The 1,150,262-nt window shown below is 41.0% G+C and overlaps 57 protein-coding genes, 6 long non-coding RNA genes and 1 other non-coding gene across 89 annotated transcripts in view; 28 read left to right on the top strand and 36 right to left on the bottom strand.

The window, feature by feature from the left end:
- Positions 1 to 6,428: 6,428 nt before the first annotated feature.
- znf536 (zinc finger protein 536) lies at positions 6,429 to 117,736 on the bottom strand. Of its 3 annotated transcripts, none has more exons than XM_077712625.1 (8): positions 117,549 to 117,736; positions 99,705 to 99,780; positions 86,490 to 86,540; positions 67,510 to 67,592; positions 52,604 to 55,041; positions 31,978 to 32,142; positions 24,823 to 26,373; positions 6,429 to 8,442 (listed from the first exon to the last, which is right to left on the bottom strand). In XM_077712625.1, the coding sequence occupies exons 5-8, from the start codon at positions 55,038 to 55,040 to the stop codon at positions 8,219 to 8,221; spliced, it is 4,377 nt and encodes a 1,458-aa protein (XP_077568751.1). In that variant the 5' UTR covers position 55,041; positions 67,510 to 67,592; positions 86,490 to 86,540; positions 99,705 to 99,780; positions 117,549 to 117,736; the 3' UTR covers positions 6,429 to 8,218. The 3 variants fall into 3 exon arrangements, with proteins under 3 accessions (XP_077568751.1, XP_077568750.1, XP_077568749.1); XM_077712624.1 differs by lacking the exon at positions 117,549 to 117,736 and adding an exon at positions 117,029 to 117,145; XM_077712623.1 differs by lacking the exon at positions 117,549 to 117,736 and adding an exon at positions 101,750 to 101,861.
- A 99,375-nt stretch (positions 117,737 to 217,111) lies between these two features.
- Positions 217,112 to 223,040, bottom strand: ccne1 (cyclin E1). The gene is made up of 12 exons (XM_077714033.1): positions 222,539 to 223,040; positions 222,032 to 222,082; positions 221,744 to 221,837; positions 221,574 to 221,636; positions 220,636 to 220,805; positions 220,418 to 220,553; positions 219,607 to 219,753; positions 219,442 to 219,537; positions 219,246 to 219,380; positions 218,635 to 218,746; positions 218,412 to 218,569; positions 217,112 to 217,842 (listed from the first exon to the last, which is right to left on the bottom strand). Exons 2-12 carry the CDS (start codon positions 222,043 to 222,045, stop codon positions 217,672 to 217,674), a joined length of 1,296 nt encoding a protein of 431 aa, XP_077570159.1. The 5' UTR covers positions 222,046 to 222,082; positions 222,539 to 223,040; the 3' UTR covers positions 217,112 to 217,671.
- Positions 223,041 to 223,447: 407 nt separating this feature from the next.
- On the top strand, positions 223,448 to 225,764 carry LOC144194755 (uncharacterized protein F13E9.13, mitochondrial). Its single transcript, XM_077714032.1, has 6 exons — positions 223,448 to 223,779; positions 223,840 to 223,922; positions 224,228 to 224,408; positions 224,473 to 224,623; positions 225,156 to 225,283; positions 225,355 to 225,764. Exons 1-6 carry the CDS (start codon positions 223,707 to 223,709, stop codon positions 225,543 to 225,545), a joined length of 807 nt encoding a protein of 268 aa, XP_077570158.1. The 5' UTR covers positions 223,448 to 223,706; the 3' UTR covers positions 225,546 to 225,764.
- LOC144194757 (uncharacterized) lies at positions 224,045 to 233,052 on the bottom strand. The gene is made up of 2 exons (XR_013325964.1): positions 232,944 to 233,052; positions 224,045 to 224,596 (listed from the first exon to the last, which is right to left on the bottom strand). It is a non-coding gene; the product is annotated as an uncharacterized LOC144194757 (long non-coding RNA).
- Positions 233,053 to 267,930: 34,878 nt separating this feature from the next.
- LOC144194474 (uncharacterized) lies at positions 267,931 to 272,803 on the top strand. The gene is made up of 3 exons (XR_013325895.1): positions 267,931 to 268,067; positions 269,681 to 269,838; positions 272,753 to 272,803. It is a non-coding gene; the product is annotated as an uncharacterized LOC144194474 (long non-coding RNA).
- A 3-nt stretch (positions 272,804 to 272,806) lies between these two features.
- On the top strand, positions 272,807 to 274,459 carry LOC144194473 (uncharacterized). Its single transcript, XR_013325894.1, has 2 exons — positions 272,807 to 272,895; positions 274,051 to 274,459. It is a non-coding gene; the product is annotated as an uncharacterized LOC144194473 (long non-coding RNA).
- A 1,315-nt stretch (positions 274,460 to 275,774) lies between these two features.
- tshz3b (teashirt zinc finger homeobox 3b) lies at positions 275,775 to 295,248 on the bottom strand. The gene is made up of 3 exons (XM_077714114.1): positions 295,018 to 295,248; positions 294,353 to 294,763; positions 275,775 to 279,423 (listed from the first exon to the last, which is right to left on the bottom strand). The coding sequence occupies exons 2-3, from the start codon at positions 294,390 to 294,392 to the stop codon at positions 275,966 to 275,968; spliced, it is 3,498 nt and encodes a 1,165-aa protein (XP_077570240.1). The 5' UTR covers positions 294,393 to 294,763; positions 295,018 to 295,248; the 3' UTR covers positions 275,775 to 275,965.
- A 448-nt stretch (positions 295,249 to 295,696) lies between these two features.
- On the top strand, positions 295,697 to 315,991 carry LOC144193901 (uncharacterized). Its single transcript, XR_013325787.1, has 3 exons — positions 295,697 to 295,845; positions 310,660 to 310,767; positions 315,885 to 315,991. It is a non-coding gene; the product is annotated as an uncharacterized LOC144193901 (long non-coding RNA).
- Positions 315,992 to 321,253: 5,262 nt separating this feature from the next.
- On the top strand, positions 321,254 to 404,662 carry znf507 (zinc finger protein 507). The gene is made up of 17 exons (XM_077713931.1): positions 321,254 to 321,345; positions 348,395 to 348,447; positions 359,749 to 359,861; positions 365,999 to 366,164; positions 390,126 to 390,199; positions 393,215 to 393,334; positions 395,595 to 395,737; positions 396,199 to 396,497; positions 397,787 to 398,275; positions 399,139 to 399,563; positions 400,442 to 400,744; positions 401,279 to 401,702; positions 401,773 to 401,887; positions 402,809 to 402,917; positions 403,159 to 403,263; positions 403,337 to 403,471; positions 404,004 to 404,662. The coding sequence occupies exons 8-17, from the start codon at positions 396,366 to 396,368 to the stop codon at positions 404,242 to 404,244; spliced, it is 2,478 nt and encodes an 825-aa protein (XP_077570057.1). The 5' UTR covers positions 321,254 to 321,345; positions 348,395 to 348,447; positions 359,749 to 359,861; positions 365,999 to 366,164; positions 390,126 to 390,199; positions 393,215 to 393,334; positions 395,595 to 395,737; positions 396,199 to 396,365; the 3' UTR covers positions 404,245 to 404,662.
- Positions 404,663 to 406,091: 1,429 nt separating this feature from the next.
- dpy19l3 (dpy-19 like C-mannosyltransferase 3) lies at positions 406,092 to 433,314 on the top strand. Of its 2 annotated transcripts, none has more exons than XM_077713853.1 (20): positions 406,092 to 406,433; positions 406,723 to 406,875; positions 406,949 to 407,076; positions 410,424 to 410,514; positions 410,940 to 411,061; positions 411,599 to 411,744; positions 411,804 to 411,927; positions 412,006 to 412,140; positions 413,273 to 413,404; positions 414,205 to 414,306; positions 415,197 to 415,270; positions 416,178 to 416,336; positions 416,477 to 416,602; positions 417,630 to 417,741; positions 418,607 to 418,663; positions 419,755 to 419,837; positions 424,308 to 424,440; positions 425,329 to 425,487; positions 431,808 to 431,988; positions 432,902 to 433,314. In XM_077713853.1, the coding sequence occupies exons 2-19, from the start codon at positions 406,740 to 406,742 to the stop codon at positions 431,985 to 431,987; spliced, it is 2,199 nt and encodes a 732-aa protein (XP_077569979.1). In that variant the 5' UTR covers positions 406,092 to 406,433; positions 406,723 to 406,739; the 3' UTR covers position 431,988; positions 432,902 to 433,314. The 2 variants fall into 2 exon arrangements, with proteins under 2 accessions (XP_077569979.1, XP_077569978.1); XM_077713852.1 differs by having other exon boundaries at positions 406,093 to 406,433; positions 406,726 to 406,875.
- A 651-nt stretch (positions 433,315 to 433,965) lies between these two features.
- On the bottom strand, positions 433,966 to 589,672 carry LOC144194648 (neural-cadherin). Its single transcript, XM_077713855.1, has 38 exons — positions 588,398 to 589,672; positions 541,157 to 541,354; positions 537,231 to 537,456; positions 535,066 to 535,270; positions 533,857 to 533,968; positions 529,806 to 530,055; positions 523,676 to 523,818; positions 516,021 to 516,193; positions 511,070 to 511,238; positions 510,720 to 510,890; positions 509,765 to 509,937; positions 509,304 to 509,471; positions 502,775 to 503,024; positions 499,387 to 499,514; positions 499,129 to 499,315; positions 496,240 to 496,383; positions 487,870 to 487,990; positions 486,429 to 486,591; positions 485,143 to 485,607; positions 482,575 to 482,766; positions 481,146 to 481,337; positions 480,035 to 480,478; positions 479,301 to 479,631; positions 478,463 to 478,556; positions 473,712 to 473,896; positions 467,488 to 467,717; positions 467,130 to 467,407; positions 458,258 to 458,472; positions 451,865 to 451,992; positions 449,285 to 449,412; positions 449,086 to 449,209; positions 448,186 to 448,366; positions 446,984 to 447,150; positions 443,660 to 443,924; positions 441,811 to 441,994; positions 439,376 to 439,620; positions 436,166 to 436,320; positions 433,966 to 435,428 (listed from the first exon to the last, which is right to left on the bottom strand). Exons 1-38 carry the CDS (start codon positions 589,482 to 589,484, stop codon positions 434,874 to 434,876), a joined length of 8,826 nt encoding a protein of 2,941 aa, XP_077569981.1. The 5' UTR covers positions 589,485 to 589,672; the 3' UTR covers positions 433,966 to 434,873.
- Positions 589,673 to 604,279: 14,607 nt separating this feature from the next.
- Positions 604,280 to 607,305, bottom strand: LOC144194647 (uncharacterized). Its single transcript, XM_077713854.1, has 2 exons — positions 607,140 to 607,305; positions 604,280 to 605,013 (listed from the first exon to the last, which is right to left on the bottom strand). The coding sequence occupies exons 1-2, from the start codon at positions 607,203 to 607,205 to the stop codon at positions 604,294 to 604,296; spliced, it is 786 nt and encodes a 261-aa protein (XP_077569980.1). The 5' UTR covers positions 607,206 to 607,305; the 3' UTR covers positions 604,280 to 604,293.
- On the top strand, positions 605,614 to 629,052 carry LOC144194649 (uncharacterized). Of its 2 annotated transcripts, none has more exons than XR_013325944.1 (7): positions 605,614 to 605,799; positions 607,048 to 607,114; positions 607,805 to 607,875; positions 611,198 to 611,317; positions 618,396 to 618,441; positions 625,237 to 625,421; positions 628,959 to 629,052. It is a non-coding gene; the product is annotated as an uncharacterized LOC144194649 (long non-coding RNA). The 2 variants fall into 2 exon arrangements; XR_013325943.1 differs by lacking the exon at positions 605,614 to 605,799 and adding an exon at positions 606,081 to 606,304.
- mtss1lb (MTSS I-BAR domain containing 2b) lies at positions 610,596 to 630,684 on the bottom strand. 3 transcript variants are annotated; one of them, XM_077713849.1, is made up of 16 exons: positions 630,372 to 630,684; positions 624,389 to 624,450; positions 624,250 to 624,323; positions 619,894 to 619,978; positions 619,700 to 619,791; positions 619,558 to 619,632; positions 618,600 to 618,608; positions 617,549 to 617,706; positions 617,371 to 617,478; positions 617,212 to 617,309; positions 616,849 to 617,104; positions 616,699 to 616,773; positions 616,030 to 616,149; positions 615,273 to 615,476; positions 615,044 to 615,209; positions 610,596 to 614,497 (listed from the first exon to the last, which is right to left on the bottom strand). In XM_077713849.1, the coding sequence occupies exons 1-16, from the start codon at positions 630,456 to 630,458 to the stop codon at positions 613,752 to 613,754; spliced, it is 2,415 nt and encodes an 804-aa protein (XP_077569975.1). In that variant the 5' UTR covers positions 630,459 to 630,684; the 3' UTR covers positions 610,596 to 613,751. The 3 variants fall into 3 exon arrangements, with proteins under 3 accessions (XP_077569975.1, XP_077569976.1, XP_077569977.1); XM_077713850.1 differs by lacking the exon at positions 618,600 to 618,608; XM_077713851.1 differs by lacking the exon at positions 616,030 to 616,149 and having other exon boundaries at positions 630,372 to 630,681.
- An 11,020-nt stretch (positions 630,685 to 641,704) lies between these two features.
- dhcr7 (7-dehydrocholesterol reductase) lies at positions 641,705 to 647,359 on the top strand. Its single transcript, XM_077713806.1, has 8 exons — positions 641,705 to 641,938; positions 643,161 to 643,266; positions 643,336 to 643,558; positions 643,637 to 643,727; positions 644,547 to 644,760; positions 644,827 to 645,031; positions 645,627 to 645,758; positions 646,441 to 647,359. Exons 1-8 carry the CDS (start codon positions 641,863 to 641,865, stop codon positions 646,903 to 646,905), a joined length of 1,512 nt encoding a protein of 503 aa, XP_077569932.1. The 5' UTR covers positions 641,705 to 641,862; the 3' UTR covers positions 646,906 to 647,359.
- Positions 647,360 to 662,126: 14,767 nt separating this feature from the next.
- mmp15b (matrix metallopeptidase 15b) lies at positions 662,127 to 684,148 on the bottom strand. 2 transcript variants are annotated; one of them, XM_077713113.1, is made up of 10 exons: positions 684,025 to 684,148; positions 669,706 to 669,854; positions 669,296 to 669,418; positions 668,919 to 669,226; positions 667,240 to 667,401; positions 666,973 to 667,172; positions 666,408 to 666,546; positions 664,761 to 664,911; positions 664,413 to 664,531; positions 662,127 to 663,545 (listed from the first exon to the last, which is right to left on the bottom strand). In XM_077713113.1, exons 2-10 carry the CDS (start codon positions 669,840 to 669,842, stop codon positions 663,088 to 663,090), a joined length of 1,797 nt encoding a protein of 598 aa, XP_077569239.1. In that variant the 5' UTR covers positions 669,843 to 669,854; positions 684,025 to 684,148; the 3' UTR covers positions 662,127 to 663,087. The 2 variants fall into 2 exon arrangements, with proteins under 2 accessions (XP_077569239.1, XP_077569238.1); XM_077713112.1 differs by lacking the exon at positions 684,025 to 684,148 and adding an exon at positions 673,766 to 674,282.
- Positions 676,896 to 683,467, top strand: LOC144194705 (adhesion G-protein coupled receptor G2). Its single transcript, XM_077713930.1, has 12 exons — positions 676,896 to 677,053; positions 677,192 to 677,267; positions 678,418 to 678,667; positions 679,771 to 679,887; positions 680,169 to 680,214; positions 680,652 to 680,746; positions 680,845 to 680,960; positions 681,385 to 681,653; positions 682,382 to 682,463; positions 682,520 to 682,649; positions 683,163 to 683,319; positions 683,379 to 683,467. The coding sequence occupies exons 1-12, from the start codon at positions 676,912 to 676,914 to the stop codon at positions 683,465 to 683,467; spliced, it is 1,569 nt and encodes a 522-aa protein (XP_077570056.1). The 5' UTR covers positions 676,896 to 676,911.
- Positions 684,149 to 684,599: 451 nt separating the features above from the next.
- LOC144194211 (uncharacterized) lies at positions 684,600 to 687,619 on the bottom strand. The gene is made up of 2 exons (XM_077713111.1): positions 687,374 to 687,619; positions 684,600 to 686,540 (listed from the first exon to the last, which is right to left on the bottom strand). Exons 1-2 carry the CDS (start codon positions 687,465 to 687,467, stop codon positions 684,613 to 684,615), a joined length of 2,022 nt encoding a protein of 673 aa, XP_077569237.1. The 5' UTR covers positions 687,468 to 687,619; the 3' UTR covers positions 684,600 to 684,612.
- Positions 687,620 to 688,539: 920 nt separating this feature from the next.
- On the bottom strand, positions 688,540 to 691,784 carry LOC144194225 (cyclic AMP-responsive element-binding protein 1-like). 2 transcript variants are annotated; one of them, XM_077713135.1, is made up of 5 exons: positions 691,551 to 691,784; positions 690,562 to 690,718; positions 690,258 to 690,404; positions 689,405 to 689,513; positions 688,540 to 689,036 (listed from the first exon to the last, which is right to left on the bottom strand). In XM_077713135.1, exons 1-5 carry the CDS (start codon positions 691,554 to 691,556, stop codon positions 688,838 to 688,840), a joined length of 618 nt encoding a protein of 205 aa, XP_077569261.1. In that variant the 5' UTR covers positions 691,557 to 691,784; the 3' UTR covers positions 688,540 to 688,837. The 2 variants fall into 2 exon arrangements, with proteins under 2 accessions (XP_077569261.1, XP_077569260.1); XM_077713134.1 differs by having other exon boundaries at positions 689,405 to 689,546; positions 691,551 to 691,771.
- A 546-nt stretch (positions 691,785 to 692,330) lies between these two features.
- Positions 692,331 to 709,186, top strand: LOC144194704 (uncharacterized). The gene is made up of 12 exons (XM_077713928.1): positions 692,331 to 692,704; positions 694,738 to 694,880; positions 695,505 to 695,553; positions 695,642 to 698,190; positions 698,736 to 701,704; positions 701,747 to 701,756; positions 702,665 to 702,830; positions 703,149 to 704,391; positions 705,643 to 705,667; positions 706,171 to 706,324; positions 706,809 to 706,838; positions 706,949 to 709,186. The coding sequence occupies exons 1-12, from the start codon at positions 692,476 to 692,478 to the stop codon at positions 707,959 to 707,961; spliced, it is 8,580 nt and encodes a 2,859-aa protein (XP_077570054.1). The 5' UTR covers positions 692,331 to 692,475; the 3' UTR covers positions 707,962 to 709,186.
- An 871-nt stretch (positions 709,187 to 710,057) lies between these two features.
- Positions 710,058 to 715,871, bottom strand: LOC144194214 (CUGBP Elav-like family member 1). The gene is given in 12 exon segments (XM_077713117.1): positions 710,058 to 710,760; positions 711,438 to 711,581; positions 711,648 to 711,911; positions 711,974 to 712,096; positions 712,789 to 712,858; positions 712,861 to 713,106; positions 713,188 to 713,267; positions 713,335 to 713,469; positions 714,199 to 714,247; positions 714,342 to 714,424; positions 714,501 to 714,688; positions 715,630 to 715,871. Coding segments are annotated over 12 exon segments (1,581 nt in total). The 5' UTR covers positions 715,701 to 715,871; the 3' UTR covers positions 710,058 to 710,632.
- Positions 715,872 to 718,418: 2,547 nt separating this feature from the next.
- vps35 (VPS35 retromer complex component) lies at positions 718,419 to 725,689 on the top strand. Its single transcript, XM_077713138.1, has 17 exons — positions 718,419 to 718,571; positions 719,491 to 719,589; positions 719,657 to 719,753; positions 719,835 to 719,958; positions 720,587 to 720,769; positions 720,838 to 721,057; positions 721,787 to 721,870; positions 721,948 to 722,057; positions 722,125 to 722,221; positions 722,792 to 722,940; positions 723,008 to 723,215; positions 723,290 to 723,445; positions 724,019 to 724,141; positions 724,235 to 724,414; positions 724,490 to 724,729; positions 724,797 to 724,940; positions 725,196 to 725,689. Exons 1-17 carry the CDS (start codon positions 718,569 to 718,571, stop codon positions 725,373 to 725,375), a joined length of 2,397 nt encoding a protein of 798 aa, XP_077569264.1. The 5' UTR covers positions 718,419 to 718,568; the 3' UTR covers positions 725,376 to 725,689.
- Positions 725,690 to 726,089: 400 nt separating this feature from the next.
- Positions 726,090 to 728,254, top strand: c3h16orf87 (chromosome 3 C16orf87 homolog). Its single transcript, XM_077713144.1, has 4 exons — positions 726,090 to 726,419; positions 727,521 to 727,620; positions 727,681 to 727,857; positions 727,928 to 728,254. The coding sequence occupies exons 1-4, from the start codon at positions 726,354 to 726,356 to the stop codon at positions 728,044 to 728,046; spliced, it is 462 nt and encodes a 153-aa protein (XP_077569270.1). The 5' UTR covers positions 726,090 to 726,353; the 3' UTR covers positions 728,047 to 728,254.
- A 491-nt stretch (positions 728,255 to 728,745) lies between these two features.
- LOC144194226 (organic solute transporter subunit beta) lies at positions 728,746 to 730,589 on the top strand. The gene is made up of 5 exons (XM_077713136.1): positions 728,746 to 728,912; positions 729,039 to 729,099; positions 729,171 to 729,275; positions 729,785 to 729,875; positions 730,054 to 730,589. Exons 2-5 carry the CDS (start codon positions 729,045 to 729,047, stop codon positions 730,313 to 730,315), a joined length of 513 nt encoding a protein of 170 aa, XP_077569262.1. The 5' UTR covers positions 728,746 to 728,912; positions 729,039 to 729,044; the 3' UTR covers positions 730,316 to 730,589.
- mtfmt (mitochondrial methionyl-tRNA formyltransferase) lies at positions 730,573 to 733,351 on the top strand. Its single transcript, XM_077713927.1, has 9 exons — positions 730,573 to 730,585; positions 730,802 to 730,991; positions 731,677 to 731,874; positions 731,939 to 732,061; positions 732,330 to 732,432; positions 732,506 to 732,581; positions 732,637 to 732,728; positions 732,800 to 732,946; positions 733,007 to 733,351. Exons 1-9 carry the CDS (start codon positions 730,573 to 730,575, stop codon positions 733,190 to 733,192), a joined length of 1,128 nt encoding a protein of 375 aa, XP_077570053.1. The 3' UTR covers positions 733,193 to 733,351.
- Positions 733,352 to 735,696: 2,345 nt separating this feature from the next.
- Positions 735,697 to 748,115, bottom strand: LOC144194210 (plakophilin-3-like). The gene is made up of 13 exons (XM_077713110.1): positions 747,742 to 748,115; positions 744,829 to 744,908; positions 743,102 to 743,664; positions 742,348 to 742,471; positions 742,074 to 742,278; positions 741,853 to 742,012; positions 741,127 to 741,235; positions 740,898 to 741,062; positions 739,991 to 740,182; positions 739,782 to 739,935; positions 739,071 to 739,266; positions 738,919 to 739,006; positions 735,697 to 736,294 (listed from the first exon to the last, which is right to left on the bottom strand). Exons 1-13 carry the CDS (start codon positions 747,983 to 747,985, stop codon positions 736,253 to 736,255), a joined length of 2,322 nt encoding a protein of 773 aa, XP_077569236.1. The 5' UTR covers positions 747,986 to 748,115; the 3' UTR covers positions 735,697 to 736,252.
- Positions 748,116 to 748,989: 874 nt separating this feature from the next.
- LOC144194231 (CD81 antigen-like) lies at positions 748,990 to 760,884 on the bottom strand. Its single transcript, XM_077713143.1, has 8 exons — positions 760,634 to 760,884; positions 757,004 to 757,118; positions 751,813 to 751,910; positions 751,667 to 751,741; positions 751,252 to 751,374; positions 751,084 to 751,182; positions 750,580 to 750,663; positions 748,990 to 750,494 (listed from the first exon to the last, which is right to left on the bottom strand). Exons 1-8 carry the CDS (start codon positions 760,697 to 760,699, stop codon positions 750,432 to 750,434), a joined length of 723 nt encoding a protein of 240 aa, XP_077569269.1. The 5' UTR covers positions 760,700 to 760,884; the 3' UTR covers positions 748,990 to 750,431.
- A 1,416-nt stretch (positions 760,885 to 762,300) lies between these two features.
- On the bottom strand, positions 762,301 to 765,895 carry LOC144194224 (tryptophan 5-hydroxylase 1-like). The gene is made up of 10 exons (XM_077713133.1): positions 765,818 to 765,895; positions 764,997 to 765,094; positions 764,857 to 764,924; positions 764,607 to 764,803; positions 764,455 to 764,517; positions 764,322 to 764,394; positions 763,447 to 763,573; positions 763,287 to 763,382; positions 763,087 to 763,220; positions 762,301 to 762,553 (listed from the first exon to the last, which is right to left on the bottom strand). Exons 2-10 carry the CDS (start codon positions 765,027 to 765,029, stop codon positions 762,394 to 762,396), a joined length of 951 nt encoding a protein of 316 aa, XP_077569259.1. The 5' UTR covers positions 765,030 to 765,094; positions 765,818 to 765,895; the 3' UTR covers positions 762,301 to 762,393.
- A 952-nt stretch (positions 765,896 to 766,847) lies between these two features.
- On the bottom strand, positions 766,848 to 780,217 carry LOC144194207 (uncharacterized). 6 transcript variants are annotated; one of them, XM_077713106.1, is made up of 7 exons: positions 778,904 to 779,594; positions 778,226 to 778,331; positions 777,896 to 778,105; positions 774,753 to 774,983; positions 773,170 to 773,394; positions 767,296 to 770,049; positions 766,848 to 766,975 (listed from the first exon to the last, which is right to left on the bottom strand). In XM_077713106.1, exons 1-6 carry the CDS (start codon positions 779,198 to 779,200, stop codon positions 768,236 to 768,238), a joined length of 2,883 nt encoding a protein of 960 aa, XP_077569232.1. In that variant the 5' UTR covers positions 779,201 to 779,594; the 3' UTR covers positions 766,848 to 766,975; positions 767,296 to 768,235. The 6 variants fall into 6 exon arrangements, with proteins under 6 accessions (XP_077569232.1, XP_077569234.1, XP_077569235.1 ...); XM_077713108.1 differs by lacking the exon at positions 773,170 to 773,394 and having other exon boundaries at positions 778,904 to 779,593; XM_077713109.1 differs by lacking the exons at positions 766,848 to 766,975; positions 767,296 to 770,049 and adding an exon at positions 770,439 to 770,640.
- A 294-nt stretch (positions 780,218 to 780,511) lies between these two features.
- LOC144194217 (uncharacterized) lies at positions 780,512 to 784,988 on the bottom strand. Of its 2 annotated transcripts, none has more exons than XM_077713123.1 (3): positions 784,809 to 784,988; positions 783,276 to 783,624; positions 780,512 to 781,773 (listed from the first exon to the last, which is right to left on the bottom strand). In XM_077713123.1, exons 2-3 carry the CDS (start codon positions 783,613 to 783,615, stop codon positions 780,836 to 780,838), a joined length of 1,278 nt encoding a protein of 425 aa, XP_077569249.1. In that variant the 5' UTR covers positions 783,616 to 783,624; positions 784,809 to 784,988; the 3' UTR covers positions 780,512 to 780,835. The 2 variants fall into 2 exon arrangements, with proteins under 2 accessions (XP_077569249.1, XP_077569250.1); XM_077713124.1 differs by lacking the exon at positions 784,809 to 784,988 and adding an exon at positions 784,247 to 784,619.
- On the top strand, positions 784,684 to 786,850 carry LOC144194702 (uncharacterized). The gene is made up of 2 exons (XM_077713926.1): positions 784,684 to 784,693; positions 785,678 to 786,850. Exons 1-2 carry the CDS (start codon positions 784,684 to 784,686, stop codon positions 786,733 to 786,735), a joined length of 1,068 nt encoding a protein of 355 aa, XP_077570052.1. The 3' UTR covers positions 786,736 to 786,850.
- Positions 786,851 to 787,232: 382 nt separating this feature from the next.
- Positions 787,233 to 792,142, top strand: LOC144194216 (uncharacterized). Of its 2 annotated transcripts, XM_077713121.1 has the most exons (3): positions 787,233 to 787,598; positions 788,168 to 789,317; positions 790,969 to 792,142. In XM_077713121.1, exons 1-3 carry the CDS (start codon positions 787,481 to 787,483, stop codon positions 791,864 to 791,866), a joined length of 2,166 nt encoding a protein of 721 aa, XP_077569247.1. In that variant the 5' UTR covers positions 787,233 to 787,480; the 3' UTR covers positions 791,867 to 792,142. The 2 variants fall into 2 exon arrangements, with proteins under 2 accessions (XP_077569247.1, XP_077569246.1); XM_077713120.1 differs by lacking the exon at positions 790,969 to 792,142 and having other exon boundaries at positions 788,180 to 789,718.
- Positions 792,143 to 792,945: 803 nt separating this feature from the next.
- On the top strand, positions 792,946 to 794,492 carry LOC144194218 (uncharacterized). Its single transcript, XM_077713125.1, has one exon. The coding sequence runs from the start codon at positions 792,991 to 792,993 to the stop codon at positions 794,134 to 794,136; it is 1,146 nt and encodes a 381-aa protein (XP_077569251.1). The 5' UTR covers positions 792,946 to 792,990; the 3' UTR covers positions 794,137 to 794,492.
- A 631-nt stretch (positions 794,493 to 795,123) lies between these two features.
- On the top strand, positions 795,124 to 797,328 carry LOC144194233 (uncharacterized). Its single transcript, XR_013325854.1, has 2 exons — positions 795,124 to 795,607; positions 796,466 to 797,328. It is a non-coding gene; the product is annotated as an uncharacterized LOC144194233 (long non-coding RNA).
- LOC144194221 (uncharacterized) lies at positions 797,319 to 799,581 on the bottom strand. The gene is made up of 2 exons (XM_077713128.1): positions 799,239 to 799,581; positions 797,319 to 798,880 (listed from the first exon to the last, which is right to left on the bottom strand). The coding sequence occupies exons 1-2, from the start codon at positions 799,285 to 799,287 to the stop codon at positions 797,814 to 797,816; spliced, it is 1,116 nt and encodes a 371-aa protein (XP_077569254.1). The 5' UTR covers positions 799,288 to 799,581; the 3' UTR covers positions 797,319 to 797,813.
- Positions 799,582 to 799,987: 406 nt separating this feature from the next.
- LOC144194222 (dead end protein 1-like) lies at positions 799,988 to 803,461 on the top strand. Its single transcript, XM_077713129.1, has 5 exons — positions 799,988 to 800,119; positions 800,881 to 800,986; positions 801,526 to 801,851; positions 801,911 to 802,046; positions 802,765 to 803,461. Exons 1-5 carry the CDS (start codon positions 800,099 to 800,101, stop codon positions 803,271 to 803,273), a joined length of 1,098 nt encoding a protein of 365 aa, XP_077569255.1. The 5' UTR covers positions 799,988 to 800,098; the 3' UTR covers positions 803,274 to 803,461.
- Positions 803,462 to 804,038: 577 nt separating this feature from the next.
- On the top strand, positions 804,039 to 826,745 carry LOC144194229 (uncharacterized). Of its 2 annotated transcripts, XM_077713140.1 has the most exons (3): positions 804,039 to 804,444; positions 805,260 to 806,452; positions 815,288 to 816,640. In XM_077713140.1, the coding sequence occupies exons 1-3, from the start codon at positions 804,327 to 804,329 to the stop codon at positions 816,221 to 816,223; spliced, it is 2,247 nt and encodes a 748-aa protein (XP_077569266.1). In that variant the 5' UTR covers positions 804,039 to 804,326; the 3' UTR covers positions 816,224 to 816,640. The 2 variants fall into 2 exon arrangements, with proteins under 2 accessions (XP_077569266.1, XP_077569267.1); XM_077713141.1 differs by lacking the exons at positions 804,039 to 804,444; positions 805,260 to 806,452 and adding an exon at positions 823,845 to 826,745 and having other exon boundaries at positions 815,139 to 816,145.
- LOC144194130 (uncharacterized) lies at positions 807,212 to 813,999 on the bottom strand. Its single transcript, XM_077712981.1, has 7 exons — positions 813,900 to 813,999; positions 812,328 to 813,476; positions 811,950 to 812,080; positions 811,664 to 811,868; positions 810,315 to 811,179; positions 808,999 to 809,162; positions 807,212 to 808,394 (listed from the first exon to the last, which is right to left on the bottom strand). Exons 1-7 carry the CDS (start codon positions 813,997 to 813,999, stop codon positions 807,481 to 807,483), a joined length of 3,528 nt encoding a protein of 1,175 aa, XP_077569107.1. The 3' UTR covers positions 807,212 to 807,480.
- Positions 816,883 to 819,588, bottom strand: LOC144194213 (uncharacterized). Of its 2 annotated transcripts, XM_077713116.1 has the most exons (3): positions 819,344 to 819,588; positions 818,996 to 819,112; positions 816,883 to 818,891 (listed from the first exon to the last, which is right to left on the bottom strand). In XM_077713116.1, exon 3 carries the CDS (start codon positions 818,796 to 818,798, stop codon positions 817,020 to 817,022), a length of 1,779 nt encoding a protein of 592 aa, XP_077569242.1. In that variant the 5' UTR covers positions 818,799 to 818,891; positions 818,996 to 819,112; positions 819,344 to 819,588; the 3' UTR covers positions 816,883 to 817,019. The 2 variants fall into 2 exon arrangements, with proteins under 2 accessions (XP_077569242.1, XP_077569241.1); XM_077713115.1 differs by lacking the exon at positions 818,996 to 819,112.
- Positions 820,071 to 822,261, bottom strand: LOC144194215 (uncharacterized). 2 transcript variants are annotated; one of them, XM_077713118.1, is made up of 2 exons: positions 821,933 to 822,261; positions 820,071 to 821,517 (listed from the first exon to the last, which is right to left on the bottom strand). In XM_077713118.1, exons 1-2 carry the CDS (start codon positions 822,000 to 822,002, stop codon positions 820,229 to 820,231), a joined length of 1,359 nt encoding a protein of 452 aa, XP_077569244.1. In that variant the 5' UTR covers positions 822,003 to 822,261; the 3' UTR covers positions 820,071 to 820,228. The 2 variants fall into 2 exon arrangements, with proteins under 2 accessions (XP_077569244.1, XP_077569245.1); XM_077713119.1 differs by having other exon boundaries at positions 820,071 to 821,514.
- On the bottom strand, positions 822,525 to 822,597 carry trnat-cgu (transfer RNA threonine (anticodon CGU)). The gene has a single exon. It is a non-coding gene; the product is annotated as a tRNA-Thr (tRNA).
- On the bottom strand, positions 825,188 to 832,983 carry LOC144194701 (uncharacterized). The gene is made up of 7 exons (XM_077713925.1): positions 832,777 to 832,983; positions 832,351 to 832,596; positions 830,682 to 832,072; positions 829,636 to 829,888; positions 828,364 to 829,048; positions 827,118 to 827,371; positions 825,188 to 826,625 (listed from the first exon to the last, which is right to left on the bottom strand). The coding sequence occupies exons 1-7, from the start codon at positions 832,880 to 832,882 to the stop codon at positions 825,742 to 825,744; spliced, it is 3,819 nt and encodes a 1,272-aa protein (XP_077570051.1). The 5' UTR covers positions 832,883 to 832,983; the 3' UTR covers positions 825,188 to 825,741.
- Positions 832,984 to 833,358: 375 nt separating this feature from the next.
- Positions 833,359 to 834,713, bottom strand: LOC144194220 (uncharacterized). Its single transcript, XM_077713127.1, has one exon. It carries the CDS (start codon positions 834,564 to 834,566, stop codon positions 833,439 to 833,441), a length of 1,128 nt encoding a protein of 375 aa, XP_077569253.1. The 5' UTR covers positions 834,567 to 834,713; the 3' UTR covers positions 833,359 to 833,438.
- Positions 834,714 to 835,726: 1,013 nt separating this feature from the next.
- On the bottom strand, positions 835,727 to 843,052 carry LOC144194700 (adhesion G protein-coupled receptor G3-like). Its single transcript, XM_077713924.1, has 13 exons — positions 843,007 to 843,052; positions 842,078 to 842,125; positions 841,949 to 841,997; positions 840,980 to 841,058; positions 840,076 to 840,201; positions 839,703 to 839,858; positions 839,582 to 839,630; positions 839,413 to 839,504; positions 838,531 to 838,649; positions 838,174 to 838,451; positions 837,727 to 837,829; positions 836,562 to 836,875; positions 835,727 to 836,494 (listed from the first exon to the last, which is right to left on the bottom strand). Exons 1-13 carry the CDS (start codon positions 843,050 to 843,052, stop codon positions 836,385 to 836,387), a joined length of 1,569 nt encoding a protein of 522 aa, XP_077570050.1. The 3' UTR covers positions 835,727 to 836,384.
- Positions 843,053 to 843,953: 901 nt separating this feature from the next.
- Positions 843,954 to 848,132, bottom strand: LOC144194699 (uncharacterized). Its single transcript, XM_077713923.1, has 4 exons — positions 847,468 to 848,132; positions 846,437 to 847,044; positions 845,101 to 845,413; positions 843,954 to 844,756 (listed from the first exon to the last, which is right to left on the bottom strand). The coding sequence occupies exons 1-4, from the start codon at positions 847,655 to 847,657 to the stop codon at positions 844,095 to 844,097; spliced, it is 1,773 nt and encodes a 590-aa protein (XP_077570049.1). The 5' UTR covers positions 847,658 to 848,132; the 3' UTR covers positions 843,954 to 844,094.
- A 952-nt stretch (positions 848,133 to 849,084) lies between these two features.
- LOC144194219 (uncharacterized) lies at positions 849,085 to 850,697 on the top strand. The gene is made up of 2 exons (XM_077713126.1): positions 849,085 to 849,247; positions 849,482 to 850,697. Exons 1-2 carry the CDS (start codon positions 849,154 to 849,156, stop codon positions 850,525 to 850,527), a joined length of 1,140 nt encoding a protein of 379 aa, XP_077569252.1. The 5' UTR covers positions 849,085 to 849,153; the 3' UTR covers positions 850,528 to 850,697.
- A 261-nt stretch (positions 850,698 to 850,958) lies between these two features.
- Positions 850,959 to 853,494, top strand: LOC144194223 (uncharacterized). Of its 2 annotated transcripts, none has more exons than XM_077713132.1 (3): positions 850,959 to 851,245; positions 851,588 to 851,755; positions 851,959 to 853,494. In XM_077713132.1, exons 1-3 carry the CDS (start codon positions 851,134 to 851,136, stop codon positions 852,744 to 852,746), a joined length of 1,068 nt encoding a protein of 355 aa, XP_077569258.1. In that variant the 5' UTR covers positions 850,959 to 851,133; the 3' UTR covers positions 852,747 to 853,494. The 2 variants fall into 2 exon arrangements, with proteins under 2 accessions (XP_077569258.1, XP_077569257.1); XM_077713131.1 differs by having other exon boundaries at positions 851,956 to 853,494.
- Positions 853,495 to 853,702: 208 nt separating this feature from the next.
- LOC144194227 (protein TANC1-like) lies at positions 853,703 to 877,361 on the top strand. The gene is made up of 29 exons (XM_077713137.1): positions 853,703 to 854,023; positions 855,094 to 855,163; positions 855,723 to 855,848; positions 856,551 to 856,628; positions 858,066 to 858,199; positions 859,899 to 860,145; positions 861,939 to 862,184; positions 862,512 to 862,643; positions 863,290 to 863,544; positions 864,380 to 864,498; positions 865,726 to 865,957; positions 866,616 to 866,782; positions 868,296 to 868,604; positions 869,543 to 869,743; positions 869,808 to 869,911; positions 870,615 to 870,723; positions 870,796 to 870,918; positions 871,371 to 871,613; positions 871,674 to 871,874; positions 872,503 to 872,584; positions 872,718 to 872,851; positions 872,909 to 873,032; positions 873,903 to 874,078; positions 874,145 to 874,277; positions 874,347 to 874,382; positions 875,026 to 875,117; positions 875,193 to 875,339; positions 875,418 to 875,518; positions 875,583 to 877,361. Exons 2-29 carry the CDS (start codon positions 855,097 to 855,099, stop codon positions 876,787 to 876,789), a joined length of 5,325 nt encoding a protein of 1,774 aa, XP_077569263.1. The 5' UTR covers positions 853,703 to 854,023; positions 855,094 to 855,096; the 3' UTR covers positions 876,790 to 877,361.
- Positions 874,596 to 887,657, bottom strand: wdsub1 (WD repeat, sterile alpha motif and U-box domain containing 1). Its single transcript, XM_077713142.1, has 12 exons — positions 887,563 to 887,657; positions 886,645 to 887,058; positions 885,842 to 886,029; positions 885,676 to 885,762; positions 885,505 to 885,598; positions 885,062 to 885,095; positions 884,903 to 884,943; positions 884,694 to 884,829; positions 883,487 to 883,685; positions 878,023 to 878,157; positions 877,669 to 877,839; positions 874,596 to 876,900 (listed from the first exon to the last, which is right to left on the bottom strand). Exons 1-11 carry the CDS (start codon positions 887,625 to 887,627, stop codon positions 877,688 to 877,690), a joined length of 1,545 nt encoding a protein of 514 aa, XP_077569268.1. The 5' UTR covers positions 887,628 to 887,657; the 3' UTR covers positions 874,596 to 876,900; positions 877,669 to 877,687.
- A 271-nt stretch (positions 887,658 to 887,928) lies between these two features.
- On the bottom strand, positions 887,929 to 962,796 carry baz2ba (bromodomain adjacent to zinc finger domain, 2Ba). Its single transcript, XM_077712409.1, has 38 exons — positions 962,370 to 962,796; positions 943,366 to 943,406; positions 919,423 to 919,620; positions 915,867 to 916,049; positions 915,615 to 915,791; positions 915,362 to 915,531; positions 914,513 to 914,710; positions 913,869 to 914,423; positions 911,346 to 912,147; positions 909,850 to 910,146; positions 908,238 to 908,295; positions 908,057 to 908,165; positions 907,506 to 907,607; positions 906,313 to 906,535; positions 906,134 to 906,226; positions 905,600 to 905,661; positions 905,077 to 905,142; positions 904,500 to 904,565; positions 903,562 to 903,606; positions 903,352 to 903,378; positions 901,555 to 901,620; positions 900,800 to 900,940; positions 900,475 to 900,729; positions 900,174 to 900,397; positions 899,305 to 899,379; positions 899,003 to 899,231; positions 898,853 to 898,915; positions 897,803 to 897,947; positions 896,907 to 897,553; positions 895,997 to 896,246; positions 895,771 to 895,926; positions 894,954 to 895,114; positions 894,508 to 894,875; positions 892,454 to 892,589; positions 891,500 to 891,646; positions 891,112 to 891,425; positions 890,211 to 890,354; positions 887,929 to 889,295 (listed from the first exon to the last, which is right to left on the bottom strand). The coding sequence occupies exons 3-38, from the start codon at positions 919,616 to 919,618 to the stop codon at positions 889,139 to 889,141; spliced, it is 7,107 nt and encodes a 2,368-aa protein (XP_077568535.1). The 5' UTR covers positions 919,619 to 919,620; positions 943,366 to 943,406; positions 962,370 to 962,796; the 3' UTR covers positions 887,929 to 889,138.
- A 13,139-nt stretch (positions 962,797 to 975,935) lies between these two features.
- On the top strand, positions 975,936 to 985,832 carry marchf7 (membrane-associated ring finger (C3HC4) 7). Its single transcript, XM_077712407.1, has 11 exons — positions 975,936 to 976,969; positions 979,250 to 979,474; positions 980,110 to 980,241; positions 980,307 to 980,496; positions 980,562 to 980,747; positions 981,279 to 981,984; positions 982,658 to 982,842; positions 983,808 to 983,911; positions 983,978 to 984,073; positions 984,898 to 984,946; positions 985,025 to 985,832. Exons 2-11 carry the CDS (start codon positions 979,262 to 979,264, stop codon positions 985,102 to 985,104), a joined length of 1,941 nt encoding a protein of 646 aa, XP_077568533.1. The 5' UTR covers positions 975,936 to 976,969; positions 979,250 to 979,261; the 3' UTR covers positions 985,105 to 985,832.
- A 203-nt stretch (positions 985,833 to 986,035) lies between these two features.
- pla2r1 (phospholipase A2 receptor 1) lies at positions 986,036 to 1,005,284 on the bottom strand. Its single transcript, XM_077713732.1, has 29 exons — positions 1,005,012 to 1,005,284; positions 1,003,682 to 1,004,062; positions 1,002,694 to 1,002,867; positions 1,002,033 to 1,002,197; positions 1,001,385 to 1,001,498; positions 1,000,886 to 1,001,035; positions 999,087 to 999,275; positions 997,979 to 998,142; positions 997,799 to 997,912; positions 997,611 to 997,723; positions 997,352 to 997,521; positions 996,479 to 996,690; positions 995,894 to 996,039; positions 995,660 to 995,744; positions 995,439 to 995,574; positions 994,584 to 994,619; positions 994,355 to 994,515; positions 994,224 to 994,288; positions 993,908 to 994,145; positions 992,967 to 993,084; positions 992,149 to 992,288; positions 991,430 to 991,571; positions 991,115 to 991,350; positions 990,178 to 990,352; positions 989,108 to 989,242; positions 988,636 to 988,758; positions 988,396 to 988,572; positions 988,296 to 988,331; positions 986,036 to 987,294 (listed from the first exon to the last, which is right to left on the bottom strand). The coding sequence occupies exons 1-29, from the start codon at positions 1,005,187 to 1,005,189 to the stop codon at positions 987,080 to 987,082; spliced, it is 4,488 nt and encodes a 1,495-aa protein (XP_077569858.1). The 5' UTR covers positions 1,005,190 to 1,005,284; the 3' UTR covers positions 986,036 to 987,079.
- A 1,010-nt stretch (positions 1,005,285 to 1,006,294) lies between these two features.
- On the bottom strand, positions 1,006,295 to 1,015,698 carry itgb6 (integrin, beta 6). Its single transcript, XM_077713858.1, has 16 exons — positions 1,015,514 to 1,015,698; positions 1,014,547 to 1,014,733; positions 1,013,629 to 1,013,708; positions 1,013,368 to 1,013,566; positions 1,012,633 to 1,012,879; positions 1,012,059 to 1,012,224; positions 1,011,399 to 1,011,560; positions 1,011,237 to 1,011,332; positions 1,010,987 to 1,011,076; positions 1,010,275 to 1,010,409; positions 1,009,315 to 1,009,732; positions 1,008,459 to 1,008,681; positions 1,008,219 to 1,008,316; positions 1,007,953 to 1,008,069; positions 1,007,180 to 1,007,346; positions 1,006,295 to 1,006,719 (listed from the first exon to the last, which is right to left on the bottom strand). Exons 2-16 carry the CDS (start codon positions 1,014,599 to 1,014,601, stop codon positions 1,006,621 to 1,006,623), a joined length of 2,352 nt encoding a protein of 783 aa, XP_077569984.1. The 5' UTR covers positions 1,014,602 to 1,014,733; positions 1,015,514 to 1,015,698; the 3' UTR covers positions 1,006,295 to 1,006,620.
- Positions 1,015,699 to 1,021,743: 6,045 nt separating this feature from the next.
- Positions 1,021,744 to 1,036,309, bottom strand: LOC144194660 (RNA-binding motif, single-stranded-interacting protein 1-like). 4 transcript variants are annotated; one of them, XM_077713868.1, is made up of 14 exons: positions 1,036,146 to 1,036,309; positions 1,035,908 to 1,036,062; positions 1,033,445 to 1,033,587; positions 1,031,937 to 1,031,995; positions 1,030,807 to 1,030,898; positions 1,027,800 to 1,028,040; positions 1,027,595 to 1,027,695; positions 1,026,441 to 1,026,490; positions 1,026,270 to 1,026,360; positions 1,026,105 to 1,026,155; positions 1,024,030 to 1,024,131; positions 1,023,880 to 1,023,948; positions 1,023,252 to 1,023,326; positions 1,021,744 to 1,022,394 (listed from the first exon to the last, which is right to left on the bottom strand). In XM_077713868.1, exons 2-13 carry the CDS (start codon positions 1,035,956 to 1,035,958, stop codon positions 1,023,258 to 1,023,260), a joined length of 1,119 nt encoding a protein of 372 aa, XP_077569994.1. In that variant the 5' UTR covers positions 1,035,959 to 1,036,062; positions 1,036,146 to 1,036,309; the 3' UTR covers positions 1,021,744 to 1,022,394; positions 1,023,252 to 1,023,257. The 4 variants fall into 4 exon arrangements, with proteins under 4 accessions (XP_077569994.1, XP_077569995.1, XP_077569997.1 ...); XM_077713869.1 differs by having other exon boundaries at positions 1,027,800 to 1,028,037; positions 1,035,908 to 1,036,301; XM_077713871.1 differs by lacking the exons at positions 1,035,908 to 1,036,062; positions 1,036,146 to 1,036,309 and adding an exon at positions 1,035,316 to 1,035,527.
- A 5,539-nt stretch (positions 1,036,310 to 1,041,848) lies between these two features.
- On the top strand, positions 1,041,849 to 1,045,555 carry psmd14 (proteasome 26S subunit, non-ATPase 14). Its single transcript, XM_077713283.1, has 11 exons — positions 1,041,849 to 1,042,003; positions 1,042,642 to 1,042,697; positions 1,042,779 to 1,042,850; positions 1,042,929 to 1,043,048; positions 1,043,410 to 1,043,480; positions 1,043,736 to 1,043,886; positions 1,043,959 to 1,044,066; positions 1,044,143 to 1,044,217; positions 1,044,286 to 1,044,411; positions 1,045,203 to 1,045,265; positions 1,045,385 to 1,045,555. Exons 2-11 carry the CDS (start codon positions 1,042,650 to 1,042,652, stop codon positions 1,045,481 to 1,045,483), a joined length of 933 nt encoding a protein of 310 aa, XP_077569409.1. The 5' UTR covers positions 1,041,849 to 1,042,003; positions 1,042,642 to 1,042,649; the 3' UTR covers positions 1,045,484 to 1,045,555.
- A 14,323-nt stretch (positions 1,045,556 to 1,059,878) lies between these two features.
- Positions 1,059,879 to 1,094,807, top strand: fn1b (fibronectin 1b). Of its 2 annotated transcripts, XM_077712678.1 has the most exons (46): positions 1,059,879 to 1,060,132; positions 1,061,372 to 1,061,497; positions 1,061,635 to 1,061,772; positions 1,062,416 to 1,062,547; positions 1,062,625 to 1,062,762; positions 1,063,939 to 1,064,085; positions 1,064,144 to 1,064,326; positions 1,064,415 to 1,064,597; positions 1,065,508 to 1,065,684; positions 1,066,537 to 1,066,692; positions 1,066,764 to 1,066,892; positions 1,067,903 to 1,068,046; positions 1,069,165 to 1,069,286; positions 1,070,076 to 1,070,244; positions 1,070,327 to 1,070,503; positions 1,071,202 to 1,071,330; positions 1,071,403 to 1,071,492; positions 1,071,592 to 1,071,786; positions 1,073,128 to 1,073,406; positions 1,074,350 to 1,074,613; positions 1,074,691 to 1,074,785; positions 1,075,560 to 1,075,728; positions 1,076,448 to 1,076,534; positions 1,076,620 to 1,076,811; positions 1,078,142 to 1,078,420; positions 1,080,666 to 1,080,857; positions 1,080,933 to 1,081,022; positions 1,083,256 to 1,083,522; positions 1,084,437 to 1,084,553; positions 1,084,623 to 1,084,784; positions 1,084,850 to 1,085,005; positions 1,085,930 to 1,086,046; positions 1,086,134 to 1,086,403; positions 1,086,475 to 1,086,662; positions 1,087,945 to 1,088,032; positions 1,088,112 to 1,088,291; positions 1,088,382 to 1,088,471; positions 1,089,400 to 1,089,588; positions 1,089,704 to 1,089,793; positions 1,090,363 to 1,090,814; positions 1,091,432 to 1,091,570; positions 1,091,654 to 1,091,812; positions 1,092,377 to 1,092,502; positions 1,092,585 to 1,092,691; positions 1,094,146 to 1,094,247; positions 1,094,329 to 1,094,807. In XM_077712678.1, the coding sequence occupies exons 1-46, from the start codon at positions 1,059,985 to 1,059,987 to the stop codon at positions 1,094,404 to 1,094,406; spliced, it is 7,407 nt and encodes a 2,468-aa protein (XP_077568804.1). In that variant the 5' UTR covers positions 1,059,879 to 1,059,984; the 3' UTR covers positions 1,094,407 to 1,094,807. The 2 variants fall into 2 exon arrangements, with proteins under 2 accessions (XP_077568804.1, XP_077568805.1); XM_077712679.1 differs by lacking the exon at positions 1,078,142 to 1,078,420.
- A 76-nt stretch (positions 1,094,808 to 1,094,883) lies between these two features.
- Positions 1,094,884 to 1,101,518, bottom strand: atic (5-aminoimidazole-4-carboxamide ribonucleotide formyltransferase/IMP cyclohydrolase). Its single transcript, XM_077712680.1, has 13 exons — positions 1,101,335 to 1,101,518; positions 1,100,886 to 1,101,156; positions 1,100,575 to 1,100,663; positions 1,100,351 to 1,100,502; positions 1,099,450 to 1,099,606; positions 1,099,260 to 1,099,385; positions 1,099,079 to 1,099,186; positions 1,097,943 to 1,098,028; positions 1,097,786 to 1,097,875; positions 1,097,590 to 1,097,715; positions 1,096,611 to 1,096,886; positions 1,095,157 to 1,095,312; positions 1,094,884 to 1,095,090 (listed from the first exon to the last, which is right to left on the bottom strand). Exons 1-13 carry the CDS (start codon positions 1,101,351 to 1,101,353, stop codon positions 1,094,971 to 1,094,973), a joined length of 1,776 nt encoding a protein of 591 aa, XP_077568806.1. The 5' UTR covers positions 1,101,354 to 1,101,518; the 3' UTR covers positions 1,094,884 to 1,094,970.
- An 801-nt stretch (positions 1,101,519 to 1,102,319) lies between these two features.
- Positions 1,102,320 to 1,106,540, bottom strand: mnx2b (motor neuron and pancreas homeobox 2b). The gene is made up of 3 exons (XM_077713559.1): positions 1,105,838 to 1,106,540; positions 1,103,626 to 1,103,783; positions 1,102,320 to 1,102,807 (listed from the first exon to the last, which is right to left on the bottom strand). The coding sequence occupies exons 1-3, from the start codon at positions 1,106,211 to 1,106,213 to the stop codon at positions 1,102,454 to 1,102,456; spliced, it is 888 nt and encodes a 295-aa protein (XP_077569685.1). The 5' UTR covers positions 1,106,214 to 1,106,540; the 3' UTR covers positions 1,102,320 to 1,102,453.
- Positions 1,106,541 to 1,120,043: 13,503 nt separating this feature from the next.
- stk16 (serine/threonine kinase 16) lies at positions 1,120,044 to 1,126,874 on the bottom strand. 2 transcript variants are annotated; one of them, XM_077713191.1, is made up of 9 exons: positions 1,126,778 to 1,126,874; positions 1,126,554 to 1,126,679; positions 1,126,117 to 1,126,236; positions 1,125,352 to 1,125,571; positions 1,125,146 to 1,125,279; positions 1,124,950 to 1,125,037; positions 1,123,761 to 1,123,889; positions 1,121,942 to 1,122,063; positions 1,120,044 to 1,121,618 (listed from the first exon to the last, which is right to left on the bottom strand). In XM_077713191.1, the coding sequence occupies exons 3-9, from the start codon at positions 1,126,200 to 1,126,202 to the stop codon at positions 1,121,480 to 1,121,482; spliced, it is 918 nt and encodes a 305-aa protein (XP_077569317.1). In that variant the 5' UTR covers positions 1,126,203 to 1,126,236; positions 1,126,554 to 1,126,679; positions 1,126,778 to 1,126,874; the 3' UTR covers positions 1,120,044 to 1,121,479. The 2 variants fall into 2 exon arrangements, with proteins under 2 accessions (XP_077569317.1, XP_077569316.1); XM_077713190.1 differs by lacking the exon at positions 1,126,778 to 1,126,874 and having other exon boundaries at positions 1,126,554 to 1,126,698.
- pcnp (PEST proteolytic signal containing nuclear protein) lies at positions 1,126,815 to 1,129,526 on the top strand. 2 transcript variants are annotated; one of them, XM_077713193.1, is made up of 5 exons: positions 1,126,815 to 1,126,937; positions 1,127,369 to 1,127,607; positions 1,127,681 to 1,127,755; positions 1,128,444 to 1,128,499; positions 1,128,640 to 1,129,526. In XM_077713193.1, the coding sequence occupies exons 1-5, from the start codon at positions 1,126,892 to 1,126,894 to the stop codon at positions 1,128,749 to 1,128,751; spliced, it is 528 nt and encodes a 175-aa protein (XP_077569319.1). In that variant the 5' UTR covers positions 1,126,815 to 1,126,891; the 3' UTR covers positions 1,128,752 to 1,129,526. The 2 variants fall into 2 exon arrangements, with proteins under 2 accessions (XP_077569319.1, XP_077569318.1); XM_077713192.1 differs by having other exon boundaries at positions 1,126,838 to 1,126,937; positions 1,127,366 to 1,127,607.
- Positions 1,129,527 to 1,130,712: 1,186 nt separating this feature from the next.
- LOC144194698 (uncharacterized) lies at positions 1,130,713 to 1,135,224 on the bottom strand. Its single transcript, XM_077713921.1, has 3 exons — positions 1,134,895 to 1,135,224; positions 1,131,908 to 1,132,047; positions 1,130,713 to 1,130,841 (listed from the first exon to the last, which is right to left on the bottom strand). Exons 1-3 carry the CDS (start codon positions 1,135,025 to 1,135,027, stop codon positions 1,130,713 to 1,130,715), a joined length of 402 nt encoding a protein of 133 aa, XP_077570047.1. The 5' UTR covers positions 1,135,028 to 1,135,224.
- Positions 1,134,923 to 1,139,179, top strand: LOC144194259 (serine protease 23-like). Its single transcript, XM_077713188.1, has 2 exons — positions 1,134,923 to 1,135,159; positions 1,137,380 to 1,139,179. The coding sequence occupies exons 1-2, from the start codon at positions 1,135,134 to 1,135,136 to the stop codon at positions 1,138,512 to 1,138,514; spliced, it is 1,161 nt and encodes a 386-aa protein (XP_077569314.1). The 5' UTR covers positions 1,134,923 to 1,135,133; the 3' UTR covers positions 1,138,515 to 1,139,179.
- Positions 1,139,180 to 1,140,353: 1,174 nt separating this feature from the next.
- Positions 1,140,354 to 1,148,471, bottom strand: tmem39a (transmembrane protein 39A). The gene is made up of 9 exons (XM_077714047.1): positions 1,148,157 to 1,148,471; positions 1,146,641 to 1,146,834; positions 1,145,523 to 1,145,745; positions 1,145,361 to 1,145,444; positions 1,144,359 to 1,144,513; positions 1,143,167 to 1,143,509; positions 1,142,913 to 1,143,100; positions 1,141,852 to 1,141,972; positions 1,140,354 to 1,140,923 (listed from the first exon to the last, which is right to left on the bottom strand). Exons 2-9 carry the CDS (start codon positions 1,146,751 to 1,146,753, stop codon positions 1,140,687 to 1,140,689), a joined length of 1,464 nt encoding a protein of 487 aa, XP_077570173.1. The 5' UTR covers positions 1,146,754 to 1,146,834; positions 1,148,157 to 1,148,471; the 3' UTR covers positions 1,140,354 to 1,140,686.
- A 564-nt stretch (positions 1,148,472 to 1,149,035) lies between these two features.
- ildr1a (immunoglobulin-like domain containing receptor 1a) overlaps positions 1,149,036 to 1,150,262 on the bottom strand; it is a 7,192-nt gene continuing 5,965 nt past the window's right edge. The window contains exons 8-9 of the mRNA XM_077714091.1: positions 1,149,912 to 1,150,262; positions 1,149,036 to 1,149,790 (exon numbers count right to left, since the gene is read on the bottom strand). The exon at positions 1,149,912 to 1,150,262 is cut by the window's right edge and continues 207 nt beyond it. Of these exons, the coding sequence (XP_077570217.1) occupies positions 1,149,752 to 1,149,790; positions 1,149,912 to 1,150,262 (390 nt within the window). The 3' untranslated portion in view covers positions 1,149,036 to 1,149,751. The remainder of the gene's footprint in view (positions 1,149,791 to 1,149,911) is intronic.

Genomic DNA, 1,150,262 nt, shown 5'->3' with positions numbered 1-1,150,262 from the left:
GTATAGTAAGGCTTTTTATCGCAAAAAAACGACATAGTATAGTAAGGCTTTTTATCGCAAAAAAATGACATAGTATAGTAAGGCTTTTTATCGCAAAAAAACGACATAGTATAGTAAGGCTTTTTATCGCAAAAAAACGACATAGTATAGTAAGGCTTTTTATCGCCAAAAAATGACATAGTATAGTAAGGCTTTTTATCGCGAAAAAACGACATAGTATAGTAAGGCTTTTTATCGCAAAAAAAACGACATAGTATAGTAAGGCTTTTTATCGCAAAAAAACGACATAGTATAGTAAGGCTTTTTATCGCAAAAAAACGACATAGTATAGTAAGGCTTTTTATCGCCAAAAAACGACATAGTATAGTAAGGCTTTTTATCGCAAAAAACGACATAGTATATAGTAAGCCTTTTTTATCGCAAAAAACGACATAGTATAGTAAGCCTTTTTTTCGCAAAAAAACGACATAGTATAGTTAGGCTTTTTATCGCTAAAAAACGAGATAGTATAGTAAGGCTTTTTATCGCAATAAAACGACATGGTATAGTAAGCCTTTTTTTCGCAAAAAAACGACATAGTATAGTTAGGCTTTTTATCGCAAAAAAACGACATAGTATAGTAAGGCTTTTTTTCCGCAAAAAACGACAGTATAGTAAGGCTTTTTATCGCAAAAAAACGACATAGTATAGTAAGGCTTTTTATCGCCAAAAAACGACATAGTATAGTAAGGCTTTTTATCGCAAAAAAACGACATAGTATAGTAAGGCTTTTTATCGCAAAAAAATGACATAGTATAGTAAGGCTTTTTATCGCAAAAAAACGACATAGTATAGTAAGGCTTTTTATCGCAAAAAAACGACATAGTATAGTAAGGCTTTTTATCGCAAAAAAATGACATAGTATAGTAAGGCTTTTTATCGCGAAAAAACGACATAGTATAGTAAGGCTTTTTATCGCAAAAAAAACGACATAGTATAGTAAGGCTTTTTATCGCAAAAAAACGACATAGTATAGTAAGGCTTTTTATCGCAAAAAAACGACATAGTATAGCAAGGCTTTTTATCGCCAAAAAATGAGTTTAGTAAGGCTTTTTATAGCAAAAAAACGACATAGTATGGTAAGGCTTTTTATCGCGAAAAAACGACATAGTATAGTAAGGCTTTTTATCGCAAAAAAAACGACATAGTATAGTAAGGCTTTTTATCGCAAAAAAACGACATAGTATAGTAAGGCTTTTTATCGCAAAAAAACGACATAGTATAGTAAGGCTTTTTATCGCAAAAAAATGACATAGTATAGTAAGGCTTTTTATCGCGAAAAAACGACATAGTATAGTAAGGCTTTTTATCGCAAAAAAAACGACATAGTATAGTAAGGCTTTTTATCGCAAAAAAACGACATAGTATAGTAAGGCTTTTTATCGCAAAAAAACGACATAGTATAGCAAGGCTTTTTATCGCCAAAAAATGAGTTTAGTAAGGCTTTTTATAGCAAAAAAACGACATAGTATGGTAAGGCTTTTTATCGCGAAAAAACGACATAGTATAGTAAGGCTTTTTATCGCAAAAAAAACGACATAGTATAGTAAGGCTTTTTATCGCAAAAAAACGACATAGTATAGTAAGGCTTTTTATCGCAAAAAAACGACATAGTATAGTAAGGCTTTAATCGCCAAAAAACGACATAGTATAGTAAGGCTTTTTATAGCAAAAAAACGACAGTATAGTAAGGTTTTTTTATCGCAAAAAAAACGACATAGTATAGTAAGGCTTTTTATCGCAAAAAACGACATAGTATATAGTAAGCCTTTTTTATCGCAAAAAACGACATAGTATAGTAAGCCTTTTTTTTCGCAAAAAAACGACATAGTATAGTTAGGCTTTTTATCGCTAAAAAACGAGATAGTATAGTAAGGCTTTTTATCGCAATAAAACGACATGGTATAGTAAGCCTTTTTTTCGCAAAAAAACGACATAGTATAGTTAGGCTTTTTATCGCAAAAAAACGACATAGTATAGTAAGGCTTTTTTCCGCAAAAAACGACAGTATAGTAAGGCTTTTTATCGCAAAAAAACGACATAGTATAGTAAGGCTTTTATCGCAAAAAAACGACAGTATAGTAAGGCTTTTTATCGCAAAAAAACGACATAGTATAGTAAGGCTTTTTATCGCAAAAAAACGACATAGTATAGTAAGGCTTTTTATCGCAAAAAAATGACATAGTATAGTAAGGCTTTTTTTTCGCGAAAAACGACATAGTATAGCAAGGCTTTTTATCGCAAAAAAATGACATAGTATAGTAAGGCTTTTTATCGCAAAAAACGACATAGTATAGTAAGGCTTTTTATCGCAAAAAAACGACATAGTATAGCAAGGCTTTTTATCGCCAAAAAATGAGTTTAGTAAGGCTTTTTATAGCAAAAAAACGACATAGTATGGTAAGGCTTTTTATCGCGAAAAAACGACATAGTATAGTAAGGCTTTTTATCGCAAAAAAAACGACATAGTATAGTAAGGCTTTTTATCGCAAAAAAACGACATAGTATAGTAAGGCTTTTTATCGCAAAAAAACGACATAGTATAGTAAGGCTTTAATCGCCAAAAAACGACATAGTATAGTAAGGCTTTTTATAGCAAAAAAACGACAGTATAGTAAGGTTTTTTTATCGCAAAAAAAACGACATAGTATAGTAAGGCTTTTTTTTTCGCGAAAAACGACATAGTATAGTAAGGCTTTTTAATGCAAAAAAAAAAAACGACATAGTATAGTAAGGCTTTTTATCGCCAAAAATGACATAGTATAGTAAGGCTTTTTATCGCAAAAAAACGACATAGTATAGTAAGGCTTTTTTTCCGCAAAAAACAACAGTATAGTAAGGCTTTTTATCGCAAAAAAACGACATAGTATAGTAAGGCTTTTTATCGCATAAAAAACGACATAGTATAGTAAGGCTTTTTATCGCGAAAAAACGACATAGTATAGTAAGGCTTTTTATCGCAAAAAAATGACATAGTATAGTAAGGCTTTTTTTCACAAAAAACGACATAGTATAGTAAGGCTTTTTATAGCAAAAAAACGACAGTATAGTAAGGTTTTTTTATCGCAAAAAAAACGACATAGTATAATAAGGCTTTTTTTTTCGCGAAAAACGACATAGTATAGTAAGGCTTTTTAATGCAAAAAAAAAAACGACATAGTATAGTAAGGCTTTTTATCGCCAAAAATGACATAGTATAGTAAGGCTTTTTATCGCATAAAAAACGACATAGTATAGTAAGGCTTTTTATCGCGAAAAAACGACATAGTATAGTAAGGCTTTTTATCGCAAAAAAATGACATAGTATAGTAAGGCTTTTTATCGCAAAAAACGACATAGTATAGTAAGGGTTTTTTTCGCAAAAAAACGACATAGTATAGTAAGGGTTTTTTTCGCAAAAAAACGACATAGTATAGTAAGGCTTTTTTTCGCAAAAAAACGACATAGTATAGTAAGGCTTTTTTTTCACCAAAAAACGACATAGTATAATAAGGCTTTTTTTGCAAAAAAAAAACGACAAAGTATAGTAAGGCATTTTTTTCGCAAAAAACGACATAGTATAGTAAGGCTTTTTATCGCAAAAAAACGACATAGCATAGTAAGGCTTTTTATCGCAAAAAAACGACAAAGTATAGTAAGGTTTTTATCGCAAAAAAAACGACATAGTATAGTAAGGCTTTTTATCGCCAAAAAACGACATAGTATAGTGAGGCATTTTATCGCGAAAAAACGACATTGTATAGTAAGGCTTTTTATCGCAAAAAAAACGACATAGTATAGTAAGGCTTTTTATCGCAAAAAAAACGACATAGTATAGTAAGGCTTTTTATCGCAAAAAAACGACATAGTATACATGGTTATTTAAAAAAAGCCTTATTATACAGGTTAATTTTTTTTTAACTAATACAAATATCTAAAGGAAAATAGCCATAATATACACATTCCTTTTTTGTTCAAAGAAAAACCTTACTATACATGGTCTTTTTTCAAAGCCATTTTTTTTAAAGATAAAAATCTTACTATGAATGGCCATTAGTCATTTTTGAGTATATAGCCTTACCATTCATGGTCATATTCATTTTCTTTTTGTGTGTTTTTATTGTTTGTGCAGAGTGAAATGGGCCGATGTCATCCATCACGTGACGCATTTGGTTTTTAATCGGAATACATTTTATTTTTTTCTTATAAGTACAGTTCAGTAGTTACAAAACGAAGCATCTGCCATGAGGATACAACCAAACAAACAAACAAACAAACAAACAAAAACACGAAACAGCCCCCCTCCCTTTTCTTTTCCCGTTCGGAAGCCGTCGTGGCGACCGACCCCTACGGCGGGAAAACTTGGTCTCTCCCAAAGAAAGAGTCCGAGCCCCATGGAGTGGAGATCCGATCAATGAAAGTCTCGGGCGGGACGGCCAAAACGACCGTCGCGGCCATTCTTTTAATATGGGGGTGGGTATACGTGGGCACGTTGGGATCCTTCTTTTTTTTGTTTTTTTTTGTTTGTTTTTTCGTTTAACGGTAAAAAGCCGAAACAAAAGGTAAGAACATTTCACGATGCCAAGGGGACGCACGTTTTAACACACAAGCCAAAAAAAAAGTGGGGTTAGTTCGCTCGTGTCGCGCGCTTTTGGAATCGTCGGAATACTATCACAGTGCAAAATACTCCAGTCAAAGAAAAGGTGGAAAGGTCATCCCCCCTCCTCCTCCTCAACCTGTTTTTTTTTTTCTACGTTTGGCAGCACGGGGGAGACGATTGTCATTTTTTTTCCTGCTCGCTTTTGGTGGCGACGGATTATCGCGATGGGCGCGTCCTTTTAGCGCCGAGCCGAGTTTTCAATGTCCAACTGTGACGTAGAGTGTCCGGGTCAGAGGAAAAATGACGACGTTTTGGCGAGAATACATTCGTAACAACTTTAGTTGTGAGAAAAGCACGTCGGATGACAAGTTTGGGATGCAAAGTAACTTTTTGTCATAGGATGAGGAACCTCATTGGTGTCATTTGACGTCGTACGATGTCTCGAAAGTGGATTAAAAAAAACACAATTATTGATTAAAAAGCGGGGAAATCAGCAAATTTAATATACATCTATACTCTTTATTTTAATTTGATCCTAAAAAAAGAATGACTTTCCCGGGCCGCACAAAATGATGCGGCGGGCCAGATATGGCCCCCCGGCCGCCACTTTGACACCCGTGATTCAGACACTATAACGACCAATGTTCCCTCCGATTGCCGAGGTATTACCCAAAAAAGTCTACTTAAACAAACAAAAAATCCCCCACAAAATACGACATTAACAATTTGAAATGATCAAAAAATCATATAAAACCCAGGAAACACATTGACAGGTATTTAAACGACATAAATCGTACTTAAGTTTGAGCTCATTTTTCACGTCTTGTCACTTCAAATGACTTTTGTGCCGACTGTGTCACTTAAGCTTCCATTTCTATGCACAAGTTTTTTCCATGGGAAAACTGGCGTACAACTTTAGCTTGACTGCGTGTGTTAGAGAAGAGAGAAGTTTCTCACCCAATTTGGCCGCTCGTCCTTCTCTTTGCCCATCCTCCGACATCCATTGAATCTCAAGAGAAGCACGCTACTGTTTTTACCTGACCTCGTTTGGACTAAAAGGGAGTCTTGTGAGCATCCCCGCCGAAGCGTTAGCCTTGTGCTAACCTCCCAATCGAAGGCACCTGGTCATCACTAACACATGACGTCAACATTTTCCCATGGCCCGAATGTAAACACACGTGATGCGAATCGCCTCGTATCATTGGCTGGACACAGTGTTAGTCATAGTTGACCGCTTCTTGTCGTTTGTCAGTGACAATACGGATTCCACCCTCTCGAGTTTCGTTGCAAAATGCCACAGGAAGAATAGAAAAAAAAAAAAAAAGTTAAAGTATTTTTTTTACAATAGAGGGAACATTGGTCACGACTTAAATCTTCCACTATTACAATTTGCATCTCACAACGTTGCCACTTTAACCCCGAGACTTTCTTCCTACGTCAACATGACATGAATTTGAAATTCCCACCCACAGCTTGTTGACGTAAATATATGTATAAGTCGAAGAAATAGTTTTCTTGCAGTTATTTTTTTTTTTTTAGAAAGGACATATAGTTCATTTTCAAATGAAGAATAGCATTTTTGGAGGGAAAGGGTTGCACCGATCGATAGCATGGTTTGACTCTCGCTAGTGAACCATATGGCCTTTTTGGGAGAGAAAAAAAAGTCTTTTTTTTAATGCCAAAGTACTGCATACTGACTGGAATGTAAAGTCATCGCTATCACACAAGGGGCACTAGGCCATTGACGGATGCCAATCCGTTGGAAGCGGGAAAGTCGCACCACTAAATAGTGGATTGGACGCCGGCCGCGCGTCATCCACCGACTCTGGATTTTAGCGACAGAGCGACCTTTGCCCCGCCCGGCGGCCGTTTGTCAACAGTTGGACTTGAAGGTCAGCGCACAAAAAAAAGCTGTCGGCCGGCCGACATTTTGGGGCTCGGCGGGAATGTTGTTTGCTTTGAAAAGTGAGAGAACCCAAAGAGCCGTCGGAGCGTCGCTAACGCCAGCTAACGCTAAACACAATGTCCTTTTCGTTTCTTGCAAGTTGTTTCATCCATCCATTCATCATCCATTCATTCATCCATTTTCCCCCTCAGTAGTATTTTTCAGCAAGACAGCGTGCAAACACCAACGCTGCCATTTTGCTTTTCTTTCTTTCCTTTTTTCCTTCTTTTTTTTTGTGTCTTTTAATTCTTCCGAGGGAAGAACGTCGGCTTGGTCCACCACGCCTCTTCTTTTTTTTGTCTTTTGTCGGACCACGCTCCTCGGGAACGCGTGCGTCGTGGCTAAATCTCTTTATGTACATTGAGGAAATCAAAGAAACAAAAAACAAAGAGACAAGTGAAAGTAGGAGGGCCACACCTAGGAAGGAGGGAAAGGGGGTTGATGGTCAGGTGGGTCAGGTGCGTCTCGGCCGGCCGGCCCCCTCCTTGTTGGCTTCGCAAACATCCCAAAGAGTCACACGTTGCAGGTTCTGGCCAAAAAAACGCAGGGTGGGAAAAGTCACTGATTATTGGTCCCGCCCACTCCTCCACGGGTGTCCAATCCATCTAAAGCGGGAGGGACGACAGCCGGCGACAAACATTCACTTCCAAGGAACGCCATTTGCAACGGCGTCAAGTTCAAACCCCCCCCCCCCCCCCCCATAAAAAAAAACACAAAATTAAACCGGGACATGATTTACTGCCATTCTCCCCCTTGAAGTGGATTGGACGCCCACTTGTGATAAACTCATTGAAAGCCTTTTTAGTGGATTGCAATGTTATATTTACAGGTTTTGAGTAGAAAAAACAATGCAGAATGCGTCTGCCAATTGATCAAATTTGGTTATTTTTCAGGTTGTTGTGTTTTTTTTCTTTTAAAAATGTTTATTTCTCAATTTGTTTTCTACACGCTCTGGAACGTCTTCATATATCCATTTGACAACTATTTGCGCCTGTATTTTTTCCTCCTTAAATTTTGTATATACTACATACATATATATTTTTAGGACTAATAATATATTTATGTACATACGATGCTTTTTTTTGTGGAACGTGAATGGCGGCGGGGCGACATCAAGAGGTGCCTCCAAAAAAATCCTCCTCCAAAAAATAATCAGCGGCTTTTGGATGACAAATGGGGAACAAAATAAAAACAAGCAAAGCCAGATGAAAGTCCTCCTCTTGTCGTCCTTTTTTTTGTTTGTTCCTGGCGTCTTATTTTTTTTGTTTTGTTTTTTTTCCGCTTTAACGACAACATCGGAAACGTCGCTAGGAGTTTGGCTAGCCCGCTAACGTGGCTAATCTACAGAAGAATACATTCCGGGTACGATATTTCCATTTGCACGTATACAAAGTCTGGCTTTGGAGAGACCCAAGGAGCGGCAGACCAGGGGTGGGGGGGCGGGGCCTGTCGGGACCGCCGGAAAATAGAGGAAAGCCAAAGAGTTCTCCGAGAGATGACGGCAAGTGCTCGTAGGGGGCGGGCGCAGGTAGTGACTTAGTCTAAAAAGCAAAGTCTTTTTGGGCCTTTTGGGTCCGTCCGTCCGTCTTCAGCCAAAACGCGCCGTAATCCGTTTAAATAAAGTTTTCCTTCCCGGGCATCCCGGGCGTCCCGGCTCAGTTTGGCTGGCGGCGGCGCCGTTGCTGGCGGCGCTGGCGTTCCAGCTCGTCGGCCAGCACGTCCAGGTCGCCGTTGAGGTGTTCCTGGTCCAGGTTCAGGTCGGGGTCAAGGGTCAGTGGCTCCTCAACCTCTAGCCCATTCTCTTCCTCATCCTCCTCCTCTTCTTCTTCCTCCTCCTCATCCTCATCTTCCTCCTCCTCTTCCGACATCCAGGCGGGCACTGCAATCCCACACAAAAAAGCCATCAATTTAAAAAATATATCGTTTTGTAAAATATCGTTTTGTAAAATTGATTCAATGATTACAAAATAAAAAGCATTGTTTTACATCATTTATCATCATCACAACATCGTACTGCTACTACACAATAGATTGAGGAGAAAAATAGTTTTGATGTATATTTGTCTTTGGCAAAGCCATTTTCTATTTACATATGACAATGGAACACGATGGCGATGATCGTGCCTGAAATGGAAGCAATAATCATCGTCGCGCCTCACCAAGTAGAAAAAAAAGATACGCCAGTAAGCGATACGACCGACAGAGGGCAGTGCGACACAAGAAAACAAGCCCTTTTCTTTCCGGCAGGCCAACAAATCAATTTGAGGGAAACGAGACGTCAAATTCATCTGTTCGAATCCCAAATCCTAGCAGAACAAGTCCAAAGTTTCCTTTCCTTCCATAAAAAGGGGGTTTGATTTGTTTTTGTGATTTCCCGGCCCACAAAGTGGCGTTAACCAGCTCCGGATTAGACTCCATATTTGATTTTCACTCTTCATTAAGTGAGCCACCTGGAAGCTTATTTAAGCGGCCGGCTCGGCTTGCAACCTGCCAACTTTGACGCCAACTTTCCTATCTGGGCAAACCAAAAACAAGACCCCCCCTCCCATGAGCAAGGCAGGCCCCACAGGCATCACAAACAAATACAAAGAGATCCCGGGAATAGCAATAAACTAGCATACAAACATTTTTTAGTGAAACTACGAAATCGGTCGGGTGCTCGAGTGTTTAGCGCGTCGGCCTCACTTTCCTGGGGTCGTGGGTTAGATCCCAGGTCACTGTGTAAAGTTTCCCCGCATGTTTTTTTTCCTCAAGACTTGAACAGATCCCGTCCTGTGGCGTCGTCAGAGGCTCGCTTCAAGCCGCGGAGCGTCATAAATATGGAAATGCCGGGAGAGCGGGCGGGTGAGCGGGTGGGCTGGGGTACGGGATCTGGCGCCCCCCCCTCCCTGCCCCAAAACAAGCGTATTTTTAGATGGTTTTAATGAATACAGGATGTTTATAGACGGGCCCGCCGCCGCTCTGTGTAATTCGCACAAAAGAGGAGAAAAAGCCACATTCTCCCTCCGCATCCCTCAAAGCGCTTCCAGGAGGAAGAACAAGCGTCGCCGAAAGAGAATTTGCCAAGGCGTCATTGTTGTTTGTGTGCGCGCCTTTCTACTCTGTGTCTTTTTTGGAGTGGCGTCCTATTAGAAGAAACACAAGCGGGCGGCAGTGGAGGGAGAGTGCGCACATCAAAAGTCAATTTGTGCGCTTGTTGTGGGGTTTATTAAAGCGGCAGAAAATAACCTGAAAAGCCACATCCAAACTTGTTTGCTCCTTTTTGGAGAAGACGGCGCCAAAGACGGGGACAAATCGGGAAAGACGGGAAAGACGGGCTGCCGTCACAAACAGGCAAACGGGTAACCCATATTTCATGGCAAAAACTTTCTTTACATTTCTTTCCGCTGACTTGAAATGAGCCAAAGGGTAAAGTGATGAACTTTTTAAATCTCTTACTGTTTGGACTGGAAATGGCCACCTATTTATGGATCGATTTTTTTTTCCAAATGGAAGCGGGTTGAGGAGGGTCATTCCCGGAGGTTCCACTAGGGGAGCTCGCGAGGCGCATTGGCCCGTGTGGGAAAGCCCTCGCAATGGATTGGGCCTAAAGGATAATAACGAGGTAGAAAGGGAGCTATGTCAAGTCTTAAATGAGAGAAAGAGTGTGCTCTTTTTTCTTCTTCTTTTTTAAATAAGCGAGTGAAGTGCACGTTTGTTCGGTGGCGCCTTTTCCGACCGACTGCAACTATTTCCCAGTGAGTGCACGCGCAAGATTGGCGTGGAGATAAAAGGCAGCTGGGCTGAGCAATTTAAGCCCAAACACTGGAATGCTACAATCTGTCTTGTGTGCCTGATAGCGCTTTCCTCCGCTCGCCTCTCCAAATTACTTTCTTTCATATCTAATTATATTTGCTAATGATCTTATAAGAGAATAATGGAATGTGCTTGATCTATTACCTTTTTTTTCTTCTTTCTTTCCTTTCCTGCAGTGCATAAATACAATGCGCATGGAAATGAGTGCCGCGCCGACGCCAGCGGGAACGATGCTTTGCTTTTTGTTGGGGGGGGGGGGGGGGTCTTTTTCTTCTTAATGTTTTGGATGAGAGAATGGGGGTCACCTGGGGCGAGTGGACGGGCCACCCTCGTGAGGATACCACAATGAATGAACACGTGAGAATGTCACGATAGAAAGCGCTCGCCCGCCCGGCATTTGCCCTCTGGGTGGGCGGGGCGTAACATAAGACGGCCTTTTGTCCGTCCACCGGGTGGCGTTACGGCGGGGGAATGCGCCGGCGGAAATGCCGGAAAGAAGAAGCGAAGAAACCAAAAAAGACTAACGAGCCAGGCCGCCAAGTTGTTCGCCGGCGAGACGTAAGCGGCACGCCACTCCGACTGAGAAGGTACGCCAGACGTAGCGGAGAAGGTGGAACTGATTAGCAAATAGGCCAGGGCTAAATAGGGCAGCGTGCACATGATATGGGACAAGCCTACCTCGGCCCGCTTAACACCGGAACCGAAAGGCGTTAAATGGCCAAACGCCACAGTCGCCCACTTCCAATGGGATTGCTTTGACCGGGGAAAATCCCGTCTTCCTGTCAACTGAGAGGGCATCAATACCATACGCCATTGTAACGCCCACCGTGGCTTTAAAGGGGCAAAGAAGAAAGGAGGAGGACACCATGAAGGAAACGTAAACAGGATGTGGCGGCATTTCCGCCGCGGCCCTTTCTCCCGCCCGGCAAATGTTCGATAATTGCGTGGTCCTCCCTTGACTTGTCGGCTCCCGTCCGTCCCGCCAATGAACAAAAGAACTTGTTGTGAATTTGGATGGGAGGGCAAAAGACGACCCCGCCCGCCTGCCCTGGCTCCAACGGGGAATGGCGTCCCCGGAGCTCAAACACTTCCCCGCCCGCCCGCCCGCCCGCCCGCTTGCTTGCGTCCCTGGCACGTGCCTTTCCCACAATGCACCACGCCCGGCGTTTGATGTGGCCGCAATGAAGTTCAGGCCCCGCCCCCGACTTTTTAACCAGGCTCATGTTTTGTTTTAATATTTAATATCAGTTTGAAGAGTTTGAATGGTATATTATTTATCAAGAAAGATTTACATTGATCTTTTGTGGCTCTTTTGGAGTGGATTACAAATGAAATTATTGGAAAAAAATGGATCCCTCCGTTACTTCACGATTTCCTCTCTATGCTTAAGTCGTTTTTTTATGGCCTATTCAAAACGGGCCATTTGGCCGCCCTCGTCTTTTCTGGAACGTGTTCGATGCCCAAAGAAAGGCAAAGAAAAGGCGAATGGCGACCTCTCGCCGAACTCCCGTTTTAGCCGCGGCGATCCATAGCCGTCCGTCCGTTCGTTCCCGTAGCCTTTTTTCTCTTCTCCTTCCTCTTTTCGGCGGAGTCGTGAGAACGGCGCGCGGTAAACGTCGGGAAAAGAGCGGGCGGATTAGCAGCCATTGACAAATAAGGCGGGTGATGGACGGCGGCTGGCCCGCTTCAAAGCGCCTCCCCAGAGATTAGGCCCGGCCGGCGGTTGGTTATCGGCGTCCGGGAAAGGCCTTTCAACACGCATTGATTTATTGAGAGCTTCCCCAATAACGTCTCATGCCGACCCAACCGCTCACCCGCCCGCCCGCCCGCCCGCCAGTCGGCGCGCTTACGATAAATGGGAAAAAAAGGAAGGAAAAAAAAAAAAACGTCTTCCTGCCCTCCGTTTAAACCAGCTTCTCACGAGTTGATGTCAATGACGCTTTGGTCTGGATGACATTTTTGGGAAAATAGCTCCACAAATAAGATAGTCTTTTCATAACCCCTGCCAAGATGGCCGCCGCCTGGCCACGTCCTTTCTGGCTTCTGCCGTCAAATACTTTAACGTCAACTTGATTTCAGGTTTTTAGATAGAATATTTACATTTTTTTAAAATAAATGGATTAAAAGAACTGGATTACAATCCCTGATTATTCCGTTTTTTTTATAGATCTAAAACAATATTTATTGGAGATTTTTTTAAATATATTTTTAGATTTGACAAAATGATTTTCGAACTAAAAACACAGAAAAATTAATTAATTATTGATTTAAAAGAGGGACAATCTGGAAACGTAATATACATATATTCCCATAATAAAAGCATTTGGTGGTGCGACCAGGCGGGTTGATTTTGGGCCATGGAGGGGTTGACGCCAGCCTTTGTTTGAAAATGTGTGCGCGTGCACTTTGCGTTATTTGCGGCCACGTGCGAGCGTGCGTGCGTGCGTCTTAAACGTGTGAGCTCAGCCTCCATAATTACCTTTCACATCAAGCCCTTTATGTCCGCCGCATAATATACTGTAGCACTATACTGCTAGATTTTTGTCTCCGCCCTCTTTTTTTTTACCCCCCCCTCCCTGCCTGTCACACACACACAAACACGCACACACACACAGCCACACGCATGCACTGATGGTGGAACAGCTGGTAGCATTATTGACACACTGTGCTTCGGGGGGAGGAAGGGGGACAAGAGGGAGAATCAAATGGGGGCGATGAATATGTGATTGGGAAAGTGTGTGTGTGTGTGTCAGTGTGTTGTGTCATACACACACACAGACGCACACTCTTTTGGCATGAATGCTGTCAGCGTTGCGAGCTCGTCACATGTCACAGCATCGCTTCCGAGAGGGGGGGGCGCGCGTACACCACCACTCAAATGCGTGTGCGCGTGTGCCCAGCCGGCCGGGTTAAAAAGGTGGAATGTTTCCTGCGCTAATCACTGTTTCTCTTGGTGCACAAGGCAGCGAGCGTCATGAGGGATCGGAGCTAATCCAGGGGTGGGCCCGCCCGGGACCCCGTCAAGGGCCGCCCGGACGGGCGGAAGAAAGCTTTACACCGATCGGAGAAGGCCGCTCGGTGGATGGCGCTCGGGTGCTTCTTGTTTTCAGGGCTTTGAGCGGTTGCCACCGTAGTAAAAAGGAGGCTAGGCTAATTTAGCATCCGAAAAGGCATACATGCTTTTAACAAGTCAAATGCATGCGGGCTGTCAATCATGTGCAATGTGACAGCTCCACATCATCTGTTTTATGTGAAAAAACATTTGTCACGTTTTTCATCTTTACCGACAAACTTGTTGTCGACGCTTAAGTGCCGAGCGGAGGTCGGGGGGGGGGGCGTCCACTTTGCGCCTGCCAGTAAACATTTAACGTCAATGACTTCATTCCTTTTTTTTTCTTTTTTTTGTGCGCTTCCTGCTTCAGATTACACTGGCTGATTAAAAGAGAATAATAAAGGGGGAAAAAAGTGCCACATTTGAGCAGCTTTGCGGAGCACATGTTGGGGATTTATGCTTGAAAAATGCTTTCAATTATTTCTTACATGTCCCAATCATTTCCAGCAGGGCCTGTTTTTTTCCCGTCTTTTAAACTTTCCCTTTTGCGTACGTCCTTTTTAAAAAGATCCCGGCGAGCCACACATTCACGTAGTACGTATTTGAAAGCTAAACGGACGGACGCACATGTGCGCTTAACTTTGGGACCACCCGGACGGAGAGTTGTTGTTGTTATGGCCAGCGCGCCAAAACCACTGGAAAATAAACAAGTGAAAAAGTCTTCTTCCGCCTGACGAGCCGTCCCTGCATTCGATGCTACCACGCCATTTATTAGCAGATTCCAGTCGGAATTTGACAAAAAAGAAGTTGCTTATGTGGGGAAATTGGACATAAGATTTAATATTTTCATGCTATTTCTGTTAGCATGCTACTGTAGACGTGCGGGTCGACGGAGGCTAGCTCATGAGTTAGCCTAGCATAAGAAACATGGATGAGGGATGTCACTACCGGAATGGCAGAAAAAAGCGGGCAATATTTTGGGTGAAATGGTTGAAATTGGAGCTCCACATTTGTTTTGCAGACGTAAAGAAAGACGTCTCCATTTTTGAACATGCTCGCCCTGTCACGGCCACTTTAACTTTAGCAGAGGGATGGCGCTTTCCGCCCCCTCCATCATCATCATCGTCATCATCTTTCACCCCGCACGCAGCTGGTGTCGTTAACGGGGGCCGAGAGGACACATCAAATATTTCTCCGGCTGATGCCACCATTGGGGCCCACGGACCAACGGACGCCGGGGGTTCGCCGCCGTCTTTGATCAGCGCGCGTGCGTGTCGGAACTTTAAGGCGAGACGAGAACATCCGGCTGGCAGGCGCAGTGTGTTTGAAGTGGAAGAGGCGTCAAGCGCCCCCGCTCCCTTTGTCGTCGGCATCCTTCAAACGTCTCGAGGTGACGGCGGGCGTGTCTTAACATGACCATCGAGGGAATTTCTTAATAAAGTACTCCAATATCACGTCTTGGACATCTTTAGTTGGATGGGACGGCAAAAAGTCGCTCCGGTGGACGGCCATTGTCCACGCCGGCTGGCCAGATGGCTTGGGCGCCCTCAGCCGGTGCAGGGCTTTGGGCTAAAGTGCGCCCGCCGTCGAAGCTTTTGGCATTACGGGGAGCCCCGGCTGGTGGCGCCGTCGCCGCCGCCCTCTTAAGAGCCACCCCGTCCGTCCCCCATCCAGCGCCTCTCGTACCGCAAAGCCATTAGCTTTCAAAAGCCGCGTTCTAGCATCATGACGCTCTCTCTCACACACACACCTGTGACGGCGAGCGGCGTGAAATGGAACGGGCGCGACTTAAAGGAGCTGACAAAAAAAGAGCTTTTTTTTCAAAAGATGTCCGCATGGTTGGCCCGCTGACAAGAAAACGCATCAATTACTGGAAAAACTCAAAATCTCATCCATCTTAAGATCATGAGTGACGTGGATACGAGCACTATCAATTGGCTCATATTTGAGGATAGCATATCATCCACGTTTTACACGCCGTCATTCAAATATGGCATTTTTTGATACTACCCAAGGGAGCCCCCAAAAGCCCTGAAGTCATCAGAAAGCAACCAGAAATGAACAGGAAGTGACCCTAGAAATCCTAAACAGTTTCCGGGGTGGAGGGAGGGGTCTTTGCAGCACCCCAACCAAAAAAAACATCTGAATAAATCATTTGCCTTTCGGGCAGGTGTATTTGCATTTGAAATCCATTTGAGCAGGCGCTGCTTTTGAAATGGCAAAAGACAAACGTGTGCCAATGCCCCCCCCCCCCTCCGTCTGGCGACCAGCTGACATTAAAAGGCGACCCTCACCCGCCAATAATTGCATTTATCTCCGTCCGCTCGTTACTTTAATATCTCTTCACCTTTGAATATCACCTCGGTGGAAATAGGCGGGCGTCCCCCCCCCCCCCCCCCTCCCCGGAAATACGCCCATTGCCTTGCCAATATTCCGATTTCTTTTTCAATTGACACCAAATCCAACGAGCGACGTCTGACGCGCAGTCAAAGAGGAAAAAAGAAAAAAGGTGTAAATTTTCATCACGAGGGGGGAAACAGCTGCTGCCATATTTACAGCAAAGACCACTCTAAAATATTAAAGATCACCGGCGGCGTGCGTCTCAAGCCATCTGCTTTCTATTAAAACATCACACCATAAATAAGGCTGCGCTCTCTAACTCTCTCTCTATCTTTTTTCTTTCATTTTTCTTTTTCTTTTTAAATACACCTGACAAGCCGTCCGTCCTATTGGACACACGGCGCCGTCAAAAAAGACACGTCGGAGGACATTTGGGAAACGTCGGCGCTTAACACGGTTCAATCAACATTTTCTTCTCCGTCAAAATGAACAATTTAAAGTCAATACGTTGATTTTGGGTCAATTTCTGCACATTTCCCATTGATTTCTAAGCATTTCTGGAAGTGCAGCGCACAATATGAGGGTTGGGCTGCCGCTTGAATTTGTACACCCATTTTTCTTTGTGAAATATGAGCCCGCCGCCTTCCATCTTTGTATTTTTGTCCTAGTGGGGGGCCCGGTGACGTGCGGCGCTTTGCGTGAAAAGTCAACAAGGTGGAAATCCGCAACGTCCACCCACGGTCACTCGGCCTGGCCGGTCGGCCGCCAATTTCCATATCAACAACGTGTTATGATTGTTATTAAGCTGGGTCCGTCCGTCTGTCCTTCTGTCCGTTCGCGGCGGGCAAACAAAGTCTCTCTTTAAACAAAGAGGGTGGGGGAATGGCAATGTTTGTTTATCCCGCGTCAATATTTGTCCGGACGACGACCCCCCCCCCCCAAAGCCAAGACGGCGTTTGGGTGGGACGAAAAGCCACGTCCTTTTCCAACGACATGCAAAAACATGGATGGAAAATATGAATTTCATTCTTTCACCCCCTCCACCTTGGCCCCGCCTCCCACTTAGTTTTTTTCTGCCCCCCCCCCCCCCCCCAGTTGCTAGCTCGCTCCATCTCTCTTACGCTACAGTTATTTAAACGTCAATAGCCATTCATCTTCTTTAGAAGGCACTCTTTCTCATATTGATATTTGGATATGATCATTACTCTGCCAACGCTAAAGCACACTTTGCACCAAAAAAAAAAAAAACAAGAAAAAAAACAAGAAAAAAAAAAAAAGTCTCTTCCGATAGCGCAACCTCGGCATTCCGACTCAAACGATATCGGCTTTTTTTTCCCTCCCCTTCTTTTGCTGCAAGAGGATCGATAAACTAAGTCCGATATTTATGGGGATGCAAAAATGGATTTGCTTTTTCCAGGACACATCCAAAAATGGAAGGAAATCCAGGCCTCCAGCCACAAGAATTTGACCAAAAACTTTGGCAAAATCATCATTTGGTGCGGCCCGGGAAAGTCAATCGCCGGTGGCCACTTTTTCTTTTAAAAATGCTCCGGCCTTGCTCTAAAATGACTTGGAAAGCAACCAAAGTGGACAGCGAGTGTCTTCTCGAAATGGACAGGAAGGGAGGGAGGGAGGGAGCACAAGATCCACAGGGAGTGGCCTTTAAATGAAGGAAAAAAAGTGGCCCAAAAATCAACTCTCTCTCCTTCAAAGTTTCATTGAAAGGACAGCGGAGAAGCACAATTTCAACGGACGGACGGATACACAAACGTTCACATTTGCTTGTCCTTTTCTCCACACTGGCATCACGTTACAAAGCTGCAAGTGAATAAAGACGGGAATTCGGGGAGGGAGGGAGGGAGGAAAGCAGAGGGTAATGGAGAGAGGGGGGGAGAGAGAGGGTTGGGGGGACGACAACAAGCAAAAAAAAAAAAAAAACAGCAAGGATGCGGCCAACAATTAGAGGACAGATGATGTGGCCATCTTGAGATCGTTTGTCATGTGTCGGTCCGTGTTGACCTTGCAACAAACGTGCGCCCATATCATCGTTTATGATGGGGGGGGGGGGGGGGGTGGGGGGGAGAGACGGGGGAGGGAGGAGAGGACCGCCAGAAAGAAAGGAAAGAAAAGAAAGGTGCCTCCTCCACGTTGGCTTGTTTAGAAAGGCATCACGTCCAGATCCGTCACCGTTGACGGCGCGAGGAAGGAAGGAAAGAAAGAAAGAAGGAAGGAAGGAAGGAAGGAGCGGGAAAACCAATGGCGCCGTCAAACAAAGATGGAGGAGGGAAAAACGGCTCCAAAAGAGGAGACAAAAGCGTCTCTGGGATTTGCACCTTCTTTCAAGGGCCGCTAAACAAATCAAGTCCAAATAAAGTTACTATTGACACTTTATACACCAGTAAAAACATTTGTGAAAGTGAGAAAAAGGGGAAAGAAGGAAGGTGAAGGACACCAGTGGCAAATGAAGACGTGCTAGAAAAAATAGGACCAACGCCACTGAGAGAAGAAGGACCTGACGGACGGACGGACGGAGGACAGGAAGGAAGAAAGAAAAGGGAGGGACGTCACAGAGGCCTGCGAGAAGGACGGACTGAGTGACCACAGGGATGACGAGGAGGAAGAGATGGAGTGATGGATGGCCGGAAAAAATGGGCTGCCACTGAAAAGATTGATCCGTCCGAGATGGGACGTCACTCGCGGGGGACGGACGGACAGACGGACAGGTGGAGGAGACTGACGGATGGCGGAGAACCCGCTGATGCAAGATGATTTGGGGATCCACACATACCGGGCCGTGACGAGAGATGCCGCCCGCCGATAGAGTGGCAGAAGACGGCCCGCCGACGGACGGACCGACCGACCGACGTACGTCTGTCGACAAAAGCTCCACATCGTTTAGCCACGTCAGCTTATTTGTTAGCCGGGCCCACTTGACAACTATTTGATTGGCGGCCAAATCATCCCCAAATGTCTTTGCGAGACGGCGCGATGACAACGCCCGGGAATCAAAGACCCCGTCGGAGGGGGTCGGCGCCGGCCGGGAAGAAGAAGAAAAAAATGCTTTTCCGGCGGGAACAAAGAGACGCAGTGTGGCCGTGGCCACGCCAAAGCGTTCCCACGAAAGCATATCTCGCTGAGAAGGGACGCCTCGTGTTACCGTGGCCGCGCCGCGGAGGTCCTTCCCATCCGGGAAAGTGGAATCCCGGAGCGCCATCGCCGTCCATCAGCCGGCGCCCCGACCGCTCGCCCTTTTGTGCGCTTTCCCGGCGCGCCGTCGTCGCTTTGGACGTCCGGCCGGCGTGACAATGGCGGCTTTTGTGCGCGACGACTATTAATGCGATTAAAGTGGCCGACCCGTCCTGGGAAAAATCCACTAAAATGGCCGCCATGACGTCATTTGCAAAGAGGAAGATGGCTAACCTGTCTGATGGCGATTAAAAAGGCACGCCCCGCCGTTTCAGCATTAGTCTTGAATTTCATTTGCGCCAGTACAATTTAATGACTCGCGATGACTGAACGCTAGCTAGCGGGATCCACTCCGCTCTTCCGCTCGAGGCCCGTAGGTGGCGGTGTAGCTACGCCATCCGCTCGGGTTGGTTTTTTGTCTTACTTGGCAATTGGGATGGTATTTGGAAATGTTTTCATTGAAAAGAGTCAATGAGTCGCGCTAAAAGCCGTTTGTCTTGTCGTTGATAGCCAACGACGGGAGGAATAATGGAGACTTTTTCTAGGAAGAAATGTTGGATGATGGAAAAGAAAGGGGAGCACGGCCGCAACTCTTCTTCTACACATTCATTCTCAACTTTCTTTACAAAGAACTTTCAAATGACACATTTGGAAAAAAAATGGTCAGCAAAACTAGAATAAACCAGCACAAAAAGCTAATATAAGAACTCAAAATAGTCAATTGCAATGCGGGAGGAGACAAAAGACAACCCATTGTAGCTGGGGCCAATTTAGAGTGCTAAATTAGCCTTTTGGAAGAAACCGGGGTACCGTTAGCCTGACGTCCGAACCCTAACTCAGTGGCCAACCCCCGCATAGTTGTCGGTTTTCCGCCAAAATCTAGTCAGGAATTTCCTTTGGATTCTTCCAATGTTTGGCTAACAAGTCCAAGAAAACGGCGGCGGCGTCGCTAAAGTAAGGAGCCCGCCGTTAGCGTTCCGTCACTGGGATTTGCGGCGCACGAGCGTTTACATTTTTTGTCAGCGCTAATGATAGCATGAAGGTGTTTAGTCGCGACACTACTCTTACTTTATTCCCTCCTGGTTTGTTTCCCTGTTCTCCCTCTGCTTTTCTCCGCTGTTCTCCCTCCCTCTCTCCGTTCCTCCCCCACTCTACACGCAACTTTGTTTACTCCACTTCTTTATTTTCACCTCTCCGACGTCGACGCGACATCGACGCGGCGGAGAATCAAAGATGTCGATTGACGGCGAAGTCGACTCATTTGTCCCTAATTGCCAGGGAGCGCTTGAAAGGCTTGCTGGCGTACACCTGTGTATGTTTTTGTCTTTGTACGACGGCGCGGCGCCATTGATGCGCCACCACACGGGGAATAAAAGTTGACATAGTTTCTGCCTTCCCTCGGCTGTCGTCGTCTCTTCTTTTTTTTTTTTGCCCGCTTATTTATTTATTTATTGACGTGGCGGCGGCGCCTCTTCTTTCCTTGAAGCGCCGACGTCTCATTACGCGTAAGCGTGGTTATTACGCCGAGTACGACTCCTGGGGGGTGGCGCCGCCTCGGCGGCATCTCGCGGGGGAGCCCGGGGACGCCATCCTTGGGAGGGAGGGCGCCGTCAAAGTCGGCCGAGAAACCAAAGCGACTAACGAGGAGGAGGAGGCGGCGACGAAGAAGCCGGGCGCGCTATATCGGGTCGGGAGGCCAATTTGGGAGCCCTTTCTTGCCGTTTGCCGCCGTTGCGTGAGCGCACACGCAAAAGATGCGCCGCCGCCATCTGATCTGGGACTCCGGGGAAGCTCCCGCGCCATCACGGGGGTGATCAATGGAGTCACTGTCACCAAAGTCTGCCGTCCGGAAAGCCCGACTTTTGATAACAAAAAAAAAACCGCCTATTGTCGTACCCGCCTGTCCACCTGCAGTCGAGCTATTTTGCCAGTGAACCAGGTTTTTTTTTCAGGTACAAATGGACTGAAATCTAGTGATCAGATGAAAGAGTTTTTTTTAGCAAACGGTGCCCGACGAAAAACTTCCGCCAGAAAGTTGTTCACATTTACTTGGGAAGCCTGGCACGCCAAACGGGATAAATCGAAATAAACGTTGAACGTTCACTTGCGGCCACGGATTCAAGTGGATGGACGGAAAGGTGCGCCCCGCCCGGGCAGAGGATAGCGCCCGGAGCCGCCCACGCTTTGACCACGACGACGACGGTGGACGCTGAAGAGGAAGGGGGCGACGCTTCCTGTTCCCGCCGACTTTAAAGGTGAGTACTTTGGAAGATGAGACGCCCCTCCGACTCTATGAGAATTTGCAAAAGACAGTCGGCTTTCAAGTCGACGGGCGCTGTGATCCGACATTGCCTCCTCGCGTTAGCGAGTGAGCTAAGAGAAAAGACGAACGCCGAAGACGAAGAGAGGCCCGTTTTGCAGAAGATCAACGAGCCTTTGGGCTTCCAGTGGATCCGAGAGCACCCTTTGACATCAAGCGGTCCTTTCAACGCCGACTTGAGAGACGCCCATTAGCCCTTGACTGGAAGCTAAGAAACATCCGGCGGGGGCCCTTCTCATGCTTCTCCTCCTCCTCCTCACAACCGCGAGCATTTACGTCAAAGTCGCACGACTGCACCTCACGGAGGGGAACAGAGGCGCTCGCTCGCCGAGAGCCGGTCCACCTGTCGGCGCCGGAGAACGCAAGGGTGTCAGACTCGGGTTGCTTGCTTGAACCTCAACTCAATTTCACCATTTTCCATCAAATATTTAGATTCCCTTTTCCACCCACATCCCGAAAAGAGGCAGGCTAGGCCAATTGTAGGCACAATGTGTCAACGCAAATATGGCGGAAAGGGCCCAAAGTTTGGGCTGATCAACTTTGAGGTGCGAAAAACAAAAAAGCAGCGTGCAGGTGAGAACTCAGTCACGCTCATTAGTAAACAGACGGGGGTCTCCTGGCCCCGCCCCTTTCCACCTATCCCAGCCTTTTCTAAGTATTCACACGTGTGTGTTTGTCAGAGATGCTAATTAACCACCTGATGAGGACGATATTATTGGCAATTACCGGCTTTTGCTTCATCACAAGTTTCAAGGATCCGCGTGTGTGTGTGTGTGTGTGTGAGTGAGGGGGAGGGGCTTAGGAGAAAAAATAAAAACGGGGAGTGCAGGTGTGTACGCTTAAGGTGCAAACACAACAGCGGTGATATAAAAAAAAAAAAAAGCACAGAAGATTGGCGTCAAGCTGTTTGCGCGCCAGACGACTGGCGAGATTGATTGCTTCACACGCGCACTTCCCACGTTACACCGCGCCACGCGTCGAAATGAAACCAAAATGGCTGACAAAGTGTCTTTGGAGTGGATGGTGACAACGTTGGATTGGGTAAGGAGCGTCTTAAACGTCCAAAATAGTCCACGATACCCGAGTTGGCTCGACAAATCATATACGGTAGACTTTTTGGCTGCCCTTACCAGTCACAGACGTCCAATTCAAGTTGGCTAGCGGCGACGCCACCCACTTCCCATAGATTAGACGTCCCGTTGTGATAAACTGACGGCAGACGGATGAAAAGGGGGCACGCGATTGGGCGTATGTGGTGGACTATCGACGCGACGTGGCCGGCGTGCGTGCGTGCGTGCGTGCGGGAGAGCCCAAGGCTGCTCGTTAATCACCTTGGTTGGAAGGAATGGAATTGAGCTCCAATGGCTGGAAACACCTGCATTTTCAGGCAAAAAAATAAAACAAAACACGCCCGTCTTTTGATTTTCGGCCCTTGACCAATAAGACGTCGGGACGGGGATCACGTGACGCCGTCCATCAAATCAACCATTTGATGACGAATGTGTGGTTTTCAAAATGGCTTTGATGGATTTCATGGATCGAAAATGTTGATCCACATCATCATTTTAGTTGTGCCAAATAAGATAGATCACAGGTGTGTCAAAGTGGCGGCCCGGGGGCCAAATGTGGCCCGCCGCATCCTTTTGTGTGGCCAGGGAAAGTCAATCACGAGTGCCGACGTTCTGTTTTAGGATCAAATTCAAATGAAGAGTAGAGATTTATATTAAATTCCCTGATTTTTCCTCTTTTAAACCAATCATTGCTATTTTTTAATCCTCGTGTTTTTAGTTCAAAAATCATTTTGTAAAATTTAAAAATATATTTTAAAAAAGCTCAAATAAACATCGTTTTAGGTCTATAAAAACGGAATATTCGGGGCTTTTAATCCAAAAAAAATATTCCTAAAATGAAATGGAGTTGAGGTTAAAGCGTCCCGCCAAGAAACCCAACGAGTCTGACACCCCTGCGATAGACAAAAATGCCAATCCTTTTTCAAAAATAAATCACCACTTGTTAAAGACGACTTTACTTGTAGTACTTTTGAAATCAATGGCGACTTCCAACTGTCGCTGGCGCTAGCTTTCGGGGTGAAGAAGCGCACCGCCGATAAGCGCTAAGCGCTCAATTTGAGCTCCACGTCAGGGCGTTCCAAAGAAAACGCCCGTAAGATCGGTGACAAAGCCGCCACTGTGCGTGACCGAGACCACCACAACAACAACAAAAAAATGACATGGATTTGGAATGTGGCGAGGAGGAACAATGGCGGCCACAAAAGACGCTCTTCATGCCAGTAAGAAAAGATGCCACGGCGAACGACGTGGGCATCGGGAGGCAAAAGGTCAAACATTCCTGGTTGGGCCTACGCCGTCGTCAGGCCGCACAAAAGAGCTTGATGAGGCGGGATGCAAAATGCCTGCCTACGTGCCTACGTGCGTCGGACGTGTTGACGGCCAGAGAGCCACATCCATGACGACAGAACGTCCGTCTGTTGTCGCTCCCGAAAGGTCACGGGATGCTAATGATGCCCGATACTTCTGCTCCGCTCTCGGCTTCACGACGCCAATGAACAAACGTGGCGTTGGTCGTCCACCCACGTGGACGACCAGCGCCACTAAAAAAAGAGTCCAAAAGATAAAGAAAGGGAGAGACAGAGAAAAAAAAAAAAGGATTTCCCGGCTAGCGGCGGCGGCGGCAGTAAGCGGAGCGCAATCATGGAAGCTGGCAGTTCATTTTTCACAAGCTCAGACATCGACCAGTCTTCCAAAGTAATGGCCTTCTGGCGGGAGGCGGCTTTATGAACAAACTCTAAGATAGTTACTTAGGAGACACGTGGGGGGGGCTTTCGGGGAGGCTTTCGGGGAGGTCCCGCTCCGACTGGGCCCGGCCGGGTTGATTCCCTGGGCCGACGAGCGCTCCCGCTAATACCCACGGCTAATAAAGATAAATCTCTCTCCGACTTGCCGGAAATAAGACTCAAATGGCCGGAGAGACGGACGGGAGAGCCAATTGACTTTTGCGGGGGGAAACAAAAAACTGTCCGTCCAGCCACAATTCCAATTTGGCCACGGACAAAACATTAGACGGGATCGGAAACGTGATACCACGCGTCGTCTGACCGGATGAACGTAAACAGATTGCACGGTGAAATCGTCAAATCGAGTACAAGGCCCCCACCACCCCAAAAAACAGAAAAATGCTTGTGGAGAAGTCGTGTGGCAACAATACAGCGCCTAAATTGCTATGGAGAAATGCCGGTCGACCCACCCAACATGGCCGCCGGTGGCCCTTCCCAAGACAATGACAGATGTCCTATGAAGTCCAATCATTCATCTGCTCTCAATTCAATCGAGGTTCCCATCCCATGCGTCCGTGCTATCGGTACCGTACGGATGGATACCACACGGCCGAACGTCGCAATCGGTACGAAGGAAGACTATTTGGGCTCTATTCTTTACGCTTTCTGGGACTGACTTCAATTCCTACCTTGATCGGGATCAGGCCACGCCCTCAAAAACACTGTGCATCATCAAACACAAAAGACGCAATCATTGAAATTGGAGACTCACCGGATTCGTCGGGTCGTTTCACGTCGAAGGACGACAGGTTGTCGCTCCCGTAGGCTCGGAGGACCGACATCACGTTCATCTGCTGCTCCTCCTCCTCCTCGTCGTCGTCGTCGTCGCCCTTGGGGAGTCCCGGCGGCGAGGCCTCGGACGGAGGCGAGAGGCCGGGGCCCCGCGTCCCCCACCGGTTCCCGGGGGACGACCCTTGCTGAGGGTCTGGCTGGAAAAGCGAGGGTGCCACGCCAGGGTCCGGGGAGGGACTGGCTCCCTCACGCTCCGCGTCCTCGTCTCGCTCCTCTCCGCCCTCGTCCCGCTCCTCGTCGGAGGGACGTCGCCCGCGATCGAGGGTGGCGAACGGGCTTTGGGCGGAAGCCGGCGGCCCCGGGTCGGCGGCCTCGTCCCCGGAGCCGACCCGCTCCTCGTCCGGGTCCCCGCAGGAGCTCCTCTCGGCCGAGGGCGCGGCGCCAAAGGCCTCGCCCACAAAGGCTTCGCCCCCGAAGGCCTCGGCCGCAAAGACCTCGCTTCCGAAGGGCTCGCTTCCAAAGACCTCGCCCGCGTATCCTCGGGGGCCCCGGGGCCGGGGGGATCCGTCGCACAGGCCGCCGAAGCGCCTGTAAAAGTCGCTCTGGAAGGGGTCGTAGGGCCGCTCCGGGCGCCGGTTCCAACCCGGTCGGTTTCCGTCTCCGTCTCCCAGCGAGGCCTTGACGTCGTGCGGCGCCTCCTTGCCCGCCTCGGCCCTCTGCGGCGGCGGTGGCGCCCCCAGATGGTTGGCCTGGAGGTGCAGGGCCATCAGCTCCGGGGAGGCGGTGGAGAAGGAGCAGAAGAGGCAGCCGTGCCAGGCCACGTCGTCGCGGACGCTCAGGGAGGAGCCGGGCGGGGAGCCCGACGGGGAGCCCGACGGGGAGCCCGACGGGGAGCCGGGCGGGGAGCCGGAGCGGACCGACACCGACAGGTCCAGCGGCTCGAACTGGGAGCCCACCTTGCCGTTCTTGCCGGGGGCCGGGCGCCGTCCCGCCGCCCGGTCCGCCTCCCGGTCCGCCTCCCGCTCGGCCGGGGCGGCCCGCTTGGCCCTGGGCTCGCCGTCGTCCGGGTGGCGGCGGGGGCCCCGGATCTGGAGCGGGCCCTCCTTGGCCTCCCTCTTGGCCGAGCCCAGCACAAAATTGTCCACCAGGGCCCGCAGCGAGCCCTGGAAGCGGACCCCGTCGCCCATCATGCTCCGGTAGGCCCGGCTCAGGTCGGAGAAGCCGTCGGCGGGGAGCGGACCCTCGTTGGCGTCGCCGGCCGGCGAGGCCCACTGGAGCGGCGGAGGCGGCAGGTGTCCCCGGAAGTCCACGTTGGGGGGCGCGCTCTTGAAGACGCCGCGCAGGACGTCGGGGCGGGCAAAGATGGCCGCCTTCCCCGGCTCCTCCTTGTTGTGCTCTTGCGAGGAGGAAGAGGAAGAGGAGGAAGAGCCGCCATTCTGCCGCTCGCGGTGGTGCCGTTCCAGGTGGTACTTGAGGCTGGCCGATTGGGTGCCGGCGTAATCGCAATGAGGGCAGCGGTAGGGTTTCTCTCCTGAGACAGAAAGCCAAAGAAAGAAAGCCAAAGAAGCAAATCATTAACCCGATTATTAGCGGCTGGATATCCAAAAGCCATTGGCCCCCCCGACCCCCGGGGTCACGTCACCTCCCCGGAGGAGGCAAAAAGGAGGTCGGGGCGCCAAATCAAAGGCATTTCATTAACGCTAATAACAAAAGAGGATGTTTCCCTTTTTTCTCTTGTAAGCCCCGAGGAGGAGGAGGAGGAGGAGGAGCATTTCACAGGCAAAAATCCCATTACAAGTGATTTTTACGGCTATTTCTTGGGCCCGTCGTCTCCCGCTCGGTGGAACCGCCCCCCCCCCCCCCCCCAAAAAAAGAACACCCGCGCGCGCGAATGGTCGTTGCAATCTGTAGGCTACTCTCTACTTTTGCAGCAAACGTGGAAAAAAAACATTCCTTTGAATGATTCAACATTCCTGGACATTACAAGTTATCAGTCATCTATTTTTTTTTAGATAAAGATATGCTGATACCCATTTAAGACCATTTTTGACGCCATTTGTCAAGCAGGCGGCCTTTACTTTCTTTTCTTTTTCTTCTTGGCTGGACTATACTTTGCGTGAAGAACAAACAAGAGTTCTCAGAAGAAAAGGCGCGAGAGCGGAAGAGCTGATGAAGGCAGCTTTAATACGACTGTCCACAAGAGCCACCACAGTCATAAAGATAAACATCCAACCACCCACTGCCGCGTCAGCGCCGTCGAGCGCCGTCGAGCGCCGCGTCTGGCCGCTCGCCGTCGGGGGCCGGGGAGGTGGGGCGATCAGAGCGCCAAAAGTGTTAGAGTCGAGGTCCTGGCCAGCCGCTCGCCATCATAAAAAAATGGACTAAACGATTACATGGGGTCGCCAACGTACGCAAGACTCGCGAGATGGAAAAATGGAGGCGCCTCTGGAGGACTTTGAGGATCTTGCGTATGGCTGGCCTTCGCCGACGGATATCCGCTGATAATCTCGTAAATGTAAAGGCACGGCGAAATAAAATTGGGATTTTTTTTTTTACAATGCATTAAATGGTAAAAGCGATGAATGAAACTGAAAATGTAGTTTATAGTCAATGAATTTCCATCCATTTGTTTCCAATGACGTCCTTCAGACGACATCTTTCTGCATCGGGACCGAAAAAGTCAATGATGATTGGCAACTTTCTGTTTTAAGATCAAATTCAAATGAAGAGTATCGATGGATATTACATTTCCTGATTTTCCTGATATAAAATCAATAATTGTTATATTTTAGTCCATTTTTCCTGTTTTTAGTTTAAAAATATAATTTTGCAAAGTCTAAAAATATATTTTAAAAAAATACTAAAATAAACATTGTTTTAGATCTATAAAAACGGAATATTCGTGGCTTTTAATCCATTTTTAAAAATTAAAAAAGGAAATACTCTATCTAAAATGGCCCACATGAAATGGAGTTGACGCCAACCACCCCAGTCTGACACCCCTTGTTTAAAGGTCTTGACGGATGGGGAGGCCCCAGCCAGGTAAAACCGGCGTTTGGGCGACGTCGGAAGTCCGGCCCGCCGTCCGTCTTCATTTGCCCCCCCTCCCCCCGGGGGCGGGCATTAACGAGCTCTCGAGAGGAAGACGAGAGAGAGAGTTTTTTCTCCTTTTTCTTTTAAATCACATCAGTGTAATTTGCGTCTAATTTGGCCGGCGGAATATCATTTGGTCCGGTTAGAGGAATGGCGGCGGCTAATTTGCATGGGGGACGTTTCCTTATTCAATCAGCTGCGCCGGTGGCGGCGCTTATTGGGTTAAAAGCTCATCTCTGCGCTTCCACGGCGTCAAAAGGAAAGAGGAAAGAGGAAAGAAAAAAAAGGCCAGCCAATGGGCGTCTGCCTGCCTGCCTGCCTGGCGCTTGCCTTTTGTCCTACTCGTCGCCGTATCAATATTGGATGGCGTGGCCAGCCAGAGAGAGCGAACGACTGTTTGCGACTGGCTTTCTTTTTTTTTTTTCTTTCTGGAATAGCGCCCTCTAAATAATGATCAACGACTCTAGCGCCATGCCATTTGCTAATTATATCCATGATTTACTACACAGCCCGACTTAAATCATTCAAAGCAGCCTGGCGTAACAATGCCTTCTGAAAATGCCCCCCCCCCCCCATCCCCTCGGTTTCCCTCCCCCCTCTTGACTCCCCCCTCCCCGCCCCAATTTTGCCTTTCTGCTCCCAGCAAGCGTTTCCATGTGTCGACTGTAAACATGATATGATTGCGTGTTTGCCTTTTCTTCCCGTCAATCGGCAAATCCCACTTTTGTAACTTTTGCTCTTCTTTAAAGGAAGGGGGTGATTTATGCAAGACCCCCCCCCCCCACCCCATCCTCCCCCCTCATTGTTTAATGAAACTACATCTGCCGGCAACTTGGATGGCGGTGGCGCTGCAAAGAGAGCGCCGCCGCTGCGCCTTCAAATTGCGTGGCATCGATGAGCAGACGGGGAAGGTTGGCCCCCAATTGGGGGAGCAATTGGGGGGGCCAATTGGCCTCCGATCGGTCCCCGCTTTGGGGTGCTACTTTATCTCGAGTGGAGCTCCGTTTCTTGATTGATTTTTTTAGTTCTTTGTGAAGTGGATGGCCACAGCAAAACTTTTTGAAATGTCCGGTAGACGTCCAATGCATTCTGAAGTGGGAGGATGGCAGCCAATCAGCAACCCTTTCTTTCCCACTTTGGGGGTCAACGTTTGGGGCCAATTTGCTCTCCATCCAGATGGACTGGAGAGTCAAATTTGACACGTGGAACCAACCGCTCGCCGTCGAGACTCAGACAGAGCGAACGAACGAGGGAGGGAAGGAGGGAGGGAGGGAGGGAGGGAGGTTTTTCGGTGTGGAGGCATTCTGTTTTTCCAGCTGTTTGGCGGAAGACGCCGCCATTTATCTTCCGGATCATTAAAAGGAGCTCTTCGGGGTTAAGTCCCCGTTTCCGCCATTTGCCGGCGAGCGCGCCGCCGTCTTGGAGGAGCGGCGGCGAGGACAGCTGCGCCGTCATCCGTCAAGGGGGGACATCTGGGGAGGCTTATAGCGGAGGGGGGGTCTCCCACTCCACCATACGTACTGTATCGTACGTAGCGCCTCGCAACATTACGCGCCATTTACAGCTAAAGGTCAACATGTCGCCGTTAATCCACTTTTAATTGATACGGGCGCGAACGCCGCTGTGGACGGGGGGAGGGGCTTGTATTCCCTTCAAAATGGGGGAGACGGGAAAAGTTTGCCGTCAGTTGCATGGCAAATTTCTGCATTCTATTCCAATGTGGTGGCCATTCTTTGTTGAAAGCGTCAAAATGTGGCATTTGGCGGCGCATTTGGCGGCGCATTTGGCGGCCTTCCCGGCCCCGCCCCCTTCTTTGACTTTCCCTCTGATCTCAATTTGTTTCACACATCATCGCCGTTTTGGTGGCCATTAAAATTTAATGCGCGACAAGGAGACGCGGCCCCACTGTGGATGTTTATTTGGACGGACGCAGCTTTTACGCACGTCACAGACAGACAGACAGTCGGCGGAAGGCCTTAAATGAGGGTTGCGCGCACTCGTGGGCTATCCGGTCCCATCCCATCCCATCCGGGTTTATCCCCCTCCCGCTAACGAGATGCCGACGGAAAGGAAGGAGAGGAAGGAGCTCAAATATAGCGGCGTTGGAGAGGCCACGCGGTGTAAATATCCAGGCTGGCGCATATTTGGAGGTGGCTAACGGTGGCGGGCGGACGGACGGACGGACGGCTAATGAACACGCCGCCGTCGAGGCTGATATTTCATTATACAAATGAATGCTCCCATTTTAATGGGAAAGTCACATCATGAATCTGGGCTTCAGTGACAGCAATTAGAGGGCCAGATTGTCCCCTTCTGGACAAGCCGCCATTTAGCGCTAAGCATCTGCCAGCGTGTGTGCGGGAAAGCGCGCATCCGGCAGTGCGTGCGTACGTGCGTGCGTGCGTCCGGGGAAAGCGCACACACACACACACACACACAAAAAAAGAATCATCATTAAAAATAAAATTAAAAAGAAAAAAAAAGCCCTCTGCCGTGACAATGGTTTGGCTGCCATTTAACCTTACCTTAACCTTGTCATCAACAAACACTCTGGCCCCTCCCCTAGCTTAGCGTGTATGTTAGCCCCTACGCTAGCTAGCCCCCTATTCCTCAGCACTAAGTTTGGCTACATTTAAAGGGCCACACAAATGACTCAAGCATTGTTTTAGTCTTCATTTTTCAAGACATCTACAATTGAAAAGTTGGCATTAGCTTAGCTATTTCAATGCCAGCTCACAAAGTACGTGTTAGAAAAATAGGGGGAAACTGCGCCTGACACCCAGGAAATCGGGTTTAGGCTGGGTTAAAGGTCATGCGCAAAGGCTAGCCAATCAGAAAGCAAAAAGTTAGCGGTGAGCAGGCATGACAAAAAACAGCAGTTGACTTTTGAACGCCAGAAACAAGTTTTGTTTTATTTCTGGCGAGCCGGTTGTCACTTCCTGTTTTTTTTTTTTTTTTTTTCTCCCGCATTTGAATCCCGCCCAGAGTGGCGAGTGGAAATCCTTCACAGCTGAAAGACATCAACGCCGGATTCTTTTCTTCTTCTCGCTCGTCATTTTGCGGTGAGCTCAACAAAAGACCACCCGGGTGTAACCCCACACAACCCCCCCCCCCCCCCTCCTGAGGCCCTCCTCTCGTACTCACACGCTCGACTCCAATGCCGCTAACAACGTCCAATCGTCTTTCCTCACCAGGAGAACGGCAGGAACGTCAACTTCATTTCACGTGGACCATTTTAGATAGAATATATAATTTTTTAAATACAAATTAATTAAAAGAACTGGATTAAAATCCCTGAATATTCCGTTTTTATAGATCTAAAACAATGTTTATTTTTTTTTTTTTTAAATATATTTTTTAGATTTTACAAAATGATTTTTGAATTAAAAACACAGAAAAACTGGATTAAAAGGAAAATTATTGAATTAAAAGGTGAAAAATGAGTAAATATAATATAAATCTGTACTCTTCATTTGAATTTGATCCTAAAACAGAAAGTTGCCACTCATGATTGACTTTCCCGGCCGCAAAAAATGATGCGTTGGGCCAGATTTGACCCCCGGGCCACATCTTTGACACCTGTAGAAAAGCGTTTTTTTTTTTTTCATGCCATATGGGTCCGCTATCGGAATGGGAAGACGAAGAAGGGCGAGAAGGACGTCAAATGACGACGACGCCAGTTGACAGTGGGAAAGGAGGAGGAGGAGGAGGAGGAGGGAGACGGCGCCGATCGCCACCCGTCGGCGGACGGGGGAGCGGCTAATGAGGTGTTCTCGGACTAACGGGGAGCCACCAGAGCGTGCGTTTTCGTCCATCGCACGTTTTACAAAAGGCGCCACTCGGAAGCCCACACCATCTGCGTGTCGCTCAAATTTCTAACGTCGGTACGAGATGGAGGGAGGGAGGGTTTGGAGGGAGAGATGGCGGTTTGTCAGGGTGGGAGGAACCCAAAAGTGTGGGCGTCATTCACGCTCTAGCTAGCGTCTGGCCTACGGTGACGTCAGCTCCGATGGACCCGGCTGGGAGCGACTGTTCCACTGACCTGTGTGAATGCGCAGGTGGACCTTGAGGTGATGCGAGGTGCGGAAGGACTTGCCGCAGTAGGGGCAGTCCTTGGAGGCGGAGCCCAGGGAACGCTGAGACGCGGAGGGCGCCGCCGCCACCGCGCCCACACCCGCGGCCGCCTTGGCCGCCTCTTCGCCGGCATCTGCGCAAAGGAGAGGGTCCTGGGTTAAATTGCAAGTTCGAAAAATGAAGTTAGTACACCCCGACTTTCCCCTTTTCCCCACCTTTGGGTCCCACCACCACACGCCGCCCACGTAACAGATCCAAGACGGAAAAGCGTCGAAAAAGGCGCCGCTTCGATGCGACGACCGAGGACAACTTTAGACATCAGAACCAGTGTTTTTTATGTTGTTGTTGTTGTTGTTGTTGTTTTTTTGAAGCACAGACTTGTCATATTAACGGCACGGGATTAAAAAGGCGCTAATTGCGATCAAGTCCCAACAGCGCAAACAAGGTTTTGATGGCGCCTTTTGATGCTCGGCGGCCCATCCCGTCCATCAAAGCCACCGTGGTGGTGGGTATTTTTAATTGAGCGTTTGCCGACTGTCAGCGCTCATCACAGGCGGACGGACGGACGGCTCGGCGTAACGTAACCACGCTCGTTCGCTCGTTCGCCTTCACCTCGCCAGTCGATAACAGACGGCAAAGCGGCAGCGGCGTCATCGTTTTATTTTCTATTTCTATTTCTTCCTCCCCCCGCCGCTCGGTCAAAAGCGTTATCACCCCGTCATATCTGTGACAGCGAGCTGTCACAATCAGCTGGCGGTGGCGCCGGCAGGAAGAGAAAAAAAAATCTGGGCGTGCTGACACGGGCCAATCTATTTGCGTTTCTCGCCATTGTTTGTTTCGGGACGGAAAGTCGGCGTCGGCCCGTAGCGAGCGCCAGCCGCCATTGACGGCCCACCGCGTCCAAACTTTCAGCATTTTGTTGTGGAAATACGGTATTAAAATGATATTTGTGGTCTTTTAACGGCACCTTTAAAAGAAAAGTGGCGGACGGCGGGAAAGGTCTTTAATCAGCGGACGGATCCGTCCGTCCGTCGGTGCGTCCGTCTCTTTTAATGTGGCGGCTTCAATTACGGTAAAAGTCAGGGCGCGGCGGCGGCGGCGGCGGGAGCGCAAATATTGACACCTTATTGCACAACACATTTATGACATTTTGAAGGTCATCCGCCGGCTACGTACGTCGGGCCTCATCGCTCACGTGCCGTCTCCCAATCTTGCGCCCGTATCGATCCCGCTCCGCTCTTATGCAAAGCGTCGGCGGACGCCCGTTAAAGGTCGAGCGTCCGCCCGACGTCCGATAAGACGCCGACGCCTACGCCGGCTGATTAGCGGCACAGGAAAAGAAAGTATCGCAAAGTCTGAACGGGAAATATTCATTCTTTCCTTTTTTATTAGCATTTTTTTTAACTAAGGTTTCAAAACTTTTTTTTAATAAATGTATTAAAATAACTGGATTAAAATCCCAGAATATTTAGTTATTTATAGGTCTAAAACTGTTTTTTTTAAAATATATTTTTAGGTTTTACAAAATGATTTTTGAACTAAAAACACAGAAAAAAATGGATTAAAAATGTCAATTATTGATTTAAAAATTGGGGAAAATCAGGAAATGTAATATTCATCTATAATCTTTATTATAATTTGATCGTAAAACAGGAAGTCGGCACTTTGACTTTCCCGGGCCACAAAACATGAGGCGGCGGGCCAGATTTGGCCCCCGGGCCGCCACTTTGACACCCGTGGACTAGACCATTACTGTAGTACATAAGTTAGTGGCGAGGATTGTCTGTCCCAGCTTCAGTCAGTCAGTTCAAGCTTTCAAAAATGGGCCAATAAAAACGTTTCTATGAACCGCAAGTTAAAAAAAATGGCATCAAAGAATTGAAGTTTTCGACGCCTTGTTTTTGTGGCCTTGCTCAAAAAACCACACGGCGTCGCAAAGAAGCCCCCCGTTGGTATTTGATCAAGAACGACCATTTAGTATTTAGTCTGGCTATCCGTAATACCTGCCTGGTGTTGCGACGTCAGATTGACATATTTTCAGTGCACATTTCATATGTGCGCTTTCAAAAATGGAAGCTGGCTCGTGCACGCGTGCTTTCATGCAAATTTGAGGCGGCCACGGCTGATGTGACATCTGTTCTTTCCATCGGGCCCCGTTTGCCGTCAAAATATATTGCAAATACATAAATGCATCTTTAAAGGCCACATTCAAAGCGCTTTTATTTCATCAATGTTAAAATCCCATCAATTTATCATGGCTGACGGCGAGAAGGAGAACCCAGACATGTTTAATTCAAGTGGATTTGATCTGAGAGAGCGCCCCCCCCCTCCTTTAACTGGTGTCACGGCGCCCTAATGGAACATGCCAGAACAAAGGCTCCCGGATCAGAGTTGAAGGGGCCGTCTGGGACCCAGTTGGGGAGACGGGCGGGTGGGCAGGCTGGCAGATAGACAGGCGTTCAAACCGCGTAGCTGTCGCCGGCACCACCGCGCGAACCCCGACTCGCCGACTCACCGACAAATAGATACATGGATCGAGATCCGCTTAAGTGAAGCCATCGATGGAGGAATACGACAAGAAATAGTAAAATCGCTCTATTATTCTCACAAAAGTGGCTGGGGGTGCCGGAGCCCATCCCATCCCATCGCAGGGGCACAAACAACCCAACATACTTGTACCTTAGGACAATTTAGCTTTCACTTAGCCTAGCACGCATATTTTGGGGATGTGCGAGGAAAGCGGAGTACCCGGAGAAAAGCCAGGTGGGCAAACCTGGGGCGAGCAGGCCAGCGCCCCCTGGGATCCAACCCGGAACTGCGAGAACTTTGCGCCGAGCACTCGCACGCCAGCCCCAATCGCTTTAAGGAAATCAAAGTGTCGTAAAAAAAAAAAGATGTTTATCTGCTTCTGGGTTGCTGCCACTCCATTAATCTAATGCGTCAAAATTAGGGGGGGGGGGGGGGCGTGGGGGCAGAAAGGAAGCGGGGGCGGGGCCAGGCCAGGGGGAAATGTGATGACATCATTTGAAAGGCATTAGGCTTTCAAATAAAAAGCTCAAATAAACATTGTTTTAGTTCTATAAGAAACAGAATATTCAGGGCTTTTAATCCATTTATACAAAAAAATATCCAAACAAGATATTTAAAATGGTCGGAGCCATGTGAAATCAAGTTGACGTTAAAGCAGCCCGTGAAACAACCCGAATTTGACACCACTGAGTTAAAGGAAAGCACAAAGAATGCAACTTATGGTAGTGAGAAACAAAACGAAGCATTAATCAGCTGGAATCTAAGTAGTAGTACTTATTATTTATCCTACCATTTGCGTATGATTGGGCTAGAAAGTTATCTCTGGTTCCTTGTTTGCCTATCTTGTCTTGTCTTTCAATGCTGGACTACTGATCTTATTTCCTGGTTCATGACATATGACCTCAGGAAGGAAGTGAGGAGTTTGGTCTTATTGGCTTTTCTCTGCCCCCTGCTGGTCTGGAGGGGAACAGACGTATTTTCTGCATAGTTGACCTGACAGGCAAAAATGAACAGAAGAACTTTTTCCTTTTCCTTTACACACTCGATCTTTTTGACCTCGCCAGCCAACCCATCCTAAAATGGATTCGGATATTTTCAATGAATGGAATGAGCGAGTTAACTGCTTCTAGTCAATGAATGCTCATTTCAAAGTCCTACAGTCTACAATTCTACAATTGTTTTGCCATTTTTAGTGCCGGAGAAATGTCAAACAACGCATTCTAAACGGCTCGTACAAACGTGCCAATACGTTTTCAGCCGACAATGTCAATCTCCATCAAAAGTTTTCCGCAAAGTCTCCGGCAAGCCCCAGATGTTTATCGTTTGTGAAATGCTTTTCCTTTTTTTTTTTTTTTTTTCAAATCTATATTTTGCCGCGGCGGGGGATGCCACAACTCTCCCAGGTACGCCAACCACCAGAAGGCGGATGAGAAGAAAGGAAGTGGGAAAAGTCAAGTGGGGGAGAGAACGAGGGGGGCGGGGCTTGCCAATTTCACACGACGACGAAGGCGACTTTTGGTTTGACCCGTCCCGACGCGAAAACGAGGGAAAACACCCAAAAAGAAAAGGAAGAATAGAAATGAAAAGTGAATAAATAAAGAAAGGCGGGTGCGTGCGTTGTTGTTTTGCGTCAGATGAAACCAGAACGGCGGCTTGGGCGGTAAACAGGGGCACCAGATGTTCTTTGATGTTAATAATGGCATTTATTATTAATATTAATTAGACCGCACTCAGCAATACATTTGGGCCATTTCCAAGTCAATTAAGCAAAATGGCATTCGGGAGATGTTGAGACGACATTTTAAAGCAGGTGTTCGCCAAACCAACCCCCCCTCGCATCAGTAACCCCCCCCCCCCCCCACCTCTTTCTCTCCCCTTAATAAAACATTTTTACAGCTCGTGAAAAACGACCCATTTTTAGGCACATTGGATTTATTTTGCCTTTGTTAGCTCCATCTGGCAAAATATGGCAAAATATGGCAAAATATGGCTATCATCGACAGCGATGAACGACATTGACTCGCTATTATTTGGACAAAAAAAAAAAGAGTCATTTTAGGTATATTTTTATTTTTTTTATTTTTATAAATGGATTGAAAGAACAGATTATTTAGTTTTTTATAGAGCTAAAAATGTTGATTTTAGCTATTTTTTCAAATATTTTTTGATTTAACAAAAATATTTTTGAACCAAAAACAACAACAAAAAAATACAAATATTGATTTAAAAGGGGGAAAACGGGAAATTTAATATACATCTCCACTCTTCATTTTAATTTGATCCTAAAATAGAAAGTCACCACTGATTTTCCCGGGCCGCACAAAGTGAGGCGGCGGGCCAGATTTGGCCCCCGGGCCGCCACTTTGACACCTGTAGTGAAAAAAGTCACACAGAAATTCCCTAAGATGAACCAATTGGCCACCATTGACAAACAGCATTTATTTGAATGGCGGGTGTGCGGGGGGGAGTGTTACAAGCGTGCGGGAGGCCATGGGCAAGACCCGGATCCGTCACCCCCGGATGGGAAACGGCGGGTGACGTCCCGGCGGGCCTTAAATGAGAAGCCAATGATTTTCTATTCAGCGGCGCTGTGTGGAAGCACAATGGGCCAATCAGCCGGCAGCACGCCACGCAATTAAGCCCGGCTATGATTAACGCGAGACGACCCGCGGGAAGCCGACGCCTTTGGGCGGGGCCTAAAACCCGGGCCGAGGGACGTCGGCCAAATTGTCCCGGCCAATGGAATCCCTCGATTTTTCATTCTTTGGCTCGAATGAATGGGCAGCCAATGGCGGGGCACCAGGATCCAAACAACCTGTCAATTAGCTTAGCATTAGCTTAAGTCAAATCCAGCTTGCCAACTCAATTGTAGTAAATCATGTACATTGAAAAGAAATATTTAAAAATAAAAGTAACTATTGACTGTTGACTTCTGTCTTAACTACTATTCTGGCCTCCTTTAGGAACATTTAAAAAATGATAAAATAAATCAAATGTATTTTTGAAAAAAACAAAAAACAATCTATTGTTTTGTACGTTCTACTTTTTAAAAATCGACCTAAAAAATGAAATGTATCGGATTTAGAAAGCGAGTTTAACGGGCGGATTGTTGCAGTGAGGAAACGGTTAAAGCGCCAACTTCACCCTCTGGCCGTTAAGTGTAAGTTACGTGCACAAACACACACACGCACACACACGCACACACACACACACACAGTCGCACAGTCGCGCAATGGCCATTAAAGAGCAGGCTCTGTCCCACTCGCATAATTTTAATTTGTTATGAAGGTCATTGACAGCAAGTAATAATCACCATTGGGGATCTAACAATTTGCCATTTCTGAACATTACGTGCGTGCCTTCGTGCGTGCGTGCGCACGTGGAACCACTGCACTGATGACTCAACTATTAATAGACTGCCCCCTTCCTTACCCGCTGCCCACCCACACACACACATACACACATACCCTTAAATAATTAGAAACCATTAACCTTATTTTTTCTTCTTCACACACACACACATGCACAAGTCATTTGGATGCTGTTATTTCGTGGCCACTTGAAGTAACCACGCGTGCGCGCCTGGGTGTCACTTGGGTAAGAATTGGTATTTTGCCTATTTTTTTCCAAATGACAAAATAGCTCCAAAATGCAATTTGTGGAGAAATGGCCAAGGGAGGCTTTGCCTTTTCTGCCTCTTTCAGACGGCTAAACGAGCTATTGTTGAAAAGTTTGGGGGCCATTTTGGCTCAAACGGACGTCCGGTCGCATCGACGGCACCGGGAAATTAGCGCCAATCGTCCCAGTTAACGTAAATTGGACGCACTTTGTGGTAAATAGCGTGAAATCTGTACATTTTGGGGGAAAAATGTCACGTCAAAGTTGGGAATTGTTGCGATTGGCCACGAAATAAGCAAGAAAGGAGTTTTTTTTTTGTGTATGTTAGGCGCGCCGTGGCTTTGGCAGATATCCGCGCGCAGATTAATTTGTAATTAGTCTTGAGTTGTTGAGCCCGCCGCAGATAAAGACGCCCGACAAACGCTGACGACGATCACTTTAAAAAAAGAACAAATGCGGGATAAAAATAAGAAGTTAAGCCCCGAGACTTATTTGTTTGCTCGGGGTGACGTTAAATGACTTTCTGCCTCCTTAAAAGCCGGCCATTGTTGCCGTCTCTTGGCCCATTGTTGCTCTTCTTTCACTGGGACCACCACTGACAAATTGGGGGGAAAAAAAATAAACGTTGATCGAAAAAGACGCGAGCAGTAAACCACAGATAATTGAGGGGTTGAGCGAGAGGAAATATCGTCATCTCGCCACGCCCCAAAAAGTACGGGAACTGACCCAAAAGCAACAGGAAGTGGCAGACAATGAGTGCACTGAAGCACCGGTGTCAAAGTGGCGGCCCGCGGGCCTGATTTGGCCCGCCGCGTCATTTTGTGCGGCCCGAGAAAATCAATCACCAGTGGCGACTTTCTGTTTTAGGATTAAATTCAAAGAGTAGCGATGTATATTAAATTTCCTGATTTGCCCCCCTTTATCGCCAATGGCGGCATTTTGCCTGTCCTGGAAGGGTCCGCCTCCCCGACGGATATCCGGACCCCTTCCCTTTCCTTCCCTTTCTCTCTCTCTCTCTCTCTCCGACGTCTTCTCGGACGGCCGCTCAGCTGATTTTCCCAGCGGGAAGCTTTGATTGGCCGCCCACAAACGTCGCTGGCTTTCATTTGCTAGAAACCCCCCCCCCCCCCCCCCGCCCCTCCCTCTCTCCACCTCTGGGCACCTTGATGGAAGTTTAAGTGCCGGTGGCACGCGGCGGCGACAGTGGCGGCATCGGAGGAAATGGGTCATTAAACGCCACTAACCGGGGCCGCCCCCCTCCCCCGTCCCCCCCAACAAGCCCTCCCCCAAGCGCCGGCGGCGGCGTGGATGCCTTTCCACTCGGTTAGACCGTCTCCTATTGCGGCGAGTGACGGCGAGGGGCCCCGCCACGGGCGTTAGCGGAGAGTGGCTAACGAGGAGAGCGGCTGCTTTTTAAGTCAAGCGCACCTGTTTCATTCTAACGCGCAAAAAGAGGGAAAACAAAGACAGATCGCCATCATAAAGGCACGTAACGTCAGGCTAAATCGTCATTTCTCATCGTGTCACCACTTCAATGACCGGAATATTCTTGCATTAGGACGATATCTGGAGAATTGTTTGGGATGTCTGGGCCACAGATGGGGAAAGGGCAGGCCGGCAGGCAGACTGGCCGTTCTCCACCACAGCAAATAATTCAAATGCTAGCTGGGAGAGAGACTTCGATCTGTCCTTTAGCCGCACGCTAACGTACGTAGGCGCACACACATACGTTTTGGATCTATAAAAAATGGAATATTCAGGGTTTTTAATCCACTTCTTTTAATCCATTTATAAAAATCTAAAATGGCTTGCAGTTAAAGTGAGCCGCCAACCAAGATGAGTCTGACGTAAAATGAGAGGGTCGGAGGACTTCCAGCTGAATGAGATTGTCCGTCTATCCAACTTGTCAATTTCCCTCTTTGACTCAGTAGCACAGCAAATTGTCAACAACAACAATATGTGCCCCCCTTTCTCCAGGGGCGTCTGCGTCCCTGAAAGGCTTTGAAGCAAGCCGCTACAATTCTGGACTCTTCTTTTGTTTTCTTTCTGGAAGCAAAGCAAGCGTTCCTGTATTTTCCACCGTCTTATTAAGCGGAGGAGGGAGGAGAGAGGAGGGAGGAGGGAGGGAGGGAGGGAGGGAGGAAGGAGGGTGGCGGGCTGTGCTTGCCCACTTGTTGCCCGGGCTCTTTTATTCTCGCCGCCGCTTTTGTTCATCTTCCCAGAATAAGACAAATGAAGGATTGTCGCACCTGAACCCTCCCACCATTCGCCCCCCCCCCCCCCCCAGATAAGAGATTTCATTAACGGGAGAAGTCGAGGCCCTGAAAGAAAACATAATTGGCGGGCTGTTGTTGTCCTCGCCACTGCCGCCGCCGCCGCCCTAATTTCCTCCTCGCCTTACTCTCCACTCTTAAGTGATCATTATATCGAGACCGGCTGTGGGTGGGGGCAAGGGTAAAGTATTGACAAAGTGCGGTCACGTTGGCGTGGGGAGGGGGCGTGGGGGTGTTTGTGAACGACTCCAAAATAAAAGCAAGGAGACGGGAGGGGGGCTAATGGAGCCACCACCACGCCAAGGACATGCGATCAATGGGGGAGAAGACCATAATTCAAATGCCGCCGCCATCGCCACCGCCCCCCCCCCCCCCCCCCCCACGATGATGGACACCGGCGTGTCAAAGATACATAATGTGTGGCGCTTGCCATTTACACAGCATCGCACCTGAAAGGCGGGCGGGGCGGCGGGCCGGCATAATAGACACTTTGAAATGTCAGCGCGCCCACTAAGTAAGAGAGACGGCGGAATCTTAATGAGACTTCCCGCCCGCCCGTCTGCCGACAAACCGCCTCCTTTCAATGCCCGCAAATGGGCCAAAAGACATTTGACCACCGCACGGCAGCGGCGGTGACTCTCAACGGTCAAAACGCACAGGCTCGCGTCAGATGGACGGACTCGTCCCGAAGTCCACCCATTTGTCAATGGGCGTGGGCGCCCGACTCCGCCTCCCGCTCGGACCTTGGTCAAAGGCCCGCCAATACGGGATTTGCGTACCTATCTATCTGGCGGCAGACCAGGCCGGCGCCGCCCGACGGTGTTAATTAATCCGCCATTGTGCGCGAGGGGAACAGCTGCGCCGCCAAAGCCAAACAATGGCGCCTTAAGCTTCCCGTCGCATCCTTGGTTACAAAGAAGCCCGGCCGGCGCCACAGGGACGGCTCAACTCCGAGGATACGTTTTTATGCTGCTGGCTGTCGGCTTAGGGTTAGTTTGTGGGCCGCTTTAACATCAACTCGATTTCATGCGGGTGGGGCCATTTTAGATAGAATATTTACATTTTTTATATAAATGGATGAAAAGAACTGGATTAAAAGCCCTGAATATTCTGTATTGTATAGATCTAAAACAATGTTTATTTTAGCTTTTTAAAATTGAAAAAAAAAATGAAAATGATTGATTTAAAAGGGAGAAAAACAGGACATGTAATATAAATCTATATCTATCATTTGAATTTGATCCTAAAACAGAAAGTCACCACTCATCATTGACTTTCTCGGGCCGCACAAAATGATGCGGCGGGCCATATTTGGCCCGCGGGCCGCCACTTTGACACCAGTGATTTAGTGCTTCAGATACGGTGAGATACACGATCACTGGGATTTGCTGAAAAGCACCTTACAAGACAAACGCCGTCACTAGATTCGAGCGAAACAGAATACGACGAGGGATTCTCTTTAAGCTACTTTGAAGAAGAGCTCGAGCGGGGAAAAAAAACGGCTACACCTTCCATCTGGACAGAAATATGCCAGCGTGGCGCTAGCTACTAAGCAGGAAATACGCCATGGCGGCACCCGCACAAAGCTGGCTTGCCTTTCACACTTCAAACTTTGACAAACTCCTTTCCATATCAACTTCAATGCATTTTTACCGCCAATCTGTTAGCCGCCACGGCTAGCATTTTCGGAGAAGGTTATGAATGGAAAATCAAAAACGGACACATAACGAAGCTTTTATTTAAAAGTTCTGGTCTCCACGACACCCCTTTGGGTTTTGTAAGCCCCGAAAAAGAAAAAAAAAGTAAAGAGAAAAGACACAGGAGGGAGGAAGGGATGAAGAAGACGCCTGGCGTTGGCTCGCCGAGGCCTTCTGTCTGGCACAAGACGCTCCAAGAGCCCGCTGAGCGCGCGCCGCGGGAAGTAATGCGGGTGTGGAGGAGGTCAAGTTTCCATAGAAAGGCGCCGCCCACAAACCAACAAGAAGAAGAAGAAAGTTTCAAAAAAAGTCACAAGTCGTGACCAAGGGCCAGGCGTCAAGTAGCCACGTGGCGCTCAAATGACGCCCCAATCTGACCCATAAAATCATAAATTCATGAGTTTGACAGTTTCTTCTTGGGTTGCCATGCCAACCCTCCCTTTCTCCCTCCCGAAAGGGAGCAGACGTACGTAGGTCTAGGCGACGGGCAGCCGGCGTTCCCCGACGCCGAATAATGCGGCTGCTGAATTCCAAATCGGGGCAAATGTTCTCGTGGCACGCTCCCCAAACTTCAGTGACTGAGGACCAAGGTTTGCAGATGGCGTCGCCACCGCCGTTCTTCACCTGTCCCCCGTCCAAATCAATTGGAAGGGGAGGAGCAAAAGTTCATCGGACGTCCGGCGGCGGTTTCGTCCATTGTCGAGCAATTTTGGCGTGGCGCAATCCCCTTAAAGCGGTATTCGACGTCTTTGTAAATGTAGGCATTTTCTTTCTTTCTTCTTTCTTGAGCTGAATGGCGCCGGGTCCAAAAATAATGACGGCGGAAATAGATCCCATTGACAACGTGCCACATTTCCGACTGTGAGCAGCTTGCGGCCGGGCGAACATAATCCGCAAACGTCCTCCAAAAACTTCCTGGCCGTAAAACTTTGCCTCATCCTCTTCTCAACCCTGCGTTCCAAGCAAGAAACAAAAAGAAGAAGAAGAAGAAGAAGGAGCTCACGGCAAAAAGCGCACGCTAAAAACCAATCCCGCCTTGTCCAGACGCAGCAAAACAGGCGGGTTTTGCGGATCAGGACCGGAGGATGGAGCCAGACTGAGTCCTCTTCATCCCGCTCCTCATCCCCGTGTCCAATGGCATCGGATCGCTTACGGCCCCGAGACGGCGCCGTTTGGACGACCTACAGAAGGAGAGCCAGGATCGCCGCCAGGTGCGCCACGCCACTCTCCGGGATAAAACCTTGGTTCCTCCGGAGGACAGGAGATGGCTGGACGGCGGCTCGGAGGTCGAAACCGAGGCCAAACAACTTTTGAGCAAAATCTTTCATCTTTTGTGAGGAGGCCGTTCTGCCGGGGGGTGGGAGGGGCATACGAGACGGCCAGTATAGTGAGACCTCTACTTACAACATCTATGGATGGTTTTTGTAACTTGGATTTGTCTCAACTCGCATGAAAAATAAAGAATGAAGCGCACTCAATCTGCGTTCAAACTCCGTGACGACGGTCCTCGCCAAAGGAGCCCGGCGGGGGGCTTGGGAGACGGCCAATGAGAGGCCAGAACATTGTCAGCGCAAGAGCAACGTTATCAATTTCAAAATAAAATACAGGAAGTGTCTTTACGTCTGAAGACCGTATTGTGACGTAGTTTCATCATATGGATACCTTTTGTCACACTTGGAATTTTAACTTTTGTGTCATGTGGTCACAGAAAAGAAGAAGTGTGACCCATGCAGGAGTACGCGGACGGTTTACCGCGCTCGCCATTTTGCCGCCAGCGCCGTCGTAGCACGAGAGCATGGGATTAAAAGAAAGAAGAAAACAGGCGCACGCACAAAAGGTGCAAAGCATCAAAATGGCAATTGCGGCGCATCTTGCAAAACAAACACTTAGCTTTGTCAGCGCCGCAACGGAGACAAGGCCAATGGCGCCCAGCGCCGCCGTCTGGATCCACTCCACGCCGCCGCCGCCGAGGCGAGCGGCTTAAGAGCGGATCCGGAGGCGGGTGGGCGAGGCGCAGAAACTGATTCCAGATAGTCCGGCAAAAGCGCATTGGGCCCGCTTGGTTCTAAGCCGCCGTCGGTCCGACTGGCCTTTAAGTCGCCGTAAGCCGCCGCCGCCGTTTATATTTCCCGCGTCTACCCGGGGAAAACAACGAGGCGTTTCTGTGCGTCCGGCGGCCGCAAATGAACGGGGCCGGCTGGCCAAGCTAATTAATCTGCAAAGGTTTCATGTCTTAATCCCCAAAGTCAAGGGGGTCATTGTCCTCACAAATGAGGTCAACGCCGCTCCCGCTGGAAATAAAGAGCACCACGCCGTGGGTAATGTCACGGGTGACGAGCGGCGAGAGAGCGTTTGACGGCGGGCCGCGAAGGTCCAGCGGGATCCCGGCGAGGGTCGACGACGGGAATTCCCAACGCCGCTAAAGTGACGTCATCATTAGCGGCGAGGAACAGAAAGTAATGATTGACTTCCTCGGGCCACACAAAATGATGCGGCGGGCCACATTTGGCCCCCGTGCCGCCACTTTGACACCTGAGGCGTAGGGGATGATATATGGACGTCAAGACTAATTAGCTGCTTTTGTTTGTCGCGCGGCGCCCATTAAAAACCCAGTAGAGCCATTAAAGTTAGCGCCCCCCAAAACTCCCTCACGTTTAATAGCCGCCGCCACCGCCGCAGGTTGTTGATTTGTGGGAGTGGCCTGGCGGCGTCGCTCGTTGTCACCGTCGCCATCCATCGCTCTTCCTGACGGGTTTGTCTAAAGGCGAGAAAGACGACGGAAAAAAGAGGAGGGGGTGGGGGCACCACGACAACGACGACGACGACAACGTGGCTTGTTCCCGGGCTTTGCGGCGTAATGCCGACAAACCCGCCGTCGCCGAGCCACCGGGCGGCGGCGGGCCTGACGGGATTAGACCAGCAGGTGTAGCGCAGACGCTAACAGATAGAACGCAAAGCCGACTTGTCTGCTTCTCGCCGGGGGGGGGGGGGGGGGGGATTTGCATGGAGTTCCGCTAACACCGCCGCGTCGTAGCGCGCAAACAAGACCACTGTCATCCCGTTACAGTCAGGCTGCCTCCTGATTGGTTGTTAGCGATTGTCTAAAAGTGGAGGCAGGTCAATTGAAAATATATTTAAGGCAATAGTTTTTTACCAATGATTTTTTGAAGCGAATCCCTGCCCCCCCTACGCCTAAGCTAAGTTTGCGTTAGCACCAAAGTTAGCAAACATCAGAGTTTGGCCGGGCGCGCCCTGGGACATAAGGACGGCCAGACATTTCCCCAGGCCGTGCCCCGCCGGCGAGCGTGCCGATTACGTCGGCGGGCCCCGATAATGGGGGGTGGGGCAGCCACATTAGCCGTTGTTGGACGTGCCCCCCTCCTCCGGCACCCCGCTTGATTCCTGGCGCTAAGCCTATTATAAAATCAATAAACAATTGAGTTCCCCGTGGAAATCTTTTTCTCCTCTCCAGATCCTCCCAGGCGACGGGCGAGCACGAAGGCGTCCAAAAGGAGCCACGACTTCTTGCCGCTAGATTCCCGTCGGATCGGAAGCCACGAGACGTCAGCGCGACAAATTTGGGTGTTTGGGAGCGACGGAAAACATCAATGGGTTGAAGTTGATAGCGGTAACTGCAGATAAGGCTAAAACGAGCACATATTCACTGAATTATCTATCGCCATCAGGCGGGCGGCCATGTTGGTAGGGGCAATTTTCCCATAAAAGTCAATGCATAGCAAAACTGAAGTCTTATTTCTCAAATGATTGGTATTATTATTACATTTTTTTAATGAATGCCAAAACACCTACTCTTCCGCATTCAACATCTAATCCACAGGTGTCAAAGTGGCGGTCCGGGGGCCAAGTCGGGCCCGACGTATCATTTTGTGTGGGCCGAGAAAGTCAATGATGTGTGCCAAAATTCAAATGATAGATATAGATGTATATTGAATATCCTGGTATCCCCCCCTTTTAAATCAATAATTGTCAATTTTTAATCCATTCTTTCACATGTCACGCCCCTAAGACCGATTGGCTGCGCCTTAAAGATCCCGGACGAGGTTACTTTTTGTCGGAGAAGAAAGTTGATTTGGCGGCGAAATGTGATGATGTTTGCGAGGCTTTTGACAAACTTCCTGTTGAGAAAGGCGGCCCGGCGTCTTTTTCATCTCTGGCGTTGACGGAAGGCTTTTTAATTGTCACATTGTTGAAATGTAATAACCTCGCCGTTGATAAAAATCTGCTAAGAGCCAGCCCCACATCCCCACATCTCCACATCCCGACAGCCCGACAGCCCATGTCGAGATGAGCCATCAAAGGAGGTGACATTAGCAGACTTTTAATTCCTTGTGTCGGGCCCAAGTCCCGTTTCCGACGGCGACCGAACGCTCCCTTTCATCCGCGGCCAGCTCGTCCGCAGGCTCCTCCCCCTCTTCCTCGTTACCCCCCCATTATTAGCCCGAGGATTTTTCTCGGAGAGTCGTCGTCGTCCTCGAGAGACAAACTTTGTGACGACGCGTCGTGCGACATTTGGAGCGAAGATGGCGACGCGTGGAGCGGGCGCTGTCGGAAAGAGTTTGGCAAAAAAAAGCCTGCCGCCAGTCAAAATGTGAAGTCGCTCGACCGTGGGTTCGGAAACGAGACGTCGAAAAACCCTAATCAAAACGGTAACGTTGTTTTGGCGTTTCAACGAACTTGCTATTTTTCCACCTTGCCGTTATTACAAAAAAAATGTCGGTTTATGTATCGCACGGTCCCAGATTTAAAGGCGCCACGCGGTCGGTCCCAGCTCTACGTGTCCAAGGTCTGCTTATTAGCGTGGCGGATGAGCTCTACGGGTCTGCCATTTGCCCGCGTCTCACGCGACAGCCGTCGCCATATGGCCGCCGTGAGATTTCCCCCCCCTCGCCGCCGCCACCGCCGCCTCCGACAGCTGGACGCCTGTTAACAGGGGACACTCGAGTTTGGCAGCCGTACGGTTTGCGCTAGCGCTCGACATCGAAAAGGGTGTGCGCGCACACGTCGACTGAATCGGGGTCGGACGGGTGGCTAAAAGGGGCAGCTAGCCGCTAGCTAGCCGCTAGCCCGTGAGCGCAAGGTCATCAAAATGACGGCCGGATTTTATTGGAAAGACAATATTACTATCAAATTGAAATGACGACTATTAAACGTGCATGAGATTGGCGGCAAAAGCCAAGCAAAATGTCCAAATTGGGCCCAATTAGCCATTTTGTCGCATGCGTCATGCGGCTCCTCGTTAGTGTTACGGGGTCGCTGGTGCGACCAGGGTGTTACATTTTGTGTTATCGCGCTCACGCTGGGACCCCAATTTCCAGTCTGCTAAAAAAGAAAGAAAGAAACTCCCCCCAAAACGTCCCAAATTCACCTTAAAAGTGAAATGAAGTCAAAGGCAAATCGGATTCAAGTCAAACGCCTGCCGCTTAAGGATTGAGGTTTTTTTGTTGTTGACATTTGCACGGACGCCATTGCAAAAAGTATTTTAGGGAATCGCACTTTGAAATAGTACGGCCGGCTCGGGTTGGTTGGCGGGCCGCATTAACGTCAACTCGAATTTCACATGGACCATTTTAGATATAATATTTGGATTTTTTATATAAATAGATTAAAGAACTGCGTTAAAATACCTTAATATTCAGTTTTTTATATTTTATAAAACAATGTTTATTTTAGCTTTTTTTTTAAATATATTTTTAGATTAGACAAAATGATTTTTTAAATAAAAACAGAAAAAATGATTTAAAAATGACATTTATTGATTTAAAAGTGGAAAAATCAGGACATTTATTATCCATCTATATCTATCATTTTAATTTGATCCTAAAGAAGAAAGTCGGCACGTTTTCGGACCGCACAAAACGAGACGGCGGGCCAGATTTGGCCCCCGGGCCGCCACTTTGACACCTATGCCCTACAGACTGTCCAAATCAATGTCACACTGCCATGTTATCATTATGACTTTACCGAGGGTAAAAGGGAAAGGATGTTCTTTTTGAGGGGGACGGGAAGGCGGTGGCGGCGTTTGTTGGGGGCGAGCAGCTGGCTAACGGGGAACCATAATGACCTGGGAAACGCGACTGGCCGGCCGACTGACCGACAATGGCGCGCTCGGCCGCCTGGAAAATGGTTTTCTCTGGCCGGGCCGGGCCGGGCCGGCTTGGCTTGGCTGACTAATTGACATTGCCAAATATTTTAAGAACAATCGGAATGTGGCGGCGGGGTGAAGAAGAAAAAAAGAAAGCGGCGAGATCTTAATCCCCGGACTTAATTCCTCCCCCCGCCGGCCCCCCTCACTCGCCCTTTCTGTCTCTTCTCTTGTCTGGGTGATGATGAGAGCCAGAGAGCCACGGAGCACATTTCTCATGTCACATTTGTCATGTCGGCGCCCTGATGTTGACACAAAAGACTTTTATGCGACCTGTCAAAGGCCTCCGGAGGAGGAGGACGACGACCGGCAAAGAGGGGGAGACAGAAAGAGAGAGAGCGAGCGAGAGAGGGAGGAGAGAGAGAGAGAGAGAGAGAGAGAGAGAGAGAGAGAGAGAGAGAGAGAGAGAGAGAGATTCCTCAGCGGCAGTGTCACATGTCAGCGGCTCCTCCATTTTGAACGGGGCAAAGGTCAACGGTTTGAGCATCCGCCTGCCAAGTGGCCCGGCTCAGACAAGCCCAAGTGTACTGAGCATCCATTGGTCCCCAAGAAGATCCAGTCTGGTCTTTCCACCTACTTCCTGTTGGTGGCCAATCCCGCCGGCTATTTGTCGCCATTTCAAAACTTCAGTTGCAAATTTTAGGGGTGCAAATCCCATTTTTGAGCGACTCAATCTCGATGCTTAAAGAAAAAAACCGTGTTGGAATGCGGCCGCCATGAATCTTGACGTTGAAAGAAGAAAAATCGTGTTGGAATGCGGCCGCAAAGAATGTTGATGTTAAAGAAAGAAAAATCGTGTTGGAATGCGGCCGCCAAGTTGGTAAATCAAATTGGTGCAGATTTCTTCCCACAAGTGGATGAGCTTTGCACAGGAAGTGGAAGAAGCACTTGGCGAGAAGAGAAAAAAAAAAAAAGTTGGGAAAAAACACACCAACGGGACACATAAATTAGCATGGCAGTCGCGCAAGTGTCGACGCCACATGGACGCGCGCCGCTTTAAAGTGTCGGTGCGGCCTGGTGGAATTTTCGGCTCTTTCAGAAAAGCCACTCAAAGGAAAGGAAAGTCACGTCCATTTTGTCTACGAGTCCAAATATTTGCGAGTAATAGGTGGAAGATGCACTTCAAGATTTCCAACCTCAGGTTGTCCTATCCAAGATGGCCGCCACATACATGTCCAATGGCGTGTGACGGCGAAAGCGAGCAACATCCTCCCTCCCCCCCGTTCGGACTGTAAACGGATCGGACGTCTCGGAGTCTCCACGGCTGCCAGCGACTAATTAACAGAAGCTTTGACAGTGATAAAATAATCGGTTGAGGGGAAAAAAAAAGCTAGTTATGATTTGATTTCAATGTCAACGCAACGACCTTGACGGGAACGTCGCCACTACCAAAATGACCGCCCAGAGGCGGCGATCAAAGCGCTTTTCATGCCTTTGACGGGGATTTCAATGAGGTTCGCTCACGGACAATGACACATTGGCGCCGTGCCTCCCACATCCAACAGATTGGACGGCTATTCCCGTCCATAAAACTGACCAAGCTAAAATAACAATGCCTTTACATTCCATGTAAATATTAGTCTTAAAATGGGAAGAAAACAATATCCCTTGACGTTAGCGTCATCTTGTGATGACGAATAGCATTGAAGCTAGCAAAACTACACGCATTCTGTGGCTGAAAGGTGCGTTTAGAGAAGCTGACCCCCCTTTTTTAAAACGTCTTGACCTTCCTTCACACTCCACGTGTTATTGTTGATGACTATAATCCAACATTTCAATCATTAGCGCTGCTGCATTTGAGGGGGAAGCGCAGAGGCGCAGGGAAGCTAGCTTTTCTTTTCACGTTGCCATATTATTTGGAAACAATTTAACCTCCAAACATTAGCCACTGAGCTGTTAGCAAATCTAGCACACCATGGCAGAATAAAACCTGCTCGCCACTAAGAAAGCCAGGTTCCAATTTGTAGCGCCACAATTCACCGACAATAGATAAAAAATGATCTGATCCAATCTTAACAGTTTCTTTTTTGAGAAATAGGTTGTCCTTTCTCCTTAATTATTGTAGAAAATTCGATTTGGGTGGATTGGAATGCCACTAGACGCTAGGCTGCTAGCTTGTGCGCTTTTGTTGTTGTTGCTAGCAACAGAAGTAGCTAGCGCAGGTCGATAAAGACTTCATCCTAGCTAGCTACTTTGTAAATAACAGTTGTCGTCATGTTTTAAGAATTAGATTAACTTGTGACATTCAAAAGGACACGAGATAGACTGAATGAAGACGACGTGTCGCTAACATGTTAGCCGCATTAGCACTCGTCAATATTACAGACGTCCTTCCATCCACATTCTTGTGCATTTGCTGTATTTTTTAATCCCACATCCAAAGAGGGCAGACTTAAGTTGCATCTTTGTGTCGAGTGTTTTATTTTATTCATTCTATTTTTTATTTATTTTTTTGGGAGCGATGGACGCTAAGAAGAGGAAAAAAAAGTCAAAGCGGGCGCATTAAAATTCAGCAGCTAATTATGTCGGCGACACCCCCAGCCTGTTGAGAAAGCGTTGTGTTTAATAGTGTCTATAAAGAAAATAGCTTTTTATCTCGTGCTCATTTTCATTAATTCCTAATTGGGGTGTTGTGTGCGCTGGTGTGTGTGTGTGTGTTGTGTTGTGTGTGTGTGTGTATTACAATTTCTTAGATTAAAATAAACATGTCCCATCCCGTGTAGAAAGGCATCAGACTACACGGCAGTGATAAGGACTTCATGCCTCTGTGAATAAATAAACAATTTCATCTCCACTGGTGGAATTAAGTTGCTTACAGCCTTAAGCTAAGACGCTCTCATTTATATTTATATTTATATTTCTCTCCAAAGACTTAAAAGCATACGCGCAAGCTTTGGCAAATTAACTCTGCTGTGTTTTTTTTTTTTTGACCTGCTTTATATGTATATCTTTAATTAGTGTCTTGTTTAGCTTAAACTGAGTGATTATCGCACGTTGGTGACCTAATTAGCACGCTAGCGTTTGGGGGGCCGCCCCCAGGAGCTCGCCCGGGTTACCTTTTGAAAAGGGGAGTCATGGCCGACGAACGGGCTCCGCCTATACCCATCTATACTCTTTATTTGAATTTGATCCTAAAACAAAAAGTCGCCCCTCATCATTGACTTTCCCGGGCCACACAAAATGACGCGGCGGGCCAGATTTGGCCCCCGGGCCGCCGCTTTGACACCCGTGATTTAGAAGAACGCGACGAACGCGGAGCCCGCTTTAACTGGGGTCGGAGCCGAACGGCAGAGGCTAACCTAATGCCGGTCGGTCCTAAAGCTAATGGTCACGGTAACCTTATCGCTAACGGTAACCCTAACCGGCCTTAAAAGCTTTGGTTAAGTGGTACGACGCGTGTCTCGCCTGCGTTAAGGGCCGAGCTTGGTTCTCCACACCGCCAGACGGGAGCCCCCCCCCCATTTGAAAATGATATCGGACAGATTGCGGCTTAGCGGCTACGCTAGCTAGCGCCTTGCTCCGATGTTTTGAGACTGGCTGAACATCTCACAACTTCTGAATGGGTGGATTATGACAAGTGTCATGGTATATTGCGGCCAGAACCACCAGCAAAAGAAGCAAAAACCTTTCTTCAATTGCCTTTTGACTATGAGTTGCGGCTCAGCAAAGTCCAATCTATCAAAGTCAGTCCGTCCGTCTGTCAGTCATTAACATGAATAAAGCAGACAAATTGACACGTGTGCTCAGAGGCAAAAACGTCCCTGGAAAATTCCAAGAAAGGAGGCCGAGCATTGATTGGAGAAGAACCCCAGGGACAAAGTTCGTTCCGTGGACACGTCTACCCACTTATGTTTCGCTTACATCAGGGGTGTCAAAACTTGGGTGAGTTCGCTCGCGGGCCGCCTTAACGTCAACTCCATTACATGTGGGCCCCACTATTTTAGATTTTTTTTTAATGAATGGATTAAATGAACTGAAATAAAAGCCCTGAATATTCCGCTTTTATAGATCTAAAACAATGTTTATTTTAGTTTTTTTTTGTATATATTTTTAGATTTTACTAGATGATTTTTGTACTAAAAACAGAAAAAAAATGATTAAAAAATGACATATTAATTAAAAAGGGGGAAAATCAGGAATTTTAACAGCTACCATCCGGAGAGAAGATAAATATGATTGTTCTGTGTAAAAGAAATAAAACAAACTGTCCAAACCGCAAAATTCCACGAAATGAGGCTACCTTAACCACAGCGAATCGCCAAAACACAACCGACAACCAACGGCTTAGTAAGAAAAAAAAAAAGAGCGTCCTACCTGAAGACGGCGAGGCGGGGGGACGCGGGCTGTCGTCCTGGACGCTCCCCGTCTGCGAGCGGGCGCCCCCGGCGCCGCTCTCCTCGGTGACGTTGGAGGAGCCGGGCGTGGTGCTGCGGCTGATGGACTGGGACTCGGGGTCGCTGGCCGAGCCGCGACGTTCCTCGGCGGCGCCGGCGTGCTGCGGCTGGGGCGTCGGCGCTTCCTCCGCGCTTCGCCGATCCTTGCCGTGGACGCGGGAGTGCACCGCCATCTGGTGATAGCTTCTGAAGACCCGGCCGCAGTCGGGGCACTCCGAGGGTTTGTCCTTGGGGCCGGACAGGCCGGACAGGCCGGCCAGGCCGGCCAGACCCGCCAGGCCGTAGTCCGCCACGGCGTGGTTGGATCCCACCGGGCCGCCGGGAATCTCGGCGCCCGGGTGGTGGGACATCATCTCGAAGCCCCTGGCGTCCTCCTTGGCCTTGGAAGCCTGCGAGGCCTCAGAGAGTTGCTTCTTGGCGCCGTCGCCGTGCGCCGCAAAGTCCCCCTTCTCCTTGGAGAAGGAGGCGGCCGGGGCCATGTCGTTGTCCTGCCCCAGGGCGCCGTGGTGCGGCGGCGGAGGCGGCTGCTCCTTGGGCATGAAGGCGCGGTCCATGGCGATGCCGCGAGCCATGATCTGCCAGGCCTGGTAGCTGTTCAGGGAGTCCATCTCCGCCACTTTGGCTGCAGCCTGCAGGCGCTCCATGCAGCTGGATTTGAGCGGCGGGACCAGGTTCAGGTTGAGGCAGCCCAGTAGAGAGCGCTTGTCGTCCTCGCCCAGTCCGTGGCCCATCCCGGCGGCGGCCGCCGCGGCCGCCGCTGCCGCCGCCGGACCCAGGAGCTTGCCCAGCATGTCCTTCTCCTTGAGGGCGAACCCCGCCTTGGCCAGCATCTGCTGGTGCTGGTGCTGCTGCTGCTGCTCGCTCAGGCCTTGCTTGTCCGGAGAAAGGAAACCTCCCTGGAGGCAGGAGATGTAGCGGGAGTACAGGCTGGCGTGGGCCTCCTGACTCACGCTGTTGAGGGCGGCGGCGGCGGCCACGGCGGCGTCGTGCTCCGCGGCCAGCGGCGGCTTGCTCTTGATGGCCAGCTTGTTGAGATGCACCTTCATGTGGTTCTTGAGGAACCAGGGCTCCTTGAAGCGCCGCCCGCAGATCTGGCAGCAGTGCTCAAAGGAGTCCTTGTGCTTGCGCATGTGGCCCTTGAGGAACCAGGCCTGGCTGAACACCTGGCCGCACACGTCGCAGCGGAACTCGGTGGCCGCCTGCGTCCCGCCGCCGCCGCCGGCGTTGCCCTGGCCCTGCGTGTTCTCCGCCGTGATGTGGGCCTTCTCCACGTGGCTGATCAGCTCCTCTTCGTGGGCGGCGGCAAACTCGCACAGGGTGCACTTGTAGGGCTTGTGGAGGATGCGGATGTGGCGTTCCAGCTCCTCGCGCTTCTTGAACTTGCCCTTGCAGAAGGTGCAGCGGAAGCCGGCCGCCGGGTGGAGGGGCGCCTCGTCCTGGGGGGCCGACGGCCTGGGCGGGGACGGGGAAGGGGGTCGGGAGGCCGTCTCCGGGGCGGGCGGCAGAAGCGCCGGGAGAAGGCCGCAGGCCGAGCCCAGTTGCTGCTGCTGCTGCTGCTGGAGGAGGGCGTTGGCGCCGTGGTTGAGGCCCGGGTGGGGTTCGCGGGGAGTGGTCTGCGGGGAGAGGAGCCCGGAGAGGTTCCCTCCACCGCCGCCTCGCATCTGCTTGTCCCTCAAGATGGCGCGCTCCTCCAGCTCGTGGAGGAGGCGGTTCTCCTCGCGGACCCGCCCTCGGCCCTTGCCCAGGTTGCCCAGCTTGTGGGTGCGCAGGTGTATCTTCAGGTTGCCCTTCTGAGCCGCCCGGTGGTCGCAGTAGGGGCACTTGAAGGGCTTCTCGCCCGTGTGGGTGCGCATGTGCAGCGACAGGATGCTGTTGAAGCGGAAACGCTTGCCGCACAGCGGGCACGGGTACTTGCGGTTCTTGCGGGCGTCGTCCTCGATGTCGTTCATCTGCGACATGATGCCCAGGTTCTGCCCGTTGAGGAACTGCTGCAGGTCCACCCGCCCGTTCAGTCCGTTCAAGCCGTTCAGGCCGTTGAGGCCGTTGAGCGCGCCCACGCCGCCGCCCACGCCGTCCATGTCGCGGTTGAGCTGGTTGGCCAACAGCGCCATCTGACTGCCGATGGGTTGGCTGGCCAGGGCGGCGGCGTGGTGGCCCTTCTCGTCCAGCGGCGCCGCCGCCTTCTCCTCGGGGATCTGCTGCTGCGGGCGCTGCAGGTCGGGGAAGGCGTGGCCCAGCTGGGCCGTCAGCTGGTGCAGCTTCTGGCTGATGGGGTAGCGGCCGTTGAGCACCGCGCCGCTCAGGTGGCCTTCCGTGTCGGCCGACGACATGCCGAGGCACAAGCTGGACTCCTCCATCCTGGAGACCAGACGCAGAGGTAGGGCGGGGTCAAAGAAAATTCCAATTTGGGCACAAATTTTGCCCTCAAAATGGCATTTCCCGCTACGGAAATAGCAGTGGCGGGACATCAGGGCCTTCACTGCAGTTTTTGAGGGTTGGATTGAAGGCGTGGCTAGAAAATGCACGGACCGCCACTGGAATTTTCACAATATGATACAACACTCAATGATTTGGGATTGGATTTTGGAGCCATTTTGGCTCAAGTGATTAGCATAAATGCTAAAAAGGTGGCACCCATCATTAATTAAGTCACATTGTGTACCTAATGGAGTGTCTAAAGGCCTGTCGGGGAAAAAATAGAATAGAGGGAAAGAAGATAGGAGCGAGAGGACACCATTTTGGGCCTAATAATTAGTCTTGTCGACACTGAGCTAACGGTGCTTAATTAGGCTACTTGTGCCCATCCTATCGGAATTGCGCCAATTACGCGCCCTAATGGAACGCGCCGGCGACGCCATTGTGAGAGCCGCCGCAATTAGGACGCGCGGACGGTAAATAGCCCGCGTAAATCGACCACGCCGCCGCCACTGGCCTCCACGGCTCCTTTCCTTTCCGTGTCATTTGGGCCAGAGAACACCCCCCAAAAAAGAAACGTCAGCACGAGAGAAAAGCAACGAGAAGAAGAAGAAATAGCGGTAAGTAAACGCCGCTATTAAAAGACGGCCAGTGGAGTCCGACGATGGTAAAAAGGACCAAGTTGTACTTGTCGTCCATTTGTCAAACATATAGAATTTTACTCGTTGTCCATAAACTCTGCAAATCATAAAAATGTTTACAAATGAATGAATATACAATGTAAATAAACCAAAATCAATATGTATTCATGCTCCAGCGAAATACTTTCTTATTACTAACTTTGCAGTCCCCAATATTTTTGGAGACATACATTCGAAAAAGTATATAAAAATACAATAACATGAAATCATTCCCCCAAAAATCTTCTAACTCTTTAAAATAGCATACACTTTTTTTTAATTGCTCTAAAATTAAAAATTCTCCATTGCTATTTTCTTGTGTAGGTCAAAGCCTTTTTTTTGTATTTCTGTTCAGGCATAAAAAGGGGCACCTGTTTCCAGGTTCTTGTTCTGTAGGTATGTTTGATATACTAATGCCACTGTGGGGAGGGGTCAAAGACACACCCGTCTGCCGTCCAGATGGAGAGGTGCGGAGGGGTCGGCGAGCACGCCGCCGAAGCCACCGCCGCCGGCGACCGGCGCGCATTTTGCTTAGCTCTACAAAATATTGTCTCATTAAGCTGATTAGCGGCGCTGCCTGCTAACGTTGGCGCGATCGTACCAACGAGAAAAAAAAGAAAAGGCCCGGGAGGTTGCGTTGTACTTGAAGCGCCCCTTTTTTTCCAGGAATTGACGTTGTTATCATATTTCAGCTCAGAGCCACGTGTGGCTCTGGAGCCATAGGTTGCCTAACCCTAGCCCTGCCCTCCAATGACAAAGACAGTGAACCAGCGTTTGTTCCCAAAATCGAACGATTACGGAAAAGTTTTTCCCTCGGAAATGACGGCGTCGGAGATAACGAGCGAATGGCGGTGGCGTCGGCGTTGTCGTCGTCGTCGGGCGTCCGTGGCCTTTTCCCCAATTGGACGGGCGGCCGGCGTTATCTGCGGCATCCGAGCGACAAAGGCGAAGGCGCGCAGACAATGGAAGGGCGGCAAATGAAGCCACCAATCCACTTTGCGTTTGGAAGCGGCGGCGGATGCAAATGAGGCGCATTGGTATGCGCGTCTTGCTCGCCACTCATTTGATATTTTTCCTCCTGATTAAAAATGACGTTTCTTATGTGACAATCCCCGCCACAACCCCCCGTGCCCCCCCCTCACATTCCCCCTTCTCGCAGACAACAATTTAATATGCCCACGCCCTCTAAAAGACGGGCGTCTTTAGCCGCTCACGTTTGGCCCCAAGGTGGAACGCTAGCTGCAAAAAAAATGGAATGAATGAAGGACTATGGCACAAAAAATGGCACCATCTGTCCAATCCATTCAAAGTAGGCGGGCTGACAGTAAAAAAAATTCAAAAAAAGATCATACCGTATTTTCACGACTATACGGCGCATGGCATTTAAAGGCGCAGTGTCACTAACGAGTGATATTTCTGTATTTTAAACACACAAAGGCCGCACCTCATTTAAAGACGCAGTCAGGCATGGCAATACAAAACATACACGCTACAACCACACAATAAAAAAGACCTTTTTAAAAAGGCAACGGAAGGAGTTGGGTTGTCCATATATAAAGTACACTGGATTATAAGGCGCCCTGTCTATTTTGGAGAAAATGTCAGACTTTTATCTGCGCCTTTTAGCGGCGAAAATACGCTATTTCATTTTCCCCCTCTTTTAAATGAACTAAAAGAGAATTTTTTGGGCTCAAAAAGAGGATTTGGACAAAATGTCATGTCTACCAATGAGGAAAAGTTGACAATACAAGACATAAGACGATGTGGCCCCGCCCACGCTAACCTTGTGTGTGTTGGGCCTATCCCAAAACCACAAAAAACAACAAGAAGAAGAAGAGGCCTCTAATAGCTATCGTGGCAAAGTTTGATGGTGGTGGGCCGACCCAGAGAAGAAGCTTTATATTCCGAAACTGTTTATTTGGGTATGAATTTCTAATGAGTCTTTCTAATAGGCATCCATCCCCAAGCACGGCCATTGCCTTGCCTTGCCTTGCCTTGCCTTGCCTTCAATAATTGATACGCTTACAATTAGAGCCAAGCACATACAAATCCCTCATGCATTTGGGATGTCTGCTAATATTGATAAGCCCAAATTGAACTGTGTGGGAGAGAGCCACAGACGGACCGACGGAAGGACGGATTGACTCACGTGCTCAAAGTGGGCGCCTCGCAGTGCCGCGGACGTCCGTTCGATCCCTTTTCGCATGAAATGAGGGCTGCCGGAAAAATCTAATGCTAATTCTAATGGGGAAAGCTGCTAGTAAATGAGAAAATCATCATGACAATAAATAAATAAATGATAAAATGAGTCAAAAATGAATTAAACTCAAGTGATCCTTAAAAATGAATGACTACAAAATGCACAAGAGCAGAAAAATGTCATTAAAAATTTGGGGAGAAAAGGGTTCAATGTCCAATATATTTTGACGAGAAAGCCTGGTAGTCAAACTTTCTACAAAAAAAAATAAGGAATAAAAGTCATATATAAAATTTTTGGCATGGTGGTGGCATACGTGAGGGAGGGGGGGGGGGAGTTATTGTGACAGCTAGCTTGGCGCTACACAAAGGTACAATTTGCTAAGCGCAGACTTTTTAATTGTGGCGCAACTAATTAGCGTCCAGGAGCAACACGTCCGTCAACGTGGCAACGGCGGCGGCGCCGGGAGTTTGGGACTTCCTCTCTCTTCCTCACTCGCCGTTTTTATCCGCTAAAACAAACGTCGGCGGCGGCTAATTAGCCGCGGCGCTTACAGGAAGCCGGTCAGGTAATTATTTTGGGGTAATTGAATGATTCTTCAATGTCGGAGGGAGCTCGTGGAATCTTCTCCTTTTTCCCTCTTTGAGTAGATGATAAGAGGCCACTCGCCGACCTAGCGGCGGGCGAGAGGGAGGCGCCCGTATGTTGGCGGCGGCGGCGGCGGCGGAGCAACTCAAGCAACTTCTCGCAACATTCTTCAATGGGGAAAAGTCTCCCTTTAATGGCTCCGTCTTCTTTGATAAGGCCCGCCTCCACTTCCCGCCTGCCCTCTGAAGAGTTGCCATCAAAAAGAAAAGCTCTCCCGGCAGCGTGCTGCCGGGGGGGGGGGGACACTTTCTTTTTCTGACGTCCTCGTCAGCGAACGAAGCGGCTTGGGAAAGGACGTTGCCAGATAAGAGTCACTTGCTGATGGACAGGTCATAGTGCAAGTGTGTCAGACTCGGGCCGCTTTACCGTCAACTCCATTTCACGTGGGCCGGACAATTTTAGATAGAATATTTACTTTTTACATTTTTTATAAATGGATAAAAAGAAGTGGATTAAAAGCCCTGAATGTTCAGTTTTTATAGATCTAAAACAATGTCAATTTTAGCTTTTTTTAAGTATATTGTTATCCCGGGCCACACAAATGATGCCTCCGTTCGACCAAACGTCCGTCCGACCAAACGTCCGTTCGACCAAACGTCCGGGTACCGAGCGACCTCGGCGATCATCTGACACTTAGGCCCGCCAGATGGAGATTTAATGTAGAGCGGGACTGGTCGCCCCACGCCCGATGCGTTTAAGAACCAACAATCCGGTCAAAAGAAAAGAAAAGTTACAAAAATCCCATCAAATCGAAATCTTGGCTAAAGTCATCCAAATAAATGACGGGGGTGAGAGGCTGGCGGCGCTAAGCCAACATAACGTTTCCGCAGATGTGGTTTTGGCGGCGTAATGCTGGCTAGATGGGCGCTGAAAGTGGCTGGCGGCCCAAAAAAAAAACGAACAAAAAAAAAGAGAAAAATCACCTGAGCTTCTCCGCCTGGGCCGGCGGATTTAAGCGGAGATGTCGAAAAAAAAAACCGGCGCTGTTGTTGTTTTTTTTTTTGATTCGCCTATGTATTATTCATGCGGGCTAATGCATTGTTTCTGTTTCTTTTTGTTGTCGGGCGGAAAGGTTGGCAGCTCGGCGTCGACGGCGAAATGAGAAGTTTGAAAGACGCCAAGCGCTATCTCTCTATTTGGTATTTATACGGCTTATGTACGTGCGTGCGTGCGCTCGCCGGCGTGCGCGTGAGCCAGCCGACGAACGAAGGAAGGAACGAGCCAGCCGACGAGAAAGACGGCTTTGAGAACGGCGCCTTAAATGTTAAATGGGGGTTGAAGCCTGCCTGAACTAATTTGTAGAGCTTTGCACCGTGTTGACATTTAAATGCGATAAGAATAGCAAAGTGTAGCAGCCGACCTATTTTGAAGATGCCGCCGCGCCTTCCCCGCGCCGCCGCGGCCTATAATTAATAAAAAAAGACAGGCCTCCCTCGCCCAACATTTGATTAGAATACCGCCTCATAAACAGGGCGAGGATGAGGAAGGATGAAGAAGAAGAAGAAGAAGAGGGATGAAGACGAGGGAGGCGGGAGGCGCCCTTTTCTCTCCTTCGGACGTATTGTCTTATTGCGTGGAGGAAGAGAAGAAGAAGGAGAGATGAAGAAGAGGAGGAGAAGGGGGGGTGGAAGGAGGAGGATGGAGAGGAGATTGGCGGGTGGGGGGGTTGCCAGGCGGGATCTGCCAAATCAGCATGCAAATAACAGCGCATTGTTAACGTAATCAGATGCGAGCTCAAAACGCCGCTTTTTGACGAGGGGAATGGAGTGAGGAGGGGTGGGGCGGGCGGGGCGGGCGGGGCAAGAAACCTAGGGGGGGAGTGGGCGTGGCCACAAAAATTACTATCCGAAATGCCGCTTTGCTATCAGGCCGATGGATTGTCATCTACGAGAAAGACGCAAGAAAAAAAAAGTCAAGAAAGAAGCCACTTGTTGACGGCGTTGGGCAAAGGCGCCAAAATGGGAGCCTTTAAATGAAAATAAAAATGAACAATTTTACGGTTAATCCTGCCTGCTGGTAAGAAATGTCCAATCAAAAGTTATTGAAGGAAGGAATGCGAAAACCAAGCAAATCAGCTCGCTAGCGGAACCCAATAAGGAGCTTACCTGTTGGTCTATGAGTGTGTGTGTGTGTGTGTGTGTGTGTGTGTGTGTGTGTGTGGCGACCCAATTTACTACCTACACTACAGGTGTGTCAAAGAGGCGGCCCGGGGGCCAAATGTGGCCCGCCGGATCATTTTACGCGGCCCGAAAAAGTCAATCATGCGTGCCGATTTTTTTGTTTTAGAATCAAATTCAAATGATATATAAATGTGTATTCAATTTTCTGACTTTCCCCCATTTAAATCATTGTCATTTTAATACATTTTTTCTGTTTTTAGTTCAAAAATCATTTAGTAAAATCTAAAAATAGATTTAAAAAAAACTCAAATAAACATTGTTTTAGAACTATAAAAAATGGAATATTTAGGGCTTTTAATCCAGTTCTTTTAATCCATTTATCAAAGAAAAAAATGTAAATACTCGAGTGCAACCCGAGTGTGACAGCGTTGACCTACCGAAAATGTGTGTTTGTCTACGAGGAAGCGCCGTTAAAAACAAAAGAAAAGTGCAATTAAGCCTTTTTAATTACTGCGTAGCCCACCTTGCTAAAAATACTTGAGTGGAGTCCCAAAAGAAATCTCACTCCCTCATACGCAGCAAATGACCAGAACGTGAACCCGGTTGGTCGGTTAGAACTTGACAGAAAGTGGGCCAAAGCCGGTGTCCTTCTGCGTATTTTGGGATCCGACTCATTCATTTTGATCACAGCAGAAAAATGGCATGTTCCAAAAAAAAAAAAAAAGAAAGAAGGAAGGAAAAAGACGAGAAATCATTCGGGGTGGAAAAAGTCCAAATGTGATGAGGCTTAAGTGCTTTTCTCCGTTTTACGGGATGTCAACCGGAAGTGCCTTCACTTCAACTTTTGCCGTCAGAATTGCTCTTTTTTTGGTTTATTTTTGCATGACGTGAATCGACGTGAATTGGACAGACTCGGGTTGGTTTTTGGGCTGCTTTAACGTCAACTTGATTTCATGTGGGTCGGACCATTTTAGATATCATATTTAGATATTTTTTTAATAATTGGATTAAAAGAATATTCAGTTTTTTATAGATCTAAAACAATGTTAATTGTAAAAATTTTGAAATCTATTTTTAGATTTAAACAAATGATTTTTGAACTAAAAAAACAGAAAAAATGGATTGAAAAATTACAATTATGGATTAAAAAATTACAATTATGCATTTAAAGAACTGGATTAAAAGGCCTGAATATTCCGTTTTGTATAGATCTACAACAATGTTTATTTTAGCTTTTTTTAAATATATTTTTAGATTTTTCAAAATCATTTTTGAACTAAAAACACAGAAAAAATGATTAAAAAATGACAATTATTGATTTAAAAGAGGGAAAATCAGGACATAATATAAATCTATACCTATCATTTGAATTTGATCCTAAAACAGAAAGTTGGCATTCATCATTTACTTTTTTGGGCCGCACAAAATGACGCGGCGGGCCAGATTTAGCCCCCCGGACCGCCCCTTTGACACGTGCTTTAACGTCTCTCTTCTGATCAACGTCAAAAATGTGACGGGTCGGTCCGAGGCCACTTTTGCTCAGGTGCGATCGACCAAACCAATTCCGAACATAAAAAATGTGTTGTCCCGTGCTTTGTGGGCGTAAAAAGGTAAGGAGATGAGGGCGATAAACTCCTCCAGTGTACTTGAGCCCCGTCTGGAACAATGGCAGAAAAATAAATAGCCCATCCTAAACATGACAAGGGAGGGAGGGAGGGAGGGAAGGGAGGGAAGGGAGGGGAGGGGGGTTTTGGCGGATTTGGAAGCACTAATTGTCTTTGGGCTCGACGGCGACTAAAAATACGCCGCAGACAATGGCGGCGAGATGAGCCTCGGCAACGCGTCTTTTTGTCCTTCAATAGTCTTGTTTTTCCTTTTTTTTTTGAGGGGGTCTTGTTTTTTTTTTATCCCGCTCACTCGTTGCCTTCCCCACCAATAAACGGATACGTGAATTAAAGGCCATTGTTTTAAGTCCATCGCCGGCTGGATAAATTTAGCCTCCCGTGGCTTCTCCTCCGGCGCGCCCAAATTTGCTCCATTATGTTTTTTGCCTTGGCCCGGCTTTATTCGCCATCTTATTCAAGCGCCCGCCTTAAGACACGCCTCTCGTTATTCTTTTATTTATTTTTTATCCCGATTCCGCCGCAAAACGACATTTCCCAGGCCTTTCATTAAAAAAAAGTGAATCAGTTGTTCACCGGAGGATTAATAACATGCTATTTTTTCTTTTTTTTACAAAAGCGTTGATATCGGAAGTATAAATATTGCATTTTTTCGGTGCGTGCGCACTTTTTGGCGGCGTTGCGGGGCACAATGAGCAATATCCCGGCATTAATGTGCGTTAATCGCGCTTTGCCGAATAGCCAATACATTCATTCATGTTTATTAATGCCAGGCTGGGAGAAAACAATACTCTTTACATGATTGGCTCTCTTATTAATAACGCCCCGGTGAGCGGCACCCTGAACAAACGGGGGCAAAAGATGTCCCACTTGACAAAAGAACGGAGCTTTTCCCAGCCATTGACGCCAATACATGTTTGGATTATCAATGCCTTTTTCAGAGGAAAAACACAGTGAAAACTTTATTTTTTAGAGGTATATTAGCTTTTCCTGATTCCCCCTTTTTTAAGTCAACAATTGCAATTTTTTTCGTCTTATTTTGTCACATTTTTTGCTATTCTGAACCAGGCTGCAGTACCATTTTCAACCACTGATCCTTGACAAGAGACGCCCGTCCCCTTACTAAGAAATAAAAAGCTGAAATAAACATTGTTTTAAACATTGGATTAAAAATATAACAATAAGAAGTTTTACGCATATTTTTTTGTCATATTTTTGTTACATTTTGCCCCAATTTTCTACTATCCTGATCCCGGCTGCAGTACCATTTTCGCCCACCAATCATTCACAAGCTCCTTTTAAACGACGGCTTGGTCTAAATTCTCTTGGATTGGTCCCGAGCGTACAGCCCTGCCTCGGGTAACCCCTTAGCGTGACCCCCACCCGAGTTCTGGATCGCGCCTTTTGGCCGTCCGGCGACATCCACGCAACTAATTGGAGTCGGGCTGCGGGTTTTCACCCAGGGCGCTCTTTAATGACATGGGATCCCAGAATGAGTATTTTAGGGGTGAGGGGGGCGATTCAAACAAATGGAGCGCACCAAAAGCAATATTTGTTTCGCCTTGATTAACAAAGGGGCCGAGCAATTACGGCCCAAAAAAAATAAAAGGAGTGGACAACGTTAGCAAAGTGATAGCGCATTGTGCAATAGTATTATTTCTTGCGAAAACTACGAGCTTTTATGGGAGAAAAGACTTTTTAGCCAATGGGAGACGATCAATTGAAGAAACGGCTCCAGAAATGCGCCATTTTTCCTCTCATTAATGTATTCTTTGGTGGGAGGGACTTCAAATGTGCTATTTTCCAAAGGAAAGCTAACAGAGTAAAGGTACTTATTTTTTTGATGTGGTAACGCAAAGACGACGACCACAAAAAGCGAGCGCTCACGGCGTTACGGGGCCAGGTCGCTCCTTCCGAGCGTAAAAGCCGCCGGCAAATATTGAAAATGTGACATTTCCTGGCGAAGAAGCGTCCGTCCTCTTTGTCTTGAGCTCCAAATTGCGTTTTTATCGAAGGCCAATACGCACGCACGGCGCCGCAAAATGTCATCCGTCAAGCTGTCGATGAATCCGTCTTTTCATTTAAAGATCCGCCTGGCGTCGGAATCGATGGGGCGCAAATAACACGCCGGAATATTTGACGGGAGAGGCCATGGCGGACGGACGGACGGCGGCGTTTTGCTTAAAAAGTGATTTCATCACATGATTGAAGGAGAAGGAGGGGAGGGGTGACCGCTAGAACTTTTCTTTTTTTTTTTTTTGGGCCCAGCCAAAATCAAATATTAAAAATGACAGGCCTTCTAAGTGCGGCGAGCGAGCGCGGGTCACGCGGGGAGGGGCGGCGCCGCCGGCCTGTCAGCTACTATCTGTCAGGGCCAATTAGAAACAATCAAGGAGCAGCGAGAGGGAAGGCCATTGTTATTAAGCGCCGCCGCGCTCCTTCGCTCCGACGGACGGCGGCCGGCCAGATGTGGCCGTGCATAACAAAATGGGGAAAGTGGGCGGGGTTCAAACTGAGCGAACCTCCTTTTGCACAACGCCGCCACAAAAGGCCATTTGGGGAGAAATTACAAACCAGCCTTTCACTCCATTTCCATTCCTTTAGTCACTTTTTCCCAGTCTAACCATTGGCTAACGCCGACGGCGTCCATTTTGCCCCCATCCCAAAGAAAATCCAAAAACATGACCTGGAAATATTCCGTCTTTCAATCATTTTCTGAACTGCTCATCCTCACCAGGGTGGCAGGGGGTGCTGAAGCCTATCCCAACTGATTTTGAGCACCAGGGAGGCGACGCCCTGAATCGCTGGCCAGCCAATCACATAGCAGAAAGACACACATGACCAATAACTCATTGCTCGGGGCCATTTAGAGTAAGGGTGTCAAACTGTTGGTTCGTAGGTCGCTTTAAGGTCAACTCCATTTCATGGGGCCGGACCATTTTAGATTTTTTAATAAATGGATTAAAAGAACAGCACAAAATGATGTGGCGGAACAGATTTGGCCCCTGGGCCGCTACTTTGACACCTGTGCTTTCAAGTAAACGAAGGAATTGACACATTTGAGGTGGCCTTTTTGAAATCCCCAAATATTAAAATATCAAGGTACCCATTAGAAAATATGAAACATAAAATATATACATTTATTAATATATGTCGGGTGGGCGCCAATTTTGGTTGTCCTTTCTAATCTGGCTCAAATGAAGTAATCTATCGGGTTTTTTTGGGGGGGGTAAAAAATGCAAAGTGGCCTTCCCCCGTTTTCACGACACGGGGAACAACGTTGCCCCCCCCCCTAGGCCCCTCCCCCTCCAAGATACCCCCCCCCCACCCCCCAGCCCTCCTCGAACGAGACGGATGATAAATTCCGTGCGCAACAGCTGTTGGCAGACAGGCCTGATATGAGAATAGCAGCATAGGATGAGCAGGCATTAAAAATTAATATGCTATTTAGCCTAGGTGTATTTTAGGCATTTGACATTTTCATGTCCGGACAGCCGCAATTTATTCATAGCGCCGAGAAGAGAAAGAGAGACACGGAGAACAAAAAAGGGGAAAAAAATGTCATCAAATAAAATCAAAGCATGGTAAAATAAGGCTTTGGACCACATCAACAACTCGCTCGTTCGACGCTTTGTCATATGTCGCATCATCAATAAGTCAGGATTGCCAATATATTCATACTTTGTAATGAACTATTTCCCTTTTTTTTTGGCTATTTTAACATAAGTTCATTTGAATGAATATTTGTATCTTAGTTGTAATTCTGAAAGTCTCAATGAGCGGCGGCTTTTTCGTTTGACGTGGCCCTCTTTTCAAAAACGCCGTTGCAAAAGGCGCCACTGTCACTTTGAGTGGGCGGCGGCCTCCTGTCGCTTATTAAAGCCGTCAAAAAGCCACGCGGCCTATCCCGGGCGGGGGTGCCGGAGCCTATCCCAGCCAGGAGCGCGGGGAACGACTTACCAACCCATCCTGGGACGTAGCTAAGGACGAAATGACTTCACAATTAGAGAAAATAGTGGAGCACCCGGAGAAAAGCCACGCAGGGTTTTCATAACAACCAGGTTTTTAAAAAAAAAGCAAAATGAGAGCGTCATAAAGCGGTGAATAAGTCAACGTCGCTCGTTTGGCTTTCTTTTCAGCCCTCTACTAAATGATATCACCGCGCGATGATAAATAACATCACACACACACACACACGAGAACGTACACCCACACACACACACACGGGCACACACGAACACACACCCGGGCCAACTGTTCATCAGTCAGTCGCCAGTTCGACTTATCCCCAAAGGCGTTGTGTCTTTAAACACGCGCGCGCACACGTACACACTCAACTTGTAACAATCTGGATTGTGATAATCTACCATAATCACGCGCCACATGCCGCCTAAAAACACACTGGGGTGGCATTCCGCCGAGCCGCCGCCGCCACCGCCGCCACCACCGCGCCGCCACCACCGCCTCCGTGCGCCAATGTCACTGGCTCCGCCGTCAATGTCAGCACCGGGCGGGAGGGAGGGAGGAAGGGACGGCCGTTGAGCAATTTATGTTTGCCGGCATTAGTCTAATTGAATGGCGCTCGTATATCAAAGGTGGACAAATTTAAAATAAAAAATACTAAGAAATAAAGCAAGGGTGTCAAAATTGGGTTTGCTTTAATGTCAATTTGATTTCACGTGGACCATTTTAGATAAAATATTTTAAAAAATTTTTAAATAAATGGATTAAAAGAACGGGATTATGAGCCCCGAATATTCCCTTTTTAGAGATAGATCTAATACAATGTTTATTTTATCTAAAAACAGAAAAAAATGGATTAAAAAATGGCAATTATTGATTTAAAAGGGGGAAAAAAATCAGGAAATTAATTCATAATAGATCAAATATTTAGATTTTATTTTTAAAAATGGATTAACTGGACTAAAATCCCTGAATATTCAGTTTTATAGATCTAAAACAATGTTTTAGTTTTTTAAAAATATATTTTTTATTTTACTAAATGATTTTTGGACTTAAAAACTCTGGACTACATCGTCGACTTGGACAAATAATAGAATAGCCTTGGCAAGCCAGACCCGCCCACTCCAGACAATAAGTTCCAACCCAAGAAAAAAGTTCCCTTAAGTTAAGTTGAGTCTTACCTTAGCACACCAACAGCATACTGGAGTGAACGTGGGTACTGGATGGAGCCGGCCGCGGCTGGCGCTGCTGGCGGGAACGCCACCTGAAAGGAAGGAGGAAAAAAAGAACGCCGTTTAAAAGACTAAAAGTTTTCGGGAATCTCTTCAATTAATAAAAACATATCCTTATTTTGACATTTTGATATAAATAAATGTTCATTTCTAGCCTAGCGGTGGCACGGCTAGCGCTAATGTCATTTTCCAAATTTTAACCTCCGCCCCTCGGTCATCCTTTCCAATATGGCCGCCAATGAGCAACGTCACCATAAAAACAGATGACGGATAGAAAGAAAAGGGGAGAGATTTTATTCTGCTACGGGTTATTGAATCAATTCTATCATGTCGTGCTAAACTTTAACGTGTTGAACGTTAATGGCGACCAGGAGGTCAACTTTTATGAACACCCACATACACGTCAAGGTCTGTGAACATGTTTAAAACTGGAAAAAGACAGACTTGATAAGAGTATTGGAGGTATCATTCAATTAAATAAAATTTGAAAAATCAGTATTGGATTTAGCCGGCTAGCAAAATGGCCGCCAAAAAGGGGCAACGGTGCTAACTTCCGAAAAGATAAAAACCACCAACGTTTATTCTCATTTAACAGCGACATGTGAAATTCCTAATAATTGGGAATAAATGGGCGGGCACTTGGCCATCCCATTTCAGGGCCAAACAATGACATTTAGCGTTCTCCTCCCGGCTGTCAAATGTCAACGGGGGTCAAATCGGAGCCCGGCGGTACCGAGGAGGCGCGTGGGGGAACAAAAAAAAAATCCATCCCTAAAAGCCGGGCTACCGCGTGGCCGCTAAATAGCGACCGCGCGCCGCTCGGGGACGCTGCCTTTTTGGCCGGATCGATCGCCCTTTGTTTTTATCTGCTGGGATGGTGTTTCGCCTCATCCTCTTTCGAGTATTCATTTCAATTGGCTGTTAGTTAGCCATAGCATTCGTAAGCCATTTTCTGTGACAAAACCAGGCAAAATTGACATAGCATGCTAGGCTAAGCTAATGGAGCGCTTTAAATTGGCCCCTAGCGGCGAGTAATCACTCTTTTTGCGTCCCGCCATTTGGCGGGCGACCCACCGACGACCCAAAGTGGACCACCGGGATGGCGTACGGCACCCCCGTTTAGGACAAACGTTACGGAAAATGGACAAAGCGTCCACGACGGACGGGGAAAGGGACGCTTGTTCATTTACAGCTTGCTTTTCAGCAAAAGTCTGCTTGTCAAAATAAGCCAAATGTGTGTATTTGTGTGTGTGTGTCTGTGTGTTTGGGGGGGGGGGCTTTCGGGGGTTAAAATGACTGTCTGTCTAATCATCTGCACAACAATATTTGCTGTGAGGCATTCTAAATAGATTATCGTGAGTCCATCTGTGTCATCATTGATTTATAAGGTAGGCGTTAATCTGCTTGGGGAGGGGGGAAGGATAGGAGGGGACAGGGGAGGGGGGGGGGGCAGCGGGCCAATGACGACGACGACGATGGCGATGGAGGAAGTGGAAATAGGACGGGAAAAAAAGGGAATCCAAAAATGTTCGGCATCTCTTTTTGTTTGCCGATACAAAAGAGGATGGGGGGGGCATTGGGGGGGGGGGCTTTTTGGGGGGGGGTGAGTACAGGAGGAGGAAAGGCAGGAAGAGAGAGACACAGAGAGAAAAAGAGAGAGAGAGAGAGAAACAAGGGCCATGATTAACATATGAATGCTATATGCAAATGGCGGGGAGAGAGCAGATGTTGGTGCATTTAATTGACCTATATGTGAATTGGATCCAAACCTTTTCCCCAGCCCGTCGAGTGCCGTTTTGGACGCCGTCGGCGCTTAAAAAAAAAAAAAAAAACGGGGAAAAAAAAGGCTGGCCACCACCACCGGGGCGCCGTGCATAAATGGCCGGCACGGGAAAATTAGCCAAAAGATTACTGCCAAAGAAAAAAAAGGTCAATGGGTAAAAAAGGCGCGGAATGGAAACAGTTACAATGGAGCTTTTTTGCATTGTTTGTTATTGGGTTTTATTTCAAGTGTGAGGAGATTTTTGGGGTAGAAATTAAATATGATATTTTTTGCAGAGATTTTTTTTAGATTTTTAAGAGATTTTCTTTGGCCGGGAATTTAAGGCGTATTTATGGGACGACATTTTTTACAGTGCACGGGACGAATGTCAGTTAAAAATAAAAAGTTATTTTTAAAGTAAATTTCACTTGTTGAAATGAGGAAAATGCTTTTGTTAAGAATGTTGATTTGTGGAAAGATGCTTTGATTTGGCAGGATACACGTGACGAAAACAACGTGACGCTAAAAAAAAATCTCCTGGGAAGTTTGAGATGAACGGCGCCAATAAAAGCCAATGGCGACGTTTCTTCTCTCAAATGACATTTGCCGTCCACAAAATTCAATTGTTTCAAAACAGGATGTGAAGACATTTTTCCTCAGCTGAAAAGTAACCAAATTTCAGAACAAAAAAATGGCTTGATTAACAAGGCTGAAAGAAATGACGGGAGAGAGACGCTCATCAATAAATAAAGAAGCCAGTGAAGGTGACACCACGGCCGCGGCCATTAAAAACACCGAGGTTATTTTCCCATCTCTCTCTGGGTCCGACTGGCCGTCTCGTGGCCAGACAGACTCCGCCCACTCCACGCACACACCTTCTGGGGAATGTCATTAAATCATATTAAATTGCCTTTTGTCCATGGACCAAAAGGACCGCCCCTTCATGATAATAGCGTGCGACTCGAACCTCCGTTTTTGCGAGCGAATGAACAAACGAACGTTTAGAGCGTCAGCGCCGTAGAACGAGAAAAAAAAAAACCTTGACGGGGAGATTCCCTAACAAGCACGACACGCACTAATAGAAACATGGCTGCTACTTTACAAGAATAGACGCCGGCGCGCTTTTACACGTGCTGAAAACCATCCTGCCAATCAAGTAAGCATTGAAAATACATCAAAAATACATTTAAGGCTTTCTACTACTGCGCTAACGTCGCCAGAACGATCGCACACATCTCAATCCGGGTGTGACATCATCTTGCTGGGAGATTTTTGAGGGGGCGGGGCCAAGAAAGTAGATCTCATTTCATTGTGTCAAGTTTCTTTCCAAAAAGGTTGAATTTGGCAACACCTTGAAATCTTTACTGTTAGCTTAAACTGCATTTTTTTGCGGGGAAAAGCGCTGAAAAGTGGCCCACGCCACGCCAGTGTTTAGACATGATCTGGCCTACTATTTACGGTGTTTTGCGGGCGTCTTCCGGTGGCGTGTAAACATCAAAAGTGTCAACAACATGGGCAGGAAATTGAAATCCACGGATAGCGCCCGATTGGATGAAGACACGACAAAAGCGTTTCCCTCTTTAAAAAGCAACGAGCGTCCATTTCTGCCGAGGTGCCAAAATATTTGTCAATAACGCGAGCTGGTTGGGTGGTTGGCCACGCCCCCGCCCGTCCTGGCTCCGCCTCTGTTTACACAAATGGGGCTAGCTTCATGGCAACCAGATGTTCCCACCCCCCTCCATGTATACAAACACCCTGAAAGTCCTCTTGAAGACATTCCAAAAGCTTCACTCCAATTTCAGAGCAACGCAATATTGCGACATACATTCGTATTATGGGATATACATGTATTTTGTTACTTTTCAATTTCAACCGGTACGCCGCACTCTCTTCATTTCTAGTTTAAAACATTCTGCAGATTGAAACTCTTCTGATTTAGCCTTTGACCATTTAAGATTGTATTAAAGATAAAAAAAATAAAACCCTAAAATTAAGGACGTGACATAAAATCAACAGAAAGTGAACCTAAAAGTCAACAGGAAACGACAAATATCAACAGGAAGTGACCTAAAAAAATCCACAGAATGTAACCATTAAGTGAAGAAGGAAGTGACCCAAACGGCGACTTAATCAAGAAGTTAGCCCCAAACTAGTGAGACGTAAAACTGAAAATGTCCACAAGGACGCCAAGCCACGACTGGTATTTTCCCAAGATATCATTGTGTTGTTGTTGTTGAATTTGTGGTTGTAGTTGTGGTCAAGTGGATTTGTTTGTAGCGTAAATGTCAGGAAAGGACTTTGAGAAGAGCATCTTTTTTTGTGTAGCGCCGCCACCGCCGCCACCGCCAGGTGTTCAAATGGGGACGGCGACAATGCGTTTTGATGTGGTAAGTGGATAACAGCGGCCCCCGCTACGCTACAGCTATTTCAAACCCCGCCTCCTCTTCCCCCCCATCCATCTCCCCCCATCCATCTCCCTCCGCCTCCATTCTTATGTTAACACGGCCAAAGCGGCGCGGGGGCCACCCGGCAGCAACTTAAGTCAAATAATCCGCACGCGCACACACACACACACAAATACACGTACGTACACGTACGTACACACACACACACACACACAAGTCCAAGTAGACACCGCGGAGGGCGAGCGGGGTCACCGGCGTGCCTTTAAAGCATATTACTTTCAGAGCAGACTTTGAAGAATAATAAACGCCGCGCTTAACGCCGCCGCCGCTTTTCGGCGGCGGGAAATAGCGCTCAAAAGCAAACACGACGTCTTCGTTCAATCGTTCGGTTTTGGTTAGGAGAGATTGTCTTACTCCTAAACTCTGCTTTTTTCGTAGTAGCTAAGTTCAATTAGGATCAAAAAAGTGTGTTTATCTCAAAGAAAAATGAGCAATAATGAATACGAATGTGTTGAATCATCTATACAAGAAAATGCCATAAAAATAATGATGGACAAAACTGGGAAGTAGGGACAAATTTTGCCCAATCAAAAATTTTGCGATCAAAGTGGCGGCCCGGGGGCCAAATCTGGCCCGCTGCATGATTTTGTGAGGCCCAAGAAAGTAAATGATGTGTCAAATTTCAGTTTTAGGATCAAATTAAATTGATAGATATAGATGTATATTAAATGTCCTGATTTTCCCCCTTTTAAATCAATATTTGTCATTTTTTAATCCATTTTTTTCAGTTTTTAGTTGAAAAATAATTTTGTAAAATCTAAAACAAATATATAGAAAAAGCTCAAATAAACATTGTTTTAGCTCTAAAAAAAACTGAATATTCAGGGTTTTTAATCCACTTCTTTTAATCCATTTATTTTTAAAAATCTAAATATTATATCTAAAATGGTGAAATCAAGTTGACGTTAAAGCGGCCCGCCAACCAACCTTGTGTTAGATCATATCTTCCATTTGCAAATTTACGAGCAAAACATGCAAATGAAAATCTCATGGTTCCTCATCTAAAATGAAAAGCACTTTTAACAAGTAAACGACAGCTAGCTAAACCCCATTAGCCATTGTTCACTAGTGCTAGCTAGCATGCTAACACTTACCCCACATGCTATCTATCTAACAGCGGAATATTTCACATTTTACAGCTGTTTTGCCCCCAAAACTAAGCAACAAAATGGTCACACATCACTTGTCAAAAAAAACATCAAGATTAAAACAACGGAATGTTATTTTAATTCCCTACACAACGTGCACCGACTATTTTCAAATCAAACTATTTCAGGGGGCCTTCAAACCATCCGGTAAGCTTTCAAATGAGAGAAAAAATGCGTGGATTGACTTCCAAAAGCGTGTTTATACGTGCATGGGCTGTCCAAACAGCAGGAACTGAGCGTACGCCTCCCATTTTTTTTTAAAAACATTTTTTTTTTCAATCCCCAGGAATGTCGTCGTAGAATAGAGGGGGGGGGGGGGGGGGGGGGGGGGATTTGATTCTGGTTTATTTGAAGGGGGGCGAGTGGTAATGAACGCAGCATGTCCCGGCCGTATATCTGGCCCCAAGTTAAACAAGTTTATTGTCAAATGTTTGCGTTCTCAGCAGCGGCCCGCCAACCCACCGGCCCGCCGGCCGGCCCACACACACGCAATATTATTTCATACTTTGAGGGCGGCGGGAGGAAAAAAACAAAACAAAAAAAAAAGGCGAACCGAGCCGGGAAGGACTTTGGAACGCTTATTGTTTTTCATTACAATGAGAGTCTTTTTAAAATAGATCAGCCAGCCACGTCTGAAGGTGTTTACACAATTGCCTCATGTTCCAGATTAGCATTTTTTGGGGGGCGGGGGGGGGCAACGCCGATCAGAAAAACGGGACTATTTTGGAAGGTCAACGCGAGCGGGCCGCTACTTGCTAACTGTTGCATTGTGGGACAGAGGACATCTTATATAGAATTGAAACCGTAAAAAAAAGTCTCCGAGGTGGCTTTTTCCATTGGAGTAGATGGGCCGACGTTTGGCAGCCGAGTAAACGTGCATGCAAACATACTACTTTAAATGAAGAGAAAAAAATAACTTCATGTAGGGTAGAACACTTGTTTTTGGCTAGTACAAAAGATGCTAACTACTCAAGAGTTTTTGGGGTTTACCCGGAAATGTAACGCAAACTACGGGAAATGCACGTCGAAGGACCTAAACACAAAGATAAACTTTTATTCATTATGCTGTACTTTTACAATAGTTTGCAATTTCTTTTGTTGCATTTTTTATCGAATTTACAGGAACGAAATACTCCGTAAATGAGGTTGATGGAGGTTGTATTTAGTCAAATTTTATATATTGGGTCGAAGCATGATTACTACATGTCAGGGTGCTGTGGCCTACTAGTGGACGCGACTGGAAGTGCGGCTAGCTATTGCTCATTTTCACCCAAAAAATGCAACATTGAATGAGATGTATAAATGGATTAAAAGAACTGGATTAAAATCCCTAAATATTCAGTTTTTTATAGATCTAAAATAATGTTTATTAGAGCTTTTAATATATATTTTTAGATTAAAAAATGATTTTTGAACTAAATACACAGGAAAAATTAAATTATTGATTTAAAAGGGGGAAAATCTGTAGATATACCATACATCTCCATTTGAACCCTAATCCTACAACAGAAAGTCGGCACTCGTGATTGACTTTGCCGGGGCGCCCAAAATGAGGCGGCGGGCCACATTTGGCCCCGGGGCCGCCACTTTGACACCTGTAATACAAGGTAATGTCAAAGAATTGATTAGAAAAAGAGACCTTTAGTATATTAGAAGTGGCAATGTATTAGTATAAGCCCCGCCTTGAACAAGTAGCAACGGGCAAGCGGGCGGCATCGATCCATTTGACTGCAAATCTCCACTGGACCATTTGAACCTTTTCAATATTTAATGACCGCTCGCACCCGCCCTTTTACTACAGATGGAGCTCAATGGACTGCGTGCGTGCGCGAGTGCGCGCCACATACTAAACGGCGGCGGCGTGGTGGCCGTCGTCCCGCGCCCCAGACCGCCGCCCGCCCGCCCGCCTGCTTTGACCTTGAGCGGCCATATTCATTCCATCATTAAGTTACCTCTTCATTAACTTTTCATTGTTTATGAAGAAGAAGAGGAAGAGGAGGGAGGGGCTTAAAAGACAAGGCGTAAAAAAGAACAAATGCAGAGCAAGTTTGCAATGGATGGCGCCTTTTTTTGTCGGCAAGTTATTTTTATGATGTTTGCGCAGCGCCGAGGCTGAGCGAGCGGCGAAAGATCACGCAGCAATTAGCGAACCCCACGCGTTAAGGCGGGAGGGGGGAGGGGGGGGGGGGGGGGGGGTAGGACAGAAAAAAAAAAAGAACGTCTCAAGAGGCGTTAATAAAACAACTTTAAACATGCTGAGCAGGACATTTATGCAAATGGGGGAAAAAGGAGGGGGAAAATGCAATGTGTAATCAAATTGGGGCAAGGCAAATAAAGCATCTTTTTCCTCTGTGGGTGTTCTGGCTTTTTTTTCGCAAGTCGCAACGCACACATTTGCATTTTTTTAACCGCTTTGGAAGGCCAAGCCCGACAGCGAGTGATTTTTCGGCGCCATGGACGGACGTAGACGTACAATTTTACCGATTTAAACCCTCTTTTCACGTTTGTTTTGGGTGGAAATTAACCATATGTGGTTGCACTTCCACTCCCGTCCACATGTTGGCAGCAGTCAATTGCCTTGCCTCGCCTTCTGCCGAATAAAACATTGTGAGCGTGTTGAAAAACTGCTGTTCTTTTAGATAAATCTAAATAAAAACACTTTAAATACCCAAACTAAACTTGTTTAAGCACAGTATTATGCCACTTAAGTTATGTTATGTTACAATTTGAAATTGGATACGTTATTTTTCTCAATTTTTTTTAAATGGCAGATGATTATTGAGTGCGATACATTTAGGTTGGCAATAAGGCAGCTTCAGGTGTGTAAACTTATCCTATAATGAGTTGTAGTCCATATGTGTCAAAGTGGCGGCCCGGGGGCCAAATAAGGCCCGCCGCATCATTTTGTGTGGCCCAGGAAAGTAAATCATGAGTGTCGACTTTCTGTTTTAGGATCAAATTCAAATGAAGAGTATAGATTTATATTCAATTCCCTGATTTTCCCTCTTTTAAATCAATAATTGTCATTTTTTAATCCATTTTTCCTGTGTTTTAGTTCAAAGATCATCTTGAAAAATCTAAAAATATATTTTAAAAAAAAGCTGAAATAAACATTGTTTTAGATCTATGAAAAATGGAATATTCAGGGGCTTTTAATCCATTTATAAAAGATAAAATCAAAATATTCTATCTACTCGACTAACGTTATGACGACCGTCGTTTTGACAAAAGAGGTGGGCGTCATCGGACGTGTGCGCGCGCGCGTGCGTGCGTGGGCGACATGTGTCGGCGGTGGGGGGGCTATGGCCCCAGGGACGGCGTGTCACATAAGCTCCATCACAAGGGCGCTTTATTGGGCCTGGCACGGGTCAGACCCTACTGTCGTCTTCAAATATGGCCGACACCTGCTCGCCGGCCAGCCTCCATATGTGCCATGCACGCGCACGATAAATTCATCTGCTGTTTTTTAGGAGGGGCAAAAAACAGAGGAGATTTTTGTGGGGCTCATTTAACACAGAATTTAGAATTTTGAAAAATAATAATAATCACGTCTCATTGATTTCCTTTCATTGAAATTTTTAGGGCACTTTTTACTTCCTGTAGTTAAGGCATGCAAATAATGATATTTAGTCCATTTTCTATCCATACAAATTGAAATATTAAACTAGCTATTGGCTATTTTGATTTGACAAAATGTCTCTTAAGCTTTTGTTTGTCTTCACTATTGTCATTTCATAAGCAATTTTTGAAAAAATGACATCAATTTTAAATAAAGAAAAAAATCCAATTCATTTTGCCCTGACATTTGTATTTTGCGATGCTTATTTTTATATTTAATTCCATTTTTTGCATCTACAGTGTTAGTTTTCCCCATTTCTTAGTCATATATTAGTTTAATTGTGTTGCCATTAGATAATTAATTCTATTTAATGCATAATTCTGTCCTTTTCTCTCTTTTTTTTTGCTGTATTTTGCCAAGAAAAACGGTGTGCGTCGATGCCACTGTGCCTCCACATTCCACATGTCTGTAGCAAACGCGCACACATTTGCAGTCAGTCCCGTCCGTACACAATCAGCGTATTATTAATACAGCGGAACATCCCAATTCCCATGTCCTTGAAGTTGTTTTTTTGGCCAAAAGTACAGTGGGCCTCTTCAGGCGTCCACACTTGACGTCACGTCACCACGTCGGAGCCAGAAAAAAAAAAGTCCTCTTTGGCTTTTTACTCAACAATTGGCCGCTAAAAATGATGATTCGTGCCAAAAAAGCGGGAATCACCAGTCGGTATTTAAAAATAAATGACAAAAAATGTTTAAAGGTGAAAAATAGTTGGAGGGATTGGACGTTTAGGGATTTTTCTTTAAAAAAAAGGCGTCTCTATTAACAAAAAACATTTTTAATAATTGTGTGTTATTTAAAAAGCTATTTTTCTTCAAATCTGGCTAGAGCTAAAACTGTTCTAATCAAAGCAGTACATCTGATTATTTTTCCATTTAGTCCAAATTGTGTAAAAAAAAAAAAGCAAAATAGTAAATAGGCTCAATTAATCAAAATTTGCCCACATCTGCTTTTAATTTGAAAAGCAATCACCGAGCGAGTTATGAAGTGACTCCCACTTTTCTCTCTTTCATTTTCATCTGTTTTTCAAAGCCAAGACCCCCCCCCCAAAAAAATCGATATTACGTCTAAATGTTCGTCCATCCAGAATAAGGCTTTATGGCGGTCGCTCTCATTTCAAAGGCAAAAGTTGATCCCGACGCCGCACACTGTATCATCTGGCTTATTGTCATTATTCTTACTATTATGATAGTAATGTTTTAATTAGCCACGCAATAAGCTTTTTGGCAGCGCCGCTTCCTTCCAGCTCGGCAAAAATCTGCTTTTTCTCCCCCTAAAACAATGCCAATGTCATGCTTTCTCTCTCTTTCTCTACGTTGTGTGACAGTGTGTGTGTGTGTGTGTGTTCATGTGTTCATGTGTTCATTTGTGTGTTCCCCGATGGAGAATCGTCTGAGTGGTTAGGAGCGAACAGATGTCAGCTGGTGGCGTCTGCCAGGAAGACTGAACAAAGCCAATCAACGTGGCCTGGCTTCCCGTCCAAACGCCACCGCCGCCGCGTTGGAGGGAGACCCGCCCGGCCCGGTCCAAACGCAATTTCGCCAAACCAAACCGCCACAAAATGGCGTCCGGCATCTTAAGAGATGTCAACGGCGGGAATTGCCATCATTTGCCATCGACGTACGAATTTTTTGGACTATAATAGACACTTATTTTTTTGTAGTTTACGGTTAGTCAAGGGTGACTTTCTCAATGGGTGTCAGACTCGGTCGGGTCGGTTCGTGGGCCGCTTTAAAGTCAACTTGTGGGCCGGACTATTTTAGATAGAATATTTAGATTTTTTTACTTTTATAAATGGATTAAAAGAATTGGATTAAAATCCCTGAATATTCCGTTTTTTATAGATCTAGAACAATGTTTATTTTATATATTTTTAGATTTTAAAACTTAATTTTTGAACTAAAAACACAGAAAAAATTAACAGGTGCCTCCTTAGCATGTTGTTTGTTCTCGGTTTTTAATGCGATAAAAAAAGGCCCTCCCAAAAATGAGACTTATACTCCAGCGCGACTTATATACTGCGGTACCTCTACTTACGAACATCTCTACTTACAAAATGTTCAAGTTACAAAAGGCCTCCGTGGGAAATCAAGCTATCTGAAGTCAAGAAGAAATCAAACGTAAATACACTTAGCGTACCGTATTTTCACGACTTTAATGAGCCTCTGATATCATCGTCAACTATTAGCCTATCGCGTGCAAAGCCCCGATCTTTTTTCTTCTGGGTCCCCGTCCCGGTCCAGGGGGACGACCGGCCGTCTTTTGTAGAGGATGACGCACACTTTTAGCCCCCCCCCCCCCAACACCCCCACCTCCACGCCATTGTGATCTCGGGGTTGAATGGAAGCCTCTCACTGGCCGTCCGCAAGCCCCTCCCACACTGGCGGCTAGCAGAAAATGCCTGATTAGACAGCTAGGCTGGCGCGAAAGTGTGGGGACAATAGCGGGGTAAACAAAGCAACAGGAAGTCACACAGCAAATGGCCCCGACCGGCCGTGGCCGGCCGTGGCCCGCCGCCGCGGCGTGGCGTGTGGAGAGCTTCCGTGCGGCGTGATGGCGTGGAACAAAACTTTATTACGTCCCACAAGGACGCCGTTGTTGTGCTTGCGCTCCTCTCTTGGCGGAAATCAAAGGTCTCTCTGTTAGCAAAACCCCCCTCCACGGCACCCCCGCACCCGCATCCCCCCCAACGCCTGGTCCCCGCTCGCCCTTTTGTTTCATTCCTTTCTTTTTCCTACATTTTCTTTTTGGGGCGCACACACGCAAGCGGCGGCGGGGTTTCACGTCCGCCCCAATGATTGTCCAATTGGCGTGGGAGGGACATTTGTTAATTTATTTTTAATTTTTTTTGCTCAAATTTGAATGATTCGGAGAGCTGATTTTATCTATTTGTTATGTATTTAATGTTATATATTTAATTATTAGTGTGACAGATTTTTTAAAACTAATTTATTTGAATTTTAGGGTCACACCCTTAAATTTTTTTCCATTTTTGCTCAAATTTAAATGATTTGCAGAGACACTTTTATCTATTTGTTATTTTTTATTAGTGGGACACATTTTTTTAACTAATTTATTTTAATTTTTTGGTCACACTGGATTTTTTTAATTCAATTCTAGTTGATGAATAATAATTTAAAACATTTAATTCATGTATTATTTATCGTGTATAAGGTGACCAATCAAATTTGATCATTTTTTAACATCTTTTTAAATTCTTATTAGGGTTTAATTTTTAATGTTATTTATTTATTGATGAAATAATGTAACTTTACGTACTCATTGAACTCATTTGACACATTTATTTTCAATTCCCTATCCAGATATATACAATATCTAAAATATGAACTTTAAATTGCCATTTGCAAATGAGCTGGGATAGGCTCCAGCACCCCCATGGTTCGGAAAACGAATCATTGAATGAATGCTATAACAAATACAGCCGTTATTTTTTTTAGAATTGTGTTTTGTAGGTGAAAAAAAAGATGTCTGAGTGCGCTTCTTTTTTTTTTTTTTGATATTCTTGATCAAAACAAGTGTTCCACTTTGAAATGTGGATGTTGACGATGAGCCAAGGATCAGAAAAAAGATGAGAATGCCATTTGAAAACAGCAGGATTAAAGACGCTTACGCTTAAATGGCGCTTTCATTTGCCAGCAGATCAAGAAAAACGTTATTAAAAATGTTTGCCTTTCTTGACCGTTTGGCGGGACACCAAAACGGCGCCACGCCAACGTGTCGCCGTGCCGCCGTGCCACGCACGCTACTTATTCTGGGAGATGATCAAAAGAAATCTCCGTACCAAAAAAAAAAAGTCAAACATAAGGCGCTCTCTCTCTCTCTCTCTCTCGGGCGCCCGCGTGCCACCAAAACAAGCTTTAGGATTGACGCCAGAGTCCGAAACGCCGCGTCTTTAGCCGCCATGCTAATGAGGGCCAACGCTTTCGGTCTAAAATCGGCGGTTGAGAAAAAAAATGCAATCAGTGTCGGGCTAAAAAAAAACCTGGCAAGTTATTCCAGCAATTTAAAAACAAATATTTTTTAGCATTTTTTTAATAAGCCGCTACTTGTTCTTAGCCCAGTGAAGCTAGTCAAGCTAGTCCAGGATGTCAAACTTGGGTTGGTTTGTAAGCCTCTTTAAGGTCAACTGGATTTCATGTGGGCGGGACCATTTTTTGAAAGAATATTTACATTTTTTCTTTTTTATAAATGGATTAAAAGAACTGGATAAAAAGCCCTGAATATCCCGTTTTTTATAGATCTTGAAAACAATGTTTATTTTAGCTTTTTTTGCATATATTTTTAGATTTTACAAAATTATTTTATGCACTAAAAACAGAAAAAAATGGATTAAAAAATGCAATTATTGATTTAAAAAGGGGAAATCAGGAAATATAATATAAATCTATACTCTTAATGTGAATTTGATCCTAAAACAGAAAGTTGGCACTCATGATTTATTTCCCGGACCGCATAAAATGATGCGGCGGGCCAGATTTGGCCCCCGGGCCACCACTTTGACACCCGTGCACTAAAGACTGCATGGTATCGCACAACATCGGCAAGCTACTCCTTAGCAATCGGCTGGGTTACCGATGACACATTGGTACCGATATGAGTACGCTACGAGCTAGCGGAAATGGATTAGCTTGGTTGGCTAAAACTGGAAATGGAAAATCCCCATTTTTGGGGTTCTTTTAAGGAGGGAAAAGACCTAAAGAAGACGTAAGACGGGATTTGACGTCATGTTGAATTGCGCCCCCCCACCCTGCGGACGACCGGGGGGCGGCCGGGAGCCATTCTTCTCTTCCCGTCCCTTTCCTTTCCTTTTCGGACGCCATTGAAGTGTTTAGCGGGCGGCACTATGAAAATTCATCAGGATTAAAATGACCTCACACGCCAAATGAAAGTTGGGGCACACAATGGGAGCTTGTATCTTTCTTCTTTTTTTTCTTTTCTTTTTTTTAAAGGCTGGGGGCCATTGTTTTGTGACAAAGTGGGCTCCACTCCACAATGAGCACCTTTCACACGCACGCACAGCGACCGCCGAGGGAGACGGATTTCACATATCAATCAAAGCGGGAGGGGGGCGACCAGAAGAGAGGGGGCGAGGGGGGTCCTTCAGCGACCGTTCGCGCTTGGGAATAGCGCTTAGCGCTTAGCTCTCCATTCGCTGGGGAAATGAGCGCGCAGGTAATGAGCGCAAGATAGCCACCCACCGTGTTAGCCTCCGTGTTAGCCTAGCGCACGGCTGGCAGACTAGGGTTGGTTAACTTGATTTTATGTGGACCATTTTAGATAGAATATTTACTTTTTTTTATAAATTGAGAAGAACTGGATTAAAAACCCTAAATATTTAATTTTTATGGATCTAATACAATTTTAATTTAAGCTTTTTTTCTTAATAAGGGAAAATCATTTATTTAATCTTTATTTTAATTTGATTTAACCTATGTTTTTTTTGTTTTTCATTGCAAAAAAATGTATTTAATTATGTTCAATATTAAAGTGGAAAACAGAAAATATTTTAATGTATTTTCAGATTTTACAGAAAGATAAATTGATAGAAAATATATAAATAGACTTTTTAATAAATTGATTAAAAGATTTTATAGATCTAAAACAATGTTTATTTTAGCTTTTTTAAATATATATTTAGATATATATATACCATTACTCTATACATACTCTTAATGTGAATTTGATCCCAAAACAGAAAGTCGCCACTCAAGATTGACATTCCCGGGCCGCGCAAAATGATGCGGCGGGCCAGATTTGGCCCCCCGTCCGCCACTTTGACACCATGTAAGCCTAGCACGTCGCGGCTAATCACGGCAAATAATACAGCGCGCAGCCCAGTTAAAGAACATATAATCAATAGGCGCTTTTAAATATAGCATGGGCGCTAATGGAGCTACTTCTACGTGGACTTGATGTATGGACTCCACTATTGAGACTCGCCACTTGGAATCGATGACACAACAATGCAAACAAGGCATGGATTTTTAACTCTTTCCTATCGCATTGAATTTATAGTGAGAGCGACCGACGTTAACTGGAAAGTGTCCCAAAAATAACGCAAAATAAGTATCCCGCTGCAAAAAGTGTCGCGCTGCAAAAAGTGACCGGAAAAATGAGTAGCGTAAATTGAAAAAGCATCCAGAAAGCAAAAAAGCTAACAAATAAATGAGGAAAAGCCCACTTGTTTTGCCACTTTTCGCCATCGTCCTATCCGTCAAATCCCAACTCAAAGCACTCGGGCTATATTTAGCGGCGGGCTGGCGGGCAGGCGGCGGCGTCGACGGCGTGGAATCGGGGACGAGTGGGCCTTGCACCGACCGGGCCGTGACACAGACGTATGTTGGAGCTAATTAGATCACGATAATAGCTTTAGGGCCCCAGTGATCAATGCCTGCCTGCCGGCCGGCCCTCTTTTCTCTCTGCCTCAACTTTAGGCACGTGCGCACATAAACGTGTGTTTGCATTCAGAAAGGGGCTAGCTTCATGCGTTTTCAATGTTTTTGTTTTGTTTTTGTTTGCTAACGCATGTGTGGAGTTAGCATGTTCACCCGGGCTTGCGTGGGTTTTCTCTGGGAACTCAAACAGCCCCAAACCGCTCATGCTAAGCTAATTAATCCGTCTAAATTGCCCCTAGTGGTTGTCCTTTGTCTCGCGCCTTGCTATTGGCTAGCCACCGAGTCAAAGTGTACTCCTCCCTGTCCCTGTCGTTAGCTTTTATCGACTCCGGCACCCCCATGTTTCCAAAAAAATGAACGAGTAAATAAAGTGTGCCCTAAGCCTAGCCTAGCGTTAATTTCTTGATTAAAACGCCACTTGAAAGCACGTTGAAAAGTCGAGCACCCTGTTAGCGTGTGTACCTAATGAAGCGTCCCGGGCATCCATTTTAATTACGGCGACCGATTGGTCGTCGTTAGCCGTGGCTTTGGAACTTTTCGCTCGACGCCGTTAGCCGTCGCTAATTAGCGCTGCCCTTTTTTTTTTCAAGGGTGCGTAAGTCGGTTTTCTTTGACCGACGCCGTTAAAGACTTTGTATATTTGTTATTAAAAGCCAAGGCTAGGTGGGCTTGGTGGGCCCGCCGGTTATGTAGGTCATGTAGCGGCGCCGTGCGACTATTGGACGTGGGCTTAGCTCGCTGTTTGTGGACTATTAAGCCATTGTGCCGACTCAGCGCTCCTTTTTCACACGGCTGTGCCACGGAATGGGAGGGGCCGAGCGAGGAGGAGGTAAGGGGGGGGCGGTTTGGGGATCACCTCACACACACACACACACACAGACTGAAAACACTCCCGCACCATTTCACACGTCTTTGTACATGAACCTGTTGGCGTTTCCCTGGCTCGCCGCGTTCTGGAAGTAAACTCCCCGACCTGAGGCGGCGACCCGCTCAGCCCCAAAACATCGGCGCCGCGTCTACTGTCCATTAAAACCAGTTTGGCTTCAGTTGAAGTCCAATTCTGATTGATTTTTCAAAATTCTGATTTTTTTTGGTTTTGGTTGGCACGTCTGCCTCACTGTTTTGAGAACCAGGGCTCAATTCCCGGTGGCTTCTGATATTACATGTGTCAAAGTGGAGGCCCGGGGGCCAAATGAGGCCTGCCACATCATTTAGTGCGGCCCAAGTCAATGATGAGTGCCGACTTTCTGTTTCTGCTTTTAATCCAGTTATTTTAATCCATTTATTTAAAAAAAAATCTAAATATTATATCTAAAATGGTCCGGCCCATCTGAGATGAAGTTGATGTTAACGCAACCAACCCGAGTGTGACACCCTTGCGCTAGCCTTTACAAATCCTTCCCCGGGCCTGTGTGGGTTTTCTCCGGGTACTCCGTTCCCTCCCCCAAACTTCAAATCCAACAATACCACAAAAAAGACACGCTTATTAGCACTTTTATAACGACTGGTTCAACCGAATAATCGACGACGTCAAAAATAAAAAATGGCGGACGCTGTCAAGCGTGCGAAAGTTTTCCCAGCGCCCGAGAATAATCGAACGTATTAGCGGCAAGCGTGAAGGAGACGGCACGAGGCCAACCAGCCAGCCAGTCGGTGTTGGGGTGTAAAAAGCGCACCCGCGTGACAATATCCTCTCGGTCGGGTTTTTGCGCGTGAAAGGCGGCCAGCCAGCCAGCCAGTGAGAGATAAAGCCCCCGTCTTCCCCCCGGGAGGGCGCACCTGCTCCCGTGGCAAAGACTCGCCCACTTACAAATAGAAGAGAGAGAGAGAGAGAGAGACAGAGAGAAAAAAGGAAAGGCACGTGCGCGTACGTGGTGGAGCGTTAGCGCACCCCAAGCACAGCACCCCCAGCACAGCACCCCCAGCGCACCCCCTTCACCCGGCCCTCGCCCCCGAGTCGCAAATGAGCCCAGATGGTGATTGATTTTTCAAGTGTTGACATCCCTGCTTGAGAAATGCACACACACACACACATCACACACACACACACACACACTTTTTTTTGTGTCAGGCAAAAATCACAGCATCCAAAAGTTTGAACTTGACATCCATTCTCCACTCAAATAATTGATACCATTTCCGATACTACGTGAAAAATGATTAAATATCAGTGATTCTTGATAAAATACAATACTGCGAAGTATAGACACAAAGTGACCAAAAAATGAGCAGAAAATGCAGCAAAACACACTGATTTTAACCTGAAAATGACTAGGAAGTGACCTGGAAATGCCATAAAACAGAATCATTGCCCTAAAATCATAAAGAAATGGGGAACCCTAAATCACAAACTGGTGTCAAAGTGGCGGCCCGGGGGCCAAATCTGGGCCACCGGATCATTTTGTGCGGCCCGGGAAAGTCAATGAGTGTCGACATTCTGTTTTAGGATTAAATTCAAATGAAGAGTAGAGATGTATATTATATTTCCTGATTTTCCTCCTTTTAAATCAATAATTGGCCAAAACGCAGACACCCCGATTGCGTCGTATCCAGTCAAACTCTACTGTGGAACATGCTAACCTCTCCTGACATGCTAATGGCTCTCCGTACGTGCTAACCACTCTCTCGTTGATATTGTCACGACGTAGCGAGCAAAGTGGACGGCTCGGCGTGTAAAATAAATGTGGTGGTTGCGCTGGCGTTGCACTCCAACAAAGCTCAATGAGGCGGCGCAAAAGAGGAGGAGGCGGTGACAAATGAAGATAAAAGACAAGATGGCCACCCGTCCCCCGGTTTTAGCTCCGCCCCCTCCCGGGGCCACGTTAAAGCGTCCAGGCATTCGGCCATTACGTGGCATTAACCTCATTACAAAACACTCTTTGGCCACCGGCGGATCAAATTGATTTACAGCTGCCATTTTGTCGCGCCGCTCGCGATCGATGCGAAAGACGCCGCCGCCACCGCCACCGCTTTCCTCCTCCCCGCCCGCTCGTCCTTAACGGCTTTTTAATCGGCGGACGGCGACGTCTGCAGGGGGGGCCGGCGCCGTACCCAGACCCATCCCTTTCCGTCAATGGCGACCGCTACTTTTTTTTCCGTCTGTCGTTAGTCCACGGTTAATTGTGGATCATTTCCTGTCCATGTCAATGTCATTTCCTGCACATTTTCAATTGCCTTTGGGTCACTTTTGTTGTACAAAATAAGGCGGCGGGCCAGATTTGGCCCCCGGGCCGCCGCTTTGACACCGGTGGAGTAAACGTAACGCGTCGCGCACCTGCGTACGTTGTTACGTAAGCGTCTGGACGCGTCTAAGACAGACGGGCGGACCGAAAGAGGATCGGGATAACGAGATTAAGGGATGGGAATTACGAGGCCATATACGTTAGAGCTTTCGCGAGACGACGGCTCGCCGACCCGACCCGGTGCGACCCCGGCGGAGGCCCTGCCCCCTCCCCCACCCACTCACCTCTCAGGGGGGGAAGGGGAAAGGTGCGACGAGGTGGCGTGACCTTGACTTACCCTGATTAAGACGGGGTCGGCGTTAGATCCTCGGGCGCGAGTCGGCCAATCCTGTCGTGGAAAAAGACAAGAAGAAGAAACATTTTAATTCAAATGGATGATAATATGATGTATTTTAAGCTAAAATAGAAACTTTGGCAAAAGAAAATAATGTGAATTTCAGTTGAAAAGAATTGCACATCCATAAAATGACATTTAAAGCATCGTTCATTAAAATAATCCTCACTAAAATATAATTATCTCATAAAAATAATGACAGTAAAGGTGGAATATGAATTAATTTAAAAAAACGTTTTTATTACTTTTGGGGTTATCTAAAAACAAATGAACAGGAATTTATTAATAATTTCCTGTATTGTTTTTATTTTGTGATTAAATTTTTAAATACTATTTTCCATGTATTTGATGTCTTTTTAATAACAGTTTTTCCGAAAATACTTTGAATACAAAAAATCATTAATAAATTCCTGCTCTGTATTTTTTTTAAATTAAATCCATCTCTAATTTTCTTTTTAGAAATGCTCCAATACAATTCTCCATGTATTCCGCCAGTGTTTAATGTCTTTTTCATTTCGTTTTCAGAAAAATACTTGATGCAAAATAATGACTCGGCCGTTATTCAACTCATTTCTTCCAAATAATTCTTCTTGCCTACAAAATGCGCACGTCGTCAACTTCTAGCATCAATCATCATCATCGTTTAAAGAAAAAAAAAAGACTAGCAGCCTTTTATTTCTGTTTCTTGGTCACATGACCTCCCCAACAACTCTTCACATTGTACACGGAGCATCCATTAAACAACATTTTGACACTTTCCGACCCCCCCTCTGCCTCCTTTTTTAACGACCCCCATCCTCATTTAATCATATTTCGCTGCTGACTCGGAGAAAAACGTTCGCCTTCGCCGTGCAAGCCGAGAATCTTCCGGAAGCTTTGCGACCTGAGAAGTGGCGTGATGTGATGACATCACTCTGAGCCCCTCCCCTCCTCCCCCCTTCACGCCTCTCTCACCCCTGTGCACGCACGCACGCACGCTGGGATAAGTCAAAGGGAAATTGATGCCCGTGTTTGGTGGGACCACCTGTTCGTCCTGGATACCAGTCTCCGGGCCCACTAAGGGTTAATGTTTTGGTGGGAGTGGGCCAACATTGTCAGTGTGTCTGTGTGTGTGTGTGTATACGTGTGTGTGTGTGTGTGTGCCCGTCTAAAGTGGGCCCCAGGAGTGGCAGACTGGCACAGGAAGGAGGAGGAAGGAGGGTTGGCGGGGCACAACCTGCTGATTGAGCCCCCCAACCCCGCCCCGCCCACCACCACCACCACTGCCATTAAACCACAGCTAGCCAAATACACACATTTACGAAGCTACCAACCGATGATGGCAACCGTCAAACCGGTGCACTTACATATACGCCAGCGTCGCCGCTAATTATTCAGATAGTCCATTAAGCGTCGATGATTTCTGGTATGAGTGGAAATGGTGTTATTTGCTGTATAAAGATGGTAGAGGAAGCTGATTGGTTGAGGAGTAGTGAGCTAGCATAACAAGGTGAAATCAATGTGTAATTAGAAAGACAAGTACTAAAAAAAATAAAGGCAAACAATGATAATGCCCAGCAAAAAGAGCCACAGGGTGCTGGTGGTCATCTTGTAATTTTCCCTAAATCACGGGTGTCAAAGTGGCAGCCCAGGGGCCAAATCTGGCCCGCCAAAACATTTTGTGCGGCCCGAGAAAGTCAATCATGAGTGCCGACTTTCTGTTTTTAGGATCAAATTCAAATGAAGAGTAGAGATTTATATTACATTTCCTGATTTTCCCCTTTGGAAATCAATCATTGTCATTTTTTTATCATTTTTTCTGTGTTTTGTTCAAAAATCACTATGGAAAATCTAAAAATATATTAAAATAATCTAAAATAAACATTGTTTTAGGTCGATAAAAAACTGAATATTCCAGGCTTTTAATCCAGTTCTTTTAATCCATTTATAAAAAAAACTAATCTAAATATTCTATCTATAATGGTCCGGCCCACCTGAAATCAAACCAACCCAAGTAGTCCGACACCCTTGCCCTAAATGACTAAAAAGTATGCCAAAAAGTAGAGGAATAGCCAAAAGCGCCAAACCGTTCATTGGACAAAAATAACGGGACGCCACCGGGTAGGTATGAGAGCAAAGGGCCAAGCAACGCTTTCTTTTCTACTTGGACGGCGTCCACCGACTTCACGCCAACTTCCTAATCTGGAACCTCGGGGGGTGGGCCGGGTGACCTTTGCGCGCCATCGCGCCGCCTCGCACCTCGCCCGGGGCCAACGGGAAGGAGCGACGCCGCTCGCACCTGCCGCCGTGCGGGGATCTTGGCTCGGGGGGCCGGAAAGCGCCCTTTTCTTAACGGTCACGTCGGGACGCGTTGACGTTTTAAAATCTCAAGGCGGGAGAGGAAGGGCAAAGGTCACCCGGTTTGGGCCACTTTTGAGCAAACGCAGATTTTGAACCCTCCCTAATGGCAACATGGCTGACTTTTTGGTAATAAGTCAGCGCTTCACACTCGATGCTTCATGTTGTCACGACGTACGACAACGGTGTCACACCGTGACATTGATTCAATATTTAGATTTTTTTTTAATAATTGGATAAAAAGAACTGGATTAAAATCCCTGAATATTCTGTTTCTTAAATATCTATAACAATGTTTATTTTATATTTTTTTTAAATAAGATTTTATAAATTGATTTTTAACAAAAAACAGAAAAAAAGATTAAAAAATTACCACCATTAATTTAAAAAGGGAAAAATCAGTACATCTAAAATCTATAGAAATAGAAAGACACCACTCATCATTGACTTTTCCGGGCCGTGCAATGTGATGCGGCGGGCCACATTTGGCCCCCGGGCCGCCACTTTGACACCTGTGACATACAATACAATAACGAGGCTAGGTTAATTCCAATCCATTGGTCGCTTCCTGGTGGTTTTGGGGCATTTCCGGGTACGTTGAAAACCCCCCTCGCCTGAAATAAGCGCACCTGGTCGATTTAAAAAAGGGGGCGGGGTCCCTGTCTCACCCGGGGCTAGTTGTCGGTGAAGGATCTCCTGTCTCTCCTCGTCGTCGGCTGGCCGCGGGCCGACACGTCGCCGACACGGTGACGGATGTCTGAGCGGCAGAGCGGCGGGGGGGACGGCGGGGGGACGGCGGGGGGACGGGGCGCCGGTGACACCCGTCATATTTCAAACAGGAGGTCTGAGCCAGAAATGAAGATTGATGCGCCACAGCCCACGCCCATCCCATACATATATTATCATTTGGGCATCCGACGGGCACAGACGCGTGCACGTGCATCGACGGCGCCCACGTCCACCGCCGCCGCCGCCGCCACGGCACGTGCGCGTTATTAGAGGCGTGTGATCTAATTGCGTTTGATGTGCAAATAAAGAGGGAACGAGTCCATCTCGTGGCGCTGGAGACAGACGTGATGGACGAGCGCATTAGCGGCGGGGACAACATTAGATTTGCTCAAAATTATTGATCTTTTGTTTGCCAGCCAAGTCGCCCATAAATAACAGGCGGGGGCGCCGGAGATGGGACTCATTATCGCCGTGCCAAAAGCCCGACAGACCTCCGTCAAGACCCCTCCCCCGCCCTCCTTTCATTTACGTCGCCACAAAGCGTCTTCGGTGTACGCCCAAACGCCATTTCACCTTTTTTACAGGATGGAATTTGGATGTCAACACACGCATAGTGTACAACAAGGGTGTCAACAAGGGTTGGTTGGTGGGCCGCTTTAATGTCAAGTCGACTTCATGTACGGACCATTTTAGATATTAATATTTAGATTTTTTTAATGAATGGTTTAAAAGCCCTGAATATTCCATTTTTCATAGATCTAAAACAATGTTGATTTGAGCTTTTTTTAAATATATTTTTTGATTTTACAACATGTTTTTTGAACTAAAAAGGCGCCCTGTCTATTTTGCAGAAGACTTTTAAGTGCGCCTTATAGTCATGAAAATACTTAAAACAATTTCTGCTTTTCATAAACTGAAAATGTAGGTCCGCCCTTTTGAAGCGACGTCAACAATGGCTAATAATATGGATGCGCTAAATATTGATGGATGGCCGAGTAACGAGATCTGGAGGTGCGTCCAAACAGCCATGGCCCCGCCCCCACTTCCTGTACTCAACCCCCCCCCCCCCCCCCTCCTCTCCTCTTTCCTCCTTCCTTTCATCTCTATCACTCGGGAGCAATTTAATCTGTTTTTAATCCTTTCCTCTCCTCCTCGCTGCCACTATCAGATTTCTTTAAAATGTTAATCCCACGCCGATAACCCTCTTTTATGACAGACGTTAGAGCGGGCGCAAATATGTCCGTTTTATTTGGCTTTACCTTGTCGGGGTGTGCGCGCGCACGCCATCGTCGGAGGGGGAATCCTTTTATCGCACAATGGCTAATTTATATCCATTACCCGCGTTTTCAATCCTTCTCAGCGCGCCTGTCAGTGGCGTTGGCACGCGAGTGATTAATGTGATCTAATAATAGGGCGCCATTATATTTCCTTTGCTAAAACATGTGGCAACATCCTATCCGTCGCACTTAAATTCATCGGGCCCTTAAAACACGCCGTCCGCTTATTTAGACGCAAAACGACTGGCGGGTTAACGGAAAGTGTTAGCTTAGCGTGGCTAACGGATGTGGGTTTTGGGGAGTTATCTTTTGAGTGACGTCCAAGTGGCTTTCAGGTTTCATTTTGGCTCCATATTGAGCCGACCCAGCTGGAAAAGCCAGCCGCGGTTCTCGGGATATTTGCTGTAATGGGCGGATGCTAATGCTAATGCTAATTTGTGAGCTTTTTCATCAATCTACTGTGTATTTCAAGTTTGAATTTGTATCGCTATCACTTTGAATGATTGGAATTACCAGAGGAAAAGTTTAAAAAGGTTTTTGTTTAGGACTATGGGCTTTATTTGAATTTGCGTTTTTTTTTAACTAGCATTGATTTCCGCAAAAAAAGTTATTTTTCAATATATATATATTTTTTTTCTTGACCAGCACAAATTCAGGCACCAACAACAATAGTACAATAATATAATACCATTTTAGATATAATATTTAGATTTTTTTTCTATAAATGGATTAAAAGAACTGGATTAAAATCCCCAAATATTCAGTTTTTTTTAGATCTCAAACAATTTTTATCTTAGCGTTTTTTGTAGATATTTTTAGATTTTACAAGATGATTTTTGAACTGAAAAACACAGAAAAATGAATTAAAAAATGACAATTATTCATTTAAAAGAGAGAAAATCAGGAAATGTAATGGTCATCTATATCTATCATTTGAATTTGATCCTAAAACAGAAAGTCAGCACTCATCTTTTACTTTCCCGGGCCGCACAAAATGATGTGGCAGGCCAGATTTGGCCCCCGGTCCGCCACTTTGACACCAGTGATATAGCATATTAGCAGGAAAGCACGGCAACGTTTTTGGTGGGAAATCCTCCTCCGGCGCGTTTAATCTACTGGCAGTAGCGGGAGGTCATGTGGCGGAGTTCCCGTCCGCGACGTCTCACTTGCGCTCCTTGTCACATTTTAAACACGCGTGTCGTTGAGGCGCCGCCGCCACCACCGATCCGTGTCAAAAGGTACAAAACGAGAAGATCACAGACGGGCGGGCGGGCGGGTGGATGAATCCTTAAAGGACGTCTCCTCCGACGAGCTGGCGGCGTTTTCAAAGCCGCCGCCGCCGTGTTCCTAATCTGGCGGCCTGTCAATTCGCCGGGTTTCCCGGGAAAAGACCGGGGGGCGGGGCTAGATCTACTACCCCCCAAAACACGTCGAGTGAGTGAGTGAGTCGCGGGAATCAAAGCGGGAATATGAAGCGAGGAGATAAGGAGGGCGGAGGCTTTTGTGACGGGCGCGCACTTTGACCTACGGACGTTATCGCCACAATTACGGGCCAGGGGTCAAACGCCGAGAGCGATTGACGGGAACGATGCCAATTAACCAGGGAACGCGTCGGTCATTTTGTATTTGGTCCGCTCGGGGATGGAATTTGAAGGATTTTAAAGGAAGATTGGCAAATGACAATTAGTTCCGCCAGCTGTTTGGGAGCTTCTCATTCCTTCTCATTCCTTTTCTTTTCTATTCTTTTTTTTTTTTATGGACGGCGGTCACTTCAAAATTAGCATGGATAATAGGGATGTCATATGGCAAAAGTTGTCATTCCCTCACAGAATGAGTTTCGTAGTACTTGAAAAAAGAGGGACATTGGAATTAAAACAACTATTCTGTGGTCCCATCACTTCAAGGATCTACTGGCATCAATGGCAGCCAAAGAGTTAAGATAAATGGTAAATAAATGGAAAATTCCCAGAGCGTGTCATTCTACTCCACAGGTGTCAAAGTGGCGGCCCGGGGGCAAATCTGGTCCGCCGCATCATCTTGTGAGGCCCGGGAAAGTCAATCATGAGTGGCAACTTTCTGTTATAGGATCAAATTTAAGTGAAGAGTAGAGGTTGATATTACATTTCCAGATTTTCCCCCTTTTAAATCAAAAACTGTCATTTTTTTATCATTTTTTTCTGTTTTTAGTTCAAAAATTATTCTGTAAAATCTACACTTACACTTATTACACTTCCCTAAAACCAGTAATTTGGCATCAGCTCATCCAGTAAATATCTGTGATGTCATCATTACGCGCCAACAGTAGTCATATCAATAGCATAGGAGGGGGAATGTGGTCATCTTTTACAGCGTGCGTACAGGTCAGATGTTTGTCACCGCCCACTTCCTGATGTTAGCCGACTAGATCTGTAGCGGAAGCTCATTTAGCGCGTTAGCGATAGCCTTCAAACCTACAATTCCCTTCCGTGTCTTTTGTATCCGCTGCTGTTTCTACTCAGCGACGACGCCCCCCCCCCCCCCTCCAATCATTTCCCTTCCACCTCCTGTACCAGCCCCCCCCCCCGAACAACACAACAAGGCAGAGTCGTTAGGACCCTCTCTTCATTACTTGAAAAAAAAGCAATCATTAGACACCAGAGTATATACGTAATTAGAAAATCACTTCCTTTGCAATGGCGGCTAAGTAGTTTACATACTGTAATTACAGGGACAAAATCAATTTTTAATCATTTCACTGATTGGGCTCATCAGCTCAGTAGGAACATTGTATCCTGCTTGTTGTGCCGCCACCGCCGCCGCAACATCTGGGATAAAACAATTAGCCTTTTGTCGAGTCGGAGGACGCTCGCCGCTCGTCTCCACCGACGACGACCACCGCGACCACCACGGTTTCACCATCCTCGAAGGGAAGGCTTCCTTCCGGTGGAAAGTTTTGTCGGGCGAAATTATCCACAAGTCGATATTCGGTTGCCAAACGGAGATGCTAGTCGTGGCTCTTATGCTACATTTCAATTTTGATGATGGTTATTTGCGCATTGACCTCATTGGTCGCCATTGGTGGAACTGGACCATTTTAGATAGAATATTTAGATTTTTTTTTTTTATAAATGGATTAAAAGCCCTAAATATTCATTTTTTTATAGATCTAAAACAATGTTTATTTGAGATTTTTTTATATGAATTTTTTGATTTTACAACAAGATTTTTTAATTAAAAACACAGACAAAATGGACCCTAACCCTTAAAAAAGCGACAATTATTGATTTAAAAGGGGGAAAATCAGGATATTTTTTGATGAATAGATTAAAAGAACTGGATTAAATATATTTTTATATTTTCCAAAATGATTTTTGAACAAAAAACACGGAAAAATGGAATAAAAAATGACAATCATTGATTTAAAAGGGGGAAAATCAGGAAATATAACATCCATCTATACTCTTCACTTGAATTTGATCCTAAAACAGAAAGTCGCCAATCGTTATTGACTTTCTCGCTCCACACAATTTGATACGGCCTGAAACGAATGGAACGTGGTCGACGGCACCGAAAGTATCCGTGTGTCGTGGTGATGAATCCAAAGGCTATTTAAAGAGGAAGTGGATAAAAACAACATATTGCTCTTTTTAACACCTCTTGTTGTTTTTATCCCGCGTGGTGTTTTCGCTGGAAGCGTTTGGAACGAAGCCCTGCGGAGATGCCACCTTGCCTTCGCTAACGCACAAAGAAAAAATCAAATAATCAAATCAAAAACGGAAAAAAAATCCACTCGGTAAAAACGGACGTATTTAAAGCGGCGCCGCCGAGCACGTGGCCGTAACTTTTATTGACGTGGAAAGGACGGGACGGGAACGCCGTCGGTCGGGGTGGCTCGGAAAGGCGTTCATATTAGCCGCCACCCCCCCAATTCCAATCTGTCATACAAGTGTAAAAGATTGGCATGGCGTGTGCGTGCGCACGCGGCGGCCGGCTAATCAAACGCTTTGTATTCGCCGGCCAAGGCGGACGATCGATGGGCATTAGCTTCCCCTCTCTCGCCGGCTTTCAAACTCAGGAAATCGCATTTGGAGAGGGTCCGGGGCGGAGGGGGGGCCCGGGGAGCGGGGGGTTCGCCCCCGCCGAGGCCGCCAGAAATCGGTTAACGCATCGATCGCCGGCCCGCTATGCAAATCGCATTTTCACCGATCAATGGCGTTCATTAACGGCTTGGTTTTAGCCGTTGGGGGACGGTGGGGGGACGGTGGGGGGACGGTGGGGGGACGGTGGGGGGGACGGCGGGGGGCCCGGCGCCCACCCCGCTTTCCCACAATTCAATTGGACCCCGAGACAGGCGGCGCCGTCTCGCCGTCGACGGCGTCCGGGTGAGTTGGTCACCTCATGGGCCATTTTTGACGGTTTCAAGTCTGCCCTATCCTCCCTTTTTTATGCTTAATTGGAAATATTCCATTATCTATTAGACATATGTACAGGTTACAGTTGTACAGTTAAACTTTTGAACACTACAATATCAAAACAAATACTATGTTTCCGCTTTATCTAAGCAAGTATACTTCAATACACTATCTATACTGGAATTATGTCCAATTGTAATTTTTTTATTATCAATAATATGTTGTAAATTAAGATTAAACTTCAGTTTTAATTTTATTTTACATTGCGGAGTGGATCAGTTGAAAGTTTTTACATGTTTTAGGGCACTGGTGTCAAAGTGGCGGCCAGGGGGCCAATTCTGGCCCGTCAGATCATTTTGTGCGGCCCGGGAAAGTCAATCATGAGTGCCGACTTTCTTTTTTAGGATCAAATTCAAATGAGGAGTATAGACGTACATTATATTTCCTGATTTTCCCTCTTTTAAATCAATCATTGTAATTTTTATCCATTTTATCAGTTTTTAGTTCAATTTTTTTTGTAAAATCTAAAAATATGTGAAACCTTTTTTTAGATCTATGAAAAATGGAATATTCAGGGATTTTAATCCAGTTATTTTAATCCATTTACGAAAAAAATCTAAATATTCTATCTAAAATGGTTCCATGTAAAATCAAGTCGACGTTAAAGCGCCCCGCGAACCAACCCGAGTCCGACACCCTTGTTTTAGGGTGTTAACATACCATAAAACAACCTGTGACTTTAAACGTAAAAAAAAAACCTGATTATAATCTGGTACGTCGACTGTTAGCAAAAATAATGGCCCATCAAAATCATTATTTTTGTCAGCCCATTTGCTTTAAATGGCCACGAAGAAGAAAAAAAAACGTTACATGACATGGCTAGGAGAAGAAGAAAAAAATCATGTAAAATGGCGCTAATCGGACTAACGTCGAAGCGGTGCGATTCGGGGAATAATATCCATTTTATCGAAATAATTATTGCTCCCAAAATGCTCTTTAGCGCTTTCGCTTTGAAGCCGGCGAGCGTACGAGCGAGCGTTTTGGATGCGGGGCGTCGGGGGGCCCTTGGAGCTTTACGGATGGGGCGGAGGAGGAGACCGGGGGGGTGGGGGTTTGGGGGGGTTCCGGGGCGGCAACGGGGGAGGGGGTCGGGTTGGGTGCGCTTTGGCTTTGGCGGGTGGGCCTTGCTCATTTGGAGAGCTTTAGCAATTATACAATTAGTCAGGAATGTAGGCCAGTGGACCCCCGGATAACAAGTTCCCTCCTTTGCTCTCCGGTTAGCTTCTCTAAACAGGAAGTCAATCCATTTACAGCACCGGTGTCAAAGTGGCGGCCCGGGGGCCAAATCTGGCCCGCCAGATCATTTTGTGCGGCCCGGGAAAGTCAAAAATGAGTGCCAACTTTCTGTTTTAGGATCAAATTCAAATTAAGAGTATAGATATTTCTTAAAAGTCCTGATTTCTTCCTTTTAAATTAATAAATGTCATTTTTAATCAATTTTTTTCTGTGTTTTTCGTTCAAAAATTATTTTGTAAAATCTAACATATATTTAAAAAAATCTAAAATAAACATTGTTTTAGATCTATAAAAAACGGATTATTCAGGGCTTTTAATACAGTTCTTTTAATCCAATTTATAAAAAAAAAATCTAAATATGGTGAAACGTGAACCCGGGTCTGACACCCTTGCTCTAGAAGCAATAGTATAACATTTCACCTCAAATAGCTGAAAAATATGTAGAAATTGGACACACAGATCAATGAAAATGTATGTATTGGCCCCATTGAAGTAGCGTAGCATTAGCAAAGTATCAATACACGACGTTTCTGAATGTGTCAGGCTTCTTAAAATAGCCAAAGTGTCCATATATTTTCTCTCTGTCTCTCTGTCTCTGCGACTTTTTGTCCTGTGAAGCATCTCCGGCCCCAGTTAGCGACTCGGCGGGTATAAATAAGACGTGATTGGCATCCCGGCGGAAGTCTCTTGCCGTCTTCTTGTGACAACCTTCATTTGCGGGACAAGTGTCACACTTGGCAGGAGTTAACCACCCTCATTATTTATATATTTTCATTCTTTCTCTCTCTTTTTTTTTTTTTTTACATGGCGGGATAATGATTTAAGAGCTTTTACGCGCGTCCTAATCAGCACCCGCGGATTACGGCAAATCAGCGCGGCAACCCGCGAGCCACGCCGACCGACCGACGCTCGCCTCTTCTCCATGGAGCGCCGCTTTGCTCATTCGCCGACGCCGACCCTCCCGCTTGTAAATGGGTCGGACCGCGGGTGGGGAGGGGAGGGGCACTTTTTTTTTTACTGTAAATCAAGGGTAACGGACTCAGGTTGGTTCACGGGCCGCTTTAACGTCAACTTGATTGCATATAGACCATTTTAGATCTAATATTTAGATTTTTTTTATAAATAAATCTAAAAAACTGGATTAAAAGTTCTGAATATTCCGCTTTTTATAGATCTAAAACCATGTTTATTTTAGCTTTTTTTTAATATATTCTTAGATTTTACAAAAAGATTTTTGAACTAAAAACAGAAAAAATGGATTAAAAAATGACAATTATTGATTCAAAAAGGGGAAAATCAAGAACATTAATAGACATCTCTAGTCTTAATTTGAATTTGATCCTAAAACAGAAAGTCGGCACTCGTGATTGACTTTCTCGGGCCGCACAAAATGAGACGGCGGGCCACATTTGGGCCCCGGGCCGCCACTTTGACACCTGTCTTCTAGATTTTTAGAGATACTTTTATATCTTTTAATATACAAGTACATAAAGTGTGTGTTCTTAACAGTGTAATGTTCACATGGGTTCTCCTTTTAGCCTTATTTATACATGTACTAGCTCATTGAACACAATACACTGATTTAGATATACTAGTTGCCTCTCCCTTACTAAACAACTACTTTTACCTCCCATTTGAAGTGTAAAAATGTCATTTTATTGTGATTTGCTAAGAAATGAGGATGATTTGAGTGGGATTAAAAAGGTGTGCCTGTTTTTAAAGCAGGCTTGGTCGGTCGGCATTGAACATTTTGCTGTCGGCTTTCCCACAGAGAGAAAGACAGGCAAAAAAAAAAAAAGAGCTTTGTATTTATTTGGAATTTAACGCAGATCAATTTTCACAAAGCGCAGCTCCCTCTTCTCAAGAGCCCCTCCCCTCCCCCCCTTCCTCACCCCTGGTTTTCTGTACTCTCTGGTTGTATAATATTCATATTTACGACGACACGACTCCAACTTGAATACAATCACCTTGGACATTTTGCTTTATCAAATCAATCCATCCCTATTCTTCTCACTTTACTAAGAACAAAAATAACAATAGCAATTTTAAAACCATTTTTAAAAATAATCCTAATGAATAATATAGGTCACGGGTGTCAAAGGGGCGGCCCGGGGGCCAAATCTGGCCCTACCGCATCATTTTGTGCGGCCCAAGAAGGTCAATGATGAGTGCTGACTTTCTGTTTTAGGATCAAATTAAATGAAGAGCATTAATGTTTATTATATTTCCTGATTTACCCCTTTTTAAATGAATAATTGCCATTTTTAATCCTTTTTTTCCTGTGATTTTAGTTCAAAATTCCTTTTGTAAAATCAGAAACGACGTTAAAGCGGCCCATCTAAATGGTGAATAATGATAACATCATTAACAGAAATATCATCATTACAAAGAGTAGTAGTTTTATCAATGGTTTAGAGACAAACTATAAGATGACCTCATTGATCTAAAAATAATTCCCTAATTTTCAGCAGGCGGCTTGGCCAATAAGTTTACCCCGAGGAACATGTTGTTCTTTCCAAGACAATAAACGCAGGAAGCAACAATCCCACAATGCAACACTCACTCACTCACTCACTCGCTCGCCATATTTTATTTATACGAGCACCAGATTGTGTCATCGTGGCATCGTCTTTCCCACACGGGAAGTGACATCAAAGACGGTCACGTGACACCCTTTCCACGGGAAAACTGGCGAGCGTTGCGATTGGTGGCGGGAAAAACACGGACGTCCGATATCGTAACAGTCGTTCAGTCTCAAAAGTGGGGCGGGGTCTATCACCATATGGGTCGACGCATCACGATACCTTTGTCATTTTTTGTCTATAAAAATATCCAACAATTATGGTGGTCTTCCCCCTACTCTATTTTTGAATGGACGCTAAACGGACCAGTCACAAAAGTTAATTTGATCAAGTAGTGCTACAACCTAAAACTGTTCAGTCTAAACACAAGCGGAATACATGCTGTATTCAATTGTAATATTTTATGATTTACTAAAAATGGTGAGTGGATTTGACTTTTAAGACTATGTTATATTAAGTTTGCATCCTATTGTTCATGATAGAGCAATGAATAACAATACAATATTGTCACACAGCCCTGGTGGTAAAAGAGAGAATTGATCCTACCTTTTGACGGACACCGATGGCGAACTTGTTGACTTTCCAAAAGAACTTGGGACTTGGGGGGAGGGGCAACGCCAAACTGGAAACAAAAAAGCATTTTCAGTTAAATTGTTTCAACCCGGACAGAAAAACAACAAAAAAGTCATATCATAACGCTTCAATTGCAAGCAGTAAGCGAAAACTTCAAAATAAAAGATTTTTTTATTTTTTACTGTATTCCGCTCTCACGATTTCCACACAAACCCACCAGGGACTTCCCTGCTGTCAATTTCAAATCATATCTAAATCATCCATAAACAATTCATATTTCCATTGTTATTCCTTGAGAGCTATACTCAAAACGTAAAGGTAAAAACACATCAAGTGCATTTTTTAGTCCTCATAATACTTTTAAAGTACAAAACTTCTTTTGACAACATTGTTGCGCTGTTGCTAATCAATGTAGAAGTGTATAATACAATAAACATAAAAAAATAGGATTAAAAAGACGTCAATTCCACGGCGCTAACGTGACGCTCCCATTGGTGCATTCGGGAGTCGGATATCTTTCCATATTTTAGCTGACGGGTTAGCGGAGAGCCGTACGGTACGTCTAGTTTGTGGCTTTAATAGGCAGGCGGCGCTAACTATTTCCACGCTAACGACGGTCCTGGCGGAGAAGACTCGCAAAAGTGAGCGAGCGAGCGAGCGGTCTCAGGTTACGCTAGCTAGCATATGCGCTCAAGTACGCCGCCACGCCTTTGGTGAACAAGGTAGTCGGGGGGCCCCTGGGAGCCAATTTAGATTGTGACTTACGGCAATGGGATGGCTTTGTACGCGGGCGGGCATACGTGCGGGTGGCCCCCGCGTAGGGAAGCCCCCCGCCACATCTGCGCCCCCCCCCCACTCCCCGCGAGGCAGTCGTTAGCGGGACGACTTTTAAGAGACGGCGCTTGATTGACAGCACATCTTTGCGTCAAGTGCGACAACAACGCCGCGACGCGCATTTGAATGGAAAACAAATAAGCGAGTAGCAGAATATGGCGGATTCCGATGTAGGCTTTTAACTTGATGACGACTATGGCCGCCATGCCAACCTTCCCGCTCCATTGGCAGTCCTATGTGAGATAAATGATGTTATGGTGGATTCAATTGTTGTTTGTAAATATTTTAAATTTTTAAAAAAGTAAATATGATCTGCTATAAATACATATTTTTAAATGAGTTAATATTTTTGAAATATTTGAAAGCTAATGAATCGTAAAGTATGAAATAGCTGAAAAAACAACTTTGCATTGATTTGATGGAAAATGCCTGACTGCTATGTTGTCAAGTCATCAGGTTTAAGCCGAATTAATATTATTTTACCTAATATATCTTTTGCAAATCAGATTTTCACAATCGAGGACACTCAAAGGCGATTTTAGTGTAGAAATCTGAAAAATGTGAGACTCACATTTGACCTCGGCATTTTTCAAACGAACGTGACTTGCTCTTATTTTGAAATGTTCAACGGAAGTGCATGCATAGCTGCTAGACGTGGACTTTCTTTTTTCTCAACCCCTTGTGGCGTCACTTATAAACTTTATTTAATAGTTTGAATTGTTTACAAATGCTGTAAACCAGCCAGTTTTCATATTTAAGTATCACGTTTTAACCACGAAGATCACATTGAGGAGAAGACTGCCATTAGTTTCTAGCAAGCGGTTAATACATTGTCTTTCGCCATTAGCCCCAATTTAGCTACGCTAACGCTAAACAAAGTACCATAAAGATATAGTTGATAGCAATGCTAATGCTGCACAGAGTACCATGTAGACGTGTGCTTATTTTTTTTTTTTATTTGGCATGTCTGAATTTTAATTCTGCGGTGTGTTGATGAACAATAAACATCTGTTAAGGGAACCGTTGTCTCATATGCAGTCGATGGGCCAACTTTCAACACGCATTTGTGCCGAGTGCAAACGCACACACAAACACACACGCACATGCACGAAATGAGCGCCCCATTTTTATTTACTGTGCGAAAAAATGTATTTATGGCATCATATCGCGAAAGGCTGGCTTACCGGTGACATGAATTTTGCAGAGCGGAGGCCATTTCAAAGATATCATTTGACAAGAAACAAGGGCGAACAACAGGTGAAATCAATGGCCAATCACACGGACGGAAACACAGATAGAAAAAAGACATTAGGGAGAATCCAAAACATATCAACGGGGGGCGGGGCCGGTTTGACAAATATATTTTAAAAAATATTGAGTACACATTTGCTTACATTGAGGATTACTCAGAGTAAAAAAAAGGTGACTAATCTCCCATTTTTAATATAATTAAGTGGAGAATGATTATCATAATGGCCCATTGTGTCCCTTTTAGTTTTATATTTAATGATATATTTAAAATAAATAAATATTTTATCACAAAATACATTTCCTTTTTAATCAAAATATAAAAAAATACTTTGAAGAATAAATATAAAAAATATGGATTATGTTTTCCCTTTTTAAGTAAAAAATACTTTGAACAAAACATAAAAATACTTTGTGTTTTCCTTTTTTAATTTAAGTAAAAAATACTTTAAACAATAAATATATAAAAATATGTTAGGTTTTCCTTTTTTATGACTAAAACATATATGTACAATTTGACGGTTTTAAATAAATAACACAAAAAAATAGATTGGGGCAGCACAGTGTGATAGTGGTTGGCACGTCGGTCTCACAAGGGTTCGAACCCAGATCCAACTAAACTAATTGATCGCCCTAAATTGTCTCCAGCTATGAGTGATTGGTTGTTGGCTTCCTCGTGTCGTGTGATTGGCTGGCCACGAATTTCAGGAGCTGGAATGGGCTCCAGCACCCCCGTGAACCTCATAACCAGTATGAAAAACAACTTTGGAAGCACGCCCCAACATTTTACACCTCACGTTTGATATAACACCACTTTTACATAAGCCGATGGTTCGACACTTGTCAGAAATATTTGGCGATAATACATCCAAATACATGTTCGGTAAAAGAAAAATCTGTCTTTCGGTGTGGCGGTCAGTCAGAGTGTGACGGTGTGGAAGGAAAGACGAAGAGGGGGGGTAGAAAAGAGAAAGAGAAAAAAAAAAAAGCTATTTGGAGGCCCTGTCACTTGTGATTAGGAGACCGACGTTCATGTTTGTGAGGAGGCTGAGTGCAGATGGCAGAGTGGAAGAAATGGATCACTAATTTTAACAATGATTAATGAACAGAGATGGAAAATGAATTACATCCCACCACCACACAAGCGCGCACCCTCCAAAATCCGTTGCCAGACACACCAACCTGCTCGGGATTATACGCTCCCTCGGCGGGACGCGCTTCTGCGGGGGTGCGTGAGCCCGCCCATGTGTGCGTGCGTGTGCGTCTTTTGTCCAATGCCTCTCGTCTTATTACTTTGGGTCTTTAAATGCTCTTTGCGCCCTTGTTTGCCACCGCGTGTACAAAAGGGAAAAGACAGGGAGCTTTAAACTCACCCTTATTTTTATACTCTTTGCTAATCTATTCATCATTTTGCTTACTTTTCGCTTCTGGGGGTGCCAGAGCCAGTCTGAGCCAATTACGGGCAGCTGGCGAGACAAATGACCGACCACTCGTAGCAAGGTTTAGCACACAGGTGTCCAAGTGGCGGCCCGGGGGCCAAATCTGGCCCGCTGCATCATTTTGTGCGGCCCAAGAAAGTCAATCATAAGTGGCGATCAAATTCAGATGATAGATATAGATGTATATTACATTTCCTGATTTCGCCTTTTTACATCAATAATTGTCAATTTTTAATCCATTTTACTGTTTAGTTAAAAAAATCATTGTATAAAATCTAAAAATATATATAAAAAAGCAGAAATAAACATTGTCTTAGATCTATAAAAACGTAATATTCAGGGATCTTAATCCAGTTCTTTGGATCCATTTATAAAAAGAATTACATATTCTATCTTAAATGGTCCAGCCCACCTGAAATCAAGTTGACGTTAACGCGGCCCGCGAACCAACCCCGAGTCTGACACCCTTGCCATAGCTAATCCAGGGCGCTTAAATCAATGCGACATTTTGTAGAATATGGCACGGAATGTCTGAATCCATGGCACTCCAATACCAACGTCTAATCGCGTACCATATGAAAGTACGCTCTCATTCATTCAGGTGTCTCCGTTCTCTCCTTGTCTATGTGTGAGAGTGTGTGTGTGAGAGTGTGTGTGAGAGTGTATGGCGACATATCGCGAACGTGTGTGTGTGTGTGTCGACAGCAGTTGGGCGAACAGATGAATGAGTGGTTGGCCTCGGTGGCGGTTGGCACTTAGCGGCGTGAAAAAGCTTCTCTCCGAGGCCATTAAAATATACATTAACATACGCGCAGGCTGTTCCCATGTCAGCGCTCTGCCCCAAAAGCTTCTGACTCGGGAGGGAGGGAGGGAGGGAGGGAGTCCACCACCTAACTTCAAAATACCACAAACTTGGGCCCAAAATCCCCCCCAAAAATTTTTTTTGAAAAAAAAAAAACGACAATAAGAGGTGGTTAGGGCATTCGCCTCGTGGCTTTGGGGTCGGGGGTTCAATTCCCGGGGAGTTCTGACCTTTAAGCAACATTTAATTGTACGCTAAATTGTCCCTAGCTATGACTCGTTTTAATTTGATCCTTAAACACAAAGTCGGCACTCATGATTGACTTTCCTGGGCCGCACAAAATGAGGCGGCGGGCCAGATTCGGCCCCCGGGCCGCCACTTTGACACACCTGTGCGATAGAACAACAGCAAACATAACTCAAAGGAAGTCAATGGCTTCCATGGACTGCAATATATGACATCCAGTCATTAAATTTCAATAAGCCTATCCCAAAAACATTTATTTTATTTAAAGTGGGAGGGGCAACAGTGTTTTGACTTTTTTTGGGAGGTTTTGTTATGCTTTTGTTCACTTTACTAGACTAGAAAATGAAAAAAAATGAATTTGAGCTGAGACCATACAATATTGTCAACGCAATTGTCTTTTAAAAAAATCCTGATATTCCCCCCAAAAAGTTCCATCCCGTTACCATACCGCCATCGACATCCACCACCGTCATTTAAACCCCGCCTCCTCGGCCCCCCGCCTGGATTTTGTCACCCTTTCTACGTTCCCGGCGCCTGCCAAACAAAATGTCTGCTCCGCCGTCTGCCGCGCGCTAGCATTAGCACGGCGGCTAATGTAAATAAAAGCGAGGCCGCTTTGTTTGCAACACGCACGCACGCACACACACACGCACACGCACGCATCTTGGCGACTCCCCTCGGCGGCGTGGTGTAAAATTATATAAGGCTGGCGCGGGGCTTAAAATTTTGTCGAGCTTTTTGAGAAAATCCTGCTTATGGTTGCCGCTCGGTGCCAAAAAGTTCATCTGGTCTGTAAATTTAAGCGCGGATTACAAATATTCAAATCACGAGCTTACTGTTCAAATAAACATTTGCGGCGGCGGCAGCGGGAGGGAGGGGCTAAAAAAGTTGCGAGGCGCACACACACTTTGGCCATAATTCCTCTTAGGGGGCACCGCCCCTTTCCCTCGCCGCTCATAAAAGTAGCGGCCAAAAAAAAAGGAAGAAATGATGGCGAGGAAGTGCAAAAAGAAAAAAAGTTGGGCCTCTTCTTGACGCTGCATAAACACACTTGATGAAATATGTCATTAATGTAATTGTAACCACCTCCTCCGCAATTACCGCAGCCAGGGTGGGCTCGCAGGCCGGGACAATAGGCCACCTTATTATTCAATGGGTGGGGGGCGGGGGGGGCTTTTGCGGGGTGGGGGGCCCGCTAAGCCGGTCAGCTGCTCGCCACATGCTACAAATAACAAGCGGTGAAGTCACACTAGAGTTTGGGAAGAAGCGCGCGTGAGAGCGGAGAGGAGGCGTGATGTCACCGTGAGGTCATCGACGGACCGAGGGGGAGGGGCTTGTCGCCGGCTAAAGCAGCTAGGCTAGCGTGGACGAAAAGGCGAGAGCTATCGTGACACTCACTGTTAGTTTTCAGGAAATGTTTTTAAAAAGACTCGCGGTAACCTTTTTTGTCTAAAGCAAATATAGGTGTCTGCACTTCCCCTCCCGTCCACTAGTTAGCAGCGCGCAGCCGCCGTGCCTCGAAATCTGCACTGAAGAACTCCTTCGAAATAGTCATTAGAGTGCTTTGAGATGTTTTTTTCATTGTAGAATCTTGCATTCAAGTAAAAAAAGCTAAAAAAATGTCAATATGTCGTTCAAATGTTCCCTTTTAATGGCGAATGACAAGTAAAACGATATAAATGTACTTTTATGTCTATTTGATTACGTTTTTTGCACAAAATTGAATGGTATTGCCGGATATTCGGCGACAATCACCGCCATGGGCCTCCAAGTTTCGTATTTTTCTCCTTTTTATTTTGAAATTGTCAATCTGTCACGGCCTCGTCGCGAATCTCCCAATTAAGCGCAACGTCTAATTGTCAGAAGAAAGGCCGTTTGTTGTGCGCCCGCTCTCACAATTAACAAGGATTCAAATGACGGCGTTTTGTTTGAAGGACCCGCGAGACTTTACTTTTTTTTTTTTGGGCAATTCAGGGGGGGTTGTTTTTTTTTTGAGTGTTTTTGTTTGTTTGCTTGTTTTTGGCTCTTAAAACGTCTGTTTGTTGTCGTGGGCGCGCCACCTCTGGTTCAAGCGTTTGCCGATTGATGAAAGTTTGCCGGCGCACCTTTGTTAAAACGTTCTTTAATTGGTCGGCGGATGAAATAAAAATAAAGAAAAGAAAACCAGGCAAAAGCAAACAAACACTTAGTGGGAGCTTTAAAGAAGAAAACTTCACATCTGTGAGCAAACAACAAGAAAACGACGCCTTTGAGGTCCGCTTTTTAAATGATTTGGACCAAATAATCAAAGCTTCACAGCGGCTCACGTGAAAATTGATTGGAAACGTTCGTTTGGGTAAAAAAATAGGCTGGCCAATGACGGCGTTTGACGTCCAATCCTTGGAAATGGATCCATGTCTATAGGCACAAAAAATGTAAATGTTTTTGACAAAAATGTACGGTTCTTCCACCAATTTTGACCTCAACCAATGGCCCTATTCAGTTTCGGTGACCGAAAATGCTGAACGATGAAGCAATTCTACAATTTGGCGTTTTTTAGACAATTTCTTGACTTTCAAAATAAGAGCGGATTGACTGGTTCTTTTGGTGGACTCGAGTTTAGCCGTCATGGACGGCCCTCCACGTCTAAATTGAGGATAAGTCGGACTTGCGTTACTGAAATCGAGAGCGGAAGAAGCCATCTGGCGACGGGGGTGCCGGCGACGCGGGCGACGCGGGCGACCACGCGAGCGGACCCTTAACGACTGGCGCGTACTCTAAAATGGGTTTTGGCAGATTATTTGCAGGTACTTGACTTGCATCTGTTTGCAATTTTCCGTGGCAAAAGAACGGGGCGAAGGGGGCGGGGCAAATGGGGGCGGGGCTACTCAGAATGGCCATTGGTGGTCCGCACCTGGACTTTGACGGACGTGCAATCAAACGTGAGGAATCGTTTTACTAAATTGTTCACGCCAGAGGAAAAAAAAAATAATATTTTTGCCATTTTTAAAGAAAATATGTATTTAACAATATATGGTGGTGGTGGGGACGAAAAAAATGTCCTCCAATGGCACTTTGTGTTCTTTTACTCTGTTTATTTCTTCTTGTTTCTTATTTAAATGTGAAGAAGCACATTTTTGAATGATTAATGCATGTCTATATTTGATTCAGTCGTTCACTAAATATTCTCTCTCTATATATATAAAAAAAAACCTGACTAATACCATAATGTGATTAATCCAGATGAATTCATTACAAAGTCACAACTTAATTAGATTCTTTTTTTAATCAAGCCCCACCTTCTAAAATAAATACACCACTAAATAATGAAAAAAATCCCTCACTATTCCTTCTAATTTTTCTTCATTATTTATAATAGATTCCAACTTGAGTCCAAAAAATGAACATTCTGGTCGTACACACACAATATATTTATATTTTTGACAATTACCATTTCATTTCATCATCTTTGCTGTTAAGGAATGATGATTGTAAAATGTCTTTGTTGTAGAAAGCAAGTCGTCGTGGTGTGTTATTTTCAATATAGAATGCTAATCATGTGCTTAGCATGTTTTATGTAGCGGCCATCTGCTTCCTCCACTCCACTAATCAAACCTTTAATAATAAAAAAGCCACATCAACAATTGAGGCTACCTAAAAATTCAAAAGGGAACAATGCATCAAATGTATTGTTTTTAACGTGTTTTCAATACAAGTTATGTGTATACAAAAATGCCAGTGGTTAGCCAAAAAGTGCTCCAGCACCCCCACAGAAAATTATCTGGTATATTATTTTCAACATATTATATGATTCTTTCTTAAAACTGAGTTTAAGGGAGTATAAGTATGCAGTTTTATACTTTTTCACCTACAAATGGACCCATAAAATATATTATTGCTTTTTATTCAATTCAATTAATTGTATTAAGGGTTATATTTTAGAAATGCAAAAATAAATAAAATGTATAATCATAAAATAAAAGTGTGATAATTTATTTATTTTTTAAAGGGTTAGGTATTTTTAAATATTACTTTTAATTTTTTTTGCAAAAAAATTGTACATTTCTTTCTTAAAAGGGAGTTAAAGGGAGTACAGTTTTATACTTTTTTCCCTTCAAATGGATCCATAAAATATATTAATGTTGTTAATTCAAATTAAATTAATTGTATTTATCGTTGTAGTTGAGAGATAATAATATAATAATAAATTAAATATGTAATATTAAAATAAAAAAAATGAGTGTGATAATTTATTTAAGTTTTTATTTTATTTTAAAATTTCCCACAAAATATTGCTCACTATCCAACTACCTATTTTTAATAATTAATTTTAAAAAATGTAAAAAATATTTTTAAATATTTTTGGCCATAACGTAGTCTTCCTTTTGGGGCCCTCGTTAGGCAATAACGAGTCCGCGGTGGCGGAAAAAAAAAGCCCAGCGAGGAAAAGGGGCGATGGCGGGGGGGCTTTTTGGTGGTTTATGGAGGGGGAGGGGCGCCGAACCTCCGTAATTAAGATCACTTGGCAGATTACCTCCGGCGACAAAAGCGTGCGAGCGAGCGGTCGCCCAAATTGGAGGAGAAAAAAAAAAAAAAAAAAGGACGGCGGGCGATGACTGACCTCTTCTAAAGTAGCCAATCAGGAAGCCTCAAGGTTTCGCAATAAATAGCACAACACGCACAAGTTAAGTGGTCTTAACTCAAGGCCGTGGACGGAAGCAGAAGTCCAATCCTATTAACTTTGGGCCATTGGGCTAGTAGCATAGCGCAATACTTCTTATTTATCATTCCGGTTGTCGGTATTTCAAAAAATGGACAAAAGTGTGACGGAACCTAAAACCATCCTGTGCAAAAAGGAAATCTCATTTTTTGTCCTTAAATCTAAAGATATCATCTAATAATACACACCAAATGTCATGTAAAGATGGCTGTATGCTAAGCTAGCATTAGCGTTGCACCGATGTCATTGTTTTGATACAATGCTGTATGCTACCCTGTTTATTTGAGGAAAATATACTTTTTTATACATGAATGACAATATACTGATTTTAGTTTAAGTCTGTTATAACCAATAGAGTTTGTAAAAAGTACTATGAACTTTTTATTTTTATGTAGTATTTGCATTTAGGTGAAAATTCCACAAAAAACAACGAAAAGGGTCAAAAAATATGAGCCCAAATGACGAGTGAAAACTCTTCAATGGATAGCAGAGGGATGATTGGACGCCAGGTGGGTGTCAAGGTCACTCGGATTTAATGTCTAAAAAAAACGAAGACCTCAGTTTGTTTGTCGGACATTGACGCAAATGTCAACAAGGCGGAACACAGCGCCATCTGTCAAACACGGCTAGGAAACTTGGATCTATTTTGGCTATATGTGTTTAATTGCGAGCAAATATGGGGACGTTTATTTGCGAGAGCCTGCTGAAAACATCCTTTTTTGGGACTTTTTTTGTTTGCTTACTCACATACTTCAAGCTATACTCCGACAATGACAAACATTATTTTCAAAGACTCTTAAAGAGTAGTTAGTAGTACTAGTTGCTTAGTTAGTTAATGACTTAGTCAGTTAGTTATTTGGTGCTATTGGAGACTTTGAAATACATTTGCATATGCAAAGTGTCTCTTTCAATCTTCATTTTCTGAACCGCTTACAGGTCGCGGGGGTGCCGGAGCTTAGCTAACTACACGCCAGCCAATCACAAGCCATAAGGAGACAAGCGACCATTCACTCATAGTTAGCGACAATATAAAGCGTTCAATCAGCAAGCCAAGCGCGAGTGTTTGCGGAATATGGACAACCCGGAGAAAACCCACGCAAGCACATGCAACCTCCACACGGTTAGGACCGACCTCTACTTACAAAAAATTCAAATTGCATAAGTATAAGCTCCGCCCCACTACATATGCGCACGTATACTTGAAAATCGGGGAGACGCCGAAACAAGCGCCAAGACTTGCTTGGACGGGAGAGCGACTCCCGCCAGCGCCACGACAAACCGCGTGGACGACGTTAGACGGAATAACGTTGGACGGGAAAAAAAAGCCGGCGGGCCTTTGGATGGAGTGTTTAATTCCACGCCAGCGTGACATTAAGAGCCTCCGCTTGACTCGCCTCGCCACTGACAAATGCGGCGGCGCTTAATAGAGGTGCGCCGCCATTTGCCCACACTTTTATCAAAGCCCATTTATCAAGGGCGCCTCGTCCGGAGGCCAACAACCCGACGGCGTCGAGTGCGACGAGCGCGTCTTCCTCCTCCTTCGTCGTCTTCCTCGCCTTTCGCCACAATTAGTCGAAGGAGAAGGAGGGAAAGACCTGGAGTGCTCGTTACGCACGCCTCCATTGTTTGCAATTAGGCGGCAAAAGTGGCCAATGAGGATGGCTAAAGTGCGGCCCGGGGGCTTCCCAAGGGCCCGCTGAGACTTTAAACGGGCCTCGGCGTGACCTTTGGCGACCTTTCTTGGTTTGCGCTTCACTTTTTTGGGGATTCAATTACACCTAGGGTGTTAGACTATTAAGTTTGGTTGGCGGGCCGCATTAACGTCAACTCGATTTCATGTGGGACATTTTAGATAGAATATTTAGATTTTTTTAAATTAAATGGATTAAAAGAACTGGATTAAAAACCCGGAATATTCCGTTTTTTATAGATCTGAACCATGTTTATTTTAGCTTTTTTATATATTTTCCGATTTTACAAAATGATTTTTGAACTAAAAACACAGAAAAAAATGATAAAAAATGACATTTATTGATTTAAAAGGGGGAAAATTAGGAAATGTAATGTACATCTATACTCTTCATTTTAAATTGAAAGTCGGCACTCATGAGTGCCTTTCTCGGACCGCACAAAATGATGCAGCGGGACAGATTTGGCCCCCGGGCCGCTACTTTGACACCATTTGAGCTCATCGGAAAGAATGGTTGTCAGGAAAATGTCATTTTTCTAGAATATGACTTATGACTCAAAATAGAGATTGAAAAATTGTGTTTTTTTCCAAAATGTGCTCAAGTCAAATCATTTTAAGACGAAATTAGACCGGTAATAACTATAAAAAGGCTAAAAAGGACCCTAACCCAAAATGGATGCGACAGCGAGTGGCGTCAACTGTGCGTAAACTCGAGCGTTGACGGCCAGGTCTGGTCTTTGCACGAATGGGATGGCGTGGACGGCCAATTAGTCTTGCTTGGCCTTGTTGGTTTGTTTATTTGTTGCTATATTCTTTTGTCTCCTGATTTTTTCAGCCAAAATGGGACACAAAATGGAGGAAATGACATGGCAGGTCAACGCTTTGTTGCTTCTAAGGACCAAACAATGACAACTAACAAGCATGCCAAGGACGGATGCACGGGAAGGACGGCGCCGTGGGTTCTGTTAGCCAAGCTAAGCTACGAGAAATTGGACGATACATGTCCCGTTTATCTTTATACGATCCAAAAATCATGAACAACTAGCCCAAAAATCAACAAAAAATAATTGCTAAATGCCCAAAAATCAACAAAAAATAATGGCTAAATGCCCCAAAAAAATCAACAAAAAATGATATCTAAATGCCAGAAAATCTACCAAAAAATGGCTAGATGCCCAAAAATCCATCCTTAAACCAACAGGAAGTGACCCCGGACAGAACAACCTTAAAATCCACAGGAATTGGTCCAAAATACACAAGTTGTAAGATAGAATCAACAGGCAGTAACTGGTAGGTAAGTCTACTAAAATTGTCAATAAAGTTAAAATGGCCCCTTTTTGGGAAAAAGCCACACGCTATAATAGCTGTCTTTGGTAGCCCCGCCTCCCTCATCCATTTTCCTCCGTCCATCCGAGTGGGAATTCCGATGTAGGTATTGTCAAAGAAAATGGAATTCGGCGGGCGATAAAGGCGCGCTAGAATCTCTCGCTCTCCCTCCCGCTCGCCCGCTATTGTGGTTTTAACCCTGGCGCGGAATGTAAACGCTTTCACATCACATTTGTAAGCTCCCGTGAGCACGCCTTCCTCTTTTTTCGCCATCCGCGCCATCCCATCGGACTTTTCGCTTCGCTTTTAAGCCGCGGCTCGCGGGCCGGAAGTGGCCCGCCGTGTGGTTGTTCTACTCGTTCGTACGCAATGAAATGGCGCAAAACAGGATGTGCACTTTGCTACATTTCCGATCCGCCAATCACATTGTTTGATTGGCTCTCTGCTTTCGATGGTAGCCAATGAGGTCATTGAGAAGGCTAAAATTCCCCAAAATGGCCCAAAATCAGTAAGGATCAACAAGTGAAGCAGTAGCATCCCGGGAAGTCCCTCAAAATCATTAGGAAATGATCCAAAATTGAACAAAAGTGAGGTCAAATGAACCAAACGTCCGGCGACCAAACGTCCGGCAACCAAACGTCCGGTCACGCTAGATCACAAAATAAACATTTAAAAAATTAAATTAAAAAAGATATATATTTTTGTCCATTAAACCAAATCAAATAAAATACAATAAATTAAAAGTATATATACTTTTGTCCATTTAAAAGAAAAAAACTAAATAGAAAATAAAATAAATAAAATAAAAAAAATATATATATTTGTTTTTTTCCATATAAAAAAGAAAAAAAGAAAATAAATCCAATTTAAAAAACATACATAAATTTTTGTCAATTTAAAAGAAATAAAATAAATAAAATCCAAAAATATATATAAATATGTTTTGTTAAATTGGCACACACGTACGACGAACAAAACCAGCCAAGAAGATGGAGATGCTCAAGGAAAGGGGGGGGGGGGAGACAAGGAGGTTGTAGGAGAAAAGCCAAAGAAGGATACGACGAGCCACGAGCGGAGGCGCACCTTCCATCTGCTTTTGCGCCCGAGCGATGCGAACCAACGTCGGCGCAAAAAAACGTGGGGCGCTTGGAGATTGACGGGCGCTAAGCCGCCCGTCCTCGTCGTCTCCGGGAATGACGTGGAGGAAAACAGACACATCAAAGCGGGCCCTTTTTTGACGTGTTCAAATCCCAAATGAACTTTGGGCGCGCACAACAACAACAAACAAAAAAAGACCACTTTCATTTTTCTTTTTAAACACACCAAAACACAAAGACACACTTATGTGATCACACTTGCGTCAAGGCCACCGCACGCACTACTTTTGGCATGGTGGACTCCCACGCACGCACCTGCACTACAAGACAGTTCCAAATACGGCAAATTAAAGCACGGCACTTTGTACAAAAGGAGCGTATTTTCCGGACTATAGTACAAAATCAATTTAGACAAGGTATTTCCAGTTTTTCACCCCAAAAATATTGTTCAAAGTCCAGGAAAATGATGTAAATTGCTGTTTTTTCAACTACTGGATAACTGGTTGCTGTCCTAATTGCGGGAAAATAACAAAATAACTTTTAAAAATGGCTGCCATTGACAGTAAAAGACATCAAATCCATTTTGTGCAGGAGGAAGAGAATGACTGAGTTTAAAGGTACATATATCAAATAAAACTAAATTCAACTTAAAGTAGGGTTACCACAAAAGACTCAAACATAAATATGAACAATATTTAATGTGTCCTTGCTCTGTTTTTTTATTCCTTGTCATTTCATCATTGTTTTTTAAAGTTAAATCCAAATTTTTGCAAGGATCCCATTTTGCATGCTGACAAAGATCTCATCTTTATCTCTTTTTACGTTTAAAAACCATATTGTTTAATAACTCATTCATTAACTTTTGTGTATTTAAAAAATGTTAAATGAAAGACAATAAAATGAAATAAAAGGGGGAAAATTATCTATTAAATTGAAAAAAAAGAGCACTCAGTGAACATACAAAAGACAAGTTTTATGAAGTCAACGCTGCTTTTTTTCCCAAGCAAAAGCGACGCCGGATTATCCGCAGATTCAGCGATGAACGATCAACGATCCCATCAATGACGCACGCGTGCACGCGCGTGTGTGTAGTGGAGAGTCTTGTTGATCTGAAAGCGTCTGATTCCCCAGTCAAGTCGTGGCCACGTTTCAATCGGGACGCCAAAGCCGCTAAGCCGGCCGGCGTGCAAAAGGGTTCCGCTTGCTTGCTCACATTCAAACAAAAAGGCACACGTTCCTCCCCAAAAAAGTCAACTCAAGTGGTCTTCCACGTCCCCCCCACCCCACCAAATATTTTCATTTCAGACATAAAATGTGACAACGATCGACAAAACAATGGACTCCGTCCCGTCCCATCCCGTGCCACACTTTCAATTCAGTCACCAACTTTTAGGACCCCCATTGGGCTCGACATTAAGACCCCCACTCTTGACCCCCCCCCCCCACACACACACACACACGTACAAAAACATCCCTCTCATCACAACGCCCCCAAAAAAATCTCCCATCAACTGCAACCCAGTCATAAATCAAGCCACTTTTTAAAATTCGGGCATTCATTTGATAGCCCCACTTAGGACCTCCCACCTGTCACTCAAACACACACACACACACACACTTACACAGCACATGAATATTAGTAGATACGCCGATACTCATAAATCCAAACATAACTAGACAAAGCTGAGCCGTAAGAAAACACCCGACGACGACACGAAATAAAACGTATTACAAAAAAGTCAACCAGCACAAAATATAACAACAATCAAAGCATAATTTAATACAAAATGTACGTACATCACAGTACTAATCCAACCACTAAAAAGATACTGAATATATGATAAACTTTTACTGTTTTTTAACAACGGCATCAAATTGACATCCCAAACACAAGGACCCCTACACACACACACACACACACACACACACACACACACACACACACACACACCCATAAACACACACCCACGCACATACACACACACACACACTCGAGAGTGACACATTTATACCATGAGGAGACATGACGACATCATTGTGCTCCTCTTCCTCCTCATCCTCATCCTCATTAATGTGACACACACTTGTTAAACGCGTGCACGCGCACACACACACACACACACACACTAGCGCACACACACATAAACGTCGGCAGGCCCGTCAGTTGACACGGAACATTTATTTTCCTCGCCGAAATCCGAAGAACGTCATCCCCGACTGCACATGATCAATGCTTATTATTTGTAATATTTATCCATGAAATATGTATCGCGGCTGATTTAAAGGGAGAGGCGTCCGCTTCTCTTTTTTTGACGTTTTGACGCGTCGTGGCTTTGCGGGTGAGTGGCAAATTCTCGCCTTCTGATTTATCGCTGCCACGACGCCAACGTCAAAAAAACAATCATTTCTTTGTATGCATGTTTATAGACATACAAGTAGAAATTATGATTTTCATAACGTTAATAAGGGGGAAAAAAATATACAAATAGCATCAACTTCAGAAAACTCGGATCATAACTACAACAAAGATATGCGTGTAAAGTATACAAGTATACAAAGTTAAAGCGTATTATCATCATATCGTCATATTCATAATTTTATTGTGTATGGCTGAATTAAGTGTGTGTGTGTGTATAAAACTAAATGGTACTTTGTACTGTATTGAATGAAATAATGATTGCTTTACAAGTACTTTTGATTTGTTGTCAGATTGTATTGTTTTTTTGTAATTTTTTAATTTTAATACATTTTTAATTTTTTTAATTTTTTTAATTTAAAAAAAAAATATTCATTTTTTTCTGTATTTGCATCTTAGTACAGTCACAATGAAATCCCACAATTCCAGAATGAATAAAACTTATCCAATCCAATTCAAGTGTGTGTGTGTGTAAAATGTCAAAGTTAAGTCAAATATAGAATAAATGTTGACATTTTTATCCGAGCGGAGCCGTCTAATTTGCCGTCAAACATTTGAAGTGTCTTCACTTAAAGTATGAAATGAGATTAAACCATAGCGCAGGTGTCCCAAAAAAAGGACAAACGCGTCCGTCCGTAAATCAAAAACCGACAATTATGATTCATAATTCACATACTTAAACGCGTCTGGTAAATTCAGACGCGCCAGTCAACTCGGGAGTTTGAGGTCACGCCATTACACGGTAGAGGCCGCGTCGTCGACGGCGACGCCGTGGAGGGGAACCCGGGCGGGGGGGGGGCGACTGGTAACAAACGCCGTCCTGAAATCTCCGCCGTTAGCGACGTGGTCGTCGTGACATTGACTGATAATTAACGCCCCCCCCTCCCGCCTATCGGGTTCGGGGGGTGCGCTCCGTCGGGGTCGCCGGGGGGTTCCGCCGCGCGGGATTCGCCGCCAGTACGAGGAGGTGACACCTGGCGTGATTGACAGGCGGCGAAAAAAAAATCATCACTTCCTCTAACCCCGTCCATGGGGGAGGGGCTAAATGAGTCAAGGAACGACATTTTGACTGGACTCAAATCCTAATACGATAAAATGGCGTCGTCAAAGAGCTGACATCTTGACACGCACGGGCGAGCACGTCATTGCCATGAACCCCTGGGGTGGTGGGTTCGAGTCACGTGACCTGGAGGTCAAAGGCCACGCGCACTTGTAATGGGATTAGAGAGGCCACGCAGACGTTCAAGTGCGGGCGCTTTTTTTTCCTCGCCGCTCGACGTTCGGACAACTTTGGCGGAAGACCCCAAACGAGCGAGCCAAACAATCCCGCTAAATGTCAGCTTTTCTGCTGGCTGTCATCCTTTCTCGCAACTTTATCCGCGCTGGGGCTTTCTCGGCAAGTTCCGTCGCCTCACCAAATGTGAAAAAAAAAACATTTTCCCAGGCTGGAATGGTACGAATTGTGAAGGCTTTAAAAAAGGGGAGCGTGCCCCCCCTTACCTTTGAGGTTCCGGCGGCGTGCACGGCGACGGAGGCGAAAAGTGCGCGTGGGACCTGTTAGCGAGCTTCCACGCTCCACGCGCGCATCCCGACCTGACGTGGGAATCTTGTCCTTGTGAACCCCCCTCCAACCCCGCCACTCGCTTCGCTCGCTCGCTCTCATTCCCTCGCTCTCTCTCTCTCTAACCCTCCCTCCCCTTTCTCTCTCTCTCTCTCTCTCTCTCTATCCTTCCGTTCTCGCTCCGAGTGTCCCGCCGATCGAGCCTCGCCGTCCGTCGGCACCGGGAATTTTCCGGCTGGATCCAAAACGGGCAACCCCCTCCCCAAAAAAATCCACTTTCTCTTTTTTTTTTTGACCTTCGGTATTCCTGTAACCCCCCTCCCCCCTATTAGGGGGAGTTGACTAATCCCAAATTGTGCGCGCGCGTGCGTGTGTGTGTGTGCGCGTGTCTGCGACGAAATTCCCTTGAAAAAGAAACGGCAGAAGAAGAAGAAAAAGTGCAAGTGTAAAAGGGCTTACCTTTTGTCGTCACCCAAGAAGAAAAAGAAGAGTCGCTTAACGGCGCGAGCGAGCGAGCGCTTAAACAAGTCCCGAGCGGGCGAGAAAGAGAGCGCTCCAGATGACGAGCGTGCGCCAGTGCGTGTACGCGTGCGCACTTACATGTGTGTGCGCACTGTAACCTTGTGGCGCATTTCATGTAAATAAGCCGCCTCGCCGATATGCGCGTGCACACACTCTCTCACACACACACACACACTTATGCTCCTCCCCTCTGACGTCCCCACCTTCTCCCGCATTAATAATAATCATAATTAAAGCATTATGATTGTCATACACTCAAAAAATATTTAAAAAGCCTGGTTATTTCAGATCTAAAGTACATTTTAGACTTTTTTAGGAGCAACTTTGCTTTCATTTTGAAAATATGCTTCGCTTCCGAGCTGCCGGATAATGCAATTATGCGGACGTGCACGCGCGGGGCCGAGCATGAATGGATGAATGGGGGGCTTTGTGGACGGATGATATCATGATGATGGCGGCGGTGGCGGTGGAGGTGGTGGTGGGCGCCTAATGACGACCACTCACAACAATATCATTTTTCATAAAGCGCAACACACACACGGAGAGATTGGCAGTTGGGGATGCGCGTACACGCCGAGTTCACACGGCTGCGTGCGCACGGAGAGTCAAAATGTCGATCGGATTGCATTCGGAAATGGACACACATAATAGGCGAAGGGGGGAGTAAAGGGGGAGAAAAAGGAGAAAAAAGAAAGGGAAAGGAGGGGGGGTATATTCATAAGCCCCCTGCAGCCCCCCCTCCAAAAAAGGGGGGAGAAGAGGGGGGGAGGGAAGGGGGCAAACAATGACTATATGAATGGTCAGTGACACTTATATAATAGTGGATATGGAAATGACTTATTGGGGAAATGATAAATGTTTTGAACAATACAGCACGGGGAACGGCTTAGTCATGGCGCACAAAAAAGACTAAAAGTAGAAGAAAGCTAAAATAAACCCCTAAAAAATGAAATAGTATCGAATGAGGAGGTTTTGTTGCTGTTTTTTTTTGACATTTGATTCATGCTACCACTGAATTTATTTTGCTTATTCATGCTTTTTTGTATCATGCAGGATGTGCTTTTTTATTTTTAGGTTTTTGGAGAGGCACCTTGAAAATGTTGGCATTAAATAAGGCTTTAAAAGTAGGAAAAAGAAGTGAAATTGTCAATAGGTTTTTACTATGTTGGTGTACCTAATGAAGTGACCGTTAAAACTGAATGATTAAATTATGTTTTTGTGGGTTAGTTAAGAACATTTTGACATTGACAGTCAAATTTATATTAGTAATTCCGCATCATAAAAGCCAATGTGTATTGCCCAGATCATTGTATCCTCCTTAATATTAATAAAACAATAAATATGTTAATTATGATAGTTATTAGTTATGATATTTTTCCAAGAATAGCTAGGGTTATTTTCCAGATCTATTGAAATGTTGACCTCATTAAAACAGAGAATAAAAAAATACCAAATTCAAAGCGCAATTCTTTCTGTTGTTTGGAACATTTCAAAGGAGTTAGCACCGGGACGCTAACGCCGCTAACGACTCGCTAAACCTCCGCCTTTTCCGTTCCAACATCGACTAAAAGTGAATTTAAACGGCGCCAAAAGCCAAAAAAGTCCTTTGAAAGATCGGTTAAGGAATTCCCAGGGATGCTCTGAAATTCTTTTATTTTTTTAAATTATGTCGTGAATAAAAGCAATAGACTTTGTCTACGGGGGCCGATAGGGTGGGCTCTTTTTGGGTAGGGTCTTCCCTTTTGGGCCATTCTCCATGGATGAGCGGCGCCTTCGCGCCTCCTTTTGAAGCGCCGCCGGCGAGCCTTTGAGCGGATGACAGGTCGCACAAAGCGCCGGCGATGGGAACGCCGCTCGGAGAGGAAGTGCGCCACAAAAGCACCTGATCCCCCAAAACAGACGCCACGCATGACTCGGGATTAGCGTGTCCGTTTATGGATACGTCTCAACGGCGGACGGACGTCTTGTCTTTTTTATCTTGTCTTTATCATACGATAAAGCACTCAAACTCGGTTTCGGCTGGTTCTAGAGGTGACTGTGGTGTTCCCTGAACTTTGTTTACGTTGTCTTTTCGTCGGTGTGCCACCTATTCGTGGTAGTTTGTTCATTTTTCCCAGAGTTAGGTTTGTAAGGTTCTGTTTTGGACACTTTTGAGTTGAGATTAAAGCTTTATACACTGAATTTTGATCAAGGGTGTCAAACTCGGGTTGGTTCGAGGGTCGCTTTAATGTCAACTCAATTTTAGATATAATATTTAGATTTTTTTTTATTGGATTATAAGAACTGGATCAAAAGCCCTAAATATTCATTTTTTTATAGATACAAAACCCATTGACCAATAAGAGCTTGGTGTTGGCACGTCAAAATTGAAATGGTGTTGAAAGTACCTCAAAATATAGAACACAGGTGTCAAAGTGGCGGCCCGGGGGCCAAATGTGGCCCGCCGCATCATTTTGTGCGGCCCAGGAAAGTTAATGATGAGTGCCGAGTTTCCGTTTTAGGATCGAATTCACATAAAGAGTATAGATGTATGTTAAATTTCCTGATTTTACCCCTTTTAAATCAATAATTGTCATTTTTTGATCCATTTTTCGGTGTTTTTAGTGCAAAAATCATTTTGTAAAATCTAAAAATATATATTAAAAAAGTTCAAATAAACATTGTTTTAGATCTATAAAAAACTGAATATTCAGGGCTTGTAATCCAGTTCTTTGAATCCATTAATTAAAAAAATAAATAAATATTATATCTAATATGGTCTGGACCACCCTTGATATAGATAGTTTTTTTTATTTTTAAACTCTTAACTGTTGTACTTTAAAAGTGTTGAAACTACAAAAAAAATACAAAATTTTTGCTTACAATCCTTAGTCTAAAATCTTCCTGACCCCCGACCGGCATTTATTCTTCACTTATCCAAGTTTTCTCAGGACAAGATAGAAGCCGTTTCATATAAAGTATCCCACGATAATAAGAGCGTTTTAATAGAAATCACAAGGAGGAAAAGAAGAAGAAGAAAAAGATGATCTAAAAGCTGAAGGGAAACAGCTGACTCCAATTGATGAAGAATTGTTGCGTACGGGAGGTCTAGACGCCGCGCTCCCTTTTGGAATGATGATGACCACCATCGGCTTGACTTTTTGCTTTATTTTCTCACTAAATCAACGCCCACGCCTCCCACATTCACGCACGCGTCTTCGCAGCATACGGCATTTCAAACGTCGGGATAAAACATCCTACAAAAAGTAAGAAATTGTCAAATTTAAGCATTTAAAGGCCATTTTAAGTCCATTTTAAGGGTACGGCTTATTCGCAGGGGAGGCTTATATGCGAGAAAATACAGTCGGTGACTTATTATTTGTTTTTAGGAAGAAATTTGGGCTATTTTCAAAGGTAAAAGCAATGTGTTAGGGTTATTTTGTGTAATATCATAATTGTGCTTGAAATATTATTATTACATAATATTTTTATTATATTAAAAATAACTAAAAATGAACCTAACACAATGGAATTCGGATTTATGAAGCTAGAGTTGGGCAATAAACTTTTAAAACTCATCCTAAAAGGGAACACAAACATTTTTTTTTCGTCATTTTGTGTATATTTACCAATTTTGCGCCATCTAGGGGCGCTTGGGTGTCAACCAATCACGTAGGAGAGAGTTTGGAAGCTCCGCCCCTTTCCTGTGACATCATAGGAATGAAAAAACAGTGAAAACATATAGTTTTTCTTTTTGGGAACAACTTGGTTCATTTCCTCTTCGCGGCCAAATCTCCGTGTGTGTTTATATATTTTGAAAAAATCCCATCACGGAAGAGCGCTTATTATTCCAACCGTGGCGTGGCGTCATCTGGGGCCAGGCGGGTAATTTGAACCAAAGTCAAAATGTTTGCCTTGATACGAGAGAAACGACTCATTTGGCAAAATTCAGCCAAATATTTGAAATAACGTCACGACGTCAGCATCGCCATTTGACCGCAAAGTCACCTATTGACCAAGTTTGGAGATCTGCAGCTCTAGAGCTTCATGTGGCTCCTTTTAACACTTTTTTGTCAATTTTAATTTTGTTTGGGGTCTTTGAAGTGACAAAACATTTTTTTAAAGTTGTAAATTCTGTCCAATGTCAGCAAAAACGTTTCCTTTTTTCCCCGTTTTATGGCGCTCTCCGTTCAGAGCGCTTTCTCACTCTCTCTCTCGTTCTCTCGCTCTCGCCGCGTTCCCGGCGCCATCATATTTTACTATTAGCTATCAATTGGTTGCTAATGGCGCTAACGAGGCAGCTAGCTGGCCGGCGACAGCGCGCTAACGGCCTCGCGGGGAGCATTAAGGAGGCGGGCCCATGCCGTGGGCCGCTAACGACCTACAGGCGCTGCCTAATGGCGCCAAATGACCTCCTCGGTGGCTATTAGCGCATAATTACAACCTGTAGACCCGCGCCGACCTCCGCTGGACGCGCGCGATTACTCCCGGCTTCCTGTTGGCCTTTGCTCGCTCGCTCGCTTGCTCGCGTCTTCCTCCCGTGGGATGGCGACCATTCCCCCCCGCTGGGATGACCCACATTGAGATGGATCTCCTCACCGGGGACTCATTTCTTAGCCCGGTTAAACAAACGCCGTCTATTATTCGGTTTACCGACGGACCGCCGCCCAACTCGTTAGGCGACCGATACGTTTGAAGCGGGACGCCCGGCGAGCGATCGAACACATTTGGCCCCCGGGCCGCCACTTTGACACCTGTGTCTTATCCTCACAAGGTTCGTGAGTGGGTGCTGCAGCTTACTATGGGCACCACCACCACTAGGGGGCACCCTTACTTGGTGGCTAGCCCATCACACCTAGCTACGGACTAAATTAGCCTAGCTTGCATGTTTTTACAATTCGGGAGGAACGCAGACTACACACCCAGACAAAAACCACGCCAGCCTGGGGTGCACATTCAAACTTCTCACAGTGAGGTCCCGACTGGGCTTGAACCCTTGACCCCAGAAGTGTGAGTTCGAACTACTAACCACCCGCCAGAGTTAAATGTTACCCAGAAAAATAACGACTACTTTTTTACCCTTTAACTGTGCAACTAATAGCCCAAAAAGTACAGTAACTACTGGAGTAACACTTCCCGGTACCGTGAAGTAGAAAAAAGACCAAAAATACGATAGGCTCGTATAAAAAAAGAAAACGTAAAAGCGGCGTGATGACGGTTAAAAAACAAACAAGGAGGGCCTCTCAAGGCCGCCGAGCCGGGAAAAATGTCGGAAAGTTTCCAGAGTGGACGCGCACGTCAAGGACAGACAAAGCGAAGCCTCTCGTCACTTTTAAAGAGGCAAAGATAGCAAATAAGAGTCAAATATTTGCTCCTCTGAAGTCGCCCGTCGATGCCAAACAACATGTTTGTCTTTCGCACCGACGACGAAGACCAAGAAGACGGCCAAAGCGCGGGAAGGAGGAGGAGGCGTGCAGATGTGCCCGTGGAATTGAGCGTCGTCTTGGTGTCACCGCCGAGCCAATTAGCATGCGCTAGGCGTCCCAAAAATAGACTGGTTAGGATGCTGCCTTGTTTATTTAAAGGGGGTGGGGGGGGGGGGTCGTTTTAGGGGGTGCCGTAGCACGGAGCCAGCCAGCGCCAGCCACAGCTGTGCAAGTAAGCGCACGCATAATGTCACCACTGTCGTGTGGCGCTTTGACTTGGACGGCGGAACCCCGCAGAAAGGAATTTTGTACGAGGATTTCTCGCGTATAAGCCGTACTACCCTTCAAATTGACTTCAATTTTTGAACGTTTTTCGAGGAAAAGCTTTGGGCTGGAAATAGGCTGCTGGATAAAATAAGATGAAAAGTTGTTTATTGTATTTTCTTGCGTATTAGCCTCCTCTGCGTATAAGACAAGGGTTTCAAAGGGTTGGTTCGTGGGCCGCTTTAAGGTCAACTTGATTTCATGTGGGCCGGACCATTTTAGATAGAATTTTATGAATGGATTAGAAGAACTAGATTAAGCCCTGATTATGTATATTTTAGCTTTTTTGTATATTTTGAGATGAGTTTTTAACTAAAAACATTGATTAAAAAATGACAATTATTATTTTAAAAGGTGGAAAAATAAGGAAAGAAAATATAATAATCTATGTCTATCATTTTAATTTGATCCTAAAACAGAAAGTTGGCACTTTACTTTCTCGGACCGCACTAAATGATGCGGCGGGCCAAATTTGGCCCCCGGGCCGCCACTTTGACACCCGTGTTATAATTCGTACCCTTAAAATTTGACATGAATTTGACAATTTCCTTTGTATAACACATTTGACGTTCATGTTAATGGTTTTAATAGGGAGTACAAATATATTACTAAGGGAAAATCCTATTAAAAAACATCGCATGTGCTATTTTTACGGCTCTAAAAAGAACGGCATCGGATCGGCAAAACAAATTGATCGCAAGTAAAAAAAAGTCGGACTGCATCTCTTAAAAAACAAAAAGTAACAGATTAGAGTTTTAAAAAAGATGCATCAATAGCCCCGCCCCTTAGCTGAAGTTAGCATTAGCTAAAGACCACTTTTTAAAGAAAACGACATCCATCTTACAGAAAAAAGACCAAAACTGTGGATGACCCTTGCTTTTTTTTTTTCCCCTCGGAACAAATGGATATTAATATCCGAAAGTCCATAAGACTTAAAAGCGAACGTCGGCGGCGGCGGCGTCCATTTTTTCCGTCAAAGCGCATTTGATGAAGGGAAAGGGCACGCCTCCCTCCCGCTCTCCGTGGCTTTGTAATGGCATTACGGCGTCCCAGTAAGATTTACACGTCTCTTAATGTGGCCCGCTCCTTCTGCATAAAAGTATATACAAAGGTTAATATTGCAATAATATGTTCCTGGAGGGCATTGTAATCATTATCTCTCCGCTGGTATCAATTAGAAGCACTTTACTGCAGGTAATGACCAGGATTCCGCTACAAAATGACATTATTATTATTATCCTCATCCGTAATTCCGGACTGGATACACAAGATGGCGGGGGGGACGGGGGACGGGGGGGGGAGACTAGAAAGTTCAACTAAAGGTGGCCTTAAAAAGTGAGAGGCGGCCAGGAAGGAAACTCCTGGCGTGTTGTGGAACTTTCAAAGCGTCAAACAATACGAGCACGCCAAAAAAAGGAGAAAAAAACGAAACAAAACGGAACTTCCTCTTATTCACGTGTCCCATTTTTTTTCTTCAAAGCGGGTCGCCAGCGTTAAAGTGGGCGTGGCTTAACCTGGGCGCTGACGACCGCCCTCGTCGCAAAGGTGAATAATTGTGGGACTAAAAAATAAAAAATAGGGGGAGAAAAAAGTGGGCCGGCTTTAATAAGCAAGAGGACGAACGGCCTTCTTTAATTGGACGTCGTTGACATCCATCACGGCGTTGTTGTTTGGCTGACCTTTCAGAACGGGGGATTCATAACTAGGGAAGCGGTGGGGGCGTGGTCGTGGGGGCGTGGCAAAACTTTTGGCAGAGTTTTAAGGTGGCAAAGTTGGGGTAAAGATTCATTTAAAGGGTTTTTCTTACGATTTTTTTGTAAGATGAGTGTTTAGAGCGTTGGGTGTCAAAGTGGCGGCTCAGGGGTCAAATGTGGCCCGCCGGATCGTTTTGTGTGGCCCGAGAAAGTGAATCATGAGTGCCGATTTTCTGTTTTAGGATCAAATTTAAATGATAGATATAGATGTATATTATATTTCCCGATTTTCCGCCTTTTAAATTAATAATTGTAATTTTTTTAATCCATTTTTTTCTGTGTTTTGAGTTCAAAAATCTTTTTGTAAAGTCTAGAAATATATTTAAAAAAAAGCTAAAATAAACATTGTTTTAGATCTATAAAAACGGAATATTCAGGACTTTTGTTCCAGTTCTTTTAATCCATTTATTTAAAAAAAAGTAAATATTCGATCTAAAATGGTCCAGCCCACATGAAATAAAGTTGACGTTAAAGTGGCCCGCAAACCAACCCGAGTCTGACACCCTTGACTTGGGCTAACGTCACTAAAGTGGTCTTTGGTCCAAAGCTGTAAAAAAAACGTCAGGAAAGGTCACCGTGTTTGTGGAATAAAGGAAATAGCGTTCATTGAAAAGAGCCGAGTTCTTCGTGTCGGGAAAGTTGAGAAACGCAAGCAATCAGCAGCCATTCTGCTCCCTCTGTTTATTCATGTAAAATACTTTGATTGAACTATTTGTTTGCCACATTATTTTGCCGCTGCGCGACGCATTTGACAAAAAAAGACATTTGTGATTTTTATCTTTGTTTTTTAGGATTCCTCGCCATCGGATCGTCACTTAGTACAAATGGATTACATTCCCAAAATAGGCGGATTTAAATTTTCATTCATTTTCTCAACCGTTCATCCTCACTAGGGTTGCCAGGGGTGCGGGAGCCAAGCTAGGGGCCATTTTGCCCACCCTTGCCTTAACCCAGCTGGATTTCCAGGATCGAGTGGCGACCTCTCAAAATGGCTAACTAAATAAGAGAGTAGGGAACGTGGAGTGTACCGTAAGAGTACAAAAGCGCGCGCCGGGGGTGCCGAACGTAGAGTTAATTTGTACGGGAGACCAGGTCTCCTCCGGGCGATAGGCAGGAACGTAAGAGAAATGGAAATTCCCCCAAAGGGATTAGATTTTAAATAGATATCAGGCCATATAGCAAAGGGGGCGGAGCCGAGGCCCCGGTGCGTAAGTAGGTGTCATTTCGAGTGCGTAATGAAGGAAGAAAAGCGCCATAGGTTAATCGGATTGACCTGCCCATGCACGCTCGGGGGACGCCGGGCCGGGGGAGGAGCCTCTCCCCGGCGGGCCTGCCCTCCGAGAGGTAATGAAAACTGCCGGGGTGACGGGGTACCGCGCCGGGGATGAGGGGGGGGATGTGTGCATCGCCGGGGGGCGGGGCTAGACACTTAACGTAGGGGAACCTGGAGAGGAAAAAAAAAGTGGGTCTCCTGCGCTAACCTCCTTACAGAGAGAAGAAAATGCTTGCTATTGATACCAAGTCAAGTCAGATGGTGGCCCCGCGGATTTGATCCGCCGTGGCCTTTCCGCCGCGGCGGATATCGATCGGCGCGTAGACCCCGATAAGAACGGTCGGGATGATGATGATACAGGTGGGACCGCACAGGGGACGACGCTAAGCGATGCCTCCTTGACAAAAGGAGAGAGAGAGCTGACAATCTCGGTCGCTTGACCTCGTTTTCAGGAGGAGCGTATTTTCACGTATATAAGGTGCAATCGCATGATAAGGCGCACCGTCAATGAATGACACATTTTCATTTTTTTCCTTATATATAAAAAAAAAATCTTATTATTACGGTATTTTCACGAATATAGGGTGCACCCTCAATGAATGACACATTTTCATTTTTTTCCTTATATATAAAGCACACTGGAATATAAGTCACGGGTGTCAAAGTGGCGGCTCGGGGGCCAAATGTGGCCCGCCGCAACATTTTGTGCGGCCCGAGTAAGTAAATCATGAGTGGCAACTTTTTGTTTTAGGACCAAATTAAAATGCTAAATATAGATGTATATTACATTTCTGGATTTTCAATTATTGTCATTTTTCTAATAAATTTTTTCCTGTGTTTTTAGTTGAAAAATCATTTTGTAAAATCTAAAAATATATTTAAAAAAGCTAAAATGACCATAGTTTTAGATCTATAAAAAACTGAATATTCTGGGCTTTTAAACCAGTTCTTTTAATCCATAATTTATTCTAAAAAAATCTAAATATATCTAAAATGGTTACATTTCCTGATTTTCCCCCTTTTAAATCAATCATTGTCATTTTTAATCATTTTTTTCGGTGTTTTTAGTACAAAAATCAAAAAAATATATTTAAAAAATGCTAAAATAAACATTGTTTTAGATATTAAAAACGGAATATTCAGGGCATTTAATCCAGTTCTTTTAATCCATTTAAAATTTTAAAAAAGTAAATATTCTATCTAAAATGGTCCATACATGAAATCAAGTTGACGTTAAAGCGGCCCGCCAACCAACCCAAGCCTGATACCCTTGCAAGGTAGCGTTTAACCACCATTTCCCAATTCCAGGGGTCACTTTAGCTTAATTTCACTCTGTCCTAAAATCTGGGCACAACCGGCCCATTTCAGGACAGTTTGTTTCCCTTGGCCCGAATTTAGTCCACGTAGTATGCGTGAGGCAGGTCCGTCTGATAAAGCACCCCCGCCCGGCAACCCCCCCACCTCGGCCTGGCCTGCCCGCTGTGACTTTGTAACTGTATCTGTCCTTAGCAAATAAATAAGATCCTGCTTTTGAGAGTGTGTATTTATTACACCTGAGTGTGCGCTATCAGCCGCCGGCCCGCAGAGATATCGGCTTACAGCGCCCCCCCTTTCAGATAAAGGATATTTAATATCCCACCCATGAGTGTGTGTGTGTGTGTGTGTGTGTGTGTGTGTGTGTGTGTGTGTGTGGGCTCGGTAGCGAGCAGGTAATGCCTTCATCTTTGTCTAAACACACTTTTATGGACTTTAAAGTGCAATGATGGAGCGGGAGAGAGGTCACAGATAAATGTAGCGTAATGGCTCAAAGCGCTAGATTAGCCGTGTAGCCTGTCTGGGGGATAATGCTTCAAGGCAATTCCTCCTTAAAAGAAGGGGGGGAGAAAAACGGGGGTGGGGGGGGGGGAGGAGTGGGGGAGTTATCTTTAAACTCTCACACACACATACACAGAAGCGCACATTAAATAATAAGCTCTTCTACTTTGCCGTGTCTCGGCGTCACTTTGCGTTAGGATGGATGGCGGCGAACGGCAAAGGGAAAAAAACAAAATAAAACGGCGTGGCGACAGCATGTAATGAATACGCGTCAATTGGAGGCGTTAGCGTTAGCATCGGGACGCACATTACCTTTGGCTTATTTCAGGTTGGAATGATGATGAGCATCCAAATGAGATCGTTTGGACGCGATAAAGAAGTGGAGGAAGAAAATATGTATGGATGTAGGTGAGGAAGATGGGAGGACATTTAAATTTTGTTTGGATTTGTTTTGGTGGGGCGGGTTGGATTGTTATACTACTTTTTCTAAAGTTGGATTAAACTAACTGGATTAAAAACCCTGAATGTTCAGTTTTTATAGATCTAAAACAATGTTTATTTGAGCTATTTTTGATATTTTTAGATTTTACAAAATGATTTTTGAACTAAAAACAGAAAAAAATGGATTAAAAATGACAATGATTGATTTAAAAGGGGGAGAATCAGGAAATGTAATATACGTCTATATCTATCATTTGAATTTGATCCTAAAACAGAATGTCGCCACTCAACATTGACTTTCCCGGGCCGCACAAAATGATGCGTCGGGCCACATTTGGCCCGCAGGCCGCCACTTTGACACCCGTGACCAATACGGTCTGGACCAAACGAGACCGACAGTTGCGAGTCCCACCTTTAATATCCACAAATGGTCTTTGAAGTGTTTTTCCCGGTGTGAAAGCGCCTGTAGTCAATCGATTTGTACGTCCTTGCGACCAATCCATTGAGTGTGTGGCGCGCCTACCACCAACACGCTCCGCTCACTTCCCCATTCAGGAAGTCGTTTTGTTCTTTAGCGTGCCGCTGTCTGTCTTTCTATCTGCTGAATGCTGTAAAAACAAATCTCACCACTCGGGATAATAGTTTTACTCTTTTTTTTTTTTACTTTTTTTTTTTTTTACTCCCCGGTTGTCTTCTTGGCGGAGGTCTCATGCAAAATGAATACGGGTGGCACATTTTATTGAAGTATGATTTAAGAAAGTGGGGCTGGGGGGGGTGAAGGAGGGGGGGGGGGGTTGAATATGATGAAAATGATGAAAATGATGAAGATGCAGGACAGAGGAGGAAGAGGAGGAGGGCGTTTAGAGGAAGAGATCTTGTCATAAATTATTTTACTCTTGCCGATGTATGTTGGCGGCGTGAATAATGCATGGGGGCCTCACGCATAATTAGGACAACAACGCTATTCTCTTCTTGCTCTTCTTCTTCTTTTTTCTTCTTCTCTTAGTGTGTGTGTAATGGATGAAGAGACCACCTGATTGATCTGTAAACAACCTCTCTAAATGGCCTTCAAGTGTCAGTGTGCGTGTGTGTGTGTGCCCTCTTCCTCTTCTTCCTCCTCTTCCTCCATTTCTTTGTTGTAGCGCACGGCTAAATGATGCGGGCTATCATTTCTGCACCTGCGATCGTTTAGATGGGAAATAAGCAAAGGCAAAACATTGACGAGGAGAAAAAAACAAAGCTATTGAAATGCCACACCGAGTCAAACAACCTAAATAAAGTCCAGTGACCGTATTAAAATCGGAGTAAATCAAGGAAATCCCAATGAAATATTTGTCAAATTTAGCTTAGCATAAAAAAAATTGGGATTCCCGGGCCGAGATGGAGCACCCCAAACAAAAGAGTTGTCGCTAGCCTAAAACAAGCTAGCAATAGCGAGCTTGTCAACTACTTGTTGTCATTTTTATAAGTTAGAAACAGGTGAAAACGATTGAGGGTTTTTTTGGGACTCAAATTCGATTTGAACTGTTTTGACCTTTTGACTGAGAAGCATGAAATAAGTCCAGAACTTTATGCTATTGAAAGCCAATGAAAAGGATTTGATTGAGTTCTCAGGTGTCAAAGTGGCGGCACGCGGGCCAAATGTGGCCCGACGCTTCATTTTGTGCGGCCCAAAAAAGTAAAAGATGAGTGGCAACTTCATGGTTTAGGAGCAAATTCAAATGAAGAGTATCGATGGATATTCCATTTCCTGATTTTTACCCCCCTTTACAATCAAAAACTGTCATTTTTTAATGATTTTTTTTCTGTTTTTAGTTCAAAAATCATTTGTAAAATCTAAAAATATATTTAAAAAAAAGCTCAAACAAACATTGTTTTAGATCTATAAAAAGCGGAATATTCAGATCTTTTAATCCAGTTATTTTAATCCATTTATATAAAAATAAATCAAAATTTTACATGAAATCGAGTTAACTTTAATGTGGCCTGGGAAGCAACTCGAGTCCGACACCCTTATAGTAGATCGCCGTCATGACATCAACATTTGACCCCTTCTGTTCATTTTTTTAAATGAATTTGGCCCCCGTCTATAGGCAATTGATACGCTTTCCTCCATCTTTGCGATTATTTATGACATTGTAACTATTATTAATGACATGGGTGAATATGATCGGGGCACAACGGCGTTGTCTGCCGACACGCCGCTGACGGAAGCACTTTCTTCCGTGTTACATAACACGGGTCTGCTCTTTGGACACACTTAAACACACACACACACACACACACACACACAGGCAGGCTAGTGGATATAGAACAAGTTTGAAAAGACAGGAAGCAGTAATTAGATTTCCTGCCGCCGCACGTTCGCGTGACTCCGAATGGCCTGTAATCATTATCAAAGTTCACGTGGCCTCTGCTAAGCCGACACGGACCTCGGGATGCCGCCTCGACCCCACTCGCCGCCCGCCAGCTGGCGGAAAAAACTCAACCACTCACAACTTCCTGACGGACATTTTCAGACGACGTCAGTTTTTCGCTAGTAATCGACATCTGATAAAAAAATCCAAGAATGTCCTATTTTGAAAGATTTTTTGACCATCAATAGTTATCCGAGGGTTCACTTCTTGTTGATTGGTCACTTTACGGGTCACTTTCTGTTTATTTTTAGTTGAAGATTTTGATTTTGCGGAATCTATTGGTCGTTTCAGGACACGTCTCAGGATACTTTTTTGTACAATTTGGGTTATTTTCTGGGGTATGACTGGGGCAAAAGGTGTACATTTTGGGTAATTTGCTCTTCATTGGTCAATTTCGGTCAAAATTGGGTTCATTTCTGTTGGTTTTAGTCACTTTTATTGTTACTTTGCTTATTTTTGGAGGATTTTGGAGCCTTTTTAGGTTTTTTAATTGGTCACCTTTAAATTTGGTAAGATTTATGCCTGACTTTCAGTACACTTGTTGGTTAGGTGTCACATTTTGATGATTTTCCGTCAATTCATGACCATTTTGGGCCACTTTCTGTGACTTTGGTGACAATTTAAGTGATTTTGACTTTTTTTGTCAAAACTAATCACCAACTATGGCGGAAAACTCAAAGACTAAAAAAGTTTTTTGTTCACATAGTCTCAAAAAGTATTTTGAGGGGAGTAATGAAGATGAAACCAAGATGACGTGGTAGCCCGGACAGTTTTTTTTTTTTTTTTGGGGGGGGGGGGGCAATGGGAAAGCAGTTGGCTGTCATTTTGTTTTGATGAGAAGAGAGCCAACGCCATGATTGCAGATTCTTTGTGACAGCCCTTTCATCTGATAGCCCCTCCCCCTCCCGATACCAAACGGCGGCTATTCTCGGCGACGTTTGCGACGAACGTCCATTGTCGCTGTGCATTGTGGTCATTTGATTACCTGGGCCAAAGGAAATGGGGAAGTGGTGGGTGGGGGGTAGGGAGGGGTTTAGCTGAGTAGCCTGGCGGGCCGTCCATCCGTCCCGCGCTGGGGGTCCGCGCCAAGATCGTGACGACGGATGCTAATTAGGGGAGCGCGTCCAAGACGCATCACACACGTCATAATATTAACTCCAAACAAATGTTTTGCACCAAAAGAGAATTTGTGCAACGATGCTAAGTAGCAACTTGTTTCATTCATTCATTTTCTAGACCACTTAAGGGTCGCAGGGGGTGCTGGAGCCTATCCTGAATCGGTGAACAGCCAATCGCGGGGCAGAACAAGACAAACAACAACTCGTCGGTTGCCAGATTTTAAACTTGTTGCTTGCCAGATTTTAACTCGTTGGTTGCCAGATTTTAACTGTTCGGTTGCCAGATTTTTTAACTAGTCGGTTGCCAGATTTTAGCTCGCCGGTTGCCAGATGTTAACTCGCCAGTGTCCAGATTTTAAACTCCTCGGTTGCCAGATTTTAACTCGCCGGTTACCAGATTTGAACTCGCCGTTTGCCTAATTTTAACTCGCCGGTTGCCAGATTTCAACTCGTCGGTTGCCAGATTTCAACTCGCCGTTTGCCGAAGTGGCTCGCCACTTTGTCGTCCCGTCAAACGCTCAAACGGCGTCCGTCTCCCGACACGCGTCGACTTATCGAGGGCTCGGAATTCCAATCTTTCCGATAAAGCGCGTCGAAAGAAGGAAGGAAAGAAGGGGCGCCGAGCATGAAAAGACATGAGATTTCTTCGCCACCCGCCTTGTTTACCGGTTCACGGAAGGCTGCGCGCAAACAGAATGCAAATGTCTCTGATTGGATCAGGTGACGAAGGCGGCGGCGAGGAGGTAATTGTATTTGGAGAAATGTCCAAGATTCTTTCAGTTTTTTTTGTTTTTTTGTTGATGTTTTTTTGTTTTTTCTTCCTTCTCGCCGTCATTATCGGCGGGGGGTTTTCTTTCTTTACGAGATCCGTCTTAAACAAAAGGCATCATCACGGCCCGTTCGGCTTTGTCGCACGCATCTTTAATTTCCTTTCAATTAAAAGTAAATACGCGCCTTTAGTTTTCCCTCCCCGCTGGGAAATCCAAACGAGGCGAGTCAACAGCCGCCGACAGGTGAGGAATATTCATTTGGGCTTGACGCGCCTTGACGGGGAGATTCAACAGGCCGCCGCCCATCAAAAAAACGCCATTTGTAGCGAGGGAGGGGGGGACACACAAAAGGCGTCCGAGGCCGACGTAAGCGCCCGCTGACTCGTTAGACGGCGGCGAGTCGGCGTTTCCCGCGCCCCACGCCGCTTTTGATCAAAACGGCGTTGTCAACGAGATGTCTAGCGACGCCGTCGGGAGTCGGGGCGCCGCCGCGGCCTTTTCCCATGTTTACTTTATCGACTTGACCAACTTTCTCACCAAACCCAGAAACTTATTTCTCATTAATGTTTCCATATTAATATTATTGATGTTTTTAATCATTCTAAATATTCAAATTCCTAAAACTTTATTGTCATCATACACAGCCGTGTATAATGAAATTAGCGGTGCTACTACAAGCTATTCAAAGTGTGTTTTACCAGTAAAAAAAACCCAAATAGTAGTATAATAGTATAAAAAGCTATGTGAATTCTAAAATATTGCACACATTCTTACACATTGATGATGATAGACGTATAAGGTGGGGGCAGATGACCAAAAATGTACAGGAAGTGACACGGGAATGACTCAGCATCCTCGAAAAGTAACCAAAATTCAATAGAAATGGATTTTAAAACGCCCAAAAACACTTAAAGCGGCCTGTAATCATCAGAAGAAGACTTTAAATGTCCAAAGCACATAAGTCAGCTAAAATCAACAGAATTGGACTTTAAATGTCCAAAAATCAACTGCAAGTGACCTGAAATCAACAGGAAATGACCCTTAAAATACTCTACAATCCAAAGAAAGTGGCTGAAGAAATGAGAATGCCCTTAATAAACAAATAGCAAAAGTAACAAAAATCCAGTCACATCCGCAGAAAAACACCAATAAATCAAGATTAGAATTAATATATTGACACCAGTTCATTGCCATCAATGGCAACCAATGAGCTAACAATAAATATAGCTATATAACACCCCATACTATCAACAAAACCCAACATTTAAGGCTAAATTGTTGCTTTCTCTATACATTTGTTTGATTGAACATCAATTGTTCAGTCAACAGTGCCATATTCCAACATTAATACATTAGTTTAGCTCAAATGCTAATCAGTTAAGCTAGCAGAATACAACAGTTAGCTAGCCTGCTTATTTCCAGTCATCTCTCCTTCTCCTAAAGCTAACAAGCTCATGTCAGAACTTCTAATTCTGGCTAGTATGACCATTTCAAATGGACATTTATGCGTCAATAAATGCATACATAAAAATAAGAAAGAAAATAAAGAATAAAATGACTGCTAAATGAGCAGAATAACAACTCTCCAAGGCTCACTCTATTAGATACAATATCATTTCCCTTTCCTAAACGCATTAAACCAAGGTTGTCAGACTCGGGGATCATTTTAGAAAGAATATTTGGATTTTATTTAACAAATTGATTCAAAGAACTGGATTAAAAGCCCTAAGTATTGCTACCACAAATTTTTAGCCATGCTAGCGCTATCGTGAAGCGCGCTAGCATGGCTATGAAATGCAAAATAAGAAGTAAGAAAGTGACTTCAAAAACGAAAACAAATTGGCAGTCAATCATCCGACAGTTTTTTTTCTTCTTTTTTTTTTTCCAGTGATTGATTTGATTTGCTTCTGGGACTAAAAACGGCCAAAGGGGAACATAAAAGTAAATAAAGCAGGCACGTCATAAAAGCGCACAAAGCGTAAAACAGCGGCCGCCGTTAAAAGATCGTAAAAATCACGCCTGTTAAAAGATGAAATGTCCTTCTTTTAACGCCCTAATAAAATGTTTTGCTTCTTTAAGATGAAATAAAACCACACTACCAGTCGGCCACATATTACATGATCAGATTCAAGAGTCGCCGAGGGTGCTGGAGCATATCCTAGCTGACAATCTAAGGGCGCAGGGAGACCAACCACTAATCTGATTCATACTTAGGTGCTAAATTAGCCTAGCATGCATGTTCTTTGGATGTAGGTCACGTGTCAAAGTGGTGGCCCGGGGGCCAAATCTGGCCCGCCGCGTCATTTTCTGCGGCCCGGGAACGTAAATGATGAGTGGCGAATTTCTGTTTTAGGATCAAATTCAAATGATAGAATAGATGATTATCCCCCTTTGAAATCAATCATTGTCCTTTTTAATCCATTTTTTCTGTGTTTTTAGTTTGAAAATCCTTTTGTAAAATTAAAACTGTATTTTAAAAAAAAAGCTAAAATAAACATTGTTTTAGATCTATATAAAAACAGGGCTTTTAATCCACTTCTTTTAATCCATGTATTTTAAAAAAATATAGATATATCTAAAAAAAAAGAAAAAAATGGCCATTATTCGGAAAGCCGTGGCTAATGAACGTTGAGGCACACCAAAAAACAGCAATTAAAAGACACGGCTGCTTTTTAAACGAGTACTTTAGCTCTCGTACTTCCGCAACGTGGCGGCGCCCGGGGACGGGCGTTCTTTCCCCGGGCGGAAGTCGGCATTTACGAAGGATAAGCGGCGGCGACGGCGCCTTTGAAATATCCACAAGTCGTTGTCAGAAATAGGCTAGCACGGTACGGCTCACGGAAATAGACGCCGCCCTTCGCCTGTGCCGTGAAATTGGGCGAACAATACGACACAAGGCGGCAAATAATCCCGTTAAGACACGCTGCCGTTGGCTTAGACGCAACGCACGCCACGCACGCCAAGAAAAAAAAAACACACAAAAAATCACCAAGGCAAACCCCCGACCGAAGTCGGCTTAAGGCTAGCGAGCGTACGGCACCCCTTTTGCACGGCACGTTTGCTTAATTGCGCTGGAAATGTACGTGTGGATGCAAATGACGGCAAGGCGGCGGCGGCGGCGAATTAAACCACTCATTCTTGTCAGATTTAGATTTGTGACGATAAGTGCCTAATGCCGTATTATAAAAAGCAACAGATTAGCCGAGTGGCGCGTCACCACGACAACCGCGTCAAAGGAGCCTTTCTTTAACTTGGATGGGATGCCGTGACCCCGTTTCGCTGGCGGCGACGCCCGTAGACGTCCAATTTGTTGACGAGGGAGGGCGGTTGTTGTCGACCACTTTGACACACGTGGTATAAGGGAATATCAAATGGTCCATATTATAACAATGCAAAAAAAACTCGTCTTATATTCGGGCCAATACGGTACGGTAATCCCTTAAATATAGCGGTGAATGTTGACCAAAAATGGTCGCAATAATCGAAAAAACGAAAAGTACCCCTATTGAAAAATTTTATGTATTTTTTCTTTAGTGTTAGTAGCAAAAGTGGCACATTTGAACTTTAAAAAATCTAACAAAAATAAAAAATGTAAATACATTTCCCCAGAAAATAATCTGTGATGTAGTGAAGTCATGAAATGGCGAGGGATTACTGTATTGTGACTATTGAGTTCTAAGAATGTTTTTCAAGAAAAAACATTTATTCATATTGTCGTGTTGCTAAATAAAGTGTAAACCAACCCCATTTTGCTTCCGTTGCCTTTTTAAAAACGTCTTTTTAGCGTGTATCCGTATGTTTAAGATGGTGTATGTTTTGCCATGCCTGGCTGCATCTATAAAAACGTCCTTTGAGTGTTTAAAATACAGAAATAGCACTGTGTTTGACCCTGCGCCTTTAAATGCCATGCACCGAATTGTCATGAAAATACGGTACCTTCTTTTTACTGTCTTAGGAGCGACGATGGGATGGCTATCGGCAAAAAGGCGGATGCGAAAAAGTCAGCATGGTCACGTCGCGAGAACCCCCCCCCCCCTGCGACCGGTTCCACAATAGCCCGTGTGATCTCGCCGTGGACTGATCCGAGCGCCTTCCACGCACGGCGAGCGTGTGATGTCTGACGCCTCTTTGAGCGCCGCCTGGAAGCCAAAGCCAAGCGGTGAGCAGACACTGGTAGATATTTCAAAGCGGCGCCGCCGACGCCATTTCTTTTCAATAAAAGCCCAGCCCGTCCCCAGGCGGCGACGGCAACGGCGTTCCCTCAAAAAAAAATGCTTTCGCCGACTCTCCTCGAAGGCCCGACGGCGAACGCGTCTTTGCCTTTGAGTTTAATCGTGACGGCGTTTTTTTGTTTTTTTCTCCCCGGCGATATCGGCGTATTTTGCGCGTCGCCGTAACGACGAGGGAGCGTTTGGACGGACGGCAAACCGCTGAGCTGTACTCTAATAACTAAGGAGACTATTCAGCCTTAATTGATATGGCCTTTCTTAGCATGAAAAGAACAATTATTTGCCGCGCCGCGTGCTTCTGCCGCTCACAGCTAGCAATCAACACAAAGTGCCCCGAGTGGAACCAACACACAAAAACACACACACAAATACACACAAAAACACACATTCCACCTAAGAGGGGAATTAAAGAAGCGCACTTTATTTGATTCGCCCTCCAGGAAAAACAATCGGCGATGATAAAAACATAAGCGAGAGAATTAGCGGAGGAATGTTTAGGAGGGAGCAAGTCGCTAACACGCTAACGCGCTAACACGCTAACCCAAGGGTGTCTGACTCGGGTTGGTTCGCGGCCCTCATTAACGTTAATTTGATTTTATGTGGGCTGGACCATTTTAGAGAGAATGTTTACTTTTTTTATAAAATGGATTAAAAGAACTGGATTAAAAGTATTCTGTTTTTTAGACCATTTTAGATATAATATTTGTTTTTTTTTTGTATAAATGGATTAAAAGAACTGGATCAAAGGTCCTGAATATTCAATTTTTTAGACCATTTTAGATATAATATTTAGATTTTTTTATATTAATGGATTAAAAGAACTGGATTAAAAGCCCTGAATATTCGTTTTTTTATAGATCTAAAACAATGTTTATTTTGGCTTTTTTAAAATATATTTTTAGATTTTACAACATAATTTTTGAACTAAAAACACAGAAAAAAATGATTAAAAATGACAATTATCGATTTAAAAGGGGAAAAAATCAGGAAATTTAACCATTTTAGATCAAATATTTAGATTTTTTTTATAAATGGATTAAAAAACTGGATTTAAAAACTCTGAATATTCCATTTTTCATAGATCCAATAGAATTTTTATTTTAGCACGCTAACATGCTAACATGCTAACCCAAGGGTGCCTGATTCAGGTTTTTAATGTATATTTTTTTAGATTTTACAAAAGGATTTTTGAACTAAAAACAAAGAAAAACGGATTAAAAATGACCTTGATTGATTTAAAAGGGGGAAAATCAGGAAATGTAATACATCCATCTATACCACCGAGTAGAAGTAACACACAAATACACACACATACGCATTCCACCTAAGAGAGGAATTAAAGAAGCGCACTTGATTCGATTCCCCCTCCAGGACAAACAATGGTGGATGATAAAAACATAAGCGAGAGAATTAGCGCAGGAATGTTTAGGGAGGGAGCAAGTGGCTAACACGCTAACGCGCTAACCCCACCACTCTTTAGCATAATAAACAACGTTCAAGAGCAATGTGCTTTCCCTGGAGTTTTTCTTTGAAACGTTTCTCACGGGAGGAAGAAGAAGAAAAAAGGCGGCGTACAAATATTTAAGCGAACGGGCCTTTTTCATTTGATTGCGGTGAACATTTATTCACTTTTGTTTGAAGGCTTTAATGTATTTCTTATCCTGCAAAAATTCACATATGTTCTTCGTTATTGAAATAATTGGACCAAGGCCAAATCTTTACTAACCCAAATGGTGGCAAAAAAACAAATAAAAACCTGAATGGTGCATAGGTTTAGTGGTTAGCGTGTCGGCCTCGCAGTTCTAAGGTCGTGGGTTTGAGCCCAGGTCGGTCGGTCCAGCCAGTGTGGTTTATCTCGGGGTATTCCACTTTCCTCCCATATTCCCAAAACATGCATACTAAGCTCGCCTGGTATGGTGCCGTAGTTGGCTAGGATAGGCTCCAGCACCCCCCGTGACCCATAAGTGGTTCAGAAAATGAACAAATGAGGGATTTTTCGGACGGGTAGAAGTCAAATCAGCCAAAGAAAACACAAAGAAGAAGAAATAAATGTAAATCACAATTTGGCGAGACCATTTTTACTACATTTTAGACCACTGGTGTCCAAGTGGTGGCCCGGGGGCCAAATGTGGCCCGCCGAGTCATTTTGTGCGGCCGAAAAGTCAATGATGAATGCCGACTTTTTGTTTTAGGATCAAATTTAAATGATAAATATAGATGTATATTATATTTCCTGATTTTCCCCCTTTTAAATCAATAATTGCAATTTTTAATCCATTTTTTCTGTTTTTAGGTCAAAAATCATTTTGTAAAATCTAAACATTTATCTTAAAAAAGCTAATATATTCTAAAGCTAATATTCAGGACTTTTAATCCAGTTCTTTTATTCCATTTATAAAAAAACAAGAAATATAATAATTGTCTAACTATACTAATAGCCACCATCCAATCCATTTGAAGAGGGAGGTCCGGCAGCCAATGAATGTTTTCTCCGTCACTCAATGTTTAAAAAGAAGCAATTTTCCCACTATCGTCGTGGCGTATACGGCTTTGTCGGCGGCGGTGGCGTATGTTTACCGAGGCGTGGTGGTGTTTGCTCCAGATTGGAAGTGTTTGTCTTTTGACGGGGGCGGCGGCCTATCTTTCAGGAAAACAAAACACACGTGTGGCGTCAAAACGTGTCAAATACACAACAAAGATCTTTGCCAAATAAAGACGAACATGCGCACTTTAAACGTCGAGGCGGCGGTGACGACGACATGAAGGCGTGTGCAAACTTTTTTGTTGTTGTTTTGCTCCATTCTATCGTTCTCGCTCAGAAAAAGAGGAGGGGAACGCCAGGTGTCAAAGTGGCGGCCCGGGGGCCAAATGTGGCCCGCCACATGATCTTGTGCGGCCCGGGAAAGTCAATCATGATTGGCGACTTTCTGTTTTAGGATCAAATTCAAATGAAGAGTATAGATATTATTAAATGTTATTATATTTCCTGATTTTCTCCCTATTAAATCAATAATTGCAATTTGTAATCCATTTTTTCTGTGTTTTTAGTTCAAAAAACATTATGTAAAATCTAAAAATATATTTTAAAAAAAGCTCAAATAAACATTGTTTTAGATCGATAAAAAGAATACAAATATTCAGCGGTTTTAATCCATTTATAACTTTTTTTAAAAAAATTTAAATATTATATCTAAAAAGGTTAAATTTCCTGATTTTCCCCCTTTTAAATCAATAATTGTATTTTTATCCATTTTTCTGTGTTTTTAGTTCAAAAATAATTTTATAAAATCTAAAAAAAAAGCTAAAATAAACTACAAAATATAAAATAAAATTTTAAGCAAGTTTTTTTAATCCATTTATTTACATATCCTGATTTTGCCCCTTTTAAATCAATCATTGTCATTTTTAATCAATTTTTTTGGTGTTTTTACTTCAAAAATCATCTAGTAAAATCTAAAAATATATAGTAAAAAAAAGCTAAAATAAACATTGCTTCAGATCTATAAAAAATGGAATATTCAGTGCTTTTAATCCATTTATAAATTTTAAAAAATCTAAATATTCTATCTAAAATGTTCCGGCCCGCGAAGCAACCTGACGAGTGTGCCACCGTTCCGTGGTACGCTAGCTGTGGCTAGCTTGGACGCGTTTTTTCCTTTTTCCCACTTGAGCGTGTCCCACATCTGGACGTGAACTGTTTAAATAAGTCGGCGTGAAAAAAGGGAGAATATTTGTGTGGTGGCGTCTCTCTCTCTCTCTCTCCCCAGGTAATTTGCGCACTCCAGATATTTTTATCCTGTCCAACGTCTTTCAGGCGTGGCGTCGACGCGCATCATCAAACGGCGGCGCGTGATAAATATTCAAAGAAAACATGCTCGCTTGGTAAAATAAATGAGCTTTGTGCGAGGGCGCCGGGCGGGGAGCGCCGTTTTTCCTTTCCTTTTTTTTTGATGCAACTTTGGATTGACGTTTCTCCTCCTTTTTTTGCAGCTTTTTGTTTTGACGTTTGCACTCGCTCAAGCTAGGAGAACGGACACTTCACGCGGAACGCCCGCAAGTCAGGGTGAACCGACGCTAACGACTAGCATCACAATGACTTGGCGGAAACGCCAACAAATGTGGAGATTCGAACGTGATGGCGGTAGACGTCCGAGTTGTTGGGAGTGGGAGGGATGATAGCGAACGGATATTTACATAACAGCACCGAGGAGGTGAACGACGGCTAACAACGGCTAACGACGGCTAACAACTAGCATGACAATGTGGCGCGGGAAAGTCAATGATGAGTGCCGACTTTTTGTTTTGGGATCAAATTCAAATGAAGAGTATAGATGTATATTATGTTTTCTGATTTTTGCCCTTCTTAAATCAATAATTTTCATTTTTAAGCCATTTTTCTGTGTTTTTAGTTCAAAAATCATTTAGTAAAATCTAAAAATATATTGTGAAAAAATCTAAAATATACATTGTTTTAGATCATTAAAAAATTGAATATTAAGGGCTGTTAATCCACTTCTTTTAATCCATTTATATTTAAAAAAAATTTAAATATTTTATCTAAAATGGTTAAATTTCCTTATTTTCCCCCTTTTAAATCAATAATTGAACATTTGAATCCATTTTTCTGTGTTTTTAGTGCAAAAATCATTTTGTAAAATCTAAAAATATATTTAAAAAAATCTAAAATAAAAATTGTTTTACATCTATAAAAATCGGAATAGTTAGGGCTTTTAATCCATTTTTATTAATCCATTTAGAGAAAAAAAGTAAATATTCTATCTAAAATGGTCCACATGAAATCAAGTTGACGTTAAAGCAGCCCGCCAACCAACCAACCTGAGTCCGACACCCCTGGAATGGAATGAAAGACCAATGAGTGAAAAAGGAAAATATCCAAATATGGTCATGCAAACCCTGATACTTATTAATTGAGTATGTTTCCATACACTAGACGCGCCCAGGTGAATATGACGGATACTTTAGCCAAGCTGTCACCCAAAAACGGAGGTAAGCGAGTATAGAATGTAAAGCCTTGATGAGATTCTCCCCGACGCGGCGTTTAATATCGGCCGGCGCCACGCTTTTTCTCATCTAAAAAAAAAATAGAATAAAAGTCATGGCGCCGGAACATGAAAGCAATCAAGCAAGCGTGTGATTTAACAACGTCTCGGGATCGTTAAATACGTCCGCGTCCGCCTTTAGCGAGCGTGGCGGCGTCCCTGACGGAAAACAACGGAATAAAGCCGCCGTTTTGAGGTTTGTCATTTTTTTGGAATCTACTTCCTGCGGCGATCTGTCCGTCAACGCCATTTTTTTCTTAATTTTTGTCCATCCCAGCAGCACAAATGTCAACTGTGAGCAGTTTGCGGACTCCCCGCTAAGCTCTTGGAGCGCGCCCATCCAGACGGACGAGCCGCCTCTTCTGGACTTTTGGCACGTCCGTCCGTCTGTCCGTCCGTCCGGCGTCCGTTCATTTCAGAAAGCGTGTAAATTTACGGCAAAATTATGACTAAAATGAAGACGCAGAAGTGAGTGACTGTGTCAAGACATTCTCTATTTGTTACATTCTGACATTCATTCATTTTCGGAAATGTTTACCTCACAAGGAGGGTGCTGGAGCCCATCCCAGCTGTCGGGACGACCTGAATCAGTGGCTAGCCAATCACGGGGCGTGAGGGGAAGAATTTAGAGCATGGGTGTCAGACTTGGGTTGGTTAGCGAGCCGCATTAACGTCAACTTGATTACATGTGGGACGGACCTTTTTAGATAGAATATTTATACTTTTTTGTTATAAATGGATTAAAAGAACTGGATTAAAAGGCCTAACTATTCATTTTTTTATAGATGTAAAACTGTTTATTTTAGCTTTTTTAAAATATATTTTTGAACTAATAAGACAGAAAAAAATGGAATAAAAAATGACAATTATTGATTTAAAAGGAGGGAAATCAAGACATTTAATATATATCTATCATTTGAATTTGATCCCAAAACACAAAGTTGCCACTCATGATTGACTTTCCTGGGCCGCACAAAATGATGCGGCGGGCCACATATGGCCCCCAAACCACCACTTTGACACCAGTGATTTAGAGTGTTAACTACCAAATATGGCAATGCTTTGATTTTGGCTGCTTAGGCTTAGTAGCCTCCCTCAGAGGGATCCGCCCGGTCACCGTATCGTAATTGTCAAACTAATTGGAACGGAAACATCCGGATAAAACGATAGCGCCACCAAAAAAGTCAGGGATGAAACAGCTCAGTCCATGTCAAAATAGCCACTAAATATTGGAACAAAATACTGTCATACCTCTACTTACGAATACTCCGATATACAAACAATTTAGGATATGACGTGAACCATTTTGTCCCAACATACGACAAAATCCAGGTTACAAAAATCCATTGGTACCTCTACTTACAAATTTTTGGAAATATTTGGGTTATGGTGGAACATTTTTTTCCCTATTATCCCAAAAAAAATCCAAGTTACAAAAATACATCCGAAAAGAATCCAAGTTACAAAAATACTGTGTTACCTTTACTTAAGAATATTTTGACATACAAAATATTTGGGTTAAGATGGGGACACATTTATCCAAGGATCTAAAAAAATCAACTCACAAAAATGCATCAGAAAACCCAAGTTCCGAAAATACCGTGTTACCTCTACTCACGAAATTAAACGTCCCCGAAATATCATTTCAATGCGAAATACGTCAAGAAACAACCTGAAAACCGACAAAAACGTCCAAACGTCAGCCAAAAACACAAAGTTTAGCGTCCCGAACAAAACCCATCAACGGAAAAACTAGCGCCAAAGCAAATCTAAAGAGCGGGCGTCTGTTTTTGTGGTCACGGCCGCCATCTTGACGGTACCCCAACAAACGTTTCCTTCTCCCGCCCGTCGCATCACTTTTTTATTTATTTTGCGTTTTAGCGGCGTGTTTATTTGACGTGGAAGGCGTCATGACTTTTCTTGTCAGCGCTATTGAATAGCTAATGAGGTGACTTTTAGGGGTACTGTTTCCCCATCCGTCCGCGGGCTGCCTTTAACGCCACGTGACGTCGCCCCCTCGGGACGGGGGAACGACACTGCGGGGCGTCTTTGCCGTTTTATGGGCCAGGCGGCGCTTTGGCTTCCACGCCGCGCTTTCTTAAATGTCTTTGATTGCGCCAAAGCGGCTCCGTGAGCAATTTGTTTTCAACCAACGCCGCCGCCGCCGCCGAGGAAACGAGATTTTGTTAACAATCGACAAAGTCAACGGGAGCTTCCACAAAGCGCTTCTTTTTGTTTTTTTCTAATTCCTCGATAGGGCTTGCGTTCATTGATCGGGTTGCGTTAGGTCGGGAATTGGACCGGGCGCTTTTTCTTAAAAAATGGGCCAGTAAAAATACAGTTTAAAAAAAACTTCTTTTTGAACCTGGCAACAAGCAGGAAAAAGGGCTAAATCTGTATTTGTAACCAAAAAAATGGTGGTCAAAGTAGAAAAATTGTGAAATTAAAAAATATATAATTTGGTAAAAAGGAAAAATGACCAAAAAAACTCACAAATTTGTATTTGTTAATTTTTTTTATAAAAAAAAGCCAATATAAGCATAATAATAAAAAGGTGTAAACCTTGCAAAGCTCAATGAGAAAATTAGTTAAGAAAATTGAAGAAAGGTGAAATAAAAAAAATGTGTATATTAGGAAAATACACCTGAAGAAAAGCTTCATTTTGGAAATGGCATAAATCAGGAAAAATGGCAAAATCTGTATTTTCTGACAAGAAAAATGGCTGTTGAAGCAGGAAAATGAATGGAAAAAATATAAAAAATCGAATTTGGGAAAAAGGAAATATACTCCCCAAAAAGCTACAAAATCTGTCTTTGTTAAAAACAAAAAAATTGAAAATATTAGCAGAAAATAAACATGTGTAAACCTTGCAAAGCTTAATGAGAAAGTGTTTAAAAAATTGAAGAAATTTTAAAAATAAAACGTGTAAAACAGGAAATATACCTCAAAACATGTTTTTCCAATGGTATAAATCAAGGAAAACCCCCAAATTTAATGAGTAATTTCGTAAAAAGTCACGCAAGCCTCCTAAAGCGGGTTGATTATTGTTTATGAAGATATGAAATGACATTGCTAAGATGTTGAACTTTAGACAAAAGTATAGATAGCTGTCACGGCCCAAGTAAAAATCCATTATACATTTTGGTCCTGATCCATATAAATATGCAAATGTACTTCTCTTCATTTCCAGTGAATAATGCATGAGTCATAATCACCAGACACACACACACACACTCATTTTCAAGGTATGTGTGTGTGTGTGTGTTTATGTGAAACTAAAAGCAAGTCAAAACACTGAAAAAAAGCAGTCGTAAATTCCACATTCAACTTGTTTTTGTTTCCCAACGTTGACGGCAACGAACATCCAGCTACCGCCCTTCCTACTTCAAAATAGATCGGACGTCTACGGGTTAGTTTGGACTCCTTTGGTTTAACGTTTAATCGTAAGTGTTTAGCGTAATCAGTCTCACAGTTTTAAGGTTCTGGGTTCAATCCCGGGTTGCTCCTCCTGTGGGGAGTTTGAAGGTTTTCTCCAAGTACTTCAATTTCTTTCCACATCCCCCAAAATACACATGCTAGGTTTGGCTAGCTCAGTCATGGGCAAACTACGGCTCGCGGGCCACATCTGGCCCGTTAGGTTTTCTAATCTGGCCCGCCGACATTGTCAAACTTTTTTTCCAATTTTTTTATTTATTTTTTATTTTGTATTTTTTTTCCCAAGATGGCGCCGTCACGCGGAAGACAGTGTCAGTTTCTCGGTCGTCTCTTATTAGTTTTTGGTGTTTTTCGTGCTCTTCTATCTTTTTTTTAAATGACATTTTTTAATACATTCCTTGACTTACTTTACTTTGTACTTTATACATTTTACTTAAATGATGAGTATGTTAGTATTTGACTCCTTTTTTTCTGTTTATGTTTCATATGTACTGTTAACGGATGCCCTTTTTTATATGTATCCTATCTTCTGTTCTGACCCCGCCCATCTGTCACATTTTTAAAGTCAATGAACGAATGTTAGCGATCTGTGAATCCGGTGCCATTTTTTTAGCGTTTATAACCCCTTTTGTTCTGTTTTTTGCCACCTTGTGGTCACCTCGCCATTTTGGGCGCCACGGTTTTCTTTCAAAAGCCCACAAAATCCGCCGCGCTTTGGAGGAAGATGAGAGGAAGCCCACTGACAAACACTTGAAAATACGCCGGGCCGGGAGTCGCATTCAGATACTCCGGCACCCCCCTCCACACTTAGTGACCCCGCCCCCTCCCCCTCCCCAGCTATCAGTAACGTTACAAGACGGATCCCAGAGGGCTCGGCGGGATTTGCGCTAAACAAAGTATTCCCGCTAGGAAAAGGGCCAGCTAATCCTTTTCAAGCGGACGCGGCGGACATGACTTTGCAAACACAACCCTCACATGTACAATTATGTGGGTCGGGCCAGGGAGGAGGGGCTTAACGCTCTGTTTATTTACGCCAGGGAAGGTGGGATCGTTTTTTGGTTGTTTTTTGATCACGCCATTGAGGGCATATGTTCTTTTGACGATGCCTTAAATCCTACAAACAATGCCTTGGGTTTTCATTTCTTATTCATAGATGAATTCAACATGCATGGTGACTAAGTGGTGACTGAAATACCTGCTGACTAAGTGGTTAGCGTGTGGGTCTCGCAGTTCGGAGATCGATGGTTTGATCTCAGGTTTGGACATTCTTGTGTGAAGTTTGCATTTTCTCCCCTCATTGCATTGGTTTACTTTGGGTACTCTGATATCTTCCCACATACCAAAAACATGCATGCTGGGCTAGCTCAAGGACTCGGCTTGGTTTGCGGGCCGTGTTAACGTCAACTTGATTTCACCTGGGCCGGACCATTTTAAATATAATATTTAGAATTTTTTTATATAAATGGATTAAAAGAACTGAATTAAAAGCCCCGAATATACAAAATACAATGATTGATTTAAAACGGGTAAAATCCAGAAATATAATATACATCTATGTCTATCATTTGAATTTGATCCTAAAACAGAAAGTCGCCACTAGTGATTTACTCACTCGGACTGTACAAAGTTACGCGGCGGGCCAGATTTGGCCCCCGGGCCGCCACTTTGACACACTTTGCTGTAGACAGAATGGACTGAATGAATAAACAAGAACGGCTTGAAAACAACACAGTAGCATTTTCTTCAAAAATACTGGCAAGGTCCCAATTTTGGCTAAATTTGGTTGTTTCAACTACCTGACAAGAGTTAAACGGACGTGACGACGGCGAAGGCGACGACGGCGGTCCCGACATGACAGGCGTCTCGTGTCCAGAGGAAATTCCCCAAATGAAAGCGAGCCGCTGGCGTCTCATCAATAAGTGAAAAAAAAGCATCAAAACAAAAGTGTGCTGACTGGCGGACGCCGGAAAAAATAATGACTCCTACTTTTGACACTCTTTGCTTATCTTTGCTTAAAAAAATGTCGTCGCTCTTGTGACATGCCACAAAATGCGCAATCGCCTCAGAAAAAAAATATATATTCGTAATATTTCTATTTAAGTCTACAAAACATGGAAGTTGGTACTCACAAGCCCCACCCCCCAAAAATATCAAGTTACTCGGATATACACTCCTATACTCTAAAGTATGACATTTTGACAAATATTACCGTATTTTTCGGAGTAGAAGTTCAACAAAGGAATAAAAAATAAATATATACGTATAAATATATTTATCAATAGTGCAATAAGGTGCATTTTTGTGGGCAGATTTTCAACTAATCCAAAACTAAGAATAAACATGATTAAATACGTTAACGTAATAGTAAACAACACACAAAATAGGCACTACTTCACGTCAAATATTAATATTTTTGGCGATAAATAAAATCTAAAATGAGGTATTGTCAGTCAAAGTAAGAAAAAAAGTGTGGAAACTATTGAATTTATGTTTATTGAACCAAAAATTGGATCAAATTAAATCCTGCTGCTCCTATTGGCTGTCAAGCAAACCCTGCCTACTACGCATAGATGGCTGGGATGAGCTCCAGCACCCCCAGGATCAACAGATAGGAAAAGGAATGAATGAATGAATGATTTCCTACCAGAAGTCCAGCATCCCCAGGAAAGTTGTTGTCCGTAGCATTAGCTCGTTAGCTTGTTTCTAACTGCTGGAAACGGAGTCATTTCTAAAAAATAAAGAGAAGAACCTTGTTAAAGAAAAACTGTGAAAGTGTGCACTTTTGTGTGTGTGTTTTGTGGCGAAAGAATGTGTGAGAGGAAGTGATCTTGATCTTCTCCTCCTTCCATGGAAGGCCTAAATGATGAGCATTAGCGGCTAAATGGCCCTGGCGTTCAACGCCGTCTTCCAAGCTAATTGCTAATTAGGACGGCGGGCCAGGCAATCAGTGTCCACGCCCCATTCGTGTCCTTCTTAAAAATAACCCGCTCTTAACCTTTGAACCCAGCCCATCAGCCAGCCATTTCGCCAAATGCAAAGAAGACGAAGACGAAGAAGATGATTCCACCTATGACGCCATTAGTTCCATCCCATAAACACCCAGTTGGCGGACGGCCACACACATATACGTTTAGAGATATTAATACATATCCTATTTCAACTCGGGTGCTTCGCAGGCCGCATTAACGTCAACTTGATTTTTAGATTTTAGATAGAAAATTAAGATTATTTTTTTATAAATAGATTAAAAGAACTGGATTAAAAACCCTGATTATTACGATTTTTTATAGATCTAAAGCAATGTTTATTTGAGCTTTTTTGACATTAGATCACAGGTGTCGAAGTGGCGGCCCGGGGGCCAAATCTGGCCCGCCGCATCATTTTGTGCGGCCCGGGAAAGAAAATTAGTGGCGACTTTTAGGATTAAATTAAAATGAAGAGTATCGATGTATATTCAATTTCCTGATTTTCCCCCCTTTGAAATTAATAATTGTCATTTTTTTAATAATTTTTTTGTTCAAAAATCATTTGGTAAAATCTTAAAATATATTTTAAAAAAGCTAAAATAAACATTGTTTTAGATCTATAAAAAAAACGTAATATTGAGTGCTACTAAACCATTCATTAAAAAAAATCTAAATATATCATATTTTTATTTTGTGAAAAGGTGTCATTACACTTGTCTACCATTGACGGCGCTAGACTTCCAAGCCATTCCAATTCAGAAAGTGTTTTAATTCCGATTTTAAGCGCTACATAAGAAGAAAATCCGCATTTTATAAGTCATAAGCACCCACAAAAATCCATTTTTTCTACCAAAAAACATGTAAATATAATATAAAAACCCGAACACCTCCCAAAAAGACACATTTAAAGTGGAATCCAATCACCAATCAATCATGTCATTGATCCTTGGCGTGTTCCGATCTCATTTGAAAGGCCATTTAAGCGCCCGCCATTTTCAACTTGGCCATTTTCCCATTTCAAGTCTGCCTCTTTTTTTCCATACATAATAATAACCTGGCACATTAGGACATTAACATTCAAATATGCAGGAAGGCCCCGTACACTTTTCCCTCCCCGTCATCATCATCATCATCATCATCATCATCATAAGGAGAAAAAAGAAAGAAAAAAAAGGCATCATTGTTTTCCTGTAGCTACGTCCCAGTAGCGTATCAGCAATTTTACAGTAATAAGCTTTCATAAATTGTGCATATCGTTCATGAATATTTCATGTGGGGGGCCGCTGGCTGACCACGCCGCTGATATACACACTCTCCTCCCACTCTAAAGACTGAATTAAAGGCAGCCATAAATAAACGCCTTAAACACCCTTTTTTTTACACGCCAGTCTATCCGGGGAAAAGAAGGGGAAAAAATGCTGTCGTGCACGTTCACTTCGGGAATGGCCGTCCCATACCATGCCTGAAATTTTGTTTCTTTTTAATAGGGGACCAGGAATAGATGGGCTGGTGGGGACTGTTTAAGTTTAAGACTGTTTAACTATTTAAGTGAGTGGCTCTACTTAAGAAATGTATTGGTTTCGTAAATTGGAGTTTTTTGGAGGTAGAATTATAGTTTAAATTGGGAAAAAAAAGATGCTGTCGGCTGTGATGTATGGATAGTACTCTTATTTTTGCTAGAGGATAAAGAATGTGCCTAGGGGTTGTTGTTTAATGCAGAAAAAAATGATAAGTTAGCCAGTGCCAATTGCAGAAGATGCCTCTACTTACAAAATGAATTGGTTGCAGGAGTGGTTTCGTAACTTGGATTTTTTTCGTAACTTGGATTTTTTCATACACTGGATTTAGTTATAACTTAGATTTTTCATAACTTGGATTTTTCGTAACTTGGATTTTTCGTAACTTGGATTTTTCGTAACTTGGGTTTTTCATAACCTGGATTTTTCGTAATTTGGGTTTTTCGTAACTTGGGTTTTTCGTAACTTGGGTTTTTCGTAAATTGGGTTTTTCGTAACTTGGGTTTTTCGTAACTTGGGTTTTTCGTAACTAGGTTTTTTCGTCATTTGGTTGGATTTTTCATAATTTGGTTTGATTTTTCGTAACTTGGATTTTTTCTAGCTAGCATCACTAGCCGCATGACCTTGAATACATCCATTCGTCCTTCCATTTTCTGAACCGCTAGTCCTGATCAGAGTTTGGGGGTGCTATAGCCTCTAAATTAAGTAGTAAGCACATTAAATGTGAAAAAAATACTGTCATGCGCATTAACTTAGGTCGATGCTCAAGACCCTCCAATATGATGCGCTAATATTATTTTCTCTTGGCTAGAGGACAAAGAATATGTGCCTGTGAATACTCATTAAGATTTTACCACCCATATGCTGCATATGTGAGTATGGAATTGTGAGATGACAAGTGTAGTAAATGTGTGCAAAGTAGCCAAATCTGTGCAAATTTGAAGCAATTGCCTTCGATGGGCAAAACGGGCAAAATGGCGGCGATGGCGGCACGCAAGGAATCCACGTGTGAATTATTGAAGTCAATCTTTTTGGGCGCACGTCACGTCCTGAAAGAATTCATCCAGATAAAAGGCCTGTGTACATATACATATATTTATGCCTTGATGCCTTTATGAGCAGGCATATTCATGGGCATCCGAAGAGGGAAGCTTAAAACAATTCTGCGCTTCTTTGTACACTCAAGCCCAAAATGGGATTTGCACACCTTAATTCGAGACGCCTGCCGTCGACGCTCGCTCGGGCGGGCGGGCGGGCGAGAAAGGAAATCAAGTCAAAAAAACAGTCGCTGTAATATTAATGAGCGCGCCTTCACACGTGAAAAACTTTTTCCACCACAAAACACAGGGCCAAAAACCAGACAATAAATACATTTCAACCAAAATGGCCGTTGTTTGTAAGACGACGACATGTCAACAAATTGCTAGCAACCAAACATGCGCCATTTTTGCTCCAAAATATTTATGATGTATAACCAATATTTATTTACCGTATTTCCACGACTATAAGGCGCACTTAAAAGTCTAAAAATGGCTCCAAAATAGACAGTGCGCCTTATAGTCCAGTGCGCCTTATATATGGAAAAACGAAAACAAAAGCAAAAAAACACCATTGTCGGATATTAAAAAAAACACAAATGCCTGAACTGAATACTCAATACTGTTAAATATGCAGATGCCATCTTTGTTTACAACATCTTCCATCATATAGCTCCTCCCCCACTGCAAGATTTTATATAAAAAAATCCAAAACATCAACAATGGCTGGCTCTAGAGGTGACTGTAAAGTAGTATGTGAGTGCTTCATACCTGGAAGTCAATAGCAATTAGTACCATATTTTCACCACTATAAGGCGCACTTAAAAGTCTTAAATTTTCTCCAAAATAGACAGTGCGCCTTATAATACAGTGCGCCTTATATATGGAAAAAAATATCCTTCATTAAGGGTGCGCCTTATAGTCGTGAAAATATGGTAATATAAATAAAATAAATACACAACTGATTTTTTTTCTCGTAAATCCATGGGAAAAACAGAAGAATTGTAAGATCTCAAAGATAGAAAAAAAACTGAATGCGCCCCCTAGTCAATCGCACCCCGGGCAATTGCCCATATTGCCCATGGCAAAACCCAATCCTGGGCGGAAGGACGATAGGACGCCAAATGATTGGGCGTTTTTCCTCGTCAATGGCACGGAAAGAGCCGAGGTTGAGGGGAGCGGCGTTGGCACTGACTGGCACGCGTCCTCCTGGCAAACGGCGAGGAGATCACGGAAAGAGCCGTCCCGGGGCTTGGGTGGAATTACGGCCCCCGAGCCGTGTTCCTCTCGCACCCGCGCAATTCCCGCCGAGACTCGGGAGGGAAGGAGGGTTGGCGGTGGCGTGCCGGCCTGCCAACGTGCGTCGGAAAGAGCATTTGCGGGGGGCGCCCGCTTCTTGGGCCGCGGTCAGATCGGCTTGGCAGCGCCAAAAGCGCAGGAAAATTCAGCCAAAGCCATTTTCTTTTGTACCACAGGCGGGAAAAGATGATAAAAAGATGAGGAATTAAATCTTACCGACTGTTCGTGTGTGTGTGTGTGTGTGTGTGTGTGTGTGTGTTGGTGGGCGTCCACATGGAGTTAGCAATCGAGTCCGGCTAGTTGCTAATCCAAAGCCCAAAACGATGCTAGCATTTTAAACATTTTTAATCGTTTAACGTCAACTTGATTTTATGAGGGCTGGACCATTTTAGACATAATATTTACTTTTTTTTTTAATAAATGGATTGAAAGAAGTGGTTTAAAAGCCCTAAATATTCCGTTTTTAATAGATCTAAAACTTATTTTAGCTGCATTTTTAGATTTTACAAAATGATTTTTGAACTAAAAAGCAAAAAAAAAAGATTTAAAAAAATACAATTATGGATTAAAAAACTGGGTTAAAAGCCTGGGAATATTGAGTTTTTTTGTTGATCTAAAAAAAATGGTTATTTAAGCACTTTTTATATATTTTTTTTAAAATTTTACAAAATTATTTTTGACGTAAAAACTGAAAAAATGGATTAAAAATTACATTTAATATACATCTGTATCTATCATTTGAATTTGATCCTAAAACAGAAAGTCAGCACTCAAGATTGACTTTCTCGGACCGCACAAAATGATACAGCGGACCAGATTTGGCCCCCGGGCCGCCACTTTGACACACTTGGGTTAGCGCGTCAAACTCACAGTTCTGGGGTCGTAGGATCGATCCCACGTGAGTCTTTACATTTTCACCTCGGTCTTGCGTGGGTTTTCTCCGGGTACTCTAGCCTAATCCAACATACCCAAAACAAGCATGCTAGGCTAATTCTTGGCTAAATTAGCCTTAGCTTGTAACCATTTGTTATTTGTGCCGTGCGATTGGCTGGTCACTGATTCAGGGCGCTGTCTGTAGTTAGCTGGGATGGGCTCCAGCACCCTCTGCGACCCTTTTGAGGACAAATGCTTCAAAAAATGAATGAAATATCGTCAACTCGCCTTAGTTTCTTCGTTTTTTTAGTTGTTTTTTTTTTCAAAAAATGATATTTGTATGTTTTCGGGAGTGGTGGCGAACATCTGATTGGTCGCCAAGACGTACGGACGGTAAAGAAAAGCTAGGTCACGTGTTGAAACCTATGAACATTTCCCACGTGTTTAATGAAAATGAGATGGAGGACACGGGGACAAATCCTCCCTAAGCTTTAATTAGGAACGTCGTTTAAAAAGAAAAAAAAAAGCCGCACACACACGCGTGGCGAGCGCTGGCGCGTGCAACTTTTAAAGTGTATTAAATGCTGCAATCATATTTAAAAACCTTATAATCTCTCCATATAATTAGAATTTGATGCGTAATTGAGAGTGTGAGGCGCAGGTCAAGGTGAGTCGTCGCCAACGCCGTCGCCGCCAACGCCGCCGCCATCGCCGTTAATTCTCCTAAATGACAAAACTCGCTTCCTCCTCCTTTTTTATTGTCCAAAACGCCCCCAAAAAAATGACTTTTAAGACGGTGATTCGCAATTATTTTCCCCCAAAAGTGAGCCAAGGGAAATAAAGCCTTCTTAAAAACATTTGCCAACATCAACAAAGCGTTAATGCGTATTTAAAAAAATAATGTTTGCGCCTGATATGAGGAAAAAAAGGAGGAAAAATTTGGTTGAAAAATTAAAGTCAAATGGGAAAATTATAAATTTAAAAAAACTAAATTCTATAAAATGGTACATTTTAAAATAATAATAATAATAATAATTAAATAAATGGTATATTTAGGAAAACAAAAATAGATTTTTTTAGTTTTTTTTTATTAATGTTGTATTTATTTTTTGTTTGTATTTGTTTTCAAGATTTTCACAGGTTTATTTGTGGTTTATAAGTAAATTCAATAATACGGTATATTTTTAAATAATAATAATACATTAAAATATGCTATTTTTAGGAAAGCAAAAATAGAACATTAAAAAAACAACATATTGATATATTTTTTGCATTTTTAAATTAATGTTTTATTTATTTTTTGTTTGTATTAGTTTTTAAGATTTTCACAATTATCTGTAACTATAATTATAATTAAATGTTACATATGACAGTTAAAAAAATAGGATTTTTTTCCTTTAAATTTGGCATAAATTGTTTAAACGAAATGGAAAATACCCCAAAAAATCTAAACAATTTTTCTTTAAAAAAAAAAAAAAAAAAAATTGATAAAAAATCAGTATTGTCCCATTACATTTTTAAAAGATTAAATGTAAAAAACAATGGAGTAAAAATTGTTTGATTTCTGTCGTCTTCAATAAAAGCGGCACATTACGCAATGATCCAAAATAACATCTTTACAAAAACTCCTTTTGATTGGTCGCCCGTCTATTCAAAGTCACGTATCCTCGGAATAAAAGTTCCGGTGGACAAACGATGGATTGGTCGCCAGGCAGCGACTGGCAAGGCACGTGCAAAAAAAAGGCAAAAGCGTAGCTAAAAAGAACGGAACGGCAGGAAACGTTAAAGAGAGCGAGCGGTCACCCGTCCGGGTTCAAGTGGCCATTAGCGGCGCCTCGTCGGCGCCCACTCGGCCGCGGCCGGGGTCGGCCGTCGGCGCCCGTCGGCGCCCGTCGGCGCCGCCCGACGTTCCACCTGAAGATTCCAAGTGGGAATAATTGCCCGGGACTTTTCAAAGAAGTGGAGAGACGGCGACAAAAGTGCAAGAGTGAGTGCTCTCCAACCAAAAACACACTCCAACCAACAATCATACTGAAAACGATACTCCACTCAAGCGGGCGCAAAATATCCACGCCTACGCATCGCCGGATGGACGGCGTATTTTCAACATCAACTTTTAAATCTAGAATAGGCTCTAGCACCCCTGTAAGGGGCTCAGAAAATGAACATATGATGAATAATGCAAATAAAGAAGAAATAAATCTAATCATCAAAGTTTGGCGAGGACATTTTTGCTTCATTTTAGACCGCAGGTGTCAAAGTGGCGGCCCGGGGGCCAAATCCGGCCCGTCGCATCATTTTGTGTGGCCCGGGAAAGTGAATGATGAGTGGCGACTCTGTTTTAGATCAAATTCAAATGAAGGTAATCGATATATATTAAATGTCCTGATTTCTTCCCTTTTAAATCAATAATTGTCATTTTAATCAATTTTTTGTTCATAAATCATTTTGTAAAATCTAAAAATATATTTAAAAAAGTTAAAATAAACATTGTTTTAGATCTATTAAAAATGGAATATTCAGGGCTTTTACTCCAGTTCTTTTAATCCATAATTGTCATTTTTTAATATTTTTTCTGTTTTTAGTTCAAAAATCATGTTGTTAAATCCAAACATATATTTTTAAAAAAGATCAAATAAACATTGTTTTAGATCTATAAAAAAAAACGGAATATTCAGGACTATTAATCCGGTTCTTTTAATCCATTAATAAAAAAAAAATCAAAATATTCTATCTAAAATGGTCCACGTGAAATCAAGTTGATATTAACGTGGCCCGCCAACCAACCCGAGTCCGACACCCTTGAATTAAGCGATATAAAAACAAAAGGAACGGTCTCTGCACCTATATCAACGATTGACGGACGGAGCAAAGGTCCGTCGGCGTCAAAGCCATTTGGGCATTTCATCCCTTTGGAGGTGGGGACGGCGGCTGTTCTAAACAGCCTTCCATCCTTCCCTCCCTCCCTCCTCCCCTCCCCTCACATGCTGCACGACTGATAACCGCTCGCCAGGCGGGAAAAGTTGCGGCCAAAAGTTTGAGCGGGAGAACGGCGGCGAGCACGGAGCTGAACTTTAAGCCGGCGAGGAGCTCTTCCCCAGAAGGCAAGCTGGCCCGCCATCTGCGCCGCCCGCCGACCGCCATTCGTGCCATCCACGTGGCCCGCCCCCTCCCCCCGCCACAACTCGGCGAGGCGGCCACAAAGATGGTCTCCGGACGCCGTCTCACCTGAGCCAATCCCGTTCGGCCATCTTTTAGTTTTTTTCTTCCCCCCTAGGACCGGCCTTTTCCCGAGTAAGGGGGCGGAGCCCGCCAGAGCGGCCAGATCCCAGCCAAGGCGTGAACTTTCAATCGCGGATTAGCCGGATTTTCCAATGTGGATCTTCTTTTGTGCACTTGGCCGCCGTCGCCCGTGTCGTTGGCAGCCGCCGCGTCAACACAATCTGATCCCGGCGCCCGGCGAAGGAGGCGGGCGGGCGGGCGGGGGGGCGGACCCGTCTCCCGGACGCCGACCCGCGGCCAGCGGGTTTCTCCTCTCGGAAAAACTTTGAGCAAAGTAAAGGTTGCGTCCGCCGCGGTCCGCTTTTATCGCGGCCACTCCGGCCCGACGCGGAGATGCTAATCCGAGCTTACCGGGCTGGCGGCGCCGATAAGGGAGGCGGCGCGGACGCCATGTGGCCCGGGGCCACCGCCCGGGTTTGGACGGCGTTCCGGCGGCGTCGAGCCGGGCCGCTTTAACGGCGCACGGGGACCACCGGACGGGAAGATTTCAACTTCAAAGTTGAGGGGAGCACAAAAGCGGGATACGTCACCCAGCACAGCAGCCATGTTTGTGGCTAAATGTCAAGTCGTTAGCCTTTGTTGGATGCTAATATGCTAGCAGTTCCATACAGCGAACTAAGAATTTTGATTGACATGCATATTATTTCTGTCTTAATAGGTATATTTTCATTTCGAGCTGACTGTGTTCCTCCCTACGCTTACAGAAATGTTACCGAATCTTGGGAATGGCAAAAAGGGGCGCCTTTTTAAGGCGCTGCGTGTCAATGGCGGCCATCTTGTGTGGGGCGAACGGCAGTTGGAAAACAGATTTTGCAAAAAAATGCGAACTGAATCGAGCCAATTTCTGGCCACGGCCCCATACGGATGACGTCGTTTTAGTGATGTATCACCATAGAAACGGGAAAAAAATGATTATCCATTAATTATTTATTTGGTATTATTATTTATTGATTATTTATGTATTTATTTATTTTTGGTGCACTTCTCTACTTATTTATTTTGTTGACTACTTATGTGACTATTTGTTTATTTTTTATTCATGATTGATTATAATTTTTTTCTTATTTATGTATTCTTGATTGTCACAATGTATTGATTATTTATTTGTTTGTTGTTGTTGTTATTTGTGCACTTTCCTACTTATTTATGTTGCTTACTATTTTCTATGTGACTACTTATTGATTTTATATTCATTATTGATTAGTGTTATTTATTGCTTATGTATTTATTATTGATCGTCATTATGTATTGATTATTTTAATGTTTTGTGGAGCTTTAAATGGCATTATACAGACAACAATGACGTTCAAATGGATCAATTCAAATCAAGATTGAACATCTATCATTGTCAATAGCAACCGATAAGTTCATTTACGGCTCGTTCATTTCTTTTGTCAAAAACGCCACGCCGTTATTCCGCAGATGATTACCCCAACGTGGCGTATAAATTATCTTCATCTCGGAGACTGACAATATTTCTTGCGTATTTGAAAATTCCTCACGAGGTTTGGATGAAGCCATTGGACGTCAACTCTTAAAATGCGCACTTTCATTTTCTTTGAAATGGCCGCTGATGAATGAATGGCGAAGGCTCCCTGCCCGCCCGCCTCTTGTGAGCGCCTGACTTATTTGTATCGGCGCCTCGCATCACTTCCTTAAAGTCTCCATTAATCAATTGCTTTTTATTGCATCAGCACCCGTAAAAAAAGGGGGGGAAGTGCGTGCACATACGTGTGTGTGTGTGTGTGCGTGTGTGTGAGGCGGTGGAGTCATTGGACCTTAAAATGTTTTGATGGCCGACGTGAGGAAAGAAGGGAAAGGGGGAAGGGGGAGGGGCCGGCGTACGCGTGCTCATATTTACATATCAATGTGGCATTCAAAACAGAAAATGGATAACCGGCCGCAAAAATGAGAATAGGACTACTGCACTTATTACCCACATCAAGGATGTCATACTCGGGGTGGTTGGAGGGCCGCTTTAACGTCAGCTCGGTTTAACATTTTAGGTAGAATATTTAGATTTTTTTTTTTTGTAAATGGATTAAAAGAACTGGATTAAAAAGTCCCAGTTTTTGCAGATTTTTGGGAGTCGGTGTGACAAAAGAGGGAAATTATTAATTATTTTTAGAGTTATTATTGCATTTGTTGCATTTTCTGGTCCGGATATCGTCAACGGGGTGCCGGAGCCAATCCTAGCTAACTTTGGGAAGTAGGCGGGGATAGCTTGAATGGGTTGCCAGCCAATCACAAGGCAGAATGACACAAACAAATATTCACGCTCACACAAAAGAGCTTTTTCCGCCCCTTCCAACATGGCTCCCTTTGAGCCGTGTTAGCCTCAAGGCGGCCATGTTGGCAGGGGCAAAATTCTAATCAATGTATTAGCATTAAGACAAATGTCTTTTTTCCCTCTACAAATTTTAAAAATATTATTTGATTAATGTCAACATTATATACTCGGTCACTTCCTAAATCGCCACTAGCTGTGATTGGTTGTCATTTGTCACCTCCTGCCCTGTGATTGGCAAGCCACTAATTCCCCAAAGTCCCTGGGCAGGACTCCAGCACCCCTGCGACCCTTGTAAGCATAATAACCCTTTCATAAAGACGAAGTTTAATGACATTTAAGCTAACAATGGAACGAGTAACTTTCCCAATCAGGAAGTTTAAACGACGCCGATTGAAAAAAAAGGCGAGTCGCCGCGCTTTGACTGGATTTTTATAAAGTTTTTTTAACGGTTGACGCCAGGGAGCGCGTCGCTATTTACATGGGAACGTGTCATTAACGGCGGCGGGGAAACTATTAAAGGAATACAATGCTAACGCCGACAACCTTGAGAGTGTGATTAAAGGCCTTTGTCGCCTCTTAAAGACGCGGCGACGACGGCGGCGGCGACGGCGGTAAAAAACAAAAAAAATCCTGATGGATTGCGTGGCGGCGGCGCCAGCTATAATTCAGCTGTCATCTTCCATCCTGGCGTGTGACTGTCACATTTACATATTTTATATATAGCGGCCGTAGCGCTCTTTGTGTCCTTCAGCGCTAATGCTAACCTCAATCACGGCGTGCTCTCTTTTTTTGGGGCTTGCTTTTATTTGTGGACGGCGGGCGCCTTCCGGGTCATGTGTCTGGCGTCGACGCAATATTGACTTCTATCAATATGCAAATGAGCGCGCAAATGTCTTTTTATTGACTTTTCCCCTTGGCGTGTCAGCTCGCCGTGTGGAACGAGTGTGGGCGGTGTCAAGTCAAAACATCACCATTGGCAACCTTCTTCACAATTATTTCATTTCTTCATGCGTGTGCTAATGCTAATGACTATTAGCTATTATCCATTCCCCACACTTTGGCATTTTATCTACTGCTGCTTTGTTTTGGGGATTTACCGTCAAGCTAACGGCATAACAACTCAATGCTAGTGGTGTCTCGACTACTACTGTATTTTCCGGACTATAAGACGCTAATTTTTGGTCTACCAATAGAGAAAATGTGACCTTAAAAATGATTGGGGACTTGATATATCCAGATATTTCATATTTTTAAAAAAAATTATATAGTCCCACAATTTGAATAACCTGTTAGAATATTTTTTGCGCTTCAGTTAAAATTGTATGTTCTAGCAAAAAAATATATATATTTACATTTTTTTGCAATAGTTGGTTCGAGGGCTGCATTAACATATATTCCATTTAATTTAGACATAATATTTAGATTTTTTAATAAATTTATTAAAAGAACCTGATTAAAAGCCCTGAATATTCTGTATTTTATAGATCTTAAACAATGTTTATTTTAGCTATAAATATATATATTTTCTTATTTAAGAAAATGATTTTTTAACTAAAAACAGAAAAAAATGATTAAAAAAGGACAATTATTGATCTAAAAGGGGGAAAAAAATCAGGAAATCTAATATAAAACTATACTCCATTTTAATTTGATCTTAGAACAGAAAGTATGCACTCATCATTGACTTTCCCGGGCCGCACAAAATAATGCGGCGGGCCACATTTGGCCCCCGGGCCGCCACTTTAACACTTGTTCCTTAACCATTAACAACAACTGATTCCCATCGAATAATCTTATCCTATTGAACTTCATCATTGCCATCAACAGGTATTTTCAAAATAAATTTCCCTTCTTTCCTAACAACCACAACACGTACCCTGCAACCTAACTTGCTAGTGAAGGAGTTAAACTACAAAAAAAAACACTGAAATGCCAAATGATGAACTACTAGACACTTCATCAATGACCAAATGAATCAACAAATATTACCAAAGTAAGAATTAGCAACCATGACCGTCGCCACCTATCTGTTGGGAGGCTACGTTTAGCTGTGTGGCTAACATGGCAAAGTGTGTGTGTGTGTGTGTGTGTGTGTGTGTGTGTGTGTGTGTGTGTGGATGTTTGCGTGTACTTGAGGCTGAAGTGTCGCTTGTTTACCATAGCAACCAGATGAAATGAGCGCGAGTGATTAGTGCTTATTAACAAGGCGCGCTGTCTCTACATTCTTATCATTGGCTGTGTAAACACTTGTACAGTACAGGACCCCCCTCCCATGGTAAAATACCCCCCACATATCCACCACACACACACTAATACACACGTGAACACACACATGGCGTCTTGGCACATATTGACTGGCGGCGCCCTCAGAGCACGTTTACCATTGTCCAATGCCTTCCTTGATTGAAATTAATATTCAAATGAGCTTTTTTTTTTTTTATGGCGGCCCAAACGCGGGTGGGTTAGATGGTGTGGCCCCTGGAGGATTTTCAGTGGAAATGAGAAGGAGAGAAAAGAAAGGCGGAGAAGGCGCGAGTGGGCTCGGTAAAATAAAGAAATGGCAAAATGATCACACGATGAAATGGGAAATGATAAAGGAGAATGTTTTAAGAGGATTTGGCGCTGTAAATCGGGGCAAATCATTTGATCCAATGTGGTTAAAATGTGGGGGGAGATTACACGTGGATAAGGGAAATTGTTATATTTGTGTTTTAAGTCAAGTGTTAGCTAAATTTGCTGAAATAATTGGTTATGGGGAGTGGCTTCGTAATTAGGATTTTTTGGTAATGTGGATTCTTTGTAACTTGGATTTTTCCATAACTTGGATTTTTTGGTAACTGGGATTTTTGTCATTTAGATTTTTCGTAATTTGGATTTTTCGTAACTTGGATTAATTTGTAACTTGGATTTTTCGTATTCTAGATTTTTTCGTAACTTGGATTTTTCGTAACTTGGATTAATTTGTAACTTGGATTTTTCGTATTCTAGATTTTTTCGTAACTTGGATTTTTCGTAACTAGGGTTTTTTTGTAATTTGGATTCTTTGTAACTTGGATTTTTCGTCACTAGGATTTTTGTAACTAGGATTTTCCGTAAATTGGATTTTTCATCCGTAGAAGCATATTTCATGATTATCCTCACCAGCAATAGGGGGTGCTGGAGCCAATCCCACCTAATTTCAGGCACCAGATAGGAGACACCCTCAATCGCTAGCCAGCCAATCACAGGGCACAAACGACCATTGACTCTCACACTCCTTAATACCCTATATCAATAATATTCATAAAATAGCATTACACGACCATCTACATCCCCAAAAACAATGTAAATAGTAAATTTGACAAAGAAATGCCAAAACAATAAGCCACGCAAACAAACCATTTCAACTATGTTATGCACACTCAAACGAAAAACCGTCACAAACGAAGACACGCCAATCAGTAACGAGATCGGTCTCGCAAATACAGTCATAGTTTAATACTTGCGAGTGTGGGTTGGCAACACCTGCATTTCCCCGACGGGGGGTATCAATAACAAATGATCTTATCTTACATCTAGTACGACTTAATTGTAAGACTACTGATGGCACTATTTATGCATTAGGGAAGCCAAAGAAGCGCCAGTAGCGCAGAGAAATGTTGGGATAGCAGTGGGTGGTGTCTAAGTGTGTGTGTGTGTAAATGTGTGTGTGTGTCAACGTGTGTGTGTGTGTGTTTTTGCGCTGGAGGCCAGCGGGATATGAGCAGGTGCAGGCGCCAAAATGAACGGCGTAAACAAGGGCGGCCGGCTCGTGCTAATTTATCATTCGTCAATCTGTTTCTCCCCCGTCGGAGCGCTTCTTATCATTCTTTTGTTTGCGCTTTATTTTTTAATCCTCCATCTTTCTGCCTCGCCGCGGGAGCCCACGTCACCAGATGACAGGACGTTATAATTACCGTCGCCGTGTCACGCAAAACCACTGACATCGTCGCTAGCTACCTCGCGATGAACAAATACCCACGCTGTGGATGGAGGATTAATATCATATTTGAGGGTGGGTTTTTTTGGGGTGGTTCAGTGTCGACTTTTTCGGAAGCGCTACCGAGCTAAGGTGCTTGGAAATGTTCAGGCTTTTGACAAAAGTTGTTCTTAAGGTTAATTTTGTCATTAAAGTTATGAGCCCGGTTATAAAGTGCTATTCAATTTAGAAATGCGCAAAAAAAGTTCTACATTTTTATAATGCAGCCTATTATACTTTTTGGGCTAAAAAAAAGAAAAAAAATTGACAAAAAATATATATTTTTTGGTGGCTATCACAGTTTCTGATTTTTTTTGCGTTATTATTATTTTTTGTGTTTTTTTTTTTTAACATGAAAAGCACTATTCACTTTAGAAACGCGCAAAATGAGGAGTTCTATTTTGTTACAATTCAGCCTATTAATTTTTGGGGTAAAAAAATAGTTTTGGCTCAAAAAAGACAAAATTTGACGGGTAGCACAGTTTCTGATTTTTTTTTTTGCATTATTATTACTATTTTTTTCAGATTTTTTTTTTGTTTGAGGTTAATTTATTTAGTAAAGGGTGTTTATTTAATTTTTTTGCACTTTCCACCAGTTTCCATGTTTTTCCCACATGTTTTAGGAATAAAAAAGTTTTATTTTACCGCCCAAAAGTATTTTCATGTTCTTTTATAGCCATCCATCACAAAAATATCCCATATTTTCTCTCATATAAGCCGTATCCTTAAAATTGCCTTAAAATCGAACATCCAAAGTTTAATTTGTGCGCATATAAGCCTTTACCCCGATTCAGTCATCATTTTTTTCCGACAAAAACGACGTACACGCAAGAAAATCTCCACGGCAACACTGACAAATCTCTCCGTCAGAGCGACTGGTGCCATTTCTCCAGAATTTGTACGGCTTAATAACAAATATGGATGTCAAAAAAGGCCAAATAAAATGCGATGGCGACTTCCGTACGGATATTTAGTCCGACTTTGGCATTTGCATTTAAAAAGGCGTTGCGAATGTTGACTTGAAAACGTAAATGCGAGACGAGCGTGCTCCACTTTTCTTCCTTCCTGCGCATTTGAATTGGTAATGTCAAATCTTTGTTTACGCGCCGCCATTGACTAATGACGACCGTGCGTGCAACTTATTGACTCATGACCATAATTGTTTAATTATTAATCACTTTAGTGGCGCATTAGCATGTGAAATGCAGCCGCGCTTCAACGTGCTGGCGTGCCCTGCCACGTGAAAAAAGGCCCGGGTGCTCCGGCGCCACCGGCGAACGCCTCCTCCACGACCTCCGAACAACGACGTCGAGTCGGGAACGTTTTGGGGCTTGTGTAGGTCTTCACTGGGTACTACGGTTTCCTCTCACATCCCAAACATGCATGCTAGGCTAATTGTATGCTAAATTGTTCCTAGCTAGGAGGGATTGGCTGTTTCTCGGCTGGGTGATCCAACTAGTGGACGATAGTGGTAGTGCAACACACGTAAAGATCATTTCTAGCCAAATTTTAGGTAGCAAGATTGCTAAATATTGCACAATATGTTTTTAAAAACAACTTTAATTGAGATTATATATAATATTTTAATATTTTTTAATTTTTACCATTTTTTAACTGAATCCGATGGTTACTTTACCAAAATGGAAGGACGATGAAATAAACGAGTGCCTCAAGCGCGCAGGTGTTGTCTTTCTGTGACCAATTTGAATAAATGGGCAGTTCGGCTGCCTTCCTTTTTCACGGCGTATCCTTCCAAATGATCATCGGGGGTGCCAAACTCTGCTAACGTGAGATGCCGTAGTCCAAAAAAAAAAGAGCAACTGCACAGCACGCGCCGCCATCTTGGATCATCTGGTTCATCATTTAGTATGATTACTGCGGTGGCCAAGGTTTGAATGCTGTTTTTTTTCCCTTAATTGTTTTATCGGAATGTGTAACGTAGGAAATATGTATAACACAAACACTGCCCAAATAAGAGCAAGGGTGCTTTGCGGGTCGCATTAACGTCAACTTGATTGAATTTGACCCTAAAACGCAAAGTCGCCACTCAGGATTTACGTTCCCGGGCCACACAAAATAATGCAGCGGGCCACATTTGGCCCCCGAACCGCCACTTTGACACCAAGTCGCAAAGGCCATATAAAATTCGGTCAAACGCACTAAGATCAGCTGCCCAAGTCCAATGAGATGTGATCCAAAACAAGCCTAACCCTTTTGTTTACTTTGCTCGTAACTGCAAAATCGCCGGCGACCCTAATGAGGATAAAGCGGTTCGGAAAATGAAAAACAATCTGGCCCCACCTTAACTGACTTCCCCCCAACGCCAAGGTGCGCGTGTGCGTTGGCGTGTCCATGTCAAAGTGTGTTATTAGCACGGTGAGAGCGATGCGATGCTCTTGTCCAAGGAACACCCCCATAACTAATGTCCCACACCTGCCCAAAACACACACACACACAAACACACACACACACACACACAAACACGGTCACACACACTCCATTAAGCGGCACAGGTGCGCGAACGTAATGCGGCGAGGAAAAAAAACATTCAATGTCAAGTGAAAGTGGAGTTGAAGAAAAAAACCGGGACACACACACGGACAACATTTGTGGGCCAAACGCATTTTTTAACAGGACGCCGCAAGACAAATTGAAAGTCTACCCATCGTTGTCCGTGGCCCTTAAACAAAAATAAGATTTAATTGGGAGTTTAGCCAGTATTTTGGGGAGGACCGGCCGTTAAAGTTCAAATAAAAATGGGATTTTTGTATAGGTGATTCAATAACAATTTTACCTTTTACCATATTTCATGATATACCGTATTTTCATGACTATAAGGCGCACTTAAGTCTTAAATTTTCTCCAAAATAGACAGGGCGCCTTATAATCAAGTGTGCCTTATATATGGACCAATACTAAAAAAAATTATCACCATAAAATCAAATAAATCAGTCAATAGGGTACACCGCAGGTGTCAAAGTGGCGGCCCGTGGACCAAATTGGGTCCGTCGAATCATTTTGTGTGGCTCGGGAAAGTCAGTGATAAGTGGCGACTTTCTGTTTTAGGATCAAATTCAAATAATACATATAGATGTATATTAAATTTCCTGATTTTCCCCCTTTTAAATCAATAATTGTCATTTTTTATCCATTTTTTTCTGTATTTTTAGTTCAAAAATCATGTTCTAAAATCAAAAAATATATTAAAAAAATACTAAAATAAACATTGTATTAGATCTATAAAAAATTGAATATTTAGGGCTTTTAAACCAGTTCTTTTAATCCATTTATAAAAAAAATAAAAATCAAAATATTCTATCTAAAATGGTCCCACATGAACACATGAACGGGTGCTTTAAAAGGAAGTCTGTCTTGACCCCAAATGACCTTTCGCTATGTTTCTACGGTAGATCAAAAGAGTTGAACTCCCGTAATATGATCCGCCTACACAAAGGGACTACTACAGCCTTTGGCTAAAATCTTGCATATGTTCATTAATATGTATTGTCCCTTAAATAAATCTTTTTTTAGGGGGGCGGAGACAAACAAACACGTCGGAATGGTCTCGGCGGGGAAAAGCGTCCGCTCGAGTGGCTGATTTTATGTTTTTTTTTCCTTTGGAGGGCGGCGTCCCGGCGAGCGGATTAGCGCGCGGTGTCAATCAGTCCATTTAACACGCGCTCCTGAAGGCAACGCTTTGGCTCTTGAAGGCATCACGGTCACTGAGCTCCAACCGCAGACTCCTCTCCACAAACGAGCCCCGCCGCCAACGCCGCCCTCGCCGCCGCAGCCAGAGGTCACTTGAGCATTGCGGCTGCTCATCCACTCGTGCGCTAATGCACCCCCTTAACCCGCGCGCACATACTCACGCCTGATTACCCCCCTCGCCCCCAGTGGTCAAAGGTACGGGTGGGAACTCTAGACAATGGCCTCCTCGGGCTCCTCAGTCTATCTTTTGAATTGAGCCAGAGACGGAGAAATTAGCCGCCACCCCATTGGTTGATTCTCGCCAATCAAACTAAAAGGGGCGAGTGACCCGAGTGAGCGTTTCCTGCTGCCGTCCCTCCCACTTTAAACAGATTGGACGTCAACTATTTTGATGATGGATTTAAAAACGCAACTCCTTTTTAGAGCGCCGTTGTAAATTAACTATTCATTCATTATTTCTACTGAAATGAATTTATTTATTTTCTGAACCGCTTATCCTCACAATGAACACGAGGGGTGCCGGAGTCAACTATGGGACCAGTCGCAGGGCACAACCATTCAGGTTAGCACTCATAGTTAGCCTACAACTAGCCTAGCGTATATGGGTGGGAACAAGCGAACTGCACAGAGTGAGTGACACCCAACTTGGGATGGAACCCTCGATCTAGAAACTGCAAGGCCGACTTGCCACCGGGTCGCCACTTTGACACCTGTGCTCTAGGCTATTATCCCCCGTTTGTACGTCAATTTAGTGGTGTAGGCTTTTATCCGGGGGCATTGCGTACCGTTCATTTACTTCTTTTACCAAGTAGCACAACACCTTGAACAAGTTAAGCTAACGCTAACATTTTAACATACTCAAAACAGGACGACTCATATTTCCGTCCAGCAACCCTGTTAAAATCCGATACGCTATCAATGAATATACTGTAATAAAAGCGCTACATAATGGGTATATAAGGGCACATATGCCATTAAATAGCGGCGTTTGTGCTATTTTTAGGGTGACATTTAAGACTTGCTTTGACTATGCGGAGGGAGAAGGAAAAAAAAACAGGCTTTCTGACAGGAAGTTGGATGAGGACACCACCAAATAAGGGCAAATGGCTCCCCCCCTCCCTGCCGCCTGGTGTCATTTTCAAAGATGATTTTAATTCTCACACACACACACACACATTTAAACTTACACACACACACACACACACACACACACACAAAAGCGTGCAAGTGTCAGGAAGCGCGAGACGGAAAAGTGGAATAATTAAAGTCGCCGTTTCATTTGCGGAAATACTTCAAATGAATTCCCGTAATGATCCCCAAACCTTGAAAAGGAAAAATCCAATCAAACAATATCGTCCGGGTCTCATTTTCCTCCGTCCGACCCCCTCCCACCCCCCTAAAAGCCCCCCCACGCTGGGCGCCGGCCCCCCCACGTCCTCGTGATGGCGTACGTGCGCGTGCGCTCAATTACGCGGTGGCGGCGGCGCTGTAAATGCTGCAAAGGGAGGTCAATTGTCACGCAAAATGCCCACTAGCTCCGAGTAAAAAGAAAAGTGGGGGCCGCCTTTTTATTTTATTTACCAGCGTACAATGAAAAGACCACCCAAGGTTTAAACCGTGGTTTTTGCGCTTCATTCGAGACCCGCTAAACAAAGTGGTGATGTTTTAATAAGACTTTTCGTTAATAAGGGGACATCGCTAAACACCTGTAAGGCAAAATTCAGGGCTAAAATTTGCGTGAGTAGCCGCAAGAACGTCAGGCAAAATTCAGGGCTTAAATGTGTCAACGATCATTTGGAGAAATGATTGATCACATTATTTTTGCGTTAAATTGACAAATAGCCTCATGGGTAAATTGCTACTAACTGTTGCTGTTACTTTATATCACAGGTTTCAAATTTAGAGTATAGATGTATAATACATATCCTGTTTTTCCCCCCTTTTAAATCAATAATTGTCATTTTTAATCATTTTTTTTGTCTCTAGTTGAAAAATAATTTTGTAAAATCTAAAAAAAATAAACATTGTTTTAGATCTATAAAAAAACTGAATATTTAGGGCTTTTAATCCAGATTTTTTAATTAATTTATGAAAAAAAATCTAAATATTCTATCTAAAATGGTCCACGTGAAATCAAGTTGACATTAAAGCGGCCCGCCAACCAACCTGAGTCTGACACCCCTGGCCTAGACACCATGAATTGCGCACCCCCAAATAGATAGCACCCTGAGCCGTCCCCTACATTGCACATAGCAAAAATGGTCCCTGCGACCTCTCAAAAAGTCCTCAATTCTGGCACAATCCTCCGATTTTCCTTCCGTCGAACATATCCATCAACGAACGTGTCCTCATCCTACTTCCTATCTTTTCTCTTTCTTTTTCTGGCACGTCGTCGTCTTCCAAAAGCGCCAAAAAAAAGAAGAGAAGAAGGAGAAGAAAAAAAAGTGTTCATTCCAACATTTCAATAAATTGAGAAGGGGAGGCATTAACGTTAATCTGGGCCAGCACATTGTGTTTGGCAGGCGCGTGCTCAGGATTATGGATTACTATTAGCTGGATGGAAAGCGTTCATTCATTTCAATGCCTGGCTGCAGCCGTGCTAAAATTAAAAAGACAACTAATACTTCTTGGACAATCATACTTCTTCTTCTTCTTCTACTTGGATACCACTTTTGCTGTCGGCTCCTCCCCCTCCTCCTCCTCTTCCTCAACCCGGATCTTCATCCCCGCTGTTCCCTTCCGAGGAGACGACAGACGCCGGCTATCTGGCCGCCAATCGCCAGCAGATTAAAACGTCCGCGAGCTAGCCTCGTTTTGGGACGATACTTTTTTTTCTACTTGATTGGGAATTTTTACCAACAAATTAGCCGCACGCCTTTGAGTTTAAATATAGTACTACACCACAAGGGTGTCACACTGGGGTTGGTTGGCGGGCCACTTTAATGTCGATTGGATTTCACGTGGGCTGGACCATTTTAGAAAGAATTTTTAGATTTTTTTTAATTGGATTAAAAGAACTGGATTAAAGGCCCTGAAAACTCAGTTTTTATAGATCTAAAACAATGTTTAATTGAGCATTTTTTATATTTTTAGTTTTCGCAAAACGATTTTTGAACTAAAAACACAGAAAAAATGGAGTAAAAAATGACAATTATTGATTTAAAGGAGGAAAAGAAATCAAGAAATTTAATATACATCGGACCATTTTAGGAATAATATTTTTTTTATAAATGGATTAAAAGAAGTGGATTAAAACCCTGAATATTCCGTTTTTTATAGATCCAAAACAATGTTTATTTGAGCTTTTACTATCTATTTTTAGATTTTACAAAATGATTTTTGAGCTAAAAACACGTAAAACTAAATAAAATCGATTAAAATATGACAATGATTGATTTAAAAGGGGGAAAATTAGGAAATGTAATATACATTGTGACTGATTGACTTTCCCGGGCCCCACAAAATGATGCGGCGGGCCACATTTGGCCCGCGGGCCGCCACTTTGACACCTGTATAGTATACCATAATAGCATGTGGGTACTTGTGGCCCAGTGCACTTTAGATACCAACAAATATCTTAAAACGGGCCATACAAACAAAGTAGCTGGGACCGACAACCGCATCCCGATAATACCGATATACTGTTAAATCCACGGCGACAAGTCAACGTCCGCCACGGACGTCTGCGAGCGTCATGGAGAACGGCGTCCGTGTGGAATGGGAGTCGTCGGTGGCAGGTGTTTTGTCGACAACAATGAAGCCATGTCATCCGAGGTGTCGATGAATACGAGCTGTCTGAGCATGTCGGCCTTGAGTGACTGCTGGCTGGCTGGCTCCTCTTCATCACCGGCAGCTGCCGGCTCGCTCGCTCGCCCGCCCGCCCGCCTGACAATAAAACCGTCTCCGTTACACGCCTGGTGCGTACGTACGTGTGTGCGTGCGTGCGTGCGTGCGCCACTCTGACACACGACGACGTGTGCGCGCGTGTGCCAGATAGCATCGTGATGTTGGACAGGTGTACCACATGCTAATGGTGGATTTACCCGGCCGGGTGTGCGCGTAGGGAAAAAAAATCTGTTTACCGACTATTTTGTGCAAGGGGTGTCACATCTGTGCACTCCTGAGTGACATCTATTAAAAGTGTTTAGAAAAAAAGGATGCTAAGATATACGCTTCCACTCCCAACCACTAGTTGGCAGAAGTGAGACAGCGGGTTTGGCAATCTACCAAATTAGAAGCTCCAAATATCGGTCTGTGTGTGTTTTGGGTAGAAATAAACAATAGGTACTGCATTTCCACTATCACCCACTAGTTGGCAACAGTGAGTCATCGGGGTAGAAAATCTACCAAATTAGAAATTCCAAAAATTGGTCCAAAAATGACTACAAATGACCTGCAAGTACCCTAGAATTACACAAAAATGAACTAATTTCATGGCACCAACAACAATACATGTCCAATTCCCTTAAACTTGATCTTTCTAACCGGCTAGACGTCCAATTTATTTTGACTGAGCGTTAATTTGCCAAAAAGTGAACTTTACCCTAGTCAGCAACCAAACTAACCAGAATTCGGCACCCCTGATCTCAATCCCATTGAAAATAAGTCTATTTTCCAAATGAATTGTCCTCTCACCCACTCAATTTTTTACGGTACCAAACATTAGCTTCATCAACCAAGGCATGGCTAGCACGCTAGCCACCGCCACGGAGAACCAATCGATGAAAAGACCAAAGAACTATTTGATGTTTTTTTTTTTTGCCCACACCTATTGGCGGCATGGCACATTAGCACCTAGCCGCGTCAAGCTAAATGATACTCTTCAGCGTGGCTCCATTTGCACTTCTTCTTCGTCCTCCTCTTCCTCTCGCCTTCCTGCCTTCAATTATTCATTTGATTTAGCATGGCGCTCGCACCCCCCCCCCCCCCTCTTTTTTTTATACATTTCATTATGTTGTATGACTTTACAGCCAGTGGCTGGAAAATGACAATTATTGTGCTCCAGCAGCCTGCTATTAACACACACACACACACACACGAACGTACACACAGTCAGGCGCTAACGCTAACGCGCACACACACACTTGACTGGCAGCGTGTGTGCTTCAAACAAAGGCCTTTTTAAAGCTTAAATGTCATCTTAAAACCACAGCCCATGCAAAAATGCACTAATGAGACAAACAGCACAATAGCATTGAGCGATCATCCAATGGCTGGCGGAAAACCTCGCAAATACGCCGGCAAATCGGAGCAAGTCAAGAAGAAAAGGATTTCTCGCCGAGATGTTTGGCGGCTAGCTAGCTAAAGATGGCAAAAATAAGTTTACTACACGACGTACAAACCCACCATTCGGAAGATGAGTATTTTCAATGGCAATGACGACCCTAGGTGTCCAATCGTGGCTTTTAAACCCGATATTAACACCTCCTTTTCCGTGAATCCCATTTTAACAAAACGGGATTCGAGCCCACGCAACACGCACTCATATCAGGCAAAAGATCCACATTATCACCGTTCGACAGGATTTTCTCTGAAATAATAATAGCAAAAAATACGCCTTGTGAAAATGAGTCACTAAAACCTGACTCCATGTATCCACATATTAACGAAACGGGATTCGAGCCCACACCACACGCACCCAAATCAGGCGAAGGATCCACTTCACCATCGGACGACATTCCGACGGGATTTTCTTTGGAATAATAATACGCCCTGTGAAAATGAGTCACTACAACCGGACGCCACGTGATCCACATATTAACCAAACGAGATTCGAGCCCACGCCACCCGCACCCAAATCGGAAGAAAGATCCACGTCACCACCGTTCGACGAGATTTTCTTTGTAATAATAATACCAAAAGACGGCTGATGAAAAATGAGTCACGCGATCCGCATTTTCACGGAGCTCGGAGACGGCGGTGAGGCGCGCGGAGGGTGTCGGAGATAGGCCGAGCGGCGGCGACGGCGGCGGCGGGAGAAAGGGCATCGTCATCATCGGCCTGGGCCGCTATCTGCGAAATTGATAATCCTACTTTTCCCATTTTGCGTGCTTTTGTTTGGCCCTTGGCGCCTGTTTCAACACGGCCCGCATGCTAATGAGGACAAACACGGCTGAACATATAAGTTTATCGCTGGCTAACTTTGGCGCCGCCGCGTTTCCATTAGCGCTTGGCTATCTGACAGCGGCGGGTCGGCCAATCGCCGGGCTCCGTCCCCTTCCATCCCCTGCCTCGGTGCCAGGATGTTGATTGTCGACGTCTCTCATCAAATGCCAGCCACACAAAAAAAGCATTTTATTCACTACAATTCTTCCTATTCATCATCGATTGCGATTTATTTTTATTTATTTTTACGTGTCTACTTTTTGGTGCAAACTTTTTGGAGGCACTTTTTCTCCCCTAACGTTCAAAGTTATCGGAAAAAAAAAACTGGATTGTTGAGTGGCCTGGCAAAATATCTTAATTTTCAACAAAAAAAATCTAAATTTTTGGTTATTAATTTTGACAAAAAAAAACATAAAATTGCCCTAAAACTAAGACAATCGTCTCTTTTACTACTTAATTATTTGTGCTTATTCACAGTACTTGACAAATCTTGAAAAAGTCAACCCAAACCAGCAGGAAATGCCACTAAAATGACAGGAAATGACATGAGAGTGCCCCAAATATACACAATCGCCGAAATCGAGCGGTCGCCGGGGATCGTCGAGTCGCGCTCGCGTGGTCGTTTTTCTCCGAGAAAGACGAAGAAGAAGAAACGGCGGCGGCAAAAGGCGCTTTTGATCCCGGGAATCCCAGCTCGACGACCCGGGGCTTTTTTCCCCGAGCCCGGCCTGGCGCGCGCGGGGGTGACGACAGGCGGCGGGCTTATGGCGAGCCGGATGGAGGCTGTTTGCCGGGGAGGAGCCGCGAATCGGAGGGGATCAGCGGGGCTGGCGCGACGCGATAGCCATCTTAGCCGCTGACAAGAGAAGGGGTCCCCCGCATCCCCCCCGGGCTCCGGCACCCCCCACCCCCCAGAACGCCTGGCACTTGACCACATGCGAACGCCTGGCCAGGATCATTCATGTGTTCATATTTGCAGAACAAGACAACACAACCACCAGCTGGGCCCCCGCCGCATTAGCATAAAGAGCACCGCCGATTTAGTACGGTTACCCGCAACTGGCGCCCTCTAGTGGTACGCTAAACTTTTCACTTAGGTGCATTTCTGTCCCAACATGGCGGATTTTTTTACTCAACAGTTAAATGCTAAAGTCTTGTCATCGAAAACAAACAATCAGGACTCACACGGAAACATAACTACCTCAAACTGTCCAAAAATAAATAAATTACGTTTAAAAAAGTAATCATTTATCATCTTTTTACTGGGCACTTTTCGTGTTGTTTTGGTTCCCGTGTATTTGTTAGCTATGGCAGCTAGCCTGTAGGCTAGCCATCTAACTGGTACATTTTACTGCAATTTAGGCAACAACAAAAAATATATCTACATATATTCGTGTATTTGTTAGCTACATCCGCTAGCAAGGATGCTAGCCATCTAACTGGTATATTTTACTGCAATTTAGGCTTAAAATATATATGCATATTTGTTTATTTGTTCGCTATGGCGGCTAGCCAGTCTACTAGCCATCTAACTGGTATATATTACTTCAATTTAGGCAACAACAACAACAAAATATATGATATAGATTCTTGTATCTGTTAGCTATGGCAGGTAGCCAGTGTGCTAGCCATCTAACTGGTATATTTTACTGCAATTTAGGTTAAAAAAATATATACATATATAAAAATATATATTCAAAAAGCCATGTGAGCAGTACAAGTGTGTCCGTAGTGGTCTTTATCAAAACACTAAATACAAATTCCCCTTTTATGGTGCCCTATTTTATTTTGAATGTATTAGCATGCCGCTACATTGATAGAGGAGGCATATTGAATATATCTATTGTATTTGTTGTGATGTTTTTTGGGTTGTTTTTTTTTTTTATGCAGAAGCGCCAGCTGGGCCTTGGCAACTATTAGCAGAGACCACGACGACACGCGAGCGAATATTCCGGGCGGATTGAAGCGCTAAATGGTGGCAAAACAATAAAATGCGCCTTCCAAATAAATAAAAGCCATTATGCAAATGAGATTAAGCATAAAGTGAATTAGGCGCTAATCAGCGCTTCTATATAATCGCTAGGACGCCGCTTCCTGCGCACAAAAGCCACTTCCACGCCATGCGCGGAAATCCTGGGGAGGGGGAGGAGGAGGAGAGGGGCGGGGCTTTGGGTTGGGGTTCTGAAAACGGGCAGCTGGCGTCGTGGCGCCGTGGCGCCGTTCCCGAAGGATTCCCCTCGGGATCCGCCGTCATCTTTGGATACATATTGAAATATGTCACCCGCGTTGTCGCGTACAAAAATATGTGCTGGGCTATCCGTCGCCATCAGAGTTGACCCCCGTCGGCCATTTTTTTATTTTTTGGAGTCCAATATCGTCATTTGGGTAAATTCTGCTAAATCTTAAATATTTTCATGGCCAAAAAGACTTCTTCACCCTGATCATTTTGTAAAATGATATGCTCAGGCCTGCGATTGGCTATCCCTTACGGCACAGGTGTCAAAGTGGCGTCCCGGGGGCCGAATCTGGCCCACCGCATCATTTTGTGCGGCCCGAGAAAGAAAATGATATGTCAACTTTCTGTTTTAGCATCAAATTCAAATTATGGATATAGATGTATATTACATTTCCTGATTTTCCTCCTTTTAAATCAATCATTGTCATTTTTTATCCATCATTTCTGTGTTTTTAGTTCAAAAACCATTTTGTAAAATCTCAAAATATATTTAAAAAAGCTATAATAAACATTGTTTTAGATCTATGAAAAACAGAATATTCAGGGAATTTAATCCAGTTCTTTTAATACATTTATAATAAAAAAAATCTAAATATTCTATCTAAAATGGTCTTGCCCACGTGAAATCAAGTTGACGTTAAAAGCGGCCCAAAAACATGCATGCTAGGCTAGCTGGTTCCTAAATTGCCGCTAGCTATGAGTCAAGGGTCGTTTGTCTACTCTTGCCTTGCGATTGGCTGGCTACCGATTCAGGTTGTGCCCTGGAATAGGCTCCAGCACCCTCCACGAAAGGTAAATCCGCCTTCTGTATTTTATTGGAAGAAAGTAGCCTGATAAAATCAACAGCAAGTGACCCAAATTCAACCAAATTTGACCGGGAAATGCCTTAAAATAACAGGAAATGACCCAAAGTCACCAGGAAGTTCAACTCAAGGGAGAATCTTTTTGCTTAAAATTGCAGAGAACAATATACAACGTCCATTCAGAGACTAAATAAACTACAATACAATACTTATAAGACGATGCCAAAATAATAAAAAGCCAAATTATCAACAAAGACAGCCGGGTTAGCGTTTGTTTTTTTTTTCTTCTATAAAAATGGGTTGACGTGGGCTGAGGGAATGATATAAAAAAAGAGGAAATATCTTTTGCATATCATTTTAAGTAACTGTTGGGATTTCATTTCACATCGCTAATCCACAAAACAAATATGTCGTGGCATATTTAAAATAAGGGGGGACGAGGAGGAGGGGGGGCGAGGGGGCTTCAATTTCCTATTGTGGCGTTTGTGGTGTTTGCTCTTTGTGTGCGTTTGAATTGATTTGCACACTCGGCGCACGGCGCTCGGCGCACGGCGCACGAGAGCCCCCACGCCCCTGCCGAGAAGCCATCTTTTCATATCAGCTGCCAGAGATTGATTTAGCTTTTTTTTCTATTATTTATTTCTTTATTTTTTCTTTTTTTCTCTCTCGTCGTGTTAACAAACAAGCTCACGAGACTAGGCGCACGCAAAATGGACGTTTTGCCTTTTTCAGAGGGGAGAGATGGGTGTCCTCTTCATGATCGTTTTGACGAGAAAGGGGTCAAAGTATGACGCGAGGGGGCGGGGCTTAACTTATCAGAGATCGTCCTCATTTGCATATTTACCTGAGACATTTTGATAGATTTTTGTGTTGTGATATTGCAACTTTTTTCATGTAAAACTTATACTATTATTCTAAATAGTAGTAAAATTAAAAAAAATATATGGTTAGTTCAATGAAAAGTTTTTTTGTGAGTATATAGCATTTTTTTATTTTAAAAAGTACTTGGAAATCCACTTTTTTAGGAATATTACAATATTTATAAAAATAAATTGAGTTCGAAAATATTTCAGTTTTAGATCTTTTTTTCTTGAATATATTTAGGAAAATTCTTAAAATTTTATAAATTCATCAGAATATTTTACTGATTTTTTTAATCATTATATTGAGAAAATCGCATAATAATACTTGACATAAATTGGACGTCTATTGCCGTCCATGAAAGCTGAAGAACTAAAAGGCTACGTATTGTCTAAGCGCTGATTATTCAGGAGGCAAAAAAATAAAAAGTGTGAGTGCGGCGGCGTGTGATTCCCATGATGCTTTGCTTGGTCAGGAAAGGCAGGAATGACAATTATCTAAAACACAATTAAAATGTTCTTCATCTGATTATATTTAATGAGATAAAGTGCAGGAGTCACATTGACGAGGCACGTTACCTTCTTTTGTCAACGCGAGTGCCGGCAAATAAAATAAAACAAAGAAAAAGTCTTACACGCTGGAAGTGAGGTCACATTATGGAGCAGCAGAAAAATGTTAGCAAGAGCGCTATTTCACGTTTCATATTTTTGTTCTTTCACTTGCATTGACAATCTCAACTACTTTATCCATAAGACTGCACTACTTTGGGATAGAATTCAAGTCCTATTTTTGTCGTGGGGGGTGCTGGAGCCAATCGCAGGGCAGACAGAAACGACCAATCACTCTTAGCTAGGAACAAGTTAGCATACAATTAAGCTGAGTACCCGTAGAAAACCCACACAAGCTTGGGGAGAACCGGCAAACTTCACACAGTTAGGACATACCCGGGTTCGAGCCCTCAACCCTAGAACTGCAAGCCCAACAGGCAAACCACTAGTCCAACGCGCTAACCACTAGTCCAACTCACTAACCGCTAATCCAACTCGCTAACCACTAGTCCAATGCGCTAACCGCTAGTGCAACGCACTAAGCAACTCGCTAACCACTAGCCAAACTTGCAAACCACTAGTCCAAAGCGCTAACCGCTAGTGCAACGCGCTTACCACTTCTCCAACACGCTAACCGCTAGTCCAACTCGCTAACCACTGGTGCAATGCGCTAACCAATTCGCTAACCAACTTGCTAACTGCTAGTGCAACGAGCTTACCACTTCGCCAACGCGCTAACCACTAGTCCAACTCACTAGCCGCTAGTGCAATGCGCTTACCACTTCGCCAACGCGCTAACCACTAGTCCAACTCACTAGCCGCTAGTGCAATGCGCTAACCAACTTGTCAACCACTAGTGCAACACGCTAACCACTTCTCCAATGCGCTATCCACTTTGGCAACGTGCCATCCACTTGGCCAAAACTACCTGTATTATTTTAGTTTTTTTGTTTGTTTGTCCAAGGAAAAACATAGCAGGTCTATTTTTAGCTTTAAAATAGTTCTTATAAGGTTATCATTATCAAAAAAATCCCCAAAACCAGCCTGAACTTCCGCTCCCCAAAATAACCCACACTTCCTTTTTTTAGGATCAGCTTCATTTGTTTGCCGGCCTATTCTTAGCTTTCATCAAGACGGCGACAAGCCGACACCATTTATTATTCATCAAGCCGGCACAATATAACATTTAAAGCACTTTTTTTTAGCGCGAGGTCAGCGCGCCGCGACGTACGTCTAATATCTGCCCGACGACGACGGCGACGACAACTGAGTCAGCGCCATTTGAATATGCAAGGCATTTTTTGCCATCATCTCCCGTTTGCAATATTCCCCTTTTGTGCTGACATCAATGGCGTGGCTATTAAAGACACAATTTCATTATGGCGCTCCTCTTGGCCGCTCCTTATTTACCAGGCGGGCGAGCGAGCGTATATATATATATATATATATATATATATATATATAAAGTGTACGTGGACTAAGCGGCGGTGGCGAGCGCTTTAATGAGGCGCTATCTGCGGCGCCAACATGTCTTCCTCCCAATGAGATTGCGAGGCGTTTTGCCGCAGATTTTTATCCGCAAGTCGCCGGCGTGTCCATGAAATATGCATTTCATATCTCTTTCATTTCATTAACATAATTTAATTTGTGTTTTGCATTCCGCGCATAATACATATTTGATTTACAAAACAAATATTTCCATTAGAAAATGAATTTGGCGGGCGAGTGAAAAGATGTATTGTAAAGAAATAAGAAAAGAGGAATTGTATTATCTTTGACTGGGGCCAAAAACGCACAAATACATTTTATATTTTCCCCATTTTGTGTGTGTGCGTGCTCGTGTGCCCGCCTGCGTGCGTATTATGTAAATACAGACGCTATGAAAGCTGGCAGTTTATTGCCCAAAGTTTACAGCAATATCGCAAAGATTGATTTACAAGTCAGCACGCGCTCACCACGACTATCGTTATTACGGTTATAAATATCAATATTAATGTGCGCATGGGATAGAAGCGCTCAGCGACCTCTGTTCTGACGTTTGTTTTTAATCCAAACGTGCCTACGCTCGCTGTGACACTTTATTTGGCGCACCTGTCCGACGATTTCTAACCAGCCAATCACATCAAAGTAATTGTATTTAATTAAATACGCCAAAAATAGGATCGGTACAGATGTGGCACGAAAATAACGTAATTTCTATCGCCAAATGCTAAAAAAATGCTAGTTTTCCAGCACTTGTTGCCCCACCCAAGATGGCCGCCGGTTAGGTGCACATCGGATAGAAGTGACGCACGTACGCTCGCCATGACTCTTTATTTGGCGCACCTGTCCGCCGATTTCTAATCAGCCAATCACATTAAAGTAAAAAATAAATAACGCCAAAAGTAAGTTTTCTACCACTGGTTGCCCCACCCAAGATGGCTGCCCGGTTACATGTGCATCGGATAAGAGAGCTCACCAACCTCTGTTCTGATGTTAGTTTTTAATCCAGACGTACGCTCGCCACTTTATTTGGTGTACCTGTCCGACACCTGTTTCCTGCCAATTTCTAATCGGCCAATCACATCGCAGTAAAACACAAACAAAACGCAAAAACGCAAAAAATAGTATTAGTACCGATGTGGCACAAAAATAATGTAATTTATATCACCAAATACTAAAAAAATACAATTAAATGCTAGTTTTCGATCACTGGATGCCCCATCCAAGATGGCCACCGGTAAAAAAACATACAAAAGCCCCTTCCAAGATGGCGAACGGCTTTCTGTTGTGATTTGAAACGAGTTTATCGAAGGTGGCTGCGAATGAAGTATTTTTCTTTGGGGGGGCGACGGGTGGGGCGACTTTGATGATCGTGGGATTGGACGCCGACGGTTGTCAATGAATTCCAAGACATTTTAATTCCTCTTATTTTTAACAATATTATCTCCCTTTCAATTTTGTCCAACTGCGGCGACGCTTTTAATTAAAAGACGTCACCTGTCCGGGCGGGCCAAAGGCTACAAAGAACGTCAAGGATCGGAACGCCAAAAAAGGAGCGGCGGCGGCGGCGGCGGCGGATAAGAATGGCGACAGCGAACGACTGCTATTCATTTGGCTTATCTTCCCCGTTTAAAGAAATCCAGGTAGAAAGGCGACAGATCCCGGGATTTCCACAGCCCCGAACGTCAAAACACGTCTCGGGGGTCGACTCGGGCGCCTCAAAGCCAAAACGGCGAGATCATCGGCGGCGGCGGCGGCGGCGACGGCGAAGACGAAGCCAAGACGAAGCGGAATTAGCGAGGATTTCCGGCGAGAACTTGACGTGCGGCAGGTGGAGGAGAAAAAGGAGGAGGAGCACAACTCCACTCCCGAGTGGGTGGGATATTCCAACTTTTTAAGTCGGTGCGATAGCATCGGGAGAACGGCGGAAGAGCGGAGGAGGAGCTTGGGAGAAGAATGGTGGCGTACCTTGACGGGAGGTCACCTTCTCCTCAGCTCCCCGGCTCCTCCTTTGCTTTTTCTTCAAGCCGCTAAATGTCTTCCTTCCTTCCTATGCTTTACTTTTTCTTTTTTCTCATCCTGACACAGCCGCTGAACTTCTCCCTTTACGTGGCCTCCTCCACCTCCTCTTTGACTTGCCTCCTTTCCTCCTTCCTTTCCTCTTCTTCCCACAGTCCTCCTTTTTTAGCAAAATTTCCTCCATCTGACTCCTTCCCCACTTCTTGCTCCTCCCATCCTTCTTTCCCTACCATCTCCTCCTCCATGAGTTCCCTCTTTCTCCCCCTTTTCGCACCTCCTCCGGCATCTCCTCATCCTCCAACAACCGCCCATCTTCCCTTCCCTCCCCAAAACTTTCCTCCCTGACGACAACTCCACTCTTTTCTCTCCTCCACCTGCCATCTTCCTCTCCCCACACCCCGCCAGCTCCTCCTCCTCCTCTTCCTCCTCCTCCTCCTCCTCCTCCTCCTCCACCGCCCCTCCCCTCTCCACGGTCTCCCTTTTCCCGAGCGCTCGGGAGCTGACCCGCTCGGCTAATTAACATCTTATTGTGACTTTAATTAGACAGACTAAAGCGGCGGACCTGAGGACGCACGCCCAAGCATTAAAGGCGCACCTGTTCGCCGGCGAGCGGCCTCGGCGGGGAGGCGCGGACGCCATCCAAGCGCCGGCGAGCCGTCGGGGAAAGCTATTTCCGCGCTTGGCGACCGCTCGCAGACAAAAGTCGCTCGTCGGCCGACGGCTTGGCGGCGGCCCAGACGAACGGCGTCTTTGCCGTATTCTCCGGCCCCTCCGGCGCCGCCACGCCGCCACGCCACCCTGGCGCGCATTTTCTTGATGTTTTCATCTCGCGCGGCGTTCCCTCGCCGACGTTCGCTTTTGCTTTATTTGCATGCGGGCCAAAAATAAAAGACCGTGTTTGTTGTTGACGGAAACTATGTCAATCAAACGCTCGGCGGAAAGGTGGGGGAAGGGTCCCGTTAACCCTCCAGACGCCACGGACGTAACGGCGAATGGGAGGGGCCAATTAGCAGTAGCTTAGAAGTACCACTTTTGCGGAATTTGATCTACTGGACTTGAACAAAGTACTAATCTTATATTCACAAGAAAGTCAACATTTTGATTATAGCCATTAAAAAGCATGATCGATTTCTACTATGCAGAGGCAAACCACGAGAAAAAAGTACTTCAATCAATGTGTGAGTTCCAATTTTTCAATTTTGAATACTATGACAGGATTCAGTCATTCAGTTATTCATTCCTTATTCTCACATCATCACGGGGGTGCCGGAGCATTTCTAGAGTACCCAGGGAAAACCCAAAGAACGTACAAACTCCCCACATGAACCCATCAGAGATCCTTTAATATAATAAGGGTGTAAAAAAATGGCAATTGCTCTTTTAGTTACGGCCACGTGTCTGGCTGGCGGCCATCTTGGAGAGGGCAAAGAGCAACCACAGTCTGACACCCCTGTTGTACGTTATTTTTTGGCGTCGTATCGGTCCGGAATACTGAGAATATTTGGGGGTCACTAGTTAAAAGTAACTTGCTTGGATTAAAAAAATATCATAATAATAATTAAAAGACTAATTTTTACAGCATTGTGAAGTTGTCAAGTAGTTTGTGTTGAAAAGACGGCCTGGCCACACATTATGGTTCCACGGCTTAAAAATCCAGCGCAGATGTTCCGAATCAATTGTCCGGCGCCTTCGCCGACACGTCGGCTAATTTGGAGCGTCCCGATTGGCCGAGCTGGCGCGCCATCCATCAGCCGGCCCGAGCGCCGCGGCCAGATGGCGTCAAAAGTAAAAAAAGAATGAAAAATGACAATGGCGTCCAAAGTAGGAGTGGGGTTAAGGAGGAGGAGGAAGAGGAGGAGGGGAGGCGGAGAGACGAAGAGGACGCGTTATCGTGAAGGGCACATGGCGGATTAAGGCCGCCGCCGTTTGACGCCATCTTTTGTGCGTTCGCCGCACTTCAAACGGGCTCGCCGCGAAAAGTCTAATTAGGCGCCGTAATTGCGCCGGATGAGACGGCCGCGCTGGTGGTCGCGCCCGAGGCGGCTTCCCGTTGCGTCGCCATCGTCCACGTCGCCCTCGCCGAATATGTTGGACTCAATGACGGTTCGTTGACTTGAAAATGTGCAGTGTTGCGTTCAAGTACCATCAGATAAAGTCGTATCGAAAGCAAGAAGGGAAAAGAAATCGGGTTGAAATGATTTGTATAGTAGTTAGCATGGCCGCTACTGATAAATGACACTATCCAATGAGGTAAAACTGCAAAAACACCATGTAAACACAACTTAAAATGTATGTTAAGCACACTCGGGCAATTTCAACACAGCGACCAACAAAGAATACGTACGTCATCCATAAAACAGACTTCGACTGATGACCTCATTGAAGGTAATTGCCAAATTTTCCAAGTTTTTCAAGTTCTTTGTGATTGGCCCAGTGTAGCGCGTGGGAGGGTGTGGCGGTGTGGCGGCTCGACGGCCTAACGGCGACTCATCAGGGGCGTGAAAAGGTTGTCGTTTGAATACCCGGCCAGAATCAAAGACAGATTACACGTCGGACCATGTATCATCCCCGATATATATTGAACGCCGCCTTTTGTGCACTTCTGAGGGCGCCATTGTGCGACGCCTCAAAGAGCGTTCGGGCTCAACTCCGTGACTAATCTGAACCCCCCGCCCGGGTTATTTTATTCAATCTCCCGCGCGCTCCTTTTTTCGTTTTTTTTTCCTCTTTACGCCGCCGACATTTTGTCCGCCGCTCGACCAATTTAAGGATGTTTAAAAAGGCGGCGCCGGCACCAAAGAAGAAGACAAAAAAAACTAAAAAAAAAGGAGCGGCGGCGGCGCTTTGTTTCGGCTCATCGGCGACGCCGGGAACGTTTTCATTCTTTTTCTATTCTTTGGCTAACGGGAAACATTTGATAAGGCCCGGCTGACACACTTTAAGCGCACTTTAGGCGGGTTTTAGCGCGTGCGAACACACGAGCGAGCGAGCGAACGAACGTACTTGACTTTGACTCCGAGGAAAGAAGAAGAAAAAAAAAATCCACTTGAGCGAGAACAAAAGAGCAATCGACCAGCCCAGGAAACGGATGTGGCGCCGCAAAGCCTTCCGACGAGGAAACGCGCCGACTTTGCTCGAAAGCTAACACTTGCTGCCGTTGAGGGCGCTAAACTTCCAATGGGAATGCCCAATACTAGACCATAGTAGTATTCTATACCATTCAACACAATAGAGTGATACCTCTACTTACAAAAAAGAATCAATTTGTTCCAAGGGGTGACAAATTCAAGTTACGAAATGCAAAAGTCCCCCCAAAAAAATCTAGGAAACATCGTCTACAGCAGAGGTGTCAAAGTGGCGGCCCGGGGGCCAAATCTGGCCCGCTGCATCATTTTGTGCGGCCCAAGAAAGTCAATCAGGAGTGGCGATTTAGTGTTTTACGATCAAATTCAAATTATATATAGATGTATATTACATTTCCTGATTTTTCTCCCCTTGAAATCAATAATTGTCATTTTTTTAATCCATTTTTCTGTGTTTTTAGTTCAAAAATCCTTTTGTAAAATCTAAAAAATAGCTCAAATAAACATTTTTTATATCGATAAAAAAACTGAATATTCAAGGCTTTTAATCAAGTTATTTTAATCCATTTATTACAAAAATAAATAAATATTATATATAAAATACAGAACCAATTTAGTGGCACCTATGTGTTTAAATTCCAAAATTAAATGATGTGTGGTATAAGTTTTTGAACAATGTTTTATTTCTGAATATGGAATAAATCTGTTTTTCAAGAGGTGACCTTACACGGCCTAGCTGACTTTTTAGAGTGCAATTTTACAGGCTTCTGTTTTGTTTTTGTTGTATTTTTTACAGCGTATTGCATTCTGTGTCGTGATTGGCTAAGAAGGGACTGTAGACCACTTTGAATGAATCAATGTCACGTCTGTTGAACACTATAAAAAGTGCTCAACTTCAAATATACGTCAGTCACAATGAATCATTTCTGGCGTTTACAACCACAAAGGTTATTCACTAAATTTTTTATCCCATTTTTTAAAAAATATTTCAAAATATTTTGAAAAATCATGAAAAAAATATTAGTTCCTATAGGCATCATTATCATACACATTAAACGACTATTTTTTAATTTCTCAAACCTTTCCTTGGGCTTGATTCTATAATACGGATAGAAAACGACGTACTTAAAGATATATACATACTTATAAGACATAAATTAAGGGTGTCAGACCTCAACGGCTGATGTTTTCATCAAATTTCATTGGCCAGACTTTCCAAGATGGCCGACTAGCCGGAGTAAGCTGAACTGAAAGTCAAGGCAAAGACAGCCGCATTCGACTTTGTGTTTTTCGCCCAAGTTTTGTTTTGAATTCTCCCACCAAATGAACAGAAGGCGACGCCACACATTCCTAACAAATTAAAATAGGAATGATGAATAAAACATGCACCAAAGACTCCAATTGAAAGATAAAGACGGGAAAAGCAATACATTTAATTCCTTGCCAGTCTTTCACACTCGTTTACTTTAAAGCGAGGGTTTCAAACTCAGGTTGCTTGGCGGGACGCAATAACATCAACTCCATTTCATGTGGACCAGACGGACCATTTTATATATAATATTTAGATCTTTTTTTTTTTTTTTGTAAAATGATTAAAAGAACTGGAACAAAAGTCCTAAATATTCCATTTTTTTATAGATATAAAACTGTTTATTTGAACTTTTTTAAATTATATTCAATATTAAAGTGGAAAACCGAAAATATTTTTATATATATTTATTTTTAGATTTTACAGAATGCTTTTTTGACCTAAAAACACCAAGAAAAAATGATTAAAAATTGACAATTATTTATTTAAAAGGGGAAAAAAAATCAAGAAATTTAACCATTTTAGATATAATATTTAGATTTTGTTTTTATAAATGGATTAAAAACCCTGAATATTCCTTTTTATAGATCTATAATAATGTTAATTTTAGCTTTTTTAATATATTTTTAGAATTTCCCAAATGATTTTTGAACTAAAAACTGAAAAAATGGATTAAAAAAATGACAATTATTGATTTTAAAATGGGAAAATCAGGAAATATAATATACATCTATATCTGTCATTTTAATTTGATCCAAAAACATCAAGTCAGCACTCATTATTGACTTTGACGGGCCGCACAAAATGATGCGGCGGGCCGGTTTTGGCCCCCCGGGCCGCCACTTTGACACCAGTGCGTCAGACTCTCACTGGATGCTAACATTAGCGTCGACTAACTCGTCTTAAAAGAAGAAGAAAAAAAGTTGGCGGAACGTGGGTTTTCATCAGCATATCCATCCATCACGCATTATGAAAGTTCATTTATCATACACACACACACGCTGACATAATAAATGATGACAAGCTCATCACCTCTTCATCCACACACACACACACACACACGTACACACATTATTTGGAGTGTCATAGATTTAAAGAGAACGGCGGGGTCATCAAATCTCCAAACGGCGGCGTCTGACGTGACCTTTTATAGTCTTGATTTGAGGGAAAACTAAGTGGAAAGACGCATGGCCGCCGCCCGGCCGCCGCCGCGTGATTGGCGGCCCATGCAAAGCCGCCAACTCATGAATGTCCCAGCAGCTCATTGACTCTCGTTAGCATGGCTAGAAAATAACAGCGTTTACCCAACGTCGCTCCACTCTTTGAATATAGTGTGTGTGTGTGTGGTTTTACACATAATTTAAACAGGAGTGTGTGTGTTTTTCTTGTGCAGTGATCCCTCATTTATCGCAAGGATTAGCTTTACAAAAATGACTCGCAATAAATGAAATGTGCCATGTCAAAGGAACACCCTTCTACTGTCATATATTCCTATTTGAATATGATGTATACCACAGGTGTCAAAGTGGCGGCCCGGGGGCCAAATCTGGCCCGCCGCATCATTTTGTGTGGCCCGGGAAAGTCAATCATGAGTGGTGACTTTTGTATTGTATTTTGTTGTATTTTTTTAATCCATTTTTTTCAGTTTTTGTTCAAAAATAATTTTGTAAAAACTAAAAATATATCAAAATGAGCTAAAATAAACAGTTTTACATTTCTAAAAAAAATTGAATATTCACGGATTTTAATCTAGTTCTTTTAATCAATTTATTAAAAAAATCAAAATATTCTAACTAAATTGGTCCGTCCCATTTGAAATCAAATTGACGTTAATGCGGCCCACCAACCAACCCGAGTCCGACACCCTTGTCTTACGTGAACACTATGTTATCTTTTGGCATTTTATAGTGACAAAAGTGACCACATTCTGGACAAAAGCCAAATCAATTCCATATAAAAATGTCAAAACTCCCCGGTAACATCCGCTAAAGGTCGCCAAATACGACAAACGTCCGCCAATGTATCTCATTAGATGGTTTAGCCTTAGCATTAGCTAGCATCCACAAGCTACAGTACGTAAACATTAGCCCTGGAGTCCAAATAAAAACAATAACAAAGATCTAACCATCAGCCCATTCACGTTTTTTTTTATCATTTGGCCATGGCGTCGGCGCCATTATGCGGCGTTATTGTGCAATTCATCACCGATAATAGATTTGTTTACGGCAGGCGGGCCCCGGCGCCGCCTTCCCCGCGACTCGCCATAATAGGTGGCGGATAATGACGCTAATGCTAGCCGTCTGCGCTAATAGATGCGCTGGGAGGGAGGGACGATAAAGGCGGCGAGATGGCTCGCCGCGCAACTCCATTGTCTTCAAAGCGTTCTTTTAATGGAGGAGCGCCGTCCCGGGAAGGCCCAGGTGCGCCCGGGGTGCCGGCACGCGCCTATTTGTGAGGATAAGAGGCGAAGCCGGCGAGCACCCGCGGGTGTCTTCTTCACCGGCGCCTCTCTGGTGTAAACGTGTTGAGTAAATCTGTGTTTTAGTGGTAATGTGGCCTCTTTAAAGTCCTCACGGGCGCCGCTGGAGAGCGCCGAACTCGGCGCCAAAGCGAGCGCGCCTGGGGAAAAACAAGTACACGCTCCCCTTCTAAAAATGTACATATTCATATTAGAGAGAAAAATCGGCTTAATCCCCCGCAAGCTTTGCTGTTTTAATGACCTTGTAGCGTACGCCGCCGCCGCCACCGCCGCCACTTTGACAGAAATATTATTTGGCGCGCTGCCGACCAGGAATTTGCCGCTTTAAACTTAACGTTTGGGAAATCGCGATAGCGACGTCGTGTCTTTGTAGTCGAGTGGGAAAAAAAAATATGGTATCCAGTAAAATAATAAAGGCCAGTTTTAGAGATTTTGGGGGATGGCACGTCATCGTGGCGGCGCCAATTAAGTTTTCATGAGTGGACGTCTGATTCTGTTTGAAGGAGGAGCTTTTAGAAGGTGCCAACCTCCCTACTACAAACTGATTGGACGTGTAGCGTAGTGTAACTTGATTTCATGTGGGCTGGACCATTTTCGATAGAATATTTATATTTTTTTATAAATGGAATTAAAATCCCTGAATATTCAGTTTTTTATAGATGGAAAACAATGTATATTTTAGCTTTTTTTAAATATTTTGAGATTTTACAAAATGCTTTTTTAACTAAAATGGATTAAAAAATGACAATTATTGATTTAAAAGTAAAACAGAAAGTTTTGCATTCATTGACTTTCTTGGTCTGCACAAAATGATGCTGCGGGCCACATTTGGTCCCCGGGCCGCCACTTTGACACCTGCGTCTTTCCTGAGGTAGCGATGGAGTTTTAGTACGCAAGATCAAAATTAGCGGCGGTAATACAAAAGAAATGAAACGTTCTAATCTTGTTGTACTGGAGGTTGCTTTTTGTTGTCTTTTGGCGAAGATGGGTCGCCAAGTTGCCCAATTGTCATGGGAGGGAGGTTCGGGAGGGAAGGAGGTTCGGGAGGGAGGCGGCCCTACGCTCCTCGCCGCTCTTTAGCGGGGCTCATTTGAATATATTTTTGGGTCAACGGTGCGGCCGCCAGAGACGACGGCGTCAGCCAGCCAGCCAGCCAGCAGCGAGCAGCGAGCGGGCGGCGAGCCTTTGACGAACAATTTAATTTTTAATATTCCATTTCATTTAAATGGGCCACCGCTGAAGCGCTTGGATCAACACCAAAGATGGGGGGGGGGGGGTGATAGGGGGCGGGCGAATGAGCGAGCGATGGGGGGGAGGGGGGCGGGGCTGAATCTTATTATATTGTTATTGTCCTGAATTTGACTGACTCATTCTGCGTCAAAGCCAAATTTCAGATCACAGTCAGAATCTATGCATACCATTCAAACACACGCTTTAACGTCAACTCGGTTTAACGTGGGCCATTTTAGATAGAATATTTTGATTTTTTTATAAATGGATTAAAAGAAGTGGACTAAAAGCCCTGAATATTCCGTTGTTTATAGATCTAAAACAATGTTTATTTTAGCTTTGTATATATATATTTTTAGATTTTACAAAATGATTTTGGAACTAAAAAGACAGAAAAAATTGATTAAAAATGACAATTATTGGTTTAAAACGGGGGAAATCGGGACATTTCGTATACATCAGACCATTTTAGATATAATATTTAGATTTTTTTTATAAAACTTTAAAAAAATATATTTTTAGATTTTACAAAATGATTTTTGAACTAAAAAAATGATTAAAAAATAACAATTATTGATTCAAAAAGGGGCAAACTTTGACACATTTGATCGACAGTATTTTCACGACTATAAGGGTAGATTAAAAGTCTTAAATGTTCTCCAAAATAGACTGGGCACCTTATAAACCAATGCACCTTATATATGGAAAAATGAAAATGTGTCATTCATTGACGGTGTGCCTTATAGTGGTGAAAATACTCTACTCAAATCCGTGACAGGTGAATTGTGGGAAAGGTAGTCCGTGCGCGGATTGACCCTGCAAATCCCTCCGTGCTTGCACCCACCCACGCACCCTCGTACCCACGCACGCACGCACGCACATGTCCTAGCTGACAAGTCGCGCTACACGAGGAGCTTAGATCCACAAACATAAATATCTAATGAGAGTTGTCTGAAGCGTGCCAAGGGAGACTTTAGTGTGTGGTGTGTGTGCGGGTGTGTGCGTGCGGGTGTGCGTGTGCAGCTGTAAGTTGTCTGGCCTCCCCCCTTCTCTTCCTACTTGGCCTTCCCCTGGCTCCATGCTAATATGCCCCCAGCCTTGCCTTAACATCCACATGTCAGCACACCGGGGAGCGGGCAAGTCGGCATGATGCCGCGCACTAGGAAATGACATCATAGCGGGGGTTAAACAGCCCAGGTTTACCTTGATTTATAATCCTCTAGCCGAGTCGTGGGGGGAAGTTTATGGCTTGGCTGGCTGGCTGCCGCTTTTGTTTGGTTTTGGACATTTTTTTGGTTGTTTTTTGTTTGTTTTTGGGGTGATTGATTGACATTTGGGATGTCAGAATTGGAGAGGTGGGTTCGTTTAAATTAGGAATTTTAGAGGGCCCGAATAGTACACCAAGACTTTTTACATCACTTAATAAAATACATTTGTATCAATTTCTCATTCAAACCTCTTTTTTAAGTTTGAACAACACTTTTCATTAAATTTACTACTTTTTTCAGTCCAAACCTACTTAAACAAATGATTGTAAATACAAAAAAATCATCTCAAAGTAATGTTTCGCACTCAATAACAAACATTTTAAACCTAATGACAGGTCAAAATATGAGCATATTAGCTATATACTACTAATCACAACAGTCTAATTGTATGTACAAACATTTGGCTAAGAAACAGCGCCCCCAGCGTCCAGTACCATTGTTACATGCACACACTGTCGGGTCATCGGCAACAAGCCCAGCTGTCATCACACTCCTTATTTTGGGGATTTGGACAGCAAGACGTACTGCCAACTAGTGGACGGGAGTGGAAGCACAGCCGGCAATTGTTTATTTCCACCCGAAAAATATCATAACAGACGTATTTCGAATCGACGCAATAATCATGCAACATAACATCGCGAATTGGTTGTTTTAAACACCCTTAAGCACACATTTTCGGGCGAAAGGGACCCGCTTGCATTTTTTTATTTTTTTACAAAGAGCGCAATGATAGCCTGAAGTTGCTATTAAAGCGTAACACAAACATGGCCGCCCGTCTGCTCTTTCTTTTTCCTCCCTTTGTACTTCCTGTCCGTCCTTATCACCTCGGCACTTTTCACTTTTGTCCGCGGCTAATTAGACGTCCTCTTCAACTTTGGCTCTTCAATGCGTCCTTTGTCTGAAAACTAAGTGTGTGTGTGTGTGTGTGTGTGTGTGTGTGTGTGTGTGTATACGTGTGTGTGTGTCTTTGAAAAAAACGAGTTTTATGGGCGACATAAGGAATTTTGACTTTAGTCAGCCTTCAGACAGTAAAAGCAGCTTTGAAATTCCTACTTATGAATCATTTCCAGGCATTAAGTGGAAATATGATAGTATTAGCGGTAATGCTATTTTGCATTGATGGCGCTCATAACTCACTGCCATATTTTTTTTTAATGCTTGAAACCAAATGCAAGCTTTAGTTTAATCACTGTCCTTGACATTGACGGACATCATATTCATTTTATTTTATTTTTGCGCGGATGTCACTCGGTTTAACGGCTTTTATCGCCATTGACGGCAACAGACGGTCAACTCAATTAAAGTGGGCGGAGCAAATGCTTCTAGGGGAAATGGATTGTGTGGTCAATGGCATGTAAATATGAGCATTTTGGGGAATTGTCCAGTTAATTTTAGGGTACTTCACTTTCTGTTGATCTTTAGTATTTTTTGTACATTTTGTAGGATTCTGTCAAAAACTTTTTGGGTCATTTTGGGGCTTTTATTGTTGTTTTGTGTTCTGAATTTTGTTATTTGGAGTCAATTTCAGAATGTTTGAGTGTTTTTTTGTGAAAAATAAATACATAAGAATAAGATAATAAGGATAATTCATTAATAATGTATTAATTTTATATGGATAAATGGGATTTGTGTGGAAACTGAATGGAACAATAGCAAATGGAATGAAAGTGTAAATATTGTGCCATAATCTGGTTGATATTGTTTACAAAATTTTAATATCTAAATAATAAAAATAGGAATAAATAGTGGAATTTTAGAACATTTGTTGTTGACATTTTTTGGCATAATTTCAATTAGAAACAAATGGGGCTTTACCAAAAAATATTTCAATATTTTACCTTATTTATTATTTAAAAAAAACAATGCTAACCACAAATCTAGATTTGGAAATTATTTATTTATTTGTTTATTAATTTATTCATTTCAAATCACATGTTTTGCCTGGCAGGCGCAAGTCCGACCGCATCCCAAACTTCCCCAAAAAGAAACTTTTCCACCAATTTGAAATAAACACGGACCTGTTGAGATAAGCCGGAATGCCGCGTGAAGAAGAAGAAAAAGAAGAAAAAATGGCGGTAGATAAGAGCGCGGCAAATATCGCGGGTAATAATGCGGGAATGTTGCGATAACGGCCAAGATATGGAGCCCAGGTGCTGCTAAATTAGCTGGGAAATCACCGCCCGCTTTGTTGTTGTTGTTGTTAGCCAGGAGCACTTTTAATATCACGCCGTTTTTTTTCTTTCCCTTCTTCAGGGTTTGCGCTACGTTTTAGCGTTCAATTCCCAAAGTGGCCAAAAACCCAACGTGAGCAATTTGGATGCCTTCATTTCAAAAAACCATCAAAGCGCAGAAAACTTTTATTAACTGTTAGCTAAACCAAGCGCTAACAGCAACATGACGCATCGCTAATGCTAAAAAATGTTAGCTAACGCGGAAAATACAACATACCAGTACCAGCACCCCCGTACCACACAAAAATAGCATTGTTCCTCTTTTGCTAGCAGCCTACTTTGCCTTTAAATGACTTTTATTCTGTAATTTGGAGTCTGGTTCCATCCTCAGATTAAACGAGGACGAGTTATGGCCATAAAAACAAGTCGTAACATTTTTAAGTCTGCATACTTTTTACCGGCTTGGTCCGCATTGCGCAAATTGAGCGCTCCCGTTCTTTGGTTATCGTAATAAAGTGGTACGAAACTGGATTCAAAGAACTGGATTAAAAGCCTTGAATATTCCGTTTTTTATAGATCTAAAACAATGTTTATTTTAGCTTTTTGTTTATTTTACAAAATTATTTTAGAACTAAAAAACTGAAAAAAATCGATTAAAAATGACAATTATTGATTTAAAAGGGGGAAAATCAGGACATTTAATATACATCAGACTATTTTAGATATAATATTTAGATTTTTTTCAATAAATTGATTAAAAGAAGTGGATTAAAATCCCTGAATATTCTGTTTTTATAGATCTAAAAACATGTATATTTGAGCTTTTTTTAGATTTTACAAAATTATTTTTGAACTAAAAAACTGAAAAAAAAATAATTTAAAAAATGACAATGATTGATTTAAAAGGGGAAAAATTAGGAAATTTATATAAATCTATATCATTTGAATTTGATCCTAAAACAGAAAGTCGCCACTCATGATTGACTTTTTCGGGCCACACAAAATGATGCGGCGGGCCAAATTTGGCCCCCGGGCCGCCACTTTGACACCTGTGGTGTACCCAAAAATTGACAACAGGCATTAAACTGGGAGAACTGGTTTGAGAAGGCTCATCTTTATGACCTTCCCAGTCCAAACATAGTAGACGTGTAGCATAATTAATGGCGTCCAATAATTTGTTGAGGAAACCCACAACCAATCAGACAACTCCTTTTTCCAATCCACATTTAGCGTGCATCCCAGCAATAAATAAGTCGTCATTTATACGAGCAGATTAGCCGAGTCATCACGCAAAGCATCAAAAACAAGCGTTAGCGGCCGCCCTGCTTGACTGTAAACTTTTTTTTTATTCTAACGTTGTAGCGGCGCCGGCGATGCTAACGCAACGACAGCTAACAGCGCATCCGAATAGCAAAGTCAAATTAATCATTTTTTGTGTGTTCAATTTGCTCTCGTCGCTTCCCCCTCACGACGACGGCGGCGGCGGCGGCGTCTTCGGTTTTGCCGGCGCTTGATAGCGGTGAGGCAATAACAATAAAATGTCATCAATCTGCTTCTGTCACAGCAAGTTTGTACACAGTAATGACATTAGGCCCGCAGTGGCGAGCGCGCCACGCTCTTAAAGGCGCGCAGCAACGCGCATTTGCCACATATATCCAGGGGGAGGGGCATGTATTAGTGGATTAGCATCCTCCCATAGACCGCAAAAGCATTTTCACATTCCGTATAATACAATACATACTGCTTATCCTCACAAAAAAAGATTGTGGGGGTGCTAGAGCCTCTCCCAGCAAAGGAATTGGTGGACAACCAATCACAGGACACAATGAGCCCAACACATAAGCGTAGCCTAGCATGCATGTTTTTGGAAAAAAAACAAGCAGGAGAAAGCAACAAATTAGCCTAGCCTAGCATGAATGTTTTTAGGGAATGTGGGTAAAAACCCAAACAGGAGAACGTGACAAATTAGCCTAGCATGCATGTCTTTAGGGATGTGGGTATTTTTTTTTATAAAAACAAGCAGGAGAGAGTAATAAATTAGCCTAGCCTAGACTAGCCTAGCACGGATGTTTTTTGGGGACGTGGGTAAAACCTAAGCAGGGGAGAGCAACAAATTAGCCTAGCATGTTTTTGGGAATGTGGGTAAAAACCCAAGTGGGAGAGAGCAACAACTTAGCCTAGCCTAGCATGGATGTTTTTTGGGGATGTGGGTAAAATCTCAAGCAGGAAACTGCAACAAATTAGCCTAGCCTAGCATGAATGTTTTCCAGTATGTAGGTAGATTAAAAAAATAAAAAACAAGGGTTTAAGGTCAGAACCCAGCGGGGCTTGAACCCTTGATCTCAAAACTGCGAGCCATATGTGCTATCCACTTCTGGCCATCTACAAACTATTTTAACAATGACGGACGTCCTATTCATGTTACCGGGTGGCATGATATCAATGATTCATGGTTGGAGGACTTTTTTTGCATGTACTTGTGGTAAAAGTTTCATTTTAAATGGACTTTTTAACAGGCAAATTCCATTGCCGTAAATTTCAGGCAATCATTTCATTGCCTTTTAATTTCAGGGTCCTTTGAGGTCATTTCCTGTCCATTTTGAGGGACTTTCTGGAACATTTTGGCTCTTTTTTGCCTTGTTTTTGGACGCCATTTTCTCCCGACCGGAACAAAAAAGCCAGTCAGTTCATTAAAAAACCGGAAAGGTTAACTTTTTTCACTTCTGACAAATAATCATACACGTCCCTTCCATAAATCCAAGTTTAAAAGACCCCGTAGCCGATAATTTTGATATCATTTCCTGGGGGAAAGTGTTGTAATTCCCGCTTTTCCAATGGCAAACGTCATGGAAGAAGCTAATAAAGTCTGGGCAAAAAAGGTGTCAGTGGCTAATTGAAAAGGCTTAAAAAGAGCGCGTAGCAAAAAGCAAGACAAAGGAGGAAGGACAAGAGCAAGCGGGCGTTAATGTGCTCTCTTAGCGCTCGTTACTTTGCCGCTCGCCCGCCGACGAGTAAATATGCTCTTATTGCGGCGCTATTGGCGTTTAATTGACTCCGCCGGCTAACGCTAGGAAAACAATCACACTGACTCATTGCTCCGCTACATCCTTGTCGACGTTAAATACTGCAAACTTGGCGGCCATTTCATTAGTGGGGGGCCAGGAGGCGGGGTCAGCGCAAACCTGGTGGACAATAATATTATAGCGCCGCATAAATGGACGTATATTCATTTCCGTTGTTTAATACGATGAGTCGACTATCGATGTGCATATGACGTTATTGACTGTTACATCACTTTGTTTTAGCCATATACACCCATCCAAAGAGCAACATCTGGTTTCTGAGCCATATGCACCCATGAAAAAAGAGCCAGATGTGGCTCCCGAGCCTTATGTGCCCATGAACAAAGAGCCACATGTGGCTCCGGAGCCACTTACACCCATCAAAAAAGCAATATGTGCCTTCTGAGCCATATGCACCCATTAGAAAAGAGCCGGATTTGGCTCCAGAGCCATATACACCCATCGAAAGAGCAACAAGTGGCTTATGAGCCATAAGCAACCATGAAAAAAGAGCCAGATGTGGTTCCCGAGCCATATACACCCATCCAAAGAGCAACAAGTGGCTTCTGAGCCATATGCTCCCATGAAAAAGAGCCAGATGTGGCTCCTGAGCCATAAATACACATCAAAGAAGCAATATGTGGCTTCTGAGCCATATGGAAACATGGAAAAAGAGCCAGGTGTGGCTCCCAAGCCATATACACCCATAAAAAAGCAATATGTGGCTTCTGAGCCATATGCAACCATGAAATAACAGCCAGATGCGGCTTCTGAGCCATATATACCAATCAAAAAAGCAACATGCGGCTTCTGAGCCATATGCACCCATCCCAAGAGCCACATGTGGCTCCCGGGCCATAGGTTTTTGGACTTTTAAGCACCTCGCCACCTTCCGGGATGACAAACAATCGAGCTGGTACTGCTAGCTAAAGGCTAAGTCGATGAACAAGTCCGTCCCCCAATTATCCCCCCCCCTCCTCTGTTTCCACCAAGTCAAACAATGCACACACGCAAACTAAGGGGGGTCGGTTGCCGTGGAAACACCCGGGTCCGGATGCCGATGTGTGTATGAAAATCGATGCTTCATAAATGAGATGCGATTTTGAGTGGCAGCCTTCTCTTGCGCTCGCTGGCGCCACCATCAGGAAAAGAAGGGCTTCACCCCACACCCCACACCCCCCACCTCCCCACACCCCCCAAAAAATGTATTATTATTTTTTTAATCTAAATTATTTGCCGGCACGCTATTTTGGGCAAGTTATTTTCCCCCGGAAAAAAAAAGGCAAGACGCCAGATGACAATAACAATCATTTAAAAACATTATAGGCACGGCCTTGGAAAAGCGGGAACGTGTTTAAATATTTACAAAGGCCGATTCCCGCGACGGCGTCATCAAAAAACAATTAAATATTCTTCCCCCTTTTTTTTTCTTTGTTTGTTTTTAAAAGCAAATCATTGCCAGCCTTATAAACACGCGGCTAATTGCAAAGTGAGCGGCGGCACACTTCATTTTTTTTGTTGTTGATTTTTTTGGATTATTTATTTGGTCTCCGCCTTTGCGAGCCGGAAAAGGAAAAGAGTTGGGAAAAGAGGAGGATGGGTGGGGGTGCGCGGGGGTGCTTGATAAATAAAGAAAACATCATTTTGAGTATAATTAGGAATATAAAGAAGCTGCTGGCTAAAGATGAGAAGCTAATTGCCTGGCGTTTATTTCTCATCAGCTTTGTTGAACAATGTGATCACGCTCAAGTGACTCGGACGCTCATCACATGCGCCATTATTTGGATCATCATTTATATTATTATTATTATTATTCAGATTTGGATTCACTTTGGTGAGCTCACTGCAGATGGCGGCATTTTTACTTGGGGAGGGGGGAATGAACAGAAAGGGTCGCCATTTTGGGGATTGGATCTATTGTTTCCTTCATAGTCACACAAAAAAAACTGTAGTCTGACAGTTCGGGGGTTCTGGGTTCGAACCACAGGTGACTCCGGTTTCAAACCGCATTCCAAAAACATGCATGCTAGGCTAGCTGATTGCGAAATTGTTTTGCTAGCTAGGAGTGAATGGTTGTTTGTTTCATGGTGGCCTGCGATTGGTTGGACGCACATTCGGGGTATTCCCGGGCCTGGTGCCCCTAGTTAGCTGGGCTCCAGCACCCCCAAGACCATTGTGGGAGTAAAAATGGCCGTCGGACTAGCTTCAGAACAGAATAAGAGGGAAAGAGTGTCAGACTCGGGTTGGCTAAGGTCAACTTGATTTGATGTGAGACCATTTTAGATAGAATATTTAGATTTTTTAAAATTATAAATGGATTAAAAGAACTGGATTAAAAACCTGGAATATTCTGTTTTTTATAGATCTAAAACAATGTTTTTTTTAGCTTTTTTAAAAATATATTTTTAGATTTTACAAAATGATTTTTGAATTAAAAACACAGAAAAAGGATTAAAAATAACAACGATTGATTTAAAAAGGGGGAAAATCAGGAAATTTACTATAAATCTATATCTATCATTTGAATTTGATCCTAAAACAGAAAGTCTCTACTCATGATTGACTTTCTTGGGCCGCACAAAATTATGCGGTGGGCCAGATTTGGCCCCCGGGGCGCCACTTTGACATACACGAGTGAGGAAAAAGAAATGCTAAAAAAATAATAAAAAATAAACAATGATGACCACCAATTTCTGCCGTCCAGCCTCAATAGCAGAAACAAAGACCCGACAATCAAACAGCTATGCCAGTGTGACTTTTCAGGATAAAAACTTTGATACTTTTGCCTAGTTTGGACAAACTCCTCCCCTTTTCCCCGATGTTGTTTTCCAACGGCTGCTAATTGCAACACTTGAAAACATGCGTCAGGCCAAAAAAGAACACAAAAGCGCCACAAAAGCTCCAAAAAAGTGCCTAAGATGAGAAAAAATGAAAGCCATCCCTCTCACGGAAACTTCCGTCAGCGCCTTCTTCGTCTTCGCCTTCGCCGCCGCAGCCGGGTCAGGTGACCGCGCCCCCTTCGCCATTTTTCAAACGCTTTGCTTCAAATGGCCTTGTAATCATCATTCGTCGCTTCGGCTGACAATGGCGCGGCGGTCCTTTCGAAATAAAAGCTGAGGCGGGCCGCTTTCCTCTCAACTTCCTTTTCAAAGCTTTTGCAAAGTTTCTGTGTGCGGCGGCTCACTCATTAGCGAGCGAGCGAGCGCGCCACGACCACATGAAGAAGGTTCCGCCAACACGCCATCCATTTTTTGCGCCTCACCGCCACACACACACACACAAGTGGCACATCAAAAAAATAAAAGTGCGGGAATTATTCATCGGTGCCCCTCGCACCGGTGCCAGCGAGCGCCCTCCTAAACTCTTTCAGCGACTCTCCAACACAGAAACGTATGACATAGAAATGGACTTGATTGCCCCCACCAATATGGCCGCCCTGGGGCAAGTGAATGTTCGTTTATCTTGATCATCGATTCATCTACCCATATATAGCCTACAAATCTACCTATATACATGCTATTTTCATATTTACATTCATATAAGACACAGGTGTGTCAAAGTGGCGGCCCGGGGGCCAAATGTAGCCCACCACATCATTTTGTGCGGCCCGGGAATGTCAATCATGAGTGGCGACTTTCTGTTTTAGGATCAAATTCAATGAAGAGTATAGATTTATATTATATTTTCAGATTTCCCCCCTTTTAAATCAATAATTATCATGTTTTTTTCTGTTTTTAGCTCAAAAATAATTTAGTTTTGAAAGTTTTTGGTGATAAAAATGACATTCTGCAAATTGCTAATTCTTTTCTAATTATGATTATTTTGAATGCCTTTCAAGTTGACTTTATCCAATGAAATGTCTCCATTTTTTTTTTTAACCTAGCTACATTTGTACACATACCGTATTTTCCGGACTATAAGTTGCACTTTTTTTCTTTGCTGTTGTCCATTTTTCGGCTAGTCTGAAAAATGCTAATACAAAAAGCTAGCTACATTTGTACTAATATCCACTTCCTCCGGTGCCCGACGCCATCCCGGTATATGAAATAAAAATTCCCCATTTGCATATTTAAATTCCGGGAACGGCTGTCATTCAACGCGGCGGTCATTCATAAGTAAAGATTGTTTCTCCATAAAGCTTTTGCTTTGTAGCTAACAAAGGGCAGTCCAGTCACGCCAACGCTCCGACGCCCCCCGCGCACGCGTTTGACCTTCCCAAGCGGCTCTTTAATGGGCCGCCGGTCAGACACCTGACGAAATGATTGACGCGCGACTCGACGCGTCGTTAGCGCCGCCGGCGGGAAAAAGCCGGCGGAAGAGCGAGACCTATCGGAAGAAGACGCTTCGGACATTTGAACCCGTGTTAGCCAGCGACCTTTCGCCGCCGGATCGGACCAAAAATCGGAAAAGAACTTGTGGTGTTCAATTTTAATGTCATGGGAGTAAAAAACGCGGGTTTACTTTACAGGATTTGTGTTTTGTGGTCCTGTAACTCGACTTGTAAACACTGTAATGCTACCTCTAGTCAGGTAGCAGTGGAAATGGAAATAATCCAAACAAGGGGGGGAAAATACTAACAAGGAAGTTATCATATTACGGAATTAAAGTTGAAATAATATGAGAAAAAATGATTTAAAAAATTGCCAAAAAATCAAAATTGCAATATTACAAAAAAAATGGTTGCTTGGCTTTTGGTAATATCACAAGATAAAAGTTGGAATATTACGATAGGAAAATTTAAATAAATCTTACGATACGAAAATTTAAGTTATACGGTAGAAAAATTAAAATTTCACGATAGAAAAATTAAAATCTTACAATAGGAAAATTAAAATATTACAAAATATGTAAGAAAACAATTTGGTTAATTTTGATTCATTTAAGTATGTAATACTACATAAATTATTTATAAGTAACAGTACCAATTCTCATTGATTTTGATTTAAAGTAGATGGGCCTAAAGATTAATTTCCATTTTGGTGAAATTGGTTTTAAAATATGTCCTATACAAATATAAAAATTTAAAATATATTCTTTCCACATTAGCCGTTAGCATGAAATTGGCAACATTTTACGATTTAGCAATTCTTCGCCAGAATGATGTCCATCGGACAAAAGCATCAGCCTTTTGTTTGCATAAAACAACCCGGCGAGCGCTTCTAGAGCGCCCCCTCCCGCCTGCCGTCGGTAAGCGCGTCCGCCTGGCCCGGCCCGGCCGGCCTCGGGTTGGGCGCCAAGCGGCGCAGATGCAAACTCCCGCCTGACGGGTGGCGTTGCCAAGGCGGCGTTTGGAAGCCTCCACACCAGCTGGAGACGGCCAGGGCGCTCCGACGGCGGGCCCACGCCTCCATTTCCACGGTAACCGCGCACGCAAACGCCTTGGTGGGGTGCCAGATCCATTATCGCACCGTGGCGATGCCCGTTCGCCATATGCCCTTTAGGGCCCGCGTTAGCCCCGTTGGCGTCCGCCTTGCGTCTTTATTAACTCCCCCCCCCCCCACCCCGGGCAGGGCGGGCGATCTTTGGAGGAGGAGGAGCTTATGGGGAGGGAGGGGGGACGACTGGGGCACGGGGGGGCGGGGCCAATGTTCTACTGGAAGACGATCAGTGCTCGAGTTTTTACCTCGTGCTTTTTGGTCCTACATTGTGGGGTGCTAAGGGGGTGGGGCTAAAGTGGGGTTCTTTAGCACGACGACTACCTTGCGACCAAATCCGATACTACGAAATACAAATGTTCCACTTTGGTAAGGCGATCCAATTCCCGCGTTAATGCGCGTAAATCACATTTTCCTACACTTTGCCTGTTTTCCACTCAACACGGCTAAAAGCCATTTCGCCATTTCCTCAAATGACCACGTGATGATGTCATTTCCTCCCCAACTAATAGATAATTGGCAGCTCCCAAAGAGATGAATACTTGAAATTATAGGAGAAAATATGATGGTTTATTTAGGATAATCCAATTGGAAAAGGAGATAAGTGCTCCTTTCATCATACATGATGGCGGCCATCTTGGGTCAGACAGCAAAACTTAACATACAGAAGTAGAAATCAGGACTTCCATACATTTTGGTGCCAGCACAACAACTAATGACTATTTTCCTCCATCTTGGTAACTTTTTTTTTGCAAACACTTCGAAAAAGAAGAAAAAGAAGATGCTGACGTCCATATTTGGTGGCAAAAATGATGCCGATGAAAGAGAATGGCTCGACAAACGTTCAGATGTTCGATACAAAGATTTGGGGATCTGTCTAATTCCTGCACTGTGAAGTGTCTCCACGTACAGATGTGCGCGCCTTTTGCGACTTTAGCCAGCACCCCCGCGCTCGCCGGGCCAGATCATTAGGCAGACGCTTGAAAGCCATTGGAGAGCGGCCCGAGGTGACTTGGATGACTCCGCCCACTGAGGCTTTGATCACGTTTCCCAAAGAACAGAAAAAGGACGACAAACGAGCCTCTTCACTCATCTTCGGGCCTCTCATCGTCTTCCTCCTCCTTCGTTAGCATTATTTCGTGCTTGTTAGCGCTTTGAGCGTCGTGGACGTTGACCGGCCGGCCGGCGTCCATCCTGTGGAAGCGCCAACTAACATCTTCCTCAACACTATCACCATTATCATCATCATCAGAATTCAAGATGTGAGCAAATAAATACTAGGAATTAGAGATGGGCGATAAAACGATAATGTAAGGATGTCAGACTCGGGTTGGTTGGCAGGCCGCTTAAACGTCAACTTGATTTCATTTGGACCATTTTAAGTATAATATTTAGATTTTTTTTTAATAAATGGATTAGAAGAACTGGATTAAAAATCCATGAATATTCCATTTTTTATAGATCTAAAACCATGTTTATTTTAGATTTTTTGAATATATATTTTTTGATTTTACAAAATTATTTGTGAATAAAAACACAGAAAAATGGATTAAAAGAAGACAATTATTGATTTTAAAGGGGGAAATAAGGAAATTTAAAATATATCGGACCATCTTAGATACAATATTTAGTTTTTTTAATAAATGGATTAAAAGAACTGGATTAAGAAAAATCTATCAAAAGCTCTAAATATTCAATTTTTTTGTCGATCTGAAACAATGTTTATTTCAGCTTTTTTTATATATATTTTTAGATTTTACAATCTGATTTTTGGACTAAAAACAGAAAAAATGATTAAAATGACTTGGGCACTCATGATTGACTTTCCCGGGCCGTACAAAATGATGCGACGGGCCACATTTGGCCCCCGGACCGCCACTTTGACACCTGTGCCATAATATATATACGTTTTATACATATCGTGAGCTGTCTTGTCATATCGCCGAGGCCTACTTCGAACCCCGGGTGAAAACCTCTTTTCACAGGTGTTCTATTTTCATTTTTACGTGTCACGGCTAAAAAAGTGTGTGTGTAGTGTGTGTGTGTGTGAGTCAGACATTTAGAGGAAAAGGATGTTTGGTCTGCGCTGCTGGCGTGTAAAAATAAAGTGCAAGTGTCCACTTCCAGGAGGTGAAAGGACAGCCGGCTGGGAGGAGGGGGAGGGGGAGGGGCTCCAAATAAATACCCCAAAAATCTATTGAGTGCAACAATGGTGTTATAAAAACTTGGAGAGGCCGTGGAACAATGCGCGAGGAAGAGACGGCGTAAATACATCTGGGAACCACGGCTTTGGCTACGCATCAAAGCGCTGGACGGCTCTCAGCATTGTCTTTGCTTTTTTTCGCCATTGTCTCACAAACACACGCACACACACTACATTATCACACAATTAAGTCAGACATACACACACAAACACTAGCACAGATGCACATTTAAAGCTTTCAGGGGTCACTACAGTGGACATCTTTGCAAAAGTTAGCTTAGAAGCGTAGTCACTGCCAGCCTAGGTCACAGAGTATGTGCCGTGGTAGTTAGTAATAGAGGGAAATTGAAATTTGTGCCCATTGGAAGTGGATTTGGACGTTTATTTCCGTCAATGGCAGTTTAAATCTTCAACTAGGTGGGATTTATTAGGCGAAAGTAAACTAGAAATACTATTGAATAATACTACAACTGAATGCTAAATGGGGCCCAGAAAATATTGCTCTACAGACAATAAAAAGCCCCGCGACCTCATGTTTGGGACTTTGACCTTTATGATTGTATTAAAAATGAATCATTTTGATTGGTAAATGCAAAAAAAACAATTAAATATCGGGAGACATCCGAAAATTCACCAAGACAGACAAAATATGTAAAATACAGAATAGATACTACGGATAGAATACTGAATAATGTCAGACATTGAAAATTACTCATATATAACCAATTGCCTGTCATTGAAAACGATACATGTCGGCAATTGGAATTGAAAATGTCATTTTAATCGGAAATATAATCCAAAAAAATTGTAACAAAGTGGCAAAGCCTAATGAGAGCAAAAGTGTGTTGTAGTCAGGCTAAAGAAAATGGTCATCAAGTCATAACGAAGCCATAAAATGAGCGTAAAGTGAGGGGAAGGAAGCGTGGTGTGGCGTGGCGTGGCATTAAAAGTGCAGATTTATGACAAATGCTTCCCGCCGCTTCCAAATTAATTATCGATTGCAGAAAAAAAATGCAGAGCGGCAATATCGGCGCCATTGTGCGCATCCAATCACTTTTAGCGCGACCATTCATTACACGTATATTGACAGGCTGGCATCCCAGAAGAAACGGGGAGGGAGGGAGGTAGGGAGGAAGGAAGCCGCCATTTTGAAAAGTTTGGGCCATTCTCATCAAAAACCTACGTACGCTGTCACAACTCCAATTTACAGTGATATATAGTGCGGTGGAAAGTGGTTGGCGCCTCGGCCTCGAAGTTGTGGGGTTCTGGGTTTGAAACCCAAGTTTGGACCTTCCTTTGCCGGTTCTCCCCTGGCTTGTGTGGGTTTACTCTGGGTACTTCGCTTTCCTCCCACATCCCAAAAACATGCATGCTAGGCTATGCTATTGGGTGGAAAACCCTAAATTGCCTAATCTTAAATATGATTGGTTGTCCTGGCCACCGATTCAGGGTGGATAAGCGGTTCAGAAAGTGAATGAATGAATACAGTAAGGTAGGGTAGAATATAGCTTAGCATATCTTAGCATATCTTAGCATAGCTTAGCATATCTTAGCTTAGTTTATCCTATTTTAGCATATCTTAGCTAATCTTGTTTTATATTAGATTGTCTTATCTTATCTGTCTTATCTTATCTTATTTTACCTTATCTTATCTTAGCATAGTTTAATTTAGTTTAGCTTAGTTTAGCATAGTATGGCAAAGCTTTTAGACAATGAGATCCATAAAAACGATTCATATTTTCAAATATGCTTTGAGAGCCATCTTGAGTATTTAAAAGTCAAAATACATGAAAATGTGTGCCTTTCTTACCCATTTCGCCACTTTTAAAGACAAAAAAAATCTTTTTGACAACATTGTTATGCTAGTTGCAAATCGATAATTATGCACACAGAAGACTCAAATAAAAAGACAGTAATAAACCATTGGCAATTAGATCCACATACAAAAACTTAAACGTATAAAAAGTATAGAGTGGAATTAGCAAATTTGGCCGACCCCGAATTAGCAAACGCGAAAAGGTCGCCGTCGACGACAACAACAAAAAAAAGGGAGTTTTAAGATATTCACAGGCAGCTTTGGGGGCCTCCCGAATTAGAGCGGGTAAATATTTGCTGACGGTGGGAAAAAAAGTCGGCCGACCGGCCGACCGACCGGCGGGACGCTTTTTTTTTTTGGAATACAAAACAAAGCCTTTGCTAATTAGCACATTTTGCTAAATGATTGAAATGAGCGCTCATGGCTCAAATCGCACAGAGACACACTTTGTCCAAATATGGGTGTGTATATACACGTGTGTGTATGTGTGTGTCATCGACCAATCGGCAAATCTGCATTTGTTCAGGCTAGCAAGACTTTGATTGACAGCTGGACGGAAGCCATGAGAAACAAGACCACGTGGAAAAAATGATCCCTCCATCTTGTGCCAATGACACATTTTTTAACCCGAGTTCGAGAATCCGCCGATACTGTTAGCTTGGTAAGCTAATTATTTTTAAAAAATGCTTTGTTTTATTTTAGTAACTTGCCACAATTTAAGAATTAACGTTACAGAACTCTAAAAAATCAAGATTTTTTTTAAACAAAAACTACTCTGCGATATCTACACCCCATGTAACTTTTTCTCCTCCCAAAAGTCCAACTTGTATTCAGAGTAGTTTGTTTCTTTGGGAAGAGCAGGCGTTTTTGAGGGCCTCCAATTTCCCGGCGAGTTCAGCCAAGTTGCCGTCATCTTTCAACCCGACGAAAAACGGCCGGCTACTTTTCCGACTTGGCCGACACTTTTTCATTTTTTTTCCTCCCCACGTCGGAGCGAAAGCCCCCGCCGACCCCTCCCCTCCCCTCGCCCATCGGCCCGGCGACCCCGCACTTAACCTGGCGGCTAATTTGGCAGCCGGCGCCAAATGAGCGGCCGGACCCGAAAGAGAAAAAAGGTTATTAAAGCGGCGGGTCGTTGCTAAACATTTATTGGACGTTGGCCCGGTGCTGCGCCCAGGAATGAGATGGAAAATGGGAAAGAAATATTAATGTGCTGATAGCAAGGCTACGTCCTTAATTGGAACAAAACATTGATCTCGATGACCACTAGTCATTTGGAAGGAAGCCAACAAGTGCTACAAAAAAAGCTAACTCCGTATGGCTTCTCATTACCGTATTTTCACCACTATAAAGCGCTCCCTCATTGAATGACACATTTTAATTGTTTCTATATATAAAGCGCAATGGATTATAAGGCGACCTGTCTATTTTGAAGAAAATGTAAGACTATTAAGTGCACCTTATAGCCTTGAAAATGCGGTAAATTGCATTGCTCGTGCATTTTTAGAACAATTTTTAGTGGAAATTGTTTTAATTTTTTTGTTTCAGTTTAGGAAATGGCGGCCCGAACCCTTATAAAATAAGCACCATTTTTTTAAAATCACAGGTGTCAAAGTGGCGGCCTGGGGGCCAAATCAGGCCCGCCACGTCATTTTGTGCGGCCCGAGAAAGTCAATCATGAGTTTCTGTTTTTTTATCCATTTTTCTGTGTTTTTACTTCAAAAATCATTTTGAATAATTAAAAAATATATTTAAAAAAAGCTCAAATAAACATTGTGTCAGATCTATAAAAAACGGAATATTCCAGGCTTTTAATCCAGTTCTTTAAATCAATTTATCAAAAAAAAAAAGTAAATGTTCTATCTAAAATGGTCCGGCATTTGTTTCCACTTTCCACTTGGACACACCCACCCGGCGCCATTGAACAAACTTTTAATCGGACGTCCAACGCCGTCCGCGATGCCAAAGTCATCTTAACGAGATCTCACATTGAACAAAAGCGTACTTTGGGGTCAAGGAAAAAAGTCTAAATTTATTTGCATCGTTCGTCTTGACGCAACATCTGGACGTCTAATGAGCGACCACTCGCGTACGTCCAATCGGGGAGGCACTCCATCACAGACGGAGGGACGCACTCGGCCTACTTTCCTCAGGCGCGTGCTCTAAAACGGCGTGATCTTGTTTTTTGGCGCCCACTCGCCCGAGATGTTTTAAGGCTTAAGAGGACGATTTAGGCGTGTCAACACGACTCATCTTTAGCCGCCATTTTGGGTCAGTTTTTAAATGTGTGTGTTTGTGTGTGTGGAATCGCAACAAGCGGCGTTATTATTGCCCGGACAGCATTTTGAATCCAGCAGACTCGACAATTTAAGCCAGTGGCGAAAAACAATAAAGTCATCAATACGGCAATAAAAGAAGAAAATAAATTCCCCGGCAACTCTAGAACGCCATGACGGCAATCCATTATGCAAAACTATTTCTGCTTTTAAATTCCGCACTTTTTTTTTTTGCAATCAATTATGGAAACCAAAGTCAATGAAGTCTTTTACCTGCTCACAAATAAATACTGAACGCGGAATTACGCTCAAGTCAAAACGGGATCGTTCATTTGTGGGTTTATCGCGTGTCATCAATTTTTTTTTTCCAATCATACTTTGTTTCTTGCCATGTTTTTTTATCCGCAAAATAAGGCTGGTTCAAGTCTAGAATATCTGTTAGGTCAAGGGGTCAAACTTGGGTTAGTTTGCGAGCCGCATTGACGTCAACTTGATTTCATGTGGCCCATTTTAGATATATTTACATTTTTCTTTTATAAATTGATTAAAGAAGTGGATTAAAATCCCTGAATATTCTGTTTTTTATAGATCTAAAACAATGTTTATTTTAGTTGTTTGAAAATTTATTTTTTGATTTGACAAAATTATTTTTGAACTAAAAACAGAAAACAATGGATTAAAACGTGACAATTATTTTGCGCATAACTGGGCCAACTTCCCAGATATCTAAAGAAATCCCTCCAAAGTGCCTCTTTTTGCATTTTTATGTAAATAACATACACTCTTTTAAACAAATATGTACATTGTTAAGCTTTTTGGACTTGGACCGTCTAACCTGTTGGACCTTAGACCACTATTCTCCAACCTGAAAGGACTGACCGCACTTCACTTTGGGGAAAAAAACGAGCAATTTGACTCAACATGAAGACCAAATGGCCAAATTGGAGTTAGCCCACTGTAGATTTTCAGTGGCTACTTGCTAAAAATGAGTATGAATGACAAAAATGCAGAATACACCACAATCCATGTGATCTGATATGAATAGCAAATGACAAAAATCGCGGTAATTCTAGATCCATGAGACTCAAATCCAAAGACACCAGTGGGCTAACTCCCCAAAAACATCGACAACACAACACAAATCCTACCAAAACTGTGCTACATTCTCATTTTTCCCTCAACTCACAATAATTTTTGTCAAAAAATACTGACATATTTTCTAGCTATTTGAAGTTAGCCCACTATTGCATCAACTGAAACAATGACAGCACCTCCAACGACAAACACGCCACGGGATACCAACAACAAATACCCCCCAAAAAACAGAAGAAAAAAATACATAAAAAATGGGACTTAGCCCATTTTTGTACATTTCCGTTATTGCCATACAAAAGAGTTTGGAATGCAAATTGTCCGAACACTCATGTTGATGCGCATCAGTGGAAATGAGAGCGCCTCCATCTCGCCATCTTTTTTTTTTTTTTTTTGCTTCTTCGCTGGCTGGCTGGCTCGCCCGTTCATTCGTCGGTTGGCCCGCTCGCTCGCCCGCTCTCTCGCTAGCTCGCTATCTCTCTCCGCGTCCAATCACACGGCAGTCAGTCCCTCTCAATAAAACAAATTAACTGATTAGACGTTTTAATCTCACTTGTCTTTGACCTTGTAGAATATATTATAGTGTCTGACAGCGGCAGGCTGGCAGGCAGGCAGCTGCTTTCTTTAATTCAACTTTTTCTTCTTTTTTTTTTTTCTTTTTTAAACGGGCAAAGACGGGGCCAACTAACAGCTTGACGGGGGCTTCAACAAGGCTGACAAATGCTTTTCCCATTCAAAACAAATACATATACACATTTAAATGCACACATCATTAGCTTGAAACAGTCATTCCTTCTTTATTGTATTATTTATGATTCTTTTGTAAGGCATTTGTATGTCTATGTCATATAAAACCGAATTTTTGGTATCATTTGACTACAATTGTGACAGTCATTTAACATTAAAAAGGGTTCCTGTGGTGTTTTTTATTGACTATTTTTTTATTGTTACAATTATTTTTTTATAATTATTTAATTTATTTATTTATTTTACAATTATTTAATGATTTTATTTTTTAATCAAATTAATACTTTGACTTTGAAAAAATAATGATTTATGGAAGAATATGTAACTTTAATTTTTAATTTTATGTTTTATATTTTCTACCATTATAAATACATAATATATAATTTTATACAATGTTAATCAAAATGAATTTATGAAAAAAATAGACACTGATTACAACTCTAAAGTATTTTCCTCCTTACAGTATTTAAATAATTCAAATATGGATCAATAAAAGATGTTTCTCATTTTCCTTTTTCCAAGATAAAGATTTTCAGTGGAATTTTCTATATTGAGTTGTTATTTTTTTCATTAATAATAATATTTGATGTGTGTATTTTATGTCCTCCCTAGTTTCTAAGCGGATGTAACAAAAATGGATGTGAGATGACCTGGAAATGGCCCCAAATCAACAGGAAATAATCCAAAATTCACAGGAAGTCACTCTCACAATGGAAGTCAAACCGCCCCTCGCACGCTAAACCTGATTGGACGTCTCGGCCCGTCGATGGCGGCCAAAAACTGGAGCCTGGCGACGACGTGTTTGATTAATGACTTGAAATAAGTCATGACAACGGCGCATCCCTCAATTTGTCCAACAATTGCGGCTTCCCCTTCTGGGGAGGCCATCGCCATGGCAACGGCCAGCCTTTAAGTCATATGTATCTATATCATTATTTCTGTTTGATTAACGCAAAGGTCAGGAGGGAGGCGGGCTAATAAGTCAGCCGGCTATTTGGCGCTTTTCCCAACGGGGGGTCGGCTACTTCGAGTCCTAAAAGACTGCAAAAAAATATGATGGCAAAATATGAAATGGAAAAAAAGGTGGTAAAAGGAAGGATGAGGACAGTTGGTATGGAGTTTTAATGGATGTTTTGATTGACAGCTGAAAAGCATTGTGATATTTCACTAATATTTTTAGTTTTTGCAACGTTTGTTTGTCATTTCTATAGTTTTGTTTTATTTCATTGTTTATTTTTTGTTGTTGTTTCGTTGACTTGTATTTATTTGGATGTCCGCTTCTAAAAAGCCTTCATGAGGTGAACAAGGACGTCTAGCACCCCCTTTTGGTTAGAGGTGGTACTTTAGTATTTACAGTTCTGGCAATTTAAGGCGATTTTTACTCATGATTTTTTTTAATTTATTTTATTTGAATTTGCTAGTCCTATGGACCAAATATTTATTTGAATTAGAAAATTTATAATCATATAAATTATTTGAAGGCTTAATTAACGCAATGTTAACCTTTTCAGGCAAGAATTACTTCTTTTTTTTACACTTTTACAATTCATTAAACAGATTGGCAGCCATTTTGGGTCAGACACGGGTACTTCTTGTTCCTCTTTGGGGACAAGCCCCGCCCCCATTACGCAGACAACTCAAACTGACAAACGAGCGCAAACGTCAACCCCTCCAAGACGGAAAAAAAAATCAACCTTGGCGTCTCCTTTTCACGCTTTGGAAGGGATAGCGACGGCGATACGCTCTGTTGATATCGTCCCGTGGACCGCCGATCGATAGGCCCGTCGATAACCCGTCTCTTTTCTTCCCTTATTTATTACCGCCGAAGGTCACGCTGCTCGCCGCGTGGCTAATTTTAGGGCCCAAACTCGCAATATGAAACACTTGATCGTGGATAGCAATTGATATGGTCCAGGTCCCGGAAGGAACCACGATTATTCACTCATTTTGGATAGCGCTTATCGGGCTCGGGGGTGCCGGAGCATGTCTCGGCTGGCCTACGAGCGGTCACCGGACAGACCAAAAAAAATTAAACATTTGATGGGATTATGGTCCAGGTCCCGGAAGGAACGACGATTTTTCATTCATTTTGGACAGCGCTTGTCCGGGTCGGGGGTGCCGGAGCACATCTTGGCTGACCTATGAGTGGTCGCCGAGCAGCCCCGAAAAGGAATCAAACACTTGAAGGTGATATGGTCCAAGTCCCGGAAGGAACGACGATTATTCATTCATTTTGGAAAGCGCTTGTTGGGTCGGGGGTGCCGTAGCATGTCTTGGCTGACCTACGATCGGTCGCCGGACAACCCCGAAAAGGAATTTAGGGTGCAAGGATAGTTTTTCTTGGCTAATGATATCATTCTGGCGGCAAATGAACAAATTTGGTTACTGCCGCCCTCCCTTTTCGAACAGATTGGACATCTATACTCTAAAATTAGTTTATTGGACGGCCCACGAGTTTAAATAAGTTTGTCTGATTAATCGATATGGAATGACGAGGGTTGGAGGATAGAAAAAAAGAAATAAAATAAGCGGGCGTGGAAATTCTTCACAGAGTGACTTGACAAGAGACTTTGTCAAAGTTGAATTTGATCCTTTTGTCTTTGAGAGAATATCAAATATTCATAATCATCAGCGGGGAATCAAGCAGATTGAATTATTAATAGCCTGTGTATTCAAGGCAACGCTTGTAAATATTTCCTGACACTTGCCACTCTGACAAACTATTCGCCGTAACCTACATACATTGGGCCTGATTAGCATTAGCTGCTACGTTGCCATGGACGACCACAAAAGTCCAAATTGGACCTTTTCCATTGACACCATTCAATCCATTGAAATATGACAGGAAACTACAAATAACTACATTTAGCTACATGTTATTATTTCAGTATGTATTCATAATTGCGTATAACGTTCACTTTTTATTAATCAATATCCTTTGTTTTATTCAGTTATATTAAAAGAACCAGAAGAAGAAATTTGACAAATATTTTTTTCAATATTAAAGCAAATGTCTTTGGAATCCACAAAAGGAAAATATGAGCAAATTCCCCTTTTTTATTATTTTTTATTTTTTTATTACTGGACCACAAGAAGAAATGTCTATTTTTTTAAATAAAGGAAAAAAGGAAATTATGAGCAAATTCCTCCTTTAATTATATATTTTTTATTATTTTTGGACCACATTTAATATTTCTATAAAATTTTAAAATTAATTGTCTAGATTTTTCTTATGATTTTTCATTTTTGTTAATGCCTTCTATATTTAGTATTTTTTATTCATATTATTATGATGTATACTCACATGTACAACTAAAATGTTCATGAAATGACCCGAAAATACCACCAAATCATCAAAAAAGGACTCCAGATCACCAGGAAGTGACCCGGAAATAGCCCTAAACCAACAGGAAATGCTACAAAGCAACTACAATGACAACTACCAAACATACGCGTCTTACATGAAGGCCCATCCATAAACAGCCATTAAATACATCTAAATCCACATGTACACAAAAGGGGAGAGGCCTCCCCCAGCCGACATAGATGCTAATGTGACTTTAGCACGGTTAGCACGTGTTTGTCAACGAGGCGACGGCGTCGCCACGGCGCCCGTTGAAGCGTTAACGTCACACCATCTAGAAGATTGAGGGTGAGGCTGGTGGGGCGGGGGCGGGGCTATGGAGGGGGGGTGGGGGGTCTCCATTTGTCCGCCCCGGCTAACGCGCAATTGTGCGCGCGGGTTGGGGGGTTGCGACGGGCGGGCGATGATCCAAGACATCATTAAGCGCGCCGCTCAATTGCCATCGCGAGCGCCATGGCAACAGGCTGACTGACTGAGTGAGGAGAGCGCATCAAAACAATAAGAGGGGGCGGAGCCTAAGCCTGCCCATCGATCGTATGAAGGGCTGGGGCTCACTTTTAAGGAGGGGTGTTTAATGATATTTCTATCATGGGGAAGCTAATGTCAAAAGAAAATGCAGATTGTTTTGTTTGCGGTAAAGCGGGCGCCACGACGCCATAGTGTCGAGGTTCGATTCCCGGTGGGGTCTGACCTTTTAAGGGGGTCTGTTTAATGATATTTTGATCATGGGATGGTAAGCGTTAAAAAAAGAAAAATGCAGATTGTTTTGTATGCGGTAAAGCGGGCGGCTCGGCGATATAGTGTCGAGGTTCGATTCCCGGCGGGGTCCGACACAAGTAGTTTTATGTTTTTGTGTTGAGGCTTAGTAGCCAAAGTGACTTGCATTTATGAGTTTTGGCGTGGATTTTCACATTTTTATGAAAAAAATAATAATAATTTAATAATTAATAGCGAGGAAAAAAAAACACAAAGGACTGAATTCGGACGCGATAATCAAGATATTACTGTACTGACATTTTAACGATTTTTCTCAGGATACGTTTCGCCGATGCTCGTAAAAATAGGGCAAAATACAGGGGAATTTTTAAATGATAAATCCTATTTTAGTGCATTAAAGTTAGGAAATGCTTCGTTTACGATATGATACGATAGTCTGTTAATGTCATTAAAAAATATATGCCAAAAAACACAATAGAACTGAAAACAATTTGCTACATCGGACCCAAAATTCTAAAAAATAAATAGTCTTAGCTGTATCGAGTATTAGACGTAGTAGAAGTAAACATCCTACCTATTAGCCTATTAGCACAAAATTTGACATTGCACTTACCTGCCATCATTCAACATTAAACATCATCAAAATACAATAATTGTTCAACATGACACTTGTCATAAATAAATCAAGCATCCATTTTCCCCAACTAACATAAATAACAAAGTATCACATCGCAAAATGACTTTTTAGATGCACTTTTGGGGATTTAAAGCACCAAAAAATCTTTATCATAAGTGACAAAGAAGTGTTCCGATCATAAATTGCCAAAATATTCCCCCAAAAATACATTTTTAGCTCACTTTCAGAATGGCCATGTGGTGTACCGTATAAATAGCTTTTGAGAAACATCATTTGCTTTCATTGGTTTAAAATATATCACATAGGATGTCACGGTGTTTGGCTGGGATGGGCTCCAGCACCCCTGTGACAAAGGAGTAAATAGAATAACCCAAGATAAAATTAAATTATTGTACTCACCAAAACAATGTCAGTCTGCCAAAACTCTTTCAATATGTCCAATATGTCCATTTCAGGGCAGGATGACGCCAGTAAATCCAACTTTTTGGCTTTTAAAGTCTGTCTATTGTCTGTTTTGAGCCCGAAAAAGGCTCAAAAACTGGAAAAAGTCCTCCTTAGGGCATCATAAGGAGTTCGTATTGGCTCATTCCAGAATGACGTGCACATTGCAGTTTAATAAATGACATTAATTTGTCATCAATCCCATCAGAGTGCCACATTTTGGGTTATAAAGTTGCCCAAAAACAGAGAAGTGATGATCCATCCGTTCTTTAGTGTGCTATGAGACTTAAAACTGGGAAAAAAATCCATCTTATGGGGTTCCAAGAAGTTCATATTTGTCCATTTTGGAGGTTTTTTTTGTGTGCATTGCAGTTCAATACGTGACAATATTTTGCCATAATTGCCATCAGTGTCACTTTTGGGGCTTTAAGGTTGCCAGAGAACGGAGATTGTAAGGATCCAGGCGTTCTATAGTGTGCCTTGAGACTCAAAACTGGAAAAGGGCCTTCTTATGTGGTTCCAAGAAGTTCATTTTTGCTTCATTCCAGGGTTTTACGCACATTTCAGTTCAACGCATGACAATAATTTGTCAAAATTGGCATCATAGTGGCACATTTTGGCTTTTAAAGTTGCCAGACAACTGACAAGTCGGGATCCCGTCCGTTATATTGTGTTTTGAGCCTACAAAATATTTTAAGTCCTTCAAATGGAGTTCCAAGAAGTTCTTTTTTGTTACCTGTGCACTGCATCTCAAAATTTGATGACCATTTTACATAATCCGCATCAGTTTTCCACATGTCGCCATTTTCTAAACAAATATCCAAAGTTGGCGTCGGCCCGACACGATATATTTTTCGCACTTGAGGCCGTCTCTGGTGCGCATTTTGGGCGGTTTCGGACCTGCGAAGACCACCGCAGGTGGGTCGTCATTTTTCATCCGAAAGTGCTCGGGAAAATATTAATAATAATAATAATATGGGTCGATTTGTGGCTGGTGATGCTGCCTCGACGTGCCTCGTTTCCGCCCACCGAAAACAATAATTAACGTTCATCAGAACCAGGTGTGTTTCCCCAGTGATAACAACTACGGTTTGTGGGAGGGGACAAAACACGTCAAACTTTTCATAAAGCAATATATTAGTGTTAAATTATTAACGTTTCCTGTATTTTATACGTTAGTGAAACATTTCAAACTGTGTATTTCCGTATAAAAACTTTTTTAAACTAATTTCAGGTCTAATCCGGATCGTTTCTGTCACTAATAGCAGACGATGACGTCATCAACCACTGTCAATATTGTCATGCTTTGAGCACGACATGCGCATGCGCATTCCACTTTTACCCGTCGGTCTTTTCACTATAGGCGTCCACTTTGGAGCAAATTTTGGACTTTCGGAGTAAATACATGCCGCTTTGCATTTGTACGTTTTTTTTTATTACTTAATTAGGTTGACAGCTATTCTTTTTATTAACACATGAAACTGACAGCCTTATATATAGGCCAAACGTCAAGAAACAAATGTATATATTATTTATGAAATATTTTAGTCCGCAACCAAGTCAGGCAACTAAACCTCGAGTACACTACTGGTGTCAAAGTGGTGGTCCGCGGGCCAAATCTGGCCCGCCGCATCATTTTGCGCGGCCCGATAAAGTAAATTATGTTTGTTTTAGGATCAAATTCAAATAAAGAGTATAGATGATCTTACATTTTCTGATTTTCCTCCTCTTAAATCAATAATTGTCATTTTTTAATCCATTTTTTTCAGTTTTTAGTTCAAAAATCATTTTGTGTCTCTTTTTGTATTTATTCATTTACATTTTCCGTCTTTAGAAAAGTCAGAAAAAAAAGTGAACAGGGTGTATTTTGAGTGGATTTTCCCTCCAAAACAGTTTGACTCAGCAGCGCTAACCGTCCGCTAAACGCTATCGCTACGGCTAACTCCTTCAATTTGACAAAAGAGGTTCCAGAAGTTGCACAAAGGAGAGCCGGAGCTTCTCGCCGGTGGCGAATCGATGCTTTCAAAGCGCCCTTGTCAGAAAATCTTTGCCGTGAAAAAAGCGTCGGGACGTCAACGAGGCCCGCCGCTGAGAGCGTGACTTAAGCGCCCCCGTCGTGTCAATAAGGATTACACCGGGCTGCCTTTTATCTCCGCAAACACTCGGGCTCGCCCTCGCTTCCTTCCCGCGTGGTAACAATCCACGTCTGTCTGTCTCCCGCTTTAGTGAAGAAAAAAAATAAAAAATAAATAAAATAAGAGACATAAAAAGCGGAATTCCGTAAACGCATCCCAATCCGCTAAGATCCAATCTGGTCTTTTCTTCCGGGCGGAAAATGGTTGGCTGTCAAAACACACACGGCGCACCTTTTGTTACCACCTTTAAGTACAAAACGCACGCACGCGCGCCAACGGCGTGTATGCAAAGCGGCATACAAAAGAAAAATGCAATTGCATTTTCCCCCCCAAAAAAGATGAGCGGCGAGCAATAAGAAAGAAGACCCGAGTGGAAAGGCAAACTCAGCATCTTTCCATCACGCCGCATCATCAGAAAAAGTCAAAGTGAGTGAGAGGGGGGGAATAAAGTACTTTGTTGAGGGAAATTTCAATGCTATAGGAATAAAGAAAACATCCATATCCATCTTTGTAATAAAAAATGCTTTGAAAAGTATGTAAGCTAAGTGGAAAATGTAATTTTGGGGGGCAAATGTATGTGGGAATGCTTTCTCTTCTTTGGGGATAAACTACTGTGGGTCACTTTGTTTATTTTAAGGTTTTTTTAAGATCATTTTCTGTTGATTTTAGCAGGTTTACAGGTCACTTTTGACGGTTTTTGTGGGGAATTTTTTGGGCAACTATTGTTTATCTTGGGGCATTTGAAATAATATAAAAAAAATAAAAGCAATAACCTTTTTGGATTTCACTTTCTTGTCTGCAGTGCATCAACGCACCACAGGAGGGAGACAGAGCTACGATACTATATGGGGGTCCTCATATGTTTTTAGTTTTCATAATTATTATAACAAAGGACATCTTTTTCTTAACTCTATTTTAGAAGATCATAATTAGCGAAATTAGGTTTATTTTTTAATAGCTACAAAGCAAAATAATAAGCAAAATGGACCAGGATGTAAAAAAACATGTTTTGTAACAAATAAATGATCAAATTATCTTTCGAAATACATCTTTAATGAAAAATATGTAGCAGCATTTAATTTTAAAAGAAAAAAAGTCACACGTGGACATCTCAGGGCGCTAGCTTGCAGAATCTTAAAGGTTTTTGTTAAATTAAACAACTTTGACACCCAAAAAGGGGGTAAAATGCATGACATTTTGGTTGCGGGTAGCACCATTGAGCTTCTCAAGCTCAACTAAGTGAATGGGCCCACCGCTTAAAAATGTTTCACAAAACAAATAATAATCATATACACGCACACTAAAATTGACAAAAAGGGCGGCCGGCTGTGTAGCAGCACAGAGTCTCCAGACTCCAGGATCAGTCCGTGGGCCCTTATTTATAAAAAAGGCAGTTTTTGAGTTCAATTTTAAAAGTTTTTGTTTTTCAAAAAGGCAGTTTTGTTAAATTTCAAAAAGGAAAATAAATTCCTCAATTGGCAGTTGCTCAAAAATAAGCTCCCCAAAAAAATGGTGTCCTGCCCTCCCCAAAAAAATCCTTAAAAATGAGAAATTCCGCACCAAAAAAAGTTTTTTAAAAAACAGGCAGGCTTTACGGCGCCAGCGTCCAACCGGCGGTAGCGCGCATCCTGGGTCGCAGAGCGGTCGCCAGCGGGTCCTCGGCCGTCTTCTCGCTGCTGAGCGGCGGCGTGAGGACGCCGGACGGCAGGCGGCAGTCGCCGTGAGGTTGCGGGTCCGAGTCCCGGTAGGACCAAGCCTTCTCCTTAGGTTAAACACCACAAAAAAAGGATTACTTTCCAATATAAAGACCATTAGTTTGGTTCCATTGAGAAGTGTTTTGCTTTTCATGAAACAAATAAACAAAACAAATGTATACTACTTTTCCCTTTTTGGCAATTTAATAAAATATCTGGAAAAACATGAATAAAGTTATATTTTTTTCCGTATCTATTTCGTGGTGGAATTCATTTTCTTCTATTATTTTACTCTCATTAAAAAACTCAGTTTTAAATTTAAAATTGAGCAAAAAAATAATCTAAAAGAACCAAAACAAAGTTATTCCTTTTTTGATTAAAAAAATGGTTAAGTAAACTAAATAAATACATAACACAAAAAATAAAAATAGCTTTTAATCTTTTCTTCTATATTTACATTTGAAAATATAATTAAAAAATATAAATTTGGGGTAAATCCCCCTTTCATTTATTAAAATGTAAAATTTCTTGAGTATAACTAGCCTCTTGTATTTAAAATATATATTTTTAAATGAACAAGACAACATTTACTTTAACAATAATAGCAAAGACAAAGTTTAATAATCGTCGCACTTACCATCCACGTCAAGTAGGGGGCGTGCGTCTGTATATTGTGCATGTCTTCCGCAGCCACGCCGGCGAACATCTTCATAGGCGAGCCGCCCGATTCCCGAAGGGCCACGGCGAAGGGCACCATCCACCGCACGCACTCCTCTAGCTCCACCCTCTTTAAGGCTGCAGGCAAAGTTAGCGCCAGCGTTAAGTGAGCGCCAGGGCCGGGTGGTGGATGAGCAACGTACCCGACACGTTCTCCACCAGCTCCATGGAGGAAAAGTGGAAGAGGGCCGAAGCGGCCAGCATGCCGTTGGAGAACTCCAGGCAACGCACGTCCAGCATGCAAACGTCCAGAAGCTGCAAAAACAAGGAAAAGAAACATTATGTCAAGATACAATATATTCCTGATTTTCCCCCTTTTAGGGGAATAATTGAAAATGTCTAATCAATTTTTCAATAAACATTGTTTTAGATCTATAAAAAACGGAATATTCAGGGCTTTTAATACAATTCTTTTAATCCATCCAAATGTAAATATTATATCTAAAATGGTCCGGCCCACGTGAAATGGAGTTCACATGAATGTGGCCTGCGAACTAACTCGAATCTGACACCCCTGCCTTACAGGTGAAAAAAAATAATGGTAATAATAAATGAAAAATGGAGCCACCTGCTGGCCAAATCAGGCATTGCGTGAACCGATCCATTCAAAAAGTCTTTTGGTGCCAAATTTCTGTGTTTTGAATGTCGGAAATGTGCATTTCGACGTGGGCAGATTGAAGGATTCCTTTTTTTCGGTTAGTTTTTTTTTGGAACGTGTGGACAATCGTTGAAATAACCATCAGTAAAATCTGACCTCTGCGATGTGCGTAAAAGTAGCCTGTGGGTATTTGGGGACCAGTAGCTGGTCCGACTCGTCCAGGTAGGCCACCTGCATGTAGACGTTCAGCCAAGAAACAGGCGTCTGCGGGCTCAGGCTCCATTTTAGCTCCTGCCAATCAGAGAGCGCCCTATTAGAACCACGTCGTGCGTCACGCCGCTTTTCCACTCACCTTCATGATGATGATCTCCATACTGAGGATCTCGTCTTCGGTGCAGGCCTCGTCCGTCACGTAAGCGAACTGGTGCACTTTTGGGGGGTACATTTCCTGCAGGGAAGAGGAAAGAGGCTTTTACCACCACGTGGGGAGGAGTGGGAAGGGGCTAATGGCGCCTACCTCTACTTTGGCGGCGATGAAAAGGCAGCTGATGCCGATGAGTTGCAGCGTGGACTTGAAGACGTTGTTCTGGGTGGCCATGAAGCGGTCAAAGTAGTCCTGCGCCAGGTGGTACGTCTCACGGTGAAGTTTGTAGACCTCGCTCACCTGGGGGGTCACAAAAATAAAAATGAGTTGGAGTCCACTGAACCAAAAGGGTAGTACGCGGCCGTCAGAGGCGCCTAAACCAAAAGGGAATGCAGCCATCCAAGTAGACTAAAGCAAAAGGGAATGCGTCCGCCTAAAGCGACCAAACGAAAGGGGGACGCGGCCAATTCGAGTCAATTGAACCAAAAGGGGACCTGTCCGTCCAGTCCACTAAAGCACAGATGTCAAAGTGGCGGCCCGGGGGGCAAATCTGGCCCGCCACATCATTTTGGGTGGCCCAGGAAAGTCAATCATGAGTGCCAACATTCTGTTTTAGGATCAAATTCAAATGAAGAGTACAGATTTATATTATATTTACTGATTTTCACCTTTTAAATCAATCATTTTCATTTTTTAATCCACTCAATCTTTTAAGTTCAAAAATAATTTTGTAAAATCTTAAAATATATAAGAAAAGCTCAAGTAAACATTGTTTTAGATTAAAAAAAATGGAATATTCAGGGCTTTTAATCCATTTATTTAAAAAATTATGTAAACATTTTTTTAATCGAATTATAAAAACTGGATTAAAAGCCCTGAATTAGTAAGGGAAAACATCTAATAATCATTTGACCACGAGCTCGGCGGCGCCCACCCAACACGGCGCCCCACAATGCCCCCTCACCTCCATGAGCCAGTCGAGTAAAATAGCCCTCATCTTGGGCTGCAGGTGAGGATGATTGTCCATCATGTTGATGGTGCGCGTGTACGTTTTGTCTTTGGCCAGCATGTTGTTCCACACCGCGTCCTTACTGGCCCAACTGGACGCAAAAACAACTAGTATTACGTCAAGAAAATGTCCGACAAGCATTAAGGCTGGCATAAATACGAGTAAGTACAAACCAGAGTGTGGGGAGCGGCGCACAGTGGACGGGCGTGGCCAAGATGTTGGCAAAGTCGTAATGAGGGAAACCGACGTTGACCAGCGTGATCTGGCGCTCGTCGCGACGCTCCAGCGTGGACGACCGGCGCCGAGGACTGGCGTCGTCGCTATCGTCGCTACGTTGCGCCACCTGGACAAAAAAATAATAATAATTTACTACCCAAGTACAGCTAGATGCTAACTTGGCATCGTTATTCATAATCAATCCACCTATTGGAGGTCAATATGATACAATACTGCTAAATGGTTTTGAATATATGACTAGATTGGACGGTGTTGACAAAAAAAAGTTATGAAATTGTAACATAACAAATCCCATTTTGAAAGGACTGGGCATCTACTAGTAACAAATTAATATCAAGAATGTTCATTTACGGTTAATTTGGATGTCTAAAAATGTTTTGGAATGTTAACCTCACCTAATACAGGTATGTTACTCTCCTAGAAGTAGCATAACATAGTAGTCAGGTCTTTATGAAGATGTACACCTCCATTAAAAGGTCTCTAATCCAAAAAACAATGTTTTTTGTTTTATTTTTACTTTTTTTTTAATATATTTTCAGATTTTACAAGAAGATTTTTGAACTGAAAACACGGAAAATGGATTAAAAAATGACAATGATTGATTTGCAAGGGGGAACATCAGGAAATGTAATAGACTTATCTATACTCTTCATTTGAATTTGATCCTAAAACAGAATGTCGGCACTCATTTACTTTCTCGGGCCACACAAAATGATGCGGCGGGCCTGATTTAGGCCACGGGCGTCTACTTTGACACATGTGAGGTAGCTATACCTAAATAGTCAGGTCTTTATTGTCCATTTAAACTGGTAGCATCTCATTTGGAGTGTTTTAATGGATAGTTAAAATGGAGGTTCTTCCCCAAAATGTTCACCTGGTTGTCCCGCTGCTTCTTTTTGGTCATTTCTTCTCCGTCGTCATCCACGTCCTGCAAATACTGGAGACAAAAACTATGTCTTAGATAGTCATTCGGTTCATAGGGTTTCGTTTGGAGAGAGAAAGAGAAGAATTTATTAGAGTTGAGCTCCACTCTACTTGACGCACAATGGCAACATCTGCCTTCCTCTTCCTCGGCCTGGTCGCCTTCACGATGGCCGCGTCGGGAGCAACACACTCGGCTTCTTGTTCCGTCTCCTCCCTGAAAAGCAGACACGAGACGACAAGCATATTTGTTAGCCAAAACCGAATTGAACGCGTTGTTTTAGCCCAACAAACGACAACAAGGTCCTTTAGCCACAAGCTAACTAGCTGAGGAAGCTAAACTTTGTCGCTGATTGATTGACTGGCGAAACGTGGGGAGGCAAAACAAAATGAGGATAAACGAGCACTTACCGACTTCCCAGCATTCTAGCCTCGGGGCTGGCTGTCTCCACGGGAGTCAACCTAACCAGAAATAAGTAGTTTGAAGTTGTTTTGGGTGAGTTTTTAAGAGAGAACAAGAGCGCACTCCCAACCCCCACGTTCAGCTGACAAAGCCCAATACGTCCTGGCGGGCAAATGAGCACACAACCGACACGTAAAGTGGCTAAAACATAGTAAAAAGGACAAATACGTGCACGAAATTTCACACCAAGGCAGAAAACAAGTCTGGCTACCCAACAAATGAGGCTATTCGGTGGATTAACCCTGGCAAAGTGTTCATTTTCTTGCACAAAGTGTGGACATCTGGCTGGATCCATCATGGCCGACGCAGCTGCTTATGACGAGGTGGCGAAAATAAGTCCCCAAATGAGCCAAAAAATCGATTCAAAACAATCCTATTAGGGACGTGGATGCATCATCTATATCTTAAATTGACGTTAAGATGAATAAAACCTTCAATTAGCTCGTTGTACTCACCTCAAGATGATTCTCTTGAAGTTCAGGACGAAAGTCGATCATGAAAGTAATCAATCGATTAGTGGTCGATGCATCGATGAAAAGGGGAACCACGGACGCTTTTTGAAATGGTGGGAGCTCCGCGAGTGTGTGGTCGGTGGCAGGCCGGTGTCTGGTCGCAATGAGCGGGGAAGCAGGCGGGCGCGCCTCGGTCGCGTCAAGCGGGGAGGAGGCGATTTAACTTGGCGCTCAAATGCCTTCTTCTCCGCCTCCCGACGAACGTCTTCCGCCTCCAAACTCGCCGCCCAGACGCCCAACTCGCCGCAAAACGACTCTTTCCCTCGGGCGAGCTTGAGAACAACGAAAAGCGTGCTTTCTAAAGTGAAGTTTGTGGCGCGTTTGGCCGGTAAAAGCGTGGAGGCGTGACGGCTGGGTGACAGCTGCGTGGGCGGAGCTTCCGAGGCGGAAGTAGCCGGCACCGCGTGGCTAGTCTACCAGATGTAAACAAAGCCCCGAGTCGCTGCACTTTAAGCACAGTTTAGGGGGAAAGCGGCCGTTTTAAGGTTTAAAAGTAAAGCTGAGACGCTCACGAATTTGTGGGGAAGGTTTCGGCTGGGTGTCAGCCTGGTCGCGATGGTTATTTGTCGAAAAAATGCTGTGTTGTTAACGTTAGCTCGCGGCTTTTTCCTCACCGTGGCGCCCTTTCTCTACGGGTTGCCAAATAATGAGTGCGTCCCGCTTTTAACGTCATCTTCATTGTTTGCGTTTTGGGGTCCTCGCTGCTGAGTTCTCTACTTTTTTTAGATAACACATTTAGGATACTTTTCTCTCCAATTTGGCATCATGGTTTTCATACGAATGCAACTCCCCAAATACTCTTTTAATAGGAATGAATATATAATATAATGTAATATGAATTTAAAATGAACACAAAGTGACCTCAATTTTTTGCCAGAACTACATTACGTCATGTTTAAAAATAATAATCGAACCAATGACCAATAATATATATAATTACAATAACAGTTGTTTATAAAAATCGTCATTTGTTGCCACAATAATAGCCAGCAAGAAACGAAAGTTGACCTTTGGATGCTCACGTGACGAGGTCTGGACCAAAGATCACAAAAAAGTTGAAAAAACATTTTTTTTGGTCCCTGAATTTATCAGCGAGCACATACAGACAAACATGAAGTGGTCAAATCTCTTCGGACACGCAAAATGTGCCGTTATCGGAATGATTCACGTGAAAGCTTTACCAGGTAGCGCTTAAAAAAAATTAAAATGCTAATGGGAATTTATATTGTCAATTTCTTTGGCAGGTTCTCCACTCTGCCGCATGAAAATGTCGCAAATTATCGAAGAAGCCTGCAAAGAAGCCAGAATATACCGTGACACGGGCCTGGTAAGTGGCGGCATACCGCAAGGGTCAACCTGACATCTCCTCCATTTTGGCTTTTTAACTGTAAAATTCAGGCTACTTGTGGGTTATTTATGGTAAATTTTGGAGCATTTCCAGGTCAATACTGATTTTGGGTCATTTCGTTTTACGGCACCGGTGTCAAAGTGTCGGCCCGGGGGCTAAATATGGCCCGCCGCATCATTTTGTGTGGCCCGCGAACCACATTTTAGGGCATGTCACATTTTATTGATTCGGGGCATTTCTGGGTCACCTTGTGTATTACTTATGCGTCAAATTTAATTTTCTAGGATGGCGTGATGGTGGAGAACATGCACGACATCCCATACTCGCTATCCCCGGGTCCCGAGGTGACGGCGTGCATGACGTCGGTTTGCGCCGCCGTGAGGAGCGTCTGTCCGTCCATCCCCGTCGGCGTCCAGGTCCTGGCCGCCGCCAATCGTGAGGCGCTAGCCGTGGCGCTAGCATCAGGTACTTCCTGGGTATGTTTGGGGGAATTTGGGTGAGCGTGGCTCACGAGCCGCCGTGTGGCCAGGCGCGCACTTCATCCGGGCGGAAGGATTCGTCTTTTCCCACGTGGCCGACGAGGGTTTGGTCAACGCCTGCGCCGGGGAACTTCTCAGGTATCGCCAAAACGTCGGGGCGGAGGACGTCCTCATCTTGACGGATATCAAGAAGAAACACAGGTGAGTCCTCGTCGTAAGACACCATTGGACAAATAGTTTGCAGGTAAATAAATAGGCATGGAAAGACTAAATCAGAAATTTGTAAACAAAAATACACAAATAATAACAATAATAATGCTGAACTAGTACTTTAAAAGGACATAAAGGTCATAAATAATTTGCTAATGACCTACCAGCGACTTACTGAGTTTCTTGAGGTCAAAGGTCATAAATACCCTTATTTCTGGAACGTTCGGTAGAAAAACTAAACATATGTGATGGATACAACATTCAATTCATCATTTTTTGATAACGTTTTGATGTTTTTGACAACCTAAATCATTTGCTAATGACCTACTAGCGACTGAGTTTCTTGAGGTCAAAGGTCATAAGTACCCTAATTTATGGAACATCATTCACCATACTTAATAACTTTTCGATGTTTTTGACAACCTTCAAATACATGGTGGAGTAAAAAAATGCAAATGCTAAAGCTAATGCTAATGCGAACGCTAATGTGTACGCTAATGCTAATCCTGTGACGAACCCACAGTTCTCACGCAATTACGTCGGACGTGAGCGTGGCGGAGACGGCTCGGGCCGCCGAGTTCTTCCTATCCGACGGACTGGTCCTGACCGGGATTTCCACCGGAGTGGGCGCCGACCCGCAGGAGCTAGCGGGTACGTCCATCCGTCCAGCCGAAACGTCCCCCCTCGCTTCCAAACTAAAGTGGATGGCGTGGCCCTCCCAGAGGTATCCCGGGCGACTTCTCTCCCGGTTCTGGTGGGTTCTGGAGTGACCGCCGAGAACGCGCGAGGCTACCTGGCCGCTAGCGGCCTCATCGTGGGCTCGCACTTCAAGGAAGGCGGCGTGTGGAGCGGGCCGCTCAGCTCAGAGCGGGTCGACCACTTCATGACCCAGATGAGGCGCCTGAGAACGTGAGCCCCGTCCGCTACCCATCGTTGGCTGAGATTGGCTCCAGCACCCCCTGCGACCCTTGATACATCGGGCCAGATTTGGCCCCCGGACCGCCACTTTTACACTGTGGTATGTCCTGGTAGTATTGTGGTAGTACTGAGGAGTAGTATTTCATGTCTGGTTTGACTGCAATGTGTCCTTCTCACCACAAGAGAGAGTACTAGATTAAACAATACTACTTTACTCATTGAAATCTTGATGTTTTTTGCAACAGTCTCAGTATAGCTGGCCATAAACATGAAACATTTCTTAGGCATATTATGAAATTAAATGTCTCCAACACTCCTAAGGATAATAAATCCATATCAGTTTTTAAATCGATGGATGGCTGGCATTGAATGGATCACTATGAGTAATAAAAATGTTTAAAAATGCACTGTATTTTTTCTAAATCAGCTTAAAATGTGAATTGGAGCAACATTTTTTGGAGGGGGTGACATTTTATTATTTAAGTTAGCCATTTTTTCACGAGTTTTCTATCAAAAAGAAGCATCTTTTAATGGAGATAATGCATTAATAAGAATTAAACGGATAATGAACTAATTAATCGGCCTTTCAATGCAGTGCCTTTATGTCTAAAATCAGAGCATAATAATATACAAATAACTGAAAATAAATAAAACTAAATCAACAAAAAAAAAACATCATGGAAAAAATGAATGAACCAGCAAATCCGTCAAAAATAACTCGAAACACAAAAATACATTTTCAAGAACAAGCATTAAAAAAATTATAAAAGGCTTATGGATTCTTTTTTTGCACGTGTGTGTGTGTGTGTGTGTGTGTGTGTGTGTGTGTGCTTGTGTGGTAAGAAAGATGGATGGCGTGTGTGTGCGTGTGTGGTGTCTGCTCTAATTGTAAAGTATTAGTTACATTACACTGCAGCCTGTGATTAATGGAACTTATTTGGGAGGTGGAGACCATCTATGTGTGTGTGTGTGTGTGTGTGTGTGTGTGTGTGTGTGTGTGTGAGGATGTGTTTTTGCCTGTCTTGCTTTTGTGTGTGACCGGGTGACAAAAAAATTGATCTTTTTTTTTTTATGTCAACATTTTTGCTCGCTCTGCAACATAAAAAGGAGGATCATAATTCTATTTGGGGATGTCCCCATGGCACATATTTTTTGCATGCTATTCCTATTTGTGGATTTGCCGATAGGAAATTTATCGAAGGAAAAATGTTGTTTTTTTTCGTCCAAAATGAATATAGGTAATCGGAATTATTGAGATGGTAGGTTTTATGTGGGCCGGACCATTTTAGATATAATAATTAGATACATTTTTTTAATAAATGGATGAAAAGAACTGGATTAAAATCCCTGAATATTCCGTTTTTTATAGATCCAAAACAATATTTATTTTATATTTTTTATAATATATTTTTAGATTTTACAAAATGATTTTTGACCTAAAAACACAAAAAATGGATTAAAAATGACAATTATTGATTTCACAACTGGAAAATCAGGAAATGTATTATACATCTCTACTCTTCATTTGAATTTGATCCTAAAACAGAAAGTCAGCACTCATGATTGACTTTCCCGGTCCGCACAAAATGATGCGGTGGGCCACATTTGGCCCCTGGACCGCAGCTTTGACATCGGTGCTCTAGATGTTATTTTTTGGGGCATTTCTGCAATTTTTTAAAAAAGTTTGTGCAAATAGAAATATATATAGTCCAGTACTGTACAGTATGTATTTTTTTTGCAATATATACCATGATGTATTATTTTGTATTTGGAGTTATTCTAATTGTTCTATCATTTTTCACTAAATATTAAATATCTAGTACATACATCGTAGCATAGTTTTGTCATTTAGCCGGCACATATCTTCAAAGTTTTTTTTCTTCTGAATTGCACAACACTAGTTAACGCACACTGTTATTTTTTATTTTTTTGTGGAAGGTGGCAACTAAAAATAGATTTTACAAAATGTACGCACACACACACACACACACACACACACACACACACACACACACACACACACACACACACACACACACACACACGTATGTGGATGGCCAAAAGTGTCAACAGATGGCGACGTTGGCATCAAACAACTTTTTAAAGACGCTTATTGGAAGCCATCCAAAAGTACGTGTGTGCATCTTTTGATATTATTTATTTATTATCAGAGAAAACTTTGTCATGGAATGAATTTTCTCGAGAAAGGAAGAAGATTCAGCCACAATTTCCACAACTATTGTTCAAGTGTGAAAAGACACACACGTGGGCACACAGAAGGTGTTAGCAATTAAAATGTGCTAAGCCATCTGCCCACTAATTATTAATTCATATTAGCGCACACACACACACACACAAACACACGCAAACGCATGCTCAAAATGTCGGTCAAATTGAAGTTTGACAAGGTTTTTCCAGTGCATTGAAACACGATGAGCGACTTTAAAATGATAAACAAAGTAGCATAAAGTAGCTAAAGTGCTTTAGCTATTATGCTATTAAACATAGAGCCAAATTTAGAATGAAGAAGAAAACGTAGTGTAGCTCTTTTGGACACATATCCATTAGAAAAAGTCAAAGAAAAGGCTCAATGGCATTGTATAAATACATTTGCTAGCATGTTGCTAGCATGATATCCATAGACACTACTGGCAGTTTGCTAGCATGCTATCCATAGCCGATATGGGCAGTTTTCTAGCATGCTATTCATGACAGTCTGGCATTGCAGTGTGAGCGTTTTGACAACATAGGGTAGCTAGCATGACTAGGAAATGCTAATAAACAGTCATATTTACCACATTTCCTCGCATATTAGCCGCCTCCACGCGGAGGCTAATACGTCATACCTTTAAAATGGCCTCAAAATGTTTGAATTTTACTCTTTATCTTTTCCCTATTTTGAAATAAATGACCGTATTGTTTTACAATCAAGGGGGTGACACATTTTTTGACCTTCATATCTCCATTGACGCCAACTCTCCCCCTTCAGATGAATTTGACGTCTATTGGCCTTGAATCCCGGACAATGAGTTCATTTATTTTTTATGTCTGAATTTTCGAAAAAAATCAACTTGATGACAGAATATCAGATCATAAAAAAGATTCCGTCTTTAATAAATCGACATTCAAAAACAGACGCACACACACACACACACACACACACACACACACACACACACTTGTCTATGTAGAGGACCTTAGGGGGTTAATTAAGCAGTGAGAATAATGGCAGTGTAATGAAAACAAGAGAGCTTTTGCTTATTTCTGTCTTTCTTCTGAAAAGCTCAGACGAAATATTCATAACGACGATGCTAATAATCACAATTAAAAAAGAATCACACAAAACAGAAAGTCAGTGGAAGCTCAGCACAAATAGTCCTACAGAAAAAGTAAGGAGAGTGACCGCCAGGGGGCAGCACTAGACTAAAACAACCAGATGGGGATGGGAGATGAAATGAGGTGAACCCTGTCTGAACTCTTTGTTTGATTCCATGGACGACGATTGACGTCAAATTCAGTTGAACTGGGAGTCCATTTTGAAGGGTTTGGACGTCTATGGCCGTCAGTGGACAAAAGGAGCAAAAAATCCATCAAAAACATAATCAACTAAGTCATTATTTGTCATTCCATTTGTTTATTTTTAATGATTCTACAGATTTAAATAAATATATTAAATAAATTATTTATTATATTTATTTAAATGTAACTTGTACACATTTATTTCCATTTAATTCCCCTTTAAGTTGATCTAAATTCGAATAAATTTTAAGTTTATTTGTTAATTTATTAATTTATGTACAATTTACGTTTGAATAAATGAGTAAAACATGAATAAATAGGAAGACAATTTAAATCAAATAAGGATAAATTCACAGAATCCGCAATAAAAATGAGATAATTTAATAGAAATTGGATGTAAAATGAATGTTGAAAAAATGGTGAAATAACCTCACAATTAATGACAATGAATCACAATTTAAGCATTCAAAATGAATTATTTTCGAAAACATAACATTCTTGCTAATCTGCGGGATTAAAAAAGTGGAAATAATGTTAGAAAGATGTAAACAAATGGAATATATTTATATTGTTGGCTAGATGTGATGGAATTTGAGGTAAAGAAAGTATGCTAAAGCTAACTAGGCTACTGGAAGAAAGATAAAGTTCCACATTTTTCACTTTCCCCAACTTTTGTTGATCTTCAGCTTGCCTTTTTTCCATATAATTAAATTCCCGTTATTTCCTCCCAAACAAACTCGGGGGCTCGTAACCCCACCACGGCGTGAAACGGGATGAAATCTAGCGGGACCTAAGAGAGTGTGAAATTTGCGTTGGATAATCTGCCTTTTATTTGCGCCACCGCCGACCTGCTTTATCGGCAAATTGGAGTGGAACGCCCTGCTCCGTCACCCCTTTGTGTCCGATCCCCGTTTCATTCCGCAAACGTTAGCCGCTGACCCCCGCTCAGCCTCGTCCTAGCGCTACTTATGCTAATGAGATTTTAGCGTCAAAACAGAGAGCCGTAAAGTCCGATTGTTGGCACCCTTTCGCTAAGCTAACGCGGTTAGCGGGATCCACGTTAGCGTAAACAACTGCTGCAAAGTTACTTTTGGATATTAGAAAAATAGTTTTATTGCATTGTATTTTCAATTGTTTACACCACAGGTGTCCAAGTGCCGGCCCGCGGGCCAAATCTGGCCCACCGCATCATTTTATGCGGCCCGGAAAAGTCAATTATGAGTGGCGACTTTCTGTTTTACCATCAAATTAAGAGTATAGTAGATGTATATTAAGTTTCCCCCTTTTTAAATTAATAATTGTCATTTTTTAATCAATTTTTTCTGTTTTCAGTTCAAAAATCATTTTTTAAAATCTAAAAATATATTAAAAAAAGCTCAAATAAATATTGTTTTAGATCAATAAAAAAACGGAATATTCAGGGATTTTTATCCAAAAATAAATAACCCACAACATAAAAGTTGCCGTGAGTAAGTTTGTGTATAAAATGTTGGCCATCTTAAATGGTACAAAGATGACTTTTTTTCGGAGAAGCGACATTTTGCGAGGATGATGTCATCATCCCGCTGCTGTAATCCCCAAATAATCCCCCCATTGTCCCACTGGCTTTGATCCCTATGTAGACGTCCCCCCTTCTAATCGCTATTGCGTGAAGGAGCATTGTAGCATATCGCACAAGAAAAATAAAAACATACTCAACTCCAATATAGTACGTATGGATACACTCGGAAATAAATATGCTATTCTATTTCATGCAGATTTGACTATGTTATAGGTCAAGGGGTGTCAGACTGGGATTGGTTGGCGGGCCGCTTTAACGTCAACTCTATTTCACGTGGGCCATTTTAGATAGAATATTTAGATTTATTGTTTATAACTCAATTAAAAGAACTGATTAATAGACCTGAATATTCCGTTTTTATAGATCTAAAACAATGTTTATTTGATCTTTTTTTTAAGACATTTTGAGATTTTACAAAATTATTTTTGAACTAAAAACTGAAAAAATGGATTAAAAATAGCAATTATTGATTTGAAAGGGGTAAAATCAGGAAAATAATTACATCTATTATCTTCATTTGAATTTGATCCTAAAACAGAAATTGGGCAATCATAATTTACTTTTTCGGGCCGCATAAAATGATGCAGCGGGCCAGATTTGGCCCCCGGGCCGCCACTTTGACACATGTGGTAGAGATGTATATTAAATTTCCTGATTTTCCCCCTTTTAAATAAATCATTGTCATTTTTTAATCAGTTTTTAGTTAAAAAATCATGCTGAAAAATCTAAAAAAATATATTAAAAATCTAAAATAAACAGTTTTATATCTATAAATAAAGGGAATATTTAGGGCTTTCAATCAATTTATTAATAAAAAGTCTAAATAATATATATATAATGGAGTTTTCAGGTTACAAATGTTTTAAGATGAAATGAGTGACTCGAGATACAAAAAAGTTACAAAATCTTCCAAAAAGTAAACACATTTCTTCCTCCATTGTCTTATTTTGAATTAATCGGTAGTTACGAATGAACTCGGATTGGACGTCCATCACCATCAATGGCGTCCATAGAATTCCTCCCTTACGTTTGAGCCCGCCTGGAATTTCCCTCCATGTTAAAAGGCAAAAGTTTTCATTGAATTTGCTGTAAACTTTTGAAGGCGTGGAGTCGGAGCATCCAAACACACAAATGTGTGTTTGGGGGCTTTAAAAGTGAAGAAAAAAAGAAGAGGGAATAAAGAATAAAAGAAGAAGAAGAAGCAAAAAAGCAGCAGAGCGGCCGGCAATGTGAAATGTTGTGGTCCCCAGGATGAGCGCTTTTTACTGTTAATGGAGAAATAGAGTGTGTGGCATATTTAATGGCTTTTTGTTTTTATTGTACGCCACTGAATAATTAACTGGGAAGCGGCGTGTCACGCAGATTTATCTTTTAATTAAAACAACGTGCGCGCCGCATATTTGAGCGCGCGTCCAAATAAATGCAACACGAACACCAACCCAAATTTATGTTTTGTTTATCCTGCGCTTAATTATTTGAAAATTATTCACTGTACACTCACGCGTGGTAATAAGCAGTCAGACTTTATTAATGGGCCACCGATACGGGGGAAATGGGAGACCACCACCAAAGAAAAATGGACCACCAAAAAATGGCTAACTTTTGGCCAGAAAAATATGCGCAAGATTTTGGCGCCCAGAGTGACGACAGGTTACCTGATTTTTTTGTGATTTGGCAAGCTGAAATTTGGTCCTGAGGTCTTTGTCAAATTTACGTTTAAGAAAGTACCCAAAATTGACTCAAAAAGTTATTTTTGGCAATAGAACTGTAAGATTCTGCCATTTTTTGACAGAATTTTTTTTTCAATGGCTTCATTCATTCCAACTCCCATAAAAGAGTGCCCATTCAATATTAATCTTATTATTATTATTTTTAACTTGGTGGTCATTAGTTTTGAGCCAAAAAAATTAACCCAAAAATTCTTGAAAGTCCACAAAATGAACTTGGAGTGGAACAAAATCTATCAGAATTTACCAAAAATGCCTTAAAATCTAAGTGCCTGTAACTAAACAGTAAGTGATCTGGAAATGCCCCAAAACCAACAGAAAGTGACCTGGAAATGACTAAAAAAAAATCAGTCAACCATCCAAAATGCATTGAAAGTGATTTGGAATGCCTCAGAATCTTCAGAAAGTGACTTTCAGTGCAAGTCCAAACAAAATGTGAGCTGGAAATTTTTACAAAACCAACAGATGATGACCCGGAAATGCTCAAAAAAAATAGTCAACCATCTAAAATGTATAAGAAGTGAATTGGAATGCGTTATAATCATCAGAAAGTGAGTCTATGTACCTGGAACAAAAATAAACTGACCTGGAAATCTCCAAAACTAACATAAGTCACCTGGAAAGCCTGAACACCAGTAGAAAGTGACCTGGAAATGCTCCAAAACCAACAGGAAGTGACATGAAAGCCAAAAAATCCCCAGGTGACCTGGAAATGACTAACCAAAAAGCCAGGCATCCAAAATGTATAGGAAGTGAATTGGAATGCCTCAAAAACACCAGAAAGTGACTCTATATGCCTGGAACCAAAGAGAAAGTGACCTGGAAAGCCTCAAAAACCAACAAAAAGTGACCTGGAAATGTCTGAAAAAATAGCCAAATGTCCACAATGTATAGGAAATGAACTGGAATGCCTAAAAAAATATCAGAAAGTGCTTGTAACCAATGACAAAGTGACCTGAAAATCCCCAAAACTATCAGAAAAGTCTACCTGGAATTGCTATAAACTCAACATAAAGTCACCTGGAAACGACTGCAAAAAACAGTAAGTAAACGATCCAAGTGACTCCTAAAAAAATGAACTGATTGGCCGCCATAGATCGCGATAAACTTTCACTTTATTTAAACTGGGAGGACTGGTTTTGAAGGCTGGTCTTTCCGTGCCATGGACGGCTCTAGACTATATTTCAACTGGGATGGGAATTAAGTCCGTGAGAACCTTTTCAAGAGCTTCTTTTGTGGCATAAAATGGAATGGCGCCGATAGCCACGGTTTTTCTGGGTTCCGCGCGAGGCCGTTTGGCGGTGGCGGCGGGGGCGTGCCAAAGATGCCATTCCGTGATGAGTTAAGTGTTTCCCCGATGCGGAAAGAGCGCCGTGATGCTAATCTAATGGCCTTGGCCACTCCGCCGGAGGATCAGTGTCGGCGCTAACGCCGACGCGCCTCCATTAGACGGACTTTTCCGACGAGTGCGCTCGTGGAAATGGTGATGCCACGAGGCGCGGTCATAAAAAAAGGCAAAATATGATGATGTAATATTTGGAAATGGTTTTGTTCTGAATCTTTAGTTTCTTTTGGAAGATGTAAAGGATGTTTTGGTTGGGAAATTCAGTCATCTGCTTGAATTTGAGGATTTTGGTGGGTTTACATTGCAAGAAATGGTATAGAAAATGGAATAATTGGGAATATTTTGGGCTAAAATTCTGAAATTAATAATAATAATAAGTAATTATGTTCTTTGTCCAAAATGTGTACAATTATTTGGACAACAAATATAGCTTCCCCAAAAAATCGACAACAAATTGAAAAGTTAAGTCTTTTGTTGACATTTCTAACCACAAAATGTTCCTTTTTTTTTAGAATTTGAGACTCACAATGTCTTTATTTTCTAAATTTTGTAAGTTTTTCAATGATTCATTTAACTATTTTGAAAGAAAAAAAATTGGTGACACGGTGGAAAGTGGGTTTGTGTGACAGGCTCGCTGTTCAGGGTTCGAGGGTTTGATCCCAGGTGAGTTCTCACTGTGTGGAGTTTGCATGTTCTTCCTAGGCTTATTTTGGTTTTCTTAGGGTACTCCAGTTTCCTCCAACATTCCCAAAGCATGCTAACTATGCTAATTGTAAGCTAACTCGTTCCTATCTTTTATTGATTGGTCGTTTGTGTCTTCGTGTCCTGCGATTGGCTGTCTTTTAAAAGAACAGAAACGGGGCAAACTTTCCAATCAATGGGATTGTTAGTATTTCCTTGTTTGTAAATGTTTCATTTGGACTCTTATCTTAATTAAAAGCGGGCTAACGAACTAGCCGTCGCCGCCCTCCTCCTCCGATGAACGGAATCAAGCATTTTGAGAGGCCATTTTCCCGGGGAAATCAATTCTTCTTGTGTCAGCCAGTTAGCGTTAGCATTTGCCTTTGTGTGGGCTCGGCGGGGGGAAAATGGCCGTCCTTTTTTTTTGCCCAATAAAAGCGCTTGATGGTGATTGTCCTTGGCCAGCGGGCGTGAAAAAGACGGCCCCTGGCCAAAAAAACCCAGCGGCGTAATTAAAGCGGATTCCCGTCTTCTGCCGTGTCCATTAGGACGGCGGCGTTGGGGGAAATGCTCATTATCACCCGCAGGAAATAGGAACATAAATATGCCCCCAATGAAAATGTCAATTAGTCGAGCACCGCGCTGACTATTTAGGAACGTTGCCTTCTTCTTCTTCTTGTTTTTTAACGGCCGTGACATTTTCGACAATGGCGTCCTGCGGAAGTAAGGAGTGCTAAATGTTTAGCTATTCAAAACCCTTTTAGGAGCACTTAGGAGATGGAAGGTTCCATTCCGGGTGGTTCATCTTTGCTCACATATGCCAAAAAGGGCTAGGCTATAGGGTGTCAGACTCGGGTTGGTTCGTGGGCCGCATTAACGTCAACTCCATTTCAGAATTGCGGAGCTCTAGAGGACTGGTGTCCAAGTGGCGGCCCAGGGGCCAAATCTGGCCCGCCGCATCATTTTGTGCGGCCCGGGAAAGTCAATCGTGAGTGGCGAATTCTTGTTTTAGGATTATTTGGTAAAATCTAAGAATATATCAAAAAAGCTAAAATAAACGTTTTAGATCTATAAAAAATGAATAGTTGGATCTTTTGATCCAGTTCTTTTAATCCATTTATTTAAAAACGTCTAAATATTACATCTAAAATGGTTACATTTCCTGATTTTCCCCCTTTTTAAATCAATAATTGTCATTTTTAATCATTTTTTTCTGTTTTTAGTTCAAAAATAATTTTGTAATCTAAAAATATATTTGAAAAAAGCTAAAATAAACATTGTTTTAGATCTATCAAAAACGGAATATTCAGGTTTATTATTCCAGTTCTTTTAATCCATTTATATTAAAAAATATATATATATCTCAAATGGTCCGGCCCACGTGAAATGGAGTTGACGTTAAAGCGGCCCACCAACCAACCCTTGCGCTAGGCTAATCGTAGCCTACACTGATTGCTTATTTACCTAACTGCCCCCTAACTGCATCACCTGGCAACCCATCCCACTACATTTTCCAGGATATTCCCACTTATTTGTTTATCCATCAATTAAACAAAGACTTTCATTTAGTCAAATCGTCCCGGAGACTTTTTCTTACGACTCCACGGACGTCCCGTGTTAGCACTGACGGAAATGCTGTTGATGTTTTTATCGGCGTCTTCGGAGCATGAATCAAAAGGCGGCTAGCGAAGCGGGGGATATCCGTGTCTGACTACGTGCCACACACATCAATCTAAAAGTCCTCGGCAACAGCCACTTCAGACCCTGGGAGCACTCACAAAAAAAAATAAGATTACCATTACACCAGCGCACCCCCCATCTTTCCTTGCTCCCGACAGGCGATGAGGGGAAATAAATGTTGCCACACACACACACACACACACACGCACATATACACACAAATACAGGCATATATAGGCAACCTGGCAACGCCAGAAATGACAGAAATAAAAAAGACGGATTCCCAGCTAAACGTCAATAGGTGGTCGAGGCTATAGCGGTGGGGGTGTATCTTGTATTAAAAGTGCATTTGGAATTCTTTGCAGCGCTCCACTTCATTCCGCAACGTCTGGGTCTCGCCCCCCTAAAAGGACACGGGGATAAATCAACTTTGTGGCCCGTGCGCAAAAGCCCAATAAAAATAAATAGATGAGCGCCGGTCACCTCCGAGCCATTTGAAAAAAAAAGGAAAAACCTTACTGTACCCCGTTTGACGACTCGGAGTGGACGACGGCCCGCCCCGTCGCGCGAAAAAGTAAATACGGGCAATTTTTTTCGGGGGCTGGGGGGTGAAATGTGTGGTCTATCCAAAGGGGGCGCTGTAGAGCTACCCAAATAAACGCAAGTTTCGATTTGATGGCAACGGTTTCAACGATCTTGACTCGAATTGAGACTTGCGTTCAATCGAGTCGCTTTAGAGCGCCCCCTTTGGGCAGGCTTTGGAAATTTTGCGTACAGCGGCGTTCGCGAAGTATGGAAGTCATTACTTTTAGGATTTTTACACACCCATTAAATGATCGAATCACGACAAGGAATATTTCAAAAATATACGATGAAGAATCGGTTAAATAAAATAAAAAATAAAAAAGTGTCATGCATATGGTGGCCACCAGAGGGCATATACATTTACAGTAAAACAGTAGTATAGATTATAGACCATATAGTTGTTTTTATGGAATATTTATAGTAGTTTTTAATGTACAAATTCATGCCATTGAAACTCCAATCATTTATTATTCTTATTAATACCATAATTTTCTGTTTAATGCGATTTTGACGATGCTAAAGCTTCTTTATTTATGTTCCCATGCAATTGTTAACAAAATCCAACATGGCCGCCACCCGCTGTCCTTCATTTGCCATCAAAATGGCAGGTGTCGCTCGGACGGCCAGTATTTGAAGTCTTTTTTTTCTGGCCGTAAGTGGACGGCGGCGTGTAAGCGCTTCCATATTATTTCCCACTTTGACAAGGGATCACCTTCAAGACCCGTCAAGTGGCGCCTTCGGGCCGGCGTGGCGCCAGCCGGCCCAGCTCGCCATCGCCGACACCTGCCGGCTGTCAATCAAAGTCTGGGGGGGTTAGCACGCGTCCCGCGGCTATTGATGAAGCTGTCGTTGACGCGGCGAGACGTGTCCATCATGTCTTCTTTATCGCTGGGCCTCGTCTGTTGCTCGCTAACCCCCCCTAGTGTGTGTATTTGTGTGTGTTTGTGTGTGTCACCTTCATGGCCGCCCCCCCCTTTGCTCTGGCTCGTTATTGTTATTATTAGAATTTGACAAGTTGACATCGGGTGGATGTGGACAGTCTGTTGGTCTCGTGGTGGAGTGACAAGGAAGGAAGCCTGCTTTCCGTCAAAATGGGTCTTGCTAACGGGGTGTTGTGGGCTGGGCTACCAGCAGGGGCGCTATTGAGCAATTTGGCGCACTGTGAAAATGAATGAATACATAAAAGACATTGAAAAATTGGAAGTTAGAGATTCACAAATAGTGGTTTGTTGTTATTTTCTTTCACTTTTGATACATTTTCGATATTTTCTTTAAAAAACGTATTTATTTAAATTATTTTTATTTTTCCCATTTGATTTTTTATTGCTGAGTACTTTAAATAATATTACTGCTAATTTTCCATTCCGTATTTTTTTTAGCTTATTTCATATTTTTCAATTTGTTTTTTTCCCTTTTTTCTTTTAAATTAAGTCTATATTTCCTTGCATTTTTTTTTATTTAACTTTCTCAGTTTTTGGTTGTAGTTTCAGGCACCAAAAAGTTTATCAGATTCAATAAATTATATTTATTTATTTATATTTTAGTTATCATATATAGCATTTGAAACGTATTCAATTGCGCTTTGTGTTCCGTCTTCAGCGATCTTCTCCGAAAAAGATTACAAAAACAATGCGCGCCTTTTTTGTTCAAAGACGCAAACTGCAAAGGATTATGGGTATCAACTAACACTGACCCATAAATCCTTCCAAATCCCTTCAAAAGGCACCAAAAAAATCCTCTCCTTTGTCCCAACTTTCGCACATTTGTCTTTGCAACTTCCCACGTCTTGTCATGACCTCGCTGTGCCACAAGGGGGACTATTGACAATTTATTGATGGCAAAAGAAGAAAAATGAAAGAACCGAAAATGTCGAGTGAGGGATTTTTGCGTGACCTTTGACCTCAACATCCCCAATGACCCGAAACCAATCACAGCGGGCGGCATAGTTTGTATGTTGTGGCCCCGCCCCGTTTTGGCTTTAACCCTTTGTTTGATGTGAAATGAAAAGCTAGCAAAACGTACTCATTTGCTTATTTTTTTGCCCGTTTAATTATGCATGGGTCCGCCGTGCACTGGTGCCGGCATTCATGTAAAATCACTCATTAAATTTGCATAAGCGACAACATTTAAAGGCAATTCGCACACGCAAACACACACAAACGCGTACACTACACCAAGTGGAGGTCCGCTAAGCGGCTCGCGTCGTTTGAACCCTCCACATTGCACTTAATAATTGACTTTTAATGAATCCTCTTGATATTTGTGCCGTAAACAGCCTCTTTTTACACATTGGGTTGGCGAAAAAAAAGTAACAAAAAAAACTTTAGACCAAGGGTCGCATTAATGTCAACTCGGTATTATCTGGACCATTTTAGATAGAATATTTTTTTTTTTTTTATAAATTGATTAAAAGAACTGGATTAAAAGACCTGAATATTCAGTTTTTTATAGATCTAAAACAATGTTTATTTGAACTTTTTTTAAATATATTTTTAGATTTTACAAAATCATTATTGAACTAAAAACACATAAAAAATATTAAAAAATGACAATTATTGATTTAAAAGGGGGAAAATTAGGAAATGTAATATACATCTATATACTATATATTTTAATTTGATTCTAAATAAAGGGTTGGTACTCATGATTGACTTTCCCGGGCCACTCAAAGTGATCCGGTGGCCCAGATTTGCCCCCCGGGCCGCCACTTTGACACCTGTTCTTTAGATAATAATTTTATTCTGCGATGCCTTTTTTAATTAAAAACAATCTAAATATTATATCTAAAATGGTCCGATTTAGATTAAATTTCCTGATTTTCCCCCTTTTGAATAAATATTTGTCATTTTTCTGTGTTTTTAGTTCAAAAATCATTTTGTAAAATCAAAAAATATATTTTAAAAAAGCTCAAATAAATATTGTTTTAGATCTATAAAAAAACTGAATATTCAGGCCTTTTAATCCATTTATTAAAAAAAAAAATCTAAATATTATATCTAAAATGGTCCGGCCCACATGAAACCGAGTTCAATAACAAAGTAAACACAAATTATTTCCAGGTATATTTATTTTGACTGTCTGAGACTTCATTTTTTGACATGAGGACCCGACGACCGCAGCGTGTTCACCTGTCACTCAAAAAGTGCTTTGAATGTACATATCCATATTTCCTATGCGGGTGGGATTTCCCGGGGGAGTTTTTGGGTCTCAACCCGCGGGTCCGGGCCTCCTCCAGTCGATCCGACGTGGCCCGCCCCAAAACGCGGCCGACCGCAGCCGCGCCCCCGAAAAACAGCGTCCCCTAGGGGGATCCGGCTTGGCCCCGAAAAGAAACCTCGTCGGATTCCGCCAAGACGGCGTCGGGCTTGCGAGACACCACGCGTTGCCCTCGCAAGACTGGCACGTGCCCCCGAAACGGCGCCGGGGGAGCGCCGATCACCGGCGTGACAGGCCACTTCGCAAAGACGCCAAAACCACCTAAAAAAGACAAGAAAAAGTCAACTTTGGGGCAAAGACACAAGCGTGTGGCATGTCAAATTGGAGATTTATCCAAGATGGCGGCCACTTATGCACAAGTTGCAGAAAACAAAACAAAACATTTGGATATACTTTTTTTCCCCTCAATACAGTTCCTCGCGATCGGACTCGCGTGCAAAATTCTGTGATCGGGCATCAAATTGACAATAAAATGACTTGGTAATAGCACAGGTGTCAAAGTGGCAGCCAGGGGGCCAAATCTGGCCCTTCGCATCATTTTGTGCGGCCCAGGAAAGTCAATCATGAGTGGCGACTTTCTGTTTTACCATCAAATTATAATGAAGAGTAGGGATGTATATTATATTTCCTCATTTTCCCCCTTTTAAATCAAGAATTGTCAATTTTGAATCATTTTTTTCTGTGTTTTTAGTTCAAAAATCATATTGTAAAATCTAAAAATAAATTTTAAAAAGCTAAAATAAACATTGTTTTAGATCTATAAAAAAACTGAATATTCAGGGCTTTTAATCCAGTTCTGTTAAACAATTTATTAAAAAAAAAATCTAAATATTCTGTCAAAAAATGGTCCGACCCACGTAAAATCGAGTTGACGTTAACGCGGCACGTGAACCAACCCGAGTCCGACACCCTTGCTTTAGACACTACAATCCCATAAAAAAACGTCCCCGAAGAGACGTACTTGAGGGACGCCGTCCTTCAGTTATCGTGCAAATATTTTTTTTGTCCCCTCTGGGTCGGACGCCGCCACCCTTCTCCACGATCTCCCGATAGGACACACGCAAGCGCGGGTATTTATTCTGGTTTAATATGCAAAGCGGCCCGGTCGAGCCACCAATTATCGGGCGTCAGGTTCCGTGAGATGATTATCTGTGCCATGGACTGGCCGGGGGAAGTGGCCTTGGTATTGATTGGCCGTCGGGGAGCTAATAACGGGAGGTTATCTGCATGTAGCATGAGAGCGCCACGCCCCGACACTTCATACGCCGGCCCTTATCTTGATGGAATACGTCCTCGTTGGCCCGGCGCGACCGAGGTCGAGCCCTTCGTCAAAGGCGATCGTTTCCAAAAAATGTTCCCGTGTGGAGTTTGTGTGTTCTGTGTGGGTTTTCTCTGGATACCCTGCTTTCCTCCCATATCCCCAAAAACATGCATGCTAGGCAAAGTGAATGCTAATTTGTTCCTAGCTATGAGTGTTTGGTTGTTTGTCTCCCTGTGATTGGCTAGCCACCCCTATGGTTTTCTCTAGCACCCTCATGAGGATAAGCGGTAGAGAAAATGAATGAATAAAAAAAAATGACTGCACGGTGGACTAGTGGTGCGCTTGTTCGGCTCGCAGTCCTGAGATACAGGGTTCAATCCCCTTGTTTTGTTGTTGTTGATGTTCTTGACCTCAAATTTTTCAGAATTGGCTTATTTGAGCTTCGCAAGATAAAACACGGTGTTGGAGTGGTGCGCCTGTCCGCCTTGCAGTCCTGAGATACAGGGTTCAATCCCCTTGTTTTTTTTTTTTATTCTTGACATTCTTGAACTCAACATTTTCTGAATTCACTTATTTGAGCCTCGCAAGATAAAACACGGTGGACACGTGGTGCGCTTGTCTGCCTCACAGTCTTGAGATACAGGGTTCAATCCCCTTGTTTTGTTGTAGTTGACATTTTTTACCTCAAAATATTCAGAATTTGCTTATTCGAGCCTGGCAAGATTAAATGTCATTTTTTTCTCCATTTTTACATTTTTCAATGATTCATTTAACTATCTTTAATGTAAAAAAACGACAATATCATCAGCAAGCAAAGTAGCCTTGTTTGTCAACAAAAACAAACCCGCCTGGAGTTTTTTGACGGAAAGGAATGGTCGCGGAAGGCCCGGCGGCAGCAGCTTGCCTTTTCCTTTGCCGGCAGCCCCGAAGATTGGCCACTCGGAACAGGAAATTGTGCGCGTGGAAATGTAAATAGTCCTTCATGTAAACGTGGCTGTCCGCTGTGTCCCCGGGCCCCGCCACGTCCATCTTGTGTCAAAACCCCGCCACCGATTCATGCGGGGAAATGCATTTTGGAGCGGGAACTGGAATAAATCAATGAGTTATAGCCCATCCTTCCCTCAAACACAAATACAAAAAATGGATTAAAAAATGACAAATATTGATTTAAAAGGGAGAAAAACAGGACATGTAATATAAATCTATATCTATCATTTGAATTTGATCCTCAAACAGAAAGTCAGCACTCATCATTGACTTTCTCGGGCCGCACAAAATGATGCGGCGGGCCACATTTGGCCCCCGGGCCTCCACTTTGACACCTGTGATTTAGGACATTTGATTCGTGTTTGTAAACCTGCGATATCCTGACTTTAAATGCCTTCAAGCTTGTTTTCTCAATCAAAGTTCACAAAATGACTCCAAAAGTCTAAAGCGATACTTTTTTTTAACAATAATAAGTCCAATTTTTGACTCTTCCGGGACCTTTTCCCCACTCTCGCCTCAACGACGGCCTTCGCCAAGGTTACGACGTTTCGCAAAGCGGCGACAAAGTCCGGCGTGTTGGCAAGCGAGCGAGTCTTTGGGAAAGCGCTGCGGCGGCGCCTTCCTCCCGCAAAGGTCAGCGAGTAATAGCGCGGCGGCTTCCAAACACGCGGCGCCACTTCCCTCCGCGCGTCCTGGCAAATGGCGGCGGCGGCGACGGCGGCGACGGCGGCTAATAAGCGCGCCGTAAATTGGCTCCGGGGGATGATTTATACGGGCGGCACCACGCCACGCCTGACACCGGCTTTCATTTTCTTCGTCGTCAAGGTCGTCGGGCGCAGCCGAGTTTTCCCCCCGTCGGGCCGCCCCACGACGGAATAAACCCCGCCCCCACGGGGCCGATGGCCCCATGAATCATCCCGTCTGTGGCCATCCAACTATCGGCCGGCGCCTCGTGGCGCTCGGGCCGATCCTTCTTCATCGCGGCTAACAATTTGGTAATGAAATATTGATTTTTAGTTAGATTCAAATGGATGTTATTAACTTTGCATTGATAAATGGCCGCCCTTCCTTTCTTCTTTGTCTCTTGCTCCTTCCTGCGACGCCTCCTGACCTACAACATGGCAGCCGTTGCTTTGCCAGACTCGTTTCAGCGCCCCGACTTGTTAACTGGTCCGATTTTGGTGGACGGCGGCGAATGAACAAAGAAGCCATTTTAAAAATGAACTTACTCGCATATTAGCCGCCTCGGCCTATAAGGTGTACCCTTAAAATTGTTCTAAAATGGTTGAATGTTCCAATTTTCCTCGTAAAAGACGCGGTTGGAGTAAAGCGGATAACACATAAAAAAATCACGCAAATGACATTGTGAGGAAACACCCAGAATCGAACCCACTGCGAAGCGAACATGTTAACCACTCCACCACTGTGCCGGGCACCAATGGAGAAACACTGAAAGGGCCACATTAAATCTTCTTTTTTGTTTTAAATTCAGTCATTTTCTAAACCACTTCTCCTCACAGTTGTCATAGAGGGGTGCCGGAGCCTATCCCAGCCAACTACTTGTACAAACCTTGAATCGCTGCTCAGCCAATCACAAGCCACGAGGAGACAAAGGGCAACCATTCACTCTGACTCTCGTTAATAGGCACAATTTAGCCTCTTATTAGCCTAGCATGCCTGTTTGAGGTACCCGGGGTAAACCCACGCAAGCCCGGGGAGAACATGCAAATTCCACACAGTGATGACCCACCTGGGATCGAACACACGACCTCAAAACTGCAAAGCTAACAAGCTAACCACTCAAGTGGTGATTTGATTGTGTTTTTCTTGGTCATCATCTTTGTTTTTCTTTGTTTTTTTGGGGGGTTGGGCCACAATTTGAGGACGCGGGTGCGAATGGTCGGTCAGCGAGGTGGTTGCCACGGCAACAAAGCATTTTATAGCTCCCGTGGGATAATTAGCTGCCGTTTTGCGCAACTTGTAACGGGCGAAAACGCGGGCGGCGTCCGGAACCGGATCATTCCGGAATGTTTGAATATTTACGCCGTTTTTTGTTGTTGTTTTGGGTGGGGGAACCAAAAAGCCACATTGTTGTTGTTGTTGTTGTTGTTGTTAATTAAGACAAAGGCATTAATTATTAAGGACGCAAACATGTCAAGCAAGCAGAACTAATTATTCTGGCGTGTTAACAGTTGTTTTATGTTTGCGGCTGCTGAATTATTTAGGAGACGCTTTGGGGCCGCTTTTCCAAGATGGCGCCCCCCTGCCCCCCACGTCACAGGTGTCAAAATGGCGTCCCCACCCCATGTCGGAATATGTATCTTTATATCCATTTTTCATCAATAAATATTTGTTATTAAATTATTCTTTTAACAAGAAATATAAATAAACGCATTATTTGTGTAGCCCGTCTTTATCGGACTGCTAAATATGCATTTTGTATCAAAACAATGAAAATAATAATAATAAAGTAGAGCTAGAAATGCTTTTTTTGCCAGAAATTGATATGAAAATGAATTAAAATGTACAAAATTTAGTTTTCTGGTTTAATGATTTATTTCCAAACACGTCGTCAATAAGTTTTCTTGTTGTTGTTGTTGAAAAAGTTCCTTTATTTTGAAGGCCGCCTGCCATCTTCCTATTCAACAATATGTCCAATTTCTGATTTCCCCTCTCTTAAATCAATAATTGTCATTGTTAATCCTTTTTTTCTATGTTTTTAGTTGAAAAAAATAATTTAGTCAAATCTAAAAATATATTAAAAAAGCTAAAATAAACATTACCGAACACTTTACCGAATCCGATTCCTCTCCTCTATAGAAAAAGCGTCTTTATCCGCCATTTTTTTTCTTTTTTGAGTAGGCTCCAGATTGCGAGTCCATGAGGTGACAATTAAGACGTAAGAAGGCAAATGATGTGGCGTCACATCCACTTACTTTGACTGTCTGACAGTTTGTAGTGCGTTAAATGAACGGCGGCGCCTCTTCGCCTCTTCGCCGCCGCCGCCGCCACCGCTACGCTCTCACCTGTAATCACCAATTAACAGCCACGTCGCCCCATCTGGAAAACTCCATTTACTTATTTATTTATTTCTTTTTTCCTCCCTACCCTCCCTTTTACGGACTTTTTTTTCGCCGCCACTTGGCGAAAAAAGCCAAAATTGCGACTATCTCTTCATTACTGAAGACTCGACTTATATGTCAATTATAATAATTCATCCGATAATGAATCGACATCTTTTCTGAGGGTCTATGGTTCATTTTTTGATATTAGATTGGGTCGGAATCCCTTTTTTGGAGCCTCTTCAAAGCAATTTTCCATATTTTAACCCTTAAAATGGACTTAAAAGGGTTGCATTTGACAATTTCTCGCGTATAAGCCGTTCCCGGATTCACAATCTTTGCCTCCATGTTCATGGTTTTAATAGGGAGTACAAAAGTCTTACTTTGAAGGGAAAAATCTGAAGAAAAATCATCGTATGTGGTATTTCTGAGATACTATATCAATCAATTGCCTGATTTTCCCCCTTTTAAATCAATAATTGTCATTCTTTAATCCATTTTTCTGTGTTTTTAGTTCAAAAATCATTTAGTAAAATCAAAAAATCTATAAAAAAGCTAAAAAAATGTTTTTCATGTTTTATGCAAGCTACGCTTAATTTTTTTACTTGAATTTCATTCTTAGACGTCAAAATAAAACATTACAATTACATTACAATTTTATCTGTTTATATTTACTCTATTTTGAAATAAATTACCGTATCGCCCCGCATTATCTAACGTTATGGCGTTTTGTGGATGTCAAATCTAATTTGTGCGCATATTAGCCGTACCCTGCATTCAGTGAATTTTATTTTGAAGTTCCAAATAGTCCATTTTTGTTGTTGTTGTCTGTTGAGGAGCCGGGTTGGCCGGCATATGGCCGCTGATTAGTGTGGCGTAATGACTTTTATGGAAAGCATCAGACTTGACAAGATTCTACGTGAAAAGAAAGCGATTAAAAGCGACAGGCGTTTCCGCTCTCCTCTAATTGTAATTTGCGCTTTTTTTTTGCCGCTCTGACAGAATCTTCATTGAGCTCAAAATCTAATCGGAGATGAATGTCAAATTGCTACGTTTACAAGGACAATAATCAGCTTTTAATTGGCGTTTACACGTTAGCTCTTGTTTAGCCGCTTTACCTTATTTCAATCAACATTTGCCGTAAAAGATCCGACCGCCATTTGAAAACTAAATATTCGGGTTATAAGAGTACGAAATGAGAAAATGTATCAAACACCCAAACGGAAATAAACTTTCTGAATTTTATTTTGAAATTGCCTTAATAGAGCGTGTACTTATCTTGATACATTTTCTGTCCCGCTTATGCTCACCACCAGGGTAGCTGGGGGTGCTGGATCCTACCCCCTATCTATACTCTTTATTTCAATTTGATCCTAAAAAAGAAAGTCGCCACTCATCATCGACTTTCCCGGGCCGCACAAAATGACGCGACGGGCCACATTTGGCCCCCGCACCGCCACTTTGACACCTGTGGGTTAGGCAATTTAGCATACAATTAACCTAGTATGCATGTTTTGGCATGTGGGAAGAAAACGGAGTACCCAGAAAAAAACCCTTGCAAAACATGCAAACTCCACTCAGTGAGGAGTCACCTGGAATCGAACCCTCGACCCTAGAACTGTGAGTCCGACAGTCAACCACACGTATAATATTATGTATATCCGAAAGGAATTTTTTTTTTGTGATTTTGTATGTAGTCAATGTATAAGAAGGACAACACAGCAGTGATATGGAAAATGACATTTATGACCATATAGGCTATTCATATCACAATATAAGTATTATTAATATCGGAATGGGCTAAACTGGACCAAACCAACACCCAAAATATCCCACCTCAGTAAACTTGGACAGCCGACAGACACATTGCTTACTTTGCTGACAAATTTCCATTGTTTAGCGACGAGAGTGAGAAAGCTTGGCCTTGACACGATGTGTCAAGACGAGCATCGTCACCCCGTGCGCGCGCGCCCAAACGTTATCTGGAGTGCAGCCAATTTGGCGGCGTTGAAAAATTTAGCAGCTTCCTAATTCGCACGTTTGGCCGCGTTGAAATTTTCATGGGGCCGCCTTCCTTGTTTTGGGCCCGTGACGAGCCAAAAGAGCAGCTGTCAAAGACGTGCCAAAAGAGACCCCCCCCTCCAGCCCAGAGACCCCCCACACACACGCACACCCGACTTTTCTCTGAGACGCTGACAGCCACCCAGTTTGCGGCGGTTATTTTCCCTTTCCTCGTGATTAAAAGGCAAATGAGTGACACGTGGCTCCACACCCCGAATCAGCCGGCTGCATTAATATTTCACACTTGCGTGGCAGCTGCGTATCAAAACAACCCGCGGCTGAGCGAGGGCGGGCGAGCGGGCGGCGGCGGCCGGGGTGGTCCCCGCCGGCCCCCCCTCCCCGACGACGGAACCGGGAAGTTACGAGGAAATTCTTGTTCGCGGAAGTTCGGACGAAAGGGCGAAAGAGTCGCTTTGAGATTCGTTCGTTCATTTGCGGAGTCGTTTATCCTCATGAGGGCCGTGGGTGGTTGCTGGAGACACTGACCCTATGGGACACTAGGCAGGGGACATCCTGAGTCGTTGGCCAGCCAATAGTTTTGGGTCACAGGTGTCAAAGAGGCGGCCCGGGGGCCAAATGTGGCCCGCCGCATCATTTTGTGCAGCCAGGGAAAGTCAATTATGAGTGCCGACTTTCTGTTTTTGGATTGGATTTTTTTTAATTTAAAACGCAAAATGTACCGCTTTTTGGTGTCAAAGTAGCGGCCCCGTGGGCCAAATCTGTCCCGCTTTCTGTTTTAGGAACAAATTCAAAGGAAAAGTATAGATGTATATTCAATTTCCTGATTTTTTTCCCTTCTAAATAAATCATTGTCATTTTTTTAATCATTTTTTTGTTTTTAGTTCAAAAATCATTTTGTAAAATCTAAAAATATATTTAAAAAAAAAGCTAAAATAAACATTGTTTTAGATCTATAAAAAACGGAATATTCAGGGCTTTTAATCCACTTCTTTTAATCCATAATTGTAATTTTTTTAATCATGTTTTTCTAGGTTTTTAGTTAAAAAAATAATTGTGTAAAATCTAAAAATAGATCAAATAAACATTGTTTTAGATCCATAAAAAAACTGAATATTCAGGGCTTTTAATCCAGTTCTCTTAATTCATTTATAGAACAAAAAAAAATATGTAAAATATGCAAATACATAAACTGGTCCGGCCCACATGAAATCAAGTTGACGTTAACACGACCCGCCAACCAACCCGAGTCTGACACCCTTGGAATAGGGCTAACGATCTAAAAGGCGCCTTTAATCAGAAAGCCACATGCAAATGACACGGCCGGGGCCGTAAATTTTCCAGTGTCTGGCGTTGGGGGTTTAAAGTACAAGCAGCGGTGATTAAAGTACCCGTGTTAAAGAAGAGCTTGGGCGGAGATAATGAGGGTGGTGCATGGCGTTGGCCAACAAGCCACTCCACACTCCGGCGCCGCTCGATATCTGTCGCCGCCTAACGTTAGCCATTGACCGTCCCGGGCGTCATTACCGAGAAAATCGGCGGCGCGACCACGAGAAAAGGTTAGACGGCCACCGTGTAGCAAATAAATAAAAAAATGTAGCATATATTAATAATGAATGAGTGACATTTGGGCCAGGGAGGAGGAAGCTGTTTGTGTATGATTGCATGGCCGCTTTCAAGCATAAAACCGCCGGCCGGCAAAGTCGCCGGCAAAATGTCACAAAAGCTGATTTATGGTCTGTCTGCCCAGTGCATTATTTGAGCTTGACAATCTTAATCATTCACACTTTCCGTACGGAGGACGGACGCTTTCACTGGCTGGCTCGCTCGGGCTCGCTCGGGCGCGCTCGCTGTTTGCTCCCCGCGACCGCCTTAATGGATTATTGAAATATAAAAAAATAAGCGGGCGGCGGTGGGGACGCCAAACCCCTCCACGCCACCCCCGGAGCGGTATCAAAATGTCAGCGTTGTACTTACAAGCCCACGCCGCTCGACGAGGTCGAGGGCTTCCGTTGCTTGCGTACGCCCACGTGAAAGGTTAGCACGCCCGCCGGATGTTTGCGCTCGGGCGAGGGGGAGCGGGAGAGCGGATAAGTACCGTGGAACGCCGCGGCCAACGCCACAAATGACTTTGTTCATTTTCAACGTCGGCTTCTTAGACGGGTCACCAATCCGTGGTAGGGTCAGATGACCTTTCTGATTTGAAACTAGACAGTCGCCGGGCAGGAATCGAACCCACGTGAAAGTCAGGTGAAAGAAGTGAGGAGACCATTGGGTTGCAACAATATTGCTATTTTTAAATATTTTTTGGCTCATGTTACTTTTGTGGCTAAACCGATACTCAGGGCCCGTTTTAGTGATACGCAATGTGGGCGACGGTCAGGGTGCAATGTATTTTAGGGGCGCACTTTTTTTAAAATTACCAGTTGTCTAGACAAAGGGTGTCAGACTCGGGTTGGTTCGTAGGCCGTGTTTATGTCAACTTGATTTTATGTGGTCCGGACCATTTTAGATAGAATATTTCGATTTTTTTGTATAAATTAAAAGAACTGGATTAAAAGCCCTGAATATTCCATGTATTATAGATCTAAAACAATGTATATTTGAGCTTTTTTGAAATATATTTTTTAGATTTTACTGAATGATTTTTGAACTAAAAACACCAAAAAATGGATTCAAAATGACAATGATTGATTTAAAATTGTTAAAATCAGGAAATGTATTATAAATCTCTACTTTTCACTTGAATTTGATCCTAAAACAGAAAGTCGGCACTTATGATTGACTTTCCCGGGCCGCACAAAATGATGCGGCGGGCCACATTTGACCCCCGGGCCGCCACTTGGACACCTGTGGTCTCGACTATTCTCCATCAATCCCTTCAAATTTGCAAAGTAGACCATCTGCTTCTTGGTGAAGTTTTGCCAAGGGGTCATGACATTCCCCTAGCGGTCATAAAGTGTCATTACACGTCATCTAAAAATGGGACAGTCCAACATTTCTGGCTTTAAGTTTTTAGGCCGCAAAAGCCTTGTAAAAACGTCAAGCTGCTTCTTTATAAGCACTAAATTGAGATCGTTAATGATTTCATCCCATGTAATGTCGGCTGCCAACCCTCCCAGTCAAAATGGATTAAACGTCCATGACAGGCGACGCATTAAAGGGCAGCTTTTTGATGGCCAAGGAAGGGATCGATGGAGGTTTTCAGAAGGCGCTCCTTTCATGGCTTTCCCGGACGTTAACGACGGCCATAACTCTGAGGGACGCATCATACATATATATAGGTATGCCGTCCCTCCCCCTCCCTCAGACATGACCTTTCCGTCTCCCGCTTGACAGCTGTGACAGAAAAAGGTGTCAATTAATGACATTTTGAAGATTTCATAGCACTTCTGATAACTCTCGCCCCTTTTACAACAACTCTTTTATGGCTCCTGACGACTCTCGGGCCATTTGGAAGAGGAGACCTTGCTCCGTCACCCCCGTCATAAACGTCGCGTTCCCCCACCGTAGCCCGGACCATTTTTGATAGAATATCTACATTTTTTAATCTATAAATGAATTAAAAGAACTGGATTAAAAGCCCTGAATATTCTGTTTTTTTTATAGATCTAAAACCATGTCTATTTTTAGATTTTACAAAATGATTTTTGAACTAAAAACACTGAAAAATGGATTAAAAAATGACAATGATTGATTTAAAAGGGTGAAAATCAGGAAATTTAATATACATCTGTACTATTCATTTGAATTTGATCCCAAAACAGAAAGTCGGCACTCATTATTTACTTTTTCGGGCCGCACAAAATGATGCGGCGGGCCAGATTCGGCCCCCGGGCCGCCACTTTGACACCTAGCCATCGATTCCAAGGGTGGGAGGACCCATATCGCTCACGTGGTCAACGGAACTCCTGAACAGCACTCTGAAATAACAAGCCGATCAATGCGGGTGCGTACATTTCCATATTTGACCTTTTGACCTTACCAAGATGGCCACCACATGTGGGTGTGTGAAGCAAACTGCCACGAAAGCCGGCAGAACAAAGGTCGTGTCGGCGCCACGTTGAATGCGGTGGCGGACCCCGCCCCCCTTCGACGGGCCCCCCTCCCCCCCTCCGTCTTGACTTGATGACAGGCAGCGGCGGCGACGGCAGCGGAAAAAGATGGTTAATTTCTGACGGAATATTATGCTAGATCACCGCTTGGCATTTAAAGTGAAAAATGACTTTCTGCTTGGCCTGCCGCCGACGCCGCTAGCGCGTCCCCCCCCCAAATCGCGCTCCCCCCACCCCACGGAACGAGGACTGAGGAAGGAGCATGTGAGGAGGCAATGACAGCTTCAGATGAGCAAGTAGAAGTAGAGTGGATGATTAGAAAGGGGCCGACATCGCTTCCTGAGCGACGGCGATTCTTTGGCGAACGTTGTTAGCGACGCGCTAACAATTACGGATGGGAAAAAGTCCTCCGTTTTGCTCGTTTTCAAGGCACCATGCCTTTATTTTTATCGTGAGCTTGAAGGAAAGTGACCCTTGACTCATCTCATCTCAATTTCTGAGCCGCTTTAATATTCATTAGGGTCGCGGGGGGTGCTAGAGCCATACCCCAGACATCTCCAGGCCATAAACTTTGACTAATTATGTTGATGTCTAAACTTTGAAATGGGAAATTCGATCCCCACACATCATGCAAACTCCACACAGTGAGGACCTGCCTGGAATCGAACCCTCGACCTCGGGACTGCGAGCCCCACGCACCAACCACTTACCACTTGTCTTTTTTTGTCGGGATCGTCAAGGAAAATGACCCTTGACTCATTTCATCTCATCTTCTGAAGCGTTCTTTCCTCATTAGAGTCGCGGGGGGTGCTGGAGCCCATCCCAGACATCTCCAGGCCATGAACTTTGACTCATGATGTTGATATCTGAACTTTGAAATGGGACATTTGATCCTCACTCAAGTCCGGGAGAACATGCAAACTCGGGATCGAACCCTCAATCTCAGAAATGCAAGCCCCACTCGCCAACCACTTCCCAAATCTTTTTTTACCCGATTCTGATCTTTTAAAGCGATCGGAAACGGGGCCCGATCAAATGGCGGAATCAGAAACCCCTTGACACTACGGTCACGTGACTACCAGGACCTCCCACGGCTTTCCAATTAGCGGCCGCCGTCGTCAATAACGCAGATGTCAATGTGTCGGCGCTCTAGCTTGTCGCTAATCACGCCGCCAGCTTTCCGGGTGAAAATACACGGCGACGACAATGTCGGGAGGCAAAGCACTCCATTGATTGGCACTGCCGGCTCCGGGAATTAGCCGTCTAATCTTGGACAAATGGACCCATTTGTCGGCGGCCAATCGCATCAATCGGAATTCTAGAAAGCGTCCGCCGGGGGTGTCCAAACCACGGCACGCGAGCCGACCCCGGTCCGCTGCCTTCCATTCAGCCTACCGTATTTTCACGACTATACGGCGCATGGCATTTAAAGGCGCAGTGTCAATAACAAGTGATATTTCTGTATTTTACACACACAAAGGATGCATGGCAACACAAAACATACATACTACACCCACACGCTAAAAACACGTTTTTAAAAAGGCAACGGAAGCAAAAGTGAGTTGGGTTGTAGTTTATTGAGCCATTTTACAATGTATATCATCACCCACAAATCCATCAAAGCCCTCATTTTCTGTGTACGTTCGTCCAGTCGGCCACAATCCATTCGCAAATGGTAGCTAGCTGGTAACTAGCGTAACTAGCCCGGTACTGCCTGCCACCCTTTGCCATGCTGTGTTGATGTTTAGGCCACAATCCATCGGGTGTATTGACAAAAGAACTACTACATATCCCAGCATTCACTGCACACTACTTTGTCTACGGGAAAATAGTAGTACCCTATCGACTGATTTATTTGATTTTATCCTGATAACAATTTTACAATTGGTCCATAAATAAGGTGCAGTGCATTATAAGGCGCAACGTCTATTTTGGAGAAAATTTCAGACTTTTATGTGCGCCTTATAGTCCTGAAATTACAGTATATTCAATATATATTACACACCTGTAAAGTATATCCCGGCCCTGACTTTGACACCCGCGTTTTGTATCTTGTCCACTTGTCGGTGTACTAAATCCGACAGGTTATTTTGGTGTCGCGCTGTCGACGGCCCGTCGTCACGTCGCCATCCGTCCGACGTCAGCCGCCCGGTCGGCGATTTATGTGCGGCTTAATGCCGAGCGACAGCGGCGCCCCGGACTCCTGTCAACGTGGCGGGAAATAAAAATACGGCGGGTTGACATGGCCGTCCGCCGCTAATCAGCAGCTGGGTGTCAATCACGGGAACGCGCCATTTTTTTTGGAGGGGTGCGAGTCTTGTGTGTGGGTTCTTACCAGTCAGGAATTCATTTTACAGAACCAGGGGTTGAATTTATGATCCACTTATTATGTCGCCGCCCCCAAAGAAACAAAACACAAAACATTAAAGGTCAATTTTCAAAAGTTTTTATTTTTTGATGGTCCGCCCATAAACCTAGGAAGTGATCTAAGCATGTTTAACACTCATCTGGTCCCCCAAGGGAACCGTTAACTTGACTTTGATGACTTTGTAGTGCGACCGCATGTCGACGCTAATCCGAAGCACATGCTAACACGCGTCTGACATCATGACTTCCTGCTTGTGTGCAGCGGAATGATGACATCATCAGGTCTGTTGGACACAGACATGACAAGATATTTTTACATGTTAGAACAAGGGTGTCAAACTCGGGTTTGTTCGCGGGCCACTTTAACGTCAACTTGATTTATGTGGGCCGGACCATTTTGGATTCAATGTTTAGATTTTTTTTAACCATTTTGTATTTAAACACACCCTAACCCTAACCTAACCCTAACCCTAACCATTTTGTATTTAAACACACCCTAACCCTAACCCGTGTGCTAGAATTTAAAAAAGTATTGCTATTTTTATATATCCACATAGTTTGGGACAGTATTGCGAAAAAATTCAAGGCGTTTTTATGACAAACGTCAGGTTTTTGACCCTTCAGCTAACTTAAGAGCACTGTTTACATGAGTAGCTCCCTCTAATGTTCACGTTTAGAAGTGCAATGTCTCCTGAATTCGAGCGTCAAGTTTGGTGTCCTAAAAAGTAACTTTGAAATACATTATGCGTGGCCAGATCAACATTTGCTCACGCCAACAAATTTCTTTGCCGCTTTTGTGCGCCTGACAGGTGGCGACGCAGGACTTTTAAAAAGAGTCTTACCATCCCGTCGTTAAAAATAAAATGATTAAAAAAAAAACAGGCGTCCGGACGGAGATGGGAAAAGAGAGAAAGACTTTAGCCTTTAGGGGAGACTTTTTGGACTTATTTTTATGCTATTTTGTTTTGCTTTGATCCGGCTTTTCTCCGTAAGCTAACGCCACAAAAGGCTTACTTATCTGGGCATTACCTAGTAAAGGTTTAAGCCCTCGGCGGCCCCCGATAAAGGGGGCGGCGGCCATCTCCCCGCGGTCTTATCGCGCTCTTGAAGGTCCTTCTCGCCGTAATTTCTTTAATTAAAGTGTCATTTGGAGAGGGAAATATGGGCAAAGAATTTTACCCGCGTTTTTTTTTTGCCATTTCTCTCCTTTTTGCTCTTTGTCCACAGCTTAGATTTAGATTAACCCGCTTTTTTGCACGCTATTTTTCGCCGGTGTTTGTGGCGAGGGAAAAAAGACGAGAGTATCCCGCCGTCTTTAAATTCGACACCCCCCCCTTTTCGGAGCACATTAGCCGCTATCTTAGAGGCCGGGGACGGAACTTGCCGTGTCAGCGCTTTGCCCGATTTCACTGTGATTTCATTAGAATTAGAGAAGGAGGGGCGGGATGTAAAAAAGTGGGCGGAGACAAAAAAAATATTTTTTTTCATGGTTGATGCAGTGCATGAGGAGACAAACAAAATAAAAAACTCGTAGCTAGGGAGAAGTTAGCGGATACCGTATTTTTACGACGATAAGGCGCACTTAAAAGTCTTAAATTTACTAAAAAATAGACATGGCGCCTTATAATCCAGTGCGCCTTATATATGGACCAATACTAAAATTGTTATCATGATAAAATCAAATCAATCAGTTGATAGGGTACACAGAAAAATTGATTAAAAATGACAATTATTGATTTAAAATGGAGAAACGCAGAAAATTTGATATATATCGGACCATTTTAGATAATATATTTACATTTTTAAAAGCCCTAAATATTCCGTTTTTTATAGATTAAAAACAATATTTATTTTAGCTTTTTTAAAATATTTTTCGAGATTTTACAAAATTATTTTTGAACTGAAAACATGAAAAAAATGGATTAAAAAAGAAAAATATTGATTTAAAATGGGGAAAATCAGGAAATATAATATCCATCTATATCTATCATTTTAATTTAATCCTAAAACAGAAAGTCGGCACTCATGATTGACTTTCCCGGGCCGCACCAAATGATGCGGCGGGCCACATTTGGCCCCCGGGCCACCACTTGGACACCTGTGCTGTATAACGACACTAATGGCTTTTAATATGATTTTGATTTGATTGACTTTTCTTCCTCTGACGGCAATAGACGTCCACTCCATTTGATTCCACCTAAGCCCCGCCTCCTCCAACGCTGTTTCCTGCGTTTATCTTGCCTCCCTCTTTGATTTGATAAATACACGGGGACTTAATCACGTTTAAAAATAACAAAGAAAGCAAGAAAGAGAAAAAGGAAAGGCACAAATAAAGGCGAGGTCCGTGGAGAACTCATTAGAGGCCTTGTCAAACGCCAAGAGAGAAAAAAAGAGAGAAAGAAAGAGAGACTCCATAATTAGCCCGTCCAAATAAAACATATGCAAAAAAAACTCCTTGCTTCCCTTTTCGGAATTTCCTGCTGAACTCAGGTCATTGCCAGTTGCGCTTTGAAAAAGTGCACAACTTCAATCAATCCACTTTCCACAATTCTCATCTTATTTACTAATTATTTTGGACAAGACGCATCGCTCTGACACTCCTGGGGTACTGGGTTCGATCCCAGGTCGGTCCTCCCATCTCCAGGTACTCTGGTTCCCTTCCACATCCCAAAAACATGCATACCTAGCTAATGACCGTATTTCCACGACTATATGGCGCATGGCATTTAAAGGCGCAGTGTCAGTAACAAGTGCTATTTCTGTATTTTAAACACACAAAGGAAGCACCATTTGTAAAGCTGTGTTGGTGTCGCTGTCCAGGCCAACATCTAGCGCACTGGTGTCAAAGTGGCGGCCCGGGGGCCAGATCTGGCCCACCGCATCATTTTGTGTGGCCCGAAAAGTAAATCATGAGTTTTGAATTTCTGTTTAAGGATCAAATTCAAATGAAGAGTATCGATGTATATTACATTTCCTGATTTCCCCCCTTTTATATCAATAATTGTCATTTTTTAAATCAATTTGTCAATGTTTTTATTTCAAAAATCATTTTGTAAAATATAAAAATATATTTAAAAAATCTCAAATAAACATTGTTTTAAATCTATAAACAACTGAATATTCAGGGCTTTTAATCCATTTATAAAAAATACATAAATATTATATCTAAAATGATCCCATAAATGTCCTGATTTTTCTCCTTTTAAATCAATAATTCTAATTTTATCAATATTTTCTTTGTTTTTAGTTCAAAAATTATTTTGTAAAATATAAAAATACATTAAAAAAAAGCTCAAATAAGTATCATTTTAGATGTAGTGCCATGAAATGAACAAGAAAAATTAAAAATAATTCCACCAAAAGCCCTTTTTTTCCATCCTGTTTTTACCCAAAAACCTGCGGACGATCCGGTTGGACGAACTTGTCCGAAACGGGCAGCTAGCGCGGCGGCTTGCACGTGACTTTGCGTGCGAGCGCTTTAGCAAACAGCGCCTTTTCAAAGATTAATGAAATGATTATCATGACTGATGATGTTAACCTGGACCCTCAAGCCCCTCCCCATAAAAAAAAAAAGAAGGTAGAGAAAATGACTTTGGTCAAACGGCGGCGGCGGCGGCTGACAGAATTATTAAAAGAGGAAGAATTGAGTAATTCCTCCACATTTATCAGTCTGCACATCACACTTAATATATTTGCTGGATCTCACCTGGCTATTCTTCTTCTTCATATTTCCTTCCTATTAAGACACCGGCCACTTCATTCACATCTAAGATGGAAACTAAAATAAAAAAAGGGTAGGGGGAGTCGGCGCCGAGCGGGTGACACCCGCTGACCACCAAATGGTAAATGGGACTCGCCGGCCGCCATCTTTTTCCCCCCCGGGCCGACATGATAAATCCCGGCGGCGCGGCGTGATGAATGTTTTGGGCGGCGATAACGTTGCGCTATTCATATTTGGCGCCCGTGTAAAAAGCGCAAAGATAAAGGACGCTACTCCAGTTGACCCGTCGCTTCCACACGGGAAGTCCCACCGACGCCTGATAAATAAACGGATAATTTAGAGCAAGGGGTGTCGGATTCGGGTTGCTTGGCGGGTCATTTTAACGTCAATTTAATATACATCATTTCAGATAGAATATTTACATTTGTTTTTATATAAATTAATTAAAACGCCTGAATATTCCGTTTTTTTATAGATTGAAAACAATGTTTATTTGAGCTTTTTTTTTTTACATATTTTTAGATTTTAGAAAATTTTTTTTTAGCTAAAAACACAGAAAAATGGATTAAAAAAATGGCAATTATTGATTTAAAAGGGGAAAAGAAGGACATTTAATATCCATTTATACTCTTCATTTGAATTTGATCCTAAAACACAAAGTCGGCACTCATCATTGACTTTCTCGGGCTGCACAAAAGTATGCGGCGGGCCACATTTGGCCCCCGGGCCACCACTTTGACACCTATAACATCGACACATTCAAAAAAGAGGTCAAGTGAGCAGTACAACCAGGAAATGGCTCTAGTTTGGGCCGATCAGCCATGGCGATTTACAAGAAAGACTAGCTCCGCCCACTCACCCTATATCCTCTAGACCGCAAAGTTCCAAATCCGGCCCCTCATTGGCGCCACCGCGTGCCACGTGCCGCCAATATCACGTACGTCTACATCTCAAGCCGACGTTACCGTTCCATTTTTTTTATTTTATGGAGTGTGGCGCCTCGCAGATGCGGAGGCGCTACGCCGTTTTCCCCGGCGGGGCGTCCAACGACGACGACGGCGGCGGCGACGGGAAATACGGCCGCGGCGAGAGGCGCTGGCAGATGGCTGACGAGGCCTTTTTACCCATAACGCCACAGTAAAACTTTAACTCCCCAGATTTAGTGCTAGCGCGCCGCACTTAGCGACGGCGGCTCTCCTTTCCGTACTTTTTTTTTCACTCCCCTTCCTCGGGGCCCCGCCCCCCTCCCCTCGAGGGTCCCAAAGTGATTTTTTGCAGGCGTGGCATAAACATGGTTTATCGACAGGCACGCCGCGGGACGCCCGGGGTCGGTATCATTTAGCCCGACGACACTTTTAGAGGACGAATAAAAGCCGGGATTCGCTCAAACGTTGTTGTCGGCTCTCATCGATCGCGCGCACGTAAAAATTCAATTATTCATCGCGTCATAATATTGACGGACGACGACGGAGGCCGGACGCCGTTTAGGGAGGGCCACGCCGCCAATTAAGGCTTTTTAATCGGAGCGCGGCCACGTCTCCCAGGTCGTAGTTCTTCATTTGCGCCGGACGGCAACGTCGTCCCGGTGTTTACGCTCGTTAGGCCGTTTGCCGCTAATGTAGCAAAAGGGGAATAAAAATGGCGGATGGGAATCAATCTATAGTTGGGATCAATACTTAACTGCGTATATCTTAGAAGCTCATAAAATGCAGTGCAACGGATAATTAGCATCTTGTTGCTAAACAACAATTTAGCGATTAATCCAAGTTAGGACACGCCTTCCTGTGTCTTAATAAGGACGAAAATTCATCTTACAAAACGCCATTTCTCCTAAAATTAAAATGACATCTAAAATTTCCTCTACTTCAGAAAATGTATGTGCTGGTTTTGTAAGTAGAATTTTTTTGGGTACGTAGAATCAAGTGGCCAATCGATGATGTAGTGCAAGGGTGTCAGACTTGTCTTCCGCAATCCGTTGTCCGGTTGTCGTGACATCATCAAAAAGCGCAGCCCCACTGTAATAACCAATAGTCTTTTTTTGCCAACATGTGTGGTTTACAGGCGACTTGTTTTGCGCAATCTGGTTGTCCTGACATCATCAAAAAGCGCAACAAATGAATTTGTATTTAGTTCATTTCTATGTGAAACATTGATTTGAGATACAAGTAAATCGACATACGAGGTCATATCTCAAAGTCTATTGATTATTTTATCTTGTCCAGTGGATTGTTTTGGTCCTAGTCAATCTCCAACAGTCATTTTTTTTCACCAAAACGTATGATTTTCAGGTGACTTGTATTGCGCAATCTGTTGTCCTTTTGTCATGACATCATCAAAAAGCGCAGCCACCTTGTAGTGGATTTTCTCATTGAGCGACTCAAAAACTCGCGTCCAAATGTGCCCAGGTCGACCCCCGACCTCCATGATTGAACGTCTCTCACCGTATTTGGTTCCCAATCCGTTAATTGAGCTACTTTGAAGGCGGAGCTTAGCTAAAAAGCCACCTTGGGTGACATTAGGACGCATTCAAGCTGTTTTGTGTTTTTCGCTCCCCCCCCCCCAAAAAGCGGCGACGTAAATTTTCCACGGCGCTCTATTAAGCGCGAGCGATCCGCCGCCACCTGAGGACAATAAATGCGGCGTGCATGGCGTGCGTGGCGCTTCCTCTAAGACGCATCTTCTCGGGATTGTTTTTTTTTTTTTTTGTGTCCACTCCCCTGCCTCCTCTCTGCTTATCGCAGCAAAGTGCTTTTAATTTGCCTGTGGGCCCAGACGTCCCGTTTCCCATTTAACGGCGGCTGGCCATTGGTCGGGCGGGTCTCGGCGGAGGGCGGCACGACCCTCCGCCTTCCCTCCCTCCCCCCACCTTCCCCTTTACTGCCCGCGAGCCTTCCACAGCGCGCCGTCCGGCTTTTTTATGTCCCGCCCGAGAGCGACAAAAAGACTCCTCAGCAATTCCGCCTCCGTCTCGCCGCGCTTAATTCCCCGCTAAGTGCGTTCGCCGCACTCGTTAACTGATTAAGCAGTTTAATTAGGCCGCGCGGCGGAGACGGACGGCGAGGAGCAGCTCCGACTCGGGTAGATGTCGGAATGGCCGCCCCGAGACTCGGGGGCCCGTCTGCTCGTCTTTGCTCAGAAAGACGGGGTTTTTTTTCCGGCGCCGGATTCTCGCTCGGTCGTCCCAAGGGGAACACCCAAAGAAAAGCCGAAAAAGTCCATCCTTTACATCGAGGGTGTCGGACTCGGGTTGGTTCGTGAGCCGCATTAACGTCAACTCGATTTCACGTGGGTCGGACCATTTTAGATAGAATATTTTGATTTATTTTTATTTCTATAAATGGATAAAAAGAATTGGATTAAAAGCCCTGAATATTCCTTTTTTTATAGATCTAAAACATTGATTTTAGCTTTTTTTTCATATATTTATAGATTTTACAAAATGCTTTTTGACCTAAAAACACAAAAAATGATAAAATTTTGATTTAAAAAGGGGGAAATAAGGAAATATAATATACATGTATAATCTTCATTTGAATTTGATCCTAAAACAGAAAGTCGGCACTCATGATTGACTTTCTCGGGCCGCACCAAATGACGAGGCGGGCCAGATTTGGCCCCCGAGCCGCCACTTTGACACCTGTGCTTTCGAGATCTGTACTGAGCATTTATTTTGTTTTTATGTAGATATTTATCACAAATGCCTTTTGATATTTGTTAAACGTGAGGAAAAAAATCAACATTTATCATTGTCATAGACCGACAATGAGTTTTTTTATTTTTTAAACAATCTCCTTTCCATGGTTTGAATATTTAAGCAAACATAAATAAACTTAAGTTGACTTGTTTTGAAGGCCCTAAAAGTAGCAACAATACATTCAAAGGACTTGTGTGCAGTCCCACATCAATCGTATCACTTCTATGAAGTGTGTGCGCGTTCACACGGCATTGAGATTCTAACCTTTGACCTTTTAAGTGGGAGCAAGTCTGGGTCGAGAAGTTCAACAGTGGGTCAAACATTCTTAGATGGGCGACCCAAAAAAGGCTTTAAAACACAACTAATGCACAATGGTGACTTTAAAATCCACGTCACCGTCACATGCTTACGGTCGTAAAGCGGCTGCAAATATTAAAACATTTTTCATGCGCGGCGCTTGAGGTTATTGGCAGCAGAAATTGTTTTCCTCTCCCGCCCACCGCAGCCCTCCCCCGAGACCCCCCCCGAGAGCCCCGGGCCCCCCGTTTACCACCGAGCGACATATTGGTACTTGACGCTAGGCTAACCGTGTACACTTGCCACTCACTGGCTCACTTTACATCACCAACGAGTACACGAGTACAATTTTATCTCGTTGGAAAACACGTCGGACCATTTTAGATATCATATTTATATATATTTTTTTATAAATAGATTAAAAGGAGGAAAATCCGAAAATGTAATACTATACATCTATACTCTTCATTTGAATTTGATCCCAAAACAGAAAGTCGCAACTCATCATTGACTTTTCGGGCCGCACAAAATGATGCGGTGAGCCACATTTGGCCCCCGGGCCGCCACTTTGACACAGGTGACCAAGAGCGCCAAGGTGTTCCGTCCCCGTGGACGAGTCAAAGCAAAGGGATCATCGTGGTTGTTCTTTCATTTGGAGCAATTGCGCGGGTGCACCTAATGCGGCGGCGGTTCGAGCGGCGCCAGATAAGCCAGCCTCCGGGGGTCCGTAACAAAGAGCGATCAGAGCACTAACAAGGCTCCCGGCCGGAGGGGTGCCGTCTCCTCCCTCCTCCCGCCATCCATCTCCTCCGGCGGAACATTGACCCGGCGCCAGGGGTCAAGCGGAGTTCAGCGGTCCAAAGAACGCCGGATCCTGGCCATTTTTGTTTTTCTTTCTTGAAGCCAATCATCCCTCAAATATAGATTACATCACTGGTGTCAAAGCGGTGGCCCGCGGGCCAAATCTGGCCCGCCACATCATTTTTTGCGGCCCGAGAAAGTCAATCATGAGTGCCGACTTTCTGTTTTAGGATGAAATTCAAATGAAGAGTTTACATGTATATTATATTTCCTTATTTCCCCCTTTTTAAATCAAATTTTTATCATTTTTTTGTGTTTTTAGGTCAAAAAGCATTTTGTAAAATCTAAAAATATCTCAAAATAGCTCAAATAAATATTGTTTTAGAGCTGAATAATCAAGGCATTTAATCTAGTTCAAAAATCTTTTTGTAAAATCTAAAAATAATACAAATATTTTGTATTTTCTGTTAGATGTGTATTATATTTCCTGATTCTCCCCTTTTTAAAGCAATAATTGCAATATTTATCATTTTTTGGTGTTTTTAGGTCAAATAGCATTTTATAAACTATACATAAATATATAAAAATATTTTTGGTTTTCCACTTTTCTATTGAATCTAATTTAAATAAATTTGTTTCCATTTGAAATGAAAAACAAATGATTATTAGCTGTTTTCCCTAACAAAAAAAGTTCAAATAAACATTTTTATATCTATAAATTAACAGAATATTTAGGGCTTTTGATCCAGTTCTTAAAATCCAATTAAAAATGTAAATATTCTATCTAAAATGGTCCACTTGAAATGGAGTTGACGTTAAAGTGGTCTGCCACCCAACCCGAGTATGACATTACATTGAAGATTCATTCTTGGGGGAGAAAGGAGGCGTGGGTGAGGCAGGGGTGAGATCAGGTGGGGCCATGAAAAGAAAGAAACAAAATGGTTTGAGTAATGAGCGGCGTTGCCCCCAGAACAATCAGGACCGGGCTTTTGCCGACTTTGCGCCTGATCTATGGGCGCCTCCGCGGGAGAGGCGCTCTAATAAGAGCATTGGCAGAGCGCATTACAAGACACAAATACCTCCTGCAGGGTCGTGGAGGAAAGAAAAGAAAAAACACTTGGCTCCTTGCAACAAAGTCACTTCTCCTCCGCCTAATACGGAGATCCATTTATTCATATGCCATCCCATCATGGCTATTCGTCATTCATCCGTTGGCTACCAAATCTCCCGCTTCCGACGGATTGGACCTCCCCCCAAGTAATGAGCTCGTTTCCATTCGTGGCGGAAGAATGGAAAGGTTTTAGGGGAAATGGCCCCGGGGCGGCCATCTTGGCAGGGGCAACGATCCCATCAGAGTTAATGGAAGGATGTTAAAATTAAGTCATAACTGTTTTATTTCGCAAGCAATTAGAAGAAAAAATAAGAAAAATACTTTTGTTTACGAGGGCGGTACGGTGGAGGGGGGTTTGAGTGGGCAGGTTCGCCTCGCAGTTCGGAGATCGAGAGTTCAAACCCTGGTGAACTCCTGTTTGGAAATTGTATGGGTATTTTTTGGGTTTTCCTTCATGCCTAGAGATATTGTAGCCTACAATTAGCCTAGCATGGATGTTTTTGAGAGAAAACCTGTAGAAAACTACAAAAAATATTATAATAAATCATCCAGACATATTTCTGAGATCTTGTATGGCACATTATTAGGCTCAATATCATAACGAATTACATAATTCATCCAGTAACGGTTGTCCTCCTACTGCAAAACTGAAAATAACCAACAAATAGTACATCTTACTTTGGCGACATCTACTGGTGAAAAAGAGTATAACAAGTTGTGTGCGCATAAACGCTTTAACCTTGATTAATTTAAAAATAAATAAAAATACAGCTTATACGTGAGAAAATACCATATATTTAAAAAAAGACGCCTCCCCTCGTTTTAAAGCCGAATCGGCCAAAATCGGCACAACACTCGTTTTTACGAAAGTAAAAGTTTCCGAGAATCCGCTACTTCTCGTCAAATTAAGATTCGTTCCATCTGGAGTTTCTTTTTGGACGTGGTATGAACACATCAATGTGCAAATATCTTCCATTTCCACGGCGGTTAGCGTAGCGGCGTCCCGCCATGGCCATGCAAATGAAGGCCGGCGTTCTATTGTGCTCGCCACAATATAAAAGCTGTCACGTAAACCCACGCCCCATCGAAAAAAACGCTTAAGAAAACCCGTCCACACACCAATCAAAAGCCTTTCCGTATAATCGGAAAGCGTTCGTCTCGTGTGACAGGTGATGAGTTTCTGTTTTTTTTTTTCTTCGTGGTTTTAAGCGCGGACGCCAACGGAACGTATTTAAGCGTACGGCGAGGCTTTGAAAAGCGCGCCCGTGTTTGGCGACACAAAGCCGGCCCGCAAATTGAAAAGCAGATTATGCTGATGGCGCCCAAACATCACACGGCGGGGGATTAACGTATAGCGTCGGTGGTGGCGGTGGCGGCGGCGATAAAGAGCGCGAGAGGCAGCCGTTTATGGACGTCTGTCCAAACAAACTTGATGCGTGGATTTTGATGGCCGCCAACTCCGCCACTAAGCATTATTTTGATCGTCCACTCCATTTGGTGATTTGATGACTCAACTCATGTATTAATCATGTGACTTTTCTATGACTGGGAATCACAATTTGCAATGTTATGAGATTGCGTTATGCAAAGGTCTCGGGTTGGTTCGTGGGCTGGACCATTTGAGATATATTATTTTGATTTTTTTGAAAATTTATAAATGGATTAAAAGAAGCAGATTAAAATCCCTGAATATTTTGTTTCTTATAGATCTAAAACCATGTTTATTTGAGTTTTTTCAATTTTTTTTAGATTTTACAAAAAGATTTTTGAACTAAAAACAGAGAAAAAATTGATTAAAAATTGCAATTATTGATTTAAAAGGGGGAAATTTGATCCTAAAACAGAAAGTCGCCATTCATCATTGACTTTCTCGGGCCGCACAAAATGATGCAGTGGGCCACATTTGGCCCCCGGGCCACCACTTTGACACATCAAAATGGATTGGACATCTATCAGTGAAAAACTCCTTAAAATTCACAAAAGAAGAAAAAGATGGGGCCACACGATTGGCTAGGCCGAATGCTTTTTATACGGCTACTTGTGTAGTAGGCGGCCATCTTGGCGAGGGTTGAAAACAAAGCGCAACACTCTAAAAATGTGAATTTTCCTGCAATATCAAGCGATGACAAGAATTCCATTGGTCTAACAATGCGATGATCACGTGACTGGGTCTCGGTAAAGATGATTTTGACAGAAGCCAATTGCCACAACACTAATCAGATCGGTTCCCCCAATGGCGAGCCAGCTCCCGTGACGCCGGCGCATTTGTTCCCACGTTCCGCTTTCACATTCGCTTGACACTCCCGCGCGTCTCCGACGAACGCACGCCCTTCTCGCGCCATCGGGCAGCGAGCGGGCGCCCGCCGGCTGTGCCGTGATTGATTGACGCCGTGTGGGACGTGGCGGCGCCGTTTGGGTCGCGTGACCCCACAGATAGTTTCTTTGGCTAGAGTACCGGTGTCAAAGTGGCGGCCCGGGGGCCAAATCTGGCCCGCCGGATCACTTTTTGCGGCCCGGGAAAGTCAATCATGTGTGGCGACTTTCTGTTTAAAAAATCAAATTAAAATGAAGAGTATAGATAGTTATGACATTTCCTGATTTTCACCCTTTTAAATCAAGAATTGCAATTTTTAATAATTGTTTTCTGTGTTTTTAGTTCAAAAATCTTTTGGTAAAATCTGAAAATATATATAAAAAGCTAAAATAAACATTATTTCAGATAAAAAAAAAACTGAATATTTAGGGCTTTTAATCCAGTTCTTTTAATCCAGTTATCAAAAAATATCTAAATATTATACCCTGATCAAATATGCTAGCCATAACACAACCCCAGTTGGCTACCCCGTAGCCTAGCCTGACCTTTGACCTTTCCATATACTTGGACACTCCCCACCCCCAAAGAAAACCCACTCTATCCCAGATAGAAAATACAAACTCCAATGAAAACCAACCCGGTCTCAAACCCTGACCCCACAACCGCCAGGCCAACGCGCTAACCACCCGTCTTGTGGACAATATAGGGCGCCGTATATTCCAATTAGCCGCCGACGTCCCGCGGCGACGGATAGTGTATACAGAGAGAGTCACATTCAATTACAGCCGCTGTCCGCCGTGGATTTGTGTGTTTATTTTTTTTACCTGTCCTCGCGCATAAAGCAACGGCGGCGGCGGCGGCATCGGTTCCTTCGGCGGGCGCCCGGCCAACGTGTATTTATGTTCCCGCGCGCGCCTTTAATGGCTTCCCATCACGGCAAACATCATTTACATTAAAAACAATGCGCGCTGCTTGTGAATGATGGTCAGCAAGCTGTCCTACATAACTCCAGCTTAAGGCAAATAAAAACACACAAAATATGCTAATGAGCCGCTGACAGATAATAACCCCCCCCTAAAAAAACAGCAACAAAACAATAAGTGCCATATTTGTGCCGATACATCATTATATGACTTCTCTTTTGATTCCCCCGCTTTACTCTTGACTTATTATCATATGAAAATAATCAGGAATTTATTTTTAAAGCCCGTGCGCCGCCGCCGCCGCCGTGGCTATATTCTTTACATATCGCAATTCGTTTGATGTGTTGTTTTTCTCCTTTTAAAAAAATGTGCTCCTTGAAGAAAACAAAGGCGCGCATAAATTAGCGGCGAGGACTGCAATTAGACAGTCACAGTGATTGCAAAGGAATAATTACTGAAGAGAAACAAGGCCAGTAAAGAAAAAAAAGGAAAAAAAAAGAAATAGACGTATAAATAAAACATCCTTTTTTGGGCTGCGGTTGAACATAATTATCAATTACAAACGGCGCATTGTTTCAGCCGCTTCCTGTTGCATTGGGAGACAAATGAACACATCTATAAAAGCTATAAATGTAATATGAGCGTATTAAAAAAAGAAAAAAACATGACTGAGGGATGGCGGCACAAGCACATTTTAATGAGGATAACAGGCAGGACGTTCTTTTAAGATGATTTTATTGCCTTTTGTGGACGTGAAATGTACTCGCTCGCACAAGTCGGAAGTGAAGAACAAAAGAGGAGTGGAGATTCATAAAATACTTGGATCTGACACCCAACACTAAATATTGGAGCGTGTAAAATTGTATAAAAACCCACTCCATGTCAGGCTTACGTTGCAGTTTTAAAATTGACGGGCCACAAATCAACCCTTTTTGTCGTGTACTGTTGTTAACTTTGACTTTGTATAGTACACAAATAATGTCCGCTTCTTGTTTGAACTCACGTTTTTGCACTTTATAGGATATAATTCACTTTATCGGATATATTTCTTGTTAATACATTGGCTCATGTTGATGACGATAGATATTCACTCCATACAAAATGGAAGGCGTGGCAGCGAATGTTCATACCCACTTAAAATGGACGTCTAACAGTGCTGAACTCTTTGAAGTTCAGATCCCTGATAATCTTGGAGGGAAAATCCGCTATTTCAATAGGCTGTCAGTGACAGGGGCAAACCATTTGAACCAGGGGGATTGGTGACAGCGAACTACTTGTTCTCTTCTTGCTAGTTATCCCATTTAAAATATTTTAAACATATACTAGTGTTAAATTTACATTTTAGGCATTTTTTTTAGCCTGTCCAGGCTAAATTTGACCAATAAGATACACCGTTAGATATTCTTTTACGAAACGTTGCCACCTGCAACCTAATCAGGTTACGTACGAAACCACGTTCTTTCAGCATGGCGGCAATGGTGGATAGCACGTATTCATACAAACAAAGATGTCCGGGAACGCGATAAAGATAAAACTGTGGCGAAAAAAACAAGACATAGCCCTTCTCAACAGTGTTTTGAACATTTGTTGGGTGAGTGAAAAACATTCCTTCATTTCAAAAAGCGTTCATTATGTCGAAAAGTACTTTCTTCGGGGGGCGTGCTCAGCAGCCGTGCTAATCGCTAAGCCCAAACCATTGAAACCCATGGTACCCTATGCTAACATCGTTAGCAAAGCATTGCTGGGCAAATTGTCACCTTTAGAAAATGTAGGTATGTAATATATAGGCTATGTGTGTTTACTATAGATTTCAGTTTTTCCTCCATGATGAAACTCATACTTAAAATTGCCCCCCCTTTCGCAGTCCTTTAATGACACCTCTGCTTAAGTTAGAGCAACAACAGTCTCTAATTCACCGGGCAAACTTTCCTTTCTCCGATACGTTGATTTGATATACTCCGATAGAGCCGTTCTCTCAGACGCCATCAATTGTCTATAGATTTTCCTCGGCGCGTCTTGCCAGAGAAACAAAAGGCAAAGCCGAGAGGCTTTATTGATATGGATGTCGGCGGAATATTGTCTCTTTTCGAGGCTAATCAATCACCACGTCAGGCTTTACGAGGGGCGGAAATTAGGGATGGTCCTGGGGGTTTCACCCCGGGGTACATCCAGGACGGGAACCTTGTTTTGACCGTGACAGCCATAAACTCATTCATTAATTCTTCTGACCTACTTGTACCCTGAGATCGAACCCTCGACCCCATAACAGCGAGCCCGACGGGAAAACCACTCAACTGCCGAGTTGCCATATACAGTTCATATTTTTAAATGTAATTCCTTGAGATGCCCAGAATTTGAATTGAATTGAATGCTATTATTGTCATTATACAAGTATAATGAGATTTTAAGGTAGAAATAAATGTATTCATTGGTCGTTTTAACACTTTTAAAGTATTATAAGACTCTAAATTATTTATATAACATTGTTATGCTGTTGCTAGTCAATGAGTATATGTAAAGGAGTTTAATGAAAATAAAATAAGACTGCTTTTTATTCAATTTATAATTCACGTGTGTCAAAGCGGCGGCCCGGGGACCAAATATGGCCCGCCACATAACTTTGTGCGGCCCGAGAAAGTAAGTCATGTGCTGACTTTCTGTTTTAGGATCAGATTCGAATGAAGAGTATAGATTTGTATCAAATTTCCTGATTTCCCCCCTTTTAAATCAATATTTGTAATTTTTTAATAATTTTTTGGTGTTTTTAGTTGAAAAAATATTTTGTAAAATCTAAAAATATACAAAAAAGGTAAAATAAACATTGTATATTGAATATTCAGGCCTTTCCATCCAGTTCTTTTAATCCATTTATAAAAAAAGAATTAAATATTCTATCTAAAATGGTCCAGTCCATATCAAATCGAGTTAAAACGGCCCGCGAACCAACCCGAGTCTGACATCCTTGGCCTAAAGCCTTCCCGTTACAGCACTAAAATAACATTGTCGGTATCGGGAAGGATTAAAAAATAGCGGCCCAAAAGTAAGTTTTACGAGATGCCGCTTTTAAGCGCTGCTCGCCCTACCCAAGATGTCCGCCAGCTACACTCACTTCCATAAAAAAGGGATTTGACTGGCTTTTCTGAGCCATTTAAGATGACGGGCAATAAATTCCACAAGGTTCAATTGCTGTTTATGTGTTTGCAGTCGCCCGTGGCGGAGGACCACTCCAAATGTCGAGGAGAACGGCCAACGCCGTGGGCTACGCGAGACCACCTCGTCTCCATGGCGCTTTCCCGACATCACGGACACGCGGCTGGTGCTCACGCACGCCGGCACGTACGTGCACGGAGGCTTCATTGCAGGTATCAGTGATGATAGCAAATGAGTGGCGGTTAATAAGAGCAGCAGCTAAACGTCACATTTAATCTTTGCGTGGCACAAATGCGGAGGTGCGTTTTGCAAACCCTGATAAAAATTGCAATTATTGATTTAAAAAGGGGAAAATTAGGAAATATAATATACATCAATAATCTTCATTTGAATTTGATCCGAAAACAGAAAGTTGGCATTCATTGACTTTCTCGGTCCGCACAAAATGAGGCGGCGGGTCAGATTTGGCCCCCGGACCGACACTTTGACACCTGTGATGTAATATTTATGAGCCAAAGTCAATCAATTGAGCTAATTTAGTTATTTGTTGGACATTGACCTTTTTTTCTTCAAGGTTTGTTTCAATAATGTCAAAATAGTCTGTATTTCTAGATTTTTAACGATGACAGAATATTGCAATGAAGTATTTGTGGGAAAAAAACTATAGAAAAGCTCCATTTATAAATGAAATTTATTAGAAACCTGATGACCTCATTTCACAACAGAAGGATGAATAGAGTGGCCTGATTGGACATCTGAAATCCTCATTGGCAGTCGACGAGTCCAACTTTACGTGGCTAAAGTCCGTGTCCTCTTTCCGTCAGTCCCGTTGCCAGAACTTTGATTGGCACTTTTCCCGTCTTTGCTGCTGTCACTTCTCATCCAATCGGAACATTCCGGGGCCGTGTAAATGAGCCGCCAGCCCCGGGCGTCGCCACAGCCTTTGACTCGCCACCCTTGGACCGCCACGGCGACGCCTAAATGCGGTCAAACCAACGAACGCGGATCGATTCCCTTCGTTTCCCGCCAACGGAACCCGACCAGGTGCTCCAATCGGCGGGGTTCCGTTTCCGAACGCCGGCCATTGGTGGACACGGCGTGTCAAAACGTCAACGAGGGGAAGAGACAAGCGGGCCCGGCCGGCCCCGGGGGGGACGGCGCCGTAGTCCGAGCTGGAGCGAGCGAGCGAGCGTGCGCCCGCCGCAAATTGATTTGGATTTTCCTCCAAATCACTCAAAGTGTTTAACGCTAATGGGAGGCGATCTCGGAGCGGCAGACGCAGGCAGACGCAGACACGCCACCCAAAGTGACGCGCCGCCGTGCTGACACGCGGGACACGAGAGGAAGGAAGAGCGCTTGTCAGTCCGCACGTCAGCGCACGTCACTGTCAAAGCCGCAACTCACTTTCCTAATAAGCCGCGAGCCTCGCCACGAATACGACACCCCGGCGTGCCAGAATGCCTTTTTTGTGCTCACCAAAGCACTTTGGCGGATCAATTTGTAATTGTTTTTACGCTACCGATTCAGGTACGGCACCCCTCCTGGTGCCTGTAGTGAGCTGGGATAAGCTCTAGCACTCCCTACGACCCTTGTGAGGACCAGCGGTTTGGAAAAGGAATGATTAAATATTTCCTGCTAGATCACCGGTGTCAAAGTGGCGGCCCGGGGGCCAGATGTGGTCCGCCGCATCATTTTGTGCGGTCCGGGAAAGTTAATCAACTTTCCGACTGTGTGCCAACTTTCTCTTTTAGGATCATATTAAAATGGAGTATGGATTTATATTAAATTTCCTGATTTTCCCCTCTTTGAAATCAATCAGTCATTTTTTAATCCATTTTTTTCTGTGTTTTTAGTTCAAAAATTATGAATGATGAGCGCCGACTTTTGGTTTTAGGATCAAAATTATAGATGTATATTAAATTTCCCCTTTTAAAACATTAAAGTTAAAAAAACAACAAAAAATACATCAAAAGGGTAAATAAATTATTTTTAAGGACTTATAGAAAATAACTATGACATTCCATGGCCAGCCACCACAGTCCAATCCGATTGGACGCCAGCCATTGAAGAAAGTTGAAATGGATTTGATGTCTTTGATGGGTCCCAAGTTCAATATTAATTTGATATTTGAACCATAATAACCCATATTAATGCTTATTGGAGATTGGTGTGTGTTTGTGGGGGGAGTGATAAGTGCACAGAGGGCGCCTAGAGGAGGCGAGATGTCATCGCTCAGGCGAGAGATGACATCACAGCGGCCCGCTATGCAAATAGTCCACATATGATCTTTTTATGCAAATGTTCTTCTCGGGTGGACCTAAAATATGGAGACACTTCCTTTGATTGGATTTTCAAATCAGCTCGCTTTTATTCTTTCACTAGCATTTTCTCGAGATGCGCTACGGCCGTATATAGATTGGGTTTAAATTCTCGGGGAGTCTTTCCTCTGTATTGGATTATATGGAAGTAGCATTAGTGTTTTTTTTTGACTGGATTTGATTCATTGTTTTGCCTATTTATGTTTTTATTTTATTTTTTGATTGTATTTGACACCGCAAGGGTGTCAGACTCGGGTTGGTTCGCGGGCTGCTTTAACTTCAACATTTTTTTTGGGCCGGACCATTTTAGATATAATATTTACATTTTTTTATTTATATAAATGGATTAGAATAACATGATTAAAAGCCCTGAATATTCTGTTTTTTATAGATCTAAAACAATGTTTATGTTAGCTTTTTTTAAATATATTTTTAGATTTTACAAAATGATTTTTGAACTAAAAACTAAAAAAAAATATTAAAAAATTACAATTATTGATTTAAAAGGGGGAAAATTATGAAATTCAAGATACATCTATACTTTTCATTTGAATTTTATTCTAAAACAGAAATTCGGCACTCATGATTGACTTTCTCGGGCCGCACAAAATGATGTGGCGGGCCAGATTTGGCCCCCGGGCCGCCACTTTGACACCCTTGTCCTAGCCGGCGCAGGATCTTGCAGATTTTTTTTTTCATGTGATGTAAAGTTTGAAATTGCACCACCCAAATAAATGTGCCTGTCCTATTGTCGCCGCCGGTTACGAATCCACTTTCCTAAAACGTATTTATTTTTGTGTTTGCGCAGGTTTGGCGATTTGAAGACGACGCCTCCCGTCTTTGTGCGGCGCCTTGTACGGATGGCCGTTATTTAGTCATGGCGGATGCTCCCATTGTGAGGCGGGTGCTTGTATTCCCGCCGTGGCGTACCTGGGACGGAAAGCTATCTGGGTGAGCATATCGTCGGCCTTCTTTTTCCCACAATGCCATTGTGCGGCCACAAAGGCGAGCGCCGTCAAAAGTCAAAAAGAGACACGGTTCCTCCACGTGTCCGTTAAATCCGACATTCTTCCTCCTGTCCTTCCATGCTTTGGTCTGATTGGTTTGCCATTCCAAGTCGAAATAGAATTGCAGGACGTAATTCTGTGTGATTTTCGTTAGTGGAATACAACTTTAGGCGCCTAAAATCGCATTTCCTTGTGGATAAAGAGAATTTTCAGATTTTGTGAGCCTTTTTCCGACTGGTGACGCGTACAAAAATGAAGCTAAATATAAGCTAATGTTTTTCAAATGGTTTCCTTTTCAGTAGTCGATTCTTCGAGGGAAAAAATAAGCACAAACGGAAAATCATCAATTACAGTAATCTCTCGATTATTGCGTCTTCACTTATGGCGCAACGAAGAGAAACAAGCTACGATTTGGGTAACCCTACTTCACAATTTGGCGATTGTCCGGTCTACATTAACTGCGCTATTTGAGCGATTCCTGTACTCATGTTTTGGTTTTAGCTAATGCTATGTTACGATATAATAATGGAACGTTTTGTCAACAAAACTTATTTACGTTGCGTTTGGAAATTATTCTTTCAGCATTTCATATTTTTTCGAGTAAATACATAAATGTAAACATCGATCTTTGCGATTGTGTCCTTTTCTGCATCCATTTTCTGAGCCACACAGGAACACACCGGGATCGAACTCTCGATCCCAGAACTGCGAAGCGGATGTGCTGACCATGGTATCGCCTCACAGTCTCATTTTAGCATAATTGGTAGATTTATTTTGGAGCCAATAGAAGACTATAGTAACAGATCATCATGTCATATAGGAATTTATTATTGCTGGTTCCAATATTTTTTGCATGGTTTTTACTCGTCTAAAAAGATATGTTCTTTTAATCCATTTATTTAAAAAAATCTAAATATGATATCAAGCATAAACCCTAAAATAGAATAAATAAAAATGGTTGAAAGAATATGAATTCCATGCTCTAAATGGATTGGACGTCTACTTGCGTTTAACTCTTATTTGTTAAGACGCTCTGATTTTAGTGTCTGTTTTATTATTATAATTTTTCCTAACAAACCCTTTCCTTTGACGTCCACAGCTTGAAAAGGAAAAAGTGGGCTCCTCTTTTCTCTGAGGCTAACGAGAGCTTTAAATATGACGGCTGACATTTCCACGCAGCGTGACACCTTGTCACCGCAAATGAAGTCCTCCACACGGGGAGGAGGCCCCGCCCCCCTCCAGCGCCGCCGCGTGACGTTTGGCACGGAATAAAAGCAACGTCGCGGGAAAACACAGGTAGCTTTTTTTCTTTTTTAATGTCGCAGTAAAAAAGATGGTTATGATGGTAATAGTGGTGATGATCAGAAGAATAACAACAACATGAATGTTTTCATCGTCAAGTACAACAACATTAAAAGACAGCGCGCGCGCACGTGTGCTCTTCACATGCTTCCTATTTTACACTTTATCATTTACACGTCACTTAACCAAAAGGGGGAGAAAAATAACCCCTTGGTAACCATGGTTACCGCTTAGCCAAACCCCCCCAACACACACAAAGATAAAGCTGCTTTGGCCGAGTTTAAAACCCCCCCAAAAATAGTGCTTATAAATAATAGGACATGTTTTTTGTTTAAAATTATCAAAACAAAAAATTGCATTTATAATTTTTCAACACTTTTTATCGTTACCGCTTTTTCATATGATTAGATAACACGCATAGAAAAGAAAAAAAGTTGTGCAAAACAATGTGGTTAATGTCTTTGTGCACCAGCAGTCATTCTTCATTTTTAAATTAAAAAATATAGAAATGATGTATAATTTAGACAGGAATTGTTTTTTTTACCTTTACATATGATATGTACATATTTTACATAGACCTGAAGAAAAAGAGGTCGCTGAACAAACAATTTTTTCCAGTTTTTTAACGGTAGAGATGAGAAATATGACACACAATATGAAATATGAGAGGAGGCGGGGCTTGACTTGTAATTTTTGCATTCTAAGATCTTAAATTTTTGCATTTTAAGTGCTATCATTGACCTACGACACCATGGCAACACTGAAAACAAACAAACAAACAAAAAACAAACCCCCAAAAAGTTATTTTTCATATAATATAATTTTACCTTTTTTTTACCCCCAAAATTCAACTATAAAATTCAAATAAATAAATTATAACTACAATCGTAATCGGAATCATAATAGCACCTAAAAAAATATAGAAAAAACGTTTTAAAATATTCAAAAATTACTTCAAAATAATAATCGATGATGCATTTAAATAATATGAATATGTCAACATACTGGTGTTAGGCCAAAATAGAATGATCGGTGTGTTAAGAGGTAACGAGTACTTTTTAAGATTTACTTTCCAAACACTTTTGTTGCCCCACCCAAGATGGCCGCCAACTACGCACATCCCCTTAAAAATACAGCCCCAGAAATTCACCGTTTAGTTAATGACGATTGGACTAATTGTAGTGTTGCCAATGGCAGCCAATAAGTAAACAGCACGTTATCAGTTTGGAAATAAGCTCTTTATGACTTCATTTTAATGTCAATAGGAACGTTGCCTCTATCAACATGGCTTCAGGGAGGCCATATTGGTGTGGAATTTTTGTACTAGTTGATTTGCAGTAGCCATTTAAAGTGAGAGTGTGGTAGCGAATGAATGAATGAATGAGTTAGCCATGATAGCAATTACTTTACAGTCAAGTATACAGTTATTTAGTACTAAAAGAAACATGTGAAATTATAGAAAAAAAATTTTCTTTCATTTGTATGTTTTTCAGTGCGGTCGTAATGCATTGATTTAAAAAAATAATAATAACCGAGATAAATGGATGTCATTTTTTGGCGATGCATGCAGCTTTTCACGTGGTCTCGATGTTGAAAAAAAACTTCATTTACACCCAATCCCCAGCAGTTCGTTCGTAGTTTTTCTTCTTTAAAACTTTGTCTCGCCCTCCGAAAAACGTGTCCTTTTTACCAGAGTTCCCCCGCGCTAACCGCTAGTCCAGTTCGCAGACGTACAAGACGTGGTCCTCGGGGGATTTCCCGTGAGTCTTGCTCAGGTGCAGTTTGACCGCGTGCTTGCTGGCAAAAGTCCGGTTGCACAGTTTGCAACGCCGGGCGGCCGCGCCGCCCCCCTCGTCCTCGTCGGGGGACGCGGCCGCCGAGTCCGGGGCGGGTAGGGACGAGGGCAGGGCCACGGGGAAGGACGGCAGGGACGAGGGCAGCGGACGCCCGGAAGGGTGCAAGTGGGCCAGGAGTTTGTCGGAGAGTCCCCGGTGGAGACGCTGCTGGGACACGGGGCCCAGGAGACGCTCCCCCGAAAGCTTGGCTAGGTCCCTCAGGCGGAAGCCCAGGTGGGCCTCCAGGTGGCCCACGTAGGTGGACGGGGAACGGATCTGCGAGGCGCAGTCGCTGCAGAAGAAGACGGGATGTCCCGAGTCCAGGTTCTTGAGGAACTTGGTGCCGCCCGTCCGCCGCAACTGGTATTTGACGTTAGCCAACCAGTGGGAAATGGTGGTCATGGAGAGTCCCGTGAAGCGCGAGACGTGCATTCGCTCCTGCGGGCTCAAGTCCGACATCATGAACTTGCCGTCCGCCGTCTGTCTCAGGCTGGAGGCGAACTGGGCCTGCAGGATCAGGAGGTGGCGCGGGTTCCAGTTGGACTGCCGCCCCTTGCGCTTCTGGGCCGGCGACACCTCCTCCGCCTCGTCCTGGGTGGCGCCCTCCACCTCCGACAGGCCCCCCGACGTGGGGGCCTTCTTCAGGGCCTGCTTCTCCGTCAGGTTCCTCAACATGTCGGAGATGTCCGACAGGGCGTTCTCTTTCGGGGGCGACGAGGACATGAAGGAGGCCACGGCGGCCGAGGCCCTGGTTACGGCCACGGCGGGCGGGGAGGAGGCGTTCTTCTCGCCGTGCTTGCCCTTGGTCAGGTCCATGGGTTGGTCGTTGCCCATCGGGTTGGCCCGGTAGAAGTAGCGATCCGGGTGCTCGCTGGCGGATTTCTTCAGCTGGGAGGAGGGCGGCGTGGAGGCCGCCACCGCCGCCTTCTCGGCCAGGCTGTTGCTCATCTTGAAGAGCATGCTCATGGGGTCCAGGGAGGGCAGGGCGGGCTTGGCCGCCTTGCCCAGGTGGGCGTTCATCACCGACTGCAAGGCGCTCAGAGGGTTGACGAAGGGCTGCTCTGGGGGCGGGTGGTCCGTGATGATGGCCGTGCCGCCACCCAGGGAGCCGGACTGGGGCGACGCCGCCGGCAACTCGGCGACGCTCTCCGACGGTTCCTCTTCGGCGTCCCCGTTGGCCCCGTCGGGAATGTCGGGGCTCTTCCCGACTCTGGGGGAATCCCCTCGCCGGGAATCCCCCGCCTCGCTCTGGCACGGCGAGGGCGTGGTTCTGGCCGAGGACGGCCGTACCCCGCCGCCCGGCTCCCTCAGCTTCTCTTCCACTTTGGCCACCTTCTCCGTCACCTTCTTGACCAGCTCCTCCATGGCGTGGAAGTTGTTCTTGGACACGGGTGACGTTTGGCGACTGGGAGGGGACGCCATCGTCTGGGTCTTGCCGCCGGGCGACACCATCTCCGCCCCGGGGAAGGCGTACTTGAGAGCCGAGTTCTTTGCGGCGTTCCCCAGGGAGAGCTTCATGATGTTGGGGAGCTGGTAGGCGGCGTGGATGCTGGGGTAGCCGCCCCAACTGGGGGTTCCGTTCTGGGCTTTGTGGATGGCGGAGGTGACCGTGTTCTCCAGGGACTTGAGGATGTCCAGACCTCCTTTGGGACTGGCGTCCAGATCCTCCTCGGTCAGATAGCTGTACTTTGACGAGACGTCAAACTTTTCCTCCGTCTCGTCTTCGCCGCCGCCGCCGCCCGGCGTCCTGTTGCAGTTATTGTTGAGGAAGGATTCTTTCGTGCACTCCTCCTCCTTCTCTTCCTTTTTAATGTCCACCACTTCGGGCGAGACGGCGGTCGGGGGAGGGACAGGGGCGGGCGGCGGCGAGAAGGCGGTGGCGGCCAGGGGCACCGACTGCACCTTCTCCTCCACGCAGGGCGGGGGCGCCGGACTGGGCGTCTCCAACGTGGGTTTTCCCCTCTTGATGGCCGAGTTGGTGACCTTGATGAAGTGTCCCGTGACCATCATGTGGGCGGTCAGCTCCTGCAGCGTGTCGTGGGAGGAGCCGCACTCCATGCACTTGAGGATCTGCGACTTGCGCGACTCGAACTGCCAGGCGTAGCTGGCGCCGTTCTGGTGCCCGTAGCGGTTGTTGGGGGTGACGTAGGGGTGGGCCGCCCTCTGCGGGAGCTCGTTGGCGTCGGCCGGGCAGCCCGGCTTGGGCGTGGCCCCTCCGTTGGAGTCCGGCGAGCTGGGCACCTCCAGCTCCGCGGCGCCCCTCTTCCGAGCCGAGATGATCTTGGCCGCCACCGGGGTCACGGGCTCCTTCAGAGGCACTTTCTGGTAGTGTTTGGTCTTGATCATGTGGACGCTCAAGTCCTGGAGGGACTCGAAGGAGTGGCCGCAGTACATACACTTGAGGACCTTCTGGGCGTCCTCCTTGCCCTCCATCTCCAGCAGGGAGCGTTTCCTGGGCTTGGACCAGCGGCGGGCGCCCTCGCCGTCCACCTCGTGGTTGTCGTCCCGATAGTGGCCCGTCTCGTTCATGTGCACCGTCAGCTCCACCAGGGTGTCGTAGGCCCCGCTGCAGTCCTTGCAGCGGAACTTGCTGGCGCCGGTGAAGATGGAGCCGTAGAGTTTGGAGCTCTGCCGGTAGAGCTGCACCGTGCTGAACAGGCCGGCCTCGCCCGACAGCGCCGGCGGGAGTCCGGCCGGGTGCTGGCCCAGGATGAGTCGGTTCTGCGAGGCCTGCTGGAGGCTCTTGTTGACCGCCGTTTGGTGCCAGTCGTAGCCGGCGCTACCGCAGCTGCTGCTACTGCTGCTGCTGCTACTACTGCTACTACTGTGGCTGCGAGGGGGTTTCTCCTGGGGTGCTTGGCTTAGGTTCAGGTTCAGCGTGGACCAGTAGGAGTTGCTCAAAAAGGAAGTGTAGATAGCCTTCATCTTCTCCAGGCTGTCGGCCACAGAGCCGGCGGGAAAGGCCGAGGCGGAGACCACCACCGCCGCCTCGTCGCCGATCCCAGGGGTGGCCGCGTTGTCCCTGAGCGCCCCGGACAGGGACAGACCGCCGTCGGGGTCCTTGAAAAGGAGGAGGTCCTCCTCCGCTTTGAGAGGGAGGCTCTCGAAATCCGACATTCTGTCGCTGGATTCGCTCAGGTGCGACTCGCTGTCCATCTCCTGCCCCGAGAAGTCGGCCACGCCGGGCGACCGGTGGGAATCGGGCGCCGATCCCGACTCGTTGACGTCCCGGCGGGGGAATTTGGTGGGAGTCTCCTCCCCTTCCTGTGCCGAGTCCTCGCCGTCCAGGTCCTCGTCCAGTAGCGCCGCGTCCTTCTCGTCTTCGGGGACGTACGCTAGGGGGGGAAACGGAGAAGAACCGTTGTTAGAAGCCAAGAAAAGATCGTCAATTGCATAAGCGGAGCTGTCAATCACGATATGAGAGAGCTACAAGCAATGCTAACGCCTCCCTTTATTTTGGCACTTGGGCATTGGGCACTGTTTGTTCTGCGGGGATGGATGGCGGGGGGGGGGACGCGGAAAGATAACTGGCCACCTTCTTCTTCCTCTCAAGGGGCAACAGCTTGAAATTAAAGTAAATTTGAAATTAATGAAGCACGTTGCGGCGGCGGCGCTTTCAGAAGTCATAAATTAGTTGGATCAACCTCGGAGACGGCACTTCCTGTCTGTCAATTAATACACGGGGCGGCCGGCCTCTAATGCCTTCTCCAACGAACACCCTGGCCGTTTCAATTAAGCCTGCCTCCTCACTCATTACGCCGCTCAGCCCGCCTCGTAAATAAAAATGAATGTTACGTGCGTGCGACAAGTCCGCCGCCGCCGCCGCGGCGAGAAAAGCCATTTGCTTCAATTACCAGAGATTAGAAAAACTTTGCCGTTATTATTTACAGCAAGGGTGTCAAACTCAGGTTGGTTCGCGGCCCGCAATAACATCAACTCGCTTTCACCTAGGCTGGACCATTTTAGATAGAATATTTACATTTTCGATTTTTATAAATGGATTAAATGAACTGGATTAAAAACCCGGAATATTCCGTTTTTATAGGTCTAAAACAATGTTTATTTTAGCTTTTTTAATACATATTTTTATATTTTACAAAATTATTAGACAAAAAAATAAAAAATTACAATAATATTTAGATTTTTTTTAAAAATGGATTAAATGAAGTGGATTAAAAATATTCAATTTTTATAGATTTTTTTAGCTTTTTAAAATATATTTTTAGATTTTACAAAATGATTCTTGAACTAAAAACTGAAAAAAATGATTAAAAAATTACTATAATTTTTTTTTTTAAAATGGATCAAAAGAACTGGATTAAAAATCCTGAATATTCCGTCTTTTAATAAATCTTTTTATTTTAGCTTTTTTTCATATTTTTAGATTTGACAAAATGATTTTTGAACTAAAAATACAGAAAAAAATGGATTAAAACATGACAATTATGGATTTAAAAGGGGGAAAATCAGGACATTTAATATAAGTCTGTCATTTTAATGTTATCCTGAAACACAAAGTCGGCACTCACAATTTACTTTCTCGGGCCCCACAAAATGATGCCACGGGCCACATTTGGCCCCCGATCCCCTACTTTGACACCAGTGCTCTACTCCTTTCAATCGATGGCAAAATAACCATGGCTACGGTCGTCGATGGCACCCGAGAGGTTAATGAGGATTTGTGTTCCTCGGCAGAGATCAGAGATAGCCCCGCCCCCTATTTTTTGGGGGGGTGCAATGAAGCCTAGCAGATGATCACCATCTAATCAAACATGCAATTACGTGCCTATATTACATTCATATATATGAATATATATCGTAATGCGCCCATCCGGGCATCCGAGCGGAGATTGTGAGCCATAAAATGGGAGAAAAAGTGCAACGTTATGAAACGTTATAGAGGAAAAGAACAAAAAAAAAATAAAATAAAAAAAGGCAATAAAGTCCGGGGCGCTGGGAGGCAATTTAGAATGCAAAACACAAACCATTAAATTTGCGCATTATCTTTTAATTTAATCTGGAATGATTTATAATCCATCACGCCTTCCTCAGCCGCATCCAAGTATTCTCCGCCGCTTGATTGACAACAAAGGTGATTTATTAAACTCATAAAAAAAGACAAAAAATGCTAGCATACCACACACATACAGCGTTGTTTTAGGATCAATATTGTCTTTTTTTTAAATGTTAGCTAGATTTTTACGCACAAGGTCGCCACAAAATTATCGTGTAACGTCTCAAACCTGTTAATTCAATAAAAAAATGAATACACTTTCAATCAAACTCATAAAAAAGTTACTAAATTGGTAGAGAAAGAGTTTAATCAAAACTCTGATCGCATAAAATAAGAATAAAAAATTGGGTCAAGTTGGCGTAAATTGAGCTTTCATAAATAATAGAAATCCAAAAACATATAAAATCCATTCCAATGATAAAACATTCAAACAATAGATCATAAATAACCAAAGTGGTCCAAACGCGTGTCCAAAGATGACATGAGGCCACACTGGTTGTCACGGTAACGCTCCACGTGATTGACATTTGATACATTTTCCGACCTGACTAGCTTAATGCTAACACATCATGGGAAACTCCATAGACAAGCTACTGAATAGCCTCGATGTGTCCACAACTATCAAAAGTAGGGCACAGTTCAATTTTACGCGAAACAACACGTTTTAAAACAAAGTAGAAAAAAGTGGCATAAAATGTAGGCCCTCCCAAAACGTTGACATTTACTTCTATTTTTTTTCCCCCGTCGTGGTTTAGTCCTTGGCTATTTATTCTCTAAAAACTTGATATTTTCACGTTTTTGACGTAGCTACCATGCATTTAAGCTACCGCACATGTGAACTATATCTAACCTAAGCTAACGCCCACCTAAGCTAACGGCTACCTAAGCTAACGCCCACCTAAGATATCGCTCACCTAAGCTAACGCCCACGTAAGCTAACGCGCCCAGTTTGAATCAAAATCCGTTCACTACGAGTCCAAAAGCGGCGCTTTGATGGAGTGGTCGGTCATCGGCGAACAAGCTCCGGCTCTTTTGCCCGCTATTTTCTCTCTTGACACGGCGCTAATGAAGGAGCGCCACGCCACCTCTTCTTTTTTTTATCAGCAGCCCGCGCCGTCCCCGCCGGCTCGCCGCGTCTGCCGTCGTCAACATTTCCGAGGCGCCGAGAGAGCGCGGACGGACCCAAACGGGAGCGCCTTAACCCGGGCCCTATCTTTTTAATTATCTTCCTCCCGCCGTTTGATTAATTATGGGGTTGCAGGTGAAAAGCGCTGACTGACGGCCCCTTCCGTGGCCGTCAAAAAAAGCAAACAGCTGCCGTCGCCACGGCCATCGCCTAGCAACCCCCTCCTCGCTGATGGATGAGCGCCGGCCGACGGACCGGTCGCCGTAAATCAGAAGGGGGTTGGATATGTGTACGTACGCAAGGAAAAAAAAGCGCCTAAACGCTATCTCCCGCGATATGCTAACGTGGCGCGGGTGTGTAATTGTAATATATGGCTGGCATGTGTGCGTTTTTACCCAAATGTTTTAGACTGGAATTGTAGCCCAAACGCAAATTCCAGTTGGGATACCATTAATAATCCGCTAATAATTGAAAAAATTGGTTTATTGACGTTGTTGAACTAAAATTGCAGGATGTAGAAGAGGGCATTTCATAGTTTGGGTGAGGGGGTCATAAGGTCAAAGGTCACAGAGGTCAGAAGAGGAATTTTGTGATAGGTAGATTGTATGGATGTTTTTGGTCAAAATTGAATACACTACTTAACTGGATAAAGGGATAAAGATTATTAAACTTAATGTTTACAGTAAGTGGAAAGGTCAGAGGTCACAAAGGATTTTTTGGCATTGCTTTGATGGCACATTGCATTCATATTTACAGTACAGCTGTTATGTTTGATTTCAAGAGAAAAATTGTTGAATATTTGGGAGAGTTGGCTCGCATAAGGTCAAAGGTCATCAGGTCAAACTCAAAATCAGTGGGACCAAAACTCTTAGGTTAGGTTAGGCTAGGCTATGCTAAGCTAGGATAGATGGTTGACTGAAGCTGTATTCTTTTTTTGTTCTGATTCAAGAACAAATCTCTTTTTTTATTCATCTATTTTTCAGTTTATTTGAGTAGAATCAAGTCCATCCCAAAACATCATCCCCGACAGACATTTCCCGTTTTACCAGCCCATCAAATCTATGTGATTTACAACCTGATTTACATACGTATCGCCGCCGTTTGACTTGCTTTGACATAACTTGTAGTTTTCCCTCCGACCCGAGTTCATCCCGACCGAGCCGCCGTCAAATCTATAAATAATTCACTGTGGGTAATAAATCGCCATCCACTTTTTGTAGCTGCCAAGTTTATTTGAGGTTTTTTTTAAATATATTTTACGATTTCACAAAATGACTTTTGAACTAAAAACACAGAAAAAATGGATTAAAAATGACAATTTTTGATTTAAAAGGGGGGAAATCAGAAAATGTAATCATTTTAGATGTAATATTTAGATTGTTTAAAATAAATGGATTAAAAGAATTGGATCAAAAGCCTTGAATATTCCGTTTTTTATAGATCTAAAAACAATGCTTATTTTACCTTTTTTTTTTTTAAATATATTTTTAGATTTTACACAATGACTTTTGCACTAAAAACACAGAAAAAACGGATTAAAAATGACAATGATTGATTTAAAAGGGGGAAATCAGTAGATATAATATCCATCTACAATCTTTTGAATCATTTGAATTTGATCCAAAAACAGTATGATATATTTTCCCGGCCCGCTCAAAATGATGCGGCGGGCCACATTTGGCCCACGGGCCGCCACTTTGACACCAGTGCCTTAGAATGACTGGAGCCAGTCTTGCATTTATAATTGTAGGAAAACTTCCATTTGTAGCTTTATTCCGTCACCCTGGACGTTGGCCTAGTGTTGCACTCGTATGTCCAAATGGTTCAAAAACGCCTTATTTGTCTGAAAGTAGTCCCCCCCCCCCGAAGGCCCGCCATTTGTTTATTGACCTTCACTTGCAAGTGAGCGACCGACTGAAGGAGAAGTTGGTCCCAGTGTTCCAGCACTGCCTCAATTGATCAAAAATGTGAGGAAAACTTTGACACGGAGGTTCTGCGGTAGCGCTTTCCTCCCCTGACTATTGGCGTGAGTCAGTCGCAATGACAAAACTCCCCCCCATTCAAAAGGAGGCCTCACACAAGATGGATGCCCCAAAAAAATAAAAAAAAGCCTGTTGATGGATATGAATGTGGCCTTGCCATTCATCACCCAGCTATTATTTAGACTGGACGGCTACACACAGCTGTAACCTGAGCTAGCACACTTAGCGTGTGTGTGTGTAGAGGCAGGAAGCATAAAAAGTCAGGGTCAGGACAAAGAGAGGAAATGAAAGATCAGAGTGGAGTGAGGAGAACAAGAAAAGTTAAAAAGTTAGCTTCCGGGCCAGCAAGCTTAGAAAAAAAGAGTAAATCTGTCCGGATAAAATGGCCGCGTTCCAACAAGCTTACTAAAAAGTTTGCTTCTGGGCAGGTAAGTGTAGTAGAGTGTAAATCTGGATGAAGTGGCCGCATTACAACAAGGTTTCCCTTAAAATTGTCACGTGTGTTTCTGTGATCGTTTCCGATGTAGTTTGCATTTTTTTTATGTCATATGACAAGTATTGAAAGCAAAATAGATCAAAATAAAATCAATATGTTGTATAAAAATTGTATCAGATACACTCGCAAAGAGTAGTACATAAAAATATATTAGTTAAAAAAAGTACAGATTAAATTGAAAATAAAATACAGGAATAGTCTAAAACCAAATGATTAAAAAATAAGAAAAAAAGGCTAAATGCCCTGCAAACAATTGTGGTTTTCCCCCACCTTTGGCCTTAAGACATCTAGGATTGGCTCCAGCACCCCCGCGACCCTTGTGATGATAAGATTATTTAAGATTTTCCCAATTTTATTTCTCTCTTTCCAATATGCTTTTCCGTACTTACACATTCTCCCAATTCATGTTCAATGTAAAAAAAAATAACCATAAAACTCAATAGGTTAAACATGCTCAAATCTAAATCCGTTTAAACGGAGACATCCGGCATCAAGTGATCACGTTTCAACGCCCCCAAGTCCAAATAAATTGGACATATACCACAGTCCGTCCATCCAATAAGAGATTCCGGCAGTTTTGAAACATGCGCTTTAGCTCTGCGTCTTATTAGCCGGCTAGCTAGCTCGCTCGCTAGCGGGCTAGCACATGTTGTTAATAAAAGGTCTGTGGTGCAACGTGCTTAATTGTGTTACAATGTGACGGTCCAGAGGGGAAATGGAGCGCTGCCAACGGTGTAATCCCGCCTTTCCGTCTGCTTCACATCCTCTCAAACACACACACACACACACACACACACACACACACACACACACACACACACACACACTCACATACACACACTTTGATGAATGACACGTGTCAGCACACGTCCGTGACGGACGACGGGAAGGAAACGCAGAGTTTTTGGCAACGTGGCGCTAACCACCACCGCCCTCCCTTCTAAAACTCGGGCCAATAGTGCCGAGTCATTCATTCGGCCGGCCGGCTTTGGCTATCATTGCCACCCAAAAAAATATGCCCTTTTTACTTTTAATATTTTTTGGTGAAAATCAATAGGAATTGACCCATAAAGTCCTCAAATTAACAAACGTATTTGGAAATATCGCCACATTTCCAATGAAAAAAATGGTTGAACGTGGCAACCCTAACCCTAAAGATGGCGAGGGTGCTGGAGCCTACCCCCAATGACCCTCCAGCCAATCATTAGCCAACCAATGACGCAAACAACCAATCACCTTGCCTGCCTATTGTTGCCATTTAGCCCGAAAGCGGACAACCCGAAGCCAAACCTACGGAAGGAGGGGGATCAGACGCGGAATACCGCCACCCGAGGCCATCCCTCCAAAGGCTCACACCCGCTAAAAGCCCCCCCACCCCGCTAAAAATCCCCCCCGCCCCTTGTTTCCGCCAGCGCCCGTGGCTAATTAACGTAGCTGGGCGGGTGTGTGTGGAGGGCTGACTAATGTTTTTGATCTTTATGCCTGATAAGCGCATAGCTAATGAGCTTTCAAAGGCGGCGTCGCCGCTCGCCACTTGGCGCTGGCTTCCTCCCTCCCTCCTTCCCTCCTTCCCTCCCTCCCTCCCTCCCTCGCCCCCCCGCCATTATTGACAGATGCCTTTTCCTTCTTTTCCTCCACCGCGCCATAAATCCTGGCCCGCTAATGAGCTTGAAAAGTGCCACCCTGCCAGTCAGCTAATGAAACTGAGAGAGGGGGAAGGGAAGGGAATGTGTGGGGTGGACCAAAGGGGGCGCCACATGTGTGTGTGCGTATGTGCGTAAGTGTGTAAGTGTGTGTGTGTGTGTCCTGCTCACTGCAGATGTTAGCTTCGTCGACGGTGGCAGAAAATGTCCCAAAACATGGGTCAACAATGGCAACATTTGGTCAACTATTTGGCTTAACAGCTCATAATCCAGTGTATAACTCGAATAGAAATATATTTAGTTGTTGTTTCCATCACGTTAGTCTGTACAGGTGTCAAAGTGGGGACCCGCGGGCCAAATTTGGCCCGCCGCATCATTTCGTGCGGCCCGGGAAAGTCAATGATGAGAGCTATATAAAAATATTTTCAGTTTTCCACTTTAATATGGAAAATAATTAAAGAAAAATTTGGTTTCCTTTTAGATCATAAATTCTATTTTTTTTATCAATTTTTTCAGTTTTTAGTCCAAAAATAATTTTGTGAAATCTAAAAATATATATATAAAAAAAAGCTAAAATAACATTGTTTTAGATCTATAAAAACAGAATATCCACGCCTTTTAATCCAGTTCTTTTAATCCATTCATAAAAGTAAAAATAAATAAAATAAAATGGTCGGAGTTGACGTTAACGCGGCTCGCAAACCAACCTGAATCTGAAATCCTGTATATGAATCTTTTTCAGACTACTTCTTTGCGTGTGTACTTAAAAGTGAAGCTTTAAATCTTATTCCACTTGTGACAATAAAGGCATTAAATTCAATTGAATCATTGGCATATCGGTAGCGTAAATGCTATCATATTGAGACTTTTAGCCACCTTTTAATACCATCTAGATTTTCCATCCAAATGTCAGGTGGCATAATTGACTCAATTCACTAATAGCGCCTTGATGCCAAGGATGAGGCGGCGTTGTGACATTTTGCGAGGAAATCAAATCAGGACTTGAAAATGTGCCTCTGTCGTAGTAGTAGTGGTACTGGAAAGTCCACTTCCTGCTGTTTAGTTTCCTCACAACAATATTGACGCTAGAAAGCATCTGAAAGTGATCACAACATAAAACCAGGAGGCGGGGCTTTTGTGTCAAGTGTGTGTGTGTGTGTGTGTGTGAGAGAGTAGGAAGCCGCTGTCATCTTGAGAAGGATGTCAGCCAAGGCGAGCTCTGATTACGCCATGTTATTCATCACACACAAAACACACACACACGCACTCACACCGCACGCACAACGCAAACACACACTAATCAACTCGTCGCCCTCGATTGACAGGGATAGGCGTCCAAACCATTTCAAGTCAGAGGCTGGTAGCCATCTGATTTTTGTTTTTTTAAATTAGTTTTTAATAATCACCTTTTTAAAAATAAGGATTTTTTTTAGGTTGTTTGACCCTTTGGTGCCTGAATTTGTCTTTTACTAATTCCATTTTCACTAATTTTGGACAGGCAGTTTGTTCACAAAAGTCCTATTTTTAGATCATTAGTTTGAAAGATACGAAACAATCCCAAAAACATTAAATGACAGACAAATTGGGAAATTATATTATTTAAAAATATATCACGAATGTAAAGATTTTTTGAATTACTATTTATTTCTTTTCAGGCTTTTCTGTTTATTTTTTTAAGGATTTAAAATTTTCTGGCTTCATTTTTCAATTAAATTTTCAAAACGTATTGGTACAATTTGAAACAGTTGTATTGTGTATTGCTCTTCTAAGTACATCTGTACAAAAAACAAAAACCTGTAATACCGTCGTCTTATAGAGCCGCATACCAGGCTTAATCATTATATCCAAAAATAAATGTCATTAGTATTGATTAAAGTAACACCAAAAAGCAACAAAACATTTACCGTTAAGATACTCTTGCATTTTTAAAATATTCAAACTAAACTACAAGAGCTAAAAACCGTCATGGCACCTCCAACGTTTTTGGGTGGTCAGACCACAAAGCATTTTTAATCAGGCACTTTAACGGACACCACTATATTATCGATCCCAAGCTAATCATAGGGTGAAAACCCCAAATACTTTGTTTACCTCCGACGCCATTTTCTAGCTTTCACTTGTTTACTCGATACAATCCCTTCTTTTCACTTTCCTTATTTTACGGGTGGGTTAAAGGAGGGGGTTACGAGGGGGAGGGGGGGGTACTTCTTGCCAATTTAAGGAATAAGTGCTGATGTGTCAGCTATTGACTTTTGGAAGAAGAGCAAATGACGGCATCAAGCGCCGGCGATAACGTGTAACCAAGGCCGACCCGACCGCCTCTAATTGACAGCTGTCAACGTAATGGGCGCCGCCACGCAAGATTCCGCGCGGGGGTACCGGGGGTGCCGGGGTGGGCGTGCTTCAAATCGGCAGCCACTTATCCTCCGGGAAAAGAGAAGGGAAGACGGACGAGTACGGGGATGCGCCAAATGTGTCGAAAAGAGACGGCCGTCATTCCCAAACCGAGCGCCCTCGTCCCGTTGGAAAGTTTCGCCTTGACTTGGGATGCTACGCTAGTCGCTAGCGCTCTGGGCGATGAGTCCTTATAGTATATGGGCCCTTTGATATATGAGTAAAATGTCCGTTCACTTTACTTTGGAATTGATATTCAATTAGCATCAAGTAGCGCTACAAGCTAAAACTCTCCAGCGTAGCCACCCCCAAAACTGTACACCACAGGTGTCAAAGTGGCGGCCCGGGGGCCAAATCTGGACCACCGGATCATTTAGTGCGGCCCGGAAAAGTCAATCATTAGTGCCGACTTTCTGTTTTAGGATCAAATTTAGATGATTGATATAAATGTATATTACATTTCCTGATTTTCTCCCTTTTAAATCATTTATTGTGATTTTTTAATCCATTTTTTCTGTGTTTTTACTTCAAAAATAATTTTGTAAAATCATAAAATATATATTAAAATTAAGCTAAAATAAACATTGTTTTAGATCTAAAAAAAACGGAAAATTCAGGGCTTTTAATCCAGTTCATTTAATCCATTTATAATAAAAAAAAACTAAATATTATATCTAAAATTAAATCGAGTTGACATTAAAGTGGTCCGTGAGCCTGACACCCTTTCTCTATCGACACTATATGTATTTATATATATATATATATATATATATATATATATATATATATATATATATATATTTTATTATTTTAATGGTTTATAAAATTGTTACCACAGTAGTATTAAATTCCAGCCTAAATATTTCTGGAAATCTAGTATGACTACATAGTTTCTTGACAAATATTCCTCGGAATCGAAGCTACATTAGCACACACACACACACACATACACTTGCGCAAAAACATGCTTGTTATAATCAGAGGAAAATGGCACCCGCGTATGTTTTAATGACATCACGGCCAATTGTAAAAGCAGCCGCGTTGCTCGTTAAAGCAAAAAAAAAAGAAAAGAAAAAAATAGGTGGTGCTTTTCAAGGCATTTTCACTCTGTTAATTAAGACAATAATTATCCCAAGCTGCTTTAAACAAGGTTAATTAGCTTCATTATGTTTACGTGTTTCATTAGCGGCCGCCGGCGCCGACGCGCCGCGCAAATTAAACAACACGTTGGAGCAACGGAGAGAGGCTGGCCGGCCCTTAATGTACTTCTACAAGGCACTATTTAAAGACTCAAAAAAAGTCTGTGTGTGTGTGTGTGCGTGTTTTGAAAACGGGCCACTGCATTTCCGCTCCGATACGAGCGCTAACGCTAACGTGCATGCAGCGTGATTAATCTGGCGCTACTGCCGCGCTTTAGCGCTCACGCTAACACAAATCACAGAAATCAGCTGCTTTGCCTTGGTCGTCTATCTAGACTGGGGACCTAACCGGATACGTCCGGTCGCCCACCTCAAAATTTGGGAGAAAAGTACTCTAATTCTGGTGATAATGTGGGAAATATTCCGGGTTCATTTACTGTTAGGAAATGGTAAATGTGGAAAAATCCTATCGTTGCATGCTGTATTTTATTTTGAAATTACAGTCATGGAGTTGATTTGTTGGTTGGACCTAGGTTGTCGGACTCGGGTTGGTTCACGGGCCGCGTTAACGTAAACTTGATTTTATGTGGGCTGGATCATTTTAAATTGAATATTTAACTTTTTTGTTTGTTTTTTTGTATAAATTATTATTATTAAAATCCTGAATATTCAGTTTTTTATAGATCTAAAACAATGTTTATTTGAGGTATTTTTAAAATATTTTTTAGATTTTACAAAATTATTTTTGAACTAAAAACACGGGAAAAATATTAAAAAATGACAATGATTTATTTAAAAGGGGGAAAAAATCAGGAAATTTAACATACATCTTTACACTTTTAATTTCATCTTAAAACAGAAAGTCGCCACTCATGATTGACTTTCTCGGGCCGCACAAAATGATGCGGCGTGCCAGATTTGGCCCCCGGGCCGCCACTTTGACAACTGTGATGTAAATAAACATGGCCGCGATAATTGAAAAATCGCCAAGTAGGGTCACCCCTATTGTAACTTTTTTTTTGTTCAGTGCTGAGTCCAAGTCAGAGTTTTAGCGTAGATTTTCACATTTTTATGTACTTAAAAATATACGTTTAATAGCTGAAAAAAATCGTAGAGTAGTCAATTCGCAATAATCGAGGGAAGACTGTCATGTGACCACCGACACAACACACCAGCCATCAAAATCCAAAAACGGTAGCGCAAAAAACGTCCCTTGAAAGTCCGAATCAAGTTAGGCTAATGTTTAGCTTTTGGAAGGCTACTTTTCTGATTAGTTTCTTGGTGACTAAAGGAAGGGGGCGGAGTTTGTGGCATTGGAGTTTTCTGGCAACCTTTCACCTGATTTTCCAGCCCATCTCCGTTTTAAGTCGCTTGATGGTTGACTGGCGCCACACTGATCCTCCACAAGAGCGTTCAAATGCGCAATCAAGGACAATCACCTCGCCGTCCCGTCTCGTCCCGTCCCTCCCGTCCCGTCCCCGACTCCATTGGACTCCCTCGCAACGCAATCAACCTGTCGTCGCGCCGCACTTCCTGACCAAATATTGTTTTACCACGGGAAACCCAAGCGGACCAAAAAGAGAAAAAAAAGGATCTACTCGGAAAAAGGTCCATTTCTAGTTTGTAAACAAACACGGCTCCCCACAACCGTCGTCCTTTAGTTCAGGGCTAGAGAAGACGTAGAAGCCAATGATATCTTTGTAAACTCGTCATAGTAACGGCCAATTGCGTTGTTTGTAAACGTAGTATTTCCAGCAGTCATTCAACCACTTATCCTCACCATGACTATAGGGGGTGCTGGAGTCTATCCCAGCTAACTGTGGCCAATGGCAGCTAATCACCCATTGCTAGGGCTAATTCACAATTAGCTTAGCAAGCATGTATCAGGGATTTGGGGGTAAAACCGTAGCACCTAGGACAATTTGGCATACATGTAGCCTAGCATGCATGTTTTTGGGGGATGTGAGAGGAAAGCGGAGTACCCGGAGAAAACCCACTCTAGCCCAGGGAGAACACAGAAACTCCACTTGACGAGACCTTGACTGCAAAACTTTGTTGACGCGCTAACCGCTAATCCGCCACCATTATTTTTTTTGTATTATTTTTACTTCTATCCTCACAAAGGTTGCGAAGGGTGCTGGAACACATCCCAGCCAACTCTGGGAATGAACCTGAATCACTGGCCAGCCAATCACTGGGCACCATGAGTCAAAGGACAACCAATCATAGCTCACACTTAAAGTCAGGCAATTTACACACTTGTATTTTTACTGGTTTAAAAATATGTATCGTAACATTAAAAAAAAGGTATCGTAAGAGACAAAATCGGCATAGGGACATCCCTCAAAGTATACTTTATATATTCGTGGCTCTTTTGATGGGTGCATATTAATCTCCGCTCACCTGCTAGCATCAACACCGAACTTGCAATGGCCGATAGAGGGCGCTGTTTACGCTAAAAGCGCATTTTAAACCGTACGAGAAACATTTTAGCCACTCGACTTTTTCTTCAACTGTCTTAATATAATCTTAATATGTCCATGCGTCCGTCCTTCCACCTGTCTCACGGCGTCCATTAGCCCTAAAACGGCGCCATCGAGCGAGGCCAGCCCGGCCGGGGTTTTGCGTGCGCGTGTACGTGAGTGTGCGTGATTGACCATTAAGGCCACTGATGAATGTGGCTGTCAGAGGGCAGACAATTAAATCAAAGATGAAACAAAGTCTCCTTAAAGCGAGCTTTAATACGCGACTCACCGTCAAATGCGAGCGTTTCTTTACGTGTGGCGTCGAGTCGCCGTCTTTGCGCATATGGAATGACGTGTGGCGTTGGGCGTGGGCTTTAAAGACAGATAGAAAAATATGTATATGTATTTTTTTTTTTTAAATGGATGGACTGTATTTTGCAATTGTAATCCGTGCATTCATTATTTTTAATTAACGACAATGCGTGAAAGCAAAAAATTGATTGGCGTATTTGGCTAAAAAGACTAAAATTAGTTACCCGGTGATGATGTCATCACGCGCTTACTGGTGAAATTAGAAATTGACATTTTTTAAAAGCTATAACGAGCGAGAATGTAAAAGCCGGGAGAATTAGCAACTCGTTTTTAAAAGGAAAATGTTGCCGATACGAACACCCGCATTTTACGAGCTCGGGGGTGACGTACGAAGGCCAAAGTTGAGCGATCGGCGAGAACGTAAAAGATCTGCGTGATGTCAGCTTTAAGGGGGAAAAGGGGATTTTTCAAATAAAAAGACGCGCCACTAAATCAGATGACGTGCTTTTATAGGCAATATGGCTCGCAAGCCAGATTTTTTTTTTCTTGGGGGAAAAAGACCCTGAAAATGATGACTTCACCAGAGTTGACCTTTCATTTTGTCTCAAGTTGTCCAATGGATAGAATATTTTATGAGGAAGGCTTTAAGTTTATTTGGAATCGCACGACTACCCACAGAAATGTGATTAACGCTGAAGAAAGAGCCGAAAAAGAGCCGAAAAAAAGAGCCGAAAAAAGAAGCTTTTGCAACTTCAAAACAAATAAGAAGTCATTTTTCCATCTTTTTTTATGGGAGCCACTACACCTAATTCCTTTCCCGTAAATCACACCAACAACCTTAAGAAAATACACCATTCAATCTCAGACGAACGGTCACTGAGTCAATGTCAAAACGGCTCTTCTTTACGAACGGAAAAGTCAAATTTGTCAACTTTTTCCCCGTCTATTTTTTTGGACGCTAAAGTTCACGTGGAGTCTTCACAACACGGCGCAGGAATTTGCCGCAAAAAAGTTGTCCCCAAAGTGAACGGTGCGGGCAAACGACGGCAGACGGCGTTCAGTCTTGCGAAGCCAATCGGATCATTTTTGGCTCATTTGTCGGCTCCCAAATGCTCGTAAACTCCGAATGCCAGCTCGCTGTGGCGGAAACGGAAAGAAGACTCCACTCGCTCGCTCGCTCCGATGAAGGAGATTTCAAGACGGATTCAAAGCCCTTTTTTTTGTGTCTCCAACCTCGGACAGCCACGAACGACTCTCTCGTCTTTTTAACGACATACTAACCAAGCTTTCCTCTTTATACCTCAATTCGGACTATTTTAAAGATGCCCAATTTTTCTCCCTAAACTGGACTCTTTCTTTGCCTGAGGCAAAAGTTACTACAAAATGGAATATTCTCCTTCAAACAACATCCAAACCACTGGAAAAATATCACCAAACGACCAACAAGAGCCGATTCTAGTGGACTGAATACATCAAATCATCTTATCATTTCAAATCCCCCTTCAAACAACACTTAAATGTTTCATTTTGCCACACTAAAACGCCACTAAACTACAAAAAAAAAGCACACAGAAACCCAAACAGACCAAGTTTTTGCCAGCTTTGCCCAAGAAATGACAAAAAAAAAGTAGCCAAGATGAAAATGAAGACTGTAAAGAAGAGAGAGAGAGTGAGGCAGTTAGCCCGTTCGTACCTGCGGCGCGCCGCGGCGCTTGCTGCTTCCTCCGCGGCATGTCGGCGGTGGCGGCGCTTCCTCTGCGGCCCCGCGGATGGGAGGCTTCCCGCGGGCTAACACCCCCAGGGCGTCGGCGTTCGCTCCCCGCTTCGGGACTCCCGCATCGGTGGAACGGCGTGCGCTCGTCGTGTGCGTGTCAGCCACACAACAACAAAAAAGGGAAGAAAAAAAAACACTAGCGAAGAGACGCTGTCGCTGGAGGAGGAGGAGGATGATCAACGTTGGCCAAATCGGCGTCCCCTTCCTTGGCTTTCCCTTCCCCCGGACTGGCCGCGGCGGTGGCGGTCTCGGCAACGGCGGCGGTAGCGGCAACGGCGGTGAAGAAGCGCTTCCCCTCCCGCCCTTCCGCGATCTCCCGCAACAAGCGTGCTTGAGGGGACACAATCAAACGACGGGCGTCAGTCAAAAGTGCGCCAAAAAAGGGGAGAAAATAAACAGTAAACGGGGAGTAAAAAGGGGGGAGGAGGAGGAGGAGGGGGGGCGGTGGCGGCGGTGGCGGCGTGGAAGCGCCTCCACACTTGAACCTCCGCGAGGCTGATGATGGGCGGCACGTAACGCCGCTCTGTCACTCACCCCTCGCCACCCCACCTCCCCACACAACGTTGTCGCGCACGCGCACTTACTTGAAAGGAAGACTTAAGCGGCGTGCGCTCGTGCGTGCGTGAGCTGGCGTCGTCGTCCAGGTGCGCCCAACCCCGTAAAAATCCCAACGAGGAAGAAGAGGAGGAGGAAGAAGGTTATGTGAGGAACAGGGGGTCCATCAAAGCACCCCCATGCATGCCGTGCCTATCTCTCCTTTTTATTTCTTGATTTTTTTTCAGTTCTTATGAATTGAAAGAAGGGGGGGGGGTGATGTACGCGTCTTCCCAGGGAATTCTTCACTTTTTTGAGGATGCAATTAGAGGATTATTTAAAAAAAAAGTTTTTTTTTAACATTTTTTATGGGTCCTGATATTCCCCCGCAGAGATGAAAAAAAAGTTGAGCGTAGTAGTATAATCCCGTCAAGATTGTGGCGCTGGTCAGTGGTCGGTTGGTCTTCTCCGCGTCCGGGATTCTCTGGCGTTTTCCCCCCGCGGATCTCCGGGCGAGTGTGCGCGCACGCGGTGGTGCCGTCTGCGGCGTTTAGATCCGCCCAAGCATCTGTCCGTCTCTCCATTGGCGCATCCATCATCGCCGCTTTCTCGCGCGCGCACGCGCACACACACACACACACACAGCGGTGTGTGGGGCAGAGAGGACAATGCCCCCTCCTTCCCTCCCTCTTTCCTTCCCTCCCTCCCTTTCTCTCTGTCGTGTCACGTGAACTCGCGCACGAACGCGTCCGCTCGTTTGCCGGGTTGTTGGCCGGCCCGTGACTGACACGTCCACGCGCACGTCCACGTGCACGCGCACACGCCGGGAAAAGACTTGGCGATCAATGGGAGGACGACAAGTTTTTGAGCGCTCGCAGGTAACATCGGAACGTCACGTTTTGACACGTTTTTTGGACCCATAGTGGACTCATTTAATGGCGTTTTACTCAGAAAGTGTATTTTCTTCCTAAAGTAGACTGAAAATTTAGCTTTTTGTGTGGGTTAAAAAAATATAGATGTGTATTTTTGAATATTTCATTGAATTTTTGCACGTCATTTTAGGTGAGAAGGATTGTTAGTGGACAAAAATAATAATAAATGGTCATAAAAGTATGACAGAGCGGACTTAAAAGTTGCACACGGACCCCCAAAAAAGTTGATGAAATGTGTAAAGCACTGCTTTATTTTCTATTATATTCTATAGTATATTATATTATATTCTCCTTTTCCACTGTCCATTGCTAATTTTAACAAAGTGTGTGTGTGTGTGTGTGTGTGTGTGTGTGTTTGGTAGGCAGCATTTTTTTTGGTAGTAAACGCAAAGCTTTCAAAGGGACGTTGAAAATGAACATTTATAATCTTTTGATAGGCGTTTTGGAATCTGAATGTTTTGACAATGTCAGACAAAATGAAATTCAAAGCCATATTTTGATCCAACATGATCCAAGTATCCCACTTCAAAACAATTGTCATTTTTTCTTTCCTGTTTGAGGTACATTTAAGTACAAACTGATTTGTTTTGCTAAAATGGCGTCACAGTCTTTTGAATTTGTCCTCTTGAGGAGGATTTTTTTTTCTGTATTGGTTAACTTTGAGCACAATTTGCCGTTAAAGTGAAGTAAGGGAATTTTTGGGCTTGTTTTTTGGCAGTCCGCATGGGGTGTTTTTTAGGGGGGGTGGTCTGGTCTGTGTTCCTGAGGGTTCGAGCATGTCCACCTGGTAGTTTTATGAAACTGGTGTCAAAGTAGCGGCCCGGGGGCCAAATCTGGCCCGCCGTCTGGTTTTTTGCGACCCGGGAAAGTCAATCATGAGTGGCGACTTTCTTATTTAGGATCAAATTCAAACAAGAAAATAGATGTATATTAAATTTCCTGATTTTCCCCCTTTTCAATCAATAATTGTCTTTTTTTTAATTCCATTTTCATCTGTTTTTAGTTCAAAAATCATTTTGTCAAATCTAAAAAAAAGCTAAATTAAACATTGTTTTAGATCTATAAAAAAACTGAATTTTCGGGCTTTTAATCCAGTTCTTTTAATCCATTTATAAGAAAAAAATCTGCATTTACTTGCACTCTTCTCGGCGTCATCCCACTTTTCTGTGTTTTCCGTCAGTATTCAGCTTTTATAAAAAACGAGAGAAAATGTCGTCGCCGGGTTGCCAGGTCAAGGGCTGAGCGAAGCGTCCCCGTTTGTTTCTCCTCCCGCTATTACTGGGTCATCACGGCGGCGCTTTTGTCGCGGTCAGTGTGGCCACCGGGGAGCGCCGGCTCATTTAAGCCCTCCTCCACGCGGACCATTCATCACTGTCCCGCCTCAAAATTAAAGGAGCATCTGCAAAGTTGGAGCCAAGGCCCAAAAAAAAAATGGCGGCAGAGGTCGACCCAAAGAGAGAGAAAAAATGTTTTGGAAATGTGGGAGGAAAATGGAGTACCCAGGGAAAACCCACACAAGCCAAGAGTAACATGTGAGGACCCAAGCGGGATCGAACCCCGGAACCTCAGAAGTGTGGGGCAGAGATTGACCCGGAGAGAAGAAAAGATGTTTTTGGAATGTGGGAGGAAAGTGGAGTACCCACAGAAAACCCACGCAAGTCCAGGAGAACATGTAGACTTCACAGAGTGAGGACCCAGGCGGGATCGAATCCAGAAGTGTAGGGCCAACGTGCTAACCACTTATCCACCAAGACAAATAACCATTGGTCCAAATTAGCATTTTTACCCGTTATGTAAATTAGCCAGAGTCGGCTAAAAGGTACACAGTAATTCCAAAATATTGCGCAATATTGAACTTATTTTTTGGCAACTTTACTTATCGCAAATTCAATACTTTGAGATTTCTCTTTTGCTATTAATTATTAATTTTTAAAGAAACTTAAGTGCTAAATCCTAGCAAAAGTGGCTTCCACTTTACCGTGGATTTTTCATATTTTTATTTACTTATTTTAATTTTTTTTGTTAATAGGGGTAACGCTACTTTGTGATTTTTTTGTGGATTTTGACATTTTTATATACTTAAATATTTTTTTATTAGGGGTGACCTTTCTTCACAAATTTTTACTTATCGCGACCATGTCTGGTCTACATTAACCGCGATATTCGAGGGATTACTGTACTTCCTCCTTGGCCGGATGGCATTCGTGCGTTTTATATTCCTGTCCTTAATGTGTGTGTGGGTTTTGTGTGTGTTTGTTTGGAAAGATGCTGACAGCTGCAGCTCATTACGGCCACCATTACGGATGGCGACCGTCGGGGGAAATTCCTGGCGGCACCGTCGCTACTCGCCTGTTTAGCGCACGCACAAAGGCGGGGACGTCGCATCCGTAATGCAAACGAGGACCCGGCCTAACATTGGGGAGGGAAAAAAAAGAGGGAAAAAAAAGGGAAATATCCTCACTTGTCCCCACGCGTAAAAAGGAAATGAGATCACTCAAAGTATAAATGGACGTTGCGGGTCTTCCAGGCGCCAAAACTGCTTTTAGGGGTCCTGGGTTTGATCCCAGGTTTGGTTCTCACTGTGTGGAAGTTGTATGGATGTTCGAAGTTTGTCCTAGTTGAGTGCGATTGGTCGTTTTTGTCTTTGTACTCTACGATTGGCTGGCCTGTAGTTAACTGGAATAGGCTCCAGCACCCCCTATGACCCTTGTGAGGACAAGTAGTTCGAAAAAATGAATGATTATAATGATAACAAATCCTTTTGTTTTAAATCCCTTCATTTTTAAATGTATTTTTTTGGATTTTTGGGTAATTTTAGTCACAATTTGTTGTTTTGGCGGATTTTACGGCTCACCCTGTTGATTTTAGTCACTTTTTTGTTAGTTTTTATCCACCATTTATTGCTCACCTTATGTTGATTTTTGAATCATTTAGGGCGCGGGTGTCAAAGTGGTGGCCCGCGGGCCAAATCTGGCCCGTCGCATCATTTTGTGCGGCCCGATAAAGTAAACCATGAGTGCCGACTTTCAGTTTTTAGGATCAAAATAAAATGAAGATTATAGTTGTAGATTACATTTTTGGAGCCAAAATGGCGCCTCTACTTCCAGATAGTTCAACTTACGACATTTTCAGGTTATGAATGGGCTTCTAAATTTGGCGTTTGAACGTAACGATTGTGTTGATAATGACTTTTCAAGTCAAGGTCGTTTTTGTAGGAAGTCTAAAATGTGACTTTTTTTTGTTCCAATATTCTTTTGCCAAAGAGTCACTATTGGTTTTGTGAAAGTGATGAATGATGCAATTTCACATTAAATGAGGCCAAACAGGAAATCAATATTTCCAGCCTTTCACTTTTCCTCCCTTCGATCAGCGGCGGCAGACCCCCCCCCCCCCAAACGTCCTCTCAAATGGGGAAATAACAATGACATCACCAACTGTCCAACCAAAAAAACTTTTAAACCCTTAAAAATACGCGCTAATATTTAGCCTAGCATTCGTAATCTGCCACGTGAGTCCTTTATATTCTGAAAATAACATTTGCATGATTTTTCATGAGACATGGTCCACCTCAAAGTTGTCCAAAATATTTTAAATCTGCTTAAAAAAATCGTAAATATGATTGTAATTTTTCTAATAATTGGAATTTATTTTAAATGGATTTTTTAAAATAATTCGAATTATTTTCAAATAATTGGATTTTTTAAATAATAGGATTTTTAAAATAATTGGAAATATTTAAATAATTGGAATTATTTAAATAGTTATTTTAAAAAAATATATATATATAAATAATTTTTATTTTTAAAATATTTTTTATTTTTAAAATAGTTGTTTTGGATTCTTAAATGAAAATAATATTCATTAAATACATATAGAGTGGTACCTCTACTTACAAAATTAATTGATTCCAAGACTTTTTTCATAACTTGAACATTTTGTAAGTAGAGGTGTACTTTATATGTAAATTTTGTAATTCGCTCCACGGTCTTCATCAAACTACCAACTAAACCCTTTAAAAAGTGTCCAAATTTTGCATGAAAGACGTGGGGAAACACACAAAAATGATAGAAAATTATAAGAAAATGATTTATTACTGTCTTAAAATAACAAAAGCATATTAAAATGTTTCCTTTAAATGCAGAAATATCTCCCTCCGCGTTCGTTATTGATGTAATTGCCATTTTACTCCTCTTTGTAGTCCATATTAGACTTTTACGTGTGCCCATGGATGTGTGTGCCACGTTGCATTTATACTTTTTAATTGCTTAATACATTTTGTAACCTGAAACGTTCATACATGGAAGCATTTGTAAGTAGAGGTATGACTCTTATATCTACTTTTAAAGTACTTTTTTACCTGAGACTCCAACAGCCAATGAAAAGAGGCCTTTTCCTGTCGTCGCACGCCACGTGTTCTTCCGCCGAGGCGTTAAAAGCCAAAGCTTGTCTTTTGTTTGTCATTTTTTTGGCCGCCTATTTTCACAAGCGTGTTCCAAATCAAAACAGGGGGTGCTTAAATATCTCAAAAAAAAAAAATCTTGTCTGAAGCGCCACCCCGCGTCGTCTCATTCCCGCCAAGTTGGCTCCACTTTGGCCGCCTCCCTCGCATTTAAACGTCAGTCAGCAGCGTAAAAGCGTCTGTTTCGCTGCGCCGTGGCGGCGACATCATTTGACAGTTTACGGCGGGGTGGGGGGGGTCCGCCACTTTTGACAGGAGGCGAGGGGGAAGTACACAGGAATTACATTAGTTATCACTCTCCTCCACCTTTCGGCTCGCCATCACGGCCACCTGACGTCCCCGACGCCGTCGTGTCTTCCGTGCTCGGCTTTGGCGTCGCCGCCACGTCGGGCGAGAGCCTCGCCACGGGCACATCAAATATTTAAATGCCTCCCGTTGCTCGTCGACGCTCCACCATCCGTACGCCGCTCGACGTTGGGTTTGAGTGCTCGTCGGTTAGGACGTACGTCCGTCTGGAAGTATGTCGTCTCCACGATCCGAAGCCCTGAATATTCCGTTTTTTTATAGATCTAAGACAATCTTTATTTTAGTTTTTTTTAAATATATCTTTAGATTTTACAAAATGTTTTTAGAACTAAAAACACAGAAAAAATGATTAAAAAATGACGATTATTGATTTAAAGGGAAAAAAATAATCAGCAAATTTAACCATTTTAGCGATATTTTTTAGTTTAAATGAATGCCTTTTTTTGTCACGACGCAAGTACAATGAGATTTAAAGCTCCACTATCGAGTGGACGCATAAGTAGTCATAAAAATGATTTATATATAATCAAAATGAAGTGAGGTTAAAAAAAGTGACTAAAGTGGTGAGATATGTTTTAGTACAAGATGACAATTTACATTGCCAAGATGGAAGTAAAAGTCTGATCTTGATTTGCATCTGGCAACGTTACGCAATCTGACGCCGAACGTACTCAATTGGGTTTAGGTTAGGTGTAAAACTCGTCAGAGTTGGCAGCCATTCTTTAGGGGGGCGTCAATTGAAGTAAATATGGCGTCTCTGGGCGCCGGCCCCCGGCAAAGAAAGTGGAAACGTCCAGGGGATCAGAGGCGTGTGATTGGTCGCAGATGTGCGTCCGTCCCCCTTCCCGTCTGGGTTTGCTTAACGGACCGCCACCGCCGCGAGTAACATCCGGCGTACGCAGTAAATAGAGCCGCGTGGAAGCTTTCCTCTGCTGGCCGGATGTTTTGCATTTGGACGGCTTTCACCCTCGTGTCCATCAGCTAATGCCTTTATTTTCCAATTCTACTCGTTGTTCGACTGTTGTTGCGTCACTTATGTTAGCATTAGCCTGTTTGTTGGTTAGCTAGCGCTTTTTTGCCTGTTGGTTGAATGTTTATGTTCCGTTTAGAAGTCACTCACAAAGAGCATCTCCAAATTAGCTAGCGCTTTTTAGGAGCCAGTGCCACACGTTGATCAGCTAGTTAGCAACTTTAGCAAGTAACAGTTGTGTTTGTTGCTCTTGTTGTTGCTATACGGGCCCATTTGGACAGTGACGCCTGTCGCTTGGTTAGCTTGGGTGGTTAGCTTGTCTGGGGTTAGCTTGTGGGTGGTTAGCTTTTGGGTGGTCAGGGGTTAGGGTGGTAAGCTTGTGGGTGGTTAGCTTGTGGGTGGTTAGCTGGTGGGTGGTTAGCTGGTGGGTGGTTAGCTTGTGGGTGGTTAGCTTGTGGGTGGTTAGGTTGTCTGGGGTTAGTTTCTCTGGGGTTAGCTTGTCTGGGTTAGCGTTTCTGGGGTCAGCGTGTCTGGGGTTAGCTTGTCTGGGGTTAGCTTGTGGGTGGTTAGGTTGTGGGAAGATAGCTTGTGGGAGGATAGCTTGTGAATGGTTAGCTTGTGGCTCAATTAGCTTTTTGGTGTTAAGCTTGTTGGTGTTTAGCTTGTCGCTGGGTTAGCTCACTGCTCAGTCAATTGTTCCGTTGGATATTTTTCGTTTATTGTGAATGCATCAAATGCCGTCGAATGTTAGTAGCGAGTGTGGCAACGACGCAAAGGTTCCTCCAAGGCATTGCGTCCGTTGGGACGGCGTTCCACAACGACCCACCGCCCGCCACCCCTGGCCCCGCCCCCCTCCACTCCCCGACAAGATGATCAAATCATCGTCCGTAGAAATCCGTAGCCGGCGTAAAGGTCACGGCGAGGAGTGCGTAAAAATGGATGAAGCCTAATGATTAGCTCAACCTTTAGCTGATCAATAATCATCCGCTCGCCCATTAACCTCGGCCTGGGAAGCCAGCCCGCTATTCCGCCCGCTATTCCGGCCGCTATTCCGCTATTGTCTCTTCTGGCAGCTTTATGGCTGCCCTCATACGAGCACCCATACGTTGTTGCTCTTATTAAGTCTTCTCGCCTTGCCTACGGATGTCAAAGTGGCGGCCCGGGGGCCAAATCTGGCCCCCCACATCATATTGTGCGGTCCGGGAAAGTCAATGATGAGTGCCGACTTTCTGTTTTAGGATCAAATTAAAATGGAGAACATAGATGTAAATTATATTTCCTTATTTTCCCCCTTTTAAATCGATAATTGTCATTTTTAATCCATTTTTTCTGTGTTTTTAGTTCAAAAACCATTTTGTAAAATCTAAAAATATATGTATAAAAAAATCTAAAATAAACATTGTTTTAGATCTATAAAAAACGGAATATTCAGGTCTTTTAATCCAGTTCTTTTAATCCATTTATAAAAAAAAGTAAACATTCTATCTAAAATGGTCATTTTGGTGATTTTCTTGCCTAGATTTCATCGCTGTTTATCCTGCAAACCTAGTTTGAATATATTCTAGTACTGTTTGTGTTCATTTTTTTTCTCCAAAATGTTAGTTACAATCCCATATATAAAAACGTGGCTTTTGAAGCGTAGCGTGTCGTCACGAGCCAAAAAGCAATCTGAAATGCACGCGCGCATTAGTTCCTAATCTTATTGTAAATAAATATGCGAGTTCGCCGAGCCCGTATTTAAAAAAAGACGCCGAGCCCCCCCTTCCTTTTCGGCGCGTCCTCATCATGGTGCGTCCCCCTTTATTGCCTTTAATGACGGCGCCTTCCTTCTCCTTTCATTAATTCTTTATTGATTCCTCCTGACGCCGCCTGAATTATTTTCCAATTACAGCCAATAAAACAAAAGAAGAAAGAAAGCCTCTTCAAAATACACAACGTTGCAACCCATGCTTTTGTTTTGTTTTGTTGTTTTTGTTTTGTTTCTTCTCCATTTCGGTCTTTGTTGTTTTTGTCCGACAGCATCGGGGAAAGGTCAGCCGAGACGCTTTGGACAGGTGTCTGCGGCTCTCGCGTACCTCTTGGCGAACGCGGGGGTGCCGTAAGAATTCCATTTGGTAACTGTGGATGCTACCCGGTAGTGGGAAGCCCCGCCCCCTCCCCCGGGGAGGCTGGCGGTCGCCCGCGGGTCGTTCATTACTGCAATTATTCGCCCTCAAATTGCGGACACGTATCGACTGGTAGGGGCGCGCGGGAGGGACGTGAACTTGCGAAAAATGAAGGCTGATCTTTCAAGGCGAGGTGGATATTTTTTTGTTTCGTATATTGCGTTAATTGTCTTTTTTGGTTCGTATATTTCGTTTTTGTCATTTTTTTTGGTTCGTATATTGCATTATTGTCTTTTTTTTTGGTTCGTATATTGGGTTTTTGTCTTTTTCGGTTCGTATAGTGCATTTAAAAAAAAAAAAAGGTTCATATATTGTGTTATTGTTATTTTTTGGGGGTCCAGTGAGATCCAAAGTATTTTCTGCACCATAAGTTGCATTTTTTCCAGTTTGACTCACTTTAACTCAAAAATGTATTTTCTGCACTATAAGGCGCGCCTCCAGCAAATGGCTTAAAATGTTTCATATATAAGGCGCACCAGATGATTGGGCGCAAAAAATCAGAATATTATATCTAAAATAGTCCGATGTATATTGAATGTCCTGATTTCCCCTTTTTAAAATTGCTAATTGTCATTTTTTAGTCATGTTTTTCTGTTTTTAGTTCAAAAATCATTTGGTAAAATCAAAATATATTTAAAAAAAAACTCAAATAAATAGTTTTGGAACTGTAAAAAAACAATATTCGGGGCTTGTAATCCAGTTCTTTTAATCCATTTATTAAAAAAAATATTATATCTGGTCCCACGTGAACTGAAGTTGACGTTATTGCGGCCTGCGAACCAACCCGAGTCTGACACCCTTGACCCGGAGGAAAAAACAAAAAAAACAAAACGTTCCCCGGCGCTCTCCATCGGATACGGCCTAAGTAGTTCGGCATGTCCGTCCGTCTGTCCGTCCATTGGTCGGTGCACCTTAAGTGTTCCAGCGTGTGTGTGTGTGTGTGTGTGGGTGTGTGTGGTTTAGGGACCAAAACGGAGCCAAAGTCAGCGGAACCAACCGGGCTGCGCTTAATGAGAGACAGATTGAAAGCCGGCCGGCCGTGATTGATTTCCCGCATCTTGATTTGATATCCTCAATGAATCACGGGAACCTGAATAATAGATAAAGGAAGCCCCCCCTAAAAAAAAAGAAAAGAAAAGGAAGTACTCACTCTTTCTGCCGCCCCTCCTTCTCCACCAGCAACACTTCTACCGTTCCCTTCCTCAAGCCAATCCATATTTCCGTATACATTTGCGCGACGGCGCCATCTGCATGGAAGTCATTTGTCACCGCTCTGGAAGAAAGATGAACCCCAACCGATCCTCCTCTTCCCCCTCTGATTGGACGGCTCTGCCTGCCACATTTCCATAAAAAAGGGTCTGAGTTTGGGGATATCCGTCTAAAAAGTTGAGATTACCCGCAAAAAGCTTTAATCGAGGCGCCCATCTCGGGGAAAGTCGGCATGCCGCCGGCCCACTTCTTTTTTACCCGTTTTTTTACGGATGACGCCCGCCTGGCCAAATTCACCTAATTATTTTTCTTATGGATGCGTGTGGTGGTTTGAGGAAAAAAATAGGATTCCAAGGAAATATATTCGTCATCTGCGACCTCGTTTTCTAGCAGAAAAAACGTGAAAAACAATTCCTTCTTTAAACATCAAATGCAATATTGTCAAATTTGTTCACAAAATGAATTGATTTTTAGGGCAATTTTGAGTCATTTTTTTGTAGTTTTCGGGCTTTTCAGGTCACTTTCTGTTAATATCAATTTGAAATAAATGAAGCTATTGGAAATAAGTGAGGATGGTTTTGTCAAATTTTGGTGCACTTGTAGTATTTTTTGGGCAATTTTAGTCTCCCTTCATTTTCCGATATATATTTTTGTAATGTCAGGTAAGATATCAAAACCAAAGATGATTAGGTCCAAAAAAAAAAATCAAAATCAATGTTGTATTACAAATGATCCTTTTTTGGCAAAAAAATCAACAAATTCTGCATTGTTTTCCTAATTTAACTTATCACATTGTAAATAATAAATTATCATATTTTGTCAAAGTTTTGGTGGAAATTGAGGAGCATTTAACGTCCCCCTACTTATCGCTCCCGCAAGAAAAATGGCCGAGTCCCGCCCTCGCTGACGAGTGGGGGAGGCGGCTTGGGAGGGAGGCGGGGTTGTGGGGCGGACCTGGCAGGGTGGGGGGAGGGGGGGGTTCACATAGCTCTCGGTATGGATGGCCTGCGGAGGTTTCCATCATTCATAACGGCCGGCGCCGCCATCGCCGCCGCCGCCGGCGAATTGATCTTGCAAAAGAAGCCGGGCGGTGGCGGCGGCGAGGACGGCGCGGCGACCGCTTCATTAGTCTCCACGGCAACAAATCAGCCGCTACCTACGCCGCATGGCTACACGCCGGCCCGCGACTTTTCTCTTTTTCAACTTTTATTGAATGTATTTGCATGTATTTTTGGTTGACAAACATTCTATCATTTAGAACAAGGGTGTCACACATTTGGCTTGCTTCGGCTTGGGCCGCTTTAACGGCCATTTTAGATAGAATATTTAGATTTTTTTTTGATAAATGGATTAAATGAACTGGATTAAAATCCCTGAATGTTCCGTTTTTTATAGATCTCAAACAATGTTTATTTTAGCCTTTTTTAATATTTTTAGATTTTACAAAATGATTTATGAACTAAAAACACTACAATCTGCTGCCAAAATATGTCCGCATTCACAGAATGACTTGTCATTTAATTCAAATTTATTCACATAAGTAATAAACTAATACAACTATAACAAACATGACCCGGAAAATATCACCCGCGGGCCCCTATTGGCCCCGGGGCTGCCAGTTTGAGACCCCATCATAAAAAAAAACCTGAAGCTAACTGTAGTTAGCCACGCCGCATCGCGCCAAATAGCGTCGGCGACAAACAGTGTGGGACGTATTTACGGCGTGGCGTCAGGCTAACCTTTGATTTTATTGTCTTTAACGCCATTTTTGCGGCGTACCTGACTATAAAAGTGAGTTAAAGCGCCTTTTTATGGCGTGTTTGATCACCGCGTTGTCCCAGCGCCATCTGTCTGCCCGGCCGCAGACAAATGAACATTATGACTCACGACTCTCGTTCACGACTCTCGACTCACTTTAGCGCAAAGCCACCTGACGTCCGATGGGTGGCCAATTGGCGGAAAACTCGTCGGCTGCTCCGATAGGTCTTCTTGCACGGCAACGCGCTCGTAACATAACACAAATACATTTAAACGAACTTGGATTATGATGCAGACACACTCAAAAATAAGTTGAATCTAACCTTACACTAAACCTAATTTTGCTTTGAATTTTGATACCTTTTTTCGCTCTATAGGCTCCGCCTCCACCCTGAATCGAGGGTTGTTTGCTTTTATTTTCACTTCAAAATATTCCCATATTTAAATGTTTATATTGGTTCCCAGGCCGATTTAACGTCAAGTCGATTTTATGTGGGCCGGACCATTTTAGATATCTTATTTATATATATTTTTTTAATAAATGGATTAAAAGAACTGGATTGAAAGCCTGGAATATTCCAATTTTTAAAGATCTAAAACTGTTTTTCTTTCGTTTTTCCTTTTTAATATATTTTTAGATTTTACAACATGATTTTTGAACTAAAAACACAGAAAAAATGATTAAAAAATGACAATGATATATTTAATAGTGGGAAAATCAGGAAATGTATATCTATCATTTGAATTTGATCCTAAAACAAAAAGTCAGCACTCATGATTTACTTTTTCGGGCCGCACAAAATGATGCGGCGGACCACATTTGGCCCCCGGGCCGCCACTTTGACACCTGTATATTAATGTATTAGTGTGTTGACGTCCAGCTGTTTTTGGCGAATTCTGTCGCCGGCAAATGGAACGACCTCAACGTCCAGTTCAAAAAAGGACATGACCCCAAAGAATTGACCATCCACTTTTCCCCCTTCTTTTGGAAGCCCCGCCTGTTCGCCATCAGGCAATCGGCGCCACATAACGTAGCCAATATGTTTTCCACGACGACCGTTGGCCAGGAAGATGAAGCACCCGGCTAGCCAGAGGAACAAAGTGGCCGGGATGGTCGCCGCGCGCAAATCTTGTCGATGGTAATTGATCGGCGGCGGCGGCAGTGGCGGCGGTCAGCGGCGCGGGACCCGGGACCAAATCAAGTGGCTCCTCCGTAAAACAACGTCCAATATTGATGATGTTTCTACGGGAGGGACGGCCTCGCGCGCCTGGGACTTTTGATGAATGGTTGCCGGGACTTCGTCTCTGAAATTTGATGGCCAGGCCGAACTGGCTGATGTGATAATAGCAAGAAAAACCATCACCTTGCCCCCTTGTTTTTCCCTTAGCCAATTTTCTGGAAGACCAAAACCACACACTGATTCAAACCAATCGGATGCCTCCCATTGGCAAGGGTTAAATGGACAAATGCCAGTCATTTCAGAGCATTTCAGACCTGTGATTCGCTTTTTAGGATCGCTAGCTAGCTTATCTAGCGTAAATCGAAGTGTGTGGGTCCTAGAAAATATCGAAACGGCAGTTATGCGTGTCAAGATCGAGTGGGCTCTTTCCGATGAGTGTTTGATTGATTAACACGGATCGCTTTGTTTTTTTTTTTCATGCCTGAGTGAAGAGAGACCCGATTGACTTAGAACACAGGTGTCAAAGTGGTGGCCCGGGGGCCAAATCTGGTGCACTGCATCATTTTGTGCGGCCCGAGAGAGTTAATGATGTGTCGACTTTCTTTTTTAGGATCAAATTCAAATGAAGAGTATAAATGTATATTAAATTTCCTGATTTCCCCCCTTTTAAATCAATACTTGCCATTTTTAATCTATTTTTATCAGTTTGTAGTTAAAAAATCATGTAAAATCTAAAAATATATAAAAAAAAGCTCAAATAAACATTGTTTTAGATCTATAAAAAATGGAATATTCAGGGCTTTTAATCCAAATCTTTTAATCCATTTAAAAAAAAAATCTAAATATTATATCTAAAATGGTCCACATCAATTCGAGTTAATGTTGAAGTGGCCCGCGAACCAACCCGAGTCTGACACCCTTGGTTTAGCGCGTTAGCATCTTATTGTCCCCCAAAATCAACGAGCTAACTTTAACTCGTCGTCAAACGGCGCTAACACCCAAAGCTAGCTGCCAAGCTAGCACGCAACAACAATCCACAAAAAACAGTTAAAGTCTCGTAGGTTGTCATGGCAATATGATATCTCACTAGAATGATGACATGGCTACAACTCCAAATATTAGCTGTGGCTTAGCTAAAGTTGGCTAAGCTCACATTGTCATTGGCATCTCTCAAAATAAAAGTTTGTACGTCAAGACACAAACAATTCAACTTGTTTGTACGTCAAATCTCAAAGTAACTGCTTGATGTGTCCACATCGGTCCAAAAAAACACAAACTGCTCTTTTTCATTGTCTCTTTAAACTTGGATGCCCCCCCTGAGGACTCATACCGACCCCCCCCCTCCACTACCCCCCCCCCCCCCCCCACTCCACTCAAGTGTCTAAAAAGGCGACGTGGTGGCGACGTCTTTGTGCGTTTGTCATTCGCCGTTCTACCCGGGACCGCCAAACAAACTTGTGACGAATGTTGGAGAGGACAGGACACGTTTTCTTAGATGAAGACTGGGGGGGGGGGGGGGGGCGTTGTGGCCCCCCCCATGATTACGACAAACACACACACATGTACACACACTTCCACTCAAACGGTGACAGTTCTCGTCTGCCTTCGTGCAGCGAAACAAACGCATCAGAAGGGTCCGCATCAATTATTTAATACGCCGGTTGCACTAAAAAAGTGTTTTTGTGTTTGTGTGTGTGTGGGTTAGGGTGGGGCTTAAAGGAGGGGGGGATATGCTGGCGTCGGCCATGGTGGCGGTCAAACAAGTCCCTCAAGGTTAGGCCCATTTGGCGAGCCAAGCGGGGCTAAACATTACGACAGGCGATACAAGACCAGTGCCGCTTCCCGGGAGAATTTACAGTCTGGGAATGTCTGGATTGAGGGGGGGGGGGGCGGGGCTTAAAAAATGATGCAAATATTGTATTCGCAAGTATCTATATACATGGGACATGTTTAGGGATTTTTAGGAAATACCTAAATGGGGAAATTGGCTTTTAAGAAATTCATGTAAAAATCCAAATATCCGCAAAAAGTAAATTCAATCACACAAAGGGACAAATTAGAGCACAGGTGTCAAAGTGGCGGCCCGGGGGCCAAATGTGGTCCGCTGAGTCATTTTGTGCGGCCCGGGAAAGTTAATGATGAGTGCAGACTTTCTGTTTTAGGATCAAATTCAAATGAAGAGTACAGATGTATATTAAATTTCCTGATTTTCCAGTTGTGAAATCAATAATTGTCATTTTTAATCCATTTTTTGTGTTTTTAGGTCAAAAAATTAGTCCATTAAAATCTAAAAATATATATAAAAAAAGCTGAAAAAAACATTGTTTTAGATCTATAAAAAATGGAATATTCAAGGATTTTAATCCTTTTATTAAAAAAAAAAATCTACCGTATTTTCAGGACTATAAGGTGCATTTAAAAGTCTTAAATTTTCTAAAATAGACACATCGCCTTATAATCCAGTGTGTTTTATATATAGAAAATAAAATTAAAATGTGTCATTCAATGACGGTGCGCCTTATAGTTGTAAAAAAACTAAAATATATCTAAATATTCTATTTAAAATGACCCACATAAAATCAAGTTGACGCCCTTGTTTTAAACTTTTCACACCACACACAAAGACAGGCAACAAATTGTGTATCTATTTACACTACATGTGTGTGTAGTCACATGCTTGTGTGTATTCATTGTGTGTGTGTTTGTGTGTAGGACGACGAGATGAGCTGCCAAAGTGAGTGAGAAGACGCAGCTAATGGACTCCAAACGGCCCAGCGCTTGTCACACAAACATTTCTGCTGTCACAGCATTTTATCACAGGTAACACACACACACAAAGACGCGCACACACACACACACACACACACACACAAAGACGCGTACGTCCCCGAGCAGCCATTTGTCGTCCTTTGGCCAAAGCCGGGACGGCAGAGGGGAACAAAGCGGAAGAGACAGGCAGAGAGGACACTTGTGTTTTCGCTCTTGTTGCCGCAAACCTCATGTGACAAACTGGGAAAACACGCCGCCACGCCGCCGCGCCGCCACGCCGCCACGCACGCACACGCACGATAAAATGTACGGAAGGGGGAGGGGGTGATGGTGACTTTTGCTAGGGGTTGTAGTGGGGGGCGTTCTGGGGAAGAAGAGCATTTTGGGGTCTTACATTATTGGGATGTTGAGTGGGGCTTATTCATTTAAAAAATTCAATTATTGTTACCGTGTTTTCACAACTATAAGGCGCACCGCATTATAGGGCGCACCTTCACGTGGGCTGGACCATTTTAGACATGTAGATTTTTAATAAATGGATTAAAAGAACTGGATTTAAGGCCCTGAATATTCAGTTTTTTTTTATAGATTTAAAACAATGTTTATTTTAGCTCTTTTTTATATTTTTAGAGTTAACAAAATTATTATTGAACAAAAACCAAAGAAAAGTGGATTAAAAAATGAAAATGATTGATTTAAAAGGGGGAATATCAGGAAATGTAATATACATCTGTACCACTATATTATTTTAATTTGATCCTAAAACAGAAAGTCGTGATTGACTTTCCTGGGCCGCACAAAATGATGCAACGGGGCCAGATTTGGCCCCCGGGCCGCCACTTTGACACATGTGCATTATCCTCTCAAAGGCCGTTGGGAGGGTGCTGGAGTCTATCCCAGCAGGCAATTTACAGCGTTCAACCCGTTAGCCTAGCCTAGCATGCATGTTTTGGGAGAAAAAACAACTTTGACCCCTTGACCCTAGAAATGTGAATAAGTCAATACATAAATCTATATTTTAAAAACTCAATCTTTTTTTTTTACCTGATTCCTATCGTCTATTTGACCGATAAAATTAGCATGTCAGCCCTCGCACCATTTTTTTCCCCATCGTTCACTCAATTTGGAGCATTTTAATTTTTTTTTGTATTTAGGCTCCGCCCCCTCGGACGCTTATCTCCCTCCCAAAAGCGCTCCGACTGGCTGGCTCCACCTTTTTTGAAATGAAAATCCACGCGCTGGCCGGTTCAGGATGATGGACTGGGCCAAGGCACGGCGTAGCGATAAAAGACGGCGGCGTGGCGCCGGTCCCAGTGTTTATGATCAATCAGCCGCCACGCGGTTGAAGCCGGGTCGCGACCCCGCCCCGCCAGACTCGTCCTCCTAATGAGCGCCCGTGCCGGGTATGACAATGTCCAAAATGGCCGCCGACGGTGGGAATAGATGAATAGCGAGCGGCTAACGTCTTGGCCCACGGAACCAACCTCGCGTTTTGAGTATTCGCCGTGCGTGACGTGTCAAATAATTCCGTGGCCTCAGGTGGAAGTCGGACTTTTGCGGGCGACCTTGCGGTGGTGGCCGGCCGGCTTTATCGCGGCGCGTTGGCTTATCGTGGCGCGCCCAGTCAAGGCCTGGCCGCACGCAAATCATAACTCTTGTTTGGCGTTTTTTTGGAATTACAACAAATTGTGGGGAAGTAAAAGTAACTTTTTCGTCTTGTTTTGATTTTTTTGTTGCTTTTTACGTTGACTTTTTTAGTCGAAGCGGCCCATTTTCTTGTTTATTTTGGCTCTGCCTGCTCTTTTTTGTTATTTGACAATTGATAATGAACCTCTGTCCACCGTCCTCAGTTTAAAGCACAGGTGTCAAAGTGGCGGCCCGGGGCCCAAATGTGGCCCGCCGCATCATTTTGTGCGGCCCGGGAAAGTCAATCACGACTTTCTGTTTTAGGATCAAATTAAAATGATAGATCTATATTTATAATAAATGTCCTCATTTTCCCCCTTTTAAATCAATAATTGTCATTTTTTAATCCATTTTTTCTGTGTTTTTAGTTAAAAAATCATTTTGTGAAATATAAAAATATATTTAAAAAAAATACTAAAATAAATATTGTTATAGATCTATAAAAAACGGAATATTCAGGGCTTTTAATCCATTTATAAAAATTAAAAAATGTAAATATTCCATCTAAAATGGTCCACATAAAATCGAGTTGACATTAACGTGGCTGACACCCTTGAAATAGGGACTCTCCCTTTTTTTTAGTTACATTTCCTTCTTCTGTGAGCCGCCACCTTCCTCCTCCTCTTCCTCTTCGTCGTGGTCATCATCCTGGTGGCAGCGGCGGTAGTTTTTTAAGTTGATAGGGCGAGAGCATGTCTTCATTAGCCGCATTAACATTCACAGGCTGTAGTAAATTGTGACAGTGAAAAGGTCCCCGTAACCTTTAGTTGTGCGCAAATTTACTTCCCCACAAAATTACAGCTGGCACCCTCTTAATTAATGCGCCTCTCTTCTTCTCGCCGCCGCCAAAGCCGCCGCCGCCGGCCTGTCAGCGAGAAACCCAAGAAGCACAAGAAGAAGGAATCAGCCCGCGGAAAAGAATAGGGAGAGGGGGTGCCGGAGTCCGCTTAAAGGCGTGTTTTCCAAGTACGGCCAAATCTCTACCATCCGCCGCACTTTGTCATCTGGGGGGGCGGGGCTAATACATATTTTATCCCGGGTTATCTCCCGGGTGCAGATGCTGCTAAGGCCAAGCTAAAGAAGATAGCATACCGTCGCGTAAAATGGAAACGGGCCACTAGTTGGCAGCCTGGTGCTATATAGAGTAACTTTTTGGTGGGAAATAGGATTATTTGGGCGTTCTTTTTCTATAGTGGTTATTCTTGTGAGGTTAACGGGGGTGCTGGAGTCGATTCCAGGTATTTGTGGTGAGTAGGTGGGGTTCGAATCCGGAATTGGTGGCCAGGTGGGCACAATCAGACAACAAGACCCCATTTACAGATAGCTAAGGACAATTTAGCGCTCATGTGTCAAAGTGGTGGCCCGGGGGCCAAATGTGGTCCGCCGCATCATTTTGTGCGGCCCGAAAAAGTCAATCATGAGTGGCGACTTTCTGTTTTAAAATCAAATTCAAGTGATAGATATAGATGTATATTACATTTCCTGATGTTCCCCCTTTTTAATCAATAATTGTCATTTTTTAATCCAATTTTTCTGTTTTTAGTTCAAAAATCATTTTGTCAAATCTAAAAATATATTTAAAAAAAGCTCAAATAAACATTGTTTATTGAATATTCAGGGCCACTTCTTTTAATCCATTTATTAAAAAAAAAAATAGTAAAATGGCCGTGTCTCTTTGCCGATGTTGCCGCGGACGCCTCTCACTCCATCTGGGCTAATTAAGGCAGCCGGCGGGCGTGCGCGTTGATGGCCAAATGTCAGGCGTTGTTTCCGCTCACTCGCTAATTGCCCGAATCAGAGGACCGGGACTCGCACTAAGCCACTCCCCCCCCTCCGGCCAATCTTTTTGCCCCTCCCCCAAAGTCAAATTGGCCATAAGAAGAATTCTGCACATCGTGCGCCGGTGGCGATGGCGACTCTCGACTTTTGACTCGTTTCATTATTTCCCAAACGACCGATTTGTAGATTTGCGTGTTGGTCTCAAAGTTCTGGGGTCGTGGGTTCGATCCCAGGTCGGTCCTCACACCTTGAATATTATGTTTTTTTTATAGATTCAAAACAATGTTTTTTTTAGCTTTTTAAAATATATTTTTAGATTTTCCAAAATGATTTATGAACTAAAAACACAGAAAAATGTTTAAAAAATTGCAATTATTGATTAAAAAAGGGGAAAATCAGGAAATGTAATACACATCTATACTCTTCATTTCAATTTGATCCTAAAAAACAAAGTCGGCACTGATGATTGACTTTCTTGGGTCCACATTTGGCCCCCGGGCCGCCACTTGGACACATATGCCTTAAAACGTGCATGCTAGGCTAGCTGTTTGAACACTCAAAATGGCCCCACCTTGCAAATGATTGGTCTTTTTTCTGTGTGATTGGCTGATAACCCGACTCAGGGTCTCCCCAACCTTGTGCCCCAAGTCAGCTGGGATAGGCTCCAGCACCACCTGCGACTCGTGAGGTAAACCAGTTAAGAAAATGAAGGAATGAGCCAAAATGGCCGCTCCACATACTAGAAAACCTTGAGCAAAAATCCCATTGTTAAGTGAAATGGGTTTCGGGTTGAATTTTTCAAAATGTGTCCCTGATTAAAGAGACAAATTGCATGGGAGCCCCCTCCCCGGCACCCCCGGCACCCAACGCCACCTCGTTGATGATGTTGAGCGCGGATCCCGGCGATAACGAGACGTCACGGCTCGTCCTTCCTCTCGGGTCGCGCGCCGACGTTTGTCATTTAAGCGTCTGTCGGCGAGATGCTGCCAATTAGTGACGGCGGCTACGGCGGCGACGGCGGCGGCGACGACGGCGGCGACGGACGTGGCTAACAAGGTGGCGAGAAGAAAAAGGCGGCGGCCTCCGACAAATAGCGCTGGAAACCTCGTAATGAGAGAGAAAGACCCGGATGGAAATCATACAAATGGATACCGCGTGCTATACTTTTTAGACTTTTTTTGCAGTGTGCGAAAGTATCAAAGTTTTCCATAGAGATGTAAACTTATGAAACTTTTTGTATTGTTCCGATTTGGACTAAAGAGGAGGGACATGTGAAAAGGGGGAGGGGTCAAGATGAGGTATTTTAAGTGAGTTTTGAATTTTGTCACAGAAATTAAACTCAAGATTTTGACTTTGAAATCACAATTCTGACTTTTAGAATTCATATTCAACTCTGAATAAAGTCAGAAATCTTAAAATAAATTCAAAATTCAGACTTTAAAGTAGCAATTCTGACGTGTATCTTACAATTGTCCCTTAATAAAATCACTATTCTGACTTTAATCTTAGAATTACAATTAAAAAAGTCAAACTTCTCAGAATTAAATCCGAATAATAAGAATAATACCAAAAAAAAATAAAAAGGTGAACAAATATTAAGCATGAATAAACATTACTAAATGTTTTGCTCAACTTCAAATGTGTATTTATAGAAAAACTGAGCATTTGGAACCTAAATTTAATTTTTTTTTGTGTGTTTTCAGGATTCGTGTCTACCAAATGTCCACGTTAAAAGATGTCATTTCCTTGGAAAGACGGCTGAAAATCTCTTTGAAAATGGCTGGAAATGGCTAAAAAGACCTTTAAAAAACTCCACTTCAAACAAACATCCTTTATTTTTTAGGTAAGCAGAATTTATGATAATTTTTGAGCATTTATGGTCATTTTCAATCGAGTTTCCGGTGTCGCCTTCAAAATAAGAGCGCTCACTTTTCCCACCATGTAATCTCTCCTAAATTATCAAAGTGTTTCTATTTATTAGCTTTGCTTTTTTAATGTCTTTTTCCTCCACTTATAATTTTTTTCTGTTGAAATTCATACCGTTAAAAAAAATAGGAAAAGTTATTAATAGACATCCAGGCAAAGGTGACCATTCATAAATCGACTTGAATAATTTAAGAGCGAAAGGAAGATAAAAAAGGAGGGTGTATGAGGGTGGGGGTGTTAGGTGTTAACTGGCTGCCCAATTTGATCAATGGCTGCCGGCCTGCCTCTTCACTCACAAAATTACAAATGGGAATCTTCAAATCTGGACCCGTTTATCATTAACCATGCTCGCTGGGCGTTCTTTATCTCCTTTCGGCAAAGCGGGGGGGACAAAAAATGGCTTTTCGCGCCAGTGTAAAAATGTTTCTGTTTGTTCTTTTTTTTTTGTATTAAAGCACAGGTGTCAAAGAGGCGGCCCGGGGGCCAAATGTGGCCTATTATGTCATTTTGTGCGGCCCGGGAAAGTCAATGATGAGTGCCGACTTTCTGTTTTAGGTTCAAATTCAAATGAAGAGTATGGATGTATATTACATTCCCTGATTTTCCCCCTTTTAAATCAATAATTTCAATTTTTTAATCAATTTTTTTTGTGTTTTTAGTTCAAAAATCCTTTTGGAAAATCTCAAAATAGATAAAAAAAAGCTCAAATAAACATTGTTTTAGATCTATTAAAAACGGAATATTCAGGGCCTTTAATCAATTTATAAAAATAAAACAAATTTTATCTAAAATGGTTAAATTTCCTGATTTCCCCCTTTTAAATCAATGTTAGTCATTTTTTATCATTTTTTTCTGTGTTTTTAGTTCAAAAATCATTTTGTAAAATCTAAAAATATATTTAAAAAAGCTAAAATAAACATTGTTTTAGATCTCTAAAAAAACTGAATATTCAGGGCTTTTAATCCAGTTATTTTAATCCATTTATTTTTTAAAAACTAGCAAATTTAGCATATACTTAGCCTAGCATACATGTTTGGGGATGTGGAAGGAAACTAGCAACTGGACAATTTAACATATATTTAACCTAGCATGTGTATTTTAGGGACGTGGAAGGAAACTAGCAACTGAACAATTTTGCATACAATTAGCCTAGCATGTGTCTTTTTGCCATGTGCAAACAAAACGTAGCACTCAGAAAATTGGCCAAACATTTAGCCTAGCATGCTATTTGATTGAAAACTTTTGAATAGAGCCCACCCACTGTGTCCAAGGCTTCCATATTTTCCAAAATGGCACCTTTTCGGTGGTAAAAAAGTCAAATGCGGGTGTTGATAAGTCGAGAGAAGCTATTATTTGCTTTGTTGAGCAAAGCATCATTTTCATGAAGCAAAAGAGCTTGTGCTAATAGTAATAGGGGCAGGGGCGGGGCTTGGGGGCGGGGCCCTCGGGCTTAACGTGCAAGTGGCTTGTTTTCGACGCGGCGGGGGGCCACTCCATGATGACGCGTCGCCAAGTCCGCCGCCATTAAAGTGTGATAGATGAAGAGCGGAGGGCATTCATACAAATCAATGAGCGCCGCGTCGGTGTCATTAGCCGCCGCCTCTGGCCGCCATAAATCACGCCGCCATTGGCTGTCTTGGCGGGACCGACCCACCTGAGGGGGGGGAAGGAGGGGTCGCTCGCGTCAAATCAAATGACTCAGCAGATTGGACGCCATTAGCCCGGGCTATTTTGGACGCTAAGAACGTCGATGGCAATGCTAACTAGACTAGATCGAGAAATTGCATATTTTTGGGTAAAAACAGACCAAAATTGAGAATGATAAAACATTTTTTTAATATTTGACTAAAACTATGATACAATACAACAAAGTAGAATAAATTACACTCTTTTTGAGTCACTTCTTGTTTATTTTAAGGCTTTTTAGCAACTTTTTGCGGTTTACTCGACTCTAGCCGTCCAAGCCATTTTGACTGGGAGTGTTCGGCAAGCCGGATTGGACAGCGAGAGACACTCCTATTGAGGAGATTGTTAAAAATATGTAAAAAAAATATGTAATGCGACATGACACCGTCAGTTGAAAAATGTTTTGCTAGCTCTGACGCGAAGCTAACGTTAAGATAGAGTCACGCGAGTGCCAATTATCAAAAATGTAACAACATATATTTATATATGTATTTATATATACACACACCTGAATATATATACACACACATAATATGACTTTTTTTATGATGCGACATGACACGTCAGTCGGAAAATGTTTTGCTAGCTGCGACGCGAAGCTAACAGTAAGATAGCATCACACAAGAGTGACAATTGTCAAAAATTTACCAATATACATATATATTTATATGTATGTATATATATACATATGAATACACACATACACTCACATAAAATGCTTTTTTTTAATAATGCGACATGTCACCGTCAGTCGAAAAATCTTATGCTAGCTTTGAAGCTAACATTAGAGCTAGCATCACACAAGAGTGACTCTCTGGACGGAAATGGAAATAATTTACATTAAAATGTATTTTCTTAATATATCGCCGACATATGGGATCAGTTCGATCACAAAAGTACGTACGTCACATGACTTTTTGTCATGTTTGCACAAAATAAAAGAGTGTGTAGGTTAAGGGAGTAGAAGAGCAAAGTTGGGAGAAGGCAGGACGGCAGGACATTAATCAAGCGGGAGCCTCCATTAATCAAAATAGAAGCGTCTTCTCCTGCCGTCCCGCCACCAAAGCGGGACCCGGGTGCCAATAGCACGCCCGCCCGCCCACTCAGCGAGGCGGCCGGCCGGAACCAATGAAGGCCACCACAGCTCGATAGTCGACGCCGTCCTCCCACGCTAAACGTGTCCCCCCTGCGTGCGTGCCGTCCCATCCATAAGCACTATTACTCGTTAAGCTAAGAAATTAGCGTTTAGCATTGGAGAATTTCGTTGATATGAGTGTCATGTGAGGGGAAAGAAGTTAAATGGCGGACGAAAGTTAAAAGGCCGACTTTTTTGTTGTTGTTGTTGTTGTCTTTAGTGCAAATTAAGAAGACATTTCTATAGGCAAAAGTGTCCCGCGGGAGCCACTCTTCATCTCATTAAAAGCACAGGTGTCAAAGTGGCGGCCCGGGGGCCAAGTGTGGCCCGCCGCATAATTTTGTGCGGCCCGGGCAAGTAAATCACGAATGTTGATTTTCTATTTTAGGATGAAATTCAAGTGATGGATATAGATGTATATTACATTTCCTGATTTTCTCCCCTTGTAAATTAATAATTGGCATTTTTAATCATATTTTTCAGTGATTTTAGTTTAAAAATCATTTTGTAAAATCTCAAAATATATTTAAAAAAATGCTCAAATAAACAATGTTTTAGATCTATAAAAATGTAATTTACAGGGATTTTATTCCAGTTCTTTTAATCCATTTATAAAAAAAATAAAATATTATATCTAAAATTGTATGTTGTATATTGAATTTCCTGATTTTTTTCCCCTTTTAAATCAATAATTGTCATTTTTAATAAATTTTTTCAGTATTTTTAGTTCAAAAATCATGTTTGTCAAATCTAAAAATATATTTAAAAAAAATCTAAAATAAACATTGTTTTAGATCATTAAAAACGGAATATTCAGGGCTTTTAATCCACTTCTTTTAATCCATTTATAAAAAAAAAATCTAAAATGGTTAAATTTCCTGAATTTCCCCCTTTTCAATCAATTTTTTAAATCCATTTTATCTCGAACATAATGAAATTGACCCCAAGAACCAAAATGGACGCCACTGGAGTCAAAGGTAAGCAAAGGAGATGATTAGTGGCTGGTAGGAGCAAGTCATTCATCACCTGCTATAAACAAAGAAGTCTCTTATTTAAAAACGACAATCGTCATTTCCCGCCTTGTAACGCCGCCGCGCCGTTGTTGAGGGTAGCGCTTTTATTTTGGAGGGGGGTGGGTGGAGGGGTCTCGGCGGCAAAATGATGGATGGCGTGCCACCACGGTGAGCGATATTAAACAATAACAGCGCTTGCCACCAAAATGCTTTTTAATTAGAAATTCCAGATTGGAGCCATCGCCAAAGTCAAGTGAATATTCAACAGCTGAAGATGGAAAAAAAAACATTTGTAATAAGAAGAAAATATGTCGTCGTCAGGAGGAGAAAAAGAAACTAAAATATGAAATATTTATGGTTGTGGCAAACACCAGGTTTTTTCCGATTACTTTACAATGGGGAAAAACATTATGATTCTACATACTTTAAGTCATTTACCTTCTGAGAGCTACAGAAATAACCCACAATATTAATAACATGGAAGCTAAACATGCTAACGCAAGAATACGGGTTTCTCGATTCCTCTTTGATGCGAATTTCAGCCTGGATTTTCACTTTTTTATGGACTTTTATGAACAAAAAAAAATTGAAATAACAAAAAAATTCCCAGAGGAAAAAACGTGTTGTAGTGAAACCGTGATAATCGAGGGATTACCGTACTTTTTCTGGATGTTTTTTCTGGGGAATATAATATCACAATTATTGATTTTAAAGGGGAACATCATAAAATTTAACCATTTTAGATATAATATTTTGATTTTGTTTTTCATAAATGGATTAAAGCTGGATATTCAGTATGAATATGTCATAAATAAATGTCATAAATGTGTCTGGCCTGGGAAGACGAACTTGTGGAGAAGCACTATACAATTTCGTCATACGCTGCTGAGGGTATGATGACTACTAGGCTTTTTGTCAAGTCAATGATGACGACAATGCCTATGTCTGATTTTCATTTTCATTTTCAGAAAAAAATGATAAAAAATGACAATTATCTATTTCAAAGGGGGAAAATCCGGAAATTTAATATACATCTATATCTATCATTTTAATTTGATCCTAAAACAGAAAGTCGACAAATCATTTACTTTTTCGGGCTGCACAAAATGATGCGGTGGGCCACATTTGGCCCCCAAGCCGCAACTTTGACACCTTACTTTATTGTCATTAAACAAGTACAATGAGTTTTAAAGCTAAAACTATAAAGTGTGTTCATAAATAAGCCATAAAAAAGATTTATATACACAAAAAATAAAGTGAAGTAAACAAAAAAATTACTAAAGTGTTTACATTTTCAGGCAATTTCCGGAAACATGAAGGAATGGGGGGGAGTCCAACATTAACATTCCGGCCAATCACGTCCTTTCCTCACCATTATGGACCATCATGCCTTTCTGCCAACAGGTAAGATAAGCGCTTAATCCGGGTCGTTAAATGTTAGCAAGACTAGCAGTTCTAAATTCCAGTAATCCATACTTCTTACTAGCCGACAATATGTGGCAGCGTAAAAAAAATGTCTAATATATTCCCAGGGCTACTTTTGAATATTAATAAAAGCTCAATTATTCATGTTGCCGTCGGCGTGGCAGAGCTACGAGCTTTAATTAGCGTAGCGCGCTCACGCGTAATTACGCGCGCGGCGTTGATGGCCATTTGGTCACCCAGACTTTTTATATTTTTTATTTCAAGTTGTTGTCAACAAAGGCTACTTTTTCTTCTTCTCATCAAAAAACGTTGATAATGAGACAGATTGAGGTCTTTTTGTTGATTATGGCATTTTATTTTGACGGTCACTTCCTTTTCTTTTAGACACATTTTTAGAAGTCAAAAGGAAATTGGGTAACTAGCACTCATTAGCATAACTAGCGTATCTATTGTTGTTAAAGACAAGGTCGCGTCTTGTTCGTTTTGCATCACTTTCTGTAGATTTTGGAGCATTTTGGAGTCGTTTTTTTGACTTTTGAGGTCATTTCCTGTTGATTTTAGTTTATTTCTAGGTCACTTCCTGTCTTTTAATCTGGTCCTTTACATTTAGGGTCATTTTTCGGTCATTTTCTTGTTAAAACACGACTTGTGGCAGGAATTTTTTGATCAATCTAAAGGAATTGGGTAGCTAGCACTCATTAGCATAACTAGCGTATCTATATTTTTCAATAACGGGTTCGCTATCCGTACATTTTGTAGCAGTTCAACGTCGCTTCTTTGACTTTTGAGGTCATTTCCTGTTGATTTTAGTTCATTCCCGGGTCACTTCTTTAGTCTCGTCCTTGGTCTAGGCTCCAGCACCCCCTGCGACCCTTGTGAGGATAAGTGGTTCAGAAAAATGAATGAATCAATGAATGAATTGGACTTTATTTTGTAGGTCTGAGATTGAAATTACACAGTTTTGAGGTTAAAAAAGTGGGTAGGACTCGAACTAAAACATTAAAGTAAATATATAAAATATTTGGATTAAAACAAAATACTGGGTGATGTAAAAATGTAGTCAGTGACTAATTCCCCAAGCGGGTATTAATCCTCGATTCGCTTCCTTTTCCGCGCGTAATTGACCAACGGCACTTGACGGCTAACGCTAACGCTAACGCGAAGGCTCCAAATGGGCGGCGTTGCGCCGACGGGATGACGGGCTAATAAGAAATTGATGTGACGCGCCGACTAAGACGTCTCCCCGCCCGACGACCGTTCACTTGACTTCCCGCGGACGACGACCATTCATTTCACGGCTGGCCGGGCCGCTGACGATCAAAAGGAAATCCTTCAAATGGGACACCGCTGCTTTAAATCTCTCTCTTAGATCTTTTTTGTTTAACGGTCCAAACGCAACTACCAACAAATACATTTCAATTCTGGGGGATTTTCTAACTCGGCTTGTTTTCGTATCTCCAGGCACTCAATTGCATATACCGTATTTTCACCACTATAAGGCGCACTTAAAAGTGTTAAATTTGCTCCAAAATAGACAGTGCGCCTTATAATCCAGTGCGCCTTATATATGGAAAAACAGAAAACAAAAAACGAAAAACCACCACTGTCGGATATTAAAAAAAACACAAAAGCCTGAACTGAAACAATACTGTTAAATATGCAGATGCCATCTTAGTTTACAAAATCTTCTATCATATAGCTCCTCCCCCACTGCAAGATTTTATACAAAAAAATCCAAAACATCAACAATGGCTGGCTCTAGAGGTGACTGTGAAGTAGTGAGTGCTTCATACCTGGAAGTCAATAGCAATTACCGTATTTTCACCACAAGAAGGCGCACTTAAAAGTCTTAAATTTTCTCCAAAATAGACAGTGCGCCTTATAATACTGTGCGCCTTATATCTGGAAAAAATGTCATTCATTGAGGGTGCGCCTTATAATGCGGTGCGCCTTATAGTCGTGAAAATACGGTAAAACAAAATCGTATCTAGAGGCATATTTGTAAGTAGAGGTATGAGTGTATAAGGCCACCTTATGACTTAATGGCTCATTAGCGGAAAGCCGACGTCCCTCCCCAAACAATTTGCCGCGTCGACCGAGTCGTCGTCGGCGGTCACCGGGTCACCGTTGGCGTCGGGCGTCAATTACAGCTCGCTTGCGTTTCTCGCCGCTGGCCTATTTGTCTTCATCACGCCGTCACCACACACACACACACACACACACACAAACGCAAGGCATTATTATAACAGTTCTGCGTCCCTCGTCAACATTTTGCCGCCGTCGATCAAAGTTGTTTGTTTACGGTCATCTTTCATGCTTGTGGGAAATAATAGCGGGGACCCCCCCCGGTCCCGGCACCCCCCTCCCGAGAGACTCAATTATATCAGCGCTTATGCTTTTTTGGTGTTTTGCTGATCGTTCACCTTCGTCAAACATCTCCGACTCACTCGTGCATCTTCGTTTAGCCACGCGCTTTTTATTTGGTGCGTTTCCGCAAATGGCGTTTTTTTTTTTTGTACTCGCAGCGATTTCGGGGGAAAATAAATCACAATAATCATCAGAGTTTTCACGGGTTTTTTTATGTGTTATTGAGGTGGTGGTGCGTTCAATGAGACATGAAATCGTGGGAAATTAGGCTTTCAAAGGCGACATGCTTTTTATTTCGGGCGTTTCTGCGAATGGCGATTTCCCGGGAAAATGAATCATTATAATCAACAGAGTTTTCAGGTTTTTTTTTTTTCAGGTTGGAGGGTCATGTGGGATTGAAGTGGTGGTGCGTTCAATGTGACATGAAATTGTGGGAAATTCCGCTTTCAAAGGCAATGCGCTTTTTATTTTGGGCGTTAATCGGAAATCATGTGCCGACTTTCTGTTTAGGAATAAAATTTAAATGATAGATGTATATTAAATTTCCTGATTTTACCCCTTTTAAATCAATAATTGTCATTTTTTAATATTTTTTTTAAGTTTTTAGTTCAAAAATCATTTTGTATTATCTAAAAAAAGCTCAAATAAACATTGTTTTAGATTTACAAAAAAACAGTATATTCAGGGCTTTTAATCCCATTCTTTTAATCCATTTATAAAATACAAAAATCTAAATATTATATTTAAAATGGTCCGGCCCACATGAGATCTAATATAGCCCGCGAACCAAACCTTGTCCAACACCCCTGACCTAAACAAAAATCACTTCAAACTAACACATGAAGGAAAAAAAAAACAAAAAGAAAAACAGACTTTTGCCATTGCGCTGTTCCGCCATGTTCCTCCTCACATGGATCAAATGGATCAAATGGAGCCCTGCGGCGCGCAAACAAGAACACGGAGGTGACATTAAAACCTTGTCGTCCCGTCCCACCGGGTCAGGCCCGAGTGAGGGAGGGACGGGGACTGGGGGTGGGGCTCCCAAATTGGTCATCCATCAACGTATCGGCCGGGAAACGCCAAACCAAAGCGGCGAATTGAAGCGGCGGCGTTTCGGTGGACGTCCCGACCAACGTCGGCTTTTAAGAAAGGACGATATCGCCGTGGCTCTTAATGAGGATTCCCGAGGACGCAAAGCAAAACGCCCGCAGCCAAAGATGGCGTCAGAGGGCAAAAAGGAGAAGGGAAAAAAGTCTTCATTCATCATGATTGTCACGGGGCTTTGGCAAATGATAACAATTTGTCTTGACCGACTATTTTTAGACAATCACACACAAAAAGAGCCTTTGGGGACGCAAAGGGAAACATAAACATTCACGCCGGCACCCCTTTTCCTTTCCTGAACGTGCCCTGAGCAAACGGGAGGGATTAAGGGGTGCCGGAGCTCGGCTTTGGGACCACACCGACAACGTTTGGGGCCGAGCGGGAATCGAACTCACGAACTGGACCGTTATTTCAATTGGCGTTTATAATCGACGATCGTTCATTTGTTATCTGAATCGCTTATTCTCGTTAGGGGGTGCTGGAGCTTATTCCAGCTGAATTTGGGCACGAGTCTTCCTAAATTTGGTGGCCAGCCAATCACAGTTTTAATATACATCAAACCATTTTAGATATAATATTTAGATTTGTTTTAATAAATGGATTAAATGAACTGTATTAAAACCCCGGAATATTAATTTTTTTTATAGATCTAAAACAATGTTTATTTGATCTTTTTTTAATATATTTTTAGATTTTACAACATGATTTTTGAACTAAAAATAAAAAAAATGATAAAAAGACAATTATTGATTTCAAAATGGGAAAATCTGGAAATATAATTTACATCTATACTTTTCATTTGAATTTGATCCCAAAACAGAAAGTCAGCACTTATGACTTACTTTCCCGGGCCGCACAAAATGATCTGGCGGGCCAAATTTGGCCCGCGGGCCGCCACTTTGACACCCGTGTCCTAGACAAACCATTTACCCTCATTGTGACACTCACTTAAACAGAAATCCATCAGAGGCGAGTCCGGACGGGGCCGGTCACGATGGATGTCGCCTAATGCAAATTTGCAAGCATTTTACACATCTATGCCCCGCCCCCTCCGGCAAGCAAAACATAGCTCAAGATCCGGCTAGCGAAACGTCCGATGAAACGGCCGCCATCATCAACGGCAGTCTGGCGAGCGTGTGCGTTAATGGCGGTGAAAGCGTGGGGGCGGGGGCGCTAGAGCCCGTCAAGGCAAAGTAACCCCCCCCCCCCCAAGCGCTACTCTATATCATCCTCGGCCTGGATGGAAAAATGAGGGGAGAAAGAGAGGCGCCACTTTTTCAGGCTATCAGCTGGGAAAGGCAATGTTGTGCCCTTGTAATTGAGCAGCCGGACCATCTATCAAACGCGCCACCCCCGGATAATAAATATAGAGTACACTCTGACAAAGTGTGTGTGGGTGTGTGTGTGTGTCTATGTGGGTGTGTGTGTGTGTACGGGAACAGGTGTGTTGGAGGTGGAAGGGACTACGCAAAACATCCAATTAACCCAGATAAAGGACAACGATCTGACGTTAGCGCTAGATGGGAGCTAGGGAAAAGCCGTGGCTCGCTAGTCGTTTGTGGCTCGTTCAATGGGTGGATATGGATCTTGGCTAAGCAGTGAGATGAAATGCATCATTAGTGCCATTGGAATTACTGCATTTTTTGGCATATTCGGTCATACCTCTAGTTACAAACTTTTTTTAAACTTCTGTATTTTTGGGGATATACGGTCATACCTCTACTTACAAACTTTTTTGACCTGAGAATTTTCGTAAGTAGACGTATGACTAATAATGATAGTCATTCTGATCCAAGTTTTATCTATAATAGTGTTACTACAGTCATACCTCTACTTAAGAACTTTTTTGTAACCTGAAAATTTTGTAAGTAGAGGTATTACTATTAAAAATAGTCATCCTCATCCAAGTTTTATCTATACTAGTGTTAATACAGGCATACCTCTACTTACACACTCTTTTAACTGAACATTTTGTAAGTAGAGGTAGGACGAAATAATTCATTCACATTTGATCTCTAAGTGCGATACAGTCTATTTATGGACTTTTTTTTAACCTGAAAAGTTCATAAGTAGAGGTATGCCTGTATTACCACTGATTTATAGATAAAACTTGGATGTGAATGTCTATTAATAGTCATACCTCTACTTATGACATTTTCAGGTTAAAAAAAGTTTGTACGTAGAGGTATGACTGTATTAACACTTTTAGAGATAAAACTTGGATGAGATTGACTATTGTTAATAGTACTACTAAATGGAAGCCTTTTGTATGTTAGCAATTGACCAGCACAAAACTTATTGGTGCCTGTGTTGCCTGTAGTTTAGGGGTCTGCCCCTAGAGGGTAGCATTCAGCAAAAGTGCTTGTTTTTAATCCAAATATTGGTTTTCCTTCTGTTTGGTCTAATATTCTCCTCATAAGCAAATTAAACAAAAAACTTCTTTTAGCGACCCTTTAAAGGCACAAATTTACAATTTAAAATGATTAAAGTTGTGTTCATTTTTTTCTACGGGGTTTAAATCCCCTGACAATCTCAATGAACATTTTATTTGAGCATATTAAACAAGTTTAATACAGTTTGTGACATGAATTAGCTCTTTAAATTCCCTTTTAAACTGCGTCAAAAACACGTTAACTAGCGCGGTCACCCAACAAAATAAATAAAAATAAAATCTACCATCTGATCTAACGTTGCCATAATTTATCAACATATGATACTAAGATTTATAATGATAATCCCCTCATTAAATAGTGTCTGCAACGATGAAGTGGCAAATAAAAGAGAAGGTAAACACACAATAAAGTAGAAAGAAGTATAACACAGGAGATGATTACTTTCCATTTATTTTTATGATATTTTGAAAGGTGAGGGCGCTTACAAGAGAACTACTTTATGCCACGGGGCTCTTTTATTTATTTTTTATTTTTTGTATCTACTCTGCAGAGGTTGTCTAATTAGCTATAAAATGTGCATATGAAATTGCGTTAGCATCTTCCGTTTAACATGAAAATACCTTCTTTATTCTGGTCATTATTCACTGCTGTAAAGTGTGTGTGTGTGTGTGTGTGTGTGTGCATTTGTGTGTGCTTATTAAGCGGCTATTGATTGCAATTTGATTAAAGTCCTGCTAATTTGCCACAAAGCAGCAGGACGTTTAATCAAATCAAAATCGATGGCGTCTTAAGAGGCGGCGGCGTGGACTCCTTCGCTCGCTCGCTCGCTACACGGCGGCGGGAATCAGGACGACACGGGCCAGCTGGCCCCGTAATAAATTACCCGCAGTGGAAAAGGGACGTGGCGGCGTTCCCCGACCGTTATCGGAAAGAACGCTCCTTCTAAAAGTCCACTTTTTAAAAGGAGATGGCTATCTTTTTTTGGGGTTGTTTATTCGTAGATAGTCAGATTTTGTTGCTTATTTTTTTTCTCTAATACTGAAGTTTGTTAGACAATTCAAGGGTGTGGCTTTTACGTGAGGAATTTCTCAAATTGAACTAGTTTAAGGCAATTTTAGGGGTGGCTTAAATGGGAAAAATTGTGAAATTCAAACGGTTTAAAGCAATTTTAGGGGCGTGGCTTATATGTGAGGAATTGTCTAATTCCACCAGTTTAAGGCAATTTTTGAGTGAGGCTTATATGTGAGAAATTGGAAAATTCAACCAGTTTTTGGCAATTTTAGGGGGCGGCTTGTATGTGAGAAATTGTCAAGTTCAACCATTTTTAGGCAATTTTAGGGGTAGCGCCTTATTAGTGAGAAATTGTAAAATTCAACTAGTTTAAGGCAATTTTTCGGGGGTGGCTTATATGCGAGAAATTGTCAAATTCAGCCAGATTAAGGCAATTTTATTCGTGGAGATATGTGGCTAACATGTGAGAAAATACAGTATACATTTAATTCCATTAGATTAGCTTAAATTTATTAGCAACAGGGTAACAAAATTGTTCAAACAATTTTGACATGTCAATCATTTATATCCACGAAAGCGCTTCTTTGAGTTGACTCGTCCATCGTAGTGACCGGTGGCCCCCAAAGGGTTAAAAAAGAAAACGATCGGATATTCTTTTGAATGCCGCCAAACTCAAATGTCAGTAAAATACAAATTTAACGTGTTGCTTTGGCGTCCTGGCCGACAGCGCTAGTCAAGCTCAATCTCCACAGACGGGATTTAAGACGGCAAAGTGGCGTCCGTTTGGACTCGCCGACGCCCCAGGGTCTCCCCCGCTAACGCGCCATCGCCCGTCGTCTCCCATCGCGTCACCGACGGGCGGAGCTATCGGACGGGCAGCCGTCATCCCGGCCGACGGCGTCACCGCCGCCGCCGTCGTGTTGACGCCTCCCTCGCATGGCTAGGTCGACAGCGACCGTTCAAGTGCGAGACGGACACGGAGCTGAAGAGAAGAGATGGGGGGGGAAAAGACGGTTGGTTTGGCTCGCAACCAAAGCGGAGGAATGGCGTTAAGATACTTGACTCACTTCCTGTTCGTTTTTAGGCATTGTTAGCTCATCTTTTTGCTAATTCATTGGGCCACGGGTGTCAAAGTGGCGGCCCGGGGGCCAAAAGTGGCCCGCCGCATCATTTTGTGCGGCCTGGGAAAGTCAATCATGAGTGGCGACTTTCTGTTTTTAGGATCAAATTCAAATGATAAATATAGATGTATATTACATTTCCTGATTTTCTCCCTTTTAAATCCATAATTGACATTTTTAATCAATTTTTCAGTGTTTTTAGTTCAAAAATATTTTTTTTCGAATCTAAAATTATATTCAAAAAATATTATTGTTTTGGATCTATAAAAAACTGAATATTCGGGGCTTTTCATCTAGTTATTTTAATTCATTTATTTAAAAAAAATCTAAATATAATATTTAAAATGGTAAAATTTCCTGATTTTTTTAATCAATTTTTTTCAGTTTTTACTTCGAAAATCATTTTGTACAATCTGAAAATATATTTAAAAAAGATAGAAATAAACACCTTTTTAGATCTATAAAAAGGGAATATTCAGGGTTTTTAATCCAGTTCTTTTAATCCATTTATTAAAAAAAAATCTCAATATTTTATCTAAAATACATAAAATCAAGTTGACGTTAATGCAGTGCGCGAACCAACCCGAGTCTGACACCCTTGAACTGGAGGTAAAAAATTCAGGTATCAGTCCTTTTAAAATGGACCAATCAGATGTAGGGATATAATCCGCCCGGCGACTACACAAACACCAAATTTATTTGCGGCTCTTTCTAAGCCCAACGTTTGTTTTTGTTTTCTCGCGTCCCCGACGGCGACGGCGTACGTGTGACGGTAGCCTCGGGCATTTCGTGTCCGTGGCGGCCGTCCGCTCGCAGATCCTCAAGGTTCTCCCGCTTCGGAATTCCAGAGCGGACGCCGATAGGGGGAGGGACGGCGGAGGTCCGGGCGGGCGGGGATTGAACGCTCCAGCGAGCGTCGGGCCGTTCATGCAAATGTAACATTTGTGCATGGCGGAGCACTCCATGGCCATTTTGGCTCTCTTGACGTCTTTGTGACATTTTGCAAAAAGGCCATCTCCAAATACGGAAAACGTAAAACATCAAAACGGGACTACTTCACTCTTTCACGCTTTTTGGCCCCGCCCACGTCCAACTCACTAGTCTTTGATTTTTTTGGGACATTTTTGGGGTATGTGGACTTTTTTGTGGCTTCCGTTTGTCCCATCCAACCAACCCATAGTCATTGGACTTCCATTTTTTTAACAGAAATTTTTCAGGACCTTTTTAGATATAATATTTAGATTTTTTAATTATAAATTAGATTCAAAGCCCTGAATTTTTATAGATATAAAACAGTTTGTTTGAGTTTTTATATATATTTTTAGATTTTCCAAAACGATTTTTTTTTTGTTGTCAGGCCACTTTTAACGAAAATCATGAAATTTAATATGCATCGGACCATTTTAGATATAATATTTAGATTTTTTTAAATTATAAATTGGATTAAAAGTACTGGATTAAAATCCCTGAATATATTGAATTTTTTATAGATTTTTTAAAATATATTTTTAGATTTTACAAAATGAATTTTGAACTTCAAACACAGAAAAAAATGATTTAAAAATGACAATTATTGATTCAAAAGGAGGAAAATCAGGAAATGTAATACTTTTCATTTGAATTTGATCCTAAAACAGGACCGCACAAAATGATTCGGCGGGCCAGATTTGGGCCCCCGGGCCTCCACTTTGACACATGTCGAACAAGCCCCTCGCCTGGGGCTACGCATTAGCCAAGGAAGCGCCTCTGCTACTCAACCTTGAGAGTTCAAAGGTCAAATTTCCAGCCAGCTCGTCACGTCGGATCAAAATAGGCCCCGCCCCCCCCAGTTCAATTCGATATTTTTTTCTCTTTTTTTGTTGTTATGAGGCCACCTTTAAGGAAGCGCGCGCTGGCCCCTTTAAGTCAGTAACGTTACTGGCGCCCCTCCATCCGATGACATGAATAAGGCATGGGACTCTGGCACCCCCCCCATCGTCTCTATCTGCTAAACATAATACATTAGTTGCGGGAGTGTTTATGTGGCCACCTTAGCGTGGGAACATGAATGAAAGATGAGGGAGGGAGGGAGGGAGGGAGGGAGGGAGGGAGGGAGGGAGGGAGGGAGGGAGGGAGGGAGGGAGGGAGGGGGGGCACTTGGGCCAGCCACAAATGAATTAAAAAAAAAAAAGATTCAAATCAACTTCATTTTCAGAGAAAAAAATCGTCTCCATTCTACTTTAAATTGGAATATAGTCGCACTTTTTGTTCTGGATTGGTTTGCGCGCAAATGTTATATTTTACTTTGAAAATGAGGGAAACGGTGCGCCAACTTTAACTGAAATAAAATTGAAAATATTCCGGATAAATACAATTTTTGCATGAAATTATAAAACTTTTTTTTTTAAATAGAATATCTTTCCAAAAAATGGAAAACGTTATTCAAGTGTGTAAAATATTTTGGTTTGCTCACAAATCTTATATTTTACTTTGAAAGTGAGGGAAACTCTCTTTGCTGTGACAAATTTAATTGAAATAAAACTCAAAATATTCTGGAAAAAAAAATTTTTATTCAACTTTTTTTAAATTAAAAAATTCTCCAAAAAATGACAACATTATTCAAGTGTATAAGATAATTTCACATGAAAAAAAGGACTTGATAAAATCTAAAGACACATTTCAACACACTGTTAAATTTAGACAAGTGTCAATTGCATAGCAAAATGTTTAATTTTGATTTTGCGACATTAAATGACGCCATTCTCGCTTAATTATTATAACAAGCCACTTTTGCTAGTAGGAAAAAAAACGTTATCATAGAGTTGACCCTACTTGGCGTTATTTTTGACTATGGCGGCCATGTCTTGTTTAATTTTCCGGGTTTTTTCTGACATGGCAACCAAATTTTAAGTCATCCGTTTCTTCTAAGACAGAATTTTTCCGAATCCGTCGTTTCGGCGTGTTTTTCCCGGTGACGACAGACATCTTGTCAAGTGACTGTCAATCCCGCCGCGGGACACGAGGCGCTCGCTCACGACTCAGCGACCAATCGGGCGTCGGCGGCGTCGTCGTCGTCGAAGCGAGACGCCTGCGCCCGCCGCTCGCCTTCCCGCTACTTTGTAGCATCGCATTACGGTAATGAGGGCGGGAGCGGCGACCCGTCAACACGGCTCTGCCTCCGTCCCGGCTTGACGGCCAGCGTGCGCTCGTACGAGCGTGAGGACGGATGGACGGACGGACGGACAGACGTGTGTGTGTTGTTGTCCCACTTCAACGTCAATGTTTCCCTTATTTGATGGCGCAAAAAAGACAAACGTGTCAAACTGGCGCTCACGTCTTACATCATTGTTATTCACGCTCGATCGACTTTATTTTGTTTATTTAAATGAGTCCATTTGTACAAGAGCTGACATTGGCTTCAGATTATGACTAGCTGCGACCATTCACCTCCAATCCAACAAAGATCGATATGCTCGTTAATCACAATTGATCAAAATTATGAATTCTTTTAGGTTTGATGTGCTATTTTTTTCCTTTTTAAAAAAAAAGCTGACCTTTCATGAGGAAAATAGTTGCACCCATCCAAATTGATTAAATTTGGCAAACTTTTGTAACAATAGCCTTTCATTTTGTTTTAAATTGCGCGATACATCCAATCCAACGAAGGTGACAATTGATCGATGTTCGTTAATCACAATTGATCAAACAAATGAATGATTTTAGTCTTTATTTGCTGTTTTTTCCTTTTTTAATTAAAAAAAGCTGACCTTTCATGAAGAAAATAGTTCCACCCATCCAAATTGGTTCAATCTGACAAACTTGTTTAAAAAGTGCCCTTAATTTTGTTTTCAATTGATTGAAGACGCTTATATTGCGTAATAATCCATGCATTTTATTTGCCCCGCCCCTCAAAAAGCCCCCCTACAACATTTTCCTAGCTCCGCCCCTGCAATAAACCCCACCCAAAAGTCGTTATTCATTCCAATAAATAAAAAGCCATCTAATCCATCCCCAAAACATTTACTCGGACATTCTTTTACAGTCTAGCGAGCTGTCAATCATCCTCAGGACCTTTTTTTTCCCCCCGAAAAATTGTCGCAAAAGGGAAGGTCCCGGAAGGTGAAAGTTTATGTTTGCCACGCGCGGTGCCGGCCAGAGATCAAAAAGTAATTGGCCCTTTTACTTCCTCTTCTTCTGGGAGGATTTACGAGCTTCCCCCGCAAATGGCTGTCAGCGTCGGACTCTTTACTACGGTCAAACGCTGAAGGATAAACTACGGCGGCGGCGGTTAGCACGCGCGAGTGCCCGTGAATCACGGAGGCCCAAATGGAGCCCGCCAATACGACGCCAAGCTCAAGAGTGCCTTTAATCAATTATTATCACCAATATCAATGATTAATTGAGAAGCTAGATACTTTTTAGCCGTTAGCGCAAGGCTGTCAGAATCCAGAAAATTATCATTATTTTGATTTACCATATTTTCACGACTACATGGCGCACCCTCAATGAATGATGTTTTTTCCATATATAAGGCGCACTGTATTATCAAAAATTTGAGAGGCCCACCTGAACGAAGCCACCAAAAAGTCAACAAGCCCCTCCCCTCGCCCGAGACGTCGCGTGCCTAAAATACGGCGTCTGTCTGCCGCGTAATCTCAAGTCAAAAGCGTCGGTAATGCCGACGGACGCGCTTTAATTGGCCGAGACGTCGACGTCGGGCTTCCGCCGCCGCGCTCTGACAGCTGACGTTCAAATGGCCGTCGGCGGCGGCGATGGCGGCGGCCCACGTGCTTTTGTGCGCCTCCGAGACGAGCGCCTTGTTGATTTAACTTGGTGTCGCGCGTGCGTCTTCAACCCCCGCGCCTTCCCGCGCCTTCCGTCCCCTTAATTACAAGCGACGCTGGCAAATTAAGATCCGTCGCGTCGTCTTTTGGATAATATATATATATATCCTGCTGCTGATCTAGCTAGCTGCTAGCTGCTAGTTAGCGACGTGGGCAACAACAAGAGTCTCTAACCTTGTACTCGGAATGAAAAGTACACTTTTATCCATCCTTAAACCTCATGTAAAAACAAACTATACCTCATAGAGCATTATTGACCTTTATTTAAAGCATTCCAGAAGTTCAAACTGTCTCTTGCCCTCAAATTCAACCCTAAACAACATCTAAAAACACGTCAACGGTCGTTACGCCGGCCGCCAACGTAAGCCCCGCCCATCCCCTTCCATAAATAAGTCGTCGTCCGAAGGTGGACTTCATTAACGCCGCTCCAAATCAGCGTCCCGCGCCTTAGCACGCCGCTAAAAACAAGCGGACGTCGAAGAGAATCCAATCAATAATTCAAAGTTGTCATGTGGGCCTCACCTGGCTCTCGCGCTTGAATAATTCAACTCCTAAAAGCCATTATTATGTTCAATAATGACTAAATGGCGTACTCACAACCCGCCCGCTTTGCATATTTATCAGCCCAGACGCCGGAATCGGGCGAAGGCGCCGTTTTGGAACGGAAGCGCAAAGATACGTTCATCCGTCAAGATGGCCGCTTTTCAGGGAAAACAAACGCTCCACTTCCTGTTCCTTTATTTCCGCCACCTCGGCAAGTCGGGCGCACCTGCGCCCCCGACGCGCGTCATTTGCCATGTGGGTGAACACGGCGGAAAAGTGGTGTTTTATTGGTGGCTTGACTGGATTCCTAACAAGTGGCTGTAAATTGTTTAGCATACAAATGACACAATTCATCACGCGCTCGCTCTTTTCTACAAGAATAAACACACTTTTTGCTTTTGCCAAGCATGAAACTAGCTTGGTTAAAGCTAACTAGCGCAATGGTGTCAGACTCGGGTTGCTTTGCGGGCCGTTTTAACGTCAACTCGGTTTTATGTGGACCATTTTAGATAGAATATTTAGATTTTTTATTTTTATAAATGGATTAAAAGAGGTGGATTAAAAGCCCTTAATATTCCCTTTTTTATATATCTAAAACAATATTTATTTGAGCTTTTTTAAAATATATTTTTAGATTTTACAAAATTATTTTTGAACTAAAAACACAGAAAAATGGATTAAAAATGACAATTATTAATTTAAAAGGGGGAAAATCGGGGAATTTTACATACATTTATACTCTTCATTTGAATTTGATTCTAAAACAGAAAGTCGGCACTCATCATTGACTTTCCCGGGCCGCACAAAATGATGTGGCGGGCCAGATTTGGCCCCCGGGCCGCCACTTTGACATCCCTGAAATAGAGCTAAAAATCGTAGGGTCACCCCTATTATAACTTTTTTTTAAAACGGTTGTAATTCAAAGAGCCACTCAACAAATCAAGAAAAATAAAAGATTCAAATCAGCGAAAAAGTGTAAAATAAACAAATTAAACAATACAGTGACAATCATTACTAAGAAAATAAAATACAGATTTTTTCATGGAAATAAAAAATGAAAACGTGCATTATTAGAAATAAAATTTGAAGGAAACATGGAGGCAAGGGGAGAAGGGAGAGTTAGAATAGGGGAGTTAAAAAAATGTATAAATATATATATGGTATGTGTGTGTGTGTTGTATGGGGGGGGGGGGTGCAGTTGTGGGTGCGTGTTTCTCGCCCGGCTTTTTATTGATTTCTGCCCGCCGTGCTCTTTGTCAAGCATCACATGTGGACCCCGTCACCTTTTAAAAGCTATAAATATATATATATATTTTGTATCATGTGAACAATATACTGTGTAGTGTGTATGTGCGCTGAGTGCGGTTCGATTAAAGTTTCAAAAATGATACAAGTTTTATGAATAAATTCAGCGATGGGTCATTAGCAAATGGCTCAAGTAAGAAAAGCAATAAAAAGTCAAAAAATGAAAGTCAATTCGAAGTATTAATATGGTTAAGATCATATTTAAAGATCCTTTTTCAAGAAAATCCTATACTTATGCGACCTGAATATGTGTACTGAGTTTAAAATGAGTATATATAAAAGGTAGTTCATTTAAAAATGCACTTTAAAATATATCATAAAAATGTATAACTTTTGAAATAAACTTAACATTAATATTTCCTTTTAAATCTGATTTGAAAAAAAATACAAAAAATACAAATGCAAATATAGTAAAATTAAGACAGAATATAAGTCTAAGAGTCTTTTTAAATAATAAAAATAATTAAAAATACAATGATTAAGCAATATTAACAGATTTTTTTTACATAATTTGTAACATAATTTTTTAAAATTGAAAAAAATTATATTTGAAGCAAAACCTACATTAATAAAAGTCAACTCCATATGAAGTTTACTGAAATAATTTGTTCATTGGCCCCTCCCATTCCGAATTTTGTACATTTATCTATCACTGCCAATTTTTAATTTCATTTTTATTTCCCTAACATCACAAAACTCCTTATGGCACATCTTATCATGATATTCATCGTTCGCTAACGACGCTATTAGCGCCACGTCAACATGTCGTTGCTGGGGGGGAGGACACCAAAAAATACAGCCTTTGCCGTAGGGGGGAGGGGCCTTTAAAGAAGCCACGCCCTTGACACCCTGCCTGCCGGTGATTCATTGTCCAATTTGACGCCCGCGTGCTGTTAAATTGCAAGCGCGCTGCCAAAAATCCACGCAGGAGATATGAAAAATTAAATGTCACGCCGGCCGCGCCGAAAAAAAGCGAAAAGAACTTTTGAGCTAGCTCGCCGCCGTTGACTAAATTGGTTGGTGATGGATGTGGGCGCCGTCCGCCCATTAACCTACTTAACCGTGTCAACATAGTGCTTTTTATTTTTTTTTTTTTTTTGTACCCGTCAACAATTCTTTTTCTGGAGAAATGTCCGCGACTCCCAGCGAAGGGACTTTGACTTTCCACTTGTTTTGATTGGTCCAATTCAATTAGAGTCGTTGCCGTGTAAATGTAATCTGCCCGGCGATCGGTCGCTGGCCCAACAGCACTAGAAAAAATAATAATATAAAGTGTGTTGACTTAATTTTTTATGGTAAGATTATAGATGTATTAAGTATAAATAAATGTATTAACATTTTTATTTAAAAAAAATATTTGAGGATTTTATTGATTATTTGAAAAAAATATGTACTGATTTCCCCCTTTTTAGAATTATGTAAATATTTAAAATATATATATAGTTACATTTCTTTTGCCAGAGTTGTCATTTTTTTAATTCCCTGATTATATATAATTAATCTAATTTGTAATTTTTGCTTATACAATTTTTTTCCCCTTTTTTAATATTTTTTTCCACCTTTTTCCCTTTTTAGACATATTTAAGCATTTAAAAAATATGTTTATTTACGTTTATTTTGCCAAAGAGTTGTCACTTTTATTCTCTGATTTAATACAATTAATCTAATTTGAAATTCTTGTTTATACTATTTGTTTTCCTTTCTTTAATGATTTTTTTACTTCCCCATTTTCCCCTTTTTAATTTTTTTCAGAAGAAATGTCCATGCTAACTAGCTAGCTTAAACCTATTATTCCTATTTTATCCCTTGCATTTATATATATTTTTTACACATTTTCTGACCCGGCAATCGTGTAAACAAACATTTATTTCAACCTAGGAAGAGTTACTAAAATCCTGATACGCTTGAGTGCGTCTACGCGGCTTAAATTATTCAGCATTACAAACTACAATTATGCTTTATTAAAATGAAAAAAAGTCGACGGCAGCCTCCGCGTTTGTTGTGAAGGAATGTAGTAGCATCTATGGCCTGTCTTGTTTTTGCATCATTGATTTTCCGCAAAGGGAGACGTCTCCTGATTTATTTACGTGTTTATTTACCACCGCGCGTGTTTACCACGGCAGCCATTTTTAGCAATTAGCTAGCAAACGCGCGCTTACGCTTAGCGTTCCCCCAGGGAAAACAAAAAATGTAATCGATGAGCGCTTTGGCCGATTTGTAGCGAAATGCGTGAAAAATACATGCGGAATTTCCACTTGAAAGTGAGCCACGCCCCCTGAATCATTTAGCAGACGCCCATTTGCCCCGCCCACAAAAAAGGCCAGAGCGGAAAGTTCTCAATTGTAGCTGTAAAATGCCAAATTGATTTTTCGCTCGAGCGTTAAGTCGCGTTTGGAATGTGAAAAAATATTGACGTTATTTCTTTGTGAAGTATTTGCTTATTTTGATGGCTAATTAGGAAGCATTTTGTCGAATGGAAATTTAACATCAATCAAAATGACGTCTTGTATAGGCTACGTTTTCTCCATTATTTAATATGGTTCTGGTGGAGTTACTATATTATTAATTAAAAAAATATGAGAATATTAAGCTACAATATTTAATGTCTAGAAATCCTTTTTAGTTTTTAAACTAAGACTAAGACAATATTTAATATTAAAAAAATATACATGAATTTAATGTTTCCTCCCTTTTTAAAAAATATTTTAAGATATGTTAGACAATATTTCATATTTAAACAAATATTTAAAATATATATTTATTGCTTCCTTTTTAAAAAAATATGTTAAAAAAATAGGACAATATAACATTTAAGAAAATATTTAAAATAAATATTTAATGTTTCCTCCCTTTTTAAAAAAATGTTTTAAAATATTTAAGACAATATTTCATATTTAAACAAAAATTTAAAATATATTATCGCTTCCTCCTTTTTAAAAATATTTAACATTTATATTTAATGTTTACTCCCTTTTGAAAAAAATATGTAAAAAATACAAGACAATATATATTTAAAAAATATTTAAAATATATATGTCATGTTTTCTCTTATTGTAAAAAATATAAGACAATATTTAATATTAAAAAAATATCTAAAATATATATTTAACGTTTCCTCCCTTTTAAAAAATATATTTAAAAATTGTAAGACATTATTTATCATTAAGAAGCTAATCAAGAATTTTTTAAAAAGATTAAAAATATATATTTAATCTTTCCTCCCTTTTAAAAATGTTTTAAAAAAAATTTAAGACAATATTTAATATTAAGAGGCAAATAAAAAAAAAGAGCAATTTTTAATGTCCATAAAAAATCAATTCACCATGAGAAAGCGTATCAATTCATGAATGGATGAATTACGATAGCTGGATTGTCCCTGGGAATAAAAAGGGCAACCGACGCCCGCAACATCCCCTAATTGCAACCAGTCGGCCGGCGACGCTCATTACCAGACGCTTATAGATTAGCCGGTGGCGGCGGCGGCCAGAGACCCTCATTGTCGGCGACGGGAGTCTCCCGCAAACATAGCAGCGACTACGACGACCACTCAGGCACTTCTTAGATTTTGATTTATGTTCTCCAAGAGGCCAAATCAAAAAATCCATCCCGCGCCGCTTTATGGCAGCCGGCCATGATGAATGTGCTCATCCGGCCATCCCGGCCGGCCGGCCGGCTTTTAATTGCCCACCGACGTGGACCCTTTGCTAACATTTCCCACCTTCAAAATAAATAGACAAATAAGACGGTGGGGGGAGGGGCATCCATTTTTTGGCTTGGTTCTTTCAATCATGATAAAAAAAACGTACATATTTATGGGCCGCTTTAATGTCAACTTAATTTTATGTGGGCCGGCCGGACCATTTTAGATATAATATTTCAATATTTTTTATTTTTATAATTGGATTAAAAGCTCCGGATATACAATTTTTTTATAGATCTGAAACCATTTTTATTTGAGCACTTTTTATATAATTCTTTAGATTTCCCATTATGATTTTTGAACTAAAAACACAGAAAAAATAGATTAAAAAATGACAATTATTGATTTAAAAGGGGGGGAAATCAGGAAATTTAATATACATTGGACCATTTTAGATATAATATTTAATCTATTTTTATAAATGGATTAAAAGAACTGGATTAAAAGCCCTGAATATTCCGTAATATAACAATATAACAAAAATCTATATCTATCATTTGAATTTGATCCTAAAACAGAAAGTCAGCACTCATAATTAACTCAAAATTGCGCGCCCCCAAACAGATTGCACCCGGGGCGTTCACCCACTTTGCCTAGAGTAAAAATTGACCCTGCTAAAGGGTAAAACGAGACATTAAGATGGCCATTATATTGTATTTCCTATTGATAGATATTCTTGGCTAATATTGAAATAGGGAAGAAGTTGCAAAGTGTTTCTTTTGTTCACTTTGGCCAGACTTTGTTATTGGCCTATGAGAATGCAGCGTTCATTAATGGCCATTGATCAACCGGTCGCATCCTGTCGCTAGATTATAGCTGTGTGTTGCACACATACACACAAAAGTACACACAAACGTACACACAGGCCAAGATAGAGCTCGGTAAATGGGGTCAAAGGTCACATGTAGTAATCCATCTAAGCAACGCGGCGGCGAGTGGCTAATAAATCACGTATTCATCCGTTATTTCATCTAATTTAAAAGTGTTGTTCACTTTTTGTCATCAAAAGTTGGCCAAAAATGCGGTTAATTATAAAAATTAGATATTTTTAGGTTTTTTTTAGGTGTTGAGTTAACTTTTTAAAAATTGGATTAAATTGAATTGAGTTTAATGTAATGCTTTTATTGTTATTATAAGGAGATTGGAAGCTTTAGGATGAAATGCACAAGTAAATAATCAATAAATAATAATAAAAATAAATATTCAATGAATAAGAAAAAAATATAAATAATCAATAAAAAATAAATAATAATTTTCTAATAAAAATAAAGATAAATAATCAATAAATAATAAAAACAAAGATAAACTAATCAATAAATCATACAAAAAAGATAAACTAATCAATAAATCATACAAAAAAGATAAACTAATCAATAAATAATAAAAACTAAAATAAAGAATCAATAAATAATAAAAACTAAAATAAATAATCAATAAATAATAAAAACAAAGATAAATAATCAATAATTAAGTATTCACATAAGTAGTCAGCAACAGAAATTTGTCATCATCGATGTTGTTGTTGTTTTTTTTATATCAAATATATCTGAGCATTTTACATCACTTATTTGGCATCGCTTTATCAAGGTACTGTTGGGAAATTATGATTTATTTATTCATTATTTCATAGCATTGAACATTCCAATGATACATGTCTATCTAAATAATTTTTATATTTAATTACATTGGAGAATATTCCAAAATATGAAATAATTGAACGTAGTACATCCGTCTGTAACTTTCCTAAACTGCAATGTCCTTTTTCAAATGAACTAAAGCCTTAAAAGATGTCTACTTTTCTCTGCGTACTCCACATTTGACGTCTAGCATAAGAAAAAAAAAAGAATATATTTGAAAAAGTGTGAGGAGTTTTAATAATTTATGAACGTGTGTGAAAGCTCATCAAGATCAAACTCACTTTGCTGGCGCCGTTCTTTTAATGTAAGAAAAAAGTCAAAGAAAGAAGCTTCATGTCCACTCTTTTAAATTAAAGCTGCCATCAAAAAAAGCCTTCAAGCTTTTTTCTCTCTTTTTTTATCTTCTTCTTTCTTTCTTTTTGGTCTCTCCTCATTGCTCCGTTTAATTGTCCACTTTCCAAAGCGTGACGTCTCCCGGGACGGACAAAAGGCAGAATTAAGAGGGATGATGTGGTAAGACAGACAGTCGGAGGGGGAAAATGGCCAGAGACCCCGTTGGGAACCACCCCCAACAATTGGAAATATGCCCCAAAAGTGCCAAAAGCTTCATCAAAACTCTTCCAAAAACCTTTGACACTCTTGTGACCCTTTTTATTCATTACCAAAACTTAACTCAACTTCTCATTTCTTGTCTATGTATATAAATATGTAGTCCTACCTTGAGATAAGAGTTTCATGTGTTCCGGGAGCGAGTTCGTATGTCGACTAACTCGTATCTCAAATCAACGTTTCCCATAGAAATGAACTAAATGAAAATTAAAATCGTTCCCACCCCCTGAAATAAACACCAAAAATTAGGATATTACTATGTAAATATGTATATATGTATCTATATGTGTAAATATGTATGTACATATATGTATACATGTGTATATATGTATATATTTATGTACACGTGTGTATATGGATATGAATATACATATGGATATATATATACATATATACATGTATATATATAAATATATACATGTATGTATATGTATGTGTATATATGTGTATAGATATGTATGTATATGTATATATATGAATATATACATGTATGTATATGTATGTGTATATATGTGTATAGATATGTATGTATATATGTATATATATATATATATATATATATATATATATATATATATATATATATATATATATATATATATATATGTATATAAATATATATATATATATATATATATATATATATATATATATATATATATATCTACGTATGTGTGTATATATATATATATATATATATATATATATATATATATATATATATATATATATATATATATATATATATATATATATATATATATATATATATATATATATATATATATATATATATATATATATATATATATATATATATATACACATACATATACATGTATATGTGTATATATACCCACATTTATGTGTATATGTATATATATATAAATACATATTCACATATACATACATGTATGTATACATATATTTATGTATATATACATGTATATATACTCCACACAGAAGGACCGACCTGGTTTCGAACCTATTACCCCAGAACTGCGAGGCTAACACGCTAACCACTTAGGTTTGGCCCCATAGACCGATTTGAATTGACTCCCACTTTAAAATAATTAATAAAAGAGAGATAGGAAGAATGGTCCGGATGAAAGGCGGACAAAGAACTAAATCCCCCGAAAAGAAAGCGACGAAGCTAATATTACCGCCGTCGTGGTCTCCGTCACTCTGCGTAAAAAGGCGGAGCTCGACGACGACGTCGACAGCTAATTAGCTGCGGGCGCACTCGGCTGCTTTTAACGTTAATTGGAGCATCTCTGCCTTGATTCTAATTGACTTGCCGGCCCCGACCGTGATCATGCAGACAAGCAGAACTGAGCGCAGCCGTTAGTGGCCCGCCAAGTGACACCGCTTAATGCTTCATTAGAAGAGCCGCATTAAAAAGAAGCCTTAATTCAAGCGTCGCCGTGCAATCAAGGGGAGGGAGGGCGGAAAAGTCGTTTGTTTCGGAGCCCTCGTCCGACTCGCCTCCGCCGAACAAAGGCTCGAGAAATTGGCAACCTCGGACGGCGACGAGCGTCCAATCCCTCGCCACTGGGAACGTTAGTAGTCATGTGGGTGAAGGGAACACTTTTTCTGGGGGATATCGTAACTTGGGTCTTGTTTTTGTATCTTGAGACACTCGTCAAAAGCTTTTGTAATTGGAAAATTTTGTACCTAGAGGCATTTGCAAGTAGAGGTATTTTGTAAGTACAGGTATTTGTAAGTAAACGTATTTGGAAGTCGAGGTATTTGGAAGGCGAGGTATTTGGAAGTAGTGGTATTCGGAAGTAGAGGTATTTGGAAGTAGAGGTATTTGGAAGTAGATGCATTTGTACGTGGCGATATTTGTACGTAGCGATATTTGTAAATAGAGATATTTGTAAGTTGAGGCATTTCTAAGTAGAGACATTTTTAGTAGAAGGATTTGTAAGTAGAGGAATTTGTTAGTAGAGGCATTTTCTTTATTAGAGGGATTTGTAAGTAGTAGCATTTTTAAATAGCAATATTTGTAAGTAGAGGAATTTGTAAGTAGGCATTTTTAAGTAGCGCTATTTGTAAGTAGAGGCATTTTTTAGTAGTAATATTTGTAAGAAGAGGCATTGTTTCAGTAGTAATATTTGTAAGTAGAGGAATTTGTAAGTAGAGACATTTGTATTTAGAGGTCCGATTTTATAAACAGTTCTTCTAAAGAAACTTTTTTTCCCCAAATGTTTTTGACGGCTTCCTGCAGCTCTCAACACAAACTTTAAAACTTTTGAAACATAAACTTAGCACTTAATTGAATCATAAAATAAATAAATAAATTAAAAGCTTAGGGTGACCTTACGTGAGACACTGAAGATGATCCTTCACCCTCACCTACGCCACTTGGACAAACTAACTCCCCCCACCTCCCTAGACTTGGATTGCTCGCCGTATTTACGCGGTAACGGAATCGCGGGCATCATCTGGGCGCTAAGCTGGATGAGAACCCTCGTCTCCGCCGGTTAAGACCCCCGCCGTCAAAGGCGAAGGCCCGGGCGTCAGTCGCCGCGGCGATTAAGGCCGCTGAGTGACACCCGACGACTGACACTAAGCGGGCCGGCTCAATGCGCCCCCGTCGGCGGCCCGTTGACGTCGGGGGCCGGGCCCCGTCCCTCACGCGCCGGGATTAGCCCGGCCGCCTGCCATGTCGCGCCGGCGCGCCGCGAGGTGATGCCACCGCGCCGCGACGCCAGCCTTTTGACGTGGGACCAACGAGGTACCAGGACCGCTTCACATGCTAACGTACTTCTAGTTTAGCATTCGTTGGCTACTTCTACTCTGAGGGTGTCAGAATTAGGTTGGTTCACGGGCTGCATTAACGTTAACTTAATTTCATGTGGGCTGGACCATTTTAGACTATATTTAGATTTTTTTTATTTATAAATGGATTAAAAGAACTGGATCAAATATACTGTATTTTCACGACTATAAGGCGCATCCTCAATGAATGACATTTTTTTCCATATATAAGGCGCACTGTATTATAAGGCGCACTGTCTATTTTGGAGAAAATGTCAGACTTTCAAGTGCGCCTTGTAGTGGTGAAAATATGCTAATTGCTATTGACTTCCAGGTATGAAGCACTTACTACTTTACAGTCACCTGTAGAGCCAGCCATTGTTGATACTTTGGATTTTTTGGTTTAAAATCTTGCAGTGGGGGAGGAGCTATATGATGGAAGATTTTGGAAACAAAGATGGCATCTGAATATTTAACAGTATTGTTTCAGTTCAGGCGTTTTTTTTTTTTTTTTTAATATCCGACTGGTGGTTTTTTGTTTTTTGTTTTTTTCCATATATAAGGCGCACTGGACTATAAGGCGCACTGTCTATTTTGGAGAAAATTTAAAACTTTTAAGTGCGCCTTATAGTCGTGAAAATACGGTATGTATATTTTTATATATTTTTAGATTTTACAAAAAAGATTTTTGAACTAAAAACTGAAAAAAATGATTAAAAAATATTTAAATATTCATTTAAAAGGGGAAAATTAGGAAATGTAATATACATCAGACCATTTTTGATATAATACTTATATACTTTTTAATTAATGGATTAAATCAACTGGATTAAAATCCCTGAATATTCAGTTTGAGACAGGTTAATAAAATCCATAGTTTTTCTTTCTCTTTTCTGTCCTGTCGCAAATTTGCGGGCCCATCCCGATCTCGGCCAGGCGTCCAATCAACGGCGAGCCCTTCATTATTGACGAGCGCTTGAAGTACACGTGTCGGAATTTGGCGAGATGAAAGCGGAAAGATTTGCCGGCGGCGGCTTTGCGATGAATAACGGATGTACGTGACGAGCCATTTGGCGTCCTCCATTGACACGCTTTCAAAAAAAAAAATCTCTTTTGCTCTTATTTATTTCATTTGAACCACTTTGGGCGCCGCCTCCAAAAAAGTCAAGGCGACGTTTTCAAAGTGTTCAAAGTGAATCGCCGATGAAAACGTCGACGTCACCGAGACGAGCGCGTCTTCGAAGACGACGGCGCCCCCCCCCATCCCATTCGCCAGGGTGACGGAGTTGAAAGACGCTTGGCAATAAAGAAGAAAAAAAGTCATGGAGGGATGTAGGAATTGGAATGACAGTCACAAACAAAACTTAATGAAAATGTTCAGTTGAACATGTTTTTGAGGTGGCGCGTTGGTTAAGTGTTTTTTGTGTGGGGCTCGCTGTTCTGGGCTTGGGGGTTCGAATCCCAGTTGGGTCATCGCTGTGTGGATGGAGTTTGCATGTTCCTTGTGTGGGATTCCTGCGGGTATTCTGCTTACCTCCCACATCTCAAAAGCATGCATGCTAGGCTAATTGTAGGCTAAATGGGCCCTGGTGATTGGTTGTTTGTGTTTTTTGTGGCCTGTGATTGGCTGTCGATCGATTCAGGGTGTGCCCTGCTAGCCGGGGTAGGGCTACAGCACCCTCCACGAGCCTTGTGAGGATAATGAGTTCAGAAAATGGATGAAAAATGTAAAATTGGAGGGAATAAATCAAAGATTATTTGAAAATCAAGTGTAAAAAACTGATAAAAATATAAGAAAATTATAATATTGAAAAACTGAAATAAAAATAAAAGATAATGTAGGATTAGAAAACATAACAGAAATAAACATCAAATAAATAAGACCATTTTGAAATGAAGAATTAGACCAAATAAATCAAAGTCCATTTGAAAATCAAGTGAAAAAAAAATGGAAATGACAAAATTAAAATAAAATTATGATTAAACAGAAATAAAAATGCTAACGCTAATACAGGATTGGAAAAAAATAAAATTTATAAATAAATAAGGCCATTTTAAAGAACAAGACCAAACAAATCAAAGAAAATCAAGTGTAAAAAATGGAAGAAATGACAAAAATATAAAAAAAACTATAATAAGGAAAAAAAGAAAGATAATGCAGCATTAGAAAATATTACACATGAAGAATTAGACATGGAAGAAAATTATATAAAATAACAATAAGTCCGAATGAGTTGAAGTCATGTTGACAAAGTGCCAACGTGCTGATGCTGATTTGTAAGCCAAAAGAGATTTCCAAGGTTCAAAAGGGATCGCTCGTCAAAGAGGCAGCCGGCGACGCCGTTGACTTTGAAAAACGTGTAGCAAACGTGAAGAAGCGCTGGCTCGTGTCAGGATTTTCTGGCTCTGGACGGACGGACGCCATCATCTCACCTAAGATGACACTTGACGGGAATTATCCTAATCGCGCGATTACACGTGTACTTGAGATTTGCCCGCTGGTGACATTCGCCGTGTCACGCGCCAACGCTCCTCATCTGCTTTGGCGCCTCCTTTTCATCCTCGACAGCGGCCAGCATCGCCCCCAAACGACAAAATATCCCCGGACTTTCAACACGACCACTATTACATCCATTTTTTTGGTCCGAATATAAGACGACTCCCTCTTTTCCAACTTTGTCAAAAGACTTTTTGAACAACAAATTCAGGAAATGATGACAGCACAGTAATCCCTCGAATACCGCGGTTTATTTAGAACAAGGATTTTTTTAGTTTTTAGTTAAAAAAAAACATTTTGTAAAATCTAAAAATACATAAAATAAACATTGTTTAATTTAAAATTTATATTCACTATATTTTTATGTACTTTTGTGTTTATTCAGTGGTTTTTATGTTTCTTTAAGGAAAAAATAATAATATTCCCATTTTTCAAAACAAAGTGAATAAACGATGATAATTGATGATAAATGGAAAAATGACAAAATAAGCATATGTTGCCAAAGCCAATTAAAGGTGTGAACGTGTCCTCATCAGTGTAATAAACACCACAACTACGGTGTAATCTAATAGTAGTCATTTTTCTAATAACAACTTGTTAAAACATAAATAGATTTACCAAATGCCACTGTATGTTACGAGTAAATATGAATGTGTAGGGGAAAAAGGAGTTATTTACTGAGTTGATTGGCACTCACAATGGCAGGACTCGAACCCGAGCCACCTGCTCCCGAGTCAGCCCAGTAAACCACGACACCATCGAATGGCTTTTTCAACTCCACACTAAAAGAAATGACCTTAAAATGCCCTAATCTTTTTTAGTATGTTTTTCCATGTGTACTCCACCACAAATGTTTCTACTTACAAAATCTTCAAGTTATGAGAATCCAAGTTACAAAATGTCACCAAAATAAACTTCCTGAATCTGCTCTTATTTTTTTAATTGCCATAGTAGAGTTATATTCACATTATATACTACAATTAATGAATACTATCTAGAATCTTTTGTCTTATTTTGCATTTATAAATACATTCACATGCCTATTTTCTACATAATAAATATACTATATATTATTTTGAAAGGGTTTTGGCTTGTTTTAAAGATCCTGGAAAAATGATGCTAACTAATTGAATGTAAAATGTGCTTTTATTTCAGATTCAATCCAAGTTATGAAGCAATTTATGAAACTCCTGCCGCCATATTGTTTGGTAAGTACATATTTTTAATTAGAAATTATATTTAACAAATATCAAACGGCAGAAAAAGTGGATTTCTTCAATGGAGAAGTTATAAGGACGTTAATTAATGTATATGTATATTAAATTTCCTGAATATCCCACCTTTAAATCAATAATTGTCATTTTTAAATCATTTTTTTCTGTGTAGCGGGCGGTTGGCGTCCATATTTCCCATCTTGTTTGTGGAGGCGGGGTCATTAACGCCCCCCCCCCCCCGTCCCCCCCATTTGTAGTGACAGGCCGTAAAGATTGGAGATAGATCATGTTTTAATAGTGTCTTGTAAAGGAAAACATAAAGGGGCAAAATGCAATATCCAGCAGGCTGTCACGTTAATAAACAAAGCGGAATATTGATACGCCTCTAAATTGGAGGAAGGCAATAATCGCAACTTGAAATTCCGTTAAACAAACACAGTCTTCCGCCGCCTGTCAGCGCGCTCGCCGCCGCCGCCGCCGCAATAAAGTCACGAGAGGCGCACGCACCCCGCAACTACCCGAGCTCAATTGTTGGAAAGGAAAAGTTTGACCTCGTCGGAAGTATGAATATTATAAGTTACGTTAATAGTCAAATATGGAATAACGGGAAACAGGAACTCGTCGGCTTTGCGGTTCTGGGCTTTCTCCGGGATTGCGTAGTTTTTTTCCGGGTACGCCGCTTTGCTCCCACATGAATATGTAAATATTCAGCGACACCCCTATTTAGTTAATTCATTAATTAGTTAGTCAGTCAGTAGGTTAGTTAGTAGTTAGCTAGTTAGTAGTCGCTGGTTGGTTAATTTGTTTGTTGGTTAGCTATTTGGTTGGTTATGAGTTAGCTTGTTAGTATTCAGTTGGTTGTTAGTAGTTTGTTAGTTATTGGCTAGTTTGTATTGTAGTTGGTAGTCAGTTAGTTAGTTGGTTAGTTAGTAGTTAGCTAGCTACTAGTCAGCTGTTGGTCAGTAAGTTGATTAGTTAGTTGGTTAGCTGGTTGGTTAGCTTGTCGGCTAGTTGATTGAATATTTAGTTAGTTGGTTAGTTGGTTGCGTATTTAGTTGGTTACTTAGTTAATTTGTTTTTTTGTTGGTTGTTTAGTTAGTAGTTAGCTAGTTAGTAGTCTGTTAGTTGGTTAGTTTTATATTTATCAACTTATTTATTTGTCTAAAAGGTCTTTTCCTGTGTCTGTATTCTGATCTCAAGCACCCCCTGCGCTCCTTGTGAGTATAAGTGGTTCAGAAAATGAAAAAGAATGTGACTTTTTCCTTGAGTAACTTGGATATTTTTCCCTCCCCCCTCCCCTCTTCATTGTGTATTTCTTCTTTGTCCGGCTGGGGAAAACTTAAGAATCCGGAATTGTGAGGTCGTGACTGGCCTTTGGGTTTTTTTTTTTCTTCTCCCCTCGCCAACTAACGAGCGCAACGGCCGGCAGCGGGTGGGTTATGTTGAGTTTCCTGCCATAGCCACTTGCTTAATTGCCACTTAATTAGCCCCCCCTTTCAGGGCGGACCCGCTTGGGACGGGCCGCTCATTAGAAGGCCACAAAGTCAACTGAAAACGCTTCAATTCAAAATACACAAGAAGCACAATTAGCGGCCATTTTTTTGCTCAAGGTGTTGATTGCTTTCATTTGCTTAACCAACGGAAACTGCCTTTAAAAGTTGGGGAGGTACGAAAATGCCGGACACCTAATCAGGAGCTAGTATTAAGCCCCTTGAATTTTAATTGTTCTTTTTAATCCTGGCAAAAGTTTGGCCGTATGGAAGCGACTTCTAAAACCTTGTGTGTGACCCGAGTCTTGGTCTAGAGTCCGTCAAACAAGTATCAATACGTACTTTTGACAAGCCGAAAGCGCAGCCCCAAAAAGTGGGAAGGGCCGTCTTTTTAATTTCCCCGGTTCTCTCGCTCGGCTGCGCCGCTTTCCCGTCGGCGAGCCGGCCGGCGCCGGCCGGATATCGGCAGGGTGTCATCGGAAGGAATGAGCCGAGGAAGCGTTCCGCCAAGCGTTCCGCCAAGCGTTCCGCCAAGCGTTCCGCCAAGCTGTCGGCCCGCGAGCCGGAGTGCGTGACTGACAGCGGCTCATTGCTACGTTTCAAACATCACAGTCGGCGGCGTGGATCGCTCGGCGCGCCGAGGTGGGCGCCTTGTTAGCGGATCCGGTTAGCATGCGCGTTGTTAGCGTTGCCGACAAATGAACACGGGCGGCCGTCAAACGTCGGCAGAGGGGGAAGAAGACGTCCGAGCTGACGGCTTCGCTTAAAAGCTTGCCCAAATGTCGGCGGTGGGCGGAGCCTGAAAAATAGTGGATTCCAAGGCACTATACTTTATTTTGGGCCAGCCAATCGCAGGGCACAAGACAAACAACCAATAACTCATATTTCGGGATGAGTTAGCATACAATTAACCTAGCGTGCATGTTTTTGGGGATGTGGGAGGAAACCGGTGTACCCCGAGAAAACCCACACAAATCTCAAATAAACATTGTTTTAGATCTATAAAAAACGGAATATTCAGGGGTTTTAATCCATTTATTGATAAAAAATTCTAAATATTCTAGATCATTTAGATATAATATTTAGATTTTTTTTTATAAATGGATTAAAATAACTGGATTAAAATACCCTGAATATTCAGTTTTTATAGATATAAAACAATGTTTATTTAAGCTTTTTTTTAAAGTATATTTTTATATTTTACAAAAATTATTTTTGAACTAAAAACAGAAAAAAATGGATTCAAAAAGGAAAATGATTGGTTTAAAAAGGGGAAAATCAGGAAATTCCATTTTTAATAGATCTAAAACAATGTTTATTTGAACTTTTTTTCTTAGTAATGGGAAATCTCTTGCCATTTAATTATGATCCATATTAAAGTGGAAAACTGAAAATATTTTTATATATATTCAGATTTTACAAAATTATTTTTGAACTAAAAAAATACAATATTTTATTTAAACGTGGGAAAATTAGGAAATATATTATACATCTAAACTCATTTGAATTTGATCCTAAAACAGAAAGTCGCCATTCACAATTGACTTTCCCGGGCCGCACAATATGATGCGGCGGGCCACATTTGGCCCCCGGGCCACCACTTTGACACCAGTGTGTAGAAACGAATCAGCGCTAGACTTTTTTTTTTCTGTCAGTCCAAAAGCGTCTCCTTTCTCCGGCGTTTCCCTGGGAAAAAAAGGCGGGAGGGCCGACCGACATTGATCGGCGGCGAGATGACGGATGGTCGGCGTGGAGGTCAAACGGGGACGGCCATCGCGGGAAGGAAGGGTTGAAAAGCGCGATGCATTCCGGGGCTAACGCCGGCCGACAGGCCGTGTGATGTTTTCCCATCTTTGATTACGGGGCGGCGGCGGGGCGACGGCGGGGCGGCGGCCCGACGTTACCCCTTGACGTGCCGGCTGATGGACAGATGGATGGGATGCCTGATGAGCACCTGGCAGGTGCTTTGTCAGCGCCGTAAGGCAATCTAACCGCCCGGCGCCGACGTGGGAACGCCGTTTGAGGCCCGGGCGCAATCCGCCCGGGCGCTCTAAACGAGGTGCCTCCTTCCATGGCCGCCGTCCCTCCAATATGGGGGCGCCTCTAATTTAGAAGAATGCCCAAAGAGGAGGTCAATCTCCCGCCTGGTACGCCATGACTGATAGATCCAATACCTCCGCAATCAGATAAAACTTTGACGAATGGCCGAGCCGGGGCGGGCCTCTCCCGCGGCGTTGATCAATTGGGGGGGGGGGGGGGGGGGGGGTTGCGTCCACCGCCTTGGCCGGACGGTGGGACGGACAGACGGACGCGGCGTGGTGATGAAACGGCCCGGAGGATATTGCTTTCTCTCGGGGAGAAACTTGATAAAAAACCCAGGAGGCGCCGAATGGTTCGCCGATGTTGGTTGTGGCGAGAGGGGGGGGGGGGGGGGGGGGGGGCCTTTGGGGGTGGTAGGGGTTTACAACTCTGGTTTCAGGAATGAATCTTAGGGATGACATGAAGTCATTTGGCTTGTTAAACAGGGAGTCGGATTCTGTGGATTATAATGGGCTCATTGGGATCCATTGAAGATGATAGATGTCTAAACCATTTGGAGTGGGTGAGCTGGCAATAAAATAGCACTCCTAAAAACAAGTTATTCCACCAACAGGGTGTCAAACTCGGGTTGTTTTGTGGGCCGCTTTTACGTCAATTTATTATTATTATTTTAGATATATTTTTTTTTCATTATTGCAATAAAAGAACTGGATTAAAAACCCTGAATATTCAGTTTTTATAGGTTTAAAATAATGTTTATTTTAGCTTTTTTTAAAACATATTTTTAAATTTTACAAAATGTTTTTTGAACTAAAAATTTAAAAAAATGATTAAAAAATGACTCATTGATTTTAAAGGGGGAAATCAGGAAATGGAGTATACATGTGTACTGAATTTGATCCTATTTTAATTTTACAAAATGATTTTTGAACTAAAAACTAAAAAAAATAATTTAAAGAATGACAACTTTTGATTCAAAAAGGTGAAAATCAGGAAATATAATATACATCTATACTCCATTTTAATTCTATTCTAAAACAACACATGACTTACTTTTTTGGGCCGCACAAAATCATGCGGCGGACCAGATTTGGCCCCTGGGCCGCCACTTTGACACCACTGAACTTCTCTTCTTTTACACTAGCTTACTTTCAATGCCTTCCCATTGTGATGGTGTCCAAACATGATGATCCATATTCATATTTACTTGCTATGTCCGTCAAAACTTGAACTCCTCCTTCATTTCTTGTCATTCCATTGCTCTTACTTTGAAAATACCGGAGAACTAAATATTAATAATAGAAAAAAAGAGGCTTAAATGAACCGAGATCCGACGCCATTACAATTTTTTCATTGAATTTGATTGCCGGGTCTTCGAGCTCAATAGAATTGACGTAAAAGTAGTTTGTTTCCATCTTGTTCCAAGACTCCTGCCGTGTCAAAGACGGCCATTAGCATTCATTTACCTGCGGCAACAGAATACCCGCTGCCTAAAACACACTAATTCATGCATTTATGTATTTATCGACCCGTTGCTCATTTGTAAGAATGTTAGCTTCACTTTCTGAGCATTGAGATAAGCGTCCAATCCATTTCAAGCGGGGGGACGGGAGCTAATCATCAAGCGCCAAACAGATCGCACTTTTGCCGTCGTCGACGGCAACCAGAGTTAAAAAAAAGTGGAAAACATCATAAAATAATCATCGACAAAAGTAAATATAGCAACTTTTCGTCATTTTCAAATTAGAAATCAATCAAAATTAATTAACTCCTGCCAAATGTCAAGAATGTTTGCATAAATAACGATAAAACCCAGAAAACAAAACACCAAACTGGAGAGAAGAGAGCCACTGTACCCGTATGGGCCGCCATTTTGGATCTAATCCCACCTGACTATAACACGCACCTACAATATATCACAAAAAAACTAAATTTTTTCATATTTAAGTTGCTGTGGACTAAAAATCTCATTTTTTCTGTTTACCCCAACTGACCTAAAGCTGATTAGTCCGTCAAAATCCCAGAATAAGCGGGGAAAAATTGAGTGAATTTCTTGTAACATTAATCTGAGTTGGTTAACTTTTTGGGATGTTACATTTAAAGCTATGCACCTAAATCAATTTAAGTCATTTATGACACTGGTGTCAAAGTGGCGGCCCGGGGGTCAAATGTGGCACGCCGGATCCGTTTGTGCGGGCCGGGAAAGTCAATCATGAGTTGCGACTTTCTGTTTTAGGATGATAATAAAATAAAGAGTATAGATGTATATTATATTTCTTGATTTTCCCCCTTTGCAATCAATAATTGTCATTTTTTCTATCCATGTTTTGATGTTTTTAGTTCAAAAATCCTTTTGTAAAATCTAAAAATATATTTTAAAAAAGTTAAAATAAACATTGTTTTAAATTTATAAAAAAAACGGAATATTCAGGGCTTTTAATCCACTTCTTTTGATCCATTTATTTAAAAAAAATGTAAATATTCTATCTAAAATGGCCCACATGAAATGTAGTTGACGTTATTGCGTCCCGCCAACCAACCCTGAGTTTGTCACCCTTGATTTCTGATATGTATCGTCGTCAATGGCGTCCGGCGATTTGGTGATATTCTGCTTTCGTTTAGTTTGTTTTTGAAGTCACACATACACCAAGCGTGTGTGTGTGTGTGTGGCAAGTTAGTAACATGTCACAAGTTTAAGCTCCTTAAATCCAAGAAGAGCTTTGAAATTCCACTTGATCTCCGTCTCAACTTTTTTAAATGAAGTTGTGTTGTGGCATTAGAGTCGTTGGCGGTGGCTTTTTTTTATTTATTTTTGGTGCCGTGACTGACATGAAATCACAACGCTGTCAATTTGCTCTCAGATGTGGTTGCCTGTTTGGCGCTGGTTGGCTTTTAGAAGATGATTTATTTCAATTTTAGCTTTGATGGGATCAACGAAGTGATTTGCAAATTTCATCACCTCATCACTATGAAAGGCTTACAAATACATCATCATTAATTGACTAATTGATAGCAGTCCGATTTTTATTATTGTAATGGCACAAATGGTTATGTCATTTTGGGGCGCTGATTTTTAATTGAAGTTTGGCGTATTTTGGTATATTTGTCGTTGTTTCTGTAGGTTGTATATATTTTTTTGCAATGCAGTTACAGTCATACCTTGATATACAAGTGCCCCGACATACAAGCAATTTGAGATACGAGATACTTGTAAAAATTTGAGTAAAATTTTGAGCAAATAGCTTGAGATATGAGAAAAAATTTGAGCGAATATCTTGAGATACGGGTCAAATTTTGAGCCAATGTCTTGAGATACGAGTACAATTTTGAGCAAATATCTTGAGATACGAGTAGGATTTTGAGCAAATATTTTGAGATACGAGTAAAATTTGTGGCAAATATCCTGAGATACAAGTAAAATTTCGAGCAAATATTTTGAGATACGACTAAATTTTTTGAGCAAATATCTTGAGATGCGAGTAAAATTTTAAGCAAATATTTTGAAATACAAAAAAAATTGAGCAGAGATACGAGTAATTTTTTTTAGCAAATATCTTGAAATACGAGCAAAATTTGGAGCAAATATCTTGAGATTCGAGTAAAATTTGGAGCAAATATCTTTAGATGCGAGAAAAAAATTGATATACGAGCTCATAAGAACATCATGGCCACTGTCTTTCCAGTCGCAACTTCCTCTTGTAATGCCTCTACGAGCACTGGGCGGAGCCTTTGCATTTTTTCAGTGGTAAACGGTCGTGAGTAATCCTATAGGGCTAGATTCAACATACTTTTGAGTGTGTCCGCATCATAATTTCCGGGTGTCATCAAACCTGGCTTTCGTGGAAATTGTTATTTATTTAAATCCACCCGCGTCTTTCCCACAGTCCGTCCATCCAAAGTTTCAAAGTCACATAAACGAGAAGATGGGCATTTCTCACCTGCTTTTTACATTTTTTATTTTATTTTTTCCTTTCTACTGTGCTGACATGTCCACGGCGGTACGGCGCGCATGTGTTGACCTTTCCGCAACGACGGCCCGTAGGTATTCACTGGTTGTCAGCACCCCGGCCGGCCGGCCGGCGTCCCGGATCATCCATCTTTGCCAGCGCTGGCTGGCTTTCTGGGCGCAATCCCCCCGCCGACCTATTATCTTCCCCTGCGTGCGCTGAAAACCACGTAGGCGGGCGGCCAGGCACACCCGTGAAAAGCCACCAAAACACCTGGTTCCTCGCATACCTAGCCGTGAAAACCAGTCTGGGCGTTTTGGGCTGATCCCCACGCCCAGTTTTCCATTTTCAGTTGTATGGACATTTGTATTTGGGAAGTAGCTTTCCACCTTCACCGCACCCAAATAGCTTAGAGTCCACAGGTGTCAAAGTGGCGGCCCGGGGGCCAAATCAGGCCCGCCACATCATTTTGTGCGGCCCGAGAAAGTCAATGAATGCCAACTTTCTGTTTTAGGATCAAATTCAAGTGAAGAGTAGGGATGTATATTGCAATTCCTGATTTTCCCCTTTTAAATCCATAATTGTCATTTTTTAATCCATTTTTTCTGCGTTTTAGTTCAAAAATAATTTTGTAAAATCTAAAAATTATATTTAAAAAAGCTAAAAAATAAACATTGTATTATATCTATAAAAAACTGAATATTCAGGGTTTTTAATCCAGTTCTTTTAATCCATTTATATAAATAAAAATCTTAAAATTATATCTAAAATGGTCCGATGTATATTATATTTCCTGATTTTTTTTCCCCTTTTAAATCAATCATTGGCATTTTCAATCATTTTTTTGTGTTTTTAGTTCAAAAATCATTTTGTAAAATGTAAAAATATATTTTAAAAAACTCAAATTAACATCAATAAAAAACAGAATATTCAAAGTTTTTAATCCGGTTCTTTTAATCCATTAATTTAAAAAAAAATCTAAATATTCTATCTAAAATAGTCCGCCCCACATGAAATCAAAAAATCAAAGTGGCCCACAATATCCAGTTTTTTTTCTTTTTAGGGTTAAAACAAATTAATTTGTTTTTAGTTCATGTTCTATGGGAAACGTTCATTTGAGTTACCAGTAAATCGACATATGAGCTTAGTCCTTGAACGAATGAAGCTTGTATCTCGAGGTAGCACCACTTTGCCAATAAAGCGTCGTGCTTGAATGATGATGAGTGAGCTGGCATCCATTTTGTTGAGTGACTGGCCGCTCTCATTAACGCGCCTAATGCACTTGTAAAGCAGTCAGCGGCGGCCATAGATCAACAACACCTAGCCAAATGTGTGTGTATGTGTGTGTGCGACTGTAAGGGAAGGGAAGGGGAGGAGGGAGGTGAGGAAGAGGAGGAAGGAGGAGAAGGTGGTGCTGGTCAGTGGAGATGTGGCCAGCCCATTAATCTTGGCCTCGTCCTGCCTAGTTATTGTGTATTTCTTTTGGCCAGAGATTGATTGTAGCAGCACAAGATGAATTTGCCTGCTGGACCTTTCTTCTTCTTCTTCTTTTTCTTTTCTTCTTTGTTGTTGTTGTTGTTGTTGTTTTGCAACTCTTCCATTGCGCTCAGCCAAGGTGATAATGCACCCCCCGCGGCCCCTCCGCCCCCTTCATTTATTTCAGATTACAATCGAGCTCTATCGAGGGGAGAAGGAAAGGGAAAAAAGGATGGTTTGTGGAAGGGGAAAGAGAGGTAGATAGAGAGAGATACTGGGGGGAAGAGAAAAGGCTTCATGGAGGTCAAAAGATTTTTGACTTGCCGGACCACAAGTGAGTTTTCTTCTACCATTTTGTTGTGGTTCCATTTAAGGGGAAAGTTTTTGTTTGTTGGACCGCCATAATCATTCCTTACAGTTATCGATTAAACTTACAAAAATATGGGAAGCGTTGGGAAAAGTGGCTTATTTTATGGGTGTCAAAGAGGTGGCCCGGGGGCCAAATGTGGCACGCCGCATCATTTTGTGTGGCCCGGGAAAGTCAATCATGAGTGGCGACTTTCTGTTTTAGGATCAAATTCAAATTATAGATATAGATGTATATTAAATTTGCTGATTCTCCCCCTTTTAAATCAATAGTTGTCATTTTTAATGCGTTTTTTTGTGTTTTTAGTTAAAAAATCCTTTTGTAAAATCTAAAAATATATTTTACAAAAGCACAAATAAACATTGTTTTTTATCTATAAAGAAACTGAATATTCGGGGCTTTTAATTCAGTTCTTTTAATCCATTTATGAAAAAGGTAAACCATTTCCAATGTTATTTGTTTGACGGAAACAGTTTTGATCAAAACGACGGCCTTTCAAAAGTTATGTTTTGAATCCATAAAAGTTGAATTTGGTCGATTCAAAGAAAACAAGGCTGCAAAAATGCCACTTCTAAAAATAACCATCATTTTGAATGTTAAAAAGAGAGGAAGAATGTGTCATATTGTCCGGGACGGGAAAACATGGCTGGATTGTCGTCGACGACAAGCTTTTTATTTTTATTTTTTTGGCGTCTCTTCTCCAACACGCTCTGGCGCCAACTGTGAAATCTGCTCGCAATTTGGAACGCCACGGCGCTAAAAGCATATTCGCGTTGGGAAGGTGTCGACTTTGTTACGTGCAATAATGTGAAAGGTGGCAAATTTATGAGCCCGATTTCGTGTATTCTTTCAAAACCGAGTCTGGATCCGATACCTCATAAATGCATTAACGGCAGATTTTGGACTTTACTTTGAAAAACTTTAGAACTATTTGCATGTAGCAAGTAGTCATTCATTCATTTTCTGAATTGTTTATTCTTGTAAGGGTCACAGGGGGTGCTGGAGCCTATCCCGTTAACGTCAACTTGTTTTCATGTGGGCCGGACTATTTTAGATAGAATATTTAGATTTTTTTAAATAAATGGATTAAAAAAACTGGATTAAAAGCCTAAAATATTTTTTTTTATAGATCTAAAACAATGTTTGTTTTAGCTTTTCTTTATATATATATTTAGATTTTCCTAAATTATTTTTGAACTAAAAACACAGAAAAAATGATTAAAAATGACAATAATTGATTTAAAAGGGGGAAAATTAGGAAATTTAACCATTTTAGATAAAATATTTAGAATTTTTATAAATTGATAAAAATATTCCTTTTATAGATCTAAAACAATGTTTATTTTAGCTTTTTTAAATATATTTTTAGATTTTACTAAATGATTTTTGAACTAAAAACTGAATAAAATGATAAAAAAATGACAATGATTGATTTAAAATGGAGAAAATCAAGAAATGTAATATAAATCTATACTCTTTCACGCAATTTGATCCTAAAACAGAAAGTTGGCACTCATTTACTTTCCCGGGCCACACAAAATGAAGCGGCGGGCCACATTTGGCCCGCGGGCCGCCACTTTGACACACTGTGTGTTAAGGCAAATACTATAAAAATAACCTGGCAACTGTACAAAAAGTTTGCCCTGGCACATGTTAGTAAATATGGATAAAATTGAGAAAAGAAAACACCAAACTGCAGAGCAAAGAGCCACTGATCCCACACAGGCCGCCATTTTGGATCAAAAACTTGTCTTTGAAACTCTAACAAAGTCCAAAGTACAAAGATCCCATGACATGACACCACACAAGATGGCGTCCACTCCTAGTGGATAAACGCTCAACGTAACCGAGCCGTCAATCAACCGCCGGACTATCGCGGGTTGCCTTCAGGCGTCCCGTCGCGTCTGGTCTCGTCCCCCGTCATTCATCTTGTCTCTTTTCCAGCGTTGTGACGTGTCCACTTTTGGCCTTTTAGGACATGTCAGCGCGTGGACGCCTCAAAGTGTCGCCTTCAGTCTGCCGCCGCGGCGTCTCCGACCCGTCCCACGTCCCCTGGCGACGGCGCCGTCCGAGCTGATGGAACTTAAGGTGGCAGTTTACTCACTCTGTGTGTGTGTGTGTGTGTGTGTTTTAGTGGACAGTGTAAGTTAGCCAGTAGCCTAGCAAGGGGGAATTGCGGATTGTTTTCAGTTCAAATTTCTGCCCCGACTATGAAGTGAACTCACAGAAATGCCAGCGCCGTTTTTTCCCACAGACTTGAACGTCACACAATCCAAAAGCCGTTTCTAACCCTCTGATTTGAATGTGTCGGCCTGGGCTAAATCACATGTGTCAAAGTGGCGGCCCCGGGGGGGCCAATTGTGGCCCGCAGCATCATTTTGTTACGGCCAGGAAAGTCGACTGAGTGGCGACTTTCTGTTTTAGGGTCAAATTCAAATGAAGAGTATAGATAAGTATATTAAATTTACTGGGTTTTCCCTTTTTTAAATTAATAATTGTCATTTTTAATCATTTTTTCTGTGTTCTTTGGTCAAAAACAATTTTGCAAAATCTAGAAATATATAAAAATATTTTTTGTTTTCCAATTTAATATGGAACATAATAAAAAATCGTTTGCTTTTGAAATGAAAATCAATTCAATATGATTTTCTCTTACTAAGAAAAAAAACTCAAATAATTTATAAAAAAATTGTTTATATTATTTAGGGCTTTTAATCCATATGTTAAAAACAAATCTAAATATTATATCTAAAATGGTAAAATCTAATTGATGTTAATGCGGCCCACAAAGCTATGTAAAACAATGTTTATTTTAATATAATTTATATATTATAATATATTTTTATATTTCACAAAATGATTTTTGAACTAAAAACAGAAAAAATGGATTAAAAATGACAATTATTGATTTAAAAGGGGGAAAATCAGAAAATATGATATACATCTATATTCTACATTTGAATTTGATCCTAAAACAGAAAATTGCCACTCATCATTGACTTTCCCGGGCCGCACAAAATGATGCGGCGGGCCATATTTGGCCCCCGGGCCTCCACTTTGACACCGGTACACTAAATTAACACGCTTTAAAAAATGTCTCTGAGCAATTTTGATTTCCCGGCATGGGGAAAATCCTTCTCCGTCTCCCGTGTTACTCCTGGCGGACTGTTGCGTTGCACCTGGCGGTAGGTAATTGGATGTTGCTGCTTTTAACCGTGCGCGTGAGCTCGGTCGGTCGGCGAGGGTGATTGATGGATGAGGTGTCCCCGCTCCATTTATAAGCCGCCTATTCGGGGCTGGTTACATTTTGGAAAAATGAGAGCGAGCGCTGGAAAAAGAGAGATGGCGGCAGATTACGCCCAGGTGAGCTCGTACATCTCCAAAGCGTACAACCGGCCGCCGCCGCCGTCAATTGTCTGCCGACATTAAGTTATCTAAATGAAAATCAATAGTGTGGACGTACGCGTGCGCACAATGGTCAGTGTGCCAGGACACCGAGGACGGCCATATTGAAAATAATAGTCTATGCTACTTCAGAAATGTTTTGGTGCGGTGTATGATTTTGTTTTTTTTGGGAGTCTAGATTCTAGTCTCTTATCCAGAGTCCAGATTCTAGACTCTAGATTTTAGAGTCTAGAATCTAGGCACTAATTTTAGAGTCTAGATTCTCTAGATTCTAGTCTCTAGATTCTAGTCTCTTGATTCTAGTCTCTAGATTCTAGTCTCTAGATTCTAGTCTCTAGATTCTAGTCTCTAGATTCTAGTCTCTAGATTCTAGTCTCTAGATTTTAGTCTCTAGATTCTAGTCTCTAGATTCTAGTCTCTAGATTCTAGTCTCTAGATTCTAGTCTCTAATCTAGAGTCTAGATTCTAGATTCTAGACTCTCAACTAGAGTCTAGATTCTACACTCCAGATTCTAGTCTCTAGATTCTAGACTCTAGATTTTAGACTAGATTCTAGACTCTTACCTAGAGTCTAGACCCGTATCTAGAGTCTAGATTCTAGACTCTAGAATCTAGACTCTAGATCAAGGCTGTCAGACTCGGGTTGGTTCGCGGGCCGCTTTAATGTTCACTCAGTTTTATGTGGGGCTGACCATTTTAGATTTAATATCTAGATTTTTTTAATAAATGCATTAAAAGAACTAAATTAAAATCCCTGAATATTCAGTCTTTTATAGATCTAAAACAATGTTTATTCTATTTTTTGTAATATATTTTTAGAGATGCACAGAGAGTTTTGAACTAAAAGCACAAAAAAATGATTAAAAATGTCAATGATTGATTAAAAAGGTAGAAAATCAGGAAATTTAATATAAATCTCTACTCTTCATTTGAATTTGATCCTAAAACAGAAAGTCCGCACTCATCATTGACTTTCCCGGGCTGCACAAAATGAAGCGGCGGGCCAAATTTGGCCCCCGGGCCGCTTCTTTTACACTTTTGCTCTATGCCAAATGCCATTGGCTGCACTTGTTTTTCCTGGTTTTAATCGGCTCTTCGTAGCCATCAAGCGCCACTTTTGACGGACAGGTCCAGCTGGCCCGCGGCGGCTAATCGGCCGGATGTCGTGGTCCACGACTGACGCTCACCAGAGCCGGCATCCATTTTTTATAGTATTTGGTGGTTTCCCGGGCGCTGAAAAGCCAAATCCATATTATCGAGCGGCGGGTGTCACCACAATTATTCTTTTCAAAGAGCCATTGAAAACAAATTACATCTGCGCCGCTTTTTTCCTCCCCTGGTCCGGATGCCCCTCCCCCCTCAACGCCGCTCCTTCGCCAGGTTAGCGACCGCTCGCTAACGATCGCTCGGTCGCCCGACCGAGCGTTTCGGGGACGGCGGCGGCGGCGGCTATTCCAAAGTTGACTCTTGAACCCTTTTAAGGGCAACTGAAGCTTTTTGCTCACAACAATGCATTTATATGCCATTGAAATGATTGAATTGAATGCGTTTTGGTGTCATTTTAAAAGTATGATTAGATTTCAAGATTGCACAAATAACAACAGACGGACAAATAAATAATCAATAAATAAGCTGGGCAGCAGAGTGAAGTGGGCTTGCAAATACCCAGCAAATTAATTTAAAGTCATGATAAACAAATAGTCGTGAAATAATAATAGATGAATAAGAATAATTTGTATGTTAAGAGTAATCCCTCAAATATCGCGGCTTCACATTTCGCGGTTTCACTACATGGCAGATTTCTATTCTGTGAATTTGAAAATCTGCGCTGTAACTCGCAAGAAGAAGCCACTCCCCTTTCCTCCACTTGCTACAAGAACTCAGCAATAATTTAAAACAAACAAATATATATTTAAAGTTCATAAAAATGTGAAAATCCATGCTGAAACTTGCAAGTGGAAGCCACTCCCCTTTCCTCTATTTGCTACTAGGGCCCTAACCCTTAAGTAAAAAAAAAAACAACAACTATATGTACATTTTTTAAAACTTTTTTATTTATGTATTTATTTTTATATTTTATTTCCTCAATTTATGTATTCTATTTATTTGTTCTATTAATTTTTACTTTATTTATTCACTTATTTTATTTATTCATTTTATGTATTTATTTTATTTATTTTATCAATTGTATTAATATTTTATTTATTTAATTCTTTTATATTATTTATTTTACTTTTTTAATTGGGTTGACCCTACTTTTTCGTTTATCGTGTCCATGTCTTATCAACATTAACCGCGATAATCGAGGGCTTATTGTATATCTATCTTTTATAAACACGTGTGTGTATATATATGTATGTATGTCTACTACCAGTGCTAAAACTAATTAGTGGAAGGGTGGTGCATCTTGGCCAGAGGAAGAACACAATGTATATGTACCAAACGCAACGACATTAGATGTAGGTGGATGTTTATTTATACATTAGCGGTCATCAGTCGATGCTAAAAGTTGTGTGTCTCTAGATGTCATTTGTTTCGCGCGTGGCATTAGAGTGGTAAAGTCGAAAACTGGCCGCCATTGACACTTTCTCTACTCCTGACGGCCCAGTGAACCTTCTCGCCGACAGACAGACAGCGTTTGTGCGCCGCCGCCGCCAACATGCTGATTCCAACTTAAAGGTCATGTTCTTTTCACGCTGACGAGCCACTGCCTTCCAGATACTCGCCGTCGTCGCCGCCGCGCTTCAGCGACGGCAACCCCCCAAAAAATGATCTTTGCCAAAAGTCAATCTGCGGCAGCCAAAAAGGCAAGTGGTGCCTCACGTTAGGGCTGTTTTTTTTTAAATATATAAATGGCTTAAAAGAAGTGGATTAAAATCCCTGAATATTCAGTTTTTTATAGATCTAAAACAATGTATATTTTAGCTTTTTTTAAATATATTTTTTGACTTTACAAAATTATTTTTTGAACTAAAAACACAGAAAAAATGGATTAAAAATGACAATTTTTTTTAAAAGGGTGGGTCAGGAAATTTAATATACCATTTTGGATAGAATATTAAAAAATGTTTATAAATGGATTAAAAGAACTGGATTAAAATCCCTAAATATTCCGTTTTTTTTTTGTAAATCTAAAACAATGTTTATTTGAGCTTTTTTAAAATATATTTTTAGATTTTCCAAAATGCTTTTTGAACTAAAAACAGAAAAAAATGATGAAAAATAACAATTATTGATTTCAAAGGGGGAAAAATTAGGAAATGTAATATACGTCTATATCTATCATTTGAATTTGATCCGAAAACAGAAAAACGCCACTCATTATTTACTTTCTCGGGCCGCACAAAATGATGCAGCGGGCCACATTTGGCCCCGGCGCTGCCACTTTCACACCTGTCTTTAAGATCTATAAAAAAAACTCAATATTCAGATTTTTTTAATCCAGCTCTTTTGATCCAATTATAAAAAAGTCCAAATATTCTATGTAAAATGGCCCACATGAAATCAAGTTGAGGTTAAAGCGACCCGCCAACCAACCCGACTAGTCTGACACCCTTGTTTATTTTTTTCCCCTAAAAAAAATGTTCCTTGTGAACTGCCAGCTCTCCCGTTTTTGTGTGTTTGTGTGTGTGTAGAAGGAAGGAATGAATGGCTAGCGTATGGCGGCGTGGTGACAGTAAAATCAATGTTTCATATGAGGCAGCTGCAGGCTTGCTGGATGTCAAGCAGCTTATTGCTTTCCTTAATAGTCCAAACTTGCCGTTTGCTCACTTTTCCTTTTTTTTGTTTTTTTTGTTTGGGTTTTACGCCGGGGTCTAAGATTCATTACCCGGCGAGTGATCGGGGCCGGCCCAACGCCCGCCGTCGGCCGGAGCGTCGTTAGAGGGACTAACGAGGTTACGGCGGCGGCGGCGGCGCCGTCATCGGGCCGCCGTGGGCTCCTCGCCGTAATCGATAACAACACGGCCACTTAAGCCGCCGCCACATCAATCATTTTGCCGTCCCACACTCTCGTTTGATGCCGAGACGTCGTTTTTTTTTGACGACGATACGTCGATCTGGACTCGAAAAAGTTCAGGACCGATATATCGGCGCTACAAAATTAACCCATGTCCAATACGATTATTTTTTTGGGAGTATCCGATCCGGTGATGATTTTTGACGGGTGGCTGTTATGTAACGCCAAAATTGGACGATTTAAGACACTGGTGTCAAAGTGGCGGCCCGGGGGCCAAATGTGGCCCACCGCATCATTTTGTGCGGCCCGGGAAAGTCAATCATGAGTACCCACTTTGTGTTTTAGGTTTTAGAGTATAGATGTATATTAAAATTCCTGATTTTAGCCTTTTTAAATCAATAATTTCATTTTTAATCCATTTTTTTCTGTTTTTAGTTAAAAAATCATTTTATAAAATCTAAAAATATATTTAAAAAGAGCTATAATAAACATTGTTTTAGATCTCTAAAAACTGAATATTCAAGGTTTTTAATCCATAATCTAAATATTATATCTAAAATGGTTAAATTTCCAGATTTCCTCCCCTTTCAAATCAAGAATTGTACATTTTATATCATTTTTTTTGTCTTAAGTTCAAAAATAATTTTGTAAAACCTAAAATTATATATAAAAAAGCTAAAATATGTTTTAGATCTATAAAAACAGAATATTCAGGGCTTTTAATTCATTTATAAAAAAAAAATCTAAAATGGTCCGGTTGTTTTCCGGGCCGCACAAAATGATGTGGCGGGCCAGATTTGGCCCCCAGGCCGCCACTTTCACAACCCAGCTCTAAACAATACCTGTTTCTATTGCCTTATAGAATCCCTCTACTTGAAACAGTATCACTTTCGACATCAGCGTTTGGATGATGGGGGCGGAGTCTAATCAACAAGTGACCCATCAAAATCCCCCAAAAACAACAGGAAGTCAAATTATCCTTCTTCGGGAACCCGGATGTCTAAACGACGTCAACGACACGCAAAAAGGTAAGATTAAAACAAACAAAAACAACACCCATTATTTTTTTTATCGTAAACAAAGTTCGAATGACGTTAAGTGATGTGAAAAGGCGTCGGTCGAGTCCCACGTGGACATCTGGCGCGCCGCCTCTCCCCGTAATTGTCTGCGTATTTTTGAAAAGGTTAGCGCGCTGCCAGCCGGGCCGAGGGCGTTCTCGGCGCTCTCGTCGCTCTCGTCGGTGTAAGAACAGGCGCCGCGGGCCCAGCCTCGGGCAGCCCTGGGGGCGGCGCCTGACAAGTACACGCCACGTAGCGTAGCCTAGCGTAGCGCCACGCCACAATCAAAGAGGCGCTAACACAACACTTGTTAACGTCTGCTTATGCATGCCGCCTTCCGATCAGCGCCATGTCGAGTTGCAGCTGCTTTTTGACGCACGTTCGCAAAAGTCGAGGTCCGTCAGGCAGGGTAGGGGGTGGCCAACAGGTGGCTCTCGAGCCAGATGCGTTTCTCGGCCAACATTTTGCATGCAGTACTTATGCAATGTATATTTTAAGGGAAAATATCTAAAATTTACAGTTTTTCTTTCCCTCCGGGTACTCCGATTTCCTCCCACATACAAAAAAATGCATGCTAGGCTAGCTGGTTGCACACTCTAAAATTTTAGGGTGTCAAAGTGGCGGCCCGGGGCCCAAATCTGGCCCGCCGCATCATTTTGTGCGGCCCGAGAAAGTCAATCATGTGCTGACTTTCTGCTTTAGGATCAAATTTAAATAATAGATATAGATTTATATTATATTTCCTGATTTTCCCCGTTATTAAATCAATAATTGTTAATTTTTAATCTTTTTTTTTTTTAGTTCAAAAATAATTTTGTAAAATCTAAAAATTTATTTAAAAAAGCTAAAATAAACATTGTTTTAGATCTATAAAAAACTGAATATTCAGAGATTTTAATCCAGTTCATTTAATCCATAATTGTAATTTTTAATCATTTTTTTCTGTGTTGTTAGTTCAAAAACATTTTGAAAATTTTAATATATATAAAAAAACTCAAATAAACATTGTTTTAGATCTATAAAAAACGGAATATTCAGTGCTTTTTATCCAGTTCTTTTTTCTATCCATTTATTAAAAAAATCTAAATATTTTATCTAAAATGGTCCAACCCACATGAAACCGAGGTGACGTTAAAGCGGCCCGCGAACCAACCCGAGTCTGACACCCCAAAGTAGGTTCAATTGAAGCTTCTTGCACGTGGCACGTTCACTGACATCCCGTAATCCAGCAACTCTCGTCAATCCATTCCCCTCATCCCCCGAAACCTCAAATAACCCAGCCTCCTTAAAGTACCCCTGAACCCAAAAACCCCTTGTCCGCTCCCAACCGCCCCTCCCAGGTCAACCAAATCGGACACCCATCACCCCCACGAGTCGAGGACCCCCCCCCCCCCCCCCCCATCATGAAAAAAACAACCGCCACACTTAACCCTGGTACGACGAGTTGGCATCCACGTCTAAAAGTATGTGTTAGGTGAAGCTTAACACTCATTACTGGGCCCCCTCACATAATTATGATTATGAGTGATTATTTTTTCATGTTGCCCAGCGTCGGCGTACTTAACAAGGAGCGTGCACGAGCACCCCCAAAGCTCGCCGCCGCCATGGCCACGGCGCCCGCCCCCCTTCCCTCATTATCGCGGCCAGACTGACGCTTTCCGCTGCAGGTCCTGTTTTAATCTCTGGCCCTGAGGTGTCATTATGCCTGTCAAGTGGGCCTTCTTATGTATGCACATATGCAAAGTGGACTCTTTGTGCATATTTATGGATTCCGCGGATATGGATATTATGGATGCCCATGTAGGTGTGCGTGGACCTATATAGACACGGATGAAGGATGGGGATTTTTTTGGTACCGTTTGAAATTTGACCCTGTAAAGTATTTATTTGATGGATAAATATCATCTGAAGGGGATAGTTTAAAGCACAGGTGTCCAAGTTGCGGCCCGGGGGCCAAATCTGGCCCGTCGCATCATTTTGTGTGGCCCGGTAAAGTCAATCATGGCGACTTTCTGTTTTAGGATCAAATTAAAATGATAGATATAGATTTATATTACACTTCCTGATTTTTTTCCCTTTTCAAATCAATCATTGTCATTTTTTAATCATTTTTTTCTGTTTTTAACATTTAAAAATATATTTAAAAAGCTCAAATAAACATTGTTTTTTTGATCTATTAAAAAATGAAGATTCAGGGATTTTAATCCAGTTCTTTCTTTTAATCCATTTATTAAAAAAAAATCTAAATAGTCTAATCTGACACCCTTGAACTAAACCCTTGAAACATGGATAGTGGTTGTTGTGAGACAGCCAATTGAATTCAATTCAATGATATGAGACAGAATGATCCGCGGGAATATTTTCAAAATAAAATAACGGAAAAGGAACTTGGATCTTCTTCATATCTCGAGTCACAATTCGTAACCTGCCAATTTCGTACCAAGAACCATTTTCGAGTACAATACATAAAATGTTCCCTTATGACGGTAAAATATCGACCAATAGCGCGCCACTTGGACTAAAACAATGACCCTACTTTTAACAGCTATCTGTAAAGTGTCCATGGCGCAAGATGGGGTGCCGTTCAAAAGCCTCCGCGGAGAAATAGGAAGGCAAGACGAGCTCGGCGTGTCACGTCCAATCAGGCGACGGCGCCGCTGAGGGTTACAGTATTGCCCGCTTTAGGCAAACGGCGTGGGGTCCACTGGGCCTTGTCCCGCCCGCTCTCAGCCACTGTGACGGCGAGGCGGATCGTTGTGGACAGCATCATTAAATAGCACGTCATTATGGGTTCCGCCACGGCGCCCTCGCTTCCTCTCCGTCTCGTCAGATAGATTTGGACAGCACGGCGCCGACAAACTGGCGCTCTCTATTTAAGAGCCAGTGGAGATACTCAGGTAACGGTTAACTTACAGCGAGCGCTATGGCTTTCTTCCGAATGACGGGCATCTCCAAAGAGAGTTTTTGCAGCTATGTGAGGAGTGGTCACAAGAGGTCACGACCTCTGACCTACTATGACCTGGCGTCCACATATGTGGGTCAGAAACGACAACATGTAAAACTAAGGGTGTCACACTCGGGTTGGTTCGCGGGCCTCAATAACGTCAACTCACTTGTATTTGGGCCAGACCATTTTAGATGGATTTTTTTTCAATGGATTAAAAGAAGTGGATTAAAAGCTCGGAATATTCCGTTTTTTATAGATCTAAAACTATGTTTATTTGAGCTTTTTTAAAAATATTTTTTTTTATTTTACTAAATGATTTTTGAACTAAAAACATAAAAAAATGGATACAAAAATGACAAGTATTGATTTAAAAGGGAGAAAATCAGGAAATTTATTGTAAATCGGACTATTTTTGATATATTTTTTTATATAAATGGTTTAAAAGAACTGGATTAAAAGCCCTAAATATTCATTTTGTTATAGAACTTAAACAATGTATATTTGTGCTTTTTTAAAATATATTTTTAGATTTTACAAAAGTATTTTTTAATTAAAAACACAGAAAAAATGAATAAAAAATGACAATTATTGATTTAAAAAGGTGAAAATCAGGAAATGTAATGTAAATCTATACTCTTTCACTTAATTTGATCCTAAAACAGAAAGTCGGCACTCATGATTGACTTTCCCGGGCCGCACAAAATGATGCCAAGGGCCAGATTTGGCCCCCGGGCCGCCACTTTGACACCAGTGACAGAGTTGACATTCCATTTGCGAGGGGTGCGATCGACTTGTACTGTAACGGGAGGGGTGTTTGGGGGTTGGTGGTGTTGGATTATATGTTTAAGGCGGTGTTTGTGACGGCGAAGAGGCAGACGGGATAGGTGAAGGCTCCCCGTTGGGAGCGCGCGCGGTCCATGCAGCCGGGCGGCTAAATTGAAGGTTTATTTATCCAATTGGCTGTCAAGGTCGGCTCGTCGGCCGCCTGTCCTGAGCTTGTTCACCAAATGCCAAAAATACGGATGAATTGTTTAAAAAAAAGGGGGAAAAAAAACAAGTACATGTGCTGTAGTCGTAGATGCGTTAAAGAAGGAAGGAAGGAAATCAATGACCTTTGCTTTGCGTCAAAGCGTCAAGCTGCCAACGCTAACGTTTAAGGCGCTCCTTACTAGTCATTATGGCGCACTTTAACAACAACAACAACAACCGTCAGACCAAACGGCAATTACCGCAAGACTTGGACTTGTCTAGTTTGTGGCAAGTTGTGGGAAATTAGGGAAAAAATGCATTTATACATTTGAACTTGAATGCTAGGTAGCAAATATTTCGCTAACAATAAAAAATCTCATTGCGTTTGATGTCAATTTTGATGGTGAGCTCGTAGTTTTTGTGGCTTGTCAATCAAATCTATTGTTAAAAATAGTGGATTTGTTCATGGAGATGTGTTGGGTTGAAGGGTTTGTTTATTATTTGTTCTGAAATTGAAATTAAAGTGTGTATGGAGAAATGAGCTCACAGAATTGACTTGAAAATTGGAACCATTTTTGTGGAATTTAGTCTCTGTGTTTTTGTTGTTTTTGTATTTGTGTGGTGGCTGTTTTTGTTTGGGATTTGGCCAATTGGTGTTTGTGTTGTGGTGAGATTGGGGTTCGTTTAGGGCACAGGTGTCAAAGTGGCGGCCCGGGGGCCAAATCTGGTCCCCCGCCTCATTTAGTTGGGCCCGAAAATGTAAATTATGAGTGTCCAATTTCAATTTTCCAGTTTTAGGATCAAATTCAAATGAAGAATATAAATGTATCTTATATTTCCTGATTTCTCCCCCTTTTAAATCAATCATTGTCATTTTTTAATCATTTTTTTCTGTTTTTAGTTCAAAAATAATTTGAAAAAATCTAAAAATATATTTAAAAAAACGCACAAATATACATTGTTTAAGTTCTATAACAAAATGAATATTCGGGGCTTTTAATCCAGTTCATTTAATCCATTTATAAAAAAAACAACTAAATATTCTATCAAAAATGGTCCACATGAAACCGAGATGATGTTAAAGCGGCACCCTTGGCTCGGTACATGTGACATTTTCCCGTCAAGCCGTCCGACTTGTTCCAAATGATGCGTGCAATTCCAAAGTAAGTCTTTCTAGGACACTCCAAGCATCCCCAAGGCGACCCGGCGCAAGTTCATCAGTTAATTACGCCGCTTCCGTCCCACGTAAAGTGTATTTGTGAGGAAATAGTGTGTGTTCATGTGTGTGTGTGTGTGTTTGTGTGTGTGTTGATGTCCTCCACCCGCTCAATAGCAAAGCCTCGGACGTGGTCGTGCCTTCCGAGATGAGCCGGTGGGTCTCTGGAGAGGCGGCCGGCCAATCGGGAGCTGCCCCATTGATTGCCGTGTACGTTTGTGAGCCAGACACAAACAAGGCAATTATTCACAGCGTGTCCCCGTTGGAGAATTTAGATAGTCCACTAGGCCAGTGGATCATTGACCGCCTTGTAAATACGCTTAACTCAAGGGTGTCACACTCAGTCGGGTTGCTTCGCGGGACGCGTCAACGTCAACTCCATTTCATGTGGCCCGGACCATTTTAAATTTAGTATTTAGTATAAGTATTTAAATTAGTATTTAGAATTTTTTTTTATAAATGGATTAAAAGAAGTGGATTAAAAGACTTGAATATTCAGTGTTTTAATAGATCTAAAACAATGTTTATTTTAGCTTTTTTTTTAAATATATTTTTAGATTTTACAAAATGATTTTTTAACTAAAAACAGAAAACATTGATTAAAAAATGACAATGATTGATTTAAAAGGGGAAAGCAGAAAATTAAATTTACATCAGACCATTTTCGATATAAAATTTATACTTTTTTTAAATAAATGTATTAAAACTGGACTAAAATCCCTGAATATTCATTTTTTATAGATAATAAAACATTTATTTTAGCTTTTTTGATATATTTTGAGATTTTATGAAATAATTTTTTAACTAAAAAACAGAAAAAAATATTTAAAAATGACAATTATTGATTTAAAAGGGGAAAAATTAGGAAAATTAATATACATCGATATCTATCATTTGAATTTGATCCTAAAACAGAAAGTTGGCACTCATCATTGACTTTTTTCGGGCCGCACAAAATCATGCGGCGGGCCACATTTGGCCCGCGGGCCGCCACTTTGACACCAGTACAGTAAATGATATGTGGTGTTTTAAATCCCACCCAAATAGTGGTGTGGCCTTATTATCCCACCGGCTACCACTGACAGTGATAGACGTCCAAACAATGGCTGGCGCCGTTCCACCCCGTCAAAAAGCCAGCGGCCCTCATGGCTATTAATTGGAGTGAATTAGTCAAGAAATGGCGGCCAATTGCGAGACTTCCTCCTTCCTTGGATGTCCAAGACATATTTACTTTGTCTCTACGGACACTTTAATCTTTCATCTGAATGGGCAAGTCGTGGTTTGGCAGGAATAATGACTCAATTCCCGTCTGCAAATCTTTCAACTTGACGTCTCGACTCCGACAATGTGCTCGCTATCATCGTCTTCCGAAAGCGCCGGCGAAGACGAGGAGGGGGAGGATGAAGAGCGAGGGGGAGGGGAAAGTAAACAGCCGCTAATTAAGAGCTGAAAATTCGCCATCGTTGCATTTTCTTCCCATGCAAAAACCACTTCAAACGTGTTTTTTTTTCATGCCAAGGCACGGACGCCGCCCCCTTTTGGCACGTTAGCCAATCAGAGTCAGGCCGGGGCGCGAGCTTCTTTAATGCCAATTAGGAAACAGGTCAGGGGTCAGAGGTCAGGAGCTGACTCTGACGATGACAGTTGGCAACAGGCCTACGACTTCTGCAAAATTGTTTCATCTCATTTTCTGAACTGCTTTACTGTCATTAGGGTCGCGGGGGGTGCTGGAGCCTATCCCAGCAGGGGGACACCCTGTATCAGAGGTGACAAAGGACAACCAATCACAGCTAGAGTGTCCAATCAGCCTACCATGAGGGTTTATGGGGGGAATGTGGGAGGAAAGTGGAGTACCTAAAGGAAACCCACACAAGCCTGGGGAGAAAATGCAAACGCCACACAGGTGGACCGGCCTGGATTTGAACCCAGGACTGCTCGTAGTATGTAAAAATTTGAATTTATAAAAAAATCCAATCCATCTACAACACAGGTGTCAAAGTGGCGACCCGGGGGCCACATGTGGCCCACTGCATCATTTTGTGTGGCCCGAGAAAGTCAATCATGAGTGCTGACTTTCTGTTTTAGGATCAAATTCAGATAATAGATAAAGATTTATATTAAATTTCCTGATTTTTCCACTTTTAAACCAATAATTGTCATTTTTTAAATCCATTTTTCTGTGTTTTTAGTTCAAAAATCATTTTGTAAAATCTAAAAATATATTTAAAAAAGCTAAAATAAACAGTATTTTAGATCTCTAAAATTACGAAATATTCGGGGATTTTAATCCAGTTCTTTTAATTCATTTATAGACAAAAAAATCTAAATATGATATCTAAAATGATCCGGCCCACATTGTCAATCAAGTTGACGTTAATGCGGCCCGCCAACCAACATCCTTGCCGTAAATAAAGCAACATGTGGTCAGCGCGTGTTTCCCCGTCCTCGGCTCGCCTCGACCGAGTTGGAAACATTGTCCGTCCCCCCGGTCGGTGCGCGGCGTCCCCGGTATTAAAGCCATATTTTGCGTCCGGCCGTGTCTGGCAGATAGATGGCGTGTCTTAAAGCATATGAACTCCGCGTTAAGAAATAAATTGCTTACAGCACCGCAATTCTTGGCGGAACACTTCAATCCGGACCCCCAAGACCCTCCACATCATTATTTCTCCCACATTCACCCCCCGCGCGCGCTGACACGGCGACTGATTGTAATAAAACACACGGTCTGGGAGGGAGGCGCTGACAGCGTGGCGGGGCCCGGACGCCATTCGTCTTCTTCATTTACGCTCCAGGATTTCTCGCCGTGGCTTCTAATGGACGAGGGGAAGCGGGAAAAAGTGCCTTTTCCGAAGTTGGCGCGGCCCCCGGTGCGATTCCCGGCCGAGCCGTGACGTAAATCCGCTCAACGAGCGGCGGACCGGGAGGACTTGTTAAAGACGCGCTTATATTTTTGAACTCTCGGCGTCCTTTATGGCGACTCGCTGACATTCCCACGCCGGCTTTTTTTTTGTGGCGGCGGATTTTTTAGTGCTCTTTGGACACGAATAAAAGCGTCTGCGGCGAAGTGGAGCGCCATCCGTAACGCTCTTTGTCGCTATTCCTCTTTTTTCTTCCCGTAGGAAATAATAAGAGACCGAGAAAAAAAAGTGTTTACTTTCTTGCTATCTTTGTTATTGTTATCGGGCTAAGTAGGAAATGTTGTTGGTCTAAAACGCGTCTAGTTTCTCAAATTGTGGTCTTGACTCCCAAAAGTCTTGATTGGTATTTTCACGACTATACGGAGCATCGTATTTTTAGTGTTAGTGTTTTAGTGTAGTGTTGAGTGTTATTTCTGCATTTTACACACAAAGGAAGCACCGTGGTTATAGACGCAGCCAGGCAAATAGTAGCTAGCTAGTAGCTAGGGTTACTATTACAACGCTGTCTTCCATGCTTCGTAATTTCGTATTTTTGTTATAAATGGTTTAAAAAAAGTGGATTAAAAGCCCTGAATATTCCGTTTTTTTATGGATCTAAAACAATGTTTATTTGAGCTTTTTTCAAATATATTTTGATTTTACAAAAGGATTTTTGAACTAAAAACAGAAAAAAATGATGAAAAAATTGCTATTATTGATTAAAAAGGGGAAATCAGGAAATTTAATATACATCTATATCTATCATTTGAATTTGATCCAGAAACAAAAAGTCGGCACTCATCATTTAGCTTTTTGGGCCGCACAAAATGATGCGACGGACCAGATTTGGCCCCCGGGCCGCCACTTTGACAAATGTTGGGTAAGGAAGTTCAGAAGATTAATACATTTTTGGGGTCAGGGTCAAGTTACATTGGGATACCCTCCGAGAAGTAGCCAGAATTCCCACAGTCCTCGAACGCAACATGCATCTGTTGTAGCGAGGTGTCAGATGGGTTATCAAAGCTGGCATTGACCTTTGAACTTAAACTTTTCAATCAGATGTAGTTTCAAGTTACATTGGGATCCCCTCCGAGAAGTAGCCAGAATTCCCACAGTCATTGAACGCATCACACGCAGCATGAATAATGTTATAAATCTTCCCCGGAGTAATGACAGGTCATGCACCAACACGGAAAGCCTGCCCCCAAACATGCACACTTTTGCGTGTTGCCAGATTAGTAAACACGGCTTGTAACCGTCCACTCGCGGGCCCAATCCCATTTTTGTCGCTCGTCATCCGCCCCCATCGACACGACGAGGGAGAACAACGACCTTGTTCTTATTGACGGTTGCCAAAACGCAAAAGCAGCTTTTGGCGCTATTCACAAAGGGCGAAATAAAAAAAGGAAGCTAGGCTAACGTTAAGGTGGCCGCCCACACGGCGCCGCTGACTGATGTGGAACGCAAGCCGGCGCGTCGCCCAGGCTTTTCCGCCCCGCCACTTAGCCCAAATCCCCCGACGGGAGGCCTTATGGCGGCTGTCAGGAGGCAACAACGGACGTTCTCCTCGCCTGTTCTTTCCCATCTCCGCCGACGCCGCGGATGAAGCGGGACGCCGTCGCGGGGATTGCCCACGTTTTACAAATGTGAAGACTCTATTCACAGTTTTTTTTCCACCCATTTCCCACTCAAATGCTACATAGCTAAAAAGCAGTCAAAAAGCAGAAATTGACAAGATAAAGACGGACAAACAATCACATAACGTCCAATCATTGTCCTTCTGCTGCTAATTCCAATAAGCTTTTTCACTATGTGGATGTTGACCCTCCCAAGATGGCTGCCCTGAAGGCATAATTGTTTATCTGTTAACAAACCTGACCCTAAAAATGTATTCATCTGTGTTCATCAAAGTGGCGGCCCAGGGGCCAAATGTGGCCTGCCGCCTGATTTTGAAGAGTAAGATTTTCCCCCTTTTATAACAATAATTGTCATTTTTTAATCCATTTTTTTTGGTTTTTAGTTCAAAAATTATTTTGTAAAATCTAAAAATATGTAGGTCACGTTAACGTCAGCTCAGTTTTATGTGGGCCGGGGCATTTTAGATAAAATATTTAGATTTTTTTCTAAATAATTGGATTAAAAGAACTGGATTAAAATCCCTGAATATTCCTTCCGTTTTGTATAGATCTAAAACAATGTTTATTTTAGCTTTTGTTAATATATTTTTAGATTTTACAAAGAAATTCAACTAAAAACTGAAAAAAAGACTAAAAAATGACAATTATTAATTTAAAAGGGGGAAAATCAGGAATTTTTATATACATCTATATCTATTATTTGATTTTGATCCTTAAACAGAAAGTCGCCACTCGTGATTTACTTACTCGGACCGCACAAAATGATGAGGCGTGCCACATTTGGCCCTCGTCCCGCCACTTTGACACCTGTAATCTGAACTGTGTCAAGTTTTGGACTAGCGGCCGTTTTTTGCTCCTCCCCCGATAGCTGCCGAGACGCCATATATTTGCCGTAAAAAGTTCAGTATGCTCATTCCATCTCGCCAGCTTAGGAAGGCGGAGCGTGAGGGGAGGAGGGGAGGGGACGGGAGGGGTGAGTGATGGGCAGGGCGGCCGCGGGCGGGCGAGAAAGGCGACGTTGGAGTGACGGATAACAAGCTGAGGATTGACAGCGCGCAGGTGTGACAGATAACAAGACTTTGATTGACAGCGGCGCTTTTTTGCCTCTGACGGCGACATCTTTTTCCCTTTTTTTCTTTTTTTTATGCGGTCAGAATGTGAAAGCAGCTCACGTTTTTTTGGCTTTTAAGATCAAAGTGGAATCCGCTTTGGATTTTAATCACTTTTCATCACTTTTTATGCCGACTTTTGTTCTCGATGGGGTTTCGGTCGGGGGGTGCCCATCACCACTTTTTTACATGTCGCTTCATTTTGGGGATATGACTATATCCAGTCCCTTGAAAATGAGTTAATTTAATAAAAGTATACATTAGAATATATATAAAAACATTATTTACATATATATAATGAAATAAAATAATGATATTTTCATACTGCAAAATAATAATAATAATTATAATAACCACAAAACTTTTTTTCGCACCGGTTTATTGAGATTGTATTCATATTTTTATTAAAAGACATCCTAATATACAAATAGTAAACGAAAATGTTGTCATCTGAGCGTTGCTATGACGTCACAGGCCCATTTCGCAATCCCAGCGTATTGCGCAACACTATCGTATTGCGCAACCCCAACATATTGCGCAACCCCAACGTATTGCGCAACACCACCGCTACTAGCTATCTTGGGCCTTTAGCATCATTTTCTCGCATTTTCGCTGTTTAAAAAATCTTCTGTTCCTTTCCGATAAAACATGAAGTCATCACAATGTTTAACCACTGCGGCGATAAGCAAGCAAAGCGTTTAAATTCCTCCAAACATGGCACCTTTAGCTTGAAAAAAAATCTATTTGGATAAAACACTGACCTCGGCGGAAGATTAGCGACGTAACGCGGCCGAGTGGGATACGCATAATCCTCTTTTTCCTTTGCCGTCTTTTTTGCCTTTTTTGTGTCTTTTGAATGCTAATTCCTTTCTGCCACGGCACGCCGACGCGTACAATAGATAATCTGTATGCTAATAGCTCGCCTCCCGCTCAACTTAACACACAAATGTGTCACAAAGTCGCTCGGAACACGCCACGCCGACGCCGCGGCGGTGCCGGCGCCGTCGTCGACTCCCGGAGACTAATAGCCCAAATTATGGAGGCTAATATTTCACGTCGGGCGGATGGCCGTCGGGAGCCGTTTCTCCTTCGTCAGTCGGGATAACGGATCGCGTCGAGTCGCTCTGATTTAAAAATAAGGAACAAATTCAGTTTATTTTAGGGCACAGGTGTCAAAGTGGCGGACCGGGGGCCAAATCTGGGCCACCGCATCGTTTTGTGTGGCCCGAGAAAGTCAATCATGAGTGGCAACTTTGTGTTTTAGGATCAAATTCAAATGAAGAGTATAGATGTATATTATATTTCCTGATTTTCTCCCTTTTAATTCAATAATTGTAATTTTTAAATTATTTTTTCAGTTTTTAGTTCAAAAATCATTTTGTAAAATCTTAAAATATATTTAAAAAAGCTCAGATAAACATTGTTTTTTTATCTATTAAAAACGGAATATTCAGGGATTTCAATCCAGTTTTTTAAATCCATTTATAAAAAAAATCAAAATATTCTATCTAAAATCTGAAAATAAAGATTAAAAAAATGACAATTATTGATTTCCAAGAGGGAAAATCAGGAAATTTAATATAAATATATATCTATTATTCTAATTTGATCCTAAAACAGAAAGTCGGCACTCATGATTGACTTTCCCGGGCCGCAGAAAATGATGCGGTGGGCCACATTTGGGCCCCGGGCCGCCACTTTGACACCCGTGATCTAAGGCATAGAAACCTGAGAATTCTAATTTTTCACAATTGGTCAGTTTGGAGTAAATCAGCACCAGGCAAATTGTAACGCGCAATTCAGCAGATTGATAGTTGGCCTTTTGAAAAACAATAAAGTGAGTTGCCGGGCGAAAAGTTTCCCGGCTCCGGTGGTGGTGCGCCAATTGGGAGGGGCTTGCTTGCTTGCTTGCTTGCCTTTAGCGCCACCACGTCTTCCTGTCATGAGGCGTATCCAAAAGGTTTTTTTTGGTGGGTAAAAATGCTGATCCTGCAGCAGCTAATTAACAAAACGAGCTTTGTAGATGGCGGCTGCGACCGAAAAAGAAAAAAAAGAAGTGCTTCTTCCCCTTTAAGTCATCTGGTATGTGAACGCAGCACTTCTAAATGGAGTCTACAATCAAAACAAAGTCTTTACTTTTCTTCTCCTCCGATTGGTCGCCGCGATCAAAGCGCATGTTTAATTGGGGTCTATTTCTTTCTTTTCCTTTTTTTTATTATGCGCTTTTTTCTCGCCGACTCGGCTTTTCTACCCTTTGCGGCATTTTATTAATTTTTTTTACGTTCTCGTTGCAAGGAAGTTGTGGGGGTAAAATAGCGATATGCTAACACTTTAGGGCACCCTGTCGTTGGAAAAAACAGTTCACGGGGGGAACGGATCCGGGTGCGAAGGGGGGATGCTGGAGCCTAGCTCAGCCGGGCTTGTGTACAAAAATGGTACTGCAGTCGGCCTTAGTATACTCACGAGTTTGACAAGCAGGTTGCCAGATATGCTAGCTCAGCCAGGTGGGAGACACCAAGCCAATCACAATGAGACAAACAACTCATCGTTTATAGCTTGGGAGAAATTTAGGGTGTTAACGCAGCTAGCCTAGCCAAACCGGAGTTCCCGGAGAAAACCCACGCAATTCCCGAGAGAAAATCCAAACTCCACATAGTGGGATCTAACCCACGACCCCAGACCTGTGAGACAGAGGCGCTAATAACTCCTCCGCCATTCTAAAGACCCCATATTATGTTTTTAACCCCGCTCTTCTGCGATTGGCCGGCAGCCGATTGACGTGGCTGTCCGTAGTTAACGCCATAGCAACGAAAATAGACAAACAAAAGCAGATGCTCAGAGGTGCATTATGGGAAACAGGTGGCAGCGAGCACAGGCGGTAAACAATGTGCCGGCGGCCAATTAATTAGCGGAACAGCGCTAATTGCCGGCAATTATTTGTGTGATTACAGGCACCTTTAAACATTCGCACACGTGTGCACGCAATTTTGCCGCGTAGTAGCCTATAATTATTATTTTACCCTTAAACACCATTTTTTATTGTATGTGCACATACTATATATAGCTAATAATCTTTTTAATCACTTACATACACTGAAATGCGATTAAAAAGCCTCAATATACATTTTTATAATAGCAATTTGAATATTTTATCTGCAAAATACTCTATTTGACAATTGTGAACATAATACTACTTATTCTTTCAATGTAATTTTTTTGTATCGCAAATATAGGTCAAATTTTATTGATTTAAAACTATATTTTTGTTGTTTTTCAATATTTGTAATGTAGTTCTGATCCAACAAACGATGTTTCTACGACAACAAAACATGATTCTGCATGGCAACGTACTTATCTGGCAACCCGCCTATCGTACATCGTGAGTATGCTGATCCTGACCGCAGTACCACTTTTGTCCACCAATCTTACGTAATTGCTAACAAACATAACAACACATAAAGCAACTCAGCTTTAACATGACAAAAGCAAGATAGAATATATATTATAAATAAAAATATTTTATCCTTTTTAATCCGATTTTATGTTTTCAAACAAAAGCGTAGCCGTCACGATGTGATAAAAGAATAAAAAAAATGAAAGTGTTCATCTCTCTATTAGTCACCCAGTATAGAAATATGAATAATAAATATTCCTGTTGACGTGGGAACATGAAAGCAATCTTGTAATTAGCATTTGATTTCAACTTTGGAAACCATATGAGCTTATGGGTGAAAAAACCTGGGTCATATTTGAACATATTTCCATAATTAGCATTAATGATAAAGAATAGGCTTGATGCCATGACATGTGCACTCGCTTGTGTGTCATCTATAATTCATGCCAACATGTTTTGAAATGAATATTCCAAATAAGAGGAGGCCCCATGTAGATGATGGGGCGGGGCGGGGCGGGGCACAGGAAAAATGTAAAAATGTAATTATGTCGTTTGTACATTTTATCTGTTCCAATGTTCTATTGTTGGATATCATTTTTTCAACCCAATTGTGACTTTTAGACATGGACGCCAAATATATCAACAGTTTTGTTAGAAACATTTAAATTATATTATATTAAATTAAAACAATAGAGGTACTACTGAGAAAATTGTAAATTAAAACAATATATAGTATTTTGGGAGCTTTTCTTCTAAAAATGTTTTAATCCATGAGAAAAGGGGTAAGTGTAGAATATTATTTAAGAAAGAAATATTAAAAAATAGTATTTACAGTAATCCCTCACTATTTCACAGTTCAACTTTCGCGGCTTCACTACATTGCAGATTTTTGCAGAAATGGCTCGCAAGCCATACATGGCTTTTTGGATGGCTGCATATGGCTCGCGAGCCATACATGGCTTTTTGGATGGTTGCATATGGCTTGCGAGCCGTATATAGATCTTTGTATGGGTGCATGTGGCTTGTGAGCAATATGAGGCTTTTTGGATGGATGGATATGGCTTTTTGGATCGGTGCCTCTGGCTTGTGAGCTGTATATGGCTTTTTTGGACCAGTGCATATGGCTTACGATTTGTATATGGCTTTTTGGATGGATGGGTGTGATGCTCGCGAGTCGTATATACCTCTTTGGCTTTTTGGATTGCTGCATATGTCTCGCGAGCCGTATATGGCTTTTTTGGATAGCCACATATGGCTTTTTGGATCGGTGCATATGGCTCACGAGTGGTACATAGCTCTTTGTATGGATGCGTGTGGCTCGCGAGCCATATGTAGCTTTTTGCAGGGATGCATTTGGCTTTCGATCCATGTTTGGCTTTTTGAATTCCTCCGAACGCAACATTCTGATTTTTAACTTCTTGTGCGGCCGACACGTCTTTTTTCGAGTCATTTGACTAATAAAAACTTGCCGCCATTGTGGAGTTTGGACACCGTGTATGTAAAGCGGCACAATAAAAGCGTCGTCAGCTCATTAATCTCACTTCCCCGCCCGGCAACACGTGTGCCGCAAATTGTTATCATTACTGCGAGGCGACAAAACAAGCAATCTTTTGAGGCGTTATGAAAGTCGGCCCAGCCGTTTTCATAACATCTCCCTCCTCCTCGTCCTCGCCACAAACGCAATCACCGTCATGTCGAACTTTTTTGGGGGGCTTTGAACGCAGCGCCGCCCAATAATCCAAATGTAACCCGATTGCAGAAAACACACCAAAACAGAAAAGTGGGGGTCTCGCATTAGATGCTAGTCGAGCTCAATTTCCGTGCCTTTGTTTGGCTTTTTTTTTTTTTTTTTTGCAATAAAAGCTCGCAGTCTTTCTTGGCGGTGGCGTCTTCATCAAAGTGTCACTCGCCATTACTCGCCTGCCGTCTCAAAACGGCGGCAAAACTTTGCGTCCCACTTTCTTGCATTCTAATACACCATGCTGCTTTCACTGTCTTACTTTTTACCAGTTATTTCCAGTTAGCTTAGCTTAGTTAGCGATATTTTTTTATGGTCAAGTTTTATTTCTATATTTATTACTTTTTTGTATTTTAGCATGTGTATATTTGTAGTTATACTTGAATTTTGGCTATTTTATTTATTATTTGTATTGGTCCGGGTTGCTAAATAAAGACGACATAAACTGAGGCTGCTACCATATTCGCTGACACTAGATGGAGCCCTTCTATAACATCGTATATACGTAATACCATTTTTGCAATATCTTTAAGCGTGTCAGCTTTACAGTTCTAGGGTCTTGGGTTTGAGGCCAGGTTGGTCCTCACTGTTTGGAGTTTGCATGTTCTCCCAAAGCTAGCATGATTGGCTAATTGTATCCTAACTCATTCTTAGCTATGATGGGTTGGTTGTACTTTGTCTTTTAAGCTGTGTGTGTTTGTGTAAAAATACTGAGGTCCAATTTAGGCTCATTTAAAATTATAAAACTTGTAATCATTAATTTCCCGTTTGCGGGGGTGTCGTAGCCTACTCAGCCAACTTTAGGCCGGAGGCTGAATTTTTTTTTTGTCAGACTATCGGAGAAAAAAAACATTTCATTTTTGCTATCCAGAAAAGTGCTTTGATTGTTGATATGGAGTTGGAAATGTGACTTTTGCGAGTAGTTTTGTTGGGGAAGGCCGAGGAAGGACGGCAAAGTCCTTGCGGGCTGTCAGCCGGCCGGCGGCGCCCATTTATCATGTGATCTGCGGCGCGACGGACGGGCCGCTATCAGCTATCTCGTATTGATCCGTCGGGCCGTCGGGCCTTTTCTCTGTCCTCCGCCACGTGCCTCCCATGGAAGAAACAATGCATAGCAAGCAGGCGCCCAGACATTCGCTTTGGAGGGAAGTAAGGGGGCGGGGCCTCCAGTCGCCGCGTGGAAACCAAAAAGGAATTTGACGTGAAAAAGATGACGGTTGAACAATGGTGCGCTTCTGTTAAATGCAACTTTTTATTCAAATCTTAGTATTTACAGATTTTTTTAAATTGGGAAAACAATTCTAAAAAATCTAAAAAAATAAACATTTAAAAATTAAACTGAGTATTTTAGTTTATTAACGTTTAAAAAAACATTTATTTTTTCTAATTAAACAAATAATTTAAAAAATTCCCCTTCTAAAAGCAATGTAAAAAATAACCCCTAAAACATAATTTTAATCCTAAAATGAGGTTACAATTCACAAAAAAACATTAATTTCTCCTCATTAATTATTCAATGGAATAGAATTAAAAATATGGCCTGTTTTTTTTAATTAGAAATTAGATTCCAACTTAAAACATCAGTCAATGTTATTTGCGTTTTTTTAAAATATAAAAGTTATTTTAAAAAGTCAATAAAGCAATGTATCAAGCAATCAGCAAAGCTGTCAATCACTCAATTCATCGTGGAATCCTAGTTGGCTCCTCCCCTAAATAAAACCATAACAACCAGGTATCCCAGGACCAAAACAACACGCCCCCGCCTTAATCCTACTTCCCCTATCCAAAACCCCTAACCCTTCTTGTCTGATCCACTTGACATTTTTTTGCGGAATACCTCTCGCCGTCGACGTGTACTCGTCTCCGGGACCCCGAGCAAGCGTGGCGATAGCGATCGGACCAGATAAGACGCTGGCGTCACTCCTTCCTTTCCCAGACGAGACGTTTAGCCCCGGCGCCTGGCGTCACGTCGGGAAAGACGCTAAAGCTCGACACCTTCCCTAGGGAGCGGATCAAAACGTCGGCTTTAACGTCGCCAGACGTCGAGCCTTCATCCCGAAACGACTCCACGTTGACTCGATGGCCGTCGAGTCAACGTGGAGTCAAATAAGCGAGCGCTCGCTTATCGACGGCGGGCCATCCGCGTTCAACGACAAAATTATTTCCTAATGGGGTGAGGGCAAACTTTGTTATTTTTCACCCGGGGTAAATCATAGTCCGTCAAATACGGTATGCGGAAATTCTAAATGAAATAATATAATGAAAACATAACAAATATACACAATTATAATTCAGACTGGTGATCTGGTGGTTAGCACGTCGGCCTTACAGTTCTGGGTTCGAATCCAGGTCAGTCCACTTTCCTCTGGGTACTCCGGCACCCCCTGCGACCCCTGTAAGGATGAAGCAATTAGCAATAGCAATTAAAAATAGCAAATAGCAACAGAAATAGCAATTACCTATACCAATTATTAATAGCAATTAGCAATACCAATTTACAATGAAGCCGGCTGGGATAGGTTCTGGCACCCCCCGCGACCCTTGTAAGGATAAGGCAATTAGCAAGAGCAAATAGAAATAGCAATAGCCATTAGCAATAGCAGTTCACAATAGTATTTAGCAATTGCATTTAGCAATAACATTATCATTTAGTAATAGCATTTAGCAATAGCAATTAACAATAGCAATTCACAATAGTATTTAGCAATAGCATTTAGCAATAGCATTATCATTTAGTAATAGCATTTAGCAATAGCAATTAACAATATTAATTAGCAATAGCAATTCAGAGCTAGCTTCCATCTATGCGGACATGCCATTTCGGACCACAACATTTAAAAATTATTATGGCTTCCTAACCCAACACCTGATTCCTAAAATTAAGTTACTAAATTAACCAAAACATCTCACTTTCTCCTGCGTAAAATTCCAGACTTTTGCCGCGACTGGCTTTTTTATTGAAAGCGCGTACATCCCCGTGACGTCCAATCGGAAAAGATGAATGAGAATTTCGTGGGTTTTTGACCTCCAGAAAAGTCCAAGCGAGGTGGCCGCCAAACAAACGGCCAAATGGGGCCACGTACCGACGGGAAGGAAGGAAGTGGGCAAGGTGAATGGGAATTAGCCGCCAGACCTTCAAGGCTGACGTGAGTGGACGCCACGAGTGTCCTTTAAATTGGAATGAAGTGAAAATGTGCTTAGCCAAGCACAATTCCAACACCACGTAGCGACCGTTTCTTTAAGTAAACAGTCGAGGCGGGTCAGCGGCGGGTGGCGGGTGATTCTTCAAAAACAACCCCTGCAGAAAACGACTTGGTTTTAAAAATACTGGCTAAAAATATGTAGCGGCTTTGGCTAATTGACCTTAAAGTTGCCGGGGTCAAAGGTCAAGGAGACGTCGCAAAGTGCAAAAGTGTGACAAAACATATTTTTTATTTTTATGTTTACTCGTTGGCTGCCATTCATAGTGATATACATTGAAAACTACATTAAAATGTTGGTTGGCGCGTGTGGCTCGCAGTTCTAGGGTCGTGGGTTTGATCCCAGGTCGGTCTTCACTCATTGGAGTTTGCTTATTTTCTCTGGGCTTGTGTAGGTTTTCTTCAGGTGCTCCGGTTTTCTCCCATATTCCGCAACCTAGCATGCTAGGCTAATTGTATGCTAACTTGACCCCTGGTGATTGGTTGTTTGTCTCCTGGTGCCTTGCCATTGGCTGGCTAGCAATTGAAGGTGTTTGAATTCAGACCCTTGTGAGGATAAGCGGTTCAGAAAATGAATTGATAAAAAAATGAATATGTTTAGGCACTGTGGTGCCCATGTGTCAAAGTGGCGGCCCGGGGGCCAAATCTGGCCCGTTGCATCATTTTGTTCGGCCATTCATCGGACCATTTTAGATATAATATTTACATTTTTTTTAAATAAATGGATTAAAAGAACTGGATTAAAATCCCTGAATATTCAGTTTTTCATCCATCTGAAACCATTTTTATTTTAGCTTTTTTTATATTTTTAGTTTCCACAAAAACTGATTTAAAAAATGACAATTATTGATTAAAAAGAGGGAAAATCAGGAAATGTAATATCCATCTCTACTCTTCATTTGAATTTGATCCCAAAACATAAAGTCGCCACTCATCATTGACTTTCCTGGGCCACACAAAATGAGGTGGCGGACCAGATTTGGCCCCCCGGGCCGCCACTTTGACACATGTTTGTTTTCTACCGACCCCTGCATGATCTTGTTATCATTAGAATTGCGACTACATGCCGATTATATGCATTCTATGTTTCCTATATGTATTCATTGATACATCACATACCACTATACCTCCTCAATAGAAATACCAATCATTTTGATCCCATTTAATTCCCCTACTTTTTCTCCGCCCTGACCGTCCGTCGAATATCCGAGAGAGCGACCGGTCGGTCTCCCCTGACACGCTGCTAGAATATTTACGTTGCGCACACCTGCTCTTAAAACCCTCTGCGCGCACCAGAGTGGACAGGCCACCCTTTTATTTTTTGATTCATTTTTTTCTTCCCCCGGCGCGCACAAAAAAAAATCCTCATTGTGCTGATAATGAAAATGTGGATTCAACGTGTGTGTGTGTGTGTGTGTGTGTGTGTGTGTGTGCGCGCGCGAGTGCGAATCCACCTGACAGTCCAGTGTCTGATTATGGAGGCACTTTAGCGTTATTAATATTAATGCTACTCCATTTTATTCAGGACGTCTGCCTGCCACTCCGACGACCAGCGGCAACAGCACTTTGCCGCTTTAAATGGCGGCTGCTTGACGCAAAACGCACAAGTGTGTGTGTGTGTATGTTAATGTGTATATGTGTGTGTGTGTGTCTCTTTAGCATAAATGTCAGGAACAAAGAATCCTTCTAGTCCATTAGCGCCTTCCAACACCAGCAAGCTAGCTTGAAGCTTCTTCAATCCGATGAAGTCTCTTGACCTTTAATGGGGAAAATATCCTTTAAATATCATCTTCATAATTCTTTTTTTGCGTTGAACAAATGAAACATGGAAAACAGTGAGTTAAAAGTCATAAATAACAATGGTCAAGGGTTGATGGATGGTGGGTTTTATTGGGTTATGCTGGTGTGATGTTGTGTGGGTGGTGCGGTGGTTAAGTGGTTAGAAGGCATGCTATGCATTTTGGGGATGGAGGGTTTGATACTTTGCGACTCTACTCAGTGGGATTTGTCTGTTCTTGGGATTGTGTGGGTTTCTTATGGGTTTTCCTCCAAAATCCCCCAAAACACGCACGCAAAGCTAGTTGTACGCCAAATAGACGCTAGCTATTAGCGATTCATCTAATTGTGCTTTGTCTATTGGCTGACGAGCAAAGTGGGCTGGGATAGGCTTCAGCACCCCCTGCGACCTTTTTGAGTGCGTTTTCGGTGGCCATTTTTTACATGATCGGAAACTTTTTGCATTCAAGTTTAATAGGGAATAACGGACAAAACAGGCATCTGTTATTGTCATATACGAACCATTTTTTAGGATCACTGTGTCAAAGTGGTGGCCCGGGGGCCAAATTTGGCCCGCCGCGTCAAACTGAATATTCAGGGCTTTTAATCCAGTTCTTTTAATCCATTTATTTAAAAAAAAAATCTAAATATTATGTCTCTATTTAAAGCGGCCGCGAACCAACCCGAGTCTGACAACCTTGGTTTAGCCTAAAAAAACACAACATAAGCTGTTGGTAGTCAGAGTGAACAAAATAAAAGACTTTATATGTGGCAGGCCCAAACAAACTGAAAAAAAATTGCCACTTTTATTGCGAAAAATTGAGGGTATTGAAGTCAGCACTTTGTCAGCAAAGATCTGCAAGTTAAAACTGTGAAACCTTGTGAAGTTCTCCCCATTTTTATTCTTCTCGTGAACAAAAAAATATAACAAAAAAACGTCACAGTCTGGACAAAAGTGGTATGGGCCGAACACCCCCCCGAAACGTGACAAGTTGACTTGAGAGCGGTGCTCAGGGGGGCTTCGTCATTTGATATCTTTTTAATTAACGCTATCCCACTCAGACGCTTGAAGGAGGCAAATACAAAGATAGCGACACGGCTAGATACTTAGCTTTTGACAGCTCTAATTAATGGGGAAAAAAAGAAAGAAACGAGGGTGCTGAAGGATTCATTAAGGTCGCTCGCTGACTTGCTACATCAAACATTCTTCTTTGGACTTGGTATCATCCTTTTTTTCCGCTCAAAACATGCTTCTTTAAACTTGGTTTCATCCGTTTCCCCCGCTCAAAACTTTTTCTTTGGACATGGTATCATCCGTTTATTTTCCCGCTCAAAACTTTTTCTTTGGACATGGTATCATCCGTTTATTTTCCCGCTCAAAACATGCTTCGTTTAACTTGGTTTCATCCATTTTTTTCTTCCCCCGTTCAAAACATTCTTCTTTGGACTTGGTTTTATCCGTTTTTCTTTTCTTCCCCGTTCAAAACATTCTTCTTTAAACTTGGTTTCATTCTTTTTTTTTTCTTCCCCCGCTCAAAACATACCTTTTCGGACTTGGTTTAATCCGTTCTTTTTTCCCGCTCAAAGCCTCCCTCTTTTGTGTTAAGGGACGAGCGGACAATGGCGAGAGAGGGAAGTGGATAAAAGAAGAATTAAAGCACTGAAGGTGTGTATTTGTGTGTGTGTGCTGGCACTTGACAACAGGGGAGATGAATGACTTTTTACCTCTGGACACTGGGCCTTAATGAAAGCCCTGGAGGCCAAACAATGGCGTTCTCACACATGCGCAGCAGTAGAAAGCAGATGTCAGCGTCGCTGCGTTCAGGGACAGTCGGGAAAAGAGGGGATCGGGTCAAAATGGAGCCGATATCAGCACTTTGTTTTGACAGGATTCCCTGTTCAAATAGGTTAGGCATTTCTTGCCGTCAATGGTGATGAATAGGTCGACAAGGGTGAGGGAATTGTGAAGATTTTAAAGTTTGTGAATGTATATGGTTTTTGGAAACTTTAAAAAGTAGACTAATGAAAAGTAAAACCGTTATTTGTTTCCAGAATGCAGCAAGGCATGCTGGGTCACGGCCGGTCCATGTCGCCTGCTCGCTCGCCGTCATTCTCAATTTAAAAATAAAAATGTATCTCCGCCGTCGTATATGAATATGCAGACGCCTCTTTTCCATGCAGGTAAAATGGCCGCCGGGCGACGATAGCCGCATGTTAATTATAATCAACCTCTTGTATATTAAATACCACCAAAGTCAATGAGGAAAATGAACTACTGCTTTTCATCATTTGAATGAGACTCCTTCTCAAATCCTCTCTTAAAATGTGTATTTTGTAAGCGAAACAATACATAATATTCAGATGAAATGTTATAAAATGTCATCTTATTATCTCATGTGACTGTCATTACTTTAAGGATCAGAAAGGGGACTTCACTGTCTTGGTGGCAAACAGCGCCTTCTATAGTTTAGACTTGGAATTGCAGTGTCTAAGACTAGGAAGGCCTCTTCATCTTTTTGTCATGATTGGCTGCAAATGACGTTGATAGACGTCAAATCTTCCAATATGCTACGAATATACATTCCTTTTGTACTAGTAGATGTCCAAATTTATCTGAAGTGGGGAATCTGGCAGCTATGAAGCGAACCCATAGTTTTTACTTTTCTTACAAGTTTAAATTTCAATTTCCCCCTTCCCTTTCACGACGTAACTCATTTAAATCAGCGTGAATGTCACCGGTGGTTGAAATTAAAAATAAATTTAAAAAGGTTTTCTGAGTATTAATATCTGGCTAAAGTAAAATTGGAGTGACTTGGCGTCCGCCTACTTGAGTCCAATTAAATTGGAAGTGGTGCTGCCCTTTTGCTGGTGTCCGACTGACAAATTAAAGCAAAAAAATGAAAGGAAATAATGATATTTTTAATAATCAGCGCTGCTCCATTTGTCACACAAATGTGGTTTTTACAGCAGACCATATTTAGAAATGTTCTCATGAAATCCGCTTGAACTTTACCTGCTAATTGCAATGTCCAATTTCTTCATTTTTAGAATCGAGCCGTTGGATTGGACATCCATCACCGTCAATGGCACTGGAAGATGAGCATCCATAAAAGACATCTATGGTAGGCAATGAGTTCAATTTGACTTACTTTCTCGTCATTTTAGGGCACTTTCAGGTCATTTTCTATTAATTTTTGATCAATTTCTGTTGCTTTTTGATCAATTTCTATTAATTTGGGAATTTGTAAAAGATCAAGCAATATTCTTTTACGGAACAATTGAAATGTTGAAAATTTTGGTTTTTGAACTTACAGTATTTTCACGACTATAAGACGCACCGCATTATACGGCGCGCCGTCGATTAATGACATTTAATTTTTTTCCATATATAAAGCACACTTGAAGAAATTGTAAGACTTAAATGCGCCTTATTGCCATGAAAATACGGTACTTAGTCTTATCCATTCCATATTCCATTATTTTAAAAGTAGTGTGCTTACTTCCTTTAATGCTTTTCAAGAACTAACTATTGGAAAAAGGAAACTATTTGTTAAATACAACTTGGAAAAACAGTCGCAAAATCTGAAAATTCTGGGAGGGGCTAATAAAAGCCCCTCCCAGTCAAAATGAATAATCCGGCCCATTTGATATCTAGTTGCCGCCAATCAAACGGCCTGTTTTTACACCGGCAAACTAAACATTCATGATAAACCACAGCCAGAAAAATGACCAATCTCAATTTAGCATGCGATTGACAGACTTGGGCGGAGTCAATACGTCCAGTCTTTCCACACGCCGTCCTTCCCGCCAAGCCACGACGAGTCGGACTCTGGCAAACGTATCCGAGTCGGAATGCGAGTCTCGTAACGGCGCTTGTAAACGTCCAATCGTTGACGTCTTTGCCGCGTCCCGTTCGGGTCGGGGGTGATTGACGACACTTTTATTAGCCTTGTTTATGGCGTCCATATGCGAGCTAGCGTAGCCATAAACAGTCCATTAGGTCCGAGCGCCAGAGAGAAAAACATAACCTTAGCACCTTTAGCGCCCCACTTTATGATTTAGTGTATGCAATAAGAACAGCCCTTCTCTTCAGTGTGTGTGTTGAAATATGCATTTGATATTTGGAGGTGCGCAGGTGGGCGGGTCAGTCGGTGGGGCGTCCGGACTTTTTATGAGACAGCGCTAAAATGGATGCTCCAATAAGAGGAAAGTCGCCAGGTGGGAAACGTACTACATTTAGCCAAGATGGCCGACATTTACGCGGGTCCTTTTTATTTGGATTATATGCCTGATCGGAAATTAAAAAGGACAATATTAAAAAGTAGATTTAGACGCTGATAGACGTCCGATGTGTCCGGTTATACACCCCAATAATATAAACAGATAAAACTCAATTTGATGTCTATAAATAAAAAAAATATTTTCATCGTATTTTGCATAAGATGCATTTTTTTTTGAATTTGTATACATACATGCAGGCAATGCCTTTTAGGAAAGTCAAATTATAAATTGATTTATACAGTACTCAGAAATAGCACGTGCAACAATTTTTCTTAATATTTCCCCTTCAAATTAACACATTTGTACCCCCCTATTAAAACCACAAATCCAGAGCTCAAAATCTGAACCAGGTGGGCGACTTATACACGAAAAATTCTCAAATTCAACCATTTTAAGGCTTATAGGCATCTAATTCCCCAGAAAACATGTTACTTTTGTCATTCCGGAATACACCTGATGGCGGAGTTCACGGTCACCGCACCACCACCATCGACGAGGGGGGTTGGCGTTTGTTGCGCGTGCCCTGATTTGTAAGCCGATTTGTTCCTTTATTTCCCCTGGCTGTACATAGGCGGTCGGTCACCTCGCTTGTACACAAACACACACACACACACAATCACACATAAACGCACACACACACACACACACACGTGTGTGTAGTAGATGCGATTGGGGCCTCCCCGAGGACAATCTGTTGTGAATCGCATTACAGCCATTTCCCATTCTGTAGGTGGCGGAGCGGCCCCGGCAGAAATCAAATATTTATCACGTTGTATTAACCCCCAACGCAACACCCCCACCTCACACTCACACACACACACGAGTACCGACGCGGTCCCGATGTTTCCGCCGCCGCCACGGCGGCTCCGCACTGAATTCATTATCCTATTAGGCCATCGCTCAGACGCGGCGAACGGCGAGCAAACAGATGAGAGTACACGACAAACTGCGCCGGCCGGCCGTACATGCGTGTGTATGTGCGTGCGCCAAACCGTTAGTGTGTTTTACACTTGGAATTAGTTACTGTGGTAGTAATATTGTAGTTTTTTAAATAAAAAATATGTTTGTCAGTGTCCAGTTGAGAGCAACGGCAACATTAAACATGCATAATGAGGGAAATGACATAGACTGGGTTTTTTTTTTATGGCAAAATGTTTCATTTTTCTAATGAGTTTCATGCTAACTTGTGAAGGGGAGAGCGTGAGGGATTTTAATTGCAGTTTGAATCTTGAAAGGAGAAATATTCAAATTTTATGGTATAACAAGACACACATGAAGTATTAGTTTTTTTAAATTTGGAGAGTTTTTTAAGTGTGTTATGGTTTTATGTTGAAATCTATTGAAGTATATGTGCTTAATGTATGGAGAAAAAATAAGAAAAGATATAAGTATAACTAATGAAATATGTCAATGTCCAATTGACGTTTTTGGTTATATTTCCCAATGACACTAAATTGGACAAAAAATATCAAATAGAATTGATAAAGATAGCACTTTAATTTCTTTAAATACTAATATAATTTCCTAGCTGTTTAAAAACAAAGCAGATAAATTCCAATAAATAGTTATATACTGGATCACTTCCTTTTTAAAAAAAAAAATTGTATTTTTTAGAAAAACAACAACAAACAAACAAAATTTAATAAAAATACCATATTTTCTTGCATACTAGCCATTAAAACGGCCTTAAAATGGTTGAATTTTACAATTTCTCTCGTATAAGCCTTCCCACAATTCACAATTTTCACCTCTATATTCATAGTTTTAATAGGAGTGCAAATATTTTATTTTGAAGGGTAAAATCTTAAGAAAATTCAGCGATTGTGCTATTTCTGAGATACTGTATCAATCCACAGGATCATCTACTGGATTCTACAATATTTGGATCCATATCATGAGTAAATTCAATTTAAAAAGGAAGTCATGTGACCAGTACAACCAGGAAGTGTATCCTAAGCGACCAATGCCAGGCACAGGTGAGTTTTTCTTGAATTTCCTTCATAGACATCAACATTAATGTTTTACCCTTGATTTAGTCATCATTTTTTGAAGTTACATACGGCTTATATGCGAGAAAATACGATAAATTAGCCCCGAATGTTCCCGATTGATACGTTTTGGACGTTGAACGCCGTCGATGGCCACCGAGGGGCGCCCCGTGGAGTGTTAAGGACGCCATCATGTAAATATTTTGACTGGTTGACTTTGTAGATAACTTTGACTTTTACGAGGCGATATTTTCTGGCACGTGAGATGAACATTGCACTTAAAAGTCCACCATTTCATGATTTGCTCCGGCCCAATAAAAGCACCACTTTACGGCTATCGTAAATCACGCATAAAAAAAAAGGAGGAGAAAAAAAAAAGATGTCCGCCACTGTTAATCTGGCACATAAAGCGACCATCTCATAAAAAAACAACAACACATATTCCCCTAAAAATAGAAATAAATTTAAGGGCAAAAAAGCATCTTCCGGCGGAATACCTTAAGTAAATGTCATAAATGTGAGATTGTGTTGTTAATTTGATGCATTAGATGTCCGATTTGTTATAAATAATTGTTTATTTGGGTAATAAGACCTTGGGATAGGGGCCGGACGAGCGTCCAATCAAATTGACGCTCGTTAACGCTGCCGGTAAATTTCATTTACACGTTTTCAGTCATTAAAAGGAAGCAATTAAAGGTACAAATAGCTGCTTTGACTTTTTATGGGATGGCGGGGATTTATGATGGAATCTTCGAAAAACTTGCCTTCTCAAATTCTTTGACGTTTTTTGCTAAACAAAAAATTTGGGGGGATTTCGACAAAAGTCAAAATTAATGCTATTAACTCATTGGCTGTCATTTTTTAGGTTTAAAGAGGGGGATATTATTTTGATTTTAATAATAAATGACAGTATCCACATTATTATTACATTCAATTTTACAGTTTTTGGTGCCCAAAAAAATCACTTTTTAAACTTTCCTTTACTTTCCAATTCCACATCCACCATTTATTCTTATTCCTTCATGCTTTTCATAAATATCCTAATTCCAGATATTACAAAAACAGTTCACTTTGTCATATTCCATTTCACATCACATTTTTTTATCTCCACAATCCATGTCATTCAACTTTATTCCAGATATTTCCACGTCATGCAATTTAATTCCACTTGAATTACCACCAAACATGATTTCATATTATTCCATTTCAATTTCATTCCTGATCAACATCATTCAACTTTATTCCTATTAATCAACGTCATTCAACTTTATTCCACATTGGTATTCCATGTGATTCAACTTTATTCCACATTGCTATTCCATGTGATTCAACATTATTCCACATTGCTATTCCATGTTATTCCACTTTATTCTACATTGCTATTCCATGTTGTTCAACTTTATTCCACATTGCTATTCCACGTGATTCAACTTTATTTCACATTGCTATTCCATGTTATTCAACTTTATTCCACATTGCTATTCCACGTGATTCAACTTTATTCCACATTGCTCTTCCACGTGATTCAACTTTATTCCACATTGCTATTCCACGTGATTCATCTTTATTTCATTTTCTCCACATCATTCAACACAAGACCACATGAATCCACATCTGTCAACATTATTCTACATTAATCCTTCTGAGTCAACATCATTCAACTTCACTCCACGTCATTCAACTTATTTTTTACACTGATCCACCACATTCAACTTTATTCCCCATAATCCACCTCAACTAGGAGGTCGCAAATGTAACGCTGTCATAAAACTCAAAACATAAACATGACACAACACAAATCCAGTCGTCCTCTTTTAAATGATTTAAAAAAAATAATACGTTCAATTGAAATGACTGTAATCATCTAAAGTCGACTTGCTTGTCATTACTGGCCTCTCGTGGCGATATCCGGAACTGCAGCTCCACCTCAAATCCATTAAACTCCATCACTGATTTTTTTTTCCCCCCTCTATTCAATTTGAAGTATTTCACATGTCAGTCGTGTCTGTTTGATTCATTTCCTGATCTTGGTACTTCTTATAGAAAATAAGTACATGTGCGTTTAGTGTGGCTTGAAATGAAAAAGAAAAAAAAGTCATTTTTGTATTATTTGCTCCCAGTGCACCACAGATCTCCCAGTTGGACTGAAACAGGCGTGTGTGAACTGATGGCCTGCACTGAAGTATTACTTTAATACTGCAATCCAAATAACCTGCTTTCTGCCACCATCTTTTTTTTTCTTTCTCAGCCCGGGGCCAGGCCTTAGCGCGCCACGGGAACTTTATGAGCTGTCAAATCGGATTGGACGCCAGCCGGCCGCCCACGGGGATGCACGTCTGGATGAGTGACGCTGATGAGCGAATGGTCGTGAACCCCGGCCTGCTGATGGAGGTGAAAGACAAATGGGTGCATTTACATCATGCGAGGATGTCGAAATGAAAACCCTTTGAGTGAGCTTATGACCAGAATTGTTTCATTTGTTGCAGCCAGTGAGATTGCAATTGAAATCAAATTTACCTCATGATAACAAAATTATGGTGAATTTAATTTAGTGTTGAAACCTTGGAAATCGAATATAGTTTCAGTTTTGCTAGTTTTAAACATGTTACACGTGTGAATAAATAGTTTACATTATTGCTAAGCAGGTTGTTCGATTTTGCGTATGCTTATTTCAGATTTAAAATCCTGAAGCGTTCACTTGTAATGCGTGGAATGAGATGTTCACTTGTAAAACGTGAAATGAAGCGTTCCTAGGGGTTCTTCTAACAAAACTATCAAAGGTTATACTATCTTGACAAACAATGTTTACAGTGTTTCTTTTTATTTTGTTTATATTGTCTGTTTTACCACAGATGTATTTCCATTGGATAAATACATTACGCCACTCAAACGTGAGGAAAGATGGAAAGTTCCTTACTTTCCGAGAAGCTTATGAAGGCACCATTGGTGTGTCCCTTGGAAGTCCAATGACGAACCAGCTCACGGGTCACCTGACACTAATTTGGAGTCACGTGACGCCATGTCCATGCTCGCCATTTTGCAATGTGGGCAACACACACAAGACACTCAGAGGCCACTTTCTTTTTATGACTACCGAGTGAAACTAACGGGAGCCCTTGCATGTTTCCAGGAAAAAGAGCGCGGCGACTCGGTGAGTTTATATTTAATGTTTAGTGTAGTGATATATTAGTTACACATTATCCAGAAATGAGACCGTTTTTGCCGAAGCGGCTTCAACACGTTTGTATACAGTTAGCCTCGGAGCTAACTGATGCTAGCTAGCGTATCCAAACTTCACATTTCACCATTTTTGCCAGTTTTATAACACGAGCACGCTACGACTCTTTAATATCAGCACGGGCATTGTACTATGCGTAATAACTCGTCGACTCGTTGTTTAAACTTAAATTCCACACATGGAAAAGAAGTAGCGACTTATTTTTAGACGTGGCCGAACAGGTGCCCCGAGGCCTCGCTCGCGTCCACAAAGAAGCTCGACTAGTTAGCTGTTAAAACACGTCAAAATACACGTCAGATGTCGGAGAGTGAATTTATGAATGACTCCCGGTCCTCTTCGAGTGAATTCCGTATGCGTTAGTCACTCTACAAAGCAGAAGTGGTTAGAAAAGGGGAAGCGGCTATTGGTAGGAAAGTGAAGGAATCGGACAAGATGAAAGGAACGATTTCCCCTTGAATTAGCCATGTCAACAAAAGCACGTGTCGTCTTATCAAATTTAACGTCCTTATCAACAACTAACACTCCCTATCATCACTTTCAATTTGTATTTGCTACTAATAGCGGTCGACGTCCAATCTGGTTAAACAAGGATGTTTGTTAGCGTGATTACAAGTAGTACATGTTCTAACTAACAGTTTTATTATGAACAATTTCCAACGATAAACGTACTTGTTAAAAAAGGCTGCAATTTATCTGTCCTAAAGTGTTTATAAGGATATGTCTGGACATTTTGCATGCATCAAATAGTGTACGTGTCAAAGAGGTGTCCAGGGTGCCAAATCGGGCCCGCTGCATCAATTTGTGCGGCCCGGGAAAGTGAATGATGAGTGCCGACTTTCTGTTTTAGGATCAAATTAAAATGGAGAGTATAGATTTATATTACATTTCCTGATTTGTCCCCTTTTAAATCAATCATTGTCATTTTTTTTAAAAATCATTTGGTAAAATCTAAAATTATAGTAAAAAAAGCTAAGATAAACTGTTTTAGATCTATAAAAACTGAATATTCGGGGGTTTTAATCCATTTATAAAAAAAATCAAAACAAATTCTTAAAAATTGAACAAGATGGAAAATCAAAACTATATTTTAGGGTTTATGTTATCACCTCATTGTGTACGGCTCTTTAAAAAATGTATTTTTTATGATTAAAAAGGAACTATTTTCAAAATGTAATCATGAACTATCTTTGGATTCCCGACAGGACATGGAGGACGTCAACAGTGTGGCCGTGCTCATCGCCGCTGCCGCCGCCTCTTCCTCGCCCGCGCCGTCGTCGGAAAATGGCGATCAGCTGCACGCGGTGGACGCCCCCAACTCGCTCATCCAGGTCATCGAGAAACTGAGTAAAATCGTGGAGAAGCGACCGCAGCGCCGCTGCTCGCTAGCGGGACACAAAAGGCCTCGACCCAGAGACGACGGAGGTTCCCCACGCGAGGACGAGCGCCCGTTGACGTGTTACCAGTGCAGCCTTTGCCCCTACCTTTCGCCCACGCTGGCGCTGCTCAAGGAGCATCTGAAGCAACACAACGAACACAACCAGGACCTGATCCTCATGTGCTCCGAGTGCCGCTTCAGCTCGCGGGACCAAACGCAGTTGGAAGAGCACGTCAGGATGCACGTGGAGCACGGTGCCGAAGCCAAGGAGGCCGAGGACGGACCCAGGAGGGACGCCGACCCGGTGGGATCCGAGGTAAAGCCGGCGGGTTTGCGATAGAAGGGTGTCAGACTCGGGCTGCTTAAACAATAACTTTTTTTACTAGAATATTTACTTTTTTTTTTTTTTTTTTTAAATGGATTTTAAAAATGGATTAAAATCCCTGAATATTCATTTTTTTTATTGATCTAAAACAATGTTTATTTGAGCTTTCTTAAAATATATTTTTAGATTTTACAAAATGATTTTGGAACTAAAAACAGAAAAATGCATTAAAAATGACAATGATTTCAAAGGGGGAAAAGAAGGACATTTAATATACTTAGGAACATTTTAGATATTATTTATCAGATAATTTTTTTTCTCATAAATGGATTAAAAGAACTGGATTGAAAGCCCTGAATATTCCGTTGTTTTATAGATCTGAACAATGTTTATTTGACTATTTTTTTAATATATCTTTAGATTTTACAAAATGATTTTTGGACCTAAAACACAGAAAAAAAATAGAATAAAAATGACAATTATTGATTTAAAAAGGAGAAAATCAGGAAATATAATGTACATCTATATCTATCATTTTAATTTCATCTTAAATCGGAAAGTCGGCACTCATGATTGACTTTCCCAGGCCGCACAAAATGATGCGGCGGGCCAGATTTGGCCCCCGGGCCGCCACTTTTACAAATATTTTAGATCTATAAAAAAATGGAAGATTCAGGGCTTTTTATCCATTTATTTAAAAAAAAATCTAATCTAAATTGGCCCACGTGAAATAAAGTTGACGTTAAACCCTTGTTCCACTGTATATTAGCATTAAGCTATTATTTTTGGACTTTTAACGTTCAGTTCTGGCCGGACCAGTTGTGGTGTTTAATATTTGTGTTTTGAATTTGCAGTGTGACGGCGATGCAAAGGAGAAGGCCAAAAAATGGTACATCTTCGAGGAGTACGGCTTGTACCGCTGCCTGATTTGCAGCTACGTGTGCGGCCAACAGCGGATGCTCAAAACGCACGCCTGGAAGCACGCCGGCCTCCTGGACTGTTCCTATCCGGTTTTCGAAGAGGAAGCCCCCTCCGCGCCGACTCCGGCGGCGGTTGTGCCCGCGCCCGCCAGGCAAGAGGCGGAGCCCCGGGTCGGTGAGGCTCCTCTTGAAGCGCCGTTCTCCGAAGACCAAACCAGCCCGTCTGGCGACGGCCAAGAGGATGCCGGCGAGGAAGTGAGCGGCGAGGGGGCGGCGGTGGAGGCGGAGGACGCCGTGAGGGCGGAGACGGCGTCGCCGGCCGACAGCCTGTTGACGTCGGCACAGAAGATTATCAACAGGTACGCGGAAATTTTGTTTTGATGGTGTAACTAAGCGTAATTTTTAGGGGATTGGAATTTTTTAAAAACTAAAATTAATGTATTGGTTTACGTTTTTAGGTGATACCTCATTAGCTGCTATGGATGGTGATAGGCGTCCAATCCAATTTGACAACTTGCTATGGTAGTTAATGAGTTAAGATAAGTCAATGGTCCATCAGTATAATTAAAAAATATGGAGGTATACAGCATCTATTATAATATTTCTGTATTTATAGACAGTATTGAAACAAATCTTGCTGTAAAAATACACCAAATCAAAACTAATATTTAGTAATTTAGATTAAGCATTACCCAAAAATGGAGATATACAGAATAATATTTCTGTATTCATAGACACTATTGAAACAATTCTTGCTTTAAAAAAATATACAACCAATCAAAACTAATATAGCTCAATTCAGTTAATTTATGTCAAATACATTGGTTAAATTATTCGTTTGCAACCTTATTTTGGTAGAAAAACATGGATTTAGCATTTTTTCATACTTTCCCATTAAAATCACCATTTTATCTGACTATAACGTTGGTCTCTTCAAATTGGGTGGACAAAAGGCATTTACAGTAATCCCTTAAATACCACGTCTTCACTTATCACCAATTCACTATGTAGCCATTTTTTTCCACTATTTAATTTTTTTTTAATTTCACAAAAATGTGAAAATCCACGCCAAAACTCAAAAGCTACTGAAGAAAAAAAAACATTATATTAGGGGTGACCCCACAATGCAATTTTTTGATTAATGCTGCCATGTCTGGTTTACTTTAACCGCTATATTACTGCAGTCCGTTTTCATTATATATTGTCAAAATCGGATCTGTGATCTACCCTGTTTCAGTGACCTCAACGGCGCGGGACACATGAACGTGATCGTGGAGCGCCTTCCGTCCGCCGAGGACGCCGGCCTGGCCGCCGCCCCCCTCCTGTTGGAGCCCGAGGCGGACGACGGGCGCGAAGAAGGAGGCGGCGACTCGCCTCGGGACGAGAACGTCCCCCCGGCCGGACGCAAGAGGACTCACTCGGAGTCGCTTCGCCTGCACTCCTTGGCGGCCGAGGTCCTGGTCGCCATGCCCATGAGGACCGCCGAGCTCAAGGCCGACGCCGCCGACCTCCTCGGACAGGACGTGGACCAAGACCGCAAGTACGTAAAGTGCAATGTACCACGTTTAGGAGAATAATCACATCAATAATCTCATTTAATTTGTCCCGGGACTGAGCTCGTATGTCGAATTACTCGTAACTCAAATCAACGTTTCCCATAGAAATGAACTACGCATATATTTTAGATATATTTAGATTTTTTTTTAAATAAATGGATTAAAAAATATTCAGTTTTTTAAAAATATATCCAAAAAGCTAAAACAATGTAATTTTTGCTTTTTTGATATATTTTTAGATTTTACAAAATGAATTTTGAACTAAAAACAGAAAAAATGGTTTTAAAAAATGACAATTATTGATTTAAAAAGGGGAAAATCAAGAAATGTAATATCCGTCTTTCCTCTTCATTTGAATTTGATCCTAAAACAGAAAGTCAGCACTCATGATTGACTTTTCTGGGCCGCACAAAATGATGCAACGTGCCTCATTTGGCCCCCGTGCCGCCACTTTGACACCTGTCTCGTATGTAGAAAGGTACCACCTTATTTATTTTAATTTTTTTTGGGACCTGCAGGAACCCCGAGGTGGTGGTCTCGGCCTCTGCCGTTGTGGCCCCCGCCGGCATCAGCTCGTCCCTCCTGACCGTCATCGAGCGCCTGCGGGAGCGCTCGGACCAGAACGCGTCGGACGAGGACATCCTGAAGGAGCTGCGGGACAACGCCAACGGCGCGGGCGCTGCGGGGGCCCCGCCCGACGGCCCCGTGGACTACGTGGCCGGCAGCGAGCGTCCGTACCGCTGCCGCCTGTGCCGCTACAGTAGCGGCAGCAAGGGCTACGTCAAGCAGCACCTGCGGGCGCACCGCCATAAACGACCCTACCAGTGCCCCATCTGCCAGCACGTGGCCACCGACAGTAAAGACCTGGAGTCCCACATGCTCCGCCATTGCAAGAGTCGGACGCATCAGTGCAAGACTTGTACGCGGTCTTTTCACTACAAGGTCGGTCGGTCGGCGCCGGTTTGAATCTGACCCATGCCGTCTTAATTTGACCATTTATTTTTGCGTACAGAGTCAATTGCGAAATCACGAGCGCGACCATCACAGTGGTGTGGATGTAGCGGCGGCGGCGTTGTCGGCCGTGGATGAAACGGCGGCGGAGGAAGCCGAGCCGGACGCCGACCAAGGTGAGAATATAAAATTCATTTCAAATTAAAGGTCATTCTCGTCAAAGTTTTATCAACAGGAGTCAAATCAAGCCATCAAAAACTATTTCATGTTTGGACATTTTCCAGAAATTTACATTTTCCAGAAATTGTCACTTTCCAGGAATGGACATTTTCCAGGAATGGACACAGTGATAATTTTACAATTGGCACACTGCGAGTCCCAGGGATTCGCTTGTCTGAAAACTGTGCGTCCCAGGAAACTTGTCACGAGTCCCAACATACTACGGATGCAAATAAAACATAAACAACGATATATAAACATTCAGATTTAATTTATTTATTATATGGTTTAGGGTTAGGGTTTATTTATCATTGTACTAGTCTTTCAGCTCGTAGATCCTCCTCTCTTTGCAGCCAAAAGTCTTTTGAAATGTGCGTATTTTTCCTTGCTTCCCCCGTTTTGCTTCATGATCATCGATCGAATCTTCTGCAGTTCTTTTCTTACTAGTTGTATTTTTTAACTGCGAAATAACTATCCAGACTGTTTTGCTTTTTCTGAAACATTTTTTATCTTTCTTACACTATTACGAAACTCTTGCTATCGCTTTCTCTCCTTCGTCTGCTAGTGTCTGCTTCGCGAGAATTATTTCGCAAAGATTATGTGGAATAAATTGGTTTGCTATCGGATATATGTGTTTTGGTTTTTTTTTTTGATAAAAAATTCTTTGCGTCCGAAAAAAGCACATTACTTGAAATTGTGCGTCTGGAAGAAAAGCTGTGCGTATCAGACGCAGGACGCAGAGGTAACGAGAACACTGTGGACATTTCAACAGAATTTAAATTTCCGTGAAAAAGCTCCGGTTTGAGTCATGGCAAAAAATCATCAATGTAACCATTTTAAGCTCAAATATAATAACAAATGTATCTTCTCCTTTCCAGAAGGCGATCTTCAAAAGACGTTCAAGTGCGACGTCTGCGACTACACCAGCGCCACCTACGTGGGCGTCCGCAACCACAGGCGCATACACAACTCTGACAAACCTTACCGGTGAGCTCGCATTGCCCCCAAAAATAAATATATAATAATTTTCCACCAAATCCTTGTCCACCATCGCATCTACCTGTAACAACCTGATAGCGACACGTTTAATAGGCTTTGTCATCCTATTATCATCACCTTGCACTTTTCAATGTGTCCACCAGATGGCAGTAAAAACACAAGCTTTATCTCCGCTTTGAAGTGGCATTCTAGTGGAACAAACCAGTTAAACATACACTTCTTGTTACAGGTGCTGCAACTGCGACTTTGCCACCACCAACATGAACAGCCTGAAGAGCCACATGAGAAGACATCCTCAAGAGCAGCAGGCCGTGCAGCTGCTGGAGCAATACAGGTGAGCATAAGCTAAAATAGGTCAAAGGCTGAAGCTTCACACCCGCTTTTTTTACCACGCCACGGTGGCTCAGGTGTTCGCTGTGCGGCTACGTGTGCAGCCACCCGCCATCCCTCAAGTCGCACATGTGGAAACACGCCGGGGACCAGAACTACAACTACGAGCAGGTCAACCGAGCCATCAACGAGGCCATCTCGCAGAGTACGCGGTACGTCAACTCTTATTTTCAAATATTTCCAAGCAACCAAATTAGACGGCTATGGACACTTCCTGGTTTTACTGCTCTCGTGGGGAGGTGGCTTATATGCGGCAAAATACGGTAGAACAGAGGTGTCAAAGTGGTGCCCCCGGGGCCAAATCTGGCCCGCCGCATCATTTTGCGCGGCCCGCGAAAGTGTTTTAGGATCAAATTCAAGTCTAGATGGATATTATATTTCCTGATTATATTTTCCTGATTGTCCTCCTTTTAAATCAATAATTGTCATTTTTAATCCATTTTTTCTTTTTTTTAGTTCAAAAATCATTTTGTCAAATCTAGAAATATATATTTTAAAAAAAGCTGAAGTAAACATTGTTTTAGATCTCTAAAAAACTGAATATTCAGGCCCTTTAATCAATTTATTAAAAAAAAAAAATCTAAATATTATATCTAAAATGGTCCGGCCCTCAACAAGTGCTTTGTAATGATATCGCAGCCAAAATATCTCGGGGCTTATTGTCAACTGTTTATCAATTTCCAGGCTTCCAGCGAAGAGCTCGCCGGACGCGGCCGAGTCCCCGGCGGGGGCGGCCCCCGAACACCCCGCCCCATCGCCCCAGCCGCCCGTCACTAGTGGCGGCGTGGAGTACTGCGTGCTACTCTTCTGCTGCTGCATCTGCGGCCTGGAGTCCACCAGCAAGGAACGCCTGATGGAACATATGAAGGAACACGAGGGTGACCTCATCAGCATCATCCTCAATAACGGCAAAGATGCCCCGTAACAACCTGCTGGGAAGGACGGCAGGGTCTTGACTTACCTCAGTCGCTCGACAACTACAAATGACGGGGCCGCGGTCTGTATTGCTTTTTGCTACCGCCGTTCCGCCCGGGTTTTCAGTTTGACTGACAACCTGGACATGCTGCGGCCTTTTGACCACGCCCCCAGCCCCGCCCCATTCCTGTTTTCAATGCCACGCCATAGAACGTCAACCTCCGCCAGCCTAATTTGAAGTACTATATAATAATAATAATTTCATTTGAGTGCTTTGGTAAAACTCCCATAATAACAAAATATGTTGCAATAATGCAAATGCTTCAACTGTAATTTTGGAAATTTAAATTAATATTATATTTTAAAAAAGCCCAAACTATTTCATTCTCCCCAAATAATTGTCATTTTCTCAGATTAAAAAAACAAAATTTCCCCATAAAACAATAAACCAATTTATTTATTTTAATTATTTTCTAAATAACATATACCCACCAAAATTGTAACCGTTTAAATGACATTTAAATTATATATTTTTTTAAAAGCCAAAACTATTTTATTCTCCCTAAATAATTGTCCTTTTCTCAGATAAAAATATTTTTCCCCACAAAACAATAAACTAATATTTATATATTTTTTCTAAATTACATATACTCGCCAAAATTGTAACTCAAAAATTAAATTAACATTTTTTTTACCTGAAATGCCACTTAATTGAATAATTTGAAAATGTTAGACAAAATATAAATCTTTAATTGGGAAAATGCTATCCAAAGACTTACCATTTAAATTTTAAAGTCGTTTTTTTTTTTTTTTTTAAAGAGAACCAAATTTTTTTCCTCGGCGGAGGTAACTCAAAAAAATGACGTCTAGTATTTCCAGGGTTGTCGTGATGGAGCGCTGGTCCAAGTTAATACCTCATCCAAAACAACAGAAAATATCGCCGGGGCAAGGCAGCTCCTTTTTGATTTCCCTTCCCGTATCTATTTTAAGCTACTGTCATATTTAACGTTTATTTAAAATACACAAACCACGTGTTAAGGCTCATTTCACTGCTTGAGTTCCGTCTTATTTATCCGTTTGTTTCACCACGCATTGAAAAGGAAAAATGTAATTATTTTATTGTATGAATTTTCTCGGTTTTAGGACGAAATTAAGGTTTTGGTGAGGGGGAAAAATGGAAATGGTGCCTACTAAATAGAAGAAAATGTACAGTGTCAACTTCATTTTTTATATATATACGCGTATATACAGTATATTGCCCCAATTTATATGTTCTATTTTTATATGTAACCTTTTTGTTAGCTCTTTAAACGACATTAGCGTTGAAAAAACACTAGAAAAATGACTTAAGTGCTGTCAACAATAAAATAAGTCGCAAAAAAACATGGTGGGAATATTTTATTTCACATTGACGCAAGAGTTTAAGATTAAAGATGTGTTTTCTTTTTTTTCAGTTAGATGTAATCCCATTTCTCAAAGAGGATGCCGAATATGATTTCACAACATGGGCTTTTTCCACTTAAACCTCTTAAGAACCCGTCAAAGTGGAGATGACAATAAGGAAATGACTGAAATAAGGCACAAGTGTTGACTCATAATCTCTCCTAAAGCACTTTTTCCCTGCCTTTTCTTGCTTAATCCTCATATTCCCCTGCTAGAGGGATACAAATTAGTCGCCGAGGAAAAGGCATATATCCATTTGCTCCTTCCCCACAAATACAGACAAATAATGATAATTAATTTACTTAGTTATTCGTATATCCCCGTAAATAGCAGCTAATGAAGGATAAATAGCACGTGTTAGCATTTTTAATTTAGCAGGTGTTTTTGACAGCTTCTATTGTTCCCCTACACAGGAAACAGCCGTGATGGACAACAAAATAAAATGCAGTCGCGTTTAAAAATACATCCAATGACCTACATCTGCACTATTTTTGGTATGTGGGGTGAGTTTTCATGTATGATTAGAGCTAATTATATTTCTTGATCGAAGGTTAGTGGGTGAAATAGCATTCTGGGAAGAATTGCCATTGTATTTTGAAGGCTGGTTCTCTATTTTCGGTATGGACACTCAATCGAATCCTGAGCGGCGGAAAACTAGCCAAAGCAATTGTTTGTATTCATGCCGGTCGACTTAAAGGAAAGGAAGGAGCCGTTGAATTAACCAAGCGAAGAATCGAGAAGAAAAGAGCCGCCCAGGTGAGCGTTATTCCGGCGTCGACTCGCACGCGTACCGTTAGTTTTGTCGGTGGGTGTGCGTTTGTTTGCCGAGACTGGTGCCACAATGCTAACAGCTACCCTCAACTTGAGCTATTACCCAACAATATTGACAGTTGGGAGTCATTTCTCCGTCACAAAAAATACTATTTATTGTACATGTAAGCTCCGAGTAACGCTAAATTAGCCCGTCGCTAAAAACCAGACGTGAAATCAGACACAAGAGGGCGTCCTCGTTGACGTTTTCTTTTCCTGCGCATGCGTGACGAAGCAGCAGGGCCGCGCAACATGGCAGTGTTACGCCAGAGGAAGGGCAGCCGGGGTAAGGAGCCCCCTCAGGTCCTCACGGCGGATTCTCCGGCTCAACAGCGCCACCAAGCCAACTGTTGCTCACAGCGTCATTGCCGCGATGACCTTCTGCAAGGTGAATTTTAAAGGAGCGCTTTTCGTCGGCTTTTTTATTTCAATTGTACTCATTTGATGGTGTCCAATCGCAGGCGACTGGTCATGGGGGTCCATCGTGCGGACTTCGGTGGGCTGGTCGGTCTCGGTGGGCTTGGGCCTCCTGTGCTGTATGTACATAGCCACCCTGCACGAAAACGACCTTTGGTTCTCCAATATCAAGGTTGGCAAATATTTACATTGATTATTTGCCTTTTGTTGTTGTTTGCGTATTGCAATGGTATCAAAGTGGCGGCCCAGGGGCCAAATCTGGCCCGCCACATCATTTTGTGTGGCCCGAGAAAGTAAATATTGAGTTTCTGTTTTAGGATCAAATTCAAATGATAGATATAGATGTATATTAAATTTCCTAATTTTCCTTCTTTTAAATCAATAATTGTAATTTTTTATCCATTTTTCTGCGTTTTTAGTTAAAAAACATTTTGTAAAATCTAAAAATATATGAAAAAAGCTAGAATAAACATTGTTTTAGATCTATAAAAAACTGAATATTCAGTGCTTTTAATCCAGTTCTTATAATCCATTTAAAAATAATCTAAATATTATTATCTAAAATGGTCATACTTTCATATGATTGGCTGCCATTGACGCCAATAGACTTGAGTTAATCTTGTGTCATTTATTGATCACCTTTTGTTAATTATGCAGCCTTCCCAGGTCACTCCAGGACTTTTTACAGTCTTTGGGTATATATATTAGTTTTATTTTTTTTTCTTGCCAAAAACTAACTTTTGGCGTGCAGTGTTTTATTTTTATTTTATTTTTTGACGTGAGAAAAAAGCTAGATATTTTGTTAAGGCCAGTTTTGCTCGCCTCCCCACAATTATTGCAACAAACCCTGAAATTGCCTGTCTTTCTCCTTCCGACAAAGCGTTGCCACGGCGACCCGGCGAACACAGCGCCTTCGCAACTGACATCATTATTGGCAGCGCACTTTGTTCTCCGCTCAGTCATAATCCAGTAAGACATTTTATACAAACACGGCGAACTCCGACGCTTTCCTCCGCCCCGGCCGCAAAAGTCCACCGCTTCCACCGCAAAGTCAAATCCTTTTCTCATAAACGTGTCCACTAAATCAAACTTTTCCTCAACCTGAAAACAAGGAAAGGAACTCAAATCAACATCATGTGTTTTTAACATTTCCAGTCACCCCCTCGTGGGACGCCAACGAGTTTAAAAGCGGGATGACGAGGACCAGGACTGGAAAGTTCATTTTCAAATCGTCACGTAAAACTGGGATTTTTGTGAGAACTTTTTGTGAGGAACAAAATCCCCCAAAATGGTTGTCTATCTCCGTCAATGGCAGTTTAATCGCTAATTAAGAGTTACTCACAAGAAAATACTTGATTAATTGGTTCCAGAACTTGAACATTTTGTAAGTAGAGGTGTACTTTGTATGTAAATTCTCTAATTCACAGGTGTCAAAGTGGCGGCCCGGGGGCCAAATCTGGCCCGCCAGATCATTTTGTGCGGCCCGAGAAATTAAATCATGGACCGACTTTCTATTTTAGGATCAAATTAAAATGAAGTGTATAGATGTATATTATATTTCCTGATTTTCCCCCTTTTAAATCAATCATTGTCAGTTTTTAATCAATTTTCTCTGTTTTTTAGTCCAAAAATTATTTTGTAAAATCTAAAAATACATTTAAAAAAAGCTAAAATAAACATTGTTTTATGTCTCTAAAAATCCGAATATTCAGGGATTTTAATCCATTTATATAAAAAAATCAAAATATTATATTAAAAATGGTCCGGCCCACATGAAATCAAGTTGAGGTCAAAGTTGTGTTAGTGTTGTTTATATCAAGAGAAAGAACTGATTTCCAGAGGTTTGGCTTTTGATTGGACAATTCCAGGCCCTCTAGCCAAATCCGCTCGGCACCATGAAATTTGATTGGCACTTGGAAATCCACCACGTTGAAACAAGCTGTTTCGGATCAAGCCGAACTTTTACGTAGGCAAAAAAAATGAATCATGAAATGTAATATCCATCTATACTCTTCATTTGAATTTGATTCTAAAACAGAAAGTCGCCACTCATCATTGACTTTTCTGGGCCGCACAAAATGATGCGGCGGACCACATTTGGCCCCCGGGCCGCCACTTGGACACCTGTTCTGTATTGTCCCTAACAACCCTGCCGTAAAAAACACAACTAAAATTTGGACTGGACCAATTCAACTTGGACACCTCTAACAAAAAAGTCAGAAACGGGGTTTATTTAGCGAGCTGGCTTCTGATTGGCTAGCCTTGGACGTGGGACACAGCTGGAGTGAGGAGCCATATTGGCAAGTTCCTTCTCCCCAGAACCTCCCTCCCTCTGCCGTCCCTCCCGTTCTATTCTTATAAAAGGTCAGCGTCAGTCCACCAGCACTTCCACTTTTCCATTTCCATCCCACGTTTGTTTGAAGCCTTTTTTGGGGGGGTTCTGAGCTGGAATAAGTGGAAGATCTAAGCTTTGGAAAGAAGACAGAACATTGCCAAGAGGAGTCTTTTGGCCAGGAATTAAAATCATTGGGAAGCGCTTTATTTTTAAGAAGTTTCGGACTCTTCGCTATTGATGCGCGGGCCATGGGGCTCCGCAAACGCCGTGGAGGCGGGGCCACCGTGTCTGCCAGGGAGGGGGGAAAGTGCGAGAAGAAGGAGGTGGAGGGAGGAGGTCCCGGATGCGGTCGGCGGACGGTCGTCACGGTGACGGGGCTGGCTGCTGCCGGCCTGCTGGCTTTGGCGCAGGCCTGCTGTGTCAACGCCTTGCACGAGAACCTGCTGTGGTTCGCTCAGCTCACGGTAGCGACAGGATGGAATTAACAAAAATAAATTTAAAAAAAATTGGACGCTAATAAACGTCCCAAAAATTATCATTGAGGTACAAAAAAGTTTGCTATTAGCAAGCATTCTTTATATTGTATATCTATCTTTTTAAGTAAATGTATTTTTTATACTTCTAAATAAAAAGGAACAAATATTTTTATGGATCACCTGTTTACCTTTATTGTTCTTTGTATTGTTAAAAATGCGGTGTAGCAGCAACTGTTTTTATTTATTAATTTTTGTTCAATTTAAAAAATGGAGGGAAAAATTTGCTGAATGCTATCTGATTTCTGACTTCTTAATTTTTTATTGAGAAGTGCAGAAATTTTATTTAAATTTTAATTCAGGAAGAAAAATTGACGTTACTTACCGTATTTTGCGCCGAAGTTTAGTTGCTTTGGAGCCACATTTTGGTGGGCATTTAAAAAAAATAGAAACCAGCCTTCCACATTACGTTATAATCATTATAATAACCATTTTTGGGATCGCCTTTAACCTATTAAAAAAAAACATGTGAATTGTATTATGGAAAATATGGTAATTTACTTTGGCAGGCTAGTCCAACGATAGTTCTGTGAAGGGTAACTTAATTCTTAAAATTGCATTCCACCCCTTGAGAATGTTTAAAAAGATTAACTTGGACAGAAATTGTTATTTTAAAAATAATTTCTTTTTGTTTTTTTGTTTTCCCTCTAGGAAGTTGAACGTGAGATCTCCTTCCGGACCGAGTGTGGACTGTACTACTCGTACTACAAGCAAATGCTGAAAGCTCCTTCCATACTAGAAGGTACCCTTGAAAATAATCCACTTAGCTAGCTAGCACGTAGCATGAGTTAGCGGTCGCTGAGTCAGACATCCGCTGGACAATTTGGTTGGTGCTAATGATGCACATGGCAAAATCATCATCATCATCCTCAACTCTTTGTTTTCCACCATTTTCCAACACGGATGATGACGTCACTAGAAGGAAAGAGCAAATTCTTGGCAAACGGAGGCACAATTTTGCGAATGAAGTTGTCATCATTAGAAAAAAAAAATCTGTGTCTTTAGTCCGAAAATCATTTTATAAAATCTAAAAATATTTTTATATGGTTGATTATTCGAAGAAAACAAATGTGTCAATCAACCCTGCATTCATCCCGAGAAATTGTCAGTCTTGCTGTATCTTTATATAAATGTGTATATTATTTTTTATTTTATTTCTGTCTTTAGGATTATCGGAGTTGATTCACGATAACCTGACCGAGTCAAAGCGGACCATCAACATCCTGCAGAGGATGAACGTCTACCAAGAGGTTTTCCTCAGTGTTCTCTATAGGACGCTTCCCATACAGGTGACGGACATTTTGTGTCTTGACGTCTTAAAAATTTGCTTATCGGCCTTCCAGTTCTAATAGATTGGACTTCCGCAGTCAATTTCCGCATAGTGATAATTAATGTGATTTTTTGTCTACAATAATATTAAACACATAATGTTAAACTGCAGTTACAACATTCGACCACAAATGGAGTGGGGCGCTCTTTCATTAAGATCGCCAATTCCAGACTAACGCTCAGGAGAAGGAGACGACGACGAGAAAACGTGTTTTTAGCATGTTAGCAATAGAGGCTAAGATGTAGCATTAACGAAAAAGGGTCAAAAACACAGCCAAAAGCGAATTTGTTGCAATTTTCTTTTAGTTCTACATTATAAAGTAAGGTAGCATAGTGACTTACATATTTAAATAAGAAGGGAAGTTGTCGACTTTTTCACAGAAGTTTGAAGTTTCAATTTTGAAACTAAAAATGTGAGTTATTGTGATACATATTTTTTCTTACCGTAGTAATCAACACCGTAAAGCACACTTAAAGGAAAAAAATGTGTATTTCAGGAGTACCTGGAGCCCATGTACTTCTACATCTACAGTGTGTTTTCCCTTCAAGCCGTTTACGTGATGGCGCTCTACATGACGGCGTGGCTCCTAGCCGGCTCGTGGTTGGCCGGTGCGCTAGCCGCCGTCTGGTACATCCTCAACAGGTGGGCGTCACCACGCCGTCCATTTTTTAAATCCCGACTCACCCCTTTTTCTTTTTCAGGGTGGACACCACCCGCGTGGAGTTCACCATCTCCTTGCGCGAGAACTGGTCGCTACCGTTCTTAGCGTTGCAGGTGGCCGCCATCACGTGCTACCTGAGGCCTCGACTGGGCGCCTGGCAGCAGGTCGCCGCACGCTCGTTATGGTTCACGCTATTTTTCATCTTTTTGTTTATTTATGGGTTTATTTTTGGCTTTTTGCAGAAGGTGACGGTGTGGCTGATGTACGTGTGCAGTTTTTGCTTCTGCGTGACTTGGCAGTTCAACCAGTTCATCTTTCTAATTCAAGCCCTGGTGGTCTACACGCTGGACTGCGCTGACGTGTTCAGCGCCACGCAGGTTAGAATACGTTTTTATGCCGTTGTTTGAAATAGTCAGAATTAAGAAAAGGAAATGTTGACCCTACCAATATGGCCGCCAATTTTGGATGTCAGTTAGCTTTGTTTCTAGAATGTGCGGAAACATTTTTTTGCAACTCCAAAAAAATGCATTAATGTGGAAAAGAAAGTTTTGAATCACAATTACCGTAATTTCCGCACTATAAGCTGCTACTTTTTACTTCCATTTTGAAACCTGTGCTATAGTTCACCAATCGTAACAATTACAATATGAGAAAAATATTTAGAAATGTATTTCAATACTATTTTTTCTAAGGAAAATCCCAACTTGGAATCAGTCAAAAATGATTAGAAAGTTTAATTTAGTGAAAACTAAATTTATTGATCAATAGTTGCATACGTTACTTTTTTGTTTACAGTTGCTATAATAGGATATTTTTACACCCGGAAAAGTTAATTGTAATATATGTTTATTTTTTAATTTTTTAAATAATAATAATAATAAGGACATAGGCTTTGTCATCATCATTAACTCTACAAAAGCCTAATTGTCATCATACCCATAAACTATATATGATGAAATTGGTCAACCAAACTGCAGAGCCATTGAGCCAGCCGCTGCACCCATGCGCCTCCATCTTGGCTCTTGGATAATGACTGAAAAAAAGTAATAAGCATTTTAAAGCATTGATGAATTGGGTTATATTGAATTTATATTGAATGTTCAAAACACAGGAATACTTTTGCAGTTTCATATACTTGATACATATGAGGATGACATTTCCCGATGAATAAAGTTATCCATCTATCCATATATTTCATTTTTCGTGGAGAACTCGCGTGGTTCCTTGGGATTCCGGCGATGGAAGAAAAAAAACGAATAAAATGGAAGAAATGAGTAAAAAAAAAACCTGTAAAACTTCAATCTAGGTAGAGTACGTTCCTACGGGTTTTGGGCACACGGCAAAATTGGGAAAAATCCACTTCAGCACGTTGAATGGAACACAATCCAACTTTTTCCAAAAGTACTCTCAAACTTGCACTTGTGGGAAGCCACGGGTATTTTATTTAACCATGCTAGCCCACTCTAATCTACTTTTTTTCCTTTTTTACCTCCCCCGTGTCTCCCCCAGGCGACCACTCTGTATCTGGTGCAAGCCAGTGCCCTGCTGAGCGTGTGGTTGCTGCAGTTCTTCAACGGCATGATCCTGGGCTCCTTGGTGCTCAGCTTCATCGCGGCGGCCCTCGTCACGCGTCACTTTCACGTAAGTATTACTTTTCTTCCATTTTTTTCTTTCTCCTGAGCCAAGGGTGTCAGCGGGCCGCTTTAACGTCAACTTGATTTCACGTGGGATCATTTTAGATAGAATATTTAGGTATTTTCTTTCATAAATGGATAAAAATACCTGAATTTAAAGCCCTGAATATTTAGTTTTTTATAGATCTAAAACAATGTTTATTTTAGATTTTTTAAAATATAATTTTAGATTTTACAAAATGATTTTTGAACTAAAAACATGGATTAAAAAATGACAATTATTAATTTAAAAAGGGGAAAATCAGGAAATGTAATATACATCAGACCATTATAGATATAATATTTAGATTTTTATATATATATATATATATAAATGGATTAAAAGAAGTGGATTGAAATCCCTGAATATTCAGTTTTTTTTATAGATCTAAAACAATTTTTATTTTAGCTTTGTTTATAAATCTTAAGGATTTTTAGACGCATTTCGCATATAAAAGCCTTTAAAGCCCATTTTGAGATATTAAAAAATAATAATGATATTTATAAAAAATAATTATCAAAAATAATAATAAACATGTAGAAACATGTAAGGCGTCGTGAAAACAATTCGATTTTGGCAATTTCAAAATAAAATACAGAAGCCAGAAAGTACGGTTTTGGGGATGATTGATTTTTTTGGGGAGTTTCTTCACCTTAATTTTTTCATATCTTTGAACAAAGTTTTGCCATTGGTGTTTTTTGTAAGTAGAGGCAGTACTGTATTTCTTTTATTATTTTAATTTTAACCAATTGTTGTGCTTTGTGCAGCCTTCGTTGAAGACAGGAAATGTGGTGGCGCGGGTGTCCAAATTGATTATCCACAGTACGGCCGTCTTCCTGCTCACACTGGCCTTCAACTTCCTGGTCAAGGTAACGTACTCCATTTTTATCCTTGTTTATTTAACCCCTTCCTGCATGTACTCTCATTGGTTGTTTGTCTTTTCCCTACAAATTGGATTGGATTGGATTGGATAACTTTATTCATCCTGTATTCGGGAAATTTCCACCTATATCACTGGTGTCAAAGTGGCGGCCCTGGGGCCAAATGTGGCCCGTCGCATCATTTTGTGCGGCCCGAGAAATTAAATCATGAGTTTCTGTTTTAGGATCAAATTCAAATGAAGAGTATAGATGTATGTTAAATGTCATAAGATTTTCCCCAATTGAAATCAATAATTGTCATTTTTTAATCCATTTTTTTTGTGTTTTTAGTTCAAAAATCATTTTGTTAAATTTAAAAATATATTTTAAAAAAGCTAAAATAAACATTGTTTTATATTTATTAAAAAAGGGAATATTTATGGCTTTCAATCCAGTTCTTCTAGTCCTTTTATAAAAAAAAAATTCTAAATATTATATCTAAAATGGTTAAATTTCCTGATTTTTTTTTACCCCTTTTAAATCAATAATTGACATTATTTAATCATTTTTTCTCAGTTTTTAATTAAAAAATCATTTTGTAAAAAGTAAAGTAGATTTAAAAAAAAAAAACTAAAATAAACATTGTTTTAAATATATAAAATAACGGAATATTCAGGGTTTTCTAATCCATTTATAAAAATAAATAAAGCTAAATATTCTATCTAAAATGGTCCATATGAAATTGACGTTAAAGCGGCCCGCGAACCAACCCGAGTCGCACACCCATGACGTCCAATCTCCTTTGACCAGGAGAAGCGGAATGCGCCATTGGCTGGACTGGGTGCCGTAGTTTTTCCTTCTCTTTTTTTTAATTCATTCCTGATGTGTGTGTGTTACAGAAAGCGCTCCGGCTGAGATCAGACGAGCACATCTTTAAATTCATCAAGTCAAAGTTTGCCCGAGGGCCGACGAGGTAGGCGCGCCCAACACCGCTCGCGCTCGTCTTCCCGCGCCGGCGACGCGTCGTACATTTAATTCCTCCTCCGACGAACCCGAGCGCCTCAATAATAGATGACGCTTCGATTAGAGGCCGTCTCCGCCAGATAACGCGGGGGGCCTCCCTTTCAATTATTCAGATGTTACTCGCCGATGCCACGTTTATCGCGGCGTTCGGGCAGGTTTTTTCTTGTCAGTTTGTGGCCAAAATGGTCGCCGTTTTGGCAAATTGAAAAATGAAAACGTAGATAAAAATGTAACTAAGTCATTCGCAGCCAAATATTTTGTTTGTTTTTACGTTTTCTTGAGAAAAAAATGATTTTTAAAAAAACTTTAGAAAATATTGGTATAATAGGAGTCAGACATTTTCCCGTTTAATGAAAAAAAATATTATATTTAAGAGAAACCATACAATTTCCAGACTATTGGAGAACTGAGCCACCAAATACAAAGCAACGCCAAATTTCAGACTCGTATGACCTTTGACCCCTAACCCCCACTAATTAAGGTTAATTTAGCGAATCCGATATCAATAGTACTTTGTTCACTAGAGCACAGGTGTCAAAGTGGTGGCTGGGGGGCCAAATCTGGCCCACTGCATCATTTTGTGCGGCCCGAGAAAGTAAATCATGCAACTTTCTGTTTTAGGATCAATATAGATTTGTATTATATTTCCTGATTTTCCCACTTTTAAATCAATAATTGTCCTTTTTTAAATCCATTTTAACTGTGTTTTTAGTTTAAAAATTATTTAGTAAAATCTGAAATATATTTTAATTTATATTTTTTAATTAATTTTAATAATAGTAATAATTTCATAAATAAGACTCCCATTTTTGTTGAATTTGAAATATGTTTAAGCCCTCCTTGTCTTCCTCCTCCAGGGATTTTGACGCTAACCTGTATCTGTGCGAGGAAGCCTTTGGCTCTCTGCCACTGGACACTCTGGAGCGTCTGTCCGCCACACTTCTGCTGGGCCCGTACGCCCTCACGCTGGCGTTGATGGGCGGGGCCTTGGCTCTGGCCGTCTTGCGCAACCTCAGGTGGGCTACCGTCCATCCTGGCTAGCCTGGCTAGCCTAATTTGATCCATTCTAGCAGCCATTTAAGATGCTCGCCATCAGTTCTAGGCCCCCTTTTTTAATCCCAAGTACTTCTACTCACCACAACGTTCCCCCTCGCAGATTTAAAGGTGGCGTTGCGGAGAAAAAGTCGAATACGGCGGTGGCGCCGGCCTCCTTTCGTCCCGACGTAGCCTACAACCTGCTGCACTCGTTTTTTTACGGCCTGCTGGCCTTCAGCACCATGAGGTGAGGGTTTTTGTATTATTCTTCTTCTTACTCATAGGATTTGTACCTGCTTAGAAGGGTGGCCAAACTTTTGTCTTAGGGGTGGCCTTCTTCTTGTGTCTTGCGATTGGTTAGCTGGGGTAGGCTCCAGCACCCTTGTAAAAGTTGATTTCACGTGGGCCGGACCATTTTAGATAGAATATTTAGATTTTTTTTTTCTATAAATGGTTTAAAAGCCCGGAATATTCAGTTTTTTTATAGATCTAAAACTGTTTATTTTTAATCGTTTTTTAGATTTTACAAAATGATTTTTCAACTAAAAACTGAAAAAAAATGGATTAAAAATGACAATTATTTATTTAAAAGGGGGAAAATCAGGAAATGTAATATACATTGATACTTCATTTTAATTTGATCCTAAAACAGAAAGTCGCCACTCATCATTTACTTTCCCGGGCCGCACAAAATGATGCGGTGGGCCAGATTTGGCCCCCCGGGCCGCCTCTTTGACACGTGTTGTATATGAACCAATCTACTGTGATAAAATAACTAATTTGCAATAACTGCTTTAACCATCAAAGTGTTCATTATTGGCTTTAAATATATATCTGGCACTATCTAGCATTACAAATAGGTATAATGTCTCGACCCCAAATGTAAGACGACCGCAAATTTTTCATTATAATTTCAAGGCAAAACACAGCCATTTTGTATTCGGGCCAACTTGAGCCCGCTCATCAAATTAACGTTTCAAAATTAGCAATGAGGATTAAACGGATGTCGTCAGGCAGGATTAGAATAAAGTCAAAACAATTTCACGGCAGAGTAGGGCTCGCCATAAGATCCTGGAAAAAGCACGGGGACGGACATAAAAGAGGAGGCGGTGCCGCTCGGGTCAAGTTGGGAGCATCAGAGCGCACACGGGCAAACAAATTGGATTTCTTTGCTTTTCTGCAAAGATACCATAAACTGCGTCCAGGCCAAGACTTCTTTTTTTGGCGCTCAAAAAGTTTCCATGTTGACTTGTTTCTTCTTCTTTTTGGGCCAGGATGAAGTACATCTGGACAGGCCACATGTGCGCCGTGGCGGCGTATGGCGTCTGCGGGAGGGACGTGTGGACCATGCTTCTTCACCCCCTACGATGTAACACCAAAGTTATGGTGAGCAGCATTTAGCAAAATTCATTCCGTATTTTAGCGCTTATTCGTCATTTTTGTCGCTAAAAAAAATGATGACTGAATCTAGGGTATGGCTTATATACACATAAATTGGACTTGATATGCACCAAAGTGCATGGTGACAAAGACATAATGGCATTATGCAAGACAATTGATTGCAAAATAGAGAAAATTGTGGGCCGCGTTAACGTCAACTCGATTTTCATTTTTTTTTTATAAATGGATTAAATGAACTGGATTTAAAGCCCTGAATATTCCATTTTTTATAAATCTAAAACAATGTTTATTTTAGTTTTTTTTAGATATATTTTTAGATTTTACAAAATGATTTTAGAAACTAAAAAACACAGAAAAAATGGATTAAAAAATTAACATTATTAATTTAAAAGGGGGAAAATCAGGAAATGTAATATACATCTGTACTCTTCATTTTAATGTGATCCTTAAACAGAGTCGACACTCATGATTGACCTTCCCGGGCCGCACAAAATAATGTGTTGGGCAATTTTGGCCCCCGGGCCACCACTTTGACACATGTAGACCACATTTTTTAAAGATTTTCCCTTCACAGTAGCACATTTGTATTCCCTATTAAAAGCATGAATATGGACATAAAAATTGTGAATCAGGGGGTTCTTAATGAGAGGAATTGTAAAATTCAACAATTTTAAGGGTGCAGCTTGTACGCGGATGCGGCTAATACGCGAGAAAATTCAGCAAAGCTTATTTCAAAGGTGGCCACCGGGGGTCAGTGTGGTTCTCTGAGTTGAGCGCACAGTCAGGACGGAAGGCAAACAAATGTTAGCCTTCTTCATTGACTTTTTTTTTGTCTGTCTCTTGTCGCCAGCTCCGATTGGTCCGCTACGCCACGCCCCTGCTCATCACGGCCTTCCTGGTCTACAAGGTAACGCCATCCCTCCTCATCATAACATACTCATATTTCATATGCCGTCAGCGTTTTGCCACAACTCATCACATTTGCAAATTGGGACCAACAAAATGCAATTGTTGACTTCATTATAAGAAAAAAAAATAATAATAATTGATGTTTCTATTCATTTTTTATTAGTACGTTTATTTCACATTATGTGGTTTGCCTTTAGCCATGATTATCTTGTCTATCCTACATTGGGATTGATATGAATTATTTGCATTATAATGCAGTTGTTTTGGTTTCATTTTTCTTACACCTTTTTTGTCCAAGCGATAAAAAGTATTCTGATAACGTTTAGTACACAGGTGTCAAAGTGGCGGCCCAGGGGCCAAATCTGGCCCGCCGCTTCATTTTGTGCGGCCCGGGAAAGTTAATGATGAGTGCCATTTTTCTGTTTTAGAATCAAATGAAGAGTAGAGATGTAGATTATATTTCCTAATTTTCCCCTTTTAAATTAATAATTGTCATTTTTAAATATTTTTTACAGTTTTTTTCAGTTCAAAAATATTTTTTTTAAATCTAAAAATATTTAAAAATATTTAGTTTTCCACTATAATGTGGAACATAATGATTTAAAGATATTTTCCTTTACTGAGTAAAAACATTGTTTTAGATCTACAATAAAAAATCATTTTTTTTTCTGTTTTTTCAGTTGAAAAATATTTTTGGTAAAATCTAAAAATAAATAAAAAATATTTAGTTTTCCACTACAATATAAAACGGTGATTTATAGAGATTTTCCTTTACTTCGACAAAAACATTGTTTTAGATCTACAATAAAAATCTATTTTTTCCTGTTTTTAGTTCAAATATTCTTGTAAAATCTAAAAAATATATAAAAAACCTCAAATAAACCTTGTTTTAGATCTATACAAAAATGATTATTCAGGGCTTTTAATCAATTTATAAAAAAACATCTAAATATTATCTCTAAAATGGTCCCTTGTTTTACCCCATCAATTTTTTTCTTCACTACCATTCATATTTAAACAGCACTTGGACACAACTCATTGTAATGTGTTTTTTTTTCTTCTTTCTTGGCGTGATGACATCATGGCCAGTTCTGGCCCAAAATGGTGGAGGAGCTATCGGACTTGAGGGAGTTCCACGATCCAGACACGGTGGAGCTCATGACCTGGATTAGGTAGGCCTCCAAACTCTCTCTTTCTCTCTCTCTCTTCCTCATCAAAGGCTAATCTTATTAGTTTCCCCACTTTGTTTGATGTCCTTGATTAGGAAGCGCGTGGGCATTGTGTGTTAGCGCCAGTGTGTGTGTTAGCATAGCCCCCCCACCCCCCAACTGATGAGAGCCCAGGGGTCTCCATGAATAAGACATAAGGGCTCGCTGGAAGAGAGCCGTCATCTGGCCGAGTTCAGGCTTACTCCGCCGGGACGGCGCCCCCGCGCACTTTAAATCGCTCGGCGGAATTTTGAAACGGCGCTACGTTGATTAGCGAGCGTTTTTATTCCCATTGCAAGCTGGCTAAAAAAAAGGATTGGAGCGCCATCCAAGCAAGCGTCAGTGGGTGTTTTTGAACTCACTGGCTGCCCTCGCCACTGTTAGATGTCCAATTCAATTGGCCTGGGTGAATGAACCTTAAAGGTGTATTCGATTTTCTTTCGGAAAAGGCCAGGTTTCTCCTCAGATTTACTTGTAAAAATGTCAATTTTAATCCAGGTTTAATTAGTAAGAGGATTTGTGTAAACAAAACAAATAAAATTGATATAATAGGTCACGTAAATTCCCGTATGGATTTGAAATAATTGCAAAATTATGTTTGTTATGTGTAGGAATAAAAAAGTATGGACTGCACTTCCACTCCTGTCCACTGTTTGGCTGCACGCAGTCATCATATCTTTGCAATCTACCAAAATCAATGCAAAAAGAAGTGTGCCGAAATTTTAATTGGAGTTTTAAGAATGTTATCGGCTGGTATTTAGTTTGGAAATGTTTTTTTTTATTTTTTTTTAAGAATGCCCAAAAATGGACAGGAATTGAACCTGGCACAAAACCAAAAAAAAATAAGTCGTGCACATTCCCGTATTGATTCAAAATAATTGCGAAATGATCGTCACGCATGTTTATTTTGGGTAGGAATAACAAATTGTGGACTGCAATACCACTCCGATCCACTAGTTGGCAGCACATTGCCACCATATCTTTGCAATCTACCAAAAATAACTGCAAAAAGAAGTTTGCTGAAATTAAAATAGGGTTTTAAGACCGCTAGTGGCCGGTATTTAGTTTGAAAATATTGGTTTTGAACGTTTGATCAAAAATTTCAGTCCCGAAAATTAAGTTCATTGGTCATTTAAATTAGGTTCGTTTTTGAAGCGATAGTTTCGGTAGTTACGGCCATATTTGGTCATTTAAAAAAAGAGCACTTGTTCTTTCATCCTTGCGAGCAATTTAGGGAGATGAGCTCCAGCACCACTGCCAAACTGGAGAGCGCGGATAAGCGGAATGGAAAGTGAATGATGGGCAGATATGGCGATAATTGGCGCAATGTCGTTACACTCGTCGGCAGCTGCTGGCGCTAAAGACGCTAATATCCGCCGCCGCGCGCGCGACACGAGTTCCCTCGCCTCAGGAGCTAATCCCATTAGGGCGGCAGGATTATACGGGCTGCGCCCAATGACTCGGCCGGGGGGAGGGGGTGCCGCGGAGTAAACCCAGCCGCCGAACGCTAATTACATTGGAGATGAAAGCGGCCAAAGAGGCTCATCTATTGGCGTCAACGCCGGCCCGTCATTTAATACTACCACATCCAGACTAATCACATTTATGGATACGCGCTACCATCGCATAAATTCGCTGTAAACTATGGAAATTCTCTTTCGGGAAAAATGTTCAGTGGGTGGCGAAATGTGGGTTTATATTCCGGAGCTTTTTTGGGTGGCTTTCTGGCCATTTTGCGGCATTTCAGGGTCATTTCCTGTCCATTGATTTCTAGTCAATTCTTGTTTACTGTTTGAGGCATTTTTAAGGTCATTCTAAGGCAATTTTTTTGGACAAAAATAGTGAACACCAATATATTTTTTGCCAGTTTGAATCGAAAATGAATAGGAGTTAATATAATTCTTTTTTTTTTGGAACGTGTCATTGGAAATGTATAGTCCAATTTTAAAAGATTGCGCAATGTTGCGTTGTTTTTTTTGCCCAAAAACTGGCCGACTTTTCCCCCCCCAAAAACTGGCTGACTTATTTTGCCCCAAAAACTGGATGACTTTTTTAGCCCCAAAACTGGCCAACTTTTTTTGCCCAAAAACTGGCCGACCTCTTTTGACCAAAAACTGGCCGACTTTTTTTTTTTATCAAAAACTGGCTGACTCTTTTGCTCGAAAACTGCCCAACTTTTTTTAGTCCAAAAACTTCCCGACTTTTTTTGCCCATAAAACTAGCCCACCTTTTTTGGCCAAAAACTTGCCAACCCTTTTTGCCCAAAAACTTGCCCGACCTTTTTTTGCCCAAAAATTGCCCGATTTTTTTTTTTTGCCTAAAAACTGCCCGCCTTTTTTTGCGCAAAAACTTTTCCTTTATTTCATACATTTATTCTGAGATGTTTTAATATATGAATCAAAAACTGTAGCACAAGTTCCAATTTTATAAACATTTGTAAAGAAACTTGACATAAAAAGTGGTGCCGCCCAAAAAGCAAACAAACTAAGAAAAAATAGCCAACCAATACGAGTCACCGTTGATCAAATCATTGATAAATGCGCGATGAAGCAAAAACCCATGTCATTATTTTGAGATATTTTTAAAAAATGGTTATTCAATGAGTGAAATCAAATCAATACGGTAGAAAAATGTAGCCCTTGGCAGCGCGCTAGCTAGCGTGATTTCGACGTGAGATGAAAATCCAAATGGACTCGGAGGGGGTGGAAGTCTCCCGGGAGATTTCCCGCTGCGCGCCGCCTAATCAAGTGGACGCCGTAAAAACCGACCCACTTGTACTCAGAGCCCCCCTTCGTTTTTTTTTGCCTTCCTCTACGGATAAAAACTCCCGCGACGCTTTGAAAATTGCGCCTGAAAGTCAATTGGAGTTGGCAACTTGACATTTGGTGGGCGATGCTGTCACACGGGAAGAAAAATAAAAAAAAATCGGCGCTTGAACAGCCTCTGGCTTCCAAACTTTGAATTTTATTGACGGCTACATCAAGAGTAGACCTACCAGAAAGTCTGGGGAAGACACGCCCCTAAAAAAACAATGGAGAACTTTGCCTTTTTCTCACAAAATTTGTCTCTTTTTCGTCAAATGTAAACTCAACTCGGTATTATTTTGGAATAACTTCTATAGAATAGAATCACTTGGCAACCCGAAATTTGGTAGGCGTGTCCATCAAGAGTAGACCCCCCAAAAAAGTATCCATAGCCCAAAAAGACTACTGAAAACTTGCATTCTGCCAATTAAATTTAGCCATAAAACGTAGTTATCTCAGTTATTTATTCCAGAATAATTTAGCACCTGAACACGGTTTGACTAAGAAACTTAAAATTTCATCAAGGTAGACCTACAAAAAAAGATCTCTTGAAGCCACGCCCCAAAATAACAAGAAGACAAGTGTTTTGGTTTATTTTTTTAATTTTTTTTTAAAAGACTTGCCATATTATAGATCCCGCCCTTCCAGCCCCTAGGAACCCAAAATTTTGGTGGGTGTCTAGCATGTGTCGACTATCAAAAAAGTTTCATGAAACCACGCCCAAAAAATTTTGGTTGAAAAATGCAATTTTTTCGCAAAATCCACATTTAACCCATTTTGCAAATTTACTCTCTAGCGCTAATCTCGACACATATTTCTTTGTATAAATCCCGCCCCGTGGCATCTTATCAACCTAAAAAAAATGGTGGGTAAATCTGTCAAATGTAGCCCCTAAAAAAACTCACAACGCTACTACAGTAATCCCTTGAATATCGTGGTTTCACTACATTGCAGATTTTTTTCTGGGGGATTTTTTGTTGTTGTAGAACTTAAAAAAATGTGTCTAAAAATGTGAAAATCCATGCTAAAACTTGCAAGTGGAAGCCTTTCCCCCTAGAACTCAGCACTAAAGTTAAAAAATATATCTAACATTTTTTTTTTAAATAAATGTGGCCATACTTTGTGTTTTTTGTTCATCGCGGCCATGTCTGTTCTACATTAACCGCGATAATTGAGGGATTACTGTACCGTATTGTCCCGAATATAAGACGACCCCCTTTTTCACGACAAAAAATACTTTTTACTTAACCCCAATTCAATTTTTACATAAAAAATAATTACCGCACACCAAGAAGCCACGCCCCCCAATTTAGGCTTTCATTAACCTTCTCTTAACCCCAAAAAGATTGGACATCTAGCGCCTTAAAGTGAGTCTTTCCAATTCCAAAGTAGCCAATGTCGATTGTTGTCCACACTTCACAGACAAAAAGTTCAAAATCAGCGTGTCACTTTTTTCAAAGATTCCTGCTTTTTTGGAAACGCATTCCAGTTGGGAGTCGGCGTGCGGTCTACGGGGGCGGCCATTTTCACAAAAACAAACGTGAACAAAAGCTCGTTTCACCTTTTTTTGCTTTCCATTCCCGCCGTTTTGACTTCTTTTAATCCCACGTGCTGTTTTTTTTTTGTTTAGCACAAAAACCAGCGAGAATGCGGTGGTGGCGGGGAGCATGCAGCTACTGGCCGGCATCAAACTGTGCACCGGGAGAGTCATCACCAACCACCCGCACTACGAAGACAAGGACTTGAGAGACAGAACCCAACAGGTAGGTAACACCCACGGAAATAGCCGTCCAAAACGCGAGATCCCCGCGAGCCACGTTTTTTATTCAAATGCACCAAAAACATCACGGTCCCAAAATGGCCACACGCTGATGACCAAAAAAAATAGGTGCTAAGGTTTTTGGGTCATGAAGGTTAATCCAAAAAACGTTTAAAAATTATAAAGAAAGGATCCAAATAAGTGGTCTGTTTTTTATTCGTTTTTTTTGAGAAAAACTACAAAGATTAAAGGATGCAATAATAATCCGACAAACATCTTTGATTAATTATTAGAAAAATATAATGGATATTTCTTGTGTATTTTTCTGCGAAAATATTTTTTTTAATCAAAATTTAATTTAAAAAAAACAGGGCTATAATTCATATATAAACCTTGACTTTTCAATTTGCCTTTGTTTTATTTTCAATATTTGGAAGATAAAAATACTACTGTCGTGTTTCCTAAATTCTACAAAAAATAAGAAAACAAAATGTAGAAAAGTTGATATTTTTTGTCTATTTTTCAGCAAAATGCCTTTAAAAATTTTTCAAAATTCTTGTAAAAAACAATTGGTGATATACTACAACTTCAATTTGGCTTTTTATGTTTTATTTTCAGTATTTGGAAGATGAAAATACTACTACCATAAAAACCATGAAATGGATGTACCCCAAAATAGTTTTAAATTACCACAAAATGTAGAAAAGCTTAGATTTCTTGTCTATATTTCACCAAAATGCTTTTAAACATTTTTTGTAAATTCGTATAAAAAAAAGCAATTTGCTCTAAACTTTTCAGTTTCACTTTTTCTGCTCTTTTATTTTCAAATTTTTGGGAGATGTAGCATTAGAAGAAAGAAGTATTTTCATGCTATGCCGCTCTTGTTTTGAAGGTGTACCAGGTGTACGCCCGGCGCTCCCCGCAGGAGGTCCACGGCATCCTGCGAGAGATGGGCGCCGACTACGTGGTGGTTGAAAACTCCATCTGTTACGAGCGCCGCCATCAGCGGGGGTGCCGGCTGAGGGACTTGCTGGATCTGGCCAACGGACACGTAAGTCCCACTTTTCATTCCTCCCGTCCGTCCGTCAGGTGTAAAGAAAGCCAAGAAAAAGGGATGCTTCCAAAAAACGACATAGTATAGTAAGGCATTTTTGTTCAAAAAACGACATAGTATAGTAAGGCATTTTTCTTCAAAAAACGACATAGTATCGTAAGGCATTTTTCTTCAAAAACGACATAGTATAGTAAGGCATTTTTCTTCAAAAAACGAAATATAGTAAGGCATTTTTGTTCAAAAAACGACATAGTATAGTAAGGCTTTTTTCTTCAAAAAAACGACATAGTATAGTAAGCTTTTTTCTTCAAAAAAACGACATAGTATTGTAAGGCTTTTTTCTTCAAAAAACGACATAGTATAGTAAGGCTTTTTTCTTCAAAAAACGACATAGTATAGTAAGGCTTTTTTCTTCAAAAAACGACATAGTATAGTAAGGCATTTTTCTTCAAAAAACGACATAGTATAGTAAGGCATTTTTCTTCAAAAAACGACATAGTATAGTAAGGCTTTTTTCTTCAAAAAACGACATAGTATAGTAAGGCTTTTTTCTTCAAAAAACGACATAGTATAGTAAGGCTTTTTTCTTCAAAAAACGACATAGTATAGTAAGGCTTTTCTTCAAAAAACGACATAGTATAGTCCGGCATTTTTCTTCAAAAAACGACATAGTATAGCAAGGCATTTTTCTTCAAAAAATGACATAGTATAGTACGGCATTTTTCTTCAAAAAACGACATTGTATAGTAAGGCATTTTTCTTCAAAAAACGACATAGTATAGTAAGGCATTTTTTTTCAAAAAACGACATAGTATAGTAAGGCTTTATTCTTCAAAAAACGACATAGTATAGTAAGGCTTTTTTCTTTAAAAACGACATAGTATAGTTAGGCTTTTTTCTTCAAAAAACGACATAGTATAGTAAGGCTTTTTTCTTCAAAAAACGACAGTGTAGTAAGGCTTTTTTCTTCAAAAAACGACATAGTATAGTAAGGCTTTTTTCTTCAAAAACGACATAGTATAGTAAGGCTTTTTTCTTCAAAAAACGACATAGTATAGTAAGGCTTTTTTCTTTAAAAACGACATAGTATAGTTAGGCTTTTTTCTTCAAAAAACGACATAGTATAGTAAGGCTTTTTTCTTCAAAAAACGACAGTGTAGTAAGGCTTTTTTCTTCAAAAAAACGACATAGTATAGTAAGCTTTTTTCTTCAAAAAAACGACATAGTATTGTAAGGCTTTTTTCTTCAAAAAACGACATAGTATAGTAAGGCTTTTTTCTTCAAAAAACGACATAGTATAGTACGGCATTTTTCTTCAAAAAACGACAGTATAGTGAGGCATTTTTGTTCAAAAAACGACATAGTATAGTGAGGCATTTTTCTTCAAAAAATGACATAGTATAGTAAGGCATTTTTCTTCAAAAAACGACATAGTATAGTAAGGCTTTATTCTTCAAAAGACGACATAGTATAGTAAGGCTTTTTTCTTCAAAAAACGACATAGTATAGTGAGGCTTTTTTCTTCAAAAAACGACATAGTATAGTAAGGCTTTTCTTCAAAAAACGACATAGTATAGTACGGCATTTTTCTTCAAAACACGACATAGTATAGTACGGCATTTTTCTTCAAAAAACGACATATTATAGTACGGCATTTTTCTTCAAAAAACGACATAGTATAGTAAGGCATTTTTCTTCAAAAAACGACATAGTATAGTAAGGCATTTTTCTTCAAAAAACGACATAGTATAGTAAGGCTTTTTTCGTTAAAAAACGACATAGTATAGTAAGGCTTTTTTTTCGTTAAAAAACGACATAGTATAGTAAGGCTTTTTTCTTTAAAAACGACATAGTATAGTTAGGCTTTTTTCTTCAAAAAACGACATAGTATAGTAAGGCTTTTTTCTTCAAAAAACGACAGTGTAGTAAGGCTTTTTTCTTCAAAAAACGACATAGTATAGTAAGGCTTTTTTCTTCAAAAACGACATAGTATAGTAAGGCTTTATTTTTGGTAAAAAACGACATAGTATAGTAAGGCGTTATTTTTGGTAAAAAAAACGACATAGTATATATAGTAAGGCTTTATTTTGGGTCAAAACGACATAGTATAGTAAGGCTTTATTTTTGGTAAAAAAAAAACGACATAGTATAGTAAGGCTTTATTTTTGGTAAAAAAAACGACATAGTATAGTAAGGCTTCATTTTTGGTAATAAAAACGACATAGTATAGTAAGGCTTTATTTTTGGTAAAAAACGACATAGTATAGTAAGGCTTTATTTTTGGTAAAAAACGACATAGTATATATAGCAAGGCTTTATTTTTGGTAAAAAAAACGACATAGTATATATAGTAAGGCTTTATTTTTGGTAAAAAAACGACATACTATAGTAAGGCTTTATTTTTGGTAAAAAAACAACATAGTATAGTAAGGCTTTATTTTTTGGTAAAAAAACAACATAGTATAGTAAGGCTTTTTTCGGTAAAAAAAAACGACATAGTATAGTAAGGCTTTATTTTTGGTAAAAAAACGACATAGTATAGTAAGGCTTTTTTCTTCAAAAAACGACATAGTATAGTAAGGCATTTTTCTTCAAAAAACGACATAGTATAGTAAGGCATTTTTCTTCAAAAAACGACATAGTATAGTAAGGCTTTTTTCTTCAAAAAACGACATAGTATAGTAAGGCTTTTTTCTTCAAAAAACGACATAGTATAGTAAGGCTTTTTTCTTCAAAAAACGACATAGTATAGTAAGGCTTTTCTTCAAAAAACGACATAGTATAGTCCGGCATTTTTCTTCAAAAAACGACATAGTATAGCAAGGCATTTTTCTTCAAAAAATGACATAGTATAGTACGGCATTTTTCTTCAAAAAACGACATTGTATAGTAAGGCATTTTTCTTCAAAAAACGACATAGTATAGTAAGGCATTTTTTTTCAAAAAACGACATAGTATAGTAAGGCTTTATTCTTCAAAAAACGACATAGTATAGTAAGGCTTTTTTCTTTAAAAACGACATAGTATAGTTAGGCTTTTTTCTTCAAAAAACGACATAGTATAGTAAGGCTTTTTTCTTCAAAAAACGACAGTGTAGTAAGGCTTTTTTCTTCAAAAAACGACATAGTATAGTAAGGCTTTTTTCTTCAAAAACGACATAGTATAGTAAGGCTTTTTTCTTCAAAAAACGACATAGTATAGTAAGGCTTTTTTCTTTAAAAACGACATAGTATAGTTAGGCTTTTTTCTTCAAAAAACGACATAGTATAGTAAGGCTTTTTTCTTCAAAAAACGACAGTGTAGTAAGGCTTTTTTCTTCAAAAAAACGACATAGTATAGTAAGCTTTTTTCTTCAAAAAAACGACATAGTATTGTAAGGCTTTTTTCTTCAAAAAACGACATAGTATAGTAAGGCTTTTTTCTTCAAAAAACGACATAGTATAGTACGGCATTTTTCTTCAAAAAACGACAGTATAGTGAGGCATTTTTGTTCAAAAAACGACATAGTATAGTGAGGCATTTTTCTTCAAAAAATGACATAGTATAGTAAGGCATTTTTCTTCAAAAAACGACATAGTATAGTAAGGCTTTATTCTTCAAAAGACGACATAGTATAGTAAGGCTTTTTTCTTCAAAAAACGACATAGTATAGTGAGGCTTTTTTCTTCAAAAAACGACATAGTATAGTAAGGCTTTTCTTCAAAAAACGACATAGTATAGTACGGCATTTTTCTTCAAAACACGACATAGTATAGTACGGCATTTTTCTTCAAAAAACGACATATTATAGTACGGCATTTTTCTTCAAAAAACGACATAGTATAGTAAGGCATTTTTCTTCAAAAAACGACATAGTATAGTAAGGCATTTTTCTTCAAAAAACGACATAGTATAGTAAGGCTTTTTTCGTTAAAAAACGACATAGTATAGTAAGGCTTTTTTTTCGTTAAAAAACGACATAGTATAGTAAGGCTTTTTTCTTTAAAAACGACATAGTATAGTTAGGCTTTTTTCTTCAAAAAACGACATAGTATAGTAAGGCTTTTTTCTTCAAAAAACGACAGTGTAGTAAGGCTTTTTTCTTCAAAAAACGACATAGTATAGTAAGGCTTTTTTCTTCAAAAACGACATAGTATAGTAAGGCTTTATTTTTGGTAAAAAACGACATAGTATAGTAAGGCGTTATTTTTGGTAAAAAAAACGACATAGTATATATAGTAAGGCTTTATTTTGGGTCAAAACGACATAGTATAGTAAGGCTTTATTTTTGGTAAAAAAAAAACGACATAGTATAGTAAGGCTTTATTTTTGGTAAAAAAAACGACATAGTATAGTAAGGCTTCATTTTTGGTAATAAAAACGACATAGTATAGTAAGGCTTTATTTTTGGTAAAAAACGACATAGTATAGTAAGGCTTTATTTTTGGTAAAAAACGACATAGTATATATAGTAAGGCTTTATTTTTGGTAAAAAAAACGACATAGTATATATAGTAAGGCTTTATTTTTGGTAAAAAAACGACATACTATAGTAAGGCTTTATTTTTGGTAAAAAAACAACATAGTATAGTAAGGCTTTATTTTTTGGTAAAAAAACAACATAGTATAGTAAGGCTTTTTTCGGTAAAAAAAAACGACATAGTATAGTAAGGCTTTATTTTTGGTAAAAAAACGACATAGTATAGTAAGGCTTTATTTTTGGTAATAAAAACGACATAGTATAGTAAGGCTTTATTTTTGGTAAAAAATGACATATTATAGTAAGGCTTTATTTTTGGTAAAAAAAAACGACATAGTATAGTAAGGCTTTATTTTTGGTGAAAAACGACATAGTATAGTAAGGCTTTATTTTTGGTAAAAAAAAACGACATAGTATATATAGTAAGGCTTTATTTTGGGTCAAAACGACATAGTATAGTAAGGCTTTATTTTTGGTAAAAAAAAAACGACATAGTATAGTAAGGCTTTATTTTTGGTAAAAAAAACGACATAGTATAGTAAGGCTTCATTTTTGGTAATAAAAACGACATAGTATAGTAAGGCTTTATTTTTGGTAAAAAACGACATAGTATAGTAAGGCTTTATTTTTGGTAAAAAACGACATAGTATATATAGTAAGGCTTTATTTTTGGTAAAAAAAACGACATAGTATATATAGTAAGGCTTTATTTTTGGTAAAAAAACGACATACTATAGTAAGGCTTTATTTTTGGTAAAAAAACGACATCGTATAGTAAGGCTTTATTTTTGGTAAAAAAAACGACATCGTATAGTAAGGCTTTTTTTTGGTAAAAAAACGACATAGTATAGTAAGGCTTTATATTTGGTAATAAAAACGACATAGTATAGTAAGGCTTTATTTTTGGTAAAAAAAAAAAACGACATAGTATAGTAAGGCTTTATTTTTGGTAAAAAAAACGACATAGTATAGTAAGGCTTTATTTTTGGTAATAAAAACGACATAGTATAGTAAGGCTTTATTTTTGGTAAAAAATGACATATTATAGTAAGGCTTTATTTTTGGGAAAAAAACGACATAGTATAGTAAGGCTTTATTTTTGGTAAAAAAACGACATAGTATAGTAAGGCTTTATTTTTGGTGAAAAACGACATAGTATAGTAAGGCTTTATTTTTGGTAAAAAAACGACATAGTATAGTAAGGCTTTATTTTTTGGTAAAAAAACAACATAGTATAGTAAGGCTTTATTTTTTGGTAAAAAAACAACATAGTATAGTAAGGCTTTATTTTTTGGTAAAAAAACAACATAGTATAGTAAGGCTTTATTTTTTGGTAAAAAAACAACATAGTATAGTAAGGCTTTTTTCGGTAAAAAAAAAACGACATAGTATAGTAAGGCTTTATTTTTGGTAAAAAAACGACATAGTATAGTAAGGCTTTATTTTTGGTAATAAAAACGACATAGTATAGTAAGGCTTTATTTTTGGTAAAAAATGACATATTATAGTAAGGCTTTATTTTTTGGTAAAAAAAACAACATAGTATAGTAAGGCTTTATTTTTGGTGAAAAACGACATAGTATAGTAAGGCTTTATTTTTGGTAAAAAAACGACATAGTATAGTAAGGCTTTATTTTTTGGTAAAAAAAACAACATAGTATAGTAAGGCTTTATTTTTGGTAAAAAAACGACATAGTATAGTAAGGCTTTATTTTTGGGAAAAAAACGACAGAGTATAGTAAGGCTTTATTTTTGGTAAAAACGACATATATGGTAACAAATAATGAAAAAAAACTTAAAGCTGCCATAATTCTTATTATTTTTTTGCTGATCACATGATGTACTCTCACCCCATCAGATCATGGACGGCGAAGGCGTCAACGATCAGGACCTGGTGGCCGCCGCCCACCCGCGCTTCTGCGACGCCGTCAAGTCGGAATCGCCTGAGTACGGCGTTTTCTTCAAAAGAACCTTCCGGAACAAAACCTTCCACGTCTATCGGGTCAAGAAGAAAGCCAAGAAGGGTGACCATTCCTGAGGTAACCACGACAACCTTTTTTCACGCTTTTGTAAAATTCAAAAATGGCCAAAACCCAACAAAAATTAGCCAAAAAATCAGAATTTTTTTGTAGGTAAAAAACGTAAAGACTCGCATTTAGTTTGGTGCAAAGAAATGAACTTTATTGAGAAAAAAACAAATGAGAGCAAATACAAAGCACGAAACTTTTCCAAAAGCTCATCGTCACAAATGATGATAAAAAAACAAACAAACTAACAAAGATAGATTTTTTTTTTTCCTCTCTTAAATTTTTGGCTTTGCTCCCAGCAGCGACCGCTCACGTAAATATTCCGTTTTTTTTTTTTAAATTCTTCTCTTTATGTACAAAAATGTGCCAGTCAACAACAAAAATAGCCACCAAAGAAATAGCAAAAAAAAAAAACAGGCCTTTGCAAACACACCAAAGCTTTTCACGGGCGACCAATCAAAGGACCTTTTCATATCCAACAATTGCTTTTTCATCTTGTGGCTCAATCAAGATGAAATGCAGAAAAAAAAAGCGTGAAAAGACTTAAATTGAAAACACTTTTTTGTCGCTCTGAAAAATTCAAGGCCTGAAATTACATTGGACAAATATACATGTAAAAGCTTTGGGATAGTACAGAAATTGAGAAAAATAAAAGGCCAGAAAAGGTCAAGTTAAATGCGTAAATAGAAGTAAAAATAGGAAAATCCTGAAAAAAAATTAAACTTTAAAAAAAAAATTAAAAAAAAAATATGATTAAAAAATCAATAAATTATCCAATTTTTCTGTTAACACCACCTTATATATATTTAATGTTTGACCCCATTTCATAGACCATTAGTTTTGACACTTAATGACCAATTTTTCTTACTTGTGTAAAAACATTTCAAGTTTTTATGACTAACAATTGCCATTTCTATCTTTCCAGGTCCCGAAACTCGGCCACCGAAGACCGCGTGCGGGTCCCTTCTTCACAAACTTTGCAAAGAAGGCACCAACTACCAACTAAATCAGGACTTGGCCTCAAAAATGTCAAGAAAAGGACTGCTGATGCATACCTAAGTCACCCAGGCGGACATCAACATCGGCAAAGACAGTGCAGAGGTTCGTGAAGCCTACGAAACGGGGTCAAACATTTTCGAATACAATTTTTTTGCAAGCCAAACTTGATGAAAAATGTGCAGTAAACATGTCCAAGTTTGCTTTTACTTCAAATTATAGGTGCTACGCATCGAATACGGGATCTAATGTCGATGGAAAACTACCCTGAAAACATCTGAAGTTAAGCAGGGTTGGCCCTGGTAAATATTTGGATGGGAAACCATTCGGCTGCTCCATCTTACTCTTATGTTACCAATAGGAATTAGCTCCAATGCTAATGTGCTGGTTAAGCCTGGAAGAAGCAGTGGGATCTCTAAGATACAGGCAGACATCTAAATGGTAAGTGTGTTACTCTTGCAGGCTCACATCTCTGGGTGCGTGCGTTCAAATCCCGGTCACTCCACACCAAAAAAAAAAAAAAATGAAGTTCTACTTATACAATTTTCTGTGTAAGTCTTTTTGTATAAGTGAACTTCATTTTCGGGTGTAGTAACCACACAGCTACCGGTGTGAAGTCTTCCCCATGACCGGGATTTGAACCCACGTAGCTAGAGCTGTGAGCCCACAAGGTTGATGCACTAACCACTTAAGAAAGAGTCTGTAAATTAGAGATCCTACTGCTTTTCACAGGCTAAGTGAACACATTAACATTCGAGCTAATTCCCATTGGTAACTTAAGAGTAAGTTAGAGCAGCCGAATGGTCTCCCATCCAAATACTAACCATTGCTAACCCTGCTTCAGTGTTTTTATGTTAGTACGCCATAAACACGAAATCTCAGATTTTGAGTAGTATCAATAATTTGTGCAAAAACAACTTTTGACCTGTCTAGTATACATTTTTCATTAAGTTCGACTGCAAATACAAGGTTTTAAGTGTTTGTTTTTTTAAATTGATGGTGTTGTTGTTTTAACCGTCTCTGGCGCTAACATTGATTGTGGGCCAGAACTGCTGAGCTTGTTAGCAATCGGGTGACATTTTGGAGCGAAAGATGCACCTTAATGAGAGAAACGTGCACCAAGAAAATGCCCCAGAGGATAAAAAAATTGGACAAAGTCAAAGTTGTTAAAAGATGTGTGGGCTTGATCGATAAATCGTTGGGAAAAAATGGGTAAGATGTGTATGTTTGTAGTTAATAGAACGGAGATAAAAAATGTTGACATTTTGGTGTTGAAAATGTTCAGAATGGGAATTTTTTAAACGTATTTGTGGCAATGATTGTAACACTTCAATGCACAATTAATGTCGTTTTTTTACGCTAACATTACACTTGCTAGCATTGTCGATAGTAGACGTCTACGTAACATTGGACTCGTCGTTTGGCGCTGAAAGAAGGAACATTTGTGACCAATCCTCCCAGTTTGAATGAATTGGGCACCATTTGAGTGGAAAATGAAAACAACTCAACCTAAAATGTTAGCTTTGACAACTGAAAATGTCTCAAGTTTCCTGAGGAAATGGAAATGTTGTGACAATACCTGACATTGATGGATGGCTTGAGTGTGGGCAGGGAGACAAACATTTGCTTTTTTTTGTAGAGATTACAAAAAAACGGCCAAACGTGAGCAGGAAAATGCATCGCATGCTGCACCGCCTTTGCATTCCGCCAAAGGAGCCCGGCCGGGCTGGCCTCGAGGACAAAGGCGCCGCCGGCGTGCAATACCACTTGCAACCGCCGGGGGCGCCGAGCGGCCCATCGCTCCGAGTTACCGTCGTTCTGTTATTTACAGGACGAACAAAGAGGCGAAAATTTGTCGAGGATGATGTCCGTCCTTGTATCAGTCCGTCAACGGTGGGGGTTCAAAGGTCGCTGGCCTCGGCGCGCTCGTACAGCGCCCTCAGCTTCTCGAAACGAGGCCCCCAGTCCCCCAGCGTCTCCTGGCGTGGGGGAACCTCGCCCGGGTCGGAGGCGGCCGAGCCGAAGGAGCTGAGGGAGCCGGCCGGGGAGCCTCCGCCCTCGGTGGAGAACACCTGCAGGGAGTCGAAGGGTCCCGTGTCCGGCTGACGGTCGGCGTCACGGATGATCTCGCACAGGTAGCGGGCCAGGTCCTGGCTGGAGAAGGACAGGGAGCGCCGGGCGGGCCGCGGGGGGCCCGCCTGACCCTGGGCGGGTGGAACGTCTCTCCGAGGGGGCGGGGCAGACGGAGGCGGGGCAGACGGGGGCGGTGTGCCGGAGCGGCCCGAGGACGGCGGGGAGACGGGAACCCGGTGGAGGAGGTGCTGGTGCTGGAGGAGGGGCCCGGCCGGGGGCGGAGTCGGGTGGTGGAGCGCCCGCGAGCGGCAGTACTGCAGCGATTGCGATTGTGCCGGGCTCGGTTGCAGCGACTTTTGCAGTTCGGCCATGTCGTACGCGTTCTGGCAACACAAATGGAACAAATTATGGTCAATGCATTAAATATGGATTCGATTTTTGTGACTTGGCTACTATTTTTGTTCTGATGGAGGATGCTTATTAATGTGCAAGATGTTGATGATTTAATTGGCAAACAAAAAAAATGTTAATGTATACATTGTCATTTTTATGAATAAAAGCCTTACTTGATGTGGTGTACGTTTTTTTTAAGTATATGTATGTGGTATTTTATCACTATACATGTTTTTTTTAAGTAAAAAGCCTAACTATACATGGTATATAGAGTAAAGCCTTACTATACATAGTGTATTTTCTAAGAATGAAGCCTTACTGTGTTTTTTTACGAAAAAAAGGCTTGTTATACTATGTCGTTTTTTTGGGACCAAAAGATTTGCTATACTTGTCGTTTTTTGGGTGAAGAAAAGAGGTTCGGGTAAAGATTAGGGTTAGGTTACCCTTGGGGCTTAGGGTTACAGTGTTTTTAAATACAAAAGGGTTAGGGGGTGAGGGTTTGGGGGTTAGGGTTTAGGGGGTAGAGTTAGGGTACCCTCGATTTTTACGAAAAAAGGCTTATTATACTATGTCATTTTTTTTGCGAAAAAAAGCTTTACTATTGTATGTCGTTTTTTGGGAAAAAAAGCATTATTATACATTTTCTTTAGAAAAAAGCCTTTCTATACAGAAAAAAAATCTTATCTGTTGTCACTATTTTTTGGAATGCATTTTTTGGTGCACGTACCTGGTCCTCCTCGCCGCCACCCTCCTCGTCGTAGTTGAGGACGTTCTCGCGGACGTCCTCCCATCCGTCGTGGTGCGCCGACACGTGGTACACGCCCTCCTTCAGCCCTTTGTAGCTCCTCCAGCGCGTGTAGACAAAAATGCCCAGCGAGAGTCCTACAAAAAACAACCAAAACATCATCAACATCAAGTAAACTGATTCCGTGAATGGACAACCCTGCAATAAAAAACATCCAAGTCAGGGTTTACACATTAAAAAAAAATTGAACATTGATTTTGAAAACAGTTAAATTTTAACCCGAACAAAAAAATACATCCACACATTCTTTTTTGGCAAATGGCCGCAGCTCATTTTCAGGTATGAATAAAAAAAATACTAAAATCATTTGAGGCGAGCGACTATATGGTCTTAAAAATCGAATGTTAGCAGTGAGCGGGCTTAGATCTGTGGATAAGTGGTTACCGCATCAGGGCTCGCAGTTTTGGGGTCAAGGGTTCGATCCTAGATTGTCTTTTTTCTAAGGAAAAAAAGGCTTACTATGTTGTTTTTTTAAGAAAAAAAAGCCTTACTATACTATGTCATTTTTTAAAGAAATAAATCCTTACTATTCAATGTCGTTTTTTTGCGAGAAAAGCTTTACTATACAATTTCGTTTTTTTTTTGCGGGAAAAAAGGCTTACTATACTTTTTGGTGAAAAAAAGCCTTACTATACCATGTCATTTTTTAAAAGAAATAAATCCTTACTATACTATGTTGTTATTTTTAAAGAAATTCATCCTTACTATACTATGTCGTTTTTTTTGCGAGAAAAGCTTTACTATACTATGTAGTTTTTTTGAGAAAAAAGCCTTACTATACTATTTTGTTTTTTTTTTGTGAAAAAAAGGCTTTCTTTACTTTTTGGTGAAAAAAAGCTTACTTAAGCCTATGTCATTCTTTTTTGCGAAAAAGCCTTACTCCAGCACCCTCTGCAAACCAAAAGAGCCTACAATTGAGTATTTTTCTCCGGAAGCAAAAGTGTAAAAAAACACCAAGAAGAAAATTCCTCCTCCACCAGCAACGCGATCTCGCCAAGATCAGAGACGAGCTGCCGTCTCTAGATAGACCGCTGGGAAAAAAAAGACAAAAAAACGGACAAAAAAACAATTGAGCCTTCGGCCCGAGAACTGGCAGTGTGCGCATGTATGTGTGTTTATTTGGGTGTGTAATTGTGTGTGTGTGTGTGTGTGTGTGTAGGTCAGGGCCAAGCAAGAATAAGATGAATGTTGTTGCCTGTTGTTTTGTCCCCTCTGGAGGCAAAAGAGAGATATGGAGGATGTGATCAGCGTTTCTGACAGACACTCTTTGTCTCACTGCGTGCGTGCCAGACAAGAGAAGAAGAAGAACACTCAAACATTCCGCCTTTATTTGTTTGGGGATTTTTTTTTTGGTTTTGTTTTTCCTGACAGAGGAAATCAAGTTTGTCCTCGGGACACTCGAAGAAATCAATCCAGAAAATCATGTCGGATAGGAAATCGCCAAGAAATGACTTATTCATTGTTGAGTAAAAAAGAAATAGTTTGAAATCTTATTTTGAAGGCTTAACCTTTGGTTTTGAACTCAGATGTACAAAAATCCAGTTTTTAAACAATTTTTTGGAGTTTTTTCTTTTTTAAAAGATTTTTTGGGAGTTTTTTTTCTTTTTTTAACGATTTTTGGGAGTTTTTTCTCTTTTTTAAACAATTTTTGGGAGTTTTTTTTATTTCTTTTTAAACGATTTTTGGGAGTTTTTTCTCTTTTTTAAACAATTTTTGGGAGTTTTTTTCTTTCTTTTTAAACGAATTTTGGGAGTTTTTTTGTCTTTTTTAAACAATTTTTGGGAGTTTTTTTTTCTTTATTTTTAAACAATTTTTGGGAGTTTTTTCTCTTTTTAAAAAAAATTTTGGGACTTTATTTTATTTTTATTTATTTGCAGGTTAATTTGAGAAAATGTGTCAGTATTTTATTCACCAAATACATTCACAAAAAATTCTATTTAAAAAATGGCCATGAGAATATTATATTAGTTTTTAATTGTTTCTTGTGTTATTCTTCATTTTGGTTTGTATGTTTTTACACGTCAATTAAAAAAAAATACTGTCACTATTTTATTCAATTTGAACAATTCATAAAAAAAATATTTATTTAAAACAAATCATAATACTGGCCATGAGAATGTTATTCATGTATTAAATATTTGAGAACATTTTTTTTTTAAATGTTATTTTTATAACAATGCAAAAGAACAACAGCATCATAAAAATGGGCGTTCTCAAGGACATTTTCCGACTTGCCAAATTAAAAAAATATAAATAAATAAAGATGCTAGCGATGAAGCGGGAGGAAAAAAAGGAAAGCTGACCCGCAATAAAACAAAAGCAATAAACGCTAATCATATCAAAAAGTCTCCCGGCGAGACCAAGGTCAATTGTCGACGCTACCCAGCAATAACGCCGCATTACGTATGGAAACGAGCGCATGAGCTCACGAGAACTCATTTCCCGCGTTGACGAGCACAATAGAAAAACAGTAAGTAATACCTCGACATACGAGCAATTTGAGATAAGAGTAACGTTTTGGGCAAATATTTACTTATATACGAGCATGTGTAATGTCTCTACGAGCACTGGGCGGAGCCTTGAATTTTTGGAATGAAAAATTCTAATTACTAATTCTTGTGAGTTATCTTATTGCAAAGACATTTTGAGAGTATTTTGAAGGGAAGACAAAAGCAAAAAACCCTGGATAGGTCAAATCTGAAAGTCATGGTGGAGGCGGAGCCAATAGAGCCAAAAAAGCTATCAAAATTTAAAACAAAATAACGATTAAGTTTAATGTAAGGTTAGTTTAAATTTATTTTTTTGAGTGTCTGCATCCTTATCCAAGTTAATTTTAAAAAAAATTGTTATGTTAGGAGCACGTTGCTATGCAAAAAGTCTCCCTTTCGCAAAAATACGTCAAATTTTAGTACTATTAAAGACATTTCAGGACTATTAAACCGCTAGTTATTGGTTACTTTGTTAATAGATAGCGAATTAGAACAATTACAGATATTTTTTCATTGTATTATCCTGTTTTTGGTGGGTTTTTTCAAAGGGTTGGAACCAATTAATTTGTTTTTAGTTCATTTCTATGTGAAACGTTGATTTGAGTTAAGAGTAAATCGACTGTCCCGGAACGCATTAACTTACCGAGCAGAGCCATGAAGCAGACGCAGATGGCGAAGAGCGAACTGAAGCCGAGTCCCGCGTCGTCGCCGTAGATGGCTAGTGTGGTCTCGCACAGGCGCCCCCGGTGGCCATCGGGGCAATGGCAGGTGAACTTGCTGGGCGACTGGGCCACGCATGTGCCGCCATGGCACGGTCGTGTAGCGCAAAGCGTGTAAACGCACGACTTCCGACTGCCGTTGACGCGGACCATGTGGCCTGGGGGACACCTAGAGGAAAAGAACAGAACTGTTTTAAAAGCAGAACAGCTAATGCTAATGACATGAATTTCAAATGTACCATCTTTTCTCGCATCTAAGCCATATTTGTAATTCAAAAAAAAGACTGAATCAAGGGTAAGGCTTATATGTGCACAAGCCTTGCAATACTATTTTTCACCACTAGATGATAGAAAATTAACATTTAATATTTGTTGGTTATTTTCAGTTTTGCAGAAAGAAAACAACCATTACTGTATGCAAAGTATCATATTTGTACTCTACTAAAACTTTGAATTGTGAATCAGGGGGCGGCTTATACACGAGAAATTTAAAATTCAATCATTTTAGGCAATTTTAAGGGTGTGGCTTATACAAGAGTGCGGCTTATGTGAGTAAATACGGAATAACTTTGGATGGGACCAAGTTAAAGACTAAAAGCAACAAATTATTCTACAATACATTTTTTGGGACAGTTTTCCATATTTGCTTCAAATGATCTTAGATTTCAACATTGTTTAGCTCCATCTGATGGTGAAGATAAAAAATTTCGATGCAAATTGAATTCAAGCTTTTTGCGCAGGTCGTTTTCCGCAACATTTTCAACATTTTTGCTAAAAATGGAGTTTGAACTTTTGACATCTCGTCTAATGGGGCGGAGTTGTTTAGCTCCATCTGGTGGTGAGGATGAAAATTGCAAAGCAAGCTGAATTCCGCAATATTTTCATCATTGTTAAAAATGAACATCCAAATACTGATGTTGGATTAAGAATGCGTCATAAAAAAATCTATATTTGTCAATAGCGGCAAAAATAAAACAAGCATCAATGAGATTTTGTCACAAATACAAATATTTTGTGTGAGCAGCCTGACTTTTTTGCCCGGGGACTGTTTTAAAAAAATAAAAAAAATTAAGGGAAAGAAAAGTCAGAATAAAAATGTGGGATTTAAATGTATTCTGCAGCTGGCGGCGTCATTAGCAGACTTTATCACTGGCACTTAACGCTTTACAGCCTCGTTATCGCGTCGCCTCAGTTTGAGAAAAAAAATAAAAAAGCACGATACGCTTAAAAAGACGCCTACGCTTTTTGGCTTTTTTTGGGGGGAGAATTTCGTCAGGCGTTCCGGGAGGGAAAGAAAAGCAAATTAAAAAAAGAAGAAGAAGGTATTTATTTTCAGAGTAAACACGGAGCTGTAAAAAGGAGAACACTGTTGACGCGTGCGTCAGATTTTATTTTTTTTTCCTTGGGAGTTCTATGCAAGCTAGAAAAAAGGAATATTTTTCAGTTTATAAAACAGTTAAGTTCCTTGGATTTGTCATTTTAAATGGTTAGATTGTATGTTTACGTGAGGGTGTGTTTTGTTATTTGCCAAACGTTTGTCTTCCTTTTTTTCCACAATTGGAAATGTTTTATTAATGGCTTGATATATAATATAAAGAGGATTTTTTTCTATTTTTAACGTCAACTCGATTTCATGTGGGCCCGACCATTTGATTTATTTTTTTTAAATAAATGGATTAAAAGAACTGAATTATAATCCCTGAATAATCTGTTTTTTTATAGATCTAAAACAATGTTTATTGTGGCATTTTTTATACATATTTTTAGATTTTACGAAATGACTTTTGAACTAAAAACCCAGAAAAAAATTGATTAAAAACATACAATTATTGATTTAAAAGGGGGAAAAAATTAGGAAGTTTAATATACATTGGACCATTTTAGATATAATATTGATACATTTTTTATAAATGGATTAAAATCCCTGAATATTCCGTTTTTTACAGATCTAATACAATGTTTTTTTAGCTTTTTTAATATATATTTTTTAGATTTTACAAAATTATTTTTTAACTAAAAACTGAAAGAATGGATTAAAAAATGACAATTATTGATTTAAAAGAGGGAAAATCAGGAAATTCAATATAAATCTATATCTATCATTCGAATTTGATCCTAAAACAGAAAGTCGCCACTCATCATTGACTTTCTCGGGCCGCACAAAATGATGCGATGGGCCACATTTGGCCCCCGGGCCGCCACTTTGACACCAGTGCTCTAAGTGTTGAATTGAAATGGCAAAAATCTAACATTTTCATTTATGTTGATAATAATCCTAAGTATGGATCTCAAATAACAACATATAAATACATGAATTGTTTCTATCTCTCTGTCCAAAAGGTAATGTATGGTGGGTTACCTGCATTCGTGCACCCGCCATAAGTCCACACAGGTAAAGGGTGGACTACACTGGTTCCTCCTGCAGGAGTCGGAAGGGCACCCCAACGTCACCCCCTGCGCGCCAATTTGCGACACGCCTTCCCTCGAGCTCTGGCCGTCCATGGGGAGCTGGCGGCCGTTCAAACGCAGGTCCCTCATGCAACCTGCGGGGGCGCACAACACAATGCTTCAAACAATGACACTGCTTAGCATATTAGCAGCTATTGTCAGCAATATGTATCGAATCATCCTCCTGTTAATGACTTTATCACTAGTAGGAATCCATTTTACTTCCCCTAATGACTTTATTAGTTGTAAAAGTCCTCTCAATTTCTACTAGGAGGGGTATAACAATAACTAAGTCATTTAGCTTAGCTCACGTGCTAACTGCTTATGCTAGGAGAGGAACCATGTTTGCTAGCCTGTTTTTATCCTTTTAAAATGGACACTGCTTAACTTATTAGCCAAGTATGTCACCAGGGAAACCAGCCAGAGCATGACTCGACAGTTTTGTGGTCGTATTAAAAAGACGGACGTTCTGGGAGCCGCTTTTTAACCCGGGACGTCTAAATCGCTAACTTTGGAATGGCGGATTCTCGTCTTGATTTGTTAGCGGCACTCGCTTGGCCGCCGTATTTGTTGTGGCATGAAAAGCGTCCGCCTTTTCGTAGCCGATGAATTTCACAGGCAGTTTCCTCTGCAGCTTTTGGCCAGACTTTGTTCGCTTTGTTTACAAACCCCCGCTCCCCCCTCGCCATTTTTATTTTTTTCCTATGGAAGTAAACGGCGAGCATACGACGAGTATAAGCCCAAACACTCTTTTATCTACGCCGACAGTTTTACTTCTCTTTTAGAAGGGTAAACACAGCTGGTAAAAAAAATAAAAATAAACGAAGGGGGACCAAAAAAAGGAGGATTTCATTTGCTAGCCACTTTTTTTCCTGTTGTCCTTCACACAATGACACTTATTAGCTTGTTAGCTGCTTCTGACAGCAATATCTATCGAGTTATCCTCCTGTTAATGATTTTATCACTAGTAGGAATATATTTGTCTTTCCAGTAATGACTTTATTAGTTGTAAAAGTCCTATCAATTTCAACTAGGACAAGTATAACAGTAACATAAAGTCATCTAGCTTAGCTCACGTGCTAACTGCTTATGCTAGGAGACAAACTATGTTTGCTAGCTTACTTTTTCCCCCAGTTATCCTTCTAAAATTGACACTTCTTAACTTATTAGCCAACTTTGACAGCAATAGACGTCTAATCATCCTTCTGTCAATGAGTTTATCACTTGTAGGCATCCATGTTTCCTTCCATGAATGTGTTTGTTGTTGTTGACGTCCATTCCATTTTAACTGGGAGGGATATTAGCTTAGCTCATGTGCTAACTGCTTATGCTAGGAGAGAAAACATGTTTGCTAGCTTACTTTTATACCAGTTATCTATCTAGCTTTGACACTGGCTATCTCATTAGCATCATTTGACAACAATAGGCGTCCAATCATCCTTCGGCCAATGAGTTTTGACAGCAATAGGCGTCCAATCATCCCCCTGTCAATGAGTTTATCACCATTTTTCCTTCCATTAATACGTTTGTTGTTGTTGTTGACGCCCATTCCATTTCAACTGGGAGGGATATTAGCTTAGCTCATGTGCTAACTGTTTATGCTAAGAGAGAAAACACATTTGCTAGCCTACATTTTTCCAGTTATCCTCCTAGCATTGACACTGGCTAGCTAATTAGCTCCATTTGACTACAATGGACGTCGGATGGACGGATAGGCATTTAGAGAAGGAAGATTGGTCGCCATTTAGAGCGTCACTCACCTTGGAAGCTTTTGTTGAGAACGGAGGGGAAGGCGTTGCCCAGCATGACCAACGTGGGATCCACCACAATCTCCCGACTGCGTCCCGGCGCGCCCGTCACTTCTCGTTGGCCGCCGCCCCCGTCCAGCTGCAGCGTCATCTCGTTGTCGTGGCGATCCAGTCGCACCTGGTGCCACTCGCCGTTGTCCAGGCGGTAATTGGGAAGGCTCAGGTTGTGGTCGCCGTCGCCCAGGTTGTAGAAGACGCTCAAAAGGCCTTGGAAAATCTGGACGGAAGAAAAAATGAGGGTCACAAAACTGGTATTTCTAAAGACTTAATCTGCTGTTAACTAGATTTGAGGTTTTTAGACCTGAAAAATTGCATTAAAACTCAAATTTCTAATATCTGATGTCTTTTTTACTGACACTATGCGCAAAATGTCTATAGACAGATTTACAGCATAGTAAATATAAACATACATATTCAGAGGTTGAGTGGCGCTATGACAAAATAAAAAAAATCAATTGCGGCTTAAAGGAATATCGCCGCATAATGATGCAAAACCCAGACGTTACCCTTAGAATCCATTACAGTTTTATGTCAAGGTTTAGTTTCAAAGTCTAAAATCGGCTTATAAATGAGACTTTGAAGCCATTAGGGCAAGGGTGTCAAAGTGGCGGCCCGGGGGCCAAATCTGGCCCGCCACATCATTTTTGTGCGGCCCAGGAATGTTAATCATAAGCGCTGACTTTCTGTTTTAGGATTAAATTAAAATGATTAACATAGATGTATATTACATTTCCTGATTTTTCCCCTTTCAAATCAATCATTGTCATTTTTAATCATTTTTTGGTGTTTTTAGGTCAAAAATCATTTTGTAAAATCTAAAAATATATTTTTTAAAAAACCTATAATAAACATTGTTTTAGATCTATAAATAAATTAATATTCAGGGCTTTAAATCCAGTTCTTTTAATCCATTTATTTAAAAAAAATCTAAATTAAAATCCCTGAATATATAATATAAAATTGATTAAAAAAATGAAAATTATTGATTTAAAAGGGGGAAATCAGGAAATATAATATACATCTATAATCTTAATTTTAATTTGATTCTAAAACAGAAAGTAGAAACAGATCTAAAACAATGATTATTTTAGCCTTTTTTAAATATATTTTAAGATTTTACAAAATTAATTTTGAACTAAAAACTGAAAAAATGGATTAAAAAATCACAATTATTGATTTAAAAGGGGAAAATCTGGAAATATAATATATATCAATAATCTTCATTTGAATTTGATCCTAAAACAGAAAGTTGCCACTCATGATTAACTTTCCCGGGCCACACAAAATCATGCGGCGGGCCAGATTTGGCCCCCGGGCCGCCACTTTGACACCTTTAGGGTTAATATAACGGCTTTGCAGTCGGTCAAGGTCTGCGGATCACGGGCCACTTTAAGTACGAACACCGTTGAAATTTGCTTTCTTTCGATTCCCACCGTCTCATCTAGTCATTTAATTTCCCTTTCAGGGGAGGGTCGGCGCTCCTTTCTTTTATCCACCCCCCCCCACCCCCCACCCCCTCGTTACGGGCTTACGGTCGCCGGGTCCCAAAGTCTCACGGCGGCTCGTTTTCAGGCTCGGCCGTGAACTAATTAATTGTATTTACAATCCGCCGGGCCCATACTTTTTAACCACCTGATTTTCCCCCCAATTAAAAGTGAAGTTGGACTCCTGCCGGCCCTCCTCCCTCCCCCCTGGTGTGCGTCGGTGCGGGTATTGGGGTGTTTGTATGCATTTGCTTCTCATCTTAGAAGGTATGCTTTATTTGAGTAAACAGTTCAGCCGTGGGGATTTGTCAAGCTAAATATCAAGCCGGCTAATAACGTGGCGTGGCGCCAACGCGGGATTTCCCAGGGAGAATTTTAAAGGCGAGGTCAGGGTTTCGCGGGTGGACAGTTTTTACAGGCGCTTTCCACGCGCGTTGCGCATTTCGGGCAAGGGATTTTAATTGAAAAATTAATGGGAATATGGTTTTAAGACAAGCGGATGAGAGGGAAAGACTGTTGTTTTGGACTTTTTTGGGGGTGGTTTGGGATGATAATAAATGGAAGAATTTTGTTATTGGAATAGTTTAAGTTTTTTTTTATTGAAAAATGAATGGAAATATGAATTAAAGACAACCAAATGACTTTTTTTTTGTTGGTTTTGGATAATAATAAATGGAAAATATTAGTTTTTGACAAACTTTAAATTATTAAGTTTTGTTATTGAGAAAATTGAATTGAAATATGAATGGAAATCTGATTTTAGTTCAACCGGTTGAGTGGAAAAGACTGTCGTTTTTGAATTTTTTTGGGTTAGTTTCAAATAAAAATAAATAGAAAAAAATTGTTATTGGAAAGGTTTAAATTACTAAATTTTGTGATTGAAAAATTTAATAGGGAAATGAATGAAAATCTGATTTAAAGAATTGAACCCAGGACACCTGAACTGCGAGGCCAACGCACCAACCACTCCCCACCGCGCCACAAATCTAAAAAGCTAACAAGATTCAACAGCAATGCTACTTCAATTAGGTGGCATATATAAAAATGGGTTTTCCACCCAGAAAGGACCCACCGGGATTGAACCCGCGACCCCAGGATGTCGAGGCCGAAAAAAATTAACACGGCGCACTGCGCCACAAATCTAAAAATCTATACAGCAATGCTACTTCTATGAGGTAGCATATATATAAAGATGCGTTTGTAAACTCCACCCAGTGAGGACCCACCTGGAATCGAACCTGCGACCCCAGAACGTCGAGCCCAAAAAAATCAACACGCCCACACCACGCCACAAATCTAAAAATCTACATAACAATGCTACTTCTATGAGGTAGCATATATACAGATGAGTTTGCAAACTACACCCAGTCAGGACCTACGTGGGAATCGAACCCATGACCCCAGAACGTCGAGCCCCAAAAAATCAACACGCCACACCGCGCCACAAATCTAAAAATCTACATAACAATGCTACTTCTATGAGGTAGCATATATAAAGATGAGTTTGCAAACTACAACCAGTCAGGACCTACGTGGGAATTGACCCATGACCCCAGGACGGCGAGGCCGAAAAATTAACACGTTATAACCGCACCAGAAATCTAAAAATCTACAAAGTAATGCTACTTCTATGAGGTAGCATATATACAGATGAGTTTGCAAACTCCATCCAGTCAGGACCAACCGGGGATTGAACCCACCACCCCGGGACGTCGAGGCATAATTTCTTTTACACGCAGTTTGAATTAAAAAACCCGATTTTAAAACAAGTTGGACATGGAGTCTTACTGACCTCCAATCTGAGGTACTCGGTCTGCTCCCTGGACCTGAGACTGAGCACGGCGCTGCTGTGCTTGCGGGTCCGAAGCAGGACTTGCACCGCCGTCCTACGGGGCGGAGGGGGTGTGGCCAGCTGGTAGCGAAGGTGGCTGTGGCCGTCGAAGGAATACTCCGGCACCTCTGCAAAAAGAAAAACCTTGTGTTACCAAAAAAGGCAGAAGAATTAAAATGATGAACATAGATGTATATTAATTTTCCTGATTTTCCCCCTTTTAAATCAATAAATCTCATTTTTTATCAACTTTTCAGTTCAAAAATCATTTTGAAAAAAATCTCAAAATATATTTTAAAAAAGCTGAAATAAACATTGTTTTAGATCTACAAAAAACTGAAAATTCAGGGATTTTAATAACAAAAAAAAAGTTAATGTAAATATTCTATCAAAATGGTCCGGCCCACATGCGAACCAACCCAAGTCCGACACCCCTGAACTAGACGCCAATGAGTAAAAAGTCTTCTTTTTAATTTCTAATCTCAAATCGTCAATTTCCCGAGCTATCGAAATGGACAAGATAATAGTTTGTAATTGGACAGTTTGTCTCTAGATGGAGCACGTTTGGCTTTGGAATCTCAAAAGCTTTTGTCAGCGTCTTTTTGTGTCATTTTGTTTGTTTCTCCCACATTTGTTTTGTCTCTTTGGAGTTATCACGCCGCTGTCGTTTCATTTGTTTTGGACGTGACACGTCGCACGTCGGCGCACGTCGTCACACGTCGTCGCACGTGGCGGCGGCGGCGGCGCCTGCCATTTGGCGAGGGTTTGTCGGGCTGCCAGTTGTTTTGTCAGCGTCTGTGCCAGCCAGCCTTTGTTTTCTTCCATCCATCACTTTGTCTTCCCTGTTGTTGATCATTGATTAGCGCGCCGCCGTGTTTTTTCTTTTTTTTGCCGCTCTGATATGAAACAACTACAAATCTGCCAAAGGATGCCGCCTCACATTTTTCATGGTAAATGGACAAAAAAGGCATATATTGTATTTTCTTTTGGGGTTCCTGATTAAATTCCTGAAAAGGTTGATGTATTACAGACATATCTCTATGTATATATGTGTATGTGTATGTGTTTGTGTTTGTGTACGTGTACGTGTATGTGTATGTGTGTGTATATGTATATGTATATGTACATGGTTTGACAAAATGGCGGCACGGTGGCGTCCTTACCTTGGTCGCACTGCTGCCCCGAGTAGCCTGGCACGCACTGGCAGCTGAAGGAGCCCCACTCGCCGTGGCAGCGCCCGCGGCGCCCGCAGGACGGGTAGCCCATGTTGACGCAGCCGCCGTCGGTGGTCTGGCAACCCGGCGAGCTGGACCGAGAATCGGCCGGGGAGCTCAGGTCGTACATCTGGGGGGGCGGGGGCGGGGGGGGGGGGGGGGGGGGGTTGGGGGGGCGGAGAAGATTAGATTAGAGGTATTTACATTAGATTAGCGGTATTTACATTAGATTAGCGGTATTTACATTATATTAGAGGTATTTAGATTAGATTATATTAGAGGTATTTACATTATATTAGATTAGAGGTATTTAGATCATATTAGATTAGAAGTATTTAGATTATATTAGATTAGAGGCATTAAGATTATATCAGATAAGAGGTATTTAGATAGGAGTAAAGGTATTAAGATTTGAGTACAGGTATTAAGATTAGATTAGATTAGTGGTAGATTAGATTAGAGGTATTAAGATTAGAGTAGAGGTGTTAAAATTAGATTAGATGTAGAGTAGAGGTATTAAAATTAGATTAGTGGTAGATTAGATTAGAGGTATTAAGATTAGAGTAGAGGTATTAAAATTAGATTAGTGGTAGATTAGATTAGAGGTATTAAGATTAGAGTAGAGGTATGAAGATTAGATTAGATGTAGATTAGAGGTATTTATATTATATTATATGATAGGTATTTAGATCATATTAGCAGTATTTAGATTAGATTAGAAGAATTTAAATGGGATTAGATCAAATCAGATTATATTAGATTAGATGTATTTGGATTAAATGTATTTAGATGAAATTAGATGAGGTATATTAGAGTAGTAATTCAGGGAATGTTGAGGAGTTGCATTACCTTGCTGTCCACGATCAGGTTTCGTATACATCCCGTAAAGTGTTTATGTTGGAGCTGCGGGTACATGTACGGGATGTCCTCGTTGACTCCGCCCAGTTGCAGCACCTGGCTCGCGTTAAGGTATCTGAGGAAGTGGCCAAACGTACAGATCAGATGACCGAGTGGGGGTGGCAGACACGGTAGAGAGACCTAGCCTTACTGGTCCGTGTCCGGCATGGTGGCGGTGACTTCGCAAGACGAGTGATCCTCGGTGGTCAGCCAGGTGCCCAGGCCCTCCGTCTCCGTGACGGCCGCCCCCGAGCAGCGATCTAAGGTGAAGCGCACCTCCTGGGGGGGGGACAAACATTACCAGTTATTCTCGCGCTTCAATGACGGCAATCCACGACCAATTCCTATGAACCCATACCATCCCAGAATTTATGCAAAATAGTTTGCTTTTCCGACAAAATTTCTCAAAGAAAAGCCATTTCGAGTTTGCATGTTCTTCCCGGGCTCGCGTGGGTTTTCTGCGGGTACTCCACTTTTCTCTTACATCCCAAAAATATGCGTGCTAGGCTAACTGTAGGCCAACTGTATGCTAACTGTATACAAATTGTATGCTAACTCTTAACTACATGCTAACTATATGCTATAGGCTAACTGTATGTAGACTGTATGCTAACTATATGCTAGCTATAGGCTAACTGTAGGCTAACGGTATGCTAACTGTAGAATAACTGTATAATAACTTGTAATCAGCTATGAGTGATTGGTCATCTGTGTCTTTTTGACACTTTTTGACGATTGCCTGGCCACAGATTCAGGCTCCAGCACCCCCTGTAACCCTTGTGAGGATTCAAAGTTTTTTCTAACTTGCTAGAACAAAACTGCAAGACAATAACGCCATAAAACCATAACGTCATAACGCCATGATGCAAACTAATGCCAAAATACAGTCATTTGTTTCAAAATAAGAGAATCAATTAACTGATGCTAAACACAATTTATTTATACATCTAATCGTGAAATTTAAAAAAATCAATAGCTTTAAGAAATTTTAAAGGCGCGGCTTATGCACAAAGCAGCTATATGCGAGTAAATACAATAAATGGAAGCTATTTTTTGGCACAAAAAAACAAATAAAGTGAGAACAATGTCCAAAAACCTGTTTCCTTCAAATTTGATTGGCCGGTGGCCCAAAATGAAACAAAGACCCCCAACAAAGACCCTCAGGCCTGCCTCCAAGACATCAAAGACCCCCCAAAAAACAGGTGGACATTCCTCGCATCTGATTGGATGATAATTAAATTCAGCTTCAAAGCCTCGCCGTGGCCATTATTTGTCGTGTTTTTTACATAGCTTTGCATCTCCATTTTGTGAAATTGTTTACGCGAAAAAACCTCGGAGGTGGCGATGAATGAAAATGTATTCATAACTCGCAGCTATAGAACCAACGACAAGGTGAAGAGTGAAGACGCCGCCGCGGCTATTCAAAGGCATTGTGTCCAAGGACGACTCGTTTCTTCCGGAAAATAATGGAAAGAACGCTTCAATTTGGTGAAGACGGGTCATTTTGACCCGGGCGCTAACGCTAGTATACAAAAAAAATGTTATTGCCATTGTAAAGGCTATTCAAGTCATCATTTAAGCGGAAATCTTACATAATCGACGACGATTCCAATGGCGCTGGCTGGTGTTTGTTCGTCGTTTTTTATCGGCGCTCTCGACCTTTGACGGGAAATCGTCGACAAATAGTTCGGCTGGCTTTGATTGCAAAGTTTTAAGCATTGTGGGAAATTGAATGGACTCTTGAAAGGCAGAGAGGAAAAACATATCAAGCTCGTCTATCAACACGACTCTTCAATACGTTCAACTTTGACATCGAGAGGAAGATAAAGAAGATTTGGAGGGAATAAATTGAGTTTTTTTGTTCTGTTTAGTTCAAGGAGGGGCAGACTCGGCTTGGTTCGCGGGCCGCGTTAACTTGATTTCATGTGGACCATTTTAGATAGAATATTTAGATTTTTTTTTTATATAAATGGATTACAAGAACGGGATTAAAAGCCCTGAATATTCAGTTTTTTATAGATTTAAAACAATGTTTATTTTAGATTTTTTTAAATATATTTTTAGATTTTACAAAATGATTTTTGAACTAAAATCTGAGAAAAAATGATTAAAAATGACAATTATTGATTTAAAAAAAGGGATTTTTTAAAATAAATGGATTAAAAGAATTGGATTAAAATTCCTGAAAATTCAGTTTTTTATAGATCTAAAACAATCTTTATTTGAGCTTTTTAAACTATATTTTTAGATTTTACAAAAAAAGTTTTTGAACTAAAAACACAGAAAAAAATTGGTTAAAACATGACAATTATGGATTTTAAAAAATGTCTTTTTTAAAATAAACGTTTTTTGTAGTTTCTTTAAATATATTTTTAGATTTTACTTAAATTATTTTAGACCTAAAACCACAGAAAAATAGATAAAAAATGACAATTATTGATTTCAAAGGGGGAAAATCAGGAAATATAAACATCTAAATCTATAATTTAAATTTGATCCTAAAACAGAAAGTCGGCACTCGTCCTTTACTTTCCCGGGCCGCACAAAATAATGTGGCGGGCCAGATTTGGCCCCCGGGCCGCCACTTAGACACACACAGATACCCTTGTTGTTCTTAGAAAAGTGAGAAAAACAACAACAAAAGCAGCATCGGATTCCGATTTACCGTATTTTCTGGCATATAAGCCGTATTTGTTGCACAAAATTTTCCGGCGTTTGTGGCGCCACCTACCTTGCCGTCGCTACGGACGTCCAAACGATGCCAACGCCTGTCGGCCACGTTGACGTGGCCCGGCAACTGGAGCACCACCGCGTCGGAGCCGTGGTCCATTTTCAGCGTGGGGGTGCCGTCAATGAGCTCTGAGGGGAGAAAAACAGGAAAATGTTAACATCCATCCACAGATATTCTTTAAAAAAAATGCATGTTCAGAAGAAAAAAAATACTCTCTGATATTTGAGGAATTATTTTTTGTTATTTTTTAGTGCAAAACCCAAGAAAGAACACAAGCAGCTCATTAGCGAACATCGGCAGTACTCAGAGTGCCCCAACAAATTACCCATGATCCTTTGCGTGCGGACCAAAAACAAGGCCCATGCCTCCCAGCATGCCTTGCAGCGCTCATTCAGAGTTCATTTTCTGGGATAATTATTGCTTCTTTTACAGTTATAGTAAAAAACATTCTGTACTTCATTTTTTGGTTTATTTTATTTTATTTTTTTAATAATTGGTAAGTTAAAATTTAATGAATGAAAGATTTAAAAATGTAAAATATTTTTTATTTATTCTAGTTTCATTGTAATACAAGTGAGTTAGAAAAAAATAAGGTTTAAAGATGATATTTTGTTTTGTTTTTCTTTATTAATATAAATTAAATAAATATTATATATATTAATAAAAAACAAGAACATAGTTTTGTTTATCTTTAAAAGAAAATAAACAATTAATTTCGCATAAAAATAGTTTGAAAATGAGCACATATACGCTTTGTTTTCATATTAAAAATGATACAAAAATATTAAGAATTTGCAAATTAAATAGGAAAATATTGATGGTGAGCACTGATTGGACGCCTAGTGCCGTCAATGGGAACCAATGAGCGAATGGCAGTTGCAAAAGTTTAGAGGAAAGCAAACATCACACGCAGCCTTTGACGGATCTTTAGTTCTCTTGCCGTCGAGCCGTTTTTCTTCTCCGCTCCGGCCGACTTACTCAAATGGGAAATTAAAAGTTAATGAAGTGGTGCAAAGACCGCCGGACAAAATGGCGCCATCTCTCGCCGCCGTACACGCCAATGGACGTCCAATCCCTTGAGAAAAATGCCGGAAATTGCACTACTACTCTTGGAGTACCCGGATAAAACCCACACAAACACGAAAAGATGATGCAATCAACCAATCACTCGTAGCTAAGAACAAGTTAGCATACAATTAGCCTAGCATAAACATTTTGGGGATGTGGGAGGAAACCAGAGTACCCGGATAAAACCTGCGCAAACCCGGACGGAACAGGCAAACTCCACACCACACAGTGAAGTGGTAATGCGGGGTGCCGGAGCCGAGAATACAATTAGTCTAGCATGCATATTTTGAATATGTTGGAAGAAATTAGAGTACCCTGATAAAACCCACACAAGTCCGGAGAGAACATGCAAACTCCACACCACACAGTGGAGTGGTCACAGGGGGTGCTGAAGCTTAGCTTACAATTAGCCTAGCATGCATATTTTGGAGTTGTGGGAGGAAAGCAGAGTACCCGTAATAAACCCACACAAGCCTGGAGAGAAGATGTAAACTCCACACCACAAAGTGGAGTGTTCACGGGGGGTGCCAGTGCCTAGCATGAATATTTTGGAAATGTGGGAGAAAATTGGAGTACCCGGATAAAATCCACGCAAGCCCAGAGAGAACATGCAAACTCCACAGAGTGAAGTGTTCACGGGGGTGCCGGAGCCTAGCATTCAATTAGCCTAGCATGAATATTTTGGAAATGTGGGAGAAAATTGGAGCACCCGAATAAAACCCACGTTGGCACGGTAACAACCTGCAAACCCAACAGAAGAAGCTCGAAACCCACCTCGATCTCAGACCTACCCCCAAAAAACCCACTTAAGCCAAAATACTAACTCCACAGCACCAAAACCCACCCGGTATCAAACCCAGAACTGCGAGGTCGATGCGGCACGGTCCCGTCAAAGGTGACCATTTGTTTTGAACGCTGTCAAGCGGCGTTGTGGAGTGGTCCATTGTGAGGAAAAGATCTAAGCGAGAAGCGGCGGCGGCGGCGTCCCGATTCCCGCACTGAGCGAGCGAGCGCTATTAACTCGGCCGCTCCACTTTTGACTCCGAGGCGCCGCTTGCTTTTTTCCCGCGCACAAAAGACACATTGGGCTTTTGTGGCGTCCCTGCCTTTCGGCGCCGGCACTCATCTTGGCGACGTTGACCCCCCCGTTGGCCCGCCGCCACGTCAAAAGACGCCGCAGTTGAATTCAACACCCCCCAAGCGCCTTTCTCTCTCTCTAAAACAACCTTGATTTTTGTAACGCTGCACAAGGAGGAGCAAAAAAAAGGTATATATAAAATGGCGGAAATACTACTCTATATTGCTCTGGTGTCAAAGTGGCGGCCCAAGGGCCAAATATGGCCCGCCGAGTCATTTTGTGCGGCCCGGCAAAGTCAATCATGAGTGCCAAATTTCTGTTTTAGGATGAAATTCAAATGATAGATATAGATGTATATTAAATTTCCTGTTTTTCCCCCTTTTAAATCAATCATTTTAATCCATTGGGATCCCTTCGGCGCCCCCTGGCACACCACGAAAATTGGACTAAACATTGGGTCACTCTCCCGCCCACTTGAAATAGAGTGGTCGCCTAATGAGCAACAAGAACGTGCATCCTGGCCAAGGGGGGGAGCCATTTTAGTTAGGCTAGGAAGGCCAGACAATCTGGAGGCGGGCCTTCGCCGACAAAAACCAGGGATCGGCGGCGCTCGCCGTGAAAATTTGATTGGGCCGTTCACCCGCGGAAATCCCATCGAGGCGCTCTTCAACATTTGCAAATTCGAGGCGTCATTTAACGAGCTCTTTACGTCGGATTTTTTCCGCATCGCAGCGCCGCTTCCGATGGCGTCGGCGTCCTCTCATCTTCGCCGTTTCATGACCAATTGATGCTCGCCACATTTGTGGGTTTGATCGTCGTTAGCCGGAACCGCCGCCGTCGGGGGGCCGCCGTCGCCGGAGAATGCGACGCCGTCACCCCCGGACCAAACGGCGGCAATTAAAATGTGCCTGGCGGTTGTGGTCGGCGGAGCGTACTGCGCTTATTATATTATTTTTGGAGTAATAAGTGGAGAAAAACAATGGCAATTCTGTGTGATGTCGGCGAGGGCTGATTCACTGATTCACTTTGGCGTCGTGTCGAATCTTCTCAAAGAGTTTAAGCAACTCCTTGGCCTGGCTCCCACGCAAGTCGCCGCTTTACTCGCGTATAGGCCGTTTTTGTCGCGCAAAAAAATGATGGCTGAATCCAGGGGAAGGCTTATATGTGCATAAATTAGACTTGACATAAACGAAACGCCATAACGCAAGGGTGTCAGACTTAACGTCAACTTGATTTCACATGGGCTGGACCAGTTTAGATAGAATATTTACATTTTTGGGGGGGATTAAAAGAACTGGATTAAAAGCCCTGTTTTTTATAGATCTAAAACAATGCAAAATTATTTTTGAACAAAAATAACAGAAAAAAATATTAATAATGACAATTATTGATTTAGAAGGGAGGAAAATCAGGAAATGTAATATTCATTGGACCATTTTAGATATAATATTCAGATTTTTTTTAATAAATAGATTAAAAGAACTGGATTAAAAGCCTGGAATATTCCATTTTTTATAGATCTAAAAATATATTTATTTTAGTTTTTTTTAAATATAAATTTTTTGATTTTACAATTTATTTTTTAACTAAAACACAGGGAAAAAATGGATGGAAAATTTTTGGTATAGGTTTCTAACCCGAATAAAACTCCAATGCCATGAAAAACCCCAAATATAAGCCGCACCTGAATATAAGACCAAAACAGACCGCAAAAATAGCAGTTTCTAACTCGAATAAAACTCCAAAGCCATGTAAAACCCCGAATACAAGCCGCTCCTGAATCTAAGACGAAAACAGAGTGCAAAAGTAGCGTTTTCTAACACGAATAAAACTCAAAATCCATGTAAAACCCAGAATATTAGCCGCTCCTGAATATAAGAACAAAACAGAGTGCAAAAGTAGCGTTTTTTACCCTGAATAAACCTCCAGACCATGTAAAAAAAACCAAATATGAGCCGCACCTGAATATAAGACCAAAACAGACCGCAAAAATAGCAGTTTCTAACCCGAATAAAACTCCAAAGCCATGCAAAACCCTGAATATAAGACAAAAAAGAGGGCAAAAGTAGCGGTTTCCAACCCGAATAAAACTCCAAAGCCATGTAAAACCCCGAATATAAACCATGCCTGATTATAAGACGAAAACAGACCGCAAAAATAGCATTTTCTAAACCCGAATAAAACTAAAAATCCATGTAAAACACTGAATATTATCCACGCATGAACATAAGACCAAAACAGTGCAAAAATAGTGTTTTTTTAAACCCGAATAAAACTAAAAATCCACATAAAACCCCAAATATAAGCCGCACCTGAGTATAAGACGAAAACAAGTAGAAAAGTAGCGGTTTATAAATCGAAAACAAAGGTCATTCATCAAGCTCAACGGAGCCCGGCGGACGGAAAAGCCCGGAAAAAAGCCACGCGCACCTTCTATCTGAAGCAGGTGAACCTCGGAAAGTGCTAATTAGAGTTCTAAATAGCTAGCACGCGCCGCTAACGAGAAGGCGGACCGACGCCGCCCTGCCGCCGCCGAGCAAGCGTTAACAGAAAACACACCCGCACGAACGCCGTTTGTTTTAAGACGGCATGCATGCGGGTAAAAAAAAATAAAAGCGGTAAAATGAGTGTCGGCTTAGAGCGGATGAAAAATCCTAATCCCCCCCGATTGGTGGGGAGGGAGCAAATGGGAATTAAAATCGGGAAGAAGAAAAAAAAAAAATGAATTTGACATCAAAGAACAAGCTTTCATTTTTGCGGCTTGGACACAAAAAAAAATTAAAAAAAAAAGAGAAAAGGAACGTTTTATGCAATAAAAGTCAAACTTTACATGGCTATTTTTTGACTGCAAATTAGGTCAAGTTTTATTATTTTATTAGGAGGCATGATTTATTATTGAAAGCTTTTCGGCTTTTTAAATAAAAAAACTTTTTGGGGGGGGATTTAATATTGGATGGGATTATTGTTTATGCTTGTTTTTATTTATGTTGTACTTCATCTTTTTTGCATTTTAAATTAGAAATGTAAGTAGACCGTTATTTTTATGGTGTCAAATATTGAACAGAATATACATAATAGATAATAATAGATATTTTACTTGATTTTATTTGTTCTATTTATATTAATTTTCATTTAAAATGCTATTGTATGAATCCATATTCTGTTATTCTACTATTAAAGCCTTCATGTTTGTGTTATTTGAATTGAAATAGTTGTTTTTTGATATTTCATCTTTTATTAATAAAATCTATTCATAATTGAATAAAAATGGGCTTTTTCATAATATATAATAATAATAATCAGATTTTGCCTGTCCTATTTCTCTTTTTTACACTAAAATAAATTCAATTTTCAATAGATTTAGCTAAAAATACTTAATTTGATTATATAGTTATTATATTAATTAATATTCTAATATTTTGTATCACTCAATATTACCCTGAATATAAGACGATATTTTTTTTCATTGAAATGAGACTGAAAAAGTCATTCATTTACAAATATGATTGTAGTTGACATATTTAAATGTTTTTTAGATAGTAAGATACGTTTTTGCGTGATTTAAATGAGGGAAAATAACATACTTTTTTCCCCAATATATTGTTTTAACAATTTGTTTTAAATGTACTGTTATTATTTTCTGTATAAAAATTGAGTTTGGTGTTCAAATTCTCTTTTAAAATCAGGGTCGTCTTATATTCGGGTCGTTATGGTACCACATATTATTGAATCTTTCGGGTTTGTGTAAATATATATTTTTGTTATAAGTGGATGAAAATAAATGGATTAAAATCCCTGAATATTCAGTTTTTTATAGATTTAAAACAATATTTATTTTAGCTTTTTTTTTTTTTACATTTTTTAGATTTTCAAAATGATTTTTGAACTTAAAAACACTGAAAAAATTGATTAAAAATTGACAATTATTGATATAAAAGGGGGGAAAATCAGGAATTATAATATACATCTACACTTTTCATTTAAATTTTATCCTAAAACAGAAAGTCGGCACTTATTGATTTTCCCGGGCCGCCCAAAATGAGGCGGCGGGCCACCTTTAGCCCCCGGGCCGCCACTTTGACACCTGTGCGGTAATGCATATTATTGAATCTTTTGGGTTTGTGTAAATATACGACGTGTCACAGTAACGTAAAGCCTCGTGATGTCAGTGCTTTAGAAGCATGGCAAGCTAGGCTAAAGCTAAGGCTGAAGCTAAAGCTAACGAGAAGAAAGAATGCAAGTCCTACCGATAGCCATAAAGTCCTGGTGGTCCCAGGCCTGCAGTTGCGCCAAGGGGCCGCTGTAGAGCAACAAACCGCCGGGCGCCTCGGTGATGAACTCCAACGAGATGTGGCTCTGGAAGCACGGCGCGGCGGGGGGGAACCAGGCGTAGCCGTCGCCACGGAAACTGTGCTTGTTTTGTTGGCATTCGGGACCTTCCAACTGGGCTGGGCACTGACACCTGCAACAAAAACACACAAAAAATAAACTTTAGTCCGGCCCATGTTGACTTACACATTTAAATCATTTTGTCCAATTTTACAAAATTCACTTCCTGATGATTTTACATCATTTCCTGTTTATTTAAGGTAATTAAAGTCCACCTATTGTTGATTTTGAGGTATTTCTTTACGTGGCTGAGATAAGACGGCGACCATTTTGTTGTGGATGGATGTCCACTGACCTTAATTGTGTTCACTTTTGTGAACCTATGGCTCTCGAGCCACATGTGGCTCTTTTAATAGGTGCAAATAGCTAACTTGTGAGCTCAAATATGGAAATTTCCCAGCCAAAACTATCTCTAGCACCCCTTTAATCATCATTTTTTAAGTTAAACCTTTCTCCATGCATATTCTCATTGATTAGCATTAGCCTTACAATGCTACCCATAGAATTCACATACTTTTTCTCCTTTAAAAAAGGCAAAACGACCCAAAAAAAGACAGACATTTTCCCCTATTTCCCACTTTTAGACTCTGAATACGGCTCTCAAGGAATAACATATGAACCTATGGCTCTCGAGCCACATGTGGCTCTCTTAATTGGTGCAAATAGCTAACTTGTGAGCTAATATATGGAAAAAACTATCTCTAGCACCCCTTTAATCATATTTTTTTCAAATTAAACCTATGGACTCGCATACTGTTCTTGATTAGCATTAGCCTTACAATGTTATCCATAGAATTCCGTGACTTTTTCGCCTTTAAAAAAGGCAAAACGACTGAAAAAAGACAGACATTTTTCCCTATTTGGCACTTTTAAACTCTGAATAAGACTCTCAAGGAAGAGCATATGAAAATATGAAATGATTTCCCGTCCAAAAAGGTTCCCGACGCCACTTGGAGTTTGACATTTCCATCTTTTTTGGGGCGCCAATTGTTTGATACGTGACTTTTTTTTGTTTTTTTTTGTTCCCAAAGCGTAACTTTTCCGTCCAATTTTCTACAGCCGGCACCGACACGTCTCGTTTCCGACTCGACTCGACGGCGCCGACTCTCCTTTCTTTCTTCTCGTCGGCTTCCCGCGTTGTGAGCGGCGTGGCGTCTACCTTTTGACTACGCGCAAACGTCTTTTCCGAGAGACGTCACGTCACGGCTGTCTGTCAGAATTTCCGCCGCGTTCACCTCGGCGGCGCAAAAATTTGACGTTGATGTTTTATTACAGAGAGAGAAATAGCTGCAATTCTTCTCCCCCGTTTTTTTCGCTCTCGGGTTATTTTTCTCGATTTAGGCAGGAATGTGTTCTTCATTCAGCTTCATTAAAAGACAAAATGGGCTTTGAAAATAACAATAAAATCCAGCAGGTACCCTTAATGCAAAAAATGGAAACGTTTTTCTATGTCACAGGTGTCAAAGTGGTGGCCCGGGGGCCAAATCTGGTCCGCCGCATCATTTTGTGCGGCCCAAAAAGTAAATGATGAGTGCCGACTTTCTGTTTTAGGATCAAATTCAAATGAAGAGTATAGATGTGTATTATATTTCCTGATTTCCCCTTTCATGAATCAATATTATTAATTTTTTATCCATTTTTAATATTCAGGGCTTTTAATCCAGTTCTTTTGATCCATTTTTTAAAAATCTATATCTAAAATGGTCCGATGTATACATTTCCTGATTTTCCCCCTTTTAAATTAATAATTGTCATTTTTTAATCATTTTTAGTTCAAAAATCATTTTATAAAATCTATAAAAAATCTATAAAAAAACTAAAATAAAGATTGTTTTAGACCTATAAAAACAGAATATGCAGGGATTTAATCAATTTATTTATAATAAATAAATATTATATCTAAAATGGTGTGATGTATATAAAATTTCCTGATTTTCCCCTTTTAAATCAATAATGGTCATTTTTTTAATCCATTTTTCTGCGTTTTTAGTTCAAAAATCATTTTTAAAATCTAAAAATATATTTTAAAAAAGCTCAAATACACATTATTTTAGATCTATAAAAAACTGAAGGAGGATCCCGTTTTTTTAATCCATTTATAAAAAAAAAAAATCAAAATCTCCTATCTAAAATGGTCCAAATAAAATGGAGTTGACGCTAACCAACCCCAGTCTGACACCCAATGAATCCATAAAGCCATTCTTACAGTACAAAAACCCTGAAAACCAATCTCTTTAAAATGGCGTGCTGTCGCTGTCCGTCAAAACCAAATAAATAAACAAACACATTTAAAACCCAGCGAGGGATTTAGCAACAATACAAGAAACAGATGAGAAGCATTAAATCAGTGGCCTTGTACCACCACGGGTGACATTCCGTGTTTGGGTGTGCGTGCCTGTGTGTGTGTGTGTGTGTGTGTGTGTGTGTGTGTGTGTGTGTGTGTGCGTGCGTGTAATCCCTGGATTATCATGGGGGGTGCTCTGATGTGGATTTCACGCACCAGGAAGGCCATCATCCCGCCATCTTCCCGCCCTCCTTTCTCCAGCTGCTTCTAATTAAAGCAAGCTGTGCGCTCATATTAACTTTTACAAGCACATGCTTCACGACTCTGCGTGTCTGGATTAAAATCTACTCTGTGTGGCAAACACACACAAAAACACACAAGGCGCGCTTCTCCTTTAAAACAGACGTTTTTTGTTGTTTTTTTTTTTACTTGGATTTTTCGTGACAAGTGGCTAGTATGGCGGACTCGCAGTTCTAGGGTCGAGGGTTCGAACCCAAGTCCGGACGTTCCTGTATAAATATGCATGTTTTCCCCCTTGGGCTCGTGTGGGTTTTCTGTGGGTACTCCCCTTTACTTCCTAGTGACAAAAATGATCTTTTCTCCGGATAAAAATAAGCAGCATGGGGTAAAGTGGTTTGTATGATTGACTCGCAGTTCTGGGGCCAGGGGTTAGAGCCCAGGTGGGTCCTCGTTATGTGGAGTTGGCTTGTTGTCTCTTGGTTTTGGGCGTTTTTTTGGCCAGACAATAACACAGGCAGGACGGTTGTGGAGTGGTTTGTATGACGGGCTCGCAGTTCTGGGGTCGAGGGTTCGAGGCCAGGTAGGTCCTCACTGTGTGGAGCTGGAACCCACGTCAAACCAACCACTTTCAAACCGTGCCACCTGTGCTATTATCCGGAGAAAACCGCCACACATCCAGAGACAAGCCAACTCCACACAGTGATGACCCAACTGGACTTGAACCCTCGACCCCAGAACTGCGAGCCCGTAATCCCAAACACTCTCCACCATGCCACCTGTTATTGTCCAGAAAAAAAAAATCCCCTCAAATCCAGACACAACAAGCCAACTCCGCACAGTGAGGGCCCACCTGGGGGGTCGAACCCCCGACCTCAGCACTGCGAGCCCGTCATAAAAACCACTCACACACCGTGCTTTCTGTGTTATTACTTCAAGACGCAAATTCAAAACGAGAGACCATCATTTGAAACGGTGCGCCGCTTGGTTCCGTTGCTAGGCAACCGCCCCTTTGGAAATGGGAAAAAAAGCACTTTTGTTGCACGCTAATTGCAGCAAATGTAGTGAAATTCCCATAAGATCTTTTTACATGCGATTTAGCCGCTCAATGAGGCAAACTTGTTCTCTGTCCCTCTTCTATTTTTTTGCAAATATGGATGAGGTTTAATTAAAGGCAAACGTAATTACGCGCAGAAGCCGTGCACAGCTGGAATGTTCCACTGACGCAGGTTTTTACTTTATTTTATTTATTTTTTTCTTGTTGTTAAGAGGGTCCAAATTTATGGCGGCAGGAGATACTTTTGGAAAAATCCAAAACTGCAGGGGACAACTGGAAATCACCGTATTTGCGCTGCACCATTTTAAAATACAAATTTTAGTTTTTTTTTAATATAAATTAGAATTATAAAAACTGGATTAAAAGCCTTGAATATTCTGTTTTTTATAGATAAAAACAATGTTTATTTGAGCTTTTTTATATTTTTATATTTTGCAATATATTTTTTGAACTAAAAACACAGAAAAAATAGATTAAAAAATTTAAAAAAAATTAGATTTTTTTTAAAATAAATGGATTTAAAGAACTGGATTAAAAGCCCTGAATATTCCGTTTTTTATAGATCTAAAACAATGTTTATTTGAGCTTTTTTTTTAAATATATTTTTAGATTTTTAAAATGATTTTTGAACTAAAAACAGAAAAAAATGGATTAAAAAAATGAAATTATTTATTTAAAAAGGGTAAAATTGGGAAATATAATATACATCTCTACTCTTCTTTTAAATTTAATCTTAAAACAAAGTCGGCGCTCATCATTGACTTTCGCGGGCCGCACAAAATGATACGGTGGGCCAGATTTGGCCCCCGGGCCGCCACTTTGACACATGCAAACCAGCAATCAATCAATATATCTTAAAAATACCACAATTATTTTTAAGACCTACCCTTCAAACTAACATATCTGTACCCCCTATTAAAATCACGAATATTGAGTTAAAAATTATGAATTAGTGGGCGGCTTATACGAGGGAAATTGTCAAATTCAACCATTTTAAGGCAATTTTAAGGGTACGGCTTATACGTGGAGGCTGTTACTATGCGAGAAAATACAGCATATTAAACATAAAGACCGGGTTGGAGTCTTTTTTTGGGAAGTACTTTTGCTAAGTAGACAAGAAGCTATGTTTTGCGTGTTTGCGTGGTGCGCTAGCTAGCACGCCGCCTCCCCCACGTGGCTAACGGAGTGTGTGAAGGCCTCTTTGAAACCAATTAAAGCGGACGGAGGCGGGATGCCGGCCGACTCTCCTTCTACTTTGGCTATTCTCGGGTGCCGTGATGAAATAAAGCCTCGTACATTGTTGACGTGACGGGCGGTCAGCCCTTGATTAACAATTCACTTCCAAGCTGCTGCCTTTACAAAATAAATCAAAAATAAATAAAAAACGGAAAGAAATCAGATTCTTGCGAGGATTAAATGTTTGTTTTGAAGATTCGATTTTGACAGCCAAAGCTCCTGATGAGCAAAGACGCTAATTAGATGGATGCGGAATGCTGCTTGGTGAGGACGGTTTTGTGATGAAACTAGGAGGGAGGGGCTATAAGAGTGTGGCCACTCCCACTTCTCAAAATGGGAAATTTCATCAAAAGAATAATCTGTCATATGGAAATTCCAAAATGGAAATGAATTCAAGTTTAAGTACAATTTGGAATGCTAACGTGCTAACATGCTAATGCTAATGTCGGAGTTTTCACACAAAATAATTATATCTATTTTGATTTCATCTTTTAGAGACTTTGGCTAAAGTGGTTTATAAAATATCATTTTTTTTATTGGTAGTGCTAACATGCTAATGCTAACGTCTGAGTTTTTACAGAAATTACAAAATTTTTAAATATGTTGCATTTTTAGAGTAACTATATTTATTTTGATTTAATACTTTGGCTAATCTGGTTGATAAAATATCATTATTATTATTGCTAACATGCTAATGCTATTGTCAGAGTTTTCGCACACAATTGTCAAATTTTTAGAGTTATGCAAATAATTGTAATAATCTATTTTGTATTCATAATTTATAGACCTTGGCTAACCTGGTTGAAAAAATATTTTCATTGCTAACGTGCTAACATGCTAATGTGCTAAGAGTAGGAGTTTTGACACATGATGAATTTTCAATATTGTGAATTTTTTGAGTAATTATATTTATTTCGATTTCAGAATTTAGAGACCTAAGCTAACCTGGTTTATAAAATATTATTTTAATTGCTAATATGCTAACATGCTAATGCGCTAACAGTAGTTTTCAGACAAATGATGACATACAAGTTTTCAATATGTTGAATTTTAAGAGTTGCAACAGTTAATCAAATAATTGTATCTATTTTCATTTCATAATTTTATGACCTTGGCTAACCTGGTTGATAAAATATTACATTTATTATAGCAAACCAAAGAGAAACTCAATATGAAAACCCAATTATTTCCCTGTCCTGTTTATTTATTTTTTTTAAAAGTGAGGTAAACTCAATTTTTATTCTACCAATTCCTCAATTAATTTTAATAAATAAGGGATATAAAAATGTTCCATATTAAATAGCTAAAACTTGTTGTGATTGAAGTTAGATAAAGTCAACTAGATGAATTTAATAAATTGATTGGATGGAAAAAAATTAATAAATAAAGGCATGCTACTTTAAAAACATTTTTTTGACAATTCTATCTTGAAAAAGACGTCCATAAATAATAAAATAAAATCACAATTCTACGTTGATGGATAATATCCATCCCTCGCAAACAATCTACGATGATGGCTAACAATTATGGTGTGCGCCATCGCCCGCGGCGACGGAACGCCGATGGCGGGCGGGGGCGGAGTCCACCGGGAACAGCGATGGCGGCCGCGCCACAAAACGACGCCATCGGGGATTTTGAAAATGCGGATAAATAATATTCAATTGTTGGCAGTCCTTGTTTGTAATCCCGCCCCCTGTGGACTCATTTGCATATTTTGTCTTTTGCCAGAGACGCTTTTTGGGAGCTTCTATTTTTTATTTATTTTTTGTCTCTCGACGCCTAATCAAGCCAATAATGTACTCATAAAGAATAATTACCATGCGGGAGGCTAATTTGCATTGTGTGGGGCTAATGGGGGAGTCAGCAGGGGGCGCTGTGCTGAGATGAAATTGACGTGCTTTTATGGGAATTTTACGGTTATCGACCAAAGAAATTAAGTTATTATTTTGTTGTTGTGCTCGATAAGTCGGAAAAAGTCACTGGGTAACACCTGATGCAGAAATACCTTGAGATAAGAGCGAAATGTGTTCTGGTACCAAGATCGTATGTCAATTTAGTTTGGTTCCTCTTATCTCAAATCATTTTTTTCCATAGAAAATGACAAAGTATGAATTAATCTGTTCCTATTTGCTGAAAAATCACAAAAACAGGAAAGCCAAATTGAAAACCATCTTGTATGCTCTTATCTCAAATTTGTGTCTTATCTCAAGGCAAAATGTTCCTTCTATCTCAAATTTTTCGTATGTTGGGATACTCGTATGTCAAAGTATTATTTATGCGTGTATATATTTTCACATGTATAGTGATTAGAAAGTCGGACTCGCAGTTTTGGGGTCGTGGGTTCGAACCCGGGTGACATTTTTTGACCTTTAAATTTGATTATTTTTTAATTCACATAAGGTCAAAAAGATTATTTTTAACTAAAACCACTGAGAAATTTATTTGACAAATGACAATTATTGACTTAAAAGGGGGAAAATCAGGAAATTTAATATACATCAGACCATTTAAAATATAATATTTGGATTTTTTTTGTTTTATAAATGGATTAAAAGAAGTCGATTAAAATCACTGAATATTCAGTTTTAATAGATCTAAAACAATGTTTATTTGAGCTTTTTTTAAATATATTTTCCGATTTTACAAAATTATTTTTGAACTAAAAACACAGGAAAAATTGATTAAAAAATGACAATGATTGATTTAAAAGGGGGAAAATCAGGAAATCTAAAATACATCTATACTCGAATTTGATCAAGTAGCCCCCAAAAACGTGCCAAAACGCAATGGGCGCGACACGATCCACTCCGAAGGAGTTAACACGGCCTTCCCATCCTCCGCCGCTGCCGCTGCCGCCGCCACTTGTTTGCCTTCAATAAATAATAAGCTGCACGATGGGGTCAGTTTAATTCGGGGGAAAACTCCAGCGCTCGGGACTTTATGACTTTTATGAATTATTGATGCGCGCGCCGAGCCTCGGACCAGAGCAATTTTCTCCGGCGGAAACGCCGTGTGGCGGGAGCGGTCCACGGGGGGGGGGGGGGGGGGGGGGGGGGGGATCCTCGTTGGCCAGCGGAATTAAACACACATTGGACGCTTCTACTAATGTATCGCTTAAAGACGAGGGTGGCAGACTCGGGCTTGGTTCGCGGGCCGTGTTAACTTGATTTCATGAGGACCATTTTAGATTGAATATTTAGATATATATTTTTTATAAATGGATTAATAAAACTGGATTAAAAGCCCTGAATATTACGTTTTTTTATAGATCTAAAACAATGTTTATTTTAGCTTTTTTTAAATATATTTTTAGATTTTACAAAATGATTTTTTAACGAAAAACTGAAACATTGATTAAAAAATGACAATGATTGATTTAAAAGGGGGAAAATCAGGAAATTGAATATACAATGGATTATTTTAGATATAATATGTAGATTTGTTTTTAATAATTGGATTAAAAGAACTGTATTAAAAGCCCGGAATATTCCGATTTTTATAGCTCTAAAACAATGTTTATTTGAGCTTTTTAAAAATATTTTTAGATTTTAAAAAATTATTTTTGAACTAAAAACACAGACAAAATGGATTAAAAAAAGACAAATATTGATTTATAATTGATTTTTATACTAAAATCTGAAAAAATGGATTAAAAAATGAGGATTATGGATTTAAAAAGGGAGAAAATCAGAAAATTTAATATAGATCTGTATCTATCATTTTAATTTGATCCTAAAACAGATAGTCGGCACTCATCATTGACTTTCCCGGGCCGCACAAAATGAGGTGGCGGGCCAGATTTGGCCCACGGTCCGCCACTTTGACACCAGTGGGCTAAAGATGTGCGGAGGGATTTGGGGGCGGAGTTTGCTTTGGCATGAGCTCAATAGGACCGTAAAACGGAACGGGCACGTACCTGTAGCCGTGTTGGGTGTCCACGCACACGCCTCCGTTGAAACAGGGGTTCCTGGGGTAGGCGTCGCAAGGCTGGTGCGCCCTCTGGCGTCCGGAGCAGGAACAGACGGGCGACGCCTCCACCGTCACCGACACCAAGGCCAGGGAGCCGCAGTCCACCACGGTGGGCGTGTCCCGGACGGCCAAGGCGCTGGCGCAGCCTCCGGCGCCCCCGCATTCGGTCCGCGGACACTCGTCTACGCGCACCTGGTAGACGCGCACCTGCAGGAAGGACTGGAGCTGCGAGGGGGCGGAGTCAGAGGGGGCGGAGTCAAATGAGTCAAATTGGGCTTTGGTGGGGGCGGGATTTGTGGACCTACCTTCTGTTTGTGCGCCGCCAAGTAGCCGTGCATTTTCTCGGGGCGCAAGTAGGCGGAGCCAGAGCGCACGGCGAAGCGTACGTCCAGCAGGCGACCGGTCACGTCGCTCAGGCCGAAGATGTTGATGTCGGACGCCGGCGTGGATAGCATCTCCGACAGGAAGTCGGAGAGGAGCTGGTAACGGCTGCGTTGTTTGCCTCGGGGCTCCGTGAATTCTTGCGCCGTGGTGTCTGAAAAAAAACAGTGTTGGGGAACGTTAATTTTTGCGCCATTTTGTTACAATACAAAGTTGATGTTTTTTTGCAGATGGGGAATAGAGTTTTTGGAAAAGATGAAAAATGCATAGATAAATCGATATTTAACAGTTGATATTTTTTTAGGGAAAGAGGTCATTTTTGGTGAATTTAAAAAAAAATGTATTTTGTTTTTGCGTCATTTAAAATAATGTATTCAATTTTTTTGCGTCATTTAAAAAAATGTATTTTATTTTTGCATCATTTAAAAACTGGATTTTTTTTGGTCACAAACGATTTTCTTTTAGGTAAAAAAAAAATTCTTGGTCATTTGATAATGTTTTCTTGGTCATTTAAAACTGTTATTTAAAAAAAAGTAGTTTTTAGATGTAGTTTAATGTTTTGGGGACAAAATAATGGTCATTTAAGTGTTTTTTTTGGTGAGTTGATAAATATTCATTTTTTGGGTCATTTAAAACAGTTTTTTTTCTTGGTTATTTTTTAACATGATAGTTTTTGTGGTCAATAATTATTTTTTGGGTCATTTAAAACCCATTTTTTTTGTTGGCCATTTAAAAACATTTTCTCCATGTACTTCGATTTCCTAGCTATAAAAGATTGGTCGTTTGTGTCCTTGTCCCTGCGATTGGCTGGCTACCAAATCAGCTGGGATAGGCTCCAGCACCCCCGAGACCCTAGTGAGAATAAATCAGTTCAGAAAATGACAGGAAAACAGGAAGCTAGCACTCATCATTTACTCTCTCGGGCCGCAATAAATGATTCGACGGGCCAAATTTGAGCCCGTGGGCCACCACTTGGAGACCCGGCTTGACAAATAACACAAAAAACTCCAAGCAGAAGCTCCAAGTTTCTTTGAAAGAAAACGGCGCATGGAAAAGGGATTTAATTTGCTTGTTAGTTTCTCTCGACAGCTCGTAAACATGCATTTTTTTCCTCCATTTTTTTTTTTTTTTTTTACACTTTTTGTTTTGATTGACAGGCAACACGGGAGGCTTTCATCACAGCCCGTGTCGAAATTGTCTTAAGTGAAGCGCTTTTGCGCGCAAACACGCCAGCCGTCTTTTATTTATGGCGGAAAATGAATGGAACGCCACAAGAAACGGACGTAAATCAGCGCATTTGTTTTTTTTATACGCTCGTTTTTTTCTCTCGCCGCCGAGAGGAGAAAAAAAAACAAGGATATCAGAGGCGGGCATCAAAGACGCTTCCGCGGTTGCGAAGACGCAAACGCCTTTGGTCGGGCACGCTAGGGACGCGCCTCAACAAGTCGGAGACAAGTCGAGCGAAAAAAATCCAGCCGTCCTTTCCTACCAACGTCTGCTTTCGTCGGATGTCTTTTGGCGGGGAGACAAACAAAAGGGGGCGGAGTCTGTCAACGCCATTGACGGCTAAGGACGTCCCATCCGTCTGAAGTTCCTCCCCTTTTCCAATGAGTGTCATTTAACCTGTAACTTGGTTTATTACAATACAGCAGTGTCCTGAATATAAGACGACCCCGAATATAATCACAACTTTGTATGGTTAATAAAAATAAGGATCAAAATTCAAATGAAGAGTATAGATGTATATTAAATTTCTTGATTTTCCCCCTTTTAAATAAATTATTGGATTTTTTAAATAATTTTTTTCTGTGTTTTTAGTTCAAAAATCATTTTGTAAAAGCTATAAAATATACATTGTTTAAGATATATAAAGATTGAATATTCAGGGCTTTTGATACAATTTTTTTTAATCCACTTATAAAAAAAATCTAAATATTTTATCTAAAATGGTTAAATTCCCAGATTTTCCCCCTTTTAAATCAATCATTGTAGTTTTTTAATCCATTTTTTCTGTTTTTAGTTCAAAAATCATTTTGTACAAAATCAAAAAATATATTAAAAAAAGTTAAAATAAACATTGTTTTAGATCTCTTTTAATCCATTTATTAAAAAAAATCTAAATATTATATCTAAAATTGTCCAATTAGTATAAAATTTTCTGATTTTCCCCGTTTTAAATCAATTGTCCTTTTCATCCATTTTTGTCTATGTTTTTAGTTTAATTTTTTTTTTGTAAAATCTAAAAATATTAAAAAAGGCTAAAATAAACATTGTTTTAGATCTTTAAAAAACGGAATTTCAGGGCTTTTAATCCAGTTCTTTTAATCCATTTATTTAAAAAAAATCTAAATATTCTATCTAAAATGGTCCAGCCCACATAAAATCAAGTTAACGCGGCCTGCAAACTAACCCGACTCCGACACCCCTGGAGTACACGATCTGGCGCGCACAAAAAAAAAATAAAATAAAATATATCTATAAAAAAGAATTATCAATGGCTGAGGAGGCTGAGGACTTTGTTTTTGAAGAGTGTGGAGGTTTTGAAAGGCGTCTTGTTTTGAAAGAGTTGCCGCGTACTTGGTGCAACAACAAGGATGAAAAGCGACTTGAACGGCGGCTCCAGTTGATTGGCCCACGATGATTGGTCATTGGATTCAAGAGTCCAATCAAGACAGACGCGCAATTCAATGGGAGATGCAAAATGTCAAGCATAAAAGCCCTGAAGTAGAAACTACTTGCCTCGATCCAATCAAGAAACCGGCACAAAATGGCCGTTCCCAAACAAAGTCGAGGACTTTTTAATTATAGTTTCTTTATCTTGTTAACATTTTCAATTGGAGATATTTTCTTGGTCAGATCTTGGACTTTATTGCCAAAAAAACTACATCTAATACGTCTCATTGATTCCCGATTTAAAGTCTACTATGTTGTCTATGGTAGTCTACGTTGTATGCGTCGACATATTCAAGTTTTTCCCCTAATCTAGACTCAATTGAGTTTGAGTTTTGAGCCTTTTAATCCATTTATATGAAAAAAAATCTAAATATTTTCTCTAAAATGGTTACATTTCCTGATTTTCCCCCTTTTAAATCAATAATTGTCATTTTTTCCATTTTTTTTGTGCAAAAACATCTGACTTTAAAAAAAAAATCTAATTTAAAGGTCAGAAAAATGTGACCTGGGATCGAACCCACGACCCCAAAACTGCAAGGCCGAATCGCTAATCACTATATATGTGAAAATAAATACACGTATAAGTCATACCTTGACATACGAGCCACCCCAACATACGAAAAATGTGCGATACGAGGAAATGTCTGCTTTGAGATACGAGCAAACATTTGAGATACGAGCATACAAGACACTTTTCAAATTGGCCGTCCTGTTTTTGGTGATTTTTCAGAGGGTAAGAACAAATTAATTCATATTTAATCATTTTTTATGGAAAAAAAATATTTGAGATACCAGTAAATTGACATACGAGCCCAGTCCCGGAACAAATTTCGCTCTTATCTCAAGGTATTTCTGCATTAGGTGGTCTGGGCCACATGAAATGGAGTTGATCCTTTTGGGCGCGCCGAGGGCGGCGGCGGCGGCGATGAAATGAGCGCACAAGATATTTTCCCAATTTCTCCGCCATATCGATCCCGCTTTGTTTGGCCTGGCCTCGTCTCGCTTTTGCCGGGAGGGAGAAAAGAAATATTTGGGCAATATCTCACTTGACCGTGCCGCCTTCCTTTTAAAGGTCAAAACACTCGACGGGAACACTTCATCAAGTCGGCCGGGGAGCTTTGCTCCACTCTCCGGGACTTGAAGCCCTTTAACAAAGCACCGCCAATGTCGGAGGGGGCGTGGCCTATCGCTGGCGTGCCGTTATTGCATTTCTGCATTTTTTTCACGGGAATAGGATTTAGAGCAAGGGTGTCAGACTCGGGTTGGTTCGGGGCGGCTTTAACGTCAACTCCATTTCATGTGGACACTTTTAGATATGATATTTAGATTTTTTTTTCTATAAATGGATTAAAAGAACTGGATTAAAATCCCTGAATATTACATTTTTTTGTAGATCTAAAACAATGTTTATTTTTAGATTTTACAAAATGGTTTTTGAACTAAAAACAGAGAAACAAATTGATTAAAAAATGACAATGATTGATTAGAAAGGGAGAAAATCAAGAAATTTTACCATTTTAGATATAATATTTATATATATTTTTTTTAAATTGATTAATGGAACTGGATTAAAAGCCCTAAATATTCCGTTTTTTAAAGATCTGAAAAAATATATATTTTAACTTTTTTTAATATATATTTGGATTTTACAAAATGATTTTTGAACCAAAAACACAGAAAATGGAATAAAAAAATGACTTATTGTTTTAAAAGGGGGAACATTAGGAAATATAATATACATCTATAACTATCATTTGAATTTGACCCTAAAACAGAAAGTCAGCACTCATGATTGACTTTCCCGGGCCGCACAAAATGATGTGGCGGACCACATTTGGCCCGCGGGCCGCTACTTTGACACCTGTGATTTAAAACGTGAAACCGCTCAGTCCGGCCTCGACCGGAATATTTTCATAAGGACGCGGCATGTTGACATCCAATCGATGAAAGCTTTTATTATTGCGCCGCTAGTGCGCTTTCACCTGTGGGTGACCTCACACTCAAAGCTGTTTATCTCATGGTATTACTAAAATTTTGGCGGCTTTTTGCAGGGAAACTACACAACGTCGACTATTTTAACTCCTAACTTTGAAAAAGTTGACTTAATTGAAAAATTGTCAGTTGGCATCCCAAATGGGGACTGGGATAGGCTCCAGCACCCCCCCAAAACACGACCCTTCTGAGAATGAGCAGCTGGGAAGACTATTTGACACAAAAAGTACGGAAAAGCCACGTAGAAAACCCATGCAAATGCCATGTGGGAAGGCCCCGAGACTAGTTGGGATATCAAACCTCGATTTTATAGCTGAGAGACAAACGTAGTAACCACTTTTCCCACGTCACCACATAAAAAAATGTTTTTTCCTTCCTCGTACAACATCCTCCTCGTCTTCCGCCTTTTCCTCGTCTTCCTCCTCTTTAGAATACTTTATTTCAATATGTGAGAGATGTTAAAAGCCCCTCAGCCATGTCCTATTTCTCACAGGCAAATGGAAAGTAGACGAGACGGGGGGGGGGGGGTGAGACGAGACGGGGGTTGCCAGGTAAGGAAGACGAGCCAAACTTTGTTTGGCCTGAGAAGCACATAGCTGTCAAACTCGCTCAAATCTTACCCTTAAATCAAGGCTGTCACACTCGGGTTGCTTCGCGGGCCCCTTTAACGTCAACTTGATTTTATGTCGACCATTTTAGATAGAATATTTACTTTTTTTATTTTTGTAAATGAATTAAAATAACTGGATTAATAGCCCTGAATGTTCTGTTTTTTTATAGATCTAAAACAATGTTTATTTTAGATTTTTTAATACATATTTTTAGATTTTAGACAATGATTTTTGACCTAAAAACAGAAAATTTTGATCAAAAAATTTAAAAGGGGAAAAATAAGGATATTTGGGATACATTGGACAATTTTAGATATATTTAGATTTTTTTTATAAATGGATAAAAAGAACAGAATTAAAAGTCCTGTATATTTAGTTCTTTATAAATCTTAAACAATGTTTATTTTAGCTTTTTTTTAAATATATTTTTAGATTTTACAGAATGATTTTTGAACTAAAAACAGAAACATTTGATAAAAAATTACAATTATGGATTAAAATAACTGGAATAAAATCCCCGAATATTTAGTTTTTTATATATCTAAAACAATGTTTATTTTAGCTTTTTTATATATTTTTTGATTTTACAAAATGATTTTTTAATTAAAAAATTACAATCATTGATTTAAAAGGGTGAAAATAAGGAAATTTAATGTACATCTATATTTATCATTTTAATTTAATCCTAAAACAGAAAGTCGGCACTCATCATTGACTTTCTCGGGCCGCACAAAATGATGCGGCAGGCCATATTTGGGCTGCGGGCCGCCACTTTGACACACGTGGTGTAGACCATTTGAAATGATTTAAAAATGTATGAAATATGGGAAAACGTACACAGGTATGGAAATGTAAATTTAGGCTGGTCTTACCGGCAAGGCGAAGCGAGGCCGAGTTGTGTATGGCGTCGTCCGGCAGCTCTCGAACGCGAACCGTCACCGCCGAGACGGCGTCGGGCCACACGCCGTCCGAGACGCGCACCCGGAAGTGGTAGTCGCCCGATGGGGTGTTTTCCTTGATGATCACAAAGCCCGTGCGCTTGTTCAAGATGAAATAACTGCAAAAAAACAGCCCAAAAATGATTTAAAAATCGGAAACCATGACAGAAAATTTTGCAAATTTTTGCAGCCTCTGAAAGAAAATAAGTTATTTTTATACAGTAATAACTTGAGATCCGAGGTTATTGCGTCAATCAATCATTTTCCCAAAGAAAATAGCGAACTTTCTGTTTTAGGATCAAATTAAAATGAACATTATAGATTTAGTATATTAATTTTTCTCATTTTCCCCCTTTTAAATCAATAATTGTCATTTTTTATCATTTTTTTCAGTGTTTTTAGTTCAAAAATCATTGTTTGGGATCTATAAAAAAACTGATATTCAGGGCTTTTAATCCAGTTCTTTTAATTCATTTATAACAAAAAAAAACTTAAAAATTATACCTAAAATGGTCTGATGTATATTAAATTTTGCCCCTTTTAAATCAATAATTAATAGTTCAAAAATCATTTTGTTAAATCTAAAAATCTATAAAAAAGCTCAAATAAACATTGTTTTAGATCTCTAAAAAACGGAATATTCAGGGCTTTTAATCCACTTCTTTTAATCCATTTATAACAAAACACAACTAAATATTCTATCTAAAATGGTCTGATGTATATTAAATTTTCCCCTTTTTAAATCAATAATTGTCATTTTTTAATCAATTTTTTTCTGTCTTTAGTAAAAGAATAATTCTGTCAAATCTAAAAATCTATAAAAAAAAAAGCTCAAATAAACAATGTTTTAGATCTATAAAAAAAACTGAATATTCAGGGCTTTTAATCCATTTATAAGAGAAAAAAATGGAAATATTCTATCTAAAATGGTGGAGTTGACATTCGAGCGACCCGCAAACCAACCCGAGTCTGACACCCTTGCTCTAATGAGTCTTTTTTTTGTCCATTTCTTTGCTTTTCCACGTAAACGAAAACGTGTCCGGAAGGTTGATAAACACAAAGGGGGAGGAGCCTTTCACCCCCGAGCGTCAGGGACGGATTGGTCGCCACGTAGCGCCCCGACGTGTCAATTCAACCAAAGCGTGACCTTTTTCCAACCCAAACGAGTCCGACGTCCCGTCGACGCCGGGCGCGCCGAGCAATTAAGGACGGACTGCCGACCGGGAAAGGTCTCTAGGGGGCGCCGCGGGTCGAAAGCGCCCCTCGTCCAATTACGGGACGGATCCCCGCGCTCATAAATTAAAGGCGGCGGCGGCCGTGGCGACCGGGGCGTGATGGGAAACGTTGAGACAAGGTCAAGGCGGCGGCCGGGGGAAAGTGATGAGCGTGGCGCGCCGTCTCTTTAAGGGCGCTGTTTAATCTTTAAAAATACACCTTTTACTCCCCTGTGTGTGTGTGTGTGGAGGCGCTCTTAATTAAAGTCATCAACTGTAATCAAAGTCTACAGGGAGACCTGTGTGTGTGTGTGTGTGTGTGTGTGTGTGTGTGTGTGTGTGTGTGTGTGTGTGTGTGTGTGTGTAGTCAAGCGTGGACACAAAAAGACACTCCAATGGACAATTTAAATAGAGTGCTACCTCTACTTAGGAAATTAATTGCTTACGGAAATGGTTGACGTCGAGATCCACCCATATGGGTGTTCGGGTTTGATACCCATGATTTGTTAGAGCTAGAACGAGGCCCCGTTTGCCTTAAAAGGGTAAAAATTGGGGTCAAAAAGGTTGATAATGTAAGTACTGAACTTCATTTTTTCTGCTTTATCCTCGCTAGAGTGGCATGGGGGTGCTGGAGCCTATCCCAGATGCCGTCGGGTCTAACCCATTCACGCTCACACTATTAGCTAGTTAGCAAACATTTAGCCTAGCATGTATTTTTTTTTAATGTGGGAGGAAACCCTAGTACCGGCCTGGGATCGAACCCTCGACCCTGGAACCGTGAGGCCAACGCGCTAACCACTGAAGCTGTACTTCATTAAATCCAACAAAAATACCTTTTAAAAATGATGAAAAATGATGAAAATTGATGACAAATGATGAGAAATTATGAAAAATGAATAAAAAATGATGAAAAATGAATAAAAAATTATGAAAATTGATGACAAATGATGAGAAATGAATAAAAAAAGATGAAAAATGAATATAAAATTATGAAAATTTGATGAGAAATGATGAAAATTGATGAGAAATGATGAAAAATGAATATACAATTATGAAAATTTGGTGACAAATGATGAAAAATGATGAGAAATGATGAAAAATGAACAAAAAATGATGAAAATTTGATGACAAATGATGAAAAATTATGAGAAATGATGAAAAATGAAATAAAACGATGAAAAATGAACAAGAAATTATGAAAATCTGATGACAAATGATCACTGAATGTCAGTCTCGCGTTCACCACACGACAACAACACCATGACGCAAAAGGGAAGATTCCCGACTCCCACGACGACGTCAAATAAAAATGTCGTAGCGCCCGCCAAAGTAAAAGCGAGCCAGGGAGGGGAGGTGTTAACGAGGCTTTAAAGTCCAACGACACGGTCGTCCTCCTTCCGTGGGATCAAATAGGGAAAGGGATGAAAACACTCCATCGCGCTTTTTACGACGTCTTTTATGCCCCCCTTTTAGTGTGGACTTCATTCCCCGCCGTCAATCAACGTCCCCGCGGGACCGCCATGGACGCACGCAGGCTTTACAAAGCGCTCACGTTGTCCTCTCCTCTAGGTAATTAGTTTGTCCAACTCATGGCCCGCCGTCGACAGCCATCGCCGTCCAATTCTTTCTGAGACAAGCTGCTCATGTTCATTTTTCCGTGGCGTAAACTGTTCAATAAAATCAATGCGTGGTGTCTTTAAATGAAGTGGATGGATGACAAAATGCCCCAAAATGACCAGGAAGTGCCAGGAAATTACCCAAAACCAACAGATAGTGCGAGATATAATATTTAGATTTTTTCTAAATAAATGGATTAAAAGAACTGGATTAAAATCCCGGAAATATTCCGTTTTTATATATATAAAACCATGTTTATTTGATCTTTTTTTTTAAACTATTTTTAGATTTTACAAAATAATTTTTGAACAAAAAAAATGAAAAAATTGATTAAAAAATTACAATAATATTTATACTTTCTTAATTATAAAATTGATTAAAAGAACTGGATTAAAAAACGTGAATGTTCCCTTTTTATAGATCAAAACCAATGTTGATTTTTGAACTAAAAACTGAAAAAAATGATTAAAAAATTACAATAATATTTAGATTTTTTTTAAAGAAATGGATTAAAAGAACTGGATCAAAAGCCCTGAATATTCCCTATTTATATATCAAAAACAATGTTTATTTTTAGCTTTTTTTAAAATATATTTTCAGATTTTACAAAAAATGATTTTTGAACTAAAAACTGAAAAAAAATGATTAAAAATGCCAATATTTATTATAAAGGGGGAAAATCGGGAACTTAAATGTACATCTATACTCTTCATTTGAATTTGATCCTAAAACACAAAGTCAAAATCTCCTCATTTACTTTCCCGGGCCGCAAAAAAATGATCCGGCGGGCCAGATTTGGCCCCCGGGCCGACACTTTGACACCGGTGCCCAAAATAAACAGGAAGCACCCCAAAGAAATCTCCCGGGAATCCTCATCTTTCAGCGCCCAATGACATCACTTGACGTCCAATCTATTTTGAGGACTGCTCACTGGCCTCTCCCAGTCCAAATGAATTGGACGCCAAGCGCCAACAATGGCTAAAAGGAAATTTTTAAAATAAATGAGATGTCTCATGCAAGTCAATGGTGGAAATCCTCCACATGGGAAATTCACGAGGAAGGTTTAAAGTGACAGCCGCCTTTTACGTCCAGTCATAAAAATAAAAGGAGGTGGGAGGGAGGGAAGTGTCACAATAAAAGCTGGCGACATCATGAACTAGAAAAAAAAATGGCTTCCAATCGTCACACACACCGAAAAGTTAGTAAAAAACACTTTATGGACAAATAAAAGCCGTGGTGACGGTTGCTGCTCTCTCAATCTACTTCATAGCATGTGTAAACTCCCAAATAAAAAAAAATAATACTATGAGCTCCTATTTAGTTGAATTTGGGGATAGTGGTTAATGAATCGGACTCGCAGTCCTGGGGTTCTGGGTTCGAACCCTGGTCAGGCTTCCTGTCTGGAGTTTGCATGTTCTCCTGAGTGGGATTTTGTCAGGTTCCTCCCAGATACCAAAAAAATGCATGCTGGGCTAACTGTATGGCATTGGTGTCAAAGAGGCGGCCCGTGGGCCAAATCTGGGCCGCCGTATCATTTTGTGCGGCCCGGGAAAGTCAATGATGAGTGTTGATTTTCTGTTTTAGGATCAAATTCAAATGAAGAGTATAGATGTATATTATATTGCCTGATTTTCCCCCTTTTAAACCAAAAATTGTCATTTTTTAATCAATTTTTTCAGTTTTTGGTTCAAAAATCATTTTTGTAAAATCTAAAAATATATATAAAAAAGCTCAAATAAATATTGTTTTAGATCTATAAAAATAGAATATTCAGGGCTTTTAATCTAGTTCTTTTAATCCATTTAAAAAATAACATATCTAAACGTTATATTTAAGAATGAATTGAGGACTTACGTAGGTGTATTTCCCTCAAAAGTGTACGTCTTGTTGTCCCAGTCGTCCGGGTCGGGGGCGTAAACTTTGCCCAGAACTGTAGTGGGCATGCGACCTGAAAATCAGAATAAATACATGAATAAATACATAATTAATAAATAAATTAATTACGACTAGGTCCGGTTTTAATTGGCTCGCGGCAAAACAATCTTGTTTTTTGGAGTCAGGGGATTTTTTTTTGTTCCGCAAAGTGGTAGGAATATAAATACTACTACTGTAAAGCTGTTTTAACATTTTAAATAAAATTATATAAAAATAATCAAATGTGATCAAGTGACTGCAAAACTATTTAAAAAAAAAAAAAGGATCTTGATTTTTTTGAGTCAGGGGATTTTTTTTGTTCCGCAAAGTGATAGGAATATAAATACTACTACTGTAAAGCTGTTTTAACATTTTTAATAAAATTATATAAAAAATAATCAAATATGATCAAGTGACTGCAAAACTAAAAAAATAAAAATGGATCTCAATTTTTTCGAGTCAGGGGATTTTCTTTTGTTTGTTCTGCAAAGTGTATTTCAGTCGTATGAATATAAATACTACTACTGCCATAGTGTATTAACATTTTTAATCATATTATATCGAAAATAATCAAAAGTGATCAATTGACCTCAAAAGTCCAACAAGTCGATCTTGATTTTTTGGAGTCAGGGGAATTTTTTTTCGGTTCCGCAAAGTGCTATGAATATAAATACTACTACTGTCAAGCTATATTAACATTTTTAATCACGATTAATTTCATCGTTAAAGTCCAATTATGGTTTAAAACGATTTTATGTTAAAATAATGGGAATCTGACCTCTGTGCGTGTTGACTAAGATGGTCTTGTCGGCGCCGACGTGGGCGTGGTCATTGCGGTCGCCGACGGTGACGGTCAGCGTGGCCGTGACCGTGCGGGCGGGACGTCCGCTGTCGCTCATCACCACGGGGATCAAGTACTCCTTCTGACGCTCGCGGTCCAAGGTGCGCAGCGCCGTCAAGGTGGCCGTCCCGTTCAGGTTGTCTTGGAGGCGGAAGTCGTTGCCGTGGCGATAGTCGCCGGGGACGCCAAAACGGAAAGGACCGCCGTTTTCGGGGGAGTCGCGGTCCCACGCCCGCAGGAGCCTCGATGTCTGGTTTAAGTTGACCACCTGGGGGGGGTGAGAAAAGGGAAACTGGTGTGACCTTTGACCTAATGTGAACATCGCCTTGCCTGATAAAATAGAAAGACTAAAGAGCAGTTCGCAAGTCCGCCTCACAGTTCTGAGGTCGAGGGTTCGATCCCAAGGCCGAACCAGAGTGTGCATATTCTCCCGAGGCCTAGGTGGTTTTTTTCAGGGTACTCCAGTTCTCTTTCCAATCCCAAAAACATGCACGGTAGGGTAATTCTACGTTAAATTTGTCCGTAGCTACGAGTGTCCTTCGCCTAATCGAGCCCTGCCATTGGCTAGCTAAGAGAAGAGCACCCCTGAGATACTTGTGAGGATAAGTGTAATTGTAAATACAGCTCCAATTGCTACAAAAAAAAAACCCTCCCAGATTCGGCGAACCCACCTGAGGCCCCGGCATATTCTCGAAGACCACCGGCGTGTAGGCGGCTTCAAACTGTGGCCCGTTGTCGTTGACGTCCAGCAGGGGGAGCTCCACGGTGGCACTACCCGACAGGGCGGGAACCCCTCGGTCGGTGGCGACTACCACCAGGTGGTGCTGCGCCACCTTCTCCCGGTCCAGAGGCCGGGCCACCGTCAGGACTCCGGACTGATCCACGGAGAAGAGTCCGTCCGGGTCCGAATCCGGGGAAAGGCTATAGACCAGTTGGCGGTTTTGGCCAGAGTCCGAGTCGCTGGCTAGCAGGCGGGCTACGCTAGTCCCCACGGGGACGTCCTCTGACAGGGGGCCCAGGGCCAGGAAGTGGGGGATGAAGACGGGGGCGTGGTCATTGTAGTCCTCCACTTCCACTGAGCAGTGAAGAAGACTGGAGAAGTCCAAGTCTTCTACCTGAAAATGACAATCCACAAATACCACATTTGTTAGCATATCTCCACTTATAAGCCATACCCTTAAAATGGCCTTAAAATGGTTGAAATTCACCATTTCTCGAGTATAAGCCGCACCAATAAAATGGTTGAATTTCACAATTTCTCGCATATAAGTCGCACCCTTAAAATGGCCCTAAAATGGTTGAATTTTACCATTTCTCGCATATAAGCCGCACCCTTAAAACAGCCTTAAAATGGTTGAATTTCACTATTTCTCGTGTATAAGCCCCACCCTTAAATGGTTGAATTTCACCATTTCTCATGTATTAGCCACACCCTTAAATTGCTTTAAAATGGTTGAATTTCATCATTTGTCTTGTATAAGCCGCACCCTTAAAATGGCCTTAAAATGGTTGAATTTTACAATTTCTCGCGTATAAGCCGCCCCCCGATTCACACTTTTCACCTCCAGATTCAGAAAAAAGTCTTCAGTCCGTATTTGGACAAAAACCTGCTGTAATGTCCACCTAGTGTTGAGAAAATCATCATAGGGTGAATTTAAGCTTCTTGTGCGGGCCATATTTAACTATATTTTCATTTTTTTGCAGGGGGGTTGGCTTTTGGAAACCCCGAAAAGACCCCAAAAACTTTGCAACTAATTTCTCCAGACTCCCCGCCACTGGTACCTTGACGGTGAGGTTGAAGCTCTGCTCGCCATGTCGCTCGTAGTCGAGACGTTTCTTGAGTCGAAGGCTGCCGCGTTGCTCCGCCTTGTTGCTCAACATGTAGAACTTTTGTTCCTGGTCTCCGGCCACCACGCTGAAGGTCAGCTGGGCGTTCTCGCCCGTGTCGCGGTCCTCCGCTCGCAACTCCAAAACCTGTGGGAACACGTTGGCATACAGTTTTTTCGGGGTCCAATTATTTTGAAGGGGAAAGGCTGGCAGTGAAGTAACACAATTTCACTCATCGCTAGGATCCCTTATAAAATAGATTGGACATCTACTAGCGATAAAACAAATGAATGGGAGGGTGCATCTTGGCCAGAGGAAGATATCATTTTATTTTTTATCTGAATTTCTGCAATTGACGGTGCTAGATGTCCAATTATTTTGAAGGGGAAAGGCTGGCAGTGAAGGAAGTTAATTTTTTTTACTCATCGCTAGGATCTCTTATAAAATAGATTGGACATCAACTAGTGATAAAACAAATTAATGGGAGGGTGCATCTTGGCCAGAGGAAGATATCAATTTATTTTTTACCTGAATTTCTGCAAATGACGGTGCTGGATGTCCAATTATTTTGAAGGGGAAAGGCTGGCAGTGAAGTTAAAAAAATTCACTCATCGCTAGGATGCCTTATAAAATAGATTGGACTCCGACTAATGATAAATTAAATGATGGGAGGGTGCATCTTGGCCAGAGGAAGATATAGTTTTTAATTTTTTACCTGACTTTCTGCAATTAATTGTGCTAGATGTCCAATTATTTTGAAGGGAAAAGGCTGGCAGTGAATTAGCAAAATCTCACTGACTGCCAAATGCCCCATATCAAAGAAATTGGACACCCAGAGAAACTTTTTTAAACGCACACCCCTACAAATTTGAACTAAAACAGCAACAATTAGAAAGCCTTTCTCTAAAAATTGTCAATTAAATTAAAAAGAAACTTTCTCCCCCGTGGCTAAAAATATGAATCCTCTAAAAAACCCACTTCACAAAATGTCCTAAAAAAATGATTGACAAGTACTTACGGCTTCCCGATTAAAAACTCAATTTTTTTGTACTATATTCATATTTTATTCACGTTTCTATTCCGGACGAAGTGGTTGTTCAGCCGTGTTCTTTTTTTTTTTTTTTTTGTTCCCCCACAGAGCGTCGAACTCAAAGCCAGCACTTAAAAGGGGAATATAAAAACGGCAGAGTATTTTTCTCGGGGGTGCCGGTGAACCGGTAAGACAAAAAAAAAAAACACAAAAAAATGATACGCCATCCACAATTTCCTATCGTAAGTTTGCCGTTCAATTTTTAATGGCGCTAACTTTTGAGTTTTTTGCTCGTTTGGACCCGAATAAAAGACGACGGCGGGGGTGAAAGTCAATGAGGGCGCCGGAGCTCACCTCGGCGTTGGGTTCGGCGTTCTCGGAAATTCTGGCCAAGCAGGCGCGTTCCAGGAACCTGGGCGCGTGGTCGTTGACGTCGGTGATTTGAATGGTCGCCGTGGCCGTTCCCGCCATGCCTCCGCCGTCTCGGGCTTCCACCACCAACATGTAGGACTCCACTGTCTCCCGGTCCAGGCCGGCCATGGCCACCTAAGGTCAAAAATTCAATTTGAGGACATTTTGAGATTCCTGGGAGTCGAAAATCGTGGAAAACTGAGACGTCAGTTGACAAGATCAAGACAATTTAGGCCTTTTTGGAGTCAAGATTTCAGTAGGACTGAGATTTTTTGGGAGTTTAAACTCTGACTATATCGAAAAATGCTGTTTTCGAGAGTTGGACAGGAGGAAGACTGGAGATAAACTAAAAACGAGACAGGATTAAGATTCCTGGGAGTCAATAATCAGGGAAAAACAGGGCGCTGGTTGACAAGATCAGGACAATAATGTTCCTTTTTTGGAGTTGAGATTTAGATGGGATTAAGATTTCTGGGAGTCTAAACTCAGGCAAAATGGAGACATGCTGTTTTGGTGAGTTGGACATGAAGAAGACTGGCAAAAACTAAAAATGAGACAGGATCCAGATTCCTGGGAGTCTAGAATCGGGGAAAATTGAGGCGCCAGTTGACAAGATCAAGACAATCAAGGACTTTTTGGAGTCCAGATTTAGTCTAGGACCAAACTTTCTTGGACTCTAGACTTGGACCAAACCGAGATGCAAGCAGACAAGACCAAGACAATACTATAATAAAATTCGGAGTCAAGATTTAGACAGGGCAAGATTCCTAAGAGTCACAAACAAATCTAGACCGAAACAGCCTTGAGGCATGGACAAATCGGACATTTTTTTGCAGCGAAGACCAATCCACTATCAAGACTAAATCCAAATGCAGGTCTTTCAGGTCTTCAACTTAACTGACCGACCATAACGGCCAAAACAAAACCGTCTCAGGGTCCACCCACCCGACTTTTGCCCCTAATTTAGACCCAATTGAGTACAGACACACACTGCACGCTACAAAAAATGTCGTTCATTCTCAGACTTTTCCTTTCAATCTTTACACTACAAATTGGAGTCTTTCACTTTAATACTTTGACTAAAACAGCAAGCTACGCTAACACACCCGGCGCTAACCACTTTAGCCATTTTATTTCCTCAGCGCACTTGATTTTTATTGTGAATAAATCCTTTTTATGACGACTTATTCATGTGTGAGCTTCATGTGGAATGACAATAAAAAAAGCATTCCATTCCATTCCATTGCATTCATTAGCATAGCATTTTTAGCACAAAAACACTCACGCAATAGAAAAGTCCAAAAATGTAAAAGGCACAAACCTTGAAGCGCAGACATAGAAACGAATACATTAAAAGAAGCAGCATCCTGTGAATTTAGTGCTTGTACTTTAGCAGATGTTTAGCTCTTTTTTTGAGCGTGCTATCCAGATGACGGATTCGGGCAAAAACGTCACTTTTATGGCCTTTTGGGGATGCAAAATCATTAATTATATAAGTCAAAACGGTAAAAAAATATAATCTTTATTTCCGCTTGGAGGGGGTGTCAGACTTGGGGTGGTTGGCGAACCGCTTTAAGGTCAACACGATTTCAAGTGGGCCATTTTAGATAGAATATTTTGATTTTTTTTAATTAAATGGATTAAAAGAAATGGATTAAAAGCCCTGAATATTCAGTTTTTATAGATTTAAAACAATGTTTATTTGAGCTTTTTTCAAATATATTTTTAGGTTTTACAAAATGATTTTTGAACTAAAAACCGAGGAAAAAATGGATTAAAAAATGACAATTATGGATTTAAAAAGGGATTTTTTAAAATAAATGGATTAAAGAACTGGGTTAAAAGCCCTGAATATTCAGTTTTTTATAGATCTAAAACAATGTTTATTTTAGATTTTTTTAATATTATTTTTAGACCAGAAAAAGATTTTTGAACTAAATTATTGATTTAACAGGGGGAATATATCATTTAATATACATCTATATCTATTCAATTTGATCCTAAAACAGAAAGTTGCCACTTATAATTTACTTTCTCGGGCCGCCAAAAAATGACCGGCGGGCCACATTTGGCCCATGGGCCACCACTTTGACACCTGTGGTGAAAATGTATATTACATTTCCTGATTTCCCCCTTTTAAATCAATAATAGTCATTTTTAATCCATTTTTTCGGTGTTTTTAGTTCAAAAATCATTTTGTATAATCTAAAAATATAATTAAAAAAGCTAAAACGAACATTGTTTTAGATCTATAAAAAACAGAATATTCAAGGCTTTTAATCCATTTATAAAAAAAATCTAAATAATATATCTAAAATGGTCCGGCCCACATAGAATCATGTCTGACACCCTTGTTTTAGGTGGGAAATTTTTCCGAGGACAATGCAACAAACTGCAGAATTTCCATATAAAGTACACCTCTACTTACAAAAACTCCAATTGACAAAATGAATGCATTTTGTAAGTAGAGGTACAATACAAATAATATTTAGCGGTTTTGCCGCTACTCACCGTGACGGTCCCGGTGGCGGGGTTGACGGCGAACATCTCGGAGAAGGCGGGGACGCCCCCCACCTGGGCCAGACCGCCCACGACGCGGTAGGACAGGACGGCGTTCTGCCCCACGGCGGCGTCGTCCAGGTCGGTGGCCGTCATCTCCATGACGGAGGCGCCGGGCGGCGAGTTCTCGGCCACCCGCCCGCGGCAACCGGGCGCGCAGGTGAAGACGGGCGCGTTGTCGTTGATGTCCCACACGCCGATGATGACGTCGGTGAAGCCGGTCAGGCCCTCGCCGCCCTCGTCGGTGGCCAGTACCACGAATCGCCACACGGCGCGCTCCTCGCGGTCCAGGGTGCGTTGGGCGTAGATTTTGCCCGTGGGCTCGTCGATGACAAACTCGCTGTCGGCGCCTTGGCCGTGGAGCGAGTAGCGCAGGGCTTCCTGGTCGGCGTCCTTGTCCGGGTCGGACGCCGTTACCTGCCAAAGGCGGACATAGACAAGTCAAGATTTGAAAGGGAGGAGCCAATCGAGACACAAATAATTACAGCCAATGAACATTAGTTTCCTCCAATTTGGAACGTCTATGGCAGCCACTGACTTCATTTTGGGGGATTTTAGGTCTTTCTGTTGATTTTTGGTGACTTTTTGATGATTTGGGGGTATTTCCGGGTCACTTCCTGTTGATTTTGGGGCAATTCAGGGTCATGTCCTGTTGATTTTGGGACATTTGGGGTCTTTCTGTTGATTTAGGGTCATTAATGCTGATTTTGGGTCAGTTCCGGAGCATTTCCTGTTGATTATGGGCAATCTCCGGGTCACTTGTTGATTTTGAGACATTTCAGGTCTTCATGTTGATTTTTGGTCACTTCCCGTTTATTTTTGGGTATTTCCGGGTCGTCACTTCCGGTTTATTTTTGGGCATTTCAGGGTCTCTTTCTGTTTATTCTGGGTGATTTTACGGGTCGTCACTTGCTGTTTATTTTTGCAACATTTCTGGATCACCGCCTGTTGATTTTTGCTCAATTCTGATTTGTGGGCATTTCCGGGTCACTTCCTGTTTTTTGGGGACATTTCCGGGCCACTTCCTGTTGATTTTTGGGAATTTCTAAGTCACAACCTGTTAATTTTGGCACATTTCAGGTGTTCTTGTTGATTTTTAGTCACCTTTTGCTGATTTTGTGGCAATTTCCAGGTCCTTATGATTATGGACGAGTTAACATATATATACTAATCTAATGGGGAAAATTTCCTAGCAAACTGTTTTTTGTTTATTTTTGTAAATTGTGAGGATTGCGTACCTGGAGGACGAAAACCGGCGAGCCGTCCAGTTCTTCGGTCACGCTGCCGTAGTACTCGTTGGCGGTGAAGACGGGCGCTTCGTCGTTTTTGTTGACCACGTTGACCGCCACCGTGGTGTAGTCCTCCCACTTGCCGTCGGAAGCCAGGACGTGAAGTTTATACCTAAAAAACGGCACATTTCAACCTTCAGCAAAATTGACTCAATCATTAAATCTTCTTTTAGCCCCCTATAAAGAGATTTTGCTTTTTTTTTGGGCGGCGGAGGCGCCGACGGAAATCCTCCGTCCGCCGATGAACGAGTCAACTTTTGAGTCTCTGGAGTTTGTCCTTCAACTCAACTTGCCTTTCATCTGAGAGAAGATTTGGGTGAAGAAAAAAGGCCGCCAGCTTCTTAAGCGCACCAAAAAATGTCAGCTGCATTTGTTTGTCCATCTTCTGGCAGAATATGACGGTTTTCAAAAAGGGTTTTTTTCCCCCAGAACAATCATTGCTGCAAACTTTGCCTCAATTCTAAAAAAAAATGGATGGATACCATTTGCAATGTTTATTTTTTTGTTTGAAATGATGTTTACTCCAGCAGAAATGCTTTAAATCTCAAAGGAGAAACCGAAAAATGTATCTGAACTGTGCAAAGCATGAGTCTGTGGCGTCCCTCCAAAGCTCTTTCAGCAATAGATTGCTGTATCAAAAGTATGTGATTAGGGTCAATAACATAGGGAAGTTAATCAATGGAAAATATTAAATTATTAAATTAGAAAAAAGGCTATTTTGATGCTTTTTAAATGACAAATGACAATTTTCTGACCTTCTTACCGTATTTACTTGCGAATAAGCCTCTCCACGTATAAGCCGCACCCTTAAAATTAGATTAAAATGGTCGAGTTTGACAATTTCTCGCGTATAAGCCGCCCCCGATTCACAATTTTTCACTTCTATGTTCATAATTTTTATGATTAAATCATCACAAGTGGTATTTCTGAGATGCTGTATCAATTGAAAGCACATGGTATTAGCCATACAATTATTAGCCGCTAATTAGCATTCAAAAGACCTGTTGATTTTGGGGCATTTCAGGTCTTCTTGATGATTTCTGGTCACTTTTGATTTGGGGGCATTTCCCGGTCATGATTTTTAGGAATTTCTAAGTTACATCATGTTAATTTTGGCACATTTCAGGTGTTCCTGTTGATTTTTAGTCCCCTTTTGCTGATTATGAGGCAATTACGCGTCACTTTTTACTGATTTTGCGCCATTTCTGGGTCACTTCCTGCATAAGCAGGCAAAAAAATCGGAAGTAACAAAATAAGAAGAGTCAAAAGTAAATCCGTCCTAAAATTTTACTTGTGTGCGGTGTTAGCATGAAAATTAGCCGCTAATTAGCATCCCACGAATGTAGTTGACAGTTGCTATGTCACGTTTTTTTAGTCGAGTGTGGCCTACCTTTTGTTTTGTTCGTAGTCCAACGGCTGAGCCACAAAAATGGTCCCAACTTCCGGTTCCACGTCAAAAACTCCTCCCGTGTTTCCCGAAGTGATTTGATAGCGCAGTTTGGCGTTTCCGCCTGCGGGGGAAAAAAGAGCACAAAACCGTTATGCAAAATGTATTTTTCAGCCTGAAAAAAAGTGGGAAACGCTACAAAAAAAAGCATATTTAAAAGAAGCCAAGAGGAAATAAAGCTGGCCACAATAATGTTACTTGGGCAATTCCAAAATAAAATGGATACAGGACATAAAAGGAATTTCATAACCTGAAAATTTCATACCTAGAAGTAGTCTTAAGTAGAGGTATGACTGTAAATTTTGAGAAGCTACTTCCTGTTTGGCAGTTTTGGTCAACTTTTGTTAATTTTGGGTCACTTCCTGTTAGCTTTAGGGGCATTGTTGGGCCACTTTGGCGGCCATTTTGTCCGGGAGGGTCCAAAAAAAACAAATTGCAAGCTCAAAACTAATCACGCCATTAATTATTTATGGTTTTAGTTTGACAATTTCAAAATAAAAGCGCATCTTGATCAAACTTCAGCTTTTTAATGGATTTGATTGGATTCTGGCTTGCATGAATCCATAATTGTAGGTTAAATGGTGATAAATATGTCTCCAAAACATATTTTAAGGTTTTAGTCACCAAAATAAGACCAAATAAAATGATTTTGCGCTTTAACTTTGATGGGAAGGCACACATTTTTGTGTGTACGCATTGCTGCATGCATAATAGTTTGAATTTGAAGAGCACCTTCAATGCTTGCTTTCATTGTGTTTGCTTGCATTCAGGGCCAAAAGCAGCAAGTTCACACGGCATGCATTAAAGCCAGGATTATTATGACCTTTTATTTCTTTTATTTTGATCTCTGTGCTCTTTTAAAAAGGCACAAACAGGTTTGAAAAGCAAATCTGGACTTGACAAGGTCTGACACATGCTTTTAGACGCTAAATTCTCCTCACACAGTTTGTTTTTTGCCCGCTAATGCGCTAACGTGCATTGAATGGCATAAAAATGCTAATGGGAATTAGCCGCTAATTAGCATCCCAAGACCTGAGACCCGCATATGCAGTAAAAAAATATCAGATTAGATCGGAAATAAAAAATCTAAATAAAACCTGACTTGGAATTTTACTTGGTTTAGCCGTGTTAGCCATACAATATTTAGCTGCTAATTAGCATTCTAAAACCTGACAAAAAAATTGGAAGTAGATAAGAAGTAACAAAATAAGAAAAAAATACTTAAACCTTGAATTAAAATTTAACTTGAGTGCGCCATGTTAGCCATAAGAAAATTAGCCGCTAATTAGCATCCCAAAACCTGACACCCGCATATGTACACAATTTTTTTTCTCGTAAAAGTAGATCGGAAGAAAATAAGGAAAAAAATGAAATTTGACATCTAAAAATTAGATGCTAATTAGCATTCAGTTCAATACGAAGATTAGCAAATAGCAAAGAAAGTATGTTGTTAGCCTTTAGCATCACATCCAATTGACTTTTTATTCATATGCTAATTTTTTTTTCGTAAAAGTAGATCGGAAGTAAGAAAAGACTAAAAATAAAACCTGTGTTGAAATTTAAAATATGAAAATTATCCGCTAATTAGCATTGAGTTCAATAAGATTAGCAGGTAGCATAGAATGTACGTTGTTAGCATTTAGCATCACATCTAATTGCATTTATTCTTCATATTAAGCTAACTTGTCAAAAAGCAGTCAAAAACTGTGTAAATGAAAATTAATTAATAATTACAAGCTCTCATTTTAGTTTAATGTCATTAAAAAATCAAGTTATTGGCGGAAAAGTTGTCATAATTGTTGTAGTTTTGATTGAAAACGGATTGCAATACATTTAATTTTCCCCATGACACTAATTTATGCAAAATAATTTCACGCAAAACCACCTTATCCAAACCAACGTGGATCAAATCATTAAAATCTAAAAATACGATTCAATTTGTCATGGGCGCTTTGGAACATTTTTCTCCGTTTGTGTGATGGTGTCACGTCATGGCGATTAGCGGCGGCGGCGGCGGCGCGCTAATCCCAATCACACAATCACGGAGCCGCCATACGTCAGTTACTAATTGGCCGTCCTCGGTTTAACGTGGCGGAAAACGCCGTCTTAATTGGCAGCGGCGCGGCGGTGGCTGTGACTTCCTGTTGATTCGCGCGAGAAACGGCGACGTTAGCAAATCTGTTTTCGGCGCTAATGAAAAGCGTCTTAGACGTTCAATCCTTTTTAGCCTGAAAGTAAATGATCAATGGGAAAGAATGACATGCTAACACGCTAGGCTAACTTTGTTTATTTCCATTTCAATAGCGCCATGTGGTTTTGAACGATTGGTTACCATAGCGATGAGGCGTGTTTGCCTTCAATGGCGGCTCATTCGTTTCAATAGTTGAAATTGATTTGTATATTAACTCACTTTCACAAGGGTGCCGGAGCCCATTTTAGCTAAGTATGGGGAATTGATGGCTAGTCAGTCACAGGGCACAAACACATTAACAACCAATCACAGCAAGGAGGGAGTTAGTGTGTCCAAACAGTCGAAAGTGCTTGTTTTTGGGGATGTGGGGGGGAAAGTGGGAAACCCAGAAAAAAGCCACGTAAGAACAGGCGAATTCCACACTGGGATTGAACACTCAATCTCAGAACTGTGAGGCCAACATGTTATCCACAACAATACACTCACTCATGCACACAAAAACATACACTTACACATACATATTTATATGTGTATATATATATACACATATATATATATATATATATATATATATATATATATATATATATATATATATATACATATACATATACATATATATATATATATATACATATACATATATATATATATATACATATAAATACATACATATATATATATATATATATATATATATATATATATATATATATATATATATATATATATATATATATATGTGTGTGTGTGTATATGTATATGTGTGTATATATATGTGTATATGTATGTACCGTATTTCCACGACTATAAGGCGCACCACATTATAAGGCGCACCCTCAATGAATTATTTATTATTATGGAGAAAATGTAAGACTTTTAAGTGTGCCTTATAGTGGTGAAAATACGGTAATTGCTATTGACTTCCAGATATGAAGCACTCACTCACTACTTTACAGTCACCTGTAGAGCCAGCCACTGTTGATGTTTTGGATTTTTTGGTATAAAATCTTGTAGTGGGGGAGGAGCTATATGATGGAAGATTTTGTAAACTAAGATGGCGTCTGCATATTTAACAGTGTAGAGTATTCAGTTCAGGCGTTTGTGTTTTTTTTAATATCCGACAGTGGTGGTTTTTGGTTTTCTGTTTTTTCCATATATAAGGCGCAGTGTATTATAAGGCGCACTGTCTATTTTGGAGAAAATTGAAGACTTTTAAGTGCACCTTTTAGTCGTGAAAATACGGTATATGTATGTGTATATATGTGTATATATGTATGTAAGTGTATATAGGTGTATATATGTGTATATAAGTGTACATATAAGTGTATATATGTATGTGTATATAGGTGTATATATATGTCTATATATGTATTTATGTGTATATAGGTGTACATATGAATTTATATGTGTATATGTGTATATATACATATACACATGTACACACAAAAATATATACACACACACACACGCATATAAACACCCTTATACATATATATACGTATGTATATATCTCCATAATATATATATAGGGTTGACTCCCTCTTTTGTGGTCCCGCTACAAAGACATAGCTGGCCGCTGACTGCCCGACTGAAAGTCATTTATCATATTTCTTGTGGTGTGTGTGTGTTGGTTCACGGCTTGATGACGACCTTTGCGTCTGGCAGCAACAGTGGAGGATTCCTCGGCCGCTCATCAACGCCACGCAATTAGGCTCCGTCTAACGTCTAGCGGTGGGCCGCATCGGGGGGGTTAAAGCCCCCAGACGCCGCCGTCCTCCGATTGGAAGGACTGGCGTGTGCGTCTCTTTAAGCCGCCGCCTCATTTTCCCGCGCCGGTCTGTTTGCTCTCTCCGACGGAGACGTCGGGGGTGCCGTCAATCGGCGCCTCTCTTGACTTGTGTGCATTTCTATTTCTTTTATTTATTAATATTTCTTTCTTCCTTTGTGTTTACCGATTGTCCGCCCGCTGCGAATGTTGGGAAATAACAAGGAAATTCAAGGACGGGCCCGGCAAACAAATTCAAATCAATTCTTTTTATTTCTTTATTTATATATTTTATTTTTTTTGCGCTATTCCAGGTGGACTCATTTGAAAAGGTTTTGGATTTATGGCAGCAGGCGTACGTACGCAATTTATGGCGGCGGCGGCGGCGGCGGTGGGGCCAAATGAATATTAACCGTCAGCTTTTCATATTTATGAGGTTGTTCCGACTTTTCCAGGAAAATCTGTGATTGGAAATGGGGGGATTATCATTTATTTATTTGCGGGATTTTCGGAGTGGGCGCTGTTATGGCAATTTTGTTGTTTTATTACAGTCGATTGCTTCATTCATATTTCAAAAAGTAGAAGATATTCATTTACAAATAAGATTGCATTTAAGTTGTTGTATTGAAATGTTCAGAAGAGATTAAAATGGGATTTTTTTTGCATGATTTGGATGTTTTTTCTCGCCAATATTGTTAGAACAATTTTCTTCAGATGTATTGACGTTATTTTCTGGGGGAAAAAATTGAATTTGGTGTTCAAAAAGTCTATTTTGAGTCTTTAATAAGGGGATCATCTCATATTCGGGGTCATCTTATATTCAGGGTCGTCTTATAGTTGGGGTCGTCTTATGTTCGGGTTCGTCTTATGTTCGGGTTCGTCTTATATTCGGGATCTTATATTAAGGGTCTTATATTCAGGGTCTTATATTCAGGGTCTTATATTCGGGGTCTTATATTTGGGGTCTTATATTCGAGATTGTCTTATATTATATTTGGGGTCATCTTATATTTGGGGTCTTATATTCGGGGTCTTATATTCAGGGTCTTATATTCAGGGTCTTATATTCAGGGTCTTATATTCAGGGTCTTATATTCAGGGTCTTATATTCAGGGTCTTATATTCGGGGTTGACTTATATTATATTTGGGGTCATCTTATGTTCGGGGTTGTCTTATATTTGGAGTCTTATATTTGGGGTCTTATATTCAGGGTCGTCTTATATTCGGGGTCTTATATTTGGGGTATTATATTTGGGGTATTATATTCAGGGTCTTATATTCGGGGTCTTATATTCAGGGTCTTATATTCAGGGTCATCTTATAGTTGGGGGTCGTCTTATGTTCGGGGTCATCTTATTTTGGGGTCATCTTATTTTAGGGTCGTCTTATATTCGGGTTCGATTTATATTCGGGGTCGTCTTATATTGGGTTCATCTAATATTCAGACCAATGAGGTACTTTGCGATGGATTATAGAAAAAAACAGATCCACTATTTTTCTGGAAAAAAAAAACACGGACTTGTCGGGTGAAATTGACTTTTGAGCGTACGCCACCGACATTTGAATCATTTTCATCATGGGCTAAATTCATGTGCGCATCTAAGCTTGTGGCTTGAATGAGTGAGTGTACAAGCCTGGCCATAAATTGGCGTGACGTTCAATCTCGCCATTCGGACAAGTGATGTAGGTGACGGCCATTTTTACATTCAGGGTCGGCCAAAAGTGCTCCTCCCCTTATTTATCGTTGAATTTCATTACGGCTTATTTAAAGGAAAGTGATTTAAAATGGATTATTTCAATTTTGATGATGTTGTTGCCAAAATTTAGGGAATACTTAGTCAAAAGGTTATGAAATATTTTGTTTCTTTTTTTATGGTGTGTATTTGAGGTCTCATAACACAAAAAGGGAGACATAGATTTTGCATTTTAGTTATAAGATACTTATTTTCCATGATAAACGGCCTTTTAAAGCAGAAATGGTGACTATTTTGGGAGAAAAAAATGTTAATACCTGGTCTTTACTTTTTTAGTTTTTGGCTAATAATATCAGCAAGTACATTTTGTGTTTTATGCAAGATTATTTTTAAGCTGTACCCTCGATTCAGTCACCATTTTTTTTGCTCGACAAAACTGGCTTATATGCGAGTAAATACGTTGGACAGTTTTTGGTAGAATCTCTGAGATTTGGAATTGACCGTTGGGCAAACGAAGGTCCTTAACGAGGAATCAAACGACGGCCTCCTTCTGGCATGCCAGTCACCTTGATGCTAATTGTCACCATCGTCATCATTACCGTAATGACCGTAAAAAAGACGTCGAGCCCCCCCAGACCCCCCCCCCCCCCCCCCCCGGCAAATGCCCTTGGCGGGGTAAAACGTGCAACGTTAATGATGATGAAAAGCATCCACGACGTCAACGCCGCGCAATTTTTAACGTGGCTTAGAATGCTAATATGACAACGTTACTTTTCCAATTTCTCAAATGGAACATCTATATCACTGGTGTCAAAGTGGCGGCCCGGGGGCCAAATCTGGGCCGCCGCATCATTTTGTGCGGCCCGAAAAAGTCAATTATGAGTAGGCGACTTTCTGTTTTAGGATCAAATTCAAATGAAGACTAGAGATATGTATATTTCCTGATTTTCCTCCTTTTAAATCAATAATTGACATTTTTGAATCATTTTTTTCAGTTTTTAGCTCAAAAATCATTTTGTAAACTCTATAAGGATATATTTTTAAAAGCTAAGATAAACATTGCTTAAAACTACAAAAAAATGAATATTCAGGGCTTTTAATCCATTTATTTAAAATAAAAATATATCTAAAATGGTTAAATTTCCTTATTTTCCTGTTTTAAATCAATATTTGTCATTTTTTAATCTTTCTTTTGTATTTATAGTTCAAAAATAATTTGGTAAAATCGAAAAATTGATTTAAAAAAATGCTAAAATAAACATTGTTTTAGACCTATAAAAATAGAATATTTAGGGATTTTAATCCATTTATAAAAAAAAATAAAAAAATATAAATATTCCATCTAAAATAGTCCAGCCCACAAAAAATGGAGTTGACGTTAACGATGATCAAAACCATCCCCGACGTCAACAGCGCGTTTTTTGACTTGTGAAGAATCGTGGGTTGGAATGCTAATATGTCAACATTCCACTTCCAATTTCTCATATGGAACATCTATATTGGACCAAAAAAAATAAATAAAAATCCAAGCCTCCCGTCCGGGACGTCATTATCAGTCAAATCGATCAAATTTCATCGAGCAGGTCAGAGCTGGCCGACTCTCGATTCCTTTTTTTTTCTTGTTTTTCTTTGAACTCGTTTGTTGCCGGGCAGAAAAAAATGGAATAAATTCTCCCGGTAAACAAGCGGCGTCTGGTTAAATGCCAGAGGCGCTCAATAATAATAAAAAAAGGGCTGCTTATGGCCAGCGTGCCACCAAAAAAAGACAAATGACTAAATCCACTTGACGGGTACTGTACAACCCGTATGAATACCCACGTACACTTCATATATTACAAGATGGCCACCTATATCGTCTTTCCTTTCTCATTTAGTTATTAAAGCATATCATTTTCATATCATGTCTTTTTGCCGGATTCAAGGGTCAACTCAATTTTATGTGGACCATTTTAGATAGAATATTTAGGTTTTTTATTTTTATAAATGGATTAAAAGCCATGTACATTCTGTTTATTATAGATCTAAAACACTGTTTTTGAGCTTTTTTTAAATATATTTTTTTGCTTTTACAAAATTAATTTTGAACTAAAATCATAGACAAAAATTGATGAAAAAATGACAATTGATTTAAAAGGGGGAAAATCAGAAAATGTTATATTAATTGGGCAATTTTAGATATGATATTTAGATTTTTTTTAATAAATGGATTAAAAGGACTGGATATAAGGATTTTTTATCTAAATAATTTAAAAAATTGATTAAAAAATTACAATTATAGATTAAAAGAATTGGATTTAAAGACCTGAATATTCTGTTTTTTATAGATCTAAAACAATGTTTGTTTGAGCTGTTTTTATATATTTTTAGATTTTACAAAGTGTTTTTATCTATCATTTTAATTTGATCCTAAAACTAAAAAAGTCGCCACTCATGATTGACTTTGTCGGGCCGCACAAAATGAGGTGGCGGTCCACATTTGGCCCCCGGGCCACCACTTTGACACCAGTGATTTAAGGCATTTCTAGATTAAACCCTGTTAAGTGTCGACTTTCTTGTTGATTTTAGGACACTTCCTCCCACATCCCAAAAAAACATCCATGCTAGGCTAATGTATGCTAACTTGTTTGTAGCTAGGAGTGATTGTTGGTTTGTCACGCACCTTCGTCTCCGTCGTCGGCGCCGACGGTGACCACGGCAAATCCCACGTCGGCGTCCTCGTCGGCGTCCACTTCGTACGTGCTCTGGGCGAAGGACGGCTTGTTGTCGTTGACGTCGCTGATGAAGACGCGGACGTACGCCGTATCTAACGGGAGAAAAATAACTATTCAGTTTTGTTGGGTTTTTGTTCAAAACTGAGAAAAAACTCATTTTTTGAGCCATCAAAGGTTTTATGTGGCAAATATTTTCGGGGAAATTTTATTTTATTGAATTCACATCACTTATTTTTTGCTAAAAATATTTTCTAATAGATAAAAAATATGATTATGCTTTTTATTCACAATACTTTTTTAAAAAACTGTTTTGTTGGAGTTTTTGTTCAAAATCGAAAAAATGAAGACATTTTTTGAGTCATTAAAGGGGTTTTTGTGGCAAATACTTTGAGGGGAAATTTTATTTTATTGAATTCACAATCTTTTTGGCTAAAAAATCTATTCTAATAGATAAACAATTACGATTTTGCTCTTTATTCAGAATAACTTAAAAAACGGTCCTAACGTAACATTTATTGGTTGAAACAAACAAAACAAAAAAATCCCACTTTAATTAAAAAAATAAAATAAATCCTTTAATCTGCTTATATAATGATTTGTTTTGATAAATAATTGAAAAACGAACTAAAGATAAAATAAAAAATAATAACTTTATCTATCCTATTTGTCTTTATTGTTCTGATTTCGACATCCTTAATTCATTAAAAACCTTGAAAAATAATTACTTCAGAAAATAGCTTTTTTTTAAACAGAAAACTTAAACACAAACGTCCTCCAACCAGTTTAATTTGCAGTCATTTTTTCTATTAAAAAAAAAAACAATAAACGGTCCGTTGCGACACAAAAAAAAAATAAATTACATTTTTTTTGCAGAACATGACGGAACAAACGTATGTTTGTTAGCGTCTGTCATCTTTTTGAGCTTTCCATCTGTTTTTGGCGGGCACAACAGATGCTAAAAACGACGCATGACAAGCTAGCGTTAGCCGTTAGCTCGCTAGCTATTCAAGCTAGCCCGGCGGCAAACGGCACTTAGCGAACGGCCGCCAAAACACATTTTTTCCAACGCCATTTTTTTTTCCTCAACGCCTCTTTCCAAGACGCCGTCTGTCCGAGCATCTGCTCTCCTCCGACGCCCTCGCGCGCGCTTCATCAGCCGCCTGGCGAACAAATGAGGCCTTAAATGAAGCGCAGCTGTCCGAGCGTCCGACAAAACCGCGCGGAAAGTTTTCCAGAGTGTCTCGACTCGTCCGCCGTCTGTTCGCCAAAAGGCGCCGATGGGTGGGTGTGGCCTAAACGACCACTTTCAGGAAGGTTGCCAGTTAGCGTGGTCAAATTTTGCCAGGTCAGTTTTTACACAAAATACAAAAATGCGGGTCCAAACGTCCTTTTAAAAACGGAATTGACCCAAATTTAGAAATTATGCTTTCTAATGGAAACATTGGAAAATGGCGTCCGATTTGTCAAACCAACAAATATCGATAAATTGTTTTTTTTTTGAATGAATATTCAGGCTAAAGTATGCTTTGTGGCCAAAGATTATAGAAATATAACAATGTCTACCTTTGACTGCTCACGTCTGGCTGGGCTCAAGCACCCTCACGACCTTTGTACTCACTCCATTTTAGATTTAATAATTAGATTTTTTTTTACAAATGGATTAAAAGAACTGGATCAAGATCTAAAACAATGTTTTTTTATATATTTTTTGATTTTACAAAATGATTTTTGAACTAAAAACAGAAAAAAATGGATTAAAAACTAAAAATTATTGAATTAAAAGGGGGAAAATCAGGAAATTTAATATACATTTATATCTATCATTTGAATTTGATCCTAAAACAGAAAGTCGGCACTCATCATTTATTTTTTCGGGCCGCACAAAATGATGTGGCGGGCCAGATTTGGCCCCCCGGGCCGCCACTTGGACACCTTGCGATTTCATATGTCCAATGACTAAGATGGACCTGATCTGGCATGAAACTACGGCCCTATACAAAAAAAAGAGCAAAAAAATGTGCACCCCCCCCCCCCCCCCCAACTTGAAAAAAGCGCTTTGTTCTCCGGCAGGCAGGAGATGAGTCAATACATTTTTATTTTAAGCCGAGTCCATTAGCGATTTTTTTATTATATTTTTTTCATCTCCCCAAAAGCCTTCAAAGCGTCTGACGGAGCGGATATTTAAAAAGTTTGTGAAGCGCAATCCAAACCAATTAGCGCGCTTAAGTAGGCTTTGATCCTCGACTCTACGTACCAAACGCGGGAAAAGAAAAAAAAAGGCAACCCGCCGGTTGCCAGGTGCTAAAATTAAGGTGTCGTTCTCGTCTGAATGGGAGGAATAAATAACGACATAACATAAAATTAATACAAAATAAATCAATCATAAAATACAAAAATAAATCAATTAAAAAATATACAAAAAAATAATAATAAAAACAATACAAAAAGAAATAAAACTAATTAAAAAAACAAATACAACTAATTTAATATAAATAATAAAACTAATTTAAAATAAATAAAGCTAATTTAAAATAAATAATAAAACTAATTTAAAATAAATAATAAAACTGATTTAAAATAAATAATAAAACCAATTCAAAATAAATAAATAATAAAATTAATACCCAAAATAAATAATTATTAAAATTAATACCAAAAATAAATAAATATTAAAATTAATACCAAAAATAAATAAATAAAATGTATCCAAAAATAAATAAAATCTGTAACTAAAATAAATATATAATAAAATACAAAAAAACAAATTAAAATACTTGTACCAAAATAAATAATACAATTAATACCAGAATAATAATAGTAATCCAATGGTTGCTTACCTGAATTGGGCTGTCCGTGTTTTCCGGGCCTGGCCGACTCCCAGCCGTCCACCGATTGGACCTCCAGGAGGTAGGAACTCTTGGTCTCGCGGTCGAAAACCGCCCGGGTGGAGATGAGGCCCAGTTCCGGGTCGATTCGGAAATAGCCGTGGTCGCCGCTACGGTCCTCCAGCAGCGAGTAGGCGATCTGGAAGGAGGCGGAGTCCAACCGTGAGGGACGGCGGACGGTGGTTGGTTGGTCTTGACAACCGTTCTCACCTTTCCGTTGAGGCCCAGGTCCAGGTCGTTGGCGGACACCTGAAAGACCAGAGTCCCCGACGGGGCGCCCTCGGTCACCGAGGCTTCGTAGATGGACGACGTGAAAAAGGGAACGTTGTCGTTTACGTCTGGAAAATGGGAGGAGACAAATGGAGTTAGTGGGCAGGTAGAATTATGTGTTTTAAGGCGGGGTTAAAGGTCAGGAAAAAGGGGGCGGAGCTGGATTTGTGGGAAAATTTGATGAAAAAGCTTGAACTAAAAGTAAATAATAAATTAATACAAAATAAATAACAATAAAATACAAAAATAAATCAATTTAAAAAAATTAGATAAAAATGAATAATGAAATAAATACAAAATAAATAAAATTCCTAGAAAACAAATAAATAATAAAATTCCTAGAAAACAAATAAATAATAAAATACAAAAATACATCAATTTAAAAAAATATACAAACATTTATATTGAAATTAAAACAAAATAAATAATAAAATTAATACAAAATAAAAAGACTAAAATAAATCGATTAAAATATTTATACAAATACAAAATAAATCAATTAAAATAATTTTACAAATACAAAAATAAATAAAATCAATAATTGCCATTTTTAATCCATTATTTTCTTTGTTTTTAGTTCAAAAATCATTTTATAAAATAAAAAAAACATTAAAAATGCTAAAATTTTCAAATAAATGATTGCATTATTTATTGTCTTGGCCTAAAGTCTCATTTATGCACATATATAAGCCATACCCTGGATTCAGTCATCATTTTTTTAAGCGACAAATATAGCGTATATGCCAGAAATTACGTTTTTTTTGACGTTCGGACGAAAAGTCGGGCGGTTTCTTCTTCTTATTCTTCGTTTTCAGTTGCCTTGGTTGTACAACACGTCTTGACACTTCTTTTGTTCTCGGGCCCGGGCGTCAAGATGGGCGCTCGGACCAAAGCGAAAGCTTTGCTAGGCTGTCGTCCCGACTTCTGAGGGCCGCGCCGAGATGAAAAAGCATCAGAATGGCGGACAAATGCCGGGGAACGTGGGCAAGCGTCAGCCCTGGGCAAAGTACCACAAGATAAAACGGCTCGGGGTGTCAGTGGAAGAAAAAGAAGAAGAAGACACGGACGGACGCAGCTGACGAGAGGGTGAGAAAACCTCCTTTTTGATCCGTATCGGGTAGAGAGGGAGAAATGTTGAGCTTTGGGAAATTGTGTTAACTCAGACTTGAATTTCATTTTCGATAGGACGGAAGAAATCCCCCAAAAAATCAAACTTATGTTTCATGTCTATGTCCATCTATGTTTTGTGATCCATATAAATATATTACATTGGAAGATGGGTAAGAAAAGCAGAAATGGGTAAAAAAAAAATGTTAAAAAAAAAATGGTCATGAGCACGGTGGAAAAGTGGATAGTGGGTCCGGCCCGCAGTGTGGGGATCGAGGGTTCAATCCCAGGATGGTGGTCGCTTTGTGGAGTTTGTATGTTTTTGTGTGGGGGTTCTCCAGGTACTCCAGTTTCTTCCCAAAGCCCCAAAAACATGTATGCTAATGCTATCTGTTGGCTAAATTGTAGCTAGACCATAAAGGAGAAATGGGTCCAAAAAAAAAAAAAAAAATTAAAAAAAATGGTCAGGAGCATGGTGGATAAGTGTGTAAAAAAAATAAAAAGAAATTTAAAAGAAAAAGTTGGCAGGAGCATGGTGGATAAGTGGTTGGCACATTGGCCTCGCAGTTCTGGGGTCTAGGGTTAGATTCCGGGCTGGTGGAGTTTGCATGTTTTTGTTTGGGGGTTCTCCAGGTACTCTGGTTTCCTCCCAAATCCCCCAAAAAACATGCATGCTAATACTAATTATATGCTAAATTGTAATTGAGTGTGATTGGTTGATTGTCTCATTGTGTTCTCTGATTGGCTGCCCACTGAATCATGGTGTGTCGCCTACTTGGTGCCTGGATAAGCTCCAACACCCTTGTGAGGACAAGTGGTTCAGAAAATGGATGAAAAAAAGTAAATTTGGGATCAAGTTTATAATGTTTTGAAAGGAATTATTTCAAATTAAGTCATTTTAATTCCTAAAAATGTACTAAATCGTTAAATTTTCAATATCAAAATTAATTCAGCCTTTTTATAAAGTTTAGGATTCAAAATGAAGGGTCAAATTGGTTCAGAAAACGGAGACACCGTTAAAAAACGGGACATTTTCTACGATTTAGTTGCCCATTCTGTGGCCATCATATTTCATATCATAGAATATCATTGAAAGTATAAATGGAGACTTTGGTTAGAAGAGTGCTTCTTTTGGTCCGTGTCGCCGTAAATCCATTTTTTTTCATTGAGAACGCTGGCAAAATGAGGTCGGTCGGCGCCATCCATTGGAGCGAGCGATCGATAGCCGACAAAGTGGCGACACGGAGCCGTGAGCGAGGACCACCTTTCTTTCAAAAGGATGCCGTCCGTGGCGCTTCCGCAACTTGAGTGGCGGCGTCTGTCACCGACTTGAAATGAAGAGCGTGGAGTTGCACGCTTTCAGTCAAGGATTCTCACCGGGAGGAGGACAAAGTCCTTAAAAGTGCTTATCTGAGTTAAAGCGAGGATTACCGTCCATTTTGTCAGTTTTAGAGGGCTGCGTTTAAGCGTTGGAGGATGAGATTGGTGGGATGGCGATAAAGGTTGAAGATGTTGGAGACAATGTTCGAGTCGTTTAGAATTAAGCTTCCAGGTTTGCCTATTAGATTCGATTTGGTTCGATTCGGTTGGTTCGATTTGAGTCATTCGATTTGAGTCATTCGATTTGAGTCGTTCGATTTGAGTCGTTCGATTCGTGCAATTCGATTCGTTCAATTCGTTCTATTGATTCAGGTCGATTGTTTTGCTTCGATTGATTCAAGTTGATTGATTCACTTCCATTGTAACACTTTCATTGATTCGCTTCAATTGATTCAATTGACTCGATTTGATTGACCTGATTCGATTAATTCGCTTAATTCTTTTCGTTTAACTCAATTTGTTTGACTCGATTCGTTTGACTCGATTCGATTGATTCGATGGATTTGTTTTGATTGATTTGTTTCGATTGATTCCTTTTCGATTGATTCCTTTTCGATTGATTCCTTTTCGATTGATTCCTTTTCGATTGATTCCTTTTCGATTGATTCCTTTTCGATTGATTTGAGTTCAAAATTAATGTTGTAAATGTAAAGTGACATTAGTGCAGTCATTTTTTTCATAGCAACGTTATTAAATACTCTGAAGTTCTGGTTGTGATGTCACAACCAGAAGTGGTACAAAATGTATTGTTTTGGGTGGATTAAATATAAAATGGTAACTAAAAAACAAGCAAGTTTGAGTGCCGAATACTTTTCTACATGGTTGCGTGCTACATTCCTACCCGTGACGTTGACATAGACGGTGGTGAAGGCGGCCAACGGGACGGCAGCCACGTTCTGCGCTCGGACCCTCAGCATGAAGTTGCGGGTGGTCTCGTAATCCAGAGGTTCCGCCACCAAAATGGAGGCCGAGCCGTCTTCCCGGTTGGGCGTCAGGTAGAAGCGGACGGGCATGTTGGTCTCCGGGACCATGCCGTCCTCCAGATTGTACGTCACCCTCGGGTCGCCCAATGGCGAGGTGGCTTTAATGGTCTGTTGGCAAAACAAAACAATTCATTATTAAATATAATCATAGAAATAATTGCTGTGTTGTTGACATACAAAAATTGAAATCCACTTCTAATACCAAGGACTTAGCAATCAATAACAATGACTAATGACTAAAAAACATACACAGAGTTTAAATAGACAGACAAAGGCTGATTATCCAAGATGCGCAACTAGTTAGATGAAGTATGATGAAGGGGGGTGCTGGAGCCGATCCCAACCCTGAATTGGTGGCCAGCCAATCACAGAGTGATTTTAAAGCACAGGTGTCAAAGTGGCGGTCCGGGGGCCAAATGTGTCCCGCCGGATCATTTTGTGCGGCCCGGGAAAGTCAATCATGAGTAGTGACTTTCTGTTTTAGGATCAAATTCAAATGAAGAGTAGAGATGGATATTACATTTCATGATTTTCCCTTTTTGAATCAATAACTGTCATTTTTTTTAACCATTTTTTGTTTTTTGCTAAAAAATAATTTAGTAAAACCTAAAAATATATATAAAAAAATCTTAAAATAAACATTGTTTTACATCTATAAAAAACTGAATATTCAGGGATTTTAATCCAGTTCTTTTAATCCATTTATAAAAAAGAAAATCTAAATATTTTATCTAAAATTGTCCATTTGATATCGAGTTAGCACTAAAGCGGCCCGCTAACCAACCCCAGTCTGACACCCTCGGAGTAGAGATTTGAGAAAAAGACAAGAAGAGGCGGAGCTTCTCGTAAGCAATGGCCGACTGGGATGGGATGCCAAAGCAAACAAGGTCACGAGGTCAGATGTTTTGGTCAGATGTTTTGGCCGACTGGGATGTTTTGGATTGGTGCCGGAGGGGAATATCGGATATTCGGGCTGGAACGGGGGATGGAGGTCCATCTAGGTGTCACGCTCTGCCTCGGGTGCGTAACCACAACGTGAGCCATGACGCCAGAAGTTGAGAAAAGGCCAAGGAGGTGCCGGAGCACAACGTTAGGACTTTTTTTGTGCAAAAAAATAGGACAAAGTTAGCAAAATCGAAACTGAACGGGGAAGACGCACACCGACTAAACATAACTTAGTACACGGTTTATATACACGGACAAGGGCTGATTGCCAATAACGCAAAGCTGGTTACAAGAGGAAGGGAAGCCTGGAGGGACTCAAGAGGCAAAAAAAGCACGCACACAGACACACAGCTTCACCTGAGACCCTAATAAGACCATTTTGAAACTGAAAGTGACTAAAAAATGTACAACAATTGTATTTTTTAACCTAATAACATTCATATAGCAAAAAACAGAAGACTAAATTCCCCAAAAAATAGAAAGAAAGAGTAAAAAAAATTATTAAAAAGCATTAGAAAATGAGGAATTATAGAAATAATTTCCTTTAATATCAGAAATGTCAAATAATGTTGTGTTACTTTTATTGTTTTTTAATTTATAGCATTTTTTGAGGAAATTCTAAATTTTGCCTGCATTTTTATCAATTTCTATGTTTATATTAATACATTTTTTTAAATGTGTATCCCTCCAATATTTTATGTATTTTTTTAACCTTAAAACAGTAATATAGCAAAAAAATGGGAAACTAAAAAATGATGGAATTAATAAAAAGATTAAAACTTTTTAGAAAATGAGCACTTTTGAAATGAAAAATGAAAAAAACAATAACTTTCCTATCCTTGTCACGTTAGCATTAAAATTGTAAGGATTGGTCAGCAGGAAATCTTTTTATCTATTCTACTTAGCGGAGACAAAAAAAGCCATCAAGCTCCTCCCCCCTTTTTCCAGATTTACGACACAACATCGAGTCAAATATTAGGCTGGTAAATCTCCGACGCGGCGTCTAAAAAACGCCCCGCCCCCCTCGGTTAATTAAAAGTAGAGCGATGCAAAAAGACGGCGGCGGCGGCGCCGCCGTCCGCTTCCAATTAAAATCCAAAATGGCATTTTGGACAGGACGGCGGCGACCTGGCGCCATCGGGTCAAGCCCTGCGGCGCGGGAGTGGGCGTAATGAGACAAGCAAGAAATTGAGCCAAAACGGGATGGAATCAAGTTCCAATCTCATCTAAAGCAACTCCCTATTTTGGAGACGGAGGAATTAGCCATGTGGCTAATGCTTCAAAGCCAACACACTTTACCCTTGGCACATTTGGGCAAAAAAAATCTAAACGGTCTCATGAAAGGACTAAATAGCAAAAATGCACTGAAAGAAGTTTTGGAAGTTAGCGCCATGCTAGGGATGCCAACCCAAAAAAGATTTGAGAACTTAGCGCCATGCTACAGATGCTCAAAATGAGTTCAGGAAGTTAGCGCCATGCTACAGGTGCCCCAATTTTTTTTTAAAGTTAGCGCCATGCTACAGATGCTAGAAAAATGTTTAGGAAGTTAGCACCATGCCAAGGATGCCACCCAGAAAAATTTGGGAAGTTAGCGCCATGCTATGGATGCTAGAAAAACGTTTAGCAAGTTAGCACCATGCTACAGGTGCCCAAAAAATATATTTTGAAAGTTAGCGCAATGCTAGAGATGCTAGAAAAACGTTTTGGAAGTTAGCGCCATGCTCTGGATGCCCAGCCAAAAAGGTTTTGGAAGTTAGCGCTATGCTAAGGTTGCTAAAAAACGTTTACGGATGCCCTAAAAAAGTTTTGGTTAGTGACAAACTAAGGATGCCACCCAAAAAATGTCTTGGAAGTTAGCATAATGCTGGAGATGCACTAAAAAACGTTTTGGAAATTAGCGCCATGCTAAGGATGCCCAAAAATATATTTGGGAAGTTAACGCTATGGTCCAGATGCCCTAAAAAGTTGTGTACGTTAAGCAACATGCTACAGATGCTACACAAAAAAAAATCTTGGAAGTTAGCATCATGCAACGAATGCCCAAAAATATTTTGGAAGTTAGCACCAAGCTACATATGCTAAAAAAACATTTACAAAGTTAGCATCATGCTACAGATGCCCTTTAAAAAGTTACCGATCCCAAAAAAAAGACATTTTTGACATAGAAACAAGCCCACCCCTTTCTCTGCCATAGGCCACGCCCCCACACCAAAAATGAAAAGTACATATTTGAAAGTTCCTCCCAAAAAAATTAGACTGTGGAAAAAAAAAACAATTTTGAACCTGAAAGTGACTTCAAAATGGATTAAAAAAACCTTCAAATCTCACTATCAAACATATTTTGGCTTCAAATTAGCTTCAAACTCAATTAAATGTGCTATCTTTTTCTAACGCTAAACGGAGGACGCCTCCGTTTCCACATCGGACATTAGCATTAGCGCTAACGCAGCTCTTTTTCTAATTTTTACGGGCATTGTGATTGGGCCAGGGGGGGGCCAAGGACCCTCGGCGGGCGTTTTGTTTCCGTCCTGGCGGCGCAAATATCAATCAGCGCCTTTAATGGTCTTAATTGCTTTGGAGAGACGCTGGAAAAACACCGGCCGGCCATTAGCCCGGCCCTCAAAAAAGATGAGTAATGAAAGCGAGCCGATTAAAGAAAAAAATACATTTTTTTACGGGCGGGTTGGCTTTTTCGCCCGTCTTTTTACGAGACGGCTAAAAGCGCAACCCGCGGGTCGTAAAGGCGGCCGCTGGTTGACTTTTTTTGAAGCGGCCATGATTGTTTTTTGCGGTGTTTAAACGATTCGGAGTTCCCGAGTGATGGCGGCGTTTTTTTTCATTGAATTTGAGAGCGCTAATGGCTACCATGTCATTACTGTGAATAGAATTGAGAGCATCTGGCAAGGTCAAGTGTTGCCAGTTTTATTTTTTTAATATTTTAGTTGGAGAACTCAAAAGTGAATGAAAGATGTTTTTTTATCAAAATCTTTTTGGCTTTTTTTATCAGATAAAAAAAATCCAATTTTTTTGAAAGCTCTTGAACTTTTGTCTCCATTAAAAAGAATCGAGGCAATGCCAAAGTACATAAAAATATTAATAGAGAAAAATGGGAGTGTTCTGAATTCCAAAAAAATGTAAAAAATGAGGAAAAAAAATTAAAAAATATTAAATGAGAAATTTGCTATAGTCTAAGAAATGTCAAATGATGGCAAATGGTACTTTTAATGATTTTTGTCTTTCTAGAGTTTTTTTGGTTCAATTTTTTTGTCAAAAAAATGAAAAAAATAGAGAATTAATTTAAAATGCACTTTTAGGAAATGAGGACTTATAGAATTAATTTCCTTTAATCTGAGAAATGTCAAATAATGTTTAGTTAGTTTTATTGTTTTCAATTTTTTGGATTATTTTTTAAATTTGAAGAAATTTGAATTTTGCCTGCATTTTTATCAAATTGTAAAGCTACTATGTCAGTATTAATACCTTTTTTTTTAAATGTAGATATGCATCCCTCCAATATTGTATGTAAAAAACATTAATATAGCAAAAAAGGAGATTCAATTCTCCCAAAAAATGAAAAGAAAATGAGAATTAATTAAAAAAAACCTTTTTTTATAGAATCGGGAATTATAGAATTAATTTCCTATAATCCAAAAAATATCAAATTATTTTAAATGATATTTTTATTGTTTTTGAATTTTTAGATTTTTTTATGCCACTTTAAAATTTTGCCTGAATTTTTCTTATCAACTTCTAAAACTACTATGACCATATTAGTACTTTTTAAAATAGATATATATCCTCTAAAATGTCAATTATATTTTTAACAAGTACAAAAAAAAATGTGCTTTTACCCCTTTTGTTACATAAAACATTTTCTTTAAGATTTCCTAAGACTACAGAGAAAAATATGATTCTAATTTGAAGCCCCAAAAAAGGCAAATGTCCCTTTTTTTATTCATTAATTTTTGACTATTCACGTATTGTGACTGTAGACGGTTGAAAGCGGGCGGGCGGTTTTGGACTGGATGGCAACAAATAGTGGCGTGGGTTGATTCTTCTTCTTCTTCTTTAGTGGAATAATTCATGAGGCATTTCATACATTTTAATAGCCACGCTTAAATTATGCATTTGCCGCTCATAAAGATGAATGTATCGCCAAAGAATAAAAAAATGTCTACGTGACGAAGACGACGATGGCGGCGGCCATTGGGAATCACTTCTTTGTGCCATTGACAGCCTCAGGCGTCCAATTTCTTTAGAGTAGAATATCTTATCTATTAAGGGTTTTTTTTATCTATTCTATTCCATGTTTGATCCTTTCTTTTAAAAGTTTCCTTTTATAACTCGTCGCTACTTTTTGGGGCAAAAGTGCGGCATGGTGTCGACATTTGATCAAATCTGCCGCGTAAATCTTGGCTGGCTTCATTCGTTTAAAATGGCAGTTTCAATTCCGCCTCAAACTATCACTCCTACTAGTTTTATAATCTCACCTGCAAAAAAAATCCTCTGCTGGTCATTATTTTCTCTCAAAACTCAGAGTAAAAGACACAAAGTCTACTAATGTGCCCTAACAGCAAATAATCCAAAATAAGTAGGAGTATACCCCAAAATGAATAGAAATGAACCCAGAAATGGCCTAAAACCGACGGGAATTGATAAAAAATGATTTGATTGCAGTTTGCCCCCAAATCAACAGAAGTTAACCCAGAAATGCCCTAAAACCAACTGAAAAATAACCCTGAAATGCCTTAAAACCAAGACAAAATGACCCAAAATGTCCACCACCGACCCCAGTAAGTCCCAAAACCAAATGGAATTGACTAAAAAATGGTCTAAAACCAACAAGAAATGTTCCTAAATCTACAGGAACTGACCCAACTATGCCCCAAAACTGTACAGAACCCCAAATCCAACAGAAAATAATCCAAAAAGCACATATATTGAGTTCTGTATGCCCTAAAAGAGAAAATAACCCAGAAATGCCTTAATACCATCAGTAAATTACCCAAAATGTCCATCAACTGACCCCAATAAATCCCAAAACCGATTGGAATTGACCGAAAAATGTCCAAAAACCAACAAGAGATCCAAAATATACACAAACCGACCCAACTATGCCCCAAAACCAATAGAAATTGACTCTGAAATGCTCCAAATCCAACAAAAAATATCCAAAATGCACATATAATGATTTCTGTATGACCTAAAAAAGAAAGTAATCCAGAAATGCCTTAAAACCAACAGAAAATAACCCAAAATGTACATTAACTGACCCCAGTATGCCCCAAAATCAAATGCAATTGACCCAAAAATGCCCTAAAACCCACTAGAAATGAACCAAAATCCACAAAAACTGACCCAACTATGCTCCAAAACCAATAGAAATGCTCCAAATCCAACAGAAAACGATCTAAAATGCACATCCATTGAGCGTAGACTTACCACAATGGGCGTGTCCCGCACGGTGTTCTCTGGGATGACCACGCCGTAAGACTCCTCCCCCCACTGCGGCGGCTGGTTTTTCACGTTGGTGATGGTGACGGCAAGTTCCACCGAACTGCTGCGGTTGCCGCCGTCTGTGGCCACGATTTCCCGCGTGATGTACGTCCTCTGAGATAGACAAAAAAATGGTTCAGTCCATTTTGGGGAAAGATATCCCCACACACGGAAGCCATTTTGGCTCACAAAATGTCAGATGACTGAAACATTTGACTTGTTTTTTTTAAAGCAAAACACAAACAGGTAAAAAAAAAACATGACATGACTTAAAAATGGATTTGTACCAATCGTAGTGAAGAAGACAAAAAAAAACCTTAAATTTAATCAGGGCTTGAGCCGATTTTTCTTGTTGTAACAGATTAGTCGATCTCGGTTTGTTGATTTATTTTGTGGGCGTGGCCTACCTGGGAGATGGGCTGGTTGACAAAGACCCAGCCGGTCAGCGGGTTGACCCGGAGGTATTGGGGTTGCTGGTCGGACATGGAGTAGGTGACGGCGGCGTTGCTTCCAAAGTCGTCGTCGTGGGCGGCCACTCGCAGGAAGCTGGTTCCGATCATGGTGTCTTCCCGGAGGAAATCTACAAAACAGACAGACATTGAACCAACACATTGAAATATTGCATTGCCTCTACACTGGTCCCTCTACTTACAGAATGCCTCCAAAAACAAAATGTCTCTACTTACGAAATCCCACCAAATACAAAATGGCTCTACTTACAAGTGCCTCCAAATGCAATGTTTCTACTTACGAATACCTCCAAATACAAAACGTCTCTACTTACAAATGCCTGCAAATGCAAAATGTCTCTACTTACAAAATGCCTCCAAATACAATATTACTCTACTTACAGATGCCCTCAAACACAAAATGACTCTACTTACAGATGCCCTCAAACACAAAATGACTCTACTTACAAATGCCTCTACTTCCATATGTCGTTACTAAAAAATGCCTCTACTTACCAACACGTCTACTTACAAATTCCTCTACTTACAAATTCCTCTACGTACAAATTCCTCGACTTACAAATTCCTCGACTTACAAATTCCTCAACTTACAAATTCCTCGACTCACAAATTGTTCGACTTACAAATTCCTCAACTTACAAATTCCTCTACTTACAAAACACCTCTACTTACAAAATGCCTCCAAATAGAAAATGCCTCTACTTACAAATGCCTCCAAAGACAAAATGTTAAAATTAAGAAACACTGTGAAATGCAACAGCTGAAAACAAGAGTCCAGTATCGCCATCGCCGACCACGTCAATCCCTTTCCTGTATTAGTTATTTTATTTTGAAATGATCCTACATCCTTGCTTAAAGCCCTTTTTCATATCTAACATTCATTTCCACTTACATTCATATCGGATGTTCTCAAACTTGGGGCTATTGTCGTTCTGATCCACGATCAGGATGTTCAGCTGGCAGATGCCAATCAACGGGTCGGCCGCCCGGTCCGTGGCCGTCACCGTCACCGCGTACTCGCGCTGACGCTCGCGGTCAAATTTACGGGCCGTCACGATGGTCCCTAAAAGGAGACAAGAAATGTAATATCCATCCATACTCTTCATTTGAATTTGATCCTAAAACAGAAAGTCGCCATGATTGACTTTCCCGGGCCGCACCAAATGATGCGGCGGGCCAGATCTGGCCCCCGGGCCGCCACTTTGACACCAGTGTGTTAGCGTATGTAATGAAAGGGCACACCTGTGTCGGGGTGGATGCTGAAGGCAGGAACGGTGGAGTCTTTGTGCATGAAGCCGTAGGTGACTTTGCCGTTGGAACCCTCGTCGGCGTCCGCGGCGTGGACCTGCAGCACCACCGTGCCCGCCGGTTGGTTCTCCAGAACCGTCGTCTTCTCACGGTACTGTTGGCACTACGAAGAGGGAGAAATTTGGTTCAAATTATTATTATTTTTTATTTGAAAGTAACATATATGGTCACCATTTCATGACAACTTGCTTGTTTACAACAACAAAGTCTGGTTGTGATGTCACAACCAGAATTATTGGAAAAAGTGTGCGTTCCCTAATGCAATGTTTTGCATTAAATTGTGAAATGAGCCATTTTTAGTGGCCAAATGAGAGTTTTACATGTAAAATGACACATATTTTTGAATGGTCACAATTTCATTACAACTTGAGCAAAAAAAAAAAAAATCAGGTTGTGATGTCACAACCAGAATTATTGGGAAAAGTGGACGTAGCCTGGTTTGCATTTTTTTTGCATCAAATTGTGAAATTAGCCATTTTTAGTGGCCAAATTAGCATTGTACATGTAAAATGACATTTTATTTTTTGACATGGTCACCATTTCATTAAAGCTTGAGCAAAAAAAATTAGGTTGTGATGTCACAACCAGAGTTACATGAAAAAGTGGGCGTTTCCTTGTGCATAGTTTTGCATTAAATTGCGAAATCAGCCATTTTTAGTCTAACTTAGCATTGTACATAACAAAAATTACGTTATTTTTTGACGTGGTCATCATTTCATTACAATTGAGCAAAAAAATCTAGTTGTGATGTCACAACCGGAATTACCTGAAACATTGTTTTCCATCAAATAATAAAATCAGCCATTTTTGAGTTTCCCAAATAGCGTTTTCGACCTAAAATGACATCTTATTTTTGACACGGTCATCATTTCAAAACACCTTTAAATTTTTGGGAACACCCCAAATTGCACGCAGCAACTTTAGATGTCAAAAAGTACAAAAACTGGTTTAAAACTAGCTTAAATTGTTATCCCGTAATTGGTTTTGAGAGAAAATCTTGTTAAAAAAAAAGGCGAAGAAGGAGTTAGCGCATTTCATGCTAAGTGCCGCAACCTGGCTTGGCTACAGCGCCTTTAATTAGCGCTTCTCTTCGCCAAGCCCCGCCCCCAACGGCGAGCCAAAACATATTGGCGTTGGCGGCGAAGAGTAAGACTTTCTTTCCAAAGGAATCTATTATACATTAGGTAGCATTTCTTAATTTCTTTCTTTCTTTCTTTTTGGGCCCCCACAAGCTGTTCCTGCTTTTCCAACCCAAATTGCGTGAATTAATGAAGCTGGCTTAGAAAAGGACTTGATTCTATTTTCAACGCTAATTGTCACGTCGCGCGTGGGCGAGCGGGTGTGTTTATTCCGGAATGATTTATGGCGGCTTTACCGGCAATTTCACGCCGCCGCTTAACGGCTCTAGCACCCTCTGTGATTCTAGTGAGGATGATAAAGTGGTTGAGAAAATGAGATGAGATTTTGGACTAAATCTGTATTTTGGTGATTTAGATTAGATTAGATTACTTTATTCATCAATTTCACTGTGAGAATACAGACACAGTTAAAGACATTTTAGACGTTTAGACTTATTTTTGAGGGATTTTGGGTAACTTCCTATGTATTTTTGTCACTTTTTCATTTCAGGTCATTTATAGGTCACTTCCTGGAATTCTTTTGATTCATTTCTGTGTACAAGGGTGTCAGACTCGGGTTGGTTCGCGGGCCGTTTTAACGTCAACTTGATTTAGCCTGGACCATTTTATATAAAATATTTTGATTTTTTTTATATGAATAGAATTGGATTAAAAGCCCTGAACATTCCGTTTTTATAGATCTAAAATAATGTTTATTTTAGCTTTTTTTTAAATATATTTTTAGATTTTACAAAATGATTCTTGAACGAAAAACTGAAAAAAAGAGTAAAAAAGGACAATTATTAATTTAAAGAACTGGGTTAAAATCCCTGAACATTCATTTTTTTCTAGAGCTAAAACAATGTTTATCTTAGCTTTTTTTAATATTTTTAAATCAGAAAAAATATTTTTGAACTAAATTATTAAAAGGGGGACAATCAAAAAATGTAATATACATCTATATCTATCATTTTAATTTGATCTTAAAACAGAAAGTTAACACTTGTGATTAAAAAAATACAATTATTAATTTAAAAAGGGGGAAAAATCTTTAAAAAATCTTAGGAAAATGTTAGATATATTTAGATTTTTTGTGGATTAAAAGCCCTGAATATTCTGTTTTTTATAGATCTAAAACAATGCTAATTTCAGCTTTTTTAAATATATTTTTTAGATTTTACCAAATTATCTTTGAACTAAAAACACAGAAAAAATGATTTAAAAATGACAATGATTGATTTAAAAGGGCAGAAATCAGGAAATATGTTATACAGCTCATGATTGACTTTCCCGGGCCGCACAAAATAATGCGGCGGGCCAGATTTGGCCCCCGGGCCGCCACTTTGACACCCGTCGTGTACATTTGTGTATTTTGGTCTTTTTCCAGTAGATTTGAGGGATAAACTCTGGTTATAGCCCCCATTAAAGTACACTTTTTGGGGCGAATTTCATCGTATCTACCTTTATATTTTTTTTTTAAAGTAAATGTGGTGCAGTGTCAAATTTTTCCAGTGTGTGTGACGGCGAGCGAGTGTGCGCACTCCTGGATTTGCGCGTGAAATTGGCGCTTTGCTCGCTGACCCGGAGGACTTGGCTGGTTAGCTTCGCCTCTGGAGCGGGAAGTCGGAGTTCAAGAGCTCACCTGCCGCTTGCCGAGATCACACAGAGGTGCGCCATACTTTTTTTTCTCGAGCAATCGCCGGAACCGGAGGGAGGACAAGCTTGAAAGCGTCCGTCCCAGCCTTGCCGGTTGTCCCGGACATCCCGCTTTGACCTTTCCACGCCGACTAAATCATTTTTCTCGCTGTTTCGGGGGGAAAGAAGACCAATATGGCCTCAGACCTGCGCCGTTTGAAGTACTAGTCGCAAATTTTCCACGCCATGGCGAACATGGGCCTGGATTGGAAGGTAAAATAGCGATTTCTTTAAGCCAGGGGGCGCCATTGACGGAGATAGACGTCCAATATATTTTGATTGGCAAAAAAATGTGCAAAAATATAGTTTAATGTTTCCAATTATATTGCCAGTTGTGTAGGCTATTATCTAATTTGCATATCATAGATCACGGGTGTCAAAGTGGCGGCCCGCGGGCCGAATCTGGCCTGCGGCGTCATTTTGTGCGGCCCGAAAAAGTAAATCATAAGTTCAAACTTTTAATGTTAGGGTCAAACTCATAAATTATATTTCCTGATTTTCCCCTTTTTAAGTAAATAATTGCATCTTTTATCCATTTTTGTGGGTGTTTTTAGGTTTAAAATCATTTTGTGAAATCTAAAAATAAATATATAAAAATATTTTCGGTTTTTCACATTAATATTGAATGTAATTTTTTTTAGTTGTTTCCATTTGAAACAAAAACTAATTATTTAGATGTTTTCCCTTACTAAGAAAATAGGTTCAAATAAAGTTTTATATCTATAAAAAACTGAATATAATATACATATATATTTAATCCAGTTCTTATAATCCAATTAAAAAAATATATTATATCTAACACCCTTGTCATAAATTATTTATTCCAGTGCAGTTTGTAGAGAAAGCATTGTCTCCGCCCTAGTGGCAAGCAAGTGCCACTGCACCCAATACAATGTTTTTTCTTACTCTAACGATTTTTTGTAGACTTGATTAATCACGTCTCAAAGGAGCTCATAAAAGTCATATTTTCTGTTCATTCACAACACAATATGATGTAATAATTTCCATTTTTGATGATCAAAAGATGTTTTTTTTCATGTTAACGGATGTTGAGATGATCCTTTTAAAAACAACTAACACACTATTGAAGTTAAAAGTTAAGCTTTTCTTGCGGGGGTAATTAGGCGCAAGTGCTCCAGCGCCTTGTCGTTCGTTAATGGACGCTTTGATTAAAACAAGTTTAATGGCTCCTCCGAGGGACCGCGTGAAAAAAGAGAGACAAAGACGCCAGTGGGAAAAGACGACGCGCTACGTGGGACGGGAAGAGGATCGCGCCGTCGTCACGGTGACGAGGAGGCGGAAAATCCGCTTCGACAAAATAAAGACCACGTCTACCAGGCTTTGCTAGCCAAAGTAAAAAATTAAAAAGGGCCTCCGAGGACATTTTAATGGCAGTCGTCCATTAGAGACGCCGTCAAGCGTGTTTTGGAGCGTCCGTTCGTGGCGGTTTTCGGCGCTGCGGGACAAACACGAGACGCCAACTAGCAAAAAAGTCTCAAAAAGACGCTAGGCTAACTGTATGCTATTTTGTGTGTAAACAGTAGGGAAATACCTACTCAAGAAAGAGATGCTATGCTAATAGTATGCTAGTTTGTGTGTAAAAAGTCAAAAAAATATCTACTCAAGAAAAACACATGCTAGGCTAATTGTACGCTAATTTGTGGGTAAAAAGTCAGAAAATAGCTTCACGAGAAAGCACATGCTAGGCTAACTGTATGCTAATTTGTTTGTAAAACTGCAGAAAATACCTTCTCAAGAAAGACGCATGCTAAGCTAGTTGTGCGCTAATTTGTGTGTAAAAACCTGAAAATAGCTTCTCTAGAAAGACACATGCTAGGCTAATTGTATGCTATTTTGTGTGGAAATAGTCAGAAAATGGCTTCTCAAGAAAGACACATGCTAGGCTAATTGTATGCTATTTTGTGTGGAAATAGTCAGAAAATGGCTCACCAAGAAAGAAGCATGCTAGGCAAAATGTATGCTAAATTGTGTTAAAAGTCAGAAACTACCTTCTCAAGAAAGACGCATGCTAGGCTAATTGTACGCTAATTGTACGCTAATTTGTGTGTTACCTTCTCAAAAACGGGCTTGTTGTTGTTGACGTCGTCCACGCCGACCACCACTTGCGCCGTGGACGACAGCGCTTGAGGGCCGCGGGAGGCGTTGTCGTCCGTCGCCGTCACGTTGAGGATGTACTCCACGCCCACTAAGTGCGGCGGGGGGCTGGAGCGGAGACGGATCAGACCTGGACACAAACACAAATAAATGCTGTAAATCATAGGTGTCAAAGTGGAGGCCCCGGGGGCCAAATGTGGCCCGCCGCATCATTTTGTGTGGCCAGGGAAAGTCAATCATGAGTGGTGACTTTCTGTTTTAGGATGAAATTATGAGAAGTCTAGATGTATATTACATTTCCTGATTTTCCCCCTTTCAAATCAATGTGTCATTTTTTAATCCATTTTTAGTTCAAAAATCTTTTTTTTTTTAAATCAAAAAATATATAAAAAATCTCAAATAATTTTTTTTAGATCTCGGAATACTCCGGGGTTTAAGCCAATTATTTTAATCCATTTTTAAAAATCAAAAAATCAAAATATTATATCTAAAATGGTGTGATGTATATTAAATTTCCTGATTTTTTTTACTCATTTTTTTCAGTTTTTAGTTCAAAAATCCTTTTGTCAAATCTAAAAATATATTTCAAAAAATCTAATATAAACATTGTTTTAGATCTATAAAAAACTGAATATTCAGGGATTTTAATCCACTTCTTTTAATCCATTAATAACAAAAAAATTCTAAATATTCTATCTAAAATGGTCCGACCCACGTGAAATCAAGTTGACATTAATGCGGCTCACGAACCAACCCTTGGCGTACGCTATCATTTGGTAAATCCCATTTTTTTCCCCCCAAAACCGACGCTATCCCTACAACATCACCCTGATCCGCTACCACGTCTGCCGAATCCGTACGGATATCAACAGCGCGATTCCAACCGGGCGGCGGGTCACACTCGTCGGCGGCCTCAAACGGCGCATCTCGCGGCGAGGCAATCTTTTCCCCGTGGCCCCCTCCCCGCTCTGGTAAACAGCGTCAGGCGAGCGAGCGTACACGGCGCCCCGGCGTACCATTTGGATTTGAGCAGGCGACAAATGAACAAGCGACGACAGCGATAGTACCTGGCCCGGCCCGTGAAGATAAGGAGCTTGTAATAAGCGCCGTTCGCACTCCAAGCTCGTCCGCCTACACGCTAACACGCTAACACACTAGCGCACACGCGCACACACACACATAAACACACACCTACACGTACACAACATCAGGGACACGAGATGAATACAAACGCAGAGAGTCACTCAAAGCTGAGTGGGATGCATACGAGTCGCCCACACCAGACGCATGACGGCGGGGGACGCGCCAACGATCGCCGTAGGCCCGCCGCCGCCGCCGCCGTCGTCGCTAAGCAACCGACAATGGCACTAAAACGGGGGACGTCCGAATGAAGGACCGCTATCACGTTTTTGGGAGAATATTATGGAAGGTGGCTTACAAAAGATGCTTAAGTTCCGCTTAGTACAAGGGTGGCAGAATCGGGTTGGTTCGTGAGCCACATTAACGTCAACTCCATTTCATGTGGACCATTTTAGATATAATATTTAGATTTTTTTTATTTATAAATGGATTAAAAGAACTGGATTAATAGACCTGAATATTCCATTTTGTATAGATGTAAAAAAATGTTTTTTAATATATTTTTAGATTTTACAAATTTATTTTTGAGCTAAAAACAGAAAAAAATGGATTAAAAGATGACAATGATTGATTTTAAAAAGGGGAAAATCAGGAAATGTAATATACATCTATACTCATACTCATTTTAATTTGATCCTAAAACACAAAGTCTGTAACCGATGCGTTAAAGCACTGGTGTCAAAGTGGCGGCCCGGGGGCCAAATGTGGCCCACCGCATCATTTTGTGCGGCCCAAAAAAGTCAATGATGAGTGCCATCGTTCATTATAATTTTTTTCAGTTCGGTATTTTGAGTTCAAAAAGTATTCTTGGGCCATTTCCAGGTTATATCCAGTTGTTTTTGGGCACCTGTTTGTCACTTTCTACATCTTTTTTTAAACGATGGCGACAAAAAAAACATCATCCAACATCAAATCCTAACAAGCCGTTGTTTGTCAATCAATCAGGAATAATTTTAACGTTTGATAATTTCAGGCTCGGTGGCGGAACACCGACCGCCAGGAACCCGATTAAATGGCGGCCCGCTTGTCAAAATCCCTTTTAATTCTCCCTTAAGGGCATTTTCTTGGTTTTTTTTGCCTTACTTCTCTTTGGTTGGTGTATTCTTGGATTCAAACGGCAAAGTTTTTGTCGGCGTTTCATGTGATATTTTGAGTTTTGGCGTATTTTGTCTTTTAAAAGACGGAAGCGAGCACAAAAAAGACCAAAGGCGTTTCCATAAATGACATCTTACAAGTCCCAACGCCTTTCATGTGGTGTTCATTTAAAAAGCACATCACACATATGTGGTGAAATTAAATATATATTTAGGAAACTGATTTTTTTCCTCACCAACAGGTTGTGTATGAAAAGTATTACATTCAAAGTGGTGGAAAATATAAATATGGAATGTGGCAACCATTTTGAGATGCTGGTTGAGGTGGATTTTAAGATTTTTTAAAAATTTACGCGGCAATTCTTCTGGCAACCGCTAGTTGGCAGCACCTCAGTTTGAAAATTACAAAAAATGGCCAAAGAAGAAGAAATTTGTTTGCTTTGAAATGTTTACATTTGAATGCATCATGGCATTTTGAGTAAAGCTTGTTTGTTTGTTTGTTTGTTTTTTACGATAAATAACATTTGGATTTTGGTTTTAAAAAATGAAAGTTATGCATTTAGCTTGTCCTGATTCTATAATTTACAATTTCGCCCTATTTCCCCCATTTTGTCATGATTCCAATATATTGAAACATTTTTATTAGCCATTAAAACGTTGAACTAACTTTTTGCGAGGTCATTACTACTGGCGACCTCAAGGTGGCAGCACCTCAAATTGAAAATATTTTTTTAAAGGGCCAAAGAAGAAAGCAGAAATTAGTTTGCTTTGAAATTTTAGTTTTTTTTTTTCAAGGACGATAAATAACATTATTATTTTGAAAAAAAATGAAAATTATAAAACAATGATGCTAAAATTACTGAAAATAACGAATTTTCACCGTATTTCCCCCTTTTTAGCATGATCCCGGCATATCTCAACATATTTATCCACCCTTAAAAACGTCCAACTTTTTCAAAGCCCGATTTCGCCCAAACTTCTGGCAAAAATTCCTCCCCACCTAAAATATTCATTTCACTCGTCTTCAGAACTCTAGCGCCTACCTCACGTGACCAAAAAGACTTTTTTTCTTCTGGCGTGTGTTTAACGAAGCGACGGCGTAACACGTGTTCGGGATAATAACAAGCGTGGCGGCGGCGGGATATTACGCACACGGCAACGGCGCCTACGAAAGATGGCAGACGGCGGAGGAAGAAGCGCTGGCTTGGTCAAATATGCACGGCATAAATCAATAATCAGACTGGCAGATTGCCGGCGCCAGCCAAAAGAGGAAGTCTATTAAGGCGGCGGCAGCGGCGGATTGTCAGAAGGCCGACCCCCGCTCGCTCGCCGCAAATCTCCACGCCGTCAATTTCCATTTCAACTGCGACCCCTGTGCGCTGCTTTTCCCAGGGAGGGAGGGTGCTTCTTCTTCTTCTTCTTCTTCTTCTGGATTGTGTATTCTGCCGGCTCTCCGTGGTCAATTCAAATGAGAGAAGCTTCCCCACTTTCCCCACCCACCCGGACGGACGGCTTCGTTACGGCGTTGCCGCTTCCTCGTTATTCCGAGTGAGGTGAGGCGCCCGTTTAAGAAGGAGTGACGTGAATGGGATGAAGATGGTGGCGGGATGGTGTGCTGGTATAAAAGGGTCATGAGAAATTTTGAGGGATTCTATTGGGCGGAGTTTGGATTTGAAATGGGCAAAAAAGTTGGGACGTTTTAAGGCAACATGTTTGGTTATAAGTATGCTAAAAGGGGGGGAATAGGGTGAAAGTGTGTATTGAGGAATGATGAAAAATCAGGAAGAGGTGAAAAAAAATTGAATAAAAAAATTGAAAAAAACAAAAACGTATTTTCTCGCATATGAGCCGCCTCACCGTATAAGCCGTGGCCTTAAAATGTGGACATTTCTCTGGTGAAAGTGTAAATTGTAGAATGATGAATAATCAGGAAAGTGAAAAAAATGAATAAAAAATGTCAAAAAATAAATAAAAATAAAACCAAAACTGTATTTTCTCGCGTATAAGCCTTGGCCTTAACATTTTGCAATTTCTCTGGCGAAATTGTAAATTTTACATTGATGAAAAATGAGGAAAAGGTGAAAATATGTGAAAAAAATATTTTGACTAAACAAAAACCATATTTTCTCGCATATAAACCGCCTTCCCGAATAAGCCATAGCATTAAAATGGCTGAATTTGACAATTTCTGGGGTATACAGTAATCCCTCTTTTATCACGGTTAATATAGACCAGTACGGTCACCCCTATTTAAAAGAAATAATTATATTAATACACTTTTGCTTCATTGCTGACTCCTAATATCAAGTGGAGGACAGGGGAGTGGCTTCCGCTTAGGAATTTCAGGATGAATTTTCACATTTTTTATGAATTTACACACAAAAAATCCCATAAAAAAATCTGTAATGTCGTGAAGCCGTGATATTCGAGGGATTACTGTAAAACAAACGTGCTCCCACCACCCCCGCGTCCCAACCACACAGAAAACCCGCAATATGGTAATCATGGCAATTTCCATTCAAGTTATCATTCTTTTTCCACCAACAAAGAGGAATGGCGGCCGTGGGCGACCACTCTCGTTCATTTCCAAGACGTACGTATCTCTTTTCTAACAATCCCGTAGATCAATGGCGGCCGCCGTACGCCACCGTGTCCATAAAAGAAGCCGGTTCACCCGAGCGAGGCGGCGGGCCAGATAGATGGGAGCGGTCGGTTAAAAGCGGCGGCGACCGCTCGCTAAAAAGGGCTGCTTATATAACTAACGGGAGGGATCGGCGCCTCTTAACAAATAAATGTAAGCGTCGAGAGGCGAAGAAGGGGCGCCTAAGTGCTCGCAAAAGCTTTGGAGAGACGTTTCAACGTCACCTTTTATCTTGGCGGCGTTCCTCAAAGAGTCCTCGAAGAGTCCTCAAAGAGACCTTTCCTCATCACCAACATTTTAAATACCTTTTCGGGGGGGGTGTTCAAATGATTGATTGGGGAATAAATGCTACTTTTTCTTCTTAACGAGCTAGCCGTACACATTTTTAAAAATTTGAATGAAGTGTTTTCAATGAATATTTGAAAGGGAGTACCCGTAGAAATTCCACGTAGGTAACAGAAGCCTCCATTTTAGAACTGGGAGGATGCTAACAGATTCTTAAAAAAAACATTGTTTTGTTCCATTATTCATTCATTTTGTGACCGGTTTGTACTCAAGGGTCGCTGAGGGTGCTGGAGTCTATCCCAGCTGACTACAGGCACCAGATGGGAGAACCCTGAATCAATGAGCAGCCAATCACAAGCCACAAAGACACAAAAAAACTCATCACTCAAAGCTAGGAAAAAAATAGCATAAAATTAGCCTAGCGTGCCTGTTTTGGGGATGTGGGAGAAAAGCGAAATACACTGAGAAAACCCACGCAAGCCCAGGGAGATCATTAAAACTCCACCCAGCGAGAGCCAACCCATAGGATTGAACCCTCAACCCCAAAACTATGAGGCCAAAAAACTAACCACTTTAACGTCAGGCCGCCTAATTATTCAATTTCTGGATACATTATTTTTGTGGGGATAATTTTTACCCATTCAATTTCCAAACCACTTATCCTCACGACAGCCACGGGGGTGCTGGAGCCTATCCCAGCGAACTATGACACCAAACAGGGAACAAACGACCCAATCACTCATAGCTAAGATCAAATTAGCATACAATTAGCCTAGCCTGCCTGTTTTAGTAATGTGGGAAGAAAACGGACCTGGACTTGTGAACCCTTGAACCCCAAACTGCGAGCCCAAAATACATTACCCACTCCTCCACCGTGTCAGTGCCAATTATTTTGCTCCAAAATAACAAAAGCCGCCGCCAATGTGCGATTGGTCTCCCCTTGGGTGATTATCTCTGTGAAGGATGGCTCCCAGTCCATTTTATGTCCCCGTCAATGGCGGCCATGGAGTTCAAGCCAACCAAGTCATTGGGGCTCCTCCCCCCGGACACACGGCCCCCGAAAACAAAGACTTTTTTATTGGCAGCGCCCGCATATTTATCGCCCGTAATAGCCACGCGTGATCATGGTATTGACTTGCCCGTTGCCGTCCTAATGACCGCCTTAAATCTGCGTAGGGTTTTTTTGCAGAGAAACTGGGCCTCGAGGGGAAGCCATTGGGGCTCGGCGGCCATTACGGGGACGTTCCAAAAAGGGTTTTGGGAAACACTAAGCCTAGACGAGGGCTTGGCAAGAGTAAAAAAAAATTAAAAAACAGTGAAAAAGGTGGCGTCTCCTGCCCAGAATGTTAATTATGGTTTTCTCGGAGGGCTCATTAGATGAACACAACGAACGACTTGCGGCTAAAAACATTAGCTACCACCAGAAAATGGCAAAATGGAAATATACTGTGGAAGCTTTGGAGGAGCTGAGGATTTTTTTAAATCTAATTTTAGATGGTTTTGTTGATTAAAAAAAAATATTTGAGATAGGTTGCCAGGTAACTGGGGAAAAATAAACAAAGTATATGGGAGACTTTTTGGTAGGTCAATGATTGGTAGTTCGATAATTGATTTTTTTTTGGACGCAAACTTGAAATACAATAACAGAAATAACAGAAAGGCATTTTTTGTGGCTTTATGACTTAAAATAAATAAAATGATATTTAAGGGTTTTTTTTGGTGGCTTCAAAATCTTAAAAAATATAACAGAATTACATTTTTTGGTGGGATTCATGATTTTTATGTTAAAAAAAAACTTGATATTTGAGTTTAATTTTTTGGTGGCTCTTGATTTTCTAACAAAAACTTGATTTTGAGTTTAATTTTTTGGTGGCTTCATGATTTTTCAAAAAAACTAATATTGGAAAGACATTTTTTGTGGCTTCATGATTTTAATAAAACAAAATTTAAAAACTTTGACTTGAGTTAAGGTTTTTTGGGTGGATTCATGATTTTCTTTAAAAAAGAAAAATGTAAATCCATTTTTTATGGCTTCATGATATTTCTAAAACTACATTCAAAAACCTTGACTTTTGACTTAATTTTATTGTAGCTTCATGTTTATTTTTTTAATTAACATAACCTTCGATTAAACTTTTTGGGGGGATTTAATACTCTGGGCCCTGTTTTAGCAAAGCATATGGACTCCCATTTGTGTCAAAAAAAAATTCAACAAAACTTGGCATCAACTAAAATTGGTCAATAAAGTCCAGTCGCAGTCATAATCATTCAAAGCTCCCACGTTCCCTGAAGGCAACATCATTTGGCCACACCTCTCTAGCGAGGCCACACCCCTTTACGCCAAACATTAAAACCAACCCCAAAAAACGCATTGAAATTGAAAAAACCTTCTAAAAGTGAACAATGACACATTCAAGTACACCCCAAAAAGTGGGAAAAAACGCTTTCCTACCTTTCTGACTGTCGATGACAAAGTTTCCCTCCTCGTTTCCCGAAGCGATGCGGTACGTGATGCCGTCGCCGTCGGGGTCTTTGGCCAAAACGGTAGCCACCAACGTGTTGGGCCCGGCGTCCTCCGACACAAACGTGCGGTATCTACCGAAAAACACAAAAAAAACACAAAAAACATCATTATTACCGCAGAACTTTCTCAGTACAACTTTGATTTAGTTTGGCAAATCCCTCGCCGATTCATCTGACTTCACGGCGGCGTTCACGTCTTCTCGCGGCGTACGAATGTGTTCCGCCGGAAAAGTCTTCTATTAGTAGTACACGCCGCATCATTTTCTAAAAAAAAATGTGGGTGTTTTTTGGGGTGGTTGCTGCGCAATGTCAACAAGAAAAATGTGTAAAAACAACAGAGGTAACGTTTACCAACAGTTCGCTACCTGAGCAGATGTTTGTTATGTTTTTTTTTTGTTTTTTGGGGTGAAAACAGAAACACAGCTTGGAGCTAAAAAGCTGTCGGGGGGGGGGGGGGGGGGGGGGGATGCAACACACACGCAGTCGGAGACACTTTTATGTATTTATTTGTTCCGGGAAGAAGGAAAAACAAAAAAAGCAGCCCTCGCTTTCTACCGCCTGCGTTTCCGGTCCGGCTGCGAGCCGCAGGTGTGCAACAAAATGGGGGAAAAGGTACGCCAGAAGACTGGGAAATTACGCTCCGTGCTTCAGATGAACCAGTCCCCCCCCCCCCCCCCCCCCCCCCAGTGGGACCTCTACTTAAGAATGCATCTATGTATGAAATGTGACATTGGACCTCTACTAACGAATATCCCTATGAGAAATAAATCTTCCGTCGAATCTCTACTTACAAATGCATCATTATTTAAACACTGGTGTCAAAGTGGCGGCCCGGGGGCCAAATCTGGCCCGTCGTATCGTTTTGTGTGGCCCGGGAAAGTCAATGATGAGTGGTGAGTTTCTGTTTTAGGATTAAATTCAAATGAAGATTATATATGTATATTAAATTTCCTGATTTTCCCCCTTTTAAATCAATTATTGGCATTTTTTAATAATTTTTTTCTGTTTTTAGTTCAAAAATCATTTTGCAAATGATATAAAAAAGCTAAAATAAACATTGTTTTAGATCTATAAAGAACTGGATGTTCTGGGATTTTAATCCAGTTCTTTTAACCCATTAATAAAGAAAATATCAAAATATTATTGTAATTTTTTGATTCATTTTTTTCTGTTTTTAGTTCAAAAATCATTTTGTAGATTCTAAAATTATATTTAAAAAAAGCTAAAATAAACATTGTTTAAGATCTATAAAAACGGAATATTCAGGGCTTTTAATCCACTTCTTTTAATCCATTTTTAAAAAGATCTAAATATTATTGTAATTTTTTAATCAATTTTTGCAAGATTTTGGTTCAAAAATAATTTTGTAAAATCTAAAAATATATTTAAAAAACTCAAATAAACGTTGTTTTAGATCTATAAGAACTGGAATATTCAGGTCTTTTAATCCCGTCCCTTAATCCAGCTATTTAAAAAAAATGTAAATATTATATTAAAAACTGCCCACATGAAATCAAGTTGACGTACCGAGTCCGACACACTTGCTCTAGGTAATTTTTTACCGTCGGACCTCTACTTACAAATGCATCTATGTATTTACATTGAAATTCTGTGTATGACTCCTCAGGAATTCCATTTAAAAATAAGCCTCTTTTTATGCCTCTCTTAGTCCCGCCCCCTTCTCTCCTCCCGAATGATGAATCCGTAAATCAACAGCACCGTCTCGCTCGGGAGGATAAATACGATATTCACTGTTGCCTTTAAAGAAAGAAAGCCACTGGGTGGAATTGAAAGGTCTCACCCGCTCCTGACTGGACGCCATTACGCCCGATCGATAACGGCGAAAAGACAAAGTGGTCAACAATGGCCGTCCGCGGCGGCCCTGACGAATGGCGTAATCAGCGTCCGATCCCCACCGGAGCGGCAAGTCCGGTCGCCGCCGGCTAACGGGCGTCCGACGACGCAAATGAAGTCGATAATTAAATTCAGTAATTAATTTCCGCGGGTGTCTTTTCTGGGAGGGGCCGGCCCGGAAGGGGTTAAAAAGTAATTAGTGGGCGGCGGCGTATGTCTGAGGCGCTTTTCCTTTGATTGCAACATCGATCGGGACAAATTGAAGACGTGCGCGGGGTCTCAAGTCCGCCGGAGTGGTCGCCCACGCGCGTCTGCGTAAAAGCGCCGGGGCTTGATTGGTGCCGATCGGGAGGTCGTTGAGCCGTCGGGGAAGATTAACCTGGGAGACGATGACCAATCGCTGGCTCGGGAATGACGCCAACCAGGGCGTGCCCACTGACCATTAAATCCAGAATTGTGCAACAAGTGGTTTAGTCGCAATTAGCATCGATGCTATCGTGTAGTTTTGCATACGATTCCGATTTTTAAAGACAACGATACTAAAGATGTTTTCAAAGAATTGATTCTGCGAGATATTGGCAAGAATTATCGACTCAAAAGCTGTCTGAAACGGTATTAAAACGTGAAATTAACAATTGTGGGCTACACTTCCACTCCCGTCCACTAGTTGGCAGCACTCTCCTATCCCATCTTTTAACTTGCCGAAATAATAAGTTGGTCATCGGCCTGCAAAACAACACTAAAACCAATTGAAACCTTTGATAAACCATTGAGGACCCACCTGGGATCGAACCCTCGACCACAAAAATGCGAGGCCAAAGTCCAAAATTAGCATAAAATTAGCTTAGCATGCCATTTTTTGTGATGCAGGTGGAACCCAGAGTACCTGGAGATAACCCACACCAGCCTGCAAACTCCACACAGTAAAGACCCACCTGGAATCGAACTCTCGACCCCAAAACTGCGAGTCCAACATCCAAATTTAGCATACAATTAGCTTAGCATTCATTTTTTGGAATGTGAGAACCCAGAATACCTAAAAAAAAAAAAAAAAAACACGCAGTGTGGTTCGCACCTGGTTTCGAACCTCCGATCTCCGAACCGTCAAGTCGATATGCTAACCACCTCTCCACCGGGCCAACATGTTGATTAACACTTCAACTAAAAAGTGGAGAAGCATCTCTCCCTCCCGTTGGTTTTTTTTTTTTTTCAGTTTGGTTATTGGAGGCAGATGGAAGAAAAACATTTAGATGTTGTTGTGCAGGTTGCCACGGCAACGGCAGTCAATTGGCAAAAGAACGCGGGCATGGCTCCCGGAATGACGGCTCGCCGTGGCGGGCTGTCGATCGGAGAGGGACGTTGGCGAACGCAATTGGACGTGGCGGCGTTTGCGATGGCGGCGTTTGCGATGGCGACGACGTCGACGAGCTAGCGGGGCTCCAAAAGGCGGGTACGAGCGACCTTAAGAAAGAGTCCATAATGACACCTTTGGAGGAACACTAGTCATGCAGAAGGCGCCTTTATTGCTTTTGTTATTGCTTTTTTGCTGTCTGTCTGTCAAGTGGAAAGAAAGTGGCAGCAGATGTCAGACATTTGGTCACGCGTGTCTTTTAAGGAAGACACCATGTCTCCTCACTCACTACAAATGCTTCTCCTCCTTTTTTCTATACAATTTTATAACTACTTTTCCCCATTTTCACAACCACTAAAAGATGTGTATTAATGTGGCTATCAAAATACAGCCATACTTCTACTTACAAATGCCTATAGGAACATTTTCATATGCATTATTTATTTTTAAGACAATAATAAATCATTTTTTTTACAATTTTTTTCTCATTTTTGGGTTTCCTCATGTTTTGTACAAAATTGGGACAATTTAACCAATTTTAAAGGGTTTTGTTGGAAGTTGTGGAACAAAAAAAGAGAATTTACATACAAAGTAGACTTCTACTTACAAAATTTTAGAAATGTTACGAAAAAAAGTCGTAATTTCGTAAATCATGACTGTAAATTGAAACCATTTAAATGAGTTTAGGGGCAGGCCGGCGTCTGAGTGGTTAGCGCATAGGCCTCACAGTTCTGGGGTCCTGGGTTCGAATCCGGTTTTCTACTAGATTCCAAAAAACATGCATGCTAGGCTCTGGTTAAGCAATGTTAGCGTTAGCAACCGCTAGAAGCATTTTTTTGACATTTATGGCAGGACTATTGGCATAATTAGGACACATTAGTTTTATAATATTGTCATAAGAAACATTTAAAGTGTCTAACTTATTGTTTTAATTATTTTAGGAAATGTTAGCATTAGCAATTGTTACAAGCATTTTTTGGACGTTTATGGCATAATTATGACACTTTGTAATTTTAGGACACAATTAGTCTTATGACAAAGTCATACAAAACATTTAAAATGTGTAACTGTCATTGTTTTTAAATTTCTTAAGGTTTTGGTTAGGAAATGTTAGCATGAGCAACTATTACAAGCATTTTTTTGACGTTTTTGGCAGGTGCCATGGCATAATTATGACACCAAATAATTTTAGGACACAATTAGTCTTATGACAAAGTCATAGAAAACATAAGCGTCATTGCTTTGAGATCGGGACACTTAACGGCAACTGTTACAAGAATGATTTTTGACGTTTATGACAGGTGTGGAGTCCTAATCGGTGGCTGGCGTTGAAATCAAGTGTCACGCATTTGTCAGGCCTTCAATTTACAAGCGTGACGGCTTTTGGGCGTCGCTGACGGCGACGGACGGACTTTTCAACTGGATGGCCGTCAACCATTTCCACGTTATTGATATTTCTGGCTTTCTTTCATCTGCATCCTCTCAAACGACAAAGCGGCAGGTGCTTAGTGCCCTCGTTGTCCACGTATCCAATTGGCCGGCGGCGGCGGCGTTATCTATTTCATTCTGCGGGGGTGCCGTGACTTCAGCGCGGCGACAAAGGAGACTGGTTACCCCGCCGACGTTAAATCGATACTAAGGCACGACGGCCGAAAATAACAAAGGAAGCGGACGTACGCCGCGTGAACGCACTTGACGCTCCGTCGCGCCGCTAATTCGGAAATCGTGGCGACCGCCGGAGGGGGGGGGGTGCCGGATCGGCTGTCTGCCAGAAAATCAGCCAATTAGGAAGATGTTCGGGTGAGGTCGGGAGAGGGGCACGGTGGGTAACGGCTGCCGCGAATCGGCAAGCAGATGCGGCAAGGCGGTGAAGCCAGTTACGTGAAGCGGCGTGGGAATCTCGTAGTCGGTTAGCAGATGAAAAAAAAATGACGTGTCGTCTTGAGGGGACGCGAAAAATACATCTTTGTGTAGAAATTGAATATTAATTGTTTGTCTTCTATCTGTGAGCTAGCTGATGGAATAGTGGTTCATTTGCCTGGCTGTAGCGTGGGTTCGATTCCCGCTCAGTGACGGTGCGATTGAGAACTATTATTGCCATTATTTATTTATCAATTATTATTTATTTATGTATTTATTATTACCATTATATATATAGAGTTGTTTATTTTTTCCCATTATTTATTAATTTTGTTTATTATTACTATTCTTTATTTATTATTGCCATTATTTCGTTATTATTACCATTATTTTTATTTATTATTGCCATTATTTTTTTATTTATTATTACCATTTTTTTATTGCTAGTATTTATTATTGCTATTATTTATTTATTCATGTATGATTACCATTATATATTGATGTTTATTTTTCCATTATTTATTTATTTATTTTTTGTAGTACCCTTATTTATATATTTATTTATTATTATTATTGTCATTATTTATTTATTTATTATTACTATTATTGTTTTTTTTATTTTTATTATCCTTATTTATAATTACCATTATTTATTTATTTTTATTATTATCCTTATTTATTATTTCTATTATTTATTATTATCATTATTTGTCATTACCATTATTTATTCATTTGTTTATTTATTATTACCATTATTTATGTATGTATTTATTACTAAATATATACATTAAAAAAACCCACACAGAGGCGAGCTACAGATTGATGCTAGCATGCTATCCATCGGCACCGCCTTAGAAAGTGACACAGCAATTCTGGTTGTGACATCACAACCAGACTTTTCACTGAGCTACAAAATTACTACAAAATGCTAAAAAAATGCATAAATAAATAACCAGCACACCCAATACAATACAATTCTTATTTTTTTACTCACACGTGCTGAGAGAACTCCGGCGGCTCGTCGTTGACGTTGGCCATGCGTACCCTGACGGTGGCCGTCCCCGTCCTGGGGACGTCCCCCTTGTCCACCGCCATGACCACAAACTCGTAGAGGTGGTTGGGCCTCTCGTAGTCCAGCGGTCCGGCCGGGAAGATGGTGCCGTGGGGGGACACGGTGAAGTCGGGACTCAGCGTGTAGTAGGTCAGCTCCGCGTTCTTTTCGGAGTCGCAGTCGCTGGCCGAAACTGAACAATTGGAAAGAGACCGTAAGTCAATGGGCGCGGCTCAAACTCGAGCTCCGATTGGATCGGACCGTGGTGACCGTCAAGCTCCGTGTTGGCATAAATAGTGTTTATGCTAACATGCTAATTATACTTGCCGCTCCGTTTTGGTTGGTAAGAAAGAAAAAAAGGGTGGAGTTTTAACGAGCGGCGCAGTTGGGGGCGGGGTTACCGCGTCGGACTCGCAGTGCTGGGGTCGAGGGTTTAATCCCAGCTGGGTTTTCATGGTCATGTAGGTACATACACCGTTTTCCTCCCACATCCCAAAAAATAAGCATGCTAGGCTAATTGTACGCTAAGTTTTTTGTCTCCATGTGCCCTGTGATTGGCGGCCCACCATTTCAATGTTTAAAAAAATAATAGTAAACACACAGATTTTAGTAACATTTTTTGTACATTTAAAATGACATTGGCACAAAGCATTTTCATATTTTTAAGATGGTCACCATTACATTACAACTTGAGCAAAAAAGTCTGGTTGTGATGTCACAACCAGAATTACAGTAATCCCTCAAATATCACGGCTTCACTACATTTTTTTCTGGGGGAAATTACTTTTTTTGTTAATATTTTTTTTGGGTCAGTTTATAAAAAAATAGATATTATTTGTTTTTATTTTTATTTTTAAAAGGGGTGACACTACTTGGCGGCCATGTCTGATCTACATTATCCACGATGATTGAAGGATAACTGTACTAACAATTGAATAGCAACTTATTCAGCTGCCAACTATCTGGACTCCAGCACCCCCCATTCGCGGAACGGAAAATGACTGACAGGATAAAGGAAAAATAGTAGCTAAAAATGAACTTTTTGGAATACTTTCATAAGTTCATCACCAATGAGAAAGACTTGAAAAGTTCTTTAGCTAGCATGCTAATTGACACATCGTCCAGTTAAGGAACGGCGGGCGAGCGAGCGAGAATTTAGAAATCGGACGCATCGGGAATCCATGCGGGGCGGGCGCCAAAGTGATTGCCTTGCGGAAAGGGCGCCACCTGGGACATGAACAAGCATATTTTCCGCTAACGAGAAGCTTTTTTTGTTGGTTTTTTTGGAACCCCCGTCGTCAAACTCGCCACTTTCCAATTTATCCTACTTTGCATTTCGCCGCGGTGAAAAAAAAATGAATAAACACGACGGGACTTGGACGTGGCGATGGCGGTGGGGGAGAAAGAAAATAAGAAAAGGCTTGAAACGTGGCGGCGCGCAGGCAAATGATCAGAGGCTTTTTTTATTAAAGGTGACATTTTTCTTTTTGGATTTGTCTGATTGGCTAATTGCGAGAATCCCGAGATGCCACAAAGGTGACGCGTGGCGTGCTTTCAAGTGCTCACGTTTGCTAATTATTTAGATAGCCGACTCGTTTGAATAAGAAAAAGGCAACCTGAGGATTTTTAGGAATATCAAACACTAACTTAAAATACCAACAATGCAATTAAAGGCACACACACACACCAATAACCGCGATTATCGTGGTTAATGTAGACCAGATAAAGGGAAAAAAAACGCAAAGTAGAGTCACCCTTACTTAAAAAAAAGGAGAAAATGTTTTATTTATTTGTTTAAAGTTCTAGTAGCAAGCGGGGGAAAGGGGCGTGGCTTCTGCTTGAGAGTTTCAGCGTGGCTTTAAATATTTGTATGTACTTACAAAAAAAATTTACAAAAAAATTCCTCCAGAAAAAATGCTAAGTAGTGAAACCGCGATATTCGAGGGATTACTGTAATTCTGGTTGTGACGTCACAACCAGACTTTGCTCAAGTTGTAATGAAATAGTATTACTACACACAAATACATATACATATAGATACACATAAACACATACATTTCTACAAATATGTGTATATATGTGTGTATATGTGTGTATATGTGTGTATATGTGTGTATATGTGTGTATATGTGTGTATATGTGTGTATATGTGTGTATATATGTGTATATACGTGTATATACGTGTATATGCGTGTATGTGCGTGTATATGCGTGTATATGCGTGTATGTGCGTGTATGTGTGTATATGTGTATATGTGTGTATATGAGTATATTGTGTATATGTGTATGTATGTGTATATATGTGGATATATGTGGATATATGTGGATATATGTGGATATATAGGTATATGGGTATACGTGTATACATGTTGGTATACATGTTGGTATACATGTTGGTATACATGTTGGTATACATGTTGGTATACATGTTGGTATACATGTTGGTATACATGTTGGTATACATGTTGGTATACACATACATACATATTCACACACATGTATAGAAGTTATATTGATATATTGCCATATAAAGCTTTGCTAAAACTTGAGATTGCGCAAAAAACAAAAAAAAATACAAAAATTTTGAGGTGCCACATTAAAATCCCAATAGGATACATAATAAGCTTAATTTTACTTTTAGCATTATTAGATCCGAGTTAATCAAATTTGCTGGTGAGCTTTTTCATTCGGTCCAAATCTGCATCTCATTCATCATAACTTGAACAAAGTAGACGCTCAAGTGGCGGTTAACCAACATGTTTGTTGACCAACGAGCACCCGCCGGGCGCCATTTTTGGCATTGATTGTATTGCACAAAAGAGGGTCGCCGGAAGGGGGCGGAGCCACAGCGGGAAGTGCCTATCGCTATGGAAACCACGTATTTACTCAGAAAGTGTTTTTTGGGGGCATGATCAAGGGTTATATTTATTTATACGTAATTAGCGAGCCCGCCTCCTCGCCACAAAACGCTCGCGCAGCTGGATGATAATTCCCGCCGCCACACTTTTGTTCACGGCTTTTTTTGCGGGTGATGACGAACAAAAATAAAGTTACACGTCAACAAACTCGCCGATAGGCGTCAATATCGATTGTGTTCAAGTTAGGCCTCGGGTTGCCAAATAAATCCATTAGAGTTAACGTACGTATACTGAAATCTTGAGGACTGGATTTGATCCAATCTGGCAACCAAATCCGAAACTTCCGATAACCCAAAAATAGCCAAACGGTTCGGGAAGTTTTCTCCACTCGAGGTCAAATTTAGTTTCCCCTCTGGTCCTTTTCTTTTCCTCGTCCGCCAGCCGGCAAGCAAGCTGCTTGCCGACGGTTGCCGTGGCGACCAAATTACATTACCTTACATTTCCTGATTTTCCCCCTTTTAAATCAATAATTGACATTTTTTAATAATTTGTTTTCTGTGTTTTTAGTTCAAAAATAATTTGGTAAAATCTAAAAATATATTTAAAAAAAAAAGCTCAAATAAACATTGGTTTAGATCTTAAAAAAAGACAGAATATGTAGGGCTTTTGATCCAGTTTTTTAAATTTATTTATTAAAAAAAAATCTAAATATTATATCTAAAATTGTCCAATGTATATTACATTTCTTGATTTTTCCCCTTTCAAATTAATAATTGTCATGTTTTAGTCATTTTTTGTGTTTTTAGTTCAAAAATCATTTTGTAAAATATAAAAATATATTTTAAAAAAAGCTCAAATAAACATTGTTTTTAGATCTATAAAAATTGATTATCTAGGGCTTTTAATCCAGTTCTTATAATCCATTTATTAAAAAAAAAAAAATCTAAATATTATATCTAAAACGGCCCACATGAAATCAAGTTGACCTGGCATCGAACCCTCGATCTCAGAACTACGAGTCCAACAAGCTAACCACTGTCGCACCAACTTTTTTCTAAAAATCTCTCACATATTTTTCTCAGTGTATATTTACTGATTTTTCTCCCGACAACAATCATCCCCGAACTCGTTCTCACCTTGGAGTAGCGAGGTGGCCGTCATGACCGTCTCGGGGACGCCATCTTTGCTGTAGATGGACTGGAGGAACTCGGGAACGCAGTCGTTTTCATCCACGATGATGACTCGTACCTGAGACGGAGAAAATGAAACATGAAATTACGAGCAAAAAATCCACTCTAGCGACTTTTATTGGCGTTATGGAAACCAACGTGCTGGATTTTTTTCGCCACTGTCACCAGTATACGACCAGTGTGTCACCAGTAAGCTTAGACTAACATTATTTTCAGCTGGCGGCGTCCACGGGGAGGATCAACCAACACGCTAGCGCACGCACACGTGTGTAAATAGTGCTGACGTTAATTCCCGCTGGACACGATGAAATTCTGTAATATCGGTAAATCCTTTTGTAAATATCACATGGAAAGACGGCCAATGGGAGGGGTGGGAGGAGAATTTATTTGGAAATAGAGAAAAGATAAACAGATAAAACGCAAAACTAAAATTATTTTGGCATCTATGGATGAAATTCAAGAAAAAAAAATAAGCCTACCTTGCATAAAATGTGAAAATATTTCTCCTTTCTCCTATACTCCAGAGGCAACCACATTTGTAATCCATATTTAAAGGCATGAATATCAAATTCAACAATTTTAAGGCAATTTTAAGGGGACGGCTTATACACGAGAAATTGTCAAATTCAACAATTTTAAGGCAGTTGTAAGCAGGAGGTGTATACGCAAGAAATTATCAAATTTAAAAATGTTAATGCAATTTTAAGGGCACGCTTGTACATGAGAAATTGTCAAATTAAAAAAAATTAAGGAAATTTTAGGGGGCGGGGGCTTATACGGAAGAAATTGTCAAATTCCACAATTTTAAGCGGCTTATATGCGAATAAATATGTTATATCTCTCCCATTATATCTATATAATCATTCATTCATTCATTCATTTATTCATGGCTTTATCCTCACAGGGGTTGCGGGGGTGCTGGAGCCTATTGCAGCTGACCAGGAGGCAGGGACACCCCTGAATTGTTGGCCAGCCAATCGCAGGGTGGGAGACAGACAACCAATCATAGCTAGGGGCAATTTAGCATACAATTAGCGTAGCATGCATGTTTTTTGGACTGTGGGAGGAAAGCAGAATACCAAGAGAAAGGCATCACAAAATGGATTGAGAATTGTGAACGTAACCCGAATGAAAAAAAAACAAACGGTGACCAACCTCGGCGGCGCTGCTCATGCTGTCCTGACCCTCGCCGGCGCGGACCAGCAGAAGGTAGCGGTGCTGGTCGCTCTCGTAGTCGATGGGGCGGGTCAAGCTGATCTGCCCGTCCTCGGGCGAGATGGAGAACAGGCTGCTGGGATTGATCAGGAGGCTGTAGCCAATAGGCTTCTTCTGGAAGGAGACGGCCGTGGTTGCCAGAAACCTGTGGTGTAAAGGATAGTTTTAGAAACCAGTCCGTGGACCGCTAGCGGCCCGCAAGCTACCTAATGTCGGTCCGTCAGAATTTTAAAAAATTAAGGTTCTTTCCTACTTGAAATGAGAAAAGTCGTTATAATTTTTTTTTAAATTAAAAAATGCTGGAAATAAGTGTACTGGCAACCCACACGATCATGAAACCAAGGATGCTAGCCCCACTGTGCTGATAATAAAAAATCTTAAGGTTTTCAATCTCGCCCTCCTACTTGAACTGAGAAAAGTTGTTATAATAATAATAATAATAATAATAATATTTAAAAAAGGCGGGAAATAAGTGTACTGGCAACCTACTGGATCCTGAAACCTAGGATACTTGCTAGCTCCACTCTAGCCAAGCGCTAATAATAAAAAATATTAAGGTTTTCAATCTCTCCCTCCCACTTCAAATGAGAAAAGTTGTTATAATATTAATAATATTTTAAAAATGCGGGAAATAAGTGTACTGGCAACCCACGCCATCCCGAAACCAAGGATGCAAGCTTTACGCCAGATAAGCGCTAATGAGAACAAATATTAAGGTTTTCAATCTCGCCGGAAAAGTTGTTATAATAATAATAATAATGATAAACAAAAAATGCTGGAAAAAAGTTTACTGGCAACCCACGCCATCCTGAAACCAAGGATGCTAGCTAGCTCAACACCCGCAAAGCGCTAATGATAACAAATATTAAGGTTTTCAATCTCACCTGAAAAATTATTATAATAATAATAAACAAAAAAAGCTGGAAAAAAGTTTACTGGCAACCCACGCCACCCTAAAACCAAGGATGCTAGCTCCACTCTAGCCAAGCGCTAATAAACAATGATGTAACGCGCCATAAAGGGGCGTCCCGCCTTTGTCGTTCAACCTTTTGTTCGCCGGCGCGCAAATCAATAGCGGCAATGCCGCCATGACTTTTTTGCCGCCTGTTAAACGCGCGGAAGGCCACGCCGCGCCGCGCTAGCGCCGCCGTCGTCGTCGCTTCGGGCGCAAGCGGATAAAAGATGGCCTTTATTGGAAAGTTTGCCGTCCGACTTTATGTCGGAAAAAGCCTGGATGGCGCACAATGCGCCCGAGTCGATGAGCGGACAAAAGCGTCCACGTGGAAGGAAATGATTGGTCGCTGTTGAAAAGGTGCTGGTGTCATTGTCTTGAAAGCTTCAGCTTGTTTTGTGCAACAAATTCTCGCTCTTTAAAAAATAAATAAATCCTTATCTAACTTTGCCACGCTCGTATTTTTCTAAAGTTTTGCTGTCAGAGAGGGAGTAGGAGGGGTTTTTTTTACGGAATTGGATGGATTTGATTGGATCATTCCATTGGACACAGGTCGTTTGTCACTTGGTCATGGTAGTTTTCAGTCAAATTTTTGAATCAAAACAATAAAATAGGCTTAGCGGCTTTTCAATAACGTTTCTCATTCCACCATTTTCTACAAAATTTGATATTGTGGGAATAGGTTTTTTGTTTTACCAAAAAAACAAAAAAAGGACTAGCAGCCTTCAGTCCAATTTTTGAACCATTGCAACAAAATAGGCTTCTCATTAACGTTTCTCATTTCACCATTTTTTGTGGAGGACTACAAAATTTGATATCGTGGAAATGGGTTTTTTGGGGGCATTGTTCTACAACAACAAAAAAAGAATGAAAAAATGACTAGCAATCAAATCTTTGGATAAAAAAAACTGAATAGGCTACTTACTGGCTGTTAACGTTTCTCATTTCACCATTTTTTCGTGGTAGACAACAAAATTTGGTTTTGATACAATATTTTTAGACAAAAAAAGGACGAGCAGCCAAGTTCTATCTATCAAATTCACTAAAGATGACTTAAAAAGCCTAACCTGGCTTTCCACTCAATACATTTTGGTGGCAAACAAACGTAGCTAATGCTAACTTGCTAACTTTTCAAGAGAGTGGCAGTACTCACGGCTGCCCCTCGGGGGTATTTTCCGGAATGGCGATGGTGTAGGAGGCGTTGGTGAACTGTGGCGCCCTGGCGCCGGCGACCACCGAAACCACGGCCGGGACGCTGCGGCTCCCCAGCCGGTCGGCCGCCACCACGGTGAGCAGGTACTCGCGGTCGCGCTGCAGCGGGAGGCCGCTGGTCCGCACGTGGCCGCTTTTGCGGTCCACCTCGAATCGACCGTCGCCACCTACAGACGGGAAGGAAAGATGGAGCTTAAACGGGGCGCTAGGTGAGCCAGAACTAGGATTGGGACCCTTTCAAATTAGGTTTGAAAACCCGGTTTAGGGTTTCAAAGTAGGTAGATGAAAAATAAACTAGTTTAGGGTTTCAAATCAGGTTTAGAACCCAGTGTAGTATTTCAAAGTAGATAAAAAATAATCCAGTTTAGATTTTTAAATCAGGTTTAAAAGCCAGTTTTGGGTTTCAAAGTAGATTAAAAAAAAGTTTAGTGTTTAAAAGTAGATTTAAAAAAATAAACCAGATTGGGGTTTCAAAGTAGGTAAAAAAATAAACCAGTTAAGGTTTTCAAATCAGGTTCAAAAGCCAGTTTTGGGGTTTTAAACCAGTTTAGGTTTTCAAATTAGGTTTAAAACCCAGTATAGGGTTTCAAAGTAGCTTTTAAAACAGTTTAGATTTTCAAATTTGATAAAAAATAAACCACTTTCGATTTTCAAATTAGGTTTAAAACGCAGTTTAGGGTTTCAAAGTAGATTTTAAAAAACTCTTCAGGGTTTCAAAGTAGATAAAAATACAGTTTGGGGTTTCAAAGTAGATAAAAAAAAACAATTTAGGTTCAAAAGCTACCTTAGGGTTTTAACAGAAGATTTTAAAAAACAGTCTAGGGTTTCAAAATAGATATATAAACCAGTTTCGGTTATCAAATCAAGTTCAAAAGCCAAATTAGGCTTTCCAATTCAAAAACATTCCCATTTAATATAATTCTATTTAGCATCTTTTATATAACCTAAAAGAATAAAACACCACCAAAAAAAACCTCCAAAAACATTGGGATCTGAAATATGACTCAACTAATGTACCTTTCAAAAAAAAAAAAAACACCCAAAAACCAGTCTAGTCTTGTTGTTTTCATCCGATTCGTCAGTCCCGGCTTTTAATTGCTGCAATCTCGACCTTGTATTCGCAAAATATAAAACGTAAAAGCCTCAATCTTGTCCATTTGCGTCCGCCGCCACCGCCCGCTATCCCGCCGCCGTCCATTTACCGCCGTCCCGCGTTTCCCTGCACTCGGGTGCAATTTCCCCCGGCGTCCAATCAAAAAAAAAACCTTCACCAAAAACCCTCTTAAGCGCCATACACAATCACACTTGTCAATTAACCTCATTAAGGCATTTTTTGTCAACACAAAAGAGCGAAACGGGGACGAAAAAATCCACCGCCGCGGCGGCGGCGTCATCGGTATTCCGTGCGTCCACGTGTTGAAAAAGAAGCGTGTCCCCCTTGAGGGACAATTACAGGCTTTTCTTCTTTTTCCGCTTTGAATCCCAAGTTAGATATCGCTGAGTCATGCCCAAGTTCCGAGTTGAAAGGCAAAGCCGGAAGCTTCCCCTCCGCTACCTCCCCCCACCCCAAAAAAAAAATCGGCGCGCATAACATAAAGCCCAGACCGACCGACAACAACGGGCCGAGGCCGTCGACGGGCGATTGACGTACGAGACGAGACAGCTCGTCAAGAAGAGACGTCCGCCGGCTCGTTGCTATTCAACGCCCAAACCAGACGTCGATGTGATTGGGGACGGGCGGCGCGGCGCGCGAGGGGAATTTGCAATCGCCGCAATCGGAGATTCCGCCGGCTTCGGCGAGGACAAAAACGGGCCGCGAAGATTAAAGTCGTGCCGAGCCGGTCGTGAAAACTGTTGGAAGATACTTCAAAATAGCAATGGTGATCAAACATGAAAATAATGTCACTGTAGAACTAGTTTGACAGAAAATGAGGCTGTTTTTTCGCATATAAGACGCCTCTGCGTATAATCCGTAACCTTAAATTGGCATTAAAATGGTGGAATTTGACTTTTTTTCTCATATAAGGCAATTCTGGTTGTGACATCACAACCAGAATGGCTGATCATTTTATAGCAAGGGTGTCAGACTCAGGTTGGTTCACGGGACGCATTACCGTCAACTTGATTTGATGTGGGTTGGGCAAATTTTAGATATAATATTTAGATTTTTTTTAATAAATGGATTAAAAGAACTGGATCAAAAGTTTTGATTATTATCTAAAACAATGTTTATTTTAGCTTTTTTTTCTTAGTAAGGGAAAATCTCTTTTAATCATTATGTTCCATATTAAAGTGTAAAATAGAAAATATTTTTATATATTCCTAGATTTAAAAAAATGATTTTTATACTAAAAAATGATTAAAAAATTAGATATTATTGATTTAAAAGGGGGAAAATCAGGAAATATAGTATACATCTGTATCTATCATTTTAATTTGATCCTAAAACAGAAAGTTGGCACTCATGATTGACTTTCCCGGGCCACACAAAATGATGCAGCGGGCCAGATTTGGTCCCCGGGCCGCCACTTTGACACCATGTTTATAGCTTTTTAGCACTACGCTAGCAAGTGAATGTTGACAAAACGGTCAAACGGCAATGAAAGAATAGCGTGCTAATGGATAGCATGCTAGCATAAATAATTTCATTGTTTTAGGAGAATTTGTTAGTGGGTGGAACAATGGCAGCGAAAAAATACTAAATGGGATCGATTTCATAGATATAAACCTGACATGTTTTGGATGGATTTGTATCCAAAATAAGATGCTATTATTAAAAGTAAATTGCTGTTGTATTTCACAGCAACAATGGCTGCTTTAGTACCATTGACGTCCAATCATGCCTCTATCCATTTTCCACTTAAAATGAATTGGACATACATTGTCGTTATTATATATTATATTAATGTAGCTAACAACTAATGTTCCTTCTAATTTTTCACATGTTTTAAACACCATTAACGCACCTGATAATCGTAGGTGCGTTGTCTACTACCCATAAATTGCCTAGTCATAGTAGTCTAATGACTAATGTCTATGAATACAACATCTTAATGAAGACACAAAAATATTCACAATATTACTTAAATTTTACCTCATTTTTCACGTCGATGCTTTTCACTTCTGCCGAATATGTCTCTTGAAATAGCCACGTTTCCATTGTTCCGTGTATGACAAACTTTTCCATCGGAAAACTATCTTACAACTTTAGCTTTGCTACTTGTTTTTCGGAAAACTAGCTTACAACTTTAGCTTCGCTACATGTTTTTCGGACAACTTTCGCAAGTTCACCGCTTGTTCTTCTCTTTTACGCATACTATGACAGCCATTCCGTCGACAAATAACCGCATTTATTTCGTATTTTAGCTCGTTTGGCCATAATAAACGATAGGCAGCAGCTCCGTCGAACGTTAGCTACATGCTAACTGCCAATCAAAGGCACGTGCCCGCCCGCGCAAAACGTCTGACACAAATCGCCTAACAAACGCAGCCAATCGATTTCGTTGCCATTTCCTCATGCGCGGCAAGTAAGCACACGTGATGCCAACCGCGTGATATCATTGGCTACCCATAGCGTTTCGTCATAGGTTTAAAGTTTGTTGTCGTTTGTCCGTGCGAGACGTCGACTCTTGAGTTTTTAAAATGGCTATTAAAACTGTCATTTGTTTATTTATTTATTTAAAAAGTCATTGGTTTATTTATATGAAGATTCTGGTTGGATTTTATTTTATTTTATGCGCCGCATCTGTTTACTGTTCGCGAAGAACATGCGAGAATACTGCGCAACTGCGCACGCGCAGATCTTAAAGGGACCATCGCTCGCAACTTTTTTTATTTTTATTTTTAAATCAACTTTGGCCAACTTACCGTCCGCCAGGAAAAATTCCACGTCCCCGTTGAGCCCCTCGTCGTCATCCTGGGCATGCAACTGGTAGACCAGCTCGCCAGCGGGGGAGTCTGGCGACACCACGGCCAAGTACGGCACTGGGACCATGCGCCACTCGGGCACGTTGTCGTTCACGTCGGTCACCGTCAATTCCACTCGGACCAGGTACCGATCCGGACCTGCAAAACGCACAATATCAAAAATTAAACCCCACAGGATTGTAAAATGAGTTGGTTTTCTTCAACCGCTAATCCTCACAAGGTTCGCGGGGGTGCTGGAGCCGATCCCAGCTGACTTCAGTCACCAAGTGGGCGTCGCCGCCCCCAATCGGTGGCCAGCCAATCAAAATATTCTATCTAAAATGGTCCGGTCCACATGAAATGAAGTTGACGTTATTTTACGGCCCGCGAACCGAGCCGAGTTTGACACCCTTGATTTAAGGCTTGAAACGATTTTTAGTCATGTTTGAAATAAAATGTTTCTGTATGGAAAATGGCAACTTCAAAGTTGTCTGTGTCCTTTGTTGGCCGACGCATTAGCGACTCTTGCAAAAATGACATTTTCCATTTTTCCCATCAAAGGTTAAAACAGAAAGGCGGCGTTTTGTCTCCGAGGGTACGTCGCCCCGCTTTTGTTGTCGGGGCGCATTGTACACGGCGCAAATGGCAAAAGCGTCCCGGCGGTGAGAGTGTCTGATTTTGACACGGCTTATCGGGACTTGTTGTTTTTGTGAACGCCACACCAAAAAAAATGTCAAACATGACATTCGTTTGGAAAAATGTAAAAAGAAAACTTTCATTCAAAAGCTTCATCTTGGCTTAGTTCAAATCTGACTCACTAAATGCCATTGACGTCAATAGACGTCCAAACCAATGTGACTGTGACAAATGGAATTGTACACAAATCCGTTTTTTTAACAATTTAATCCACCGGTGTCCAAGTGGTGGTCCGGGGGCCAAATCTGGCCCAACGCATCATGTTGTGTGGCCTGGAAAGTAAATTGTGAGTGCAGACTTTCTGTTTTAGGATCAAACTCAAATGAAGAGTATATTTCCTGATTTTACCCCTTTTAAATCAATCATTGTCATTTTTTAATGATTTTTTTCCATTTTTTGTTCAAAAATCATTTAGTAAAATCTAAAATATATTTTTATAAAAATCTAAAATAAACATTGTTTTAGATCTATAAAAAACTGAATATTCAGGGCTTTAAATCCAGTTCTTTTAATCCATTTATAAAAAAAAAAAATCTAAATATTCTATCTAAAATGGTCCTATCTTGGCTGCCATTGACGCCACAAAACGTCCAATCCCAGTCAACTTGGATGAATGCAAATTTGACAAACAAATCTGTCATTTTTTTCCCGATTCTGGTTGTGACATCACAACTAGAGCTGCTAATCCAATTCTAGGTAAAATACGACTATGGCTTATACGCGAGAAAATATGGTAAACCCAAAGCGAACATCAACGTTTTGGTTGAAAAACACATTTTGAAATGGAAATAACGGCCTTAAGACCCCCAACTTAAACTCCGCCCCATTGGCCGTCCCCGACAATGGCGACCATTGAATTCCTCCTGTTTTTTCTCGCTAAACATTTGGCCTTATTTTTGCTCTCCGCACACACTTTAGTGTTTCACGCTTTTCCCCGGCGTCTCGCCGTTGAGGCGGCGGCGGCGGCGTCCGCATACCAACGAGTGGTTACAATCAGCGTCGGCTTCTCCGTGGACGGCAATCAACCCTCTCTCGTGTGCGTGCGGGTGCGTGCGGGTGCGTGCGGGTGCGTGCGGGTGCGTGCGGGTGTGTGGGGGTACGCCACCAGAGTAGAAAAGGAGCTCATCTCAGAGCATTTGGCGGCGCAATCACGGCCCGTGTCATACTTGGAAAAGCACTGTCATTTTCCGAGTACGCCGTCTCGTCGTCCATTCCAAGGTTGTGTGTGATACGCATTGAAAAACAAGGGAGCTCTTAGTGGTTTTTCAGTGGTTTTTCTTCGCGTTGAACTACTACAACTACTACTACAACTAGAACTACAACTATTGATTAAATGACTACTAACACCACCACTACTACTACTACTACAACTACTACCACCACCACTACTACTACTACAACTACTACCACCACCACTACTACTACTACAACTACTACCACCACCACTACTACTACTAATACAAGTACTGATTAAACAACTACCACTACTACCACTATTACAAGTACTGATTAAACTACTATTACTAATAATAATAATACAAGTACTGATTAAACTACTACTACTAATAATAATAATAACACAAGTACTGACTAAACTACTACTACTAATAATAATAAATGTACTGATTAAACTACTACTAATAATAATAAATGCACTGATTAAACTACTACTAATACAAGTACTGATTAAACTACTACTACTAATACAAGTACTGATTGGATTACTACTACTACTACAAGCACTGATTAAACTACTACTACTAAGCCATACAATATTTTTGCCCACTAATATATGTTATGGCGACAGGCGTAACTTGACCGACATTTACAACTTCTTCTTCTGTTTTGAAGGAAAATACGTGAATACGCAAGGAGAGCATCTGGCAGGCCTCCAGCTGCATCCGTTTCGAGTATTAGTAACATCTGCATCCCCCCCCAAAAAAGAAGCAGAAGAAGAAGAAGAAACAACGTTGGCCTAGATAAGCACCACAATGTGCTCACTTGTGCACTTTTAAAGGCGCCGATAAAAGTAATGTAGCGTTTTGCTGGAGAAGCCAGCCACTGTTTTAACGTCATAATCGCACTGTATCCCTCCTATTAAATGCCCTTAAATTGTTACCGTGTAAAGACCGGAATTTTGATGGGCTCTCGTTAAGTGGACGCTAATTTACGCCGCCGGCCGGGTCTTCAAATCACGACTCTCGCGGCGTACTCGCTGAATTTGGAAAAAGAAAATTCAATTGTTAAATAATGGCGAGAGTTGTGCGAAAATGGCATGGGTAAATACTATGGGAGGGTATTGGGAGAATTGTGGGTGGAGTCGAAGGATTATCTTATATGAGAGTTTTGGTAAGTGTCTGAAGAGGTTGGATTTATGAGAGAGGTATTTTATGTAGTGAGAGGGTTCTTTGATAATTGACAAGTTAACCGAGAGAGGTGTCTTTGTGACAAGGTTGTTTGATTATTGACTGGCTATGTGAGAGAGTTGTAATGTGAGAGGGTTCTTGGATATTTTATTGGTTAAATGAGAGGGTTCTGTGATAATAATTGACTGCTCATGTGAGAGAGCTGTTTTATTTTGTAAGAGGGTTCTTTGATAATTGACAGGCTAAGTGAGAGTTGTTCCATGAAGTGAGAGGGTTTTTTGATAATTGTCTGGTAATGTGAGAGAGGTGTTTTTGAGAGAGGGTTCTTTGATAATTAACTGGCTATGTGAGAGAGGTGTTTCACTCAGTGAAAGGGTTCTTTGATATTTGAGGGTTCTGACATCACAGTGTGATCAGTGTTGACACATATTAGGGTTTTTAATTGAATATGAGAGCAGTTTTTGTTGTGATAAGATAGGTGTGTAAATGAGAGAGAGGTAGATGAGAGATTTTTTTTTGTTTTTTGAGAGTTGCTATGAATGTATACACTTTTGGGTGAGATTTGTGTGAGATTTTTGGAGTTGCTATGGAGATATTTTTGCCCCACTCTGAGATTAAATGAGTTTTTTTTGTAATTATATTTTGTTCATGTATGTACATATTTTTTTGGCACCAGTGAAGTCATATTTGGTTTTAATATGATTTTTTTGTATCGTGAGATTTATTTAATTGTGAGATTATATTGAGAGAGTTTAGACAAAATATTTTTGGACTCCAAAATCATTTTTGGATGAATTTTGTGAAAGTGAGCGAACTTGTGAAAGTGTTTTTTGTTATGTGGACGCTTTTCTGTATTTGAGAGGTCATTTGGAAGAAGTCAAAGACTTTTGTGTGTATGTTTTTTTTTTTTTCACCAATGAGAGACCTTTGTGTGAGAGAGTTAAACGTTATTTTTGTCCCGCTAGCTGGGAAAAACATTTCCGTTCTCTCGTAGGGCGCTGTCAAAGCAAAAAAAAAAAAAAAAAAAAAAAAAGCTTTTAGTCCAATTTTGCTTCCTTGCGGCGGCGTCCGCTCTTCTTTTCGAGGTTGTCGACGACTCAACGCTCCAAAACTTTTGTGCCACTTGACCTTTTTTTTTCTTTCTTTTTTTTACCCGCAAGCGCACTTCAAATTGTGTTGAGCGAGAATTTGCTTCTTCTCTCGGTCGGGTTGCCTCATAAATTGGGTTGAAAAAGAAATGGGAAATTCAACGTTTGGTAAAGAAGAAAACCGGCTAGAGACACCCTAATAAATGGATAGGTCGACATCCGATCGCATCACGCTCAATTATGTCGAGGCTAATCGTCCTCCTGTTGTCAATTGAAATAAAGTTGAGCGAATTGAAGTGTAATGAGATTTATAGCTTCACCACACAAATAACAACAACAATAAACAAAAATAAAAACTAATCAATAAATAATATTAAAAATACAAAATAAATATATACATTAAATTTAAGTAAATATATACATTTAATTTAAATAAATAAATACATAAATTCATAAATAGATGAATAAATAATTAAATAGAAAAATGAATGACTTGAATAAATAAATGAATTGAATAAATGAATGAATTTAATAAATGAATTGAATAAATTGAATAAATAAATTGAATAAATAAATGAATTGAAAAAATTAATGAATTTAATAAATGAACTGAATAAATGAATTGAATAAATAAATTGAATAAATAAATGGAATAGATAAATTGAATAGATAAAATGAATAAATAAATGGAATAAATACATAAATACATAAATAAATGGAATAAATAAATTGAATAAGTAAATAAATAAATTGAATGAATAAATAAATTGAATAAATAAATGAATTGAATGAAATAGAAATAAATAAATAAGATGAATAAATAGGGAAGTGCAATTAGCATTTGTTCTTGGATAAAGACTTTTAAATCCCGCCTTAGTTGGACTCCTAATGTCTCCTTCCGTGGACTTTTTGGCCATTTTTGTTGTGACAATTTTCACCAAAAACACATTTGAATTACATTGTTGCCGTCTCAGTAATTTTTTTAAAGCTATTTTTCACTGGAGAGACAATAAGAAAAGAAGGACAAAAGATCCCACCCAGAGACGTCCAATAAATAGTGTCCAAGTGAGTCCCCGAGGGAGGAGACACATTTACAGAAAAGGGCTAATGTCCATTAAAAAGAAGACGCTCTCGGTGTCAATTTGCCGCTTCAAATTGTCTTTGTTGAAGTGACATTTCCTGATTCGCCGATGGCTGAGGGGGGGACGGAAGGGGGAGTCACAGGGGGGGGAGGGACACTTTTTTCTCACCCTCAGAACATTTAATTAAGTGGCGGATTTTTTTTTGTGGCGATTACACCTTGACCGCCCGGTTTGATTTCACACCAAGACCGAGACGACATTTGTCCACTTTTAAGACGAGGATTGGCCCGAGCAAGTCTTTGTTTGGTGAAAAAAATTTATTAGATGATGTTTAGCCCCTCCCCTTCTCTCTTTGACGTCAATTTCCCAAAAATGAAAAATAAAGATAATTTTAGCTTCAATCAAAAACAAAGAAAAATTATTAATTATTAATCAGGTCATTTTATTGTAATTTTATTTTTTTTATATTTCTTTATATTCTGGATTTTCCGCCTTTTTGTATTTTTAAATATTTTTTAATATTGTAATAATGCTTTTTAAGCAATTATGTCATTTTTACCTTGTTGTTGTTTTTTGTTAATTCATTCATATTTTTACTTTTTGTTCATATTTAGGTCACCAAAGTATTTAAAAATCAATGAAGAAAATATAAGTTCCCATTGATAGCAGTAAACGTCCAATCAATTTTAATATGACAAAATGATTCGTAATGTTATTTTTAACACAATTATGTCATTTTACTTTGTTGTTTTTTGTTCAATTATTCATATATTTCTTTTTGTTTATATTAAGGTCACCACAGTTTCAAAAAATCAATCAAAAATTACAAGTATCATCTCCCATTGACGGTGCTGGATGTCCAATCCATTTGAACAGGGAGGGGCTAATGAACATGCTTTCCTTGACTCCTCCCCTTTCAAACGGATGGCAAAAGCGCTACATTGGGATACGCCTCGGAGAAAATGGCGACCCAAGTTTGGCCCGTGACGAAAAATGAGTTTGACACCCTCGACCCGGAATGTAGCGCTTGTTGTTTAGCACTTAGCGCGCATACACAAAAACACGCCGGCGTCCGGCGCCGTCATCCAGAAAGCCGCATTGGGAAAATGAGGGCTGGGTTCAAAGTTCACCCAGAGCGCCGCAGTCGTGCGATCCCGTTGGTCGATGAGAGACTCGCCGGCCCGACCGCGAGTGGGCTTTGGGGTCCAAACCATTTTGAACTGGAGCTTCTGGGACATGTGTCGAAGTGGCGGCCCGGGGGCCAAATCTGGCCCACTGCATCATTTTGTGCGGCCCGGGAAAGTCAACCATGTGAGCAGACTTTCTGTTTTAGGATCAAATTAAAATGATAGATATAGATGTATATTATATTTCCTCATTTTTGCCCTTTTAAATCAATAATTATATTTTTTAAGCATTTTTTTCTGTTTTCAGTTCAAAAATCATTTTGTAAAATCCACAAATCTATGTTTTTAAAAGCTAAAATAAACATTGTTTTAGATCTATAAAAAACGGAATATTCAGGGCTTTTTATCAAATTTAAAGAATCTAAATATTTTATCTAAAATGGTCTGATCTAAATTAAATTTCCGGATTTTTTTTACCCTTTTAAATCAATAATTGTCATTTTTAACCAATTTTTAGTTCAAAAAACATTTTGTAAAGTCTAAAAATGTATTTAAAAAAAAGCAAAAATAAACATTGTTTTAGGTTTATAAAAAAACGGAATATTCAGGTCTTTTAATCCACTTCTTTTAATCCATTAATAAAAAATAAAAAAGGTAAATATTTGATCTAAAATGGTCTCGCCTACATAAAATCGAGTTGACGTTAATGCGGCCTGCAAACCAACCCGAGTCTAAGGTTTGAAATTAATTATTTTGTTTTCAGTTGATTTCTATGGGAAACGTTGATTTGAGTTACGAGTAAATCGACATACGCATTCAGCTTGTATGTGGAGGTATTGCTGAATTTGACAAAAAAACCCGTCACCCGCTTTAAGTGGCGGCGTCCAGTCAATTTGATTCGAAATTCCCCGGCGTATTTGTGTGCAGGCACAAAGTCAAGAAGAAACCACTCTCTCTCTATCTCTCTCTCTCTCTCTCTCTCTCTCTCTCTCTCTCTCTCTCTCTCTCTCTCTCTCTCTCTCTTCTCTCTCTCCTCATGCATTATTGACTGCGGATGAATAGAAGAAACATGAAGAAGACACTGCACCAAACGGGAAAAAAAACACAGTCAAAAAAAGTGACCGCTTTCCTCAGTCAAAAACGACGAGCAAACGCAAATTTGCTAATGTTTCTTTCAGGGAATTTTTAGGTCTTGATTCAGGATGCTCATTTTATTGTTTGGATGGTTGAGTTGATAAAGACGTTTTTTGCTAACTATTCAGTCTGCAAATTTTCTTTGTTTATCTCTTAAAATGTTTTTTTTTTACTGTATTTGGAATGCTAATTTTATGCTTTAGAACGCTTTTATGCTTTAGAAAGTTTTGAGCTAATGTTTCAGTCGGGAAATTTCTGATGTTCACCTCTCGGAATTCTAATTTTGTTGTTTGGATTGTTAAATCGATAAAAAAAAGATTTAGATACAATATTTAGATTTTTTTTTGTAATAAACGGATTAAAAGAAGTGGATTAAAAGCCCAGAATATTCAATTGTTTATAGATCTAAAACAATGTTTATTTCAGCTTTTTTAAATATATTTTGAGATTTTTCAAAATGATTTTTGAACTAAAAACACTGAAAAATGGATTAAAAAATGACAATGATTGATTTAAAAAGTGGAAAATCAGGAAATTTAATATACATTGAACCATTTTAGAAATTATATTTAGATTTTTTTTATAAATGGATTAAAAGAACTGGATTAAAAAAACTGAATAATCATTTTTTATAGATTTTATAGAACTAAAAAAACAAAAACATGATTTAAAAATGACAATTACTGATTTAAAAGGGGGAGAATCGTAAAATATAATATCCATCTATACTCTTCATTTTAATTTGATCCTAAAACATAATTTTTTATTCATTATTTACTAACTCGGGCCGCAAAAAAATGATGCGGCGGGCCAGATTTGGCCCCTGGGCCACCCGTTTGACACCTGCTACTTGAAACATTAGTCACTCTATTCTGGATGCTAATTTTCTGAGTTGCTAAGTCGAGTCTATGAATAAGTTTTGAGCTAACGTATCGGTCTGGAAATGTCAAACCCTATTGAAACATTTATCGACTCTATTTGGGATGCTCATTTTCCAGTTTAAAACGCCATTGAGTCGATAAGAAAGAAGTTTTAAGCTAACGTTTCAGTCTGCAAATTTCCCCCATTGTGTGCTAGCTAGCATCTTTTCTTCCTTCGGGGATCTCCGAGAACGACTTGTGACTCATTTTGCTCCGGCGGGTCGCCACGGGAACCGAGTCCCTTTTGTCCCCCAAATAGTGTCTGCATCTGATTGCGTTAATCCTTTCCACGCAACTGCGCTATCCCATTCCGAAAGGCGGGCCCCGAACGCGTCACGGCAGATGGATATCCACAACATTTCTTTGCCAAAAAGCGGCATGAGATATTTGCCGCTAATCCGCGGGAAAAAAAAAAGCAGGTCGGCACACTTTGGGGACCTTCTACGAGATGTTTGTCGATAAACCCAGATTTTGATTTACGCCTTGGCGCCGGAAAATAGAAACAAACAGCGCCGCGTGAAAACTGATAACTGGATTATTAACTGGATTATTAACGAGCGAGCGCCAAGGGATTAGCGTAGCGCGAGGGTGTCAAATTCGGGTTGGTTCGCGGGCCGCTTTAACATCAACTTGATTTCATGTGGGCCGGACCATTTTGGATTTAATATTTAGATTTTTTTAAATAAATGGATTAAAAGAAGTGGATTAAAAGCACTGAATATTCATTTTTTTACAGATCAAACAACCTTTATTTTAGTTTTTTTTTAAATATATTTTTAGATTTTCAAAATGATTTTTGAACAAAAAACGCAGAAAATATGGATTAAAAAATAGCAATGATTGATTTAAAAGGGTGAAAATCAGGAAATTTAATGAACATAGAACCATTTTAGATATAATATTTAGATTTTTTTAATAGATTAAAAGAACTGAATATTCCATTTTTTACAGATCTAAAACAATGTTTATTTAAACTTTTTTAAATTATATTTTTAGATTTTACAAAATGATTTTTGAACTAAAAACTGAAAAAATGATTAAAAAATGACAATTATTGATTTAAAAGGGGGAGAATCATAAAATATAATATACATCTATACTCTTCATTTTAATTTGATCCTAAAACAGAAATTTATATTCATGATTTACTAACTGGGGCCGCAAAAAATGATGCGTCGGCCCAGATTTGGCCCCCGGGCCGCCACTTTGACACCTGTGGCATAGCAATTTGAAATGGAATTCAGGTTCGGCGTCTTTTCATTGGCCGTCGAACCTGTTTTTTTTGTGGAGGATCTACCCGCGTTTTTACCTAATCAGCGTTCTTCCCAAGGCTGCTTGTACTTTACAACGGCGACTAAAAGGAGACCAATCGAAAGAGCGGCGCATTGTTTTACAACCCTATTTTCATCCCATATTTTCTTATCGTCCCGCGGCACCCTCGCTCGCCATTCCAGGTCTTTATGGCGAGTCGGCGTCGATTGGAAAGGAGCAACTTTGCCGGTCGTAAATCCTCTCTACATGGCGTCCACTCACTTGTAGACGGACGGAGTTGAAAACAAATTTGGGGAAAGAAGGAGGCGATTTTTGTACTTTCACAACACGGAGAAAAATTGCTATGGTTCGTTTAAAAAAAAATAACGTATTTTCCGGCATATAAGCCGTATTTGTCGCTAAAAAAATGATGACTGAATCCAGGGGGAGGCTTATATGCGCATAAATTAGACTTGAAACTTCAAGAAAACAACGTCATGACACCATAACACAAGACAATGTGTTATTTATTCCAAAATAAACAAAAGATCAACAGATAAAATGCTAAGAAAAATGAATTTTGATGTCTATGAAAGAAATTCAAGAACAAAAATAACCAAATCTTGCATAAAATGTGAAAAAAAATCTCCAATATATCCAAAAATATCTACCGTTCCTATTACTGGTTGCCCTTACCAAGATGGCCCCCACCAATCCCAAGCAATTACACGAATATTTCCCTGGTATATCGCCCACCTAAACATTTCCCCGCCCCCAAATATGAGCCAAACGAGACGGCGGCGACTTGTCATAGAGATCGGCATCGAACCCGACGGCTCGACGGGATTCTTTCCAAACAGACAGACGTATGCCCCCGCGGACCCCGTCACCCCCGCGGATCCTGTCACATCTTGTCCGTCGCCGTCACGGTCGCCGCCGCCGATCTGTTTGTGTGTTTTCGCGGCGACGTTTTTAGGGCGGGCTCCGGGACCCCCGATACCACGCAGCTGGCGTCCCGTGATGTTTTTAAAGGGGGAGGGGCTCCGGGAGGCTCGCTATCGTGCAGATGGCGTCCCGCAACACCCAGATTATTCTACCCATGGAAAATTGTGACTTGGCGCCAATTAATTAATGAGCCGCCTTGTCATAAATGTCTCAAATGTCGGTGACTAAATGTCGACTTAAAGACGGAGTCCAGACGTCAAATTATTGTCGTTTATGTACAGTCGAGGTAAAATGTAGTCCTAACACTACAGTGTTCCCTCGCTACTTCGCGGTTCAATTACCACTGATTTTTGGGGAATTAAAAAATAATAATAATACAAATATTACATTGAGACAACATATTTTACAGTTTTTTTTTTTGTAACATGAATTTCACTCTCTCTACCCGTATTATATTCGGTGTACTATATACAGGGGGGTAAAAAAATTAAAACAAAAATTTGAAAAAAATAAAAAATTTAAAAATATATATATATTTTTTGAATTAAATTAAAATTAAGCATTTTTGAAGGGGAATCCCTATTTGGCGGAAATTCACTTATCGCGGGTGGTCCCGGTCCCCATTAACCGCGATAACCGAGGGAACACTGTAGTGTATTTTTCAGACAGAGTGCCATTTTTTTCCATAGTCTAGTTGGGCCAGATCTTTTTTTTTTCCTGCGACGTACCCTTTGCTTCACCCCCATGTACCAATTCCTTCATCTTATGGACCAGTTCCTTCACCCGAGGGTTTCCTTCACCTGACGTGGCAGTCTGATCACACAACGGACCAGTTCCTTCACCCGAAATACCAATTCCTTCACCCGATGTACCAATCCCTTCACCCAACATACCGATTCCATCACATACCAATTCCTTCATTCAATGTACCGTATTTTCACGACTATAAGGCACATTTAAAAGTCTTAAATTGTCTCCAAAATAGACAGTGCGCCTTATAATCCAGTGCGCCTAATATATGTAAAAAAACAGAAAACTAAAAATGAAAAACCACCACTATCAGATATTAAAAAAACACAAACACCTGAAGTGAAACAATACTGTTAAATATGCAGACGCCATATTAGTTTACGACATCTTCCATCATATAGCTCCTCCCCCACTGCAAGATTTTATACAAAAAAATCCATAACATCAACAATGGCTGGCTCAAGAGGTGACTGTAGAGTAGTGAGTGCTTCATACCTGGAAGTCAATAGCAACTACCGTATTTTCACCACTATAAGGCGCACTTAAAAGTCTGACATTTTCTCCAAAATAGACAGTGCGCCTTATAATACAGTGTGCCTTATATATGGGAAAAAATGTCATTGATTGAGGGTGCGCCTTATAATGCGGTGCGCCTTATAGTCGGGAAAATACAGTAGCAGTTCCTTCACCCGACTTACCAATTCCTTCAACTAACATACTGATTCCTTGAGCCAAAGTACCTTTGCCTTCACCTGGACGTAGCAGTCCCTTCAAGCAAGGCACTAATCCCTTCAACCGACATATCGATTCTTCCTTCACCTAACGTAGTGTTTCCTTCACCCGACATACCCTTTCCTTATCCCAAGATACCATTCCCTTCAGCCGACGTACCAGTTCCTTCACTCAACATAGCGGTTCCTTCACAAAAAGTACTCCTTTATTCACACAGAATCGTATCTCTTTCCGCATTAACATTTTTTCTTTCCATTTCCGTCATACACGCAATGAAAGCATCAAAATATGTCCCTACCGGATAGTAACCATCTAAAACTCATCCCATTGTGATATTCTCATTGCCTATCATCGATCAATAAGTTAACTATGTTACCGTCAACGTTATTTGATAGTTTCCACTGAGATTTTGTCATTTATTAACATTAGCGTGTTTCAATGGCCGCCGAAATTATACCAAGTCGCATAAAGCCATGAAAAAGATCAGACGAGTTCACGTGGCGTCGCCCGGGCCGACCAAACGCCGTTCTAACGCCGTTGTAAACGGCCAATCGAGGACAAGAAGAAGCGCCGGGACATTTGTCGGCGCTAAACGTTAGCGCGCCGCCGGGCAATTTGAAGGGAGTGCTCCTTAATTTGCGCGTAACGGCGTAATGTGGCCGTCGTCGGGCAGAACACGATTTGGTCTTTTTCACACGGCGACACGTGTTCTTCTTCTAATGATTTCCCGCCGTCGGCTTTCGTGCCGGAAAATCAGCCCTGATTGTTGGAGGTGGATTATCGGGGCGTATAGGGGTGGGAGAAAAGGGGACACTGTCGCTTTAAGAAAAAATAATATCAATATATTATAATAAATTTAGGTAATTTTTTTTTGTCGATGCCCGAGCCACTTCACCTGGCTAAAAAAAGCTATTTTTTGACTGAATTTTATCGGGGCGTGGGGTGGGAAAGGGGGACGTAGCAAACACTGTCACTTTAAGAAAAAATCATAAAAATATATTTTTTTAATTAAATTATTTTTGTTTTGTTTTTAAATCAATGCCCGAGCCGCTTCGCCTGGCTAAAAAAAGCTAATTTTTGACTGAAGTTTATCTTAGGTAATGGTTGTCGTCATCAGGGTCGCAGGGGTGCTTGAGCCTATTCAAGCTAATTACTGATAGAAGAAAAACAAATACTGTGTATGTACATATTTAAAATGTGGATTTGAATTGAAAACACATCATTTTTTGTCAAAAGGAAATATTCATTTTAGGTAGAAATGGTGTTGAAGATTCATTTTTTTGCTCAAAATTTTATAAGGAAACAAAACTGTGATTTTTTTGCCTAATTAAATGTAAGTGAATTCCACCACATTTTTTTCGAAGATTAAAATTTTCTGAATACAATATTTTTAAAATGAAGACCAATTAGAAAACTGGTTTTATGTACACTATTTTTTTTTGCATATTTACCGGAAATTAATGCATATTTTTTTTCAGAACAAAGAATAGATTTGGGCAAATATTTTAAAAAATTGGGAAAATATTTAAATTTTCTCACATAAAGAAAATGGCTATAGTTAGTATCTTTTAATTAGTTAATTTTAATTATTATCTATATAAATGTCATATAAACATTGTGTGTGTAGCTCCAGTTTCTTTAGCTAGGTCTACAATGTCTTCTGTGTCTGAAATTAATTTATAAATAAAGTTTTGTATAGATTTCATTGTCAAAACAGTCTGCTCTACTGTATATTCAAACTATATTCATTTGTTTTGTTGCAAAAAGTGCACTTTTTGGACAAAAAAAACATGCTTTAATTTCTATCAAGAACAAATTTGCAACTTTTTGGACACAAATCAGCATCTCTAAATGGTCAAGATATGTTTTTCCACAAATCAATAACATACTTTTTGCACCAACATTTTTTTTATGAAAGATCAGCAAGTTGACCCACAAACACACACACACACACACACACACACACACACACACACATTGATACACACTCTTGTTTATCTCCATCAAAGACGAGCGCTCATGAGCGTTGACAGGCGTGTTGCACATCGCCTTCACCCGGGCGACGACTCCCTCGGACACGTGGAGCGAGGCGGACGCTAACGCGGATTGGCAGACGGCGAGACCGCCCGCGGGCACGCCAGGCAACCTCCCGGCCAACCGCGTCCGAATGCTCGCCATCGTTGGCGCCATCACGCCTTTTAGCGGCCGCCTCGCGTCTCTTGAAAGTTTTTGGCTTTGGCCAATCGAAGAATAATTTATATTCAGTCAAATAAAGATGTTAAATAAAGATTTATTTATGTTACGTCGCTCAATTGTCGTATGGATTCCAAATCTGCCTGGTTTGGTTATTAAATGTGTTTTTATTTCATGGGAATATACAATAAAGAGACCGCACTTTCACTCCCTTCCACTAGTTGGCAGCGTGACTTGCAATCTGATTTCGCTCAATTCTTTTATGGATGCAAAATTTCTCTGGAATGATTATTAAATGCATTTTCTTTTCATGGGAATAAAAAAAATAAACTGCACTTCCACTCCCGTGCACTAGTTGGCAGTGCACCCCGCAATCTGCCAAAAATAATGCACTAACATCAATTTCAATATTTCACGGTGGCAGTAACAAGCTAGCTAGCACAACTTTCTGCAAGATAGTCCACTTAAAAGCAACTAGACCACAACAATTTCATAAAACATATTTTTTGTGGGAATTAAACAATAAAGAGACTGTACTTCCACTCCCGTCCACTAGTTGGCAGCATGCAAAAATAAATACACTAAGAATTGCGCTGAAAACTGAGCACGTCGGCCAACTTGTGTTCTATGCAAAGAATCAAAGCGCTAACATCAATATTTGGTATAAGCTAGCTAGCTAGCTAGTTAGCTAGCACAACTTCCTGCGAGAAAGCAACTCTACCACGACAATTTCAAAATAAAATCGAGGAAAACTATTTGCCATGACGGGGGTTTCCCATCAAAGCTTTTTGTGAGCTGAAACGGAAATGTTTGTATGTAGAAACAACTTTTTGGACAGCTGGTTTGATCGAGTGTGCTAATTTTTGGACTTAGCGGAGCGAGCTCAAGGATCCGCCATGGCGGACAGACGGACATCATTCAATTGAAAAAAAGATATTAAAAGGCCCTGCGGTGTCTCCCTGCTGTCTTTCTTTAAAGACACCTCACCCGCGCTCCACTCTCGGGGGGGGGGGGTTTGTGAAGCACCTCGGGTCTCCCGCGGGGTCCACGGCGAGCCCGTCGGTAGAGTCGATTGGTCGCACGAGGAAAAGCTTGTGGCGGCGGCGGACTAACGGACGGACGGATTTGGCCGGTGAGAGCTCGTTTTCTAATTGACGGACGTGGAGACGGAGTCCTTAGGGACTTTTCTGATCGGGGGGTCCGCGTTTGAGAGGGAGATGGAGAGAGGGAGAGGGATGGAGCAAGTTGGGGAGAGAGAGGGAGAGAGAGAGATGGAGAGGGGGAGAAAGGAGGGAGAAAGTGAGGGGGAGAGAGAAGAAGTTGGAGAGAGATGGAGAGGGGAGAAAGGAGGGAGAGAGGGGGGAGAGAGGGAGAGGGATAGAGCAAGTTGGAGAGAGAGAGGGAAGGAGAGGGGGAGAAAGGAGGGAGAAAGAGGGGAGAAAGAGAGAGGGGAGAAGGAGAGAAGGAGAAGAGATAGCAAGTTGGAGAGAGATGGAGAGGGAGAGAAGGGGGCGAGAGAGGGGGAGAAACAGAGAAAAGGAGAGAGAAAGGAGAGAGAGAGGGGGGAGGAGAGAGGGAGAGGAGAGAGCGAAACATGGAGAGGGGGAGAAAAGAGGGAGGGGGAGAGAGAGGGAGAGCAAGTTGGGGAGAGAGATGGAGAGCGAGATGGAGAGATAGAGAGATGGAGAGGGGGAGAGAGAGAGAGAGAGAGAGAGAGAGAGAGCAAGTTGGAGAGAGAGATGGAGGGATATGATATGTTTTTTAAACTGATAATTTCTGCTATTTTAACGTGATTCCCCGATCCTCCATAATGTGAATGCTAAGGAAGGCACTTTTCAACAAATCAATCTTCATTTGAAGCAGCTGTCACTCTCCCAATAACTTCAAGCAAGCAAAATGACACACTTGTCGCGCCTATAATTCCAAACGCCAAATCAACGTCAACCACAAGGATTTAAAGACTTAAGGATCTCACACCGAACGAGCGACTAAGCGTGACAATAGATTGAATCAAAAAGCCCCTCATATGCGTTATGAAATGAAATATTCATCACGTGGGGAAACAATGGGCAGCCAGCGACAATGGCTTGCTTTGCTTGCCGCCAATAAATCAATCAAGGAACGCCTCCATCTTCCTTGCTTTGTATTCCATTGGATTATAATTGGAAACATTCCCAGCGGGAAAATGAAATCATAACAACAATCACGACACGTCCTTTCGCAAAACAACTACTACACACACACACACTAACATATCCACACAAACACACCCACTCCCCACCATTGACACTCCAGGAGTCTTTCTTTTCCTTGACACTTCTTTTCTTTCTCTTTTTTTCTTTAGTCTGTCACCCACCAACACACCATTTTGTGTCTTTTTAACACACTTTGTGTGTGTGTAGTGAAACACACACACACACTTAAAGCAACGGTAGCAACTGAGCAGTCTAAAGGTCAAGTGAGGGTTCCTTTTTTGTGATTCTTTCGTTTTAAATCCAATTTTCACAAGCCACTTGGGTACTCCAGACCACCAGGGGGCGCATAATAAGTGGAACTATTGGCGGCACCAGTTTTTTTCTGTATATTCTGGCATATAAGCCATATTTGTGACTAAAAAAAAAAATGACTGAATCAAGGGTAAGGCTTATATGCGCACGATTTACAGTGGTGCTGTACTCTTTTTCACCAGTAGGTGTCGGCAATTTGACGTTTCTAATATTTGTTGGTTATTACAGGAAACAGGTGGTTAAACCGGTAGTCAGCCAATCACAGAGCACAAAGACACAAACAACCAATCACTCGTAGATATGAACAAGTTAGCAAAAAATTAGCTTAGCATGCATATTTTGGAGATTTCACGTTGGCTGGACCATTTTAGATATATTTAGATTTTTTTTTTAAATAAATGGATTAAAAGAAGTGGATTAAAAGCCCTGAATATTCCGTTTTTTATAGATCTTAAACAATGTTTATTTGAGATTTTTAAAAATATATTTTTCAATTTTACAAAATGATTTTTGAACTAAAAACACAAAAATAGATTAAAAAATGACAATTATTGATTTAAAAGGGGGAAAATCAGGAAATGTAATATACATCTATACTCTTGATCATCTAGTCATGATTGACTTTCCCGAGCCGCACAAAATGATTCAGCGGGCCAGATTTGGCCCCCGGGCCACCACTTTGATACCTGTGGTCCATAACATTGCAAAGGATATTCCATAAATATTTACACTTATATCTACACGACTGAAAAAAAGAAAAAATGTAGTTTTAACCTGTCAGCTAATGTCCCCTTTAAATGTCTCCCTCTAGTGTCAACTCCAAAAACTGCAAAACAATCTGAACTCAAGCTTCTGTTACGGCCAATATCCATGATATTTCCGAACTACCCCACAGCTTGGACACCCCACCCTCCGACTTGTCATTCCGACCCACGGTTGGCCGCCTGGACCAAAGAGCGACCGTCCCGGGGCGCCGTAATCATGAAAATATTTCACGGCGTCCGTCTCTCGGCGAGGAAATGAGCTTTGAAAGTCAAGCGGCCTCCACCGCTCCTCAAAGGACGAGTGTCTCCCAGAGATAAGACTTCTCCGGCCGGAACCGGCTCGACGGCGGCGCCGGTCCCGCCGACCGACTGGAAAAAAAAAAACTAGCGCGCCGCGGCACGCTAACGGTCTGAAGGTAACGCGAATACGACACATTTTGGCGTCAATACGCACTTAAGGCTGGATTTTTTTTGGTTTTGCTGGTTATTAAAATGCAATGGCCCCCATAAAAATCTCCCGGGACCGTCGCCGGCACCCCCGGCGCTCCGACAATGGCGTTTTTGTGGCATCCGGCCTACATAAGTGTGAGTGAGGACTATTGTTTACAACAGCCGAGCGTGTAATTTCACCATTCGTCTTTATCAAAGACACAACCCACCTCGGGGCGCCGTGTGGGTGCGCTTGTGTGATATTCCGCGCGACACCAGTCCAAAGGAAGAAAAGGAGGAAGAGGAGGAGGAGGAAGACGAAGAGGAGGAGGAAGAAGAGGAGGAAGAAGAAGAAGAGGTTGAGAAAAGGTTCGCGAGGATGACTTGGAAAGAGAATGAGTGGGAAAACTAAATTGCGGTTGGAATATAGTAGACTTTCAGGTCTACAGCACCCCCGCGAACTTTGGAAGGATAGGCCACAGATGTCAAAGTGGCGGCCCGGGGGCCAAATTTGGCCCGGCGCATCATTTTGTGCGGCCCGGGAAAGTCAATCATGAGTGCCGACTTTCTGTTTTAGGATCAAATTCAGATGAAGAGTACATTTGTTTATTAAATGTCCTGATTTCCCCATTTTAAATCAATAATTGTCATTTTTTAATCATTTTTTTCTGTGTTTTTAGTTCAAAAATCATTTTGTAAACTCTAAAAATATATTTAAAAAAAGCTAAAATAAACATTGTTTTAGTTCTATAAAAAACAGAATATTCAAGGGATTTTAATCCAGTTCTTTTAATCATTTATTTAAAAAATAATCTAAATAGTATATCTAAAATGGTCCGATGTATATTAAAAATTCTAATTTTTCACCTTTTAAATCAATCAGTCATTTTTAAGCTATTGTTTTGTGTTATTAGTTCAAAAATCATTTTGTAAAACTAAGATGGCCTTAAAATGGTTGAATTTGACAATTTCCCTCGTATAAGCCGCCCCCTGATTCACAATTTTGACTTCCATATTTGTGGTTTTAATAGGGAGTTACTTAGTGTGTTACTTTGAAGTGAAAATCTGAAGAAAAATCATTGCTCGTGCTAATTTTGAGATACTATATCAATCAATTACTGGATTCCACATTCCTGAAGAGTGTTGCCTACACGTAGACAAATTCAAAAAGGAGGTCATGTGACCAGTACAAGCAGGAAATGGGTCCGTAGCAGTCTAGTTTGTCATCCCTAGGTAAAATGGCGGCACAAGTGAGTTTTTTTTCACCATTTATGCAATATACTGTTCATTTTTTTCTTGAAATTCATTTATAGATGCAAAAATATATATTTTTTAAACGTTTTATCAGTTTATCTTTTCCCAATTTTGAAATAAATGACCATATCAGCCACATTGTCGTTTGTTTTTGTCACCTTGCAGTGCCATACATGTCAAGTCTAATTTGTGCGCATATAAGCCTTACCCTCCATTCAGCCTTCACTTTTTTGAGCAAAAAAAACGGCCTATACGCGAGAAAAAGCGGCATTTCTAATTTGCACCTTTAAAAATACATGTATCTATCCATAATTCACAAACACACCCACACATACAGCTGTGTCCTCTCCTCTGTTTCCCCCCATATCAGACAAAGATAGAAAAAAGGGATCCGCCCCCTTTTGCCGTCTATCCAACACACAAAAACACACAAAAACACACAAAAACACACAAAAAAAACACTGACACAAGGCGAGACTGTGCATGTCTTTGGGGCATTGGATATATCTTGCTATTGCAGCACGGTGAATCTTTCTTTTTCCCCAACGCCGTCTTAATCTGTCCTCACGCTAAGACGCCGCGTCTCCCTTCCGGCTACAATGTGCGTGCGTGCGTAGGCATCATGGGAAAATCAGAGGCGCGGCGGCCCCAGCGACGCAAGCAAACAAACAGGCGGCCACGACGAGCGCCGCCAAACGATCCGTCGGGCCTTGGGCGGATTTGATTTAATAAAAGGGATCGGCCAGTCGCGACCGGTCGGTAGTGGGGGCGGGGGGGGGGGGCGGGGACGAGACGTGGCGGCGGGTTGTTATTATTGACGGAGGCTGTTGACCGAGGTAGAACGGCGACGGCGGCGGCGGGCGTTTATTAAAATGGGACTGCTGGGAGAGGCGGGAAGAGCGATAACGATGTTGACAAATATGATGATGATGATGATGTGATGAGGATGATGATGGTCGTGATGGCGAAAGGCCGAGAAAACCAGAACACACGCTCGATAGCACATGCACTCGCTAATGAGGCGGCTTTCTTCATCGGAGTTTGTTGGAAAAGTTATGGGAGAAGACGGCCAATCAGAGTGAAGCAAAACTGTAGTTGACATTTTTTGGTTTTTTTTTCCATTTTTTTTTTAAAATGCATTTATATGAATGGTTTTATCGGAAATAGGACGGCATTTAGTCGCATATTCTTGGATTTTTTTTTAATTTTTGGTGGTGACAAAACTGGGTTTTTGGTGACAAATTTTTGCAACTGAATTGTTAGTTATACATTTTTGCCACTAGATATTGGTGACATATTTTTGTAACTGTTTTTTTTTTGTGACAAATTTTTGCAACTGGATTTTTTTGTGACAAATTTTTGCAACTGGATTTTTTTGTGACAAATTTTTGCAACTGGATTTTTTTGGTGACACATTTTAGCATTTAGATTTTTTGGTGACACATTTTGGCAACTGGATTTTTTGTGACTAATTTTTGCATCTGGATTTTTGGTAACCAATTTCTGCAATGATTTTTTGGTGACGAAATTTTAAAATTGTATTTTTAGTGACAAATCTTTGCCACAGAATTTTTGGTGACTAATTTTTGCCACTACATTTTTGCAACTGGATTTTAGTGACAAATTTTTCCATTTAGATTTTTGGTGACAAATTTTGCCAACTCTATTTTTTGGTGAGAAAGTTCTGCAACGGGGTTTTTGGTGACATTTTTTTGCAACAGTGGTTTTAGTGATCTTAGCATGATTGTTTTTGGGATGTGGGAGAAACCAAAGTACCCGTAAAAAAAGCTAACGAGGATGCTAGCTCTTAGCCTAGCGGTTAGCATCCTGGAGAGATCGTTTTTTCAATCAATTCCGATACTTTATCCGGCCAAAAAAATGTAAAGAGTATACATGCTAAGTAGGTGGAAAAAGTGCGGTTCGCCGATAGCCAATGAGGCGTCCCGCTGGTGATCAAAGGCGTTTTAATCAGGCCCTAAATGTATGGATCGGGCCCACAACCACGCGCCAACTTCATTATCATACCAATTGGATTTGATGGGAAATCGACCAACCAATCATATCTTTTTCACCCGAGACTCGCCGGCCAATTAGAAGGCGGCCCCGGGCGACCGCTCCGACGCCACTCGGCCAAGGGCTTTGACTTTTGTTTTTTGGGTGCGCTTGATGCCGCCTTGCATGAAATTAGCTTTCTTTCTTTTTTTCTATGGTGAGAATTAAGAGGGGGGGGCGTTGGACCAGTAAATGGCTCAAACACAAATCAGCTTTAACGCCGCCGCTAAGGCGCCGCCGCCACCACGCGTGTCGCATGCTAACGCCGGCAAGCGGGCGGCTGAACACTGAGGGAAAGAAATGTATAGCTAGTTGGCCATTTGCGTACATTGACGTCGGCGTGGATGTCCAATTTGAACCATCCACCACGCAGTTCTGGGATTTTGGGTTCGATTCCCGGCGGGTCCCTGTGTGGAATTTTCTGAATGGCTTATCCCAAGGGTGTCAGGGTGGGCTGGACCGTTTTAGATATAATATTTACATTTCTTTTAAATAAATGGATTAAATTAACTGAATTAAAAGAACTGAATATTCAGTCATTTTATAGATCTAAAATAATGTTAATTTTAGCTTTTTTAAATATATTTTTTGATTTTACCAAATTATTTTTGAACTAAAAACACCAAAAAATGGACTAAAAAATTACTAATATTGATTTAAAAGGAGGAAAATCAGGACATTTAATATACATCTATACCACTGGTGTCAAAGTGGCGGCCTGGGGGCCAAATGTGGTCCGCCGCATCATTTTGTGCGGTCCGGGAAAGTCAATGATAAGTGCCGACTTTCTGTTTTAGGATCAAATTAAAATATAGTATAGATGTATATTATATTCACTAATTTTTCCCCTTTTAAATCAATATTAGTCATTTTTAATCATTCTTTTCTGTGTTTTTAGGTCAAAAATCATTTTGTAAAATCTAAAAAATAAATTTTAAAAAAGCACAAATAAACATTATTTTACATCTTTAAAAAACGGAATATTCAGGGCTTTTAATCCAGTTCTTTTAATCCATTTATAACAAAAAAAATCTAAATATTCTATCAAAATGGTCATCACAAGTGAAATGATCGCTCCCAGCCCTCCCAGTCAAAACAGATTGGGCTGATTAGGTCTCATTATAAAATTCATTGTAAAAAGTTTAAAAACCAATCTTTTTTTTACCCTTTTCTCTCAAAAACAAATGAACTTGAACAGATTTCAAGCATCCTCGGGGGAAAAGAAAACTTTCTTTGGCCAGCGCAGCAGCAAATGTGGACGTTGCAATTCTTGCGAGTGTCGGCATCGAACGCGTGCCGCGGGGGGGCCGCCCGCGCACCTGCAATGCAGCGCGGCACGACAGGAAAAACCCAGAAGAATTTCAATCCAAACATATGGCCCAGGAGCTTTTTTAAAGCCCTTCGGAAGCGCTCCCATTCAAAGAGCGGTCGCCGGAGATTTAACGGGCCGCGGCGGGCGGAGTGGAGTGGAGTCGCCGTGTAACATTCCCGCCGAGAGCCGTGAAAGTGTCGCCGCCTGTGCGGAAAGTGGCCTGCCCCTCACCACCATAATCCGCTTGTCGCTGAATTACGAGTCCCCAGCGCCACGTTGCGTTGCGCCAAACCGGGAAATGGACACGAAACAACACAACAAAAAACAACAACCAAAAAAAATGGCACTGTCAGCATTTCTACTCATTGGTGGGTGCGGGTTCCCCCCTTCATAGTTTGTGGGCCCCTACATCAATAGGGCACATTGGTTGAGTGGTTAGTCGGTGTCAAAGTGGCGGCCCGGGGGCCAAATCTGGCCCGCCGCATCTTTTTTTGCGGCCCGAAAAAGTCAATGATGAGTGCCCACTTTCTGTTTTAGGATAAAATTTAAATGAAAAGTTTAGATGTATATTACATTTCCTGTTTTTACCTCTTTTAAATCAATAATTGTCATTTTTTAAATCATTTTTCCTGTTTTTAGTTCAAAAATGATCTTGTAAAATCTAAAAATAAATTTAAAAAAGCTTAAATAAACATTGTTTTTCGACCAATTCTCAGTATAATCAAGGGGAAAAGAAAAAAAAATGTGGCACGGTGCAAAAGTGTTTAGCGATACTGCCTCGCAGTTCTGGAGTCGAGGGTTCGAATCCGATTCCAAACCCCGCTGTGTGGTGTTGCATTACATTTCCTGATTTTGAACCTTTTTTAATCAATAGTAGTCATTTTTAATCAATTTTTCTGTATTTAGTTCAGAAATAATTTTATAGAATCTAAAAATATATCAAAAAAGGTCACAATCTATAAAAAATTTGAATATTCAGGGATTTTGATCTCTGTGACCTTTGACCTCATTACCCTAAAATTAACCTATTTAGTTTCTATTGGTAAAAATCGATAGATGTCCAATCCATAGGGACTGGGAAGGTTGGGCAGTGAAAATGTTTTCACTCTTCATATCAAATCCATCATTTTTTTTCCAAAATTCAATTTTTGGTTTCTCTGACCTTTGACCTCATCAATTTTTTTTAAATTATTTTTATTTGGGGGGGGGGGTGATAAAAATGTGAAAATCCACGCTGAAACTACGACTATAACAAATTTATTGTATTTTATTCATTTTTATGGGAAATGTTGATTTGAGATACGAGTAAAATCGACGTGCGGATTAAGCTCGTATCTCAAGGTATGACTGGAGTAGTACTAAAAGATAAATAGGTCAAAGGTCACAAAGATCAAATCAAAAGCTTTCATTGTCATCATACATAGCTGCATATAACGAAATTGATGGAATAAAAGTAAATACAATGAGATTGAGAAAAAAACAAAAACAAACTGGAGAGCATTGAGAAACTGCACCCATGCAGCCGCCATTTTAGATCTACTACAATCAACTGTTGTTTTGTGTTTTCTTCAACGCTTACATCTTCACTTTTTTTGCTCTTTGGGTGAAATTTGTTGGCCACGTCCAAGTTTACTTGAAATTTATGCTGGCAAAAAAATGGATTTAAAAGGAGCAATAAAAGGAATAATGGATTTTGAAAGGAGAAGAGCTTTTGGAAGCTCCAAAGTAAAGTGTACTTTTACTAAAGAGAGTAAAATGGAGAACAACGCTGGCGCACCATGTCAATTGAAACTCTTCAAATAAACTTTCAGAAGGTTTTCAAGAAAGAAAGAAAGAAAAAAAAAAGCGTCGCATTGGTGCGGTTTTCGAGGCCGACCTTTAGTGGGCCACGAGAACAAAATAATCAAATAAAATGAAACCAAAGAGCGGCTAAGAAAAGAGAAGAAGGATGAAAAAGTTGAGCATGAATGAGCCACGTTCCCTTTTATGCTTTAAAGGCACACATTTAATATACAACAGAAACCTTGCCGCGTGCAAAGAAACATGGCCGCCGCCGCCGCCGCCGCTACGCAACCAAGGCGGCCGTGAAAAGCGCCCACACACAATGGGACGCCATCAAAAGACCAGATGACCATCAAAAATGGCAGCTAGAGGGGATCCGTATTTAAACAAAAAAAAAAAGAAAAATACAAATAATTTTTACTATTTTTAACCCATTTGTGCCAAAAGATTAGCTATGAACATATTTTATTATATTTATTTAATATTTAATTTTGCTCAGAGTTTACTATTAAAAATTTAAAAAATACATTAATAAATAAAATATATTTTTGTTTTATTTTAACCCATTTGTGCCCACAGCTCAGCTATGATCATATTTTATCATATTTATTTGATATTTATTTTTGCTGAGTTTGCAATTAAAAAAAATAAATAAATAAATAAAATATTTTTTACAATTGTTTAAACCCATTTGTCCCCACAGATTAGCTATGAACATATTTTATTATATTTATTTAATATTTATTTTTGCTCAGATTTTACTATAAAAAAATTTAAAAATATATTTTTTTACAATTTTTTTAACCCATCTTTGCCCACAGATGAGCTATGAACATATTTTATTATATTTATTTAATATTTATTTTTGCTCAGTTTAATATAATTTTTTTTTTATATAAAAAATAAGGAAAATATTTTTTACTATTTTTTTAACCAATTTGTGCCCACAGATTAGCTATGAAATGTTTTTATTATATTTATTTAATATTTTTTTCTGCTCAGTTTACTATTCAATTATTTTTTTTTTAAATAACAATTTTCTCAACCCTACTAATAAAATACACGCTAAATATGAACATTTCATCTTAGCAAAATACCTCATTGTAGTGTAAAAAATGTCAATATGTCAACATCAATGTAAAATTCACAAGATGGAAAGCACAAAAAGCGATTGAACCTAAAACTTGACTTTTGCCGTCTTTCTCTGACTCCAAATCACGATATGATCATAAATTTATTAGAAGAAGAAAAAGATGTTATTGCGCCGTTGTGCCGCTAACTTGACACGAAAACCAGGGTTAGAATAGTCTAGACGACAGGTAATAAAAAGAGATTTGGGGAGAAAAATAGATGGCGCCCTGGGTGCTCGCCCGTATTGCTCATAGCGGGAATTGGCCCCGCGGTTGGACGTTCACGGCCACCTCGCCACCGGGCTTCTGGGCCAAGCAAAATAAAAGGGACATTTCTGGCAAAGGCGCGCAAAATAATCAACAGCTGTCGCCGACATCTGCTGGCCGAAGAAGAAAGGCGGACGGACTCGGGGCCAGTCGGCCATTGGCGCCGGGGCCAGCCGGCGCCAGCCGGCGCCAGCCGGCGCCAATGGCCGACTGGCTGATGCCTTTTTATATGAAGGCCTTTGACACATTTTGCGGCGGATTTGCTAGATGACGTCTGAAAATCTTCCATCTCGTCTTGGCCTCAAGCCGCCATTTACCTTTTGCGCAAAAACCAGACGGATGATTCAACGTTGACTTAATAGACAGAATCTTGCTATATCTCCATCTATCCTCGCTATCTACCTACCCTAACCCTATCCTAGCCTATCTACCATACCTACTCTATCTACCCTAAACCTTACCCTGCCCTACCCAATCCTAACCAGCCCAGCCTACCCTCCCCACCCTACCTATCTACCTACCGACCAACCCAACCTACCCTATTTACCCTAACCCTACCCTACCTACCTACCTACCTACCTACCTACCCACCCTACCCCACCTTACCTACCTACCAACCCAACCTACCCTGTCTACCCTCCCATAACCCACCCCACCCTACCCTACCTACCTACCTACCTACCTTCCCACCCCACCCTACCTACCTACCTACCTACCTATCTACCTACCCAATCCACCCCACCCCACCCCACCCTACCTACCTACCTACCTACCTACCTCCCTACCTATCTACCTACCTACCTACTTACCTATCTACCTACCCACCCCACCCCACCCTACCTACCTACCCAACCCACCCTACCTGTCCACCCCACCCTACCCTACTCTACCCTACCCTACCAACCCAACCTACCCTATCTACCCTCCCATAACCTACCCTACCTACGCATCCTACCCTACCTACCCACCCTACCCAAACCTTCCCACCCCACCCTACCCCAGCCTACCCCACCCTCCATACCATACCCCACCCTACCTACCTACCTAAATAACTACCCTCCCCACCCTACCCTACCTAATCCATTTCTCTCAATCCATATACATAGTCTGCATATTTCAGTAGCTAAAGAAACATCTCTACTTTTACATCTGATGCAATGTTCTGTCCTTTCCTACATTTCCAACCATCCCCTCCACATAACTCATCTCCACACTCTCACAAAAAAAAACCTCACCAAATCACAACAACAAAACATAAAAAATAAATCAACCAAACACACCTCACATCCCCTACACTACAATTAAACATATATAGAACAACCAACCCATGTTGACCAATGGAACAATCCAATGGCACAGAGCTTGCCATTTATAAAAAATATATATTTATATCTATACTTTTCTCCTTTTTTTGACGACTACGACTAGTGGCTGGCACGTCTGATTTTGTCCGGACAGAGCTTTTTTACCTTGATGCGCACACGCTCCGCTGGGCCCGTCCTATCCGAGACCCCACCAAGTCGGGCCCTCAGGTGGCCCATAAATAAATAAGTGTGCCTGCAAAACAACACACACACACACACACAAAAACACACCAAAAAAACCCACACAAAACACTGAAAAGGAAGATGGATGAAGAGGAAAAGAAGAGTTGAGCTGCACGCTCAAGTTTGTCTCCTCTTATTTGCTCAACTCAGCCGGCATTGGAAACAATCAAAAGGTAGAAAAAGAAGAAAAAAAATAGAATAAAATAAAGATTAGACTCCACCACCGACTTGTTCTGCCCACACAAAATGGTAGATACGTTTTTTTTTTTTTTGAGTGTACTCCATCTGTCTGCTACACAAAGGTTGACTTTTAGAGAAAATATCAAGAAGTTTGCCTTTCAACGCCCTTGGGGAAATAGGAAAAAAAAATAAAAAAATAACCCCAAAATGGCCTCTTTAAAAGGCAAATGGATGTCGACTGGTGACAGATATGTACCCGCAGAAAGGAATTGATTTCGAGATGCCATCAGGAGATCAGAAATAGCATCAATTGGATGATTTTTATTGGGGCGCGTCACTTTAAGATTTGGTATTTTTCACTCAGGGTTGCTTTTAAAGACATGGAAATGGGTTTTTCAGTATGAACTCATTTAATGGAGATACCCGTATAAATCATTTTTTTTTTTATGGCTATATTAAAAAATAGCTAAGACATCGGTGTCAAAGTGGCGGCCCGGGGGCCAAATCTGGCCCGCTGCACAGTGTTGTGCGGCTCGAGTTTCTGTTTTAGGATCAAATTCAAATAAAGAGTAGAGATGTATAATAAATGTCGTGATTTTCCCCATTTTAAATCAATAATTAGAATTTTTTTTATCATTTTTTTCTGTTTTTAGTTCAAAAATCATTTTGTAAAATCCAAAAATATTTTGAAAAAAAGCTCAAATAAACATTGTTTTAAATCTATAATAAACTGAATATTCAGGGTTTTTAATCCAGTTCTTTTAATGCATTTATTTTAAAAAAATCTAACTATTATATCTAAAATGTTTAAATTTCCTGATGTTCCCCCTTTTAAATCAATAATTGTAATTTTTTTCTTGTTTTTAGTTCAAAAATCCTTTTGTAAAATCTAAAAATATATTTTAAAAAAAGCTCAAATAAAAATTGTTTTTTATCTATAAAAACCAGAATATTCAGGGATTTTAATCCAGCTCTTTTAATCCATTTATCTAAAAAAACACCCTTCAGCTAAACTAATAGCTTAGCCTGTTGTTCTGCACTTTAATAATATTACTTAGCCATAACATTTCCTCTTAAAAAATACCCACACAAAAAAGGGATATATATCTTTTTGTCGAATTATAGTCCGAAAAATACAAGGACATGTTCTTGCGTCATGGCTTCTAGAGTCCAACAAATCCAAACAAAACAGGACTAGCATCATGCTAGCTAGCTAACCCGCTTCATTGAAGCAAACTGCAGCAATCCATTATTTAAAAATCAATGTGCTAGCATAAATAGCTAACTAACCAGCTTTTCTTCTCAAAAAAGAAAAGGTCCGCTAAAGGCTACCCTCATCGCTAAATGCTACGCTAAATTTGCCTGGCAACAAGAAAGCTTCGGACGAGTTAGCCTGCCAAAACCCACAAATTATTCCTTTTAATAAAGTGTCTACACAGCCTGCAAAAATTGGGTATAAAATATTAATGAGGTTCGATGAGAAAAACTGAAGAGATTTCTTGGGTAGCCTCTAGATCAGGGGTGTCAAAAGTACGGGGCGCTAGGGGGGTCCCATCCGGGAGCCTGGCGGGGTTCTTCTGCCTGACGGGCACTTTGCGCCTCCTCATTCACGCTGAGATTAAAAGCTTTCATTTTTCGGCACCAGTGCAGAGAAAACCGGTTGTTTGCGATTTGTGCGATCAAATGCGCACAAATACATTTCCTATATGTCAAAATATCCCTGTCAATGGCAACCAATGGGCTAGTAGGAGCCTTGAAATACATGAAAAACAACAGAAAGTCACTTGAAAATGGACAAAAATCATCACGAAGCGACAAACGAGCAAAAATGTCACCTTAAAATGACTGTATTTTATGGCTATAGGCCGTATTTGTCGCAAAAAAATGATGACTGAATCAGGGGTAAGGCTTATATGCAGACTTGAGACTTGAGATACACAAAACTGAAATATGACAGACGACCAATCGCCATAACGGAATACAGTTTTTGAGAAAAAGCATGGGTCATCATTTTTCTTCAGATTTTCCCTTAAGAAATTGAGTCAAGGGCGGCTTATACGAGAGAAATTGTCAAATATAACCATTTTAAGGCAATTTTTTTATTTGTATGGCTTTTACGAGAGAAATTGTCAAATTTTACCCAACGATTTTGTAGCAATTTTATCATTTTTATGGCCTATATGAGATAAATTGACAAATTCAACAATTTTACGGCAATTTTATAATTTTTAAGGCGTAATCGAGAGAAATTGTTAAATTCAACTCAATGATTTTACGGCAATTTTATCATTTGTACAAGAGAAATTGTCAAATTAAACAATTTTGCAGATATTTTATCATTTGTCTGGCTTATACGAGAGAAATTTTCCAATTCAACGATTTTATGGCAATTTTATCATTTATATGGCTTACATGAGAGAAATTTTAAAATTCAACTCAATTACTTTATGGCTAATTTGATCATTTTTATGGTTTTATACGAGATAAATTGTCAAATTCAACGATTTTACGGAAGTTTCATCATTTTTATGACTCATACGCGTGGGCGGCAACTATGTGACTTTCGTGGCCCGCCGGCCAAAATGACTCCGACACCCCCAAGTCAGGCCGCGAGGGAGCGAGGTGCCACCACGCCGATTCCCATAATGCAACGTGGCACCCGGCTTGATAGCGGCCAGTCGGATAAAAGGTCTCCGAGGATGGGGACGGCGGCTGGACAAGACTTGTTTAACGAGGCAATCTAGAGGTCGAGAGCTTTGGACGCTCCCCGCAAGACGCATTGACATTTCATCACACACACACGGACATACGCGGGATTGATCCTCGGAAAAGTGTGTGCGAGGCTTTTAGCAAAGTGTCGCTCGAGTCGGATCGAGACACCTTTTCTTTTCTGTCTCTTTTTTAATGCGAGTACAACTCGTTTTGAATATTATTTTCCACACATATATGAAAAATAAAAGGTGGCACGGTGGAATAGTGTTTGGTAGGTCTGGCTCGCGATTCTGGTGTCGAGGGTTCAATTCCAATTCCGGATCCCAGTGTGTGGTGTTGCAAAAAAAAAAAAAAAAAACATTAACTTTGAATAGTCGTTTTACATAGATGAAAAAACTAAGTTGGCTCGGTGGACAAGTGTTTAGTGTGTCTGCCTCGCAGTTCTGGGGTCAAGGGTTTGATTCCAATTCTGGACCACAAAGTGTGGTGTTGCCAAGAAAAACATTAACTTTGAATTGATGTTTTACATATATTAAGAGTAAAATTTGGCTCGGTACGCTAGTGTATTGTCTGTCTGCCTCGCAGCTCTGGGGTCGAGGGTTCGATTCCAATTCCGGACCCCACTGTGTGGTGTTGCAAAAAGAAAATCATTATTTTTGAATAGATGTTTTACATATATGAAGAATAAAAGTTGGCTTGGTGGACAAGTGTTTATCACGTCTGCCTCGCAGTGTTGGGGTCAAGGGTTCGATTCCAATTCCGGACCCCACAGAATGTTGTTGCAAAAAAAAACATTATCTTTGAATAGATGTGTTACATATACGGAAAAAAACATTTGACACGGTGGACTAGTGTTTCGCGTGTCTGCCTCGCAGTTCTGGGGTCGAGGGTTCAATCCCAATTCCAGATCCCACTGTGTGGTGTTTGCTTTTTTTCCGCATTCCTAAAAACATGCATGCTAGGCTAATTGTAAGCTAAATTGTGTTTGGATATGGGTGTGATTGGTCTCATTGTGTACTGTGATTGGCTGTCCACCAATTCAAGGTCCTCAAAATCATTTCGAGCACCCCCTGCGGACGTTATAAGGATAAGCGGTTCCGAAAATGAATGAATACACACACACATACACAGAGATTCATATAAAAAAGAGTAATGAATGGCAAGGGAACGGTCGCCGCGGGTGGCTTTTTAATGTAGACACCAACGCGAGCGGCCCTCGCCATCAGTCACGCTGGACGGGCGGCGGACGGAGAAAAGCGAGCGGCGTCGCCCGCCGCAAAACTGATAAACGACTCGGCGAAGGATCATTGAGCCCCCCCCCCCTAACCCGTGAACGCGGGGGTCGTCGACGCCGTCGCCAACGCCGCCGGAAGACGGATGAACGTGGCGGGCCGCCGCAAAAGAAAGGGTCGCGGCGACCGGTCGCCACAAGACGGATGAACGTGGCAAAGGAAAGAGAGCCCAGAGGAAAGGTCGCCTTTTGTTCGTCTGTTGTGACGGAGACGCCCTATTGACTGTAAGGTGACTGGACGCCGCAGAGGCTAAACGAGCTAATTAGCAAAAGATGAAGACGGTTACCGTGACGACACAGGTTGGACATTAACAAAAACTTTCTCAATGGTAGTTGAGGTTAATTGGTTGAATTTCAATTTGTAAAATTGGGTGAGATTATTAATGTATTAGTTGAATTATTAGCATTTGGCTATGCTAATCATAATAAAAATCCAATCCAAAATCCATTCATTTTGTGGACTTATTGTTGCCTGCAATATATTGATCCGATATAAGAGATATTTGGAGCGCAAACCGAGTGGTTGTAGTTCATTTGGAACTTTGGCTATTTCCCATGCAGAGCACTGGTGTCAAAGTGGCGGCCCGGGGGCCAAATCTGGCCCGCCGGATCATTTTGTGCGGACCAAAAAAGCAAATTTGTCTTTTATGATTAAATTTAAATGATGTTTATAGATGTATAGGGAAAATTATTCAAAATTATTATTTTTTTGTTGAAAAGACATTTTTAGATCTATAACAAACTGAATATTTAAGGCTCCTGATCCAGTTCTTTTAATCCAATTTAAAAAATAAAAAAATAATCTAAATATGATATCTAAACTGTTTTTATATTTCAGTGTAAATGAAATTATTTTATAAAAGGCAATATTTACTATTTTCCCCTTGAAATTAAACACAACATGTTAAAACATGACATATTTAACATTTATCCTCTTTTATATTAGATTAAATTAGATTAGATTAACTTTAATCCCATATTTAGCAAATTCAGTTTGTAGCAGTAGCACACAGGCACAGCAAAAGACAATATAGAACTAGATCAAACTGGATTGAATTTTCTGATGAAAAAATAAATAAATAATTTTTAAAAAATCCATTAAAATAGAATATTTGCTCAATTATCAAGATTCATACTTATTTTAAAGTCCAAAAATTATCTCCATGATCGGAAAAGATTAATCTATTCATGAATCGAATAATTTTGGCAGCCATGTTGGAATACTACAAAAAAACAAGTTTGACAACCCTTAGCCCAGAGCTAGCTAAACATTGAAAAAATAGCCATGGATTATCGTCCATCTTTTTTTCTCAGGCGAGCGCCAGTCCGAAACGAAGAGGTTCCGCCATCTGTGGCGAGCGGGCCTTGTTTCGGCGCCATCCCACCTGCTGGTTACGGTGGCGCACACGTGCACGCACACACGTGCGCGCCCACGCACGTCCCCAGAGTGTACACGCACGCACGCACGCAAGCACGCGGGGATTTGTTTACGCGCTAAAGTCTGTCTTGCATGACACCTTTGGGCTGTATTTGCATGGCTAATTAGCGCCGGGTTGCCACGCCGCCGCGCTAATGGCTTTGCTTTCGCGAAGACATTTTTGTGGACGACGTTTCTTTGGCCATTTGACAATGGATCATTTATGACACGGGTGGTGTCAAAGTGGCGGCCCGGGGGCCAGATGTGGCCCGGCGAATCATTTTGTGCGGTCCGGGAAAGTCAATCATGACTTTCTGTTTTTGGATCAAATTAAAATGAAGAGGATATATGAATATTTCCAGATTTGCCCCCTTTTAAATCAATAATTGTCATTTTTTAATCGATTTTTTCTGTGCTTTTAATCAATTTATTTAAAAAAATCTAAATAATACACCTAAAATGGTTAAATTGAATTATTGTAATTTTTTCATCAATTTTTTTCATTTTTTTTGTTAAGAAATAATTTTATATAATCTAAAAATATATATAAAAAACTAAAACAAACATCGTTTTAGATCTATAAAAAACCTGAATATTCAGGGCTTTTAATCCAGTTTTTTTAAATCCATTTATTTAAAAAAACTCTAAATATTAGATCTAAAATTATAATAAAATAATATTTTTCAAAATATTTTGAAAAGAACAAAATAGTAACTCACTCAATACAAGGTAAAAAAATTAATATGCATCAACTCGCCCTGAATAATTTATGTAAATATAATCAAATTAAACATTTCATATTTTTTTAATGAGCCTAATCAATTGTGATTAAAAGCCCGATTTCCACAGTAAAGTCTCTATTATTGGCAAATTAATTTCCCATTTTTGCTTTTTTTGCTAAATGTATGGATAAGGCACAACCCAGTACGTGTTTATTGCTCTTAATAACTGTGATTAATTGCGCCCACATCAAAACACAAGATTTCATGATTAATTGCATGATTTCCTCCCAAAAGTCACCAATTAATCTCTTTTTTCGCATCCAGGTTTCTATTTTTTTCACTTTCAGTTAGAAAGAGGATTGCAATTGCAAAAGAAAATGTCTATTTATTGTTGGTATATTCTCTTTGGATGCCATTTACGGCGATTTTTTTAAATAAATAGATTAAAAGAACTGGATTAAAATCCCTGGATATTTCATTTTTTATAGATCTAAAACAATGTTTATTTGAGCTTTTAAAAAAATATTTTTAGATTTTACAAAATGATTTTTGAACTAAAAACACAGAAAATTGATTAAAAAATGACAATTATTCATTTAAAAGGGGTAAAATCAGGAAATGTAACCATTTTAGATATTTATTTTTTATTTTTTATAAATGGATTAAAAGAACTGGATTAAAATCCCTGAATATTCTAAAACAATTTATATTTTAGCTTTTTTATATATATATTTTTATATTTTACAAAATAATTTTTGACCTTAAACAGAAAAAAAGATTTAAAAAATGACAATAATTTATTTAAAAGGAGGAAAATCAGGAAATATAATATACATCTATATGTATCATGTTAGTTTGATCCTAAAACAGAAAGTCGGCACTCTTGATTGACTTTCCCGGGCCGCACAAAATGATGCGGCGGACCATATTTGGCCCCCGGGCCGCCACTTTGACACCATTGGCGTACACCATTTGAAATGATGAAAAGTGACCGGTATGCTAAAAGCACCGGGGACCAAAACGGACTGGCGACCAGGGACTCCTCCTCCTCCCTCCTCTGTCGTCAACGGAGAGGAAAGGCTCCATTATATTTGGTGATGGAGCGGCAAAGAGAAACCGGCTTGCCGCTCATCTCCTTCAATCAGCGCTACCCGGGCAACAAAAAGCACTTTGTGTCACGTGGAAGTCAACAACAAAAAATAAAAAAATAAAATGGCCGAGCGCCCTAATGAAGCCGCTTTCCTTTTGCGCCATCCAATAATGTAAAGTGCGGCTAAACAAGACGTACGTAGGAAGACACGGAGAGGATGACAAGAGCGCACGGTCGTGCGACCCATCGTCATTTCCTTGAGTGCTGGGACAAGGAAGTCTTTCTCTCCAATCAAAGTGTTGCCTGGCGACCAATCTGTCTCCCTCTTTTCAAATGTTAACTCTTTCTTTCTCGTCCATTTATTTATTTGAGATTCATGGTAAACCGCTGCCATTTTGACATAAGTCAGTACCTATAGGTCGCTGGTGTCAAAGTGGCGGCGTGAGGGCCAAATCTGGCCCGCCGAATCATTTTGTGTGGCCCGGGAAAGTCAATCTCGAGTGCCGACTTTCTGTTTTTAGATCAAATTCAAATGAAGAGTATAGATGTATATTACATTTCCTGATTTCCCCCATTTTTAAATCAATAATTGTCATTTTTAATCATTTTTTTTCCATTTTTTGTTCAAAAATCATTTTGTAAAATCAAAAAATATATTTAAAAAAGCAAAATAAACATTGTTTTTGATCAACTCGCAGTACAATCGAGGGAAAAAGAAAAAAAGGTGTTAAGTGTTTAGCATTACTGCCTCGCAGTTCTGGGGTCAAGGGTTCGATTCCAATTCTGGACTACACTGCGTGGTGTTGCAAAAAAAACATTATCTTTGAATAGATGTTTTACATATATGAAAAATAAAAGGTGGCTCGGTGGTAAAGTGTTTAGCGTGCCTGCCTCACAGTTCTGGGGTGGAGGGTTCGACACCGATTCCAAACACCACTGTGTGGTGTTGCAAAAAAAACATTATTTTTGAATAGATGTTTTACATGTATGAAAAATAAAAGGTAGCTCGGTGATCAAGTGTTTGGTATGTCTGCCTCGCAGTTCTGTGGCCGAGGGTTCGATTCCAATTCCCGACCCCCACTGTGTTGTGTTTGCAAACAGAAAATGAAGTTGCCCAACTCGAATTAGGTATTCAGAGTCGGTTTCTACTCCGGCGTTAAGGCTGACACGCCCATGCGTCATCGTAGCGTGGCTGCCGCGGACGGATAAGAAATATCACGGCGCTATTGCTAGCGTGTGTGCGAGTGTGCGTGCGTGCTAACCGGCTGACCACAACACGTGCACACATTCCAATCTGTAATTCCCCACTTGTCCGCCTCTAATCAGATGAAAGGACCAAGCTTTCTGCTATTGGAGCGCCAACATCAATCCGGTGGCGGAAAGCGGAACCGCGGCGTCACGAGAAAGGCCGGCGAGCCACGCCCCCCCCGTGGGATGTTTTCCAATTCGGACGGCAAATATTTGCCCGCTAAAATAGGAAAATAGTAAAGTGGTCCCAGGGTGGGAAAACAACATGCAAACTCCACATAGGGATCAAACCCTCGACCCCAGAACTGCGAGGCCAACGCACTAACCACTTGTCCACCGGGCCACTCGATTAGCCAATTTCTGAATATATTATATTTTTATTGTGATTTTTATCATTCTCATCCTCACAAGGGTCACGGGGGTGCTGGAGCCTATCCCAGCTACTTTCGCAGACAAATGACTAATCACTCCTAGCTAGGAACAAGCTAACATACCATTAGCCTAGCATGCATGTTTTTAGGAAGTGGGAGGAAACGGGGGTACCTGGAGAAAACCCAAACAAGCCTGGGGAGAACATGCAAACTCCCCACAGCTAAACCTGCCTGGAATCGAACCCTCGACCGCAGAACTGCGAGTCCAACATGCTAACCACTTCACCACCGAGCCGCTCGATTAGTCAATTTCAGGATACAATATCTTTTTATCATAATTTTCATATTTCTCATCTTCACAAGTGTCACGGGGGTGCTGGAGCCTATCCTTGCGAGCATAGCATTAGCCTAGCATGCATGTTCTTAGGATGCAGGAGGAAACTGGGGTACCTGGGGCAAAACCCATGGGGATAACATGCAAATTCCTTAAAGCCATAACTTGCCTGGGATCGAACCCTCGACCGCAGAATTGCGAGACAGTTTCGCTAACCACTTCTTCACCGGATCAACTTTTTTTTCTATTAAAAACATCTATTTAAAGATAATTTGATCATTTTTTTGGCAAAAGTACAGTTTTATCAAAGGCCACGAGTACTTTTTCTGGCCACGGCGTGGACGTGGCGAGCGCAAAGCGTGAGAAACGACGCTATTTGCCAGTCTTGCGGCGTGCCGGGCACCACAAAGGCTGGCATTGATGACCTCGCAGATGAGCGCCGACAGACGTCCATCAAAAAAATACAAAATAACAAGTGCGCTTTTACATTTAGCATTCAAAAAGCGAATGTAAAAAAAAAAAAAAGACAAAAATGGAGGCTTTCGTCATAAAAGCATTAGAAAGACTCATTTTAGATAAGATTAAATATGGCCGTGCAAAGGAGGGCTCGGACATCTTTTTCTTTATCCTCCGGCTTTGAATGCCAAGAAGTTTGTCACCAGTCTGCGACCAATCCATTTTTAAGTGGGAGGGTTGCACTTTAATTTGCTCTCTATGGCAGACATTAATTTAATAAGAAAGCTAACGTTTTTAAATGTTTTTATTCTTTTTGTGTACATTTATATATATTTTTATTCTTTGTTTATTTTTTAAATATTTGTATTCTTTTTGTTTACATTTTTAAAATGCTTTTTATTCTTTTTGTTGACATTTTTTAATGTTTTTATTATTATTTTTTACATTTCTAAATGTTTTTATTCTTTTTCTTGACTTTTTTAAATGTGTTTATTATTTTTGTTCACATTTTTAATTGGTTTATTATTTTAGTTTAAAATTTTAAATAAAAAAAGAAATAATTTATAATATTTTAAGGCATTTAATATATTTTTGTTATTATTATTGGACAGTTTCCTTTTTGGAATAAAAAATAAATATAAATAAAACAATGTTTAATCATAAAAAGAAACCATTAGAGCAGTACTTTAATTTTAATTTATTACATTATGAATAAATTACCTTTAAAAAGTATTAAAAAATGAAAATTAATGTTAAAATATTGAAGAACTTTTTTAATAAAATATTTTACCTTCACTAAGATCCACCCACCCATAACATTTGATAGAATTATTGGTTATAATCTCATATTTAATTAAAAAATAAAACATTCCTTTAAATAAAACATTTCAAATAAACATTTTTAAAGGAAAAGCATAGCTACAAAATTAAAAGCAAATAATTGGTTCTGTATTTAAACAAAATGCATTGAATTATGTAATTGTACAGCACCGGTTTATACTTAGAAAGCTTTTATTTTGAAGAAATGATGGACTTCCTGTAAAATGTCTTCAAGCTATGAAGAGAGGCAATTTAAAAATGAATCAATTTCATTAATTTTTAACAAAGTAGATGTGAGCAATAAGATTTGATTCCCATTTTGAATCTTGCTTTTGCAAAGGTTGCCGCAAAGCTAATAATTACATTACAAGCACTTTAATATCATCTCGTCGTTATCGGATTTAGATCTCTTGGGGACCGGCTTGCTTTTTTTGTTTTGTTTTTAATTAAACTGCTTGAATTAAAACCCCCTGCCAACGGTGTTAAGTGGAAGATTTTCTACGTTGGCGTCTGGCTATAATTAGAATACATATTTCCCAGATTAGAACGCAAATAGCACATTTAAATGCCCTGCCGGAATTTGAGCCCAATGTTATTTACGCCTCTAATGAGGATTGGTCGCGTGTCGAGAAAGCCGATCGGACGCGAGAACCTTCATTAATTGGCGTTAAATCAGCGGCGGTCGCGCGATTAACTTGATCAAATATCTTAATCCCGAGAAAGCTCTCGTCGGGAGTCGTTATTTTGTGGCCATCGGTTCGTTATTCCAAAGTTTCCAGGGTACCCTTGCCTTCAAGGGAATTGTTTTAAAAATTCAGCCCCTGAAGCTGGTTTGAGTTAGCAATTTGAAATTTGGTGGTCGTGTATATGATGAATAGAGCCACCAAAAAGTCTCTTGAAGCTAGGGTTGAAAACCAACAGGAAGTGGGCTACATGGGTTTCAATAAGAATTTCCAATGGTCTTTGGCTTGTAGGAAATTATTTTAAAAATTCAGCCCCTGAAACCCGTTTGAGTTAGCAATTTGAAATTCGGTGGTCGTGTATATGATGAATAGAGCCACCAAAAAGTCTCTTGAAGCTAGGGTTGAAAACCAACAGGAAGTGGGCTACATGGGTTTCAATAAGAATTTCCAATGGTCTTTGGCTTGTAGGAAATTATTTTAAAAATTCAGCCCCTGAAACCCGTTTGAGTTAGCAATTTGAAATTCGGTGGACGTGTATATGATGAATAGAGCCACCAAAAAGTCTCTTGGAGCTATGGTTGAAAAACAAAAGGAAGTGGGCTACATGGGTTTCAATAAGAATTTCCAATGGTCTTTGGCTAGTAGGTAATTATTTTAAAAATTCAGCCCCTTTAGCCAGTTTGTGTTAGCAATTTGAAATTTGGTGGTCACATCCATGATAAATAAATCCAGCAAAAAGTCTCTTGAAGCTATGCTTGAAAAGCAACCGGAATTGGGCTATGTGGGTTTTAAGAAGATTTTCCAATGGTATTTGCTTACTTGGAAATGATTTTAAAAATTCAGCCCCTGACCCCTGTTCGTGTTAGCAGTTTGAAATTTGGTGGTCATATTTATGATAAGTAAAGCCACCAAAAAGTCTCTTGAAGCCATGGGTCAAAATGAACAGAAATTGGGCTATGTGGGTTTTAAGAAGATTTTCCAATGGTCTTTGCCTACTTGGGAATCATTTTAAAAATTCAGCCCCTGACCCCTGTTCGTGTTAGCAGTTTGAAATTTGGTGGTCATATTTATGATAAATAAAGCCACCAAAAAGTCTCCTGAAGCCATGGTTGAAAACGAACAGGAAGTGGACTACATGGGTTTTAAGAAGATTTTCCCAAGTGGCTTGTTTTGGTTGGAATCTGAGCTCATTAGGAATTCAACATGTACCAGTTCCCATTTTTAAACCAAGCCTCGACATCGTCAATCATTTGGGCGAAGGTCTCGTTCCCACCCATTTTCCACCACGACGGCGTTAGCCCGAGACGCTCCTCCGGCACCCCCACCGGCGTAAAACCTACGCCTGTGGCCTCGCCGTTTACGAGGCGTTCCCTTTTCTCTACGCCACCGACTTTACGTCCCCTTCGACGGGAGGCGCTAACGACGCAACTTTAGGACGCGACCTTTGCAAAATATACATTTGATTGGCCTTGCGTTACTTGCATTATATTCGCATTTTGCAGGCCGCTGGCTCGCCGCATTATTGTCAACGTGACAAATATCTTCGCCTTGTGTGTGCGTGGGTTTGTGGGGGATACGGATTCAATCAATACCTTAAAAAAAAAGTTAAGACGCCCATGTCGGAGTGCGTCCAATCGCTTCTGAAATTGAATTCCCCCGCCGCCGCCGCCGCCTATGATGGATCCTCCTGAAATTAATCTGCGGTTAAGTATTGCATAGCGCTAGCTATAAAAACCAGTGTCGCTACTACTGTCTGCCATTCCTGGAGGACGAGGCGGGTGGGGGCGGGGCTTGGGGAGGAGGGGGGAGGCGGCTACAAATCAGTGGCGTCGTTAAGCGGCTAAAGGAAGTCTTTTGGAATTCAATTAAAAAGAAGAAGAAGGGGGAAAGGGCAAGGACACGCATGGGAAAATCATCACAATGCTAAAGATTTATTTGGCTAACATTGGGATCGATTGAGTCATATTTTTGGAGGGAAAATGTGGCTCGTAATTCTTAAACCGGATGGCTGGCTTGCTTGGTTGCCGTGGACGATGACAGGTGGCTCTTTTCATCCTTCTCTTGAGAATATTAATGAGTTTGTCATGTGTGCTAGAAGTGGGATGGGCTGGAATTTAGATTAAGGGTCATCTGGGTGCCCTGTACTATTTTAGATAGAATATTTGGATTTTTTTAAATTTTATAAATGGATTAAATGAACTGGTTTAAAAGGTCTGAATATTCCGTTTTTTAGATTTTAGAAAATTATTTTTGAACTAAAAACTAAGAAAATATGGATTAAATAGCAATTATTGATTTAAATGGCGGAAAATCATGACTGTTTTAGATATCATATTTAGATTTTTTTGTTAATAAATGGATTAAAAGAACTGGATTAACAGCCCTGAATATTCCGTTTTTATAGATAAAAAACAAATGTTTATTTTAGATTTTTATAAATATATTTTTAGATTTTACAAAATGATTTTTGAATTAAAAACACAGAAAAAATAGATTAAAAATGACAATTATTGATTTAAAAGGGGGAGCATCAGGAAATTTAATATACATCTATACTATTCATTTTAATTTGATCCTAAAATAGAAATTCGTGATTGACTTTTCGGGCCACACAAAATGATGCGGCGGGCCATATTTGGCCCCCGGGCCGCCACTTTGACACCTGTACGTTAAATTACATTCAACTTTATTAATCCTGCGATACCCTTACTGGTATTCAATGTTGTGAAGCTATGATTGGTTGTTTTTTGCGTCCTTGTGCCCTGCGATTGGCTGCCCACCAATTCAAGATGTTGATTGGGTTAGGCTCCAGCACCCCTTGCCACTCTTGTAAGGACTAACCAGTCATAAAATAAATAAATGAATGATAATACTGGACCTTGTACGGATGGAAAAAAAAGCCTACTTTACGTGAAAATTGTCTTTTTTGGAGGGTTACTCGGGTCAACAAAAAAAAAAAAAAAGTTATCTTGGAAGTTTTGGAGCAAGCGCCAAATGACAAGCCCAGTTTTTATCTACTGGCTGTTATTTTGTTGTATTTTTTTTTATCGCGGTCCGATAAGGCGCTGGTCCGCTGAGCCATTTGCTTTGGCCACTATTAAATCATCCATCTTTGCCGCAAAAACTGGACAATCTCTGCAAAAAATAAATAAATAAAATAAGCGTGGAAACGCGTTAGCTTGGTTCGGTTCGGCGGTCGTTAGGGTTAACGAGGACTTGGACTCAATTGACGCTTTGCTAAATTTACGCCCCGGAGCACTTTCGTTTTAAGACATTTAATAAGCATCAGTACACTTAAAAAAAAAAAAAGGAAAATAGCTAAATGTATTCATGTACAAAAATACATAAATGGAAAAAAACACTTAAGAAAACCAAGAGAACTGAAAAAATAATGATGAATGATAATATGATCATAATTAAATGACTGCCTCATAGTTTGTTTTGGGGTTTTTTACGGGTATAAATTCCAAAAAACATGCTTTCGAAGCTGATTGGACATTGTAAATTGTTGTTATGGATGAGCGTGATTGGTTAACTGTCTTGTTGAGCTCAGCGATTGGTTGTTTTCTAGGATTAGGCTCCGGCACCCCCTGATTATTCTTGTTAGGATAAGCGGTACAGAAAGTTTTACCCTTTAAATTCTAAATAAATCATTTTTTAAGAAGAAAAAATATTGTGTAAGGCACTGGTGTCAAAGTGGTGGCCCGTGGGCCAAATTTGGCCCACTGCATCATTTTGTGCGGCCCGGGAAAGGAAATGATGAGTGCCAACTTTCTGTTTTAGGATCAAATTAAAATGAAGAGTATAGATGATTATTATATTTCCTAATTTTCCACCTTTCAAATCAATAATTGTCATTTTTTAATCCATTTTTTCATTTTTCTTTAGTTCAAAAATCCTTTTGTAAAATCTAAAAAATATATAAAAACAATATCAAATAAATATCGTTTTAAATCTCTAAAAAACGGAATATTCAGGGCTTTCAATCCATTTATAAAATTAAAAAATCTAAATATATCTAAAATGGTCCACCCCACATGAAATAAAATTGACGTTTAAGTGGCCTGAATCTAGCACCCCCTGATCACTAAGTCATTTTTTTCTAAATTAAAAATATTGTATAACAATTCTTTGTATATTTACTGTTAAAATGATTCAATAATTGCTAGCATTTCTTCAGCTGTCAATAATTCATCCATTCATTTTTTTTGTACTATGGATCCACACAAGAGTCTCAAAAGGGTGCCGGAGCCTATCCCAGGACCCCCCTGAAACAGTTTCCTAGAGGAAAACGGAGTACCCGGAGAAAAGCCACACAAATCCTTCCCAGTATTGAAGCGGACATGCTAACCACTTTAGCGCTTGTTATTTTGCCGACGGCCTCCAGGGGAAGGAAACCCACTTTGAATGGAGGAATAGTACTTGGAAAGCAAAGTGAATGGTCGCTTGTTGGCAGAAATTATTGAAGCAAACAAGTCACTTAAGCAAACTCCCACCCTTTGAAAATTGGACCAGCGGCGTATCGAGCGGCCAAGCGGAGAAGGAGCGGCCTGACGCCATCTTTTGCAACGCCTACAATTGATTTCGGGGGAAAAAAAGCTTGCCGGGAGTTTCTAATGTACACAAACCTGGAGGGGAACAAAAAATCACTTCCACTGACGCTAATCCAAGGGAGTCAAACTCGGGCCGTTTTAACGTCAACACCATTCCACGTGGACCATTTTGGATAGAATATTTAGATTTTTTTTTTATTTTAAATGGATTAAATCAGGGATGTCAAAGTCCCTTTGGTCTGCGGGCCTAATACAGCTTAATTTGAGATCAGTAAACTCATTGCAAAATGACATAGAACTAACAATAAGCCCACTTTTTTTCCTTTAGATTAGTCACTAATACTAATTAGTGCAAAGAATGAGTAAATTATCAAAATGTTCTTTTTACATTTTGAACAATATATTATGAACAAGAGAATAACATAAGAACATAAATAAATGTCAATTCATGTTGTCTGCATGTACTAAAAACACTGCGCCCCTAGCGGATAATACAAGAACTACAAATTTTAAAGAAAATTCTTTTTTTTTTTTTAAATACAATGCAGTTTTCTTCCCCGGGCCGTACCAAACCACCAGGCGGGCCGGATCCGGCCCACGGACCGTATGTTTGACACCGCTGGATTAAATGAACTGAATCAAAAGCCCTGAATATTCAGTTTTTTTTACAGATCTCAAACAATGTTTATTTTCAATTTTTTAAAATATATTTTTAGATTTTACAAAATGATTTTTGAACTAAAAACAGAAAAAAATGATTAAAAATGTCAATTATTGATATAAAAGGTGGAAAATTAGGAAATGTAATATACGTCTATATCTATCATTTGAATTTGATCCTAAAACAGAAAGTCAGCACTCATGATTGACTTTCCTGGGCCGCACAAAATGATGCAGCGGGCCACATTTGGCCCCCGGGCCGCCACTTTGACACCTGTGTCATATTTTTTCTTGCATATATGCTTTATTTGTCACAAAAAATGACTGAATCGAGGGTACGGCTTATACACGCACAAATTTCCCTTGACATGCTCAATTATGCAACGTGACAAAGACCAATTGAGGGCGTCTTATACGCGAGAAATAGTCAAATTCAACCATTTTAGGCGATTCTAAGGATACGGCTTACACGCAGAAGCGGCTTATATTCGAGAAAACACGCTATCTCAATGTACCGCCTTCTTTTTTGACAGCATATGCTCAAATTGCTCAATCTACCATTGCTCTTATCCAATCAGCAGTCACCCCGCTTTGTGTTGCCATGTCCGTCTAATCTGCCCGCCGACAGCTCCAACCCGGGGCTCGATTTCTTTTCAATCTTGTTCTTATTCCGAATGATGAAGAGGCCGGCCCTTTATACGGTAACGTCGGGGGCCCTTGAGGTTAATCCCCGCCCCCGTTTGCCATTTGGGTGTTCTTTTTCGCCCGTGCGTTTGTTTGCACAACCTGTCCGCAAAGTGCATGGAAAGCACATCGGAGCGTCTAATCCGCCGTAATCCGCGTACCTAAATACACTTGGATACGGAGCGCGCTATTGGAGGATTACAGCCAGCTGTGCGTCCCAAATTTGAGCGGGAAGAGCCCATCTTTGCCCAGCCGCCGCCATCGCCACCGCCACGCTTTTTAATCTGTTTGGAGAGTTTCGAGTTTAGCCAGCGCCCTGGCCCCGCCCACTCCATCTGCTAGCATTATCTCGCTAATCCCGTCGTTGTCCCTCGTTGACCGTTCTCTTTCCTCATTTTCACTTTCACTTTGGGGATGGAGCGCCTCTGTTGAAGTGACTAGGTCGGAAATCACTGGGTCTGACAAACCTTGAGTGGTTTTTCTTTGGGTGTCGGTTTATACTTTACTTGTCAATCTATGTTTTTCCCCTATTTTATACATTTTACACCCATTTTATAATGTTTTGTAGTTGTTGATCATTTCAAATGGTGTATGCCGTATAACACAGGTGTCAAAGTGGCGGCCCGCGGGCCAAATCTGGCCCGCCGCATCATTTTGTGCGGTCCGAAAAAGTTAATCATGAGTGAAGAGTATAGATGTTAAATTTCCTGATTTTCCCCCTTTTAAATCAACAATTGTCATTTTTTAAACCAATTTTCTCGGTGTTTTTAGTTCAAAATCTAGAAATATAATTTTAAAAAAAGCTAAAATAAACATTGTTTTAGATCTATAAAAACTGAATATTCCCTTATTTTAATCCCGTCCTTCTAATCCCTTTATTCCAAAAAAAAATCTAAATATTATATCTAAAATACCCTTGAAATACTGTATTCCAAACAGATTGGACGCCTGCTAGCGACAAACGGCGAATGTGTTAATAATGTTTCATTCTTGCTACATTAACACAAAATTGAAGGAAATATATTTTAGTTTTTCTTATTCCCATGTTTTAAAGACATTTGTCAACTAATACCAAAAGCCAGGATTGGTTAGTCAACTTTTAACACAATCATTAGTTCCACTTTTTGTCCAAATGACAACAATATTTCGTGGCGCATTCTCCAAATCAATCTGCAAAAGTGCCGTGTAAATTGACCACCTGACTGTATTTTTCCGACTCTAAAGTCACGCCAGCCAAAGAATACAAAATGAAGAAGAAGAATATAAATTCCAGTCACAATAAAGGCAGTGCAGTGTTTTGATTTGATCAGAATCCAAGAAAAAACATGATTAAAGTAATATGAATTAAAATGGAGACAAACAGGCTAAATAAGATGCCAATTAAAGCATTATCTTTGGCAAGATGAGCTTTTCAGATAACTATACTTAAACAAAAAAGCAGCAAAACAGTCTGTCAGTAATCAGAATAGAAGAAAAAATATATAAATTGCCATAGAGGATTGGTCGCCGGCCCAGAAAAACTTTAAACAAAATGCGACTTATAGTCCAGAAACTACAGCACTTATGTTTTTTTTAAAACAATTAGGCCAATATAATATTTTGTTTTTTTTAATAAGTGGATTAAAATAACTGGATTAAAAGCCTTGAATATTCCGTTTTTTATAGATCTAGAACAATGTTTATTTTAGCTTTTTTTAAATATATTTGGAGATTTTAACAAAATGATTTTTGAACAAAAAACTGAAAAATGGATTTAAAAATGACAATTATTGATTTAAAAGGGGCAAAATTGGGAAATTTAACATACATCTATATCTATCATTTGAATTTGATCCTAAAACAGAAAGTCGCCACTCTTGATTTACTTTTTTGGGCCGAAGAAAATGATGCGACGGGCCAGATTTGGCCCCCGGGCCGCCACTTTGACACCCGTGCCCTAAACAAACAGCATACCAGTCTGTCAGTAATAAGAATACAAAAAAAATTGTAAGATTGGTCACCGGCTCAACCAAACTTTTTTTTAAATGCGACTTATAGTCCAGAAACTACGGCACTTATGTTTTTTAAAGCAATTACACACATTGAAGGTAAAGTATGACTGTAAAAATAACAAAACACCTTAGTAAAATTTGACTTAGGGTTCGCATGACTGAAAAAAATGGCGCAAAAGACGACAATCAACAATCAAAACCGATGAACGTGGTCTTCAAGACCTCAAGACAGTCTGCTGACTCAAGCTTAACATCAATTTCCACATCATGCGCAAACAAGAACCAATCAAATTCGCCATCCCCACAAATTGGACGTCTATAGCCTTCAATGGCAAACACGAAAAAACCCATCAAAATCGATTAATTTCCACAGGAATATCAAACAATTTATCAGACCAAAATCCAACTTATTGTCCAACAATGTCATGTCCACGTCATCAAAAAGTTCTCCATCAAAGCGCTCCTAAGCCACGCCCCAAATCAAAAATGCCGTCTACATTGTACTGCTGCTCCTTTGAATAATTCAGCGTGAAGCAACTCGCGCATCACAAGATCGTGTTTACGTGTTCGCGTGCAGTGGGCGGAGCCACGCCATCCGAATTAACATCACCCACACACCCACACACACGGAAACACGCACGCGCGAGAACACGCAAAACTCACCACGTTTATCTTGGACCCGGACCCCGATCTCCACCAGCGGCTCCGTCTCTCGATCTAGCCGGCGTGCGATGACAATATCCCCGGTGTCTCGGCTCACAACCACCGGTGAACTCTCCGCGTCCTTCGGCTCCACTAGTTCGAAAGCAGCCGCCTGGAAGCGCACTGGGTTCAAGTTCATCACCACCGATCCGATCCCGGCGTCCTCGGAGACGTTTATGAAGAGTGGACCGTCGTCCGTGGCGTCTCGGACGGACCTGGAGCTCCGGGGTAGTGCTTGTCGTTTTCCTGGATCTCCCGGTTTTGTCGTTTCTCCTCGTTCACCGGACAACCATCGGCGTGGGGTGACTTCCACCGAAACACCCATGCTGGTCCGAGGCGGCCATCCTCGGTCCCGGGCGAACACCTCGAACTTGATAGCTCCATCCCCCCGACCCAGAATGGAGTCCACTAAGAGAACGTCCCCGCTTTTGGGCACCACGTAGAAAGTCCCGTTCTTGGGCGTCGCGAAGTAGAAGATCTCGGCGTTCTTGCCACTATCCTCGTCCCGCGCTCTCAGTGTGTAGACCACCGTGCGCAGCGGGGTGGCGTCATCCAGGCTTAGCCGGACGTCGGTTTGCGGGAAAACTGGTCTATGGTCGTTAAGGTCCAAAACGTCAACTCGGACGGACGCTGTTTTGACGCACGAGTCGCTACTAAAGAAGCAGCAGACACCGAGAACCAGCGGGTACTCTCCCCGCTCCTCACGGTCCAGGACTTCGTTGGTTCTGAGCATGAGGTGTCCCCGGTTATGGTGCGCCAGGACGCGGAATCTGTCACTGCCGTCGCCCATGAGCCTCCATCGCGGGAGTGATTCCGACTCGCCACCGTCTCCGCAAAAGCGCTCGGCATTGAGCCTCCGTACGGGCACGCTGAGCCCGTTCACCCGGGATCCGCTGGGCGCGTTCTCAAACACATGCCCGTGGAAGAAGGGCAGCGCCGACTCCGGGTAAGGCTCCGGATCCCACTCCGGATCCCACTCCGGTTCCGATTCGGTCCTGTTGGCGAGCGCGCACGTCAGCAAAATGGGTAAAAGACTTCCCCGGATCATGACGTCTCAGCACCAGAGCGCCAACTCCTCCGGGGGGGAACCCATGGGTGCTCTGCTCTCCGAGGTTCGAGGTCCGAGTCCGGTGTGTGTTTAAGGGGGACTGGGGTTGCGAGCGGGAAAAGATGCTGCGCTCGGGAGAGAACTTTACGTCCGACTGTCTGCCTGCTCTTCTTTGCCTCTTCTCTCTCTCTCTCGAGCGCGCTCTCGCCACCGGCGTGCGCGCCCCCGAGATCTGGGAGAGGAGGGGGAGAGTGTGTGTTTGTGTGTGTGTTCGTCTTCTCGTTTGACGGCTCCATGTTGAACCGACGTCTCTTCATTTGACGTACGAGTCTCAAGGATGACTCTAGGGGGCAACCCCGAGCCCCCTTTGTCACGTGGATCGATGACCCACTCCCCCTAGTGTGCACATCACCTCGCTCTTGCCCCCGATAGTACGGCACTTGAGTGGATTAAAAGAAATCCGAAATCGATCTGGTCAAGTGCTCGGGGTCGACGCCGTGGGAAATGGATGACGCGTGACCGGAAGTGGGTCTTCTTCGTTGATTTTAAAACGTCCAATCCGATGGGCCTGGGAGGATTGGAAGTGAAAGGCGGAAGTGGATTGTGGGTTTTGTTTTTTTGTTTGTGGTGGAGGAGAGAAAAGAAGGATTTTTAACTTGAATTAAAGAAAGGCAAGGTTAGAAAATGACACTCATAAAAGTGAGAGGAGGGAAAATTGGACGTAAACATTGACGAAAAGAAGAAAAAGAACAAACAATGGCTGACGAGGATTAACAAGATGAGGAAAAGGTGAGAGACACCAAGCGGCAACAGGTGAAAATAATCAACAACACAAGACACGTTAAGGCAGCAATGTGAGAAAAAAAACAAAAGAAAACACGACAAATTGTCAACAAACTGTGACTTTTTTCTTCTCGTACTTGCACAGATGAAGAGATTAAATAAACATGCAAGTCGTTTTAAAAATGGGAAATGTTTATAGTGTTTTTCCCGTGTATGTATTTAAGTCACATCGTTTGTCTTTGTCGTGTGGATTATTATATTTATTGTTTTTATTTTGGGGGAGAAACTGTTGAAATTAAGGCAACGTGAGAATTTAGGATTTTTTTAAACTCTGCGTTAACTGGTCCAATATAAGAGTACTTTCAAAATAAAAGTAGGATAAATCATGATTTAGTATTTTTTGGTGGTTGGAGTAATCTTATATTAATTTCACAGTTAATTGTAATACATCCCCACAAATGAGTGAGATCAAATTTTGCTGGAAGGTGGTTCAGTGGTGGAGTGGTTAATGCCGTTGCCTCGCACTTCTGGGGTCATGGGTTCGATTCCAGATTTTTCCCAGGTTGCACAGAGCAGAGGTAAGACAAAACCAATCACATTCCGAATTAGGGGACCATTTACAGCACTGGTGTCAAAGTGGCGGCCCGGGGGCCAAATCTGGTCCGCTGCATCATTTTGTGCGGCCCGGGAAAGTAAAACTTTAGTGGCGACTTTCTGTTTTAAGAGCAAATTCAAATGATAGATATATATTTATATCATATTTACTGATTTTCCCCATTTGAAATCAATCATTGTAATTTTTTAATCCATTTTTCTGTTTTTAGTTAAAAAATCATTTTGTGAAATCAAAAAATATATTTTAAATAGCTCAAATAAACAGTGTTTTAGATCTATAAAAAACTGAATATTCAGGGATTTTAATCCAATTCTTTTAATCCATTTATATACAAAAAAATCTAAATATTATTTCTAAAATGGCCCACATAAAATTGAGTTGGCCCTTGATTTAGAGTCTTCAATTAGCTTAGCATGTTTTGGGGATAACCCCGGAGATAACCCACCCAGGTACGGGTTTAGTAATCATCTTTGACCGGCGTTATGGCGACGGTTTGTGTAAAACACCACCGTTTTTTCAGTGGGGATTTGCACGTGGGCTCGCGTTGGCGACCCGACGAGTTTGTTTTCTTTTGGGAGATTTCCCCCGGTAGCCTTCCGGCGCCGCAGGTGGAATCCCACGCGCCGATAATGAGGCCATTCCTCCCCTCGCTCGATACTCGCTCTGATTAGGAGAGGGGGCGTGAAGAGACGTTAATTGACTGATGGAGATTTGCAACTGTGGCGAGGAGGATGGAGACGGAAACAGACGGAAAAGGCGACCCAGACGGTTCGCGGATTGACTCGATTGTGGAGCCAGATTTTGCGGCTCAAAATCTGGCGGCTGTCCCCGGAATGGCCGCCGCTTGACAACAGCTGCGCCGACTGAAGTGGCGAGGGCGAGGGAGACCAAATAAATTGGACTTGGAGGAAACTAAACTTTTCATGGAAATGAAGGAAAAACTTCATTTGCTGATGGAGTATATGTGCCCGCGAGGGGTGCTGGGGTCTATCCCGACTAATTACGGGCACCCTGAATAGACAAATAACTAATTACTCATAGCAGGGGTCAATTTAGAGTGCTAAGTTAGCCTAGCAAGGATGTTTTGGGGTAGTAGGAGGAAAGCAGAGTACCCGGAGAAAACCCACGTAACTGTTGGAGAACATGGCAACTTCACAAGATTGAGATCCAAACCTGGGATCGAACCCTTGACCCTAGAAATGCGAGGCTGATGCGCTAACCACCTATCCAATGGCCCAATTTTTGGATTTGTTATTTTTTGGGGGGATTATTTTCATGTATTCATTTTCTGAACTGCTTATCCTCATAATGGTCACTGGGGGCGCTAGAGCCTATCCCAGCTGACTTTGGGCCAGAGGTGTGGGAATGCCATGAATCTGTGGCCAGCCAATCACAGGGCACAAGGACAACCAATCATAGATATGGGCAATTTAGCATAAAATTAGCTTAGCATGCATGTTTTTGGGATGTGGAAGGAAAACAGAGTACCCGGAGAAAACCCACACCATCCCGGGGAGAACCTTAACCTACAAATTAACTAATGAACAGGAAATTACAACAAAAAAACGTTAACACAGGCGCCTCGCAGTCCTGAGGTCAAGGGTTCGATCCCAGTTCAGAATTTGCATGTCCTCCCCGGGCCCATATGGGTTTTCTCCGTGTACTCGGGTTTCCCCTGGCCTCCCAAAAAGGCATAAAGGTGTCGTTAGCACGCCTCCGCGGCGGAAGATGAGCGGCGGATGTAATTGAATAATTAAAAGGGCGTCGCGGAGGCTCGCCCGGCAAATAAAGGGCGGCGTTGCGCCAACAAGTGTTCCCATTTCCTTTTAAAGGAGCTCCCGCTGTCATAAAGCTTTTACGACTCAAAGGCCAACATCTGCGCCGCGTTCGCCAGCCCGTCAGCTGCGGGAAATAAAATGCCGACTGACACCGCCGAGCCGTGGAGGCTCGCGAGCCGTCCACCGCGGGACGGAGTCCTCAATAATGCACGAAATGATTCATTTTTTTGTCACAAATTAATGGATGCCAGTCACGTCACCGGGAGCCCTCAACTCAAAGGTTTGGCATTCGGGTAAAATAAAGGCGTTTTTATTTTTATTATTAGAAATTATTAGAAAATAATATAGAAACTATTCAACATAACATTGGATTGGATTGGATTGGATTGGATAACTTTATTCATCCCGTAATCGGGAAATCAACAAAACATAGATACCTGAGGGATACCTGAGGGATGGAACACTGTTAAAAATGACATTTTTTAAAGTAGGGCAACCTGGAGGGTTAGCGGTTAGCATGTTAGCATGTTAGCTTCAAAGTTCTGGGGTGGTGGGTTCAATTCCAGGCCAGGACCTTGCTGTGTGGAGTTTTCATGGGTTTTCTCTGGGTACTCTAGGCTAATTGTAGCATAACATTTCACTAGTGTGAGCATGAAAGGTTTGCATGGGTTTACTTTGGGTATTCCGACTTCCTCCCACATCCCAAAAACATTCATGCTAGGCTAATTGTACATTCATGCTAGGCTAATTGTAAATTCATGCTAGGCTAGTTTTAAGCTAACATTTCACTAGGTATTAGTGAGTGTGAATGGTTTGCATGGTTTTTTGTCTGGGTACTCTGGTTTCCTAGCACATTTCAAAAACATTGATGCTAGACTAATTGTACATTCATGCTAGGCTAATTGTACATTCATGATAGGCTAATTGTAAGTTAACATTCCATTAGGTATGAGCGTGAGCATGAATGGTTTGCATGGGTTTTCTTTGGGTACTTCAGTTTCCTCCCACATCCCAAAAACATTCAAGCTAGGCTAATTGTAAGGTAAAGTTTCACTAGGTATGTGTGAGCGTGAAAACCGTAGTTATTTTTTTCTCTTTCCACAGTAGTAGAAAAAAAGTTGCGCATGGCGTTGGCGTATTATGACCATGTGCCCCTGCGTATGTCGCAATCAATGCTGACCCTCCGCTATATGATCGACTCGGCACTTTTTTCTTGTCGAGTCAGCGCGACGGGCAAAATATTTGGGATGTTTGTGCTTTGATGTTGCGACCGCACGCGCAAAAAAAATCAGGGAGATATTTGGGAAACGGGCTGAATGGGCAGAAGGAGGATAGATGGGATGGATGCCTGACGCGCAAGGAAAAAATCAAAACATAACATTAAAATAAAAGCTTGTTTTTGAGCATTTGCTGATCAACCAAATTCAAAAGTCAGGTCGTCATCGCTTAGGGACACATTCGTTATCATAACGCCGTTTGGAATCTCCACCACAAAGTGCACAAATAGCAATAACAAACTAAAAATATGTACTCGATAAATCAATCATTAATAAATAAGTAATATATAAATAAGTAGTCAACAGGAATAGTCAACATAGATAATTAGTCAACATAGATAATCTGTCAAGATAAACAGTCAACATAGATAATAATTCAACATAGATAATCAGTCAAAATAGATTTATCAGTCAACATTGATAATCAGTCAACATAGATAATCGGTCAACATAGATTTATCAGTCAATATAGAATCTATATTGACTGATAAATCTATGTTGACCTATTATCTATGTTAACTGATTATCTATATTATAGATAATCAGTTAACATAGATAATAGGTTAACATAGATAAGCAGTCAACATAGATAATCAGCCAACATAGATAAGCAGCCAACATAGATAAGCAGTCAACATAGATTTATCTGTCAACATAGATAATCAGTTTACATAGGTAATCAGTTATCATAGATAATAGGTTAACATAGATAATCAGTCAACATAGATAAGCAGTTAACAGATAGGTCGACAACATAGTCACATAATTAAGTAGATAAAATGTCACCAAGTGATATACGATGTATTTTGCGTCGTCAAGAAGCTCCTCATCACACATGTACACAAAGCACGCACTTGTTATTAAAAGGCAAACTTTTTTGGGCCGACGGACGGCGTCTCCCGGACGACGGTTCCGCCCAAGCGCCTCCACTTGGCCAATTAGCCTCCGTCGGGAAGCCCGGCTCGTCCGTGACATTCCGGCGTGCGACCGTTCCCCTGACAGAGCACGAGGAGAGGGCCGCGGCGCTCTATCTGACGGACGGCGGACGGCGTTCGCCCTTGGCGCCGCGTCCGTTTGGCCGTAAAAATCAAGAGCGGACACGGACGCTAATGACGGACTCTGTCGTATTTGCATAGGCAAAAGCCAAGCGGGCCGCTTAGATCCTAATTAGGAGAGTCTGGCGGCGCCCCGAGAGCCACAAAGAGCCACGAGCTTATTTCTCCTAACGAGGCTCGTCCCGGTCGCCGTTACCCCGTCCACGCGCTCGGGCGACGGAGGGAATGGCATCGTCTCGTGGTCGGGCTGAATCATTTGCCCGCGCAATTGGAGCGAATCTCATCGCTTCATAATGAGAGTCAATAAGCAGGCGTCTTAATTAGATCGGACCCGACACCGTAGTAAGACGTATGCTAAACCCGGGAGGTTTCATCGTCTCCAGATTATCAGTCCACGTAGATAATCAGTCCACATAGATTTATCAGTCAACATAGATACGTTGTTAACATAGATTTATCAGTCTACATAGATAATCAGTCAACATAGATAATCAGTAAACATAGATACATTGTTAACATAGATAAGCAGTCAACAAAGATAATCAGTTAACATAGATATTCAGTCAACATAGATAATCATAGATAGTCAAGTCAACATAGATAAGCAATCAACATAGATATGTTGTTATCATAGATAATCAGTGAACATAGATAAACAGTCAACATAGATTAGCATTCAACATAGATAATCAGTCAACATAGATACGTTGTTAACATAGATTTATCAGTCACCATAGATAAGCAGTCAACATAGATGAACAGTCAACATAGATTAGCAGTCAACATAGATAATCAGTCAACATAGATAAGCAGTCAACATAGATAATAAGTCTACATAAATAATAAGTCTACATAGATAATAAGTCTACATAAATAATAAGTCTACATAAATAATAAGTCTACATAAATAATAAGTCAACATAGATAATCAGTCAACATAGATTTATCCGTCAACATAGATTTCATCATCTTCATTGTCGTTGATTCTATTAGCGGTTGTAAAACGATACATGCGCAAAGACACCATGTTTGTTTGCAAACCTCTTGTTAATATACAATGGAAAATGTCATTGACATGCTAGCAAAAATTAGCATGGTGTCTAAGTGGCTAAAATATTGTCATTAGAAGACAACATGACTAGTTTACACAGGTTATGCTTTATTTGTACGCTGCCAAAATAAGTTAAAGATAAAAGAAGGCTACTCTTCTACTTCATTATTATTATTGTCCTTCCAAAGCTATACTGCCTCCTAGTGGTCAAGTTTACAATCAAGGTATTTTTTTTTTCAAAAATCTTAATTGGGCGGGTCGGCAGCGAATGAAAATACGGACAACCGGCAGATGTTCATATTGATTTCACATTTCCTTAAAAAAAAAGTCCAAGTTCATATAAATATAGCTAGTTTTTTTTAAAGACATTGATTTTTTTCCAAACTACTTTGTCGGGACTGGCAGTTAAAAAAATACCGAAAAACAGAATCATTAAAAAAATTGCCCAGAGTTAACAATTTTGCCCATTTATGTATTTTAATGTACATTTTATTTGACAAGTTTGTCCTAAATCTGGTCCATTACTGCAAGTCAAGTGAAAGAAAACAATTTTGAAAAGGCAAAAAAATGTCCCGGCCAAATAAGGCCGCCCGGCGTGGACAAGTGGACCTTAATTAGCTGCTAACGAGCTGGGTGGGGGCGGGGCCAATCCCCTCGGCGTTCCCTCTTGGGCGGCGTCCTTCCTCGACGCCGCGAGAAGGCAATCACGGTCCGATGAGTGCGGCCACAGCCGGCGGTACTCCATTAATTAACACGAACGCCGGGGCCCTTCCGGCTTGGGGCCATCGCCGTGGCAACCGTTAGCGTAGCGCTAGCTGAGCTATTCCACGAGGTAGACGCGGGGAGAGAAAAAAAAACGTGAAACTTTTCTACCGAGACGGCGAAGCTGCTTGGAGGAAATGATCCGAAAGATGTGAGACGTCTTAGCTTAGCTTAGCTTATCTTATCTTAGCTTTAGCATTTTAGGGATACCGAGTACATTCCAAAGACATGCATGCTAGGCTAATTGGGCGCTAAATTGCCCCTAGCAACAAGTGATTGGTTGTTAGCCAATTCAGGGTGTCCCGCGCTTCTGGCCAGAAGTCAGCTTATGTAGGCTTAAGCACCCTCTGTAACCCTAGTGGGGATAAAGCAGTTTAGAAAATGAAAAAATAGATAAAGAGGTGGTGCGGTGTGGAGTGGTTTGTGCGTCAGGTTTGCAGTGTTGAGGTCGAGGGTTCGATTTCAGGTGGGTCTACACCATGGGTGTCAAAGTGGCGGCCCGGGGGCCAAATATGGTCCGCCGCCTCATTTTGTGCGGCCCGGGAAAGTAAATCATTAGTGCCGACTTTCTGTTTTACGATCAAATTGAAATTATAGATATCAATGTTTATTACATTTCCTGATTTTCCCTGATTTAAATCAATAATTGTAATTTTTTATCATTTTTTCTGTGTTTTTAGTTAAAAAATAATTTTGTAAAATCTAAAAATATATTTTTAAAAAATCTAAGATCTACAAAAAAACTGAATATTCTGGGCTTTTAATCCAGTTCTTGTAATCCATTTATAAAAAAAAAAATCTAAATATTATATCTAAAACGTGAAATCGAGTTAACGTTAAAGCGGCCCGCCAACCAACCCGAGTCTGACACCCTTATTTTTACTGGGAGGGCTGGGAGTCAATGAAGAAAAATGTCTCCCAGAGAGGTGAAGAGAGGGGGAAAGATGGCTGGATAAATGACGGAGTTGGAGCACCAGGATGGATGGAAGGAAGGGAAGGATGGAGGGAGGCTGGGAGGGAGGGAGGGAGGGAGGGAGGGAAGCAAAGGGCAACACAGACGGACGCAATGATGAAGCTAAAGAAGAATTGATCTTGGGACTGCTGAAGAAAGCCTCCGGGGGTGTCAGAGGGGGGTTTGAGGAGGCGCAACCCATCTTGTTCTTGGAGGAAGAACGCTATTGGCTATGGCCTTTTTCTATTCCAGTGCCAATGACCACACCTCCCTCAGTTTGGCCTTTCATGGACGGCAAAGAAAAATGACTGCCTTCATTTTTCCTGTATTACGGTAATCCACTTTTTTTAATGGTTAGATCAGGATTTAATTTCTTAAATGTTATTATGGATTATTTTGGGTTTACATTGTGAGCAAAAATAGACGATAGTATGATTAGGTTTATTTTTTAAATTTTTATTATTTTTAAATTGTCCAAAAATATGGTTATTTTTGCTTGATATTAGCAAAATATTTCTTGTAAAAAAAATCTAAATTTCTCCTTATTTACAGATATGTGCTTAATTTATGTACTAATTGTATTTACATTTGTTTAAATATATTCAGTATCTAATCAAATATGCGTTAAAATGTTTTTTTATATAAATACAGAAGTACAATCCAGATGCTCATATTTCCCACTATAATTAGTTTTAACTTTTCATACTTATATAATTGTGAGATGTGAGATGCTCCATATTTAATCTCTAATTAACTCCATTACAACAAAAACATATGCTACCAACAATACATACATAAAAATATATAATAAATGTTATTTTTGCTCACAACTTTAGCACCATTTCAACTTTAAAAATATTGTTTACCACTACCCTGAGTTTATTTTCTATTTTATATAAGCTTGCATCTAAAATATTTACTTTTGGCACAATTTTGGAATAAAAAAAACGTCCTTATCACTGTTGTTTTTGTGACCAACATTTTGATTGACAGTCGGTCCAAATGATGAACAGAACGTGATAATGGGCCCCCATACGTGTGTGTGTGTGTTTGTGTGATGGAGTGTGTTGTCACACTGTTAGTTACTTAGCTCACAACACCCCCGCGCCTCATTATCCACACACACACACACACTCACAAACACACCCACTCACACACACACACTGACAACATTGTATGGGAACTAATGAGAACATTCTTCAAGTCCGTAACCTTTACCTGAGAAATGTGTGTGTGTCCCTTTAGTGTGTGTGTGTGTGTGTGTGTGTGTGTGTGTGTGTGTGTGTGTGCGACTGCTTTCCCTGAGGTCCTCGGAGAAATGCCTCCCAGCCGTAAACATTGCCTGCTATGGGCAGGGATGGGCGTCCAATCCTTTTGGATGTCAATAGTGGGCACTCACTTGAGTCAAGGTGGAAAATTTTACAATTTTCCTCGTATAAGCCGTACCTTTAAATATAGATTTATCAGTCAACATAGATTTAGCAATCAACATAGGTTTTATCAGTCAATATAGATAATTAGTTAACATAGATAATCAGTCAACATAGATAACCAGTTAAAAAATGTTGAATTTTACAATTTCTCTCGTATAAGCCCTCCCTTGAAAATGGCCTTAAAATTGTTGAATTTTACAATTTCCCTCATATAAGCCGTATCTTTAAAATGGCCTTAAAAAGTGTTGAATTTTACAATTTTCCCCGTATAAGCCGTACTTTTAAATTGGCTTAAAATTGTTGATTTTTTAAATTTCTCTCGTGTAAGCTGTACCTCTAAATTGGTCTTCAAACTGTTGAATTTTACAATTTCCCTCGTGTAAGCCGTACCTTTAAAATCAAAATGGCCTTAAAAATTGTCAAATTTTACACCGTTTAATTTTTTTTCTTGAATTTCATTCATAGTCATCAAAATAAATGTTAAACGTTTTAACTATTGATCTTTTCTCTATTTTGAAATAAATGACCGCAAAATGGCTACATTGTCTTATGTTTATTCGGCTTTTCCACCCAAATGTTGATGCTTTTGACATTGTGTAGTACGTATTTACAGAAACAACACCATAACCATAAAAAGATGACTTTTAACAATGGCATTTGTTTCAAAGTTTGCTTTGTCTGGATTTTGAAGTCAAAGTCTAAAATGTCTTTAGTGATTAGAGGCAAAAGAAGAAGGCACTTCTCCCGCTGATTTCACGTCGTTTCCTGGGCATCTGAGAGGCATCAAAGATGGCGGCAAAACGTGGCTGACAAACTTGGGTGGCTCATTAGGGCGGACCGCATTTAAGGCCACAGGTATGACGGAGAACAACAACTTAAAAAAAAAGCCAAGCGCAGCGGTAGGTGGGCAAATATGGCTAGAAAAAGTTGAAAGGTAATGACTTACCAACAGTGAAAAGTCACTTTTAAGTCTGGTCAAAATGGCGGTTGTCTTAACTTTTGCAGCCACGTGACCATGGAAAACCCACAAAAGAAATGAGATCCAATGGTAAATATTGCATTTGTTTGGTCATTAACGAGTAAATGGTTAGTGTATCGGCCTCACAATGTTGTGGTCCTGTGTACGAATCCAGGTTCAATGTTGGCTGGGTGGATTTTCTCTGGGTACTCCTCCAAAACATGATTGAGCACTCTAAATTGCCTAAACCTAGCGATAAATAGATTTTATCTGACCAGATTTAGATCTAGATTCGATTTAGATTTGATTTGGATTCAATTTAGAGTCGATTTAGATTCAATTTAGAGTCGATTTGGATTTGATTGAGATTTGATTTAGATTCGATTTAGAGTATATTTAGATTCGATTTGATCTAGATTTGATTTAGATTCGATATAGATTGTTTTGAGATTCTATTTTGATTCGATTTAGATCCGATTTGGATTGGATGAGGACAGATGAGATTTAGATTGGATGAGATTCAGATGATATTTAGATTTGATTTAGATTCGATATAGATTTGTTTAGATTCTATTTAGATTCTATTTAGATTCTATTTAGATTCTATTTAGATTTAGATTCCATTGAGATTCCATTGAGATTCGATTTAGATTCGATTTTGATTCGATTTAGATTCGATTTAGATTCGATTTAGATTCGATTTAGATTCGATTTTGATTCGGATGAGATTCGGATGAGATTTAGATGATTTTTAGATGATTTTTAGATGATCTTTAAATGATCTTTAGATTAGATTACATTTCGACTAGATCAGATGAAATTTTAGGATAAGTTCTTCTTTGGTGTCATTGAAACGTGTTTACTTCTTAAAGTAAACCCACAAAGAAACTTTCTCACTGTATATATATATATCTGGGAGCCCCTCAAAATTTCCAGACTGCCACGGCAAGTTGGCTTGTGTTTTGTCACATGTGAAGTTCCCGGAACACACAAAGCGGACAAAATGAATGTCCTGCGAGCAAAGCGCCCGTCAAAGTCGCTCCTAATTGCCAACATGCGCTATAGTCGCCGAACCACCACTCGCCAGCGCTTTTTTCCGCCAATTAGGAGCCTTTCCGAGAGGCGCCGCCCTCCCTCCCTCCCTCACGGTTTTGATATCCCAAAGTCAAATGGCCGTAATTGGACGCCCCCGTCGGACGGCCCAGCTTTTTGACTCTACCGCAGACGCTGTGCACAACAGGCGGAATTCCTGTCTACGTGTGTATGTGTATATGTTGAAGCTAAGCTAACTAGAGTTTGATTTGCTCACATCTCTTGACTTGAATCCCATTTTTAATTTCCCTCACGGGATGGACAAAAAAAAACGTCTCCGTCTCTTCATGTCGACCAAAAAAGCCGCGGGTGAACTTTTTCAAAGGACGTGCGGGTGTGCGCGCATTGTTCCGCTAATGCTGCGCCTTGCGTTTCACAACTTTTACACGCTTGCCAGTAATTAGTCTTGTGCTGACGACATTTTTTTTCTTTCTTTGGCGTTCCCTCCCCCCATTTTTTTTAAATCATCTGCATTTTCTTTTCTTTTAATACGTTAATGCACGCACATGTAAAAGAGATTTCCATGGCGGCTTAACGCCTGGTGTGTGGCATGTCGAAATGAAGAAAAAGTATGTTTTAAAGTCACCGGTAATAGGATTAAACTTGTTATTTTGATAGAATTATACCCCAACATTAAAACTAGTCAGTTCGATATACACGAAAAAAACGTACCATAATAATCATTGAATTCAGGTCTTGAATATATCAAATTGCTAGTGTGAGGTTAATTACCATATTTTCTCGCATATTAGCCACCTCCAGGTATTAGCCATACCCTTAAAATAGCCTTAAGATGGTTGAATTTGACAATTTCCCTCGTATAAGCCACCCCCTGATTCGCAATTTTCACCTCCATATTTATTGTTTCAATAGGGAGTACAAATGTGTCACTTTGAAGAGAAAATCTTTCAAAATAGAAGTCATGTGACCAGTACAAGCAGGAAGTGTGTCCTAGTTTGTCATCCCGAGGTAAGATAGTGGCGGCAAAGTCAGTTTTTTTCCTGTTTTATGCTAGATCGCTTATTTTTTTTCTTAAATTTCATTCGTTTACGCAAAAATTCATATGTGTGAAAGTGGCGGCCCGTGGGCCAAATCTGGCCCGCCACATTATTTTGTGTGGCCCGGGAAAGTCAATCATGAGTGCCAAATTTCTGTTTTAGGATCAAATTCAAATGAAGAGTGAAGATGTATATTACATTTCCTGATTGTCTCTCTTTTAACTCAATAATTGTCATTTTTTAATCCTTTTTTCAGGGTTTTTTGTTCAAAAATCATTTGGTAAAATCTATAAATATATTTTAAACAATCTAAAATAATCATTGTTTTCGATCCATAAAAAAAAACTGAATATTCAGTGCCTTTAATCCAGTTCATTTAATCCATCTATTAAAAAAAATCTAAATATTCTATCAAAAATGGTCCGGCCCACTTCAACTCAGGTTGACCTTAATGCAGCCCGCGAACCACCCCGAGTCTGACACCCTTCTCCTCTAAACAGATCTTAGAAAAGCAACAAAAACCCCGATAGCAACAAAAAGGTCGGGATTTTAAAAAAAAAACTAAAACCCGATTCCAGTCAAACGTCTTTTGGGTAGAAAAAAAAGTGAGTAGCGGCAGTAGTGATGAATTTTTGATAGCTTTATATTTGCGTCTCGTCAGCTTGTTGTTGTTGTTTTGTCGGGGCATGCACATGCAGATGCTGCGAGAGATTTTCACGCGCTGGAGCTCATTTAAATTACACAAGAAGAGGAGGTGAGCCAACGTGCACGCGCACGCACACGCACACACACGCACGCTTTCTTTTTAGATAAACAGAGATCAGCCAGATAGAACAAATGTGAAAAAGATTCACGCACCGCCTCGCTTGCTGAGTGTGTGCGCATGCGCGCAAGTGTCTGTTTGTGTGTGTTTGTGTGCGCGTGGGGTGCCGAATTCCCATTTTCATTTCATCTTCAGTCGCACTTGATGCTCGGAGGAAACAATGCACATCACACGCGCGTATCAAAGATAAGATTAATGATAGCAAAGAGTTATAAATATGGAGATGCTGTAACGCCTACAAACACGCTTTGAAGTCCAAGCTAAACGCCTTCTGACACACGCAAGCAACAACTTTTTAGTGGCACCTGATTTTCAATGCTAGGGGGGGGGGGGGGGGGGGGGGTGGAGTATGGATTATTGTTATGATTGTTTGGGCTATAAATAAAGAGGGATGTCGGTTAAAGTTTGTCGTTGTCTGTTGAGAGGTGTCCAATTATTTTTTTCTCGGAGGGTCGGTGGTGTTTAATGTTTTTGGGTTTGTTAGTTGATGACAAATATATTTGGGAAACTTTGTCCCAGTTAAAATGGATTGGACGTCTAGTAATGTCAATGGAAGCCGATTAATTAACATTGTTGTTATTATTATTATGCCACTGAGTGAGATGTCATGGAATAGAAAATGTCGATTGATAGCAAAAATTTAGAAAAAAATGATTTTTGATGACTTAAATGAGATTACAGGTGTCAAAGTGGCGGCCCGGGGGCCAAATCTGGCCCTTCGCATCATTTTGTGCGGCCCAAATAAGTAAATCCTGAGTGCTGACTCTCTGTTTTAGAATCAAATTCAAACAAATTTCCCCCTTTTAAATCAATAATTGTCATTTTTTAATCTTTTTTTTTTGGTATTTTTAGTTCAAAAATAATTTTGTAAAATCCAAAAATATATTTAATAAACATTGATTTATATCTATAAAAAACGGAATATTCAGGGCTTTTAATCCAGTTCTTTTAATCCATTTATTTAAAAAAAATCTAAATATTATATCTAAACTGATCCGGCCCACATGTTTTTTCATGCCTTGTGATTGGCTAACCACCAATTGAGGGTGTCCCTCCACCCCCGCTCCGGCAACCCCCGCGACCTTTGTTAAAAAGAATTTCAGAAAATAATAGCTATAAATAAAAATATAGAATTAAACGAATAAACATTCTCATTTCCTTGCAGGCAATATTTTGGACAGCCCTGAAATGAATAGCACTTGACGAGGGACTTTTTTTTGGTTCTTTTTTTTTAATGGATCAAGCAAACGGAGTCCATGTACAAGTCCAGATCGCGGGGGGGCTGCAGGTACGACGGCAAAGTGCTGTCGGGCACGGGCAGGTGCGCCCCGTGTGGCCGCAAAATGAAAAACGGCGGGTTAAAGGGCGCAAAAGTACAGTTGTACGGCAAATGGTACGACGGTTCCACGTCCTCCGGGTCCACTTGGCGTTCCCCCAACATGTACCCCATACACTGTTGCCTCTCCAGTTTGGCGATGTGCTCGTCGCGTTGCACGATTCCGTTGGCCAGATTCCACTGCATGGCCAACATTTGCGCCCGTAGGTCGGCCACGTTGACCTCCATTTGGTGGCGGGCGGCGTCCAATTGGGAGCTGAGTTCCGTCACGCTTTTCTGTAAGCACTGAAGCGCCCTCAGAAATTGAACGCTGTTCTCACGGACGCGTTTTTCTAAGTCGTCGCGCCATTCTTTTTCCAAGATGGCGGTTTCGTCCATGTACGTGGTGGGTTTCTCTTTGAGTACGGTGGAGGTGGAGATCCTGGGGCTTTTAAGGGGACGGAAGACCCCATCTTCTTCAGGAAGGTCCGGAGTCTCATCGCCACTCTGGAAGTCCTCTGACGGGAGGATGTCCTCGCCGCCGTCGACGTCTGGGTTGCTATGGTGCGGGGTCCTCAGAGAGGACTGTTTGGAGACGGGTTTAGAGGCTCGGTTTTCGTTTGAAGATGGACCCCCCTAGAAAGGGGGAAAAATGATTTTTTTAAATATAAATTGATTAAATTAACTTGATTAAAAGCCCTGAATATTCCGTTTTTTACAGATCTTAAACAATGTTTATTTTAGATTTTTTGTAAATATATTTTTAGATTTTACAAAATGATTTTTGAGCTAAAAACTGAAAAAATGATTAAAAAATGAAAATGAACAATTATTGATTTCAAAGGGGGAAAATCAGGAAATGTAATATCCATGTATACTTTTCATTTGAATTTGATCCTAAAACAGAAAGTTGGCACTCATCATTGACTTTCCCGGGCCACACAAAATGATGCGGCGGGCCACATTTGGCCCCCAGGCCGCCACTTGAACACGTGGATTATAGTAACCAATTTGAGCATATTCTCCATTTAAGTGACCTTTCCTTAACTAGTGCAACAGATCCGGGCCGCCACTTTGATATATGTGAATTATAGTCACCAATTTGAGCATATTCTTCATTTAAGTGACCTTTGCTTAACTAGTGCAACGAATCTGACCATGGACCAATCATAGGTCCTAGCAACCGTTGCTATGGGGCGGCTTTAACATTCCCCTATTGTTCCAATGCCTTTTTTTTCTGTGGTTATTTTAGGTTGTTACCTGACGACCAATTGCGAAACAACTTGTGGGAACCCTCGAAAAGGAGCACAATCCCAAAAGGAGGAGTTTTTTCCTTTCCAATTAGATTTCAAATGGATTAAAACAATAAGGACGGACAAATTGCTACAAAATAAGCAAGTAGACATGCAAGCTAAGATTGTGGTAAAACTCGGGCAAACTAATTTTCACTTTGAGTAAATAATATTCATAAAAAATGATAACGTTGTATTTTCTGTCGTGGAATATTAAATCTTAATGGGATGGCATATAGCTGTTTTGTTAGCTAAAGTGTGTTAACTTCACGTCCTCGCTCGCAGCCCGTTTAATGAGCGAGCCAAGCGTTAACATCAAAGCGATGCCTGGTTTTGATGTAAACACCGTTTTAATAAGCGTCTTGAAAATCAATATTTTTCTTTTAGAATTTGTGAACGGTGAACTTTTAGAATTTTGGTGAACGGACACCGTTAAAGATGTTAGTTTGTTTTCTGTTACGTGGTTTTGAATCCCCCTGGTGGAGAATTAGTTTTGTTGGTGTGTTTTAATCAGGCAAGTTTTTGGCCACCCAACCTTAACAAAGACCCACGTTCTTTTGTTCTTTCTGAGGCCACCTGTGACACGTTATGATTCTTTTCCGTACGAAATTAAATGTTTGTGCGTGTATTTGCCAGTAAGTACACTACAATGTGGGATGTTTCACAAATGTGTTATTCATGTGCATAAATATTAGCGTTTGCGGCAATGTTTTATCTCCGCCTATATCCGTCATTAGCATGTTAGCATACTACGAACACGTAAAGTGACGTCAGAGTTAATTCCGTAATGTGTAGCATTTCAGAAACTGGACACTAATCCAGATATAAAGTGAAAATAAATATATACACAAGGAAAAAAAATTAACTCGGAGTTCGTCGTAAACCACCAAGTTGTAATCCTAACGCCTTGCCCAACCATGTATCTGCTACTGTAAACGAATGTGTCATTGACCAACTCGAGCTAGCATGTTAGCCTCCGAGTACCGGGTTTAGCTAATTTGCTAACTGATAGTAATCCTCGTACTTGACAAATACTACGCGAATATATTTTTACAAAAAAGAGAGCATGAGTGGTCGATTTTAAAATAGAGGTCGTATATTTTAGCTAGCGACCTACATACTTTCGCTTTAATGGTTTTAGTCACCCTTTGCTACAAAGTTTATATTGTGACTGTTATTCTCCATTGTATACTGCAAGTCATGGTTTAGCTAGCGACCTACATACTTTTGCTTTAATAATTTAAGTTGCCCTTTGCTACAAATGTTTATGTTTTGACTATTATTCTCCAATGTATACTGCTAGCAATACGCCTCCATATGTAGGATATTGCTTTGCTATTGCTGAAAAATAATTCACTTTTATGCTTCTTTTCTATAGATTCTGCCGCCTGGAGTCAAAAAGCTGGTAGCAACAGTAACCGAAGGGGGCGGAGCTTCCGCAAAAGGTGAATACATTGACCTGTTACGCACCTTTTTGGAGGTATTCTTTCTTTTCTTTCGCGCGCACAGGAATTTAAAGATAGAGCTGAAAAGCATGGTCTCCCCGCGGGGTATCCGGGGGCCCCTCCAGAAAGCGCCGTTGCTTTTTTTTTTGGCATGGCGCACTTGACCGCCGTGACCTCACAGAGGCGTCAAGGGGGTGATGTCACGGGATGGCGTCAAACATAAACACGGGACGGGACGCCCATTGTGTCTTTGTCGGCCTCCCGCGTTTGAATAATAGAAGCGGTGAGTCTATTTGTGACGGTTCTCGTATGGCGGACGGAATTGAAAAGATTCCAGGCGTCAGAAGATGGCGCCGAGGGGCGAGGAGGAGACGCCAGGCGAGGCCAGCCCCACTTTGCATTCGCCGTAACCTCCTTTTTGACGCCGCTCGCCAGATGGCTTCTTCGGCTCTCTCGGCGATCCCTTGAAATGGGAGGGTTGGCGGTGGCGGCGGCGAATGGCGTTGGCTGCCACCCTCCCACTTCAAATGGATTGGACGTCGACAAGAGACTGATTTGATGGAAGGGTGCAACCAGGCTAGAGGAAGAATAAATTGTTTTTTTTTTTCTTTTGGTTCAGCCGTTGGCTATCATTGACGCACTGGAGCACTTAATGACATCCCATTCTCGCCGTGTCCATTATTCTTACAGGTTGATTAAGCGCGGCGGATGAACGAGGGGGACGTGAGCGGAAAGACGACGACGACGATGCCATTCGCCAGGTGAGTGGTCGCAATCGCAAAGAAACGGCGCCACGGTCTTTTCGATGGCGTGCCGCATGCCACAAAATGATTATTTTTGAGATTGGTCGCTTTTATTTGAGACCAATAATCTATAACCTAAATCAAAGTTGTCAAAGTGGTGGCCTGGGGGCCAAATCTGGCCCACCGCATCATTTTGTGCGGCCCGGGAAAGTCAATCATGAGTGCCAACTTTGTTTTAGGATCAAATTAAAATGAAGAGTATAGATGGATATAAAATCTGCTGATTTTCCCCCTTTTAAATCAATAATTGTCATTTTTAATCCATGTTTTCAGTTTTTTGTTCAAAAATCATTTTGTCAAATCTAAAAAAAAATATTAAAAAATGCTCGAATAAACATTTTTTTAGATTTATTAAAAACTGAATATTCAGGGATTTAATTTCCTTTTAATCCAGTTCATTTAATCCATTTATAAAATAAAAATTAGATATCATATCTAAAATGGTCACCGTCCACGTCATCCAATCATCGGCTCCAGCACCCCTTGCGACCCTAGTGAGGATACTGTAGTGGTTCAAATAATGAGATGAGTTGAGAGAGATGTGATTATCGGATTTAAAAATACTTTTTACATCATTATAAATCTTAACTTTTTTAGTAAGTAAAATAAAATGTATTAACAGGAAAGATTAGAATTTCTAATTTGCACACAAAATTGGAGTAGAACGGAAAAAAAACTTATTTCAGATGTAGATTCGGCAGACTTTTTCCTATTTTTTGTAGATTAGCATTAATTATGTTAACGATTTAATTGGGGCAGCCCTATTGTGTCCGTAAGACCGAACAGCAAAGTCTACATGCCTAAAATTTCAAGGCCAATGATTGAGTCAATTCATAAAAGTGGCGTCCCGAAACTTTTGGACAAGGTCCTCCCTGATGCGTCGGATCATCGACCGCTCGTCCTTGAAGGACGCGCGCACAAATCGACGTGATTTATCGACGTTGACGCCGGGAGTCTCAGCGCGCCGCTTACAACATCCAAGCGCTGCTCGGATGCCACTGAATTATCGGCGACCTGTCTCGGACGCTACTAGATAGGAAACCCATGGTTTTTGTGTGGGTTTTGTGTGTGTGTGTATATTTGGCGTCAAAGCGGCGGCCCGGGGGCCAAATCTGGCCTGCCGCATTATCTTGTGCGGCCCGTAAATGTAAATGATGAGTGCCGACTTTCTGTTTTATGATCAAATTCAAATGAAGAGTATAGATGTATAATACATTTCCTGATTTTCCCCCTTTTAAATGAATAATTGTCCTTTTTTAATCCATTTTTTCGTGTCCTTAGTTGAAAATTCATTTTGTAAAATCTAAAAATATATTTAAAAAAATCTAAAATTAACATTATTTTAGATCTATTAAAAATTGAATATTCGGGGTTTTTAATCCAGTTCTTTTAATCCATAATTGTAATTTTTAAACTTTTTTTTCTGTTTTTAGTTAAAAAAATCATTTTGTAAAATCTAAAAATATATATAAAAAAGATAAAATAAACATTGTTTTAGATCTACAAAAAACTGAATATTTAGGGCTTTTACTCCATAATTGTAATTTTTCAATCCAATTTTTTTTCATTTTTTTTGTTCAATAATCATTTTGCAAAATCTAAAAATATATTTTAAAAAAAGCTCAAATAAACATTGTTTTAGATCTATAAAAAAAAACGGAATATTCAGGGGTTTTAACCTAGTTAATTTAATCCAAAATTGTAATTTTTTTAATCAAATTTTTTTAGTTTTTAGTTAGAAAAAAACATTTTGTAAAATCTAAAAATATATATAAAAAAGCTCAAATAAACATGGTTTCAGATCTACAAAAAACAGAATATTTAGGGCTTTTAATCCAGGGTCCCCTGTCTTAAAGGTCAAAATAGTCTGGATCAAGAGAACTCCGTTAATCAATGACACATCCACGACCTTTTGGCGCTCTCGGCGACTACTCCCGTCCTCGGTCGCCGAGCCTGACGTTCTTTCCTTTTCAGTCTTTTTGACGCTGACAGTTCGAGGGCGGCCATTTTCTCTAGAATCGTAACTGGGAGTGGAACATTCTTTGATTTTTGACTGTAACAACTTGTCAGCGTCCATTTGCTCACGGCGCAAGCCTACCATGGACATTTTTTGTCCTTGGCGAAACCGGTTTTCATTGGCCCGTGCTAAGTGCATTTATAGATATTTGGCGCCATCTGTCTGTATACTTTCGAAGTGCCAAAAATGGGTTAGACTGAATATATAATTTTTTTTTATTTAAATCAAGGGTGTCAGACTCGGTCAGATTGGTTTGCAGGCCGCTTTTACGTCAACTCAATTTTACGTGGACCATTTTAGATAAAATATTTAGATTTTATTTATTATAAATGGAATAAAATCCCTGAATATTCGGTTTTTTATACATCTAAAACAATGTTTATTTTAGCTTTTTTTCAATATATTTTTAGATTTTACAAATTTATTTTTGGAACTAAAAACGCAAAAAAATGATTAAAAAATGACAATTATTGGTTTCAAAGGGAAAAAATAGTAAATATAATATATATCTATATTCATCATTTTAATTTGATCCTAAAACAGGAAGTTGCCACTCTATTTATTTTCTCGGGCCGCACAAAATGATGCGGTGGGCCACATTTGGCCCCCGGGCCGCCACTTTGACACCAGTGATATAGAATTTGATTAAAAAAAAGGTGAGTAAAGTTGAAGTACAACCTTTATTAATAGTGGAATCATCACAGTGCGTTTTTTTTGTTACATCAGCGAGTGACTAAAGTGAAGCCGAAACGTAAAGCAAAAACGACAACAACAACTAAAAACTCCGTTAGAACCAAAAACAAAGAACAAAACCCAAAGGAAGACTGAAATTCCTCAACGTAGACTTTGATTTGCCTCAAAGACAAAAAAAAAATGCTCGTCAGCCACACAAAAACAAAAATATTATTTTTTCTGGATGCTCATGTTTAGTTGTTTTGACTTAATTGTGCTTGCGTGTGTTGGAATATTTGAACAAAAACATCAGCTCATGTTAAACTGCGGTTTTCAAACACGTGTGCCCGCGCACGTGTTTTAGGGAAGTTGGTGCTTTCTGATGACTTTTTGGTTGGATTGGAAATTTGAATAAATCATTTTTTGCTACTTTTACACATACTGGAGTTCAATTACCGTATAGGCCTGAATATAAGACAGTTTTTTGCATTGAAATCGTATTTTTGCAAGTCAAATGAACAAAAAAAAGGTGTTCACTCGCTTTCGATCTCGCACTTTCTACGTTATATGACACGCAGTTTCTTTTTTCAGGTTCAAAAGACAACCGGCAAAAGAAAGAAATGAGCGGACGCCAGTTTCGTCTGTCGTTGGGTTTTCATCGACGTGACCTTTCTGATTTTCCTGCCTTTGACGGACGGGTCTGTCTAAAAGGTAGGTTCCTTTTTCTACTACAAAAGGCTGATTTAAATGCATGTTTGATTTTAGTTTTGCTTGAAAGTTGACAGTGTTTTCCGACTAGCATTGTTTATATTATTATTATTATTTTAAGCAAATTAAATATACAATATGAGTCAGCGTTAGGCCAGTCCTGAAACATCGTAATGCAAGGGTGTCAAACTTGGTTTGCGGGCCGTGTTGACGTCAATACGATTTAATGTGGGCCAGACCATTTTAGATAGAATAATTAGATCTTTTTTTAATAAATGGATTAAAAGAACTGGATTAAAAGCCCTGACTATTCCGTTTTTTATAGATCGGAAACAATGTTAATTTTAGGTTTTTTTAAATATATTTTTAGATTTTACAAAAGGATTTTTGAACTAAAAACAAAAAAAATGGATTAAAAATGACTGAGTGATTTAAAATGGGGAAAATCAGGAAAATTTAACTTACTCATCTCTACTCTTCATTTGTATTTGATCCTAAAACAGAAAGTTGGCACTCATGATTAACTTTTTCTGGCCGCACAAAATGATGCGGCGGGCCAGATTTGGCCCCCGGGCCGCCACTTTGACACCACCCTAAATGCCTGAATTTGCACCTAACTCTTTAAGATGGACGTCCAAGCGTCCAATTCTGATGCCCAATCCGCTTTTTGGGTGACAATAGAAAATTGGCATGATTAAAAAAGAAAAAAAATCGGACATTTTATCACATGTTTAAAGTTGAACATAAAGTCCTAAAGTTAAAATCTTTGATTTAGTTATTCATTAATGTATGCCTCAATTCTGTCATTATGCAAATTTATTAAATGTTAATTGAAGCATCATTGGGTTAAAAACATAATCGTCACAATTGCAGAAAATATGAACATAAGTCTTATTTGAGCCTGTTCAACTTTAGCATAATTTCATGGCATTCTAAGTGCAAATTTAGGTATTTTGGTTTAATAATTTAATATTTTTAAGGAATAATTCAGTTTTCTAAATTGTGTTAATACTGTTAAAAGTCCAAATTTTGTCATATTTCATCATTTTTTTTGCACCATTTACAGCACTTTGTCATGGAATGAGTTGTTTTGGCTAACAATTAGCACAATTCCTAGCATAGCCTGCACTCCACTTTATTTCATTTGATTTTTTTTCCGTAACATTTTTATTTATTTTTATTTAATACAACTAACAACACGCGTGCCGAATGATCTTTTCCTCACAAATACAGTTTTGTACACGACTCCACCCAACTTTTAAGCTCCACCCCCCACTTCCTCTTCCTCACTTCCTGGAAAAATGGTCCCAGCCAATCAGCAAAGAGCCCCCGCCCACAACTTCCTCTCGCACCCGGCAAGAAAATAAAACACACTTATTGCTGCGTTTCTCACTTCTCTCTGCTTCTAGAAAATATATACTGTATATTATATATAGAGTATATATATATATGTATATTTATGAACGTATCCGTGACAACCGCTCGCCCCCTCCCTCCACTAGGCGGCGCACAAAGAGAACGACGTCACGATAGAAAGCAGAAAGAAAGAACACGAGACACGCGAGAGAGACGTAGCGCCTCATTGGCTCGCCGGCTGTCCAGCAGTGGCGCACGCACGCACACACACACACGCAAACACACGGGGGTGCCGGAGTCACCCTCCGGCGCGGCTCAATGCCAACACGTAGGCGTACGACGTCGGCTCCCCGCGCCGGCCCCCAAAATTCAATGTTTGTTTCGGACCCCTCCTACATCAGGACTTGTTTTTTATTTTACTCGGTGCCCACTAGAGGGCGACAGAGGAAAGCCACTTGAGAATTATTCCGGCCCCCACGAAATATATGCTCAAGTGGATCTCCGAAAGAACGTAGAGAAGAGAAACATGCGTCCGACACACACGGTTTATGGCGCTAACGCACTGGTGTCAAAGTGGCGGCCCGGGGGCCAGATACGGCCCGCCGCATTATTTTGTGCGGCCCGAAAAATTAAATCGTGAGTGGCGACTTTCTGTTTTAGGGTCAAATTCAAATGAAGATTATTGATGTATATTAAATTTCCTCATTTTTTGCTTTTAAATGAATAAATGTCATTTTTAATCAGTTTTTTTTCTGTATTTTTAGTTCAAAAATCATTTTGTAAAATCTAAAAAAATGTTTTTTAAAAAAGCTCAAATAAACATAATTTTAGATCTCTAAAAAAATAATATTAAGGGCTTTTAATCCAGTTATTTTAATCCATTTATTAACAAAAAAAATCTAAATATTCTACCTAAAATGGTCGAGTTGACGTTAATGCGGCCCGCGAACCAACCCGAGTCTGACACCCTTGCGCTAACGCGTTAATATTTTCTAGCATCTGTCTTTTTGTATACGTTTTTTTGTACGTCTACGCGGGTGCCGTTCCTTACCGGGGACGTTACCCGACCGGCTTTTAAGGATCATAAGATGCGCGGCGCCGAACGGTCGTTGGACACGGTTTTACGGAGTCGGACCCCCCTCCTGATGGTGGTCAGCATGTCGCCGGACGCCCCCTCCTGGCCCTCTGGGTTTGGGGCGGGGTCTCCCGGGCGGGTGGGGAAGGGGAACTGGCCCTCGCCCAGGGCGTGGGCGCCGGCCACCAACTCGCCGATCTTCTCCACCAGGCTGTGGCGGTTGGCGGCGATCATTTTCTCCTCCTCGGTCCCGCCCCCACGTTGCTGGGCGTAGACCTCCAGGGCGGCCCCGGACCCCCAGGCGGTGTTGGGCAGGCTGAGGCGTTTGGGCGAGGCCTTGACGTAATCCAGAGCGCCCTGGGATTCGTCGGCCACGTACACGCACTCCTCGCTGCCCACCCGGGCGCCGGGCACGGTGGGGGTCTTGACGGGCACGATGGGGGGTCGGATGGGGATGGGGCCGGCGCTGGAGAGGGTGCGCCTCACCCCGGGTTTGGTGGAGGGCGTCCTGCGGATGGTGGCGGTCCCCGGCGTCCCCGAGGCTGCCGAGGCGGCCGAGGCGGCCCCCCCGGGACCCGATGCTCCCCCGCTGGGCAGGCCGGCCGTGCTGGCCGGACGCTTGGTCTGGATCATGCGACGGTAGTTCTGCGCGATGTTGGAGTGGCGGGGGATGGTGGAGGATTTGTCGAAATCCGACTGGACGTCGGGGACGTCCGTGTCGCCGTTCACCGAGTAGACGTCGTAGTCGGAACCTGGCGGGGTGGGGAGTACTAATATTATGGCAAAATCAATACTTAGCGATTTTTTTCCCGTTTTAAAAAAAAAAGTGAAAATTCACACAAACTTGATCACATTAAAATGAAGAGTTTAGATGTATATTTTCAATTTCCTGATTTTCTCCTTTTTTAAATCAATCAATGTCATTTTTAATCCTTTTTATTGTATTTAGTTCAAAAATAATTTTGAAAAATCTGAAAATATATTTAAAAAAGCTCAAATAAACATCATTTTAGATCTATTAAAAACGGAATATAATAATTAAAAAAAACTAAATATTATATCTAAAATGGTCTGCTGTATATTCAATTTCATGATTTTCCCCCTTTGAAATCAATCATTGTCATTTCTTGATCAATTTTTCTGTTTTTAATTCAAAAATAATTTAGTAAAATCAAAAAATATATTGAAAAAGCTCAAATAAACAATTTAGCATTAAATCAGCTTAGCATGCATGGTTCTTTGTCACGTGGGAGGAAACCGGAGCACCCGGAGAAAACCCACACGGAGAAAAGGCCCACCTTGAGACGGAATGGTGTCCTCTGAGCAAGACGGCGTGGTGGTCTCGGTGCTGTACCCGCTGGAGTACTGCAGCGAGTCCCGGTTGCTCTTCTGCTCGCCGCTCAGGCCTCGGGTCAGAACCATGGCCAGGTCGCTGGCGGCCGGGGACCCCTCGTCACCACCGTACTGAATGGGGAAATGGCCGTTAAGGGCGTGGCCTCGACGGGCCGAGAGTGGGTTCGCCGTCACCTTGGCGGCGGAAGACGACCTGGCCCTTTGGCCCGCCTCGTCGGCGTGGGACGGGCCGGCGTAGCCTTGCGCCACGGGCGACCCCTCGTTTTCCCGCAGTCTGTCGAGCGCCGGCTCCTTCCTCCTCTGGACCACCGCCATGGGGGCCGCAGCGGCGGAGGCGGAGCCTGTCGGTTGCTCGTAGGAACCTGCTTTGGACCAATCCTGGAGAGCGTGTAGCCGTTGTTAGCATAAATTAGCATACAAGCTTGAGTTAGGGTTAAACTTAGCGGCTCTTAGCCAACTGGTCGCTTTTTCCGTACGCGCGTTGGATGTATGCAGCGTTTGGGAGGGGGCGGAGACTTTGGGTGCTTTCACACGCGAGCAAGTTGACCCTCTTTTAACGTTTTTGACGCCAGTTTGTGCTTTTTCTTTAGATTTTCCCTTCAAAGTAACACATTCGTACTCCTGCTTAAAACTATGAGTATGGAGTTGAAAATTGGGAATCAAGAGGCGGCTTATATGCGAGAAATTGTCAAATCCAAACATTTTAAGGGTACAGCCCATTCTTGCTTTGTGAAAACGGCGCTAACCTAACTACTCGCACCGGCGCCCCCTGGAGGGCGGTCCATTTGGAGACCTCCAGTCTTGGATTGGTCGCAACTCGCTGTGAAAGCACCCACGGTGAGCCGAATGTTGCAGAAATGAAGCGAAAATGTGCAAATGAAAGAAAAGGATGAGCGTAGAAGCCAGCAGGGGGCGACGATGGGGAACAAACCTTGCGAGAGGTGGGAGAAGAGGAAGAGGAAGAGGAGCTGACGGGAAGGGTGACAGAGTGAGGTCTGGGCGAGCCCGAGCGAGACTGAGCGGGGCGGAAGGTGGCCAAGGACGACAACAACTGCGGGGCGAGAGACAAGGTCGCGTGGGGGGGCGGGGCCAATGCTGCCGGCCGGCCAATGGAAAACAAAGTAGCCTCTACTTTGTGAAAGCGTGACATGAAGAGACACGTGGAAATTAACTCTTTCAGTGAAAGGAGAAGATGGAAATGAGAGTGACTCGTTTCTAGCTTTTGCTTGAATGAGCCGGGGGGTGCCGGAGCTGACTTTGGAAACAAAAACTGGTCACCAGTACGCCAGTGGGTACACCATGGAAATATAGCATGTGTTTGCGCTAATGATGGCACTGCAAATCCAACTAAAAATGAGGCGAAAGAGTGTTTCCTTTTCTTTTGTCCCCCACAAGGGGGCGCTGAAGCTAATTGTTAGCCAGCCAATCACAGGGAATCTGCTAATAATAATTCCAAAAAATAATTTCCAATCATTTTTCCAGACCTGAAAGAGTTATTTTCCAAATCAACGACACCCATTTCAACTGGGAGCGTCTACCAGCTCTCCCAGTCCAAATAGATTGGACATCCATCTTTCCCAGTTGCTATGGAGTGACTTACAGTGGTGGGCGAGTTGCATTCGCTGACCGACTGGCACGTTTCCGACGCCTCGGAAGACGCCGAACTGGACGATTTCTGCCGAGATTAGGATTTTAAATGGAAGCCATTGTGGGCGGGGCTTACACACGGGGGATGTGGGTGTGGTCCTACCTGACTGGTGATGTCTGAGGGCATGGGCGAGGGAGGCTTGGAGTAGATGTTAGCGTCCTGAGACACGAAGCCCGAGTCGTGCGACGAGACGCTGCTGAGGCGGTGGGCGGCGATCCCCGCCGCCGCCGCCGGTTGGCACGCCGTCCCGCCACGGTAGCGGTACGAGGAGGTCGGCGAGTGGGGGAGCGACCCCCCGCCGCCACCGCCAGGACCCCCGGACGATCGGGAGGCGCTGCTGTGGCCGCTGTTGACGCTACTGCGAGGCGTGGGCGGAGTCGGTTGAAGGATTTGTGTGTTTGTGGGCGTGGCCAAAGGAGAAACATGTTGAAAAGGGCAAGGTCATACACTTGTGTGTTTGTGTACCTGCACATGCTACTCTTGCGCGAGCTAGAACTGCTCGGCGAAGAGGGCGGAGTCTGATAGGACCAGCTGTAATCCGAGCCCTTCAGGTCTTTAATCACCTGGCAACGCAAACGGAATCGTGAGTGGACGCCACGTAGACAGACAGACGTCCAATCCCACCTGTTCGCTGGCGGCGGGCAGCTTGTGCGGGTCGGCCGTCAGCGCCGTCAGGTCGTCGATGATGGCCTGCAGGTGCGTGATCTCGCCCAACATGGCGATTTCGCCGTTCTGACAATGTAGACACGGTCAAGGCGGGTCAGTGCTGTGAGACCACGCCCCCAGAAAAGGGATTACTGACCACAACGGGCTGAAGGAAGGCGCCGAAGGTGCAGAAGCGTCCTCGTTCTTCCACTAGCGCTCGCCGTACTGCTTGTTTTTCCATTTCCTCCATTAGTAAGCACATGTCGGTCACGTCCTGCATGGCGCTGTCCAGCTGGGGTTGGAGGTCGCCGCGACCTGACCCCGCCCACAAAAAGAACAGTTAGAGCTCAAGACCGGGGCTAAAGTGGAAATGCTAATGGCGGATGCTAATGTTGGAGGAATCTCCAAAGTTAAAATTGAGTGGAAGCGGTGGCAAGTTTGCCCGCCCCTTTTTGCAATTTTAAAGACTTTGGAGTTTGGGGGCGGGGCTGATGGAAGATGAGAGATTTACATTGGTAGCCAATAAAATGAAAGATGGCAGGCATGTTTGCATTTGAGTTAGGGCTGGGTGATCTGGCCTAAAAATAATATCGGGATTTTGAAAAAATTCTGCTATTTGATTAAAAGTCACTTCTGAAGACTTTTTAAAAAATATTTATAATTAAAAAATGACTTAAATTCTGTCATAAAATCCATTTATCGCCCAGGCCTAACACTTAGAAATGTGTGGAATTATGTACCTTATTTTGCCGTTCAATATATATATTAATTGATTTTTGCATTTTAAGCCTCCCATTTGTGCGCCATTTAATATACCCGGGTATACTAAATGGCAACTCACTTTTTTTGGCAAGATTTGTGTGGTGTTCATGGGGGCATATTCATAGATACTGTATTTTCACAACGTAAAATTGCATTAAAATTAGGAAATTAAAGTTTTATAGGGAGAACAAAAAAGGCCAAAAATTTTATGAGACTAACAGCATTTTTTTAATTTATTACAGGGACCGGAAATTGTTCGGGTCTGCAGATTTCAACCTTAGACGTAAGGTCAGTGTCAAAAATGAGATATTGAAATGCTTTTTTTGGTGTTTTTTATGCGTTAGTGGTCGGTAATGTGGGGTCAGTATGTCATGGGAAGGCTTTATGTGAGAGTTTGTCAATGTGTGAGAGCGTTGAGGAAGTGCCAAGGAGGCCCAAAGACTTACCCTGGATTTCTATTAGAGGCCGGCCAAAGGGGGGGTGGGTGAGTGAGTTTTGGGATTTGGGGAGAAGCAAAGTGAGAAAAAGGGGGGGGGGGGCACACAATCATTATTGAGGGTTAGTCGGACATTATTGCAAGATAGAAACTGAAAAAATACATTGTCTTATTTAAATGGGAAAGTTTACATTTGTTTTCTGCCTAGCAACTGATAGACCAAGAGTAGGGAAACTATGCATCTGCTCATTCTGAGACTTTTTCTTCTAAAAATGCACTTATTTTCAAGTATTATGAGTATGGCTTTCAAGGAATAACATTTGAAAATAGGAATGGTTTTAGAGACAGGTCTCAAAGTGGCGGCCCGGGGGCCAAATCTGGCCCGCTGAGTCATTTTGTGCGGCCCAGGAAAGTCAATCATGGGTGCCGACCTTCTGTTTTAGGATCAAATGCAAATAAATAGTATAAATATATATTAAATTTCCTGATTTTCGCCCTTTTTAATCAATAATTTTCGTTTTTAGTTTAAAATAATGTTGTAAAATCTAAAAATATATTTAAAAAAGCTCAAACAAACATTGTTTTAGATCTATAAAAAACGGAATATTCAGGGATTTTAATCCACTGCTTTTAATCTATTTATTTAAAAAAAATCTAAATATTATATCTAAACGTGAAATCAAGTTGACGTTATAAGGGCCTGGGAACCAACCCGAGTCTAACACCTTTTATGGCTCTCTGCTTAGTTGAAGTAGCACCTCTCCCGGCCACCAGAGGTCACTACAAACCTCTGTCTTAATCCGACTGTGATGACTCATGTTCCTCAAGGACATGCTTGGTTTTCACAAGGTAACAGCCATTTCTCATAGTTATATGCTTATAGAATAGACTTGAATGGTATGGCGTTGCCTAGCAACATTTCCATTTAATGGCGGGGTGCCGTGAACGAAGCAATTTTGCCTCCTCACCTTTGCGAGCTTTCTTCTGGAGCTTGACGGTGTCCGACGACTTCTTCTTGATCTCGTGACGCGACCTCTTGTACTCTGTCCGACACGTCAATCAGACGCGTCTTTGATCGAAACCATAGGCCCCGCCCCCCTACGACCTTACCTTTGGCGTGGTCCTTGTCCAGCTGATTGGCCGTCTTCTTCCAATCCTCGATTTTGTCCTGGAGGGGCGTTATCAGGCTCTCCATCAGCGCACTGCCGCCAAAAAAACACGGGTTTTAGTCAGGGGTGTTCCGGGATGGGACGCCATTGGCTTTTAATGACGAGGGGGCGGGACAGGAAGTGCTTTAGGCTCACTTGGTGAACTGCCGCAACTTGGCCTCGATGCTACGGTGTCTCATGCACATCCTGGTTAAGGCCGAGCCGATGTCTCTGGTCGCCCCTGGAAACGGCAAAAAAATAAGCATATTAAAACAATAAGTGGCGTCCAATCAGAAAAGGAATGGTCAACACTGTCCTAATGTGGGTATTAAGCTAATAACATGACTACGACGAACAAACAAAAAGCTATTTTGACCGTGTCCTGACTCAGAAAGTGGAAGTCCATTCTTACTGAAGTTTTATGAACTTGGCTTTTGTTAGCATTAGCGCGGCTAACATAAACACGCCGTTCTATTTTGGGAATGGGCCTGGAAAAAGCCCACTGTGGTGCTTTGAGCGACGGCCGCGCACTGCACGCTTTCGCCAAACAAGGTGTTGCCAGTCCAGCCGTTGTTTAGCAGGACTTTAATGTCTCATACTTGTTTTTTGATCCAGTAAAAAATTGGCATTCAAAATGTAACTCATAATCCAGGGCGATTTATTTAAATTACAGTCAATTTATTTTTTATATATCCAGACTTGAGAAACAATAAGGTTATCCCCAAAAAGTAAATTTATTTCCTTATCCATTATTTTATTTTGAAAATATTGTCATGGATCAATAATTGTCCATTTTTTAATACCTTTCCTTATTTATTATTTTATTTTGAAAATATTGTCGCGGATCAATAATTGTCAATTTTTGTATCACATTTTTTCTGTGTTTTTAGTTCAAAAATATTTTTGTAAAATCTAAATATATATTAAAAAAAATAAAATTAACATTGTTTTAAATCTATAAAAAACAGAATATTCAGGGCTTTTAATCCACTTCTTTTAATCCATTTATTTAAAAAAAAATCTACATATTCTATCTAAAATGGTCCGGCCCAAATGAACTCAAGTTGACGTTAAAGCGACCCGCCAACCAACCGTTAAGTGGTCTGTAAAATGACTGAATGAATTAAATTACAGCTGTATTCTACCTGGCAACATCCTCTGATTGGTTCAAGTCCATCTCTATCTAATGGCCTGGCCCTGGACTTTCTCTAAAAGCCATCATCATCATCATGCCTTGTACGAACGAAGCACTCTAAATTCATCTCATTTGTCGTACCAAACAGATAACAACTTTTTTTTCCATCTTCTTCATCTGGCCGTGAATCTCCCGCTGCCTCGCAAAGGCACGTTAATGGCGGCTAAACAGGAAGAAGAGGAAGAGGGCCATCATAAAGCTTAGCCAGATCAAACGCGTACACACACTCTTTTTTCTTCTTCTTCTTGTTGCTCTTTTCTCTCCAGCTCATTAAAATGGGCGAGACGAGCCCTTTGGTTTCCTCCCCGCCGGTCGGTTTCCGTTCCTTTTTCGTTTATCCTTTTATGCACTTTTTTTTCCTTCTTCTTCTTGGACAGTTTTGTTTTGAACGTCTTTGACATCTTGCTAACCATCATCATCATCGTTTTGGTGATGGCGGTCCGGATTTGACGGGAAAAAAAACCTCGATTGGCATGCATGTGCATGCGTGACATGGCCCGGACTTTATTGAATGGTTGCCGGGTAGAACCAGAGGCCAGGGGGAGGAATTTGTTAATTATGAATGGAGCGCTTTTTTCGGGGGATCACAACGAACTAGTGTGTGTTAATGTGTGTGTTGTGTGTGTGTGATACACTGATACACACATCCATGAATCAATAACACACTACGCCTGTTATTAGTTAATAATCAAGTCAACTATTGTTACGCTTAGTTAGTACAAGGGTGTCAGACTCGGGTCGGGCCGCATTAACGTCAACTCCATTTCATGTGGGCCGGACTATTTTAGATAAAATATTTACATTTTTTATAAATGGATTAAAAGAACTGTATTAAAAGCCCTGAATATTCAGTTTTATCATAGACCTAAAACAATGTTTATTTGAGCTTCTCTTTTTAGATATTACAAAATGATTTTTGAGCTAAAAACACAGAAAAAATGTATTAAAAATGACAATTATTGTTTTAAAAGGGGGAAAATTCAGGAAATATAATATAAATCTATACTCTTCATTGGAATTTGATCCTAAAACAGAAAGTTGGCACTCATCATTGACTTTCCCGGGCCGCACAAAATGATTCGGCGGGCCAGATTTGGCCCCCGGGCCCCCACTTAGACACGCCTTAACCTCACAAGGCTCACGTAAGGAGCTGGAGCCTATCCCAGCCGATTTGGGGCACACCTAGAATCAATGGCCAGTCAATCGCAGGGCACCACGAGACAAACAACCAATCACCAGGGACGATTTAGCATCCAGTTAGCGTAGCATGCATGTTTTTGACATTTGGGAGGAAACCCTCGTAGGCACATTTTGCGTTTTCTTCTCTTATTTTCGCTCTAATGGCTTACAGTAGCAAGCAGGGTTACAAAAACATCAACTCAGGCAACATTTCATCACATTATTTTTATAATGACCACGTTGGGATGAAGACCCCCCCTCCCTATTTTAATCATGCTGTGTTGCCCCCACTATTTTACACACACACACACACACACACACACACACACACACACACACACACACAGTCACACACACAGTCACACTCGTGCACTGACTCGAGGCCGAGGGGTCACGGCGCGGTCACTTCCTGTCACATCGCATCCCTCCGCCCAAGCTGCTGTTGCCATGGCAACATGGCCCCCCTTAACAACAAGCCACTGTTTCCTAAATGGTCAAAATAAAAAAAATAACAAAAGGCCAAAGATTGTAAACATGATATTTGGCATTTTTTTTAGATGCAGAGCCAGCGCTAAAAGAAAAAATATGCCCAAATCGGAATTTTCTTTTTTTAAATGTATTTTTCCAAAATGACCAATCACTCAAAGCTAATAACAAGCTAGCATACAATTAGCCTAGCATGCACATTTTTGGGGGTGCGAGAGGAAAGCAGACTACCCAGAAACCAAGCTGTAGAAAAAATGCAAACTTCACACTGAGGATCGGACGAGGATCAAACCCACGACCCTAAAACTGCGAGTCAAACTCACTAACCACAAATCACCGATTCACCTCAAAAAGTAACATTTACTTCAAATAAGTCTTACACATGTTAACTCATTTTTAACCTTGAAAATAAAATAAGATACACAGTGAGGATCGAGCTGGGTTCAAACCCACGACCCTAGAACTGTGAGGCGAACGCAATTACCACTAAACCACCCGTCCACCTCAAAAAGTAGCATTTACACCAAATAAGTCTTACACATGTTTACTCGTTTTAAACCGTGAAATTAAAATAAGACACACAAATGGCGTCCAATCACGAGACCGACAAACGCATGCATGAGAATCTATCTCGAATGAATCTACACACAGACAAACGTGATCTCTATGCGCACACATTACAGGGGTGCCGTGATTTGACCTAGTCAAAGCGAGGAATCGGGCCATATAATGCTGACATCATCCTCATCATCATCAGCTTCAGCATCATCATCATCGGCCTCCGGCCCGGTAACGCTGAGTCACACTGCAGTGCTCTAAATATAGAATTGTGGCAAATGCCACAAACGGCCCAAACCAGACCAAACCAGACCACCCATCCCTTTTTCGCTCAAATGGGATCGGACGCCCGTGTCTGTCCCACTCAATTCACGCCAAATGAATCCGGACCATTTTAGATAGATTAATTTTTTTAATATAAATGGATTAAAAGAAGTGGATTAAAACCCCTGAATATTCCGTTTTTTTATAGATCTAAAACAATGTTTATTTTAGCTTTTTTTAATATTTTTTTTTAGATTTTTGAACTAAAAACAGAAAAAAATGATTAAAAAATGAAAATGATTGATTTCAAAGAGGGAAAATCAGGAAATGTAATATAAATCTATACTTTTCGTTTGAATTAGATCCTAAAATATAAAGTCGGCACTTTTTCTGGCCGCACAAAATGTTGCGGCGGGCCAGAATTGGCCCCCGGGCCGCCACTTTGACACCAGTGATCTAAAATGTCGAATTTCTTGACACAATGAAGTAACCTCAAATTAAAACGTCTGCCTTAAAACGAACTTTTTTCTAAGTAATAGAATCAAATAAAAGCCAAAAGATATCATTAGCGTATCGCCCAGAGCTAGCATGTTAGCGACTTAGCCAAGCAAAAGCCCCCGTCCAAACAGCTGAGCGGAACCACCCGGGCGGGAGCCTTTCCCGCTCTTCTCTCGGCAACAGAGCTATTTTTCTATCTCCCTCGACTTGTTGCCCGGCAACCCGGCCGGCGCGCGCCATTGGCCGAGGCTTCGGAGGCAGATCCTCAAGACACCGCCGCGCCTTCCTTACCCATGACGGAACCATAAATAAATAAATGATGCGTGACGTACCTCGAGTGTTGGTGGCCATGTCCGCCACTTTCTGAAAAGCGTCCAGGAAAGCCACCGCCGCCAAAACCGTCGTTCTGCAAAAACACGTTGCTTTTAAAATAAGGGTGCCGGAGCCATGGATTGGGGCGTGTCCACTCACCTGAGCTGCGAATGGAGCTTGGTGGCCTTGGCGCTGAAGTCCTCCCATACTGGATAGGAACACTGGGGACATAAATACGTCGTCACATTAGCTTTTTGTGGAACTTTTTGTCATCAAAATAATTCATTTTCATAAATTTGGAATTCTTTTTTGTGCAATGCTATAAGAAATGTTGACAAATTGAGCCAAATACCAAATTGGCCTGAATATAAGACAATGTTGTTTTTTTTGCATTGAAAAAATGGGGGTCGTCTTATATTCGGGGTCTAGACATTATGGCCAATCACAACGCAATAGGATTTTTTTGATGGTTAATGCAGTTATTGCAATTTTGTTATTTTATCTCAATAGATTGATTGATTTACATTGATTTACAAATGTGATTGCACTTTAGTTGACATATTTAAATGTTTAGTAGATATTAAGATGTGATTTATAGTTTTTGCATGATTTGAATAAGGCGAAATAACATGCCTTTTCTCTCCAATATATTAATCATATATTTCAGATAAGCTGACATTATTTTGTGTAAGAAAAATTGAATTTGCTATTTTTTTTTTTTTTAAAGAGGGTGTCGTCTTATATTCGGACCAATACAATACTATCCATAGGCACCCATATAATGTAAACATACACTTCACAGTAAGCTATAAAAACCGCACACACACACACACACACACCACTTCCCGCAAGCCGAAAGCATCACTAATGAAAGCCGCCCTTTGGCGGCCATTTCGGCTCTCGACCGCAACCCAGATTACATTACACTTGATCCAAATTGACCTCTGACCTCTCGTAAAACGCCGGCAAATTGACTGTGTGCGCGTCTGTGTGTGAATTGCCATCAGATGCTGTCATCGAGAAGGGAAAGATGCCCCTCCCCCAATGGCGGAAGGATGTTTTGGAATGATGATGTCATCGAGACTTTGATGCGGTTTGGAATGGGAGATCTCCCGGGTGCCCTTGGCTCCGCCCCCTCTGGGCCCCGTTTGAAGTGGCAGCTCCAGACGAAGACTTGGGAACGCCAGATAAGGTGCGTTGACGCCTCGTGTCGTCTTGGGACGCGAACACACCCGCACACACCCACACATACGCCACCCACACATTTACCACTATGTTGAAATAATGATGGCGGAGGAGGAGGAAGTCCTCCCTCCCTCCCTTCCTGCTTTCCTCTCACAAGGACGTCTAGCTTACTTTGTGTTAACGTGTTGTAATTGCTGACTTTACAAAAAGACCAAAACAGCTAATAATCACGTACGGGTGTCAGACTCGGCTTGGTTCGTGAGCCGCATTAACGTCAATTTGATTTTATTTTGACCATTTTAGATGAACATAATATTTAGATTTTTTTAATATAAATGGATTAAAAGCCCTGAATATTCAGTTTTTTATAGATCTAAAGGAACGTTTATTTTAGTTTTTTTAAATATATTTTTAGATTTTACAAAATGAGTTTTGAACTAAAAACACAGAAAAAATGGATTAAAATATGACAATTATTGATTTAAAAGGATCAAAATCAGGAAATTGAATATACATCCATACTAGATCTAAAAGAATGTTTATTTTAGCTTTTTAAAAAAAATATTTTTACAAAATGATTTTTGAACTAAAAACAAAGAAAAAAATTGCATTAAAAAATGACAATTATTGATTTAAAAGGGGGAATCAGGTATTTTAATATACATCTATATATCTATCATTTTAATTTCATTCTAAAACAGAAATTGGGCACTCATGATTGACTTTCCCGGGCCACAAAAAAATGAGGCAGCGGCCCAGATTTGGCCCCCGAGCCGCCACTTTGACACATGTGGTATAGCCTTGTAAGCCAAGCCTTGTAAAATTAGAAATAATTTTCCCCACGTTAGCTCCCGAGTTAGCAAATATGCCCCATCAAAAGATCCACACGTGGCTCACGAGCCATATAATTTCCCTAGCCCTGCTCTGTACAGCATAGTTTTTATTTGACTTTTTACCTTCTAGCATTGTTATTTAATTATTTCAATGACTATGGATGTATTGCGTTCACATTTTATCGATTAACTTGAAATAGTTTGAGCTGTCATTCTCCCGTCAAGGTCAGTGGGCGGGGTTTGTGCGTTAGGGTCTCAACGACAGCGTTTTTTTGCAGACGTTTTAGCGACATTAGCATCAAAGCGTGGACTTTAAAAGAAAAGCGACCGGTCGGTCGGTCCTCGACACGTGAAGCCCCGCCCCCTCCTCCATCCCTCCCTCCTCCATCCATTTAAAAATGGCATTAAAATTCAAGTGTGTTTCCGGATGGGAGCAAAGCTGGCTTTTTTTTTGTCGGAACAAAAGGGCCAACCAGGGGAGATCCCGCTCGTCGTGGGCTCGTTAAAATCTTTGGCTCGTTAAGAGCGGACGGAGGATGCTGGGAGACGGCCAAAATGGCCCCTCCTCTTGTCCATTGGCTGGATTGGAGCCCCCAAAATGAGGCTAATCCCCCCCCCCCCCCCCCCCCCCCAACCCCATTCCATCCCTCTCTCTCTCTCTCTCTCTCTTTCTCTCTCTCTCTTTTGCTGGATTTCCTCTGTTTGCCCTGCCAAACAAAGGGAACAAAAGAGGCTGAGCCGCCTGCCGGCCGGTCCTCCGCACCAATCGGTCGCCGCCACCACGGGAAGTCGGCGAACGTCGTTCCTCGGCCATTTTTCATTTATCACCGCCATGTTTGCTTCGGATACATTATTTACATTTTTTTATAAATGGATTAAAAGCCCTGAATATTCTGTTTATTATATATCAAAAACAATGTTTATTTGAGCTTTTTTTTTTTAATATTTTTTGATTTTACAAAATGATTTTTGAACTAAAAACACTGACAAAAATGGATTAAAAAATAACAATGATTGATTTAAAAGGGGGAAAATCAGGAAATGTAATATCCATCTATACTCTTCATTTGAATTTGATCCTAAAACAGAAAGTCAGCCCTCTGCTTTACTTTCCCGGGCCGCACAAAATGATTAGTCGGGCCACATTTGGCCCCCGGGCCACCTCTTTGACACCCGTGGAACTTGTTCCTAGCAATGAATGCCTGCATGGCTTTTCTCCGGGTGCTCTGTTTCCCCAAAAATATGCTTGCTATGGGGAGGGAGATTTAAGAGCAGAATTTGGTCAAAGTTGTTGGGCTTAGCAAAGAGGAAGTGAGGATTGCGACGAGAGGCGACGAGAGGAAGTCAAATCGCCGTTTGTAGTGCTGACGTGACATTTTGTCCCCCTGGTGGGGGGAGACGGGGGACTGGTGAGGCCAGGGGCTCCGCTAGCCTCGTTAGCACCAAGACAAAGTTGCTGTTTCTAGGCCATACTCTTACTTGATTGGTTTAGAGCTGTCAGACTCAGGATTAAAATCAGGCAATATAAAATACATCTCTACTCTTCATTTGAATTTGATCCTAAAACAGAAAGTCAGCACTCATGATTAACTTTCCCGGGCTGCACAAAATGACTCGGCGGACCACATTTGGCCCCCGGGCCGCCACTTTGACACCTGTGGTTTAGAGGGATAGGTCAGAGGGCAATTTTAGTTTTGGGGGGCCAAATTTACGTCAAGGATGCTCAATATGTCGAAAAATATGGAGTAGGGACGTTTTAAATATCATATTCATTCTACAAAAGTCTATTTATATTTAAAAATGAAACTAATAATGAGGAAAATACTAAAACGAAAATAATGGGAAAATAAAAAAAATATATAATACCGTAAATAGTGGCAATTGAGTTCATAGATAGTCGTAAAAAATGGAATAATTTGTAAAAAGCTGTGAAACACCCACACTGGTGTGCTTTTTTTTTTTTTTCCCAGACGCTGTGTCACAGGTGCTTCCGTTGCCTAGCAACCGGACCACCAATGACTCCGCCAGTCTCAAAATGGTGGCGGGTGGGGAGGAGGGGCACCGCCGCCGCCGCATCCTCTGCGCCGTGCTTTGGCGGTCACGCCGTGTCACCGTGGCGACCGTTTATCGCCGATACCCAAAAGTATTGGGACGTTGCTGTTTATTTTGTCCAAGAACCAATTTTCGTATTCATTTGGCTTGGGACAAAGGCTAGAAACATTTGAGTTGTTATATATATAAATATATAGCACATAACACAATGCAAAACGGCCCTTAAAGACGTCTCCGTCGACAAACTAATGACATTTTACTGCCGATTTTGCCACTTTTCCAGGAAATCCAAAATAGTCCAGGGAATACGGGGCGAGGTGGACTGAATTCCGGTTTGCTGTCTCAGGTTTCCTGATACAAATGCGCTTTTGGTGGTTTGGGAAGATTTAGTTTTATACACTAGAGAAAAAATAAAATAAAAAAATATTTTTTTCAAAAATAGATCCAAAATGGCGGCGCACGGGTGCAGTGGCTGGCTCAATGGCCTCCAGTTTGCTTTACCAATTTGGTCATTCGTAGTTTCTAGGTATGTTTACAGATAAAAAAAAATGCTTGTTGTAGTTTGGGAAGATTTAGCTTTATACGCTAGCAAAAATGTGATTTTAAGATATGAGGATATGCTCATTTTTGATTGATTTGTTTTCTATGGACTATTTCAGTGGCACAGATTGTGACAAACGTCCAATCGACTGGTCGTGACTTTGAAAGATGACGACCGCTTGACGTCCAATCGTGTTTGATGGGAGAGGGGGGGCGACAAGCTTGGGGTGAGTCGCATTTGTTTATCTTTTGTTTGCTCGTTTATGATCATTTATGATCATTTACATATTAGCATGAGTCATGTCCCTTCATTTATTATTCATGTGTGGCTTCTCATTGTTGTCTGCCATCGCCAATATACATATTGCAGAAAATATTACAAAGAGCTTATTTATTCATTTGTTTTTTTGTATACATAGTTTTTTTAAATGTAATTTATTATTTGACGTAATTATAGACTTTTGTATTATTAGGAATGATAGTATGGGTTACTGTGAGAAAATGTTAGGATGATCTTATTTATTGATTTGCTTTTGTTATTCATTATTTGTATTCATAGTTTTTTTAATGGATTTTATTATTTGGCGTAATAATAGACTATTTCGTCTTAATGTATGATTATTAGTCATCATAATCTAGGAAACTGGGAGACAATATTAGGAAGCGCTTATTTAAGATATAATATTTAGATTTTTTATTTGAATAGATTAAAAGAGCTGGATTAAAATCCCTGAATATTCCATTTTTTATAGATCTAAAACAATGTTTATTCAGCTTTTTTTTAAATATATTTTTAGATTTTACTCATGATTTTTAAACTAAAAACAGAAAAAATGGAATAAAAAATGAATTATTGATTTAAAAGGGGGAAAATAAGGAAATATAATAAAATACTATCCTCTTCATTTGAATTTGATTTTAAAACAGAAAGTTGGCACTCACAGTTGACTATCCCGGGCCGCACAAAATGATCCAGCGGGCCAGATTTGGCCCCCGGACCGCCACTTTGACACCAGTGCTATCGACTATTTCTACTATCAGAAGATATTACGAATGAGTTTATTCACTCATTTGCTTTTTTTAATTGATGTATTGGTATTCATAGTTTTTTTTTGTATTATTATTTGGGGTCATAATAGACAATTTCTCCCCGACATATGATTTAATAGGAGTTATATCACGTAGCAATAATCATTGACGTCCATGCACGCGTACGCGCACACAAAGAAGATGCTGAGGAATGACGTTCACGCCGCCTCCAGCAGACAGACACATACACTCTTCTTCTTTTTTTTTTTTTTTTGGCGGTGGGGGGGGGTCGTTCGTTCGTCCGTCTGGTTGACGGACGCCTGGCCGTCACACAAAATCCAATCAACAAATGAATGAATGAATGAATGAAGGCGAGGCGCATTTCCGCCATCCACAGATGATCTCATCCAAGCATAAAAAAAAAAAAAAATACATATTTTGTGTCCCGGCGCAAAGTCAAAAAGGGCAAGAATAAAGCCACGCATAAACGGGTGCACATTTACCTTCATGTCGTTGACAATGGCCTGGAAAAGCCCCCCCAGGGCCCCGCATTCCTTCTCCACCGTCTCCATGTTGGCCAAGTCCACCATTGACGCACACACGCACGCGCGCGCCCCCAAAAAAGCGCGCCTCCCAATATATGATGGACCAGAGGGGGGGAGTGAAGGAAAAATGAAAAACGGGGAGGGGGGGAGAGAAAAATGAAATATTTCCAAAGGAGGTCTCGGCTCCCTCGAGCTGCGACGCGCGCGCGGACAAAAAAAAAGAGAAGAAGAAGAAGAAGAAGGAGAAACCAGTGATGCGCTCTCTCTCTTTCTCTCTCTCTCTCTCTCTGTATTTTTCGACCCCCCCTCCCTTTCTCTTTCAGCGACGTACGTTCACACGGTACCGGAAACGCGCACGCGCATTGGCGCAACGTGGATTCGCATCGATAGCCGCCGATGGACGGCGTGCGCGTGACCGTACGTGTGTGCGCGGAGAGGCGGTCTGTGATTGGTCGGTGGTCAGGGGGCGTGGGTAATGTGAGGGGGGGTTGCATTTTTGGTCACGTGGTTTTGAGGCAGACGCTTTGGATGCTCAATACTGTGTCTGGATGGATGTGGGAGAATTCCTTCACGGATGCTAGTGGTGGATGGCCAATTGGAGGGAAAAGGTTGGGATTTTTAAAAATGGCCGCTTGGAAAAAGGGGATTTTTTTAAAGTCGAGAATTCAGATGCTGTCGGATAGTTTTTTGTCCACTTTTGTCAGGTGCCCGAGTCCAAAAGGTCACGAAATGTCTAAAGCACAGGTGTCAAAGTAGCGGCCCGGGGGCTAAATGTGGCCCGTCCCGTCATTTTGTGCGGCCCGGGAAAGTCAATCATGAGTGGCGACTTTCTGTTTTACGATCAAATTAAAATAGAATACAGATATATATTCAATTTCTCGATATTCCCCCTTTTAAATCAATAATTGTCATTTTTTAATCCATTTTTCTGTGTTTTTAGTTCAAAAATCATTTTGTAAAATCTAAAAATATGTTTAAAAAAAACTCAAAGAAATATTGCTTTAAATCGATAAAAATCTGAATATTCCGTGTTTTTAATAAAGTTATTTTAATCCATTTATTTAAAAAAAAATCTAAATATTCTACCTAAAATGGCCCACATGAAATGAAGTTGACGTTAAAGCGGCCCGCCAACCAACCCGAGTCTGCTACCCTCGCTCTAGGCGGAAGAGCCCCCAAAAACCGATGTAACTGAGGATGAGGGGAGGAGCTAGACCCCCTTTCCCCAAAAACAAACCCCACCCCTTTTGTGTTGATCCGAACGGCAGTCGAATGTAGGTCTGCGCTCGCCTACAGCCATCAGCAACAATCAGTTCTGCCCCAGTTACTGACGCATCTAACACACACTCACCCCAACACACACACTCCCCAACAAACCCCGTCACAACACAACACACACACACACCCAGATGCAGCCAATGTGCTGACAGGCATGGATCACGGCCATGTTTTGACCTCACCAAGTGAAACACACAAGGACACACAGTGGATTTGGACATTATTAGCTCTCATGGGATCATTTTTCATAACACTTTATGTGTGGAACATGAGACAATTATTCCCCAATTGAATAGCAACTTGCTAAAAAAATGTGTTACTGCACAGGTGTCAAAGTGGTGGCCCGGGGGCTAAATGTAGCCCGCCACATCATTTTGTACGGACCAGGAAAGTCAATCATGAGTGCAAACTTCCGGTTTTAAAATCAAATTATAATGAAGTGTATTGATGTATATTACATTTCCTTATTTTCGCCGTTTTAAATCAAGAATTGTCGTTTTTTAATCATTTTTTTCTGTTTTTAGTTCAAAAATCATTTTGTAAAATCTTAAAATATATATTAACAAAACTAAAATAAACATTGTTTTAGATCTATTAAAAAATGAATATTCAGGGATTTTAATCCAGTTCTTTTAATCCATTTATGAAAAAAAATCTAAATATTCAATCTGATTGCATTGAGCCACTGCACCCGTGCGCGCCGCCATTTTGGATCCTGGAATGAACACCGAAAGCCGTGCAATTCAACAGATTAGACGTCTATCCAGGGTCATTGACAGCCAATTATAATGAATAATTTATGAATTCCTAGCCAGCCATGATCTTTTTATGTCCCCCCCCCCCCCCCAAACAGGAAATGTAAACCCGTCCACTTCCTGTCCGCCTTTTCTCCCATGGCCAAACCGGCGCATCCAAACATTCCCACGCTTCGTTTATTTGCTTTCATTGTGTGCGTTTATCATGGTGGCTAAGCGAGATCGTGCTGTTTATTGAGCGCGGAATTAAAACGAGAACATCAATATTCAAGCCCCGCCCCCCAAACTCAATTATTCACGAGGCCCAACAAAAAAGCGCGTGTGATCAAATCTCAATATTCCACCCGCCGTTTATCCCCCGGGGAGCTGATTAGCGTCAGATATGCCGGGTAAGCCCCGCCCCCCCCAGCGGCCTCCAGATCAACTGGATCGTCTTTATTGAAGATAAAGAAGATGCTCCTATTTCTTCATATAGTACGTTTGTGTCCAAGTGTTTTTTTTTTAAGCGGTTCCAGATCGATGCTAGTTTAGTTAGCCTACCGGTGGCTTTTCGCATTGCGAGTGTCAGGTTCATACATAATTACCTTCGTCCGTAATTATCAATAACTGCAGGAAGACATCTTATTCAATTATTGACATTTAATTAAATAGAAATGGATACAACAATGGGTAAAAGCCTCCGAAGGGGAGAGTCAGCAAGTGTCACCTTACAACTTCCGAACGTCTCCTCGAATAGACATTTTCGTCCTATTCTTATGGTCACAAGTTACAGAGTTGTTGATCATTCCATCACGTATGAGTAAAAACAACATCTGGGACTACAATAACAATCAAGGTATTTTACTAATAACAAAAACAGGGACTAGACCTAACAACATTTAGATTAGAGTAATTATACAACCTCCTTGACCTAAGAATCATATAATATAATCATAATCATATAATCGTTACATACAGAAAAACCCGAAGTGTACGGTTACATAACGATAACAATATTCTTGTTATTGTCCGAATAGCCCTGTCCTCGTCACCAAGGGCCCACCAAATCTCAAGGACCCAGATTGGGTGGATTGTTTGTATAACCATCCTGGAACAGGCTGTCTAGGTTAAAGATGACTTGGTGTGACCTCAAGACTTTTGAAAAACAGAAAGAGAATGATTTAACAAAGTAATGAATTAATACAAAGAAAAGAAAGAGATTGATTTAATAAAGAAATGAATTAATATAACAATTATAATAATAAAACAGAATAAACCCAACATTCCCCCGTTTTTATAATATGTATGTTATTAGTCATTTCTTAGTAATCACTAAATGGAAATGTTGGTGACTGCGATTTTATCCGCCTACTCCTTACTCCCATGGCTGGTCTGAAAGAGAAAAAACATAATTATATTCGTCCAATTGGTCCTCGGATTTACCGTACTCCTGGACCTCACTGCTTTCCCCAAACCGTCCCATAAGATACAACTCATGTACTTTAGAATTTGTAGGGGCAATTTCAGTAGTTATAAGTCGGCTTAGCAAGTAGCGCAAACAGGGGATACTACATCACCCACACAATGTTGGGATAGCGGTAATTGTGCCTATAGTCACCACGAAGGATGTAGCCAAATCTTTAGATTTTACAAAGGTCTTATCCCACCAATCTGACAATGCGGACGTATCTACTCCAGAGTGCTCTTGCATATTGCGGTTCAGTGTTTGCAGGCCAGTAATGGCCCTGGTGAGAGATCCACTGGGTGACGCGTTGTTCGGTATGAAGGTGCAACATTGTTTTCCAAACATTGCACACACGCCCCCTGTTTCAAGGATCATATCCACCGCTATGCGATTCTGGAACGCCATCAGACTGGTAGCTGCCAGTTGTTCCTTCATGGCCACAAATCCCTGTTTTGAACATTGTAATGTAAGTAATTTATTCTATCCACATTTTTGTTTGGGGTGATTAGAAGGAAGATAGACTCCCAACCTGCTGCGATCTGATTAGCCAGCTTATACTCATCTGGTACGCCCCGGGGGATGCCAATCGCATCAATGTATGTTGGATCTCCTTCCCTCCATGCCTCTCGACGATGTCGGGAGGGTCGACCCTTCACCTCCGAATTATGAGCCGCCAATTGTATCTCCTCCACTGTGGATGGAAAAACAGACACCGGTAAGAGCAGTGAGACCAAAGTACCTAGTCCTGCCGCGTTTCGGCAGGAGTCGTATAATTTATCTACCACCCCGCCACCATAGGCCAGAACGTGGTATCAGGGGTGTAGTTTGTTTTAGAACGCCGGTACACCACGTCTCATTTATCGCCCCCAGCTTCAGACCATGCCCTGTAAGGTTTAAGCAGGTAAAATGATTAAACAGTGGAAAAATTTACTTCCTATTTACCGCGTAACAGGATAAACACTGCTTCAATATTTTTTTTTTGCCAAGTAGGACACGTTTTTTCATTTGTAAAAACACTTTTCCCCAAATGAATGGTGATTGAGGGAGTTGTTAGACCCCATCGTATTTTCCCTTGTCTGGTAGGTTATCCTAATCCTTTGTAAGATGGTTTAGTCTCAATTGAAACCATATGGAGACGTCAAACCCAATATAAAAGAGTTCCCTATAGTTTTATGGTATTGCTTGCTGAGCAATAATCTTTTCAATTAATATTGGTGTTTCCCGTATCTTATTAAGTCAGAAAGTTTATCTTACCCGTCCCCTCAATGTTTCAATTGAGACCACCCTTTTACCAAAGTAGCTCCACATAGTGCTTGCCTTCTTTACACTCCATTAACAGCGCCCAATTATCCCCCGTTTGGGAAATCCCTGTTTCAGAAATAAATTTCACAGGTTAATATGTCAGTCCAAGCTTTCCAATCTTGACCAATTTCTGTAACAAGGCTTTTCCCAATCTTCAATTTTTTGCTGTTAATGTACCACACATATTTCCCACCATCTCTTTTTGTATGGCAACCGGGACGTCGCCGAGTCCAAATATATATTTTCAATGTGGAAATTTGATTTAGTAGGTAATGTTAATTAAATGTAAATGTGTATGTTTCTCGGTTTACCCTCCCGTAAGAAGGTGTATCCTCAATTGAAACGCCTCCGCCTTTTTCTCCAACTGGAGAAAACAACCCTACTGTGGAAAGGAATAGAATCACAATCATCATTAATCTCATTGCCCCAAAAGCAATAATTGTTTTCAACATGACTTTTTGTCTTTGTTTAGGGGTTTTTCCTCTTGAAACGTTTCAATTTAGACAACCTTCTTACTGTGGGAAAGGTGCATCCGTGTCCCCTTTCAGTAACAAGGACCCTCCCACTTTGCGTTGCTCCGATGTTTCTTCTTTTATGCTGCTTATCAGCATCCAGTCTTCAAGAATCACCGTCGCTTCGTCCGTTTCCTGTTGACAAGCAAAATCTCCCTCTGATAGTCTAAATTTGGTGTGTGCGTTTTTTTTTTTTTTCTCTGATTGATTCGCCTCATCATCCAATTGTCTTTGTGTAGTGAATAATAACAATTTGTAAGGTCTACCAAACAGGACTTCATATAAGGTCCGCCAATTGTGGATGGTAGACAACTATTATATTAACAAAATGGGAGCCATTATCACTATAAATAGTTTCTGGAATTCCATATCGTGGAATGATATCCATATGATCTAATAAAAATAAAATAAAATCTATATGTATTTTTTGAAATGGATATGTGGGTATGCATATAGATTTAAACCCTAAGCCTTGTAGTGCCGTTGTAGCAAGGCCACCTCCCCCTTGTCGAGACATAGGTCTTCCCTTGACTCAAGCCCAAATTATTTTCTTTATTGATCTTTTATTGATAGATTATGTCTCGGTGGTCTGCCAATCAAAAAACACAAAAAGACAAACTATCATTCACGCTCACACTCATAAACAGAAGAATTTAGTGTGTTCAACCAGTCTAGCATCCATAATTTCATTTTGTGGGAGTAAACTGGAGTACCCGGAGAAAATCCACAAATTCTCGAGGACGCCATGAATACCCCACATTCCGGAAGGTCTGGATCCACCCCGCATTCATTAGTAGATCCTTTAATATACACACCCCCACTCTAGCATTTTAACCGTTTGTAAAAAATTACCTTCAAGTTTCACACAAAGTTATATCCTTTTTAATGCTATCAGTTTAGCTGTTTGTTCCCCGAATTGAGGTGGGAATAGTTTCACATCTAAGGTTTTTATTTTCACAGCCGCCATGACCTAATGGCTCCCTATCAGGTTTTTTTTTTTTTGAAAATCCCAATTCCCTCTATTAGCATGCCAATCACCTTTTAATGCGGCCATCCAATTTTGTTTCTACTTGTTTCAGGTGATAAGATAATCTCCCCCATTTGTAAAACTAATTCATCCACGCCTATTTTATACAACATGACGCCTATGGCCTTTATTACGTCGCCTTGACTCCAAATTCTATGAACCAAGATAACACGCCTAATTTGTAAGCGAATTTCGCCCATCCCATTTTGTTCATAGACAACCCATCTACCTAAAGCGTCACTTGTTTCAAAACATGAAAGGCCCCACTAGAATTCGTGCATCCAGCGCCAAATAGAGCCTATTTACACATTTGTCTCAAACTTGTTTTAGATATGGGGTCCCCAATTTCCCAAAATTTCCCAGAATTTATGTACTACCACATCCTGTCAAAAACCCAAAACGACTAACATAACCTGTTTCTAAGTCAGATTCTGGAATTTGGAGAATTTCTCCTTTCCCTCCCTTATCTAAGCTTGTTATTGTCACTCGTTATCACTGTAACATTCAGGCGTATTAACCCCATCGTTGCTAAAGTTCTAACCAATTTGCATGCCCTTAAAGCCGTAAAAGCAACGTTATTTGGTTGTATCAATTGACCAATGCTTATCCAATCCGTAATATCCTTAAAGTCATCAATATGACCTGTGACAAAGCATATTTCCTCCTGCCAGGACAACAGACAATGTTCTTTCAAGTGCACTTTGAAAAACATTCCATGTTACTCCATTCTTAGGGAAAATATGCTCATCCTAAACCAATTATTTTATTTACAATTCACCTAATTATTTGGATGAATGCCATGAATTTTATCATGCCACTATTGCATTGTAAATTTCCCATCTGATGTCGTTAATCAGCCAAATAATTCAATACCTACTATACTTTGTAAATCACCTCATATGATGTTTACTTAAGACACGAGTCATTTCCCATAGCCTGTTACCAAAACAAAAATCTACAACAATTAAATGAGACAAATCAACCTTTTGTTAGACAATTCCTAATTACAAACTTTAATGTTTTAAAAACCTTATCGTCACCAATATACCATAATTTTGTAAATTTTGTCATCCTGGCCTTTTTTTCTTTTAAACAGCCAACCTCCCTCCTGGATTAAAGTATTTTGAATAATCAAAAAATTCTGAAATAGTATTAATATTATTTTATCCTCCAAAAGCTAGTTTCCTTTAACTAAGAGCCCTTTGAAATCCACAATTGCTCAAAAATGACTATTTTGGTCTATTTCCCAAATCCAAAGCTTTTTACCAAATCAACCTTTTACTGAACAGATTTTTTCTATCCTCTTAATACATTTCATTTTAAAACCCAAAATATCAATGCGAAAGCATTCGCATAACCTTGCATTTCTTGCAGCCCATGTATTGTTCTTATTCTGAAAAGTCCAAACAGAAAACGCAATTAGCCGTTAACTATGACCTCCACTCTTGCTGCGAAAACAGCATTGTTATCTTATGTTTACAAACCAGCTTTTTCCCTGTGCCCAAATACAACGCTTTTTAGAGAAGACAACCATTAAAACGTCAAATTAACCCCTCTTCCGATATTCAACTACATAACAATATTTTTCCAAGACCCCATATATCCAGAATATGTATGCTGCAAGCACAACAATATGGCAAAAACCCATTTTCTGCCCTCAAGTTTGCTTCAGCACCCCCAAGGCCAATTATTATTATTATAATGTCTTCACGGAAGGGATCACAAAATTTTAGTCGTTTACACGGTCCGAACGCTCCCGAAAGCCCAACACAGTTAAATCGTCTGCCCCGCGGCCCACATGTTTCACTCCCATCTAATCAGCAGCCGCTGCACCAGAAACGCTTCCCCCGCAGTTGACACATTTTTTGGCAAGTCTAGAGCATAATAAAAACACAAGTGACATTCCCTGCTAAAATTTAAATGATCATTTTGTATATATTCTTTGGTCTTTTTTTTTTTAAAACACCATCTTCCCGTTAGCGGACGGGATCAAAAACCAAGCTGCAATAAGCCATCACATTGCTGTAAATTGACAGTACATATAGGTTATATTAACAAAGCACCACCAGCACTTGGAAATAACCATTCTAATTGTTGTTATACAAGCCCAAGCATCACAAAAAAACCCAATTTATTGTAATCACAAAACGTCATACCCGGATTAACCAAATCAAATACCAGTGTCCCCATTAATTTTCCAGCTCAACATTCTCGTATCCAAAATCCACATTCCAAATCATTCTAAGCCGACATTCCTTGTTTTCAGAGACCCTCTAGTCTGGGTAATCATGTAATATATATACCTCCATTTTTTTTTTTACAACTTATCTCTGATTTTTGTCGAACTTTACACCATCTCTTCTCCCTCTATTTTTGTTAAACTTCCTCCGCGCCCGTCACCTATCTCGGTAAATATTTTCCCCGTCAGCCGAGGAGGCCCCGCTATTTTTCCTTACCAAACAATACTTTCCCGCCGCCACGGTCTTAAATATATCCCCGTTATCCGAGGGAGCCCCCACTATTTTCCCAAAATAGTATTTTTTAACTTCTCCCCGGCCTTATTTCGCCATTAGTGTCTGTGGAACAAGCTGTTACACTTTTATCCACTCACATATTATTTATATATGTATATTACCTCCATTAGTGTCTGTGGAACAAGCTGTTACACTTTTATCCACTCACATATTATTTATATATGTATATTACCTCTATGCATTAGTGCATATATTATCCTGTATTTTATGCATTTTAAGCTGGCCAGCAAACCCATATTTATTTATCCATAAATATAGCTGTGTAATATTTTTAAAGCGCTTTGTCTTTCCAATTTTTTCCAATCCTTACAAGTTAGACGTATTTTTTGGATCGTCATCCAAACCCGCCTTACAACACGTGTTTCCCATATTTTACTTTTTTGTAGTGAGTTCGTGTGCCTCACAGAGTTAACTTTATTATATCTATTTTTATTATTATCACTCCTTCGACTGTATTTCCTAGGCTTATCTTAATTTTACTGCAGAAACCACACAAACAACATACAACGTATATTCGTGCCTACCCTTTAGACACAGGACACTCCCCGGCCCCAATATTGTACCTCTAGTACAATACATTCGTGCCTACCCCTGAGACACAGGACACTTTCCAGCAAAGTGCCCCACCGTACCTGCCATTGACTAGTATAAACACAGGGTTTTATCGCCGTCACCCAGGACGCGAAACCAGCCCAACAATGGGCCTCACATACAATGTCCCTTTAACGCATTTGTAAACACCTTCACAACATGCAGACATTAATGTGGACTTACCCGAGATCCATCAGATGTCTCCCTCCAGCAGGAAAAGTCTTCAACCGCCGAGAATCCAGGCGCCCCCGTCGAAAACTCCGGCCCACCAAGGGTTTTGAAGACGCCGTGCGCACGGTCACTTACCAGATGTCGAACAGCAGCGCCTGGGTTCTCGCTCCGGTATATTGACCTCCATGGCTCGAAGGACCAAAATGTCAGGTTCATTAATAATTACCTTCGTCCGTAATTATCAATAACTGCAGGAAGACATCTTATTCAATTATTGACATTTAATTAAATAGAAATGGATACAACAATGGGTAAAAGCCTCCGAAGGGGAGAGTCAGCAAGTGTCACCTTACAACTTCCGAACGTCTCCTCGAATAGACGTTTTCGTCCCATTCTTATGGTCACAAGTTACAGAGTTGTTGATCATTCCATCACGTATGAGTAAAAACAACATCTGGGACTACAATAACAATCAAAGTATTTTACTAATAACAAAAACAGGGACTAGACCTAACAACATTTAGATTAGAGTAATTATACAACCTCCTTGACCTAAGAATCATATAATATAATCATAATCATATAATCGTTACATACAGAAAAACCCGAAGTGTACGGTTACATAACGATAACAATATTCTTGTTATTGTCCGAATAGCCCTGTCCTCGTCACCAAGGGCCCACCAAATCTCAAGGACCGAGATTGGGTGGATTGTTTGTATAACCATCCTGGAACAGGCTGTCTAGGTTAAAGATGACTTGGTGTGACCTCAAGACTTTTGAAAAACAGAAAGAGAATGATTTAACAAAGTAATGAATTAATACAAAGAAAAGAAAGAGATTGATTTAATAAAGAAATGAATTAATATAACTATTATAATAATAAAACAGAATAAACCCAACAGCGAGTTAGCATTTAGCTAGGAGACATTGTCCAAAAAAATTCAACCATCCCCAACACGTAAACACATTTATGCTGTATTTTATTTTGAAATAGTATTTGGATGTTTTGCTCATTTTGCGACGTGTCACGTGGTGATTCCCTGATTGAAACTGTTTAAAGACCCATTTATTTGTCTTAAGATTGTCCACTTATCTGTCTCTAAATGACTTAAATGCAGATCAATTTCAGGCGGCCATTTTGTTAAAGTTTCGTACTGTTAATCCACCTGCTTGGATGAATTCATAATTTGAATATTTGCTGTTAAATTAAAAAAAAACCCAATATTGTTTTATCTAGGTTTTTCCTAAACTGCACAACAGCGACACTCGGTGGACACAACGTGCATGTGCGTTTAGAGTATAAAAAGTGGAGAAAACAGACTATTAATCGCAACGTCTTATGCGTAAAACGGTCTTTATGGTAAATAAAAAAAAATATAGTCTTTATATTTGGATTGAAATAGGCTAGTTTTGTATATATTTTATATATGATGTGTGAATGAATCAATGTGAATTTGAATTTCATTTGTCTTAGCTAACATTGTCTACATTTTTTATTGATCATTTTTTATTTATGTAAATCAAAAAAGGGAGCATATATACAGATTATAGTCAAAGTCTCGTTTTCAGCGTTTTTGGTAATAATGTACTCGAACTTTTGTCCCCCATTTTCCACCTCTGATCTCCTTTTCGATACATTTTGTCCTTTTTTTGCATGTTTTAGATAACGAGATGACGTCCTGGCAACCTGCCTTCCTGACTCGAAAAGAAGTCAGGCGCTAGTGGCTTCAGTGCATCCCAACCAATCAGCGAGCAGCCATGACCAACTTATTTCCGGGTCTCCGATCGCCCATTGGCTGCAACCCGCGCGTGGGGGGCGTGGCTATTCCATAATGGTCAGAACGCCCGAAGGATTTCCGTGTGAATCATCGCCGTTTTCTTCTTTTGAACAACAACAAAAAAGAACAGGTAAGAAGAATTTGCACTCTTAAACTTGTCTAATGTATTTTTTTCCACTAACGGCTTATTATTGGTGGATTTCGCGTCACATTTTGATGACGTAACTAGGCGTTTTTTCCTCCAAAAATGCAACGTCGCTTTTCTTATTTTTTTCCTTTTTTAAGTTGGATTAAAATAGCATTTGTTCGGAGAAGCGTGCTAACGGAAGTTGTCTCAAGTGGGCATTAATCCCGTTTTTTGACACTAATCGGATGATTGGAATGCTTTTTATCGTCATTAAACAAGTATTGAATTGAATGGAATGCTTAAGTCGGTATAATGACATGTCAAGTATCAACAAGTTTAATGAGAGTCGACAGCAGATGTTTTAAAATGTTAGCAGGATGAGTTAGCATGGTTCATTTTTTTCCAATCCTTCTGAATTGGAAAAGTGGAGACCAATCATCCAGTTGGCACTCTCCCAGTCAATCGCCCATTGGATGTCAGTTCATTAAGATTTTTTTCTGGTGCCGAACCAGTGCAAGATTAGCATCATTTCTTTTTCCTGTCTAAAATCAATACGCTAGAGAACAGGTGGTGTCAAAGTAGCGGCCAGGGGGCCAAATCTGGCCCACCGCCTCATTTTGTGCGGCCCGGGAAAGTAAACGAGTGCCGACTTTCTGTTTTAGTATTACATTAAAATGATAGATATAGATTTAGATTATGTTCCCTGTGTTTCCCTCTTTAATTCAATAATTGTCATTTTTTAATCCATTTTTCTGTGTTTTTAGTTCAAAATCATTTTGTAAAATCAAAAAATATATTTAAAAAAAGTTAAAATAAACATTGTTATAGATCTATAAAAATGTAATATTCAGAACTTTTAATTCAGTTCTTTTAATCCATTTATAAAAATTAAAAAAAATCAAAATATGATATCTAAAATGGTCCGACCCACGTAAAATCGAGTTGACGTTAAAGCCTTGGCGTACCTACATAACCAGTCGGGTACCAATAGAACACTTGACCCGTTTGCCATTCAAGTTGACCTTGACATATTAACTTATTGACCTAGCTTAGCGGAGACAGTCAGGGGTAGTATTTTTTTCTGTTTTTAGTTCAAAAATCATTTTGCAAAATCTAAAAATTTATTTAAAAAAAAAGCTAAAATCAACCTTGTTTTACATCTATTGAAAAATGGAATATTCCGAGTTTTTTATCCATTTCTTTGAATTCATCTTTTTCCCTACAGACATGAAGTCTAGCAAAGAAGTCACCCGGCGGCGGGTCCAAAATGGCGCCCACGGCGGCTCAGTTTCTGGCAAGACGGCTGAACCGGCCCAGTGGGGCAGAGCCTGGTGAGTGGACGCTCGCCAAACCTTCCAAAAAATGGCCCCGTCGCCCTCTAAACGCCGGTTGGTCTTCAGGGAAGTGGACTGGTTTTCCCTCCTGAGCGTTCTGGCGCTACTTTGCTCGGCGCCCTTCATCGTCTTCTTCTTCGTCATGGCCTGCGACCAGTTCCAGTGTTCTGTCACGCGACCCGTCCTGGAGCTCTATGGGGGACAGAGCACCCTGGCCTCCATCTGGTCCCGGGTTCCCCCGCCCACGTGGGCGGCGGCCAAGATCTACGCTTCCTGGGTGGCCTTTCAGGTAAGGCTGGCTTTTTGAGGACCGCCATGTTTTTCGGGTTGAAATTGGACAAACCCGTTGTGTTTTGTGATTTTTCAGGTGGTCTTGTACATGTGCGTGCCGGACTTTCTGCACAAAATTATCCCCGGTTACGTCGGGGGAGTCCAGGAGGGCGCCCGCACCCCTGCAGGTAACAAAGTGCATTACCGTATTGGCCCTAATGTAAGACGATTTTTTTTGCATTTAAATAAGACTGAAATAGTGTAGTTCGTCTTGCATTTGGGGTGTAGAAGCTATGCTGATTTGGAGCACTAGATGCCGCCAGATTTGTCTTTAAAGCCAATGCTGAACACAACGATGGTTTATGTAGTTATTGCAATTTTGTTGTTTTATCAAAGTCGATTAATTTGAGTTAAGATACATCGCAAAAATCTGACATTTATAGACAAATGTGATGGTACTTTACAGCACTGGTGTCAAAGTGACGGCCCGGGGGCCAAATGTGGCCCGCCGCATCAATTTGTGGGGCCCAAAAAAGTCAATCATGAGTTTCTGTTTTAGGATCAAATTCCAATAAAGAGTACATATTTATATTAAATTTCCTGATTTTTTTCCCCCCTTTTAAATCAATAATTGTCATTTTTTAATCCATTTTTTCAGTTTTTAGTTAAGAAATCTTAGTAAAATCTAAAAATACATCTTTAAAAAAGTTTAAATAAACATTCTTTTAGATCTATAAAAAAAAAATGGAATATTCAGGGCTTCATGATTGACTTTCCCGGGCCACACAAAATGATGCGACGGGCCAGATTTGGTCCGCAGGCCGCCCCTTGGACACCTGTGTTCCAATCATTTGTTTTAGATGTGCAGTCAATATTTTCAAAAAGTCATTTTTACAACTCAAGTCTTGAAAAAGCTGCAATCGTCTTACACTCGGGATCATTTTCTATTCGTGCCAATCCGGTAATAGTTTTTTTCTAACGAGTACAACCCCACTACGCCCGTCCAGGCCTGGTCAGCAAGTACGAGATCAACGGACTGCAGTGCTGGCTACTGACGCACGCCCTGTGGCTGGCCAACGCCCGCTACTTCCTGTGGTTCTCGCCCACCATCATCTTCGACCACTGGATCCCGCTGATGTGGTGCGCCAACGTTCTGGGCTACGCCGTGGCCACCTTTGCCTTCGTCAAGGCCTACTGGTTCCCCACCAACCCGCAGGACCGGTAAGTCTCTTCCCGTCCGTCTCCACCAGAGCGGCGCCGATGGAATGTGTCTTAACCCGCCCGTAGGAAGTTCACGGGGAACGTCTTCTACAACTACATGATGGGCATCGAGTTCAACCCTCGAGTGGGCCAGTGGTTCGACTTCAAGCTCTTCTTCAACGGGCGGCCCGGCATCGTGGCGTGGACGCTCATCAACCTGTCCTACGCCGCCAAGCAGCAGGAACTTTACGGACACGTCAGCAACTCCATGGTTTTGGTCAACATTCTACAGGTAATTGCCGATCGGACGTCATTCTTTTTAGATATATTTAGGTTTTTTTATATAAATGGATTAAGAACCGTGAATATTCAGTTTTTTATAGGTCTAAAACAATGTTTATTTTAGTTTTTTTTTTAATTATATTTTTAGATTTTACTCATGATTTTTAAACTAAAAAATGACAATTATTGATTTAAAAGAAGGAAAATCAGGAAATTTAATATACATTGAACCATTTTAGATATAATATTTATATATATTTTTTGTAAATGCATTAAAATCCCTGAATATTCCGTTTTTTATGAATCTAAAAAAAATGTTTATTCTAGCTTTTTTTAAATATATTTTGAGATTTTACAAAATAATTTTTGAACAAAAAACACAGGAGAAATTGATTAAAAATGACAATTATTGAATTAAAAAGGGGTAAAATCAGAAAAGTTAATAAACATTTATACTCTTCATTTGAATTTGATCCTAAAACAGAAAGTCGCCACTCATGATTGACTTTCCCGGGCCGCACCAAATGATGCGGCGGGCCAGATTTGGCCCCCGGGCCGCCACTTCGACACTTGTGCCGTATTTAATGTGTTTTTTTCTTCTCCAGGGAATCTACGTGCTGGACTTTTTCTGGAACGAGACGTGGTATCTGAAGACTATTGACATTTGCCACGACCACTTTGGCTGGTACTTGGGCTGGGGTGACTGCGTTTGGCTGCCGTACCTCTACACGCTACAGGTCAGTCCTTCAGAGATTTATCTTTATCACTATTTCAGAAAAGACGAAACAATTGCAATATTCTAGTACGTAACTGCCACGATTCATTGGAAATCAGTCCCAATCCAGTTTTATGGGGGCGTTTTTGTTAGAAAAATTGGGGTTTTCGTTCCAACCCATTCAGCATTCAAACCTACGGCTCAGGAGGTACATGTGGCTCTTAAATGGCTGCATATGGCTCTCCGCTAACCTGTACGCTAAAATATAGTTGACACTATCTGTAGCGCCAATTTAATCATAATTCTTATTCAAGCTTTTTTCTTAAAAAAAAAAAAAACGAAAGAGTATAATAAGGCTTTTATTAATTTAAAAAACGACAGTATAGTGAGGCTTTTATCGCCAAAAATGACATAGTATAGTAAGGCTTTTTTCCCTAAAAAATAACATAATATAGTAAGGCTATTTTTCTTTTAAAAAAATGACATAGTATAGTAAGGCTTTTTTTGGTAAAAAACAACATAGTATAGTAAGGCATTTTTTTCCGTGAAAAAACAACATAGCATAGTAAAACAGTTTGCAAAAACAAAACATAGTATATATAGTGAGACTTTTTCGTAAAAACGACATAGTATAGTAATGTTTTTTTTTCGCCAAAAACAACATAGTAAAGTAAGTTTTGTTTTTCCAATTGTTCTTGATCCAGGGTCTGTACCTGGTGTACCACCCGGTACACTTGACGGCGGTCCACGCGGGCGCCGTGCTGCTCCTGGGCCTGGTGGGCTACTACGTGTTCCGCGCCAGCAACCACCAGAAGGACATGTTCCGCCGTAGCCAGGGCGCCTGCCAGGTGTGGGGAAGCCCCGCCTCCTTCATCGAGTGCCGCTACCGCTCGGCCGACGGCGGCGTGCACCGCAGCAAGCTGCTGACCTCGGGCTTCTGGGGGCTGGCTCGCCATTTCAACTACACGGGCGATCTGATGGGCTCGCTGGCGTACTGCGCCGCCTGCGGCTTTGGCCACGCCCTCCCGTATTTCTACGTGGTGTACATGAGCATACTGCTGATTCACCGCTGCCTGCGAGACGAGCATCGTTGCGGGAGCAAGTACGGCGCCGACTGGAAGCGATACACCGACGCCGTGCCGCACCGACTCCTGCCTGGCATCTTTTAGCCGGAGGTCCGATTCCCGCTTTTACTGGGACGCTTTCTTGGACGATTCGCCGTCCTAAAATGAGACACCAGCTGGAAATACATCAAGATGAGGTGGTTAAGTGACTTTGTGATTTTTAATTAACAATTTTTTTTCACCCTCAGAATCTCGCAGGGATGATTTGAAGATTTGAGAGATTTTACGCCCGTCAAAAGCCAGAAAACGCAAAAAAGGGAAGCAATTTGGTAGTTATATCGTTCCACAGAATGGCACTTTTCAATGTTATTTTGCTACAGTGTGCAGTTCCGTCGTTGTGCAGTAGAGGGCAGCAAAAGACATGTTTCTTCAATTTGTCACTTGCTGTATGTGTAAAAAAAAAACATTTCATTATTTGCTGTGACTTACACTATACTTCAATCAAATTTGATAAGTGAATTTTGTACATTTATCCTTAATACAAATCTTTGACAATTAATCTAGACAATTCAGTCGTCTTTTATTAATGATTGTTTTTAAATTTCACTGTCAGTTACTTAGCAGTTTGGGCTTTAAAGGTTAAATATACAAATGTTATTTTGGTAAGTTACTAAAATAATGCCATTTTTATTTACTTCTGCGACTTTTTTTGGAAGTACGGTGTGCAAATAGAAAAAAAACAATAGCTGTTCTCAAGCCCAATTACATTTTATGAGAATGGGGAGCGGGGGGTTCTGGGGGTACCTCGGAATGGAAAGTCCATAACTTGTCAGCAAAAAAAATCATTTCACTAAAGAACATTCCACTTGCAAACTCGAAACGTTGACTTTAAGTTGAATGTTTTGGTTCTTCTCTGCCAAATTGCCCCACATTGAATGTACTACTTTCAACTTTTCTTCAGGTTAAAACTCTATTTCACTTAGATGATTTAAAATGTGATTTTACGGTTTGTTTGCGACATAGTATAGTAAGCCTCTTTTCCTAAAAAAAAAAGGGCATTATATAGTTAGCCTTTCTTTTCCGCTAAAACGACATAGTATAGTAAGGCTTTATTTTACGCTAAAAAACGACAAAGTAAAGTAATACTTTTTTGCGCAAAAATAAACGACAGTATAGTTAGGCTTTTTTTGCGCAAAAAACAACATAGTTTATAGTTAGGCTTTTTAGCGCAAATACCCACATAGTATAGTAAGACTTTTTTGCGCAAAAAACGACATAGTATAGTAAGGCTTTTTATCTCAAAAAACGACATAGTATAGTAAGGCTTTTTTTTTCGTAAAAAACGTCATAGTATAGTAAGGCTTTTTATCGCAAAAAAATGACATAGTATAGTAAGGATTTTTATCGCAAAAAACGACATAGTATAGTAAGGCTTTTTTTTTCCGTAAAAAAACGACAGTATAGTAAGGCTTTTTATCGCAAAAAAACGACATAGTATAGTAAGGCTTTCTTTCGTAAAAAAACGACATAGTATAGTAAGGCTTTTTATCGCAAAAAAACGACATAGTATAGTAAGGCTTTTTATCGCAAAAAACGACATAGTATAGTAAGGCTTTTTTTCGTAAAAAACGACATAGCATAGTAAGGCTTTTTATCGCACAAAAAAACGACATAGTATAGTAAGGCTTTTTATCGCAAAAAAACGACATAGTATAGTAAGGCTTTTTATCGCAAAAAAACGACATAGTATAGTAAGGCTTTTTATCGCAAAAACGACATAGTATAGTAAGGCTTTTTATCGCAAAAAAACGACATAGTATAGTAAGGCTTTTTATCGCAAAAAAACGACATAGTATAGTTAGGCTTTTTATCGCAAAAAAAACAGTATAGTAACACATTTTTTGCGCAAAAATAAAAGACAGTATAGTTAGTCTTTTTCTGCGCAAAAAAACACAAAGTATAGTAACACTTTTTTGCGCAAAAAACGACATAGTATAGTAAGGCTTTTTTATCGCAAAAAAAAACGACATAGTATAGTAAGGCTTTTTTGTGCAAAAACGACATAGTATAGTTAGTCTTTTTATCGCAAAAATAACCGACATAGTATAGTTAGGCTTTTTAGCGCAAAAAAAACAGAGTATAGTAAGACTTTTTTTGCGCAAAAATGAACGACATAGTATAGTAAGGCTTTTTTTGCGCAAAAAAACGACATAGTATAGTAAGGCTTTTTTTCGCACAAAAAAACGACATAGTATAGTCGGGCTTTTTATCGCAAAAAAAACACGTAGTATAGTTAGGCCTTTTAATCGCAAAAAAACTGACAGTATATAGTAAGACTTTTTTTGCGCATGGAGCTTCTTTTTCAGAAATTTCCCCGAAGATTGAAGAGAGCCTTTCTTTGACCTTTGACCCTTGTCCCCCCGATGGCGTCTCGCTTTGACCGTCAGACTAAACAAAGCCAGGGTAGGAATTCCAACCCAATCTGTTCAGCGTCCATCCACTTTGGCACCTCAAGAACTTTCACCTGAAGCGCCACAATGGATCGGTCGCTGCTCGATATCCTTTTTTTTGGGGGGGGGGGGGGGGGGGGGATTCCGTTGGTCGCTGGTGGAAATCCAGCCAAGTGTCACGACCAAGCAGTTGTCCAAATGGGACGGATGGGATATTCCAAGCCTGGCCGAACACGCCCGGGCAAAGTATGCTGGCGACGGATGTCGTAATGGAAAAAGTGAATGGAAGGATTGGACACCAGGTGATTGGAATCCAAAGCTGCTGTGTTGCCGTTTATGAATCCGCTGGTCAAAAGCTGTTGTGTTTTTTTTTTAGGAACAGTCGACACGTGTTGTTGGCCAAAGATGATGACGAGGGTGACGGCGACAGATTCCGTCGGCGGGGAAGTCTTCCAACGCGCCAGCCGCTCCCGTCCACGCCTGTCCACGCCCGTTCACACCCGTCCGTCCGTCCAAAGGCAGCCGGCTCCTCCCGAGAGCTTTGCTGGAATCTTGTCTTCCCTCCTTCACCATTTCAATCTGGAGGAGACAAACACTTTGTCACTTTCTGCATTCAAATCTAAAATGGCTGTGTATATATGAGTGTGTGATTATATCTATCTTAATGATTTGATTTGGTGTCTCTTAATGGTGACATATACTTTAAATTGTTTTGTTGTTGTGCCGCCTTTGCCACTGTACTGTCTAACTTCAAAATATGCCTCTCCTGTATCTGCATTCTCACCCTCTTGCAACTGTCACAATGAAAATATCATATACGGGATGAATAAAGTTATCCAATCCAAGGCTATTTTTTCTTGAAAAATGACATAGTATAGGAAGGCTAATTTCACAATAATCAACATAGTATAATAAGGCTTTTTTTCATTACAAATGACAAAGTATTTTAAGGGTTCAGATTTGGTTAGGGTTTGGCTAGGGTTAGGCTTTGGCTAAGGTTTGGGTTTGGTTAGGGTTGTGCTAGGGTTAGGGTTAGGCTAAGGTTAGGGTGTGGCTAGGGTTAGGGTTTGGCTAGGGTTAGGTTATGGCTAGAGTTAGGGTTAGGCTAGGGATTGGCTATGGTTAGGGTTTGGCTAGGGTTAGGGTTTAGCAAGGATTTGGCTAGGGTTAGGGTTTGGTTAGGGTTAGGGTCTGGCTAGGGTTAGGTTATGGCTATGGCCTAACCTTAGCTAAACCCTAACCCTAGCCATAACCTAACCCTAGCCAAACCCTAACCCTAGCTAAACCCTAACCCTAGCTAAACCCTAACCCTAGCCAAACCCTAACCCTAGCTAAACCCTAACCCTAGGCAAACCCTAACCCTAGCCATAACCTAACCCTAGCCATAACCTAACCCTAGCCATAACCTAACCCTAGCCATAACCTAACCCTAGCCATAACCTAACCCTAGCCATAACCTAACCCTAGCCATAACCTAACCCTAGCCAAACCCTAACCCTAGCCAAACCCTAACCCTAGCTAAACCCTAACCCTAGCCATAACCTAACCCTAGCCTAACCCTAACCCTAGCCATAACCTAACCCTAGCTAAACCCTAACCCTAGCTAAACCCGAACCCTAGCCATAACCTAACCCAAACCATAACCTAACCCTAGCCAAACCTTAACCCTAGCTAAACCCTAACCCTAGCTAAACCCTAACCCTAGCCATAACCTAACCCTAGCCATAACCTAACCCTAGCCAAACCCTAACCCTAGCCAAACCCTAACCCTAGCTAAACCCTAACCCTAGCCATAACCTAACCCTAGCCTAACCCTAACCCTAGCCATAACCTAACCCTAGCTAAACCCTAACCCTAGCTAAACCCTAACCCTAGCCATAACCTAACCCAAACCATAACCTAACCCTAGCCATAACCTAACCCTAGCCAAACCTTAACCCTAGCTAAACCCTAACCCTAGCTAAACCCTAACCCTAGCTAAACCCTAACCCTAGCCATAACCTAACCCTAGCCATAACCTAACCCTAGCCACAACCTAACCCTAGCCACAACCTAACCCTAGCCATAACCCAACCCTAGCCAAACCCTAACCCTAGCTAAACCCTAACCCTAGCCATAACCTAACCCTAGCCATAACCTAATCCTAGCCAAACCCTAACCCTAGCCATAACCTAACCCTAGCTAAACCCTAACCCTAGCCATAACCTAACCCTAGCCATAACCTAACCCTAGCCAAACCCTAACCCTAGCCAAACCCTAACCCTAGCCATAACCTAACCCTAGCCATAACCTAACCCTAGCCATTACCTAACCCTAGCCATTACCTAACCCTAGCCAAACCCTAACCCTAGCCAAACCCTAACCCTAGCTAAACCCTAACCCTAGCCATAATAACCCTAGCCAAACCTTAACCCTAGCTAAACCCTAACCATAGCCAAACCCTAACCCTAGCCATAACCTAACCCTAGCTAAACCCTAACCCTAGCTATAACCTAACCCTAGCCAAACCCTAACCCTAGCCATAACCTAACCCTAGCCATAACCTAACCCTAGCCATAACCTAACCCTAGCCAAAACCTAACCCTAGCCAAACCCTAACCCTAGCCAAACCCTAGCCAAGCCCTAACCCTAGCTAAACCCTAACCCTAGCCAAACCCTAACCCTAGCCATAACTTAACCCTAGCCATAACCTAACCCTAGCCATAACCTAACCCTAGCCAAACCCTAACCCTAGCCATAACCTAACCCTAGCCAAACCCTAACCCTAGCCAAACCCTAACCCTAGCTAAACCCTAACCCTAGCCATAACCTAACCCTAGCTAAACCCTAACCCTAGCCATAACCTAACCCTAGCCAAACCCTAACCCTAGCCAAACCCTAACCCTAGCCAAGCCCTAACCCTAGCTAAACCCTAACCCTAGCTAAACCCTAACCCGAGCCTAACCCTAACCCTAGCCATAACCTAACCCTAGCCATAACCTAACCCTAGCCATAACCTAACCCTAGCCATAACCCAACCCTAGCCATAACCTAACCCTAGCCATAACCTAACCCTAGCCATAGCCTAACCCTGGCCAAACCCTAACCCTAGCCAAACCCTAACCCTAGCCATAACCTAACCCTAGCCATAACCTAACCCTAGCTTAACCCTAACCCTAGCCATAACCTAACCCTAGCCAAACCCTAACCCTAGCCAAACCCTAACCCTAGCCAAGCCCTAACCCTAGCTAAACCCTAACCCTAGCTAAACCCTAACCCTAGCCTAACCCTAACCCTAGCCATAACCTAACCCTAGCCATAACCTAACCCTAGCCATAACCTAACCCTAACCATAACCCAACCCTAGCCATAACCTAACCCTAGCCATAACCTAACCCTAGCCATAGCCTAACCCTAGCCAAACCCTAACCCTAGCCAAACCCTAACCCTAGCCAAACCCTAACCCTAGCCAAGCCCTAACCCTACCTAAACCCTAACCCTAGCTAAACCCTAACCCTAGCCATAACCTAACCCTAGCCAAGCCCTAACCCTAGCTAAACCCTAACCCTAGCTAAACCCTAACCCTAGCCAAACCCTAACCCTAGCCATAACCTAACCCTAGCCATAACCTAACCCTAGCCAAGCCCTAACCCTAGCTAAACCCTAACCCTAGCTAAACCCTAACCCTAGCCAAACCCTAACCCTAGCCATAACCTAACCCTAGCCAAACCCTCATTCTTTTTCTTGAAAAAAAATGACAATGTAGTTGTAAAGTTGTAGTTGTTGACAATGTAGGTAAAAAAATATATTTATATCTATAATGCAAAATGAGAAAATCGACAGTCAAGGTATCACTTTATCAATCTAGCGGCTACGCGTTTTGCAGAATGCTAATGGCTTCCCACGCTCACCAATGTCCACAATGTGTGTGTGTGTGTGTGTGTGCAGGAAAGGCAGCGAGCGACCAGTCCATTAGCCTGATGCACTTTGTATTAAATTAGAAAGTCTGCCCCCCCCCCCCAGCAGCCCCCAACAATCACATTAGTGCCCTTATCTCATTTACTGAGGCTGTGCAGGCGGCAGGGGGAGGGGCAAATGGGGGAGGGGGAGGAGTCACAATGCCCACAGAAGGAAAGACGACAGATTGAAAATCCAATTGAATCCGACAGTCGTGTTTTATTGTCGTTGGCGGCCACGGACGTTCCGTCCATTTGGACCGTGAGGGATGGCGTCCGGGGTCGCTGCAGAGGTCAAATGGACGGACGGCCGAAGAAACAACAGTTTGGAAAATAGGAGAATAATATTCCTTCATTTTGTTTTTATGATCAAATTCAATTGATAGATAGAGGTATATTAATTTCCTCAATTTTCCCTCTTTTAAATCAATTATTGTCATTTTTTAATCATTTTTTTAGGATTTTAGTTAGAAAAAAACATTTTGTTAAATCTAGAAACATAAATAAAAAGCTCAAATAAACATTGTTTTAGATCTATAGCAAACTAAATATTCAGGGATTTCATTCCAATAATACTTTTGTATTTTTTCCTATTCAAATCGGATTAAAAAAATCACATTAAAAGCCTTAAATATTCCGTTTTTTTATCATTTTTTAAAGGGAAATTATCTTTTAATCATTAGTTTTTCATTTCATAAGGAAATATGTTCAATATTAAACTGGAAAAACAAATCTTTTTGATATATTCGTTTTTAGATTTTACTGAATGATTTTTGAACAAAAAAAAAATTGATAAAAATTTTAATTATTGATTTAAAAGGGGGAAAATCAGGAAATATAATATACATCTATACTCTTCATTTGAATTTGATCCTAAAACAGAAAGTCGGCACTCATGTTTGACTTTCTTGGGCCATACAAAATGATGCGGTGGGCCACATTTGGCCCTCACGCCACCACTTTGACAGCTGTGGGTTAGACGGTCAGGGCACCGTGTTTACCTTTAACTTTACCTCTAAAGAAGGGTCTTCATCAATAGCAATTATTCAGATAATGACCGCTTTGTGCACAGACAAACTAATGCACTGGTGGCGTCTTTTGTTGACTTCCTTGTGTCTTTGTGTGTCTTTTTGTGTGTTGCATACCTTGTAAATGATCCCAAGGTGACAGTCGGTCTCGTCCCGACGTGAACTTGAAGTTTGTCGACTGGAATAATGATATGTTTTCAGGTGGGTTCGTCAAATAATGGAAAACTGCATTTTTGCCTAAAGTGGATAAACACACACACACATGAATACACATGCACATACACACACAGAAGAAAACAAAGGACCTGTGACCTCATTCAAATCTAAAGTAGTTACGGGAAGTGACATCATCGCCCATATTGGTTAATGTTTAATCCTGAGTTGAAGTTGACCTTGAGTCATTTGGGTTGTGTTGGGTTGAGTGTGTGTGTGTGTACTTTTCACACACCCTTCTGAGTAAAACTTTATGCAACTTTATATTCGGGAAGAAATGTATGACTAAAATATGGCTACCGTCAAAAAAAATTGTTTTGTCAACTCATTTTAATCTGGAAATGGAGTGTCATGTTTTTAATTTATCGAAACAAAAGCCAATCAAAAAAGACTAATATTTCTTGAAAATATTTTTTTTTGTATTACTACAATATAACATTTAGTCAAATAAATGAATAAAGTAAGCTTTCATGTACTCCAGTGAATGTTTAAAAAAATATTTTTTCCGTTCAATTTTGTCAAGAAATTAGATTTTTTCTTCATTTTTTTCTGTTTTAACCCTTAAAAAATAATTTGTATTTTTGTGTTTTGACTGATTTGATTTCCTCCTCATAAAATAAATACATAACATAGAACTCAATGTAAAAAAAAAACTACATTCCACTTATTCTTACTAAAAAAAAAATCACAAATTTCTTCCCGAAAAGATTACCTTTTAAACAAAAACATTTACAACTTCTCCGCAAATTAATCAATTTATTTTATTGAACAATTGTATATTAATGGAGTCAAAATAACAGAAAAGAAGCTTCATCTATGTTAGCATAATGCTAAAACAGCTCACTTTATCCTTAAAAATTGAAAACTATTATTTTGAAAACAGAACTTCCTGTAAAACAGAAGCTTCATTTATCTTTTTCTTTTTTCATAACAATTCTGCTGATAACTCAAGACAACAGAAAAAAAATATCACTTTATTCATGTTAGCACGATGCTAACGTGGACCTCAGGGAGGTTCGATTCTTTCCGAGAAAAAGCAATAAAACGTCATCATAACTGGAAAGGGAGGCTCACAACAGTTCCTAAAAATAAATAATAATAAAAAAGAAAACAATGACTACGCACGAATGGACGTGGGAGAATTTTGGCGTGCGTTTCCTTCCCGATTTGTGAAAACGCCGCGGCGACATTTGGCGGCGCGTCACGGAAGGATGAGAAAGGTTTCGTGTTCATCGGCACAGCTGCCACACGCAAATAGACAAAGAGCAGACGCAGCGCCAGATAAATGATAGCCTGTAAATCTCCGTCTGCATTCCACCCCAGAGCCAATCCAGAGAAGAAGATGCTAGACCACGGGTGTCAAAGTGGCGGCCCGCGGGCCAAATGTGGCCCGCCGCATCATTGTGCGGCCCAAAAAAGTAAATCATGACTGGCGACTTTCTGTTTTAGGATCAAATTCAAAGAATAGATATATATGTATATTATTACTGATTATTCCCCTTTTAAATCAATAATTGTATATTTTTATCATTTTTTTCAGTTTTTAGTTCAAAAATCATTTCGTCAAATCTAAAAATATATCAATAAGCTAAAATAAACATTGTTTTAGATCTATAAACAATGGAATATTCAGGGCTTTTAATTCATTTATTAAAAAAAATTAAAATATTATCTCTAAAATGGTCTGATCTATAATAAATGTCCTGATTTTCCCCTTCTGAATCAATATTTGTCATTTTTTAAATCAATTTTCTGTTTTTAGTTCAAAAATCATTTTGTTAAATCTAAAAATAGATTTAAATAAAGCTCACATAAACATTGTTTAGATCTATAAAAATCGGAATATTCAGGGCTTTTTTTATGAACTTACGAACATCAATGTGGCAATTTTATGTAAGAATCTATTAAAAAAAATGTTAAAGTCGCACCGGCGTAGCTGTAAATAAGTCCAAATGGAGCGCACGTGCCCCGCCATGTTGTCTTGGTTAATTTTACAGCGTTCCGTAATTTAACGAGTTGCCTGTTGTGGATGGCAACAGACGCTACGTGCGCAGGTGGAATGTCAAAACGATTTATTTTATTTTTATTTTTTTTACTGAATGCAGGTGTAGCCGTCTTAATGGAGGCCAGGTGCGTTTAAAACGCTCCATCTGGACCAGAACATGATCCGGTCTAATTGTTTTCTTTCCAGGGGAGTCATTTAGAGTGCTAAATTAGCCTAGCATGCATGTTTTGGGGGATTTTGACGATGCTTTTTGGCGATTGCCATTGGCGGTGATAGATGTCCAATTCCCAGGGCTCTCGGTTCACTCAAAACCAGTCAAAGTCGAAGAAATTGTTATCATCTGCCATCACCGGGTGTATTTTTTACTAGCTGTTTATTAATATCCACACATAGAAAACAAATTTGACTTACCTACTTGTTCATGTCTGTCCTCGAGGCTTCAGTTGAGTCCTTAACATCGCTACATGTTTAGCAGAACCGAGTTTTCTCACTCGTAAAACGGAATTTTTCGCCGGTTTCAACGGTTGTTGTTCTATTTGCACTTACTACGACAGCCATTACAACTCAAAATATGCACTTAAAAGATGCACCGTTCTTTTTAACGCTGTTTTTTGTCGAGTCGAGGTATCACATTCACGTTGCTGAGTTAGCTTTAGCTTCATGTGCAAGTACTATCAATGCAGTGATTGGCTGCGCAGTTTGATTACATCATATTCAACGATTGGCTGGACACCTGTAACTGAATGGAATACACAGTAAAATGATCAAATTAAAAGCTTCTAATTTAAAACTATATCTCCTACATTAACAATATAAAATCGTTCTCATCCATTTTTTTTCCACAGGAATAATAAAAACCAAAAACTATTTAAAAATCTTCTATTTTTACAGTCTGTCGACCCCAAACTACTTCCGGTTCACGTCATGTAAACATAAGTAACGTAACGTTTTTAAAAATCAAAATTTACTTACTTTTACTCCCATTATTGCTTACGTCTCCTATTAGGGAATAAAAAACAATGTTGTGCTCACAAAGACTTTACTTTGCCAAAATAGTCTATTCCTTTGAAACCGAACAACTTCTGTGTCACACAGAATAAACAAATAAGCAACAAAATTCACTTAAATGTCCTACTTTTACGATTTGAATCTTGTAAAAGTACAATCTATAACGTATTCGTCCTATTTCAATTTTAACCCGACGGTAGTTCGATTTTAATCTCGTAACTGTTTAACAAAAACGTGTGTTAAGGATAGAAGTGTCGATAGCCTGAGCTTGACCCTGGATGATACGTTGAGGGTCCCGGCTTTCTATGGGAAAATATAGTTTCCAAGTCCAAACGGGAGCATCCTGGACGAGATAACGCGCGTGGGAGCGTTTGTGTACGTCCTTGCGCACGTTTGGGTTGGACTATTGCTTCTCTCGTATTGACTTTTCGGCTGCTTAATGATTAACTTGCCCTTGTCAAGTTCTCTTTCTCGAGCTACCGATACTGAAAGTAATTGTTTTTCCCACCGTCCGCGACCACGTTGAGGATCTCCCCGCATTGACGAGGATAGGCGTCGGATCCATTCCAAATGGGAGGGTTGGACGCCTATCATTGTCAATGGCGATGAAAAGAGTCCAGGTGTCAGGTTTTTGAGGTGGTTTTGGTTTGTGAATTGTCCAATGGTGACCCATAGAAGGGGTGTGGGTTCAATATCCGCCATTGTGAACAATGTGCTTCCTTTGAACGTGGCCTGTTTTGTGTCTTCCAGGCTTGAAGTGCTGATTCTGCTTCCTGTGGTGGCACGCAAGACCCCAGCGTCCCGTGTGAGACGGGAAATCAAGCCCTACGGGGCGTGACCCCAACGCGGGAAGTCCGGCCGAGGGCCGATCCCCAGCCATTCATCGTAAAGGAAGAAATCCAATTCACTCACGTTCGCTATAAACATTGGAAATAAATGGTTAAAACACTAAAAATGAACACATTTGGGCAGCGTCTGAAATAAAGTTTTGTTAAAGATTCAGTAAAATGTATAAAATGGGAAGAGAATAGGTGCAATAAAAATTTTAAAACAAGTGGCTGTCCAGTGGGAAGTGGTTAGAAAATCTGCCTGGCAGTCTTGAGATCGAGTTCAATCCCCGTAGTTTTCGAACCTTCTCTTGGGCAGTTTGTGTGTCCTCCCTGGCTCGTGTGGGTTTTCTCCGGGTACTCTGGTTTCCTCCTACCTGCCAAAAACATGCATGCTAGGCTAACAATATGAATAAAAATACATTAAAACTTGATAAAACACAATATAAATGCACACTATTGAACAAATAGGTACTAAAATATCTTCAAAATTACTCCAAAAAGTCATATTAAAATGACTTTGTTGTTTTTTAGGTTGACTCTCACAAACAACTAACAAACTTTGAAGAGTTTCTTTTATTTCTTATTATTATAATTATTATTATTATTGTGTACATGTCCAGCATGGCTTTGTTAAAACCCTCAACTCGAGGTAAACACACACACACACACACGCAAACAAGCACAACACTAATGTATAAAATCCTCAAAACAATCAGTCAACTCATTGGAATGTTAATAACACATAAAATGAAATAAAGTCGCGTGAGATGTCGACGAGCGACGAGGACAAACGCGTCAAAAAGCCCAAACCAAAACAACACGGACAAAAACACACAAGCTGCGTCCTCCATTTTGGAAGCTGCGTTCAACACAGTCCAATTTTTTCGGCAAGCTTTGAGCGCATTGGTGGTTGACAAATGTGGGTGTGGCTAAAATGACCAGTATACTCGACCTTGGTGAAACTAAAGGGGATTGCGTTTGTCCGACATGTGACCGCCCTTCGTTTTTGTTCAATTGCAGAGTGTAAATCAGTTTTGACCAAGATCTATCGTATTTTCTCGCATATAAACCGCCTCTGGGTATAAGCCTTACCCTTAAAATGGCCGTAAAATGGTTGAATGTTACAATTTCTCGCATATAAGCCTCCCCTCAATTCACAATATTACATCCATATTCATGGTTTTAATTGGGAGTGTCTCAAATGTCTTATTTTGAAAGGAAAATCTTAAGAAAAATATTCATACATGCTATTTCTGAGAAAATGTAGAAATCAATTAATAATTAAAAATTCCTAAAATGTGTTGCCTGCATGTAGACAAATTCAAAAGGGAAGTCATGTGACCAGTACAAGCAGGAAATGGGTCTGTAGCGGTCTAGTTCGTCATTCCTAGGTAATATGGCGGCATTTTTTCAAGTTTTATGCAAGATACCGTTAATTTTTTTCTTGAATTTCATTCATAGACCTCAAAATACATTTTCTTTAGCATTTTATCTGTTTATCTCTTCTCTATTTTGGCGTTTGGTCTTTGTAAACTTGCAATTTTGTGCCTATCAAGACTAATTTATGCGCATATAAGCCATACCCTGGATTCAGTCATCATTTTTTAAAGGGACAAATACGGTTTATATGCGAGAAAATACAGTAGTCAAATAAAAACGTGGGTTTCAAGTCTCTGAAATGGATCAAGGTCACCTGGACCGGACCTTGCCGAGTCACTCTCCTCATTTGGATTGCGACTGGACGCCAAAAGCAGGAAAGACAAGACGCCAGAGGACATGACGGGGATGGGGGGGGGGGTTCTGCTTTTAGCGCTGATTAGCTGCCACCAGCCAAAGCGTGGAGGACAGACAGATGATACGGTTTCCTGGCAACCGTCATTGAGCGCCGCTTCCTGTCAGCGCCACCGTGTTGGCATCTCCTCCCCCAGCGGCGGCCATTTCGGCTCTAAAAACGTATCAACTGTCCAAAAGTAACCATAGAAATGAGACGCCGTTTGTTGTTATGGCGCCTAAACGAGAAACGAAAGTTAAAAGACCAAAGAACCCAATTGGAGAAGAGACGGTCTGGTGCGCGCGGGGGGTGCTTTAAAGTTAGTAAACACAAAGCGTTCCCAGTAAAAGCCGGGCTTTCCTCTTGGACCAGCTGCTGCCTGGCTACACTGGGAATTTGGGTCATGTGGCTTCTTGCCAAGTTGCCCCCCGAGACTCCGCCCCCCCACCCGACCCCCCCTTTCCCACTAGCAAGCCTTGTCTGAGATCTACAGACTGTCCTCACCCCCTTCCCCCGTCTTTCCTGGTCTGAAAAGGCAGGAAATTTGTTCTGTCCAAGCATGTGTAACCTGAGCTGCTAAGCTAGGCTAAGCTAAGCTAAACTGGTCAGATAAAAGATCCCCTATTGAAGGCATGTTCAGTGCTAGCGTGAAATTTACAAAACTAAGTAGCATGGAGATGTAGAGGCTAGCCAATCGTGACGCAGTTGTTCTGTCTTAGTGAAAGTGAGCTAGCCAATCGGAACGAGTCTTCGGAATTTGAGCCATGAGACTAAGAGATGGCGGGGAGTTGAACTAGCGTATTTTCTGGCTTATTAGTCGCCTCCGCGTATGAGTCGTACCCTTAAAATGGCCTTAAAATGGTTGAATTTGATAATTTCTCGCGTATAAGCCGCCCCCTTTTGGAGACATGGCAAAAAACTGCTTTTTGTGTGGAATATTAGTAGATTTAAATAATATTGCCAAAAATTTTGAGATTAAAATCGTTATTTTTGACATTTTTGGGGGGTGTGCAGACATTAACTTTTGGTGAAAATGTAAATTTTGTGAAAATTTTAATTTGAAATCATTTTTGGAGGCTTGATTTGATTCCTGTTGATCAAAAAAATAACGAGAATGACTTTATATTGTAGAATCAGTAAGTGGCTGGCACAAACTACGTTTTTTTCGCATTTAATTTAAGATACGTTGTTTTTTCCCCCTTGAATTTCATTCATGGACATCAAAATTAATCTTTAAAAAAAATAATCGTTTTATCCATTTATTATTCCTCTATTTTCCAAAAAAATAACCATAACATCTTGCATTATGGCATTGGGTCGTTGTCACCATGCTTTTTTGTCCAATTTATGCGCATATAAGCCAATTCTTTTGAGCGCCAAATGCGGCCTATATGCCAAAAAATACGTTACTTTAAAAAATGTGCTTCAGTGATGAAAATCTTTGATCAAAAAAGCTTCAAAGGCAGAAATTAGCCTGTTTTTGCTAAACCAAAGTATGTTTTGGGTACAAAAAGTTCAAAGTTTCAGGTCAACGCGTCTCCAGCGGCGTGTAACCCCGCCCACCCGCACCTGCTGCTCTTTAACCAAACGGATTAGTCGGCCTTCACGTGAAATCCGGCACCCCCACCCCACTGGACGTCGACCCTTTCCAGACCACCCTTGACAAATAAGTGCCCGCTGTAAAAAGTCCATTAAGAAGATGTTGCGCTACATTAACGGCGGTTTTGCACTTCTCTTAGCTTTTTTAACGCCACAGGATTGAGTCTTGACCCCGCCCCCTTTGATGGGTGGTCTTCCCACTTTGGCGAGAGCCAAACGCGTAAAGTTTAGACGGGCGCTTCCTTTTAAAGTCTGTTTACGGACGCTTTTTTTTTTGACGTCTTCCAAAGAAGGCAAAAAAGAACGGACGTAGAGGGACGGGTGTTTTACGTCAACTGGATTCTAATTTTAGTCAGGCGACCAATCAGATCAGCGTTTTGACTGTCGGGTTTTGATTTGTTGGTAATGGAGGGAAATCGGAAGGAGGTTTTTGGCGGTTTTAGGACCTCCAAAATGGGACGTTTTTGAAGCGATAGGACAGTTTTTTAGAGGTTCTTTTGTTTGATTGGTCACCCAAATGTCATGTTTTGAATTTTTAACTCCGTGTTTCCCAATCAGTGCGCCCAGATTTGCCAAGAAAATATTGTATATTGTAAAAAAAAATCTAATAAAAGGAGATTAAAATTGGAATACTATGTAAAAAAAATGTTAAAAAGTTCAAATGTTAATAGGTTAAAATCATTTTGGTGTAATTTTTGGTGAAATGTGAATTGGAAGTTGCTTTTTAATTTTTGCTGACAGTCAATCTGTATAATTTTACGAGATTGAAGTAATATTAAGAGGGAAAGATGATGTCATATTACAAGATTTAGTAAGTCATGGTGTTTTTTATGTGTGGTGAAGCGCAAGATTTTTGGTTTCAAATTGGTAACATGGCACAAAAGTGCTTTTTGTTTAATATTAGTAGATTTAACTAATTTTCAGATAAAAAATGTTATTTTTTTGACATTTTTGAATGAATTTTTAGCGAAAATGTCAATTTTGTGAAAATTTCAATTTAAAATAGTTTTTGGGAGGCTTGATTTGATTCATATTTGATAAGAATGACTTTAAATTGTTAATTTTCAGACAGTGGCGGGCTTTGAAATTTTTGGTCAAAGTATAAAATGTGCTCTACAAAGTTTGGGTGGGGGGTGCTAGAGCAAAGATGTTGTCGGGCTGCCTCCAAATGTAAAAGGAGCGTACGTACCATGGCCAGAGGCAAGAACGGACGACCGGCGCTGTTTCTTTAAGGGATCGATGGATGAAAGTGTCAAAGTTGGCGAGCTAACGCCATTAGCGCTTCATGTCCTGCTTTGCTTTCCTCGCTAAATGGGCGGCGGCTAATCCATGAGTTGCGCTGTTACGAGTGAAAACTGCCACAAAAAATCCCAGAATGCCCTTTTCTAGTGCGTTACCAGTTTTCTACGAGGGTCCGTCTCGGGTCCCGACGTCCCCCAAGCGGGGGTTCAAACCCAGTCCTGAAGCGAGCGCTTGCAGTGCACCAAAAGCCTGGGCGCCCCTTTGCTCTGAAGCGTGTTGATGATGGCGTAAATTAATCCCAGGATGCATAGCACCAGAAGAAGGGGGATGGTCACCATCAGGATGTTCATGGTTCGATTCTGGCTTTCGTCCACCGTCAAAACCACGTCCACTTCGTTCGTGTCGTCTTCCTCTTGGCGCTTGTCCTCGTCCTCTTCTTCCTCTTCCCGGCCGGCCCCGCCTTCCTCGTCATCGTCCGTTTCTTCGTCGTCCTCACGTCCGGCGTCGGGTTCGAAAGGCGGGCGAGGGACGTCGGGGCGGTCCGTGTCGTCCACGTCACAGCCCATGAAGTCGCGTAAGATGGATTTGGGGTAGCCCGGCTCGCTCTTCATGCGGTGGTTGTCAAATTTCCAGTATTTGGAGCCCTTGTAGAAGTAGGTGTATGCTGGGGAGAAAGGGGCGGAGCAATTAGAACTGGGTTTTGATGTTCTCTGCTTAGATTAGTTTAGCATAAGGGTGTCAGACTCCGGTTGGTTCGCTGGCCACTTTAATGTCAACTTGGGTCAGAGGACCATTTTAGATAGAATATTTAGATTTTTTTTAATAAATGGATTAATGAACTGGATTCAAAGCCCTGAATATTCCATTTTTTATAGAACTAAAACAATGTATATTTTAGGTTTTTTGAAATATATTTTTAGATTTTACCAAATGATTTTTGAACTAAAATCACTGAAAATTTGGATTAAAACATGTCAATTGGTGATTTAAAAGGAGGTAAATAAGGGGAATTTAACCAGTTTAAGATATAATATTTAGATTTTTTTTTTAATTAATTGATCAAAAAACTGGATTAAAAGCCCTGAATATTCCATTTTTTTATAGATCTAAAATAAATATTTTTTTTTACATTTTACAAAATGATTTTTGCACTAAAAACGCAAAAAAGAATGGATAAAAAATGACAATGATTGATTTAAAATGGGGGAAATCGGGAAATGTAATAAACATCTATACTCTTCATTTTAAATTGACCCTAAAACAGAAAGTCGGCATCCATGATTGGTTTTCTGGGGCCGCTCAAAATGATACTTAGGGGCCAGATTTAGCCCCCGGGCCGCCACTTTGACAGTTTCTTCAGATCTATAAAAATGGACTATTTAGGGCTTTTAATTCAATTTTTAAAAATGAAAAATATCTAAATATTACATCCAAAATTGTCCGGTCCACATGAAATTGAGTTGACGTTGATGCGATCTGCAAACCAACCCGAGTTTGACACCCTAGCAAGTTTGGGCCAATCGGCACTCACCTCCATCGTCGCTTAGGAACGCCCCCTTGGGGGCGGAGGGCACAGACGACCCCCACACGCTAACCGGTTTGGGGTAGCCTCTGTCAGCCGACCGGGCCTGTTCGTTGAAACGCCAATACCTGCGAGCCAAGACGGAACACTTATCCACCACGCGGAACAACACAAAAAAAAAAACCCCGCTTTGGACGGGAATCAAAGCAGAAATGGAGCAAGTGCAGCCAACTAGTTTCTTTTTAACAACACGTGTGGAGCTTCAAAGAGCTGCAAAATGGACGCACTCCAGTAATTACCCAACAAGGGTTCATTAGCGGGAATTAAAGGGGTTGTCGGTCTGTTGGTCTGTCTTACCAGTCGCCCTGAAAGAGGTAGGTGTATCCCGAGGGCTCCCACCAGATGGCCGCGTCTACGCGGTCGTAGGGAATGTCGCGCCCGTAGTCCACCAGTTCTTGCGGGTATCCGTGTTCCAGGTTGGCTTCTCGGAAAAGCCAGAATCGGTTTTCTAGGGGAATAATACCCGAAGAAAAAAAATCACTTTTCAAGTCAAAAGTCAAAAGATAGGTGAACAGAGATGTGAAGGATTTGACACCAAGGAATTAAATTCATTTATTTTCAGGATTGCTTATTCTTGTGAGGGTCGCAGGGGGTGCTGGAGCCTATCCTAGCTGACTATGATCACCGGGAAGGGGAAAATTTGAATAAGTGGTTGGTCAATCACAAGTCAAAAGGAGACAAAGGACAACCAATCATAGCTAGGATTAGATTATTTAGAGCACAGGTGTCCAAGTGGCGGCCCGGGGGCCAAATCTGGCCCGCCGGATCATTTTGCGCGGCCCGGGAAAGTCAATCATGAGTACCGACTTTACATCAATAATTGTAATTTTTTCATCATTTTTTTTGTGTTTTTAGTTCAAAAATCATTCTGTAAAATCTAAAAATATATTTAAAAAAGAAAGCTAAAATAAGTTATGTAATAAAACTGAATATCTTGAGAAAAATTGGGTTGGTTTTGGGTTGGACGGGATTTTTTGGGGGAGGTTTTATTTCCCATCAAATTCAAGTGGACTAGCTTGAATTGGCCAGTTTTTTGTCCACTTTACGAGCATTCCACGTTTTTTTTCGACAACATACGTGATACAATACGATGGGCATGGTTACGACTTACAATTAACGAGCCTGACTGGAGTTCTTACCGTTTTATTGTTACCCAAACGGGGGGATTCCACCATTACGACCCCCATTTTTTGGCTTCAAATTCCCCTCCAAACGACGATGACATCAACCTTCAAATGGTTCCCGCCCCTAGTGGGCGGTTCTCACCATGGCAGACTCCTCCCCCTTCATTAAAGCCTCCCGCTTGGAATAGCGGTCGTTGGGTTGTAAAAAGACAAACGACTCTCCGGGACCGCTCGTATAAATAACGAGGCGCGCTAAGCTAGCTTGATGGCCAACGTATTCCACCAGAAGGGGAGGCGTGGTCTCCAGCTTTACAATCTGTTACACATTTCTCTCGGGGGTGCCGGAGTCTATCTCAGCTCAGACATTAAATCCATTTTGGGTCAATGACTTTTTTTTCATGGGGGTGCCGGAGCCTATCTCAGCTCAGATATCAAATCCATTTTGGGTCCATTAATTTTTTTCACGGGGGTGCCGGAGCCTATCTCAGGTTATGTATCAAATCAATTTCAGGTCCACATTTTTTTTTCACAGGGGTGCCGGCGCCTATCTCAGCTTAGACATCAAATTTATTTTGGGTCCATGACTTTTTTTTCATAGGGGTGCCGGAGCTCATCTCAACTCAGACATCAAATCCATTTTGGGTCCATGAATTTTTTCCACGGGGGTGCCGGAGCCTATCTCAGCTCAATATAAGGCAGGAGGCGGGGCCAGCAATCGCAGAGCACGAGGAGACAGATGTCCACCATTCACGCTAACGCTCAAAACTAGCTACAATTTTGCCTAAAGTTAGCTTAGCATGCACGTTTCTCGCCGACATACCTTTAAAAAAGACGAATCGTCCGTCGTGCCTCTCGTAGGCGGCGTCGATGTCGCCGGGCAGGCCTCGCCAAAAGTGCCCGATGGGCATGGGGTAGTTGTCCAGAACACGGTTCCGTCGCACCCTCCAGAACCAGCGCCCCTGTTTCAGACAGACCGCCAGGTTAAAATCAGGAAATGTAATATACATCTATACGCTTCATTTGAATTTGATCCTGAAACAGAAAGTCGGCACATCATTTAATTTCCCGGGCCACAAAAAATGATCCGGTGGACCACATTTGGCCCCCGGGCCGCCACTTTGACACCTAAAATTTGTGAGTGTGCGACCAGCTAGCCTAGCAAGCTTTTTTTGGGATGTGAGACGAAAGTGAAGTACAAGCATACTCCAGGGAGGAGGACCACCCTGGTATCGAACCCTCGATCCCAGAACTGCGAGGCGATGGCACTAAACACTACCACACCGCGCCGTTTCTGGACATCTTTTTTTAATTTTGGGGGGAAATAATTCGGTGGTACTTTGTGAATGAAAATAATGGTTGAAATTTTAAAATAAAGTAAAATGTACCTTAAAGACAAACATTTCTCCTCGAAGCATGGCCACCGTGTCAAAGTTCCCTTCGCAAATGTCGGGTCCGTAGTGGTCCGGTCTTTCGGTGGCCCTGGGCCGGTCCGGCTGGCGCGGAGGAGGAGGTGGCCGCGGCGGTTCTGGACGACGCGGCGTCGCCGTGGGCAGAGGCGGAGTCGGCCCGTTGTTGTCCGGCCCACCTGTGGACGACACAGAGGATTTGAGCCCTCGCCCCAACGTTACCCGGACGTTTTTTGACGTTCTCACCGTAGATCTGCTGGATTCCTCGTCGGTCGTCGTCGGGGAGCTGGAAGTTGTCCGTTTCCATCCACTGGTAGAAGGGCGCCATGATGGCTAGCGGGTTGTTGGAGTGCTCCAAGCCCAACGCGTGGCCCAGTTCGTGAATGGCCACCAGGAACAAGTCGTTGCCTGCGGGCACATTAGCAATTAGCGTAGCTAGCAAAGTTAGCAAAGCTAGCCAAAGTTAGTACAGTTGGCGCAGTTAACGCAGTTAGCGCAGTTAGCGCCATTAACACCATTAGCACTGTTAACGCCATTAGCGCCAGTTAGCGGAGTTAGTCGCCATTGGCTTTTGGGGGCCATCTTTGTTTTCCGACGGTTATACACGCATTATACTCCAATAAATACGGTATTCCTACAAAACGGTCTGATTTCAGTTTCGGCTCACGTGCCCATTTGCACAGTTAGCGCCGTTAGCCGGTGTTGGCTTTCGGGGGCCATCTTTGTTTTCCGACCGTTATTCATAGGTGCACATTATACTCCAATAAATACAGTATTTCTACAAAACGGCAAACGGAATCGGACCGAGACCACCGACAACCCGACGTGAGCCCGCCTTTGTCAAGCGCTGCCAAATTAGCCTCGAAGCGACATGAAAAGGTCATAAATTGTCTGATATGGAATGACGCTCCCCCTCTGGGAATGAAGGTGATTTTCATCTATGGAGATTTATGGCCTAAAAGCAAAAGGCATTCCACTTTATGAGACATGATAATGAACATGTGCTTTGATTCTACAAAGACTTTCGGGGGAGTCTGGAAACAATTGGACAATGACTCCCCGCATTCCGTCACCCGAAGACCACAACTGTGATGTCATCGGGACAAACCAGCGCCTAAAGGGATCGATTAAGGACAACTAATTGTAGCTAAGAACAAGTTAGAGTGCTAAATTAGCCTAGCATGCAAGTTTTTGGGAGGTGGTAGGGAACCGGACTACCCGAAGAAAACCCACACTAGACAATGTGTAACACAGACCACTAGGGATCGGATAAGGACGACCAATCGTAGCATAGGACAAGTTGGAATGCTAAATTAGCCTAGCATGCACGTTTTAGGAAGGTGGTAGGAAACCAGAGGACCCACAGAAAACCCACACAAGAGAATGTATAACACAAACCAATAGGAACTGGAAAAGGACAACCAACCATATCTTTGGACAAGTTAGAGTGCTAAATTAGCCTAGCATGCATGTTTTTGGGAGGTGGTAGGAAACCGGAGTACCCAGAGAAAACCCACACTAGAGGATCTATAACAAAAGCAATAGGTATTGGATAAAGACAACGAATCATAGCATGGGACAAGCTAATGTGCTAAATTAGCAATAGATTAATGTTTTTGGGAGATGGTAGGAAACCAGAGTACCCGGAGAAAACCCACACAGCGAATGTATAACACAAGCCAATATGGACTTGATAAGGACAACCAATCATAGCATAAGACAAGTTAGTATGCTAAATTAGCCTAGCATTTAGAGAGGTGGTAGTGAACCGGAGTACCCAGAGAAAACCCGCACTAGTGAATGTAAAACACAAGCCCCACCGACTACTACTACTACTACTACTACAAAATAGGCCATTCATTGAGAGTGCGGCTTATAGTGCGGCAAATACAATACAATAATAATATGTATTAAGAAGGACCAACCTTGCACGTTTTGATTCCCGATGGTCCACGGTTCGTCCGAGTCAAAATGAGTGTCGCCGCCCATACCGGGCCCGGGAAAGTAGGCGTGGGCCAGGAAACCGCCCTCGCCGTCGAATGGCGAGCTGTCGCCGTGGTAACCCGAGGCAAAGAACAGCACGATGTCGGGTTCCTTGCGCCGACCGTATTTGATCTCCTGGTACGGGATTTCGTCAAACGTCAGCGGCGTCACGCCCTCCCACACTTTGAACGCCTGCCGGATGGCCGTAAGCGAGTTGTACTCGCCGATCTTGGGGGTGTAGTTTTGAATGCTGAAAGGGGGCGGGGCAATAAAATGGCGGTCAGGTCACGGTCATTGAAGTCAAAGTCGTACTTCTCACCTGAATGTTAGATGGTTCTTGTTCCACTTGTGGCCAGTCAGGGCATAACGTTTGCGCCTCACGTTGGTCTTGATTTGACCTCCGAACTTGTCCGGGACGCCGCACCTGGGTCTTTTCATGGCGCTAAAACAACAATGTTTATTTTAGCTTTTTGAAAATATATTTTTAGATTTTGCAAAATGATTTTTGAACTAAAAGCACAGAAAAAATGGATTAAAAAAGGACAATTATTGATTTAAAAGGGGGGAAATCAGGAAATGTAATATACATCTTTACTCTTCATTTGAATTTGATCCTAAAACAGAAAGTTAGCACTCATGATTGACTTTCCCGGGCCACACAAAATGATGCAGCGGGCCAGATTTGGCCCATTGGCCGCCACTTTCACACATGTGCGCTAAACGACCCACCTGACGGTCGCAGAGTCCATTTGCCCGGTGACCTCCAGGCCGTAGAAGCGCTGCATGTCGCCGATGGCGTTGGCCAGGATCTGCGTGGAGCGCATGGTGGACATCTGCCCGCTGGCCGAGGGCAAGTAGCCGTACATCCTCAGCCACGCCTGCCGACACACAAAAATGGAACCGGCAACTTTAGACAATAGTTTTTTCAATGGTTCATATTAATGCAATAGGATTTTTTGTGAGCGTATACATAGCCGTATAGTGTTCATTCACCAAGTCTCTGGGTGCAATAATAGCATGAGATACACATTACGCACATATCAAGGTTGATATTTTAACCATCCACTGCACGATCAGCGTTAACAACTATTGGGACAGGCTAAAAGCTACAAACAAATCAAGGTTACTCACATTTGGCCAGTCAGAGCACATTTATAATTAATAAAGTATCTCAAAAATAGCACGTGACCAGTATTTTTCTTAAGATTTTTCCTTCAAAGTAACACCGTTGTACTCCCCAATTAAAACCATGACTATGAAAGTGAAAATTGTCCATCAGGGGTCGGCTTATACGTGAGAAATTGTCAAATTCAACCACTTTAAGGCCATTTTAAGGGTGTGGCTTATACACGAGTAAATACGATACATAATGTTGTAGTATATCTCAACCTAAAATGAATAACCACCTTAACTGGATTTGACTTTGTTATGTTTTTTAAATAAAGTTGCTTCCAAACCCAGCCATCCCGTGGCCCCGCCCCCTTCACTTCATGAGGATTTACAACCATTTGCGTGGGTTGTAAAAAAGCCCCGATTCCAGACGCTCATCTCTCCTGGTCGGAATAGCAAATGAGAATTGCGCGTTGGTCTATTAAATGTTCTTTTCAAAAAGTCCTTGATGGGACTTGCCAAAGTCGGCAAAATATACGGAGAGTTGTAAAAAACGTTAAAAAAAATGTGTGCGCTCAAATGTGTGTGTGTGTGTGTCCAGTACAATGTCAGCCAAGATACCAACACAGCTTTTTATTTTGAGGTTTTGGTTGGCTGCCATGGCTTCACCCGCTTAGCAACTTACCCTCCAAATGTCCCACAAGGGGGGAGGGGGGAGGAGGAGTAGGGGTAGGGGGGTTTGCCCCGACTCACCCTCCAAGTCCATGAATCCACAGAAATACGTCCATTCCGATTAATCGTTAGATTCAATGCGAACTATTTGGATTTGGCCATTTTCTTTGAATTGGTATCCCTAAATATTCATTTTTTTAATAGAACTAAAACATTGTTATTTTAGCTTTTTTAAAACATATTTTGAATGATTTTTGAACTAAAAACAAAAAAGAAATGATAAAAAATGACAATGATTGATTTAAAAAGGGGAAAATCAGGAAATTTAATATACAACTATATCTATCATTTGAATTTGATTCTAAAACAGAAAGTCGGCACTCAGGATTGACTTTCCCGGGCCGCACAAAATGATGCGACGGGCCACATTTGGCCCCCCGGGCCGCCACTTTGACACCAGTGATTTAGCGTGTTCGACCAGCTAGCCTAGCATGTTTTGGGGACAAGGGAGGAAACCAGAGTACCCGTAAAAAATCCACGCAAGCCCGGCGAGGACATAGAAACCAACCGGGGATTGAATCTTCAAACTCAGAACTGCGAGGCCACCGTGCTAACCACTTATCCACCTAGCTGCCCTATTTTTTTTAAATATTTTTTTCATTTTCTGAACCTGGAGTACCCAGACAAAACCCACACAAGCCCCGGGGAGAACATTGAAACTCCACACAGTGAGAACGGACCTGGGATCGAACCCAGAACCCTAAAAATAATGAGATGAAAATAATCCTTTGAAGGTGCCCCCCCTAACCCCACCTCAAATCCGATGTTCTTATTCGCCGCACGGTCGCCGCACAGACATCGCTATTTGTAAATGAGCGGGTGTTGGACGGCGTCCAGGACGGACGGGGAGCCTCGTAAAAGTCCCGCGCAACGCCATCCGTAACGCCGGAGTCCATTTGGCGGGCGCGCTAATGGATCCAGAAAGCAGTCCCAAGGGCGGACGTGACTCTTCAGGAATAATGACCAGGAACTCGAGCAAAAGAGAGACGGACTACGGCACCCCCCACGGTGACGAAGCAAGATGGAGGGCATCAGAAAAAAAATCAGGGGGCGCCTAATATGTCATCCAAACGCCAATTCAACACAATTTTCGAGTTTATTTGAGCAAGTATTGCACCTACCACTAGAGGGAGCTCTCATAACAATTGTGGGAGTTGCCCCATAGGTTTTGAGGACAACTGATTATGAGCGACTATTGCCCCTACCACTAGAGGGAGCACTGATGCCACTTATGGGGCTTTTACCATAGATTTTGATAACAACTAATAATTACAAAGAAAGGAAAAAAGTGATGATACAAAATTTGCTTCAAAAAAATCAATCGCACAAAATACCGTAGTATAATTAAAGCTTTGTGTGTGCCTAAAATGGTGCGTTCAAGGTCACTAGGAATTCAAAAACTCCAAAGTCCTTATCTTGTTTCTCGCTCGGCTTTTTTTTGCCTGAAATTTGCTCCCGCGCTAGTTTTTCAGCCCTAAACAAGGAGAGCCATTGTCTGTCTTCCGATGCCTCCTTGGCCTTACCCAGCATGCATCTGTACCGTGTGTATCCGATTGTCACATGCCGTCTCACTGCAAACTGATCCCGTTGTCTTCTTCCCACCATACGTTAGCTTTGAAAATAGTAAACTAATATGCCAAAGACGACGTAAATATACGTTCAGATGCATGTCAACATTGAATATTAACGTCTTAACGCAACCAAAATAACAAAATTATGAAATATGGCGAGGAAATGTCATCAGGAGATAACCCACACAAGCTTAGGAAGAACATGTCAACTCCACTTAGTGAGAATCCACCTGGGTTCGAACCCGGGACCCCAAAACTGCGAGGCCGGAATGGTATCCACTTACCCACCTGGCTAACTATTTGGATAGTTTATTATTTTTGTTAATATGTCATTAAATATGTTGGAAGAAATCTAAATTGGAGGTTTATAATCATTCTATTGGATTTAAATATATATTATACATTTTTAATAGTAATGTAAAGTTGTGCTGAGGCAGCAAAAATCAGTTTTGTGTTTTTTTTTTTTTTTGTAGCAACGTCGCACATAATTTGTCCAAACGTGCCCGGGCACATTAGTTGCTCATTTGCTAAAATGTGCTGACGAAGCAAAAAAAATGTGCCAGATTGCAAAATGGGATCATTTTCATGCAAAAACAAAAAAATGACATCATGTCAGTCAAATTGTTGTTTTGTATGAAATGACACTTTCACTTTTCTTCCATAAGTGGAACATTGAAATAATACATTTTGCGTCGCTAGCATGCTAGCCGATGATCACAAGTAGGAAAGTAGTAACGAGCAATGTTATTTATGCTCTGTTATTGGCTGCTACCTATTCAGCTTGTCAGCTGGGATAGGCTCCAGCACCCCCTGTGACTCTCACGAGGATAAAGTGGTTCAGAAAATAATCTTTGGGTAAAAAAAAATGTAAAAATTCATTTTTATAGTAAACTGTGCTAAAATAAATATTAAAAAAATATAATAAAATATGTTCATAGATCATCTGTGGGCACAAATGTGTAAGAAAAAATAGTAAAAATTATTATAATTATTATTAATTGTGATAGTAAATGGAGCAAAAATAAATATTAAATAAATATAATAAAACATGTTCATAGCTTATCTGTGGGCACAAATGAGTTAAAAGTAAAAATTATTGATACTATTATTATTATTATTATTATTTTCAATAGTAAACTGTGAACATAGATTAAGAATGAAAAGTATTTTTTCTACCCTGAGAAAGTTTTAGCTATCATTCTTAACCAAACTTGTATATACAGTCCACTTTAAACCGTATATATAGTGCCTTTTTATTTATGTATTTGTTCCTTAACAATGAACGATTAAAGATAAAGGAGTTATATTGGCTCTTATTATTGTTTTGTTCCTTAACAATGAACGATTTAAGAAAAATAAGTTGTTTTGGTTCTTACCTCCGAGTTGAAACCACCACCACCACCGTCCTCCTCCCGTTCCTCCTCTCGGGCTCCCGGTGCCCCGAACGCGGACACGCATAGCACCAGAAGGAGGCTCCGTCTCCACAACAATCTTGGGTTAAAACCTCTCATGGTCCGCTTGGATTGGCAATAACAATAAAAAAATGGCCTTTGGGGTCTTTATGGGGGAAAAAATATTTTAAAAAGACAAAAGAGACCCCCAAAAAGCGCCTAGGGGCTGCCGGGAAGAAGCTTCAGGTCAACGGGTGGTGGAGGTCCCTCCATGCCGGCTAAGTGGCAAGTGTTTCTCCTCGGTGGTGAATTTAAATAAAAAGTGCACTTTGTTCGTGAGGGTTCGCCACTTCCGCGTGTCGGGAAGTTAAGTGCACCTGAGAGGCCACTTGAGAAGAACGGAAGCGTGTTTTTAGCGAAGCGAGTCACAAAAGAAAGAGAGAGAAAAGAAAGGTGGCTCGCTTTAGTTCGGGGGGAGGAGGACGAGTGAGTGAGTGATGAGCTGCGCGTGAGAGCGTTTGCTAGTCAAGCTAGCGGAAGTGAGACCAAAAGGAGGACGGCCGGAAGCTAGGGCGTGGAGTGCTGATAAAGTAAAAGCAAATGAATTTCGATTAACATTACTTTTTTTCTTTCTTTAATGAAATACTGTTTATTAGTACTTTTTTATCGATTTATACTGTTTAGTTAGTCCTGGTTTGCTATTTTATTTTCTGTTCAAATATTTTTAAAAAATATGTTTGTTTTTAAATTGAAATGCAATCGAGAGTTTATTTTTCGTTGTTTAGTTTCTTTAGATTTTAAATGAAATTTGATGAGTAACTAATTGATGTGTTCTTTTTACACATATACATTTATATACATACATATAGGACACAGGTGTCAAAGTGGCGGCCCGGGGGCCAAATGTGGCCAGCCACAACATTCTGTGCGGCCCAAGAAAGTAAATGATGAGTGCCGACTTTCTGTTTAAGGATCAAATTCAAATGAAGAGTATAGATGTATATTAAATTTCCTCATTTTCACCCTTTTAAATCAATAATTATCATTTATGATCTATTTTTTTAGTTCAAAAATCATTTTGTAAAATCTACAAATATGTTTAAAAAAACTCAAATAGACATTGTTTCTTTTAGATCTATAAAAAAATGCAATATTCAGGGCTTTTAATCCAGTTATCTTAATCCATTTATAAACAAAAAATCTAAATATTCTCTCTAAAATGGTCCGGCCCACCTAAAATCAAGTTGACGTTAAAGCGGCCCGCAAACCACCCTTGAATTTCATATAAGATGACATCATTCAATTTTACTTTGAAAGACATGCCTTGTAATAGGTTTTATCCCGGGGGCTGGGGGCGGTGTGCCTAGACATCTATGACCTTTGTGTAAAAAGGGGGCGTGGTTATTAGCTGGAAACAAACACACAGTCTACAAATAGGACTGAAAAGCGCTGATAAGCCAAATGTGATTTGTTTCAAGTCTTCACACGTCATGTGTGACAATTCCTGTCCACACAAGTCAATAGACGTCTTGTAGAAGTACCTCGAGGTGGTCCGCTTTGGAGACCCTCACTTCCTCAAGTCATTTCCTTTGGCTCCGAGTGAGAAAGAAAGAGACGGCGGACATGTCGCTCTAATGGCGTTCTTATCTGGCATTTTGATCAGAGCCCACAGGAAGGAGCTTCCCCCGTAATTGCCGCCGCGTTCAAAGCATTATTAGCCTCTTATTTTGGAAGGCCGGCTCATAAAAAGACCTTTCAATGGTCCAGGATGTGTCCCCTTGTCTCCAAAAGTGATCGGAATTCCTCAAATTGATTTTCGCTGACGTGTGGGGTGTTTTTTGTGGCGGCGTGTCCCCGCAAGACGCGGGAAAGTTGGGGGAAGGTTGACTCCGAGCCCCGAGGGCCGGCCTGCCACCGCCGCACCTTTGCGTGGGTGCGTGCCAACTATTCCGCAAAAAAACTCAGCAAAATTCTGCTGAAACTTGCTGGTTGCGGCCCGCATTAATGTCAACTTGATTGACATGTGGGCCGGACCATTTTAGATAGAATATTTACATTTTTTTAAAATAAATGGATTAAAATAAATGGATTAAAAGCCCTGAATATTTTGTTTTTTATAGATCAAAAATAATGTTTATTTTAGATTTTTTTTATATATTTTTAGATTTTAGGGTGAACTAAAAACACTGAAAAAAATTGATTAAAAATGACAATTATTGATTTAAAAGGGAGAAAAATCAGTATATTGAATATACATCAGACCATTTTAGATATATTTAGATTTTTTTAAATAAATGGATTAAAATTAATGGATTAAAAGCCCTGAATATTTTGTTTTTTTATAGATAAAAAATAATGTTTATTTTAGATTTTTTAAATCTATTTTTAGATTTTACAAAATGATTTTTGAACTAAAAAAACTGAAAAAAATTGATAAACAAATTTAAATTATTGATTTAAAAAAGGGGGAAATTAGGAAATTGAATATACATCAGACCATTTTAGATATATTTAGATTTTTTTTAAATAAATGGATTAAAATAAATGGATTAAAATCCCTGAATATTCAGTTTTTTAATGATCTAAAACAATGTTTATTTTAGATTTTTTTTAAATATATTTTTAGATTTTACTAAAAGATTTTTGAACTAAAAACATTGAAAAAATTGATTAAAAATGACAATTATTGATTTAAAAGGGAGAAAAATCAGGAAATTGAATATACAACAGAGTATTTTAGAAAATTTTTAAATAAATTGATTAAAATAAATGGATTAAAAGCCCTGAATATTTTGTTTTTTTTATAGATCAAAAATAATGTTTATTTTAGATTTTTTTAAAATATATTTTTAGATTTTACAAAATAATTTTTGAACTAAAAACACAGAAAAAAATGCATTAAAAATGACAATTATTGATTTAAAAGGGAGAAAAATCAGGAAATTGAATATACATCAGACCATTTTAGATATATTTAGATTTTTGAAAGAAATGGATTAAAAGAAATGGATTAAAATCCCCTCGTTGTTTGTGCGTCAGCAACTTCCTCTTCTGATGTTGCAAGCTGATTTGCATTTTTTTTTTCTCTTGCCATTTTTCAACGTATTCTTTTGTCTCTTCCACTTTTTAGGATGAGGTTGGGTTTTTTAGCTTGCTGCTGCTGCTTGCCCCTTCTGGTCTTTGGGGAACCCGGAGAACCCTGCCGGAGACCCAGAGGGGACACCCCCGGATCCAGTCTGGAGGACAGCTGTAGGGTTTCTCATTACAAACAAGGTGGGTCGTTTTGGCTTTTATTTTTGGGGGTGTACACGTCCCAAAATGGTGCTTTAGAAGAAGAGTGTCAGACTTTTTTTTTTGCGAAACATGTCGCGAATGACGTACTGAAAAGTTCCCTTTTTTTGTCCTGCAAAGAACTGTCGGACGCCGAATGTTGCATGACGCATTTCAACGACGTCCTGGAAGAAGGGACGTCCAACTTTGATGTCAAGTGAGTACTTTTGCTCAACGGCAGCCCATAATCTCCTACCGTTTGACAAATGTGTCCCCGTCCAGACTGAGAACACCCAAAAAAAATACCAATAGCCGTCTTTCATGACTGTCAGGGTCCTCTATTGTTGCTGTAAACGGACCATTTTCTTGCTGTCCTTAATCTCCCCGTGGAAAAAAAGTTGCCCTTAGTGTCTTTTTGGATAAAAGTCGCTTTTAGTCCACTGTGGTTGAAAAAGTAAAAGCAGAAATTAGAATTTTGTACTATTGATGTTGTCGTAGTCCATTTCCTCCGTTGCCCTTAGTCTCCTTTTGGATAAAAAAGGTCTTTCAGTGCACTGTGGTTGAAAAAGTTAATGCAGAAATGACCATTTTGTGCTATTGTTGTTGCAGTATCCCATTTTTCTAGTTGCCCATAGTCTCCCCTTGGATAAAAGTCTGTTTAAATCCACTGTGGTTGAAAAAGTAAATGCAGAAATTGTAAATATTTACAAATGTTGTTGTAGTAGCCCATTTCCCTCAGTGCCCTTAGTCTCTTCTTGGATAAAATGTCTTTCATTGCACTCTGGATCAAAAAGTAAATTCAGAAATTAGAATTTTGGACTATTCTTGATGTCATAGTCCATTTCCTCCGTTGCCCTTAGTCTCCTTTTGGATAAAAAGGTCTTTCAGTGCACTGTGGCTGAAAAAGTTAATGCAGAAATGTCCATTTTCTGCATTTTTTGTTGCAGTATCCCATTTTGCTTGCTGCCCTTAGTCTCATCTTGGATAAAAGTCTCCTTAAATCCACCGTAGTTGAAAAAGTAAATGCAGAAATTGTAATTATTTACAATTGTTGTTGTCGTAGCCCATTTCCCTCAGTGCCCTTAGTCTCTTCTAGGATAAAAATGTCTTTCATTGCACTCTGGATCAAGAAGTAAAAGTGGAAATTAGAATTTTGTATTACTGTTGTTGCCGTAGACCATTTCACAAGTTGCCCTTAGTCTCCTCTTGGATAAAAATGTCTCCTTACTGTGGCAAAGTCCTACAAAGTAAATGAAGAGAATTCTCCTTCTCGCCAGAAGCAGTTTTTTTCTCTTGGTCTCCTTTTTTTTGTTGGTGTCCATAGTCTCCCTTTTAGTTTATCGTGGTGTCCATTTTTTTGTGCCCAGATCGATTTCCCGTCTGGAGAAGTCCTTGGAGCGAACGAGGGTCAACCAGACCACCGCCCTGTTTTTGGGTTACTTGATCGCCGTCCTCTTCAAACCAAAAAACACGGGTAGCCACGCCCTCCTCTCGCTGGGCCGCCGGGATTTCGGAGAAGGCGGGACCATCAACGACAGCGTGGTGGATGTGCGGGTGCCCGGGGACTTGGGCCACACCATTTTGGTCTGCCTAGTCCGCTACCCTACACTCGTTTGGGTACGAATTTTGCCTTTTTTGGGAAAATTATTAATGCGATCGACGGTACGTTGACCTAGTGTTTAGTGTGTTGGCCTCGCAGTTTTGCGGCCGTGGGTTTGATCCCTAGTAAGTCCTGACTGTTTTTTTTTTGCATGTTCGTTTGGGTACAGATTTTGCCTTTTTTCAATTGTGACTATTATTTATGAATGGTCGGCGGAACATGTGTTTAGTGCGTCAGCCTCGCAGTTCTGTGGTCGTGGGTTCGATCCCAGGTTGGTCCCAACTGTTTTTTGGCACATTTTTTTGCACTTTCGTTAGGGTACGGATTTGACAATTTTTCCATTTTTGACAATTATTTATAAACGATCAGCGGTACGTTGCAATAGTGTTTGATGCGTCGGTCTCGCAGTTCTGCAGTCGTAGGTTCGATCCCAAGTCAGTCTTAGCTGTTTTCTTTGCACTTTTTTTGCACGTTCGTTTGGGTATGGATTTTACCCTTTTTCAATTTTGACAATTATTTAAATACGATCGACGATTCGTTGGTATAGTGTTTAATGCGTCGGCCTCACAGTTTTCCGGTTGTGGGTTCGAGCCCGGGTTGGTCTTAACTGTTTTTTTGCACATTCGTTTGGGTACAGATTTAGCCCTTTTTCAATTTTTGACAATTATTTATAAACGATCGGTGGTACGTTGGACCAGTGTTTGGTGCGCCGGCCTCGCAGTTCTGCGGTCGTGGGTTCAATCCCGGATTAGTCCTCACTGTGTATTTTTTTAGCACATTTTGCCGGAAATCATTTTAAAGAGTACTGAAGTCTTTGAAATCAGACACAAGCGATCTCGGTTTTTGATGTTTGTGGTTACCTGGCATGGAAAAAAAATCTCGCAACAGGAAATGATCTTCACGCAGAAATGGAAACGTTCAAAAACCGTGTGCTAGATAGAAAAGGCCAACTATCTTAGCCCCATTGTCGATGATTGACGTCCAATCGTGAGGCTGCTGTGAATTTACATTTTTTGGATGGCAGTTAAAAACACTTCCTGTTTGTTTAGAGTTATTTTTTCGCATTTAAATGAGGACATACTTCCATTTTTTTGTCAATGTTTGTCATAAACGACGGCAGAATGAGTCCCGAGAACAACTGTACCAGAACCAGCTGCTCGGCGTGAGCGTGCCGGGGAAAAACCTAACGGGATTGGTCGACCGCGTCAACATCACCGTCCATCACGTCGCCGTCAACGTGAGTCCGAAAATTTGGGAAATTTTGTCACATGAACTTCATACCGTATTTTCACGACTATATGGCGCATCACATTTAAAGGCGCAGTGTCAGTTACGAGTGCTATTTCTGTATTTGACACACACACGCAGGACGCACCACAATTAAAGGCGCAAGACAAGCCCCAATTTTAGTATTGGTCCATATATAAGGCGCCCCGTATATTTTGAAGAAAATGTCAGACTTTTAAGTGCGCCTTATAGTCGTTAAAATACGGTACATCATTTTATTGCGGTGAACAGGAAAGCCGAATTCCCAAATGTGTCTTCTTGAACTTCTCTACAGAGGGTAAGTCATTTTTTTCTTATTATTATTATTCAAATTTATATTTGATGACCAATTAATGAAAGTTTAAAAATGGAATTGTGAAGTGTTATGAGGGCCCAGGTTGATAAAGTTCTACTTTATCGGTTTTAAATTCAACAAAACAACAAAAGCTCACTTGGAAAACCTGATGTCACAGGAAGTGACCCAAAAAAAAGGCACCAAATCAACAGGAAGTGATCAAAAAAGTACAAAATCAATTGATAGTGACAGGAATGCCCCCAAGATCAACAAGAAATTGAAAGATATCAAAAGGAAGTCAGCAGAAATATGCCCAAAGCAACAGGAAGTGACCTAATGTCACAGGAAGTTACCCAAAAAAGCTCAAAAATCAATTAATAGTGAGCAGGAATGCCATATTTCAAAATGTAAAAGTTCTGTTTTTGGTTTTTTTTTTGCAGCATTCAGTAGCGACGGCTGCCACACTATTTGGCAACGCGGACAAAGTCACGTGACCTGCTCATGTGACCACCTCACCTACTTTGGCATCCTCATCGTGCGTTCAAGCCGGATTTCCCACACCGACGACAACTGACGGGATGAGTGAAATCCAATTTTTTTTGTTTTGTTTTTGTTATTTTGTGACCTTGGCAGGTGTCCGCCGACCTCTCGGCGACCAACAGGGTGGCGCTGTCGTACGTCACCGTGATTGGTTGCAGCCTCTCGCTCGCCGCCCTCGCCATCACGCTGCTACTCTTCGCCGCGAGAAGGTATTTACATTATTTACATTAATATAGATAGATATATTTTTTAAATGTTACTCGTGTTACGCTTAAGACTTTTTCTCCCAGGCCCGCTTTTCAAAATAAAAGGGGCCAATGTGAAACCTTCCATTTTTGTTAGATTGACAATGGGAATCAGGCAAAAAACAAAAAAAAATAGTTTAGAGATATTATCAACTACATTTTTTCAACTTTAGCCTGGCTGATTTTCAAAATAAAAGGGGCCAACCTGAAACCTTCCATTTTGTTAATTAAATTGACAATGAAAATCAGGTTTAAAAAAATAGAAATTAGAAATATCTACATCATCTTAACTTTTAGCTAGCTAATGGAGCATTTAACTCTCTGGCTCCCCTAGTGGTAAATATGAGCATTGCCCCATTGATTTTGGCTCATCAGGTCCTTCTTGCAGGCAAATCCGCGAGGACGTGTCCATGAAGGTTCACGCCCACCTGGCGGTGGCGCTCATTTTACTCAACGCGCACTTCCTGGCCAGCCATAAGGTGGCGACAACGGGGACCGACAGGGTCTGCTTGTACGTGGCGTTGGCGCTGCACTACTCCCTGCTGGCCACCTTCAGCTGGATGGCGCTAGAGAGCTTCCACCTCTACCTGCTCTTGGTGCGCGTCTTCAACATCTACATCCCAAGATACATGCTCAAGTTGGGACTTCTGGGATGGAGTGAGTTTAATGCATTTCTTCGGAAAAGCTAAAGGTTCAAAAGTTAGAGTAGTGACCGATTTGACCTGAGGGGGCAGTAGTGAGTCATTAGGCCAAACAGACTGCAGGAAAATTCCATTGAATTGAATGTTTTTATTGTCATTCTACCAAAATACAATGAGATTTACAAAACAGTGTACATATAAATAAGTAGTTATTATATAAAATAAAAATTTACTCTGGTTGGTTCGGCGGCCGCTTTATTCAGTTTGTATAGATCTAAAAACAATGTTTATTTTAGCTTTTTTTAAAATCTATTTTTAGATTTTACAAAATGATTTTTTAACTAAAAACACAGAAAAATTGATTAAAAAATGACAATTATTTATTTAAAAAGGGGAAAAATCAGGAAATGTACTATATATATATATATATATATATATATATATATATATATATATATATATATATATATATATATATATATATATATATATATATATATATATATATATATATATATATATATATATATATATATATATATATATATCGGACGATTTTAGATAGAATATTCATATATTTTTTATAAATGGATTAAAACAACTGGATTGAAAGCCCCGAATATTCCGTTTTTATAGATCTAAAACTGTTTATTTTAGCTTTTTCTATATATATTTTTAGATTTTACAAAAAGTAGTAAAAGTGGTAAAAGTGCGGGTGTTGACCTTTGTGCTGCTTGTGCTCAGGCATGCCCGCCGTGGTGGTGTTGGTGGCGTTCCTGCTTCAGTCGGACGCTTATGGCCGGGTTACATTGGACGATAGCCCAATGTAAGCGCGCGAACGCAATTTGGAGTGTCGGCTCGCGGTTGACGGTGCGAACGCAGATGCTACCTGGCGGAAGGCACCCTGAAGAAGGTCAGCACCTTTGGCGTCTTCTGCGTGGTCTTCGCCTTCAACCTCGTCATGTTGATGGTCGCCGTTCAACGCTTGATCGGATTCACGCGCAGTAAACAGGTACGAATTATCGTCTAAAAATGGCTCCTTCCATTAGAAGATGGTGTGAAAGTGGCGGCCCGGCGGCCATATCTGGCCCGCCACATTATTTTGTGCGGCCCGGGAAAGTCAATCAGGACTTTCTGTTTTAGGATCAAATTAAATCTAAGAGTATTGATTTCTATTAAATTTCCTGATTTTCCCCCTTTAAATCAATCATTGTCATTTTTTAATCCATTTTTCTGTCTTTTTAGTACAAAAATAATTTTGTAAAAACTAAAAATATATAAAAATCAAGCTAAATATATATATTGTTTTAGATCTATAAAAAATGTATAATCATGGCTTTAAATCCAGTTCATTAATCCATTTATAATAAAAAAAAAAAAATTATAGCAAAAATGGTCCGATGTATATTAAATTTCCTAATTTTAAATCAATCATTGTCATTTTTTTCACTTTTTTCTTAGTTTTTAGTTCAAAAATCATTTTGTAAAATCTAAAAATAGATTTTATTTATTTTTTTTGCTTCAGTTTGGGGCGCCGGAGCGAGGGCAAGCCGGGCGGAATGTTTTGACGGTCCTGGGCCTGGCCACTTTGCTGGGCATCACCTGGGGTTTGGTCTTCTTCTCTTTCGGTCACCTGACCACGGGGGGCCTCTATCTCTTCTGCATCCTAAACCCTCTCCAAGGTGAGTATTCCAGCTAAATTGCAGCGACTCCTTCTGCCCATTTGTCCTCGTCTTCACAGGAGTCTTCATCTTCCTGTGGTTCGTCATGTCGTGGAGGAAGTCGGCACCCTCGGCGTACAGCAGTAAAACTCCCAGTGCCAGCGGCTGACAACATTTGCCTCCCTAATAAATCATATTCTGCCTATTTTCCAATAATTTTGAAGTACTACGTCAATGGAGGACAGATATTATGGCTGTAGTTAGCTAGGATTAGCTCCAGCACCCCCGCGAAGACAGTTAACGTACATCTGTGAAGCTTATGAAAAAAACTTGGTGGCAAAAGTTAACAATTTATAGATATTACAAAGTAAATACTCCATCGATAACGTCATGACGATCGAATGGCACTGACACAAAATGGCCGACAAGTGATAGCGGTTGTCTCACAGAACACTTACATATCTTGCGCCGGTTTAGTGTCTTCCAAATAATCGTTCTAAACCCACCACGCTTTTGTCGTAACAAGATTAAAACATTCGTTAAACATTCGCGTTTTGCTAAAATAAAAAAAGAAAAGCTTCGCTGTTTTATTTTGGATTGACGTAGCTCGTTTTAACTAACCTTGCTAGTGGCTAACTACGAAAGGCATGGGCTAGCATCACATGGTGGTAGTACCGTTAACTCATTGTAATTAGTTTAGTAACCAAGTCAAATAGTTTGACCGACCTTTTGAGGTAGCTTTCTTTACTGCATTTGAGATGACGTACGTCGATTTATCGTCCGGGGAAGATTTATCAAACATTTTCTGAAGTATTCAAACAAGCGCGTCTGCTCCAGTGGTACTCACGTGTCGTGGCCTGATGACGTGGTATCGTCATCTCCGGGCGACCAAATCAACAGAAGTACTGTGTGGGGCATTTAAAGCTGAGTTTGGCGGTGCCACTTGTCGGCCATTTTGCGTCGGGGCAACTCGATAAACAACTCAGTAGCATTCAAATATTCACGGATGTTAAAGAAAGAAAAGAAACACAGTTTAAGGCCCCAAGTAAAATCGAAAAAAAAAAAATATATATATGTATTGTACACAATAATAAATAACATATAATAACAAGCAGTACATGTCTAGGATTTCATGAATTTGGTCTGGCAGTCGGGCATCTCAGACTGTACGGATTTACATCATTTAAGTCAGCGCTCACGTGGGAAACGCCGATTGCTGGCTTAGCAATAGCCAATGTATAGATCGAAAGGCGAAGTATCTCGAGAAAACTGGCGGATTTTGCATTGATAACGAACAGATATCAATCAGTCAAATTATTCTTTTCTTTCTTCGTCACAATTAATGTGTTTTGTTGCGTGGCGTGTTAAAGTTGTCTTTTGAGAGAATCCTTTGCCACAAATTGAGCAAGTAAAAGGTTTCTCCCCAGTGTGTGTCACAGAGTGTCTTTTTAAATGTGACCGTCTCACAAAAGTTTGCGCACAAAGCGGGCAGGAAAAGGGTTTCTCGCCGGAGTGGTTTATCGTGTGCCTTTTTAAATCGTCCTTTCTAGAGAATTTTTGAGTACAAATTGAACAAGGAAAAGGTTTCTCACCGGTATGTGTTCTTTTGTGCTTGGTTAAGCTTGACTTTTGAATGAATCCTTTATCGCACACCGAGCAGGTGAAAGGTTTCTCTCCCGTGTGTGTCTTTTTGTGATATGTGAAACTGGACTTTTCAATGAATCTTTTCCCGCAAACGAAGCACACAAAAGGCTTTTCTCCAGTGTGTCCCAAGGTGTGTATTTTCAAATCGCGGTTCCTGATGAAGCCTTTCCCACATACCGAGCAGAGAAAAGGTTTCTCTCCAGTGTGCGTACCAGTGTGCGCTCGTAGACTTTGCTTAGACGTAAACGTTTGGCAACATAGCGAGCAGGAAAAAGGCTTTTCTCCGGTGTGCGTCCGCGAGTGTATTTTTAAAGCCGATTTCCGATAGAAAGATTTGCCGCAAACCGAGCACATGAAAGGTTTCACACCCGTGTGCGTCACGACGTGTCCCGCCAAGTGTGACTTGGCAAAGAATCCTTTCCCGCAAATGGCGCAGACAAAAGGCTTCTCGCCGGTGTGTTTTCTTACGTGTGTTGCTAAGTTCATCTTGGAAGAGAATCCTTGACCACAAAGCGAGCAGACAAAGGGTGTTTCCCCTGTATGTGTTTTAGTGTGCTGTGTTAAATTGTCCTTGCTGGAAAACCTTTTGTCACAAACTAAGCAGGCAAAAGGTCTTTCTCCGGTGTGGGTTCGTGTGTGTCTTATGAGATCGCAGTTACTGGTGAAGCCTCTACCGCAAACCGAACAGACAAAAGGGTTTTGTTCGGTGTGGGTTCGTTTGTGAGCTCTCAAACTTGCCTTTCTCCCGAGTACTTTACCGCAAATGCCGCAGGCAAACGGTTTCTTCCCGCTGTGCACGATAGAGTGAATTTTCAAAGAGAACCTTCTGGCGAACGCTTTGGCGCAAACTGGGCAGGAAAAGGGTTTCTCCCCCATGTGCTTTGTTTGGTGGTGCTCTGTTAGACTTCGCTTGGCGGCAAAGTTTTGGCGACAAACCAAGCAGGAGAAAGGTTTTTCCCCGGTGTGCGTCATGGCGTGGGTTGTCAAGTGGGACTTTCTGTAGAAGCTTTTATCGCACAGCGTGCAGGCAAACGGTTTTTCCCCCGTGTGTGTTTTGGAGTGTCGGGTCATACTTTTCTTATCGGCGTAGGTTTTGCTACAGATCGGGCAAGCAAAGGGTCTCTCCCCGGTGTGGTTTCTCATGTGGCGGACCAAAGCGTTGTTGACAGAGAAGATTTTACCACAAACGGAGCAGACCCATGATTGGTCTCTGGCTTGTGTCTTTTTCTCCTTGGCGTGGGTTCCTTGATGACTGATTAAACGATACTTTCGTGAGAATCTGCGACCGCAGACGGAGCAGGCGAAGGGTTTCTCTCCCGTGTGGATGATGGTGTGTCTTTTCAACGATCTCTTGTTGGCAAAACTTTTGCCGCACTGAGGACATTTCACACGCGGCGCGTCCACGTCGTCTTTGTCGTCGTGGTCGGAAGACTGTGGCGTTGTTGCCTTGTCGTTATCCGACGGTGGAGGAGAGAGGCTTTCGCCTTCTTCGCATTTGACACTGACAATTGTCGATTGGGTCGTTTCCCGCTCCTCTTCCTCATCCTCTTCTTCTTCTTTTACCCGCAAGATCTCTGGCTCGGGACTACTGGTGACGTCTGTCGGACAAGAAGAAAAAGACAAAAAAAGTGTTAACCCAAGGGTGTCAGACTCGGGTCAACTCCATTTTATGTGGGCTGGACCATTTTAGATATCATATTTAGAATATTTATTTACAAATGGATTAAAATAACTGAATTAAAACCCCTGAATATTCCGTTTTTATAGATCTACAAACATTGTTTATTTTACCTTTTTTAACTATATTTTAAGATTTTACAAAATGATTTTTGAACTAAAAACAGAAAAAAATGATTAAAAATGAAAATTATGGATTTAAAAGGGGAAATCAGGAAATATAATATACATCTATACTCTTCATTTTAATTTGATCCTAAAATAGAAACTCATGATTGACTTTCCCAGGCCGCAAAAAATGATGTGGCGGGCCAGAGTTGGCCCCCGGGCCGCCACTTTGACACCGTGCTTTAAAAGAAAAAGAGGACTATTTTCAGTATAACCTGAAAGAGAGTCGCAAATGAAAATAAAGTATATAGTACATACTTAATCTTTAAGTACTATTTTCGTCAAAGGGGGAACTTAAAACGGACTTATACTTCTAAATATATATATCTAAGAAAGTCAAATATTCGGAGTACGAGTGTAATTCTTATCAAATGTATTTGAATATAATATTTCAGTGAACCTTAGTTTGAATGGCCGTAGCCGTCCATTTTAGATGGTGAACAGCCATTTTAGATGACAATAGGCAGACCTCACGTGTTGTTTTTTTCCTCCTAAGGAAGCCCCAAAAAGGTTTTGCTGCACAATGACTGCAATACACATGCAGGAACATCCCAAAATACTAGTTATGACATACAATGGAACAAACCTGTTTCGCAAAAGTCTTCCCGAGGCTCCGACTTGTAAATTGCTGGACATTGTGTGTCGTTCTCTTCGTCATTTTCGCTAAATTCCATCTTCATACGGCGGCGGAAATGACGAAGAACGCGACGTAAACATGCAGGAAGATGGGAAATAAAAGTAAAGTGGATTTAAACATCGTCCTTGAGCAAGAAAATATCGCTAGGAAGAGCTAATCTTCCATAGAAACGAATGTTCTCTGTGGTGAAAAAGGCAAAAATGGCGGCGGTGGTGTCACGTGACGAGACGCTGGGGCTGTGACGTCAGACCTAGTGACGTCAGTCGCCTGCAATTTCACAAATTGTTCACCACTTTTTTACACAAAACAGTACATTTTAAAACGTACGTCATTTAAAGTTCAAAGCACATGGATTTTCTTTTTTTAAAAAGGCCTTTTAATGCTTGTTTTGGCTTTTATATTCTAAGATAAAAACACATTTGCCCACCAGTGTTTGTAAATAGACAAAAGTGATGCACTTTTAATCCTTTCTTCATTTTTCATTCAGGAGATAAAAGGCAAATTTGATACGCAAGTAGAAAAATAATTTGAGATTTACTAGCGACACGGTATAAGTCACAGTAGAGTGAAACCTTTTGCCTGCCCTTTTTGTGGTCAGAAGTTCCCATTAAAAGTTCACGTAGGCACCCACCTTAGGGAGAAACCTTTTGCCTGTCCCCTTTGTGATAAACAATTCCCTCGAGTATGAGTTCAATCCCAGGTTAGGTTGTTACTATATAAAGTTTCCTTCTTCTCCCTGAACCTACGTGGGTTTTGTCCGGGTACTCCAGTTTCCTCCCACATCCCCAAAACACCAATGCTATGTTAATTATGCATGCTAAATTGCCCCTAGCAACAAGTGATTGATTGTCTAGTTATAACGTGCAATTGGCTGGTTTCTGTAGTCAACTGCGACAGGGCTCCAGCACCCCCAGCAACCCTTGTGAGGCGAACCAGGTCAGAAAATGAATGAACAAAATTCCCTTGAAAGAACTATACTACTCAACAGTACACATGAGAACCCACAATGATTAGAAACCTTTTGCTTGCTCCATTTGTGGTCAAAGATTACAGTCGGAATAGACAAAAAAATACTTTAAAATATATTTTGGCTCTTCCAAAAGACTTGAAACACATTGACGCTAAAGTCACTGACTTTATTTTTTTTGTACACATAGTGTACTTTATATGTAAAGAAAAAAAATATTTGGACAACGTCAGCGGGCTGCAATAAAAAGCCTAACGGGGCCGTATGTGGCCCGCGGGCCGTAGTTTGCCCATCTGTGACAGCGTAGCCATGGCTGAATGGTTAAAAAAAAGTAGCCAAAAGAAGCTAGGCTAACAAAACAAAGAAAATTGTAGAAACATTCAAGTAAAAAGTATAAAGTACAAAGCCAAGTAAAAAAGGATGTCTTAAGGAATATAAAAATGTCATTAAAACAAAAATAGAAGGGCCGTAAAACAGGAAAAACAAATAAGGGTGGACAGAGCTACTGCCACTGGCTTCCGCGTGATGGCGCCATCTTGGAGCTCCTCCTTTAGCGCTTTATTCTGATTTTCCAGCTTGGCCACACGTTCCTCCAAGCCTTGCACGTAGGCCTTTCTTCGCCTCCTATATTCACGAGCGGCACCCCTGCGGACATTTAGCTTTATTAAGAAAACATTTTGCTATAAAACTGCAGTAAAGTTGTGAAAAAAGAGGTTTCCGTTGTAGTAGTGGTGTTTTTTGGGGCGACAAAGTGCTATTTTTCAAAATATGGCATGAGTACAATAGCTTAGCTCATCCATTTTGCTAGCACAAGTTTGTTAGCCTACTTTTCAAAGTTACTATACGTCGCAGGTGTCAAAGTGGTGGCCCGGGGGCCAAATCTGGCCCGCCACATCATTTTGTGTGGCCCGGGAAAGTAAATCATGAGTGTCAACTTTCTGTTTTAGTACTATTTATACCACAATATTTGATATTAATGACTATAAGTCGATATTTTCTACTTGCAAGATTACCTGTTTTTCATCAAGCTGCGTTCTGATTGGTTGCGAGGAGCGCCACCTGGCGCCACGCCATGGGGGAGCATGGAATTGGCGTATTGTAACTGTGCCACTGTCATGTCACCTGACAAATCAGAAAAATGGAACGCGTGGGTTTCTGCAGGATAAAAAAAAGAACAGAAACAGCTTTTAAGTAGAGTATATCTGCCATTGGGAATGATACAAGTTCAATTTATTTGTATTTGTAACAAAAACAATGATGACTGAATCAAGGGTACGGCTTATATGCGCATAAGACTTCTTATACTCTTTCACATGTAGATGTCGGCAAAGTAACATTTACTATTTGTTGGTTATTTTCAGTTTTGCAGTATAAGACAACAACCATTACATAATACATTAAATAAATCCTTATGATATTGACCCTGATAATGTGCTTTAGATTTGATATAGTATCTTAAAAATAGCACGTGTGAGGATTTTTATCAATATTTTCCCTTCAAAGTAACACATTTGTACTCCCTATTAAAACTAGGAAGGTGAAGGTTAAAACAATGGGAATCAGGGAGGCTTATACACGAGAAATTGTAAAATTCAACAATTTTAAGGCAGTTTTAAAGGCGGCTTATACGTGAGAACTTGTAAAATGTAAACATTTTGAGGCCATTTTAAGGGGATGCCTTATATGCGAGTAAATACGGCATTTGTAATTTTTTTAATCACTTAATCAATTGCATTCATTAATAAGGTGAGCAATTAGCTGAGGTTTACAGGTATGCAAGTATGTCCTGACATGTTGTTGCTAGGTAAGTTAGGTAGCTAGCTAGCTAGCTAGCTAGGTGGGTGAAGCAAAATCGAGGATTTGTACCTGCCAGTGGTTGAGCAAATTGCATCTGCAAGTTATCCTGCCTGTCAACGCAGTACGGCATGGGCAGAACTTGCGTTGCTTGCGTACTGGGTATGGCCATGGTCGCTACCGTCGGGGTTGCTTCGTTCGGATAACAGAAAGGACCGCCTTCAAACCAAAGAAAAGATGTTCATTTGTATTTTTTTTACATTATTGTCTCGTTGTGGTCGGCAATTGATCCAGAGCGATTTGGCCGAGATAGACTCCGGCACCCCCAGCGGGAAAATAAATCAATGAATGAATGAAATGAGGTGTCTGGAATCACCTTGAATTGACGGGAAATAATTGTTGGGGTGAGTCCACATGTTTTGACAGTACCCAAAGGCGGTGGATTCGGCGGCGCCGTGCGTCTGCGGGTTGATTGTCGTCATGGCCGTCAACGTCGGCGTGCCTTCGCCGGTTAGTGCGTGAGATTGAGGAGACTGGCCGAAAAAGAAAAACGGGAAAAAGAAGAATATAAAGAAGTGAGTAGATGTCCGCCTAAGACGCCAAATTCAAAGTTGTGACATAATTTGGTAGAGTGGGCTTTCTGTTCAAAATATTTGCTAATATTGAGGAGGCGGAGCATCCAGTCCATTTGAGAGTGGGAGGGGTCTTGCCACAGAGATCCTCAAAATGGATTGGACGTCTATTCTCGTCAATGTGAAGAATTTTTTTAAAAAATTGTAGACCTTTTTGAATGATATCTTGCATTTCATATTACAGAAAAATTTCCATGGAAATCAAAAAATAAAATAAAATACTGGGAAAATAAGATACAAAAAATGTAAGACAAAAAAATTAGTACGATTTAAAAAAAACAAAAAGCAGCAATTTAAACACTTTTTACAGCGTAGGGCAAAAAATAGTTTTGCTTTTTTAGACACTTTTAACAGCGAACAACTATTATTTTTTTAGAGCAACCCAAATTTTACTTTATTGCTGCAGAAAAAATGCATAAGTTAACCATAAATTACATATATACATTATATAAATTACTATATATAAAGATCATTTGCACACAATATGTCACATTCAAAACTTTCCGAAAACTCAAAACTGAGTAAATATCCAATGTTCATTTTATATTGCAAACTAGTTTATTTTAACAACAGCTGCAGTTGATTTTGCACTTCTCAAATTGACTAAAATGTAAAATGAACTTGTGCATGACAAAAAAAAAAAATGTGTTTTTCCTTTCCCTCATGGCCCAAAAAGTTTTTTCCCCATCAATTTTTCAGAGAAAAAAACTATTTGAATCGTTTTTATACTCACATCCATTGTTTTGGCGTTGAAGGGAAAAATACCAAAGACGTGCTCTATTCTATCACGTGTCCTCAAAAAATGCTCTTTAAAAGAAAAAAGTACTGAACATGCAGCAAGGCCAATCCATCTTCCTTTCAAGCCGGGTTGTTTATTGCATCAAAATTAGTCACCAAAGCTCTGACCGTGAAAAAAATAGATATAATAAACCGCAAATGTTCCAGAGAGACACTTTGTTCTGACGTCACGCCCTCATGCGTCATCAAGCATTTCGGCGAAGTTGAAAACGTGCTTCAATGGGAGACTTTTCTTGTCATGTGTTTGAGTAAAGAGCAAAAGGGGAACAAAAATAGCCTTTTAATTGTTAAAGACGGAAACTTGTGTGACGTGCGATAAGACTATAGCACGTAATTTCATTCATATTAATGAAAGCGAAATCACTAACATTTTTATTTAAAGAACCTTTGCGCATGCGCATTGCGGCTTCACCTTTTTTTGCCCCGTTCATTACTTCGAGGATTCAAGTTTTTTTTCTCCGTTTGTTTTTGGGAAAATATATCTAATTTCAAAATGTATCTCTTCCTATATATTGGTATCCAATTAAAAAAATCAAGAGACGCTAAATTTATCTTCCTTATTATTAGTTTACAAATTCCCACTTTCATCGAAAGGGTTAACGTTGATCCGAGTTAATAGTTGAGGCAAACAATGTGTAATACTACTTCCGGGAAGTAGGGGGCTATCGCGCGCCATGTCGCTGCTGGTAAACAAAGACCGATAGCTTAGCATGACGTAAGACGTTCGCGCGCAGTGACGTGTCAGCCGGGAGCCATTTTGAAATCGGGTACCGACTGAGCCACATTTCGACGGAGCTAGCCGTTCCGAAAGCTGCCGTTAGCCCGAAGTCCGCTCCACCAAGACAAAAAAAGACTTCAACATGTCGACGGGCGACTTTCAAAACAAATACACCTCCTTTATGGAGGGGGTGGTAAAAAGTACCATTGCGGAAACCACCAAACTTTTTGAAACGCTAGTAGACGAATTGAAAGAGGAATTAGCCAAGGTGAAGACGGAGAACGAGGCCCTAAAAACAACATGCCGAAAAATGGAGGATGTAATCAGCAAATGGGAAAACCCCAAAGGGCAGAACGCCGCCGTACAATGTGGTGAGTTTGAACGCGAACCACTTGGTTTTTTGGGGGCAACCTTTTTCTCCCCCTTAAATGTGGCCTCAACGCCCTTTGTTCGACGGCTGCTCCGCTTCGGTCCAATCCGAAGTCACATGCGGTTTTAAACTTTGTCACCGAACGGAAACGGTTAGCCCGTACTACTCGCGGCTTTGGTAATACCTAGCCTATAACTGAACAATAACAGAAACGCTTTTCTACCGTATTCATTCGAAAAGTTGTATTAAAGTATAATTATATAAAAGTATAATCCTGCGAAGTGGTTCGGAAGATGATTTTGAAAAATGCTTAGTTTGGGTGTGTATTTTTGTAAGAAATTGTTTAAAAAATTAAACAATTAAACATACACATTTATGCAATGGCCCTTCCTGTTTCACTTTTTTAAACATTCTTTTTCAGTAAATAAACAATCTGCTTCTAATTTGCAACATTTTTATATATAATACATATATAGTTTAATTTTTACTAATGTAAACCACCTGGACAACCATGGACAAAGTTTGGGTCAGAATTCGGACTCATTAGGGTTGAATCTAAAAAAAAAAAAAGAATTTTGGAAGGTCTGCAACCTTTACATCTAGCATAGAAATGGCTCAGAATTTAAGAAAAATAAAACTATGCCAAAAGAGGAGCATGGTGGTGGTAGTTTTTATGGTCTGGGGCTGCTTTGCTACCTCAGGACCTGGACCATTTGCTGTGGTCTTCGCATGAACTAAAAAATCCAGGAGGAGACTCCTAGGCCACTAATTGTAGCCCAAAACCAGAGGTGTACTTTGAGTAAGTTGCAGTACAATCATCTGAAACACTAGCAAGTCCACCAAGTGTGCCAAACAAAGTTGCCAAGTCCGTCTTTATATAAATCCATTGGAGACAATGTGGTTTGACTGGTTAAAAAAACTTGTGATGGTCTGGGGCTGCTTTGCTACCGAAGGACCTGGACCACTGGTTGTGGTCTTTCCAAGAACCAGAAAATTCTAGAGGAGTCGATCATTGAAATCACATGGAGATTATAAACTCAGTTCATCAGAGTTGAAACACCCCGGTGGGTGGATCCCGAGACTCCCATTTGAGAGGTGTTGCTGTTCTTGGGTTGTCTTGACCAACACGTCTCTGCAACATCGGGGATTGTGCAGTCCGAGGTTATGACCAATAGGTTTGTTTTTTGCTAATCTGGTGGTCCCAAACCTCCCTGCAAAGGTCTATACGGTTACTGGACCTAAGGGTCCGTTGGGAAGTCAAATCTTAGATACAGAAGGAGCAGTGTAGTATTCTTCCTGGTCGGGGAACAGTGGATCAGGTCTAAATCCTTAGCTGAGTACTTAGGAACTCGCCCAACTAGTCTAGATGTCTTTTGTGGACTTAAAAAGGGTGGTAAACTCTGGTAGTATGGGTTTTGGAGACCATGATGCTGTTCTCTACCTGTATGCCTGTTGTCAAGAATTTGACTCTCACAGGAACAGTTCTAAGAGTCTTGTTAAGGAGTCAGAGAAACCCCTGGTTTGCTCAGTTTTGATGTTTTCTGAGGATGGGCAGCCCACTGGTGTTCAAATACATTCCGGTCTGGGGAGTATGGCAATGGTCTTCCTTTCTTCGCAATGTCCTTCAATAATAAATCTTATTCACCTTAAGTTCATTTTCTAATGTCGGTTTTAGCACTTTTGGTCACATGAACGGTGGGTGGGGCCAAAGAGAAGGTCATCCTCTGGGTTTGGAAACACACTTTCACTGTTCAGTTTACAATAAAATCAATGGATTTGAACTTGTTGTTTTGTACTTTTGGTAGGTGACCGACATACTTTGCTCTGGCATGTTCAGTTTTTCACCTGACCCACATTTGTTGTCCTGAAACGAAGGCTAGACTCAACCAAAGGAGACCCGTTTGGTGCTATTAAGGATCAACAAGACTCCCTTGTAGTCATTTCAAATTAAAAGCCACTGACCAGGAGTTGTCCTTACTTGTATTCAAGTTGGAGTTTTTTCAGGTCTTTGACTTTGTACAAATGTTTCCACAGAACTTAATCCTGGACAAGTTGTGCCGGTGCAGCAAGAAGTACAGCCACCCAAAGAACAGAAAATTTTATACGTGTTTTTCAACAACCCTGGCACTGCAACACAAGAAACTTCAAACCTCGCCGCGTTACCTTCAAACCATCAGGTAAGTGGGCTTGATCTATTTACTGTCCCAGGTGTCTCTTTACCGCCGTAACTACAGGGTTCTCGGGATTGATCCCTGGGGAACTCCACTGTGTTTTTGCTTGGTAAACCAAATTAGCTTGAAGTTGAACTCGAACTAAGACTAGTGTCTTGGGACGTCCCCAATTAATGGTGTATTAAAGTTACATAGAGACTAGTCCCATGTCAATCCTGGTCTTCAAGCCGTTCATAACAAGTAGCTTCAGTGTTTAGTGTATATCTTGCGTTCTCTTCAAAGCTTCTGGTCTTGAGTGGTGGTGAGCTGGTCCTGTAGGGTTAGACCTGATCTGGTGAACGTGATAACTTTCCTTGGGGCAACCCATAGCTTGCTCTCTTGTACCTGGTTCACCGTTTTGGCCTTGTTTCCTGAAGATCTTTGCCAATTGGGCTGAGTTGAGTTCCTACTGAAGGGTTGCTGAAGGCCTACTGAATGAGACCGCCACTAAAACCAAAAACTTGGGTTGGCCTCAAAAGCTAGTCTGCTTGACCTGAACCTCTGTTGTGAAATGGTGCCATTTGAATTGACCATCATTTTTTCAGTTTCTTGCCATTGGTTGATTGTCCTCCCTCTTGTTTTGTTGTAAAGGTCCCTCAACCCGCTGTAACCAACCCTCAGATAGTGTATACAGTCACAGGTGAGAAGTTGCAACAGACTGAAAACATTGACAGGTTTACAACCTCCGTTGTCTTAGTCTTAAGTCTCTTCTACTATTCCCTTCTTAGATCCACCTCCGGTCCCATCTTGTGAAGACGTGATAGGTTCTCAGGTTGAACAGCAATTATTAATCGAAGAGGTCAGAAGTTGTGACGATCAAGTCACCTCAGTTAGCCCCAGTTTGGAGAAGGCGCACTTTTCCCAGAACCAGTCCACAGAAACAATTCAGTACATGAAGTCACCTTCACCAGTAAACGATCAATTGCAAATGGCACCATGTGCTAATCAAAGATTAACTCCAAAAGTGACCCAACAGTTGGTGACCTCACATTTTCAACTTGCACCCGCTAAGGCACCGGTTCACAAGCCGAAATCACCCTGTATCTCTGTAACTGACCAGCGACGTTTACTTGAAGTACTCCAAAAAACTGGAGTACTACAAACCAAACCACCTCAAACCCAAAATACAAGTACTCACACAATCGCAGCACCGAATGTCAGTCCACTAGTACCCGCATTAAAGTCTCAACCGTCAGAGATGTCGCAAATTCGACTTTTGATACCAGTTCCCTGTTCGGCGGTCCACAAAGACGCCAAGAGGAAGCACATTGAAGCGGCCTTGAAGAAACAAGATGGACAACTAATCCTACAGGCCCCCGTGGCACATGTTCTCAAATGTACAACCAAACCAGGGAATGTACAAAATGTACAGCCAACGGAGAGCGTGAAAAACTTGCCAACTACTCCGAAGCAGGTACTTTGGTCCCCTTCAACTCACCCTAACGGTGGATCTCGGACTGAATCCCCTTCCCCGCAAACCATACCTCAACCGATAGCTCAACCGGTTGAGATAGACAGCAAAAACGGGTTGCTCCAAGATGCACTGCTACTCGTTGAAGCAATGGACCAGTCAAAGATTCGTACCTTACAGCAAGAAACGGTTCAAGACTGGTGCAGTGTTCCCGAAACTCCCTTACCCGTGGTTCCAACACCAACCCAGACATTACAGTCGCCACCTGCCGTTGAATTGTCAACAGACAAGGTGTCCTTTGTCACCGATGCTACTACATCCATTGAAGCCAAGTTTCCAATTGGACAAGTTCCTGAACCCCAGCAAAATCCAGGTACAGGGCCCCCAGAAGTAAAGACTGGACCGTCATCTACTGGTCCTGCGAGCCAACCACTGGAGCAGCCAGAGACTCCACCGGACCCGGAGACTGTACCCTCAAAAAACATTGTCTCGAACAAACCGCAACCCCCTCATCCACCATTGAAGTTTTGCCCTCTGTCCTCAAACCAGATCTCAGAGGTGGTGTCCACCGTTGCACAGTCCCAAAGTGACTGTACATCCCTGGCATCTGCATCTCTGGGGTCACCTCAAAGGGAAAAGAATGTGCCCACCACGCCAACCCCTCCCCTTGTCACATCCGAACCAACGAATCAAAGTTCTCACCAGGGACCGCGCAAAAAAATAACGATCATCATTTGCAAGGGCTCGGAGAACGTGGCACGGCCGGCGCAAGTGTCTGAGACCCAGGGGGATCTTAGGCCAACACCCAGACCACCCATCACGGCCCCGGTGCAAGTATCCGAGACACAGGAGGACCTCACACCGGCACCCAGACCACCCGTCATGGCGCCATCGCAAGAACAAGACACAAGCGACTCCAACGAAAACCAAACGGCGCCGTCTCAGGAACAAAACACGAACGCCTCCGACGAAAAGCCAACTGTTCCAGTGCAAGTGTCTGAGACACAGGCAGATCTTACACCAGCACCCGTACAGCCCATCACGGCGCCATCTCAAGAACAAAACACAAACGACTCCAACGAAAACCAAACGGCGCCGTCTCAGGAACAAGACACGGACACCAACGAATACCAAATGGCGCCATTGCCCGAAGAAATGTCCCTGGATTCCCCTACACCGGTATACCCACAACTGGAATGTTCCTCAGAGGAGTTGGTCATTAGCGAAATAGTTCCCGAGGAAAAGCCCGCCATCTTGGAACCGGAGAACGTACTGGGAGACCGTTTGCCGCTCATCCCGGTCATCAGGCTGAAAAGACTGGCTAGCTTAGCTTTTTCTCCCGAATTGAGTTTGCAGTCGCTAGAAAAAGTATCTCCAAGCGTCCTGTCAGAGGGACCCCCCAGCCCCCCGTCTTCCATCAGTGACCCAGGCTCAGAAACTTCACCTTGTCCAACAGAGGGCAGCCTTACCTTGTCTGGCCAACTTATTTTGGAAGAAAGTTCAGATGACTCCTTACTCCCAGAGGAGCCATCACCTTGCTCCACCCCAGAGGAGAAGATACCACCCACCAATTTGCTGGAATCTACATTTCCTTGTGTGTCTCAGCCAGTTTTGACAGAAACCAATCAATCTGAGCAGCAAGACCTTCCGGTTGCACCTGTCCAAGAAAGTGAAACTCCCACGTTGGGCACAGAAATGGTCATCGGGGAGGAGTGGGATTCTGTTCCTGCAAGTACCACCACTTCTTCAAGTCTGGAGCAGATAACAGACCTGGTCAAGGACTGGACTCCACAACCGGAAGTCCCACAGCCAGCCAAAACTAGCTTTCTTGCTCAGCTGGAAATGTCACCTGCACTCAACAAAATGGTAATGTGGAACCTTCTTTCTTAACACTGTAAACACATGTTAGAGTATGTAAATCACCATTAATAAAGTTGCTGTAATAACAATTTTCTCAGCTATAAGAAATAATAAACCTAAGCTACCTTTTACCCTATCCAAATTTTTTTCATTAAACATGCTTTTTATATTCCAATCAATGTTGATCCATTGTAAAATGGAACATTACCCCTGAAACAACTACTTACAACATTAATATTAAATGTTTTTCTCAATGTTCCAAGATGCAGAACTTTTTTCACCAACAATTAAAATGTATCTTACAAAAAAAGACAAATGAAGAATGAAAATACCCAACCAGTACCCTTATACTACCACGTAATAACCAAGAATATCCGCGACCAGATGCTAGCAGGCTAATGTGGGAAACTGATTCTAGATCTGATCAATTATCTTTTTTTAACAATCGTTTATTTGTTCTTAGGCGCCATCTGTACTGCAATTAATGTTATTCCCAGCACCAAGCATCCTCCAACTCTAACATTGTCTTTTGTTGTGTGCATTGACCAAAGCAGTCTGCAGGGACCCAAAGTCCGGGCGAAGGAACCAGTACCGATTGCAAGAGAAAATCACCCAGACTCTCCATTGCTACTCGTCTTCACCCCAAGAAAAAGTTGCTGGGTAAAAAAAGAAAGACAAAGGAGCCCCTGACAGAAAACCCCAAGAAAGCCAGACCTGACAACCAGAGAACCACCACCCAGCAAAAGTCCATTTCAGTTCCTACAAATACAAGCAGTCCCTCGAGTCCCCCTAGACCAAAAACTAAAGTAGAAGTACCCAAAGTAAGTACCAAGAATCAAGGGAGAGAAGAAATCCGTTCTCTTCTGATCGATCCGGTCCACATCAAGATCCGAACGCCAGTGGTTAGCCTTTATCGACTTCCTCTCAAAGTCCACATGGACAGAACCTTGATCTCCGCCATACTGCCCCGAAATGGCGTCCATTACGGAAACTTAAGCCTACCCAGAGGCCTAAAGATTCCAGAAAAATCTCAGAGGGAAGCTAGTGGTGCAAGAAAACCGTTGAAGTCTTCAGGAGGTCGAAAATTAAATGCAAAAACTGGTACGGCTCATGTAGAAAAGAAGGAATTATACAAGCAGAAGCGGTCTACACCCGAAACCAGTTCTGGAAATCGTAACAGGAGTCTTGGCGCCGATACAAGCCGAGATAGAGTTGCAGTACCTTCGTCAAAGATTTTTCGAAAAGGGAAGACTCTGAAGGAAGTTAAAACCACCACGGTGTCTCTCAGGTCCAATAAGGATTACAGTCGACGTGAGACTCGGTCTCTCTCCGTTAAAGTGGGATCCAGTTTCAAAAAGAAACATCGTCTACAAGGCCAGTCCACCCCCAAAAAGATGGCGCCTAGTCTGAGGAAAAACTTGAGGAAATTGTTCAGCACCTCCGAAGAATCCGAATCGGAATCCAGTCCTGTTAAAGATTACACCAGTTCCAGAAAATCCCAATTAGCAGCCAAGTCCAGCTCCCTTAAAAATCTTACCACGACCAAAAAGTCTAAATTAGCATCCACCAGTCAGATTCGGAACTTTGGCAGTCCAGTTAGATCCCAGTTAAAAGATTTTGGTGGAATAGAAAATGATGCCAGTCCCTCATGGTCACCTGATGTCAGTCTGGAAGAATACAGTTCTGGTGAATATGTGACAAGTCCCACTAAGTCCCGATTCCTGGCTGTTGGTCAGAACCAATCCAGGTCTTTTAAAAACCTTGCCAGTTCCAAAAAGTCTCCTCTACCAGGCGTCAGTCACAAAGAATCCAGTTCTGTTAAAAATGGGACCATTTCCAGAAAGTATCCTTTCGCAGATGTCAGTCAGAAAAAATCCAGTAGTCTTAAAAATGTTTCCAGTCTGAAAAAGTCCAAATTACCAGTTGTCAGTCCAAGAGATTCCAGTTCTGTTAAAAACGTTGCCAGTTCCCAAAAACCAGCAATCCGCCAGAAGGAATCCAGTAGTCTTAAAAATATGACCAGTCCCCAAAGATCCCAATTATCAGTTACCAGTCAGAGAGAATCCAGTTCTGCTAAAAACATGACCAGTTTCAAAAAGTCCTCTTTACAAGTTGTTAGCCAGAAAAGATCCAGTCATGCTAATAACGTTAGCATTCCCAAATTGCATACCATTAGCCAGACACAATCCAGTTGTTCTAAACTAATTTCCAGTCCCAAAAGACTTAAATCCCAACCCATTAGCCACAAACAATCCAGTCGTGGTAAAACCGTTGCCAGATCGCCAAAACCACACTCACCAGAGACCAGTCGTAAAGATTTCGGTTCTGTCCAAAAGCTTAAAATTGCCCAAAAATCCCCTTTGGCATCTACCAGTAAGAAAGAATCCAGTTGTCTCAAAAAGTCTCAATCTTCCGCCTTTGATCCAAAAGAATCAAGTTCTGTTAAAAAGGTCTGCGGTCTCAAAAGACCCCGAACAGCAGAGTCCAGTTCCTTGGAATACGTCGTCAGTTCGCAAAGATTCTACATTCCACCCGTCAACCCTCTTTTATATAAAGTCATACCCATGAGCCAATTACTAGACAGCAAACCCGACGACCCTTCCCAATCCAAAAAACCCCAATCACCTCCAAACTCCCCCAAAGCGGGAACCTCCAGTTCTTCGAAGGGGGCGGAGCTCCAGAAACGACGACCTGACCCTCCAATGGCCAAAACCGCCGCCCCCCCGCCGGCCAAGGCGGCAAAAACTGGCGAATCCGACAAAACTCCCACCAAGCCCCCCAAAACCCCCAGATGCCGCAAAAGGCCGATCAGTGCCAAGAAGCTGCTAAGACCTCCGAGACCGCCGACCCCGCCGGCCCCCGTGAAATGGGAATCAGAGTCCAACGGCGGCTACGAACTCCCAAAACCGGGACAACCTCTCCTCAGGAACCAGTGCGGCTATTGCGGGCGAGTCCTGAGTGGCGGTTGCGCCTTGGAGAGCCACGTTAGCCTCCATACGGGCTACCGACCCTACCGCTGCGTCATGTGCGGCAAGACCTTCCCCGACGGTAAAGGTCTTCGGCGCCACGCCCGGGTTCACAGTACCGGGCGAATGCACATCTGCCAGCAGTGCGGCAAGGGTTTTGTCTACGGTTTTGGTCTCACCAAACACGTCCAAATGGTCCACGGTAAGATCAAGCCTTTCGTCTGCCAGATTTGCAACAAGTCTTTCTTCACCAAGCGGGACGTAGAGACCCACATCCGGGTCCACACAGGAGAGAGACCATTCGGCTGCCACCTATGCGAGAAACGCTTCATGCGGCGAATGGAGCTAAACATACATATGCGTTGGCATCGTGGCGAGAAGAGACACTGGTGTCCGTATTGTGGTAAAGGTTTTCTGGACCAGAACAACTTGAAGAGACATAAGTACATCCATACGGGAGAGAAACCACACTCCTGCCCCCACTGCCCCAAACACTTTACTCAGTCGGGGCACCTGAAAAAACATGTGAAAAATGTACATAAGACGGCGGCGGAGTGAGCAGTTGGTTGACTCACGTTTTTTTTTTTGTTGTATAGTCTTAATTTGGTTTGTTTACTTTGTGGAGGAAATGAGATGAAAGGGGGAGATATGAAATGTGACGCTTGTACTTGTCGGACGGACGTTGTGACTGGATTAAAATAAGCAATTATATTTGAATTTGGCTTTTTGCTTTGTTTTGGAAATGTTCGCTGGGAGGAATTGCATGGTTTTCCTAGTCAGGGAATTGGTTAGAAAAACCATAGACTTGCCCAAAATGCTATCATTTTGGGCTCTTTAATCTTAAGCATTTAGATTTGCATTTTCCCCTTTGTTTTTTGGGGTCGCAATTATGTATGTGCATAATTATCAAGAGGATAAGAAAATTACTTAAAAAAAACAACTAAACTTTGTAAAAATCTGCTGGTATTCAGAAAGGATAAATAGCGACTCAGATAATTTGCCATAACTTTCCAATCGCCTAAAAAAACAAGGTTAACTTAAAATGGAAGTTGAGACTTATTTCAGTTTTCTTCCAAAAGTGCATTTTCTTATTTCACACATAACTCTTCAAAGTCCATTTTAAAAGCAAGCAACATCTCAGGGTGAATTCCTATATGTGACGAAATGTAAAAAAGACATTCGAGAAAAGTATTTTTGAACCAGCTGATACAGTCATGTCAATAAATTCAAAACATTCGCGTTACGTCAATAAGCGCACATGGAATTGTGGGATATCAGAGTCAAGTTTGTCCTAGTCGCCTTGCCGTAGTGTCAATTTACGGCAGGGCAAGTTTTCATGACAAAACACATCATCTCTTTTGCACAAAATGTTACTATAAGATCACAACGTCGACGTGGACGTACACCAGACCGAACAAGACCAAAATCACTCCCGCAACAAGGTTATTGCATTGTATAACGTCGCGTATTGAGAGGATGAATTAGCCTAGCTAGCTAGCTTGTCGCTAACAAAGAACGCTCCGGTTCATTGCGCCGCTTGTCGAAACTCGAGCGAGAGGAGAAATGATCGCGATTCTCCTCGAAAAATGTGCACGAGGAAGACAGAGGACTACGAGGAGAAACTTATTGGAACTGAAGAGCAGAAACGGACATTAGTCGAGGCGATTTTGGAGCGAGCAGGTAGGGGGTTTCTTCCTGTGTTTTGACCTGCGCTTCTTGATTTCAAAGGGCAATTGGTTGGATTTTGGACTTATTTTGCGTGCCGGGGGCAAAATATTGGACACAAGTAAATAAGATAAATGACGAGAAAATGTTCTGTGTCCACTAGTGGACAGTTCAGATTGCATTTGATGCAAATTCCTATTTTGTCTCGTATTAGTCTATGAATCCAGAAGTGAATCGGGTGCTATTTTAAACGTGCTTTGGTAAAAACGCATGTTATCTATCTGTTTTGCTTATGGCATGCTAGTTATTGAGCTTGTCTTATTCCATCCCTAGACGTCAGTGAAGACCACCTAAGTCCAGACCACCCCCACATTAAGGAGGAAGAGGAGGAAGAACCTCTAGACACAAAAAAGGAAGAAGAGTCAGAGACCTCCCACATCAAGGAAGAAGAAGATGAAGAAGAGGACAACATCCCTGAGTTTCCATTGATTTTGCTGAAAAGTGAAGACGATGGAGATAAAGATGAGGAGAAGGAAGGGGCAGAGCCCCCAAGCAGCAGTAGCTCTAGTCAAGGCGTGGCCACGGAACAATCGGGCGGTCTCTTGGCGCCACTCTCGGATAGCGACGACTTCACTTCGGCGTCCGCCGATGACAGCGACTACGACGACAATGACTACCGACGCCCAAAAGACCGCGCGTCATGTGGCGTGGACAAAAAGCAGTGCAAGTGTTCCCAGTGTGGAAAAACTTTAAGTTCCAGGCGTGTTTTGAAGGAACACATGCGAATTCACACGGGAGAAAAACCGTTTGCCTGCTCCTTTTGCGGCCAGCAGTTCTCTTTCCGGGAAAATTTAAAAATTCACACGCGTACGCACACCGAGGAGAAACCTTTTATCTGCTCGGTGTGCGGCCGAGGTTTCACGCAGAAAACCAACTTGACCAAGCACACGCGAACGCACACCGAGGAGAAGCCCTTCGTCTGCTCGGCCTGCGGCAAGCAATTCACTCAAAAGACTAATTTGAAAGCGCACGCCAGGACGCACAGCGGGGAGAAACCTTTTGTCTGCCCCGTCTGCGGGCAAAAGTTCTCCGTCGGGGGGAACCTGAGACGACACATCAAAACGCACACCGGAGAGAAACCTTACGTCTGCTCGGTTTGCGACTTGCGATTCGCCACGAAGCCCAATTTAACGAGGCACGCGCGAACGCACCGCGAGGACAAACCCTACGCCTGCTCGTTTTGCGACAAACGCTTTGCCCTGAAGGCCAACCTGATCACGCACACCAGGACGCACACCGGACAAAAAACCTTTGCCTGCTCTGTCTGCGACAAACGATTCTGCGTCATGGGCAACCTCAAAAGACACGCCGTCACACACACTGGTGAGAAACCTTTTGCATGCTCCATTTGTGGCCAGAGAATGTCCACCAAGGCAAACTTGACCACGCACACCAGGAAACACACCGGGGAGAAACCATTCAGTTGTAGCGTGTGTGACAAACACTTTTTGAGCAAGGCCTACGTTAAGAGGCACAAATGTAGCGGAGAGAAATGCCACGGGGAAGAACTGAAGTTGTAAATGGAATGGACAGCCAGAGACATGTTGTCATATCAATAAAGTCAGTCGTAACAAAAAATCAATGTGGTGTACTGACTTATCCTAATAAAATACAATGAACAATTCATTCAATTTCCAAACTGCTTATCCTCACAAATGTGGCAGGGGTGCTGGAGCCCATCCCAGCCAACTATGGATACCCTGGATCGGTGGCCAGCCAATCGTGAGGCACAATGAGGAAAAAAAACGGGCCATATTTGCCCCCGGGCCACCACTTTGACACCCGTGATTTAGCCAAACATACATGTTTTGGGGTTGGGGGAGGGAACCGCACTCGCCAAAAACAACCCACACAAGCCCGGGGAGTATTTGCAAACTCCACACAGTGAAGACCAACCAGGATCGAACCCTCAACCTGAGAACTGCGAGTCTCGCACGCTAACCACTCATCCACCATAAACAATTCATTATAGAACAATTAATATTTTTCATTTTGCAACATAAGACATATATCTTTGTATTGATCACAACAGTATAAGTAAGTATAATTTTGTCAAATTTGCCCTATTAACGTTCATTACCACTGATGAGAAATTGTCTGTAACCTCAATAACGAACATTGCGACATTTGACCCCTCATCTCATCAAAGTGACATTTTTAGCATTCTTTTTCTCATATTAAACTTTTCATGTCAAAGTTAAAAGCCATCTACTCACCCACTTTTGCGGCTTGACCCAAAATGGCCGTCGTCGGACTCTAGTGTCCTTTCTTGGCATGAGCTGTTTCCTCCAAAATAAAACTTTGGGCTGCAAAAATCGGGCAAAGTGACAAAATAAACTCGACAACACAAACAGCACGGGATGGATAAAAGCAGCAAAATGTCCGACAACGTCACAAACATTTTGTGAAATGGGAAGAATGGTCTTGACGAGACAATTGGACGCACCTGGGAAGCAAACCGGAAATACGCAGCAGCTGAAACTAATCATCACATGGGGAAAATGCCCTAAAATAGAAAAACATGACAACAGCAATACCAAAAAATAAAAACTATCAGGATTAAAATCTTGCCGATAGAAAAAAAACAATAGTTTAAATACAAAAAATGTCATTTATTTCGTTTTTGAATTATTCTTTGTATTGTTTTCAAGTATATAAAAATACAAACTTTTATATTAAGGTGCATACTAGATATATTTGAATAAAATAGTTTTTTTTCTGGACAAACTCATATTTTGACTTCCATTGACGTCCAATCCGTTTTCAGTGCTGCTATCCCTCCAAGTCAAAAAGTTTGGACGTCTATTAGTGAAACTCACCGTTTAGCTCAAAACACAATTATAGAAAGATGAAATGATGTTTCTCCATTTTTCCTTCCATCTTGCCTCAAATTATCTTTGTCATCAACGACATTTTCTTATTAAAACAACAACATAGAAAATATATATTGAGGCTGTCAAATTAGTCAAATCTTGATATGAATACAATGGAAAAATACGAGTATAGTATTATAAGGGATATCCAGCTGTGGGGCTTTGCGCATGCGCAGTTTCGTGTCCACCTCTACCCACCGTCGTGTTCCGATTTACGATTCTTCAAGTTTGTTTAGTTTTTTTTTTTTTTTTTTGCAAACGCCCAAGCGTCGATAAAGGACGTCCATCTATGCGTAGCCGGACTCCAAAATAAAAACATTAGCCTATATTTGGCGTGCTTTAATACTCTTCTCGCTGTACGTCGATCCATTCATCACCGCCTAGCTTAGCTTTAGCTAAACCGCTAACAAAAGACGGCTTAGTTTTTAAATAAAAACCCAATTGGATTGTTGGCTGATGTTATCCGATACAAAGTGTCTTCAAGACTCGTGAAAGAGGAAGACAAGGGGGATCTTTGTGGGACAAAAGAAGAGCTACAACGTCATATTTTGGAAGCGGTTAGCAAGCAGTTAGCGGGTGAGTTGTAGTTGTTATTGGATTGGATCGGATAACTTTATTCGGGCCGAATTGTTGCAACCGTGCGCCTTTGGGGTTGTCCATACTCATTCTTTTTAAATTGGGGAAACGGTTTAGTTGGATTAACTCGAAACTCTACAGAATTAATTTAGTTTGGAAGTCCGTCGAGGCCTGGAAATGCTTGCAGATTAGGACAATGTTATCAGACTAGCAGCCCTTTTCTACCCCTCTGCAGATTCGTCATTAAATGAATCGCGTTCAACTTCGCGTCAAGCTTAAAAAAATAATAATAATAATAATAATAATAAATCTTGGAGCAGTTTTAATCAGGACAAGAAATCAATTTTAATTCGATTGGTTTTGAATATCAAGTGGTTTTGTTTTATATTATTTGATATATTGAAATAATGTTGTAACCTCAACTTGTTCACAATCAACGTTTGTAACCATCAATCTGTTTCAATGCCATTGACGTCCAATTAAGGTGGCGGGGGTGCTGGAGACAGACGGACAAGTCAGTTGCCAATCCATTCCTGTTTTTAAAATTCTTTTGAATCCATGTTCTACCCCAAGACCTGCCGTGTTCCTCTCAACCAAACTTGACTTTTTTTGTTTCTCCTACAGACATGAGGGAAGATCATTTTCTCAGCGCTCCGTCACCCCTGGAGATCATCCAGATTAAAGATGAAGAAGATGAGGATGAAATCACCCCGTTGATGGACGCCGAGGAATTTGACCTTTCGGCTTGGTTCTCAGACGACGACGACGACCAGGCCACGTCGCATTCTTCCGACTACGAGAACGACGTGGATGGGCAGCAAGAGTCCGAAAGTAATAAGATGGGCGAAGAGTTCAAATGTCCTCAGTGCGACAAGAGATTTTTCAAAAAGACTTCCCTGAAAATACACGTTAGTACACACAACGGAGACAAACCGTTCGCTTGCTCCGTTTGCGACAAGCGCTTCATGGAAAAGTCCGGCTTGCTCAGTCACACCCACACGCACACCGGAGAGAAACCTCTGGCCTGCTCGGTGGCCGGTCAGGCATTCGCCCAAAATGCGGGCTTGACCACACACACCAGGAAGCATACCATGGAGAAACCCTTTGTCTGCTTGCTGTGCGGCCGAGGTTACACCAATAAGGGAAACTTGACGCGGCACACGCGAAAGCACACGCGAACGCAGCCCGAGGAGAAACCCTTCGTCTGTTCGGCCTGCGGCAAGAAATTTACTCAAAAGACCAATTTGGAAGCGCACGTCAGGACGCACAGCGGGGAGAAACCCTACGCCTGCTCTATTTGCGACAAACGCTTCGCCGTGATGACCAACCTGATCGGGCACACCAGGAGACACACCGGGGAGAAACCATTCCGTTGCAGCGTGTGCGACAAACGTTTCCGCGTCATGGGCACCCTCCAAAGACACGCCGTCACGCACACCGGCCAGAAACCTTTTGCATGCTCCATTTGCGGCCAGAGAATGTCCACCAAGGCAAACTTGACCACACACACCAGGAAACATACCGGGGAGAAACCATTCAGTTGCGGCGTGTGTGACAAACACTTTTTGAGTGAGACATACGTTAAGAGGCACAAGTGTAGCGGAGAGAAATGTGACGGGGAAGAACTGAAATCGTAAATGGAATGGACAGCCAGAGACGTCCAATGTGTTGCCACATTTGAGCCCTCATCTCATCAAAGTGACATTTTTAGCATTCGTGGAAAATACATTTTCATTTTTTTTCATATTAAACTTTTCATGTCAAATTTAGTAGCCATCCACTTACCCACTTTTGCGGCTGGACCCAAAAAGGCCGTCGGTGGACTCCAGTGTCCTTTCTTGTCAAGAGCCGTTTCCTACAAATTCAAACTTTGAATGCAAAAATCGGGCAAAGTGACAAAACTTGTCCAGTTTCGTATGTAAAAAAAAAACAACCTACCATGTATGAAGATGCATACTCAATATTTTAACACCGGGGAAAAACCTTTCTCCTGCCCAATTTTGTGTGAAAAGCATCTCCCGAAAGTCCCAACTGACGACGCAATCTGGGGAAAAACCTTACGCCTGCTCACTCTGTGAGAAAATATTTTCCCGCAAGTCGCATTTAACGAGACACACGCACACACATAAAAGCTATATTGGCGTCAATTAAAATGATTAAAAACAGAAAAAACAATCCATAATAACACCTCAAAGTCAATTTGTTTGCATTGATGTCGCTGTCAGATAAACTCAACTCATTTTCTGAACCGCTTTATCCTCACAAAGGAAATGCAAAAGCTGGTAGTTGAGTAAAACATTTTGGCACGAGTTTATTTGGCATTTTCCAGAGGTGAATACAAACCAGCTGACTTTTTTGTCAACAAACTGGGTGCAGATTTAAAAAATAAATAAAAACATGCATCCTAAAAAGAGCCAAAAACAAACGGAGCTAGCTTAGCCTTGCATTTCGTGACAAAAAAAAGAATAAAATCAGCACTCTTTTGTTCCAAAAAGTGTCTTGTTTGTTTGTTTTGCAGGTCAGAAATGACGGAAGGGGAAAAGGTTAATATATTCAAAACCTGCGCACCAAGGGATCTTTTTGGGCCACAAAATTGTGCGCCACAGAACAAAATCAACAAACAAAAAGATGGCAATTTGATTCAAGTAAGGCAACTTTTTGAAAATAAATAAATGAAGAAAAAGTGAATTTTTGGGTTTTTCAAAATGTCCATCTCAAGTCATTCTATGACAAAAAAGTGGTATAATAAATACTGATGTTAAAATTCAGGCTCATTTTTTTGTATAAAAAAATGACAGCATGATTTTCTGGCTTGTTGTGGTTGGATGATTAAATTAAATAAAAAAATCACATTCAAGTTACTCAAGTTGTTTTTGAGAACAAAATATTTACAGCAAAAACAACTCCACCTCTAAAAAAACAACAAGAAGAAATCAAGGGTGAAAATGTGGCGACTCCTCCCATCCCCTAAAAACAGGACAAAATTTGAAAGAAAAGTGTATATTGTGACCACGTTCCCTTTTGTCATGTATTTTGGATCGCGTTCGTAACCGTGACGATACCCATGCGTATAAAAATAGACCTTTACAAAAAAGCCAAAGGGGCGGGGTCACGGCCGTCAGGGATTCGGTGTTTAAAAAAAAAATGGAAATAAAAACAAAAACAAAACACCACCACAAATCAACGAGTCATAGATATACGACTATAAATAGATCATATCAAGAATATACTGTACAATTTTGTGCCAAACATCTTCATTTTAAAGATGTTTAGCCAATGTACGCTTCCGGATTGAGAGAAACCCAGAACAAACATGGCCGCCAGCCTATCAAGGACCACAATGGAAAATTAGATGATTACATTATGTTAATTAAATGGTTTTATGTGTCAATATTTATTTGGAGTTCCATTTGTAATATGATTGAATTTTATAGGTCATTGGGTCAAAGGTCAATGGTCAAAATAATGCTTTAAATTCTAAATATTTTTTTATTTACTAATTATTCCTTGCATAAATTTCAGTTTTTATTTATTTTGAAATAGTTTTATTTACTTATTATTCCTTTAATTTATTTCTGTTTTTATTAATTTCAAAATATATATTTAGTTTTATTTACTTAAATTTCAGTTTTTATTTATTTTGAAATAGTTTTATTTACTTATTATTCCTTTAATTCATTTCTGTTTTTATTAATTTCGAAATATATATTTAGTTTTATTTACTTATTATTCCTTACATAAATTTCAGTTTTTATTTATTTTTGGAAATATTATTTTTGTCATTTAACTTAATTTCAATTTTGATTTCCATTTTTAATGCAAATCATCAACTTTTTCAATTGAAAAAACTTTGTTTTTTGGTCACTTTTGGTGATTATTTACTGAATGTGTCGCTATATTAAACAAAAACTATTATTTTTAAAGTAAATACATTTTTAAATTGAAGAAAAACAAATAGAAATCAATAAATACTGACCATCATGTGTAATTAAAGCCATTTTTGAATGAATTTTTGGGTCATGTGGTCCTCATTAGGCTCGGGCCGTAAGCGCTAAATGACCAAGGAGCCGGTTGGAACCGGTTTCAGAACACTGGGTGTCAAAAAGCACAAAAAACACCCCCAAAATAACAACAACAAAAAAAGCACCAAGAAAACAATTTGCCGTCCGTCTGCAACGTGTGCTAACAATGGAGCTTCAATAAAGGTAACACGGCAAACAAAAGAAAACAAAGGCGGTCGGCCCGACCTCGGCGTGACCCCCGGCGTGACCTCGAGCCGACGCGACACATACTCACGGCAGGGGGGCCTCAGTAGGGCTTGCTGTCGTTTTTGGAGCGCTTGAGTTGCACTTTGAGCCGCTTCATGCCGATCTGGAAACCGTTCATAGACTGGATGGCGGCCTGTGACGACACTGGGTTGTCGTAACTCACGAAGCCTGAAGGGGGAGACATACACAAGCATCATTGTTGGATCTACTAAATAGGCACGCTAAAAGAAATGTGGACATTGATGTTCTTTTTGGTAAAACAAGCAAGGGTGTCAGACTCGGGTTGGTTCGCGGGCTACATTAACGTCAACTTGATTTTATGTGGGCCAGACCATTTTAGATAGAATATTTAGATTTTTTAATTTTTTTTATGAATGGAATAAAAAATGGATTAAAGCCCTGAATATTCCGTTTTTTATAGCAGTAAAACAATGTTTATTTTAGCTTTTTTAAATATATTTTTAGATTTTACAAAATATTTTTGAGCTAAAAACACAGAAAAAAATGATTAAAAAATGAGAATTATTGATTTAAAAGGGGGAAAATAAGGAAATTTAATATACATCGATAATCATTTGAATTTGATCCTAAAACAGAAAGTCGCCACTCATGATTGACTTTCTCGGGCCGCACAAAATGATGCGGCGGGCCAGATTTGGCCCCCGGGCCGCCACTTTGACACCAGTAGTATAAAGATTAGGATGGCTTTTACAAAAAATGCACTTAAAAAATGTCCTACAAAAGTTGTCATATGGCATACACAATTTTTTTTTTTTTAAGTACAAGTTGACAGGTAGGGTTACGTCCAACTTGAATGAATGAATGAATGAGAATGAATGACTGACCAAAACACTTGCTGAGATTGGTCTGCTTGTCAATGAAGACTTTGGCCGAGACCACGTTGCCGAAGGGTACGAACATCTGGAGGAGGTCCTGGTCCCCAAACTCTTGCGGGAGGTGGTAGATGAACAAATTGGCGCCTTCCGGACCTGAACGCCAACGGTGCTAAAAGGTCAAACGCTGTCCTCGCCATGAATGGGGCCGGGCCGCCTCACCTTCTTTTTGGCTGCCCGCCGCCGACACGCTCTGTTGCGACAGCAGGCTCTGGTTGTAGAGTCCCGGGAGGGCCGCCGCGGCCGCCGCCGCCGCCGCGTACTGCTGGATCCCCGAGTAGGCCTGACTCAGCGCCTCGGCCGCGCCGCCGTTGAGCGCCGCCATTCCGGCCAGCGAGCTGGCGTTGCCGGCGGCCAGGGATTGCAGCGTTCCCAGGGACGTCACGGGGTTGACGGACGAGGCGCCGCTAGATGTAGGGGAGGAGCCTGGCGGGAAGGACAGGGTCAGAGTGGTCGGAGCGCCCCCTGGCGGCGAGGCGGGGCGTTACCTGAGCTGGTCAGGGCGCTGAGAGGGCTGCTGGACGCCGTGGCACCGCCCGCCGAGGTCTGGCCGGTGGTCGCCGTGGCCGCCGCCGCCGCCAGGGCGGCCAAGTTCTGCATGGCGTTGAGACCTGCCGCACAACAAAATATGAAAATTATTTATGAATAGATAGATGTTTTGAATCAATAGCTAATTTCCCTCACAAAAATGATTGTAGTAAAAATAAAGACAAATGATCACTTTACATTTTAGGGCAAAAACTACAACATGAACTATATTTCACAAAACTTTCTTTCCATACATTTTAGATATGAATCATTTTGAATAAATTGAACCGATTATACATAACAGGAGAAATCTTTTCAAAATATACAGCTAGTAAAATTATGCTAATATAAGAAAGAGTCGTTCCAGAGAGTCAATCAAGAAAGAGTTGTTCAAGAAGGAGTCCTTCAAGAAGGAGTCAACAAGAAAAGAGTCATCAAAGAAAGAGTCAACAAAGAAAGAGTCATTCAAGAAAGAGTCATCGAAGACAGTCATCGAAGAGAGTCATCTAAGAAAGAGTAATCTAAGAAAGAGTCATCCTAGAAAGAGTCATCTAAGAAAGAGTAATCTAAGAAAGAGTAATCTAAGAAAGAGTAATCTAAGAAAGAGTAATCTAAGAAAGAGTAATCTAAGAAAGAGTAAACTAAGAAAGAGTCATCTAAGAAAGAGTAAACTAAGAAAGAGTCATCTAAGAGTCATCTAAGAAAGAGTCGTTTAACAAAATCTAGACTACAAACATAGTCAAAAAATAAAAATAAATATTTCAAACTTTGGTACCTGAAGCAGGGTGCAGGTTGCCAAGCGCATTCCCCGTGGAGGCCGACTGCTGCAGCAACTGCAGATAAATCTGCACACGGCACAGACGGCCAGCGTGGGTGGGTGCGTGTGGGCCCACCCGGGGTTGGAACGCGGCCCAAATAGAGGCGGCCTTACCGCCAGGTATTGTGGCCCCAGACTTCCCAGTCCGGTCAGGTTCCCCCAGACGGAGGCGGCGCTCAGTTGCTGCATCTGTTGTTGCAGCTGCAGCGCCATTCGCTTCTGCTCTTTGTCCTTCTGCGTGTCGGCGAATTTGGCCACGATGGGCGACGAGCAGCCCTGAATGGCGGAGGACGGGGGGGGGAAATTGGGGTTGGAAAAGCGCTAGCCGTCCGTGGGTTAAAAGCCGTGGGAAGTCACCTCCATGGTTTGGGACTGGTGCATGGACTTGATGGCCGATTGGGCCATCTGCCTGGCCGTGAAGGTCACAAAGGCGCAGCCTAGAGAGCGGACGCCGCCCGTTATTACGCCACGCTTTCGGGGTGCCGTACCCGGCCCTCGACTCACCTCGACTCAGGCCGTCGGGGCCGCGGAGTATCCGACACTCTTCGATCTGTCCGTAGGGCGAGAACATCAAGCGCATGTCGTTCTCGTTGCATTTCTTGGAGATCATGCCGATGAACAGCTTCCGGTCTTCCACCGCTGACACAAAACAAACAAAAATATGCAAGTTGGTTTGGTTTTTACTTTCTTCAGGGGGAAAATTCTACTTCATCATTTCCAATTATCCAAGAAAATGTGATGTGTGATCCTTTCAATTCATTTTCATTCATCTAACGCAAGGGTGTCAAAGTGGCGGCCCGGGGGCCGAATCTGGCCCGCCGCATCATTTTGTGTGGCCCGGAAAGTTCAATGATGAGTGGCGACTTTCTGTTTTAGGATCGAATTCAAATTAAGAGTATAGATGTATATTCAATTTCCTGATTTTTTCCTTTTTAAACCAATATTAGTCATTTTAAATCATTTTTTCTGTGTTTTTAGTTAAAAAATAATTTAGTAAAATCTAAAAATAAATTTAAAAAAAAAGCTAAAATATTTTTTAGGTCTATAAAACACTGAATATTCAGGGCTTTTAATCCACTTCTTTTAATCCATTTATTAAAAAAATAATCTAAATACGATACCTAAAATGGTCCGGCGGCCCACATTTGACATTACTGCTACTACTGAGTCTGACACCCCTCATCTAAAGAGTCCATTCCCGCTTACAAGGGTGCTGGAGCCTATCCCAGCTAACTACGAACACCAAGTGGAGGACACCCTGAAGCGGTGAAGCCACAATACAAAATAAGTCGAGCCGCCATTTTGACAGCATTGTTCCAGAATGAAAGATCGCTCACGTTCCGGCGACGACGGCGGAGGCATCCTCACCGTTGTTCTTCTCGCTGTCAGCCGGCTTCATCTGGATGGGGTGGTGCATCTGGAGGCGGCAAGACAATCGTCCAATGACGTGAGAGTGGCGGACACGTGACAATCCGAACGCCAATCACAAATTTGGGGTCAACGTGGCTCACCGCCGGAAGAATCTTCATGTTGTGAAGAGCGTTCTGGGCCTCCAAGGCCGACTTGCGAGTGTAGTACGTAATGAAGCAGCATCCTGCCACCACACAAGGCAACGCGGTCAGCGTCCACTCCACGGGAAAAAGACCGGTCGCCCTTTTTATAACAAAGACCTTTGCTCTGCGGCGGGTTCTGACTGCGATCCCTGAGAACGTTGATCTCGTAGACGGCGCCGTAGGGTTCGAAGAGCTCGCGAAGCTGCTCTTCCGACCACGAGCGAGGGATCTGACCCACGAACATCTTGATGGCGTCCACGTCCGGTTGGTCGGGGTGGTCCAGGGACCCGTTCATCTTCTTGCCGCTGCACAGACACAAAAAAAAACAGGTTAGCGATGCGGATTTTCTTGCCTGGAAATGACGGTTTCCTTAACTACGCTAAAAACAAGTAGTATTTTTACCACCCCTGGTCAATCTGCTGCCCTCTGGACAGTTTTTTCCCATATCTATCAGAACTCTAAACTTTCGGTAGCACGATACAATCCCTTCTGTGTAATAACTTTGGGGTTAGGTAATATGAATATATGTTTGGGTGGGGTAATCTGCCTCCTACTGGCTGACTGAAGGAAAGTGAAAGACAGTGAGAGGTAAAGGATCTGTGCAGGGGTGCTGGAGAGTCTGAAATGATCACTTATTTGTGGGTTTTTTGCCGGGAAAACGCACCTTATGGAGAAGTACTAGCAATTTCGTCATATGTAGTTTCTGGGTATGATGACAATTAGGCTTTTTGTCGAGTTAATGATGATGACAAAGCCTATGTCTGATTATTATTATTAGGATTAGTCCCAAAATTCTCGTTTTCAAATTATTGTCCTATCAAATTTAAACCCAGTCGTTCGCAGATTTCATAACATAACTGGCAGTCCAAAACGCAAGTTGAATAAAGTTGAAACCACTATAAAACTTGTCGAATCGACGGGAAGTGGAAAAAAATGTCAAGAGAGTCGTTCAAGATAGATTCGTTCAAGAGAGAGTTGTTTAAGAGAGAGTTGATCAAGAGAGAGTCGTACGAGAGAGTCGTACGAGGGAGTCGTTCAAGGGAGAGTCGTTCAAGGGAGAGTCGTTCAAGGGAGAGTCGTTCAAGGGAGAGTCGTTCAAGGGAGAGTCAGTCAAGGGAGAGTCAGTCAAGGGAGAGTCGTTCACAAGAGAATTGCTCAAGAGAGAATCGCTCAAAAGAGAATCGCTCAAGAGAGAATCGCTCAAGAAAGAGTCGAAAATGTCAACGGCGACGCAAGCGCGACTCACACGGGACCGGAATTCAACGAGCAATGGTCCACCATCATCTCCGGGAGAAAGTCCAGTTTGAAAGAAGCCATGGTTGCGGGACCGGGACGCCAAAAAAAATAAAAACTGGGGACGACGAGTGGATCCACGCGGCGCCTTCGGCCAGAAAGGCGCTGAAAACACGGGCGCCCGAGGAACGCGCTGCGGAGAGGACCAGGCGACGGCGGAAAGGCAAGCCGGCGGGATGACGCGGGGGCCGAGGGGGCGCCGTGGTCACAATCAAAATGCTGATGACCCGTGGCCTTTGTGAAACTTTCTCCTAGGCCAGCAGATCTGCCTGCAGCGTCAGTCAGATAAACAGCGTGTCAGATTGATTGGCGATAAGGCCCGCTGGGCAGCGGGAATGAAAGGAGGCCAAAAAACGCAACATCACCCCCCCTCCCACAAATCAGTTCCGGTTGCGCACTTTTGGAGATTAACTGGTGCTGGCGCTGGGAACCCACGCTGACGCTCCTCCCGGACCCCATCGATTGGAAGTCCATGGCGTGGAAAGAATCCCGCAATTGGCCCTTTTTTTAGGCAATTTAATGCGCTTTGAAATGTTGTTTACATTTTATCATTTCAATTTTTGAGTGACAGTTTTCGCTTCAGCTGAAATTTTTAATTATTCACATTATTTTTTCAAAAAGCGAAAATGGCAATTTTTTAAACATTTTTATAATTCTTTCTTAACAAATATAACTATAGTATTAAATTAGTGTTTGATAATTTCCTTTTTTTGTGTACAACTGATATAAAAATATATTGTTATTTATTGTATAAATTACACATTCCAAAGTACACTTTTAATTCTCCATATATTTTTTTAAGTTTAAGTCTTTTTGAGTTAATTTTTCTTAAAACAAACAAAATAATCTGATTTCTGTCATCTATGAAAACAGGTATTTTATTTATAATATTGCATACAGCTTTGTCTTTTATCCCTTTAACTACTTTAATTGAAAAAGAAAATGTGAATATTATTCTAAAAAGTTGCATCAAAATATAGAGGCCAGACTAATAGAACTGCAAATAACTTTAAATAAATTTAAATGAGCTAGTGAATAATACAAATAATAATAATGAGAAACGAGTGCCACATATCTTGCCAGTTTTCAATAAAGTTTTTAGACTCTTTAAAGCCACTTCCGCCTCAGCAGGTGACATCACCATACCTGTCAACTGGTACGTTCTCGCCGTAATTGGTACAACTGAAAGCCCATTTTTATATTGGTACGCTGTACACATGAAAATGGTACGCTAAACGGTGATTTTGAGAAAAAAAAATAAATTAAGGCACTTTCTAGCCATTTTTCACCATCCGCCATTGTTTCTTCCCGGAAACGCATGTCTGCCAAGTGATATATGTACCGGCGCCTCTGATTGGCTAAAAAAAAAAGATCATGATAAACATTTCGTTCGCTGTTGTAGTGGAACTTTGAAAGCAATAAACACATAAACATACATTTTCTACTTGTTGTTCGTGATTTTTTACAAAAAAGTAAAGTGGTAAGATTTTCCATGTATTTATACATATATGTAAGGGCGAAAACAAAATTTGGTAAGATCACAAATGGTTCGAGGTTGACAGGTATGCATCACGTGCCATCTCCATTCGGATATAAATAGTGAGTAGACGCCAAGTGATCTACAGTGTTGAAGACTATTGAAGTTAAGGCCACAAACGTCAAAAGTCGCCTCCTCGTCGTCACATTGGCGACAAGTTTGACAGTCAGCTGCGAGCTGCGCGCGCACCTAGCACAGACTCGGCTAGGCTAGCACGCTAGCTCCCACCAACAAGGCTTTCTTAACTGTAAACGAGCAACTTACCCGTCTTTTACGCCACAGTTTATTTGGCCTGTTTTAGCTCAGAGTTGAGCGCCGTGTTGGACGTTGGCTGGCAATGTTATGTTTTGTTGTGCTGTACACTTTCAACCGGACAAGTTTAAGCAGCGTTTTCTCTCCACTTGAGGGATTGTGACAGTTAGCTGTGTTTAAAATGGCCGTCAGCCTCCTCAGGTCGGGACGCCACTATTCCAACCCTTCTGTAGGGGGTGAAAATGACGAACCGAAACAACTTTAGACGGATTCATTCGTTCGCAATATGTTTTGTTTTACTTATGAACAATCATTTATTTAGATTAATTGGGGTTTTAAGAGTATTTGTTAAGGTGGAACATCCCCCCTCTTAAATGGACGTTGGTACGATCCACAGGCAGATGTGTTTTGGGTCTTTTTTTTTTTGTTGGTAAAATGTCGCCACAATATCACTAAACTAGCCAGTTAATTAAAACCAATTACCAATATGTTTAAAAAAATATCTCATCTCATTTTCATGTCCAGGCTATCAATTATATTGTTTTTTTGTATTAGCACCGCCGTTATTTTTGTTATTATTACTGAATTGCTACTACTGGCATACTGATATTTACATGGAGTTATAGCTATAGAAAAGTGTGTACAGCACTTTTTAATTCTACTTTCTTACAGACTTCTCTTTTTGCCCACCTGTTCGAGAAAAAAGGTCTCAATGAGTCACTTAGACAATCCTTCCAAAAATAGCTACAGTATATTTAGACAGCAGTTATCACTTTATTAATATTGCAATAAACAGTATCTCAATCCCCAGCTGAAATGATCATGTTTCAACGGCACTCGACCAGACAGATTGGACGTCTCTTGCCGTCAATGGCAGCCATTAAGTTATTTTTTGCACAAATTAAGCTGTTTGGGGGGTTGTCCTTTAACCAATGGGTAATGCTCTAAACTTATCTAGCCTAACGAGAAAAGCGAAAGGAAAAAACATTGATAAGATTGTGATGGTGTCACGTATCTGAGCCGTCCGTGAACGCACCTCGGGAAGTCACATGACAGGCAGGCGTCGCTCTCGGTCTGCTCCGACACCAAGCTAACTTGCAATAATGGTAAGTCGCACCCGAACGGTCTAATTCTACGGACACCGTCGTCTTTCTGTCGTGTGCAGGTGAACTAAATACCCCAAAAGGGTGGACGAACATTTTATTTGAATGTTGCTTGAAGACTTCCGTCATGGAGATGGAGGCTAGGCTATGCTATGCTGAGTTCAAGTATGCTAAGCTAGGCTAACAGTCGATACAAACTCAAAAGGAAAAACGTTTTAAATATAAAATATGAACGTTACGGTCTCTTAAATGCGCTTAAATTGTGGTATTCTTAGCGTTTAAGGGGGATGTGTTGTTTTTTGTGTCATTTTGCGTGTAGCGTCATGTTCTTCGCCGGGTGGGATGCTGTCAAGTGTTACCGTGTCACTTTCTTATAGTTGCTTAAATTTCAGTAAATGTCATTGTCATGTTTCCAGAATTATGTTTGCAAGACACTTAAAAAAGCATAGTCCGCTTATGTAAAGCATACTAGTATGTTTACTGGTGGTAAAATTGATAAAATGGAAGTTTGAGGAAGAGCATCCTTCGTATTTCATGTGCGTTATTTGTGTAAAATCTGTAATCTTAATTGACGAGACAGAACTATAAATAAAAAAACGTAGTATACAGCTGTAATGTTATGTAAGTTAACTTGTGGCAAAACTAATCAGTATTTAAGTAACTTTTAAAATAATTGGTTGGTTCATGGATAATTTCCATTAATATACAATGATACCTCTACTTACAAATTAAATAGAACCAGAACTTGTTCGTAACTTGGATTTTAGGTAATATATCAGCATTTTACATGGAATTTATTTCACAATATTTAATACTAACCCTTTAAAAATGTATACCAATTTAAAGGAAATCTTGGTCTTCCTAATTATGACTTTTGTGATGGACAATGTATATATTTAATAATAAAATTATTGTTTTAAAGCCGACGACACAGCAGTCTCCGATGGACGAGCAGGAGAAGCTTCTGGATGAAGCCGTCCAGGCGGTCAAGGTGCAGTCCTTCCAGATGAAGCGATGCCTGGTAAGACCACGTCAAAACGTCCTTTTATACGTCCTTCCATTCACTTTTGTCTCTTCTGTCTGTACAGGACAAAAACAAGCTGATGGACGCCCTGAAGCACGCCTCCAACATGCTGGGAGAACTGAGAACGTCCATGTTGTCCCCTAAAAGCTACTATGAGCTTTGTATCCTCAAATTTAAAGTGTTGGGGTGTAGGTGCAAAATTCAGATGGTGGTTTGTCTACCTTAGCCCAGGTGACGTGCAGACATGGCCATCTCGGACGAGCTGCATTACTTGGAAGTGTACTTGACGGATGAATTTGCCAAAGGTCGCAAGGTGGCCGACCTCTACGAGCTGGTCCAGTATGCGGGGAACATTATTCCCAGGCTGTGAGTGGAGAATAATGTCAAATATTTGGGAAAAATCGATACATTTTGGAAGGAAATGTGTCAAAGTGGTGGTTTGGGGGCCAAATGTGGCCCGCCGCATTATTTTGTGCGGCCCGAGAAAGTCAATCATGAGTGCCGACTATTTTAGGATCAAATTCAAATGAAGATTCTAGAAGTATATTATATTTCCTGATTCCCCCCCTTTAAATCAATAATTGGATTTTTTTAATCCATTTTTTTGTTTTAATGCTAAATAATAGAAGAGTACATTGGTTACATATATTGTAGAAAAGAAATGAGTAAAGACAAAATGTTTGCTGCAAGAATAAGAAAAATAGATGAAAATTGGGCGGGACCAGTGTCATTAGATACATATACATACTGTATTTTCAGGACTATAAGGCGCACTTAAAAATCTTAAATTTTCCCCAAAATAGACAGGGCGCCTTATATATGGAAAAAAATAAGATGTGTCATTCATTGACGGTGCGCCTATAGTCGTGAAAATATGGTAATTATGATAAGAAAATACAAAAATATTATTTTTAGAAAAATGATGATTCCTAGGAAAGGCACAACTACGGAGTGACCAATCCACATTGAGTAAATGTCTTTTTGTTTTCTTTAGCTACCTGCTGATCACAGTGGGCGTGGTCTACGTGCGCTCCTTCCCTCAGTCCCGGAAGGACATCTTGAAGGACCTGGTTGAGATGTGCCGCGGCGTGCAGCACCCCCTCAGGGGTCTTTTCCTCAGGAACTACCTGCTGCAGTGCACCCGCAACATTCTGCCCGACGACGGCGAGCAGCCCGAGTGAGTCCTTTGGCCACGCCCCAAATGCCCGAACGCTCCTCCTAACTTTCCCCTTTTTTCTGGGCCAGAGGCACGGAGGAAATGACGGGCGACATCAACGACTCGGTGGACTTTGTGCTGCTCAACTTTGCCGAGATGAACAAGCTGTGGGTGCGCATGCAGCACCAGGGCCACAGCCGGGACCGAGAAAAGCGCGAGAAGGAGCGACAGGAACTGCGTATCCTGGTGGGGACCAATCTGGTACGCCTCAGCCAGCTGGAGGGCGTCAATGTGGACAAGTACAAGCAGGTAAACCCATCACATTTCGTAAGTAGAGGTTTACTTTATATGAACATTCTCCAAAGTGCTCACACAACGACCAACCAAACAATTTAAAATGGATCAAAGTGGCAAAACTTTGTATGAAAAATGTGTGGAAACACAAGGCGCCCAATCTTTTAGAAGTGGGAAGGCTGTTAGCCAAGGGTGTCAGACTCGTGTTGGTTAATGTCAACTTGATTTCACATGGGCCGGACCATTTTAGATAGAATATTTCAATATTTTTTTTATAAATGGATTAAAAGAACTGAATATTCAGATTTTTATAGATCTAAAACAATGTTTATTGTAGATTTTTGGATATTTTTAGATTTTACAAAATGATTTTTTAACTAAAAACACAGAAAAATGGATTAAAAATGACAATGATTGATTTAAAAGCGGAAAAATCTGGAAATGTAAAATACATCTATACTTTTCATTTGAATTTGATCCTAAAACAAAAATCATTGACTTTCCCGGGCCGCACAAAATGATGCCACGGGGCAGATTTGGCCCTCGGGCCTCCACTTTTACACCCTTGCTGTAAGTGATCAAAATATATGGATACATTAGGAATTCGTTTTAATGGCTGTACGTTGGTTGATTTTGGCTGGAGGTCGACCCTACCAACATGGCTGCCACACGATAACTAGACTTTGTGAAAATGTCTTGTCCAAAAAACTTTGTTTTTTTAAGTCAAAGCTTTTGTTGGTGCAGGTGGTTCTTTCCGGCGTGCTGGAGCAGGTGGTCAACTGCCGAGACTCACTGGCTCAGGAGTACCTGATGGAGTGCATCATCCAGGTACCAGCGATCCAATCTAAGGCTCCGCCCCCTGCCCCGCCCCCTACCCTTCCTCATCCTCCTTCCCTCGACCCCAGGTATTCCCCGACGAGTTCCACTTGCAGACCCTCAACCCGTTCCTCCGCTCCTGCGCCGATCTTCATCAGTACGTCAACGTCAAGAACATCATCATCGCCCTCATCGACAGGTAGGTGGCGCTCCGTCCACGGGACACAGACGGACGGACAGGCGACTTAACCCACTTTTCCTTCCAGATTGGCGTTGTTCGCCCACCGCGAAGACGGACCCGGCATTCCGGCCGAAATCAAGCTTTTTGACATCTTCTCCCAGCAAGTGGCCACTGTCATCCAGGTACTCCACAAAAAGCCAATCTAACGTATTTTCATGACTATAAGGCATATTTAAAAGTCTGAAATGTTCTCCAAAATAGACAGGGCGACTTATAATGCCTTATAGATGGAAAAAAAATAGATTATGTCATTAATTGAGGGTGCGCCTTTAAATGTGGTGCGCCTTATAGTCCTGAAAATACGGTATTTGAGTTTGGATCCCTAGCATTGCGCTGCCAGCAAAACTGACCGATCTGGATTTGAACCCAGGACCCCCCATTCTGAGACCAATTTGCTAACCACTCTACCACCAAATCGCCCCCACTAGATATTTCCTTGAATTTTTTTTTTACTGGCAAAAAATCATTTATTCATCATCTACTCCTTCATTTCTACATTTTTTATGCCATCTGGAATATAAAATATATATATATTTTAAATAAAACTTTTAATATTATATGATGGATTCCACTTCCATTTTTTTAATGAAAACTGTCAAATATACTCTTTGTTATCTCTTTCCCAATGGTTCATGATTAAAAATGATGTCAAAATGTTTTTAAAACACATTATTCTTTTTCCATATGTCCAGTCTCGTCAGGACATGCCCTCCGAGGACGTGGTGTCCCTCCAAGTGTCCCTCATCAACCTGGCCATGAAGTGCTACCCGGACCGCGTGGACTACGTGGACAAAGTCCTGGAGAGCACGGTGGAGATCTTCAACAAACTCAACCTGGAACAGTAAGGCTCCGCCTCCCCGTTTCCCCTCCTCCCACCGGTTCTGAGACTCCGCCCTTTCCCTCCGCAGCATAGCCACGAGCAGCGCGGTGTCCAAGGAGCTGACGCGCCTGCTGAAGATCCCGGTGGACACGTACAACGACGTCTTGACGGTCCTGCGTCTCAAGCACTTCCCGCCACTTTTCGAGTATTTCGACTACGAGTCTCGCAAGAACATGAGCTGCTACGTCCTCGGAAACACGCTGGAGTACAACACCACCATCGTGGCTCAAGAGCAGGTCAGACGGAAGACCCCCGTCGCATTCCCGTTTGCTCACGTGTCCTCACGCGCCCTCTATTGGTCGCCCGGCAGGTGGACGCCATCTTGAGCCTGGTGTCCACGCTGATCCAGGATCAGCCCGACCAGCCGGCGGACGACCCGGACCCCGAGGACTTTGCCGAGGAGCAGAGTCTGGTGGGACGCTTCATTCACCTGCTGCGCTCGGATGACCCCGACCAGCAGTACCTGGTGAGCCGCCTTGGCCGTTGCCGCCATTCTTCGAGGCTCCGATGTGTTAATGTAAGGGTGTCAGACTCGGGTTGGTTCGCGGGACGCTTTGATTTTAGGTGGACCATTTTAGATAGAATATTTAGATTTTTTTTTTTAATGAATGGATTAAAAGAACTGGATTAAAAACCCTGACGTTTTTTAAAGATCTAAAACAATGTATATTTTAGGTTTTTTTAAATATATTTTTAGATTTTACAAAATGATTTTGGAACTAAAAACACCGAAAAAAATGATTAAAAATTACAATGAATGATTTAAAAGGGGGGAAATCAGGAAATTTAATATACATCTGATTCATGGGTGTCAAAGTGGTGGCCCGGGGGCCAAATCTGGCCCGCCGCCTCATTTTGTGTGGCCCCGGAAAGTCAATGATGAGTGGCGACTTGGTGTTTTAGGATCAAATTCAAATGAAAAATAGAGATTTAAAATAAACCAACCTGAGTCTGACACCCTTGTTAACTACGTACTATATACCGACCCGGGAGATATTTTTCCCCTTACCTTGTTCACAAAACACTTAACTTGATGCAGATCCTCAACACGGCCCGCAAGCACTTTGGCGCCGGCGGGAACCAAAGGATCCGCTACACACTGCCACCCTTGGTCTTCGCTGCCTACCAGCTGGCCTTCAGATACAAAGAAAATGCCTCAACGGTAAGCCTGTCATTCAAACGGAATGTCCCACACAAGAAGCTTACGTTCTGCTCTACATAAACAAACCCTCTTGTCCTTCTCCCTCTTTTTCAGGACGACAAATGGGAGAAAAAGTGCCAGAAGATCTTCTCATTCGCCCACCAAACCATCAGCGCGCTCATCAAGGCCGAACTGGCCGAGCTGCCTCTCCGACTCTTCCTGCAGGGGGCGCTGGCGGCCGGCGAGATCGGCTTCGAGAACCACGAGACGGTGGCTTACGAGTTCATGTCACAGGTAGGCCCCAAAGGACAAAATGAACATTGAGTGACGGATTGATTGACTGAAGGAAGCTCCTCCCCCTTCCCGCAGGCTTTCTCGCTGTACGAGGACGAAATCGGCGACTCCAAGGCGCAACTGGCGGCCATCACGCTGATCATCGGCACCTTCGAACGCACCCGTTGCTTCGGCGAGGAGAACCACGAGCCCTTGAGGACGCAGTGCGCCTTGGCCGCCTCCAAACTGCTGAAGAAACCCGACCAGTGTCGCGCCGTTAGCATCTGCGCTCACCTCTTCTGGTCTGGACGTAGCAGCGACAAGAACCAGCAAGAGGTCAGACCCATCCCGTTGTCGGTCCCCTCTAAGCCCCACCCCTCACTTTTTGCCCCTCCCCTTTAAGATCCGAGATGGCAAGCGCGTGATGGAGTGTCTGAAGAAAGCGCTCAAGATCGCCAACCAGTGCATGGACCCGTCACTGCAAGTGCAGCTCTTCATCGAGATCCTCAACCGATACGTCTGCTTCTACGAGAGGGAAAACGACGCCGTGAGTACTCCGGCACGCCCCCATCTGTCCAAAGACAGATCAATTCATCCAGTAATGATTGTTTCCTTACTACAAAACTGAAAATAACCAACAAATACTTTGCTGACATCTAATGGTGAAAAAAAGTATAGCAAAAAATGACTAAACTCACTTAAGGACTTATTTTCTGTCCGGCCTTTTTCAATGACGCCATGCGTTCGTCGTTTTCGGCTCTAAAATACCAAACTTTGTCTTTTTGGGGGGGGACGTCGCCAGGTGACGGTGCAGGTTCTGAACCAGCTGATTCAGAAGATCCGGGAAGACCTTCCCAACCTGGAGGCCGGCGAGGAGAGCGATCAGATCAACAAACACTTCCACAACACTCTGGAGCACCTGCGCCTCCAAAGGGAGGCCCCCGAGGCCGAGGGGCCCGTCTACGAAGGACTTGTCCTGTAAAAAAAGAAGAAAAAATGGCCGTCTACCGAGGACAGCCCCTGTCAAAATGGCCGACCGCTCGCTCTTTGTCTTTAACTCGCTTCCTTCGTGTCCACCAATGTGTCGCCATCCCCGATCACGTGACCGCGACCCCGACACCCCCCACTTGTAAATCGCCCCTGTGAAAAAATCCCAGACCGTAGGAATTTCGCTCTCGTCATTTATGAAAATACGACCAGAAAAAATACAAATATGTTCTTAACAATCTATACTTGCTTTTTGGTTCATTTTGCATACGCACTGTATGGATAGAATAAAGGATTATGCTTAATATATCATGTGGTCTGTCTTGTCTCCTGGGAAACTTTGAGTCTGTGTTTTGAAGATGAAAGGAAATGAATGATTTCATTGTCATTATACTGGTATAATTACATTTGAAGCTTCACCACAAAGTGCAAAAGCACAACAACAAATAAATACACTGACGGTGTGAAACGTTCAGTAACAGTGGGAGATTTGCCATTCAGATGAAATGATTCAAGTGATAGTCATTTAAATTCAGAGCAGAATTGGACGTCTTTTATCGTCAATGGCGTTGAAAAAGTTTAATAGTTTAAGTTTTCCCTCGATTTATAGAACAGTACAACCGCAAATATTGAAATTTGGTCTTGTATGATAGCGAAACGGCTACAAAATAGCAGAAACAACACATTTTCCGAGTCTCAGTGAACGCCACAAAGCCGCTGGAGGACGTCGAGTGCGCACGCGCACAACTCCAGGAGCTTGAATTATTACTTTTTTCTGCTCTCTTTTGGGATTTTATCATTCGCTCCGCCGGTCGGGGCGCCCAGTTTGCTCCAAAATTCCCCCTTTTTTCGTCTCTATCTAATGGCACTTTTTCATTTTGAATGATTGTTTTTTTTGTGAGTGGTAATGTGAGGAGTAGTTGTGAAAAGACGAGGGAGGCGAACCGTTTCGGTCGTTGTTTGCAGTCGGACTATGTCGACAAATAAAACAAAGAAAGTCAAAATGGCTACAAAATCTTGTCCCGAATGTGACCAACAGGTGAGGCAAAATGTCTTTTATTTTCATTTATGATGATTGGATTTGGGGATATTTTTTTGGGAGATTGATATTTTGGCATTAGCTGAGCTCGGATGGCGGAAATACGTCCGCAGACGTCCTATTTTTTCTTGCTTCGACTCTTCAATTCCGAGATATTAAATATCTCGTCAATGACGTCTTCTTTCGGAGAATTCAAATATTTGTGCTTTTTATATTTATCTGGGAGTTCATATTTCTAAATAATAAATATAGGTTATTTTTTTTAGAAATTCCACGTCGTCGAAATGGAATGTAACCTTGATAGCTCGTCGTTAAAATGCCCTCAAATGGCTTATTTTTCATTCAAAATTAGCATAATGGCGTCACTTGATAATTTTGTGGAATATCAAAGGATTGGATTAAAATTATTGGATTAAAAATTGGAGATAGCAATTTGTGCATTCCTCTATTTTGAATTCAAATTTGTTAATTTTATGTAATAATGGGATTGTTATTCATTTTGAGGACCAGGAAAATAAATAAAAAATATATCAATGTTGACATTAAAAATAACAAAGAAATGGGGGACATTTCTATTTTTAATGACATAAGAAAAATGCATGTTTAAAACCAAGGGAAATCACAAACAAAAAAGATTGTCAACGTTAACATAAAATAAACCAGGTGTCAAAGCGGCGGCCCGGGGGCCAAATCTGGTCCGCCGCATCATTTTGTGTGGCCCGAGAAAGTCAATCATGAGTGCCGACTTTCTGTTTTAAAATCAAATTAAAATGAAGAGTATATTTATATATCAAATTTCCTGATCTTCTTCCTTTTAAATCAATCATTGTCATTTTTAATCATTTTTTTCCGTCTTTTTAGTTCAAAAAATCATTTTGTAAAATCTAAAAATATATTTAAAAAAGCTAAAATAAACATTGTTTTAGATCTATAACAACCGGAATATTCATCTTTTAATCCAATTATAAAAAAAATCTAAATATTCTATCTAAAATGTTCCAGCCCACATAAAATCCGAACATTTTTTTTTTTTAATGACTGCAAGACAAGATGTCCCACCTTGTTGTCAACTAAACGTTTTCCCTCGTCTCATTGGCTCAGATTCCCGTGGCGTGCAAGTCGTGTCCGTGCGGCTTCGTCTTCATCAGCAGGAAACTCCTCAACGCCAGACTCAACGAATGCTCGTCGGCCAGCGTCGCCGGTGAGTTGCCGACGCCCCCCCTGAGTTCGCCGTCCCCCCGCTCAAAGTCGCCCTCCGCAGACAAAATGGCGTCCAAGCGGCGACGCACCGAACGCGTCCGCCGCGAACGCCCGGACGGCGGCGAGGGGGCGGACCCCCGGAGGCCGCGACCCAGGAGCAACAGCCAATCGGACCCCGTCCGCCGGGGGCGCGGGAGACCCAAGACGGTGGGCCTCAAGAAACATGACGAAGAAAAAGGTGGGCTGTTTAAAAAAAAAAAAAAATGGCGCCGGCGCTTATTTTGCCGCTTTTTTTGGCTTTTTTTTAGACAAACAAGAGAAAGAAACGGATGTTTACGCCGGGCTGTCGGACGAACGCGCCTTCGTCTTTTCCGTGGCGTTGGCCGAGATCAACCGCAAGATCCTGGCCCAGACGCTCATTTTATAGCGCGCCCCCTGGTGGAAAATGGACAAAATACAAACAAAGTTACTACAACTATTATGGATTTTTCATCATGGCCATCGATATTCTTTAAAAATAAACTGTTTATACAAGGAAGATATTTTGGGAGACAAATGTCATTCTCCGGATAGATAAAATAAGCAGTGATTTTTTAAAATAAAATAAATTAAAACTCCCTTTCCGAACCACGTGACCTTTGACCTCATTAGCCCCTAATTTGAACTTCTACCGTATTTGTTTACATAAAAGCCGTATTTGTTACAAAAAAATGACTGAATCAAAGGTGCCGACTTATATGCGCACAAGACATGCTATACTCTTTTTCACCAGGAGATGTCAGCAAATCGACATTTAATATTTTCTGGTTATTTTCAGTTTTACAGTAAGAAAATAATCATTACATAATGGATGAATTAATTCCTTATGATATTGACCCTAATAACGTGCCTTTATTCATACAGTATCGTTGCATGATTCGGCCACCAGAGGGCAGTGTTGCAACCACAGTTTTAAAAAAAGGCAAAGCTCCAGTTTTTATGAGCCAACCATTTAATTGGTAATCGCTAGCTTAGCTTTAAGTGGAAAAAAAGATTGGACCTCAGGATTCAGCTGGCACTCGTGATTGGCCGTTGACTGGCGGCCCCTCCCCCTCCAGAGGTCAGGTGGCGCCTCCCCTTCCACCGAGATGTCGTTGACCTCTGCCGTAAAAAAGCTTCTTTTTGACCGATGAGTCAAAACGGGAATGGCTTTGGAGCACCTCGTAAACGGCGACCAATCAAACGTTGAACTTTGCTAAAGTCCAACTTGGAAACTTTCATTTCCTTTTGACGGGATCCACAAGTGGAAGCCTGGTGAGTAACTGCATTTTTTTCATTTATTTGGAGTAAAAGTTGCAGGCTAGCATTGATAGCCATCGCTAACATTCCTTTTAATCTTGAAAATACTTAAATGTGTCTTTTTTTTTTAATCTTTCCAAGCAATCGATGGGCCTGGCAGACATGTTTTGGGGATGCTTGCTTCTCTTTCTCTTCCTCTCAGGTACTTCAAAAAAAGAAAATCACCTATAAATTAAAAAAAAACATGTTTTTGATGAAATAATGCACTTTCAGGGCCAGCTCGTGCCTCGACCGATGACGAACCGGACGAGGAGGGTCGGCCTCGCGTGACGGAGGAGGAGAAAGAATATCTGCGATGGTTGTATCGCACTGAGGATGGTAAGAGTACGCCTCTCGATAAAAAACGGGCAAAAAAGTGGTTTGAAAATGACAAATTTTGATTTTGGCAAAAAAATGTGAATTTGGATTTGGGCAAAAGTGGCAAAATTTAGATTTTGGCAAAAAATGACGAATTTTGATTTTGCCAAAAATAGCAAATTTTGATTTTGGCAAAAATGGGAAATTTTGTTTTGTCAAAAATGGCAAATTTGAATTTTGGCTAAAAAAATGGCAAATTTGGATTTTGACAAAACATGGCTAATTTTGAATTGGCAAAAATGGCAAATTTAGATTTTTGCAAAAATGACGAGTTTTGATTTTGACAAAAAAATAGCGAATTTTGATTTTGGCAAAAAAAATGGCAAATTTTATTTGGGCAAAAACGGCGAATTTGGATTTTGCCAAAGAGGGTGAATTTATATTTTGGCAAAAAAAAAAGGCAAATTTATATTTTTCCAAAAATAGTGAATATTGACTTTGGCAGAAATGTCAAATGTTGATTTGTGCAGCCACAGTATGGAAGTTCGCATTGCTGGGTTTGGCCTTCGTTTGTCTTCTGGTGGGTTTCCTCTTGCTGGGAATGGGCGCCATGGCTAGCAGGTAAGCTAATGCTACTATGCTAGCAATGTTTTGTGAATGCAAAAGGAAAGATTTTTTTGTTTTTGTTTTACAACAAATGTTTTTCTTCGTTTTTTTGCACTTTTACATGTTTTTGTAATTGGATGTTTAGCGTAGTCTATGGCAACCAAAGACTGAAGGTCATTCTCGCCCTGTGCAGAAACAGGAGGAAGATCGCCAAGTACAAGGCGGCGGCGGCGGTCAAAGGTCGAGACGAGGGCAACCCGGAAATGGCCGTCTGCGTGGACGCCCAAACGTGCAACGGCGACGACTCCAAAGCGGGGAGCATCGTGGTCACCTGGAAGGACGGCAACACTTCTTGTCTCTACGCCGACACCCCCACCGAGGCGGACGAGGGGGAGGAGTCTCCGGTCCCGCCGGACGAGTACAAGGACGAGGAAGGCGGAGACTCGAAGATGTGATGATTGAAAGCTAATGTGGAAATTGTGCTCAAATATGTTTATTTTTTTTTTTGATATAAAATGTTTTCACTTTTTTCTAACAAGTAATATTAGGATTTTGTAAGTGAAAAACATCCCAAAATGATGGAGTCAACATGTTCTCATGATTCGAAGCTAAAGCGTCTTCATTTGTATATAATTCTAAAAAACATGAGTGACTATTTCATAATAATTGTCTTTTATATACGCTTTATTTGTCAAAGTTGAAGTCAATAAAGATGAAAATCATCAGTGACATCACTTGCTTCCATTCAGTACACGAGTGTTCCTACAGGGGCGCTCAAAAAATGAATTCCGAAACTGCAACGAAGAAGAAAATACCCGGAAGTGTATCTGTCAAGATGGCGTCCTCCTTGCGCGCCCCTCTGTTGTCTTCCAAACTTCTCCCGTAACCTTCTCCTAACGTTTGCCATGTTTAAGAACATGTACAAATAAAAGCCTCGTAAGTTAAATATTTTGGGCCTTTTAAGGTCCTCGGAGACACGCTGGCTGTCCTCCGCCTCCTTCGGCGTGGCGGTGTTTTTTCGGTAACGGCGACCGGGAGGCGTCGGTGCTCGTCGGGACCCCCGTGGAGGCTCCTCTTCTTCGGCTCCGATGACTTCGCCGTGGAATCCCTCAAGATTCTCGAGGCTGACAGGTTGAGACTATTCATTCATTTTCTACATTTCTTCCTTCTCCCCGTCTCGGTCCAAATAGATTGAACGTTTAGTTCCGTCAGTGGCACTAAAAGAAGGTGCTGAATCTCTGTGTAAATCAAGTGTCAAAGTGGTGGTCCGGGGGCCAAATATAGCCCGTTGCATCATTTCGTGCGGCCCGAGAAAGGAAAGGATGTGGCGACTTTCTGTTTTAGGCTCAAATTAAAATGGAGGGTATAGATGTATATCACATTTCCTGATTTCCCCCTTTTAATCAAGAATTGTCATTTTTGAATCAATTTTTTCAGTGTTTTTAGTTAAAAATCATTTAATGAAATCTAAAAATATATTTCAAAAAAGCTAAAAAAACATTGTCTTAGATCATATAAAAAATTAAGTCAGTTCTTTTAATCCATTTATTAAAAAAAATCTAAATATATCTAAAATGGTCTGATGTATATTAAATTTCCCGATTTCCCCCTTTAAAATTAATTATTGTCATTTTTTAAAACATTTTTCTCTGTTTTTAGTTCAAAAATCTTCTTGTAAAATCGAAAAATATATTTTAAAAAGCTAAAATAGATCTATAAAAAAACGGAATATTCCAGTCTTTTAATCCAGTTCTTGTAATCACTTTTTAATCCATTCTATTCCCAATTAACGCGTTATCTTCATCCTGTGCGGCAGAAGCGGAGCGGGAGGCGTGGTCTCATCATTAGAAGTGGTCACGCTGAGAGACGACGTCCCGGTGGCGGACTTTGCCCGCCGTCGCCGTCTGCCCGTGCGCCCGTGGCCGCCCAGCGACGTGGGCGGGCAGTTCGACGTGGGCGTGGTGGTGTCCTTCGGGTGTCTGCTGGGACGACGGCTCATCCGGGAATTCCCGCGGTGAGGAAGAGGAGGAGGAGGAAGGGTAGCTGAGGTCATCACAAACTTGTATTTCTATTTTTAGCGGCATCTTGAACGTCCATCCCAGCCTTCTCCCTCGTTGGCGTGGCCCCGCCCCCATCTTCCACACCATTCTTAACGGAGACGCCGTGACCGGCGTCACCATCATGCAAATACGACCTCACAGGTAAACAGGAAGTCAAAATGTTTGTCTTACTGTCCCAAAACAAAAGAAACGCCACTCGCATAACATGAGAAAAGCCCACTTAGCTTGATGCTAACAGACAAAGGACAACACCATTGACAGGCTAATGGAAGTCACTTCACTGTTTGTATATTCAGAAAATAAAACATTCAATTTTTAAAAAAGACGCTAAGTTCCATTAGCCTGTCGATGGTGTTACCTTTTATCTGTTAGCCTGAAGCTAAGTAGACTCAAGAAATGTGTCCCCCAGGTTCGACGAGGGCCCCGTCCTGAGCCGGGCTCTCCACCGGGTCCCCGAGAACGCCACGGCCGAGCAGCTGGGCGACGCCCTGGCCGCGAAAGGAGCCCGGCTGGTAGGCTCCGCCCCCCAGACGTCGCAGAGCCGCCGTTTCTGACTGCTGACGTGCGCTGGATTCCCGTGAGCAGCTCCTGGAAACTTTACGGACTCTTCCCGAGAAGGCGGCGGGCGTGCGGGAGCAGAGCGCCACCGGCGCCACTTTCGGTAAGAAGCCCCGCCTCCGCGGTGACGGCGTCCGGTCACTGACGTCTCCCGACAGCCCCCAAGATGGGCGCCTCGGTCAGCCGGCTTTGCTGGGAGGAGCAAACGTGCCGAGACATCGACCGACTCTACCGAGCCGTCGGTTTCAGGGTGCTGATTCGTTCGTTCGTTCAAGTGAGCCGTTTTTGCCGATCTTGATGATTTTTTTGTCCGTTCCGCAGTTCCCGCTGCGAACCACGTGGATGGGCCACCCCATCAAGCTGGAGGACTTCGCGGGGAGTTGTCACGTGACCCTAGCTCCGCCCCTTCCGCCGCCGGGCTCCGTCGTCTTCCGCAAAGACTCGGAGGCGCTGGCCGTGCGTTGCAAGGTGGGTGAACGAACGGTTCGTCTCCGAGCGCCCTCGCTAAAACTGCCGCGTCCTTCCCAGGACGGATGGGTCAGCTTCAAGACGGTGGTCCTCAAAAAGCGTCTGACGGCGGGCGACTTTTACAACGGCTACCTGCACCGGACGGCCGCGCCGCGCTTTGACGACACGCCGCCCAGGCTCCGCCCACCCTCGCCCACGGACGTGGAAGAAAGCGGACCGCGGGGAAACGTATTGGGAAATCCTTGAAAAGGTTTGGAATTGGACTCGCGGACGCCGCGAGACGTCCAAGCCGTCTGGAGCGGGACAGACGAAATAACCCAAGCGACGGCAGGATGTCTTTTTTCTTCTGGAAAATGACTTTGGAGTATCCTTTGTGTGGTGATCCATAAAAGATCAATCATGGTAGATATGTGTTTGATTCATTTTTCAAAAGTCATACGTGAAGAAATATACATTTCTATGTAAGGCTTTTTTAGGGTTAGGGTATGTTTAAATACAAAATGGTTAGGGTTGGGGTTAGGGTTGTGCTAGGGTTATGGTTTCATAGGGTTTGGCTAGGGTTTGGTTAGGATTATGGTTTGGCGAGGGATTGGCTAGGGTTAGGGTTTGGCTAGGGTTAGGGTTTAGGTAGGGTTAGGGTTTGGCTAGGGTTAGGGTTTAGCTAGGGTTAGGGTTTGGCTAGGGTTAGGGTTTAGGTAGGGTTAGGGTTTGGCTAGTGTTAAAGTTTGGCTAGGGTTAGGGTTTGGCTAGTGTTAGGTTATGGCTAGGGTTAGGTTATGGCTAGGGTTAGGGTTTGGCTAGGGTTAGGGTTTAGCTAGGGTTAGGTTATGGCTAGGATTAGGGTTTGGCTAGGGTTAGGGTTTGGCTAGGGTTAGGTTATGGCTAGGGTTAGGTTATGGCTAGGGTTAGGGTTTGGCTAGGGTTAGGGTTTAGCTAGGGTTAGGTTATGGCTAGGATTAGGGTTTGGCTAGGGTTAGGGTTTAGCTAGGGTTAGGTTATGGCTAGGGTTAGGGTTTAGCTAGGGTTAGGGTTTGGCTAGGGTTAGGTTATGGCTAGGGTTAGGTTTTGGCTAGGGTTAGGTTATGGCTAGGGTTAGGGTTTAGCTAGGGTTAGGGTTGTGCTAGGGTTAGGGTTTGGCTAGGGTTAGCACATCCCTAACCCTAGCCATACCCTAACCCTAGCCATACCCTAACCCTAGCCAAAACCTAACCCTAGCCAAAACCTAACCCTAGCCATAACCTAACCCTAGCCATAACCTAACCCTAGCCATAACCTAACCCTAGCTAAACCCTAACCCTAGCTAAACCCTAGCCAAACCCTAACCCTAGCCATAACCTAACCCTAGCCAAACCCTAACCCTAGCCAAACCCTAACCCTAGCCATAACCTAACCCTAGCCAAACCCTAACCCTAGCCATACCCTAACCCTAGCAGAACCCTAACCCTAGCTGAACCCTAACCCTAGCCATAACCTAACCCTAGCCATACCCTAACCCTAGCCATAACCTAACCCTAGCCATAACCTAACCCTAGCCATAACCTAACCCTAGCCATAACCTAACCCTAGCTAAACCCCAACCCTAGCTAAACCCTAACCCTAGCCATAACCTAACCCTAGCCAAAACCTAACCCTAGCCATAACCTAACCCTAGCCATAACCTAACCCTAGCCATAACCTAACCCTAGCTAAACCCTAACCCTAGCTAAACCCTAGCCAAACCCTAACCCTAGCCATAACCTAACCCTAGCCATAACCTAACCCTAGCCAAACCCTAACCCTAGCCATACCCTAACCCTAGCAGAACCCTAACCCTAGCTGAACCCTAACCCTAGCCATAACCTAACTCTAGCCATACCCTAACCCTAGCCATAACCTAACCCTAGCCATAACCTAACCCTAGCCATAACCTAACCCTAGCCATAACCTAACCCTAGCTAAACCCCAACCCTAGCCATACCCTAACCCTAGCCAAACCCTAACCCTAGCCAAAACCTAACCCTAGCCATAACCTAACCCTAGCCATAACCTAACCCTAGCTAAACCCTAGCCAAACCCTAACCCTAGCCAAACCCTAACCCTAGCCATAACCTAACCCTAGCCAAACCCTAACCCTAGCCAAACCCTAACCCTAGCCATAACCTAACCCTAGCCAAACCCTAACCCTAGCCATACCCTAACCCTAGCAGAACCCTAACCCTAGCCATAACCTAACCCTAGCCATACCCTAACCCTAGCCATAACCTAACCCTAGCCATAACCTAACCCTAGCCATAACCTAACCCTAGCTAAACCCCAACCCTAGCTAAACCCTAACCCTAGCCATAACCTAACCCTAGCCATAACCTAACCCTAGCTAAACCCTAACCCTAGCCATAACCTAACCCTAGCCAAACCCTAACCCTAGCCATAACCTAACCCTAGCCAAACCCTAACCCTAGCTAAACCCTAACCCTAGCCAAACCCTAACCCTAGCCAAACCCTAACCCTAGCCATAACCTAACCCGAGCCATAACCTAACCCTCGCTAAACCCTAACCCTAGCCAAACCCTAACCCTAGCTAAACCCTAACCCTAGCCAAACCCTATCCCTAGCCAAACCCTAGCTAGGGTTAGGTTCATGGTTTCAAAAACGACATAGTATAGTAAGGTTTTTTTCTGGTTAGGGTTTTAAAAAAATGTTGAATTTCTGATTCATTAAGGCTCAGAACCAATCACTCCCGCCCATCAAAGAAAAGCAATCCAAATCATTGAGTAGTTTATTTTTGTTTTAATTGTAATGTGCACACGTATAGTTACAGTGGCAGGCTGCTAGCCCCCAAACTGGACATGTTGGCTAACATTTCCCACGGCACACACGGCTGGAGCTTGTCGGCTTTCCTTTGGGAACACTCCACAAAGTCGACGTATTAGTAGAAAATTAACATTATTCAACACAAATTGGCCAACTTATTGGACAAAAAAAAAACTTGAGTCACATTTCCCAGCGGCCTTGAATGTAGTATTGATCTTTACAGCTTTTTGACTTATGACTCATCAAAATGTTTTAGAACAACATTTTCCCACAAAAACCACCAGCAAATAGTGGCGTACATGTTGCATTTTGGAACAAAAACAAAATATAGGTGATAAATTGACTAATTTGTTAGCTGAGAAATGAATTAAAACAGGAGATGACCGGTTAAAAAGACTCACAAAATGTCCCTAGCCTAAGGTTACTGAACAAAGTATTGTGATTAGAAAAAAGGTTAGTTGGAAGGCAGATGGCTCCTTCTTGGTTGACACTCTGGCGCCCTCTGCTGGCTGTATCTCAGATGGTGGCGTCAGCAAAATCTCGTCGAGCGAATCCTTTCTGAAAGGGAAAAAAATGCCTTTTATCAGATGGGGGGGGGGGGGGGGGGGAGTCTTCCATACATTGTCCTCACGTGTTTCCAATCAAAAGTCAGGGGGCGGGGCTCTTTTCTGTCCGTTTTGCTCGTAACAGGGATTTAGTGGAAAATCTTCGAATTGGAGCTTTGTGTGAGAACAAGAGCGCCACGGACGTCCGGTCGTCATGGCAACCGCACACAGTCGGCCCGCTTACTTGGAAAACCGTGCGGAGTCGGCGGCCAATGGGGCGGCGCCCCCGATAAAAGTGAGCTACGACTTGGCTGAATGGCGCCTTTCACGGCTCAAACAAAGGGCGTAAAAGGCCAAAAGATTGAGGTTGTCCTCCATCGGGACAAGTTGTCCAGGCCCTGGAGTCACAAAGCCACCCCACAGACTGATTGGACCGTGGGCAGGCAGGCAGGAGGCCACCCAATTTGTCCAAAAAACATCTCTGATAGACAGGGGTTGTTTTCAAAGTTTTATGATCTTTGAGGTCATTGAGGGCGGGGCTTGAATGACATGAATCGGAACATTTTCTGGTGCGCTTATCCTCACAAGGGTCAGTGGCCAGTCAAATTGAAAATGACCATGTATTATAAGGCTCTTTTTTAAGACCTTTCTATATATTTGTAGTCAAGACCTTCCAATAATGAACAAAAATAAAGTGTGACTGATTGGTGGTGTGGAGGTTAACTCTCGTGTGATTCCCATGTGAGAGGCTGGGGTTCGATTCCCAGATGGGAAAAATTTTCCCTTAGTTGATTCTATATAGTTGTAGTCAAGAACTTCCATTAATGACAAAAGAAAGTGTGGCTAAATTGTGGCGTAGAGGTTAAGTCACCTGACTCTCATGTGGGAGACCTGGGTTCAAATCCCGCTTGGGACACATTTCCACTTCATTGTTTCTGTCTTCTTGCAATCAAGAGACTCAAATGTGTACAAAGAAAAGTGTAGCTCCTTGGTGGTGTAGTGGTTAACTCACTGGACTCCTGTCTGGGAGACCTGGGTTCAAATCCCGCTTGGGACACATTTTCACTTTGTTGTTTCTGTGGACTTTGCGTCAAGACACTCAAATGATTGCAAAGGAAAGTGTAGCCTAGGAAGTGTGCCTTGGTGGCGCAGAGGTTTGTTCACCGGACTCTCGTCGGGGAGACCTGGGTTCAAATCCCGCTTGGGACACTTTTTCACTTAGTTGTTTCTGTGGACTTCTTGGAAAGACACTCAAATGATTACAAAGAAAAGTGTAGTCACTTGAGTGGCGCAGAGGTTAGAACACTGGACTCCCGTCTGGGAGACCTGGGTTCGATTCCCCCTGCCGTCGTTTGGCTGAAAATACTTGGAAAGAAGAATTGGTCAATGGAATAAGAAGAAGGAAAAAAGAAAAACTTTTTAATTTATATTAAACACTTAGTCATACTTTTCAGCAAAAGGTTATATTCCGAACTGCCTTCGGCAGTTCGGAAGACACTTGATGGACCTGTATGTGCGAAAGGCGTTCTCGGGTCGGCCTTCGGCCGACCCTCGACCGCTTGCTTAGTGAACCGCCGACACCGGGAAGCGAACTCACGTTCTCTCGGTGCAAAGGCGAGTGTGCAACCCACTACACCAACTCGTGCCCCACTTATACAAGGGTGTTGAAACGTTTTATCCAAGGAAATGGGGTTGTAACACTTAGTCATTTTTTGGACAAAATGCTTCATCCACCATTAAATACTTATATACTTATAAACTTATCCATTAGAACTTATTCTTTTAACTGAATATTTGGAAAATCTTTGCCTGCACTGGGAATTGAACCCAGGACCACAGCGGTGGAAGACTGATGACTTAGCCACTGGGCCACCACCCTGTGAGAGAAACCTGTAATACTTATGCTTTTATCTTATTCATTTACCTGAATAATATTTGGAAAATCTTTGCAGGCACTGGGATTCGAACCCAGGACCATAGAGGTGGGAGACTAATGACTTAGCCACTGAGCCACCACCCTGTGAGAGAAGTTAGTAATACTTATACTTTTACCTCCTTCATTAACCTGAATAATATTTGGAAAATGTTTGCATGCACTGGGATTCGAACCCAGGACCACAGCGGTGGCAGATTGATGACTTATCCATTGGGCCACCACTGTACAGGATTATGCAGTAGTATTTGTGGTTTTGTCTCTTTCCACTCCCAGATCATACTTAGTACTTAATGGTACCTTCAAGTGGGAAAAGTGAGGTAAGGAGGATTTGAACCCAGGTCCACAGAGGTGGGAGGCCAATGACTTGTTCAATTAGCTTGTTAGCGTGCATGTTTTAAGGATGCTAGAGCGGGTGAGATTACCCGGAGAAAACCCAGACGAGCCCAGGGAGACCATGCAAACTGTTAACAGTGAGGATCCACCTGGGATCGAACCCTCGACCCAAAAACTGCGAGGCGAACATGCTAATCGTTGCGTTTTTGGACCAAAATTCTCTTCATTGCTATTTTTTTTAGAGTTGAAATCACATTACTACTTTCAACTTATATTTTGAGTGACCGGTGAAAAAAATGTGTTGCACGTGAGCCACTAGGGGGCGCTAGACAATGGAAAAAGTTGAACACTAAAGAGGATTCTCTTACCAGTTTGTAGTCTTTGTGCAGTTTGCTGTACTGGAACATGTTGCACAGGACGGTGGACGCCGCCCGGGAAGCTTTTAGCGCCCCGGAGCTAAAAGACCCACGCAGAGCGTCAGAACGGCGTGGGACCGAAATTTTTGGCGTGGAGCACCCACCTGTTGTCGTGGGCCGTCTTGATGCCCACCAGTTTGGGCAGGCCGTTGAAGTAGGAGATGTCGCGGGCCGCCAGCGAGCTGCGGGCCACCAGCTGGTTGAGGGCGCCGCACACGTTGACCACCACCTCGCGGGACGGCGTCCCGGACAGGCCGTCGGCGGGAAGCTTGGACACCAGGACGCTCACCATGTTTTTGGCTGGGTTGGCAAAAAAAGGTGTTCTTTCATTTTTCGACCAATCTACTTTGGACAAAACTAGGGCAAAACTAGCTTGTTTTTAATGGTGTGTGGGGCGGCCATCTTGGGTGGGGCAAAAATGTATTTGTGGAGCAGCAACAAGACGTTTATGCGAAAAAAAATTGGGGAATCTAAAGCTTGTCTGTACGGCATCGTGCGTGTGCATGGCGGCAATCTTGGGTGGGGCAAAACCATACTTATGGAGGAGCAACAAGAAGTTCATGTGAAAAAAAATTGGGGAATCTAAAGCTTATTGTTTGTATGGCAGTCTGCGTGTGCATGGCGGCCATCTTGGGTGAGGCAAAACCATACTTACGGAGCAGTAGTAAGACGTTTATGTGGAAAAAAATGGGGAATCTAAAGCTTATTGTTTGTACGGCAGTGTGTGAGCATGGCGGCCATCTTGGGTGGGACAAAACTGTATTTTTGGCCAAGCAACAAGACGTTATTGAAAAAAAAAAAAAGAGGAAACTGACCGACGAGGTCCTTGTTGGGCGCGTGGCGGGCCAGGTTCCGGAGCAGGGCGGTGAGTGGTCGCAGCTCGGCCTCGTCGTCCGTGTCCAGAAGGTCCAGCAGGGTGGGCAGCATCCTCTCCTGCTCCAGCACCACCACGCTCAACACCGACGCCCACTGAAAGAGGAGGAGTTTAGTGTGTGGACGGATGGACGGCGTCCGTTTAACGTACCCTGGCGTCTCCGGCGGTGAGGTTCTGCAAGGCCCCCAGGGCGGCCTCCCGGCTGGCCGAGGTGGTCTCGCCCCCGTTCTGGAGGACCTGCTTGTACAGCGCCACGGCCCGGGGGTGCCAGAGCCAGTCGGCGCCGCGTGGTTCTCGCGAGGCCTCGGACAGGATGGCCAGGCTTTGGTTGCGCTGCTGATGCTGAAAGAACATCGGACCGTGAATGAAGTAGAGAGCGGGTGTCAAAGCGGCGGCCCGCGGGCCAAATGTGGCCCGCTGCCTCATTTTGTGCGGCCCGAGAAAGTAAAACATGTCGACTTTGTGTTTTAGGATCAAATTCAAATGAAGAGTCGAGATGGATAGTATATTTACTGATTTTCCCCCTTTAAATCAATAATTTTCATTTTTTAATCATTTTTTTAACGTTTTTTGTCGAAAAATCATAATAAAAATATATTTAAAAATGCAATGTTTTAGATCTATAAAAAACTGAATATCAGGGCTTTTAATCCAGTTCTTTTAATCCATTTATTTAAGAAAAAAATATTGTTATTTTTTAATTCATTTTTTCTGTGTTTGGAGTTCAAAAATAAATTTGTAAAATCTAAAAAATATATTAAAAAAAGCTCAAATAAACATTGTTTTAGATCTATAAAAACAGAATATTCAGGGCTTTTAATCCAGTTTGTTTAATCCAATTTAAAAAAAAAAAAATCTAAATATTATATCTAAAATCCAAAATGGAGTTGACGTTAAAGCGGCCCGCCAACCAACCCGAGCCCGTCACCCCTGACGTAGAGAATGAAGTAATTGGATCGTTTCGTCGAGGGACGGAAAAGCGATCCACCCCACGGAGACCAGCCGGCGTCTCCCATTTCCCTCTCTTCTTTACTCCCGGGCGTGTGGGCGGAGTTACCTCTGCGTTCTTCTTGGAGTACATGGTGAAGCAGCCGGCGGTGTCGGCCTCCCTGGGGGCGGAGCCCCGGGAGGGCCCCTCTAGGCGGAGTCGCACCGAGGGCGGCAGTTCCGAGTACAGTTGGTAGGACAGATTCCGCAGCACGCACAGCGAGTTCTCCAAACCCTGAAGACGGACGGAAGGGGGGGCGGAGTCCAATCTCGTTGCCCCTCAAATGGGCGGAGTTTACCTTATCGTCGGGGATGACTTCCTGCTTGATGTAAGACACCAGCGAGTCCACCAGACCCGGGGTGTCGCGCAACTTCTCTCGGGTCCTCTGGTTGACCGAGCTCAAGTTCCTGAGCAAAAAAAACAGCATTAGGGGCGGGGCTAGGAACTTTTTACTTTTTAAATAGCAGAGAGGGCCATTAACAATTCATTTAGGTAGAGTACAACACTCTAGACTGGTTGCTGGTTGGTTGTAAGGCACAGAGACAGATGACGAATAGAGTTCTCCATTGGGTTTGGGTCAGGGGTGACAAACAAAGACACAGGGTGACAAAGGCCCTGAATATTACGTTTTTTTATAGATCGAAAACAATGTTAATTTTAGCTTTTTTTGATATACTTTTAGATTTTACAAAATGATTTTTGAACTAAAAATAGAAAAAAATGTATTAAAAAACGACAATGATTGATTTAAAAGGGGGAAATCAGGAAATTTAATATACATCTATACTCCATTTGAATTTGATCCTAAAACAAAAAGTCGGCACTCATCATTAACTTTCCCGGGCCGCACAGAATGATGCAGAGGGCCAGATTCGGCCCGCGGGCCGTCACTTTGACACCAGTGGTGTATGCGGTACTCTAAAGTTCTTTGTGGAAAAGCAGCTCACTTTTGATGGTCGCAAAAGTACATTTGACGGATTTCCGTGGCGCCAGGGTGATCTGGTCGGTGAGGGGCGTGGCTTACCGCAGGCATCCGCTGGTGTTGTTGAAAATGTCCTTGTCGGACGGTCCCAGGGGGGCGTCGGCACAGAGCGGGATCAAAACTTTGGCGCAGAGTTCCGACAAGGCTTCCCTGCACAGCTTCTCTTTCAGGTTATCTCGGGATGACAGGTTCCACAGCACCCCTAGAGGGGGGAGGGTGCATTGCGTCATGCCATGTCAGCAGGGGGGTAAAGCCAAGCCCACCTGTGATGTTCTTCCTCAGCTCCTCATCCGGTTCGCCCAAAACGGCCACCAGTCGCGCCACCCCGCCGGCCTCCACCAGCGCCACCTTGTTGTCGGCGTTCTCGTAGATCAGGTTGCGGGTGGCGCCCGTGGCGTAGCGCCGCACTTCCGGGTCCTCGCTGGAGAAGAGCTCCACCAGCAGGGGAACGCCGCGGAGGAGGCGGACCTGGCGGGGAGCGAGCCAGTGAGGGAGGAGCCAAAGGAGGGAGGAGCCAAAATGGATGAGCGTATGTACCTGGTTTTTGCAGTCGGCGCTGTGGTAGCACTGGTGTTGGATGTAGGCCGTGCCCAGAATCTGGAGGCCCGGGTCGGGTTCCGACAGGTACCCCACCGCCGTGTGCAGGTCCAGGCCTTGCATTCTGACACCCCAAAAAATAATAAAATAATTATCACAATAATAAATGATAATAGTAATAGTAGTAATAATGATAAAAACAATAATAATAGTAGTAATAATAATAATACTAATAATAAAAATAATAATAATACTAATAATAAAAATAATTGTAATAATATTAATACTAATAAATATAATAGAATACTACTACTAATAATAATAGTAATACTACTACTAATAAAATAATAATAAAATAAAAAATACAATAATAATAAAAAATTAAATAAAATGACACTAATGAAAACATTAAATTAAAAATATAATAATAATACAAATAATCATTCTAATAATAATAAGAGTAGTAATAGGCTTTGTCATCATCATTGACTGGACAACAGCCTAATTGTCACTGCACCCGTGCGCCGCCATTTTGGATCTTTTTTTTGCTAGCGTATAGCGCTAAATCTTCCCAAAGCACAACAAGCGCTTTTGTATCAGAAAATCTGAGACAGCAAAACTGAATTTTGTGCACCTTGCCCCGATTCCTTGGAATTTTCTATTCCCTAGTAAAGCGGCAAAATCAGCAGTCAATTGCAACAAATGCACCAATCAACAGGCTTCTTGGCACAACAACATAAGAAAGGAAGCTCACCCGGCCAGACGGTCATTGCTGTGAACGGACACTCCGTCCAGGACGTCCAATCCTTTCCCCACGCTGCGGACGCTTCGCAGCGAGGCGGCCCGATGGAGGGACGCCGCCCTCTGCATTGCCGCCGCCGCCGCCGACACCTGGTAGCCCGAGGCGCGGGCGGTGGCGGGGCGGTGGACGTACCACTGCGGGACGTGCCAGGCCTCGCCGCCGCCGTCTTGGACGTAGGCGGCATAGGTGTTGGCGTGCTGATGCCGGTTGGCCATGCGGCTGATGGTGCGGTGGGAGGGGCCCTTGTAGCTCAAGTGGACGGGAGGCTCCTCCTCCACCCAGCGGGGGGCTAGCGTGCCGCTCAGGGTGCGGCGGAGGGTGGTGCCGTAGAGGCCCGGCGCAGGTGCCCCGCCCAGATCCGCCACGGCGTTGGCTTCGGCCTGGCACATGGATTTGGTGCGCCGGCTGCGGCTTTGGAAGCCGCTCTGCGCCGCCACGCTGGCGCGCACCGTCCTCGACGTCTCCACCGCCGAGCGGGACGAGAAGTTGCGGGACGTCGTCGCCGTGGTCGGGACCTGTACCAAAATTTAAGAGACTTTAGGGGGAGAGGTGTGAAAGTGGCGGTCCTCGGGCCAAATCTGGCCCGCCGCATCATTTTGTGCGGCCCGAGAAAGTCAACCATGAGTGCCAACATTGTTTTAGGATTAAATTAAAATGATAGATACATATGTATTTCGTGATTTGCCCCTTTTAAATCAATAATTGTCATTTTTTAATCATTTTTTTCTGTTTTTAGTTCAAAAATAATTTTGTAAAATCAAAAAAATAAACATTGTTTTAAGTCTATAAAAACAGAATTTAATCCAGTTTACTTCTTTCAATCTATTTATAATTTTTAAAAAAATCTAAACATTACACCTTAAATGGTTCGGCCCACGCGAAAATCGAGTTGACATTAAGCTCATATTTAGATTTTTAAAAAAATAAATGGTTTAAAATAACTGGATTAAATGCCATGAATATTTTGTTTTCCATAGGTCAAAAACAATGTTTAATTGGGCATTTTTTAAAATCTATTTTTAGATTTTACAATGATTTTTTAACTAAAAACACAGGAAAAAAATGATTAAAAAAATGACAATTATTGATTTAAAAGGGGGGAAATCAGAAAATATAATATACATCTATATCTATCATTTTAATTTAATCCTAAAACAGAAAGTCAACACTCATGATTGACTTTTTTTGGGCCTTTCAAATAACTTAATGCACACAAATACGGCATAGTTTTGATTGAAAATGTATAATTTAACCGCCCCAAAAATTCCAATTTATTTCCCATAGGGAAAAACTGGCTTGCCTTTAACAGGAAGTGACCAAACTGTACAGGAAGTAACTCATGTCCCCAAAAAGTGAATTGTCAAGCCATCCTCCACTTTTGTCCTTTGGGTCATTTTGCCAATTTGGAAAGATGTTGGCGCTTTTTTGCATCTTTTTGGGAGGCAAAAGTGGCGCTACACCGCTTTTGCATCCTTCTTGACAGGAAACGCCATCAAGAAGCAGGAAGCTGACTTTAGGCCTTCCTGTTTGCGCCCCCGCGCCATTGTTCTGCTTCCAATAACACGGCACATTTTTGTGTGGGAGGGGCGGCGTTATTGTGCAATATTGCAGAAGGCTCGCGTTATTGTTGCGACGTCACCACAAAAAAAAAAAAAAAAAAAACGATGACATCAACTTACCGACATGATGCGGCTGGGCGTGTAGATCATGGATCTGGAGCTGAAGCCTCCTCGGTTGCCAGGGTAACCGTACTCGCTCACTAAAACACACACACACAAACACCACGTTAGATTGCTGTAAAAAATGTCCCATTTTGGAACAAATCATTTCAACTGTTTAATGCACCGGTGTCCAAGTGGCGGCCCGGGGGCCAAATGTGGCACGCCACCTCATTTTGTGCGGCCCGAATAAGCAAATCATGAGTTGTGACTTTCTGTTTTAGGATTAAATTAAAATGATATAGATGTATATTAAATTTCCTGATTTTCCCCCTTTTAAATCAATCATTGTCATTTTTTAAACATTTTTTTTTCAGTTTTTAGTTAAAAAATCATTTCTGTTCTGACAAATTTCTGTTTTAGGATCAAATTCAAATGAAGAGTATAGATTTATATGAAATTTACTGATTTTCCCCCTTTTAAATCAATAATTGTCATTTTTTAATCAATTTTTTCTGTGTTTTTAGTTTCAAAATCATTCTGTAAAATCAAAAAAATATATTTAAAAAAAAGCTAAAATATATATTATTTTAGATCTATAAAAAACTGAATATTCAAGGATTTTAATCCAGTTCTTTTAATCCATTTATAACAAAAAATCAAAATATTATTGTAATTTTTTAATCCATTTTCCAGTTTTTAGTTAAAAAATAATTTAGTAAAATCTAAAAATATATTTAATAAAACCCTCAAATAAACATTGTTTTAGACCAATAAAAAAACTGAATATTCAGGACTTGTAATCCATTTATTAAAAAGAAAAATGGCGGCCCACGAAGCAACCCTGACACCCCTGTTTTAACGTTTGAATCTTGTTTCTTGGTGGCAACTAACTTTCAGGGCGTTTTGGCCTCCATCGCACGCAAAAGTCAATTTGTGACTTTGTGAGGCTCCGTGACGGACGGGCGGCCATTGTTGAAAAATTGGCCGCCGCCACCGTGAAAATTCCTCCCCAATTTACGAGCTTTGAAGGAAACGGGTAAAAACGGCCTTTCTTTTTCGGGGCTTTCGTGACAATGCGTCGGTTTGTCCTAAATCTTGCGAGCGAGCCGTGAGGAAAGGAAGGTCGGCGTTGGGGTTGGGGGGGTCCGTTCCGGCGGGATTGGGGGGAGGGGGAGGGGTGCGGGGGCCGCCGGGAAGATTTAGGGAGGGGCGGCAAAGTTGGAAAGGGAGAGAGAGAGAGACTCGTTGGCTGGGTCACATGTCAAATGAGGAATGCTCAACCCCGCAAAAAAATGGCAGACTGACTCCACACCAATTTTAGGAGCTTTTCTGGCACATTTTTGGCCGATGCTGTCAAACTCGGCTTGGTTCGTGAGCCACATTAACATCAACTTGATTTCAAGTGGGCCGGACCATTTTTGTTAGAATATTTATATATATATTTTCTAAATGGATTAAAAGAAGTGGAATAAAAGCCCTCAACATTCAGTTTTTTGTAGAACTAAAACAATGTTTATTTTAGCTTTTTTTAAATATATTTTTAGATTTTACAAAATTCTTTTTGAACTAAAAACACAGAACAAATGGATTAAAAATGACAATTATTGATTTAAAAGGGGGGAAAATCAGGAAATTTAATATACATCTATATCTATCATTTTAATTTAATCCTAAAACAGAAAGTCACCACTCATTGACTTTTTCGGACCGCACAAAGTGATGTGGCGGGCCACATTTGGCCCCCGGGCCACCACTTGGACACCTGTGTCCTAAGCCTTTAACCGGCATGAAAGACGGGATACGTACAATCTACGAACATGGGATTGTTGGAGCAGTTCTAGTGACAAATTCATTTCAGTCGACACAAAAAGGATAACAGATTTCTTACGACGTTTTCCAGCAAGGTAAACAAAAAGGAGCCAGACGCGAGGCAAGAATGTTAATGAACGCTGACCCCGCCCCCCAGGGAGGGACGCCCTCCCTTCGCGCTTCCTGTCGGAGCGCCGCTCGCAAAAGGCGATAGGGGTCCGAGTCTGGCCTTCGTCTCCGTTATCCACACTTGAAGCGCTAACGGCTATCTGGACCCTGTCAATTTGGATCCCTTTATGTTCACTCGTGTCCATGATTGGTCGCTGGGATTGAAAATGCCGCAGATTCGAACCCGCGTGACCGACGGCCAGGGATCCCTGACAACCCCGTCCCAAATAAACTTTGCGATAAGTCGCCCGGCCAGTTGACCGGTCGCCAGATCGGTCGTCCGTTGAACCATTTTTTTTTCCCTTTCTGCATCTGCCTTCTTATCTTGAGCGAGCGAGAAGGGAGGACATCTGCGTCCACTCCTTTTCCCACAGGGGAGAAATCATGACCGTGGAAGAGCGGGTCAAACCAACGTCCTTCACATTAAAGTGGCCATGAAAACGGCAAATAATAATCTTTAAAAATGGAGGGGAAAGAAGCATAAAAAAATGGGCGTTTTCTGTTTGTTTTCCCATTTCGACTGGGAGGGGCCAATAAACAAACGCTCTAAATTGGATTGGACGCCCAGCTTTGGAATCTAAATGACTTTTCGCGCTATAAAATGGAACATTCCATTTCGGGGTAAAAGTTGACATTAGCGGTAACCTTTTCGCGCTATAAAATGGGTGAGTTCATTTCAAGGCCGCGGCTAAAGTTGACGTAAAGCGTCAATTCCCACTCCTGTTTGTTCTTTATCAGCTCAGTCCTTGACACGAACGGCTTATCGACTATAACAAATAAATAAAGAGCTTCAACTCGTCAAATAACGCTCAAACACGCCATTGTTGAAAAGAAAAAGAAACAACCTCCCCTCAATGTACCCCACTTTGGACTCGCCGGGTTCAACTCTCAAACTATGGCTAATACGTATCTATTTTGTATAGCTAATAAGTATATATTTTGTATGGTGCTTACCTGTGGTTCCGAGCTGGACGTTAAAGTTGTTGTCGTCCCCGTCGTCGTCCGTCATCCTCCCCGGGGACGTCGACTTGTTCTCGGCCAGACGCAGGCGAACCTGCTCCCGTAACCTCCGTGCCTTGGCCCCGGCGTCCGAACACGGGCCGTCCCATGGCAGCACGTAGGCGGTGCGGGACGAGTTATTAGGCTGCAAGGCGGACAAGAAGCAGCCGTCCGACATGGCCACCGCCGCCGCGCACATCCTTCCCTGCCAACCTTCCTTGTCCCTCCCTCGTCTGTCCACTTGCCGACCTTCTCTGTCTTCTGACCAGTCGTCGACTGACTGCTGCCTCCTCGCTGAGGAAGGGCCGAAAGGGGCGGGGCGGGGCCAAAAAAGAGGAGGGCCTCAGAGGCCTGGCTATGGGGTTTGATAGTGTGTACTAGTACTTGTGTAGTGGCGTGAACTTTTGTTTCCCCCGGTGACCTCACGTGTATTACAGTGTCCTTGGTGTGTGCACAATCAACAAAAAATGCATGTAGACTTATTTGAAAAGTCAGGGGAACTTTTGGTTTAAATGGCTTGGATTGGACGTCAATAGCCGTCAATGGGACTGAACGATGAGGGATTCTAATGGACGTCATTTGGATGTTGCACGCTGACGTCATATTTCACATGGAATTTCTGCGGAAAGGGTATCTTTAAGTTTCTCAAAAACTCCAAAATGTATTGAGAAAAAGTGACACAAAAGTGAAGTAAAAGACTTACTGAAGAATGGCGGATTTGTTGATGTTTGAAAGCCGAACGAACGAACGGCAGCTGTATTTCATTTAAACTGGCTTGAGAAGAAAGAAACAGCACCTGCAGCGTATTTTCGCTAATAATCCAGACGTACGTCACGTAGAGGTCAAGCTCCACCCCTCGAAAAAAACCCTGCAGTTCTTGTCAAATCCTGAGGGGCCTTTTCATTCTGTAAACGCCTTTCCACTTCCACGGATCGTTCGTAAAGCGAGGTCGCCCTCTGGTGGCTTTGTAAGGGTATCACATGGGCAGCCTTAAAAATAAAAATATCCATTCCTTTGTTGCTTGTCCACATAATTAATACATAACATATATTATGCGATATATCAACTATGACAGACATTTCTCATTTACTGGTTATATTATTATTATTATATTCAAATTGGCCAAAGACTAAAAAATAAGATTGAAACTAGACAACAATCATTTTCTTTCCTTATATTTGGGACAAAAAAAAATGAGCCAACTTTCTTTGTAAAATACATTTAATCCCTTTTATATTCGGGCAAACAAGTCACTTGGGGGCGGAGCGACGGTAGCCCCGCCCCTTTCCAGACGTACCAGACAATCAAGGCCTCTGCTAACGAGTACTTCGGAGCGTAAATACGACGACGACGACAATAACGACGAAAAGATGGTGAGACGTCCGTTCAAAGACGGCGACCTGTCGAAAACGCTGACAACAGACGCAAAGTTTAGGCGTCCAAAGTGCCATTTTGGGGGCGGAACATGCGCGTAGCGTGGAGGTTCATAATTCACCGGCAACAAGTGAAGAAAAAAAAATATTTGTGTAATCGCACACAAAAAAATTGGCGAGTTTTTTTAAACAACATCAGAAAGCTAACGGCAAAAAAAAAAGTTTTTTTTAGCCCAAATTTGGCCTCCAACGCCGTACAGATTTTGAGCAAAACACACTTTTACGAAAAGAAAAATCTTCTGACTTTGCTTTTATTTTGAAAATCCGCCTCCGTTATTTGACCTCGATTTGCTCTCGCGCGCATAAACATTTTCTGACTTATACTCTTTAAACATGCTAACAAATCGTAGCGGCATTTTAGCTTAACGTCTAACATGAAAACTTTTTTGTGAGGTACTTGTGTTAAATACTACAACATGCTAATATTTGTTGTTAGAGCAAGAAATTGTCAAAATATATCCTGGAAGTCCAATTTGGGCCCATTTTTTTTATCCATGAGGAACAAAAATTCAACATTTTTACTTTTCGGTTGAAATGTTGAGGACAATTGAAAAAAAAAATCCTTCGTAAATCGTTAAATTGCATTTTTTTTTGTAAAATCCTTCATACATTTTTGTTTAAAAAGATGGGCTTCATTTTGCGTTTTTTTTTGGTCTGGCGCCATCGTCTGGCAGTACGGGACACATCCATGCGCCAAAATAAAAGCAGTGTTAACGTATTTACACGCCATTTTTACTTGCAAAAATGACGACCAGGCCGATTTGAACGATAAACGCGGCCCACAAAAAAAAAATGAATACGCAAATAATCACACGGTTGCTAATTTTGCCCAAAAATCGATCATTTTTGGGATTTTTGCAAAAACGTTTTACCGTATTTTTCGGATTTTCGCCAGTAAAGTGATCAAATATTCATAACAAAACATTTTTTTTTAGATGATTGGACTGACGAGTTTCAACCGTCAAAAACTATTTACCAGCCGTGTGTACATTTTCGGCGTGCAAAAAAAGTAAACAAAAATTAAAACGTAAAACATTCAGTAAACGGAACGATTCCTAAAAACGTAAAAGACGGAAGGGCGGCGTACAGGTTTTTTTTTTTGGTTTCTTTCGATATAGCGTATCTACACGTGGGGGCGGAGTCAGGTTAAGGGGCGGGCGGGAAAACCACGCCATCCAGCAAGCTAAATGCGGGGGAAAAGAAGGGCGGGGCTTAGTAGACGGGGCTGTTGCGGATGCCGCAGCACAACACCATGCTGAAGATCATCTCGAAGATCTGGAAGGGGGAGGAGCCAAACGAAAAATGTCCATAAAAGGTGGAAGACAAACGGAAAGACGGACGGTATGGATGGGGCGCTCACCATGATGACGGCCACCACCAGGGCGGCGATGCCGATCAGGTAGATCTTGTCGGAAAAGAGCTCGGTGAGACGGGCGTGGCAGTTCTGTCAAAATAAATCATCAGAATATGAATTTTAGGGACTTTCTGCTACGTTTTTTATGGTTAATTTCAAATCAGAAGTGGGAGGAGCCATAAAAGTACAGTTTAATGGGTTTGAAAAATATTTTTAAAAATGACCCGTTATTTTGGATCCCGCTGTAAAAAGTGTAAGAGTTTAAAATTGTCTGGGAAATTGTTTTTGATTCCGCTGTAAAAAGTGTTTGGGTTTAAAATTGTCTGGGAAGATATCGTTTTTTTTTTATTCCGCTGTAAAAAGTGTTTGTAGACTACTGATGTTATATTTTAAAAAATATATTAGATTAAAACATGATCATTTCAATGAGAAAAAGACCTAAAAAGTGGAAAAAAATAGCTAAAATATAAGAAAAAAAAATGGAAAAGATGGCCATTTTTATCCACTTACCACCGAGGTGCCGGAGCTGGGACAGAGGTTGGTGATGCCCAGCCGGTCGGTGAATTGCGTCAGGATGGACGTGCCTTGACCTTTGCCGCAACAACTCAGCTACAAAAAAAACCCACAAAAGGTCATAAATCCCGCCTTCTTCTTCTTTTTTTACGGTCGCAAACGTACCGTCTCGTGGAAGACTTTGAGCACGTGGGCGGCGGTCCGCTGCTTTTCGGCGTCCGTGGTCAGCGTCCCCGACGAGACTTTGTCGTAGATGGAGTCGTAGAAGTTGATCATCTCCTTGGAAACCTGAAGTCCACACAAAAAAGTAGATTTATATCCAAAAGTAAACAATTATTCCTCAGTTTGCCGTTAAACCACCCTTGCAATAGGATGTAGATGATATCAAGCTGGGAAACAGCGCCCTCGTGCGTCCAATAATAATAACTGCAGTCTGCTACTACTAATGGACGTGAGTGGAAGTGCAGCCAACAATGTTGTTGTTTTTTAACCAAAAACACACAAGTAAATGGTAATATCGTCTTTTTTTAAAAATTCCTCCTATTGGACGGGTTGAGCGTTGTGGGCGGAGCTTTCTTACCGTATCTTTGTGCATGAAACCCCAGATCCCGGCGGCCACTTCGCAGGCGAAAAGGATGACGAGACAAGCGAAGAACTGGAGGAGAGAAATAACGAGGTCAGTCGGGGTCAAGGCGATGGCCTAACGAAAGTGGGCGGGGCACTTACCGTTCCCAGCAGACATTGTGACTCTTGGATGGCGCCGTAGCAGCCCAGGAAACCCACCACCATCATCACGGCGCCCACCGCGATCAAGATGTGCACACCTGCAAAATGGACGACAAGACAGTCACAAATTGAGTCAGGAAAAATATATAAGCGATGTTATTTTTTTAACAAAAAAATGTTATACCCGATTTGGCCACAGGAGGGCGCAGTTACACAGTATCAGGAGCAGTTCATTTTTCCCATTTGCAGCCCAGTTTGACAATTTCATCCATTCATTCAATTTAGCCAAGCCTGCATGTTTTTTATGATGCGGTATGAAACGGGAGTACCCAGAGAAAACCCACGGAATCATTTAAAGAATCCATTTTGCAGCTGATTTGATTGAATCGGTTTGAAGAAGAGAAGGGATGACATCATCATCCTCGTCTTCCTCTTCCTCTTCATTATGGTTAGCCGTCCTGTCAAGCATAATTCAATTCGCCGCCCAGTAGCCCCCCCCCCCCACTTTACCCCCCACTCGCACTAATGCTCATTTGAAAATCGATGGCTCGGGTTTAAGCCCCGCCTTCCCCGCCTTCGCCACCACCGCCATCTTTCACGTCCCTCCTGGGCGGCCATAATTCCATTTTCCTTAAGCGTCCTTTCCTGTCCGTCACCATTTGATCTACGTCTAGTGGAAGTGCGGCGGCCATATTGTCTTTATGTCAAGGCCACGCCCACCACGCCCAAAAGTGGGCTAAAAATTGGTTTAAAAAATGTATTCTTTTTCAGATCACAAATGTTTTTCATCTCGATTTACCTCCAAACTGTCAATCAAATCAATTTTTTTTAAAAAATCATCCATATTGCCCATCCCTAATTTAAATAGCATTTTTTTTCCAGAATTTTTCCCCGCTCAGTTTTTGTTGAAAAAGTCCAAAAACAGCAAATGGAGTTGCGGTGAGGAATAAAAACATAAAGTGGGGTCTATTGTGGGCTTCATCCTCTGACTCCGCCCCCCAGCCCGGCCCCCCCTGCACACCCGCACTTAATCAAATCTCCAGATGTTGTCCGCAATTAGCCTAAGCTATTGTTCCAAAACTCCAAAACACAATGAAAGGCTTTTCCTGCCACGTCATCCATTTTTTTTTGGCCTGTTGATGTTAAAAGTTGGCGTTTTTTTTTTTTTGCGTGGGTCATCATCCCGGGCGGGAAATTTTCGGGAGCTTTCCCCTTATGAAAGCAAACAAAAACGTCTTTCTAAAGCGCATCCTAGCGGGAAGGACTTTGGGAGGGGGGGGGGGGGGGGGGGTCTCATTACTGAGATAGAGTTGGTTTGAGCGTTTCATTCAGATTATGTTCATCTTTTAACAAAAATATTGTTTTGTTTTTATCTAAATGCATTGGGGTTAGGTTACAATGTTTGTTTGAGCTTTTTTAAATAAATGTTTGAATTAAAAACACCGAAAAAATGATTAAAAAATGACAGTGGTTGATTTAAAATGGGGGAAATGTCAGGAAATTTAATTCATATTAATAATCTATACTCTTCATTTTAATCCTAAAACATAAAGTCATCACTCACGATTTACTTACTCGGGCCGCACAAAATGATACGGCGGGCCACATTTGGCCCCCGGGGGCGCCACTTTGACACCCGTGGTGTAAGAATGTGCAAATTACATGTGGTACACTAGTTATTTTTATTCTCTTCTACATTTAAGCATGTAGTTGATAAACATTAATTCATTCATTTTCTGAACCACTTTATCCTCATTACGGTCACGGGGGGTGCTGGAGTCTATCTCAGCCAGAGACTGGGTCAGTGGCCAGCCAATCGCAGGGCACAAGGAGGCTAACGACCAATCACTTGTCGCTAGGAGCAATTTAGAGTGTCCTATTAGCCTAGCATGCATGTTTTTGGACTGTGGGAGGAAACTGGAGTACCCAAAGGAAACCCACGCAAACCAAGGGAAGAACATGCAAAAAAAAAGGCAATAAAAAGGTCGCACAAAATGACGGAATGCGTTTTTCCCCCAAAAAAATTCCGCAAGGAACGGACGGCTGTCGTCCGTGGCGAAAGTCTCGGCGGGAAATGACACTAACGAGGAACTTGTGACTCATCAAATGTCATCCCAGAGCTTTCAACGGCGAAGGAGGCCCCTCCCCCCGTTACCCGGACGACCGACGGCCTCGCAGGAAGTCTAAAGAAAAGACAGAGGAGAAAAAAAAGGAGAGACGCCAGACAACGTGACTGGCGCGCTAACCACCAGCAGATGGGGGGGTTTCGAGGAGGGTGGGGCCTCTGAGGAATTTTTTCCGAGACCAACATAGCCCCCCCGAAGAAAGGGGGGAGCCCGTCACGACGGAGGCGAGAAAAATAAGACGGCGCTCCTCCCCCGACACGCGAAGAAAACCTCCTCTGCCTTTTGCTCTCACTCTCGAGGCGCCGTCCGCACATTTGCTACCGATTGGCCACTTCAAATACGAAGGCAGCCGGCCAATCGCTGACCGGTGTTCAGCTACCGTGACATCATTGTTAGTGGGAGCGTTTTGCGCACAATTAGCTTAGCGTGCATGTTTTTGCAAAGTGGGAGGAAAGTGGCATACTTGACACACGCTATCTTAGGGAGAGCATGTAAACTGAGATTGAACCTTTGACCCTAGATTTGTGAGGCCGACGTGCTGACCAATGCTACTTTAATTTGACCATTTTAGATATAATATTTAGATTTTTTTAAAAATATAAATGGATCAAAAGAACTGGATTAAAAGCCCTGAATATTCATTTTTTATAGATCTAAAACCATGTTTATTTTATCTTAATTTATTTTATTTTTTTTTTTTAGATTTGACAATGATTTTGAACTAAAAACACAGAAAAATGGATTAAAAAATTACAATTATTTATATGAAAGGGGGAAAATCATGAAATTTAATATACATTTTTACTCTTCATTTGAATTTGATCCTAAAACAGAAAGTCACCACTCATGATTGACTTTCTCGGACCACACAAAATGATGCGGCGGGCCACATTTGGCCCCCGGGCCGCCACTTTGACACCCATAATGTAGGAATAAAGAAGGAAACGTAGGTAAAGTTACATGAGGCTAACGGTGGGCGTTAACATGAAGCTCTGTTTGTCTCTGGTTAAAAAAAAGAAAAGAAAAATGGCCCCCATTTTACGCTTGAGCGCGACTAAGACGGAAGACAGCTGCTAGAAAATGAGTTAGGCTTTTTACGTCCGGCGCCACGGCGCAGCTGCTCCGGACGCCGACCTCCCCACTCACCGGCGCTTTGGCGCTATACTCCAATAAATACGGTAGCTGTCCATCATATACGGAAGATTCCTAAGCTAACTTATTTAGCAAAAATTCCCTCTCGCTCCTAATCAAACAAATCCCAAAAAGGGCGTGTTCTTTTCTCGCACTCTAACAAAGAATAAAAACATTTAAAAAAAACAGAGGTGGGAAAGTATTTCTGTAAAAGTGTCCAGCTGTGCTGTTCCTGTTTGTGTTTCTGTCCGTGCACACAATGACAATAAAGCTTTCAAGTGAATTGAATTGAAGAGGCAGCTCCGGCCAAACAATGAAAACGGTAAAAAAAAAATGACATCCGGAAAGCAGCGTACTTGACTTGAAGGCAAGATCAAATCTTCTGCGCTCATAACGGGAAAACACTCTTATCTCAAAACTCATTTCTGCCTGGAAACCAATGCAAATAATGCACGTGCCTTCCATAAAATCTCTCTTAGGAACAGGACGTAATCACTTCAACCAGGTTTGTCCCGATCACATATGTCACAGGTGTCAAAGTGGCGGCCCGGGGGCCAAATGTGGCCCGCCGCATCATTTTGTGCGGTCCGGGAAAATCAATGACGAGTGCCGACTTTCTGTTTTAGGATCAAATTCAAATGAAGAGTATAGATGGATATAAAATTTCATGATTTTCCCCCTTTCATATCAATAATTGTAATTTTTTAATCCATTTTTCTGTGTTTTTAGTTCAAAATCATTTTGTTAAATCTCAAAAAATAAAAAATAAATAAATAAAGCTAAAATAAACATGGTTTTAGATCTATAAAAAAATGAATATTCAGGGCTTTTAATCCATTTACATGAAAACAAAATGTAAATATGATATCTAAAATGGCCCCCGTGAAATCAAGTTGACGTTAAAGCGTCCGGCCAACCAACCCGAGTCTGACACCCTAAATTTTAGAGTGTTCAACCGGCTAGCCGAGCCTGTTTTTGCAAACTCTGCACAATAAGGACCGCCCGGGGATCAAACCCACGTCCCCAGAACTATTAGGCTAACCACTCACCCGCCGTGCCGCCCACAGTACCAAACATTTCCTTTAGAAAATACCCTATAAATATTTTCATGGCTCCGTGACCCAAAAATAAGGAAATCCCCAGAAAATGACCCAATCAAGGAAATGCCTAACCACCATTTTTTCCCCACCCATAACCCCCAATTAGAAGCGGTCACTGGAAAAAAAACTACGGCAAAAGCATCCATCCGCACTAATAGCCCAGGCCGGCCGGATGTCCGCGCACGATTGGTCGGTAAATGGTCACCTTCAAGGCGGACCTGTCGATAACGGACGCCACGTTTGTCTTGACGGACGAGTGAGTCCACTTAAAGGAGCTCATTAATAGTTGATGTCAAGTGACCGGCGCACTTGGCTCTGTTCGAGGCTACATTCGCACCGCGGGCCCATTCACCCACAGTTCATTCATTCATTCACAAAAATCTCCGCTTTCCTCCCTCATTCCAAAAAACATGGATGCTAAGCTAATTGGATACTCTAAACTGCCCCTAGCGACAAGTGATTAGCCTCATTGTGCCCTGTGATTGGCTGGCCACCAATTCAGGGTATGCCCCGCCCTAAGTCAGCCATTTTCTTGCATATTTTTCCTCTAACATGGGGCGGAAGTTGTTTGGTTTCAGGGGCATCGATTTTTGACGATGTTTTGTCCATTATATTTTGGGAAAAGTCCTAATATGATGCAATTAAAAACTTGACATGACTTATTTTTGCATTAAGTGAATCCGAAATGGTTAAGGGTCATTTTTGGTGACATTTTTGGAGTTTTATGTGATTCCTGCTGATTAAACTTTGATGAAAATTGTGCCGCCGCCCAAAAAAGGCCAGAAAAGATGGCGCTAGAGTACAAAACGGGCTAAAAAAGGAGAATGTACGTACTGATGTAGAAGGTACTTGGTGCCTGTTGTCCTTCAAAGTTGATCTCCAGTAGGCTGCTGGTTTGAGGCTCATGTCGGAGCCACAGGGCCACGCCCAGGACCACGCACCCGGCCAGCTGAAAAACACCAAAAAACAAAGAAATGACCTCAGGGAAAAATATTTTTTTTATGGAATATGGGCTCTTGTGATCAAAAAGATGGCCGACACAAAGTTAAGATTTTGTGGCTTTAGCATCACGCGCCTGGACAGGAAAAACAAAAAAGATTTCCTGGCCGGACGCCAACCCTCCCACACGGAAGCTCTTTGCACCAAGAAGATGAAAATGTAGATAAGTGGCATTTTTGCTGGGGCACTTCAATAAATGCACTAATAGCCTCAACAACAAATGGGCTTCCATTATCAGAACATTAAGGGTTTTTTTTTTTCAAAACAACATACCGTATTTTAGTCAATTTTTTCCCATCATTTGGCTGGGCCTAATACTCAAGTTTTTTTTCTTTAAGGAAAAATGCCTATGTTAGCAAATGCCTGATAAGGCTGTTAACCTCCATTTTACAAGTGTTACAGAACGCTGAAAAAAGTCAGACTCAAAGTCTAAAAAATATGGTAAATTATATTTAATTTATTGCGGCGTATATTCATTTTTCCGTGTAATTTTTGGCCAGTGCAACTTATGCCTGGGTGCGACTTATAGTCCAGAAAATACAGCGACAGAAAACTGAAATAAGTGATACTCCAAGTCCAGAAAATACAGTAAATTACATTTTATTTAATAGACATCTGTAAATTTTTGGTGTTGTCTCTGCTTTGCGCAACTTATGCTCGGGTGCGACTTATACTCCAGAAAATACGGCGAGAGAACGCTAGAAAAAGTCCAAAAAACATGGTATATTTTATGTAATGCAACGAGTATACATTTTTTGCAGTGTTCTTTGTCTGGCACGACTTCTAGTCCAGACAACACAGTGACAGAACACTGCAAAAAGGGAGCCTAAAAGTCCAAAAAATACAGTAAATTACATTTAATGTAATGCAATGCATATACATTTTTTACAGTGTTCTTTGTCTGACACGATTTATGCTCAAAATGTGACTTCTAGTCTGGAAAATGCAGTAAATTACATATTTAATAGATATGTATTTTTTTCTTTAACTGGTGCAACTTCTGGTCCGGCCAGGGAGCCTTGAGCAATTATTTTTTTGGAACTGTAGTCCAACTAGACTCGATTGATAAAACGTATTTAGCGCCCGAGGCTACTTGAAGACCATCTGTTGCATTCCGCAGCGGGGGCGCCGTGGCAAGACGGGGAAACCCCAGCCCGGGCCGGGCTCTATTTCGGGAGGAGAAGAGAATGTGGGGCGGGGACGGGAGATTGGGGGGGATGGGGCCCCTGGCTCTGTGATTTACGGGAGCGCCTCATAACGCTAAAAGCTCTTGTAAAGTGGCCTCGCTGGCCGAGACGCCAGAAGGGGATGTGGGGGCGCTTAAGTGCTCTTTGGACGTGCAAAGACTTTCTGGTTAGCCGCCTTTTAGCGCCACTCGGACCTGCGGTCGGCGGCGGGGAGAGACGCTCTTCCGTCAGGCGTCGGAACGCTAATTTGGCTAGCTACAACTTTAGCGGAATGTCGGGATATTTTGTCATTTTTAAGGGTGCTGGAGACGTTCATTAAACTTTAATTACTGTTTTTTTTGGCATATTAGACCTTTAAAATTGCCTTAAAATGGTTGAACTTGACAATTTCTCTCGTATAAGCCACACCCCGATTCCCAATTTTGACCTCCATATTCATGATTTTAATAAGGAGTACAAATGTGTTACTTTGTAGGAAACATTTTCACATTTTATGCATTTTTTAATGATTTTTTTTCTTGAATTTCATTCATAAACGTCAAAATACATTTTGTTTAGCATTTAATCCGTTTATTTTTTCTCTATTTTCAGATAAACGAGCGTATTGGCCGCATTGTCTTGCGAAATGCATTCCAATTTGTCTAATTTATGCGCATATAAGCCGCGCCCTGAATTCAGTCACCATTTATTAGCAACAAATACATTGTATATGAGAAAAAATGCAACCCTAAATACACAGAAAAAGGAAAACATATAATTTTTCCCTTTTCATAATCCCCCCTACCAGCTTGATAGAATAGCCATTCAAACGCTAACAAAACTTAGCATCCATAGGTTTCATAGAATAAATATAAAGTCTCTCGAATGTCACATTTTCTTGTCACCAACAATAAATAGAAGAAGCCCGACATGCTCTTTGCACACCGACAAAAACATGTTAGAGCGACCTTTGACCAGTTATAAAATGATAATATTCACACTCATCTCTGTCTATTTCAATGGAATATACACAAACAACAATGCATGATTATGATGAGTAAAAAATAGATTTAATGGCGTCCCAACCTTTTCGGGGGGTAAAAAACTACTTTGAATATGGAAATGAGCCTTTTTGGCAATAATTTTGACAATATGTCCATTGTTTTGGGACCAAAAACATATTAATCATTAGCTGCCGTTCAATAAAGTCCTTCTTTCGCGCATGGACAGTGTTTTGGACTTTAAAAAATGACTTGGACGACGCCCGGAATAACAAACGAGCGTGGCTCTGGACGCCAACGTGACGATGACAACAACAAGAAAAAAGGGCGAGTCCCTGCCGCAGGAGTGGCCAAAATGTGGGAAAGCGGCGATGAGTGGCACAGCAGGAATGAATTGGCCAAGCGGATGGAAAGCCGTGCTCACTCCTTCCTTTTCTCCTCCTTAAACGACGCTATGCACACACACGCCCACCAAAAAGCATCCTACACGCTTCGTCATCCTCCAAACGAGAAAATACCCCCAAAAAATTACATTTGGGGGTCATGCTCAGATCTTAAAGTCAAAATACATGAAAATATGTCCCTTTTTTTCTCATTTTAGCATGTTGAAACAACAAAAAGTCTCCGAATTCTATCGTTACACTGTTGCTAATCGATGAGTATGCATCCTAATTTAATTGGAACTCACATATTTTAACTTAGAGCCCATCCAAAGAGCCACATGTAACTCCAGAGCCACAGGTTGCCTCCCTGTTCTAAAACTAGGGTGTCAGGAAAATTGCCTATCAAATTAATTTACACATATTTTAGTTGAGCTAAAAAAAAGTCCAAATCATGATTTACATCCTGAAATAGCCACTTTTTCCGTTTATTTTTAGTGACTTTTTTAACTGTTGTTGACGGCGGTATGAATAATTGGACGTCCCTCCCCGTCACTGGCCCAGAAAACGTCAAGTCAACAACTGCCTTTTAAGGGCGATTAACGTCGAATATATTTGGTCTCGGGAGGTCTGTCCGAGAAAAATGGGGGGCGTGAAGGCCCAAATCTCGAATGGGGACCATCACGCAACATTTCACAACTCTTTTTTCCACGTTTTAAAACAGCGAAAATGTTGTGTTTTTGCGGGTGGAACCAAGATGGAGGAAGAGAGGGGGGCGTCTTGTTCGAAAAAGGGAAAAAATGGAGCTGTGGAAAAAGGGGGGACGCGGGGGCGGACCACCACTCATTTAACAACAGCGCCAGTACAAAGGGGCCATTTTCCACCAAAATATAAATAAGTAGCATTATGCTAGCTTACCCAGAAGATGAAGTTGAGGAAGAAAAGCAGGTACTTGATACATTTGGTGCAACCTTCGACGCCCATGGTGACGGAGACGATTGAGAGAGACGAGTTGACTTAACGGGACGACGGCGAGAAGCTCGGCTGCTAGGCTAACTGGCTGAGTGACTGCTGGACTGGATAGCTCTCACTCCACGGTAGTGAATGGAAGAAGAAGACAACACCCAAACTAGCCGACGTCGAGAAGCTCGTTTGGTTTGGTCTCTCTCCCCCTCCTCCTCCTCCTCCTCCTCCTCCTCCTCCTCCCCCTCCTTCTTCGCGGGGCTCCCGCCAATCCCCGCCGGCGCATACCATTTTCCGGCTCCACCCCTCCCAATCCAACCGCTAGCGAGTGACGGCTCTCCCGGCCATTTGAGGCGGCGCGTTGCCGGGGCCCCTCTCCAATGAGGCCAACCTCGAGACTTGGGCGAGAGGGGAAAGAAAAAATAGAAGGCGTCGGGCGCCTTCGTCGAGTTTGCGCCACTTTTGACCAAATTCAACTGCTTGGTTTAGTTTATAACGGTTCAAGGAGCATTCGCCAAGACTGCCCGAAATGGTATGGTCCAAAAATATCCAGGCGCGAAAAAGTGGGTGGCCAGATAAGCGCCTGGCCGTGGCCAATCATGACTAATCACATCAAGCGAATGTTGCATTTCAATAAGAAAAGACAGACGACCTAACAAATGAACGTTAGCAATGATCACGTCAAGTCCACAAACTCATTATTCAATGGACAATTGCATACAGAAGTTTAAACGAGTACGTATCTTCCAATGTAAAGGTTTTAAATAGGTTAGGATAGATCTATTCATTCCATGGGTTGCCAGAGCCAACCATGGGCAGTAGGCGAGGGCTGCCTTGCCAATTGCAATGAGAAAAACAACTATTCGCTCACAGCTCGGGGCAATTGTGTGTGGTTGTGGGGGATATGGACCTCCAGGAGCAGACTTGGCCACTAAATGATGTTGAAAAATACATTTTCACCAAAAGGTGTGCATTTTTTCCAGGGCCGTCACGGTCTCCGGCGACCGGTCGGCCGGTGAATGTGACCTGGGGGAGGCGTTGTGGGTACCAGGTGCTGGTGGTCGCCTCACCTCCCCCAACCGAGGAATTCTGTTTTAAAAGTTTACCAGAAAACTTTTCGATTCATCTTTGGACTTCAATACGTTTTAAAAAGTGACATTTGTTCTCTCTCTGGCCCACCAAATTAGTTCAAGGTTGTCAGGCCGCATTAACGTCAACTGGATTTGATGTGGGCCGGACCATTTTAGATATAATATTTAGATTTTTTATTATTATAAATTGATTAAAATAACTGGATTAAAGGCCCCAAATATTCCGTTTTTTATAGATCTAAATCAATGTTTATTTGAGCCTTTTTAAGTATATTTTTAGATTTTTAAAAATAATTTTTGAACTAAAAACACAGAAAAAAATGTTATAAAATGACAATTATTGATTTAAAAGGGGGAAAAACAGGAAATATAATATACATCTATTCCTATCATTTGAATTTGATCCTAAAACAGAAAGTCGGCACTTATCATTTACTTTTTCTGGCCGCACAAAATAATGCGGCGGGCCACATTTGGCCCCCGGACCGCCACTTTGACACCTGTGAATTAATTTTTGACTAGTAGTGAAATTAAAATATCACTTCCTTATGTGGCTAAAATTAAATGGGAAGGTACGTATATATGTATTTATTGGGTTCAATTTGAGCTTTTTTTTGGCGGATTTTAGACGAGCTTGCCCAGGGCGTCTTCCACAATGTCCAGATGGTGGCGCAAGTCCTCCACCAGCATTCGGATGCTGCCGCTGTCGTCCAGCACCTCCACGCTTTGTGTGTACGCGTCGTAGCGCAGCGAGAACGGACGCTTGATGGACTTGGCAAACTCCCTGTGGGGACATTCGCCTCTGTTATGTCAAGGACTATTTTAGATATAACTTTTTTTTTAATAAATGGATTATAAGAATTGGATTAAAAGCCCTGAATATTCCGTTTTTATATAGATCTGAAACAATATTCATTTGAGCTTTTTAAATGTATTTTTAGATTTTACAGAATGATTTTTGAACTAAAAACACAGAAAAAAATGATTAAAAAATGACAATTATTGATTGAAAAGGGGGATAATGAGGAAATGTAATATCGAATATATATTGAATTTGATCCTAAAACAGAAAGTCAGCACTCATCATTTACTTTTTTGGGCCGCACAAAATGAGGCGGCGGGCCAGATTTGGCCCCCGGGCCGCAACTTTGACACCGGTGGAATAGATTGTATGGTTTTAGGCAAAAATGGAACCTTGTGAAATTAAAATATTTTTGTCCTTATAGAATAACTCTTATAGTGAAAAATTATATGTATTTGTCTTATTGGGACAGTCGGTTTTGGTTGTTTTGGTGCATTTCCTCTTTTTTTTCTGACCTCATTTTAGTTTTGGCGTCGTCGAAGGCGTCGGCCACAAAGTAAACGTTCTGGAAGGCGGTGATGACGCACTCCTCCTGGCAGGTGACGCGGGGATCGAACGGGAGCAACTTGGCTTGGCCCGACAACGCGTGCTGAGACAAATAAAAACAAAGATGGCGTCCAATCCGCCAAAAAAGAATCCCCCAAAAAGAATCTACCTTGAGCTCGCCGGCGGACGAGAGCAGTCCAGCCCCGAAGGCGCGAAGTCGTCCGTCTTGCTCGCAGAGTCCGAACTCCACCGTGAAGAAGTAACACTGAAAGGTCGCCACGGTTACCGAGCGATGGACGGATGGACGGAGCGGTTATACGGGACGTTACCGTGGCGAGCTTGCGTACGGCGTCGTCGTCGGCGCCCAACGAGGCCAGGCCCAGCTCCTGCGAGAACTGCGCGAAGCCCGGTTCGGCCAGCAGGGGCACGTGGCCCAGAAGTTCGTGACACGTGTCCCTGCGCCGTTCAAAATAATGGACGCCATGTTGTAAAAACGCAACTATTTTTCTCGGGCTAAAAAGCAAACTTTTCCATATCATCAAAGGCGTGTGTTAAACGGTATGACCAGGCCATTTTGCAGGGATACAAAATGATTTTTGAACTAAAAACACAAAAAATGGATTAAAAAAAGACAATTATTGATTTAAAAGGGGGAAAAATCAGGAAATTTAATATAAATCTAAACTTTTCATTTGAATTTGATCCTAAAACAGAAAGTCGGCACTCATCATTGACTTTCTCGGGCCACACAAAATGATGTGGCGGGCCACATTTGGCCCCCGGGCCGCCACTTTGACACAGGAAATAGGGGAAAAAAGGCCAAGTCACATTGGAGAGTATTTTACTGGTCACTAGAAGGTGGTGTATACCTTCGGGAGTTAAATAATAGTACGTGAAATGGGGAATTTAAAAGACTTAAATGCAAATTGGAGAGTATTTTACCGGCCACTAGAGGGCCCTGTCTACCTGCACGAGTTAAATAATAGTTGGTGAAATTCGGGGGAAGAGCGAGATTATTTTACTCGCCACTAGAGGGCATCGTCTAACTTCGGGAGTTCAATAATGGGACAGAGAAGGATCAAATCACATTAAATAGACGCCAGTAGGTCTTGAAACTGACCTATTAACTGCCATAAAGCAGGTTTAACTGTAGTAAAACGCCGCAAATGATTTAAAACCGTCAATAATGAACGTTGGGACTCACGGTTCGGGTGTGTAGAAGGGATCGGAACTATGGCGGACGTACTGCGTGCAGTGGAACACTCGGAAGGCCAAACCTAGCAAGAACAAAACAATGAAAAATAGAAAGACGTCCATCGTCCGAGACGTCGACTCACCCGCCAGGAAGTCTCGGGGCGACAAGTAGCCGGCCACGGGACGGATACTGAAACCCGAACGTTCTGAAAAAAAAGACAATCATCCTCATTGGTCAACGCTTTTGATGGTCTTTGACGTCCGGAAGTTATAAAATTATGAATTTTATTTGAACCTTTGAGGAAGCGCGAGACATCCTCCAGTTGAGGGATATTGTCCTCCTTGTAGTTGCAGTGTTTGACCAGCAGGGGCAGGTTTTTCAGGAACTCCTTGCAGGCGTGGCTGGGGTAGAGCGCGTTGAGTTCGCGAAAGACGCGAGCCCACGTGGAGATCTCCTCCGCCGTGTATTCCACGCGGGGAATTAGGTCGCCACTGCAAAAAATATAATTATAATTTGCACAAAAATCAATAAAAAAACAACTTACTGTTTGTAGCTCTGCGCCAAATCCGCAAAGTAGTTGCGACGTTTGCGGTAAACTTTGTCTTGGAAGCCCTGAAAATACATTTTTGTTCTTTTTAAAGGTCTTTCTAAGATATTTTTGGATTTTTTTTAAAGGTGACAAACCGGATGGTCGGCGTCCAATTCGGAGCCGTACATCAAAACCTGGCTACGAAGATCCAGATGGGAAATTTTCTTGGGGAACCACGGGACGGGAGCCTCCTCTGAAACAAATACAAAGACATGAAATCAATGGCGAGCAGTGACGTTCAATCACGTGACTCTTAAACCCTAAATGAAATGAGTTTGTCCTTCGTAAACGTCCAATCAATCATTTTCAAGTACACGTGCCAGCTCCCACAAAGCCATAGGAATTCACAGCAGAAAAGTTCACATGAGACGACGTTGCCCTCTGCTGGTCAACTTGGCATACAGCAGGTGCACTTTTAGAATCAAGGGTGTCAGACTAGGGTTGGTTCGCGGGCCACTTTAACGTCAACTCCATTTAATGTGGGCCATTTTAGATAGAATATTTAGATTTTTTACTTTTTTAAATGGATTAAAAGACCTGAATATCCCGTTTTTTTATAGATCTAAAATAATGTTTATTTGAGCTTTTTTTAAAATATTTATTTAGATTTTACAAAATGATTTTTGAACTAAAAAAACAGAAAAAAATGGATTAAAAATGACAATCATTGATTTAAAAGGGAGAAAATCAGGAAATGAAATATACATCTATACTCTTCTTTTTAATTTGATCCTAAAACAGAAAGTCGGCACTCATCATTTACTTTTTCGGGCCTCACAAAATGACGAGGCGGGCCACATTTGGCCCCCGGGCCGCCACTTTGACACCTGTAGCCTAGCGTGCATTTTTTTTGTATCCTCCACACAGTGAGGACCAACCCTGGGATGGAACCCTCGACCCCAGAGAGGCCACTTACCGTGACGATGGCTGACCCGCAGCACGTGGGCGTGTCGCGCCAGGAGGCGTGGCAGCTCCCGCAGCCGGGGGGCGTCGCCGTGGCAGTCCACCGAGATCTGGACGTGGGAATCCCTCCGCGCGGACCCGCGGGACTGGATGCGGACCAGGTCCACGTGTTGCTCCTGGAAGGTCCGCAGGGCCTGGAGAAGACCCCCCACTTGGTTCTTCAGAGAAAAAAGGATGGTGGCTCCTGATTGGCCGGATTCGCCTTCCATCTTGGGGCACAAACAAGAAGAAAATATCTTTATATGTATATATATTTTTTTAAATTAACTACTTAAAATAGGCAGTCTTTCTTTAAATAAAAAAAATACATTTATTATCCCTTTCTATCCATATTTTTAAAAATATTTTCCCTTTCTCATATTTTTTTTAAAAATTATAAACATTTAAAATATATATATATATATATATATATATATATATATATATATATATATATATATATATATATATATATATATATATATATATATACATATATATATATATATATATATATATATATATATATATATATATATATATATATATATATATATATATATATATATATATATATATATATATATATATTCAGCTCAGTCTTCTTCACCCAAAAATAAAAGAAAATAGAGAAATAAATGATGAATCCTTCGGATCTAAAAATCAACTCATTAGTAAAACGAAGACTTACCTAAAAAATGAATTATTATTATTATTATTTCTCCATTTTTTTAAAGTTAAAAGTGTAACTTACTGTCCCAACGCTGCGATGTGAGCCAGTTGGCAGGTCCAAAGAAGATTTAGACGATGAAGAAAAACACTGGAGTGAGCGGACGCTGGTTTTTATAAGCAGGGGGCGGAGTTTAGTCACCGTTGTGACGTGAAGGGGCGTCGGCCAAAGAATTCCATATTTTGTCTGCCTTTCTCTTCACTTTAAAGCAGACAAACAAAAAAAAAAAAAACAATAAGTTTTTTTTTCCTTAAAGCAAATGTTAAAATGTTACCTTTGCTAAAAAAAATGTGACGGAGGGAGGTTCTGGCGCCCTCGTGTGGCAGGAAAAGAAACTGCCATCAACTGAACGAATGCTGGATGAGTCCTTATCAGTCTTATTTCATTTTATGATACATTTACCTGCAAAAAATTAAGCATGAAATTGGCCTTGCGTGCACATAATTATGATCATACTTGCTTAAAATTGACAAATTTTCTGGCATTTACGCCATAATTATGGCTAAAAAAATACTGATTTGATGGTACGGCTTATTTGCGCATAAATTAGACTTCACAAAAGACAATGCAGCTTATACATTCATTTCAAAATAGAGAAAATATAAATAAATAAAACATAATTTATTTTGATGTCTATGAATGAAATTCAAGAAAAAAAATTAACCGTATCTTGCATAAGATATGTAAATATATAAAACATATAAGTTAAAAAACTCACTTACTTGCCGTGTCACTTCCTGGTTGACCCACTTCCTGGTTGTACTGCTCACATGACTTCCTTTTTAAAATTTGCCTCCATGCCATTGTTTTTCTGGGGCGGTTGCATGGTTTCTCCAGGTACTGCAATTTCCTCCCATGTGCCAAAATGGAGCCAGATGGAGTCGTTTATGACGAGGAACGTGAAGACGGATGAAGATTTGAAAGGTCGAGGTTATCTTGGCAGGAAATATCCGTCAAACTTCTGAGCAAATCAGCGCGTCTGTTTCAGCCTCATGCAATTAGCCTCTCCCCAATTACAAGTAATTGACGCGCTTGGGCGACTTTGACGTATGCGGGAAAACGCCGCAAATGCAATCGCCGCTGCTTCGTAGGCATGTATTCTTTATCTTCTGCCCAGAGAAAGTCGGCCGATCCCTCCTGTTGGTTTGGGAGAATTTCTGCTCTCTTTTTATGTCATTATACATGTGTAATGAGATTTAAAAAATGTGATTGTAGCCCTTGGGATGATTGACAGCCAAATTTACTCTCATCAGCTACTTCATCACTTTCTTGGAGCACACCTTTATTTTCTTATCTTTTGCTGTTCCCAAAAAGTTTGGCTATTGAGCAAAGGGAAGACACATTGACAGACATTTTGGCCATGTTTGGACGATCAAATATGGAGGAGTAACTTGACTTGGGAAAGCATATCTTCATAAATATGTAATACAATTGCTCAAATATCTTCCGAACTTGCCGAAAATCTTCATAAGTTCACAACATGCACACATGTCATTTTCAAACCAAAATACTTCTCCTTAAACAAAGCGTTATTTTAATGAAACTTGGAGCAGTCCTTTTGACATTTAAAGACGTTTAAATACTTTTCCTTGGCAAATGCGAGCCAGATTTTGTCACAGCGAAAAGGTTTCTCCACCATGTACCTTTTTGAGTGCAATTAAGTCAGGAAAGTGGTTTCTCCGCAGCGTGCTTTTTAGTATGTTTTGTCAGGTTTCCCTTTGAGGAGAAGGCTTTACCACACACTGTGCAAATGTAAGGTTTCTCCCCACTGTGGGTCCTCGTATGCACGTTCAAATCCCCCTTCAAGAGGAAACATTTACCGCAAACAGAGCAGGGGAAAGGTCTTTCTCCGGCGTGCATTTGCACGTGCGCCATCAGCCAACGCTTCCCGGAGAATCTTTTCTCGCAAACGGAGCAGGCAAAGGGTTTCTCTCCGGTGTGCGTCTTGGCATGCGCGCGCAGATGTTTCTCCTCGAGAAATTGTTTGCCGCAGACGGAACAGGGAAAGGGTTTCTCTCCAGAGTGCACGCGCTCGTGCGCGACCAACTCGTTTTTGCTGAAAAAACTCCGATCACATTCGGAGCAGGCGAAAAGCTTCTCCCTATTGTGTCTTCTTTGGTGCACACTCAAACTTCGCTCCGTAGTGAATTTCTTGGGGCAGATCGAGCAGCCAAACGGTTTCTCTGCAACATGCGTCCTAAGGTGTGCCGCTAAGTGACGTAGCTGGGAAAATTGTTGTCCGCACTGTGGGCAGGCGCAAGGCTGCTCTTCGACGTGAAAATTAACGTGACTTTTTAGAGCTTCCTCCTCTGGAAATGTCGCCCCACAAGTGGTGCAGGTGAAAACTTTCTTCCCATGGTGTCTCTTGGTGTGTCTTTGCAACAGTGCGTTGGTCAAGAATTTCTTATCGCAAAGGGAGCAGGGAAAGAGGTTCTCTCCCGTGTGCGTCTTGGCGTGCACACTCAAATATCCCTTTTGAGTGAATCTTTTCCCGCAGATGGAGCAGGGAAAAGGTTTTTCTCCAGTGTGCGCTCGTGCGTGTATCGCCAACTGATGCTTCCTGGAAAACGTTTGGGGGCAATGCGGGCAGGGGAAGAGTCTCTCTCCGGTGTGGATCCTGCTGTGGATTGTTAAGTTGCGCTCCCTGGCAAATTTCTTTGGGCAAAGCGGGCAGGCAAAAGGTTTTTCCCCAGCGTGCGTGTGCATGTGCGCCATGAGTTGACTTTTCCAAGAAAAGCGCTGCTCGCAGAGCAAGCAGGCGAACGGTGTCTCGCCGCTGTGCGTTCGAGCGTGGTTCTTTAACTGCATCATCAGAGGGAATTTCTTATCACAAAGCGAGCAGGCGAACGGCTTTTCTCCGGTGTGGGTCCTGGCATGTCTTTCTAAGTACGCCTGCTCGGAGAAACTTTTGCCACAAACGGAGCAGAGGAAGGGGTTTTCACCCGTGTGTTTACGCGTGTGCCTGGTCAGGTGATACTTCCAAGAAAACCTTTTGTTGCAAACGGAGCAGGCGAAGGGTTTCTGGGCCGTGTGCACAGTCCTTTTGTGTTCGTGGAGAGTGCCTTTGTTGAAAAATCGTTCGCCGCAATGGGAGCAGCCAAAAGGTTTCTCACCAGCGCATTCTATTGCATCGCTTTGCGACAATGACTTGTTTAAGAATTTGGAAGACATTGACTGAAGATCAAGACCTTGTTCGCAATCAGTGTCAGAAGAATGGGACGTGACATCGTCGCTGTCTGAAAGCGGCATTGAATGGCGGTCCGGCAGCGATGGGCCCTCACCTATTGTTGTCGGGTCTTGATAGCATGGAATTTCTGCTCGGCTCTCTGGACTCGGACCTTCATCTTGTTGGCTGTTCACGCAGGTTGTCCATGGAAATGTGGTGACTTCATCATTTCTCTCTTGGATGTACAGATTCTCCTGTTTGAGGTGGGGGAGATGTTGCTTCTCAGGGTCAAGATCTGCCTCACTGACCTCTGCGGGACACAGGAAGAAAACATCATCACTTGATTGGCCAGCTTGGACGTCCAATTGTCCTTTTGCTGTGAATTTACGTGACATGTGCGTGTCCAACCAATTGAAATGAATTGACGTGGCAGGCAAAAGCAATCCTTATTTCCAGCCGGACACCTGTATCACAAGAGTTCCCCCCGTGGCTCTCCTGTGTGTGCTTTTGTACGTGTCTTTTTAGGTTTGGCTTTGAGATGGACGCAAAGTAAGTGGGCAAACGGCTTTTCTTGGGGTCTTTGGAGAGTCCTCTTCATCAGTGTTAGTGTCGGAGGAGTGGGATGTGAGGTCGTGGCTGTCCGAGAGCGACGTTGAGAGGCAGCCCGGCAGCGATGCACCCTCACCTTTTGGTCTGGGGTCTTGAAGCCAAGGTTTTTCTGTTCTGCTGAGTGGGATTGGATCTTGGTCATCTTCGCTCTTTACAATGACAGTCAATTGGAACTTGGTGAGTTGGTCTTCTTGAGGGCACTCAGGCTCCGCCTCCATTACGTTGTACAGTCCATCCTGTTAAACATGGGGGCAATTGTGCTTCTCGGGGTCAAGATGTCCTTCAATGACGTCTGGGGGACAAAATATATTAAAAAAAAAATCAGATGTTTGGCCAGTGTGGATGTCCAATTGGTATTTTGCTGTGAATTCACATCAGGTGTACACATCCATCTCTGCTCTAATGATAACAAACATTTCTCTTGTATCCAGTCTTCTCTTGTAGCTTCTGTCATTTTCACAGGGGCTGTGTATGTTTTAATGTATCAACAAACCATTTTTACATCAGATTTGCGCATGCATATACACACAGTCCATACAAAATTGGCAGTTTTATCTTAAGCCAACTCAATGTAAAGTATAACTCTACTTTAGAATGATCTGAATGAATATATTTTGTATGTACAGATGTCAGTGAATTTCCCAAAAGGAAAAAGCAGAATTACATCAGAAGCTTTTCAGGGTTATGGAACAACCACAAGAACATTTTAAAAGTTTGAAAGTGTTGAAAGTTTACCTTTTCTCAAAAGAGGCTCAAAGGAAATTCCAATGTTTTTTCCACTGTACAAGAGGCAGTAATCAGATTACTTTGTCCAAGGTCTCTCACAATTTTTAAATGTCCTTTGTGAGATCATCTTTTTCTGGCTTTTCTCTACAGTGCATTTTTGTGTGTCTTGTTTGGCTTCCTTTGTTGGCAAAGGTTTTGCCGCAAACCTCGCAAGCGAACGGTTTCTCTCCGGTGTGCGATCTCACGTGGATTTGTAATTGTGCATTTTGAGCAAAACTCTTCTCGCAAAGTGAACAGGGAAAGGGTTTTTCTCCACTGTGTGTTCTCATGTGCGCTAGCAACCGATGCTTCCAAGAAAAGCTTTGAGCGCAAGCGGGGCAGGAGAAAGCTTTCTTCTTCTTGGTGTGAGTACGCGTGTGTAGCGTTAATTGAAACTTCCGAGGGAATCTCATCTGGCAAAGCGAGCAGGCAAAAGGGTTCTCGTCGGTATGTGTCCTCGGGGGGCTTTTTAACGGTTCCTTTTCGGCCAAAGTTTGACCACTGGACGTGCAGGGCAAAGTTTTTTTCTGGGCGTGCGTCTTTGCGTGTCTTTTCAAAGTGGTGTTGGTCGAGTATTTCTTACCGCACACTAAGCAGGGGAAAGGCTTTTCTCCGGTGTGCGTGCGGATGTGCCCTGTCAAAAGATGTTTCCAAGAAAATGTTTGATCACAAAATGAGCAGGCAAAAGGTTTCTTCTCTCCCGTGTGCGTACGCTGGTGTGTTGTCAGCTGGTGCTTCCAAGAGAATCTTTTGTCGCAAAAGGAGCAGCCGAAAGGATTCTTCTCGCCGGTGTGCGTACGCATGTGCGTTATAAACTGATTCCTCCAACAAAATCTTTGACCACAAACCTCGCAGACAAAGGGTTTCTCCCCAGTGTGTACCCTCTGGTGATTTTTTAACTCTCCCTTCCCGGAAAATGTTTTGCTGCAACACGGGCACTCAAAGCTTTTTGCCTCGGCGTGCGTCTTCAGATGTCTTTTTAACCTCGTGTTAGTCAGGAACCTTTTACTACACACTGTGCAAGGAAAAGCCATCTCTCCGGTGTGTGTGCGTGTGTGTACAGTTAAATGATGCTTCCAGGAGAATCGTTTATGGCAAATTGAGCAAGGATAAGGCTTCTCTCCCGTGTGTGTTATGGTGTGAACAATTAAATCCACCTTCCGGGGATATTTCGCATCGCAAACGGAACAAGGATAGGGTTTTTCCCCAGTGTGCGTACGTGTGTGTATGGTTAGCTGATGCTTCCAAGAGAAACGTCGCTCGCAAAGCGAGCAGGCAAAAGGCTTCTCTCCAGTGTGCGTCCTGGCGTGACTTTTCAATTGGCCCCTCTCGGCGAATGTTTTACCGCAAAATGTGCAGACAAAAGGTTTCTTCTCGGCATGCGTCTTGGCGTGTATTCGTAATCTTGCGTTGGTCAAGAAGCTTTTGCCGCACACTGAGCAGGGGAAAGGCTTTTCCCCAGTGTGTGAGCTCATGTGTGTCGTTAACTGATGCTTTCGGGGAAAGGTTTTATCGCAAAGTGAGCAGGCGAAAGGCTTCTCCCCAGTGTGTGTGCGGGTATGTATGATTAAATTGTCCTTGGTAGTGAATCTTTTCTCACACAGTGTGCAGGCAAAAGGTTTCTCATCTCCCGTGTGCGCACGCGCGTGCGCTGTTAACTGTTGCTTTCGAGAAAATTGTTTATGGCAGAAGGAGCAGGCGAAAGGCTTCTCTCCGGTGTGTGTTTGCATGTGACTTTTTAACTCTCGATTCTCCCTGAATTGTTTGCCACAAATTGTGCAGACAAACGGCTTTTCTCCAGTGTGTCTTCTTGTGTGTTCTATTAACTTGTACTTCCAAGAATAGCTTTTATCGCAGCGGCAGCAGGCAAAAGGTTTCCCGCCCACGCATTTTCGTCCACGTTTTTTCAACGAGGGCCTCTTTAAAGATTTGGAAGACATTGGGTCGAGGTCAATGTCCTCATCATTCGCCTGAGCGTCAGAAGAGTGGGACGTGACGTCGTCGTCGCTGCCCGAGAGCGGCGGTAAGAGGCGGTGCGGCAGCGATGGTCCCTCACCTGTTGGTGTCGGCTCGTCAAACAAAGGATTTTCAGCCCTCTCTCCACTTGGGCCTTCACCTTCCTGGCTCTTCACAAAGACAGTGATTGGGAAGTGGATGATATCGTCTTCTTCTTTTTTAAGGTCGGGCCTCCCTGGCTCCGCCTCCCTTAAGATGTACGGCCTCTCCCGTTTAACATAGAGGGGATCGCGCTTCTCGGGGTCAAGATCTCCTTCACTGACCTCTGCAGGACACAGGATGAAAAAAATATCACGTGGTCGGCCAGAGTGGACATCCAATTTGTGTTTTTGCTGCGAATTTACATGACGTGAACCCGTCCATCCGTTTGAAATGGATCGATTGGAATGGCAGTCAATCTGTTCTGGAAATCTGTTCATCTTGTTGAGAATTTCAAATCAAGTTTGTCGCTTGAATGTGTCCTTGCATGATTTGTCAATTCTCCCTGCTTGGCGAATGTTTCACCGCAAGACGCGTAGACAAATGGTTTCTCCTCGCCGTGAGTCTTTGCGTGTCTTTGCAACCTTGTGTTGGTGAAGAATATTTCAGCACAAAGTGAGCAGGGAAAGGTCTTCCCATCGGTGTGGGAGCGAGTGTGTACAGTCAAGTGATGCTTGGAAGAGAATCTTTTGCCGCAACAAGAGCAGAAAAAAGGTTCCTCCTGGGCGTGTATCCTTGTGTGTATTCGTAACCTTGCGTTGGTCAAGAAACCTTTCCCGCAAACCAAACACGGAAAAGGCTTTTCCCCAGCGTGCCCGCTCATGTGCGTGGTGAGCAGATGCCTGCGAGAAAAGGTTTTATCGCAAATGGAGCAGGCGAAAGGTTTCTCTCCGGTATGTGTGCGGTTGTGTAAGATTAAACCTCCCTTCTGAGAGAATCTTTTCCCACAAAGCGAACAGGGGTAAGGTTTTTCGCCCGTGTGCGTGCGGGTGTGTCTCGTCAACTCATTCTTCCAAGTAAATCTTTTATCGCACAGGGAGCAGGCGAAAGGCTTCTCTCCAGTGTGTATTAGCATGTGGCTCTTTAACTCTCGTTTCTCTTTGAATTGTTTGGCGCAAACGGTGCAGGCGAATGGCTTTTCTCCGGAATGTCTTCTTTCGTGTCGGGTTAACTGATTGTCCAGAAAAAATCTTTTGTCGCAGAATGAGCAGGACAATGGCTTCTCTGCGGCATGTGTTGTCGCATGCCTGACTAATTCAATCTTCTCCTTGAATCGTTTCCCACAGACGGAGCAGGGGAACGGTTTTTCTCCGGTATGTATACGTAAGTGGATTTTTAAATTATTTTGGTGGGAGTATCTCTTATCGCAAATGGAGCAGGCGAACGGCTTTTCTCCCATGTGTCTTCTTGTGTGTCCCGCAAACTGATAATTAGAAGAAAATCTTTTACGGGGGAGCGAGCAGGGTAAAGGTTTTCCGCCCGCGCATTCTTTTGCATCAATTTTGAACGAGTTGTTAAAAGATTGGGAAGACGTTGTTGGGTCAACGTCGTCCTCTACGCTGTCAGTGTCAGACGAGTGTGACGTGATGCCGTCGTTGTCCGAAATCGGCGTTAAGAGGCGGTTCGGCAGCGATGGTCTCTCACCTTTTGGCGTCAGGTCTCGAAACAAAGTCTTTTCCGCTCTGCACTGTCCACTTGGACCTTCGTCTTCTTGGTTTTTCCCAAAGACAGTCATTGGGAACTCGGCCATTTCATCTTCTTGTTCCTCTTTGATGTAAGGGCTCTCTGGCTCCGCCTCCTCTGAGCTGTACGGCCTTTCGTGTTTAAGGTGACGAGGATGTTGCTTCTTGGGGTGGAGATCTCCTTCACTGACCTCTGCAGGACGAAAAAGAAATCACTTAGTTGTTCAATAATAAACTTTCTTGTTTCCAGTCTTCTTTCGTAGCAAAGTAGTTTCTGATGACTTTAGGTCTGAAGGACAAATCTATTCGGAAAGTCCGAATCGTGGAATCGGGTAATCAATGACTTTTAATGCTTCTTTTAATTTCAGCATTATGAAGAAAATCCTCTTTCCACAGGCATTATTCATACCATTGTGTATTTATGTTCATAGAAGAGTTGAGCTCAGTTGAAAAGTTGTAAAAAAAAAAGGCAAGCAGAATGAAGTAGTAAGATATTTAATAAAATAAAGAAATTCAGTCAATCAACAATGAGGCGATGCACAAGACTAATGAAGTCATGTGTCCTAAAATGATTCAAATCAAGTTTGAAAAACGAAAGAAACAACAACAAATGGAAGCAGTACCTCTACTGACAAATGCATCCACGTACTAAATATTCAAAGATATCCAAATTGGGGATCGAATGATGTGGATTCAATGTAAAATAGGAGTCTACCCACATCAAACCACAATTAGAAAAACATTTATGGTACAAATTCATTTGTCTAGTTAGGGAATTGAGTGATCACTTTCAATTCCAAAAATTATCCGATCCCGAATGTTGGATAGTTCTGAGAAAAAATGTAACTGTACAATTATCAAAATACATTGTCTCAAGCTAAATTAAAAGATTTCTCTCCAGTGAAGGTTTTGCATGTGCTTTTAAATGTCCTTTTTGAGACAATCCTTTTCGGGTGTCGCTTTATCGTGGATTCCCATATGTCTGGTCAGGCTTTTCTTGATATTGAAGTTTTTACCACAAATGTCGCAAGGGAAGAGTTTCATGGAAGTGTGCGTCCATGCATGACTGTACAAATCTTTCTTCTTGGCGAATAATTGGCCGCAATCCAAGCAGACGCAACTGTTCTCCACATCGTGCGTCTTTTTGTGTATCCGTAAGCTGGAGCTCGTCAAGAATATTTTGCTGCAAACCGAGCAGGGAAAAGTGTTCTCTCCTGTGTGCGAGCGAGTATGCACAGTCAAGTAACCCTTAGCGGAGAAGCTTTTCCCGCAAAGGGCGCAAGAGTACGGTTTTTCTCCAGTGTGTGTGCGGCTGTGTTTTGTTAACTGACTATTCCGGTGAAATATTTTCCCGCAGAGCGAGCAGCCAAACGGCTTCTCGTCGCTGTGTGTTAGCGCGTGACTTTTCAGCTGTCGTTTCTCGACAAACGCTTTACCGCAACAAGTGCAGACAAAGGGTTTCTCCTCAGCGTGCGTCTTGGCGTGCACTCGTAAACTGGCTTCGTTCGACAACCTTTTACCGCAAACTGTGCACGGAAAAGCTTTTTCCCCGGTGTGTGAACTCGCGTGTGCGGTTAACTGAAACTTGCGCGTAAAGGTTTTATCGCAAAGCGAGCAGGCGAAAGGCTTTTCCGCGTCGTGTATGAGTCCATGTGCGTTCAAACCTCCCTTCCGGGCGAATCTTTTCCCACAAACCGAGCAGGCAAACGGTTTCTCGGCACTGTGCGTGATGGAGTGATTTTTTAACATTCGCTTATCAGCGAACGCTTTACCGCAACAAGTGCAGACAAAGGGTTTCTCCTCGGCATGCATCTTGTCGTGATTTCGTAAACCGGTCTTGCTCGAGAACCTTTTACCGCAAACTGTGCAGGAGAATGGTTTTTCCCCGGAATGTGCGAGCATGTGCGTCTTGAACGGAAGTTTGGCAGCAAACTTTTTATCACAAAGTGAGCAGGCAAAAGGCTTCTCTCCGGTGTGTGTGCGCGCATGAATGATCAAACAGGCCCTCCCGGCAAATCTTTTTCCACAAACCAAACACGGGAAAGGTTTTTCTTCAATGTGCACCGAGCCTGGTGCCTGGGTGTGGCTTGTTAACCGATTCCTCTCAAAAATTTGTTTACCGCAAATTTTCCCACCAAGATTTTCTCCTCTGGTCTGTTCGTTTGGACCTTCATCTTCTTGGCTCTTCACACAGGCGGCCATTGGAAATTTGCTAAGTTCTTCTTTAATGTGGGGGCTTTCTGGCTCCGCCTCCTCTATGATGTACGGCCTCTCCTGTTTAACGTGGGGGGGATTGTGCTTCTCAGGGTCAAGATCTGCTTCCCCGAGGTCTGGGGGACAAAATATAAAAATGAAAGCAAAATCACTGGAACTGGATTGGACGTCTATCGCCATCCATGGCGGGCAAACAAAGGCCTATTTGTCGTTGGTCTTGTGAGAAGTGAAAACTTTATTTTCTCAACATCTTGAGGACTTTCTATGATTGGGTCTTGTGGACAAATATTCTGCGGATGTTAGGCGAAAGGTTTGGAAGCGATGGATGTCCATGTCCAGGATAAGGAAGATGAGGACTTTCACGGATTTGTCTTTGTCTCATATTAACGTGGGTTAAACGTGGCGTTAATAACGTATAGACAAACCCAATCTACTTACAAATGCACCTACATTGGAAATATTCACACATGAATATGTGAGCACATATGTACAGTTAACCAATGCTCACTAGAGAATTCTCTACTGCAAACAGAGCAGCGTTACGGCTTCTCTATAGTGTAACTGCAGGTGTGGCTCTGTAAATCAGAATTCTGGCAAAATCGTTTGCCGTAAAGCGTTATTTCGTAACGTTGCCTTGCTCAAGAATCTTTCCCCGCACATCGAACTCGGAAAATTGATTATCCTCATTTTTGTGGTTAAAGAACACTTTCGAGAAAAAAATATGGCGCATATTAAGCGGGCGAAAGGTTTCTCCCCAGTTTGATTGTGCAGATTAAGCATGCCAACGGTCTCCCGCGTGGATTATGGCGTGCTTGGTTAAATTTGCCTTGTTAACGGTTTTTGGAAAACACTGAGTCGAGGTCAACGTCACTGGTGGTGGTGGTCCCTCACCTTTTGGCGTCGGGTTCGAAAACCATGTCCTTTCCACTCGGCTCGGACCATCTTCGCCTTCTTCGCTCTTGACGATGAAGGGGATTGGAAACGTGGTGATCTCATCTTCTTCTTCTTCTTTTTTAATGTACAGGGTATCTAGCTCCGCCTCCTCTTGCTTAACGTGGGCGGAGTCATGTTTCTCTGGGCTAAAGTCATCATCGCTGACATCTGCGGGACACAGAAAGAAAAAAAATGAATCACCATATTGGACAAGGCTGAAATGATAAAAAACATGTTATTTTAATTTTTTTTTTCTGTTGCAAAATATCCCAAATGTTTCAATCTTACCGTTGCCAAAGTGATCGCTACACACACGAACACGCACGATGGATTGGTCGTCGATATCGCTCAGCCACTCCGTCTGCCCTCTTCCCGACATTTCAGACTCCGGGACCTGTTTTTTATGGGTGGAATAGAAAACATATGACCAGTCAAATTGATTTCCAATCAGCCCCAGAGACAAAAAGTAAATTTAGCCCCGCCCCTAGAGTGACCCCTGCTCCCAATCGAAATGACGCCATTGCTTATGTTGATTTCATGGAAAATATGCTTCCACTTACAGAAAAGAAACTTCTGGAACCAATTAATTTGGGCAGTAGCCCGGAGGTAACCTTAACTCCTGTATTTGCCTGAATCAGATTTAGAATTGAGTGGGTTTTTTCATTAAAATCTTGCAGCGTGATTGGACGCACACCCTGAAACAGTGGCCAGCCAATCGCACGACAAAGGACAAGCAGTCTTAGCTATTTAAAATCATCAAACAGTCTACACTGTATTGTTTTGGAATGTGGGAGAAAATCAGAGCACCCAGAAAAATTCCACATAAGAACATGCAAACTCCACACTATGAGGACCCACCTGGGATCGAACCCTCGGCCCCAGAACTGTGAGACCGGCTTCATTATTCTCCTTCAAAATATATTTTTGATTGCTGAATTTTGTTTTGGACGCAAATTTGAATCTTACCCTGATTTCCAAGCCTCTGCGATTGGACTCGATGTTTGGGATGGCGTTGGCCTTCAGTCTTTTTTTCTTTTTCAAGCCAAATTCTGCCCACAACGCCTCGGAATCCTCAAAGTCGGATGCTTCGAAATGCGCGCTGCATATGACGCTGGTGTCCGACGGTCCTTCCCAGTGTGCCCTATTCAACTTGACTTTAGCGGTCCATATTCTTTTCATATTTTTGTCCTTTGGGAAGGTGTGCAAACTCACTCCTTGCTTGTTGGTCTTTCCGCAACCGGCAACAATGCATCTCATCGGCATTTCTTACGTCTCATTTATTTGCCGTCATCATAGACAGACTTTAGTTGGGGCAATCTATCATATCTTAAGAGTCTAATATAAGAAATTGCCGTTATGGCGAAATATATCGGAAGTGGCCTTAGGTGAAAGCCGTCTCTTGGCTAGCGAGCTAAGCTAAACAATGCTAATTGACCCCGGGAAGCTTAAACGGAAAAGGAGTTCTACTTAGCTTCATATTTGGAAGGTTTTAGACCACTTTAGACCACTATACGCTTAATTCTCTGCTTATTCGAAGAGAATGGTTTGAAGTAGGGCGTCCTATTGTTTTAAAAAAGCACAGAAAACCGCAAATCTGGCGAAGGGTACGCAGATAAAGCATCCAGATAACCGGAAGTTGCAAGAGACCGACGTTGGAATTTCAGTGTAAGATGTCAAAGCGTATGGAACAAAGATGGCGGGCGTCGCTACAATCACTAGATTCCACAAATAGATACTGGAATGTCTCCGAGTTCAGTGGAATCACGAGACACACAAAACAAGGTATATTTGGAGTAGTTTTTATTAAAGGGGTCTCTTATTTTAATGTTTGGCCTAATTTATACAGGACAGGCAGGCGAGTATTTTTCAGTGGGAGCGGAATTGGGACAAAACGGGATTTACTTTTTGACCCAGGCGCGATATATACAACGACATTTAAGATGCACACATATTTGTTTATATGTAGTTAAGGGTATATAAAAAATAGTTGCAGAAAACTTACTTTATTCCACGGCGCGGGGCAGGCAGGCGGAGAGGAAGACTCCGACTCGCTGGTCCTCTCGCGTAGCCAGCCAGGACTTGCCTGATTAAAAATGTCGACACGAGTCCAATGCGACACTGAACATATTACTTTTTTGTTTTGTTTTTAAGTTAACGTCTCATTAACATAAAGTTACCAGCAAAACCACTCCATTTTCAAACAACATACAGATAAATGCGTAAACGCGTGCGTGAATAGACGCCAGTATGCTAGTTCTGCGAGCCAAAAAGGATGTTCGCCTGAAAATGTCGTCACTTCCTTTCGAGCAACTATTATAGAATATACGTGTAGAGTAGACGTTCAAATACATTTTCTCAACAATTAAGGGAAGTGAAGTGCAACTAAGACACCCGTCCACATTAAAAAAGGAAAGTAATACTGTAATAATGAGTCTTGTACATGTTAGACGTTTAAAAATGGTTCAAATGTAAAAAAAAACAAAAGTTCAGTGAGCAATTAGCAAAAATATTTAATAGTAATAATATTAAAAAGCCTACGACCGTAGTGAGGATAATGCAGTTCAGAAAATGAGATGAGATTGGATAACTTTATTCACCACCTATTCAGGAAATGTGAGGTAATATTAAAAAAGGCACAATAATTCCATATCTATAAACAGATTAAAAATATTACAATGAACAAGACTGCTTTCTGAGATGATGTAAATAAAGTTGGAAAATAAACAAACAACCAAAGTATTTGAAAATGGCGGATAGCAGTAGAGTAGCAAATGATCGATGCAACAACAATGACAGAAATTGAAACGCTTATTCCAGATCTGAATCTGAAGTTTTTGGCTCAAGTATGGCTTCTCTTTGCAAGGGTTTCTTTGACCGCAAAAAAAAAAAAAAAAACAGTTACACCATAGCGTGGGCTTTGGTATGTCTCGTCAGATTCCCCTTGACATTGAAGGTTTGCCCGCAAAGCTTGCAGGCGAAGGGTCTCTCTCCGGTATGCGTTCGCGTGTGTAAAACCAGCGCTGCCTTCACAGCAAATCTTTTCCCGCAAAACGAGCAGGGGAAAGTGTTTTCCCCCGTGTGCAGGCGGGTGTGTCTGGTCAGTTCAGTTTTCCGAAAAAAGCTTTTCTCGCACATCTGGCAGGAGAAAGTCCTCTCTCGGGTGTGTGTGGTCGCGTGCCGGGCTAACTGAAGCTTCTCCTTGAATGGCTTCCCGCAAACAGAGCAGGGGAAGGGTTTTTCTAAGCTGTGTGTGCGCATGTGTACTTTCAAGTTGCTATTCTGGCAAAATTTCTTGTCGCAAAGGCCGCAGGCAAAGGGTTTCTCTCCCGTGTGCGTCCTGGCGTGCGCCATTAACTCTCCCCTCTCCTTGAATGGTTTCCCGCAAAATATGCAGACAAATGGTTTCTCCCCTGTGTGCGTGCGTATGTGGATTTTTAACTTATGCTTCTGATAATATCTTTTGTCGCAAAGCATGCAAGCAAAAGGTTTCCTGCGTTCATTGGTGTGATTTTCAAAAGATGTGACGTCCACAAGTTTCGAAGATTCGGGGTCAAAGGTCACGTCCTCCTCGTCAGAAGAGTGCGACGTGACGTCGTCGATGTCCAAGAGTGGCGTTGAGAGGCGGTCCGGCGGCGCTGGTCCCTCACCTTTATGCGTCAGGTCTTGAAAGAACAGATTTTCTGTCCCGCTTTCTAATCTTGGATCTTTGTCGTTTTCGCTCTTGACAGTCGATGGGAAGGCAGTAATTTGGGGGGTCACTGGCTCCGCCTCCTCTTTAATGGAAGGCATCTCCTGTTTAACATCGCTTCTCAGGGTCAAGATATCCTTCAATAGGTCTACAGGATGAAAAACAAACAATGCACACGAGTTTATCACATGTATAGACATCCCCCACCCCAGTAGTGTTGGGTCTGTAAAACATTTTCAGGAGCAGCCACAGAAAGAGTGAGAGACCCATTTAAAGGAAATACGTTTATTAACAGACTGTAGAAATGAGGGAGAGAGATATGTAAACATCAGGGCAAAGTTTCTATGACAAGGATGTAGGGCAGAGTTTATGCAAACAAATCTTTTGTTTAGACATTTGCAGGGCAAAGTTTGTGAAATCAAGATCTTTTTATAAGTCACGCAAACTGGTGCAATGCAGACAAACAATTGCAAAGCGAGTTGGCCAGCCTATTCCACAGTATTCTTTTTAATTGTCACCATGATGGGCAATAAACAGAAAGAAATACTAAGCGGAATTGGCTAAGGGTCAGAATGTTTTATTCTTCCAGAAAGTATGAAAGAAGGGAAAACAAGTACATAGAGGCGAGGAAGAGACCGAACGGCCAGCAGTAGGCGCTGTTGACAAGAAGCCTCCAAAGAAGGCAGATTCTTTCAATTCACATCGATTGATGACCAATCGAGAACGAGAGAACATTCAAACCTACCTTTGTTTCTTGAGGGGGCAAACGTTAACCCTTTCAGGATCAATACTGTGCAAAGCTATTTAAAAATTGTCTCCCAACCGATTGAATGTCTTTATGTTCGCTTTCTTGTATTACAGTATTACAATTGAAGAAAAAAAAGACCAAAATACAGTATTTTCAATGCTAACATTTAGTTAATTTGCCCTTTTCGGCGAATCTCTTATCATAACGCAGGCAGGCAAAAGGTTTTTCTCCAGTGTGTCTTTTTGTGTGTATTTTCAACTCTTGCCTCTTAGAAAATTGTTTGTGGCAAAGCGAGCAAGCGAAAGGCTTCTCCCCATTGTGGGTTTGCGTGTGTTTGTTTAAATTCCCCTTGTCTATAAATCCTTTGCCACAAAAGGTGCAAGCATGAGGTTTCTCCTTGCCATGGGTCCACGCATGTGTCGTCAAGTGATGCTTCCAGCAGAATTTTTTGTCACAGAGGGAGCAGGCGAACGGCTTCTCTCCGGTGTGTGTGCGCGTGTGTATTTTTAACTGTTGCTTGCGGGAATATCTTTTCTGACAAAGGGAACAGGCGAAAGGTTTCTCGCCGGTGTGCGCTCGCGTGTGTATGATTAAATTGTCCTTGGTGCTGAATCGCTTCTCGCAAAGTGAGCAGGCAAAAGGTTTCTCCTTAGTGTGGCTACGTATGTGTCTTATCAAGTGATGCTTGCAAGAGAATTTTTGTTTGCAGAAGGAGCAGGCGTAAGGTTTCTCACCAGTGTGCGTCCTGGCGTGGCTTTTTAATTCTCCCTTCTCCACGAATCGTTTACCGCAAAATGGGCACGAAAAAGGTTTTTCTCCCGTGTGTGTACGCAGGTGTATCTTGAGCTGATGATTACGAGAAAAAGATTTGTCGCAAAGAAAGCAGCCGAAACGTTTCTCACCCTTGCGTTCCTCTGTCTCCTTGTTCAAAGACGACTCGTCGAGGGACTTTGGGTCAAAGACGACGTCCTCGTCAGAAGAGTGCGACGTGAGGTCGTCGCTGTCCGAGAGCGGCGCCAACAGGCCGCTCGGCAACTCAACTTTTGGTGTCGCCTGTTGAAGCCAAGGTTTTTCCGTTCTGCTCTCTTGGTTCGGATCTTCTTCGCTCTTCACAATGGCTGCCATTGGAAAATTGGGGATGTCATCTTGTTGTTCTTCTTTAATATATGGAGTCTCTGGCTTCGCCTCCTCTTTGATGTACTTCATCTCGAACTCCTGATTAGCCCGGGTCAAGATCTCCATCAATGATGTCTAAACAATGATAAAATATCACGTGATTAGCCAAAGTGCATGTCCTTCTGTTGGGAATTTACAGGAGTTTAAAACACATGGGTGACCAATCCTTTAGAAAGGAATCTGGCCTCCATTTCTGTCAATGGCAGCTTTCTTTAGATTTTGTCGCATCCATAATAGTCGAAAAGTACCTTATAATACTACTAAAAAGTCAGCAAGCTAATACTAGCCAATCACAACCTGGAAAATATAAAAACAGGAAGTGGCGTCAGATGAAGGACGGAAAACGCGACTTGGCTAGAGATATGCTAAACTAAGCTAAGCTACTAGCTATTTGGGAGGCTAAAATGTGCAGCCAAACGACATTTACCAACCGTTGACGTTCCCACGTTTTGTCCACCAAACGCTTACTTCAATACTTATCCGACAAGAATGATTTAAAAGAGCGCATGAGCTTGAAAAAAAGGACACTCCAAAAGTCCGGCATCGCAACGCAGATGGAGCGTCAAGTGAACCGGAAGTGGAAATCGAATGAGCGTTTTTCTTTTGCATATTCCCGACACTTTAGCGTAATAACGTGCTTCGAATTCGTCACCCCTGCCTCTAAAGAGTAATAATAAAAATAAAATATTCAATTTACCTCAGTGTTAGAGGCCGGCAGATTGACTGGAACTCTATTTTCTTCAACCCAAATATGCGTTTAACCAAAACAGTACTACGTCATTGCCTGTCCGCCATTTTAGGAGTGGAGATACGAGAGCCTCAAAATGGCGACTTGAGAACAACTTTTGCCAGGGTAAACAATGTTTAGAGGGGCAATGCACGTCGCTTTTAAGAGTCGCGTGATGTACCCGCTCGTCTTGAGTCTTTTAAACGGGGCTTCCGTCTTAAATGTCGGCGATTCGCTGTAGAAACAGACGGTGGTAGCTTAGCCTAACTTAGCTTAGCCGCTGACTAAGACGCACGTCGCTAACGGGTGCAACCTTTAGAAAAATGTCTGCGAGAGGAATCGCAGAATTGTCTGAAATAAAAGAGGAGCCACGACCTCAACCACTGGATGACGTTATCGATAGCGACATGCTAGCAGGTGAGTTAGCTTCTTGAGCCTTAAAGAAACGTTTGCATTCGTAAAAAGACTTGGGAACGTTTTATATATATAATCAAAGTGTGACGACGTTTTCTGTGATGTGTGTTCCATTTACCTTGTACTCTGTTTCCTTGTGTTGTGATGGTTGTTGGGTCTATTCTGGCTTCAGGAGCAGACACACAAAGAGTGAGACTACTTTGAAGGAAATAACTTTATGACCAGAGTGTAGAAATGGGACGAGAGCTCTAACAATTGTGGACGCACAGTCTTGTTGTCCTTGCAATTCTCTCTCTGAACAAACAGTGGGTTAGTCTTTATATGGGGATAAAGTCTGTTTCTATGACAACAATGTAGGGCAGAGTTTATGTAAACAAGCCGTTGGGTTGATATGGTTACACATTTGCAGGGCTAATATTGTGCAAACAAGATATTTGTATAAGTCAACACTGTGGGATAGACCTGCCAACTGGCTTAATCATTGTTTATTCAAGTCGAGCCAATGTGGCCAAACTGGTTTCACTAGTGTTTGTTAAGACAGTGGAATGTAGGATAGGCTAACTAGCTGGCCTTGCAATTGTTTGTTTGCCTGACGAAATGTATCATGGGCTGGCTAACAGGGTTTGCAATTGTTTCCTTGTATTGTGCAATGTGGCCAACTGGCTTTGGAAATGTTTGCGAACAAACAATTGCAAAACCAGTTGGCCAGCTTATCTTACATTGCGCAATACGAGGAAACAATTGTAAAAGCGAGTTGGCCAGCCCATCCCCCAATGATCACATTTAACACATGTATAATCATTTTGGACTAAAAACAGTGCGTGCATGCATTTATTCACTTCTACGCCTATTTATTGGGGAATGTATTGTGCTAAAGAGCGCTTAGGGTTCATGGTTCCACATGATATTCAATTGACTTCACCAAAACCTAAGCGCTTGTGAAATTGTGTCTTGCTGACGCTCACCCATCTTCTCTCCTCGTGATAGAGGAGAAAAAGTCACCAGGCGTCAAAGAGGAGGATGTGGAGCAGTGGCCCGGTGTTCCTTTCAAGAGAGATGAGAGTCCAAGTTTGGCGGAGAGCAGCTCGGCAAAAGTTAACGGAGACCGGCAAGGAGGATCGCTAACAGACGCCACGTCATCCTCGCCTCCCGCTCGCCACCAAGGAAAGTCTGAAGTTGGTAAAACCAGTGACGACAACCGTTGGGAATGCGCTGAGTGTGGGAAAAAGTACAGTTACAAGTCTGGGTTGAACAGGCATATAAGGAAACACAGCGGAGAACCTTTGGTCTGCACAATTTGCGGGCAAATATTTACGGTCAAGGAATCTTTGATCCTTCACATGAGGATGCACACGGGCGAAAAGCCTTTCTCCTGCTCCGTTTGCGGCGAAAGCTTCAGTCGGAAGCCCTACTTGAAAAGACACAGTAGGAGACATACTGGGGAGAAACCATTTTCCTGTTCCATTTGCGGACAAGGATTTGCACAGATTGGGAATTTGGCCAACCACACAAAAAGACATACTGGGGAGAAACCATTTTCCTGCCTCGTCTGTGGCCGCAGATTCACAGAGAAGGGACACTTGAAAGTTCACGTCAGAACGCACACTGGTGAGAAACCATTTCCCTGCTTGATTTGCGGTCAGAGATTCTCCTTCAAGTCGAATTTAACGGCGCACGCGAGAATACACACGGGGGAGAAACCGTTTCCCTGCTCTGTTTGCGAACGACGATTCGGTCAGAAAAGAGACTTGCTCATTCACGCCAGAACGCACACCGGGGAGAAGCCGTTCTCCTGCTCGGTCTGTGGTCAAAGGTTTGCTCAAAAGGAAACCTTAAAGATTCACACGAGAACGCACAGTGGCGAAAAACCTTTTTCTTGTTCGGAGTGCGGCCTAAGATTTGCACATGGGTCCGGTTTAAAAAGCCATGCAAGGAAACACACTGGCGAAAAACCTTTTTCTTGCTCAGTCTGCTGTCAGAGATTCTTCAAGAAGTATCAGATCCAGAAACACCAGTGTGTTGTTGCCAAAAGCAGTGACCAATGAAGGCTTCCCATCAAAATGGACGTCTGAATTCTTCTTGCAGACCTACTGCGTTGAAGATTAGCAATTGTGCTAACACCGGTACAAGCAATAATTGAGCACTACTCACTTTTATGTCCAAAAATGCACATGACTGAAACTGACGATTTGCTTGGTTTTCACTTCTATTTTGTGGTTAAATAAAGATTATCTGAATATACAATTTATTCAAAGTCATTTACACCAAACCAGGCAATACTAGTTTTTTGATTACTGTAATGGCATTTATCCAACCCTCCCAGTTCAAATAGATTGGACGTCTATCGTCGTCATTGTCAGCCAATGACTTATCTACATAAAACATGGACAAAATAAAGCGTCATTCAAACAGTCTTTTCAATGATACTTTTGTGCTAATACAATGTGCCTTCCTCCTTATGCATGGTTTCTAGGCGGGTTTTACGGTCTGATCTGGCAACCCCGGTGAAGAATGTATTTCCCACCTGGCAACCCCATTTTTATTCCGCCATTTTGACGACTGTGTCCAGCATCGACTGCAATTTTAAGGGAAAAACGTGTCAAGCACTTTTAAAAGTATTCCCAATGCACACGGAGCGAGGATCGTGGTGCGTTCACGGTCGAGCTAAAATCAGGGGACATCCGAAAGATGCTCGGTGGGAGTGTTAACCGTGAAATGTACGACCTAGCTTAGCTTAGCCTAGCTAATAACAGAGGCAGGCGTCGCCAAAGCAGAGCCAAAAAGTGGAAAATGTCCGCGATGAGGACAAAGACGGCGACAGTGGAGTTGGACGAAGAACTTTGCGGAGCAAAAGAGGAACCGCGACCAGAACGACTTGATGACGTTTATAACAACGAGCTGCAAGCAGGTTTGTTCGTTTTTCAAGCGTTTGACAAATATTTGCAGTCCCGGCAACATTTCTTTGCTCACCTACACGAATAAATGCAAAATGCTGAAATGAGTGGTGCAGCGTTGTTCGAAATTTACTCCGTTTGAATGTATTTGCCTTTGTTTAGGAGGGAAATCCTTCAAGAGTTCACAGTCTGCTCTTTTAACTGAATATATCGTTTTCACATTAACTGGAAATGGCTCTTTACTCGCGTACATACTCAAATAACTCCTAAATTTGACCTTTTTATACATCTGCATGACAATATTTTTGTACATATTCGCCACCCAGTGGTGAAAATGGGTATTCTTTTCTTCCAGTGAAGCCATTTCGATGATCTTCATCCTCAATTCTACCCTTAAAGAACATTAATAAGAAAATATCATTCATTCTGCATTTGGGTCTGTTTTACGGAAAATGACATTATTTAAGATTCGATATTACGATTGATTTGTGTTACCGTTGATTACGTCTTGCTAACTTATGATTTTATTTCTTTTTCTTGGCTGCTGATGTTTCTTACGTTGCCGTACACTGAACTGTTCCAGTGTTGTGTCCAGCAAACGCCAGGGGAGCGTGCTGCCCCCAGCGGCGGGAGGTCGAATCGCCACACATTAAAGAGGAGCAAGAGGAAGCCGACATCGGCAAGTTGCCCGCTGTCCATTTGAAGCGTGAAGACCCAGGTCCGAGTGAGGCCAACGGAGGGGCGGAGCCTCCCAGCAGCAGCGAATCGACAGAAGGCGACGGCGAGCAACCCGCTGGTTCCCCGGCAGGTGGCCTCATCGCTCCGCTATCGGATAGCGACGACTCCACGTCGCACTCGTCCAACTATTGGGATGATGATGACGAAGATGACGAAGAAGCTATCAAAGGACGAAAGAATGGTTCCCGTGACAAGAAACGCTGGAAATGCTCACATTGCGGGAAAAGTTATTCTACCAAGTCCGGCCTGAAGAGCCACGTGAGCACGCACAGCGGAGACCAACCTTTTCTCTGCTCGTTCTGCGGCAAAATATTTTCTTTTAAACAATCTTTAATCAGTCATGTCAGGACTCACACGGGGGAGAAGCCTTTCTCCTGCTCTGTCTGCGGCCAACGTTTCAGTCGGAAGGAATATTTAAAGGGCCACGCGAGGACGCACACCGGGGAGAAACCATTCTCCTGTTCCGTCTGCGGCCAACGTTTTGCTTACAAGGGACATTTGAACAGTCATGCCAAAACGCACACCGGCGAGAGACTGTTCTCCTGCTCCGTTTGCGCTCAAAGGTTTACGAATAAGAGACACTTGATAAGACACACCATGACGCACACCGGCGAGAAACCCTTCGCCTGCTCTTTCTGCGAGAAAAGATTCTCCAGAAAGGACGAGTTGAAAAAACATACCAGGATACACACCGGGGAGAAACCGTTCTCCTGTTCGGACTGCGACCAAAGATTTGCTCATAGGGAGGCCTTTAAAAACCACAGAAGAACACACACCGGGGTGAAACCCTTCTCCTGCTCGGTCTGTGGGAAACGATTCACAGAGAAGGGACATTTGAGAACTCACTCCAGGACGCATACCGGGGAGAAGCCGTTTTCCTGTTCGTTCTGCGGTCAAAGTTTTGCGCAGAAGGTCGCCTTGAAAACACACACGAGGACGCACACCGGCGAGAAACCTTTTCCTTGTGCGGACTGCGGCCAGAGATTCGCTTGGAAGTATCAGGTTAAGAAACATGAGTGCGCCGGTGCAAAAATCCACGACTCTTGATGGGGTCTTTTTGAATAAAAAGTATATATTTTTATTGTTAATACTGATTTTATTTTTAACTAAGTGTTTTCCTTTGACGGCGATAAACGTCCAATACAAAGGGAGGGCGAAAATGCACGCCCATTTTGTCTATGTCTATCTATATGTCGTATTTGCTTTGGATTATGTTATATAAAGTTCATTTTATACATGTTTTTGTCAATAAAATAAGTATCACACATTGGCTGCCAGTGGCGGCGATAGAAGTCGAAAATATTTTCACCTGGAGGTGAAAAAGGTTTGGTAGATTCCCCCCAAATCTTTTTACAATAATTAATCATAGCTGTATTGTTCCCCTAATGTCTATCGACGATGTGCCGAGTCTCTATATCGGTATATAAAATATATACTAACATACTCAAAGGTTTCCACTTCCGGCTTTATTCACAAGTAAATTGTTTCCCGAGAAAATCTAGACTTGAATTGAAGCATTTTTTTTAAATTTAACAATAAAGGCACTAATATACCATTATTATAATGTGCCAAATGAACGTAAATTCTAATGCTGTATGTACGCCCCGCTCAATAAAGCACTTCGACATATTACACTGAAAATCCAGGGTCATTCCGTTTCTACTTCCGCTAACGTTGAATGCTTGAACGTATAGCTCCGTCTACTTTTCTTCTCCAAATAATTCCTACTTTCCGACTAAATATTGAATTAAACCTTGGCCTACTTTAAGAGTCCTTAATGAAATGTTGACCGGATGCGTTTATAAACTACGGTGGAAGCTTTCGTTTTCGCCTTAGCTTAGCTTGAGTTAGCCTCGCTCGCCATACAAGCTAACGACGAGCGATTGTCTCCAGTCGGGCTTTTTAGCACAGACCAAGATTTGCATTCTGGGGTGGAAATGTGTGCCAAAAGTGTGAAAAGGGAGTACGAGAAGGACATATTTACAAGCGAGGAAGAGAATCGACGAGGAGTGGCCGCCGTTTGTGAGAAGTCTCAACACAACAAAGCAGGTTGTTTCCCTTCTTGTGATTGTTTTCACAATTTCACCTGCCAACTACACACTCGTCTTTTTCATATTATTTTACATTGCTAGTCTTTTTCGACGCGTCAAAGGCTTGAGACTGATCTTTAACTGATTGTCTGCCATTTACTTATTACTGGCTTTACACCTCATGTGTCAAAGTGGCGGCCCGGGGGCTAAATCTGGCCTGCCGCATCACTTTGCGTGGCCTATCCCAGCCAACTACGTGAGAATAAAAAAAAATAATGTGTTGTTTTTTTATCATGTGTCTCGCAGACGTCAGCGAGCGGCGTAAGCCTGAGTTTCGCCAAATTAAACAAGAAGAAGAGCGAGACCACGACATCGCCGGGTTTCCATTAAGCGTCCGTGTGAAGAGCGAGCCAGACCAAGACCACGGCGAGCAGAGCGGAAAGCCGTCCAGGGACAACGAAGGAGGATTGCAGTCAAACGGCCTCTTGGCCCCGCTCTCGGATAGCGACGACTTAACGCCGCCCTCTTCTGTCCGGGAGGACCAAAGCCAATCCTCGCCGACGAGAGACGGGAAAGCCTTTGCCTGCTCCTTTTGTGGCAAAACTTTCTCGGTCAGAGCCAATTTGACTCGGCACACCCGAACGCACACCGGAGAAAAACCCTTTGGCTGCGCCGTGTGCGGCAAAACATTTTCTCAGAAGGAAAATTTAGTCAAGCACTCCCGGACACACACGGGGGAAAAACCTTTCACCTGCACGGTTTGCGGTCAACATTTCTTCCGGAAAGAATCTTTAAAACGTCATACGAGAACGCACACTGGGGAGAAGCCGTTCTCCTGCTCGCTCTGCGGGAAAAGATTTAGTCAAAAGGGAGATTTGACCAGACACGCCAACAACCACAGCGGGGAAAAGAATTTCATCTGCGCCATTTGCGGTCAGAGATTCTTCCGGAGGTCGCATTTGACATCGCACGCCATAACGCACGGCGGGGAGAAACCTTTTGCCTGTCCGTTTTGCGAGCAAAGGTTCTTCCGAAGCCACGAGTTGAAAAGGCATGCCAGGAGACACACGGGGGAGAAACCTTGTGCCTGCTCTGTTTGCGGTCAGCGCTTCTACAGGAGCAACGAATTGAAGAGGCACACCAGGACGCACACCGGCGATAAACCGTACGCCTGTTCGCTTTGCGGTAGAAAATTCTCGGTAAAGTCTCACCTCACCAGACACACGAGGACGCACACCGGGGACAAACCGTTTGGCTGCTTGATTTGCGGCCAGGCGTTCGCCGTCAAGTCACATTTAACGCGGCACGCCAGAACACACACTGGGGAAAAACCGTTCGGCTGCTTACTTTGCGAGAGAAGGTTCAGCAAGAAAGAACTTTTAACCGAACATACCAGAACTCACACGGGAGAAAAACCCTTTCCATGCTCAATCTGCGGGAAAACATTTGCCAGAAAGGGCAATTTAAAAGTACACGCGAGAATCCATGCGCGAGATATTGATGAAAGATTGTAGTTTTTATATTTGTATTGTTTTATATAAACATATGGCTTATAGTATTCAGTTATATTTTTCTTTTTCTTACACAAATTATGACTTGAAAGCCGTAACTTGTTGTAAAAAGAGTTCATTTTGAAAAACGACAATGAAATGGTTGTGCCTTTATTTTGCTACTTCCTACTTTCGACTCCCGTCCAAGGCCTCTTGTCCAAGTTGGCTTGCCGTACTCATTCCCGTCTCCATTTTGGCTAAATCCTACGCGATTGACTACATTTCCCCCCTTTTACACCCCTTCTATGAATATGAAACAAACAGAACTGAGGACACTTGACGTCCACCGATACCAACCCGGAATAGAACGGGAGTCGTGTTTGAAGAAACTCGTTTGGAAGCTAGCCAGGCTCATTTTAGCTGCTGTTAGCTTCGTTGCTAACCAGAGCAGAGCTCGCTTTTGAGTTGAAATCCTTGTCAAAATGTGTTCCAGAAGGACAGTGGACAACGAGGAGGGAATATCTGGAACAGAAGACGAGGACGAGCGTCGAATTTTCGACGTAGACCTTTCAGATGGAATTCGAGCGGATGGTTTGCTAACTTTTATAACCTAACCTTTCTAATGTGTTGCATATTGGACGTCGGTTTCGCGTGTCTTCTCGTCTGTGGTGGTCCTTGTGGACCATTTCTAACTATTAAATGATTTAGAGCTTCTACAGATTCGTCTATGGTGATCTTTGAAAGGAATTTATGGCTAGTTCTACTCGAGTAGACTTTATTAAATACGAAATCGAACTCAATGCAATGTCAGTGGCCAAATCATCATTTTTAATCAGGCATTTCTCCAGGCACACTCTCATTGATACTCATTGGTTAACAACAGAGTAAAATTGTTGTCAAAACAATTCATAGACGTTTCTTCTACTTTAAAAAGGTGAAATGACGAAAGAAGGTGCACATTTTGACATTCTGTGTATGGCTTTCAAAGAATAATATCTGAAAATAGGAATTGTTTGTGTTTCTTTCTGTCAAAAAGGTTCACCAAGGCTTCCATTTATCATGTGTAACCAAGCCACGTTTTGTTTTTGTCATTTGCAGACATCTGTGAAGAACGTCTCAGTCCTGAGCAACATCCAGAGAATTCCCACATGAAAGCAGAAGAAGAGCCAGAGACGTCCCACATTAAAAAAGAAGAGCAGGAAGACCAAATGACAACTTTTCCATTGACTCTCATTGTGAAGAGTGAAGAAGGCGAGCAAAGCCACGGATCCCCGGCGCACACTTATTTCCCGCCACTGTCAGATAGGGACGACGTCACCTCTCGATCTTCCCACGACGAAGATGACGCGACGTGTCATGCTGGCGACAAATTGTTGACGTGTGGCAAAAGTCTGTCAAACGAGGACTCGTCGAAAATAAAGACAAAAACGCACCTTGGGGAGAAACCTTTTGTCTGCCCGTTTTGCGGCACAAGATTCACCCGGAAGTTTGATTTGACGAGGCACACCCGGGCGCACACCGGAGAAAGACCCTTCGCCTGCTCCCTTTGCCCCAAAACATTCCGGGACAAGAAAATTCTAAACTTTCACACGAGGACGCACACGGGAGAAAAACCTTTTGTGTGCTCGGTGTGCGGCAAGCGGTTTTCTCAGAAGTCCCATTTGACCAGCCACATTAGGACACACACTGGAGAAAAACCTTTCGTCTGCTCCGTCTGCGGGAGCAAATTCTCCACCAAGTCCGGCTTGACGCGGCACGCCGTCACACACACCGGAGAGAAACCTCACGACTGCTCGGAGTGCGGCAAGGGATTCTCCACCAAGTCGGCTTTGACCAAGCACGCCATCGTACACACGGGGGAAAAACCCTTTGCCTGCTCACTGTGTGCAAAACGTTTCTCCAAAAAGTCCAATTTGAAATGCCACACCAGAACGCACACCGGAGACAAACCCTACGCCTGCTCGCTTTGTGGAATGAGATTCTTAATCGGGGAACATTTAAAAAGGCACACCAGAAAACACACCGGGGAAAAACCCTTCGCCTGCTCCCTTTGCGAGAAAAGATACTCGGATAAACGGAATTTAAGCATTCACGCGCGGACGCACACGGGGGAGAAACGTTACGTCTGCTCCGTTTGCGGCAAGAGGTATTGCGACAAACGAGACTTGACAAACCACAACAGAACGCACAGCGGCGAGAATCAATTCCGTTGCGGCGTGTGCGACCGGAGATTCTCGCGTTCGGGTTACATGAGGCGACACAAATGTGCTCAGGAGCGGAGGCTCGATCACTAAATATCACCAGTATTGAACTTTAAAACTAAAATGTTACACTTTTCTGTAGAGCATCAAACTTGGCCTTTTGAAATGTCATGATTTGTGTCCACTATTATTACATTTGCACTGAATTAACCCTTTCAAGGACTTTGCTGGCTGCAGTGGACCGCCGTTCAAAAGCTGACATTCCTAAATGTTAATATCATTGTTTTTTTAATATTATTTTGTTGAGTCATAATGACATTTATTCCATTTTCATGTAAACTAACGAGTGTCCTGTAAAGGGTAAAACAAAGAAGTCACAATTTCTGCAGTAAAGGGTTAATAGAAATATCATGACTAATTAATTTATTCCGACATAAATGGTGCGTTGCTAATAAAAATACTCATTTAAATGAAATACTCTATGGCACATAAAAACTTGATTCCAAAAGACAGTTTTCTTTATACTTGTCAAGTTTTTTTCCTCTACAGTTTGCAAACTTATTTATTTTTAACCTTACATACACAACTAGCAAATTAATAAACAAAAAAATAAACTTAATACTGTCAAATCACGGGTTATAATAATGTAGGTGTTCTTCAGACTCCATCATAAGTCAATATTTTCATATTTTTATGTCTGAGGCAGAAATTATACGTTGAAATATTTAGTAATGTCTATTTAAAATAAAATTAACCATCAAAAGTAAATATTTTCAATACAGTATAGTAAAAGTAAATTAAATTCTACAACTATTTTTTTTATTTAACAACAATTATATTCCACTGTGTCACATTTTTGTACATTTTGAAGATACAGTCGCTGACTTACAAGGTTTCCTTTTTGTAAATGCAATTCTGCCTCTTCTACACTAGATGGCGTCCCGTGCATTTGCTTAAACTGTTCTGGGAAAACATCAAGCAACACTATTTTTATGAAACAACCATGTGTTAAGTCCACGGCACTGTGTTAAGTGCTTACTACGTCCACGTCACTATTCTATGATGGATAATATGTTTATTTTTAAATAATAACCAACGCCAAGTCGTAAAAGAGTCCACATTATAAAAGAAAGAAGTTTGTCCAAGTGGGATTGCCGTACTCACCGTGCCTTACAACTACCAGTACTAGTAGTAGCAACACTATTTTGATTTAATCCTCTCAAAAAGGTAAAAACGAGTGAAATAGCGGAACGTTTGAGGTACGTTCATACGCGACTTAGTCGAAATATATAAGCCATTTCATCTTTGTGTCGGCGTAAACTCAATTCGAAGCTTGTCGGGCTATTTTAGCCAAGCTTGGCCCGAGTTAGCTTAGCTTAGCTCGAGGGCTAACAAAGCGACACGTTTTGGTTGAGTAAGTGAGTGAAAAAGCTTATAAAAATGAGCGCCAGGACAACGGCGTACGAGGAACAACTTTCCAGAAGAAAAGAAGAAGAGAAGAAGCGACTTATTCGTCAAGTTTGCAACACGCAACTTCGAGTTGTGCTTCCTAGAATGAAAGCAGGTGAGTTCACTTAGCATTAGCTTCTTCTGTTTTTCTTCTTCCAAAGTTTGATTCCGATAACTTCGCCTTTCATAACTCACTCGTGTTGTGGTTGTCTTTAAGCATTTTAATCATTGGAATTGACCATAATAATGTCAATTAAAGCAATGTAAATAAAGGTTTCGGTTAAAAAAAAACAACAACACATTTCAGGTTTTGTAATACAAACAGTTCAACACAGCATACGTGTTTTTGTTTCATTTAGCTATGTTGTGTTGCATTGTTTGGACATTATTAGTTCTTTAATAGTAATAATAATTATAATAATCATAATTTAAAAAATAATCCTGTCTGTTGTTCAGATGTTTTTTGTTTTGAGTTCCGCATCTCGCAATAAAGCAATGACAAACTTCATTCATATTCTAAACCACTTTATCCTCACTAAGGTAGTGGGGTGGGGGTGCTGGAGCTTATCCCTGCTGACTTTAGGAACGAGGCATACCATTAGCTTAGCATGCATGTTTTGGGGATGTGGGAGGGAAGCGGAGTACCCGGAGAAGACCCACACAGGCCCAAGGAGAACATGCAAACTCCACACTGGTGGTCCCAACCTGGATTTGAACCCACGACCCCGGAGCTGTGTGGCTAACCACTTAAGCTTGACTCAATGACAAATTTGTGGTCAGATGGAAGGATTTTGAACTGTATTTTTACTCCGAGGAAATATTTGATGAGTACAACTACAACACACTCCTTCAAAATAAAGTTAGCTAATTCCGCCCGAGTGGGAAAGAAAATAGTTCTTTCACATTTGTAGCGTACAGTCGAGCTTTTGTTTTGCAAAGGTTGACCTGGCCTTGTTTGCTTTGTCTTTTGGAGATTTTGGCGGACTTCAGCGGGAGACAATTAAAGAGGAGGAACACGAAAGCACCCACGTTAAAGAAGAAGAAGAAGGACAAAATCAGCAAGTCGCCCTTCCCCAAAAGCGAAAAAGGCAGACCCCAAGCGGACAGCCTCTGGACTCCGCCCCCCGATAACCCTGGCGAAGATCTCATCCGTCCCATTGACGACCGGAGCCCGAATTGGGCTCGCAAACGAGAACCTTTTGACGAGGCACGCCAACATGAACACCGGAGAAAAACACTTTGGCTGCTCAATTTGCGCTCAAGCATTCACGACAAGGAAGTTCTCCTACAGAAGAGAAACCGTTTGTGTGTTCGTCCTGCGGGAAAGAATGGTCTTTCAAGCACTATTTTATCACACACACAAAAAGGGAAAGGCCAGAGAAAAAGCTTTTCTATCTTTTGACGTGTGGCAAAACAGAACTAATTCATGTTTCAATAAACTTCTCATTTTTTGATCCATTTCTGGTAAGTCAATCATTAATTTTGCCATAACAATTGGCTATTTGGAAATTTAACCAGCATACAGCTAAATTAATAAGGTAAAACTTATTTATTGGGATTGGAAAATTTAAGAAAAGGTAGCCCATAATATATATATTATATATAAAAATGTTTTATAGTTTATTGGACAGAATTAAGTGATAATTACTGTGCCAATTCAATGGGGAAAATACCATAAAATACCAGCAGGAGGCGATAAAACTGGATTTTTAACAGGAAATTCCACAACGAGGCACAAATGTTTGATATCCCCTGAAAAATGTTATTTCATGAAAGTAATCTTGTATTTTATATATACACAGATAAAATACAGAAAAAAACTACTGTTTATTCAAATCTTTTGAACACAATTTATTTTTCAGATTTTCAATACAGGAGATGGCTCTGCAATAAAAAAAGGAAAAATAATTTCAAATGAAAAATATAATAATGCAATTCCTTCTTGATGAAAAAAAAACTGTTATTTAAATAGCAATAAATACAAAATAAGCGTAAATAAAACAGCTTTGAGTAATGGAAAAACAATTTAAACAAAATCATTAATAAAAAAGTGTAACCTTCAAAAACAAAGTTCTGAGGAAAAGATCAATTTAAAATAAAACCATTTCGTCTGAATTTATTTTTTTATCTTATGACCTCACTTTGCTTAACTACTATTTAGCTGCCGTTCCTCCGAGTTGAAATGAATTGGACATCTATTGCCGTCACCATGCACTTGATGACCAAGTTCCGTCTTTTACTAACCACAATTATAAGCCTATAACTTGGGCTAGCACCAAACTAAGCTAATGCTAACTTTCCTCGCGACCAACCCATTCATTTCAATTCACGTCCGAGACGGCGCAACCCCGCGGTTTTTCCCCAACGTGCACCCTGGCGTGATTTGTTAAACTTTGCTTGTCGCTATACCTTTTCTCACAAACTAAACAAACAAAAGGCTTTTCCCCGGTGTGCGTCCTGCTGTGTCTTTGCACTTCGTCCTTCCTCAAGAAAGTCCGACCGCAAAACGAGCAAGCGAAGGTCTTCTCTCGGGTGTGCAGTCTTTGGTGCCTCAGTAAACTCCTCATAATGGAGAAGCTGACCCCGCAAAAGGAGCAGGGGAAAGGTTTTTCCCCGGTGTGCGTCCTGGCGTGTGTTTTCAAAGCCGCCTTGGCGGAGAAGGTCTTGGAGCAAATGGAGCAGGAGAAGGGTTTTTCCACAGTGTGCGTTCTGGCGTGCACCCGCAAATATTTCCGCATGGAGAAGCCTTTGCCGCAAATGGCGCAGAGAAAGGGTTTCTCTTCCGAGTGCGTGCTCATGTGCTCTTTGAGGAGGGCCCGATGGGTGAATCGTTTCCCGCACTCGGCACAGGCGAAGGGTTTCTCCCCCGTGTGCGTCCTGGTGTGATTGGTCAACGTTTGCTTTTCGCAATACCGCTTGCCGCAAAAGGCGCACACGTAGGGTTTTTCTCCGGTGTGCGTTTTCATGTGGCTTTTAAGCTCCTCCTTCCTGAAGAAGGTTTTCCCGCAGGCCGAGCAAGCAAATCTTTTCTCCCCGCTGTGGATTTTGGCGTGTCTTTTCATAGTGGATTTGTTGAAGAACGTTTTGTCGCACTGGGGACATTTGACGCGGCTGTTGTCGCCGTGGCGTGCGCCCACACCCTCCGGGGGCTCGTCGGCGGCGTCCGAAGACGGCGAGGCGTCGTCGTTTTCGGAAATTGGAGCCAAGATGTCGCCCGCTACGCTGGGGTTTTCGTCATCTTCGTCGCTTTTCACAAAGATGCCAGTCAATGGAAACGTGATGATCTCTTCCTCTTGCTCTTCTTTTATGTGGACAGCTTCGAGGTCTTCCGTTTGTTGAAATTGAGTGGTCGCCGCTTCTTCTTCTCCATCGGGATCGAGAAAGTCTTCTGCATAAGACAACCAAGTTTCAAGTCAATTTTCTTTGAATTGAATGTCTTTATTGACGTTATACAAGTATAATGAGATTTAAAGGTTAACCATTAAGTTCACAAATTAATAATCAATAAATAAGTAGTCCTAATTGATAAGTAGTCAACATTTTGTGACATTACTATTATTAGGGAAGTCCGAATTTACCGATATTCTTATTATTCATAGCAGGAGAAAAAAAATATCAAATATGATACTTATAGCCACATAGTTCAATAGGACATGCTGCATTGGGTCGTAAGACACAACGAAATTGTTTCATTTTTCGTCATTAAAAGTAGGTAATTAAGTAGTAAGAATAAAAAGTGAACGGACCTTCTGTGTGAAGTTCTTCCAAGTAATCATTTGTCCTTTTGGCAAACATTTTGGCACTGCTTTTGAGAAAGTTTCCACTCACACGGCTCTTTGTTAGCGGCGAAGCTAAGCTAGGTTAGCTTGGGAACCTTCATAGCGAGGTTAAAAACACGGAAATGGAATGGTGTTTCAGTCCAGTTAGGTTGAAGGGGGCCAAATGATCGTAAGGTTTGTATTTTTTCCATACTGGTCCAGTTATTCCGCAGAATTATTTAGTAAAATGCGTGTGATTCCGTAAAACGGAGGCAGATAGCAACGCTAAAGGGAAAGCTAAATCTTCTTCGTCGGTTGTTCATGTGTAAGCAAATGGTTGCATTACCGCCACCTTCTGGGTGAAAGTGAGTCCCGTTCCAACTTTTTCTTTCGGGGAGTTGATAATAAACTATAAAACGTTCTGGATTAGATAAAATAACCAAACCTAAACATGACAACTATTTAAAAAATGATCATTTTTTCACTTGTGTTTTTTGGCCTTCTGTAGTGACTTAATTTATTCCAATTATTAATGTATTTTTGCTTTTAATAATTATTTATTATTTAATTAATTTCATGTAAACTACGTGTTTTCATGGCATCTTTGGATGAATTAAACTTGACTTAAATATTAAAAAGATGGCGCTTATTATGGTTATAATAGTTGATGCGTTCATTTTGAAAACGTCGTCATTTAAATTTACCGTAATACCCAATTTCGATTGGAAAAGCGACTTTCAAAGTTAAATTTAAGTGGACATTTGTTGGTGCGTCATCACGACGACTGTCGTCCGAAAAAAAGCGCCTCAGGCCTACTCACAATTCACTTTTAGCCCAAAAAGAAAAAGATGGACAGCAACCAGAACCAGGTAATGAAAACTTCGTGCAAAAGTCCCATTTTATTGCAAATGGTGCATTTTTTTCGGTCCTGCTGCTTAATTGGAGGTAGCCTCGGTAACCCAAAAACGACCATGGCTCCCAAAATATTTTCTATTTAAAGTAAAACTCAGGTTTTGGATACTGCGTCCATGTTTTGTAAAGTTTAAACTCAATCAAATGTACTATTATTTAGTGTTATTCGTGTCTGTTGAGTTGACGTCATTCACAGTTGTTGAATACAAGAAGAAAAACTACATTAAAGGTGGTAGCCATTTTTGTTACATGTGCGTTATAGTATTTTGATGGGTATTTTTATTTTTTTTTCCACCGAGAAAGACGAAAGCCACTTTTTGGAGTTGTGCGTCCATATTTTATTGCGTTAATATTTTCCTTTTGAAACAAGCGTCCCCATATTCACTACCATTGACGGCAATAGACGTCCAATCCATTTTGACTGCATACAATACTGTTGTTACAATATTAAAGTTTGCATCACTATAGTTAGTAAAAAATACTTGTTTTTAAAAATTCAAATGTAATACTTATTACTTTTTTAATGTAAATTTAGTCGTTATTAAGGGTTTGACTCAACTTGGTTAATAAATGGCAATGGGTTAACAGAGAAACTGGAAAACTGCCCTCAAAAATCAACTTAACCCACGAGAGCAAATTTCTGCAGATTGTGGGATTATGAAAATAATACTTTTGATACTTTGGACAACGCTCACTGAAGACGTTCTTTTCTTGACAGGTGATTAATGTTGAGCGGATGCAGGCGTTGGAAGCCTGGCTGACAACAACCCAAACCAAGATCACCCAGGTTAACGGCCAACGAAAGTATGGAGGACCTCCCGAAGGTGAGAGTGCTTACAACAAGGGTGTCAAAGTGGTGGCCCGGGGGCCAAATATGGCCCGCCGCATCATTTTGTGCGGTCCGAGAAAGTAAATGATGAGTGCCGACTTTCTGTCTTAGCATCAAATTCAAATGCAGAATATAGATGTATATTAAATGTGCTGATTTCCCCCTTTAAAATCAATATTTGTCATTTTTAAAGCACGTTTGCTGCTCAATACGTGCTCAAGCATTCATGACAGAAATTCCGGAAAAGACGCACACAGAAGAGAAACCGTTTGTGTGTTCGTCCTGAGGGGAAAAATGGTCTTTCAAGCACTATTTCAGATTTTTTCTGTGTTTTTAGTTCAAAAATCCTATTGTAAAATCTGAAAATATATTTAAAAAAAGCTAAAATAAACATTGTTTTAGATCTATAAAAAATTCTATCTAAAATGGTCCACATGAAATGAAGTTGACATCAAAGCGCCCCCCCAACCAACCCGAGTCTGTCACCCCTACCTTAAGCCAAAGTATTAATTTTTTTCTTGTAACTGATTTCAGGTTGGGAAGGCCCCCAGCCGGGCCCCAAATGCGAAGTGTTCATCAAACACATCCCGCGGGAAAGCTACGAAGACCTCCTCCTCCCCCTCTTCGGCTCGGTGGGACCGCTGTGGGAGTTCCGGCTCATGATGAACTTCAGCGGCCACAACCGCGGATTCGCCTACGCCAAGTACGGCTCGTCCGAGGTGGCCGAAAAAGCCGTGCGTCTTCTGCACGGCCGCCAGCTGCTGCCGGGGCGACCGCTCATCGTCTGTCTCAGCAACGAGAAACGGCGTCTCCGCGTCACGTCTTTGCCGAACCGCGTCGACCAAGATGAGCTTCTTCAGGTGTGTTCGCCGTCCGTGAGCGACCTCGGCGACATTTGACCTTTCCTCTTAAACGCCAGGTTCTCTATGGGATGGTGGTCGGGGTGGAGGGGCTTTCAATGGAGTCGCAGCCTCCCAGAGCAAAGACCGTGTCCGCCGTGGTGGTCTTTTCTTCACACCACCAGGCGGCCATGGCCAAGAGAGTGCTGGGGGAAGGTGAGTTCACTCCTTCGCTTTGTAGACCAAGGGTGTTTGTCAGACTCGGGTTGCTATGCAGGCCGCTTTAATGGCAACTTGATTTCATGTGGACCATTTTAGATAGAATATTTAGATTTGTTTTTTTTTATAAATGGGTTAAAAAAAACTGTATTAAAAGACCTGAATATTCTGTTTTTGTATAGATCTAAAACAATGTTTATTTGAGCTTTTTTAAATATATTTTTACAAAATGATTTTTGAACTAAAAACACAGAGAAATTGATTAAAAAAGGCAATTACTGATTTAAAAGGGGGAAAATCAAGAAATACAATATATATCTAACGCATAATCTGAATTTGATCCTAAAACAGAAAGTCGGAACTCATCATTTACTTGCTCGGGCCGCACAAAATGATGCGGCGGACCACATTTGGCCCCCGGGCCACCACTTTGACACCTGGTGTAGATTCCAAGTGTCAAAGTGACAACCCAGGGGCCAAATGTGGCCCGGGAAAGTAAATGATAAGTGCCAACTGTCTGTTTTAGGATCAAATTAAAATCAATAATTGTAATTTTTAATCAATTTTCTGTGTTTTTAGTTCAAAAATCATTTTGTAAAATCTAAAAGTATATTTTAAAAAAGCTCCAGTAAACATTGTTTTAGATCTATAAAAAACGTAATATTCAGGGCTTTTAATCCACTTTATTCAATTTATTGCTTGTTTTTGTTGCTAGCATTTTGGAAGCAGTTTGGCATCCGAGTGGGCGTCCATTGGAATTCCCCCAAGATGGAGCTCTCGGAGGACCGCCTTCGTCAGAGGCCGCCACGAGGCCCGCCTCCCGCCCCAAAGCATGGGCGGATCTCCCACAGGGATTCACACCGCTCGGCTCCTCGCCGGCCACCGGATTTCTGCAGAGCCGTCGGGGGACCAGTCGGAGGACCGGTCTCAGGACCGATCGGCGCCAGGCGGGCGTCCGTCAGGGCGTCCGCGGCGGCGTCGCTGCAAAAGCGTTGCTCCGAGTTGGGGGTCGGCCAGCCGACATTCGATTTCTCCTGCGAGTCCACCGGGCCCGACGGCCGGCTTCCCGCCAAATTCGTGGTCAACATCTCGAGGGTGGGGGTCTTCCGAGGGACGATGAGACTCTTGCCGCGACCCACCGCCAGCGGCTGTTTGGCGGCCGCTCGAGAAGTGGCGGCGACGGCGATCCTGCAGTGGATGGAGGTCAAACTAATCATCCAATGAGGAAGCAGCTCACAGGTTGACTCCACTGTTGCCGGGTTAGTTGGTGCTTTTTCATCTAAAAAAAGTTGTTTTGTTTGGAGTGGCGTTTTTCTGATTGATGCGTGTTTTTATCCAGAGTTGAAGTGGAGTGACTTGACTTGTTTTTTATATGCCAGAGTTTTATTGTTGGACATGTTGTTGTTGTTGTTGTTGTTGTTCTTAAAAATAATGGTGTCAAATTTTGTAAAATATTGTGGTGGCATGTTCTTGTCAGAATTTGTGCAAAATATACTGAGTTTCTAAACTAAGGCTGTCAGACTCTGTTTCATGTGGGCCGGAGCATTTTTTATACAATATTTAGATTTTAAATGGATTAAAAGAACTGGACTAAAAGCTCTAAATATTCATTTTTTATGTATATATCTAAAACAATGTCTATTTCATCTTTTTCTAAATAGATTTTTAGATTTTACAAAACAATTTTTTAACTAAAAACAGAAAAAAATGATTTAAAAATGACAATTATTGATTTTAAATGGGGAAAATCAGAAAATGTCATCCGCAACTCGGGCCGCAACTTTGACACTAGTGCTCTAAACAGTACAACCCTCACTACTTTTTTAATACCTTCTCTAACTCAATTATATACTATATGTTACGATAGATAATTATATGCAACCGTAACTCTACAAATTCGCACATCTATAAAGCATATTCTATGACGTTATTGTCTAAAACAAAAAAGGTTTTCGGCGGAAGTCGTAATGTTATTCCGTATAATGTTACGTCACTTCCGGGTTAGCTTCGTTGTCGAAAACTCATGCCGCTAACAAGTACGTTCTTCTTCTGTTTTTAACTAACTAAACGCACTAAACCTTCAAAGCGGGTCGAAGCATGGTTACTACCGTAAAATTAATTATAATAGATTATATTTTGGTGTTTTGGTTAAAACGCGTCGGAAGCGTCCTAACCTAGGCGGCCTCAAGTTAGCATAGCCGCTAACAAAGAGTAGCTAGCCTCTATCGGCGACACACCAAGAAGACATCAAATGTGGGTTTTGACGAAATTGGCAAAATGTGTGCCAAATTGGTGAAGGATGAAGACGAAGGAGAGTTTTGTGGCACCAAAGAGGAAAACCAATATGAACGTCAAACTGTTTTGCAGAAACCTCGAGCTAAATCTCCCGGAGCAGGTTTGAACATTTCCATTTCTTCTTCTTTTATTTATTTAATTAATACAATTATGGTACAACAATGAAGGGTGAATAACCACATGGCAGTGCAATTGGATTGGACCTCAATTACTGTCAATGGCAGAAAGTAGTTTAACCAACCGATTCCGCCATTCATACAACCAAACGATAGCAAAATCCATCTACATTGACCAATGTCAAAGTATCGGCCCGCGGGCCAAATTTGGCCCGCCGCATCATTTTGTGTGGCCCGGGAAAGTCAATGATGAGTGCCGACTTTCTGTTTTAGGATCAAATTAAAATGAAGAGCATAGATATAAATTTAAATTTCCTGATTTTCTCCCTTTTAAATCACTAATTGTCATTTTTATCATTTTTTGTGATTTTAGTTCAAAAATATTGTTGTAAAATCTAAAAAAACATATTTAAAAAAAGCTCAAACAAACATTGTTTTAGATCTATAAAAAACGGAATATTCAGGGCTTTTAATTGCATAGCCTACAGTTGAAACCAAATATAAAAATATTCTTATGTATTATTTCTTTGTTCCAAATGCGTTTTTCTTCTAAATCAGATCTAAACCCAATTGAAAACTTCACAACTGACAAGTAAAATAAACAAATCTCAACCATAATTGTTAGCAGGCAAATCAAAAGGGAGCCTGTGAATTTTTATATGGAAGTTGGAACGGTGTCAACCTGTCAAAGCATGTGGGAGGAGCCTAAATCTGACCATAAGATCCATAATTTTGGTGGGTGGAAAACTGCCCCTCATAAAAATGAGGTTGAGATTCTCCCTCGTTTCCCACTCTACAGATGTCCGGGAAAAATGTCTTCCTGCGGACCCAGAGGCCTCCAACGTTAAAGAAGAAGAGCAGGAGGTTGTTATTAACAAGCTGCCCTTGAATGGTGTCCCCGTGAAGAGTGAGGACGACCAAGATGGCGGTCCGAGTGAGGAGAGCGGACGCACTGGTCCTACGAGTGGACGTCAACTGAAGACAGAAGGTGAAGAAGGACCGCACGCCGATGACAGCTTCCTAGCTCCGCTTTCAGATAGCGACGGGGCGTCGTCTTGCTCGCCCGACACGGACAAAGACGACGACGACGACGAAGACGACGACGATTACGACGAAGGCCTGGGGGGAGACAAGACCCCCCGCAACGACCGCAAAAACCGTCAATGTTCTCAATGTGACAAAACTTTTTTCAACAAGTCCTCGTTGAAGAGACACGTGCGGACGCACACCGGAGAGAAACCCTACTCGTGCTCCGTGTGCGGCCTGATCGTCAACCAAAAGTGCAGTTTGACCACTCACATGAGAACGCACACAGGAGAAAAGCCTTTCGCCTGCTCGTTTTGCGGACAGAAATTCTCCGAGAAGGGAAATCTGATGAAACACACCAGAATACACACCGGGGAGAAGCCTTACACGTGCTCCGCCTGCGGCAAAAGCTTCTCGGAAAAGGCCAGTTTGACGAGCCACACGAGGACGCACACCGGGGAGAAACCCTTTTCCTGCTCCTTTTGCGGTCAAAAATTCTCCGAGAAGGGAAATTTACGAACGCACACCAGAACTCACACCGGAGAGACACCGTTCGTCTGCTCCGTTTGCGGCCAACGTTTCGCCTGGAAGGGACTTTTGAGCGCACACGTCCGCACGCACACGGGGGAGAAACCCTATGCCTGCTCGGATTGTGGTCAAAAATTCTCCGCCAAGGGCAACCTGAGAATACACGCCAGAACGCACACGGGCGAGAAACCTTTTCCCTGCTCTGTGTGCGGCCAAAAATTCTCAGTCAAAGCCACGCTAAGGACACACTTGAGGACGCACACGGGAGAGAAACCTTTCGCCTGCAATGTTTGCGGCAAGAGCTTCTCAGTCAAGGGAAGTTTAATCAGCCACACGCGAACGCACACCGGAGAGAAACCTTTTGCCTGTAACGTTTGTTGTAAAATCTTCACACAGAAAGTACATTTGACAAGACACATGAGGACTCACCCGGAAGAGAAATGCGGGACTGATATTCATCCCAGGCAAAGGGAGCTCCAGCACCCCCCTGTTAAAGAGGAGCCTACTTCTTTCAAAAAGGAACAAGAGGAGGAGGATGTTACCCAGTTGCCCTTGACTCTTGTCACTGTCAAAAGTGAAGAAGATGAAGAAAAATCCAGAAATGTGGAGAAGAACCTGCTGAGAACGTAAGAAGGACTACTTTTTTTAATTTTGGAACTTGCATTGTTATTATCATGATTTAGCCTTATCAAGGTTAAACTACGTATCCTCACTAGGGTTGTGGAGGGTGCTGGAACCTATCCCAGCTAACTACAGGCACTAGGCGGGGACATCCTGAATTGCTAGGCAGACAATCGCAATTACATAATATGGTAGACACATTTTTCACTCTTATTAATTATAAATTACTGATGTGAACTATAACTTTACAAGAAAACAATGTTAAGAATTTCGACTGGACCCAAAAGAGAGAAATTTCAAATCTTGTTCTTTTAATTCAAACTCAATGAGCCATGCTTATGTAGTATTAATGTTATGTGTAAATTAAAGTCTATGCATGGATCCAAAACTGCTTCTTAATGTTATTATCATGTTCATCGGTGTAATCAAACTGTTTTAATAATTACAATAGTAATAGATTTGATATTAATGTGCTTTTGATGACTCTTAAGGTCACAGAACAAGATTAAAACAACATTAAATTATCATTTCTCTTTTTAAACCATTTTAAAAGATGTTTTTAGGGCGGTTTCTGACTTTTTTGTCCCCTCACGAAGCTTTATTCATTGCCTGCCATTGACAACAATGGACACCTAATTTATTGAAATGAACATTCGTCCGCTCCTCCCACTCAAAAGCGGTTGGACATGAATTAAAATAACAAGGAAGTGACTTGAAAAAGTGACCCGCATCCCAATGGAAATTCACCAGAAATTTATTTGAGATCACAGACAACAATTCACAACTCGGGACAATAAAGTCCAAACCAACGAAGAAGAAAGACGTCATCAGGTTGTCCTTTGTCTTCATATTAAATCCGTTACCACAAACTGAGGCGAATCTTTCCCCCCGTCATGCGTTCGTAAATGCGTCGCCAAATTTGGCTTCTGTGAGAATCTTTTCCCGCAAACCAGGCAGGGAAAAGGTTTCTCTCCCGTGTGCGTTTTTGTGTGTCGGATCAAACCGTCCTTTGTTGAAAATGTCGTACGGCAAATGGAGCAGGCGAAGGGTTTTTCTCCCGTGTGTGTCCTGGCATGTGTGATCAAATTTGGCTTTTGGGAGAACCTTTTACCGCAAAGCGTGCAGACAAAAGGTTTTTCCCCAGTGTGAATTCTGCTGTGCGTTCGCAAGTTTCCCTTAATGGAGAATTGTTTGCCACACACTGTGCAGGCGAAAGGTTTCTCCACCGTATGCGTCCTGGTGTGCGTTTTTAAATTGCCCTTCCCGGAGAAACTTTTCCCGCAAAACGAGCAGACGAAAGGTTTCTCACCAGTGTGTTTTCTCGAGTGTGTTCCCAGATGTCCTCGCTGAGTGAAGGTTTTACCACAAACCGAGCAGGCAAAGGGTTTTTCTCCAGTGTGGATTCTCGTGTGGATTTTTAAAGTATATTTGGCGTCAAAAGTTTTGTCGCAGCGGGAGCATTTCCAGCGCTTGCCGTCGCTTTTCGAAGGTTCGCCGTCACCCGCGTCGGACGAGTGGGACGTTAGGTCGTCGCTTTCCGAAAGCGGCGGCAAGAGCTCGTCCGCTTGGGAACGCCGGCGACGGCGGTCCACGATGCCTTCGTCCTCTTCGGTCTTTACGATGACGTCGACCGGCGGGAAATCGGCGATGTCGGCTTGCCATTCTTCTTTCACGTAGCGGAAATCTGATGGCGTGACGTGGAGGTCTTCGTTTTTCACGTCGGGGGAATCCGCCTCGTTCTGATCGGGGTAAAAATAATCTGATGGTAAAAAAAGAAACCAACAGGATGTTTTGGGTTATTGACAAATATAAAAGGACATTTCATCCAACATACAATCGATAAAGGTTAAAGAAAAGTATATGTATTAGTGTATGATAGCTTAACCTTAAGTGTAAATGACTAAAAATGACTGTCATGTTTTTTTTTTATTGAAATATCTTCGTAACATTTTTTATATATTGCTCCATGTACCAAGAATACCTCGAAAACACTTTTAAAATTGTTCAAATGACCTTTTCAACTTAGTATAAGAAATTCTAACCCATTTTTTGTATGACAGAACATTTTTTTGGATGGCAGTTTTTCTTCTTTTATTGTTTTGTTCATTGCATTTTTTGGTGTACCCACAGTTGCAGTATTTGTGTTTTGTTTTTATATTTTTTGCGTGTTTTCGCAGTTGAGCTACAAGACGACGAATGTTAGACACCTGACAATAAGTCGAATGAAGCAATTCATGTATTCCTGTCTGCCACATTTGATAAAAATCAAGGCTGCTCATTGTATTTTATAGAAAATGCAGGTGGGTTTGGTACTTGATGGGTGAATGTCGACTCCAGAACATTAAAGTAGGACATAAAGCAACCTGCAGCGTAGAAACCAAATCGCGTCTTTCCCAAAGATTCCAGACGCTCGTTTGGTTCTTCGTTCCAACCAAGTTGACCATCCGACTCTTCTTTGACCATTTTAGCGCACATTTGGCCACGATAATCACCAAATAATCGCCAGGCGATGCCACCAAAACGGAGCCTTTGTTAGCAGCTAACATGCTAAGCTAGCTAAAAAAATAGCTGGCGACGATTCCATGTGAAAAACGAAGCGTGACGACGGGTAACTTCATTTTGTTGGAAAAAAATATTTGGATATCTCCTTACATTACTTAATTAATATTAACACACTCATGATTAAGAGAATTTTCCCGAATTACGTTGCCTTGTAGTTACCGCTGCAGTCTGTATCAGATGTATCATGCGAGCTGTGAGCTGACGTAAGCTGCCGTTATCATTTAGCGGCCATTTTGCATCAGTGAATTTAGAAAAAAAGAAAGTATAGTAAGACGTAACGACCATGTATAGTAAGGATTTTTTAAACATGAAAAACATGTAAAGTAAGGCTTAAGAAGGACCATTTATAGTAAGGTTTTTTTTCTTTAAAAAAACAACCATGTAGAGTAAGGTTTTTTTTTTTTTGACCATGTATAATTAGGCTTTTTTTAATTTAAAAATAAATGACCATGGGTTCGGGGTAAGGTTAGGGTGTGTTTAAATACAAAATGGTTAGGGTTTTTAATATCTAAGTACACTTGACGACCATAACCCTAACCCTCACGGCGACCAAAAGACCAGCGACCAAACGTCCGGTCACTGTAATTTTCTATTTAAGAAAATACTTGTTCCTGTCTTTTTTTTAAGGAAAAAACGACATAGGTACCTATGTCGTTTTATATTTTTTGGGGGTAATAAAAGACAGCGACACAACATATAGTAAGGATTTTTTCTTAAAAAATGTAAAGAAAGGCTTTTTTTTTTTTTTTTTTAAAACGACCATGTATAGTGTGTCAATATTTGAGGTCTTTATTGAAACACAGTTTGTATTTGAGAAGTGCGTGAAAATACATGACATAATTGTACAGTGGGGACATCTCAACATTTCACGGCAGACCGCATGAACAATATCAATGACACACGCTGAGTATTCCATACACTTGAGTCCAGGGGTAGGGAAGCTACGGCTCCAGAGCTATGTGTGGCTTTTTGGATGGGTGCATGTGGTTCTGAACTAACCCGTGAGCTAAAATGTGGCGAGAGAGCCGAGTCATGAACGCACCAATAGGAGCGTCACGTCGGTTCCCGAGCTCTTGTCTTTAGCGCCACCGCCTGGTAGTCGCGGGAAAGGAATCACGGGCATTGCAGCGGCGCGCTCTCGTCGACGTGTTTTTTCATGTGCTTACTCAAACCCGACTGATAGCAGAAGGTGGTGTGGCAGACAGAACAGGAAAAGGTTTTTTCTCCGATATGCGTCCGGATATGTCGCAGCAGGCTTCTCTTCAGGGAGAAGCGCTCGCCGCAGAAGGAGCAGACGCAGGGTTTCTCCCCCGTGTGATGCCGCATGTGCCGGATGAGGTTACGCTTATTGCCGAAGCTTTTGTGGCACTGCGGACATTGCGGCTTCTCCCCAAAGTGCGTCTCCATGTGCTGGAATAACGCCGACTGGAAAGTGAAGCTGGAGTGGCAGATTGAGCAGGAAAAGGGTTTTTCTCCCGTGTGTTTTCGGATGTGCGTGACCAAGTAATCCTTGCGGGAGAATCGTTTGCCGCAATGCGAGCACAGGAATGGTTTCTCTCCCGTGTGGCACCTCATGTGGCGTTTCAGGTTGCGCTTGTTCCCGAACGTCTTGCCGCATTGGGAGCACTCGGCGGGGACGTCGTCGGTCCGTCCCGCCGCCTCGCTCCGGGAGGGTTCGTCCTCGGCGGGGACGTCGTCGGTCCGTCCCGCCGCCTCGCCCCGGGGGGGTTCGTCCTCGGCGTCGGTGGCCGTGTCGAGGACGTCTGAGGGCGGAGCCGGGCTGCCGGCGGGACGCGGCTGACGTTTGTCCTCGTCGTCTTCGCTTTTGACGATGATGCGGTACGCGGATAAGTCCGCTTCTTGACGATGATCTCCTTCGCCATCTTCCACTTTGACGTGGACAAGTTCTGGTTGGGGTTCTTTCCGCTCCACTTGGCCACCGTGCTCCTGTTGCTCCAGACGAAGATCTTCCTCGCCGTTTTCTGCGTGTTTGATAACTCATAGTTGTATTAAACTTGTTTTTTAAAATGTCTGACTGTTTAAATCATTGTTTTGCCCCAATTGAATCTAGCAATTAACAGCGTAACATTGTCATATAAAAAGAATAAGAAAATAGTCTTTTTTTGCTGTTGATTTTATCTTTTGCTTTTTTTAATATCACCCTGCACAAGGAACTAAAGATGGAAATTAGCCTTTGGCTATAATCTAAAATCTTAGTCTTAATCTAAAATAAAATGAAGAGTATATATGTATATTGAATTGCCTGATTTCCCCCCTTTGAAATCAATAGTTGTCATTTTTTAATCCATTTTTTCTGTGTTTTTAGTTAAAAAAATAATTTAGTAAAATCTAAAAATATATTATAAAAAGAGCTAAAATTAACATTGTTTTAGATCTATGAAAAAACGGAATATTCAGGCCCTTTAATCCAGTTCATTCAATCCATTTATTAAAAAAAAAACTAACCTTGCAGGCGCAATTGAGCTTCGGGCTTCTTCAAAACGGAATCCAGTAATTGACGTTGTCTGGCGTTCTCCTCTTTGGTCCGACAAAGTTCCTCCTCGTACTCTGCGATGGTTCTTTCAAAGAGAACCACGACCTCTTCGACGGCGTCGCTTAATCGCTGCTTGAGCAAAGCTCGCAGCATTTGCACTTTGCACATTTTCACAGGCTAACGCTTTTCAAAGCGGACTGAATGGCGCAAGACAACTTTAACTTCAAGCTTTAAAGCACACCGAGGCGAAATGTTTACAACATCAATAAGCAGATATGTTTGCTGAGCTTTGAGAAGGAAATTCTCGCCGCATAAACTGCTAAATGTGTTGTATTTCACGCGAGGCCGTCTTGCTAGCTCCGTTTCATTCCATGTTTTACTTCCGGCAGCTGAGAGAGCGAGCGAGCCATTTTGGGCGCATTACTGCCACGCTCAGTCGGGAGGGTGGAATTACATCCAAATATAATGACGTGCTGACAGATTTCAATAAATGCAATACAAAATCTCCAAAATCCAACATAATTTAATAAGTTTCACTTCATACTATCTTACCTTACAAAAAGTAAAAAAGTGAACATGATTTGCAATAAGTGTGTTAGCACAATTGCTAATTCTCAACCCATTTTTATTGGGCACTGCTCTTGGCGCCGTCGCACTTGTGCTCCTTAAACCGATACTTTCGAGTGAACGTTTGACCGCAAACCAAGCAGGAGAAAGGTTTCTCACCAGTGTGTGTCATGGCATGTCTTATTAGGTTTGTCTTGTGAGTGAATTTTTGTTCGCAAATGGAGCAGGAGAAAGGTTTTTCACCAGTGTGCGTCCTCAAGTGTCGCTTGATTTTTCCCTTCTCGGTGAATCTTTGGCCGCAGATCGAGCAGGAAAAGGGTTTGTCGCCCGTGTGTGTTCTTGTGTGTTTTTTTAAATCTCCCTTTTGAGCAAACCTTTGTCCACAAACCGAGCAGGGGAAGGGTTTCTCCCCGGTGTGGGTTCTCGTGTGCGCTTTTAAGTTACTGTTTTGCTTGAACCTTTTACCGCAAATGGCGCACGGAAAGGGTTTCTCCCCAGTGTGTGTTCTGGTGTGTGTTTTTACACCCCCCTTGTGGGCAAATCTTTGACCGCAAACCGAGCAGGAGTAAGGCTTCTCCCCAGTGTGCGTCCTGGTGTGACTGATCAAGTGTCCCTTTTCAGTAAATCTCTGACCACAAACTGAGCAGACGAACGGTTTCTCCCCTGTGTGTATTCTTGTGTGTTTGTCCAAGTCGAGCTTTCGAAAGAAGCTTTTCGCGCATGCCGAGCAGGCGAAAGGTTTTTCTCCAGTGTGCGTTTTCAGGTGCATTTTCAACACAGACTTGTTGCAGTAGCTTTTTCCACACTGAGAGCATTTCCAGCGTTTGTTGTCACCTTTCGGACCATCCGACTCTTCATCATCATCATCCTCATCCTCATCATAGTCAGACGAGCTGTGTTCTGATAATGGAGCAATGAGGCCAACTTCTGGGGATCTATTGCCTTCTATCGAGCTACCGCTACTTCTCGGAGGCTCCGCCTCTCTTCTCTCCTCCCCTGGACCTTGGGCTTCACCTTTTAACGAGACATCCGTCGGCGGAGAGTCGAGAACATCCCACGCTTTGCCTTGAACGCATGGCAAAGCTTCCTCTTCCTTTTTGACGTGTTTGCAAGGGTGCCGAACCTGGATCAAATGCTCTATTTCCTCCTTGTCTTCCTCCTCGATCTCCTCTTTGGTGATAGAGGACTTCTGCTGAGGATGTGCTGCTTCACTGACATCTGCGAGGCAGTAAAACATGACAAACACATATTGTTTCAAATATTAATATAATAAAATACAGGATTTATACCAATTGCATTTGGATCGAAAGGAAGACCTTTTTTGGAAGTGTACACATTTTAATGCTGTCGCTTCCAATTATCTTTTTGTTCTACGACACAAAATGGAGAGTATAGAATGTATAGACGTAATATATTATCCAAGTTAAATACTGTGCAAAAACATATACTTACATTTATGTTTTTTAAATATACCTCTAACGTCGGAAAGTGAGCTACTGACGGCAATAGACGTCCAATTCAGCTCACTTGGGAGATGGCGTTGATTATGTAGCATCGCCCGCAACATATTTCATGATTTGTAAACGTAAACAGAGACGGCAATATGGATTTATTCCCTCGAGAAGCAAGATGAGAACTAACCTGAGCTGCTGAGATCGATCCTATGCCGTTTTTTCCAAACCACTTGCAGTTTCCGACACTCTGGCTCGTCTTTTGCGTCCCAAAGTTCCTCCGCTGTCATTCTCGCACACATTTTGCGCATGAATGCTCGCCTTCGTAGCCTTGTTAGCAGCTGAGCTAAAAGATCCCTCATAAGATACAACTGGCTTTCGCTTCCGGTTTACAACGTCACGACTTTGACGTCATTGCGCAAGCTCTCCACAGAAAGCACAAATTATTTTAATACGCTTCAGTGTACAGTTTATTGACATTTTTGATTCTTTCATTCACGTATATTTGAATTTGAAGTGTCTTTAAACATTTATAATGACAGTAAAGGAATGCTGTTCAATCAGAAAGTACCGTGTAGTTCTACTTAATGGCCTGAGGGGGTAGTATTGCACAGCGGAGGGCTTCCAATGTGAACCGGAAACGAAATCGTATGGCGACCGAAACGTCGGCTTTGTTTAGCTTTGCTAAGCCGCTAACAAAGACGCGCGACGCTAAACAAACGTTCAGCCGGAGTCCAAAGTGTTAGAAATGTACGGGAAAAAGACAAAAGTCGTGAAGATAGTTGAGGAACTTTGTGGGGCAAAAGAGGAGCCACAACCGGATGTCGTCAACAACAACAAGATATTCTGCGGGGCGGGTTTGTTGACTTCTTAAAGTATTAAAGCAATGACTTTCCCTTCTTCAACTCGTTTTAGTCCTTTTTTACTTTTAATTTAACACTTTTAACCAAAACCAAAGGTTGCTATGTATGCAATAATTTTCTTCATATTTATCTCGTGTTTGAAAATGTCATTTTCTTGAAGTTTAAATGCAAATTCCTAAAAACTAACAACATGGGCCGTTTATAGCTGCTCGTAGCATTACTTGATTCTTGCCTATTTTCATCATTTGATATCATATTCACCAAACCGTGCACTTTTTTCACCTTCTTACCTGCAGACATCAGTGAAGCTCGTCACCCCGGAGCACAGGAGTGGTCTTCCATAAAAGGGGAGGAAGAGGATGAAGAATTCCTTCAAAATAAAGAGGAGGCAGAGGAGCACTTCATCCAGGCTTGGCCTCCTCACCATGAAGACTGGCTGCGAGTGCATCGAATCATCAAGGAGGAAGAAGAAATCATCCAGTTGAACATTGAAGATGAAGGTCCAAATGAGGAGGAGGCGGGGCCTAGGAAAGGCAGCAGCTCAACAGAAGCTGACAGTGACCACCACCACCACAACGGGGGATCCCCAGCGGAAAGCCTCATGGCCCCGGTTTCTGACAGTGACGACGCCACGTCGTGCTTGCCTCAAACCGTTGACGATGATGAGGAAGATGGCGAAGCCTCTGGGGGTGAAAAAACAGATCACGGTGACAACAAATGCTGGAAATGCTCTCAGTGTGGGAAGAACTTTTCTAAAAAGTCTCGCTTGAAAAGCCATGCAACGTCACACGCGGCTCAGAAACATTTTTCCTGCTCGGTGTGCGCTAAAACTTTCTCCGAAAAGTCCAATTTGACGGCACACGCGAGAACGCACACTGGAGAGAAACCCTTTGTCTGCTCGTTTTGTGGTCAGAGATTCACCAAAAAATGTAACTTGAAAGTTCACACCAGAATACACAGCGGTGAGAAACCTTTCTCCTGCTCCGTTTGCGCTCAAAGCTTTGCCCAGAAGGGAGATTTAAAAAAACACACGAGAACGCACACCGGAGAAAAACCCTTCGCCTGCTCCGTGTGCGGTAAGACATTCTCCGAGAAGGCAAATTTGATCACGCACACGAGAACGCACACTGGTGAGAAACCCTTTACCTGCTCGGTTTGTGGTCTGAGCTTTTCTCAAAAGGGAGATTTAAAGAAACACAGAAGAACGCACACTGGAGAAAAACCTTTTCCCTGCACAGTTTGTGGTCAAATGTTTGCTCAGAAGGGATCTTTAAAGTGTCACCTAAGAATCCACACTGGGGACAAACCTTTCTGCTGCTCAGTTTGTGGTCAGCGATTCTCCAAAAAAGGAAACCTAAAAATTCACACGAGAATGCACACCGGCGAGAAACCTTTCTCCTGCTCGGTTTGCGCCCAAAGATTTTCTCAAAAGGGAGATTTAAAAACACACACTAGAATGCACACTGGTGAGAAACCCTTTGTCTGCTTAATTTGTGGTCAGAAATTCTCCAGGAAAGGAAACTTAAAAAGTCACACAAGGACACACACTGGAGAAAAACCCTTTTCCTGTCTCGTTTGTGAGCAAACATTTTCGTGGAAGTGTCAGGTTAGGAAACATGAGTGTGTTGGTGAGAAAAGCAGCGACCAATGAGTGACCAGGGTTTGGTTTCCAGACTAAATTCATCCATGGCAAGCTTTAAAGCTTCAAATGATTCAAAAATGTTCCGCTGTTTCCAATTTCAGTTTTAGTGTGACTCGCACAGCCAATGGTTAAACCTCAAAATGATAATTATGAAAATAAAGTCTACGATGTTTTTCAGTTTGTCATCTACTCTTTTGTTGATCTACAATCTTTCAATAAATTATGAAGCACATGAGTGCAAGTGTCAGATGATCTCACCACTCAAATTTTTTTTCCCTGAGTTTGACGCTTTAACTTTCAAGTCTTTCTTTTTGTCATTCTGTCCTTTTTGGTCCTTCATATTTGATGAGAACTCACACACAAACACATTAAATCTTCTTTATACATAAAATGGGCTACCTTGGATTTGTGTCTTCTCTTGTTCCGTCCAGTCTCCTTGCAAGCAAAGCTTCAACATTTGGATGTTTTGCTCCTTCCAAATGTTAACACTAGTAGCAAAAAAGGATAAAAATAAAAACTTATAACGACACAATAGATACAACTTTCTTGTTATGGACACATTTCTCCTTTGCATTATGAATACTGCCAATTACATATTTTCTTTTCTTCAGATGCAAATATTTTATTCTATGAGAAAACAACACAGACAAACAGCATATACTCAAACAGTTTTAGGCCAAATAAACAATACACACTACAAAGATGACTAAAAAAATGACCTGTTGTAGAAGATATATTCAAAAAATCTGCTTCTGACATAAAATTACACACAGAATATCTTTTGACCACAAATATCTGGGTCTTTTCACAGGTGCGTTCCCATATGTCTTAACAAATTCTGTTTTTCCGAAAAAGTTTTGTTGCAAACGGAGCAATTGAAAGGTTTGTCTCCTGTGTGTGTTCGAGTGTGTTTGACTAAGCTCGTTTTCTGAGTAAACGTTCGATTACAAAACGAGCAACTAAAGGGTTTTTCTCCCGTGTGCGTCCTGGTGTGTCGTACCAAACTCTGATTCCGAGAAAATGATTTGTTGCAATGGGAACAACGAAAGGGTCTTTCTCCTGTGTGTATACTCAGATGGGTGATTAAACTGACTTTTTGACAGAATGTTTTACCGCAAGTGGGGCAATGGAATGGTTTTTCTCCGGTGTGTATTCTCATGTGTCGGACCAAATCTGTTTTTAGGGAGAATTTTTTACTACAAACGGAGCAAGTAAAGCGTTTCTCTGCCGTGTGATTTCTTTTCTGTCTCATCAATGTGGATTTTTGACTGCAACTCTGAGTCCTTTGAGAAGTGTGGTGATTGGTCCTTATTAGAGGGGCCTGCTGGACATGACCCGCGAGACCCCATAGAGGTTCCTCCCTATCTTCACTGTCGGACAGAGGAGGGAAAAGGTTGTCTGGTGGTGGTCCTACTCGGTGGTGGTTTCCGTTTAGACTGTGATCTTGATTCTGTGGTTGGTCCTCATTGGTTTCTCTTTTCACAGGGACACAGGGTAGTGGCAACCTGCTGATGTCAGTCTCTTCCTCTTCCTTCTTTGTACAAAAGGGATGCAGATAGGCATCTTGAGGGTGGGGAGGTCTTGGATCATCTTCTGTTTGAATGTGGGGGGGTTCTGGATCATCCACTTCAACGTGGCTTTGTTTTGGATCACCTTCCTCTTCGGCGTGGGACGGCCCTCCTCTGTGAGCTCTCATGTGTACTACCAAATTTGACTCATGGGCGAAAGCCCGACTACAAACTGAGCAACTAAAGGGTTTTTCTCCCGTGTGCATCCTAGTGTGTCGTACCAAATACTGTTTTCGAGAAAATGATTTGTTGCAATGAGAGCAACGGAAGGGTCTTTCTCCGGTGTGTATACTCAGATGGGTGACTAAACTTACTTTTTGACTGAATTCTTTACCACAAGTGGAGCAATGGAATGGCTTTTCTCCAGTGTGTGTTCTTATGTGTCGGACCAAATCTGCATTTTGGGGGAACTTTTTACCGCAGAGTGAGCAACTATAGCGTCTTTCTTTGCGTTTTATTTTACATATAACCAATGCAGATTTTGGAGTACATTGTTGACTATCGTCTGAGCACTCAAGAGGATTCGGACCCCTTGTTGAGGTGTCCTCGTTGCCATGATTTGCCTCATTCTGAGAGCACCTGGCCTGCAGAACGTTAGCACACCCCAGAGGTCGTTCCGTATCAGACAGAGGAGCTACGTCAGGAGGTCCGAGCTCTTCCTCCTTAATTGGGAGATGTGTCAGGTCATCTTCTTCTTTCGCCCCTTCAGTTGACCCGGGAAGTCTCCAGATTCCGTCTTGGCTGGTTTCGGCACTGCCGTTTTTTTCCTCCTCTTGCCATTTCCTGAAAACCGTCAAGTCGCTCTCTAGTCTTCCGATCAGGCTGACGCAAGCCTGACAAATCCGGCTGGATCTGGAGCTGTTTTTGTTTAAAGTTAAGCCTAGTTGTTCCAAACGTTGGCAAATGGTGGGCTGGTGATACACCTGGTTTGATTGGAATAGGTGGGTTGTGCTGGTCAGCTTCCCGTTGACTGTGAGATGTGTACGACAAAAACGGCAACAGTCGTGGCTAGCCATGATGGCGGTTTAGGATGATTCCCTTTCTTTGGATTGCTTCAGTGACCCAGGCTGGGATTGTCATGTTCTGGCTTCGTCGGATGGGGCTTCTTGCTAAAACAAAGGAAAAAAAGGTAAAATATCTTGGTCTCAAGATAACTACCATTCTTCAATATTCTTCTGAAAAACGAGGCAAAGAAATTGTAGTCTATACTCACACAAAAGTAAACTACTGCTGACAATTCTGGTCTTTTTTGTCTATTCAGAAGTTCTAAAGACCCTTCTTCTTCTCTACAAAGTCCTTATTTTTTAGTCCAGTCCACCAAAATACGACTCTTGAAGAGAAAAGTGACGAAAAAGAGGAAAATGGAAATTGTGCTTAGCTACTAAAAACGCAAAAGCGAGTGTTTGTTGTCATTAGCTTAGATATACTCTAGTACCTTTCCTTTTTTGCACGTAAAAATGCTTCTATATCCTTTGTTCTTGACTAAAAGTAGTATTAAATAAACAAATGAATATTGTTGAGAAAGGGAAGCCGAATTTTAGCAAGTGAGTCGTGAACTGACCTGCTTTGGTTAGCACAACGTGATGTTACGTGCTGGAAACATCGTTTAATCACACACTTTTGCTCCACAAGGTTTCGCGTCCGCGTCCCGTTTTAAACAAGCCGTCCTTCTCGCCCATATTTCCATACTTGGTCACTGTTAAGCGAAGTAAGTACGCCTTTATGAGCGGTTGAAAGCTAAGTTAACGCTAGCTTAGCTTAAAGCTTCTCGAGCAACGAGAGCGTTGACTTCTTTTGTAACTTCCGATTCAGAGTGGCAGCGCGCTGTGCAAGGCTGCCCCCTCAGGCGTGGCATGTAAATACACAGAGAATTACCTCGTTGAATTAAAAAAAAAATACAATTTGGGAGGTCTGGCTGTGATAAAATGAATGGACGTGGTTTTCTTGAAAGAAAATTTAATTTTGTTTAAAGAACGTGTAATTTTGTTTAAATAAAATGTCATTTTAATCAATAAACTGCATAAAAAAGCAGACATTTTTAAAAATTGCATTACTTTTTTTTTAGCTCAAATGAAACGATATCACTTGATCTACTAATACATTGCTGCATATTAGGTTAGCATAATAGCATTAATAATAAAGTGATATTAATTTTGGAAAATATGTGTGGATTCAATGTTTGCTATGATTTTTCAGCTCACCACTCATTTTTACTGTAAATAAACAAGACCCCCCCCCCCCCCCCGCCATTATTATTTAGCAAAACCGTAAATATAGGAGACCCACCATTTTGATATTGCATTTATTTATTAAATAAATATTGAATACAGGAATGGACAACGGACCACGTTTGATTTTAAGCAAATGCAGTTCAATCAACGATGCCGGATTTTCATTCCAGTCGAGATGAATTGGACGCCCGCTGCCGTCAAAAGCAGCCAACGACTTAGCACTCTTGTACATCTACTGTGCTTTTCTGGCCAGCACAACAGTGTTTGTTGAGTTGGTACTTGTAAGAGAACTTTTGGTCACACGCACTGCAACTAAACACTTTCTCCCCCGTGTGTATTCTCACGTGTTGAACCAAAGACGACCGATCCGCAAAACTGGACTCGCAGACCGTGCAGGCAAAAGGTTTCTCCCCGGTGTGCGTTCTGGAGTGCGTCCTCAAATGCGCCCTCTGCGTGAATCGCTTTTCGCACACCGAACAGCAAAAAGGTTTCTCCCCCGTGTGCGTCCGCATATGTAGAACCAAGGTGGAACGATCTCCAAAGCTCATTTTGCAAACCGAGCAAGGGTAGGGTTTTTCCCCCGTGTGGGTCCTCGAGTGCGTCCCCAGCTGGCCTTTCTGAGTGAATCGTTTACCGCACACCGGACAGGAAAAGGGCTTCTCGCCGGTGTGCGTTCGCACGTGTTGAACCAACGACGAGCGATCGGCAAAACTGAAGTTGCAGACGGAGCAGACGAACGATTTCTCCCCGGTGTGCGTCCGCGTGTGCGTGATCAAATTTCCTTTAATGGAGAAGCTTTTGCCGCAGATGGAGCAGGGAAAGGGTTTCTCTCCCGTGTGCGTTCGCGTGTGCGTCACCAAATGTTCCTTCTGGGTGAAAGCCTTGCCGCAAATCGAGCAGGTAAAGGGTTTCTCCCCGGAGTGCGTCCTGGTGTGTCGGGTCAAGGCGCCCCTTTGGGTGTAACTCTGACCGCAAATCAGGCAGCAGAAGGGTTTTTCCCCTGTGTGTTTCCGCATGTGCTGGACCAAACGCGAATGAACGCTAAAATGGATGTCGCACATGGTGCAGGCGAACAGTTTCTCTCCCGAGCTCTCGTCGTCGTCAGGGTTGGAAGAGTAAGACGTGGTGTCGTCGCCGTCCGACAATGGGGCCGAAATGTCGTCTTTTGTCGTTTGTTGACTCGAGCAGCTGCTCTGAGGCTCCGCCCCTCCGATTTCTTCGCTCTGATCGGAGTGGAGAGGAGACCCTTGACTGGGGTCTTCTTTGTCTTCACTCTTGACAGTGATAACGCTGAGTGAGAACTTTGAGATGTCATTCTCCTCATCTTCCTCTTTGACCGAGACATCATCATCATCCTCCTCTTCAATATCATGAAAGTATTCAGTCCTCGTTTCATCATCTGTGACGTGATGGTACTCTGGATCATCCTCCTCTTTAGCCTTTAGCGGTGGTTCTGGACTTTGCTCAACCACCTGGACGGTCCACTCTTGCTGGAGACATTCTTCTGATGGATACAAAAGAGACATTTATGTTAAAAAAAGTAGTAACGTTCCACCGACACCATTTATCAGCTCCAGATTTCGATTATCAGCTCCAGATTTCGATTCTGACACCCGACTGTGCATTTTTAAAACTAAATAACAGCCTTATTTACTCACTTTACTGTTTAAGTAATTGCTAAGGTGGTTTGCTAATGACTTGGTCAGAAGCAAAGAATCAAAAAGTAAATATCGCCCAGCATTAGCACTCCTGAGAACTCAACAATATCAAATTATTAATAATAATAATTATCTACAATCGAAGAGACATTAATTTATTTTAAATAAAGTTGCAAATGTTACGTTCTGCAATTCGAGCTTTGACTGACCAAATGTCAACTCGTCGTTCCCGAACAATTGAGAGCAAAAAAATGAACAAACCTGCTTTGGTTATTCCACCACGACCACCAAGTTCCTCCTCGTACTCTTCTTTGACATTTTTTGCACACATTTTCACACGTTAATCTCAATTCTTTCCGCGTACATTGTATGTTTTGCTACGCCGAAGCGTCTCTTTGCTAGCATAGTCTTCTATACTGCGTCCAAAGTGCACGAAAACGAATATTTGTAGATGTAAAATAGTTATCAGTGCTTTTTTTATAAATGTTTTTTGAATGTGGCGTTGTGTGTTTGACTCATTTGGCACGAAAAAACAAACAATTACTAAACACCGTCGTCGTGTTGGACTTTGCTTCCGGTCAGTGGCTTTACTTCCGGGTAGCCAAAGGCAGTGTGGCGTCTTACTGCCTTTTGTGGTGAAGCTGTGTCATTACATCTCAAAATACTATTACTTTTCACGCACGTAAAAACAGGATATATTTTTAAAAACGCTACAAATGGACAAATACAGCTAAAAATAAGAACACACATTATGATAGAGACAATAAATTGGATTTGTTTATGCCACAATAACTTAATAAATTTACTGAGTAAAGAGAGTTAAACTAAACTTCTGATGTATTAATTAATGATTAGGCCCCAGTGAGAATTGAACTCACGACCTCTGGTTTACGAGACCAGCGCTCTGACCACTGAGCTATGAGGCCCACATTCGAAATAGACGTCATGTGACGTCAATTCGAGGCGACCAGTTTGATATTGGAAGACATTGAAGCTCCTCAAAACGAAAGAATACCTAGAAATAAGTTCATGTAACCATAAAAATCTTGAGAAAATATGACGTGTAAGTACATTTCATGACCGAGAGAGGCACTGTTGGAAAACAATGCAAGGGAAGTTAAAAACTAAGCTAGTGTAAGCTTTTTGGGGTTATCTTAGCTTGGTTGAGCTGCTAACTTTTGCCAAGCCGATGTCAAACGTGAACCCAAATTTTGCGAAATGGACAATAGAAGGAACGTAAGAGTCAAGTTGGAGGAAGAACTTTGGAGTGAAAATGAGGAGCTTCAATTTCCAAAAATGCCGGATGAGAAGTCTCTGCTTGGGCTACGAAGATCAGGTTTTCGTTTTTGCTAAATGTATGTGTTTTATTTTTAAATAGCATATAAAGGGTTAAACTGTCTTTTAGTATAAAGAGCTCTTATTTACTATTTTGTTTCATTTAGGGTTAAACAATGTTAAAAGAACCGTTGTGACTGAATGTTGACTGATATAGTATCGGATAGTCGATATACCGAGTTTTTTTATTTCAAAATATCGCCCTATATGTAGCTAATATTCTCAATATTACGAGTATTTTCCTCAATACCCCCCCCCCCCCCCCCCCCCCACACACACACACAAAAAAAGATTGACATGTATAAAGCTGGCACAACAGGATAACGGTAAGGTTCAATGTTTGGGTGATCTTTGTTAATTGTGATTTGACACCGCCTAGTGGCCATAGTTACAAATTACAATCAACTGAAATGTTATCCCAAATTATCCCAAATTATAAAAAAATACTTCCATAACTGAGTTTTTCTTTTCATTCATCAATACCTATACATATAAAACATTCCTGTATTTAATTTGATTAGTTGTTTAATCTTCATCTTGTGTTGCAGTCAGTAAGAGCAAAGAGGAAGAGGAAGAGTACCTCCAAATTAAAGAAGAGCAAGAGAAAATTATCAAAGTTCACTTAACCTCTGACATTTTCAAGAGTGAAAACGAAGGTTCAAGTGAGGAGAGCAGGGGGGCGGAGTCTCCACGGAGCAGCGGGGGAGGCTCGCCGGCCGATCGCCTCATGGCTCCCATGTCAGATAGCGACAACGCCACCCACTCTTCCGACAGCGAAGACGATGACGAAGATCCTGAGGCTGGTCACGCTGAAAAGAAACACTGGAAATGTTCCCAGTGTGGTAAAAGCTACAACCACAATTCCGGTTTGCACCGGCACATGAGGACCCACACGGGTGAAAAACATTTCGTCTGTTCGATTTGCGGCAAGCGCTTCACGCGGAAAAGTCACTTGGTGACACACACCACCACACACACTGGGGAGAAACCTTACTCCTGCTCGTTCTGCGACCAGAGGTTCACTCAAAAAGGGACTTTGACCATTCACACCAGAAGACACACTGGGGAAAAACCTTTTACGTGCTCGGTTTGTGGTCAACAATTCGCCCAACAGGGAAACTTGAAAAGACACAAAACGACACACACTGGAGAGAAACCCTTCTCCTGCCTAGATTGCGGCCAAAAGTTTGCCCACAAAGCCGCCCTCAAAATGCACACGACAAAGCACACCGGGGAGAACCCGTTTTCGTGCTCGTTTTGTGGCCAAATATTTGCACAAATGGGACACTTAAAAAGTCACACAAGAATACACACCGGCGAGAAACCCTTTGCCTGCTCTGTTTGTGACCAGAAATTTGCACAGAAGGGCTACTTGAAAATTCATGCCAGAACTCACACTGGGGAGAAACCTTTTTCATGCTCAGTATGTGACCAAAGGTTCACGATCAAGGGGAACTTAAAAAAGCACACAAGAACACACACTGGAGAGAAACCTTTCTCCTGTTCCGTTTGTGGGAAACGATTTGCCTGGAAATTTCAGGTGAAGAAACACGAGTGCATTCCTGTGAAAAGTAGTGACCCTTAAATGTGATTTGTGTTCTTTAGCCGGCCTTGATTGTAAATGACTACCGTACTGGCCCGAATATAAGACGACCCTTTTTTTTTTCAAGAGTCAAGTTTGAAAAAACACTGGATTAAATTTTCATCCTGAAAATAATGATAGTACTTCTGAAACAAATGATTATAACAATATATTTGAGAGAAAAAGTATACTTACTTTGCCTCATTCAAATCATGCAAAAACTACATCTAAAGAATATCTAAAGGAAACCTCAGTACTGTGGCTTATAAGTTTAAAATTTAAACCTATAAGGTGGTGAGGTGTCTTCAAAAGAATGTTTAAACTTTAAACATTCTTTTGAAGACACCCACTACCTCAAGATGTGACTACTGTATTGAGAGCAATGGAAATGTTCTTTGCTGTATTTGGTACATTGAATAACTTATAATAATAAAAAAATACAATCTGTAATAACTGCTGATTAAAGAGTGCAATTAAATACCCGTTATGCTGTTGAAATTATGCGTAGGTTTTACTCCGGATCCCCCGCCTCGAAAGTCAGTTGGGATAGGCTCCAGCACCCCCGCGACCCTATTGAGGATAAAGCGGTTCAGAAAATGACTGATGTAATGTTCTTTTATTGACTTCAACTCATTAAATACATATTATTACAGCGTTCTGCCCAGCAGTAGCAAGTCAACTCCTTCTACAGCAAACAAGGGGCAAATGCTTCAATATAATAGACATCAAGCTCAGAAAATAGAAATGGTGAATAGTTAGAAACTTCGTTAGCCTGATTACTAACAGTAGAACAACCAGTGGGTGATGAGACAAAAGCTATTCTAAGTTAAAGCATATATTGACATATATTAATCCAACAAAGTTCCCTTGCAACATAGTAAGATGTCTTTCAATTGAAAAAGGAACAAGTACCGTATTTTCTCGCATATATGTAATAATTTGTCTTAAGATTTTCCCTTCAAAGTAACACATTTGTACTCCCCATTAAAATTATCAATATGGAGGTGAAAATTAGGGGCGGCTTATACACAGGAAATTGTCAAATTCAACCATTATAAGGCCATTTTACAGGCTAAAATGTGAGAAAATACGGTAATTGATTCCCGCTGACGTTCCTAATCTTTTGCCCTTATAAATACTTCCAAATATCTTTTCACTCGGATTTTATAACATCGCCAATCGCCTCCCCCGAATGCACAAGCACGTGTTTAGCCAAAGCGCCTCTTTGACTGAATTGTTTCCCGCAAACGTGGCAGTGAAATCCATTCTCTCCCACGTGCGTCCTCACGTGTTGAACCAAAGTTGAGCGGTCGCGGAAATTTAAAGCGCAAACGGCACAGGCGAAAGGTTTCTCTCCCGTGTGCCTCCTCATGTGCTTGCTCAAATTGGAACGATCGCGGAAAGTTAAACTGCAGACGGAGCAGGCGAAAGGTTTTTCTCCCGTGTGCCTTCTCATGTGCTTCACCAAATTAGAGCGGTCGCTGAATGTTAAACTACAGACGGTACAGGCAAAGGGTTTCTCCCCAGTGTGCCTTCTCATGTGCTTCCCCAAATTGGAGCGGTCGCTGAAGGCTAAACCGCAAAAAGTGCAGGCGAATGGTTTCTCGCCAGTGTGAATCCTGGTGTGTTTTATCATGGCGGAATAATCGATGAACGCTTTGGTGCACACCGGGCAAGAGAAGGGTTTGTCTCCGGTGTGGATTCGGGTGTGTGTGGTTAAGTGGGCCCTCTGGCCAAATCTTTTACCGCAAACAGAGCACATGAAGGGTTTGGCGTCACGTCCAGGCGCCGCCATGCCGCCAACGCCGCCTTCTGCCATCACGCATTGACTGGAGCCGTCCTCGGCGTATTCCGTCTTGACCACCACGTTAGGGAACGACATCTCCGGAGATGGAAGACGTACTTCTTCTTCTTCTTTTTTGACTTGGTAGATGTCCTCCACTTCTTCTTCTATATGACGGAGAGGCTGCGATTCCTGATGTTGCGCCATCGAGTTCCAGTCCAGATGCTCCTGTGGGAGGACTTCTCCACCGACCACTACGGGAAAAAGAAAAAAAAACATAGTTTTTCCTGTATTTTATACATTTTTTGATCATTTCAAATTGTGTACAGGATATTTTTAAGTGTATTTTTGTAAAAGTGATCTGGTTTTATACAGTTTGGGCTCTAATCTGGATCGTTTCGGTGACTGGTAGTAGATGAAACCGTTCTAATAATCATGCTTTAAGCCCCTTTCACACTTCCACCCTTTACACTACATAAATAAAGCGCGTCAGCAAGCAATGTTCCAGAACAGTCAAGCTGTCAGCGTCATACAGTGACATCTACATAATCTTGAATGTAGTGCATCGACTAATTGGGCACTCCGCCCACATAATTTGAGACTTTTAAATGGGCCTTATGTGAGTAAATGTGTAGCTTTTTAAATCACTTAATTATGGGAATTTCAATCATTAATAAGGAGAGAAATTGCCCAAGGTTGTCAGCTATGACATGTTGACATAACTAAACAAAATATGTAGGACAAACCTGCAGGGCGTGTTTCATACGGAGGCCGAAAAACCGAATCCAGCAGTTGACGTTGTCGCTCGTTCTCTTGTTTTGAACGAGATAATTCCTCCTCGTATTCGGCGATGGTTCTTGCAAAAGCCACAAAAACTTCCTCGACGGCCGCGTTTAATCGCGCGTGAAGCAAAGCTTTCAGCATTTCCACTTTACACATATTGTACACAAAATGGTACACTAACGCCGAGGACCACTGTGTACCTTTGCTAGCCGCTATTTAGCTAACCAATGCTAGTTAGTAAAGCGAATATACTCGATATACTCAAAGGATTCGGCCAGGATGGTGAATTATTATTGCTAAAATTTCGTAATTATGTGGTGGAAATGTGTAGAGAAGGAAAGGGCGCATTCGGTGGTGAAAGGAAACAAAATAGACGAAAAACACTAGCTAGCACGGCTTGGTTTCTGTTTCCGCCAGCCAAGACATTGAAGCGCACTGCTGCCCCTAGTGGTCTGGATCAGACACTACACGTTTGACCTACTTTTGCTTGGTTCAGTAACTCCGGTTCACATATGCACATGTATATATAATATTTTATATCGTATTTAGTTTTAGATGTCAAAACAGCCGCTTATTTATTTTTAAACGACTTTTTGGGGGTGTATTTTAAATTAGAAAATAAAATGTTTTGTATTAAAATCTGTTTTGAAAATGAATTAATTACCATTTTCAGTGAATACAATATTTTCAATTCTTTTTAATGAACAAAAATGACAGTTTGGTGCAATTTGCCATTTTTTTACTGTAATAAAACAACAGTGTATTTCAGTGCAACAAAAATCCCAAATTTTAAAAGAAAAAAAAAATGGACCACACATGAAAATTGCGTGAAATTTGGCCATATTTAGTTGACCCTGAACACTACATCTGCCTAAAAGGTTTATTGTAGCTTCACATTCATGCGCAAAGTCATCCAGAAACAACTAGAACACAGGTGTCAAAGTGGGGGCTTGGGGGCCAAATGTGGCCCGCCGCATCAATTTGTCTGGCCCGAAAAAGTAAATCATGAGTGCTGACTTTCCGTTTTAAAATCAAATTAAAATAAATAGTATAGATGTATATTACATTTCCTGATTTTCCCCCTTTAAAATCAATAATTGTCATTTTTTAATCCATTTTTTCCAAAGATCTTACTTTTATACCCTCTTCGTTGTATTGGACTTGACATTTCTTTCCTACAAGTTCATTTTGATCGCAATTCAAACGGACGGTTTCTGCCTGACGTGTAGTCCCAAATTCGAACGCATGCTAAAACCCGAATTGGACGGCAGGTAACCCGAATGTGTCCCCCCGTTGTGCGTTTTCTTGTGCTGAATCAGCGCCGAACGGTCGCTGAATCGTTTACAGCAGAGTGAGCAAGAAAAGGGCTTCTCTCCGGTGTGCGTTCGGGTGTGCGTTATCAAATTGGCCTTCTGGGAGAACCTCTTCCCGCAAATGGTGCAGAGGAAGGGTTTCTCTCCCGTGTGGACCATCATGTGCCTCCTCAGGTTCCGCCTATCGCCGAGCGTTCTTCCGCATTGGCTGCATTTCCAGCGCTCGCTGACCACGCCGTGGCTTTTCACGTGTCTGCTCAGCGTGTAGTTGGTGCCGAAGGTTTTGTCGCAGTGGGGGCATTTCAGCTGTTTGCCGCCGCCGGGGCGCTGCAGAGAGACGCCTTCGGGGGGCACTCTTCTCATGTCGCCGTTCGGCGAAGGCGAGCAGAAGTTGGCGACTCTTGCTTCTGTGTGGTGGGTTCCGAGATTTTCTGGGGCGGGGCCGATGGGAGGTCGCGACCGTGCGATTTGCTGGACGGGATGTTCGGCGTTGGTTTTGACAAAAAGGCCGGCCCCCGGCAACACGGCAATGGTGGTCTCCTCGTCTTCATTTTTAACGGGTGGTGAATCGGGAATTGTGTCTGTAAGATGAAGAAATGCAAGATGAATTCTCATGGTGATTAAAATCAAAACAACTAGGGCGCAGGTGTCAAAGTGGCGGCCCGTGGGCTAAATGTGGCCCATCGCATCATTTTGTGAGGCCCAAGAAAGTAAATCATGAGTGATTTTCTGTTTTAGGATCAAATTAAAATGAAGAGTATAGATGTATATTCAATTTCCTGATTTCCCCCCTTTTAAATCAATAATAGTCATTTTTAATCCATTTTTGTGTTTTTAGTTCAAAAATCATTTTGTAAAATCTAAAAATATGTATAAAAAAAGCTAAAATAAACATTTTTTTAGATCTATAAAAAACGGAATATTCAGGGCTATTAATCCAGTTCTTTTAATCCATTTATAAAAAAATATATATAAATATTATATCTAAAATGGTGAATGAATGAATATTGTGGCCACTGACTTGAGTCATTTAAAGCAACACACACAGTTGCCTGTAGGGATTATAAACGTCCAGCAGGTGTCAATAGGATCAATAGGATTCTTGCAATGTGTCCAAACAATTAACAATGGCTCATCCAGCAATCACTAAAATATAAATGTGACCAACCTGTAGTGCGTGAAACATCTTGAGGCCCTAAAACAGCGTCCAGCAATTGACGTTGTCGCTCGTTCTCCTCTTTGCTTCGACAAAGTTCCTCCTCGTACTCGGCTATTGTTGTGGCAAAAAGTCCAAATATTTCCTCCACGGCTGCACTCAGACGTTGGTTCAACAACGCCTTCAGTAATTCCACTTTGCACATTTTTACAGACTGTTTGCCCCAACTTCTGTTCTGTTCTTTGTTAGCGGCTAACGAGCGAAGCTAATCGAGGAAGCTCAATAAAGCAGCAAAACGATAAATTGAGCGTCAGTTAGTCCACTTAAATGGAATAAAATACTCCCGTTTGACGATAAGAAGCGTCAAATGTTCCCAGAATGTCATTCGTAGCGTATTTAAGCAACCTTTTTTTGGTGTTTTGGAGCAATTACGTCATCAGTGACGCATGTCCGCTTTGATGCTTTGATCTTCAAAGCCATTTACGTGAATTATTCTGGCCAATCATTTTAATTGGCTGTTAGGAAATTGTGTGCTATTATTAACAAACCAGCGCTGTTTAGTTTTTAAATCAAGTTTAGAATTGTCAGTCAATTGTATGCTTTCATGTACGGACGTATACGATCTATACTTCCGGTAAGGAACAGTGAGACATTCTCCGACGTTACTGCCACCACCTGTCTTGGAGAAGCATTACTCACCGTACCACAAATTTCTTTTTTAAAAATAAAACTGTAATAAATTATTATTATTATTTAGAAAATCTCTTTGAAAAATATTTTAGAGTGAAAGAGCAGACAAAATACTTTTTATTCATTTTTAAAAAGAATGAAAAATATTTAGGAATTTTTCTTTTGAATAAAATACTTAAACAATTACAAAAACATTGTTTTAATTATATAAATGATTCAAATAATTAAGACAATCATTTAAAAAAAATGCTATTTTATTTACATAGAAGTGTAAATGCTTAGAATAACAAAAATCACCATTAATGGCAACATTTCAGTTAACATTTAAAAAATAAACAATTTTTAAACCTCTGCTACAGATCTCACACACACTCCAACTGAACGCTTTTCTCTTCGTGTGTGTGCATGTGTATTGTGAAGCGCCGCTTCTTGGTGAATCCACGACCGCAGACCGAGCAAACAAAAGGTTTTTCCCCGGCGTGTGCTCGCGCGTGGCTCGTCAAACTTGACTTGCAGGAAAATCTTTTCCCGCAAATAGTGCAAACAAACGGTTTTTCCCCCGTGTGCGTCCTGGCGTGGTTTGTCAAATTGGACTTGTTTGCAAATGTTTTTCCGCAAAGGGAGCAGACAAAATCTTTCCCGCCCGTGTGCAATACCGTATGCTGCGCCAAGCCCGACTTGGCGGAGAATTTCTTCCCGCAGAATGAGCAGGTGAAGGGTTTCTCGCCAGTGTGCGTTCGCGTGTGGACCGTCAAACCCGACTTGCAGGAGAAACTTTTGCCGCAAATGGAACAGACAAAATCTCTTTTCCCCGTGTGCAAAACGGCGTGCTGCTTTAAACTTGACTTGACGGAGAATCTCTTCCCGCAGAGCGAGCAGACGAAGGGTTTTTCGCCCGTGTGCGTCCGCGTGTGCATGGTCAAACTCGATTCGCAGGGGAATATCTTGCCGCAAAACGAGCAGGCAAAGGTTTTTTCTCCCGTGTGAATCCTCACGTGGCGTTTCAAACTGGACTTTGTGGAGAAATTGGCGCCGCAAACCGAGCAGGCGCGTGGTGTCAGTCCGGAATGCGTCTTGGCGTGGTTGGTTAAATTAGACTTGAGGGCGAACTTTCGGCCGCAAACGGAGCAGCCGAACGGTGTCTCCTCGCTGTGCGCTCTGGTGTGGTTTTTCAAACCGAGGAGGGAAGGAAACGTTTTTCCGCAAACCGAGCAGGCAATGTGAGTTTTGGTGTGCGTCTTTAACTCGGCGCTGTCCACGAACGAGCTCCCGCAAATGGTGCAGGCGTGTGGTTTTTCTACGGGGTGAGTGCTCAGGTGCTGCGTCAAGTGCGATTTAAAAGAGAATCTTTTGCCGCAGACGGAGCAGGCGAAGGGTGTTTCTCCAATGTGTGACCTGGTGTGGGTCACCAACGACGCCTTGTTGCAAAAGGTTTTGTCGCAAAAATGGCATTTGATGCATTTTGGGATGTCTTCAAGGTTATCTTCTTCATCCTCTTCCTCATTATAGTCCGATGAATGCGACGTGGCGATGTCGAGATGGGCCCTTTGTCCCGAGAGGGAATTGGTTCCCGATCCTCTGCTGGGGTCCTCGTCGGACTCTTCTGTCTTCACCGTGAGACCGCTCATAGGAAAGTTGGTCACCTCGTACTCGTCCTCTTCTTCTTTAACGTGGGGGTCATCTGGATCGTCTTCTTCTTCTTTAACCGAGGGCCAATGGGGATCCAGATCTACGGGAGGAAGGTGTTCTTCGCCCGTGTCTGCGGAACACAAAAGGTTTCTTTTAGATTTTATAAAATGATTTTTTGAAATAAAAACACAGAAAAAATGATTAAAAATGAGAATTATTGATTTAAAAGGGGGAAAATCAGGAAAATTAATATACATCTATACTCTTCATTTTAATTTGATCCTAAAACAGAAAGTCGGCACTCGTTATGTACTTTTTCGGGCCACACAAAATAATGTGGCGGGCCAGATTTGGCCCCCGGGCCGCCACTTTGACACCTGCACCCTAGTGTGAATCCTCGCGCATTACCTTCAGAGAGATCTCGGTGCCCACCACCGCTGGATGAGCGTGGCATTAGGTCGTCGTTATCGGACGGCGACCCTTCGGAGCGGTCTCCATCATCTTCCTCGCTCTTCACGTCATCCTCATCGTCATTCAACGGGAACTTGCTGACGTCGTCCTCCCGCTCTTCTTCTTTGATTCGGGTGGTCCGTAGAACATCTCCTTCTTTGGAATCCAGCTCCCAATGTTCGGGAACGAGAGCTTCTTGGCGGTCTACAGAAAAACATGGCATTGAAATACTATGAGCATTCACAGTCGTCCTTTCCAGTTTTCAGGAATTTGGCGTCTATTGTTGAAAATAGCTGGCAAGCTGGTTTTGGTCATCTCTTTAATCATTTTAAGCTCTTTAATGAATATTATTTTCGTCATAATTCAAAGTATTTGCTAACTAACCCACTCCGTGTGGTAGCTTGTTGGAAAGATCGTCCCACGGCGGCTCCTTTTCTGCTTCACAAAGTTCCTCTGGCAATTCCGCGATAGGTACTTTTTTCGCGTACATTTTGGGCTCCAAATCGGCGATATTTGTTTTAAAATGCACGTCTTTGTTTGCGGGAAAGCTCAAGTAGCTTCAGTGAACAGGTCGACTTTCTTTTCGCTTACATTTTAACTTCCGGTTCACGTTTTCAGGATACCTTGTTGCGCATTACTGCCCCCTCTGGTTTGTAAGCGTCAGTGTAGTTTGAGCATATATTTTTTCTTTTTCTTTTCCACAAGATGTCCAGAACTGCACAATTATACTTAACTAAACTTAATGTGTCACGAGGTTTAACATCTTTTGTTTAATCCTTTACATGTACGAATCATCTATAAAACAAACTTAAAGGGTTTAAAAATGGCTTCAATTGACAGCTGTACACGTCCAATCCGTCCATAAACAGCATTTCTACATTTCACCAGGAAAATGATAATTAAGTCATTATTACCAATAATGGTTGATAACTAAAAATAGACAAGACAGACAGTGAACACTATTGATGCTTTAGTGCTTTGATTTTATTTCAAATGACAGTGTTTTCAACCTTACCCAAAGATTCCTTCACCATTTCTGAAAGGCTTCATTCGTTGTCGTTCTTCACCGCGACACATTTGTGCCTCTTAACGCGATCCTTTCGAGAGAATCTTTTCTCACAAAAAGTGCAACTAAATGGTTTTTCACCCGTGTGAATCCTCACGTGTTTTTGCAAAATGTACCTCTGCGTAAAACTCTTCCCGCAAACCGAGCATGGAAAAAGTTTCCCTCCCGCGTGCGTCCTCGTGTTGTGTCGAACCAATCCCGTTCTGTCAATGAAGGTTAAACCGCAGACCGAGCAGACGTAAGGTTTCTCTCCAGTGTGCGTTCTCACGTGTCTTATCAAGCAAGTCTTGACGTGAAAAGCTTTACCGCAAATAGAGCAGGTGAAAGGTTTCTCCCCGCTGTGCGTTCTCGAGTGCCTCACCAAACACGTCATCACTCTGAAACTTTTACCACAAACCGAACAGATAAACGGTTTCTCACCCGTGTGTGTTCTCATGTGTTTCCTTAAACCTTCCTTCATGGAAAAACTTTTCCCGCAAACCGTACAAGCATACGGTTTTTCACCCGTGTGCGTTCTGGTGTGGGTTTTCAGATCTTCCTTAACGGCGAATTCTTTAGCGCAAATCAAACAGGGAAAGGGTTTCTCCCCAGTGTGTATTCGAGTGTGTTTGATCAAATAGGAACGTCTCCCGAAACTCAAGTGGCAGGTTGTACAGGGAAAGGGTTTCTCTCCGGTGTGAATTCTCATGTGATTTGTTAAACTACTCTTATGGGTGAATTTAATCCCACACATGGAGCAGGAAAAGGGTTTTTCTCTGGTGTGGATCAATGTGTGGATCTTTAAGTGTCCTTTGTGAGCGAATCTTTTGTCACAAAAGGGGCAGGGAAAAGGTTTCTTTCCTGTGTGCATCTTGATGTGTCGATTCAACGCGGACTTATTAGAGAAAGTTTTGTTGCAATAAGAACATTTGGAGTGTATATCGTCACCGCACGTGGCGTTGTGGTCATCAGATGGCGCCGCTTGGAATTCCCCATACTGGTCCTCTTCATCATCGTCATCATCATCACACTTCACAATGTTATTCAATGGCAAATCAATTATATCCAAGTCCTTTCCTTCTTCTTTAACATGAGGGGGTTCAGGTTCCTCTTTTAAAAGGAGCCCCATTTCTTCCTTAATGTGTGAGCTGAAGGGCCCAATTTCCTGTGGAATGTGGAGTGGCTCCTCCCCTTCCTCTTCATTAGAAGAGAGCCGTGACTCTTGCTTCACTAGATGGAGATCTTCACATATATCTGCAGGACACAAAAAGACAAGTTTGATTTAGTTTCTGGGGCCACACAAAAACATGTGGCGGGCCAGATTTGGCCCCCGGGCCGCCACTTTGACACATTTGCCATATAGCATTAAAATGACTTCAAAAAGTCAAAAACATCAATTTAGACAACAAAAACAACAAATCATCTTAATACCAATTATAATTCTTTTCTTATTGATTTTTAAAGCTTTATTTTGTTATATTTTTAATAGTAAACATTCCCAAATTGCACCAGCAAAATCCAATTTTGATTTCACATTAGGCAAGCATTAGCATTCCAAATTTTCCTAAGAAAAAAAAATCCTCTTGAATGCATCATTAATGACAGAAAGAAAAAAAGTGAGTCAACCTGCTGATTGTTTTTGTTGTTCTCGTGTCCGCCTGAAGGCAAATTCCACTCGTTGACGTCGTTTCTCCTCATTTCCACCACAAACCACCTCCTCACTTTCTTCTTTTACATTTCTGGCGTCCATTTTTATAGGAATTGCACAACTAATGTATCTCATTTCATCTCTCCATCGCTTTTTAATTGAGCCTCGGGGCACCTCTTTGCTAGCAGCTAGGCTAAGCTAGCTGGAGCGTCGAGTACGCACACAGAGCTTCTTTTTAGGGACACAGAGGTTAAATGCACCGTGAATAAGTTCCATTTGGAAAAGATGAACGTACTGCATCGAATATTTGGGACGTGGTACGAACAGCTCTTAAATAGAACGTGTTTTGAACACAAACACGAACGCGGAAGTACAGAAGCTGAATTTGTACGGCAAATTCACTGGGACAAACAATTGGTGCTAATTTATACTTTTTAAAATACATATTCACTCCACTGTTTACTTTATTTGTCATTATATATGTATCAAATCAAGAGTGAGAAACTACCCTTCTGTATATCGCAGTTAATGTCAGGAATTTAGGATTGAAAAGCGTCATTAAATGTAGGCAGGTTTATACTTCCAGTCCAGAGGGGGCAGTGGTGCGTCATGTACTGAACAGGAAGTTGGAACTTTCGCTTCCTGGTTTTCGGAAGCTTATTAGCAAAAATATACATTCGGTTTTCTACATGCCGTAATCGTGCGCAATCCGACGCCAAAAGTTTGGAAATGTGTTCGGGAACCACAGCCAAATTGACTTTGGAAAATAACTTTATGGAGGAAAAGAGAAATTAAGAACTCGACTGCGGGAGACGGTTTGCAACAGGAAACTTCTGCTTGTGCTACATAGCGTCGGTTAGTGCACTTTTTGGTTAATTAGTTTTGTCTGCGTAGCTAGAACACATCTAGTATTCGGTGTAAACATGGTTTGACGTCTAAAGAAACTATAGAAAAGGACTGTGGATATTTTTCTCCACCGCCAGGGTGAAAAAAGACGCTTTTGTGAGGGTTTCGTAATACAAGTCATCACCATAACGCATCGCGAGGAGAAACCTTTCTCCTGCTCACATTGTGGCAAGAGCTTCTCAAGTCGGGCGTATTTGAAAACGCTGTATGGAGTTGTTACTTTCGAGACAGAGCCAAACAAACATCAACATGCAACCGATAAAGACAGAGAAGTAAAAAAAAAAATACATTAATGATGGAATTTGAACGAGTTGGCTCCCTTTGACGCCAGTAGACGCCCAAGAATTGAAATACATTGGACATTCATCGCTGTCAGTAGCAACCCATTGGGCATCAACTGTTGAAAGTCATCATTCTCTGAGTGGACGTGTCTTTCGAGGACGACGAGGCGTCCGATCGAAACTTGCACAGCAACGCCAACGACCACAGGAACACGAAGAGACCTTTGGAAAGAGAACAAGACGGTGACACGCCGCCCAATAGGCGAAAAAAAGATGGCGGCGTGCGAACCTTGTAGCGAGTTGAGCGCCGTGAAGACGTAAACGGCCGGCGTGGAGACGTAGGTGGCGGTCAACAGGCCGAAAGGCAACCCCAGCACGCAACTGAGGCCCACTATGGTCACGCAGTCCTTCCATAAGCGCTTGGCCTTTTCCCGGGCGTTTTTGGCCCCGCCCCCAACGCCGACGCCCATTCCACGGAGACTCCACAGCTTGAAGACCACTAGGCCTAGCATGCAGGAGTTGAAGAGTACCACCAGGATCGGGAAGGCCACTGTGGTGGCGTAGGTGACCGCCAGGCTGCCCGTGGAATTGCTCATCCAACACCTGTGGGGTAGAAAAAGGTATGCAGTTTTTCCTCCATTATCGCAAATTCGCTTCTTTGCGATTTTTCTATGCTAATATCTATATATATATATATATATATATATTTAAAGTTAATAAAAATAATAGGTTAAGGCCTTTTTTTAAAAGCTAGACTTTTTTTGTTCACTCAATCAAAACACTGGTGTCAAAGTGGTGGCCCGGGGGCCAAATCTGGGCCCGCCGCATCATTTTGTGCGGCCCGAGAAAGTAAATCACGAGTGTCGACTTTTTGTGTTAGGATCAAATTAAAATAAAGAGTATAGATGTATATTACATTTCCTGATTTTCCTCCTTTTAACTCAATAATTGTCATTTTTGTATCTTTTTTTCTGTTTTTAGTTCCAAAATAATTTTGGAAAATCTAATAATATATATAAAAAAGCTAAAATAAACATTGTTTTAGATCTATAAAAACGGAATATTCAGGGATTTTAATCCAGTTCTTTTGATCCATTTATAAAAAAAATTGAAATATTTTATCTAAAATGGATTACTGGATTAATATCCCTGAATATTATTTTTTTATAGATCTAAAACAATGTCTATTTTAGCTTTTTCATACATTGTTAGATTCTATAAAATTATTTTTAAACTAAAAACAGAAAAAATGATAAAAAAATGACAATTATTCAATTAAAAGAGGGAAACACAGGGAACATAATATAAATCTATATCTATCATTTTAATTTAATCCTAAAAGAGAAAGTCAGCACTCATCATTGACTTTTTTGGGCCTCACAAAATGATACGGCGGGCCATATTTGGCCCCCGGGCCGCCACTTTGACACCAGTGGGTTAAGCGCTTTACTTACAGCTGCATGGTGGAACTGCCGTTGTCGGGATTCCGAAGTTCTCGGGTGTATTTGCCATAAACTCCGGATGCGCCGCAAACTAGAGCGATCAACGTAGGCACGCCTGGAGGGGAGAACAAAATGGCCGAATAAAAATATTTAGTTATAAATCTTATATCAATCATCAATGATGCATAAAATGTCTAGAGAAAACCTTTTAACACTATTTTTTGTCCCTTTCAGAAAAAAATGTGGTTAACCAATGAACTTCCCGCGCAAACCAGCTGCACCAATCAAGTGATTACACTGAAATTAACAAAATGGCGTCCTGGTTTTTGGTCAGAAGTCAAACTTGGTTCTTCCAAGATTTTTTTGACACCATTGGAGATGTTTGAGGCAAAAACAACAACAAAAAAAAAAACGCATTTGACCCGCAACCCCGGCCTCCCGCCAACAGAGGGCGCTCACCCCAACCCAGCGCGCTCATCTTGAGCAGATATCTCCTGACGTAGATGTTGAAGACGCGCACAAGCAGGAGGTAAAGATGGAAGCCCTCCAACGCCGACCAACACACCACGGCCAGCAGGGACCAATGGAGGAAGAGGCCCAGGGCCCCACAGGATGGATCCGACACCCCCGAGACCCCGGCAGCTCGCCAGCGGCTCAGGAGAAAGCAGGAGTGCAGGCACAACAGTGCCGCCGCCAGGTGGGCATGGAGGCCCACGGCTCGGTCGGGCTGGCGTTTGCTAGGAGATGATGGGGAGGTCAAAGGTCACGTCAGTGAGTGGTCAACTGTTGCCGGGTAGAAGAGAGGAAGAAGCCCACCTCAGGCACCAGAAGATCACCAAGCCCATGACGCTGAAAATGGCCGAAAGTGCCGAGCCCACCGACGTCATCCAAGTCAGGTGGAAGACGTCTTTTGGACTCAGCGACAGAACGGGATTCTGGGAAAGGTTCGAATTCAGTTATTTGATCGATTTTGGATTAGTTTAGTCAATGTTTGGGTATGCACTAAAATACATTTTTTTTTGAAAAGCCAAAAAATATGAAACATCAGGCGTGTACGCTCCAAAGCACGGGTGTCAAAGTGGCGGCCCGGGGCCCAAATCTGGCCCGCCGCATCATTTGGTGCGGCCCGGGAAAGTCAATCATGAGTGCCAAATTTCTGTTTTAGGATTAAATTCAAATTATAAATATAGATGTATATTATATTTCCTGATTTTCACCCCTTTTAAATCAATAATTGGCATTTTTTAATCATTTTTTCTGTTTTTAGTTCAAAAATCATTTTGTAAAATCTAAAAATACATCAAAAAAGGTCAAAAAACATTGTTTTAGATCTATAAAAAAATGGAATATTCAGGGATTTTAATCCACTTCTTTTAATCCATTTATAAAAAAAAATCTAAATCAACCCGAGTCTGACCCTTGATCTACTTAAGCTTTTTAAAATATATTTTTAAATTCGACGAAATGATTTTTTACCTAAAAACGAGGCCACCACTTTGACACCTTTGACCTAAACTGTAACAATATATCTTAGTTAAAATATTTTTTAATGATTATGATGTCGACTTTTACCCCTTAATTTAACCAAAAATAATGGAATGACCACAGCCTTGCCTTCCAGTCAAAATGGATTGGATGCCTTAATGTTCAAAAAAATATTTTTTTGTTCTTATATCTTTCAAAAATGATAATTTTTACCACAAGTACAGCAAAGAAGCTCAAATGGTTGCAGCGGCACACAAATTTTCCGTCACTTTTGCTGGTGTTACAGCCGTATGTGCTCCAAAACCCTTTAAAAAACAAGCCAATAACCAAAATTTTAATTATTAACATTATTATTATTTTTTGTAAAGACTCTGCAACCCACCATTTCCGTCGTCATCGTCCTCCCAGAAGACGCAAGTCCCGTCCACGTCCTGCAAAAAGTTGCAGGTAAGGAACAACGGCACCGAGACCACGCCCCCTTTTTGGTAGGAATTTTTTCTCACCTTTTTGCCGTATTTGAAGGTCAAGGTGACGGGTTCCGGAAGGTTCCGCATCGGGCCCGAAAGGACGTGCGCCACCAGGACGGTTCCGCCCAAGACTTGTCCCCTGGGACCGCTCGGAATCGGAAATAATGTCCGTCCTCGAATTCGATTGGTCGGCTGTGGAAGAGAAGGAAAATGGATCGGATGACCTTTGACCCTCGGTAAGTCTTTGCCCGACAAAAAGTCAAATACGTTTTGAGCGTGAGCCTCGACAAAAACATTAAAAGTACCATATTTACTGGCATATAAGCCGTCCCCTTTAAATTTGCCTTAAAACGATTGAATTTCTCACGTATAAGCCCCTCCCCCGATTGATGGTTTTAATAGGGCTCACCTTAAAATACGAGCTGTCCAGCACGGTGACCAGCACCGTGGAGGTCCCGTTCTCGGACCCTCTGCTTTTCCGAAAAGCCGACTGTGGGATGTGGACGCTGTGTTCCAGAGTTGGACTTTGTTCACTCTGATATTCAGAAAAAAAATGATGACAAAGTTGTTGTTTTGATCTAAAATGGACCATTTGCCACAGAGCGGTATAACCGAGCTGATATGCTAATGAGGGCTAGTGCTAGCTGTTAGCTCTGATCCAAGTAGAAGCGATGGCGGATTTTTAAAATGAATTGCGTCCACTTTTGTATTTTTAGATTTTGCAAAAGGATTTTTCAACTAAAAACACAGAAAAATGGATTAAAAATGACTATTACTGATTTAAAAGGGGGCAAATCAGGAAATTTAATATACATCTATACTCTTCATTTTTATTTGATCCTAAAACAGAAAGTCGGCACTCATCATTTACTTTCCCGGGCCGCACAAAATGATGCGGCGGGCCAGATTTGGCCCCCGGGCCGCCACTTTGACACCAGTGGTTTAAAGCTCAAAACACTATTGTATTTTTTTGGTGTATTTACGGTATCATGGACATTATAATCGTATGTAGATTCATTTATTCATCTTCGCAACCACTTATCCACACAAAACAAAGATCGCCGGGGGTGCTGGAGCCTATCCAAGCCTGACTTGGGCGGGAACAAACCCTGGCCGGCCAATAACAGGGCACAATAAGACAAACAACCAATCACCCGTAGCTACCAATTAATTAGCATACTATTATTGACCCCAGAAGCGTCAGGCCGACCTGCCAAACACTTATCCACCGAGTCGCAAACCTACAAAATTTAGATTTTTCTTAAATTTGGTGAATTCTGGGTAAATTTGTCCAAAAATGTGTGTGTGTTCACCTCTTGGGACGCGTCCAGGGTCAGAATGAGTCCCATTCGTCCTTTGGAGGTGCACGACTGGATCTTTTTTTCGTAACACCTGCGAGTACAAAATAATTGCAATTTTTTTTTAATATTGAATATGATATGAAAAGCGGAAGTTGGTTTTGAAGTGGATTTTGCCATTTGCTTAAAAATGGAGCGAAAATGAGACTTTCACTTCCTGGTTTGCGACGTCGTCAACTTGCGTCAAAGAGTGACTCTTTAATACGACTCATTGGCGGAATTTGACTCACTATGGACGTTCGAGTTATTTTTTACCTCTAAAGCCTCTTAAGATATCAAAATTCTCTTTATTTATTTAATTTTATGTAATTAATAAATGCTAAAATATATGATATTAAATTCGAACAAAAATACACAGCTAAGAATATGAAAACTGACTTTTAAAAAAATCCTGAAAGTTAAAATAAATATTAAATAAAATTAAATATTGAATATTTACTGTTTTTTTGTATTTCTACAAGCGTTTTTAAAATAAATAAAAATAAGATATATATATTAATGGAGCCTTCTTGTTGTTATCGTTATTTATTATTTTAATTAAATTAATAAATGCTAAAATATATAATATTAAATTGAAACCACATTAAAAAATCCTGAAAATTAAAATAAATAAGAAATAAATTAAATATTGATTATTTACCTTTTTTTTGTCTTTCAAAATGGATGTTTTAAATAAATAAATAAATAAATAAGATATATATTAATGGGGGCCTTCTTATAGTTATTCTCATTTATTAATTTAATTTAATTAAATAAAAAATGCAAAAATACTGTATATTAAATTAGAACAAAAATACACAGCTAAAAACTGACATTAAAATAAATCTGGAAATTAAAATAAATAAAATTAAATATCAAATATTTACTATTTTTTTGTATTTCAAAAATGATTTTTAAAATAAATAAAAATAAAATATAAAATACCTGGTCCAAAGACGTTCTGCTTGGCAAACTTCAGCAACGTCTTTGCACTCTGTGGAAAAAGATAAATACAATTAAAATACTATATAATCATATTTTGGGGGGAGGGGGGGGGGGGGTCTTTGGACTTACGCAAACAATTGGTCGCCGGGGAGAAAATATGGTTGGACTCCAGGCAAGCTAAAAAATAAGCAGAAAAGATTTGACCAGTCAAAATTGTTTCCTTCTCAAACTTTCTTAGATACGATCAAAAATAAAAGTATACAAATATAAAAAATAAATGTAGGTGCCACTTTGGACCGGAATTAGGTTTCAAATTTGAGACTCCTCCCCTTTATAGATGTACCCCTTTAAAAAATGATTACATTTATTTCAATTAGTATTAAATTGAATCATTTTCATCAATTTATTGTCATTATTAAATTATTAAGAGATTCAAAACTTTTACCAGCACGTTCACAAAAACAAAATAAACAAACAAATCATCAATAAGTTATAGATACTATATGTAAAAGTATCAACATAATTAGTCAACACATAAATAAGTAAGGACAAACAACAAACAACATCAACAGATAAATAAACTATAAAATAATAATAATAATAATAGAAGTATATTCAATAATTAAGTAATAAATAAGTATTCTACACAAGTAAGGGTGTCCATAAATAACAAACAAACAGAAAAAAATATAAATCCATATTCAATAAATAAGTAGTCAACATAACATAACAACAAACTAACATATATTTTTTAAACCATATAAATAAGTAATAAATAACTAAGGAGTCAAAATAAGTAGTAAAACATAAATAGGGATGTGAAAAACATAAATAATCGATACAAAATAATAACTAAATATTCAATAAATAAGACATAAGTAAATAAGTAGTCAACATTGAATAAGTTGTCTCATAAATAAGTCGGTACAAAGTAACTAAAGTGGATTTATTGTCATTATACAGTATAATAAGATTTAAAACTACAAAATAATCAAAAAATAATAAATAATTCATAAGTAAGTAGTCAAAACAAAAAGTACATTTTTTTTTTTACTTACCCTGAACGGCATGCGTACACAAAAGCCAGAGGAGGATGGGTCGCATGGTGGAAGCCCGAGTGGTCGGCGACCGGTCCCAATGTGATAATCGTCGACTAAAATTGAAACGAAAACAGCAGACAGGAAGTTCTTCTTTTTTTTTTTATTATTTAATCAAAGCAACAGGAAGTGATGACATCACGACAGCTCGCCACCACCACAAAATGATGGTTCGATTGCCCCTCAAATTTGGGCTTTCCGGCCCGATGGCCCATATTTCTCAACTGGGGTCTTTTCTTCTAAAAATAAAGGAATGGAGTAAAGTGAAGAAAAAAAAAGTGTAGTGATGTCAGCCCGCGTGCAAAAGAAAAAAGAGGAAGTTTCCAAAGCTCTGACTCGTAAAAAGCCGCAAAGGTGGCGCCGCATTGCTCGCTCGGCGAAACTTGGCCAACATCCGCTTTGCGCGGGCGACCAGTCTCCTCGGCGGAAGGTCAGATAAGACAAAAAGATACATTTTGGTTGATTTAGGATGTATAAACATGTAAGATTACAGCCAAAAGATGATTTCTATCTTTACATCCTTAAGCTGGTTGATGTTAAAAAACGCAAGATAAAATAGAATAACAAATTAAGGTAAAAAAATAGAATAATAAAAATGAATTTAAAAAAATCTGATTGCAAGGCGGTGCGATTGGCCGGCCACCCATTCAAAGTGTTGCCCAGGCCTGTGGCTGGGATTGGCTCCAACACCCCCTGTGACCCTAATGAGGATAAAGTGGTTCATAAAAAGAAAAAAAATGGATATTCAAATTTGAACTCAAAATAACGCGTCTCCACAACACCTCTTCACATGTCTGACCTAAAATAACATATTGATCCATTTTTAATGTATATATATAATTATTTTTTATGCCTACTTATTATGTTTGGAGCTTTAAATCTCATTGCATTTGTACAGTGACAATGAAGGCATTCAATTCAATTTATTTCAGGTTCATTAAAATATTACATCAATGCAAAACAATGAAAAATTGGGAATAGTTTTTTTTGGGTTGGGTGGGATTAAATCACGTCACCCCATTTGACGTGGTGTCCAAGTTTCTAAAAATTCAAACGGCGCCGTCCCTCTCGCATTTGTGCTTCTTAATCTTGTACTTGTATGAAAAGCTCTGATTGCAAATGTTGCAGCGGAAGGGTTTCTCGCCAGTGTGCGTCCGGGTGTGCGTGATCAAGCACTCGCTCCGGGAGAATCTTTTCCCGCACAGCAAGCAGGCGAACGGTTTCTCCCCGGTGTGCGTACGGAAATGCGACGTCAGGTGCACTTTCTGCGTGAAGCGTTTCCCGCAAACGGAGCAGGCGAAAGGTTTTTCCCCCGTGTGGATGATCATGTGTCTTTTCAAATTCATCTTGATGCCAAACCGTTTGTCGCACAGGCAACATTTCCAGCGTTTGTCGCCCTTGGCGCGTTCTTCGTCGCCGCTGTCGGCCGAGTTCGCCGTCACGTCGTCGGTGTCGGAGAGAGGGGCGAAGTAGCTTTCCGCTCCGGACCCCCCGGGCGGGGTTTCGTCGGGTTGATTCCCGGAGCTTCCGATTAGTTTCTCCTCGTTGGGACGGCGGGCCGTTTCGTTCTTGACGGCGACGACGGTTACGGGCAAATCGTCGATGCGGACCTCCTGCTCTTCCTCCTTGATGTAGGGGGGTTCCGCTTCTTGTCGGTCCATCGTAGAGTTCCACTCTTGCTCCACAGGAAAAACGTCATCTTGACTGAAATCTGTGAGACAAAATATAACAACATTTCAGGACATTTGTTGTCTTTTATTCCGGCGCTAATCAAGTGGACTTTTGGTAGAAAAGATGTCGGATGCCGAGGGATGTTCTAATTAAATATCGTTTTAGTTCATAGTTTAATAGTCGTAAATAAGTGGTAAAATAAAAATCGGAATCCTTAGAAACAACAAAAATCTATTTTCCCTCTTTTACCAACTACCACAACACACCTGATCTGATCTCGCAGGAATTGTCTTACGTTAATGATAACTTTACAATAGATGCCCACTGTCCCAAAATGGCCCCACATACTGTGAATAGAGCACAAAAAGACATTTTTGAAGCGACCTGTTTGCTGCAAAGTAGCCTGAGACACAGAAAGCGAGTCCAGCAAATGACGTAGTCTCCCGTTTTCCTCTTTCGCCCGACAAAGTTGCTCCTCATAGTCCGTTAAGGTTCGTTCGAACACTTCGATTATTTCTTCGACGGCTACGTTCAACCGCTGGTTTAGGAACGCTCTTAATGTGTGGACTTTGCACATTTTTAGCCGGATAAAGTGGACGCTCGTCGTCGCTAAACGCTGCTCACGAAGGCGTCGCTTTGTTTGCGGTCGCTTCTTTGTGACGTCAGCTACGCGACTCTTTCCGGGCGCTAGTGATATCTTTGGAATTTAAGTTAATTACGTTACTATTATAAAATTATCCAGCTACAACTACAAAAGGGGACCAATTATAGTTTGAAGTGTTTTGGGAAGATAAAAATTGACGTCATTGAAGTCATGCGCCATTTGAGACATGTTTATATGTTACAACATTTGAGTGCGTTTCACGCCGATTTTTGGAAGCGCTGTGTTGAACCTACGGCAGTTAAAAAATAATCTTTTTTTTTTTTAATAATCCGTCCAATAGTATTTGGGGTCGAGGGGTGATTACGTCATTGTCCTACGACGCCGGCCTGCTTCATATTTAGTGACCCCTGAAAAAGAACAAGTCCCATTTGTGAACTTATTTTAAAAAATGTTTGCCTGGATCCGCTATTTTATGTTAATTTGTTACCAATTCCACCTCAAAGTGTTAAATATTTGTTTCAATACAAGGAAGTTCAGTTGAGCTGATTTATCCACAGCCCCCAAGTGGCCAAATTGGGCAACGGCACAAAGTGCAATGACTTGAATGAGTGAAAAGGGGTGACTACAATATATATTTTATTAAAAAAACCCTTTGACATATATTATTTTATTGGACAGTTATCCTTATTTTTTTTTTTTTTAAATCATACTTAATCTAATCAAATTAAATAAATCCTTATGTTTTAAAACGCCAAACAAAATATTGTCTTATGTATTTCTGTCCACTTTATTCAATATTTTATTACAACACACCATTTTTAGCACAGAAAGCTATCATTAGATCTTACAGAACTAAAACATGCACATGACATTATTCCAATATGAATAAAAATGATTTGGAATTGCTGTAAATATCAGTCTAAACATGGCAAGACATATTATTACGTATATGGCAAACATTGACAATATTGTAATATTCCAAAAGGCGAAATCTAAGCTAAAATATAAAAATCAGAACATAAAGTCATTTTCGTTGGCAACGAATCACTGACAGCCACAAATGTCGAATCCGTCTTGAACTGGGAGGCCTCGGCAAGGCTCAAAATCGACCTGTTATTCGCCCGAGTATATTTGCGAATGATTCCCCATCGGCGAGTAGTCGAGAAAGACTTTCCCGCGGACGCGGCGAGGAAACGGCTTGTTGTCGGCGTGCGTTCTGGCGTGCGCCGTCAACTGCGTCCTTCGATAGAATTGCTTGCCGCAATTGGAACAGATAAAGTTTTTCTCTCCAGTGTGCGTTTTCAAGTGCGTGGTCAAGTGCGCCTTCTGCGAGAATCTTTTGGCACAAACAGAGCACCAGAATGGTTTTTCTCCCGTGTGGATGACCATGTGTCTTTTTAAATTGCTCTTGTGGGGAAAACTTTTGGGACACTGAGAACATTTCCAGGAGTCCACGTCGTCGCATTCCGATTGGCGTTCCTCGTCGGCTTCCGTCGCCGCGGGTTGGAACGAGCTACAGCCGGGAAGCTCCTCCCCTCCCTTCTCCTCGCTCGGGTATTGGTCGCCGTGGTTGTCTTCTTCGAGTTTTGGGATGAAAGGAATTAAAGGTAAGTCCATATTTTGGACTTCCTCTTCTTCTTTTATGCGAGGAGGAGGCGGTTTTTCGCGTTCCTCCTCGGAAGTCCATTCTTGTTGTTCTAGATGGAGACTTCCTTCGCTGGCTTCTGTGGGAAAACAGGGAAATTATGGGATAGATAGCATGAGGTAAGAGCAACATTGGATCTGAATGTTGTCCTATTTAATAATAGTTCTAAAAGTATTAATCCATCTGGCTTTTTTAACGAGTCTCGCTGAACATAATGCTCTTGACAGTTGCTCGTTAAGTCATGCATTGATCTTGGACACTTCAAACGTGTGGTGCCATTTATGTTTCAATTTGTACGCTTCTAAATTAATGATGTTGACAATATTGGTTTAAGATATGGAATCAGATTAATTGGTTGTTGTTGAGGTTGAAAAACATTGCTTGAGGACTCCCTTTAAAATAGAAATGAAATACAATGATATGTTGATAGGAAACGAATCTTAGCAAAACCTCATTGTTGATAAGTGAAACAAAATTGAGAGTAAATGAAAATGAAGCTAACCTTTTTTTCCTGGCACAACATGAGCCATGAAAGAGTCCAGTTGTTGACGTTGTAGCTCATTTTCAGCTTTCATACGACAAAGTTCCTCCTCGTACTCCGTTACAGTCCTCTCAAAAACCACTAAAATCTCTTCGGCGGCAGCACTTAAAATTTGATTCAGGAAGTCTCTTAGCATTTCACTTTTGCACATGTTCAATTTACAAATACGCCCGTTTACTAAATCTTTTAACGATCTATGTTACTACTCCCAAACGCTACCTTAATTTAACGTTCGTTGTTCGAGAGGCTACAAAAAAACACCGATGTGAGTTGATATATAATTAATGTATTAAAAATAGTCGTTTGGGTGAGAGAAATACAACGGAATCTACAGAATGGAACAAGAACAAGAAATGGAGTGACGTCGTTTCCGGTGAGCGAGAACCTTCTTCAGTCCAGCGCACGACTGCCTCTTTTGGTGCTGTGGTGTCACTACACTATCAAAATGGGGAACGTCTTCAGGATAAACATTTTTGACCGTTAAGGGTCTAAAATACTCTAAATCGTCAAAAATACATACAAATAACATTAATTAATCAATTTATTGCCATTTATATCGATAATTGTCCAACAGATTGATAAAAATGAGAAGAATTCAGTAAAGTGTGTGACGATGTCTACAACCAAGTAACCAATGCATTACGCTAAATGTCCGCGACGGAAATTTCCGTCTCACGTAGACGCCATATCCGGTCTCAGAATGTGTTACTGCAACGCTGTACCCATGAGTCTTTCCGTGCACATTTATTCCAGCCGAATGCCGAAAAAAATGCAGTATATTAAGCGACTTAAGTATTTAAAGCTCGGTGGAACTCATTTGAGTGGACTTTGAAGCCTCTTGGGCTTCTTTAGTTTAGCATATTTATTTTTAATGTTGGGTTTATTCTGTTTTATTATTATAATAGTTATATTAATTCATTTCTTTATTAAATCAATCTCTTTCTTTTCTTTGTATTAATTCATTACTTTGTTAAATCATTCTCTTTCTGTTTTTCAAAAGTCTTGAGGTCACACCAAGTCATCTTTAACCTAGACAGCCTGTTCCAGGATGGTTATACAAACAATCCACCCAATCTGGGTCCTTGAGATTTGGTGGGCCCTTGGTGACGAGGACAGGGCTATTCGGACAATAACAAGAATATTGTTATCGTTATGTAACCGTACACTTCGGGTTTTTCTGTATGTAACGATTATATGATTATGATTATATTATATGATTCTTAGGTCAAGGAGGTTGTATAATTACTCTAATCTAAATGTTGTTAGGTCTAGTCCCTGTTTTTGTTATTAGTAAAATACTTTGATTGTTATTGTAGTCCCAGATGTTGTTTTTACTCATACGTGATGGAATGATCAACAACTCTGTAACTTGTGACCATAAGAATGGGACGAAAACGTCTATTCGAGGAGACGTTCGGAAGTTGTAAGGTGACACTTGCTGACTCTCCCCTTCGGAGGCTTTTACCCATTGTTGTATCCATTTCTATTTAATTAAATGTCAATAATTGAATAAGATGTCTTCCTGCAGTTATTGATAATTACGGACGAAGGTAATTATTAATGAACCTGACACTAGCTAACCTGCATGTCGTGTTCCAAAGTCGATGTCGTTAACATTTCAGCCTTGGTCAGTATTTTGAGTGGGAAATGTTTGCCAAAAGTGTCAAAGAAGGGGATTACGTGGACGAAACAGAAGGAAAAGAAGTGGACGTTGTTTGCAAGAAGTCTCAACTCAAAGCAGGTGGCTTCACTTTGGACTTGTTTACAATTTCTTGTTGGTTTTTCATCGATTAATGGACATTCCAAGCATTTCACCTGGAATCGTCACTTTTTCAAATTACTTAACTACTTTAATGAAACATGCACTTTGTGGAGTAGAACCACTAATTTCGTTATATGCAGCTGTTGTATAATGACAGTAAAGGCTTTTGATTGATTGATTGATTGATTGATTAAAATACTGCATCTTATACAGATATTGATCCTGAGGAGCCTGACATCAAAGAGGAGGAGGAGCCAGAGATCCCACACATCAAACAAGAAGAGCAGGAGAAGGAAATCAATAAGTTCCCTTTGACCAATGTGAAGAGCGAACAAGACCAAGAAACCAGTCAGGCGAGTGAAGGGGCGGAGCTTTCAAGGTCAAGTCAACACCTGTCCATAAAACGTGAGGGAGACCAATGGGATGTATCGCCAGCAGATGACCTGTCAGTTCCACTGTCCAACAGCGACGACGTCACTTCCTACTCTTCCGACTACGATGACGACCGCTCTCGCGATGACCAATCTTCAGACACCACCGGACACACAGCTGGGAAATCTTTCGCTTGCTTATTCTGCGGGAAAATATTCCCCAGCAAGTCACGTTTAATTAAACACACGAGGATCCACACAGGGGAAAAACCGTTCTCCTGCTCGGTTTGCGGTCAAGGATTTGCTCAGAAGGGAAATTTGAAAAAGCACACCAGGACGCACACTGGAGAAAAACCTTTTGCCTGCTCTGTTTGCGATCAAAGATTCGCGCAGAAGGAAAGTTTAACCACGCACACAAGAACGCACACGGGGGAAAAACCTTTTGCTTGTCTGGTTTGCGGCCTGCGGTTTGCGCTGAAGGGAAATTTAACAAGACACACGAAAACGCACACGGGGGAGAAACCTTTCGCTTGTCAAGTTTGTGGCAAACGATTCTCGAAAAATACACATTTAACGGAACATAAAAGAACACACACTGGAGAAAAACCCTTTGCTTGCTCGGTTTGCGGGCAAAGATTTGCACATAAGGAGACGTTAACGACTCACGGGAGAACGCACACTGGGGAAAGGCCTTTTGCCTGCTCGCGTTGTGGTCAAAGATTCGCTCAGAAAGGAAATTTGACAACGCACACAAGAACCCACACTGGAGAGAAACCGTTTGCCTGTCGATTGTGTGAGAAAAGATTCACTAAAAAAACTAATTTGACGGAACATACAAGAAAACATATTAAGAGTGATTTGATTTCAAAAGCTTGGAACTCTAATTGAATTTAAGTTTCTTTTCTTTAAAAATTTGAAATCTAATAGTCCTGTTGCTTTTAATTACTCCTTTTTATTGATATCATGTCTTCCAATTTACTCTGTAGAAAAGTTTGTTGTTGCCAGCTAAGCAGTATTGAACTAAATCAGAGTTGTGTAAAAGTATTTGTAATTATAAATTGATTATGTCAAGTGTTTTAATCTGGGTGGGAAATTAAGCAATTTATAGCTCCTTCATTGTATTCACTCCGTTGACTATAATGTAATGTTTCAAGAATTGCACTGATGCAATATGGCCGACACTTTCTGCGTCCTGTTCCCTACGCAATATCCGGTTCTTGAAACGCTATGGCTCCGTCGAAAGTAGAATCTTTCCGCTTACATTTGCTTGAAAAAAAGTGCTTATACGAAGTTTTCTTTACCGAAATTTAGAGAATTATGCGTTTTCTGAATTTCAACGTCTATTTTTAACGTTCTATGGAATCGTCAGGATTAACGTTGAAGCTTCTTGGGTTCACTTAGCATAGCCTAGCTTGGCTCGCTAGCCGAGCCTTGCGTTTTTACTGTCGATGTCTGTCAAAAGTGGCCCAGAGTTTATTCCTATTTTGGGTGAAAATGTGTGCAAAAGGCATGAAAGAAGAAGATTACGAGGAGCAAATGCACTGGATTGACGAGAATGACCGACGGGGATTGGACGCCTCTTGCAAGAAGCTCCAAAACAAAGCAGGTCGCTTCATTTAAACTACTTTACACTTTTTAACTACACACCTAGCTTCAATTTATTCAAAATCCACTCATACACGGCGCATTTATTCATCTAATTAGTGGTGCTAGACGTTCGATTGAATGGAAATTTGGCCGCAAATCGACGTCAATGGCAAGCAATACTACAAAAATCAACTTAAGTTTAGCAGTAACTTGAGATAATTTCTGTTATTATTCATCTTGAGTTTGTTAATTTCGCTAGTATTAACACAATAAAAAATATATGAATCATTTTCATGATTACTTATTTCCAGAGTTTAAAATATTACCGCTTCTTTAAATCCATTTTTTTTAACCTTCACAGATCTTGGTCCCCAGCAGCCAAAGAGCCCCTTTATTAAAGAAGAAGAGCAGGAGGATGAAATCTCCAATTTCCCATTGACCTATCCGAAAAGTGAACGAGAGGGTGGTCCGAGTGAGGCGAGCGTGGGGGTGGAGCCATCCAAGTCACCTCAAAGCCCGCCGTCAAAAGGTGAGGGAGAGAAACCTTTGCCTGCTCGCTCTGCGCTCAAAGGTTCTTGACAAAACACTAAGATAGACACCGGGGAGAAAAAAAATGACTTGCCCCGTTTTCAAACATGGTTTAAACCATGTGAAGGAAAATATACAGATTGAAAATCATGACCTGAGATGAAAGTAATCACGTGACCTTTCTTATGTCACATCCCACAGAAGATGGTGAACGCCGTGAGTCCAACGTTAAAGAAAAAGAGGATGAAATCCGCGACCTTCCGCCGAATATCGGCGTGAAGCGAGAACAAGACGACGGTCTGAGCGTGGCCAATGGAGGGGCGGAGCCTTCCAGCTCGCGGCAACACCTTCCCGTCAAAGATGAGGGAGACCAATGCGACGGTTTCTCGGCGCCGCTGTCCAATAGCGACGACGCTACCTCGTACTCTTCTGAGTTTGACGACGACGACGATTCCAGCGGCGATTTGGAGTTTCACCCTCGTAAAAACCGCGACGAATCTTCTTCCAAGTCGTCGCTGAAAAGGGAGCACGTGAGCGGCAAGTCTTTTGCTTGCTTGTTTTGCAAGAAAATATTTCCCAGTAGGTCTCGCTTAACAAAGCACACGCGAGTCCACACTGGGGAGAAACCCTTTTCCTGCTCAGTTTGCACAAAGAAATTCGCCCAGAAGGAAAATTTGAAAAAGCACACGAGAACGCACACCGGAGAAAAACCCTTTGCCTGCTCCGTTTGCGGCCAACGATTTGCCCAGAAGGAAAATTTAACGTCCCACGCGAGAACGCACACTGGGGAAAAGCCTTATGCCTGCTCATTTTGTGGCCAGAGATTTGCTCAGAAAGGAAATTTAACAACACACACAAGGACGCACACTGGGGAGAAACCTTTTGCCTGCTCAGTTTGCAGTAAAAGATTCACCAAAAAAACTCACTTGACGGATCACGCAAGGACGCATACTGGGAGAGCTTCGTTATCTTTGATTTCAAAGACATTTTAGCTCTTACTGAAGTTTTCATTTTTTAAAATGAGCCAGTTATTATATTTGTGTTCAATGACATTTGAAGCTGAGCACGAGACAAGACAAAAATATTTGAAACAAAGGAGGCCAAGTGAGACTATACAAATTGTAAATACAGTAATACCTTGACATATGAGTGTCCCAACATACAAGAAAAATTTGAGATACGAGCATAAGATGCGGCCGCTAGGTGGTCCTTTTTGTGCAGTGCAATGCTAATCATAGAGGGGGAGTGGCTTCTTTTAATATGGATAAAGGAGTGACGATTAGTCTCAAAGATAAGAACTCCATACAATAATGTCTTTTCAATAGCTATTAATTACTTTTTGAGTATAGTGGGTCAATTAGAACAATTAAAAACATGTTTTTCCATTGTAATTATTGATTTTTGGGTGTTTTTTTCAGAGGGTGGGAACGTATTGATTTGTATTTAGTTATTTCATTTGGGAAATTGACATATGAGCTCAGTCCAAGAACGCAGTAAGCTTGTATCTCAAGGTATTACTGTAAAAAAAGTCAATTTAATGTTGTAGAAGGGCCAAAGGTCAATACTTTATTCGGAATAAAACAAATAACTGGTCAAATGGAGAGAAAAAAAAATGTATATATATATTTTTCAGCAACACGCTTATTTATTAAATACCTTACTTTTCTATTTATGTCTAAAATGCCTTTCCTAAATTTGCATTCTCATCCTCTTGCTATTGTGACAACGAAATTTCCCCAAAACGGGATGAATAAAGTTATCCAATCCAACAAATTTACAAATAAGACGAGACAAACCCTTATTTTTTTGCAAATTCTTCTTCTTAAGTTTCTCAAATTTAGAAAATGCAACCATTTTGTTTAATACAGACATTTCACGTTACGTTGAAGTTCCAGCTTCGAAATATTTCTACTTCCGTTTTTTTAAAAGATGACATCCGGTTCCGGCATTTGCTCGAGCTAAGTAGTACGTGCACGTGAAATCTTTCCGTTTACATTTTTTAGTATTAAATCCCCGTCTGCAAATATTCTTTGACAAGAAGTGCGAATTAAGTGTTTGGGGAATTTAAACGTCGCAAGTTTAAGTTCGGGGAAAGTCGTTTGAGTTAACTTTGGAGCGTAAACGGCTCGGCTAGCTTAGCATAGCTTAGCTCGCTAGCGTCTTTACGTCGGCCATACGTCAGTGAAGCGGAAATGTTTGCTAAAAGTTTGGACGGAGAAAGTCGGACGACGATTGGACGCCGTTTGCAAGATGGCTCGACAAAAAACAGGTATTGCTATTATTATTGTTGTTATTTGTCCCAATAGGAATGTTTGGGTTAGACATTGGATTGTTGAAAATAGTATTCTAATACCTCTGTCAAATTATTTGAACGGTTAAACCTATAGAATCCAATTTTAAAAAACATCAATATCTTCATTAAGTAATAGATTTAGAAATCAAAACAATGTTTATTTGAGCTTTTTTTAAATATATTTTTAGATTTTATAAAATGATTTATGAATTAAAATCTTAAATTATATTGAATAAAAAATGACAATTATTGATTTCTTAAGGGGGAAATCAGGAATATGTAATATACATTGGACCATTTTAGATATAATATTTGGATTTTTTTAATATAAATGGATTACAAGAACTATCAAAGGCGCTGAATATTCAGTTTTTTTATAGATCCAAAAATATTTTTTATATATATTTTTTTAGAGTTTACAAAATGATTTTTGAGCTAAAAACAGAAAAAAATGATTCAAAATGACTATTATTGATTTAAAAGGGCGAAAATCAGGAAATGCAATATACATCTCTACTCTTCATTTTAATCCGATCCTAAAACAGAAAGTCGCCACTCATGATTGACTTTCCCGGGCCGCACAAAATGATGTGGCGGGCCATATTTGGCCCCCGGGCCGCCACTTTGATACCATGTAAGTGGAAGCCACTCCCCGTGTCCTCCACTTGCGACTAGGACTCAGCACTGGAGTAAAAAGATAATTTTTTACTATTATGTAACGATTTTTTTCAATAAGTGCATCTAATTTTTGTACTGAAATTTCCTGCATTAATAAAGGGCTCTTGAACTAGATCTTGTTGCAAGAGCCATTGTTTCTTTAAGAGGGCACCCCATCAAATATTAATACATCAAAATCAGGGCATCAAAGTCATACGCACGCACGCACAAACGTACTTGCGCGCTGGTTGACTCGTCGTCAGAAAGAAAAGCCCGTTGAAATCCAAGGATAAAACCCACCATTTTGCTATTTTTTGAATCACTTTAATGTCATTTTTTTGTTTGTGCTACTGAAGGAATAGTGTTGGTCTTCTTGATTTTTTTTTTAGAGAATGTTCAAGGCCGTGTTTGGACAAAACAAGCCGAAAGCGGTGGAAAACGGCGGACAAAAACATCGAGGTGAGTGCCAAGTTTTGATAATTATGAATTCATATTTTTGCTGAATAGTAATTTGGACTTGTAATGGATGAGGAGAAGCTGGGGGTAGGCTAAGCCTCGTTTTCAGAGGGTTACGTGAAAATATGACCTAGTCCATTTGTGTGAAAGTGGCGGCCCGGGGGCCAAATGTGGCCCGGTGCATCGTTTTGTGCGGCCCGGGAAAGTCAATGAGTGCCGACTTTCTGTTTTGGATCAAATTCAAATAAAGAGTATAGATGTATATTATATTTACTCATTTCCCCCTTTTAATCAATAATTGTAATTTTTTAACCATTTTTCTGTGTTTTTAGCTCAAAAATCATTTTGTAAAATCAAAAAATATGTTATAAAAAAGCTCAGATAAACATCGTTTTGGATCTATAGAAAACGTAATAAATGGGTTTTTAATCCAGTTCTTTTAATCCATTTATATAAAAAAATCAAAATAGTATTGTCATTTTTTAATCCATTTTTGCTGTTTTTAGTTGGGAATTATGCAAAGTCGAACAGTTAATTGTGTTTTTTTGTGGATTTTGCGTAGGTTTGGAGGCACGCCCCGCCAAGACGCTGAGCCGCGGATTGTCCGTTTCTCTGCCGTCCTCGCCGATTCTGCCTCGCCATCACCACGGCGACGTCGTCCCATCACGGTCGTGTGTCGGGTTGCCAGGTTGGTGGGATTTTGAATTGGGAGTTTTGGGGGGAAGGGGCGGGCCCAAGGGCTTTTGTGAGTGGCAGATTGGCACGGTAAATGATTGAAGAGGATGGCTTGGAGTTGGGGTGTCCAATTGGGACGGTCACGTGAGTCAGTAAAACTAAAAAACAAGTCCTGACTCTACTTACAAATGCCTCTGGGTACAAAATATTCAGGTTACAAAATGGCTAATATGCTAGAAAATACAGTATAAATTCACCTCAACTGAATTCAATTGCTCCTCCTTGTCCAAAGGGATTGGACAGCTATGTTTGTCAACGGCAAATTATTGACATCATGCATCGTCTAAAAGCATACACTAGGTGGCAGCACCTCACCTGGACTTCCACTACCTTCAATCTGTCAGGGAAAAGATCATCCTTCATTGCCATTGACGGCCAAAGACGTCAATTACGCTTTCCCTGGGCGGGGCAACGTTCTTCCGACCCCCTCCCTACAAGTCGGGGGAGCAAAAATCCACTTCCCAAAATTTAAACGCAAAATGACGTTGAAATTGATGATGTATTTACTCATTTGTCAATTGAATGGGTTTCTTTTTCTCTCTCTCTTTTTTCTTTCTGGGACTTTCTTTCATATTCCTCCCCCCCTCCCATCTGGTCTTCTCTCCCTCCCCCCTCTCTCTTCCCCCCTCCTCCACACATCCGCCGCGGCCCGAAGGACGGCATGTGGAGGGCCGGCGCCAGCGGAGAGGACCGCTCGTCGTCGCCTCCCGCCGCGGCGAGACACGCCTCGGAGGTAAGTGTGGCGTCCACGTCGACCCCCCTCCCCAACCCAACACCACCCCACCCCAATCGATTGCGGTAAAAGCGAGCGACCAGTCCGCGTGCGTGGCTTTTGACCGTTGCCGTGGGCAACTTCTCCCGTCGGCGACCGCTCGGATCTCGGTTTTTGATCGCATTGCGGACGAGCAGATTTTTCTTTTTTACATTTTTCATTTTTTTTTTTTGTCAGGCGTTTTCAATCTCGGTTGCCAGGCGACTTTCAGCTTCCCGTTACCCATGGCAACAGTGGACGGTTTAGGCGGATGGTATCGAACGGGGACGGTGGGCTGACTAAATGCAAAGTTTTTTGGTCTTTTGCGACCCACCTCACGCCGACGTCCCCCCCCCAGTTTTCTCGCAAGCTGTGAAGTGAGAAGTGCGTAGAGGGAGGCTCTAATTGGACAGCCTGGCCAAGATAAACGTGCGCCGGATTGCCCCTTCAAATGGGCCTTGGTCGTCTCTGAGCTGCGACACTCGAGGCAAGTGACTAATATCGGCAATTAAAAAAAAAAGTCAACTTTAATAAGATGCGTTCGCTATTTTTTTTATGGCGTAGGGCTGTTTTTTTGCCATGAGTAATGCAGGCGATTGCACAGGGCGCCATTTATTTTAGGGCGCACGAGAAACTATTTTTTATTTCAATTATGTTACCAGGGTGTTTAGACTATTAGCTCTTATTTCGACATCAAGTTAGCTATGGGAAAGTTGTCGGAGGAGCGATTAGCTCCGCCCCTAATGCCAGTCCCCCCCCCCACATCCTCCTAACTAGCACGCTAGGCTAATTGTACGCTAAATTGTCCTTGGTTATGATTTTAATTGATTATTTTTGACTCCTGATTTCCTCCCACATCCCCAAAACTAGCATGCTAGGCTAATTGTTTGCTAAATTTTCCTTGGATATCATTTAAATTGATTATTTTTGACTCCCGGTTTCCTCCCACATTCCCCAAACTACCATGCTACCTAGGCTAATTGTATGCTAAATTGTCCTTGGATATTTAATTGTTTATTTTTCTGTTTCTCCCACATTCCAAAAGCATGCATGCTAATGTCAATATATGCTAAATTAGCAAACCTTGGATATGATAGGTTGACTCCTTTTGCCCTGCGATTGGCTCCAGCACCCCGCGACTCTGATGAGGTTAAGCGGTTGTGAAAATGAATGAGTAAATAGGAGGAGGGCCTTATATGGAGTTAAGAGAGTGTGGGAAAAAGAGAAGAAGAAAAAAGGAATGAGAGCCAACGCCGTGTGCCAGGCGGCGTGAGCTGTTCTTGTTATCCGAGATGTTCTGTCATCCATCGTGTTGGGATGCCTACTCAATATGCGTGTTACTCAGACAACGCCAAGGCTAAAGACCAGAAAAAAAGAAGAAGAAGAATTGCTAAATGACATTTTTTGTGTGTGTTGCAGAGCTCCACGCGGAGCCCCGCCCTCCAGGCTCCTCCCCTTCTTCCCAGGAACTGATGACCAGATTATGCTTCTTATTGGGAAAAGCCACGCCGGGCCAAATTAGCTCCCCCATGGAAGAGAGGAAAGAAAAGAAGGTAAGAATCAACATTCTAGTGATGTTTATAAACCCGGCGGGTCGTATCTCCCCCCGTTCCAAGCGGAGCGTGCCGTGGCCTATTTAGCCAGCCTCGTTTCGCCACCTGAGCCCCGAGATGGCAAAGGAGGGGGGCTTTGATAAATTAGAGCATGTGTGTCAAAGTGGCGGCCCGGGGGCCAGATGTGGTCCGCCGTATCATTTTGTGCGGCCCGGGAAAGTCAATGATGAGTGCCGACTTTCTGTTTTAAGATCAAATTAATATGATAGTAAATTAAATGTCCTGATTTTCCTCATTTTAAATCAATAATTGTAATTTTTTAATCATTTTTTTCTGTTTTTAGTTCGAAAATCATTTTGTAAAATCTACAAATAAAAAAAAAGCTCTGTTTTAGATCTACCAAAACGGAATATTCAGGGATTTTAATACATTTATAAAATAATTATAAATATCTCTATATATTTATATCTAAAATGGTCCGATGTATATTAAATTTCCTGATTAGCCACCATTGGAATCAACAATTTTCATTCTTTTAATCCATTTTTTCTGTGTTTTAGTTCTCATCTAAAAACATATTCAAAAAAAGCTAAAATATTGTTTTAGATCTTTATTAAAAAAAACTGAATATTTAGGGCTGTTGACGCGACCCAATTGGTTGTTGGTCTCATGATGCCCTGAAATTGGCTGGGACAGGCTCCAGCGCCCTCTGCGACCCTCTTGGTCAGGATAATGAATGAATGGCATCAAGAACAGAGGTCGCAGGTGTGGCTTGTGCTAAAGTCTCATTTCCAAGTGGCCATTTTGATTGTCTTTCTGTAAAGCCAACCTTGAAATGTTTGCACAGTAGAAGACGCTCGACCGCTTTTGTTAGTCTAACGGAAGAAAAAAAGAAAAACTCTTTCCATCTCGCCGGTCTGCTCCAATGCGTTGGGGGGCTCCTGGTCGCTGATGCAACATTTATGCAAAAAATGACAATTAATGATTTAAAAGGAGGAAAATTGGGACATTAAATATACATTGGACCATTTTAGATAGAATAAATAGGTATTTTTTTTTTGTATAAATGGATTAAAACCCCCGAGTGTTTGTTTTTGTTAACAAAAACAATGTTAATTTGAGCTTTTTTATATATTTTTAGATTTTACAAAATGATTTTTGAACTAAAAAAATGATAAAAAATGATAAATATTGATTTAAAAGGGGTAAAATCAGCAAATGTTATATCCATCTATACTCTTCATTTCAATTTGATCCTAAAACAGAAAGTCAGCACTCATCATTTACTTTCCCGGGCCGCACAAAATGATGCGGCGGGCCAGATTTGGCCCCCGGGCCGCATCTTTGAAACAAAGACATAAATCAAGACAATGTGGCCGATATAGTTATTTATTTCAAAATAGAGAAAGAATAAACAGATAAAACTCTAAACTAAATGTATTTTGACGTCTATAAATGAAATTCAAGAAGGGAAAATTTGCCTTGTTTATACCACAATCCATATTTTTCCTATTCGTTATTATTATTTTGAATGCAAAAAACAATGGTGTATTTACGGAGCGTGCTCAGAAAAGTGCGCTGAGTCACGCCGGCGAATGGATTTAACGCGGGTAAACAAAGAAAGGCTTTTCCGTGGGATCGGCGCAACGTGATTTGTTTATCCGATGGAGTCACATGACTTTGCCTCCTTCCTTTCCAGGGCGACGCCCCCTCCCACGGAGGCAGCCCGGCCGGCTCCATGCTGACCCCCAGCACCGGCTCTCCTTGTCCCGGGAGCCCCTCGTCCAGCTCGGGCGGCGGCGGCGCCTGCCGAGCCTTGGCCCCGCCTCCGTCCCGCGGCCCCCAGCGCAACGCCGCTCAATGCTACCCAATGGGCGAGGGGGGGCTCGGCCCACCTGCGCTAAGCCCCACCTCCACCCTGGAGAGCAAAGACAGTGGAATTATAGGTGAGTTGTCATCACTATGCAGTCTATTCATTCATTTTCTGAGCCGCTTTATCCTCACAAGGGTGCTGGAGCCTATCCCAGCTAACCAGGGGCAACAGGCAGGGGCCACTGTCAATTAGTTGTGGGCCAATCACAGGGTGCAAGGAGAAAAACAGCCAATCACTCTTCCCTAGGGGCAATTTAGCATACAATTAGCCTAGCATGTTTGTTTTGGGATTCATTCATTATAGCGCCTATACTCACAATTTTCACAGGGGGTGCTGGAGCCTAGCCTATGCCAGCTAACTATGGAAACTCTGTAGCTGGCCAATCAAAGGGCAGATGGAGACAAACAGCCAATCACTTTTCACTAGCGTCAATTTAGCGTACAATTAGCCTAGCATGCGTATTTTCGGGATTCATTCATTATCTTATCTTATCCTATTCTCACAGTTTTCACATGGGGTGCTGGAGCCTATCCCAGCTGTTGACCAGCCAATTGCAAGGCATAAACCCTAACCCTATAGCGCCTATACTCACAATTTTCGTAGGGGGTGCTGGAGCCTATCCCAGCTAACTTTCGGCGCTAACCAATCATAGCTAGGCTTTTTTAATTCGGTATAATATTAGATATCCATGTTTTTGGAATGTGGGAGGAGACTAGATTCGAACCGAGAGTGAACCCACGCAGCGGTGGACTGACCCGGATTCGAACCCAAAACCGCCAGGCAGTCAATTCTCAGCATATTATTAAAACTAGCGATTTTCTGTACATGAAGAAATGTGTCAGAGAACAAATTTGTATGGCAGGGCGGTGTAAAAGTGTAGCGCCGTTGGTGGCGGATTGCGCTGGGCTTGTGCCACTTGAGCCTGGAGCCTTCAATTCCCTGCTGTCGAAAGTGGGACACGGCTGTCTTCTTTCTTGCTTATGGGCCTCACGCTCTTAAAATAGGACACTTTTTTTTTTTTACTCTTCTTCTGGAAATAGATTTTTATTTATAGTGGACGACTTAAGGGCAAAAGACGACATCCAGAAAGATCAAAACGTTCATTGATGAGAAGTTTTTGATGGGAGGGACGGTTTATTTTGTTCAGGGTGTCGGTGTTGTCGGTTAGAATATTTCAGTTTTTAAGGGATCGCTAATTTTTGTGTGTTTTACTACTTTTTGATGAGAATGTGTTTTGGCACTATCTCGTGGTAGGCGGAGGTATTACAGAAGGAGCGGAAATATCTGGAAATGAAGGGGCTTTTTCTAAAAAAAAAGACGATTCGATTAGAATGTATTCAGAGCATGAGTGAATATTTTATAGTATATTTATTTATATTTATTATATTGAATAACAAACAGACAATTTGGTTCATGATTAATCACAGATTTTTTTTTTCACGATTAGTCGTCTAACGGGATATATTAGTCACCTTAAATTTTATTGGAAAATTATGAAAAACAATTAAACCCAATTTTCGTTTTTCATTTTAAAAAATATCTTCTCTATTTTTTGGACGATAGTTTTAATTGCCCCAGTCAAAAAGAATGCACAATCAAGTGTAAAATAAATATAAAAGCACTTATGTGAAGTTTCTTAACTGATCAAAAAACAAGAAAAAATATGATACCTTAATGCAAAAGTCAAATGAAGAATAAAAAGCTAAATAGACATCTGTTAACCTAATGTATTTTTTTAAAATCTTATTGTAGCCCAAAAATCTGTGCGTCTTATAATCCGCAAAATACATCAAGGAGTTGAGAATAGCTATTTCTAATTACAAATGTTTACCTTGCCTAACGAGCAACTTCCAATCTGATTTTCAGCGACCATCACCAGTTCTTCCGAGAACGAGGAGCGGAGCGTCTCCAGTTCCGATCTGACCGCCGACGAAGCCCCCGGTGGCGCGGTGGCCGCCATTACCGCCACCGACAAGCGCCCTGGCCCCCCTCGGTCTCAGCGTTCCCCCGCCAGGGCGGACATCCGAGAGCCCAGGACGCCGCCGGCGCCCAAGCGCGCCCTCCCGCAGCAACACGCGGGGAACACTCGCTCCCGCCCAAATTCTGTGGCAGGTATTGCTCTTGTCTTCATTTTTGGCCATTTAGAGGGAAAATACAGACAACAAATACATTTTATTCATTATTTTGACGTCTATAAATGAAATTCATGCAAAACAATAATCCGTATATTGCTTATATGAGAGAAATTGTCAAATTCAACCATTTTAAGACCATTTTAACGTAGCGGCTAATATGGCATAAAATGTCAGTCCAAGGCGCACGCCATTGGCTTCCATTTGGCGAGGTCGTAAGAGAGGATGGCTCCCGTTTCCATGGCAACAAGAGCAAATGGGTCCCGTTTGAAGTTTTGACCTTCTTCTTTGGCGTCTCTCCGGACAGCCAGCGGCTCCGCCGGGTTGGACGATCTGACGTATCTGGAGCGCCAAGCGGCGGCGGCGACGGCGGTAGGTCGGCACAGGGGCTCCGTTCGCAAAATCAACGCGGCTGGGCGCGCTCACGACGACTCCAAAGGTACTTTTCTGTTGTGTGGAGTCATCTCCTTTGGATTATTGCGGCTTCTAATGAGATTTTTTCTTCCTATTTGCTACAACTCATGTAAATTGGATTCTGCTTTTTCTGCCGAATAAGCGTTTTTTTATTCTTGAAAAGCCAACATGGCCGTCGTGCTCATTAGAATTGTTGTCATGATTAAAGTAGATCACGGGTGGATATTTCCAAAGAAGAAATCTCCCAGTTAAAAATCCCCCTGCTCCCATTTTTGGATTTATTCATTTTTAGGATAGCCTAGCGTGCTATTAACCTAGCATAATTGTTTTCTATAGCTGTCAACCTCGGCCAATTCCCCTTATTAAGTGATTAAAAAATAGTACAAATGCAACACAAAGTAGACGGGGTGCCCAATCAGTCGGTGTAGTAAATTCAAGGTTCTGTAGATGGCGCTGTTTGGGTACATTGCTTGCAGATGTGCTATATTTATACAGTAAAAAAGCGAATATCGTGCTTAAGGCTTAACAATATTTAGCAGTCAACTATTTTAGCAGTGACCGAGATGATCCGGATTAGAGACGAAAATAAATAAATAATTTCAATTTTTTTTCAATGTATTATTATTATTATTAAATTATTTTTGTCACCTCTCTTTTGTCGCCCCCTGCAGGTCGATTCAAACAAGCCGAGATCATGTTAAAACCGCTGCTCTTCGAAGTGCCCGGCGCCGCCCCCGAGAGGCCTTTCGTGGGCCGGGATTGGCTCTTCGCCCGCCTGGACCAGGTCTTGAGGAAAAGCAGCAACTGCGAGGGAAGGGGCGCCGTCATCGTGGGGAACGCCGGCTCGGGCAAAACCGCCACCGTGTGGCGCCTGGTGGCGCTCAGCTGTCACGGGGCGCCGCCCGGACCCGCCGCCTCTCCCAAACGTAAGCCGCCGTCGCCGTACTCCACGTTTTTTTGCCACGACTGCATTATTCATGGACACCTGCGCTGTATGTTGTCTTTTTGGTTGATATTCCGCGCGACCATGGTACCCCCCGGCGCCTCTACGCCTTTTATTGTGGGATGGCTGCGTATTCTCTTCACTTAAATATGTACTAATTAGCGGCAGCCACGTGGAAAGCAATTTATTTCTGGATACTTGACATCCAGCACGAGTGTGTTCTCGGAAGTGTTGAAAAAAAGAGTCAAAAGAGTCAAAAGAGTCAAAAGAGTCAAAAGAGTCAAAAGAGTCAAAAGAGTCAAAAGAGTCAAAAAAGTCAAAAGAGTCAAAAAATGATTCCTGTTCCGTCCCACTCCTTTTCTTTAAAACTAAATCATTCATTATCCATACCGCCTATCTTCACTAGAGTCGCAAGGGGTGCTGGAGCCTATCCCAGCTGACTACGGGCACCAGGCGGGTGGCCAGCCAATCAGAGGGCACGAGGAAACAGACAAACAATCATAGCTAAGGAGAATTTAGCATACAATTAGCCTAGCATGCATGTTTTGGGGATTCATTTATTCCTTCATTATCCATACTCCTATCCTCACAGGGGGTGCTGGAGCCTATCCCAGCCAACTACAGGCACAAGTAAAGAAACAAGTAATCCATCACTGGTGGCTAGGGACATCTTAGCATGGAATTAGGCTTAGCATGCAGCATTTTTCACGGAGAAGTTGTTTTTCTGGCGACGCACCTGCACGCACGAACACCCGGGACTTCTACTAATGAGTACAAATGGCGCTTTTGCGCGGGTTGTCGTTTTTTGCTCTGCTCAGGTGCGGAAAAGCAGCGCAAAGGCGCTTCCAAGGCAGCCACCGATTCACAAACGGAAGCGGGTTCTACTCTGGGAACGACGGATGAGAAGAAGGAATTTGCCAGAAGTCTGGCCAACAAGGTACTGCTCAACGCCATGTTTTCCCCAACATTGACCAATCACGTTTCACTGGCCCTTGGCGAAAAAATTTGGACACCCCACATAACACATTATGTCAAATGTATCATCGAATAACAAGAAAATTTCGAATTTGCATCCTACGCTTTTTAAAAGACAGTTCATTGGCACCAAGTGGCCACCAGGTGGTGCCAAAGCCAATGCTCTTTTGCATCGGCTTGAGCGCAAAAAAACATCTAAAAAATTCCCAAAAGAGCAGAAAGTTCCCAATTGAGCCAAATATGCAAGGATTCACTTTAATTACGAGCCAATTTAGCATCCAAATTTACTTGGATGAAGAAAACAGCGTCTTTATTTGTGGCCGAAGGAAACTAGTTGTATTAAAACATTGCGAATAGACCCATTTTTTCCATATTTGCGTCCAAGAAATGAGCGACTTAATGTACGAGCGTAGCATCAATGTCAGCTTGTTGCATCACGCACTTGACATGCAGGCTTCTAAATTTACTAACATGACCTGAATAAGAGTTACCATGGGAACTCGTGGGACCAGATACAGCCTGTTTACTCCCATGTATCTTTTATTTTAGAGAGCCGCTAAACCCGACGTGGGGGACTCGAACTGGTGACTTTTTCTGTAACTAATTTAAATTCTTCAAAAATATTCACGACATGTGTAGTAAACTTCACAATTTAGGATATAATATGTTAATATTGTGACCTACATGAGACAACATGCCCTGTCCGGGTCCTAGTTCTTTATTTAATTAATAATTAAATGTTTCTATTTTTATTTTATTTTGTAAATGTATTTATTGGTATTTTATTTTTAAATTTTATTTATTTGTATTTTATTTTTTAAAATCATTTATTTTTATTTTATTTTTAAAATGTATTTGCTTTTATTTTACATTTATTTATTATTTAATTATTATTATTATTTTATTTTTTTATTTAAATGTATTTATTTTATTTTTAAAAAGTATTTGCTTTTATTTTATATTTTACATTTATTTATTTTTATTTAATTATTATTTATTTTTTATTTAAATGTATTTATTTTTGTTTTATTTTTAAAACGTATTTGCTTTTATTTTATATTTTGCATTTATTTATTTTTATTTGATTATTATTATTTTTTTATTTTTTTATTTAAATGTTTTTATTTTTATTTTATATTTTATAATTTTTTAAATGAGCTAATATCTTGTGCCCCTTGTACTTGGACAGGTGGTGGCTTACCACTTCTGCCAGGCCGACAACACCTACACGTGCCTGGTGCCGGAATTCGTCCACAGCGTCGCCGCCCTGCTGGCCAGATCGCCTCGGCTTGGCCCGTACCGCGAGCTGCTGATCCGGGAGCCCCCCCTGCAGAACGCCCTCAGCCTGCGCTCCTGCGTCCAAGACCCCGCGGCCGCCTTCCGAAAGGGGGTCTTGGAGCCCTTGGCCAATCTACGCAAAGGTAAGAAAGAGTCATCGTATTTCCTCACATATAAGCCGCGCCCTTAAAATGGCCTAAAAATGAACACATTTGACAATTTCTTGCGTATAAGCCGCCCCCTGATTGACAGTTTTCAGTATAAATGTCTTATTTTGAAGAGAAAATCTTTAGAAAAATCATTGCACGTCTTGTTTCGGACATACTTTATAAATGGATTTATAATTCGAAATTCCGAAACAAAGTTGTCTGCACAGAAACCAGTTCAAAAAGGATGTCATGTGACCACTACAACCAGGAAGTGTGTTCATAGTGCTCTAGTTTGTCAGGTGGCATTAGGGGCAGTTGCAAGTGAGGTTTTCTTTAACATTTTAGGCAAGATATGTTTATTTCTTCAATTTTATTGATAATAGTTGAATTTTGTCCTCTGTAGAGGACATTTGTAAAGCTAAATATCTCCATATAATCGCAATTGAGCTCTATAGAGGACATTCAGAGTTTTCCAATGAGACCAAATTTATTTTGCATTATTCCAATTGTACTTTGCATAGATTGTGGATATTCGAACTAAATGTGTGCGCCGTATTTTGTTACCCATGATCCGTCTTTATTAGTCTCTTCACTGGCTTGCTAACAGAATGCGCAAAATGCTCATTTAATGAATCAATGTGTTTGTTTTCAGAGGGAAAGCTGCCTGAAGAAGACTACATCATCTTGGTGGACAGCCTCAACGAGGCCGAATTCCACAAACCGGACTACGGGGACACCATCGCCACCTTTATCACCAAAATCGTGGCTAAATTCCCCCTCTGGCTCAAGCTGGTGGTCACTGTGAGGACCGGTCTCCTGGTGAGTGGCTTCAGTTTCATGTTTTTCACGTTTTGGCAAGCTCCAAAAGAAATTTTTAGGAGAGAGAAAAAAAAATCAAAATCTGGCGCGGTGAATGAGTGGTTAGTGGGTCCGCCTCACAGTTCTGTGGTCTTGGGTTCGATCCCAAGTGGTTGCTCATGTATGGAGTTCTGTTTAATGGTCCCGCAAGTTTGCGTGCGTTTTTCCGGGTTCTCCCACATTCCAAAACACATGCTAAGATAGCTAGTTGAAATTAAATTTAAAAAAAAATCTGAAATTAAATTGAAATTCCCCCTCGCTATAATTAGCTGTCCCCTGCCTGGTGCACCTAGTGAGCTGAAATAGGCTCCAGCACCCCTCTTGTGGGGATGAGTGATTCAGGAAATGAAATAGGTGTAAAATAAAAACAACTTTTTAAAGGGGCGGCTACATTTGTTAGCATGTGCTATCATCCCAGAGCACATTGAAATCCCAATTTTACAAGGGGGAGTGGCTTCCGCTTGTGGGTTTCAGCGTGGATTTTCACATTTTTATGAACGTTAAAAAAAATTAACAACAAAAAAATTTCCCCCGAAAAAAACGTAAAGCCGCGGCATTTGAGGGATTACTGTACGTACAAATATGGCATAATTCCACTTGTCCAAAAGGTGGAACGTGTCTTTTGTCATGACTCTTTTTAATGAGTGGGAGCCGTTCACGTGGGGGAAAAAAAATGGTAAACCAAAAGTGTGCGCAAAAAGAATGTGAGCCAGCTGCTATGGTCGCTATGGCCGCTACGGTGGCTACAGTGGATCGCTACTGCTTGAGTCACGCTCACACTATTTACTGTGGCGCATCTCGTGATGTGACTCAGTGAGTGTGTGTGTGACTCACTGGCATCTGAGCAATAGCTCCTCATTCAAATGCTCTTAGATCAGGGGGGCGGATCATTTTGGGATAGAATATTTCGATTATTTTTTCTATAAATGGATTAAAAGAACTGGATTAAATTCATTTCTTATAGATATAAAACTGTTTATTTGAATTTCTTAGTTAGGGAAAATATCTAAAAAAAAATTCTATTTCAAATGGAACCATTTTTTTATCTTCAATATTAATGTGGAAAACCGAAAATATTTTTATATATTATTTTTAGATTTTACAAAATGCTTTTTGACCTAAAAACACCAAGAAAAATTGATAAAAAAATTAATTCTTGATTTAAAAAGGGGAACATTGGGAAATATAATATACATCGGTCCATTTTAGATATAATAGTTAGATTTTTATAAATATTTTTAAGATTTTAACTAATGATTTTTGAACAAAAAACAGAAAAAAAAATGATAAAAAATGACAAATATTGATTTAAAAGGGGTAAAATCAGCAAATGTTATATCCGTCTATACTTTTCATTTCAATTTGATCCTAAAACAGAAAGTGATTGACATTTTCGGGCCACACAAAATGATGCTTCGGGCCAGATCTGGTCCCCGGGCCTCCACTTTGACACCGTTTTCATTTCCTACCCCAGGAGATAAGCACCCCGCTGCCGTTTTCCGGCATCTCTCTGGACATCCTCCCCGACAGCAGCGACCTGGGGGCCGACCTGAGCGACTACGTGCACCAGCGCGTGAGCGGCAGCTCCCGCATCGGCGCCAACGTGACCACGGCCACGGGCTCCGCCCCCGACCCGCTGCTGCTGAGCAAGTTTTGCAGTCAGCTGACCACCCGCAGCAACGGCTCCGTCCTCTACCTGCGGCTGACCCTGGATCTGTTCCACCGGGAGCAGCTGGCCCTCAAAGGCGGGAACTACCTGGTGGTGCCCGTGTCGCTGTCTGAGGTGAGTCGCCCTTGGCTCCGCCCCCTGATTCAACATTTTCATGCCCAATTCATTCTTTTTTTTTCATTTGTCATTCGCAATTGTTTTTCTGCTTCTCGCTAATGAGTTCCACTTGGCTTCGCTTTATGACACCATTTAGCAGACAGTTATTTTTAGCCTGTTTTGGGGATGTGGGAGAAACACATACAAGCCTGGGGAAATCATGCAAACGCCACACCCACCTAGGATGGGACTCTCCACCCCAGAACTGCAAGGCCAACACACCAAACCACATGTAGTGTCAAAGTGGCGGCCCGGGGACCAAATCTGGCCCCGCCGCCTCATTTTTTTGTGGCCCGGGAAAGTCAATGATGAGTGCTGACATTTTGTTTTAGGATCAAATTGAAGTGAAGAGTATAGATGGATATTTTTTTCAGATTTTTTTGCCCCTTTTAAATCAATCATTGTCATTTTTTAATCCATTTTTTCGTGTTTTTAGTTCAAAAATCATTTTGTAAAATCTAAAATTATATTTAAAAAAAAGCTCAAATAAGTTTTGTATTAGATATAAAAAAAAAACTGAATATTCTGGGTTTTTAATCCATTTATAAAAAATAATCAAAATATTATTGTAATTTTTTAATCTTTTTTTCTGTGTTTTATAGTTCAAAAATCATTTAGTCAAATGTAAAAATATATTTAAAAAAATCTCAAATAAACATTGTTTTAGATCTATACAAAAATTGAATATTCAAGTTAGCTGGGATAGGCTCCAGCACCGCCCTACGAAAATGGTGCCAAAGTGGCGGCCCGGGGTCCCTAATATGGCCCACCGCCTCATTTTGTGCGGCCCGGGAAAGTCAATCATGAGAGCCGACTTTCTGTTTTAGGATCAAATTCAAATGAAGAGTATAGATGGATATTGATCGATTTCCCCCTTGTATTTGAACCCGCTTCAGGTGTACCTGATGATGTGCCGCGCCAGTTTCCCGGACAAATCGTCGTTTGAGCGAGCTCAGCCGGTGCTCAACGTGGCCCTGGCGTCGCTGCACCCGCTGACGGACCAGCAGATGTTCCGCACGCTCAACGCCGGCTGCGTCAAAGGCGAAATGGAGTGGGACGACTTTCAGCAAAGACTGGACAGCCTGGCCGGATTCATGGTGAGTCTCGGGTTCGATTCTCGGACTTCACGAGACCTGCCTCAACGAGCCTCTTTCCTTGCAGGTGAAGCGAAGAGATGGCACCCGCATGCTGTGCCACCCCACCTTCAGGGAGTGGCTGGTTTGGCGGGCCGATGGCGAGAGTAACGACTTCCTGTGTGACCCCAGGTCAGATTCGCCACCCAAAACGGGTCCAAATTGAGCATTATGTGGGATTAAATGGTCTTATTAGTTCAAAAAATAGGTATCTTTTAGGAGAAATAGTCATGTGTCAACTTAAAAGTTGTTCAGAATATAATTATAGGCTAAAAAATGGCTGTTAGTGGTCAGAGAGAAACTTATTGGTTTGGATAACTTTATTGATTCCGTATTGGGGAAATTTTGTTGGCACGGTAACAAGAGTGTGAGAATACAGAGACAGTAAAAGACATTTTTGACATAATTAAGTAGGTAATAAGTAAGTTAGTAAATAAATACATGAATAAATGTATAAATAAATAAGCGTGTTGCTGAAATATACTTATATAAGTGCTTATAGTCCAGAAAATACGCCACTTTTAGCAGTTTTCAATGGTAAAGTCAAACCGATCTCATCTTAAAAATGGATATTAAATTGTTTTGAGTTTATACAACTGTAGTCAATCCCTCCACCTTTGATTTGAAGTGCAATATTGTAATGATAACACGGCTTCATTTTCCATTGCTAAGTGCTTATCTGGCAACCCAAATGCTGCACACTTTCAAATTTGGCTCCTGGTTGAATATTTCTTGCTTTCGGCCTGTCTTACATATTGCTCCTTGGACCAAAAACAAAAAAATGTCCTTATCCTGGGGACATATGTCCAAAAAAAATGTGTTTTTGCGTGTACAGGAGCGGCCATGCACTCTTGGCGTTCATGTTTTCCCGACAAGAGGGCAAGCTGAACCGTCAGCAGACCATGGAACTTGGACACCACATCCTCAAGGCTCACATATTTAAGGTCTGGTCAAATACACATAAATGTATCGATATCTTGAATTATTATTTTTATTGTGTGTGTGTGTGTGTGCAGGGTCTGAGCAAGAAAAGTGGAGTGTCGTCCACAGTCCTACAGGCCATGTGGGTGAACTGCAGCACAGACAGTCTCTCCGCGGCTTTGGCGTCGCTGCGCAACTTGTACACGCCCAACATTAAGGTGACATTTGATGGGCGTGGCCTTGAAAAATGCAGTTTTTAGAATAGATTTTGTTGCCATTGGATACTTATATTAGAGGTATATGTAAATATAAGTAAATATTCTGTCTGACATTATTCTCAGAATAGTCTGATTTTTCAGAATAAAGTATGAATTTTCAGAATAAAATCTGAATTTTCAGAATAAATTCTCCGAATAAATTAAGAATTCTAAAATAGTCTGAATTCTTAGAAAATATCTCAAATTTAGACAAAAATCACAAATTGGAATTATCATAATTCTATTCTATAATTCTAATTTTCAGAATTTTCACAAATGAGAAATCTCCACAAATTCTCCGAATTCTCATAACAACAAAATCTGAAAATTCTCAACAACAAAAAGACTTTAAAATCAAAATCTTGACCACCATTTTAAAAATATTTATTCAGATTGTCTCATTTTTGTCTTAGGTCAGCCGGCTGTTGATGTTGGGCGGCGCCAACGTCAGCTGGTGTACGGAAGTGGTGGGCCGCGCCCCCATCCTGGCCGTCCACGCCCACCTGGGTCACACCGAGATGGTGGCCCTGCTCCTGGAAATGGGCGCCGCCCTCGACGTGGGCGCCGACGGCGGCGGGGGCGTGGCGCCCCTGTGCCTGGCGGCCGCCGCCGGCCACGCCGCTGTCGTCAGCCTCCTCTGCAAGAAAGGCGCTCAGGTATGTCTCCTCCCACCGTCTCCGTGGCAACCCCAAAATAACCCGCCTCCCTCGTCCCAGGTGGGGCGAACCGATAAGAACGGGCAGTGCGCGCTGGTGCACGGCGCCCTCAAGGGACACGTGGACATCGTCGACATCTTGCTGGGCCAGGATTGGGGGCCCGAAAGCCCCGCCCACGGACAGCGCCCCCGGGTCGTCGCTGGCAAAAAGCAGGCGGTGCAGCAGGCCGTGACAGCCGCGTCCAGCGTGGGACACGCGCAGGTAGGAAATGGCCATCTTTTTTTGTCTTTTGCCTGGGTCCCCAAACTAATGAATTAGTTCACGTGTGTCAAAGTGGCGGCCCAGGGGCCAAATGTGGCTCGCCGCATTACTTTGGGCGGCCCGAAAAAGTTAATCATAAGTGCCAACTTTGTTTTAGGCTCAAATTCAAATGAAGAGTACAGATTAGTATATTCATTTTCCTGATTTTCCCCCTTTTAAACCAATCATTGGCATTTCTTTATCATTTTTTTCTAGGTTTTTCTAGGTTTCAAAAATTATTTTGTGAGATCTAAAAATATATTTAAAAAGCTAATATAAACATTGTTTTAGATCTTTAAAAAAACTGAATATTCAGGGATTTTAATCCATTTATAATTTTAAATCGAATTATTATTGTAATTTTTCAATCCATTTTTTCTGTTTTTATTTCAAAAATCATTTTGTAAAATCTAAAGATATATATTTTTAAAAAGACAAATTAAACATTGTTTTAGATCTATAAAAAAAATAATATTCAGGGCTTTTCATCCAGTTTGTTTAATCCAATTAAATTTAAAAAAAATCTAAAAATGATATTCAACCAACCCGATTCTGACACCCTTGGCATAAGTGTTTTTCTTCCCGGCAGGTGGTAAAGCGCTTGCTGGACTTGGAAGAGCAAGATGTGGCCGTGCAGATGGACGCTCACGACTCCCTCTGGGGAGAAACAGGTACTTTTCACAGTTCCTTCACGTTTTTCTTGAGATTTTCTCTTCAAAGTAACACATTTATGAAGGTGAAAATTGGCTTATACGAGAGAAATAGTCAAATTCAACCATTTTAATGGTACGACTTTGGTTTCAGTGTTGAGCGCGGCGGCGGGCAGGGGAAGGACGGAAGTGTGCGCCCTCCTCCTGGAGCGAGGAGCCGGCTCGGAGGTGCCCAACCGCCGAGGGATGGTCCCGCTCCTCGGCGCCGCCAAACACGGGCACGCACAGGTGACCACCGCATACAATGGCGTGTGTGCGTCCTGCAACTGACCCATTTCGCGTCAGGTGGTGGAATTGCTGCTGAAAGGCGGCGCCGACGTGAGCGCGCACGACAAGCAGGGACGGACGGCGCTCATCTTGGCCGCCGCCGAGGGACACGCCGCCACCGTGGAAATGCTTCTGGCCAACGGTAAGCCGCGCTTAATGTAGACCAGACATGGCTGCCATAAAAGAAAAATGTTAACTAGGGTCATTCCGACATATAAAAAAAAACATAAAATTAAATATATGCCGCTTTAACATCAATTCGATTTTATGTGGGCCTGGACCATTTTAGATAGAATATTTAGATATATTTTTTATACGGAATTGGATTAAAAACCCTGAATATTCCGTGTTTTATAGATCTAAAACAATGTTTATTTGATGTATTTTTAGATTTTACAAAATGATTTTTTAACTAAAAAGTGGAGAAAATACAATATTTAGATTTTTTTTTAATGGATTAAAAACCCTGAATATTCCTTTTTTATAGACATAAAACAATGTTTTATTTGATATATTTTTAGATTTTACAAAATGATTTTTGAACTAAAAACTGGAAAAAAAATACTATCTAGATTTTTTTTAATTTTTATAAATGGATTAAAATCCCTGAATATTCCACTTTTTTAAAGATCTAAAACAATGTTTATTTGATATATTTTTAGATTTTACAAAATTATTAATGAAAAAATGATTAAAAAAATACAATAATATTTAGATTTTTATTTTTATAAATGGATTAAAATCTCTGAATATTCCATTTTTTATAGATCTAAAACAATTTTTATTTTAGCTTTTTAAAATATATTTTTAGATTTTACCAAATTCTTTTTCAACAAAAAACACTGAAAAAAAATGATTAAAATTTACAATTATAGATTAAAAAAGACTGGATTTAAAAACACTGAATATTCATTTTTTATAGATCTAAAACAATGTTTATTTTAGCTTTTTTAAAATATATCTTTAGATTTTATATATTTATGTATATATGTTTTTCTTTTGTCTGGTTCAGGCGCCGTGGTATCGGCGGTGGACCGTGAGGGTCTGAGCGCAAGCGGCTGGGCCTGCACGAAGGGCCACCCGGGGGTGCTGGCGCAACTGCTGGCCGCCGGCGCCGATCCCAACCAAGCGGACGGGCAGGGCCGCACCCCCCTGGATCTCGCCGCCCTCAACGGAGATGCCGACACGGTGGGCGTCGTCTTCTCCTTTGGTCTTTTCGGCTGCCATTTTGCTGACTTCTTTTTCCGATTCTAGGTCCACTTTCTGCTAGAACACGGCGCGGCGTTGGAGAGGACGGATGGCGATGGGAACCGGACGGCAGAGCCAACGTCCGGTTGCCAGAATCCGGCCCTGGTGGCCTCCTTGCTCAAGAAAAGCTCCAAGACGGGTACGGAATACGAATGGCGGCCATTGTTTCGACCCGTTTTTTCACTCTTTTCCTTCTGCGACCTTCAAGCGCAAGGCTACAGAACGGCGCCGCACGAGCGATCCGGTAAGTCCTGTAGTTAATAGCATCCGTATTGGCCTGAATATAAGACGACTGTCCTCTAAAAAGGACTTTTTCAAGATTCAAATCCATTTTAAAAGCCAAAATAATGATTCCAATTGGAGAGAAAAAACATGTTTTGCCTCATTCAAATCATGCAAAAACTGTCCATCTAAAATCTTAGTATTTGAACATTTAAATGATAACAAAAGTGCAATCTCATTTGTAATTGTTTTTATTTTAAAAATGCAAATCATCCAATCTACTGTGATAAAACAAAAAAATTACAAAAAACATCAAAGTGTTGAAAATTGGCTTTAAAGATATCTGGCATTTTGAATAGGTATAATCTTTAGATCCCGAATGTAAGACGACTCTCTCTTTTTCAGTCTTATTTCAATGCAAAAAACATTGTCTTATAGTCGGGTCAATGCCGTACTTTGCCTCCTGAAATTCCAAAAATGGCCTCTGGAATTCTGAATTTAGTTTTACTAGTTCTACTCTTCTAATAAACCAATCTACTGCACTAAAACAACAAATTTGATATAATATCTAGACCCCGACTGTAAGACGACAGATACTTTTTCAGTCTATTTTCAAAGAAACCCCTCAGGATCTTCTTCATTTGTGACCTTTGGCCTTTCTTTAGGTCACGCCACGTGGGCCATGGCTTCCACCAAACCCGACATCCTCCTCATCCTTCTGCACAAACTGACGGAGGAAGGAAACCTCCTCTACAAGGTACGCACGTCTTTGGCCACTCCCACTTTTTGTCCCTCCCTCACTCACGTCCCATCGTTCCCACCCTCCGAGCAGAAGGGGCGCATGAAGGAGGCTGGCCAGCGTTACCAGTACGCCCTGAGGAAGCTTCCCCGGGAGGTCCAGGCCCAAGAGATTAAAGGTCTCAAAGATCTGCGGGTGTCCCTCTATCTCAACTTGTCCCGCTGTCGAAGGAAAACCAACGTGAGATGGACGGCCGGGGATGGCAAAGTTCCTGACTCGATGCTGCTGCTAAACTTGAGTTTTTTTTGGTTTTGTTAGGACTTTGGCATCGCCGAGGACTTTGCCACAAAAGCATTGGAGCTCAAACCCAGATCTTACGAGGCCTTTTATGCAAGAGCAAGGGCCAAGAGGAGTAGCAGGTACGGGTAAGGGGGGGTCCGATTCAGGGTATGACGACATCTTGAAATGTCTTTTCCTCCCCAGGCAATTTGCCGAGGCGCTGTCAGATCTCCGGGAAGCATCGCGACTCAGTCCGGCCAATCGGGAGATCCGACGTCTCCTGATCCGAGTGGAGGAAGAGTGCGCTCACCATGGGAGGATATCCGGGGGTGACGAGGCGACGCAGGCTCTCGGCGGGGACCCCCACCGTTGGCAGGGGAGTCTAGAGAGGCCCATCCCGGAAGAGGAACGCATGGATTTACGCCCGGAGGACGAAGAAGAGGACGAGGACCGAGCCAGTCCACGCTGCCAAAGGGCCTCCGACTTTTGGCCCCTGAATCCGTACGGGCCCAACCGGACCCTCCCCGGAGCTTCGGCTTACGCTTTGCTGGATCCAATGGCCCCCTTTACTCAGGAGGACTACGTGGGCCAGCCGCATTTCCCGGATATGCCCGAGCCGCTTCTTTCCGCCCGCCAGCAGAACCAGATTGGCGGCAATGGGAGTCGTCGTCAATGCCACTCTTTGCAGTCCGGCGCCAGAGTGGGCGGAAGACCTTTGTCTCTGTGCGGACCTTCCAGTCCTCTGCCGGGAAGACGAGTTTCCGGGTCCCCGAGGCACGTGGCGAGCCCGGATGAGGACTTTCCCGGTCTGAATCCTGGCGAAAGATACTGTCCCTCGTCTCCGAATAGCTGCTCGCCACCGAGTTCAGGCCAGATGCACCCACCCCGTTCGGCGAGCTTCTCCAGAGGTTCCGACAGACTCTCGGCGCGAGACGCTAGCGGCGTGGGGACGACCAGTTCCAGAGGTTCTAGTTCCAGCCAGGCCTCCAGCGGGAACCAATCAGACAGCGGTGGCAAGACGGCAGAGCCCCCGTGTCCCCTCAGAAGTAGTGGCAGCTTCAAATCCAAAGGTGAGATGAAGCCACGCCCCTTCATGGGTGTGGCGGACAAAGAGGTTCGGGTCCAGAACCAGCAGAGCGCCGTTTTTAGCCGACATGGGCGAGAACGAGGAGGTGGTGTGGAAAGCTTTGGCATGTCGCACTTGGATTTCCGGGGCTCCAACGACGGGCGCAAACGTCCTGGCGCCGCCGACCAAAGGGGGCAGGACTCGGGGGAGTGGTCAAGGCGGCGAGGAGAGGCCAGATCTGCCGGGACCTCCACACACCCGCATTTTCCCGACGGGAGGCACGGGGAGGCTAGCCTGGCGGCGCCCATCAAGCCCAAGCGCTCCTTTATCGAGTCCAATGTCTGAGGAAGGCACAAAATGGCGCCCGTGGAGGAAAGTCGTCTTTTCAAAGCGCTGAAATCTTCAGAGACGATGACTTGTGGATTTGTTCCCGTCCAAATGTGAATGGTAAGATGGCTTGAAAAAGCAAAGACGGTAAGTTTTTGTCAAAGAAGGACATTTTTTGTTGGCTTTTGGTGACATTTTGGACTTTAGTGCAACGTCTTTAATGAAAAAATGATAGCGCTAAACAAGCTAGCTGCAGGATAAGATGACCATTTTGATTGTCAATACATTTCTATTTGTATGATTCACAATATATATATCTATATATTTGCAAATGAGATTTTTAGTTTAGGTGAAGATTGGAACAATACAAAGTCGGCGAAGACAGATATTTAACGTTAGAACTTTGTCGTCCATGTTGGTTGCTTGAATTAGCATTTGGCATTTATTTTTGCATAGAAGCCACATATCTCTCAAACAAGTGCTTATTGAACGTTAAATACATCTTGTTATTTATTACAATTATGTCCACTTATATGCTTTTCATGCTGCCAACTATACAGAATGTGGTTCAATAAAAATATTGACGACTATTTGTGATTTATGCTTATTTCACATTCCAGTGTATTTACTAAATATATATGTAGGAATAAAAAAATCATTTAAATAGGAAGGATAATTGCCCTGTACAATCATAAAGTTTTAAAGTGTGTATTAGCTTTAGCGTGCAAGCTAATTTAGCTTAATTTACTCATTCCTGAAATCCCTTGAATTGAACTTTAAGTAAACTTTCGTCACAGTATTTTGGCAAAAGCATAGATTGGAAAAAAAGTGTAGAAAATTTTGAAATATATGACTTAAAGTGCAAAATGACTTGGTCTCATTTCACCCCTGGCATACCTGAAATGATGTTTTTGGCTCATTGGCTCATCTTCCAGCGAGCGATGGCCATCTTCAGCGTGTGATTGGGCGTCAGAAGAGTGGTCATGAGCGGCAGATTGGTCATGGGACTGGATCGGTTCTTGCTGTGGATCCACGTGGACATGGCCTCTCTTTCGTAGGAGTAGCCATCTTTTGCAGAAAAAAACATTCAAACTTACTTTTCAGTTGTCAATCTGCCATTTTTACTCTACATTAACCGTCATCTTCCAGAAGTGTCCAAGATCAAAGTATTACTTAGCGAGCAGCTGTACTGATATGTAAGAACGAAAGGGGAGGGGCCAGGTTCACGTATTGTATTGTTTTGGGACCCACCGGCAGCCAGGACGGGTTCTCTCATCAGCTCCCTGGTGATTGGACACAGGAACTCGTCGGGAACGCCCGAAGACACCGAGGCGCCCTTCAACTCTTCCACCTTCCGCAAGACTTTGCCGCGTTGGCCCGCCGACTCTGCCAAGACAAGGCGGCGGTTCGTAAGAGAACGCTCATGTAGTGTAAAGCTTTTTGTCTCTAAATAAACAACAATCTACATATTACGGCTCTATTTTGTGAGAAAAAAAAAACGACATAGTATAGTAAGGCTTTTTTTATTCAAGAAAATGACATAGTATAGTAAGGCTTTTTTTCCCCTAAAAAACGACATAGTATATATAGTAAGGCTTTTTTATTCAAGAAAATGACATAGTATAGTAAGGCTTTTTTTCGTCAAAAAACGACATACTATAGTAGGGCTTTTTTCCTCAAAAAACGACATAGTATAGTAAGGCTTTTTCTCGCAAAAAAAACGACATAGTATAGTAAGGCTTTTTTTTCTTAAAAAACGACATAGTATAGTAAGGCTTTTTCTCGCAAAAAAAAAAACGACATAGGCTTTTTTTCGTAAAAAACGACATAGTTTAGTAAGGCTTTTTTTCTTAAAAAACGACATAGTAAAGTAAGGCTTTTTTCTCTTCAAAAACAAAATAGTATAGTAAGGCTTTTTTTCTCTTCAAAAACGACATAGTATAGTAAGGCTTTTTTTCTAAAAAAAAAAACGACAGGATAGTAAGGCTTTTTTTTCTTAAAAAACGACATAGTATAGTAAGGCTTTTTTTCGTTAAAAAACGACATAGTATAGTAAGGCTTTTTTTCTAAAAAAAAAAAAAACGACATAGGATAGTAAGGCTTTTTTATTCTTAAAAAACGACATAGTATAGTAAGGCTTTTTTTCTAAAAAAAAACGACATAGGATAGTAAGGCTTTTTTTTCTTAAAAAACGACATAGTATAGTAAGGCTTTTTTTCGTTAAAAAACGACATAGTATAGTAAGGCTTTTTTTCTAAAAAAAAAAAACGACATAGTATAGTAAGGCTTTTTCTCGCAAAAAAAAAACGACATAGTATAGTAAGGCTTTTTTTTCTTAAAAAACGACAGTATAGTAAGGCTTTTTAGGCGAAAAAAACGACATAGTTATGTAAGGCTTTTTCTCGCAAAAAAAACGACATAGTATAGTAAGGCTTTTTCTCGCAAAAAAAAAACGACATAGTATAGTAAGGCTTTTTTTTCTTAAAAAAAGACAGTATAGTAAGGCTTTTTTAGGCGAAAAAACGACATAGTATAGTAAGGCTTTTTTTCGTTAAAAAACGACATAGTATAGTAAGGCTTTTTTTCGTAAAAAACGACATAGTATAGTAAGGCTTTTTTTTCTCAAAAAACGACAGCATCGTAAGGCTTTTTTTCCTCAAAAAACGACATAGTATAGTAAGGCTTTTTTTTATCAAAAAACGACATAGTATAGTAAGGCTTTTTTTCTCAAAAAACAACATAGTATAGTAAGGCTTTTTTTTCGTAAAAAACGACATAGTATAGTAAGGCTTTTTTTCTCAAAAAACAACATAGTATGGTAAGGCTTTTTTTTTCTCAAAAAACGACATAGTATCGTAAGGCTTTTTTTCTCAAAAAACAACATAGTATAATAAGGCTTTTTTACCTCAAAAAAACGACATAGTAAAGTAAGGCTTTTTTTCTTTAAAAATGACAGGGTTAGGTTAGGTTTAGGGGTATGGTTAAGGGTAAGGTTACGGTGAAGGGCAGGGTTAGGGTCAAGGGCTGGGGTTAGGGTTAAGGTTGGGGTGTGTTTAAATACAAAATGCTAAGGGTTTAGTTAGGGTCAGGGTTTGGTTCAGGTTTGGCTAGGGTTAGGGTTTGGCTAGGGTTAGGGTTTGGCTAGGGTTAGGGTTTGGCTAGGGTTAGGGTTGTGCTAAGGTTAGGGTAGGGTTAGGGTATGGCTAGGGTTTGGCTAACCCTAGCCAAACCCTAAAGCTAGCTAAACCCTAACCCTAGCCAAACCTTAACCCTAGCCAAACCATAACCCTAGCTAAACCCTAACCCTAGCCATAACCTAACCCTAGCTAAACCCTAACCCTAGCTAAACCATAACCCTACCCATACCCTAACCCTAGCCATACCCTAACCCTAGCCATACCCTAACCCTAGCCCTAGCCAAACCCTAACCCTAGCCAAACCCTAGCCATAACCTAACCTTAGCCATAACCTAACCCTAGCTAAACCCTAACCCTAGCCATAACCTAACCCTGGCCATAACCTAACCCTAGCCATAACCTAACCCTAGCCATACCATAACCCTAGCTAAACCCTAACCCTAGCTAAACCCTAACCCTAGCCATAACCTAACCCTAGCTAAACCCTAACCCTAGCCATAACCTAACCCTGGCCATAACCTAACCCTAGCCATAACCTAACCCTAGCCATACCATAACCCTAGCTAAACCCTAACCCTAGCCAAACCCTAACCCTAGCCATAACCTAACCTTAGCAATAACCTAACCCTAGCTAAACCCTAACCCTAGCCATAACCTAACCCTGGCCATAACCTAACCCTAGCCATAACCTAACGCTAGCCAAACCCTAACCCTAGCCAAACCCTAACCCTAGCTAAACCCTAACCCTAGCCATAACCTAACCCTAGCAAAACCCTAACCCTAGCCAAACCCCAACCCTAGCCAAACCCTAACCCTAGCCATACCCTAACCCTAGCCATAACCTAACCCTAGCCAAACCCTAACCCTAGCCACAACCTAACCCTAGCCATAACCTAACCCTAGCCATAACCTAACCCTGGCCATAACCTAACCCTAGCCATAACCTAACCCTAGCTAAACCCTAACCCTAACCTAACCCTAGCCAAACCCTAACCCTAGCCATAAGCTAACCCTGGCCATAACCTAACCCTAGCCATAACCTAACCCTAGCCATACCATAACCCTAGCTAAACCCTAACCCTAGCCAAACCCCAACCCTAGCCAAACCCTAACCCTAGCCATACCCTAACCCTAGCCATAACCTAACCCTAGCCAAACCCTAACCCTAGCCACAACCTAACCCTAGCCATAACCTAACCCTAGCCATAACCTAACCCTGGCCATAACCTAACCCTAGCCATAACCTAACCCTAGCTAAACCCTAACCCTAACCTAACCCTAGCCAAACCCTAACCCTAGCCATAAGCTAACCCTGGCCATAACCTAACCCTAGCCATAACCTAACCCTAGCCATACCATAACCCTAGCTAAACCCTAACCCTAGCCAAACCCCAACCCTAGCCAAACCCTAACCCTAGCCATACCCTAACCCTAGCCATAACCTAACCCTAGCCAAACCCTAACCCTAGCCACAACCTAACCCTAGCCATAGCCTAACCCTAGCCAAACCCTAACCCTAGCCATAACCTAACCCTAGCCATAACCTAACCCTAGCCATAACCTAACCCTAGCCAAACCCTAACCCTAGCCAAACACTAACCCTAGCCATAACCTAACCCTAGCCATAACCTAACGCTAGCCAAACCCTAACCCTAGCCAAACCCTAACCCTAGCTAAACCCTAACCCTAGCCAAACCCCAACCCTAGCCAAACCCTAACCCTAGCCATACCCTAACCCTAGCCATAACCTAACCCTAGCCAAACCCTAACCCTAGCCACAACCTAACCCTAGCCATAACCTAACCCTAGCCATAACCTAACCCTGGCCATAACCTAACCCTAGCCATAACCTAACCCTAGCTAAACCCTAACCCTAGCCATAACCTAACCCTAGCTAAACCCTAACCCTAACCTAACCCTAGCCAAACCCTAACCCTAGCCTAACCCTAGCCAAACCCTAACCCTAGCCATAACCTAACCCTAGCCATAACCTAACCCTAGCTAAACCCTAACCCTAGCCATAACCTAACCCTAGCCAAACCCTAACCCTAGCCATAACCTAACCCTAGCCATAACCTAACCCTAGCCATAACCTAACCCTAGCCATAACCTAACCCTAGCCATAACCTAACCCTAGCTAAACCCTAACCCTAGCCATAACCTAACCCTAGCCAAACCCCAACCCTAGCTAAACCCTAACCCTAGCCATACCCTAACCCTAGCCATAACCTAACCCTAGCCATAACCTAACCCTAGCCAAACCCTAACCCTAGCCATAACCTAACCCTAGCCATAACCTAACCCTAGCCATAACCTAACCCTAGCCATAACCTAACCCTAGCCATAACCTAACCCTAGCCATAACCTTACCCTAGCCATAACCTAACCCTAGCTAAACCCTAACCCTAGCCATAACCTAACCCTAGCTAAACCCTAACCCTAGCCATACCCTAACCCTAGCCATACCCTAACCCTAGCCATAACCTAACCCTAGCCAAACCCTAACCCTAGCCACAACCTAACCCTAGCCATAACCTAACCCTAGCCATAACCTAACCCTGGCCATAACCTAACCCTAGCCATAACCTAACCCTAGCTAAACCCTAACCCTAGCTAAACCCTAACCCTAGCCATAACCTAACCCTAGCTAAACCCTAACCCTAACCTAACCCTAGCCAAACCCTAACCCTAGCCATACCCTAACCCTAGCCATACCCTAACCCTAGCCATAACCTAACCCTAGCCAAACCCTAACCCTAGCCAAACCCTAACCCTAGCCATAACCTAACCCTAGCCAAACCCTAACCCTAGCTTAACACTAACCCTAGCCATAACCTAACCCTAGCTAAACCCTAACCCTAACCTAACCCTAGCCAAACCCTAACCCTAGCCAAACCCTTACCCTAGCCATAACCTAACCCTAGCCATAACCTAACCCTAGCTAAACCCTAACCCTAGCCATAACCTAACGCTAGCCATAACCTAACCCTAGCTAAACCCTAACCCTAGCCATAACCTAACCCTAGTCATAACCTAACCCTAGCCATAACCTAACCCTAGCCATAACCTAACCCTAGCCATAACCTAACCCTAGCTAAACCCTAACCCTAGCTAAACCCTAACCCTAGCTAAACCCTAACCCTAGCCAAACCCTAACCCTAGCCATACCCTAACCCTAGCCATAACCTAACCCTAGCCAAACCCTAACCCTAGCCATAACCTAACCCTAGCCATAACCTAACCCTAGCCATAACCTAACCCTAGCTAAACCCTAACCCTAGCCATAACCTAATCCTAGCCATAACCTAACCCTAGCCATAACCTAACCCTAGCCATAACCTAACCCTAGCCAAACCCTAACCCTAGCCATAACCTAACCCTAGCCATAACCTAACCCTAGCCATAACCTAACCCTAGCTAAACCCTAACCCTAGCCATAACCTAACCCTAGCCAAACCCCAACCCTAGCCAAACCCTAACCCTAGCTAAACCCTAACCCTAGCCAAACCCTAACCCTAGCCTAAACCTTACCCTAGCCAAACCCTAACCCTAGGTGAGTACGAGTTAGTGATCCTTACCTATGTGCAGTTCTGACAGCAGCGTTTCCTTGGTGAGAGCGAGCAACTCGGTCCCGTCGATGTTGTTTCTCCGAAAAGTGTCCACCAGCGCGTCCAGTCCTTCCTCGGAAAGCCACGTGGACACGTCCTCCTCTGACCAATCGCCAACCAGGAGCTTGGACCGACCAGCTGGCGCCAAAGCTTGGGAAAACAAAGCAGAGTGATGCTTGAGGTTTTTTTTGTTTGTGTTTGCCCCTCTTTATTTAAAATAAAAACGGATTGATTTCGAGAGGTGTGGCTTAAGTCGCCCGAATTTTGTGCACTACAATAAAGGAGAAATAAAAGCCTTAATTTTTAATGGATTGAATGGATTTTATTACTGGGGAGAAACTCCAACCTTGCTCAAAATCCAGAGTACATCCATGAGGTTTATTTTTAGAGGGCCCAGAAGGACGACTCCAGATTTCACTGTGAGGACACTGACACAAAATGGCTGCTCCTCGGTTAAATGAGGTCAGTTTATTCTAGGGATGTACTAAACGTATGAACCATTTTTTTTTTTTTGGGTCTCAGCTGATTAATTTATTGCGGACTTCTTGTTGCCTGCGGGTTATGAGTAAAAGGCAGAAAAGGGCACATGGGCTTATTGATCTATTTATGTGTTATTTCTGGGCCGATGGCATGTGGTCGTAGTTCTATTTAAACTTGTCCTGACAGTTAAAGTGCGTAAAAAAAAAAAAACAATTGAATTTAACATTACTGGAATCTAAAATGTTTTCTTAAGTGAAATTTTAAGCTAAATTCCATGGCAATCTTACAACAACAATAAAAATCAAGCACACTTCAAATATTGTCATGTTTCACAAATAACTGATCAAAATTTAACGTGAAATTCAAGCCAATTTTAAGATAAGTAAATGTAATATAAGTCACTTCAAATCCTGATGTCATATTTGTATTCATACACACTAAACCATTATAATTTTAATCCATATTTTCAACTGGTAGCATAATGCTAATTTATAGATTAAAATGCATTAGTTAAGCTACCTGAAATTAGCATTAGAAGTTATAAAAATGATAAAATGGCCGTACAAATGTTGTTATACTACATAGACAATTTGAAATGATCAAAAAAACTTATAAAATGCTTACCGGGTAATGACTCCCCAGCTTAGATGTGGCAAAGCAGAAAAAAACAAAAATAGACAATTAGGTAAGGCAAAATATGATATGGGTTTTTTGTGTTGCTCTCACCATGGCCGGCAAGTCCATCTTCTACCCTCCAAACGTTGACGGTCTTATCCATGGATCCCGTGGCAATCAATGGTGACGTCGGAGAGAAGCAACACGCCGTCACGTACCTGCAAAACATAATTCTTTACGTTGGAATGTTGATTTTTGAAAAAAATATGTAGTTTTTATTAGAAAATGTACCTCTCGTGTTGATTTAGGGTGTAAAGCAGCACTGCATTTTTCTTAAAATAAAAACTAAGTTAAACATTTAGATATGTTTTAAAAGCATTTTCAGAGGATCAGAATCCATTAAAATATTTTATGAGTTAAAGATGGAGGTAGAGTAGCAGAAGAACTCACCGCGTCATAGACTGTCACTGTTTTGTCTACGGATCTGCAAAAAAAACAAAAAAAATCTGTCATTTCAGTATACAAATAAAATGGTCTATGTCTCCCCCTACTGGCCACACTTTGTATTGTCCTTCAAACTGCCCTAGGAGCACCAAAAAGTGTGCACTCTTCCCTCGATTATCGCGAATTCACTTCCCTTTCGATTTTTTTATAGATACGTGGTGAATTAGAACCAATAAAATATGTTTTTTTAATTGAATTATCCTGTTTTTAGTGTTTTTTCTGAGGTTGGGAACATATCCTTTTGTATTGAGTTCATTCACATGAGAAAAATGGCTTAAATTGACATACAAACTCCATTCCGGAATTTAATAAGCTCATATCTCAAGGTATTACGGAATAAAAAATTGAAAAATTGAATCAAAAAATGTCCCCCTGGAGAAATGACTCACCCTGAGACAAGCAGTTGTCCATCCGAAGAATAAGCGCAAGTGAGAACCGGCGCCGACTGGCCGGTCAACGTGTGTACGAGTTGCATCTTGACAACTAACCAAAGGAGAAAAATTCCCATCATCAATCAAGAAGACAAACACAAGATGACCATTCTTTTTTGGGCCATTTACCTCCAGAACTCCACTTGTTAACGGCCCAGATCTTGACGTGATTGTCCTGCCCGCAGGAGGCCAAGTGGAACTGCACCACTTGACTGTCTACAAAAAAACAACGTTTTAGAAAAAAGTTAAATAAAGGTATTAACATTCTTGATGATGGCCGACTTGTGTTTCTGACCTCTGAGAATATCCGGAGCGAAGGCGCAACATGTGACCCCGAGGTCGTGGGCGTCCTTCTCGGCGTGGAGCTGCTTCATATCCAGATCCCAAACGCGTAGGTCGCCGTACGTGGATCCGCTGACCAAAAACTGGCCACAAGGGCTGAACGAGCACGCCACCATTGTCGTGTCGTCGACGCAGCCGGTCCTTCATCAACAAAAAACAGTTTTTTTAGACATTTTCTCGCATATTAGCCGTATCCACGTATAAGCCACAACCTTAAAATGGTTGAATTTGACAATATCTCGCATATAAGACGCCCCCGATTGACAATTTGACTAAAAACGACATAGTATAGTAAGGTTTTTTCTCTTAAAAAATGACATAGTATAGTAAACCTTTTTTTCACAAAAAACAAGGCTTTTTAATTAAAAATACAACAGTGTAGTAAGACTTTTTGTCGCAAAAAAACAACATAGTATAGTAAGGCTTTTTTATCTAAAAAAAACAATATAGTATTGTAAGCCTTTATGTTAAAAAAATACATAGTATAGTAAGGTTCTTTTCTTAAAAAAAACGAATTTCAGGCATAAATGTCCAAAATTAATTTGGTTTAGCGTTTAATCTATTTATCTTTTCTCTATTTTGAGAAAAATGTTTCGTCACTTTGCAATTTTGTTCATGCCAAGTCTAAATTATGCGCATATAAGCCTTACCCTTGTTTCAGTCATTATTTCAAGCGACAAATACGGCCTATTTGCTAAGTAATTACGGTAATTTTATACATTTGACAAACCCTCACATTAACCACCCAAAACGAACCTGAGGAGCCGCTTGGACGGAAAATCCCAGAGAGCCAAAGAACCATCCGAGGCGCCCGAGACCAAATGGGCGGAGTCGGGCGAGAAGACACAGATCCTGACGGGACTGCGTCCGGGGTGCTCCAGTACGGCCTCGATCTCTCCGCTAGCGGTGGACCACACCAGCGTGGTGGCGTCCGTGGAGCACGAGGCCAGGAACTGTCCGCACGGGCTGAAGCAGCAACAATGGACGCCGTAGCCGTGGCCTTCCAAAGGGGAGAAAGACAACTCCGAGAAGTCCCGTGTGTTGTAAAGACGAACGCTTTTGTCTCCGGAACACGTGGCCAAAAGTTGCGAGGAAAAGGCGACCCAGTTGACGTCATCCCGGTGGTCTTGTAAAGTGCAAACCAGGGACGCCATTTTGGGGCAGCTGGTTCTAAACAGCAACAATAAAGAATATGACATGAAAATTAAAGGAAGACATGAATATTTCAATTTGGAGAAATGACAAGCTCATTTATTAGATCTCGTTGAAGTAATGATGACAAGCTCATTTAATAGAAGTAAAATTCAATTTAAGGTCAATGAATACTAGTAAATGTACATGTATTCACCATTGGGTATTGTTTAGGGATATTATACAGTAGGTGTTAAATAAAAACACGTTAAACTATCGTAGTATATTACCAAATATGTACACTGGGGAAGTGTATGTGTTTTAGTGACGTTTAACATAAGTGCAAAATTAATGATTAGCTTACAGCCTAGATAACAGAAGCTAACGGGACACGGAAATATAGCGTCTACGACTCTACGTGATACTATCACTCTCCAGAATGTTATTACGAGAAAAGACAACTATACTACGATTATAGGAAATTAGATAACAATTATAAATGTTAGAACAACCAGTTTGTTAAAGAAAAAGACGCGGACTTACCGCTGTTGCCTCACGTTGTTCAAGGAAAACACTTTACTTCCTGTTTGCAGTTGGCTTGACGTCATCAAAAATCGACACAAAAGTGACCAATGCAAAATGGCGAATGCATTCATTTCCTGTATCGCATGTTTATTTTTATGTATTGTATTCAGGCAATGTTGTTACTGTTAGTTAAATAAAAATGTTATAAAAAGTTTGGATTACTTTTTTAATTCATTTATTTACCAGGTCAAACGTCCAATTTGAGTAGGAAGGCATCGTGTCAAAATGAATGTTTGGCATTAAAAGTTGATCAATAAAGTTTTTTTAAACCACGTAATACTATTAAAAAAAATGTCCCAGTGGTCAAATAAAAACAGTTCGAGGTTTACGTTGAAAAACATCCTTTTAATAGGTCCGTGCCACACACTAGTGAAAAATAAAGCTCCTACAAAAGAATGATACTTTTATTCCACATTATCTTAAATAAAGTAACTTCAAGTACTTTTGACTTGGTACAAAAAAATCTAGCTGCCTCCAGCAGGCCACGACACACAGCAAGTTTCAACACAGTGGTTACAAATGGCCTTTAGGTCCTCTGGCAGATGGACAGGAAGAAAGAAAGAAAAAAAAATGAAAACGCCTCGCTTCATACTCATTTTTTTAAATCGATTGGACGCTGAGGAATGATGTCTGTGTCATTGTCCAACTTTGGAGGCCATGTTGGATTGAAATCAGTTTAAAAAAGAACCAAAATGAAAGAAAAACATGTCGAAAACAACGAAAAAACATCCCCTACATGCCCCTTTTGTTTTCAGGGTAGGCACTACCAAAAAGATTAAGGATACCACAGTGTTTGCAGAGGATATGTATATACTGTACAAACAATATTTATCATGTTTTCACGTTGACTAAAATAGAATGCTACAATCATTCTAAGGCATAAACAATATCTTAATATTCTTAAACCATTTGTACACATCATTTCAAACAAGACCAAATATTGACATTAATAAACAGTATATACACACGAAATGGCCGCCGCCCTTCCTGTAAAATAAACGCCGTTTTACAGTGTAAACAGTTGTTTTTGTTGTCGTTTTTTTTCTCTTGGCTTTGTTTTGCTATTTTGGTGAAAAGAAAAGAAAATAATAAAGAAGAGAACACAGACACATTCCTTTTTTTTTCCATTCAAAGCCGTGACGACGTCGCCAAGCGAGTCTTTTTTTTCCTTTTCATAGAAAATGAAGTGGACCTTGATTCATAAATAATTATTACAAAATTAAATACATTCACTATAATACGATTAAATAACAAAAACAAAAAAAGGAACTGAAAAAAAGGCTATTTACAGCTAGTGGAAAGGATTCTAGCGCAGACACGTCAGTGAGGATTCATTCAGTGCAGTGTTCTGACACAGGAAAGTGGTATTGCACTACGGCACCCCCGTTTGGGGAGGCTTTTTTTTTGAGGGGGAGGGCGGTTTCTAACCCGGAAAATCCAATTAAAAAAAAAAAAAAAAAAAAAACCTGGTGCCCCGATACGATAAGTAGTAGGATGGAGTATTTTTTAGTGTATTTTTGTGTGTATTTTTGATTTAATTAGTTTGTTTAAGAAGTTCCGTCCAACGCTTCTCAAAGAATTTCCTCATGTTGTGACCGGCTCGCCCGATGTCCGAATTGTCCTCGTTGAACTTTTCGCAGTTGTCGAACACCAAGTTGACGTCGATGATGAAAGTTTCCAAGTTTTGGTACCTGAAATTTGGCAAAAAATACATTTAAAATATACCACAATATTTGGAGGGGGCCCTACTTTGTTACATACCGTATTAGCTGGTATATTAGCCGCCTCTCTGTATAAGTCGCACCCTTAAATAGGCCGTAAAATGTTTGAATTTGACAATTTCTCGCATATAAGCCGACCCCTGATTCACAATTTTTAAGTCCGTATTCATGTTTTTTTAATAGGGAGTATAAATGTGTTACTTTGAAGGGAAAATCTTGAGAAAAATCATCACACATGCTATATCTGAGTTACTGTAGGAATCAATTTATAATTCAAAATGTCTAAACCACTGGTGTCAAAGTGGCAGCCCGGGGGCCAAATCTGGCCCGCCACATCTTTTTGTGCGGCCCGGGAAAGTAAATCAGTATAGATGTATATTCAAATTCCTGATTTTCCCCCTTTTAAATCAAGTATTGTCATTTTTTAACCACTTTTCTGTGTTTTTATTTCAAAAATCATTTTGTAAAATCAAAAAATATATTTAAAAAAAAAGCTAAAATAAACATTGTTTTTGATCTATAAAAAATTGAATATTCAGGGATTTTAATCCAGTTCTTTTAACCCATTTATAAAAAAAAATCTATATATGATGTATATTAAATTTCCTGATTTTCCCCATTTTATACCAATAACTGTAATTTTTTAATCAATTTTTTCTGTGTTTTTAGTTCAAAAATCATTTGATAAAATCTAAAAATATATATATAAAAAGCTCAAATAAATATTGTTTTAGATCTATAAAAAAACTGAATATTCAGGGCTTTTAATCCAGTTATTTTAATCATAAAAAAATCTAAATATTCTATCTAAACTGGTGATATAAACTCAATTATTTGTGATGCACATTTGAATGTTGTAATTAAAACGTGGAATGAAATACTCACTGGCTACTGACGAGCTTCTCTCGGATGGTGGAGAAATCCATGGGTTTTTTGATGACCTTTCTGTAGCCCGGGACGGATTTCAGGTTGACGGGCGTCAGGAAAGGCCAAGCGTCCTGGTGGCGCTCCAGCTCCGCCAAAAGAACCCTGCACACAAACATTTTGAGTCAACGCCAGAAAAACATCGAATAACTATTAGTTTTTCATTTCAATATTAAAGTGGAAAAAACAAAAATATTTTTATAGATTTATTTTTAGATTTGACAAAAATGTTTTTGGACCTAAAAACACCAACTTTTTTTTAATAATGTGCCATATCAAAGTGGAAAACTGAAAATATTTCTATATATATTTAGATATTACTAAATTATTTTGAACTAAAAATAACGAAAAAATTGATTAAAAAATTCAAAAAATATATTTAAAAGAGGGAAAATCAGTGGTTTAGTTAATAAAAACAATGTTTATTTGAGCTTTTTTTAAATATATTTTTTAGATTTTACCAAATGATCTTTGAACTAAAAACTGAAAGAAATGATTAAAAAAATTTCAATTATTGGTATAAAAAGAGGAAAATCATGAAATGTAATATCCATCTATACTCTTCATTTGAATTTATCCTAAAAAATAAAATCGCCACGTTTTACTTACTCGGGCCGCACAAAATGAGGCGGTGGACCAGTTTTGGCCCCCGGGCCACCACTTTGACACCAGTGGTTTAGTTAGTCGTCATGTGAGGACCGTGGAACCAATTAGAGAATTTACATATAAAGTACACCTCCACTTACGAAATGTTCCCAATTCATTTTGTAAGTAGAGGTACCAATGTACTTATACTAATTTAATATGTTGACTACTTAATCTATTACTATTTATTGATTTTTTAATGTATAATGATGTGTACCTGCATAAACCCAAATCCCTGTTGTTGTCTCGAGCCGTCTTGGCTTTCTTGACACACGCCGGACTCTCCTGATTGGAGCCCGAGGGGGTGCCGGAGCCGTCCTCGCTCTTCCTATTCCGCCCGTTGTCTTTGGAGCCCTTCTTGGGCGTGCCGCCGGCGCCGGGCGGGTCGTCTTCCGACACCTCGCCGTTCCCGGCGTGTTTGCCGTTCTTTTTGGCGTCGCCGGCGCCGCCCATTTTCTTGCCTGCGGCGCCCCCGCTGGATGCTAATGCTTTGCATGGAGGTTTCTTGTGTTTGGGGGTGGGTCCGCTTGCCTAAAGGACAAAAAAATGAATGTTAAATATGATATTTGGGTGGGAAAATGTCGGGAAAAGGGGGAGGCGGCCACCTTGGTGATGCAAGCTGGGCAGTACCAGTCTCCCTCTGGGATGCTGGTGATTTTGGGTTTGTGACAGTACGTGTGGCAACCTTTGTCGCAGCCGTCGCACAGCAGCAGCAGGTCTTCGTTGTCCCCCTTTTTGCAGATCTGACAGTACTGAAAAAACACAAAAAATGGCGTTGGATTCATTGTTTTTGAAGCATTTTTTGGGGCGATATTTGACATTATAAGGGGCTCGCTAGGCCTATCCAACATGAGTCTGTAATGGAAATCAGGGGGAAATTACGTCCAATCATAACAAGAGGAGGGAACAGTATGTTTTAAGTCACAGGTGGTGTCAAAGTGGTGGCACGCGGGCCAAATCTGGCCCGGCGCATCAATTTGTGCGGCCCGAGAAAGTCAATGATGAGTGCCGACTTTGTTTTAGGATCAAATTAAAATTATGTGTATAGATATATATTGTATTTCTTGATTTCCCCCCCCCCTTTTAAATTAATTATTGCAATTTTTCTAAATCATTTTTTTTAGTTCTAAAAATATATATATTAAAAAAGCTAAAATAAACATTGTTTTAATTTTTCCCCCTTTTTTAAATCAATCAATGCAATTTTTTATCCATTTTTTCCTGGTGTTTTAGTTCAAAAAGCATTTCGTCAAATCTAAAAATAAACATACAAATATTTTCCATTTTCCATAAATTGCTTCCATTTGAGATTAAAAAAAATGACACCCACACAAGCACCCCCGCGTACAAAAAGACGTGAAATTTAAAAAATCCCCCAAATAATTTCTTCATAGTAACAATACCATTAAAACATGACATTTTCAATGACTGTCAATGACCACAATGACTAAAATGGCGGAAATTTTACTATTCTTTGACTGGCTCATGTCTGCCAAGGGCCCGCCTCCTAACTCCCGACTGGTGGAGAATGCTTGTATATTTGTGGGCGGCGTACTGACCACTTTCATGATGGAGCGTTCCCATGCGATGGATTTCTGCAGCTGCTGAATACACATGGCCAGCTGGGCGGCGCTCCGGACCTCCGTCAAGGCCTTCCTCCACACTTTCATGCCGTGGGCCACTTCCTCTTCGCCACTGTAGGGGGCACAAAGCGGGTAGTACATAGCCATGAGTGCGTCGTTGTAAATACGTGAGTTACAGACAGGTCAACGGGTGTCAAACTCAAGGCTCGGGGGCCAGATATCAGTTGCCGGGGGCCCCAATCAAGTTCAAATCCATTTACTTTTTAATAATACTTTTTCTGACAATATTATGCTGTTTTTTTGTGGTGTGGTTTAGATGGGGGTATTTGAGCTGCATTTTTGGGGTGTAATTAGATTATTATGATAGTAGTGATATAAATAATTTAAAAAAAAACGCATTTTAACTAATACAAGGCGCACCACATTGTAAGGCGCACTGTCAATGAATGACATTTTGTTATTTTTCCATATATAAAGCACATTATGCGGCAGCCTGTCTATTTTAGAGAAAATTAAAGACTTTTAAGTGCGCCTTATAGTTCTGAAAATACGGAAGAGTCAAAAAAAGGAATTGAAATATTCTTCTTTTGTTTGATAAGGAAGTTATAACAATCAAAATACATTTAAAAAAATATAAATAATCTCCTCTTTCAATTAAAAAATAAAAATAAAGGAGGAAAATTGAATTTAAATCTAAAATATTAAATTATTCTGTTAAAAAAAGAGGATTTCATGCCAATAATGACTCAATAATTGATCAACTATGAAAACGGTTACATATTTATTTGGCTAATTGACAGATCTTTTTTTGTGTTCACTTTTGACTTGACTAACTATATAATTTTTTTTATTTTAATGTTACCCATTCGATCATTTATTGGCCCTTTAATAAAGCCCTCTGAGTTTGACACCGCTTGCACGTTAGCTAGCGACGTTAGCATTTAGCCACAAGTGGGAAGCAGTTACAGCCAAGAACGGTCACGTCACGTCAAAGGGACGAACGGACAAACGGACCCACAAACGGAGGGACGTTCATGCAGAAAAAAAGTGTGGCGCGGTTAAACCTGCACAAAAAGGGGAGGAGACACCCAAGCCAACCAAAGTGACAGACGGATGCACAAACCCATGCAGATGACTGCCAGAAAATAGCAAACGTGACCCTCAGAAAGAAAAATGCATCAAATTAATGGAGGGGAAATTAAAAGTGAGGAGCCGCCGTAAAAATCTGAGACTGGGGGGGTCCGCCGGGGTTCACCCTGGGGGGGATCATCTCCCATGTACTCTACGGAAAAGCTCTCGACATACCAGTCATACCTCATAATTGTGGTTTTCTAACTTTTTGTGTCGCATTTAACATTTGTTCAACTCCAAAAATCGATTAAATTGTTACAGTTAGGAGAATATAATAATTGTGGTGATTCCCCTCTATTTTGCATATGATTCAACTATCGAAAGTAGAAACTGCCCTCTAGTGGCGCAAAATACTCCGATTTTTACGTGCTTTTCCATTTCGCGTAAGACACTGCCCTCTAGTGGCCGCTAAACTTCTTTCCAATTGTAACTTTTTTACCCCATTTCACATTTTAAAGCCCCATTGGTTGACACAGCCCTCTAAAGGCCAGGACAATATTGTCCAATTGTGACTTTATGTACTATTAAACTCCCGAAAGTTAAACACCGCCCTCTAGTGGTGAGTAAAATACTCTGATTTTGGCATGCATTTCCCCCATTATTTAATACCCGGATAGACGCCGCTCTCTAGTGGCCATCAAAATACTCTCCAATTTCGCCTTCCTTATAAACTATTATTTAACCCTCATTGGTAGACACTGCCCTCTAAAGGCCAGTACAATATTGTCCAATTGTGACTTTCCGTACGATTTAACTTTAACGCCTGAAGGTAGACAATCCCGACGAGACCCCTCCCCTCGTCCGAGACCCCGACTGGACTCGACGGCACACACAGACAAGAAGAGGGTCTGAACGTGAGCTTTCGGGCGAGCGGGCGGGCGAGCGGAGAGATGACCTACCCTTCCCTGTCAGCGCTAGTGGATGGCGCGGGGGCGGGGACAGTGACCGTACCCACATTATCCAGCCTGATCTGAATGGTGGTTCCTAAGGGGCTCCTCAGGTACCTTCTCTCGATGTTGCGCTCCAGAATGGCCAGACGGGTCACGGCTATGTCCAGAGGGTTGTCTGGGTGGCGTGCCACCCCGCCCTTCTCCCCCCGCTCCTCGTGGTGGTGCTGCTGCTGCTGATGCTGCTGGTGGTGGTGCTGGTGCTGGTGGTGGTCCTTGTCGCCATTGGACGAGGACCAGGGGCCAGGTTTGGCCAAGGGCTTGTGCTCGTGATACACCAGATCTTCCCGTTCTGACTGGGGGTCCGGATGGGTCCAACCCTGTCGGTGGGGGGAGACGGCAGATTGAATGAAACCCGCTTCAACGATAACGGCCGCCAGGGGGCACCACTTCCGTACCTTGACCTGCAGGCTGGCGGCAGAAACCTTCCTCTCCAATTCCTCCACCTGCTGGAGGACGGCAATGTCCATCTCCATGGCCTGCTCTTCCACGCACCATCCTCGGACCGACTCCACGCTGACTTGGCTCTCCTCCAGTTCCCGAAGTTCGATCATGGCCACTGTGTGGTGGATTTCAATGAGGTCACGTGCAAAACAAAACAAAAGTATTTGTCAACGTGAGCATTGAAAGAGGTCTTTGTCGGGCAAAAGAGTCAATCGTATATGGCTTGGGCAAAAAGAGTCGTTCGTATGTGGCTCGGGCAAAAGAGTTGTCCGTATATGGCTCAGGCAAAAGAGTCGTCTGTCTTTGGCTCAGGTAAAAGAGTCGTTCATATATGGCTCGGGCAAAAGAGTCGTTTGTCTTTGGCTCGGGTAAAAGAGTCATTCGTGTATGGCTCGGGCAAAAGAGTCGTTCGCCATATGCGAGGAAAACTGCAAAGTAAATTTTTTTTTTTTTTTTTTTTAAACTTCAGTGCTGAGTCCTAGTAGCAAGCAGAGAAAGGGGAGTGGCTTCCACTTGTGAGTTTCAGTGTGATTTTTCAAATTTTTATGAAATTAAAAAAAATATATATAGTTATTTTTTGATTATCTTAGATTAAAAGACTTTATTCATCCCATGTTTGGGAATTCGTTGGCTTGAGCCTGGATTTTCACATTTTTAAGAACTTACAAAAAAATGCAATTTAAATAAACAGCGATAGTTGAAGCCGCAATATTCGAGGGATTACTGTAGTACAAATAGCAACCATTAGAGTTATGCTTTTGGTTGACTTACCATCGCGGTGTTTGACGCAGACCTGTGGGATGATCTCCAGGTATTTCTGCACCTGCCTCTGGAGGCCTTTCTCCCGGACGCCACGACTGTGGAGCGCCGCCACCAGCGCTCGGAGCTCCTCCATGTCCGACACGCGCCACCAACCGCTCAACATGTCTACAAAAAAACATCGGCAAAACATGGTCAAAACGTCGTCAAAACCCGCTTCCGTTTTTTCCACGCTTACCTTCTGGGATAGGTCGCGGCGTGTGGTGATCCGACGACTTCCAAGAGATTTCCAGGGCGGGCGGAGACGGCAGCGAGCCTTCTTTTTTGTCCACGCGGGGCAAGGGCGACTCGCTCTTACTAGAGACGCTGGCCGGCGTGTTGCCCTCCGCCGAGAGCGCCCCCGCTGGACAGGGGCTGCCGCACAGGGGCAAGCCGGGAGCCGACCAGCCCCCCAGAGACACGCCCAGCAACGAAACTGCCGACTTTGCCTGGAAACAAGGAAAAATAAATCAATAAAAACAGAAAATTAATTATTTTGAAAAAGTTTTTAAAAATTAAATAATAATAACAAAAACAAGGAAAAGAATATTCAAAAACAAATCTTGAAAAAAATAGTAAGTAATTCAAAACATAACCCTAAAAATAAATAATAGAATAACAGAGTTGGCGAAAAAAAGGAGAAAAGAAATTATTTGGAAAAAGGGAGTTTAAAAAATATATTAATTAAAAGAAATAAATAATTTAAACGAAGAAAAAGGAATATTCGAAAACCTAAATTATTCAGAAAAAAACAACGTAATAAAAAAAAGAAAAGCTCAGGGGAAAAAAATTCAAAAACCTTTCAAAATAAATTACTCATAAAATAACCAACGTAAAAAAAAAAAATTTTAAAAATGAACCACCCACAAAATAAATAATAAATAGAAAAATGGAGTTGGGGGAAAAGAAAAAAAAATGAAACAACGCCAGAAAATACATTATTTGGAAATAGGGACTTTTCCAAATCAAAATAATTCATAAAAAATTAACAATCAAAAATAAATGGTCAGGGCTTTCAAAAATATATTTTTAGGGTGAATTCAATACCTTCCATATGTCTAATCGGTAAACCCTACAACACACTTTTATGGGTCATATTTTTAGCTCACCTGCAACGCCGACAGAGGGTAGTTGAGGAGTCCGGCCGGGTGGTGCGGGCTGACCGAAGCCGCCGCAGAAGGCGTGAGCGGCAAGCCGTGCGTCGCCGGCGGGGACCTGGGCTTCCCGGGCGCCGCCGCCGACGCCCCGGTCACGGCGCCCCCGGCCGTCAGCGAGGACAGGTCGCAAGGATGACGGGGAAGAAGGCTAAACCAATGTCCGCTCCTTTCTGTCAAAACCCGTAGGAGTTGGTCGTTGGGTTGCAGCAGGGACGCTTGCGGCGACGGCGTCGGGGAGCGGGCGGGAGGAGGCGGCGGCGTGTGTCCCGGGCTGGGTTGCCAGGTTGAAGGAACCGCCGGGATGTCCGGGGTCTCGCCCTGGGGCGAGTGGGGGGCGGCCATGGGGGATGATGCCCTGCCGTCGTCGTCGGGATTGGTCTGGTCGTCCATCTTGGCGTCGTCGGGGTGGAGCGGGTAAAAGTGGGTGGGAGAGTCCTTCCTTTCCTCGCGCTCGCTTTCGCTTTCCTCTTGTTTGCGAGGTGCTTCCGAGGCGGACTCGTGGTCTTTCGCCAATTGCGTCTCTTGCGGTTCCTCTTTGACTTCCACTTCTTCGGACGCTCTTTGCCGCCGTTGTCGTTCCTCTTCCAGTTCCTCTGGACCTGCGTTCAAAAACAAATATGGCTCATACGGTCATTTATTTCAAAATAATAAACAGATAAAACGCTAAAAACATTGATTTTGACGTCTATGAATGAAATTTGAGGAGAAAAATAAAGCGTATCATGCATAAAACGTGATATTTTGGTGAAAACTAGACACTTCCTGGTTTTACTGGTCACCTGACTTGTCTACGTGCCATTTGATGGTTAATGTAGAGCCGACATGTAAAAAAACGGGGCGAAATGTACCTTCTCCGCTCTCCATGGCTTCGATGAAGACGCCGCCGCAGTGCGGGAGGACCCAGTATCGTCGTCGATAGCGATCTTGCCCGTACATCATGGAGCGCAGCGAGTGAGAGATTTCAAACAGCTTTCTTCTCGTCTGGTGGTGTTGCTGAAAATGAAAAGTCGACATCAAAACAAACAAAGATGGTGGCTGGTGGCATTTCTTCAGGGGTTTTGATCCCGCCCATAGTTTAGCGGGAAGCGCCACTCACGGAGACGAGCCGTCACGAGAAAGGAAAAGACAATTTATAACAACGTAACTAACACTTAAGATGGCTGTTTTAGTCATAATGTGCCATTTTTCATTCATTTAATTTTTGGGATCGCAGGGGGTGCTGGAGCCTATCCCAGCTAAATGTGGGCATCCCAAATTGGTCACCAGCCAATCACAGGGCACAAGCCATTATAAAATAGGGTTTGGCAATTTTGCATACAATTATCTTAAATTAATCTAGATTAGATATCTTTATTATCTAATCTAAGATAAGGGTTTGGCAATTTGTATACAATTATCTTAGATTAGATTATATCTTTATTATCTAATCTAATATAAGCATTTGGCAATTTTGCATAATTATTTTATATTAGATTAGACAGATTTATTGTCTAATGTAATCTAATCTAAGATAAGGGTTTGGCAATTTTGCATTTATTTTAGATTAGATAAAAAAGATATCTAATCAAATCGTATGCAAAATTGCCAAACCCTAGAAATTTCAAATACAATTATCTTAAATTAGATAAAAGTTATCCAATTTTGCATACAATTATCTTAGATCAGATTAGAAAATAAAACTATCAAATTTCACATACAATTATCTTCGCATTCATGTTTTTGGGGAATGAGGGAGGAAACCAGAGCACCCCTAAAAAAGCCCAGACAAACCCGGGAAGAACATGCAAACTCGAGGAGAAACCTGGATTTGAACCCGCGACCCAACAACTGCGAGGCCGAATTTTCTAAACACTGCACCACCGTACCGCCCTATATGGTTTTCCATTGTCATAACGTACCTTGGCTAACTTTTCAATCTGCTTTTCTAGCTCCTCCACGCTTGTCGATTGGTCCACTTCATCCTGGCAAAATAGGAAGTGGACCTCTGGTCAGTCCCCCAAAACAGGAAGTAGCTCGACTTTCAAACACTCCGCTTTTTTTAAATTTACCTCATCGTAGGTCTCCACTTTCTTCACCTTTTTGGTGTCTTCTTCGTCCTCGTCGTCATCGTCGTCCTCGTCGCTGTCGTCGTCGTCTTCGTCGTCTTCGTCGCTGTCTCCGCCCACTTTGCGTTTGCGTTTGACGGCCGAGGACGGCGTGCCCGCCGCCGATTGGTTCTCTTCCACGCCCACGCTGGATTCTCGTTTTCCCGTACGTTTGGCGTAAATGGTCCTCAATCTGGACACGTGGGAGGGCCAATCACGTGAGCTCCTTTGAAAATAATACGAGCCAATGGGGAAGTCTCACTTACTTTTTGAGTTTTCCTTCCATGATGATTTTATCTTTCCTCATGTTGGCCATCTGATCCAGGTTTTTGTCAATTTCGCTGCAAAACAAAAGTCAGATAAATAGTTGGATTCATGGTCAGCCATTTTTAAATTCATTCATTTTCTAAACTAACTTTCCTCATAAGGTCCACCGGGGGTGCTAGAGCCGATCCCAGCTAACTACAGGCAAGTGATTCGGTGGCCAATCGCAGGGCACAAAGAGACAGATAAGTCATAGCTAAGAACCAGTTAGGATATAATTAGCTTAGCAGGTTAGCATGCATCCTTTAGGGAGTGGGTGGGAATCGGGGGTACCCGGAGAAAACCTACACAAGCCCACATGCAAATGCCACAATGTGAAGATCAACCTGGTATCAAATCCAGCACCCCAGAACTGTGAGACCGACACACTAATCCACTTTTTTTTATATGAATGGATTAAAAGTGGATTAAAAGGCCCGAATGTTCAGTTTTTTTTATAGATTTAAAACAATCTTTATTTCAGCTTTTTTTCAAAATATATTTTTAGATTTTGTAAAATGATTTTTTAACTAGAACCAGAAAAAAATGATTAAAAATGATGATTATTGATTAAAAAGGGGGAAAATCAGTAAATGTAATATACATCTATACCTAACAATTGAATTTGATCCTAAAACAGAAAGTCAACACTCATGATTGACTTTTTTGGGCCGCACAAAATGATGCGGCGGGCCAAATTTGGCCCCGGGGCCACCACTTTGACACCAGTACTTTAAATAGTTGTTTGTGTCATTGTGCCCTGTGATTGGCTGGCCACCAATTCATACATCGATCGGTCTTGGCAACCGTTTGGCCCCCAAATGCATCTCACCTGATGACCACTTTACTGCAAGCCAGCTCATTGGCGAGGAACCCCAAAATGGACGCCTTCTGAGACGGCGTGTGTGCTTGGAACGCCTTGGTCTTCAGACTGAGGGCCAGGGGGGCCAGTTCGCCGTGACCACAATGGGCCCCCATGTACATCTGGAGCACCTCCGACACGTTATCCCGGTTGATGCCCACGTTGGTCAGGTGGTCCCCCAACATGGTCTTGGTCTGGTATCGCCAAAAGGGGGCGACAAATAAGATAGTTGAGGATCGGCGTTGGGGCGGGGCGGGGGATGTTAACCGACCTTATGTCCGGGGGGCAGGCCGGGGTCACAGACCGCCAGGGACAGCAGTTTGACCAGGAGATCTTGGACTTGGCCCATGCTGTCCCCCACGTTGAGAAGACCCTCTTGGAGCATCCCCAAGGTGGGCACGTCGGCGTTGAGGTCCAGACCCAAGACCTTCCCGAAACCTCGCAAGAACTGCATCAGCATCAGGCAGTCGGACACGGCGCGCCCCGGGAGGATCAGACCGGGAATCCTGGAGAACTCGGGGAGATCCTGAATTGAGGTGGAAGATAGTGTTATGCATGGGTGTGGCCATGGGGGGGAGCCAGAGAGTATAATGTACCTTCTGATCAGATAGGCACATGTCTTCATTGGGCTTCTTGAGTTCTCGGGCCATCTCCAACTCTAGGCGGCGCTGTTCCAATTTGCGCTCTTTGTTCAGGCGCTTCTCGTCACGTTTTTCTTGGCGTAAACGTTCGCGCTCCTGGAAATATAGAAAAATTATATTCAAAAATAAAGCCAATAAGTCCCAATCACACTTGGATTAAATGTATTGTCCCGAATATAAGACGACCCGCTATTTTTCAGGACTTGTGTTTGGAAAAAAATACTTTTTGAATCACAAATTTCATTTTTAGACACAAAAAAATGTCAAACAAATGATTATAATAATATATTGGAGAAAAAAACGTTTTGCTGCATTTAAGTCATGCAAAAACTGTCTTAATGTGTGAACATTTCAAAATCAGTCAAATTTTAGTGCTATCTATTTTTGTACAATTAAAGCACTAGTTATTTAATAGTTTGTGAGAAGATGGCGAATTACAACAAATAAAAAAGTTTTTTCCAATCCAATATCCTGTTTTTTGTGTTTTTTTAGAGGGTTGGAACCAATTAATTAGTTTTTAGTTCATGGGAAAGTTATGGGAAACATTGATTTGAGTTCAGAGTAAATCGACATATGAGCACATTAAGCTTATCTCTCGAGGTGCTACTGTACTTCAAAAAATCCTGTATAACTTGAAATGACCCAAAAACGTATAAAACACCGCCCCAGCTATGAAATGTGCGTCTTTTTGTACCAAAAGGTCAAATTACCTCGGCTTTTTTGCGAGCCTCGACGGCCTTCATCAGCATGACGTGCTGCCTCCTCCTTTCTCTCTCCTAGCGGCAAAACACAAGATTAGAAGCGTCCGCCATATTTGTTTAACATTTTTGGTGGTACGTATTAATGCTCCAAAATGGATCGGAGTCACCATACTTGGAAAACAAGCACAAAAGGATGCTTCACATGGATACACGGTCACATGTATGGTGGAAGCATTAAAGTGACGAGTACAATCGTACCATGACAACCAAAAAAAAGCAACACAGAGATGCCATACGGACGGACGGACGGAGTAGATGTGATGACAAGCAGCTGCAATCAGTGACGGACAGGCCGCGTTTTTTTTATTTTTTGGCTTACGGGAGGGGGCGGGGCTTCCGCGAGTGACAAACGTAGCGGTGACGCTCGAGTGGATTTGGCAGGATTCGCGCATTTGCGTCTTTTTCGCCGGGGGAAGGAGGAAAAAAAATGTCAGCCAAATCGTCTGAAGGCCTATCGTTTGATTTGATCTCCCCCCACCGCAAAAGCCCAGACTGTCATTCCCACTGTGATCTGCCAAAGGACGCAATTACCGCCGGTTCAGCCCGCCGAGAACACTGGCGACGATTTATCGGTGATATGAAAGCACAAAAAAAATAAGGAGGTTTTGAGTGAATAGGCGGGTGATCTTTTTTTTTAGGGTGAGAGGTACTGGGAGTGGATTTTATTGGACAGTTAAGGTAAATATGAGCGTACACCTGCAAATATACGTTTAACAAATATACGTAAAAGGCATGAAAATAATAATAATTAGGCATTTATTTATTATTTGAGTATGATAGGATATTAAATTGGAAAATTTCAACAAAAAATAGGAAAAATGTAATATAGAAAATTTGATGGTGTGAATAAAAATTAATCTCCAATAAACAAAAGAAAAATGTGGGGTAATTATATATTTCATGAATCATTTATGCCTCAATATTCATTAAAAATATTTAAAAAACAAATTGGTTACTTTAAATATTGATTAAAATATATTTATATATTTTTTATTATTATTATCATTTTTTTGAATCTAATTTTCTAAATTTCCTTATTTTTACATTCATTATGTTATTTCATTCTACTTGCAATCATTCCAATTTATTTCTTGAATTTAATCCTTTATTTTGAATTATATTTAAATTTAGAATTATATTTACAATTAATTTTAAATTATTCTATTTCTCATGAATTCCTCCACATTAAAAACCTTTCCAAAAAATTAATCATTTAAGTTTGCTGGCCAAAATTATCTTTTTAATTCGTTTTAACCGGCAAAAATGAGCATACTACATTAGCGAATGCTAACTACATTAGGCAAAATATCAACAAAACGAAGCCAATAAATTGCTAACTCTCAAAATGGCGGCCTAGACGGCAGTAGTTAAGTTTTGCTAGCCCAAGCTACCGCCTAACTTCCCGATTGGCTGATATTCCCGCCGTGGAGACGCGATAGCGCAGTTTGGCTAGCAGTCAAGTGGAAGAGGGGGCGGGGTTGTGAGGGGATACATAAGGGGCGGGGCAAGGCATCTCCCGGCCAATTTGACAGTTGCAGATGGAATAGGAGGCGGCAATACTGACTCTTTTCCTTCTCTTTTTGTTTTGGTATTTTGTTTTTGTTTTGTTGTTTTTGCTGGAAAGCCATGCAGAAGAATGTAGTATGACAGCAGCCAGTGCTACACTTAATGCATTGCTATGACAACCATCACACAACCAGTTACACGATGCAGGTGTTAGATGTACAAAAAGAAACATACCCATACCATATCTAGTCTATGCCTCTCCAACTCCTGGCGGAGAGAGTTGGCAAAGGATTATCAAACACATAAGAAAAAAGCAAAAATCGGGAATCGCTAACTTTTCACCTTTTGACCCATTGACCACACACACACACACTTTTACTTTTCTTAAAGGCACACACGCACGCACTCGAACATCTTTTTGGTAGACGGTAAAGTAGTTGGTGAGCGTACCTGGTGCTTTAAGATCTCCGCTTGCTGTCTCCTCAGCTCCTTCTCCTTCAAAATAAAAGAAATGGAGTTCATTTAGAAGACTGGTGTCAATGTGGCGGCCCGGGGGCCAAATCTGGCCCGTCGTATTATTTTTTGTGGTCCGGAAAAGTAAACGATCATGCCGACTTTCTGTTTTAGGATCAAATTTAAATGAAGAGTATTGATGTATATTAATTTTCTGGATTTTCCCCATTTTAAATCAATAATTGTCCTTTTTTAATCCATTTTTTTCAGTTTTTAGTTCAAAAATCATTTTGGAAATTCTAAAAATATATGAAAAAGCTAAATAAACATTGTTTTAGATCTATAAAGCCTAAATATTTAGGGCTTTTTATAGTTATTTTAATCCATTTATAAAAGAAAATTAAAATATTATTTCTAAATGGTAACTATTATCCAGGAAAAGACAATTTTGGTCATTAAAAAAATGACGTGACGCAGTGCCTTGAGTGGTTAGCAGATCCGCCTCACTGCTCTGGGGTTCTGGGTTCAAATCCATTTTCATCCTTAATTCTCTGAAACACTTAATTAGGTTCGCTGGGGGTGTTGGAGCCTATCCTGAATGGGTGTCCAGCCAATCCCACAGCTCGAGAAGACAAACAACTAATCCCAATCACAATTAAAGACAATTTAGCATAAAATTAGCTTAGCATGCATGTTTTTAGGATATGGGAAGTACCCACAGAAAACCCACAAATTCCACACAGTTGAACCAACCTGCATTCGAACCCAGAACTCCAAAACTGCGAATCCAATGCGTCAACCACTTAACCACCGTGTCACTCCTTTAAAATGTTGCCTTAATTTTTCGTTTTGTGACTACTCTTTGTCTGCCATTGACAGCCATAAACGTCCAATCCATTTGAACCAAGATGGCCCCCGAATGGTCAGTCTCCTACCTTGATCCGCTTTTCGGCCTCCAAAATTTTGGCGTTGGCCGCCTCTTCCTTCTTCCGCCGCTTGGCCTGCCAACACACAATTGATGATGTATCTCTTTAAGACGTGATTGTTAAAATGGCGACAACTAACTCCCGTTAAAAAATGCGCGTGTTGGACCGTGACGACTTGAAATTGATTTTGTCGTCAAAGGCTTTGAAGCCGCCGCATTCTAATTGCGGCGCCGCCGTTTTTTTCCCCGCCCCTTCCGCACTCATTTTCATTTTTATTTATTTATTATTTTTTCCCCCCACTCCACTCGACCCACTTACGCCAAACTGTTACTATTGTCTGATGGAGGGAGAAAAAAAAAGCGACTTTTCTGTCCAATTTAAATAAGGTGGGCGCCATTTTAATATTCAACAACCGTCAAAGCAAGACCAATTTGGCGTTAGTTCCATATGGAATTATGCCCAACAAGATGGCGGGGTCTCCAAAGCGTGCCGCTATTCGCTAATGAGCTTTAGGAAGATTTAAAAAAAAAAACGGTATATATATAAAGCGGTCGGCTGGCCGGGATGTTCGGGTTCGATTCCGTACCTCCAATATTTGTTGTGCCCTGAGTTCCTTCTCCATTCGGATCTGCTGAATGCGCTTGATTTTTTCCTATAGGCAAAAAAAAAAACAATTATTTTGTAACCAGTTAGCATTTTGCTAAGTTCTAATGCACAAAAAGTCCATTGGGATCTTTTTGTTATTGTTTAAATGCAATTAAACAATAATGTTGACTTCTTTGCAAGTGTTATTACAGGAGCTAATGTGTTGCTAGGATTTTAGAGTAATAGCAGACGTAGAGAAATTAGTTTTTTGTTATTAGGTGGTTAAACGTAGCCAGGAGAGAGCGACAAGGCTAGACTAAAAGCCCAGGCTAGCTGCTAGCATCCTCTTTTGAAGGAAGGCAAGAGAATGGTTGGGCTAGGCTAGTTTAAAAGCCGAAGCTAGCCGCTAGCGTCCTTTTTTGAGAGAGGAGAGGAGAATGTAGCTAGGCTAAAAGCCCAGGCCGCTAGCCGCTAGCATCCGCCTTAATATTTCTTTCCAATTTCATACATCTATGTTTACCCACCTGTTGCTTGAGAATCTTGATCTGCTCTTTTTGCTTTCTTCTCTCCTCTGCGGCCATGATAGCTGAAAGGGTTAAACAAATCAACATCAAATTGCTCCAACATAAAAAATAAAACAGTATTTTCTGGCATATTGAGCGCCTCCCCAAATAAGCCGCTCTGTTAAAATGACCTTAAAATGGTTGAATTTGACAATTTCTCTCGTATAAGCCGCCCCTCGATTGACAATTTTCTAATTTGTGCGCATATAAGCCGTACCCTCAATTCAGTCATCATTTTTTAAGTTACAATTACGGCTTATATGCGAGAAAATACGGTTTGTTTGAGTAATGTGTGTGTATATATACATATATATATGATTTATTTTAAATGTTTAATATTTTTATTTAATATATACATTGTTTAACAAATTTTAATTTTTGATGTATATATATATATACAAATATATGTATGTATGTACATAAGTATGTGTATGTGTATATACACACATTTGTATCTATTCTTTTTATTGTATTTTTTGGATAGGCTCCTCCCACCTTGTTGTTTGCGAGCCTCTTTGGCGGCCCGCGCCAGCGCCTGCTTTTCCAGTTTCCTCATCAATTTCATCTGGGCCGCCTGTCGGGCTATTTCTGGAAAAAAATAGAGGAAAAAATAAAAGTCATTCCTCCATTGGACGATACGATTGGACGCTTATTTTTTTTCTCCCCGTACTGACCTTGAGCTTCCAATTTTCTCAAAAGTTTAACCTCGCTGGGACTTGGTCCTTCGGGGGCCAAGGGGTCGCCCACATTGGGGGGTCGCCCTTTCCTCCGCCGGTTGGCTTTGGCCACGTCGGCCGCCAGTTGGCGGTCGGAATTGGGCGGACGACCCCGCCGGCCTTCCATGGCCAAAATGTGAGGAATCACTTCCTCTTCCTTCAACAAGTTCCACTGTAAACCCTGAAGTGCCACCAAAACAAAAAAAACACAGGCAAAAAAATAAATTAACTTGTTGATAGCAATAAAAAAAAAAAAAAGGTTTGTAAATGATTTAAAATATATACTGCATTTTCTAAAGTATAAAAAAAACATTTTTTTGTAGTTTGCCTGCGATTTTTGTCCGATTTTTTCACTCGGACCACCAAAAACAGTTAAAAATGCTTGTTTTTTCTATTTTACTTTTAATTTAACATGTTTCCCTTGATTTTTGATCCATTAAAAAATAATTTTAAGTCATTTTTGGGGGATTTGAATTTTTTTCTTATTTTGAAAGGGTCTAGTAGTGGGTAAGATTGGGGACATTAGGAGGGATTGTGGTTTTTACATATAAAGTGTGGGTCCACTTACAAAAAAATGAAGTTGTTAAACTCATTCTGTAACAAAATAATGAAGTAGAAGTACCACTATGTTTTCTTAGCATTTGGGTAGATAGAAAGCAAATACTATGACAACCAGTTTTTTTGTATACAATGGTACTTCTACTTACAAATTGCCTCTACTTATGAAATTCTCCATTGGACAATTTTGTCTCAGGATTATAAAGAAATTCCAAGAATGTAAAAGTGTCTCTAGAGCAAAAAATACAAACTACAAAACCATTTTTGAACGATTTAACCCATTTGAACCATTTTTCGATGTTTTTTTTTTTGACGAAACATTTTCACAAAACCAGAAAAATGACAAAAGATACACGAGCTAGGGTTAAAATGAGTGACATCATCATGTGATTCCAAAGTCCATTTCCTGCCCTGACAGTGTGACGGCATCGTAAATCTCACACCCAAAACAGGGCTTAAAAAAAAAATAAGGGCGTTCAGACTTCCCATTTATCGGAACGGGGCGGGACGGGAACAGCCGCCTGCCGACCCTTCCCCCGTTCCAAAAGATGGGACGCCACGGAGCGAAAGAAAGAGAGATAAAAGTGAGTCACCTGGGGTCCTTCTCTGGCTTCATAGAAGTCACCAACCCTGATCTTTGCACTGAAGCTAAAATTATCACGCGTGAGGCCACTTATTCCATTTCTGGATAGATACTACAGAAGAGAAAATAATCAGGACGTTGGTTCAGGCCAGAAAAAGGACAAAATTGCCACATTGACAAAAAAAATTAATTAAAAAAGCAGCAGGGAGGCTAGGATAAGCTAGGCTATGCTAAGCTAGGCTACACTGGCTAAATCACCAAAAAAGCTTTTAAGGAGATAAAAATCTACATTTTATCTTGGGGTGCACCATTTAGGCTCCATTTTTGTTTTTGTGTAATGGATGAATAGTAAGTGGATTTTCCTGGGCAGCCATTTTGTGTCTATTTGCATAATGTAACAAATGAGGCCAAATGTGTGCATCCCAATATTAACCACTCATCACTGATGGAGGAAAAAGTGGCACGCTAAGAATAACTATGGCGGCCGGATGGAAGGGGGCGGGGCTTGGAAGTGGGGCAAACGCCAAAATAAAGGGAAATATTATTATTTTTTTTAAATACCTTCATCACGTCCGGGTATTGCCTCAGTTTCTTCCCGCAGGGCGCGTAGTAGGCCACTTCGCCCTGAGGACGTCCGGACACGTTTTTCATTCGGGTTTCTCGCCGCCATCTTGGGTGGGGCAAAAAAAAGGGTTGTTATTTATTTGGAAAAGTGGGTCAGGGTTTTTTTGTGTGGTCCTACCCCAACTCCAGCGGCGTCATCAAATCTTTGTCGTCCATGCGTTTTCGTTTTCCTAAACCTGGGGGGAGTGGAAGAAAAAGAGGGTGAGTGGAAATGGTAATTGATGAAAAAGGATGTTCAATTGGGTTTAATTTAGGGGTGAAATGAAATCAAGAGATTAGGATTTAAAATTTGGTATTTTTATAGAAGAGCGGTCGCCAAATTTTGCGGGTAGACCTCGACTGGTCGCCAGTCAGTCGTATATAGAGACAGACAACTAACGGGAATTGATCAAAGGCTTGCCCGCCAGCGAACCACTACATCAATGATGTCAAGTTCGCGGGCCGCTTTAATGTCAATTCGATTTTATGTGGGCTGGACCATTTTAGATATAATATTTTCATTTTTTATAAATGGATTAAAATAACTGGATTAAAAGCCCTGAATAGTCCGTTTTTTAGACATCTAAAACAATGTTTATTTTAGCTTTTTAAAAAAATATTTTTAGATTTTACAAAATATTTTTTGAACTAAAAAGTGAAAAAAATGGATTAAAAAATGACAATTATTGATTTGTAAAGGGGGAAATGAGGAAATGTAATATCTATCTATACTCTTCATTTTAATTTGATCCTAAAACAGAAAGTCGCCACTCATTGACTTTCTTGGGCCGCACAAAATAATGCGGCGGGCCAGATTTGGCCCCCGGGCCGCCACTTTGTTTTCAGCGAACAAAAAAAGTCTAGCTTTTAAAAAAGGCGGATTTGTTGACAGACGGCTTTGGGCTTGAAATATGTAGCGACCAATTGAACAGGCGCTGGCGGCGGCGGGCAAGTCGCGACAGGACCTGGCCTTTTCAACCGCTTGCGTCACCTAGCCGGCTTTTCTTTCCGTGTCGGCGGTCTACAAAAAAGTTTTAGGATCAAATTGAAATGAAGAGTAAAGATGTAGGTTAAATTTCCCTGATTTCCCCCCTTTTAAATCAATAATTGTCATTTTTAATTCCATTTGTTTCATTTTTTTTTTATTTCCAAAATGATTTTGTAAAATCTAAAACTGTATCCAAAAAAAGCTCAGATAAACATTATTTTAGATGGATAAAAAACTGAATATTCAGGGATTTTAATCCAGTTCTTTTAATCCATTTACAAAAGAAATCTAATTATATCTAAAATGGTCGGATGTATATTAAATTTCCTGATTTTCGAAATAATTGTCATTTTTAATCATTTTTTTCTGTTTTTAGTTAAAAATAACATTTTGTAAAATATAAAAATAGATTAAAAAAAATCTAAAATAAACATTGTGTTAGATCTATAAAAAAAATTCAGGGCTTCTAATCCACTTTTTTTAATCCATAATTGTCATTTTTAATCCATTTTTTCTGTGTTTTTAGTTCAAAAATCAAAACATTATTTTAGATCTTAAAGAAAAATCCTCTTTTAATCCACTTCTTTTAATCCATTTATTAAAAAAAATCTAAATATTATTTCTAAAATGGTCTGTCCGACATTAAAGCGGCCCACCAACCAACTCGAGTCTGACACCCCAGATTTAGAGCAAAAACCCGCTTTTTGTACGCTTAAAAGTAGGTTTTTGAAGACAATTAATTTCACGTGTTTTTTGGTCTTACCTAACGGGGACGCCAAGGCGTAGGCGGACGAGCCAGGAGAGCTGTGATAGGCCAAGGCACTGGAGCCGCCCACCATGGCGGGCGTCTTGACGACCTGGAGGTTGAGGGGCGAACAGCCGCTGGTGGCCGGATCGGTCGAGGCGCTCAGAAGTTCGGGTTCAAGTTCCGGTTGGAATCCGAGGCCTTTGGTGAGCCTTCGCGGAATCGAGTCCTTCTGGGACGACGAGCCGGAAGACGGCGACCTGGACTCCTTGGTCTTCTTCCCGGAGACGTCGCTGTCCGAGTTGCTATCCGACTCTGGACGGGAGCCAATCAGAAAATAGAATTATTATTCAAAAAAACAAACCAAGATTTCCATTCAAATATGACATGTATGACCTTTGACCCCTCTTTCTTTCCCCATTGGAGCTAAGTATGCTAATCTTTGAGCAAGTTATCACCCAAATGACATTTTCTCAACGTCTGACCTGATTGGCCCAAAATGTAATGAGCTCTTCTGTTTGATCCGATAACTTTGATCATCCTCATTTTTTAAAATATATATTTTTCTTAATCGGGAATATGAACATCCAAGTGGAGAGAGATAATAAGTTCCACCTTGGGCAGGTTTCCTCTGCTAGCTGGTGTAGGTCATGACTTGAAATAGGATTATTTCTTTTTTTTCATTTTCAGAACCGCTTTATCCTTACTAGGGTTGCAGGGGGGGTGCCGGAGTCTATCCCAGCAGGGCACAAGGAGACTAACAACTATCATTCACACTTACACCCAGAGAAAACTCACACATGTCCAGGGAGATCAACCTGGATTTGAACCCAGCACCCCCAACTGCGAGCCCAACCTGCTAACCACTATTTCACCGAACCGCCCATGAAATATGGTTAAGGCCCATAATAACAGTTTTAACTTGGTATCATTCCCCTTCCAGTCAAAAAAAGTCTTTTAAATCTGCACAACTTCCGAAAAACCACAAAAATACTAATAAAAAACCCATCAAAAACTGGATAAAACCACAGCGATTAAATACAAAACCACAAAATAGCCGCCAAACAAGCTCCAAAAACACTAAAACCAAACCACTTTTGGAAAACAAATAGGCTTAAGGACAGTTTTTTTTCCTCCCACATCCATCAAGACTCTAATCTTGCGGTAGCACGGCACACAAAAACATTCTGCGTAATAACTTCAGGGTGAGCCCGGACGTTTGGTCGCCCGGACGTTTGGTCGCCCAGACGTTTGATCGCCCAGACATTTGGTCGCCCAGACATTTGGGGCCCGGACGTTTGGTCGTCCGGACGTTAGGTCGTCCGGACGTTTGGTCGTCCGGACGTTTGGTCGCCAGACATTTGACAACATGACAGAGTTTAATGTTGAAACCAGCACTCAAAATTATTATTATTATATTTTATATATATGTATGTATAATTTCGTCATACGCAGTTTCTAGGTATGATGACAAAGCCTATATACATTTATTATTATTATATTGTGGCACTCACCTGACAAGCTGTCGTCCGAGTCGTCGTCCTCTTCCTCCTCCTCTTCCAGGTCGTCGTCTTCATCCTCGTCTTCGTCGCCCGAGTCGTCCGATTCCTTGTTGGCGGGGAGCCCGGCGGCGGGGTTGCAGTTTCCGGGGATCCCCACGCCCGGGATCCCCACCCCCGGGATGCCCACGCCGGGGATACCCACACCGGGTATACCCATCCCGGTTTCTCCCCCGCGGAACAAATCCACTAAAGACTGCACCAAGTGGTTCTGCGAGAAACCTTTCCAGCCCGCCAGGGGCGCCGGGGGCGGCGGCGCCGTCTGCGCCTTGGCCTTGGGGGTCTTGCTCTTTCTGGACCCCAAGCCGGCGGCGTGGGGTGAGGTAGTAGGCTGAGGCGGAAGCGGCGGCCGAGGAGGCGAGGGGAGCTCGGCCGGCGGGGCGGCGCCCTGGCTACGCCCCGCCCCCGTGCTGAGGTTGACGGGCAGCGAGCCGTCGGAGTCGCGCCGGGAGGAGGCGGAGTTTTTGCGAGGTTTGGCGATGAGGGCCAGAGGCGCGTCCTGAGCGGTGGTGCTTTGGATGACTCCGTTGGGGCGCTTGGGTTCGGGGAGACCCAGCAGGGCGCTCGACAGGAAGAGGTTGGAGTGATTGTTCTGGGGGGGGAGGGCCGGGAGGGCCGGGACGGCCAGAGTGGGCGGAGCCAGAGGTGGAGCCACGGGAGGCGGCGCCGGCGGCAGCGGCGAGGAAGACGCCGACTTCTTGTCGGGTCCCGGCTTCCTCGGTTCGGCCGGGAACGTCTGCCCCTGGGATAGGAGACTCTATGAAAAGGGGAGGAGAATAGCGGAAAGGGGGAGGGGCAAGGGAAAAAAGGAGGGGCACAGCGAAGAGTCAAAAATGGTAAAAAATAGAACAAAGCTGCCACTCCAGTGGAGCGACTTATAGTCCGGAAAATACGGTACACTTCAAGGGTTCAATTCCCAGTAGGTTGATGCGTGGGTTTTCTTTGGGTATCCTGGTTACTTCCCACAACCCATAAACGCGCATGCTAGGCTAATTATACGCTAAATTGTCCCTAGATTGGCGCAGGGAAAGGCTCCAGGACCCCCGCAAACCAAATGAGGAGTAGCAAAACACATAATAAATCAATATTATGCGCATCCACGTTTGTTAGTTTGTTTATCTTGCCACTTTAAGCACGTTGTTTCCACCTCTTCTTCGGATTAGCACCCAATCGGCTTCCCGGCTCCTGATTGGTTGAGAATTGCATGCTTAAATCCATCACCCACGGTTTAGAAAGGGCTAGCAAGATAAGTGTCACTTTATACCCAAAACATGGTTAAAACACATTCTTGAATGCTTCGGATACATTTTAAATGCACTTTAAAATGCGTCATGATTCGTCGAAATGGAGTGCAGGGAAAGGTCAAAGGTCAAAATAGCTGTCACTTTGCATTAGCATCGGTGGTTGTAGCGGCCCGCTAACGACAATGCTACGCTTAACGCCTGGAAGGGGAAAAAAGGCTAGCTTTTAGCATGGCGCTTTCAACTAAGTGAAAAATCAATGTCATGCGGGAAAAGTGTGGAAACCGCAGGGGCAATTTTGGCCGCGGGAGGAAGCAGTTCCCTCCCGTGCTGGGAAAAGTCTGAAAGGAGAAGTGATTTCCACACAATTGACATAATCCCATTGGCCCATTGATTGCCACGCCGTCTTTCAAATGGAGTCAGGAAAGGTACAAAGACAAATCCTTTAAGCAGTATTTTGCCCAACCGCCAACTTTGCACGCTACGACTAGCTAACAAGCTGTGTAGTCATACATTTTTATAGGCTAACCAGTCAGAGCGCGATTGTTTAACCAATTTGGGTGCGTTCATAGCACTACTGTTTATCCAACAACACACAGCTAGCTTTGTTATTTAGCTATTTGCTAACTTGTCTTGAAGACACCATTAAAGCCACAAGAAAAGTCCAATTTTAGACAGATATACAACAACACAAGCTAGCTTTGTTGCTTAGCTATTTGAAGACACCATTAATGCCACTAGAAAAGTCAAATGTTAAACACGCATCCAGCAACACAGAGCTAGCTTTGTTATTTAGCTATTTGCTAACTTGTCATGAAGAAGACAATAATGCCACAAGAAAAGTAAAATTGTAAACAAACACTTAGGATATGTAGTTTGCTGTCAAAACGCTATGCTAGTGCTACAACTAGCCAACGAAGCTACATTGGGTGCATTCAGAGCACTAATGTTTATCCAACAATTCACTGCTAGCTTTGTTATTTAGCTATTTGCTAATTTTCCATGAAGAATACGCCGCAAATCCAATTGTACACAAACATGGAGCTAGCTTTGTTATTTAGCTATTTGCTAACTTGTGATGAAGAAGACGCCGTTAATAACACAAGAAAAGTCAAATTGTAAACAAACACTGTTAGGATATGCAGTTTGCTTTGTCAAAAACGCTATGCTAGCGCTACGACTAGCTAACCAAGCTGGGTCTTAATACATGTTTACAGGGTAACCGATTGGCGCTCACCTGTTTCAGTCGGAACTCGTTGATCTGCGCCAGCGAGTCCTCCAGTAGTTTCCTCCTATTGTTAGCTTTAGCGCCGCTGGCCGCGGGGTACGGGGACGCTCTCGCCGCCAGTTTGCGAGGAGTCGTCGAGGTGAAATCTTGAGGAGACGTCGACGCCGGGAAGGCCGGCCGCGGCGGCGACGGCACCGAGAGGGGTTTCGGGGACGACGACAGCGACAAGGGAAGGCGCTGTGGCGGCGACGCCGGCGCTCTGGCTCGCTTGGGGGACGCCAGCGGCGAGTTCGGGGAGCGGCCCCGGGCGGCCGGGGAGGAAGACGGCGAAGGCTCCTGGTAGGGTTGGCCCGGGGGCGCCGGAGGCTTGGAGTTGGCCGCCAGCCCGGTGGACTGGATCACGCTCAAGTGCTGCTCCGGTCGCGAGGGACGCGTCGACAACGCCGAACTTCGGGACCGAGACGGCGGGGGCGACGTCGAGAGGGCCGCGGGGATGGGGACGAAGCCCGGGAGCGACTGGACGCCGCGACGGTCATCCCGGGCTTCTGAGTCTATCGCTGGAACCTGGCCGACCGAGAGGGACGGAGTTATAGCCACGCCCAGTGAGGGAGTGGCGCCGCCCACTTTTTTTTTTTTTTTGTTTTTTTTTTTACCTTGTTTTTCTTCTTCTGTTGCTTGTCGGAGTCGGACGAGGCAGCGCGTTTGTCTTCCTCCTCGTCTTCGTCTTCGTCCTCGTCCTCTTCGTCGTCCTCCAGGTCGCTGCTGAGGGAACCGTCGCTGGAGCTGTCCGAGGAGGTGCCCGTTTCGCTGTTGCTGGCCCCGGAGGGATCCGCCACCTTTTTGCGTTGTCTCTGTGTTGGGGAAGAAAAATGAAATAAAAATGATTGTCCTAGTCTGATTTCACATTTTTTTATGAAAACAGGGGGGCTAAATATGAAATGTTATTCCTTTAGTTTGTGTGTTTTAATAAAAAAGGAAAAACAATCAATCAAACATAGTTTAGTTGTTGCTGTTTTAATGTGACCTCATTTTTTATTACCATCTATTTAATGATACTTTCAAAATAAAATTGTTTTAACTTCCAATCAGGAGTAAAAAAAGTTTGAAAAATACCTATATGTTTCAAAGAACAGGAATTGTTTATTTTTCATTTATTTTAACTTAATTAAGCCCATTTTATTTTGTTTAAAAAAGGCAAGAGAGATGAATTTTAAGTTCATTTTGAATTTAAACCTGAATTTTAAAGTTGACAATTATAATTTACAAAAAAATACGGCTAATTCGACCATCTCATTCCAAATAAATTGGATTTGTAAATCATGGAAATTGGACTAAAATTAATAAATAAATAAATTTAAACAATAACAATGTTTTGGCCATGACATATTTGTAATTTTCAAATAAAAGTCTCCATGATGGGAATTTTATAGGAAACACAGGAAAAAAAACAATAACAATGACATAGATTATAATTTATAGATTAAACAATATCAATGACTTACCCTCTCTTTTATTTTAGGAGCAGCTTTGTCGGCCATCTTGGCCGGGCTGTTTGGACAGGGACTCCCGGCGGCGGTCTCCGATTTTTTACTCAGATTGGCCGAAAAGCTTGCCGGTTGAGTCGGGGTCGGAGGCGGGCACGCCGCACTGCCATTCACCGCCCCGTTGACCCCTTGACACAAAAAATGGCGCCGTCACTTTAAATCCTTTCCAAAAGTCTAAATCCCCCGCTCGTGATTGGTCGAGGAGGCCTACCTTTGGGCGGGTCTTGGATACTCTTCCCTGGCATTCGTAGGTGAACCGGTCCGTGATTGGGCTGGAGGTGGGGGGCGAAGAACGGCGGGAAGCCCATGAAAGACGGGAGGAAGGCGGCGGCGGCCGCAGCGGCGGCGGTGGCCCCTCGTCCGTGGGCTTCGGCGGCTCGCCACCACTCTGCCGAGACCCCCAAAATTGCCATTGGCTCAAAGTCGGGCGAGGTAAGGTGGGGGCGGGGCAAGGTCTTCTTACCAGAGAGGGCTCCCAGCTGAGGGTGGGCGGCCAGGGCGGCCGACACCCCCAGGGAACCCAGGCCGCCAAAGTCGGGCCTGCCGTAGAGGGCCCCCAGGGCCGGGTGGTTGACCAGAGGGAAGGCACTTGACAAGGCGGAGCCCATGAACGGCTGCTGTTCTCCACCCGCACCCAAAAGACGGCCTGAAATAACAACAATAACAACAACAACAGAAATTGAGAAATGACAATAATTTGTGGACAAAAAAAATTGACCCCTAATATTTTGACATTAATCTGTACTGGATTTGGGATTCAGGTTTTGGAATTTGGCCATCTTGGTGATAATATAAGGGAAATACAGTCATATCTCTATTTTGGACCATTTTAGATATAATATTTAGATTTTTTTATATATTTTTTTATATAAGCCCTGAATATTCAGTTTTTTGATAGATCTATAACAATGTATATTTAAGCTTTTTTATATATATTTTTTTGATTTTACAAAATGATTTTTGAACTAAAAACTGAAAAAATGGATTTAAAAATGACAATTATTGATTTAAAAGGGGGAAATCAAAAATGTTTATATCCATATATTTTCTTAATTTTAATTTGATCCTAAAAGAGAAAGTCGGCACTCATCATTTACTTTCTCAGGCCACACAAAATGATGTAGTGGACCAGATTTGGCCCCCGGGCCGCCACTTTGACACCTGTGAATTAGAGGATTTACATAAAGTACACCTCTACTTAAGAAATTTGAAATAAAGTTACAAAAATGGACAATTTTAAAGGGTTTAGTTGATAGTTGTGCAAAGACCATGGAACCAATGAGAATTTACATATAAAGTACACCTCTACTTACAAAATTTCCAAATTACAAAAGCCCAATTAGTTTCGTAAGTAGAGGTACCACTGTACTAAACTTAAAATAAGTATTTTATCATCATTTATGACCTCACTTTGGCTGTTATTGACAAAAATAGACATCCAATCCCTTCATTTTAAATATGTCAGCAATACTTGTTGTCCACCTGACGATGAAAAAAATGTATTTCACTGTGAAAGTAATCTGTAATCTCACAGGTTGAAACGTGTCTATGAAAAGCGGCTTCCCGAATGTCAGCATACGCCGATCGTAAAGAAAAAAAGGGGAAAAAAAGGCGTGCGTCTAAGCATTTGCCATCTTTGAGGCGTTCAATTGGTCCGCGGAAGAATACTTGATCAACATGACGGGCGGCCCCGAGTTTTCCCCCGCCGCAATCATTTCCGACGGGGCGGCTGCCGCGTATTACCTTCTCGCCGCTCGCGTGCAATTTGGACCCGGCATATTTCATGCAAATTCAATTTATGCTACGGAACAAAAAAAAATGAAAAAAGGAAAGGGAAGGGAGCGCATGATGCCTCTGCATAAGCAAGTAATACACACGCTGGGAAAAAGTGATGACTGAACAAAAGACTGTGTATGTGTGTGTGTATATATTTGACGGTTGATGTCAAAGTGGCGGCACGGGGGCCAAATCTGGCCCGCCGCGTCATTTTGTGCGGCCCGGGAAAGTAAATGATGAGTGCCGACTTTCTGTTTTAGGATCAAATTCAAATGATAGATATAGATGTATTTCCTGATTTGCCCCTTTTAAATTAATAATTGTCATTTGTATTCAATTTTTCTGTTGTTTAGTTCAAAAATCATTTTGTAAAATCTAAAAATATATTTATAAAAAGCTAAAATAAACATTGTTTTACATCTATAAAAAACGGAATATTCAGGGATTTTAATCCACTTATATGAAAAAAAATCTAAATATGATTGTAATTTTTAATCATTTTTTTCTGTGTTTTTAGTTCAAAAATCATTTGGTAAATTCTAAAAATATATTTAAAACAAGCTCAAATAAACATTGTTTTAAATCTATTAAAAAAAAAACGGAATGTTGAAGGCTTTTAAACCACTTCTTTTAATCCATTCATAAAAAAAATTGCCCCCACATTGTGCCCAAAGGCAGCTAAGATAGGGGCTCCGACACCCCCACAACCCTAGTGAGGATAAAGCGGTTCACAAAATGAATGTATTCAAATTGGTTTAGTTTAAAAGGAACACACAGTTTTAAACACATTTGTGTGTATGTGTTTGAGTGACATGTGACCTGTTAACACTATTCCATGAAGACCCTCCCCCTTATTTTAGCCACACCCACACTTGACCAGATGGCAGCCATTTTGGCGGAAAGGCCCAACACCGTCAAGTCAAAAAAAAAAAGTGTCAAATTGAAAGTATTATGATGACAGGCGGCGCCAACAACAACAAAAAAAACAGATCGCCGGGAGAATAAAAATAAAAAAATAAAAAAGATGGCGTGCGCTCCCTTCTGGGACGGATGCAATTAAGTGGAGTTTGATTGACTGCAACAAACAACAAATGAATCCCGCTTCGGCGCCAGTCAAACATGAAAAAAATCGCCGCACTTTTGAAACGGAAGCGGCGGCGTTACGAGGCGGGGAAATAACACTTGTTTTTTTAGTCTATTTTAATCCGTTTCAACTACTTTCGCCAGCAGGGGGCGTACATCCCTGTCAATGGCAGTGTTGTCAATAAGTGAGCAAGAACAAGTATTAATTAGCAAGTTCTTTTTGCATTGAAATTAGACTGAAAAAGTGGGGCTCGTCTTACATTCGGGATCTAAAGATTATACCCATTCAGATTGCTAGATGGCGCCAAATGTTGTTATTGCATTTTTTTTGTAGTTTTATCATTGTAAATTGGTTCATGAATTATTTTTCAAATGTGATTAGTTTACACCACAGGTGTCAAAGTGGCGACCCGGGGGCCAAATGTGGCCCGCCGCATCATTTTGTGTGGACCGGGAAATTAAATTATAACTTTCTGTTTTAGGATCAAATTAAAATGATAGATATATAGATGTATATTATATTTCATGATTTCCCCCTTTTAAATCAATAATTGTCATTTTTAATCCATTTTTTCAGTGTTTTTGGGTCAAAAATCATCTTGCAAAATCTCAAAATATATAAAAAATAATTTGTTTTCCACTTTTATATGGAACACGATAAAAATTGGCTCCCTTTTTAAATAAAAAAACAATGATTTTCTCTAACTGCAAAAAAAATCTTTAACCCATTTGTTAAAAAAAATCTAAATATTATATCTAAAATACCCACATGAAATCAAAATGACACCCTTGAATTAACATATTGGCTCAAAATATTTTTTTGCATTAAAATTAGGCTAGAAAAACATGTTTTTCCATTTTAATATCCTCTTCTAGGTGTTTTTATCAGATTTTGGGAACCGTTTCATTTATATTTAGTCATTTTCTAAGAAAAAAAAAATGATTTGACATACGAGCTCAACCCCAAAACACATTAAACTCCTATCTCAAGGTTTGCCTGTACTTCTTTTCACAGTCAAGCGAAGCGGACATTATTGGGGGTGCCGACTCCCCCCGTTTGGCGACTGACCCAAAAGAGCATTTGGCGCCAGGAGGCGTCAACGACAAACATATCCGCCCACCCACACAAAAAAAATGGCCACCAGAGTGTTTTTTCTCACCAGAGTTGCTCAGCGTGGAACCCAAAGCCGAGGGGCTGGGGGCCAGGCCGCTCTTGGAATGGGGCGCCGGAGACGAGGACGAGGAAGAAGAAGAGGACGACGATGAGGAGGAGGAGGAAGAGGCCGCGGGGGAGGAGGAGGTGCGCCCGGCGGACAGGGTGGGCGCGGGGGAGGCCAGCCGCTCTCCAGACTCCATATCTGTCAAACACAATCCAATCAGTGAGGTTACAATACAACAAAAAAACTCTGTTAACAAAAACCACACACACACACACACCTGCAGAACATTTCCAGCCATGACACTTTTCCTTTCACATCTCACTTCCCCTGAACAATATTTCTATTTAGCCAAGCTTGTTGCCTCTCGGCTCCTCTATTGATTGGCTGAGACGTCAAGCGACCAATCGCGGGCAAGGAAGCACTTTTTTAAACGAAATGTGGACAGATTTGTGTTTTCTTTTCATTTTTAAAATATATATCTATATATATATTTTTGTACAAGTCACTGAGCTCTATGGATGCCATGGATGGCAGTAGATGGCCAATTAGGTTAGAGTGGGCGGGGCAAATGAATAGAAAGTTGTTAGTTTAAATCAGGGGTGGTGAACAGAAAAAAATTGAATGTTAAATTTTGAAAATTAAACAAAAATTTAGATTTTTTTTTAATAAATGGATTAAAAGCCATGAATATTCAGTTTATTTATAGATCTAAAACAATGTTTATTTGAGCTTTTTTAAATATATTTTTAGATTTTACAAAATGATTTTTGAACTAAAAACACAGAAAAAATGGATTAATAATGACAATTATTGATTTAAAAGGGGGAAAATCAGGAAATGTAATATACATCAATACTCTTCATTTGAATTTGATTCTAAAACAGAAAGTCAACACTTTCCCAGGCCACACAAAGAGATGCGGCTGGCTACATTTGGCCCCCGGGCCGCCACTTTGACACATATCAATTAAAATGTCTTTTAAGAGAGCATAAAAATAAAAGAAACATGAAACGAGCTGCAGTAGATACAAAAAATAATACAAAGCAAAGATTAATTTTAGCCCTGAGCCGCATGTGGCTCGTGAGCCACCCTCCAAACGCCTGTTGACAACCCATAAAACATTGAAACACCGAAAATACATCCATTAACACATCCAACTCAATTTCTTCCAACAAATCTAACTTTCCAAACCTCCTCATTAGCAAACCACCTCGTCCCCGACACCCCCCGACAAGGCCTCGACGCCCCCCCCACACACAAAAAAATAACATCATCACAAAACTCTCCCCCCCAAAAAAGTGTTGTCATTTACCAAAGCCAACTGGCATTAATCTGCTTTCCCTTGGAAATAAGAAACAACAACAACAACACGCCCACGCCGACATACGCCAAAGATTCACAAACATAGAATATGTCCGCACATACACACACACACATACACACACACACACACACACACACACACACACACGTATATAAGAGTCACCTCCCCACACTCTTTTCCCGTCAACTGGAATCTTCTTCTTTTTTTTGCCACACGGCAAATGGCTGACACTAATCCAGTGGTGGAAATCCCCCTCCAAAGCACAGTTTGCAGATTGTGTTTTACAGGCTGGGCTTTGTTATTGTGTCATTACACATAAACAGTGGCTTCCTCCATCTTTTTTTTTTTTTGCCTTCCCCCCTATATCCCCCCTCGTCCCCCCCTCGTCCCCCTCCCCTCTTCTGCAGAGCCACTGATTAAATCTCTGAGACAAAAGCTGCTATCCTCTGAATATCAAGTATCAGCCTTTCGCCAGGAGCAACACTGACAAGAGAGAGGGGGGGGGGGGAAGAAGGGTGGGGAGGGGGGGTGAGAAAGAGGAGCAGATGACAAGGAAACCTGCTGCAGTCCGCAGGGGAGGGGGGGGGGAGGGGGGAGGAGACTGGGAGACACGGACGTCGACGGAGCGGCCATTGCGGAGAGGAAGAAAAAAAAACACGGGCCAAGGTCAAAGGTCGGGGTAAATAAAAACGTCTTTTTTGGAGGGGAGGGGAGGGGGGGCTAAATGGAGCAAAAGGAGGGAGGAAATGTAAATGTGTCACAAAGCTTTATTGGAAACTGTTAAAGTGACGAACGGTTTTGGAAAAAGAGATTTTGGCAATAGGAACTTGTTTTATTGAGATTTTAGTCACAAAGTGGTGTGTTGTTCACTATTATTGGATGTTACAAATGGTAAGAATAGCTGTATGTTGACCTTTTTTCCAGAGGAATGACTCTAAAACACTATTTATTTTCAATTAATTAATTATTTTATAATAATATATTAATATAAATATATTAATAAATTATTTTTATTTTTAGAAATCAATTATACATTTAAAATTACTGTTATTATTGTGTTGTTGTCTAATTAAGTTAAATGTATATAATTTTTAAAAATAGTGTAGACATGTAAAATAATAAATAATAATAAATACATAAAATGGCAAATCTAAAATGCAAATAGTACAAATAAAATACAAAAAAATAAATAAAATGGCTATTCCAAAATAGAAATAATAAAATAATACAAATAAATAAATAAAACAATAAAAGGGCAATTCTATAATAGAAATAATAAAAAATAAAATATTACAAAATAAATAAATAAAATGGGAATTCTAAAATGGAAATAATGAAATAAAACAAATAAACAAATAAAATAAATAAAAAAGCAGTTACATGCTCAAGATTTGTTTCGTATCGGCCTATAAATTGTGAAAAAGTGAGGAATTCTTTCAAATATAACAACAACAACCAAGTATGATTGCGTGCATTTGTGACAAAGATGGACTGAAGAGCAAGTGCGGCCCTCCGTAATTATCATAAAGTACAGCAAAACAAAGGGCTTGCGTCTCCGAGGACGCGCGACTGAGCTTATGTGGTGTCAGCTGCTAAGTCAAGCGCATCATTCTCCACCTTTGGAGGGGAGGGCTCGCACGGGCTCGCGGGGGGCGCCGATGCCCAAAGATGGAGGGAGGAAAAGCAATGCTGTCTTTTCTCAACATCTTCACTGGCTTCTTTGCTATGATGTGAAGAGAATTGATTCCCCTCCCTAACAAACAAGCAGAAAAAAAGAAAAGAAACGAAGCCCATCCCTGCTTTGCAGAGGTGTAAAAGCGCTCCGGCACCCCTCCCCCTTCCCCCGCCGCCATCTCTCAAAGGGGATGGCGAGAAAAGGGACAGCAGCAGCAAGCCGCCTCTTTTCCTCGTCGCCGTTCAAAGCCATCACGCTAATGGCGTCCGCTATATCAAGATGGCCCACGCGGTACACAACTTTGGCCATTAGCGCTTGAAATTGAGACGCAGTGTGCATTCTGGCCAGCAGATGGTGCCCACTTTGTGATGGGGACGTAGAGTAATGCGTGCGAGACAATTGGAAATAGGGCCACTCTCGATTATGCTATGCTATGCTAACATGAATAAACAGTCGTTTTAAAAATGGATCTTTGGATATGTTATCTGCTAGCATAAGCGATTAGCTCAAGAGCTAAGCTCATGTGGTAAAATGGTAAAATGTTAGCTTAGTTTGGAGAGAAAACTGTAAAAAGGCAAGCAAAAACGTTTCTTCTGCTAGCAAAGAGAGGAACAGGAGCTAAGCTAATGTGTTAAAATGGGCAAATGTGAGCATAGTTCGGAGAGAAAACTGGAAAAAGGCTATGAAAACCGTTTCCTCTGGTAGCAATAGCAAAGAGAGAAACAGGAGCTAAGCTAATGTGTTAAAATGTTAGCATTATTTGGAGAAATCTGTAAAAAAGGCTAGCCAAAATGTTAACTCTGCTAGCAAAGAGAGAAACACATGAGCTAAGCTAATGTGGTAAAATGGTAAGAAGTTAGCTTAATTTGGAGAGAAAACTAAAAAGCTAGCAAAGCTGTTTCTCTGCTAGCAAAGAGAGAAACACATGAGCTAAGCTAATGTGGTAAAATGTTTAAGATGTTATGTTAAGTCAGAATTAACATTTGTAAAAAGGCTAGCTCTGCTAGCACAAGCGAGTAGCTAATGAGCTAAGCTAATGTGGTCAAATGGCAAGATGTTAGCTTTGATTTGGAGAGATAACTGTAAAAAAAGGCTAGCAAAAATGCTTACTCTGCTAGCAAAGAGAGAAATATGTGCTAAGCTAATGAGGTAAAATGTTAAGAAGTTAGCTTAGGTCAGAGTGAAAATTTGTAAACAGGCTAGCAAACTTGTTTACTTTGCTAGCAAAGAGAGAAACAGGAACTAAGCTAATGTGCTAAAATAGGAAGAAGTTAGCACTGGAGTATATACTGCATTTTTGCTCACAAACACGTGAAATAAAATAGGGAACAAGAGACAAAATTGGCATTTTTGGAGAACTAAAAGAACACAAGCTAGTTAAAAAATAAAAAATAATGGACAAGCAAGATTGGAAAAAGCGCATCTCAACGCCTTTTTGACAGATTCGCCACCGCTTGCCATCTCACGGGCTAACTTGGCTAGCGCCCGCCTGGCCCTCGCCGTTCAAACGCCTCGGCGCCCTCTCTGGCGGAGGCGCGCAGGCGCGGTCAGCGTAACAGATGGCCGAGCGACACTGACGAAGATAATCCGCCAACAGAGTCATCAGCGCGGATCAGCGGTAATCAGAGCGCGCTTCGCTCTTCTCCGTCCATCCGGCCAGCCGGAATGGAAGGCACAAAATGGCACCCACGCCTTAACGCCACGGCGCCCAGTCGCTCTTTTCGGGCGACGTCGTTTCGGAGTGGACAACCCCTCCCCCTCGGAAAGTGTATATGTAAACAACACACACACACAGATAGCCACAGTTTCAACCCATTCAAATGTACTATTTAAAAAAGAGCCAATCAGAGGTGAGCTTGTTTAGTTTTTACATATTTTGTGAGTAAATACTAATTCAATAATAATTGAATACTTTTAAAGTAATGTTTTTAAGTCTCAAGATTGAATTGGATTGATTAACAGCACATATTTATTAACCCAATTGCAGTCGACCTAAAGTACAGGTGTCAAATGGGCGGCCCGGGGGCCAAATCTGGCCCGCCGGATCATTTTGTGCGGCCAGGGAATGTAAATGAGTGCTGACTTTCTGTTTTAGGAACAAATTAAAATTAAGAGTATAGATTTGTATTAATGCTCCCTATTTTCCCCCTTTTAAATCAATGATTGTCATTTTTTAATCTTTTTTTCTGTTTTTTTAGTTCAAAAATCATTTTGTAAAATCTAAAAACATATTTTAAAAAAGCTTAAATAAACATTGTTTCAGATCTACAAAAAACTAAATATTCAAGGATTTTAATTTAATCCAGTTCCAAAATCAAATCAAAGTTAACTGGGATTGACTCCAGCACCCCCGTGAACCTAAGTGTTTGAGCAAATGAATGAATGCCAATTAGCAGAATCCTTAAGGAATCCGCAACCAACGATTTTCCACATTCTAGGGGGGGGGGGGGGGGGATATTTACACCCTAAGATATGCGGCTCATTAGTTTGTTTTAAAAAAAAAATCCATAAATTAGCAAACTGCAAGGTTCAAAGACAGGTTATTTCATCTTTATTAAATTTCAAGATTGGTTAGAATCGTGTTTTCTATTTATGTTTTCATTTCCTTCTGTTAATTTTCATTTTTTGATTGAATTTCCCAATTTTTCCGCGGGTGAAAATAATAAAACTCAACAAAACATGTATTCAGTGTGTAAAATACGTCTCTAGCTTATGGCCTCACATTTGTGAGTTCGAGGGTTCGATTTCGGGTCCAAACCTTTTTTGCGTGGGTTTTCTCCGGGTACTACAATTCCCTCCCACATCCTCAAAACATATACGCTAGGCTAATGGCATGCTAAATTCTCCCTAGCTCCAAGTAATTGGTCATCTATCTCCACTGGCTTGCCAATCCCGCCGAGCTCGGCTCCGGCACCCCCTTGCTTTCTTGACACGCCATTTTGGTAAACGAACGCGGTATAGCCTCGTTACACGGCTTGATATTTCCGAAGCCAGGCGTGACAGAATTGTGTTAGTGGGCTCGCTCGGGCGCTCCCGTTTCCCGCCACAAATAGCCGTCCAATGGCGACAAACACGAACGAGCGGCGTGGCAAATGTGGGCGAGTCAGTCGGGCCGCCAGATGACAAATTCCCGTCCGTCCGTCTTTCATACCGGCGGGCGTGCGCGCATCTGCATCCAGCCACAGCTAATTATTCTCCCCATGGTAACGGTGTGCACGGCGTCAACAAGACAATGCTCCCTGATGAATGCCCCCCCCCTCCCTCTCCAACCCCCCCCCCCTCTTCTCCCTCCCCCTTAACACCCCCCCCCCTCATCCGCCGCATCTGTCTGCTAAAATCCATCACGACTGAAGCGCCCCCGTGACCAAAAAGAAAGGCATTTAAATGACAACACCTTGCATTTTCCCATTTTTACCACAACGGTCTCAAAGGTGTGGCGTGCGTGCCAAAGATGGCCCGCTAAGGGGTCCGATCTGGTCCGCGGGTCACTTCTTGTTGATTTTGGGGACATTTTCTCTCTGTTCACTTCCTGAATTTCTGGATGACTTTCGATCACATCCTTGTGACATGTAGAGGTTGAAAGGTCTCCCTAAGCTTTTGTGGGTTTCCTCCGGGTACACCCACATCTCTAAACATGCTAGGCTAGATTGTCAAACACTGAATAGGCTAACTATGAGTTTGATTCCAGGTCAGTCCTCAGTGTGTGGAGGTTAAACGTTCTCTCCAGACTTCTGTGGGTTTTCTCTAGGTACTCCACTTTCCTCCCACATCTCTAAAACATGCTAAGCTATCTTGTCAAACATTAAATCGGCTAACCAGGGGTTTGATCCCAGGTCAGTCGTCACAGTGAGTAGGTTTAGAGTTCTCCTCATGAATTTGTGGGTTTTCTCTAGGTACTCCTCTCTCCCACATCTCTAAAAAATGCTAAGCTAGCTTGTCAAACACTAAATTGGCTAACCAGGGGTTTGATCCCAGGTCAGTCATCACCATGTCCAAGTTGAAAGTTCTCCCCAGGCTTACGTGGGTTTTCTTCGGGTACTCCCACATCTCTAAAACATGCTAGGCTAGCTTTTCAAACACTTAATTGGCTAACCTGAGCTATCACTGGTCATCGTATTCTGTCAAAAATAATTTTAAATCAAATTTGATGCGCGGGTGTCATTTGGCGGCGCTACGCTAATAGCAAAGAAGCTAACAAAGTGCTATGAGTTATTCATTGGGGGGGGCGCGCTGGGCAAGTCAGTCCATTTGTTTGCAAACACGTCGGCGGCAAACCCGCGGATTAAAAAGCGCGTCCTTAGCGAGTAGCAAAGCGCACTCATTTATTATTCAGCGTACGGCGAGAAAAGGGCGCCGTGTTTATTATGCAAAGTGCGGCGGCCATTTACACCTTTCTTTCTCCCTTTGGAACTTTCTTTCTTCTTCTTATTCTTTTACGCCATCTCGTTTATTAACGTTAATGACACCCACCGACTAAAAGTGCTTTCCACTTTCAATTAAGAAAACATTAAAAAGGAGCAAATATTTCATCCTATTTAAAAGCCATAATTGGAAAGCTAGACTTCACTTTAACTATGACGGAAGACTGAATTCGAGGGTCACGGGGGTGCTGGAGACACCCCTGAATCGCCGTCCAGACAATCGCTAGGCACAAGGAGACAAACAACCAATCATAGCTAGGGTTAGCCAATTTAGTGTTAGCATGTTTTAGAGTACTGGTGTCAAAGTGGTGGCCCGGGGGCCAAATGTGGCCCGCCGCATCATTTTGTGCGGTCCAAGAAAGTAAATGATGAGTGGCCACTTTCTGTTTTAGGATCAAATTAAAATGAGAGTATAGATGTATATTAATTTTCCTGATTTTACCCCTTTGAAATTAATAATTGTCATTTTTTAATCCTTTTTTTCTGTTTTTAGGTAAAAAATCATTTTGTAAAACCTAAAAATATATTAAAAATAGCTCAAATAAACATTGTTTTAGATCTATTAAAAAATGGAATATTCAGGGTTTTTAATCCAGTTCATTTAATCCATTTATCAAAAAAAATATTGTAATTTTCTGATCATTTTTCTGTCTCTTGTTCAAAAAAATCAGTCTGTAAAATATATTTAAAAAAACTCAAATAAACATTGTTTTAGATCTATAAAAAAACTGATTATTAAGGGATTTTAATCCAGTTCTTTTAATCCATTTATATTTTTTTTAATATTATTGTAATTTTTTTATCATTTTTTTCTGTGTTTTCAGTTCAAAAATCATTTTGTAAAGTCTAGAAATATATTTTAAAAAATCTAAAATAAACATTGTTTTAGTTCTATAAAAAAAACTGAATGTTCAGGGCTTTTAATCCACTTCTTTTAATCCATTTATCAAAAAAAATCTAAATATTCTATCTAAAATGGCCCACATGAAATCAAGTTGACGTTAAAGCGGCCCGCCAATCAACCCGAGTCTGACACCCTTGTTTTAGAGAAGACCAAAACAAGATAACGTCTTCTTCTATTTGCACAAATGCAGAGAGTGAGGGAGGGAGGGACACTTGGGCGCAGGTGAGAGAGACACTGCCATTTTTTTTTCCCGGAGCGTCTCTCGCTGACATTTTAGCGAGCGCTCGCTTCACGGCTCCGTAATGGCGGCCGCTCGTCACTCTGCACTAGCCAGCTGAAAACGTCTCCCGTTATTAATATCACCTTTTAATTGCGAGGAGAAATAAATATGTCATTGGTGGGGAAGGAGTATTGATTGACAGGTATGGATAGGAAACGTTATTTTGATGGTGGGTTAAATTATATTGTTTGATACTGTAGTACTTTGGCATTAATATTTTTTAATTGTATTGAATTTAAATGCTTTTATTGTCATTAAGTAGAATGAGATTTAAAGTTTCAATATCAATTGTATAAATAATACAATAAATATAATTATTATTAAAAAAATAAATAATAATAAAATAAATAATAAATAAATAAATATAAAATGAATAATAATATAATTAAAATAAATAATATTATTAAAATATTATTTAAAAAAAGAAAATTAAATTAGCAAATAAATAAATATTTTGATTATTGTATTTTGACTTTTAAAATCTGGATTTGTCTTTCAAGGAATCCCATTTAGTTGAATTAAACTCAATTATTTAATTGTCATTATTAAAGTAGAATGAGATTTAAGTGAGCAAATAACAACAACAAACAGACAAATAAATTATCAATAAATAAGTAGTCAATAACATAAGTAAGGAAGTCCACCAATAACAACAAAAACTAATTGAAATACAAATAATTTAAATAATTAACCAAACAATCAACAAAATAGACAATTAATCTATAAAAACTGCTTTTTTCAACCCCATTTTTTCACTTCTTCATTCCCTGAACCACTTTATCCTCCCTAAGGGGTGCTGGAGCCTACCACAGCCAACCATGGACCAGCCAATCACAAGGCCGCAAGAAGACAACAAACAACCAATCATAGCTAAGAACAATTTAGCATACAATTAGCCTAGCATGCATTTTTTTTAAGTATTTGGGAGAAAAGTGTAATACCCAGAGAAAACCCACATAGGCCCAGAAAGACTATACAAACTCCGCACAGGTTTCACACACTGGATTTACACACTGAATTCGAACCCAGTACCCCGAAGCTGCGAGGCGCATGTGCAAACCACTTAACCACTACGTTCCAAACTCAAAATAATAGGAACAAAACCCCAAAGAGGATCCTAAGTGAAAGACGTGGGAGGTTCGGCGTAGGCTACGCTGTAAACTTCAACTAAGCCGATTTCATTAATGCGACATTAGCATTTGTGATGAGAAATTGGGGGGGGGGGGTTCTTTAAGGGGGGGACTAGCTCTGCCCCCACACCAACCCCCCTCCCCTACCCCAGGGGGACATCTTTGTAGCGTTCCAATCTGCCCACGCAGATAAAAAATTGCAATTTCCAGACGTTATTGACATTTGTATTACAGCAGAATTAAACAACTTTTGACAATGACAGGAAATATTTTTAAAATGATGTCCATATTTTAGGCTGACAAAACTTGTAAATGATAAAAAAGTGTGAAAGGCGATTGGCGTAGTGTGTGTAAATATAAGGGTATTAGATGAAGTGAGGGTAAACTATTTTTAAAGTGTTATTATTGTATTTGTGAAGTTATGTTCTTCATATTATGAGATTTAAGTGGTCATGTTGCAAGAAAAAATGAAATATGATGAGATTCATCTCATAATGAGGGAAAAAATAGAAGTCAAAATATTAGGGATTAAAGTTTTAGATTATTGGTGAGGTTTTTCACTTTTGTCTTTTTTTATATAATTTTTAACAAAAATATTCATATTTTCAACCTGCCTTGATAAATAATCTTTCGTAAAATTCCAATAATAATAATAAATAATTATTTTCGGTGATCCAAAATATTTTTATTATTTTTTTTACAAAAATATTCTTATTTTTAACCTGCCTTTATAAATAATCTCTCATAAAATTCTAATAATAATAAAAAAATATTATTTTCTGTGATCCAAAATATTTTTATTATTTTTTTACAAAAATATTCATATTTTTAACCTGCCTTTATAAATAATCTGTCATACAATTCCAATAATAATAATAAATAATTATTTATTTATTTTCTGTGATCCAGAATATTTTTATTATTTTTTTACAAAAATATTCATATTTTTAACCTGCCTATATAAAATCTGTCATAAAATTCTAATAATAAAAAAATATTATTTTCTGTGATCCAAAATATTTGTATTAATTTTATATATATATATATATATATATATATATATATATATATATATATATATATATATATATATATATATATATATATATATATATATATATATATATATATATATATATATATATATATATATATATACACACATATACGCATATATATATAATTATATATACACAGATATATAATTATATATATACGCATATATACGCATATATACACATATATACACATATATACACATGTATATGCCAGCCTCCCACTCCAAACCGATTGGACGTCCCCTAAAGACCATTTCCAGCCTTTCCTTTGTATATTTTCCCGATGACATTAAGCGTAATGAAGGCATCTTTTCTCCAAGCCTGGCAACGCAATGAAATGTCGTGTTATTTTTTTTTTACGCCATCTTTATTGGCATGGCATAAAAATGGAATTACATAGTTGATCCCGGGCTGGAGGCGGAGATTTAGCCGTCTGCTTTAGCGCCATTCCACAAACGGGGGGGAAATCTTCTTGAAAAGTGCTATTTTACGCCTGAAATTGCTCCATTTTTAACACTTTGCCACCATCACTTACGCATTAAGAAATGATCTTGACACTTCCTCCGCTAGCGTTAGCCATGATTGCCCGAATACGGGGAAAAAATAGCACTAAACGCTAAACGCGTGTCATGGCAGAGCGCCGTTTTACGCTGCCGTCTCTTCATTTCAGCCTGGTTTTGCCCCCCTCTGGCTCGACAAATGTAAAAAAAGGCCATTTTGGAAGTCCAGTTGTGATTTTGAAAGACTTTTTTACTGGATTTTGTTCCCGTGGTCACTCTCGTCATGTTTGTAAACAAAGAAAGAGCTTGCAATTTAACTCGAATGCTGAGAAAATGTCTGTAAAACTCAAAAAATACCAGCTAATATAGTCAACCAAGGGCTAACAGCTAGCTAGCTAGCAAGCACTTGCCTTTAGCATAGAGCTAGCCTGATTCTCCTGCGATAAGATCAGGTCTTAACTAGCCTGTTGTTGTAACAAAAACTATTTTTAAAAAGTGGGCAAAATTGTTTCAAAAATCCTGGCCATAGCATTTGATATACTCAAGCTAACGGCTAACATCTAGCACATAACTTTTACGTAGCATCTTCCTTTAAGAATCAAAACTAAGACAAAATAACCTGGGCTAGCAATTTTCTTCAAAAAGTGAACAAAAAAGTGAAGAAAACCCTTTCAGCTGTAGCATCTGAAATATTTAAGCTAACAGCTAACAGCTAGGGCTTAACTTACACGTATCATCTTCCTTTAAAAATCAAAACAACAACCTGGGCTAGCTATTTTCTTAAAAAAACTGAACAAAAAAGTAAACAAAACCCTTTCAGCTTTAGCATATGATATACTCAAGCTAACAGCTAAAAGCTAACATCTTAACTTTAACACATCATCTCCCTTTAAGAATCAAAACAAAGACAAAACAACCTGGGCTAGCTATTTTCTTCAAAAAGCTGGAAAAAAATGTAAACAAAACCCTTTCAGCCATAGTATCTGAAATACTCAAGCTAACGGCTAACAGCTAGTTTGTTATGATTGTTATGGCAGTATTATTGTTTGTTATGATTAAACCGTAGCCAGCCTATCATTCTTACAATCTGGACTCCTGATTGGTCGAGAATATTTTTTTAATGGATCTTAAAACCCGGCCCCAAATAGTCACTGGCCCTATAAAGGGTTAAAATCCTCGCCTGGTGTGTGTTTGACCTTTGTGCATAATCCAAGCATGTGACATCACTCCATCCTGCCACTCAGCGTGGCCCACTTCCTGTTTCTAAAAAGGCAAAGTGCTTCTGTTACCAACGTGTCTTTTTGTCGCCATGTGATCCGCTCGTGGGGAATCAAATAAATACCGTATTTGCACACCTATAGGGTGCACTTAAAAGTCTAAAATTTTCTATAAAATGGTCGATTTGATTTCTTGCCGGCACGCTACTTATTGCGATGAAGCCAGTGGATGTTCACTCTAAAAATAGCCTTCCCCCGCATTCCAAGCATTACGGTGTAGACATTCAAAACATCCCAGGGGAGGAATTTGACTTCCTTGTGCTAGCAGCACTTTTTTAAACCCTCCAAAACACTTTTAATACTTAAAGAAACAGCATTTTAGAGTTATACAGATCAAGAAACAGCATATTAGATGTATACAGAGGGAAAACTCTGACGTGAATGACAACAAAATGCGGGAAATGGTCTGAAGCCATAGATTTATCAGCACAATTGAACAGCTTTGCTAACGGATTGCTAACGGATGGCCAACACACAACTCTGACTAACAGTCAAATTGCCCAGCTCTTTATATCAGTGTACTTTTGACCTCAATAAAGCATTATCAAACTTAGTTTTGCTTGAGCAGTAAAAAAAGAAAAACATGCTAGCAGCTAGACTAACTTCTGCTAGCGGTTAGCAAAACATACGCTTGCAGATAGCATAATATACCCTAGCGGCTAGCAAAAACAGTTACGCTAGCGGTTAGTATAAGATACACTAGCGGGTAGCATAAACATAAGTATGCTTGTGGTTAGCATAAGATATGCGAGCGGCTAGCATAAACATAGGTACACTAGCAATTAGCATAAAAGTAGGTACACTAACGGTAAGCATAAACATAGGTACACTAACGGCTAGCATAAACATAGGTACACTAGCAGCTAGCATAGACATAGGTACACTATCCATTAACATAACATACGCTAGTGGCTAGAGTAAACGTAGGTACGCTAGCAGCTAGCATAAAATAGATACACTAGCAGTTAGCATAAGATACACCAGCGGTACGATAAGATACGCTATTGGCTAGCATAAACATAGGTATGCTAGCAGTTCGCATAAGATATACTAATGGTTAGCATAAGATATACTAGCAGTTAGCATAAGATACAGTAACAGTTATCATAAGATATACTAGCGGTTAGCATAATACACGCTAGCGGCCAGCATAACCATGGGTACGCTAATGGTTGGTATAAACATAGATACACTAGCGGTTAGCACAATGTACGCCGGCGGCTATCATAAACATGTCCACTCACTTAAAGACACGCATACACCCTCATAAATACGACCACTAATGCCGAGCGCTCAAAACGCCCCGACACAATTTAGGTCACCCGGAATGACGTCACCCCCTCAAACAACGGCAACCTTTCTTTGTAAATAGCGCTCCCTTCATAGCATCGAGGAGCGCCGCCACCTCCTCGACGGCTGACAAGAATTGTCCGCAGCCTCAAAAAGAAAAATGGCGTGTTAAAATGACAGCGGCGTAAATTGTTTTAATTATAGCCGGCAAAGATAACAGCCCGCGGTAACGTGGGCCTTTTTCTTGCAGCCTTCTGCGAGATGGGCGCAGTATTCCCAGGAAAATGCCATTGTTGTGTGTTGTTTATGGAACAACGCGAGTGTGTGTGTACGTGTGTGTGTGCGTGCGAGTGTGTGTGTGTGTGTGTGTGTGTGTGAATACGATATTCATTTTGCTGCAGGAGGACAATCTATGAATAACAATGAGAGGCGCTAATGAAATCAGCCATCAACCTGCGATACATACATATTAAAGCAGGACCTCACAGTGTCATTCGCTTAGTGCATCATTTGTCCCCCCCCCTACCCACACACACTTACACACACACACACACACACACACTTGTACACACACACACCTTTTCTTCTTCTCTCGCCATGCCGCCTGACCTTTCCAGTTTGAAACCCCCCGCCAGCTCCTCCATACTTAAAATAGGGAGTGTGATCCACGGCGTGACAATTACTACATTTTCAATATTCTTCTCTTCTTATTTTGTCGGTTTTAAGGTGGGTGCAAAGCCCAATTTTCGCACCCAATGTTTTTCCGTCGTTTGTTAATCTGATTGTATAGTTAACGACGTGTTACGTTACCATATTTCGACAACTATAATGGGCTCTATAATGTACCTTTATTCCTTTTCTGACCTGCTTATCCTTACAAAAGTCGCTGGGGGTGCTGGAGCCTATCCAAGCTAACTACGAGCACCGAGCAGAAGACAGAGAAAAAATGGTAATATAAATAAAAATATAAAATACTTTTTGATATTATCCTGCCCAGTTAGCTAGCATGGACACCACTAGCATAAAAAGCATAAAAAATATCAATCATTCTAAAATAAATCACATTCTAAGTAATTAAATTTTATCAATGAGTCATACGAAGGTTCCATTTTTGGAGAAAAAATGGTAATATAAATAAAAATATAAAATACTTTTTAATATTATCTTGCCCGGATAGCTAGCATGGACACCGCTAAGAAAATAGAGCTAGCAAAAAGCGCTAGGATTAAAGCGCTAAAAAAACTTGACGCATGAACACAGCTAAGAAAATAGCGCTAGCAAAAAAGCGCTAGTAAAAAATCGCTAACAAAGTTTGACCCATAGACACAGCTAGGAAAAAACACTAGCAGAAACGTGCTAGTAAAAAAGCGCTAACAAAACATGACGCATGGACACGGCTAGGAAAATAGTGCTAGCAAAAAAAGCACTAACAAAACCTGACAAAATGGATGTCTAAAAGTGACACCAGTGGTCCAGCTGGCTAACAACAGCAAGGGGCCCGTAAACGTGTCAAAATATGCTCGTTGCGATGATTATTTTACAGTCACCATCTAAAAACGCACGTCCGCGAGAGAGTAAGCCGAGCGAGGCTGCCTCCTCCGACGACGTGATGGCAGGGCCATTTTTCTTGGCTGACAAAGGCTCCATCTGCCGCCGCCTCCCGCGTTCACCTTCACGTCACCTCCACGCCGATCACGCCTTGCTGACGGCGTGCACGAGCCAGCCAGCGAATGAGCAAGCGCGCTTTCTCACAAAGACGCACGCTGCAATTTCTCGCCGCGGACAATGACAGTCGTCGACAGAAAGGAAAAAAAAGCTAGCGTTAGTGCGACAGTGACAAGCTCAGTTGACATTTTTTGACACTGACATGGCTACAATAACCATTTTAAAAGGAAAAACATGATGGAATATTCTTATTAGGTATATTATTTTTATTGGTTTTGATGAAATGAGATAGGGAGAGGTCGCTAGAACGGATTTCCATCCATTGAGAAGATTCCTCGAAAATCACCGCATTACGAGGGAGCTATTTTTAGACGTGGCCTGCGGGCTACCCATGATCCTCGGGGGTGGGAGGGGAGACCGCCCATCTTGGTCAAATGGATCAGCCAATCCGGTAAAGCCGTAAACAATGGAAAAAAAATATGATTTAGTCGATAAGGTTGTCGGGTTTTTGACGGGCGTCCAATCATGTTTGAACAGGGAGGTTGGCATGGGGGTGTCATTATAGTGGGCCCAGCTGTGTTGCATTTTGGGGAATAGGAAAATATATCATTGAATTGATCAATTGAAGGATCCATTTTGGAGAAATTAACAGTTATATAAATTAAGGATTAAAATGGTTATATTAAAAAAACTAGCATAAAAATATCAATTATTAAACAAAAAAATTATGAGTAATTAAGGGAAATTAATGAGTCATTTGAAGGTTTAATTTGGGGGGGGAAACTTATAAATAAAAGTATAAAATACATTTTAATATGGTAAAAAATGTTTAATTTGGAGAAAAAAATGTTTAATAAAAATATAAAATAATTTTTAATATCATCAAAAAATATATATAAGTAATTAAATGAAATTAATGAGTCATTTGAAGGTTTCTTTTTCAGAAAAAAAACTAAATAAAAATATAAAATATATTTTAATATGATTTTTAAAAAGCCATGAGGCATAGAAATATAAATTTATTCTAAAACAAATCAATTCAAAATACTTAAATAAATTTTGGAGAAACCAAAAAAAAACTAAATTACTTTCTTATCTCATTTTCTGAACCCCTATATCCTCATTACAGTCATGGGGGTGCTGGAGCCCATTCCAGCTGTCTCCAGGCCAGAAGCGGAGGACACCCTGAACCGGTGGCCAATCGATGAAAAGATTTTGAAAGTGTTTAAAAAATAAAAATATCCATAAATGGACGTCTAGTGTCGTCAATGGTAGCCAAAAACCAGCATTTTCACCTGCGGATTTGTGATATAATGGCGCGCAACCACGGCGACGGCGTGCATTGTGGGGGACGGGATTGGCGCGCCACGGAAAGAACACTGGAGGGGGAAGGGGGGCGGGGAAGGGGGGAGGCGGCTAACTGGAAATGAGAGATGGCATTTTAAAGAGGAAGCTGAATTTCACCTGCAATTACCGTAGCTCGGGGCCACGCGCCTCGGCTAACACACCTTTCATTGCCCAGGAGACCCCCCCCCCACCCCCCCCCCCCCCCCCCCCCCCACTAAAGGAAAAAAAAGTGAATGGTCGGGGGAAGCGACCGGTTGGCTAGCCACTCATTCAGTATGTCCTCCCTTGTGAGGATAAGAAAAATGGACTCTGAATAGATTAAAAGAATGTGTTTTCAAAATAAACAAGCCTGAGGTTAAGCTAACAGAGGCTAACTCGTGTGCGCATAACGGTAAAAAACATGTATAAACTTGAATAAAGTTGCCATTGAATATTATATCTTAGGTAAGGTGACTGCTATTATGTTGAGTATAGCTGTTTGGCTAACTAAAGTTGGTTAGCGTCATGTTTGCAGTTCATTCTATGAGGAAACTAACATTAAAGCGGTGTTTTTTATGTAAATATGGCGTGCTAAAAAAGCGTCTTGAACATATAATGGCAAAAATATTCATACAACTGGATAACATTGTCATTAAATATGATATCTTGACATTGCTATAATGTCCAAGTATAGCTGTTTTGCTAGCTAAGCTGGTTAGCATCATATCCTTGTCCGCAGTCCATTCTGTGATGAAGCTAACATTAAAGAGATACTTTTTTTATGTAAACATGGCATTCTAATAAGCGTCTCTTGAACATATAGCGCCAAAAATATTCATAAAACCGGCCAAAGTTGTTATCAAATATTATATCTTACTTGAATGGCATTGCTATAATGTCCGGGTATAGTTGTTTTGCTAGCTAGCGATAGTTAGCATCATGTTTTTGTCCGTTCTATGTTCGCGCTAACATTAGAGTGATGCTTTTTTAATGTAAACATGGCATTATAATAAGCGTCTTGAATATAGTGGCAAAAATATTCCTATAGATTTGTCTTTGAATATTATATCTTGCTCAGTTGACATTGCTATAACATCCAAGTATAGCTATTTAGCTAGCTAAAGGAGGTTATCATCATGTCCTCGGGACTTTCTGAGCGAGCTAACATTAGAGCGGCCATTTTTATGTAAACATAGCGTTCTAATAAGCGTCATGAAGATATAGTAGCAAAAATATTCACAAAACTGGATCAAATTGAATACATTGAAAGTTAAGTCATACTCAGATGACATCGAGTTTAGATGTTTTGCTAGCTAAAATTGGTTAGCGTCATATCCTTGTCCACAGTCCAGCATGCTAACATTAAAACAATGCTTTTTTTAATGTAGACATGGCATTCTAATAAACGTCTTGATCAAATCCATAACATCAATTTGCCGCCATCTTTGTACAGGACCCCCCTTGCGCAAAGAATAAAATTTAGCCGACTGGGCCACTTTTAGCAGACACGCTGCTGCGTTTCATCGAAGTGGGACTGCACAAATAGCGTAATGAGCTCTCCCTGGGAAGTGGGGGGTCACGATGGGGGTGCCCAGGGGTGCCGCTAATGGTTCCTCTGGACCACAGCTGGATCTAGAACCCGGAGACGCCGCGGGACGCTTTCCGACAATCCAAAACATTACAAATCGGGCGCTAAAGATGGCGTTTGGTCAAAAATGACAGTATGGGTGGGTGGGTGTGTATATTTGTGTTGTTTGCTTCGTAATCAGCCACAAATACGGCAAAAAAATGTGTACGCGCCATGGAAACAACAGCAATGAAATGTTGGAACAACGGGGATCCGGATATTGAAATGAAAAATCTGCGTGATAAGTGATTATTATGGATGTAATGGTTTGAAATGAACTTAAAGGGTGATTAGAGCTGCTAGCAGCCGCCACATCAATGGGGAAGCCACTAAATGGCACACGCGTTAATTAAGGAACTTGATTTATTTAAGGATTTATGGGGCTTGGGAATGAATTATTCATTTATTGAATAATAAAACTCGATTTTTGGGCCAAAATGGGATTCAGGTTGTTATGTATGGCCTTAAATGACAATTAATCAACAAAATACAATATGAGCAAGTATTGACTTTTTGCAATGGCGATTTTGTCTTTTTTTTCAATGAATTAAAATTTGATCATAATTGCGGCCATTTATTTAATGGAAAAATAATGTTTAAAATTTTAATTTCAAAAATGGTTTAACTTATTAACTTTATTACATTTATTTATCTATTTAAACATTTTTAAAAAATTAAATACAAATATTTAATCCATTAGGGCGCTGTATAATTTAAATAAAATAGTGATAGTAGAATAATAATGTTTAAAAAATAGGGTCATTTTAATTTAATTTAATTGATTTATCTATTTAAACATTTTTAAAAATTAGATACAAATATTTAACATTTAAACATGCTATACTTGTTAAATGAAAAAGCAATAGTAGAAAAATAATCATTAAAAAATTAGGTTAATTTTAATTTAATTCAATTTATTTATCTATTCAAACATTTTTTTAAATACAAATGTTAAATGAAAAAAACAAAAACAACTACATTTTAAAAATTAGCACGACCATTCCATTGAAATAAGTAAATATTCCCTCATTTTTTTGCCTTTTCAAACTAAAACTTTTTGCATTTCGTAAAAACTTCAAAATAAGAGCCTTATTATCTTTTTCCAATAGCTTCAATAAAAAAACTTTCAAAACAAACTAAACTAGATGTCTTGGCCGTGTTACACAAAGGGTTAAACGTGACATTCCGAGGGCAGCGGCTACAATGCGGGTGTTTTGATGGTTGGGCTTGTTGAGGCTTGACAAAGCCGGCCAGGACAAGAAATGCCACATCCCAAAGCCACAAATGACTCATTCTGCCAATGTTTAGCACTTACAATACCGCACGTCACCACTAACGGCCATCGCTTGGTTCGCGGGACGCTTTAACGACTCGATTTAACATGTTTTTCAGATATAATATTTAGATTTTTTTTTAAATAAATGGATTAAAAGAACTGGATTAAAAGCTCTGAATATTCTGTTTTTATAGATCTAAAACAATGTTTATTTTAGATATTTTTTTAATATATTTTTAGATTTTACAAAATGATTTTTGAAGTAAAAACGGAAAAATTGATTTTAAAAATTACAATAATATTTTGATTTTTTGTATTATAAATGGATTAAAAGAACTGGATTAAAAGCCCTGAATATTCCAGTTTTTTAAGATCTAAAAAAATGTTTATTTTAGATTTTTTAAAATATATTTTTAGATTTTACTAAATGATTTTTGAACTAAAAACACAGAAGAATGAATTAAAAAATGACAATAATATTTAGATTTTTTATTATAAATGAAAAATGGATTAAAAATTACAATTATTGATTTAAAAAAGGGAAAATCAGGAATTGTAATATAAATCTATACTCATCATTAGAATTTGATCCTAAAACAGAAAGTCAGCACATGATTTACTTTCCTGGGCCACTTAAAATGATTTAGCGGACCAGATTTGGCCCCCGGGCCACCACTTTGAAACCCATGGGTTAACCCATTCACGGCACCACTTTGTTTTATTCCACTTTTCTTAACAATAGTCCAATAGCATAAGATATATAGATATATATAGCTAAATTAGCGCAATATATTTCATCGTTAGCATCTAGCTTCTTTATGTAACATGGAATTTGCTCATGTTACTTTACTGTTTAAAAATCTGAACTACCATCTCAATGAACATCCAATCCATTTGTCAAGCATGACCAATCGGCAGACAATTTCACATCTAACACTCCCCAAAAAAAAAATGGCCACCGGAAACAATCTCGCTTTGGAGCGAATTCAAGTCAAATGGACGCCGTCTCTCCGTCTCCCGAGGACAGCCGCTTTTTTCCAACGACTCCGGTGCAAAGTACAAAACATTTTGGCGTTATCTCAACGCTTCCTTTAATCTAGCCAGCGGTTTAAAGGGCGCCGTTGACGCGAAAAACCGATCTGGGCGGCTCGGGTGGATGAAATCCAGGTCGGAAAGCGGGAAATCGGCGTCCCCGCAGGATTGTGGCGCACGTTTAAAGAGCAAAGTTGTGACTATCTCCGTCTCTGTCTCTGTCTCACGTGTCTCTCCCTTACGGCCGCCTGCTGTTTCTGACCTTCGAGATGTTTTTCTCGCTTTCCTCCCCCCCTTTAGACCCCTCCCCCTTTCCCTTTCCTTTTCCTCCCCCATTTACACTCAAGCGCATCACTTGCACTCTCATGTAAAGGCGCATTTATTCCGCATCGTGACTTTTTCCTCCTGAGCTCACTTCAGTCAATATTACACGCCACAAGACGTCATTTGGCGTCAATGGCAGTCAAAGAGTTCATAATAGAGCTTAAAATACCCGCAAAGCCAACATTAAGTCACCTGGAAATGGCTAAAAATCTGCCAAAATTGACAAACCGACAAGTAGCAGCCTGAATTGTCCCCCCAAAACAGGTTGGGGTCCTATATTTGTAGTTCTTTTGCATGGTTGGCAGGCCACTTTAACGGCAATATAATTTTATGTGGGTTGGACCATTGTAGATATAATAATTAGATGTTTTTTATATAAATGGATTAAAAGCCATGAATATTCAGAATTTTATAGATCTAAAACAATGTTTATTTTAGCTTTTTTTAAATATATTTTTAGATTTTAAAAAATGTTTTTTGAACTAAAGAGACAGAAAAAATGATTACAATTTACAATAATATTTAGTTTTTTTTAAAATAATTGGATTAAAAAACTGGATTAAAAGCCCTGAATATTCAATTTTTTGTAGATCTAACACAATGTTTGTTTTAGCTTTTTTAAAATATATTTTTAGATTTAAAAAAAGATGTTTCAACTAAAAACACAAAAAATTGATTAAAGAAGACAATTATTGATTTAAAAAGGGGGAAAAAAACGGGAAATGTAATATACATCTATACACTTCATTTTAATTTGATCCTAAAACAGAAAGTCGGCACTCATCATTGACTTTTTGGACCGCACAACATGATTTGGCGGGCCAGATTTGGCCCACGGGCCGCCACTTTGCCACCTGTGGTGTTACACTGTAACACTATGCTAATTCCCTAATAGCTTTATCTGTTTATCTTTTCTCTATTTTGAAATAAATTACTGTATTGGGCAGATGTTCTTGTTATGACATCATAGCGTCATGACATCATCACCTCATGACATCATGCTGTTATGACGTCATGTCATGACGTCACTGCTACCTTCCAGTTCTGAGCATGTCATCTTATCTCTACTACATATAGCTACACTCTTAATTCAGCCATCACTTTACTGTCCTCCAAAAGCGGCTTATACGCGAGTAAACAAATACATTCCACGTTGCCAACCCTATTCTCACTCCAAACGGGAACAAAATATAAAAATAGAAGCACAGAATGACAAGCGAGAGGAAAAACCGACAGCTGGAGCCATTTTGTACACGCCAGGCATAAATAAAGCAAGCGTAGAGTAGCACAGCTCGACACGGCGCCCCCTTCCCCCCGCTCCCTGTAAATGATTCCCCCCCGAGGCCGGCGAGTCGTCGATACTCATGGCAAACCACGCCAGCGGCGACGTAATGCATCATTTACGGGCAAAGATGGCGCGGCCAGTCGACACCGGCGAATCCGGGAAGTCGCTATAGCGATCACGTTGGCGTTGGCGACGCCCGGGGGGACGTGGTCACGCCCCTAACGACGGCGGATGGCGAACGCGGCGCGTAAACAACGGCCAACGATTCCCCGGAAGCCCCCGTAGTGCGCCGCTAAGGCCGCTAACTGCGCTAACGCCGCTAATGGCCGTTTCTGTTAGGGATAGCGATTAGCCGTGTGTGGCTTTAGTACAAATATTCTTATTCAAATAAGGGAGAAAATGTCATTAAATTGTGGGATTGGCTGAATGAAGCCCCGAATTTGTAATGTAATCATAACAAGCTCTTTTCAAGGCTCTCTTGTTCAATTTAATTTGATGAGGGGGAGAAGAGGGAGGGGCCTATTTATGGAGAATGAATCACATTCAAATGAGGTGGTAATTGTTTTGGGGTGCTTTCAATGTGCAACAAAAAAAAATTGGAATAAAATGATTATTTGTAAGGTGAGTCGATTTGGACTGGATTTACTCGCATATTAGCTTCATCCGAGTATAAGCCACACCCATAAATATGCCTTGTTTAAGCCCCCATTCATAATTTTGTACATACTGTATTTACTTGCATATTAGCCACCTCTGCGTATAAGCCACACCCATAAACATGCCTTAAAATAGCTGAATTTGACAATTTCCCTCGTATAAGCCGCCCCCAGATTCACAATTTTTCTCATACTGTATTTAGTCGCATATTAGCCGCATCCGAGTATAAGCCACACCCTTAAAATTGCCTGGAAATATTAGACAACAAACGTTATACAACACTGCCTGACACGGACAACATCGCTTTGACTTATGAGGGAAGCTGTATGCGCAATAACCCATGCTCTCCACAAGGAGCAGTGCAATCTGCCGAGTTACAGCATAAAGTATGACCAAATTGCCATTTTTTAGCTATAAACAAACCAAAATGTCAAAACCAGCAAAATTCACCAATTTGACGACAAAACAATTCAACAATAAAATCCCATTCCCAATTTTACATCAAAAATGACAACAACTTTCCACTAAAACATGAAAAAAATCAAATTTTGACAATTTTAAACAATTTTGTCCCTCAGAAATCAACTAAAATTTGAACTTCAACTTTCCCACACAACATTTTTCGCTTTGACTTATGAGTAAAGCCCGTGGCCAATCAAAACACTCCACAAGGAGCAGCGCAATCCGTCAAGTTGTAGCATAAAATGTCACAAAACTCTTTTTTAAGGTAAAATACAGACTTTTTCTCAATTTCTCTTCATCAGAACCAACAATGCCGCCATTTTTCCTAATCAAAACAGATGCTGACCCTTCATTCAACTCATATCTCAAAGCAGCACACCCAAACATTCCCCACATTCACGCAAAAAAAGGACAACAAAAAGGTACTCACTGTTTGGCGTCTTCAGCTTTTTGTCATAACTGCTGTATCACCTGAAATACAAAAAAAAAAAAAACGTTTAAGCTAGCATATTTTGATTGACAGATTGAATCCACGCCGTCTGTCATTTTGTTTTTTGGCGACCGATCGGCTTTTGGCCGGGCCCTGAAACGTCACCCCGCGTGGACACGTGATGACGCTGCTATTTTTTTGTGTCTGTACGCGGACATGAGACGAGAGTGGGGGTGCCGTGTGTCGCGCTTTCTTGCCAAACCAGTTTGTTTGAATGGGATGAAAGCACAGCGGCGTTTTGAGTGCGAGAGAAGAAGGATATTTTTTTTTCCCAAACACAAGACGATTCTTGTAGAGAGAAGCCAGCCCTCCGGGTGTTCTCACGCTCGTGTGCAGTGGCGGCGGCGGCGGAATTGGCGGCCCACGACGGTTTATTTTTGGGCCCACAAGTTGGCCATTGACGGCAGTACACCATACCTGGCAACTTCTGGATATTTTCCAGTATTTTTGAGCATTTCAAATTGTGTACGTCTTATGAAAACTTTTGTACAGGATTTTTTTAAGTCAGTTTTTTTGTGTAAAACTGATCTGGTTTTAACCATTTTACCCAATGTATCTGTTTATTTATCAATTTATCTATTTTTTTTAAATCTATTTATGTAATTTTTTCATCTATTTTTCTACTTTTTTATTTATTTATATCATTTGTTATCTATTTATTTATTTTTTATCTATATTTTATCTATTATTTATCTATTTATCTATTTATTTATTATTATCTATTATTTATCTATTTATTTATTATTATCTATTATTTATCTTTTATTTATCTATTATTTATCTATTATTTATCTATTTTTTATCTATTTATATATTTTATCTATTTATCTGTTTTTTTATCTATTATTTATCTATTTTTATCTATTATTTACCTATTATTGACCTTTTTATCTATAATTTATTTATTTTTTATTTATTATTTATCTATTATTTAACTATTATTTATCTATTATTTTTTATCTATTTACCCATTTTTATCTATTTTTTATCTATTAATCTATTTTTTATCTATTTATTTATTTATTTTTATTTAAAATATTTAAAATGTTTTTCCAATCCAATCTCCTTTTTGGGGTGTTTTTTCCTGAGAGTTTTAACAAATTAATTTGATTTTAGTTCATTTCAATGTCCAAACGTTGATTCGAGTTACGAGTAAAATCGACATGCGAACACAGTTAGCATTAAGCTCGTATCTCAAGGTAAATAGAAGAAAAAGACCTCCAATAATACAACAAGTGGTAATAAATATCCAGAGGCAGCACTTGTGGTCAAAAAGTCAACTGCTGGGACATTTGTTGCATTTTTTGGCAGCTCTCTGCAACAAATGGCCAAACACAAGTCCAGCTAAGAAGAAGATGCTGTCGTCCTGGAAATGGCCGAAAAACAACCTTAAGCTTTCCCACCCGACGTTATCAATGTGTAGATGGTTGAAGACAATTTCCCAAGTGAGCTCATATTTCAGCAACATTTGCAGAGGCTTCCTCCGTAAAGCAGCAGCACAACACATAAAAGTGATGTTGACATTTTCGGGTTTCTACTGAAATGTCGCAACACCATGGCAAGAAAAAACAAAAAATATCTATCGTTACTGCCGTCTTTACTGAACAATCTAAGCAGCATTTACAGCATATTTATTGATTTTTCTTTAATGATGTATTTATTTATTTTAATGTTATTTATTTATACATTTATTTATGACTTTTTATGTAATTTGTGTTTACTTATTGATTTGTATTTATTGAGGTATTTATTTTAATTAGTATTAATTACTTTTTAATTTATTTATTAGAATTTATCAGTATGTATTTAATTTTATTTTTATTTTTTATTTATACATTTATTCATAACTTTTTATTTATTTATTGGTATTTATCTGAATTTATTTGTATTTATTTATATATTTATTTATTTATCTCCAATTTTCTTTGTATTATTTATATATTTATGTATGACTTTTATTTGTATTTATTTCTATTTCTTTTTCAATATTTATGTATTCATTTGTATCTATTTTTCAATATTTATTTATTTATTAAAATTGTTACCTTTATTTCATGAATACATTTATTGAACACATTTCAATTTTTAATTTATTTTTATTCCTTTTTTAATTGATGTATTTATTTAAATTTTTGTCTTTGTTTTATTTATACATTTATCTATGATTTTTATTTTTTATTTGTATTTATTTGCAAATATTTATTTTCATTCTTTGTTTTATTTAAATATTTATTTATTTTTATTTATTTAATTCAATTATCACAGTCAATAGCAGGCAAAATATTAACACTTATAAATCCAGACCTTTTAAAAAACAATATAATTCCCCCATTCTTTCACAAAAATCAAATTATTAAGATATAAAATCATTTTTTCACATCCACCCAAAAAGAAAAACATATACAAAACCGTCATGCTAAACAAAATAGCTTCAATTTCCCACCAAGTCAAAATACAGTCAACCACCAATGGTCCAAATCCACGTGGACATTTTGAACCAATCAGAGAAGCCCTCTGATCTAATTAAATATCTGTCGCCATCTCTGCAAAATCATTGGCTAAGCCACCATTGTGCTAACATTGAGCTCATTAGTAGAGCATTTCATTTCCAAAGAAGCTGCTAAATATTCTGCGCTAATCAGAGCGGTGTTTACCCTGAAATAATTGGATAAATGATACGCCGTCTAATTGGACGCCGGCCGGCGCCCATTCAACGTGTTATCGCCCATCCGGGCCATGTTGACTTTTTCATTAACTCGCCTCAATAATGTCGTCCTCATTTTTTTAAAGTAGCAGTGGGAAAATATGACGGCTAAATGTCATTATTACAAGAAATTGGAGTTATGATTTGACGATAAATTGCTCGTTAAATTTGTCATTTTTCAGGGGAAAGAAAAACCACCAACACCCGAGACTGGTCGCCAATAGGCTCACATAGAATAAATATTTAAGGCTTTTGACCCAGATCTAAAATGAAATCTAGATAACAGAAAACGCTTTTTGAACTAAAAACACAAAAATGGATTGAAAAATAACAATTATTGACTTTTCAATTATTGCATTTTTTGAATTGTTTTAATTATTTTACTTGCCGGGCCGCACAAAATGATGCGGTGGCCCATATTTGGCCCCCGGGCCGTCACTTTGACACCTGGGATTTTTTATTGAATTATTAGAACTGGTTTAAAATCCCTGAATATTCATTTTTTTATAGATCTATAACAATGTTTATTTTATCTTTTTTTAAAACATATTTTTAGATTTTACAAAATGATTTTTGAACTAAAAACACTGAAAAAATGATTAAAAAAATAAAATTTATTTAAAAAGATGTAAATACAGGAAATTTAATATAAATCTATACTCTTCATTTAAATTTGATCCTAAAACACAAAGTCAGCACTCGGCATTTATTTTCCTGGGCCGCACAAAATGATCCGGCGGGCCACATATGGCCCTCCAGCCGCCACTTTGACACCTGTGCTCTACTCTATAAAAAAAATACCCGCATATTTCCCCTCTATATTTTTCTTTAAACATACCAAATTGTCCATTTCACACACTCACACTCATTTTTTTCCACAACAGCTGCGCCTGTCCGTCCCCGGCACCCCCCCGCGACCTTCCCGCCCGTTGTCGACGGATGGTCAATTTTTTTTTTAAAGAAAGCTGTCGCGTGGACTTTTGCCAAAATGGGACGGCATCTCGAAACAGAAAAAAACACGGCTAAGTCGGCACTGCGTTTCCTTCCCTTGGGACGAGCGTCCAATCGGACGGCCCCCTCCCGGCGGCTCTGGACTTTGCCCTCGCCCGCTTTCTCGCTTCCTCCGCTCTCGCCCGATTGCGTTTTGTCAGCTTTCAGCGGCGGATCATGTAACGATAAAAGACGCCGTTAAAGAGTGCCAGTAAATCACCACGGCCAGAAAAAGCTGGAGGGAGGAAGAAGAAGAAGCACTTATTTTACAAGCACACGGTGGCGGTGGTGGTGTGGGGGCTGAGGGGGCGTGGCCTATGAGACAGATAGGGCGAGACAGAGTCTCTTTGTGCACTCGTTGCTGACATTGTAAGCCACCACCAACAGATGAATCACAGCTATTTAGGGATTGCTTTCCTGCAAACCATTGTGTGGCCCGCCCGCCCGGCCCACCACTGACACACAAGACTTGCCCTGCTTTTTATGCCGGGTGGGGAAAGGTTCTCGGTTCGAGACCGGGTTGGTTCACGGGCCGCTTTAACGTCAATTTGATTTCATGTGGGCTGGACTATTTTTAGATGGAATATTTAGATTTTTTTTTAAATAAATGGCCTGAATATTCCGTTTTTTTTAAAGATCTAAAGGAATGTTTATTTGAGCTTTGTTATTTCATATTTTAAAATTTCACAAAATGATTTTTGAACTAGAAACTAAAAAAAAATGATTAAAAAACTACAATAATTTTTAGATTTTTCTTTTTATAAATGGATAGAAATCCCTGAATATTCAGTTTTTATAGATGTAAAGCCATTTTTATTTGAGCTTTTTTATATATTTTTAGATTTTATAAAATGATTTTTGAACTAAAAACAGAAAAAAAATTTATTTAAAAACTGACAATAATATTTAGATTTTGTTTTTAATAAATTGATTAAAAGAACGACACTAAAAGCCCTGAATATTCCGTTTTTAATAGATCTATAATGTTTATGTTAGCTTTTTTTCAGAAAAAAAATTGATTAAAAAATGACAATGATTGATTTAAAAGGGCAAAAAAATCAGGAAATTGGATAATCATCTATACTCCTCATTTGAATTTAATCCTAAAACAGAAAGTCAACACACCATTTACTTTCCCGGACCGCACAAAATGATCCAGCGGACCACATTTGGCCCGCGGGCCACCACTTTGACACCCTTGATCATAGACTACTCCACCGACAACCAACCATGTGCATCCATCCACTTTACTTTATATGTGTGTGTGTATATTTGTATGAAATAAATCTAGTGTCTCCTTGATCAAGGGAGTCAGTCAATAAAGGCCCGGCTGGTTCGCCGCCCTCTCGGGGTTAAGTGCGAGTCCGCATTTGCGAGCGAGCGCAAGCGGGGGACGAGTGGACGGATGGACGGACGAGTCGTCGAGTCGCCTGACAGCTGAGTGATTGAGTGCTTTCATTTCCCCGCGGCCAGCAGACAACGTTGACTCAAAAAAAAAAAGAAAAAACGCGGAGCTTTTTTTGCGCAGACTGGACGGACAAACGGAAACGGGGCGAGCGGACGGGCGAGAGAGAGAGAGAAAGATGGCCTGTTTCCTTAAGGATGCTGCCTAGCTGCGTGCCTGCTTAAATTAGCTCGAAATGTTTGGATTACACGCGGGAGAGCTCTCACACAGGATTTGCCCAGCCTCCTTTTGTATCTATGTGCGTGTACCGTATTTTCACGACTATAAGACGCATCGCATTATAAGGCGCACCCTCAATGAATGACATTTTTTCCATATATAAGGCGCGCTGTATTATAAGGCGCACTGTCTGTCTATTTTGGAGAAAATGTAAGACTTTTAAGTGGGTCTTATAGTCCTGAAAATACGGTAATTGCTATTGACTTCCAGTTATGAAGCACTCACTACATTACAGTCACCTCTAGAGCCAGCCATTTTGGATTTTTTTGTATAAAATCTTGCAGTGGGGGAGGAGCTATATGATGGAAGATTTTGTAAACTAAGATGGCGTCTGCATACTTAACAGTATTGTTTCACTTCAGGCGTTTGTGTTTTTTTTAATATCCAACAGTGGTGGTTTTTCGTTTTTGGTTTTCTGTTTTTTCCATATATAAGGCGCAGTGGATTATAAGGCGCACTGTCTATTTTGGAGAAAATTGAAGACTTTTAAGTGCGCCTTATAGTCGTGAAAATACGGTATATCTATGTCTGTATCTGTGTGCGCATTTGTGTTTGTGCCACAACACAAAATCAGAAAAAAAATCCCCCGACTCATGTTCAATCGAGCACGTGTTGAATGTAAAATGGACGCAAAATTGTGCCACTTGGATTTTTTGAAGTGGTTGTGTGACTAGACGCAATGATGGGGGGAGGTCACGGCACCCCCGTCGCACCCCTCCCCCCACCATTGGTGGTTGATAAAGGCCTCGCTCTCTCTCTCCATTCTTTGCGAGCCCCCGCCAGGATGGCGTCTCACGTTACAGCTGTCTCTCGGTGTCATCGTTTGGAAGGAGAGTGTGGAAGGGGGCGGAGTCATGATGCCATCGGTGGGATGGGATTTTTTTTTTTTTTTAGAAGAACAACGGTGGAAATAAATGCGGGTGGTTCTTTCTAAGTGGAATGTTTATTCGCGGCTATAATGTTCTCGGTGAGGTAGCCCCGCCCACTTTGCTACAGTAATAGTACAGTAATCCCTGGAATATCGCGGTTAGGGTGTCAAGACGCGGGTTGGTTCGCGGGCCACTTTAACGTCAAGTTGATTTTATGTGGGCCGGATTATTTTAGATATATTTTTTAGATTTTTTTTTTTTATGAATGGATTAAAAGAAGTGGGTTAAAAGCTTTTTTTATAGATCTGAAATTGTTTATTTTAGCTTTTTTATATATATTTTTTGGTTTTACTAAGTTATTTTTGAACTAAAACCACAGAAAAAAATGGAATAAAATATTACTATAATATTTAGATGTTTTTTTAACAAATGGATTAAAAGAACTGGATTAAAAAAACGGAATAATCCGTTTTTTATAGATCTAAAACAACGTTTATTTAACCGCTCATGTTTTTAGCTTTAAGTTTTAGCTTTAGCTTTTAGCTTTTAGCTTTTCGCTTTTAGCTTGTAGCTTTTAGCTTGTAGCTTGTAGCTTTTAGCTTTAGCCTTGATCAAATTGCATTATTTGTTATCGAAAATAAAACAATCTAAATGTCTACCAAAACAATATTTTTTATACCATCTATTTTAATTTTCTTTAGCCTATATTTTGGACTAATCCGCCAAAAAGAAGAGGAAAAAATTAAATAAAAATCAATAAAAAATACTAGGATGAATAAAGTTATCTAATCTACTATAATCTAATCATAATAGTTAAGAATTTAAAAAAAATGGCTGAGTTGACCAAGCGTAGCAATGCTAATGATAGCACACATTAATTTCTGTCTTTTCTCCACTGGGAGGGAGAACAAAACTAAAAGGTATTAAAACCTGGCGACCAAGCCAGCGACTCATCTGATTGGTCGTGCGTGCAACAGGGCTTCTGCGGATTAGCCGACTTTAGCTGACTCATTTCACTCCCCTTTTGAATCGTCTAAATTACAGGTGTCAAAGTGGCGGCCCGTGGGCCAAATGTGGCCCGCCGAGTCATTTTGTGCGGCCCGAGAAAGTCAATCATGAGTGCCGACTTTCTGTTTTAGAATCAAATTCAAAGATAGAGTAAAGATGTATATTAAATTTCCTGATTTTTCCCCTTTTAAATCAATGATTGCAATTTTTTATTTTTTTTTCTATATTTAGTTCAAAAAACATTTTGTAAAATCTAAAAATATATCAAAAAAGCTAAAAAAAACATTGTTTTGGATCTATGAAATGGAATAGTAAAGGCTTTTAATCCAGTTCTTTTAATCCATTTATTAAAAAAAATTAAATAGATCTAAAATGGTCCGATGTATATTAATTTTCCAGATGTTCTCCCTTTTAAATCAATAATTTAAATTTTTTAATCCATTTTTTTGGTGTTTGTAGTTCAAAAATCATTTTGTAAAATCAAAAAAAATATTAAAAAAGCTAAAATAAACGTTGTTTTAGGTCTAAAAAATGAATATTCATGCCTTTTAATCCAGTTCTTTTAATTGATGTATTAAAAAAAATCTAAATATATCTAAAATGGTCTGGTGTATATTAATTTTCCCAATTTTCCCCCTCTTAAATCAATAATTGTCATTTTTTAACCCATTTTTTTCTGTTTTTAGTTCAAAAATCATTTTGTAAAATCTAAAAATATATTTAAAAAAAAAACTAAGATAAACATTATTTTAGATCTATAAAAAACTGAATGTTCAGGGCTTTTAATCCATTTATACAAAAAAATCTAAATATTATCAAAATTGATCTGACACTATTGATCTATAGGGAAGGCATTCGTGGGGGGATGCTGTTCGGGGGTGACGGACCCAACAAATGTGCGTGAACGCCGCCGCATAGGCCGGCTTTGCGAGAATACCGACCGGCGTTGGGGCTTAGAAAATTGAACACACATACACACACACACATGGACGCGCCAACACACACATATTTATTGATCTTGTCGGGCATTTGAAATCTGGTCACTGCTGCCACAGAGGCTTTTATTTTAGCTGCGCTGGCAAAGCCCGCTGGAGGCTCAGCCAGAATGTTAAATATTTAACTCCCACACAATGCCATGAGCCATGACAAAAGGACACACACACAAACATGTACACACGTACATAAACACACATTTACGCGCACACAAACAAACAACAACGCACTTTGGAGCTGAGCAATATAACTCAATGCGCGCTCCATCCTAACCTGTCAAAAGGTGCGGCCCACGGGCAGCCACCGCCGAATGGAACGCTTGACGGGGTCGCCCAAGCAAAACTAGAAGTTTGAGATCCACCCAGTGCATTTTGATACACTTTATTTGACAAAATGGCTTGATTGGAAGCTAAAGAGGGAATATGGATGCTTGGAATAGCTCCAAACCAATAGGAAGTCACTTGGATGGGGCTTAAAATGACAAGTTAGCATCGCAAAATTAGCATATTAACATAATTAGCATAAAAACCTAAGCCAAGGGTGACATTTTTTTTTATAAATGAATTAAAAGAACTAGATTCAAAGCCCTGAATATTCCATTTTTTATAGAGCTAAAACAATATTTATTTGCGCTTTTTTTAAATATATTTTTAGATTTTACAAAATTATTTTCAAACTAAAAACACAGAAAAAATTATTAAAAAATGACAATTATTAATTTAAAAGGGGGAAAATCAGGAAATTTAATATACATCTATACTGTTTATTTTAATTTGATCCAAAAACAAAAATTCGGCACTCATCGTTGACTTTCGTGGGCCGCACAAAATGATTCTGCGGGCCAGATTTGGCCCCCAGGCCCCCACTTTGACACCTGTGGTTTAGACAGACATGGTCATGTGACCCAGGAGACGCTCCAGAAGCAAATATTACTGCCGTCCCTTCTTCTTAAGCGCTTTTCAGATTTTTCATATTCGCAGAATTCAAAGCGTATGTGTATATGTGTGTGTGTGGGGGGGGGTGTATTTATCAACCCCCACCCCGATGCAGATGGAGAGCGAACGAGGTGTTGTAAACATCAGAGCAAAATGGCAGCTTTCCCGAACATTTTCGCAATGGAGGGATTTCCCAATGGGCCGTCCCCATTTGTTGCCGGATGGGCCAATAGGGATGTCCCTATCGCATATTTTTGGACAATCCGAGTCCCGATCTGATACATGTATTAAAAATAGGAGGAACTAAATGTACTTTGACCATCCCATTTAAATTTAAATGAAGTTTTCGCAACTTTATAAGCATATACAATTTACACACAATTTGGGGGCTGTCACCCAGTCAAAATGAATTGGACACCCCTTGTCCTCCATCGCAACTCATGAGTTAATTCCTAAAAATGTCAACTATTACATTTAAATAAAAACCTGATCATGTTCTAACTAAATTGACGTCAATAGACATCCAATTCAGTTTTACTGGAAGCTTTAGCAAAAAAAACAACAACACGCTAGCATAACACACACTAGGATAACTTACGCTAGCATTACACATGCTAGGATAACTAACATAACACACCCTAAGATGACCTACGTCAGCATAAGATTCGATAGCATAAGATAGGCTAGCATAAAATAGGCTATCATAACATACGCTATCATAACATACACGAGAAGAACATAAGCTAGAACATACGCTAGCATAACATACGCTAGCATAACATACGCTAGCACAACATACGCTAGCACATGATATGCTATCATAAGGCATGCTAGCATAAGATATACTAGCATAAGATACGCTAGCACAACATACGCTAGCACAAGATATGCTATCATAAGGTATGTTAGCATATGTTAGCATAAGGTACACTAGTATAAGATACAATACAATATGCTAGCATGCGATAAACTAGCAAAAAATTTGACAGCATAAGATACTCTATCATAACATACATTAAAAGAACATGCGCTAGCATAACATACGCTAGCACAACATACGCTAGCACAACATACGCTAGCACAACATACGCTAGCACAACATACACTAGCACAACATACTCTAGCACAACATACGCTAGCACAACATACGCTAGCACAACATACGCTAGCACAACATACGCTAGACCAAGATATGCTATCATAAGGTATGTTAGCATATGTTAGCATAAGGTACACTAGTATATGATACACTAGCATAAAATATGCTGGCATAACATACACTAGCATATGGTAGCATAATGTCATGGTAGCGCCCTTTTGGCCGAAGCGCCTTGTCTGAGGGTAAAAAAACAACAAACGTACAACAGATTTTTGTTTCTTTTTCCGATGGTTGACTTTTTCTAAAGGCCACATTAAATTGAAGCTTTCTGCTGGCATAAAGCAACAAAATATGTTTTTGCTTCCTCGCTTAATGTACAAAAACAAAGACAACCCTCCCTGAAACAGAAGGCAAAAAAACTCTGACCTTTCAAGACGCCATTAAAATAAAAACATGAATTTTCACAAAGCATATAAGGGGGCGGAGCTCCTGCTGGAAAACAAGCAACAACCTTGACTTTCATCAAGTAAATTCTTCCATTGAATGATAAATAAAAAGCCCCGGGGGGCCAGAAGGCGGAGCTTATCGCCCAAATTTGGTGTTGGTGAATGTCAAGACGGGGTGACCCGTTTGTATGTTACGCCGCTTATTGTTTCCTCGTTAAGCCGCTCGTTATACAAAAGAAAAGTCTTAATAAAACGTTACAATTTGTTTCTAAGCAAAAAAATTACGGAATTAGTTGACATTTTTAAGTGTTAACTCGTTTTGACTGCCACTCAAATTGGATTGGACGTTAATGAGTTAAGAAAGGGGTGTTGTGAACACGTGGCTCTCGAGCCGCATCCCGATATTGAAAATAAAAATTAAAAAATAATATTTTTTTAAAAAGTCAAATCAGGACCTTCTGATTGGTCCAATGATCCAAAAGACACTCACAAAAATGCCCAAATATACTATTAGCATGTTAGCAATAGTAGCAATGATGTTAGCAGTACAGTTACACAATGCTATTAGCAGGTTAGCAATAGGAGCAATGATGGTTAGCAGTACAGTTACAGGGTTGGATATGGAGGAATGATATTAAAAGATATCGAAAATAACAATAATAAATTTAAAAAAAATGTCAAATCTGGACTTTCTGATTGGTCCAATGACCCAAAACTCACTTAAAAAAACATAGCAAAACACTCAAGACCAAAAAAAGCTACGAAAAACACAACTAAGCTAGCTCAAGCTAGCATCAGATTACCAAAACTTTTTTATCCAAGTCTTTTTATGAAAATAAATCACTTTGATCAAACCACTGCTGCACTTATAATAATTAATAACTCTTTTATACGACTCAACACACAAAAAATAACTTTTACCAGTACTTTGTTCATAACTTAATAACATTTCGTACTTTATATGTAAATTCTCTTATTCGTTCCACGGTCTTGACACAACTGCCAACTAAATATGTAAATATAAAAAGCATTTTTAACTTAATTCATCATTAATGGTTCTGATTAAACATTGTTTACATGCAGCAGGTACGCTAAAAGCGCTAACCGGTCCCGATGCTAATGTGTATGTTTCCTAAATTGAACAGCAAAGAGCTGGAAGTGGAGCAAGCACATTATATTAATATTCATAGTCGCAAAATGAAGGTTTTAGAATTTGGCTATGATTACAAAAAAAAGCTCTCAAATGTATGTCACGCTTTGTTAAAGGAGTTGATTATGTTGATTGATAGCAAATTTGCTTTTCTTTGCCAGCGTGACTCACATAAATACTATTACTGGCTTATTATTATAATACATGAGAAATATTGTTTTGTCTTGGCAGACAAAATTTGAGTCAATCGGGTGTCAATCAAGCGTTTCGTGACACTAATTGATTTCATTTGATACAAATGATCTAATTCTATCTAATAATCTACAAGTTTACTTTTAAGTAATAACATATTGCCTGCCATTGACACTGACAGATGTCCAATCTATTTTGAATAAAATAGAATACATAGAACATGCAAACTCCACATGGTGAGGGACGACTTGGGAATCGAACCCAGAACCAAGAGGTCGACGTGCTAACCACTTGTTCACCAGCTTGCCTTTCTTTTGTAAGTTGTAAAAAAAATCATATTGAGAATTTTCCTAACTTAGTAATTCATAAGTAGAGGTATTTGTAAGTAGAGACATTTGTAAGTAGGTGCATTTGTAAGTAGATACATTTGTAAGTAGGTGCATTTGTAAGTAGAGACATTAAAAATAGAGAAATTTGTAAGTAGAGGCATTTGAAAATCGAAAACTTTGTAAGTAGAGACGTTTGTAAGTAGAGACATTTGTAAGTAGAGCCGTTTGTAAGTAGAGGCATTTGTAAGTAGAGGCATTTGTAAGTAGAGGTATTTGTAAGTAGAGGCATTTGTAAGTAGAGGCATTTGTAAGTAGAGGCATTTGTAAGTAGAGGCATTTGTAGGTAGAGACATTTGTAGGTAGAGACATTTGTAGGTAGAGACATTTGTAGGTAGAGACATTTGTAAGTAGAGACATTTGTAAGTAGAGACATTTGTAAGTAGAGACATCTTTAAGTAGGGACATTTGTAAGTAGAGACATCTTTAAGTAGGGACATTTGTAAGTAGAGGCACTGGAAAAGAACCATTTGTAAGTAGGGGCATTTAAAAATAGAGAAATGAGTAAGTAAAGACATTTAAAAATAGACATTTGTAGGTAGAGACATTTGTAAGTAGAGACTTTTGTAAGTAGAGACATTTGTAAGTAGAGACATTTGTAAGTATAGACATTTAAAAAGAGACATTTGTAAGTAGAGGCACTTGAAAAGAGAGCAATTTGTAAGTAGGGGCATTTGAAAATAGAGAAATGTGTAAGTAGAGACATTTAAAAATAAAGACATTTGTAAGTAGAGGTAGTGCTGCATTTTCAAGAAAAATCCCCCAATATTTCCCCACCATATGAAACAAAAGCCACTTTTCCAAATTTAAATTTCACCACAGCAGCAGCCAAAGGAACAAAACACCCGGCAGCGCATAATATTCTCCCGCATCAAAACCAGCCATTTCCCTTCATCCATCCATCAAATGAACATCTTTTGAGCGCCGTTTGAAAGCCAGCGGAGATCCTCCTCCGACTTCCAAACACGGCAGTCAAAATTCCACCATTTCCAGCGTTTCTTTTGCGCCAGATCAAAGTCGGCGCCAAACATCAGAGCGAGTTTGGCGTCCCGGCGACGACGGCGTCCCGGCGACGACGGCGTCGCGTGTCGGAAGCGAGCGGCCGTCGAGGAACCAATTGGATTTTGGCGTGGAAAAGCCATTGATTAAACAAGGCGGACTTAATAAAGCATTGTCAAAGACGGCGGCGAAAGCTTTGCGTCTGCTGGCGTCTCCTAAAAAGATAGGCGCTAATAAAGGATTACGGTGCATCTCCGCTTTGTGTGCACATGGGATTGCGTAGTCCAAAGCTGTCCAAGTTGTGTCAGATTGGGCACCCCCGACCGACACAGAGCCCGTGAACCTAATTTCCCCTAATCAGCTTAGTCAATAGCACCCATTTGCTGTGACTTTGCTAGACATGCAAATAGGGCTTAAGCACGGCTATCCTTAATTCCACAATGTTCACGTCGAGCACGAGTCCGACGAGGTTTTTAACAAACAAATGAAAATTGTTTTTGTTTCAAAAAGGAACGAGGCGGACGGGAGCGAAGAACCTTGAAATTTGATTTTGCAGTCATGGTTTAGAGTGGCGTTGGAATGAATGGTTTGTTTTGAAAGTGTTGTGCTTAGTTGGAATGATTTGAGTGGATACATTGCTGTGTAGTGAGCACAGGTAATATGACATAACTCTAGTTTATCATGGCTATTTTTTGAGAATCATGAAGGTACCGATTATCACAAAAAAAAGTAATTTATATCGATGTTGTCATTTGTTTTTGGGGTATTCCGGGTTATTTTGTTGTCCAAAATTTCTGGTGTATTTTAAATGGGAGCAGAAAATAAAGTGTTTTGCACAAAATATTCTATAAAATATACTAAATATCACCCAAAAATTAGTCAAGTAATGTATATCGTTGTCTAGCAAACTGCTTATTCTTTTTTAGGAGAAAGAAGTGTGTGTTTATGTTGATGTGAAGAACTAGTCTTCGCATTAGAGACTAAGCCTGTGTGCTAAATTGTGTCCTAAAATGTTATTTAGCTTAACTATGTCTTTTTTTTCAAACTATGGGAGTTCTGAAAGTGTTGTATAATATTTTAGGGGTAATATCAGACTTTTAATTGCAGGGGTGATATACATTTAAAGGAAATACTGTACTAATAAGCAATTAGCACAAAGCTAGGACTAGAAATGAGTGGCTAGTAGGGATGCTAGCAGATGCAGTTCATGTACTACCATTGTTTTTATGTAAATACCATGTTAATAAGCAATTAGCGCGAGGCTAGCGGTAGAAATTAGTGGCTAATAGCGATGCTAGCAGATGTCGTTTATGTACTACTGTAGTTTTCACGTAAATAACATGCTATTGAGCGATTAGCACGACGCCAGCGCTAGGTACGAGTGGCTAATCGCTATGCTAGCAGATGCAGTTCATGTACTAACATGCTTATCCTGTAAATACAGTGTTAATTAGCACAAGGCTAGCGCTAGGTACGAGTGGCTAATCGCTATGCTAGCAGGTACAGTTCATGTAATACTTACTGTAGCTACATTGTGAGTGCTAAATGTGTGGCTGGTTAGGGTAATGAAGTGTTTCATCCTTCATTTTGTATGTATTCAATTACAGTTTTAAGCAAATAAACGTTTGTACTGGGCCAAATGGAAAAGGCACAGGGGTATTTTATTTGGAATGGCTATTTAATGAATCATTTAATTAAAGAGCAAACTTGCCTCCAATGGTCAAAATAAATGTTATGGCAAACATTGTTTCTTCTCCTAAAAATGATTCCAAAGAATTCACCACTGCTTATTTGTATGTTAACAACTACTTATTGTGTTGACTACATATTGATTTATCACATTTTTTTTATTAATATTTATTGATAATTTATTCCTTGATTTTTTTTTATTATTTATTTATAATTTATTCCCTGATTTGTTAAATTATTATTTATTGATAATTTATTCCTTGATGTTTTGTTATCATTTATTGATAATTTATTTATAGATTTGTTATATCTTTTATTATTATGTATCGATAATTTATTTATGAATGTTATTTATTTATTATTTTTTAAAATATATTTATTTATTCATCTGTTCATTTGTTTGTTATTGTGATTTTTGGACATGCCTTCTTATTTATTTCATAACTGCTTATTATGTTGATTACATATTTTTTATGACTTTTCTGTTAATTTATTTGTTATTTCTGCACTTAATGACAAAGCTTTAAATCTTATTCTACTCATACAATACCCAAAAAAATCATTCAAACGGTTGCCAATGACGGCACCAGACGTCCAATCTATTTTGCCATTGGACGTCGGGTTGCCGTGCGGCGGAAAAAAAGGGGCAGAAAACAAGAGGTGTTTTCAATCCTGCGCTATAGGCCTAATGGCTTCTAAGCGCTTCCATGAAATCAAGCAGCTGTCACGTCGATGCATCAGCAGCTCGAGGAAGGGAGCGCCGTGCCCCAGAAGGACGGACTAAAGGACAAGACGGACGGGAGGACGGGTGGACGGACGGGAGGTGGGGGGGGGGGGGTCTCGGCGCCTTCGTGTTTGCCTAAACATCTGCTTCTCGGCACTCCGGCTTGGCGGCAATAAACGGCCAAACAAAAGAGGTGGGAGGTGAAATGATCACATTTTCCATTTCAAAGCTTTGGCTTGTTTGCTTTGCTTTGCTTTTTTTTCTTCTTCTTCTTTCCTGTCCCTTTTGGACATTGAGCTCAACTTGGGCTACTCTGACTCAACGTCAAAACAGAATTTAAATGCGTACAAAGAGAACCGTGAGTGATTGGAAGGTGGTGACTTGTCGAGAGAGAGAGAGATATTGTGGGGGGTGCGTGGTTCTCTCGTGGGTCACTTCCTAATTGTTTGGGGCATTTCGGGTCACTTCCTTGTTAACTCAATGGCCGTTATTGACGGCGCGAGACGGACATTTTTGGAGTGGGAGCGACGAAGGACCGTGGGTGGGGAGACGGGGGTGTGGTGGAAAATAAACTGGGGTTTTTTGGGGGGTTTGGTCAATTTGGTGTATTTTTGGGGGGTTTGTAAATTTTGTGGATTTTTTAGGGTTTTGTAAATTTGGTGTATTTTTAGGGGGTTTGTAAAATGTGTGTATGTTGTGGGATTTGTAAATTTTGTGGATTTTTGGGGGGGCTTGGTAAATTGTGTGGATTTTTTGTGTGGGTTTTGTACACTGTGGATTTTTTAGTGGGTTTTGTAAATTTTGTGGATTTTTTGGTGGGTTTTGTAAATTTTGTGGATTTTTTGTGGGTTTTGCACATTATGTGAATTTTTTTGTCAGTTTTGTACATTTTTTTTGATTTTTTGGTGAGTTTTGTACATTTTGTAGATTTTTTGGTGGGTTTTGTAAATTTTGTAGATTTTTTTGTAGTTTTTGTCGGAGGAAGTCACGCTTTTTGCAGTTGGTAATGTTTTTTTTTTTAATTTCTGTTGCTATTTTTTCAGTGTTTTCGTTCCTTTTCTTAACATTATTCAGGGTTTTTTGTGGGTTTTGCGTGGGTTGGATCATTGGATTTTAATTCCTCTGCACTTTGAACAGATCTATTGAAAATAAACGGTGATGTCATCATCAATTTTTCTTCTGATCCATGATTCGGGTTAAAAAAAAACGACAACTTTTTTGCGACATGACTGCCTGATTTGTTTTTATGCATAAATGATGTGGATGGAATAAAAACTAAAATGTCAGACATGAGTACGTTTGACATCTGTAAAGGTTAATGTTTTTCATAGCAAAACGAACAGACCTTTTTAGTTGTTTACACAATCATAAAAGGCCCTTCTACATCGCTGCTAAGATAATCATAATAATTATGAATAATGACTCAACTGACAACCGTTGAACGTAAACCCTAAACGCCTTTAACTGTAAAGAATGACAAATTAGCACAAGTACAGTTTCAATATCCTCGAAAGTCAACATTAGCCGTTAGCCGTTAGCGGGGGGGCAACTGCACTGCCATTGCCCCCTTAGCTGCGCCCCTGGTTAGGGGTTAACATTTAAAAAAAAAAAGCCTTAAAAGCCATGTTCAATTTCCAAACATTTCCAAGTTACAACGTTGGCAATCAGTTAAAACGCGTGTTTAGAAAAAAACAACCCGATAATTTTTATGTGTGTATCTTTCTTTTCCAAAGCTTCCTCACAATATAAAGATAAGACACCACTGTGATGATTAATGAAGTCCTTTTCGCAATCGAAACTATCCTTCAGCGTGGATTACGACAGAAAAGAGATTCAGACTCGTCTTAACAAGCTTACAATCATTAAAAGACATTTCATTTCAAATTAATTGAAGCTATTTAGCTAGCATGGACACTGACAATTCTCCCTTTTAATAAGATTCCTAGTAATTAACGTCGTCGTCCCCCCGTCGTTTCTCGACTCCAGTTTTCATTGAAATATAAACGAAGCTTTTGTTTTGGTTCGAAAATGTTATTTATTTATTTTTTGACGAAATAGAACACCTGCCCGTCGAAAAAAAATGACGAACCGGGTCGCCTTATTTTTTTTTTTACAAGCAGCGGCGACGTCTTGTCCACTCGAGGCTAACAGAACCGCTCATCACATTAGCTAGCTAAAAAACGTCATAGACAAACTAGTCCATTAACCCTCGTGGACTCTATTCGACACGGAACACCCTCCATTTCGTGTCTTTTTTCGGTGAAAAACTTTGTTCTAAAACTTACAACGCGGATACATGTGAAGGTGAGTACTGTTGTTTGTAAGAGGAGGAGGGAGGGGGGACATTAAAAGATAGCCAAGATGGCGAAGGGCTTGTTGTTTTTGGAAGGGGGCCGAGAAATGGACATCATTGCGAGTTAAAACACGCGCACCGGGGCGACGTTTTTTTTTCTTTTACGTTGGACGTTTGAGGAAGCCAAGTGAGACACTCGGTTCCATTCCAGTTCTCCCACCCCGGGGGTCGAGGTCTCGACCAGGCGGACGACGGAACCGGGAGAAGGGGGGACACATAAAGGCACCACGCTAACGTGGTGGCAACGGGGAGGAATAAACACATATCGTGGGATTAAAACGGAGTAAACCGCCCCGTGGGGGTGAAGATATTCATAGTTAATTTAACAGCCGGTCGTTTACAAACTAGTTATATTAAAGCGTTCCACAACCTCTGAGAAAGGCAAAAAGAGCAACAGAAGCATAAAGTTGAATTATTTACACACACAAAAAGACACAAGTTAGGAGCAAACAGAAAGCGTTTGAGTTTTGCGAGGCGCCGCGAAGGCAACACAATGGAGCAGCTATCTACTATCAGCTCGGCGACGAGATAAACGACTACCCAAAACACTTCTTTTCCCCCTTTCAACAACCGCAAAACTTCCATTTTTTAACTCGCGGCGGACCGCTTTCGAGTTGTGGGAAGCCTACAAAAAAAAGGAAGCCACAAAAGCGACGACGAAGGGGATGAGGGCGGACAGACGACAACGGCGACAAGCCAAGCGGAATATAAAACAACACTTACCTTGTTTTTCTTTACTTTGCACTTTACTTATTCCCAAACGTGGATTAAATCGGCTCGGGTAACAACAGTCCGGTTAGCCGTTGTGGTCCGTCTTGTCTTTTTTCTTTTTTTTTTCCTTCCCCCCGCTCTCTAGGTCGCTTTTGGTTATGAAAGAGGTCGATGACGAATGATAAAGAAGGGGAATTGGCCAGTAATTGAGTCTCGCTGCGTGTGTTTGTGTGCGAGGGGGAGAAAAAAAAAGAGAGAGAGGAAAAGAGAGGGAGAGAGAGAGAGCAGATTGAAGGAGAGTGTGTCTCTTCTTCTCAAGGTTTGTTCGGGATCCACTTCAAGGAACCGACCTGACGTCTTTGGCTCTCTACTGCCACACAAAGAGAAAAAAAGTTATTTGTGCAATAGCAAGCAAGCCCTTGGCAACCCTCAACAATGCAGTCGTCCAACGTTATTGCTTTGAAATGCGACATGACATTAAAGACGTGACGTAGAAATCGAGGGACGCTTCGGGGGTGGCTAAGAAAAAGGGGGAATTTCATTTAAAATAAATATAGATAAATAAATAAGAGTATTTTGTTTACTTTATGACGATGTGATTGATTGACATAAGCTTGCTTAAAGAAACAAGTGCCATTATGTGGTGTTAAGGATTATTTTTGTTGGATGTTAACTGTTTTGGGGGTAGGGGTCGGGGAATGACCTTTGACCTTTTAGAGTATTTAAGGGTTTTTGTGTGTTTAGACAAATCCTTAATGCGTGGGTTTATATTTTTATTAAGTGGTATGAAAATTATAAGTAGAGGAAATTATGTGTAGGGAAAGATGTTTTTTAAATAAATATAGTAAATGTTTTAAATTAATTTAAAGTGACTAATGTTTTAAACGTTTTAAGTATATTTGTCTTTCTATATATATATATTTGATTATATTTTGGGTTCATATGTATTATATCATAATATTTGTTATTTTTATATATTTTATTATATTTTGGGTTCATTTTAAATTTGTTTTTTTTGTTTTTTATTATGTTTTGGGTTCATTTTAAATATTATTTTTAATTATATTTTGAGTTCATTTTAAATATTTGTTATTTTTATTATATTTTGGGTTAATTTTCAATATTTATTTCTAGTTTCTTTAATTTATTATAATTTTGTTAAAATTTAAATTTTAACTTACGTATTTTTCTATTTATATATATTTTTCCATAATTTTGAACTACTTTTATATATGTTTAACCCCACACTTGCATATATAATAAATATTAGCAATGTTACTACATTATTTTTGTTATAAACATTTTTTAATCTATTTTTTATAATTAATGAAGACATTTTCAGAGTTTAGCAACATGCTAACAAAAGCTATATTGATGAATAAGTAGCGGCTGACATTGACGGCAATAGACGTCAATTTTGACTAAGACTGAAGGAGTACTAAGTCATCACTGTGCACCGTCAGAATTAAAAAAATCATAATGACATGCATTTTGGGAGCATATTTGGCCACGGGCCATTTCCCTCAAGTACTGCCAATCACCCAAAAAAAACAACAACAGCGAGCCCTTGACTTTTGAATCACTACTCGTCACTATTTGTTACGCTTCCGTTTATTAAAAAGCCAGCGCTAACCTTAGCGCAGTCAGATTCAAGCGCTAACCTCAGCCTTAGCGCAAAAGCCATCGGGCAAATTCCAGTGCTAACCATGGGGCATATTCAAACGCTAGTCTTGGGCCACTGGTGTCAAAGGGGTGGCCTGGGGGCCAAATCTGGCCCGCTGTGTCATTTTGTGTGGCCCGAGGAAGTAAATCATGAGTGCTGACTTTTTGTTTTAGGATCAAATTAAAATGGTAGATATAGATGTATATTATATTTCTTGATTTTATTCCCGTTTTATATCAATAATTGCCATTTTTTATTCATTTTTTTTTCCTTTTTGTGTTTTTAATTCAAAAAGAATTTACTAAAATTAAAAAATAAATATATATTTTAAAAATCAGTTGTCTATCCTAATATTGAACATATTTCCAAAAATATTTTGTTTCTTTTGAAATGAAAAAATAAACAGAAAAAAAATCTCAAAATAGTATTTCAAAAATAGTCCAGCCCACATAATAATAATCATAATAGTAATAACAAAATAATAAAATAATCATTATTTTCCATTTTAACTGGATTTCAAGAAAATAAAAAAAGAGAAAAACATAAATAAAAATATTATTTCAAAAATGGTCCTGCCCACATAATATAATAATAATAATAACAATTTAATAAAATAATCATTATTATTATTTTCTATTTTAACTGGATAAAAAAATTAAAAAGACAAAAAAATATCAAAATATTATTTCAAAAAGAGTCCGGCCCACATAATAATAATAATAATCATAATAATAATAACAAAATAATAAAATAATGATTTTTCTATTTTAACTGGATTTAAAAAAATAATAATAATAAATAAAAAAATTATAATATTTCAAAAATGGTCCAGCCCACATAATAATAACAATTTAATAAAATAATAATTATTATAATTTTCTATTTTAACTGGATTAAAAAAATAAATACAAAAGAGAAAATAATATGAAAATATTATTTAAAAAAATGGCCCAGCCCACATAATAATAATAATATTAATCATCATGAACATGAAATCGAGTTGACATTATTTGCGAACAAATCCGCGTTTGACGCAAAAGCCAATGGGCAAATCCAAGCGCTAACCTGCAATGAGACAAATTTAAGCGCAAAAAAGCCATCAGCCACGAGAAAGCATTGGTAAAAAGGGGCCATATCTTCCTGTGGGTTTGCCCAATCAATACATTGGCTGGCAAAGACAGCCATCTGTGCCTAATTGTGTTCTTTAGCTCCTCTTCTGAGCACACAATAAGCAACAGGCTGAGCACAGGCCCTCTGACCCAGACTGCCTTTCCAGACGGGGGAAGATTATTTCATTCAACTGGAAAACAACAAGGGGGGGTGCATTGGGGGAGGGTATTTTTTTTCTCCCTTTTTTTTTGCAGATGGAGTGGGCAACTGCTCCAAAACCCCGATGAGCTCAGGTCAGAAAACAACTGCTACATCACTCTGTCCGTCTATTTTTAACAAATGCCTCCCCTTTGTAAATCAAACGTAACTTTTCCTCATTCATTCGCCGTCAAAATGGCAACCGAGGAGTTAATAGGAAACTTAAAATTGTTAAAAAATGTGTCATGTCCTGATTATAGATGAGTTTCACCTGCTGTGGTTTTTGCCCTGGCTTACCCACACAGGTGTTTGTAATTGTCTTGATAATAAACTCGTGTCTGTGTATTTAAAACCTGTGTTTTTGGTTGAGTGTTTTCTGTGTATTGTTTTGCTTGCTTGTTGACTTGTTTGTTTGTTCATTTTCCCCAGTTTTGTGTTTGGAAGGTTATATTATAGTCGTTTTGCCATTAAATCTTATGTTTTTAACCTGGAAATTCCCTTTAATTTAATAGGAAATGATCCAAAAGTGACCTGTACATATCCTGAAAATGGATTCACTGCCTGCAAACATCACAAAGTTCACAGGGGGTGCTGGAGCTTATCCCAGCTGACAAACAACTATACCTAAGGCCAATTTAGCATACAACTAGCTTAGCATGTGTTTTGGGAGGAAACCCACACAGGTCTTGTAACAACATGCACACTCCACACAGTTAAACCGACCTGGATTCGAACCCAGAACCCCAAAGCTGCAAGCCCAACACACAAACCACTCACTGGGCCACTATTTTTTTCCATGCATGGTCTGGGAACAAAATGCACATTTCTCACAGTTGGACCGACCTGGATTTCGAACCCTGAACCCCAAACCTGCAAGCCCGACGTGCTAACCACTCTTTCACTGGGCCACCATTATTTTTTTCATGCATGGTCTGGGAACAAAATGCACATTTCTCACAATTGGACCGACCTGGATTCGAACCCTGAGCCACAAACCTGCAAGCCCGATGCACCAACCACTCATCCACTGGGCCGCCATTTCTATTTTTTTTTTGGGGGGGGGGGGATTCTTCAGCATGAAGTTCTTGGTAAACAACATGCACACTCCATACAGTTAGACCGACCTGGATTCGAACCCTGTACCCCAAACCTGCGAGCCCAAATAACTACCAACCACTCATCCACTGTACCACCATTTATTTTTTTAAATATTTTTTCTACCTTCACCCACTTTATTCACACACCAAATATCAGCTACAGTGATTATTTTTTTCTCGCAATCATGATTTAGATAGCACATCTTCCCATGTCGGGAGGTCACTTGATTTTCTTCTCCTCCGTCCATTACCTGTTGAGATGGGGGGGTTGTCTTCAAACAAAAATCCCATTTTTTCCCCCCATCTCTTGACGGAGAATGTTTTAATTGCGCGGGAGAATCTTCAGGAAGGAGCGGGTGGAGGCGCCGGGAGTCATTAGGAGGAGTTCGCCGCATAGAAGGGAGGGCCCTCACGCTGAGAATGGCTGCCGTACCTCCGTCATTTGTAACATAATAAGTGCCGGCACAATGACTGCAATGCGAGCGGGAGCGCCACGGGGAAGACGAACAAGGAGGACGAGAGGACGGGGGGAAGGGAGACCACGTGTCTGTCCAAAAGACTTTTTTTTTTTCCCTTCCTTCCTTCTTCCCCCTTCGTCTTCTTGTCTCCGTGTTGATTAGAAAGTATAATGAGCTCATAAGAAACAAGGAGAAGAAAAAAAAATGTCTCCTGAGACGGATGGAAAACAAATTCATCTGCTGATTGGGATTTCATGATTATTTTTCTATTAGTGCGGTCGGCAAAGATGGGGGGGGGGGGGGGGCGCGGTGGTCAGAAAGCTCAGGCGCTGCGCTTGCATTTATTGATTTTCGCACTGACACATTGGGGGAATACAGATGAACGGGGCCCTCCTCCTCCCCCGCCGCCGCCGCCGTTGCCGTCGCGCTGTCCGTCGTCCTCCATGCGGATTGATGCCATTAACGCGACGAGCTGCCTGCCAACGGCCATTTCTGTACGCTCTAGTCGGCTTAAAAAAATGTGAATGTAGAAAAAAAGGGGCTTGAAAAAGCAGAGGAGAGCGCTGTAAGGTCGTCTGGATGATTTCCTTGTAAATGCACTTGCAAATGTCTCCACTTGAAAATGTCTCTAGTTACAAATGTCTCGATTTTCAAATGCCTCTACTTACAAATGTATCTATTTTTAATGCCTCTACTTACAAATGTCTCTATTTTTAATGTCTCTACTTACAAATGTCTCTTTCTAAATGCCTCTACTTACGAATTTCTCTATTTTTAATGCCTCTTCTTACAAATGTCTATTTTTCATGTCTCTACTAACAAATTTCCCTATTTTAAATGTCTCCAGTTACAAATGTCTCTATTTTCAAATCCCTCTACTTACAAATTTCTCTATTTTTTATGTCTCTACATACAAATGTCTCTTTTTTAAATAACTCTACTTACAAATTTCTCTTTTTAATGCCTCTACTTACAAATTTCTCTTTTTAAATGTCTCTACTTACAAATTCCTCTATTTTTAATATCTCTACTTACAAATGTCTCTACTTTCAAATTTCTCTACTTACAAATTGTTATCTTATGAAAATCCTCAATGGGTTTGAAAGGTGGCACAGTGCGCAAGTGGTTATCACGTTGGGCTCGCAGTTAGGTGGTCGAGGGTTCGATCCCAGGTTGGTCCTCTGCATATTTGCAGCAAAATGATCGCTAGCTTATGAGCCATCATCTGCTAAGCTAATTGTAGGCTAAATTTGTCCTAGCTAGTAGTGTGATTGACTGTTTATCTCCTTGTGCCCTGGGATTAGCTAGCCGCCCATTCAGGGGTGCCTGTCGTCAGCCGGTATAGGCTCCGGCACCCCCAGAACAGAAAATGAATGAAAATAGTGGTGGAGTCGGTGTTCTTTTACACGTTGCTTACAGTCTCAACAATTAAACAGCCAATGAAGACAATGTTCTGCTGAGTTAAGCAAGGTTGTAGCGCCGCCGACATCTTACAACGCCGCCGTCCTCTAATTGGCTGGCTGCCTTTGTATTCATCTCGGAGCCTGGCAATTAGGCTCACAAAGTGAGCTACTCCTTTCCACGGCACGGTTTGGCCAAGTCAATGATTTCAACCGGCGGCGTGACGCGAACACGGGGACGCCGTAAATGTGAACAAATTCTGCAGGGATCGTCGTGGATCTTGGGAGAGGATAAAGAAGGTCGACAGGTCACGAATGAGGTCACAAATTGAACAAATGACGTCATTTGGGGTTCAGCTCAGTTAATTATTTCAAAAATTGAATCCGACAAACACACGGGGTTTAAATTGACATGGAAAGGCTGCTTACCAAATTACACCCAGCTGGTTTCAAGAGGAAGGGAAGCCTGGATGGACTCAAGAGGCGAAAACTAAACCAACCAAAACCAAAACTAACTAACGTAACTTTTCACAGTAACACATTTCTACTCCCTATTTAAAACCACGAACATGGAGGTGAAAATTGTCAGTCAAAGGGCGGCTTATACGCGAGAAATTATAAAAGTCAACCATTTTACGTCGCCACACAAAAAAAAACAAGTTCATTGGCCAAAGTCAGCAAAAAAAAAAAAAAAAGAATCTTTCAATGAATCTGAGCCGTTCGGTTTCCCCAAACGGCTCTTATTCACCAAACGGCTCATATTCAGACTCCCGCACTTTTCCCGACGCGAGTGACTCCGCATTCCCAGAAAAGCGGCGCGCTAATGCATTCTCGCCGCGTCTTTTTCTGTGCCGCCGCCGCCGCTGTGCCGCTCGCACGCCAACTCGCATCTCATTACTGAATGACACCGTGCGTCCACCTCATCAACAAATGAGACACTCACTCCACTTCTGCGTTATTACCATTTCTCCCTTCTTGGCATGACATCATTATTCAAGGTTTTACCGATATACCCGATTTTTTTCCACCATAAGTCGCACTGGCCAAAGAATACACAAGAGGAAAATAATATACTATATTTTCTCGCATATTAGCGACTCTGTGAATAAGCCACGCCCTTAAAATGGTTGAATTTGACATTTTCTCTCGTATAAGCCGCAACGTTAAAATGGCCTAAAAAGGGTTGAATTTGATAATCATGTTTTTTTTTTCAATTCCTAGTTCTGTTTGCATCCCAAAAACATGCTAGGCTAACTGGTTGAAGACTAGCGGTTAGCACGTCCGCTTGACAGTTCTATGGTCGAGGGTTCAATTCCTAAGTCAACACCAAGTCTAAATTATATTTTAAAAAATACAATTTCATGATAACTTGATCACTTTTTAAAGTATGGGATATGAGAAGAGAAAGGTCAAAGGTCATAGAAGTCGAAAATATGGTTATGCTTTAAAAATATTTGGTTTTTTTTTTAATATAATAATGCTTTTTTTCGACTAAAAATTACATTTCTTCATTTTTCAGTGCTATTGGCGTCCAATCCATTTGGACTGAGAGGAACCGTCAATTTTACTTACACGTAACTGCCAGCAGAGGGCGGTATTTCGCAATTTTTGCTGCGACCGGAGTGATTTCTGGGCAAAATTGTTCAAAAACATGTCGCCAATGTGTTTAAAAAAGAAGACATGAAAGGTAAGAGTACTTTCTTATCTTCTAAAAGACATTTTTTATGGACCGTGTGTAAAAAAAACAAAAAAATCCTTAGCTGCTCTGCCAAAAACATGTTGTTTTTTTACACCTGTGAATCAAAACAACGGCTTTATTTGGATAGTCAAAGAAAGCCTTTTTCATTTCATGTGTTCATAAAGCAAATGATGTTTTTTTTAAAGTAGTCTGATGTGAATAAAGTCTTCCATTTCTATTTTTAAACCTCAAAGTCAATTCAACGCACCCAAAAAAATCTCTATAGGTATGACGAGCTATTTTTAGACGTTTTTTCTGCCGCAGATAAAACATAAAAAGACGTTATTTTACGTATAAATAGGAAGTGGGCGTCGTCCTGTTGTCCTTTAAATTTTTAAATAAAAAAGACGCAATATTGACACTTAGAAAATATTTCCTCGCATATAGGCCGTATTTGTCATACAAAAAAAATGATGACTGAATTGAAGGTACGGCTTATATGCGCATAAATTGGACTTGACACTGCAAGAAATATCAGATAATATCTTGAAAAATACAGTACTTCATCTCTTAATGCATATAGATAGTGAGCAAGACCAATAATACTATAATTTTTGTGTATTTTAGTAGTTTTGTAGAAAACTTAAAGATATCAAATATATAAGCAGCAGTGTACAAACCAAGAGCAAAAAAATAGCAGCTTTTTTCTTTAAAAATACACTACTGTCCCATTAAATAATGAAAAAGACTCAGAATACTATAGTAGTTGTGTATTGGAGTTATTTTGTAAAAAAAAAAAAAAAAAAAAAACAACAAAAAGTAGATAAAAAATAGCCACAGGTTATAAACTAAGAGCAAGAAATATTGGCTTATATCTTTAAAAATACAGTAGTATATCCCATTTTTTTTAAAATGATAAGTAGTAATACTATTGTAGTTGTATATTTGAGTTCTTTTGTAAAAAAAAAAAAAACAATGAAAAAACATAGATATAAAATTGATAAGCCGCAGGTTACAAAGCAAAAGCAAGAAATATTGGCTTATATCTTAAAAAATACAGTACTTAATCTAATTTTTTATGATTTTTAGTATTGCATATAAATAGTGAGCAATACTATAATAGCTGTGTATTTTAGTTTTTTGTAAAAACAGATATAAAATTGATAACCCACAAGAAACATCATCTTATATCTTAAAAAAATACAGTACATAATTTATGATAAGTAGTAATGCATATAAATAGTGATACTATAATAGTTGATAATATTTTAGTTGTTTTGTAACAAAAAACATAGATATTAAATAGATAAGCCACAGGTTATACCCCAAAAACATGAAAATATCTATCTATATCTTGAAAATCACACTACTATATCCCATTTTTATTGCCAGTAATTAATAATCAAGCCTCTAAATAATATGCTAGTTGAGTATTTTAGCCGTGTAATCGAAAACTTAAAAACATCCAATAAATAAGCCAAAAATAGAGTGTATTTCCACTCTAAGTAGTAATGACGAACAAGCTTCAAAATACCACAAGAGTTGTGTCTTAAAATGCAAAGATGTCGGTGGGTCCGCGGGGGTGGTCTTGAGAAAGGGAGAAAAAGTCTGGCGTTAATTAATAGTGGCAGGCCGGCTTGGCTCCTGGCGAGCAGACATGGCGGCCGGCCTTCCCTCCCTCAGTGACGCCCGGTCAAAAATAGGGCAGCGGCCTAGAAGTAGAAGCAGAAGAGAGAAATGATCACAATGGTGACATCATCTCCGCCTTCAATGTGCAAAAAGGCTCCCCCCGGTGCTCCTCCGAACAAAGGGGGAGGGGGTCAGGAGAGGAGGGGGGCAGAGGGGGGGCAGGCAGATGTCACTTTGTGTCTGGGGAACATTAAGACCCACAAATGTTCTCTTAGTGTTTTGGGGGAAGCCTTTTTTTAGAGCCCAGACAGAAAAAAAAACAGAAAAAAGAGACCTCCATTCAACAGGGGGCAGCGTTTCAAGAAAAATGTCAACAATGTTCGCTAAATTGCTGCCAAATGTGTCTACAAGAGAGTGTTGATGCTATTTTTTGTGTAGTCGGTCACCTGATCGGGTTCCAGTTGTAGGTCGATATGGATAAAGGGGGCGGAGCTTAGAGTTTGGTTTTAACGAATGAAAACGATGAATGATGAATGGATTGGCTAAATTGTTATTAGGATTTTTGTTTTGTATTTATAGGGAAATATTGTTTTTTTTTGACTCAATTTTTTTAATCAGTTTAAAAATATTGTTAAATTAATTATTATTAAAATGTCTTTATTCGTTGCTTTAAATGGTTTCATAAAATAATAAATTGTGAGTATTCTTATTTTACAGACATGGCACGCAGGGGCCAGAAGCGGGCCCTCGCTCCCCAGTTTAAACCCCATTCTTCGTTCATTTTAATATTCCGAAATACCAGTAGGCGGCGACAAAGCAATCATTTTACGTTTCCATTCATCATAGTAGTGAGCTTTCTTGAAGATTCTCTTTCACTTAACGGCTTGTAAACTTAGCTATTTTTTCTACGCTGTTTTTTTGGAGCCAAAATGGCGTGTGTAGTCAAAGGAAACAGATTGTGGAAGAGCCGTGGGAAAAGTGAGGAAAGGCAGAAATGTCTCACGACATTCCTTTGTGATTACACACTCCAGGCCAAATCCAGACATTCTTTAAGTTATTTTCTACCTTAAGACTCTTTTTTTAAATAAATAAAAATCCAGCAGACATTCCAATAAACTAAAGATTTCCCCAACTATAAAGCACACAATTTAAGACGTTTAGCTGTTTAAGTACAGAATGATATGATTAAAGTTTTATTTCGTATTTTTATACTTATGCTGCCCAATAAAAGCACTTTAAAAAATAAATAAAAAACCTATTGCAACAATTACGTTATATACAAAACAACAACATTTTTTCTTGACTTTTTGCAGCGTGGTCCTCATGAAATCCTAGCCATTCAAAGCTAATGACATGCTAGCCCTAAAATAGCAGATTTGTTGTAGCATGCTGTGAAAGTCCACTTAATTAAATAATAATACTAATCTGTCAAACTGCTAATAGCTACCCCAAATTTGTTTTTCTGTAATCCCCAGAGTGGCTAACGAACTCAGATAGAAGCGAACTGTGTGGTAGCAGCCTGTGTTTTTTTAAATTATTTTTTATAGCGTGGGGGGTGTGGTTTCTCCATGTGTATATGACTTTTTATTCTATTTTATTGAATAACCTTTAAGAATATTCGTTGAACACACCGACTGCCTTAGACGGGGTTAGACGTACAATCCTTTGCAACGTCTAGTAAGACTGAGTAAACAAAACACCAAACAGAAGAGTAAAAGAGCCACTGCACCCGTGCGCCGCCATCTTGGCTCAAGTCATGTCGTGACTTGGAGTAGTAAATAAATGAAACGTCATACTAGTTAACCGGAAATAATCAGTGTGCTTTTGTTAACAACTTGGCTAATAAAGTTATACGGTTTGAATAGGTAAATAGCAGCTTATATGGCTATTGTGCGGAAAAATAAACAGTTGGCATGTTTGACACAAGCTTTAAAAGGAACTTTTAATGACATTTTGGTGTATGGGTTCATTCACCTGCCTGACTAGCGGCCAAGCGTGGGTCTGATTCCCATTTTTTAAAATTTATATCTCATTGTGCAAACAAAAAAAACAGTTCGCTAACTGAAAATGGTGGCTAACGGAGCTAGCATCTAGCCTGGAAGTGGGAAAACAAGCGTGTGGATGGGAAAGAAGAATGTTATGGTCTGAGGAGGAGGGGGCGGGGCTTATTTTGTGTGTGCGGGTGGTGCAGACCTTGCACTTCCTCGTTTGTCTAGGTCAGGCGTCCATTTTTTTTTGGTCAGCAATTAATCTCCCTTTCTCCTTCACCTTTTGCGCGCTCAGCCTTGAGCGGACTCCCACGGCGGCCTAGCGACCCGCGGATCCGTGACGGATCCCCGCCGCCGAGCACGAGCATGCCGTTGACCTTCACGCTCCGTTTGACCTTTCCGGAAAGGCGCTCGCTTAACAAGATGATGTCCGGTTTCGCCGTTTAGGTCGGGAGTTGCTTTTGTGTGGGTAGAAGGGATCATTTTAACCATGAAAATGTAGAAATTGGGAAAATTATTATGGAGGTCAAAATGGTTCAAATCTGCTTTTTAAGCTTTTTTTTAAGGAAGAAATCATATTATTTACCATTTTTATGAACTAAAGATTTAATGGGGTAACTGAAAACATATACATATATTTTTTAATGTATCAATTGAATTAAAATTTTTATAATACTGTTTTTTTTTTTAAATCACCAAAAAGGATGAGCACATTTTTATTTTTATTTTATTTACTTATTTATTGGAGTTTAAAAAAATAATTAAAAAAATTGAAATATATACATTAATTACACAATTTTTTACCAAAAAAAAGCTAACAAAATCAGTATCAACTTTTTATTCATTCAATCTTATCCTCACAAGGGTTGCTGGGGGTGCCGGAGCCTATTCCAGCTGACTTTTTATCCCTTTATTTTAAACTACACTGGTTCATCTGGTAACCAATCAAAACAAAGTATTGGCAAACAACTACTATTATTCATAACATAAGTATTGATCATCTAATTATAATAATGTGCCCCGATTGGTCGACCTCTCGGCAAACTAATCATCTTTAGAAAAAATAATAAAATTCCCATTGGCGTCTTTGGTTTTTCCAAATGTAAAATATGGCCGTTTGAGCTCATTTAGGACTTCTTTGGGGGAAAAAACGGGCTCACGGAAACCCGTTCATTCGCGGCGAAAGGCTTTAATTAAAAGTCGGGCTAATAAACGAGCGAGCGCCCAGGTTTCTTTGGAGTTAAAGTATGCAAATCAAATGAGGAGCGCTAATCCAGGATTTACAGCGTCGACGGGATCTGCGGTGCTTTTCAAAACAATTATTCTAATTGATCTCATTAAACTTGTTGAAAGTGGATTTAATTGCCCCCCTGACTTAGCAAACAACTTCTAGGGAGCAAATTAAAAGCCGACCAGCTTCGAAAGAGAGACACATGTGATCCACAGCGCTCTCTGCTGGTCGCAAATAAGTCTGGCACCTTCTAGACGACGTCATAAGTACACGACGGTAACTGATTCTTCCGCAATTTTTCGTCCGTTTTGTTTTCCAACTGGTTTTTCATTCATAAATGACTAAAAGGTCAAATAATACAAATACTATAATGAATAAAAACTGTCAGGTGTGCAATATTCATTCATAAATGAGTAAAAGGTCAAATAAAACAAATATTAAAAACGATAGTATTGGTACATATATTTACATGTTCAATATTAATTCATAAATGACTAAAAATCGAATCAAAACAATATTAAAATGAATAAAAAATGTTAGGTGGGACATTGGAAAATTCTAGTACGGAGGTAAATAAATCTATATGTTAAATATTCATTCATAAATATGTCAAAACAAACCAATATTAAAATGAATAAAAACTGCCAGGTGCAAAATTACAAAATTATAGTATTGTTACGTTTATGCATAAGTTCAATATTCATTCATAAATGACTAAAAGGTCCAAACAAACATTAAAATGAATAAAAACTGTCAAGTGCAAAATAAGAACATTACAGTATTGGTACATTTATGTATATGTTTAATATTCATTCATAAACGACTAAAAGGTCAAAACAAACAAATATTAAAATGAAATATAAACTCTCAGGTGCGAAATTACAAGATTGTATTAGATTTTATTAAACTTTATTCAAGCCGTAATCATGGAATTGTTTTTAAAAATTCTTAAGTAAACATGACAACAAATGAGTGAGGAGGCGGGGCCTCCATTGCACAACTCACTTGTGGTTGGTCGACTAGTGTCTCCTCACTTCAGGTGATAAACTTCGTCCAATGAGTGGCAGAGAAAGTTTATGGAAGACAACCCAGATATTGAAGATAACTGGTACCACTAGAAAGACAATATCAATTGTTCCTGATATCTGAAAGTGAAATGGCCGCCATCTCCTGCGTTCTTCCCTCCTTGGTCTTCAGGAGGACCAACTCCATGAACAGGCTGGAGGAATTTGCCCAGGGGGACATGGACCCTGCTGCTTGCTGCGCTCGTCCCGGCCCTGTTTGGAGCGGGAACCCATCTGTGGGTTTTGGGAACGAGAGATCTAATAGGCTGGCTTCGGTGGACAATCATTCCCTGGTTCCAGTCAGACAGATGAACGCAAACAATGACATCATTCGGAGGTAGCTTTTCAACAAAACCTGGACTTCCTGCCAGTGACAGTAGCTGTATCCACTCTTATTTGTTTTTGGTGGTTTACAGCCCCTCCATCTTTTTTTAAATGACATTTTAATATTTCTTAGTGCATTCCTTTTTACTTTACTTTGTACTTTAATGATGAGTGATGAGTATGTGAATATTTTAGTCCTTTTTTTCAGTTTATGTTTCATATGTACTGTTAACGGATGCACTTTTTTCGTATCTTGTGCTGTGACATTTTTAAAGTCAATGTTGGCCCCGCCCGGCCCGAAATATTTATCTTTATTTAAATTTGATCCTAAAAAGCAAAGTCGGCTCTCATAATTTGCTTTCCCGGGCTACACAAAATGAAGGGTGGGCCAGATTTGGCCTCCGGACCGCCACTTTGACACTGGTGTCCTAGATAAACAATCTTTTTTATTTTGAAACAATATTTAACTTGCTATTTATTATTGTAAAAGTTCCAAACAAACAAAAAACTTTATTTTAAACATATTTTGCGCTTAATGTCGTTTAATCAATTTCGCAAGTGCTGCTCCCAAATCATTTTACGGGCACCTCGGGGCGCATGCGCCACATCCAAGATGGCACCGACGTTGACGTACCGTGTTGGCTTACATCCAAGTACCCGTAGACGTCCATGCTATTTATACCTACGCACGTGACTTCCTGGCTTTCTGCCACTCGCAAGCAATTCACCACCAGAAGGACACTTCTTTCTCCGCAACAACAGACAAATTACGGTGAGTCAGCCACCTTCTGATCATTTCCATCTTTATATGTGTTTATTAAATGAAGCCACGAATGAATATAAGTCGCCATTTGGTAGCGTTGTCGAGTTAGTGCCATGCTAGCAATGCTAAGCTAGCACTTCTGTCAACATAGCTTTCCTTATTCGTAACTCCACGTTGGGAGCTAATCTCAATTCAAAGCAAATAGCTTATTTTTTGGTTTATTTACACGAAGTTTACTCTGAATATTTATGGCAGTTGAACTAATAACGTTGTTTAACATTTGTTATGAGGCGTGTTACATTTGACAGGCACCAAAATAAAAGTTTAATCTATTATTTAGCCCTTGTGAAGGGAATTTACTATCGAACGAACACTAATCTTTGCTTTGTTTTGTTGATGCAACCTTGAAAATGTTGTTTTTTTGTCAACATTGGAAATTTGCAAGTCATGCCAACTGTAAAGTGTCACATGTTGTGGTTTTAAATCTAATTTATTGTTCCACAAATGGCCGCAGTGAGTGTAGGTTTTAAATTCCAGCGTTTAAGAGGGCACATTTTCGCAGAAATAGTTGATTGGCATCGGGTTTTTTAATCACAAAACTTGTTGATTATGTATTTTTTGGATACAAAACCTGTGTTTTTTGTGAGGAATCGGTCGGCAACCATATTGGAAAAGTAATCAAAGCAGTTAATGTAGTGAGTCACATCAAAGTTGTTAGTATTATTTAAAAAAAAGACCGGAATTGACAAATGTGAAGATAAACCTGACATTCTTTAACAAATATAGTGCTATACACTTTAACCAAATCTTTAAACATACTTTATTCCCAACCTTATTGTGTTGCACAACTGCCTGGCATAAACAATGCTAACATTTGCTAGCATTCTATGGCACTGGTGTCAAAGTGGCGGCCCGGGGGCAAAATCTGGCCCACTGCATCATTTTGTGTGGCCCGAGAAAGTAAATCATGAGTGCACTTTCTGTTTTAGGATCAAATTAAAATTAAGAGTATAGATGTATATTATATTTCCTTATTTTCCACCTTTTAAATCAATAATTGTCATTATTAATCATTTTTTCTGTGTTTTTAGTCCAAAAATCGTCTTGTAAAATCTAAAAATATATATAAAAAATGCTAAAATAAACATTGTTTTAGATCTATAAAAAACGGAATATTCGGGGCTTTTAATGCAATTATTTTAATCCGTTTATATAATCAAAAAATCTAAATATTATATCTAAAATGGTCCGGCCCACATGTTGGAAAGGAAAAAAATGGGGGTGTAGATGTTCAATACATTTGAAGTAAACATCTACTCTTTTTAAAGTCATTAAAAACATGGCTAAGTCATCAGTGGCACGGAAAGAGTTAATAATAATAATGATAATATTGTGCTGGGTGAGCTGTTATTTGAGTTGAGCGTCGCCAAAAATAGACTGACGGTAAGTCCGGAGGAGGAATGGTCTCGTGTGCGTCACCAGTAAGGGCACACCGTCAACCCCAAGGCTTAATTTAGCCTAGCTTAGCTTAGCAACATCAAATAAACAAGTCATTAAATGCCTTTTTGGTATTTAAGAAAAAAAATCTGGCATCATACTTTGTTTTGTCACTCTTATTCTTAGCCTAGCCATCATAATATTGAAACAAAACAAAAAAATCAACATGGCGGTTATCTTGTTGGCCTCACAACTCTGGGGTTCTGGGTTCAAATCCAGGTCGGTCTTCACTGGAATGTGGAGTTTGCATGTTCTTCACTAGGCCTGTGTGGGTTTTCTCTGGGTACTCTGCTTTCCTCCCATAACCCAAAACATGCATGCTAAGCTAATAGTATGCATGCTAAGCTAAGTATGCTAAATTGTCTTTAGATATGAATGTGATGAGTTGTTTATCTCCTCGAACCCTGTGATTGGCTGGCCACTGACTCCGGGTGTCCATCTGCCTCGTGTCTGAAGGCAGCTGGGTAGGCTCCAGCACCCCCGTGAACCTAATGAGGATAAAGTGGTTCAGAAAATGAAGGAAAAAAATATTTTTAAGTGTTAACTCATTGGCTGGTGTTGAGGGTAATTGGAATTTTGTGCTGTTAAAAAAATAATAATATTGCGTCGTCAATGGCAACCAAGGCGGGGCTTAAAGTCGACAGTTGAATCTGATGGAAGTGTTTACCGGACGCCAAAAATGTTTCCCGGTGATTTCCGTGACGCTTTTGTCGGGCAGAACAGGTTATTACAGTGGTGGCTCCGCCCCCTTTAGTTCCAGAAAGGTTTTGAAATGTTGTCTTATGCCCGCAGAAAGCGGCCCAGATGGACTCCAGGTCTCTCGGGCTTCCCTTCGGTCTCTCCGCTTCCAGATCGAGCCGCGCCTCCGCGGCCGGTTCGGCTTTTTCGACGACGACGACGGCGGGTTACGGTCGGGAGACGGTGGCATCGGCGGCGTCGGGATACGGGCGAGAGACGGCGGCTCGTCACGATCGCTTCTCCAGGCTCTCCTCGTACAAATCCGACGTGGATGTGAAGGTAGGACAACTTTTCCCATATTTTTGATCGGATTTTGTGTTGTTGTGATTGAGACTACATTTTTTTTACATGGAAAAGTATGGGAAAAAACTACATCAATTTGGAATTCATTAAAAATATGATTGGGCTGAAAGAAATCATTTAAATCATTTAAATTAGGATTTATAGTAGTAAAATAATCTGGATTTAAAGTTGATACATTTGAAGAATAAGAAGATTTTGGTCAAATTTCATATTTCTTAAATGTGTAAATAATAAATCAAAAACAATATTTGGGTCATAATGAGGTGAGTCATTCAGCCAAAAATAATACTTGTTTTCTTACTGCCAAAATACACAAATAGTCAATGCCAATTTGCCGACATCTACTGGTGAAAAAGAGTATAGCAAGTCTTGTGCACATATAAGCCCTAGCTACCCTTGATTCACATCTATTTTTTTTTACAAATACAGCTTATATGCGAGAAATTATGGTACTTAATGGAGTATTCTAATGCTATTTGAGCCATATCAAATACATTGCCGGTATTTTAACATTTACTTTTGAATTTCCTTGTTCGATTTATTGTTGACTCCCGTTGACTCCCGTTGACTCCCGCCGACTCCCGCTGACTCCCGCTGACTCCCGCCAACAGAGTCCCGGACTTTTGAGTTCCACCTCCAGAGACTACGGCAGCAGCTGGAAATTGCGCCTCTCTCTCGCCGTCTCGGGGCGATCTAACCACGGCGCCTCGGCGGAACGGGCGCTGGCCGGCAGCCACCGACTGGTAGGACCCTCCGACGCCCCCACCCACCACCCACAACCCAAACATTTTCTTCCCCGTTTGCGCAGGCCGACTCAGACGGACGTGGCGTCCGCTCCGGACCGTTGAGCGCCGTGGACGACAGCGAGAATAAACGGGCCAAGATGGCCTACAGCAGCAGATGGCTGTGCCCCAGAACCACCACCACTTCTTCTTCATCCTCATCCTCCTCCGCCGCTTCGTTGGCGGGAACCCTCCGCTCCGGGAACGCTATCCGCGGTAAGCTAACGGCTAACGACGAGTTTTCTTGTTCCGCCCATAACATTTCGTCATTTCCCTGGCAGGTGAGCCGCCGGAGTCGTCTCGGCGAACCAGGCACTTTCTACCACGCCCTTCGGCGGCCATCGAGACGCCGGAGCCGTTTCGCCGCCCCGGGTACTTTCTGCCACGCCCTTCGGCAAGTCGGGAGGCGGAGACTCGTAGCGGGCGAGAGAGGCCCACCAGAAGCCAGGATATAGCTTCATCTCTGTGTAAGTGCTTTTATTTTCTTCATCTTGCCCAATCTTTGCAGGGGGTGCTGGAGTCTATTCCAGCTGATTTGAGGCCTCAGGCGGAGGACAACAGGAATGGGTGGCCAGCCAATCACAGGAGACAAAGGATAACCAATTATAGCTAAGGACAATTTAGCGTACCATTAGCTTAGCATGCATGTTTTTGCTATGTGGGAGGAAAGCACTACCACAAATTTCAATGCTAGGCTATGCTAGGCTTGGACCCCTTGCTATGATTGGTTGTCTGTTTCCTTGTGCCCTATGATTGGCTAGTAGTTAGCAGGGATAGACTACCCCCAGTTTTTATAAAAAAAAGAATATTTTAAAAGAATATTTCCTCATATTCTAATTTTTTTGGTTGTTTTTTGCCCTCCCTGTTGCGTTTTCTTGTTTTTTTTATCACGCGATGATGTTTATTTTTAATAATTTTTTTATTGAGGATGGTGCAAAACAGTTAGAAGTCAGGGTGGTCCTAATCCAAGGCACCACATTTTTTTTTTTTTGTTGCAGATCCGACAGAGCGCCTGACCTCGGCTTACGCCCAAGGAGCCCGTCCCAAGGACTCGTCCTACTTGTCCTGCGCCCGGGATAGCGCCGCCACCTCCGCTAGCTCCGCCTACCGGCAATCGGACGACAAAATCCGACCCTCGTCACGTTTCCCGAAGGCCTCGTACGGCCGCCTCTCGCCCGAGACGACGTCCTCCACCCGCCGGGCGGAAACCTCGCCACCGCCTCTGCGCCGTGACACCAACGGACGCCGCTTCCTCTCCACCTTCCTCTCGTCCCGACACGGCCGAGATTCCCCGCCCGGCGACCGGCGGGCGGACGTCGAGGCGGCGCCCTTCGGCCGCCGTCGACTCCTGGCCACGGGCGGCGGAGACTCCACCCCGCCACCGGAGAGACGAGAAGAGCGTCCGCCGGGGTTTACCCGTCGCTTGCTGAGGAGGCGGGATGACCCGGAGCCAGGCGTGGTAGAGCGCAAGGACGCTGATGACGACGAGGAGCGGCGGGGGGCGGCAGCTCCCGAGCCCCGCCCCCCTGGTCTCGAACGCTGGTCGGAGGAAGACGAGTCGCCGCCGCCGCCGACGACCCGGGAGAATTTGGTGGACCTGATGTTGCGGCGGCGGGCTACACGGCTGGAAAAGACGGCGGTTGACAAGTCGCCGGTTTGCGCCGTCGACAGCCAGCAGGAGAAGCTGCGCCTCATCAAGGAGAGGTAGTTTTTTTTCCATTTATTTATTTATTTTTGTTGTTATTTTCATTCATTCATTCATTTATTTAAGTTAGTTAGTTATTTTATTTATTTAGTTATTTTATTTAGTTATTTTATTTATTTAGTTATTTGAGTTAGTTATTTTATTTAGTTATTTTATTTTGTTTCATTTTATTTAGTTAGTTATTTTATTTATTTTATTTAGCTATTTGAGTTAGTTATTTTATTTAGTTATTTTATTCAGTTAGTTATTTTATTTAGTTAGTTATTTAGTTATCTATTTTATACCCCAAAATGGCGCTGTCACACTGAAGCCATTGTCAGTAGCTCTGTCCACTCTTATTTTTCTATTTTTTTATAGTTCTTTTTTAATGACATTTTAATATTTCTTAATACATTCCTTTTGACTTTGTACTTTATACTTTTTCCTTGAATAATGAGTGATGAGTATGTTAATCATCATCATTTTTTTCTGATTATGTTTCATATGCACTGTTAACGGATGCACTTTTTTATATGTATCCTATCTTGTGCTGACCCCGCCCATCTGTCAAATTTTTAAAGTCAATGTGGCCCTCCCTGGGTTCAATAGTTTTCCCAACCCTGGTCTAGCCAGCACTTGAGCCTGTTTTTGTTCACTTTTGGTTCTTACTTTTGCCTCTTTTTGGCTCACCAGACTGCTGCAGGAAGATTCTGACGAAGACGAGGGCGATTTGTGCCGCATCTGTCAGGCGGGAGAGCTTTCGGTAGCGGGGTCGGCGCCGTCCAACCCGTTGATCCAGCCTTGCCGATGCAGCGGGAGCCTACAATACGTCCACCGGGACTGCATCAAGAGATGGCTGTGCTCCAAAATTGTCTCGGGTACTAAAAGCGAGGACCCACGGGCGGCCATGTTTGACAAAAAATATATATATATAATAGGGGTGACCCTACTTTTTTGATTATCGTGTCCATGTCTGGTCTACATTAACCATGATATTCAAGGGATTACCCTATTTTCACGACTATAAGGCGTACTTAAAAGTCTTAAATTTTCTCCAAAATAGACAGTGCGCCTTAAAATCCAGTGCGCCTTATATATGGAAAAAACAGAAAAACGAAAAACCACCACTGTCGGATATTAAAAAAACACAAACATCTGATCTACTACTACTGTTAAATATGCAGATGCCATCTTAGTTTACAACATCTATCATCATATAGCTCCTCCCCCCATACAAAATATCCAAAACATCAACAATGGCTGGCTCTAGAGGTGACTGTAAAGTAGTGAGTGCTTCATACCTGGAAGTCAATAGCAATTACCGTATTTTCAGGACTATAAGACGCACTTAAAAGTCTTACATTTTCTCAAAATAGACAGACAGTGTGCCTTATAATACAGTGCGCCTTGTAGTCGTGAAAATACAGTACTGTATATATATTTCGAAATGGAACTACTTTAAAATCAACTACCACCGTAATGTCTCCCGGGGCCTTGCATTTCTAGTTTTTTTATTTTGTAAATAAGTGCTGCAGTGTTTTTATAAGTTATAATCTTATACATGAGAAATTGTACAATTAAACTATTTTAAGGTAATTTTAAGGTTGCGGCTTATATGCGAGTAATATTTTTAGTATATTTATAGTAAAGCTTTTTTTTTTAAACGACATAGTATAACACTTTTTGTAAAAAACGACATGGTATAGTAAGGCTTTTGTTCTGAAATAACGACATGGTATAGTAAGGATTTAAAAAATAACGACATAGTATAGAAAGTCTTTTCATTAAAAAACGGCATAGTATAATAAGGCTTTTTTAAAAAAAATCTATATTTTGCTTTCAGGCACGAGTTTGGAGGGCGTGGTTCATTGCGAGTTGTGCAAGGCCGAGTTGCGCTTGGACGTGGACAACTTTGACGTACGCCAGCTGCACAGGACGCGGGCGCAGGTCAGCGTGGGTAACGGTGACCCGGTAGGTGGGCGGGGCCCTGACACATCTGCTTTCCCTCCACAGTTGGATTATGACAACTTTGTCAGCAGCGGTCTCTACCTGGTGGTCCTCTTGGAGTTCTGCGAGCAGAGATTCTCCGACGTCTTGGACGCCGCCGGGGTCAGCATATTTCTCTTATAACCTAACTCAATTGAATGAATGGATTTTTCATTTGATTATAGCCGACAATGTTTATTTTAGCTTTTTTTAAACATATTTTTAGATTTTACAAAATTATTTTTGAACTAAAAACACAGAAAAATTGATTAAAAAATGATAATTATTAATTTAAAAGGGGGAAAATCAGGAAATTTAATATACATCTATACTCTTCATTTTAATTTCATCCTAAAACTGAAAGTCGGCACTTATCATTTACTTTCCCGGGCCGCACAAAATGATGTGGTGGGCCAGATTTGGCCCGCGGGCCGCCACTTTGACACCTGTGCTACTCTCGCATTAGCGATCAAGTCCGCCATTCTGCACTAAAATAATGCACCACTGATATGGCTGAGATCAAAATTTGTCTGGTATGTCAAGATAAATATTTGCCCAAAATTTAACTCGTATCTCAAATTGCTCTTATGTCGGGGTATTTTTCCTAAAAAAAAAAGACACGACATAGTATAGTAAGGCTATTTTATTTTTAAAAAATGACAGTATAGTAAGGCTTTTTTCTTTAAAAAACAACAACAACATATTATAGTAAGGCTATTTTCTTTAAAAAAATGACAGGATAGTAAGGCTTTTTTCTTTTAAAAAAAACGACATAGTATAGTAAGACATTTTCCCTGAAAAAACGACATAGTATAGTAAGGCTTTTTTCTTCAAAAAACGACATAGTATAGTAAGGCTTTTTTGTCGGGGTATTTCTGTATTATTAAATATGTAAAAGTATCCATTTATCCATTTTTTTATTGATTTTTTTTGTTTGCCTCTCGCAGTTATTCGACCTGAGCAGAATTCTTCCCGAGCAAATGGACAACCTGGAAAGTAGGTCACCCATTTTTTCAGCATGGAAAGATTGACCCATTTTTAAAAACAATTTTTTTGCATGTTTTTCAAACACAGATTCTCAGTTGGAAGGAGACGACGGGCGACCTTTCATCGATTTCTCTGACCTGGATGACGACCTCAACGACGAGGACTGACTGACCGGACGCTGACGTGATATTTAAGTTCCGGATATGCAAATTTAAACGGTATTTCCGTGTCGCTCCACCGTGATTTTTTTTGGTTTGTTTTTGTTTTGTTTTCTCCCCTTTTTTTGTTTTAAATTACGCTAGTGTACTTCTTTCTATGACACAGTATTTTGGCCTAGCAAAGAAAACAAAAACAATTGACAAAAGTCGGAAATTAAACTCGCAAAAACATTTAGTCAAATGTCGTCGCTTGAAAAAAAATTGATCAAAAAGTCATTTTACAAGATAAATAAGAGACATTTTTTTTATCTAATGCTACGTTTACTACGTATGGAAGCATTCAGGCTAATTTAGCTAGCTAGCATTCCGCAAGACTATTTTTACAAATCTTTTTGGCACATCTACATCCAATCTTGAATTTTTTTTTAAAGATTATGCAAATATTAGCGGCCTTGGATTTGTTTCTTTGTTTTACGGAAATTACGTAGCCGTTAGCTTAGCTAAATAAGCCGCAATGCATCCTATTACAAGTTTTCTGACTTCATTTGTTTCTTTGTTTGGGTCAAATACGCCGTCGAATTAAAAACGCAAACAAGTGCTCCAATGTTAGGCAAAAAAAAACGGGTGACGAGTGAATTCAGCCTTATTTTGCGGGGGGTTGTTTGGCTATTCTTTACGTTTCTGTGTTGATTTGATAGTGTGCTTAATTAAGAAAATAAAGGTGATCTTAAAAAGGTTTTCTAAATTCCTTTTTTTGCCCAAAAAAACTAATAATTCTTAATTTTTGACGAATATCCCTATTGATTTTTGTTTAACTAACTAAATATAAAACTGGAAAATCCTAAATGACCAAAATCAAATTTAAAACAATCTTTAAAGTAATGTAATGTTTTCCCTATTTATTTTAGGCATTTAAAAATATATATTTCATTAGAAATATTTAGTTTTTTATTTATATATATAATGACCTAAGCACAGGAAATATACAAAAGTGTGCATATTACAGCATATAACTACATTTAATAACAACAAAAACACATTCATTCAAACGTCACTTATCTTGGTGGTATCAAAAGGTTGACCCGCGGGCCAAATACGGCCCGGCGAATTATTTTATAGGGCCGATAGAAACAAAGCATACACATTTGTTTTTCAAAATAAAATTCCTGTAAAATTTCCAGAGTCTAAAAAGCCGAGAATATTTCTGAGATGAACCAAATGTTTTAAATTAAAAATGAAGGATTTTTCTCCTTGTGGAATAAAAACGAAGACTAAGAAGAGAAAAGTAAATGAATAAATATATACAAAAGACAATATTTATCATTTTTTGATTAAAAAAAACATTAAAAGAGAATATTTACTTTAAAATTGCTATCTAGAACTCCCAAAAAAATACAATTTTGAGGTCAACAATATCCATAACCAATGTCAGAATCGATTTATGTCTTAATCCACGGGTGTCAAAGTGGTGGCCCGGGGGCCAAATCTGGCCCACCGCATCATTTTGTGCGGCCCGAGAAAATAAATAAGTGCCGACTTTCTGTTTTGGGATCAAATTAAAATGAGTAGAGATTTATATTAAATTTCCTGATTTTTCCCCCCTTTTAAATCAATCACTGTCATTTTTAATCCATTTTTTCTGTTTTTAGTTCAAAAATCATTTAGTAAAATCTAAAAATATATTTTAAAAAAAGCTAAAATAAACATTGTTTTAGATCTATAAAAAACGGAATATTCAAGGCTTTTAATCCACTTATTTAATCCATTTACAAAAAAAAATCCTAATATATCTAAAATGGTATTAATCGATGAATTGACTAATGGTGGCAGCCTTATTATACGTACCATTGAGTCAAATGACTTTCTGGGAAAAAAACATCAAATTCGTATTTACATAATATACTAAAAAAAAGGTAATACTGATCCAACAAAACAAAAAAAATATTACAAGTATAAGTGATGTTGTTTATTCCACTTCTAAACCTTAACTGGAGTGCTCTTCCAGCTCGGTGATCAACACGCTGCCGTCGGACTCGGCGGCCTGTGAACCCGTCTGTCGGTAGTAGGCGCCGGCCAGCGCCGGGAAACCCCGGAAACGGGCGGCGTTCCTCCTGTAAGCCAAGTACAGCGCTCCTGCCAGCAGAGCGAAGATCAACGCGGCCGCCACCACGGCGGACAGAATCACGCCGTGGTGGAATCCTGAAAAATAACGGGGATTAGACGTCTGGCGTTGTTGCAATGAGTTAAATACTTTTTTTTCTATTCATTTTCAGAAACGCTTATCTTCATGAGGGGTGCTGCATCCTATCCCAGCTTAATATGGGCATCAGACAGGAAACACCCTGGATCACAGGTGTCCAAGTGGCGGCCCGGGGGCCAAATGTGGCCCGCGAAAGTCAATGATGAGTGCTGACTTTCTGTTTTAGGATCAAATTAAAATGAAGAGTATAGATGGATATTACATTTCCTGATTTTCCCCCTTTTAGATCAATAATTGTCATTTTTTAATCAATTGTTTCTGTGTTTTTAGTTCAAAAATAATTTTGTAAAACCTAAAAATATACAAAAAAAGCTCAAATAAACATTGTTTTAGATCTATAAAAAACTGAATAGTCAGGGATATTAATCCAGTTCTTTCAATTCATTTATAATAAAAAAAATCTAAATATAACTAAAATGGTTCAAAAATCATTGTGTAAAATCTAAATATACATTTAAAAAAAGCTACAATAAACATTGTTTTAGATCTATAAAAAATGGAATAGTTAGGGCCTTTAATCCATTTCTTTTAATCCATTTAAAACTATATATTTTATCTAAAATGTTTTTGGGGGATTTTAGATATATTTAGATTTTTTTTTAAATAAATGGATTGAAAGAACTGGATTATTATCCCTGAATATTCCATTTTTATAGATCTAAAACAATGTTTATTTTAGCTTTTTTAAAATATATTTCACAAAATGTTTTTTTAACGAAAAACAGAAAAAAATTGATTAAAAAAAATGACAATTATTGATTTAAAAGGTGGAAAATCACAAAATGTAATATACATCTATACACTTCATTTTCATTTGATCCTAAAACAGAAACTCAAGATTTACGTTCCCGGACCGCACAAAATAATGCGACGGGCCAGATTTGGCCCCCGGACCACCACTTTGACACCCATGATTTAGACATTTAAAGACTCCCTTTACCGTTAATAGGTTCCACTTCCACTTCAGTAGCCCCATCTGCAAAAGAGCAAAACAAATATTCAACATGGAAGCCACACAATTTGAACGGGTTAACTTTTACCCGAATCGCTTTTGCAGATAAAGCCCAGGCGTTCGGTGCACCCGGACAAGCGCCACACTCCGTCGGCCGCTCGGGTGCTGACGCAGGAGTCCGCGTTCAGTCGCTTCAAGTCCGGAGCTCCGCCGGGCCAGTTGGCGTAGTCCAGAGGGGAACCGTCCACCCAAGCCATGGAATCCGCTAGAAGGAGAAGCCATGTTTTTAACGTCCACGGGGCGATAATTGCGGCGGATTCGGACTCACTGTCGATGTTGAAGTAAAGCCCCAACCACACGTTCTGGTGAAGAAGCCCCGATGACCACAGTTCCTCCAGAACAAAGCGGTTCTCCGGGTCGTTCTCGATGGACAGGATATCCGAAGAGTTGACTGGAAAATAAAAAAGACAATTAAACATCCATTTTTCGTTGTTTTGGTATTTTTAGTGCAATATTTTTGACGAGTAGTTGAGATTTTGCTGATGATAAAAAAAAAAAAAAATCAAAGGCGAGTCAAGGAGTACTTCATTTGTCCGCTAGGGGGAGTCGTTACATCTACAGTTTAAGCACAGTCACACAAGTTAGCGTTTATGAATTAACTAATTCTTTGTAGGGCAATATTGTCATTATTTTTGTGATTATTATTTTATATATTCATATATATCTATAGATATATAGATTATATATACAGATATATAGATGTATAGATGTATAGATATGTCTTTTTTTCTTTTTTTTACCTTTGCTTCTACAATGCTCTCGAGCATCTTCAAAAGGCAACCTCAGTCCCACCGGTTCAAAATCGTAACATCCCCGTCTGAATTTGACCCACGTGGAGGGACACACCGCCTCATACGAGACAAATGGCTTATTTTCTGTCGAGAAGAACAACAAAAAACAAACAAACAAACAAGGTTTTAGAGATGTAGTGTCAAACTCTGCCATTGAAGACGCCCATTGAACGGCATTCAAAGTATTTTCTCATGTATAAAATGGTTGAATTCGACAATTTCTCGTCAACTTGATTTCATGTGGGCCGGATCATTTTAGATAGAATATTTAGATTTTTTTTTTTTTTAAATCATAAATGGATTAAAAGAACTGGATTAAAAGCCCTGAATATTCCGTTTTTTTTTTTAAGAAAAGTGTTTATTTGAGCTTTTTTGTTCTTAGTAAGGAAAAATATATTTTTTATAAATGTCTTTATGTTCCATATTAGAGTGGAGACAGATAATATTTCTATATATTTTTAGATTTTACAAAATGATTTTTGAACTAAAAACAGAAAAAATGACAATTATGGATTAAAAGAACTAAACCCTGAATATTCCGTATTTTATACATATAAAACAATGTTTATCTTAGCTTTTTTTTAAATATTTTTATATTTTACACAATGATTTTTGAACTAAAAACGCAGAAAAAATGACAATTATGGATTTAAAGAACTGGATCAAAAACCCTGAATATTCCGTATTTTATAAATATAAAACAATGTTTATCTTAGCTTTTTTAAAAATAATTTTAGATTTTACACAATGATTTTTGAACTAAAAACACAGAAAAATTGATTAAAAAAATAACAATTATTGATTTAAAACTGGGAAAATCGGGGAATTTAATATACATCTATACTCTTCATTTTATTTTGATCCGAAAACAGAAAGCCGCAACTCATCATTTACTTTCCCGGGCCGCACAAAATGATGCGGCGGGCCAGATTTGGCCCCCGGGCCGCCACTTTGACACCAGTGCCCATTTGACGTCAAATTTTGGGCGAATGAAATGTGAACCCATGTGGAAATCTTACTTGGCGGAGGAATGTGGCAGAGGGCTCCCGGTAGAGTACTTTGGCAGTCATCTCGCCGCCATCCGCCGTTGACGTCCATGTACACGCACTCTCCCGTCTCCAAGTCGTCATCGGCCGAGTCCCAGTGCGTGTACACCGTGTCGCTGCCATCTGACCAGCGGTAGTTGATACCGCTCTGGAAACAGAAGACGCGTATCAAAAAAAAACTGGAGTAGATTGCAAAAGTATTTTGTTGACATGGACAGATTAGACACAGACTTTGTATGGGTTTTTTTTTCTAAGAAATTCCTGAGGATTTCCAGGACATGCTGATTTTGGACCTCTGGTAAACTCAAGAAAAATGGCGAACCATGGGTGTTTTTTTTTCGGAAAAATAAAAACTATTCAAAGTAGTGGCACGGGGGCCAGCTCCGGTCCGTCATTTCAGTTTATACGGCCCGCCCCAACAAAAAAAAATGTGTGTTTAGTGCTAATGTTCAAATATAAATGGTGAATATACAATTTTTTTGCATTTAAAAAATAATGATAAAATAATAATAATTTTTCTGGGGTTTTTTTCCACTAAAAATAATTTTTCAAAATATTTTGAAGTTTTGTTAATGTCAATAAAAATAAAATAGATCTCTTAAAATGTTATTCTTTAAATGGTTCTATAAAATTGTCTTGCTTTTTCAAGAAAAAAATGGAAAAAAAATCCTGATAATCTCAACAGATATTTTTTTAACCCGAATAATGAATGAAACTAAGAAATTTTTCTATTTCTCCTTATTATTTTTAATGTAAATAATACAAGCTAGTGCTGATAGTCGTTAGCCAAGTGCTAATATTATGATTTTAATAGGAATTTGTCTGCTACGAGCGTACATAATTTGTAGTGATAAAAAAAACGTATAAAATAGGCCTAAAAAAAGTTATACCCAGGTATTGTTTCACTTACATCTTGACTGTACAGTCCAATCCAGTGCGGAACTCCCAGTCTGTTGACCAGGACGGTCAAGAAAGCCTGGTGGTAGGCGTCCGTAATGCTCACCAACTCCCAATTATTGTCCGAGCACGTCTGCATGGCGTCGTACCAGCTCAAGTTGCCCGAAACCACCTTGTAATGACGATTTTTGTACTCGATGCTGTCCGGTAGAGGGTGGCGGGACGAGTGGGTGGGCGCCTTGGATGTATCTGAGATCAGAAATAGGGAAAATAATAAGAATAATAATAGTTAAGACAAAGTGAGGGTCCTGGTGTTTTGCGGACTGACCTTGGGCTTTCTGGCAAACAAATCCGTAACCTTCCTCGTTGCACTTTTCGTCGTACCATTTTCCGGTCAGGTGCACGTTGTGGTTGTTGGAGAGGACGATGCACAGCGGTTCGTCGGTAAATCCGCTCAGTAAATCGTCCTCCTGAAAAAGCATACCATCAGTGAGTTGGTTACAGTCTCTAAAACTATTTTCCTATTTTTTTATAGCTGTGGTAAATCACCAGTTGAAGATTTCAAAAAAAAAAAAAAATTAAACAGGTGTCCTAGTGGTGAACATTTCCGCCTCGCAGTTCTATGGCCGTGGGTTTAAACCCAAGTCGCTGCTTACTGTTTGGAATTTTTATGTTCTCCCTAGGCTTGCAGCTGGGTTTTCTCCATTTTACTCTGAATTACTCCCACATGCTAAAAAAATGCATGCTAAGCTAACTGTATGCTAAATTGCCCATTGTTATGATTGGTTGTGCTTGGTCCCCTCGTACTCTGTGATTGGCTGGCCACTGATTCAAGGTGGGCCTTACCCGGTGCCCAAAAAGTCAGCTGAGAGAAGCTCAAGCACCCCCCACAACCCGTGTGAGGAAAAGTGATAAATGAATCATTTACAGTATTCCCCCGTTTATCGCGTTTATCACATTTTGCGGTTTTTCGAATTTTGCAGTTCTTCAGATTTAGCAGGTTTTGTTGTTGTTGTCGTTTTGATACAAAACGTATCTTTGGCTTACGTTGAGGGAGCTCTTTGGTTCAACGGGAGACCAGTTGGTGTAGCTGACTGGTCTGCCGTTTGTCCACTTCATGGTGTCTTGATTCCAAAGACCAATCCACACGCCGACAGAGATTCCCTGAAGCAGCATGGTGATGTACGCTGTGTGAAAAAGATGCACGATCATGATATTTGGTATCAAAATTTAAAGCAAAATTTAAATTAAATTTTGTGTAAAGATAGATTGAATTTATTTTTTGAGTGTCTGCATCGTAATCCAAGTTCTTTTAAATTTATTTATGTTATATTACGAGTGCGTTCCCGTGCAAAAAAAATCAAATTTTAGAAAACAATGCTTATTTTAGCTATTTAAATATTTTTTAGAATTTACAAAATTATTTTTGAACTAAAAACACAGAAAAAATGGAATAAAAAATGACAATTATTGATTTAAAAGAGTGAAAATCAGGAAATTTAATATACATCAAACTATTTTAGATATATATATATTTTAATATATGGATTAAAAGAACTGGATTAATATCTCTGAATATTCCATTTTTATAGATCTAAAAGAATGTTTATTTTAGCTTTTTTTTAAATATATTTTTAGATTTTACAAAATGATTTTTGAACTAAAAATACAGAAAAAAATGACAAAAAAATGACAATTATAGATTTAAAAGGGGGAAAATCTGGGAAATGTAATATCCATCTATACTCTTCATTTGAACTTGATCCTAAAACAGAAAGTCGGCACTCATGATTTCCTCGTATTTGCTCGTATCTCAAGGCACAACTGTATCATTTGCACACAAAGGGAAAAACATTTGAAGGCACCTTGTTCAATTTCATCTTCTATAGCCACGAGTGAACCTTGGAATGAAGAGCAGATGGAACGGGCATCGTTCCAACTCTTCCCCTCCTTGGGATTGTCGGGAAGGTGAAGAAGGAGACACTGCGGGTGGACACAATGGCAAAAAACATGTCTCATTTGCATATGGTCGTCTTTCAGGGATAAAAATGCACAAAGACAATGACATTTCCGCTTGATTACCTTCCACTCAGCGAACAATTGATGCAGAACCTGCTGCTCTATTAATTTCTTGGCGTGAGCAGTGACAATTTTGGTTATCCATTGAGACACTCAATTTTAAAGGGTCAAATGAGAGAATTTACATATAAAGTACACCTCTACTTACTGGGCGGGGTCAGCACAAGATAGGATACATATAAAAAAGTGCATCCGTTAACAGTACATGTGAAACATAAACAGAAAAAAGGACTCAAATATTAACATACTCATCACGCATCATTAAGGTGAAAAGTATAAAGTACAAAGTAAAAAGGAATGTATTAAGAAGTATTAAAATGTCATTTAAAAAAGATAGAAGGGCTGTAAAAACCAAAAACATATAAGAGTGGACAGAGTTACTGCCACTGGCTTCTGCGTGACGGCGCCATCTTGGGGTAACAAAAAAGAATAAATAAATCAATTAATAAAAAAAAATAAAAACATTTTTGGGACGTCGGCGGGCCGGATTAAATAACCTAACGGGCCATATGTGGCCCGCGGGCCGTAGTTAGCCCACCCCTGGTTTAGTGTGTAGTTGTGTGAGGACCGTGGAACGAATGAAGAGATATTTACATATAAAGTACACCTCTACTTACGAAATCTTCAAGTTAGGCAACAAGTCTTGGAACCAATTAATTTCGTAAGTAGAGATACGACTGTACTAATATTTCAAGCTAAGAATAAATCAATAAAGATTCTGAAATACCTTGTGTCCGAAGTAGAGCCATTTATCCGGACAGGCTCCGATATAGTGCGGCTCTCGAGGCGTCTCCACCACAGAGACGGTCTTTCTCTTACAAACGTATCCGTGAAGATGGTCGCAAGGACTGGTCGACCACTTTCCCGTTGACGAGTTCATGGTGACGCAGGATCCCGTTTTGTCGCTTCTATGGCTGTCATTTTCCGCCCAGTTGTGAAAGTCCATCTCCGTCTTGTCGCTCCAACTGCCAAAAAACACCAAGAATTGATTGGGATTGAAATTGGAAAGAATACAGCCGCCAAAATCCAAGTCACGCACACACCTGACCTCCTCTTGGCGCCGACCGACGGAAATCCCGATCCACCAATCGCTGGGTCCGAGAGAAAGCTGGGGGAAGACAGACAAGTCCAATGGTGAAATCGGCCATTTTGAAACAGAAAGGACTTGACCGACCCGTCGCAGGCGCTCCTTGACAAAGTTGAGCTCCTCCCTGGAGTGAACGGACAGCAAATAGGCTCCCATCATCTGGCAAGCCAGAGAGACGGCGTCCCAGTTGAAGGGCTGCTTGGCCACCAGGTACTCGGCGCCGTGGTAAAAGACCCAAGGCTCGCTCTCTGTGGGATAGCCGGCGTTCTTTCACTCGAATGACGTCGACCGTAAAGTGGTTGGGAATCAAACTTACGCTCAGAGTACCAGTAGGGTCTTTTCAGTTTGTCTCCTGAAATGTAAACAGGTTGTTTGTTATTTTATTTGACGCCAGGGTCCGTCTGAGCGCCGCCGGTCTTTTGGTGGCCGGTCAAAGGTTGACAGAGACTTTACTCTTGAAACCAGCTCTCAAAATTAGATTCATGAAAGTTTAATATCTAAGAGAGAGAGTTTAATATCTAAGTACTGTTTAATATCGAAGTACTGTTTAATATCTAAGTACTGTTTCATATCTAAGTACTGTATCGTATCTAAGTACTGTTTCGTATCGAAGTACTGTTTCATATCGAAGTACTGTTTCATATCGAAGTACTGTTTGATATCTAAGTACTGCTAAATATCTACGTTCTGTTGAATATCTACGTACTGTTGAATATCTACGTACTGTTTGATATCGAAGTACTGTTTAATATCTAAGTACTGTTTAAAATCCAAGTACTGTTTGATATCTAAGTACTGTTTAATATCTAAGTACTGTTGAAACCAGCTCTCAAAATTATATTCATGAGAGTTTAATATCTAAATATCTACTGTTTTCAATGGTACTTAAATATTAAACAGTACTTAGATAATAAACTCTCTCTCATGAATCAACAGTACATATTTAGATAATAAACTCTCATGAATATAATTTTGAGAGCTGGTTTCGACAGTTCTTAGATATTAAACAGTACATAGATATTAAACAGTACATAGATATTAAACATCTCTCAGATATTAAACTCTCTCTCTAAGATATTAATTTTGAGAGCTGGTTTCTACAGTAAACCCTCTGTCATCATTTGACCAGTGACCAAAAGACTGGCGACCAAAAGTCCGAGCACCGATTTACCTCTGGAGATCTTACAGATCCACTCATGCTTGCTTTCGCACGGTTGCGGCATGAGGCTGTCGGATAGGTCGCTGTACACCGCGCAATCCCTTCGGTCGTCCTCGTCGTTTTTGTCCTGGATGAAGGAAGTCGTCACCTGGCGGAAAAAAACGATCCAAAACAGTAAAAAAACAAGAGTTGAAGGAGTTGATTTTGGAAGGAAGACTCCGGTGAGGACTTACAGGAGAACCGTCAGACCATTCCCAAGAACCCGGGCGTTCGGGATCTCGTTTATTGAAGCCGACCCACAACCAGCGAGCCTCTGTTCTGGAAAGGGTGACGGAGAGAAAACCCAAATGACACGGAAACTACCGTCTTTTCTAGCATATTAGCCGCCGCCGCATATAATGAATTTGACAATTTCTCACGTATAAGTCACCCAGGTTTTAATAGGGAGTACAAATGTGTTACTTTACCCTTGGAAAATGTTCCCGAGGAGTTGTTTGAGAAGACGCTGCTCTTCGTACTGGCGGAAACTGGCCAATTGAGCGCCGAGAGCCTGGCAGAAGAAATCGGCTTCCACCCACGAGCGTTTCATCAGCACTTTTTCATCATGGAATACCTATAAAAAAGCAAGGGACACATTTAAAAGTTGACCATTTATTGGGTATTATGAGAAGAGAAAGGGTCAAAGAGGTGAAAAATAGGAAAATAGTAAATATTTAAGTATTTCTTAAAGGATAAATGAGTACAAATGTTTTGCAATGATCTACAATCCTTATAAAGTGTAATTTAAGGGTTTGTGTGTGTGTATGTTAAGATTCTCTCGCTAAGTTTGTTCAAATCGTGCAATGTAGAGAGTTGATTTTTTTTATACTGGCCAGAAATGGCGGTCGGATCCTAATAATGTCTTCACCTTCTCTGTGTAAATTCAACTTTTTTTGTTACAGCTGAAAGCAGAGTTCATGTATGAATCATAGGAAATATTCCCTATATATCTATAATGTTCATTTGAATTTGATTGTAAAATTGCAAAATGATGCTGTTGGCCAGAATCCTACTTTAAAACAGTAGAGGAGACCATCTTGAGACTCCCATCCAGGTGGACAGGCGGTGAAGGCATCTACATGGGCTTCTGGTAGCAGTGCCACCTCCTGGTAGCTGCTGATGCTCTGCTCACACACAGACAAGGCCTTCTGGGAATTGCAGTCTTTGGCGTTCCAGCGGCCCAAAGTCAAACCGCCTGACATGGCAACACATCCGTTGGCACTGACTGAAACCAGAAGAAAAATACACCCATGAAATATCATGGAACTTGCGGAAAAATACGGGGCTGAAAATGGAGCCCTGAGGAACACCTCAAAAATCGCATTACAATACAACAATGCATGCATGTAAATCTATGTGTATGTATAAATGTGCTTATATATATGTATGTATATGTATGCATATGTATGTGTATGTATATATGTATATGTATGTATAAATGTGCTTATATATATATATATATATATATATATATATATATATATATATATATATATGTATGTATATGTAAGTATATATATGTATGTATATGTAAGTATATATATATGTATGTATATGTAAGTATATATATGTATGTATATGTAAATATATACGTATGTATGTATATGTAAGTATATATCTGTATGTATATGTAAGTATATATCTGTATGTATATGTAAATATATATATATATATTTTTTTCTTTTTCTTTTCAGCAACACGCTTCTTTATTTATATATTTATTCATGTATTTTTTATTAACTTATTTACGACCTACTTATTTATGTCTAGGTTGTCTTTTTCTGTGTCTGTATTCTCACCCTCTTGCTACTGTGACAACAACATTTCCCAAAAACGGGATAAAGTTATCCAGTCCAATCCAATCCAACAAAAATGACCAAAGTCACCTGGCTGGTGTTTATTCCAGTTGCTAAAAGTGAGCGGAAGAGTGGAGCCATTGCGATGAAGCCATCTGTATTCCCCTCTTTCCCCGGAGTCTCGGAGACCAATCCAGTAAAAAGTGCTGTCATTGGCTCCGTTGGCGCTCAGCAAACTGTTGACAAACGCTTGCTCGAACCTTTGGAGCACATGGGAACAAAAAACATGGCACTCCACCCCCCAAAAAATGTCTGTCATTCCTATATGTAGCATAAATGTACAACGCACCTGTTGTCCACAGTGAGTAGAGGCGCGTTGCAATAATATCCGCTCAGCGCTTCCTCAAACGTCTGCTGGTGGCCGGTGACGCTGTAACACGAGTGACCGTAACGCTTCCAGCCCTGCAAAAATCAACCAAAAACTAAATGCATTTGAATTGGAGACCTTACATGTCCAATTCCTATATTTTTTTTTACCTGAGGGCAGCCTTCGTCCCAACTTTGGACGTCTTTAGCCGATGTACGACGGCTCACTTTTCGGCACACAGCTTGAAGTTCCTCATCACACGACACCAAAAGCCAGGCGCCTTCCTGTCAAAAATACTTTAACACTTGATTTCCAGAGACAATACACAAAAAACTGAATTTGTATCGCACCTTCCTGTCTGCTTTGACACAGTAGTTACCATCCGTCAAATTATCAGGCGGGTGATACGGGTGCCACACGGTGAGTGTCACAGACGTTCCGTCAGACCACTCCACGCGGGGAGATGAAGCCGGTTTCCAGAGTCCGATCCAGATTCCCGAAGTCTCGACAGAAGCTGAAACGCATCAATTTTCCATTTGTCGCGGCCCAGATGGCTCGTGACCGGACGTTTGGTTGCCGCCGGTCTTTTGGTGGCCGGTCAAATGGTGACAGAGTTTACTGTTGAAACCAGCTCTCAAAATTAATATCTTAGAGAGAGATTTTAATATCTAAGTACTGTTTAATATCTATGTACAGTTTAATAACTATGTACAGTTTAATATCTAAGTAGTTTCATATTTAGGAACTATTTAATATCTAATTACTGTTTACTATCTAAGTACTGTTTAATATCTAAGTACTGTTTAATATCTATGTACAGTTTAATACCTAAGTACAGTTTAATATCTAAGTAGTTTGACATCTAAGTACAGTTTCATATCTAAGAACTATTTAATATCTAAGTACTGTTTACTATCTAAGCACTGTTTAATATCTAAGTACTGTTGAAACCAGCTCTCAAAATGATATTCATGAGAGTTTAATATCTAAGTACTGTTTAATTTCTAAGTACTGTTTAATATCCAAGTACTGTTTAATATCTAGGTACTGTTTAGTATCTAAGTACTCTTTAATATCTAAGTACTCTTTAATATCTAAGTATAGTTTAATATCTAGGTACTGTTTAGTATCTAAGTACTGTTTAATATCGAAGTACTCTTTAATATCTGAGTGCAGTTTCATATCTAAGTACTCTTTAATATCTAAGTACTGTTGAAACCAGCTCTCAAAATTATATTCATGAGTTTAATATCTAAATATGTACTGTTTTCAACAGTACTTAGATATTAAACAGTACTTCGATATTAAACAGTCTCTCTTAGATATTACACTCTCACATGAAAATAATTTTGCAAGCTGCTTTCAACAGTAAACTCCCTGTCACCATTTGACCGGTCACCAAAAGACCGGCGACCAAACGTCCGAGGACCAGATGACTTTACCGCTAAACTATCTTACAGTTGGCCAGGAGACTTTGTAGCATCTCCACTTGGGAAAGTGTGTGAAGACTGGTGAGGTTGGCCTGGTGATTGACGCACGCCCAAGAAGACTCCTCCCAGTTTCTCGCTTCGGGTGTGACGTGGTAGCAGAAACCGTTGTGAGGCAGCCAACCTTCGTCGCACTCGGTGTGGGAGTACTGCCAGTTTTCTGGAAGGAAAAGCTTGGATAAGAACGCCTATTGGGATCAATGGCACTGAAACATATTTTCCATGTGAAAAATATACTGCAGACTTTTTGTTTTTGGTCTGGTGGTTAGTGACTCCAGAAAAAGGAGGTCAAATGTTGTCCCGCCACGGGGTAGTAATACAGCTGTTTGGAAGCCCAGCAGTAACCACAGCTAGGAAAATACATCTTGGACATTTGCTTCTTCTTCTTCATTCCTCGGGGGAGTGAATGAGATGTGACTACAGTTGTACCTCTACTTAGGAAATTCATTGGTTACAAGAGTTTTTCCGTAACTTGAAAATTTCGTTAAGTAGTAAATTCTCGAATTGGTTTAACCGTCCTCTCACAACTACCAATTAGACCAGGGGTGTCAAACATACAGCCTGCGGGCCGGATCCGGCCCGTCTGGTGGTTTGGTACGGCCCGGGGAGGAAAGCTGCATTGTATAAAAAAAATATTAATTTTCTTTAAAATGTTTAGTTTTTATATTATCCGCTAGGGGCGCAGTGTTTTAGTACGTGCAGACAACATGAATTGACATTTATTTATGTTCTTATGTTATTCTCTTGTTTATAATATATTGTTCATAATGTAAATTGGAAAATTCTGTTAAAACATTTTGATAATTTGCACTTATTATTAGTATTAGTGACTAATACAAAGGAAAAAATAGTGGTCTTATTGTTAGTTCTATGTAATTTTGCAATGAGTTTACTGGTCCGGCCCGCTTCATCTCAAATGAAGATGGATTCGGCCCGCAGGCCAAAGGGACTTTGACACCCCTGAATTAGACCCTTTAAAATAGGCCAAAGTGTCCCAATTTTTGTATGAAAGATGTGAGGAAACACATAAAAATGAAAGAAATTATAAGGACATAATTTATTAATGTCTTTTAATAAATAAAGCATATGAAAATATGCCCTACGCCACTGAAATATCTCCCTCCGAAGCCGTTGTAGATTTAATGCCAATGTTTGTTCGCTAGATAGTACCAGAGCCGAAAGCCGTCCATTTTGTAGTACATTTTAGACTTTTACGTGTGCCCTATGTGTGTGTGTGTGAAAATATGTGCTTCGTTGCATTTGTAGTTTTTAATCGCTTAATAAGGCGATTTCAAAATACAATAATAGATAACGAAAGTCGTCCATTTTGTAGTACATTTTAGGATTTTACATGTGCCCTGTGTGTGTGTGTGTGTGTGTGGAAATATGTGCTATGTTGCATTTGTAGTTTTTAATCGCTTAATAAAGGGAATTCAAAATACAATAACGGATAACGAAAGACGTCCATTTTGTAGTCCATTTTAGAATTTTACGTGTGCCCTGTGTGTGTGTGTGTGTGAAAATATGTGCTACGTTGAATTTGTAGTTTTTAAACGCTTACTAAATATAATTCAACATAAAATAATGGGTAAGGAAATGCATTTATTTTGGGGGATTTCGTAATTTGGATATTTTTAGTGACTCATTTGCATATTTAAAAAATTGTAACCTGAAAAGTTCGTGCCTAGAGTCATTTGTAAGTAGAGGTAAGAGTGTAATATGTTTTTGAAAAGCTCGGGGTGACGGATTCCAACTGATGGCGTTCCTTACCGAGCGGCTCGGCTCTCTGCGTGTCATTGGGCGTCTTTTTACAGATGTAAGGCAGAGCAGACTCGCAGGAAAGACTCTGCCAGACTCCGGTAGAACCTGGGGTGTACGTTCCACACTGTCTGTCGTCCTTGAGAGGGCTGACCGGCAGCACTAGTGGAAGAAACACAAGATGTTATTTTTCATTAGAATCATTTGACTCATTATTATTCCATCCTTCAACACCTTCAACAAAAAAAAAATCACTCAACCTGGCCAACTTAAATCTGTAAAACTATTTTTGGCATTCCCAAAATTCTTCATTCCCTGGAAATGATTTCCATGAAATGAATGGACTGTTTGGAAATGGAAATTAAGCTTTCATATTTCATATATTAGTCAATGGAGGAAATTGGTAGTCTTGAATTTGGATTGTTTGGGGTAGAAAGGTTGGAAAAGTAGCAGCATCCAGAAAATGACTGTAGTAAATTCAATCCCACCTTAAAAATCCATATTTTCATACCTTTATTGAAACGTAACAAGGATAGCGGCGTGCCATCCGACCATTGCCAGCCTCGACCGTCCTTCAAGTGGTTTAGCCCAAACCACACCATGGCTCCAGCCTTTGTCATCCGTTCTAACATGACAGAAACACAGTATTTTCATTCAAGGATAAAAAAATATATAATAAATAAGCCTAATATTTGTGTTAAAAACTGCTATTAAAAAATAAACAATGTACAAAATGAAGAAACATACTACTTTTTATGTAACAAAAAAAACAGGCTAAAAAGCAAGTGCTTTAAATATTTGTCACTATGTTTTTCTTGTATTTATTGTTAGGTTTTTTTAAAAGCCCTGAATATTCAGTTTATTATAGATCTAAAACGATGTTTATTTGAGCTTTTTTTAAATATGTCTTTATATTTCACAAAATGATTTTTGAACTAAAAACACAGAAAAAAATTGATTTAAAAATGACAATTATTGATTTAAAATGGGGAAAATCAGGAAATTGAATATAAATCTACACTCTTCATTTGAACTTGTTCCTAAAACAGAAAGTCAGCACTCATGATTGACTTTCCCGGGCCACATAAAACGATACGGCGGGCCAAATTTGGCCCCGGGCCGCCACTTTGACACTTGTGGTATAGCTACTACAACTAACCATTGATGTAAGATTCCTCTGCCGCGTTGTTGATGCTGAGCAGATTTCCACCCTGAGCTTGACACGTCAGCATGGCTTGACTCCAGGTGAGTAGCGTGTAAAGGTTAAACTGGTAACAGGCACGAAGCTCGTGGTGGAACTCCCAGAAATGGTCGCAACTGAAATCTAGCGGGGAAACCTTCAATTAAAACAAAAGTCCCATTTGCTTTTATTCACATTTTTTTGAGCATTTATTTGATATATTCCATATCCATCCTTCATAATTAGGGTAAACATGGACTCTGGTACTCGGACGTTTGGTCGCCCCGGACGTTTGGTCGCCCCGGACGTTTGGTCGCCCCGGACGTTTGGTCGCCCCGGACGTTTGGTCGCCCCGGACGTTTGGTCGCCCCGGACGTTTGGTCGCCCCGGACGTTTGGTCGCCCGGACCTTTGGTCGCCCGGACCTTTGACAACATGACAGAGTTTACTGTTGAAACCAGCTATTAAAATTATATTCACCCAGGCGCCCAAACGTCCGGCGGCCAAACGTCCGGGCGACCAAACGTCCGGTCACAGTGGACTCTAGGTTGCAAATTTGACTGGAATTAGAGCTGCTGGATATGGAACAAAAATGACAAATAAATGCTCATAATCGTTTGAATTTTGATGTCAGCGTTCACCATGTAGAGGGCAGAACCCCCATTTTTCCGCCTCGTCGTATCTGCTGGTGGTGGAACACCACGGTAGATGGTCTTCGCGGCCCTCCGTGGTGCACTCCGAGTACCATTTGTTGTTGTACTTGAAGGGGAACTCGCAAGGCATGCCGCGTGCATTTCCCAACAAAGTGTGGATATCTGGAAAGCAGGGATATCAAGTCAAACTCAATTATATGGCCGATTTTTATTCATTGCCGTATTTTCTCGCATATTAGCCGCTTATAAGCCAAACCCTTAAAATGAATTAGGGAATTTACTGTGAAAGTACTGCTCTACTTACGAAACAAATTCTGGAAGCAATTGATTTTGTAGGTAGAGGTCTCACTGTATGTCAAATTTTGCAACCTTTTGCACAATTTAGGACAGGGTGTCAGACTCGGATTAGTTCGCGAGCCGCTTTAACGTCAACTTGATTTCAGGTGGGCCGGACCATTTTAGATAAAATATTTAGATTTTTTTTGATAAATGGATTAAAAGAACTGAATGTTGTTCTAAAACTATGTTTATTTTAGATTTTTTAATATCATTTATAGACTTTACAAAATTAGTTTTGAAATAAAAAGACAAATATGGATTTAAAAAGTATAATTATTGATTTAAAAGGTGGAAAAAAAATCTGAAAATTTAACATCGGACCATTTTAGATATAATATTTAGATTTTTTTTTTTATAAATGGATTAAAAGCTTTTATTTTAGCTTTTTTAATATAATTTTTAGATTTTACAAAATTATTTTTAACTAAAAACACAGAAAAAAATGATTAAAAAATGACAATGATTTATTTAAATGGGGGAAAATCAGGAAATTTAATATATATACTCTTCATTTTAATGTGTCAAGTTTAATTTATGCGCATATAAGCCGTCCCCTGGATTCAGTCATCATTTTTCTAAGCGACAAATACGTCTTATATGCCAGAAAATACTGTCATTTTTTCCTTACTTCCCTTACCTTCATAGGGATTGGAGCAGGGCCCCTCTCCGGGGGTGTCGTACCTTTTCCACTCATGGTAAGAGCCTCGCTTGACCACCACCAAGTTCCCGGCCACGGCCACCTTCCAGCGGGACGCCCCGTACAACATGTTACCCCTGCAGCGCCACCACATTACGGGCAGGTCCGTGTCGCACTGGAAAGTTCCCAGGGGCTGCGAGGGCTCAGACATGTTGAGGCCCAGGCAAGTGGAGGTGCCCGAGTTGAAGAGGCGATGGTGGGAGACCCACTTCCACAGCATTCGGCGGGTGGGACGACGGCAGTCCCGCAGGACCAGCTGGGATTTTTCCACTGTGATACAGCGTTGAAGAGGGCTGCTTTCTAGGATGAAAACACCCTTTCCTACAAAGATTTAGCACAGTTAATACAGAAATGTGAGCCGACTGCTAATCTATTGTAATAATTCATTAAATGATCTATAATCAACTTGATTTCACGTGGGCTGGACCATTTAAATATATTTAGATTTTTTTTTATATAAATGGATTAAAAGAACTGGATTAAAATCCCTGAATATTCAGTTTTATAGATCTAAAACAATGTTGATTTTAGCTTTTTTTGAATATATTTTTTGATTTTAGAAAAGGATTTAACTAAATATACAGATAAAATTGATTGAATGAATTACAATTGTTGATTTAAAAGGGTGAAGATCAGACAATTTAATATACATCGGACCTTTTTAGATATATTTAGATTTTTTAAATAAATTTAATAAAAGAACTGGATCAAAAGCACTGAATATTCTATATTTTTTAGATCTAAAACAATGTTTATTTTAGCTTTTTTTAAATATATTTTTAGATTCTACAAAATCATTTTTGAACTAAAAACTGAAAAAAATGGATTAAAAAATTTCAATTGTTGATTTAAAAGGGGGAAATCAGGAAATGTAATATACATCAGATCATTTTAGATGTAATATTTAAATTTACTGAATATTCAGAGCTTTTAATCCAGTACTTTTAATCCATTTATATAAAAAAAAATCCAAATATTATATCTAAAATGGACCGACCCACATGAAACCGAGTTGACGTGAAAGCGGCCCGCGAACCAAGCCGAGATTCTGACACCCTTGCTTTAAATGTACCATATGCAATATCGCTGTTAATCATGAACCCCTAAAAAAACTTAATACGTACTTTAGTTTTGGCATTAACTCGCACGTCAATCATTTGACCGACGTCCCCAAACCCCAATTTTCCCATTTTCCAGACAAAAGTTCCCACACATTATTATTTATAATATTTTCCAGGGAAAAAAACTAGAACCAGGACAGGCTACTTACTATAAAAGCCAGCGAGTTGTTCAGGGTCCAGAATGCCGCCTTCGGCGTCGTCTTCACCGGCGTCGTCTTCGTCGTCCTGGGCGGAACACGGACACGTTTTCAGCAGCAGCAACAACAAAGTGACCCAAATTGCCGTCACCACGTCCGCGTCCACGCGACGGGAGAACCGTGGGAACATTTTGACGGCGGGTGGCTAGGTCCAATGTAACTAAACATTCCGAGAGCTCGATGCTAGCTCCTTCTTCTTTGCCTCCATTCCATCGTACTTTTCAAAAAAAAAGTTGACTTGCTGTTTCAAATTGGGGAGGGGGGAGTCGAGGGGAGGGGGGTCATTAGGGGGGTACGGGGTGCTACGTCACGGAGAAAACTTGGTTCACATTATGTTCCCTAAAAATACAAAAGAACCGTTAATATAAATGAATAATTCAACCAACATTTCAATTCATTATCATGCTTGTACAGTATTCCCTCGAATATCGCGGATATTGACGACCAGACATTGTCATGATCATTTAAAAAATGCAAAATATTACATTTTCAGGTCCATACAATTTTAAGTGTAGATATTAATTATATGGATATGCAAATACTGCATTGTATTACTATTTTAAGAGAATGTATAATAATTGTGTAAAAAGCATGTGTCAAAGTGGCGGCCCAGGGGCCAAATGTGGTCCGCCGTATAATTTTGTTCGGCCCGGGAAAGTCAATCATGAGTGTCGACTTTCTGTTTTAGGATTAAATTAAAATGATGAGTATAGATCTAGTATCTTAAATTTCCTGATTTTTCCACTTTTAAATGAATAGTTGTTATTTTTTTAAATCAATTTTTCATTTTTTTTGTTCAAAACTTATTTCATAAAATCTAAAAATATATAAAAAGCTAAAATAAACAGTTTTAGATCTATAAAAAAACTGAATATACAGGGTTTTTAATCCAGTTCTTTTAATCCATTTATTAAAAAAAAATCTAGATAGTCGATGCAAAATGGTCCGGTTTTTTTAAATATATTTTTAGATATTTCTAAATAATTTTTGAACCAAAAACATGACATTTACTATCACACAATCCACAATAGTAACATTTTGCTAAGTGTGTATGTGCTAATGTGTTTCAACTAGGGGAGAATACTCACTGCCATCCCTTCCAGTCAAAGCGAATTGGACATGTTGCAACCTGAAAGACAGCAAAAAATCCCATGAGTGGCCTATAGACGGTTAAACAAAAAAAAAAAAAAAAAAATACAAAAAAAAATCAAAAAATAAATAAAAATTAACAAAAGTTTCACACTATTCCATTTTATTTGAATTTCTAAAGGCTCAGCCTTATTGGACAATTCAAGAAAAACACACTTCACATTTCCGTTCTCGGAAGGTCAACAAATATTTTTTTTCAGTAGTCAAGCACGCCATTTTTTTTTGCTTGTACGTTGCGTATTGGACAACGTACGATCCAGTCATCTCCGTTGGCGAGGGTGCCGCCTCCATCTCCGAAACCAGTTTCTAACAGTAGTACAAAAACATGTCACAAAAATCATTGGCTTCACGTTAGCTAGCGCTAACAATTAGCACGTGGCAAAGTGCGCTCAAACGCCGGCTTGGCGAATCATCAATAACAATCCATGGTAATCATCTTTTCCCGCTCCGTGGTCTTGTAGGTCACGTTTTTAAAGGTAGATGTTGAGCTTTTGAACAGCGGGTTGGTTCCCTGAGAAGACATACCAAAAATATTCCCAACAGATTTAAATAAAAAATGGAAAACGTTCCGTGAAATGAGCAAAAAGTCATGAAATTGAACATTATTGTGAGGTGAGGAGTTTCATTAAGACAAAAATATCTTTTAGGAATCGTGGGATTATTCCATGTTGGGTTTGCATTAAATTCCTGATACTAGCAAGGGTCGCAGGGGGTGCTGGAGTCTATCCCAGCTAATTACAGGCACCCTGACTAGAAAAAAGGGCAACATGCATTTAAGATAGAGGAAATTTAGCATATAATTAGCTTAGCATTCATGTTTTGGGGATGTGGGAGAAAAGCCTACCCAGAGAAAATCCACACAAGCCCGGATCTGGGTTCAAACCCTTGATCTTAGATCTCATTTTCAGTCAAAGATTCCAAACGAAATCTCCCACATAAAAGCAAACTTTAAGAGTTTTGAAGAATCTCACCGACTGCCACTTAGCCTTGGCCCTTTCAGCCTCGAACTTGGCCACCTCTTTGCGGTCGTGAACCGACACCAGCACTTTCCAGACGGCCAGCAGGATCAGTCCGATGCAGACGATGGACAGGGACACCCCCAGGACAATCAGAAGGACGTCGGGTGGCTCGGGACATCCTAAATGGACACGCCAGACCAACATTAAACATCTCTGGTACTCATTCTCATTTTTACCTAGATCTACAATGTCTTATGTGTCTGTGCATTTAGCATATATTAGCTTAGCATGCATATTTTTGAAAGTCCCTGAAGAAAACTCAAAGAAGCCCATAGAGAACATACTAACTCTAAACAGAAAAGCCTGGACCTGGAATCGAACCACAACCCCAGAACTGCGAGGCCAACGCGCTGAACCACTACACCACCGTGCCACCACATAATAAAATGACATAAAAATCCTGACAAACCACCATTTTTTTATGCTTTGCCAATTACAGGTCACAAGGAGAACCAATCATAACTAGGGGTAACTTAGCATACAATTAGCTTAGCATTAGCATGCATGTTTTTGGAGAGCTTGTGGAGAGCAGAGTACCCAGAGAAAACCCACACAATCCCAGGAAGAACATACTAACTGGACAGAGGAATCCCTAGACTTGGAATCGAACCCTTGGTGACAGAACTACGAGGCAGACGTACCAACCACTCAACCACCGTGCCACCATATATAATAAAAATGAAATAAAAATCCTGGCGAACACCGACATTTGCGACCCGGCTTACCGTAAAGGCGAGGATCGTAAACGGTGAGGGCGGCGTCCCCCCCGAGGACGCTGAAGGAGATCCAGCACTGGTTTTCCGACATCAGCGCGCATTGCATAAAGGCGCTCTTGTCTACTTCTGAAAAGAAATTGGAACACGTACCAATCGTCAATTGTGTATCATCTTCCCTCTGTGGGAACGTAAAAGGATCTTCTGGCCTTTGTGATTTCCATATCAAAGACCACAGGATATTTGTGAGTGGAGTTAATACTTTCGGATGCATTTACCTGCTGTTGTGTTGATGTGAATCTTAGGGAGGCTGCAGTTCCGCTCACATAGGAGCTCGGCATCCTGGTTGGCGTGGAGATGGCACTCCACGCAAGTCCTGTAGCAAAACACGCATGTTAGTATATGTTGTCAAACCCTGCGGTCGCTAGCAAAAAGTTCAACGCAAAAAAGTTGGTCAGGACCATAGAAAGCCAACTAAGGTTTTGTCCCGAATATAAGACGATGTTTTTTTGACTTGCATGGCAACAGAGCAGGCGTCTCCACAGGTGGGGCACTTTTCGCACAAGTTCCCGGACGAGCCCGCCACCAGGCAGACACACTGGCCGCAACGGCATTCGCCGCGACCGCTGCAGGGGATTCCATCTTGGGTGAGGCAGGCCTCGGTGCTGCCGCTGCAGTTGCAGTATTCGCCCGTCCAGCCGCTTTGGCAGCGGCACTCTCCGCAGTCGCACTCGCCGTGGCCTGGAAGGTTAATGGGTCGAGTTAGATGACAATTCGCCAAAATACCACAAGGTGTTGCGACCTGGAACTCAAACTTCTGACCTCTACCGGCGTATAGGACCTGATATTGAGAACTAGGATTCCTATCAGATTAATCATGAATATTTTTGTCACCAAAAAAAATACAATAATAAATCAAAAATGGACCTAAATTTACATTTATCTATTTAAGTAAACATGATTCATGTTAGACGGCCTGGTGGAGGGGTGGTTAGTATGTCTGGCTCTCAGTTCTGTGGTTCTGGGTTCAAATCCAGGTCAGTCTTCCTGTGTGGAGATTGCATGTTCTCGTGAATCTGTGTGGGTTTTCTCTGGGTACTCCAGTTTTCTCCCACATTCTAAAAACATGAATGGAAAGCTAATTGAAGGGAAAAAATAATAATAAATATGATACAAATAAATAAATCATAAATATAATAAAAATAAACATTTAATAGAAATACATTAATAATAAATATAAGAATAAAAATAAATAAATAATAAATATAAATAACTGACAAATATAATAGAAAAGAAATAACAAATAAAACCTAAAATTAAAAAAATATATTGTGAAAAAATACATATATTTTAATATTAAGGACCTCCACTGACCTGCACAGAGCTCCCCGCGGAAGCGGGCACACGAGAAGTTGTCACACTCGCAGTAACGCCCGTAGATGCGACCAAAGGGCGAGGGGTCGCACGCGCATTTCCCGCAGTAGCAGCGCCCTTGACCGCTGCACTCCTGGGTGGCGTTGTCGGGCGAGCAGTCGCCCGTCTGGGCGCCGTCCTCGTCGCATTCGCAGTCGGCTCCCGAGAAACCGGGCTGGCAGGCGCAGACGCCGCAATGAAAGGTCCCCCGTCCCCGGGCGCAGCGATCCGGCTCGGGTTGGGGTGACCGGGGACAGCGGCAGGAGCAGAGGGACTCCACGCGGATGTCCAAGGTGTCCTGGAGACCCACCGGCTTTAAGGAGAAACGGCGACTTCCGGACAGGCATTCGGGAAGCTCCACGGACACGTTGAAAAGGACCTATGGATGTACAGACGTTAGAGGTTTTGAGATCTGACTTCTGGACTAACCCTTCCCATTAGACCTGGGCGATAGATAGAATGGTCACAGCGATCATCGTCCAATCATTTTTGTCAATGGTCCCAATCCAATCCAATCAAATGGAATCTACAGGAATCTGATGGAGAAGAATCTGATGGAATCTGATGGAGTCGAATCGAACGGAGTCGAATCGAACGGAGTCGAATCGAACCGATTCGAATCGAACGGAGTCTAATCGAACCGAGTCGAATCGAACTGAGTCGAATCGAACTGAACCGAGTTGAACCAAATCAAACTGAATCGAACTGAGTCGAATCGAACTGAACCGAGTTGAACCAAATCAAACTGAATCTAACCGAGTCGAATCGAACTGAACCGAGTTGAACCGAATCCAATCTAAATTTTCGATAGATTTAAACTGAAATTACAAGTGAATCCAACTTTTAAAAAATAAAATAGGCAAATTTACAGTGTTTCTTTTTTGTGAGGCTGAAAATAGTCTGCTAATGAAGGCCACTAACCGTTTGTCCAGGTTTGACATGGGAACAACGCTTGAGGTCCGAGAGGACAGTGCCGTCAGGACAAACGGCGGCGTAGGACATGCGCAGCTCTCGCGTGTCTCCCACCACCTCCAATTCGATCTCTGACCGCAATTCCTGCCAAAGCAAAATTTTACAATTATTTTTTTAAAGGCAAAAAGACATTTTCCCATCTAAACTGTTTTTCCCATTTTAAATGGAAAAACAAATGAATGAAAATTTTAAATCTAATTATATCATTTTTACCTTTATTTGCAATGAGATCAAATCAGAAAATTCTGTGTAAAATGTTAAAAAATAGAAAACAACATTTGACTTAAAGCCCTCCTATTTTTCATTGTAAAATTAGAAACAATGAAATCTTTTTCATGCAGACAAGAATTGCCTTCATTTTTAAAGTGAGTTCAACATGTTTTTATGAAGAAACAATAATTAAGGACGAAAATATTGATTTAAAAAAATCCAATAATAAAAATACCATTCCCATGGAAAAAAGACAAAAAAAAAAAAAAAGAGTGGAAGGCACAAACACATCAAACAGTCGGCCGGGACAAGACCGGACTTGCGGGTGAACAAATTCCCGGGAAGTGCAAGGAAGCAAAAAAGGAGAGAGAATGAAAGACACTGTCCAAAAAAAAAGAAAGAAAAAATGGGAAAGATCTCACACAGCATTTTCCCGCGAACACTGACTCACTTTGTACGCCGTCAAAATCAGTTCCAGGATGTTGCGAGAATCCGTCGCCACGACGCCAACGGTGGCACCGGGGATGAGATTTGCATAATTCTGTCAAAAAACAAAAAAAAAATACATAAAGATTTGAACAAAAAAAAACAAAAATTCCGTGCAATGGCAAAGAGCTGGGACTAAAAAAAAATTACCATAACGTTCCATTACAGTACTTTCTATTTCATAACCTCTAATTGTATTAGGATGAATAACTTACTTCGTAATTGGCCTTCTGCTTTTCGGTGACGGCAAATATCAGCAAGATATTATTTTCCACGACTTTGTCGATCAACTGACCCAAGGTGGGATATTCCTGGAAAAGAAAATTCCAAAACGTGATGAAAAGAAGCCCAAGTGGAAAAGAAATGAACTTGAAAACCTGCAATGTGGACATGGAGTATTCGTTGTTGGCGTCCAAGTGGCAGCGTCCGTCGTTAGGGATGACGATGCCGGCCATTTTGCTGTCCATCCCGAAATGCGAGTCGGCGTCGCTGACAAACACCAGCAGGCGCATGGAATCGTTTCTCCAGCCGATTCTGTCCTGTCGGGAGGACAACGGGCTCAGATTGGCTGACGGAAACGGGAAAACTGAAAAGTGGGAACCGGGAAAGTGGGAACCGGGAAAGTGGGAACCGGGAAAGTGGGAACCGGGAAAGTGGGAACCGGGAAAGTGGGAACCGGGAAAGTGGGAACCGGGAAAGTGGGAACCGGGAAAGTGGGAACCGGGAAAGTGGGAACCGGGAAAGTGGGAACCGGGAAAGTGGGAACCGGGAAAGTGGGAACCGGGAAAGTGGGAACCGGGAAAGTGGGAACCGGGAAAGTGGGAACCGGGAAAGTGGGAACCGGGAAAGTGGGAACCGGGAAAGTGGGAACCGGGAAAGTGGGAACCGGGAAAGTGGGAACCGGGAAAGTGGGAACCGGGAAAGTGGGAACCGGGAAAGTGGGAACCGGGAAAGTGGGAACCGGGATAGTGGGAACCGGGAAAGTGCTTACGGGAAAAAGCTCAAGGGCTCCTGATCCATCCGATTGTCCGACTCACCCCGCAGACGGCCGCCTGCACCACTGCGTCGAAGCCGCACTCCGGCACGTCCACGTTGGCCGACACCCGCTGCGTGGAGACCATCTCGTTGAAGGCATCCGTGTCACTCGTCAAGGACAGGACGTGTTTGTAGCCAAACGTCGGCGAGCAGGTGGCGCCGGCGCTGCTGTAACCCGCCAAAAAGAGCAAAAACACAGGGTGGAACTTGGGGAAGTCACATGATTGGAGGGCCGTGGAACCAATTAGAGAATTTACTTCTAAAGTACTGCTGTACTTACGAAACTAATTCTGAGCGAGCACAAATGAGTTTTTTCATGTTTTTTATGCAAGGTATGGTTTATTTTTTTCTTAAATTTTATTCATAGACGTCAAAATAATTTTTTTTTCTGTTTGTATTTTCTCTATTTTGAAATAAATGACCATTTCGGCCGCATTATCTTGTGTAAAATCTCATTTGTGCGCGTATAAGCCTTTCCCTGGGTTCAGTCATCATTATTTTCGACAAATACGGCTTATATGTGAGAAAATATGGTCTGAGAGTGGAAGTTGTGCGGGAAAATGTCGACCATCTTACCTGCAAGGGTTGGCCAACTCCTCTTGGGTGATTTTAATGAAGGGCAGAATGGGTTTCTCCACAAAAGAACCAAAGCCCATGCGGAATTTACTGGTCAGGTTGGCCATCTCCTTGGACAGAGTGGAGCCCAAATCCTTGATGGTGTTCAGGTCGTCAATCATGGACGCCGACAGGTCCATCAGGTAGTAGAGGTCCACCGGGTAGTCTTCCGTGTGCTGGATTTTCACTTGAAAAGTGAGCTGACTGCCTGCCCGGAATTCAAAAAGCCGACAGGTTACACCAGATATTGGAAAACTACGGCCCGCGGGCTACATATGGCCCACTAGGCTTTTTAATCTGGCCTGCCGACGTTGTCCAAATAATGTTTTTTTCTACCCAAGATGGCGCCGTGACACGGAAGCCAGTGGCAGTAGCTGTGTCCACTTTTATTTGTTTTTGGTGTTTTACAGCCCCTCTATCTTTTTTAAATTGTATTTTAATATTTCTTAATACATTCCTTTGTACTTTATACTTTTGACTTTAAAGATGAGTGATAAGTTAATACTTTAGTCCTATTTTTCTGTTTATTTTTCATATGTACTGTTAACGGATGCACTTTTTTATATGTATCATATCTTGTGCTGACCCCGCCCATCTGTCAATTTTTTAAGTCAATATGGCCCCCGGGCCCAAAAGTTTGCCCACCCCTGGGTTACGCGGAGAATCGATAAAAGGGGGCGGGTTAAAACGACCTACCGGGTCGCAGTTCCAGCACCATTTTCTGGGGGGAAATCTGAGTCAGGTTGAGGTCGCCATTCCTCCTGCCGAGTGGTCGCTCCTCCAGGATTTGGCTCTTAGAAATGGGGAACTCCAACAAACTGGCGGCGCATCCCCGTTCCAGCAGGTGTTCGGGGGTGTCGCACCGTTGGCTCGCCGTAGTCCAGTCGGTGAAGTTCTGGAAAGAAGGGGGCGGAGCATGAGTGGGGGATTGGGTGAAATGTCTACGAGGGTGCCTACCTCTTGTGCGCACCAGGCGCAGTGTGGACTGAGTCGGAGGCAAGCATCGCAAGTGGCGGCGCTTTCGGGGGAACACGAACCTGCAAAGAATTTGGGTGAAAAATAAATAAATAAATAATAATAATAATAATAATAATAATCACTTTCTGACTGATGTGTAAAATGTATTCCATCACAAAAGAGGACAAAATGTCATGTAAAGTCAAGTCAAATTTGGCGTAGGGTCAAATTAGGTCAACATAAACCCCATCGAGAATGAGCCACAATATTCAATAAATTAGTTATTTTATACAACAGTTTGTCATGCTATGAAATATTTATTATTGGCATATTTTCACCGTAAATCTAGCCAAAATTAATGAGTTATAAAATTAAAGTTATTTTATACTAGTTTGTCATATGGTCTATAAGCATTCTATTATATTCCCATATTTTCAGAGCAAATCAAGCCAATATTTGACCAGAAATTCAATTTTTTTAAACCCCATCGAAAACAAGCTACAATATTAATAAGTAATAAAGTTAAATAGTTCTTTTATACTAGTTTCTCATACCAACTGTAAACAGTTTATTATATTGCCATATTTTCACAGTAAAACAAGTCAATATTTGACCAAAAATTAAATTTCTTTGAACCGAGCCACAATATGCGAGTTATAAAACAATTTTCCTATTTCTTTCTGTGTGGGAATCAGTAAAATAATCCCCAAACTAAAATAATAATCCCCCAAATGACAAAAAATCCCCCTCAATACCATTCTAAACTACTTTTTTACAAACCAAAACAATGGACAAGCTAACCGACAACCCACCATTGACAGCCACAAACGTCCATTTCAAGATCAAGGCCTTTCTCCACCGTTAAAAAAACGTATCGTCCGTCAACGGCGGCGGCGTGTTCACCTGGCGCCGACTCACCTTCGGCGGTGGCGATCCAGTAGCGAAGAAGCAGGCCCAATAGGAGAAGCCCCATTTAGCAAGTCCGGGACGCGACCTCACTCGCTCGCATGTTTACCCGTTGCCGCCAACGCCGTCGCCGCCAGCTTTATGGCGTCTTCCGCGCCACTCCGCCCGAGCAGGAGCGAAGGAGACGCTGCACTTTTACCTGGAGAGGAGGAGGGGAAATGGGGGGAAAGGGGCGGAGCAAAAGGAAAATGAGTCACGTCTCACCTGCTTGCCTGCCCGTCCGTCATATCCACTTCCACGGTGCCTAAACCTCTGAACTTTGACCTTTTTTAATGAGGACGCTTTAAAACGGAGGTCGCCGAGTGCGGTCGTCGAGGGCAAATGCTTATTTTTCAGTGCCATTGACGTCAGTAGACGTCCAACCCATTTTCAGCATAAACCCACAAACACACAGGAAATTTCCACCAAAACAATAGGAAATGACGGTAAATTTACCAAAAGTGACCTGTAAGCACCATAACATGAAAAGGAGCCGACACAAAATGGAGTCACCGACAAGGATATACGTCCAATTGACTGCAAATTCTAATTTTTAAATGTCATTGACGACACTAAACGTCCATTCCATTTACAACATAAACCCCACCAAGACACAGGAAAGAAATTCCCACCAAAACCAAGAGGAAATCACCCAAAATTTACCATAAGTGACCTGTAAGTACCGTAACATGAAAAGGAGCCGACACAAAATGGAGTCACTGACAAGGATACATGTCCAATTGACTGCAATTGGCTGCTAATGCTCATTTTTCATTGCCATTGACGACTCCAGACGTACAACCCATTTTCAACATAAACCCACTAACACGCAGGAAAGAAATTCCTACTAAAATAAATACAAAATGACCCCAAATTTACCAAAAGTGACCTGCAAGTACAGTAACATGAAAAGGAGCCGACACAAAATGGAGTCACTTACAGCGATAGATGTCCAATTGTTCAATTCATCTTCCATTTCCATGAAGTTCCCCTTTTAATGGACAAAAACCAAATTGTCGAGCCAACAGGAGATATCGTTAGCATAAACGTAGCCACCTAAATCCTAAATCCCTCATCTTGCCCCGGTCTTTCTTCTGGCTTCTCCAATACACCTGAATGAGATAAACATCATCTTTGGATCATTGGATTAAAGTGCGATAACAGAGGGGGGCGTGGATAACGCACCAATTAAGGGCCTAACGTGACCCAAGCAGGACACCCCTCTTTCAGAAAAAGTGGAAAAGTCTGTCGCGGGAAGATTTGCAATGGAGGGAAAAATGTTTACATTTGAAAATTGTTTACGCACCATTTGAAAATATGAACATATGTCACCCGCATTCCCAACGTAAAGCCATTCTTGTTGAAAAAAACGATTTCTACACCATAAAAGCGTTTAGCTATCCTTTTTTTATGTAGCTATCTTACAGTATGCAAAGCCTCGGTGGTGAACTTTGACAAAAGGCCGAGGAGCCACGCCATTTGTAAATAACGACTTTCTTGCCGCGTTGCTCGGGCACGTAGGAGGCCGTCGATGATTAACCACCAACGCAGACGACTTGAACGTGATTCATAGTCTGGTCGGGCTTTTTTAATTATTTTTTTTTCAAGTTGTGACTTCCTTTGAAAACAAATGTGAGGGAGTGGACGGAGGTGTTGAAGTCTTTGCACCTGCGGGGTTAAATATCAGCACTTATCCCTCTGTTGGGGACCAAGCCCCTCCCCTCTATCTGTGAGGGGGCGGGGCTTGGTTAATAAACTCACGCTAATCCATTTGAGAACAATGTTTTTTTGTGGTGAGCATATCGGATGCACTGTCTTAAAAAAGGTGTCAAATATAGGGCCCGCGGGCCAAAAAAGGCCCGGGAGGGCGGGGCTTATCCTAGTATGTCAGCTTTTTTGTAGATAATCGCATGCTTTTATTTTGACATTGACGTGTTGTCGGAGCGTTAATTTATAATTTTTTTGTCCAGATTGGAGGTGATTTGAAAAGGCAAATCATCAGAAAATGCTCAAAAACCTACAGGAAGTGACCCAAAATGCTGCAAAATATGCAGGAAGTGACCCAAAATGCTCCCAAATGTATGGAAGTGACCCAAAATACTCCAAAATGTACAGGAAGTGACCCAAAATGCTCCAAAATGTACAAGAAGTGACCCAAAATGCCCCAATATGTAACTTTTGGCTTCCATTAACCAAAATAATGCTCATTGCTTAAGCAACAATCTGATCAAATGATCCAAACACAAAGCATGGACAAATATTGTCATCTTTTTGATGTCCAGTCATATCCAAACGCTAAAAATCATTCATATTTTTGCGATGGCATTAGAAGAAATGTGTCCAATCTTATTCTAAATGAATCCTAGACGCTGGACAAAGACACACATTAAAAATAAATAAATAACCTCCATGGTTTTTTTTGGGCCTGTAGTGTGGCGACTCACCTTCAGGGACCTCCCTGGAAAACATGGCGCCCCACGCGGGTGCTTCGTCCTCTCGCTCATCCGCTGAAAAATGGCGAGCGGCGTTCATTCGGGGCGGTCGTCCAATCTCACTTCCACAGAAAAGCCATTGTGACGGCGCCCTTTATGAAGCGTGGGTGACCCCGCTGCCAACGCGGGTCAGCCACTCTCTCTCTGTATGTGTGTGTGTGTGTGTGTGTGTGTGTGTGTGTGTGTGTGTGTGTGTGTGTGTGTGTGTGTGTGTGTGTGTGTGTGTGTGTGTGTGTGTGTGTGAGATGACAATGAGTGACAGTAGCAACTGTTGCCGGGAGAGTTCCAATCTCTGCCCCAGCATGCGTTGATTCTGTATAAGGGGGCGGAGTTTAGGGGGGTCATACTCCATTTGGGTTGGTGGGCCACATTCATGCCAACTAGATCTCATGTGGGTCGGACCACTTGATTTCTAGCCCCTCCTAGTCAAAATGGATTCAGTCACAGGTGTCAAAGTGGCGGCCCGGGGGCCAAATCTGGTCCAACGCATCATTTTGTGCGGCCCTGGAAAGTCAATGATGAGTGCCGACTTTCTGTTTTAGGATGAAATTTAAATGAAGAGTACAGATTTATATTATATTTTCATGATTTTACCACTTTCAAATCAATAATTGTCATTTTTAATCAATTTTTGTTGTGTTTTTAGTTAAAAAATCATTTGGTAAAATTTAAAAATATATATAAAAAAGCTAATTATATCTAAAAGGGTCCGATGTATCTTAAATTTCCTGATTTTACCCCTTTTTAAACCAATAATTGCAATTTTTTAATCCATTTTTTCTGTTTTTTGTTCAAAAATTATTTTATTAAAATCTAAAAATATATATAAAAAAGCTAATTATATCTAAACATGAAGTGGGTGGGCTTCAAATAAACATTGTTTTAGATCTATAAAAATTTGAATATTCAAGGCTTTTAATCCAGTTCATTTAATCCATTTATAAAAAAAATTGACATTTCTCATCAAAAATCATTCATGATTATGACAATCCTATATGACTGTCATAAGAAATCAAAAACATTAATTAGCCCCGCCCAGTCTAAACAGATTGGACATCTACCCCCATCAATGGCCGCCCCGTAAAGGTTAAAAAAAATATTTTGACATCTGTCATGAGAATTCATGTTCATGACAGATGTCATTCCAGGATTATGACGGTCACATGACACTGTCAAATCAAAAAAACATGCCAATTGGCCCCTCCCACTCACAATAAATTAGACATCTACCATCTAATCACTCTGCCTGTCAATTTAAATAAAGTTTTCCAAACTCCCACCCTCATTTTAACCCTCAAAAGACACATTTGTGTCCCCTCAAATGGACATTTTCGAGGATTAAAGTGTATTTGTGAGCCTCTTCCAAAAATTTGCCACCATCCAAGAATACCCGCGTGTCCGGCACCCCGAAAAAAATGGCATTCCGCCGCTAATGTCATCAAGGCCGCGAACACGTGGAGCATGCCGAGGATCTCTCCGCTTTGAATTGGGCACAGCTGAAGGGACACATGGCCCATAATCCCTTGAGAAAAGCCAAGGTTAGATGAGGGGCACCCGCGTTTATAATCCGCCACATTCAAGTGGGGTACAATGACTAATTCGGCACCCTCCATGTCATTTGAGCAACTAATCCACTTTTTTAAAGAGAATCAAAGTCACATATTAATAACGAATATATTTACTCACCCCCACGTATAAGCCACACCCTTTAAAATGGCCTTAAAATAGTTTAATTGAACAATTTCTCGCGTATAAGCCGCCCCGATTCACCTTCATATTCATGGTTTTAATAGGGAGTACAAATGAAGGGATAATATTAAGAAAAATGTGATATTTTTGAGATGGTGTATAAATTAAAAGCACATTATTAGGGGTCAATATCATAAAGGAATTAATTTCTTATTTTTTGACTGCAGAACAAATTGCAGGACCATTTTAGATATAATATTTAGATTTTTTTTAAATAAATGGATTAAAACAACTGGATCAAAAGTCCTGAATATTCATTTTTTATAGTTCTAAAACAATGTTTATTATTTTAGCTTTTTTTTAAAAATATTTTTAGATTTTCCAAAATTATTTTTGTAACTAAAATAACAGAAAAATGGATTAAAAAGTGACAATTATTGATTTAAAAGGGAGAAAATCATGAAATATAATACACATCTATACTTTTCATTTGAATTTGATCCTAAAATAGAAAGTCAGCACTCGTTATTGACTTTCCCGGACCGCCCAAAATGATGTGGCGGGCCAGATTTGGCCCCCGGGCCACCACTTTGACACCTTGTTCATTGGTGGGTTTACTCATCATTTTGAAGGGGGGAACATGAGAAGAGTTTTCTTGTCCCTTTTGTCATTATCAAAAGGCAATTAATTAATCTTTCAGTCGAACGTTGGTGATCCCTTTTGACCGCCATTTGGTGCCTTTATGTCGCATGGATCAATTGCGTCTAAGTCGGAGCTTAACTTGGAGGGGATCCGGCCTAAGAGTCATAAATCTATCCGGGAAGAATATGTGCATGCCACAAATAGTGCGACAAGAAATGTTTGGGGCAACACACACACACACACACACACACACACACACTAAAAAGGAATCAAGCACTTTTGAATGGAGTGTCTCAGCAAGGGAAGAAACAGCGCCTTCCGGTGGTTAAAACACACATTGCGAGGTGAAAGGAGGTCAGAGAAAGACGATTCTTTTTATTCAGCACGTTTTTCAAAGGAGGGAGCAAAATGATTGAATGGGTTGAGGGTGACAGGGTCGACATTGGGGTTCAAAATGTACAAGAACCGCCCCTCCCCCCTTCGCGAATAAGTTATTTCACAAAGTGAAATGACTTTAAATATTGTGTACTTGAGTAGTACAACCTGACCTTGGAAGCTAGGACTTATTTTTTTATTTATTTTTGTTGACTTCATGCGTGGTGGTGAAAAGTTCCCCTTGAAAACAAACATTTGGCCGACAATTTCTATCAAAACCAGGTTGACCTGTTGTGACCTTTATAAACAAGAGAGGGACAGTGTGGAGTGGTGCGTTCAGGTTCAGCCAAAAAAATCGGAAAAAGGCATTTGTTTGATGAAAAAGGATGGGAGGAGCTAAAGTCAATTCATTTACTAAATCGGGTGTAAAATTTCATTTTTAAGCACAAGATTGCAAAATTATGCCACTTTTGAATTGAGGTCAAAGGTCAGAAACGTTATTTCACAATAGCTGATAACAGTGCTAATTTCAAAATGGAAAATTGCAAATTTATATGACATTAAAATCGAGGTCAAAGGTCAGAAACGTCATTTCAAAGGCTTTAAGGTTGGAAATAGCGTATTGCTTTGAATTTGGCTGCTTAGGCAGAATCAAGATTTTTTTTGGTGGGTTTTTGTTAGCAAAAATAATTTTGTTTGCTGATTAGCACTGAAATTTTAGGTTTATCTTAAGCTCAAATGGTCCCAAAAATTGCAGAGATTTTTTTGGATTTAACAAGAGCGTAACAGACCTCTGATAGACTGCCATTGGCGTCATAAAACGTCCAATTTTTTTACTTAAAATTGATCAATGGATTGGACGAACGGATTGGACGCTTGTCGCCGTCAACAAGCCTATTGGTTTTGACACCCGTGCTCCAGAAGTAGCATAAAAAATAAAAAAAATGTTACATTTGAGGGGAAAAAAAACCCAAGAAAAGACACCAAAAAAAGGACATTTTTTTCCCAAGCGCGGAATTGGGCGGAAAAAGACGTAACGTTTGAAGTCCGAGCTGCCAGCTCCCCGAGCGTGGCCTTTCCGTTCTGCTTCATCCACCCCGGTGCGGGAGAAAAAAAAGGGCTTTACCTGCAAACCCGACGACACCGGCGGACTCAGAACCATGAGGTAGATCACCGGTCAAACTGACCACGAGAGAGGAAAAGGGGGAACACAAAAGCCATAAAACGACAAACGGGATGTCAATTGATGGAAGCGGGAAAAAAAAACATGGAAAAGGGGAAAAATTGTGAATTTGTCACTATAATTGACCCCCTTAAAAAAAATTACAAACACGGAAATGGGAAAAAATGGTGAGTTTGTCATAGTGATTAACCCCGCCCCTTACAAAAAAAACGGAAAATGGAAAAAATGGTGAGTTTGTCACGATGATTGACCCCGCCCCCTTTATAAAAAAAAAATAAAATAAAAAAAACATGGAAAAGGGAAAAAATTGTGAGTTTGTCACAATGATTGACCCCGCCCCCTTTATAAAAAATGTAATAAAATAAACGGAAAAGGGAAAAATGGTGAGTTTGTCACGATGATTGACCCCACCCCTATAAAAAAAAATAAAAAACATGGAAAAGGGAAAAAAATGGTGAAGTTATCACCATGATTGACCCCACCCCTTTTATAGAATAAAAAAAATAAAAAACACAGAAAAGGGAAAAAGGGTGAGTTTGTCCCGATGATTGACCCCGCCCCTTACAAAAAAATGGAAAAGGGAAAAAAATGGTGAGTTTGTCACGAAAATTGACCCCGCCCCTTTAAAAAAAAATTAAAAAACACGGAAAAGGGAAAAAAATGGTGAGTTTGTCAGGATGATTGACCCCACCCCCTTTAAAAAAACACGGAAAAGGGAAAAAAGGGTGAGTTTGTCACGATGATTGACCCCGCCCCCTCTTTTTTTTTTTTTTTTGAAGTATTGCCGTGGGATTTTCATTGTCTTTATTGCTACCAGAAGACTAGATAGCGCCGCACTTTAGCGATCGGGCGGAAATGGGAAATGCGACACCTGATAAGTTCCATGAAAAAAAACGCTGGAAGATGGCGGTCAGGAAGGCACCTTTTTCCGATGATGCGGTCACTTCTTTCCAGCGCGTGATTGGTTGACAAAGCGGTCAAAGCCCACCCATTTTTTTTTTCTTCTCAACTTTAAAAGTCAGTGCAAAGCGGGTTTGGCGGTGAGGAAGGGGGGGAGGGGCAGGAGGCGTGGCTATATAAAAAAAAAATCATAAAAACCCGGAACGGTAAAAGGGAAATGGTCAACCTCATGCGTGTCCAATCACATCGTACGGTGGAGATGGGGAGGGCGGGGCTAAGGGAAGGGGGAGGGTCCTCTGAAATGGGGAAAATCCTTCTTGAAAAAAGAGAAAATCTTGAAGAGCTTGTTGTTTGTTTCTTATCAAAATAAATCTTTTTTTTGTTGTGATTAGCCGACTGCTTGAGTGCATTTTGGCGGTCCTCCTTTTGCAACACCAGCATGAGGGCTGTGCAAAAAAGTTTGTGTCTGGTCCAATCGGTGAAGGCCGTGTCGTTTGACCACGCCCACCCAGTCGCTGGCCGGCCTAGGGATCGCCCAGCCTAAAAATAGTCAATAAAATATGATTAATCTTGGCGGGAGTCGATTAAAATGAGTGACATTTGTCATATTTCAAAATAAAGCGAATGTAAATATATTTCAATTTTTGATGGTTCTATAAAAAAAATAGTGGAAAGGACATTTTACTTGATTTCTGTAGACCTAAAGTCAGATGATTATCTTAGAAATATTTTCTGGGGTATTAGCCGCATTCGCGTATAAGCTGCACCCGTAAAAATGGTTGAATTTGACAATTTCTCACATATAAGCCGCTCCCCGGTTCACAATTTTAATAAAAAAGGAAGTCAGGTGACCACTACAACCAGGAAATGTGTACGAAGTGGTCTAGTTTTCACCAATATGGTGGCGCTGTGAGTTTTTTTCAGTTTTTATCCAAGATATACTATATTTTTTTTATTGAATTTCATTCATGGACATCAAAATATATCTTTTTAGCATTTTATCGGTTTATCATTTCTCTATTTTGAAATAAATGAGCATACTGTCTTTAATTACGGCGTTTCATCTTTGTCACTTTGCAGTTTGGTGCAAGTCAAGTCTAATTTATGCGCATATAAGCCGTACCCTTGATTTTTTTGTACAAATACGGCTTATACGTGAGAAAATACAGTCATTGTTTTGGCAAATGCAGATTTTAGAATGACTGTTGTTGATAGTTTCATTTTTGGTTCAAATTTAGTGTCGAGCAAATAGTGTGTTGCCTTTTAGTGGTGAAAAGTGGAATTACAAGTAGAATCAAACTAGCAAAAAGCATCCATTCAGGATGAATACAAGACGCATTTTGAACGGTTCTAACTAGACATGACAGGTTGAAGAATTTTTGGAAGGAAGCGTGTACCTGCGGTTACTTGCTGAGTTGACTGTAAGGGGACGAGTTGTTGGAAGAATCCACTTGTTGTGGCGTGCCGTTTTCCTACATTGGGGGAGGAGTCACAGTACAAGACGTGCTTTAATGTAAGTTTACATTAGAACTGTCTGTATGTAATTAAATGCTTTCATTTTTTTTGGATAGGAAAGGCCGCAAAACTAGAAATTTGGGACTTGTGTGGTCAACTACGTATAGCTCAATTTCCCTCTTCAATGGCAGCCATAGAAATGGCCCAAAATCGACAAAAAGTCACTTAGAAATGCCAAAAAATAATAAGGAATCGAAAAAACTGTCAAAAAGAATCTCAGAAAGTCTCTTAGAACCAAAAGACAAATATTGCGCTATTAAAAAAATTCTCTTTTGAAAAATGGGTGTTTAACAAAAAAAATAGTATACACAAGGTGAAGAAAGTCAATGACTATTAGAATAAAAAAATTCAACTCTCTACGTATAACGGTTTGGACAAACGTAGCGAGAGAATCTTAACATACACACACACATACCTATAAATCATGCTTTTTAAGGATTATAGATAAGAAAATGATCTAGAATTTAGCAGAAGTGACCTGGGAGATGTCCAAAAAGGATGTGAACCTACCGGTGCGGCGGGCAGAGGCGGGTACTGCGGCATGTAAGCACCTTGGACCCCCGGGTTGGCGGCAATGTACTGTCCAATAAAATCAAAGTGGACATTAGAGAGGAAAGAACGTTTCGGGGAACGGAACAAAGTGCAAAAATGGTGACTTACCGCTCCAGTGTTTCCTAAGGACAGCTGGCCCATCTGCTGAGATAGCATAGTCGTAGGGTGCAGTGACATGGAGGGATCCACAGAGGGCGACATCACGGGAGCCTGCAATAAAAACATTTAAATGAGAAAAAAACCGTTTTCTGTTACCGGCAATCCAATCAAACGTTTAGTTCACGTGTGTGAAAGTGGCGGCCCAGGGGCCAAATCTGGTCTGCTGCATCATTTTGTGTGGCCCGGGAAAGTAAAAGATGACTGCCAACTTTCTGTTTTGGGATCAAACTCAAATGAAGAGTATAGATATATATTCAATTTCCTGATTTTAAACCAATAATTGTAATTTTTTTAATCATTTTTTCTATTTTTTTAGTTCAATTTTTTTGGGTAAAATCTAAAAAAAATATATAAAAAAGCTAATTATATCTAAAATGGTCTAATGTATATTAAATTTCCTGATTTTCCCCCTTTTAAATCAATTATTGTCATTTTTTAATCAATTTTTCTGTGTTTTTAGTTCAAAAATCATTAAGTAAAATCTAAAAAAATATATAAAAAAGCTAATTATATCTAAACATGAAGTGGGCGGGGCTTCAAATAACTGCAAAAATGTTGTTGGGATTTTTTTATAAACATGATGAGAAATAACACGCTGATTTTATTCTGAAAATAACGACTTTTGAGTGAAAATCGTTTTTTGGGATGGTTGTCAGAATCCTGATTCTGTAGTGGGAATGTCCGACTTATTTAAAGTCAAGATTCTGACTATTTGTGATGTTTTTCTGACTTTATTCTCATTTTTTTCATCAACCCTTTTCCATAGACTTTTTTTTTGATGAATCGAGACGATCAAATCTCAAACTGAAACATCTTTCTGTTGTTTTTGGAGAAAGCTCGCATTTTCCGGGGGAATTGGGGGAGGGGCATACGATCAGAGACACTTGTTCCGTTGGAAAGCATCTGTTGGACGAGTCAAAGATTCAGTCACAAGACGATTGGCCGCCGGAGGCATTTCCTGCCGGAGTGAGCGGAGTGAGCGGAGCCAACAGGAAAGCTGCCGGAGGAGGGCTCGGCAAATCTTTCCCTCCACTTCTTCCATTTGACTATCACGTGCACACGCATGCACACTTGGAAGCGGCTACAAATGCATGTTGGGCCTTTAGCTTTATTTTCACATTACCAGAAAGAGAACTCATAATGACTACCATATTTTCACGACTATACGGCGCATCGCATTTAAAGGCGCAGTGTCAGTAACCAGTGCTATTTCTGTATTTTACACACACAAAGGATGCACCGTTCTTTTAGACCAGGCGTGGGTAAACTTTAAAAAAATTAACAGATGGGCGGAGTTAGCAGAAGATAGGATACATAGAAAAAAGTGCATCCGTTAACAGTACATATGAAACAAACAGAAAAAAAGGACTCAAGTATTAACATACTCATCATTAAAGTAAAAAGTATAAAGTATGAAGTAAAGTAAAAAGGAAAATGTATTAAGAAATATCAAAATGTATTTTAAAAAAGATAGAAGGGCAATAAAACAACAAAAACAAATAAGAGTGGAAACAGCTACTGCCACTGGCTTCCGCGTGACGGCGCCATCTTGGGGAGAGTGAAAAAACATTTTTTGGACAATGTCGGCGGGCCGGATAAAAAAAGGCCTAGCGGGCCGGATCTGGCCCGCGGGCCGTAGTTTGCCCATATCTGGTGTACCCTATCGACTGATATATTCTATTTTATCGTGATAACAATTTTAGTATTTGGTCCATATATAAGGCGCACTGGAGTATAAGTCTATTCTGGAGAAAATTTAAGACTTTTATGTGCGCCTTATAGTCGTGAAAATACGGTACCTTTAATTTTTAGACATCAAAATTCATTTTTTTTTTGCATTTTAAATCCATTTTGAAATAAATGACGCATGCCGTTATGGCGTCATAAAGTTCAGTTTTTGTCTTTTAGCAGTTTCATCAAATCTAATTTATGCGCATATAAGCCGTACCCTCGATTCAGTCATCTTTTTTTTTTTTTGGTGTGTGACAAATGCGGCTTATATGCGGGTAAATACACTGTCTTACCGGGTGCTGCATGATGTATGGCTGATGTGCCACCCAGGAGTGACTCTGAACCTTTGAAATAACAGGAGACAAGAAGATGTATTAGCATTTATGCTAATGTTTTTCAGAATTATTATTATTTTATTTTAGGAAATGCTGGCAGATATTTGGGAACGTTGGCTTTACCTGGTACGCAGAGACGGGAGACATGTAGGGGGACATAGCCGGCTGGACGGCCATTATCCGATTGGTCACCGGATATGGAGACGGGTAGTACCTGCGTGAGCCACAAGGGGTTATTTAGTCGAAAACAAAAATTCTGAATATAGCATAATTGGGGAATGTATTTTTTTTTACCCATTCTGCATAGCTGCTGTGGAGGGGTCATAGGTCAAAGTCATTGGACCCTACAAAAAGAGGACATTTACATTAGAAAATATTAAAGTACTTTGAAAAATTCCTCGGAAATTGGCCAAAAAATGTTTTTTTGAAAATAGAAAAAATGGGTAATTATGAAATAGTAAAGAATGCCAAATTCATTTTTTACCTCCAAAACTTCAGTCATTTTAAACCGCCATTTTATTTTGTAACGGTCATTATGTCAACACGCGTTAGCTAGCGCACTGTTAGCATAAATTCTGGTTAGTGCCATGATTTTTCAGATATCTAAAAATAATAATAATAACCACCATATTTACTCTCCCCCCACGTATATAGGCCACACCCTTAAAATTGTAGTCTAATTTAATAATTTTTAAAATAAATAATAGTGGAGAATAAAAGTAGTGAATTAGCCATAAGCGAAAACGCGATAAATGAGGGATTACTGTACTTTTTACTGTTTGATTGCCATGAAACTATTGTGTCATTCCGTCAACATGCGCTAGCTAGCTCACTGCTATCATAAATTCTACCATCACAACAACAACAAAAATAGTTTCTGAGATGGTATAAAAATGCCAAATATCCTTTTCTAACATCAAAATTAAAACAAATAGTTTCTTAGATGGTAAAAAAAATGCCAAATATCATTTTCTAAAATCATAACAACAAAAAGATAGTTTCTTAGATGGTAAAAAAAAACGCCATACAGTGTTCCCTCGGTTATCGCGGTTAATGGTGACCGACCGGGACCACCTGCGATAAGTGCATTTCCACCAAGTTGGGATTCCCCTTCAAAAATGCTTAATTTTAATTTAATTCCAAAAAAATATATATATTTTTTTTTTATTATTATGTTTTACCCCCCTGTATACAGCACACCATATAAAATACGAGTAGAGAGAGTGAAATTCATGTTATAACAAAAAAAACTTTAAAATATCTTGTATTCAATGTAATATTTGTATTTTTCTTTCCAAAAAAAAATCTGCGAAGCTCCGAGTCCGCGATAGCTGAACCGCGAAATAGCGAGGGAACACTGTAAATCATTTTCTCCATGTGAAATAGCATTTAGTGCAGTCATTTTTTTTCAAATATGGCCACCATTTGATTTGGAAGTGGATACATACTAGTCTGAGATCTCCCGTCTGTCCGTTGGGAACAAATCCACCGTGAGGATGTTTCTTTCTTTGACTGTCTGCAAACTTGCACAACAAGGGCTGAGAGGGCGCTGTGGGACAAAAAACGCGGGAGGAAAAATACTTTGAGAAAAAAAAACCCTTTTCATCACCGCCTCCACAAAAAAAAAAAGAAATAATTAAAAAAAATCCCTACCCAAAGCCCCGGAGGCAATCTTGATGAATTTCCCGTTGAAGTGCGAGATGACGGCGTTGCACTGCTCCGTGGTGTCCATCCTGGCGAATCCCACGCCTCGGCTGTTGCCGCCGTAGTAACGGAGGATGCGGGTGGAGACCACTTGGCCGAAGGGGTGGAGCATGTTTTCCAGCTCTTTCTCGTCCACGGAGAGCGGCAGGTTGGAGATGTAAAGGTTTGTGGGGTCTTGTTCTTGTTGCTGCTTGGAGAAAAAGGGGGCGGGGTTTGTCATTTTTAACGGTCTGGATTCGGTTTTGGTGTCGGAAAGACGTTTTTGTATGTTAAGTTTTTTAATATAATCGTTCCATGAGATGAACTTGTCATTTTCATTGATTAAATTCTTTATTGTAGGTTTAAAAAAGGTAGATTTGTAGTTTTTTTTTTTTTTTTTGGGCTGGGTACATTGCTTGCTGACGCGCTATATTTATATTGTGAAAGTGCGCATATGCTTAAATTATGACAGAACAGTGGTATATCTTTTTACAAAATTAATCAATTTACAAGAATTTTTTGGTGACTTGAAAATTTTGTAAGTAGAGGTTTACTTTATATGTAAATTCTTTAATTCCTTTCGCGTTCCGCCCATAACCCTTTAAAATTGGTCAAAGTGTCCCAATTTTGTATGAAAGATGTGATTAAACACACAAAAATGAGAAAAAATATAAGAAAATATTTTTTTTAATGTTTTAAAATAAATAAAGCATGTGAAAATATGTCCTGCACCACTGAAATATCTCCCTAAGTTGCCATTCTAGGTGTAATACGCGTGTTTGTCCGCCAGATGGCCGGGAGAGCCCATTCTATTAGAGCTGAAAGCCGTCCACTTTGTAGTGCATTTTAGATTTTTACGTGTGCCCTGTGTGTGTTTGTTTGGAAATATTTGCCACGTTGAATTTGTACTTTTTAATCGCTTAATATAGGGAAATCAAAATAAAACTATGGATAAGGAAACAGATTCATTTTGTAGCACATTTTAGACTTTTACGTGTGCTCGTGTGAAAATATGTGCCACTTTGCATTTGTAGTTTTTAATTGCTTAATAAGTGGAATTTGACATAAAATAATGGGTAAGGAAATGCATTTACAGTGTTCCCTCGCTACTTCGCGGTTCAGCTATCGCGGACTCAGAGCTTCGTGGATTTTTTGGGGAAAAAATAAAAAATACAAATATTACATTGAAACAACATATTTTACAGTTTTTTTGTTATAACATGAATTTCACTCTCTCTACCCGTATTCTATACGGTGTACTGTATACAGGGGGGTAAAAAATAAAAAAAATTAAAAAAAATAAAAAAAATTTGGGGGGAATTTAATTCAAATTAAGCATTTTTGAAGGGGAATCCCTACTTGGCGGAAATTCCCTTATCGCGGGTGGTCCCGGTCCCCATTAACCGCGATAACCGAGGGAACACTGTAAAACATTTGTAACCTGAAATGTTCGTAGCTAGAGGAATTTGTAAGTAGAGGTATGACTATATTAAAATTCAGTGATGACGTTTTGGTCTGCTAAATTCCTGATGGACCGGCCATCATATATTTTTTTCATAATTTTTTTGTTGTTGCCGTTAGCTTTGTGCTAACCAAATCTTTAGAGAGCAACCTAATTAACTCTTATCTACGGATTCAAGCGTATCGAGTGGGTCTGGCTTCGGAAAAAAAGCGGCGCAAGGAAACGCTAAGAAAAGTACTTCCAAAGAAAGACAAAACGGGCCGAGGATGACTCAGCTCGTTAATTATGCCGCTTTGCCGCTAACGTGCAGATGTGACAACACTTTGATGAACCACAGTCACAAGAAAAAAATTATAGTAGCGTTAATTAAGCCTCATTTTTAATTTCCCAAACAGCGCTTTGGAGACTTTGCAGTAATGTTCACAATTTATTTGAATCAAGGTTTTTAAGCCATTCAACCTGCGGCCCGGGGGGCCAGTCGTGGCCCAAGGGGAATATTTGGTGGCCCTAATTTGACATGCCACTGTAGTATAAGTATGTAATTATGCTATGTGTAATAATTTAAAAAAATGTTTTTACATTAAATGCATGAAGAAGCAAATGTTAATTTTTTTTTTTAAAAGCCGTGAGTAGTAATAAAATTTCAATAGCATTATTGAATAAAATGAAATTAAATTTCTATAGCATAATTGAATAAAATGAAAAGAATTTTCACATTAATTTTATATTAAATTTAAGACATTTAATTTTTTATTTTTTTCAAAAATGAATTTGAATGTGGTTTCAATGCATTTTCCTATGAGAATTTTATTTAGAATTTTTTGGTTTGTTTATTTTAAAAATATCTTGTGACCTCAAACTAGCTTTAATAATAATAATTTAAAAAATTCCTAAAGAGTGTTGCCTACATGTAGACAAATTCAAAAAGGAAGTCATGTGACCACTACAACCAGGAAACGTGTCCATAGTGGTCTATTTTGTCATCCTGAGGTAAGATGGCGGCACCCTGAGCGAGCACAAATTATTTTTTTTTACATTTTATGCAAGATACGCTTTATTATTTTCCTTGAATTTAATTCATAGACGTCAAAATACATTTTGTTTAGCATTTTCTCTGTTTATTTTCTATATTTTGAAATAAATGACCATCTTGGCCTTTAAACTTTGTGCATGTCAAGTCTTATTTATGCGCATATAAGCCGCACCCTTGATTCAGACGTGTTTTAGCGACAAATACGGCTTATACGCGAGTAAATACAGTACTCCTAATACTCTCAATATTTTGATATGATACACTACGGCATAACGACAACAACGTAACTGTCAGGTTACTTGGCGAGGGGGAGACGTGACATCTGCTCAGACAGTGAAAGTAGTAAACGAGGTCATGGGGAGAACAGCTTGTCGGCCCAGGTCACGTGACCAGTCAGTCTCATGTCATTCCGACGCGAGCAAGCAAGCACACGCACATTGGGTCGGAGAAGGAAGTCAACGAGCGACTGAATGAATGCTCACCTTGGCCATCTGGGCTTGAATGCCGCTGGTTTTCAGAGCGTGGACCGCCTTCAAAGCGGCCGCCGGGCTGTCAAAGTCCACAAAACCGTAACCTGTGGTTGGCAGAGCGGCCAATGAGAGGCGAGCGTCGGTAGAAATGCAAGCATCCATGTATGTGTGTGTGTGAGAGACAGTTGATGGCATGCTAATGCTAGCCACAGTTTAAAAGATGTCATGGTTTGTTGACATTTTGCACTACAATATGCACTGTCATCGTGAATCAAAAAGTTGGCAGGGATTAGCATGATGCTAAGTTTTTCTTCAGAGGATAAAGAAGATACGCATGTGGGTTTTTCTAGTAAAAATACTTTTAAAAATGTGAAAATCTATGCTGAAACTCGCAAGTTGAAGCCACTCCCCCTTTTCTCCGCTTGCTACTAGAAAAAAAAATATATATATATATATTAATTATTATATTTTTTTGAATAAGGGGCTATCTACTACTAAGTAAATAAAAATGTGTGTGTAATTTTTTTTTAAAAATGTGTATATACATATAGATATACATATACATATATACACACATATACACACATACACATATATACACATATATACACATATATACACAGATATACACATATATACACAGATATACACAGATATACACATATATACACATATATACACATATATATACACACATACACATATACACATATATACACATAAATACACACATATACACATATGTACATATATACATATATATACATTTAATTAAATAGGGGTGATCTACTTTATGATTTTTCAATGATTGCGGCCATGTTTGCTCTACATAACCGCAATATTCGAGGGATTACTGTAGTACAGGGAAAATTGGTTTGAGATACGAGTAGATTGACACAAGAGCTCGGTCCCAGTACGCACAAAACTCCTATCTTAAGGTGTTACTGTATCGCACTGGACGCCATTTTGTGTCATCCAAACGCACCCTCTGAAGATTGGATTAGAAAACTTTATTCATCCCGTATTGGGGAAATGTAACTGTCAGAGTAGCAAGAGGGTGAGAATACAGACACAGAAAAAGACATTTTAGACGTAAATAAATAGGAAATAAATAAGTTAATAATGAATTATTGTGTACTAACCTTTACATTTGTTGGTTGTCTTGTCCAGAATGGCCTTCGCTGACTGAATCTTGCCATACCTGCGAACAAAAAACGATTATTTTTGACTTTTTGTACCCTCGTTAGCTTTAGCAACCGATCAGCAACGCATGAAAAAACCCCGGCAGAAATACTTTACACCCCCCCCCCCAAAAAACACAACCTTTTTTATTTCCAACAGAGTGAACCAATTCGACCCTAATTAGCAGGAATTAAAGCGGATGCAATGATTGCGTTGGGATGGCAAAGCTGAAGCTAAAATGTGGAACAAATTGCTTGTTCAGACGCGCCAGTGACGACGAGCCAATGAATGGCGAGCTGACATCACCATTCAGACCTTGTTGCTACAAAAAAAAGGAAAAATAGGCGCTTTCATTTCTGCTTTTGTGCCGGCAAAAACAACAAAAAAAAGAGTCACACGGACGCAAAACAGCTGCTGCCGCTTTCACGGCTGAACGCTCGATGCTAGCGAGGATGGCGTGGAGGACGCAAATTTCAACTCATTACGCTATTTGACGAAGCGGCTCGACGGATGACGGGTCACGGGATCGAGAGCGGGGGAAATCCGACTCGAATCGGGTTAAAGAATGTCATAAATGTGGGTTTTTATGACACTTTTTTTGGTACTTTCTATGTAGCTTGAATTAGCATTGCGGCTAACAGTTTTTAAAGGAGATAATTCCTTTATTTTAATTCTTTTATTTTCTGTTACGCTTATCTCTGGGGGTGCTGGAGCCTACCCTAAGCCAGCTTTAGGCAGCACCCTGAATTGGTGGACAGCCAATCACAGAGCACTACGATATAAACAACCCTTTAGAGCACTAGTGTCAAAGTGGCGGCCCGGGGGCCAAATCTGGCCCGCCACATCATTTTGTGTGGCCCAGGAAAGTAAATGATGAGTGCCGACTTTCTGTTTTAGGATCAAATTAAAATGAAAAGTATAGATGTATATTAAATTTCCTGATTTCCCCCCTTTTAAATCAATAATAGTCATTTTTAATCCATTTTTTTTGGTGTTTTTAGTTCAAAAATAATTTTGTAAAATCTAAAAATATGTATAAAAAAAGCTAAAAATAAACATTTTTTTAGATCTATAAAAAACTGAATATTCAGGGCTTTTAATCCAGTTCTTTTAATCAATTTATTGAAAAATGAAATATTATATCTAAAACGGTCCATTGTAGATTATATTTCCAGATTTTCCCTTATTAAATCAATAATTGTCATTTTTTAATCATTTTTTCTGTGTTTTTAGTTCAAAAATCATTTTGTAAATTCTAAAAATATATATAAAAAAGCTAAAATAGATATTGTTTTAGATCTATAATAAACTGAATATTTAGGGATTTTTATCCAGTTCTTTTAACCCTTTTTTAGATTTTGGTGCCATAAAGATGGACTTGACCACAAAGCAGCGCTCAAACTGCCATTTTTGGTCACAAAAAGCCACGGCTTTGCTAGCTAACATGTTTTTTTTTTCAGGTACTTACTGGTGGCAGAGTTTGACCAAGTCGAAGTCGGTGGTGGCGGGAGGCAGGCCTCGGATGTACAGGTTGGTCTTGCTGAGCTGCTCCAGACCCGTACTGCTGCTGTTGCTGCTACTGCTTGGACTGGACGGAGTCATGGGGTACGACTGTCCACACAAAAAACACACATAGCACGTCGCCATTTTAAGTCAGACTTTAAAAATGAGACAGATGGGTGGGGCCAGCACAAGATAGGATACATATAAAAAAGTGCATCCGTTAAGAGTACATATGAAACATAAAGAGAGAAAAAAGGACTCATTAACATACTCATCACTCATTATTAAAGTGAAAAGTATAAAGCACAAAGTAAAAAGGAATGTATTAAGAAATATTAAAATGTAATTTAAAAAAATAGAGGGGCTGTAAAACACCAAAAACAAATAAGAATGGACAGAGCTACTGCCACTGGTTGAAGGCCGTCCATTTTGTAGTACATTTTAGACTTTTACGGGTGCCCTATGTGTGTGTATGTGAAAATATGTGCCACGTTGTATTTGTAGTTTTACCATTCATTTATTCATTCATTTTTTGAACACCTAATCCTCACAGGGTCGCAGGTGGTGCTGGAGCCTATTCCAGCTCCCTTCCAGCACGAAACGGGAGACACCCTGAATGGGTAGCCAGCCAATCGCGGGGCACCAACAACCAATCACAATCATACCTAGGGACAATTTAGCAAAAAACTAGCTTAGCATGAATGTTTTGGGGATTTGGGAGAAAATCGGGATACCCGGAAAAAAGCCACGCAAGCCAATGGAAAACATCCAAACTCCCCACCTAAGGATCAAACCCTCGACCCCAGAACTGTGAGACAGGCACGGTAACCACTCGGCCACTAGAGCACATAACCATATTTGTGCAAAAAAATAATTCAAGCCTAACATTGTTTAAAGGATTTTCAACAGTTTGAGATTTTGAATTATATTTTTTCGAATGAAAGTGGGAGGAGCAATGTGACTTTTACTAAAAAGTCCTTTTGGGGAGAAAAAAATCCAAACGGAAGAATCAAATTGTGCATGCATTCCACAGCAATGCCTCATGTTTTTCATCATCATAACTGCATTTCAATAACTTTTTGGCATTTTTGGAAAATGTGTCTTAAACGCTAACGACGTTTAACAATCAACAACTAAAAAAAGCCGCCTTTAAAACATTCCCAATCAAATGCTTAGCGAGCATTCAAAAAATATATATTTTCTCGCATATAAGCCACACCCTTAAAATTGCCTTACCTCTGGTTATGGACATCAATAACAAGCTATTTTTTAACAAATGTTGTTATGGCTGTTAGCAGTGATTTTTCTGGCCCATGGACGGTAATAAACGTCCAATTCAGGTAAATGACAGGTTTGACACCAATGCTAAAAATGCTAGCTAGCCCTTTGCAAAAATAACCCAAATTTACTGTCTCCACGCCTCAATCTTACCATCTAACCAATGACTTTTTTGTCTGCTTGTGTGAAAACGGGCGCAGCATTTCCTTCCCCTTACTCATCCTTTAGAATAGCCTCAAGCTAGCTTGCCAGCCAAGCCGAATCCCGGGTCGAGAAACAAAAGCGTCAAGCCATCTGTCCGTAACCAAGGGACCATCCACTTCAAAACCCGTAGACCATGTTCTACCCAGGTCACGTGACGTCCGAATCTTCACATAGGTTATTCTACTTAAAAACATAGACATCCAACCCTCGTCCGTGGCAAAAACATCTGTTCAGCCTTCAAGTAAAGGCCCTATTTTATGTTGATATGCAATTACTGTACCACAACGCGGATATTTAACAGCATCAAAGCGAGAGGGGGGGTTTAGGAAGAAAAAAAATCCCATACTGACTCACCTTGACTGAAGCAAATGGCACTCGTTTCACAGATGGAACCTAAACGGTGGGATAGCATCATTCCCTAACGCTCATATTTCAATCGGGGGAGGTCATAAAAAAACCTCCTGCACTCTACATCAATCTTTCATCTCAATAAGAAGCCGGGAGGCTTTTATATTCCCTCATTTTGGATCACCCGAGAGGTCAGAATGAAGGGTGCGCGTTGACATGAGCCCCCTTAAAGCACCCCCTTCAGTGACACGACCCCCCCTCGAGTACCCCCTTCAGTGACACGAGCCCCCTCCCCTCCGCTGAATTCAAGCAGAATGCATGAAGCCGTAAAAAAAGAGAACTACAATAACCATGATGCAATTCGGCCGTCCAAACAAGGTTATACGGACGCACACAACAATTAAAAGCCTTCGGCAGATGTTTCCATCCGCGTCCTAACAAGTCGCCTCTTATTGTTAATCGCTTGATGTTGGCGGCTGTTTTAGCTTGGACTCGTCCAAATGCGCCGTACAGGGGAAGGGCTTCCCAATGTCATTTCAAGATAGAGGATTATTTGAAAAGTGACAGCAAAAGTAGAAAGCCAAACACTACGGCCTACCTGCTTGCGGGTGGTAGATTTCAGCGGGTTGCCCGTATTAGCGAAGATCATTCTGGAGGTTGGAAATATTCGCTTTGTGGACCAGGTCTTCCCCCCCTCTTAAAAGAAAAAATTCGCAGATCCAAATGGAAAAAGGTCGGAAGCGGCGCGTGAGGCTGGAAAATAAGCCGCCTGGTTAAAACATGGGCATGCTGAGAGGCTCGGTGAACTTCGATAAAGCGCGTGTGCCCTCTCTTACGCTTAGGTAGTGACACATTTATCCAGTTTGCCCAGTTTGTTGTACGCCAGTTTATCGAGCGAGCCTCCGGTTCGGTTCATTGATCTACGACGTCCTGGTGCAGACCGCTCGCCAGTCCCACCTACTACGGGTCAAACCATCTCTCGTATCCGGGGGGTGTTTGACGTAAACCCGACGGCGCGCCCTCGCCGTAAAACAGCTCAATTTGACGTTTGTTCGCGTGGCGTGACACAAGCTGACGTGTAAACTCGTCCGAATGAATTCGCCAACCGAGAGGGGGGAATGTGAGAGGTTTATTTGTTGGCGCGTAAAAAACTCGTTGCCTATCGTGTTGGTGTCGTCCGTACATACCAAGCATTCTTCACCCCCTCCTCCCTCAACCACACACACACACACACGCACGCACATACACACGCACACACACACACGCCCGCGCACACACTTATACACACACGCACGCACACACACTCACGCACACACACTTCCTCTTCCTACCCTTCCCCCCATCCCACACACTACATGTCAGAGAATCAGGATGTAATGAAATATAAGCAGGCACTGGCCTGAACTGGAGGTCACACAATCCCATACAAAAATAAATAAAGAAAGGAAACTACGCACTGCATTAATGAACAGAAAAACACATATATATTAGTATTGGGCGGTAATATCCTATATTATACAACCATGGACCAGTAGTATATGAAAGCATTGTTGCTATGGTTTATATGAACTAATTACGTGCCATTGACGGATATAGACGTCCAATTGGGGGTTTTGGGATGATGAGGAAGTGTCCATTAGCTGCCTGACTCCCAGTTTAAACAGATTGGACATCTTGTTGACTATGCAAAAAATATTACCGGATTTTCTCGCATATATGCTGTATTTGTCGCTAAAAAATGATGACTGAATAGAGGGTACGGCTTATATGCGCACAAATTAGACTTGACATACGTAACGCAAGAAAATGTGGTCGATATGGTCATTTATTTCAAAATAGAGAAAAGATAAACAGAAAAAACACTAAATAGAATGTATTCTGACGATTTGACAAAAATTTAACGAATTTAATGCAATTTTAAGGTTGCGGCTTATGTGCGAGTAAATACAGTAGTTTAGATTTGCAGTAAGGGCCACATTTTTTAATGTACTCTGTTTGATGGTGCAGTTTCAGGACAATCTGAAAAACACATTTGACAGCCTGACGGTATTACAGTAATCCCTCGATTACCGCGGTTAATGTAGACCAGATATGGCCGCGATAAACTGCCAAGTTGGGTGAACCCTATGTAAAAAAAAAAGTTTTACTTCACTGCTGAGTACTATTGGTTAGCAGAGAAAATGGGAGTGGCTTCTGCTTGCGAGTTTCAGCGTGGATTTTCCCATTTTTATGAACAAAAATGTATTAACAAAAATGTATTAACAAAAATGTATTAACAAAAATGTATTAACAAAAATTGTATTAACAAAAATCATTAACAACAATTATTAACAAAAATGTATTAACAAAAAATGTATTAACAAAAAATGTATTAACAAAAAATGTATTAACAAAATAATGTATGAACAAAAAACATTTATTAACCATAAAATGAATTAACAAAAAAAGATATCAGCAAAAAAATATTAACAAAAAAACAGTAAATTAAAAAAAATATCAACAAAAACATTTATTACCCAAAAAATGTATTAACAAAAAAATATATTAACAAAAAAGTATCAGCAAAAAAATATTAACAAAAAACAGTAAATTTTAAAAAATGGATTAACGAAAACATATATTAACCAAACAATGTATTGACAAAAACATATATTAACCAAACAATGTATTGACAAAGACATTTATTGACCAAAAAAACTATTAACAAAAAACATTTATTAACCAAAAAACTGTATTAACAGAAAAATACTTTCCCCAGAAAAAAAAACCCTGCAATATAATGCAACCTCCATAGTTGAAACCACAATATTTCCATGATATTGACACACGCCAAAGACGCTGTTGGATTTTCTGCAGATATAAAAAGGCCAAGCACATGGCGCCCGCGTGGAAGCTTTCAAAGCGCGGCGTTTGTGTCGACTGGCGGGATTACGGCTCGGTGCCGGTGTCACGTTACACGCTTCTCGTGTTCCTCGAAAGCTCTCCTCCTTCCAAATCCAATCATCAGACACGCCGCCGCCCTTTTGTTCCAAAGATTCCTGCTCACAAATTACATATGTTCGTTAAGCGACCGGACGCTGGCCTTTGACGGCGTTTGTCGTTTCTCCGGCTGTCCGTTCCGACGGGAGGTGGATGGAAAAAAGCCACCGAAATTGAAACGGCAAAGTGTGGACCAATGGCGTGCGGCGCTGAATTGAAAGAGACCAGCTGGTCAGCGATAATCATTCAGCAAACACTTTGCTTGTTTCCCGCATTGTCTTGACGCGGATCAATGTATCGCTAACAGCTGTTCGTCTCTCTGTTTTTCAATGGAAATGTGGCGTCGGTTCGAATCCCGTCTTAGCCGTACCGTTGCGTCGATGCTAGCGATGAAATAGGCCGCCATTAAGGCGCTAAAATGAAGATATGCGAATGACAAACGCAGCTGAAGAAGGAAATTAAATCAGATTTTCATTTTCCGTCCTGACTACCTTCATAAAGTATTGCGTGGGTTTTCTCAGGGTACTCCATTTCCCTCCCACATCCCAAAAAATCAATGCCAGGCTAATTGTATGTACACTATATTGTCCATATATATGTGGTTAGTTGTTTGCATGTACTTCCTGGTTTTGGGTGGGTTTTCTCTGGGTACTCCAGTTTCCTCCCACTTTGCGAAAACATCAATGCTAGGCTAATTATATGCTATATTGTCAATAAATGTTATTAGTTGTTTGCATGTTCTCTCTGGTCTTGGGTGGGTTTTCTCCGGGTACTCCAGTTCCCTTCCACATCCCAAAAAATCAATGCTAGGCTAATTGCATGTACACTATTTTGTCCATATATATGTGATTAGTTGTTTGCATGCTCTCCCTGTCTTGAGTGGGTTTTCTCTGGGTACTCCGGTTTCCTCCTACATCCGCAAAACATGAATAATAGGCTAATTGTAGCCTATAGTGTCCCTAAATGTGATTGGTTGTTGGCATGTCGTCCTCGTGCTTCTGTGGGTTTTCTCTAGGTACTCCGGTCTCCTCCCACTTTTCCAAAACATTAGCATTAGGCTAATAGTACGCCATATTACCCCTTTATGGAATTAGTTATATGCATGTTCTCCTGGTGCTTGTGTTGGTTTTCTCCGGTTACTCCAATTTCCTCCCACATCCCCAAGACATCAGTGCTAGGCTAGCTGGCTTAAACATTAAAATGCCCCTAGGTATGATTGCTTGTCGATTGGTTGGCCAATGCCTGTTGCCCAAAGTCAGCTGGGATAGGCTCCAGCACCCTCTACGAACTTTGAGATGATAAGTGGTTGGATATTGAATGAATCCCAAGAAACATTAATGCTAGGCTAATAGTATGCTAAATTGCCCTTCGATCTAAGTATAAATGGTTGTTTATCTCCTTGTGCACTGCGATTGGTTGGCTGAGATAGGCTCTAGCACCCCCTGCGACCATTTTGAGGATAAACAGCATGGAAATGGAATGAAATGACGTCGAAATCGGTCAACGATGTAAACTCCACATTTCGTTTTCCCGGATGCAAAAGCATTTTTGGATTTGGAATTTAGCGGAAAGACACTCTGGTAAGGTTTATTTTATAAATGTACAGTCGGAAAACATCCTGCAAATGACTTTTAGACCCAGCATGAATAATAGATACTAAGATTTAAACCCCGCTAAGCCGTTGTGGAGCCTAAAAGGCCATTGAAAGTCGTAAATCCCAGGCCAGGGAGGGAAGCACATCCTGGCTTGGACAAGTGAGTGTCCAGGAGGTCCCACGGGTACTCGGAAGGGGGCGTGGCTTCGGGCCGAGGAATGCGGACCACTTATTCTACTTCATCTAAAACGGGGGACGTGAGTCCCGCTCGAAAATTCAGGTCTGGTAGGTCCGTTTGGAAGTGAGCTCATCCAAAATGTAGAAAAAGAATGACCTGTAGGGGGGGTTGCATTGGATTTTTGGACATCCTCGTTGGGGCTAGTGAGTATTTTTGAGTAAATAATACAGTCATACCTCTACTTACAAAATTAATTGGTTCCAAGATTTTTTGTAACTTGAAAAATTTGTAAGTAGAGGTGTACTTTGTATGTAAATTCTCACAAAACGACCAACAAAACACTTTAAAATTGGTCAAAGTGTCCCAATTTTGTATGAAAGATGTGAAGAAACACACAAAAATGAGATAAAATTATAAGGAAATGATTTATTAATATATAACGCATATAAAAATGTGCTGTGTGAAGCTGAAATATTTCCCTCTGCGGCCGTTTTAGATGTAATACTCATTTTTGTCCGCCAGGAAGCGACAAGAGCCAAATGTTAAAATATGGAAGGGTGCTCGGACATTTGGTCGCCAGTCTTTTGGTCGCCGGCCTTTTAGTCGCTCTCAAAATTTTATTCATGAGAGAGGGTTTACTATCGAAGTACTGTTTAATATCTAAGTACTGTTTAATATCTAAGTACTGTTAAATATCTAAGTACTGTTTAATATCGAAGTACTGTTTCATATCCAAGTACTGTTTCATAGCCAAGTTCCTTTTAATACCTAAGTACTGTTTAATATCTAAGTACTGTTTAATATCTAAGTACTTTATAATATCTAAGTACTGTTTCATATCTAAGCACTGTTTCATATCTAAGTACTGTTTAATATCTAAGTACTGTTGAAACCAGCTCTCAAAATGATATTCATGAGGGTTAAAATGTTGTACCATGTGTTTTCTAATAGGGTGGGGGTGCCATGGAGGGAATCGGAAGTACTCGGACACAGTGTGAGGAAACAATGAAGCTCATGGAAGGACTGGGCTGCTTGTGTGGTTTGGTTTGTGGCTCCTCTGGGATTAGTGCAACGCTTGCTTCTTGAAATATGAGAGCGTGCAAACCTTGTCATAGTTTGGACTCGTTTAGCTCGGGACATCTCTCCGACGATTTCCAGACGTCAGTGAAGGATGTCTTTCACATCCCAGAGCAGGAAGATGCTAACACAGAAATGTTCCGCTACGCTAGCGTGCTAGATATGAATTGTATAATATTCACCATTTGGATTGGAGGACGTGAGGAATTAGTCTGGTCCAAGAATTACAGTAAAATATGGTCTTATAGACTCATAGAAATCATTTTTTGGCACTTAGGAAAATATAGTTACATTGAAAAAGGGACAAGTTTTATTTATGTTCCTAATTTTTGTGTTTATAACATATTTTGGGTGGAGTATAACTGAAAAATATTGTATTATTATTTGTTTAATCTGTTTCTAAAGTAAAAAGAAAAACATACTATACTACATATATTTTTGTTTATATATATACATATATATATTTTTATTTTTTTATGTCTAAAAAGCACATTTAACAAGTAATTCTAAATTCAAATTCCCTGCCTTGTGTTATAAAGTCTCCGTTTTTGTACGATTTTAATAAAAATATGCACATTTATGCATTATGCTAGCTATTTTGGTATTATGCCAGTTGGGGAAGACCCTCCCCCACCTTCATGACCGTATAAAGAAGAAACAGTAATTACACTATCAAATGGATGAAAACAAGGATACTTACACGGGACGTTAGCGGCCTCATCCGCCATGTTTTGTAAATGCACTCATGACGTCAGTCATGCGACGGAAGTTGTGTCCGCTAGACATCATTCTGGCTGATTCATTGTAGCTAGTCAGCACGATTCACGTTAGGAATTAAAAGTCTCGCTAAAATCGAGCAAAAACAGGTTTGTGGATTAATGGCAGAAATAAGAGATGTTTAGGACTGGGGATTATTTGGTGGGGGTGGAATTTGGGTGAAGAAATTTTCTGTCGCTGTTAAGAGGGTCTTGCCTTTTTGTCCGTGCTAACCTCGGGCTAACGTCAATTGTAGCTTTTTTCGTGGTTGTCGCTTGTCGATAAAATGTCAAATCATGTCATGTAGAATGTAACGATACAAATTCCCGCTGTTAAAAGGTTCAAATACAAAGTATAGTTGTCTAAATATTGATGCTAAAATTTTAGCCAAATAATGCTAAGTAATGCTTCGGGTGAACGAAGACAGAATGCTCCACAAAAGCCGAAATAAACGCGAACGTTTGTTTTTTTAAAGAAGCTAAACAACTTAAAGACACTTTGTTGATAGTTGTATGTTTTTTTAGTTTCTGAATTGATATAAATTCGAATCTAGGAGTCGTCCTGTTTACTAACGTAACATTTTAAAATGTACATTCATACGCTACAGTTGATATGGTTATTACTAATATTACCTAATCCTACATGGTTAATATTCGTGTATATTATGACGCTATGTCATAATTAGAATACGTTGTATTTCAATTGTGTATTTTTTAAATATTATTTTTAAATTTATTTGTTTCAATAGATCCAGACATGGACCGTCTCTTGAGACTTGGTGGTGGGATGCCAGGGCTCGGCCAGGTAATCCAGCCTTTTATGCTATTAAGACAAAATCCTAATGGAAAATTCAACCTTATATTAAACTGGATTTTTTTTGTTTAGGGCCCCCCAACAGATGCACCCGCTGTAGACACTGCAGAGCAAGTCTATATTTCATCATTGGCACTGCTTAAGGTACATCTGAATATGTTTTTGGTTTATATTAAACATTGCTGGGTCTGTTTTTATAACCGTTTAATCTTCCTTTATTAGATGTTGAAGCACGGGCGTGCGGGTGTACCAATGGAAGTCATGGGATTGATGTTGGGAGAGTTTGTCGACGACTACACCGTGCGAGTAATCGATGTATTTGCTATGCCCCAATCTGGAACGGTATGGATTATAATTACAGTGTCCATTATGTGGTTATTGTGTACATATGGAATTCATTTTTACTTAAAATTAGAGATATGTTCACCTGATTAAGTGCATGAAGCTGCTTTTTAGATTTAGAACATGCTAAAAGTTTTTCTTCCTGTTGGTGTCATACACATGATTATTAAAAACGTCATATGTCTAGCTATGTATGTTTTAGTACCGAGACTGACCTGAAGGGGGTAGCATTGTGCCATAATATCGCTAAACCGATGTAATCGCACAAAAAAGTGGATTTTTCAACATCATCTGTACTTTGAATGTTTACGTTTCATAGGGAAAGTGACTATTTTTGATTTTAAAAAGTGTTTTCTAATAGGGTGTAAGTGTTGAAGCTGTAGACCCTGTGTTCCAAGCCAAGATGTTGGACATGTTGAAGCAGACTGGCAGGTAAATGCTTAACACTTTAAAAAAAAAAAAAAAATGCTTCTCTTCCAAGCGTGACTGGACGTTTGGTGTCCGGTCAAATGTACTTAGATATTAAACAGTACTTAGATATTAATCTATCTCTCTTAGATTTTAAACTCTCTCTCATGGATATCATTTTGAGACTGGCAACCAAAAGGGACCAAACGTCCGGCGGCCAAACGTCCGGGCGACCAAACGTCCGACTGACCAAAACATTCTTTATTCTTGCCCACTCAGGCCCGAGATGGTGGTGGGTTGGTATCACAGTCACCCGGGTTTCGGTTGCTGGTTGTCGGGCGTGGACATCAACACGCAGCAAAGCTTCGAAGCGCTATCGGAGAGAGCGGTCGCCGTAGTGGTGGATCCCATTCAGAGTGTCAAGGGCAAGGTGGGAAAGCGTTTTTAGCCTTTTAGGCTAACGCTAACGGCTCATTTTAAAGATATTTTTTGTTTGTGGAAGGTTGTCATCGACGCATTCAGGCTGATCAATGCCAACATGATGGTGTTAGGTCACGAACCCCGACAAACTACATCAAATTTGGGCCATCTGAACAAACCATCAATCCAGGTAAGGTTAGCTAATAAACAGTGGATTTTTCTACTGTGTTTAATGACCCAAGTTTTTTTGTTACCATATTTTTTAGGCTCTGATTCACGGACTGAACAGACACTACTACTCCATTACTATTAATTACAGGAAAAATGAGTTGGAGCAGAAGGTAGGACTCCAATATGGGATGATGTCAAAATTCAAGATGGTGGGAAATATGGCAGCTTTTCCTTGTAGATGCTGTTGAATTTGCATAAGAAGAGTTGGATGGAGGGTCTCACCCTGCAGGATTACAGCGAACATTGTAAACTCAATGAGACCATCGTCAAGGAAATGCTGGAGCTTGCCAAGAACTACAATAAGGTGAACTTTGTGTCTCCAAATTCTTCCAAAACATAATGAAGCCAGGTTCTGATTTTCTAGATATATATATTTTTTCTCTGGGGAAAAAAAATGTGTCAGTGCTATTATGGGTTAAAATGGCCGTATCGTAATTTCTGGAGTATTAGCCGCCTCCATGTATAAATCGTACCCTTAAAATTGTCGTAAAAGTAGTTGAATTTTAAATTTTTCTGAAATTATTTTATACATTTTTACATAAATGACCGTATCGTATTTTCTTGTTTTATGGCGTTTCGGTTTTGTCATTTTTTCATGTCAAATCTAATTTATGCGCATATAAGCCGTACCCTGGATTTAGTCAAAATATTTTTGGGGTGAAAAATATGGCATTTTTTTTTTTTTTGCGAGAAAATACGATAAACTGATTATGGAAGAAAGTTGAATGAGATTATATGATGAGGTTTTTTTTGGAAGATTTTATGCAGGAAAGGACTATCCGAAAAAAAGGAAACAATCATATTAAAATGTAAAATTATACAAATAATTGCGTTTAATCATCCTGAAAAATAAAATTCATCACATTAAAACATCAAACCTAACTCATCGTTAAATAAAACTTATAATAAAGTGTCCGAAACTGTTTCTATTTCAGTTTTAGCCATAATACATGTCATCGTTATGTCTAATATTGAGACAAAGTACACATTCTTAGTTTTTTTTTTCAGACAGGAAGAGAAAAAAAACATGGCGACTCAGAGCCGGGAAATATTACTAACAAGTTGTTGTTACCACTGTTTATGTTTCCAACTCAGGCTGTGGAAGAAGAAGACAAAATGACACCAGAACAGTTGGCCATCAAGAATGTTGGCAAACAGGTAACACTAACACTAACACTTTTTCAACAAGTCTGCGTTTTTATTTACGGAAAGGAAAGCTCAAAACTATTCCACTTCATGTTTTTTATCAATGGGGACATTTCTGTCTTTTTTTAAAGGATCCCAAGAGACACCTGGAAGAGCACGTTGATGTCTTAATGACGTCTAACATCGTTCAGTGCCTGGCCGCCATGTTGGATACCGTCGTTTTCCAGTAATGACGCCTGTTTATAACTGTTAATATTACAACCCTTTTTCTTTTATATAAAATAAATGTAAGTATGGGACAACTACTGCCTTATGTACATTTTGTAGGTTAGATTAGAACTTTATTTCTTGACGTTTTGGGATATTTCTTGGTTGCAGTAGCAAGATAGACACAGAAGATATTGTAAAACTTAACTTTTAATCTTTTAATGTCACGTCACAGCATTTTCATCGAATTCCAGGATTCGTACCTGAATGTTTTGGGTCAGGTTTTTCTAACAAAAAACAGAATTACAGCTTTCATCCACCAAAACAAGTCGTCCAGGTCGTGGAGCAGCAAAGCGGCCATTACACAACAGTAAGCCAAATACGACAACATTTTCATTGGATTCCAGTCTTCGGTTTGAATGTTTTTGGGTCAAAATTTTCTAACAAAAAACAGAATTACAGCTTCCACCCACCAAAACAAGTCGTCCAGGTCGTGCAGCAGCAAAGCAGCCCCTACAGAACAGTAAGACAAATACTACGACGTTTCCATTGGATTCCAGTCGTCGATTCGAACGTTTTGGGTCAGCATTTTCTAACAAAAATCAGAATTACCGCTTCCATCCAGGTCGTGGAGCAGCAAAGCAGCCACTACAGAACAGTAAGACAAATAAGACAGCTTTTTCATCAGATTCCAGTCTTCGATTTCAACGTTTTGCGTCAGAATTTTCTAACAAAAATCAGAATTACAGCTTCCATCCACCACAACTAGCCGTCCAGGTCGTGGAGCAGCAAAGCAACCACTACGCCACAGTAAGTAAGACAAAAACGATACTAAAACTTCTCTCCCGGGGTTGCCGAATTGCCTTTACACATTAGGACAGCATGTACTAACTATCACGTGGATCTTAAGCGAGGATATCAGATGAATTCTCCAAAGATTTTCCGTACACAACTACGCAATGGACATGTCAGCACTTGGAATGATGAACAACTCCCAAAAAAAACGAGGTAACTTAAACCACTAAAAAAAAAAGTAAACATGACGTAACAATGATGATTGCGCCAAGAATAACTTTAACACCAGGAAGTTCTTAGTTCGGATAAAAAAAATCCATGCGTTTACCAGATGTCTGTCAAAAAGCAAGAACATGCTGCATGTGGACTTTTGTCCTCCCTTTCCAGTATGTCCTTAAAACGTCGTCCCTTGTTGTTAATTAAAGTTTTTTTTACAATGTTTTTGTTCCAGGACAAACTCTTCTAAAAAGGAGGATTCGGAAAACTCTTGTTTACATATTCCGATCCGAGTTTTTGGGATAGAATATCTCCCGATAAAATCAAAGAGCTTTTTTTAATTAGATGCGGATTTTGTCCTCATGGGGCCTTTGCTATCTTTCAACCTCCTACTTTTTACGCTAAAAGTGCTGAATCATGCTGCTTTTATTCTTATTTTTTAGATAGTCATATCGAAGATTTCTTAGATGTTTTTTTTTACGCCATCTACGCCTTCAGACGCCTTCCGGAGATGACATAAGACGTTATCTCCTGGATCAAAAAAGGCTTACTGTATTTTCACGACTATAAGGCGCACTTAAAAGTCTTACATTTTCTCCAAAATAGACAGTGCGCCTTAAAATCCAGTGCGCCTTATATATGGAAAAAAACAGAAAACCAAAAACGAAAAACCACCACTGTCGGATATTAAAAAAAAACACGAACAATACTGTTAAATATGCAGATCAGCCATCTTAGCTTACAAAATCTTCCATCATATAGCTCCTCCCCCACTGCAAGATTTTATATAAAAAATCCAAAACATCAACAATGGCTGGCTCTAGAGGTGACTGTGTAGTAGTGAGTGCTTCATACCTGGAAGTCAATAGCAATTACCGTATTTTCAGGACTATAAGGCGCACTTAAAACTCTTAAATTTTCTCCAAAATAGACAGACAGTGTGCCTTATAATACAGTGCGCCTTATATATGGAAAAATGTCATTCATTGAGGGTGCGCCTTATAATGCGATGCACCTTATAGTCGTGAAAATACGGTAAGTTTCCCGAAAGTTCAGTCGTTTTAGAACACGATTCTTTAACGAACTTTCTTTTACGTTCCTCAGAGCCAAGCTGAAACCTACCTTATCCATCATGGGATATCACTATGGACTGGCTGAGTCTTCCAATGGTTCCTCCTGGGTCAGAAAATGAGGTAATGCGTTAAAAAAGTCTGAGATATACAAAGCCAATGGTGATTGATGGCCCCCGTGAGCCCCCACCGTACTTTTTTTAAAACAAACGCAGATGTTGATTTCGGCCTGTGGTCTGCTAAATGCTTTAAAATGACCTTTTGGGATGAATCCATGGCGTGAGATCACCATTTTGGACATAGATGTTAACCTTTAGGGATTCATCTTATTGTTATAGACAAGGAAGGTCCAAACTGTTCCATAAAAGGACTTTAGTGGGTTATTTTTTTTGTTCCAATTGATTCAGCATAGAAAGTTAAACTGAAATAAGTCGAAAATGACTTCTATCTACTGCAGTGGTACCTTGACATATGAGTGCCCTGACATACGCGCAATTTGAGATACGAGTCGCAACTCCCTCGTGTAATAATGTCTCTAAGAGCACTGGGCGGAGCCTTGCATCTGAAAGTCAGGGTGGAGGCGGGGCCAATAGAGCTAAGAAAGGTATCAAAATGTCAGACAAAATTAGAATTAAGTTTAGTGTAAAGTTAGATTAAACTCATTTTTGAGTGCATCCTAATCCAAGTTCATTTCAATTTGTTTATGTTACGAGCACGTTGCCATGCAGAAAAAAAAATGATTTTAGTACTTATAGTGCAATTAAACCACTAGTTATTTGTTACTTTGTGAATAGATGTATCTCAATGCAAGTTCATTTCAATTTATTTGTGTTATGTTACGAGCACGTTGCCATGCAAAAAATACGTCTAATTTTAGTACTATTTAAAAAAAAAAAAAAAGTACAATTAAACCACTAGGTATTTGTTACATTGTGAATAGATGCACCGTAATCCAAGTTCATTTAAATGTATTTATGTTATGTTACGAGCGCGTTGCCATGCAAAAAGGCAGATTTTAGTACTATTAAACCACTAGTTATTTGTTACTTTGTTAATCGACGACAAATTAGAACAAAAAAATGTTTTTCTAATCCAATATCCTGTTTTGGGTGTTTTTTTTCAGATGGTTGGAACCAATTAATTTGTTTATAGTTCATTTCTATGGGAAATATTCATTTGAGTAATGAGTAAATTGACATACAAGCTCACTCCCGGAACACATTAAGCTCGTATCTCGAGGTACCACTGTATTCCTTTTATTATTGGATTGGATAACTTTATTCATCCTGTATTCAAGAAGTTTAGTCTAATTTTAGTACTATTCAAAAACATCTTAGTACAATTAAACCACTAGTTATGTCTTACTTTGTTAATAGACGGCAAATTAAAACATATACAAATGTTTTTCCAATCCAATATCCAATTTTGGAAATTTTTTTCAGAGGGTTGGAACCAATTAATTAGTTTTTAGTTCATTTCTATGCGAAACCTTGATTTGAGTTACGAGTACATCGACATACGAGCTCAGTTTAGCTCTTATCTCAAGGTACAACTGTATCTAAAATAATTCAGCCCACATAAAATCGATTTGACTTTAATTAATGCGGCCCACAAACCAACACCCTTATTTAGATGGCGTTTCTTGTGGCTAGCTCACTTTTTAGAAAGGACAAATACTTTCAGGTGCGTAGCGGACCCTCTGGGTAAATCCTGCCGGGGTCCCCAAGGAGCAATAATGCACCCGTGCAACATTCCAAACCTCCTCAGGCCACTTTTTGGCCTCAGGGAGTTTTGACCTTTCCTCGAAGCCAATTGAAGGCGGCCAGGCAGGCGGAGATAGCGTGGACGGATTTATAGGCTGGCAAATGGCATTTTTTTGCAGGCAGCTGTCTTTTATCAGACTCCCTTTTTTACGCGCTAGACCTCCCGTTTTTTCTTAAGCCGTAAAATAAACACAAGTCCGATACATTGTGCAAAAGTGGAATGATATAATAATGTAGCCATAATTTCACACAAAACTGCGACTTATAATCCGTAAAATACGGTAATGATAAATGTTTTTTTTTTTCTCCAGAATGCTGAGCCGTCAGTTTGAATGATCCGCCTGAGTGAGCAAGCACCATCGCTCAATCTGCTGATTCCCCGAAAAAATAACAGAGTCCGATTGTTGAAATGTGAGCCAAGAAAATGGGAAAGCCAGCATTTTTTTGGACAATTAAATTATGTTGCAATGTGGCCATATGCTTCCTATCTTCCTTCCACAGTCAGTCAAGGCAAGAATTTACCACAAAGTAACACACCAAAATAACTTCTATTTGCTCACAGAAAGGTAAGTTGACTATGTACACTATGTACAGTAATACTTTGAGATATGAGCTTAATACGTTTCAGAATTGAGCTCATATGTCAAGTTGCTTGTCTCTCATCAATTTTTCCCATATAAAATAACTAAATATCAATTAATATGTATAAAAAAACACCTTAAATAGGATGTTACAATGGAAAAACATTTTTAATTGCACTAATTCAACACAATACACATACACATAAATGCATACATACATATATATATATACATACAGACACGATACATACACATGAAAAATATATATGCAGTAATACAGTAACAAATAAGTAGGATCTGCAATAAAATGACATTATTATGTACAGTTCTGTATTACTGTCCGTTTTTTCATACAGATTAATTGAAATTTTGTTCTTTTATATGGAAAAATTGATGAGATATAAGCAAATTGACATTAGAGCTCAAATGTATGTATATGTGTCTATGTATTTATATATATGTATTTATATATAAATGTAAAAATATGTGTATATATATATATATATATATATATATATATATATATATATATATATATATATATATATATATATATATATATATATATATATATATATACACATGTACATATACATATATAGATATGTACATACACATATGTACATGTATACACATACACACACATACATATATACACATACATATATACACACATATACACATAATACATACACATTTATATACACATAATACATAAACATTTATATACACATAATACATACACATTTATATACACATTGACATATATACACATATATACACATATGCACATATATATACACATATCTACATACACACATACACACACGTACACATATACAGATACACACACATACACATACACACATACACATATACACATACACATATACACATACACATATACACATACACATATATACATATGCCGTATTTTCACGACTATAAGGCGCACTTAAAAGTCTTACATTTTCGCCAAAATAGACAGTGCGCCTTATAATACAGTGCGGCTTATATGTGGAAAAAATGTCATTCATTGAGGGTGTGCCTTATGCAGTGCACCTTATAGTCGTGAAAATACGGTACACATACATATACACACACATATACATATGCATACATATTTACACATTTATGTGTATTAAAAAAGAAGATGGATAAAATGTTGTCTTTCTTTGAATTGACGTCATTGTTTGTAGTTTTCAGACGGAGTCCAGTTGTCCATTTCCCCTTTTGCGGCTTTCACGCCGGCCGCCCAGTAACGACACTAACACGTGTGTGTGGTGTTGTGATGTTTCCCGCACATTTCTTCTCCCCGTGCTAATTTGGTCTCTTCGGCTCGGAAACATTGGCTCGCCGTCCAAGCGGGAATCTTTCATCTCCTTCCAAAATGGTGACTTGGAACTTTTCTAACCGTAAGTAGCGTCATTTTTTAGTACTGGAATTCATATTTTTTTTATTTTGAAAGGCCTAGAAGCTGTAACTGAAGATTTTTGGTGTCCAATTCACTGGGATTGGGAGGGTTGGCAGTAAATCCTGCTTTTTAAAGTCCAATAAATACGTTAAATTTGGTGGATTTGTAGTCAAAAAAAATTTGTTTTCATCAAATGCTGCCACCGATGAATTATTCTGTTGAACTTTTATTCCCTAAACGCAACATTCATCAAAATAACAGCGTGATTGCGCCCCCTTTTTTTATTGGTTGAAGGACGTGGAACAAAACAAAATTTTGTTCCAAGTTACATCAATGTTTAGGTCAAGTGGAGTTCAAGCTGATATATTTGCGCATTTCACTGGATTTTTTTTCCATTTCTTGGCGTACAATTTGGTGGTTTATCACTGACATGTCATTTTTTTGTTGTTGATGTTGTGTACACTCGACTCTGACTGTTGGTTCTCACTTGTCAGGTAGCCAGATCGAGACTTGACAACATATTGCGTAAACCTCCACAACGTGAAAATGTGAAGACGCTGCAGATGCTAATGTACACAAACCCGGTGAGTAACCATTCCATTTGAAAGTGGCTTTTTTAGGGGTGTTTGTACTTGAACAGTTGTTGCTCCATTATTATATTAATAATAGACATTAACATTATTATTTTTGGAATACGTTTAATTAATCCATTTATGTGGACCACTGGTGTCAAAGTGGAGGCCCGGGGGCCAAATCTGGCCCGCCACATCATTTTTTGTGGTCCGGAAAGTAAATGGTGAGTGCCGACTTTGTTTTAGGATTAAATTTAAATGAAGAGTCGAGATATATATTAAATATCCTGATTTTTCCCCTTTTTAATCCATAATTGTCAGTTTTTAATCCATTTTTCTGTGTTTTTAGTACAAAATCTTGTACTAAAATCTAAAGAAAAATTGGTCAAATAAACATTGCTTTAGATCTATAAAAAACGGAATATTCAGAGGTTTTAATCCAGTTCTTTTAATCCATTTATAAAATAAAAAATCTAAAGATTATTGTAATTTTTAATCATTTTTGTTCAGTTTTTAGTTCAAAAATCATTTTGTAAAATCTAAAAAAAAATTAAAAATAATGTTTTATATCTATAAAAAACAGAATGTTCAGGGCTTTTAATCTATTTATAAAGAAAAATATCTAAATATTATTGTATTTTTTAATCATTTTTTGTGTTTTTAGTTCAAAAATTATTTTGTAAAATCTGAAAATATATTTAAAAAAAGCTCAAATAAACATTGTTTTAGATCTATTAAAAAAAAACAGAATATATAGAACCTATGTGGAGTTTGCATGTTCTCCCCAACCGGGCTTGTGTGGGATTTTTGTGGGTACTCCGTCAAAAAAAACATGCATGCATGCTAGGCTAATAGTGCGCTAAATTGCCCCTACTGATGAGCGATTGGTCGTTTATCTTGCGATTAACTGCCCACCCATTCAGGATATCCACCCCATGTCTGAAGTAAGATGGGATAGGCTCCGGCACCCCGCAATGTCTCATAAATTGGCATTTCTGACTGAGTTTTGCAGATTTTTTTAGCAAATTCTTCAAATTTCTGGTAAACGCATAGCCATGGGACACTTACGGGAACAATTGAGTCACAGTGTCAAAGGTCACACACACCCCAGGGTTGCCAGATCCTTTCCAAAATGCTGTCTTTCCTTCGTTCCACTTTTGTAACTTCACTTTTGCACGTCCTTCATGTTTTCTTCGGCGGCTCGCTAGCGTTCTGCCGGGAAATGCTGTCGTGCAACGCTGCCAGACGTCCGCGGAATATGAATCATTCCGTGGCGGTTTGTGCGCTTGTTTTTTTTACAGGTTTTTTTTTTGTATAAAACCGCATTGGCGCGCGGGTGAGTCACGGCCGGCCGGCCGGCCGACCTGAGCGAGATTGTAAAAGTTGTGATCTGATGAGTGTATGAGGGTAACCAAGCATCGGTGTAAACAAACAAACGGGCTCAAGATGACGTTTTAGCTGACTTGAGTTTTTTTTAAAACAAAAAAATTAACTCATTGGCAGCCATTGACGTCCATGGGAGTCCAATTTATTTTGTAGTTGTCATTTTAGACAAGAAGGTTTTGGTAAATTAGCTTTTTTTTAACATAAATTATGTGTTTTTCTGCTTTAGACTTACAGGGTTAATTCAATGGGTGCCATTTAAATCGTCTAATTTAATTGATTTATTTAATTTTAAAAGAATAAAATGTGTATTGTGGTTACAAGTAATTATGTATAAATACTACTAAAATTAGTTTAAAAAAAACGGTCAAGGAAAAAAAATACTCGGTGTTAAATAGTGTATTTCTATTTTTATTTCTATTAAATTGACTTAAAATGTTATTTATTTATAAAAAACAATGATATAAAAATATAGATGAATTGTACAAATGACCTTAGCCAAGCATACAAATTGAAAATATGGATTTATAATATGCATTGTAAATATGGATGGAAAAAATGCATTGAAAATATGCATTGAAAATATGCATTGAAAATATGGAATGAAAATATGGAATGAAAATATGGATTGAAAATGTGGATTGAAAATGTGGATTGAAAATGTGGATTGAAAATATGGAATGAAAATATGAATAAAAAATACTGAAAATAACCATTGAAAATAGCCATTGAAAAATAGCCATTGAAAAGTAGCCATTGAAAATTGCCATTGAAAATAGCACTTCCACACAGTCTTAAAAAGATAACCACATTAGCAACAATCTCCAAAAAATAAATAACTAAATAAATTTCCCCCAAAACGTACTTCACGAGTGTGACAACTACAAAATGTGTCTCTTAGTCCATTCGAACATTTTGGCATTTCCCTTTGAAAAACAAAAGGACAAGTTCCATCTGGCCGCTCTGAAAAGACGCCAAAAATAGACAAGAGTCGGTCGGACACCCAAAAGGAACGCCAAGGGAGGGGGGGGGGTTTGGCGTCGGGATGATGAGAATCTCACCCATGTGAAGTTGATACTTGTAAGGGCTCCATTTTGGACACAAATCTGATTTGTTCCCATGCCTTGACGCCATGACACCATAGCATTTAGCAAAACGCTCGACGTACGTTCGCTAAGCTGCTCCATTTGATCTCCGGCGTGAAAACCACAGGTCGAGGCTCGGTTACCTTTATGACAGGGCCATAAATAATTCATATTTTTCATATGTTATTGCTTGAGAGGCCGAATCGGAATGGGGAAAGTCAAATTACATGAAAAAATGTACTTTTTTTGGGTGATTTTACTACTTTTTGAAGTAAAAAAAAATATTTTTTGAGGCGACATTGTTATGCTGTTGCTAATCAATGAGAGTAATTAAAATAAATATAAATAAATATCACAAAAATGTAGTGTTAATGTCACGTAAGGTAAGTTTTTATTCCATATTTTAGCTCAGAGAATATGTATTCTATCTATTAATAGATATATATGTATATATTATATTATTATTTAAGTTTTTCATTTTTTGTGTACTTATTTATATTCTCGACTACTTATTTATGGATTATATATTCATTCATTCATTTTCTGAACCACTATATCCTCACTACGCTCGCGGGGGGTGCTGGAGCCTCTCCCAGCTGACTTCAGGACAACAAATCATAACTATGGGCAATTTAGCATAAAATTAGCTCAGCATTCATGTTTTTAGAACGTGGGAGGAAACCGGAATACTATTAAATAATATTTATTTAATATTTATTGCTAGTATTTATTTAATATTTATTATTATTTATTTAATATTGATTGTTAGTATTTATTTAATATTGATTGTTATTATTTATTTAATATTGATAGTATTTATTTAATATGTATTGTTAGTATTGATTTAACATTTATTGTTATTATTTATTTAACATTGATAGTATTTATCTATTTATTGTTAGTATTTATTTAATATTGATAGTATTTATTTAATATTTATTGTTAGTATTTATTTAACATTTATTGTCATTATTGATTTAACATTTATTGTCATTATTGATTTAATATTTATTGTTATTTATATAACATTTATTGGTATTTATTTATTAGTTATTGTTATTATATATTGTTTGTTGTTGTTATTTATGCCTTTTGTAGTGACTCTTTAAATCTCATAATTGTATAATCCCAATATTAAAAGCATTGTATTAAATTCCAAAGAGCCACATGTGGCTCTGGAGCCATAGGTCTTGGAACAGGGGGTGCCGTAGCCATTTCCAGTCCCCACGTCGGCACGTCCCCACCAAAAAAAGTCAAGCGGTGCCATCTCATCCGCCTCGCTGGCTAGCCGGCAAAAAAAAAAATCGTGGCGTGGGTGCGAACTGTGACCCATGCTTTTCTTCATCGTCCTCATCATCGTCACTTCCCACCCGGTGATTCAAGTGTGCCCAAGCCAGCGTTTTGCCACATTGGTGAGGAAACAGAACACTAACATGAATGTTTGCCGGAAAAACTGATTTTTCTTCAACAAGTTAAAACATTGTTCAAAAATCAATTGGAACCTATGGCTCAAGAGCCTAATCTGGCTCTTTTCATGCTAACTTATGAGCTTGTGGTATTTATGAAATACTGTATAAATGGATTTATAGTTCAACATTCCTAAAATACTTTTTGCCAGCAGGTAGACAAATTCAAAAAGGAAGTCAGGTGACCACTACAACCAGGAAGTGTGTCTTTGGCAAGATGGCGGCGCCCTCAGCGAGCAATGGGAGGCACAAGTAAGTTAATTTTTTCATTTTTATATATACCCTTCAGTCATCACTTTTAGCGACATATTTTAACGTATTTTCACGACTAAAAGTCTTAAATTTCCTCCAAAATAGACAAGGCGCCTTATAATCCAGTGCGCCTTATATATGGACCAAAACTAAAATTGTTATCACAATAAAATCAAATAAATCAGTCAATAGGACAACAACGGCAAGCTCAACACAGCTTTTCGAAGCATGGACGCTAGCTACTAGCTAGCTACTATTTGCTAATGTATTGTGGCCGCCTGAATGAACGTAAAAAACTGCGTTTTCGATGACTTATTTGGAGAATTGTTCAATTCGGACACTGAAAATGATGATTTTGATGGATTTGTTGGTGAGTACATAAAATGGCTAAATAAAGTATAACCCAACTCAGTTATTCTTCCATTGCCTTTTTAAAAACAGGTTTTTAGCGCCCGGATGTAGCGTAAATGTTTAAGCTGATGTATTTTTCCCATGCCTGGCTGCGCCTTTAAGTGTGGTGCATCCATTGTGTGTTTAAAATACAGAAATAGCACTCGTTACTGACACTGCGCCTTTAAATGCGATGCGTCGTATAGTCATGAAAATACGATATATGTGAGAAATTAAGGTACATAGCCCTAAGATTGACATGTTGTCCTCCAGCACCCTTTAAATGTGTTTTTCCTTTCTGTCCAATGTCGTTAAAGGACTCAAAAGACCGTTTTTGGGGTGGAAAATTAGCGGGTGAATTCACTACCGGGACGGAGATGAGTCTGCTGCTGCTGCTGCACCTCCGGTTTGGCTCCGCCCCCGTCTGTCAAGCACACGTAGCAGGTATGTTGTTGACGCCTCAAATTGGTCTAGACAGGGTCAAGTGACTCATGGTGAATGAGTGAGTGAGTGAGTGATGTTGGACAAAATGGTGACATGTTTCCCGCGTTACCTGGAAAAAAAAGCCCTGGGCAAATGCAAAATGAATACCTTGTTTTTGAGGAAAGGACAGTTGAATGGTTATTTATCTGTTTTAATTTGATTTGTAGTGAAACTTGTTTTATTTTTACTGCTATTTGGGTTGCCAGATAAGTTGCGGAATTCGACCAATGATACGTCATTGCTAAAAATATTGTTACAATTTATCAGGATAACAAAAACATTTTGCATTCATTTTTATTTGGGGACATGGAATATGCTTTTTTTGTGATTTTTTTTTGTTTTGTTTTTGAAGTTATAGCTTTTTTTTTTTACCTTCGATTCCCAAATATAGTTTTGATAAAATAGCTATTTTCGTACTTTTTGCTATTTTCAGCATATTTGACTAATTGCAGAAAAAAGTATCTATTAATTAATTTTATGATGGATTTTTTTAATTTTATTTTTTATTTATTTGCTAGTTTATTTCTTTCTTATTGTTTATTTATTTGTACGGTCATTTAATTTGAAATAGAGAAGATAAACAAAAATTGTAATCATATTTTTCTGTATTTTTAGTTCAAAAATATTTTTCTAAAATCCAAAAATATATACAAAAAAAAGCTAAAATAAACATTGCTTTAGATCTATAAAAAAACGCAATATTCAGGGCATTTAATCCATTTATAAAAATTCAAAAATCTATATATTATATCTAAAATAGCCCAATGTATATTAAATATCCTGATTTTCCCCCTTTTAAATCAACAATTATAATTTTTTTAATCCATTTTTCCTGTGTTTTTTAGTTCGAAAATATTTCTCTAAAATCTAAAAATATATACAAAAAAAGCTAAAATAAACATTGTTTTAGATCTATAAAAAAACGGAATATTCAGGGCTTTTAATCCATTTATAAAAACTCCAAAATCTAAATATTATATCTAAAATGGTCTGGACCAGTAGGGGGCCTGTCAATTATCAGTAGCGCATCTTGACATAAAACAGGCATAAGTACGTGGTTTTTGTTTTTTAACAAAAGGAGCACAGTAAAAGTGAGAGTGAGTCTTCCCAGGCCGGCCAGGAATTCTTGCCTTGCCCCAAAACCAAAGTGGCCATTCTTGCCAAAAATCCGCTTTGACTTTTTGCGCAAATATTTACATCTTTTTTTTTCTTTCCCTCTGCAAAAATGCTGAGTTCATCAAAGTTTGGTTAAGTGCGCAACTGTCAAGCTCGCCACAAATAAAAATGGACTCCACAAAAAAAATGAAAAAAATATATATAAAAAAAATGCAGGTTTTGCCGAATCGTATTTTCTTCCAAAAATTTGCGAGAAAAAATGTTTTTTTTTCACGTTAATGACCAAAAAAATGTTTTTGCCCCGCCCAAAAAAAAGCTTCAAATTCTTTCTACATTTTCTTGCATATTTGTCATTTTTGTCTGTCAAAAAATGCTTATATGTGCACAAATTAGACTTGAAATGCAGGAAAGGGCAAAAGAATGTGACCGATCCGGTCGTTTCTTTCAAAATTGAGAAAAGATAAACAGATAAAACCCTTAAAAAATAGCAATTTTGACGTTTATGAATGAAATTCAACAAAAAAATGTATCTCAAAATGTGAAAAAACTCACTTGGGGTGCCGCCATCTTACCTCAGGATGCCAAACTAGACTACTACGGACACACTTCCTGGTTGTAGTGGTCACCTGACTTCTTTTTTAAATTTGTCTATGTGCAGGCAACAATAATTGATTTATATTTTATTAAAATTGTGAATCAGGGAGCGGCTTATACCCGAGAAATTGTCAAAAGAAGAGTTTGGCTTGTACGCGGAGGCGCCATTTTGGAATTTTGAATTATAAAAATAAATTCTTCAGTATGATTTTTCTTAAGATTTTCCCTTCAAAGTAAAACATTTATACCCCTTTATACCACATTAAATAAATTAAATAAATTTAATAAATAAATTAACTAAATTAAATAAATTAAATAAATTAAATAAATTCAATAAATTAAATAAATTAAATAAATTAAATAAATTAAATAAATTAAATAAATTAAATAATTTAAATAAATTAAATAAATTAAATAAATTAAAATAAATTAAAATAAATTAAAAAATAAATAAATAAATTAAAATAAATTAAAATAAATTAAAAGATAAATAAATAAATTAAATAGATTAAATAGATTAAATAGATTAAATAGATTAAATAGATTAAATAAATTAAATAAATTAAATAAATTAAATAAATTAAATAAATTAAATAAATTAAATAAATTAAATAAATTAAATAAATTAAATAAATTAAATAAATTAAATAAATTAAATAAATTAAATAAATTAAATAAATTAAATAAATTAAATAAATTAAATAAATTAAATAAATTAAATAAATTAAATAAATTAAATAAATTAAATAAATTAAATAAATTAAATAAATTAAATAAATTAAATAAATCAAATAAATCAAATAAATTAAATAAATACGGAAGCCCCTCCCCTCTCCTCCGCCTGCTACTAGAAGTCAGCACTAAAGTAAAAAAATACATATATACATTTTTTTAAAGTGTGAAAATTTACCCTGAAAATTTGTATTTTTTTGGTGAAAATTTACCCTGAACAATTTTTTTTTGTAAAAATATATCCTTAAATTTTTTTTTTTTAAAGTTGACCCCACTTTGTGTTTTTTTGTTTGTCGCGGCCATGTCTGGTTTACATCAACCGCAATAATCGAGGGATTACTGTAATGACACATTACTGAATTTCCCCCACTCTTTGTTTTCCGGAAAAGGGAGCGTGGCCGCCAATGAAGACTCCTCCTTTGCCCCTCCCCCTGACTCCTCCCCCTTTTCCAGCAGCAGGTTGCATTCCAGCCATGGGCAGCCTTTATAAGCTCCACAGTGGAATCTCCTCATCCTCGCTCAGTGGGGACAACAACAACAACAAGCCACTGAGAAGAATCTCCGCTCCCCGTTTCTCTTCGTTTTTTTTTTGTTGCTGGTTTCGTACTCAAGATGTCCGGCATCCCGCTGGCCAGACTTGTGCTGGTGGCGGCGTGCGTGTGCGGCACCACGCTGGTCCACGGCGCCCCCAAGAAGAAAAGGCAGGGCGGACAGTATCAGGTGTTCCCCGATTTCATTCACACAGAAGCCGTCGGTCCAGGTTGGTTATTTTTGATTTTTTTTACACCACTTTTTGCTTATTTGTCTTACATTTTTGGTCATTTTCTAGTATATACTTCTATTTTCTGCAAATTAGTGTGAAAATATGTAATTTCTATTAATGTTGTTATCCTCAAACTAGCTTTTATTTCACTTTATTAGCTGGAAATGCATTTTTCATTATCACAATTTGGCCCAATAATACTCATTTAAAAATTAAAAATAATTAATATAGTTAACAAAATATTATATATATCAAAATAAAATAATTTTAAATAATTCATAATATAAATATCCCAAATATGGAATGGATTAAGCTATCTAATCTAATTTAATAACTATTTTTAAGCATTTTTCTGTGAGCAGATAGCCCAATAACTATTTATAAAGTATGTGAACATGTTTTTTTTTGTATTTTTTTTATTATAGCACAAAAAAAAGGCACAAAGTTGTCACATTTTGGGCTATTCTACACAATTACATTCATGTTTAGTATTGTGCCAGGTCTCAATTATAATTAATATTTTTAGTATAATATCAGTTTAATAAATTGCAAAAAAATCCACCAAAAAAAGAGGGAAAAAAGTACAAGTTGCACAGGAGTATTTTTTGTGTTTTTATATATCTATATAGAGAGATATAAAATAAAAATATTTTTAGTTGAATTTTGAGGTTTTATTGAACAATTATTAAATAATTGAACAGCTGTAAATTGGGTAAAAATTCCCTGAATAAGTATCTATTAATATGAAATTTTATGGATAACTATAGCCTAAGAACTGTTAGTGTGTGTGTGGATATGTTTAAATAAAAACAACAACTTCATCAGTTTGTGACCACCAATAACTCTGAAATTGATCAATAATATTAATAAAACATATCTTTTATCTGTTAGGCAAAAGACATTTCATAAATATGCATATTTTTTTACTGTTAATTACAAAAAATAACAATTCCTGCTTACTAGATAATTCACATCTAATTTTACACGGAAGAAAATTAATATTAATAACCCTAAAAGGCCCAAACAAATCATATTTTTTGCATGAATATTCACTAATATGGTCTAATTTTTTACCCTGATAAAAGCTGCTGTATGACAAAATTTTGACCCAAAATATATTTAATGTTTTGTCAAGTTTTTTGTTCGGAATTGAAAGGATTTTGTCCATTATTTATTGGTCTTGGCTTTCAATATACCTTTTCATATTTTTCTAACCCACGTTTTAACCACGCACAGTGGGCTGCGAGGAGAACGGTCGCTCGTTCCGAGTCAACGAGCAGTGGGAGAAATCGTACCGCGGCAGCACGCTTTTGTGCACCTGCGATGACGTGCAAGGCATTAAATGCAAAACCAAACCCGAAGGTCAGTAGAGCTCCGCCCCCTTTTGGTAAACATGTATTAATTAGGCCCAGCCAAAGAAAGCAAATGTTGTTATTCTCTTTTGTTTCCTGTCTGGACCCACTTTTTGTCTGTTTTTTTTTTTTCTTTTTTTTGGTCAGTGGAGGAATCTTGTTACGACAAGTACAATGACCGGACGTACCGGGTGGGCGAAACCTACGAGAGACCAAAGGACGGATTGTTGTGGGACTGCACTTGTATCGGGTCTGGGCGGGGCAAGATCAGCTGTACTATTGGAAGTGAGTTGAGGGAATTGGTTGGGGTGGAGAGGGGGGGGGGGCGTAAAAAATGTGGCCAAAGTTTGTTGACTTTCAAGTCAGAAATCTGAGAATTAAGTATGAATTTGGGCAGTCAGAATTTTGGGAAGGAGGTCAGGATTCTGAGAATCAAGTTTGAATTCTGAGAAGCAAGTCTGAATTTTGAAAATCAAGTCTGAATTGTCAGAATCAACTTTGAATTCTGAGAATCAACTTTAGATTGTCAGAGATTCAAGTCTGAATTTTCAGAATCAACTTTGAATTCTCAGAATCAACTTTGAATTCTCCGAATCAACATTGAATTCTCAGAATCAAGCCTGAATTCTCAGAATCAAGCCTGAATTCTCAGAATCAATCCTGAATTCTCAAAAATCAACCTTGAATTCTCAAAAATCAACCTTGAATTCTCATAATCAAACCTGAATTCTCAAAATCAACCTTGAATTCTCAGAATCAAGTCTTAATTTTCAGAATCAACTTTAAATTCTGAGATTTAAGTTTGAATTCTCAAAATCAACTTTGAAATCTAATAACAGACTCAGAATCTTGGCCTCCATTTTTTCTCTTTAATGTCCCCAATCCTCTTCCGTAGATAGTCGATTGACCAAAAAATGTCTCTGTGTAGATCGCTGCCACGAAGGAGGACGCTCGTACAAAATCGGCGACACCTGGCAGAGGCCTCACGACACGGCCGATTATATGCTGGAGTGTGTTTGTCTGGGCAACGCCAAAGGAGAGTGGACTTGCAAGCCCGTGGGTCGGTCAATCCGTAGACCTCCAATCCATTTGGACTGGAAGGGTCGCCAGGTCAGCTAACGTAGCTCTTTTCTTCAGCCGAGCGTTGCTACGACAACAACGCCGCCTCATCGTACGTGGTGGGGGAGACCTGGGAGAAACCCTACCAAGGTTGGATGATGCTGGACTGTACCTGTCTTGGCGAGGGCAACGGCCGGATCACCTGTACTTCCAGAAGTAAGCAAAAAAAAAAAACCCACAAAATATAGCTTCCCGTTTTTGTTAGCCTTGCTAGCTTGAGATTTTAAATACACGTAAATCCAGTTTTCAAGTCTCATGTGGCCTGAAATCTTATCTTCATGAACTTGCATTAATTATTAAGTCAACGCATGAGACAACTGAACTAATAATGCTCCAGTCGCCCCACCCAAGATGGCCGCCAGCTTTAAAAAATCAATATAACAAGAACAGTAGATGCCCAATTCCCTTTCTGCTGTACATTTAAAAGAGATTATCATGAGTATTATTACTATTTTGATGAAAAGGTTATATTGCCCCAAAAAAATTTGGTGCTCGGACATTTGGTCGCCGGTCTTTTGGTCACCGGTCAAATGTACATCGATATTAAACAGTACTTAGATATTAAACTTCTTTCTTAGATATTAAACAGTACTTGGATATTAAACTCTCTCTCTCTTAGATATTAAACAGTATTTTGATATTAAACAGTATTTTGATATTAAACAGTATTTTGATATTAAGCAGTTTTTTGATATTAAACAGTATTTTGATATTAAACAGTACTTCAATATTCAACAGTACTTAGATATTAAGCAGTACTTAGATATTAAGCAATACTTCGGTATTCAACAGTACTTCAATATTCAACAGTACTTCAATATTCAACAGTACTTAGATATTAAACAGTACTTAGATATTAAGCAGTACTTAGATATTCAACAGTACTTCGATATTCAACAGTACTTCGATATTCAACAGTACTTCGATATTCAACAGTACTTAGATATGAAACAGTACTTAGATATTAGCCAGTACTTGGATATTAGACAGTATTTGGATATTAGACAGTACTTGGATATTAGACAGTACTTGGATATTAGACAGTACTTAGATAGTAAACAGTACTTAAATATTAAACAGTACTTAGATATTAAACTTCTCTCTTAGATATTAAAATATCTCTCATAAATATAATTTTGAGAGCTGGTTTCAACAGTAAACTCCCTGTCACCATTTGACTGGCCACCCAAAGGGACCAAACGTCCGGGCGACCAAACATCCAAGCACCAATTATTATTATTATTTTTTTTTATTTGGCCATTCAAGTCGAATCGTTTGACAAAAATTGCGAGATAGGCCAAGTGTAACCCGTTTTTATGTGTTTGTGAACAGACCGCTGCAACGACCAGGACACCCGAACGTCGTACCGCATCGGAGACGCTTGGTCCAAGAACGACGCTAACGGCAACACGCTACAATGCTTGTGTTTGGGAAACGGGCGCGGCGAATGGAAGTGCGAGCGCCATAACGCCGGACTAGGTAAAAAAAAAAATCACATTCATCCATCCATCCTTCCACTCACAGCCATCTCTAACAGGATCCGGTTCGGTGGTGGTGAGTCCGCTCGCCCCGCAGTTCCAACCGGAACCGACCGTGGAAGGAACTTGCCGAACCGACTCGGGAGCCACGTACTACCACGGCCAACGTTGGATTCGAAACCAGGGAAGCAAGCAGATGCTTTGCACTTGTCTGGGAAATGGCGTTAGCTGTGAGGAGTGGGGTGAGTGAGGAAAAAATCTGGGTTTGAACCCCCAAAATCTTACCATGACCAATTTTTTTAAATTTTTATTTTTATTTTTGATGGCCAGAGGCTCGCAACCAAGTGTACAGCGGCAATTCGGATGGGCAACCCTGCGTTTTCCCCTTTGTTTACATGGGGAAGACGTACTATTCGTGTACTACGGATGGTCGCTCAGATGGACAACTTTGGTGCTCCACTACTTCGGACTATGAGAGGGATCAGCAGTACTCTTACTGTACAGAGAAGAACGGTATGTGTAACCCATGGGTGGCAGATTCGGGTTGGTGTGTAGGCAGCTTTAATGTCAACTTGATTTTAAGTGGGCAGGACCATTTTTGATAGAATATTTAGATTTTTTTTGTATAAATGGATTAAAAGAATTGGATTGAAAGACCTGTATATTCAGGTTTTTTATTGATCTAAAACAATGTTTATTTTAGATTTTTTTTTAAATATATTTTTTGATTTTACAGAATTATTTTTGAACTAAAAACACAGAAAAAAATTGATTAAAATTTTACAATTATGGATTCAAAAACGGATTAAAATCCCTGGATATTCAGGTTTTGATAGATATAAAACAATGTTGAGAACAATGTTTAGATTTTTTTAAATATATTTTTAAATTTTACAAAATGATTTTTTAACTAAAAACACAGAAAAAAATGATTAAAAATTACGACGATTGATTTAAAGGGGGGGAATTAGGGAAATTTAATATACATCTATACAAAGGGTGTCGGGCTAGCTTTTTGGTATATTTTTAGATTTTACAAAAGGATTTTTGAACTAAAAACAGAAAAAAATGATTAAAAATTTACAATTTTGGATTAAAAAAACTGGATTAAAATCCCTGAATATTCCGTTTTTTTATAGATCTAAAACAATGTTTATTTTAGCTTTTTTTAAATATACGTTTTGATTTTACACATGATTTTTTTAACTAAAAACACAGAAAAATGGCTTAAAAATGACTTATTGATTCAAAAGGGGGAAAATCAGGAAATTTAATATACATTTATACTCTTGATTATAATTATATCCTAAAAGAGAAAGTCACCACTCATGATTGACTTTCCCGGGCCACACAAAAGGATTTTGCGGGCCAGATTTGGCCCCCGGGCCTCCACTTTGACACAATATTTCTTTTTGTTCAATAGCTATCGTGGCCACACGAGGGGGCAACGCCAACGGCGCCCTTTGCCACTTCCCCTACCTTTACAGCGGGCGTAATTACACCGACTGCACCTCGGACGGACGTCGCGATAACATGAAGTGGTGCGGGACCACCTACAACTACGATGCCGATCAACACTTTGGATTCTGTCCCATGGCCGGTAAGTTATTTATCTATTTTTTTCTTCAAAATTAAACATTTAGTATACAAGTATACAAATAGGACTGACAATGTTTACCTTTTCACCCATTTTAATTTTCACCGTAAATAAATACAGTAAGTACACCAAACAAAAATAGTTGTCACAACCTATTTAAAAAAGAAAAAATACATATTTTTTTCCTTTTTTTTGAAGTTTCAGTGTGTATTTTTACTTTTTTATGAACTTACACAAACATTTATGAAAAAACTAAATTCCTCTGGAAAAATATCAGTGATGTAGTGAGGCCGCGATATTCGAGGGATTAGTGTATTGAATATCTTTTGCTGTAAAAAAAATATATATTTTTTCCACCCTTTTTTTATTAAAAAAATCTAAGCAAATGAAAAAATTTAGTAAAATATTTTCTATTACGCAGCAAAAAATAATTTCTCAATTATCGAGGTTAATATAGACCAAAAATGGCCGCGACAGTAGAAAGTAGAGTCACTCCTATTTTAATAAAGTAAAAATAAATATTTTTAAATTTCTTTTTTAAAGTTTCAATGTGGGTTTTTAAGTTTTTATAAACTTACAAAAAATAAGAAATAAAATAAAAATTCCCCCAGAAAAAAATCAGCAATGTAGTGAGGCCTTGGTATTCAAGGGATTACTGTATTGCTGTATTGACAATTTTTTTATGTAAAAAAAATATATATATATTTGCCATCCACTTTCATTTTTAATTAAAAAAACATCTAAGCAAATGAAAAAATTTAACAAAATAGTTGCTCCAAAAGAAAATTTGAACGAATTTTACTGTCTAAAAAATGATTTCCCAACAATCCGAAACATCATTTTTTATTTCCACAGCCCACGAGGAGGTATGCACCACCAACGATGGCGTCATGTACCGCGTCGGCGACAAATGGGACAAACGCCACGACGTGATGGGTCACATGATGGAATGCACGTGCCTGGGGAGTGGTCGCGGCGAGTGGAATTGCATCGCCCATTCGCAGCTTCGAGGTATGAAAAGACGTCGGGCGGGAAAGACCGGGTGGGGCGCCATCTTTTCTCACTTTTGGGGGCGTGTCCAGACCAGTGCATCGTGGAGGGCTTGACCTACGACGTCAACCAAGAGTTCTCCAAGCGCCACGACGAGGGCTACATGATGAACTGCACCTGCTACGGCCAAGGTCGAGGACGCTGGAAGTGCGACGCCATCGGTAAGACGGTACACTTTCATGCAGGTGTGGGCAAACTACGGTTCGCGGGCCACATACGGCCCCGTTAGGGTTTTTAATTCGGCCCGTCGACATTGTCCAAATATATTTTTTTGATAACCGTATATTCACGACTATAGGGCGCACCGCATTATAAGGCGCACCCTCAATGAATGACATTTTTCCATATATAAGGCGCACTGTATTATAAGGCGCACTGTCTATTTTGGAGAAAATGTCAGACTTTGAAGTGCGCCTTATAGTGGTGAAAATACGGTAATTGCTATTGACTTCCAGGTATGAAGCACTCACTACACAGTCACCTTTAGAGCCAGCCATTTTGGATTTTTTTTGTATAAAATCTTGCAGTGGGGGAGGAGCTATATGACGGAAGATTTTGTAAACTAAAATGGCTGATCCGCATATTTAACAGTATTGAGTATTCAGTTCAGGTGTTTGTGTTTTTTTAATATCCGACAGTGGTGGTTTTTCGTTTTTTGGTTTTCAGTTTTTCCCTATATAAGGCGCACTGGATTATAAGGTGCACTCTCTATATTGGAGAACATTTAAGACTTTTAAGTGCGCCTTATAGTCGTGAAAATACGGTATATATTTTTTTATAATTTGTTTTTTAATTTGTTTTAAATTTTAGTTTTTTAATTTTTATTTTTTTATTTTTTTCCCCCCAAGATGGCGCCGTCACGCGGAAGCCAGTGGCAGTAGCTGTGTTTTTACAGCCCCTCCATCTTTTTTTAAATGACATTTTAATATTTCTTAATACATTCCTTTTGACTTTATACTTTATACTTTTGACTTTAACAATGAGTGATGAGTTTGTTAATACTTTATTACTTTTTTTTCCAGTTGATGTTTCAAATGTACTGTTAACGGATGCACTTTTTTTTATATGTATCCTATCTTGTGCTGGTCCAAAAGTTTGCCCATCCCTGCTTTAATGTCTGCTCTTTAGGAGAAAAAAACTGACTTTGTCATTATCTGGCGCCCCCCATAAGATCAGTGTCAGGAGCCCCAGACCAGGGCCTTCTATCAAATCGGCGAGTCGTGGGACAAAGTCATCCACGGCCTGCACTACCGCTGTTATTGCTATGGCAACGGGATCGGAGAAATGAGATGTGAGCCCCAGCAGGATTATCAAGGTAGGAATCTTAGAAAATAAGGACTAGCTTTGGATTTGAGTCTTGTAATGTCTTAATGTACAGTGGTACCTTGAGATATGAGATTAATGCGCTTGTAGGTCAATTTACTCTTAACTCAAATCAAAGTTTCCCATAGAAATGAACTAAAAGCTAATTAATTGGTTCCAAAACTCTGAAAAAAACCCCAAAAACGGGATTTTAGATTGGAAAAAACATTTTTATTTGTTTTAATTCACCATCTGTTAACAAAGTAACAAATAAGTAGTGGTTTAATAGTACTAAAATGTTTTTTAATAGTACTAAAATGTGTTTAATAGTACTAAAATTAGACAGGCTTTACCCTTTAATTTTTCACTGTTAACAGATTTTTAAAACCACAAAATTAACTTTTTAACTAAAAACATTTGAAAACAATATATGATACATAAAATATTTGCCCTCAAAACAAATTATGATACAAAAATATTTGCCCTCAAAACAAATTTAAATAGAAAATATTTGTTGTTTAGGCCCCCAAGACAATATTTATACTCATTTTAATATCCAAAAATAATATCTCCACCATCAGAAAACCTTTCAATGGATTAATAAACTAATTTTGGCCGCCTAATTAAAGAAATTAAAAAGTTACATGAAGTTACATCAAATATTTGCCCTCAAAACAAATTTTAATCAAAACTATTTGCTATTAAAACCCTCAAAAACAACATTTAACATCCCAAAATAATCTTTCCCCAATCAAAAAATCTGTCAATCCATTCATCAATTAATATTATCCACCAAATTAAATAATTAAAAAGACCTTCTGGATGAAAACCAAACCTCAACATGGCTCGCGACCAAAAAAAACGAGTTCGACCCCTTGCTGTGAGGTCACAATGTTTTAAATTGTTGTTTTGCAAAAGTTCACAACCCCGCTTGAATGTGGCAACCAAGACATTTTGGTCAGACACGGTAAATAGTGGGCAACATAGTAGTCAAGTGTGATGTCACAGCGGTGGTGGGGGTGGTGGGGTGGTGGTGTGATGTCACAAAAGCCAGCTTTCAGCGGCCGCCGCCCTCGCACGGGCGTGTTAACGCTCCTCGGGTGCTCATCCTGTCTCGCCGCAACTTTCCAGGTGGTCACCGGCCAGTTCAGGTCATCATCACGGAGGCCGGCAAGCAGCCCGACTCGCACCCCATCCAGTGGAATCCTCCCTCTTCGCTTCAGATCACACAGTACATCCTCAAGTGGAAGATTGTGAGTTCAACCTGTTTCATATCAAAGTACTGTTTCATTTCGAAGTACTGTTTCATATCGAAGTACTGTTTGATATGTAAGTACTTTTTGATATCTAAGTACTTTTTGATATCTAAGTACTTTTTGATATCTAAGTACTGTTTGATATCTAAATACTGTTTAATATCTAAGAGAGAAGTTTTATCTAAGTACTGTTTAAAATCAAAGTGGTGTTTAAAATCGAAGTAGTGTTTAAAATCGAAGTAGTGTTTAAAATCGCAGTAGTGTTTAAAATCGAAGTAGTGTTTAAAATCGAAGTAGTGTTTAAAATCGAAGTAGTGTTTAAAATCGAAGTAGTGTTTAAAATCGAAGTAGTGTTTAAAATCGAAGTAGTGTTTAAAATCGAAGTACTGTTTGATATCTAAGTACTGTTTCATATCTAAGTTCTCTTTAATATCTAAGTTCTCTTTAATATCTAAGTACTCTCTCTTTAATATCGAACTGCTCTTTAATATCGAAGTACTCTTTCATATCGAAGTACTGTTTCATATCTAAGTACTGTTTCATATCTAAGTACTGCTTAATATCTAAAAGAGAGTTTAATATCTAAGTACTGTTTCATATCTAAGTACTGTGTAATATCGAAGTACTGTTGAAACCAGCTCTCAAAATGATATTCATGAGAGAGTTTAATATCTAAATATCTACTGTTTTCAACAGTACTTGGATATTAAACCCTTTGTTATTTACCATTGAAGGCTAGTTCAATGATTTGAAAGCTTCCCCTAAAAGTTGTCTTTGATTTCCTAGAAAAATTCCCGCAACCCCTGGCGAGAGGTGGTGGTCCCCGGTCACCTGAACTCCTACACCATCGCCGGCCTTCGTCCCGGGGTCACCTACGAGGGTCAACTTATCAGCATCCTCCGCTATGGCCAACGCGAAGTCACGCGTTTTGACTTCACGACCAACCACGGTTCCCGTGAGTAAACCAGGACCAGAAAAACCAAGTCACTCCAGTATGTAGACCCGACCTGAACCTCCATTTCCATCTCCGTCTCAAGTGGAAACGTCTGAAGGCGAGACCAACAAACCCCCGACATTGGTGGACACCTCGGAATCGGTGACGGAAATCACCTCTAACAGTTTTGTGGTGTCCTGGACCTCGGCTTCGTCCACCATCTCCGGTTTCAGGGTGGAGTACGAGCTCAGCGAACAGGGCGCGCAACGCCAAGTCTTGGGTAAGAAAAAAATACAAAGAACCAAGACGTCTAAATGGGTACTCGGACGTTTGGTCGCCCGGACGTTTGGTCGCCCAGACATTTGGTCGCCCGGACGTTGGGCCGACCGGACGTTTGGTCGCCCGGACGTTTGGTCGCCCGGACGTTTGGTCGCCCGGATGTTTGGTCGACTGGACGTTTGGTCGCCCGGATGTTTGGTCGCCCGGATGTTTGGTCGCCCGGATGTTTGGTCGCCCGGATGTTTGGTCGCCCGGATGTTTGGTCGCCCGGATGTTTGGTCGACTGGACGTTTGGTCGACTGGACGTTGGTCGCCCGGACGTTTGGTCCCCCGGACGTTTGGTCCCCCGGACGTTTGGTCCCCCGGACGTTTGGTCCCCCGGACGTTTGGTCGCCCGGACGTTTGGTCCCCCGGACGTTTGGTCGCCCGGACGTTTGGTCGCCCGGACGTTTGGTCCCCCGGACGTTTGGTCGCCCGGACGTTTGGTCGCCCGGACGTTTGGTCGCCCGGACGTTTGGTCGCCCGGACGTTTGGTCGCCCGGACGTTTGGTCGCCCGGACGTTGGGTCGCCCGGACGTTGGGCCGACCGGACGTTTTGGTCGCCCGGACGTTTTGGTCGCCCGGACGTTTGGTCACGGCCTAAATGTGGAGCTCCGCCCCCCGTGAATGCTAATTGGACTGTCCTCATCCCCGTTTCAGACCTTCCTCGATCAACCTCATCGGTCACCATCGGCGACCTTCTCCCCGGGCGCCGCTACAACGTCAATGTTTACGAACTTCCGGATGATGGAGACGCCACCCTCATTTTGTCCACTTCGCAGACCACAGGTAGACTTCAAATGGGTGTACAATGTGGTACAATGGTTGCTAAAAAAAACTAAAAAATCCTTTTCTTCACAGCTCCAGACACTCCCGCTCGTCACACCATCGATGACGTCGGCGAGACGTCGATCCGCATTAGATGGTCCAAACCTCAAGCTCCTATTACTGGTAAAAAAACGAATTTCATTTTTTTTTCAGTTATGTATCATATTAAAACAATTTTAAACTATTTTTATTGCCTTTTTTGACGCCTGTTTGTCCTTCCAGGTTACCGCGTGGTCTACACACCCTCGCTAGAGGGCAGCAGCACCGAGCTGAACCTTCCCGATTCGGAGACCTCCGTCAACCTGGTGGACCTTCACCCGGGGGTGCTCTACAACATCAGCATCTTTGCCGTGGAGGAGAACCTGGAGAGCCAACCTGTTTTCGTCCAAGTCCAAACCACTGGATCTTCTAAACCAGGTATTTTGGATTGAACAAACACCGCGTAGATGTTTTTTTTGTTGAATTTTGTGACCACCTGAGAACAGCATGGCCCCAAAATGACCTCCGTTTGTCTCAGAAAGGGAAAAGAATGTGGAATAAAGTTCTTATCTTAAGGTCAGGCGGACAAAAACAATGTTTATTAGGCTTTTGAAAGTCAAACCAGATGTTTTGGTGGAAAAAAAAATTCTAGTGTTTTGTTTAACGCTTTCAGGGACTTTGTTCACGAAAGTGGACCACTTTTTAGTTAAGTAATAATAGACTATTTAAACATGGTAATTCATAAAAAAATGTAATTCTTATTGTTATTAATCATTTTTTTAGGTTATTTTAATATTTGCCCAACCACTTCAATAAAAAACAGCCCAAACTACAAGTTAAGTTGTTTCCATCATATAATACCATTGATATTTTAATATTTTAACCAAAAAAATAATGCTTAAAAGTGGTAAATAACATGTTGTTTTTACCAGAAATGTTAAAAACTATTATTTCCATTTCAGCGCTAAATAACACCATATTTCTTCATTTTTGAATGTCAAAAAATACATTTGTCAATTGAAGTTGCTGTTGAAATTGTCTTTTTATCAAAAATAGGAACTAATTTAAAAACAAAATGTAACACACAACACCAAAAAAAATCTTATTACAGTGTGACCGCTGTATTTTAATGTCATTTTTGAAATGATTTTGTTTCAGAATTTGTGCCCATACAACTGAGAAATGACATGCAGTTCACACTTCAACCGTTAGAGGCGCTAAAATTCAAGTATAGCAACGTAGCTGAATTTAAACTGAATTGAATGCCTTGAATTCATCGTTATACAAGTGTAATGAGATTTAAACAGATAAATAATCAATAACTAATAATAAATCATTGGTCAACATAATAAATAAAAAGTCAACATAATAAATAGGTAGTAGTCAACATTAAATGAAGTGGTCAAATAAATACTACGCACTTATTTCTTTATTCATGTTTGTTTTTTTAACTTATTTATTACTTATTTATTTATTCATTTATATATTTTTTATTGACTCATTTATTACTTATTTATTTTTGTTTTTTTCCTCTTAACTTATTTAAATGTATTTATTTTTTCTTTATTTATATATTTTTTATTAACTTCTTTATTAGTCATTTATTTCTTCATGTAATTTTCCATTACTTATTTATTATTTATTTATTTATTTACACAATTTTTAAATTAACTTATTTATTACTTTTTATTACTATTTATTACTCCATAATTTCTAAAGTCTGTCATTTAGACTTTTAGTGAAGATTTCTTCATTATGCAATTTTTTTTTTGACCACAGAGGAGGTAGCCCCGCCCACCGACTTACAGTTCTACGAGGTGACAGATATGAAAATCACCATCACGTGGAACGGCCCACCCAGCGAGGTGACGGGTTACAGGGTGACCTTTTCCCCCGTGGCCCCCGACGGCAGCGAGATCCGCCCCCTCCAGTTACCCGTCTCCCCCAACGCCTACGCCGACGTCACCCACCTGCAGCCCGGCACGCTCTACCGCTTCTACGTCTACGCCATCAACGGCGGCGTGGAGAGCGAGCCGCTCATGGGCGAGATGGTTACCAGTAAGTCTGCAAAAAATTATATATGCATGGAAAAATGTGGATATGTTTTTACAATATACTTCCAGGCACTCGTACATCAAATGTTTGCTCAAAATTGTACTCGTATCTCAAGATATTTTGCTCAAAATTTTACTCGTATCTCAAGAAAAATATTTGCTCAAAATGTTACTCGTATCTCAAGATATTTGCTCAAAATTGTACTTGTATCAAGATAAATATTTGCTCAAAAATTTACTCGTATCTCAAGATAAATATTTCCTCAAAAATATACTTGTATTTCAAGATAAATATTTGCTCAAAATTTTACTCGTTTCAAGATATTTGCTCAAAATTTTATTCGTTTCAAGATATTTGCTCAAAATTTTACTCGTTTCTAGATATTTGCTCAAAATTTTACTCGTATCTCAAGATATTTGCTCAAAATTTTACTCGTATCTCAAGATATTTGCTCAAAATTTTACTCGTATCTCAAGATATTTGCTCAAAATTTTTACTCGTATCTCAAGATAAATATTTTGCTCAAAATTCTACTCCTATCTCAAGATTTTACTCGTATCTCAAGATAAATATTTGCTCAAAATTTGACTCGTATCAAGACATTTGCTCAAAATTTTTACTCGTATCTCAAGATAAATATTTTGCTCAAAATTCTGCTCATATCTCAAGATTTTACTCGTATCTCAAGATATTTGCTCAAAATTTGACTCGTATCTCAAGATAAATATTTTGCTCAAAATTCTACTCATCTCAAGATATTACTCGTATCTCAACATAAATATTTGCTAAAATTTTACCCGTATCTCAAGATATTTGCTCGAAATTCGACTCGTATCTCAAGATATTTGCCCAAAATTCGACTCGTATCTGAAGACAAATATTTGCTCCAAATTGTACTCGTACTTTCTTTGACACCCCCCCCCCCCCCCCCCTGTCACCCCCTCAGAACCGGACTCACCCAGCAACGTCCAGTTCACGGACGTGGGTCCCGACAGCGCCCTGGTCATCTGGGAATCCCCCCGCGCCGTGGTGTCGGGCTATCGCCTCTTCTTGAGCGTCCAGGGCTCGAACCCCATCGAGAAGAGGATCCCCGGCGGGGTCACCCAATACGCGTTGAGAAACCTGCGGCCCGAAACCGATTACACGGCCGCCCTGCACTCGGAGCTGGACGGTGTACTCAGCGAGCCCACCACCACGTATTTCACCACAGGTTGGCGCCAGAAACCAGATTTCTCCAGTTGAGCAAACTTGACGATCGGTCGCCATTTTTATTGTCCTGTTTTGCAGCACCCCAGATGGGAAACGCTCCAGTTTTCAACACAGAAGTCACCGATACCGCCATCATTATTACTTGGACGCCGCTACGCAGGTTTAGCTACAAGGTAGGACTTCATAACTTTAGTTTTGACATTCTTTAATGGCTTTATTTATGTATTTTTATCCCAGAAACCTGTTGTGAATACAGCTAGCTAGTGAGGACATAGCATACGGAGTTAGCATTTAAAATGAGCAAAACAGTTGTGAATACAGCTAGCTAGTGAGGACATAGCATACGGAGTTAGCACTTAGTGAGGACATAGCATACAGAGTTAGCATTTAAAATTAGCAAAAAAGTTGTGAATACAGCAAGGATATAGCATACGGAATTAGCATTTCAAATGAGCATACAGTGTTAGCATTTCAAATGAGCAAAACGTTGTGAATACAGCTAGCTAGTGAGGACATTGCATACAGAGTTAGCATTTAAAATGAGCAAAAATGTGTGACTACGTACAGTTAGCTAGTGAGGACATAGCATACGTAGTTACCATTTAAAATGAGCAAAAATTTTGTGAATGGTGCTAGCTAGTGAGGAAATAGCATACGGAGTTAGCATTTAAAATGAGCAAAAAGTTGTGAATACAGCTAGCTAGTGAGGACATAGCATACAGAGTTAGCATTTAAAATGAGCAAAAATTTGTGACTACGGACAGTTAGCTAGTGAGGACATAGCATACGTAGTTAGCATTTAAAAGGAGCAAAAAGTTGTGAATACAGCTAGCTAGTGAGAACATAGCATATGGAGTTTGTATTTAAAATTTTGTGACACATTTTTATTAAATATAATAATAATATAATATATATATAATATACTAATTTTGAATCTTTTTTCCTAGCTGTCCGTTCTCCCCAGCCAACAAGGAGAGTCCCCAAAACACAAGACGTCGGACAACGGCCAGCTTGAAATCAGCGGTCTGATTCCCGGAACTCCGTACACTTACAAAGTCCAGCCCATCTTCAACGGGCGCCCCCGCGGAAACCCCGTCACCCGCAACGTGGTCACCGGTGAGTGCACGTCACGTCGGGCAATCTTTTGGGAGGGTTCATGTGTCAAAGTGGCGGCCCAGGGGCCAAATCTGGCCCGCCGCATCATTTTGTGCGGCCCGGGAAAGTCAATGATGACTTTCTGTTTTAGGATGAAATTAAAATGAAGAGTATAGATGTATATTATATTTCCTGATTTCCACCCTTTTAAATGAATCATTGCCATTTTTGATTCCATTTTTTTTCCATTTTTAGTTCAAAAGTAATTTTGTAAAATCTAAAAAGATATTTAAAAAATGTAATATTCAGGGCTTTTAATCCAGTTCTTTTAATCCATTTATTAAAAAAAAATATTGTTATTTAAAAAAAACAGTGTTTTTAGTTCAAAAATAATTTTGTAAAATCCAAAAATATATTAAAAAAAAGCTCAAATAAACATTATTTTAGATCTATAAAAAAAAGTGAATATTCTGGCCTTTTTCATCCAGTTTGTTTAATCCATTTATAAAAAAAATCTACATATTATTGTAATTTTCTAATAATTTTTATCTGTTTTTAGTTCAAAAATATTTTGTAAAATCTAAAAAATATATTTAAAAAAATCTAAAATAAACATTGTTTTAGATCTATCAAAAACAGAATTTTCTGGCCTTTTAATCCAGTTCGTTTAATCCATTTATAAAAAAAAAAAATCTAAATATTATTGTAATTTTTTAATCATTTTTTTTTTCTGTTTTCAGCTTTGTCTCCTCCCACCGACCTGAGAGTCCAGACCAACTCGGACACGGGAGATTTGGCCGTCCACTGGACCGCTTCCAGAACACCGGGTAAATATCGACCCCACCCAGTCTAGACCTTTTCCCTTAAGTCTACCGACGGTGACGTCTCTTTTCCCAACCACCGTCTTTGCAGATATCACGGGCTACCGAGTCTCCAGCACCCCCAACGGTGGCCAAAAGGGAAACAGCTTGGAAGAGTTGGTGAGGGCCGACCAGACCTCTTGCGTTCTGGAGAACCTCAACCTCGGGATGGAGTACAACATCAGCGTCTTTGCCGTCAAGGACCATTTGGAAAGTCTACCTGTGTCCACCATCATCACCACCGGTAAGTGCTGAGGGGAAAAGTTAGCTTAACATACATTTAATGGGCCGCTAGCATTAGCAAAATGGGTGTTTCGAGTCATTAAAACTGCCGTCATTTACTGATTGGTACCGATAAAGTAGTCAAACTGTATTTTCTGGCATATACGCCATATTTGTCAAGAAAAAAATGGACTGAATCCAGGGTAAGGCTTATATGCGCACAAATTAAATACAAATAAGACTTAATTTGCACCAATCTGTAAGGTAGTTATTAGATTTCTCTTATAATATTACAGTGGATGACTTCATTCTCTTACTATTGTAATCACCGTATTTTCTTGCAAATAGGCCTTATTTGTGGCAAAAAAAAATTTTTGACTGAAATCCAGGGTAAGGCTTATATGCGCATAAATTCATTAGATTTAATATGCACCAATATTCTCGGTGGTTATTAGTTTTTTCTCATAATATCGCAATGGATGACTTTATTTTCCTACTATTGTAATGACAATATTTTCTCACATATAGGCCGTATTTGTTGCTAAAGAATTTTTTGACTGAAATCCGGGGTAAGGCTTATATGCGCATAAACTCATTAGATTTAATATGCACCAATATTCAAGGTGGTTATTAGTTTTCTCGTAATATTACAATGGATGACTTAATTCCTCACATTTTCTCACATATGAGCCATATTTTTCACTCAAAAAATTATGACTGAATCGAGGGTACGGCTTATACGCGCATAAATTAGACTTAACATGCACCAATATCACTCATAATATCACAATGGATGACTTCAGTCTCCTACTATTGTAATGACCATATTTTCTCGCATATAGGCCATATTTGTCACTAAAAAAATGATGACTGAATCCAGGGTATGGCTTATATGCGCATAAATTAGACAATTTGTTCATTGGCCCCTCCCAGTCGAAAATGTTTGGACCCCAGCAAGTTAAAAAAATCCTCTAAACGTAACATCCAATACACATTCCACCCTCGTTAATATCATAAACATAACGTCAACAACCTCCAAAATCTGCCATTTTTCAAATCCACCTTCCATTTAATCCTCACAATTAATCATAATTCCATTCCTCATGGCCTCATATAGTCAAAACAAACTTTTTCCCCCCCTACGATAACCCGCATTCGCATCATTTCTGCATGAAATTCCCGTGTGTGATTATCATGTGATGAACGCACGTTATCTGTTGATGTTTTGTCCAATTTGTCCAATGTTTGTGTCCTTAACAAAAGTCTTTTGTGTTGTCCTTGTTAATGTCGCTTGCGCTTGGCACCCCCGCATACCCCCCCAAACCTACACCCCCCCCCCCCCCCCTCGACAGACATACCCCCGCCAAGACACATTCGTTTTGTCGACATTACCGACACCACCATTGGCCTACGTTGGATCCCCCTGAACTATTCCACGCTAACGGCTTACCGGATAACGGTGGCCACGTCGGGCGAGGGTTTGCCCATTTTCCAAGACACGGTGGACGCGGCGGCCGGGTATTACACGCTGCGTGGTTTGGAGCCCGGCGTGGACTATGACATCAGTATCGTCACGGTTACGGAGGAGGGGCAAAGCCGGCCCAGTACACATACCAAGCAAACGCAAGCGGGTGATTCTCAAATTTCACTTTATGGATGGGGAGGAGGACATTTTTAATCAGTCTTTAATCAGGATTATCTTATATTGTTTATATTCATTCCAGAATTGGTGGTCATATTTTGAGTTTTTAAAGAGGAAAATTTGAAAAAATTTTTTTTTTTCATATTTTAACAAAAGGCGATTCGGTGGTTAAGTGGTTAGTGATTTGGCCTCGCAGCTTTGGGATCCTGGGTTCAAATCCAGGTTGGTCCACCTATGTGGATTTTGCATGTTCTTCCCCTGGGCTTGCGTGGGTTTTCTCTGGGTACTCAAGTTTCCTTCTATATTGCAAAAACATGAATGCTAATGCTAAGCTAATTTATACTAAATTCCCGCTAGTGATGAATTGGTTGTTTATCTTATCGTGCCCTGCGATTGGCTGGTCAAATTTACCCCTTGCGGGTACTTGAAGTCAGTTGAGATAGACTCCGGCACCCCCTGTGACTCTAGTGAGGATAAAGCAGTTCAGAAAATGACAAAAACATTTTTAACTATTCTAATTCCAACGTTAAAATATCTCTTATCGTGAAAATATACGTTTAAATGCAGGGGTGCTCAACTACCTTTTTTTTAAATACCCAAATTCGCTCGACGTCCACTAGAGTACGCAACAGCTGAGACAGCTTCCAGCATATAATTACAGCGCACGTTTGAAGTGTCCAAGATCAATGTATCGCTTAATGAGAAGCGGTTAATGTCCATTTATTCTATTTTTTTAAGGCCGTTTTGTATTGGGAGTCAAATTTAGGGGCGACAATTTTCATAAAAGTTCCTGTTTATGGGTTTTTTAAGGGTTTTAATTTGAAATTTGGAGAGAATATCCGCCAATTCTGGAATGAGTGGCCTATTCAACAAACAGTGGTACCTTGATTTACAAATAAATTTGTTCCATGACCTCACTCCTAATTCAAATTACTCGTAATCAAAATTTTAGAGAGGAAAACTTACTTTACATATTTATCCGCCATCTTTGAGGGAAATTATAATGGGAAGTTAATTCAGGTGTGTAAACAAACTCACCAAAATAATATAAAATAGTGGGAATTTTCCAATTGCAATTTTGTAGCTAACTGCCAATTTTTAACAATCATAATATTATTATTTTAATATTCTAATTGCTTGTTTTATCGTAAAATGATGATTTTTATTTGGTAAAATACTATTTTAACTTCATAGTCATTCTCTAAAATCCTTGTTAAAGTTAAAATTTTTCTTCCCAAACTGCAAAATTAATAATTTTCTTTCCCAACAATTAAAACGTAGTATTTTACTTAAAAAAAAAAAAAAAAAACACACAAGGTTGACCAAAACGGATTCATTTTCTGGCGGAGAGGACGACAAAAACAGGTATTTTTGACTTTTGTCCTAATCTACTACATTTTTAAACGATAGCCAAAAGTGAATTTTGACTAAACAAATATACGTTATAACACTAAAAATACGGAATGTCAATAGAAATGTCAAATTTTCTGACCTAAACGCATCAAAAAGTGATTACAATTGTCAACCATATGTTTGTGTATGTAAACAAAAGGTGTACACAACCATATGCTAGTAAGCTAATGCGGCTAACTTGTTCCAGACAAGCTAACAAGGTCAGTTCTATTTTTAGTGATTAACCAATCAGCCAAATTAAAACAAATTAACCCCACCCACCTGCGGTACCCTTTTAAATATAATAATAGTAATTTTAATCTAGTCTAGTCATAAATACTACAGGCAATTTGGTCAAAATAAGACTAAAACTTCACCAAAACGACCAAAAAAACCATCAAATCAGTTTATTTTTTCCCTAAAAACACAGCAATATGTATTACTTTATCACAAAAAGCAATTTTATGCTACTTTCACCTCAAAATCCTTTCACCAATAAACAATAAACATCTTAAAGCTAAAGCTAATGCTACAAGCTAACACATGAGCACTCACTTATAACCACAACGTTATCAAAAACGCTTAAAAAAAACAGCACAAACTGGACATTCTAAACCATTACAGACCATTTGTCTATATTTTCTCACTATGTTGTAAAGTTAGCTAGTGCCACTTAGCATTTTAGCGCTAGAAAAACACTATCATGTCAAATTTTTGTCCTCCCAACTGAACAAAAACCTGTAAATCACATCTTTTCTGAGTCAGGGCACCACTATTTGACCTTTAACCTTTGGAGTGTATTACCCACACATGCTGACGGCGTTGTACCCTCACCCCCACAGTGATCCCGGCTCCCACCAACTTGCAATTTGGAGGCGTGGGTCCCGACCACATCCGAGTGACGTGGACCGTCCCCAACGCCGCTACCCCGAGCGACATCTCGCGTTTCGTCATCCGCTACGCACCCGCCACAGACGGTCGTAATTTCAAGGAAGTCAACGTGGGCGGAGCCTCCAATACCTTCTTGCTGGAAAGTAAGAACGGCACTTAAACTAGTTTTGTATGTTTTTAAATGTGGGTTAACTAATTTTTTTTGTTCTTCCCTTCAGACTTGGTTCCTGATACCGAATACCGAATCAGCGTGGTGTACGTTTACGGTGAACGAGAGAGCAATCCGGCCATCGGAACGCAAAAAACAAGTAAGTGCTCATCCTCACAAGGGTTGCGACCCTTTATTACTGGTTGCAGTTCCTCTTATTAAGCGTTTAAAAAAAAATATCAAAAAAATCAAATTTGTGGATGGGGTGCCTTTTTAATCCATTTGTGTTGATCACTGGTGGGAAAGTGGCGGCCCGCGGGCCAATTGTGGCCCGCCCTATTATTTTTTGAGGCCCAAGAAAGTAAATGTTGAGTGGCGACTTTCTGTTTTAGGATCAAATTTAAATGTATAGAGTATAGATGTAGGTTAAATTTCCTGATTTTTTTCCCCCCTTTTAAATCAATAATTTTAATTTTTTTAATCAATTTTTTTCTGTTTTTAGTTCAAAAATAATTTGGTAAAATCTAAAAATCAATATATAAATATTTTCCGTTTTCCAGTTTATTATTGAACATAATTTTTAAAACTATTTTGTTTCCATTTGAAATAAAAAACAGGATTAAAAGAAATTTTCCATTACTAAGAAAAAAACTCAAATACACATTGTTTTAGATCTATAAAAACAGACTATATAAGGCTTTTGGTCCAGTACTGCACTGGATAACTAAGTTATTACATAGTATATATACTATATATATATATATATATATATATATATATATATATATATATATATATATATATATATATATATATATATATATATATATATATATATATATATATATATATATATATATATATATATATATATATATATATATATATATATATATATATATATATATATATATATATATATATATATATATATATATATATATATATATATATATATATATATATATATATATATATATATATATATATATATATATATATATATATATATATATATATATATATATATATATCTATATCTATATCTATATCTATATCTATATCTATATCTATATCTATATCTATATCTATATCTATATCTATATCTATATCTATATCTATATCTATATCTATATCTATATCTATATCTATATCTATATCTATATCTATATCTATATCTATATCTATATCTATATCTATATCTATATCTATATCTATATCTATATCTATATCTATATCTATATCTATATCTATATCTATATCTATATCTATATCTATATCTATATCTATATCTATATCTATATCTATATCTATATCTATATCTATATCTATATCTATATCTATATCTATATCTATATCTATATCTATATCTATATCTATATCTATATCTATATCTATATCTATATCTATATCTATATCTATATCTATATCTATATCTATATCTATATCTATATCTATATCTATATCTATATCTATATAGATAGATAGATAGATAGATAGATAGATAGATAGATAGATAGATAGATAGATAGATAGATAGATAGATAGATAGATAGATAGATAGATAGATAGATAGATATAGATAGATATAGATATAGATATAGATATAGATAGATATAGATATAGATATAGATATAGATATAGATATAGATATAGATATAGATAGATATAGATATAGATATAGATATAGATATAGATATAGATATAGATATAGATATAGATATAGATATAGATATAGATATAGATATAGATATAGATATAGATATAGATATAGATATAGATATAGATATAGATATAGATATAGATATAGATATAGATATAGATATAGATATAGATATAGATATAGATATAGATATAGATATAGATATAGATATAGATATAGATATAGATATAGATATAGATATAGATATAGATATAGATATAGATATAGATATAGATATAGATATAGATATAGATATAGATATAGATATAGATATAGATATAGATATAGATATAGATATAGATATAGATATAGATATAGATATAGATATAGATATAGATATAGATATAGATATAGATATAGATATAGATATAGATATAGATATAGATATAGATATAGATATAGATATAGATATAGATATAGATATATATATATATATATATATATATATATATATATATATATATATATATATATAAGTTTTTGCCATGTGGGAGGACACTGGAGTACCCAGACAAAACCTACACAAACCCTTGGGAGAACAATCAAAGTTTACTGTTACGACCAAACGTCCGGGCCACCAAACGTCCGGGCGACCAAACGTCCGGCTACCAAACGTCCGGTCAACGGTGAACGGGTCAGTTTTGACCCAATTTTTTGTAGAACCTGATTTTGAGGGCAATTTCTCCTCCAGGTCTGGACTCGCCGAGCGCTCTGGACTTTTCCGACATCCAAACCAACGCCTTGACCGTCCAATGGCGGGCCCCCGCCTCAAAGATCACGGGCTACCGGATCCGTCACCAAAAAACCAGCGGCGGTCGCTCCAAGGACGAGAGACTCCCCCCGAGCAGGACTCGCTACACCTTGACCGGACTGGCCCCGGAGACCGAGTACCTGGTGGAGGTCTACGCCGTCAAGGGCGCCCAGGAGAGTCCGCCGGCCACGGGAACGCGAGCCACAAGTAAGTGCCAAAACAAAAACAAAATATGCCGTCCGTATTCCACTCGTGGAAACCTGACCCAAACTATGGCCCGTGAGCCACATACGGCCCCGCTAGGCTTTTTAATCTGGCCCACTGACATTGTCCAAATAATTGTATTTTTGTATTTTTTATTTAATTTATTTTTTATTTTTTGATTTTTTTTAAATTTATTTTTATTAGACGAGCAAACTACGGCCCGCGGGCCACATACGGCCCGGTTAGGCTTTTTAATCCGGCCCGCTGACGTTGTCCAAATAATTTTATTTTGTATTTTTTATTTAAATGTTTGTTTTTTATTTAAATGTTTATTTTTTATTTAAATGTTTATTTTTATTTAAATGTTTATTTTTTATTTAAATGCTTATTTTTTATTTTTTAAATTTATTTCTATAAGCATGAGCAAACTACGGCCCGCGGGCCACATACTGCCCGCTAGGCCTTTTAATCCGGCCCTACGACATTGTCCAAATAATTTTATTTTTGTATTTTTTCAGTAAAAATAATAATAATAATAATAATTATATTTTTTAATTTTTTTTATTATTATTCCTTTCCCCAAGATGGCGCCGTCACGCAGAAGCCAGTGGCAGTAGCTCTGTCCACTCTTATTTGTTTTTCGTCTTTTACAGCCACTCTATCTTTTTTAAATGACATTTTAATACTTCTTAATACATTCCTTTTAACTATACTTTGTACTTTATACTTTTGACTTTAATGATGACTGATGAGTATGTTAATACTTCAGCCCTTTTTTCTGTTTAAGTTTCATATGTACTGTTAACGGATGCACTTTTTTACATGTATCCTATCTTGTGCTGACCCCGCTCATCTGTCAAATTTTTAAACTCACTGTGGCCCACCCCTTGCCTTATTGTCTCCGCCTCTTTTTGCAGTCTCCGACGCCCCCACAGACCTGGAAGTGGTTTCATCGTCCCCCACCAGCATCTCCATTCGCTGGGACGCCCCGTCGGTTGCCGTCAACCAATACCGGATCACTTACGGCGCTGCAGGTGGGCTTAAATTTTGACTTTTATCTTTTGTCTTTGATTGACAGCTAATATTTCTTTTTGGACTTCCAGGTGCTTCATCTCCCCAAGAATTCACCATCCCAGGAACTCAAACCACAGCCACCATTACGGGTCTGCAACCGGGTAGCGACTACACCATCACGGTTTACGCCGTGATCGAACGAGGCGATAACCCCGCCTCCAACACCCCCGTTTACGTCACCCACAAGACCGGTGAGTGCCTTGAAAGTGGACAGGCTTCTTTTGATTGGACGCTGACATCTCCATTTGTCTTTTAGACATCGAGGCACCGGCGACCATGGACGTAACTGACGTTAACGACAACGCCATCACGGTCCGATGGTCGGCTGCTCGGGGGCCCATTACCGGATATAGAGTCACGGGGGCCCCCAAAAATGGCCCCGGTCCGTCCTACTCTAAGGACGTTTCTCCCGGTAAGTAACCTGAAAATGTACTTGTTGCGTTTTGGTTCGGTTTTGAAGGTCTTGGTGTCCCAGTGGATTTTTAAAAGTGTCAGACTTTTTGTCTTTTTGTCTGTACAGTGGTACCTTGAGATATGAGCTTATTGCGTTCCGGGACTGAGCTCGTATGTTGATTTACTCTTAACTCAAATGAAGGTTTCCCATAGAAATTAACTAAAAACGGATTACTAGGTTCCAACTATCTGAAAAAACACCCAAAACAGGATATTAGATTGGAAAAACATTTTTATTTGTTCTAATTCGCTATCTATTAACAAAGTAACAAATAACTAGTGGTTTAATAGTACTAAAATGTTTTTTCATGGTACTAAAATTAGACAAAATTTCCCAAATGGGATGAATAAAGTTATCCAAACCAATATTAAAAGAAATGAATACAGTGTTACCTTGAGATATGAGCTTAATTTCTTCCGGGACTGAGCTCGTATGTCAATTTACTCTTAACTCAAATGAAGGTTTCCCATGGAAATGAACTTAAAACAAATGAATTGGTTCCAACCCTCTGAAAAAGCACCAAAAACAGAATAATAGATTTGAAAAAACATTTGTATTACTAAAATTGACAGATTTTTTTTTGCATGGCAACACGCTCGTAACATAAAATAAACCAATCTAAATCAACTTGAAAATGCACGAAAATGTCTGCCTTTTTGGGGACCAAAACGTCCGGGCGACCAAACATCCTGGCCACCAAACATCCCGGCCACCAAACGTCCGGGCCACCAAATGTCCTGGCCACCAAACGTCCGGGCCACCAAAACGTCCGACCCACCCAAACGTCCAGACCACCTAAACGTCCAGGCCACCAAACGTCCATTCACATGCCTTTTTTTGAGTCATTTAAAGACACCTTGTTGTTTTTTTGTCTCTTCCCAGCTCAAACGGAAATGACTCTCACGGGTCTGATGCCCACCACCGAGTACATCGTGAGCGTCTCCGCCCTCGGCGCCGACGGCCAACCCTCCTCTCCAGTGGTCCAAAACGCCATCACGGGTCCGTCCGTCCGTCAACCAACTTAAAAAAACAGTTTTAGTCAACAAACCCCGCCCCTCTAAATCCTCTCATCCCTTTCCCCAACAGCCATGGACCGTCCCAAAGACTTGACCTTCTCCGACATCGACGCCAACTCCATGCGCATCGCCTGGGACAGTCCCGAGGGCGCCGTGACGTCGTACCGCGTCCTCTACGCCAGCCCGGAAGACGGCGAGAGGGAACTACGTCCGGCACCCCGAGGCGATCAGGACAACGTGGCCATTAAGGGTCTTCGCGCCGGGACCGAATACACCGTCAAAGTCATCGCCCTCAATGGACACACCCCCAGCCCGCCGTTAGTGGGAACGCAGTCTACGGGTATGATGAAACCGGTTCGATACCCACGTTTTGGCGGCTTATTTTTGACTTTTCGTGTCTTTTTGTGTTAGTTATTCCGGCTCCAAGCGATCTGGTCATTTCCGAAGTGACGCCCACTTCCTTCGCCGCGTCCTGGCAGGCACCCGACGCCAGATTGTCGGGGTATCGCATAGTGGTCAACCCCGAGAATGTCAACAGCCCCGCCAAGGAGCTCAACGTAGCCCCCGACACCACCCGCGTACTCGTCCCTGGACTCATGGTAAAAACTCATTGCTTCAAATACAGATATTATACTCATAATATTATTAGTTTGATCTCATAATAGCACAGTGGATGACTTAGTTCTTCTACTATTGTAATGACCGTATTTTCTTGCATATAGGCCATATTTGTACCGTATTTTCACGACTATAAGGCGCACACTCAATGAATGACATTTTTTTCCATATATAAGGCGCACTGGATTATAAGGCGCACTGTATTATAAGGTGCACTGTCTATTTTGGAGCAAATTTAAGACCTTAAGTGCGCCTTATAGTGGTGAAAATAGGGTAATTGCTATTGACTTCCAGGTATGAAGCACTCACTACTTTACAGTCACCTCTAGAGCCAGCCATTTTGGATTTTTTTGTTATAAAATCTTGCAGTGGGGGAGGAGCTATAAATGGAAGATGTTGTAAACTAAGATGGCGTCTGCATATTTAACAGTATTGAGTATTCAGTTCAGGCGTTTTTGTTTTTTTTAATATCCGACAGTGGTGGTTTTTCGTTTTTGGTTTTCTGTTTTTTTCCATATATAAGGCGCACTTGATTATAAGGCGCACTGTTTATTTTGGAGAACATTTAAGACTTTTAAGTGCGCCTTGTAGTCGTGTAAATCCGGTAGTTAAAAAAATGATGACTGAATCGAGGGTACGGCTTATATGCGCAAAAATTAGACTTAAAATCGCCACAAAGAAAGACAATATGGCCGATACGGTCATTTATTTCAAAATAGAGAAAAGATAAACAGATAAAAGGCTTAACAATATTTATTTTTGACATTTATGAATGAAAACAAGAAGAAAAATATATAATAATACCTAGATTATAAAGTATAGATACATAGAGTAAAGATACAAGAAGAAAATTAAATAAATAATAATACATCAAATATACAGTATCTTAGAAATCCCATGTACGATGTTTTTGCTCAAAATTTCCCCTTCAAAGTAACACATTTGTACTCCCTATTAAAACCATGAATATGGAGGTGAAAATTGTCAATCAAGATGCGGCTTATACGAGAGAAATTGTCAAATTCAACCATTTTAGGGGCCATTTTCTGGGCGTGGCTTATATGCGAAGGCGGCTAATATGAGAAAATACGGTATATTTTTTTAGTTTTTTCTTGGTCTTTTGGACTGAGACTTTTTCTGAAGTATCAACACTAAATTCCTATTGGCATAATTAGCTTATTTAAAAAAAAAAACGTCCAAAAACCATTTTTAAGCACCTTTAAAAAATGTCTCCACCCGTGTATTGACCCTCTTTCTCCACAGGTGGCCACCAGATACCTCATCCACGTCTACGCACTTAAAAACTCCGTCACCAGCAGACCACTAGAGGGCGATGTCACCACCCTGGAAGGTCTCAGAGCTCTTTTATTGGGGTAAACGCCATTAAAATGAATCCCAAAATGACCCCGCCCCTTGACTCCGCCCCTCAGACGTCAGCCCACCTCGCCGTGTCCGCATCATGGACGTGAAGGACGACTCCTTCACCCTCAACTGGCGAGCCAAGTTGGAAACCATAAGTGGGTTCCTCATTGAAGCCACGCCCCAAGGCGCCTCCCGTCCAACCATCAGCGAGACCACCCCGGCTGATGTTTACACTTTCACCGTGACTGGTACGCTACGCTAACAAATTCTTTGTCCCAAACAAATTTGCCGCCATCTTACCAGGTCGCCATTGTTTTGTTTTTATTTTTTTTACGAAGGTTTGAAACCCGGAACCACCTACTTGGTCCACGTGTACACCTTGAACGGCAACACCAGGAGTACCCCCGTTTCTCTGACTGTTCAAACAGGTAGAATTTATTTGTTTTAGGTTTATTAATAATTATACTTTAATATAATTCTTAAACAATACAGGACATCTGATTCAATTATATGTATTTAATTAAATTGGCAAACAATTACAAAGTTATTGATTAGTCCAATTGTGTATGCAAAAACAACAGCTGTAACAATCATGGCATATCAGGTATTTAATAATAACAATTAAGGTTGGAACTCAAAAACAAGTCCATTGGAAATTTAACCAAAAAAAAACCCATTCGGCAAAACAATTCCATAATCAAGTGAAAAGGGTGTCACCATTTACGACAATATTCGACTACCGTATTTTCACGACTATAAGGCGCACTTAAAAGTCTTAAATTTTCTCCAAAATAGACAGTGCGCCTTATAATCCAGTGCGCCTTATATATGGAAAAAAACAGAAAACCAAAAACTAAAAACCACCACTGTCGGATATTAAAAAAACACAAACGCCTGAACTGAATACTCAATACTGTTAAATATGCAGATGCCATCTTAGTTTAAAAAAATCTTCCATCCTATAGCTCCTCCCCCACTGCAAGATTTTATACAAAAAAAATCCAAAACATCCACAATGGCTGGCTCTAGAGGTGACTGTAAAGTAGTGAGTGAGTGCTTCATACCTGAAAGTCAATTCGCAATTACCGTATTTTCACCACTATAAGGCGCACTTAAGTGTCTTACATTTTCTCCAAAATAGACAGTGCGCCTTATATATGGAAAAATGTCATTCATTGAGAGTGCGCCTTATAATGCGGTGCGCCTTATAGTCGTGAAAATACGGTATAAGTAATAGTATTACAGAATTAATCTGACTGTTTAAACAGGTCAAATTTCTTTGTTTTTGTTTGGGCAACTGTTCGATTTGACCCTGATTTCAAAATCCAAAGCCTAACGTAGCATTTTTTTCGGCAGCAAAACCGTCGATCCAATCTCCCACCAACCTCCAGGTGACCTCCGTCACCCCCAACTACATCTCCTTCACCTGGCAACCCCCGGCCACGCCCATCACGGGCTACCACGTCACCTACGGCGAGCCCAGGACCATTCCCGAGGAGTTGGAGCCTCAGCCTCACGCCGGACAGAACTACGCTACCATTTCGGGTAGGGGAGGAGTTTAGTTTCGGTCAATGGGATTGGTCACCCGTGACTGGTCGCCCGTAAATGCATATGCAGCAAAAAAACAACTAAAAATGTTTGTCTTACTGTGTGTAATCAGGTCTCAAACCAGCAACCGAGTACATCATCAAGATTGTCGCCATCCAGAATGGACAGAGAAGCACGCCCCTGGTGGCCAGAATCAGAACTCGTGAGTATTTTATTTTAGGGACGTCATGGTACACAAAAAAAAATCGTATTTTCTGGCATATTAGCCACAACCGCGTATATGCCACATTCTTAAAATGGTCTAAAAATAGTTGAATTTTTTATAATTTCCCTCGTATAAGCCGCTCCCTGATTCTTAATTTTTCAATTTTTTTAATGCTATTTATGAATTGAATTATTTGGTTTAATAAAAACACACATTTTTGTTAAGTGTTTTATTTGTTTGTCTTTTCTCTATTTTGAAATAAATAACTTTATCGGCCGCATTGACTGAATTTATGCGCATATAAGCCGTTACATTTTTTTTGCGATAAATATGCGAGAATATTCAATAATCATTTTCATGTAAACAAAAAAATCACTCTTAAGTCCCTAAAATGAAAATTTTAAAATCTTTAAATGATGACTGAACTAGCAAAACTTAAAAAAAAATTATTATTCGAACAAGTTTTTGTTGCTAGGCAGATAAACATATCAAGGTAACTAACCGACCGACTGTTCCACCCACAAGTGTAGCTCCTCCCCCTTAACGTCATCACCTGTGTTTTCTAGAACCGGATTCTTTGCTTCCCGTGCCCCTCCCCCACTACCCCGGCGGCGGCGGTGGCGTCAGCGGGCGGCTTGACGTGCCCGAACCCGACACGGACAACCAAGTGCAGCTCGTGGGCACCAACGGCCAGGACGGACTGGGCGGACACGGCCAGCACGTTGAGTACACCGAGTTCAACAACAACAACAAGATTGGCGGGGCCGCCACGTCGCCGTCACCCGGCGGGGGGGCCTTCCAGGAGCCCTTGGTTTTCGTTCCCCGACCGGACGCGAATGGTCGGCGCAGAGCCTACGTCAAGCTGAACGTGCCCTTCGGCGCCGTGTTCGCCAACGAGACCAATCTTCCGTTGGAGGCTCAAACTAGGACCGCCCTTTCTTGGAAGCCACAGGCTCAGAGCAGCGCCTACTTGGTCACCTGTAATCCCGTCACGCAATTGGACGAGCAGATGTTCCAGGTAAGGAAAAATCTTGATTTTCTACACTATTAAAAAAACGGCAATACATATTTTGTCCACTGGGGTCGCCAAAATCACTAAATGTTAAAACTTGTTTTTTTTCGTATTAAAATAACATCTACACAACTATATAGCCCTTTAAACCTCCTTAATTTTCCAAACTGCTTATCCTCACAAGGGTCGCGGGGGTGCCGGAGCTTATCCCAGCTAACTACGGGTAACAGGCAGCGAGCGGGACATCCCGAATTGATGGACAGTCAATTGCAAGACATGTGGAGACAAGCAACCAGTCACTCATAGCTAGCAACTAGTTAGCATACAATTATCCTAGCATGCATGTTATCATTTTGTAATAAGAACCCAACGTGGGATTGAACCACCGAGCCCAGAACTGTGAGACCATGCTGCTAACCATTAGCTCGCCCACTTTTACCCTCGTTTTTCTTGTTTAGTCACCCAATTTTTTGCTTAAGTGTAATGTGAAAAGGGCAAAAATGGCAAAAAAAGTGGTATAGATTAGCTAAACATAACTATAGCAAACTAAGGTGCTATTGTGGGCGGAGTTTCGGGTTCCTTGTACCAACTAATTTGATGTCTTTGTCATTTCATCATCGCAGGTGCGGCTACCGGGCGCTAGCAATACCGCCACCCTGATAGGCCTGACCGCGGGTGCCGACTACAACGTTATTGTGGAGGCCCTGAAGGGGGCGCTCAAGCACAAGGTGCTGGAGGAGCTGGTCACGGCCGGAAACACGGGTGAGTCCCCGACCGGCGCCGATCTCGGAGCCCACCGAGCGCCCCCACCCCCGTAACCTCTGACCTTACCCAACCTCCATCAGTCCAAGAGCTCCCTGCCACCGACGACGCTTGCTACGACACGTTCACGGCCACCACCCACGACGTGGGCGCTCAGTGGGAACGCATGTCCGAGACGGGATTCAAGCTGTGGTGCACCTGTTTGGGTCTCGGAAGGGGACACTTTAGATGCGACTCGTCCAGTGAGTACCCGACTCCACCTGTCGACACGACGCTAATGTCATGATGCTAAGTCGAGATGCTAACGTCCCGACGCTGAGTTGCGACGCTAACCTCATGACGCTAAGTTGCGATGCTAACGTCATGATGCTAATTTGTGTCGCTAATTCGGGACGCTAATGTCATGACGCTAAGTTGCGATGCTAACATCATGATGCTAACATCATGATACTAAGTGGCGATGCTAATGTCATGCCGCTAAATCGCAATGCTAATGTCATGACGCTAAGTTACTGTGCTAATGTCATGAAGCTAACGTCAAGATGCTAAGTGGCAATGCTAACATCATGATGCTAAGTGGCGATGCTAATGTCATGTCCCTAAATCGCAATGCTAATGTCATGACGATTAATCGCAATGCTAATGTCATGATGCTAATCCGCAACGCTAACGTCATGACGCTAAGTTGCGATGCTAACGTCATGATGCTAAGTGGCGATGCTAACATCATGATGTTAAGTGGCGATGCTTATGTCATGTCCCTAAATCGCAATGCTAATGTCATGCTAATGCATTGTTTTTTTTAGAGTGGTGCCACGATAGCGGCAAAAACTACCGCGTTGGAGAAAAGTGGGACCGGCAGGCGGAGAACGGTCACCTGATGAGCTGCACGTGCTTGGGCAATGGCAAAGGAGAGTTCAAGTGCGAACCACGTAAGGCAACGTTCCTTTTTGAGGTCGAGATTTATGCCGGAAGTGTGTCCTGAAGCCGCCATCTTTGTTGTTTTTGGGGCAGATGAAACCGTGTGCTACGACGAAGGGAAGACGTTCAATGTTGGTAACCAGTGGCAGAAAGATTACTTGGGCGCCATCTGCACTTGCACTTGCTACGGCGGACAGCAGGTAGGTGGCCATCTTTACCCGAGCCAAGTGAATCTGCTTTTTCGTTGAAAGTTTTTTTTTAAAAGCCTTACTCTACTATGTTGTTTTTTTCGAGAAAAAGTCTTACTATCCCACGTCGTTTTTTTGCAAAAAAAAAACTTAACTATACTGTCGTTTTTTTTTGCGAAAAAAAGCCTTAGTATACAATGTCGTTTTTTTGCGAGAAAAAGCCTTACTATACTATGTCGTTTTTTTTGCAAGAAAAAGCCTTACTATACTATGTCGTTTTTTTTTGCAAGAAAAAGCCTTACTATACTATGTCGTTTTTTTGCGAGAAAAAGCCTTACTATACTATGTCGTTTTTTTGCGAAAAAAAACTTAACTATACTATGTCGTTTTTTTGCGAAAAAAAGCCTTAGTATACTATGTCGTTTTTTTGCGAGAAAAAGCCTCACTATACTATGTCGTTTTTTTTGCAAGAAAAAGCCTTACTATACTATGTCGTTTTTTTTTGCAAGAAAAAGCCTTACTATACTATGTCGTTTTTTTGCGAGAAAAAGCCTTACTATACTATGTCGTTTTTTTGCGAAAAAAAACTTAACTATACTATGTCGTTTTTTTGCGAAAAAAAGCCTTAGTATACTATGTTGTTTTTTTGCGAGAAAAAGCCTTAGTATACTATGTCGTTTTTTTGCGAAAAAAAACTTAACTATACTATGTCGTTTTTTTGCGAAAAAAAGCCTTAGTATACTATGTCGTTTTTTTGCGAGAAAAAGCCTTACTATACTATGTCGTTTTTTTGCGAAAAAAACTTAACTATACTATGTCGTTTTTTGCGAAAAAAGCCTTAGTATACTATGTCGTTTTTTTGCGAAAAAAAGCCTTGGTATACTATGTCGTTTTTTTGCGAAAAAAGCCTTACTATACTATGTCGTTTTTTTGCGAAAAAAGCCTTACTATACTATGTCGTTTTTTTTTGCAAGAAAAAGCCTTACTATACTATGTCGTTTTTTGCGAGAAAAGCTTTACTATACTATGTTGTTTTTTTGCGAGAAAATTGCCTTACTATACTATGTCGTTTTTTTTTTTTCAAAAAAGGACATGGTATATAGTAAGCTTTTCTATACTATGTTGTTTTTTTTGCAAAAAACGACATAGTATAGTAAGGCTTTTTCTCGCAAAAAAACAACATAGTATATATAGTAAGGCTTTTTAAAAATTTTAAAAGCACACAGTATAGTAAGGCTTTCTTTTCTTAAAAAAACGACAGTATGTTTTTCATCAAAAGAAACCATACTATACATGGTCATTTTTATATTAAAAAAAAAAGCCTTACCTTACATAGTTGCTTTTATATATATACATGTTCCATTATTTTTACAACCAATGACCCTACATAACCAACAAAAAACATTTCTCAGCACCCAAAGTTTTACCAAAAACATTCAAATAACACATTTTTTTCTCATTTTCAGGGTTGGCGATGCGAGAACTGCCGCCGACCTGGCTCGGGTTCGGGCCCGGATGCCGTTATGGTACAGCCTGCTCGATATGGAGACAACACCCTCCGCAAACCTGTAAGCATACCGGGCATCCCTCCAAAGTTCATTCACTTGTACAACCACGTCCCAACATACCTTTGTCTCTTCTCCTGGCAGAACATCCACTGTCCCATCGAGTGTCTCCGACCCGGTCTCCTGGCGGACGCCCTGACGGTGGTGGACCCTCGGGAGTGAGGACTCCTCCCCCGAAGTGCTTGGCCCCCTCGCCGTCCCATTACTGCACTGCCTAAACCCCCCCCCCCCCAAGATGTCGCGGCGTCCCACCCAAGATGTTCAACTGCACTTCTAAACCTGATCGACTCAATTCACCCCTTTTCTTTGGCTTTTTTGGGGGGTTCTGAGACGAAATAATTCTTCTATTTTACTATTCTAACGCTTGTAGCACACTTGGTTGAGTGGGCTTACTATTTTTTTCCAGAGTTTCGTTACTGCTGTCTCTTGTACTAATTTATCCTTTTCACTTCTGCCTGTAAGTACAAGTGGAATTGAATAACTGTGTTTTTGTATTTGCCCAAAAAAAATGTTTCTACTTGACACCAAATCTTTTCATGTAATACAGTCGGAAAGAACCCGAATGGCTTCCATTTTTTTTACACTTAGTTCAATTACGCATCTATTGATAACTAAAAATGAGGTTATTAGATTGAAAAGTTTGATGACCTTAAGAATTTATTTCCTGCTAAAGAATCGTCAAGATACAACGAATTTGACCTTATTTGTGGAATGTAGTTGAACTTCTTAATGGTGGAACAATCGGCGGTCGGTGTGCACTAAAGTCACGCCCAACTGGTCGCAGGCGTCAATCACCACCCGGTCGGCGGCAGATCCAGATGGAGCGGCGATGTACTGGACGCCACTCTGTGAGAGACGCGGTGGTGAGGGAACAGTCGGATGAGGCGGTTGATGCCGTGACGATTGACTTACCCGTTTGGCCCGGTCGATGTTGTCCCTGAAGGGGAAGAAGGCGTCGGAACTGACCGCCACCGCCTGTAGGGTGGCCATCCAATTCTTACGGTCCGTCTCAGAAAGAAAGTCGGGAACCTCGTCGTACATGGATTTCCACACGGCGAAATCTGGACCCTGAAAACACATGGCCATGTGTTAATTCTGGATTACAACATGTAATGTAACTTGAAGGCAATTTAAAGGGTGTGGCGGTTAGGCTTGAGGTTAGGGTTAGAGTTGAGTATAGGGTTAGGTTTGAGGTTAGGATTGAGGTTAGGGATAGAGGTGAGGATAGGGTTAGGGTTGAGGTTAGGGTTAGAGTTGAGGATAGGGTTAAGGTTGAGGTGAGGGTTAGAGTTGAGGTTAGGGTTAGGAATGAGGTTAGGGTTAGGTTGGGGTTAGGAATGAGGTTAGGGTTGAGGTTAGGGTTGAGGTTAGGGTTGAGGTTAGGGTTAGACTTGGGTATAGGGTTGAGGTTAGGGTTAGGTTTGAGGTATGGGGTTAGAGTTGAGAATAGGGTTAGAGTTGAGGTTAGGGTTAGAGTTGAGGTTAGGGTTAGAGTTGAGGTTAGGGTTAGGAATGAGGTTAGGGTTAAGGTTAGAGTTGAGGTTATGGTTAGGGTTGAGGTTAGGGTTAGAATTAAGGTTAGGGTTAGGGTTGAGGTTAGGGTTAGGAATGAGGTTAGGTTGAGGTTAGGGTTGAGGTTAGGGTTGAGGTTAGGGTTGAGGTTAGGGTTGTGGTTAGGGTTGAGGTTAGGGTTGAGGTTAGGGTTAGACTTGAGGATAGGGTTGAGGTTAGGGTTTAGGTTAGAGTAGAGGATAGGGTTAGGTTTAAGGTTAGGGTTAGAGTTGAGGATAGGGTTAGAGTTGAGGTTAGGGTTAGAGTTGAGGTTAGGGTTAGGAATGAGGTTAGGGTTAGGGTTGAGGTTAGGGTTGAGGTTAGGGTTAAGCTTAGGGTTAGAATTGAGGTTAGGAATGAGGTATGTGGTTAGAGTTGAGGATAGGGTTAGGGTTGAGGATAGGATGGAGGGTAGGGTTAGGAATGAGGATAGAGTTAGGGTTGAGGTTAGGGTTAGAATTGAGGATAGGGTTAGAATTGAGGATAGGGTTAGGGTTGAGGTTAGGGTTAGAGTTGAGGATAGGGTTGAGGTTAGGGATGAAGTTAGGGTTAGAATTGAGGTTCGGGTTAGGCTTGACGTTAGGGTGTGTTTAAATACAAAATGGTTAGGGTTACTTTCTGCTATGTAATTATTATTATTTTTGTTTACTTTGGTGCTGAGTCATGGTAGCAAGAATGGCTTCGGCTCACAAGTTTGAACGTGGATTTTCACATTTTTATGAACTTAAAAAATGCAAACAGCGGCAATTGATTGAAAATTTGGGGTTAGGGTTGGCTGGTCTACATTAAACGCAATATTCGAGGGATTACTGTACCTCTCCGATGGTGCTGCTGACAAACTGATCGATGGCGTTGGCCATCTCGGCCCGCTTGATTCCGGCGCGGAACTTCATGCCGAGCACGCTGGGGTGGTGCCTGAGCCACCAGTTGTCGGCTTTGTCGCCCGCCAGTCTGGTGCAGTGAATCCTAGACTGCTGACCTGCGCCGATGCCGATCACCTGTCCGTCTTTGGCGTAGCACACCGAGTTGGATTGCGTGTACTTGACGGCGATTGTGGCCACCGTCAGGTCGCGTAGCGCCTCCTTGGACAGCTGTTAGCACATATGGAATTTTTTTTTGAATGAAATACAGTTGTACCTCAACATACGAGTGCCCTGACATACATTTTTTTTCCATTAGTCAGTGCAGAATGGCGGAGCTTGTTTGCTAATACGAGAGGAGTATATATAATACTACTAGTGGTCGTGCGTTATCTTATTGTGAGGACATTTGTGGGTATTATTTTCTGAATATTTTGAAGGGAAGACAAAGGTAAACAACCCTGGATAGGTTGCATTTGGAAGTCAGGGTGGAGGCGGGGCTAATAGAGCCAAGAAAGGTATCAAAATGTCAAACAAAATTAGAATTAAGTTTAGTATAAGGTTAGATTAAACTTATTTTTGAGTGTCTGCATTGTAATCCAAGTTCATTTCAATTTGTTTATGTTATGTTACGAGCACGTTGCCATGCAAAAAAGTCAAATTTTAGTACTATTAAACCACTAGTTATTTGTTACTTTGTTAATATATGGCGAAATACAACAAATAAAAATACTTTTCCAATCCAATATCCTGTTTTGGGTGTTTTTTCAGAGTTTTTGAACCAATTAATTAGTTATTAGTTCATTTCTAATGGAAACGTTGATTTGAGTTAAGAGTAAATCGACATTCGAGCTCAGTTCCGGAACGCATTAACCTCATATCTCAAGGTACTTTAGTACGCAAGCTAGTAATATTAAAAAGTATTTGTACACACCGAGCCTTTGGACACAACGTTGCTGAAAAAGTCCTCATTGATGAGCGCGTTGTTCCTTTTTTGTTTCAAGCGGAGGCCGAACAACACTCGCACTTCGTCGTCATCGGGCTCGTAGTCGGCGTCCATCTTGAATTGACATCAATAAAAATAAAGTTATTTAATAAAATGCATAAAGAATAAAATGAAAATTAGGTACCTGAAGGACACAGTAGTTTCCATTTTTCTTTTTTGACAGGATTTTGAGTGCTTCTTCTTCATAACCAGGTGCAATTATTCCATCAGAAACCTAAAAAAACATATTTTCATAAAAAAAAACCTCTCAAAATATTTTTATAGATATTAATATTTATGACCTCTCTTGAAATAATCCTGGCAGTAGGAACGTCACAAACGTCAGACACGGCGATGAAGTCTCCAAAAGAGGACATGCGGTCAGAGCCTTTCAAAATAAAAGAAAGGAAAAATGACTTTTCAGGTTACATTTTTTTTATATCCAAATGAGTGACTCAAGATATGAAAAAGATCCAAGTTATGAAATCCCCAAAAAGTAAATGCAATTCCTTATCCGTTATTTTATTTTGAATTTTGCGTATTAAGCGATTAAAAACTACAAATGCAATGTGGCACTTATTTTCACACACATAGGGCACACGTAAAAGTCTAAAATGTACTACAAAGTGGACGACTTTCAGCTTTGTTTGAAAATATGTTTTAATCAAGTTTTTTATTTATTTCAAAAGGAAACAAAATATATTTTTTAAGTGGAAAACAGAAAATATTTGTGGATTTATTTTGATTTTTTATAAAATAGTTTTTGAACTAAAAACAAGACAAAAATTTGATTAAAAAAATGAAAATTATTGATTTAAAAGGGTGAAAATCAGGATATATTTAGATTTTTTTTGTATAAATTGATTAAAAGAACTGGATTAAAATCCCTGAATATTTAGTTTTTTAATAGATCTAAAACAATGTTTATTTGAGCTTTTTTATATATTTTTTTAGATTTTACAAAATGATTTTTGAACTAAAAACAGAAAACAAATGATTTAAAAATTACAATAAAATTTAGATTTATTTTAAATGAATTAAAAGAACTATTAAAATCCCTGAATATTCTGTTTTTTATAGATCTAAAACTGTTTATTTTAGCTTTTTTATATATATATTTTTAGATCTTACAAAATTATTTTTGAACTAAAAACAGAAAAAAATGGATTAAAAATGACAATTATTGATTTAAAAAGGGGGCAAAAAAATCTGGAAATTTAATATACATCTACTATTCATTTGAATTTGATCCTAAAACAGAAAGTCGCCACTCATCATTGACTTTCCCGGGCCGCACAAAATGATGCGGCGGGCCAGATTTGGCCCGCGGGCCGCCACTTTCACACCCATGTCCTACAGCATAACTGCATAGTACATGTAATTTTGTGTGTGTGTTTTCTTTTACAAGTTAAAGAAGGAATTTAGCAAGAATTCTAACCTCTGGCCCTGGCATAGGCGGTAGCCAATGGGGTGAGGTTATCCATCATATCATGCACCATGCACACCTTAGCTTCCTCTTGGCTCAAAGGAACTCCGACAGCGGCACCTTTCAAAATAAAACAAAATAAAAATGAGATCTCGAACGCCGGTTTAGAGATAGCGACTCGTCTTTAACCGACCGGCTGGGCTGACGTGCTTGAAGGACGCGGCGGCGGCCAATCCCAGGGCGGCTTTCAACTCTCGAACCAGTTGCCACGCGTTCAGGGCGTCGCATAAATTGATGAAACCGGGTGAACCGTTGACCACTGAGGAAAGGGGGAGTGGCTTTAAAGGGATTGCTTTTGGGGTGGGGCAATAAGGGGGATGTACCTTTAAGGGGAAGGGCTGAATGTGGCGTGTAGAGCTGGGCGGGGGCCTGGTGCGGGTTCATGCCGTAACGCAGGGGCAGTTGGGAAACCCCGCGGCTGTACTGCCCGCGGAAGTAGTCGGAGATGGCTTCGTCGTATTGGGCGGTGTGAGTGAAAGCCTGGGGGGGGAATTAGGGGTGTTACTCATTCGGCCATTTTAAAAACAATGTAAGGCTTTTTTGGTAAAAAACGACATAGTACAGTGTTCCCTCGGTTATCACGGTTAATGGGGACCGGGACCACACATATATATACACATATATATACATGTACCATATGTACACAGATGTACACAGATGTACACAGATGTACACACATGTACACACATGTACACACATGTACACACATGTACACAGATGTACACACATGTACACACATGTACACAGATGTACACAGATGTACACAGATGTACACAGATGTACACAGATGTACACAGATGTACACACATGTACACACATGTACACACATGTACACACATGTACACACATGTACACACATGTACACACATGTACACACATGTACACACATGTACACACATGTACACACATGTACACACATGTACACACATGTACACACATGTACACACATGTACACACATGTACACACATGTACACACATGTACACACATGTACACACATGTACACACATGTACACACATGTACACACATGTACACACGTGCACATATATACACATATATGAAAATATATATACTAAAGTTGGCTTTTATAGGCTTCAGCAACTCTTAAATTTAAATTTAAGATTTTTTTTTATTTAAAAAAATTAAACCGTTTAAATTTTACAGGGAATTTACCTTTTTGTATATCGCGACAGGCTTCATTAGTCATTTTTTTTTTAAATTTACCTTAAGAGCAAGAGTTCTTCGAGTTTCCAGAGTAGTGTCCTTGTCTTGGGACGTCTCCATCTCCATGGCAACCAGCGTGTAATCAGCAGGGTTGCACACAATTGTGACACGGGCGTGATTTTTCGCTGCCGCTCTCAGTAGAGTCACACCACCTTGTTAAATGAGACCAAAAATAATTAAAAATGGCGTTAGAAACTAAAATAAATTGAATTTCACAAACTTACCAATGTCAATCTGCTCTACCGCGTCTTCCACCGTGACGTCCGGCTTGGATACAGTTTTTACAAAAGGGTACAAGTTGCACACGACCACCCTTAAAAAAAAAATCAAATACAGGTCAAAAGGTCAGTTAAAGGAGCAAATCACGTGGTCAATCAATGACCAATCAGCATTGCTAATCACATTATGAACTAAAGTCCGATTTCTAGTCACAAGACTAGCTTGTGCTAGCACACATTTCCAATTAACAACTTAAATGAAGCACACACGCTTCCCGTTTTTAACTTTCTTCCACACCATTTTGACTCCATCTTACCTGACCAAACCATAGCCAAGTTTATCCATGTCTGCGGTGTCTCCGTCTGTTTTTCTGGCCAGAATTCCAGCATGGACCGCCGGGTGGAGGGTCTTGACTCGGCCCCCCAGCATTTCTGGGTGTCCTGTCAACTCCGACACGTCCCTGACCGTCAGTCCAGCATCCCGTAAGGCTTTAGCCGTCCCACCCGATGCGACCAGAACCAAACCGACGTCCGTCAGCCTCTTGGCGAACCCCACCAGTCCACTTTTATCAGACACGCTCAAAAGTGCTGCATTAAACACAAAAAAACAGCAAAAAAGTTTGACATTTTCACGAAAGTCAAAATTTGGAGTCGTCATTGAACGCACCACGAGGGCTAGCGTTAGCCAAGTTAGCATCTCACCGCACGTCAAATAGAGTTGAAAAAGTTGCCAAAATACGCGTTTGGGAGAGAAAATACAACTCACCGAGTTCCGAAGACGCCATTTTATCACAGTTTCAGTTTGCAGTTAGCAAGAGGAGTGATGAAATAAAGTGTGACACGCACAAACTTCAATATTGAAGCGGTGGTGCAAAACGATGTTTCCAAGTTGCGGTGCTCCTAAAAATGTTTTTTCAAAAGCGTGCTACTCGCATCACGTGATTCCCCCCAAGTGTTTCCGCCCACCGCCCAGTGACGTAAAACTACAGTGGACCCTCATTTCAGCGCCTACTAGTGGTTACTGTCATTTTTACATCTAGGGATTTTCTGGTCTTAATTTTTAACCCAAAATTACATCTTAAAATAATTAAAACCCACAAAAATTTCTTTTTCTACAACCAGTCCAGCTCTTATTTTGAAAAATGGCGGAAACTAACAAGTTCGTATAACTTGACTGACAGAGGTGCTCAACCTTTGTTAAACGGAATGTTTCCCCGGTTTAAACAAAACGTTTTTTAAAATGGTATATACATTTTTAACCACAAGGGGTCAGGCATTTTCCACTGAAGTATTTCCCTTTATTTCCTGAGGTTTCTTCAACTAAATGTTTAATTGACCTGCTTACACAACATAATCATGCATATCAACACATCTATATTACATTTATATACAATCCATATTTCTTTGAATATGAAAATGAGTTTTTAACGTCCATTCTTCAAAGCGTACATATTTAACTTCTAAACAGCCGTTCATTTGGGAAAAATATTGTTTTATGAATTAAATTAGGCCATGTTATTGAATAAATTGAAACTACAGCTAAATACACGCATGATTCATATTTTTGGGGAACCAATCAAATACATTTTTTGTATTAGGACCACCCAGTTTTTTTTAAATTAGCCAAGATTCAAATTTTAAAGTGATAAATTTGTTCTCACTGGGCCTTTGTGGGTTTTTTATGGGTATTCCAGTTTCCTCCCACATGGTTCGCCTTTATCAAGTTGGCTCCAGAACCCCCCGCGGAGGATAAAACAGTTCAGAAAATGAATGAATGTAACAAATATACAAGGAAATGAAATTGGGGACTATAAAGTCTGAATGTCGGCCATTTTTTTCTTGAAAAGTGCAAGTTGTTATGCAAAATGGAAAAAAGGGGCGGAGCTCAAAGTCCAGCCAACATCTTCCTGTCCGTTCGCACGCCATTTTCCTCGCCATCGGAAAACGGACTATGCGGGTGGAAACTGACGTCCAAGCCCACCCGCTTCCCCACCACTACTGAAAAAGACCCTCGCCTCTCATCTTCCTCCTCCTCTTCTTCCTCTAGCTCATCTTCTTCATCCTCGTCATCGTCGTCTTCCAAAAGCAGGTCGCCGCGGATTGGTCTTTTCTCCAAAGTTTTGTCGGCGGGGGGTTTGGCGTCGGGCTCGGGGGGGACGGAGGCGCCGGCGCCGGCTTGTTCTTTGGCTTTTCGACTTCGCTTCCATTTCATTCGTCGGTTCTGGAACCAGATTTTCACCTGGTGGCGGAAAACGGAACGACCTTCCATCAAATCACATTTTATGATACTATGTATTATGTTCCTAAAATGTCAGAATGAAAACAATCGTAGAAAAAACATTTGCGAAAAACATTTGGCCACACACTCAGGATCGACTGGGCTTGGCTCCAGCACCCTCCGCGACCCTGATGAAGATATTCGAGACAGAAAATGAATGAAACAATTTCGAAAAGTCAGTTATGTTAGTATGTGAGTATTAAATAAATTGAAACATATTTTTTTGTGCTGTTTATCCTCACAAGGGTTGCGGGGGGTGCCGAAGCCTACCCCATCTAACTATGGGCACCAGGTGGGGTGTGGATAGATACCCTGAAAACCCAATCACAGGGCATGAGGAGACTCATTCCTGGGGGCTAGTTAGCATACAATTAGCTTAGCATGCAAATTTTGGGGATTTGGGAGGAAACCGGAGCACCCTAAAAAAAATCCACGCAAGCCGGGGAGAACATGCAAGCTCCACAAGAGTGAGGACCAACCTGGGATTGAACCCTCGACCTCAGAAATGTGAGACCAACACACTAACCACTCAGACACTGGGTTGGCCTAGCATGCATGTTTTTGGAATGTGGGGGGAAACCAGAGTACCCAAACAAAACCCACAAAGAAGAATATGCAAACTCCAAACAGGTGGAGAAACCTAGATTCAAACCCAGGACCTCAGAGCTGCGAGCCTGACATGGTAAACACTTATCCACCGGACCACCTTTAACCAGAATTCAGTTTTTCATTGTTTTTTAGCGACAAATATGACAAAATATGGGTTTTATTTTCCTTACCTGAGTTTCGGTCAGCATAAGGGACGTGGCCACTTCGAAGCGTTTGGGTCTGGACAGGTACTTGTTCAGCTTGAACTGGTTTTCCAATTCCAGCAGCTGCTGACTGGTGAAGGCCGTCCGAGGCCTGCGGCATTTCCCCAACAAACCTGATGGAGGTCCTGCCCACAAAAAAAACCATACACGCCACCCTTTCATTACCAAAACCCGATGGCTAAAACCATTTAATACAACTGCCATTTTGAGCTCATTTTTGTTGTTGTTGTTGTCGTTGTGCGTAGGGCTAGAACACCAAACATTTTCCACAATGCAAGATATGTTGACGAAAAATGTATTATTATTATCTTTTTGGTTAAAATGACCATTATTTAACTGCTGATTACCGTATTTGACGGAATATAAATTGCATTTTATTTGGGTGGGTCTACAACAAAGGGGGTCAGGTTGGTTCACGGGTCGCATTAATGTCGATGAGGGCCGGACCATTTTAGATATAATATTTATATTTTTTTAATAAAAGGATTAAAAGAAGTGGATTAAAAGCCCTGAATATTCCGTTTTTTATAGATCTAAAACAATATTTATTTTAGCTTTTTTAAAATATATTTGTAGATTTTACCAAAACCTTTTTGAACTAAAAACTGGAAAAAAATGATTAAAAAATGACAATTATTGATTTAAAAGGGGAAAATCAGGAAATATAATATACATCTATACTCTCATTTTAATTTGATCCTAAAACAGAAAGTCGACACATCATTTACTTTCTCGGGCCGCACAAAATGATGCGGCGGACCAGATTTGGCCCCCGGGCCGCCACTTTGACACCGTGCTTTATAGTCCGAACAATACGGCACTGTAGAACGACAAAATAGTCCCTTAAATTGATCTCCTTGTTGACAAAAGTTATGAAAAAGGTGAAATTTTACGGTAGATGATGACATCAAAGACACGGGAAGTTTAATACACACACACACACACACACACACACACACACACAAGAGAGAGGCCTCATTTACGATAAGGCTTTACGCCAATAGATTGTTGACGCTTGGGTCATAAAAACACATTAACGTAATGAAAATTCAATGGCGGCTTTTGGATTTTATCGATGACCTCCAAAACCATTGAGGAGCAATTTTATTCATTTGTTTGTGCCACCATAAGATGTTTTTTGGTCAATTTATGTTTTACATGGACAAAAAAAGGAAATAAAATAAGTGTAAGTGAGAATAATTTTTGGTGATCATCTTAATTTTATTAATATGATATTTTATAAGCTTGTCTTGAATATTTTTTTTTCATTTAGGAAATTATTTGGTTAATTGTGACTGGAAATATGTTTATTAAGAGTTTTTAGTCAATTATAAGTCAATAAAGTTTTAATTTTGAGGAAAATAAACATGCTTAGTACTATGTTATTGTGTTTTTAGGTTTTTTAAGGGGATGAAAATGCTGTGATTGTTTTTTGGGAGGTATAAAATTTTGAAATAGTGCAATAAATGATATTTTGGTGTGTAAAAAGTACTGCAATAAAATGATTTTTGTAGAAGTTGAAAAAAATCATTGCAAAAAAACATTTTTTTCAGGTGTGAAATGTGGAATAAAATGATTTTTGAGATGTAAACATTTGAAAGAAATGCTGCAATAAATATTTTTTGTCTAGTGTACAATAATTTAAAAAATACTGCAAAAAACGATTTTGTGGCGTGTAAAAAGCTGAAAAATATTGCAATAAACGATTTTTTCAGGTGTAAAATGTAGAGTAAAATGATTTTTGAGATATAAACATTTAAAAATAAACGCTGCAATAAACGATTTTTGTCTTATGTAAAAAAAATTTAAAAGTGCTGCACTAAAAACCATTTTTGTTGCGTGTAAACAGTTCAAGTACTGCAATAAATGTTTTTGTTGGGTGTAAACAACTGAAAAAGTATTGCACTACGTGATTTTAGTTCAAAGTTAAGGAGGAAAATTACTTCAATAAATGTTAGCATTTAAAAAAAATAAAAAGTACTGCAATAAAACCATTTTTGTTGCGTGTAAACAGTTCAACTTGTACTGCAATAAATGTTTTTTGGTTGGGTGTAAAAAACTGAAAAAGTATTGCACAAAATTATCTTAGTTCAAAGTTAAGGAGGAAAAACACTGCAATAAATGTTATCATTTAGACATCATAATCTCCTAATTTGAAAAAAAAAATCATTATATTTACCGCTATAATCGGTCAATCTCGGCATCATAATCCCAGCTCGGATCCACTCGAGGGGCACCGAACCCGCCGCCATGGCCACAGCCGCCTTCAGGTGCTCCGGGTATGCATGAGCAAGCGGCGAGAAGCCACCACCAAAGGCCGGGTGCTGGCCTCCCAACGCCGCCAGAGGGTACGCAGGCCCCGGGTACATAGCCGCGAGTCCCGCCTGAGCCACGGAAGTCAACGCCGGGTGCGCTAGGTGGAGCACACCGCCAGTCTTCGGGAGTCTCCGAGGCGACGGCGCGGGACTGTCGCAACTCAAGCCGGGCGAGACGTCCCTTTCTCGGCTGTCATCCGCCAGCAGGGCGTCGATGCGAAAGTTTTTCGATTTATCCATAACCGCTTAGCGAGAAGTCAAAGTTTTAAAGCGGACATGGATGGCGATTGTCTTTTTTTTCCCGGACGTCTACCTCTTAGAAACGGACTTTATCAAGTGGGACGACTACCGGATCGGGGTCCGACTTCCATATTCCTTTCTCTCTCTCTCCTTACTCTATTCAAGACTGTGGGGGGCCCGCGATTGGCTGAGACGGGCCTCTAATCAGCTAATTACCCGCTCGTTTCTCCACACACGCGCACGCGCATGCGGACACGCGCACGCATACCCCATGAAAAAGCAACGTGAGTGAGTGAGGTCATGTCCAACCCTTGTCTCCCACCCCCATGAAAACACCTTCAAAGCTAGGAGAACTGCATTAGAAGATTAGTCAATTGTTACGATGTGAGAGAAACTATATATAATAACTTGGGTGTCCAATTTTCACCTGACATGGCAGGCCGACAGCTCATATTTTAAGCGAGATGAGCACTCGTTTCAATGTCTCGGTGACTTTTCCACTCATTTCGATTCATGTTTATTGGACATATTTGGCTTTGTTCCGTATTTGAGACTACTAGGGGGTGCTGGAGCTGATTTTAATAAATTTTGGCGTATAGAGCCAGTCGCGGGACGAAGATAATATATATTTTTTAACTGGTTATACTCTCAAGGGTCAATTATTCACAAAGGACTCCCTGAGGACCATTTTGAGTGACCAATCAATGTGTCAAAGTGGCGGCCCGGGGGCCAAATCTGGGCCACCGATTTATTTTGTGTGGCCCAAGGAAGTAAATGATGAGTACTAACTTTATGTTTTAGGATCAAATTAAAATGAAGAGTTCAATAACGTTCATTAAAATTGATCCAAAAGCTCTTTAGAATGTATTACAGAAGCACCCGCTCTTATTTTGAAATACTTCAAATGGTTTTATTTCACATTAGGCAGAGGGATAATTAACTTGTAACCTCTAACATGACTAGATTACAACTTTTTATATGGTTTGTGTGCAATTGTGGGTCATAAAGTTTAACGGCGTCTCGGGAAGCGCTGAGAATGAAAGTCATTTTAGGGAAATAAATCATTTAAAATACTACACGCTGCAATACTACTTTTGTCTGAATAGCCACATCCTTCAAATAAACAATATTTCAGACTTGGGATGGTCGCACTGTCGTTGCAAATGGAATTGGACGTCTAAAATATGACCATTAAAACCCACATTAAATAAAAAAATTAAAAATTGGGGTCGCGGGGGGTGCTGGAGCCTATTCCAGGGACACACTGTGGCCAATCACAAGGCACGAGAGGACGGACAGCCAATCATAGCTACTCTAGAGTTTCCAATTACGAAAAATTATAATAACTCGTAAAATAGGCGGTCCGGTGGTTAAGTGGTTCACTTGGTGGCCTCGCAGATTTGGGGTACTGGGTTCAAATCCAGGTCGATTCCACCAATGTGGAGTTTGCATGTTTTCTCTGGGCCTGTGTGGGTTTTCTTCGGGTACTCCGGTTTCCTTCCACATCCCGAAAATTAGCATGCTAGGCTAACCTGGTGTGCCAGTGGTTAGTGTGTTGGCCTTACATTTCTGAGGTCGAGGGTTCAATCCCAGATTGGTCCTCACTATTGTGGAGCTTGCATGTTCTCCCCGGGCCTGTGTGGGTTTTCTTTGGGTATTCTGGACTCCTCCTGCATTCCAAATACATGCTAGCTAAGCTAATTGTATGCTAATTTGCTTTTAATAATGAGTGATTGGTTGTTTTATGTCCTCATAGCCTGTGTTTGGCCCAAAAAAATGCTAACCTGTTAGCCACCCCTGATATAGCATGTAAAAATTTGTAATAGTGCAACCTAAAATGATAGGAAAGTGATTTCCAAGTGACATCCATCATCACCTTTCCTTTCGACAATGTAAATCTTCTCCAAACACTTTCGCCGGCCGGCGCTCGTCCTTCACGCCGTGGGAACGCCGCGACATCAAAGAGGCGCGCCGGCCCTACAAAGACGCACTTATCGACGATAAACTTTGCCGCCGACAGTTTACCGAAACATTACACGGACTATCGGGTGATTACGGGCTGATTTTTGTAATCATTAACGCGGGTGGCGAGATAGCGTGACCTCATCACGTCCGCTATCATAGCTAGCATGCGTAATGCTAGCTTAAATTCTTACATTTCACTACGTTTTCCCTAAAGAAGTGAAGATGTTGAAACAATGGAACATTCAACAAGGTGCTGAAGCACCCCTCTAAAAAAATCCCCCCACCAGGCCTGCAGCCAATCATCTGTGATAAATGTAGCGGTCGCACTAAATGAGCTTCCTGTGTAGCGACAAGCGCTAATTAGGCTAATTCCAGTGCAGTTATAGGTAGGCAATAAATCAGCTTTCTTTTTTTTGTCAGACTTTGACTTCAAAATAAAAGTCGATAAAGATAATACGCTTCTTTTATCGTTTATTAAACGCAGACTGAGCTTGGTTGGAGATAAAGTAGAGCTTAGTCATGAGGGAACTTGGATTTAAGTTTGTTTGTTTTTTTTGGGGGCTAAATGAGACGTTCGCTTGAAATGTTAAGTGGTGCATTCACAGGAAGTAGGAAAAAAGAGAATTCGGCTGCTTTTAGCTAGTCAGGAATTGGAGTAAACGTATGAAGTGGGCAACGAAATAAATATTTATTAAAATAATATAAGTAGTAGTCTATGTTGAAAACTACTCCTTTATTATGTTGAGTACTTATTTATGACTTATCTATTTTTTATTATCGATTTTTTATCTGTTCATTTGTTCTTTATTTGTGCACTTTCCGAATTATTTATATTGTTGACTACTAAATTATTACGTATTTATTCATTATTTATTTATTATTTATTGATAATTTATTTGTGTGGTTTATGGTGAAGCTTTAAATCAAATCTAATTTTGTATAATGACAAATGCATAGTATTTATGGTCAAAACTTTTTTCGCCTCTAATTTGTGATTTTAATGCACTTTTATAAGTAAAATGCTGACATGAAATAATATAACGTATAGTATGAGCCCAACAGTCGACATTTTGCCCAAAAAAAAACGTTTTTTATTTTTTACACCAGCTTTTCCTCTGTTTATTTTTTACACTAAAATAACAAAAGCTTCTTTTCAAGATCCTCCTGCACGACATGCGTTTTACAAGCATTTAATGAGTCCTTCTATCTAACTGCCTGTTTTACTACGGCGCTGACAAGGGCGCCATTGTGTGCCGACGTGGGAGATAGCTTATCGCTAACAACAAAGCATCATTACTTTCACCTCACTATCTCTTTACGGAGCATTAACCGACCACTTACGAAAAATTCCGCACCGAGTAGTAACTTTGCGCCAACTTCCACCTTTCTGCTGAATATAATTTCCTTTTTCAAAATTGAAATTGAGTTTTAAATATGATTATATTAGCATTCCCCATTCATTTAAACTGAGCGATGCATTCATGGTCTCCAAAAATCGTAGGATTTTACACGGAAAGCCACTGAAACTCTTATGTTTTTCAAACTATTGGTATTTTCTCGCATATTAGCCGCCTCAGCCTTTAAAAATGACCTTTAAACAACTCCAAGCGAGCAATTGCAGTTTTTTGGACGTTTTATGCAAGATATGGTTGATTTTTTTTCTTGAATTTCTTTCATAGACGTCAAAGTAAAATTTGTTGTGTTGTATTTGTTTATCTTTTTTTTATTTTGAAATAAATGATCATATCGGCCATATTGTCTTGCATTATGGCGTTTTTAAGTCTAATTTATGCGCATATAAGCCTTACCCTTGATTTTTTTGGTTCCAAATAAGGCTTATATGCGAGAAATTAGTGTGTATATAAAAATATAATATATAAACAAAGAGCTAAGCTATATGGGAGGGGTAGTTTTTCACCAAGGAAACAAATTCAATTCCGTCAAAGTGTTTTAAGCAAATTAATTTGTTTTTATGTGGCGCAAAGTAGCCGCCGCTTTTCCGCCCGGAAACAGTCAATTTTCCCAAACTGTGCAGGAATGGATTTGTCACTTGACATTGTCAATAGATTGATGGAGCCGGCCCTCTTTTTCGATTTGTAAATTTAGGACGCGCTGGCAGGTGTAAATCATCGTGTATTTTCATGCGTCTAAATTGATCAAAATGTCGTGACAAAGCGCGTTGAGACGAGGCGCTTCGGGCGTCCTTGAAATGGCGCCCAAAGAGTGACAAAACACGCAAGTTTAGCTCATTTTGAGTGACGGGAAGATGACATAATGTTGCAGAAAATCTGCGTCCACTCGTTTTGGACGACTTTGTGTGGAATGCGCAAAAAACACTTTGCATTTTGTGACTTTGAACGATTGGTCGCGGGCTTGAATCCAAGTGGGAATTCACAAATGTTCACTACAAGATGACCAATCATGGCGGGGGAATAATATTTATTTATTATTCATTGTTTTTTTAATGGATGATTCATTACTATTATTTATTGATTATTTATCAGTTTGTTTGTTATTATTTGTGCACTTCCCTAATTATTAACTATTTATTTATTGATTATTCTTTTATTATTTATTTTCTATTGTTATTATTTATTGATTATTTATGTTTTTATTGTTATTATTTGTACACTTCCATACTTATTTATTTATTACTTAGTTATTGATTATTCATTTATTATTTATTTTCTATTCTTATTATTTATTGAATATTTATGTTTGTTTGTTTTTGTTATTTTTGGACTTCCCTACTTACCTATTTATTGATTATTCATGTATTTTTATTTTCCATTATTATTTTTTGATTATTCATTTATTTTTTATTTTCTATTGTTATTATTTATTGATTATTTATCAGTTTGTTTGTTGTTATTTGTGCACTTCCCAACTTATTTATTTATGACTTATTTATTGATTATTCATGTATTTTTATTTTCTTTTTTTTTTAATTATTCATGTATTTTTTATTTTCTATTGTTATTATTTATTGATCAGTTATCAGTTTGTTTGTTGTTGTTATCTGTGCACTTCCTTACATATTTATTTATTACTTATTTATTGATTATTCATTTATTTATTTTTGCACTGTTTTTATTTATTGAATATTTATCAGTTTATGTGTTGTTGTAATTTTTGCACTGGTTGGTGAAACTTTAAATGTCATTATACTTGTATAATGACAATAAAAGCATTCAATAATAATCAGTGTGTTCCCTTTTATGATGACGCTATAAATCTCATTTACTTCATAACAATAAAGGCGTTCAATTCAGATCCAATCCTTGAGATAACCTTATGCTGTATCTTTAAATGTCATTAGTACTTGTATAATAACAATAAAATCATCTATTCAGATAAACTTGTGAATGTCAGCAAGGCTTTTGGATCAAATTTTGGAATGGCTTTCACCTGCTGGGCATTAACCAGGCTGGTGGTCACATGATTAAGTGGAGCGTGTGGGGCCGTATTCAGCTAACTTTTGCGCGCGGCTCCTCCCCTTTCTTTGTCTTCTTTGTGTCTGTCACAGAGCCCATTTATCAGGCCAGTTAACCTCTGGTGGCAAGTAGTAATCTTCCGCAGGTGACTACAGGGGGGGGGGGGGGGGATACAGCCACTTGCTCTAATTGAAAGGACCGTACCACCCCCCCCCCCCCCACCACCTCCACCGAGCCAAACTAGGGCAGCTGAAGGACCGTTCTTTTGGGGCTAGCATTACGTAGGTATACTAGCGGCTAGCATCACATAGGTACCCCAGCGGCTAGTATAACATAGGTACACTAGGAGATAGCATAACGTAGATAGACTAGCGGGTAGCATAACATAGGTAGCCTAGCGGATAGCATAACATAGGTACACTAGCGGGTAGCATAACATAGGTACACTAGCGGGTAGCATAAAATAGGTACGCTAGCGGGTAGCATAACATAGGTGAGCTAGCGGCTATCATGCCATAGGTACGCTAGCGGCTAGCATCACATAGGTACGCCAGCGGCTAGTATAACATAGGTACACTAGCAGATAGCATAACGTAGATACACTAGCGGGTAGCATAACATAGGTAGCCTAGCGGATAGCATAACATAGGTACACTAGCGGGTAGCATAACATAGGTACACTAGCGGGTAGCATAAAATAGGTACGCTAGCGGGTAGCATAACATAGGTGAGCTAGCGGCTATCATGCCATAGGTACGCTAGTGGCTAGCAAAACATAGGTATGCTAACGGGTAGTTTAACATAGGTATGCTAGCGGGTAGTATAACAAGTACACTAGCGGCTAGCATCACACAGGTAGGCTATCAGCTAGCATGACATAGGCATGCTGGCGGCTAGAAAAACAGGTAGGATAGCAGATAGCATAACATAGGTACGCTAGCGGATAGCGTAAGATAGGTATGCTATCGGCTAGCATCACATAGGTATGCCAGCGGATAGCATAACATAGGTACACTAGGGGATAGCATAACATGTATGCTAGTGGCTAGCATCACATAGGCTTGCCAGCAGCTAGCATAACATAGGTACGCAAGTGGCTAGCATAAGATACACTAGCCTAGTGTCATGCTAGTGCCTTTTCAGACGAGGCGTTCAATGTATCAACAAAAAACAGGAAATATACGTGCAAATTAGACTGTTTTTGTAAATTAACGTTAAGCTAACTGTGTTTGACAATGACTGAATACATGGTGTCTTTTATAGTCTGACATTTGTTTACGTCACGCTATAACCGAAAAATAGGAATGATTTCCACTTCCAATTCCCTAAAATTAGTCAGATTAAAAAAAAAAAGTGAATGACTACATTTGTTTGCACTTTGACTTGGAAGTAGTGCCATAAAAGCCAGGCTCAAATAAAACAATACAAAAGAAGATGGTCGTTAATCCTCAAACGGCCTTCCTGAATCGGCTTAAGTTAATAGTGCGCTAAATGTTTACTTTTCCACGACTGTTTAACTCATCAACATACAGTGAGTGCGCTGATCATTTTTCTAAACGGTTTTTTTTTTATCTTTGAAGGGTGAACCTTTGACTCGTTAATCCTAACGACGCCATTGGCCGCCTTAATGTTGACAATGCGTCATTCCTTCACCTGCTTTCAAGTATATTAAGTGGCATTAATGCGGGTATTGTGTTTGCTGTGGTGTCAAGGCGTGCGCTCCGGGTTCAAAAGGGGGTGAAAGAGACTAGTTCATCTGTCTACCTGCCATCTTCAAAGACATCAATGGAAGGTCAAGGCGAGCTGCTTTTCGTCACCACGGCAACGACGAAGGTGGCTTGCGTGGATGCTCCGCTACCTGAAGAACTAGATTGGACATTTGCAAATAAAGTTGTGCTCGTTTTTGGTTAAAAAATGGACAAAAATTAAGTTATAATTGCTGAAAATTGAAAAATATGGCAATTTTAGACATCTGGATATTGTACCAAAGGATAAATCTGGCTTTTTCATTTTTTAAAATTTATTTAAATTGACTGTATACTGTCCCCCAAAAAATTGAAAAATTTTGCGGAAAATTTTGGAAATATTTAACCATAATTTGGACTTGGTAGCAAAAATTTTGTTATTGAAAAAATATATTTTAAAATTAGTAAATACATCATGATATATTAAGTCATGTTGTTTTATACTTGGTGTTTTTATAATGATATACATTTTAATTTTCAAGTTACTTTTTTCATAAATACTATATATCTTATTTTACATAAATATGTGACTTTAAAAATTAAGTAATTAAAATTGGCTACTGAAAAACTTTGGTTTTCTTGCAATTAGTCAAAATTAAAACATTCTGGTGATTCTAATGAACAACAAAATGCAAAAAAATAGTTTAAATTACATTTTTTTGGTATTTAAGATGACACTGCACATAAAAATCAGAAATTGAAGACGGTTTTAGATAAAAAAGGCATGTAAAAAGTCCAATTGCCATAATTCACCTTTTATTTGCCTGACCTGGCAACCTCATCCAATTGGCATAATTGAGCCAGGTCATATGACAAATTCTAAGGAACAACAAAAAGTAAAAAAATAAAATAAAACCCAATTTAAATTACATTTTTTAAAATTTAAGATGACGCCTCGCATAAAAATCCAAAATTCACGACGAATTAACATAAAAAAGTCATGTAAAAAGTCCAGTTGCCATGATTCAGCCTTTTCCCAACCTGGCAACCTCAGTGTCACCACATCCAATTGGCATAATTGAGCCAGGTCACATGACCCTCTCCCTCCAAAAAAGCCATAATAATCAATGTATGCTGATAAAAAACAGCTCCCGCTTATTACTTTTGTCCTTCCCTGCACCCCCCACCCCTAAAAAAAACGTATAATTTCAGTCTACGGGGGGCGCCGTTCATCCCGAATAAAAAACTTGACACCTTGACGGCAAGGGGGAGGAGCCAGACCCCGATAGACGAGATGCGACAACATCGAGAAGACACACAACTGTCGTGGCTCTATTTCAGGAAAATTAAACGACCTTACGGTAAACTAGCGTTGACGAGAGGGGGCGGGGCCTCTCCCGCAGATGGGATTTTATCCCCGCCCCCCTTTTTTTGATGTGGTAATGGATGCAAATTGATGAAGACACTTTGCTCATGAAGTGTCAAGCTGACTAGCCGGCTTTATAAACACGCCTCCTCGTCTATCAATCAATAAGCCCCGCCCACAAGATGTCTGATTTCCCTCACTTGTTTAATCAGCTAATTTACTTTTGGCCATTAATGACTACGCCGCTACAGGATTAAATTGTCATCGGGGGCGCTTAATCAGTGCTGATGAACTGCTCATTTAGCTATTAGCCTACTTTAGCATGCCGGCGCTAGGCTAAAGGTGAAAAGATGGCGTTGAAAAATAGATGTGGTGGGTCGTGCTTTGCTTTGGATTGGATGGATAAGGGATGGGGAAAAAGGGGCGGGGTTTCAGTTCAAAAATCATTTTGTAAAACCTAAAAATATATATAAAAAAGCTCAAATAAACATTGTTTTAGATCTATAAAAAACGGAATATTCAAGGCTTTTATTCCACTTCTTTCAATCCATTTATAAAAATAAAAAATCTAAATATTGTTGTAATTTTTTTAATCAATTTTTTCTGTGTTTTTAGTTCAAAAAGCATTTTGTAAAATCTAAAAATTTATTTAAAAAAGCTCAAATAAACATTTTTTAGATCTATAAAAAATGGAATATTCTGTCTTTTAATCCAGTTCTTACATTCCATTTATTATAAAAATATATCTAAATATTACTGTAATATTTTTTTCTGAGTTTTTATTTCAAAAATCATTTGGTAAAATCAAAAAAAAAATATAAAAAAGCTAAAATAAAGTAATAAATAAAATAAATTTGATCTATAATTAAAACGGAATATTCAGGGATTTTAATCCAGTTTTTTTAATCCATTGATAAAAAATATCTAAATATTATTGTAATTTTTTAATCCTTTTTTCTGTGTTTTTAGTTAAAACATTTTGTAAAATCAAAAAAAAATATCAAAAAAAGCTAAAATAAACATTGTTTTAGATCTATAAAAAACAGAATATTCAGGGATTTTAGTCCAGTTCTTTTAATCCATTTATAAAAAAATATCTTAACATTGTTGTAATTTTTACATCATTTTTTAAGTGTTTTTAGTTCAAAAATCATTTTGTAAAATCTAAAAATACATTTAAAAAATAGCTACATTAAACATTGTTTGATATCTATAAAAACTGAATATTCCAGGCTTTTAATCCATTTATAAAAAAATATCTAAATATTATTGTAATTTTTTATCATTTTTTTCTGTGTTTTTAGTTCAAAAATCATTTTGTAAAATCTAAAAAAAAATCTCAAATAACATTGTTTTGGATCTATAAAAAACGGAATATTCAGGATTTTTAATCCAGTTCTTTTAATCCATTTATTAAAAAAAAATCTAAATATTATATCTAAAATGCTCCGGCCCACATGAAATCAACCAACCAACCAGAGTCTGGCACCCCTAAGCTGTTAGCGTTAGCCTTTCGGGAAAGCAAAGTGTCCCCCCCCCCCTCCATTTGCAAGACTTATGTTCCCGTTCCATTCCGTCTAATCACTTGGCAAAACATTGTGCGGTCCATATAAAGCAAGGAGGAATAAATAAACAACGCGTGGTCACCTTTGCAGATGAAATGACCCGAAAAGCTGTTACAAATCAATATAATCAATGCAATCAGCTAACTGACAAAGGCAATCTCCTGCCAGTAAGTCAAATAGGCCCAATGGACATATTTCAACGGCGCAGCGCCATAATTGGCCCCCAGGGGGACGCCTTTTCTACACTTAATTAAATTAGCTTTCCGATCTGGCCACCCGCCAGTAATTAAGGCGATACCTTTCCTGATTACGCCGATCCGACTCGGTCGACTGGTCGTACGTTTTAACCCAAAACGGATTCATGAGTTGGGGGGTCAAAGGTCTGCAAAAAAAAATGAAAACATAACGCCGTCGATAAATCAGGTGGAAAGACGTAATGGCTATATTTCTTCCCTTTTATTTATTTTTTACGTCGGTCAAGGATGAAATGGACCCGAGCGATAGGCGTTTTTTCGAGTGGAGGGGGTGCCGGAGCCTATCCAGGCAAACTATGAATACACCCTGAATCGGTGACCAGCCAATCGCAGGGTGGGAGGAGACTAATAATAACTAATCAGACTCATTCCTAGGGACAAACTGTCTCAGTCTGTAGAACACTGGTGTCAAAGTGGCGGCCCGCGGGCCAAATTTGGCCCGCCGCATCATTTTATGCGGCCCGGGAAAGTAAATGATGAGTACCGACTTTCTGTTTTAGGATCAAATTAATATTTAGTATAGATGTATATTAAATTTTATGATTTCCCCCTTTTAAATCAATAATTGTCATTTTTAATCCATTTTTCAGTGTTTTTTGTTCAAAAAATATTTTGTAAAATCTTAAAAAATATTTAAAAAGCTAAAATAAACATTGTTTTAGATCTATAAAATACTGAATATTTAGGTCTTTTAATCCAGTTCTTTTAATCCAGTTATGAAGAGTAGATGTATATTAAATTTCCTGATTTTCCCCCTTTTAAATCAATAATTGTCATTTTTTAATCCGTTTTTTCCTGTGTTTTTAGTTCAAAAATCATTTTGTAAAATCTAAAAAAATATATATAAAAAAGCTAAAATAAACATTGTTTTAAATCTATAAAAAAACGGAATATTCAGGGCTTTTAATCCAGTTCTTTTAATCCATTTATTAAAAAAAAAAATCTAAATATGATATCTAAAATATTCCGGCCCACATGAAATCGAGTTCTAGTCTGACACTCTTGCCGTAAACCATCGTCGCGGTTTATTGATTTAGCGTAAATCAATTAGCAGGGTATTTAATTAGCAAAGCATTACGGGTCGGTGCCGAGAGGTTGTCTTTAAATCACGGTTGTCACTTTCCCGTTCGTTTGTCGTCTTTTACGTTTCCGCCAAATCTAATCTCCAATATTGTGCAATAGGGTTGTCACCCATCCAGCTGCCTGATTAGAAATTTTAGATTTTACAAAAGGATTTTTGAACTAAAAACACAGAAAAAATGATTAAAAAATGACAAATTTTGATTTAAAAGGGGGAAAATCGAAATTGTAATATACATCTATACTAAACAATGTTTATATGAGCTTTTAAAAAAATTTTTTTTAGATTTTACGAAATTATTTTTGAACTAAAAACAAATTTAAAAATTACAATATTTTTTTTTACAAATGGATTAAAAGAACTGGATTAAATGACCTGAATATTCATTTTTTTAATAGATCTAAAACAATGTTTATTTGATCTTTTTCATATATATTTTTAGATTTTACAAAATGATTTTTGAACTAAAAACACAGAAAAAATAATTAAAAATTACAATAATATTTTGATATTTTTTATAAATTGATTAAAAAACTGGATTAAATGCCCTGAATATTCCGTTTTGTTATAGATCGAAAACAATGTTTATTTTATATATTTTTTAACATATTTTTAGATTTTACTAAATCATTTTTGGACTAAAAACACAGAAAAAAAATGATAAAAATGACAATTATTAATTTAAAATGGCAAAAATCAGGAAATTTAATATCCATCGATACCCTTCATTTTAATTTCATCCTAAAACAGAAAGTCGGCACTCATTTACTTTCTCGGACCGCACAAAATGATGCCGCGGGCCATATTTGGCCCCCGGGCCGCCACTTTGACACCAGTGGTTTACAGCATCATAGTTGGGCCAATGAAACGATTGAGCCAATCATGTGACAAATCCAATTGGAACAATAAAGCTTGACCTTGTGTTGGATGACATCATCACACGCGTGTGTGTGTGTGTGTGTGTGGTAAATAAGGCATAAGGGCAATATTATTATTTGGAGTAGAATCATTTCTAATATTTGTCATACAATAAAACAGGCCGCTTTTTTTCATGGTTTGTCATTTGGGTGTCAAAATTTAATCTTGCTGGGTCATAAATCTGAGGGGCATTTCATTTTCCAGGGGGCGCTAACAAATGTAAACAAGGGGGACTCATAAAAGGGCACTATTCATTCAAGATGGAAGCCATTAGACAAAAATGCAATGGCTAGATTTATCGTACTGCTGCCTAATCATTTGATACAATGACATTTTTGGGTTTTACTGACAAACGAGCTATGTTTTCAGGGAATGATTCGTTATTGTAAGTCCACTGTTAATGTGTTTATTTAAAGAAAATACAAAATATATGGTCTTTTAGTAGTAACTGCATATGCACTTATGTAAAATAATAATAATAATGTTGTCATAATAATGTATTAATGTATTTTATGAATGTACTCCTAAAAGTTAAATGTTTTCCAAGGCCCAAATGTTTTTTTGTTTTAAAAAAATGTTAGTAAAAAAAGTCTAGTCCGTGCTAATGTAGCACATTAGCTTAGCTCATGCGTTAATCATTTAGGCTAGCAAAAGAGACAAGTTGGCTAGCCTGCTTTTTCGTTTTTGCACTTTTTAGCGAAGCTAACATCTTTAGAAATGCTCGTATAGTGCTAATGTAGCACATTAGCTGAGCTTATGCGGTAATCACTTTGGCTAGCAACAAAACAAGTCAGCTAGCTAACCACCTTTTTGCAGTTTTACCTCTTTTTAGCACAGCTAACATCTTTATAGATGCTCATGTCACGCTAATGTAGCACAATGGCTTAGCTGCCATGTGCTAATCATGCTAGTAAAAACACAAGTTGTTTAGCTAACTTGCTTTTTCATTTTCCATCTTCCTAGCAAAGCTAACTTCTTTATATATACTTGTGTCGTACTAATGTAGCACATTAGCTTAGCTTGTGTGCTAATCACTTAGGCTACCAAAATACACAAGTTGTTTCCACCCCTTTTAGCAAAGTTAACATCTTAATATTCTCATGTCATGCTGATGTAGCAAATTAGCTTAGCTCGTGTGCTAATCAGGCTAGTAAAATACACAAGTTGTTTAGCTAACTTGCTTTTTCATTTGCCCTCCTTCTAGCAAAGCTAACATCTTTATATATGCTTGTGTCGTGCTAATGTAGCACATTAGCTTAGCTTGTCCGAACTAAATGACAGCTAAATGAGCAAATATAAAATAAAAATAACAAACCGTTCTTTTTCTGTACCATTTATTCATATTTTCTCTGAATAAACAGCAAGTATTTCCCAATTTTTTGGAATAATATACAAGAGAAAACCTCTTAGTTAATTTTCCAACAACAACACCCATTTTTAACATTACTGGATAATACCAAAGTATTATTTTCATTGAATTAATGAACAATATTTTCATTCACAGGCAGACAGTCTAGTTGTCACTGCAAATAATTAATTAATTTAAAAAAATAACGATAACATGGTCTATTAAAAGTGACTAAGAGACGCAATAAATTGAGCCCTGAGACAACAAAAGTGTTTAAATATTAAATATGAACTTCATTTCATAACTAGGGTGATATTAGTTAAACTATGGTGGTGAATACAAAGCTTAAAATACAGAATATTATGACGTATTCAAATAACTTCTATTTGAAGTGTGGAAAATTGTGGTGCTGCAGCGACACTCTGTGGACACATGCGGAATAAACTAAGCTGGCAGAAAAATAGCGGTGACGCCCATTCAAATTGTATCTATCGCTTCTAGTTCAGGTCATGAATGTGTTTTGGGGAAAAAATAAAAATATATAGGGACATCCCTATTGTTTACCTACATTAAATACACGTGCAAACACCAAAAATAACAAAAAATATATTTTTCAAAAGTGACGTGTCATCAAAAGTTTTTCCCTTGATGCGAAAGGTCCGGTAAAATAACAGCAATAAAAAAATATATATAATAAAATAAAAAATAATTGGTCCCCTTAGGTGAAATTGTCACAAAAATTGTCAAATTTTTAATTTTTAAATTTGATTTACATTTTAAGGCGACCGATTTTTGCAGTCCAGTTTCAATGCAAAATACATCGTCTTATATTCAGGGCCATTTTTAGATAATTTCTGACGCGTCCTTTTGCAAAATGTGTTTTTGCAAAGTAAATAAAATATATTTTTAGATCATTTTTGAGGTTTTGATTGATTCCCTTAACAAAATATGTTTTTGAAGAAGTGAAAGTGTATTTTGAGCGCAAAAGGCACGAAATTTCATTTGTAAAATTTGATTTACATTTTAAGACGACCGACTTTCAATGCAAAATACATCGTCTTATATTCAGGCCAAGCGTGTATTTTTTTAGCAAATTTCTGACGTCTTTTTACAAACTTTGTATTTGAACAAGTCTGTTAAGTAAATAAAATAGATTTTGAGATAATTTTTGACGTTTTGACCGATCCCCTTAACAAAATGTGTTTTTGAAGAATTGAAAATTTGTATTTCGAGCGCATTGTTATTTTTTATATTTTATTTACATTTTAAGACGACCGAATTTTGCAGTCCTGTTTCAATGCAAAATAAATCGTCTTATATTCAGGCCAAAACGCTATTTTTTGTAGCTAATTTTTGACGTCTCCTTTCAAAAATGTGTTTTTGAAAAAGTCTGTTAATCAAATAAAATATATTTTGAGATTCCCTTAACAAAATGTGTTTTTTAAGAAATGAAAATCTGTATTTTGAGCGCAAAAGGCACGTAATGAGTTAAAAAAAACGCAAAAACACAATAAAAAGCAAGGTCAATCTTCACTAGGGTCATTTAACATAAACCTACCTCTGTTTTATGAGCGGGGGTGACGCAGCAAAGTGTGTTGTGTGCCTTCACGCTTGTCAAATAACGTCTTTCCGTTTCCTGCAAAAGTACCTTCACACCATATTGGTTTGGGTATTTGGGCTGCAACTTTGCAGGTCTTGGACTTGTTCCAGGACCCAGCTGACGTTAGGCCTTTCCTGGATGTTGGACACCATTATAGAGCTCAGGAGCAGTTGTAGTCCCTCCGAGTAACTGACAAGACAAATAAAAGTGATAAATCAAACTCGTATCTCAAAGAAACTGCTCATAAGAACATTTGTGTACATTATTTTCTGAATATTCTGAAGGGAAGAGAAAAGCAAACAACTCTCGATAGGTTGCATCTGAAAGTCAGGGTGGAGGCGGAGCCAATAGCGCCAAGAAAGGTATCAACATTTAAAACAAAATTAGAATTAAGTTAGTAGTGTAAGGTTAGATTAAACAGATTTTTGAGTGTCTGCATTGTAATCCAAGTTCATTTAAATGTGTTTATGTTATGTTACGAGCGTGTTGCCGTGCAAAAACTACAAGCACACCTGCAAGGCTGCGGGATGACCAGCGGGTTTTGGACTGCCAAGGCCACACTGTCGCCTCTCTGAAAGACCAGGTCGTAAGGTCCTTCCAGTACCATCATGCAGTATAAGACGCAGCCCAGTGACTGGATGAGAAAATGGGAAGGCAACATTTAGTCTAGGCCAGGGGTGGGCCACTTTGACAGATGGGCGGGGTCAGCACAAGATAGGATACATATAAAAAAGTGCATCCGTTAACAGTACATATGAAACATAAACAGAAAAAAGGACTAAAAGTATTAACATACTCATCACTCATCATTAAAGTAAAAAGTATAAAGTACGAAGTCAAGTAAAAAGGAATGTATTAAGAAATATTAAAATGTCATTTAAAAAAAGATAGAGGGGCTGTAAAACACGAAAAAAAACCAAATAAAAGTGGACACAGCTACTGCCACTGGCTTCCGCCTGACGGCGCCATCTTGGGAAAAAAATTTGGACAATGTCGGCGGGCTGGATTAAAAAGCCTAACGGGCCATATGTGGCCCGCGGGCCGTAGTTTGCCCATTTCTGTGCAAACCGCTATCTTACCTATGTTATGCTAGGTCAGGGGTGGCCAACCCGCGGCTCGCGAGCCGCATGCGGCTCTTTGCCCGGTTTCATGCGGCTCTTACGTCCATATCAAAGTTTGTATTTGTGTTTTATTTTTTTTTGCGTGTGCGCTTCGCTTGAGTTCAATACGGTATTTTCGTCCAATGCGCATGTGCTTGGGATGAAAATACCTCAAAGTTTCCCAGTAGGAGCAAGGTCATTTGAGTAAACGTTTTTAACAGAGTGGGAGAGCTCCCGTGAACCAGAAGCGACAATGAACGGCGTCGCGCACACAAAAAGTATCCCAAAGATCGAGCGTCGGCTGAAAAAGCCACACCCCCTGCGAGGCAGACCAAGGCGAGAGTGCTCAGCCGGGAGCAGCCAATAGGAGAGCGAGGTGTACACCCACGTGGTGGGCGCGCTAGTTCGCCCACCACGTGGGTGTACACCTCGCTCTCCTATTGGCTGCTCCCGGCTGAGCACTCTCGCCTTGGTCTGCCTCGCATGAACATTGTGTGTGCACTGTCTCACACAGACAAACTCTCAGTTCAACCAAGTCCACAAACAAAAATATAATAATTTACAATAGCGTTTTTCTTTTTCTATGCATGTTACTTAGTGGGACTTCTGTCATAAAATCAGCGCCTATTTTTGCGCAACATTCGCTCCTTGTGAGCTGTCATTTATTATGAATGGCTTTTAACTAGCGAAAAGCCATTCATAATAAATGACAGCTCACAAGGAGCGAATGTTGCGCAAAAATAGGCGCTGATTTTATGACAGAAGTCCCACTAAGTAACATGCATAGAAAAAGAAAAACGCTATTGTAAATTATTATATTTTTGTTTGTGGACTTGGTTGAACTGAGAGTTTGTCTGTGTGAGACAGTGCACACACAATGTTCATTGTTGATAATGACTGGCCTGTGCTGTTAGTACTGTAGGAGTCAATTTATGTCATTACTATGCTGGTGTGTGACATTTACAATAAATCTGTGTGATGTGGCTCTTTGCGGTAACACAGTAAAAAATGTGGCTCTTTGCGGTAACACGGTAAAAAATGTGGCTCTTGGTCTCTGACTGGTTGGCCACCCCTGTGCTAGGTGATAGCGTACCTATGGTTTGCTAGCTGCTAACATAACTATCTTATTTATGCTAGGCACCATCGTACCAATGTTATGTTAGCCGCTAGCTTACATATTTGATGCTATGGCTATCTTTTCAACAGTTAGCCACAGTAGCCAAGCGCTTACCCAGATATCAGTGCGCTCATCAATAACGCAGTAGCTCTCCACATTGAAGAGCTCTGGGGCACGATAAGAGATGGTGCATCTCTGGGCAGCCCAGTCTTGCACTGTCATTGCTTCTCTGGATCCTCGCACCTGAAAAGGACATCCAGATGATTAAAAAATAAATAAATAAAATTCCCTGTGACCGGACGTTTGGTCGCCGGTCAAATGGTGACAGAGAGTTTACTGTTGAAAACTGCTCTCAAAATTAGATTCATCAGAGAGATATTTAATATCTAATAAGTACTGTTTAACATCGAAGTACTGTTTAATATCTAATTACTGTTGAATATCTAATTATTGTTGAATATATAAGTACTGTTTAATATGCAAGTACTGTTTAATACGCAAAGACTGTTTAATATGCAAGTACTGTTTAATATGCAAGTACTGTTTAATATCCAAGTACTGTTTAATATCCAAGTACTGTTTAATATCCAAGTACTGTTTAATATCCAAGTACTGTTTAATATCCAAGTACTTGTTCAATATAAAAGTACTGTTTAAAATCTAAGTACTGTTTAATATCCAAGTCCTGTTTAATATCCAAGTACTGTTTAATATCTAAGTACTGTTAAGTATCTAAGTGCTGTTAAGTATCTAAGTACTGTTAAGTATCTAAGTACTGTTAAGTATCCAAGTACTGTTAAGTATCCAAGTACTGTTAAGTATCCAAGTACTGTTAAGTATCCAAGTACTGTTAAGTATCTAAGTACTGTTAAGTATCTAAGTACTGTTAAGTATCTAAGTACTGTTTACTATCTAAGTACTGTTTACTATCTAAGTACTGTTGAAACCAGCCCTCAAAATGATATTCATGAGAGTTTAATATCTAAATATCTATTGTTTTCAACAGTACTATCTAGAATTGATTGGTTGTGTTTCTCTCCTTGTGCCCTGCGATTGGCTGGCTACGAAATCACCCCCGCCTCTGGTCCAGAGAAATCTGGAATTGGCTCCAGCACCCCCCACGACTCTAATTAGGATAAAGCGGTTCAGAAAATGAAATTAAACAAGAGACTTCTGAGTAAACACTATTGAACAAGTTACTAGCCCAACCAGTTTATCAAGATGCGTCGTCATAGGTTTTCCGGTAATATCTTAGCGCCTTACCCAATGTTCCCTCTAATTTTTCCTTTATATTTTTTCTTACCTCAATACGGGCTCTGTTCATAGAGCCCAGGTCCATCAAGACGGGACTGTCGTCCTCATTTAGGAGGACATTTGTAGGTTTGAGATCCCTGAAAAAACATATTTTTACTATATTAGTATTCATAACTCTTGAAATACAAGATTAAAGATGTATTTGACAGAAGCCTAAGCAGTTATGGGCTCATAAAAATTCTTACCGGTGAGCATAACCTTTATCGTGAATAGTCTTGAGTCCCGAACAAATCCCACGGAGGATTTTTAAAATCTGTCTTTCGGGCATGTAGGTGCCCTTTTCTCGAAGTTTTTCAAGGACAGACCATAGACTTCCCTTCTGTTTTGTTTGAACACAAAAAAAACGTTATTATTTGGAGAATAAAATAAAATAAATGCCATAGAAGCTTACTCTGATGTAAGGTAAGAGCAACCAGGCTTCACTCTTGCCATTACGGTCCACAAAGGTGTGCGCTACAAGGCTAAGAATGTTGGGGTGATTGAACATTTGGTGCATTTCCACTTCCGTCTGGGCGTCCTGGCGACCTTCGCGGTCGTGACATAGAATCTTCTTCAAGGCATAGAAGTGACCATCTTTCGCCCCCTCGACCAGATCCACGTAACTGAAACCACTGCGCAACAACAAAAAATACACACATTTATAACCCCCCCAAAAAACCATTAGGTGAGATATTACAGGACGTAGGACATATTAAAGGACATAGGACACATTTAGTGACATATTAAAGGACATAGGACACATTAAGTGAAATATTAAAGGACATAGGACATATTAAGTGACATATTAAAGGACATAGGACATATTTAGTGACATATTAAAGGACATGGGACATATTAAAGGACATAGGACACATTAAGGAACATAGGACAGCTTAAAGGACATAGGGCAGCTTAAAGGACATATTAAGTCACATATTGAGGGACATAGGACATATTATGGGACATATTAAAGGACATAGGACATATTAAGTGACATATTACGGGGCATGGGACATATTAAGGGACATAGGACATTAAAGGACATGGGACATATGACATATTAAAGGACATATGACATATTTAAGGACGGAGGACATATTAAAGTACATAGGACACATTAGGTGACATATTAAAGGACATATGAAGTACATGCATGATGCACTATGTGTTATCTTACCCTTCGTCAAGTTGTTGCAAGAAGTAGTACTTTTTGTTATCGATGGTGATGGAACCACGAGAACAGATGCACATAGTCTGCCCCATTTTGACTGGGACATTCTATTATTTACGAATTAGCCTGTGAAAATAAAAATTAAAGCTGATTACGAAGTAGGGGGAAAACACAACAAATTCATAGCATTTTACTCAAGGCTAAGGTATACTTGAAATAGCTTCACTGCACTAAACCATGGGTTAATATTTTGCATTTAACACGTATATTTACAGGTGTACCATGTGATTGGAAGCAAAATTCTCTTCGCATGACACAATAACATTATATAAAAATGAACTAACGTCGTCAAAACACCCTTAGCATATATTTGAGTCGTTTGTAGTTATTAGTTATCCAGGAAAGTTTGTAATAATGCGTAATTGTGAAGCAAAAACGCTCACCTGTTAGCACCGCCGGGGTTTCACGGTAGAAGTCATATTTTCAAGATGTCTGAAGTGCGCTTTCGACCAACGACGTGTAACACTCCTTGTTGTCGGCCATTTTGCGTCAGAGACGTTCGATAAATACTACACAATATCGACGTAGTGATACATTACTAAACTTTCACAGCAAATTTGAAGTTTTTTTTTAAATGCAAAGAGTGTGAGTACTTTTCGCCACTTACCTCCGTAGTAAGACATCGCATTAGCAGTTAATCGACTAGGTGGCGCTATATGCCCTCAAATCGAAACTAAAAAGCCTGGAAGAAGAAAAAAGAAGCAGCAGACGCTCAATCAAAATGGCGAACCACGAACGCAGTCGAAAAACCTACCGCGACGACGGAGGTGATATTTGTGCTAATTTACTTATTGTAACCTAACTCCAACATGCTTTCTTAATTAAAATTTGTCTATATTATCGTTTCCCATAATCGCGAATCTGTTAATAAATTCGTATCTACGTCACTTATCGACCCCTTCTTGCTAACATGTTAGGTGTTATTTAGCTACGATAGCCTATCGATTGAAATTATAATTAAAAAATAAAAATACATTCATCAGCTAGGTAATTATGCATTTACACGATAGTATAGCAATTGTTTAAATGTATAAAAGATAGCTTCGCTCAACGAGTTTGTGTCCATGTCAGGCTAGACATGGTGCCCATGTCAGGCTAGACATTGTGCGCATGCGCTAAATTTAGTGACTACAAACGTGTAGTTTTGTGTTGTTTTAAAACCGTTGTTCACCTTGGTGAGTTGTCTCGCCTCAAGCAGGGCCGCTGGAGGAGGGAGGCAGAGTGAAAACTAAGCCTGTCTCTTGTAGCACGACGGGCCGAGGAGCGAGCAAACTCAAACGTACATCCCAGCATTTTTCGTCCGAGGATGAGGACGAAACCCCGGCGGAAAGCCCACCCGTGCCCCGCAAGGCCTCCAAAATAACCTTTGGCCTGGGCAGCAACGCCGCTGGGAAAAAGGCTAATCCCATATCTATCAAGCTCGGAGCGAGCATGAGTGTAAGGGTTCGTCTTGTTTTTGTTTTGTAGGGGGTGTTTGGGGAAATATTTAATTCCTTGTGTTGTCCATTAGAAACCCAAAGAACCTGTGCCAATGGCTCCTCCAAAAAAGGTCGGGATGGCGTCAGTTTTCAACGAGGATGATGATGTAAGTATGGGGAAAATGTCCATAATGTGATGAAATGGAAATGCAGTAATCCCTCAAATAGCGTGCTTAATGTAGACCAAATGAAATGAAGAGTATAGATGTGTATTAAATTTCCTGATTTTTTTTTTAGCCTTTTAAATCAATAATTGTCATTTTTTAAATCATTTTTTTCAGTTTTTAGTTAAAAAATAATTTTGTAAAATCTAAAAATATATTTTAAAAAAACTAAAGTAAACAGTTTTAGATCTATAAGAAAATGAATATTCAGGTTTTTTTTAAATCCATTTTCAATTTATTTTAATATTCATTTTTTGTAGATCTAAAACAAAGTTTATTTTAGCTTTTTTTAAATATATTTATAGATTTTACAAAATGATTTTTGAACTAAAAACACAGAAAAAATGATTTAAAAAAATGACATTGATTTAAAAGGGAAAAAATCTGAAAATTTAATATACATCTATACTCTTCAATTTAATTTGATCCTAAAACAGAAAATCGGCACTCATTTGTCCGTAATTATCAATAACTGCAGGAAGACATCTTATTCAATTATTGACATTTAATTAAATAGAAATGGATACAACAGGTAAAAGCCTCCGGAGGGGAGCGTTACAGCAAGTGTCCCTTACAACTTCCGAACGTCTCCCACTTTGTGAGCTAATGTAATAAATGTTTTACCTTGTAGAGCGAGCCCGAAGAGATGCCACCAGAAGCGAAAATGAGGATGAAGAATATAGGCAGGTATGCTCTTAACCCAGATGTCCGTCAATCCCACTCAAACACCATTTTTTTAGTTAGTCTACTGACTTTTCTGCAAAAAATACAACCATCTTGTCACACTTGCTTCTTCACGAAAATTATTATTATAATTTTATTTTTAGGGAGACGCCTACCTCGGCAGGACCGAATTCCTTCAACAAGGGCAAGCAGGGCTTCTCCGATCATCAAAAACTTTGGGAGAGGAAGCTGAAGGTACAAGAAGATAAAGAATGAAGAAAACCCCATTTTTTTCCACCCACCCAATCATCGCTTCTTCAGACATCTGAAATCTCAACAGTCTTCAAATATTAAAGCTGGGAAGCGTACTTGAAACCTTTTTGGGGGATTCTCGGTTAACAACGTTAACGACAAATGTGTCAAAATGGCTGCACTTCATTTAGAACGGCCAATAAGAAAGGTTCACGGCACCCTTTGTATGCGTTTCTCCATATTTGTAGCTAGTGAAACATACGTTGCAGATGTGTGTGTACATAGAAGTGGGATTGATTTTTTGTTTTGGTTGTTATAACCATAGTAGATTGCAGATGTAAACATTGTCACTCAAATACCGTATTTTCCGGACTATAATGCGCGCTGAATGTTGAACTGGGTTATAAATTATTCAATGTTATGCAGCATTTATGGCCAAGTCATTGAAATGCATTGTGGGATTACTTTAGGAACAAAAAAGCCCTTCAAAACTGTTGAACAATTGCCAAAACCACAGCATTTCTGTTTCCCACGCTTGACTATGCTATTGCTAACTAAAGCAGCTTTTAGCTTAGCAAGCTATTACGTCAGAGCACGTCAGCTGAACAATGGCTACTTTGTCTGCCTTTTTTAAAGTTTCCTAGCATATGTGCAGCTTTTTACCCACAGTTTTGGCTAATATCAACTGTCCAGTTAGCTTAGCTAGCAGTCAAAACTGGCTATTTTCTTTTACCATTTCAGAGTTAATCTTTACAGTACAATGTTTTTAAGTTTTAATTCTAGTTGTGACATCACTACCAGAAAAATGAAATGATTCAAATGAAAACAAAACTGATTTAAACTGCCTTTGTTCAATCTCCTTATTGTCAATACTGTTAGAATTCAAGGCTTCATCAGATAAGAGCGCCCTCTGGTGGCCGGTTGCGCAACAGTACTCTGGATAACGATTTAGATTTAGAAGATGTCAAATTGGGGAATTTTAACTTTAGAAATGTCGTAGGTTTCACAACAGTGTGGAAAATGAGTGCTATTTATAATCCGGAAACTACGGTACAGTCATCATTGGTCAAGTCAAGGTTTTGCAATACTTAATGGGAATATTTTCTTGGAAAAAGTTGTGCCAACTCACTGTAGTATTTTAGTCTTTACTTGCTTTGTGAAAATAAATGTTTTGTTTTACCAACCGCCCAAAAACTGCAATATTGCTAATATTTGAGAAATAGAAATAACCCACTAATAGAGAGCCTATTCAAAGAATAAACAAAGAGTTTCATTTGTTAATTCACATGACATGCTAAAAAATGTTTGAATGGACAGTTCAATAAACATTTTGGAAAATATGCTGGATTTTTTTGTGCACAACAAATAAAATTTGATAAAGAAATCTAATTTTACAGTGGTATTCAAACTAAGAAAGCGTGGTTGATGATAGGCTAGCACCTAGCCCGTAATTTCTTCGGCTAGCCGCTAGCTAAAAGACGAAAGCCTAGCAACTAGCTAATCGTTTTCTATAGCCGCTAGCCTAGGCCATCGTATTCTAGCTAGCGGCTAGATAGAATACGATAGGTTAGCCGCTATGCTAGCGGCTACGTAGCTAAAAACGATAGGAGAATTGCTGTGCTATCGTTTCCCAGCTAGCAAGAATACGAAAGGCTAGCTGCTGTTCTACCCGCTAGCTAAAAACACGACAGGGTAGCAGCTATGTCATCGTTTTCTATAGCCGCTAGGATATCGTTTTTTAGCTAGAAAACGAAAGGCTAGCTGCAGTTCTACCTGCTAGCTAAAAAAAAACCGATAGGCTAGCAGCTATCTTATCGTTTTCTATTGCTGCTACCATATCGTTTTCTAGCTAGCAGCTGAATAGAAAACGATAGGCTAGCGGCTACATAGCTAAAAACAAATAGGAGCGCAACTATGTTTTCGTGTCCTAGCTAGCAGCTAGCTAGAAAACGACAGGCTAGCTGCTAAAAACGAAAGTCTAGCAGCTACTCCACCGTTTCAAAGTTATTCACTAAATATAAACACTCTTTGGGACATAAATGACCCGAACTTACCACGATGGAACATAACTTTGTCCTGTAAAACATGAAAAGCCTCAGCTGGGCCCCCGGTGCCTAAAAATGGAAGTAAAAACAAAACAACATAAATCAGTAAAAAGGCCAAACGACCATGAAAACTAAATTTGTTTTTATTTCACCATTTGAATCTGGAAAAACTCTGTATTGTACACACCTAGTTTCAACATGATAAATACTCAATGCGTTTATGTGAGCGTGACCCAGTTCATTTTCTAAATACTTTGATGGCACTTAAGTCTAAAACAAATAGTTTGGGAATGAGAAATGTCCTCCAAAAGAGGACCCACCCAGACACACACAGACAAGTACACACTAGTACACACAAGTACACACAAGTACACACGTACACACACACACAAGTACACACACGCTTTTAGGATAACAACATTTGTTCTTTGTCAGTGAGGTCAACTTAACAAAAGAAAATAAATCAGATCTGATCTTTGCCTTCACTCGCTCGATTTATGCCAGAAATTAACCTTAATAATCATAACAATACCATTGTCAGACAATATAAAGCACGGGTGTCAAAGTGGCGGCCCGGGGGCCAAATCTGGATTTAAAAAACTGATTTAAAAGGCCCGAGTATTCAGTATTTTATAAATCTAAAACAATGTTTATTTTAGCTTTTCTTTAAATATATTTTTAGATTAAAAAAATGATTTTTGAACTAAAAACACTGAAAAAATGAATTAAAAAATGACAATTATTGATGTAAATGAGAAAAAAAATCAGGAAATTTAATTTAAATCTATAATCTTTTTTTGAATTTCATCCTAAAACAAAGTCGGCACTCATGATTTACTTTCTTGGGCCACACAAAATGATGCGACGGGCCAGATTTGGCCCCCGGACCGCCACTTTGACACCTGTGATCAAAATTTTTGTTTTTTTTCAGAAATATTGTTTTTATCCTTACATATTTGGATTATTCATCATCAATATGGCACTCAAAGAGTTAATAATTGACTCAGTACACACACCCATATTATGATATATTATATATACTATATGATTGGCACCACTTGTGAGGATAAGGGGTTCAGAAAATGAATGATGAATACATATCCTATAGTATATTACTTACAGATATATTACATACCAGTGTGATTTTCAAGTTGAAATGAGTTGATGTTTTTGCGGATGTTGTTGGCCAGTCGTGAGTCATTTTCCAAAAAGGCAGGAAATGATATGTGCCAAGCATTTTCCTCCTCCAGTCCAAAGGCCAACTTTCAGGGGAGACTTCAAAAAAAGAAAAAGAAATACTCAATTAACAAACCATCAGTCATCACATGCTGATGGGAAACCCCCGAAAATTCTTGCTGAAATCCAATTTGCGATAAGCCACAAGGGATCCAAAATGAGAGCCGTGAGAAGCAATTTATCAAAGCAAGACTATTCTCTCATCTTTCCACGTTTTTATCATTAATAAACAATGATATATCATATTTAAGTTGAAGTAATAATGTCAATTTGCTTTTGCTGTCAATCATTTAGCCTTTGCGTGATGAATGAAAGACTAGCATATCGTTTTTTTTAGCTAACTGCTAGCTAGCTTATGGGTTTTCTAGCTAGACAATAGCTATCATATCATTTTCTAGCTAGTAGCTAGCCTGAAAACGATAGCATAGCAGCTAGCCTATTGTTTACTAACTAGCAATTCGCTAAATAAACGATGGGCTGGCAGCTAGCTTATAGTTTTCTAGCTAGCCGCTAGCAAGCATATCATATTCTAGCTAGCATATCAGTTTTTAGCTAGCATATCAGTTTCTAGCTCGTGGCTAGTCTGAAAACGATAGCCTACCACCTAGAGTCCTAGACTATCGTTTTCCAGCTATCCGCTAGCTAGCATATCATTTTCCAGCCAGCAGCTAGCCTGAAAACGATAGCCTACAGCTAGCCTATCGTTATCTAGCTACCCGCTCGCTAAATAAACGATAGGCTAGTAGCTAGCCTATAATTTTCTAGCTAGCCGCTAGCTAGCATATCAGTTTCTAGCTAGAGGCCAGCCGGAAAACGATAGCCTAGCAGCTTGCCTATCGTTTTCTAACTACCCGCCAGCTAGCATATCATTTCCAAACTAGCGGCTAGCCTTAAAGTGATATCCTAGTAGCTTGGCTAACGTTTTATAGCTAGCCACTCGCTAAATAAACGATGGGATGGTAGGTAGCCTATCATTTCTAGCATTTAGATAGAACAAGATAGCCTACCAGTTAGCCTGTCGTTTTCTAGCTAGCAGCTCGCTAAATAAACAATAGTCTAGAAGCTAGCCTATCATTTACTAGCTAGCTGCTAGCTAGAAAAGACTCCCTGTCCCAAAGATGACCCAATGAGGATATCAAAATGGCAGCCGCCGTGAGAACCAACTGGCTAACAAAACAACGACAGCGAGCCCTTACTCTCATATTTCCACATTTGTCATCCTAGATATGACTTTAAGTCATGTCAATTCGCTGTCAATCATTTAGCCATGTAAGCTTTAAAGCCTCCATTAGAGAATTTAGCAATAATATGACCTTCATGTCACAACACAACCTAAACACAGTGACGTAAATCCCACAGTTCCCAACAAAGAACATTCTCGGGGTCGTGTTTACATTCAGCCGACAATGTTTACCTCGTGTGGCGAGGATTTAAAAGTGGCGTGCGGGAATAATGAGAATTGCGTGTTCCTCTTGGCCCAAAAAACTTGGCGTCAAATGCCAAATATTTCCCAGCCGCAAGATTTCCTCAAAAGGCTCTTTGTGGTGATTGCCCGGGGCCAAACAGCTGTTTTGTGGCCTCAGGGGACCAGAGAAGGACACAAAATGGAGTCCGAGAGAGAGACAGATAGAGAGAGAGAGAGAACTCCATGCTTGTTAGATTGGGTCAGGGGCCGGACATGGGAGAGAGTGGGCGGGACCAATTGGACAATTAACGTGGACACTGCGAGGGGAATGCGGGTTTCCATGGCAACGCCGGGCACGGACGTCTTTCATAACGAGGAATGGGCGTCGCCAGCATGCATTTTTTTTGCGCCCAAGTTTTAGTCGCCTGATTTGGACAAACTGACAAACTGACCAACTGGCAAACTGACAAACTGACAAACTGACCAACTGGCAAACTGACAAACTGACAAACGGACAAACGGACAAAATGGCAAACTGACAAACGGACAAAATGGCAAACGGACAAAATGGCAAACGGGCAAACTGACATACTGACAAACTGACAAACTGACAAACGGACAAACTGACAAACTGACAAACTGACAAACTGACAAACCGACAAACGGACAAAATGACAAACTGACAAAATGGCAAACTGACAAATTGACAAATTGACAAACAGACAAACGGACAAACGGACAAACGGACCAACTGACCAACTGACCAACTGACCAACTGACCAACTGACAAACTGACAAACTGACAAACTGACAAACTGACAAACTGACAAACTGACAAACTGACACCTAAGAAATGTATTAAGTTTTTTGGGGGTAAAAAAGTCATGAAAGTTTCATTCATAGTTCATTTTCTGAAGTACTTATTATCACAAGAGGGTGCCGGAGCTTATACCAGCATAAGAGACAACCAATCTGACAATTTAGCATACAATTAGCTGAGCGTGTTTTCTTTCATCATTTACCTTCTCGGACCACACAAAATGATGCAGCGGGGCCAGATTTGGCCCCCGAGCCACCACTTTGACACCGGTGGGTTAGATCTTTATTTCATCCCGTATTCGAGATTTAAAAAATTTAAAATGTAATAAAAATAAAATAAAATTAATTGTACTTAAAATTAAATAAATAAAAATATTTTTTTACCTAAAATAAAATAAATAACTAAAAGAGCAGGAAATATTTATTCATTTTTAAATAATGCAAATGCATTCGAACATTTTTTTCTTCAAATATTAAAACAAATGAATAGAAAAGTCAATTTCTTGACTTCAATTTCAAATTAATCTAGAAAAAAACGTTTTTTAAGTAAAACATGGGTAGAAGTTACAGTTAAATGGTACAAAAACTTGCTCATTTAAGTTATAGTATACTTCGAGCTAACAAAGAGGGGCGTGACCGACATGTAGTGTCACGTGACTGACCTGCAAACTTCCTCGGTGTCCTCAGAAGTGACAGCAAGGCGAATTCGCCAGGAAAACCCCTCCGATGTTCTTCCTCGCTCGTGGGCTCCCCCGGCGTCGAGTTGCCAGCCTTCCCCGCCCTGAAATGGGACATCTCGCTTTAGGAATCGTACACACACACGACGATTTGACTCCGACGCGGGACAACGTCCAAAAAATCACTTCATCTCGGGGCGGACTGCTTTTATTTGGGAGCAAACATGTGCTCTAATTTGGGATTTTCAGGGTGAGTCGATTGTTTAACTGAAATTCGGTGATATCGCGATGTTTTGGGGTTACGAGAATTTAGAAAATGAACTAAATTTGGACTGGGATGGGCGTTAAATTAGAGTTAAAATGGATTTGATGTCTTTTGTTAGTAATGAGTTAATGATAAATACGGGAATATGTTTTTTTAAAATATGTTGATAATGATGTTTTATTAATTATAATATTTATTGTAATTATTATTATAGTTACAATGTTGTTATTTAGTGTTCGTTAAAATGAATTGGACGTCTATTGGCGTCAATGTCTGCCATTGAGTTATGATGGGAAGCCATAGACAATTTATATAATAGAATAAATATAACATTTGAATGTCTTAAAATAGAATATAATTGTGACAATTTTTTGGCTTTTTTGTTAATTATTAGATTTGTCTTAAAATAAAGTAAATTTGTGATAATTTATTTGCTTTTTTTATATACATTTTGTTAATTAATATTTTTTTTAATGACAACGATTATATTTATCATTAATTAGTTTTTAATGCGTTTATTTTTAAATGTAATATAATTCAAAAAATTCCCAAACACTTCTAATCAATTAATATAAAAATAATCCCAATTTTTATCATTAAAACAGCATATACAATTCCATGTGCAATTCACACCATTTTAAATTATTTTTAAAATAAAATAAAGTTGTGACAATTTCTTAGTTTTTTATATACATTTTGTGAATTAATTACATTTTTTAAAAAATGAAACTGACTATATTTGTCATTAAATTAATTTTTATTTTTTAAATGCATTTATTTTTAATTGTATTACAATTAAAATAATTCCCTAAACACCTAATCAATTAAATTAAAAATAATCCAAATTTTTATGATTTATAATCGCAAGGCAAATCTATTAATAAAATTAAACAAAAGCGCACTAACGGGCCAAATTGGACACTGTCATCGCAAAGATTAAATTCAGGATGACATCACTGTTTTCTTAACCCTGGTTACCATAGCAACGGGAACACAGATTGGTCCCCAAATCGAGGGAACGGGCAAATATTTAATCCCCCCTCCCCCCTCAATTTATGCCCCCTAAATATATTCCATCTAACAAAACGTCTCTTTTAGGCTTAAGGCCGATCCCTTAAGGACACTTTGGGGATTTTCCACTCGACCTTTGCCCCCGTCGGCCATGTTTGCTGGCGAAATACGTGCGATGTTTGCAGCTGCGAAATTCCGCTCCCACGAGGTTGTTTCCAAAGCCGTCGCCGCGCTTTTGGGAACATTTTTTCGAGGAGAAACATGAAAAGGCCCAATTGGGAAGAAGAGCAGTGGTGTCAAACATAGGGTTTGCGGGCCGCACTGAGTTTTCTACCAGAATTCGGTTCATATACCTCTCAGCAATTTTGTTTTCCCCTCATTTTGGATAATAACAAACGGGAAATATTAGTATTACATATAGTATTGTGTGTATTATGAAGGTTTATACCCTGATTTTGTTTGCCTCTGGTGCTCAAAATGCTCAAGTGACCATTTTGACACACGGGCACATGCTAAAACGAATTCTTAATACTAATGCTAATACTAATGTTAAAACCAATTCCTGATATGCTAAAACTAATGCTAATACAAATGCTACAACCAATTCCTAATATGCTTAAACTAATGCTAAAACCAATTCCTAAAACAAGTGCTAAAACTAATGCTAAAACCAATGCTAAAACTAATTCCTAATACTAATGCTAAAAGTAAGGCTAATGCCGAAATCAATTCCTAAAAGGAATGCTAAAACTAATGCTAAAATCAATTCCTAATACTAAAGCTAAAACTAACTTCCAATACTAAATGCTAAAACCAATTCCTAAAACTAATGCTAAAACTAATGCTAACGATAAAACTAATGCTAAAACTAATGCTAACGATAAAACTAATGCTAATGCTAAAACTAATGCTAACGATAAAACTAATGCTAATGCTAAAACTAACGCTAACACTAAAACTAATGCCAACACTAAAACAAATGCTAACACTAATGCTAAAACAAATGCTAACACTGATGCTAATGATAAGATGTGCTATAAAATGTAGGTCAAACTTCAAGCTTCTGATTTGGGCTATACCCAATGAGATTTCCCCCAATTGACTTTGGACTGTAGTTTGGACACCTTAGTCCTGGTCCCGGTCCAATTTAAAAACCCTCCAACGTATCTGCTCTGTTCCCCTCTTTCTCCCCAGGTGGCCACCCTCCACACTTCCACTACTTCTCCTGAGCGTCCTCCCCCTGGTCACCTCCTCCTCCTCTTCCTCTTCCTCACGACCCCAATGGATCCTTCAGCGCGTCCCGGCCGTCCTCCCCCTCCAAAGCCAGCCCCGCCCATCCCCACGCTTCCTCTCCCCGGCCCGCCTGGACGTGGCGTCCCAATGCGACCCGGAATGCCACTTAAAAGCCCCTCCCCCCTTGGACCGGGACCTCCCCCAATTCCTAGCCTACCAGACCCTCCACTCCGACGGGCGACTCAGCGAGACCGCCGTCGGGATCTACGGTCTGGACTCGAACCCCAACCAACCCCCCAGTCGTCGAAAACGTGAAATCTTCGGCCACGACGGCCGCTACAGCATCAACGGGCGCGACTTTGCGCTCAAGTACCCCTTCTCGGCGGCCGTTAAACTCTCCACCGGGTGCTCCGGCACCCTGGTCGGGGATCGGCACGTCCTCACGGCCGCCCACTGCGTCCACGACGGTAAGAATTACGTAAAGGGCGCCCAACGTCTCAGGGTGGGTTTTCTCAAACCCAAACGAGACTCCAGAGGGGGCGCTGTTTCCAATTTCACCGCCAATATGGGCGACGCCCACCAGTCCGGGAAAATGAAGTTCCAGTGGATCCGGGCTAAGCGGACCCACGTCCCCAAAGGCTGGATTAAGGGTAACGCTAACGACATCGGGATGGACTACGACTACGCCCTATTGGAACTCAAAAAAACCCACAGACGGCGTTACCTCAATCTGGGCGTGAGCCCGCCTTCTCGGAGCCTCCCCGGGCGCCGCGTCCACTTTTCCGGGTTCGATAACGACCGTCCGGGTCAGCTGGTGTATCGTTTCTGTCGGGCGGGGGAAGAGACGTCCGATTTGCTCTACCAGCGTTGCGACGCCCGCCCTGGGGCTAGTGGATCGGGGGTCTACGCCCGGATGTGGGATGTCGGGCGACGGCGTTGGCAGAGGAAGGTGATCGGGGTCTTCTCCGGGCATCAGTGGGTGGAGCGGCGGGGGGCTTCGCAGGAATTTAATGTGGCTGTAAGGATTACGCCGCTTAAGTATGCGCAGATCTGCTATTGGATAAAAGGGAATTTTGTGGACTGTCGGGAAGGTTGAGGGGAAAAGGGGGCGTCGGCCTGTTGTTATGGTGAAAAATACACTTTTAAATACAGAAAATAAATACATCATAGTAATTGGGGAACAGATTTAGATGTAATTAAAAAAATCTTGTCATTGGAACTAGAAGGAAAGTCCACTTACCGTCATTTAATGTAGCATAAAAAAGGGGGCGGGGTTGTAACAATTGGTACAGTAATTCCTCAAATATTGCAGTTGATGTAGACCCTATTAAAAAAAAATACTGTAATACCCGGCAGACAACGAGTCCAATATCGGATTTGAACTCGACCGCCTTCCACGGCGGCCAATTTGATTTTTTATCAATGTAAATATCGGGTTATTTAGCCAAAACGTGCCAAAGCATTTTTCATCTACAAAAAATAAATAAAATAAAAATAAGCAGAAATGAACTGAAGAATTTGCCTTCATTTCAACGACCAAAGATGATTTGAGATACAAGCGTTGGGATTTCCAAGTAGGAAACTCGTACCTCGAGGCAAGTTTAGGGCAAGCTAGGTGGAAATCTGGATGTCAATTTTAAGGAAAACCAAGAATGACAATTGACTTATTTTCAATGCCGAGAAGGATTGCGCTGTTTTTTTTTACTTTTTCTACCAATATTTTTTTAAATACGAATGTACAAGAAAGTGACCAAAGGTGCCCTCAACATTCCTTATTTTTTAAGATTAAACGCCTAAAAAATGGTTGGACTTGACAATTTCTCCCGTATAAGCCGTAAAAACTGCTTTAAAAATTGTTGAATTTGGCAATTTCTCTCATATAAGCCGTAAAAACTGCCTAAAATGGTTGAATTTAACATTATCTCTCGTATAATCCGTAAAAACTGCCTTAAAATTGTCAAATTTGACGATTTCTCTCATTGAAGCCATAAAACTGCCCCAAAAATGGTTGAATTCTACAATTTCCCTCGTATGAGCCGGACCATGTATTTGGTCATCACATTTTTGAGTGACAAATGCGGCTTATATGCGAGAAAATACAGAAATGAATACAAATATTATTTTCTTATATTTATTCATTAAATCTATTTACGAAAACGGGGAATGGGAGATTTTGTTTATCTTTAGAAGCAAAGAAATATGAAATAAAATTTATTCTATTTGTTACATTAAAAGTCAACGCGCATGGTTTGCATTCGCGGGTCAGATTTGGCCCCCGGGCCATTAGTTTGACACCCCTGGTGTTTTGAAATGCATATATTGTCTGACAAAACATGATTTAGATACAAAACAAAGCGGAAATACAATCGTGTAAACGTGTATTGTCAAAAAAATGACATTTATTTTTTTTCTTTGGTGGAAATTGTTGTTTTTTTGACCAATTTAACGTTCCAGAAACTAATAAATGCTTGGGAAATCTTTTCCAATGTGAATTGTGTTCATTTCAACGCCATGTTTTTATGTTCTTTTTTTTAAATTTCAGATGCCAAAAAAATAAAAAATAAAAGATGCGGAAAGGGTGAAACCAAAAACTGGCAAAAAAAAAAAAAGTGAGGACCAGCTCTTTAACCATTTTTTTTTTGTGGAAAAAAAGAGAAATTCAACTTGGCGTTCATTTATCCTAAAAAGGAACGAACACCTGAACGCACCAAACTTAAATCTTAAAAAAAAAAATTAAATTCAGGAAATGTTGTCCAAAAAAAAAAAATCAGGTAAAATGCTCAACTTTAGCGAAAAATCTCATTTTATCTTTTTAAATCGAGTCCGCCATTAATTTTTAAAGCCAACAGCGCCCCCTTTCGGAGACAAATACTACATTCAAATGGACTAAATTTGGGATGGCAAAAAAAAGGCATAAAAACTGCAAAAAGGCACAATTCACATAACTAAAAACAAAAAAATAAAAAAAAAACAACCCGGCAAAAACCCACGAACTGAAACCGTGGAACTTTTGCAAACCGTAAAATCGTCTCCGTTTTTTTTTACATCTTTGGCGACGTAGCGCGCTAACGTGGCGGCGATGGCGCTAATGCCCGGGATGAACAGGAAAAATGGTATACAAAATAAAATATTCTTTTAAATAGTTTTCTATAAACATGGCATTTAAAAAAATACAAGCGTATCAAAAAAAGAAGACGATGTAGACGTCGTGTCCCTTACCCTCATCCTCCTTTGAGTTTAAGCGTCCAATCTTACCCGTCTTTCGGCGCTACTGCGGCTTTAAGGCCAGATTTTCGGGGGGCGGGTACGAGTAGGCCTTCCCCAGTACGATGCGGTCTCGGAGAAGCTTGAAAAGGACGTAGTAGTTGCAGAAGAGTATCAGGCCCAGAGACAGGGTGTGGTTCCAGCGTTCCGAGAGTAGTAGAGAGTATAACTGGTACAGGACTACGCTACTTTCGATCCAGATCAGCAGGTTCAGGATCCGCAAGGGTTTGTGGAACAGGAACTGGAAGGGAAAAATGACAAAACAGGATGTCAGGACAACCCCAAAAGACAGCGAGAGGTCCCACAAAGTATGGACAAATAGGCTTAAGGATAGTTTTTTTTCTCCATAAACTTTCGGTAGCACAGCACACAGTCCCTTCTGTGTAATAATTGTGGGGTGAGGTAATATGAATAGATGTTTGGGTGGTGATGTGCCCCCTACTGGCTGACTGAAGGTAAGTGATCTGCTCGGGAGGGGGGTGATGCCAAATTACAAGTCAGATATTCTCACTTATTTGGGTCTTTTACCGGGTATTATAATTATTATCATTATTATAATTAATGTAGACCAGACATGGTCACGATAAACAAAAAAATGGGAAGTAGGGTCACCCCTATTTAAAAAAAAATATATATATTTTTTTTCTTTCCGAGTTTCAGCGTGGATTTTGACAATTTCACAAATACGGTACTACTTCTCGTTGGCAAGTGTTTGTGCGTTATCCTATTGTGAGGACATCAGTGTACATCATTTTCTGAATATTTTGAAGGGAAGACAAAAGCAAACAACCTTCAATTGGTTGTATTTGAAAGTCAGGGAGGAGGCGGGGCCAATAGAGCCAAACCGGGAGAAATAAAGTATAAAAATGTCAACAACAAAAAAAGTTTAGTGTAAAAAAGTTTAGTGCAAGCTTAGATTCAATTTATTTTTGAGTGTGTCTGCATTGTAATCCAATTTCATTTAAATTTGTCTGTTATGTTACCAGCGCGCTGCCGTGCAAAAAATAACTTGTTAAGCATCAGGCTTTATGAATGACTTTTGCGTAGTACAACGACCAAATAAAAAACAATCCATTGCGTCCATTTTTTACGTTGTTGGCCTTTGAACCTTTTATTTTCCCGCCGAGTCGGCGAGTCAATCATTCAAAAGGAGAGCGCCGTTTACTCACGTAAAATCTGGCGTGGGAGACGTCCGAGGGAAGGGCCACGTTATACGTTCCCACCGCTTTATACAGCGAGCGGCTGTGACGCACCAGCACCCCTTGAGGCCAAACGGTTTGCTCCGACCACCTAGAAAATAAATAAAAATGATAAAACACAAATAAATAGCAGAAATAGCACAATTCTAGGCAGCATTGTGATGACAATTTTGTTGGTTTAACAGCCAGGCTTTGAGATGATTGGCCAAGAGCTTCAGAGGCGGGGCTAATTGGGATTTGGTATCAAGTTCCAGGTATGTGAGGCACGGACAGAGAAGGTGCTATGGCTAATTTAGCACTCTTTCGGGAGGGAACTACACAGTCACCTGTAGAGCCAGCCATGTTTATTTTTTTAAATAAATTATTGTGTTTCCTCACATCTTTCATACAATAATATTTAGAATTTTTTTAATAAATGGATTAAAATAATTGCATTAATAGCCCTGAATATTCCGTTTTTATAGCTCTAAAACAATATTTGAGTTTTTATTTCAGATCTTTAGGTTTTACAAAATTATTTTTGAACTGAAAACTGATTAAAAATGACAATTACTGAGTTAAAAAGGGGAAAAAACAGGAAATTTAATACATCTATAAGCTATACTCTTGATTTTAATTTGATCCTAAATCAGAAAGTCGCCATTCATCATTTATTTTCCCGGGCCACACAAAATAATGCGGTGGGCCAGATATGGCCCCCGGGCCACCACTTTAACACATGTGGTCTAAAACAATGTTTATTTGAGCTTTTTTCAAATATATTTTCAGATTTTACAAAATGATTTTTGAACTAAAAACACAGAAAAAACGGATTAAAAAATGACAATTATTAATTTAAAAAAGGGAAAATCTGAAAATATAATATACATCAATATCTATCATTTAAATTTGATCCCAAAACAGAAAGTCGCCACTCATCATTGACTTCCCCAACCACACAAAATGATGCGGCGTGCCACATTTAGCCCCCTGGCCGCCACTTTACCACAAGCAAATTCAAGAATTAACATATAAAGTACACCTCTACTTACATGTGCTGCGGCGTGTTGCTGTAGGAGCCGTGCTCCAGCTTCTGCCAGCGTCCCAAATGGGCGGCGGAGCGATGGAGCAGGTCGCAGTAGGTGGGCGGCAACAACTGGCTCATTAGCATGACAAAGGCGTTGATCCACACCATGATCAGATGCTCACATGACCATCGCATGTCGTAGTACTGCGTACTCTGAAAGTACCGTATTTTTGTTTCCGGAGTGGTCGGGGAAAGTGTTTTTTGGGGGGTTGGACTTACCCGTACGAAGCACAAAGGCAAGAAGGCCACGTAGTAGGCGCTAAAGAGCGAATTGAAGAGTACTTCCTTGATCCTCCGATTAAAGTCGCTTTTCAGTTCCTCCACCTCCGAGCGGATCACATCGGGCGTGTGCGAGTGGGTGTGGGGCGGGCACGTGTGGGTGGGCGTCAGCGGAGGGCTGGAGAACTGCTCGCGGAGGTTCTCCCGCAGGAGGAGGAGGAAGTCCCGCGGCCGGGAGAGGGGCGGCTCGCCCGGCTCGGACGGGTCGTCGCCGTCGCCTGGGGTCGTCGGGCTCTTTTGGCCTTCCTGGTGGAAGCAGCAGAGGGGGACGTAGACGCCGAACCTGGGGAAAAGGGGGCGGGGTCAGTGGGGTGCGAGGACGTTTGGTTGACGGTCAAATGGTGACAGAGAGTTTACTGTTGAAACCGGCTCTCAAAATTATTATATTCATGAGAGAGTTTAATATCTAAGAGAGAAGTTTAATATCTAAGTACTGTTTAATATCTAAGTACTGCTTACTATCCAAGTACTGCTTACTATCCAAGTACTGCTTACTATCCAAGTACTGTTTAATATACAAGTACTGTTTAATATACAAGTACTGTTTAATATACAAGTACTGCTTACTATCCAAGTACTGTTTAATATACAAGTACTGCTTACTATCCAAGTACTGCTTACTATCCAAGTACTGCTTACTATCCAAGTACTGCTTACTATCCAAGAACTGCTTACTATCCAAGTACTGTTTAATATACAAGTACTGTTTAATATACAAGTACTGCTTACTATCCAAGTACTGCTTAATATACAAGTACTGCTTACTATCCAAGTACTGCTTACTATCCAAGTACTGCTTACTATCCAAGTACTGCTTACTATCCAAGTACTGCTTACTATCCAAGTACTGCTTACTATCCAAGTACTGCTTTCTATCCAAGTACTGCTTACTATCCAAGTACTGCTTACTATCCAAGTACTGCTTACTATCCAAGTACTGCTTACTATCCAAGTACTGCTTACTATCTAAGTACTAGTACTGTTGAAAACAGTAGATATTTAGATATTAAACTCTCATGAATATAAATTTGATAGCTGGTTTCAACTGTACTTAGATATTAAAAAGTACCTAGATATCACCAGTACTTAGACATCAGCAGTACTTGTTGAGGGAAAAAAAAAGTGAGCTCACGGGTATCCCAGGAAGAGCAGGTTGAGAACCGAGTGGTTCTTGCAAAGATTGACCAGCGTCCAGCAGAGTACCCAAAAGCAAACGGTGAGGAGACACAGTCGCGCCGCCATCAGAACCAGATAGCACACTTGCGAGACGGGGGTGCTGTGAGACAACTGGATGAAGGGAGGACACATATCAGTATTCAAGAGAGAGTTTGAAAAAACATTCGAAAAGATATGGCAGCAGGAGTTGGTATATGACAAGGGTGGGCAAACCTTTGGGCCCGGGGGCACATTGACTTTAAAAATGTGACAGATGGGCGGGGTCAGCACAAGATAGGATACATATAAAAAAGTGCATCCGTTAACAGTACATATGAAACATAAACTGGAAAAAAGTAATAAAGTATTAACGTACTCATCACTCATCACTAAAGTAAAAAGTAAAAAGGAATGTATCAAGAAATATTAAAAGGTCATTATAAAAAAAGATAGAGGAACTGTAAAACACGAAAAACAAAGAAGAGTGGACACAGCTACTGCCACTGGCTTCCTTGTGACGGTGCCATCTTGGGAAAAAAAAACATTTGGACAATGTTGGCGGGCCAGATTAAAAAAGCCTAATGAGCCGTATGTGGCCCGCGGGCCGTAGTTTGCCCATATCTGTACTAGGACCTAGAACTGAAGTAAAAAAAAAAAAAAAAAATTAATAGCAACAAAAAAAAATTGCAAAGTAGTGAATTCGTGATAATCGAGGGATTACTGTACTTATATCAATTACTTATTTATGTCAACTAATTTATTTGTGTCTTTCATAGTGAATATTTAAATCCCATTGTACTTGTAAACCTACAATACAGCTACAATACAAATCAATGACATCATTTACTACCATGGACTTCATTAAGAATTTTAGGTGGGTCAAAATTACCCATCAAAATCAACTATTAATTAATTGAATTCCCAATGAAGCCTTGACAAAAAAAGAAGCTATATTTAACTTCAATTTCCATCAACTCACCTCTGAAACTAACGTCCAAACGAGCCTCCTGGCCAGCATAACCGTGATGAAGATGGCCAGGTGGTAGTCCATCAAATGGAAGCTCTGCGGTCCAAGAGACAAAGATCAATGGGCTAATGGCGATTAGCACATTAGCTCGCCGCCGGACGGCTCTTTTTTTACCAGTGAGGTAGACGTGGGCGGCTGGCTGTACGGGTACCACCAAACCGTCCGGTAGATGTTGATGTACTGCACGAACAAGGCCACCAGCAGGTAGAGGAAGAGGAGGAACTCGAAGAGAAGGCCGCTATCCAATGGCAGCGCGGGAATCTTGGAGTGGCGGACCGGCTCCGGGGTGATGACGGCCGACAGAGGGGGCGCCGACAGACCCAAAGAGCTGCTGTTCCTTTATATATTTTTTTTATGGATTAGATAATTGAAAAACGTGAATTAGGGTCAGCCCTATTAAAAATAAATAAATATCATTTCTTCAGTTGTAATTGCAAGTGAGTTTCAGAGTGCATTTTCACATTTTTATTAACCTAAATTATTTATTTTTTTAAATAATGACGAATTTTAATAAAAACTACTAATGATGAATTTAAATAAAAACTAATAACGACACATTTAAATAAAAACTAATAATGACACATTTAAATAAAAACTATTAACGAAAAATTTAAATAAAAACTATTAACGACAAATTTAAATAAAAACTATTAACGACAAATTTAAATAAAAACTCATAACGACATTTAAATAAAAACTAATAACGACATTTAAATATAAACTAATGACAAATTTAAATATAATCTAAAAATAACAAATGTAAATAAAAACTAACCAAATTTAAATAAAAACTAATAATAACATTTCAATAAAAAAGAATAACAACAAATAAAAAAATATTAAATTGAAACAGAAAAAATCCGAAAATCGAACCACGAATTGGCGAGGGATTACAGTACATTAAAAGGTGAGCATTATTTTATTGCCCACAAGAGGGCAGTGTCTGTAGCAATAGCAATAATAGTAATGTAGGAAAAGTGTTTTTATGGCGTCTATTCAATGTTATTTGGACTTTTGAAACCATCTCTGGATTATTGTTTAATTTCTACGTTCGCCCCTCCCAGTCAAAATGGATTGGACGTCTATAGCTGTCAATAACAATAAAATATGAGCATCTACAGCTAGTTTAAGCGAGTTAGACATCTAAAAGTGTCAATAGTAGACAATGAGTTGAATTGTTTTTAACAGAGTTTATTCTGGAAGTGATAATAAAGATGGAGGGGGTGCCGTACCTGTTGCGGAGGCCCGTACCGTTGCCCAGGTTGCCTCCGACAAGAGTTTGCAGGGAGGGCAGGGCGGAGCGGCTCAGCTGCTGTCTGCTCGGACCCCTGCGACCCCCTGGCATGGTCGGCGGTTACCGTGGCAACCTCCCGTGCCGGGACTGCCCCCCTTGCTCTCTAGTGAGCGACCATACACGCCGAGGCCACTGCAAAGGACCACAATAAAAATAAGATATTATTCACATGTGTAAGCATGTTCATTCATAAATTGTACTATTTTTTCTACAAAAACTAAATTAAAAAAAATGTAGATACGCCAATTTTATCAATTTTTTTCTTGAGCATTTTGTATTCGTATTTTCTTATGATGCAAGAAATAAAGTATGGCAGCAAGCAAATTATCATTTTTTTCAGATCATCGAAATGGAGAAAAAATATTTACCATTTTAGATATAGATTTTTTTTCAAAAAATGGATTAAAAGAACTGTATTAATATCCCTGAATATTCATTTTTTATCTAAAAAAATGTTTATTTCAGCTTTTTTAAATATATTTTTAGATTTTACAAAATTATTTTTTAACTAAAAACAAACAAAAAATATTAAAATGTACAATTATTGATTTAAAAGTGGGGAAATCAGGAAATTTAATATACATCTATACTCTTCATTTTAATTTGAGCCTAAAGCAGAAAGTCAGAAATCAATATTTACTTTCCTGGGCCGAACAAAATGATGTGGTGGTCCAGATTTGGCCCCCGGGCCACCACTTTGACACCTGTTGACTAAAGGGCAACAATAATTGAATGATTCAACTAATTGGGTCACGTATTAATGATCATAATTTTGTAAAAATCGTATTTTTAAAATGTATTGCATAGATTACAAGTATTAACTTAATGGCTGCCATTGACTGTGATAAACGTCCAATCACTTTTGAGGTTACAAATGATCGGGCCAATCACATTCATTCATTTTTGCCATGTTTTCTTTTAAATGTATTGTTTATTTTCCAGTATTAACACTATGCAGTCAAATAAAAATGGACGCCTATCACCGTCAAAGGCAGATAATGACTTAACCTGTTGAATTTGGGTACAAATATTCTTTGAAATGGTAAATAAAGTCCAAATTTATAGGTATCTTTAAATTGAACGCATTTCAAGGCTAAAACTAGTCAACAAACTACGAGTAAAATGCTAACGTTTGAGTAAAAAGTCACAGTAAAAAAGAGGAACCAACACTTCGGCAGGCGTATTTTGTTACTTCATCAGACTTTAACCGTGAACGGGTTGCAAATCAATAAAATAAGAGTTAAAAAAGTGTTTAAAAAGAAGAAATAAAATCAACGTTTGCAACTGTTGCTCGCTTCCATATTGATGACACAGCTGTGACGTGCAATCAAACCAACCTGGCGTTTCTCAAACATGACACCACGCTCTTTTTTGGGGGGAAACTTTAGCAAATAGCTTCAAATTTAGCCCAGAAAAATTCATATCGAGTGCCAAATTATATTTTTAATACTTACACGACAACATTCGGGAGGGTGAAACGAACGAGGATGCATCAGTCAGTCACTTGTGTCTGCCTTCCAGCCGGACGAGTCCAGACGGAACCGAACATTCCTCCGCCTCCTTTTAACTCCAATAAGAGCGAAAACAGCACCACGGAGATGAGCTATGGTGGTTCCGAAAGAGCTCCTGTGGTCTCCGGTTATTCGGTGTTTGAAGAAAAAGGCGTCTTATTTCCCAAAAAAGTTAAAGCCAAAGCCGTGAGGAACAACTGTGTAAATGCATTTCACAGAGACCGACGTGGCAAGCCTGCACCGCCTCCGAATGACGTCATCAGCAAGCGACACGACGGATCATAAACAATTTGGCGATTAAAAAAATAGGTTTTCTAAGGTTAAAATGTATTTATATTATTGCAAAAATAGAGGACTTTGAATCTATTTTTGTGTTTGTAAAATAATGGAAGTAGTGATTTATGTGTAATAATAAATAAGTAGACTCGGAAATATACTTATAATCGGATGATCAGATTTTTTGAATATTTTCTCTTTGATATTTCTTTATTCTTGGAGCAATTTATGGTGATTGTGGATTAAAGATCAAAGTACACTTGAATAAAAAGTACTGGCAGGAATAAAGTAAAAAATTAATAAAGGAATTGACTTAATGTAAAACTTTTGAAGTATTAACTGTACTTCTTACTATTTCTGATTCATTTTTCTTAATGCTGGAATTTATTTTAAAACAGTCTTTAAGTGAAATAAATATAAACCACATTACAAAGGAAATTATTATTATTTTTTTTTTACAATTTTCACTAATGAAAGGCCACTACAATAAATATATTGGAAAAATTTGTAGTTAAAGTCACATTATTTTTTAAATGAAACGTCAAAAACTTGTGAAAGTTTTTATTAAGCAAAAAGAAGCAATACAGAAAATACAATAATAATTTAGTGTTTTACAAACGTTATGTATTTTACAAACTGGTGCTTTATTCAATTTCAAGGGTAAAAACAATAGAAACATCTGATTTCCCACCAAATTATGATACATATTGTATTGTACTTCATTTACATATTGTTATACTAAAAAAACATCACCATTCAAAGTATAAAGAAACATCTTTTCACAAAAAAATATAAAGTCAGAATCAAACACATGTAGCCTTAAATAAGGAATATAATGTAACAGCTGTAATAGTTCTGACATTTGTTTTAAGAGCTATAATATCATTGTTTTTAGCATTAATAAAAACATGGCAAAAATTGGTGACTGAAAAAAAAATAACACAAAAAACTATTACCGCTAAATTAAAAAACTATAGAATGTCGTTTTATTACACATTTGTCTCCATCTATTGAATTGAAGCGCAACTTTTTGCCAGCATGTACTTTATCCAGAAACCACCAGAGGGCGCGCTTACATTTGACATCCTTTCTTATGCTGTGAATGATACGAAATATTCCGTTTAAAGACAAACACTGTGCAAACAGGGGGCTATTATAACATAATTCCAAAAGTAGGAGGAGTTGAACAACAAGGCCGCCAACTCCCAATCGGGTGCTGGTAAAGAGGTCAGAGGTCAAAGTGGGCGTTTTCACAGCTCCGTTCAGATGACGACGCTGGTGCCACTGCGATAGCTCTTAACCTGAGAGAGACACACTAACTTTAGATTCATTTTTCTTAAAGTTATTAATATTAGATTGATATTTTTTTAGCGGTGGGCCCGATGCTAACACGCTAACAGGCTAAAGCAACGTTTTTCTTACAGAATAGTGTTCGTTCCTCCTCGGTTTCTTTCCCGGCTCGTACTCCGTGTAGTTGGGAGGTTTCTCATTCCAGGCCCCGCCCCCTCTCCTAGCTCCTCCCCTCCGTCCGGAGCCCTCGTCGTCCGAACTCCAGGAGGGGCGACGTGGGGGGTAGTCGGACTTGGATCTGCTGTCGAAGAGATCGTCTCTGGAACGGGAACGGGCTCGATCCGGTCCTCGCCGTGGCCCGGCACCGTGAGAGCGCCCGTCCAGGGATTCCTCGCTATAGCTTCTGGGGATTCCCCTGGACCGCGTGGGTGAGGGGTAACGGCGGGCGGGGGTCCCGGATCCGAAGCCGCGGCTGCTCTCGCT

This window comes from Stigmatopora nigra, chromosome 3, assembly GCF_051989575.1.
Source record: "Stigmatopora nigra isolate UIUO_SnigA chromosome 3, RoL_Snig_1.1, whole genome shotgun sequence".
Classification (NCBI taxonomy): Eukaryota; Metazoa; Chordata; class Actinopteri; order Syngnathiformes; family Syngnathidae; genus Stigmatopora; species Stigmatopora nigra.
The sequence above is the reverse complement of the archived record's forward strand: the minus strand, read 5'-3'. Positions and strand labels throughout refer to the sequence as shown.

Coding starts and splice junctions, on each gene's coding strand:
- LOC144194259 (XM_077713188.1), top strand. CDS start 1,135,134: ATGTGCTCTAATTTGGGATTTTCAGG. Junction 1,135,160..1,137,379: donor TCTAATTTGGGATTTTCAGG/GTGAGTCGATTG, acceptor CTTTCTCCCCAG/GTGGCCACCCTCCACACTTC.
- pla2r1 (XM_077713732.1), bottom strand. CDS start 1,005,189: ATGTTCCCACGGTTCTCCCGTCGCGTGGACGCGGACGTGGTGACGGCA. Junction 996,691..997,351: donor CTGGAATAAACACCAGCCAG/GTGACTTTGGTC, acceptor TTCTGGTTTCAG/TCAGTGCCAACGGATGTGTT. Junction 988,332..988,395: donor TATCTGCAAAAGCGATTCGG/GTAAAAGTTAAC, acceptor GCTCTTTTGCAG/ATGGGGCTACTGAAGTGGAA.
- LOC144194223 (XM_077713131.1), top strand. CDS start 851,134: ATGTGTGCAAAAGGCATGAAAGAAGAAGATTACGAGGAGCAAATGCAC. Junction 851,246..851,587: donor GAAGCTCCAAAACAAAGCAG/GTCGCTTCATTT, acceptor TAACCTTCACAG/ATCTTGGTCCCCAGCAGCCA. Junction 851,756..851,955: donor TCAAAGCCCGCCGTCAAAAG/GTGAGGGAGAGA, acceptor CACATCCCACAG/AAGATGGTGAACGCCGTGAG.
- ccne1 (XM_077714033.1), bottom strand. Junction 220,806..221,573: donor AGAAGCAGCGGGACAACCAG/GTGAACATTTTG, acceptor TTTTTTGTCCAG/GTGGCGCAACGTAGCGACGA. Junction 218,570..218,634: donor GCTGGTGGAGAACGTGTCGG/GTACGTTGCTCA, acceptor CTTTGCCTGCAG/CCTTAAAGAGGGTGGAGCTA.
- LOC144194220 (XM_077713127.1), bottom strand. CDS start 834,566: ATGGGGCTCCTTTTAAAAGAGGAACCTGAACCCCCTCATGTTAAAGAA.
- znf507 (XM_077713931.1), top strand. CDS start 396,366: ATGTCCATGCTCGCCATTTTGCAATGTGGGCAACACACACAAGACACT. Junction 396,498..397,786: donor AAAAAGAGCGCGGCGACTCG/GTGAGTTTATAT, acceptor GATTCCCGACAG/GACATGGAGGACGTCAACAG. Junction 403,264..403,336: donor CAGCTGCTGGAGCAATACAG/GTGAGCATAAGC, acceptor ACGGTGGCTCAG/GTGTTCGCTGTGCGGCTACG.
- tshz3b (XM_077714114.1), bottom strand. CDS start 294,392: ATGCCGCGGAGGAAGCAGCAAGCGCCGCGGCGCGCCGCAG. Junction 279,424..294,352: donor AGCGCCGCGGCGCGCCGCAG/GTACGAACGGGC, acceptor TTCCCCCCCTAG/CGTACGTCCCCGAAGACGAG.
- mmp15b (XM_077713112.1), bottom strand. CDS start 673,900: ATGAGAGGTTTTAACCCAAGATTGTTGTGGAGACGGAGCCTCCTTCTG. Junction 667,402..668,918: donor CGGGAATCAAAACGTGCAAG/GTTGGTCCTTCT, acceptor ATGTGCCCGCAG/GCAACGACTTGTTCCTGGTG. Junction 664,532..664,760: donor TACCTCTTTCAGGGCGACTG/GTAAGACAGACC, acceptor CTTGGCTCGCAG/GTATTGGCGTTTCAACGAAC.
- LOC144194229 (XM_077713140.1), top strand. CDS start 804,327: ATGTGTGCCAAATTGGTGAAGGATGAAGACGAAGGAGAGTTTTGTGGC. Junction 804,445..805,259: donor AGCTAAATCTCCCGGAGCAG/GTTTGAACATTT, acceptor CCCACTCTACAG/ATGTCCGGGAAAAATGTCTT. Junction 806,453..815,287: donor TGAGGACTCACCCGGAAGAG/AAATGCGGGACT, acceptor CACGGTGACAAC/AAATGCTGGAAATGCTCTCA.
- mtfmt (XM_077713927.1), top strand. Junction 730,992..731,676: donor AAGATTCTCGAGGCTGACAG/GTTGAGACTATT, acceptor CCTGTGCGGCAG/AAGCGGAGCGGGAGGCGTGG. Junction 732,582..732,636: donor CGCCACCGGCGCCACTTTCG/GTAAGAAGCCCC, acceptor GTCTCCCGACAG/CCCCCAAGATGGGCGCCTCG.
- psmd14 (XM_077713283.1), top strand. CDS start 1,042,650: ATGGACCGTCTCTTGAGACTTGGTGGTGGGATGCCAGGGCTCGGCCAG. Junction 1,044,218..1,044,285: donor AAAATGAGTTGGAGCAGAAG/GTAGGACTCCAA, acceptor TTTTCCTTGTAG/ATGCTGTTGAATTTGCATAA. Junction 1,045,266..1,045,384: donor TCAAGAATGTTGGCAAACAG/GTAACACTAACA, acceptor CTTTTTTTAAAG/GATCCCAAGAGACACCTGGA.
- LOC144194217 (XM_077713123.1), bottom strand. CDS start 783,615: ATGGAGATCTTGACCCGGGCTAATCAGGAGTTCGAGATGAAGTACATC. Junction 781,774..783,275: donor GGAGACAGAGGAACGCAAGG/GTGAGAAACGTT, acceptor TTCATCCTGTAG/ACCTATTGAAGGATATCTTG.
- LOC144194213 (XM_077713116.1), bottom strand. CDS start 818,798: ATGGCTAGCCACGACTGTTGCCGTTTTTGTCGTACACATCTCACAGTC.
- LOC144194231 (XM_077713143.1), bottom strand. CDS start 760,699: ATGGGCGTCGAAGGTTGCACCAAATGTATCAAGTACCTGCTTTTCTTC. Junction 751,375..751,666: donor GTTTCATGCACAAAGATACG/GTAAGAAAGCTC, acceptor TGTGGACTTCAG/GTTTCCAAGGAGATGATCAA. Junction 750,495..750,579: donor TGGTGGTGGCCGTCATCATG/GTGAGCGCCCCA, acceptor TCCCCCTTCCAG/ATCTTCGAGATGATCTTCAG.
- LOC144194219 (XM_077713126.1), top strand. CDS start 849,154: ATGTTTGCCAAAAGTGTCAAAGAAGGGGATTACGTGGACGAAACAGAA. Junction 849,248..849,481: donor GAAGTCTCAACTCAAAGCAG/GTGGCTTCACTT, acceptor CATCTTATACAG/ATATTGATCCTGAGGAGCCT.
- LOC144194207 (XM_077713105.1), bottom strand. CDS start 779,200: ATGCCGATGAGATGCATTGTTGCCGGTTGCGGAAAGACCAACAAGCAA. Junction 778,332..778,903: donor GCAGAGGCTTGGAAATCAGG/GTAAGATTCAAA, acceptor CATAAAAAACAG/GTCCCGGAGTCTGAAATGTC. Junction 774,984..777,895: donor TTCGAACCCGACGCCAAAAG/GTGAGGGACCAC, acceptor TTCGTCCTGCAG/AGGTCAGTGAAGGAGATCTC.
- mtss1lb (XM_077713849.1), bottom strand. CDS start 630,458: ATGGTGGACTTGGCCAACATGGAGACGGTGGAGAAGGAATGCGGGGCC. Junction 624,451..630,371: donor CCATTGTCAACGACATGAAG/GTAAATGTGCAC, acceptor TTATGTCCCCAG/TGTTCCTATCCAGTATGGGA. Junction 619,633..619,699: donor GGACAAGGACCACGCCAAAG/GTAAGGTCGTAG, acceptor CGTGTCGGACAG/AGTACAAGAGGTCGCGTCAC.
- LOC144194647 (XM_077713854.1), bottom strand. CDS start 607,205: ATGCTTTTCAGCTCTATCTTTAAATTCCTGTGCGCGCGAAAGAAAAGA. Junction 605,014..607,139: donor GAAAGAATACCTCCAAAAAG/GTGCGTAACAGG, acceptor CCCCCTTTCTAG/GGGGGTCCATCTTCAAACGA.
- LOC144194222 (XM_077713129.1), top strand. CDS start 800,099: ATGGACAGCAACCAGAACCAG. Junction 801,852..801,910: donor ACCAAGATGAGCTTCTTCAG/GTGTGTTCGCCG, acceptor CTTAAACGCCAG/GTTCTCTATGGGATGGTGGT. Junction 802,047..802,764: donor CAAGAGAGTGCTGGGGGAAG/GTGAGTTCACTC, acceptor TTTTGTTGCTAG/CATTTTGGAAGCAGTTTGGC.
- LOC144194660 (XM_077713868.1), bottom strand. CDS start 1,035,958: ATGATCTTCGCTAATACGGGCAACCCGCTGAAATCTACCACCCGCAAG. Junction 1,027,696..1,027,799: donor GATTGCCTCCGGGGCTTTGG/GTAGGGATTTTT, acceptor TTTGTCCCACAG/CGCCCTCTCAGCCCTTGTTG. Junction 1,026,361..1,026,440: donor ACAGCAGCTATGCAGAATGG/GTAAAAAAAAAT, acceptor TGGCTCACGCAG/GTACTACCCGTCTCCATATC.
- LOC144194227 (XM_077713137.1), top strand. CDS start 855,097: ATGTTCAAGGCCGTGTTTGGACAAAACAAGCCGAAAGCGGTGGAAAAC. Junction 865,958..866,615: donor CTTGGCCAATCTACGCAAAG/GTAAGAAAGAGT, acceptor GTTTGTTTTCAG/AGGGAAAGCTGCCTGAAGAA. Junction 872,852..872,908: donor CCAAACACGGGCACGCACAG/GTGACCACCGCA, acceptor ATTTCGCGTCAG/GTGGTGGAATTGCTGCTGAA.
- LOC144194705 (XM_077713930.1), top strand. CDS start 676,912: ATGAGGTTGGGTTTTTTAGCTTGCTGCTGCTGCTTGCCCCTTCTGGTC. Junction 681,654..682,381: donor GTTGGGACTTCTGGGATGGA/GTGAGTTTAATG, acceptor GCTTGTGCTCAG/GCATGCCCGCCGTGGTGGTG. Junction 682,650..683,162: donor GATTCACGCGCAGTAAACAG/GTACGAATTATC, acceptor TTTTTGCTTCAG/TTTGGGGCGCCGGAGCGAGG.
- marchf7 (XM_077712407.1), top strand. CDS start 979,262: ATGGACTCCAGGTCTCTCGGGCTTCCCTTCGGTCTCTCCGCTTCCAGA. Junction 980,242..980,306: donor TGGCCGGCAGCCACCGACTG/GTAGGACCCTCC, acceptor CCGTTTGCGCAG/GCCGACTCAGACGGACGTGG. Junction 983,912..983,977: donor TGCACAGGACGCGGGCGCAG/GTCAGCGTGGGT, acceptor TTCCCTCCACAG/TTGGATTATGACAACTTTGT.
- LOC144194215 (XM_077713118.1), bottom strand. CDS start 822,002: ATGTGTGCAAAAAATGTCAAAGAAGAGTACGAGGAGGAACTTGGTGGT. Junction 821,518..821,932: donor TGGTGGAATAACCAAAGCAG/GTTTGTTCATTT, acceptor TGTATCCATCAG/AAGAATGTCTCCAGCAAGAG.
- dpy19l3 (XM_077713853.1), top strand. CDS start 406,740: ATGGCAGTGTTACGCCAGAGGAAGGGCAGCCGGGGTAAGGAGCCCCCT. Junction 406,876..406,948: donor CCGCGATGACCTTCTGCAAG/GTGAATTTTAAA, acceptor GTCCAATCGCAG/GCGACTGGTCATGGGGGTCC. Junction 417,742..418,606: donor GATGTAACACCAAAGTTATG/GTGAGCAGCATT, acceptor TCTTGTCGCCAG/CTCCGATTGGTCCGCTACGC.
- pcnp (XM_077713192.1), top strand. CDS start 1,126,892: ATGGCGAACCACGAACGCAGTCGAAAAACCTACCGCGACGACGGAG. Junction 1,126,938..1,127,365: donor AACCTACCGCGACGACGGAG/GTGATATTTGTG, acceptor TCTCGCCTCAAG/CAGGGCCGCTGGAGGAGGGA. Junction 1,127,608..1,127,680: donor AGCTCGGAGCGAGCATGAGT/GTAAGGGTTCGT, acceptor GTTGTCCATTAG/AAACCCAAAGAACCTGTGCC.
- LOC144194704 (XM_077713928.1), top strand. CDS start 692,476: ATGTCGACGGGCGACTTTCAAAACAAATACACCTCCTTTATGGAGGGG. Junction 692,705..694,737: donor GAACGCCGCCGTACAATGTG/GTGAGTTTGAAC, acceptor ATGTTTCCACAG/AACTTAATCCTGGACAAGTT. Junction 694,881..695,504: donor CGTTACCTTCAAACCATCAG/GTAAGTGGGCTT, acceptor TTTGTTGTAAAG/GTCCCTCAACCCGCTGTAAC.
- mnx2b (XM_077713559.1), bottom strand. CDS start 1,106,213: ATGGATAAATCGAAAAACTTTCGCATCGACGCCCTGCTGGCGGATGAC. Junction 1,103,784..1,105,837: donor GAGATTGACCGATTATAGCG/GTAAATATAATG, acceptor TTTTGTGGGCAG/GACCTCCATCAGGTTTGTTG. Junction 1,102,808..1,103,625: donor TTATGCTGACCGAAACTCAG/GTAAGGAAAATA, acceptor TTCCGCCACCAG/GTGAAAATCTGGTTCCAGAA.
- tmem39a (XM_077714047.1), bottom strand. CDS start 1,146,753: ATGCCAGGGGGTCGCAGGGGTCCGAGCAGACAGCAGCTGAGCCGCTCC. Junction 1,145,746..1,146,640: donor GGTACGGGCCTCCGCAACAG/GTACGGCACCCC, acceptor AAATATATAAAG/GAACAGCAGCTCTTTGGGTC. Junction 1,143,101..1,143,166: donor TGCCTTTGTGCTTCGTACGG/GTAAGTCCAACC, acceptor CGGTACTTTCAG/AGTACGCAGTACTACGACAT.
- LOC144194224 (XM_077713133.1), bottom strand. CDS start 765,029: ATGTACGGCTCCGAATTGGACGCCGACCATCCG. Junction 763,574..764,321: donor CCCTTCTACACACCCGAACC/GTGAGTCCCAAC, acceptor TGAACGGCGCAG/GGACACGTGTCACGAACTTC. Junction 763,221..763,286: donor CGTCCGCCGGCGAGCTCAAG/GTAGATTCTTTT, acceptor TATTTGTCTCAG/CACGCGTTGTCGGGCCAAGC.
- LOC144194221 (XM_077713128.1), bottom strand. CDS start 799,287: ATGTTTGCCAAAAGGACAAATGATTACTTGGAAGAACTTCACACAGAA. Junction 798,881..799,238: donor GGAAGAACTTCACACAGAAG/GTCCGTTCACTT, acceptor TGTCTTATGCAG/AAGACTTTCTCGATCCCGAT.
- baz2ba (XM_077712409.1), bottom strand. CDS start 919,618: ATGGAGTCTGGAGAGCGGCTGGCCTCCCCCGCGCCCACCCTGTCCGCC. Junction 908,166..908,237: donor ATGACGCCGCTGGAGTTGGG/GTAGGACCACAC, acceptor GCCCCACCCAAG/ATGGCGGCGAGAAACCCGAA. Junction 903,379..903,561: donor CGGAGATCTTAAAGCACCAG/GTACGCTCACCA, acceptor TCTCTCCGCCAG/GAGTTGGAGAGGCATAGACT.
- atic (XM_077712680.1), bottom strand. Junction 1,100,503..1,100,574: donor GGTAGAGCAGATTGACATTG/GTAAGTTTGTGA, acceptor TCATTTAACAAG/GTGGTGTGACTCTACTGAGA. Junction 1,096,887..1,097,589: donor ACGTTGTGTCCAAAGGCTCG/GTGTGTACAAAT, acceptor ATGTGCTAACAG/CTGTCCAAGGAGGCGCTACG.
- LOC144194218 (XM_077713125.1), top strand. CDS start 792,991: ATGAAAGCAGAAGAAGAGCCAGAGACGTCCCACATTAAAAAAGAAGAG.
- c3h16orf87 (XM_077713144.1), top strand. CDS start 726,354: ATGTCGACAAATAAAACAAAGAAAGTCAAAATGGCTACAAAATCTTGT. Junction 726,420..727,520: donor GTCCCGAATGTGACCAACAG/GTGAGGCAAAAT, acceptor TCATTGGCTCAG/ATTCCCGTGGCGTGCAAGTC. Junction 727,858..727,927: donor GAAACATGACGAAGAAAAAG/GTGGGCTGTTTA, acceptor GCTTTTTTTTAG/ACAAACAAGAGAAAGAAACG.
- LOC144194698 (XM_077713921.1), bottom strand. CDS start 1,135,027: ATGTCCCATTTCAGGGCGGGGAAGGCTGGCAACTCGACGCCGGGGGAG. Junction 1,132,048..1,134,894: donor GACACCGAGGAAGTTTGCAG/GTCAGTCACGTG, acceptor CTTTTTTTGAAG/TCTCCCCTGAAAGTTGGCCT. Junction 1,130,842..1,131,907: donor TCAACTTGAAAATCACACTG/GTATGTAATATA, acceptor TTCCATTTTTAG/GCACCGGGGGCCCAGCTGAG.
- vps35 (XM_077713138.1), top strand. Junction 722,222..722,791: donor AAGTGGCCACTGTCATCCAG/GTACTCCACAAA, acceptor CCATATGTCCAG/TCTCGTCAGGACATGCCCTC. Junction 724,730..724,796: donor GCGACAAGAACCAGCAAGAG/GTCAGACCCATC, acceptor CTCCCCTTTAAG/ATCCGAGATGGCAAGCGCGT.
- fn1b (XM_077712678.1), top strand. CDS start 1,059,985: ATGTCCGGCATCCCGCTGGCCAGACTTGTGCTGGTGGCGGCGTGCGTG. Junction 1,083,523..1,084,436: donor CACGGGAACGCGAGCCACAA/GTAAGTGCCAAA, acceptor CTCTTTTTGCAG/TCTCCGACGCCCCCACAGAC. Junction 1,085,006..1,085,929: donor CTCTAAGGACGTTTCTCCCG/GTAAGTAACCTG, acceptor GTCTCTTCCCAG/CTCAAACGGAAATGACTCTC.
- itgb6 (XM_077713858.1), bottom strand. CDS start 1,014,601: ATGGGGCTTCTCCTATTGGGCCTGCTTCTTCGCTACTGGATCGCCACC. Junction 1,011,561..1,012,058: donor TGCAGGCGGCCGTCTGCGGG/GTGAGTCGGACA, acceptor TCCTCCCGACAG/GACAGAATCGGCTGGAGAAA. Junction 1,007,347..1,007,952: donor TTACGATCCTCGCCTTTACG/GTAAGCCGGGTC, acceptor GTGTCCATTTAG/GATGTCCCGAGCCACCCGAC.
- LOC144194216 (XM_077713121.1), top strand. CDS start 787,481: ATGTCCGCGATGAGGACAAAGACGGCGACAGTGGAGTTGGACGAAGAA. Junction 787,599..788,167: donor TAACAACGAGCTGCAAGCAG/GTTTGTTCGTTT, acceptor GAACTGTTCCAG/TGTTGTGTCCAGCAAACGCC. Junction 789,318..790,968: donor GGCCAGAGATTCGCTTGGAA/GTATCAGGTTAA, acceptor TTTCTCGGTCAG/AGCCAATTTGACTCGGCACA.
- LOC144194226 (XM_077713136.1), top strand. CDS start 729,045: ATGGGCCTGGCAGACATGTTTTGGGGATGCTTGCTTCTCTTTCTCTTC. Junction 729,276..729,784: donor GTTGTATCGCACTGAGGATG/GTAAGAGTACGC, acceptor TGATTTGTGCAG/CCACAGTATGGAAGTTCGCA. Junction 729,876..730,053: donor ATGGGCGCCATGGCTAGCAG/GTAAGCTAATGC, acceptor CGCCCTGTGCAG/AAACAGGAGGAAGATCGCCA.
- LOC144194755 (XM_077714032.1), top strand. CDS start 223,707: ATGAAGTGGTCAAATCTCTTCGGACACGCAAAATGTGCCGTTATCGGA. Junction 223,780..223,839: donor TCACGTGAAAGCTTTACCAG/GTAGCGCTTAAA, acceptor TTTCTTTGGCAG/GTTCTCCACTCTGCCGCATG. Junction 223,923..224,227: donor TATACCGTGACACGGGCCTG/GTAAGTGGCGGC, acceptor TTAATTTTCTAG/GATGGCGTGATGGTGGAGAA.
- znf536 (XM_077712623.1), bottom strand. CDS start 101,781: ATGGCCTCCGCTCTGCAAAATTCATGTCACCG. Junction 55,042..67,509: donor TATGCTGTTGGTGTGCTAAG/GTAAGACTCAAC, acceptor TCTGGTCTCCAG/GATGGAGGAGTCCAGCTTGT. Junction 32,143..52,603: donor CCCCGCCTCGCCGTCTTCAG/GTAGGACGCTCT, acceptor TCCTTTGCGCAG/ATGCCGGCGAAGAGGCGGCC.
- LOC144194699 (XM_077713923.1), bottom strand. CDS start 847,657: ATGTGCAAAAGTGAAATGCTAAGAGACTTCCTGAATCAAATTTTAAGT. Junction 847,045..847,467: donor TGTTGTGCCAGGAAAAAAAG/GTTAGCTTCATT, acceptor GTTTTCCCACAG/AAGCCAGCGAAGGAAGTCTC. Junction 845,414..846,436: donor CGCAAATATACTCGGGCGAA/TAACAGGTCGAT, acceptor TAAATTCCAAAG/ATATCACTAGCGCCCGGAAA.
- dhcr7 (XM_077713806.1), top strand. CDS start 641,863: ATGGTCAGAACGCCCGAAGGATTTCCGTGTGAATCATCGCCGTTTTCT. Junction 644,761..644,826: donor CCCACCAACCCGCAGGACCG/GTAAGTCTCTTC, acceptor ACCCGCCCGTAG/GAAGTTCACGGGGAACGTCT. Junction 645,759..646,440: donor CGTACCTCTACACGCTACAG/GTCAGTCCTTCA, acceptor TTCTTGATCCAG/GGTCTGTACCTGGTGTACCA.
- LOC144194211 (XM_077713111.1), bottom strand. CDS start 687,467: ATGAAGATGGAATTTAGCGAAAATGACGAAGAGAACGACACACAATGT. Junction 686,541..687,373: donor GGAAGACTTTTGCGAAACAG/GTTTGTTCCATT, acceptor CTTGTCCGACAG/ACGTCACCAGTAGTCCCGAG.
- LOC144194130 (XM_077712981.1), bottom strand. CDS start 813,999: ATGACAGCGGAGGAACTTTGGGACGCAAAAGACGAGCCAGAGTGTCGG. Junction 813,477..813,899: donor GATCGATCTCAGCAGCTCAG/GTTAGTTCTCAT, acceptor ACTGCCTCGCAG/ATGTCAGTGAAGCAGCACAT. Junction 811,869..811,949: donor CATATCTGCTTATTGATGTT/GTAAACATTTCG, acceptor GAAAAGCGTTAG/CCTGTGAAAATGTGCAAAGT.
- LOC144194210 (XM_077713110.1), bottom strand. CDS start 747,985: ATGTGCGCGGCGGCGGTGGCCATGTCGGACGGCTGCTTCTTGTCCGCC. Junction 743,665..744,828: donor CGCCCAGCCGCATCATGTCG/GTAAGTTGATGT, acceptor ATTTTGGTACAG/GTCCCGACCACGGCGACGAC. Junction 736,295..738,918: donor TGCACAAAGACTACAAACTG/GTAAGAGAATCC, acceptor TTTCCCTTTCAG/AAAGGATTCGCTCGACGAGA.
- LOC144194648 (XM_077713855.1), bottom strand. CDS start 589,484: ATGATCCGGGGAAGTCTTTTACCCATTTTGCTGACGTGCGCGCTCGCC. Junction 448,367..449,085: donor ACCTGATCGTGGACAGCAAG/GTAATGCAACTC, acceptor CCGCCCCCCCAG/ATGTACGACCTGAGCTCCCC. Junction 441,995..443,659: donor TCTCAACAAAAGCTTCCAAG/GTGAGTGACGCT, acceptor GCGCCCCCGCAG/GTTGCATGAGGGACCTGCGT.
- stk16 (XM_077713191.1), bottom strand. CDS start 1,126,202: ATGGGGCAGACTATGTGCATCTGTTCTCGTGGTTCCATCACCATCGAT. Junction 1,122,064..1,123,760: donor ATGAGCGCACTGATATCTGG/GTAAGCGCTTGG, acceptor TTTCTCATCCAG/TCACTGGGCTGCGTCTTATA. Junction 1,121,619..1,121,941: donor GTCATCCCGCAGCCTTGCAG/GTGTGCTTGTAG, acceptor TTGTCTTGTCAG/TTACTCGGAGGGACTACAAC.
- wdsub1 (XM_077713142.1), bottom strand. CDS start 887,627: ATGACGTCAAGCCAACTGCAAACAGGAAGTAAAGTGTTTTCCTTGAAC. Junction 884,830..884,902: donor ACCCTAAATCAACACGAGAG/GTACATTTTCTA, acceptor TATGTTTTGCAG/GTACGTGACGGCGTGTTGCT. Junction 878,158..883,486: donor GCTGTCAGAACTGCACATAG/GTAAGGATCACT, acceptor TTGTCTTGGCAG/AGTCGGCGGGCCAACGCGGC.
- LOC144194701 (XM_077713925.1), bottom strand. CDS start 832,882: ATGTACGCGAAAAAAGTACCTATCGCGGAATTGCCAGAGGAACTTTGT. Junction 829,889..830,681: donor AAAGCGTTCAGTTGGAGTGT/GTGTGAGATCTG, acceptor TTCCTCGATTAG/CTTCGCTCGTTAGCCGCTAA. Junction 829,049..829,635: donor AGATGTTTCACGCACTACAG/GTTGGTCACATT, acceptor TTCATCTTACAG/ACACAATTCCCGATTCACCA.
- LOC144194225 (XM_077713134.1), bottom strand. Junction 690,405..690,561: donor TTATTTCCCGTCAATTCAAG/GTGATTCCAGAC, acceptor TTTGGTTTGAAG/GCGGTCCTTTCTGTTATCCG. Junction 689,547..690,257: donor ATTTGCTCAACCACTGGCAG/GTACAAATCCTC, acceptor TTTATCCTGCAG/AAACCCACGCGTTCCATTTT.
- LOC144194700 (XM_077713924.1), bottom strand. CDS start 843,052: ATGCGACCCATCCTCCTCTGGCTTTTGTGTACGCATGCCGTTCAGG. Junction 841,998..842,077: donor CCCGGCGACCAATTGTTTGC/GTAAGTCCAAAG, acceptor CTTTTTCCACAG/AGTGCAAAGACGTTGCTGAA. Junction 839,859..840,075: donor TGGACAGCTCGTATTTTAAG/GTGAGCCCTATT, acceptor TCTCTTCCACAG/CCGACCAATCGAATTCGAGG.